At 46.5% G+C, this 1,153,433-nt stretch overlaps 2 protein-coding genes across 7 annotated transcripts in view; both read right to left on the minus strand.

Moving 5' to 3' along the window:
* Positions 1–45,796, minus strand: part of ARHGAP8 (Rho GTPase activating protein 8) — a 471,174-nt gene extending 425,378 nt beyond the window's left edge. The window contains exon 1 of the mRNA XM_030214314.1: positions 45,583–45,796. The gene's annotated coding sequence lies outside the window, so the exon portion shown is untranslated. The remainder of the gene's footprint in view (positions 1–45,582) is intronic.
* A 101,778-nt stretch (positions 45,797–147,574) lies between these two features.
* Positions 147,575–799,987, minus strand: PRR5 (proline rich 5). 6 transcript variants are annotated; one of them, XM_030214308.1, is made up of 11 exons: positions 799,607–799,987; positions 663,056–663,185; positions 569,174–569,287; positions 488,230–488,310; positions 401,726–401,774; positions 366,738–366,795; positions 293,827–293,918; positions 269,765–269,905; positions 261,892–261,966; positions 168,630–168,768; positions 147,575–149,014 (listed from the first exon to the last, which is right to left on the minus strand). In XM_030214308.1, the coding sequence occupies exons 3-11, from the start codon at positions 569,275–569,277 to the stop codon at positions 148,461–148,463; spliced, it is 1,293 nt and encodes a 430-aa protein (XP_030070168.1). In that variant the 5' UTR covers positions 569,278–569,287; positions 663,056–663,185; positions 799,607–799,987; the 3' UTR covers positions 147,575–148,460. The 6 variants fall into 6 exon arrangements, with proteins under 6 accessions (XP_030070168.1, XP_030070167.1, XP_030070170.1 ...); XM_030214307.1 differs by lacking the exons at positions 663,056–663,185; positions 799,607–799,987 and having other exon boundaries at positions 569,174–569,852; XM_030214310.1 differs by lacking the exons at positions 569,174–569,287; positions 663,056–663,185; positions 799,607–799,987 and adding an exon at positions 367,510–367,685 and having other exon boundaries at positions 488,230–488,263.
* Positions 799,988–1,153,433: the final 353,446 nt, after the last annotated feature.

Raw genomic sequence — 1,153,433 nt, forward strand, 5'->3', positions numbered from 1 at the left:
CCTCTCTCTCCCTTCTATCCAAATCTGCCCTCTATCTCTACCCCTTCCATCCACCATCTGCCCTCTCTCTCTCCCTCTTCCATCCACTGTCTGCCCTTTCTATCCCTTCCATCCACTGTCTGCCCTTTCTCTCTGCCCCTTCAATCCACCATTTGCCATCCCTCTCCCATCCATCCAGTGTCTGCCCTCCCTCTTGCACCCCCTTCCATCCAGGCTCTGTCCCCTCTCTCTCTCTCTGCCCCCTCTTTTCGGCCCCCAGTTCCAGCCACATTATCCCACCTGCCCCTAGTTCCACCCCAGCCCACATCTCCCACCTGCCCCCCTTTTCAGCTCCCAGTTTCAGCCCCAGCCCTTTTCTCCCACCAGTCCCGAGCTTCAGTCCCCAGCCACTTCTCCCTGTCCCCTTTTCAGCCACCAGTCCCCACAGTTTCAGCCTTGCCCCTTTTCAGCCCCCAGTTCCAGTACTAGCCCCTTATCCCACCTACCCTCCTTTTCAGCCCCCAGTTCCAGTCCCCTTCATCCACATGCCTTGCATTAGGGCCCCCCTTTTCAGCCCCAGACCCATTCTCCCACCTGCCCCAGGCATGGCCCCATTCTCCCTCCTGCCCCCTTCTCAGACCCCAGTTCCAGCTCCAGACCCCTTCTCCCATCTGGACCCCCCCTCCCAGACCGTCGCCTTCTCCCATCTGAGCCTCCGCCCTCCCCGACCCAGTCCCCACCTGCCTACCAGCTCCGTCGACAGACGACCCTCTTTTCCTGCTACTCGGCCGGCACCCAGCCTTTAAAACAAATCTGTGAAGAGCCTCACGTCTGCTCTGCTGTAAATGAAGCAAATCGCCTCGTCGCGTCGGCCCTTCCCTCACTGTGTCTCGCCCTCTGATGTAACTTCCTGTTTCCGCAAGCGGGACATAGTGAGGGAAGGGCTGACGCGCCAAGGCGATTTGCTTCATTTACAGCAGAGCAGACACGAGGCGCTTCACAGATTTATTTTAAAGACTGGGTGCCGGCCGGGTGGCAGGAGAAGAGGGTCGTCTGTCGCGGAGATGGTGGTAGGCAGGTGGGGACTGCGGCGCCAGAGGAGCACCCCCCCCCCACCTGCTGACACCTGTGGCGGACCGCCCCGCCCTTGGTACGCCACTGCTATCACTAAGATCAAGCACCCAGTTACTGGAAAAGATTACATATTGAGGAGCAACACTGACTGTGAATCTTCCCAGGTGGTGTATGGGATCCGCTGCCCTTGCGCCAAGTGGTACATTGGCCAAACAAAACGTAAGGTCAAAAATTGCATAGCTGAACATTTAAGCAACTTACGTACGTAACCAGAAGAGGGAGGCCCCTCTGGTAGCCCATTGGATGCAAGCACAATATGAGGAAAAGGATCTCCAGTTCGTGGTTCTACTTCAAATAACATTAAGAACAGGAGGGGATGTGGTACCTGCATTAATACGTAAAGAACAGCAATTCATTTACCATTGGCACACAGTTAGCCCGGACGGTTTGAATAAAGAAATCGTTTGGTGATCTCTGACACACCTCTCAGGGTTTAAAAGGAGAGGGAGGGGTGAGGCATCTCGTTACTGCGCATTCACCGGCGTTCTTACCGGTTGGAGGTTTGAGTTGCGAATTCCCGCCACAGGTCACCCACAAAGCATTTCTTTTTACATAGTAACATAGTAACATAGTAGATGACGGCAGAAAAAGACCTGCACGGTCCATCCAGTCTGCCCAACAAGGTAACTCATATTTGCTGCTTTTTGTGTATACCCTACTTTGATTTGTACCTATGCTCTTCAGGGCACAGACCGTATAAGTCTGCCCCGCACTATCCCCGCCTCCCAACCACCAGCCCCACCTCCCACCCACCGGCTCTGGCACAGGCACAGACCGTATAAGTCTGCCCAGCACTATCCTCACCTCCCCAGCCCTGCCTCCTAACCCCGGCTCTGGCACAGACCGTACAAGTCTGTCCAGCACTATCCCCGCCTCCCAACCACCAGTCCCGCTTCCCACCACCGGCTCTGGCACAGACCGTATAAGTCTGCCCAGCCCTATCCCTGCCTCCCAACCTCCAGCCCCGCCTCCCGATCTTGACTAAGCTTTTGAGGATCCATTCCTTCGGCACAGGATTCCTTTATGCTTATCCCACGCATGTTTGAATTCTGTTACCGTTTTCATTTCCACCACCTCCCGCGGGAGGGCATTCCACGCATCCACTACTCTCTCCGTGAAAAAATACTTCCTGACATTTTTCTTGAGTCTGCCCCCCTTCAATCTCATTTCATGTCCTCTCGTTCTACCACCTTCCCATCTCCGGAAAAGATTCGTTTGCGGATTAATACCTTTCAAATATTTGAACGTCTGTATCATATCACCCCTGTTTCTCCTTTTTTCCAGAGTATACATGTTTAGTTCAGCAAGTCTCTCCTCATACGTCTTGTAACGCAAATCCCATACCATTCTCATAGCTTTTCTTTGCACCGCTTCAATTCTTTTTACATCCTTAACAAGATACAGCCTCCAAAACTGAACACAATACTCCAGGTGGGGTCTCACCAACGACTTATACAGGGGCATCAACACCCCCTTTCTTCTGCTGATCACACCTCTCTTTATACAGCCTAACAACCTTCTAGCTACTGCCACCGCCTTGTCACACTGTTTCGTCGCCTTCAAATCCTCAGATACTATCACCCCAAGATCCCTCTCTCCACCCGTACCTATCAGACTCTCCCCACCTAACACATACATCTCCCGTGGATTTCTACTTCCTAAGTGCATCACTTTGCATTCCTTCGCATTGAATTTTAATTGCCAAACCTTAGACCATTCTTCTAGCTTCCGTATGTCCTTTTTCATGTTTTCCACTCCCTCCGGGGTGTCCACTCTGTTACAGATCTTAGTATCATCCGCAAATAGGCAAACTTTACCTTCTAACCCTTCGGCAATGTCACTCACAAATATATTGAACAGAATCGGCCCCAGCACCGATCCTTGAGGCACTCCACTACTTACCTTTCACTCCTCCGAGCGAATTCCATTCACCACCACCCTCTGGCGTCTGTCCGTCAACCAGTTCCTAATCCAGTTCACCACTTCGGGTCCTATCTTCAGCCCCTCCAGTTTATTTAAGAGCCTCCTGTGGGGAACCGTGTCAAAAGCTTTGCTGAAATCTAAGTAGATTACGTCCATAGCTCGTCCCTGATTCAGTTCTCCTGTCACCCAATCAAAGAACTCAATGAGGTTCGTTTGGCACGATTTCCCTTTAATAAATCCATGCTGTCTTGGATCTTGCAACTTATTGGCTTCCAGGAAATTCACTATCCTTTCCTTCAGCATCGCTTCCATTACTTTTCCAATAACTGAAGTGAGGCTTACCGGCCTGTAGTTTGCAGCTTCTTCCCTATCACCACTTTTGTGAAGTGGGACCACATCCGCCGATCTCCAATCCCTCGGAACCTCTCCCGTCTCCAAGGATTTATTAAACAAATCTTTAAGAGGACCCGCCAGAACCTCTCTGAGCTCCCTCAATATCCTAGGGTGGATCCCATCCGGCCCCATGGCTTTGTCCACCTTTAGCTTTTCAAGTTGTTCATACACACTCTCTTCCGTTAACGGTGCTCTATCCACTTCAATCTCATTTGTACTTTTTGCAGTCCATCGCGGTCCTTCTCCAGGATTTTCTTCAGTGAAAACAGAACAGAAGTATCTATTTAGCAAATTTGCTTTTTCTTCATCATTATCCACATAGCGGTTCGCAGTATCTTTTAGTCTCACAATTCCCTTTTAGTCATTTTCCTTTCACTAATATACCTGAAGAAAATTTTGCCACCCCTCCTCACATTTCTAGCCATTTGTTCTTCCGTTTGCGCTTTCGCCAGTCGTATCTCTCTCTTGGCTTCTTTCAGTTTCATCCGGTATTCCTCCTCGTGTCCCTTTTCATGAGTTTTTTTGTATTTCTGGAACGCCAACTCTTTAGCCTTTATTTTCTCAGCCACTTGCTTGGAGAACCATATCGGTTTCCTTTTTCTCTTGCTTTTATTTACTTTCCTTACATAAAGGTTCGTGGCCCTATTTATAGCTTCTTTCAGTCTGGACCACTGTCCTTCCACTTCTTGTATTTCCTCCCATCCCATCAGCTCCTTCCTCAGGTATTCCCCCATTTTACTAAAGTCAGCATGTTTGAAATCCAGGACTTTGAGTTTTGAGTGGCCACCCTCCTCTTCAGCCGTCATATCAAACCAAACCGTTTGATGGTCACTGTTGCCCAGGTGGGCACCCACTCGGACATTTGACACATTATCCCCATTTGTGAGTACCAGATCTAGCGTCGCTCCCTCCCTCGTGGGTTCTGACATCATTTGTCTGAGTAAAGCACTTTGAAAAGCATCCACGATCTCTCTGCTTCTTTCCGATTTCGCAGACGGAACCGTCCAATCTACATCCGGCAGATTGAAATCTCCCAACAACAGCACCTCTCTTTTCTTCCCCAACTTTTGAATATCAGTGATCAGATCTTTATCTAGGTCCTCCAAATGTGTCGGAGGTCTGTAGACAACACCCACATGGACAGAGGTTTTATCCTTTCTTTTTAAGGTGATCCATATCGCTTCTTCCTTTCCCCAGTTCCCTGTCATTTCAGTCGCTGTGATATCATTTCTCACATACAGAGCTACTCCTCCACCTTTACGCCCCTCTCTATCCTTCCTAAAAAGATTATATCCTGGTATGTTTACATCCCATTCATGGGAACCATTGAGCCATGACTCTGTGATTGCAACTATGTCCAAGTCTGCCTCCAAGATTAGGGCATGAAGGTCCTGAACTTTATTTTACTTTCATTTTCAACTGCTTCTAAGTTTATTGGTTAACATTAGTATATTAGATTAGTGATTGCTATGATTGTCTAATTCTATTTCCAGAATAGCGTTCCCCTGAAGACGCACTTTTACGAAACATGCCAGCATGTAGGGAACCGACACTAAAGAAAGGGAACATCTTTTAAGGCACCATTCACTGTACTGCACATCACAGAATATAACTGGGTGCCTGCCAAATAACACAGCACCAACAGCCACCTTATTGTAACACCAAGATAAGTAGCTGATTTAACCATTTTTGGTGCACTTTGATGCATGGACTTTTTCTAACAGTGCATACTTATCTGGATATGATTGGTAGGGAGGAGGTACGGGTGCAATGATGGCTGGTTGGGTATAACATGAAATAGAACTGCCAGTCAGTTCGGTATAATATACCAAGTTACTATTTGCATGTTAAAAAAAACTATAAAAATTAGAGTAAATTTTTGATTGGTTTCTAGACTGCACTATTAATCAATATTAGAGAAACCGGATAGCTATAAATACCCCAGAGGATATTATAAGTCATTAAATTTTAACTGCCAGACCCTCAACCATTCTTCTAAGGTTCAGAGATCCCTTCTCATCGTTTCTACTCCCTCCATGGTATCCACTCTATTGGCTATTTTTGTGTCATCCGCAAAAAGGCAAACCTTTCCTTCCAACCCTTCAGCAATATCTCCCACAAATAAATTAAACAGAATAGGCCCCAGCACCGACCCCTGAGGAACTCCACTGCTCACCTTCCCTTCCCTCTGCCACCTGTCTGCCAACCAGTTTTCTATCCAGTTCACCACTTTCAGCACGGATTTAGTGAAGGGAAGTCTTGCCTCACCAATCTAATGCATTTTTTTGAGGGGGTAAGCAAACATGTGGACAATGGGGAGCCGGTTGATATTGTATATCTGGATTTTCAGAAGGCGTTTGACAAAGTGCCGCACGAAAGACTCCTGAAGAAATTGCAGAGTCATGGAATCGGAGGTAGGGTATTATTATGGATTAAGAACTGGTTGAAAGATAGGAAGCAGAGAGTAGGATTGCGTGGCCAGTATTCTCAGTGGAGGAGGGTAGTTAGTGGGGTCCCGCAGGGGTCTGTGCTGGGTCCGTTGCTTTTTAATGTATTTATAAATGACCTAGAGATGGGAATAACTAGTGAGGTAATTAAATTCGCCGATGACACAAAATTATTCAGGGTCGTCAAGTCGCAGGAGGAATGTGAACAATTACAGGAGGACCTTGCGAGACTGGGAGAATGGGCGTGCAAGTGGCAGATGAAGTTCAATGTTGACAAGTGCAAAGTGATGCATGTGGGTAAGAGGAACCCCAATTATAGCTACGTCTTGCAAGGTTCCGCGTTAGGAGTTACGGATCAAGAAAGGGATCTGGGTGTCGTCGTCGATGATACGCTGAAACCTTCTGCTCAGTGTGCTGCTGCGGCTAGGAAAGCGAATAGAATGTTGGGTGTTATTAGGAAGGGTATGGAGTCCAGGTGTGCGGATGTTATAATGCCGTTGTATCGCTCCATGGTGCGACCGCACCTGGAGTATTGTGTTCAGTACTGGTCTCCGTATCTCAAAAAAGATATAGTAGAATTGGAAAAGGTACAGCGAAGGGCGACGAAAATGATAGTGGGGATGGGACGACTTTCCTATGAAGAGAGGCTGAGAAGGCTAGGGCTTTTCAGCTTGGAGAAGAGACGGCTGAGGGGAGATATGATAGAAGTGTATAAAATAATGAGTGGAATGGATCGGGTGGATGTGAAGCGACTGTTCACGCTATCCAAAAATACTAGGACTAGAGGGCATGAGTTGAAGCTACAGTGTGGTAAATTTAAAACGAATCGGAGAAAATTTTTCTTCACCCAACGTGTAATTAGACTCTGGAATTCGTTGCCGGAGAACGTGGTACGGGCGGTTAGCTTGACGGAGTTTAAAAAGGGGTTAGATAGATTCCTAAAGGACAAGTCCATAGACCGCTATTAAATGGACTTGGAAAAATTCCGCATTTTTAGGTATAACTTGTCTGGAATGTTTTTACGTTTGGGGAGCGTGCCAGGTGCCCTTGACCTGGATTGGCCACTGTCGGTGACAGGATGCTGGGCTAGATGGACCTTTGGTCTTTCCCAGTATGGCACTACTTATGTACTTATGTACTTATGTACACTTTCAGTCCTAATTTCAACCCTTTCAGCTTATTCACGAGTCTTCTGTGGGGGGCCGTATCAAAGGCTTTGCTGAAATCCAAGTAGATTACATAGTGCACGTCCTTCATCCAGTTCTTTGATCACTCAGTCAAAGAAGCCAATAAGATTTGTTTGGTTGGATTTTCCTTTGGTAAAGCCATGTTGCCTCGGGTCCTGTAACCCGTTGGCTTCTAGAAAGTTAACTATCCTTTCTTTCAGCAGCGGCTCCATTATTTTTCCTACCACCAACGTGAGACTTACTGGTCTGTACTTTTCCACTTCTTTCTTGTCTCCACTGTTGTGAAGAGGGACCACATCTGCTCGTCTCCAATCCTGCCGAACCTCTCCCGTCTCTAAAGAACTATTAAATAAATCTTTAAAAGGTCCCGCCAGGACCTCTCTGAGCTCCCTCAGTATCCTGGGATGTATCCCATCCGTCCCCATAGCTTTGTCCACCTTCAGATTCTCCAGCTGTTTATAAACTCTTTCTTCCGTAAATGGCGCAGTATCCACTCCATTCCCAGATATTCCCTTGGCAGCCAACAGCGGTCCTTCTCCAGGATTTTCCTCCATGAACACCGAAGAGAAATAATTGTTTAGCACGTTCGCTTTATCTTCATCATTCTCCACATAGCCATTCTCATTATCTTTCAGTCTCACAATTCCATTCCTATCTCTTCTCCTTTCTCCAATATATCTGAGAGATTAGTAAGCTCAACTCAGGAGAGAGACCTTGTGGTGTTAGCGTCGGAGGATTTGAAGGTGAAGAAACAATGCGACAAGGCGATGGCCGTGGCCAGAAGGATGCTAGGCTGCATAGAGAGGGGCATAACCAGCAGAAGGAAGGAGGTGTTGATGCCCCTCTACAAGTCGTTGGAGGATGTATCTTGCTAAAGATCTAAAAACACTGGAAGCGGTGCAAAGAAAAGCTACAAAAATGGTATGGGATTTGTGTTGCAAACCGTACGAGGAGAGACTTGCTGACCTGAACATGTATACCTTGGAGGAAAGGAGAAACTGGGGTGATATGATACAGACGTTCAAATATTTGAAAGGTATTAATCCGCAAATGAACCTTTTTCGGAGACAGGAAGGCGGTAGAACTACAGTGGGGGAAATAAGTATTTGATCCCTTGCTGATTTTGTAAGTTTGCCCACTGACAAAGACATGAGCAGCCCATAATTGAAGGGTAGGTTATTGGTAACAGTGAGAGATAGCACATCACAAATTAAATCCGGAAAATCACATTGTGGAAAGTATATGAATTTATTTGCATTCTGCAGAGGGAAATAAGTATTTGATCCCCCACCAACCAGTAAGAGATCTGGCCCCTACAGACCAGGTAGATGCTCCAAATCAACTCGTTACCTGCATGACAGACAGCTGTCGGCAATGGTCACCTGTATGAAAGACACCTGTCCACAGACTCAGTGAATCAGTCAGACTCTAACCTCTACAAAATGGCCAAGAGCAAGGAGCTGTCTAAGGATGTCAGGGACAAGATCATACACCTGCACAAGGCTGGAATGGGCTACAAAACCATCAGTAAGACGCTGGGCAAGAAGGAGACAACTGTTGGTGCCATAGTAAGAAAATGGAAGAAGTACAAAATGACCGTCAATCGACAAAGATCTGGGGCTCCACGCAAAATCTCACCTCGTGGGGTATCCTTGATCATGAGGAAGGTTAGAAATCAGCCTACAACTACAAGGGGGGAACTTGTCAATGATCTCAAGGCAGCTGGGACCACTGTCACCACGAAAACCATTGGTAACACATTACGACATAACGGATTGCAATCCTGCAGTGCCCGCAAGGTCCCCCTGCTCCGGAAGGCACATGTGACGGCCCGTCTGAAGTTTGCCAGTGAACACCTGGATGATGCCGAGAGTGATTGGGAGAAGGTGCTGTGGTCAGATGAGACAAAAATTGAGCTCTTTGGCATGAACTCAACTCGCCGTGTTTGGAGGAAGAGAAATGCTGCCTATGACCCAAAGAACACCGTCCCCACTGTCAAGCATGGAGGTGGAAATGTTATGTTTTGGGGGTGTTTCTCTGCTAAGGGCACAGGACTACTTCACCGCATCAATGGGAGAATGGATGGGGCCATGTACCGTACAATTCTGAGTGACAACCTCCTTCCCTCCGCCAGGGCCTTAAAAATGGGTCGTGGCTGGGTCTTCCAGCACGACAATGACCCAAAACATACAGCCAAGGCAACAAAGGAGTGGCTCAGGAAGAAGCACATTAGGGTCATGGAGTGGCCTAGCCAGTCACCAGACCTTAATCCCATTGAAAACTTATGGAGGGAGCTGAAGCTGCGAGTTGCCAAGCGACAGCCCAGAACTCTTAATGATTTAGAGATGATCTGCAAAGAGGAGTGGACCAAAATTCCTCCTGACATGTGTGCAAACCTCATCATCAACTACAGAAGACGTCTGACCGCTGTGCTTGCCAACAAGGGTTTTGCCACCAAGTATTAGGTCTTGTTTGCCAGAGGGATTAAATACTTATTTCCCTCTGCAGAATGCAAATAAATTCATATACTTTCCACAATGTGATTTTCCGGATTTAATTTGTGATGTGCTATCTTTCACTGTTACCAATAACCTACCCTTCAATTATGGGCTGCTCATGTCTTTGTCAGTGGGCAAACTTACAAAATCTGCAAGGGATCAAATACTTATTTCCCCCACTGTAGAGGACATGAATTGAGGTTGAAAGGGAGCAGAATCAGGACTACTGTCAGGAAGTATTTTTTCATGGAGATGGTGGTGGATATGTGGAATGCCCTCCCACGGGAGGTGGTGGAGATGAAAACGGTAATGGAATTCAAACATGCGTGGGATAAACACAAAGGAATCCTATTTAGTAGGAATGGTTCCGTGGAATCTTAGCGGAGATTGGGTGGCGACGCCGGTAACTGGGAACCAAACAGAAGCTGGGCAGACTTCTACGGTCTACGCCCTGATCGTGACTGAATAGATAGGGATGGGCTGGAGTGTAAATTTTAAGGGGCTTCCATGTTAGCTTCAGAACTTAGTACAAGAACATTACTGGGCAGACTTCTACAGTCTGTGCCCTGAGAAAGGCAAATCAAACTCTGGTATACAGTATCACATACCATGTAAAATGAGTTTATCTTGTTGGGCAGACTGGATGGACCATACAGGTCTTTATCTGCCGTCAGTTACTATGTTACTATGTTACCATTTAGCACACTGGCTGAACAGCACTTCTATGCCACCCCCCCCCCCCCCCACCAAAGAAAATACCACATGCTTAGATAGCAAAACTAATGGAGAACTCTTTATCACATCCTGTGTTAGGCCATTTTGCCTGCATTAAGCATGCATTAGTGCTTAACACAACTTAGTAAAAGTTGTACATCGGGGAAGACGCTTTCCTACTTGGTTATCCTATTCTGTCTCCATCTACAGAGCGGTTACTCCCCTCTTACCAGCCCGCCCTTCCAAATTCCCATTAGCCGGCCCCTTCTGTACCTTACAGTTAGGTTTGATAATATTCATTGCAAGGTAAGCAATTTCTTATTCATGATGTAATCATTTATCATGGTTTAGATGTTCTCTGCTTCATGGAAACCTAGCTGCAGACCTGGGACTGCATATGTATCCCAGGCGACTCCTTCGGGCTATATATCTACTCTCCATCTTCGAGCCACTGGTCGGTGTGGAGGGCTGGCAGTGATTTTTCGCGCTCTCTTTCAAACTAGCCTACATCTTCTTCTATTAATGCCCTTCTCTTTCTACAATTTATTGTGCCATTCAGACTGTTAGACCCACAACAGTTTCACAAGACCCTTGTCCTTCAGCCCTGCTCTCTCTTACCCTTCCTGTTTTACATTCCCATCTTACTACTCTGCTATCTATTAGTTTTACCACAAGACAGTTTCCCACCCTCTGGAAAACAGAAATTGTTTGACCGAAGCAGAAAAAATATTTGTTTGCCTGATGATGAGATCCTAACATCCAATCTCTAACCTGTTATTCTTAGCTAAAGTGGCAGAATCTCTCATCTTAACACAGCTGACAAATCACATCAATGTAGTCTGCAGTTCACCCCTCACCAGACCGGTTTTCATGCAATTATAACACTTGAGGTGGAACTTATCGCTCTAATTGCTACTATTCAGAACTTTCCTCTCCGGCCATCAAGCAGTCCTCCTATAATCTATTGATTTCACTGCACCATTTGATCTAGTCAATCATATCCTGCTCTTGAACTGATAATGAGAAATTGGCATAACAGGAGCTGCCTGGCGCTGGTTTAATTCATATTTGACTGGCTGTTCTTTCCACGTACTCAGGCGCGACTCTCTCTCGAATTCCATTGTCTTGCAGAGTCCCCCAGGGCTCTCTGCTGGCCCCCCCTACTTTTTAATATTTATATGGCCTGTCATGAAATGCTTAGCATCCACCTGGGTTAACCCTGCGGCCATCTTCAGGATCTATCCTCAGCACTGCTCAGGCCCACCTGCACCTGGGCACATGCTCTATATTAGCACCCTCCTCCCACCGACTGTGTCCCGCTTGCCTCTGGGCTAGTTTCCCCACTCTCAAGTTATTCCCCAGTGATTTCTAGGATACTGGGGCCACACACCAGGGGTCCCACAGTTCCCAAAAAGCACCCACAGATCCAAAAACATGAACCAGGATTCTTAGTCAGTCCAGGACAGCAGATTCAATAAACTAAATAAGGTTTATTGTCACAGAACTTGAACAATGAAGAGAAAAAAGGTGAAATCAGCAAGCAATAACAGGTAACTGAATATGGATCAATTATAAAACTACCTAAACATCTGTTTACTACCAGGCAGTGGTGTGCTGGTAAATTTTTAATAACAGGCTCTCTTCCCGCCCTGCAATTTAGGGGAGGGGCTTGCAGGGGAGGGCGCGGAAGTGGACTGCGGGGGGGGGGGAGGGGGGTAATGCATTACTCTCTCTCTCTCCTTCCCCCCTCATCTCAGAGCTCCCATTAAACAACAATAATCTAGTCTAGCTGCTATGTAAAAATAAACAGAAGTGAAAGGTGGATTCTGGAAATTCATGGTTACACCAATAAATGATCATTTCAGTTGACCTACTAATTTCCCTGGTTCACCCAGGCTGTATAATTACTGCCCTCCCTGCAAGCTGCTCCTTCTCTGGTGCTGGCCTTTACCAATTTTCTTGACTGAATCCCTTTAAATATTCAGGTTAAAGCACCAGATAAGCTCTACGTTTCCTGCTCGTCCTGCAGCCTTTTTAATTGGACTCACTACATAAAAACCAAAACAAAATACAAAAATAAAGGTTAAAAGATAGCACCTTATATGTACTTTCGACTCATTTCAAGAGAATTAACACCGTAACCAAGCAACTTTATCTCCCCGTCTGGCCCTGCAGTCCAGAATTTGTTTCTTACTTTTTGTTTGTTTTAGTCTTTCCCTATGGCCTGCAAGCTGGAAAAAGTGCTTGGTGCTGGCGTTTGTTCCCCTCCCCTAGTTTCCCTGCCTCTGTAGCTCCAGGGCTTGGGGTGAAAGATTTGCAAGTGGGACATGCTGTTCTCACTGCAGCAGCAGCAGAGGTCAGCTGTGTTGCTCCTGCTTGCTGAGTTCAGTTTCCTTTCCCGGAAAGAAGAGGCAGAGAGGCTGATAGGACTTTCTTTCCCAGGGTTCGCCGCTTTGCCTCTGCTGCTGGAGCTCTTTGGCTGTGCTGCAGTGCGACTACTGAGCTGTCGCCTGCGGGGTTGGGTCGTGGGCATGTCCTGGAGTACCGGGAAGCAGCGGCCACCCGTCCTGCTCCAACTGCAGCTTGATGCGAACATTTGCTGATGTAAACCAGTGCCAGCTGGCCAGAAAAAGCAGGCTCCTTCAGCCAATCCTGGGGCTTTTCTTCAGCCTGTCCCGGGGGCGGGACAGGCTGAAGAAAAGTCCCCAGGATTGGCTGAAGCAACCTGCTTTTTCTGACTGTGCCTGCCGGCTGGCACCACTGAAAAAAAAAAATCGCTACAAGAAGAGGAGCTGCATAGGGTAGGGGGGAAGTGGTGAGACATGCTGAGCGAGCCACAGGGAAGGAGGACATCAAGAAGAGGCACGACAAGCCTAAATTTTGGCAGCCAGTTGTTAAAGTAGCTGCTTTAACAACCGGCTCTCAAAATTCTTTAAAAAACTAACAAACGGCTCTTGCGAGCCGGCACGAGCCGGCTCCAGCACACCACTGCTACCAGGGTAGTACCTAGGGAGTTCAGGAACTGTAGCTGCTCACAGGTTATAAAATAACTGCTCACAGGGCCTCAGTAAAGAGATTTTTCTCTCTCGGCTCCCAGGCTGAGACTGTGGAAAATCCAGTACGTTCAGGCTACATTTGAAATCCAGGGCCAATAGGAGCCCAGGGCATCAATTTTGAAAGTAGTTGCCCAATGATACTGCAGATTGCCTTTCCATAAACTGGAAGAGAGAAAGTCTTTTTCTGCAACAGCTTTAAAATTCAAAACAAGCACCATCTGCTGGCCAATTAGGAGACGTACACTTCATGAACTAATACAATTTTCAGGTTCACAAACCCACTGTTTCATTATATGATTCCTCTAGCAACTACTCACTTGACGCTGGTTTTATCCCTTTCATATACGCTGACAATGTACAAATGTTGGTCCCCTTTGACCCCTTCGATCCCTCTGTATTAGCTAACTTGATCCCTGAATTAGAAAAGTTCCTGCAGTGGATTCCATTAATCGGAAAGAAAATGAACCTCTCTACGACACAGGCACTGACATTCTCACGAGCTCTTAACTCATCCGTGCTATCTCAGATCCTGTTATTTGGTACGTCTATTCCTATTTTGCCTTCCTTGAAGATTGCCACTGTTGATTCTGCTCTAACCTTGTCTGCACATCTCACTTGTGGTTTCCAGGTGTTTTTTTTCTTTTTCGTCTTTGCCATATCAGCTCCCTTTGCCCTTTCCTGGAACCTGCTGTACTCCGCATCCTTGTTCGTGCATTAGTCTTATCTAACATTGACTATTGCAATTCCTTGTTTAACGGAATTAATCAGAGAGAGATAAGACATATTCAACTTATTCAAAATGTGGCAGTTTAACTAGTTACCGGTGGATGTAAATTTGACCATGTAACCCCCCTCATGAGACAGGAGCACTGGTTTTCTAGAGATGCAAGGTTCACTACAAATTACTAACACTGATTCATAAATAACATCAAATTGGTCAGCCCCATCTCTTAAATCAGTATCTGTCGTTATACTCCCCTTCTCGATCACTCTGTTCCTCAGACCAGACCCCCTTATGACCCCACCACTACAGATGATACCTCTATGCATATTTCCTAAAACAATGTTTTCAGTTATTGGACCTACTCTTTGGAATTCACTCCCCCTCCACCTGTGCCAACTCTGTTCCCACTCTGAATTTAAGGCTGCCTTGAAAACCCACCTCTTTAAGTAGATTTAAGATTACTCTTGATATTCTAGGCCCTTTTTTGGCTGTAGTTGTCTCTCTAATTTCCCCTAGCCTTGTGGCAGTGAGTTCTAGATGCATGGCTTGCTAGATGCTAAGCTTTCCTGCTTTTTGCCCTTTCCGTACTCCTCCCTCCTTTTACTCTACCTTTCTTTCTTATAACTTTGGCTCCTGTCGAAATTGTATTTCCTTTATTTAATGCTTCTCCTATATTTTACTTTGTGATATACCGCCAGGGTAAAATAACAAATGCAACCTTCCACAGAGAGTGATGGATACTTGGAATGCCCTATCGCGGGAGGTGGTGGAGATGAAAACGGTAACGGAATTCAAAAATGCGTGAGATAAACATAAAGGAATCCTGTTCAGAAGGAATGGATCCTCAGAAGCTTAGCGGAGATTGGGTGGCAGCACCGGTGGTTGAGAGGTGGGGCAAGTACTGGGAAGAGTTCTATGCCCCGAAAATGGTAAGGATAAATCAAGAAAGCAGCACATGTGAGTTTATGTTGCTGGGCAGACTGGATGGACCATACAGGTCTTTATCAGCCGTTATCTACTATGTTACTATTCTGCTTATTTTCTAAGGAGATCGCCGGCCATCTTCCGACACAACTCGGGAGATGGCCGGCGATCTCCTGAACCCGGCCAAATCGGTATAATCGAAAGCCGATTTTGGCCGGTGCCAACTGCTTTCCGTTGCGGAGCCAGCCAAACTTCAAGGGGGCATGTCGGTAGGGTAGCGAAGGCGGGGGCGTGGTCACGAGATTGCCGGCTTCGCCCGATAATGGAAAAAAGAAAGCCGGCCCTGACGAGCATTTCGCCGGCTTTACTTAGTCCCTTTTTTTCAGGACCAAGCTTCAAAAAGGTGCCCCAACTGACCAAATGACCACCGGAGGGAATTGGGGATCACCTCCCCTTACTCCCCCAGTGGTCACCAACCCCCTCCCACCCTAAAAAAAAATATATATATTTTCTTGTCAGCCTCTATGCCAGCCTCAAATGTCATACCCAGCTCCATGACAGCAGTATGCAGGTCTCTGGAGCAGTATTTAGTGGGTTCAGTGCACTTCAGGAAGGTAAATGTTAAGCCCTCCAAAACCCACTGTACCCACATGTAGGTGCCCCCCTTCATCCCTAAGGGCTATGGTAGTGATGTACAGTTGTTAGGAGTGGGTTTTGGGGGGCTCAGCACCCAAGGGAAGGGAGCTATGCACCTGGGGGCTATTTTTGAAGTCCACTGCAGTGCCCCCTAGGGTGCCCGGTTTGTGTCCTGGCATGTGAGGGGGACCAGTGCACTACAAATGCTGGCTCCTCCCATGACCAAATGCCTTGGATTTGGCCGGGTTTCAGATCGCCGGCATTAGTTTCCATTATCGGTGAAAACCGATGCCGGCCATCTCTGACATTTGGCCGGCCCCAACCATATTATCGAAACGAAAGATGGACGGTCATCTTTTTCGATAATACGGCTCAGGACTGCTCTCCACATAACCTGAACCTGACTTGCCCTAAGTGACTTGCCCAAGATCAGACGTGTCAGTGGGATTCAAACCCTGGTCTCTCTAGTTCAGAGTCTGCTGCTCTAGGCTACTCCTCCACTTCACTTAGACTATTATATTGAACCATATCATGTCATTGGTAACAAATTATATTAGAAAATCTTTTTCCATTTGCAAGTACCAAATCCAGTATCATTCTTTTCCTTCAGGGTTCTATTAGCCTTTGCTTGAAGACAACCCTTTAGAGAGCGACTAGATCTTTCTTCTTTTCAGTTATTTGACAGAAGATCTGCTGGATATGGATTGAACCATCCCAAATTATCCCACTAGTAGATGGTCTTTATTTGCCATCATGCCAAAATAGATTGAACCATTATCCTTTTCCAAGGTAGTCACGTCTTCTCTTTTCCCCATGCACCCTTCTGTTGCTTTAATACTATTTTAATGTAAAGTATTACTCCTCTCCTATTTCTGCTTATTCTTTCCCCTCCTCAAAACAGGAGTAGGCCAAGACCAACCCACTTTGAGCTCAGACCCACCCAGGACAGTCCATTGACTTCCCTTGCTGTAACATCACCAAAGTTGGCAAGGCAGAAGCACACTGCATCAGTTGGGGGTGTGTAGTATAAGAAGGGCTTTTTTTGAGAGGGTATTTGGGTAAGGTACTGAGTACCGGCACCGACCCATGATCCCCAAGTTTGAATGAAAGAGTTCAGGCTCTACATACCAATTCTGCCTTGTCATAGATTCTGTGACTGGTTGCAGGGAGCCTGGCTATTGTGGGGTGAGTCCCTCAATGATCACCCCATCCCTGAAGGGTGGCCAGGTATTTGAGTACCGGCACCTTTTTTTGCTAGAAAAAAACGCACTGAGTATAGGGCACATTTGGTGGTGATGCTCCTAGACACACCCAAAATTTCTTCTCTCTTAGTGTGGCTGATGAGGATCCCCAAGCCCGGCCAGCTGAAAACCTCCTCCCCACCAAAAGAAGTTATATCTTTGGTGGCTGCTGGCACTGTCCCCAAGCCACTGTTGACAGCCACAGAACCCCCCCCTCCCACACACACACACACACAAACACACGCACGCTCAGTTTACACACATGCGTGAAACAGCATACGTGGAGACCAGCAGCTGGGAGCAGCAGCTCAGGGACAGTGCTGGCAGCTGCCCAAGATGTAAGTTCTTTTTGCAGGGAGGAGGTCTTCGGCTTGTGGGGCACAGGTATTTCATTTATTTTGGGAGGTACCAGGAGGGGGCAGAAATTAAATTGGGGTTTTGCTTTAGTTGAGGGGGCAAATATGAAATTTTTGGCCCACCCATGTTGGCCTCGGGCCAGCCCCAGATCATCTGTCTGGCTACACTACTACCTCAAAAGTTTATACTGCAGTCATGCTCTGTGATAGCAATCTAGATCTGCTCACTACTTTTGACAGCTGTGGGCCTGATCAGGGCCGTGCCAAGGGTCTCTGGCGCCCCCCTGCAGACTATCAGTTGGCGTGTGCCCCCCCCCCCCCCCCCAGACCTGCCTGGCTCCAAGGTGCATGGAAGAGTGTGAACAGTGTACATTATATTGCTTTTGTCATAGCCATGCCAGTGGCGTAGCCAGACTGCCAGTTTTGGATGGGCCTGAACCCAAAGTGGGTGGGCACAAAATTTTCTCTCTACCCCCCTCCCCAGCAAAATTTAGTCACACTAATCAGATGCATTTGTCACACAGGGTAAAGTGCTGCTTTTCAGTGCATCAGATTTCAGAAAATTTATTTAATAGCCTAACACCCTTTTCAGTGAGCTTTCAGAGGCCAAAACCTCCTGCCTCAGGTCAGTATAATGCTGTTACGGTATCCTCTCCTGACCTAAGGAAGTATTGGTCTCTGAAACTTTATTAACACAGGTACCATATTACTTGATCCTAAATTAAAAATAAAATTATTTTCTTTACCTTTGTTGTATGGCCATTTACTTTTTCTCATTGTGTTGCTCCCAGTCTCTAGATTCTGCTTTCCTTCGTTTTCACTTAACTCTTCTGCCAGGGTTTCCTGGCCATTTGTCATTTTTTTCTCTCCTTTTTCTTTGCTTTCTTCAATATTTTTCTGCCTCTCTCTCTCTCTGACCAGATGTAATTCATTCTTACTATCCATTCTTTAATTTCCTTCATCCACTTATGGCTTTTCATCTTTTTCTCACCCTTGTTCTCCCCATGCCCCTTCCTCTTATTCTCCAGTCTTTCACTACTCCCCTTTTCCATCCAGCAGCTCTCCTCTTTCTCTCCCCATCCTTCCAGTGTCTCCCCTCTCTCTCCCCATCCTTCCAGTAGTCTCCCCTCTTTCTTTCTTTCTTCATCCTTCCATCCAGTGTCACCTCTTTCTCCCTACCCTTCCATCCAGCATCTTCCCTCTTTTTCTCCCCATCCTTCCATCTGTTTTCCCATTTCTCTGCCATCCTTCCATCTGTTATCCCTCTCACGATTCTTCCATCCAGTGTCTTTCTCTGTTATTAGTACCTGGTCTTTTCCTCCAGGCCCACCCAGCGCGCCAGCCCCAGCCACAGCTCCCATTACCGGCCACTACTGCTTTTCCTGTTGAGCAGCAGGGCCGGCGCTACAAAAAGAAGAAGCATTCAGCTGACTGAACTGACCGCTAATGACAAAAAAAAAAAAAAAAAAAAAACGCGGCACCACAGACAGCATTGAGGCATTGGCTGCTGGCTCTGCAGGCTCCTCCCGTCTCTTACGTCACTACCCCTGCTTCGCTCCAGGGGCAGTGATGTAAGAGACGGGAGGAGCCTGCAGAGCCAGCAGCCAATGCCTCAAGGCTGCCTGCGGTGCCATGCTTTTTTTTTTTAAACATTTTTTGTCGTTAGTGCTCAGCTCAGTCAGCTGAGCGTTTCTTCTTTTTGTAGCGCCGGTCCTGCTGCTCAACAGGAAAAGCAGCAGTGGCCGGTAATGGGAGCTGGAGCTGGGGCTGGCATTGGCGCGCTGGGCGGGCCTGGAGGAAAAGTGAGCACTGCTTGTGGAATGTAGCAGGGCAGAGCTGAGGTAAGCGGCGAGGGTAAGCACCGCGGGGCACCCTCCAGAGGTCGGCGCCCCCCTGCGTTGCTTACCCCGCTTACTGTGTTGGCACAGCCCTGGGCGTGATATTCAAAGGATTTATGCTCCTACCTTTGGTGTCCTTTCACAAAGGTATGGTTAAATGACCTATTTTCTATTTTTGTATTAATGTCCATATGCTGATGTTGCCATTTTTTTTAATTACCGTGTGAGCATTTACTACCACCTATTTTGTAGGCAGTAGGGGCTCACATGGCATCCATGAGCTAACAAGTCAGCATATGGTAATGTAGATGCGCTAGCTGGTTAGCACAGAATGTCCACTTTTTTAGCACACAGTTAGTACACAAACATTTCAAATTACAGCAGGATCCCTAAGCATGTACCACAGTACTCCATTTTTTGCTGTGTTAGGCACTCATTAGGATGCTAAATTCCTACCCCCCCTCAATATTCAAAACCAGTTACTGGCCAGGATCAGTACCTGGCCGGTTAAATACCCCATAATCGACTATTCATGAATTTTCAGAAGGACATGGCTAGCCATAACCCACTGAAAATTCACAGTTAGCGGCTAGCTGGTTATATCGCGTGATATAACTGACTGCCGATTTTCAGCCTGAGTTTGGCAGCCATATTTGGCCACATGAATACCAGACCTATCTTTGGCCAGTTCAAACTTAACCGGCCAGTGCTGAATGTTGGCATGGCTGGTTACATTTGAACCAGTCAAAAATAAACTGGATATTCGGTGTCAGTCACCAGAAACGGCCTGGCTTTGAATATCTGGGCTCAATGCTGACCATGGCAGTTAGCCAGGCTAACTCCTGCGGTCTGAATATCAGGCCCCAACATTTAAGGAATGGATTTAAGATGGGGGAAAGTTAGGAGCTTAGCACTGATTTTCAGCAGTAGGCTCATAACTTAGGCTTTTAAATGACAAAACCAAACCTAAATATATAAGCATAACTTTTAAATTCCTTAGGGCTCCTTTTATGAAATTGCGGCAAAAAGTGGCCTTAGCAAATCCTTACAATGGTCATTCTCATGTGCTATGATCATTTTTTCCACAGGGGTAAGCACACATTAATGCTTACTGTAGCCTAGTAAAAGGACCCGTAAATTAAGTTGAATTTTCAGCTGAAAAATTATGCTGCTAACTTTGGCTGAAAATAGGGATGCACATTTAAGAGCCTATCCTAGAAGCATAAATTTAGGAGCTCAGCATTTGTTTTGATATTGGGCCCTGTGTAGATTAGAAAACTTGTAATAAGACGTTACAGGGGATGCGAGTATAGGATTTAGTGCTGGTTTACCGATGACTGTGGCAGAGCTGGTACTTGAAACATATTCCAGGCATGACTAAAGGGGTTTTTTACTAGGTAATGTGGTGGGGCATAAGCGAATGGTGCCGGCCATCCATATGGTGTCCCAAACTGTATTATCAAAACAAGATAGCCGGCCATCTTTCGTTTCGATAAGACGGTTGGGGCCGGCCAAATGTCAGAGATGGCTGGGTTTGAGATAGCCGGCAACGGTTTTCGCCGATAATGGAAACCGATGCTAGCCATCTCAAACCCGGCTAAATCCAAGGCATTTGGTCGTGGGAGGGGCCAGCATTTGTAGTGCACTGGTCCCCGACATGCCAGGACACCAACCGGGCACCCTAGGGGGCACTGCAGAGAACTTCATTAATAGCGCCCAGGTACATAGCTCCCTTCCGTTGGGTGCTGAGCCCCCCAAATCCCCCCCAAAAACCCACTCCCCACAACTGTACACCATTACCATAGCCCTTATGGGTGAAGGGGGGCACCTGCATGTGGGTACAGTGGGTTTTGGAGCGGGGTGGAGGGCTCCCATTTACCACCACAAGTGTAACAGGTAGGGGGGGGATGGGCCTGGGTCCACCTGCCTGAAGTGCACTGCACCCACTAAAAACTGCTCCAGGGACCTGCATACTGCTGTCATGGAGCTGGGTATGGCATTTGAGGCTGGCATAGAGGCTGGCAAAAAAATGATTTTTAATTTTTTTTTAGGGTGGGAGGGGGTTGGTGACCCCTGGGGGAGTAAGGGGAGGTGATCCCCGATTCCCTCCGGTGGTCATCTGCTCAGTTGGGGCACTTTTTTGAGGCTTGGTCCTAAAAATAAATGGACAAGTGAAACCAGCGAAGTGCTCGTCAGAGCCGGCCTTCTTTTTTCCATTATTGTCCGAAGCCGGCCATCTCGTAACCATGCCCCCGTCCCGCCTTCCATGCCCTGCCGAAACACCCCCTTGAAGTTTGGCCGACCCTGCAACGGAAAGCAGTTGAAGCCGGCGAAAATCGGCTTGCAATTATACCGATTTTGCTGGTTTCAGGAGATGGCCAGCCATCTCCCGATTTGTGTCGGAACATCGCCGGCCTTCTCGTTCGAAAATAAGCAGGATAGTAACATAGTAGATGAAGGCAGATAAAGACCTCTACAGTCCATCCAGTCTGCCCAGCAACATAAACTCATATGTGCTACTTTCTTGATTTATCCTTGCCATTTTCGGGGCAATAAACTGTAGAAGTCTGCCTAGTACTTACCCCACCTCCCAACCACCGGTGCTGCCACCCAATCTCCGCTAAGCTTCTGAGGATCCATTCCTTCTGAACAGGATTCCTTTATGTTTATCTCATGCATTTTTGAATTCCGTTACCGTTTTCATCCCCACCACCTCCCGCGGTAGGGCATTCCAAGGCAGTTGTTGGAAGGAGGAGGAGGTGCGGTTGGAAGCTCTGCTAGTTTCCAGAGAGGAAGGGAGTGAGGCCAGCTCCTTGCCCCACCATGCGGCAGGCCCGGGGGGAGCATGCCTCAGGAAAGGCCCAGGCTCTGGGGCCTTTGGGGGCCCGGGACCTGAGGGCCGGGAGGAGTGGTTCCTTCGCTGGGAAACCCCCAGAAAGGAGAGAGAGGAGCCCGGTAGATCGAAGGGCACTGCAACCCCAGGGCGGAGGTGTGAGCAGCGGCCCCCCACTGCCTCGCAATATCTGGAAGGTGAGGGGGGAAGAACGCTGGAGCCGGCTGAGAAGGAGAGTTTGGAAGACCCGGAACGGGTAGTAGATGTACGGCGGCCAGAGGCTGGGGAGAGTGAGGAGAGCGAATCCTCAGATGACGATGAGGTGGACTTGGTGGAAGGCTGGTATGATCCGGACGACCCAGCAAGCAGGATAATTGCTATTGTGAGGCGCATTAAGAAGGAAGAAAAAGAGGTGGTCGAGCTGGGGAAAAGAGTTAAGATGGCGCACACGATGTGCAGGTTAGCCCCCGAGGAACATAAGCGGATGTACAGTGGTGGAAATAAGTATTTGATCCCTTGCTGATTTTGTAAGTTTGCCCACTGACAAAGACATGAGCAGCCCATAATTGAAGGGTAGGTTATTAGTAACAGTGAGAGATAGCACATCACAAATTAAATCCGGAAAATCACATTGTGGAAAGTATATGAATTTATTTGCATTCTGCAGAGGGAAATAAGTATTTAATCCCTCTGGCAAACAAGACCTAATACTTGGTGGCAAAACCCTTGTTGGCAAGCACAGCGGTCAGACGTCTTCTGTAGTTGATGATGAGGTTTGCACACATGTCAGGAGGAATTTTGGTCCACTCCTCTTTGCAGATCATCTCTAAATCATTAAGAGTTCTGGGCTGTCGCTTGGCAACTCGCAGCTTCAGCTCCCTCCATAAGTTTTCAATGGGATTAAGGTCTGGTGACTGGCTAGGCCACTCCATGACCCTAATGTGCTTCTTCCTGAGCCACTCCTTTGTTGCCTTGGCTGTATGTTTTGGGTCATTGTCCTGCTGGAAGACCCAGCCACGACCCATTTTTAAGGCCCTGGTGGAGGGAAGGAGGTTGTCACTCAGAATTGTACGGTACATGGCCCCATCCATTCTCCCATTGATGCGGTGAAGTAGTCCTGTGCCCTTAGCAGAGAAACACCCCCAAAACATAACATTTCCACCTCCATGCTTGACAGTGGGGACGGTGTTCTTTGGGTCATAGGCAGCATTTCTCTTCCTCCAAACACGGCGAGTTGAGTTCATGCCAAAGAGCTCAATTTTTGTCTCATCTGACCACAGCACCTTCTCCCAATCACTCTCGGCATCATCCAGGTGTTCACTGGCAAACTTCAGACGGGCCGTCACATGTGCCTTCCGGAGCAGGGGGACCTTGCGGGCACTGCAGGATTGCAATCCGTTATGTCGTAATGTGTTACCAATGGTTTTCGTGGTGACAGTGGTCCCAGCTGCCTTGAGATCATTGACAAGTTCCCCCCTTGTAGTTGTAGGCTGATTTCTAACCTTCCTCATGATCAAGGATACCCCACGAGGTGAGATTTTGCGTGGAGCCCCAGATCTTTGTCGATTGACAGTCATTTTGTACTTCTTCCATTTTCTTACTATGGCACCAACAGTTGTCTCCTTCTCGCCCAGCGTCTTACTGATGGTTTTGTAGCCCATTCCAGCCTTGTGCAGGTGTATGATCTTGTCCCTGACATCCTTAGACAGCTCCTTGCTCTTGGCCATTTTGTAGAGGTTAGAGTCTGACTGATTCACTGAGTCTGTGGACAGGTGTCTTTCATACAGGTGACCATTGCCGACAGCTGTCTGTCATGCAGGTAACGAGTTGATTTGGAGCATCTACCTGGTCTGTAGGGGCCAGATCTCTTACTGGTTGGTGGGGGATCAAATACTTATTTCCCTCTGCAGAATGCAAATAAATTCATATACTTTCCACAATGTGATTTTCCGGATTTAATTTGTGATGTGCTATCTCTCACTGTTACCAATAACCTACCCTTCAATTATGGGCTGCTCATGTCTTTGTCAGTGGGCAAACTTACAAAATCAGCAAGGGATCAAATACTTATTTCCACCACTGTATGAGAAAGAGGAGGCGCGGCTAGTGAAACTGCTGGCCAGAAAGGAACTGTTAGTGAGAAAGTTGAAAAGGGGCTCAGGAAACCCTCTGCAGGAACTTTATTGTAACCGGGATCGGATGTCCTCTATGCTAACACCAGGAGGTGCAGGGGGGCTGGGATCCCGGCAGGAGCAGGCAGGGGTTCACAGTCCCTCCCTGTTATCCTTCATGAGGCAGCTGGCCACACAGTCCGGTGTGGGGGAGCAAGGAACAAGTAAGAAGGAAAAACAGCAAGTCCAGATACTGGAAGTAGCAGATGGGAACATGGAGTGTGCCCTTTACACAGCGGAGGTGGAGGTACCTGGAGATGATGATGGCGTGGGGGACCAGGCGGCTGAAGAGGCCCCACTTGAGGGGACGGTGCAGGTGAGCCACGGAAGGCAGAAGCCGTCATTGCTGTTGGTGGAGGAGTCCGGAAGGATTGCTGAGCAGCTGGAGTTGACTGGGCATCAGAATCCTCGCCCACTACACGAGGAGGAGAGAGCGGTTGATGCTGGGAAGGCAGAGGATGGAGGCCTTCAGGGCAGTGGACACGGAGAGCGGACTGGTCACCAGTCGGCGAGGGATGATTCCTCACCGGGTGCAGAGCAGGCTGGGAGTTCTTCAGCATTGCCGGGGGTCCATGAGGAGGACCCGGGAGAAGAGAGGCAATACCCCAGCGACACGTCCCCAGGCATGGAGATGGAGGTAGCAGGCCAGGAGAGCTTGGCGGTGGAGAACCCGAGGAGGGAGCAGGAGAGCCCGAGGAAGGAACAGGAGGAGCTGGCCTATGGGAACAGTGGTGTCTGAGGCCCCGCCCCGAGGATTGGACGTCAGAAGGAGTTCGGGGGCAGGGTGCCTGGAAGCTCCGGTACTGGACAGCATTGCACAGCTGACGAGGGACAGTTCGGCCCCAGAGCGGACCCTGGTTATCGCAGGGACAAGTGTGGACGCTTTGGGGGCAAGTCTGGACGCTGTGGGGGACGGTGTTCGGGTAGTAGAGACACGGGAAGGGGCTGTAATAAGGGGAGAGGGGGGAATGGAAGGGGGGCAGGGGAGGGGGGATGGGGTTGGGGTGGGAGAGAAAGGGGGAGGCGGGGGTAGGGTGGGAAGTAGTATAGGGGGTGGGGGAGGGGGCGTTGGGGGCAGGGGTCTCGGTCTTTTGCAGCAGTGGTTCAGGGGAAGGGGGGGAGGACAGAGTGGAATTGGGAATATGGGCAGGGGTTTTGAGGGGTCAGGGAGGGGGTCTGGTCAGCTGCCAAAAAGGCGTAATGTGGTGCAGTTGAAGTGGGTAGGGGAGGGGGCGATGCCATCCCGGGAGTTGGTTCTGTGGCAGGTGATGGGGCTGGGATTTATCCCGGAGGATTTCTATGCCTGCATCCACCCCGTCAATGTCCCAGAATATGATTTAAGTTTCCTGACCCAGAGGGGCTTGGAGGAGTTTTGGGAAAGGTATGAGGGAGTGAGGGGGGTGGGGGAATGGAGGGGTTTTAAGGCTATCCCGATTAGTCAGCCGGACCTGGTGCAGGTGACCCTGCTGGTACGTAATGAATCCCTGTCCAGGGCTGACTTGGAGTATTGGCTGCAACGGTATGCAGAGCTGCGATCCCCGTTATCCAAGTTGCCGGATCCTAGTCGGGTTTGGGCAGGGGGATGGGGATGGGGAGCACTGGTCAGGTTGCGGCAGGTAGGGCACGTAGTGCAGCACCTCCCCTCGGCGGCTTTCCTTGGCCGTGATAGAATACTCTGCTTCTATAAAGGACAGCCACGACAATGTTTTAAATGTGGTTCGTTCAGACATTTTAGTATGTCGTGTCCTGTGTTAAAGTGTGGGAGGTGTGGGGATATTCGACATGCCACAGAGGATTGCATTTTGATTCGCAGCAATCTGTGTGGTAACCTGGGACATGTATTTAGGGACTGTCCACAGGCATCTCATAATGGGGAGGGGGAGGTAGGGAGTGAGGAGAGCGATGGGGGGGTGGACGGGGAAGGGGTGGGGGTTTGGCAGGGGCCGGAGGCAGAGGGGGGGCAGGGGAAGGCGGGGGAGGGGGATTGGGTGCAAGTGGTACGGAAGAAGGGGAAGGGAGGGAAGGTGGGGGTCGGGAACGGAAGGAGAAGGGGCAGAAGGGGTCAGGGGGGGGAATAGGTATCAAGTGCTGGGGGAGGAGGCAGAAGAGGAGGAGATGCGGAGGGAGGAAGGGGAGCAGATAGGGGGGAGGGTGGAACGGAAACGGAAGTTGGGGAAGGCACGGGAGGGACGGGTGGGGGGTAGGAAGAAGGGGGTTCAGGAGGGAGGAGGAGGAGAAGGGGAAGGAAAGGAGGAGGAGGACAGGGGGAAGGAAGAGGATGGAGGGCAGGATGGGAGAAAGGGGAGTAAAAGGAAGGCGGAGGGAGCGGAAAGTAGGGTTCGGGACCCTCCGAGGAGTTGGGGGGAGCGAGTGGAAGTGGAGGAGGGTTTGGGAGAGGTTATGGAGGGGGGGTGGGGGAAGGGGACGGGGGGTGAGGGGTTGGGGTTGATGAGGAGGATGAACAGGAGGATGGAAGGGGGCGGAGGGGGCGAGCTTGAAGGGGGGGATGGGGGGTGGGAGGGGGATTGAGGATGCAGGGGGTGGTGTGCAAGTGGCCCTGGATCCGGGGGGGGAACGGGGGCGGTCTGGAGGTGGTGGTACAGTGGAGGAAGGAGGGTTTGAGGGGCTGACGGCTTCTACGGCTGACAATGGCAGGGCTTCTTCTGACGTTTGCCTCGCTTAATGTAGCGAGTATCGCCTCGGCTAAGGCACAGTGTCTGGCGTATGATACGTTTGCTCGGGTATGGGCTGATTGTTTTCTGCTGCAGGAGACGTGGCTGAGGTCGCTGGAAGAGATTCGGCGAGCAAAACGGGCCTGGAGGTGGGGACCCTCGGTATGGGGGATAGCGGGGGAAAGGTATGGGGGGGTCGGGATTCTGTTTAAATCCCAGGAGGTTAACATCCAAAGAGTGGTGGAATTGGGGGTGGGAAGATGTCTGGTAGTAGATGTGATTTGGGGGGGAAGGGCTTTGAGAGTGGTGAATATCTATGGGCCCCAGAGTAAGAAGGAGAGGGTGGGTTTGTTTGGGAAAATCAGGCCCTATCTCTGCACATCCCGCCAGATTCTTTGGGGGGGGGGATTTCAATACCATTCTTCGAAAACAGGATAGCGGGGGTAGATCGGCGCAGGTATGGTATGACGGGGTACGATTGGCAGGGATTATGAGGGAAGCAGGGTTGATCGATGCACATTTGGAGTTTTGTGGGGAGGCGGAGGGGTTCACATTCTTTCGAGGGCAGTGTAGGAGCAGAATAGATCGGTTTTTAGTGCGGCGGGGGGTGTGTGCTGGGGGGCCGTGGGTAATGAATGTGGACTTCTCGGATCATCGTATGGTCCTCCTCCGGGTTGGGGGGGGGGCAGCCAATAGGCCGGGAAGGGGGTTATGGCGGTTGAATCTGAAGTGGTTGCAAGATGAGAGGATACGGGAGGATTTTTTGGGGTTTTTGGAAGACCAAGTAACGGTGCAGGGAGCCTTTCGGTCGCTTGGGGGATGGTGGGATGAGGTGAAACGACGGGCACGGGGGTTTTTCTTACGGCAGGCCAGGAAGGATGGTATGGAGCGGACGAGGTTGGGAGTAGCAGTTAAACAGAGGAGGGATAAGCTGATTTCCCAGGGGGGACGGGAGGAGGAGATCAGGGAATTGCAGGACCTCTTGGAGCAAGTGCAATACAACCGGTATGCCTCCTTGGTGTACGAACGGGACTTCGGGAAGCTAGTTAACCCGGATCCCTTTGCCTGTTGTAGGGAACGACGGGAGCACAGGGTGGTGGAAAAGGTGAGGGATGCTGGAGGGATTTTGCAGGAGTCTAAGGAAGGGATCCTAGGGGCAGTGGGGGCTCATTTTTCGGGATGTTTTACTGCCCAGGGGCTAGATGAGGAATGGATGGAACATTACGTGACAGGTACCCCGGGGATAGGGAACTGGGGTCCTCAGCTTCAGGTCTTATTACGGCCTTGGACATTGGGGGAAGTGGAGGAGGCCATTGGGGCACTTCACAAGCGGTCATCGCCGGGGCCGGACGGCCTGCCGGCTGAGTTTTATCAGGCTTTCCGGGCCCGGTTGGGGCCGATTTTGTTGCAGGTGTGGGAGGCGGCCCGCGTGGAGGGGTCCCTTCCGAAGTCTTTGACGGAGTCAGCCCTGGTCCTGCTCAGCAAGGGGAAGGACCCTACGGAATTGGCCAATTGGCGACCCATCGCGTTACTCAATACAGATCGTAAGATTTTTGCACGTATGCTATTCCAGAGGATGAGACAGGTGTCCGGGCCTCTGTTGGCGACCTCGCAGGCGTGTGGGGTACAGGGACGGGGGGTTCTAGAGGCAGCGGCCTGGGTGCGGGAGGGGTTCGAGCGTAGCAGGGAGGGGGGAGGGGGGAGGGGGGAGACTGTTAGTAGCCCTGGACCAGGAGAAGGCGTTTGATCGGGTACAATGGTGTTTTTTATGGAGAGTGTTGGGGCATTACAGATTCCCGAAGGAGTGGGTAGGGCAGCTACAGCTTTTGTACCATCAGGCACAATGTTTTCCCTTGGTTAATGGCTGGCGGGGGAGGGGGTTCGGAGTAGGGGCGGGGGTGCAGCAGGGGTGTCCACTTAGTCCACTGCTCTATGCCTATGCTATTGACCCCTTTGTGAGACGGGTGGAGCAGGGGGGGGGCAGGGTCTGAAGGGGGTAGAGGTGGGGGGGGATAGTCGGTTAAGAGTGGTGGCGTAAGCCGATGACGTCACAGTATGGGTGGCAGATCAGCAGGAGGGGGTACAGTTGTTGGGCTTGATTAGGGAATATGCAAGAGCAACGGGGTCGAGGGTGAACCGGGAGAAATCACAGAGTTTGTGGGTGGGGGAGCGGGGGAGGATTTTTGAGTTGGGGGGGGTTCCCTGCCCCGGGAGAGCGCCTTAGGGTGCTAGGGATATATTTTGACTTGGGGGATTATGGCCTGTACAACTGGGACAGGTGTCTGGAGAAGGCCGAGACCCGGGTAAATCGGTGGAAGGGGTGGAGAATGTCCATGGGGGAACGAGTTCGGTTGATTAAGGTTCATCTGGTTCCCCTCTTTTTGTTTGTCAGTTATATTTGTTTATTGCGTGAAGGCAGGTATACGAGGTTATACAGTGTTTTTTTTCAAATGTTGTGGGGGAACCGGATGAATCCAGTGAAGAGGAACATAACATACTTGACGAGGAAGGAAGGGGGGGTGGGTATGTTGAATCCGGTGTTATTTTTTAGTGCATTATTTTTACAGTTTAATTTAGGTAGGGCGGTGGGACCGGAGCCGCCGGGGTGGGCACAGAGTGTGCTCCGGTGGTGGCCAAGATATTGGTCTCTCTGGCAGCAAGGGGGGAGAGTGGTAGCGCTGAGGAAGGGTGGTCCGGGGGGGGTGGGCTATTACAAACTTCTGCTTAAGCTGGTGCGGGTGTGGGGGGTGTTGGTAGAAGATATTAGGGAAGGGAGGAGGGCGGTGTGGATGGAGAGGGTGAGGTCGCAGGTGTTCCCGGCGCCGCTGGTGCTGCGGGATGGCCCGGAGGCTCGATTGCAGCAAAGTCTGCAGTTTATCACATCTGACCGGATCCCAGTTAAATATTGGGACATTGCGTGGCTGTCCTTTCACGGAAAGCTGTATGTGCGGGGTAATTTAAAATGTCGCAAGGCGCAAGACCGAGGATGTCCGAGGGGGGAGTGTGCTGGGTTGGAGGAAACAATGGAGCACTTCCTGCAGAAGTGTTCATTTTCGGGCCAAGTGGGGGACAGGGTTGCCTCCTTGCTACAGATCCCCGGGTTTCGTAGTTACAGCTATGCGGATTGGGTCTATGGCCCTCTGGGTAGAATTGGGGGTTTGGATCCGGTGACGAGGTTTGTGATCTCGGTGATCTTGCGATATTGTCTGTGGATGGCGCGATGCAGGGTCTCCCTGCACCAGGATGTCCGGTCAGTGGAACAGATCAGCTGGGAGGTGGTGGGGGCGGTGAAGGCAGTGGCGAAGTGGGAACGGGTGGAGAAAGGTAGGAGGGTGGCCGCTAGGTGGTGGGAACAGGTGAGGTTGAACCCGCCCTGAACACTATGAGGGTTTGTTGTTGTAGGTGGGTGTTCTCTGTATTTGGTTGGTGGGGGGAGGCCCTATGGTGGGATTGTGGATAGGATGTGGGAGGGGGTTGCGTTGTGGATAGTTGTTGTTCGGGGATGAGGGGGGAGGGATGAGGGGGTGATATGTGCTGTTTGTATTCTGTTTTTAGTTTTTATAATAAAACGAGTTCTCCAAGTATCCACCACTCTCTGTGGAAAAATACTTCCTGACATTTTTCTTGAGTCTGCCCCCCTTCAACCTCATTTTGTTTTTAGCGTTTTTAGCGTGCACTAAAAATAGGCACGTGCTAAATGTTAGAGACGCCCATAGAAATACATTTGCATCTCTAATATTTAGTGCGCACCTATTTTTAGCGCACGCTAAAAACGTAAATGAACCTTAGTAAAAGACCGCCTTAGACTGATACAGAGAGCAGTCAGAGATGGAGAATGGAGAGATAGTGATGGGTTCAATATGGGAAGAATTTCAACAGATCAGAGTGCATGGGCCAGTTTGGGAAGGGTTAAGGGAAAGAGGAAACAGAGGGTTTAGACGGGATAGGAGACAGATGGATGAGAGTGAGAGATGACAGAAGGAAATCTGGGATGCCATGACTGAAGAATAAGTTGGAAGAGTGAGAGGTAAAATATTTAAGAAATACAAAACAATAAAAGGGATGGAAGAAAGGCATAAGGAAAACAACAAGAAGATGGGTAAGAAAAAACAATGTCAGCTGCTGGAAGAGTCAGGGAAGGAAAAGAAAACAGGAAACAGAATCAGAAGTTGAAAGAAGAAAACTGGCCCAGAGAATCATTTCAAGATCCTGTTTCTGGTTTTCAAAATACTTAGGGTCCTTTTAAATAAAGTTTAGTGTGTGCTACATGCTAAGAAGCCCATAGGTACAAAATGGGCTTCTTAGCATGTAGCATGCACTATTTCTGTTAGTGAATGCTAAGCTTTCGTAAAAGGGTCCCTATATAATTACTAGTAAAAAAGGCCCGTTTCTGACACAAATGAAATGGGCGCTAGCAAGGTTTTCCTCGGAGTGTGTATATTTGAGAGAGTGTGTGTGAGAGTGACTGTGTGAGAGAGAGTGAATGTGCGAGTGTGTGTGTGTGTATGTGTGTGAGAGAGAGAGAGGGAGAGAGTGAGACTGGGTGCGAGTGTGTCTGTGAGAGAGAGAGAGTGAGACTGGGTGTGAGTGTGTCTGCGAGAGAGTGTGTGTGTGAGAATGAGAGTGTATGCCAGGGGTCTCCCCCTCCCTCCCTCCCTCCCAGTTCCAGTGTCATCCCCCTCCCTCCGAGTTCCAGGGTCATCCCCCCCTCCCTCTGAGTTCCAGGGTTGCCCCCCTCCCGGTTCTAGGGTCATCCCCCCTCCCAGTTCCAGGGTCCCCCCTCCCTCCCACTTCCACAGTCGTCGTCCCTCCCTTCCTCCCTTCCAGTTCCAGGCTCTTTTCCTACGAATTTTAAAACTCATCTTGACTTACCTCGTCGGGGTTACGGCGGCCCCCCTCCCTCCCTCCAAGTTCCAGCATCATCCCCTCCCTCCCTCCGAGTTCCAGGGTCCCCCTCCCTCCCTCCCTCCCAGTTCCAGGTTCCCCCCACCTCCTTCCCTCCCAGTTCCACGGTCGTCATCTCTCCCTTCCTCCCTCCCTCCCTTCCAGTTCCAGGCTCCCTCCCTACGAATTTTAAAACTCATCTTGACTTACCTCGTCGGGGTTACGGCGGCCGGCAGCAGCGATAAAAGGCGTGCAGGCTCGGCCCTTCTCTTTCTCTGAGCTGTGGTCCCACTCGCATTTCCTGTTTCCGCAAGGGCGGGACCACAGCTCAGATAGAGAGAGGGGCCCAGCCTGCACGCCTTTTACCGCTCCTGGGGGGGTGTCGCGTGTGTGTCTGAGGCGGGTTACCCGGCGGTACCGGCAATGTTGAGGCTGGTTGTCTTTTTGCTTCAGTGAAGTTCTGTGTGTGAATCTGTGTCCGGGCAGGCGGGTTGCACTATTCTTTGAGTCCATTGGTGTGCCTCGTGCTGCTATCGTGTGGTTGGTCAGTGCTGCTTGTGACGAACCAGGAAGCACGCTAACGTCAGGACAGGAGATGGATACAGCGTTACAGGCAGCATGGACCCTACAAACCCTTCACTGCCACAAAGTCAGCTTCAGAACTTTGGAGGTGCTTTTTATTTTAGTAGACTAGTAAAAAAGGCCCGTTTCTGAAAGAAATGAAACGGGCACTAGGATAATGATGATATAATTGCAATTATGTTGTTAACAGAACCATTACAAAAAAATCAGGGTATATAATGAGTGTGTCTGTGAGACAGTGTGTGGGCACTCCCTTCCACATCAATTCCCCCTTTTCCCATCAGTTGCAGGGACAGCCAAATTTCAAGGGGGTGTCGGAGGTATAGCGACGGGGCAGTTGAGGATGTCCAAAATTTGGACGTTTCTGTGACGGGGCAGTTAAGGGCGTCCAAATTTTGGACATTTCTGCAATGGGCAGTTAAGGACGTCCAAAATTGGATGTTTCTATGAGAAAGACGTCTTTCTCATAGAAACATCCAATTTTGGACGTCCTTAACTGCCCATTGCAGAAACGTCCAAAATTTGGACGCCCTTAACTGCCCCGTCACAGAAACGTCCAAATTTTGGACGTCCTCAACTGCCCTCGCTGGCAGGTTTGCTGTAGGTGGGAATGGGGGCCTGCCAGCATGCAAATAGCCGCTGTCCTTTGCCTCTCAGTCTTATTCGATGCTTTCCTTTCCTGTTGTTGGCCGCTGCCATTCAGCTGTCACTGGCATTCAAGAGCTGAAGCGGCTCCCTCTGTTGTTGCTCGATGCCGTTCAGCTCTCACTGTCGTTCTAGGGCTCAAGCGGCTCCTGCTCTTCTTTTTTGCCACTGCCATTCAGCTGTCAGTGTCGTTCGAGAGCTGAAACTGCTCTCGCTCTTCTTTTTTGCCGCTGCCATTCAGCCCTCACTATTGTTCGAGGGCTCAAGCAGCTCCCGCTCTTCTTTTTTGCCACTGCCGTTCAGCTGTCAGTGTCATTCAAGGGCTGAAGTGGCTCCCGCTCTTCTTTTTTGCCACTGCTGTTCAGCTGTCACTGTCATTTGAGGGCTGTAGCAGCTCCCACTGTTCTTTTTTGCCGCTGCCGTTCAGCTCTCACTGCCGTTTAAGAGCTCCTCGAGATCAACGTCTCTGCCCTCTCTTTGTTATGGTGGTCGTGCGCTTCCCGCCTCCCTGCTTGGAGTAGTAACATCTCCTGACGTCAGGCAAGCAGGCTTCTAGTGCGGGCCAGTGACGTCAGGAGATGGTTACGAACGCAGTGAGACACATTGGAACGTAGCAGGAGTAAATTATTATATTAGATATAATTCAGCTCTGTGTCTGTTGAGTTCTTGTTTCCATGTCATACATCCCAGCGAAAAACTAATTTTACCTAAGTTATTTGTACATGATGTTTCTGTCATTTTGATCTTGCTTGCCTTTATGTTTATTATTACATATTTTGATGGATGCAGTTTTTTATTGTTGTATGACTGATCTTTTTTTTTTTTTGCTCTATATGCTGTAAACAGCTCTGCTGCCTAATTGTGGAAGTACATCAATTCAGAAATAAATACAAATGAAATAGGGCATGATGTGAGAGAAAAAATTAAAACTTTTTTGATTTTCAATATAAATGTATCGTTATATGAATTTAGACATTTTAAATTCTTTTATATGTACAATTTGTAAATTCTAGCTATCTGAATGTAGAGTTTCTTCTCAAGACTGGCACAGAGTATTTCCAAAATAAGATGAAGTGGCAATGCTTTGCTGTTCCATTTGCATTGGCTGCCTGTTCATGCCCGAATTACATTTAAATTTTTTTGTCTATTCCATAAGGCTTATTTGGGAACTCCTCCCTATTTATCCTCACGCATTATTTCTTACACTCCCACTCATTCTCTGCATTCCCTGAATGCCCACCATTTGGTGTTATCCTCACCACGCTATGCACACCTTGAATCTACCTGACACACTGCATTTCTCTTTCCTGCACCATGATTGTGGAATGATTTGCCTCCCCTACTCTGTGCAGAACTGTCCTCAAAATTTAAAATTTCTTTAAAGACTTTTTGGCAAATGCTCTGACCTCCCCACTGCTCATATGGTAAAATTATGTATCATACCTGATAATTTTCTTTCCATTAATCATAGCTGATCAATCCATAGACCGGTGGGTTGTGTCCATCTACCAGCAGGTGGAAATAGAGAGCAATCCTTTTGCCTCCCTATATGTGGTCATGTGCTGCCGGAAACTCCTCAGTATGTCGATATCAAAGCTCCATCCGCAGGACTCAGCACTTAGAGAATTACACCCACAAAGGGACACTCTGCCCAGCTCACCACCGCCGAAACGGGGGAGGGGAATTAACCCAGCTCATCCCCACACAAGTGGGGTTGGGGAATCCGTCCAGCTTATCCCCGTGGAGCGGGGAAGGGACACCACCCCGCCGATGCGGGGGGATCTGGCTTATCCTGCAACCGCAACCGCGGGAGGAGCTGACTGACCCTAACACCACCGAAGCGGGAGGGGTACAAAGCTGCCCTACAGCCGCACGAAGCGGGAGGGAGCGCCGGCAGAATTTAGGTCTCAATCCAGCCCCATAAAACGGAGGGGAGAGGAATGCAGCAGCTCACTGTAACACAAAATCATCTCAACTCCTGAATAATCCAATTGAAAAAACTTGAACACGAAGTCCTCCTGAACAGGAACTGAAGACTAAACTTGAACCTGAAATGCAACCAGAATAAAAACAGTACAGATATCTAGGAGGGGCTATGGATTGATCAGCTATGATTAATGGAAAGAAAATTATCAGGTATGATACATAATTTTACCTTCCATATCATCATGCTGATCAATCCATAGACTGGTGGGATGTACCGAAGCAGTACTCACCCAGGGTGGGACATAGAAATCCCTGACCGCAACACTGAAGCTCCAAACCGGGCCTCCGCCCGAGCAGCCACAGTCAAGCGGTAATGCCTGGAGAAGGTATGAGCCGATGCCCAAGTTGCCGCCTTGCAAATCTCTTCCAAGGAGACGGACCCGGCCTCCGCCATCGAGGCCGCCTGAGCTCTAGTGGAGTGAGCCTTCAGCCGGATAGGCAGCACCTTCCCCGCGGCCACATAAGCCGCTGCAATGGCTTCCTTGACCCATCTTGCCACTGTAGGCTTAGCAGCCTGCAGACCCTTACGAGGACCTGCAAACAGGACAAACAGATGATCCGACTTCCGGAAATCATTGGTCACTTCCAAGTATCTGATGATGACTCGTCTCACATCTAGATATTTGAGAGCAGAGTATTCCTCTGGGTAGTCCTCCCTACGAAAGGATGGGAGACAGAGCTGCTGATTCACATGGAAGCGAGAAACAATCTTGGGCAGGAAGGAAGGCACTGTGCGAATAGACACTCCTGCCTCAGTGAACTGCAGAAAGGGCTCTCGACATGATAGCGCCTGGAGCTCGGAAACTCTTCTGGCTGAAGTGATAGCCACCAAAAAGACTGCTTTCAACGTCAGGTCTTTCAGAGATGCCCTCGACAAGGGTTCAAAAGGCGGCTTCTGCAAGGCTCTTAGCACTAGATTGAGATTCCACGCAGGTACCACTGAGTGCAGAGTAGGGCGCAGGTGATTAACTCCCTTGAGAAAGCGCACCACATCTGGCTGCAAAGCCAGGGAAGCACCCTTCAGGCGGCCCCTGAAGCAAGCCAGAGCCGCTACCTGGACTTTAAGGGAACTGAGCGACAGGCCTTTCTCCAGACCTTCTTGCAGGAACACCAACACTGAAGAAATTGGAGCAGTGAAGGGAGAAAGGGAGCCTGTCTCACACCACGATGCAAAGGTACGCCAAACCCTGGCGTAAGCAGTAGAAGTAGAGCGCTTCCTCGCTCTCAGCATAGTGGCGATGACCTTGTCTGAGAAGCCTTTCTTCCTTAGACGCTGCCGCTCAATAGCCAGGCCGTAAGACCAAAGGGGGAGGGATCCTCCATCACCACGGGACCCTGATGCAACAGGCCCTGCTCCGCTGGCAGTCGCAGAGGTCCGTCCACTGAGAGCCTGATCAAGTCCGCATACCAGGGACGTCTGGGCCAGTCCGGACCCACCAGGATTACCCGGCCCGGATGCTTTGCCACCCGGTCTAGTACCCTGCCCAACATGGGCCAGGGCGGGAGCACATAGAGAAGCTCCTGTGTCGGCCACTGTTGGAGAAGAGCATCTACTCCCAGAGATCGAGGGTCCCGTCCTCTGCTGAAAAAGCGCGGCACTTGGCAATTGGCCGATGACGCCATCAGGTCTAGGCTCGGCTGGCCCCAGCGCTTCGTGATGTCCAAGAACGCCTGAGCCGATAGCTGCCACTCTCCGGGATCCAAGGTATGGCGACTGAGAAAGTCCACCTTGACATTCATGACTCCAGCAATGTGGGCCGCCAACAGCTGTTCCAGGTTCACTTCCGCCCACTGGCATAGATTCATGGCCTCCTTGGCACCTCCCTGGCGATTGACATAGGCCACAGCCGTGGCATTGTCCAACAGGACCCGTACTGGCTTCAACGCCAGTACCGGGAGAAACTCCAAAAGCGCCAACCGAATGGCTCTGAGTTCCAGGAGGTTGATAGACCACTTTGCCTCTGCAGGAGACCAGAGCCCCTGCGCTGTCCTTCCCAAGCAATGGGCTCCCCAGCCCATCAAAGAGGCATCCGTCATGACGACAACCCACTCCGGGGTCAAAATAGGCATCCCTGCGGACAACTTGTCTGTCCTCAGCCACCAGCTCAGCACCTTGCGCACCGCTAGGTCCAAGGGAAGGGCTGCAGCAGAGAGAGTTGTAGTGGTCTCATATGAGCCCTGGTCCAGGGCACTACTTCCATCGTGGCCGTCATAGAGCCCAACAGCTGCACATAGTCTCAAGCCCAAAGAGGAGAGGCTACTAGGAACTGGTCCGCCTGAAGCTTGACAATTCGATTGTCCGGCAGGAACACTCTGCCCACTTGGGTGTCGAAACGAACTCCCAGATATTTCAGGGACTGAGTCGGGCGCAGCTGGCTTTTCTCCCAGTTGATGATCCACCCCAGGGAGCTCAGAAGAGCACTCACCCGGTCTACAGCTCTGCCGCACTCTGCATAAGAGGGGGCTCGGATCAACCAGTCGTCCAGATAAGGATGGACTTGTACTCCTTCCTTTCGTAGGAAGGCCGCGATGACCACCATTACTTTGGAGAAGGTCCGCGGAGCAGTAGCCAACCCGAACGGGAGGGCTCTGAACTGGAAGTGTGGGCCCAGGACTGCAAAACGCAGAAAGCGTTGATGAGGAGGCCAGATGTAAGCTTCCTTGATGTCCAAGGATGCCAGGAACTCCCCTGCCTTCACTGCCGCTATAACAGAGCGGAGAGTCTCCATGCGGAAGTGCCGAACTTTCAAGGCCCTATTGACCCCTTTGAGGCCGAGGATAGGCGTACAGAACCTCCTTTCTTTGGTACCACAAAGTAAATGGAGTAACGTCCCTTGCCAAGCTGATCTTCTGGCACCGGAACGACCGCACCCAGGCGGATCAGATTGTCCAAAGTCTGCTGCACTGCCACAGCTTTGACCGGAGACTTGCAGGGAGAGAGTACAAATCCGTCTCTTAAGGGTCGGCAGAACTCTAGCTTGTAGCCGTCTCTGATGACTTCCAGCACCCAAGCGTCTGAAGTTACCCTGGTCCACTCGCCCAGAAACGAGGACAGGCGTCCTCCAATCTGCACTGGGCCATGGACCAGGGCCCCGTCATTGGGTACGAGACCCTGGGGGAGGACCAGAGGAAGCACCTCCGGGACAGCGGTCTCTGCGAAAGGAATGCTGCTTGGGGGAGAAGTTCCTCTTGAAGGAAGAGGGGGCAGAGGAGCCCGACTTGCCTGGGCGATACCGACGGGCTTCCTGAAACCGTCCTTTGGAGTTACCGGGCCGAGCACTGGCCCGAGCCCTGACCTCTGGTAACCTCTTGCCCTTAGACGTGCCGAGATCGGTCACAATTTTGTCCAGCTTGACCCCAAAAAGCAGCTTGCCTTTAAAAGGCAACTTAGCCAGGCGAGACTTAGAGGCGTGCTCAGCAGACCAATGCTTCAGCCAAAGCCAACGCCACGCAGAGACAGTCTGAGCTATACCTTTAGCTGAGGCTCTCAAGACATCATACAGCAAGTCTGCCAAATAAGCCAAGCCCGATTCCAGGGCCGGCCAATCAGCCCTCAAGGAAGGATCCGAGGGGGAAGCTCGCTGCACAATCGTCAGGCACGCCCTGGCCACATAGAAGCCGCAAACTGAGGCCTGCAAACTTAAAGCAGCTGCCTCGAAGGACGACCTTAAGGCCGCCTCCAATCTTCTGTCTTGGGCGTCCTTTAGGGCCGTGCCACCTTCCACCGGCAACGCCGTTTTCTTAGTCACCGCGGTGAGTAAAGAATCCACGGTAGGCCAAAGAAAGGCCTCCCGTTCACCTTCAGGCAGAGGATAGAAGCGGGACATAGCCCTAGCCAATTTGAGGCTCGCTTCTGGGACATCCCATTGAGCCGAAATCAAGGTGCGCATGGCTTCATGCACGTGGAAGGTTCTAGGCGGGCGCTTCGTCCCCAGCATAATGGCGGAGCCAACAGAGGCTGAGGGAGAGACGTCCTCTGGAGAGGAAATCTTCAAAATGCTCATGGCCTGCACTAACAGGTTGGGCAAATCCTCTGTGTGAAAGATCCGCGCTGCAGAGGGGTCATCCGCTCCATCCGAGTGGGAATCCGTCTCCTCCAAGGAATCCCCAAAGGACCGTTGGGAGAACTCAGATACGCTGCCCTCATCTACATCAGAGAAGACAGAGACCTCTAGGGCCTGGAAATCCACCCCCGGAGGCCTCAACCCCTTTATCAGACAGGGGGGCAGGGGCAGCGTTTTGCATAAGAAAAGCCTGATGCAGCAGCAGCAAAATGAACTCAGAGGAGAATCCCCCCGAACAGTGCACTTCTGCAGCTTGGGCCACGGCCCTAGCCGCACCCTCAACCAGCGCTCGCAAGAGCGGGGGAGAAATGTGCTGCGCATCAAAAATGGCATCCGGCGCGAAACTCCGAGAAGGAGCCGCGCGGGAAGAACGGCGCTTAACTTTGGCCGCTTTCTTACCGTCGCCCGAATCAAGGGCGACCATAGTATTAACGTCTCCCAGCTCAACGGCGGCCCAAGAAGAAGCCGTCCGAGCAGAGTGTCCGGCCAACATGGAGTGGGCGAGCAGCGGGGGATGGGCGCTTATGGCGGGAAAAACCGCCGCACCGGAGGAAGAACCGGGACACTGACCGGACTCCAAACTGATGCTTAACAAAGGCGATTCAGGTTTTGAAATCCCCGCATCCCCGCTAGACGCACCCACGCGGTCCGGGGAGCGAATCCTCGCGCCCTCACCCTCCAACACCATAAGCCACGTGGAGACTGAACGGGGAACCCCCTGCCCGCTATAAAAAGGTAAAATTACCTGCTTCTCGCTCCGAGCTGTAACGAACTGGTGTCCCAGTGAGCAGCTGCAATAAACGTTGAAATAAACGCCCTTAAAGACGTCCAAAATTTTTTTTTTTTTTTAACAGAGCCAGCGGGAGGGGGGAGAAAAGGAGGGACCTGGCACCACCAGGTTTGCACTTGCTCAAGAAGAGCCCTCAACCCCAGGTACTCAACAAAACCTAAAAATTAGGCTTGGAGACCTAGCCAGAGCTGCTGCTGCGTGTGACCACCACCTGCTGAGATAGAGAACATAGTGAGGAGTTTCCGGCAGCACATGACCACATATAGGGAGGCAAAAGGATTGCTCTCTATCTCCACCTGCTGGTAGATGGACACAACCCACCAGTCTATGGATTGATCAGCATGATGTTATGGAAGCTGCTTTCCTGGTGAAACTCCCTGCATGTTACCCTCCTTTAGTCTCTTTTTTGTCCATATGACTGATTGCCTCTGCCTATCTCTACATTTTGTTATTCTTTGTTCTCTGATATTTGTATTTGGAAACCGCCTTGACCTGCTTGCCAGATAAGGTGGTCTATCAAGCTCTCATAATAAACATAAACATGATGTGACATGGCAGGAGCCTGTGTGATCTTTTGCTGGATTGCCCATGAAAAGTAGTTTGAATTGAAACCAGGAGAAGAGTAGGTGAAGCAGGTCTGAGGCATCGTCCAGAGTACACGGAGTGTCTTAGGGGCCGATGCACAAAAGTCCCCGCTAGCCGTGCTGTGATAAGGCAGGTAAACATGACCCTAGACAGAAGCTGGCAACCCTAGAACTACCATATCCAGAATCCCTCGGGAGACTGAAAGAGAGGGATGGACACTGTGATAAGGCAGGTAAAAACGACCCTAGAACTACCATACCTAGAATCCTTTGGGAGACTGAAAGAGAGGGGTGGACACAGAGCCGTAGCGAGGGGAGCTGACACCCGGGGCGGGTTGCTGCTGCGCACACCCCCCCCCCGGGTGCAGCACGGCGCACCCTCCTCCCACTGGAGCGCACCCCCCCCCCCCCCGGAGTGCATACCTGCGGCAAGGGACAGGTGGGAGGGCCGATCCGCCCCGACTGCACGTTGCTGGGGTGTGTCGGCTCCGCGCTGATTCACTGCTCTCTCTGTCCCAGAACAGGAAGTAACCTATTCCGGGGCAGAGAGGGCAGTGCACCAGCGCGGAGCCGACACCCCCCAGCGGCGTACACCCGGGGCGGACTGCCCCCCCAACCCCCCCCCTTCCTACGCCACTGGGTGGACACAAAAACATGGAAGGGACCTCCACCCTTAGCAGGAATGGAAGCAACTCCAGGAAATGGGGGCCAGTTACTCCAGCTACCAGCAGAGGGAGCTGCAATCAAGAAGCTCAATTTTCGTGGTTGCAGAATCAATATATAATGCCTCCCAGCTGTGAGGAGGAGAGGGCGGATCTCCTGAAAGCTCTCAGGAGTGTGGGAGAGGAGATAGTCTGTGGGGAGCTAAGTGAACCTATGGAGTATGGGGAGCAGGAAAAGGACCTGCTTCCAGGACTTCCTGCTTAGAAGAAGAAGCCAACATGGACTGGAAAATACAAAAGCCAACCTTGCCAGCACATAAGGGCAGTTGGGGGAGGCCACAGGTTTTTGGTTACTGTGGAATGGGAGGTGAACTGCCAGCCCTGCTTGCTGCAGGGCAGCTGGAGTGCTACAAGAAGAAAGGTGATGTGCTCATGTTGGGGTTTTTTTTTCTGCTGTTGAACTGAACTTTGCTTAAGTTGTTGAACTGACTTAAGTTAGTGAACTGAACTTTAATGGACCTTTGAACTGAAGAGAGGATTGGTGGTGGATTATGTTTTGGGGAACTGGGTTTGCATTAAAATTTCTTTTTGTTTGAACTGAGTCTGGCTTAAGGTGTGGGGCTGCACCAAAACCCTGTGCCCTGAACAAGGCTTCTGGTTATCTCCCCAAAATAGAAAAGGAGGACCACCACGGTCATACAATCGGCATCTGGGCAAGGATTGGGCTATGCGCAGTGGTGTGCCGGAGCTGGCTCGCACCGGCTCGCAAGAGCCGCTTGTTAAATTTTGACAGCTCTTGTGAGCCGGTTGTTGTTGGGGGCGAGCCGGCTCCATTGCGGGAGGTAAGCATGGCAGGAGGGCGCCATCGCTGGCCATGCTTACCTCCCCTGCTGCTCCGAAGCATGTCCAACTATGTCCTTCGCCCCCACCCTCCCCTCTCCCTCCCCTCCGTCTTTTTTTAATTACCTCCGTCGAAGCGCCGCCATTTAAAGCCCTGCTGCATGCTGGCCGGCCGTCTCCAGGCTTCCCCTGCTTGCTTCGGATGATGTTCGTGCCTTAGTCCCGCTTTCATTCTGACGTCATTTCCTTTTTTCGCGAAGGCGGGACTAAGGCACGAACATCATCCGAAGCAAGCAGGGGAAGCCTGGAGACGGCCAGCCAGCACGCAGCAGGGCTTTAAATGGCGGCGCTTCGACGGAGGTAATTAAAAAAAGACGGAGGGGAGCGGGAGGGGAGGGTGGGAGCGAAGGACATCTTTGGACATGCTTCAGAGCGGCAGGGGAGGGAGAATCGCTGGATGGGTAGAGGGGGGCAGGGGAGAGACCTGCTGGGCATGGGTGGGTAGAGGGGGGCAGGGGAGAGACTTGCTGAGCATGGGTGGGTAGAGGGGGGCAGGGAAGAGACCTGCTGGGCATGGGTGGGTAGAGGGGGGCAGGGGAGAGAATTGCTGACCATGGATGGGCAGGGGAGAGAATTGCTGGGCATGGATGGGCAGAGGGAGGCAAGGGAGGAGAACAGCTGGGCATGGATGGGCAGAGGGAGGCAGGGGAGAGAATTGCTGGGCATGGATGGGCAGGGGAGAGAATTGCTGGGCATGGATGGGCAGAGGGGGGCAGGGGAGAGAACTGCTGGGCATGGATGGGCAGAGGGAGGCAGGGGAGAGAATTGCTGGCCATGGATGGGCAGAGGGAGGCAGGGGAGAGATTTGCTGGCCATGGATAGGCAGAGGGAAGCAGGGGAGAGAATTGCTGGGCATGGATGGGCAGATGAGAGAATTGCTGGGCAGAGGGGGCAGGGGAGAGAAGACAATTGCTGGGTATGGATGGATAGAGAGGGGCAGGGGAGATAGGAGAGTTTCAGGACATGGATGGCGGGGAGAGCAAGAGAAATTCTGGACATGGATGGAGGGGAGGGAAGGGAGAGAGAAGAAATGCTGGACATGGAGGGAAGATAGAGGAAGGAGATTAGATGAGGGAAAAGGAAGTGCGGAGAGAAACTGCACATGGATGGAGAAAATAGGCAGAAGCTGGATCCACTGTACAGTCAAGTATGCGGAGGACCAGAAATGAAGAAGAAAGGAGGAAAGAAAAGAAATAAATGGAAAGGAAGCCCTGGAAACGGAGTCAAGGGAACAGATAGAGAGCAGCAGAATCAGATACTGGACCAGAATGATCAGAGAAACAAAGTCACCAGACAACAAAGGTAGAAAAAAAATAATTTTATTTTCATTATAGTGTTTGGAATATGTCCACTTTGAGAATCAGGTGCTGAACGTTAAAAGTTTATGTTTATTTACTTATTTATGGCATTTTATCCCATATTAAACATGAATTAGATTGGAACCTGGGATCACTTAATTTTTTTTTCCTGGAGAGAGTAATGTGTTGGCCGCTGCCACCCCCCCCCCCCCCGGGTATAGCCAGCTCTGCAATTTTTTGGGGGGGGGGCACAGAGGTGGATGGGGGGGCGCCGAGGTGGACCGGGGAGAGAGCCTGTTGTTGAAAATTTACCAGCACACCTCTGGCTATGCGTGATAGAGGAAGCAGCATCTGCTGCTGCGGAGGAGCTGCTGGGAAGCTTTAGGAGGTGGGTGTTAAAACAGTCCAGCCAGCTCATACATTTCCTGGGCAGCAGAAAGAGCTGTAATGTGCTCCTGACAGCTCAGCCATTGTTATCTCTCCCTCATCACCCCCTTATTGCTCCCTTCCATGCTTGCAGATTGCTCCACCGAGAAGCAACAGTCATGCAACAACAGCTTCTGACCTCCTGTAAAAATTCCCTCATACAAGGTAGGTGTTCCTTTCTGTGCATTGCTCACAAACGGCTGTGCATCTCTCAGAATGTACATTTACATAGTAATCAGCTACTTGTAATACATTTGCAAATCATTAACGCAGTCTGCTACCATGAATGGAAAAGAGCCCGCAGATCCCCTTTGTGCATTTCTTATTGAATACAGTAATCGCAAATCCGTCTGGAACCGTTCAAAAATACATGTTGCTGGCCTGGTAGGCTTTGTGAATCTGGCCTCCAGTTTGCTGTAACAGATATCCTGCTGAAATGACTTTTGGAAATTGCACTAACACTTCTGACTTCATCAGCCTTCATCTTCCTTATGTTTTATTTTGTTTACCCTGGGTATGACCAATACTAATGAAAGAATTATAAGGATAAAAATGTAAGAGTACTACAGAGGAGATTCTGATTTTGAGAAATCTGCTAAATCCTGGTTCTGCATCCTGCAGTTCTTTAAAATGTGTAAAATGTAAATCATGATATAAATATATTTCTAAGCATTTTTAGTTACAGATGATTGCCACTAAAGAACAGTGTTCTGACATGTTGAAATAAGAATCATAAACACCTAGGCATATTCTCAAAGCGAATAATAATAAATGCCTTTCACTTTCCACTTCTCCTTGAACACAAGGATACCTTTGTTATAAACTGTACCCCTCCATTTGGCCTCATTTCAAGTCCATAAAACCTAAATACTAAGGTCCTTAGATCCTAGGCCAGGGTTGTCCAACCTCAGGTCCTCAAGGGCCGCAATCCAGTGGAGTTGTCAGGATTTCCCCCAATGAATATGCATGAGATCTATTTGCATGCACTGCCTCCATTGTATGCAAATAGCTCTCTTACATATTCACTGGGGAAATCCTGAAAACCCGACCTGGTGAGAGCCAAGGTTGGACACCCCTGTCCTAAGCATTCTGACAGACATCCTGTTACCTAGACTATCAACTTGTTTGTTAACAAAATAAAGGGCCCTTTTACAGAGTGGCGGGAAGCCCAACACTGGCTTAAGCCTCGCTTTTCTGGGCCTACCATCGGCCCAACGCAGCTGCTGGTGGTAGTCCCGCCCCGACCGCGTGTCATTTCTGGGGGGAAAGAAAACCCCCAGAAATGGCTTACGCGGCGGTAACCCAGCAGTAATCGGGCATCACCACACGCTGCCCAGTTATTGCCGGGTTAGCGCGGGAGCCCTTACTGCCACCTCAGTGGGTGGTGGCAAGGACTCCCCATTGCATGGCCATGCGATGAGTTCTCATACCGCATGGCCATATGTACCTGGGGTCTTTTTACCGGCTGTGGGAAAAACAGCCCCCGCCACTAGTGCAGGGCCCTTTTTCCCACAGCATGGTAAAAGGGCCCCTCAATTTATAATGAAAAAGAAATTCTAACCTACTTCAAACAACAACCATTGTTTCCCCATGAACAGGGCATTTATTGTCTGCTAGTCTCCTATAGAGGTTAAGGGTCAGACAAGGAATTACTGCTAATAAATATCCACTGGAGCTACTCCTTAATTGCTATAATGAAAGGTCATCGTCTGTTCTTAACAATTCATTCACTAGGAAATCAGTAGCAAGGCAGAATGTTTTCAGTATGCGTCACTAAACTAAAAACACCAAGTAACTTATTAACTTGAGACCAAAAATATGAGCAGAACATGCACAACTCTTCCCTTTACTCCTGTGCTGTACTCTCTCTCTAGTGAAAGAATCACCATTTTAGTAATGCCTTTCCAATGAGTTCATGTATTAGTTCTATATAATGTATGTGCCCCATTAACGTTCCTTGGTAGCAGAAAGAAACATGTACAGTAGTGCAACCCCGTTCTGGGGACATCCAGGAGAAGGAAGCTGCGCTGCTCACCTTTGGCTGTGGGTGACCCGGTCCTCACAGCAACTCTGTTTCACTCAGTCTCTTGCTTTTCTGCTGAGTATGAACCTCAGATGGAGGGGGACTCCTGGCATTGTTTTGAGAGAAGAAGAGAACATGCAAGGTTTCAGCAGAGCAAGTCTTGTGAGATTTCAAGGCAGGTAAGTGGTTTCTGCTGGTGCACTGCTTAGCTGTTAGCAGTTCTGAGAATTCAATGTGGCTGGCAGGAGTCAGGAGAGAGAGAGAGAAAGAGGTAAGATAGATCAGCACACAAAGGAGGCAGGGCGGCTCTCCAGCACCTCCAGGCAGAAGGTTTTAGAAACGCCTTCACGTTTAAAAGACACAGGGAAGTAACTTTATACTGAAATTAGCAGCCCTGGGGTTAGATTTCCTTTTCTGAATTTCCTAACCGTTTAAGAAAGTAAAATTCAGAGCCAGTCCTATGGATAAAACATTGTTTTTACCTGGGGAAATGCCCAGTGTACATTTTGGTGCCCTGCATCAGCAGTCCTTCTTCAATGAAAACCAAACAGAAAAAGTGTTTAGCATTTGAATGTTTCTCATCTCTCTCCACACATTACTCCTGGCCTGGTCTGTTCTCAGTGTGATAACCTGAACTTCTTCCTTTCACTGATATAACTGACAAAATGCTTGTCGCCTTACTTTTTACTGGTTAACTATCTTTTCTTCCATTTGCATTTTTGCACTCCCTAACCTTTTCCCCCACTTCCTTCAGATCTGGAAGGTGTTTTTTTCCTGAGTCAAACAAAACATCAACAAATCCCCAAAGAACCAAGAGAAAGGCAGTTACAACTCTGACCACCTTAATAGGCAGACTGGATGAGCTAATACAGGGTTTCCCAACTTTTTCAAACCAAGTACCCCTTAAGTCTAACAAGTATCAACCGAGTACCCCCTTCCCCCCCCCCCCCCCCCCCCACCCATACTTTTGTAAAGCTGTCTTAGAGAGGTTGTTGGCAGCAATTCACAATGCGCTACCGGTGCTGACATCGGAGACTTCTTTTTTTTTTTTTTTTAGATTTCTATTCTTTAATACATATTTATTGATTTTACATTTACATAAATAAAACATAAATGCCTTGGAAATCCAGATAAACAGTAAAGAAGTATATTAAATAACATATTTTACATCAGTAAATATATTATGAAAATATTATTAATTTTGAAACAGGCTAAGTGAATCAGGAGACAAAAGGCAAATTGGTTCCAAAGCAATGCAACTTTATTGCTAGCAATGAACAGCACTGAGTTTTCTCAGGATACTGTGTGTCACAAATCATCTGACACTTACATTTATACTTCCCTGCTGGGCCTGCGCATTAGGCCCCTTATACATCACAGTGGACATGCGCAGTAAACATTTGTAGTTCTTACAGTACACATTTGTAGTTCACAGTACATACACACGTCATAATACTGAAATGATACTGGCAAGGGAAACGAAACTTAGCATCTTCTTCTACACACACACAATGCTCCTTTCTAGCACAGGAGATAAGGTTCGTTAGGCTCAGAGATGCAGGGTGGGGGTGTCAACACCCTCCAAGGCCATCTATTCATGTGACGCCTACGTGCAAGCTGGTCTTTGTGTGCAAGCCTTGCTACTACTGTTACAAGCTGTATATCTAATGCACCTGCATTCTGTCTTACACTAATAGGCAGCAAGGCAGCGCAAACTGACAAGTTGTGGTTAAGGCACAGTACAAGAGAACTTAAATGTCCAGCACATTCATGAAATATGCCCAAAAAGGTGGAAGCAGAGGTAGTATGCACAAGTAAAGTCCATCAGTATGCACAGAGCTTGAGGTTGTTCTGTTGGTCCAGTAGTATCCAGCGTTCCACTCCTACAATTCCCCCCTTTTGATACTTGAACATCCATTCTGGTGGAGAGTATCATCTCCAGAAGCCTGAAAGGGAAGAGAGAGACAAGAAGCATTAGCAGGGAGGCAAAAAGGGAGCCCTAGGCCCTTGCGCAGCCGCTGGTTGCTTCGCCGGGGTTGAGACGGAGGGTCCCTAGTGGAATCCCCCCCCCCCTTTGTAGCCGGGCTTGTGCTGTCACAAGGGCAGTGGCCCGTTAATTGCCTCGGGAGAACAAAATTTTGCTTCATCCACAAAATTCTGCTTCATCCACATCGGATTGGGGGATGGGGAAATACATCTGGAGAGCCATGAGTTGGGCGGCTGCTTGGCGGTCAGCGATGCTTTCCATGGTGGAGCGGAGACACCTGAAAACAAAGGGGAGAGACAAAGGTATTAATAGGCAGGACAACAAAAACAGGCCACCCATAACGAGGAGGCTCTTGAGGCTCCCAGAGGTCGGTAGCCAGTTGGTTAAAGAGGATGTCCAATCCCAGGCGCTGTTCCAGGTTTGGACGGGGACGTGAGCCAATTTCACCATCTGGTCAGTAATCTCTCTGATGACGTGACTCTGGTCATCAATTTGTAGGCAGCAGTTGCTGAGATTAAATTTGCTGCACACCCCACCCTCCTGGGCCAAGAGGTAGTCAAGAGCCAGGCGATTCTGGTAAACTGCGGTAATCAATTTGGTGTTTTGGCGTGCCAGGATGTTAAGGGCAAAGGCCGAGTCGTTAGTGAGTATTTCGAGCACTGCCTGCAGACGGATAATGCGATTCAGCATGTAGATAAGAGTACGATACCCATTTGTGCCATCTTCAGCCCATGTGGCCGGTCCATAGTAATGAATGATACGTTCTGGTGGCCACTCGTTGTCCTTCCAGTCTCCTACCTGGACCTTGGGCTTGGTGTCTCGAGGGGACCGTTTACGTCTGCCCATGTTTCCAGGCCCCTTCTCCATATAGAGAGGTATACCTAACGTCTCGCCTACGCGCAGGGGCAGGAGGAAGAAACTAGGACGGACGGTGCCCAAGAGACAGGTACCATACCAGCGGGCTGGGAGCTGCTCATAGGCCCTGCGACCACAAATGTAGTAGTAGCCCTCCGGGGCTATCCATTTAAGGGAGGCGTTTCCCCCGTATGTCCAGGTTGTATTCAGTGTGGGTTCGGTCCAAATGGGCACCGGGGCGGGCAGGTTGTCCGTTTGCCACCAAGTGGTTCGGCTTCCATTAAACTGGAGGACCCCCGTGCAAGCGGAATCTCCCACTGGGACGGAATAGCGCTTCGAGGGAGCCCGGCTAGCGCAGAGGGTACCTATGATGTTGGTCCTCAGGGCCCATTCATAAGGCCTCGGACGCCGGGGAAAGGTAATGTTGGTAGCGTTGAGGGCATCCCACATGTGCTGGTGAATCTCCTTCGCTTCCCAGGGCCATTGCTCACCCATGTCGGTGCCTCCACAGACGAAACAATTGGCAATTCCTAGGGAGAGGGCAATGTTTTCGGCCAGGTTGAGGAACATGTTCCGAGCTTCGGGAGAAATGGGGAACTTAGTCGCTGCCTCCTCAGCGCGAGCAATTTCGTCGAATATGTCCTGGTACCCGACAACCGTGGTCTGATAGTGTGTGGGTGCCTTCTCCTCAAGGCTCTGGCTGATGGTGATGAAGGTTATAGGGTCCGTTCCGGCCCCGTCGATGCCAAAACCCCAAGTTTGTCTCCAGGGGGTCCCAGGTCCCCTCAGCAGCCATTCAAGGAACACGGTGTTGTCGGAGCCCCTGCGAAATTCACCTAGACTGGGACATCCGGGGTATCCGCCTCCTGTGTAGGCACACACTCGTTCCCATCCCGAGGTCCGGGTGTCTGCTGCACAAGGTAGCCAAGACCAAGGAGATCCATATCTTCTGTCTAAAGTAAGGGGGCAAACATACTTGTGATCATTTGCGTAGGCCTTGCGCCAAGCTAGACTTCCGCACTTGTGGGACCAGGGGTGTCTGTCTATAGCAACACAAACGTCAAAGGTAAGGGTGGCCACAGTTTGAGTACCACCTGCAATAATGCGGGTGGAATTTACGTAATACAGGATGCCATCTCCCTGGACTCCCATAGACCCGACGTACTGGGGGAGCCCCACACTGAGGGTGACATTGTAGTATCTTGGCTTGACTGGGCTGTGGCAGATAGTGAGATTGCTCTGGAGGCACCTGTGAAACTGTTGGAGTCCAGTCGGGGTCGTAATGGCACAAACCGGAAGGGGCCGGCAATCGCCTTCCGGAGGCTGTGACTGATGGATGAGGATGGTGACCAGGTGATATCCCCCCTCTATGCGATGACGTACTGAGCGCAAAAACTCAGTACAGTTCTGACTCAGGATGATAGGCTGGTTCGAGGATGGGCAGAGGAGGATTATGAAGAGTAGATTCAGCATCATATGTATGGGGGGAGGTATCCCAATCTCTGCAGTAGGAAGATTATGAGACTTAGAATGATGGCTCCAATAAACAGGGAGCCAAAGACGCAGTGGGTCCAATAGCTGAGCTTCTGTTGCTGGGTAGGCATGGACCTGGTTCACTTCCTCGTTAGGGTCAGCCGTAATGGAGCGTCAGGATGTTGACGGGCAGTCAAAACTTTAGGTGTGCCGCCGGTAGGTGCAGCGGGTTTCAGCCTGGTCCAATGTATCCACACGGGACTTCCTGCAATTTTAACAGCGGTTGGGGTAGTTAGGAGAACAAGGGAGGGCCCTTTCCACTTGGGCTTTAGACAGTCAGATTCATCCCACTCCTTTACCCAGACTTCATCCCCCACCCTAAACTGATGTGTGGGACTAATAAGGACTAGAGGACCTACACTCTCAGTGTACTGTTGGATGTCCTGCACTACCTCGCGTAGGGCCTTCATCTGTTTTACTAGGGAGCTCTCGCCCTGTATCTGTAAGGAGTCGGGAAAGGAGGGTAGGGGTGGCGGCCGGGCGTACATCATCTCATAGGGCGTAAGGCCTGTAGCCTTGGGAGTGCACCTGAGATGCAGTAAGGCCAGTGGAAGCAGGTCGGGCCATTTAGCTTTGGCTTCTTGGCATAGCTTAGCCAGCTGGTTCTTCAGGGATCGGTTAGCTCTCTCCACTATTCCACTGCTCTGGGGTCTCCACGCACAATGTAACTTCCAGTCGAGGCCCAGCCTTGTACTGAGTTGTTGTGTTACTTCGCTGGCGAATGCAGGACCGTTGTCAGAGTTTATCTGTCTGGGAAGGCCGTATCTCGGCAGGAGGTGATGGATCAATAAGGAAGTGACTTCCTTCGCCATTTCCGTTCTGGTGGGCTGGGCCTCAATCCATCCGGTGTAGGTACACACGGCGACGAGGATGGCTTTGTAGCCCCTGGCTGGGGGCATATGCGTAAAGTCAATCTGGCAGACGTGGAACGGACTAGTGCCTCGGAGAACATGTCCTGGCGTAGGACCGGGCCCCGTCCTCGGGTTATTCCGGGCACAAGTTGCGCATTGGCTGGAGGCATTTTTGGTCCAGAGTGACAATTAATTGATGTAGTAGGTCTTCTCGAGCAGGCGCCCCAGAGCGTCCTTGCCCAGATGGGTGCGGTTGTGGGCCTCCCTGGCCACCGTCCAGGCCAAGGCTTCGGGTATCCATATGCGCCCATCCTGTAGTACCCACCAGCCATTGCGTGACTCCAGGCCCTCTTGCCGGGCCCACTCAGTCTCTTGTGGGGCATAGGTGGGGGTCTCTGTGGGGAGGTGAACGACTAGTACAGGGTCAGAGGAATGAGAAAGGTAAGGGAGTCGACTCGCCCTTTTTGCAGCGTCATCTGCCCGCTGATTTCCCCGGGCGATAGGGTCCGTCCATCCTGTGTGGGCCCTACAATGCATCACAGCTACTTTCTTCGGTTTCCATACTGACTCGAGTAATTGGCAGATCTCAGTGGCATTTGCAAGTCCCTTCCCCTCAGCTGTCAGAAATCCCCTCTCCTTATACAAGGCCCCATGCACCTGGAGGGTGAGGAAAGCGTATTTGGAGTCGGTGTAGATGTTAACAACTTTTCCTTCAGCCCACAGGAGGGCTCTGGTGAGGGCGATCAACTCCGCTTTCTGGGCTGACGTTCCAGATGGCAGAGCCATAGCCTCGATCACATGGTCCTCAGACACGACAGCATAGCCAGCTCTTCGAATTCCTTCTATCACCTGGCTGCTTCCATCGGTGAACAGGGTGATGCCCCCTTGCCAGGGTTGGTCCTTGAGGTCAGGTCTGCTAGAATGCACAGTGGCCATTACCTCCTCACAGTCATGGAATGGTGATTCAGGGGCTGGAAGGAGGGTAGCGGGATTAAGGTTGGTTGTGTCCAGGATCCGCACCTCCGGATTTTCGCACAGGAGGGCTTGGTATTTAACCAATCGGGAGTTGGTCATCCATCTGGGTCCGTGGCTCTCGAGCAGGCCGCGGATGGTGTGGGGTGTAGTCACAAAGAGTGTTTGGCCAAACATGAGTTTATTGGCCTCGTGTATCAGTAGACAGGCCGCCGCAATGCTTCGGAGACACCCCGGCCATCCTCGTGCCACGTTGTCCATGCCCTTAGAGAGATATGCGACAGGGCGTTGCCAGGTGCCGACCAGTTGAGTAAGGACTCCAAGTGCCAATCCCTTCTTTTCGTCGATGAACAAGTGGAACGGCTTGGTGACATCTGGCAGTCCGAGCGCTGGTGGGGCCACAAGGGCCTCCTTGAGGTCCTTAAGGGCTTTCAGTTCGTGCTTCTCCCATTGGAGATTTTGGCCCTCGAGTTCAGGTCCTTTCAATTTGGCATACAAGTCTTGGGTCAGGACAGCGAAGTTAATGATCCAGATCCGACAGTACCCAGCTGCTCCTAGTAATGCCCACAATTCCTTCTTATTTGCAGGAGTGGGTTGATTGCGAATGGCTTGGGTTCGGGGGGTACCGAGCCTTCGGGTTCCTTCTCGGAGGTGAAAACCCAGGTACTCGACTTCGATCTCACATATCTGGGCCTTCTTCCGGCTGGCTCGGTACCCCTGGGCTTCCAGGGTTTTCAGGAGGTAAAGGGTAGCTTCTGCACAGTCCGTGTACGTTTCACGGGCCACCAACAGGTCATCCACGTATTGAACGACCGGCCCATACTCGTCCTGATACATCTTCAAGTCCTGGGCAAGTTGATCACCAAAAAGGGTAGGCGAGTTCTTGAATCCCTGGGGAAGCCGGGTCCATGTAAATTGCTGCTTACTCCCAGTCTGTAAGTCCTCCCACGTGAAGGCAAACAACTTCTGGCTGTCGACAGCAAGAGGGATGGAGAAGAAGGCGTCTTTCAGATCAATGACGCTATACCACTTGGTCTGGGCTGGCACTTGGGCTAGGATGGAGTAGGGGTTCGGTACAAGGGCAACTATGTCGGCTACCTGGTTGTTGACTTTCCTCAGGTCCTGAACAGGTCTGTACTCTGATGTTCCTGGCTTCTTAACGGGCAGCAGTGGGGTGTTCCACGCAGATTTGATCGGTTTGAGGACCCCTTGTTGAAGGAGTTTCTGTAGATGAGTTTGCATACTATGCCGGGCTGCATAAGGGATGTGGTATTGCCCTTGGTTGACGACTTGAGCATTTGGTTTAAGTTCAATCCAGATGGGGATGGTGTTAACGGCCAGTCCGCCGGGGTTCACCTCTGCCCATACGTTGGGCACCCCAGCCATTAGGGCTCTCCTCTGCTGTGCGAAAGGGGTGTCCTGGCCGTAACGGCAGTCGTCAGGGCCTGCAATTAGGGGGGCGTGTAGTCTCCATTCTTCCCGCACAGGGCAGATAAGCGTCACTGGTCGGTCTTCAAAATGAGCTTCTACTTCACCCGTGGTCTTAAACTTCAAGGTGGCCTGGAGTTTGCACAGTAGGTCTCGGCCAATCAGGGGGACTGGGCATCCGGGGATATGTATGAACTGGTGAGACACCATCGTCCCTCCGATCTGGACTTGGCGTTCCTTGAGGAGGGGAGCAGTGAGTGACTTCCCGGAGGCACTCACAATCGGTATGGTTTCTTTCGTGGCCGGGGCTATGGCAGTGGTGATAACAGATCGCTGGGCCCCAGTGTCTAGTAGGGCCTTCATTAATTGCGTCCCCACCCAGATCTCCACCAGAGGGTCAGTGGGGACTCTGCCCTCCCGGTCCCTTCATGCAGTATGGTCCCGGGTGGCGTCAAGGGCCATTTGCCATTCCTGTTGCTCGTCACGTCCCCGGCCGCGGCCCCGTCCCCGTCTGGAGCCTCTTGGGCGGTCGTCGTTCTCCTCCTCTCTCTTCTGGTCTCGTGGCTTCTCCGGGCAGTCAGCCCACCAGTGCCCTTCTTCTCGGCAGTTAGCGCACTGGTTGTGTCCTATGGGGGACCGTGTTCCTCTTCCTCTCCGGCCCCTGCCTCTGCCCCGCGGTCTAGACCCCAGGCGTTCTTCCAGTACCGTGGCCAACACATCTGCCTTCTCACGCATCCGTCTGGTCGACTCCTTCCGGGCTTCAGTCTTCTCTTCTTGGTCGCGGTATCCGAATACGCGATCAGCTATAGCTTTCAGCTGGCTGATACTCATCCCTTCAAACCCTTCAGTTCTCTGGAGCTTTCTTCGTATATCCGGTGCTGACTGACTGACAAAACTCATGACCACTGTAGGGAGGTTCTTGGGATCTTCGGGATTTATTGGACTATGTCTTCTAAATGCTTCCATAAGTCGTTCAAGGAAATCCCCTGGACTTTCGTCCTTCTGTTGGACTACATTGTGGATTTTTCCCATATTGGTAATCTTCTGTTTTCCCTTTTTAAGGGCCGCCAGGTACGCCTGCTGATACCGGCGGATGACGGTTTGACCCTCAGCGGTTCGATAGTCCCACGCAGGGGCAGCAGTGGGTGCTTCCGCCTCTAAGAGGTTCTGTAAGTTGGCATGGCCCGGGTTCGCGTCCCGGACAGCTTGCTCCATATTCTGTTGTAAGAGGCGGCGTTCTTCAGTGGTCAGAATGTGGGCGCTCAACTGCCTAAGGTCACCCCATGTCGGATTATAACTGTATATGATGCCTTCCACCAATTCTATCAGCTGTTCAGGTTTCTGGTCGTACGAAGGCCCATGTAATTTCCAGTTATACAAGTCGGCACTGGAGAAGGGAACGTGGCTGTAGACGGTCGACTCGATGGGCTGGCCCCCTTCTGCTGCCGGGTTAGGGGTATAGGTGGTAGATTGTCGGACCGGGTATAGGTCAGTAATTCCCGCCCTGCGGCTGGAGGGGAGGGTGTTTCGCGGACTCGATTGGGGAAACCGAGTGATTTTCTTCACGACCCTTTGGCTGTTCCTTGAGGTTGCGGGGCCTGTTGACTCGGGCGAGCCTGGTCGGGAAGTGTCTTCAGCGTCCGACTCTGACTCGGAGGCCTCGGCGTTATTCTGGCCCTCCGCCATGCCCGCGAGGTCGGGGTATATGGGGGCGTAGGGAGGGGGCGCAATATCATCTTCGTAAGCCTCCGTCGTAGCAAGTATCGGGGCCTTTGGAGGCACCTTTTCGGGCAAATCCTGAACTTTCCCTCGGGTTTCCTTCAGGGGTCTCATTCTGGGAAGTGTGTTGGTAGCACGGGGCGTGGTCTCTGTCTTAGCAGTAGTAGCACGGGGTATGGTCTCTGTGGCTTCGATGCTAGGGGCGGTCGGCCTTATGGGGGCGGTCCCTGCGGCCTTCGGAACGGCAACAGTTGCCGGGGTTTGGAGAGTGAAGGCATGGGTCTGCAGGGCTTTCAGGGCTTTAAGTTTAGTTTTCCGCCCCTTTCTCTGGTTTACCACCATGAGGGCGGCTTTTTCTACCTTATGTTGGGCCCAGTCCGGCGGGTTCCGGACTACATTCAACCACGCTTCTATATACGGTATGTCCTCGGGACAGCCTGGGTTTCCCTCAACTATAACGATATCCATAACTGCCGCCACCTTCTCATACTCAAATGACCCTTCCGGAGGCCATTCAGCAATCCCCAGCCCAGGCCACATAAATTGACATCGCTGTATCATCCCGGCCCTACTACATTTATCTTGGTCGAACACTTCGCTAAAGTGTTCCGTCCTTAAGTCTAGAGGTGTGGATCCACCCCCGCCCATCCTAACCTGAGTGCCAAAGGATAGAAGACAGACAAAGGGGGAAAAGGATGGTGGAGGAGTAAGGGGTCTCGTTCCACCGGACACAGAAGGGTCAACACTCGGCCTGACCGGAACGCGGTCGCCCGGTCCGGAAATGCAAGCCCACTCACACACTTTCATACGCCACAAGAAACCCTCCCGTTCGGTTCCTTCGCCAGAGCCTAGTGAGTTTCGGGACCTGGTCCGTATTAGTCACTGGCTAAAAGAGGGTGATCATGCCTCTTCTTCGGTCCTTACTGGGCCGGTCACTACGTTGAGTATACTCGCCTGTCTGTCGTCGTTGCAGGCTGCGCCGTCGGTGCGCTTCTCTCCGGAGTCGGAAAGGTGCCTTGCCGGAACCACGCAGCCCCCTTTCCAGTCAGCCGGAATTGATCGGCCCTCCTCCGGGAGATGGACGCTGAAATCAGCGGTGGCCACTCACCACCTTCTCGGGAGGGGATCGATGACCCGACCCGACTGCAATGGGGGAGGGGAAAGAATATAATCCGATTTTCCCTTTTGTAATCACTCCTGGCTGGCTCGCCAATGAAACAGGCTAAGTGAATCAGGAGACAAAAGGCAAATTGGTTCCAAAGCAATGCAACTTTATTGCTATCAATGAACAGCACTGAGTTTTCTCAGGATACTGTGTGTCACAAATCATCTGACACTTACATTTATACTTCCCTGCTGGGCCTGCGCATTAGGCCCCTTATACATCACAGTGGACATGCGCAGTAAACATTTGTAGTTCTTACAGTACACATTTGTAGTTCACAGTACATACACACGTCATAATACTGAAATGATACTGGCAAGGGAAACAAAACTTAGCATCTTCTTCTACACACACACAATGCTCCTTTCTAGCACAGGAGATAAGGTTCGTTAGGCTCAGAGATGCAGGGTGGGGGTGTCAACACCCTCCAAGGCCATCTATTCATGTGACGCCTACGTGCAAGCTGGTCTTTGTGTGCAAGCCTTGCTACTACTGTTACAAGCTGTATATCTAATGCACCTGCATTCTGTCTTACACTAATAGGCAGCAAGGCAGCGCAAACTGACAAGTTGTGGTTAAGGCACAGTACAAGAGAACTTAAATGTCCAGCACATTCATGAAATATGCCCAAAAAGGCGGAAGCAGAGGTAGTATGCACAAGTAAAGTCCATCAGTATGCACAGAGCTTGAGGTTGTTCTGTTGGTCCAGTAGTATCCAGCGTTCCACTCCTACAATTTTGTCCTCAATATCAAAGTCTGAATCAAGATACTAGGATATTCAAAAAGGAAAAGACATCGGAGACTTCTGTCTGACCTTCCTATGCAGAAACAGGAAGTTGCATCATACAGAAGGCTCCTATGTCAGCACGAGCAGCACATTGTCGCTGCCCTCCTTCCAGCAACCTCAGTAAGACAGCTTTGAAAAGGTATGGGGGGTGGATGCCATTACGCTTGAGATTTTGTTTTTGGCTGGGAATCGCACACCATATACCTCCTGAGGAGGTCTCATGTACCCCTTTGGGGTATGTGTACAGCGTGTTGGGAACCTATGAGCTAATAGGAGCAGAGACAACAACACTCAAATACACAGAGGGGTTGCTGACCTGTGGTATCAGTAGGGAAGAGCAAAAGGAGTCAGAGTTGGAGACTGGGAGGGTCTCTTACTAAGCCGTGGTAGCATTTTTAGTGTGCGCTAATGATTTGCATGTGCTAAACGCTAGAGATGCCCATATATTCCTATGGGTGTCTCTAGTGTTTAGCGCGTGCTTAAAAACACTACCACGGCTTAGTAAAAGACTGCCTGGATTCCTTTCTCTGTTGATGATACTGATACTAGCAGTAGGGGACGGGATTCCCAGCCTATCAATCTGCAGTGCAGCCCCACCCCAGCACTGAGAGAAGGGAAGGATAGCAGGAGCAGTGAAATCAACACTCCAAGGGACTGAGAGGTAGATGCACTAACAAAAACGTTAAAGCCCTTCCCTTACTGATTCCTTAGCGAATCGGTAAGAAACGGGCATGCATCAAGGAAATTGCATGCAAATGAGCTGCTCGTTGCTAGCTCATTTGCATGCGATTTCCTTCCAAGTCAGTCAGCCAGCTGAGCATGCGCAGAGCAGCCAAGTGTTATGCTGGCTGCTCTGTGCATGCCAAGGACGTCCTTTATGCAAAAAAAACAACAAGGGGTATTAGCAGCACGTCCGATCCCGCTGCACAAGGGCTTAGCTGCCTGCCAACGCCGGGGGAGATGGAAAGCAAAGAGAGTAGGGTCAAGCTCATAAATGCACAGGAGATATAGAAAAGCTTTCAAAGGTATGTAGAAAAGACATTAATTGCTTAGTAAATTATGTTTAGTGAAGGAAAAGTAATTTTAAAAAATGGGTAGGGAATGCCAAAGAAAAACATCTTTACAGAAAAGAGGGAAGGAAAGAGAATCAGCTAGCAAACACTGCCTTCCTTTCCTACTTAAAGGGTGTAAAGGGAGGGAGAAAAATAAGCTCTTTTTCAAGAAACGGGGGGATCAACCTGCTACCCCTCTGCCAAGGCCGGCTGAAAAGAATGTGGCACCCTTGGACTGCTTTGACATGCTCCTTCCCTGCATTGGCAACTCTGCAACATGCCCGCAACCTGCATGAACTACCTTACAGCCAACTCCCTCTCTCCCACTGCATGCCCCATCTTACCCCAGAGGTCTGGGTCCCAGGATAACAGGAGAAATCCCCATGCTGTCATGCCTCAGCAGTTGCCATCTTCAAAATGTATGATACTATATAAGTCTTTGCCTTGGATCCAGACTGTCACCATCCCTCATATTACCCCTGCCCTCCCCGTCCACACTCCAAGACACCCCTGAGGCTGGAGCATGAGATCTGGTCCCCGCCTCCAGCTTCGACTTCCCGGGAATCCCACGCGAGAAAGTGAGCTGATCGCAGAGAGACATGTCAAGGAAACAGGCAAATCAAACGTAAGTGCCGAGCGGATCACTTCACAGAGTAGAGAGCAGAGAGAGCAGACCCTACTTGCAGGGTTTAGGCTGAAGACCAATGAAAAGAGAAGGACGCCCATCTTTAAATCGGAAGATGAACATCCTCAACTGCCTTGTTGCAAGGAAGGCCAAATTTCAAGGGGGTGTCGGAGGTATAGCGACGGGGCAGTTGAGGACGTCCAAAAGTTGGACATTTCTGCAATGGGCAGTTAAGGACGTCTAAAATTGGATGTTTCTATGAGAAAGACGTCTTTCTCATAGAAACATCCAATTTTGGATGTCCTTAACTGCCCATTGCAGAAACGTCCAAATTTTGGATGTCCTCAACTGCCCTCGCTGGCAGGTTTGCTGTAGGGGGGAATGGGGGCCTGCCAGCATGCAAATGTATGCTGGACAGGGCTCACCATTCCTCCCCACTGATCTGCAAACCCTAACGCCAGCTCGGAGCTGGCGTAGGGTTTGTCACGGCCAGCGACCCAATCTTTGGCACGCTGGATGCTGATCATTGGGGATGAATGCGTTAAGCACTGATTTAGCATGCATTTACAAGCTACTTGCGCTAAGAGCCCTGTTTAGCATGCATTTGCATGCTACTTGCGCTAAGAGCCCTCGAGCATGTTGTTTCAAGCGCTCAAGGGCTCTGATCATGGGGTGGTAACAAACGCTGGAGCCTCTAGCGATGGCGTTTGCTTTTGATCATCTGCCTGTGAGTGAGGGATAAAGGAGCAGGAGTGGAAGAAAAAATGCCCAAAGGCACCAAAAGAGGAAAAGGACACTGACAGCAGAGGCAACAGCACCCAAAAGCACCAAAACTGTACAATCCTAGCTCTAGCAAAAGCGTTTTTTCAGATGTTCTGCAGTTTGAACATGTGCAGCTTGGTATTGGAATGGTTGTCATTATCATTGCTAAGTTTGTTCAAACCAAAGTGTACTGTAGATGTTGAGAGGCTTGATTCTGAATAGGTTTGGGAGGGACCCATCCCCACTCCTGGTTAGAATGAAACTGTAACAGGATTCGGCTAGTAAATCAGGAGACAAGAGGCAACTGGTTCCAAAGGCAAGACAGCTTTTATTGCTAGCAATGCACAGCACTGAGTTCAGTCTCAGGATACTGTGTGTCAGAAATCAACTAACATTTACATTTATACCTCCCCTGTGGGCCTGCGCATTAGGCCCCTTATACATCACAATTGGCATGCGCAGTAAACATTTGTAGTTCTTGTAGTTCTTACAGTACATACACACGTCATAACACTGAAATGATACTGGCAAGGAAAACGAAACTTATCGCCTCATATTAGCACACACACATACATAATCACACAATGCTTCTTTCACAGAGTTGATAAGGCTCAATAGAGCTTAAGGCTCAGAGATGCAGGGTGGGGGTGGCGACACTCCCAGACTATCTTTTATTCATGTAGCGTCTACGTGCAGGCTGATTTTGTGTGCAAGCCTTGGCCACTAAATGTTACAAGCGGTTATCTACTGCACCTGCATTCTGTCTCAAACAGTTATTCCAACATCTTTGGTATTTTGCAAGCAGGAGCTGACAGTTTGCAGTTAAGGCACAGTGCAAGAGAATATAAAAGTTCTGTAAAAGTTCTGGTTTGGAATGTGGTATAAATATGCACAGGTCTTGAAGTAGTCCCGTCAGTCCTGATCCGGCACCGATACAGGCCAGATCCGGCCGCCACTCCTACAATTCCCCCTTTTGATACTTGAAATCCGCTTTGGTGGAAAGTATCACCTTCAAGAGTGCTGCAAAAGAGAGAGACAAGGAGAGTTAGCATGAGGAGGCAATAAGAGGGCCCTAGGCCCTTGTGCAGCCGTTGGTTGCTTTGCCGGGGTTGAGACGGAGGGTCCCTATGGGAGCCCCCCCCCCCCTTTGTAGCCGGACTTTTGCTGTCACAAGGGAGTTGGTCCTTAGGTCTCCTCAGAGGAAGAAATGTCTGCTTCATCCAAGTCGGTCACCAAGATGGGGGAGTACATCTGTAGGGCCATGATATGGGCAGCAGCACGGCGGTCAGCAATGGTCTCCATGGTGGAGCGAAGGCATCTGAAAATGAAGGAAAGAGATAAGGGAATTAGTAAACAGGACAAGAAGAAGAGGCCCACCTTGACAAAGATGCCCTTTAGTCCTCCTGAACTGGGCAACCAGTCGGTGAGGGAGGACGTCCAGTCCCAGGCACTGTTCCAGGTTTGTACCGGGCCAGCTTTACCATGCGGTTGGTGATCTCTTTGATGACCTAACTTTGATCGTCTATCTGCAGGCAGCAGTTACTGAGGTTGAACTTCCCGCACACCCCCCTTCCTGTGCCAGCAGGTAATCAAGGGCTAGGCGGTTCTGGTAAACCGCAGTAATTAGTTTAGTGTTCTGTTTGGCCATAGCAGAGTCATTTGTGAGCATTTCGAGCACTGCTTGCAAGCGAATGATAAGGTTCAGCATATAGATGGGGGTGCGGTATCCATATGTTCCATCCTCAGCCCAGGTGGCTGGCCTGTAGTAATGGACAATGCGTTCAGGCGGCCATTCGGTGTCCTTCCAATCGCCTATCTGGACCTTGGGTTCTCGGACAAACCGCTTCTTCCTACTCCTATACCCCTGTTCGACATAGAGAGGGATTCCTAACGTTTCACCCACCCGGAGGGGTAGGAGGAAGAAGCTGGGTCGTACTGTGCCCAGGAGGCAGGTACCAAACCAGCGGGCAGGGAGCTGTTCGTAGGCCCTGCGACCGCATATATAATAGTATCCGTCTGGGGCTATCCATCTAATGGAGGTGTTACCCCTACGTGTCCATGTGTTGTTCAAGGTAGGTTCAGTCCATAAGGGTGTCGGCATAGACTGGTTGTCCGTATGCCACCAGGTGGTTGAGCTACCGTTGTATAGGATAACTCCCATGCAGGCCGAGTCGCCGACCAGGACGGAGTATCGTTTACCGGGGGCTCGACTGGCACACAGGGTACCAATAATATTCATTCTCAGCGCCCACTCATATGGGCGGGGTTGGTGAGGAAAGGTGATATTGGTGAAATTCAGGGCATTCCACATGTGCTGGGTGATCTCCTTTGCTTCCCACGGCCACTGCTCTCCCATCTCAGTGCCACCGCAGACAAAACAGTAATTCCGAGGGAGAGGGCTATGTTCTCGGCCAGGTTCAGGAACATGTTCCGGGCTTCGGGTGAAACAGGGAACTGGGTGGCCACGTGCTCAGCGCGGGCGATCTCATCATAGACCTCCTGGAAACCCACGACAGTGGTTTGATAATGTGTGGGAGGCTTAGCATCGAGGCTCTGGCGTATGGTGATGTAAGTAAGCGGATCCATTCCGGCCCCATCGATACCGAGGGCCCAGGTTTCTCTCCAGGGGACCCCATGTTCTCTGATAGGCCAGTCCAGGAGGACAGTGTTGCCGGGACCTCTGCGAAATTCACCCAGACCAGTACATCCGGGATATCCTCCTCCCATATAAGCGCATACCCTTTCCCATCCTGAGGTCCGGGTGTCTGCTGCACAGGGTAGCCAAGACCAAGGAGAACCATATCTTCGATCTAGAGTAAGGGAGCAAACATACTTGTGATCATTTGCATAGGCCTTGCGCCAAGCTTGACTTCCACACTTGTGGGACCAGGGGTGTTTGTCCATAGCAACGCAGACATCAAAGGTGAGGGTGGCCACGGTTTGGGCACCACCTGCAAGAACGAGGGTAGAGTTTACGTAATACAAGATGCCGTCCCCCTGGACTCCCATAGACATGACGTACTGGGGAAGCCCCACACTAAGGGTGACATTGTAATATCTTGGCTTGACCGGGCTGTGGCAGATAGTGAGGTTTTTCTGGAGGCACCGGTGAAGTTGCATAGGGCCATCCGGTGTGGTGATAACGCAGGAAGTGATAGGGTTGCAGCCCTTCTCCGGGGGAAGGGACTGGTGGATGAGTGTGGTGGTAAGGTTATATCCTTCAGCTGTTCGGTGACGCACCAGCCGCAGACACTTGGAACAATTTGAGCTAAGGGTAGTCATCTCCACCGGGACTGGGCAGGAATTGAGAACGAAGAGCAGGGCGAGCATCATAGTTGGGAGAAGAGGTATCCGAGTTGTTGCAGCAGGAAGAGGACGAGGCTGAGGATGACCGCTCCGATAAACAGTGAGCCTAGAGCACAGAATGTCCAGGAGCTGAGCTGTTGGCTAGGCATGGAAGTAGTTCACCGCCTCGTCAGGGTTAGCCGCAGCGGAGCGTCTGGGTGGCTATGGGCTGTCCACCTTCCGGGTGGGTTGTCGGTTTTTGCAGCTGGCTTCAGCCTGGTCCAGTGTATCCAAGCTGGACTTCCTGCAATTTTAACAGCGGTCGGGGTGGTTAGGAGGACAAGGAAGGGCCCCTTCCACTTGGGCTTCAAGCAGTCAGACTCGTCCCATTCTTTCACCCACACTTCATCTCCCACCCGAAACTGGTGTGTAGGGCTGGTAAGGACTAAGGGCCCTACACTCTCAGTGTACTGTTGGATGTCCTGCACTACATCGCGTAAGGCCTTCAGCTGTTTTACTAGGGAACTCTCACCCTGTATCTGCAAGGAGTCGGGAAAGGAAGGCAGAGGTGGTGGCCTAGCGTACATCATTTCATAAGGGGTGAGACCAGTAGCTTTGGGCGTGCACCTAAGGTGCAGCAATGCTAGTGGGAGCAGGTCGGGCCATTTGGCTTTGGCTTCTTGGCATAGTTTAGCTAGCTGGTTCTTCAGGGACCGGTTGGCTCTCTCCACTGCACCACTGCTCTGGGGTCTCCAGGCACAATGCAGCTTCCAATTGAGGCCCAATATAGTAATGAGTTGCTGGTTCACCTCACTGGCAAATGCAGGCCCGTTATCGGAGTTGATCTGTTTGGGGAGGCCGTATCTTGGCAGGATGTGGTGAATAAGTAAGGAAGTAACTTCTTTAGCCATCTCCGTCCTGGTGGGTATGGCTTCAATCCATCTGGTGTACGTACACACTGCCACGAGGATAGCTTTGTAGCCCCGGGCCAGGGGCATGTGTGTGAAGTCAACTTGACAGACTTGGAATGGGCTGGTGCCTCGGAGGATGTTACCGACAGCAGGACCTGGTCCTGTCCGTGGGTTGTTCCAGGCACAAATTGTGCACCTACTGGAGGCATTCTTGGTCCAGAGGGATAGTTTGTTGATGTAGTAGGTCTTCTCGAGCAGGCGTCCCAAAGCGTCTCTGCCCAGGTGGGTGCGGTTGTGGGCTTCCCTGACCACTGTCCAGGCCAGGGCTTCGGGTATCCATATTCGGCCATCCTGTAGTAGCCACCACCCATTGCGCAATTCCAGGCCCTCCTGCCGGGCCCATTCGGTTTCTTGTGAGGCATAGATGGGGGGCCTCTGTGGGGAGATGGACGAAAAGCACGGGGTCAGAGGAATGAGGGAGTGGACTCGCCTTTTTAGCTGCATCATCCGCCCGCTGATTTCCCCGGGCAATGGGGTCCGTCCGGCCTGTATGAGCCCTGCAGTGCATCACAGCTACCTTCTTTGGCTTCCATACAGCCTCGAGTAATTGGCAGATCTCAGTGGCGTTTGCGAGTCCCTTTCCCTCGGCTGTCAAAAATCCTCTCTCTTTGTACAAGGCCCCGTGTACCTGGAGGGTGAGGAAGGCGTATTTGGAGTCGGTGTAAATGTTCACAATTTTTCCTTCTGCCCACAGGAGGGCCCTGGTGAGGGCGATCAGTTCGGCCTTCTGGGCTGACGTCCCGGGTGGCAGGGTCATTGCCTCGATCACATGATCCTCGGATACGACGGTATAACCAGCTCTCCGAGTCCCTTCAATCAGTTGGCTGCTTCCGTCTGTGAACAAGGTGACTCCCCCTTGCCAGGGTTGATCTTTAAGGTCAGGTCTGCTAGAATGTACGGTGGTCATTACCTCCTCGCAGTCATGGAGTGGTGGTTCAGGAGCAGGGAGAAGGGTAGCAGGGTTCAGGTTGGTGGTGTCCTGGATCTGCACCTCCGGGTTCTCACATAGAAGGGCTTGGTACTTAACTAGTCGGGAGTTAGTCATCCATTGGGGCCCATGGCTCTCGAGCAGGCCACGGATGGAATGGGGCGTTGTCACGAGGAGCGTCTGGCCAAAGGTGAGTTTGTTGGCTTCGTGTATTAACAGACATGCAGCCGCAATGCTTCGGAGAGACCCCGGCCAACCTCTGGCTACGTTGTCCATGCCCTTGGAAAGGTATGCTACTGGTCGTTGCCAGGTGCCAACTGTTTGGGTGAGGACCCCAAGTGCCAGACCCTTCTTCTCATCCACAAACAAGTGAAACGGTTTAGTCACATCTGGCAATCCGAGCGCTGGCGGGGCCACGAGGGCCTTCTTTAGGTCCTCAAGAGCCTTCAGTTCGTGTTTCTCCCACTGGAGGGTTTGGGCCTCGAGCTCAGGTCCCTTCAGCTTGGTGTATAAGTCTTGGGTCAAAACAGTGAAATTAATGATCCAGATCCGGCAGTATCCGGCTGCTCCCAGTAGCGCTCGCAGTTCCTTCTTATTGGTAGGAGTGGGTTGGTTGCAGATAACTTGGGTACGGGGTGTACCGAGTCTTCGGGTTCCTTCTCGGAGGCGAAATCCCAGGTACTCGACTTCGATCTCGCATATCTGGGCTTTCTTTCGGCTGGCTCGGTACCCTTGGGCTTCCAGGGTTTTCAAGAGGTAAAGGGTAGCTTCTGCACAATCCGTGTACGTTTCCCGGGTCACCAACAGGTCGTCTACATACTGGACGACAGGCCCGTACTCGTACTGGTATGACTTCAGGTCTTGGGCAAGTTGCTCTCCGAAGAGAGTGGGTGAGTTCTTGAACCCCTGGGGGAGTCGGGTCCAAGTGAATTGCTGCTTGATCCCAGTTTGCAAGTCTTCCCATGTGAAGGCAAACAACTGTTGACTATCAGCGGCAAGAGGGATGGAGAAGAAGGCGTCCTTCAGATCAATGACACTGTACCACTTGGTTTGGGCTGGCACTTGGGCTAGAATTTATGTTTAAACAATTTTATTGTTATTAATGACAAACAATATAACAATTGAACAATTGAACCAGTATTCCACATTATCTCTCGCTCTCCCATCACAGATATCGATATGTTCTTATAACAGATTCAATGACTTCCTCTCTTAATACTCCCCTTGTAGAGGGATCGCATAATGTCTACAAACACAATCTATACTCTCTAGAAACACGATTCCGTAGATAAACAACAATAAGGTACCTACTACATAATCCTCCTTCCCTCCCCAAACCCCCTCCCCGACTGTAACTTCCCCCCTCCCTCCCCACCCTAGCCCTCCCGTCCCCCCCCCCTCATCCCCCCAGCCACCCCCCCTCCCCTCTTCCCCTACTCAGTCTGGTCGATCTTTATCGAATCAATAATAGGAAGTTCACTTTGCATTAAGAAGCAGGCTCCGGCCTCTTGGGCTTAGAATACGTAAGTAAGGGCCCCAAAGAGCCAAAAATGCGATCCTCTTTTTCTGTGAGAATCTAATCTCATTAGCCTCCCAGGAAATCAGCTGATGCAACTGATTTCTCCAGTGCCAGTAAGCCGGAGGGTCTTTGACCGTCCAGTATTGTAGTATGCATTTCCTTGCCAACAAACACATCTTGCGAATTAACAATACTTCAAAGCGATTCTGTCCTCTAAAGGACTCTGGCAGATCTAAAATTAATTGTTCAACTGTTCCCCGGGTTCTGACGCCCAGTCTCCTTTCCCAAAAGTCTCTAACCTGAGTCCAAAATCTTTTCACTCTAGGGCAACTCCAAAACATATGTAAAAATGTACCTGGGCTCGTTTCACATTTAATACAATTTGAGCCACGACCTCCTCCCATGTGTGTTAATTGTGTCATTGCTACATACCCTCTATGGATGCATCGATATGCACATTCTCTCAAACGAGCATCCGTGACTAAAGCAGGAATGCGCGCTACTATTCTCGGCACGTCCCATGCCCCTAGTTCAAAGCCCAATTCTTTTTCCCATGCTTTTTTCAGCGATCCATACTCCCTAGGGGGTTGCCATCTTTGTAATGCTTTACAGAGTAAGGAGACCGTAACTTCTCCCTCGCCCATTGAATGAAAAAACTCTCGTAACTTACCCCCCACCTGTCTGGACAAGGAAGACTCCGGTAATGATGCCATATAATGTTGTATTTGTCTTATGGCAAACCTGTTACCCCAGGAATCTCCCACTCTACGTAATATTTCTTCAGTTAGCAGGGGCCGCCCATCTCCATCTAGCAGATCTCCCAAGCATATAAGTCCTTGTTTCTCCCAATCTACAAAATACCGACTCGACATCCCGGGTATAAATTCGCAATTCCCACAGATTGTAAGTTGATCCGATACTGTTGGATCTCCCCCAAGCTGCCGCACCAGTTTCCTCCATGCCTCCCTTAGCGGGCATACCAACACACTTCTACGCAATCCCTCCGGCAGGTTACTTATTTTGTGGTGTAGCAATGAAAAAAGTCTATAAGATCCCAAGTATGCCCTCTCCATCGTTATAGGAGTATAGCGTTGTGCTCCTAGAAACCAATCTCTTAAATGGCGTAACTGACATGCCTGATTATATAATGCTAAATTCGGCATTCCCACTCCACCCAACCTCCAGTTACCGACCAAGCAAGAAAATCAGACTCTTGGTTTCTTTCCCTTCCAGCAAAACTTAGAAGCCAGTGAATAAAACTTTTGCAAATCCTTCTTACACAACCAAATTGGCAGTGTCTGCAAAACATACAACCACCTAGGGAATAGTACCATTTTAATCAGATTGATTCTTCCCAACAGCGATAACGGTAAATCCATCCAGCCTTGTAAAACGTTTCGTGTCTCCTGCAACAACCAAGTAGTATTAAGAGCATATAAACGAGAGGTGTCCATGGGCAGCAGAATCCCCAAATACTTAAAAGAATCTTGCGCCTGCCTCAGAGGGAACTCCCCTCTCCATTCTCTCCATATCTCCCCCGAAGAGGCCAAGGCCTCTGATTTCTCACGATTCAACCGAAAACCCGCATAGTCTCCATACTCTGAGAAGACCTCCAACAATGCATCCAAAGATTCCTGCGGGTTCGTCAAATGAACTAAAATATCATCAGCAAATGCTGCCACCTTAAACACCTCTCCTCCTATCTGCATGCCAGCTATATCCGGTTGCTCCATTATGTCTCTCAATAAAGGATCTAACGTGAGTACAAACAAAAGAGGTGATAGGGGGCAGCCCTGCCGTGTTCCTCTAGCTATGTCAAAATCTGATGTCACAAGCCCATTCACCGAGATTCGGGCTCTCGGATTCGAATACAAAGCTTTTATCCCTGACACAAATCTACCTGAAAATCCATATTTCCGAAGGACCGCATACAAGAATTCCCAATGGACCCGATCAAAAGCTTTTTCCGCGTCAAAGCTTATTAAAAGTGATTTTTTGTTCTCTCTATTGCTGGCTTCCAAAGATGTCAGGATTTTATGGATATTTTTAGCAATTGTTCTGTCCTTTACAAATCCTACTTGGGTATCCTGAATTAAGTTGGGTAGTATGTTTGCTAGTCTATTCGCCATGATCTTAGCTAGTAATTTAATCTCAAAATTTAAGAGTGAGATCGGCTGGTATGATGTCGTCAATTCCGGATCTTTCCCTTTCTTAGGAATTACAACAATACATGCAGTGTTCAGTTCTGGGGGCACCTGTTCTCGCTCCACCAACGCATTAAACATTAAGGTTAAAGGCTATATTATCTCCTCTCCCATTAGTTTGTAAAATTCCGCCCTATAACCATCTATTCCAGGGGCTTTCATCAACTGACTTTGTTTAATGGCCCATGATACCTCGTCTATCGTAATTAGGCTATTAAGCCTCTGTTCATCTTGCGAGGTGAGACTCGGCAACTCCATCTGTTCTAAATAAGAGTCCCCCGATAGGCCTTTATCCATTGGGTTCTCATACAGCTTCCTATAATAGTGATAAAAAACCTCGCTAATGCCTTGGTCTGTGGAGATTCTCCTATTTAGCTCATTTTTCATGGTCAGTATCCTAGTTTTCCCCTGTTTATTCGCAATTAAACGCGCCATTAATCTCTCTCCTTTATTGCCATATTTATATAACTGATATTTATAATAATTTTGCGTTTTCACGGTTTTTTGATGAAGAAGTTCATTTAATGCCGTCTGTACGGATAATAAATGTTGTTTATTATCCAGAGAGGGTTGTCGACCATAACTTCTCCTCGCCTTACATACTAATTGGCTCAATCTCAGTATTTCTTGTATCCTGGCCTTACGCTTATGGGCCATATAGCTGATGATTTCCCCTCTAAACACCGCTTTAGCCGCTTCCCAATAGAGGATCGGGCGATTCGCATATGGCTCATTATGTAGCTTATATTCGTTCCAACTACGAATCATAGATGCTTTAAACACTGGGTCTCGATAGAGTTCCACAGGAAATGTCCATCTATTCCTTCTTGCCCTCTCCTCTTTGGGTAACCAGCACATTTCCACCCATGCATGGTCTGAAATTACTGTGGCTCCTATAACTGCACTTGGCACTGAACCAAAAAGCTGTTCCGAAACTAATAGATAGTCGATTCGTGCTTGCGTATCGTGTGCTCGTGAAAGATGCGTGTAGTCCCTCCCTTGTGGTTCGAGAGTCCGCCAAACATCTACCAGCCCCATCTGTCGACAGAGATTGGGCAGCCCCCGATTTTCCTGTCTAGGTATCTGTCTCCGTGGCCCAGTACAATCTATCTGTGGGTCCATTACTGTGTTAAAATCTCCACCAAGTATTATGGGTAGAGAGCTCTGTTGTAGTAATTTCAGTGTTATCATCTTATAAAACCTCCTGTCATAGTGGTTCGGGGCATATATATTCCCAAACAGCACTGTCTGTCTATTTATAGTAGCTGCACAGATCAGAAATCTCCCCCCCGGATCTGTATATCGGGTCTCCAATTTATCTACAATCCCTTTTCTGAACAAGATGGCAACCCCTCCTTTCTTTCCCTTGGCTGCTGCTGAGATGCAATCTCCCACCCACCAAGTGCGCAACTTCGCATGTTCCACATCTGATAAGTGGGTTTCTTGCAATAAAGCTATATCTACTTTGTGTCGCTGTAGATGCTGCAAGATTTTAGAACGTTTAATGGGGGAAGAGATTCCTCCCACATTCCATGTAACAACTTTCAGTGGGCCCTCTTCCTGTTAGACTCCTTTCTTTGTGATCTATATCTTCTTTGTTTAAAAGAGGGGTGTCCCAGCCACCACCCCCCTCCCAGTTCCAAAATGTGCCATTTACTTCCCTTCCAAATCTTCATGCGTTGTGTCTTCCAGACCTTTACATTTCCCCCCCCCCTGAACCCCCCCTCCCTCCACCCTACTACCCCTGCCCCCCTTAGCTAACCCTAGTCCCTCTTGTGACTTCCCCCAGCCCCAGTACAGGACCATGACGTATAACGTCCCTTACCCCCTCCCTCATGTAAATCAAACCCCCCTCATCCTTATATCAACAACATAAAATTATTAACAATAGTATTGAAAATCAAAACTCTGTATATGTTCAACTTATATACATCAACATCTCTATTTTGCAACCTTTCACTTGTCTTGTCTGCTTGTTAAGCTGTTTCTATTTCTTCAGAATCTTCCGAGACCTGATATCTCTAGTAAGTGTGTCCTGCCTCTCAGCTTCTGGTCCGGTCTGTATATCCCCAGTCTTCCTGCTACTTTGCAAGTTCTTATCAACGGCAGCTCATAATAGTTTTTATTTTAATGGTTCAGTTGCTTCACCGCTGCTTATCTGTTTCCTCTTAATATCAAAATCAGTGGTTAATAGGCAAAGTGCTGTCATTGCATTAAACAGTAATAACCCATGTTCAACGTAACATTTTGTAATCCATGTTCACTTCAACCTTATAGCTGTCCACTCTGTATCCATCATATTCTCAAGCCTTTTGGCTCTCTTATAATCAACGATTCTCAATAGAACTCAAAAAGGCCTGTGCTTTGTCCACTGAAGTGAAAATTTTTGTCTCCGCCTGGTAGGTGACCCGTAATTTTGCTGGATATTGCAAGGCGAAACGAATTTTCTTTTCAAATAGTTGTGTACAAATCGGGGAAAACTTCCTCCTTTGTAATGCCACCGCCGCCGAATAATCCTGGAAGCACAAAATTTTTTTGTTTTCATAGTGCAGTTCTTGATCTTTCCGTAGAGCCTGCAGTATAGCTTCTTTATGTGCAGAATTTAATAGTTGGCAGATCACCACACGCGACCCCCCGCTTTCCGAGCGTCTGGGTCCCACCCGGTGTGCCCTCTCCACTCGGAGGGCTCCCATATCTGCAGGTATTTGTATTTGTTCAATGAGCCAGTTTTCTATAAAGGCTCTCAGATTAGTTGTTCCTAGTTCCTCGGGCAGACCAACAAATCTCAAATTATTTCTGCGCGATCTGTTTTCGAGGTCTTCCAGCTTTTCTTCATATGCTTCTAGTTGGGTTCTGAGTTTTACATTTTTTGCCTCCATTTTCAGTACTGTATCTTCCAAGGCCCCCTGGCATTGTTGAAACTCTGCTAGGTCTTTGTTCAACTGTCCTAAATTCTCCTGGACTAAATCTAGTTTATTATCAATAGGAGCTAATCGCCTGTCTAGCAGCGGCTCCATGGCATTCGTTACCTCCGCCACCACCTCCGCTACCCAAGCCGAACTCACTGTGTGCGCCGGCGGGCTTGGCGGGGCCGCCATTTTGTCTTCTCCAACACGTGTTTTATCTTTAGCGCTCCGAGCGCTTTTTGCTGCCATAATGTCACGTTTGATCAGGCAATAGTGTACCTCTTGGTTTCCGATTCCAGATTTATAAGGTTGGGGGGGTCGCTGCTGCTTAAATCGCCAGGTTTTGAGGGTTTATCGGGTAAGCTGACAGGAGCGGGAGATTCAGCAACCGCTCCTGTTCATGACGTCACGTCCTCTCCTTGGGCTAGAATTTAATACGGGTTAGGCACGAGGGCAACTATGTCAGCCACCTGGTTGTTGACCTTCCTCAGGTCTTGGACAGGTCTGTACTCTGGTGTCCCTGGCTTCTTAACGGGCAACAGTGGGGTGTTCCAGGCAGATCTGGTTGGTTTCAGGACCCCTTGTTGAAGGAGTTTTTGTAGGTGCGTTTGCATACTGTGGCGGGCAGCATAGGGAATATGATACTGCCCCTGATTGACGATCTGCACATTTGGTTTTAGTTCAATCCAGATGGGGACGGCGTTGACCGCCAGCCCTCCAGGGTTTGTTTCTGCCCACACGCCGGGCACTCCAGCCATGAGGGTTCTCCTCTGCTGTGCAAAGGCGGTATCCTGGGAATAGCGGCAGTCGGCAGTGCCTGCAATCAGGGGGGCGTGCAGTCTCCACTCCTCTCGGACAGGGCAGATAAGTGTTACTGGTCGGTCTTCAAACTTGGCTTCTACTTCTCCCGTGGCCTTGAATTTTAAGGTGGCTTGGAGCTTGCATAGTAGGTCCCGGCCAATCAGGGGGATTGGACACTCAGGGATATGTATGAACTGGTGAGACACCATCGTCCCTCCAATTTGGACATAACGTTCCTTCAGGAGCGGGGCTGTGAGGGACTTTCCTGAAGCTCCCACAATCGGTATGGTTTCCTTCGTGGGAGGGGCTATAACAGTGGTGATGACAGATCGTTGGGCCCCTGTATCTAATAAGGCCCTCATTAGTTGTGTCCCCACCCGGATTTCCACCAGAGGGTCAGTGGGGACTCTGCCCTCCCGGTCACTTCATGCTGAGTAGCCCTGGGCTGCATCAAGGGCCATCTGCCACTCCTGTTGTTCGATGCATCCCCGGCCTCGTTGCCCTTGTCTGGGACCCCTTGGACGGTCATCGTCCGCCACCTCTCGGTTCTGGTCTCGTGGCTTCTCCGGGCAGTCCGCCCTCCAATGTCCTTCTTGTCGGCAATTGGCGCACTGGTTCCGTCTTATAGGGGACCTCGCCCCTCTGCCTCTTCGGCCTCCTCCCCTGCCGCGTTGCCTTGATCCCAGGCACTCCTCCAGCACAGCAGCCAGTACATCTGCATTTTCACGCATCCGTCTACTTGCCTCTCTTCGGGCCTCGGATTTCTCTTCCTGGTCGCGGTATCCGAACACGCGATCAGCTATAGCCTTCAGTTGGCTTATGCTCATCCCCTCAAATCCTTCGGTCTTCTGGAGTTTTTTCCTAATGTCCGGCGCCGACTGGCTAACAAAACTCATAACCACTGTGGGGACATTCTTTGGATCCTCGGGATTTATGGGGCTATGTCTCCGATACGCTTCCAGAAGGCATTCTAGGAAGTCCTCTGGGCTTTCATGTTTCTGCTGGACAACATTGTGGATTTTTCCCATATTTGTGATTTTCTGTTTTCCCTTTTTCAAGGCCATTAGATAGGCCTGCTGATATTGGCGGTTGCGGTTCTGGCCGTCCTCAGTCCGGTAATCCCAGTCGGGACGTGCGGTGGGCACCTCTCTCCTTAAGCGGTCTTCTATCTGCGCCTCGTCTGGGTGGGCTCTTCTGACTGCTTCTTCCATATTCTGTTGCAGCAGGCGGCGTTCCTCAGTGGTCAGGACGTGGGCACTCAACTGTCTGAGGTCACCCCAGGTCGGGTTGTAACTGTATATTATGCCCTCCACAAGTTCTATAAGCTGCTCAGGCTTTTGTTCGTAGGAAGGTCCATGCGCCTTCCAGTTATACAGGTCAGAGCTAGAGAAAGGGACATGAGTATAGACTGTCGACTCGATGGGCTGGCCTTCCAGGGTCGGAGTGTAAGTCGTTGACTGACGGATCGGGAACAGGTCGGCGGCATCCGCTCGTCGGCTTGGAGGAAGTGCACTTATCGGGCTCGACTGGGGAAATCGAGTTATTGGTTTAGTGACTCTCTGACTTTTCCTGAGAGCTCCATGGGCTGCGGGTTCGGTTTCGGAAGGTTCTTCAGCGTCCGACCCCGGGGCAGAGGCCTCGACGGTACGCTGGCCCTCGGTCAAGTCCACAAGGTTGGGGTATAACGGACTGTAAGGGGGTGGTGCTGGGTCCTCCTCATAGGCCTCTGTCGTACTTAGTATAGGGGCCTTCTGATCCTTTTCAGGGTTCTGGGGGCTCTGGGCCTTATTTCGGATATCCTTCGGAGGTCTTGGGAGGGTGCTACTACTGGGTGTGGTTTCGGTATTGGGAGTGTTTTCTACGGCCTTCGCGACGGCAAGCGTCGCCGGAGATTTAAAGGTCTTGGGCGTGGGTTGGGCCTTCAACTTGGTCTTGTGACCCTTCCTCTGGCTTATTACCATAAGCGCGGCCTTTTCCACCTTATGCTGGGCCCAAGGCGGCGGGTTCCGGACCACGTTAAGCCACCCTTCCACATATGGAATATCCTCGGGACAGCCTGGGTTTCCCTCAACTATGACAACGTTCATGACTGCAGCTACTTTCTCATATTCGGTGGCCAATCGACAAATCTCCCTAGACCGGGCCACATGAATTGACATCGCTGTATCATCCCAGCTCTACTGCATTGTTCCTGGTCGAACACTTCGCTAAAGTGTTCAGTCATTAAATCTAATGGAGTAGACCCACCCCCGCCTATCCTAACCTGAGTGCCAAAGAATAGCAGACAGACAGAGGGGGAAAGGGATGGTGGAGGAGTAAGGGGTCTCGTTCCACCGGACACAAAAGTGTCAACAGTCGGCCTGACCGGAATGCGGTCGCCCGATCCGGAACTGCAGGCCCACTCACTCAACTTTCACACGTCACAAGAAACCCTCCCGTTCGGTTTCTTCCCGGAGCCTAGTGGGTTTCGGGACCTAGTCCATACTCGGCACTGGCTAAGAGGGAGATCAAGCCTTTCTTCGACCCTTTACCGGGTCGGTCAACTACCCAGAGTATACTCGCCTGTCCGCTGTCTTCAGACGTGGCCTGCCGGCGCGCTCTTCTCCGGAGTTCGAGAATGGTGTCTTGCCGGAACCACACAGCCCCACCGCCAGCCAGCCGGTGTCTATCAGCTCTCTGGGGGTGGACACTGAACTCAGCGGTGGCCACTCACCACCAGCTCGGGGGGGGGGGGGGGTGATCACCCGGGCCGGCCGTGCGGTGGGGAAGGGGAAAGAATATAATCCGTTTCCCTCTATATACTCCTGGCTGGCTCGCCAGAAATGTAACAGGATTTGGCTAGTAAATCAGGAGACAAGAGGCAACTGGTTCCAAAGGCAAGACAGCTTTTATTGCTAGCAATGCACAGCACTGAGTTCAGTCTCAGGATACTGTGTGTCAGAAATCAGCTGACACTTACATTTATACCTCCCCTGTGGGCCTGCGCATTAGGCCCCTTATACATCACAATTGGCATGCGCAGTAAACATTTGTAGTTCTTGTAGTTCTTACAGTACATACACACGTCATAACACTGAAATGATACTGGCAAGGAAAACGAAACTTATCGCCTCATATTAGCACACACACATACATAATCACACAATGCTTCTTTCACAGAGTTGATAAGGCTCAATAGAGCTTAAGGCTCAGAGATGCAGGGTGGGGGTGGCGACACTCCCAGACTATCTTTTATTCATGTAGCGTCTACGTGCAGGCTGATTTTGTGTGCAAGCCTTGGCTACTAAATGTTACAAGCGGTTATCTACTGCACCTGCATTCTGTCTCAAACAGTTATTCCAACATCTTTGGTATTTTGCAAGCAGGAGCTGACAGTTTGCAGTTAAGGCACAGTGCAAGAGAATATAAAAGTTCTGTAAAAGTTCTGGTTTGGAATGTGGTATAAATATGCACAGGTCTTGAAGTAGTCCCGTCAGTCCTGATCCGGCACCGATACAGGCCAGATCCGGCCGCCACTCCTACAAAACAACACTACTACAACAACAACCCATGGTAAAGAGAGAAGGACAGGTTGCAAGAGCAGAGGCATCAGCACCGCAGGACCGAGGGCACTAAGGGATAGGAAAGCACAAGGACTGACATCAGGACTTCTTACAAGTGAGTGATGTCCAAGGCAGCAGAAGCACTGAAAGAAGAGCACAGTGTTCTGTCCTTGCAAAGTATTCTTAACACTATGCTTGATAGTCAGTTTAAACCAGAGTATAGAACATCACTATGAGAAGACTCAGAACTTTTGAACCAAAATCATCTTTAATGCAGTAATTTAAAAAAGGAAAAATAACTTACATTTCAGATGCGCTGGACAATAGTTTTTGCTTAGCAAACTGGGAATCTGTTCTCAACAAGCTCTCCATGCAAAAGAGACTGGGAGAATTTTAGGAACACGCTGAATAGTAATGTTTATACTTTACATTGGTGAAATCTTGATAGTCGTAGTAGCTTGAAGGAGATCATACTACAGCATAAACAGTTTCAGTTCACAGATGAAACATGCTGCAGATTGACTTTTACAGACCTGATGGAGAGAGAAGGGGGAGGGGCTACTTGTCCAGTTTAGAGAACAAGGCAAACCAATAGATACAGTCTCATCAGACACAGGGAACAGGACATGTGCTCTGAAAGAACCTATTACAGGGAAACCACAGGATTACAGGGATTTCTAGTTCAAGGGCACAACCCTATTTCTTGCCTCCATGCAAATGGAGGACAGAACAAGCAGTATTTTAAAATGCATGTACAGTGCAATCCACTTAAGTGCAAGGGTCTGGGACCAAAGAAATGCATGCAGTTAACCAGAGCGTGCATTTAACCGTTGTGACCCAAAGAAGCTTGACATCTGATAAACATATGTACAGTACTGTTTTATTATAAGTACAGTATACAGTCTCAACTGACATTAGGCTGGCTTGAAGTAATCAGTTATAGTCACTCTTGGGTCTGTGAGTTCCATAGACTATGTCTGCCAGACGGTAAAAATTGTCATACCACTGACATCCAGTGGCCTCCAGATAGGCCCGCACGGTGTTGAGACTCTCCAGCGCTCTTGCAAAAGTGACAGGAGGAGGTTGTTGAATTTCATCAGCATGTGCCTCGCTGCTCATTTCTTCATCTGTTCCATCATCAGCCGTTGTTGCCTGCATGTAGGAGCATATCTCAACATCAGTGCTGTCTTCAGCTGTTTGTAGATCATAATCAACAGCTACGTAGCGATGGAACTCCTCTTCAGTAAAACCGGCTGGGATGTCAATAACGCGTCTTCATCTGACGCGTTTGCAACAGCTGCACCTGTTTCGTCCCTCTCCACATCCTTAACAAAGCTTGCCCGCTTGTAGCAGTTCACAATGGTTGCCTGTGTAACATGATTCCAGGCTTCTTTCTGCATATGTAGGGAATCCTACAGTGATAGATTACAAGCCAGTTCAACAGCACGTTTATCCTTCAGTCTGGTCATCCATAACGCTCATCAGATGATGTAGCACAAGAGCCCGATAATGTTGTCTGCAATCCAGAGGTTGGATCAGAGAGGTAGTGTTTGGTGGCAGGAAGACCATCTTGATGTTAGACAGCCTGACATCATCCCTGTGTGCAGCACAGTTATCACAAAGCAGCAAAATCTGACACTTCTGTGCCCGCATTCTAGTGTCTAACTTCTTTAGCCACTGCTTCCAAATTTCCCCAATCATCCATGAATTTGCGTTAGCCTCGTATGACACAGGAAGTCGCTTAACTTTCTTGAAGCAATGGGGCTGTTTGCTCTTTCCAATGACGAGGGGTTCCAACTTCTCACTCCACTGCAGCAAAGGAGGATTGTCAGTCGGTCCTTCGATGTTTTACCTCCAGTAGTTTCGGCATTTTTGAATGCAAGTGTTCCATCAGGAATCGCTCGCCAGTAGAGACCATTTTCATCAGCATTGAAAATGTCATGAGGTGCAAACTCGTTCAAGATGGTAGGAAGAACTGAAACAACCCAATTTTCAGCACCAAAGTCATCAGCGTCTTGTTTCTCACCATGCTGTTTCTTGAATTTTATGCTATTTCTCTCATTCCATCTTTCCAGCCATCCAACAGTGGCTTTGAATTCAGTCAGTCCAAGACTTTCTGCTACCTGGTTAGCTTTCTCCATAAGCAGTGGACCACTGACAGGAAACTGTCTGCTCCTGACTCGAGAAAACCACTGAAGAGCATTTTCTACCTGCTCAGCTTTTCCCACCCGTTTTAGTTTCCGTTGTGGATTTGTATTGTTTTGCCAGTCTTCCAGAAGCTGGTCTTTCTGCTTCAAGACACGTGGAATTTGGCTGGGATTGACACCATATTCTTCAGCAATAGATGCTTGACTTTGTTTGTTTTCTAATTTTTAAGAACTTCTATTCGTTCAGCCAGTGTTAACGTCTTACAGTTCCGCCACGACGACCCCGATGTATGCCCTAACAACATTCTTTCACTTATTCTGCCTGTGGCAGTTAAAGAGGCAGTAAATTTGAAATCTCGTTGATTGTCACATGCCAATCGACTTCCATTATACATGCACGTGCTTATACGGAGTCTTTCCTGCAGAGGAGTGGTCTTGAACCATGCATAGCCTTGTTATTACTATACCTTTGTACTACCAAATGTATTTATGCTCCCTGAAATGGCGATGCCATTACAGGTTTTTGTAAGCCACATTGAGCCTGCAAATAGGTGGGAAAATGTGGGATACAAGTGCAATAAATAAATAAATAAAATAAATATAAGTGAATCTTGCACTTATCAGTGGTGCACTAAAACGAAGTTTGTCCCCATAGAAATTGATGGTGCCAAAAACGGGACCGAAGTATGGCATGCAGGTAAACAGAGCATGCTCTTATCTGGCGTGCACTTAAATGGAGTGCACTGTAATTTTATTATTTTTTTAGGGTGGACAACAACTCCCCAGTGATACCAAATGATGATTAGGCAGGACAAAAGAACACCCCAGAAAGAGGGGCAGGTTGGGCAGCAGAAATGGTGGCAATACCATCCCAAGACACTGAGGGCTAAAAGTGTGGGCATTGGTTCAATGGAGTGAGCAGCCATTGGTTTAATAATTTGTAGACAGTAGTTGTGTTGTGTACTCAGTCTTCCTGCTGCTTGCATGCAAATGTGTGAAACTCAGGAGGAGATATATCTTAATAAATTCCAACTGTTCCATCAACTCTAGTGCCAGCCATGACCAATATGGATTCACATTGTTCCCACCATCCAAAAACCCACTCAGTAAGCATGCTGCTTGGTGGAAGGAAAGAAAATCCTGGCCAAACTTGGTGAGGTCTGGCCAGACCACGATTTTGTTGGACCAATATGATAATAGAACTGTTGTTATACTCTCAATGAGTTCTCAAATGTATTACCTCACTGTTTCCGCAAGGGTTTATTTGAGGGATATTGAGGGGCCTCTGCTGCCAACTATTAAAAATGTGTCCTATGCATAGGCGCCGACTCCGTGGGTGCTGTGGGTGCTCAAGCACCCCCAATATTTTTAAACCTGCCCTCCTTGCTTTCCTGCCGCTCAGCCAGTGCTTAAAACTAATTTTAGGTGACTGAACGGCAGTGAAAGAAGCAGAGTACATGCTCCGTCTTCACCTTTCTTCTTCCCTCTCAGCTGTGCTCCTGCCCTTGCGTAAACAGGAAATGAGGGCGTGACCACAGCTGAGAGGGAAGAAGAAAGGTGAAGACGGAGCCGTCTGTACTCTGCTTCTTTCATGCAGTCAGGTAAAATTAGTTTTAAGAGGTAGGGCAGGGAAGAAATCGCTGAACATTGATGCTGGGCAGGGGGCAGGGGACAGGGGAGAGAGGAGAGTTGCTGAACATGGATACAGGGGAGGGCAGGGGACAGGGGAGGGAGGAGAGTTGCTGAACATGACTACAGGGGAGGGCAGGGGGCAGGGGAGAGAGGAGAGTTGCTGAACATGGATACAGGGGAGGACAGGGGAGAGTGGAGAGTTGCTGAACATGGATACAGGGGAGGGCAGGGGGCAGGGGAGAGAGAAGAGTTGCTGAACATGGATACGGGGGGGGGCAGGGGACAGGGGAGAGAGGAGAGTTGCTGAACATGGATACAGGGGAGGGCAGGGGACAGGGGAGGGAGGAGAGTTGCTGAACATGGGTACAGGGGAGGGCAGGGGAGAGAGGAGAGTTGCTGAACATGGATACAGGGGAGGGCAGGGGACAGAGGAGAGTTGTTGAACATGGATACAGGGGAGGGCAGGGGAGAGAGGAGAGTTGCTGAACATGGATGCAGGGGAGAGAGGAGAGTTGCTGAACATGGATGCAGGGGAGGGCAGGAGAGAGAGGAGACTTGCTGAACATGGATACAGGGGAGGGCATAGGGCAGGGGAGAGAGGAGACTTGCTGAACATGGATACAGGGGAGGGCATGGGGCAGGGGAGAGAAGAGAGTTGCTGAACATGGATACAGGGGACGGCAGGGGAGAGAGGAGATTTGCTGAACATGGATACAGGGGAGGGCAGGGGAGTTGCTGGACATAGATGCAGGAGAGGGCAGGGGAGAGAGGAGAGTTGCTGGAAATGGATACAGGGGAGGGCAGGGGAGAGAGGAGAGTTGCTGAACATGGATGCAGGGGAGGGCAGGGGAGAGAGGAGAGTTGCTGAACATGGATGGATGGGAGGGCAGGGGAGAGATGAAAGTTGCTGTACATGGATGCAGGGGAGGGCAGGAGAAATGATGGACATGAATGGAGGGGAGGGAAGACAGGAGGAGATGCACATGGATGGAGGGGAGAGAGGGAAAATGCTGGACATGGATGGCAGGGAGGGAAGAGAGGAAGTGAGATGAACATGGATGGAGGGGCGGAGAGAAGAAAAATGGTGGACATGGATGGAGGAGAGGGAAGAGAGAGGAAGGAGTTGCATATGGATGGAAGAGAGTGAAGAAAGAGGAAGGAGAGGCATACTGACAGAGATGAGGGAAAGGGAAAAGAGGAGAAAAACTACACATGAATGGAGAAAATAGATGCCGGATGGAAAGAGGGAAGAGAGGGGGCAGATGAAGGATGGAAAGGAGAGAAAGAGGGGGCAGATACTGGATGGAAAGGGGGAAGAGAGGGGGCAGATGCTGGAAGGAAAAGGGGGAGAGAGGGGGTAGACGATGGATGGAAAGGGGGGAAAGTTAAAGATTGAGGAAAGAAGAAACAAGAGACTGGGACCAACACAATTAGAAACAGTAAACGGCCAGACCACAAAGGTAGGAAAAAATGAATTTTATTTTTAGTTTAGGATAAAGTAGTGTGGTAGCTGTGTTAATAAATACAGAAAATGGAAGTAATGTTTACTGGACTAATTTTAATACATTTTTGACTAATGTTTGGAGACCAAACCCTCCTTTCTTGTGTCAGTACAGAATACCATAACAGCAGTATACTGTCCTGACCTAAGGAAAGAGGTTTTGGCCTTTGAAAGCTAATTGAAAAATGTATTTAGTCCACTAAAATGATATCATATTTTCTATTTTTTGTTTTATTTGTATTTGTTAACCTATAGTATAGTGATTGAAATATGTCAGTTTTTGAAATTTGCATCTCTTTATATTTGCACAGTACAGGGGGATTGAGGGGTGGGACTGTTCAGGGAAGAAGTCCTGGTGTAGGTTGCAGGCAGCCTATGAGTGGCGCTGCCACTGCCCAGGTGAAGACTGCAGTAGATATAATTTTAAGGTATGGGGGGGGACACTGCCTGTAAAAAAAAAAAATTTCAGCACCCCCAATCATTTTGAAAAGTTGGCTCCTATGGTCCTATGTAAGGAGATCCTGTCCAGTAGCGGAGCCAGGTTGACGGCGTGGGGTGGAGCGAAAGTGGCGCAAGAGCGGACTTCTGCCAGCGCACATTTTCAATGAAACATGACGAGAAAAAAATTGGCACCGGCAGAACTCTGCTTGGGGGAGTGGCCGCTCCCCTTGCGCCCCACCTAGCTACGCCACTGATCCTGGCCCACATTGATGTTGTAGGGATGGTGGCTTAAAGAAGTGGAGGAGGTGGTGCTAAAAGTGCTCCTAGGGGGGGGGGGGGGACTTGTTCTTTCTTCTGCCTCTGTACTTGCATTCTGCTTTTTCAACTCATATTCCTGCATCCCAGCATTTTTCTTTCCACTAAGAGTATTTGGCTGGAGGCAATATTTTTTTTCACCCATAGATCACAGAGCGTAGCAAGCATGTTACAGTCTAGCAGGGGGAAGGCTCTAAGTCAAATTTGAAGTTGCAGCTGCAAGCACTCCATCACCAACACCTCTGGAACCACTCCCCTTAATACTGATAGTCATTTAATTTATCCTTTAGCAGGATGACCTCACCCAAGATGGCTGTGTCTGAACACAAGGCCTCCATGGCATCCTTGAAGAGGTTCAGAATGTATACCATCTGTAGGAGCAAAACAGCACTACAGTCAAGCACTGTTCTACATTATGAACCTGGCTTTTCACAGACTTTGGCCATGTCAGTTCATATTCAGAAGATTGTTCCTGTAATAGACCTCAAGCACATTGCTGACACATCAAGGCTAACAAAGGCAAAACAACTGTTCACAACAATTTTTTACTGTGCTAGGGACCTTCATAGACAAGAAGAAAACATCTAAGGCATCAAGAGCCGGTCTTTGGGCCCCAAAACCATAACATTTGCAAACCTCAGACTTTGTTATTCTAGTCAGTATGGCACCAAAACCTGAGGAAAGGGTATAAGACCTCCTTCCATAAGCTAATAGCTAGTTGGCTGTTATCTTGGGCAGTTCACGTGAAAGCTGCTATCAGTTGCCTCTGAGTAACCACATGATGAAGCCTCATTAAAGATATGTGGTCCCCCCCAGCCTGCAAGCTCATCTGCCTGGGTAGATCTACCCTCTGCTGACCAGCCTGGAGTTCCTGTTGCTGCCTTTCCTGATCATGAGGTGCAACCAACTTGCCAGCCTCTTGTCTACAGTCCGATTCTCTATGGATCCAATGTTTGTGAATGTTGTTATCTGTCAGGTTGAACTGCTTTCTTTTTAGTGCTTGGGGTGTCAGGTATCCTATAAATTTCAGGATTAGGGGCTAGTGTGAGTTATCTTTGTCTTGACAGGTGCATGAAATAATTATTCTACGATCAGTTTGGGTAATTCTGCATAAGATTGTCTCTGATTACATTTGCTGCCATTAATTTTAATGAAAGCAGCTTTTCTATTACCTAAGCCTTGTGCCCTTTCCTCTCAGTGTTTATAATGTGGATTGTTCTGAATTTGGATTGCATGAATGGGAAGTTTGTGATGTAATCCCAGAGTGCTAAATTACCATTACTTGTCATATTTGTACTTTCCTCTCTTTGCCGGTCCTCTATTGAGGCACAATCATTATGTTTAGTCCCCACAATCTGGAGGTTGCACCTTCAACTTATAACGTTTTTTTCCCATTATATGGCTGAAAAATCTCTGAAGGTTTGTTCTGCTGCTTTGGGCTGTGTCATATGCTGTCTCTGTTCTGGCAGTGGTATTTTAATTGCCTTCAGTGATTTGTAACTTACTGAGAGAGCCTGCTAACTGTGTACTGCTCAGGGACACATTACTGTGTGCTTACTTTTAAATCTATACCTTGGATAAAATTTGGCAGCTGAGTGGAGTTATAAACGTACCAGCCTTAAGCTATTCTGATTCGGCTATGGAGACATGGTAAACAGCATTTTGAACGTGGATCCCTGCACATGGGTTTTAGCCAGCCTGGCAGAGTTATGGCTTAGAAAGAAGCAGTATGAGTCATGGTTGGACAATGAGCAATGGGAACTAGACAATACCCAGGTTTTATTTACTGTTTCGGGAGGCTAAAGGGGGCGGAGTTAGGGGTGGGGCCAGAGGTAGAGCTTAAATCCATAATTGTCTGATAACACACAGAAAAAAAATAAAAATAAGTCACAATTAATACCTTTTATTAAATTTAGATATTAGATATGTATCATATGCCAAAGAATAAAGTGGTTGCTCAAAGCATATTCTAAGCACAATCGCTCAACTGCAAAACACTATGCACAACTTTGTGCAAAAAAACACTCAGAACCTTACTGTACCATAAATATTACACTGGGCAGAACCTAATACACCAATATACCACCCATACGGAAAATGCAGACCGTCAACAATATGAAACAAGGGATCATATCATCACAATTCTCATGTAGAGCCACAAAACACCCTAATTCATGTTTAATGTGGGATAAAATGCCATAAATAAGTAAATAAATATAAACTTTTAATGTTGAGCACCTGATTCTCAAAGTGGACATATTCCAAACACTATAATGAAAATAAAATGATCTTTTCTACCTTTGTTGTTTGGTGACTTTTTCTGATCATTCTGGCCCAGTATCTGGTTCTGCTGCTATCTGTCCTCAGTGCAGGTCAGGAAGTCATATCTCCCTGGCAACCCAGGACACCTCCAGCCAACCCCCCTTGCTCTCCCAGCAGTAAAGTAAACAAACCATAAACCAATTTCTACAACTGGTTACACAAGGCTGGAGGGCTTTCACTGCAGCTCCTGCTGTGAGGATGGAGGTAAATCAACAATTTAAACCCCTCAGAGCACAGCAGGGGAGGCTTAGCCTCTCCAAGCCTCTTATACCGGGCGCCTATGCCCAAGCCCAAAGTGAGTATAAACAGGAGCAAATTTGCACTGGTCTTTAAAGACAGATACTAACCTGGCAGCTCAAGTGTTTGTTGAGTCATTGGAGCATTTGCGTTGCCTTACATTAGAAACTGGATCAGATTCTGAGGTGGTAGCTCGGGTAAATCTTTGGGTGGAGATTCAGATAGACCAGGATACTCTGAGTAAGGCTTTCATGGTACCAGAGGCTTCAAACTGCTTACATATAGCATGCCTGCATTCTGGTCAGGTTGGTGAGTGATGTGGTCCCTGTTCAGCAAGTGCCGTAGATTGCAGCAATCTGTGGTGTATCAAACAGCTCAGCTCAGTGTCTTAAATACTAAACTTGATTTCCTGATCCAGCTACATGGCCAGCTGTCTATTTAAAATCTTGTGAATTCCAAATTTAATCATGAATTCCCATCCCCAAAGCAGGAGTGAGAACATCAACCATTTGAGAGATCTGTGTATTTCAATTGTGCTTCCCAATGTGCAGGGGTTCAAAGAATGGATCACTGTGCTCAGGGCCGGTCAAACCCGGTAAGCAGGGTAAGCGCCGCAGGGGGGCGCCTGCCTTCAAGGGCGCCGCTGGTGCTTTAAATCTTTAATTTACCTCCATTCCAGCAGCCGCGTCATTTGAAAGCCTTGCCCCGTCTCTAGCCTTCCCTCCCTTCGTGAGTTCGTTCCGCAGTCCCGCCTTCTGATGTCATTTCCTCGAGGGCGGGACTGCAGAACGAACTCACGAAGGGAGGGAAGGCTAGAGACGGGGCAAGGCTTTCAAATGACGCGGCTGCTGGAACGGAGGTAATTTAAAGATTTAAAGCACCAAGGGCTGGACAGGGGCAGGGTGGGAGAAGAGAGAAAGGAGATGCTGGGGGGGGGGCACGCGGGTGCCAGAGGGGGGGTGCGCGGGTGCCAACTCATAGTCTGCAGGGGGGCACCAGAGACCCTAGGACCGGCCCTGATTGTGCTGTCCTCCCTTGAAACCCAGATCCCCAGGAGGTGTTAGCCATATAAGATACCTGTTGCAGATATATAGGACTCTGAAACCTCCTGGGGACCTGGATTTCAAAGGAAGACAGCACAGTGATCTATTCTTTGAACCCCTTTAAATTGGGAGGCACAAGCACAGTGATGGAAAGCCCAGTGGTATATTACCAGCGTTATTTCCAACTACTCTTTAGTAGCTGACTGAAACCTTCTGGGGACCTGGGTTTCAAAGGAGGACAACACAGTGATCCATTCTTAACTCCTTTAAATTGGGAGGCACAAGCATAGTGTTGGAAAGCCCAGTGGCATATTACCAACACTCTTTAGTAGTCGACTGGAAAGCCTGAGGCTCTTGGGTAAACTCCAAGAATTCCCAGTGAACGGGTATGAGCAAGAAGCAGGCAGGTTTGAGAACCCACAAGTAACTTCTCAAGGAGGAAGAAACCAGACAGGGTGAAAGATGCTGGCCCAACACCATCTTTGGCTTGGGGAGACAGAGTCAAAGACAACAATGACCCTATCAGACAGACAGATATGGTCAGATCTGCACCTGAGGGGAATGAAGTTCCTTTAGATTCTAGGATGAAACAATTAACATGTCAGTGTATTCAAAGGGGTACCAGACAGGCAGAAAGAAGTGTCAGCTGAAGACAAGAGTTACAACAGGTAGAACCGGAGAGGGAATGAGGATGCATGAGCCGTTTTCCCCACCTCCTACTGAATCCAAGCATGAAATTTCAGCCATAATCACTTCCATAAGGTAAGCTGTCATTTTACCTTTCCTGTTTATCTAGAATAAAGTTATGCCTTTTTCATTGTTAGGAGAACTTGCTTTAGTGTCTTGCCTATTTAAAGAAGTCCCTAATCTGACAACTACAACAGGGTTTCCTTGTATTAATTAGCTGAGTGCTACCTATCCAGGCTCTGTGTCCGATTACAAAAGGGAATAAAATTTCAACTCATCATTGGCCTCTTTGAGGTGCAGTTGCCTCTAAAGTACATCAGAGGGCAACAGAGCTTTACTTTTCTGTGTCATTTTACAAGGAAAGAGAGAAATACATAGCTGGAATGTGAAACTGTTTGAATTGGAACTGACTTTTAGTTAGTTATATCTCTTAGGTCAAATAAACCTAGGGCGTTTATTCTGCAAGGGCAAACTGAAGGAAAGATAAGAAGGGATTCTTAATTTGTAGGAAACAGCTTCCTAGCACATTTTGTAAAGGGGGCGAAACATGAATTCATTACAGCCTGGACAGTCTGTAGGACTGATATGAGCCCGATCAGGTCTGAATTAAAATCCAAAAGGGTCATGATACTCCTTACTTGTCAAGTGATAGCTTAAGGAACAATCCCTTACCAGTGTCTGTATGGATCATTCAAAGGAATGAGGTGGATCTCAATGTGCTGACATTTATATGGACTTGCCTCCTGTTAGTATACACTTAACCAAAGACCTCAGGGGTGCCACTTACTGTACTAGATTTTAGAAGTCAGTAAGATTTATACACCCACCTCCTCATCGGCCTAAGGTATTAGTGATTTTTCTATATAATTTTTATATTTTTTTCATATTTTTCATACTTTATTTATTTTCTTTATACCACAGCCGCCAGCTTCCCAATTTAAAACTTTGACACCACTGTTTAACAGAGTTAATTAGATAATAGTGTAAATATAGAAAAGAAAAGAAGCTTTTACCTTGTTCCCCCCCCCCCCCCTCTTTCCTGGGAAGGGGGCATCTTGCAGAGAGCAGGGAGACACAGAGGACAAGCTGAGAGCCAGCAACAATGCTAGCACCTTTTGTTAGAATGCTTAAAGTGTTTAGAATGCTCCAGCACTGCTATAAAACAAAGAACTCATGTGTCCATAAATGCTAGATGTGTGTTTATAAAGTTTCAGCAGTTAGTAACTGTGAGAGAAGGGCAGACTTGTTACAAATTTTCCGATTGGCTGTCTAAGAGCACAGTACAAGGCTCCTGATTTGCTGGCTAAGGTACCCAAAGCAAGCTGGGAACTAGGGGAGGGACAGTGTGTGAGATAGCCAATAGGAGCCAGGATCTGCTAAGAGGCACGAATTTGGACCAATGAGGTGGCAGGAGGCAGTCTGATCCTTAGATTGGCGCGAATTTTGAGCCAATCCAGGGGGCAGGAGGAGTGGAACAAAGAAGAAAAAAAGTTTTACACAGCAGAGGCTGCCTGGGAACAAGAGGCACAGCAAGGCAATCGAGGCTACAGACAAAGGAAGGTGGCTGAAAGCATGGCCTGAGAGAAGAAATCGGACTCAGGCAGAGAGGGGCATGCTCAGGCAGGCTGGATGAGGATAAGATCCAATCAAGGCAAGAAGAGGCAGCTGCAGGACCCACTGATGAGCTCCAGATGAAGAGAGAGCTGGTGAGTCCTGAAGAAATACGGGCACTCGGGCAGAGAGAGCAGCAGAGGGGAAAGAGAAGGGGGTCTGGAGTGTGTTGGGAGCAGTGCAGAGCTGAGGTCCCTGAATCCCAGAAGTCCCCCCAGGGCATCCCTCTGTGTGAGTGTTTGCCTGTCCAGAGAGGAGAAAGCCGGCTGTGAGACTGTCCTGTAAAGAAGAGGCTTATGAGAAGCAGCCCCACAAGAAGAGACAGAGAGACAGCCCCCCCCCCCCTTGCACTGAGTGCCCAGACAAGAAAAGAAACTGTGTTTTTTGAGTGCCTGCCTCAGAAGGGATCTAGCCCAGAAGCTTGCTGGTTTGAGCATCCACATAGAGAGAAAAGAGGCATCCCCCTGCACTGAGTTGCCAGACTAAAAGTGGTTTTTTTGTTTATGCCTGCCTCCGTGGATCCAGACAAAAGCCTGCCTTGGGGAACAGCTGCCATGCCTAAGCCTTGAGTCCTGTGAGTGCCTGCCTCTAGGGGAGTTAGTGTAGCCCTCCATCAGTGAGATTTGGGGTGGTTGTATAACAGAACAAAACAAAAGGGGTCATGTTTTGGGCGGGTTAGATAGGAGTTTCCCCCGCTTATCTGTTTTATTTGAATCTAGTTAGTCCCCAAGTTCCTTGCCAAAGAAACTACTGATTGAGGTTAGCACATACACCGAGCACAGAAAGTCAGGGTTTTCCTTTTTTGAGTTTTTTTGAGTCAGAATAGTAGGTATCGGGGGTCCCTGGACCAGTGGACTGACGAAGACTAAGGTACCCAACGCAAGAAAGCAGCGATGCTAGCGAAGATTTGATATACCGGTAATATTATTGTGTGCACACAAATTGAAAACTATATATATATCAGATCTGAGTACACTAATTAGTGCTGTGTACATGTGTGGGATGTTTTGGGTTACTGCAGATGTGGAGTTGGGGTCTTGATAGCTGTGATCCTTGATAACTGTGATTCTTGGTGACTGTAATTGTTGTTTTAAAATTGTTATTGCCTTTATTTCCTTTGTAACTTATTGCAAAGCATTTAACATCTTGCACTAATTTTATTTAATACCATCAACCTGCAAAAATTGGTACCAACATTTAAGAAACATAACCAACAAGTGTTTCTATTTACTTTACCCTCTATCCCTTTTTCCCTTTAATAAAACCTTTAATATTTTTTTTCTTGCTAAATCCCTTGGTTGTGTGGAGTTTATTTGGGAACCCTATTTAGAACTGTGACACTCATATATTTATTTCTTCCATTATTCAAATTTACCTGCTCCACGACTAGGGGGTTTACAATAATATTCATCTGAAGATAAATTCAGGAACATTCAGTCAGGGGATTATGTAATCAGTGGTGTCAAAGTTTTAAATTGGGAAGCTGACGGCTGTAGAATAAAGAAAAACATATGAAAAAAATATAAAAATTAGAGGAAGTGACGTCACGAGGCTGAATGGCCGCCTGAGCTTTTAGCTCCTGCACTTCCCCGCTTTTAATTTGCAAAATCTGCCGACATCGGGACCCGTGCTACTCCCAGTTTGCACACAAGAGCTTGCGGTGAGTCCGGGACCGTCATGAGTAAAAACTTAGGATCCCAGAACCGAGAGGGGGAGCGTTGTTCGGCGCGGAAGCTAGCACGGGACCTCCCAAGGCACGTGTCACCGGTAGCGGGTCGCTTATCGGGTTCGGAATCAGCCTCTTCTCAAATGGATATATGGTGCCCGACCTCTAAGAAGAGTTTCCCGATAGAGCTCACAAAATGTCTGGAGGAAATTCGCTCTGAAATAAAAGCATCTAAACTCGAGATCTTATAGCATGTGGATGCCATTAGTCTTGACCTCTGAGAGTTGGGGGGGGGGGGTCGGGTCGAGGCACTTGAAGAGCGTGTTGACGAGCAGGAGAGATTCGCTGGGTAGATACAAGTTTCCAGCAGCTGCTTGAGCTTTCGGACGAACTGCAATGCAAAATTGACGGAGAACCAGGGTAGGAGGCATAATCTCCAGTTCCAAGGGGTGCCGGAAAATGACAATATGAAGGACGTCCCTGCAGTGGTCCATACGCTCTGCTTGAAAATTATGGGGGAACCATTTGATTTGGACTCTGTGGGGATTGATCGCGCTCATAGAGCGCTTGGCAAACCACGAGACAACCCTCCCAGAGATATAATAGTGCGCTTCACATCTTTTGCCTTTAAAGAACAGTTGTGGCTTAAAGCGCGTCAATCGCCAGCTTTGGATTATAATACAGCGCAGGTGACGTTTTTTCAGGATGTATTGCTCTTTACCCTGACACAGAGAAGAGCGATGAAGCCAATTCTGGAGATCCTAATAAAAGAAAAGATTTCCTATCGATGGTTGTTCCCCTTTGCATTGGGTTTTTCTGTTAGAGGAAAGCAGGTGCGATTTCGCAAGATGGCGGAGCCATGGAAATTCCTACATGAAGCAGGTCTGACTTCGGTGGCGGTTCCGCCATGCGCATTGGCTCCCTCCACGAGGGCACAGCTGCAGAAATGGAAGTGGATCCCTCAGAAAGCTAAGAAGCAGCATGACTAAACCTGACTTTGTTTTTTTTCTTCTTTTTTTAGTCATCCAAAACACCTGTTTTAATAGTTTAAGAGTTATGAGGATCTTGGAACTGTTACTTCCTCAACAGATTGGGTAGTTTGTTTTGGGGGGCAGTAGTGGCATGTGTGGGGTCCGATGTGTGGTTAGATGTTATAATTGCTGTTACAATAAGAGTGTGTGGGGAGGTGTGGATGGGGTGTATTTAGCCTCAGGGGGGATTTTCCTGGGGGGTTTTTCCCATTCAGGGCCTATGGGTGCTGTCTGGTGGGGGTATGAGTGGGTTGTGGGAGAAGGGGAAGGGGGAGGAGGGGGGGGGCTTGAGTAGTATTAGTGGCTATTGGAGGCTCTCAGACTTGGTGTCTCGATGTTTATGCTTCTTAGCTAAATGTATGTTATGGCTGCTGATCTAAAATTTTTGTCATATAATGTGAAAGGCCTGAACTCTCCACAAAAGCGCCAGAAGTTGTTTAAAGAATTGATACATCTTAAACCTCAAGTGGTATTTCTCCAGGAAACACACCTGAGAAGGGACCATGAAAAGTTTTTGTATCATCCTCAGTATCCCCACATTTTCTGTGCCTCCGTGTTGGATGGGTCTAAGAAAAGTGGGGTGGCCATTTTATTTCACTCCTCCTTACAGATTCGGGTGGAGAGAGTGAAACGAGATAGAGCAGATTTCTACTATTGAATATGTCATTGGGTGATCTGTCTGTCACTTTGGCGTTGTTGATTTATGCACCAAACGAAGCTCAAAATAGATTTTTAAACACATTGGTGCAGCATTTTCTTTCTTGGCCACCGGGGAAATTAATTGTGTGGTGGTGGGGGGGGGGGGGGGGGGGGGGGGGGATTTCAATGCAACACAACACCCGGCCTTGGATTGGTCAGGCCAGCCATCTGGTGTTGATGTCCAAATTTCTCAGGCTTTTAATAGGTTTGCTTGAGACTTGGGTATATTAGATGTCATAAGTACATAAGTACATAAGTAATGCCATACTGGGAAAAGACCAAGGGTCCATCGAGCCCAGCATCCTGTCCATGACAGCGGCCAATCCAGGCCAAGGGCACCTGGCAAGCTTCCCAAACGTACAAACATTCTATACATGTTATTCCTGGAATTTTGGATTTTTCCAAGTCCGTTTAGTAGCGGTTTATGGACTTGTCCTTTAGGAAACCGTCCAACCCCTTTTTAAACTCTGCTAAGCTAACCGCCTTCACCACTTTCTCCGGCAACGAATTCCAGAGTTTAATTACACGGTGGGTGAAGAAAAATTTTCTCCGATTTGTTTTAAATTTACTACACTGTAGTTTCATCGCATGCCCCCTAGTCCTAGTATTTTTGGAAAGCGTGAACAGACGCTTCACATCCACCTGTTCCACTCCACTCATTATTTTATATACCTCTATCATGTCTCCCCTCAGCCGTCTCTTCTCCAAGCTGAATAGCCCTAGCCTCCTTAGTCTTTCTTCATATGGAAGTCGTCCCATCCCCGCTATCATTTTAGTCGCCCTTCGCTGCACCTTTTCCAATTCTACTATATCTTTCTTGAGGTGCGGCGACCAGAATTGAACACAATACTGAAGATGCGGTCGCACCATGGAGCGATACAACGGCATTATAACATCCTCACACCTGTTTTCCATACCTTTCCTAATAATACCCAACATTCTATTCACTTTCTTAGCCGCAGCAGCACACTGAGCAGAAGGTTTCAGTGTGTTATCGACGACGACACCCAGATCCCTTTCTTGGTCCGTAACTCCTAACGTGGAACCTTGCATGACGTAGCTATAATTTGGGTTCTTTTTTCCCACATGCATCGCCTTGCACTTGCTCACATTAAACATCATCTGCCATTTAGCTGCCCAGTCTCCCAGTCTCGTAAGGTCCTCTTGTAATTTTTCACAATCCTGTTGCGATTTAACGACTTTGAATAACTTTGTGTCATCAGCAAATTTAATTACCTCGCTAGTTACTCCCATCTCTAAATCATTTATAAATATATTAAAAAGCAGCGGTCCTAGCACGGACCCCTGAGGAACCCCACTAACTACCCTTCTCCATTGTGAATACTGCCCATTTAACCCCACTCTCTGTTTCCTATCTTTCAACCAGTTTTTAATCCACAATAGGACATTTCCTCCTATCCCATGACCTTCCAATTTCCTCTGTAGCCTTTCATGAGGTACCTTGTCAAACGCCTTTTGAAAATCCAGATACACAATATCAACCGACTCCCCTTTGTCCACATGCTTGTTCACTCCTTCAAAGAATTGAAGTAAATTGGTCAGGCAAGATTTCCCCACACAAAAGCCGTGCTGACTTGGTCTCAGTAATTCATGTCCTCGGATGTGCTCTGTAATTTTGTTTTTAATAATAGCCTCTACCATTTTCCCTGGCACCGACGTCAGACTCACCGGTCTATAATTTCCCGGATCTCCCCTGGAGCCTTTTTTTAAAATGGGCGTTACATTGGCCACCCTCCAATCTTCCGGTACCACGCTCGATTTTAAGGATAAGTTGCATATCACTAGCAGTAGCTCCACAAGCTCGTTTTTCAGTTCTATCAGTACTCTAGGATGAATACCATCCGGTCCAGGAGATTTGCTACTCTTCAGTTTGCCGAACTGCCCCATTACGTCCTCCAGGTTTACCGTGAAGTCAGTAAGTTTCTCCAACTCGTCCGCTTGAAATACCATTTCCGACACCGGTATCCCACCCAAATCATCCTCGGTGAAGACCGAAGCAAAGAATTAATTCAATCTCTCCGCTATGTCTTTGTCTTCCTTGATCGCCCCTTTTACCCCTCGGTCATCCAGCGGCCCAACCGATTCTTTTGCTGGCTTCCTGCTTTTAATATACCGAAAAAAAATTTTACTATGTTTTTTTGCCTCTAATGCTATCTTTTTTTCGTACTCCCTCTTGGCCTTCTTAATCTGCGCCTTGCATTTGCTTTGACACTCCTTATGCTGTTTCTTGTTATTTCAGACGGTTCCTTCTTCCATTTTCTGAAGGCGTTTCTTTTAGCCCTAATAGCTTCCTTCACCTCACTTTTCAACCAGGCCGGGTGTCTTTTGGACTTCCGTCTTTCTTTTCTAATTCGCGGAATATGTTTGGCCTGGGCCTCCAGGATGGTATTTTTGAACAGCGTCCACGCCTGTTGTACAGTTTTTACTCTCTCAGTTGCCCCCCTAAGTTTTTTTTTTTTACCTTTCTTCTCATTTTATCATAGTCTCCTTTTTTAAAGTTAAACGCTAACGTATTTGTCTTTCTGTTGTAACCAGGTCTCCCTTCCAGGTGGGAGCCGGGGTTGACCCTGCTTAGCTTTCACTGGCTTCCGTCTGCTTTCCTAGCCAGCCACCGCACTTTCACTTGCTCTCCCTCTCCACCTTGCCAGCTGCTGAGAAAATCAGTCCCACTCCAGCAGAAAGAGCAATCCAAGTTCTTTATTGTTACAGATGTCAGCCTTGTCTAAACACCTCCAATTATCAGCAAACTTTAATCCATTTTCAATTACAGGCTTTTGTTTTAAATTCTCCCTCCCCAAACCTCCAGCCACACTATCTTCACCGCAGATAGTTTTGGAGATTTAGCTGGAACCACCTCCTCTCTCACCTCTTACAGTTTAAGTTTCCCCAAAATGCACATGCCTTTCTGTCTTAAAGCCCTTCCCCCCCTTCCACAGCACTACCTCTTGGGAACAGCCAATATGGTAGCAAGTTGTGCTTTCCAGTTGCTCCCCCACTGCTTTGCTCCCAGCTTCCCCCAACTCCACAACCGGGGCAATGCTGAGGCCACAAAAGCTCTCACCCTGTCTGCACGGGTTAGAGCCAAACCACCCACCTCCATACATTCCCCCTTACCTTCTCCTTCTACCTCTGCTTTATTCCACTCCATCTCCTCCTCCTCCCCAAGCTCCACCAGCTGTTCCCCATCTCCAGGATCAGACCTCATCTCCCAATCAGTCATTCCACCCTCCCCCTCCTGAGAGTTCAGCTGACCCTGCACTGGCTTCTGGGGAGTGTAGTTTTTCTCCTGCATTACAGCTTTCCCTGGCAGTTTGATCCCTAGAGGGCGCCCTGCTCTCCTAGCTGGGCTGAATGACCGGGGATGATGCCGGCTGAAAGAACCACTATCCCCTCTCCCTCGTACCAGCCCTCCAGAGTGCTCACACTGTGTACAGTTACTTCAAGGTCGATGTCAAAACTGATCATATTATGGTCACTGTTATCAAGCGGCCCCAGTACCATAACGTCCCTCACCAGATCATGCGCTCCACTAATGACCAAGTCTAGAATTTTTCCTTCTCTCGTCGGCTCCTGCACCAGTTGCTCCATAAAGCTGTCCTTGATTTCATCAAGGAATTGTATCTCTGTAGCGTGTCCCGATGTTACATTTACCCAGTCTATATTTGGATAATTGAAGTCACCCATTATTATCACATTGCCCATTTTGTTCGCGTCTCTGATTTCTTTTATCATTTCTGTGTTTACCTGCTCATCCTGGCGAGGCGGACGGTAGTACACTCCTATCACCATTTTTTTCCCTTTTATACATGGAATTTCAACCCACAATGATTCGAAGGTGTGATTTGTGTCCTGCTGAATTTGTAATCTATCTGAGTCAAGGCTCTCGTTAATATACAATGCTACCCCTCCACCAGTCCGGTCCACCCTATCATTACGATATACTTTGTACCCCGGTATGACAGTGTCCCACTGGTTATCCTCCTTCCACCAGGTCTCAGTAATGCCTATTATATCCAATTTTTCATTTAGTGCAATATATTCCAACTCTCCAACTCTCTGTCTGGTGTGTTTCGCACCCGGGGGTTAGAGACTATTCGTTTTACTCCCACTCTCATGATACATATTCTCGGATTGACTATATTTTGGTGGATGTATCATTGACCCATGCTGGATGGACATCTGACATTGGAACGGCTACTTTGTCGGACCATGCACCGGTCTGGGTTAGTGTTCCCTCGCTTGGGGGGGGGGAGGAGAAGGAGAGAAGGTGGTCCTTGAATACTACTTTACTAAAGGAACAGGAGATTATAGCTGGGTATAGACAGACTTTGAAGGAATACTTGGAGGTCAATGTTGATTCTGGTCCCTCTTTGGGGGTGGTTTGGGATGCGCTTAAGGCGGTTACCAGGGGTTATTTTCTACAAAAGGCAAGCTTTAGGACTAGGCAGCAAAGAGTTGCAAAGTGTTTAACACAATTGTCTATTCTGTCTGATAGCCATATATCCTCTCACTCTGTAAAAGTCTTGCGATAAACTCAGGTGTGGCATTTAAGACTAGATCAGATTTATTCCAATAAGCTGAAGTTTCTTAATGAACGGCAGAGTCATTCCCAATTTGTCCTTAGTAACAAACCATGTTGGGCATTGGCGGTTAAATTGAGACAGTCACGGGTTGATAGAACGATTTTGAAAATGCGGGATAAAGAGGGTCGGTTGGTGACTAAATCAAAGCAGATAAGAGAGCAATTTCAGTCGTTTTACCAATCACTTTATTCCTCTGCTCCAGTGTCTGGTTCGGTAGCGGCTCAGGAGTTTTTGTCGGCTTGTTCTTTCCCTACACTTACAGCTGGTCAGCGTGAGGCATTAGATGGGAGGATTTCTGTGGAGGAGGTTGTAAAGGTGATCAAGGCCCTACCAGCGGGAAAGTCGCCTGGTCTGGATGGGCTACCCAATGAATTCTATAAGGCCTTTAGGGGGGAACTGGCTCCCATTTGACAGACATTATTAATGAGATCCTAGTTGGGGATGATTTCCCTGCTTCCATGATGGAGGCATGGATAGCAGTAATACCCAAACCAGGTAAAGATGCGACTCAATGCGCCTCTTATCGAACTGGCTCCCATTTGACAGACATTATTAATGAGATCCTAGTTGGGGATGATTTCCCTGCTTCCATGATGGAGGCATGGATAGCAGTAATACCCAAACCAGGTAAAGATGCGACTCAATGCGCCTCTTATCGTCCTATTTCCATTTTAAACTCTAATATAAAAATTATAGCAAAGGTCTTGGCCAATCGATTGGCAAAAGTCATGCCAGATTTGATTCATCCAGACCAGACGGGCTTTATTCCTTATAGGCAGGCAATGGACAATGTTCGTAGAGTTGTAAATTTGCTTCATATTGCTAAAAAACGTAATCTTTATGTTTGTCTGCTGGGGCTGAACGCTGAAAAGGCCTTTGACAGAGTTCATTGGCCTTTCATGTTCCAGGTGTTGAAGCGTTTTGGAATTGGTTCCAGTTTCATTAGATGGATCCAGGCACTGAATACGTCACCTAGGGCTTGTGTTAGGGTCAACGGAGGCAATTCAAAGATGTTCACTTTGTTTCATGGGACTAGACAAGGATGCCCTCTATCGCCATTGCTTTTTGCACTGGATATGGAAGTTCTTGCTATTTATATTCGGTCAGACTCAGACATATCAGGTGGGAAATATGGACTATAAGTTGGCACTGTTTGCTGATGATGTGCTTCTTTCTTTAATTAAACCTTTTGATTTCATTGCCAAATCTGATGAAAGGTATATCGTTATATTCAGCAGTTTCAGGTTTTAAATTGAATATCAGTAACAGAGGCTCTTGCTATTGGATTACCAGGACCGGTATTGGAATCGTTTCAGCAGTCCTTTTCCTTCAAATGTGTAATGGGGGGTATAGTTTATTTGGGGGTTACTATCACGCCTCAATCCACAGATTTGTTTTTGGCTAACTATCCGCCCCTTCTAAAGGCCATTTATAGAGATTTAGAGCAGTGGGATAGTACAGATTTGTCTTGGCTGGGTAGAATTGCGGCTTTGAAGATGAATGTGCTTCCAATTCGGGTTTCTTGACAGGTGTGCAGGACAAACTGGTTCGTTTTGTTTGGGCCAACAAGCGTCCTCGATTGCCTAGGTCACTACTTTATAGGGTAAGGAAGAAGGGGGGGTCTGGAGGTCCCCAATGTTATGTGGTATTTATTTATTTTATTTATTTATTTGCTGCATTTGTATCCCACATTTTCCCACCTATTTGCAGGCTCAATGTGGCTTACAATTTTCCTTCATGGCATTTGCCACTCCAGAGTAGAAAGGTACAGTTGACATTAAATAGAGAACAGGATGACATAATAGATTAAGTAAATAACATAATGGATCGTCATTAAAGGGTAAAAGAAACAATTGACATTTCCTAAAGCATATTGATGACTTGGTAGATTAAAGAGAGAGATTAATAGCACGTCATTTCAGAGTATAGATGCAATTTGTATGATACAGAGAATATAGATGATCTACAAGAACTAAACAATAAGCATAAGGAGAAAGCATTTGGATATCAAGTGAGAGGTGTTGTGTTGTATTACAGTTCCTAATATGGGTCATTGCGGTATGCCTTGTTGAAGAGATAGGTCTTCAGTGATTTGCGAGTCAATTAGATTGTGAATTATTTTCAGATCCATTGGCAATGCGTTCCACCGCTTTGTGCTTATATAGGAGAAGCTAGATGCATGTGTTAGTTTGTATTTTAGTCCTCTACAACTGGGGAAGTGAAGATTCAGGAATGTGTGTGTTGATCTTTTAGCATTTCTGGATGGCAAGTCAATCAGGTCTGTCATATAGGCCGGAGCATCTCCGTGGATGATTTTGTGAACCAGGGTGCAGACCTTAAACGTAATACGTTCTTTAAGTGGAAGCCAGTGTAATTTTTCTCTTAGGAGTTTGGCGCTCTCATATTTTGTTTTGTCGAATATGAGTCTGGCAGCTGTGTTTTGGGCTGTTTGAAGTTTCTTGATGAGTTGTTCTTTGCAGCCCGCATAAAGTGCATTGCAGTAGTCTAGATGGCTTAGCACCATTGACTGTACCAGGTTACGAAAGATGTTTCTTGGGAAGAAGGGTTTTACTCTTTTTAATTTCCACATAGAGTGGAACATCTTCCTCGTTGTGTTTTTCACATGGTTTTCTAGTGTGAGATTCCGGTCTAAGGTAACTCCGAGAATTTTCAGGGTGTCTGACACAGGAAGGGAGAAGTTTGGTGTGGTTATAGTGGTGAATTTGAGTTATATTGAGAAGTGAGTATGAGACATTGTGTTTTTTCTGCATTAAGTTTTAATTGAAATGCATCCGCCCATGAGTGCATGATTTAGAAGCTGTGTTTGATGGCATTAGTGATTTGCTTTAGGTCATGTTTGAACGGAATGTAAATCATAATGTCATCTGCGTATATGTAAGGGTTGAGGCCTTGATTGGATAGCGATTTAGCCAGGGGTGTCATCATTAGGTTAAAGAGGGTCGATGAGAGTGGAGATTCTTGGGGCACACCGCATTCAGGTGTCCATGAAGTTGATATACTCGAATTAGATTTCACCTGGTATGCTCTTGTGGTTAGAAATCCTCTGAACCAGTTAAGCACGTTGCCTCCAACTCCGAAGTATTCTAGGATGTTTAATAATATTCTATGGCTGACCATGTCAATGCACTGGACATGTCGAATTGTAGTAGAAGTATGTTGTTTCCTGTTGCAATTGTTTGTTTGAATTTGGTGAGAAGAGTGGTCAGAACTGTTTCGGTGCTGTGATTAGCCCGAAATCCTGATTGTGACTCATGAAGGATTGAGAATTTATTTAAGTAGTTGGTGAGTTGTTTGGTCACCATACTTTCCATTAATTTGGTTACCAGAGGGATAGATGCTACTGGGCGATAGTTGGTTAAGTCGCTTGTATTTTTCTTTGGGTCCTTAGGTATAGGTGTGATTAGAATGTTTCCTTTATTTTTTGGGAAGAGTCCATTTTGTAGCTTATAGTTCAAATGCATCATGAGATCTTGTGTAAATTGTTGAGGTGCAAGTTTTATAAGGTTATTAGGACATGTGTCTAATTTGCATTGAGATTTGGTGAGCCTTTTGATCGATTGAGAAATGGTATCGTCCAAGAGTGTGTCGAATTTAGTCCAGGTTCGATTAGCTGGATATTCACCGGGTAATGGGTCTAGACAATCAAGGAATTTTAAGTAGTTGTTATTGGCAACTGGTAGCATAAGTCGTAACTTCACTATTTTTTCTCTAAAATATTTCGCAAGATTGTCTGCTGATGGGATGTCTGTGTTGTTTGAAGTAACCAGGGTGGTATCTAATAGTTTACTCACGAGTTGGAAAAGTTTGTGTGTGTCTTTGTAGTCTGGTCCAATATTAGTTTTGTAAAATGATCTTTTGGTTTGTCTGATGGTGTATTTGTATTTTATTTGTAGTTGTTTCCAAGCATTGAGTGTGGAGTCATCTTTTTTGTTTGTTCCATGTTCGTTCTAACCTTCTAACTTTTGTGTTTTTAGGCGGCCTAGGCTCAAGCAGCATTTGAGTGGTATCGGGATCATCCTCACAAGTTGTGGGTTAAACTAGAGCAGGCTGAGGTGGGCTCTTGTCCGCTCAGAGCTCTGATGTGGATACCCCGTAAATATAGGGGGTTGCGTACTGATTTGTGTACATCGATGCTTTCAACTTTCTTTTATTGGAATGGTTTGTTTGCTAGACTGGATGCTGTGTCGTCTAAACTATTGCCAATTGCGAATAATCCTCTTTTCCCCCCGGGTGTTTCTGCTGGACCTTTTCACCGCTGGAGGTCTTTGGGTTTGGTAACATGGGGTCAGCTATTTGAGGAGGGTAACCTGCTTTCTTTCGAATCTCTGAAGGAAAGCTATGCTATTTTACCAAATGAGGTGTTTGCATATGGCCAATTGAGACATTTTCTTAGTTCCTGGGAGATCCAGGCCTCTATAACGAGGGAGGATACGTTTCTTGAAAATCTTTTTGAAGACTCTAAAACTACTAGAGGTCTTATTACTTGTTTGTATTTATTCTAATGTGGCAAGTTGGAACCTAGCTATGTTCATAGAGAGCGGTGACAACAGGAACTGGGGGTGACTATTGATGAGGGTGACTGGTCCTTCTTTGAGAATAATTGGTTTAAGATTTCAATTTCCATTCCATGTCAGGAGAATATAGTTAAAGTGCTTTACCGGTGGTATTTGACCCCGGTTCGGCTGTATCATATGTTTCCTGGAGCAACTCCACTGTGCTGGCATGGTTGTGGACAGAGGGGTACGATGGGCCATATCTGGTGGAACTGTTATAAAATTCGAGCATATTGGAAAGCAATACAGCATAGATTGCAACGCTAGTTTCAAAGGCCTGTCAAGTGGTCTCCTGAATTTTTTATTTTTTCCAAAAAACCGCCAGGACTTACTAAGTCTTAGGCTTTGTTAGCCAGGCAAGCAATGGTGGCGGCGAGAGTAGTGCTTGCTGCATGTTGGAAATCACCCATCACTCCCCCTTTGACCAGATGGTTAAATAAGCTATGGTACTTATGTGAAATGGAGAGACTTTGGGCTGTGCAAGGTCATACTGAAGCTAAGTGGAAAGCAATCTGGGAGCCCTTTCTGAAGCATTGCCAATATTAAAGGGGGAGGAGGGTGGTTGGGATAGAGAGGAGGGAATATGGGGTAGCATTAGGTGAGGGGGGGGGGGGTTAACTTGTCTTAGTTAATTTCAGAAAACCTTTTTAAAAAAACCTAAGGTCGCAGTATATGCTGTTGTAGAAACTGACATCCCTGTTATTGTTATATTATGAAGATTATGAATGTGAGCTATGAGGACATATTCTTGTTCCTTAATTTGCAATAAAGACGTTTTACAAATTTAAAAAAAAAAATATATATATATATATATAAATTATATAGAAAAATCACTAATACCTTAGGCCGATGAGGAGGTGGGTACATAAATCTTACTGTTATGAGAAAATGAAATCATTCTATGTATATTAGGATTATGCTTACTCTGATATAGAATGTACATGCTGTAGGAAAATAGAATTGTATCTCACTGCAGAATGGTAATCACTGAAATAAGTTGCTGAAGTAAGAAAGGCCATTTACTAGCTTGTTAGTAAATAATAGACCACAATCATCTTTGAAGCTTGGAATGTTGATTAGCTGGGAAAGTGCAGGTAGAGTTGTGTTTTATCTGCAGTAGCTGGAGGGAGCAAGGAAGGGGATCATTATATGTTCTTTCATCTTAACCAGAAATACAGCACCTGGCAAGCTTCTTTGGAAATGTTCTTTACATATTGGTCCTTCAGAAACCGGAACCACTACCCTACTGCTTACCTGGTTACAGGGTCGAGATTGAAACTACACGGACAATCACTGTCCGTCAACAGAAAGACCTCCGGGGAGCACCACCATCAAAACAGAGGCCAATCTTTCTGTGACCAGGGGAGGTGCTGGGTTCGAACCAAATTTAAACCAAAGACAGCTGCCAGGATTCTGGGTAAGTTTTGTATTACTGTCTTTTTGTTTTTGTTTTGTTTTGTGTTGTGTTGTGTTGTGTGCAATGAATCGGGGATTCATTTAAAGACCACAGCCTGTCTGGGACGGCTACTGGCAAAAGACCATAGCCTGTCTGGGATGGCTACTGGCAACATAGTGTACACTTTCAAGCTGTAATAGGAATCCAAACCGGGTTTTGCAAACTCGTGGTCCTGGGGATCGTCCTTTATAGGAGTCTGGGTCCTTTTCCTTACAGCAAAGTCTAGACTGGATTTCAGGGAAATCTTTGTCTGGACAAAATGGGAAATTTGTGTTGTAAAGTTGGTTTCTGTAATTGTTTCTGCTGTTGTTCTGACAGCAGTGAAAATCATGACAGAGCATTAACCGGTGGTGCTAAATTTACGCATAAGTTGAATCCAGAAAATGTAAAATATTTGAAAAAAATGGAAAAAAAGATTTGGATTTGATGGAAAATTGACAGTGAATTCTTGTGATGAATTGCTTAGAAATCTTGAAGCATATGAAAAGAGTCACAAAAGAAAACAGGAAAAAAATGGACTAGAACAAGCACAAAATTGGTATATACAAGCATATAAAAGAAATTGTGATATTAATAAAAAGAAACAGGTGGGGAACTCTAAGCTAGATCAAGTTAACTTACTAGACAAAGAAGATGATTTAATGGTTTTAAGTAGAAAAGAGGAAACTGCTTCCCCTGTTTTACACATGCCCCAGAGCCCCACAGTACCAACCTGTCCCACCCTATATCCTTCTCTGCCCTCCCAGGCAAATTCACCTGATCATATTGCTGATCAGGTCTCCTGTCCCCCACCCTATCCAAAAGACAGTGGGTCACTCCTGTGCCCAATTACCTTGCAAAACGAGTCCTCTCACAGTACCAGAAGTGGCCGAAGATGAGGAAATGACTGGAGGATTACATCTCCTTCCCCCCTGCACAAGACTTTCAGGAAATGTTCCCACTAATTGAAGTCCCAAACCCAAGGGCAGGAGAAGCAAATCAGGGTAATACTATGTTTGTTTTCCGACCATGGTCTCAGAATGACATTAAACAGCCACTGATGGTATACCACATCCTAAATTAAAAATCATCGATTTTGAACAGCAAATTAGGGGCCTGTACAATATTTATAGGTTAAATGGCTATGAATTAGAAAGAGCACTAAGGCAAGTAATGGGACCTGATTGGTGTGTAATTAGCGGGAACTGGAATTCTAGCCTTATGGTAGATGAGGAACAGGGGGAATTTATGTGATAAGCAAAGGAAGATTTGAAAGAGGAAAGAATAGAAGCAGAGGGCGTGGAAGGGGAAAGTCAGATAGAAGAGACCAGGGAAGTTGTTTTGTGTGCGGCAAAATGGGCCATTGGGCAAGGGAATGCAGAGATCGAAAGGGTGATACGCTCCATTTTGAAGATAAAGAAACATGACTAGCCGACACATTAATGGAAAGAGTAAGTGAAGAGAGGGATGAGGAAGAAATAGAATGTGAGGATGAAATACTCAATTTAGTTGTAAGCAGAGTTTGTTTGTTTTCTCTTTCTTTCTAAATACCTTTTTTTCTTTCTCTTCTTCCACTTTCTCTTCATAAAATAAATGTGACACCCAAGAACCTGCCTCCAAGTTAACAAAGGCAGATAAATATATCTGTTATGTCCCTGTAAATACAGCGTGAGGAAATCAATGCATAGCCTGGAAGTTTGTAGTATGGAATGCTGGACCCTCATGGGGAAACAATTTGCCTAAGAAAGCAGCCTCTGAGTGCAACAAGCTGCTAATCACCCTTGAGGAGCCAAAGATGAAGGATCAGTGGCTTGTTGCTATAGGAGCATATGTGTCAGGAACACACCCTGTGGGACATTTTTCATCCAGGTAAAATCACGGATGGCAAATGAAACAAGAGAAAGAAAGATGTCTCCTGCGATAGGAAGAGAAACTGACTACACCTGCTTCTTCAGGGAAGGACCAGCAGGAAGAAATGTTTTAAGAAATGGACAAGGACTATTGTGTGACTATAAATAAGATTCACACTAGATTACTAGTTGAAAAGATTCAGGAGTCACCATGAATCTGTTGAACTGAAATAAAAGGGTTTAACAGACGATAAATGACTCCAGGACATGGTGTGACATGATTATATGCAGGAACATCACATTTTTGATTGCAGACCAATGTTAGAATAAAAGTTAGCCTCTAGCAAAGGTAGAGTATTTTCCTTGGAAAGTCAATTACTAGGAATAATGTGTTGTATAGATTATTCTATCCCATTGTGGTGGTATTGATTGGCCAGCTGCTCACTGTGATACTAATGATTTTGCTAGTATGCTGGGTGAAGAGAAAATTTTCACCAAGATCCAGAGAGGCTATGATGTCCTACTCTAAGTGGCATTAATGTGGGAACAACCTTTGTCCCTGAGCAGTTGGAGATGGAGCTGGTCTCTAGGGGTGGTGCATGTCATACTTATATGAGTGAAGGCATATGAGAGAGATTGCAAGCATACTAAAACTAGAGCAAAGCCAGACTCAACCCAAGAAGCTCCCGAACTGAACTGAATAGAACAGATGCCAAATGACCATGGGAAACTTGATCAGTGGTGAATACATAGCACCCAAAATTAAGGATGAGCAGGAGCAAACAATTAACAATGATGAGTTATTTACTCTCCATAGTCATATTTCTTATTAACTGACATACTCCAAGGTTACATGTCTACTATTTCCTAGGCTCATACAGTTATACCTATGTAAAATGGTCTAATATCTTTACTTTTTTCTGTTTGTTCATAGAATGAAAAGGGAGGAAATGTTATGAGAAAATGAAATCATTCTATGTATATTAGGATTATGCTTACTCTGATATAGAATGTACATGCTGTAGAATAATAGAACTGTATCTCACTGCAGAATGGTAATCACTGAAATAAGTTGCTGAAGTAAGAAAGGCTTGTTAGTAAATAATAGACCACAATCATCTTTGAAGCTTGGAATGTTGATTAGCTGGGAAAGTGCAGGTAGAGTTGTGTTTTATCTGCAGTAGCTGGAGGGAGCAAGGAAGGGGATCATTATATGTTCTTTCATCTTAACCAGAAATACAGCACCTGGTGAGCTGCACCTGGTGAGCTGGTGATGGTAAAGATAACAGTATTCGTGGCTATTTAAGGTTTGCAGTGAATCAGTATAGTCAGACTGTAAACTGAGATTTCTTGTTCGTCTAGTCTCCCTGTATACAGGTTTACAATAAAGATATATATATCTGAACCCTGAGTTTCTTTGGAAATTTTCTTTACACTTACCGACTTCTAAAATCTAGTACAGTAAGCGGTACTGCTGAGGTCTTCCCTCTTGTAGATTTCAACCTCTTCTACCTCAGTCTCACTGTTTTTCTTCCTTCGAAGTCCACTCCATCCGTCTATTTGCTCCTCTGCCTCTCCGACTAGTAGTCATTTATCGACCCCCTGATAAGTCCCTTTCTTCCTTTCTCACTGACTTTGATGCTTGGCTTTCCTTTTTTCTTGAACCTTCATCTCCTTCCCTCATTCTTGGAGATTTTAACATTCATGCTAATGATCCCTCTGACTCTTATGCTTCGCAGTTTCTTGCTTTAACATCCTCTTTCAATCTTCAACTGTGCTCCACTGCCCTCACTCACAAGAACGGCCACTGTCTTGATCTTATCCTCTCCTCAAACTGCTCACTCTCCAGTTTCTGTGCCTCAACTCTTCCCCTCTCTGCAGGGCCTGTCTTAGGCCGAGGTGACCGAGGCGGCCGCATAGGGCCCCGCACTTAGGGGGGCCCCGCGCGGCGTGCCTCAGTCAGCCTCTTCCCAGGCGCCACCGCACCATGCTTACCGCAACCCTGCCCGCCCTCTTCTTCTCCCCCCAACCAAGGAAGGATAATTTTTCTTTTAAATTTACCCTCCGTCACCGGAATCCAGCACAGCAGCATCACTGAAAGCGCTCCCTCGAGGGCGGGACAATGAGAATGAACGCATCAGGAAGAGCTTCTGCATTCTGCTAGAGACGTCGGGGGGACTCAGGAGGGGAGGAGCGCTTTCAGTGATGCTGCTGTGCTGGATTCCGGTGACGGAGGGTAAATTTAAAAGAAAAATGATCCTTCCTTGGTTGGGGGGAGAAGAGGATGAAAGGGAAGGGCAGGGGGGACAGGAGGGTCGCTGGACATGGGTGGATGGCAGGGAAGGGGGGTTTCTGGACATAGGTGGATGGCAAGGGAGGGCAGGGAGGACAGGAGGGTCGCTGGACATGGGTGAATTGCAGGAGAGGGGGGTTTCTGGACATAGGTGGATGGCAGGGGAGGGCAGAGGGGACAGGTGGCTGACATCTAGAATCCGCTACCTAAGTTCCTCTGCCCATTCTGCTGAACGCCTTTGTCTGAAATCCCGTGCCCATGATGACTTCATACATTTCAAATTCTTGCTGACCTCCTTCCAGTCTGCTCTTTTACTTGCCAAACAGGACTATTACATCCAGTTGACTAATTCTCTTGGCTCAAACCCTCATCGTCTCTTTGCCACACTGAACTGTCTCCTCAAAGTGCCTTCACCTCCAACCCCCCCCCCCCCCCCCTTCACTTTCCCCCCAGACTCTGGCTGAGTTCTTTCATGATAAGGTTCACAAGATTAAACTTGAATTCTGAACCAGGTCACCTCCACCTCTCCTTCCCTTTGTCCATTCTCTCAACCCTCCAACCCCTGCCTCCTTTTCTTTCTTTTCTGAAATCACTGAAGAGGAAACTACACATCTTCTTTCCTCCTCAAAACTAACTACCTGTTCCTCTGATCCTATTCCCACCTATCTACTTAACACTATCTCTCCTACTGTCATCCCGTTTATCTGTCATATCCTCAATCTTTCACTGTCCACTGCGACTGTTCCTGATGCCTTCAAACATGCCATAGTCACACCACTCCTTAAAAAACCTTCATTAGACCCTACCTGTCCTTCCAACTATCGCCCCATCTCCCTCCTCCCTTTCCTATCCAAGATACTTGAACGTGCTGTTCACCACCGTTGCCTTGACTTTCTTTCATCTCAAGCTATTCTTGATCCACTTCAATCTGGCTTTCACCCCCTTCATTCAACTGAAACAACGCTTTCTAAAGTCTCCAATGATCTGTTCCTAGCCAGATCCAAAGGTCTCTATTCTATCCTTATCCTTCTCGATCTATCTGCTGCTTTTGACACTGTTGATCACAACCTACTCCTTGATACGCTGTCCTCACTTGGATTTCAGGGCTCTGTTCTTTCATGGTTTTCTTCTTATCTCTCCCAGCGTACCTTTAGTGTATACTCTAGTGGATCCTCTTCTACTTCTATCCCATTGTCAGTTGGTGTACCTCGGGGATCTGTCCTGGGACCTCTTCTCTTCTCCATCTATACTTCTTCCCTTGGTACTCTGATCTCATCCCATGGTTTTCAGTATCATCTTTACGCTGATGACTCCCAGATCTACCTCTCCACACCAGAAATATCAGCCGAAATCCAGGCCAAAGTATCAGCCTGCTTGTCTGACATTGCTGCCTGGATGTCTCAGCGCCATCTGAAACTAAACATGACCAAGACTGAGCTTCTTATCTTTCCCCCTAAACCATGCTCTTCTCCTCCCCCATTCTCTATTTCTGTGGATAACACTCTCATCCTTCCTGTCTCATCAGCTCGTAACCTTGGGGTCATCTTCGACTCCTCCCTCTCCTTCTCTGCACATATTCAACAGACTGCTAAAACCTGTCGTTTCTTTCTCTATAATATCAGCAAAATGCGCCCTTTCCTTTCTGAGCACACTACCAGAACCCTCATCCACGCTCTTATCACCTCTCGTTTAGACTATTGCACTTCACTGGCTTCCTATCTGTTTCCGCACACAGTTCAAACTCCTCTTATTGACCTATAAGTGCATTCACTCTGCAGCTCCTCAGTACCTGTTCACTCTCATCTCTCCCTACATTCCTCCCCGTTCACTGGGTAAATCTCTGTTATCTGCACCCTTCTCCTCCACTGCTAACTCCAGACTCCGTTCCTTTTATCTTGCTACACCATATGCCTGGAATAGACTTCCTGAGCCGGTACGTCAAGCTCCATCTCTGGCCGTGTTCAAATATAAGCTAAAAGCCCACCTTTTTGCTGCTGCTTTTAACTCCTAACCCTTGTTCACTTGTTCAGAACCCTTATTTTATCATCCTCACTTTAATATTCCCTTTTCTCTTGTTTGCCCTGTTTGTCTGTCCTAATTAGATTGTAAGCTCTGTCAAGCAGGGACTGTCTCTTCATGTTCGTGTACAGCGCTGCGTACGTCTAGTAGCACTATAGAAATGATAAGTAGTAGTAGTAGTAGTTTTTAGCACACGCACTAAATGCTAATGTTGCCCATGGCAACATATGGGCAACTCTAGCATTTAGCACACGCTTTTAGCATGAGCTAAAAAAGCTACCACACCCTAGTAAAAGGGGTCCTATATATGTCTATGTTACATAGAGAATTGTTATATAAGTTTGCATTACATTTACGTATTTCTTCCCACAGAGTGTACAAAGCGTCATTAATTTCACAAGACTCTAGTTTTAAAATATGGAGCCCTGCATTCGACACTTGGATATATAAATACATAAGTAATGCCACAGTGGGAAAAGACCAAGGGTCCATCGAGCCCTGCTTCCTATCCACGACAGCGGCCAATCCAGGCCAAGGGCACCTGGCAAGCTTCCCAAACGTACAAACATTCTATACATGTTATTCCCGGAATTGTGGATTTTTCCCAAGTCCATTTAGTAGCAGTTTATGGACTTGTCCTTTAGGAAACTGTCTAACCCCTTTTTAAACTCTGCCAAGCTAACTGCCTTCACCACGTTCTCCGGCAACGAATTCCAGAGTTTAATTACGCGTTGGGTGAAGAAAAAATTTCTCCGATTTGTTTTAAATTTACCACACTGTAGTTTCATCGCATGCCCCCTAGTCCTAGTATTTTTGGAAAGCGTGAACAGAAGCTTCACATCCACCTGTTTCACTCCACTCATTATTTTATATACCTCTATCATGTCTCCCCTCAGCCGTCTCTTCTCCAAGCTGAAAAGCCCTAGCCTCCTTAGTCTTTCTTAATAGGGAAGTCGCCCCATCCCCGCTATCATTTTAGTCGCCCTTTGCTGCTCCTTTTCCAGTTCCACTATATCTTTCTTGAGATGCGGCGACCAGAATTGAACACAATACTCAAGGTGCGGTCGCACCATGGAGCAATATAACGGCATTATAACATCCTCACACCTATTTTCCATACCTTTCCTATTCTTAAGACAAGATTCAATTTACATAGACATCACATGAACAATACTGGTGCCAGTAGGGCTCCCACGCCTGTTGGTCAGCATTTTACAGGACCAGGACACTATACCAGTGACTTCACAGTGAGAATCCTGAAAGGTAACTTTAAAACCATACAAGAACGTAAGACCTTTGAAGTCAGAATGATTGAATATTTTAACACCCAACAGAAAGGACTTAACAAGGATCTGGGGTTCCTAGCCCATTATAAACCATAAAGCTGTATGTCTCTGTTGATCACCCCACCCCACAGCTATCCACACCCATCCTGTTAGAATATCAATGATATGCTTTGATGTCCCCATGCATACCTCCTACCCACCCCCATCCTCCCACCCTGTCAGACTGTCATAGTAATGCTTGAATGTTTTCACTTATATACACTGTCAGCTAGCACATTTGCTTATTTCCGATCTGACGAAGAAGGGCAACCTTCGAAAGCTAATCAAGAAATGTATTAAGTTATGCTCAGACAAATGGTCATGGAACCCACGAGGGAGGGAGCGACGCTGGATCTGGTGCTCACAAATGCGGATAGCGTGTCAAATGTCCGAGTGGGTGCCCACCTGGGCGGCAGTGACCATCAAACAGTTTGGTTTGATATGACGGCTGAAGAGGAGGGTTGCCACTCAAAACTCAAAGTCCTGGATTTCAAGCGTGCTGACTTTAGTAAAATGGGGGAATACCTAAGGAGGGAGCTGATGTGCTTGGAGGATGTACGAGAAGTGGAAGGACAGCGGTCCAGGCTGAAAGAAGCTATAAATAGGGCCACAAACCTTTATGTAAGGAAAGTAAATAAAAGCAAGAGAGAAAGGAAACCGCTATGGTTCTCCAAGCAAGTGGCTGAGAAAATAAAGGCTAAAGAGTTCGCATTCCAGAAATACAAAAAAACTCAAGACGAGGAACACGGGGAGGAATACCGGAGGAAACTGAAAGAAGCCAAGAGAGAGGTATGTCTGGCGAAAGCGCAAGCGGAAGAACAAATGGCTAGAAAGGTAAGGAGGGGTGACAAAAATTTCTTCAGGTATATTAGTGAAAGGAGAATGACTAAAAAGGGAATTGTGAGACTAAAAGATACTGCAAACCGCTATGTAGATAATGATGAAGAAAAGGCAAATTTGCTAAATAGATACTTTTGTTCTGTTTTTACTGAAGAAAATCCGGGAGAAGGACCACGATGGACTGGCAAAAGTTCATTTGAGAATGGTGTGGATATAGCACCGTTCACGGAAGAGAGTGTGTATCAACAACTAGAAAAACTAAAGGTGGACAAAGCCATGGGACCGGATGGGATATTGAGGGAGCTCAGAGAGGTTCTGGCGGGTCCTCTTAAAGATTTGTTTAATAAATCCTTAGAAATGGGAGAGGTTCCGAGGGATTGGAGAACTGCAGAGGTGGTCCCTCTTCACAAAAGTGGTGATAGGGAAGAAGCTGGAAACTACAGGCCGGTAAGCCTCACTTCGATTATTGGAAAAGTAATGGAAGCGATGCTGAAGGAAAGGATAGTGAATTTCCTGGAAGAAAATGAGTTGCAAGATCTGAGACAACAAGGTTTTACCAAAGGGAAATCGTGCCAAACGAATCTCATTGAATTCTTTATAAATGATTTAGAGATGGGAGTAACTAGCGAGGTAATTAAATTTGCTGATGACACAAAGTTATTCAAAGTCGTTAAATCACGACAGGATTGTGAAAAATTACAAGAGGACCTTACGAGACTGGGAGACTGGGCGGCTAAATGGCAGATGATGTTTAATGTGAGCAAGTGCAAGGGTGATGCATGTGGGAAAAAAGAACCCGAATTATAGCTACGTCATGCAAGGTTCCACGTTAGGAGTTACGGACCAAGAAAGGGATCTGGGTGTCGTCGTCGATAACACACTGAAACCTTCTGCTCAGTGTGCTGCTGCGGCTAAGAAAGCGAATAGAATGCTGGGTATTATTAGGAAAGGTATGGAAAACAGGTGTGAGGATGTTATAATGCCGTTGTATCGCTCCATGGTGCGACCGCACCTTGAGTATTGTGTTCAATTCTGGTCGCCGCATCTCAAGAAAGATATAGTAGAATTGGAAAAGGTGCAGCGAAGGGCGACTAAATGATAGCGGGGATGGGACGACTTCCTATGAAGAAAGACTAAGGAGGCTAGGGCTATACAGCTTGGAGAAGAGACGGCTGAGGGAGACATGATAGAGGTATATAAAATAATGAGTGGAGTGGAACAGGTGGATGTGAAGCTTCTGTTCACGCTTTCCAAAAATACTAGGACTAGGGGCATGCGATGAAACTACAGTGTAGTAAATTTAAAACAAATCGGAGAAAATTTTTCTTCACCCAACGTGTAATTAAACTCTGAAATTCGTTGCCGGAGAAAGTGGTGAAGGCGGTTAGCTTAGCAGAGTTTAAAAAGGGGTTGGACGGTTTCCTAAAGGACAAGTCCATAAACCGCTACTAAACGGACTTGGAAAAAATCCAAAATTCCAGGAATAACATGTATAGAATGTTTGTACGTTTGGGAAGCTTGCCAGGTGCCCTTGGCCTGGATTGGCCGCTGTCGTGGACAGGATGCTGGGCTCGATGGACCCTTGGTCTTTTCCCAGTATGGCATTACTTATGTACTTATGTACTTTGATTGGGTGACCGGAGAATTGAACCGTGGACGTGCTATAGACGTAATCTACTTAGATTTCAGCAAGGCTTTTGACACAGTTCCCCACAGGAGGCTCTTAAATAAACTGGATGGGCTGAAGATAGGACCCAAAGTGGTGAACTGGATTAGGAACTGGTTGACGGACAGGCGCCAGAGGGTGGTGGTTAGTGGAGTGCCTCAAGGATCGGTGCTGGGGCCGATTCTGTTCAATATATTTGTGAGTGACATTGCCGAAGGGTTAGAAGGTAAAGTTTGCCTATTTGCGGATGATACTAAGATTTGTAACACAGTGGACACCCCGGAGGGAGTGGAAAACATGAAAAAGGATCTGAAAAAGCTAGAAGAATGGTCTAAGGTTTGGCAATTAAAATTCAATGCGAAGAATGCAAGTGATGCACTTAGGGAGTAGAAATCCAAGAGAGGCGTATGTGTTAGGCGGTGAGAGTCTGCTAGGTACGGATGGGGAGAGGGATCTTGGGGTGATAGTATCTGAGGATCTGAAGTCGATGAAACAGTGTGACAAGGCGGTGGCCGTAGCTAGAAGGTTACTAGGCTGTATAGAGAGAGGTGTGACCAGCAGAAGAAAAGAGGTGTTGATGCCCCTGTACAAGTCAAGTCGTTGGTGAGGCCCACCTGGAGTATTGTGTTCAGTTTTGGAGGCCCGTATCTTGCTAAGGATGTAAAAAGAATTGAAGCGGTGCAAAGAAAAGCTACGAGGATGGTATGGGATTTGCGTTACAAGACGTATGAGGAGAGACTGCGGACCTGAATATGTATACTCTGGAGGAAAGGAGGAACAGGGGTGATATGATACAGACGTTCAAATATTTGAAAGGTATTAATCTGCAAACGAACCTTTTCCGGAGATGGGAAGGCGGTAGAACGAGAGGGCATGAAATGAGATTGAAGGGGGTCAAACTCAAGAAGAATGTCAGGAAGTATTTTTCACGGAGAGGGTGGTGGATGCTTGGAATGCCCTCCCGCGGGAGGTGGTGGAGATGAAAACGGTAACGGAATTCAAACATGCGTGGGATAAACATAAAGGAATCCTGTGCAGAAGAAAGGGATCCTCAGGAGCTTAGCCTAGAATGGGTGGCAGAGCTGGTGGTTGGGAGGCGGGGCTAGTGTGGGCAGACATATATGGTCTGTGCTGGGGCTGGTGGTTGGGAGGCGGGACTAGTGCTGGGCAGACTTATACGGGCTGTGCCGGGGCTGGTGGTTGGGCGTCGGGGATAGTGCTGGGCAGACTTATACGGTCTGTGCCAGAGCCGGTGGTGGGTGGCAGGGATAGTGCTGGGCAGACCTTATACGGTCCTGTGCCAGAGCTGGTGGTTGGAGGCGGGGTTGGTGGTTGGGAGGCGGGGATAGGGCTGGCCAGACTTATATGGTCTGTGCACTGAAGAGGACAGTACAAATAAAAAAGTAGCACATATGAATTTATCTTCTTGGGCAGACTGGATGGACCGTGCAGGTCTTTTTCTGCCGTCATCTACTATGTTACTATGTTAAAAAAGGTATCATCTTATTTCTTTTCCATGTTTTATTTTGTTTGGATTTCTATTGATAACCTAATAATACCCACAATTCTATTCACTTCCAAGCCGCAGCAGCACACTGAGCAGAAGGTTTCAGTGTATTATCGATGAGACACCCAGATCCCTTTCTTGGTCCTTAACTCCTAACGTGGAACCTTGCATGACGTAGCTATAATTCGGGTTCTTTTTCCCAACATGCATCACCTTGCACTTGCTCACATTAAAAGTCATCTGCCATCTAGCCGCCCAGTCTCCCAGTCACGTAAGGTCCTTCTGTAATTTTTCACAATCCTGTTGCGAGTTAACGACTTTGAATAACTTTGTGTCATCAGCAAATTTAATTACCTCGCTAGTTACTCCCATCTCTAAATCATTTATAAATATATTAAAAAGCAGCTGTCCTAGCACAGACCCCTGAGGAACCCCACTAACTACCCTTCTCCATTGTGAATACTGCCCATTTAACCCCACTCTCTGTTTCTATCCTTCAACCAGTTTTTAATCCACAATAGGTCATTTCCTCCTATCCCATGACCCTCCAATTTCCTCTGTAGCCTTTTGGCACTGTGCTCAAGTGACATGTTTTTGGACAGCAGTGTTGCACACCATTCAATCATGCTGGTCTTGCTCTATTTGTTTGGATCCTACACTTACACTGACCCAGTTCCCAAAGGATTTCAACTTTTTCTTCCGGCTGGCAATTTTAATTGGAATCAAGACTATACTTCATACCATGACTTGACACCACTAGGCCTCAACTTCAGAGATGGCGCTTACTTTTGATCCAGCAGATGCGATTAGATATGCCAAGGGATTTCTTCTTTCAGGAAAGCCGAGGGAGACCAGTTTCAAGAGTCTTGGGATCCTTTCTGGCTGACTCTGCCCCCCAGAGCACGCAGTTATTTATTGAACATTTAATTGGCTGGTAATCTGGTTGTAAACTGAATGCAGAGTATAGGCTTCATGGGTAGGGGTGAGAAGGGGTAGGAATAAGGGAGTTTTTCACTGTATATGGGAAGTTCCAGAATTGAAGAAATTTGCTTGTTTGATTTTTGCATATACATGGAACATTTAATAAAAACAATTTAAATATAAACTGTGTGGAAATTTAGGCTTATTCTATATGTACACCTAAATTAAGGTATACTTTATAGAATGTGCTTAGGCAAATTCATTTCAGCACTTAATTTTGAGGTGTGATATAAGAATCTAGTCCTAATGACTAGATAGAGATGACCAATGCAAAAGTACAGTTATCTAGGAGAAAGAGGCGAGGGACCTGAAGCATCGCTGAGAGAGAAAAAAAAGAAAACTTGCTGCTTTGCATCCATAACGGCCGTAACACTGTGAGGATATAGTGAAGGAAATTGTTTTACAGCTGTTCTGGAAGCCAAAAGGAATATTTGTTTACATAGCTATCTCACACTACAGTATAAAAATACAGAGGCAGGCATCTGGCATAAATAGGAAACTCGTACTAAATCACATAAGTGGAAAATCATGGAATTCATTCCAACCCTTTGCATGTACACACATTTGTATGTATGCGCCTATATTTGGGGATGGGGGAGTTGGTGAATGTGTATGTGAATGTGTGTGTGTGTGTGTATGTGTGCGCGTGTGCATTCTGTGTGTCACTGAACAGAAGAGAAGATGAGGGGGCAGGCAGTCTGAAAGCTGCAATTCCTTATGTTACAGTGCATCAGTATATGTATGCTGCAGCTAGCTGTTTGAACTGCTTCTCCCATAAAAATTTATTAGGGCATGATTTGGAGGAGGTTCATTTCGCTTCCATCCTCCAACACATGCAGGTGCATGTTTTGGCACTAAAATTTGGGCATCATTTACAGAATTGATTCCATAAACAGATGCAGCATGAAAGTGAAAATAAGAAAAACATATTGCAATATTAAAGCAAAATAAAAATGATTTAACAGGAGGTTTTTTTTTTCAAGATCTATGAAGGGAAAAGGGTCATTAAAGGCAGCTGATAAGAAAGGTCACAAGAAATAACTAGCCATGACTGCTGAGATCTTTTTCCTCCTGTTTTTAAATCACTTAAGTTTAAGTTTAATTACAACAGGGCATCTTTTTACAATTTTGCTGTTGCAGATGGAGAGACAGACATTTTAAACTTTCCTTTTATATAATTCTTTCCAACTTCTTGGGTTGAAAAGAATTAAAAGCCAGCAGATAATTTCTGTTCAACATACCTTTCCAAAAGAGTGTTTAACACATAGCGAAATTCTACTACCAGCCCGATATCTCCAAAATGTTTCCACAAACCACTAAGCTCCTGCAGTGACTCATTTGTAAATTGATGACTCTTTCCTTTTCCCATACACATAACAGCTTGAAATTGCTACTGCTGTGCCTACTGCATTCTGCTTTGATCTTGAGTAGTATGGGATATTAATATTTTCTCTGTAAGGGACTTATTTCAAAACCTCACAGATAACAGCAGACTGTCGGTTTGGTTCTTTGTTTACTTCTTGTAAACATTTTATATTTATTTATAATACATATACATTTTGCAATGAAATGGGGGTAATTTTATGATAGGGCACCTAGGCAGAAAAAGCACATAGGTGTGTATCTATCTATCTATATAGACATTTTATAAGGGCATAAATGCAGAGGGTCCAGCTATACTTCTACCATAAATATTAATAAAGTTTCAACAAATAGAATAGACGTAAGTAGAGCGACTCAAATTCAGCAGGATAAGGATGACTGTATTTAACCATGGGTCTTTAAAAAACCTTTAGGTCTTGAGTTCACAAAATGTAATAAGTGAATTTGGACCCAGTATCTCAGGATCTGGTCTCAATATGCTATCACTACACATAAGAACCGAGTTCTCAAAGTCATTGGGAGTGCTAAACCCAATGGAAATTACCCTCCCTGGGACACTTTCAAGGAGTTTGCTCAATATTAGAGGTACTCAAGTACTCACAGAGTTAGCTCCTATGTCTCTGCAAGCCTTATGTCAGTTCAGTTTAGTGGTTAAGTCAGTCAGACATATATGTACATTACAGCCAATTGCTTTTCAAAATAAAAGTAGTCTGCAGTGCACTTCTAACAAGTGGCTTATCTGAATGTTGAGCCATAAATCATATTGGTCAATATTAAAATGCCACAGTCAGAATTTTTTAAACACTAGCATTTAAATATAGTCCATATATTCAATCCAATTATCCAGATAGCCTTGTGGTGCAATAAGTATTCCACTTGCTTACTGCTCTGACTCCTAACCTCTACTCACTTGCCCTGCCCTTTTATTCCCACCTCTTTAATTCCCTTACCTCTTAGTTGTTCTGTCTGTTTACCTGTCTTATTTAGATTGTGAGCTCTTTGAGCAGGGACTGTCTTTTCGTGTATGGTGTGCAACGCTGCGTATGCCTTGTAGCGCTATAGAAGTGATAAGTAGTAGTAGTAGGTAGCTGACTTCTGACCAACTCAAAAACAAACAGGAGACAACTCAGTGCACAGTAGAAGCAAAGGAAACAGCAGCAGTTATCCGGGGAAGAAGAGAGGACAAGAGTTCATCCAAACAAGATTTTATTAGAAACAGGACCCAACCAGGCCAATTTTCAGACAAACCTTCATCAGAGATCACGTGGAGGGGCATAATCAAACAGGGATGACCATCTCTAAGTGTTGGGGTCCTCGAGGCAGAACCTGAATTCGTGAGCCCTTGGGCCACTGCCGAGGAGCAGCAGCGGCAGGCAAGACCACCCTGGAACTGGATACACAGAAGAGCAGGACTGGAACTCTGGACTGGAGTAGTTCTGAGGCAGGCAACTAGGACAGGCAGAACAGGAACAGCTTCACCTGCGCTTGGCCACCGTTCCTCCGGAGTTGAGCTCCGGAGTGCAGGTGGCCAGCAGGACTTGCAGGATAAGGCAGGAACTGAAGATCCAGAGGACCCACCCTGGGTATGGGATACACGAGGGAGGCTGGGCATGGAACTAAACTAAGACTGAAAGCTGCTCGCAGCCACTAAGCCAGAAACACAAGACAGACTAAGGAGACAAGATGTACACAAAGGCTAGGCAGAACGGGGTTCAGGATATACACTCTAGCTAGGCAGAGACAGGATTCAGGATATACACTCAGGATATACACCCTAGCTAGGCAGAGACAGGATTCAGGATATACACTCAAGATATACATGCTAGCAAGGCAGAAGCAGGACTCAGGAAATACAAGCAAGCTTGGCAGAAACAGGACTCAGGGTATACACATAAACTGGGCAGAAGAAGGGGTCAGGACCTACATACAAGCTTGGCTGAAGCGGGGTTCAGGATATGCAGACAAGCTTGGCAAAAGCACACAGAGAGTATCAGGGTTCAGACTATAGTCAGAGACAGGCACCAGGCAGAGAATATCCGGGTTCAGGCAATAGAGACAGGCAGCAAGCAGAGAAGATTAAACCAGGAGCTAACCGAGTCTTTGGGCAGGCAGCAGACAGAGGAATTAACCAGGGATAACAGGGTCAGGGCTGAAGCTTCAGACTCCAAATACAGACAGAGAGAAAATAGCTGAAGCTTCAGACTCCAAACACAGAGCTAGGCAATAGAAGGACTAACAGTCCACAGACACAGAGCAGAAGGGCAGAGCCCACACAGAAGGACTAGCAGTCCACAGACACAAATAGCAGATGGGCAAGAGCCCCAGAGAAAGGCTAAGTAGCAGCGCAGCAGTGCACTCACTAACCTGGCGACCTTTTGGCATAACACACACACTATGCAAAGGCCCTGAATGCAAGCACAGCACTTCCTTATGAAGGCTCTCCACTGATGATGTCACCTACTGCAGGACAGGAGCAGGAACACTCTCACACCAAGGAGAGGCTTGGAACCATAGGAAGAACAGGCAGGAGCCATCTTGGAAGCTGGCACAAACCAAGTGGGAGCCATCTTAGATGCTGGCTCCTCAGAGAGGCATAGCCCACACAGGTGAGGTCTAGTGAAGCAATCAGCACACAGAGACAGAGACAAGACTAACACAGAAACAGACAGAAGCCAGCATAGATGCTGACCCCCAGAAATAAGGTAAGTCTGAGGGTGGTCACGACCAGAGACGTGACACTAAGGACATCGCTGCGAATGGACGGGGGCATCCCGTATTATCAAAACAAGATGGGCATCCATCTTTCATTTCGATAATATGGTCGGGGAAGTCCAAATCCCAACATTTAGGTCGACTTTAGAGATGGTCAACCTAAATGTTGAGATGGTCGACCTTAGAGATGGGCGACCTCGGTTTTCACTGATAATGGAAACCAAGGACGCCCATCTCAAAAATGACCAAATCCAAGGCATTTGGTCGTGGGAGGAGACAGCATTCTTAGTGCACTGGTCCCCCTCACATGCCAGGACACCAACCGGGTACCCTAGGGGGCACTGCAGTGGACTTCACAAATTGCTCCCAGGTGCACAGCTCCCTTACCTTCGGTGCTGAGCCCCCCAAAACTGTACACCACTACTATAGCCCTTAGTGATGAAGGGAGGCACCGACATGTGGGTACAGTGGGTTTCGGGTGGGTTTTGGAGGGCTCACATTTACCACCACAAGTGTAACAAGGTGGGGGGGGGGGGGGATGGGCCTGGGTCCGTCTGCCTGAAGTGCACTGCAACCACTAAAAACTGCTCCAGGGACCTGCATAGTGCTGTGATGGAGCTGGGTATGACATTTGAGGCTGGCATAGAGGCTGGCAAAAAATGTTTTTTTAATTTTTTTTGGGGGGGGTGGCATGGGGTTGGTGACCACTGGGGGAGTAAGGGGAGGTCATCCCCGATTCCCTCCAGTGGTCATCTGGTCAGTTCAGGCACCTTTTCGAGGCTTGGTCGTGAAAAAAAAGGGACCAAGTAAAGTCGGCCAAATGCTCGTCAGGGACGCCCTTCTTTTTTCCATTATTGGCCGAGGATGCCCATGTCTTAACCATGCCCCTGTCCCACCTTCGCTACACTGCCAACACGCCCCCGTGAACTTTGGTCGTCCCAGCGACGGAAAGCAGTTGAGGACGCCCAAAATCGGCTTTCGATTATGCCGATTTGGGCGACCCTGAAAGGACGGCCATCTCCCGATTTGTGTCAAAAGACGGGCACCTTTCTTTTTCGATTATGCCCCTGATAGGTTTCCACACAAAATCAAGTTCAAATACCCAAAAAATGGCTGAAAAAACCTGAAGTGTGACAGAAGACCAACTTTTACCACACCATAGTAACTATCCCTTTAGCATGCATAAGAAAATGAAAATTTATTTATTTATTTATTAATCTCAAACATTATACTTGTCACTAATAAACTTTGTCTTCTTGGGCTGGTCTAGTGGCTCAGTGGCAGAACTGTGTGCTGCCATCCAGGAGAACAAGACTTCATACTTGGACTAGGCCCACAAGGGCTACAGGTGCTCTGGATAAAATATTCACAACTTCTGGAGAGTGAACCTTAGCCAGCATACAAGAAGACATAAAATGTTCACAGCAGTATGTAGTGGACTTTGAAAAGAGCCCATAGCATAAGCAGCTTCATAATGGAAGTGCTATAAGGTAAGTGCTATAACATGAGCAGAAGGAAGAGATAAACCTTATGATGTACAGTGCCTTTTCATGTGAAATAGGTAAGTGGGAAAGTGTACCTGCCACTCAGCTCTCTCTCTATCCCCACCTCACCCGTGTATTCATACAGATAGAGAAGCTGCACCAAAACATTGAAGATGTCCTCCAGGGGGTGCAAGCTGACCTCATTACCAAGCCTGGTGAGTAACAGTGGAGTATCCAATGACCCTCTCAATTTCTGTCAGCCACTAGGTGCCAATGTCAAACAATAGGCAAAGGTTGCTTCACAACCCCCATACTCAACTCCCAAAACTCTATGGGCACCGCAAATGTTCAGATGATGGAGAGCATGATTGTAAAAAATGTCTCTGTTTCCCACCTTTTTAGGTCAGCCACAAACTGTTCCACACCCTGGACACAATGAACAGGAAGCAACTGGCCACCATTCTTCCCCACCATCCACTACCCCCTTGCCTTACCCTACTGCCCCCCCATGCTCCCCCCCCCCCCCCCCCCCACACAACTATACCCCAGCTCAGAAGCTGTCCTGATCTCCTTCAGGAGGTGGGCTTGTCAAGCCTGACAATGGCCTCCCACATGCATGTCCCTTTCCCACCTGCCTCTGCATGTGAAGGTGTGTGGGAGAAGATGGCATACATGTGGGATGCCATTGACAAAAGACTAAGGGCCCTGGAATCTGGACAGGCCCAGTGGGAGGCTGGACTGGCCAGGTGTCAAGCTGCAGTAGTCAGGCTGGAAGCTAGACAGGCAAGACTGGAAGCTGCAATGGCCCACTGGGAACCTGGCCTGGCTGTTTGACAAGCTGGACTGGGCCACTGGCACTCTGCACTATTTATTTATTTATTTACTTACAACATTTGTATCCCACATTTTCCCACCTATTTGCAGGCTCAATGTGGTTTACATATTTTTGTAATGGTGATTACCAGTTCCGGAAAATAAGAAATACATAGTTAAGGTAGAGGAGACAGAATGGAGTAAGTATTCAGGAACGAAAGTTCATCTTATAATAAAAATCGGGATAATTTAGTTTGAAACAATCATGAATATTAAACTTCAAAATTAGTATGAACGATAGGAAATAAAGAATTAGATATTGTGAAAGTCCAGTGTACATCTTGTTAATTGACAATTAGGGTGCGTTATTATGGTAAGCTTTCTTGAATAAATTGGTCTTCAATAATTTACGGAATTCATTATGTTGTGGGTTGTTTTTATGGTTTTTGGTAGTTCATTCCAGATTTGCGTAGCTATGTAAGAGAAACTAGATGCATATGTTAATTTATATTTTAGTCCTTTGCAGTTGGGATAATGTAGATTCAGGAACATATGAGATGATTTAGTAGAGTTCCTGGTTGGTAGGTCTATGAGGCCTAATATATATCCCGGAGCTTCACCATGTATGATCTTATGAAATCACAAAGTCGATGTGGCAAAACAGGGTTGTTGTTTTTTAAGCCTGTGAATTGTGTTTATGTTTTCATGCAGTGTATTTGTATTGTTTGGCCTGCAGATGGTGTTTGGTCTCTGTTTTAAAACTTTTCTTTTTCAGTTTTAGCTCAGAGGGAAGTAACCTGCAGTACCACTGCCCAGATACTTTCAAAGTTGTTGCTCTGGGCTCTGATTGGCCCTGGAGTTCAAAATCCAGCCAGGAAGTACTGGATTTTCCCCAGGCTCAGATAGGGAGTGCAGAGGGTAAGCATCTCTGCCCCAAGGCCCTGTTCAAGTTCTGCAAGCAGTTATTTTCCTGAAACTCCCCAGGTGCTACCCTGATAGTAGCAAAGTGTTTAGATAGCTTTAATATCGATCCTTATTCAGTTACCTCTTATTGCTTGTTGTTTTTCCATCTGTTTTATATTGTTCACTGTTCTGCTTTCTGATAATAGTAACATAGTAAATGATGACAGATAAAGACCTCTATAGCCCATCCAGTCTGCCCAATAAGATAAACTCATTTTACATTAGCTATTAGCTCTGTTGTCCTGGACTAAGAATCTGGGTGATGTGTGTTTTAGGTTTGTGGGTGTTTTCTAGGAACTGTGGAACCCCTGAGAATGTGGCCATCGGGAGATAACTCGCGAGTGGGAGACTTGCCCCAAGGCAACTAGAAACCAGCAGGCAGATGGAAGGGTATGCCAGTGTAGAGCACATACCCAGGTACAGGCGGCCCTGAGCAGTGCTGGATTAGACCCTTTAGGTGACCACAGGGTGAGCCCCAGGTGGGTGCTAGGTGTTTTGTGACAAAAAGAAGGAAGTCATTAAATGACTGATGGGGATGCCAAAGCCCTGCCAGCCAAAGAAACTCAGGGTCCAAGCCACTCATATCTCTTCGTGCATGCTCAGTTCACGCAAGAACTGAGCATGCTCAGGGAGTCCCAGAGCTGGTGGCTAGAGGCACACCACTGGCTTCAGATTACAGCAGCAGCACAAGGAAGTGAGTGACTCAGACCCTGAATTTTTTTAGCTGACGGAACTTCAGCATCCATGCCAGAAAAAGTATTTTTAATGCATGTGGGGTGGGGTGAGGGGAATGTGTTGTCCTGTCAGTCCACCCTTGGACCCCCCTCCCAAAAAAAGAAAAACTGGAGGGCTGGCCATATCCCTGTTTGTACCATCTGCAAAGCGAGCATAAGTGTACATTCTGAGGTTTGGGCCTCATTTTTTTGCCGAAGCTCAGAAATAGCTGCAGGTTCTGATTATTGACTTCTTAAGACCCAATATCCAAAACCATTTAATCAGTCAGGAGATGCTTCTGTCCAGTTAAATAGAGCTCAGCACCCTGGCTGCAAATATTCAGTGACACTTAACCAGGATGTAACCCCTCGGGGGACCGGTAATTTGAAAATTTCTGGCAGCCCGATGATCAATTGCCCAAAACAGCACCCTAAAAATAGCACCACAACGGTGTGGGGAATTAACTCTCCAATGATCAACGCTAATAACATGCTCATTTAAGCGCGTTATTAGCATTGATCATCGGGGGAAAACTGCAGGAGAATTGAGCCTGAGTGCATGTCCAGCTGGACCTGTCAAACACAGGAGATGGAGGTCTGTAGGGACCCCCCCCCCAATTGCTGAGGCCTTGGTGGCCTAGTGCTCCCCAAGCCCCCGACCCCATGACACAAGGGCATGGGGTGCATCTCCAGCTCCCACAACACAAAAAAACCCCTGGTGGCCCAGTGGGCTACAAACCCAACCCCCCACCTGCCCTAGTGGTCTAGTGACCCCCTCTCTCCCTTACCTCTATATGATGGAAGAGGAAGTAGCACTCCCTACTCTTCCAGCACCACCTCCAAAATGGCAACACTCTGCCATGCTATGCAGGAAGGCCTTATTGTGTATATTAAAGGGCCTGGAAAGATATTAGTATGCAAAAATATGTTTTATCATGCATGCAATAGAAGAAATGCCATGTGGATATAAGAAGATTTCTGTTCAGGCTAACTATCATAGTATGCTCCCTATCACATTATTTAGCACTCATGCAGCGAAGTTACTTACCTGTAGCAAGTATTCTCCGAGGACAGCAGGCTGATTGATCTCACATGTGGGTGACGTCCACGGCAGCCCCAGGTCCGGAAAATCTTCCTAGCAACAAAGCTTGCTAGAGACTTCGGGCGCACGGGTGGCCATCTTCCCCACCTGTCGCGCGAGAGTCCCGCTTCAGTCAACTTATGAAGCAAAACCAAAGAAAGGAACAACTCCAAAGGGGAGGCAGGCGGGTTGGTGAGAACAATCAGCCTGCTGTCCTCGGAGAATACCTGCTACAGGTAAGTAACTTCGCTTTTCCGAGGACAAGCAGGCTGCTTGTTCTCACATGTGGGTATCCCTAGCCCCCAGGCTCACTGAAACAACAAACAGGGTCAACTGGGCCTCGCAACGGCGAGGACATAACAAAAATTGACCTACGAAGAAACATCTAACTGAGAGTGCAGCCCTGGAACAGAATAACAATGGGCCTAGGGGGGTGGATTCTAAACCCCAACAGATTCTGCAGCACCCGACTGCCCAAACCGACTGTTGCATCGGCTATCCTGCTGAAGGCAGGAAGGAGATGTGAATGTGTGGACTGATGACCATGTCGCAGCCTTGCAAATCTCTTCTTATAGTGGCTGACTTCAAGTGGGCCACTGACGCTGCCATGGCTCTAACACTATGAGCCATGACATGACCCTCAGTGTCAGCCCAGCTTGGGTGTAAGTGAAGGAAATGCAATCTGCTAACCAATTTGAAATGTGCGTTTCCCGACAGCCACTCCCCATTCTGTTGGGGTCGAAAGAAACAAACATCCGGCGGACTGTCTGAAGGGGCTCGTCCGCTCCACATAGAAGGCCAATGCTTCCTTGCAGTCCAATGTATGCAACTGACGTTCAGCAGGGCAGGTTCATACCTGCACGGGGAAAGAATGTTGGCAAGACAATAGACTGGTTCTTCGGTAAGAACTTAGGGTGAGTGCGGAGGACTACTCTGTTATGATGAAATTTAGTATAGGGAGCATGGGCTACCAAGGCTTGAGGCTCACTGACCCTACGAGCTGAAGTAACAGCCACCAAGAAAATGACCTTCCAGGTCAAATACTTCAGATGGCAAGAGTCCAGTGGCTCAAAAGAAGCTTTCTTCAGCTGGATGAGGACAACGTTGAGATCCCATGACACCGTAGGAGGTTTGACAGGGGGCTTTGACAAAAGCAAACCTCTCATGAATCAAACAACTAAAGGCTGTCCAGAGATAGGCTCACCCTCCACACGATAATGATAAGCACTAATAGCACTAAGATGAACTCTTACGGAGTTGGTCTTAAGACCAGACTCTGACAAGTGCAGAAGGTATTCAAGCAGGGTCTGTGTAGAACAAGAGCTAGAATCTAGGGCCTTGCTACCACACCAGACGGCAAACCTCCTCCATTAAAAGAATAACACCTCTTCGTGGAATCTTTCCTAGAAGCAAGCAAGACTCAGAAAGACCCAAGGGGGCGAAATCTATGCCCTCAACATCCAGGCCGTGAGAGCCAGAGACTGCAGGTTAGGATGCAGAAGCGCCCCCTCAGTCTGAGTGATGAGGGTTGGAAAACACTCCAATCTCCACGGTTCTTCGGAGGATAACTCCAGAAGAAGAGGGAACCAAATCTGACGCGGCCAGAAGGGAGCAATCAGAATCATGGTTCCGCGGTCTTGCCTGAGTTTCAGCAAAGTCTTCCCTACTAGAGGTATGGGAGGATACGCATACAGAAGGCCTGACCTCCAATGTAGGAGAAAGGCATCTGAGGCTAGCCTGTTGTAGGCCTGAAATCTGGAACAGAACTGAGTGACCTTGTGATTGATCTGGGTGGCAAAAAGATCCACTGAGGGGGTGCCCCACGCTCGGAAGATCTTGCGGACAACTGTCCTGTTGAGAGACCACTCGTGAAGTTGCATTATCCTGCTCAACCTGTTGGCCAGACTGTTGTTTACGCCTGCCAGATACGTGGCCTGGAGAAACATGCCGTGACGGTGAGCCCAAAGCCACATCTGGACGGCTTACCGACACAGAGGGCGAGATCCGGTGCCCCCCTGCTTGTTAATGTAGTACATGGCAACCTGGTTGTCTGTCTGAATTTGGATAATTTGATTGGACAGCTGATCTCTGAAAGCCTCCAGGAGATTGATCTGAAGACCTGATTCCTGAAGGGACCAAGCTCCCTAAGTGTGGAGCCCATCTACATGCGCTCCCCAACCCAGGAGAGATGCATCCGTAGTCAGCACTTTTCGAGGCTGAGGAATTTGGAAGGGACGTCCCAAGGTCAAATTGGAGTGAATTGTCCACCATACCAAGGAATTGTGAAAAGTGGTGGACAACTGGACTGCATCCTCTAGATCCCCAGCAGCTTGATACCATTGGGAGGCTAGGGTCCACTGAGCTGATCTCATGTGAAGACGGGCCATGGGAGTCACATGAACTCTGGAGGCCATATGGCCTAGGAGCCTCAACATCTGCCGAGCTGTGATCTGCTGAGACGCTCTGGCCAAGGAAACCAGTGACAGAAGATTTTCTGCCCTCGCTTCTGGGAGGTAGACTTGAGCCGTCTGCGAGTCCAGCAGGGCTCCTATGAATTCTAGTATCTGAACTGGAAGAAGGTGGGACTTTGGGTAATTTATGACAAACCCCAGTAGCTCCAGGAGTTGAATAGTCATCTGCATGGACTGTAGAGCTCCTGCCTCCGAGGTGTTCTTCACCAGCCAATGGTCGAGATAAGGGAACACATGCACTCCCAGTCTGCGTAGCGATGCTGCAATGACCGCCAGGCATTTGGTGAACACCTGGGGCGCAGAGGCGAGCCCAAAGGGCAGTACACAATACTGAAAGTGCTGTGTTCCCAGACGGAATCGAAGATACTGCCTGTGAGCTGGCAGTATCGGGATGTGTGTATAAGCAGTGGCGTAGGAAGGGGGGGTGGGGGGGGGGGCGGTCCGCCCTGGGTGCACGCCGCTGGGGGGTGTCGGCTCCGCGCTGGTGCACTGCCCTCTCTGCCCCGGAACAGGTTACTTCCTGTTCCGGGACGGAGAGAGAGCAGTGAACCAGCGCAGAACTGACACACCCCAGCAACGTGCAGTCGGGGCGGATTGGCCCTCCCGCCCTTCCCTTGCCGCAGGTATGCGCTCCATGGGGGGAGGTATGCGCTCCGGGGGGTGGGGGTATGCGCTCCGGGGGGGGGGGGTGCGCTCCAGTGGGAGGAGGGTGCACCGTGCTGCACCCGTGGGGGGGGGGGGTGCGCAGCGGCGACCCGCCCCGGGTGTCAGCTCCCCTCGCTACGGCTCTGTATATAAGCATCCTTTAAGTCCAGGGAGCATAGCCAGTCATTTTTCTGAATCATGGGAAGAAGGGTGCCCAGGGAAAGCATCCTGAACTTTTCTTGGATCAGATATTTGTTCAGGGCCCTTAGCTCTAGGATGGGACGCATCCCCCCTGTTTTCTTTTGCACAAGGAAGTACCTGGAATAGAATCCCAGCCCTTCTTGCCCCGGTGGCATGGGCTCGACCACATTGGCACTGAGGAAAGTTCCTCTGCAAGTACCTGCCTGTCCTGGAACCTGAAGGACTGAGCTCCCGGTGGGCAATTTGGAGGTTTGGAGATCAAATTGAGAGAGTATCCCCACCAGACTATTTGAAGAACCCACTGATCGGAGATTACAAGAGGCCACCTTTGGTGAAAAATTTTTAAGCTCCCCCCGACCGGTAGATCGTCCGGCACGGACACCTTGATTGCAGCTATGCTCGCCTGGAGCCAGTCAAAAGCCCATCCCTTGGTTTTTCTGGGGAGCTGCAGGGGCCTGTCGAGGCGCACGCTGTTGATGTGAATGAGCGCACTGGGGTTGAGCCTGAGCAGGCTGGCGGGAAGAAGGATTGTACCTACACTTCTGATAAGTATAGGGAGCATTCCTCCTTCCCCCGTAAAAACGTCTACCTGATGAGGTAGATGCTGAAGGCGCCCAATGGGAGAGTTTGTCGAGTGCGGTTTCCCGCTGGTGGAGCTGCCTGTCCACCTGCTCGACTTTCTCACCGAAAATATTATCCCCCTGACAAGGAACATCCGCAAGCCACTGCTGGACTCGATTTTCCAGGTCAGAGGCACGCAGCCATGAGAGTCTGCGCATCACTATACCCTGAGCAGCGGCTCTGGACGCCACATCAAAAGAGTCGATGCACCCCTGGACAGGAATTTACGACATGCCTTCAGCTGCCTGACCACCTGCTGAAAGGCTTGGCCTGCTCCGAAGGGAGCTGCCTGACCAAGTCCGCCAGTTGCTTCACATTATTCCGCAAGTGAATACTCGTGTAGAGCTAGTAAGATTGAATTTTTGGACACGAGCATAGAGGACTGGTAGGCCTTCCTCCCAAAAGAGTCCAAAGTCTGAGCTTCCCGGCCTGGGGGCGCGAGGTGAAATCTCTCGTACTTGTGGCTCTCTTGAGAGCGGAATCCACAACCGCAGAGTCATGAGGCAACTGGGTCTTCATCAACTCCGGGTCCCCGTGAATCCGATACTGGGACTTAACCTTCTTAGGGATGATGGGGTTAGATAATGGTTTCATCTAGTTCCTGAACAATGTCTGCTTGAGGACATTATGTAGAGGGACAGTGGATGACTCCTTAGGTGGCGAGGACCTCGAACATCTCAGCTCTGGGCTCATCCTCAGTTACCACCGGGAAGGGAATGGCCGTAGACATTTCCTGCACAAGTACATAAGTACATAAGTAGTGCCATACTGGGAAAGACCAAAGGTCCATCTAGCCCAGCATCCTGTCACCGACAGTGGCCAATCCAGGTCAAGGGCACCTGGCACGCTCCCCAAACGTAAAAACATTCCAGACAAGTTATACCTAAAAATGAGGAATTTTTCCAGTCCATTTAATAGCGGTCTATGGACTTGTCCTTTAGGAATCTATCTAACCCCTTTTTAAACTCCGTCAAGCTAACCGCCCGTACCACGTTCTCCGGCAATGAATTCCAGAGTCTAATTACACGTTGGGTTGAAGAAAAATTTTCTCCGATCGTTTTAAATTTACCACACTGTAGCTTCAACTCATGCCCTCTAGTCCTAGTATTTTTGGATAGCTGTGAACAGTCGCTTCACATCCACCCGATCCATTCCACTCATTATTTTATACACTTCTATCATATCTCCCCTCAGCCGTCTCTTCTCCAAGCTGAAAAGCCCTAGCCTTCTCAGCCTCTCTTCATAGGAAAGTCGTCCCATCCCCACTATCATTTTCGTCGCCCTTCGCTGTACCTTTTCCAATTCTACTATATCTTTTTTGAGATACGGAGACCAGTACTGAACACAATACTCCAGCTGCGGTCGCACCATGGAGCGATACAACGGCATTATAACATCCGCACACCTGGACTCCATACCCTTCCTAATAACACCCAACATTCTATTCGCTTTCCTAGCGCAGCAGCACAATGAGCAGAAGGTTTCAGCGTATCATCGACGACGACACCCAGATCCCTTTCTTGATCCGTAACTCCTAACGCGAACCTTGCAAGACGTAGCTATAATTCGGGTTCCTCTTACCCACATGCATCACTTTGCACTTGTCACAATTGAACTTCATCTGCCACTTGCACGGCCATTCTCCCAGTCTCGCAAGGTCCTCCTGTAATCGTTCACATTCCTCCTGCGACTTGACGACCCTGAATAATTTTTGTGTCATCGGCGAATTTAATTACCTCACTAGTTATTCCCATCTCTAGGTCATTTATAAATACATTAAAAGCAACGGACCCAGCACAGACCCCTGCGGGACCCCACTAACTACCCTCCTCCACTGAGAATACTGGCCACGCAATCCTACTCTCTGCTTCCTATCTTTCAACCAGTTCTAATCCATAATAATACCCTACCTCCGATTCCATGACTCTGCAATTTCTTCAGGAGTCTTTCGTGCGGCACTTTGTCAAACCCCTTCTGAAAATCCAGATATACAATATCAACCGGCTCCCCATTGTCCACATGTTTGCTTACCCCCTCAAAAAATGCATTAGATTGGTGAGGCAAGACTTCCCTTCACTAAATCCGTGCTGACTTTGTCTCATCAGTCCATGTTTTTGTATATGCTCTGCAATTTTATTCTTAATAATAGCCTCCACCATCTGCCCGGGCACCGACGTCAGACTCACCGGTCTATAATTTCCCGGATCTCCTCTGGAACCTTTCTTAAAATCGGAGTAACATTGGCTACCCTCCAGTCTTCCGGTATTACACTCGATTTTAGGGACAGATTGCATATTTCTAACCAGTAGCTCCGCAAGTTCATTTTTTAGTTCTATTAATACTCTGGGATGAATACCATCAGGTCCCGGTGATTTACTACTCTTCAGCTGCTGAACTGACCCATTACATCCTCCAAGGTTACAGAGAATTTGTTAGTTTCTCTGACTCCCCCGCTTCAAATATTCTTTCCGGCACCGGTGTCCCCCCCAAATCCTCCTCGGTGAAGACCGAAGCAAGAATTCATTTAATTTCTCCGCTACGGCTTTGTCCTCCTTGATCGCCCCTTTAACACCATTTTTGTCCAGCGGCCCCAACCGACTCTTTGGCCGGTTTCCTGCTTTTAATGTATCTAAAAAGTTTTACTATGTATTTTTGCTTCCAACGCTTATTTCTTCTCAAGTCCTTTTTTGCCCTCCTTATCTCCGCTTTGCATTTGGCTTGGCATTCCTTATGATCTATCCTGTTACTTCAGTTGGTTCTCTTCTCCACTTTCTGAAGGATTGTTTTTTGGCTCTAATGATTTCCTTTATCTTACTGTTTAGCCACGCCGGCTGACGTTTAGGTCTTTTTTCCCTTTTTTCTAATACGTGGAATATATTGTCCTGAACCTCCAGGATGGTGTTTTTTAAACAGCATCCACGCCTGATGCAAGTTTTTTACTCTGCGAGCTGCTCCTTTCAGTCTTTTTTTCACCATTTTTCTCATTTTGTCGTAATCACCTTTTCTATAGTTAAACGCTAGCGTACTTGATTTCCTAGTTTCACTTCCTTCAATGCCAATATCAAAACCGATCATATTATGATCACTGTTATCAAGCGGCCCTCGTATCGTTATCCCCTGCACTAGATCATGAGCACCACTAAGGACTAAGTCTAGTATTTTTCCTTCTCTTGTCGGCTCCTGAACTAGCTGTTCCATGAAGCTGTCCTTGATTTCATCAAGAAATCTTATGTCCCTTGCGTGTACAGATGTTACATTAACCCAGTCTATATGCGGGTAATTGAAATCCCCCATTATTATTGTGTTGCCCAGTTTGTTTGCGTCCCTGATTTCCTTTAACATTTCCGCATCCGTCTGTTCGTCCTGGCCAAAGGACGAGAAAGACAAACTCTCAGGGGGAGAAAGCTTTCTCTCTGGCGAAGGAGCGGGATCAGAGGGAAGACCACAAGACACATCAGAAGAGAAATATCTTGGGTCTTCCTCTGCCTCCCACGGTATCGGACAGGCGTTCCCTGACTGCAGTCCGAAGCCGAGCCCGTCTCGACACCGAGGAGCTATGGCCCCGATGGCGATGCCAAGAAGTTGACTCCCTTGTCGGCGGCGATGAAGCTCCCTCCATCGATGTCGACAGAGAGTCAACTTGAGTGGCAGCCAAGGCCGATGCCGCAAGCGGCACCGACGTCGAACGCCTCACCACAGGCGGGAAGCCAGCCGCCGCATCTATCGACGGTACCATAGGCGCAAGCACTGCCGGTACCAGAAACAGACGGTCGCAGCAGCCATTCCAGGATCCCTGGAAGAATGGCTTGGAGGCGCTCGTCAAGAGTGTCTGTCGAGAAAGGCTGTGGGAGTGGTGCAGGAGTCGAAGCCAGAATCTGCCGAGGATGAGGAGGCGGTACCGGGCTGTCCGGAGACCGGTGCATCGACACCTCTTGTATGGAGGGTGAGCGGTCCTCCCGGAGTCGACGCTTCCTGGGTGCTGAATCCCTCAACACCCCGGAGCTCTCGGTACTGTGACAAGAAGGGGACTGATGATGGTACCTCTTCGCCTTCGCTCGAGGCACGTCACCAGTACCCCTCGGTACCGACGAGGAGGACGTGGAATCCACATGCCTCCTCGGGGTTGGGTCCGAAAGAGGTCAGTCCCGATGGGCCTGTACCGCAGGAGCCCTCGAGGCAGGTGGAGACCCACTTGATGGCTCACTGCTACCAGCGTGTGATGGTCTCTGGACAGACATTACCTGCGCTCCTGAGGTCGATGCACTCTCCGGTGCCGACATCGACACTGCTGCCGATCTCGGTTCCGCTGTCGACGTCGACACCGAAGTACTGGGTAAAGCTCCAAACAGACGTTCCCGTTGAGCTTGTCTCGACGCTTGTGTCCGCTTTTTAAGGCTAAGACACAACTTACACGCGTCGGGGCGATGTTTGGCCCCAAGGCACTGAATACACCAACCGTGAGGGTCAGTGCCTGAGATTGCCTGGTTGCACCGTGCACTTCTTGAAGCCGCTGGCAATCCTCGATGTCATCGACGGAAAAATAGCAGTGTTGAAATCAAAACTCGTGATGGTGCCAAAAGAAGGGCACAAAACAGGAGAAACCCGTACGGGCGGCCAAAAACGCCACACACGAAAACGAAAGGAAACTTATTTAGGACAAAAGCTAAAAAATAAGGGAAAAACTTTTCTTTTTTTTTTTCTAAACGGAACAGTTCAAGCACGAGCTGTACCGAATGAACGAAGAAAACGAAGGAAAGACGGCGAAAAAGCCGCGAAGTGAAGGCTCTTTTCCTGAGGCAACAGAACCGCCATAACACAGCTGCTCTTGACCTCGGAAAAAAGAAGACTGAAGCGGGACTCTCGCGTGACGGGCGGGAAGATGCCACGCCTGCGCACTCGAAGGCTCTAGCAAGCTTTGTTGCTAGGAAGATTTTCCGGACCTGGGGCTGCCATGGACGTCACCCACATGTGAGAACAAGCAGCCTGCTTGTCCTCGGAGAATATTTAATACCTGACTTGGGGCGTCATTAACTTACGAAAAATAACCTATTACTAAACATGGGAAATTGAATTATATGATCATGCTAAACTGAGCATGCTCTATCCCAGTGCCTCTCAACCCCCTGGAGGACAGCCAAGCTAGTGGAGTTCTCAAGATTATCTCAATGAACATGCATAAAATAGATTTGCACACAATAGTGGCAATTCTATAATTTGGAGCCTTGTAGATGTCCTGATGCCATACAGTGAAAGCCTATTCTGTAATGTAATCTAATCTAATACAGGCATTTCTAGTTCGCTTTACCCAAGAAGGGCTAAAGGCAGATTACAAAGAAATAAAAATGGAACAAGATACTATTGAATTATAAAAAATGAGTAAATAACCAAAATTACAAAAGCAGAGAAAATCACGTTTAAAACTTAAAACTTATAAAAAAACTTCAGACCTATGAATCATTCAAATATAAAGAAAACAGATAAGTCTTAATAGTTATAGTATGTGGCGCCCAGATTCCATTATAGAATACTGGCGTAACTCGGAATCAACACGTCTTACATTTGGGCACCTGCAGTAACACCAGCCAGAGATCTGGCCTAACTGCAGGCTCCTAAATAGGCAAGGGCATGCATAACAATACTCTGTAAAATATGCATGTAACTGGGAGCACGCCGAATGCCCCATCTACATATTTGTCCCCTTGCCTTTGTGTGCTACAGCACTTATATTTGCTCTTATAGAATAGCACTTTGGGTGCTAATGCACATAAGCTACTTTTTTGGGCATATACACATGCAAAGAGGCACCTAACCGCTGGCACCTAATTATAGAATTACAAATTTGTTTCATATATATTTCAGTGGTAAAAACTTAATTGGCTAGGCGTGCCTCCAACAACAGATTAAGAAGCATTGGGATAGAAAAGACTCAATTAACTTGAAATAAAGGCCCTGAAAAATGAAGTTCAAGGACAGCCAATGACATTGCATAACTTTAAAGACCAAAGAATCACTTCCACACATCAACATATAATTCTTTTCCCAAAGCAGGATATAAATTTTAAATTTTTTAGGAAATGACTACAGGTCCACTCCCAATGATAATCCCGTGGACAGCACTGTCAGACATTAACTGTACCAGATTTTAAAAGCCAGGATTCAGTAATGCAAAGAACATCATATTTATCTTCTAAAAGTAGATCATAAATAAAATTTGTTTTATTCTGAACAGAATGTGCATTTAATAACTTAACCTTTAAATTCTGAGAGGTCTTCTTGGCACCAGTATTGATAACAGTTATAGCACTAGTTGCTACTGGCCATTCTCTTCTACAACAAAGTAGACAGTAATACACCATATCTACCCTGCCCCATCAAAACTTCAATTTGGGAAGAATAACACATTTTAAAATACAATATTTAAAAAAAGAAACTTGCTGTCCTCCAGAGTCTTCTCAAAAATAGCTAGAATCAAAACCATACATAACATTCAAAGTGACATCCAAAGGGGCGTGGTGGTGGCACACCCCTTCGGTGTGATGCCTCAGTCCAGTGTCTCTTATATTGCCAGTTGATTAACATATTTAGTACTCGTGTTCCCCTTATCAGAGGCCCACTTCAAATGCCTCAATGTCTAGTGTTCACTTTAAATATTTTAATTGGAGGCAATATTCAGTGTTTTTTTAAGCCACCACTAACTGCAGGCTGAATTAACCCTGGATATTCTCTTGTTTTAATTCCAGCTTTCATGTCACCTTAATAAGGATATGTATTATTTTTGTGTGGTGCATGTATCTTTCTTAGGTATGTCAGGTTGGGGGAGGGGAGTAATTTCTGCAGATACTTAGGATTTCCAAGTTATATATTAATTGTTATGGATTTCACATTTATTTGTTTTATTTGTGAGTGCATCTGTTTATTATATACTGTTAATGTAGTGTTTAAAATTGAATACAAACATTTGAACTAACCCTAAATATTCAAGGCTGGGCCATATCTATACTCCAGTTCTGAGTATTTGGTTCAGTTTCCCAAGTATTCAGATATGGCCAATATTCATTGTCATATACACCTACCTAAGTGGGCAAAGTTAGGAAGACCTTTTTCTGAGTCCATCTTGCTCAGTTAGGTATGCAAGCACTAGCACCGGCTATCGCTGGTGCTGCATATCTCCTGGCTCTGCCTTCAGACTGCCCTGGCTTTGCCTAGACAGAGCTTTGGTTATCTCTGCCAAAATTCAGTGGCACTGCCCAGTTAAGTGCTGCTGAATATTGGCAGATGGCCTGTTGAGAGCTAGTTAACTAGGCAAGAGTCTTTACTGTCTGGTTAAATTGCTTTCAATATTGACCCAATACATTTTAGTACAGGGCATTGTTATGCATGCCCTTGCCTCATTTAGGAACCTGTATAAACAGCTAAAACAAAATATTATATTTCAAAAGCATTTTCATCATAATCTTAAAATCTTTAGCTATGCTATAGCACTCTGACCTGGTGCTTCAGTGGTAGTGCACAGATTCTGCATTTATTCCCAGGCAGCTTAGGTCTTCAGCTCTCTGGTTTGGCCTGGGCTGGGAATGCTACAGGAGCAGTGTCTGCAGGAGGGAATATCAGTCATCATCCAACAGTGACATCTAACGCCCAATCACAGCATCCACATTTGCTGAGTTTTCAGGAGACTCCGATTGAGATGGTTGGGCTGAGTTGGGGGCAGGCAGTGGTGTAGTCACAAATTCAGAAGTGTAGGTAATGTCCATGATATGCATCTTGCTAACCACACTCATACCTGTAGCCACACTATGGGGCCCTTTTGCTAAGCTACATGTACTAAGGGGTAAAAGGCACTACCATAGGGCATCCCATGGTAGTTTTGTGTTCAGCGCGCCAAGTCATCATCCGACTAAGGCAGAGAGTGCAGCAACTGTATGAGTGACCAATTGGTAAAGATCATGGTTAAGCCAGTACTCTAGATTACTGGATCAGTTAAGAAACAAAGGGGGGAAAGGAATACGTGGAGGACAAGACCTTGCTGGCAGCTCTGAAGATGTGTTAAATCTGGACGATGGCTGCGATGCTAGAGTAGTGACTCAGGGGAAGTGCCCCTGATCTAAATGCTAAAGGGCCTAAGTTCAGTCCCTACAGCATTTCCGGGTAAGGAAAGAAAAGAGCTGTGAGGAAATACTGCCAATTAGTAATTTCTGTATTCATATTTATTTCTCTCTCCGCTTCCCTAAGTAGCTCAGGAGGCAGATCAGGGAAGAAAAGACTGCTTCTTCTGCATTCAATAACCCTTTCCTTTCCAGCATTTACATTCCTTCTTGCTCTGTGAATCAGTACAACAGGGAGTTACCTTGTCTGTTGTCTCAACTTCCTCCTCCTCTCCTCTTTGTGTCCTTTTCTGATTCACTTCTACTTAGGGTTGCCAACCGTCCAGAATCCAGCAGACCTGGCTGGTTTCTGAAAGGCCAGGTCTGCTGTTGGCAGACCCTTCAACCCAGCATTTCAGAAGCCATTTTTGTTGGTCTTTCAGTGATTTAAGGCAGGTCTCCACTAGAGAGCTGAACGGGGATAGTGGGATTCTCTCCAGGACCGCGGGGATCCCATGGGGATGGACCCAGGTCCTGTGGGGTTCCCGTGGAGTGGAAGGGAAAACAGAGACTACCCTGTCTAACTCCCTCCCTCCCTCCAGCCCTGGATGGCTTCCCCATACATAACTCTTAGCACCCTGGTGGTCTAGTGACTTGCTTCTGGGCAGGAAAGTGTTGGATTATTTGTAGTAAATAATTAGCAGATTTTAGTACACACAGCTTCAGCTTTAGAAATGTTAATTTCTTTCTTCATCTCTCTCTCATTCACCCCTGAATAATTCACTGCTGAGTCACTTTAAAGTTGAAGTAACAAAACATCTGTTTACTCACAGTTTGTAGTTAGATTATAATCAGACAGGCTTATATATACATATTACTATACATTTGTATTATCAGCTCCTTCCATGTGCTTAGATGGTAATGGATGCTCACACCACCATAGATCCTCTCAGGTTAGGAGAGATCATGAGCTCCATGTGCTCCATGTGCTGCATGTGCAGTGTCTAACCCCCACAGGAAGTTGCATAGCTGTGTGACCTCTCTAAGTAATTCACATCAGAGGTCACAGAGTAATCACAGAGAAATAATAGGTGACAGGCAATGCATGTAAAATACAATTACATTCCAACAAACCCCTTCTCATGCATAACTGTCATGCAATTATTTATTCATACAAAGTCCAAGCTTTATACGCAGATTCACAAAATGTTCTCTGGGTAACGGTTTGGTCATGATGTCAGCTGTCATCTCACTGGTGTGACAATAGTGTAGACTGATGACCCCTTCTTTTGCCAACTCTCGCACGTTGTGGTATTTCGTTGCGATGTGCTTGGTGCGTGACTGAACCTTGTCATTCTGTGACAGTCGGATGCAGCTCTGATTATCTTCCATTATCTGGATTGGTCTCTTTTCAGCTATTCCGAAATCCAGCATAAGTTTTTCAATCCACATCAGTTCTCTGCACGCTTCCGATACGGCCACATATTCAGCTTCTGTAGAAGACAAACTCACAATACTTTGTTTATGACTGGCCCATGAAATTTGTACATTTCCATACATAAACACATATCCACTTGTGGATTTATAATCAGAATGATCCCCTGCCCAATCTGAATCACAGTAACATATTAGTTTTGGATTACTATTGGCTGAAATCTTTAATTTACAATCAATGGTACCCTTTAAATACCTTACCATCCTTTTAACTGCAGTCCAATCTGATTTGGTAGGTGAGCTGACCCTTCTGCTCAAAATTCCTACTGCATTTGCTATATCAGCCCTGTATGTGGTAGCTAGATATAAAAGCTTACCTATGGCTGATCTATATTGGATGTTATCTGGTAAAGGTTCTCTTACTGTTTCATCCTTCAGAAAATCAGTGATCATGGGAGTGCTTACAACTTGGGCATCTTGCATACCTAAACTTTCAATAAGCTCATTTATTTTCTGCTTCTGGCTTAGAAGATAAGAACCATCATTTTGTTTCTCAATTTCTATACCAAGATAGTATGACACATTACCAAGTTCTTTTATCTCAACATTGAGGTTTAAATATTTTACAATGTCCTTGTACTCTTGCTCACTTTCGCTTGCAATGAGCAGATCATCAACAAAAGCTAAAATGTATGCATATTGTCCATTTGTGCACCTAGTGTACAAGCATTTATCTGCTTCACCTTGCTTAAATCCTAAATTTGTCAATATTTCATGCAATTTTTCATTCCAACATTTTGCACTTTGCTTTAATCCATAAAGACCTTTGTTTAATTTACACACTAGCTGTCTTTGTTTTGTATTTATGAAACCTGTTGGCTGTTCCATGTACAAGTCTTCAGTTATTTCTCCATGAAGAAATGCTGTTTTCACATCAATGTGTTTGACTTGCATGCCTTTTGAGACTGCAATGCTCAGAAGTGTTCTGATTGTCGTGTGTTTCACTACAGGTGCAAACACTTCATCAAAATCTTCTCCATATTTTTGAAGATATCCCTTTGCCACTAATCTTGCTTTATACCTTTCCACTTTTCCTTGTGCATTCCTTTTTAACTTGAATACCCATTTGCATCCTATAGCTTTCTTGCCAGGAGGTAATTTTGTAAGAATCCAAGTATTATTTTTATCCAATGCATCAATTTCTTCTTGTGCAGCTTTATGCCATTCAGCAGCTTCTTCTGCTGGCATTTTCTCAATCTCATCCCATGTTAAGGGCTCTTGAGCTTCTGCTGACTTTGTTAGGTAAGACAGTCTTGGGGGTGGAACACCTTTGTTTTCCCTGGATGAGCGTCTGACAACAGGTTGGTCTGACCTTTCCGCATCCTCTAAATCTGAGAGTCCTTCTCCAATTGATTCCCCTTCTCCAACTGTACTGTCTTCTTCAATGATTCTTTCTGTGTCTGTTTCCTCTGCCTGTTCCTCGTTAGATACAGATGAGTTGCTTTCAGACATCTGCCTTGGTATGGCATTTATATACACTGGCATGTCTATTATGGTTCTAGTTTCATATTCTGGATGATAAGGCTCATCTGGGATAATCCAGCCTTTATCAACCCTTTTGTTTTCATCAAAATATGTAACATGTCTTATGCCAACAATGCCAGTTTTCAGATTCAAAATTCTATATCCTTTGTGTCCTGGAGTATAGCCAACTAAAATGCCCCTTTCTGTTGTGGAATCCAGCTTATGCCTTCTTTGCTTTGGTATATGAGCATATGCTGTACTTCCAAATGTTCTTATGTGTGACAGGTTTGGCTTCCTACCATGCCATGTCTCATGTGGTGTGCGCTCAGCGCCTTTAGTTGGCATTCTGTTTTGTAGGTACACTGCTGTGAGAATGGCTTCCCCCCATAGTCTTTTAGGGAGATTGCTATCTGACAGCATACATCTGGTCATTTCCACAAGTGACCTAAATTTTCTCTCTGCAACAGAATTTTGCTCTGGTGTATAAGCTACTGTTGTGATATGCTGAATGCCTTCTTGTTCTAGAAATGTGCGCATGCTTTGTGAAGTGAACTCACCACCATTGTCGGTCTGAAGAACCTTTGGTTTTCTTTCAAATTTATTGCTCACCATGGTTACGTATTTCTTCAGCATGTCTGTGACTTGACTTTTCTCTTTCAGCAAATAGGCCACACAGTATCTAGAGAAATCATCCAAGAATATTAGCACAAATCTGTTATTTCCCAATGATGGGATATTAAACGGTCCACATAAGTCACTGTGTATTAAGTCCAGCACTTTATTACTCCTATTTCCTGTGTATGCAGGAAATGAGGGTCTCACACCTTTTTGAGTAACACAGTCTATGCATTTCTCCATTTTACCAGCATTCTTCCTTACTTGCGCCATATGTGAGGCTTCACCTGAAATGCTCAGTTTATAAACATCATTATGCATAAAAGCTTCAGCATACACTTCATCATTTTTAGAGATTGTGCACTTACTGTTTTCAAAATGAATCACAAATCCCTTCTTATCTAATGTAGATACACTAAGCATATTGCAAACTGCTTGGGGAATATACAAGACATCACTTACAGGAATTTCTTTAACTTCATTAGACACTTTGCATTTTAAGAATCCAATACCTTTTGCTTGGATCTTAGCAGTCCCTGCGTTTGCAGTTTTAAGAATACCTTCCTCTGGACACATTTCCTGAAAGAAATCCTTACAATTGGTTAAATGGCATGTGCTCCCCGAATCCAAAATCCAAGTACTTTCATTTGAATTATTATTTACCATAGTCAAAGATTTTTCTGCCATTAGAAAGCCCTTGTGTTTATCTTTGTCCTTCATACATTTCCTGGTTTGAAAATTCTCTAGTTCCATTGGCTTAGGTGAGCTAGAGGGAGTGTTTTGTGTTTCCTTACACCATTTAGATACATGTCCCTCCTTTCCACATGAGTAGCAAATCAGCTTGCCCTTGGGTGGAGTTTTCCCATAGCTCCGCCTTCCTCTGTTCTTTGCCAAGAAATTTGTTTCATTTCTCTCTGACTTGCTTTGAGAACACATCTCCTCAGAATCATTTATTATGCATTCCTGCCTTAGTTTTGATGTTGTCTGTTCAAAAGATTGCCCTTCAATGGCCTCATTTACAGACCTAAAAACATCAAACTTCTTTGATAGTGAGGTAAAAAGAAATGCTCTTTTCAATGCATCACACATGGGAATTCCAGAAAGTTCTAGCTTTTGAAATGAAGACATAAGATGCATAATGTGATCATTACATTTACTTTTATCCCTTAATTTGGTTTCATTCAACTCTGCCAACCAAATTGGTTGCTGCTTTGCATATGTAGTTGCATACATAGTTCTCAGTTTATATAAAATGTCCTTTGGTGTATCTTTTCCCTCCACTAATATGGCTTGTTTCTCTGAGAGAGCTTCCAAAAGCATGCACTTCACATAATAGTTTGCATTGTCCCATTCAGCCATATTTTCAGCTGTTCTGTCTTGGTCTAAGCATATATTTAATCTTTTTGCTCGAAGGAGACATATGAATCTTAGTTCCCACTGCTGATAATTAAACTCAGTTAATTTAGGCACCTTGAGAGAATAGAACAATGGTGAATTTCTTCCCTCAGCCATTTTCTTAGCCTTCTGTCTGCTGTGTGGGGGGAGAGAGAGACAGACTGAATCTTTCCTTTAAAACTTAAGAGAAAAATGTGGCCTTTTTTTCTGCCTGGTAATATTTCTCTTCTTTTTCAATTCCTGGCCCTGGGCCCATAACCCTTTTGTTGGATTATTTGTAGTAAATAATTAGCAGATTTTAGTACACACAGCTTCAGCTTTAGAAATGTTAATTTCTTTCTTCATCTCTCTCTCATTCACCCCTGAATAATTCACTGCTGAGTCACTTTAAAGTTGAAGTAACAAAACATCTGTTTACTCACAGTTTGTAGTTAGATTATAATCAGACAGGCTTATATATACATATTACTATACATTTGTATTATCAGCTCCTTCCATGTGCTTAGATGGTAATGGATGCTCACACCACCATAGATCCTCTCAGGTTAGGAGAGATCATGAGCTCCATGTGCTCCATGTGCTGCATGTGCAGTGTCTAACCCCCACAGGAAGTTGCATAGCTGTGTGACCTCTCTAAGTAATTCACATCAGAGGTCACAGAGTAATCACAGAGAAATAATAGGTGACAGGCAATGCATGTAAAATACAATTACATTCCAACAGAAAGGTCCCCACTTTCCTGCCCGCTGCTGCTGATCCTTTCGCCGGCCAGTGTTGCCAGATTGAAAAACTTTTCCCCACCCAAAACCAGCCCAAAGTTAAACCCCGCCCCCGACATAATCAACCCCGCCTCTGGTGTATTTAACCCCGCCCCTGACATACCCTCCAATGTCATTAACCCCGCCCCCGACGTAGCTGCTGACGTCACTAACCCCGCCCCGACGTAGCCATCGACATCACTAACCCCGCCCCCGACGTCATTAACCCAGCCTCTGCGGGGCTTCTATTGGACCAATAGAAGCCCCAGAAAAGCACCCAAATCTGCACCGCGGCTTTTTAAAAGCCACCCAATCTCCCACAGCCGGCAAAAATTGCCTGCAACCGGTCGCGGAGCAGGAAACCCGCAGACCTGGCAACTTTGTGCAGCTTGTTTAAGATGGCTGCCAAGACTTCAAGTGGCAGTCTCGTGAGGCTGCCACTTGAATTCTCGGCGGCCATTTTAAACAAGTGGCTGCGGCGAGAGGATCAGCAGAGGCGGGCAGGCAGGAGAGCATGGGGACCTTTCCTGCCCAGAAGCAAGCCACTAGACAACGAGAGTGATGCAAGGTATGTGTGGGGAGGGCATCCAGGGCTGAAAGAGAAGGATGGGAGGGAGTTCAATACAGGGTAGTCTCTGTTTCCCCTTCCTTGCACAGCCATCATCGCCATACACTCAACACAAAGCAAACAAACCTATGAGCTGTTGCATCCAAGTTGTTCTTTATTGTTGGTAGCATTTTTACTTAATCTCACATATTTTCATACATACCGACTTGTGTATCATATGGATGTACACAGAGGAAGTATAACAGAATACAATTTATAAACAAATTACTACTCTACCTATGAAAAATTAATCAGTGTGTTATTTGGAGATGTTTAAAGGGACAACCTAACACATTCGTGCAGAGATTTTTTTCTTCTGGTAATGGGCCACTAAAACAGATATCATATTATGAGAATCAGGTGCTCAACATTCAGACTTTCTATCTATTTATTTACTTACTTACTATGTTTATGTCCCACATGAAAAATGAATTAGGTTGAAACCTGGGAGCATTTAAAATTTGTTCTTGTGCCTACATTAAAAGAAAAAGATAGCATGTGGGAATTTGCTCCTTTTGTTTTGTGGATTGCAGTAGTATATTATAAACATGCACTTGCCTTTTTTATTCAGTGCCTTTTTTGTAGAAAAAAGGTGCCGGTACTCATTATGGGCGGGGTCACCACATATGGCTCCACCCCTTTTATAGCCACACCCACATTAGCTGCACCCCTTATACCAGCCATGTCGCATATAAACAGACATCCTTGAAAATATTATACTATTGTAGGAGAAAAAAATAACATGATTTTTTTTCATTATAAATAATTTCTGTAAGCTGTTACAGCTCCAGTATACCCAGTGCAAAATATGACAGCAGATGCAAATTCTCAAATTGGACATATTCCAAACACTAAAATGAAAATAAAATGATGTTTTCTACCTTTTGATGTCTTGGTGACTTTGTTTTTTTATCCATATTGGTCCCAGTCTCTGATTCTGCTGCTCTCTGTTCTCTTAACTCCGTTTCCAGGGCTTCCTTTCCATTTATTTCTTTACTTTCTTCTTCATTTCTTGCCCTACATCCATAAGTAAAAGCTGGGTCCTCCTCCGTGGAATTGACTGGAGGAGGTATAATGTGGATCCAGCTTTTGCCTATTTTCTCCATCCATGTGCAGTTTTTCTCCTCTTCCCTTTCCCTCATCTCCATCCATGTGCATCTTCTTTTTCTTTCCTCCCCTCCATCCATGTCCAGCACTTCTCCTCTCTCCTCCCCTCCATCCATGTCCAGCATTTCTCCTCTCTCTTCCCTTCCCTGTATCCATATAAAGCAATAATTCTCTCTCCCCTCTCCTCCATCCAAGACCAACATTTCTCCTCTCTCCCTGCCAACTCCTACATCCATCCATGTCCAGCAATTCTCCTCTATCTCCTGCTCTCCTCTCTATCCATTTCCAGCATTTCTCCTCTCTCCCCCGCCCTCCCCTCCATGTGCATCTCCTTCCTGTCTTCCCTCCCCTCCATCCATGTCCAGCATGTCTCTTCTTTCCCCTGCCCATGTCCAGCATGTCTCCTCTCCCCCCTGCCCTCCCCTCCATGTCCAGCATGTCGCCTCTCTCCCCTGCCCTCCCCTCTCATTTAAGTCGCGGCGAACCGGAAGTGAAGGCAGCAGTGCTCACTGAGGCAGGCATGCAGGCAGGTTCGTCTCCTCTCGCGTCGCTTCCCTCTCAGTGCATCCCACCCTCGAAGGCGGGGAGCAACTCTCGAGGAGACGAACCTGCCTGCGTGCCTGCTTCAGTGAGCACTGCTGCCTTCACTTCCAGGTCGCCGCGACTTGGAGAGGGGAGGGTAGGGGAGAGAGGCGATATGCTGGACATGAAGGGCAGGGGAGGGGAGAGAGAATTGCTGGACATGGAGGGGAGGGCAGGGGAGTGAGGTGAATCGCGACTTTGGGTAATTAAAAGATTTAAAAAAAGCACTGTTTTTATTACTACTATTTCATACAACAGTATTGAATAATGAGGGAAGGGTTTCCTTTATGCAGATGTTCTGTCCAACGTCAGTCTATATGTGCCAACATTGTCCAGATCAGCACAGTATTAGCTGCCAAATTTGCAGTGGCATACCACTGCAAATTTGTACAAAGTTAAATATGTTCAGTAGAAAATAAATCTGTTGCCTCAAGCTGCTTGCTATTGTATCACTGTTTCATTATTGCTACCAAGTATTACATATTATCTTTCAATTCGTTTTTATTCAACAAATACAATAAACATTGTACATGCTCCAGTTTCTTAACTCAAGTCACCTGTTACATCTGTCAGTTACATGTACTTCAAATATAGTATTACAGTTACAAGCTTTTTCATTTTGAAACATCCTACTCTATCTTCCCATCCCCCCCCCCTTTGTCCCCATCCCTCCCAGGGTCGCTCTCACTCCAAACTTTACTTCCTAGTTCCTATGTTCATATGTTTAACAGATAACTCCTCGCTGCTGGTGTTAATGTGTTCCACAGTGGGCTCCAGCGCTGCGTAAATGCTTTTTTGTACCCTTGCGGTTGTCTGTTCATTTCCAATCTTTCAAACCGCATGAGCTCTATCATACCTCCCCGCCAGTGCTGGACTGAGGGTCTCTTCGGAGCTAACCAGTTCTTTAAAATAGCTTTTTTCCCAAAGATTGTGGCTCGTAAAGCAAATTGCCGCATTCCTTTTGGGGTAGGGCGTGGTAGCTTCAGATTGCCAAACAGTATTCCAGGTTGTGGTCGCCGCGTCACTTTCCAGATCTTAGAAATTTCCTGCAGAAATAGTCTCCAAAAGTTCCGGATGTGGGGGCATGTCCAAAACATGTGCCCCAGCTCTGCTCCCTCCAACCCACATTTGGGGCAGGCACCATCTTGGGAGAGACCCATATGAAAAGCACGCAGTACATGTGCTCTCAGCACTACTTTATACTGCAGTTCCCAGTGTCTCACAATTGCCGTATATTGTCTCATCCCCAGAACATGTTCCTTGATCGTTTCCTGCTTTATTATAATTCCCAAGTCCTCACTCCAGGCTGTTGCTAGATGTACATAGTCCAGTTCTGAAAAATTGTCCTTAATATATCGATGATGGTATGCTAGTGGGACTTTCTGTTGCGCCTGGAAAGAATAAGCCTCTGCCAGTTCTTCCTGCACGTCCTCTGCCAGGGACTCCCACGGCAGGCTTTTAATATAATGTTGTAGTTGGGCGTAGTGGAACTGGTCCGCTGATTTCAAATTGTATTCACGCCTCAGCTCATTAAATGTTTTTATGTGACCTTCCTCCGTGATCACATGTAGTAAATAAATAATGCCTTGCGTCTTCCAGTCTTGGAAAGTCTTGTGTAACATCCCGGGAGCAAACTCCGGGTTACCCTGTATTGGTAAATGTGGTGTTACTGTAGATTTGAAGTGATAAATACGACAAATCCATTTCCATACCGCTTGGGCTGAACTATAAATTCCAGTGACTTTTAGTTCCTGCACAATTTCAGCCCTCGGTGTTTGCGCCACGTATCCAAGGTGTAAGCCCTGTGCCATGTGGCTTTCCACTGCTGTAGCTGAAAAGTCTGATGTCCCTCTATACCAATCATTAATGTGGCGCATACCACTAGCCACTGTTATATGTCGAATGTTAAGGAGGCCCATGCCTCCGTACTCTTTTGGTGTCTGTAGTACTGCCAACGGTATCCTGGCCCGTCTTCCATTCCACAAAAATCTCTGTAGAGCTTTATTTATCTTTGTTTCATCTTTACGAGTCAGATACAGTGGCAGCACCTGAAATAAATATAGCCATTTTGGCACAATTATCATGTTAATCACAGCAATTCTACCTAGGAGTGAGAGCGAGTACCCTTGCCACATTTGTAGTTTTGCCTGTGTTATCCCCAGTAAGGTGGCTACATTTCTCGTGTATATTTTTGTAAGATCATTTGTAATCATTACCCCTAGATATTTAAATTCCTCCTTTTCCCAACTTATGTTTAGGCTACCTTTCCACCTTTCCTTATCTTCCTTTAATACTGATAATCCTTTAGATTTGTGGAAATTTAGAGTAAATCCCGAGTGGTCCCCTAAGTATTACATATTAAAGGGAAGGGGAAATGGGACTTGATATACTGCCTTTCTATGGTATTTTGCAACTACATTCAAAGCGGTTTACATATATACAGGTACTTATTTTGTACCTTAGGCAATGGAGGGTTAAGTGATTTGCCCACAGTCACAAGGAGCTGCAGTGGGAATAAAACCCAGTTCCCCAAGATCAAAGTCTGCTGCACTAACCACTAGGCTATTCCTCCATTTGCTTTAATTTGTTTATTCAGTCCTTACATGCACATGGTTTTGCTTTTTAAACCCAAAGGTGATTCTTAAGGGCAGTTGAACAATTAAGTATAAACTGTGCTGTTTCTGACTTCACTTGTTTTGGACCGCTTTGGGTCCTGCTAATCTGTACATCTGCTGTCTTAGCAGAGTACAGAAGAAAATGATTTATGTTACTTTTACTAGAATTTTTACTGCTTGTAGAATCTGCCTTTCTTGGGGGGGGGGGGGGGGGGGGGTCAAACTGACTGCAGTACGGCAAAGGCTGGGCAGGCCAGGAGCTGGGATGGAGATTACTTATGGTGGGGACGGGTAGGGATGGGTTAGATTCCCCATGGGGATGGGCTGGGATGGGTTAGATTTCTGTCCCTGTGCAACTCTCTAGTTTCCACTGCACAGCACAGCGCAGCTGCCAGCCGACACAAGCCTGCCTGTCCTGCCAACGCCCACTCAGGTCACAGTTCAGCCAGTAGACCCTTCCTCCTGGCCTCCTCCTTCTTCCCTATGCCCTCTCACCACTGCCCCACAGTCTGCATCCGACTTTTGTTACTTACACGAGTTGCTCGCTGCTTCCAAATTCCTCCCTCCTCCTCTAGACTTTGTCAATGATTGACGCTTAAGGCTGTCTCTGCTGCTGCAGCCTGACTCAATGTAACTTCCTGTTTTCGCTTTGGCAGGTCTTGCGGGACAGATATCATGCGGGAGTGACCACATCTCAGGCTCGGCAATTGCTGTATTGCAGCACCAAACCAAAGGCAAATTGGACATTGACGGGGAGGTGACTAGGGAAATGGAGTAGTAGTGTAAAAAAATATATATATTAAGACAAGGGTAAATAAATGTGAGGTGTGTGGGAGGAAGGGAAGGGGGGACTCAAGGAGGGACAGGGACGTACAGAAGAGATGCTAGACAGAGGTAGTGTAAGGCAGGGGCGTAACCAGACTTCAACGGTAGGGGGGTCCAGAGCTGTGGAGAGGGGGCACATTTTACCCCCCTCCCCCCCCCTCCCCTCTCAACATGCAGGACGTCAGACTCACAGAAACAGAACGAAGCCCGTCAGATTGAGAAACCAAACGAAGGAAGAAGACTTCGACTGGCGGGGGTTGGGGTCCCCCGCCAGCAAAGGTAGCAGGCGGCAGGAGGGGGGGTTGAGAGGGTTGCCGGCAGGGGATCCAGGGCCAAATCTATGGGGGCCCAGGCCCCCGTGGCCCCATAGCAGCTACGCCCCTGGTCCAAGGACCAGGCAATGAGGGGAAGAGGTGTGAATGAGAGAGGGGCAATGGCATGGGAGAGACAATGCTTGAAAGGGGTGTGAGAAACAGTAGGTGTAGCAATGGACTTGGGGCAGAGCATTTTGACAGGGCAAGGGAGGGGCCTGGGGTGAGGTGTCAGGTTTTTCTATTAAAAAGTTGGCAACCCTACTCCTACTCTGCCCCACATCCCTTGTCTTCTTGGAAAGTATATGGATTCCTTTGCTGAGGTCCCGGCAGCACTATACCTCTGGAAGTACTTGTAAAGCCCACACATAGTTGCAAATGAAGGAGAATGGTACTGTAGTCTAATAAAGGCCAGTTCCATTTGAGCTGGCAGCTCAAACAAGAGAAGAAAACCCCCCAAAACAAAACAAGATTCATGCTACTAAAATAATGCAGAGCCACATCGAGTACATTATGTGCTATGAGCCACAAGTTTACTTATCAAATTGACAGGAATTGGTGTAATGCAACATTTAGTGCTCAATTATAATCTTGACAGATATTAGTACTTTGTGTTGTTCCAGATCTTTTGTTTTAGCAACTAATAAGATCCATTTTACCTCTACTTCCCTCAGAAATCTCCTCTATCCATCCAAACAGGAAGCGTTCTCCTGCAGAAATGGTGATAAATAACCACACCACATCAGATAAGTGACTGTTTATTTGTGCTCTCTCTGTCTCAGTGCATAGCTGAAATGATGGAGTGCACACAAGGCATTCAAAGACAGAAAGAAAAAAACCCAGGAGAGTGAATACAAATCATAGACTTTCTGCTAGGCTAAAACCTATGCATTCAGAAGAAATAAGGTCAATTTATTGCTCCATTACACATATTATTTTCAAAAGGACACTATCCACGTTTACAGTGAAATTCTAAGAAAATAATATAAAAGTTTCAAAAGTGAATGTTGCTGTTCTTTCATTTGGTTATCTAAAGAACTTAAAATACACAGCTTATTTGCAATCAGTATTCTCTCTCATTTAAACCAATCTTTTGCTAAGATATTTAAAGCAATTTAACTGGCCAGAAATGGCTCCTGGCTGGTTAAATCGCTTGTATGGGGCTATTCACTGATATTCACCGACACTTACCTGGTTAGTGCCACTGAATATCACCACAGACCACTAACGTGAAAGCCGGCTATTTTGTGGGCAGTCCGGGGGCAAGAGTCAGCACATATGCGGTTAACTGTAAATATCCAGCACTTAACCGCCTAAGATAAGCAGCTATATTGGACTGTATAAAACCCAGTCTTATCTTGTGCGGTGTCGTTTAAGCAGTTCTGAATATCACACTTAACCTCATAAGAGATAGCCAGCTGCATAAACCCAGACATTCAACGCCAATGTATGGACATAGCCAGGCACTGAATATCCAGGAATAACTTCACCAGCGACTAAAAAAGCGCTCACTGCCGCCAGCTGAATACCTACTCCATCGTTGCTGAGTTTGAGGTGCTACTAAAGAGTGCCATGAGGCTGGAGAATGAAAAGAAACATTTAAAAACATAAAGAAGATGAGTTAGTCTTCACACAATGCTTTGTCTGGTCACATCCATGTTATAACCAGAAGAATGTGAAGAGCCCCGCCCAAAATCTATGAAAATTCCCTCAGAATCAGAATCAATCGACTCTAAAATCTGGTCCACTATAGTCTCCGGGCTAGAGGAAGGAGCTGGAATCATGGCAGAGTCTCTGGGCAGCTCAAATACCCTGTTTTGTGTGTCCTGTGGGTGGAGGAGTCCTCGCTGCTGGTCAACTGTGCTTAGGTTGCTTAAACACTGAGTGGAACCTGTGCAGGGTCTTTCCTGCTCTCCGAGCGACTGAGTTTTGGTTGTCGTCATAGAGATTTTGGAGCCAGCATCTATGATAGTGGTGAGGTTGGAATATCCTGTTAACTCAATAAGTGAGGTCATTTCAGACACGGAGTGCCTCCGGATGCCAGTGCCATTAGCTGCAACACTTTCTGTTTCATACTCCACCACAGGCGTTAAGAGAGGGTTATTGTAACTCTTAGATCTCACAACCGGGTTCTTGGTGATGGTTTCACTTGACTTCGGACAGCGTCTAAACAAGCGTTTTTCTGTGAAAGGACAAAAAATAGCATTTTGTTTTAAGTATAAAACTTGTATATATAATTTTAGGTTTTCAAAACTTCTCATTGTCACAACAGTGGACAAATGTTGGGGGTTTTCTTTTTGCTGTTCTTTCTTTTGACCACTAGAGGGGGACCTATCCATATTTCACAAAAGCAAATACTTTTTCCACTTAGCAACTTATTCCCAGCAGGCAATCCATATAAGAGCACCTGCAACAGGAGTTCTGCAATTGAAATCAATTATATATGCACTTTTTTGTGAAAATGTGTCCCTGGAGGGACTAAACTGTGTAGCTTTCCCTTCCTAAGCTCAAAGGAAGTTTGTCAGCTGTGAAAGCTTTAGAAGCTCTGCTGCAGTTTCTGAGTTCTGGGTTTGTTTCCTAGACACTGTGATGTGTTCCTTCCTTCAAAGGATATAATGCAAATGAAACCACAATGTTATTAAAAGCTACTGTGTTATCAGGCAAGTCAGTCCAGAAATAATGGCATCCTATGAAATAGGTACAAGTGCATTAAAGTAGTGTTAGGCAATGCCAGTCCTCAAGTGACTAAGGATCTGACCTGTTTGGGGCTCTTGAGGACTGGACTTATAGGACTGTTCAGTGATAAGATGGTATTATTTGATCTCTGTGACAGATTAATATTTCCCTACTATGGCATTATTTTCATAACTCTGATTTTAACATTTCTGGAACTTTCCGCCTCATTCTATAACAGGTTGCCTTAATATAAGAGCCACTTGTGCACTTAAATTCATAGAGCACTGCTTTTTGTGTGCTTAAGTGTAAATGGCAGCAACGTGAGAACCAATATTCTATAATTATGCGCTATAATGGCACAGCGAACATTCACAAAGAGAGGCATGGGCAGGACACAAGCTGGGCTGATATTTACACCCTTAATTTACAGACTACTGTGAATTAGACATAAGCATCGCCATGATAGACCAAGGGTCAATCGAGCCCAGCACCCTGTCTCCGACAATGGCCAAAAGAACAAGCATTTCGTCCCGCCCATCCCAGAAATAGAGGATTATTCCTACGTCCATTCAATAACATTCTATGTCCTTTTCTTCCAGGAAGCCGTCTAACCTTTTTTAAAAACTCCGCTAAGCCAACCGCCACAACCACCTTATCCGGCAACGAATTCCAGAGTTTAACCACGCATTGAGTGAAGAAAAACTTCCTCCGATTCGTTTTAAATTTACTACACTGCAGCTTCATCGCATGCCCCCTTGTCCTAGTATTTTTGGAAAGCGTAAACAGACGCTCCACATCAACCCATTCCATTCCACTCATTATCTTATAGATCTCTATCATATCTCCCCCTCAGCCGCCTTTTCTCCAAGCTGAAGAGCCCCAGCCTCTTCAGCCTTTCCTCATAGGGAAGTCATCCTATCCCCTGAATCATCTTTGTCGCCCTTCTCTGCACCTTTTCCAATTCCACTATATCTTTTTTTGACGTGCAGCGACCAGAATTACTCGTGCAAATGCACATTTAGGAGTAACATTTACACCAGTGGCGTAGCTATGGGGGGCCACTGGGGCCTGGGACCCCCAAATTGGCTCTAGGGCCCATGGTTTGGCTGGCAGCAGTGGCGTACCTAGGGTAGTTGACACCCGGGGCCGGTCATTTTTTAACACCCCCCCCAAATCCAGTACTAGGCATACCGAGAATACAAAACACTCAGGACCTATAGAGCAATTCTAGCATATCATAAGCAGTAATTTCTACCAGTCACACAAGGAAAAGGAAAGCATCTTAAACACTACAGTGAGCACTAGAACATCAATTCACCTATTGTAAAACGAAAACAGACAGATTAGTACAGATCATCGATCCTGCACAGTCAATGCCAACCGAAAGCCATGTCTTTTTCACAAACACAGATACACCCTAATCCACTATAGAATAAGTAATCATAAACTTTCTATTTAGACTAAAATTAAACTGAACCCCCGATGCCAGACTCTGCATACAATGCAACACCACAGAAACAGAAAATGTCCCCTAGTACTGTGCAAAATATAAAGACAGCAGATGTAAATTTGAAAAAACTAACAAATACCAATCACCACTTTACAAATTAACAAATAGAAATAAAACAAATACAGAAAATAAAATAATACTATTTTATTGGACTAATACATTTGGCTTCCAGAGGCCAAAATCTCCTTCCTCAGGTCAGTACAGTATAGTGCTGTTACAGTATCCTATCCTGACCTGAGGAAGGGGGGTTTGTTCTCTGAAAGTTAAGTCAAAATGTATTAAAATTAGTCCAATAAAAAGATTACCTTATTTACATGTTCTATTTATAAACAACACAGCTACAATACTATATCCTAAAGCAAAATAATAAAAATATATATTTACAGTTTGTTTTCTCTGGTTTCTGCTTTCCTCATCTTCTTTTCACTGTCTTCCTTTCATCCAGGATCTGTCTTTGCTCTCTCTCTGCCATCCAGTGTCTGCCCTCTCTAATGTCCCTTCCATCCACTGTCTGCCCTCTCTCTCCCTTCCATCCACCATTTGCCCCAGTCTGCCCTCTTTCTCTCTCCCCTTTCCACCCACCATCTGCCCTTTCTCTCTGCCCCTTCAATCCGTCTGCCCTCCCTCTCCCATCCATCCAGGGTCTGCCCTGCCTCACGTTCCCCACTTCCATCCAGGGTCTGTCCCCTCTCTCTCTGCCCCCTCTTTTCAGCCCCCAGTTTCACCTGCCCCTAGTTCCAGCCCCAGCCCACATCTCCCAGCCCTTTTCTCTCACCAGTCTTGAGCTCAGCCCCAGCCAGTTCTCCCTGTCCCCTTTAAAGCCTCCAGTTTCAGCCCCTGCCCCGTTTCAGCCCACAGTTCCAGCTCTAGCCCCCTTATCCCAAATACCCTCCTTTTCAGCCCCCTTCATCCACCACATGCTTTGCATCCCCCCTTTTCAGCCCCAGACCCATTCTCCCACCTGCCCCAGGCATGGACCCATTCTCCCTCCTGCCCCCTTGTCAGACCCCAGTTCCAGCTTGACCCCTTCTCCCCTCTGAGCACCCCCCACCCCTCCCCAATCCCCTTCTCCCCTGTGAGCACCCCTCTCAGCTCCCCCACCCCTCCCCAATTCCCTTCTCCCCTGTGAGCACCCCTCTGAGCTCCCCCCACCCCTCCCCAATTCCCTTCTCCCCTCCTAGAACCCCTGAGCTCCCCCCACCCCTCCCCAATTCCCTTCTCCCCTCTTAGAACCCCCTCTGAGCTCCCCCACCTCTCCCCAATTCCCTTCTCCCCTCTCAGCTCCCCCACCCCTCCCCCATTCCCTTCTCCCCTCTGAGCTCCCCCACCTCCTTCTCCCATCTGAGCCCCCCCCCCCTCCGTGGAGAGCGACAGAGCCCTCTTCTTCTGCCACCACCCTTTTTTTTTTAATCCATGCAGCGACGCAGGTATCTGCTCTGCTGTGTGCTGTGAAAAAAAGAAAATCGCTTCGTTCGCTGGCGTCAGCCCTTCCTTCGCTATGTCCCGCCCTCTTTTGAGGTAACTTCCTATTTCCTCGAGGGTGGGACATAGCGAAGGAAGGGCCGACGCCAGCGAACGAAGCGATTTTCTTTTTTCACAGCACACAGCAGAGCAGATACCTGCATCGCTGCATGGATTAAAAAAAAAACGCAGGGTGGTGGCAGCAGACGACGGAGCACCCTCCCACCCGCCGACACCCGGGGCGGACCGCCCCCCCCCTTGGTACGCCACTGGCTGGCAGGGGTACCCAACACCCACCAGTTGAAGCATTTGTCCAGTGCTGATCTCCGGCTCTCTGTCACATTGCCTGCCCTGCTCTTCCCCTCACATTGTGTGCATGCTCATTTTAGTGAAACTGAGCATGCACGAAGTGTTACGCATGCTCAGTTTCACTAAAATGAGAATGTACGCAACATAAGTAGAAGAACAGAGTGCTTCAGCTGGCGGAGGTTGGGATAGAGACATAGTAGAACTAACAACACAAGGACATAAAACATGCGGTAGATGTTCAGTCTGCAGGCATGCAGTCATCACAGATGTTTTCATACATCCAATTACTAAAAAAAGATATCCTTTAAGGAGACATACGGACTGCAATTCAGTGGGTGTGATATATATTATCAAATGTCCTTGTAATCTCCTTTACATAGGTAAGACCAAACGTATGATAAAAACCAGGATTATTGAACACAAAAGCTGCATAAATAGAAATATCCAAACAGCTCCCCTAGTATCACACTGGAATGCCTTAAACCATACTACTGAGGACCTTAATTTCTTAGTATTTAAACAAATTATTCCAAAATGGAGAGGGGTGACGACAGTCTTTTGTTACAAGAAGAACAACATTTAATTTTTACATTTGATACTGTAAATCCTAAAGGGCTTAACACAGACTTAGATCTAACAGTATTTCTTTGAAAATTCAGATTGTATTCTTTCTCTCTATATACACAGGAATATAGTTTGCATCTGTTGTGGACATACATACATATCATATCTTAGCTGAAAGATATCAATTTTTACAACGTGAATGATAGTACTGGTCATAGTTAATTCAAGTCTGACCAACAGATGCAACTATACACCAATATATAGTCTATCATTATTTATTATTATCCTATATAACAATTTACAGCTCTGCACATCCGTCTGGATGCCTGGGTTCGTAACACAGTTCCCATAGGTCCGCCCTGGGGATGACATCACAGGGCAGACCAATGGGAAGTGAGAGAGAAGAGAACCCAGCAGCAGCCACTGGAAGCTCCAGTCCGACAGCCCCACTTCTGTCAGAGTTCGACGCCCCCCCCCCCCCGATGTCTTCTGCCCAAAAACGTTTTAACTCCTGCTCTGCGGTCCGCCAGCCACAGTGAAACCCTGCACACACAGACGCCGCTTCACACTGCCTTTGCTTTCACTTCTGTTTCAGCTGTTCCTGTGATCCCGCCCTTCCGCAAACAGGAAATGAGGGCGGGACCACAGGAACAGCTGAAACAGAAGCGAAAGCAAAGGCTGTCTGAAGCGGCGTCCATGCGTGCAGGAGGTAAAAACTTTTAAACAGCCGGCTCTTACGAAGGGGAGGGGCAGAGAGGGGGGGTTTCGGGTCCTGAAATGACAGAGGGGGGAGGGGAAGGGGGAGGAGGGGAGGGAGGGGTGTGGAGGAGGGGGAGGGAGGGTGGTTTAGGGGGGAGAGGGGAGGGGCGCCTGGAGCTCTGAGGATGGAGGGAGAGAGGGAGGGGGCCCTGGAACCTTGCTAGCGCCCGTTTCCTATCTGTTGGAGAAACAGGCCTCTTTTACTAGTATACCGGTGTTGGAAATGGTATTTCAAGCGGACGAGTCGGAGAAACTTACTGACTTCATGATAAACCTGGAGGACGTAATGGACGCAAACTGAAGAGTAGCAAATCTCCTGGACCGGATGGTATTCATCCTAGAGTACTGATAGAACTGAAAAATGAGCTTGCGGAGCTACTGCTAGTGATATGCAACTTATCCTTAAAATCGAGCGTGGTAGCGGAAGATTGGAGGGTGGCCAATGTAACGCCAATTTTTTTTAAAGGCTCCGGGAAATTATAGACAGGTGAGTCTGACGTCAGTGCCGGGGAAAATGGTAGAGGTTATTATTAAAAACAAAATTACAGAGCACATCCGAGGACATGGATTACTGAGACCAAGTCAGCACGGCTTTTGTGTGGGGAAATCTTGCCTGACCAATTTACTTCAATTCTTTGAAGGAGTAAACAAACGTGGACAAAGGGGAACCGGTTGATATTGTGTATCTGGATTTTCAAAAGGCGTTTGACAAGGTACCTCATGAAAGGCTACAGAGGAAATTGGAGGGTCATGGGATAGGAGGAAATGTCCTAGTGTGGATTAAAAACTGGTTGAAGGATAGGAAACAGAGAGTGGGGTTAAGTGGGTAGTATTCACAATGGAGAAGGGTAGTTAGTGGGGTTCCTCATGGGAGTAACTAGCGAGGTAATTAAATTTGCTGATGACACAAAGTTATTCAAAGTTGTTAAATCGCGACAGGATTGTGAAAAATTACAAGAGGACCTTACGAGACTGGGCGGCTAAATGGCAGATGACGTTTAATGTGAGCAAGTGCAAGGTGATGCATGTGGGGAAAAAAGAACCCGAATTATAGCTACGTCACGCAAGGTTCCACGTTAGGAGTTACGGACCAAGAAAGGGATCTGGGTGTCGTCGTCGATAATATGGTGAAACCTTCTGCTCAGTGTGCTGCTGCGACTAGGAAAGCGAATAGAATGTTGGGTATTATTAGGAAAGGTATGGAAAACAGGTGTGAGGATGTTATAATGCCATTGTATCGCTCCATGGTGCGACCGCACCTTGAGTATTGTGTTCAATTCTGGTCACCGCATCTCAAGAAAGATATAGTAGAATTGGACAAGGTGCAGCGAAGGGCGACTAAAACGATAGCGGGGATGGGACGACTTCCCTATGAAGAAAGATTAAGGAGGCTAGGGCTATTCAGCTTGGAGAAGAGACGGCTGAGGGGAGACATGATAGAGGTATATAAAATAATGAGTGGAGTGGAACAGGTGGATGTGAAGCGTCTGTTCACGCTTTCCAAAAATACTAGGATTAGGGGGCATGCGATGAAACTACAGTGTAGTAAATTTAAAAGAAATCGGAGAAAATGTTTCTTCACCCAATGTATAATTAAACTCTGGAATTCATTGCTGGAGAAAGTGGTGAAGGCGGTTAGCTTAGCAGAGTTTAAAAAGGGGTTGGACGGTTTCCTAAAGGACAAGTTCATAAACCGCTACTAAATGGACTTGGGAAAAATCCACAATTCCAGGAATAACATGTATAGAATGTTTGTACGTTTGGGAAGCTTGCCAGGTGCCCTTGGCCTGGATTGGCCGCTGTCATGGACAGGATGCTGGGCTCGATGGACCCTTGGTCTTTTCCCAGTATGCCATTACTTATGTACTTATCTTATTTTATTATTTTTTTTATATATTTTTACATTGTTACCTCTTCTACTAGGATGTTTTACATTTGCCTCACAGTATGTCTGTCTTAGGTCTGCAATAATTAACACAGATTCAATCCACTGCTCACTAGTATTGATAACCTCAAAAACACGCACAGTGAAGAGTGTCTATACAAAATAAAGGGAAAAGTCTCATCAAACTGTGTCACCTTCCTTCATTAAGGATACCACACACGTTTTGTGCATTTTGGAAGACGTCATTAAATAACAACATCGATGTCCTTATGGTGATTTTGGATATCAAATCCCTGTATACGTCTATCCCACAAAATGAAGCACTACAAGTGATAAATACGACTCTTGAATCACGTCCTAGACCTTTTGATGCCCTGACTGAGTTTTTGATGGAATTAGCAGAATTGGCCTTGCAAAAGAATTTTTTCTTGTTCCAACATGATTTTTTTCAACAGGTTTCTGGGGTAGCAATGGGGGCGTCTTTTGCCCCTTCCATGGCCAATTTATATATGGCCCGATTTGAGAGCACATGGTTGTTAAACTCCCAGTTTGAAGATTCTGTTTTGTTATGGAAACGCTATATTGATGACGGTTTCGTATTATGGAAAGGAGATGGCCCTTCAAAGGCAGCGGGCGTAGTAATCCAGTAAATAAAATGGGAAAAACCCGAAGGGAAAGAGCCATACCATCCAGTAAGATACTTGGGTGCTGCACTCACCTTACCAAAGGAGATACTGAGAATGCACCGAAAAGGGAGCTGTCAGGTAAGACAAATGACAAGCTGCACCACCCAGTCCAAAATGTCATAGCCGTCATCTACCTCCACGAGAAAAAAATGGACCAGCGCGTAGGGCTGAGAAGACAGGAAATGCCATGAGATGCCCTCAGATCCAAAGGTGGGCACCATCCAACATGAGGCGGGGCAAATCCAACCGGATGGCCCCAAAAAGAGATGTCTGCAAAATATCTAGGAGTCTGATCCCAGAAGGATCAGCACCGGGCCTGTAGCAAAGAAGAAACCTCACTAGCCACCACAGAGCCAACTCCACAGGCACAGGGTAACACGCAGAGGCAGGGGGAGAAGAAATCTGGCAGAGAATCCCCAGAGAAATGAATAACCGATGGCAGACTGAGCCACTCCTGCAAAATCAAAAGGCAGAGATCTCCCATGCCGAAGAAGCTATGCTAAAGGAACCGCTACCAAGGGTAAAAACCAACCGGCTGACAGGCCAAGATGAACTAGGACGCTCAGAAGGCAGGAGAACCCACTCAGCCCAGAATCAAGGATTCCCCTGAACAAAAGAAGGTGGGACCAGCACACCACTAGAGGCCAAACTCGAGTCAGTGACTGAAACAAACAAAATGCCTGTGGAAGAAGCCTTGCTGAGGTGGACTAAGCACCGCAGCGAACAGCCACGATCCTGTCCTGTCAGTCCGGCAAAAAAAGACATGCTGTTGCAGGAATTGATGCATGAATTACCCCTATTGTTAGCAGAATCTGTGGTACTTCAGGAGTCAAACAGCACACACCAGAATGAGGGAGAAATCTTCTTTATTTGCCAGCAAACAAAGTAGGACATCAGTTCTAGCTCTCTTCTTCCCTTTCTCAGCTCTCTGGATGTTATGGCTTCTGTCTCAGCTTCTTCTCTTCTTCTGCTGTCTGTCTTCCTTTAGCTCTCCTTCTTCTGTCTGTTCCTTCTGACGTAAGCTGCTTCTGCTCCCACTTATATACCGTTCTATCTCCCTCCTAGCCCCCCTTACTCTCCAGATGGTAAAGAATAAATTAATTACCCTGTCTGAACCAATCATCTCTATACATATATTTCCAAAATATCAGTTACATAGGTTTGAGATGTCCTAAACTGACCTATGACCCCTCACATTAGACAATATGGCACCAGTCTCTTACATTTTCATTATGATTAATTTCTCAGCTATAGCTTAAACTGGGTTCATTTAGGGGCTAAGGGACATTCTCATATTCCTAGTCAACTTCATACTAACTGCTAACTGAACTCTGGCATTCATTAAGGGGTCAAGGGCCAGTCTTACTTAATAGCATACAGCTATAGTTTGTTATTTCTTTCAGAAAGCCCAGTCCTACATTTACCTATAATTAATCAAGGAGAAGAGAGTTGACTTCTCTTTCACCTAGCCAGGACTGCAGCTAACTCAAACCATATGCTGACCTTTTCAACTACAGTCTTACTTAGAAAGTCAAAGAGTTGGACAGACATTAGATTTAAAAAGGTATTCTACATATTAACTACACAGAATAAACATATTCTAAAATAAGCAGAATCAGTATTCCTTATAAGACATATTCTAAATATCAAGAACTTCTAAAATCTAACTATTTTCTTCTAAACAGTATTTCAGCCTAATCTTAAAACAAACTGCCTGCTTGCCTCGTTCATAATAGTATACAGATGTATGTGGTAAGGTAATATCTTTGAACTAGCCTTAACCCTCCATCACTCACAAAGGGTGAAAGAAGTTTCTCTCTCTGACCTTTTAACCCAGCAAAGCTAGATTTCTAAATAATCTGAACCATCTGGCATTCCTTCACTTTACTTGCAAGGTGAAAAGTTGAAATAGTATTTGACCACCTTTAAACAGAATTAACACTTAATATAATTTCTTATATATGTATAATTATGCCCATGCTGTCTCAATGCCACAAGCAAAAAAAGGTCAACCCAGTATTGTGCTGGAAGAAAAGCGCCCTGCCAAAGAAGAGCGCCGCGAAGAAAAAGAAAATGCTGCTCCAAATGGCAGCCATGACAAAAAAGCACACTGGAAGCTTCAGACTGCGAGAAATAGCACCAACTCGCCAAAAAACCCGCCAAAATGACTCTGCCCTAACTGACAAAAAATACTGACGCCAGGGAGCAAACGAAAATCCAGCCTAGAATTGCTAGACGTGCCTCGTTTGTCTGTTGATTTGTGTTGGGGTTTTTTTTACCGGGAGGCTCCTGAGAGAAATAAGAGTAGCTTACCTCACAAGCTCTGAGAGTGAAGAAGCCTGTCACAGCGCAAGCACCAAGAAACAAACCTACTTGCCCAGAAGTAGAAGTAAAAAAATTGTAAGCTCTCTTGAGCAGGGACTGTCCTTCCCCAAGTTTAAACTTGTACAGCGCTGCGTAACCCTGGCAGCGCTATAGAAATGCTAAGTAGTAGTAGTAGTAGTAAGTAGAAGTAAACACAAATCTGCATCATGCCATAGCCAAGTCCGCCGAGCTTCCAAGGCCCAAGCGGGGGAGGGGAGGGACCACTAGGTATCCCCTAGCTGGGAGATGAGGAACCCAAACTTGAGTCTCCAGCACACCCCTTGCTCAACTGTCACTCAGTAGAGCTGGGACAGGAACTAGCCACTAGTCACCAACAGGAGCGGCACATCCATCCACCATCTGCTGGGAGACAGAGAAAATACTGAGCATTCCAGGCACCACGATACCCTTGAGGGGGTGAAGTACTTGAACTATTTTCTCTGTCTCCTTCCGCTGGTGGGGATGGACATAACCCATTAGTCTGGACTGGTCTGGTATTGATGTCAAAAAATAACTTACACTTCTAATAGAACAACAGTTCGCTCTACCTCTTTTTTTAAGATTGGGTTTTCCATCAATTAAAAATGTGTGATATGAAAGTATGCACGATAGTTCTTTTGCTTATCTGTCTTGTAAGATTTGGAATATTATTCATGTCTTTATTTGTAGAATTCCAAATTACTTAAAGTTCAGGAAGGCTTTGAAGCCCTATTTGTTTGATAAGTAATAAGAAAACTCTCTATACGTTGGGGTGGGGGGATGGGGGGTCATCAGAGCACAGGCTCCCCATCTTGAACCCCAGGAAGGGGGGCTAACCCGACCATCTGGGGACTGCAGGTCCAGTGTTGGATAAAATAAATCATGACTCTTGCAGCAGCAGAAGGGGAGTGGTCTCTGGTATGTTTCCGATAAGAGGTTATTCTTCAATTGGTTGTTTCTCCTTTATCTGTATGGTGAAGACGTGGGGGGAGGGAGGGAATGGGGGGGGGAGTTGGGAAGGTTACTACACAATGTAAAAATTTGATGACAGATAATGCTGTATCGTTTATTTGTATCAGATGTTCAGAACTTGAATTGTCTCACAAGTCATGTACATTATGGGTGTCATCAATAAAACTGTTGAAACATAAGAAAACTCTCTATTTTTTTTTTTGTGAACCGCTTTGATTCCTTGGTCTATTTAAGAAGTACATAAGTACATAAGTAATGCCATATTGGGAAAAGACCAAGGGTCCATCGAGCCCAGCATCCTGTCCACGACAGCGGCCAATCCAGGCCAAGGGCACCTGGCAAGCTTCCCAAACGTACAAACATTCTATACATGTTATTCCTGGAATTGTGGATTTTTCCAAGTCCGTTTAGTAACGGTTTATGGACTTGTCCTTTAGGAAGCCGTCCAACCCCTTTTTAAACTCTGCCAAGCTAATCGCCTTCACCACTTTCTCCGGCAACGAATTCCAGAGTTTAATTACACGTTGGGTGAAGAAAAATTTTCTCCGATTTGTTTTAAATTTACTACACTGTAGTTTCATCGCATGCCCCCTAATCCTAGTATTTTTGGAAAGCGTGAACAGATGCTTCACATCCACTCCACTCATTATTTTATATACCTCTATCATGTCTCCCCGCAGTCGTCTCTTCTCCAAGCTGAATAGCCCTAGCCTCCTTAGTCTTTCTTCATAGGGAAGTCGTCCCATCCCTGCTATCATTTTAGTTGCCTTTCGCTGCACCTTTTCCAATTCTACTATATCTTTCTTGAGATGCGGCGACCAGAATTGAACACAATACTCAAGGTGTGGTCGCACCATGGAGCGATACAACGGCATTATAACATCCTCACACCTGTTTTTCATACCTTTCCTAATAATACCCAACATTCTATTCGCTTTCCTAGCCGCAGCAGCACACTGAGCAGAAGGTTTCAGTGTATTATCGACGACGACACCCAGATCCCTTTCTTGGTCAGTAACTCCTAACGTGGAACCTTGCATGACAGCTATAATTCGGGTTCTTTTTTCCCACATGCATCACCTTGCACTTGCTCACATTAAACGTCATCTGTCATTTAGCCGCCCAGTCTCCCAGTCTCGTAAGGTCCTCTTGTAATTTTTCACAATCCTGTCGCGATTTAACGACTTTGAATAACTTTGTGTCATCAGCAAATTTAATTACCTCGCTAGTTACTCCCATCTCTAAATCATTTATAAATATATTAAAAAGCAGCGGTCCTAGCACAGACCCCTGAGGAACCCCACTAACTACCCTTCTCCATTGTGAATACTGCCCATTTAACCCCACTCTCTGTTTCCTATCCTTCAACCAGTTTTTAATCCACAATAGGACATTTCCTCCTATCCCATGACCCTCCAATTTCCTCTGTAGCCTTTCATGAGGTACCTTGTCAAACGCCTTTTGAAAATCCAGATACACAATATCAACCAGCTCCCCTTTGTCCACATGTTTGTTTACTCCTTCAAAGAATTGAAGTAAATTGGTCAGGCAAGATTTCCCCACACAAAAGCCATGCTGACTTGGTCTCAGTAATCCATGTCCTCGGATGTGCTCTGTAATTTTGTTTTTAATAATAGCCTCTACCATTTTCCCCGGCACCGACGTCAGACTCACCAGTCTATAATTTCCCGGATCTCCCCTGGAGCCTTTTTTAAAAATGGGCGTTACATTGGCTACCCTCCAATCTTCCGGTACCACGCTCGATTTTAAGGAAAAGTTGCATATCACTAGCAGTAGCTCCGCAAGCTCATTTTTCAGTTCTATCAGTACTCTAGGATGAATACCATCCGGTCCAGGAGATTTGCTACTCTTCAGTTTGCCGAACTGCCCCATTACGTCCTCCAGGTTTACCGTGAAGTCAGTAAGTTTCTCCGACTCGTCCGCTTGAAATACCATTTCCGACACCGGTATCCCACCCAAATCTTCCTTGGTGAAGACCGAAGCAAAGAATTCATTCAGTCTCTCCGCTATGTCTTTGTCTTCCTTGATCGCCCCTTTTACCCCTCGGTCATCCAGCGGCCCAACCGATTCTTTTGCCGGCTTCCTGCTTTTAATATACCGAAAAACATTTTTACTATGTTTTTTTGCCTCTAACGCTATCTTTTTTTTCGTAAGCAACAGAATGAAATGGAACGGAACATGTCAGCAAGCAAATTTGCAGGATCTCTGTTCCAGTGGCGTAGCCAGACCTGACATTTTGGGTGGGCCCAGGGCTAATATGGGTGGGCACTGTGTATATAGGTATGAGTAGTGTTTCTTGGGATACTACAAAATAATGCCTTAGAATGCACTTGATGATGTGCATTCTAAGTAATCTGCCGAACAGCTGCCCTGCATCAATATAAACCATATACATTCTTAATGGAAAAATAATATTTTTAAATATAGCTACATTTGTAATGGTATCAGTTTATTACTGAAATATGTAGCATATTTGCTGGATTATATATACACCAATATATTTGTGTATCTTTTAAAAATATATATTTGACACAGCAGCACAGAGAATAGTTTCATTTCAAGCCCCTCTCTCTCCATTCCTTTTTCTGGGAACTTCTGAGAGCAGGGATAGTTAATTACAAACACTTAACAAACACAAAAGAGCTTCCTCTGCCCTCCCACCTAACAAAAGATGGACTAAGGTGGGCACCTGAATAAAACAAAGAACTCAGAGGAAACATAAACAGGACATTTGCTTGTCAAAGGTATACCTGCCCCTCCCATCAGCTTCCAGACATGTGCAGAAAGGAAGGACTTGTAATGTGTATCTGCCCCAGAGACTGAACAGGACATCAAAAGACCATTTGCCAGACAGCAAGTCTCGTGATGTCATAAGACATGAGACCAGGACTCAGGGGTCGTGTGCAGACATGAGACCAAGATACCACAATGCTTTGCAAATGCCCAAGGGTCGTGTGGAAACCAGGACAAAGATCCACATGGCATATCCTCCTGCAGCTTGCAAGATATAAAAGGACAAGCTGTTTCCCAAGAGTCAGATTCTCATCAACTGCCAGCAACTCAGATTCTCTTCACTGCAAACAACTCAGATTCTCTTGGGACCTGCCTCCTCTTGGAACCTGCCTCCTCTTGGGACCTGCTGCTCTCTTTGGGGTCTGCTGATGTCTTGCTCCTGAAACATGTGCTCATCAATCAGCTGGACCACAGCATGCTTGTAACAAGGACTTGTAAGTTAACCTACCTGCTATTTTGTTCTATTGTAAGCACAGATTACCTGTAAAGATCTCTTAAAACCTACCTCTCGTGTGCAATTGTATATTAAATCACTATTTTTGAAGCTAAAAATACGGTCTCTTTGTGTTCTGAGTATATTGAAGCTATATATATACTTAATCTATTTAATTTATTGCAATTATCACCTTTGGTGATTGGTGGAGAAATTAATATCCTAAAACTTATAAATACAGCACCTGCTCTTAAATTATAAACAGTGGCGGGTTGCTCTAGAGCTATTTTCCCCAAAATAAATCATTTCTTGTAACACATTAAGTCTACTATAATGCAAACATCTCAACGCACATGACAGGATTCTGCAATATAATTACAGCAATGATATATATACTTCAAACTTTGCAAATTTTAACACCAATTCCAATAACAATACCTTTACAAAGGCAGCAGTGAATATACACAACAGCACTACGCATCCCATTGGACAAATCAGACTCATAGATCCCCACACAAACCACATGCCAGCATACTCAGTCAAATGCAGAACACAGACCAACCCTCATCAATTACAGAATAAAGGACCAAAAATTAGAAATTGTCCTGTAACCTGACATCAGCCCTTCTCTAACCCCCCCATCCATCCCTATAGCCCGTCATCAGCTTTTCCCTTCCCTACCCCCCCAACCATCCTTATAGCCCAGCATCAGCTTTTCTCTTCCCTACCCCCCCATCCATCCCCGTAGTCTGCCATCAGCCCTTCCTTTCCTTCCCAACACCCCCATCCATCCTCATAGCCCAGTATCAGCCCTTTCCTTCTCCACCATCCATCCCATAGCTAGGCATCAGCCCTACCCCAACCTTCCTTGTAGCCTAGCGTCAGCCCTGTCCTACCCCCACCCATCCCCCTATGGTCTGGCATCTCCTCTCCCTGTCCCCCCACCCTTAAGCACACCAGCATTAAATATGACCTTTTTTTTGTTTGTTTTTTAAAATGTTCTGGGCACTACAGACCCACCTCCACCCAGAAACCCACCTACATTAAATTGAAAACTTTGTTTTTATTATTATTTTAACCTTTGTACTGCAGAAATCATCCCTACCCAAAAACCCACCAAGGCACCATGACAAATATAGTACAACCTTTTTTAAATTTTAACCTGGGTATAATAAAATTTATTGGTGGTGGATTTCTAGGTGGAGGTCGGCTCTTCACTACTTAGGGAAAAAAAGTATACTGAATAATTAAATATACCTTTTTTTGCCCTAGGCAGTGAAAGAGTCCACCCCCACCCTGATGCCCACCGGCACCACCAGCCAGCATTACACTGACTTCACTACAAGTTTAAAAAAAAAATTTTTTAAACTCTTTTCTTCTTTTACCTGTGCAGCTGGGCTTCAGTGGTGGCAGGTGGTGCAGAGAGTGAGCACTCACTGTGCTGTGTGCTCCGCTCCATGTCGTGTGGGGCCGCAGGGGAGAGCTGACTAGGCCGGGGAGGGAGGGGGGGGGGGAGAGCTGACTAGGCCGGGGGGGGGGGGGGGGGGGAAGGCTGCACTGCAGGGCACAAAATGCAACAGCGACATTGACGGCAGCCGGCACAGCACATTCAGCTCAACTGCGGCGCTGTGATGCGGGGGTGCAGGGAAGAAAAAGCAAAGCAGCACAGAACCAGGCGGGAAGCGAGCAAGGCATGGAACAATGGAGTGGTGGCGCCGACGTGCAGCTGCAGCGCAAGTGCGCAACCGCTACAATGATGACCTGCCTACAACTTCTGGATCAGGAGTCAGGACTCGGGTGGAGGAGGACTGGATAGCTGCCGGCTGTCTGGGTGGGCCTGAGGCGACATTGGGTGGCCCACCCAATGTCGCCTCAGGCTGCCGACAATGTCGCTGTTGCATTTTGTGCCCTGCAGTGCAGCCTTCCCCCCCCCCCCTGCTCTGTTCACTTCAGGAATGAAAATGCTTATGAAATTTTATTTATTTATTTAACACATTTATACCCCACATTTTCCCACTAGTTGTAGGCTCAATGTGGCTTACACAATACCATAGTGCAGGCTACAGCTAGTAAAATACAATTAATGTAATAATAAGATAGTAATCGTATATGCAACGTATAAAACAACAAAGATAATAAAAGATAAATCCCTCAAGTTCCTAGACTCCAAGTAACACATTGTCACAGGACACATGAGCTTTCAAAAGACAAGTTTCTTTTTCCAGTTTAAAGATGACCAGGATTTTATTTATGTTTACAAGCATATGTTGGACTAATTGCACACTGACTTGATGTTATCTGTTACATAGAGTAATGGGACATTTTAAGAACACATTTCTGAATAAGAATAAAAACCCCAAAATAAGTTGATGTGTTTGGAAAATTGGCTTAACAAATTGTTTACATTTTTAATGTGATGCCTATTCCTTGAATGGGTGACCCTACATCAAACCTCCTGGTTGGATTCTCCATGATTTGCAGGAAAAATTATATTAAGCCTTCCTTGGTGTTTGGGCTAAATGTGAAAATTTAGTCAAGCCTAAATTACCTAGCTCCATTCTGACCTCAACATTTCAGCACATCTCTGTGCTTTATACTGTGGCCTGTCTATGGTCAAGGATATGCAGATTACGTTGCTGGGAATAGGATGATATTGCAATTCACGCAAATTTCCACCGAGTGGCTGCAGGTTATTTTCATTTAATACTAAGTATGCTAACAAAAAATTGCATTAAATGTGTTTTTTTTTTGGTTCTCATCTTTTCATTGGTGGCTCAAGATGGGCTACATTTAGGTACAGTAGGTATGTTCCCTGCTCCAGAGGGCTTACACTCTAAGTAACTCATATACTAACCTGATTCTGCTAGGAAGCATCAGATATCTCTGGAAGCTGAGTCAGTAGGAGGTAAGAGACGTTTTGGGGGGAAGGGGGGGGGGGGAAGGTAGGATTTCTTTCAGCAAAGGTTGGCCCAAGATTATTTGCAATCCTAGGTGAACTTTCAGCCACAGGCCTCTTCATGATCAGCATCTCACCTTCCCTTGTCTAATATCGGCTCCCTACCTCATAAGTACATAAGTATTGCCATACTGGGAAAGACCAAAGGTCCATCGAGCCCAGCATCCTGTTTCCAACAGTGGCCAATCCAGGTCACAGATACCCGGCAAGATCCCAAATATGTACAAAACATTTTATACTGCTTACCCCAGAAATAGTGGATTTTCCCCATTTAATAACGGTGTATGGACTTTTCCTTTAGGAAGCCGTCCAAACCTTTTTTAAACTCCAATAAGCTAACCGTCTTTACCACATTCTCTGGCAACGAATTCCAGAGTTTAATTACACGTTGAGTGAAGAAAATGTTTCTCTGATTCGTTTTAAATTTACTACATTGTAGCTTCATCGCATGCCCCCTAGTCCTAGTATTTTTGGAAAGCGTGAACAGACGCTTTACATCTACCTGTTCAACTCTACTCATTATTTTATAGACCTCTATCATATCTCCCCTCAGCCGCCTTTTCTCCAAGCTGAAGAGCCCTAGCCGCTTTAGCCTTTCCTCATAGGGAAGTCGTCCCATCCCCTTTATCATTTTCGTCGCCCTTCTCTGCACCTTTTCTAATTCCACTATATCTTTTTTGAGATGCGGCGACCAGAATTGAACACAATATTCGAGGTGCGGTCGCACCATGGAGCGATACAAAGGCATAATAACATCCTCATTTTTGTTTTCCATTCCTTTCCTAATACCTCCCCCTCCCATGGTGTTCAGCATTTCTATCCTTTCCAACTCACCCCTTCATAAAGTGATCAGCAACAACTCCTTTTTCCTACCTCTTGAGTGGCACTGGTGCTAATATGGCAGTCATAGTGTCTATAGAAAATTCATCATGGCCAGCACAGGGCCTCGAGTGTTTGCTGAGGCTCAAGCCCTACTGAGTCCTGCTCCCTCTGAACTTCCCGTTTCAGAGAGGGTAGGTCTCAACAAGCCTTAAGCATGCATGAATGCTCAAGGTCCTGCACCAGCCACACAATGAATCTACTATAGATGCCATGACTGCTGCCTTGGTGCCACCCCCAAACTGTACCACCCTAGGCAGACTAGGCAGACACCTAGTCTGCCTAAAAGATGGACTAGCCCTGCCTCTAGCCTAAGTGATCCTATGATGTTGCAGCAGTTAATATTGGAGAAGGCAGTGGTGTGCTGGAGTCAGATCGCAAGAGTCAGTTGTTAAATTTTTAGCTTTTTGCTAGCCGGTTGTTCTGGCAGGCCGAGCTGGCTCTCCTCGCCCCTGAGCTACAGGGTCCCAGGCTTCAGCAAATACCTGAAGAAGGCAGCCTGAAGAAGGCAGACACCCTGATGGTCCAGTGGATTCTTCGGGGCAGGAAAGATCCCCAGTCTTTCCTGCCAGCTGCCGGCGCTGACCCTCCTGCTGCCAGATCGCTCTTTAAAAATGGCCACCGAGACTTCCGCTGAAGTCTTGGAGGCCGCCGTTGTAAGTCTCAGCAGCCATTTTAAAAAACGATGCCGCAGAAGGAGAGTCAGTGCCGGCAGCGGGCAGGAAAGACTGGGATCTTTCCTGCCCCGAAGAATCCACTAGACCACCAGGGTGGCTGCCTTGAGGTTTGTGTTGGGGCCCTGCGGATCGGGGAGTAAGTCTGGAATAGGTCGGGTGGGGACCCGGACCATGGGGGAGATACTGTAAAAAAAAAAAAGTATTTTCAAACATGCTGGCTTGTGCAGCATACAGATGTACACACAGGAAGTATAATAAGGGAATAACTTTTCATAGGTAGAGTAGTAATTTGTTATAAATCGTAATCGGTGTGTCATTTGGAGGGGTTGGTTATAGGGAAACCCTAACCCTGTTATATTGGTGCAGAGATTTTTTTTTTCTCCTGGTAAAAGGCTTCTATGAGAATCAGGTGCTCAATGTTCAGAGTTTCTATCTATTTATTTACTCATTAGAATTAGATTGGAACCTGGAAACATTCACATTTTTTTTCCTGGAGAGAGTAATGCATTGCCCCGCCCCCGCCCCCCCCCCCCACCCTCCCCAGGCTCTCTCCCAGGGTATAGCCAGCTCTGCAACTGGGGGTGGGGGCGCAGAGGTGGACCAGGGAGAGAGCCCGTTGTTAAAAATTTACCAGCACACCACTGGGAGAAGGAGACTATGTAGGGCATAGCTGTGCTCTGTATTAAATTGGTTTTCTGCCTACTAAATTTTTTGAGATGCACTAACAAATGCACATCCCTAGCAATTGCCATAATCCTGATCACAACCTATATGCGGTTCACAAGAGAATTTAAAAGCACAAAGACATTCATTTGGTCTGTGTTGTGCCGGAATAGGTAGTACTTTAAGAAAAAAAATTGTTAACAGTCTTACCCAAAATACAGGCAGAGTGAGTAAAGGATCCCTCAGCAGAGTACAGCCCGTAGGTACCGAGGTAGGGAGAAACCACTTTCTGTATAAGCAGCTCCAGTTTCAAATACTCATCGGACACACCTTTCGATTCATGCACCCCCTGAAACATCAGACAGTCCGCATTTTCAATGAAGGCAGAAGAGTTTTGCATCATAGAGAAATTAGGTCATACTGTGCATTCACTACAAGTATAGCTTTACTACTACTACTACTTACCATTTCTATAGTGCTACTAGACCTATGCAGAGCTGTACAGTGAAATGTAAGAGACAGTTTACAATCTAATCAAGACAAACAAGCAGGACAAATAAGGGATAAGGGAATTACTTAAGGTGGGAATGATAAAACAGACATGGGCCCTAAACAAGTGAATAGGAGTTAGGAGTTAAAAACAGCCTTTACATTGAGCACTGCATTATGGAATAAGATTAATTAGCAGCCCTGGCTATAGCATTTCAGTGAATCACTTCTTTCCTCTAAATCAGGGATTCTCAACCCAGTTCTTCAGAAATACCCAGCCAGTCTGGTTTTCAAGATATCCACAAATATGCAGAAGACAGATTTGCATACGATGGAGGCAGTGTTTCTGGTCCCACAAAGCATGCACATGCATTTACTATTCAGATAGTTAAACCAGCAGCAATCCAACATCCATAAAGAAGACTCTTTGCTCCTGAATTTCAATTGCTTATTGCAATATAAGTATGAAAACATTACTTATAGCATGCAGAAGCTTAAACTGGAAGTCTTTGTGCCCCAGGGTAACAGTCTTTGTACTGAAGATTCACAGCTGCTGACAAGTTGACAATCTTGTAGATACGTGGATATGGAATGTCTAAAGAATGAGTTGATTTATTGATAAGGATGGAATTTGAAAAGAGAATGCTTAAAAAGCAAAGGAAAAGTTTGTAAATTGTGTTTGTTTCAAAGACAGCTGCTTATGTGGTGAAACGAGAGTCTGCTTCCGGGAAGAGAGAGGCAGAGCATCACTGCATGCTCTGCGACAACAAGATGGAGAATCTACCTTGCAGGGAGGATGGGGCAAGAAGATGACATATAAGGCTAGGGGGCAAGGAAAGGACCAATAGAGTCAGGGCCTGAGTAACTGTGTATGTCACATACAGAAGCTGACCTATCAAGAGTACAGACTGTAAAGCACCTCAGGCTGTGATGGTGGCCTCTGCTCTTTTCTGAGGGGAAGAAGGAGGTCACATGGAAGAAAATGACCAATATGAGTAAAGATCACACAATAAGCAGGAAGTGCGCTTACATTCTGAAACAACAATATGAACAATGCACTGCACACACACTGTGGGGGCATGTAGCGGTAAAAGCCTTTCCAGCTTATTTTTGAAAGAGAAAGACGCCCATATTTCGACCCAAATCGTGAGATGGGCATCCGTTTCCCGTGGGTGCCCAAATCGGTATAATTGAAACCTGATTTTTGGCGTCCTCAACTGCAGTCTGTCACAGAGACGAACAACGATCATGTGGGCGTGTCGGAGGCGTGGCGAAGGCGGGACTGGGGCGGGGTTATCGGCCGAGGAGAGATGGGCGGTTTTAGCTGATAATTGAAACAAGAAGGGCGTTTTTGACGAGAATTTGATCCGCTTTATTTGGACCCTTTTTGTCCAAGTCCCAAAAAAGTGTCCCAACTGACCAGATGACCTCCCCCAGTGGTCACTAACCCCCTCCCACCAAAAAACCCCCACTTTACAACCTTTTTTTCCAGCCTGTATGCCAGCCTCAAATGCCGTACCCACCTCCATGACAGCAGAATGTGTTCTATCCTCTGACAACCTTTCCCTGGTTCTGATGTGGGTCTCGGGTGAGTGTGACACCTTTTCTGTTAAGGGCACTGCAGAGTCACATCAGCAATGCATTGTGGTGGGTGTAGGTTTTGGGCTCCGTGATTCCACTAGCTTGTGTTAAATGCTCAAGATGTTTGTAGTTGGTAGGCTCTACTCCCATGGTGCTTTTCCCTCTGCTTACTGGGTCAGTGTGCTCTGTTTTGTTTCCGGTAGTCCATGAGGTAGTGGCCATTTGTGTAAGACACTTTTAGATCACTTTCATGTGTTAGCCACGTTACAACACTTAGTTCTTACCTTGAATGTTGCTGAAAGAGGGCATTGTACACCATTCTGCCAGCTTGGACCTACTGCTAATCTCAGTACCAGCGAGACTCGTTGCCAGTGGGGCACAACCTCTGATCTGCAGTTAACTGTGAGTAAAGGTGCTTATTCAAATAAAGGACGTTTTCACGGAGATTAGTCTTCAGGTGTCAACTGCTGTGCCAAGGTATACAGCAGCAACAAGTCCTGTCCCTGGAGCACTTTTAGTGCACTTCAGGCTGGCAGACCCAGGCCCATCCCCCCCCCCCCCCACCCGTAACACTTGTGGTGGTTAATGGGAGGCCTCTAAAACCCACTGTACTCACATGTAGTTGCCCCCTTCACCCCTAAGAGCTATGGTAGTGTTGTACATTTGTCCCTCCCACGACAAAATGGCTTGGCTTGGGACGTTTCTGAGCTGGGCGTTTTTAGTTTCCATTATCACAAAAAAAAAAAACCCGCCCATCTCAGAAGGGACCAAATCCATGGCATTTGGTCCGTCCAAACCGTATTTTAGAAAAGAAAGATGGACGCCCATCTTTTTCGATAATACCGTCTGTCCCGCCTCTTCACATACCCGTTTTCAGACATAGACGCCCATGGAAATGGGCGTTCGCGTTCGATTATGCCCCTCCCAGTCACAATATAACCAGTGTCTTACAGAGCTTGATTAGACCAGACCTGTTGTACCTCTTATACAGCTCACAGCATGTACTGCTCTGTGCTAACCTAGAGAACCTTTTTTGCCCAGACATGTATTTCTGAAGAAAAGAACCTGTGACCTTGTTGGAACTGACTAGATGGCAACCTGGCTGATGCAAGCAAGAAGGAATGTGGGCAAATATCGATAAGGACCCTCGGTCATATCAACCCAGCCTGCCTGGAGCCCAGAACTCAGGGAAAAATCTCCGCAGTAATGTCATAAGACATTCCTGTGGTTTCTTTACTCACAACAAAAGGGCACAGGCTAATCAATCATCTTCTGTGTTATCAAATCAAAGGCACTGCTGATATCAAAATGATATAAAAGGGCACTTGCTGTGGAAAGAGATAACTAACCTACCATTCTACCAAACTACCTACTCTACCTGACCTACTACTTCTTCATCTGATCATCACCAGAACACTTTAGATTGTCAGATCTCCAGCAACAGATGAAGGTCAAGAGTGAGCTGTTATTCCCATCGTCCTCGAGAAGAAAGAGGCTTATATTACCTACTCAGGTTGTATGTCAATATCTAATCACAATCCTATGGGGGACACAGGTCACTCTTGCCATAAGGAGCGTGTGTGTTTTATTCCAATTGATACCTGATTAGTGTTCACTTTAGCATTTAAAGAACTTTAATCTTTTGTTCTGTTGCATTCCTATCCATATTCTATCCTTGTAAATAAAGCCTGTGTCCTCGTAGTTTATATCCAGAGAGGTACAGGACTTAGGTCAGCTAAATAGGAGATGTGGTTTATTCTAGAGTACTATTCAATCCACATATTGGGAACAAAAAATCAGAATCATAGTTACCTGATGCTAGAGTTCACCTTAGAAGTAAGTGCCCAAGAAAAAGATCTAGGTATCATTGAATACAAAATGCTGAAATCTCTTGCCCAGTGTATGGCGGCGGTCAAAAAAGCAAACAGGATGCTAGAAATTATTAGGAAAGGGCTGGTAAATATTATAGTGTCTCTATCGCTCAGAGCTGTAGCCAGACCTCGCGGTGGGAGGGGGCCATTTTAGTCTGCCGCCTCTTCGCCACTTCCCCCCCGCCCTGCCACACCCCACAGCAGCAAAAGAAGCGTGCAGGACGTGAAGAGGAAGAAAGAGTAGGGCAAGCAACGCGGTGGCGCTGGAGACCAGCACTGAACAAGGCTTTTACTTGCTGAACAAGGCTTTTGCTGGCAGGGGTCCCCGGTTGGGGACCCCTGCCAGCAAAACTAGGTGCCTGGATGAGACTCATGGCCCCACATAACTACGCCACTGGTATCGCTCCATGGTGTGACTTCACCTTGAGTATTACGTTCAATTCTGGTCAGTTCAATTTTGGTCACTGCACCTCAAAAAAATAAAGCAGAATTAGAAAAGGTTCAAAGATGAGCAACCAAAATGATAAAGGGGATGGAACTCCTCTCATATGAGGAAAGGCTGAAGAGGTTAGGGCTCTTCAGCTTGGAAAAGAGATGGCTGAGGGGTAATATGATTCAGGTCTACAAAATCCTGGAGTGGTGTAGAATGGGTAAAAATTTTTCACTCTTTCAAAAAGTACAAAGACCAGGGGATACTCAATGAAATTACAATGGAAATACTTTTAAAACAAATAGGAGGAAATATTTTTTCACTCGGAGAATAGTTAAGCTCTGGAACTCATTGCTGGAGGATATGGTAACAACGGTTAGCGTATCTGGGTTTACAAAAGATTTGGACAAGTTCCTGGAGGAAAAGTCCATAGTCTTTTTTTTTTTTTTGAGATAGACATGGGGGCAGCCATAGCTTGCCCTGGGATTGGTAGCATGGAATGTTTCTACTATTTGGGTTTCTGCCAGGTACTTGTGACCTGGATTGGCCACTGCTGGAAACAGGATACTGGGCTAGATGGACCATTGGTCTGACCCAGTATGACTATTCTTATGTTTTTAACTTTGTACTACACTTCTCAACAGGAAGTGTGATTACTGGTATTTCCCTCAGTGGCAGAACAGCCTATAGTAACATCCACGGTCCATCCAGTCTGCCCAACAAGATAAACTCAAAAGTGCTATTTTTTGTGTATACCTTACCTTGATTTGTATCTGCCATTGTCAGGGCACAGACCGTATAAGTCTGTCCAGTACTAGCCCCGCCTCCCAACCACCAGCCCCGCCTCCCACCAACGGCTCTGCCACCCAATCTCGGCTAAGCTTCTGAGGATCCCTTCTTTCTGAACAGGATTCCTTTATGTTTATCCCACGCATGTTTGAATTCCATTACCGTTTTCATCTCCACCACCTCCCGCGGGAGGGCATTCCAATTATCCACCACTCTCTACGTGAAAAAATACTTCCTGACATTTTTCCTGAGTCTGCCCCCCTTCAATCTCATTTCATGTCCTCTCGTTCTACTGCCTTCCCAACTCCAGAAAAGGTTCGTTTGCAGATTTATACCTTTCAAATATTTGAACGTCTGTATCCAGGGTATACATGTTCAGGTCCGCAAGTCTCTCCTCATATGTCTTGTAACACAAATCCCATACCATTCTCGTAGCTTTTTTTTGCACCGCTTCTATTCTTTTTACATCCTTAGCAAGATACGGCCTCCTAAACTGAACACAATAATCCAGGTGGGGCCTCACCAACGACTTATACAGGGACATTAAAACTTCTTTTCTTCTGCTGGCCACACCTCTCTCAATACAGCCTAGCAACCTTCTAGCTACGGCCACCGCCTTGTCACACTGTTTTGTCGCCTTCAGATCCTCAGATACTATCACCCCAAGATCCCTCTCCCCGTCCGTACATATCAGACTCTCACCGCCTAACACATACGTCTCCTGTGGATTTCTACTCCCTAAGTGCATCACTTTGCATTTCTTCGCATTGAATTTTAATTGCCAAACCTTAGACCATTCTTCTAGCTTCCGCAGATCCTTTGTCATGTTTTCCACTCCCTCCCTGATGTCCACTCTGTTACAAATTTTAGTATCATCCGCAAAAAGGCAAACTTTACCTTCTAACCCTTCAGCAATGTCACTCACAAATATATTGAACAGAATCGGCCCCAGCACCGATCCCTGAGGCACTTCACTACTCACCTTTCCCTCATCCGAGCGAATTCCATTTACCACCCACCCTCTGGCGTCTGTCCGTCAACCATTTCCTAATCCAGTTCACCACTTTGGGTCCTATCTTCAGCCCGTTTAGTTTATTCAAGTCTCCTGTGGGCAACCGTGTCAAAAGCTTTGCTGAAATCTAAGTAGATTACGTCCATAGCATGTCCTTGATTCAATTGCAAATTTCTCTCATGCATACTAATTTTGAGTATCTTGAAAACTTGACTGGCTGGATGTTTCCTAGGGACTAGGTTGAGAACCACTGCTCTAAATTATTATTATTGTTATTTTTATTATTATTATTATTACTACCGTCTTACAACTCACAAAATACCACAAAGTTCACTGCGGGTAACAGACAAAAACTGAACAAACATCAGGCATTACAATGTTTAAACCTGATTATACAATAATTTCCAAAAAAACTCAGTTACCACGAATTAATAAAATTTCTTAAGGGCTTTCCTAAACTGTAGATAATCACAAATTCTTAAAAGGAAGAGAATTCCAAAACTGTGCAGCCTGATAAGAAAAAGTAGATTACCTTTGCATGGCGAAATGAGGGAAAGATTAATAAAAAATGATTTGTAGTACATCTAGAAATAAATATTTTAAAAAGCAAGATGAATGCCTAAATAAGTAGGGGTAGAGTCACACAATGCTTGATAGGTCAAAGCTGATACCTTAAATTGAAATCTTGCTTCTAATGATAGCCAATGCAAACAGAATAATAGAGGAGTAATATGATCATATTTGTTTGCTGCAAAAATAACTCTTGCTGCTGGTTCTATACTCATTTTTTTTTGTTACATTTGTACGCCGCGCTTTCCCACTCATGGCAGGCTCAATGCAGCTTACATATTGTATACAGGTACTTATTTGTACCTGGGACAATGGAGGGTTAAGTGACTTGCCCAGAGTCACAAGGCACTGCCTGTGCCTGAAGTGGGAATTGAACTCAGTTCCTCAGGACCAAAGTCCACCACCCTAACCACTAGGCCATTCCTCCACTCATTGTAATTTAGACTTCAGCAACTTTGTAGGAGTTAACATAAGACCTGAAGTGGTCTGTATTCGCCTCCACCTGCCTGGTCTAGAAAGGAGACCCGGGCAAATTGAATACCAACCCCCTGAAGACTGCGTCCATCCACTACAGACAAATTGACTTGGCTGTGCTACTATTCTGCACCAGGTTTTCCTGTTTTTAACTTTGCTTTTGTGACCCCTGAAGCAGGTGGCTTCACTATTGAAACATGCACCCTCTTGGGTCCAATCACTGGTGCTTTGAATAAAGGACTCTTCACTTCATCCTGTTGGCTGGTGTGGTTTGTGGCATCCTCTACTTTTGCTTTGGACTTTGGACTACACATAGAGGTTCCTACCTGTTTGTGAGTTTGGCTTTCATGTGCTAATGTTGCCATTTTTAAAAATTACTGTATGACCACTTACCACCACCCATTTTGTAGGCAGCTAATGTACATGAGCTAACTGGTTACCTCAGGAATGCCCACTCTCCACCCATCCTATAAACTCTCTGCATATAAATGTGATACTTAACACTTAACAAGCACCACATATTACTATATTATGAGACAACTTTGTATACTCAAAAACTTTTGCAAGTAGTAAAAAATATTTAAAATAATGATGATAATATAATGTAATATACAGTACCAACATAATTTTTCTCAGATTAAATGGTTAGTCTTTGAGCAAATCTTGGAATCTCAGAGGGGAGGAGACAGGAATCAACATCTTAATGAGAATGAACAATATTGGATTTTTCTGTCCATCGCTTTGAACCTAGCGAGCGTCCCCTCAAGAGATAATAGCCAGCAGAAAACTTACCCAGAAGAGTTAGACCCTTTGGAGTAGGATTAAAAAGCTCTTCCTTTTCAGTCCGGAGCTCTAATTTACTATCATTATGGGAAGAGAAACAGTGCCCCCATACTTGACTTTCGCTGGGCTGCAGGTGTGAGATGACATACAAAGTGCATTTTGGGACCTGTAGTCCACAACCAGCTGCAATCTGCCTTTTCTTTGCTTCTATCGCTCTCTTTCATGTTCTTCGTGGAAGATCTTCTACACACACACACCTTTGCCAACGCACCTCCATTCCTGTACAGGCGTAAAGCCTGTAGTGATCTGATCACAAACACGCTGTTCTATCAATGCACCGCACTAAGTCCTGCGTATAGCCCTTTCCCACTCTTATAGTTTTTGGGGTGAGTTGTAAGGCCCCCCCTTCCGTCCGAAGTGCAAGCCCTCCCCCCCGTGTTCAGAGTTCCAGACCCCCGTGCAGTTTTCACAGGGGCGGGCAGTGCCTCGGGGGTGGGTGGAGGAAGTTGTGGAAAGACCTCCCTCCTTACTGTTACTCCGTACTTGAGCGCGATGCACTACACAGCGGTAAATCTAGAGGGAGGCTGTTGTCTGAGTCTGTGGTGTTTCGGGAGGGCGGTTGGTGAGCACGGCAGGTTCAAGAGGGCGGCTGGTGAACGCAGCAGGTTTGGGAGGGTGGCTGGTGAGCGCGTCAGGCAGTCTCGAGCCTTTTCGGTTTTTTGGCTGTCAATTATGCGTGTGCCAGTTGGGGGGGGGGGGGGGGGTTGGATCAGCTGTGAGTTTTTTTTCCCCACCGGAATCTCGTCATAATGGGTCCAGTGACGTGAGCCTGATCTACGGAGCCTAGCAGACCAACTCCTACCTCTGCCACGGACACAAGCAAAAAGACACATAGAATGTTGAAGGTGAGAATTATTATATAGGAAATGGGGAACTCTATCATGTGTCTTAGATGTTGACAAGTTGAGCCTTTGCGGGCCCATTATTTGTCTTTTTAAGCAGCTGGTGAACATTCAGGCTGCTTATTGTAAACTGCTCATTACACTTTTGAGTTCCTTTTTATACAAAAATATTACATTACATTAATTATCATTATTAGTTTAAAATATTTCTTACTATTTGCAAAAGTTTTTTTTTTAGTATACAAAGTAGTCTGATAATATAGTAACAGGTTGTGGTGCTTGTTAAGTGTTTAATATCACATTTATATGCAGAGAGTTTATAGAGTGGATCATTAGCTTCTCTTTGCACAGAACAATTGTTTGTTGGGCACTCTCCACCTATGACATATTTTTCAGTGCATGGTTAGCGTGCAGGATGGCTGAGCATGTCCCACAGTGCTCCATTTTTAGCTGCGTTAGGCGCACGTTAGCACATAATGGAACTTAGTAAAAGAGTCCCATGTTTCATTTCCCTGTCATTGAGGGCTTCTTTTACAAAGGTGCGCTAGCATTTTTAGAGCACGCAAAAAATAAGCGTGTTCTAAATGTTAGAGGCATCCATATAGTCCTACAGGGGTATCACATCATACTCCAAGAGGTTTAAAATACTGCTGGTTAGAGCTAGGGGCTGCAATCCAGGGTTTAAATCCTTCTTTTACCACATGGGTGCTAGTAAAGGGTAATGGGGGTCACAAAATTTTGCCCTGCTTTCCTGCTGCAACCTTAATACCTGGGCTGGAAGTGGTCCCCTCCAGCTGATGTTTGTTTTCCTGAGTCTCTAAGCAGTTTATAAGTATCCTAAGAGATAGGGAGATCAGAACATTCCTCTGAGAATTACAATGGTTATTTTGGTGACAAGCAGAAACCTAATTAAAGTACATATTTGCTGGGGGTTGCGTAACTCTGAGTCTATGCGAAGGATGCCCACCCCCTGAGCATGCTCAGTTTTCACGAATGCATGGGGGGTGGGGGAAGCTTCCCTTGTGCATGCTCACTAGAACCAAGCATCTGCACAAGACCGGGGGGGGGGGGGGGGGGGGGGGGTGCAGGGCAGGCAGCGTGGCATCGGCTGGAGGGGTTTGGGGACCCCCACCAGCCAAACCAGCAGACAGCACATCAATTTGGGGGGGGGCCTGAACCCAAATTGGGGGGATCCAGGCCACTGGTCTATACTTCTCCATAATCACACAGATCACTATTTGCCGTTCCCCATCTCTTAAAGCAGGCTGTCCTGTGTGTTTCCAATGCCAAGACGCACTTAGATTTATCTCAAAACTCAAATTCCATATCATCAAGCAGATCAATCCATAGACTGGTGGGTTGTGTCCATCTACCAGCAGGTGGAGATAGAGAGCAATCTTTTGCCTCTCTATATGTGGTCATGTGCTACCAGGAAATCCCCAGTATTCTCTCTATCTAGCAGGTGTGTGGTCACACGCAGCAGCTCTGGCTTGGTCTCCAGGCCTATTTACTTAGGCTTTGTTGAGTACCTGGGGTTGAGGGCTCTTCGTGAGCAAGTGCAAACCTGGTGGTGCCAGGTCCCTCCTTTTCTCCTCCCTCCCGCTGGCTCCGTTAAAAAAAACAAAAAACAAAAACTTAACAATCTTGAAGCAGAAAAGATTTTACTTGCAGCTGCTCACTGGGACACAATTCGTTGCAGCTCGGAGCAAGAAGCAGGTAATTTTACCTTTTCCTAGCGGGCAGGGGGTTCCCCGAATGTTTCCCTTGTGGATCATGGTAAGGGCGCAAAAAAGCGCTCCCCGGACAGCGATCGCGCGGCCAGTGGGGAGGCGCGGGGATCAGAGGCAGAGAAGCCCTTTTTGGGCGCCCTTCTGGACTTTGCTGATTTAGCCGGTTTTTCCTCCGCTGGGGCATTGGCGGCCTTTCCCGCCTTAGGCGCCCATCCCCTGATATCCGCCCTTCCGACGTCGGCTGCCCATGCAGCTCGGATGGCCTCTGGTATGGTCGCCTTTGAGTTGGGCGGCGGTAAGAAGATGGCGAAGTTTAAGCGCCATGCTTCCCACGCGGCTCCTTCGCGGAGTGATGCGCCGGATGCCATTTTGGATGTGCAGCGCGCCTCTCCCCCGCTCTATGGAGTGGAGGTTGAGAGTTCCTCTAGGGCTGTGGCCCAGGTTGCAGAGGTGCACAAACAGGGGGGTTTCTCTCCCAAGTTTATTTTGTTGCTGCATCAGGCCTTTCAACTGCAAAACACTGCTCCTGCTCCCGTCAGATATGGGGGAAGAGGCTTCCCTGATCACGCACCCTCGGGTGGATCTTCAGGTCTTGGGGGACTCTGTCTCCTCTGATGTAGATGAAGGCAGCGTTTCTGAGTTCTCCCAAAGGTCACTTGGGGATTCTTTGGAGGAGGCTGATCCTCACCCTGATGGGGGAGATGACCCCTCTGCAGTGCGGCTTTTCGCTCAGAGAAATTGCCTAACCTGTTAGTTCAGGCTATGAGCATCTTGAGTATTTCCTCTCCGGAGGAAGGCCCTCCTTCAGCCTCAGCAGGTTCCGCTATTATATTGGGAACCAAGCACCCTTCCAGGACCTTCCACATCCATGAAGCCAAGAAAACTCTAATTTCGGCTCAATGGGATTCTCCTGAGGCGAGCCTCAAGGTAGCAAGGGCCAAGACTCGTCTGTACCCTCTGCCAGAGGGTGAACAGGAGGCCTTGCGCTGGCCGGCAGTGGATTCTGTAATCACTGCTGTGACAAAAAAGACGGCTTTGCCGGTGGAAGGTGGCTCTGCCCTTAAGGATTCACAGGACAGGAAATTGGAAGCGGCCTTAAAGTTAGCCTTTGAAGCAGCCGCCTTGAGTTTGCAGGCCTCGGTTTGCGGCTCCTATGTGGCCAGGGCATGCCTGACGGTGGTGCAGCGGGCCTCCCCCTTGGATCCTTCCTTGAGGGCGGATTGGCCGGTCCTGGAGTCGGGCTTGGCTTACTTGGCAGACTTGCTGTATGATGTTTTGAGAGCCTCGGCTAAAGGTATGTCTCAGACAGTCTCTGCCCGTCGATGGCTATGGCTTAAGCATTGGTTAGCTGACAATTGCCCCCAAATCCCGCTTAGCCAAGTTGCCTTTTAAGGGCAAGCTGCTCTTTGGGGATGAGCTGGACAAGATCGTGACGGATCTCGGCAGTTCTAAAGGCAACAGGTTGCCGGAGGTCAAGGCAAGGGCCAGCAGTACTCGCCCTGGGTCCTCTAAGGGCCGTTTTCAAGAAGCCCGTCGGAATCGCCCGGGCAAGTCGGGCTCCTCCTTCTCCTTCAAGCAGAGGTTCTCCCCGAAGCAGCATTCCTTTCGCAGAGACCGCCGCTCAGGAGGTTCTTTCTCTGGTCCTCCCCCAGGGTCTCATACCCAATCTGGTCCATGGCCCAGAGCAGATAGGAGGAAGTGGGCTGTCCTCTTTTCTGGGCGAGTGGACCAGGGTAACTTCAGACGCTTGGGTTCTAGAAGTCATCAGAGACGGCTACAAGTTGGAGTTCTGCCGGCCCCTGAGAGACGGGTTCGTGAACTCTCCCTGCAAGTCTCCCCTCAAAGTGGCAGCAGTTCAGCAGACTCTGGACAACTTGCTCCACCTTGGGGCGGTGGTCCCAGTGCCCGTAGAGCAGAGTGGCACAGGACGTTACTCCATTTACTTTGTGATGCCAAAGAAAGGAGGCTCTTCTTGGCCTATTCTCGACCTCAAGGGAGTCAATCGGGCCTTGCGAATACGGCATTTCCGTATGGTGACTCTCCGCTCCGTGATTGCTGCGGTACAAGAAGGAGAATTCATGGCATCCTTGGACATCAAGGAAGCTTATCTGCACATTCCCATCTGGCCGCCTCATCAGCGCTTCCTGCGCTTTGCAGTGCTGGGCCAGCACTTCCAGTTCAGAGCCCTACCGTTTGGGTTGGCTACGGCTCCGCGGACCTTTTCCAAAGTGATGGTGGTCATTGCGGCTTATCTCCGCAAGGAAGGAGTGCAAGTCCATCCCTACCTGGACGACTGGCTGATTCGAGCTCCCTCCTTTGTGGAGTGTGGGAGAGCGACGGACAGGGTCATTGCTCTTCTGAGCTCCCTGGGATGGATCATCAACCGGGAGAAAAGTCAGCTGCGCCCGACTCAGTCCCTGGAGTATTTGGGTGTTCGGTTCGACAACCAAGTGGGCAGAGTGTTTCTGCCGGACAACCGGAGCCTCAAGCTTCAGGCCCAGGTGGGCCGGTTCCTAGCCTCCTCAGCTCCTCGGGCTTGGGATTATGTGCAACTGTTGGGCTCCATGACGGCCACGATGGAGGTAGTGCCCTGGGCCAGGGCCCATATGAGGCCACTACAGCTGGACTCCGGTTTCGGAGGATTACGCAGTTTGCCTTCCCCTGGACCCAGCGGTGAGAAGGGCGCTAAGTTGGTGGCTGATGTCAGACAAGTTGTCAGCCGGTATGCCTCTCACGTCCCCGGAGTGGATTGTCGTTACAACGGACGCCTGCTTGACGGGCTGGGGAGCCCACTGCCTGGGAAGGACAGCGCAGGGGATGTGGTCGCCGGCGGAAGTGAAGTGGTCCATCAACCTCTTGGAACTTTGGACCATTCGGTTGACGCTTCAATTTTTTCTTCAGCTACTGATACTGAGGCCAGTTCGAAACCTGTCAGACAATGCCATGGCCGTTGCCTATGTCAATCGCCAAGGAGGTACCAGGAGCGCCCCCCTAGCCAGGGAGGCCATGAAGTTATGCCAGTGGGCAGAGGCGAATCTGGACCAGCTGTCGGTGGCTCACATTGCGGAAGTCCTGAATGTCGAGGCGGACTTTCTCAATTGCCATACCTTGGATTCCGGAGAGTGGCAACTATCTGCTCGGGTGTTCTTGGAGATCACGAAGCGCTGGGGCATGCTGGCCTTGGATCTGATGGCAACCTCGGCCAATTGCCAAGTGCCGCGGTTCTTCAGCAAAGGATGGGACCCTCGATCTCTGGGGGTCGATGCTCTTCTCCAGCAGTGACCGGTACAGGAGCTTCTCTACGTGTTCCCGCCTTGGCATATGCTGGGCAGCATTCTCGGCCGGGTGGCGAAACACCCAGGCTGGGTGGTCCTGGTGGGTCCAGACTGGCCCAGATGCCCTTGGTATGCGGACCTGATCCAGCTTTCCGTAGACAGTCCTCTGCGGCTTCCAGTGGAGCGAGGCCTCTTACATCAGGATCCCGTGGTGATGGAGGATCCCTCCCCTTTTGGTCTTACGGCCTCGCTCTTGAGCAGAAGCGGCTGTAGAAGAAGAGCTTCTCGGACAAGGTCATCGCCACTATGCTGAGAGCACGGAAGGGCTCTACTTCTACTACGTATGCCAGGGTATGGCGTACCTTTGTATCATGGTGCGAGGCAGGATCCCTGTCGCCCTTCACGGCGCCAATTGCTTCAATGTTGGCGTTCCTGCAAGAAGGTCTGGAGAAAGGCCTGTCGCTCAGCTCTCTTAAGGTCCAGGCAGCGGCTCTAGTTTGCTTCAAGAGTCGCCTGAAGGATGCTTCCCTGTCTTCTCAGCCAGATGTGGTGCGTTTTCTCAAAGGGGTTAATCACCTACACCCTCCTCTGCACTCGATAGTGCCTACGTGGAATCTCAATCTGGTGCTGCGGGCCTTGCAGAAGCCGCCCTTTGAGCCATTATCGCGGCTGTCTCTGAAGGACCTGACGTTGAAAGCGGTCTTTTTGGTGGCAATTGCTTCAGCCAGGAGGGTTTCCGAGCTCCAGGCGCTCTCGTGTAGAGCGCCGTTCCTGCGGTTCACGGAGGCAGGAGTGTCTATTCGCCCAGTGCCTTCCTTCCTGCCGAAGATTGTTTCTTGCTTCCACGTGAATCAACAGCTTTGTCTACCCTCCTTCCATAGGGAGGATTATCCAGAGGAGTATCGTGCTCTCAGATGCCTGGATGTTAGACGAGTTATCATCAGATACTTGGAAGTGGCCAACGATTTCCGGAAGTCGGATCACCTGTTCGTGCTGTTCGAGGACCCCCATAGGGGTCTTCATGCATCTAAACCTACTGTGGCACGTTGGGTCAAGGAAACGATTGCGGTGGCTTATGCTGCCGCAGGGAAGGTGCCGCCTATCCAGCTGAAGGCTCATTTTACTAGAGCACAGGCGGCTTCGATGGCAGAGTCCAGGTCAGTTTCCTTGGAGGAGATTTGCAGATCGGCGACTTGGGCGTCGGCTCATACCTTCTCACGGCATTATTGCTTGTACGTGGCAGCTCGGGCCGAGGCCCAGTTTGGAGCTTCAGTGTTGCGTTCTGGGATTTCCATGTCCCGCCCTGGGTAAGTACTGCTTGGGTACATCCCACCAGTCTATGGATTGATCTGCTTGATGATATGGAAGGTAAAATTATGTATCATACCTGATAATTTTCTTTCCATTAATCATAGCAGATCAACCCATAGTCCCTCCCAGATATCTATACTGTTTGTTCTAGTTCAGTTATATTTCAGGTTCAAGTTTAGACTTCAGTTCCTGTTCAGGAGGACTTTGAGTTCAAGTTCTTCCACTTGGATTTCCCTGGAGTTGGGACGACTTTGTGTTACAGTGAGCTGCTGCTTCTTTCCCCCCCGCTTCGACGGTGGTTGGATTCATAACTAAATTATGCCAGTGCTCCCTCCCGCTTCGTGCGGTAGTGGGGTAGCTTTGTTTCCCTCTCGCTTTGGCGGTGATGGGTTAAGCCAGCTCCTCCCATGGTTGCGGTAGCAGGACATGCCAGTTCCCCCCGCGTTGGCGGGTGTGGGTGCCCTCCCCCCCCCACTTTGGCGGTGGTTGGAGTGTTCCTTTGTGGGTGTAATTCTCTATGTTTTGTGATTCCTGTGGATGGAGCTTTGATATCCATTATACTGAGGATTTCCTGGTAGCACATGACCACATATAGAGAGGCAAAAGATTGCTCTCTATCTCCACCTGCTGGTAGATGGACACAACCCACCAGTCTATGGCAGGGGCGTAGCTATGGGTGGCCCTGGATGGGCCCAGGCCCACCCAGTTTTTGATCAGGCCCACCCAGATGTCACCGTGTCTCCTCACCTTCTCCCACTCCGCCGTAGCGCTTGTCTTCTACGCTATCGGCGCTGCCTCCTCCACATCACAGTCTCCGAGTCCGTCTCCCACTCCTGTGGCAGCTTGCGATTTGCTACCGGCACTGCCTGACAGCTGACAGACACGGCGCAACGTCCTGCTCTGGGGCCGGGGCCTTCCCTCTGCCGCGCTGATTCAACTTCCTGTTTACGCAGGGCAGAAGAACGCACACGGCAGAGGGAAGGTCCTGGTCTGGAGCAGGTCGTCAGCTCCGCGTCTGTGATGTCAGGCAGCACAGGTAGCAAATTGTAAGCGCTGCCACGGGGGGGGGGGGGGGGAGACGGCGACTGTGAGGTGGAGGAGGCAGCGCCGATAGCGTCGAATACAAGCGCTGCGGCGGGGGTGGGAAAGGGTGAGGAAGACAGTGGTCTGCTCGCCCTGCAAGGGGAGGGGGCTGAAGGGAAGGGATAGGTTCTGGACGTGTGTGGGGGCAAGGAGAGGTTCTGGACGTGTGTGGGGGGGGGGGTGAGGAAGACAAAGGGGAGTGGGCTGAAGGGAAGGGATAGGTTCTGGACGTGTGTGGGGGCAAGGAGAGGTTCTGGACGTGTGTGGGGGGGTGAGGAAGACAAAGGGGAGTGGGCTGAAGGGAAGGGACAGGTTCTGGACGTGTGTGGGGACAAGGAGAGGTTCTGGACGTGTGTGGGGGGGTGAGGAAGACAAAGGGGAGTGGGCTGAAGGGAAGGGACAGGTTCTGGACGTGTGTGAGGGAAGGGAGAGGTTCTGGACGTGTGGGGGGGGGAGGTGAGGAAGACAAAGGGGAGCGGGCTGAAGGGAAGGGACAGGTTCTGGATGTGTGTGTGGGCATCAGGGAAGGAGTGGGGGAAATCCTGGCCACACTGGATCACAGGAGAGGGGAGCAAGACAAAAGAGAGAAGTGACAGGAAGATGCTGGGAGGGGGTGAAGGTGGGGAGAAGAGAGGGAGCAGATGCTGGGCTAGAAGGGTGGAGGGAGAGAGACACTGGGAAAGGTGGAACCATGTGGGAGAGGCCAAGGGGGTGGCAAGGAAATAAACGCGAGGAAGATGATGATTACAGGGGAAAGAAATATGGTAATGGGGAATAGATTGAAGATGGAAGGGAATGGATAGCTGGGGAAGCAGAGAGATGGGGAATAGGAGAACTAGTGTGTGGAAAGGAAATGGAAATCTGACAGATATCTGAAAAGTAAAACAAAGGAAAAGGGGTTAGGATAAAATTTGGGTGGACAGAGAAAAGAAAAGAAAAAAAAGAGGAAACAGCTAAAATGGAAAGGTCAATATGTCAGAGGCAAGTGAAGTGAGGGAATGGAACAAGAGAGGAGAAAAAGACAAATGGACAGCAACTGCTTGAAGGAGAAATAGCAGAAAGATTGGAAAGTTCAAAAGAGAACCTGGATCAACATGATGGAAAAAGAAAATGACCAGACAACAAAGGTAGAAAAGGCATTTTATTTTATTTTGAATCTTAACTGAAATATGATAGCTTGAGAAATGTGCATAGCGGATGTCACTTTCCTCATGAGCTAAAGTGTTTCTATTTTTATTTTGAGTTGGGAGGTGCTGGGGGAGAGGTGGAGAATAGGGGGAGGAAGGGGCAGGGCAGAGAGAAAATTTTGTGCCCACCCACTTTGGGCTCAGGCCCACCCAAAATTGGCTGTCTAGCTATGCCACTGGTCTATGGATTGATCTGCTATGATTAATGGAAAGAAAATTATCAGGTATGATACATAATTTTACCATATTTGAAGAACCAAACCTCTCCTGGTGCTGGGTGGATCAAATCTAAAGCCAAACTCCTGCAACTAGACCCAATGCAAAGTTCATTAAATATTTTCTTTGCCTAACAGATGCTTCTAGAAAGAAGGGTAGACATGTAGCCTTGCATTTCAGCTTCATCTGGAGTCAGATAAAATATTCATTGCACCTAATTCTGGTGAGCATGCATGAGGTCAGCTGTGACACAGTGGGGTGGCTTGGCCATGCTTACCTCTGAGTACAGGAGGTGAACTAGCACGTCTTTCTATTTTTTCTTGTTTAATTTCACCTTGCTTTCTCTTTTGCATTTAGGGTGCTTTACATTATTAAAAATAGAAGCTCAGATATCTACAACTATTCTAGGTTTGAAAAGGGGTATTTTTTCCAACAATTAACTGTAAGTCCTAACTGTCTCTTAACTCAATTGACAACTAATATCTATTTATTTAGCTCCCACCTTTTTCAGTACATACAGGTACACTAGCTACTGTATATCCCTGTCCCCAGAGGGCTTATTATAATCTAACCCCTCTTACAAAACCGCACTAGTGGCTGCCGGTGCGGTAATGCCAACACAGCCCATTCAAAGTGAATGGGCTATGTTGGAATTACTGAGCGGCTTTGTAAGAGGGGGGGGGGGGGGAGGGTAAGTTAGTGCCTGAGGCAATAGAGAGTTCAGTGACTTGTCCAAGGTCACAAGGAACTAAGGTGGGATTTGAACTGCGCTTCCTTGGTTATCAGCCCAGTGCTCTAACCACTAGGTTACTCCTTCACATATATGTTTTGTTGCTTTTGTAAACAAATCTGATTCTTTAAACACAACTTTGACTCTAACAACCTGCAATATTTTTCCCACTTCAAGGATTTCTATAAGTTGCTGAGAACAATATGTTGACTACAATATGTTTAGCTGCATGTCTGTATTTAGACCTGTTGCTTTTGTAGATTACATTTTCCTGAAATTTGTGTGAATAGTCTTTTCCTCCAATAAATGTAATACTCTTAACCACAAACTTTGCCAGTCTTCTGTAGTGACAACATACAAGATTATTTTGCTTACAATGAACCAGGTTGAGTTCACTTGAATATGTTTCTTTTCTAATTGAAATTCTCCTTTGATATGTGTTGAGAGAGAAGAATTGTCAATATTCACCCTAAAATCATAAAGGCTTTGCAAAATGCTATTCTATTTACCTCTAGATATGGTAAAAAATCCTGTTATTCTGTTTCTCTTTTTTTGCTTGCGTTCTGACCTTTGCAAGTTTCTGTCAGAGAAACTCTCACATCTTAAAGCAAATACTATGATATGCTCATCAAATCTCCACCAGACAGAGGAAGAAAAAAAAACATGCCTACCATGTTAAAACTGATGGCTAAATTGAACCAATTTGAGCATGGAAAGAAAGGCAGTTACATTTGGGTTTTTGTTGTTGTTGTATTAAAAACAAGTGAAGAAAGCAGGTGAAACAAGGTTCATGAAAATCTTCCAAAGCCTTCTGTGCATTTGTGTCTATGTACTTGAATGTTTGTGTGCATTTGTGTATCTGGGAATGTGAATGTGTATGTTTACCTGCACTGGCTTTATGTGCATCTATGACGAGGGGAAGGATGGTTTTAACAGCATGGCTGCAAAATCACATTGCTTTGCCTATAGGAATACATAGGGGCATCTTTTGGGGCAACTTTATTTCATGGAAACCTAGTCCAAAATTCTGAAATCAATATGCCTGTCCTCTGGTTCTTAAGAGTATATGTGCACATTTATGCATATCTTCTTCAGATTAGGAGTAAATCTGTGTGAATCGATTTGTGGAGGAGTACCCCAGTGGTTAGAACACCAGGCTGACTATAAGGGAAGTACGGTTCAAATCCCACTGTGATCTTGGACAAGTTACTTAGGGGCCCTTTCACTAAAGCTTAGTGCATGCTAACGGACATTAGTGTGTGCTAAGTGCCAGGTGGCTCATAGGTGTAAAATAGGATGTGAAGCATTTAGTAGCACACACTAAGCTTTAGTAAAAGGGCCCTTAACCCTTCATTGCGGGCTCTGAACGTAACTAACATGCAAATGCATGCAAAACAGGGCTCTTAGCACAAGTAGCATGCAAATGCATGCTAAATGTATTCCTCCCTGATGACCAGCAAGCCCCCCCCCCCAGTGACACTGGGGCTGGAGGTCTGGTGTACCTCCAGTCCCCCCGGCACTTCAGGGGGAGTTGGAGATCCGTTGGGTCTCCAACCTCCCTTTAACTTGTGTCGGGGGGGGGGGGGGGGTTGGGGGGACTGAAGGTCCGCTGGGCCTCCAAGCCCCCATGTCGCTTGGCTCAGGGTGGGGGTACTAGGCCACCAGGGCCATACTATTTGGGGTCTGGTGGTCCCATGGACCTCCAGCCCCTGTATTTGACAGGTCTGGGCTTTTGACAGCCCAGACCTGCCAAACAAGTGCGGGAAGATTGTGCCTAAGCACATGCTCATGCACAATGCTCCCAAACCTTACCCTATGATCAGAGATAATAGCGTGCTTAAATTTGCATACTATTATCTCTGATCATAGGGGCGGTAAAGCCCCGCTCTGTTCCAGTGCTATTTTTAGAGCGCTGTTTGCAACAGTGAAGCTTTTGATCATCTGCCCATGAGTGCCTCCTACTGAAGAGGAACTAAGTGAACCTGTGCTAACTGCAAAAGTGACAGCATGCGGTATGTACAACATGCTACCTGTAGTATTCAGTCCACACCCATTCTTCATCAAAGAACTGCCTAACACAACATGGAATTAAAGCACAACTTAGTGCATGCTAACTGCCATGGCACCGCAGTAACAGCTGGCAGCGCAGTAGCAGTTGGCACGCTAACTGCTTAGTGTACTTTAGTTAAAGGGCCCCTAAGTTGTAAATAGCATAGCGTAGGTTAGGAATTTCTCCAGCTTAACTAGAAGAAATACAGTTTATAGAGGAAGTCGAATAGGTTCTCCAAGTTTATTTACTATTGGAAAGAAGATTTCTTTTTTGCTGACAGATATTCTGAAGAATTTAGAACAGGTGAAGTGAAGAGAAGGAGCAACGTATTGTAGTCTGCTCGTAGAAACGAACAGGAAGAAGATTGATGAAACTCGCCATGAAAAAGGATGCTGGAAAAAGGTGCATCCTTTTTCGTGGCATTTTTTATGATTAAAAACCTCTGCCCTAACGTCTTTTAGATATACATTCTGCCACACTGGTGCCATACGTATTTTTAGGCGTTTTTAGTCCACCTGTGCGAGTTTCATCAATCTTCTTCCTGTTCGTTTCTACTTAATCTTTCATACATTCATTTTGCAGTCCACATGAGCAGACTACAATACGTTGCTCCTTCTCTTCTCTTCACCTGACGGCGATGCTTAGTCATTTTCTTAGTTCACACCTTTCTCCACAGCTCCCCAGTAGACGTGCACTACCCCTTCTTACTCTACACTTTTCTACATTTTTCATTCCCAAGGCCAGCATTCAAAGGCTTTCCCATCGGTCAATCCACATCATGGTCTTCATTCCTATTCATATGGCTCCTTCTCCTTGATTATGATCAGTAGTCTTTGTTGATCCTTTTCCATACCCATTATCTCTTTCAGGAGGAACTGTGCGTTTCTTTATGCCATTATCTTCCTGAGTGTTACCCATCTAACCATTGAATACTCCTTTGGAAGGTCAGTAAATATTTTTCATTGTTACGTTTACCTGTTTCTCCTTGGCTACATCTCTCCACCCCCTGATTCGTACCTATGCATTATTTCACTATTACCTTTTAATGTCTTGATATTTATATTTCTATACATTATCTTTTCTATTTTTTCATATTTTTCTCCACTCTGGTATTTGTCATTTCCTATTCTTTTTTTTAGATATCCACTTAGAACTTATCCATTTATTTCTTATTATTTATTTTTATCTTATTTATTTTTTTCAGAAAGGATTGTGTATCCCCTAGTGTTTTTTCCCCAGTGTGCCAATCACCCCAAAGATTGAAACACTTCCGGAAGGTTAGTTATACATCCACTTGGAAATTTTCTTTTTGATATCATTTTTCTACCTGATTATTTTTGATACACCCCTTTTTTTGATATTATGATTATTATTATTTAATTTTTTCCTATTTTAGTCCTGTTTTCCCTCCCTTCTTCCTTCCCCCTCCTTCTTCTTTCCCCCCCATACACTCTCTCTTTCTCTTAGCACCTTATCATCACTCTCTGTCTATTTTCTCACATATATATTCATATATAGTTTTTTTCATGTGCATGTTTCAAATCTACCTCACCCCTTATTATCTATATACTCTATTTGTCTATACATCATGTTGCCACTCTGTCACTCTTTGTATACTCCTTGTACTCTCTCTGGCCAACAATTTTTGGACACCTACAGACTCTTGTATGTAACCAATCAGATACTGTTTGGAACCCTGTGTTTGCTGTCTATTGTGTAAACATCACACCTTAGGTTACTCCCTGTATAAGCATTCGTTTTTGCATTACTGATGCATGCATTTACTCTGCAACACCATTTTTTCACATTTAATTATTTTAGAGATTACATGACTGTTATTTTAATATTACTTTTAATATTACTTTTATGGATTTGAAATTGGTTATAATTTTGCTCTGTTTTTTACATCTATATATGTTCATTTGGTTTTAACTCATATATATGTTTTGAGATGTTCATTTAGTATATACGTACACTGATATATTTATCTTGTATGCAGTATTTATGTATTATTTCTGTTATTATATTTGTTTTTATAGACTCCTGAGGAAGGCGCTACGGCGCCGAAACACGGCTGTGTTGAGTCACCTATTCACAATAAAAATCATTGTTTTAACTAATTTATACGTCTGCCCCATTGTCTGAATAGAGCCTATTTTCCCCACCCCTTTTTTTGTTTTCACAGGAAAGAAATGGACATATTTACATCTCGTACATGAAGGGGAAAATCTATGGCCCACGTGTAGCTCTACCATTAATGGCTGTGAACAGTTTGAAAATTAGAGTCAAGTCTTTTCTGAAAAAAATATCATAAGAGAAACTGTGTTCAAGTACTAACATGTGGTATACAATTAAATGGGTGAGTCTACTACAAAGCACCGTGTACTTAATCAGATCACTGCACTGCTTAACATTCCACATCCTCTTATTTTGAAAACAGTCTGCTATCTTGCAGAGAATGGTCACAAGACCAACAACATTCCAGTATAAAAACTGGCAAGCTTGTTTTCATCTAAGTTGTATTTTTGTTTGAGAAGGCTAGAAAAAAAATCTCCAAATATAACCAGTGCTACTACTGAGACCTGTAAGCAGTGGTGTGCTCGTAAATTTTTAACAACAGGCTCTCTCCCCGGTCCACCTCAGTGCCCCCCCTCCACCACTGCGCCCCCCCACCCACCTCTGCGCCCCCCCCCCCCAAAAAAATTGCAGAGCTGGCTAAACCCCGGGGGGGGGGGGGGGGGGGGGGGGGGGGGCCCCGCGGCCAACACATTACTCTCTCCAGGAAAAAAAAATTAAATGATCCCAGGTTCCAATCTAATTCATGTTTAATATGGCATAAAATGCCATAAATAAGTAAATAAACATAAACTTTTAACGTTCAGCACCTGATTCTCAAAGTGGACATATTCCAAACACTATAATGAAAATAAAATTATTTTTTTTCTACCTTTGTTGTCTGGTGACTTTGTTTCTCTGATCATGCAGGTCCAGTATCTGATTCTGCTGCTCTCTATCTGTTCCCTTGACTCCGTTTCCAGGGCTTTCTTTCCATTTATTTCTTTTCTTTCCTCCTTTCTTCTTCATTTCTGGTCCTCCGCAAACTTGACTGTACAGTGGATCCAGCTTCTGCCTATTTTCTCCATCCATGTGCAGTTTCTCTCCTTACTTCCTTTTCCCTCATCTAATCTCCTTCCTCTATCTTCCCTCCATGTCCAGCATTTCTTCTCTCTCCCTTCCCCCCCTCCATCCATGTCCAGAATTTCTCTTGCTCTCCCCTCCATCCATGTCCTGAAACTCTCCTCTCTCCCCTGCCCCTCTCTATCCATCCATACCCAGCAATTCTCTTCTGTCCCCTGCCCCCTCTGCCCATCCATGCCCAGCAATTCTCTTCTGTCCCCTGCCCCCTCTGCCCATCCATGCCCAGCAATTCTCTCCCCTGCCTCCCTCTGCCCATCCATGCCCAGCAGTTCTCTCCCCTGCCCCCCTATGCCCATCCATGCCCAGCAATTCTCTCCCCTGCTTCCCTCTGCCCATCCATGCCCAGCAATTCTCTCTCCTGCCCCCCTATGCCCATCCATGCCCAGCAATTCTCTCCCCTGCTTCCCTCTGCCCATCCATGCCCAGCAATTCTCTCCCCTGCCCCCCTCTGCCCATCCATGCCCAGCAATTCTCTTCTGTCCCCTGCCCCCTCTGCCCATCCATGCCCAGCAATTCTCTCCCCTGCCTCCCCTCTGCCCATCCATGCCCAGCAGTTCTCTCCCCTGCCCCCCCTATGCCCATCCATGCCCAGCAATTCTCTCCCCTGCTTCCCTCTGCCCATCCATGCCCAGCAATTCTCTCCCCTGCTTCCCTCTGCCCATCCATGCCCAGCAATTCTCTCCCCTGCCCCCCTCTGCCCATCCATGCCCAGCAGTTCTCTCCCCTGCCCCTCTCTGCCCATCCATGCCCAGCAATTCTCTCCTCTGCCCCCCTCTGCCCATCCATGCCCAGCAATTCTCTCCCCTGCCCCCTCTGCCCATCCATGCCCAGCAGTTCTCCTCCCTCCCCTGCCCTCCATCTCCCATCCATATGTAGCGATGTCCTTCACCCCCCCATCCTCCCCTGCCGCTCCTATCCATCCGTTTCAATTACCTGCCTCGAAGTGCCGCATTATCTAAAACCTGCCTGCTGCCCGTCTCCAGCTGCCTGCCTTCCCTGCTTGCTTGCTTCTCAGGAGTTCGGTTCTTCGCGCCCTGCCCCTTAGTCCCGCCGCGGGAAAAGGAAATGACGTCAGAATGACGTCAGAAGGCGGGACTAAGGGCGCGAACCAAACTGAGAAGCAAGCAAGCAGGGAAGACAGGCAGCTGGAGTCGGGCAGCAGGCAGGCTTTAGATAATGCGGCGCTTCGAGGCAGGTAATTGAAACGGACGGATAGGAGCGGCAGGGGAGGACGGGGGGGGGGGGGGGGGGGGCGAAGGACATCGCTACACATGGATGGGAGCAGGAGGGGAGGTAAGCATGGCGCCCTCCTGCCATGCTTACCTCGTGCAATGGAGCCGGCTCGCCCCCTACAACAACCGGCTCGCAAGAGCTGTCAAAATTTAACAAGCGGCTCTTGCGAGCCGGTGCGAGCCGGCTCCAGCACACCACTGCCTGTAAGGCTAGGAGAGAAAGAAACAAGTTCACTTTGCTATCCTTTCACCTCATCCTGAGAACCATCAGTAAAATTGTACATACAGCTTGGTATTCAAGTCACACACACTTGTTTGTTGACACATATGAGTGTAAATGACCATTTTCTTGCTATGCACTATTCTTTAAGTATGCGCCGATATTCAATGGCACATTCTTTTCTGAACCAATATTGGTCCTGCAACCTGAGGCCTGCTTTTCAGGGCGGGCACATGGACTGAACCCTGATAATACTGGAATAGCTGAGCTCTAAAAAGGATCCACATCACTACCATCTACAGAGGCAGCAACGGACTACTGAGGGTGAGAGATAAACAGCTATTCCTCTACTGCTGAGGGTTAGTGTCTTGTCATTGCTTGTGAAGGACTGGTTGTCTCAGGACCTGTGGTCATTAGCCTAACTTTGCTGCTAAGTTGGTCATTTCTTATCAGGATATATTATAGTGGTGTAATCATACTGACCCCAATATTCAGGTGGCAACGGTCAGCGGTTTTTTAAACACTGATCGTCAGGATGAGTGGGAGGGGAGGGGGGAATAATAGTAACAAGGGGTTCAATCACGGAATAACGTAAGGTGTTACTATTGGAAATTACGGTTTGAGTTTAATGTAACATGCTGACTATTGTTTCTTTCAGTGTGCATGGCAAAAGTGAAGGTAGTAAGGGGGGAGGGGAGATAAGAGAGGGTACTGTTACAAAAACAAAAACTGAGGATAGCAACTTAAGATTAATGTACATAAGACCGACAGTTTTACAACTTGTTATGTATGTACTCTAATGGATGTGTTACCAGGTGAAATCATCAATAAAAAATGTCGACACATAAACAATGATCGTCACTGGCTAAATTATCCCCCGATATTCAGTGTCGGGCTATGTCCGGGCACTGGCACTGAATATTGGGGATAATTTTGGAAGGTCTGGTCACCCAGAGCTTATGTGGGTCTGGCTGATATTCAGCTGGGGCTGCATAAGAGTCATACGGACCCCTTCCCAGCAAGACCCCCCCCAACCATGAAGGTAAGCCCCCAGTCCAGTGGGGTCATTGGGGGCAGTAGTGCAGCCCCCTCGTTCCTGCCCCTTGCAGCACCTCTGTAAAATGGCTGCTGCAACACTACATGAAGTACCACGAGCTGCTGTGAGAGATTGCGTCAGCCATTTTACAGAGGCACCACAAGAGGCAGGAGCAAAGGGGCTGTGCTTCTGCCCCCAACGACCCCACTGGGCCACCAGGGATGTAGGCAAGCCCGGGGGATTACCTTCATGTTTGGGGGGGGAGGTACATAAGTAATGGCATACTGGGAAAAGACCAAGGGTCCATCGAGTCCAGCATCCTGTCCACGACAGCGGCCAATCCAGGCCAAGGGCACCTGGCAAGCTTCCCAAACGTACAAACATTCTATACGTTATTCCTGGAATTGTGGATTTTTCCCAAGACCGTTTAGTAGCGGTTTATGGACTTGTCCTTTAGGAAACCGTCCAACCCCTTTTTAAACTCTGCTAAGCTAACCGCCTTCACCACTTTCTCCGGCAACAAATTCTAGAGTTTAATTATACGTTGGGTGAAGAAAAATTTCTCCGATTTGTTTTAAATTTACTACACTGTAGTTTCATCGCATGCCCCCTAGTCCTAGTATTTTTGGAAAGCGTGAACAGACGCTTCACATCCACCTGTTCCACTCCACTCATTATTTTATATACCTCTATCATGTCTCCCCTCAGCCGTCTCTTCTCCAAGCTGAATAGCCCTAGCCTCCTTAATCTTTCTTCATAGGGAAGCCGTACCATCCCCGCTATCATTTTAGTCGCCCTTCGCTGCACCTTTTCCAATTCTACTATATCTTTCTTGAGATGCGGCGACCAGAATTGAACACAATACTCAAGGTGCGGTCGCACCATGGAGCGATACAACGGCATTATAACATCCTCACACCTGTTTTCCATACCTTTCCTAATAATACCCAACATTCTATTCGCTTTCCTAGCCGCAGCCGCACACTGAGCAGAAGGTTTCAGTGTATTATCAACGACGACACCCAGATCCCTTTCTTGGTCCATAACTCCTAACGTGGAACCTTGCATGACATAGCTATAATTCGGGTTCTTTTTTCCCACATGCATCACCTTGCACTTGCTCACATTAAACGTCATCTGCCATTTAGCCGCCCAGTATCCCAGTCTCGTAAGGTCCTTTTGTAATTTTTCACAATCCTGTCGTGATTTAACAACTTTGAATAACTTTGTGTCATCAGCAAATTTAATTACCTCGCTAGTTACTCCCATCTCTAAATCATTTATAAATATATTAAAAAGCAGCGGTCCTAGCACAGACCCCTGAGGAACCCCACTAACTACCCTTATCCATTGTGAATACTGCCCATTTAACCCCACTCTCTGTTTCCTATCCTTCAACCAATTTTTAATCCACACTAGGACATTTCCTCCTATCCCATGACCCTCCAATTTCCTCTGTAGCCTTTCATGAGGTACCTTGTCAAACGCCTTTTGAAAATCCAGATACACAATATCAACCAGTTCCCCTTTGTCCACATGTTTGTTTACTCCTTCAAAGAATTGAAGTAAATTGGTCAGGCAAGATTTCCCCACACAAAAGCCGTGCTGACTTGGTCTCGGTAATCCATGTCCTCGGATGTGCTCTGTAATTTTGTTTTTAGTAATAACCTTTACCATTTTCCCCGGCACCGACGTCAGACTCACCGGTCTATAATTTCCTGGATCTCCCCTGGAGCCTTTTAAAAAAATCGGCGTTACATTGGCCACCCTCCAATCTTCCGGTACCACGCTCGATTTTAAGGATAAGTTGCATATCACCAGCAGTAGCTCCGCAAGCTCATTTTTCAGTTCTATCAGTACTCTAGGATGAATACCATCCGGTCCAGGAGATTTGCTACTCTTCAGTTTGCTGTACTGCCCCATTACGTCCTCCAGGTTTACCGTGAAGTCAGTAAGTTTCTCCAACTCGTCCGCTTGAAATACCATTTCCGACACCGGTATCCCACCCAAATCTTCCTCGGTGAAGACCGAAGGAAAGAATTCATTCAGTCTCTCCGCTATGCTTTGTCTTCCTTGATCGCCCCTTTTACCCCTCGGTCATCCAGCGGCCCAACCGATTCTTTTGCCGGCTTCCTGCTTTTAATATACCGAAAAAAAGTTTTTACTATGTTTTTTTGCCTCTAATGCTATCTTTTTTTTCGTAATCCCTCTTGGCCTTCTTTATCTGCCCCTTGCATTTGCTTTGACACTCCTTATGCTGCTTCTTGTTATTTTCAGATGGTTCCTTCTTCCATTTTCTGAAGGTGTTTCTTTTAGCCCTAATAGCTTCCTTCACCTCACTTTTCAACCAGGCCGGCTGTCTTTTGGACTTCCGTCTTTCTTTTCTAATTCGCGGAATATGTATGGCCTGGGCCTCCAGGATGGTAATTTTGAACAGCGTCCACGCCTGTTGTACAGGTCTTGCGGGGGGTCTTCTTAATGTGGGATGTGGGGAGAGAAGGAGGAGACATTGGCACGGGCGAGGAGGGAGACGGGGCTTGGCTGCTTTTTTGCTTTCTATTTATTTTTTTAAAGAAAACAAAAAGTGCTGGCCCGATATTCAGAGTCTGCACCCGCATAGCTAAGCAGCCGTATTTAGGACAGCTCTTGAGCTGTCCTAAATGAAGTCGCTTAGCTATGTGGGTGCCAGCACTGAATATTAACGGCACCCTCATAATCTTGCCACCCGTGACCTGCCCACTTTTTGTTTGGGTGGTCTCAGGGTATATTCAGCAGCACTGTCTGGTTAAGTGTCGCTGAATATCCTTGGTTAGGCAGCGGGAAGCTATTTAAGTGGGCAGAAGAGGCTCCTGCCCATTTAAATTGCTTTGAAAATCAGCCTATATATCTATAACTAGATACAGATATATATAGCTATTCATATATCTATTGGTGTAGTTTTTAGTATTTGTATAATAATATCTTTTTGTATTTGCTGGCCATAATTGTTATTATAAAATAAATAATATATATTTCCGCCTTTGCATTATTCCTTCATTGTGGACAGCCTAGCTAGAACCAGAAGGCCAAACTAAAGACATATCCCTTCAACAAGGCATACAATGAGAACTAACGGGCACACAAATCCGCCTGACACTCACCTACTATAACTACCTAATCACTATAACTACCTAATCACCCCTTTCTTCTTTCTTCTACCCTTACCTAACCTCAACACAGTATTAAATGTATCTGTCACCCTACAATGACTTTGCTAACAAAATATGTAAGCCACATTGAACCCCCAATGACTATGTTAACAAAACTATGTAAGCCACATTCAGCCTGCAAATAGGTGGGATAATATGGGATACAAATGCAAGAAATAAATAAATAAACTTTAGGTACTGTCATATCCCTAGCCAAACATGTCTGTCTCTAATAGTGCCTACAACACATACATTATAAAATGCTATAATAAACATGTTTTTTTAACTAGGTGTGAGCATTTACACCAGCTCTATAGCTGGTGTAAGTAATGTTACCTACCATGTATACAAGTATTTGACCTGTTATGCTAGTATTCTATAAAGAAAAGTAGGTGACTACTTTTCCTTAAAGAATAGGCTACAAAAAGACACATTCTTGGCACCTAAAAATAAACAACCTTTTGTACAACTAGCTTCCACGTGACTATGAAGATCTCTTTGTTCACATCAGACAATCACAACAGAATGTGTTAGTGGATAACATTACTAGAGAAATGGCACTGAAGAAAAGGAATGAAGCAGCATTAAATTATGTAGGAGCATCAAGTTATGCTGGCAGAAGTTTACTAAGAAGGGAAAATTAGGTTCTTACCTTGGTAATTTTCTTTCCTTTAGTCACAGCAGATGAATCCATGATCCCTCCCTCTCTGGTTTTGTTTTTTGTTCAGATCTTTTATGCAGATATTGTATCTCATCAGGAGGAGTTGAAGACCAGCTCTCAGAGTTTCTACATACTGTTTTATTGCAGGAGGTTGAGATCGTCCCTTCTTTGTTTGGTTAGTGCTCCGGTTCTGGGGCGTTTGTTCACTGTGAGGAAAGTTTACGATGTTTTACCTTTCTTATTTACTCTGCTTTGGAAATTTCATATACTGAAGGCAGGAGGAGCCAGACGTCCCGGGTCACTGTGGCTTTTCAGTGTTCTCTATCTCCACCTGCTGGTAGGCGGATACAACCCATCAGTTAATGGATTCAAACGAGTGCTGAGAAGCCCAAGTAGCCACACGACAGATCTCTTGAAGAGAAAGGACACCCGTTTCAGCCCATGAGGAGGAACTCACTCTCGTGGAATGCGCTTTAAACGCTTCAGGCGGAGCCAGTCCTGAAAGCAGATATGCAGAAAAAATGACTTCCCTGAGCCAACGGGCTATAGTGGCCTTAGACGCCATACCCCCGCTTCGAGGACCTGTCAACAATACAAAAAGATGATCAGAAGTTCTGAAGTCATTTGACATCTGTAGATACTGCTACAGAGCCCTGTGGACATCCAAAAGACGCAATTGCCTAAAGGAATATGGAAAGTCCTCCCTAGAAAAGGAAGGTAGAAAAATGGGCTGGTTCAGGTGAAACGCTGAAACCACCTTAGGCAGAAAAGAAGGCGCTGTACGTACCATTACCCCAGACTCTGAGAACTGTAGAAAAGGGTCCCGACAGGAAAGTGCCTGAAGCTCAGAAACGCGTCTAACCAATGTCATGGCCACCAAAAAGACTGTCTTGAGAGTCACATCCTTCTCATAAGCTCGCTTAAGCGGCTCGAAAGGCGAACGCTGAAGAGCCTTCAACACCAGCCCCAGGCCGGAAACGGAGACCGCACAGGAGGACGGAGCCAAAGCGCCCCTCTGAGAAATCGGGCAATGTCCGGCTGAGCAGCAAGGGACAAGCCAGAGACTTTCCCTCAGAAGCATGCCAACGCTGTCACTTGAACCCAAAGGGAATTGTAAGTCATGCCTTTTTGTAAGCCGTCCTGCAAAAAGTCCAGAACCTGCGCAACTGTAGACCGCGTTGGTGTGATCGCCTTTGAAACACACCACGCCTCAAACTTGCGCCAGATCCAAGCATAAGCTGTGGAGGTAGACCACTTGCGGGCCTGCAAGAGAGTGGAAATGACCTTGTTAGAATAGCCCTTGTCACTCAATTGCGCCCTCTCAAGAGCCAGGCTGTAAGACCAAATTGGCAGGGATCCTCCATAGACACCGGACCCTGAACCAGGAGGTTCGGCACCAGAGGCAAAGGAAGTGGAGCCTCCACCAGCATCCGACAGAGATCCGCGTACCACGGATGCCTTGGCCAATCTGGAGCGATGAGAATCACCAATCCTCAGTGTAGTCGAATCCGCAGTAGGACTCGCCCTATCAAGGGCCAAGGAGGGAACACATACAGGAGGCCCGAGGGCCAGGGTTGAGCCAGTGCATCCAACCCCGCCGAGCGAGGATCTCTCCTTCTGCTGAAAAAGCGAGGTACTTTGGCGTTTGAACTTGACTCCATTAGATCCAATCTGGGAGTCCCCCATTTGACATAAACCTGAAGAAACACTTCTTCTGCCAGTTCCCATTCTGCTGGGTCGATTTGATATCTGCTGAGGAAATCGGCTTCAAGGTTGCTCTGACCTGTTATGTGAGCTGCAGACAGCAGAGGCAAGTGGAGCTCAGCCAAGAGGAAAATCTGAGCGGCCTCCACGGCCAGGGCCCTGCACTGCGTGCCGCCCTGACGATTGATGTAGGCCACCGCTGTCGTGTTGTCTGACAGAACTTGGACAGGAAGTCCCTTCAGAGTCTTGTGGAAGGCCAGTAGAGCCTGGATTATCGCTCTCAGTTCCAAGCGATTGATGGACCACCACGCTTCCACAGGTGTCCACTGACCCTGAGCATAGCTGCCCTGGCAATGAGCTCCCCAGCCCGAAAGGCTGGCATCCGTTATCACCAGGCACCAAGAGGGGAGCGCGAGCGGCATTCCCTGTCGCAGCATCCTGTCGGAGAGCCACCAATCCATACTGTGCCAGGCCGCAGGGGACATTAGTCTGCGTTGGTATTCCTGGGAGACTGGAGACCATTGCTGCAGCAGAGCACTCTGCAGTGGCCTCATGTGAGCTCTCGCCCAGGGAACCACCTCCATGGTGGCCGTCATTGACCCCAGGAGCTGAACAAATTCCCAAGCTCGAGGGCGAGGCATCCAAAGAGCAGACGGACCTGGTTCTGAAGCTTGCATTGCCTGTGGTCGGGGAGAAAGACGAACCCCGAGGCCGTGTCGAACTGGACCCCCAAATACTTGAGAGACTGAAAGGGGGTCAGGTGACTTTTGGGCAAATTGATCACCCAGCCCAGAGTCTGAAGAACCGTTATAACTCTGGTCGTGGCGAGTCGACTCTCATCTGCCAAATCCGCCCTGACGAGTCAGTCATCTAGTTACGGGTGAACTCTGATACCCTCTCGCCTGAGAAATGCAGCTACCACCACCATCACCTTGGAAAAGGTATGGGGAGCTGTGGCTAGGCCGAAAGGCAAGGCCCAAAATTGGAAATGTTGGCCCAACACCGCAAGCCGGAGAAACCGCTGATGTGGGGGCCAAATAGGAATGTGCAAATAAGCTTCCTTGAGGTCCATAGATGTGAGAAACTCTCCTGGCTGTACCGCCGCAATGACGGAGTGCAGGGTTTCCATGCGAAAGTGTTGCACTCTTAGGGCCTCGTTGACTCTTCGTAAGTCAAGGATCGGTCTGAAAGACCCGCCTTTTCGAGGAACCACAAAGTAAATAGAGTAGCGACTCCCAGGTCCACCACGATCTTCCCAGGGCCCTCGCTCCAAGTGCCCAGGGTTTCCAGGTGCTTTTTGGCTAGGATCAGGCGACCCTCAGGGGGAGGAATGCTGGCTTCGGCCTAACCCCTGGTAAGCCTTTTTTCAGCTGAGAGGTGCCCAGCTCTACCACCGGCTGCCTTTCAGGTGTTGTGGAGGACTTGCAGCTCATCTGCATATCCTGCCTTCTCCGGGGTGAATCCCAGGTCCACTCCGATCCACTCAGGGCCTCAGCTCTAGGTGCGGGGCATTTTTCTCTTTACATTAATTTTTCTCCCAGTTACTATATAAACTAAAAGATACTTTTATATTAGGCTAATATCCTTAATACTGTAGCAAGTTTTAAATTATTGAAAAACTAAAAAAAAGTAAGATGGAGTCAGCAGTCCAGCAGCGAGAGGGGTGCTATCCAGTCTTTTGCACTGAGTGTCACATGTATGATTATCTTCCAGTTGGTGAGATGCCATATATGTGTGCCCGATGCAAAGAGCTTCTAGCTTTTAGAGAACATGTCCGTTCTCTTGAGGCTAGAGTAGCAGACTTGGTGGAGCTGAGGGAGACAGAGAGGTACACAGAGGAGACCTACAGGGATGTTGTAGAGAAGTCCCACCTCCAGTCTGGTAGCCCTTGTGGGAGGGAGGTCTCCTAGGAGGACAGCATCACCCTGGTGAAGTAGGAAGTACTCCTGTAGCCAGGACCTGCCCACCAGGGGATGTACTATCCTCTCGCACCGAGGATATGTCTTCGAGTGTTGCCCGGGAGGGAAAGGTTAGTACAGCTGTTGTAGTTGGTGATTCGATCATTAGGCATATAGATAGCTGGGTGGCTGGTGGATGTGAGGATCCCCTGGTGACTTGTCTGCCCGGTGCGAAGGTGGCGGACCTCACATGTCACCTAGATAGGATTTTAGATAGTGCTGGGGAGGAGTCGGCTGTCTTGGTACATGTGGGTACCAATGACATAGGAAAATGTGGGAGAGAGGCTCTGGAAGCCAAACTTAGGCTCTTAGGTAGAAAGTTCAAATCCAGATCCTCTAGGGTAGCATTTTATGAAATGCTACCTGTTCCATGCGCAGGGCCGAAGAGACAGGCAGAGCTCCGGAGTCTCAATGTGTGTATGAGACGATGGTGCAGGGAGGAGGGTTTTAGATTTGTTAGGAACTGGGCAACATTCTGGGGAAGGGGGGGCCTATTCCGAAAGGATGGGCTCCACCTTAACCAGGGTGGGACCAGGCTGCTGGCATCGGCATTTAAAAAGGAGATAGAGAAGCTTTTAAACTAGAAATGGGGGGAAGGCCGACAGTCGCTCAAAAGCGCATGGTTTGGGATAAGGTATCTTGCAAGGGTACCTCACAAACAGGGAAGATAGGGTTTCTGGATAGTGAGGTTGCACAACAGACCGTGGTAGGTCAGGTGCCCTTAAATACAACTAAATATCAGACAAAAGATGGCCAATCAATAGTGTCAAGTACTAAGCATCATGCAAATAGGAACAACAAACATACTCTGAAATGTCTATATGCAAATGCTAGGAGTCTAAGAAATAAGATAGGAAAGCTGGAATATATTGCAGTTAATGAAAAATTGGATATAATAGGCATTATTGAGACCTGGTGGAAGGAGGATAACCAGTGGGACACTGTCATACCGGGGTACAAAGTATATCGTAGTGATAGGGTGGACCGGTCTGGTGGAGAGGTAGCATTGTATAATAATGAGAGCCTTGACTCAGATAGATTATAAATTCAGCAGGACACAAATCACACCCTTGAAACATTGTGGGTTGAAATTCCATGCATAAAAGGGAAAAGGACGGTGATAGGAGTGTGCTACCGTCCGCCTCGCCAGGATGAGCAGGTAGACGCAGAAATGATAAAAGAAATCAGAGACGCAAACAAAATGGGCAATGTGATAATAATGGGTGACTTCAATTATCCAAATATAGACTGGGTAAATGTAACATCGGGACATGCTAGAGAGGTACAATTCCTTGATGAAATCAAGGACAGTTTTATGGAGCAGCTGGTGCAGGAGCCGACGAGAGAAGGAAAAATTCTAGACTTGATCCTTAGTGGAGCACATGATCTGGTGAGGGATGTTATGGTACTGGGGCTGCTTGATAACAGTGATCATAATATGATCAGTTTTGATATTAACCTTGAAGTAACTATACACAGGATGTCAAATACGTTAGCGTTTAACTTTAAAAAAGGAGACTATGATAAAATGAGAAGAACGGTGAAAAACAAACTTATGGGGGCAACTGAAAGGGTAAAAACTGTACAACAGGCGTGGACGCTGTTCAAAAATACCACCCCTGGAGGCCCAGGCCAAACATATTCCACGAATTAGAAAAGAAAGACAGAAGTCCAAAAGACACCCGGCCTGGTTGAAAAGTGAGGTGAAGGAAGCTATTAGGGCTAAAAGAAACGCCTTCAGAAAATAGAAGAAGGAACCGTCTGAAAATAACAAGAAGCAGCATAAGGAATGTCAAAGCAAATGCAAGGCGCAGATAAAGAAGGCCAAGAGGGATTACGAAAAAAAGATAGCATTAGAGGCAAAAAAACATAGTAAAATTTTTTTTCGGTACATTAAAAGCAGGAAGCCGGCAAAAGAATCGGTTGGGCCGCTGGATGACCAAGGGGTAAAAGGGACAATCAAGGAAGACAAAGACGTAGCGGAGAGATTGAAAGAATTCTTTGCTTCGGTCTTCACCGAGGAAAATTTGGGTGGGATTCTGGTGTCGGAAATGGTATTTCAAGCAGACGAGTTGGAGAAACTTACTGACTTCACGGCAAACCTGGAGGACGTAATGGGACAGTTCAGCAAACTGAAGAGTAGCAAATCTCCCGGACCAGATGGTATTCATCCTAGAGTACTGATAGAACTGAAAAATGAGCTTGCGGAGCTACTGTTAGTGATATGCAATTTATCCTTAAAATCCAGCGTGGTACCGGAAGATTGGAGGGTGGCCAATGTAACGCCAATTTTTTAAAAAGGTTCCTGGGGAGATCCAGGAAATTATAGACCGGTGAGTCTGACGTTGTGCAGGGGAAAATGGTAGAGGCTATTATTAAAAACAAAATTACAGAGCACATCCAAGGACATTATTGAGACCAAGTCAGCACGGCTTTTGTGTGGGGAAATCTTGCCTGAGCAATTTACTTTTGACACGGTTCCCAACAGGAGGCTCTTAAATAAACTGGATGGGCTGAAGATAGGACCCAAAGTGGTGAACTGGATTAGGAACTGGTTGACGGACAGGTGCCAGAGGGTGGTGGTGAATGGAGTTCGCTCAGAGGAGGGAAAGGTGAGTAGTGGAGTGCCTCAGGGATCGGTGCTGGGGCCGATTCTGTTCAATATATTTGTGAGTGACATTGCCGAAGGATTAGAAGGTAAAGTTTGCCTATTTGCGGATGATACTAAGATTTGTAACACAGTGGACACCCCGGAGGGAGTGGAAAACATGAAAAAGGATCTGAAAAAGCTAGAAGAATGGTCAAAGGTTTGGCAATTAAAATTCAATGCGAAGAAATGCAAAGTGATGAACTTAGGGAGTAGAAATCCAAGAGAGGTGTATGTGTTAGGCGGTGAGAGTCTGCTAGGTACGGATGGGGAGAGGGATCTTGGGGTGATAGTATCTGAGGATCTGAAGGCGATGAAACAGTGTGACAAGGTGGTGGCCGTAGCTAGAAGGTTACTAGGCTGTATAGAGAGAGGTGTGACCAGCAGAAGAAAAGAGGTGTTGATGCCCCTGTACAAGTCGTTGGTGAGGCCCCACCTGGAGTATTGTGTTCAGTTTTGGAGGCCGTATCTTGCTAAGGATGTAAAAAGAATTGAAGCGGTGCAAAGTAAAGCTACGAGGATGGTATGGGATTTGCGTTACAAGACGTATGAGGAGAGACTTGCGGACCTGAACACGTATACCCTGGAGAAAAGGAGGAACAGGGGTGATATGATACAGACGTTCAAATATTTGAAAGGTATTAATCCGCAAACGAACCTTTTCCGGAGATGGGAAGGCGGTAGAACGAGAGGGCATGAAATGAGATTGAAGGGGGGCAGACTCAAGAAGAATGTCAGGAAGTATTTTTTCATGGAGAGGGTGGTGGATGCTTGCAATGTCCTCCTGCGGGAGGTGGTGGAGATGAAAACGGTAACGGAATTCAAACATGCGTGGGATAAACATAAAGGAATCTGGTGCAGAAGGAAGGGATCCTCAGGAGCTTAGCCTAGAATGGGTGGCAGAGCTGGTGGTTGGGAGGCGGGGCTAGTGCTGGGCAGACTTATACGGTCTGTGCCGGGGCTGGTGGTTGGGCGGCGGGGATAGTGCTGGGCAGACTTATACGGTCTGTGCCAGAGCCGGTGGTGGGAGGCAGGGATAGTGCTGGGCAGACTTATACAGTCTGTGCCAGAGCTGGTGGTGGGAGGCAGGGATAGTGCTGGGCAGACTTATACGGTCTGTGCCAGACAGGGCTGTGCCTAGGGTCTCTGGTGCCCCCCTGCAGACTATCAGTGCCCCCCGTGAAAATGATCGCTCACCACTTGCTACACTGACAGGAATTGTCAGCAGTATTCTTAGAAACAAATTGCTATACATTGCAAAATAAGATAGCAGATGTAAATTCTCAAAGTGGACATAATCCAAACACTAAAATTAAAATAAAATGATTTTTTTTCTACCTTTGTTGTCTGGTGACTTGATCATGCTGGCCCAGTACCTGATTCTGCTGCTATCTGTCCTCTTAACTCCGTTTCCAGGGCTTCCTTTCCATTTATTTCTTTACTTTCCTCCTTTCTTCTTCATTTCTTGCCTTACATCCGTAAGTGAAAGCTGGGTCCTCTGCAGATTGTCCAGTGGATCCAGCTTCTACCTATTTTCTCCCTTTTCCCTCATCTCATCTCCTTCCTCTCTCTTTCCTCCCCTCCATCCATGCTCAGCATTTCTTCTCTCTCCCTTTCCCTCCATCCATGTCCATCCTTGTCCCTCTCTGTCCTTCCCTCTCCTCCTCCATCCATATCCAGCAATTCTCCTCTCTCCCCTCCCCTCCATTTCCAGCAATTTCTCCTCTCTCTCTGGGCCCTTCCCTCCCATCCATGTCCATCCTTGGCCCTCTCTGCCCTTCCCTCCTCCATCCATATCCAACAATTCTCCTCTCTCCCCTCCCCTCCATTTCCAGCAATTTCTCCTCTCCCTGGGCCCTGCCCTCCCATCCATGTCCATTCTTGTCCCTCTCTGCTCTTCCCTCCTCCATCCATATCCAGCAATTCTCCACTCTCCCCTCCATTTCCAGCAATTTCTCCTCTCTCCCTGGGCCCTGTCCTCCCATCCATGTCCATCCATGTCCATCCTTGTCCCTCTCTGACCTTCACCTCCATCATCTATATCCAGCAATTCTCCTCTCTCCCCTCCCCTTCATTTCCAGCAATTTCTCCTCTCCCTGGGCCCTGTCCTCCCATCCATGTCCATCGTCCCTCTCTGCCCTGTCCTCCTCCATTCATATCCAGCAATTCTCCTCTCTCCCCTCCCCTCCATTTCCAGCAATTTCTCCTCTCCCTGGGCCCTGCCCTCTCATCCATGTCCATCGATGCTCCTCTCTGCCCTTCCCTCCTCCATCCATCCTCCCACGTCCATCTGCCCGCCCTCTGAGTCTGGTATTTAATTTAAATTTACCTCCATCGTGGCAGCAGCTGCGCAACGTCAGTGAAAGCGCTGCCGATGTCTCCAGCCTTCCCTTCAAGCTCGTTTGTTCCCTCAGTGTCCCGCTTTCTTCTGACGTCATTTCCTTGCGAGAGCGGGACACTGAGGGAATGAACGAGCACAAAGGGAAGGCTGGAGACATCGGCAGCTCTTTCACTGATGCTGTTCAGCTGCTGCAACGTCGGAGGTAAAAGATTTAAAGCCCCCAGGGTGGCGTGGAGCTGAGGTAAGTGGCAAGGATAAGCACCGCGGTGGCGCCCTCCAGAGGTCGGCGCCCCCCTGCGGTGCTTACCCCGCTTACTGTGTTGGCACGGCCCTGGTGCCAGAGCTGGTGGTGGGAGGTGGGGTTGGTGGTTGGGAGGCGGGGATAGGGCTGGACAGACTTATACGGTCTGTGCCCTGAAGAGGACAGTACAAATAAAAAAGTAGCACATATGAATTTATCTTCTTGGGCAGACTGGATGGACTGTGCAGGTCTTTTTCTGCCGTCATCTACTATGTTACTATGTTACTTCAATTCTTTGAAGGAGTAAACAAACATGTGGACAAAGGGGAGCCGGTTGATATTGTGTATCTGGATTTTCAAAAGGCGTTTGACAAGGTACCTCATGAAAGGCTACAGAGGAAATTGGAGGGTCATGGGATAGGAGGAAATGTCCTATTGTTGATTAAAAACTGGTTGAAGGATAGGAAACAGAGAGTGGGGTTAAATGGGCAGTATTCACAATGGAGAAGGGATGACACAAAGTTATTCAAAGTCGTTTACTCGTGACAGGATTGTGAAAAATTACAAAAGGACCTTACGAGACTGGATGGCTAAATGGCAGATGACATTTAATGTGAGCAAGTGCAAGGTGATGCATGTGGGAAAAAAGAACCCGAATTATAGCTACGTCATGCAAGGTTCCACGTTAGGAGTTACGGACCATGAAAGGGATCTGGGTGTCGTCGTCGATAATACACTGAAACCTTCTGCTCAGTGTGCAGCTGTGGCTAGGAAAGCGAATAGAATGTTGGGTATTATTAGGAAAGAAATGGTAAACGGTGAGAGGATGTTATAATGCTGTTGTATCGCTCCATGGTGCGACCGCACCTTGAGTATTGTGTTGGGTCGCCGCATCTCAAGAAAGATATAGTAGAATTGGAAAAGGTGCAGCGAAGGGCGACTAAAATGATAGCGGGGATGGGACGACTTCCCTATGAAGAAAGACTAAGGAGGCTAGGGCTTTTCAGCTTGGAGAAGAGACAGCTGAGGGGAGACATGATAGAGGTATATAAAATAATGAGTGGAATGGAACAGGTGGATATGAAGCATCTGTTCACGCTTTCCAAACATACTAGGACTAGGGGGCATGCGATGAAACTACGGTGTAGTAAATTTAAAACAAATTGGAGAAAATATTTCTTCACCTAACGCATAATTAAACTCTGGAATTTGTTGCCGGAGAACGTGGTGAAGGCGGTTAGCTTAGCAGAGTTTAAAAAGGGGTTAGACGGTTTCCTAAAGAACAAGTCCATAAACCACTACTAAATGGACTTGGGAAAAATCCAAAATTCCAGGAATAACATGTATAGAATGTTTGTACGTTTGGGAAGCTTGCCGGGTGCCCTTGGCCTGGATTGGCCGCTGTCATGGACAAGATGCTGGGCTCGATGGACCTTTGGTCTTTTCCCAGTGTGGCACTACTTATGACCACAGCCGCGTTCGGCGGGAGGCACCGGAACCACTGCTCCGAGTTGCAGCAAGACTTGCAAGGTCTCCTCTACCGCCGCCCGTTTGATGGCAGTGCCGCATCGGGACTCAATAAAAGCGTCTCTCACTGGGGCACCGAATTCCAATCGGCAGCCTTCTCTGATCAGGTCTAGGACCCACTGATCCGAAGAAATCTTGGTCCACTCCTCGAGGAAGAGGGAAAGACGACCCCGTACTGTAGGAATTGACGAGTGGACCGGCGTCCCGTCATTCCGGAGAACGCCCCTGAACTCCTGGCCGTTGGCCGGCCGCTGCGGAACACTTGTCCGAGCGAAAGAAGTTCCTCTGCTGAAAACAGGCACGTTGAGAAAACCCAGCACTGCACCCCAGGCAATACCTGCGAGCTTCGTGGAAACATGGCCTGGGAGAGGAGGGAAAAACAGCAGTTTTGGAAGAAGGCCGCGACCTATCCTCAGGTAACTGTTGGGATTTAAAGTCCCCTAGGTCTTTAACAATCTTCTCCAATTCCTCTCCAAATAACAGAAGGCCCGAAAGGATAACCTCACCAGCCTTTGCTTAGAGGCCATGTCAGCCGCCCAATGCTGCAGCCAAAGAAGACAGCGGGCAGAAACCGCCACAGACATCTGCTTAGCCGAAGCTCTGACCAGATTATAAAGGGCATCAGCCAAAAATGACACGGCAGACTCCATACGCGGGCCAACCTCAGAGAGGGCACCCGCACCATCCTTGGGCTGATCAACTGCCTGCTGTAACCAGGACAGGCAGGCCCGGGCTGCATAGGAACTGCAAATTGCCACCCTTAAGGAAAGGCCCGAGATTTCAAAGGACCGTTTCAGCGCGGATTCTAGCCGCTGGTCCTGCATATCTTTCAATGCGACCCCTCCCCTCCACCGGGAGAGTGGTCTTCTTAGTCACGGCGGTGACCAACGCATCCACTTTAGGCATCCCAAAATGGGCCAAGTGATCCTCACTCAGAGGGTAAAACTGACCCATAGCCCTGGCTACCTTCAAAGGCCCATCAGGGTCAGACCATTGAGCTGAAATAAGCTCTTGGATGGAGTCATGCACAGGAAAAGCCCTAGAAGGCTTCTTAGTACTAGCCATCCTAGGATTAACAGAGGAAGCCTCGCCCTCAGCAGGATCTTCAATAGAAAGGGCCTGCAAGGCGTCAGAAATGAGAGCTGGCAGCTCATCGCGGTGAAAAATTCGTACCGCTTTAGGGTCATCCAAGTCCTGTGGCAAACAGGTACCCTCATCTGGATCATCCGTCCATGAGGGCCTGCCAGACCCGTCAGACTCCCCACATCCTGACCACAGGGGGGAAAAGGGAGATGCGCCACTCCCAGACAGAGAATTTACCCGGCTACGTTTAGCATCAGTCCAACGCTCGGGGGAAAAACTAAGCTCCGAGGCCAACACAGGGCTATCCAAACCAGGAGGAAATCCAGTCCGCATCGTAGTGTCAGACGCCTCCGGCATAGCTCTTTTTAACATAAAGGCCTTATGCATCAACAGCACAAACTCAGGGGAGAAAAACTCACCCTGGCCCTCCGCCCCCAAATTAGAAGCGGGGGAAGGAGCTCCTTTAGCAGCCTCGGAACGAGGCGTCCCCCCACACTCAGACTCCTCCGCAACAGCGAGGGTCGAGCCACGTGGCGTTTCCAAAATGGCGCCCGCTGCCAGCTCCATCGAGCGGGAAGAATCACCTCTCGCCATGCCCGTATTAGCACGAGTGTCCAAGGAGCACGTACTGCAAAGCCCCGTTGCTGACCTGCGTTTACCACAGCGGGAGCAGCGCTTAACTGTTTCAGCAGTCATCGCCCGACCGGACAAAAATATAGAAATAAAATGGCGGCCTCGCGCCAACTTACCCCGCATAGGACGCTGTCCTCAGGAACCTCCACGGAGGAGCTGGGCACCATTCTCACCTCGGAAGACCGAGTCAATGAGCTCCGGTCAGGCTGCACAGAACCAGAATCTCTGGAGAAAGCCTCAGAACAGCAACGCTGAATAAGCGCACCTTTTTTTTTTTTTACACTGTGAGGAAAGTTGGAGGCAGGCAGCAAACGAGGGACTCCGGGAGGAGGGGGGATGGGGTAAGGCTGGGACAGGGAACAAAACCAAGTATGCCTTCAAAGTGGGCACCACCAGCCACAACACCCCCGCTCTACTGGCAAAGCACAGGATCCACCCCAGGCAGGGATCCAGGAGCTGATCAAGCGACGTCCACACCTGCTGGGAGATAGAGATATACTGAAGGCAGGAGGAGCTAGACGTCCAGGGTCACTGTGGCTTTTCAGTCTTCTCTATCTCCACCTGCTGGTAGGCGGATACAACCCATCAGTTAATGGATTCATCTGCTGCTGATGACAAGGAAAGACTGATATAAACAGTTAATCTGATTTAGCTTTTAGAATGAATTACTTACATTTTCTAAATCGAGAGTACAGGGTAAATTACAATTAGGTACACAAGTTGTCCAAGTGGGCTTCCTCAGCCTGTCTGGGGGACCTCACAGTCAGTTCAATTTTCAGAATATCCACAATGAATATGCATGAGAATATCTGTAGGTACTTGACACTCAACATATGCAATCATCAGCTGTGGGTACCTAGGACAGGTTTGGGAAGCGCTCATATGAGTTGTACCTGAGGCAATGAAAAGGTCACATGCTAGACTTGGTATTCTACATAGGGGTTGACATCTGAGAATTCTGGGATAACAGTATTGAAATAACATCCCTATCATGGCCAGACCATTTTCTTTTTTTTTAAATTATATTTTTATTAAAGATTTTGCCTTACATAGAATGCAAAAGTAAACACATAATCAAACAAAACCCCCCTTAAAAAAAAAAAAAAAAAAAAAAAAAAAATTCGTTATTAAAAGGCAATACCTGGAGACAAATTGCAGAGTTACACAAGTTCAAGTTCAAGGCGTGCTATGTGGCTCCTGACAAAAAAGGTCTAAACGAGCCCAGGTCTTCAAAACAGACCTAATATTTCGGCGTCTATGAGCCAAAATTATTTCATATTTTCTGATCACGCATACATAACTCCACCATTCATTATAATTCAGGTACACATTATTTTTCCAATTGGAGACAATTAAATGTAAGGCAACAGCTAGCAGTATGTTATACAATTTCTTATCAGACTCCAAAAGAGGGATAGTAGGACAAGAAGCTTGTAAGATCACAACCTCATACGAGATCGCAGTGGTCTCAGGCAAATGAAAGATACGACACATTTTTGCCCAAATTAATTGCCAGTAAGCTCTGACATTTTTACAGTAGAAAACCATATGTGCCAGTGAGCCATCTCTTTCCTGACAAGACCAGCAGTTGAAGTTGATACTCTTAGTGATTCTGGCCACTCGAGCAGGAGTCCAATAAGCTTTATGAAAGATGAAATATGAGGATTGAGATATTGCTGCTGACTTCGTGGGACGTATGGAGTTAAGCCAGAAGGTAGACCAATCAAATTCAGACCATTTTCTAATTAAATTTTCCATAAGTAACCACCTGAAACAAATGCCACCTTCCAGAGTTTGGAAGATCAGAGACAAAAAAAAAGCTGACTGCTGAGAATTTCCTAGAGGCCTTGGACTATCCACATGTGGATGAAAAGACAACTACAGTGTCAGAACAGGTTGACATCTGGAATACACACTTAGCCAAGACACCTTTGCTCCCTTATCTTGTCTCTGAGCCCTCCAAAACCCACAGTCCCCCACTAAATTAGCCTCTATATGTGGGTACAGTAGGGGTTGACAGGTAGAGAGAGATAGGGACCTGGGACCCCCACTGTGTTCTGCACCGACCACTACATTACTGTAGGGATCTGCATGCTGCTCTAATAGACCTGACTTTAACATTTGCAGCTGTCATAGAGGCTGGTAAGTCATATTCTTATGCAAATTTTGGGGTGTGGGAGGGGATCAGTGACCACTGGGGGGGTATTAGGAGGATCACCCATAATACCCTCCAGTGGTCATCTGGTCATTTAGGGCACCTTTTTGTGCCTTATTTGTTCTGGAAATAGGTCTAGACAATTAGGTATTGGAGTTAATTGGCACTTAATTGACAGTAATTAGGAGTATGCTCTACAGTAGTTCCCAAACTGTGTGCCAGAGCAAACTCTCAGGGGTGACTCAGCATATTTTCCCCACCTCCCTCCTCCACTACACAAGCTGCTACTGCTGCTGCTCTAGATGAGCATTGACAAAAAAAAACTGCAGCCACCGCAGGTCCAGACTCTCCATACAAATGGCTGACAGTCTTGCCCCCTTGGACAGCACTTCCTGTTCCAGGACACACCCAGAAGCCGCATGAATGAAGAGTCCTGCCTTGCAGTGGCTGTAGCTTGCTTTGCCACTGCTGCTGGTCTACAGAAGCAGCAGCACCAGGGATGGGTTTCTGGGGGGGGGGGGGGGGGGAGGAAGGGGACAGAGAGGAGGCGGGGTGGGGGGAGAAACAGAGAGGGGGCTTAAGCTGGATGGAAGTGGAGATAGGGCAGAAGCTGGGTAGAGGGGGCAGAGGCTGGATGGAAGGGGGGATAGAAGGATAGCAGATGCTGGATAGAAAGGGGGAAGGGAAGAAGGGTATGCATTGGTGGCTGAAGGATGCCACCAATTTGCTCACTGCACAAGCAGCATGGAGCTCGGGCAGTGGACCTCTTCAGCTGGCAGGGCTTGGGCATCCCTGCCAGCAAAGGTAAGACTCAACATTGTTGGGGGAGGGGGGACCTGAGAGGAAATGTGTAGCCTAGGGGCACCATAACCCAAGAAGCCATTGCTCTATTCTATAGCATGAGTGCCTACATTTCATAGCATGTAACTCAAAAGGAGGTGTGGCCATATGAGGGGCATGGGCAGGTGAGGGCATTCCTGGAAATTAGGCACAATGTTTTAGAATACTTGGATTTCTTTGCTTCGGTCTTCACCGAGGAAGATTTGGGTGGGATACCGGTGTCGGAAATGGTATTTCAAGCGGACGAGTCGGAGAAACTTACTGACTTCACGGTAAACCTGGAGGACGTAATGGGGCAGTTCGGCAAACTGAAGAATAGCAAATCTCCTGGACCGGATGGTATTCATCCTAGAGTACTGATAGAACTGAAAAACGAGCTTGCGGAGCTACTGCTAGTGATATGCAACTTATCCTTAAAATCGAGCATGGTACCGGAAGATTGGAGGGTGGCCAATGTAACGCCCATTTTTAAAAAAGGCTCCAGGGGAGATCCGGGAAATTATAGACCGGTGAGTCTGACGTCGGTGCCGGGGAAAATGGTAGAGGCTATTATCAAAAACAAAATTACAGAGCACATCCGAGGACATGGATTACTGAGACCAAGTCAGCATGGCTTTTGTGTGGGGAAATCTTGCCTGACCAATTTACTTCAATTCTTTGAAGGAGTGAACAAACATGTGGACAAAGGGGAGTCGGTTGATATTGTGTATCTGGATTTTCAAAAGGCGTTTGACAAGGTACCTCATGAAAGGCTACAGAGGAAATTGGAGGGTCATGGGATAGGAGGAAATGTCCTATTGTGGATTAAAAACTGGTTGAAGGATAGGAAACAGAGAGTGGGGTTAAATGGGCAGTATTCACAATGGAGAAGGGTAGTTAGTGGGGTTCCTCAGGGGTCCGTGCTAGGACCGCTGCTTTTTAATATATTTATAAATGATTTAGAGATGGGAGTAACTAGCGAGGTAATTAAATTTGCTGATGACACAAAGTTATTCAAAGTCGTTAAATCGTGACAGGATTGTGAAAAATTACGAGGACCTTACGAGACTGGGAGACTGGGCGGCTAAATGGCAGATGATGTTTAATGTGAGCAAGTGCAAGGTGATGCATGTGGGAAAAAAGAACCCGAATTATAGCTACGTCATGCAAGGTTCCACGTTAGGAGTTACGGACCAAGAAAGGGATCTGGGTGTCGTCGTCGATAACACACTGAAACCTTCTGCTCAGTGTGCTGCTGCGGCTAAGAAAGCGAATAGAATGTTGGGTATTATCAGGAAAGGTATGGAAAACAGGTGTGAGGATGTTATAATGCCGTTGTATCGCTCCATGGTGCGACCGCACCTTGAGTATTGTGTTCTATTCTGGTCGCCGCATCTCAAGAAAGATATAGTAGAATTGGAAAAGGTGCAGCGAAGGGCGACTAAAATGATAGCGGGGATGGGACGACTTCCCTATGAAGAAAGACTAAGGAGGCTAGGGCTATACAGCTTGGAGAAGAGACGGCTGAGGGGAGACATGATAGAGGTATATAAAATAATGAGTGGAGTGGAACAGGTGGATGTGAAGCGTCTGTTCACACTTTCCAAAAATACTAGGACTAGGGGGCATGCGATGAAACTACAGTGTAGTAAATTTAAAACAAATCAGAGAAAATTTTTCTTCACCCAACGTGTAATTAAACTCTGGAATTAAACTCGTTGCCGGAGAAAGTGGTGAAGGCAGTTAGCTTAGCAGAGTTTAAAAAGGGGTTGGACGGTTTCCTAAGGGACAAGTCCATAAACCGCTACTAAACGGACTTGGAAAACTCCAAAATTCCAGGAATAACATGTATAGAATGTTTGTACGTTTGGGAAGCTTGCCAGGTGCCCTTGGCCTGGATTGGCCGCTGTCGTGGACAGGATGCTGGGCTCGATGGACCCTTGGTCTTTTCCCAGTATGACATTACTTATGTACTTATGTACATGCCCAACTGCCACCAATTGGGCGTGAGGATTTACACCAGGTTTCATCAGGTGTAAGTCCTCGCACCCAAAGCTGGGTACAGAAATCTGCACTAAGCATAATGTTGATTTATGGATACCAGTGAATACTTACTCTCTCCTTTATGCATAATATTAACCATTCTATTATTGGTCACTCATTCCTTTTCTCATTGTATATCTGAGTACTATATTAAATGGTCAGTTACATACGGCAAGTTTTGTTGTTTATATGTTGATTAACATAAATGAATAAAACACATTGAACTTAAAAAAAAACTGCTTAGCACTAAGTGACCTTTACAGACTTGGAAGTTAGCATGGATATTAACGGCACCTAACTTTGGGCATCATTTACTGTTCTGTCCTCCGACAGTCTCGCACTAGTTTATAACGTGATCCTAAAATGTGTGTAATGCCTTTACTGTTATTCTCAGTTCCAAGGACTATCATTGCTGCAGTTTCTCACTGGAAAAATACATGAGCAATGCACTATGGGTAATGTAGTTCACAAGCAGTGCAACCACACTTGTTTGGCTGTGTAAGAACTGTTACCACTGGTTGTGAGGCTGCCCAGACCTTCTCTCTCTCTCTGCCAAGCTTGGCTCTTTTGTCTTCCTGTTCAGTCTTACTATCTGTCCTCAGAGGTCAGCCAGGTATGACCTTTCCCTCCTATCTCTAGGACTACCCCTTGCTATCCGATGGCAGGCTCTGTCCCCATTGGTCTCTATCTGCTCCTCCCTGTGTGAAGCCCCACCACTTCTTTGTCCTTTCAGCCAAGAGGGGCTTCTTTCACCATTCTAGCCAGGGACATGGAGCTAACACCATCTGGCTCCAGACAGCTCTGTCCTGCTGAGAACTCCCTGTAAAGAACCTGGTTTTTTACCCTGAGAATATCTCCTTCCAAATGAGATATCGCACATTCCAGTCACCCAGCTTTGGACTATTTCTACCTGTTCAACTACCTTCCCCTCCCCCTGCAATACAACTACCTCTGTTCAGATCTCCACCTCCCACAGCCTCCAGATTAAGAAGTCTCTGTATCCTGAACATCTATCTGTGAGTAAATTATCTGTGATTTATTCAATAAAAGAGACTTCATAAAATAATAGAGACTTCAGGTGATTGCTGTGCCAGGGTTATACTCCATGATATTGGGGCTTCTAATTACCAAGCTCCAAGAGTCATGACATTTACTGAATCTAGCCCTAGGTGCGCTCAGTGGCAGAGTTTGGACAGAACATGGGTGGAGGCATGAGGAGTAGGTTAATGGTTAGTGCAATAGGCTGAGGCCCAGATGCACTAAACCTAATGTGCCAGCAACGTGGGCTTTATATCAGTTTTAGCCGGTTTAGCGAGCAAGGAGTAAAACGAGACATGCACAAAAGGGCTCTCCGAGCTATTTTCTTATCACGGTAGCAGCTAACAAAAACGGAATGCAAAGCTATTATAATGAGCTAATTACTATACAAATATGCATGCGATTTATGCATGAATCTGTGCTAGTATTTTATAAAGAAAAAAGATAGGCATCTTCCTCCCTATTAACTTAGGAGCTCTTCATGGGAACTGCTAAATATAGATATAAGCAGTAATTGTGTCACCACTCATATGTATGTTAGGTCTGTTTTTTCACTGCCCTATAAGTCGTACACTGAGTGGTTGAATTTCACCATCCTATTTTAGTGCCGATCTATACCTAACTTTAATGTGTGGAACCTGCAATAATCAGTTCATGAATAAAATGATGCATATAACCAAGGCAAATTAAGGAAAAAAAGACTTACAAGGTCAGCATATATACATAAGATGTATAAGCAGGTAACTGTCCTAAATAGAAAGCTCATTAAACCAAGCACAATTCAGCCAGCACAGGGTAGCTATTCTTTGCATTTTCCCAGTCTGCGATGTTCCACTTACACAAGCGAACATTAATCATTTCTTAAGTAGCTGTAGTACTCCTCCTTCAATTTGTATGTTTTTAGCTGACGAGTGTTTTTACTTGCATGCACTGGAACAGCAAGAAAGATCATATTTCATCCATGACAAGATGTCATATACATATTTAATAAATCATGTGAAACTTTTCTAAACCTGTGTTTAGCAGTTCTGGGAAAAAATGGTGGGAATTGAAGGCTTGGAATCCTGTAAAAGGAGGACAATATGGTACTTAGAGATGCAGTGTATTTCCTGTAGCATACAATGAAGTGGATCCTCCATATCCATTACAAGTTAGAAGGAACCTAAAGGCAACCAGGGCCTTTTATATGGAGAACAACTTTTGCATGAATCTCTGAAGAGTGGTAGCAGCAAAATTGGATCTTCTCAAAACTATGAACTGTTCAAAAATAAATAAGATTTACAAAAACATAACACTCTGTTCTAGAACAAAGAGTGGTAAATATTTGCCACAGCAGTCTCCCCCCATTCTTGAATTATTTTTGCAATATGGCTAAACCATCCCAGTGACACAGTCCTTGGCCAACTGCTATGAACCACAGCTCACTACCCTCCTTTTCCCCCCAAGAACCTGGCTATCATGGACTTGAAGTCTAATCACGTCAAGGACAATTCATTGAATAGATGCCTGCATTTCTGCACCACTTGTGTACATAAATGTACAGAACACTGGCACTTTTGCGGGTAAGTGTATATTTACATGTGTAAGTGGCAGCAAACCAACTGATTACATTTTGTAAGGGTGCATGCAAATGACGAACTGGCCAATGTTCAGCGCTATTTATCCATTAGCAAGCTATCTCCGCTGAATACTGGCGCTTACCCCTGGATTCCATATAGCGTGCCTAGCATTCTGTGCCAAAATTCAAGCAGTTTCTATAACAGCGTGCGTAACTTGATTGGCGTAACAAGCCAATCAGCATTATTAATAGCACCTTAAGAAGCAATAATGAGAACTAATTGACAATAATTAGAATTTACACACAAATTGCTAAGCGTATTTTGTAATGAAGAGCAGGTGCATTTGAATGCACGCAGGTAAAAAGGGGCGTGGTTATGGGTGGGGAAATGGGCATTTCATGAGCGTTCTAAAATTTACATGTGTAGTTATAGAATATGGTTCAGTATGCCTAAATCTATGCGACAGGATTTATGCCGTGTTTTCATTGGTATAAATGAACACGCTAGTTTTGGGAGCTGGGATGTCAACTAAATCTAGGCGCTGCTTATAGAATACACTTAGGCAGAAATGTTTTCCACGTGGATGTTTTAGGCACCATATATAGAATGTCCACCTTAGAGGCTAACTGGCTATATCACGTGAAATAACCAGCTAGTCGCGAATATTCAGCGTTTCACCAGCTAATGTTAGCAGCCAAATCAGACTACCTAAATAGCAGGCCTATCTTTGGCCACTATAAACTTAACTGGCCAGCGCTGAATATTAACTTTGGATTTCAAAGGAACTAACTTTGCCGAGATGGGGGAATTTCTCAAGGAACAGTTAGCGGGATGGAAACAGCTGAAGGATGTAGAACAGCAATGGACAAGACTGAAAGGAGCTATATTAAAGGCGACTTAACCTTTATGTTAGAAAATTACATAAAAGTAAGAGGAAAAGAAGGCCTCTCTGGTACTCGAATGTAGTAGCTGTAAAGATAAGTAGTGGAGGAGTGGCCTAGTGGTTAGGGTGGTGGACTTTGGTCCTGAGGAACTGAGTTTGATTCCCACTTCAGGCACAGGCAGCTCCTTGTGACTCTGGGCAAGTCACTTAACCCTCCATTGCCCCATGTAAGCCGCATTGAGCCTGCCATGAGTGGGAAAGCGTGGGGTACAAATGTAACAAAAAAAAATAATGGAAAGGAGGCTAGCCTTTGCACGTTATAAGACAACTCAGGAAGATGAAGACAGGAGAGAATACCCAAATAAGCGAAGAGAAGCTGGAAAAGCTATCAGGAAAGCGAAGCGGCAAATGGAGGAAAAGATAGCCAATACGGTAAAATTGGGGGACAAGACCTTTTTCAGATATGTAAGTGACAAGAGGAAGTGCCATAATAACATTGTGAGGCTCAAAGCTGAGGGAGAGAAATATGTGGAAGATAAGGAAAAAGCTGAACTGCTTAACGATTATTTTAGCTCTGTGTTCACAAATGAAAGACTGGGGGTAGGGCTGCAGAAAACAAAGGCTAAAGGGGGGTGGATGTATGGTAGACCAAGACCCGTTTACGGAGGACTGTGTTCGTGAGGAGCATGCCAAAATAAACATAGACAGAGCGATGGGGCCTGATGGGATACACCCGAGGGTGCTTAAGGGACTGAGAGAAGTTCTGTCGGCTCCGCTGACGGACCTCTTCAATGCTTCTTAGAAACTGGAGTGGTCCCGGTGGACTGGAGAAGGGCGGATGTGGTTCCTTTGCACAAGAGCGGAAGTAAGGAAGAGGTTGGGAATTACAGACCTGTCAGTCTGACCTCGATGGTGAGTAAGCTAATGGAAACGCTTCTGAAAAGGAGGATTGTGACATTTCTTGAACTACATGGAATGCAAGACCCGAGGCAGCATGGCTTCACGAGTGGCAGGTCGTGTCAGACGAATCTGACTGTCTTCTTCGACTGGGTGACCAAACAGTTGGATGTGTGAGGGGCGCTTGATACGGTATACTTGGATTTCAGCAAAGCCTTTGACACGGTTCCGCACAGGCGACTGATAAATAAATTGAGTTCCATCGGTGCGGGACCTAGAGTAACTGATTGGGTAAAAAATTGGTTGAATGGTAGGAGACAGAGGGTGGTGGTAAATGGAGCTTGCTCTGAAGCAAAGGAGGTCATCAGTGGAGTACCGCAGGGATCGGTCCTAGGGCCAGCTCTTTTTAATGTCTTTGTGAGCGATATTGCGGAAGGGCTGTCTGGTAAGGTTTGTCTCTTTGCGGATGATACTAAACTCTGCAACAGGGTGGACACCCTGGAGGGTGTGAATGACATGAGGAAGGACCTAGCGAAGCTAGAGGAATGGACCGATATTTGGCAACTAAGGTTTAATCCCAAAAACTACAGGGTCATGCACTTGGGTCGCAAAAATCCGATGGAACGGTACAGTATAGTGGGTGAAGTATTTCAATGTGCGAAGGAAGAGCGGGATTTGGAGGTGATTGTGTCTGATGACCTTAAAGCTTTCAAACAGGTAGAAAAAGCGACGGCCAAAGCCAGAAGGATGCTTGGGTGCATAAAGAGAGGCATGACCAAAAGGAAAAAGGAGGTGATAGTGCCGTTGTATAAGTCTCTGGTGAGGCCTCATTTGGAGTACTGCATGCAGTTCTGGAGACCACACCCATGGAAAGATATAAACAGGATGGAGTCGGTCCAGAGGGCGGCTACAAAATTAGTAAGCGGTCTTGAATGCAAAAATTATAGGGACAGACTTATGAACCTCAACATGTATACACTGGAAGAGAGGAGGGAGAGAGGAGACATCATAGAAACGTTTAAATATCTCAAGGGCATTTATGTACAGGAAGAGAGCCTTTTTCAAATGAAGGAGAGCTCTGGAATGAGGGGCCATATGACAAAGTTAATTAATTAATTAATTTACTTATAGCATTTATACCCCGCTCTTTCCCGCTCGATAGCAGGTTCAGTGCGGCTTACAAGGTATGGTACAAGTATCACAGAGATGACAGAAGTATGGTACAGGTATGGTACGAAGTATCACAGAGGTAGCACAAAGTATGGTAAAGAGTATCAAGAGATGATCCAGTTATAAAGAGTAGGACAGTAGGGAGAGATGTGGGGGAGAGGATTGGAGTATGGGTAGTGCTAGTGGCGTGGATTAAGTTCGAGAATTAAGTTGGGTTGTTTGGGTAAGCTTGTTTGAAGAGGTAAGTTTTCAGCAGCTTTCGGAAGGGTAGGTGTTCATTGGTTGTTCGGATGTGTCGAGGTATTGCATTCCAGATTTGGCTGCCCATAACGGAGAAGTTAGATGCATAGTAGGTTTTGTATTTGAGGCCTTTGCAATTGGGGAGGTGAAGACTGAGATATTTACGTGAGGATTTGGACCCGTTCCTGGCTGGAAGATCGATCAAGTTGGTCATGTAGCTTGGAGATTCGCCATGGAGGATCTTGTGGCTCATTGTGTGGGCTTTGAAGTTTATGCGTGCCTTGATAGGGAGCCAGTGAAGTTTTTCACGAAGTGGTGTTGCACTTTCGAATCGTGATTTGCCAAAAATGAGTCTGGCTGCTGTGTTTTGGGTGGTTTGGAGTTTTTTCATGATTTGGGCTTTGCAACCGATGAAGATGCTGTTGCAGTAGTCGGCATGGGTGAGTACTGTGGATTGTACTAGGTTGCGGAAAGTTTTCTGTGGGAGGAATGGTTTTACTGTTTTCAGTACCCACATCATGTTGAACATCTTCTTCGTCGTGGCTTTTGCATGAGTTTCCAGAGTTAAGTGGTTGTCTAATGTTACTCCTAGGATTTTTAGATTGTCAGATATTGGGATTGTAACGTTGGGGGTGGTCAGGGTGGTTGGGAGTAGAGTACCATGTTGTGATGAAAGGATTAGGCATTGAGTTTTTTCTTTGTTCAATTTCATCTTGAAAGCGTTGGCCCAGGATGCTAGGATGTTCATGGCAGTGATTATTTTCTCCGAGATTTCTGTAAGGTTGGATTGGAAAGGGATGAATATTGTGGCGTCATCAGCTTAGATGAAGGGGTTAAGGCCGGATTTGGATAGGGATTTGGCCAGAGGAATCATCATAAGGTTGAAGAGGATCGGGGATAGAGGTGAGCCTTGGGGAACTCCGCATTTTGATGACCACGCAGGAAATATTGATGAGGTTGATTTGACCTGATATGATCTGGTTGTGATAAAACTTTCTAGCCACTTAATGATGTTTCCGCTGATCCCTAGTTTGTCCAGTAATTTTGTGAGAATAGTATGGTCTATCATGTCGAATGCACTGGATAGGTTGAACTGGAGAAGAAGTATTTTGTTGCCAATTGAAATTTCCTGTTTGAACCTGGATATCAGGGTGAGCAGTACTGTTTCTGTGCTGTGTGCAGGTCGGAAACCCGATTGTGATTCATGTAATATGGAGAACTTTTGGGTGAATTCGTTAAGTTGGGAGGTCACTCTATTTTCCATCAGTTTGATTAGAAGAGGGATGGAGGCCACAGGTCGATAATTAGTGATGTCGTTCGCTGGTTTCTTGGGGTTTTTCGGTATTGGTGTAAGTAGAATGTTGCCTTGTTCGGAGGGGAAGGAGCCTTGTTGAAGTGGGAAATTTAAGTGGTTGGTAAGTTCTGTAATGAATCGTTCTGGGGCATTTTTCATAAGGTAATTGGGGCATGGGTCCAGGTGGCAGAGAGTTTGGATAGTGCTGAGGAGACTTCCTTAGTGCTGAGAGGGGTGAAATTTGTCCAGTAGCGATCTGCTGGGATCTTTTCAGAGTCAGGGTCCAGTTCGTTAAGAGGGAATAGGCTTAGGAGTAACCTAAGGAAGTATTATTTCACAGAAAGGGTGGTGGAGGTATGGAATGGCCTCCCGGTGGAGGTGGTGGAGTCAAGGACTGTTCCAGAATTTAAAAAGGCATGGGATAAGCATGTGGGATCGCTTAGGAACAGGAAGAATTAGGGATTACAGAGGATGGGCAGACTGGATGGGTCATATGGCCTTTATCTACTATCATGTTTCTATGTTTCAATCTATCTTCAGACACATCTGTGCTTTTCAGAGTAAAAAATAATCTATAACTGATTTTCTCTTGATTTTTAGGGCTCTCCTTGAATTTTATTTGTAGCCTTCTGCTAGCCCTGTAAGGCTGGTGCTCAAGAAGCACACTGATTAAGATTAGAAGTGGGTTTGGGAATTATGGGGAGAGAAGGAACAATTCTTGGTATATGTTAAGCATAAAACACTCCCATCTTATATGTATCAGATTCATGCAGACTTTTTTTGGGTTTGTTATGCTCAAATTTATTTTTATGAATATCCATGTGTAAGCTAATAGAAAAGAAGGAGATGGATTTGAGTGATAGCACTGGAGTCTTGTCACACGTTCCTCCTAGATATTAAAGTTTCCTTCCCATCAACCTCTTTATGAAATGCACTTTATTTATTTATTGGTTCTTATATCCCACATTATCCAAAAACAATTTCAGTTCAATGTGTCTTACATACATTACAAAAGATGAATTACAATGAGTGAGATTTGAATATTACAAAGTGAGAGAACAATTTTACAACTAGTGGAGTATTATGATGGTTCATGTGGGAAAGGGGAACCCAAATTACAGCTAAGTAATGCAAGGTTCCATGTTATTTTTATTACATTTGTACCTCGCGCTTTCCCACTCATGGCAGGCTCAATGCGGCTTACATGGGGCAATGGAGGATTAAGTGACTTGCCCAGAGTCACAAGGAGCTGCCTGTGCCTGAAGTGGGAATTGAACTCAGTTCCTCAGGACCAAAGTCCACCACCCTAACCACTAGGCCACTAGGACTCACCGACCAGGAAAGGGATCTAGGCGTTGTCGTTGAATGTTAGGTATTATTAGGAAAGGAATGGAAACAAAAATTAGGCCGTTATAATGCCTTTGTATCGCTCCATGGTGCGACCACACCTTGACTATTGTGTTCAATTCTGGTCACTAATATAGTGGAATTAGAAATTGTACAGAGAAAGGTGACGAAAATGATAAAGGGGATGGGATGACTTCCCTATGAGGAAAGGCGTAAGCGGCTAGGGCACTTCAATTTGGAGAAAAGATGGCATAGGGGAGATATGATAGAGGTATATAAAATAATGAGTGGAGTGGAATGGGTAAACATGAATCGCTTGTTTACTCTGTCCAAAAATACTAGGACTAGGGAGTATGCAATGAAGCAGTAAATTTAAAACAAATTGGAGAAAATATTTCTTCTCTCAACATGTAATTAAACTCTGGAATTTGTTGCCAGAGAATGGGTAAAAGCAGTTAGCTTAGCGGTGTTTAAAAAAGGTTTGGATAACTTCCTAAAGGAAAAGTCCATAGATCATTATTAAAATGGACTTGGGTAAAAGCCACTGCTATTCCTAGGATAAGCAGCATAAAATATATTCTTCTGTTTTGGGATATTGCCAGATACTTGTGACCTGGATTGGCCACTGTTGGAAACAGGATGCTGGGCGTGATGGACCTTCGGTCTGTCCCAGTATGGCAATACTTATGTACTTATGCAATTAGTATCTTGAGATGAAAACTTTATGAACAGGAACGTTGTTAGGGATTTGCAGAAGGACATGTAGTTATCATTATGTCTTATTTCTCTTGGAAGAGATTTCCACCATTTTGTGCCTAAATATGAAAAACCGCAGGTAAATATAGATTTGTGCCTGATACTTTTCCAGTTAGGGAAATGCAGAATGGTGCCTAAGGTAGCATTTCGTGCTGGGTGGTCTATCAAGTTTTGAATGTAATCGGGCATCATTCCATAAAGTATTTTATACATAAAGGTACAGATTTTGAAAATGGACCTCGCTTTTATTGGGATCCAAATATCAAATGGGCAGCTGTATTTTGTGTAGTTTGCAATTTCTTTGTTAATCATTCTTTACTTCCTGATTAAATAGCATTGCAGTAGTCAATCTGGGAGAGTACCAATGCTTGAACAAGGGATCTAAAAGTTTAAATTGGGAAATAAGGTCTTATTCTCTTTAGTTTCTATAGATATCTATAGACCATTGTTGTTACTGCAGTTACTTGATCTTCGAACGTTAGGTGTTGATCAATTGTAATGCCTAATATTTTCCATCTGGATCCTAATTGGTAGGTGATTTGGTTGATTGTGAAGTTATTGTATAAGGTGGGGATGAACTGACTTGTGATTATTAGGAATTTGGTTTTGCCCCTGTTTGAGACTGAAAGTAGATGCCCAATCCTCCATTAAAGTTAGACCTTTCTCAATAATAAGTAGTATTTCTGTGATCTGATTGTCAAAAAGAATGTAAATGGTTTTCTCCGAGGACAAGCAGGCTGCTTGTTCCCACATGTGGGTTGACGTCCACGGCGGCCCAGGAACTGAGATTTTTCCAGCAAAAATCCATAGAGCTTTGCGACAGCATCCGGAGCAAGGGGCACTTGCACCGCGCATGCGCGGCCATCTTCCCGCCTGCGCGTGTCTGTTCCTGCTTCAGTTTTTCTTTTTCCGCAGAGGAGAGTGGCTGCGTGTCGGTCTCTCTCCCTCAGGCCCAGAGAAAGACTTCGGCGTTCGCGCTGTTTATTCGCACTTTCTTTTTATTTTAAGTTGCCTCTTTGTCTTTTACTTTTCCAGTTAAAAAAATAAAAGTCGGTTTGGGCAGTTGGTGCTGCAGAATCTGTTTGGGGTTTAGAATCCAACGCCACCCCCCTAGGCCCATTTTTGTTCTGTTCCAAGCTGCACTCTCAGTTAGATGTTTCTTCGTAGGTCAATCTTTATGTCCTCGCCATTGCGAGGCCCAAATGACCTTCTTTTGTTGTTTTGAGTGAGCCTGGGGGCTAGGGATACCCCACATGCGAGAACAAGCAGCCTGCTTGTCCTCGGAGAAAGTGAAGATACTTACCTGTAGCAGGTATTCTCAGAGGACAGCAGGCTGATTGTTCTCACCAACCCGCCCACCTCCCCTTTTGGAGTTGTTGTTGTTCTTTATTTGCTTTTTGATATAACTGAGGCAGGAATGGACGCGCGTGGGCGGGAAGATGGCCACACATGCACGGTGCGAGTGCCCCGTGCTCCGGAAGCTGTCGCAAAGCTCTATGGATTTATGCTGGCAAAATCTCCATTCCTGGGCCACCGTGGATGTCGACCCACATATTACTACTACTACTTAACATTTCTAGAGCGCTACTAGGGTTACGCAGCGCTGTACAATTTAATAAAGAAGGCCAGTCCCTGCTCAAAGGAGCTTACAATCTAAAGGATGAAATCTCAAGTTGGGGCAGTCTAGATTTCCTGAATAGAGGTATGGTGGTTAGGTGCTGAAGGCGACATTGAAGAGGTGGGCTTTGAGCAAGGATTTGAAGATGGGCAGGGAGGGGGCCTGGTGAATGGGTTCAGGGAGTTTATTCCAAGCATGGGGTGAGGCGAGGCAGAAAGGGCAGAGCCTGGAGTTGGCGGTGGTGGAGAAGGGTACTGAAAGGAGGGATTTGTCTTGAGAGCGGAGGTTACGGGTAGGAACGTAGGGGGAGATGAGGGTAGAGAGGTAAGGAGGGGCTGCAGATAGAGTGCATTTGTAGGTTAGTAGGAGAAGCTTGAACTGTATACGGTACCTGATCGGAAGCCAGTGAAGTGACTTGAGGAGAGGGGTGATATGAGTATATCGGTCCAGGCGGAAGATAAGACGTGCAGCAGAGTTCTGAATGGACTGAAGGGGGGATACATGACTAAGTGGGAGGCCAGTGAGGAGTAGGTTGCAGTAGTCAAGGCGAGAGGTAATGAGAGAGTAGATGAAAGTACGGGTGGTGTGCTCAGAAAGGAAAGGGCGAATTTTGCTAATGTTATAGAGGAAGAAGCGACAGGTCTTGGCTATCTGCTGGATATGCGCAGAGAAGGAGAGGGAGGAGTCGAAGATGACTCCGAGGTTGCGGGCAGATGAGACGGGGAGGATGAGGGTGTTATCAACTGAGGTAGAGAGTGGAGGGAGAGGAGAAGTGGGTTTGGGTGGGAAGACAATAAGCTCGGTCTTGGCCATGTTCAGTTTCAGGTGGCGGTTGGACATCCAGGCAGCAATGTCGGATAAGCAGGCCGATACTTTGGCCTGGGTTTCCGCAGTGATGTCTGGTGTGGAGAGATAAAGCTGGGTGTCGTCGGCATAAAGATGATATTGGAAACCGTGAGATGAGATCAGGGAGCCCAGGGAAGAGGTGTACATTGAAAAAAGAAGGGGACCAAGGACAGATCCCTGAGGAACTCCAACAGAGAGCAGGATGGGGGTGGAGGAAGAACCATGAGAATGTACAGTGGGACAGATAAGAGGAGAACCAGGAGAGGACAGAGCCCTGGAACCCAAATGAGGATAGTGTGGCAAGAAGTAAATTGTGATTGACAGTGTCAAAAGCAGCGGATAGGTCGAGGAGGATGAGGATGGAATAGTGGCCTTTGGATTTGGCAAGGAACAGGTCGTTGCAGACTTTAGATAGTGCCGTTTCTGTCGAGTATAGGGGGCGAAAGCTGGATTGAAGCGGATTGAGGATGGCATGAGAGGAGAGAAAATCAATGCAACGGCTGTGAACGGCGCGTTCAAGTATCTTGGAGAGGAAGGGTAGGAGGGAAATTGGGCGGTAGTTGGAGGGACAGGTAGGGTCAAGTGATGGTTTTTTAAGGAGTGGTGTTACTACAGCATGCTTGAAGGTGTCAGGGACAGTTGCAGTGGAGAGAGAGAGGTTGAGGATATGACAGATGGAGGAGGGGTGACAGTAGGAGAGATGGTGTTGAGTAAGTTGGTGGGGATGGGGTCAGAGGAACAGGTGGTGCATTTCGAGGTGGAGAGAAGATGGGTGGTTTCCTCTTCAGTGATATCAGGAAAAGAGAAGAATGAGGCCTGGGTTGGTTGGTTGAGGGGGTGGGTTAAAGGGTGAAGAGGAGGAGATGGTTTTGTGGAGAATTCGAGGTTGATCTTCTGCACCTTGTCGCGGAAGTAATCAGCCAGTGATTGAGGAGAGAGTGAGGGAGGGTGGGAGCGGAGGGCACTTTGAGGAGGGAGTTAAGGGTGGCGAAGAGACAACGAGGGTTAGGGCTGAGGGAATTAGTCAATTGGGTGTAATAGTCCTGTTTGGCGAGGAATAGGGAGGACTGGAAGGAGGATAGCATGAATTTGTAATGAATGAAATCAGTATGGGTGCGAGATTTGCTCCAGAGGCGTTCAGCCGATCGGGCGCAGGAGCGAATGTATCGGGTGCAAGGGGTCAGCCAGGGCTGGGGATTAGTACGCCTTGTGGGACGGGAGATGGATGGTGCAAGGGTGTCCAGTGCAGAGAGAGTGGCATTGTAAGTGGAGACAGCCTTGTCGACAGACTCGGAGGACATAATGGAAGGGAGGAGATTAGAGATACTAGAGGATAAGGTGGGAGGGTCGACAGCCTGGAGATTCCTGGAAGTAGTGGTTAGTGTTGGGCGGGACTGAGGGGGAGGGTGGTGAAGTGTGAAGGTGATCAGGTGATGGTCAGAGAGAGGAAGAGCTGAGGTGCAGAAATTGGAGGGTGAGCAGGTAGAGGAGAGGACGAGGTCAAGACAGCGGCCAGATTGGTGAGTAGGGGTGGTGGAGCTCAGTTGGAGGTTGAAGGAAGAGGTTAGAGTGAGGAACTGAGAAGCGTAAGAGTCAGATGGGTCATCAGTGTGTATGCTAAAGTCTCCAAGAATGAGGGATGGGGATGAGAGCTCAAGAAAAACGGAGAGCCAGGCATCGAAGTCGGTAAGGAAGGAAGGCAGGGACTTATCAGGGGGGCGGTAAATGACTGCAACTTTGAGTGGCAGCAGGTAGAATAGACGGATGGAGTGAACTTCAAAGGATGAGAAGCAGTGAGACTGCGGTAGGAGGAGAGGTTGAAAACTGCAGGAGGGCGAAATTAGTAACCCGAAGCCGCCACCACGGCCAATTGGGCGGGGAGAAAGGGAGAAGAGATAACCTCCATGACATAGGGCCGTGACTGAGGCAGAGTCATCGGGGGTGAGCCAGGTTTCAGTTAGGGCGAGCAGTTGAAGGGAATGGGAGATGAAGAGATCATGGGTGAAGGAAAGTTTGTTGCAGACTGAGCGGGCATTCCACAGGGCACACGAGAAGGGGAGGGAGGAGGGGAATAGAGATGAGATTGGAGACATTGTGGAAACGTTTGCATGTGAGAACAATCAGCCTGCTGTCCTCGGAGAATACCTGCTACAGGTAAGTATCTTCGCTACATTGTCTGCATATATGTATGAATTAAAGCCCTCACCTTCCAATTGTTTCCCCCGTGGAGTGATCATAATTTTGAACAAGACAGGTGAGATTGGCGAGTCCTGCAGAACTCCGCATTTGGGAACCATGGAGGAGATGTGGAACGTGACATTTTCTCTTGATAGGATCTAGATAAACCATTTAAGTACTTCTCCACAGTGCCACAGGTCTAGGGGTGAGACCTTAGGCTGCAGTTAGCCAATGGCAAGTGTAGAAGCCCAGGCTGGTGGCAGATGAGTCACTTCAAGAAGTGTGAAGGTGTGGGGTGGCCCTGAAAAGGATCCTTGGGGTAGGCTCAGCGAAACCGGGACCTGAAGTGGCCCTGAAAAGGAGCCCTGGGGGCAGACCTGGTGGAAATGGGACCTGGAGTGGCCCTGAAAAGGACCCTTGGGGATAGGCCTGGAGTGGAAATGGATGAAGGTAGTAGGGCAAGGCAGGTTGAAGGCAAGGCAAAGCACGAGACACTGCAGGGCTAGGTAGGTCAGGGTGAAGCCAAGCAAGGTTAGGAAAGACAAGTTAGGACTAGAGACAAGGCTGGCAGGGATAAAAACAAGACAAGGGAGGGAGGACTAGAGATGAGGCTAGGCAGGGCTAGGGACAAGGCTAGGCAGCAGAGCTAGAGACAAGGCTGGCTGGCAGGAAGGAACACGGCAGAACATCAGGCAGACGTTGCAAAGGCAGTGAGGGAAGGTGAGCTGCTGCCTTAAATGGGACCAGGCACCAGATGTCATCAAGATGTGTCCATCCCTGTGCTGCAGTCCCTTTAAAAGATCTTCTGTCTCGTGTGTGTGTACCTATGGATGCTGGTGCTGTTGGGTGCTGTAGGTGTGGAACTGCTAACCAACTGTGCCGAACATGTGGCCTGGGGAGACCTGGGGTAGGATGGCAGGACTTCACCCTGACCCCTGCTGAAGCCTGTCGGTAGGTTGTGGCGTGGGGCATGGCCCTGCCGTGACAGTACCTCCTCCCCAAAGGCTCCCCTCCACCAGGTCTCAGTTTGGCTTTGTACGGATACAAATGATGAAATCTGCAGAGGAGAGCCAGGACATGGACTTGGGTTGCTGGTTCCCACGAGTTCTCAGTGCCGTAGCCCTTCCAAGAAATGAGGTATCGGAGTCTTCCCCATACTCTCCGGGATTCAGGAGGGACACATGTATCGTGGATTTACAAGGTAGTGGGTAACTACATCTTTCCCCATCCTTGGTCACCTTTAAATCTAGACTGAAAGCCCACCTCTTTAACATTGCTTTTGACTCGTAACCACTCGCCTCCACCTATTCTCCTCTCCTCCTTCCTGTACACATTAATTGATTCGATTTGCTTACTTTATTTTTTGTCTATTAGATTGTAAGCTCTTTGAGCAGGGACTATCTTTCTTCTATGTTTGTGCAGCGCTACGTACGCCTTGTAGCGCTATAGAAATGCTAAATAGTAGTAGTAGTAGTAACTTCAGTTGGTACATCAGTGGTCCACTTGTCGGACAACGGGATATGGCTCAATACATTGTGGGGGGGGGGGCACATTTGAAAGATGGAGTCTAGAGATGCAGGTTCTGGGTGGACAGACAGACAGACCAGATCTCCCGGTTGGAATTGAGCAGCAGGGCATCTCTTCCTATCAGCTTGCTTCTTGTACCTCTGGGTAGCCTGCATCAGGAGTTCACGTGTGGTTTTCCAGAGGTTAGAAATTTGATGGCAGCCTCAGTGGCTGGCAAGGTAAGACACAGGGTTACCCTCAGATGTTGGCCAAATACTATCTTGAATGGTGAAGCCCTGGAAGACTCGCTCACATGGTTGTTATAGCAAAATTCATCTCACGTTAGCAGCTGGAACCAGTCATTGTGTTGAGCCGAGACATAGCTATGCATGAAGATTTCTGGACCTGATTGATCCTCTCTGTCTGCCCATTGGTCTGCAGATGATACCCCGAAGAGAAATCTAACTTGACTTGCAACGACCCACAAAGCCTCTGCCAAAATCTGGAGGTAAATTGGACTCCTTGATTTGAGATGATAGACTTTGGTAAACCATGAAGGTGGAAGACCTCCTTAAAGAAGTGCCAGGTCAGTGAGGATGCAGAAGGTAAGCCAATCAAGGAAATAAAATGAGCCATCTTGGAGAACTGATCTACTGCAACCCAAATGGTGGTAAATCTGTCCGACTCTGGAAAGCCTGTGATGAAGTCCATATCTATGTGGACCCATAGTGTCTTGGGTACCAGGAAGGGCTGGAGAAGCCCCAGTGGATGGGCATGGGATGTTTATGACAGGCATAGACAAGGCGAAATGTCTCAAAGACTCGTATGTCTCTCCTCAGCAGTGACCACGAATAGACTTCGGAAATGAGTTCTAATGTGCCCTGTACTACTGGATGAACAGCAGAGTTCATATCCTCCCACTCCGTGTGGTCTTAGCGCAATTTAACCTTCCATTGGCTTAGGTATAAAATTAGATTGTAAACCCCTGGAAACAGAGAAATACCAGTGGTACAGTGGCGTTCCTAGGGTGGCTGACACCCGGGGTTGATCGCTGATGCGCCCCCCCCTCCCCGGTGAAGCGACACCTCCCCCGGCGAAACGACACCCCCCCGGGTGCATTTTTACTTGCTGGGGGGGGGGGGGGGGGTGCCGCGCGCCTGTCGGCTTCGCTCGTTCCATGCTCCCTCTGCCCCGGAACAGGAAGTAACTTGTTCTGGGGCAGAGGGAGCACAGAACGAGCGGAGCAGACAGGTGCGTGGCACCCCCACAGCGGCGTGCACCTGGGGCGGACCGCACCCACCGCCCCCCCTAGGAACGCCACTGCAGTGGTACCTGAATATAACTCACCCTGAGCTACTACTGAAAAGGAATGAGCGAAATCCAAAGTAAATAATATTTTTGCTTTTAAAATATATGGTACTGTGGCTACTGCTGGTATTGCAGCCTCTGATTACTCTGTTAAACTGTCCACTGATTTTTTTGCAGATAGAAGGGATTTCTGAAGTTATGAATGTACACTCTGTCATGTGATCACAAAAGTCAAATATATTATCTCAAATATTCCAATTGTTTTATATGAAACAACTATTGAAGCGGAGCACTCCCTATTTTATGTTCATACTAAATTAAGCAGCCACTGCAGCCAGCTTTATTTAGCTAATAAAAGGCTGATTTAGTGCTTACTTAAATGCATTTGTAACAACCCATAAAATACTAGTAATGAGCTGACAGTTCACATTGATGTTAACGTAGTAGTATCTGCAAGTCAGTAAATTAAGCTGTTTTAATGCTATTACCAGATCTTGTGATTATGTGAGAGATGCATTCTATCTAGGGTTACCATATTTTGTCCCCCCAAAAGGAGGACACATGCCCCGCCCCCACCCCGATCTGCCCCCTGTCACACCCTCGCTCCACCCCGTCACATTTTCCCCTCCCCCCTGTCACATAGACTGTCGCCCCCCCCCCTCCCTGTCACTCCCCTCCCCTTACCTTACTACTGCCCTGGTGGACTAGTGACCTCTTTGGGGCAGGAAAGAGCCCCCTCTTTCCTGCCCGGAGCACTGCCCTGCATGCATCCTTCCTGTTGATGATCTCGGCGACGATTCAAAATGGCCACCAAGAGTTGAAATCTCGCGAGGTCACTTCAACTCTCAGCGGCCATTTTGAATCGGCACAAAGGATCACCAAGAGGAAGGATGCATGCAGGGCAGCGCTCCAGGCAGGAAAGAGGGGGCTCTTTCCTGCCACGAAGGCGGAAGGGGTCACTAGACCACCAGGGCACTAGTAAGTAAGGGGAGGGGAGGCTAGCAATCTGCCCGTTTGTCCGGATTTCTGGACAAACGGGCAGGCTGGCGGCGGGCCGTCCGCCCACCAGCCTGCCCGTTTGTCCAGAAATCCGGACAAATGGGCAGATTGGCAAAACCCGCCCGGTTGCCCAGACATGCCCTCAAAAAGAGGACATGTCCAGGTAAATCCGGACATCTAGTAACCCTAATTCTATCAAAAGCCATTTTATGACAGAGTTGTGCTGAATACTGTTCTTTTTGCCTACTACAGCTAGCATTTGCAACTAGAGACAGCACTTAGCAGGTATTGCTAATATGTCTTCTGTGCTCCCCTGTGACTGATATCACTGCTTAGTTAAGCTGAAACAATGTTGACCTTTTTTCTTGTCTGATTTTCATCAATTGCAGACAGCAGTTCTAGTTTCAGAGATGAAAATCACCTTACAGTGAATGACCTATATTATTGAATACAGAAGTTGGTTTTCTGAACTTCTATGCTATAACATTTCCTTCTTGGCTAAGGCAAAACTACTTCACGAGAAAAATATGGTTTGGGTTACTTGATAGTTGAATTCTGGGTCTCTCACAGTGGACCCTGTTACAAATCAAAGTGCAGGAAATGATTGTTTTTTATGTTAAAACTTTACCCTCTCATTCTATGTCTTGGAGCCTAAAGGAGTAATTCTTTATAGCTGGCCTAAAGTTGGGCGCTGGGATGATGTGTGCTAAGCGCAAGTTCCATATCAAAAACTACACATGCGATCACCATTAGAGAATACTAACAAAGGTCTGTAGTTATGCACCTTACTTTAGGCGTGAGCACTTATGCTAGCTAAATGGCTGCAGGCAGTTAGCTGCATTTATTTTATGGATTTATATCCCAATTTTTGAGTCAAAGTAGGTTACAATAAAAACATTCACAATATAAAACACATTGTCAAGCACTGCCCACCCAAAGGTGTGGGCTGAGTGTCCAATTCTCTGTACCGTTCACCCAAAGGTGTGGACTGAGTATCCAATTCTCCGCACAGTCCACCCAAAGGTGTGGAGCAAGTATCCAATTTTCTAGCAATGTGATAATACAGAGTAAAAAGTAGGTCCACAAATCGTGGACCCAAAACAAGAAAGTAGATCTCTGACCAGGGTAAGAATACCAGAAGAGGTTCATCCATGAATAGCTCGCTGGAATCTACCAGCAGAAATCTACCAAGTACTCCTCTGGAATCTATCAGCCAGTAATCCACCAATGAGTAGTCCTCTGTTCTCACAAGACAAGGGAGAGAATGAACTCCAAACCAGTGGTGTAGCTAGGTGAGGCGCAGGGGGAGCAGTCACTTCCCCAAATGGATTTTCTCAATAAACGGCGCCTATGCGCATGCGCACTACTGCTGCCTTCCCGTGCGGAGTCCGTGAGTGCCTGCTGCTGCTCTGTGCCAGGAGCGGGAAGGGAACAGACTTTTGAGTCTCAGCTGCTGCTGCTAAGCCGAGTTTCCCGTGCGTTCTCATCAGCGCTCTTGACGGCATTCCTGTGTGTCCTCATTTTTCTCCGACGCGACTCCACTGCAGCGCAGCACTGTGGGGCAGGCAGAGCCAGAGCCAGGCCCGCCGCCCGCCCCAGGGGTCCTCCTCTCCTCCTCAGGCACAGTGCAGCTGCTGCAGCCCATGCTGCCCACCCACGCCCAGCTGTTCGGCGTTCAGACGATCGGAGCCTCTTGGCCTTGGCTTCAGCTGAGCTTTTCTCTGGGGTAAGGTAAGGCCAAGGGACCGCGCACGCTGTGCTGGTAGTCCGCAGGCTGACTGACTGTGTGTGTGGAATGGAAATTGGAAGGGTTCCTCGGGCACTAGCTGTTCCAACTAAAAATAGAATATAATTCTCAGGGCCCGGGGGGGGGGGGGGGGGGGGAGAGTTGGGTTACGTTCAAGAAGGCGATCGATGGACAGGAGGGGGAAGGGTACACACAGCCTTTTTTTTTTAGCCCATAAAATAAAATTTAAAAAAAAAAGGCTAGGGATGGTGTAGACAAAACTGGACGGATCATCAAGGGAAGCAAGAGGGAGATTTCAGGGGGGGGGAAAGCAGGGGAGATCCAGAGAGGAGGGGGGCCAGGGGAGCAAGGGATGATGTCCAAGGAGATTGAAGAAAATAGGAGATGGGGTGTTCCTATCTAGTCCTTTATACGGACTTCAGTTCACTCAAAACAATAGCAAATGCTAAAGCAATGGCAAAAGATTATTAAAGCTGTTCCAGTTGGATAGGCAAAAGGTGGACAAACGATTTTGTTTTCTTTTTTACTTATTTGATAGCTTTTTTAATTTATTTGAAAGCTTCCTATATCTAGATATAAATATCATGAAATAAAAATTGAACATCACTAAAATAGCTTAAAAATTATCATAGCTGGGTGAAACTGCATTTATAATCTCTGTATTTTGTGCTCATTTTTCTACACTGTGCTATACAATACAAATGGCAAAATTTCAGTAAGAATATCCTGTTTCTTGATCTTAACTGTTGCTGTAATCTGCCTTTGGGAAGCCTGGTGTTATAATGATGGAATATGCTGAAATTAAATGGAGGTAAAATTAAACTCTTCTTTCATTGGGACACATGGAACCACATCTGCATCTGATGTCTGTATTGGTGACATTTTACTAGGTGACAACATCTCTGCACGAATACAGGAGGGTGAGGGGGAGTCCCTATAGCCAGAGTATTTTGTAGAGTACAGGAGAAAATGCATTTCTGTTTCTTGCTGCTTATAGAGCCTAGCTTTCTTGGAGAGGGGAGGGGGGGTCACCATTTCAGTTTTTATGAATGTTTTTTGCAGTGCAATTTTTCTAGCAAAAAAGGTGCCGGTACTCAAATGCCAGGCCACCCTTCAGGGGTGGGGTGATCACTGAGGGACTCACCCCACAATAGCCAGGCTCCCTGCAACCAGTCACAGAATCTATGACAAGGCAGAATTGGTGTGTTGAGCTTGAGCTCTTTCATTAAAATTTGTGGTCCATGGGTCAATTTTAGCAGACACTGGAAAAGGTGCCAGCACTCAGTACCCCTGAGTACCCCCTCAAAAAAAGCCCTGGTTTTTTGTGGTCTCCCTATTTTGTACCAGGTGTGTTTCTGCATGTGCCTAGACCAATCGTTCTTAACCAAGGAAGTGTGTTGCGGACCAGCAGCATGCATTGCTCTCTGCGCCTTCTGAATTTCAACACAAGCTTCTTGTTGGTGTGGATATCAGAACTGTAGTGCACATGAGGTCCAAGAAGACCCTGCACTGCTTTTCCCTTGAAGCATATCATATGTGGATTTATTTAAAGAAATTGTTGTCTAGATCTGTATTGGTTGGTTTGGGATTCAACTTTATCATTCTTGAGTTTCCTTTTTTAAGGACTTTGAGTCGCACACTGACTATATTTTTGGTTAACTATTTTCTGCTATTTTGTGTGAAGATTAGTTCTTCCTTCTCTGCTGTGGGATGCTATGGCCGACCTACCCTTCTGGCGCCTATTTTACAAAAGTCTGCTCCCCCAGACGTCAAAACCTAGCTACACCCCTGCTCCAAACCTGACACCCCTCTGACGACAAGGTCCTATCTTGGACCCTCCCTTGAGGTTAGGATGAGTTTCTAATTTCCCCCAAATTCCCCAGTCCATTTGCCTATGCAGATCACATGTAAGTGAGAGTTATTTTACTTAGTCCCTGGGCACCTGTCGCTCATACCCAGCGATCAGGGAATTACACAAATTAAACCCAGAAGGGGTTAGTCTCTCCCCCCCCACACCTCCAATGTAGCTATTCTGACTTGCTACTTCCTCCCACACAGGGGTCCCCTGGTCTTCATCTTCACTGTAAGGGGGGAGGGGGTCTAGGTCTAACCTCAGATCCAGGTAGTTGTCTTATACCATCTGTTCCTGGCACTTTTGTCAGGCTGGGAGTCCTCATCTCCTCGTGATGGGATGTACACCCCATCACATACGTCCTCCCTTCTTTGAAGGATCCTTGGTCCTTCTGCTGCTGCCTCCTCTCAAGGCTGCACACCACCACCCCTCCTGGGACAAGTAATCAGCGTTAGCGTGGTCTCTACCTGTCTGTTGCTCTACTGAAAAGTCATAGGCTTGGAGCGGTATATACCAATGCATTAGTCTAGCATTGTGGTTCTTCATCAGACCTAACCATTTCAGTGGAGCATGATCCGTTATTAGAGTGAAGTGTCTACCCAGGAGATAGTATCTGAGTGCTTCCACCACCCATTTCACAAATAGGCACTCCTTTTCAGTGGTGGAGTATTTCTGTTCTGTATCTTAGAGTTTCCTGCTAATGTACAAAACCGGGTGTTCTGCTTCCCCTTTCCCTTGACTCAGGACCGCTCCCAGTCCCATAACTGAGGCGTCTGTTTGTCAGGTGAACGTTTGACCAAAGTCAATGTTCTTTAACACTGGTTCCTTACAATGGGCTTCCTTTAAGGTTTGAAAAGCTTGTACTGCAGCCCCATCCCAAATCAGCTGGTTTGGCTGAGAGTTCTTCAAAAGGGTCGTAAGGGCAGTGGCTTTCTCAGAAAAAGTGAATGATACATACCTGTAGCAGGTGTTCTCCGAGGACAGCAGGCTGATTGTTCTCACGACTGGGTGACGTCCGCGGCAGCCCCCACCAACCGGAAGAAGCTTCGCGGGCGGTCCGCACGCAGGGCACGCCCACCGCGCATGCGCGGCCGTCTTCCCGCCCGTGCGCGACCGTTCCCGCCAGTTGAATGACAAGCAAAAATGATGAAAACGCAACTCCAAAGGGGAGGAGGGAGGGTAGGTGAGAACAATCAGCCTGCTGTCCTCGGAGAACACCTGCTACAGGTATGTATCATTCACTTCCTCCGAGGACAAGCAGGCTGCTTGTTCTCACGACTGGGGTATCCCTAGCTCTCAGGCTCACTCAAAACAAGAACCCAGGTCAATTGAACCTCGCAACGGCGAGGATACAACAGAAAATTGACCTACGAAGAACAACTAACTGAGAGTGCAGCCTGATCAGAATAAATGCGGTTCCTGGAGGGTGGAGTTGGATTTACACCCCAAACAGATTCTGCAGCACCGACTGCCCGAACCGACTATCTCGTCGGGTATCCTGCTGGAGGCAGTAATGTGATGTGAATGTGTGGACAGATGACCACATCGCAGCCTTGCAGATCTCTTCAATAGTGGCTGACTTCAAGTGGGCCACTGACGCTGCCATGGCTCTAACACTATGAGCCGTGACATGACCCTCAAGAGCCAGCCCAGCCTGGGCGTAAGTGAAGGAAATGCAATCTGCTAGCCAATTGGAGATGGTGCGTTTCCCGACAGTGACCCCTAGCCTGTTAGGGTCGAAAGAAACAAACAATTGGGCGGACTGTCTGTGGGGCTGTGTCCGCTCCAAGTAGAAGGCCAATGCTCTCTTGCAGTCCAATGTGTGCAACTGACGTTCAGCAGGGCGGGTATGCGGCCTGGGGAAGAATGTTGGCAAGATAATTGACTGGTTAAGATGGAACTCCGACACCACATTCGGCAGGAACTTTGGGTGGGTGCGGAGCACTACTCTGTTGTGATGAAATTTGGTATACGGAGCATGAGCTACCAGGGCTTGAAGCTCACTGACCCTAAGAGCTGAAGTAACTGCCACCAAGAAAATGACCTTCCAGGTCAAGTACTTCAGATGGCAGGTATTCAGTGGCTCAAAAGGAGGTTTCATCAGCTGGGTGAGGACGACGTTGAGATCCCATGACACTGCAGGAGGCTTGATAGGGGGCTTTGACAAAAGCAAGCCTCTCATGAATCGAACGACTAAAGGCTCTCCAGAGATGGCTTTACCTTCCACACGATAATGGTAAGCACTAATCGCACTAAGGTGATTCCTTACGGAGTTGGTCTTGAGGCCAGACTCTGATAAGTGCAGAAGGTATTCAAGCAGGTTCTGTGCAGGGCAAGAACGAGGTTCTAGGGCCTTGCTCTCACACCAAACGACAAACCTCCTCCACTTGAAAAAGTAACTCTTTTTAGTGGAATCCTTCCTAGAGGCAAGCAAGACACGGGAGACACCCTCAGACAGACCCAACGCAGTGAAGTCTACGCCCTCAACATCCAGGCCGTGAGAGCCAGGGACTGAAGGTTGGGGTGCAGCAACGCTCCGTCGTTCTGCGAAATGAGAGTCGGAAAACACTCCAATCTCCACGGTTCTTCTGAGGACAACTCCAGAAGAAGAGGGAACCAGATCTGACGGGGCCAAAAGGGCGCTATCAGAATCATGGTGCCGCGGTCTTGCTTGAGCTTCAGTAAGGTCTTCCCCACCAAAGGTATGGGAGGATAAGCATACAGGAGGCCGGTCCCCCAATGAAGGAGAAAGGCGTCCGACGCTAGTCTGCCGTGTGTCTGAAGTCTGGAACAGAACAGAGGCAGCTTGTGGTTGGTCTGAGAAGCGAAAAGGTCCACCGAGGGGGTGCCCCACTCTCAGAAGATCTTGCGTACCACTCTGGAATGGAGCGACCACTCGTGCGGTTGCATGACTCTGCTCAGTCTGTCGGCCAGACTGTTCTTTACGCCTGCCAGGTATGTGGCTTGGAGGAGCATGCCGAACTGGCAAAGCCCAACGCCACATCCCGACGGCTTCCTGGCACAGGGGGCGAGATCCGGTGCCCCCCTGCTTGTTGACGTAATACATTGCAACCTGATTGTCTGTCCGAATTTGGATAATTTGGCAGGACAGCCAATCTCTGAAAGCCTTCAGTGCATTCCAGATCGCTCGGAGCTCCAGGAGGTTGATCTGCAGATCCTTTTCCTGGAGGGACCACAGACCCTGGGTGTGGAGTCCATTGACATGAGCTCCCCACCCCAGGCGAGATGCATCCGTCGTCAGCACTTTCGTGGGCTGTGGAATTTGGAATGGACGTCCCAGGGTCAAATTGGTCCGAATGGTCCACCAGAGCAGTGAAGTGCGGCAACTGGTGGAGAGGCGGATGACACCCTCTAGATTCCCGGTGGCTTGGAACCACTGGGAAGCTAGGGTCCATTGAGCAGATCTCATGTGAAGACGAGTCATGGGAGTCACATGGACTGTGGAGGCCATATGACCCAGAAGTCTCAACAACTGCCGAGCTGTGACCTGCTGAGACGCTCTGGTCTGCGAAGCCAGGGACAGGAGGTTGTTGGCCCTCGCTTCGGGAAGGAAGGCCTGAGCCGTCTGGGTATTCAGCAGAGCTCCTATGAATTCCAGAGACTGGGTTGGCTGGAGATGGGACTTTGGGTAATTTATCACAAACCCCAGCAGCTCCAGGAGTTGAATAGTGCACTGCATGGACCGGAGGGCTCCTGCCTCCGAGGTGCTCTTGACCAGCCAATCGTTGAGATATGGGAACACGTGCACTCCCAGCTTGCGTAGATACGCCGCTACCACCACGAGGCACTTTGTAAACACCCGTGGGGCAGAGGCGAGCCCAAAGGGCAGCACACAATACTGAAAGTGCCGTGCGCCCAGGCGGAATCTGAGATACTGTCTGTGAGCTGGCAGTATCGGGATGTGAGTGTATGCGTCCTTTAAATCCAGGGAACATAGCCAATCGTTTTTCTGAATCATTGGCAGAAGGGTGCCCAAGGAAAGCATCCTGAACTTTTCTTTGACCAGGAATTTGTTCAGGCCTCTCAGGTCTAGGATGGGGCGCATCCCCCCTGTTTTCTTTTCCACAAGGAAGTACCTGGAATAGAATCCCTGCCCTTCCTGCCCGGGTGGTACGGGCTCGACCGCATTGGCGCTGAGAAGGGCGGAGAGTTCCTCTGCAAGTACCTGCTTGTGATGGGAGCTGAAGGATTGAGCTCCCGGAGGACAATTTGGTGGAAGGGAGGTCAAATTTAGGGCGTATCTGCACTGCACTATTTGGAGAACCCACTGGTCGGAGGTTATGAGAGGCCATCTTTGGTGAAAAAATTTTAACCTCCCTCCGACCGGCAGATCTTCCGGCACGGACACTTTGAGGGCGGCTATGTTCCCGTGGATCCAGTCAAAAGCCCGTCCCCGGCTTTTGCTGTGGAGGCGCAGGGGGCTGCTTAGGCGCACGCTGTTGACGAGAACGAGCGCGCTGGGGCTGTCCCTGTGCCTGTCGAGGCCTTCGGGCCGGCTGGGTGTACCTACGCTTGGCAAAAGCATAGGGCGCAGCCTGCCGGGCCCGGGAAAAATGTCCACCTGCTGAGGTGGATGCTGAAGGCGCCCGGTGGGAGAGCTTGTCGAGGGCGGTTTCCCGCTGATGCAGTTGGTCCACCACCTGCTCGACCTTCTCGCCAAAAATATTATCCCCCCCACAAGGGACGTCGGCCAGTCTCTGCTGGGTGCAATTGTCCAGGTCAGAGGCACGCAGCCATGACAGCCTGCGCATCACTATACCTTGGGCCGCAGCACGAGATGCCACGTCACAGGTGTCATATATACCCCTGGACAGGAACTTTCTGCACGCCTTCAGCTGCCTGACCACCTCCTGATAAGGCCTGGACTGCTCCGGCGGGAGCTTATCAACCAGGTCCGCCAGTTGCTTCACAGTGTTCCGCATGTGGATGCTCGTGTAGAGCTGGTAAGATTGGATGCGGGTCACGAGCATGGAAGATTGGTAGGCCTTCCTCCCAAACGAGTCCAGAGTGCGAGACTCCCGCCCCGGGGGCGCCGAGGCGGTATCCCTCAAACTCCGTGCCCTCTTGAGAGCAGAATCCACGACTGCCGAGTCATGGGGCAATTGGGGCCGCATTAACTCTGGGTCCGAGTGGATTCTGTACTGGGACTCTGCTTTCTTGGGAATGATGGGATTAGATAATGGTCTCATCCAGTTCCGAAGCAGTGTCTCTTTGAGGACATTGTGCAACGGCACCGTGGAGGACTCTCTAGGTGGTGATGGATAGTCGAGAACCTCGAGCATCTCAGCCCTCGGCTCATCCACAGAGACCACGGGGAAGGGAATGCAAATGGACATGTCCCTTACAAAGGAGGCAAAGGAGAGGCTCTCAGGAGGCGAGAGCTTCCTCTCTGGTGAAGGCGTGGGGTCAGAGGGAAGGCCCACAGACTCCTCTGAGGAGAAATATCTGGGGTCCTCCTCTTCCCCCCACGAGGCCTCTTCCTCGGTATCGGACATAAGCTCATGTAGCTGAGTCCTTAACCGGGCCTGGCTCGACGTCGAGGCACCGAGGCGTCGGTGTCGTCGAGCAGTGGACTCCCGCGCCGGCGGGGACGAAGCTCCCTCCATCGACGTCGACGGGGACTCCACCTGCGTGGCGGTCAAGACCAGCGCCGCAAGCGGCGGCGGTGTCGAAGGCCTCGGCACCGGGCTAGAACTCGCCGGCGCCACAGTCAACGGCGCCGAGGCACAGCCTGGCGCATCAGCCCTTCCAGGATCCCCAGAAGGATGGCTCGGAGGCACTCGTCCAGGCCCGCTGTCAGGAAAGACGGGGGGGCCGGTAGAGGTGTCGGTGCCGGAAGCTGCTCGGGTCCAGGAGACTGCACCGAAGTGCTGGGACCCTGACGCGTCGGGACCTCCACTACCGAAGGGGACCTCTCCTCTCGACGCTGACGCTTCGGCGTCGACTCCTCGCCGGCACCGAGAGCCGGATGCATCGAAGGCGACCGATGACGGTGCTTCTTTGATTTTTTGCGGTGCCCGTCATCGGCGCCAGGTGGAATGGAGAAGGAGGAGGTCGATCCCCCTCGGTCTCGAGGAACCGGGTCAGACAGGGTTCGGTCCCGAGGGCCATGGGCAGAGGGAGTGACCGGGGCCGATTGCCCACGCGGCCTCTCACCCCTACCCTCACCGGAGGACAGGCGGGCCGACGGGACCTGTGCTCCTGGGGTCGATGCCATCGGTGTCGATTTCGCGGATATCGATACCGGTACCGAAGAACCGGCCGTCGATACCGATGCCGTCGAGGTCGACGTCGAGGGGCCGGCGCAAGTTCCAAAAAGACGGTCCCGTAGAACTTGCCTCGCAACCTGAGTCCGTTTCCGGAGACCAAGACACAAAGAGCACGACTTGATATTGTGCTCCGGCCCGAGGCACTGGAGGCACCAAGCGTGGGTGTCGGTCTGCGAGATAGGCCGGCCGCACCGACCACACTTCTTAAATCCACTCGGGACCTTCGAGGACATCGACAGAAAAATCGCGTCGGCGAAATTAAAGTCATCGATGGTGGCGGTAAATCACAACTCGAAAAATAAATCGACCGCGCGGCCACAAGGCCGCAACGCGACGCCCCCGCTATAAAACGAGGGAAAAACAAGCGCGTTCACCTTTTTTTTTTTTTTTACAAGAAAAAGAAAAGGGTCCGGAATGCGCGGGAACCAGAAACAAACAAAAAAATAAGAAATTCGCGAAAACGCGACGGTTTTCCGGGGCTGACAAGAGAGAGCGGCGACGCACGACTCTCTCCAGCGCGGAAAAAACAAGACTGGTGGGAACGGTCGCGCACGGGCGGGAAGACGGCCGCGCATGCGCAGTGGGCGTGCCCTGCGTGCGGACCGCCCGCGAAGCTTCTTCCGGTTGGTGGGGGCTGCCGCGGACGTCACCCAGTCGTGAGAACAAGCAGCCTGCTTGTCCTCGGAGAAATGAAGAATAAACCTCCGTAATACCCTATCAAACCTACAGTAGGAATGCCCTCAGCTGCTTTTTTGTTTGGGGAATGGCTACAGCCTGAATAGCTTTAAGTTTAGAGGGTATGGGCTTTACCCGCCCATTATCCACTCAGTGGCTCAAATACTGAACATCCCATTGGCCTGATGAACAGTTCTTGGGGTTAGCGGTCAGCCCTGTGTACCTCAATGATTCACAAACTGCTTCATTGTGCCTCAGGTGATCTTCTTAGGTGGACGAGTAGATTACTACATCATCCAGATAAGTATTAGCATGCTCTTGATCTGGTCCTAACACTCTATTCATAACCCTCTTGAAATGATGTGGGGGCTCCGTGAAGCCCAAATGGAAGAACAGTAAACTGGTACAAACTCTGGGGTGTAATAAAGGCCTTTTTCTCCCTAGAAGCTGGGTAGAGGGAAATTTGCCAGCAACCTTTCGTTAAATCTAGGGTAGAGATATACTTGGCCCCTCCCAACTGCTCTACTAAGTCATCAATTCTAGGCATAGGGTAAGCGTCAAAACGAGATAAAGCGTTGACTTGCCTAAAGTCAATGCAAAATCTGATCGACTCATCTGGCTTGAGTACCAGGACTATGGAACTGGCCCATTTGCTTAAGGATTCCTCAATGACTCCTAACTTCAGTATACTGGCCATCTCTTGTTATACTGCTTCTCGTTTGGCCTCTGGAAGGTGATAAGGCTGGGTAACTATTCTGTGGACTCTTAATTGGATGTGTCCTGGGAAAGGAAAAAACACATCCTGAAACTTCAAAACCAAACGTTCAACCTGCACTTTCTGTTTTGGAGTCAGGGACTCCCCTATGTTCACCCTTTGTTATTCCTTCCTGTTCTTCCTGGGTCTCTATCATCAACTCTTCTTGAGTTATCCAGGACTTCAACAAATTTGTGTGAAATATCTAACTTCGTCTACCTTTTTGCAGAGCCGTAGCGAGAGGAGCTGACACCCGGGGCGGGTCGCCGCTGCGCACCCCCCCCCCCCAGGTGCAGCACGGCGCACCCTCCTCCCGCTGGAGCGCACCCCCTGGAGCGCATACCTCCCCCCTCCCCCGGAGCGCATACCTGCGGCAAGGGACGGGCGGGAGGGCCGATCTGCCCCGACTGAACGTTGCTGGGGTGTGTCGGCTGGTTCAGTGCCCTCTCTGTCCTGGAACAGGAAGTAACCTGTTCCGGGGCAGAGAGGGCAGTGCACCAGCGTGGAGCCGACACCCCCCAGTGGCGTGCACCCGGGGTGGACCGCCCCCCCCGCCCCCCCCCCCCCCCCCCTTCCTACGCCACTGCCTTTTTGGCTGGCCTTGTCATCTACCAGACCCATCCTTCTCTTTACCACATAGGGTCCTTTCCACTTAGCCAATAGTTTGTTAGCAGAGGTGGGTAGCAGTACCAGCACCCTATCTGGCCTATCTGGAAAGATGGTGCCTGACTAGACGCACCACCGCGAGCTCCGGAACTGATCCCCAGGTCGGACCAGGTCAGACGGAGCAGCGGATAGCGCCTAACCTGAACAAAACGCCTACTTACCACAGGGGTCCCGGACAAGGTCGAGCAGAGCGGCAGCGGACCCCGACCGGGCGGGGCACCTCCGCGGCGAGCGCAGCTGGGCCGAGGCCTGGACTGGAGGCTGACAGCGCTGCGGACGATGCGGCGGTTGGCCTGGCCCAAGAGGATGCATCAGAGCGAGACGCGGCCCCTGTGCTCCAAAGCCAGGCCCAGTCCGAGGTGGGGAACACCGTGCCCGATCGGATGCGACCTGACCAAAATGGCCGGACACACAGGAGACACAGCGCGATGGCATGGCGAACAGCGCTCCGACCCCCCGCAAATTGCCAAATCGGTGAACGACCCCGCTGCTGGAACGGGAGGCACAACGTGGTGGCGCAGTGGTCAGTGCTTCGACCCCTCACAACACAGCCAAACCAGCAAGCAGCCTCGCGGCTAAACTGGAGCGTGTCCCGTGGTGGGCTCGCATGGTGAGCAACAGAAACAAGCGACGCCAGGGCCCCAGCGCCAACGCTTGTGCCCCAGGCGGATGTTGCGGCCCAGCAGTGTGGGACCAGACCAGCGGAGGCGCCCAAGGCCGGACCTTGCATCCCAGGGCACTGGACGCGCCCCAGTTGTCGGACAAAGGAGCCCAGATCCAGCACACACCAGCAGCGAGGACCCTGGGCTATCAACAGCTGATTCCAACCTCCAACTAATGAGGAATCGCCATATCCTGGAGCAACACACCTAAAAACCCAACAATCTCTCCTAAATTCAACCACCAATCACACCCCCAAGAATCGAGGAGCCCTTGAGCCCTAGTACATCTGAGAATCTGAGCATCTAACCATGAGTAAACCACCTATACCTAATCAACAAACAAAACACCAAAACCACCATAGACACCAACAACCCCACAGACAAACCGAAGTTACACAAAACACACAAGATCAGAAACAAGACTCCACCACAAAGAACAACAACCTACTACGTACTCTATCAAACACAATAGCCAAAGTGAATTGATACCAAAATGAATACTGGCAAACTGTTCCTTGCAATCTACTCATTATCACTGATCCATCTAATATTAACCACCCCACTCGCAGAAATCAACAATATACCCATATTATACAATCACCGAATACTGACCAGACTAACCACACCACATCAAACCGACAATAACCAACACAAAGGAAGAATACCAACATGTGCACAACCTCAACAAAAGGAAAAGAAAAAATATACAAAAAATCCACACAAACCAAGACAGGACAACTAACAAATGTCCATATAACACCGAACGCAGAAGACCCACATCAAACAATTCAAGTCGGCTACATCAACGCCAGATCCGTGACAAATAAAACAACAATAATGACAGACTGGATCACGTCAGAGAAACTTGATCTACTTTTCATCACTGAAACCTGGATCCATAACCAAGAGGACCCAATCATCTTAAACCTTTGTCCTCCAGGATACAAAATCACTCACTGGACCAGAAAAGAAAAGAAAAGAGAGGAGGGGGTATAGCGCTCATATACCGATCTCACCTCACTATTGAAACCATTGCCGAATCCATAACAACCCACCTCGAAATAGCCTCAATCAGAATCCACCACAATACCCTGCTCGACCACCTAAATTGTGTCCTGCTTTACAGACCACCATGCAGCTGGAATGAAAGCCAAGCAAACTTCATGGACTTCGTTTCTAACACATGTGTATCTAACTCCAATATACTACTACTAGGAGACATTAACCTTCACCTAGAAGACCTAAACTCTACCAATGCATGAGACTGTAAGGACTTCCCTCACTTATGCGATCTAACATGGCTGCACATGCAAAGAACCCACATGAAGGGCCATACACTTGACCTCATCTCATATAAACTATCCACTGACCAGAACCTAACCATAACACAAACCAGATGGACGGAAATACCATGGACCGACCACTATAAATTAAACCTATCCCTAAAATGGCGGAAAAAAGGTTCTCTCCCAAACTGAGAGATAGTGAATGGAGTCCGTTTGTGTTGTCCATTCGTTATTGTATATCTGTTGCCAGAAAGTATCCGGGTCTATTTGGCCTCTCGTGGTGTGGGTTGTGTGTTCACCACGAGAGGCCAAATAGACCCGGATACTTTCTGGCAACAGATATACAATAACGAATGGACAACACAAACGGACTCCATTCACTATCTCTCAGTTTGGGACAAAAGATGCAGACACATACTAGACGCAATAGCACCCCTACATGCAAGAACCTCATGCAGACACAACTCGATACCGTGCTTCAACGAAGAATTGAAAAAATTAAAAACACAATCAAGGAGACTAGAACGCGCATGAAAAAAAAAGACGAGCACACACTCAACGCATGGAAACAGATACAAAGGAAATACAAATATGCATAAGACAGACCAAAAGGTCATATTAGAAAACCAAAATTGGGCAGGACTACAACAACACGAAGAAACTATACCATCTTGTGAACAAATTACTAGACACAACACCGGTCATTACAACCAACACCGACATCCCATCTATAGACAACCTTGCTAAATATTTCAATGAAAAAAATTATAAATCTACGCAAAACCCTACCTCTGGACAACACGGACATAGAAAACTTCATTAATGGGCTGGACCCCACCCCTGGTGAATACCCAGTGGACCGATTATGGTCAAACTTCGCTCTCCTCAGCGCCGACATAGTTAATCAGGCGATTAAAAGATACTCCAAAAGCCACTGTCAATTGGACATCTGCCCCAGCTACCTAATACAATCTGCCCCCCACCGCTTCATAACTGATCTTACATCCCACCTAAATTTCATGCTTCAGCGGGGTATTTTCCATAAAGAAAAAGGCAACATCCTGCTCATCCCAATACCAAAAGACACCAATAAAAAAACAAATGACATCACCAACTACCACCCAGTAGCATCTATCCCATTAATAGTCAAACTTATGGAAGGACTGGTGACCAAAAAATGACTACATAAACAAATTCACTATACTACATGAGTCACAATCAGGATTCCGACCCCATCATAGCACCGAAACAGTACTACTCACTCTCCTATCCAAATTCAAGCAGGAGATAGCAATAAGCAAAAGCATTCTTCTCCTTCAATTTGACATGTCCAGTGCGTTCGACATGGTTAACCATAACATATTGCTAAAACTCCTAGATTATTTCGGAATTGGTGGTAACACTCTCAACTGGATTAAGGGCTTTCTAACCACCAGAACATACCAAGTGAAATCAAGCACCAACATATCGTCACCCTGGAAACCAGACTGCGGAGTACCACAAGGATCACCACTATCACTGATCCTTTTCAACCTCATGATGGTCCCCACTAGCCAAAGCCTTATCCACACAAGGCCTTAATCCATTCATTTACGCTGATGATGTCACACTATACATCCCCTAAAACATGATTTAGCAGAAATCACCAATAAAATCAAGCTCAGCTTAAAAATCATGAACTCATGGGCAAACGCATTCCAATTAAAACTCAATACAGAAAAAACACACTGTCTCATCATCTCATCCCAATACAACACATACAAACCCACAAACATTAACACACCCTCCCCTATTTCAGACAGCCTGAAAATTCTCGGAGTAACAATCGACCGAAACCTCCAACTAGAGACCTTTCACAAAATCATCTATGGCGAGGCACCGGGATACATGACAGACCTCATCGACCTACCACTCAGAAACACCATAAAATCAGTACGATCATACCTAAACCTCCACTACCCAAGCAGCAAAGTACTCAAATACAAATCCACCTATGCATCCAGCTTTTCCTACCTGAGCGTACAATTGTGGAGCGCCCTACCAAAAGCAGTAAAAACCACATTTGACCACTTGAATTTCCGGAAAGCACTAAAAACAGAACTGTTCAGAAGGGCATACCCCACCGACCCAACATAAAAAACCTAGACATTTGCGACACAACGTAACCAAAGATCGTAATGGACACATCCTAACTCTTCCTTTCCCTCACTAAGTTCTCCCCAATTTCTTTACCATACATGTATCTCACTCTACCATAATATCATCTTGATATTACTCGCAACTTGTATTTGTTCACACCGGAATCGGTTAACACATAGTAACATAGTAGATGATGGCAGAAAAAGACCTGCATGGTCCATCCAGTCTGCCCAACAAGATAAACTCATATGTGCTACTTTTTGTGTATACCCTACCTTGATTTGTACCTGTCCTCTTCAGGGCACAGACCATATAAGTCTGCCCAGCACTATCCCCGTCTCCCAACCACCAGCCCCGCCTCCCAACAGTAGTAAGCCCCTTATCTACCCAAAGCAATAACTGCAGAGTTTCCATACCCGGGGGGGGGGGGGGGGGGGGGGGGGGGGGGGGAATTCTTCAATCCCCCAAATAGGCAGGAGCCCACTACAATATGGATCAAATGACCAAAGACTCGCCTGTCCCGCCACAAAGCTACCATTGGCCTTATTAGTACACTAGAGTGAAGATAAGTTGGCAGCATTAGAGAAGAAGCCTGCAAAACCTAATGTAGATGTAAGGGATGACACAATACAGTTTCCATATGGACCGGAGTATAATGCTCTGTTCTGAACAGCCAGTGTGAAGTGGATCAATAGCTCGAGGACGCTGAGACTGTGGTGGTATATAAAGGAGCAAACTTTATTGTAGACTCGACACAGACAAGAGACATCGAAACCAAGAAACCACAGACACACTCCTTCTCCAAAGGAATTACCTTCCCCTCAGGGAGAGAGAATATCTGACCAGAGAATTTCCTCAGAGAGGGAGAGGCAGGGGGAGGGGAATATACAGAGCACTACAGAATTATCCACACAATACAGAGAGGTTCCATTACTACAACCAGGAGAGGCCATACCATTACAACCATCAGAGATGAAGTTTCCCATTTTTAACCTTTCTGAGATCTCACTTTCGGAACAAGAAACATCAGTTCTACAGAAAGGACTGTCATTTGTCCTAACAGTCAAATACAATGCCTTTCAGACAAGGATTGATTTATTTAAATTCAATCGCAAATTACAGATTATCCATGCTTTTTCCAACACTCCTACCACATCCACCGACATTTCCACAGTCAAGAGACCCTCGACTTGGACTCCTCCTGGCCCCATCAACCCGCATATTCTAGCGTTTTCTTCATGCGTAGAGAGAGATGTACTTCAACTTGAGAAGAAGAAATGATTACGGTACTATAATACTACAAAGATAGAGCAAGAAGCCATCAAACGTCTCAGCCGCAATCGAGACATAGTCATTAAACCGGCAGACAAGGGAGGAGGAATCATGGTAATGAATCGTGAAGATTACATCAAAGAGGTAAAAAGACAATCACCGATCTGGAGTTTTATGTACCTTTAGATAAAGATCCCACACCAGATCTACAAGATATCATCACGGAACTTATTGACATCTCCTCAAGGATGGGTTTTTTGACAAAAAAGGAGAGAGATTTCCTCCAGGTAAAACATCCAGTCATTCCCACCATATACATACTACCCAAAATACACAAATCCTTAGATAACCCACCAGGTAGATCTGTGGAAGGGGATAAATGAACAGGGGCGACCATCTCTAAGGGCGCCCCGCCGATTAAGGTACCATGTAAGCCACACTTAGCCTGCAAAAAGGTGGGAAAATGTGGAATACAAATGCAACAAATCAATAAAAATAAAATAAATATCTTGGGACTTAAATTCTCCCTGTCTAGCATTTTTGTCATAATAAGCTTTTTGCTGGGCCTGGGCCTTCACCAAGTTTTCTCTTGACTCTCTCATTATATTCACTATTCTCTCTCTCTCTCTCTCTCTCTGTTCCAGGACATGCTCAATTACTGAGCCAACCTGTCCATCCCTTCCTGTCCAGGCTTCCTGCATTACCTTCAAACAGGTTCCTGGGTTGGCAGCCGAACATTAGTTTGAAAGGTGAAATCCATGTCCCACTCTTTTATTTTATCCTCATTGCATTTCTTCACAATCCTAATGAGGATCTGGTTGAATCTCTTTACTAATCCATCTGTTTGCGGATGGTACGCTATGGTTTCACATGCTTCACTACAGACATCCCCAGAAATTCCCCTAGTGTACTGGACATGAAAGTAGTTCTCCAGTCTGTAAGTAATTCCCTGGAAAACCCAAATTGGCAGAATATTGCCATCAGTTCACAAGTGACTACTCAGGCAGAAGCTACACGCAAGAGAACAGCCCAGAGAAACCTAGTCGTGTAGTCCACCATTACCAGGATGTACTGATGGCCGACAGCACTACGTTCCAGGGACCCTACAATATCGGCTCCCACCCTACCCATAGGTCGTTCCACCAAAGGAAGAGGGATGAGGACTTTTCTTGGGAGTCATTGGGGTACCTTCTGACATTCAGGACAGGACCAGCAGTACTCCCTTACCTCCTCATAAACCTTTGGCCAGAAGAATCATTGGATAATGCGGGCCACATTCCTATGCTCCCCTAAATGACCTGCCAATGGGTGGGCATGTGCTAGGGTCAGCAGGATCCTTCTAAATTACCTTATTATTACCTTATTATTATACCTTGCATATTAGTAGCTGTAGATGTTCCCCCTTTCCTTCTTTATTGTCTACCCAATACAGAAGGTTATTTTTCTTCACAAAGTATGGTCCACTACTCGCCTCCCTCTCCCCTGGATCCCTTACTTTTTCCCAACACTCTCTCAGAAAGGGATCCCCTGCCTGCTCCTCTGGGAACCTGTGAAACCGATTCATAACTTCTTCTAAAGCTTCTATTGTATTTGGGGGAATTAATCCTTTCCATTTCTCGGCTCATCTTTTAGACCTACTTTTCCTGCCCTTTCCTGGCTCCTTTACCACATCCTGAATGGCAAAGGGGACATGCACACCTCCTTTGGGCTGAGGACTGTCTCCATCCCGACCCAGTCCCTCCCCAGGATCAGAGGAAAGGGCAATTTCTCTACTACTACTATCTTTAGGGGCTGTGTCCTTTCCCAGGTCACCTCTATCTTGTAGGTAGGTTCCTGCTTGATGTCTCCATGCACACAGCGAACTTTTACTACCCCACTAAAGTGGCCTTCTTTGCTTCCTATTTGTAGGGTCCAGGCCAAAGATCTATTCATGAGGGACTGATTGTTCCCTGTATTTAACAGGGCTTCCAGAGCTACTCTAGCCAACCTTACCCCCGTCTTTATAGCACGGCCCTGGCTTCCCGGGGTGACTGATGACTGGACTACTAACCCTGAAAAGGAGCAGTTAATCTGTGGGCAGTCTCTTTTAAAGTGTCCCTCTTCCCCACACGTGTAACACCATTACCACAACTTGGGGCATGTTTGGTCTTGTGGGGATTTCTGGGCTGGTTTCAACCACCGAGAGGCTAAATCCAACAACTGTTGTACCACAACCACAGGTTGATCCCTTTTCTGAAAGGTACAGGCCCTAAACCTCCTGCGATAATTTTCTGCTGTGAAGCCCAACCTATCCTGAATAGCTGCCTTATCTTCTCTATAATCCAAGACCCGAGTGGCGTCTAAGGCCCTATTGGCAACTTGGGCCTCTCCTGTTAAATAGGGTGCCAAAATGAGTGCCCATTGATCTAAAGGCCACTTTGCAGCCATGGCCACCTGGTCAAAAGTAGTCAAGAACACCTCCAGGTTGTCCTCTGGACTCGTCTTAGTAAGGGGCAGCCCCCTAGGCCAGTCCACCCGAGAGAATCCAACTGCTCTATCAGACCACCTCACTTCAGAGTCCCATTGGTTCTCTCAGTTCTGCACAGTCCAGACACCAGGTTGTGCAGTTCCAAAGCTTGTGTCTTTAATAATTGCAACAATTGTCGCTGCTGTTGTGCCTTCTGCTCGAGGGTCTTAGCCAACCGGAGGTCCGTTGCCTCTTGCTGGGCCTTCATCTGCTCATTTTATAAAGACTTCCAATGCCATCTTTCTGCAAAAATCGAAAAGAAACAGCACCAAGTGCTGCTCCTACAGCTCTGGGTGTGCCTCCCCTTAAGTGCTCAGCCCCACCCAGGTCCTCCGCAGAACCCCTACTTTCTATCCTCAACATGTATCACCCGAGGTACTCTTACCAGCGGTATAGGTGAGTCTGTGCTCTGCAAGGGTCTTTGGGCTATCTGGTACAGCATTTGGTCTTGACGATCCCACCACTACCACAACTTGTCAAGCACAGCCCACACGAAGGTGTGAGCTGAGTGTCCAATTCTATGCACTGTCCACCCAAAGGCATGGACCGAGCATCCAATTCTCTGTGTGTAAATCTAGGTAAAAACGAGGAGCAAATGCCCCTGCCTGAATTTACGCACAGAGTACCCATATTCTGTAATTTATGCACATAACTCAAAACCATGCCCTGTTCTGCTCCGAAATGCCCATGTCACTCCCATTTCTGTGTTCCCTTTTTTGGACTGTGCCTAAATTTATGTGCATTAGTCTCAATTCAATCTAATTAATGCCAATAATTGCTTGTTAAAAAGTCAATTATTGGCAGTAATTGGCTCATTATTCTGTTAAATTGTGCGTGTAAATTGGGAATGCGCCTAAATTTGTGTGCACAAATTTTGGTGACCTTATAAAATCAGGGGGTAAGTGTCAAGTTTGGTGTGCAAAAGTGTATGCATAAGTTATAGAATACTAGTGCTTACATGCAATAGAGGTGCCAATAAAGGGCAGTTATGTGTTTAAGTACTGGGCACTGTCTATATTCTAAAGTTGCTTAGTGTGTAAATGTGAGGAGAGAATACACGTGGGTGGAGCATGGTTGGGCCATGGGGTAGTCAACAATAGATGCAGAAAACTTATAGAGTACTATAAGTTGCGCGTGCTGCATAGTACACTTGTACACCAACATACCTGTCATAAATGGGCGCACTATATTTTGACGCCCTGATGCAGCTTTGCGCTTGAATTCTATAATGACTTAGGTGCACCATGAAGCTGTTATAGAATTGGCGCTAAGAACAGCCCATTGTGGTGCCTACATCTTGGCACCAAGTTATAGAATTGAAACCATTGTGAATGGTACATTGCTACAACTTATACACACTTTCTTCACAAAATTGGTGAAGTTTTATTTTATTTGAATATGTTCGTTATATTTTATTTATTTATTTGTAGCATTTGAATCCCACATTTTCCCACCAATTTGCAGGCTCAATGTGGCTTACATTTGCCATTTACACCTTTTGTAGAACTAATTATTGGCAGGGAAGCCTTTTCATGGTGCATATTTTTAGTATTATTCTTTGCTTTTTTTTTCACTTCCTGCTTTTTTGAACTTTCAGCTCAGGTAGAATCAGCTTCCTTAAGGTGTGACATCATAAGTCATCATATACCTCTGCAGGTGTTTTGCCCTATTTTACAATCCGGAAGCTACAGACCCGTTTCCTCTAAAGGAGGGGTTCTCAACCCAGTCCTTGGGACACACCTAGCCAGTCAGGTTTTCAGGATACTCACAATGAATATTCATGAGATAAACTGTCATGCCTTACCTCCACTGTATGCAAATTTTTTTTTTTATTTTATTTTATTTATAAGCCTTTTGAGATACATAATATTCAAAACAGAATAATATTACACATTTGTAATCTTTCTTTCAATAGTAAATACAAATAAAGAAGAAAATTGAAAATACGCCCATCGTCCACAATAATAAGAAATGATCCAAGAATCATAGGAAAAAATTTTAATTTGAGCTATCAAAATCAAGCTCAAACATTCCAATTAAACCAAGAACCACGCTGGGCCCCATAGATTCACTCCTAAGTGCTATACAGTGTTCATTCGGGTCTAAACTTTCACAATTATACTCTCTTTACTTTTCAAAAAAATATCTAACTGATTGGGTTCAAAAAATTGGTATTGTTTAGTGTGGAGTAAAATCCTACACACACATGGAAATTGGACGCAAAGCAAGAAATAATTTACGACGTTTTTGAGTTTCCCTGGACAAATCCGGGAAAACTCTTATTTTTGAACCCAAAAATAAAGAATTCAAGTGCCTTAAGGATAACCTGAGTACTGCGTCTCGATCCAACTCTAATGCAAAAGTCACTAACAAAGTAGTCCTTTGAGTGACCACCTCCAGAGAAGATTCCAGAAAATCCGTTAAATTCATTGCATTCTGAGGGTCTAAGTTTCCTGGGGCTTGCCCAGCAATTTGAATATAATATGCCCTTGTAATTGGTGGCAATGAGTTTTCGGTCATTCCCAGAATATCAACAAGATATTTCTTAACCATCTGTACAGGAGAAAGAATGGGCGATTTTGGAAAATTAATCATACGTAGGTTAAGTCTTTTGGATTGATTTTCCAGGTATTCCATGTGTCTAGAAGCAAAGTTCCTTTCTTTAATTAATGTTTGATCCACAAGTTGCATTTTTTCAACTTTTTGAGAAAGAATTTTTACTTCAGTTGCATGAGACTCATTAATTTGAAATTGTTTGAGAGCAGACTGTGCCAAAACTTTAATAGTTTCATTATTCTTTGAAATAACTGATTGTAAAGTAAAGAGGGTTGTGGAGTTCAGTTCCCAAAGTGACTCTAAGGTCACTACAGCTGGTTTTTCAAACTGCCCTACATTAAATACCAGGGGAGCCGCTTGAACAACTTGTTCCAGGATACTCACTGTCGCAGAATCCACAACAGTCACTGCTTTCTGCTCTGGAATAGCTGGTTGTTCAGGAGATGACCTTTGTGCTGCCGTCGAGTTCCCTCCCTGCTCGCTCCCTTCACCGCTTTGGGCAGACGCTGCAGGACTCGAATGGAAGTGCTCACTTCCTGGTTGAGGGGGCGCTGCACGAAAGACAGGGCTTAGGGAAGCCCCAGCGACACTGTCGGTCAGCGCCGAGACGCTGACACCAGCAACAGGAGTAGAAGTCGATGGAGTTCCGGGCGTTATTCCAAAGTGCTCAAGCGTCGGCTGGGAGAGCGGGGGCTTTGCGCCAGGGTCTGAGGGGAAATCCCTGACTTTCCCACGTCGCTTGCCCATCGCATCAATGGGCAAGGTAACTCCCTCCAGCTCTGCTCTAGCGCCACTTGAAACGCGTCCGTAGCGCGGATTCAGACCGTCGCCATCTTGGATCTCCAGCCCACTGTATGCAAATTTATCTCATGCATATTTGTTATGGTTATCCTGAAAAATAGGCTGGCTAGGTGTGTCCTGAGGACTGGGTTGAGAACCCCTAATATAAAATCTATTAACATGGGCCCTGTGTATGTCCATCAGGTATCACTTTTGAGTAATGGCTTCTGTCCTCCAAAGAGTTACACCACTTTCACAGCACAACCAGATAGTCCTAGTCCTAGATCAACAATCAAACCCAGTTTTCTTCTTTTTTTTTAATTGAAAGAAGTCTTTATTCAAACTTTGGAGAAAAGACAAATTACACAGCTAGCGAAAACATCTCTCAATATAAAACTGACAAATGCAATAAAGTTGAACACCAGCTTATCTTACATAACAACCATGAAGACACATCCCCAAATAATCTTTAAGTACCCAATATACTTCAATTTTTATAAGTTTTTACAATATTAAAGCCAAGTTCCCCACCCTACCCACCCTAATGAAGAGAACAAAAAAAACAAAACTCCCAAACTCCAATCCCCTCCTATTAAATTCTGTACTTCAACAAGAACAATTAGCTAAAAAAGGGTGCCAGATAGCTTCCCATTTGGCCACCTTTTTGTTGCGCTTAGCCCAAAGCCTTTCCATTTCACACAAATACCAAAGCTTATTAAGCCACTTAGTGCTGGAAGGAACCTACTAGGACTTCCATCAAGCTGCCAAAGTAACCCTGGCAGGCGTCATAGCATGCCGAACCAACAAAGATAGAGAAGTGGTTAGGCCAGGTGGTTTCTTTGGAAAAAGAAAAACCTCAGGAGACCACTTCAAGGGCTTGGAGAGACACTTCTGGAGTCTAAACTGCACCGATTTCCAAAAAGCACGTACTTTAATACAGGTCCACCAGAGATGTCCCATAGTGCCCTCTTGCCCACACCCTCTCCAGCACAGAGATGACACCTGTGGGAACATGTGGTGAAAGCGGACAGGGGTTAAATACCATCTATACAACACCTTTAGTGCGTTTTCCTTAAATGGAATAGAAATAGAAATTCGTGACAAAGCAAGCTCCATAAAAGTCCAGTCATCATCAGACAATGTCACCCCTAACTCCTGATGCCAGCTCTGTCGATATTCAACGGGGGCCTGAATCTTTCTACGTTGAAAAGAATATAAACAAGTAATCAAACCCCTCGTCCCTTTGGAATCTTCATACAAATCATCCAAAAATGAAGCCTCTCGTAGAACTTTGGCCCGTATCTCACCAGCTGAAAGGAAATGTTTCACCTGCAGATAGGCAAAGATAACTTTAGATGAAAGTGCATATTTCTCAGTCAGACTTTGAAATGGGATAAACTCTCCGTCATCAAAGAATTGACCCCATGTTTCCAAGCCAGCTGAAAACCAATTTTTAAAAATACCAGATTCAAGACTCGGAGGGAAAAGTGGATTATGAATTACTGGAGTAAGCTTTGAAAGGATCAAGTCCTGTGTACCAAATAAATTATCCCAATAATGGAAAGTTGTTGAGATTGAGGGACAAATCCCCTTATCGAATTTCCTATACCGCTGAGGCAGCCACATTAATGATCGCAACAAACAGCCACCAACCGAATCCTGTTCCAGACGAATCCACCTCTTATGAGAGCTAGCATGAAACCACTCTATGGCCACAAGCACTTGTGCTGCCTTATAATACCAATATATATTTGGAACACCTAGCCCTCCTTGTCTTTGGTCTCTATATAACAAAACTCTAGAAAGACGCGGACGTTTATTGGACCATATAAAATGTATGAGTCAATTCTGAATACCTGAGAGAAAGGAACAGGATAAATGCAAAGGAAGCACCTGAAATAGATACATCAAGCGTGGCAGTACATTCATTTTCACAGTAGCAATCCTGCCAAACCACAATAATTCAATAGACCCCCAAGCTTCCAAGTCCCTATAAATCTCCTTTAAAAGAGAAGGGTAGTTGACTGCAAATAACTCTGAACATCAGGGCCATGCCAACACGGTAAGCGGGATAAGCACCGCAGGGGGCGCCTGCCTTCAAGGGCGCCGCTGCGGTGCTGCCCCGCCTCCCACCTACCTTTAAAAAAAATTTTGTGAAGCCGAGTTGCAGGCAGTGCCTCGCGTCTGCCCTGCTTGTAAAACAAGTAAATCTCTCTCTTCTCCTTGTCATCGTCAGGCCTCACTACGTCCCCCCCTCCTCTGAGGTAACTTCCTATTTCTGCGAGGGCGGGACACAGTGAGACCCGACGATGACGAGAAGAGAGAGATTTACAAGCAGGGAAGACACGAGGCACTGCCTGCAACTCGGCTTCACAACATTTTTTTTTAAAGTAGGTGTCACACTGCACTCCTCCTTCTCCAGGCTCAATCTTCCTTTTCCACTGCTGTGCAATAATGGAGGCAGATCTGAGTGGGAAGGAGAATAGAGCGGGGGAGGGGAGAGACAGAAACAGGGGGAGGTCATGAGAAGAACATAAGGAGAGAAAGTCACAACAAGGGCAGAGGAAAAGATTTTGCCTTTTCCTGTGCTTGCTGCAAGGGCGCAAGAGCTTGTACAGAGCCACAGGCCCCTGGGACGTCCTAGACTCCTGCACAGAAGGCCAGGCTTTTTAACAACCGGGCTATTGATTTCCAATGCAAGCTGACATAAATAGCCCCCTGCAGCTGTTTAAGCTGGGCTCACATCCAGAATAAATAACTGTGCTCGCCCTTCCTGCAGAACAAGCTGGCACCAGGCAAAGGGGAGTTTAAATCAGTAACCGCTGCAAATCTGAGCTGGGAGTTGCAGAGCTGAGGCCCGCAGTGGCTTTATCACTGGAGCTCTCTGACCCCATACTGAAACCTTCCGAGCTTCCTAGTAGTGAATAATAACAAAGACCTGCCACCAGACATAAGCTGTGGGGTACAGGAAAGCCACTCGAAGAAAGCCATGGGGTAGAGTAGAGCTACATAAGCACAGGCACATCATCATTGAAAAGGCTGGAACTGTACATAGGGACAGAGCACTGTTGAGACTGCTGTACCTGTCAGCACCAGGTTAACATCCTTCTGTCAGGGAGAGGGCAGGGACTTCTGGAAAGGTTTGGCACACCCAGGGACCTTAGAGCTAGGTTAGTGTGCAAACATCTGGAGACTTACAGCTCATGGATTGTCTATTATAAGCAGGTGATGTCTGGTGTTACTTACTCTCAATCTCCTATAAAGGGGGTGCCTGGTAGGGCTGTTTATTTATTTACTAGTAAAACAGGCCAGTTTCTGACACAAATGAAACGGGCGCTAGCAAGGTTTTCCTCAGAGTGTGTATGTTTGAGAGAGTGTGTGTGAGAGTGACTGTGTGAGAGAGAGAGAGTGAATGTGAGAGTGTGTGTTTGTGACAGAGAGAGAGTGAGACCGCTGGGTGCGAGAACAGAGAAAGGAGATGCCACACCGGGGGGGGGGGGGGGGGGGGGGAGCGCCAACTGATAGTCTGCAGGGGGGCACCAGAGACCCTAGGCACGGCCCTGCTGAACATTTTTTAGTGAGGATAACCCCCAAGTATTTCATACCCCAGGAGACCCAACGAAATGGAAAATTTTCTTGTAAGGACACCAACGTTGGACCCGGAATACTGACAGCCATTGCCTCTGATTTAGACATATTTAGCTTAAAACCTGATACTGAGGAATATTCATCCAAAAGCTGAACTAGATTGGGAAAGAAATTAAGGGTTTAGTCAAGGAGAGCAAGATATCATCAGCAAAAAGTGCCAATTTATAATCCTGACCAGCCACCTGTAAACCCGAAATATTAGGGTTGGCTCGAATAGCAATGGTTAACGGTTCCATAACCAGCGCAAATAGCATAGGTGAGAGGACAACCTTGTCTCGGCCCCCTAGATAAAGGAAACAATTGTGAATTGCCTCCATTAATACGAACACATGCTGTGGGAAAATGATAAAGAGCCTGGATCCAATTTCTAAAGTTCAGACCTATCCCTAATCTCTCCATAACACTCATCATGAAAGGCCAATGAACACGATCGAAGGCCTTTTTGGCATCCAAACCCAAAAGGCATAAAGAAGTCCGAGACTGGTTAGCTACATGCAATAAATTTACCATACGCCTCACTTTGTCCTTAGCTTGCTATGAGGTTCAAATCCAACCTGGTCAGGATGGGCCAAATCTGGAAGAACCGTAGCTAACCGATTCGCCAAAACCTTTGCTATGATTTTAACATCCGAATTAAGAATGGATATAGGTCGGTAAGATGCACAATCTACCTTATCTTTACCAGGCTTTGGGATCACTGCTATCCAGGCCAGGCCTCCATCATTGAAGGAGGAAGAGCCTCTCCTTCCTGAACTCCATTACAAATCTCCGCTAAAAGAGGAGCCAACTACCCCCTAAACACCCTATAAAAATCATTCGGCAATCCATCTAACCCCGGAGCCTTGCCTGTTGGTAAATCCTTTATCACTAAAGCAACTTCCTCAGCCTTAACAACACTGTCAAGGGACAAGCGCTGAGCTACTGAGAGAGAGGGAAGAGACTGAGAAGCAAGGAAGGCCTCTATCGCATCCTGATCAATATGAGGATCTGCAGAATAGAGGAACTGATAAAAGGCTTGAAACCTTTGACGAATCAAGGAGGTTTGGGTCAATACCTTATTATGGCCGTCGCCAATATGCAGGATAGTACGGTCAATCTGCCTAAGAGCTAAAGCTCTGCTAGGCTTATTCTGGGTGGAATAATGATGTAACTGTTGCTGACCACGTACAAACTGGAGTTGTTCTGAGTAGATGTTGTCCAGCCTAAGGCGAAGGGCCTGAATCTCCCGCAAATGTTCAACCTTTTGCAACGACTTATGCCTAGCCTCGAGACCTGACAATCACGACATACACGCCGCTACCTCCTGCCTCTGTCCCCTAGCTCGAATACTAGCATGTTTAAAAAAAAACCCTCGTTACAGCTTTCAAAGCATCCCATACAATCCCCAGAGGAGGACCCGATGCTAAATTGGTATCTAAATACTCCTTCAAGACCGTACGATATGCAGCCACCACCGTCTCATCTCTTAGTAGAGAAGCATTTAGGGTCCACCTGGTATCTTTATCCACCTCACAAAAAGAGGAAACATGCAACCACGTTGGGGCGTGATCCGAAATGGTAATAGAACCTATGCCTGTAGCACAATCACCCTGTGAAAGAGATACATCAAGGAGAATATGATCGATACGAGAATAAGAGTCGTGAGAATGAGAATAAAAAGAATAATCTTTGTCCATAAAATGATGTAGGCGCCACATATCACAAACCGCCAGTGTCCTGGTCAGATCCTCCAAAGCCTTAGAGTTTTGGATGTCCGCCCTCGAGACCACTCCAGTCTTGTCAATGTATGGGCCAAACATTGCGTTAAAATCCCCACCCATTACCAACTTACCAAACGGGTCAGCTTGCACCACTTTTCCCAGCCGGACAAAAAATTCTCCCGGAGATTCGTTAGGCGCTTATACTGCTACAAGAGAGAAAGGTGCATTATTCAGCATCACATGAATAAGCAAAAAACGACCAGCAGGATCACGCTTTACTTTCTGTACCTGTACCTGCAAGGAAGAATGTAACAGTATTGTAACCCCCCGTTTCTTCTTAGAGCTGGCATCGAAAGCAAAGAAAACATAAGAATATCGATGATGACATAGCAATTTTTCATGTTCCTTTCTAAAGTGGGTCTCCTGCAAAAAGACCACATGTGGAGTACTCAGCTGCAGTTCCTTAAACAACATTTGTCGCTTTTGGGGAGAGTTAAGGCCCTTGACATTTTATGACAAGAATTTTAGATCAGTACTCATTTATGGCATAGAGTAAGTAAAGAGATGGCCAAACTCTGCACCAGCCAAAGAGGAAGAGAGTTGGAGGAGAACCCCCCCCCCCCACCCATGCTCTGTCAGGCATCTTCCGCAAGAATAAACCTAGACAGCCTTTCCCTACCCAACCCCTCCCACCAAATCATCAAAAGCCCCCTAGACAGAGACCAAATAAGACCCCTATACTAGGCACTCTAGAGAAAGTAATGCACGAACCCGATAGACCACCCACAACCCCCACCCCTCGCACCCTTCCTTCCCATCTACACAAAACACAGTCCTATCCCCGTGTAACATTATACTAGATAAACCACATACAAACCCTGTACTGTCCACCCCCCCCCCCCGCTCATAACTCATTCTAAGAGCACACAAAATAACATGCAATCTTTGATCTATAAATCCCAAAGATCTTCCTTAAAATTCCTATAAAAATGTTCCACTCAGTATTCATAACTCCATATAAACAAGGTTATACTAAGATCTGAAAGTCACTTCAAGTGGTTTTCGGGGGACCCCTGGAGTTCTTAGTAACCCGTTTCCATTGCTGAAGCTTTGCCCAAGATGTGGGGGCGATGTCCACTGGAGGATGTGCAGCTGCAGTCAAGCCTTCCTCATTCAGAACCTTCCATACTTCCGATAACAGTCTGAAGCGATACAGCTTTCCCCCAACAGTAAAGCAGAGAGCAAAAGGAAAGGACCATCTGTACAGGATCTTGTTAGCAATTAGGATATCCAAAGCGGGTTTCATGGCTCGTCGTTTGGCCAAAGTCAGCTGAGACAAGTCCTGGAACACCTTCACCTGCGCCCCATTATAATCAATAAATTGAACCTGACAAGCCCGCTGCATCAATCTCTCTTTTATAGCGTAAGAAGAAAAACAGACAACAATGTCCCGTGGCTAATTATCCTGCCTCTTCCCTAAAGCTCTATGTGCTCGCTCCAACATAATATCTTCAGATTCTAGCAGCTTGTCACAAAGCAACTTAACCACCGCGACAACATTCTCTTTGTCCCCACCTCTGGAACTCCACAAAAGCGGAGGTTACACCTTCTCCCTCGATTTTCCTGATCATCAACCTTGTATTGTAATTCTTCAAAGTATTCAAAGAGATTTGAAATTTTTGCATCTGCCCCGTTCAAATGCTCAGCCTGTTCTTTCACAAGTGTTTCTAAGTCCTCCACTCGCCCTCCCAGTTCACGAAGATCCACACACAAAACGTCCATCTGGACCAGTATTTCCTCAGAGGACTTGATCTCTTCACGGATCTCCTGAAAGCATTTAGCTAAGTTCTTAGAAATGCCCCGCTTCGTAGACACAGTCGGCGCTTCCGCGTTAGATATGGTGGAGTCCGAGTCTGAGTGAGAAACTCGAGCAGACGCGAGCACATGGCGGCCCACCGCCTTACCGAAATGGTGCGCCGATTGGTGCTCACCCTCCTTTTCATGCCAAAGACATTGTCTGATGTTGTATTTTTCTCAGCCAAAGTCACCACACCAGGTTCCTGTTAAATTCCGCTGCAGTAAGGAGGAATTTCAGGACGTGTTGAAGCTATTTATCACTACTTGTGTGCAGGGATGAGACGGAGCTTCGGATTTAGGCAGCCATCAGCATTCATGATATCACTTCCTCCTCTCAAACCCAGTTTTCTACATGGCAGGACATACACAGGCATTAAGTCATTGGGCCAGTTCAATATTTCTCCTTAAATAATGAGTCATGATATGTAGAAGAAGCAGCTATACTTTTCCAAATAACTTTTGTAAAATTATCTTTTTCTTTAAACATACAAAAAAAAAACAAGTCCCAGTCTTTCTGATTATCTATATTTAAAAATGTAAAATAAAGGACCACTTAATTAAGCAACTTAATCCCCTTTCCTCCTTTTTCCAAACCATCTGTTCCGGTATATTATATCAGAAGAATGAGTTTGAAATTCTGTGCTTTAAAGTTAGAGGTTACATGAGTTTCCTTTGCTGCAGATATTCTGCAATCAGAAGCAGTCTAATTCATATGATTTCCTTCATAGATCAAGTATTAGAATTCAAAAAGGTATGGGATAAGCACAGAGGATCCATATATAGCAAGAGGATGGTGTGAAGAAACAGTGTGTTTTAAGCCTGTAAATGTATTGGATATTCTCTTGTCTTAATTATGTCCTGAAGTATATTTCTCCTATTTGGCCAGCAGGTGGTGTTTCTTTGCTGTAAAGCTGTTACAGATAAGTGAATGATTCCTTCTATAGTTAACACAGATAATAGGAAGTGCCTTGCAGGGATGTAACCAGCTTTTTTCAAATGTTGTTGTTCTGGGCTCTGATTGGCCTGGAGTCTGAAATTACCCAGCAGTTGCTGGCTGTTGCTTCAGTTTCAGCCCGGGAGAAGAGAGAGCTTGAGCTCCTTGTTGAAGCCCTGTAAAAAACAGTTATATTTGGTAACTGATGAACAGCTATATGCCCTGATCTCCCCAGGTACTTTCTAGGAAGTAAACAAATGTTTAGTTAGTGTTATAATTGATCCATACTTACTACTACTTATCATTTCTAAAGTGCTACTAGACGTACGCAGCGCTGTACACTTGAACATGAAGAGACAGTCCCTGCTCGACAGAGCTTACAATCTAATCTACTTCAGTTACCTGTTATTATTTGCTGATTGCATATTTTTGTTCATTGTTCAATTTTTAAAGACAATAAATAATTGTTTATTGTCTCTGCCTGTCTGGACTGATAAAGAATCCTTCTGGTTTGTGTGTTGGATCTGTGAGTGCTTTCTGGGAACTGTGGGACCACTGGGAGTGTGGCCCCAGTAACCTAGAAATCACTGGGGTTAATTTGAGAGTGGGAGTCTTGCCCAGAAGTGGTTGTGACCCAGTTGGTGGGAGGAGGGTGCTAGTGTACAGCACAAGCAGCAAGTGCTGGCAGACCTGAGCTATGCTGTAGATAGACCCTTTAAGTGGCCGCGGGGTAACCCCAGGTGGGTGGCTAGGCATTTCATGACAGATGGAATCAAAGCAAAACTTAAATGACTTTCACACTTCAAAAAACACATAGGGGGTATGACCTGCAAGAACTGTCAGGTAGAGTGGAGGAGCGGCCTAGTGGTTAGAGCACTGGTCTTGCAATCCAGAGGTGGACGGTTCAAATCCCGCTGCTGCTCCTTGTGATCTTGGGCAAGTCACTTAACCCTCCATTGCCTCAGGTACATACTTAGATTGTGAGCCCTCCTGGGACAGAGAAATATCCAGTGTACCTGAATGTAACTCACCTTGAGCTACTACTGAAAAAGGTGTGAGCAAAATCTAAATAAATAAATAAACAGAGCATTACGGGATGCAACCTGCTTAGAGCATCAGGTACAGATCTAGCCACCTTACTTGGCAGACTAGATGGACCATACTGGTGTGTATCTGCTGCCAGGGGTGGCCAAAGGCAAGATGTCATCTGAGGCAGGGCTGAGATGCTGCTTTCTCCCCACCTCTGGGCCAAGTTTACATTCTTTCTTCATGTTCCAAAAGCTGGCAGAAGCAGCAATTCCAATATGCTGCCCTGCCGCTGGCACTGGCCTCTTCTCTACTATGGCCGTTGCTGATGAAACAGAAAGTTACATCAGAGAGGCGGCTGCAGTAAAGAGAAGAGGCAGGTGCCAGTGGAAGGGTAGTGTATCAGAATCGTTGCCACCGCTGGCTTTTGGAACATGATGAAAGAAGGTAAATCTCGGGGAAGGGGAAGATGCCACTCCCTGAAAAGTGCCGTCTGAGGTCCCCACCTCAGGTGGCCTAATGGTCGGGCCACCCCTGTCTGCTGCCATTTACTATGTTACTATATCACAGTTAAATAGATTGTATGATAGTTTAATGTATTAGTTGTGTTGATATTAACTATAAATTCTCTGGTCATGCTGGTTTCTTATTATCTATAAACTAATTAGAATCCACAAGGTCATTGCGGTATACAAATACTTTTAGCTTAGTTTAGTTTAGCATCTCTCCCCTGGATCTCTGCTCATCAGATAAGACACTCTTGTCTATACCCTTCTTCACTACCACTAACTCCAAACTGTTCCTTCCATCTTGTTGTACTGTGTGACTGAAACAGACATCCTGACTTGGTACACCATGTTCCGTCTCTGGTCCTATTCAAATTTAGCCTAAAAGCCCATCTTGTTAGGTTTTTTTTAACTCTTAACCGATGTTGTTTTAATCATTCCCTAATTCCTTATTTGATCTATCTGTCATGAATAGACTGAAAGTTCTATCTAGCTGTTTGTGTGTAGCACTGTGTATGCCTAGTAGCAATATAGAAATGAAAAGTAGTAGTAGTAGTAGATTTTTCAGTTTTTTGACCTCCTGAAAATATTTTTCAACAGTTCAGATACTACGGAGCTCATTTTCAAAGCACTTAGACTTACAAAGTTCCAAAGACGCCTCTATTAATAGCTATTAATAGAATGCTGCTGCAAAGTTGGGACATAACATCTACCTGACTGTGTGAGACATTTCTTGTGCCAAACACTGATAGAGTGATCATGTCTCTGGGACTTGTTAAAATTCTACAGAAAAGATACTGTGGTTTACCAAGCTTACATTTTGGACCATATTACTTTGTGTCAGGGCCGGTCCAACCCGGTAAGCGAGGTAAGCATGGCAGGAGGGCGCCGACACGCCATGTTTACCCTCGCCGCTTACCTCCGCTCCCGGACCCTGACAGCAGCCCTGCCTTCGGTTTCCTGCTCCAGACTGGTACCAGCACTGCCTTGGGGGATTTAAATCTTGTATTTAAATTTACCTCCGACATCGCAGCGGCTGTGCAGCGTCAGTGAAAATGCTGCTGCCCGACGTCTCTAGCTTTCCCTTAGCTCGTTCGTTCCCTCAGTGTCCCGCCTTCTTCTGATGTCATTTCCTTGCGAGGGCGGGACACTGAGAGGGAACGAACGAGCGAAGGGAAGGCTGGGAGACGTCGGCAGCAGCGCTTTCACTGATGCTGAGCAGCTGCAGCGACGTCGGAGGTAAATTTAAACACAAGATTTAAACCAGAGAAGAGGGTGGGCAGGTGGACATGGGAGTGGGAGGGCAGGGGAGAGAGGAGCATTGATCGATGGACATGGATGGGATGGGAGGGCAGGGCCCAGGGAGAGAGGAGAAATTGCTGGACATGGAGGGGAGGAGAGGGAGGAGCATTGATGGAGAAGGATGGACATGGATGGGAGGACAGGGCCCAGGGAGAGAGGAGAAATTGCTGGACATGGAGTGGAGGAGAGGGAGGAGAATTGCTGGATATGGATGGATGGAGGGGGGCACGGGAGAGAGGAGCATCGATGGACATGGATGGGAAGGCAGGGCCCAGGGAGAGATGAGAAATTGCTGGACATGGAGGGGAGGGAGGAGAATTGCTGGATATGGATGGATGGAGGGGAGCAGGGGAGAGAGGAGCATCGATGGACATGGATGGGAGGGCAGGGCCCAGGGAGAGAAGAGAGGGGAGGGAGGAGAATTGCTGGATATGGATGGATAGAGGAGGGAAGGGGACATGAATGGGAGAGCAGAGCCCAGGGAGAGAAGAGAAATTGCTGGACATGGAGGGGAGGGTGGAGAATTGCTGGATATGGATGGATGGAGGGGGACAGCCAGGGAGAGAAGAATTGTTAGATATGGATGGCTAGATGGATGGATGGAGGGCAGGGGAGTTGCTGGACAAGGGTGGATGGAGGAGAGGGCAGGGAGAGAATTGTTGGACATGGATGGCGGGGAGGGAAGGGAAGACGGGAAGGAGATGCACATGGATGGAGGGGAGAGAGAAGAAATTCTGGACATGGATGGAGGGGAGGGAAGACAGAGGAAGGAGATGCACATGGATGGAGGGGAAGGGAGAGAGAAGAAATGCTGTATATGGATGGAGGGGAGGGAAGAGAGAGGAAGGAGATGAGATGAGGGAAAAGGAAGAGAGGAGAAAAACTGCACATGGATGGAGAAAATAGGCAGAAGCCAGATCCACTGGACAGTCAAGTCTGCGGAGGGCCCAGCTTTTACTTATGAATATAGAGCAAGAAATGAAGAAGAAAGGAAGAAAGTAAAGAAATAAATGGAAAGGAAGCCCTGGAAACGGAGTTAAGAGGACAGATAGCAGCATAATCAGATACTGGGCCAGTATGATCAGAAAAACAAAGTCACCAGACAACAAAGGTAGAAAAAAATCATTGTATTTTCATTTTAGTGTTTGGAATATGTCCACTTTGAGAATTTATATCTGCTACATCTGCTATCTTATAATGAAAACAAAAAATACACGTTATTTTGCTTCTATACTGGTGTAATATTTTCAATGATGCCATGGCTAGTAAAAGGGGTGTGACTACTGTAGGGGCGGAGCCAAATTTTTGGGGCTCATTTTCAAAGCACTTAGCCTTCCAAAGTTCCATAGAAACCTATGGAACTTTGGAAGGCTAAGTGCTTTGAAAATATGCCTATCCCGCCCCTGGATGGGTAGGGGCGCCGACTAATAGGCTGCAGGAGGGCGCCAGAAACCCTAGGACCGGCCCTGCTTTGTGTGCTTTAACTTGAATTCTAAGAAAAGTGTGCTTCCAATTCAATCTGCTACACCTGATTAAAAACATAACCAAAAATTATGATGATGACTGATGTCACAGATACTGCCAGTTCCTACATGTTTCTTGAAATGATTGTATGCTACTCAATATTTTACATAATATTAACAGATACTGCTATATTGTTTGTTACATACAGGCACAAAAAATGATTTTATTTTTTGTTACATTTGTACCCTGCGCTTTCCCACTCACGGCAGGCTCAATGCGGCTTACATGGGGCAATGGAGGGTTAAGTGGCTTGCCCAGAGTCACAAGGAGCTGCCTGTGCCTGAAATGGGAATCGAACTCAGTTCCTCAGTTCCCCAGGACCAAAGTCCACCACCCTAACCACTAGGCCACTCCTCCACACTTTAAAAGCCCATATTCAGCCCGTGGCAGTCAGTGATATTTAAGGAACTGATCACCGTTGGCGGTGTTTGACCTGAATAGTCAATGCCAGGCCTAATCTGGGTCTTGTCTGATGCAGGAAGTTATCCAGGTGATGGCTAATATTCAGATCAGTACCCGCATAACTACCTGGATAAATTTAGGACAGCCTTTATGCTTTCCCAACTTCATCCAGACCCTTAACCAATAAGCAGACTAAAAATTGCTGCTAATCAGGCAAACCAGACCATCCTGGCACACTCCCCAGATTTTCAGTAGCACTATCCAATTAGATGCTGCTGAAGATCTGGGGATCACCCATTAAACATGACTTTTAAACAAGCAGGAACCTCTCCTGCCTGTTTAAATCATTTTAAATGTTGGGCCCTTACATGTCATTCTTTTAAATCAAATCATTTTTGTAGTGGTAGCAAGTACTCTCATCATGTGTCTTAAACACACACAATGCATGCCTACCTGAAGGATTAGCAGCATTTGAATAATTGAAGGTGGGACCCTGGCACGTGGACGTGAGAGTGTCTCTTCTAGTTTAATATTGAGGGCTATGATGTTCCTGAAGTGGAGAAGAGCTAGCTGACGAACTGAAGGCTCCTTTCCCTGGAAACATAATCATGAGAAAAGATTAGTCAATCCAAACACACCAAGAAATTTTTCAAGCATTGGTGCACTTTCCCTGTTTAGTTTGGAGAGGGTGGGGGGAACAAGGAATAGGGAGGTCATACTAGCAAGAGGAAGGGGGCAAATTCAGTACCAGGACCAGTAGCATTTAGAAGGGAGGAGCCACCCCTATGGTAAGGGTGGGCAACCTGTGGCCTGCAGGCCAAATGCGGCCTGCTATTGAATTTTATACGGCCTGTGAGACCATGGAAGTATATACAGAAAATGACATTAACTAGAGTTTTGGCAATTTTGGGGTCGATATTCAAAGTGATTTAACTGGCTAAAAATGGCTCCTGGATGATGATTAAATTGACTGTTTGGGGCCAACTGCTAATTTTCAGCAGTACTTAACTGGTTATTTTAAGGACGTTCTGGGGGCGAAGTCAGCACACGGCTGGTTAAGTGCTGTTATTCAGCACTTAGCTGGTCAGGTTACCCGCATAAATAGGACCACATAAAAGTCAGTCCTGTCTTTATGCGGTAACTCATAGCCCTTTAAGTACTGAATATCACACTTAATCGGCTATGTGCTAGCCAGCTTCAGAAACCTGGAAATTCAGTACCAGTGCCCGGACATGGCCACTGAATTTCTGGGTTTAATGCCAGCAGAGGTCAGCATAACGCTGATTGCTGCCGGCTGAATACTGGGCCCTTTAAAGTTATTTATTTATTAGGATTTATTTACCGCCTTTTTGAAGGAATTCACTCAAGGCGGTGTACAGTAAGAATAGATCAGACATGAGCAATAGGCAGTTACAGCAGTAAAAATATTCAACTAACAATACAAAGTACGGCATGGTATACTATTTGCAATGTCAACACAATATGTAATAGAACATTATAATTGATAGTGAAAGGTAAGGCAAAGTTGTATCATACAGAAGGGTAAGAAAGCAGGAAGAGTTAGAAAGTAAGGTGACTGATTTCAAGAAAGTTGCACATGAGGTCAGACAGATGGTTAAATATTATCTGAGCTAGAGTATGAGTGGATAAACATACTTTGGTTGATACTCAAAACATGTAAATGTGAGGGCCAAGTTCAAAAAAGTGATAGAGAGAATATAAAACTGTTCTATAGCTCGAAAATAACAGGGAACTATGGTACTCGATTCTTGGCTGAGATAGATTTAGTTGCCTCTCCTGCAGAAGTTCTATCAGACAGTCCGATTAGGGAATTCTATGGTGTTTGGGAGGCGGGGCTAGTGCTGGGCAAGACTTCTATGGTCTGTGCCCTGAAAATGGCAGATACAAATCAAGGTAAGGTATACACAAGAAGTAGCACATATGAGTTTATCTTGTTGGGTAGACTGGATGGACCGTGCAGGTCTTTTTCTGCCGTCATCTACTATGTATGTTACTATGTTACGTAAGACCACATCTGCGTCTTGTATATCTGTAAATCTCTAGTGCCGTGCCACACCATCTCCAGGATTTTCTCAGGATAAGTGATCATGGCATTTTGGTGTGGATCTGTATCCTATGTTTCAGTGTTCAGTCTTGGCCAACGGTATGTTCACATCAAATTCAAATTATTTGGGGCAATCACCCGGTTTTGGTACGCACTTCTTTTACTGTTAAACGACAATTGATCCCTGTGCCACTTGATGGTTCTTCTTCATTTTCTGGTTCTCATTCACTGTCTTTAGCATTGTTGAATTGTAGATCTCTTAAATCTAAGACCTTCTTTTATTAAAGATTTTTTATTATCTTCGGGTTGCCACTTGCTCTGTTTAACAAAGCCTTGGTTAAGAACTGGCAAAGGTCTTCTCTATCAGTGCATGCCTTCAGGTTATGATGTGGTATGTTGTTCAGTCTTCTAAAAGGGGATGGGGGGGGGTTAGCAATTATTCACTTCTTTGTTCACTGAAATTTCACAGCCTCTTTCCTATCCAGAGACATTAACTGTAAGAACTGAATTTTCTAACTATCTTTTTGTGTTTTATTGTCCTTCTTCTCTTACTGCTGATAGCTGGGATCCCTGCTATGAAGCTCTTGCAGACCTGACCATCTGTTATTCAGATCTTTTAATTGTAGGTAATATATTCACGTGGATGTGTCACATAGAGGAGCATAATCGAAAGTAGCGCCTAAGTTTTCCTGAGGACGTCCTCGCAGGACATACCAGCGAAGGGGCGGGGAAACCCGTATTATCGAAACAAGATGGGCGTCCAATCTTGCAGCTGTATTTTGGACAGTTGGTAATTTTTTGAGAAGCATTTCCGTGCACCCTGCATAGATTCCATTGCAGTAATCAAGATGACTTAAAATTAGCGACCACACTAAATTGCAAAATACTTCTCTAGGGAAATAAGGTTTTATATGTTTTAATTTCCAAAGAGTGAAGAATACCTTTTTGACGGTAGCATTTGTTTGTTCCACCAGTGTTAGATTTCTATCAAGTATTACTCCTAGAATTTTCAGAGACTCAGAGATTGGTAGGACAAGCTCAGGAGCAATTAAGGTGCAGGGATTGAACTTGTTATAGAGTGAGGTGAGTAGAAGGCAATGAGTTTTCTTTGTGTTGAGTTTCAATTTTGTTTCAAACATTTTTATTGAATATACTCCAAAATAATACAACACATAGTCCAGTTGTACAACATTTCCTATAATAATGCTATCAACATTGTAATAACATGAACTGAATTATCAACAATCACTTTTCTCCCCTCCCTACCCCTCCTTTTCATTCCCTTAATATAACGTTCTGATGATTCGACGGTTCTATTACAACCCCTTATCATCAACCATACCTTAGTCTCAATCTTACTGGCCAAATCTTATGCTTCTCCCCCTCTCTCCCCCCACCCCCCCTCCCGTTGGCATGGTTCAGCCTTATCTCAACCTATCCTCTCCATTTCCCCATGGCAACCCATTGAGCACTTGGCTTCTTGCTTTCGGTGAAATCATATTTATGTATTGTCCCCACACCGTCAAAAACCGCACTTGCCGTTTTGGTGTCACTCTCGCCCCTCTCGATTCCCATAACATCAGTTGGTGCATCTTATTTCGCCAGTACCAGTAAGAGGGGGGTGTGTCCAATATCCAGTGATTCATAATACATTTTTTCCCCAATATACAAGATTTGCTCAGGAACACTCTTTCTCCCTGGGTCCCTGCATCCCATTGTTCAGGCACACTCAGCAGCATTCTTTCAAACGTAATAAGAACTTAGGAGCCTGTGACCTCCCTTACGAATTGGCCTATTCTCCCCCAGAATGCCTTTATGGCCTTACATTGCCATATACAGTGTGTTAGATTAGCACCGCCCTGCCCACATTTTAGGCACCCATCCGTCTCTGTCACCCGTGCATGAAATGCCCTTCTGGGAGAGAGGTATGCCCTATGTATTATTCTATATTGGCACTCTTGCAACTCTGCACTATGTATCACCTTCTGCATGCCCCTCAATGATTGTTGTAAATGGTGTTCAGAGATATTCCTATGAATTTCAGTTTCCCACTTCATCGCCACCTCAGTTACCCGCCTCTCTGGTAGCCCTTTCTCTAGCTCTCTAAAAATCCAAGATACAGAGACCTGTCCCAACGCATCCCCTTCCAAGAACTCCCTCAACTTAATCTCAAATCTATGAGTTAGTCCTCCCTTTGGGATACTATGTATGTAGTGGGCGAGCTGGTGGTAAGCCAATATCCCCAATGGCCCCCCTGAACACTTACGCTGAAAGTCAGCTATGGAAATCACAGTGTTATTGTCCCTGAGAAAACTACCCAATAACTCCACCCCTTGGCCTTGAAGTGTGCGAAACACTGCATTATCACTGCCCGGTGTGAAATCCTTATTCCCAACAAGAGGTAACAGTCTGCTAGCCGTTGGATCCTGACCCCACCTTTGTACCAATTCCCACCACATGTGCCATAGCGGCCCCAGCAACATGCTATCTTTAACTTTTTCAGGTAGTTGTCCTTTTCTCCTAACATGGATTAAGTAATTCAGGTGCCAGGGATGAAAGTATGCCCTTTCTAGATCCACATCCGTATAGGTGTTTGTATCAAGGACCCAATCCCTCAAATGCCTCAACAGACATGCCTGATTATATGTTCTCATGTCTGGAATGCCTAACCCTCCCTGCCTCCAATTCCCTATTAGATATTGCCACTTCATCCTAGGTTTTCTACCAGCCCAGCAATACTTCACTACTAGACTTCGCAATGCTACCAACTCTCGCCTTCCCAGGCGCAACGGTAACGCTTGCAGTACGTAAAGCCAGCGCGGGAATATTATCATTCGAAATAGTTGTATCCGACCCATAAGTGACACAGGTAGCCCAGACCAACGGGATAATTGTTCCTGAGTATCCTTTAGCAACTTGGCGATATTCAGGTCATAAATTTGTCTGGTATCCATAGGGAGCTGTATTCCCAGATACCTAAAGGAACCCCTTGCCCACCTTATAGGGAATCTATCTCCCCACTCCCCCTCGAGTTCTGGATTGCTAGCTAGCGCTTCAGATTTCAGGAGGTTCAATCTGAATCCTGAGTAGTCCACATACTCCTTTAAACTTTCCATGAGATGTGGCAGAGATCGTTTGGGATCAGTGATTAATACCAACAGATCATCTGCGAAGGCTGCTGTTTTAAAACTATGGTCGCGTATCGTAACTCCCTGAATATCAGTATTATGTTGGATTTCACTGAGGAGAGGGTCCAACGCCAATATGAAAAGTAATGGCGATAGTGGACATCCTTGTCTCGTGCCTCTCTTTATCGGGAACCAGTCAGACCATAGACCATTGGCGAATATCTGAGCCTGTGGATCTGTATACAAAGTTCTTACTGCCCTCGCATATAAACCTGTGATCCCATAGGCCTTCAACACTGCAAACAAATAATTCCAGTCAACTCGGTCAAACGCCTTTTCGGCATCGAAACTAATAAGCAGAGCTTTGCTCCTATCATGTCTTATTTTTTCCAGGGCGACCCATATTCTACGCATATTCTTAGCTATTACCCTCCCACACGTAAACCCCACGTAAATCTATAATTAAAGATGGTAAACATCTGGCTAGCCGATTTGCCAGTATCTTTGCTAAGAGTTTTAATTCAGTGTTCAGCAACGAGATCGGCCTATACGAGTCTGGTTTATCAGCTGGCTTACCTGGTTTTGGCAATACGCTAATTTGTGCTCTATTTAGGTGCCTAGGCAGTTGTCCTTGTTGTATGTTGTCATTAAACACTGCGGTCAATACAGGGCTGATCTCACTATTAAGGAGCTTGTAGAATTCATTCCGCAGGCCATCTGGCCCCGGTGCCTTCCCCAATTTGCTCCCTTTAATTACTAGGTCTACCTCCTCTTCTGTAATAGGAGCATTTAATACCTCTGCATCCTCTTCTGAAATCTGTGGTAGGTCCACACTATGAAGATAAGTCTCACTAGGTCTTTTTGTTTTGCATATAGGCGGCCAAAAAAGTCCCCCAATATTTTGACTATACTTTCATCCGTATTTACCCGTGTTCCCGTGTTATCCTCCATTGCGAGTATTTTTTTGGCACTGAATCGCCTGTGGGCGATTCGAGCTAGAAATCTACCACTTTTATTAGCAAACCTATATAGCTTGTACTTGTAATATATGTTCGTTTTCTGCGTTTGCTCATGTAAAAGTTCATTGAGGGCCTGTTGTGTCTCCAATAACTGTCTTTTAAGTCTCAGTTCATGATGTACCCCATATTTCTTCTGCAGCGCTACTACCTGTCTTTCCAGCCTCATCACCTCCCTATTTCTGACCCGTTTTTTTAAAAGCTAGATAGGATATTATCCTGCTTATAATCGAAATAGAAAAACGCCTATATTGTGACCCAAATCGGGAGATAGACATTTATCTCACAAAAACGAATAAAGCGGTATAATCGAAAGCCGAATTTGGACGTTTTCAACTACACTCCGTCGCGGATGCGGACAAAGTTGATGGGGGTGTGTCGAAGGCGTGGTGAAGGCGGAACTGGGGCGTGGTTATCGGCCGATCAGAGATGGGTGCCTTTCGCCGATAATGGAAAAAAAATATGCGTTTTTTGCGAGAATTTAGGGCACTTTTCCTGGACCCTGTTTTTCCACGAATAAGGCCCCAAAAAGTGTCCTAAATGACCAGATGACCACTGGAGGGAATCAGGGATGACCTCCCCTGACTCCCCCAGTGGTCACAAACCCCCTCCCACCACAAAATATGCCGTTTCACAACTTTTTATTTTCACCCTCAAATGTCATACCCACCTCCCTGGCAGCAGTATGCAGGTCACTGGAGCAGTTATTAGGGGGTGCAGTGGACTTCAGGCAGGTGGACCCAGGCCCATCCCCCCCCCCCACCTGTTACACTTGTGCTGGTAAATGGGAGCCCTCCAAACCGCCCCCCCAAACCCACTGTACCCACATGTAGGTGCCCCCCTTCACCCCTTAGGGCTATAGTAATGGTGTAGACTTGTGGGCAGTGGGTTTTGAGGGGGATTTGGGGGGCTCAACACCCTAGGGAAGGGTGCTATGCACCTGGGAGCTGTTTTACCTTTTTTTTTTTTTTTTTTTTAAAGTGCCCCCTAGGGTGCCCGGTTGGTGTCCTGGCATGTGAGGGGGACCAGTGCACTACGACTCCTGGCCCCTCCCACCAATAAATGTCTTGGAGTTATTCGTTTTTGAGCTGGGCGCTTTTGGTTTCCATTATCACTGAAAAACAAAAATGCCCAGCTCAAAAAAAGATAAATGTCCATGTTTTTCGAAAATACGGTTCGGTCCGCCCCTTCACGGACCCATTCTCGGAGATAAACGCCCATGGAGATAAGACGTTTCCGTTCGATTATGCCCCTTTATATCTCCCCGAAGTACCGCCTTCGCCGCTTCCCAATAGAGTACAGGATCTATCCTATGTTGTTCATTGTTACTGCTATAATCTCTCCATTTCTCCACCAGGAAGGGCAAGAACTGGGGGTCGCGATAAAGATAGGTTGGAAAACGCCAGGACCCTAGCTGAAATCCTCCCTCTCCTACTTTAATCTGAACTCTCACCCAAGCATGGTCAGAAATCGTTATGGGGCCTATCTGTGCCTCCTCCACTTTTGTTAGTAACTCTCTGGAGATCCATATATAGTCTATTCTAGATAGCGTTTGGTGTGCTCTGGAGAGATGTGTAAAATCTTTGTCTACCGGGTGCAATATTCTCCATACATCCACCAGTTCTAACATATCACAAATTCTAGAGTTACCTCTCTCCCTTCTAGCCAGATCCCTCCCAGTTGGTTGGGACCTATCCCAAGTCGGGTCTAATACATCATTCAGATCTCCTCCTACCACTAAGGGAATGTCACCCAAGCTATGGATTTTACGCGTGATTTGAGTGACAAACTTCCTATCACAGGTATTGGGAGCATATATATTGCATAGCAGGAGTGGCTGTCTCTCCACAACCACTGAGGCTATAACATATCTCCCCCCTCTATCAGCCACCACCTTCTTAACCTCTACATTCAAGTTTTTCCTTATCAATATCACCACTCCTCCCTTTTTCCCAACTGCTGGCGCATCATATAGCTCCCCCACCCACCAGGTTTTCAACTTCTCATGTTCATCCCTTGTAAGATGCGTTTCCTGCAAGAACGCTATGGACACTTTTTTGTCATTCAACACTTTCAGGATTTTTTGCCTCTTAATCGGCGAGTGGATGCCCCCCACATTCCATGTTATGCATTGCAAAGTTGTCATGTCACACCTCTCTCTGTTCTGTGTCTTACTTGTAAGGCTTTATTTACACTCTTCTTTCTTATACACAGAGAGAGCGTCCCAGCCTCCGCTCTCTCCTTCTCTAGGGATTCCTCCTTCACTCTCCTTTGGGCCGCCCCTAGGTTTTCCTTCATACCTCTCCCTTTCCAATTCCATGCATACAGGGATTTCCCCTTCCCTTCCCCCTCCCTCCCATCCACCCCCCCCTACCCCCCAATATCCCCTTCCCCCTCTATACCCACCATCTGTCGTCCCTTGCCTATTGGCATAACTTCCTGTTTTCCAAGGCTAGGGCGCCTCATGTATCTGTGGCTATCCCCACCCACCCAACCCGTCACCAGAACTTATTTCTCACCAAGCCTCTTGTGTTAAAACAAGACCAACGAAAATGTCCCTTATGTTCATGTCCATCGTAAGCACCCTCAGTTCTCCTCAGGCTAACAGCTGTGCCAGCCCCTCACTGTGCCAGTAATCATTTGGCAGGCTGTAGTCCTCAGAATTCCATGTCTTTTGCCCGAACAACCACATTTATCCGCTTTGCTTGTACTTGGCACATAATAAATCCTCAGTGGAGATTCAAACAATCACTGTCTACAGCCTTTATGGCCACTACTCCTCTGTCTTGCCTCTGTCATTAGCTGTCTGCTGTGCCAAGTGTCCTTAATGCTTCTAACAACTGGGCCAACTGTAAACTCTCAAAACACAAACAACAAGAGTGGGCAACGGCTCATCTCGCAGTATCTCCTGATATGAGCCAGCCAAACTCACTTATAACTTGCTACTTGCATAACAATACTCCTGTAGCCCGAACATGTCAGTAATTTGTACTTGTATGGACCAGTCCATCTCCACTGAGACTATTAACTTGTGAACGATGCTCAGTGTAGTCTCTTCTCTCCTTGATAGAGCTCCCTCTTGTTCTCAGCCCTCACGCTCTTTGGCCAGCATTCGGTCTACATATTTAGTTGCTTCTTCTACTTTCTCAAATTAGACTGCTTGGCCATTTTCCAGCAGTTTGAGCTTAGCTGGGTATAGGAGACTGAATCTGTACTTGAACCCAAAAAGTTTGGTGCACAGCGGTGCAAAGCCTTTTCGCGCTGCGGACACTGCAGTGGAATAATCTTGAAAACAGAGGATTTTTTTGCTTTTATATTCCAATTGCTTGCCTGCACGCAGTTCTTGTAAGATGAGCATTTTGTGGGCATAGTTCAAGATCCTAAAGATCACCACTCGGGGCCTTCCTGTATCCTCCCTCCTCTGGCCGAGTCTGTGCGCTCTTTCCACCCGTAATGCTGTCGCCAGTTCCTCGTTGCTAAGTGCCTCTGGTAGCCATTTTTCCAGGAATACGCAGAGATTCCGCTCAGGCAGGGTTTCAGGCAGCCCCACAAGGCGCAGATTGTTCCGTCTCGAACGATTTTCAAGATCGTCGAGCTTTGCCTCCACCTCCGCAAGGCGCGCCTGCATTCTCGGTTGCTCCTCTGAGACCTTTTGTATATCCTCCTCCGCCAGCCCAACTCTACGCTGCACCTCCTGAAGTTCAGTAAACAGTTGCGTGTGCCTCTCAGTCAGCCCTTCTAGTTTGTCCAATATAAGTTGCAATTTATTGCCCACCGCTTGTTCCACCGCTGCCCTCACCTCTTCCGTGATTTCTGCAGCCCATGATGTGCCTGGCGATGGTGATGCTGGCGCGGCCCTATCCGCCATTTTGTTCTCCGCGGCGCAGGCTTTTTCTTTTGGATCTTTGCGGGCCGCTTTCGCAGCCATCCGCGTTGCTTCAGCCACCACCAACAGCCAATTTGTGTGTGATATGCCTTTGCTTGTTTGTGTTTCGATTTTTGGGTGGGTGTTCGATTCTACGAGCGCCGATTTAGATTTGCGCCCCGGAGCAGTTCTGTCTCACGTCTTCACCGCTCCATGCCTCCACCGGAAGTCATTGAGTTTCAATTTAAAGGAGTTCCCCCAAGCACGCACGGTGTGTAATCCAAGTCTGATGTTGTCAGCTATTTTGATTAAGTCGTTTCTAAAAGGAATATAGATTGTGATGTCATTGTGATGTCAAGATGAATGGATTGAGACCAAGTTTGGAAAGAGCTACTGCCAGAGGAATTAGCATTATGTTGAATACGTTGGGGAAAGAGGCGAGCTCTGTGGCACACTACAGTCGGCTGTCCAAGAAAGTGACAAACTTGCTTTGGAGTTGACTTGATAGGATCTGGAGGCTAGAAAGCCTTTTAACCATTTTAGTACATTGCTGCTGGTTCCGAAATAATCAAGGAGCTGTAGTACAATAGTATGGTTCACCATGTCAAAGGCACTGGACATGTCGAATTGCAAAAGTAGAATGCTTTTCCCTACTGCTATCTTCCATTTGAAGTTTGACAGGAGTGTGACGAGCATGGTCGGGGATGCCCAAATCGCGAAATTTAGGTCGTCCTTAGAGATGGTCGTCCCTGATTTTCGGCGATAATGGAAACCGAGGACGCCCATCTCAGAAACGACCAAATCCAAGCCATTTGGTCGTTGGAGGAGCCAGCATTCGTAGTGCACTGATCCCCCTGACATGCCAAGACACCACCGGGCACCCTAGGGGGCCACTGCAGTGGATTTCAGAAATTGCTCCCAGGTGCATAATTCCCTTACCTACTACTACTACTACTAAACATTTCTAGAGCGCTACTAGGGTTACGCAGCGCTGTACAGTTTAACAAAAAAGGACAGTCCCTGCTCGAAGGAGCTTACAATCTAAAGGACGAAATGTCAAGTTGGGGCAGTCAAGATTTCCTGAATAGAGGTGTAGTGGTTAGGTGCCGAAGGCGACATTGAAGAGGTGGGCTTTGAGCAAGGATTTGAAGATGGGCAGGGAGGGGGCCTGGCGTATGGGCTCAGGAAGTTTATTCCAAGCATGGGGTGAGGCGAGGCAGAAAGGGCAGAGCCTGGAGTTGGCGGTGGTGGAGAAGGGTACTGAGAGGAGGGATTTGTCTTGAGAGCGGAGGTTACGGGTAGGAATGTAAGGGGAGATGAGGGTAGAGAGGTAAGGAGGGGCTGCAGATCGAGTGCATTTGTAGGTTAGTAGGAGAAGCTTGAACTGTATGCGGTACCTGATCGGAAGCAAGTGAAGTGACTTGAGGAGAGGGGTGATATGAGTATATCGGTCCAGGCGGAAGATTAGATGCGCAGACGAGTTCTGAACGGACTGAAGGGGGGATAGATGGCTAAGTGGGAGGCCAGTGAGGAGTAGGTTGCAGTAGTCAAGGCGAGAGGTAATGAGAGAGTGGACGAGAGTTCGGGTGGTGTGCTCAGAGAGGAAAGGGCAAATTTTGCTAATGTTATAGAGGAAGAAGTGACAGGTCTTGGCTATCTGCTGGATATGCACAGAGAAGGAGAGGGAGGAGTCGAAGATGACTCCGAGGTTGCGGGCAGATGAGACGGGGACGATGAGGGTGTTATCAACTGAGATAGAGAGTGGAGGGAGAGGGGAAGTGGGTTTGGGTGGGAAGACAATAAGCTCGGTCTTGGCCATGTTCAGTTTCAGGTGGCGGTTGGACATCCAGGCAGCAATGTCGGATAAGCAAGCCGATACTTTGGCCTGGGTTTCGGCAGTGATGTCCGGTGTGGAGAGATAAAGCTGGGTGTCGTCAGCATAAAGATGATATTGGAAACCATGAGATGAGATCAGGGAGCCCAGGGAAGAGGTGTAGATTGAAAAAAGAAGGGGTCTAAGGACAGATCCTGAGGAACTCCAACAGAGAGCGGGATGGGGGTGGAGCCCCCCAAAACCCACTCCCCACAACTGTACACCACTACCATAACCCTTATGCGTGAAGGGGGGCACCTACATGTGGGTACAGTGGGTTTGTGGTGGGTTTTGAAGGGCTCACATTTACTACCACAAGTGTAACAGGTAGGGGGGGATGGGCCTGGGTCCACCTGCCTGAAGTGCACTGCACCCTTTAAAACTGCTCCAGGGACCTGCATACTGCTGTGATATTTGAGGCTGGCATAGAGACTGGAAAAAATATTTTTAAAAAATTTTTTGAGGGTGGGAGGGGGTTAGTGACCACTGGGGGAGTAACGGGAGGTCATCCCCGATTCCTTCCGGTGGTCATATGGTCATTTAGGGAAAATTTTTGTGGCTTGGTCGTAAGAAAAAAAGGACCAGGTAAAGTCATCCAAGTGTTCGTCAGGGACGCCCTTATTTTTTCCATTATTGGTCGAGGATGCCCATTTGTTAGGCACGCCCCAGTCCTGCCTTCACTACGCCTCCAACACGCCCCAGTGAACTTTGGTTGTCCCCGTGACGGAAAGCAGTTGAGGACGCCCAAAATCGGCTTTCAATTATGCCGATTTGGGCGACCCTGTTGTTGGGGGCAGCTTTACAAAGACTGGAGATTCAGGGTTAAGCTTTTGCTGTAAACGACACTCTATTGTGTTTTTGCTAAAGAAGCTGTACTTGTAATAGTTAACAGAACTGCAGACAGAACTGCAGAAGCTTGCAAACAGGATGCTATGGCAACCAGATAAGATAACGGTTATAGCTTGTGCAGATTTTCCCTTCTGCCATATGCTCATTAGTATAATCCTTTGTCTGTGTAATGAAAATGAACTGTGTGTTAAGTTTCGATTCCTGACTTCTGTGTAATCTTTTTGTGAACTCAATGCGCATGACTGCTGATAAAGCCTATAAATGCTAGTGTCAAATGATACAGGGCACGCAGTGTTACTGAAGATGGGGGAACCTGCAACACCTAGAGCCTGAGGATTACTAGGAGGAAGCAAGAAGAAAGAGGCCTGCGGAAGTAGAGCTCAAAGGGAAAGATGATGGATTTGGGAATAAGAGAATGAAAGGGTGTGATGGAGAACAGAAGGAGGAATGGAAAGAAAACGACCCCTCCAGAGACAGCCCTGATCCTTCAGCTGATAGTGTGGGAGGCATTAGTAGTATTTTACCTTCCTACTTGGGGCCATCCTGCCGACGATTTCTGGGCGGGGTCACGTGACCCGCGAAACTCCGCCTCCAATCAAAAAAATTTTACCTTCCTACTTGGGGCCATCCTGCCGACGATTTCTGGGCGGGGTCACGTGACCCGCGAAACTCCGCCTCCAATCAAAAAAATTTTACCTTCCTACTTGGGGCCATCCTGCCGACGATTTCTGGGCGGGGTCACGTGACCCGCGAAACTCCGCCTCCAATCAAAAAAATTTTACCTTCCTACTTGGGGCCATCCTGCCGACGATTTCTGGGCGGGGTCACGTGACCCGCGAAACTCCGCCTCCAATCAAAAAAGCAAGTTGAACTTTTCTATTTAAACTGAAGAGCTGCGGCGCTCGTGCCGCTGCGGCGCGCGCGTCGGGTGCGCGCCGGAGGAGCGCACCTGAGGAGCAGGTGCGCTCCTTAGTTGTGCTCCTTGGGGTGTGCGACGCTGGGATTTATAGCTTTTTGAGCTTTAGGAATTAAATTAGGAAAGTTAAGTTATGTAGAGGCCAAGGCCTTGGTTCCTAATGAACTAATGATGTTCCTTATTTTTATTTTGTTGATTCTCTGGAATTCCAACTCACCTTCTTTGATAACATCTAAAGGCATGCAGGACTCAGCATATATTCCAGTACATTGGAGTTGGCGTACTAATCAGAGACTTGCCTATTCTAGGAGATCTAATAGTCCACGCTATCTAACATCTGTTACACTATCTAATAACAGAGTCCCCGATATCACCCCTCCTTTTTCCTCGCTGTCTACAGCTTTAATTAATTGTAGATCTCTCAAGAGTAAGTTCTCCTATATTTTAGATCTCTGTAAATTGCATCAGCTTGATTTATTTGCTATTACTGAGACATGGCTTTTATCAGGGGAAGAATCTTATCTTTTTCAATGTCTACCACCAGGGTATTCAGTTAGCTATTCGTCACGTACAGGGAGAAAGGGAGGTGGACTGGCTATAATATTTAAGTCTGATTTTAAGGTTCAGGAAATCAATGACCATAGACTCTCATACCCTGAACTTTTACTGCTAAAATTTTGTACTGCTAGTTACACTTTTCATGTACTACTGTATTACTGTGCTCCTTCCACTACAGCAGTGGGGTGGGACCACATATATCAATCACTTGCAGATGCCACGATTAGGTTTTCAAATCTTATAATACTAGGTGATTTTAATGTGCATATAGATGATCAATCTAATCCACGTTCAGTAAAATTTTTAAATTTTTTACGAGATATCAATCTTATACAACATGTGGATGGATCAACCCATACTGCTGGACATACATTAGATTTGATAATAACACATAAACTGGATGAAATTAGATGTTCAAAAATTGTATTAACTCCGGTATCATGGTCTGATCACTACCTTCTTCAGTTTTATTTATCTGTACCACAGTTGTTATATAATACCAATTCTACTTATATTAAAACAAGGAGTCTACAAAAAATTGACACGTCATCTTTACCTTCTCTAGCGGATAAATTCCCATTGAATTTTGATACACTTCCTATAGAGGATCAAATTGGAACATGGAATCAAGTTCTATCTGTAGCTCTTGAAGATATTGCACCAGAAAGAATAATTACTAAAGGTACAAAACGGTTTCAACCATGGTACCATCCAGGATTAAAACTATGTAAACAACAGATACGTAGAGCTGAACGCCAATGGCGGAAGCATAGAACTATAGAATTTAAACAGAAATGTAAGCAGTGCCAAAAATATTATTTAACACAACTAAAAACTGCTAAAACTACCTACTTCTCCAAAGAAATAAAGGAAGCTGCTAGTTCACAGAAAAAGTTATTCCACATTATGAAATGCTTGACAACTACGACTAGTGAAAACAGAGAATCTCCTGCTCTTGATTCCGAGATTCTGGCAAAGTTTTTCAGTACTAAAATTGAGAATCTAAGAGCCCAATTCTCAAGGGTATCAGGGATCAGTCATATTGACAACTCCTCAAATTCACAACTAACTGTACCCTGGCAAGACTTTGAACTCCCATCTGTGGAATCACTGCATACTTTAGTTGCAGGTCTTTCACCCACTTACAGTTCCTTGGATCCCATACCATCAGCATGGTTGAAAAACCACACGCTAGAAATCCAACAGTTTATGTATTTAATCATCGTACGGAGTCTTTCTGAAGGGATAGTCCCTGCTACTCTAAAAGAGGCGCTAGTAAAGCCTATTCTGAAGAAGCCCTCATTAGATCCTATAACACCCAACAATTATAGACCAGTTTCTAATCTTCCGTTCCTATCCAAAGTGATAGAGACAATAGTGTTTAGACAATTGCAAACTTATGTAGATTCTAAAAATTTGCTACATCCTAGACAATCGGGCTTTAGGAAAGGCCATAGCACAGAGACTATCCTGACTTCAATGTTAAGTGAGATTCATGCAAAACTAGAACATGGCTATATTGCCTTGGTTGTTTCACTGGATCTATCTGCAGCTTTTGATTTAATTAATCATAAACTACTTCTTGATAGACTAGGTGAGATTGGCATTTCAGGGACAATTATGAAATGGTTTATATCTTTTCTTACCGAACGGTCATTTAAAGTAGTTCAGCAGCAATCGTCCTCTACAGAATACAACTTACCATGTGGGGTTCCACAGGGATCGGTCCTGTCCCCATTACTGTTTAATCTATATGTCAGTCCCTTGGCACTTCTCATTCAAACAATGGGTATTAGTTTTTATTCTTATGCGGACGATTTCCTTCTTATACATTATGTTAAACCATCTAATATGGATCTTACACCACTACAAATTTGTCTGGATAAAGTGGCAGACTGGCTCACAACATATCAATTAGTATTAAATCCAGATAAGACTATAACATCTTGGATAGTAGGACAGGGCACATGTCCAGCAGTGGTACCTATGCTATTTGGCAAGAATATCCCTACAGTTAAATCTTTTAGATACCTTGGGGTTATAATTGATTCTGCTCTGACTTTCGAGGAACAAATATCTGATGTAGTGAAAAAATCTTTTTTCCATCTTAGGAGACTTCGGTCAGTTAGGAATTCAATTAGTAAGGATTCCCTTAAAACGTTGACATCTGCTTATATTACCTCACGCTTAGACTACTGTAATATCATATATTCAGGGATCACCCAAGCTAGCTTGAAGCGATTACAAAGAATACAGAATACTGCAGCACGTATGATTTGTAGGGCCCGGAGGGATGACAGAGTAACACCTTTGCTACATCAACTGCATTGGCTTCCAGTTGAAGCAAGAGTTAAGTTTAAAGCCTTAGTCTTGACCCATAAGGCCTTTTATACACTAAATCCTGACTATCTGTCAAATCTAACTATTCCTTACACTGCCACACGAACCCTTAGATCCCTGACAGATAACAGGTTAGTGATTCCTCCTCTTGCTAGGGCTAGATGGGAATCTACACGGAATTCGGCTTTTTTCTATCTGTCTCCCTCTCTTTGGAATGGCCTTCCAAAAGAGATCAGACTTGAGAAATCTTACTTTCATTTTCGGAAACTTTTGAAAACCTTCTACTTTATCGAGTATGTAGATCAGAATTTAGAATAATGGAAGAAAGGTTATAAATGGGCATCTGTAATATATACTAAGTCAAAACTGTATTATCTGTCTGTGTAGATTATATTATGTATTTAATTTTGTATCTGCAGTGTTCTCCTGTGTATTAATCATGAGTTATATTGTTTTCATCTTATGTAGCTAGTTTGTTGGGTTTGCTGTGCTTTCCTGTAATGATTGGAGTTCTAATGTTTGTCCAATTTGTACTTATTGTACTGCTTTTTTTTATAAATTGTAAACCGTTCTGTCTTGCAGTAGCAATAAGATACGGTATATAAATTGATGTAAATAAATAAATAAATAAATAAATAAAATTTCAGCTGCGTCACTGCTAGCAATAAAGTTCTCTTGATTTGGATCCGTTGCCTCCAGCCTCTTGATTTACTTGCTAATATCTGGTTACACTGTGAGAAGGATGCCCATCTTGTGATTTGTGTCAAAAGATGGGCGCCCTTCTTTTTTAAAAATAAGCCTGATAATCCACATTGTCATGTTTTGTTTCTTTTCTTTCTAACTTATCTTTACATCAATGGATTTCCTTTCCAACACATCATGCTGGTCATACACTTGGCCTAGTAATTTCTCCTTCTTCATTATCATTCACTTTACATTCTTCTTCCAGACAACCTGTATCCTGATTCATTTTTCTATTAGCTTGACCATTATTACCTTTGCGTCAATATAAACATTCATATGAAGACAATCTTTCTGCTCTTCCATCTTTTGCTTCTTATTTTCCCTCTGATTTTGAATTATTAACGTTGTATGACCAGGCCTTGGCATGAAATGCAATGTTTACTGCTGCATATCACAAGATAGCTCCCTTGAAGAGTATGTCTGAAGTTAAATCTGTTAAACAACCTTGGTATCACAGTGATTTGCACCTTCTTAACCGTCAATACCAACAGGCAGATTGATGCTGGAGGAAAATTAGATCTGCGACTGATTTACATCTTTGCTGTGAGAGATACTGTAGTTTTATCACTTTAAAAAAGCTAAGCAGTTATATTTCTCTGCTAGAATTCTCATAATCTTCAGGTTTATAACGCTGTTTCTTTTCCTGCAGTCAATTTATTTGGCTGATTTCTTTGTTGATAAAATTCAGCTTTTGCAAAAACCTTTTCTGGAAGCAAATTGTTCTTCTCTTCTAAATACTTTAGACTGGTCAGATTCTGAACCATCTGATTGCGTTTTATCTGCATCTTGGTCTGTTTTTCAACAACAATCATTAACATCTTTAGGTAAGACATTATGAGGGGCATAATCGAATGTCGCCGGTGAAACAGATCGCCGACGATCAATTTTGGTGGCGGCGCAACAGCTGACCGGAACCGTATTTTCGAAAAAGATGGTTGGCCATCTTTTTTTTCCGATAATACGGTTTAGCCCGGCCAAATGCCAGAGTTCGCCGGGGTTCAGATTGCCGATAATGGAAAAAACTGCCGGCCATCTCAAACCCGGCGAAATGCAAGGCATTTGGTCATGGGAGGAGCCAGCATTCGTAATGCACTGCCCCCTCTGACATGCCAGGACACCAACTGGGCACCCTAGGGGTCAGTGAGGTAGACTTCAGAAAAAGCTCCCACATGCATAGCTCCCTTACTTTGGGTGCTGAGCCCCCCAATCCCCCCCCAAAAACCCACCACCCACAAATGTACAACACTACCGTAGCTCTTTGGGGTGAAGGGGGCAACTACATGTGGGTACAGTGGGTTTTGGAGGGCTCCCATTACCAGCACAAGTGTTACCGGTGGGGGGAGGATGGGCCTGGGTCCGCCTGCCTTAAGTGCACTGCGGTACCTACTAAAAGTGCTACAGGGACCTGCATACACGCAGGCCTCTAGGACTTGTTGCTGCTGTATAACCTTGGCACACCAGTTGACACCTGAAGACTAATCTCTTTGAAAAAGTCCTTTATTTGAATAAGCACGTTTACTCACAGTTAACTGCAGATCAGAGGTTGTGCCCCACTGGCAACGAGTCTCCCTGGTACTGAGATTAGCAGCAGGTCAGAGCTGGCAGAATGGTGCACAATGCCCTCTTTCAGCAACATTCAAGGTAAGAACTAGGTTCTGTAACGTGGCTAACACATGAAAGGGATCTAAAACTGGCTTACAAAAATGGCCACTACCTCATGGACTACCGGAAACAAATCAGGGCACACTCTGACCCAGTTAGCAGGGGGAAAAGCACCATGGGAGTAGAGCCCACTACCCTACACCCACCACAATGAATTGCTGATGTGACTCTGCAGTGCACCTAACAGAAAAGGTGTCACACTCACCCAAGAGCCACATCACAACCAGGGAAAGGCTGTCAGAGGATAGAACACATTCTGCTGTCATGGAGGTGGGTACGGTATTTGAGGCTGGCATAGAGGCTGGCAAAATATGTTTATAATTGTGTTTTTTAGTGTGAGAGGGGATTGGTGACCACTGGGGGAGTACGGGGAGGTCATCCCTGATTCCTTCCGATGGTCATCTGGTCAGTTGGGGCACCTTTTTGAGGCTTGGTCGTGAAAATAAAAGGACCAAGTAAACCCGGCAAAATACTGCTTAATGCCGCTTTTTTTTGTTCCATTATCCGCGAAAGCTGGCCATCTGGTAGCCACGCCCATGCCCGCCCATGTCCTGCCTTCGCTAAGCCACCAACACACCCCTTGAACTTTCGTCGGCAAGGCGACGGGAAAGCGGTGATGCTGTCAAAAAAGCAGCTTTCAATTATACCGTTTTCGCCGCTTTTAAGAAATCGACGGCCATCTCCCGATTTATGTCGGGAAATGGCCGGCGATCACTTTCGAAAATAAGTCTGTATGTCATGTCAGCTGGACCTAGTTCCCTCTTCTTGGATTAAATTTCCAATTTAAATCTTGGTCCATATCTGCTTATTTTACTTAACTCTAGCTTGATTACTGAACAAGTTCCTGTTGCATGGAAAGTTGCTTCGGTTCGACCCATTTTTAAAAAAACAACAACCTCTTCAGATCTGTCTCTTCCGTTCCATTATTGGCCATTCTAATTTGTGCTTTATGTCAAAAGTGGTTGAGAAAGTAGTTTTCCTCCAGCTTAGCCAATTTGTTGAGAAAAAATAGTTCTGCACCATCGTCAATTTATTTATTTCTTTACTGGAATTTATTAATCGCCATTAAGAAGAGATTCACCTGGTGTACAGCAGGTACAGTTTAACATAAAACTTACACTTTTGTTAACAGCATAACAATAGTAAAAATAACCAAGAATAAACTAAATACAATAAATGATGTAAACTTGAAAACAGTAAATTGAAACCTAATAATAGAACTACCGTGAAACAGTATAAAAAATATACACATTTAACAGCACTGGAATTCAAATACCAGAGATATAATACAATGTTAGAATAATACTAATGATACACCTAATAAGCATGTATTAGAACATTCAACTAACATAGATATGATGCTAAAGATTTTCTACAATACGGCTTACCATATAGCTGAGGAACCAAGAGCAGATATATGATGAGAACAATCTGGTTTTTGAACTTCTTGCAGTACCGAAACTATTTTATCAGTTCTCAACAAACTTTACACTTCTCTTGACCAACAGTAAGTTACTTAAGCTGTCTCTCTCGATGTATCAGCTGCGTTCAATTTGGTGGATCATACATTACTGTTATCTCAACTGCAGACCTTAGGTATCACTCATACTGTTTTGCCTTGGTTTAGGTAATTTCTTTCGGATCGTACTTTTCAGGTCATCTTCAATCAACATACATCTTCAGAAAGATCACTATCGTGTGGAGTGCTGCAGGAATCTATTCTTTCGCCTCTTCTTTTTAATATTTTTACCAGTTCGCTTTCTATTGTTATTCCAAAATGTATTATTTCTTTTCATATTTATGCTGACAATATTTTACTTTTGTATAAGACCGATCCCTGTTCTCCTGATTTATCTCTTCTTCAACGTTATCTAGAAGTGGTAGCCAAGTGGCTACTGGACCATCGACTTGTTTTAAATAGTGACAAAACTGTGGTCTGTTGGTTGATTGGCCATCTCACAACCCTGTTGAAGTACTTTCATTGCTAGGAGTTAGGATTCAACCATTACTTAGGTGTCCTTGATTCTCGTCTTTCTTTTGAACTGTAAGTATCTTTACATGTAGGTCTGGTTTTCTACTTCTGAAACAGCTGCATACAGTGCAACCTTTCTTTAACACTGATGCTTTCCATTCATTGATTCTAGCATTGTTCATGACTAGATTGGATTATTGTAATTGTGTTTATTCGGGAGTTTCCAGAGCCTTGTTTAAAAGGTATCAGACCCTCCAAAATATGGCTAGTCAACTTTTATGTCACCTGCGTAAATTGGATCATGTTACATCTGCACTGATTGGTTACCTGTTGTATACCATGTCCAATTTAAGGTTCTTTTACTTGCATTTTGGGCTTTTCATCAAGGTACACCATCATATTTATCAACACTGACTATTCTGTATTCTCTAGCCTGGGTTTTGAGATCTGTAAATGACCATCACATAGTTTTACCAGGCCCCTATCAAGCAAAATTGAAGAGTACTCGGCATAGAGCTTTCTTTTTTAATGCTCCAGTACTGTGGAATTCCCTGCCCCTATATTTAAGGAGAGAACTTACATTAAGGAAGTTCAAATCATTATTGAAGGCTTCGCTTTTTGAACAATGCTATCCTACTGTACTTGATCGGTCTGGCACCATTGCCTCAAGAAGTTTGTACTATCAATTTTTGTTGATCTTGTGTGATATGCTCTTATTATTTTTGTAGTTCCTTTTCTTTTTTCTTAGCATGTAAACCACTTTGTTCTGCTTGACAGTTAAAGCGGTATAGTCAATTTGGAATAAATATAGTAACATAGTAGATGACGGCAGAAAAAGACCTGCACGGTCCATCCATTCTGCCCAACAAGATAAACTCATATGTGCTACTTTTTGTGTATACCTTACCTTGATTTGTACCTGTCCTTTTCAGGGCACAGACCGTATAAGTCTGCCCAGCACTATCCCCGCCTCCCAACCACTAGCCCCGCCTCCCACCACCGGTTCTGCCACAGACCGTATAAGTCTGCCCAGCACCATCCCCACCTCCCAACCACCAGTCCCGCCTCCCACCACCGGCTCTGGCACAGACCGTATAAGTCTGCCCAGCACCATCCCTGCCTCCCACCACCCAATCTCGGCTAAGCTCCTTAGGATTCATTCCTTCTGAACAGGATTCCTTTATGTTTATCCCACGCATGTTTGAATTCCGCTACCGTTTTCATTTCCACCACCTCCCGCGGGAGGGCATTCCAAGCATCCACTACTCTCTCCGTGAAAAAATACTTCCTGACATTTTTCTTGAGTCTGCCCTCCGCCTTTGCATCTCCGGAAAAGGTTCATTTGCGGATTAATACCTTTCAAATATTTGAACGTCTGTATCTTATCACCCCTGTTTCTCCTTTCCTCTAGAGTATACATGTTCAGGTCAGCAAGTCTCTCCTCATACGTCTTGTAACGCAAATCCCATACCATTCTCGTAGCTTTTCTTTGCACCGCTTCAATTCTTTTTACATTCTAAGCAAGATACGGCCTCCAAAACTGAACACAATACTCTAGGTGGGGCCTCACCAACGATTTATACAGGGGCATCAACACCCCCTTTGTTCTGCTGGTCACACCTCTCTCTATACAGCCCAACAACCTTCTAGCTACGGCCACCGCCTGGTCACACTGTTTCGTCGCCTTGAGATCCTCAGATACTATCACCCCAAGATCCCTCTCCCCGTCCGTACCTATCAGACTCTCCCCGCCTAACACATACGTCTCCCGTGGATTTCTATTCCCTAAGTGCATCACTTTGCATTTCTTTGCATTGAATTTTAATTGCCAAACCTTGGACCATCCTTCTAGCTTCCTTAGGTCCTTTTTCATGTTTTCCACTCCCTCCGGGCTGTCCACTCTGTTACAGATCTTAGTATCATCCGCAAACAGGCAAACTTTACCTTCTAACCCTTTGGCAATGTCACTCACAAATATATTGAACAGAATCGGCCCCAGCACCGATCCTTGAGGCACTCCACTACTCACCTTTCCCTCCTCCGAGCGAATTCCATTCACCACCACCCTCTGGTGCCTGTCTGTCAACCAGTTCCTAATCCAGTTCACCACTTCGGGTCCTATCTTCAGCCCATCCAGTTTATTTAAGAGCCTCCTGTGGGGAACCGTGTCAAAAGCTTTGCTGAAATCTAAGTATATTACGTCTACAGCTCGTCCCTGATTTAATTCTCCTGTCACCCGATCAAAGAACTCAATGAGATTCATTTGGCACGATTTCCCTTTGGTAAAACCATGTTGTCTCGGATCTTGCAACTTACTGGCTTCCAGGAAATTCACTATCCTTTCCTTCAGCATCGCTTCCATTACTTTTCCAATAACTGAAGTGAATAAATAAATATAAGAATAGCCATACTGGGTTAGACCAATGGTCCATCTAGCCCAGAATTCTGTTTCCAACAGTGGCCAATCTAGGTCACAAGCACATGGCAGAAACCCAAATAGCAGCAACATTCCATGATACCAATCCTAGGGCAAGCAATGGCTTCCCTATGTCTATCTCAATAGCAGACTATGTTTTTTCCCTCTTCTTTATCCTCATCCTGTTTTACTATGGGATGGATCCACTATATTGGACAATGATCAAGTACATAGTTTTGGAGTTGACCTGGATGCTAGACTTTCTTTTGAATCTCATATTTCTTGAGTAATAAGTTTCTCTCTCTTTTTTTTTTTTTACCTTTGTCAGCTTTGCTTGATTCATTTTTATTTCTCTACACTTGATTTTGCTCAATTGGTCTATGCCTTTGTGATTTTGTGCATTAACAATTGCAGTGCACTATTTGTGGGCCAGCCATCTTACGAGACTTCAATGGGTACAAAATGCTGTTGTTTGAGTTTTGTCACATTGCTCCTGTTCTCTTATCTTTAGATTGGCTTTCTGTCTTGAAGCTTGGTGCCTTTAAATTGCTGGTTTTGGCATTTAAGATTTTTCATGGGACAGAGCCTAAATATGTTTTGAAGGAACTGACAGTCTATATACCTCATTGTCCTTTACACTCGCAAAACGAGAAATATTTTTCTCTTCCCCTCTGCCAATTCTTTCCAACTTGAGTGTGCCCAAAAGCAGGCACATTCTTGCTCTTTGGATTTTTTATGGAATAGTATTCCTTTATTTCTTAAGCAGATTGATGACTTATTAGAATTTGTAAAGGTATTAAAACTTTTCTGTTTATTTGAGAATAATTTTAAGGGCTAGGATTGATTATTATACATGATGTTTTGCATTCTTCTTCTATTTTGTGCATATTGATTGTTCATTTTATTGTACAATTTCTATTATCTATGCAATTTTTGTAACCCTGTCTTGGCATAATCGGTCGAGTGGGTAAATACATGTGAAACAGTGATACAAGATCTGGAAGTGGAAAAATGAAAACAAAGAAACCCAGAACTATCCTACACAGCTGTGATAATATATATTTTTTGTAGTCCAAGAATAGCTGCATAGAAGGTATAAAGTGTTCTTTACCTGTACAGGATAAAATATAGCCTGGAGCATTGGCAAAACATCGCTGAAGAAGAAATCCCATGTTTCAGCTAAGGTATCCAGCAGTTTCTGCCCTGTAACACAAAAGAGAAATTACAGGACATTCATGATCAATTTCCTTAACACAGATTGAAGGCTGAATCACTAATAGGTCCTTTTCTAAGCCGCAGTAAAACGTGGCCTGCAGTAGTGTAGGCGTGTATTTGGGGCGCACGCTGGGCCAGTTTTTACCACGTCTGCAAAAAAGGGATTTTTAAAAAAATGGGGTGGGAAAAGGGCATGCAGTAAAACTGAAACCAGCATGCGCCTAAAACCGGCCTGAGCTCTTAATGCCACCCATTGATCTTGTGGTAAGGGCTCATGTGCTACACGCGTGGTGACCGGTAGGCACATGCCAACTGCTGATTATCGCCGTAAATGCCGCGTGTGGGAGGAAATAAATACATACATAATCCAGGCATTATGGGTGCGCGGCTAATCTGAAATTACCACCAGGGGGACATGGTAACGTGATGGTAGTCTCATTTTGGAACGTGCTTTATGCGCGTAAAGCCTAAACCGCCTTTGTAAAAGGGCCCCTTAGAGTGAATTATACAACAAGGCATCTATGTAAACGCTATTTTTTAAAGTAGGTGTTTGCTTGTCTTTATAAAATATAGCATATGTGGCAGTGAGCACACCTTGAATGTAGGCAGGATCACTTATATGAAAAATCTTTTTATTATTATTAAAGTAATGCAACAAAATACAAATAAGTGTCAAAGAGGTAAATGTCATCATACAATAACCAACACTGCAGAACAAAACAAGATGTATACCACAGACAATCTAACAATATAAAAAAAGGAAACATTTGCACATATAGGTGGTCTGGGGTTTTATGACCTTCCATTTCCAATAGCAATCATTCTAATGTGTTAAACATCCAGTATTAAACATATACTCCACAATCCCACTCCCCTCCAATCTAGGCATGACCACTTAATATTGGTATAAATCTGTGCTTTTTTTGTAGGAAAAAAGGTACCGGTACTCATTAAGGACGGGGCCACCACCTATAGCTCCGCCCCTATGACAGCCACACCCCTTATACCAACCATGGCACATATAAACAGGCATCACTGAAAATATTATACCAGTATAGGAGAAAAATATCACCAGATTTTTTTCATTATAAATAATTTCGGTCAGATGCTACAAAAAAAGCACTGGTATAAACGAAAGTGCTTACTTTCCATAAGTAGGAACGCAGAATAAGGCATTTCATAATCTACATATACAGTGGGGGAAATAAGTATTTGATCCCTTGCTGATTTTGTAAGTTTGCCCACTGACAAAGACATGAGCAGCCCATAATTGAAGGGTAGGTTATTGGTAACAGTGAGAGATAGCACATCACAAATTAAATCCGGAAAATCACATTGTGGAAAGTATATGAATTTATTTGCATTCTGCAGAGGGAAATAAGTATTTGATCCCTCACCAACCAGTAAGAGATCTGGCCCCTACAGACCAGGTAGATGCTCCAAATCAACTCGTTACCTGCATGACAGACAGCTGTCGGCAATGGTCACCTGTATGAAAGACACCTGTCCACAGACTCAGTGAATCAGTCAGACTCTAACCTCTACAAAATGGCCAAGAGCAAGGAGCTGTCTAAGGATGTCAGGGACAAGATCATACACCTGCACAAGGCTGGAATGGGCTACAAAACCATCAGTAAGACGCTGGGCGAGAAGGAGACAACTGTTGGTGCCATAGTAAGAAAATGGAAGAAGTACAAAATGACTGTCAATCGACAAAGATCTGGGGCTCCACGCAAAATCTCACCTCGTGGGGTATCCTTGATCATGAGGAAGGTTAGAAATCAGCCTACAACTACAAGGGGGGAACTTGTCAATGATCTCAAGGCAGCTGGGACCACTGTCACCACGAAAACCATTGGTAACACATTACGACATAACGGATTGCAATCCTGCAGTGCCCGCAAGGTCCCCCTGCTCCGGAAGGCACATGTGACGGCCCGTCTGAAGTTTGCCAGTGAACACCTGGATGATGCCGAGAGTGATTGGGAGAAGGTGCTGTGGTCAGATGAGACAAAAATTGAGCTCTTTGGCATGAACTCAACTCGCCGTGTTTGGAGGAAGAGAAATGCTGCCTATGACCCAAAGAACACCGTCCCCACTGTCAAGCATGGAGGTGGAAATGTTATGTTTTGGGGGTGTTTCTCTGCTAAGGGCACAGGACTACTTCACCGCATCAATGGGAGAATGGATGGGGCCATGTACCGTACAATTCTGAGTGACAACCTCCTTCCCTCCGCCAGGGCCTTAAAAATGGGTCGTGGCTGGGTCTTCCAGCACGACAATGACCCAAAACATACAGCCAAGGCAACAAAGGAGTGGCTCAGAAAGAAGCACATTAGGGTCATGGAGTGGCCTAGCCAGTCACCAGACCTTAATCCCATTGAAAACTTATGGAGGGAGCTGAAGCTGCGAGTTGCCAAGCGACAGCCCAGAACTCTTAATGATTTAGAGATGATCTGCAAAGAGGAGTGGACCAAAATTCCTCCTGACATGTGTGCAAACCTCATCATCAACTACAGAAGACGTCTGACCGCTGTGCTTGCCAACAAGGGTTTTGCCACCAAGTATTAGGTCTTGTTGCCAGAGGGATTAAATACTTATTTCCCTCTGCAGAATGCAAATAAATTCATATACTTTCCACAATGTGATTTTCCGGATTTAATTTGTGATGTGCTATCTCTCACTGTTACCAATAACCTACCCTTCAATTATGGGCTGCTCATGTCTTTGTCAGTGGGCAAACTTACAAAATCAGCAAGGGATCAAATACTTATTTCCCCCACTGTATAAGTGCTAAATTCACCCAAACTCCACTTCTGTAAATGCCACTGGCAAAGTATGTGCCATTATATCATGGTGCAGACTTTTATGCCAGTCAATATTTTATGAAGTCATTTATGTGAATATGTGGCCACATACACACAAAATTTTATAAAATTATTCCTATAAGTGCCTACTGAAAATTGCCCATCCTAATAAATTATTGGGACACAGACTATTCACATTTGAGAGACACAGACTGCAACAATTCTTCTAAGAGCTTTACTAATGGTTTTATTTATGAGAGTGAGAGATAGGCTAACAAATCTATAGTTCAAATGATGAATGCAGCGCTCTCCAATTGTGAAGGGTAATTTTCAAAGTCATTTATCTGGTTATATATTATCATGTCTATAAGACTTCCCCTTCCCTGCCAGGTAAAACTACATGAGATCTTCTGGGTAATACCAAAATTCACAGGAGGGAAGGAATTTTGGTTGGGTGAGTAAACTACAGGGACACATTCAACCTTACGCGCACATAATTTTATCCCAGATCTACCACCTGCACAAGTGGAAGATGCAAAATACACATCATAAGGGCAAGTTTATAACTGGTGCCTAATGTTGGGTGCAGTGGCGTACCAAGGGGGGGCGGGGGGGGCGGTCCGCTCCGGGTGTCGGCGGGTGGGGGGGTGCTCCGTCGTCTGCTGCCACCACCCTGCGTTTTTTTTTTAATCCATGCAGCGACGCAGGTATCTGCTCTGCTGTGTGCTGTGAAAAAAAGAAAATCGCTTCGTTCGCTGGCATCGGCCCTTCCTTCGCTATGTCCCGCCCTCTTTTGAGGTAACTTCCTATTTCCTCGAGGGCGGGACATAGCAAAGGAAGGGCCGACGCCAGCGACGAAGCGATTTTCTTTTTTTCACAGCACACAGCAGAGCAGATACCTGCGTCGCTGCATGGATTAAAAAAAAATGCAGGGTGGTGGCAGGAGAAGATGGCTCTGTCGCTCTGCACGGAGGGGGGGGGCTCAGATGGGAGAAGGAGGTGGGGGAGCTGAGAGGGGAGAAGGGAATTGGGGGGAGCTCAGAGGGGTTCTAAGAGGGGAGAAGGGAATTGGGGAGGGGTGGGGGAGCTGAGAGGGGTGCTCACAGGGGAGAAGGGAATTGGGGAGGGGTGGGGGAGCTGAGAGGGGTGCTCACAGGGGAAAAGGGGATTTGGGTGGGGTGGGGGTGCTCGGAGGGGAGAAGGGGTCTGAAGCTGGAACTGGGGTCTGACAAGGGGGCAGGAGGGAGAATGGGTCCATGCCTGGGGCAGGTGGGAGAATGGGTCTGGGGCTGAAAAGGGGGGATGCAAAGCATGTGGTGGATGAAGGGGGCTGAAAAGGAGGGTATTTGGGATAAGGGGGCTAGAGCTGGAACTGTGGGCTGAAACGGGGCAGGGGCTGAAACTGGGGGCTTTAAAGGGGACAGGGAGAACTGGCTGGGGCTGAGCTCAGGACTGGTGAGAGAAAAGGGCTGGGAGATGTGGGCTGGGGCTGGAACTAGGGGCAGGTGAAACTGGGGGCTGAAAAGAGGGGGCAGAGAGAGAGGGGACAGACCCTGGATGGAAGTGGGGAGCGTGAGGCAGGGCAGACCCTGGATGGATGGGAGAGGGAGGGCAGACGGATTGAAGGGGCAGAGAGAAAGGGCAGATGGTGGGTGGAAAGGGAAGAGAGAAAGAGGGCAGACTGGGGCAAATGTTGGATGGAAGGGAGAGAGAGGGCAGACAGTGGATGGAAGGGACATTAGAGAGGGCAGACATTGGATGGCAGAGAGAGAGCAAAGACAGATCCTGGATGAAAGGAAGACAATGAAAAGAAGATGAGGAAAGCAGAAACCAGAGAAAACAAACTGTAAATATATATTTTTATTATTTTGCTTTAGGATATAGTATTGTAGCTGTGTTGTTTATAAATAGAACATGTAAATAAGGTAATCTTTTTATTGGACTAATTTTAATACATTTTGACTTAACTTTCAGAGAGCAAACCCCCCTTCCTCAGGTCAGGATAGGATACTGTAACAGCACTATACTGTACTGACCTGAGGAAGGAGATTTTGGCCTCTGGAAGCCAAATGTATTAGTCCAATAAAATGGTATTATTTTATTTTCTGTATTTGTTTTATTTCTATTTGTTAATTTGTAAAGTGGTGATTGGTATTTGTTAGTTTTTTCAAATTTACATCTGCTGTCTTTATATTTTGCACAGTACTAGGGGACATTTTCTTTTTCTGTGGTGTTGCATTGTATGCAGAGTCTGGCATCGGGGGTTCAGTTTAATTTTAGTCTAAATAGAAAGTTTATGATTACTTATTCTATAGTGGATTAGGGTGTATCTGTGTTTGTGAAAAAGACATGGCTTTCGGTTGGCATTGACTGTGCAGGATCGATGATCTGTACTAATCTGTCTGTTTTCGTTTTACAATAGGTGAATTGATGTTCTAGTGCTCACTGTAGTGTTTAAGATGCTTTCCTTTTCCTTGTGTGACTGGTAGAAATTACTGCTTATGATATGCTAGAATTGCTCTATAGGTCCTGAGTGTTTTGTATTCTCGGTATGCCTAGTTCTGGATTTGAAGGGGGGGTGTTAAAAAATGACCGGCCCCGGGTGTCAACTACCCTAGGTACGCCACTGGTTGGGTGCCAAGTGCATAATAGCACTTATATGCATCACAGACACCAGATCTTCAGGGTTGCTATTTGCCATTTATTGGTTATTTTATATTGTTTTTCGTGGGTGTTTTCTGTCTGAATGGTCTTGTTTGAGTGTGCTTTCCTATTTTTATTGCAGCTCTTTTCTCGATATATATATTTTATTTTTGTATACCACTGTGATCTCCAATGGAGCCAGGTGGGATAGAAAGTCTAATAAACTATAAACGAAAATGCCAAATTTGCTTAGTACATAAATCTGAGGGGGTGTAAATGCGGGCAGAGCATGTGCAGGCCATGGGTATTTCACTAAATGATGCACACAACTAATAGAATACTATCAGTTGCTCACGTTGCATGGCACACTGAGACGTGCCAACTTAAGCCAGACACTGACCTGCTGAATGTGGGCATCCCTACATTTCAGCGCATCTATGACTCAGGTGTGCCCTGAAGCTGTTATATAATTGGTGCTAAGTGTGCCTTATTTTGACACCAAGTTATGGAATTACCCAGCATATGCATAGTTTATGCTAGGAAATTTTCAGAGAGAATTAAACAAGGCCATTTTTAAAAATTGGCTACAATGTGCATACATTAACGGGAAGCCTGGTTTAAGAGGACAAGTAGGCACATCCTTAGGTGCTATTTTATAAAAACACAAAGAGGACTGTGTCTTTATAAAATCAAACATATAAATTGCGAGTGACCGTACTCACCGCAAATGCGCAGTAGAGACCGAACATTCAAGGAGCAACACTCCAAACCCCGCCTCCACCAGCAGCTCCTGTACCGAACGTAATGCAGCCAATAGGGAGGGAAGGAGGGGGCGTGGAAATTGGAGGAGGACGTAATGCAGCCAATAGGGAGGGGAGGGGTGTGGAAAACGGAAGAGGACGTAATGCAGCCAATAGGGAGGGAAGGAGGGGGCGTGGAAATCGGAGGAGGACATAATGCAGCCAATAGGGAGGGGAGGGGGCGTGGAAAATGAAGGAGGATGTAATGCAGCCAATAGGGAGGGAAGGAGGGGGCGTGGAAATTGGAGGAGGACGTAATGCAGCCAATAGGGAGGGGAGGGGGCGTGGAAAACGGAAGAGCCAATAGGGAGGGGAGGGGGCGTGGAAAACGAAGGAGGACGTAATGCAGCCAATAAGGAGGGAAGGAGGGGGCGTGGAAATTGGAGGAGGACGTAATGCAGCCAATAGGGAGGGGAGGGGGCGTGGAAAACGGAGGAAGATGTAATGCAGCCAATAGGGAGGGGGCGTGGAAATCGGAGGAGGACGTAATGCAGCCAATAGGGAGGGGAGGGGGCGTGGAAATCGGAGGAGGACGTAATGCAGCCAATATGGAGGGGAGGGGGCGTGGAAATTGAAGGAGGACGTAATGCAGCCAATAGGGAGAGAAGGAGGGGGCGTGGACATCAATGGGGGAGGGAGGGAGGATGGAGAAGAGAACCACCATGTACAAGGGCACAGCAGGAACGACGAAGTGGCCAAGGCAACTAAAAAAACCCACAGCAAAAACCAAGCAGGGATCAAAAAACGTTCTGGGGCCAACAGAAAAAGGTAAACAGGTGTATTCACTCACAGCACACACACACACAAAGTCCTGCTTTGCAGCATGAAGCAAAGACATAGCTGTCCCGCCCCTTTGGCTCACTGAACAGCAGGAGTCAGCAGAAGGGGCGGAACAACAACATGTATGCGGGGAGGGGGGAAGGGGGGAAGGGGGGAGGGAGACCGGCACACGACTGAAAAATGAGCCTGCGTTTCAAACTGCTCTAACAACTGCCTAAAAGGAGACACTGAACCTCCACTGCCACACAGCTCCAACAATGGACTACAAGGAGACACTGAACCTCCACTGCCACACAGCTCCAACAACTGACTAGACGGAGACACTGAACCTCCACTGCCACACAGCTCCAACAACTGACTAGACGGAGACAATGAACCTCCACTGACACACAGCTCCAACAACTGACTACAAGGAGACACTGAACCTCCACTGACACACAGCTACAAGGAGACACTGAACCTCCACTGCCACACAGCTCCAACAACTGACTACAAGGAGACACTGAACCTCCACTGCCACACTGCTCCAACAACTGACTACAAGGAGACACTGAACCTCCACTGCCACAAAGCTCCAACAACTGACTACAAGGAGATACTGAACCTCCACTGCCACACAGGAGACACTGAACCTCCACTGCCACACAGCTCCAACAACTGAGTAAAAGGAGACACTGAACCTCCACTGCCACACAGGAGACACTGAACCTCCACTGCCACACAGCTCCAACAACTGACTACAAGGAGACACTGAACCTCCACTGCCACACAGCTCCAACAACTGACTACAAGGAGACACTGAACCTCCACTGCCACACAGCTCCAACAACTGACTACAAGGAGACACTGAACCTCCACTGCCACACAGCTCCAACAACTGACCACAAGGAGACACTGAACCTCCACTGCCACACAGCTCCAACAACTGACTACAAGGAGACACTGAACCTCCACTGCCACACAGCTCCAACAACTGACTACAAGGAGACACTGAACCTCCACTGACACACAGCTGCAACAACTGACTACAAGGAGACACTGAACCTCCACTGACACACAGCTGCAACAACTGACTACAAGGAGACACTGAACCTCCACTGCCACACAGCTCCAACAACTGACTACAAGGAGACACTGAACCTCCACTGACACACAGCTCCAACAACTGACTACAAGGAGACACTGAACCTCCACTGCCACACAGGAGACACTGAACCTCCACTGCCACACAGCTCCAACAACTGCCTACAAGGAGACACTGAACCTCCACTTTCACACAGCTGCAACAACTGACTACAAGGAGACACTGAACCTCCATTGACACACAGCTCCAACAACTGACTACAGGGAGACACTGAACCTCCACTGACACACAGCTCCAACAACTGACTACAAGGAGACACTGAACCTCCACTGAGACAGGGAGTACTAACAGCTCACAAGCACTCTCTCTCACTCACTCACACACTCTCTCTCTCTCATTCACTCACTCACACACACACACAGAGACACCCAAGCACACACACACTAGCTGCTCACTCTCACACTCACTGTCTCTTTGGGAGGGCAGGGAACAGAGGACTGTGGCTTGACATGGGGTGAGGGAAGAGGACAGAGGAGGGTTGCTGGACATGGGGGGAGGACAGGGGACAGAGCAGACTTGCTACACATGGAGGTGAAATTAAAAAAACTCGCCCGTTTTAACGGGCTTAACGGCTAGTATTAGCATAAGCAGCAGAAATCATGCCTGTATTGCAGGAAATCTCTGCCTATACTCTGTCCCACACATGCCTCACCGGCAAAGTATGCACCATCCTGTCAAGTTGTGCACTTAAAATAACTCAATACAGCGCCTGATAGCTATCATTAGATAACAGGGAACCACAACTCTCACAAATAACTACAAAACTGGAAGGTAATGCCTCAGGGCCAGATGCACTAAACAATCGTTAGAGCCCTTCCCTTACCGATTCCCTTAGCGATTCGGTAAGGAACGGGCATGCATTAAGGAAACGGAATATAAATGAGCTGCTCGTTGTAGCTCACTTGCATTCTCTATTCCATCGTTAAACAGTTGGCCAATCGGCCGGTCGAGCATGCGCAGAGCAGCCAAGCGTTATGCTGGCTGCTCTGCGCATGCCAAATACGCCTCCCTGTGCCACCCGAAGAAGCCGCGCCGCTCACCCCCTCCGATGCGGCTCGACAGTGCAGTTGAGGACGCCTATCCTCCCAAAAAACGCCCATTTTGGCCGTCATTCCCCCCCCCCCCAAAGACGCCGCGCTGCTCACCCCCTCCGATGTGGCTCGATCCAGAGGACAGTGCAGTTGAGGACGCCCATCCAAAAAAAACCCGTCCATTTTGGCCGTCATTCCCCCCCCCCCCCCCCCCCAATAATAAAAACGTCTTTTTTGGCAGTGCTTCACTCAGCTGAGAGACCTGGAAGTCCCTGAACCAATCACAACACGTTTAGCTCAGCTTCCAGGTCTCTCAGCTGAGTGAAGCACTGCCAAAAAAGACGTTTTTATTATTGCGGGGGGGGGGGGGGGGGGGATGACGGCCAAAATGGATGTTTTTTTTTGGATGGGCATCCTCAACTGCACTGTTCTCTGGATCGAGCTGCATCTGAGGGGGTGAGCGCGCGGCATCTTGGTGGGGGGGGGGGGGGGAATGACAGCCAAAATAGACGTCTTTTTTAAAGCGGAGTGCTATTTTTTTTTGGTTTATTTTTGATGAGTGAAGGACGTCCATAAAGGACGTCCCTGATGAGCACTTGACTTTTTTTCCCCCCGATTTTTTGTTTTTCTTACTTTTGTAGCAGTTTTTCAATCCCGCGCAGCCCCAACGAGAGGTACAGACCTCTCGTTAGATTTGCCAGCGTTAAGGCAATCGGAAAAAGTTAGTGTATCTCATTACAATAGGCTTTCTACACAATTTGCTCATCTGCATTCCGTTTTCGTTAGCTGCTACCATCGTCGGAAAAAAGTCTTTAGTGCATACCAGGGTTTACTACTTGCTCGTTAATGGCTCGTTAAGTTTAGTGCATCTGGCCCTCAGTGCTAAATGCCCTACAGAGGACTAATGTTCAAACACAAAGCTACAGCAATTACAATCATTAGTAACCAAACCACCAAAACAAAAAAACAGTTTGCTGGTTTGTTGTTACCCCTGACGCAGCTCTTAGTGAAACAAGGGGCCCTTTTGTTGGGTTTGGAGAATAGCAGCAGATTGTGATAAACACAGGTTTGCCCTACCCCAAGGAAGCCGCCAGAGGGTGCTCTTCTACAAGAAACTGGGAAAAGGGGGGAGGAGTGGCCTAGTGGTTAGGGTGGTGGACTTTGGTCCTGGGAAACTGAGGAACAGAGTTCAATTCCCACTTCAGGCACAGGCAGCTCCTTGTGACTCTGGGCAAGTCACTTAACCCTCCATTGCCCCATGTAAGCCGCATTGAGCCTGCCATGAGTGGGAAAGTGTGGGGTACAAATGTAACAAAAAAAATGCCATGATAGAGCCACTAGAGGGAGCTCCAAGGGAATATCTGGGTTATACCCTGAAGGGACAGCTAGAGGGCGCTCATGTCATAGGATCAGCTTTTCCCTATGGAGGCCACCAGGTGGAGCTATCGAAGTGGGGGAGGGAAAGGTAGAGAAGGAGAGTTCTAGACTGAGACCTGACTGGAACCAAGGGGGCAGGGCCTAAAGAGGTGGGGAGGATTATTGATCACCTCATAAATTCCTTTCTCCCAGTGGAGAGAGAGAGGAGGGGAAGCCAGATACCTAATGTTTGCTGCTTGATGGGGAAGCCAGATGCTTAATGTTTACTGCTTTACTGCCTGGTGCCTGGGAGAGAAGGTCTCAAGGAAGGAGGGCCAGGAGGAGCCTCTCAAAACCAGGAAGGTACTAAATGCCCTGATGTTATAAGGCTGTTGGAGCTGATAATTGGCTAAGTGTCTTGATGCTATGCAGCTAATAATCCTGGCAGGTTGCTGAAGAGTTCAAGCAGGGTCTGTGATGAAATGCCCTGATGTTATAAAGCTGGTGCAACTGATAATTGGCTAAGTAGTGGGAGCAGTGTCCTAAGAGACTGAGCACACATTAAGGACCTCTTGGGGAGGTATTCTGGACTGTGTTAAAGGGCCAAGTGCAGAATGAAGGTTAGGAATTGTGTGACTAAAGCTTAAACCAAATAAAATTCTTAATTATAAGAAGCATTGGAGTTGCTGTGTGTTTGTCAATGAAACCTGTTAGGAGGAGAACATAGGGTGATGATCATTTACAAAGAGGGCTGGAACCTGAGAGTGTTGAATGAGTGCCAGACCATGGAGTAAAGCTTTCCACCCATGTGGTACTTGGAAGGAAGCTGGCCAGGTCCTGGAAGTGTGACCCAGTTACAAGATGAAATTTGACTGACCAGCAATCTTCTAATGATAAGTTTTGCAATATTTGAAAAGATGTATGGGTTTTCATTGCTTTATGATTGTTTGGTGCTGGGCATTTTTTGTCAGCTGGACTTGTTTTTCACTAGATACAGTCACCACACACCTTGTACTGAGTGGAGTTTTTTCTGTCTTGTGCTTTTTTCTCCACTGCTTTTTTTGGTTTGATGGTTAGGTTACCAGTAATTGTAAATAACTGATGTAGCTCCAGGGTTTGGAAATTAGTCCTTTTTGGGGTATTTAGCACTGAGGTACTACCTTTTACTTTTGTGGTTATTTGTGAGTGTTGTGGTTACTTAGGGGTCCTTTTACCAAGCTGCAGGAAAAAGGGCCCTGTGGTAGTGGTGGGGGGCCATTTCTTCCTGTGTGCCAGGGCTCTTTTTACCGCAGTGGGTAAAAAGCCCCAAAAAACAAAATGGCTATGCGTTAAGAAAACTCTTACTGCATGGCCATACGACAGCCCTTACTGAGGTGGCAGTAAGGGCTCCCACAGTAACCTGACAGTAACCTAGCAGCGTGCGGCGATGCCCACTTATCACTGGGTTACTGCTGCACTAACCATTTCTGGGGTCCCCCCCCCCTCCGGAAATGGCAGCACACGACCCGAAACTACCACCAATGGCTGTGTTGAGCCAGTGATAGTCCCGGAATAGTGAGTGGTAAGTCCGCATTGGGCTTACTGCCGAAGGGCCCCTTATTTATTATGGATTTTTCTATACCATCTCTATTTGCCAAGAAAGTCAAAACGGTTTACAATACAATATATTAAAAATCTTGTGCTATAAGAAAGAAACTCCATAAAAATTACAAGACAGATACCATACACTCCATCCATACAAAGAACAGCTATACACTGTAAACTAAAACTGAACCTAAATACAATATGAAAAACACCATCACAGTTACTAAATAGAGACTATACACTTCATTTATGCAAGGGATAGCCATACAATCAAAAGCTAAATAATCAATCATAGTACGTTTATGTATACACATTTTTATTGAACAAATAATAAAATACACCTCAACAGCCAAACAATGAAGTTGTTCATATTTGACATATTTTACATTCTCCATCCCAATGCCTCCCCCATCATAAGTTGAGATAAGCCACAAGGCCAATAACCAAAGCAAATGGTACTCTTTGTAACTCAGACTCCCCTCCCCTATTCCTCATCCCCCAGGTAAACCCTGGATCACCGTCAGCCTGGTTTCTTATGGCTTCCAGTGGCCAGAAAAAAAGAAAAAAAGAAGACAGAGTCAGAAGACAACACATATCAAGCAAAGCACTGTGGAGATCCCCACCATATGGACCACAGTGTATTGAGCAGAAGGTTCCTACCCCGTGGTGTCATGTTGAATATAGCTATCATAAACCATCAAAAAACTTTTCTTATGTGTAAACGAACTGCATACTTCCCAGACTAGCAACTAGTGAACCTGATTACGCCACTTTCAGTAAGCTGGTAGGTCAGTAGATGTCCACGATTGTAAAATGCATTTCTGGGATAATAGGCATAGTTTGTGGATGAGTAAAGTGTTCCTTCTAGAACTCCCTCTATTAGTCCAGGCTTTATCTAAGAGGATTCACAGGTGTATTCAATAATGGTTTGCCTGTGAGAGTACAGATATATTGAACAAAGGTAATCTAAAACTGCCTAATCTGTGGGCAGGCCCAGAAAGAATGAAACAAAGTGTTGTCTGAACGCAAGCACCTGACACAGATAGGGGATTATATACAGTCTGACTTGTATTGTTGCACTTGGGTAAAATAGGCTCTATGTAAGGTACAAAAATAGAATTCTCGAAGGTCGGCATTGGTAGTTAACTCCAGAATGCCTTTGATATTATTGAGTCCCCTAGTTCGTGGCCAAGGTCTTGTTCCCATCTACTCTTTACCTCACTCATATCCTTAACAACCTCTAGTGTGGGAAGCGCTTTATGCAAGCCTGAGATCAAGATCACCTCTTCCGAAATAGCATGGAAAAAGTTCCGTAGTTTATTCCCCATGCGGAGATTGAGGGTTCTCCAAGCCAAGGAAAATACACAATACTTCAACTGGCAATAGGCAAACCTATTTCCCCAGCGCTCTCCGACACGCAACTGAAGCTTCTCAAAGAGGACAATGGGCCTGTCCCCAGCCATAATATATTGTAACAAAGTAATACTGGCAGCATCCCAAGCTAGAAAAGCCATATTATCAATGCCTGGTTGGAATTCAATATTTCTTCTAATTGGGAGTGCATCAGTGAGAAAGGGGACCCCTTCCAACCATGATATCAAATGTTTCTAAGCTTCCCTCATTGGAGGCAGCAAAAGGCTGGATGCCAAGAAAGGAGGCATATTCTTGAGAGGGGCCTGCAAGAGAGAGAAAATATGATAAGGGGCATAATAGGCCATTTCTATTGTTTTATTTATAAAGTAATTTATGGGTCAGCCCCATTGTATTTTTTTAGGTCATTTTGTTCTTTCTCAAAAATCTAGGGCTACCAGATCAACAGCCCCATTTACTTTCCCTTCTCTAAAAATTATGAAAAGACTCAGATTATTAGCTTTTTTTTTTCTTTCAGCTCATCTTAGTAAAGATGTTCAGACTTTTTTTATTTACTACTTCAAGTTATTTTCAATTTTGGAAATACAGTGCAATCCGCTTAAGTGCAAGGGTCTGGGACCAAAGAAATGCATGCAGTTAACCGGAGCGTGCACTTAACCGTTGTGACCCAAAGAAGCTTGACATCTGATAAACATATGTGTACAGTACTGTTTATAATTATATGTACAGTATACAGTCTCCATTAACTGACATTAGGCTTACTTGAAGTAATCATAGTCCTCTGTACACTAATGGGTCTGTGAGTTCCATAGACTACGCCTGCCAGACGGTAAAAACTGTCATAGCACTGACATCCAGTGGCCTCCAGATAGGCCCGCACGGTGTTGAGACTCCCCAGAGCTCTTGCAAAAGTGACAGGTGGAGGTTGCTAAATTTCGTCAGCATGTACCTCACTGCTCATTTCATCCTGTTTCATCATTAGCCGTTGTTGCCTGCATGTAGGCGCATATCTCCACATCAGTGCTGTCGTCAGCTGTTTGTAGATCGTAATGTCATGTTCCCTGACCATTCAGGATATGGGCATCTGAGGATGGGGCGGCCATCTTGGATTTGGGTATCTCCAGTATAGGGCGGCCATCTTAGAGGTGGGCGTCTTAAGTTGTGGCAGTCATCTTGGAGTTGGGTAGTTTCAGGAAGGAAGGCCATATTTGGGCGTAGGGCGTCTCCGGTGGGGGCAGCCATCTTGTTGACAGCTGCACATGTTTGGGCCTAATTCCTGTTCTATTTAAAGCCTGACTACCAGTCCTTCCACGCTTCAGCTTCTACTCAGTTCCTCGGGTAGTTGCAGTGCTTCTAGATACCTTCACGTCTGCTTCTTGGTCTTGACCTCTGCCTGATCCTGGATTCGCTATTGTTTGCTGCCTGGTACTGTCCTCTGCCTGTTCCTGACTCTTCTTTTGCCTGGTCTTGACCTCTGCCTGATCCTGGATTTGCTATTGTTTGCTACCTGGTACTGACCTCTACCTGTTTCTGACTCTTCTTTTGCCTGCTGCCTGGTCTTGACCTCTGTCTAGTCCGGGATTCACTATTGTCTGCTGCCTGGTACTAACCTCTGCCCGTTCCTGTCTCCTCTGCTGTCTGCTTCTGGTCCTCGTTTCTCCTGTGGCTAGGCTGGGCCCCGTGGACTTTGTTCTGGACTCAGTTCTTCCTGCTGTTGGCTTCCTGCACCTGGGGGCTCAACCCCTGGGGAATGGAGGGTGACATAGGGAGAACTCGGGGTTGGCCGACAGCTCGGGGAGGAACCCTCCTCCATCAAGCACAAGGGCTCACGTTCCCTCTTAGCGGGCCTGACACGTAATCAACAGCTACGTTGCGATGAAACTCCTCTTCAGTAACACCGGCTGGGATGTCAATAACCTGTTCATCTGGCATGTTTGCAACAGCTGCATCTGTTTTGCCCTCTCCACATCCTTAACAAAGCTTGCCCGCTTGTAGCAGTTCACAATGGTTACCTGTGTAACATGATTCCAGGCTTCTAACTGCATATGTAGGGAATCCAACAGTGATAGATTACAAGCCAGTTCAACAGCATGTTTATCCTTGCCAGTCTGGTTAGCTTTCTTCATAAGCAGTGGACCACTGACAGAAAACTGTCTGCTCCTGACTTGAGAAAACCACTGAAGAAAAGCATCTTCTACCTCCTCAGCTTTTCCCGCCCGTTTTTGTTTCCGTTGTGGATTTGTATTGTTTTGCCAGTCTTCCAGAAGCTAGTCTTTCTGCTTCAAGGCACTTGACTGGAATTGACATCATATTCTTTAGTAATAGATGCTTGACTTTGTTTATTTTCTAATTTTTTAAGAACTTCTATTCGTTCAGCCAGTGTTAAAGTTTTACAGTTCCGCCGCGACGACGACCCCAGTGTACACTCTAACTACATTCTTTCGCTTATCCTGCCTGTGGAAGCTAAAGGGGTGGTAAATTTGAAATCTCGTTGGTTGTCATGCACCAATCGGCTTCCATATTCCGTGCTCACGCTTATGCGGAGTCTTCCCTGCAGAGGAGCGGTCTAAAACCATGCATGTAAGTGAATCTTGCACTTATCAGTGGTGCGCTAAACCGAAGTTTGTCCCCATAAAAATTGATGGCACCAAAAACGGGACCGAAGTACGACATGCAGTTAAACAGAGCATGTGCTTATCCGACGTGCACTTAAATGGAATGCACTATATATAAAAACTCATTTATTCGAGATATCTGTTTTGCAATCTAATAATTAGCATGGATTAGTTTATCTTAGAGTTTTATTTTGAAATGTGTATGTAAATCTTGCTGATTATTGCTTGTCAGAATAGAGCACGATAAGTCATCTCCCCAACAAACATACAATAACCAAAATAGTATACCCATGATTTACATGTAAGGCAAGTAAACAAATTAAATGTGCCCAGATCCTTTCCCAGATAAAGCAAAGCAAATCCCCCACATATTTACAAAGGAGTTCAAAAGTACCCACACAAACAAACAAAAAAAATTGGAGCAACACAGTACAGGATGAACAATATGAAGGCCTGGACATGTGCAAGTGATCATCAAGGAAAAAAGAAAGAAAAACCTTTTGGGTGGAAGTCCCTCAGAATGATAAAACCACCCCGTGGAGAATCACAGACCCTACAGTACAGTATGGTCGCCACATAAAAGAACTAGTGGTGGCAGCAAGTCACTTGGGGCCAATCAAAAGTCTGGAAGAATAGCACCGGAACAGAAGAACATCCTAACGCGCTAAGCTAATGAGATACAAATATAGGCACGCTCATAGCTTTCAGCATTAGGGAGTTCGGTGGGAGGAGAGTTCAGCGGCAAGCTCAGCTCCTCTGCGTGTGTGCCTGGTAAAACCCAAACATGAAGCATACTCTGTTTTCTGCAGCCTAAATATAAGCATTAAAAAATTTTTTCTGGATGCTTATATTTAGATGCGAGTAACAAACGCCAATGTGTGATTTGGTTTTTCTTTTTAAGCATGGCCGCTTTAAATTTAGACGCAGGACAAGAACGCCAACGTACGTTTCATGTTCAGATCTGTTGTTTCTCACAACCAGTGCTCAAGGGCTTGCTTCTGCTTTCAAAAGTAATCAAAACTAGTAGATTTTGCAGAAAGAATCATGAGAGAAGCATAAAAATCATAGGAAATCCCAGTGCTTTTTTTGTGCCGGTACACAACGGTATGGCGTACCGGCACCTTTTTTTTTTGCTCCCCCCGCCCATTGAGTCCATGTCCCGCACGCAGTCGCAGTGCCAGCCCCCATTTCCGGCCGCTGCTGCTTCTCTGTTGAGCAGCAGCGGCCGCTACACAAAGAAAACTATTTAAAAAAAAATTCAAACCTGGCTGAAACGCGGCACCCCGGCATTGCAGACAGCCATTAGGCATTGGCTGTTGCCCCGCAGCTGCTCCTTCTCTTGCCACTACGTCACTGCGCTCCTCCGGGGTCTTCCTCCAGGGGCAGTGACGTAGAGGCAAGAGGAGGAGCGGCTGCGGGGCAACAGCCAATGCCTAATGGCTGTCTACAGTGCCGGGGTGCCGCGTTTCAGCCAGGTTTCAATTTTTTTTTTAAATCTTCTTTTTCTTTGTGTAGCGGCCGCTGCTGCTCAACAGGAGAAGCAGCAGCGGCCGGAAATAGGGGCTGGTGCCGCGTGCGTCGCGACTTCGCGCCGTTCGCGGGAAACTTGGCAGGGAGAGGGAAACCAAGAGAGGGAAGGATTGGGGAGAGATAGAAAGAGGGAAACCAACAGAGGGAAGGATTGGGGGGGGGGGGGGAGAGAGGGAAAACAACAGAGGGAAGGATTGGGGAGAGAGAGAAAGAGGGAAACCAACAGAGGGAAGGATTGGGGAGAGAGAGAAAGAGGGAAACCAACAGAGGGAAGGATTGGGGAGAGAGAGAAAGAGGGAAAACAACAGAGGGAAGGATTGGGGAGAGAGAAGGGAAAACAGATGGAAGGATTGGGGAGAGAGGGGAAAAACAGATGGAAGGATTGGGGAGAGAGGGAAAAACACAGATGGAAGGATTGGGGAGAGAGGGAAAACAGATGGAAGGATGGGGAAAGAGAGAGGGAAAAACAGATGGAAGGATTGGGGAGAGAGGGGAAAAACAGATGGAAGGATGGGGAGAGAGAGGGAAAAACACAGATGGAAGGATTGGGGAGAGAGGGAAAAACAGATGGAAGGATGGGGAAAGAGAGAGGGAAAACAGATGGAAGGATGGGGAGAGAGAGAGGGGGAAAAACAGATGGAAGGATGGGGAGAGAGGGAAAACGGAAAGATGGGGAGAGAAAGAGGGAAGACGCTAGATGGAAGAATGCAGAAAGAAATAGGGGAGACACTGGAAGGATGGAGAGAGAAAGCAGAGCTGCTGGATGGAAAAGGGGAATAGAGAAAGACTGGAGAATAAGAGGAAGGGGCATGGGGAGAACAAGGGTGAGGAAAAGATGAAAAGCCACAGGTAGATGAAGGAAATTAAAGAATGGATAGTAAGAATGAATTAAATCTGGACAGAGAGAGAGAGCCTGAAAAATATTGAAGAAAGCAAAGAAAAAGGAGACAAAAATGACAAATGGCACAGAAGAGTTAAGCGAAAACAAAGGAAAGCAGAATCACAGACTGGGACCAATATGGAAAGAAAAACAGTCACCAGACAACAAAGGTAGAAAAAAAATCATTTTATTTTCATTTTAGTGTTTGTAATATGTCCAATTTGAGAATTTACATTGGCTGTCTTATTTTGCACTGGGTATACTTGAGCTGTAAGAGCTTACAGAGATTATTTATAATGAAAAAAATCACGTTATTTTTTTCTCCTATAGTACTATAATATTTTCAATGATGTCTGTTTATATGCGCCATGGCTGGTATAGGGGGTGTGGTTAATGTGGGTGTGGCACCTTTGTTTCGGGCGCTCTTTTCTGATCATTGAAGAGGAATACAAAATGACCTCACTTAAATGAGCTTGACAACATTTGCATGCTATCTACGCTAAGGCCTGGTGTGCTCGTTGTTTGCTGCACTAGACCCCTCTGATCATTCTGCACTGGTAAATGCAGGCGCTCGTACAGCGCTAATGGCCTCAGAACCCATGTTTACTTTTGATCAGCGGGGCCTTGGGGCCTCCACGCTCAAGCAATGGTCCCACACAATTGTCTACAGCCAATCAAAAGTGGAGATAAGACATGGAGATCCACCAAAGAATTCTGCAGCAAATGCTCCAAGGTGTTAGCAAGACCTGTACGCTAGGGAAAACAGGGTCAGAGTGAAGACTCAAAAAAGGGTCCAAAGCTGGTACCAGGGAAGGAAAAAAAGGGAGGGAGACAAAACTGGGGGGCACAAGGAACAAAAGCAAGACACTGTCATGTAGCGGGGAAATAACCTGGCAGCCACTAAAGGCAAAAGGAAACCTGTCCTCCACAGCTAGCACACTGATGTGCCTCTCCTTATACTGTCAGGCATTAAAAAAAAAAAAAAGACAGGTATAGCACCCTTACCACTCCTGAGAAACAATCGGAAACTGCAGCCAAGAAAGGCCAAAGCCCATTTTCCTGTCCAGTCAGGCTAGGGATCCGCCGCCACAGAAGTGCCCAGTAGGTGGTCCACAAAGGCCTGCACCGGTGCTAGGGTGTCAAAAAGATGCATTTGTCCTTTCACTGTGACTTTAAGATGCGAAGGGTACAGCAAGGCAAAATGCATCTTGCGGTCCACCAATTGATTGCAAAACTGTGGTGTTGGGAGGCCACTGTAGCAGAGTAATCTTGAAAATAGAAGACAGATTTATTGTTATAAGCAAGTGTTCTCCCACTTCTGATGGCCACTTCTGTGCACAACCCTAGGCCATGTAGCCATCACCTGCCGCACTCCAAGACAGTGTGCTTGTTCCGCTCATATGGGGCCCAGATGGTCCAGTAGTTGTAGTTCCCTGGAGAATAAGACCTACAGAAAATTAATGTGCTCTCTATCGTCCACGGATTCTGGAATGCCCACCAGCCTCAGGCTGCCTCGCCCTGATCTGTTCTCCAGATAATCCAACTTGTCCTCATAGGTGGCGAAGAGTTTTCTGCAACCGGGCCTGCGAATCCTCCAGGACTTTCACTCGATTCTTCAAATCGCTAGTCTGTTGCTGCATTTGAGAAAACTCCCTATTTAAGTTTTACAAATGTTCCTGTATTTTGTCAAATTTAGTGTCTAAGGGTGCAAGTCAGTGATCCAGCAGTGGCTCCATTGCTGCGGTAACTTCCACCACCACCTCCACTATCCATGCGGCCCCCATACTGAAGTCTGTGGGACTCGAGGAAGCCACTATCCCTAGCAGGCTTAATAAGGTCATGTTCCTTTTGGAGCAATTTGGATGCCATCTGAACACCGCAGGGCTCCATGCACACCACCACCCAATGACATGAGTGTTCCCCCGTCGATCCCTAAGGCAGGAGCCAAGAAGGTTAGCGTTGTGATGGGGTTTAGAAGGGGTAGCAGGAGAGTAAGTCTTCAGTAACTACTCTCTGGCATGGTGTCCACGTGACCTCCCAATCACAGTATATTTAACACCAATTGGGATATTCCTTCCGCTGCAGAACCCCACCTGAAAGGTGGTAAAGTGGGAATTAAGGAGTGCTAAATACTTTTTGGAAGAAGTAGGTTTTAAGACTGTCCAAAAGAGAGGGTAGGATTTCTCCAGCCGGAAGTGTTGAGAAAGTGAATTCCATAAAGCTGGATATAGAAAATAGAAATCTGAAGATGTGTGGATTCCTATCTAGACTTTGACGGAGGTGGTATAACCAGGGGTGTAGCCAGACCTCGAGATGGGAGGGGGCCAGAGCCCAAGGTGGGGTGGCACAATTTGGTCTGCCGCCCTGCCACCACCCCACCCACTGCCACCGCTGTACATCTTGGCTGGGCGGGGTCCCCAACCCCCGCCAGCTGAAGCCTTCGTCCAGTGCTGCTCTCTAGTGCTGCCGCATTGCCAGCCCTGCTCTCTCATCCCCTCACGTCCGGCATGCTCCACTGAGTGAAACTGAGCTTGCTCAATTTCACTAAAAGGAGTGCGTCAGCCAAACCAGGGGCTCAGAGCAAATTTGGGGGCCCAGGCCCCCATAGCTACACCACTGAGTATAACCAATCTGTTGTCAGCTAGCAACCAGAGTACAGGATGGTGTTTAAGGAATTGTTAAAGCAGTGAGGTATGAGGGAGTGGCAGTGTGCAAGGTTTCGTGTGTGTGAGAACCTTAAACTTAATTCTGTATTCTATTGGGAGCCAATGAAGACGCTGCAGAAGAGGAGTACATAAGTATTGCCACACTGGGACAGACCAAAGGTCCATCAAGCCCAGCATCCTGTTTCCAACAGTGGCCAATCCAGATCACAAATACCTGGCAAGATCCCAAAAAGTACAAAACATTTTATACTGCTTATCCTACAAATAAGCAGTGGATTTTCCCCAAGTCAATTTAATAATGGTCTATGGACTTTTCCTTTAGGAAGCCATCCAGACCTTTTTTAAACCCCACTAAGCTAACCGCTTTTACCACATTCTCTGGCAATGAATTCCAGAGTTTAATTACACGTTGAGTGAAGAAACATTTATCCGATTCGTATTAAATTTACTACTTTGTAGCGTCATCGCAAGCCCCCTAGGTCCTAGTAATTTTGGAAAGAGTAAACACTCTATTCATTATTTTATAGGCCTCTATCATATCTCCCCTCAGCCGTCTTTTCTCCAAGTTGAAGAGCCCTAGACACTTCAGCTTTTCCTCATAGGGAAGTCGTCCCATCCCCTTTATCATTTATGTCGCCCTTCTTTGTACCTTTTCTAATTCCACTATATCTTTTTTGAGATATGGCGACCAGAACTGAACACAATATTCAAAGTGTAGTCACACCATGGACCGATACAAAGGCATTATAACGTCCTCACTTTTGTTCTCCACTCCTTTCCTAATAATACCTAACATTCTAATTGCTTTCTTAGCTGTCGCAGCACACTGAGCAGAGGGTTTCAACGTATCATCAACAACGATGTCGAGATCCCTTTCTTGGTTGGTAACTCCTAACATGGAATTTTGCATTACGTAGCTATAGTTTGGGTTCCTCTTTCCCAAATGCATCACTTTGCACTTGCTTACATCAAACGTCATCTGCCATTTCAATGCCCAGTCTCCCAGTCTTGTAAGGTCCTCTTGTAATTTTTCACAATCCTCTCGTGATTTAACAAATTTGAATAACTTTGTGTCGTCAGCAAATTTAATTACCTCACTAGTTACTCCCATCTCTGGATCATTTATAAATATGTTAACAAGCAGCAGTCCCAGCACAGACCCCTGGGGAACCCCACTAACTACCCTTCTCCATTGAGAATACTGACCATTTAACCCTACTCTCTGTTTTCTATCTTTTAACCAGTTCTTAATCCACAATAGGACACTACTTCCTATCCTATGACTCTCCAATTTCTTCTGGAGTCTTTCATGATGTACTTTGTCAAACGCCTTTTGAAAATCCAGATACACAATATCAACCTTTATCCACATGTTTGTTCACCCCTTCAAAGAAATGTAATAGATTGGTGAGGCAAAATTTCCCTTCACAAAATCCATGTTGGCTTTGTTTCATTAATCCATGCTTTTGAACATGCTCTGTAATTTTGTTCTTTATAATAGTCTCTACCATTTTGACCGGCACCAACGTCAGGCTCACTAGTCTATAATTTCCTGGACCTCCTCTGGAACCTTTTTTACAAATTGGTGTTACACTGGCCACCCTCCAATCTTCTGGTATCACGCTCAATTTTAAAGATAAATTACATATTACTAACAATAGTTCCGCCAGTTCATTTTTCAATTCTATCAGTCTATCCAGTCCAGGAGATTTGCTACTCTTCAATTTGTCAAATTGCCCCATTACATCCTCCAGGTTTATGGAGATTTCATTCAGTTTCTCCGACTCATCAGCTTTGAATGCCATTTCTGGCACCGGTATCTCTCCCACATCTTCCTCGGTGAAGACCGAAGCAAAGAAGGGAGGCAGAATTATCATCATCAATAGAACATATTATGTTCAGGAAACTGAACAAATTTTAGATTGCAAGTTTTACATTCCATTTGACCAAGATCCAAAAGAAGATTTGCGGCAAATGTGGGCTATATCACTCCAAAGGAGAAAGATTTACTAGTTGTCAGCCACTGAACAATACCGACTATCTACATTTTGCCTAAGTTCATAAATCATTACAAAATCCTCTTGGCGGACCAATCATTTACGCAAATTACATCACCCGGCCCATATGTTTTCTTATTGTGATCAGTGATTGCTGACAGTCCTGACTCCAAAGAGGAGCGGGCAGGACGGCACTTGCCTTTAGTGCAGTCTTGAACTGCCCTCCCTCAATTCCCCAAAAAACATGCTGGTTGCTGCTTGCAAGGCATGCTGGGATTGAACGACCAACATCCTATCCCAGCCTGCCTTGCAAGGAGGAGCAGGGACGCTGACGTATTTAAAGTGCTTCAGCGTCTACCATGCTCTTTTTCTTTGGTCCTCTGCTGGTGCCGCCTCTGTTCAGCTGCCTCTGCCTGCACTGCGTGCCAACCCGCCAAGTGCTGCCTCCCTGGACAACTGCCCGGCGCCCACTGCTTCCTTCCCAGCTGGACTTCTGCTGCTTCTGTGCCTGCCTGTGACCGAAGCAGCAACTGGAGATCGACAACGCCACACCTCTACTGTCATGCTGCCTCTGTACAGCGCTGTGCCGACTGGGCTTGCTGCTTCTGTTGTGCTACTGCCGCCCAGGTAAGGGGGCAGGCCAGACGGACCAGTCTTGTAATGTTTTTCAGTTGGGGGGGGGGGGGGGAGTGCAAGTTGAAATGGTTGTTGGTGGCGGGGAAGGGAATCATAGAAGCTGCTAGTGGTAGTGGTGGTGGTGGGGGAGGGGAATCATAGAAGTTGCTGTTGGGGCAGGGAGAGTGGTATTGTGGAAATTGCTTGCTGTTGGGGGGAGGGAGGAATGCCGATATTGTGGAAGCTGCTTGTCGTTGGGGAGGAGGGAGGGTGATATTGTATAAGTTGCTTGCTGTTGGGGGGGAGAGGGCGATATTGTGGCAGTTGCTTGCTGTTGGGAGGGAGGGAGGGTGATATTGTGGAAGTTGCCTGCTGTTGGGGGGAAGGGAGGGCGAAATTGTGGAAGTTGACCCAATGTACAGGGAAAGGCAAAAACAAAAGTTGGTCCAGGGCACCACAACCTCTTGAGCCGGCCCTGCCTGCAATAGCCAGCACAGTAGTGGCTGCCATCTTCCTCCAGCAGAGCTAAGTACACCACCTCTGCATTGAGCCCAGGCCCAGCTGGTTCTTTAGGAGAGGGGATCTGAGCTTTCAGTTATGGCTTGAACCATAGGACCAGTCCCTCTTATTTTATTTTGTAAAAAAAATTTAAATGAAAGTAACCAATAGCCTAGATAAATATGGGCACTGTATAGACAAAATCCTTTGCATAGTTAATCTAGAGTTTAAATTAACCTTAGTCTGGAGGCTGTCAATGCCTTAGACTTTCAAACTTGTTTTAATTACTCTGCTTTCCAAAATACTTCCATATTAATTTTTTGCATTCTAAATATAATTAATTGACACCCAGGCAGGCACTGTGTTTGAAGGGAAGGAAATACATTCTGTGTTGCTTCTAAAGCAAAAAACAAACAAAAAAAAGTACTTCTTCAGCCTGCTGCATATCTGAAATGTGTGTGTTTGTGGGCAGTTTAGCAGCATTGTATATTTTGCAAAAAAGAAAGGATCAGAACATTTAAAAAAAAAGCTTTGGACAGATGTTTCTGTTTCTTTGGTGAACTATACAGTGCTTGCCAAATTTAGCTTTTTTTTTCTGTGGGATGTGGAGGCATTCCGAGATCCATTTAACTGTCAGAATTATTTTCATGAAAGAATTCAATAGCCAAAATCCACAAAGAGCAAATGTTTATCTGACTGACAAACAAAAGGCCTTGGGGTTCCAATGCGAGGGTTTATGGAATTTGCATCTAATTTAAACAAAAGCCACATGTGGTTATTCCAACATTAAAAAGACATGCTTAAGGTCCTCCAGAATTCTATGCTACTCTTCTGCTTTAATCTGTATCCTGACTTACCTAAAATGAACAGAAAAGTTATCTACACATTTTTTTTATTAAACTATTTAGTCTGCTGGCAAAAGTTATGCTGTAAAAGAACCATGTTCAAGTTTGATTTCCAGCCACTAACACCTTCTGCTCCTGGGAGAATGGAGAGCAATTGCAACTGAAGTACAGTAGTTCTTGCTTGTACTCAAGCACCACTCAAGCCCCAAGTGATTTTCCAGACAACTAAATTTAGTCGTGGGCATAGATTTTAGAAATGAGTGGAGTTGAACGGGTAGATGTGAAACATCTGTTCACGCTTTCCAAAAATACTAGGACTAGGGGGCATGCGATGAAGTTACAATGTAGTAAATTTAAAACGAATCAGAGAAAATTTTCTTCACTGAACGTGTAATTAAAATGTGGTAAAGGCGGTTAGCCTAGCGGAGTTTAAAAAAGGTTTGGACAGCTTCCTAAAGGAAAAGTCCACAGACCGTTATTAAATGGACTTGGGGAAAATTCACTATTTCTGGGATAAGCAGTATAAAATGTTTTGTACTTTTTTGGGATCTTGCCAGGTATTTGCGATCTGGATTAGCCACTGTTAGAAACAGGATGCTGGGCTTGATGGACCTTTGGTCTTTCCTAGTATGGCAATACTTATGTACTTATGAAGGTTTAAATTTCTGTAAACACTTTTCTTCCAGGGCCAGCAAAGAGACCTGATTTTTCTCTGGGTGGTCATCTTGTGGACATACACCCCCTCACTCTATGACGGGAGTGTTCAAATAAAAGTGCCATTTGCCTGCTCAGATTATAGAATACTAGCACTTACCTCCTGGATTCTATATAGCACGATTTAAGTTGAACGTGCAAATCCAGTTGTATTCTGGATATGCGTATGCAACTTAATTAGTTAACAAGCCAATCAGTGCTGATAACTGCCAATTAACAAGCAATTATTGATACTAATAGGCATTAGATTTCTGTGCACAACTGTCTAAGCATGTTCTGTAATGTGATGTGCATACATTTTAAGTCGCATAGTTGAAAAGGGGGTGTAGCTATGGGTGTGGAATGGGTGGGTCGAGGGCATTTCTAAAATCTATGCCCACGATTAAATTTAGTTGTCTGGAAAAACACTAGGCTTGCAGAAATTTAGCTGTGTTCTATGTGGAGGGGCATAATCGAAAGGGACGCCCAAGTTTTGCTGAGGACGTCCTTCCAAAACGTCCCGATGGAGGGGCAGGGAAAACCGTATTATCGAAACAAGATGGACGTCCATCTTTTGTTTCGATAATACGGTCGGGGATGCCCAAATCGCAAAATTTAGGTCGTCCTTAGAGATGGTCGTCCCTAGACTTGGTTGTTTCTGATTTTCGGCGATAATGGAAACCAAGGACGCCCATCTCAGAAATAACCAAATGCAAACCCTTTGGTCTTGGGAGGAATGAGCATTCGTAGTGCAATGGTCCCCCTGACATGCCAGGACACCAACCGGGCACCCTAGGGGGCACTGCAGTAGACTTCAGAAATTGCTCCCACGTACATAGCTCCTTTACTTTGTGTGCTGAGCCCCCCAAATCCACCCAAAACCTACTACCCACAACTGTACACCACTACCATAGCCCTTATTTATTTATTTGTAGCATTTATACCCCGCTCTTTCCTGCTCGATAACAGGTTCAGTGCGGCTTACAATGTATGGGTATAAAGTATCACAGAGATAATACAATGTATGGGTACAAAATGTCATAGAGATAACACAATGTGTGGTTACAAAGTATCACAGAGATAACATGATGTATGGGTACAAAGTATCACAGAGAATAACACAATTGTATAGAGAAGAACAAGCGGAAGAGATGTGGGGGGAAGGATTGAGGTATGTTAATGTTAATGATGTGGAATATGGGTGAAGGGGGGCACCTAGATGTGGTTGCAGTGGGTTTTGAAGGGCTCACATTTACCAAGACAACAGATAGGGGGGGGGATGGGCCTGGGTCCGCCTGCCTGAAGTGCACTGCACCCACTAAAACTGCTCCAGGGATCTGCATACTGCTTTGATGGACATGAATATGACATTTGAGGTTGGCATAGAGGCTGGCACAAAATATTTTGAAAGATGTGTTTTGAGGGTGGGAGGGGGTTAGTGACCACTGGGGGGAGTAAGGGGAGGTTATCCTCGATTCTCTTCGGTGGTCATCTGGTCAGTTCAGGCACCTTTTTGTGCCTTGGTCGTAAAAAAAACAGGACCAGGTAAAGTCGTCCAAGTGCTCGTCAGGGACGCCCTTTTTTTCCATTATGGGTCAAGGACGTCCATGTGTTAGGCACACCCAAGTCCTGCCTTAGCTATGCCTCCAACACGCCCCCATGAACTTTGGTAATCCCTGTGACGGAAAGCAGTTAGGGATGCCCAAAATTGGCTTTCAATTATACCGATTTGGGTGACCCTGTGAGAAGGATGCCCATCTTCCAATTTGTGTCGAAAGATGGGCGTCCTCTTCCGAAAATGAGCCTGAAAGTATGCCTAAATTTACTTTATAGGGAAAGGGAAATGGGACTTGATATACTGCCTTTCTGAGGTTTTTGCAACTACATTCAAAGTGGTTTACATATATTCAGGTACTTATTTTGTATCAGGGGCAATGGAGGGTTAAGTGACTTGCCCAGAGTCACAAGGAGCTACAGTGGAAATTGAACTCAGTTCCCCAGCATCAAAGTCCACTGCACTGACCACTAGGCTACTCCTCCACTCCTAGGCGTATTTTTTCGGTGTCAAATTTTAGGCATGATGTATAGAATCTAGTCCTATGTGTGTAAGTGCTAGTTCAGCATTAAACAGTATTCTATAATCTTAGCACGTAATTTGCATCTTCCATAACTACCATCTTCTATAACTACACATTCATGTTCTAGATTAGTAAATCCAAATGTGTCCTGCCACATATAGTTATGGATATTCAATCCGAACACCTCAGCAGTGCAACTCACTGGCCAACATAAACGGCTATGAGAATTTATAGCACTCACCAGCTCATTTCTTACATGAATTGCAGGCTAACACGGAGTTTCCTGAAACATTGTGGTTAGTGACTTTGGACATAGTGTCCTTATACACACAGATTCCCCAAGATGGTGCTATAGAGATTGCACAGACAGGAACCACAGAAAATCACATCAGACTTTATTATGCAACTTACAAATTCGAGGAGTGGCAATAGGGGTGACGTTGGCCCCATCAATGGCAACATTATATATAGTCTGGTTGGAATCAGAAGACATTTTTCCATCAAGACTGTTTCAGGAAGTTCTATTATGGAAATGCTTTTTTGGACGATGTGTTTTTTTTCTGTGGAGGGGGACTTGTTGACTGGCTTAATACTTTGGATGTAAGTATCCAATTTACCAAGTCAGTTAGTCAAACATCTATTGAATTTCTTGATTTTTATTTATTTTTATTACATTTGTACCCCGCGCTTTCCCACTCATGGCAGGCTCAATGCGGCTTACATGGGGCAATGGAGGGTTAAGTGACTTGCCCAGAGTCACAAGGAGCTGCCTGTGCCTGAAGTGGGAATTGAACTCTGTTCCTCAGTTCCCCAGGACCAAAGTCCACCACCCTAACCATGGATTACCAAGGGAGAGAGGGGATTATCCACTTCTATTTATCGTAAACCAGTAGAGTGTAACACTTTGTTGCAATTTGGTAGTTTCCATCCCTATCAACTGAAATATAACCTTCCAGTTAGCCAGTTCCTTCAGTTGTGGAGCATTTGCTCCTCTTTGGAGGAGTTTAAATGTCAGGCAAGTCTTAGAGCAAAGGTTTTTGTTTAGGGGGTATCCCAGAAGAGCAGTTTGGAAAGTGTATTTAAGAGCTAGATTTGCCTAGCACCTTCTGTGTTCTGTTGCTAGAGCAGGAGGTTTTAACATGTGTTCTTTCATTTACAAAGGTTAGTCAAAAAGTAGTACAGATATTAAAAACTCATTGGCATGTTATGCAATTGTATTCAGAGTTTTCTGTTTTTCCAGTTATTTTTTACACAAGAGGGAGGGTAGTGGGGGAATGTTTGGGCAGGAACCGGTATTATGAACTGTAGGTGAGGGAGGGCACTTTTTCACATACACCATGTGGACACTGTCAATGGTGTTGGTCTCCCATTGAAGGCTCTGAGTGGATTGACCCCCAAATGACATATAGAGTGTGATCCAGGGCAAACACGAGCTGTGATACAAGGAATATAGTATATGTGATCATGTGCCCATGTACCTTAGTTTATATGGGGAGGAGTAAGTACCCCATTCGGGTGCATTCGATGGAGCACAAATCCCGTATTGTTACTCAAAATCTTCAGGCCCCGTTAGTGGCTCATTGGGTGGCCCATCAACATACTATACACGATGATACCACAAGACGAGCTGTTAGAGGTAGTCAAGTGTGTGTTGGACAAACGACCCAGGCCTCATGATGTCCCTTCGGAATTTCTACATAAATTGACACGAATTGCACTATGCAACAATTTTTTGGGCTTTCAAGACAGATGTTATCTTCAGACGTCTGGAGTCGCAATGGGTGCCTCCTTTGCACCCACATTAGCCAACATATTCATGTCGGCTTTTGAAGAGAAATGGCTGGAGGGGTCTCCGTTTCGCTCTAAAATTCTGCTGTGGCGGCGTTACATTGATGACGTGTTTGTGATTTGGAATGGTAGCAGGGGAGATCTCATCAGGTTCCAGGAGTGGTTAAACAGCTGCCACCTCAGGATACAATTCACTGCAACATGTTCAGACACCAACATCCATTTTCTGGATGTGGAAGTGACATTATCCCATGGTGCATTCACGACGAAAGTATTCATAAAACCGATGGATAGGAACACCATACTAGAATACACCAGTAGCCATCCCAAGGCTTTAAGGGACAGTCTCCCCTTTTCTCAATTTTTATGGCTTAAATGCATTTGCTCACAAGACACGGATTTTAAATCTCAAGCCATGGAGTTGGGCAATAAATTGGTTCAGAGGAATTACCCCCATAACACCTTGAAGAAAGCATACACCCGCGCCAAATACAATAACAGAGAACTGCTACTCCTGCAGAAACCACAAGTTGACACTGCAGATCCCGTCATGACGTTTGTCATGAGGTTCGCACCAGGAGGAGAAAAAGCAGCTCACATTATCCAGCAACACTGGGACGTGATGAGGTCTCATCCTTTGTTTACACACCATAGATTAAGGACAGCGTTCTCGCGGGCTCAAAATTTGAAAGACATATTGAGCCCTGCCACACTTCTGGCCATGGAACGTCAACCTGCTACAACTGATGGGGGACATACCAAATGCCTCAGGTCCAGTTGTAGAACATGTGCCTTCACAATCGAGTGCAGAAGTTTTGAACACAACAAGAAAACTTACCTTCTGAGACATAACACCACTTGCCGGACTCCTTATGTGATATATTATGTCATTTGTCCATGTAAGAAAGTCTACATAGGGAAAACCAGTCGATCATTGAATGCCAGAATGATCGAACACCGGTCATGGATCACCGCACAGCACTTGGGTGCACCATTAGTGCAGCATTGTGTCCGGTACAAGCACATTGTGGACACATTGAAATGCATGGTAATTGATCACGTTACACCTAACATCAGGGAAGGCGATAGGAACAGGAAGCTATTACAACAGGAGACCTTTTGGATATACCATCTAAATACACTGGAACCAAATGGGCTCAACACGTACATTCACTGGGGGTGCTTTATGTGAAACACCCCCGGTGATGATATAATTTTCAGTGGTAACCGGAAACCGGCAACAGGAAGAACTATAAAATGTCGCCATATTTAAACTGTGTAAAGACGCTGATTGGAAGCCGAAGTTGTTAGACTGTGAGCTGCAAGCTACATTTCTTTTGAGCCTTATGATGTGTTGATGTACAACAGTAATGCTTAACTAACCTTATCTTTTAGGTCCGGAGAGAAGCCGTCATATGATCCTGAGCACTAGTATCCCTTGAAAAAGCGGTGTGGAGCGAACAGGCACCTGTCGGGATTACCCGTGCGGGACTACAGGCTACATTGAAAGTCTTGTGAATCGGAGACCAGCGTCATTATAGACAAGTGTGGTTCAGCAATTTAAGGGGTATTGCTACATCACCTAATACCTAGACTCAACTGGGAGTATTTATAAATGTGCAAACACTAAGAACAATTAGATCACTCCTCCAGTTTATTAATGTGCAAAAAACAAGCAAATTAAGCAAAATCAGATTAACTCTTAAACACTCACAAACACTGGAAGGAGGGGGTCAGTCTATGATTATAAGTGTCACTCAACGAGGGTTCACCTACATTGGTGTTAAGAATCACCCCCGTGACTGTATGAGACTTTCCCTGACAACACATGTTGCATTTAACTCCCTAGTTTATCTCTACTAGTTATGTTGTGAGTATTGTAGATATAGTAGAGTATCGCCATAGATTTTTGATATTTCTAGGATAATCAGCATAAAATGTATTATACTATTTTGGGATCTTGCCAGGTACTTGTAACCTGGATAGGCCCTGTTGGAAACAGGATGCTGGGCTTGATGAACCTTCAGCAGTAAATCAAGTCTATTCTCTTTCACTGACAATTAGGCCCCTATCCTGCTTATTTTCAAAGAAGATTGCCGGCCATCTTCCGACACAAATCGGGAGATGGCCGGCGATCTCCTGAACCCGGCCAAATTGGTATAATCGAAAGCCGATTTTGGCCGGCGCCAACTGCTTTCTGTTGCAGAGCCGGCCAAACTTCAAGGGGGCGTGTTGATAGGGTAGCGAAGGCGGGACGGGGGCGTGGTCACGAGATGCCCGGCTTTGCCCGATAATGAAAAAAAGAAAGCCGGCCCTGACGAGCATTTCACCGGCTTCACTTGGTCCCTTTTTTTTCAGGACCAAGCTTCAAAAAGGTGCCCCAACTGACCACCGGAGGGAATCGGAAATGACCTCCCCTTACTCCCCCAGTGGTCACCAACCCCCTCCCACCCAAAAAAAAAAAAAAATATATATATATATATATTTGCCAGCCTCAAATGTCACACCCAGCTCCCTGACAGCAATATGCAGGTCCCTGGTGCAGTATTTAGTGGGTGCAGTGCACTTCAGGCAGGTGGACCCAGGCCCCCACCCTACCTGTTACACTTGTGGTGGTAAATATTAAGCACCCAAGGTAAGGGAGCTATGCACCTGGGAGCTATTTTTGAAGTCCACTGCAATGCCCCCTAGGGTGCCCGGTTGGTGTCCTGGCATGTCAGGGGGACCAGTGCACTACAAATGCTGGCTCCTCCCACGACTGTTAAAGAATGTTCGGTGTTCAAAGTTTGCACCCTGGTTCATAAAATCATCCATGGAAATGCTCCAGCTTACATGTCAGACCTTATCGACTTGCCACCCAAGAACGCTAAAAGATCAGCACGCACATTCTTGGGACTTCACTTTCCTAGCTGTAAAGGTTTAAAATACAAACTATTGCATGCGTCCTGCTTTTCCTATATTGGCACGCAGATGTGGAATGTACTACCACTTGATTTGAAAAATATTCACGACCTTATTAACTTTCAAAAATCACTAAAGACCTTCCTTTTTAACAAGACTTACCATAATCTCTCTATATAAAACGCACCTCCAACGTTCGAATGAAGCCTCTGTTAGCCAAAAGTGAAGGGGGTGAGATCGCATTGTGTCTGCCCCGCCCACGCGTCAAACGTGATGACGTCGAGGGCGGAGCAATGACACTCATCCAATCGCAACGCTCGGCAGCGAAGCGTCAGGGAAGGAGGCGGCGCTCTCAACGTCTAGCCTTCCCTTCGCTGTGTTCCGCCTTCTTCTGACGTCAAGGATGACGTCAAAAGAAGGCGGAACACAGCGAAGGGAAACCTAGACGTCGGGAGCACCGCCTCCTTCCCTGACGCTTCGCTGCCGGAACCGCCACGGAGGTAAATTTAAAAACAAGAAAAAAAAAAAAACCATGTTGGGGGGAGCGAAGAGGGTGGCCACAAAAGAAAAACAATGGGAGCGGGAGGGCAGGGGAGAAACGACACCATGGATGCGAAGGGGGGGGGGGGGGGGGAGAAGAGGGCGGCCCAGGCTGGGACATGGGAGAGAGAGGAGCATGGATGCAAGGGGGGGGTCATGGAAGGGAGACAGGGGACTTGCTGGAAAAGGATGAATGGAGGCGGCAGGGGACAGAGGAGCATGGATGGGCATGGATTGGGAGGGCAGGGCTCAGGGAGAGAGGGCAATTGCTGGAAAGGGATGAATGGAGGGGGCAGGGGACAGAGGAGCATGGATGGGCATGGATTGGGAGGGCAGGACTCAGGGAGAGAGGGAAATTGCTGGATAGGGATGAATAGAGGGGACAGATGGGCATGGATGGATATGGATTGCAGGACAGGCCTCAGGGAGACAGGGCAATTGCTGGATAGGGAAAAATGGAGGGGCCAGGTGACAGATGAGCATGGATGGGCATGGATTGGAAGGGCAGGACTCAGGGAGACGGGAATTGCTGAATAGGGATGAATGGAGGGGACAGATGGCCATGGATGGATATGGATTGCAGGGGAGGCCTCAGGCAGAGAGGGGAAATGCTGGATAGGGAAAAATGGAGGGGCCAGGTGACAGATGAGCATGGATGGGCATGGATTGGAAGGGCAGGACTCAGGGAGAGGGGAATTGCTGGATAGGGATGAATGGAGGGCACAGATGGGCATGGATGCATATGGATTGCAGGGCAGGCCTCAGGCAGAGAGGGGAATTGCTGGATAGGGATGAATGGAGGGGCCAGGTGAAAGAGGAGCATGGATTGGAAGGGCAGGACTCAGGGAGAGGGGAATTGCTGGATAGGGATGAATGGAGGGGACAGATGGCCATGGATGGATATGGATTGCAGGGCAGGCCTCAGGCAGAGAGGGGAAATGCTGGATAGGGAAAAATGGAGGGGCCAGGTGACAAAAGGAGCATGGATTGGAAGGGCAGGACTCATGGAGAGGGGAATTGCTGGATAGGGATGAATGGAAGGGACAGATGGCCATGGATGCATATGGATTGCAGGGCAGGCCTCAGGGAGACAGCGGAATTGCTGGATAGGGATGAATGGAGGGGCCAGGTAACAGAGGAGCATGGATTGGACTCACACTTTCACTCTGACTCTCAAACACTCACTCTCACATACACTCTCCCAAACACACACACTCCGAGGAAAACCTTGCTGGCGCCCGTTTCATTTGTGTCAGAAACGGGCCTTTTTTACTAGTAATCAATAATAGGAACTTCAACACATCACTACTTACTTGATAAACTGTCTGTTTTCTGATTTATTGAATTGATAATATCCATTGTTACACTTGTTCTTTTTTGTAACCAATTGTCTATCTACTATGAGCTAATGGCCACGAACTAATGGTAAAATTAGTACATGGCCATTAATAAGGAAAATATTAAAATTGGCCATTTTATCCCAGCAGTAAGAATGGTCTTAACATATGGGAATGACACACGTAAGGCTGAGCTAAGGCCACTTTTACCACTATTTGGTAAAAGGGACCCTTAGACTGTAAGCCCTCTGGGGAGAGGAAAATACCTACTGTACCTGAATGTAAAACTTGCCTTGAGTTTCAACTGAACAAGGCATGAGCTAAATCCAAAATCCCTTCCTCACTTCTATAGGACGCTGTCATTTGCTCTTATTTAAGGATATTCCTTCAAAGTGTCAGAATCACCTTAAAACTCATAGTTCCGCCCACAGGGGAAATGACATGGGAAGGGTTGGGCTAGGAAAACATGATCCACAAGTATAAAAGCTCAGGGCTCAGCTAGATTAGGGAGGCCCAGAGGGAAGCAGTGACTCCAGACTGCATATGACTCCTCCATGTATCTATGAACTGCAACCATAAAAGTTAGGTAGACCAAGTTCAACTTGGAACCCTTGCAACTGGTATCTTTAACCCAGTCGGACAAAGGCTGGTCTATGTGAACTGCTAATGACTGTACTGGTAACTCTGGGGAGCCAGGCCAGAGCCCAACAGTGTATGTTGCTTTACTTTGACCATGATGCATGCCATGGCCCTGCAGAAGCGGGTCACAAACGGACATTCTTATATCTAAGGACTAGTTTTGTGTTTACTTTTCTTCCCCACCTGTGAATTGAACAGGACCCCTACCTGACACATTAAATAAATATTATTCTGTTCATCTTAATCCGCTGTGTGGCTCCAGTTTGTCCTGGCTCTCAGGTCTGCCCTCGTTCACATTACCATACTCCCTTCCCGCAATATGTGCACTACCAACCAATAGTATGCACTGTTGCACAATAGGATACACTGTTGATAACATGGGAAAAAACCCTCAACTTCTGGGTTAAAAACAATATGACAAGGCATGGAAACTGCCACTGACATTTCCTGTGTCCTTTCCAGGGGCATAGCCACAGGTGGGCCTGGATGGGCCCAGGCCCACCCACTTTCCCTCTAGGCCCGCCCAACCAATGTCCGCCCCACCCCGGGTGTCAGCAGGTGGGGGGGGGGGGGGGTGCTCCGCTAGCGCCACAGTCCCCACCTGCCTACCAGCTCCATCAACGGACAGACGACCCTCTTCTGCCACCCGGCACCCAGCCTTAAAAAAAAAAAACGGTGAAGCGCCTCGCGTCTGCTCTGCTGTAAAGCAAGCAAATCGCCTCGTCGTGTCAGCCCTTCAATTACTGTGTCCCGCCCTCGTGGAAATAGGAAGTTACATCAGAGGGCGGGATCACAGTGATTGAAGGGCCGACGTGACGAGTCGATTTGCTTGATTTACAGCAGAGCACAGCAGATGCGAGGCACTTCACCGTTTATTTTTAAGGCTGGGTGCCCGGTGGCAGGAGAAGAGGGTCGTCTGGCCGTCGATGGAGGTGGTAGGCAGGTGGGGACTGGGTCGGGGAGGGGGGCTCAGATGGGAGAAGGGGTCTGGGTGGGGTGGGAGGGGCTCAGATGGGGGTCTGGGTGGGGTGGGGAGGGGCTCAGATGGCAGAAGGGGATGGGGTCTGGGTGGGGAGGGGCTCAGATGGGAGAAGGGGACTGGATCTGGGGTCTGAGAAGGGGGCAGGTGGGAGAATGGGGTCATGCCTGGGGCAGATGGGAGAATGGGTCTGGGGCTGCAAAGGGGGGCCCTAATGCAAGGCATGTGGATGAAGGGAACTGGGGGCTGAAAAGGAGGGTAGGTGGGATAAGGGGGCTAGTACTGGAAATGGGGGTGAAAAGGGGCAGGGTCTGAAAAGGGGACAGGGAGAAGTGGCTGGGGCTGAAGCTCGGGACTGGTGGGAGAACAGTGCTGGGGTTGGGACTGGGGGCTGAAAAGGGTACAGGGAGAAGTGGCTAGGGGCTGAAGCTCCGGACTGGTGGGAGAAAAGGGCTGGGGCTGAAAAGGAGGGGCAGGTGGGATAATGGGGCTGGAACTGGGGGCCAAAAAGAAGGGGCAGCGAGAGGGAGGGCAGACCCTGGATGGATGGGAGAGGGAGGGCAAATGGTGGACTGAAGGGGCAGAGAGAAAGGGCAGACAGTGGATGGAAGGGATGGCAGAGAGAGAGAGAGAGAGCGAAGACAGATGCTGGATGGAAGGAAGACAGTGAAAAGAAGATGAGGAAAGCAGAAACCAGAGACAACAAACTGTAAATAAAATATATATTTTTATGTTTTTGCTTTAGGATAAAGTAGTATTGTAGATGTGTTAATAAATGTTTATAAATAGAATATGTAAATAAGGTAATCTTTTTATTGGACTAATAGTAATACATTTTGACTAACATTTGGAGAACAAAACCCCCTTCCTCAGGTCAGGGTAGGATACTGTAACAGCACTATACTGTATTGACCGGAGGACGGAGGTTTTGGCCTCTGAAAGCTAAATGTATTAGTCCAATAAAATGGTATTATTTTATTTTCTATATTTGTTTTATTTCTATTTGTTAATTTGTAAAGTGGTGATTGGTATTTGTTAGTTTTTTTTCTAATTTACATCTGCTGTCTTTATATTTTGCACAGTACTATGGGACATTTTCTTTTTCTGTGGTGTATGCAGAGTCTGGCATCTTGGGGGTTTAGCTTAATTTTTGTCTAAATAAAAAGTTTATGATTACTTATTTTCTATAGTGGATTAGGGTGTATCTGTGTTTGTGAAAAAGACATGGCTTTCAGTTGGCACTGACTGTGCAGGATCGACGATCTGTACTATTCTGTCTGGTTTCGTTTTACAATAGGTGAATTGATGTTCTAGTGCTCACTGTAGTGTTTAAGATGATTTCCTTTTCCTTGTGTGACTTGTAGAAATTACTGCTTATAGTATGCTAGAATTGCTCTATAGGTCCTGAGTGTTTTGTATTCTCGGTATGCCTAGTACTGGATTTTGGAGGGGGGTGTTAAAAAGTGACCAGCCCCGGGTGTCAACTACCCTAGGTACGCCACTGCTTTGATCGCTGTCGCTGCCTTTTCTCCCGTGGCTGATGCCAAACTATGGGGGAGGGGGAAGGGCAGGGTTGATGCCGGGCTACAGTTCCAGGCTGGAGATTTTGGGACAGTCCTGCATTTCTGACCACCCCATTGTTATGGGACTTGCAGCACTGATTTCCATGGGCAGAATCAGGCACTGCAAATCCCACACTGATTTGGGTTATAAAGTTTAAATCAGGACTGCACAAAATCTCAAGCCTGGAACTGGGTAATTTGCCATCTCTGTCATTTCTAATTTTTTGTGCTTTATTCTGCAATTTGTAAGGGGTGGTCTGTGTTCTTGGCATCTCTGCGATTTCTAATTTTTTGTCTTTTATTCTGCAGTTAGTAAGGGGTGGTCTGTGTTCTGCATGTGACCGATGTAAAAGATTCTGTGTGCATGTAGTTCGTGTGGGGATCTATATGAGTCTGACTTCTCTGGCTTTTTAAATGGGAATGTCAGTTTCAGAATTTACCTGTTTTATGAATACAGCTTAATCAGGCATTTGCATTTGTTACAAACCAAAGTTTGAAGAATATGTGCCATTGACATGTTTGCCTTATAGCTGTCTATTTGGTCAAGTTTAAGATATGGGATCAAATCACTATATTAAAAAATGTTGGTGTTCCATGAACCAGGTATGTGGTTTGTGTTAATGCAGGAGAGCTGTTGCACAGACTGTTTACTTAGAAATCCATCATCAAGTGCACTCTAAGGCATTAGTAAGGAGTATCCCAAGAAACACTACTCACACCTAGTGCCCACCCATATTAGCTCTGGGCCCACCCAAAATGTCAGGTCTGGCTATGCCACTGGTCCTTTCAAATGAATGCACACCCTAGCACAGTCCAGGAAGCTTGAGGTCAAGAAGGGGCACTAGTTGCTTGGAACACGAGATGAGTTTTTGCTCACAGTTACTGCACTGTGTTGCATGAAGCCCTGATCCACAGGAGAGAGAAATTAATAATTTGGGACATAAGAGAAGGGAATGGAGTGATTAGGAAAATAGAGGGGCAAAGAAAGAGGTTGAGAGATGAAAGAAGATGGAGAGCTTGGAGGGAAAACAGTGTGACTTGGAGGTTTTTAGCATCCCCACTTCTAAACGGCAGTTATTTTTCTTTTCCTTGGCTGCTGGAGAGTTAGCTCATCCAGTGACCTCAATTAAGTGATAATTAAGGGTGGGGGAAATAGAATACTTGCATAGGTTGCTGAATCAGCTTAAAAGAGCCTGTTCAAAAGAGGCCCCTTAGATTCAAAAGTATATAAAGAGGAAAGGTCCCACTGAACTTTCTTTCTTTCTGAGAAGTTCTGAGAGAAGAGGACATTTCTCTGGTAAGTGAACGCTACTTTGCTTTGTGCTTTGGGAACTTAAAGATTGGGGTTTAAAGGAGGAATTGTAGGTTAGTGTTAGGCAAAATTAAAAAGCAAATTTCAACAGCTAACAGAAAACAGCTAATCTCCATAGTCTTTTCCACTTAGTTTTAAAAGCTTTGTACCACAGCATTAACAGATAGAATCTAACAGCCACTGCAGGATCTAATTTAGTATCCCCCCCCCCCACCCCTAGGACAACTCCTCATTTATAGTCAGTTATTGTAATTAGGGTAACAAGCAAGGAGTGCTCTTATAGAGTTTTAAATACATTTCATCACCATCTAAGAAGGAAATACTAAATAAATCATACAATATACTATATAAAGTAAAAGACACTTTTATATTAGGCTAATATCCTTAATAATGTAGCAAGTTTTAAATTATTGAAAAACTCAAAAACACTAAGATGGAGTCAGCAGTCCAGCAGCGAGAGGGGTGCTATCCAGTCTTTTGCATTGAGTGTCACATGTATGATTATCTCCCAGTTGGTGAGATGTCATATGTTTGCGCCCGATGCAAAGAGCTCCTAGCTCTTAGAGAACGTGTCCGTTCTCTTGAGGCTAGAGTAGCAGACTTGGTGGAGCTGAGGGAGACAGAGAGGTACATAGAGGAGACCTACAGGGATGTTGTAGAGAAGTCCCACCTCCAGTCTAGTAGCCCTTGTGCTACCTTGGAGGAGGGAGGTCTCCTAGAAGGAGAGCATCACCCTGGTGAAGTAGGAAGTACTCCTGTAGCCAGGACCTGCCCACCAGGGGATGTACTATCCTCTCGCACCGAGGATATGTCTCCAAGTGCTGCCCGGGAGGAAAAGGTTAGGACAGCTGTTGTAGTTGGTGATTCGATCATTAGGCATATAGATAGCTGGGTGGCTGGTGGACGTGAGGATCGCCTGGTGACTTGCCTGCCTGGTGCGAAGGTGGCGGACCTCACGTATCACCTAGATACGTCCGCTGTCTTGGTACATGTGGGTACCAATGACATAGGAAAATGTGGGAGAGAGGTTCTGGAAGCCAAATTTAGGCTCTTAGGTAGAAAGCTCAAATCCAGATCCTCTAGGGTAGCATTTTCTGAAATGCTACCTGTTCCACGTGCAGGGCCCAAGAGACAGGCAGAGCTCCAGAGTCTCAATGCATGGATGAGACGATGGTGCAGGGAGGAGGGTTTTAGATTTGTTAGGAACTGGGCAACATTCTGGGGAAGCGGGAGCCTATTCCGAAAGGATGGGCTCCACCTTAACCAGGGTGGGACCAGGCTGCTGGCGTCGGCATTTAAAAAGGAGATAGAGCAGCTTTTAAACTAGAAATGGGGGGAAGGCCATCAGTCGCTCAAAAGCGCATGGTTTGGGAAAAGGTATCTTGCAAAGATACCTCACAAACAGGGAAGATAGGGTTTCTGGATAGTGAGGTTGCACAACAGACTGTGGTAGACCAGGTGCCCTTAAATACAACTAAAGATCAGACAAAAGATGTCCAATCAATAGTGTCAGGTACTAAGCATCATGCAAATAAGAACAACAAACATACTCTGAAATGTCTATATGCAAATGCTAGGAGTCTAAGAAATAAGATGGGAGAGTTGGAATATATTGCACTAAATGAAAAATTGGATATAATAGGCATTACTGAGACCTGGTGGAAGGAGGATAACCAGTGGGACACTGTCATACCGGGGTACAAAGTATATCGTAGTGATAGGGTGGACCGGACTGGTGGAGGGGTAGCATTGTATATTAACGAGAGCCTTGACTCAGATAGATTACAAATTCAGCAGAACACAAATCACACCTTGGAATCATTGTGGGTTGAAATTCCATGTATAAAAGGGAAAAAACGGTGATAGGAGTGTACTACCGTCCGCCTCGCCAGGATGAGCAGGTAGACACAGAAATGATAAAAGAAATCAGAGACGCGAACAAAACGGGCAATTTGATAATAATGGGTGACTTCAATTATCCAAATATAGACTGGGTAAATGTAACATTGGGACACGCTACAGAGGTACAATTCCTTGATGAAATCAAGGACAGCTTTATGGAGCAACTGGTGCAGGAGCCGACGAGAGAAGGAAAAATTCTAGACTTGGTCCTTAGTGGAGCGCATGATCTGGTGAGGGACGTTATGGTACTGGGGCCGCTTGATAACTGTGACCACAATATGATCAGTTTTGATATCGACCTTGAAGTAACTGTACACAGAAAGTCAAATACGTTAGCGTTTAACTTTAAAAAAGGAGACTATGATAAAATGAGGAGAAGAACGGTAAAAAAAAAAAAATTAGGGGGGCAACTGAGAGAGTAAAAACTGTACAACAGGCGTGGACGCTGTTCAAAAATACCATCCTGGAGGCCCAGGCCATACATATTCCGCGAATTAGAAAAGAAAGACGAAACTCCAAAAGACAGCCGGCCTGGTTGAAAAGTGAGGTGAAGGAAGCTATTAGGGCTAAAAGAAATGCCTTCAGAAAATGGAAGAAGGAACCGTCTGAAAATAACAAGAAGCAGCATAAGGAGTGTCAAAGCAAATGCAAGGGGCAGATAAAGAAGGCCAAGAGGGATTACGAAAAAAAGATAGCATTAGAGGCAAAAAAACATAGTAAATTTTTTTTTCGGTATATTAAAAGCAGAAAGCCGGCAAAAGAATCGGTTGGGCCGCTGGATGACCGAGGGGTAAAAGGGGCGATCAAGGAAGACAAAGACGTAGCGGAGAGACTGAATGAATTCTTTGTTTCGGTCTTCACCGAGAAAGATTTGGGTGGGATACCGGTGTCGGAAATGGTATTTCAAGCGGACGAGTAGGAGAAACTTACTGACTTCACGGTAAACCTGGAGGACGTAATGGGGCAATTCGGCAAACTGAAGAGTAGCAAATCTCCTGGACCGTATGGTATTCACCCTAGAGTACTGATAGAACTGAAAAATGAGCTTGCGGAGCTACTGCTAGTGATATGCAACTTATCCTTAAAATCGAGCGTGGTACCGGAAGATTGGAGGGTGGCCAATGTAACGCCCATTTTTAAAAAAGGTTCCAGGCGAGATCCGGGAAATTATAGACCGGTGAGTCTGACGTCGGTGCCGGGGAAAATGGTAGAGGCTATTATTAAAAACAAAATTACAGAGCACATCCGAAGACATGGATTACTGAGACCGAGTCAGCACGGCTTTTGTGTGGGGAAATCTTGCCTGACCTATTTACTTCAATTCTTTGAAGGATTAAACAAACATGTGGACAAAGGGGAGCTGGTTGATATTGTGTATCTGGATTTTCAAAAGGCGTTTGACAAGGTACCTCATGAAAGACTACAGAGGAAATTGGAGGGTCATGGGATAGGAGGAAATGTCCTATTGTGGATTAAAAACTGGTTAAAGGATGGGAAACAGAGAGTGGGGTTAAATGGGCAGTATTCACAGTGGAGAAGGGTAGTTAGTGGGGTTCCTCAGGGGTCTGTGCTAGGACCGCTGCTTTTTAATATTTTTATAAATGATTTAGAGATGGGAGTAACTAGCGAGGTAATTAAATTTGCTGATGACACAAAGTTATTCAAAGTCGTTAACTTGCGACAGGATTGTGAAAAATTACAAGAGGACCTTACGAGACCGGGAGACTGGGCGGCTAAATGGCAGATGACGTTTAATGTGAGCAAGTGCAAGATGATGCATGTGGGAAAAAAGAACCCGAATTATATCTACGTCACGCAAGGTTCCATGTTAGGAGTTACGGACCAAGAAAGGGATCTGGGTGTCGTCGTCGATAACACACTGAAACCTTCTGCTCAGTGTGCTGCTGCGGCTAGGAAAGCGAATAGAATGTTGGGTATTATTAGGAAAGGTATGGAAAACAGGTGTGAGGATGTTATAATGCCATTGTATCGCTCCATGGTGCGACCGCACCTTGAGTATTGTGTTCAATTCTGGTCGCCGCATCTCAAGAAAGATATAGTACAATTGGAAAAGGTGCAGCGAAGGGCGACTAAAATGATAGCGGGGATGGGACGACTTCCCTATGAAGAAAGACTAAGGAGGCTAGGGCTGAGGGGAGACATGATAGAGGTATATAAAATAATGAGTGGAGTGGAACAGGTGGATGTGAGGCGTCTGTTCACGCTTTCCAAAAATACTAGGACTAGGGGGCATGCGATTAAACTACAGTGTAGTAAATTTAAAACAAATCGGAGAAAATGTTTCTTCACCCAACGTGTAATTAAACTCTGGAATTCATTGCCGGAAAATGTGGTGAAGGCGGTTAGCTTAGCAGAGTTTAAAAAGGAGTTGGACGGTTTCCTAAAGGACAAGTCCATAAATCGCTACTAAACGGACTTGGAAAAATCCAAAATTCCAGGAATAACATGTATAGAATGTTTGTACGTTTGGGAAGCTTGCCAGGTGCCCTTGGCCTGGATTGGCCGCTGTCGTGGACAAGATGCTGGGCTCGATGGACCCTTGGTCTTTTCCCAGTATGGCATTACTTATGTACTTATATGCACTATGACCCTTGTTCCGTCACCCCTGCATGATAACTAATGACACTTTGTGTTGCTAAGTGACAGTCCTCAGGCAGAACAGGCGTAAAATTACACATAAATTGAATCTTGCTACATTTAATTCAGTTTCTTTTTAAATGAAATTGTACAGTAGAAGCATAATTATTTACTTAAAAATTATTTCAAAACAAATAAATTATATATGTGGTGTTCACCTTTAATTCAATTATTTCCCTAATTTAAAAAGAAGATCTTTTCTTTATTGCTTTCTTAGGGCCCGAGTTTCAAAGTTGTGCGGTAGAAACTGTGAAGGTTATCCAGCTCATTCTTTAAAGCTGGAAACATAAGACAGCCAAGAGAATTGCAAAGAGATCCAATTCATTTTGGCTTTGAATGCTAGAAAGCAGGGAAGGGTGATTACAAGCCAAAGTTCTTCCCTAATCTCATAATCCATCCAGTTCAGATCTAATCTACATCTCTCAGATCAATCCAAAGTATACCATGTTCTAGTTGCCCTTGCCAGACATTTACTGTAGTGCAGGTCTGTTTTCTTCTTCCACTTTAGAAAATGTCAGAGCTCGACCACAAATGAACCCAATCCCTGGCAGCTAGCACAGCAGAACCAACCTTACTAAGGTTTGGCGGCCTTAGCAATCCAATACAGCTGATGAACACATTTGTTTTGGAAACTTTGAGCACCAAGTAAAAGAAATGTACTTTCCATGCATCAATTTGACCTTTAGTATAAACTTGAGACACGAAAAAACAGCTTTTACAAAACTGCAATGCAATCTTTGGTCTTTGGCTTGTTCTTGAGTCTACTGTTTGTAACTGGGGCTCTTGATGTTGATTGAATCTACAGAATTAGTAACAGCACAGGATCTGTTTTCTTATTCAGAAGTGTTCTCCTTTGCCTTTGGAGCTGCTTGTGTCATTACCATTAGAACACTTATTATAGAAGTACAATGGCGCACCGTTAGTACACACACAATTAAAGCGCCTGATCGTTTTATACATGGTAACTAGTAAAAAAGGCCCGTTTCTGACACAAATGAAACGGGCGCTAGCAAGGTTTTCCTTGGAGTGTGTATGTTTGAGAGAGTGTGTGTGAGAGTGACTGTGTGAGAGAGAGAGAGAGAGAGAGAGAGAGTGAATGTGTGAGCAGTGGCGTAGCCAGACCTGAGATTTTGGGTGGCCCCAGAGCTAATATGGGTGGGCACGCACTGTCTATATAAGTATGAGCAGTGTCTCTTGGGATCCTACAAAATAATGCCTTAGAATTCACTTGATGATGGATTTCTAAGTAGTCTGCCCAAAAGCTGCCCTGCATCAGTATAACCACATACATACGTAATGGAAAAATTTATATTTTTAAATATAATTACATTATCCCACAATCGCTCCACTGCAAAATGCTATACACAAACTTGTGCAAAAACACACTCATATCCTTACTAAACCATAACAGCACTAATTCCAAGGACAGGACGAGCTACAACCTTATGCTTGAAAAGGCAGAACTGTAATTACACTAGGCTCTAAAACACCAATACACTACCTCGTGAAAAAAAAAAGCAAAACAAAAAGGGCTGCAAATACTACACACTATCAGAATACTGCACCTTGATCACACATGAACAACACATGACACAACGGACATGACACAAGGAACTAGAAATCAAAAAATATGAAGGCAAAATACTGAACTGGAAAGTTAACTCAAGCAGTCAGACTCAGCATGCAGCAATACCAGAAAAATTGAAACTTACATGCAAAATATCACAGATGTACATTTCCAAAAGCTGACATATTCCAATTAATAAATTCTGAATAAAATACTTTTTTCTACCTTTGTTGTCTGATCTATTCGCTTTGGTCCCAGTGTCTTCTGTTTCATGCAGTGTCTTCTTTCCATCTGATATTTTTTCTCTCACCATGTCCACCATCCTCTTGTGTCCTTATGTGTCCTGTCTACCATCTGTAGCCCTGTCCCTATCCTTCCTCAACTCAGCAGTTTCCCCTCCATCCATGTCCAGCATTTCTCCTCACTCCCCTCCATCCATGTGCATCTACTTCCTGTCTTCCCTCCCCTCCATCCATGAGCATCTCCTTCCTTTGTCTTTCCTTCCCTCCATCCTTGTCCAACATTTTTCCTCTCTTCTCTGCCCTCCACTCCATCCACGTCCAGCATTTCTCCTCTCTTCCCTCCCCTCCATCCATGCACATCTCCTCCCTGACTTCTCTCCCCTCCCTCCATCCAGCAACTCTGCATTCTCCCCTGCTCTCTCCTCCATCCACCCATATCCAGCAAATGTCCTCTGTCCCCTGCCCCCTCCATTCATCCATCCATGTTCAGCAAGTCTCCTCTTTCCTTTCCCCTGCCCTCCCCTCCATCCATCCATGTCCAGCAACTCTCCATTCTCTCCTGCCCTCTCCTCCATCCATATCCAGCAAATTTCCTTTCTCCTGCCCTCTCCTCCATCCACCCATATCCAGCAAATTTCCTCTCTCCCCTTTCCCCTCCATCCATGCATGCCCAGCAATTCTCCTCCTTCCCCTGCCCTCCGCTCCATGTCCAGCAACTCTCCATTCCCCTGCCTTCTCCTCCATTCAACTCCAGCAAATTTCCCCTTTCCCCTCCATCCATGCCCAGCAATTCTCCTCCTTCCCCTGCCCTCCGCCATGTCCAGCAACTCTCCATTCCCCTGCCTTCTCCTCCATCCAACTCCAGCAAATTTCCTCTCTCCCCTTTCCCCTCCATCCATGCCCAGCAATTCTCCTCCTTCCCCTGCCCTCCGCCATGTCCAGCAACTCTCCATTCCCCTGCCTTCTCCTCCATCCATCTCCAGCAAATTTCCTCTCCCCTTTCCCCTCCATCCATGCATGCCCAGCAATTCTCCTCCTTCCCCTGCCCTCCACTCCATGTCCAGCAACTCTCCATTCCCCTGCCTTCTCCTCCATCCATCTTCAGCAAATTTCCTCTCTCCCCTGTCCCCTCTAGCAATCCCTGTTGTCCAGCAATTCTCCTCTCCCCTACCCATCCTGTTTCTAGCCATCCCCTTCCCCATTCTATCCAGCATCTCCCTCCCCCTCTCTCCCCCTTCACAGCATCTCCCATCTGTCTCAATAAAGAACGACAACGTGGATGCGGCTTGCAGCAGCTCACAGGTTTGCCTGCTTTAACTTGCCTGAACGGCGACGGCTGCGCGGGGGAGTGGAATAGATAAGCTGCTGGCTCACTTCCACTCCTCTCCCCAAGTCGCAGCGGCGAACGGGCGGCCCTAAAAGCAGCAAGCAACCAGGCTCGTCGACTCCGTCCTTCCTTCGCTTCCTGCCCTCTCTGCGTGCGTCCCGCCTTCCTCTGATGTCATTTCCTTTCGAGCGGGCGGGACGCTGAGAGGGCAGGAAGCGAAGGAAGGACGGAGTCGACGAGCCTGGTTGCTTGCTGCTTTTAGGGCCGCCCGTTCGCCGCTGCGGGTAAGAAAAAAATAACATCAGAGCTGCGATTGGCTCGCAGACTAGGACTGGGTGGGCCTGAGCCAAGAATGGGTGGGCCTGGGACCACCCAGGCCCACCCGTAGCTACGCCCCTGTGTGTGATTGTGTGTGTGTGTGTGTGACAGAGAGTGAGTGTGGGTGTGAGTGTGTCTGTGAGTGAGAGAGAGAGTGTGTGTGAGACAGAGTGTGAGAGTGTGTGCGATACACAGACTCTGTGAGACCAAGAGAGTGTATGAGATCGAGAGAGTGTTTGAGAGTGACTTTGTGACACATAGAGAGTGAATGTGATGCAGTGTGAGATACAGTGTGTGAGAAAGAGAAAGACACTGACTGAGAGAGAGAGTGTGTGTGTGACAGAGATACCTCCCCCCTTCCCCCTCTGGTCTCAGGACCCCCTCCCCCTCTGGTGTCAGGACCCCCCCCCCCCTTGCATCTCCCCCTCCTCCCCTCTCAGGTCTCTGGACCCCCTCCACTCTGGTCTCAGGACCACCCCCTTCCCTCTGGTCTCTGGATCCCCTCCCCCTCCCTGGTCTCAGAACCCCCTCCCCCTCTCTGGTCTCAGGACCCCCTCCCAATGTCTCCCCTCTTTCTTTCTGCATCCTTCCATCCAGTGTCTCCTTTTTTTCCGTACCCTTCCATCCAGCGTCTTCCCTCTTTCTCTTCCCATCCTTCCACCCACCCATCTACCCTCTTTCCTGATCCTTCCATCTAATGTCTCTCTCCCCCTCATTCTATCCAGTGTCTCTCTATTTCTCTACCCTTTTCTGTTCAGTGTCCTTTCTCTCTCCACATCCATTTATCCATCTCCCCTTTTCTCTCCCCATCCTTCCATTGTGTCTTTCTCTCCCCATCCTTCCATCTGTTTTCCCTCTTTCTCTCCCCATCCTTCCATCCATCTACCCCCCTCTCCCGATTCTTCCATCCAGACTTGTCTCTCTATCCCCTTCTTTCCATCCAGGCCCGCCACGCCCCCCCCTCCGAGGTTGCCACCACCATCGCCGCTCCCCCCTCCACCCCCCTAGGTCGCCGCCGCTCCCCCCTCTCCGTCCACCCAGCCACAGGTCCGCCCGCCCACCCAACAGACCTACCAAGTCTCCCGCGAAACACGTGGCACCAGCTCCCATTTCCGGCCACTGCTGCTTCTCCTGTTGAGCAACAGCAGCCGCTACAAAAACAAAAACTGCTGTTTTTAGGAAGCAAGCACGGCACCGCAGGCAGCCATCAGGCATTGGCTGTCGGCTCTGCAACCGTTCCTCTCGCCTCTAACGTCACTGCGCTCCTCCGGGGTCTGCTCCAGGGGCAGTGACGTGAGAGGCAAGAGGAGCGGCTGCAGAGCCGATAGCCAATGCCTGATGGCTGCCTGTGGTGCCACGCTTGCTTCCTAAAAACAGCTGTTTTTGTTTTTGTAGCGGCCGCTGCTGCTCAATAGAAGCAGCAGTGGCCAGAAACGGGAGCTGGTGCCGCGTGTTTCGCGGGAGACTTGGCAGGTCTGTGTTGGGTGGGTGGGCTTGGGCGGCGACCTTTGGAGGGGGGTGGAGGGGGAGAGCAGTAGCTGCGGCGACCTCATGGGGGGGTGGGGGGGAGCGTTGGCGACCTTGGGGGGGGGTGAGCGGTGGAGGTGGCGACCTTGGGGGAGGGGCGTGGCGGTGAGGGTGGGCCTCATGCTGCTGTCGTGCGGTTGGTCAGTGTTGCGTGTGACGTCAGCCTGGGCTTCGGAGCCTAGCAGACCAACTCTGAAGAAAGTCACAGACACAGGCAGCCAGACACATAGAACGTTGGAGGTGAGAATTATTATATAGGATAACCTGCCTCCCAAAATCATAAAATGAATGCGCAGTACTCGATAATACACGGTAGGCTGTACCGGAAATGACCTGGCAGTAGCTGCAACAGACTTCCTTGGCTTGGAAATGAAGCAAAGCAATGTCTTTGATGCCGATGCTATAATATTTCATTATTGTTCCAGTAATGAGCGTACTGATGGTTACATAGCCATGCTTCCTGAACACCACATACTAACAGTGCTCCACTGTACTTAGGATGTCACACTGCTTGCCGAAGCGCAAGCCGAAATCGAAAGCACTGCTTGCCGAAACGCAAGCCAAAATCCAAGAGCACTAAAGCACTGCTTGCCGAAGCGCAAGCCGAAATCGAAAAGCGTTGCTTGCCGAAACGCAAGCCAAAATCCAAGAGCACTAAAGCGCTGCTTGCCGAAGCGCAAGCCAAAATCGAAAAGCGCTGCTTGCCAAAGTGCGAGCTGAAATCCCCAAGAACAGCTTGCTGAAATGCAAACCAACACAAGACCCCCAAACAGGTCAGACTTGGGCTTTCTGGTTCTCCTGAGCCCCTGGGTCCTCTTAGGTCCCTTTCTGACTCTCTTCCAGGTTACTCCAAATAAGTCCTGGGGCTTCAGTTCTTTCCCCTCCAGGCCCTGAAAGCCAATGTTAAATTAGACCATACCTCTTACTCTGTTTATGATTATACCTTTTGCAACATAGTGTAAGCCACAATGAGCCTGCAAAAAGGTGGGAAAATGTGGGGTACAAATGCAGCAAATAAATAAATAAATAAAAATAAAACAATCTTTTATTTATTTATTTTTAAGTAGAGTGGTTGCCTTGTTAGTCCACCTTAGAAGGTTAATTCAATAAATGGCGCTGAAATGTATGCACCAGTCAGATGTGTGCAGAGTGTGAATTCTATAACAGAAGTTCTGCGTGGAACTGCCGTTATAGAATACCAGCATATGTTTGCATTGAGTGCTCATGCCTGTTGGCAGTTAGGCACACAGGAGGAGATTCTATATATGGCGCCTAACAAATTGGTGCTGAAATCTGTGCCAACTAAGCGTATTCTATAACAGACACCTAGATTTTGGCACTGATTATACAATACACTTAGTTGATATTTCAGTGTCGATATCTGCGCACATCCATTTATGCCAATGAAAACTTGGTGTAAATTGCAGCATGTAGATTTAGGCGAACTGTGCCATCTTCTGTAACTAGGCGCCTAAATTTTGGAATGCCCATGAAATGCCCATTTCCCCACCCATAACCATGTCCATTTTTGCCTCCAAGCGTTAGAAGTTCGGCGCACATCGTTCCAGAATACGCTTAGCGAATTGTGTGCCAATTAGTGCTCATTTTTGTTAATTAAGTGCTGTTATCAGCACTCATTAGCTTGTTAAGCCAATTAAGTTATGCTCAGTGTTATAGAATCTGCGCCAATTTCGGTGCCAAAATCTAAGCACACTATATAGAATCTGGGGATAATCCCTAATATTCTATAACCTGCTTGCATAACTCTCAGGCATGCCCCTGACTCACCCAAACCCCTCCCATAGCCATGCCCCCTAGTAGTTGCATGCAACAGAAACTGTGCACACAGCTTCTAGAATAGCGACTACGGTTAGTTGTGTGCGCAATACCAATCAGTGCCAATACCAATTAAAGCCAATAATTGTCTGTTAACACCAATTAACAGCCAATTATTAAATTAAGCTGCATGCACAACTGACCTTGTTCTATATATTGGGCAACTTTGTGCACTATGTGTAATGTTGGGTACCTAATTTTATAGAAGTTGGGGGTAAAGGTAATATATAAAACAGAAATAAAATAAATGACAGGAAAATAAGCTGATACCTTACTATTCGACTTTCCTGCTTACTTGTTGCATGCTTTGCAAGTAGCGCAAAATGCGGTAGCATGATTACTATTTGGACTTATGAGATTTGATATTTTTCCAATATTGAATGAGTTGGCTACCTATTGTAGTTTTCATTTCAAGGTCTTAACAATTCATAAAGCATTGAATAATGACTTTTTACTTTCAGTTGCCATCTCACTTCGAATTTATCATCCTTCCTGCTCACTCCATACAGCAGACAAACTTTTACTGGATGTGACAAAATTTCCAAACTTCATAGTAGTTTCCCTTGCTTTATTTCTCCCAATCCAAGTTCTGTACGCTTCTCTTCTCCTAACCCATCAACACTCTCCCTTTCTACCCAGTGGTCCATCATTTCCTTTCCCTCTTTAACAGTCCTTTCTAAAGCTTTCTGTGCTATGCACTTCATACCTTGCTGCTTGGACCCGGTTCCCTCCCCATAGCTCAAGCTCTCTAACTATGGTCTCCTCCCTCTTGTTCTCTTGATCTCTTCAAGTCTTTCCTCAGGTTCTGTTCCACGGCAATGGAAAAGAGGAATTGTACATCCCACTATTAAAGGTACCAGTTTAGACCCTTCTCTGCCCCACAGTTACCGTCCTGTCTCTAAACTTTGTTTCCTCTCGAAATTGAAGGAACATTTGGTGTTTGACCAACTATCTGCTTACACTGACCAAATCTTTGCATTACACCCCAGGCAGTCTGGTTTCCAGAACGATCACAGTATTGAGACCATTATCACAGCCTTCTTGAGCGAAGTCCATTCCACTTTTGAAACTGGTAAAGTTGTTCTCCTGGTTTCCCTGGATCTTTCTTCCGCTTTTGATCTCATAGACCATTCTTTACTTCTGACTTGTCTTTCAGAAATTGGGATCTCAGGCACAGTCTTTAACTGGTTCTCTTCTCTTAGACCGATTTTTTTTTCAGTTAAAACCTCTTCCTCTTTCTCACAAACTCACTCTCTCACATGTGATGTTCCTCAAGGCTCTCTTCTCTCACCCTTACTTTTCAATATCTTCCTCAGACCCCTGCTTAAAATTATAGGAACACGGACTTCTCTAATCTGCAGACTATGTCTTCATAGTTTTCTAACCATAAACTAGTGCTTAACTGAGATAAGACTGTGGCCTGCTGGCTCACTGGCTGTTCGATCTCTCCTTCCATCATCCTTACTCTATTTGATACTACAGTGAAATTGGTAGACTCCTTTACATAGTTAGGTGTCATCCAAAGTGCTACAACAAGGTTTTCTGATCCTTCACAGATCGCGCCCTCTAAAGATAATGTTGACTCCAGCTGCATCACACACACTATTACATGCCTTTGACATATCTCCCGTTGATTACTGTAGCACAGTTTATGCTGGTCTCTCTCAAACAAAACTTCGACGTCTTCATAAGTACATAAGTAATGTCACACTGGGAAAAGACCAAGGGTCCATCGAGCCCTGCATCCTGTCCACGACAGCGGCCAATCCAGGCCAAGGGCACCCGGCAAGCTTCCCAAACGTACAAACATTCTATACATGTTATTGCTGGAATTGTGGGTTTTTCCCAAGTCCATTTAGTAGCGGTTTATGGACTTGTCCTTTAGGAAACTGTCTAACCCCTTTTTAAACTCTGCTAAGCTAACCGCCTTCACCACGCTCTCCGGCAACGAATTCCAGAGTTTAATTATGTGTTGGGTGAAGAAACATTTTCTCTGATTTGTTTTAAATTTACTACACTGTAGTCCTAGTATTTTTGGAAAGCGTGAACAGACGCTTCACATCCACCTGTTCCACTCCACTCATTATTTTATATACCTCTATCATGTCTCCCCTCAGCCGTCTCTTCTCCAAGCTGAAAAGCCCTAGCCTCCTTAGTCTTTCTTCATAGGGAAGTCGTTCCATCCCCGCTATCATTTTTGTCGCCCTTCGCTGCACCTTTTCCAATTCTACTATATCTTTCTTGAGATGCGGCAACCAGAATTGAACACAATACTCAAGGTGCGGTCGCACCATGGAGCGATACAACGGTATTATAACATCCTCACACCTGTTTTCCATACCTTTTCTAATAATACCCAACATTCTATTCACTTTCCTAGCCGCAGCAGCACATTGAGCAGAAGGTTTCAGTGTATTATCGACGACGACACCCAGATCCCTTTCTTGGTCCGTAACTCCTAACGTGGAACCTTGCATGACGTAGCTATAATTCGGGTTCTTTTTTCCCCGCATGCATCACCTTGCACTTGCTCACATTAAACGTCATCTGCCATTTAGATGCCCAGTCTCCCAGTCTAGTAAGGTCCTTCTGTAATTTTTCACAATCCTGTCGCGAGTTAACGACTTTGAATAAGTTTGTGTCATCAGCAAATTTAATTACCTCGCTAGTTACTCCCATCTCTAAATTATTTATAAATATATTAAAAAGCAGAAGTCCTAGCACAGACCCCTGAGGAACCCCACTAACTACCCTTCTCCATTGTGAATACTGCTCATTTAACCCCACTCTCTGTTTCCTATCCTTCAACCAGTTTTTAATCCACAATAGGACATTTCCTCCTATCCCATGACCCTCCAATTTCCTCTGTAACCTTTCATGAGGTACCTTGTCAAACGCCTTTTGAAAATCCATATACACACTATCAACCAGCTCCCCTTTGTCCACATGTTTGTTTACTCCTTCAAAGAATTGAAGTAAATTGGTCAGGCAAGATTTCCCCACACAAAAGCCATGCTGACTTGGTCTCAGTAATCCATGTCCTTGGATGTGCTCTGTAATTTTGTTTTTGATAATAGCCTCTACCATTTTCCCTGGCACCAACGTCAGACTCACCAGTCTATAATTTCCCGGATCTCCCCTGGAATCTTTTTTTAAAAATCGGAGTTACATTGGCCACCCTCCAATCTTCCGGTACCACGCTCGATTTTAAGAATAAATTGCATATCACTAACAGTAGCTCCGCAAGCTCATTTTTCAGTTCTATCAGTACTGTCCCATCCGGTCCAGGAGATTTGCTACTCTTCAGTTTGCTGAACTGCCCCATTATGTCCTCCAGGTTTACCGTGAAGTCAGTAAGTTTCTCCAACTCGTCCGCTTGAAATACCATTTCCGACACCGGAAATCCCACCCAAATCTTCCTCGGTGAAGACCAAAGCAAAGAATTCATTCAATCTCTCCGCTATGTCTTTATCTTCCTTGATTGCCCCTTTTACCCATCGGTCATCCAGCGGCCCAACCGATTCTTTTGCCAGCTTCCTGCTTTTAATATACCGAAAAAATTTTTTGCTATGCTTTTTTGCCTCTAATGCTTTTTTTTTAAATCCCTTTTGGCCTTCTTTATCTGTGCCTTGCATTTGCTTTGACACTCCTTATGCTGCTTCTTGTTATTTTCAGATGGTTCCTTCTTCCATTTTCTGAAGGCGTTTCTTTTAGCCCTAATAGCTTCCTTTACCTCACTTTTCAACCAGGCCGGCTGTCTTTTGGACTTCCGTCTTTCTTTTCTAATTTGCGGAATATGTTTGGCCTGGGCCTCTTGGATGGTATTTTTGAACAGCGTCCATGCCTGTTGTACAGTTTTTACCCTCTCAGTTGCCCACCCTAAGTTTTTTTTAACCATTCTTCTCATTTTATAATAGTTCCCCTTTTTAAAGTTAAGTGTTAACGTATTTGACTTCCTGTGTATAGTTACTTCAAGGTAGATATCAAAACTGATCATATTATGATCACTGTTATCAAGCGGCCCCAGTATAACGTCCCTCACCAGATCATGTGCTCCACTAAGGACTGTCTAGAATTTTTCCTTCTCTCGTCGGCTCCTGTACCAGCTGCTCCATAAAGCTGTCCTTGATTTTATCAAGGAATTGTACCTCTCTAGCATGTCCTGATGTTACATTTACCCAGTCTATATTTGGATAATTGAAGTCACCCATTATTATCACATTGCCCATTTTGTTTGCATCTCTGATTTCATCATTTCTGCGTCTACCTGCTCATTCTGGCGAGGTGGACGGTAGTACACTCCTATCACCGTCCTTTTCCCTTTTATACATGGAATTTCAACCCACAATGATTCAAAGGTGTGATTTGTGTCCTGCTGAATTTCTAATCTATCTGAGTCAAGGCTCTCGTTATTATACAATGCTACCCCTCCACCAGTCCGGTCCACCCTATCACTACTTTGTACCCCGGTATGACAGTGTACCACTAGTTATCCTCCTTCCACCAGGTCTCAGTAATGCCTATTATATCCAATTTTTCATTTAGTGCAATATATTGCAACTCTCCCATCTTATTTCTTAGACTCCTAGCATTTGCATATAGACATTTCAGAGTATGTTTGTTGTTCCTATTTGCATGATACTTAGTACTTGACACTATTGATTTGCCATCTTTTGTCTGATCTTTAGTTGTATTTAAGAGCACCTGGCCTACCACGGTCTGTTGTGCAACCTCACTATCCAGAAACCCTATCTTCCCTGTTTGTGAGGTATCCTTGCAAGATACCTTATCCCGAACCATGCGCTTCTGAGCGACTGTCGGCCTTCCCCCCCATTTCTAGTTTAAAAGCTGCTCTATCTCCTTTTTAAATGCCGATGCCAGCAGCCTGGTCCCACCCTGGTTAAGGTGGAGCCCATCCTTTCGGAATAGGCTCCCCCTTCCCCAGAATGCTGCCCAGTTCCTAACAAATCTAAAACCCTCCTCCTCCTACTACTACTTAACATTTCTAGAGCGCTACTAGGGTTACGCAGCCCTGTACAAATTAATGACTAAGGACGGTCCCTGCTCAGAAGAACTTACAATCTAAAGGACGAAATGTCAAGTTGGGGTAGTTGACATTTCCTGAGAAGAGGTGTAGTGATTAGGTGCCGAAGGCGACATTGAAGAGGTGGGCTTTGAGCAATGATTTATAGATGGGTAGAAAGGGGGCCCGGCGTATGGGCTCAGGGAGTTTGTTCCAAGCATGGGGTGAGGCGAAGCAGAAAGGGCGAAGCCTAGAGTTGGCGGTGGTGGAGAAGGGTACTGAAAGGAGGGATTTGTCTTGATAGCGGAGGTTACGGGTAGGGATGTAAGGGGAGATGAGGGTAGAGAGGTAAGGAGGGGCTGCAGATCGAGTGCATTTGTAGGTGAGTAGGAGAAGCTTGAACTGTATGCGGTATCTGATCGGAAGCCAGTGAAGTGACTTGAGGAGAGGGGTGATATGAGTGTATCGGTTAAGGCGGAAGATAAGACGTGCAGCAGAGTTCTGAATGGACTGAAGGGGGGATAGATGGCTAAGTGGGAGGCCGGTGAGGAGTAGGTTGCAGTAGTCAAGGCGAGAGGTAATGAGAGAGTGGATGAGAGTTTGGGTGGTGTGCTCGGAGAGGAAGGGGCGAATTTTGCTAATGTTATAGAGGAAGAAGCGACAGGTCTTGGCTATCTGCTGATTATGCGCAGAGAAGGAGAGGGAGGAGTCGAAGATGACACCGAGGTTGCGGGCAGATGAGACGGGGATGATGAGGGTGTTATCAACTGAGATAGAGAGTGAAGGGAGAGGAGAAGTGGGTTTGGGTGGGAAAACAATAAGTTCAGTCTTGGCCATGTTCAGTTTCAGGTGGCGGTTGGACATCCAGGCAGCAATGTCGGATAAGCAGGCCGATACCTTGGCCTGGCTTTCCGCAGTGATTTCTGGTGTGGAGAGATAAAGCTGGGTGTAGTCAGCATAAAGATGATAGTGGAAACCATGAGAAGAGATCAGGGAGCCTAAGGAAGAGGTGTAGATTGAAAAAAGAAGGGGCCCAAGGACAGATCCCTGAGGAACTCCAACAGAGAGCGGGATAGGGGAGGAGGACGAACCATGAGAGTGTATTCTGAAGGATGGGAGAGATGAGAGGACAGAGCCTTGGAACCTAAAGGAGGACAGTGTGTCAAGAAGTAGGTTGTGAATTGACAGTGTCAAAAGCGGCGGATAGGTCGAGGAGGATGAGGATGGAGTAGTGACCTTTGGATTTGGCGAGGAACAGGTCGTTGCAGACCTTAGTGCCGTTTCTGTCGAGTGTAGGGGGCGAAAGCCGGATTGAAGCGGATCGAGGATGGCATGAGTGGAGAGAAAATCAATGCAGCGGCTGTGAATGGTGCTTTCAAGTATCTTGGAGAGGAAGGGTAGGAGGGAAATGGGGCGGTAGTTGGAGGGACAGGTAGGGTCAAGTGATGGTTTTTTGAGGAGTGGTGTGACCACAGCATGCTTGAAGGTGTCCGGGACAGTTGCAGTGGAGAGAGAGAGGTTGAGGATATGACAGATGGTGGGGGTGATAGTAGGAGTGATGGTGTTAAGTAAGTTGGTGAGGATGGGGTCTGAGGAACAGGTGGTGGATTTCGAGGAGGAGAGGAGATGGGCGGTTTCCTCTTCGGTGATAGCAGGAAAAGAGGAGAAGGAGGCCTGGGTAGGCTGGTTGAGAGAGTGGGTTATAGGATGAAGAGGAGGAGAAGGTTTGGTGGTGAATTTGAGGTTGATTTTCTGGACCTTGTCACGGAAGTAGTCGGCCAGAGATTGAGGAGAGAGTGGGGGGGGGGGGGGGGGGGGTTGGAGCGGAGGGCACTTTGAGGAGGGAGTTGAGGGTGGCGAAGAGACGACGTGGGTTAGAGCTGAGGGAATTAGTCAGTTGGGTGTAATAGTCCTGTTTAGCGAGGAATAGGGAGGACTGGAAGGAGGATAGCATGAATTTGAAGTGAATGAAGTCAGTATGGGCGCGAGATTTCCTCCAGAGGCGTTCAGCCGAACGGGCGCAGGAGCGAAGGTAACGGGTGCAAGGGGTCAGCCAGGGCTGGGGATTGGTACGCCTTGTAGGACGGGAGATGGATGGTGCAAGGGTGTCTAGAGCGGAGGAGAGAGTGGCATTGTAAGTGGAGACAGCTTTGTCAACAGATTTGGAGGACATGATGGAAGGGAGGAGGTCAGAGATATGAGAGGATAAGGTGGGGGGGTCAACAGCCTGGAGATTTCTGGACGTAGTAGTTAGTGTTGGGCGAGATTGAGGGGGAGGGTGCTGAAATGTGAATGTGATTAGGTGATGGTCAGAGATAGGAAGAGCTGAAACGCAGAAATTGGAGGGTGAGCAAGTAGAAGAAAGGACGAGATCAAGACAGTGGCCAGATTTGTGAGTAGGGGTGGTGGGGCTCAGTTGGAGGTTGAAGGAGGAGGTAAGAGTGAGGAACTGAGAAACATATGAGTCGGATGGGTTATCAGTGTGAATGTTGAAGTCACCAAGAATGAGGGATGGGGATGAGGGCTCAAGAAAAACGGAGAGCCAGGCATCGAAGTCGGTAAGGAAGGAAGGGAGGGATTTATCAGGGGGGCGGTAAATGACTGCAACTCTGTGGCAGTGGGTGGAATAGACGGATGGAGTGAACTTCAAAGGATGAGAATCAGTGAGACTGAGGTAGGTGGAGAGGTTGAAAACTGCAAGAGGGCGAAAGTAGTAGCCCGATGCCGCCACCGCGGCCAACTGGGCGGGGCGAATGGGAGAAAAGATAACCTCCGTGGCATAGGGCTGTGATTGAGGCAACCTTCCTCCCTGCACCATCATCTCATCCACGCATTGAGACTCCGGAGCTCTGCCTGTCTCTTTCGCCCTGCGTATGGAACAGGTAGCATTTCAGAAAATGCTACCCTAGAGGATCTGGATTTGAGCTTTCTACCTAAGAGCCTAAATTTGGCTTCCAGAACCTCTCTCCCACATTTTCCTATGTCATTGGTACCCACATGTACCAAGACAGCCGACTCCTCTTCAGCACTATCTAAAATTCTATCTAGGTCACGCGTGAGGTCCGCCACCTTCGCACCAGGCAGGCAAGTCACCAGGGGATCCTCACGTCCACCAGCCACCCAGTTATTTATATGCCTAATGATCGAATCACCAACTACAACGGCTGTCCTAACCTTTCCCTCCTGGGCAGCACTTGGGAGAGGATAGTACATCCCCTGGTGGGCAGGCCCTGGCTACAGGAGTACTTCCTACTTCACCAGGGTGATGCTCTCCTTCTAGGAGACCTCCCTCCTCCAAGGTAGCACAAGGGCTACCAGACTGGAGGTGGGACTTCTCTACAACATCCCTGTAGGTCTCCTCTATGTACCTCTCTGTCTCCCTCAGCTCCACCAAGTCTGCTACTCTAGCCTCAAGAGAACGGACACGCTCTCTAAGAGCTAGGAGCTCTTTGCATCGGGCACACACATATGACATCTCACCAACTGGGAGATAATCATACATGTGACACTCAATGCAAAAGACTGGATAGTCTTCAATCTCTTCATAACATGGCTGGCCAGGTTTCTCTCATTTTGATGCTTCTCATTTTGATCATTGTTCACCCCTGTTTCAATCACTTCACTGGCTTCCTGTTCGCCAGCATATCCAATTTAAGATCCTGTGCTTAACTTTTAAGGCATTCCATTTGGGAACCCCATCCTATCATTCTAATTTGATTTCTCCCTTTACCCCCACTAGACAGCTCCAATCTCTGGACACCTACCTCCTGGTATTTCCCTCATACAGAATCACCCACTGTGAATCCCATCAGACATTCAGCCCCTAGCCTCTGTAACTCCATACCTCATCCAATACGCAGTCTACTTATTTTCAAATCCTTTAAGAAGGCTTTGAAGACATTTTATTTTGAGCAGGTGTTCTCCCTTACCCAGTGCTGATTTCACTGAGGAAAGTGACCTGTGAGGAATAGCAGCTCCTCCTCCATGTTGTGTGTGTGGGTGGTGGTGGTGGGGAGGGTATTCTCCTCTCTCTCTCCCCTCCTCCTCCCTAGCCGTGTTCTAATATGAATTACTCTTTGTCTTTGTTTTCTTTCATATCACTTAATGGTGTTCCTTTCCATTATGTTTTTAGCCTGTAAACCACATTGACCTTGCTGGAACGGTGGTACAGAAAGTTCCTAATAAATTATAAATTATAACTTAGGATTCCTAATAGATTTAGTAGACATTTGGAGGAAATAGTGATTGAATAAGTATGATGGTGCAGTGCCAAGGATAGTCTTAAAAGTTAGACATAGAAATTTGTAAAGAACTGTAGCATATACTGGAAGCCAATTGGTTGTTATATAATAAGATGATAAACTGTCTTGTCTGAAAGAAGGTGAGCCCTTAGGTCCCGCAGGGCCCCAAAGGACCTCAGGACAGCCGTGCAACCCCAAGTCTTCACCCGCAGCGACCGCCATTCACCGAGGGTTGAGCCCCCAGCTGCAGGCGGCCAACGTGACTTCCGGAACCGCGGGGTTGACGAAGTGACCCAATACTGGAACCAGGAGCCAAGAGGGCAGGTGGGAAACAGAGGAGTCCAAAACAGGCAACAGGTCAGGGCAGGCAGCTCACAGCGTAGTCGAAACAGGCAATAGGTCAAGGCAGGCGGCTAGCAGAGGTGTCCAGAAACAATTCAAAGGTCAAAACCAGGAGAGCAAGGAAAACGAACTGAAAACTAGAACACACGGAGACTGGCCTTGGGAAACAGAACCTGAAGCAATTCAACCGCCCAGCCCCAGCCGACATGGCCGGCCAATCGGAACCCGGTTACTGACGAAATCCTTCTGGTTGGTTCCGTCCGACCTCCCAGGCGGGACTACAGCACCGGCCTCCCAATCTAACTCCTCTGAGGCGGAGCTTCGGGTTCCCGCGCCCGAAAGTGGAGGAGACGCCGGTCATCGCGTCTCGGTGCCATTCTCCCCGCTGGCACATGCATGGACCTCATAGCCGGTGATCGAGGCCCTGGAAGCCGCGATCGCCGGCCCACGGCCTCGGCCCCAGACTGGGCGGCCATCGCCGTGGCGAACCCCGGCTCTCCGCCGCGGCCTCAAGAATGCCGGCCCTTGCCGCAATGGACACCGGCTCCCGCCTCCTGCAGAGGAGCAGCCGGAGGGAGCGACGGATGTGACAGTATCCCCCCCGGATGCCCCCTTCCTCCTGGGTCCTGGTTTTTGAGGATAGCGATCATGGAAGGCCTGTACCAACTCTGGGGCATGTACATTGGTAGCCGGCTCCCAGGAGTTGTCCTCGGGACCGAAATGCTTCCAGGATAACAGGTAGAGCAGCTTTCCCCGGCGCCTCTTGGAGTCTACGATTTCTTCAACTTCGTACTCAGGATCGGGGTCAGCCTCTTGAACAACTGACTCTTTATTCTGTGGATGCCACTTAGACCCCCGAAAAACCTTCAGCAGGGAAACATGGAAGGCATTATGGATCCGCAGAGTTCTAGGTAACCGCAGGCGGTATGTCACAGCTCCGATCCGAGACTGGATCACAAATGGCCCGATGTACCGTGGTCCCAGCTTCCGAGAGGGCACCCGGAGCCTCAGTATTTGGTACTCAGCCATACCTTTTGCCCCGGCTGCAGAACCGGGGCGGGGCGTCGGTGCCGGTCTGCAAACGACTTATACCTGGCGGCTGCTCTCTGTAGTTGTTCTCGGGCCATGTTCCAGACTTCCCGCAGGTCAGCAAGGGTCTGAGTAACCAGGGTCGTAGAGGAGTCAGAGGGAATGGGCGGAGGAAGCCGTGGATGTTGTCCATATACAATGAAGAATGGAGATTGCCCAGACGCAGAGTGTTCACTGTGGTTATAGGCGAACTCGGCCCATGTGAGAAGAGATGCCCAGTTGTCTTGCCGGCTATTGACAATAGCCCACAAGAACCCCTTCAACGTCTGGTTAATCCTCTCAACCATCCCATTGGTCTGGGGATGGTAGGCAGAGGAGAAATGGGTGACCACCCCCAGGGCGGAACACAGGGCTCGCCAGAATCGTGAAGTGAACTGGGCTCCCCGGTCGCTGATGATCCTGACTGGTAGCCCATGGAGCCGGAAGATGTGCTGGATGAACTGCTGGGTTAACAGTGCTGCCGACGGAAGCCCTGGCAGGGGAACGAAGTGTGCCATCCGGGAGAACCGGTCTACCACCACCGAAATCACTGTGTGCCCCTGGGAGCGGGGAAGATCTGTAATGAAATCCATAGACAATTCCTCCCAGGGGGCTGCAGGAATGGGCAAGGGCTGCAGATCCCCCCAGGGGCGCCCCACAACCGACTTGGTCCGGGCACAGGTGGGGCAGGTCGTGACAAACTGAAGGATATCTTGGTTCATACGAGGCCATCGGTACTGTCGAGAAATCAGACAGAGGGTTTTTTGAAACCCAAAGTGTCCGGCCCATACAGACGAGTGTCCCCAGTGCATTACTTTTTCCCGGTCCTGCGGAGGCACGAATTCCCGCATTGGGGTGACCCCACCCGGGGCCGCACAGAGGCAAGCCGGATCCAACATAGGATGAGGTTCCTCGATATCCTCTGGAACTTCGAAGGCTCTGGAGAGGGAATCCGCAGGGGTATTCTGCGCAGCCGACCGGAACACAAGTTGAAACCGGAACCTGGCGAAGAACAATGACCAGCGGGCCTGCCGCGGATTCAACCTTTGGGCCTCCTGCAGATACAAGAGATTCTTGTGATCCGTAATCACTGTAAATCGATGCTCTGCCCCTTCCAGCAGATGTCTCCACTCTTGCAGGGCTAACTTCAAAGCTAGCAGCTCTCTATCCCCTACAGTATAATTGCGTTCCGCTGGGGAAAACTTTCGGGAGAAGAAGAAAGAAGGTTGGCGACGGCCCTTGGCGCTGACTTGAGAGAGGACTGCCCCGGCGTCCACCTCTACCACAAAAGGTTTGTCCGGATCCGGGGCCTGAAGGATGGGAGCGGATTCAAATGCTTTCTTCAACTGACTGAACGCCGTATGCGCCTCAGCCGGCCAGTTCTTAACATCCGCATGCTTCTTAGTGAGCGCTGTCAGCGGAGCTGTCAGTTGAGAATAATGGGGAATAAATTGACGGTAGTAATTAGCAAACCCCATGAACCTTTGCAGCGCCTTCAGGCCCTGGGGTTGGGGCCACTCCCGGATAGCGCAGAGCTTGTCTGGATCCATTCGCAGACCCCCAGGTAATAGAATATGTCCTAAAAAAGGCAGAGTCTGCTGGTGAAAAGAGCATTTGCTGAGTTTGGCAAACAAGCGATACTGCCGCAAGCGCTGGAGGACGGTCCGAACGTGGGCCACATGCTCCTGGGGATCTTTAGAAAAAATCAGGATGTCATCTAGGTATACAATTACCGTAGAATAAAGCAGGTCTTCAAGGGCGAAGTTCATGAACCTCTGGAATACTGCTGGAGCGTTGTACAGGTTGAAGGGCATCACCCGGTATTCAAAGTGCCCCTCATGCGTATTAAACGCAGTTTTCCATTCGTCCCCCTGCCGGATACGGACCAAGTTGTAGGCCCCACGGAGGTCCAACTTGGTAAAGATCTGGGCCCCCTGCAGCCGATCAAACAACTCCGGAATAAGGGGCAGAGGATATCGGTCCTTTACGGTGATGGCATTTAGCCCCCGGTAGTCGATACAGGGCCTCAAGGAGCCATCTTTCTTGGTCACAAAAAAGAATCCTGCTCCGGCAGGGGACGTGGAGGGGCGAATGAACCCTTTCTGAAGATTTTCCTGGATGTAGGCTTGCATGACCTTTGTTTCCTCTCGGGATAGCGTATAGAGTCGGCCCCGTGGTGGCATCTTGCCGGTCATCAAATTAATAGCGCAATCAAAGGACCGATGAGGGGGTAGCACGTCCGCTTCCACGGGATTGAACACATCAGCGAAATCCCGGTACTCTTCTGGCAGAGCAGCTTGACAGACTGGCACAGTTCTAGGAGTGGCCACTACCTCGGGGCAGCTGGATTCCCGACCCTTCAAACAGGTCTCGGCGCAGGCGCCACCCCAGGCTTGAATCTTCCCTAAAGTCCAATCTATTACAGGGGTGTGACGCCGTAACCAGGGCAGGCCCAGTACCACGGGATGAATGGTACGGGGCAAAATCAGAAATTGAGCCTCCTCTCGGTGGTCTTCCCCCACCTGGAGCTCCAAAAATGGAGTCACCTCAGTGATAGGCTGGGGTAATGCTGTTCCCTGGATGGACGTCACTTGCAACGCGGGTCGATAGGGCAGTATAGGCCATCCCATCTGCCGCAGGAGTTCCTGACAAATAAAATTTCCACCTGCCCCGGAATCCAATAAAGCTCGGGTGTGAACCACCGTCTCCTGCCACCGCAGGGTCACCGGGAGAGTAATCAGATTGTCTGGTAGGGGATTTGAGTGCCCCAAGACCCCTCCCCTGAGGGCGCCTTGGGAGTGGCGTTTCCCGGCCGTGCAGGGCAAGTGCTGATGAAGTGACCGGCCTCACCGCAATACAAGCAAAGGCCGCCCCGAAGGCGTTGAGTCCTCTCAGACGGGGTTAATCGTTGACGGCCGATGACCATGGGTTCCTCGGAGGCCTCCCTTGGCCCTCTGGAGCCCCGTCGGGGGGAAAGTACCCGACTAAGCCGGGACCCGCCTCCAGACCCCCTCCGCCGGTCCGCACGGGCTCTAGACCTTTCCTGGAAATGGGTATCCACCCGGACACAGAGCGAGATCAAGGCGTCCAACTGCCCCGGAACCTCCCGACCGGCCAGCTCGTCCTTGATTCGATCCTGAAGCCCCTCCAGAAAGATAGCGGATAGGGACTCCTGATTCCAGCGCAACTCTGTCGCCAGGGTCCGAAACCGGATAGCATAGTCTGCCACGGTCCCTTCGCCCTGTTGGATCCGCAGCAGCTCAGAGGCGGCGGAAGACGGCCTTCCTGGAAGATCAAACACCATGCGGAACCGGCGCTGGAACTCCGCGTAGTTGTCCAAAAGCGGATCTTGTTGTTCACATAGCGGGGACGCCCAGGCTAGTGCTCGTCCTGTTAGCAAGGAAACAACATAGGCCACTTTTACCTGGTCTGAGGCAAAGGCCTCCGGTTGCATCTTGAAGTATAAGTTGCACTGGTTGAGGAACCCCCGGCAACTTCCAGGGACACCATCAAACCGAGTAGGCTCAGGGAACTGAGGTCCTGGGAAGGACCCTCCCGGACGGGGAGCCGCTGCAATGGCTTGGTGTGCCGCAGCAGCCTGGTTCTGAACCTGGACCGTGGTTAACTGAAAGCAGACATTCTGCAGGGCTCCCGACAGGGCGTTCAACTGCTCCTGCTGCTGCTGGAGAATTTTAGCCAGGTCCCGTAGATCAGGTTGCGTAGGCGAGCTCATGGCTTCAGGTTCCTGTCTTGTCTGAAAGAAGGTGAGCCCTTAGGTCCCGCAAGGCCCCGAAGGACCTCAGAGGACAGCCGTGCAACCCCAAGTCTTCACCCGCGACGACCGCCGTTCACCGAGGGTTGAGCCCCCAGCTGCAGGCGGCCAACGGGACTTCCGGAACCGCGAGGTTGACGAACTGACCCAATACTGGAACAAGGAGCCAAGAGGGCAGGTGGGAAACAGAGGAGTCCAAAACAGGCAACAGGGCAGGCAGCTCACAGCGTAGTCGAAACAGGCAATAGGTTAAGGCAGGCGGCTAGCAGAGTTGTCCAGAAACAATTCAAAGGTCAAAACCAGAAGAGCAAGGAAAACGAACTGAAAACTAGAACACACGGAGACTGGCCTCGGGAAACAGAACCTGAAGCAATGTCCTGTCTCAGGCCCGCTCCTTAAATACTGTCAGCATTCAACCGCCCAGCCCCAGCCGACATGGCCGGCCAATCGGAACCCAGTTACTGACGAAATCCTTCTGGTTGGTTCCGTCCGACCTCCCAGGCGGGACTACAGCACTGGCCTCCCAATCTAACTCCTCTGAGGCGGAGCTTCGGGTTCCCGCGCCCGAAAGTGGAGGAGATGCCGGTCATTGCGTCTCGGCGCCATTCTCCCAGCTGGCGCAAGCATGGACCTCATAGCCGGTGATCGAGGCCCCGGAAGCCGCGATCGCCGGCCCACAGCCTCGGCCCCGGACTGGGCAGCCATCGCCGTGGCGAACCCCGGCTCTCCGCCGCGGCCTCAAGAAGGCCGGCCCTCGCCGCAATGGACACCGGCTCCCGCCTCCCGCAGAGGAGCAGCCGGAGGGAGCGACGGATGTGACATAAACTATCATATTTATTCAAAGAGTAGATTAACTGTAAAGCGGCATTTTGTATAGTTTGGAGCTTTTTAAATACTTGCTTACAGCAACCCAAATAAATGATGTTATGGTAATCTAAAAGGTTTAGAACAAGAAACTGCACTAATAGACAGAAGTGTTCCTGTTCAAAATATTTTTGCATAAGTCGGAGACTTGCCATAAATGCAAATAAGTGAAGTCACAACCTGTCTTTGGACTCATTTGTGCTTTTGCTGAGTTGGAGAGTGGAGAGGAGGATTTGGCCACGGTGTGAAGGCGAGTAGAGTTGGAGAGTGATTTGCTTGCTGTATTTACTCCCTCAGTCAAACTTTTATCCTTCACTTTCCTGCCTTGCCTCTTCCTACCTTCCCTCCTGAACTCCTTGACTACATCTGCTATCCCAAACCCACAACCATCCCTTATCATCTCTATCCCACACCCACAACCATCCCTTACCGTCTCTCAAGCCCCTTTCCCCCTTTGCTGTGTCTCTTGCCCAACAACCTCTCACTGTCTTCAAGCCTCCACACTCCCCTTTGTACCCTTACCTGCTTCTACTATCTCTCCTTGTGCCTCTGTGTTTGTCCAGTCTCAGTTTGTTAGTGTGATGTGTGCTCTTGCTGGGTGAGTGAGTGCTGTGGTGGGTCAGAGTCTCACTAGGTCCGCCTCCTCCTCCTCCACTCCCTTTCTCCCTCCTCCTCCTGCTGCTGCTGGATGGTGAGCTGTTTGTGAACACAGCGCACATACGAGTCAGACACATCCTACATGCCTTGCATAGTAGCTCAGCTAGGCAGGTACAGGGGAAGTTGGAGGCCTGTATGTGGGTATCTGGAGGACATCATTGGTTTGTGTGACCTATGAGAGGACATGGCAAGGAGGCAGGGAGCCACTGATGTGATGCATGTTTGTCCTGTGAGAGGTTGGCATCTGCACAGGCATGCAGGATTAGGTTTGGGGCTACTGGAGGCCCTGGGGTGACCGGTCACTGGCTGTGATGTTGGATGTTAATGCGCATTTCCAGAGATGGTAATACAGTTACAGTTGTTGCCAGGGATCTGGGTGTGGTTGATTCCCTATGGCTATGAGGTCTATAGCTGACTGGGAGATCCTGTTTTGCCTTCTCTGTCATCTAGCTCCCTTTGCAGGGCCCTCCATTAAACATAAGCACATAAGCATCGCCACGCTGGGAAAAGACCCAAGGTCCATCAAGTCCAGCACTCCATCTTCAACAGTGGCCAATCCAGGCCCCAAGAACCTGGCAAAAAACCCAAATTTAATAACGATCAATTGACTTTTCCTTCAGGAATCTATCCAGACCCCCTTTAAACTCAGCAAGGCCAGCTGCCGTCACTACCTTCTCCGGTAATGAGTTCCAGAGTCTAACTACGCGCTGAGTAAAGAAAAACTTTCTCCGATTCATTTTAAACCTACCACATTCTAATTTCATCTTGTGTCCCCTGGTTCTATTATTGTTAGAAAGTGTAAACAAACGCTTCACATCTGTCCGCTCTACCCCACTCATTATCTTGTAAACCTCTATCATATCACCCCTCAGCCGCCTTTTCTCCAGGCTAAAGAGTCCTAGCCGTCTTAACCTCTCCTCATAGGGTAGTCGTCCCATCCCTTTTATCATTTTTGTTGCCCTTCTCTGCACCTTCTCCAATTCATTTATATCTTTTTTGAGATGAGGCGACCAGAACTGAACACAATACTCAAGGTGCGGTCACACCATGGAGTGATATAACGGCATTATAACATCCTCATGTTTGTTTTCCACCCCTTTTCTAATAATATTCAACATTCTGTTCGCCTTCTTAGCTGCTGCAGCACATTGAGCTGAAGATTTCAACGTCCTATCCACAATAACTCCCAGATCCCTTTCTTGGTCCGTAATTCCTAAAGCGGAACCTTGCATAACATAGCTTTAATTCGGGTTCCTCCTTCCCACATGCATCACTTTGCACTTGTCAACGTTGAACTTCATCCAATCCCCCAGTCTCACGAGGTCGTCTTGTAATCTTTCACACTCCTCCTGCGACGAGACAACCCTGGATAACTTTGTGTCAACTGCGAATTTAATTACCTCACTAGTTACTCCCATCTCAAGGTCATTTATAAATATGTTAAAAAGCAGCGGTCCCAGCACAGACCCCTGAGGGACCCCATTAACTACCCTTCTCCATCGAGAATAATGACCATTCAACCCTACTCTCTGCTTCCTATCTTTTAACCAGCTCTTAATCCATAATAATACACTGCCTCCGATCCCATGACTCTCCAGTTTACTTTGGAGTCTTTCATGAGGCACTTTGTCAAACGCCTTCTGAAAATCTAGACTCACAACATCCACTGGCTCCCCTCTGTCCACATGTTTGTTCACCCCCTCGAAAAAATGCAGTAGATCCGAGAAAGGTGTGGTGCTTGCACATGGCTGATGCTGGGTTCCTAGCAGCACTGCAGAAAACTCACCATGCCAGGGTCCTCCTAATGAGCCTCCAGGCACTCATAAGGATATTATGAGGTGGCAGGTGGTGGTGCCTCAGGCACAAGAGGACAAGGAGCTGTGACTCTTAAGTTGAAAAATTAGGCTGTCTCCTAAGAGACATGGTTGAGGCAGTATGGAAAACACCCTTCCTCATGCAGCACCATATCTAGATGTGGAGGGGCCCAACTCTGAGGACGGCGCCGCGAAGGGGCGGGGCAACCTGTATTATCGAAACAAGATGGCCATCACCTAAGAGATGGTCGACCTAAATGTTGAGATGGGCGACCTTGGTTTTCGATGATAATGGAAACAGAGGACGCCCATCTCAAAAACGACCAAATCCAAGGCATTTGGTCATGGGAGGAGCCAGCATTCGTAGTGCACTGGTCCCCCTTACATGCCAGGACACCAAACAGGCACCCTAGGGGGCACTGCAGTGGACTTCACAAATTGCTCCCAGGTGCATAGCTCCCTTACCTTCGGTGCTGAGCCCCTCCAACAGCCCCCCCCCCCAAAATCTCATTCCCCACAACTGTACACCACTACCATAGCCCTTAGGGATGAAGGGAGGCACCTACATGTGGGTACAGTGGGTTTCGGGTGGGTTTTGGAGGGCTCACATTTACCACAAGTGTAACAGGTAGGGGGGGATGGGCCTACGTCCGCCTGCCAGAAGTGCATTGCACCCACTAAAAACTGCTCCAGGGACCTGCATACTGCTGTGATGGAGCTGGGTATGACATTTGAGGCTGGCAAAAACTTAAAAAAAAATTTTTTTTGGGGGGGGGGGGTTGGTGACCACTGGGGGAGTAAGGGGAGGTCATCCCCGATTCCCTCTGGTGGTCATCTGGTCAGTGCAGGCACCTTTTCAAGACGGTCCTGAAAAAAAAGGGACCAAGTAAAGTCGGCCAAATGCTCGTCATAGGCGCCCTTCTTTTTTCCATTATCGGCCGAGGACGCCCATCTGTTAACCATGCCCCCGTCCCGCCTTTGGTACACTGCCGACACGCCACCGTGAACTTTGGTCGTCCCCGCAACGGAAAGAAGTTGAGGACGCCCAACTCCCAATTTGTGTCGGAAGATGGGCGCCCTTCTCTTTCGAAAATGCCCCTGATAGTATACATGAAGAGGGGTGTCCTGACATTGGCAGATTACTTTTTTTCACTGCGGGACTTCCACATGTAGACGTTTTTTTGAGATACAACTATCTGACGATGTCTATGTCAGTCTGTAAAGCGTCTTTAATGAGGATGGTTTTGGGAGGTATTTTCAAACATTGAAAAATGTCTTTATACCTGTGCTTTTCTGAATGTCATATCGAAATGCCCCTCTACATGTCCCTCCAATGCCCTACAGCTTCAACCACATACCTGATGTAGTCCCATTCCATTAAATTTTCAAAAGGTTAACTCGCCCCCATACAGATATACATTCTCAACCCAATTTATTTCCAGTATTTATTGGGTTGGAAAGAATGGGGATAGGGATGAATTGGAAGAGGAAGACTACATGCTAAGATTGTATAGTCAAACCTCTGTGCTTACTTCCCAGCATATACTTTGCATCTGTTCCAATGCAGGCACAAAATATGTGGTATGAACTTGCGGTGTTACAGTACTTGTAAATAAAAGGAGCCATCTAGAATTCTGAAGGATGAGGGAGAGGAATGTGCCAAGCAGTGTTGGTAAGGAGGAGTGAAAAGTGGAGGCGAGGGGAAGTGGAGTGACTATTTGGCGATAGTTGGGGAATAATGATTGAGGAACAAGCACAATGCAGCAAAAATGCTGACCAGGAGTAGGGGATGGACTATATTACCTTTTATAATTACTCCCTATTTTTGATCATACTTAATTCAAGGTATTGATGGTTGTATTTTGAGCAATGTGGGGAACAGGTGTTGTGTATTTTGAGTGAAAAATAGAAACTTATGTGCCATCAAGAGTCCTTAGTTCAGTGGTTCCCAAACTGTTGGTTGGGACCCGAATGAGGCCACATCATCAGTAGATGAGTTCACAGAAAAAGAACTGCTCCCCTTCTGTCTGGACCCGCTTGAGATCTATGCTCAGTAAAGGCAGTCAGGATTTGGCCTGTGAGCCCCTGCATCCTCTTCCTGTGTTGGCTTCCAGTTAGACTGGAAATCTATTCAGAGAACTGAGGTCTGTGAACACACTCTGACACACAAGGCCCTGTGCTGACTGCTGCCGTCACTGCTGCAGCTACAGACTTCATGCTTTGGATATGAGTAGGGGGAGAAAGAAAGTGAATGAGAGAGACAGAGGAAGGGAATGGATATCTGTTTTGTTTTCATCAGGGGTCTAAAGTAGTAAAATAGGGTCATATTGGATAAACATTTGAGGAGCACTGCCAGTGCTAGGTCCAAAGCAACAAGGGATAGGACCTTTTCAGCAATTGATTGTGGAATCAATTACCTTTAACACTTAGAAAAGGTGGTGTTGGTGGTGGGGGGTTATTATCTTATGCTCCAAAAATACTTAGACTAGACATTGCACATTGCACGATAACCTTATATAGCTGCACATCATGTTCTGGATTTCTGAAATAAGGTTGAGAAAAAGAGGGAGGAAGCAAGGCGGGAGGTGACATGAAGAGGGATTTGGATTCTAATTGTACTATATTTTGTCATAAATGATTCTATGAGAAGTGGAATGTTGAGGGAGTTATGCTCAATTGTATTAGACACTTTATTGAAAGCCACCTTGTCTTTTCTCTGCTTGTAAGGAGGATATATGTGGAGGGGCATAATCGAACACGAACGCCTATCTCCATGGGCGTCTATGTCCGAAAACAGGTATGTGAAGAGGCGGGACAGACCGTATTTTCAAAAAAATGGACGTTTTTCAGCTGGGCGTTTGTTTTTTTTAGCGATAATGGAAACTAAAAACGCCCAGCTCAAAAACGTCCTAATCCGAGCCATTTGGTCGTAGGAGGGGCCACGATTTGTAGTACACTTGCCCCCCTGACATGGGGCACCCTAGAGGTCAGTGTGGTGGACTTCAGACAACGCTCCCACATGCATAGCTCCCTTACCACGGGTGCTGAGCACCCAACCCCCCTCCCCCAAAACCCACTACCCACAAATGTACAACACTACCATAGCTCTTAGGGGTAAAGGGGGCACCTATATGTGGGTACAGTGGGTTTTGCAGGCCTCTCATTTACCAGCACAAGTGTTACAGGTAGGGGGGGGATGGGCCTGGGTCCGCATGGCTGAAGTGCACTAAAAGTGCTCCAGGGACCTGCATACACACAGGCCTCTAGGACTGGTTGCTGCTATATAACATTGGCACACCAGTTAACACCTGAAGACTAATCTCTCCGAAAACGTCCTTGATTGGAATAAGCACGCTTACTCACAGTTAACTGCAGATCAGAGGTTGTGCCCCACTGGCAACGAGTCTCCCTGGTACTGAAATGAGCAGGCAGAGCTGGCAGAATGGTGTACAATGCCCTCTTTCAGCCACATTCAAGGGAAGAACTAAGTTCTGTAACGTGGCTAACACGTGAAAGGGATCTAAAACTGGCTTACAAAAATGGCCACTACCTCATGGACTACCGGAAACAAAACAGGGCACACTCTGACCCAGTAAGCAGGGCGAAAAGCACCATGGGAGTAGAGCCTACCAACTACCAACATCGTGAGCATTTGCCACAAGCTTGTGGAATCACGGAGCCCAATACCCTACACCCACCACAATGCATTGCTGATGTGACTCTGCAGTGCGCATAACAGAAAAGGTGTCACACTCACCCGAGAGCCACATCAGAGCCAGGGAAAGGCTGTCATAGGATAGAACACATTCTGCAGTCATAGAGGTGGGTACGGCATTTGAGGCTGGCATAGAGGCTGGAAAAAAAGTTTTTAAAGTGGGTTTTTTTGGTGGGAGGGGGTTAGTGACCACTGGGGGAGTCCGGGGAGGTCATCCCCAATTCCCTCCAGTGGTCATCTGGTCAGATGGAGCACTTTTTTGGGACCTGTTCGTGAAACAAAAGGGTCCAAAATAAGTGATCCAAAATCGCGGTAAAAACGCCTTTTTTCGATTATCAGCTAAAGACGCCCATCTCTCCTCGGCCGATAACCACACCCCAGTTCCACCTTCACCACGCCTCCAACACGCCCCCATCACCTTTACCCGTTTCCGCGACGGATTGCAGTTGGAAACGCCCAAAATCGGCTTTCGATTATACCGATTTGGGCGCCCATGGGAGAAAGACGCCCATCTCCCGATTTGGGTCGCAATATAGGCGTTTTTCTCTTTCGATTATAAGCTGGATAGTAAATTAATCAGAACCAATCTAAAAAAAAAGCATTTACATAAATTACATAACCTTACCATAATATGCAGGAAATCTGAGATGTGCTTTTTAACTTTGGAAGTAAATACATTATTATTTGTTGAAATTATGTACTTTTCTCCTGAAAAGTTTTCTACGTCACAATTTTGGGTAATTTAAGCTTTGAGTTTCACCATGTTATTTTCTTAGCCCCTATTTAATGTTACATATGCAATTTTGTAAACCAGCTTGTAGGTGCTTGTTGCTTAGCTAGCATGCTAAGCAAACATTTCTTCTTTGTGAGTACAAATGGAGAACCAATGATTTTGAGAATGATAGGAAAAATATTCTACATCTACAAACAGATCTTGAGTTACCTTCATAAAATCGAATCTTATCCCTTAGTATCACCATGCCTTTAGTAAGAAGTTGATTCTGAAAACAGAAAAAAGAACATTTGTATTTATTTAATTGCTAATTATTACTGTGAGACCGTATGTTATAGAGAGAGGTTTTACATTCTCATTCCAACATTAGCTGAAGTAAATGCTTTGCTCTCTGATCTCCTATCCTCAGTAATTAATCTCAAATAATGCTACTGGCAAGTAGATCAATTCCTGAGAGCTTACAGGCTGAAACATTACATAAGAACATAAGAATATAAGAATAGTCATATTTGGTGAGACCAGTGGTCCATCTAGCCCAGTATTGTGTTTCCAACAGTGGCCAATCCAGGTCACAAGTACCTGGCAGAAACCCAAATTGTAGCAACATTCCATTCTACTGATCCCAGGGCAACCAGTGGCTTCCCCATGTCTATCTCAATAGCAGACTATGGATTCTAAACTGTATAAGAAAATGTATGTAATTAAAACTTCCAACTGATATGGTAGCACAGCAGCAGGTGGGTGTAAATAAATATAGTTTTTAACAAGATAATTTGCATTTATTAATATGGGGATGGCTAATTGTAGTGCAAACATGTAGGTTTTTTGAAATATTTACCACAGAAACAGTATCACTTAAACTAAGGTACATATTTTGACAAGAGTTTTATGCTTAACATGTTTCCTTCAAATAAAACAAGTGACTGATCACACAGTGCAGTATAACTCATAGAATACTTCATTTGTTTTATATTCCTTTTACAAATTGTTCCAGTGCTGCACATGGAAAGACTACACAAGTGAGCCCGCATGCAGCCTTAAAAACATCCTTCTGGTGCCAGGCTGGCTGCAGGAGAAGTGAATGAGGTAAGGCCTCCATCCCTTAGGTCAGTAGTTCCCTGCAGAACCCTGGAGTCCAGGAAACCATTAACAGGGGGTCTACAAGAAAGAGAGAAGAGAAAAAAAAAGTCTTTTCACACTTCTTTAATCCACATAAGCAGAACAGAGATGATGGAGGGACAGGATCAGCAGTAGCTGTGAAGATGGAAATAATAGAATCAATAGCCTGCGAAAGGACAGGAGAAGCAGCAGCTATAATGGGTGGGATTGGAGGTGGTTGTTGACGTCAGAAGCAGAAGTAGATGTGGGCACCCTCATACAGGAGACACATCTGCTCCCCCATCATGAACTCCTTTGTCACTACAAGAAATATCCAAAGCTGTATTTTTCATCCAATACTATTAGAAATAAGATGGGAGGAGTTCTTCCACCTGTGTTTGGGATATTAAGAAAGTGATCAGAGATAAAGGGGGCTGATATCTTTTGCTTATAGTGTGGGTGGGGACTAAGGCCCACATGCACTAAACTCCCCGCGGTTACCTCTTACCTTACCGATCCCCGTTGACGCTCACAGCTTTTTAAAAAGCCGGCATGCATGAAGGAAATCACATGCAAATGAGCTGCTTGCTGTTAGCTCATTTGCATGCAATTTCCTTCATGGGAGGGAAGCTAGTCAGTCAGCTGAGCATGCGAAGAGCAGGCAATTGCTAAGCATGGCTGCTCTGCGCATGCCATAGACGATTTTTATACACACAGACAAGCCTTTTTGTTTTCCGCTTTCTCCCAGTGCCACAGTGCTGGTCTGGTCTCTCCTGAGATCCCTTGTCTTTTTATCACTCCTCCGGGCAGGGAGCCTCCCAGCACCCCTGATCATAGGTGCACTTCTGCCGGGGCAGCTCTCACTGCAGCCTCTGCAGGTTCACCTTTCATCACTGTTTCTATGTCCTGATTGTTCCCTACTGGAACCTGAGCTAGATGCACTAAAGTCCTCGGAAGAGCCGTTCCCTTACCGATTCCATAGTGAATCAGTAGGGAACGGCCATGCATCAAGGAAATGGAATGCAAATGAGCTGCTCGTTGTAGCTCACTTGCAGTCTCTATTTCCTTGGAAAACAGTCGAGCATGCGCGGAGAAGTGTTATGCTGGCTGCTCTGCGCATGCCAAGGACATCCAAAAAGGAAGTCCCTGACGAGCACTGCCAGAGCCGCGGGCCGGAGCGCAAGCTGCAGCCACCGTTACAGCCGGTGATCCCTGCCGCCCACTGTCGGAAGAAGGGGGTGGATTGCGGCTGACCATGCAGACCCTCCTCCCCGGGAACGCGCGGCTCTGGGGGCGATGGGGGGGTGAAAGTTGCAGCAAAATACCACCGCCGGCATCGGGACGTGCGAGGACACCTAACATGGACGTCCTTCACTGGAACATTAAAAAAAGGACGGCCCTGACGAGCAATTGGACGTTTTTCCCCAGATTTTTTGTGATGGGTGTTCTTCTGCGAGGACATCCAAATAAAAAAAAACTATTTGGACGTCCCTTTCGATTATGCCCCCTCCAGGTCTCTCTCAGCCAATCACAGCGCATGTTCCCAGGGAGGAGGGTCTGCATGGTCAGCCCACACCACCCCCTTCTTCCGAGAGTGGGGCGGAAGGGATCACCGGGTGTAACGGCAGCTGCAGCTTGCGATCCGGCCCGCGGCTCTAACAAGTGCTCATCAGGGACGCAGAAGAACACCCATCACAAAAAAATCTGTGGAAAAACGTCCAATTGCTCGTCAGGGCCGTCCTTTTTTTTTAATGTTTCAGTGAAGGACGTCCATGTTAGACACTTTAGAAGGATGGCCCTGATGAGCACTTGTACGTTTTTTTTCCCCAATTTTTTTTTGTTACATTTATAGAAGTATTTGCAGATGATACTAAGATTTGCAACAGAGTGGACACCCGGGAGGGAGTGGAAAGCATGACAAAGAATCTGAGGAAGCTAGAAGAATGGTCTAAGGTTTGGCAATTAAAATTCAATGCGAAGAAATGCAAAGTGATGCACTTAGGGAGTAGAAACCCAAGAGAGACTTATGTGTTAGGTGGTGAGAGTCTGATAGGTACTGAGGGGGAGAGGGATCTTGGTGTGATAGTATCTGAGGATCTGAAGGCGACGAAAGTGTGACAAGGCGGTGGCCGTAGCGAGAAGGTTGCTAGGCTGTATAGAGAGAGGTGTGATCAGCAGAAGAAAGGAAGTGTTGATGCCCCTGTACAAGTCGTTGGTGAGGCCCCACCTGGAGTATTGTGTTCAGTTTTGGAGGCCGTACCTTGCGAAGGATGTTTAAAAAAATTGAAGCGGTGCAAAGAAAAGCTACGAGAATGGTACGAGATTTGCGTTCCAAGACGTATGAAGAGAGACTTGCTGACCTGAACATGTATACCCTGGAGGAAAGGAGGAACAGGGGTGATATGATACAGACGTTCAAATATTTGAAAGGTATTAATCCGCAAACAAATCTTTTTCGGAGATGGGAAGGCGGTAGAACGAGAGGACATGAAATGAGATTGAAGGGGGGCAGACTCAGGAAAGATGTCAGGAAGTATTTTTTCACGGAGAGGGTGGTGGATGCTTGGAATGCCCTCCCGCGGGAGGTGGTGGAGATGAAAACTGTAACAGAATTCAAACATGCGTGGGATATGCATAAAGGAATCCTGTGCAGAAGGAATGGATCCTCAGAAGCTTAGCCGAAATTGGGTGGCGGAGCAGGTGGGGGGAAGAGGGGTTGGTGGTTGGGAGGGGAGGATAGTGGAGGGCAGACTTATACGGTCTGTGCCAGAGCCGGTGATGGGAGGCGGGACTGGTGGTTGGGAGGTGGGAAGTACTGCTGGGCAGACTTGTACGGTCTGTGCCCTGAATAAGGCAGGTACAAATCAAGGTAAGGTATACACATATGAGTTTGTCTTGTTGGGCAGACTGGATGGACCGTGCAGGTCTTTTTCTGCCATCATCTACTATGTTATGTTTAGAGGCTGCGCAGCCCCAACGTGAGGTACAGACCTCCCGTTAGATTTTCCACGGTTAGGCTATCGGAAAACGGTAGTGCATCTCATTACAATACAATTTATACACGTTGGGGTACTAATTTGCTCATCTGCATTCCGTTTTCGTTGGCGGCTACCGGGATCAGAAAATGGCTCAGAGAAGCATTTAGTGCATGCCACGATTTACTACTTGCTCGTTAATGGCTCGTTTAGTGCATCTGGTCCTGAGGACAGCAACTTCTTGGCAACTAGTGGGAGGCTAACAAGAGCTGGGCTGGTCCCAAGTGCCACTTAGCCCCCCTCCGCAGCAACTGGCTTCCTGGAGATTCCCCTGCCCTTGCAAGACTCCAGTGCATCAGCAGCGAAATCTTGTATTTATGGAGTCCACTGGTGGAATTTATGATCTTCCTTATCACCAGTATTATTTGATAACAGCTCCTCTCTCTTTGACATTGTGGACATTTACCTGGCAGGACTGAGCTGCTGCTGTGCATTGCTTGGGAAATGGCTGTGCATGCACACATGTATACTAATTAGCTCATTATAATAGCTTTGCATACAATTTTTGTTAGCTGCTACCGTGACAGGAAAAGAGCTTAGAGAACTGTTTTGTGAATGTTTCGATGTACTCCTTGCTCCGTAAACCGGCTAGAACCAGTGTAAAAACCACGTTGCTGGCTCGTTAGGTTTTGTGCATCTGGGCCCGAGTGTTATACTATGGTAAATGTATATGCCCCCAACGAGGACGCAGTCCTTTTTGGGAGGATTTTACCAAACTATTACTGACTCATTCTGAGGAGGAGCTTTTGCTGGGAGGGAACACTCTGCATCCTAATTTGGATAATTCTGCTGAAGCGATTCATTAAGCAAAAACTGCTAGAGCTTTCATTCAAAATTTTTTTTAGCTCATTGGGATCTGGTAGACATCTGGAGATGACTCCGGCCCAATCACCGAGATTACACTGTATTACTCCTCAGTCCACAAGACATAGTCCCACCTGGATTATTGGTTTGGTCACCCCTCTGCTTACACATAGTGAGATCCACTTTGGTCCAGTCGCATACCTGGTCGGATCATGCCTCTTATCTTTTATGTTTAGATATTGGACCAGCGAGGGTGGCCATTCTGTATTGGCAGTTTAATGATGACATTTTGTGAACCCCGAAGTACGTGCAACAAACAGAAAATGAAATCAAAGAATATCTGCAATTTAATGACACAGGGAAGGTGACACCAGATATATTCCCCCGGATTCTATATAGTGCGCCAAGAGATCCACACTCAAATCGTTGCGGATTCTATAACAATGCACGCAATTTAACAAGCTTAAAAGCTAATGAGAACTGATAACAGCACTTAACAAGCAATAATGAGCGTCACCCCCTCCATCTGTCGCATCCTCAACCTTTCTCTCTCCACTGCAACTGTCCCTGACACCTTCAAGCACGCCGTTGTCACACCTCTCCTCAAAAAACCTTCACTTGACCCTACCTGCCCCTCCAACTACCGCCCCATCTCTCTTTTACCCTTCCTCTCCAAAATACTTGAGCGCCGTTCACAGCCGTTGCCTTGATTTTCTCTCCTCTAATGCCATCCTCGATCCACTTCAATCCGGTTTTCGCCCTCTGCACTCGACAGAAACGGCACTCTCTAAAGTTTGCAACGACCTGCTCCTGGCCAAATCCAGAGGTCACTACTCCATCCTCATCCTCCTCGATCTTTCCGCCGCGTTTGACACTGTCAATCATGATTTACTTCTTGCCACGTTGTCCTCTTTTGGGTTCCAAGGCCCTGTCCTCTCCTGGTTCTCCTCTTATCTCTCCCACCTCACCTTCAGGGTACACTCCCATGGATCTTCCTCCACTCCCATCCCACTATCTGTTGGAGTTCCCCAGGGATCTGTCCTTGGACCCCTTCTCTTCTCAATCTACACCTCTTCCCTGGGCTCGCTGATCTCGTCTCATGGTTTTCAGTATCATCTTTATGCTGATGACACCCAGCTATACCTCTCCACACCTGACATCACCGCGGAGACCCAGGCCAAGGTATCGGCCTGTTTATCCGACATTGCGGCATGGATGTCCAACCGCCACCTGAAGCTGAACATGTCCAAGACCGAGCTCCTCGTCTTTCCTCCTAAACCCACTTCTCCTCTTCCTCCACTCTCTATCTCAGTTGATAACACCCTCATCCTCCCCGTCCCATCTGCCCGCAACCTCGGAGTCATCTTCGACTCCTCCCTCTCCTTCGCTGCGCATATCCAACAGACTGCCAAGACCTGTCGCTTCTTCCTCTTCAACATCAGCAAAATTCGCCCTTTCCTCTCTGAGCACACCACCAGAACTCTCGTCCACGCTCTCATTACCTCTCGCCTTGATTACTGCAACTTACTCCTCACCGGCCTCCCACTCAGCCATCTATCCCCCCTTCAATCCGTTCAGAACGCTGCTGCACGTCTGCGGCTCCTCACTACCTCTCCACCCTCATCTCCCCCTATGTTCCCGCCCGTAACCTCTGCTCACAGGACAAAGCCCTTCTCTCAGTACCCTTCTCCACCACTGCCAACTCCAGGCTCCGCTCATTCTGCCTTGCCTCACCCTATGCCTGGAACAATCTTCCTTTACCCATACGCCTTGCCCCCTTCCCTACCCATCTTCAAATCTCTGCTTAAAACTCACCTCTTTAATGCTGCCTTCGGCGCCTAACCGCTTGAGAAATATAGAATGCCCCAATCTATCCACCCTATCAGATTAACTCGTCCTCTAGATTGTACACTTGTCTTTAGATTGTTCTCTTGTCTTTTAGATTGTAAGCTCTTTGAGCTTAAATTGTACAGCGCTGCGTAACCCTAGTAGCGCTTTAGAAATGTTAGTTAGTAGTAGTAGTAGTAGTAATTGGCACTGATTAGAATTTAGGTGAACAACTTGCTAAGCGTATTCTGTAATGATGTGCGCCGAATTTCTAGCGCATGCAGGCAAAAAGGGGTGTGGTTATGGGTGGGGAAATGGGCATTTCATCAGCGTTCTGAAATTTAGGTGCCCAGTTATAGAATATGGCCCAGTGTGCCTAAATCTATCAGCCGAGATTTATGCCATGTTTTATGTATGTAAATGGATGTGCATAGATTTAGGCATTAAAATATCAACTAAGCATATTCTATAATTGGTGCCTAGATTTAGGCACTAATTATAGAATATGCTTAGTAATTTTTTAGGCGCCATATATAGAATCTCCCCCATTGTGGGAAGGAATGAAGACGGTTTTAAAGAGTAAACTTCTAGCTTTACAATCTCACAACCACAGGACCAAAGTGCAAAAGGAGACTGCTTTACTAGTTGCTTGATCAGGTGGGGATACGGGCAAAACAACAGGAGTCAGTTCCAGATTTGCAGGAAGAACTCCATATGTCCTGTATACCCTGTTCTTTTGATGCTCCCTGATCACTACACTGTATTGTATTTGTATATTTACCAGATTGGCGATTGCCTCTACGGTTTGATGTAAGCCACATTGAGCCTGCAAATAGGTGGGAAAATGTGGGGTACAAATGTGATAAATAAATAAATAAATATGCTGCAAATGCCATTTTGAATTTGGGAACAGAGCCAGCCATTTATTGACTTTTAAATTAAAACAACACAAAAAGAATTTTATTTCTGAAATACAAGAGGAGACTGGCATGTTGCAAGCTGAGCTAAAGTCTATCCATGAAGTATTTCTGCGTTTCTATTCTCAACTTTATATGCCTGACATACAGCCCATAGCCTCTGAGTTGCTAACCTATTTAGATAGGGCACAGTTGCCTAGCTTTCCTCAGCTGAGGTGCTGGCCTTGCCTGTTCTCATCACTTTGTGTGAACTCAATGGTGTGATGGATTTTCAAATACATTTTATAAATGTTTTGCTCCAGTCCTTGCTCCAGTAATGCTTCAGGTATTCAATCACCTGGCAAATCTGCCTGAACTTCCCCACTCCTGGTGTTTGGCACTGGACTCCGTTTTATCTAAACCAGGGATAGATCCTCTCTTGTGCACATCTTATAGGCCTATTTCTATGTTAAATACTGATTATAAACTGGTCACAAAAATTTTGGCTTTTCACCTTCAGAGATATCTCCTAGGCTTACACATGAGGATCAGGCCGGATTTATCCCTTCATTTAATTCATTGGGCTCAGATGGATCAGCACCTAATGCTTCTTCTTTCTCTCGATGCAGAGAAGGAATTTGATTGGGTCCATTGGCCCATTTTGTTTCAGGTGCTTTGTTCTATGGGGCTGGGGGAGGCAATATCTGCATTGGTTGCGGCTGATCTATAGGAATCTGCTGGCTAGTCTTACAATTAATGGGACTTATACATCTGCTTTTGTTCTCCACCAAAGAACTAGACAGGGCTGTGCCCTGTCACTCTTGCTTTTTGCTTTGGTCATAGAGCTGCTAGCACGGTTAATACATTCGGGAATTAAAGAGGTAGTACAGGGTGCTGAGGAAGCATAAGATTTTACTATTTGCAGATGATATTCTACTCACTGTGACTACGCCTACTGAGTATTTGGCTAGTCTGGCAGACATGTTGAGTTCTTGTGGCCAAGTTTCGGCTTTTAAAATAAATATGCATAAATCTGAGGTTCTTAATATTACAGTGCCCCAGACAGAAGTCTCTGCCCTGCAACAGCAATTCCTGTTTCAGTGGGCTCCCTGGTGGATTCGCTATTTAGGAATTAATATCACTTCAAGGGTGGACCAATTGTAAGCAGCTAATTTTCCTCCCAAATTCTGTGACTTCTTTGCAGACTTAGACCATTGGGAAGGTTTAAACCTTTCATGGATTGGTAGGATACATGCTATTAAAATAAAGATCCTGCCAAAGGTACTCTATTTGTTTAAGGTGCATCCCTTCCCCATAACTGAGGAATTTTTTACTAAACTGCACAAGCCTGCTTTCACTTACATTTGACAAACGAGTCCTCTGAGAACTCGCAGACCTGTTTTATACCAGCCCAAAGATAATGGGGGAATGGGAGTCCCTAACTTCAAACTGCATTTCTAGGCTACTCAGTTGCGCATCTTGGCCGAGTGGATTTTGCAGCTTTTGAAGGCGTGGGTGCGCCTTGAGCAGTCCTAGCTATGTGATACACCATTTTGGATGGTGGTGTGGCTACCAAAAAGAGAACTTGCTGCCCTGCTGATGGAAGTCCCTCTGGGCTTCGGTTTTCCTGTTCCAAATGTGGTGTGGAGTGTGGGAGTATTTTTTCCCTGCTTGCTGCTACTTTTTACAAATGGCTATACACCACGCTCTGGACTTTTTACCTGGTCATATGGATCTAACTTACCACAAAGGTGGGCAACAGGGGCTCCGTACTTTGAACCAGCTCTGGAAGGAGGGAGAATTTGTTCCCTTCTCAGAGTTGCAGTAAGAGCATGGGCTCCCAGCAGTTCAGCAATTTAAATATTGGCAATTTAGAGACTTTATTGCTTGCAGGGCCCAGGGGGAGGTTGGTTTGGTGGAGACTCCTCTTGAGAGCACTGCTTCTCTCATCTGCCCCCATTCAATACTATGTCCATAAGTGGGAAATTGATCTAGGGAAACAATGGGAACCCTGACAGTGGGAAATTGTTTTTGGAAATTTGCTAAAGGTCTCAATTGCCAGTATCTTGGTGGAAAATAGTTATAAAATACTCTATCGCTGGTACTATACCCCCTGTCATCTTGCCTGAACGTTTCAACTGGGTATGGCTGTCTGTTGGTTAATTGTGGTCAGTGAGGAGATATATACCATATATGGTGGCCATACCCGGAGATGCAAACATCTTAGCTTACTGCTATTAAGCATTTTCAGGTGGTCTCGTTTCATAAAACCTGGGATATTTACCACCACTGGTGAATGATGGGAGTGAGAACATCCACTTGATCCTCATAACTCCCATGGACCTCTTGATATATGTGGGTAGGCCACGGGAACCACATTTGCACCAATGCCTAAGGATATGTCTCCAGAAGGGAGGAAGGACAATTAGGATACAGGAGGAAGGAGTTGGGAGGGGTTTTGATGTCTTTGCTGTATAGATTGAAGGTTGCTTTTTTGATGTTATTATAACTGATCTTGTCTACGGTTTCATCTGGAAGAAAGTTTAAAATAAAGTAAAAAAAAAAAAAAAAAAAAGTAGATGTGGGCATGGAGTTCCAAGGGCTTAGCCAACCCTCCAATTTTGGGAATGCCCAGGAGTGAACTGGGGGGGGGGGGGGGGGGGGGGGGGGGGGAGGGGCAATGCATTCTTATCTCCCCCACCCACATGCTCTAACCATACCTTTGTTGACGGAAATGCCAAGCCCCCACCAGTCAAGTAAATACAGTGCTGGAGTTGCTTCCCACCCTCCTTGCACTGCTTCCTTCCTATAGACATCAGTGGCATGCCTTCAGCTGCCTAGTCTTCTTGCACATGCTCAGAGATGCACGAGAAGTCTTGGCATTGGCAGCTGACGGCACACTGCCAACGTCTGTAGGAAGGAAGCAGCACTAGAAGGAGGAGAGCAGTGGCACTGTATTTATTTGGCTGGTGGGGCTTTGGCATCCTCGCCAGCTTCAGTTCTGGAGGGGGCCTGAGCCCAAAGGTGGAGGGGGGGCACGGGAAGGCAGCTGTGGAGGTCAGAAGCAGGAGCACCAGGACCAACATCAGCCTGCAGGGCCTGGGAACAATACTGCAACATCAGTAATCAGCCTGCAGGGCCTGGGAACAAGACTGCAACATCAGTAGGTGAAGAGTGAGAGGCATAATAATGGTGAGGACTAGCAGGAGGGAAAGGTAAAGACTGACTGACTGGTGGGAGGAGAGAGAGGGACAGAGACCAGTGATAAGTGAAACAGGGACCAGTGATGGAAAAGACAGATTGTAGGGACTGGCTAGGAAGAGAGGTAGACAGACATGTGGGACCAGGACTGGATTTATGCTATGGACACCCACAGGCAAAAAAAAAAAAGGGGGGGGGGGGGGAGAAGATCCCCCTCCTGAAATCACTGGTGGAGGGGTTATCCCTCCCATTGTCCTTCCCTTGATCCTCTCCTCTTTCATGTTACCCTCTTATCTCTCTGCTATATCATAAATCCCACTCAATAACCAGTGATGCTTCTCTGTTTTTTTTTAATTTTTCAATTCTTTTATTAACATAGTATACACAGGCTGAACGCCAACATTAAGCAATGCACACATAATTATCAATTCACACTGTTCCCACCCCTTCCTTCCCCAACTTCTCATAAAAAAAAAGTTATCATTTATTCTAGTAGCTTGAGCTATCTTGGTGGCCCCTATGGGCCGTTACTACCCCAACATCCCTCCCCCATATTACTAACAATGACCCATCAATTTTTTATAGGGAGCCCACACTGCTAAGAATGAGCTCATTCGATCATACTTAATGGCTGTTAGTTTTGACATTAGATAAAGATAGTCCAAATTTACCATCAGCTTGGTCCTTGCTGGGGACTTCAGGTTTTCTCCACGCCGCTGCTAGACAAAGTCTTGCCGCAGTGACCACCATATGAGTCAATCTAGTAATTCCCATGTCCTCCGATGAAGAAGAGCCATTAAGCAAAAAAAAACAAGAGCAGAAGGTTCACATTCTGCTCCCAACAGATGACCTAGGAAACGTGACACCATCTTCCAGTATCTCCGAACTTTAGGGCAAGTCCACCAGATATGACCAAAGGTTCCCTCTGATCCACACTCTCTCCAGAAGAGACCAGTGCCAGAGCCAAAAATCCTTTTCAGACATGCTAGGGTATAGTACCACTGAAAAAACATCTTATAACCATGTTCTATATAGTTAGAAGCAATAGTAACTTTGGTAAGTCTTGTGTAAATCATTTGCTACTGTGAGTCAGATAGAGGCACTCCCAACAGATCCTCCCAGCTATGTTCATACTTTTGGGTGATTGGCTTGCTATAACAACAGTGCTTTATATAGTCTAGAAATTAACCCTTTCCCCACTCCCAATTTAAACAGCTTCAGTATGGCCTGGTCTCCCTGTCGCCAATCAGGCAGTACCTTCTTATGAATAAAATCTCTTAGTTGACATTATGGGAAGTAATCTGCTTCAGTCAGCTCATATCATTCTCTCAAAACCTCAAAGGGGATAAAGCTGTTTTGTACTAGCAATTGTCCCAGTACCCGTAACCTCTTTGGCTCCCATCTTTTATACACTCCCGAGAGACCGGATGCTAAGAACCCGGATGAATGTATGATGGGAGTATAAAAAACAACAACATTGTTTTGGAAACAGCCTCCGTCTCGTATCATACCATTCCGCTAACACGCAGGCCAAACTATAGGGGGCTAAGTCCATCCATGTACGTAACTGTGATAATGGAAGCCAAGGTAGATAGGTCAACTGAATCTTACCTGCCACAGCTTGTTCCAATTGTACCCAGCATTTCGAAGGGGATATCATCCAATCAAAAAGAACAGTCAGCTGCGCAGCTCGATAATACTGAGCGAAATCAGGGACCCCCATTCCTCCCTGTTCCCGCCCAGCATGCACTCGAGCCCGACATACTTGCGGAGCTTATGTTGGCAAATATAATGAAATACTTTACGTTGAAGCGTAAGTAGAAGTCATTTAGGAGTGCGCAATGGGAGACATGCAAAAAGATACAAAAGTCTAGGGAGAAGATTCATTTTTACCGCACTGATACGAGCTACCCATGAAAGTCCCAGCCCCTCCCACTGGTTGAGATCATCCACCACTTTAGAGAGCAAAGGGGGATAATTTAAATCGTAAAGCTGGTCCAGATCTGCTGGGATATGAACCCCTAAATAGCGGATAGATCGATGTGCCCACCTATAACTACTACTACTACTACTACTTAACATTTCTAGAGCGCTACTAGGTTACGCAGCGCTGTACAAATTAACGAATAAGGACGGTCCCTGCTCAGAAGAGCTTACAATCTAAAGGACGAAATGTCAACGAAAGTGGGTACACAATTCTGACAACTGAGGTTCCCCCACTGTGAGGTTAAGCAGCTCAGATTTTGAGACATTAACTGTAAATCCTGATAACCATCCATACTGTCGCAGCGTATTTTGAACTGCTGCTAGGGACTGAAGAGGTTCGGTTAGACCAAAAAGTATATCATCTGCGTAAAGCATAATTTTATGTTCTTGATTACCTACCCGAATCACCACAATATCTTTACATTCTCGTACCTCTTGAGCTAACTGCTCTATGATTAATGCGAAAATCAGTGGGGACAATGGACATCCCTGCTTAGTACCCTTTGAGATCGGAAAAAACTCTGTATATTTCCCATTGACACGGAGACTTGCGACCGGAGAATCATAAATGAGAGATAACCATGTCATAAAGTTTCCTGCAAAACCAAAACAACGCAACGTCTCCATCATAAATGGCCAAGAAACTTGATCAAATGCCTCTTCCGCATCGATACTTAAGACTATCGCCGGTATCTTATCTCGATGAGCCAAGCACATCAAATCCAGCAAGCGTCAAATATTATCCTTGGGCTGCCTGCCGACCCTGGATAAAACCGGACTGATCCCCATGAATCAAATCAGGAAGATATCTTTGCAGCCTTAGTGCCAGAATCCTAGTTAGAATCTTATAGCCAACCCCTAACAGAGAGATGGGACGATAAGAGCTACAGCTACATAAGTACATAAGTAATGCCATACTGGGAAAAGACCAAGGGTCCATCGAGCCCAGCATCTTGTCCACGACAGCGGCCAATCCAGGCCAAGGGCACCTGGCAAGCTTCCCAAACGTACAAACATTCTATACATGTTATTCCTGGGATTTTGGATTTTTCCAAGTCCGTTTAGTAGCGGTTTATGGACTTGTCCTTTAGGAAACCGTCCAACCCCTTTTTAAACTCTGCTAAGCTAACCGCCTTCACCACATTTTCCGGCAATGAATTCCAGAGTTTAATTACACATTGGGTGAAGAAAAATTTTCTCCGATTTGTTTTAAATTTACTACACTGTAGTATAATCACATGCCCCCTAGTCCTAGTATTTTTGGAAAGCGTGAACAGACGCTTCACATCCACCTGTTCCACTCCACTCATTATTTTATATACCTCTATCATGTCTCCCCTCAGCCGTCTCTTCTCCAAGCTGAATAGCCCTAGCCTCCTTAGTCTTTCTTCATAGGGAAGTCGTCCCATCCCCGCTATCATTTTAGTTGCCCTTCGCTGCACCTTTTCCAATTCTACTATATCTTTCTTGAGATGCGGAGACCAGAATTGAACACAATACTCAAGGTGCGGTCGCACCATGGAGCGATACAACGGCATTATAACATCCTCACACCTGTTTTCCATACCTTTCCTAATAATACCCAACATTCTATTCGTTTTCCTAGCCGCAGCAGCACACTGAGCAGAAGGTTTCAGTGTGTTATCGACGACGACACCCAGATCCCTTTCTTGGTCCGTAACTCCTAACGTGGAACCTTGCATGACGTAGCTATAATTCGGGTTCTTTTTTCCCACATGCATCACCTTGCACTTGCTCACATTAAACGTCATCTGCCATTTAGCCGCCCAGTCTCCCAGTCTCTTAAGGTCCTCTTGTAATTTTTCACAATCCTGTCACGAGTTAACGACTTTGAATAACTTTGTGTCATCAGCAAATGTAATTACCTCGCTAGTTACTCCCATCTCTAAATCATTTATAAATATATTAAAAAGCAACGGTCCTAGCACAGACCCCTGAGGAACCCCACTAACTACCCTTCTCCATTGTGAATACCATGGATCTTTCCCAGGTTTAAGAAGCAAAGCTATCCCCGCCTGTCGAATAGATAGTGGAAGATGCGACTCCCCTAAGAGAGAGCTGAAATATGAGGCCAAAGGGTCTATCAACTGTGAGGTGAACTTCTTGAAAAACATATTCGAAAACCCATCTAAGCCCGGGGCTTTCTCCAAAGGAGCTGATCAATCACCCAATATATCTCCACACTGGAAATGGGAGCCGATAGATCTTTAACAGCCAGTTCAGACAGTTGCGGAAGTGTGACAAACTCTAGGTATGTTTCTACCTCCTGAACAGGCATCTTAACCTGCTGCTGACAAATTATTTTTTACTGCAGAGATAGAGATTGCTGTATAGGTTTTGCCTTAAGTAGTGAAGGAAAGACCAATGGGAAAATGCCATTGATAATGAATCTGACGATCCCGTAGCAACTGAGTTCAGTCCCGGTATTCCTTTCGTCGTTATCAGGGTCGCTGGCGCAATATCTAGGTAAATTTCAATCTCATTGTCTTACCACATAATAGACCCGCCACTATGGCAAATCTCACAAATAACTTTTTCTTTGTCCATGTATTTATGAAAGCAGGCTATCACATCGCGAAATTTATTAGCCACTCGGGACCCGTACAGGCAATGTGCTCTCTCCAGCATCGGCGGCGCCATTGCTGTTTCCCCTCCATCAGTTTTGAGAACTTTAGCCAAAATCTGACCGACCACTTCCAACATACTGGTATCCGCCACCGTCTCTGGGATACCCCTAAGGCGGATATTGCAACGGCGAGATCTATTTTCAAGATCATCTAATTTGAGCGCTGCAGCCTCCTGCTGCTGTTCCACCTGCATTAATTTAGATTGGAGGTGTTCAAGATCTTCTTCATGGGCTTCTAGGCATTCTTCCGTTTCGCCCACGCGGCGCCCAATTTCATGGACATCCTTTTTTAGCCTCTCCAGCGATTTTTGCAGCTCTGATCTCACCGTTAAATCCGATTTGAGCTCCTAGAACCAAGTCCACATCTCTGCACGGAACATGGATAAATCCAACTCCAGCTGAATCCCCGGTTCTGGGGCTGCATCGCCTTCCACTGCCATCTTGGAAACCACTCGCGCATTTGATATCCGGCGCGTATTAACCGTGTTCTTCGCCACCGCTATAGTTCGCCACGCTGACATCGAACCCCCGAAGGCAGAGCACAGTCCAGAGCACCTGATGACCAGATTCTACAATTTTTGACTGGTATTTCACATGGTACACCTGCAACCGCCCTGGAGCACCAGGCTCAGGCAGCCATTCAGCCCAGTGACGTCACTTCCTCCCTGATGCTTCGCTGTTAAAGCAACACTCAGCATGGAGCTTAATGGTTAGTGCAGTGGGTTGAGAATTTCGGGGATCTGGGATCGATGCCCACTGCACTCCTTGTGACCTTGGAGAAGTCACTAAACCCTCAGTTGTCCCAGCTATAAAAGTTAGATTATAAGCCCACAAAGAATAGGAAGGAGAAATTAGGTCTTACTTGATTATTTTCTTTCCATTATCTCTCCCACTATTCCAGAACCAGTGGGATAGTTGTATCCATCAATCAGCAGGTGAAGATAGGGAACTGAAAACTGAGCTGAGACATATCTCTATTGGTATTCAGTCCAGCTCCTCAGTATTTACATAGACAAGCAGTAAGGAGAAACTCAGAATATACACAACAACCTAAACTACTTGTTAACCTAACACTAACCAAATGAGCAACCATGTGTGGGCCTCTCCAATCTCTAGACAACTTGTAGAGATAAGAGATATGTAGGAAGACCATGCAAAGTGACAGTCATTATTTGACCTATTCCTTCGCACCAACTAAACATCTCAGAAACCTTGGGCAGGCTTCTGGAATAGTGAGAAGGACTAATGGAAAGAAAATGATCAGATAAGACCTCATTTCTCCTTCCATTATGTAGCTTCCCACTATTCCAGAACCTGTGGCATGCTCAAAAGCAATCCTGAAGCCCCAAAACTGGCTTTCGAACATGCCGCAACATCTATCTTGTAGTGCTTGGCAAGGGTATACAGCATCAACCACGTTGCCACCTTGCAAATATCTACCAGAGACAGTAAGGTAGTCTCTGCCGGGATGTCACTGTACGCCTCGTTGAATGAGCCCAACAAGGCCTGAGGAGCCTGCTTTCCCACAACAGTGTCCTTCTGCCATCTAGCAATTGTTTTGTTTAGCTTAGTTTATTGGTAATTTAATATACCACCCGTCATAAAATCAGAGCGGTTAACAATAAAAGCAAAACAATAAAAAACTGAAAAGAACTACAACTAATGCAAGAAAAGACAGAACTAGGAAAAGAGCAAATAAGAAAAGGGAGCAAAGCTGATTAGTCCGTTGAGCCAGCAATAATAGGGACATGTCTAAAAAGCTTTAGTAAAAAGATGGGTTTTTAACATAGTTCTAAACTGAGAGTATGATTAATCCGCATGAAGGGTAACTGGAAGAGAATTCCACAGAGAGGGACTTAGGGCAAAAAAGGCAGAATGAGAAAGGAGGAATTGAAAGCTGGTGAGCCATGTTATGATTCTGATAAACAGGCAGGGGAGTGGCTGGAACCCGCTCAGCTAACAGGCAGGGGAATGGCTGGAACTCGCCTCTCATTGGCCTGTCAGGATTTGAGCTGACGTCTGTAGCTGCATACGTCAGAAGCCAAGATCTACTTAAGCCTACCTTTCCCTGCAACCCTTGCTTTAGCGTTGATTGCTCATCTGAAGCCTGCTTGTGCTAGGGCACTTGTGTTTACGTAGGAGTTTTGCTTTTCTCCTCATTGCTTGGTGATCCTGTGTGTGTGTGTGTGTGTGTGTGTGTGCTGGGTATTCCCAGCATGAGCCCAACTGCCTCACTTCACTACACCTCTGCTTCTCTAGTGTTGTGCAGTCTGTGGTAAGCTTGTGCCTGGTATCATTCTTGTTTGTTTGATTAGTTATTATTATTATTTATTACATTTGTACCCCGCGCTTTCCCCCACACAGCAGCACAGCAGGTTCAAAGTATTATAAGGAGAATATTACAAACTGTAATAGACATAGTAATAGTAAGGTTATAAGAATAGGTGAATTGAACATGGAAAGGTAAACAAGGCATGATAGGCAAAAGGAAAGAGATTGGGAGGGGTGAGGTGTAGGGAAGATGGAGACAAGAAGACTAGAGGAGGAGTATAAGGAGACAGGGTCTAAGGTATAATCATCTTCGGAGCAGTTCCCCCTTTCTCTGTGTTCCCTTTCTTGTGCTAAGCTTAGGCTCTGCTCCCCGTGGTCCTGCCTCCATTTGGCAGTTTCCCTGTCCTTGTATCTGCTCCTGTGTGTTTGTTTTAGTTTCCCTTTGTTTGCCTCTCCGTTGTCTGCCGTGTAGCCCTGCTTCCTGCAGTTCCGTGTTTCAGGAGTAGCCTCTACCTTAGCCTGTTTTCCTTTGTTTGCTGAGTCTGAGTCTGTCTCCTGATTCTGAAGCTGTGCTCCTTATCTGATCTGTGTGTGTTAAGGCAGCTTTCTCTGTTTGCTTACTCTTCCCTTTACCTTGTGTGCTGTGTGGCACAGCCCTATATATTTCTACAACAGTTTCCTTTTGTGTTGTGGAGTCAGCCTTGTGTATTCTTGTGTTTGGATTCCCTTCACCTTGAATGCTGTGTGGCACAGCCTTGTTTATTCCTATAAGTAGTTCCCTTTATCTCTGTGTGTTGTGGAGCCAGCTTTGTGTATTCTTATAGGTGGTTTCCCTTTACCTTTGTGTGCTGTATGGTACACCCTAGAGTGTTCCCTTGAGGGGCTTCCTGTATCCTTGTCTGCCCTGTGGCACAGCCTTGTGTATTCCTTTAGAGGCTCCTGTCTCTCGCCCTTTCCCTTGTGTCTCTAACCAGCGCTGTGTGCGCTGCTTGTGTCCAGTCCCTCGGGGGACTCTTCGTTGTTCTTTCTCCCTTCCTAGTGTACGAGTTGGTTCCTGTTCGGCCGTGAGGCCTGCACACTTGGACTCTGTATGAGTGGGTTCCCAATAAGCCTTGAGGCCCACCTGAATGCTCTATCTCCCATTTTCTGGTGGTGCAAGTTGGTTGTTGTGTGTGTGTGAGGCTTGGTGGCTTTGGTGGTGCGAAGGGCCTGTTTGGTCTATACTAGGCCTTGACCTGGGCTCAAGGGCTCACGACCAGATTAACAAGCCATAGCAGAACGGAGCGTACGGATGGGCCTGTAAGGAATTATTAAAGATGTGAGATAAGCAGGAGCATCTGAATTACGAGTTTTGTGTGTTAACATCAGGATCTTATACTGTATATAGTAAGAAATAGGTAACTAGAGATACTGTTTAAACAAAGGCGTAATGTGATCAAAGTCTCGCACATCGGAAAGGATATGTATGGCAGTGTTTTGTAAGTAAGGATTGTAGACCGGTGTAAATAAAATTGCAGTAGTCGATCTCAGAAATTACAAGTGAGTGAATTAGGATAGCACAGGCATCATCATCTAGGAACAGGTAAAGACAACGGATGGATCACAATGAGCAGAAGCAGGAATGTACTATAGCAAAAACCTGGGGAACAAAAGATAGATGAGAATTGATGATAATGCCTATATGTTTCAAAGAGTCAACCAACTTTATAGGAAAACCACAAATAGTAAGACAGAAGGAGGGGATTACTAGTTAACCAAAGTGCTTATGTTTTAGATGGATTAAGTTCTAAGCAATTAGTAGAAAGCCGATGACTAATAGAATTTAGACTACTCTGAAGAGCAGAGAGATTTAGGGCTAGATTCTGTATATGGCACCTAAAAAATCCACTCAGAATAAATTTCTGTCTTAGCGTATTCTGTAAGTGGCATCTAGATTTATGCTTAGTTGATATCACAGCGCCTAGATCTACGTGCATCCATTTACACCAAGGGAAACAAGGCATAAATACCAGCGTAGATTTAGGCGCAGAGGGGCATATTCTATAACAGTGAACATAAATTTTGGAATGCCTACAAAATGCCAATTTTCCTGCCTATAACCACGCCCCTTTTTGGCTCCGCACATTAGAATTTAGGCGTTCTGCATTACAGAATGTACTTAGCGAGTTATGAGTGTAAATTCTAATTATTGTCAATTAGTGCTCGTTATTGCTTGTTAAGTGCTGTTAAAAATGCTGATTGGCTTGTTAAGCCAATTAAGTTAAGCGTGTTATAGAATACACTTGGATTTCAGTGCGGAACACTAGGCACGATATACAGAATCCAGGGTTAATGCATTTCGGGTGAATGAAATATTGCCTGCATAGATATAAAAAGTGACAATTTTGTAGGACGAGAGCAAGAGGGGACAAGAAAATATTAAATAAAATAGGAGACAAAATGGAGCTCTGTGGGACACCACAGTGAAGTTTACGAGAAGAGGAAAGTCCTAGTCCCAACATGAAAATTAAAGTCACCAAGAATCACAAGATGAGAAAACTGAAGGGAAATATAAGTAAGACAATTGAAGAATTGGTGAAAAATGGTCAAACAGAGAGAGGGTTGGAAGGTATACTAGCAAGAAATAGATAGGGGACGAACCATCCAGGCATAGGAATAAAGAGTCAGGGAAAGGAAAAGCTTCATAATCCATAACTACAAGAGAAAGGGAGGAGGGGGCAAGAGCCGCCACTCCACCCCCTAATAACCCTTGGGATAAGGAACGTTGCAAAGTTGAAAATGAAGTAGTCAGCAGGTACGTATTGTGAAAGATAGGGAGCCTCGCCTTCTCTAAGCCAAGTCTCCGTAAAAGAAAAAATATATAGATCGAGGACGAGCAGTAAGAGTGCCGTGTGTAAGAGAGGGCTTATTACAGAGCAAGATAACTGAAAGTGTAAGGAACTTCATAGAAGGGCCGGGGCTGGCAAAGGGGAAGCAATAAGGGAAACTAGGGAGCAGGGCCTAAACTGAGGAGGGGGTGGGGTTGGGCGATTACCCCAAACAACAGGGATGGATGCCATAAAGAAACAAAAATTGAGGCACACCAATAGCAGTAAGAACAAAGAAGATGACAGAAAAATCTTAAGAAGAGGCCTCAAAAGAATGGATAAAAAGGGTTGGCCAGGACTCATCCCAGGAGTCATTGCAAGGAGTTCGTCCAAGGAGCAAGACCTGCTTCTTGGGTGCGCTCCTTCGGCACAGATGCCACAGTCAGGGTTACAAAAATAGCAGTTCAAGAGGAAGTGATGTCACCTCAGTGCCGGATTAGGGCAGACAGTCAGGTCTCGGGAAACAACGATCAGACACGGTAGGCATAGTGGACTAAGCAGCAGAAGCTCCTGAAAAATAGTACAGTACAGGAAAAGTCAAACTAGTAATTCAGCAAGCACAATGTAGTAGGGCTTGGAAGCCTCTCTTTACCAAAAAGAATAAACATTCTGTCTGATTTGTAAAACTCATTCATGACTTCCAGATATCTAATGAGGACTGTACACATATCAAGAAGATTCAAGGAAGAATACTGAGTCTCTTTGTCCTCTCTGTGAAAGGATAGAAGCTCCACAGATTGGTTTAAACAAAATGCTGATATCATTTTTGGAAGAAAGGAAGGAACCGTGCGCAGGGAGACCTCTGCCTCCAAAAAGTGAAGAAGGGGATCCTGGCAAGAGAGCCTAAAGCTCCAAAACCCTATGTGCCAATGCAGCAGTCAGCAAGAATACTGTCTTTAGCGTATGAACTTTCAAGGAGGTCTTCCAGAGCGGCCCTAAAGGAGGTTTCTGAAGAGCCCAAAGGACTAAATTAAGGTTCCACTCTGGACACGGTGTACGTAAGGGAGGCCGAAGGTGGCCCTCTCCTCCCAAGAATCAAACATAGTAACATAGTAAATGTTCAAAGGATGCTAGGCTGCATAGAGAGGGGTATAACCAGCAGAAGAAAGGAGGTGTTGATGCCCCTCTACAAGTTGTTGGTGAGGCCCCACTTGGAGTATTGTGTTCAGTTTTGGAGGCCGTATATTTGCTAAAGATGTAAAAAGACTGGAAGTGGTGCAAAGAAAAGCTACAAAAATGGTATGGGATTTGCGTTGCAAACAGTACGAGGAGAGACTTGCTGACCTGAACACGTATACCTTGGAGGAAAGGAGAAACAGGGGTGGCGTGATACAGACGTTCAAATATTTGAAAGGTATTAATCCGCAAACAAACCTTTTTTGGAGGACATGAATTGAGGTTGAAGGGGGGCAGACTCAGAACTAATGTCAGGAAGTATTTTTTCACGGAGAGGGTGGTGGATATGTGGAATGCCCTCCCGCAGGAGGTGGTGGAGATGAAAACAGTAATGGAATTCAAACACGTATCGGATAAACACAAAGGAATCCTGTTTAGAAGGAATGGTTCAGCGGAATCTTAGCGTAGATTGGCTGGCGACACCAGTAATTGGGAAACAAAATGGGAGCAGGGCTACGGTCTATGCCATGATCGTGACTAAATAGATAGGGATGAGCTGGAGTGTAAATTTTAAGGGGCTTTCGACGTTAGCTTCAGAACTTAGTACAAGAACAGTGCTGGGCAGACTTCTACAGAGAAAGGCAAGGACAAATCAAACTCGGGTATACAAATAAAGTATCACATACCATGTAAATGAGTTTATCTTGTTGGGCAGACTGGATGGACCGTACAGGTCTTTATCTGGCGTCATTTACTATGTTACTGTGTAAATGACAGCAGATAAAGACCTGAAGGGTCCATCCAGTCTGCCCAACAAGATAAACTCATTTTACATGATATGTGATACTTTAATATGTATACATGAGTTTGATTTGTCCCTGCCTTTCTCAGGGTACAAACCATAAAAGTCTGCCCAGCACTATTCCTTTAATAAAAGTTCAGAAGCCCATCCATATCTATTCAGCACCGATCAGGGCACAAACTGTAGAAGTCCATCCAGCATTGGTTTTACTCTCCAATTATCGATGTCGCCACACAATCTCTGCTAAGATTCCATAGATCCATTCCTTCAAAACAGGATTCCTGTGTGTTTATCCCACGCATGTTTGAATTCCATTACCGTTTTCATCTCCACCACCTCCTGCGGGAGGGCATTCCACGTATCTACCACCCTTTATGTGCCCCCCTTTAACCTCAATTCATGTCCTCTAGTTCTACCACCTTCCCGTCTCCGGAAAAGGTTCATTTGCGGATTAATACCTTTCAAATGTGAACATCTGTATCATGTCACCCCTGTTTCTCCTTTCCTCCAAGGTATAAATGTTCAAGTCAGCAAGTCTCTCCTCATACGGTTTGCAACGCAAATCTCAAATCATTTTTGTAGCTTTTCTTTGCACCGCTTCCAGTCTTTTTACGTCTTTAGCAAGATATGGCAACCAAAACTAAACACAGTACTCCAAGTGTGGCCTCACCAACGACTTGTAGAGGGGCATCAACACCTCCTTTCTCCTGTTGGTTATACCCCTCTCTATGCAGTCTAGCATCCTTCTGGTCACGGCCATCACCTTGTCACATTGTTTCATCACCTTCAGATCCTTGGACACCAACACCCCAAGGTCTGAGTCGAGCTTACTAATCTCTCCCCTCCTATTCGGTATCTCTCTTTCGGGTTTCTGCACCCCAAATGCATCACTCTGCACTTCTTGGCATTAAATTTTAACTTACAAATTACCAAACCCGGGAAGTAACTTTCTCATATAATTTTAACTGCCAGACCCTCGACCATTCTTCTAACGTTCGGAGATCCCGTCTCATCATTTCTACTCCCTTCAGGGTATCCACTCTATTGGCTATCTTCGTGTCATCTGCATAAAGGCAAACCTTTCCTTCCAACCCTTCAGGAATATCTAGGTCACAGCACCGACCCCTAAGGAACTCCACTGCTCCTTTCCTCTGAATGGATTCCATTTACCACCACTCTCTGCCACCTGTCGGTCAACTGGTTTCCTATCCAGTTCACCACTTTTGGTCCTAATTTCAACCCTTTCAGCTTATTCACGAGTCTTCCGTGGGGGACCGTATCAAAGGCTTTGCTGAAATCCAAGTAGATTACATCTAGCACACGTCCTTCATCCAGTTCTTTGGTCACCCAGTCAAAGAATTCAATGAGATTCGTTTGGCAGGATTTTCCTTTGGTAAAGCCATGTTGCCTCGGGTCCTGTAACCCGTTGGCTTCTAGAAAGTTAACTTTCCTTTCTTTCAGCAGCGACTCCATTATTTTTCCTACCACAGACGTGAGACTTACCGGCCTGTAGTTTCCCACTTCTTCCCTGTCTCCACTTTTGTGAAGAGGGACCACATCTGCTCGTCTCCAATCTTGTGAACCCTCTCCCGTCTCTAAAGATCTATTAAATAAATCTTTCAGAGGTCCCGCCCATACCTCCCTGAGCTCCCTCAGTATCCTGGAATATATCCCATCCAGCCTCATAGCTTTGTCCACCTTCAGATTCTCCAGCTGATAAAAAACTCTCTCTTCCGTAAATGGCGCAGTATCCACTCTATTCCCAGATATTCTCTCGGCAGCCAACCACACTCCTTCTCAAGGAGTTTCCTCCATGAATACTGAAGAGAAGTAATTGTTTAGCACATTCGCTGTATCCTCCTCACTCTCCACATAACCATTCTCATTCTTTCAGTCTCGCAATTCCATTCCTATCCTTTCTCCTTTCTCCAATATATCTGAAAAAGGTCTGGTCACCTCTCTTTACATCTTTAGCCACTTTTTTCTTCCGCTCACACTTTCGCTAGCCGTATTTCTCTCTTTACTTCTTTGAGTTTAATCCGATAATCTTTTCCGTGATCCTCGCATTCTTTTGTATTTCTTGAACAAAACCTCTTTTGTTCTTATTTTTTCAGCTACTTGTTTGGAGAACCATACAGGCTTCCTGTTTCTCTTGGTTTTGTTTACTTTCCTCGTGTAAAGATCAGTCGCCATATTTATAGCAGCCTTTAGCTTTGACCACTGATTTTCCACTTCTCCTATGCCTTCCCACTCCAACAGCTCCTTCTTCAGGTATTTCCCCATTTTATCAAAATCAGTACGTCTGAAATCCAGTACTTTGAGTTTTGTGTGTCCACACTCTGCCTTCACCCTTATATCAAACCATATGGTGTGATGCTCACTATTAGATAGGTGGGTACCCACCCGGATATTGGTAACACTTCCTCCATTCGTGAGCACTAGATCCAGCATCGACCCTTCCCTCTTGGGTTCTGTTACCATTTGTCTGAGCAAGGCACTTTGACAGGCGTCCACAATCTCCCTACTTCTTTCCGATTCTGCAGAAGGACGTTCCAATCCACATCAGACAAGTTGAAATCTCCCAACAGTAGCACCTCCCCTTTCATACCAATCTTTTGAATATCTCCTATCAGATCCTTGTCTAGCTTCTCCATTTGTGCCGGAGGTCTGTAGATAACCCCCATGTGGATACAGGTTCCATCTTCTCTTTCTAGGTCGATCCATAAAGCTTCTTCTCCCCAGGCCCCCCGCATTTCAGCCGCTCTGATATTGTCTCTCACATACAGCGCCACTCCTCCACCCCTCTCTATCCTTCCTAAAAAGATTATAGCCCGGTATAGTCACAACCCATTTGTGGGAATCATTGAACCACATCTCTGTAATAGCAACAATATCCACGTTTTCTTCAAACATCTGAGCTTGCAAGTCTTGAACCTTTTTAGCTAGACTGCGAGCATTTGTGCTCATTGCTTTCCATTTATATGGTGAGTTTAGGTGGTTTTCTATATTTAGATGACCTTTCCCTCTGCCATCATGTTTATTCTAGGGGCGACTTTCCGAATTCCCTTGTTTCCTTTTGTAAACCCCACCTTCTAGTTTAAACATCTAGAAACATACTGTCTGAATTTCTCCCCAAGGATCCTTTTTCCAGTCAAAGAAAGATGTAGCCCATCATTACAGTAGAGCCTGTTATTTCTCCACATATTACCCCATGTTCCTACGTATCTAAAACCTTCTTCTTTACACCAAGACTCAAGCCACTTATTGAAATCAACTGTTTTGCGTTGTCTTTCCTCTCTCTTCCCCCATGTGGGAATTACTTCAGAAAAAGCCACAGTCCAAACCAAAGATTTCAGTCCCTCCCCAAGCTTCTGGAATGCTCTCTGTGCTGTAAACTTGCTATTGTTGGCCAGGTCATTTGTCCCCAGGTGAATTACAACATCAGTATTTCAAGTCTTGCTCTCTTCTCAGATCACTTTCAGTATTTTTAAGAAGGGTTCCAGAGGACATCCGGGAAATTATAGACCGGTGAGTCTGACGTCGGTGCCGGGCAAGATGGTGGAGGCTATTATTAAGAATAAAATTGCAGAGCATATACAAAAACATGGACTGATGAGACAAAGTCAGCACGGATTTAGTGAAGGGAAGTCTTGCCTCACCAATCTAATGCATTTTTTTGAGGGGGTAAGCAAACATGTGGACAATGGGGAGCCGGTTGATATTGTATATCTGGATTTTCAGAAGGCGTTTGACAAAGTGCCGCACGAAAGACTCCTGAAGAAATTGCAGAGTCATGGAATCGGAGGTAGGGTATTATTATGGATTAAGAACTGGTTGAAAGATAGGAAGCAGAGAGTAGGATTGCGTGGCCAGTATTCTCAGTGGAGGAGGGTAGTTAGTGGGGTCCCGCAGGGGTCTGTGCTGGGTCCGTTGCTTTTTAATGTATTTATAAATGACCTAGAGTTGGGAATAACTAGTGAGGTAATTAAATTCGCCGATGACACAAAATTATTCAGGGTCGTCAAGTCGCAGGAGGAATGTGAACGATTACAGGAGGACCTTGCGAGACTGGGAGAATGGGCGTGCAAGTGGCAGATGAAGTTCAATGTTGACAAGTGCAAAGTGATGCATGTGGGTAAGAGGAACCCGAATTATAGCTACGTCTTGCAAGGTTCCGCGTTAGGAGTTACGGATCAAGAAAGGGATCTGGGTGTCGTCGTCGATGATACGCTGAAACCTTCTGCTCAGTGTGCTGCTGCGGCTAGGAAAGCGAATAGAATGTTGGGTGTTATTAGGAAGGGTATGGAGTCCAGGTGTGCGGATGTTATAATGCCGTTGTATCGCTCCATGGTGCGACCGCACCTGGAGTATTGTGTTCAGTACTGGTCTCCGTATCTCAAAAAAGATATAGTAGAATTGGAAAAGGTACAGCGAAGGGCGACGAAAATGATAGTGGGGATGGGACGACTTTCCTATGAAGAGAGGCTGAGAAGGCTAGGGCTTTTCAGCTTTGAGAAGAGACGGCTGAGGGGAGATATGATAGAAGTGTATAAAATAATGAGTGGAATGGATCGGGTGGATGTGAAGCGACTGTTCACGCTATCCAAAAATACTAGGACTAGAGGGCATGAGTTGAAGCTACAGTGTGGTAAATTTAAAACGAATCTGAGAAAATTTTTCTTCACCCAACGTGTAATTAGACTCTGGAATTCGTTGCCGGAGAACGTGGTACGGGCGGTTAGCTTGACGGAGTTTAAAAAGGGGTTAGATAGATTCCTAAAGGACAAGTCCATAGACCGCTATTAAATGGACTTGGAAAAATTCCGCATTTTTAGGTATAACTTGTCTGGAATGTTTTTACGTTTGGGGAGCGTGCCAGGTGCCCTTGACCTGGATTGGCCACTGTCGGTGACAGGATGCTGGGCTAGATGGACCTTTGGTCTTTCCCAGTATGGCACTACTTATGTACTTATGTACTTATGTATTTAGTCAGTACATCTGGTAGCTGAAGATCCTGGAAGGCATTTCACTAGGTTGGAACCCTTGAACTGTGTTCCTAAGTTAATGCCTCTGATAATGGAGTCTCAAAGCAGTAAGAATTTTCTGCTTTTCACCAATCTGTCATTGTTTGGGAGATGTTTCTTGGGTTGTGCTACTTTCATTGCCTCTGGTTCCACCACAGTACTTCTTTTTTCAGCATCAAAATGATGCAGTGCAGCAAAAGAATTTGAAAGAGACAAAGGTTGGGAAGGAGAGTTCTTCTGTGTCACAGATCTTAGTCTACCAGAGCCTATTGTGACCCATCTATTCCTCTGTAGTTTCATTCTCTGTGGCAGTGGTGGTGGTAAATTGGCTTGGAATTGAGTAATCATGGATGCTTTTTTAGTTGTAGCTAATTCTTTCTTGAGTTTGTTGATCTCATCTTCCAAATCTGATATTTGGAGACAGAAAGGACAAGCTCTAAGGCTCAATATAGTTTGCCTTAGAATTCATATCAATGGATATCAAGGTGAGCCGCAAGAGATGTCTTCTGTAGTCAGCCCCTGAAACAGGCCAAAGCCACACCTGAACTTTTAGAGAACCCAACGCCAATCCTTTCTGAAGACTTACCTAGAGAATCTCTAGGATGTGTGTGATCTGAGCAGAGAAGGGAGAAAGTCTATGCTCAGAACAACAGCCCTCAAACATCCTCATCATCCTCCCATACGCTGTGGATGTACAGGGTTTCTGAGACTGAAGCAAGGTGGCAATGACCGAATCAGAATAATCTTTGCATCTCAACCAAGCCCTTTCAATGGCCAAGTCATAAGATCAAAAGGTCACAGATCCTCCATGAGCATTGGACCTGCAGAAGACGGAGAGGAACCCCATCCAGAAAATCAGATCCACGTACCATGGCCTCCGTGGCCAATCCGAGGCTATGAGAATTATTCTATCCTGATGCAATGTGATCTTTTTCATCACACAGCCTGCCATGAGCCAAGGAGGGAAGACATACAGTAGATGTGTCTCTTGCCAGGGCTGCAATAGGGCATCGATACCCATCAAGCCCAATACTTTCTAATGGCTGAAGAAGTTGGGCATTTTAACCTTCCTTTTCATCATCATCATCAAGTCCAGAAGTGGAAAAATATTTTCAGTCCACTATCAACTGAAAATCCTGGTTGCATAGTTAGCAATGTGAACTGCCAACAAGCAAAGAAGATTTTTTCCCACCTAACTCATGAAGGAGGCTGCCTCCAATGCCATCGTAAAACTGCGGGTCCCATCTTGCTTGCTGAAATAAGCAACTGCCATTGCGTTGTCAGAGAAAATTCAGACTGGGGCCCCTGCCAGAAAGAGAATTCCACCCTGCCCTGAACTCCAAGGATTTAATGACCATTGAGACTCCTGTTTTGCCCAGGTGCCCTGTGCAAGATGGAACTTGAAATGAGCTCCCAAACTCAACTTGCTGGTGTCCATTGTTGCCACCTCCCATTGTGTTACGGTGCCCTGTGCAAGATGGAACTTGTAATGAGCTCCAAACCTCGACTTGCTGGTGTCCATTGTTGCCACCTCCCATTGTGTTACTGGAAAGAGATTTCTGTTCAAATTCCTGGTGACCAGAATCCAAAGAAGATGAAGGTCATACTTCTGTGACATTGGAGATCAGCGGCTAAGAAGAGATTTCTGTAATGGCCACATATGAGCCCTTGCCCATGGAACTACTTCCATCACCGCCAACACTGACCCCAGAACCTGGACGTAGTTCCACACCCTGCGCCTGCCTTGACTGAGAAGCCGAAACTGTTGAAACAGCTTTGACCGATTAAGGTCCAAGATGGCGTCTGAGGCAGATGTGTATGCTGTCAGCTCCTGAACGCCAATAGTTTCCTTGGCGTATTGGACCTTTCTGGAACCCGTTATGGGAAAAAGAAAGGGGAAGCCCCCTGCACTCACCTCCTCGAGCCGGACAGAATCTTCCACTATGCGCCAAGGGACTTTGGATGTGATGGTGGTGCGCATGCCGGGACCTTCTGGGAGCGCTTCGATGACTCCAACAGGAATGCCGGAACATAGCATAGAGGGAATCTCTTTGACTCCTCCCTCCCATGCAGCTCCTCCGAGGCCCGGGAGCGGAATAGTGACGCCGGAGGAACAACGCCATAAGGCGCCTGAAGATGGTCTGGCCCTGGCGGCTGTAGTAGGAGGCCCACCTCTTCTCCAGCGGGGATATCGGAGTAGCCGGGGTGGACTCAGCGAGCCCTACCCTTGACTTTGCTCACACAGGAGACGCTTCCGGGGAACACTGGAGAACAAATTAGACCAGCTGTAGTTACCCTTGAACGTTTGTGGGACGCTATTCAGGGTCTGAACGCTACCCTGAAACAGATGTCTAAATCTACACAAGAAGAGTTGGTGGAGATTAAATCGAGTCAGGAAAGTTTCTCGGTCAGACTTGGAACTCATGACACTAAATTGGAGGCTCTGGACAATGAGGTACAAACTTAAAAAAATTTTTCCTCATCAGTCTCCAAGGAAAAATTATTCAGTTTAGGAAAATTGAATATTTAGAAAACCAGCTTCGAAGAAATAACTCAAGAATATTGAATTTTCCAAAGACTCCTTTAATTTCACCCTTGGAGATGTTTAAGAAGTATTTGAAGGATGTATTGCTTATTCCAGTGGAGAATACCCCACCAATAACTAGGATACAATATATAGCTGGTCTGATATGAGTTTGGACCACTGCTCCTGAAACACCTGAAGACATCCCCCCAATGGAGGAAGAGAACAGTGGACCAGCCTTGCACCATTGTGAAGCTCAGGAGACATTGGGCGCTCTAGCTGAGAGAAGGATTTCCTGTCCGTAAAAAAGGAAGATTAGCATGCTTGAAAGCAGGACTTCTGACCATATTGCTGATGACCAGGCCGCTACAGTCTGCTGTCTCAAAATCAAGATTGAGAGCCCCCTGAAGATGGATGACTAGGGGCTTTCAGCTTATCCTCCAGTAACTGTTGTGGCTTAGTTTCCCCCAGTTCTTTCAACAATTTACTGAGATCTTCTCCAAATAGCCACTTGCCCCGAAACGGCAGTTTAACTAGATATGACTTTGATGCTGCATCCACTGCCCAATGCCACAACCAGAGTTGCCGATGTGCCATGACAGTCAAAGACATGTCATGGCACATAACATGTCATAAATATTATGCCACAACATGTCATAAATATTATTTATTATTTATTTATATCATTTATACCCCACAATTTCCCACCACTGGCAGGCTCAATGTGGCTTACAACATTTAGTTAACAAACAGGAAATTACAATAAATGGAAAGTGATACGAGGGGCGGAAAGGTACAGGGTTAAGAGAAAGTAGTTAAGTCCACAAGATCTTTAGAGGAGTTGGAGTCCAGGAACCACAGAGGCAGGACGGGATCTTTAGGGTAAGCTTGCCCAAATAAGTAGGTCTTGAGAGACTTCCTGAAAGTCAGATGATCTTGAACCATTTTTACAGATTTAGGTAATGTATTCCACAAATGAGTGCTGATATAGGAAAACGTGGAAGCATATGTGGTTTTATACGTGAGACCAGAAAACGCAGGGTAACGGAGGTTTAAATATGAACGAGAAGATCGAAGCGAATTCCTTGGTGGTAAGTTGACAAGGGCATCCATATATGCTGGAGCTGCTCCGTAGAGGATCTTATGGACTAGGGTGCAAATTTTAAAAGTTATTCGCTCGTGTACAGGAAGCCAGTGTAATTTCTCATGAAGAGGTCTGGAACTGTTGAACTTTGATGCTCCGAAGATAAGTCGAGCTGCTGTGTTTTGGGCAGTTTGTAGTTTTTTGAGAAATAGGTCTCTGCACCCTGCGTATATGCCATTGCAGTAATCGATTCGGCTTAAGACTAGTGATTGGACTAAATTACAAAATACTCCTCTTGGGAAATAAGGCTTTAATCGTTTTAGTTTCCAGAGAGAGAAAAATATTTTCTTGGTGGTTGAGGTGGTATGATCCAACAGTGTTAAGTTCCGGTCCACAATAACTCCTAGTATTCGTAGACTCTCAGAGATGGGCAGGGTAAGGCCTGGTGCGTTTAAGGTAGCAGATCTGAATTTGTTAAAGGGAGAAGAAAGAACAAGGCAATGAGTTTTTTCTGTATTAAACTTTAATTTGAAGGAGTTAGCCCAAGTGAGCATGGTGTTTATCCCAAGGCTGATTTCATTAGTTATTTCGGTGAAATTTGTCCGAAAAGGGATGTAAATAGTGAAGTCATCTGCATAGGTAAATGGGTGAAGTCCAAGCTTTGAAAGGGCTGTGGCCAGGGGAATCAGCATTATACACCAAGTAGGCCAATCTCGCTTCCGGCTAGGCATTTTAGTGCCCGTCTTGTGTTGCTGACTGCTGATGCCACTTCAGGCATGCTCTTGCCACAAACGAGCTGCACACTGTTGCTTGAAGGCCCAAAGAGGCCATTTGTTTCAGCAAGCCTTCTAGCTTCCTTATCCTGTAGGTCTTTAAATGCCCCCTTCTTCTTAGTCACCGCCATAACCAGGGAGCCCACCCTGGGAAGTTGCAATTTATCTTTCTCCTACAGAACTAATGAGGATAGGTGAGCCATGGCTCTTCCCACTCTCAGCCCCACATCTGGTGAGACCCATTCTGCTGTAATCAGGTCTTGAATGCCTAGAAGCATTGGGAAGGCCTTAGAAGGACCTCTAAGCCCCTTCATGATCAATGGAAAGCACCACCAGTGCCTCAGAAATAAGAGTACTGAGCTCCTCTTTACGAAACAACCTTAGTACTTTGAGAAAATTCCCCTCCTCAGGAGGGAGCTCTCCCACCTCAAACGGCTCCTTCAATAATGGCTCCTCTGAATAGACTGACGCCACATCAGATAAGGAAGAAAAAGCACAGATAGCCTCATCTGCCCACTCCTGGAGGTCTAAATGAGATCTCTAAGGCGCCAGAAGGGCAGCAGTGAGAGAAACTGAAGCACCTTGCAGCAACTATGACTGTCCCTGCTTCAGTAAATAGGCATGGTTTAAAAGCAATATAAACTCCCGAGAAAACAAAGATCCTCATGCAGCTGAATGCTCTGTCAGGCCCTGAGGCTGTAAAATGGTGGCTGTGCTCTATGCATGATCAGCCAGAGGCTTCCAGTCAGCCCTGAGAAAAGGCGCCCATTCCTGTGCTCTCCTGCAATAAACGGTGGACCAGCCCTGCCAGACAGATTGAAAACCCCGGCATATTCGAATGCTGCACTGAATCCAAAGATGTGCTGCAGCCGACCATTTCCTCCACATCCAATGGGGATTCCCAGCTTGCACGCACTACAAACGCCCTGACGCCAACCAGCGGGTCCCACAGCAGGAACACTGCTTAACTGCCTCCGCAGAAGTTGTCATTCATCCTGATGGTCACCAGCACAGCACAATGTGTCACAAGCGGTAAGTCAGAATCCCTCCCCTGCACAAAGTAGAACTTGCAGCCCTCTATTGGTTCTGTGTCAAACCTTAGTTGGACTTACCACTGCCAGCTGCATCCCCAGGCTCACAGTCTCCACAAGTCTTACCACAGATGAGAGAGGCCCAGGACTGATACTTTTTCCCACACTCTCCAGAAACCCCCCCCCCCCCCCCCATTTTGTTTTTCCTTAAGGTTCCTGTGCTGGAAAAGGAGAGCACCACAGAAAACAGGGGAGAGATGAAGAGAGGGAAGAAGTAAATTTCTGGGGCACCACAGACAGGTATCTGAAGACCTCCAGATATGACTCTGCAGACTCAAGCCACCCACAAAGCTCAACTGGGGACCAGGTGACCAACTAGACTAGGAGCAAATCACTCAGAACTAGAGGCTGAAAAGTGTGTCCATCCATCTGCTGGAGACAGAAAATACTGAGCAGCTGGACTGGATGCCAAGAGAGATATGTCTCAGCTCAGTTTTCAGTTCTCTCTCTCTCCGCCTTCTGGTTGATGGACACAACTATCCTCAAAAGGGTAAAAATATCTTCTGTACTTGTATGTACTATTTAAACAGTTTTGGTTGTACCACAGAAAGGCAGTATACTGAGAATCTCATAAATAAACACTCATGCACTGACAGGCCTGGTGATGTCCTGCCTCCTCCTCCAACACAGGTTTTCCTGTCATCACATGGGACAGGGTATCACTGGGCCTGTTGGTTCATAAGTGCTGGAAGGCCCCCACACTGACTGTTACTTTAACAGAGACATTGCTGGCTGTGTGAGATTTACAGTATAGCCGCGCCAAGTTCAGATTTAGGCATAGGCAATGGCAGCAATGATGCATCTGCCTCTTTAGATTTATTGCCAGAGGTAGTTTGTTATGTTATTTATGACTAAATCCAGGCCCGATGGAGCTTGGTTGGAAGGAGTATGTGTGGAAGAATTGAGGGAGAGAGACAGGAAGAGAGAGTTATACAGAGAGCTAGTGGAGAAAGGCTTGGTACTGAGGAGAGGGGCTCCAGAAAGAGTGGTAGGGATCAACACTAGAGGCCTCTGGACCTTTTGAGGTTTAGAAGGGGATCCACATAAACAAAATGGTTGGGAACCTCTGCCCTAGACATCTGCTCCTGTCTCCTATTACAGCATCAGCATATTAGGATCGGCAGTGCAAGAAACAGAAGCAGTTCTTAACTGCTGTGTCCCAAGATTTCTCACATTCCATCACCAATGCCATACCACACTATTCTTAAACTAGCCACATTTGAGAGGGGGAGGAGAGGAGGAAGAAAAGTGAGAGTGCAAAGGAGAAGGGGATGAAGAACAATGGAGCAGAGACAGTGGAAAGGAAACTGGGAAGAGGGGAAGGACACCAACAAAGAGAGAGAACGAGATGAGGTATTGAGATCAAAGCAAGAAGTAGAATGAAAAATGGAGAGGGAATAGGCTTAAGCAAAGCAGCACAATGGATGTACATGGGCTTTGGCATTCAGGTCAAGTGGTGTCATTTTAATAACCCTAGTGCACTTATTACATTAGCCCATTTGGCTGCAAAATGTAACCATACTTTAGGAGGTGTAGTTAGCCTTCCAGTGTTAGCTAGGTTGCATTAGCTCTCATAGTTATTACCACTGGATAAATCCATCAGATATTAATACCTAATGGGGCTGATGGCATTTTTATTATTAGGGCAATTGCATATGTATTAGGATTATTATTGGGAAAGCAGTGGTAATGCTAACACACATTCAAATACCATACACTGTGCATGGGCATTAGCTAATGTCAGTAAGATTATTTCATGTATAATATAAAATTGAATTCATAGTGACTTTAAAGATACAAATTCCACTATTGAGCTGTGGAATTCATTGCTGGAAGATGAAGGAAAAACAGTTAATATTGATGAGTTTATAAAGGGGTTAGATAAGTTCCTGAAGCAAAGGACAATAAACCAATATACATTAAGTAGATTTGGGAAAGCCGCTGCTTATTGTTGGGTGTAAGTAATAAGAAAAGGACAGATTCTTTGGTATCCTGCTGGGTACTTTTAACCTGGAATGTCACTATAGGAAACAGGATGCTAAGGTTGATAAACCTTTGGTTTATCCAGTTTGGCAATTATATTCTTATCTTTTCATTGCTGAACTTTCTAGTGCAGGTAATTGATTAGAGAGAAACTCAAAAGCAAACAAACCTGTAAGTATTCAGTAAAAAATGATCCCAGCTCAGTCTTCAATAATTGCCTGTACAGGAAAAAAAAAAAAGCTTCAGCAATAATTGCGTCCAACAGTTACAAATATGCATAGAAGGTGAGTGGAGTCACTCTGAACGACAACCAAATTAGAGTTAGTACAAAGTTAGTCTAGCTAGAACAGAAAAAGGATCTATAATATTCTTCCTCCTGTTTCTGTTAAGAAGAATGGGAAAATTAGGTTCTTACCGTGGTAATTTTCTTTCCTTTAGTCACAGCAGATTAATCCATTAACTGATGGGTTGTATCCGCCTACCAGCAGGTGGAGATAGAGAACACTGAAAAACCATAGTGCCTCTTGGATGGCTAGCCCCAACTGCCTTCAGTATTTGAGATTTCCAAAGCAGAGTGAACCATAAAGGTAGAATAACATAAACTTTCCTCACAGCGAACAAACACCCCAGAACAGGAGCAATAACCATACAAAGGAGGGACAATCTCAACCTCCTGTAGTAGAACAGCATGTAGAAATTCTGAGAACTGGTATCCAACTTCTCCCAATGAGATCTATATCTGCATGAAAGATCTGAACAAAAAACAAGTCAGACAGGGAGGGATCATGGATTCATCTGCTGTGACTAAAGGAAAGAAAATTACCAAGGTAGAAACCTAATTTTCCCTTCCTTGTCATCAGCAGCAGATGAATCCATTAACTGATGGGATGAACAAAAGCAATCCCTACTTAGGGTGGGAACAGGCCACACCACGAGCAAGCACTTATGCTCCCAACATCGTGTCCTGTTTCGCTACAACATCCAGCCTGTAATGCTGGACAAAAGAGAGCTGAGAAGCCCAAGTAGCCGCACTACAGATCTTTTGAAGAGAGAGTGCACCCGTTTCAGCCCATAAGGAAAAAATCGCTCTCGTGGAATGCGCCTTAAACACTTCAGGCGAAGACCGGCCTGAAAGCAGATACGCAGAAAAAATGACTTCCTTGAGCCAACGGGCTATAGTGGCCTTAGAAGCCGGACACCCGCAACGAGGACCTGTCAACAATACATAAAGGTGATCAGAAGTCCTGAAGTCATTTGACATCTGTAGATACTGCAACAGCGCCCTGCAGACATCCAAAAGATGTAACTGCCCAAAGAAGTCTGGGAAATCTTCCCTAGAAAAGGAAGGGAGAAAAATGGGCTGGGTCAGGTGAAACGCGAAACCACTTTAGGCAGGAAGGAAGGCACAATACGTACCGTTACTCTGGACTCCAATTCTAGAAAAGGGTCCCGACAGGACAGCGCCTGCAGCTCAGACACGTGTCTAGCCGATGTCATGGCCACCAAAAAGACTGTCTTGAGAGTCACATCCTTCTCCGAAACTCGCTTAAGCGACTCAAAAGGCGAACACAGGAGATCCTTCAACACCAGCCCCAGGTTCCAGGCCGGACAAGGCGACTGCACGGGAGGACAGAGCCTAAGCACCCCTCTGAGAAATCGGGCAATGTCCGGATGAGCAGCAAGGGACAAGCCAAAGACTTTCCTTCGCTAGCATGATAATGCTGCCACTTGAACCCGCAGGGAATTGTAAGCCAGGCCTTTTTGTAAGCCCTCCTGCAAAAAGTCCAGCACTGTCGAGACAGAAGCCTGCATGGGAGTGATTGCCTTTGAAACACACCACGCCTCAAACTTGCGCCAGATCCGAGCATAAGCTGCGGAGGTGGACCACTTGCGGGCCTGCAACAGAGTGGAAATGACCTTGTTAGAATAGCCCTTGTCTCTCAATTGTGCCCTCTCAAGAGCCAGGCCGTAAGACCAAATCGGCAGGGATCCTCCATAGATACCGGACCCTGAACCACCAGGTTCGGCACCAGGGGCAAATGAAACGGAGCCTCCACCATCATCCGACGGAGATCCGCATACCACGGACGCCTTGGCCAGTCCGGAGCGATAAGAATTACCAATCCCTGGTGTAGTCGAATCCGAAGTAGGACTTGCCCTATCAAGGGCCAAGGAGGGAACACATATAGGAGGCCCGAGGGCCAGGGTTCAGCCAGAGCATCCAACCCTGCCAAGTGAGGATCTCTCCTTCTGCTGAAAAAGTGAGGCACTTTGGCGTTTGCACTTGCCATTAGATCCATTTCGGGAGTCCCCCATTTGGCACAAATCTGAAGAAAAACTTCTTCTGCCAGTTCTCATTCCGCCGGGTCGATTTGATGCCTGCTGAGAAAATCGGTTTACATGTTGCTCTGACCTGCTATGTGAGCTGCTGACAGAAGCTGCAGGTGGAGCTTGGACTAGTGGCAAATCTGAGCGGCCTCCGCGGCCAGGGTCCTGCACTGAGTGCCGCCCTGACAATTTATGTAAGCCACCGCTGTCGTGTTGTCTGACAGGACCCAGACAGCAAGCCCCTTCAGAGTCTTTTGAAAGGCCATAAGAGCCTGGAATATCGCTCTCAGTTCCAAGCGATTGATGAACCACCCCGCTTCCACAGTTGTTGCCTAACCCTGAGCATAGCTTCCCTGGCAATGCGCTCCCCAGCCCAAAAGGCTGGCATCTGTTATCACCAGGCACCAAGAAGGAAGTGCAAGTGGCATTCCTTGGCGCAGCATCCTGTCGGAGAGCCACCACTCCATACTGAGCCGGGCCACAGGGAGCCATGTTAGTCTGCGTTGATATTCCTGGGACATCGGAGACCATTGTTGAAGCAGGGCAATCTGCAGAGACCTCATATGTGTTCTTGCCCAAGGAACCACCTCCAAGGTGGCCGTCATCGACCCCAGCAGCTGAACAAAGTCCCAAGCTTGCGGGCGAGGCATCCGCAGCAGCAGACAGACCTGATTCTGAAGTTTGAATCGCCTTTAGTCAGGGAGAAAGACAAACCCTGATGCTGTGTCGAACCAGACCCCCAAATACTCGAGAGACTGAGAGGGGGTCAGGTGACTTTTGGGTATATTGACCACCCAGCCTAGCGCCTGCAGGACTGTAACCAATCTGGTTGTGGCAAGACGACTTTCGGCTGCCGAATCCGCTCTGAGACAGTCGTCGAGATAAGGGTGAACTCTGATACCCTCTCGCCTGAGACAGGCAGCTACGACCACCATTACCTTGGAAAAGGTAAGGGGAGCTGTGGCTAGGCCGAAAGGCATGGCCCGAAACTGGAAATGTTGTCCCAACACAGCAAACTGGAGAAACCGTTGATGAGGGGCCAGATAGGAATGTGCAAATACGCTTCTTTTAGGTCCAGAGTCGTGAGAAACTCTCCTGGCTGTACTGCCGCAAAGACGGAGCACAGGGTTTCCATGCGAAAGTGTCATACTCTGAGGGCCTCGTTGACTCTTCGTAAGTCGAGGATCGGTCTGAAAGACCCGCCTTTTTGAGGCACGACAAAATTAATGGAATAGCGGCCGCAGCCGCGTTCGGTGGGAGGCACCGGGATCACCGCTCCGAGCTGCAGCAAGACTTGTAAGGTCTCCTCTACCATTGCCGGTTTTACGGCAGTGCCGCATCAGGACTCCACAAACATGTCTCTCACCGGGGCACCGAAGTCCAGTTGGTAATCTTCTCTGATCAGGTCCAGGATCCACTGATCCGAGTAATCTTGGTCCACTCCTCTAGAAAGAGGGAAAGACGTCCTCCTACTGCAGGAATCGAGGAATGGACCGTCGTCCCATCATTGTGGAGGACGCCCCTGAACTCCTGGCCTTGAACTGGCCCCTGCGGAATGTTTGTCCGAGCAAAAGGAGTTCCTCTGCTGAAAACGGGCACGAGAAAACCCAGCAGAGCACCCCGGGCGATACCTGTGAGCTTCACGGAAGCGAGGTCTGGAAGAGGAGGGAAACACAGGACCCTTGGAAGAAGGCCTCGGCCTATCCTCAGGTAACCGCTGGGGCTTAGAGTCACCCAGGTCTTTCATAATCTTCTCCAATTCCTTTCCAAATAACAGGAGGCCCCGAAAGGGTAACCTCATCAGCCTTTGCTTAGAGGCCATGTCAGTCACCCAAGGCCACAGCCAAAGAAGGCGGCGAGCAGGAACAGCCACAGACATCTGTTTAGCCGAAGCTCTGACCAGATCATAAAGGGCGTCAGCCAAAAATGACAGGGCTGACTCCATCCATGGGGCCACCTCAGAGAGGGCCCCCGCACCATCCGCGGGAGCTCCACCGCCTGTTATAACCAGGAAAGACATGCCCGGGCTGCATAGGAACTGCAAATAGACGCCCTCAAGGCAAGGCCCGAAATTTCAAAGGCCAGCTTCAGCGCGGATTCTAGCCGCCGGTCCTGCATGTCTTTCAAAGCGACCCCTCTCTCTACTGGGAGAGTGGTCTTTTTAGTCACCGCCGTGACTAACGCATTCACTTTAGGCATCCCCAAAAGGGCCAAGTGCTCCTCACTCAGAGGGTAAAGCTGACCCATAGCCCTGGCCACTTTCAAAGGCCCATCGGGGTCAGACTACTGAGCTGAAATAAGCTCTTGAATGGAGTCATGCACAGGAAAGGCCCAAGTAGGCTTCTTAGTACTCGCCATCCTAAGATTAACAGAGGAGGCATCGCTCTCAGCAGGATCATCAATCGAGAGGGCCTGAAAGGCATCAGTAATGAGAGCTGGCAGCTCGTTGCGGTGGAAAATCCGAATCGCACTGGGATCATCCGAATCCAGTGGCAAACAGGCACCCTCCTCTGGATCATCCGTCCATGAGGGCCTGCCAGATCCCTCAGACTCCCCACAGCCTGACCCGGCGGGGGGGAGGAGGTGCGCCACTTTCAGACTGGGGATTTATCCGTCTACGCTTAGCGTCCTTCCAACGCTCGGGGGAAGACATAACCTCTGTAGCCAGCCCCAGGCCTCCACACCAGCAGTTCCTCCGCTTTACGGTGTTGGGAAAGCATTTCCAGTTTCAGGCCTTGCCTTTCGGCCTAGCCACAGTTCCCCGTACCTTTTCCAAGGTAATGGTGGTCGTAGCTGCTTGTCTCAGGCGAGAGGGTATCAGATTCCTGAAGAAAAAGTCCATTGATTGATATTAAATTTTGGGGTTTTGCCAGGTTCTTGGGGCCTGGATTGGCCGCTGTCGGAGACGGAGTGCTGGGCTTGATGGACCTTTGGTCTTTTCCCAGCCTGGCAGTGCTTATGTACTTATGAGTTCACCCTTATCTTGACGACTGGCTCATCAGAGCGGATTCGGCAACCGAGAGTCGTCTTGCCACAGCCAGAGTGGTGGCGGTCCTGCAGGCGCTAGGCTGGGTGGTCAATATACCCAAAAGTCACCTGACCCCCTCTCAGTCTCTCGAGTATTTGGGGGTCCGGTTCGACACGGCATCAGGGTTTGTCTTTCTCCCTGACTAAAGGCGATTCAAGCTTCAGAATCAGGTCTGTCTGCTCCTGCGGATGCCTCGCCCGCAAGCTTGGGACTTTGTTCAGCTGCTAGGGTCGATGACGACCACCTTGGAGGTGGTGCCTTTGGCGAGAGCAAATTGCCCTGCTTCAACAATGGTCTCCGATGTCCCAGGAATATCAACGCAGACTAATGTGGCTCCCTGCGGCCCAGCTCAGTATGGAGTGGTGGCTCTCCGAAAGGATGCTGCGCCAAGGAATGCATCTTGAACTTCCTTCTTGGTGCCTGGTGATAACAGATGCCAGCCTTCTAGGCTGGGGAGCGCATTGCCAGGGAAGCTATGCTCAGAGTCTGTGGACACCCGTGGAAACGGGGTGGTCCATCAATCGCTTGGAACTGAGAGCTCTTATGGCCTTTTAAAAGACTTTGAAGGGGTTTGCTGTCCGGGTTCTGTCAGACAACACGACAGCGGTGGCTTACATAAATCATCAGGGAGGCACTCAGAGCAGGGCTCTGGCCGCGGAGGCCGGCCAGATTTGCCACTGGTCCGAGCTCCACCTGCAGCTTCTGTCAGCAGCTCACATAGCAGGTCAGAGCAACATGTAAGCCGATTTTCTCAGCAGGCATCAAATCGACCCGGCGGAATGGGAACTGGCAGAAGAAGTTTTTCTTCAGATTTGTGCCAAATGGGGGACTCCCGAAATGGATCTAATGGCGTCAAGTGCAAACGCCAAAGTACCCTGCTTTTTCAGCAGAAGGAGAGATCCTCACTCGGTGGGGTTGGATGCTCTGGCTCAACCCTGGCCCTCGGAGCTCCTGTATGTGTTCCCTCCTTGGCCACTTATAGGGCGAGTCCTACTGCGGATTCGACAGCACCGAGGTCTGGTGATTCTCATCGCTCCAGATTGGCCAAGGTGTCCGTTGTATGCGGATCTCCGCCGGATGTTGGTGGACACTCCGGTGCATTTGCCCCTGGTGCTGAACCTGTTGGTTCAGGGTTCGGTATCTATGGAGGATCCCTGCCGATTTGGTCTTACGGCCTGGCTCTTGAGAGGGCGCAATTGAGAGACAAGGGCTACTCTAACAAGGTCATTTCCACTCTGTTGCAGGCCCGCAAGTGGTCCACCTCCGCAGCTTATGCTCGGATCTGGCGCAAGTTTGAGGCGTGGTGTGTTTCAAAGGCAATCACTCCCATGCAGGCTTCTGTCTCGACAGTGCTGGACTTTTTGCAGGAGGGCTTACAAAAAGGCCTGGCTTACAATTCCCTGCAGGCATAAGTGGCAGCATTATCATGCTATTGAGGGAAAGTCGCTGGCTTGTCCCTTGCTGCTCATCCGGACATTGCCCGATTTCTCAGAGGGGTGCTTAGGCTCTGTCCTCCTGTCCAGTTGCCCTGTCCGGACCGGAACCTGGGGCTGGTGTTGAAGGCTCTTCAGTGTTCGCCCTTCGAGCCGCTTAAGCAAGCTTCGGAGAAGGATGTGACTCTCAAGACAGTCTTTTTGGTGGCCATGACATCGGCTAGACGCGTGTCTGAGCTGCAGGCGCTGTCCTGTCGGGACCCTTTTCTAGAATTCTCAGAGTCTGGAGTAATGGTGCGTAAAGTGCCTTCCTTCCTGCCTAAAGTGGTTTCAGCGTTTCACCTGACCCAGCCCATTTTTCTTCCTTCCTTTTCTAGGGAAGATTTCCCAGACTCCTTTGGGCAGTTACATCTTCTGGATGTCCGCAGGGCGCTGTTGTAGTATCTACAGATGTCAAATGATTTCTGATCACCTTTTTGTCTTGTTGTCAGGTCCTCGGCGTGGAGGCCCGGCTTCTAAGGCCACTATAGCTCGTTAGCTCAAAGAAGTCATTTTTGCTGTGTATCTGCTTTCAGGCGCATTCCATGAGAGCAATTTCTTCCTCGTGGGCTGAAACGGGTGCACTCTCTTTCAAGAGATCTGTAGTGCGGCTACTTGGGCTTCTCAGCTCTCATTTGTCCGGCACTATAGGCTGGATGTTGCAGCAAAGCAGGACGCTATTTTTGGAGCACAAGTGCTTGCTCGCGGTGTGGCCTGTTCCCACCCTACATAGGGATTGCTTTTGTACATCCCATCAGTTAATGGATTAATCCGCTGCTGATGACAAGGAAGGGAAAATTAGGTTCTTACCTTGGTAATTTTCTTTCCTTTAGTCACAGCAGATGAATTCATGATGCCTCCCTGTCTCACTTGTTTTTTGTTCAGATCTTTCATGCAGATATAGATTTCATTGGGAGAAGTTGGATACCAGTTCTCAAAATTTCTACATGCTGTTCTACTACAGGAGGTTGAGTTCATCCCTCCTTTGTATGGTTATTGCTCCTGTTCTGGGGCGTTTGTTCGCTGTGAGGAAAGTTTATGTTATTCTACCTTTATGGTTCACTCTGCTTTGGAAATCTCAAATACTGAAGGCAGTTGGGGCTAGCCGTCCAAGAGGCACTATGGTTTTTCAGTGTTCTCTATCTCCACCTGCTGGTAGGCGGATACAACCCATCAGTTAATGGATTAATCTGCTGTGACTAAAGGAAAGAAAATTACCAAGGTAAGAACCTAATTTTCCCACATGTGGCCATTCTCCAAAATTCTCCAAAATGTTCCTCTCATTGATTTATACAGATAACTTCCTATTAAATCATGCTTGTTTCTTCTTATTACAACCCACTTTAAATTTCCACTCACTATAACATTACGTGTTTCACTCATTGAGTGTCTTCAGGGGTCAGTGTCTCGGCTACAATAAGCCACTGAGTTCTCGATCATGGCGCCATACCCTCGTGGGAATGCCCGAATGGATGCCCACGCATGTGCATCACTGGCCAAAACCCTCCTTCAAATGAGTACCTTTATTTTCTTAATTCTTTTTTTCTTTTTTTGTTATCTTTTTTCTTTGCTCAAAAAAAACACCCAACAATCAATAACACCAAAAAATATAGAAATGGCCACTTAGCTTCCTCAACAAATCCGGCCACTTCACTCCCAGTCTTGTTACTCCCAACGGAGACCCGTTTAGCCCTCCGGCTTTCTCAAGGTATGAACGGGGAGCTCACCAAGGCATTCTAAAAAACAACAGATGCAGTATTAATACCAAATTGAAAACAAACTTCAGCAGATAAACATCGATGGACAAGTTTAAAATCAACTATATCACTTACTTTTCTTCCTTTCATTCAATTCACAGCTTACAGAATTGAATGCAAGGAAGAAGACAAGTGATACAAGTGATATAGTTGATTTTGAACTTGTCCATCGATGTTTGTCTGTTGCAGGTTGATTTTCAATTTGGTTTTAATACTGCACCTGTTGTTTTTTAGAACACCTTGGTGAGCTCCCCGTTCTCCCTTGAGAAAGCCGGAGGGTGAAATGGGTCCCCGTCGGCAGTAATGAGACTGGGAGAGAAGTGGCTAAATTTGTCAAAGAAGCTAAGTGGCCATTTCTACATTTTTTGGTGTTACTGATTGTTAGGTGTTTTTTTGAGCAAAGAAAAAAAGGAGGTTTTTGGCCAGTGATGACGTTACTGCCTAGCAAGAGCTTTGGAGTTATCAGTGATACTGTCACTGTGGCTGGTTTGAGGTCTTTTTCTCAAGTTAGTTTTACGCTTAAGCAGCAGACAAGTAAATCTCTACAGTGTTTTGTTGCAAGTTTGTTGAAGTAACTTAACCCTCCATTGCCCCAGGTATAAAATACCATTTAGATTGTGAACCCACTAGGGACAGTACCAGTACCTGTAAATGAAACTGTAAACTGCTTAAGTCTAGGTGGTATATGAAAATAAAAAAATGTTTTTGCCAATATGCCACTATAGAATTGACCTCAGTGTATGGCATCAAGAGAGGCCTCATGTTATAAAATTGTTCCTTAAACATTTTAAGCTTTGCATGTATATTCAGCAGCACCATCTGCATATTTTATTTGAAGCCATCTAAGGTACACATTTCAACTTATACATTCAGTGTGTTGCTAAATATTGACATCCCAATCCTTTCATTCCTTGGCCATATTCCTTCTACCTCATTTTTAAAGAGAAACCCACTTTAAATTCCTTCACTGGCCTTTTGTTACCTCATCTTTGATTCATGAGGTTGAAGTGACTTACAACTTTGCGCTAAACAAGAAGTGAACTCGTCAACTGGCGCATCCACCTGAGCTGTGTTTTCTTGACTGCCTGTCACTCAAAATGATCAAAAGATCATTGCACACAAGAAGATATATAATTTCATGGCTAAACTGTATTCCAGTGGTTTTCAACCCTACCCTTGGATACCTTCTGTCCAGTTACGTTTTCAAAACATCCAAAATGAATATGCATGAGAAATTTCCATGTACTACCTTAATTTTGAGGGGCATTTCTGATATGACATCTAAGTCCGACTTTGGACGTTTTGCTCAAAACGTCCAGAATCCAAATAGCGAATATATAGCGATTTTTGAGACAGCAAAACGTCTCTCCCCCCCCCCCCCCCTCAAAAAATAGCCACTTGCTAGATGCTTTTGTGCTCTGTGTGTTTATCTTTTTGGTCCATTAAAAAAAAAATGGTCCAAGTGAAAAATGTACAAAATCAAGCCACTGGACTGTAGGAGGAACCAGTATTCTTAGTAGACTAGGCACACAGACATCCCCTTAGGGGACACTGCAGTGGACTTCACATAAAAGCTCCCAGGTACACATCTCATCCTTACCCCTTATATTGTATGGTGAGCCATCCAAAACCCACCAAAATCTACTGTACTCAACTGAACACCACTACAATAGCCCTTATGGCTGCAGGTGTCACCTATATGTGGGTACAGTAGGTTTTGGTGGGTTATGGAGGACTGACACTTTCCACCACAAGTAATAGTTAGAGTGGATTATTGGTCTGGGTCCCCTTCTCCGCAGTGCACTGCACCAACCACTAAGCTACTCCAAGGACCTGCTTGCTGCTCTAAGACTGGCTATAACATCTGAGGCTGTCATAGAGGCTGATATGTGTTTTTTTCACATCTTTTGGTGAGGTGGGAGGGGGTCAGAGACCACTGGGGGAGTAAGGGGGAGTCATTCCTTTATTTCTCCAGTGGTCATCTGATCATTTAGGGCACTTTTTTCTAGCTTAGTCTTTATTAAAATTGGTCTAGCTCAAAACATCTTAGTTCTACTCTTGGACGTTTTTGTTTTGTTCCATTATGGCTGAAAACACCCAAGTCTTATTAACGCCCAAATCCTGCTCTTAACAAGCCCCCTACATGCCCCCTTGAGGTCTGGACACACTGCAGATGAACAGCACAGAAAAGCATTGTGTAAATGGGTTTTGATGTTTTGGCAAGAAAAATGTCCATCTGATGGTTTATGCCAATTTTAAAATGTTTTTCTCTTTCGAAAGTGAGCTCCTTATTCTACTGATGTTTATAAAGGAGATTTCACCTAACTTTTTTCTTAGGAAAAAAAACTTTTTGGAAGTGGATAATCTTTAGGCACATATTAGAGGACAAAGGATGGATGTATTTTTAATCCCATGAATGCTTTAAGGGATTATTCTGTCTCCTGAGGCTGAATATCTCCCCTTTAGCACCCTTAGGTTCTGCTGAGTTTGAAATGTCCATTTTGCCACCTTTACTCAGACATGACCAGGGAATAAATTGCATGTTTTCTTTCCACAGCTATAAACATATAAACTTATTCTATTTAGTAAAGTTGTATATTGGGTACTCCCTGTAAATATCTGGGATGAGATGGTATGGTTTTGATATTGTGTATGGCGTCTTTCCCTATGTATTCTCAAAGCACATTTGAACCTTTTGCTTTACTTTTTAATAAACAATGTTTGGATCTATATCCATGTGCTATGGTCAGCATTTTTTTTTTTTTAATGCCAACAGAAATAAAAAATATCTGGATGTTCAGCATCACACTCCGGATATTGGCCAACACTGAATTCCAGATAAGACAGTCAGTGCCAGGATTGATCCGGATAGTGGCAATATTGTCTGCTATCCTGATACCTTAGGAGCGCATTCTATCTGTCCTAAGGTATGTGGCTAAATTATCCAGATGGCAGACTGAATCTTGCCACTATCCAGATAAATTTCGGGACCACCCTGGCTCTGCCCACACTCTACCTCAGCCCTGTCCGCATAAGGTATAATTTTGTAAAGAAGGTGTTAGAATGTATGCACCAATTATGTGTATAACTGACAAGAATAATGGCATGTGAGCAAATGTGTGTAAATGTCAAATTCTCCGAGGACAAGCAGGCTGCTTGTTCTCACGACTGGGTGACGTCCGCGGCAGCCCCCACCAACCGGAAGAAGCTTCGCGGGCGGTCTGCACGCAGGGCACGCCCACCGCGCATGCGCGGCCGTCTTCCCGCCCGTGCGCGACCGTTCCCGCCAGTCTTTTCTTTTCCGCGCTGGAGAGAGTCGTGCATCGCCGCTCTCTCTTAGCCAGCCCCGGAAAACCGTCGCGTTGTTCGCGAATTTGTTAATTTTTTTGTTTCTTGTTGCCGCGCGCTCCGAACCTTTCTTTTTCCTTTAAAAAAAGAGAGAGAGAATGCGCTTAATTTTTCCCTCGTTTTCTAGCGGGGGCATCGCGTTGCGGCCTTGTGGCCACGCGGTCGATTTATTTTTTGAGGTGTGATTTACCGCCACCATCGACGACTTTAACTTCGCCGACGCGATTTTTCCGTCGATGTCCTCGAAGGTCCCGAGTGGATTTAAGAAGTGTGGTCGGTGCGGCCGGCCTATCTCGCAGACCGACACCCACGCTTGGTGCCTCGGGCCGGAGCACAATATCAAGTCGTGTTCTTTGTGTCTTGGTCTCCGGAAACGGACTCAGGTTGCGAGGCAAGTTCTTCGAGACCGTCTTTTTGGAACTTGCGCCGGCCCCTCGACGTCGACCTCGACGGCATCGGTATCGACGGCCGGTTCTTCGGTACCGGTATCGATGTCCGCGAAATCGGCACCGATGGCATCGACCCCAGGAGTACAGGTCCCGTCGGCCCGCCGGTCCTCCGGTGACGGTAGGGGTGAGAGGCCGCGTGAGCAATCGGCCCCGGTCACTCCCTCTGCTCATGGCCCTCGGGACCGAACCCTGTCTGACCCGGCCCCTCGAGACCGAGGGGGATCGACCTCCTCCTCCTCCGTTCCACCTGGCGCCGATGACGGGCACCGCAAAAAACAGAAAAAGTACCGTCATCGGTCCCCATCGGTGCGCCCGGCCCTCGGTGCCGGAGAGGATTCGACGCCGAAGCGTCCACGTCGAGAGGAAAGGTCCCCCTCAGTAGTGGAGGTACCGACACGTCAGGGTCCCAGCACTTCGGTGCAGTCTCCTGGACCCGAGCAGCTTCCGGCACCGACGCCTCTACCGGGCCCCCCCGTCTTTCCCGACAGCGGGCCTGGACGAGTGCCTCTGAGCCATCCTTCCGGGGATCCTGGAAGGGCTGATGCACCAGGCTGTGCCGGCGCCGGGGGTGCTTGCGCCTTCGGCGCCGTTGACTGTGGCGCCGGCGAGCTCCAGCCCGGTGCCGAGGCCTTTGACACCGCCGCCGCTTGTGGCGCCGGTCTCGACCGCCACGCAGGTGGAGTCCCCGTCGACGTCGATGGAGGGAGCTTCGTCCCCGCCGGCGCGGGAGTCCACCGCTCGACGACACCGAGGCCTCGGTGCCTCGACGTCGAGCCGAGCCCAGTTAAGGACTCAGCTACATGAGTTTATGTCCGATACCGAGGAAGAGGCCTCGTGGGGGGAAGAGGAGGACCCCACATATTTCTCCTCAGAGGAGTCTGTGGGCCTCCCCTATGACCCCACGCCTTCACCGGAGAGGAAGCTCTCGCCTCCTGAGAGCCTCTCCTTTGCCTCCTTTGTTAGGGATATGTCTATATGCATTCCCTTCCCTGTGGTCTCTGTGGACGAGCCGAGGGCTGAGATGCTCGAGGTCCTCGACTATCCATCACCACCTAGAGAGTCCTCCACGGTGCCGTTGCACAATGTCCTCAAAGAGACACTGCTTCGGAACTGGATGAGACCATTATCTAATCCCACCATTCCCAAGAAAGCAGAGTCCCAGTACAGAATCCACTCGGACCCAGAGTTAATGCAGCCCCAATTGCCCCATGACTCGGCAGTCGTGGATTCTGCTCTCAAGAGGGCACGGAGTTCGAGGGATACCTCGGCGGGAGTCTCGCACTCTGGACTCGTTTGGGAGGAAGGCCTACCAATCTTCCATGCTCGTGACCCGCATCCAATCTTACCAGCTCTACACGAGCATCCACATGCGGAACACTGTGAAGCAACTGGCGGACCTGGTTGATAAGCTCCCACCGGAGCATTCCAGGCCTTATCAGGAGGTGGTCAGGCAGCTGAAGGCGTGCAGAAAGTTCCTGTCCAGGGGTATCTATGACACCTGTGACGTGGCATCTCGTGCTGCGGCCCAAGGTATAGTGATGCACAGGCTCTCATGGCTGCGTGCCTCTGACCTGGACAACCGCACCCAGCAGAGACTGGCCGACGTCCCTTGCCGGGGGGATAATATTTTTGGCGAGAAGGTCGAGCAGCTGGTGGACCAACTGCATCAGCGGGAAACCGCCCTCGACAAGCTCTCCCACCGGGCGCCTTCAGCATCCACCTCAGCAGGTGGACGTTTTTCCCGGGCCCGGCAGGCTGCGCCCTATGCTTTTGCCAAGCGTAGGTACACCCAGCCGGCCCGAAGGCCTCGACAGGCACAGGGACAGCCCCAGCACGCTCGTTCTCGTCAACAGCGTGCGCCTAAGCAGCCCCCTGCGCCTCCACAGCAAAAGCCGGGGACGGGCTTTTGACTGGATCCACGGGAACATAGCCGCCCTCAAAGTGTCCGTGCCGGACGATCTGCTGGTCGGAGGGAGGTTAAAATTTTTTCACCAAAGGTGGCCTCTCATAACCTCCAACCGGTGGGTTCTCCAAATAGTGCGGTGCGGATACGCCCTAAATTTGGCCTCCCTTCCACCAAATTGTCCTCCGGGAGCTCAATCCTTCAGCTCCCATCACAAGCAGGTACTTGCAGAGGAACTCTCCGCCCTTCTCAGCGCCAATGCGGTCGAGCCCGTACCACCCGGGCAGGAAGGGCAGGGATTCAAATCCAGGTACTTCCTTGTGGAAAAGAAAATGGGGGATGCGCCCCATCCTAGACCTGAGAGGCCTGAACAAATTCCTGGTCAAAGAAAAGTTCAGGATGCTTTCCTTGGGCACCCTTCTGCCAATGATTCAGAAAAACGATTGGCTATGTTCCCTGGATTTAAAGGACGCATACACTCACATCCCGATACTGCCAGCTCACAGACAGTATCTCAGATTCCGCCTGGGCGCACGGCACTTTCAGTATTGTGTGCTGCCCTTTGGGCTCGCCTCTGCCCCACGGGTGTTTACAAAGTGCCTCGTGGTGGTGGTGGCGTATCTACGCAAGCTGGGAGTGCACGTGTTCCCATATCTCAACGATTGGCTGGTCAAGAACACCTCGGAGGCAGGAGCCCTCCGGTCCATGCAGTGCACTATTCAACTCCTGGAGCTGCTGGGGTTTGTGATAAATTACCCAAAGTCCCATCTCCAGCCAACCCAGTCTCTGGAATTCATAGGAGCTCTGCTGAATACCCAGACGGCTCAGGCCTTCCTTCTCGAAGTGAGGGCCAATAACCTCCTGTCCCTGGCTTCGCAGACCAGAGCGTCTCAGCAGGTCACAGCTCGGCAGTTGTTGAGACTTCTGGGTCATATGGCCTCCACAGTCCATGTGACTCCCATGGCTCATCTTCAAATGAGATCTGCTCAATGGACCCTAGCTTCCCAGTGGTTCCAAGCCACCGGGAATCTAGAGGATGTCATCCGCCTCTCCACCAGTTGCCGCACTTCACTGTTCTGGTGGACCATTCGGACCAATTTGACCCTGGGACGTCCATTCCAAATTCCACAGCCCACGAAAGTGCTGACGACGGATGCATCTCGCCTGGGGTGGGGAGCTCATGTCGATGGGCTCCACACCCAGGGTCTGTGGTCCCTCCAGGAAAAGGATCTGCAGATCAACCTCCTGGAGCTCCGAGCGATCTGGAACGCACTGAGGGCTTTCAGAGATCGGCTGTCCTGCCAAATTATCCAAATTCGGACAGACAATCAGGTTGCAATGTATTACACCAACAAGCAGGGGGGCACCGGATCTCGCCCCTTGTGTCAGGAAGCTGTCGGGATGTGGCGTTGGGCTTGCCAATTCGGCATGCTCCTCCAAGCCACATACCTGGCAGGTGTAAACAGTCTGGCCGACAGACTGAGCAGAGTCATGCAACCGCACGAGTGGTCGCTCCATTCCAGAGTGGTATGCAAGATCTTCCGAGAGTGGGGCACCCCCTCGGTGGACCTTTTCGCCTCTCAGACCAACCACAAGCTGCCTCTGTTCTGTTCCAGACTTCAGGCACACGGCAGACTAGCGTCGGATGCCTTTCTCCTTCATTGGGGGACCGGCCTCCTGTATGCTTATCCTCCCATACCTTTGGTGGGGAAGACCTTACTGAAGCTCAAGCAAGACCGCGGCACCATGATTCTGATAGCGCCCTTTTGGCCCCGTCAGATCTGGTTCCCTCTTCTTCTGGAGTTGTCCTCAGAAGAACCGTGGAGATTGGAGTGTTTTCCGACTCTCATTTCGCAGAACGACGGAGAGTTGCTGCACCCCAACCTTCAGTCTCTGGCTCTCACGGCCTGGATGTTGAGGGCGTAGACTTCGCTGCGTTGGGTCTGTCGGAGGGTGTCTCCCGTGTCTTGCTTGCCTCTAGGAAGGATTCCACTAAAAAGAGTTACTTTTTCAAGTGGAGGAGGTTTGTCGTTTGGTGTGCGAGCAAGGCCCTAGAACCTCGTTCTTGCCCTGCACAGAACCTGCTTGAATACCTTCTGCACTTATCAGAGTCTGGCCTCAAGACCAACTCAGTAAGGAATCACCTTAGTGCGATTAGTGCTTACCATTATCGTGTGGAAGGTAAAGCCATCTCTGGAGAGCCTTTAGTCGTTCGATTTATGAGAGGCTTGCTTTTGTCAAAGCCCCCTGTCAAGCCTCCTGCAGTGTCATGGGATCTCAACGTCGTCCTCACCCAGCTGATGAAACCTCCTTTTGAGCCACTGAATACCTGCCATCTGAAGTACTTGACCTGGAAGGTCATTTTCTTGGTGGCAGTTACTTCAGCTCGTAGGGTCAGTGAGCTTCAAGCCCTGGTAGCTCATGCTCCATATACCAAATTTCATCACAACAGAGTAGTGCTCCGCACCCACCCAAAGTTCCTGCCGAAGGTGGTGTCGGAGTTCCATCTAAACCAGTCAATTATCTTGCCAACATTCTTTCCCAGACCGCATACCCGCCCTGCTGAACGTCAGTTGCACACATTGGACTGCAAGAGAGCATTGGCCTTCTACTTGGAGCGGACACAGCCCCACAGACAGTCCGCCCAATTGTTTGTTTCTTTCGACCCTAACAGGCTAGGGGTCGCTGTCGGGAAACGCACCATCTCCAATTGGCTAGCAGATTGCATTTCCTTCACTTACGCCCAGGCTGGGCTGGCTCTTGAGGGTCATGTCACGGCTCATAGTGTTAGAGCCATGGCAGCGTCAGTGGCCCACTTGAAGTCAGCCACTATTGAAGAGATTTGTAAGGCTGCGACGTGGTCTTCTGTCCACACATTCACATCACATTACTGCCTCCAGCAGGATACCCGACGCGACAGTCGGTTCGGGCAGTCAGTGCTGCAGAATCTGTTTGGGGTTTAAATCCAACTCCACCCTCCAGGACCCGAATTTATTCTGGTCAGGCTGCACTCTCAGTTAGTTGTTCTTCGTAGGTCAATTTTTTGTTGTACCCTCGCCGTTGCGAGGTTCAATTGACCTGGGTTCTTGTTTTGAGTGAGCCTGAGAGCTAGGGATACCCCAGTCGTGAGAACAAGCAGCCTGCTTGTCCTCGGAGAAAGTGAATGATACATACCTGTAGCAGGTGTTCTCCGAGGACAGCAGGCTGATTGTTCTCACCTACCCTCCCTCCTCCCCTTTGGAGTTGCATTTCATCATTTTGCTTGTCATTCAACTGGCGGGAACGGTCGCGCACGGGCGGGAAGATGGCCGCGCATGCGCGGTGGGCGTGCCCTGCGTGCGGACCGCCCGCGAAGCTTGTTCCGGTTGGTGGAGGCTGCCGCGGACGTCACCCAGTCGTGAGAACAATCAGCCTGCTGTCCTCGGAGAACACCTGCTACAGGTTTGTATCATTCACTAATCAGCCTAAACACTCATCTATGAATATCTTGCATAATGCATATGCGACACCCGTTCTTCCTCAACCTGTACCCCTGCCAAGCGTCCCTACTACTGCAATCCCTTCTAGCTGTGGACCAAAATCCCGGCTCCAGACCCGCCCTTCAGTCCCGAGATCTGTAACCTTTAAACAACCCTCTAAAACAGTAAACTTTAAACAGCCATCTAAACCAGTGAACCCCTTGTCACTCCCTATCACTTCGGGCAATGCTAATCTAGGTCAGTTGCAAATTAACTCTGTGTCTACCCTTGACAAAATAGACAAAGCTCCCAATGTCTTGCGACAACCAGGAGTTGTCAGCCTAGATTGTGGCGAGCATATTAGGTGTGGGCGCTGTCATAGGTTGGGCCATTTTTCTGCCATATGTCGACAGTCTTTTCATAAGCATGTCCGGCATAATAATCCCCCTGTCCAGCAATCGTTCCCCTTGTGGAATCCGGACCAAAGCCATTCTCAATAACTAGGCGTGGACCAGTTGAGCAAATTATTTGGACCCTATAATCACTTTGCTCAACTGTACAATCGTTCCCCTTGTGGAACCCGGACCAAAGCCATTCTCAATAACTAGGCGTGGACCAGTTGAGCAAATTATTTGGACCCTATAATCACTTTGCTCAACTGTACTATTGTGAAGATCAATGCTTAAACTATTAAAGATTAGAAGTTATCCTGAGTGTGTTTGGTAATATTCTAGTTTTAGTAGTCCTACTGTCTCTTCTGACTTAATTCTAAATAGTGGTTACTTCCTACACTGTCTTGAATTACTGTATTATCCATATATGTTTTTTTGATCATACCTTGTGTTGACATGCCCTGCTTTAATGCCATTACTTTATCTGATATTTACCTAGGAATAAAATGGTCCCAGTTCATCAGGCTTTTCAACTCCAGACTAAATCAGGTGTTGATACTGTTGTCTGGTACATTATTCCCTATGTTCAGAGGTTTGTTTTAAGCCTCCTTGTTACTACTCTCAGTACAAGACAAACTACATTTCCACCATAAAAGTCTGTGTAGAACCACTGCTGTTTATTTTACTCTTATTGCCTGTAACGCAAGTACACCTCTTTTATTAAGGAAGATATTTATTCTGCTTATGCTGTTTAATTTAACTATCACACATTTCTTTTTAGTTTGTTACATTTTGCCAATTTGTATAGACAGGTTTAGGTTGTTTTCTCTCTATTTTTAAACTGTTGTACCTTTCATCACTATACCTCAAATGGTAACTAAGTAGACTGTTTTCTATTGTTGATGATTTCTTAATCATCAAGAGAAAGTGAAGCAGATCAATTCATTTCTTTAACACATATTTGCTTCATATTCTGTATAAAGGAACAAGAAGATTATGTTCCTATGTATTTTCCAAAAACACTTTAATACAACAGTGCCTTCATATATGATCTAGATCCATTACACCTAGCAGTAAGATAATGACAAAACTATTATCTTGCTCATAATTACAAAACTATTATCTTGCTCATAATTATAAGACTACTGCAGGTTAAGCAGCAGGCCCTTCATATATAATGCAGGCCTATGACACCCATAGCTTACCCTTTGCAATACTTGTAATTATAATGCGCATGAGTTTTCAGTAGTTATTCATTATTTGGCCAATATTAATCCTTTTTCAATGCTAAAATGAAATATTTGTTCCCTATTAATACCAGTTTTAGCTATATTTACACATTCAAAGTTTGACTAATGATAAACTTTGATTGAAATTTTCTTTCCCCTGCCTTCCAATATCAGCTTTGTAATAATGACATATTAATTGCAATCATATACGCTCAACCTTATTGATTTCATTATATGATACCTAGATTTGAATGAATTCACATGTTTCCAAGTCTCGCTCCGCCCTAGAGGGGTGGGTGTAAGAAAGTTGGGCCCCTTGGGTTGGTTATGATAAAAGGAGAAACCTAATGCTGCATTTCATCCAGCATATAATTATATATCCACATATTGACTCTTGCTATGGCCTTGTCCCTTATTGTGCTAGAGCACCCATGTCACCTCAATCCTATACATTCCCCCCCACAGAACTCTAAGAGCCCTCTGGAAAGGACGGCCACACCCACTAGTAGTCATGTGTGCCAGCCCCCTCTGAGGGGCCTGGCAAGAGGGGAATGAAGAGTTATGCTAGCCCTTGCTCTCAGTAATACAGGCCAATGGCTCATAATAAGAGCTAGGCTTCTTAAAATCAGAATCATCTCTGATACAAAAGAGAGCTAGTTTGTAAAAATCAGAGATCACCTTTGACACAGTTACATTTCACTGTAGCAAGTGCTGAACTGGCAATGGTGGGGGCAATCTACTCTATAAACAATCCTGAGATTGGCACCTTCAAGACGTCATAAGCAAGGGTTGCTATGGTTACGTAGAGATAGTGCTGGGTCAGCTGCACCCCGGGTGAGAACATCCAAAGGGGGGGCTACAGGAAGGTTTGGGAACATATGAAGTCATTCTGATCAACTGATAAGGGCTAGGAGCCCTGTTGAGACAGCGGGGGTCCATTGAAATGAATAGGGCCAAAATTGTATATAAGCAGCAGTTTGAGGAGTATTAGTTCAGACGAGACGAGAAGAAGAAGGAGACGAGAGGAGAAGAAGAACAGAGAAGGAAGATTCCAGAAGGCTAGAGAGAGAGGACGTGCCATGATATGCTGCTCCATTATGTGAATGCTTAACCTACCTGTATTACCATTGGTAAGATTGTAATAAACTATCTTATTATATCTACTTACATACTGGGTTCCCTTCTAATTACAAGGGTCGATACTGCCTTGACTGTGTAAGCCTGTCATGAGCAGATTCAAGGTTGGGAAAACTAGATATTTGGAGGGCATATGTAACTTTGCCAAGAGAGATGAGACGGGCCACTGCTTCCGCTGCCTGATTAGCAAAGGCAGATTCTGAGAAAATAAACAATTTACATAATAACTTTGTAAGTCTAAGTGCTTTGAAAATGAGCCCCATGGGCAGAGTCTGAGTGGAGTGTGGGCAGGACTCAAATATATGCACAGAACTTATAGAATACTGTAAGTTACATTCATATCTTTGACCATAATTCAGCTCAATGGCTAGCGTAAGTGCTCTTGCCTAAGTACATATGCACATATATACCCAGTTATGACAATTCTCTAAAGGAAAGTAGCTGCTTACTTTCCTATAAAGATTATGCTCCAATCAGGCATGCCCTAGTCACCTATATAGAGATGCACTGTTATAGAACTTCCCTCATAGTGTGGAGGTGGTGTGTAAGAATATTCAGAAGTGCTATCAGGATTGTACCTCTGAATATCCTGGTCAGTCGTCGAGATAAGGGTGAACTCTGAGACAGGCAGCTACGATCACCATCACCTTGGAAAAGGTACGGGGAGCTGTGGCTAGGCCAAAAGGCAAGGCCCGAAACTGGAAATGTCCCAACACCGCAAACCAGAGAAACCGCTGATGCGGGGGCCAGATAGGAATGTGCAAATACGCTTCTTTTAGGTCCAGAGACGTGAGAAACCATCCTGGCTGTACCGCCGCAATGACGGAGCGCAGGGTTTCCATGCGAAAGTGTCGTACTCTGAGGGCCTCATTGACTCTTCGTAAGTCAAGGATCGGTCTGAAAGACCCGCCTTTTCGAGGCACGACAAAATTAATGGAATAGCGGCCGCAGCCGCATTCGGCGGGAGGCACCGGGATCACTGCTCCGAGGTGCAGCAAGACATGTAAGGTCTCCTCTACCGCCGCCCGTTTTACAGCAGTGCCACATCGGGACTCCACAACACGTCTCTCACTGGGGCACCGAATTCCAGTCGGTAACCTTCTCTGATCAGGTCCAGGACCCACTGATCCGAGGTAATCTTGGTCCACTCCTCTAGAAAGAGGGAAAGAGGTCCTCCTATTGCAGGCAAGGAGGAGTGGACCGGCGTCCCATCATTGTGGAGGAAGCCCCTGAACTCCTGGCCTTGACCCGGCCCCTGCGGAACGTTTGTCCAAGCGAAAGGAGTTCCTCTGCTGAAAACGGGCACATTGAGAAAACCCAGCAGAGCGCCCCAGGTGATACCGGCGTCCCATCATTGTGAAGGATGCCCCTGAACTCCTGGCCTTGAACCGGCCCCTGCGGAATGTTTGTCCGAGCGAAAGGAGTTCCTCTGCTGAAAACGGGCACTTTGAGAAAACCCAGCAAAGCGCCCCGGGCGATACCTGCGAGCTTCACGGAAGCGAGGTCTGGAAGAGGAGGGAAACACAGAACCCTTGGAAGAAGGCCTCGGCCTATCCTCAGGTAACCGCTGGGGTTTAGATTCCCCCAGGTCTTTCACAATCTTCTCCTATTCCTCTTCAAATAACAGGAGGCCCCGAAAAGGTAGCCTCACCAGCCTTTGCTCAGAAGCCGTGTCAGCCGCCCAATGCCGCAGCCAAAGAAGGCGGCGGGCGGACACCGCCACAGACATCTGTTTAGCCGAAGCTCTGACCAGATCATAAAGGGCGTCAGCCAAAAATGACACGGCCGACTCCATCCACGGGGCAACCTCCGAAAGGGGGCCCGCACCATCGACGGCTGTTCCGCCGCCTGCTGTAGCCAGGAAAGACATGCCCGGGCTGCATAGGAACTGGAAATAGACGCCCTCAAGGCAAGGTCCAATATTTCAAAGGACCGCTTCAGCGCGGACTCCAGCCACCGGTCCTGCATGTCTTTCAAAGTGACCCCTCCCTCTACTGGGAGAGTGGTCTTCTTTGTCACCGCCGTGACCAATGCATCCACTTTAGGCATCCCTAAAGGGGCCAAATGCTCCTCACGCAGAGGGTAAAGCTGACCCATAGCCCTGGCCACTTTCAAAGGCCCATCGGGGTCAGACCATTGAGCAGAAATAAGCTCTTGGATGGAGTCATGCACCGGAAAGGCTTGAGTAGGCTTCTTAGTACTCGCCATCCTAAGATTAACAGAGGAGGCATCGCTCTCAGCAGGATCATCAATCGAGAGGGCCTGCAAGGCGTCAGTGGTGGAAAATCCGGACTGCATTGGGATCATCCAATCCAGTGGCAAACAGGCACCCTCCTCTGGATCATCCGTCCATGAGGGCCTGCCAGATCCCTCAGACTCTCCACAGCCTGACCACGGGGGGGAAAAGGATATGCGCCACTTTCAGACGGGGAATTTACCCGTCTATGTTTAGCATGTTTCCAATGCTCGGGGGAGGAAATAACCTCTGAAGCCATTCCCGGGGCATCAACACCCGGAGGGAAGCTAGGATGCAACGCAGTGTCAGAAACCTATTATTATTATTAGCATTTGTATAGCGCTACCAGACGCATGCAGCGCTGAACACCTGATACAAAGAGATAGTCCCTGCTCAAAAGAGCTTACAATCTAAATAATACAGACAGACAGGACAGTAACGGGTGAGGGAGTAATGGGAGCTAAAAAGCAGCAGTGAAAAGGTGGGTTTTCATCTGCGGCAGAGCTCTTTTCAGCATGAAAGCCTTATGCATTAAAAGCACAAACTCAGAGGATCAAAACTCACCCTGACCCTCTGCCTCCGAATTAGGAGAAACAGATGTAGGAGCTCCTTCCTCTGGCAGCCTCTAAACGAGGCGTCCCCCTCCCCTCAGACTCCTCCGCAACCGCGAGGGTCGAGACATGCGGCGCTTCCAAACTGGCGCCCGCTGCCAGCTCCATCGAGTGGGAAAAAACATCGCTCGGATGCTCATACTAGCGTGAGCATCTAAGGAGCACGTTTTACACAGCCCCGCTGCTGATCTGTGTTTACCACAACAGGTTAACTCCTTCAGCAGCCATCGTCCGTTTTTTTTTACAGGATGGGAATAGAGCAATAAAACGGTGGCTTCGCACCAAAACTTACCCCGATTGGAACGGCGTCCGTGGGACCTCCCCAGAGGAGCTGGGCACCACTCTCACCGCAGAGGACCAAGTCAAGCTGCACAGAACCAGAATCACTGGAAAAAGCCTCAGAACAGCCACGCAGTAAAAGCGCGCTCTTTTTTTTTTGAGGAAAGTTGGAGGCAGGCAGCAACAGAGGGACTCCGGGAGGCGGGGGGAATGGGTAAAGCAGGGAAAGGGTGAACCTTGTGACAAGGCTACATCCCCGATGTATAGAGTGAAGCAGCAGAACCATGAACTACATATCCCAGAATGCATTTCCAGTCCTAGCAGTGAGATCCCAGGGGATAGGCAAGCTGGCCATATACCGTCTCTGACCACAAGAGGGAGGGTGAATGAAGGAGCCAGTTCCCGGGACCAGAAATCAGTATATCATGCTGCCCACCTGTAATAGGGAGGGGTGGGCTGAGAAGCAGGAGCAGGATTGGATGGAAGAGGGAATTAATCAGCCTGAGCAGGGGAAGAAAGAAGAACAGAATGGGAGCTTGAGAGCTGTGGAAGGCAGCCCCTGAAGGTTTGGAAACCTACATGGTTTGGGGAATTTATTTTGGTTTAAACCCTGCTTAAGTAGAGAAGCCTGGTTTTCTTTTGGGGAAACCCTGAGTGGTGGGGGAATTACTAACCTGTTTTGAAACCTGATTATTGTGAGAACCTCTGAAGTTGGAAGGCTTGTTTATGAAGGAGGGCTGCCTTGTGGGAAGAGGGGTTCAGTTCAGGAGGAGAGGAGCAGTGCAGGCTGAAAATCCTTGGGCAAGACAGGTCCCTAAAGAACTGAAGCAGGCTGAAATACCTTGGGTGGAAGGAAGTCCCAAAAGTATTGAACCTCCTGAAAGTAAAGGCTGCTTGGTGATTAACACTGTCTTGAGGGGAAATCCTGCTTGTGGGACAAGTACTATTTGTTTGCTACTGAGTGGGACCAAAAAAGCAGGGATTTCCAAAGGACTAATGTGTTCCCCTACGGGAAGGGGGCAAAGTCTTTGTGTAATTGGTTGATGTACTAAGCAAGGCAGAACAGCCCTGCCTGAGAAACAAGTCTCTACTCTGGAGTGAAGTTTTGTTTATGAATCTGGAAAATAAAGGAATGTTTTGAAGTATTTCCTGGTGGCAGTTTTGTGAAGTTCTGGCTATTCATGGGAGGCAGCTTCCTCTCCCATACTGGAGCAGCGGGCCCGTTTACAATGGCACTATCCCAGATGGGACCTAAACTGTGATCCACACGGATAAGAGGGACAGAGGACCCTGGTGGGCCTTTATTACTGCGCAGACCAGCAGGCACCTCAGGTAAGCTGTACCTAGGGGGGCCAAGGCTGGACAAAGAGCAGGGTAAGGGAAGAGAAACCAAAGGGTGGAGAACCCAGGCAGAGTAAAAGGGGACCCGCTTAAAAGATAGCACACTTGGGTCGTGTGTCTGTTTGCTTCTCAGGATCTTCCTCACTGCCAAGGAGAAGCAGCAAGAGAGCTCGCAGCACGTCTTACATCAATTGGTGAAAGCATCCAAGGAACAATAAGGGCCCCTCCTAAAAGCCCTACAGACCCAGATGCAAGCCATGGAGGTTCCTGAAGCCCGTCGAGGGGGCCAACACTGATAAGGCGCATTACTCGCCTACCCAGGTAAAGGGTACCTAGGGGGGAGGCGAGGGAGGATCCAAAAAGCTAAGAAATAGAGCAAGGGTAAGACCAAGGAAACAGACAGTCCACAATTGGAGTCTTCTCTTGTGTTGCAGGCTATATCCCAACAAACAGAAAAAGTAAACACTGGGCCTTCAGGAATGAGAAAAATGCAATCCTTTATTAATGATGAATACCCGACACGGGTATATTTTTTCAGTTTCTTTATATATTTCTCTATATGTTCAGAGGGTTTATTTTTGTTATGACCAATATGTAATTCAAGTATGTGTTATTATATTTGTTTATATTATGATTGTATGCTTTTTAAGGAATTTAAGTGACTTGATTTGAAGGGATATGTATAATAATATGGAGTTATAATACCAGATACTGTAATTTTAAGTAAAACTACGCAAAATGTTCCTATGTATTTCATTATGTGTGAAACCATTTTAGGTCTTTTTTATGCAGTATATGCAGCATTTATTGGGGCTTTTCAGACATTTGAGAAGTATAATTTTGTTTAATTTTAAGGATTAGATGTGAATGGAGGGATTTTGTATATTGATGTATATATATACATCATTTGTCTGTGCCTACAACATGCGAATGTTATATCACTTTAAATATTCGGACTAGCCCCATTACGTCACTTCACTTCCTCCTCCCTCCGTCCATTTAAACATAGCTTTGCGCATGCCTTAACTTTTGGCGGTTTATGCGGCTGAAGGCGTTTTATCTATGAGCTGTTCAAACACCGGGTAAGATTATCGGTTTCTTTAAGGAAAAGATAATATAATTTTGTGATTCGTACCATTTCAGTTATTTATCATCCTTTACGCAGCGCACATAGATATCCGTTTGGACTTTCACATATTCCCACGATCAGTAATTTGTCTGACGTACGATACTTAGGATATGACGTGAATGAATCTTTGTTTTGGGGGATAATATCTAATTTTATTGCGCTTATGATTCATAAATGTGGAGTTGTTTTAAATATTAGAATATACCCCGTGATGTCTTTTTCAAACGTTGTGCTGCGCATGCTTTTAATCTTTGGTGGTTGACGCGACTGTAGGCGTCCCACAAACGGGCTGCCCGAACAGCGGGTAAGATTTTAAGTTCTCCTTTGACAAGATATTTTAGGATGATAGATTCTGTGCTAATATTGCTTCAGGTGATGTCGGACTGTTTGTTTTTTTCGACTGTTAAGTGGTTTAAAACAGATATTTATTTTACCCGATTGCTCATTTATTGTATGTGGATGCATGGGAATGTTTTTTATGAATTTGACAAATAGTGATCAATTTTGAAGGATGTTTCAATGTTATTTATGGATCTGGAAAGTATTTATTAATTTTGAAAACTCTGTTCCTTTTTTTATATTAGGGAATATAAGCTGTTTGTTAATCATCTTTATCTACTAGCTAACTAGCTGACCTAGAAGAGCTTTTTGGTAAGGTTTGATGTTTATTTATTTATTATCATTACTTTTATGCTCTATTTTCTATGCAGAGTCTGTAATCAGTAAAGTTACTTATATGGTATGAGTGTTTGAAAGCGTGCACTATAAGTTCATAAGCCCCTGTTGCACTCATTTTTTGCAACACTTACCCCAGATGGTAAGGTCTTCACAGACCTGCACACATGAGTTTGAAATATAACATTATGGTACGTAGGTATATGTATGTATGAGTAAGTTTTTTTAAGTTTGTGAATAAGTACATGTAAATGGGGAGATAGATATATGACGATATATGTATGGATTGTTGGTTAATATTTCTCAGGTCATGATGATGATGTTTTATATCATATGTTATTATGTTTTATCATTCTTTATATGTATATTCTTGTAACCATGATAACTATGTTTTGTTTTTAAAAATTTTTATAATATACATGTGTATGTATGTTTATGTAAGCATGCATATGCATTTTTGATTTTGATGTTGGTTCTGCATTATTGTATTATATATAATTTTTAATGATATATGTTTATGTATTTTTTACGTTAGACCCCTGATGCAGGCGTTTGTACGCCGAAACACGGCCCGTGTCGGGTATTCACCATTAATAAAGGATTGCATTTTTCTCATTCCTGAAGGCCCAGTGTTTACTTTTTCTGTTTGTTTGGTTGCTTTTGTATGCTGCTTTCCCTCTGTTTTGTGGCAGGCTATATCCCAGCAGACGGTGCAGGAGGACGTCGGAGCCATGGGAAGGCCGAGATGGGTCAGACCGGAGAGGAAAGTCCAGAGGCCCGAGGAGCCGGAGCCTAAGTCGCCAGCAGAAGAAATGGACATGGCAAAGTTGGACACCATGATCCAGGTTCTGGGACTTGGAGAGGGACTTTGTTTAGAGACTGTTGGGACTATGTTTAAGCCTGAAGGGGTATCTTGGGAAGACAGGACCCCGAGGAGAAGGAAGAAGGTTGAGCCAGTGTGTTACCAATGTGGGGAAATAGGCCATGTTGGAGAGTGGTGTCTGGCAGTATTCCGTTCAGAGGATGAACTGGGAGGATATAGGTAATCCTACAGTCAGTTGGGGGGGGGGGGGGGGGGTTAAGTGACATGGCAGGCAAGAGGAAGCCCAAAGGCCATGGGAGTCTGGAGGTGACCCATTCCTCAGGGGCAGGCTTCATGGTTAGGCCGGGTACCCAAGGGGAAAGAGGTGGCTGCAGGGAAGAGGGTCAAGAGGAACCCGCTGCAGGGAAAGCACCCCATGTCCCAGGGAGAGGGGAGGCCACAAACCTGAACAGTGCCAAGAGGGAGGAGGGGTGCCTGGACGAGAAAGGACAACCCCAGTTGCAGGATAGTGGTGGTCCTGGTAAGAAGGGTAAACCCTCTAGGAAAGGGGGGGTAGGCCCGGGTGAGAACTTCCCAGGTGACAGGATAAAAAGTAATCCTGATTGTGTAGGGGAAGTCAATGTACACTGTGAGCAGTGGGGTGAGACAGCTGAAGATAAAATAGGCTGCCCATGCTCCGGTGAGGAACTGGCAGTATTTCCATGTGGTGGGGAACCAGGGAGAGTTGCCCCAAGGGAGAAATACTGGGAAACACAGGGAATAGAAGGTAGTAAGTCAATCACCCTGGAAAGGGGATTAAAGGAATCTCCCAACGATAACCCTGAGTTTGGTAGAAAGCTCCAGAAGGAAGCCCCTAAAGAGAATGAGAGCCCGCTGTTAAAATCCCTTAAAGAGAGTATCTGGCAGGTAGAATGGGATCTACAAGCCCTATATAAACCGGGGAAACTCCATAGGTACCCTGAGCAACGTCTGAGGGAGGTTCTGGAACTTAATAAGGGACTGATGGTAACTTTAGTGGGCAATATACAGCAGCAGCAGGAGTCCCATACGGTATTGGAGACTAGTCTGAGTGAGACTGAACAGAAATGGGTCCTATTCGAGTCAGCATGTAAGAAAGAAATGGCTGCTTCAGTGCAGGCCTTAGAGGCCAAACAGGCAGAGTCCCTTAAGCAGAAGGAAGGCTGTGAGGCACTGCTAGCCACGGTTAGGGCTGAGCTGCTCACAGAATGTAAGCTAAGGGAGGAAAGGGAAGCAGAGGTAGTCCATCTTATAGCCACCCTGAAAGAGACCCAAGCCTTAAATGAGACCCGAGTAGCTAAGCTGCAGTCCACACATGAGCAAGAGATAAGGGACCTCGCAACTGGACCAGGAGCAGAGAGTAAACCTAGTTAAAGCTGAGTTCCAGAATGCTCGCCTAGAATGGCAAAAAGAGCAGGAGGCCCTAAGGGAAAGGATAAGGGAACAGCAAGCCTTGATTCTACTCCAGAAGCAAAGGGAAAATAAGCTTGTCACCTCTGTAAAGGCAGAAGTAGAAGAAGCCAAGCAGGAGGTGAAGCAGAGGGAAATGGAGTTGGCTAAGAGGCCGGAGAGTGTTAAGGAGATGGGTAAACTACAGCAAACAGTTATATGAGAGCTGAGGGGGATCTTAACCCAGGTAAAGGCTGGGCTGGGAGAATTGAAGGGCCAACAGGAAAGCCAGCTGAGGGAAGTGCAGCAGGGACATACTGAAGCGGTGGCTCAGTTAACTGTGGCATTGCAGCAGACCCAAGCTGAGGCCAGGGGCCTGAATGAGCTTAATATGGAGAAGGTAATCCAGATAGAAGACCTGCACAAGGGATACACCCAAAGGATAGAGGGGCTTTTGGTGGAGATGCAGGCAGCCCAGGAAAGGGTAGGGTACCTTACTCAGAGGAACCTTGAGTTGGAAACTCAGATAAAGGAGTTGCAACAGGTTCAAGCACAGGGGGCAGCTGAGTGGGCTGTTGAGAGGCTGCAGGCCAAGGAAACCACAGAAAGGGCAGAAAGCTGCAGGGTGGCCCTGGAGGAGAGGTGCAGAGTGTTGACCCTCGCAGTGGATGTCCTCTTCCAGGATGGGCAGAGGAGATTAAGGGAGGTTCAGGAAGCAAAATCCTGCATTTTAGACCTCCAGCAAAAGCTCGAGGGAAAGAAGGACCCAGGAGGGGTCAAAGTAAGTAAACTCCTATCCCTGAGTAAGGATCAGGATAGGGAGAATCAGAAGGGCCCTGTTAAAACCACAGGGAGAGGTGGTGAAAGGGTTAAAAGATGTGAGACACCCCAGAAGGGCAAGCAGAGAAGGGAAAAGGCTGCCCAAGGGAGGGGAAAACCCGGACCCCAGAAGAAAGGGGGGATCCTAGGTCCCACCTACTGCACTGAAAAGTGGGGTAAGAGAGTTCCCGGAGGGGGGACACCGGCTCAGGAAGGGTGCCGGGGGGATGCTAGATCACCCAGAGGTTGGGTGGAGACCTGTTCCAAAAGGGGTTTTCCGGGACCAAAGGAGAGTGATAGGAGGCCCTTAAGAATCTCAGGGAAAAGGAGACTGAGGACCCTACACACACCCCACAAATACCCATTGGGGCCTAGTAGGCGGAAAAGTGCAGCCCCGGGTGGTAGAAAGGGGAAGAGAGCGACTAGAAGTTCCCCTGATGTGCTAAGGACGCCAGGCCTTAGGAAAGTACACCAGAAACTCAAAGTGGAAAAGGGGGTGTACCCATGGGTCAGGAAAATGGGTGAAGAAATTAGACGCCGCGGCCTAGGAAGGCGTAAAACGAAAGGACGGAGGATCCTGGGGTTTCCAGGGGTTCGGTCTAGAATTGCGAATCCCTGGGAAGGTCCCAAAGGGACTCGCAATTTCTTGAGGGAGGGGATGTGTGACAAGGCTACATCCCCGATGTATAGAGTGAAGCAGCAGAACCATGAACTACATATCCCAGAATGCATTTCCAGTCCTAGCAGTGAGATCCCAGGGGATAGGCAAGCTGGCCATATACCGTCTCTGACCACAAGAGGGAGGGTGAATGAAGGAGCCAGTTCCCGGGACCAGCAATCAGTATATCATGCTGCCCACCTGTAATAGGGAGGGGTGGGCTGAGAAGCAGGAGCAGGATTGGATGGAAGAGGGAATTAATCAGCCTGAGCAGGGGAAGAAAGAAGAACGGAATGGGAGCTTGAGAGCTGAGGAAGGCAGCCCCTGAAGGTTTGGAAACCTACATGGTTTGGGGAATTTATTTTGGTTTAAACCCTGCTTAAGTAGAGAAGCCTGGTTTTCTTTTGGGGAAACCCTGAGTGGTGGGGGAATTACTAACCTGTTTTGAAACCTGATTATTGTGAGAACCTCTGAAGTTGGAAGGCTTGTTTATGAAGGAGGGCTGCCTGGTGGGAAGAGGGGTTCAGTTCAGGAGGAGAGGAGCAGTGCAGGCTGAAAATCCTTGGGCAAGACAGGTCCCTAAAGAACTGAAGCAGGCTGAAATACCTTGGGTGGAAGGAAGTCCCAAAAGTATTGAACCTCCTGAAAGTAAAGGCTGCTTGGTGATTAACACTGTCTTGAGGGGAAATCCTGCTTGTGGGACAAGTACTATTTGTTTGCTACTGAGTGGGACCAAAAAAGCAGGGATTTCCAAAGGACTAATGCATTCCCCTACGGGAAGGAGGCAAAGTCTTTGTGTAATTGGTTGATGTACTAAGCAAGGCAGAACAGCCCTGCCTGAGAAACAAGTCTCTACTCTGGAGTGAAGTTTTGTTTTTGAATCTGGAAAATAAAGGAATGTTTTGAAGTATTTCCTGGTGGCAGATTTGTGAAGTTCTGGTTATTCATGGGAGGCAGCTTCCTCTCCCACACTGGAGCAGCGGGCCCGTTTACAACCTATATGCCTTTAAAGTGGGCGCTGCCAGCCACAACACCCCTGCTCAACTGGCAAAGGACAGGTGCCACCCCAGGCAGTCTGAAATCCAGAAGCTGATCAAGCTACGTCCACACCTGCTGGGAGATAGAGAAATACTGAAGGCAGTTGGGGCTAGCCGACCAAAAGGCATTATGGTTTTTCAGTGTTCTCTATCTCCACCTGCTGGTAGGCGGATACAACCCATCAGTTAATGGATTCATCTGCTGCTGATGACAAGGTATCACCCTTTTGGATTAAAAAGAAAGCTTCAAGCGAATCGTGGTAGAGTACTAATACTCTTGGAAAGAATAACTGTGAGTAACAATGCGATAGTTCCGACTGGATTGGAGCGGTGAAGATTTAGATAAGTGAAATTTCCATTGTGTGAAGTTTAATGAATTTTGGCCAAAGCGAGAAACATTTGGATACTGGCAGCATTTCCAACTAGTATTACTAGGGATGTGGACTGGTCTCCAAACTACATGAACTTAAGTACTCCTTAGATTTTGATGTGCATGTGTACTTAATATGTGACAGTGTTTGTTGTGTGCAAGGAGAGATTTAATACATTTGAACAGCATAGTGAGTAAGATTTTAATAATGTAATAAAGGCAGAAAGAAATTTAATAAAGAGTGATGATGTAAAAATGTACAACAGTTGTTTGAAAATTGTTATATTATATTGAATACAACTATTATGCGAAATTGTACCCCAATAATAGTGTTGTTTAGCCATATAAGTCACAGAGGTGGAGGTTAACTTAATAAACCAAACTTGCACATAAAACACTGTTTTACATGTGTAGTTGGGCTCTGTTAATTGTACATCACAGGTAAAGATCAACGCAGTGCAATCTGGTGTATACTTTACGGTAGGTATTCTCAGGGGCGGAGTTTAGGCAGTCATGATCTCCATGCGCATTTTATAAAATGCACGTATACACCTGTACTCAAACAGGAGTAATGCCTGTGCCTTCAATCTACGCGCAATTTCTTTTCAAGTTATACTATTCCCAGATAGGCTAAAACTAGGTGTCTTCCTGCTCTATTAACCTAGGCAGCCTGTTATAAAATTAGCCCCTATGCAGGGGAATATCACCATTTAAATGTGTAATTGATATGGCTAAGTGGTGTCATTTCCATAATGCTTTAAATATCATCCCCTTTTTGAAAGAATAACTATGGGCACTGACTGTATACATGTTTTTAAACAATCAACCCCTAGGAATAACTTTAAACCAGATCTTAAAACCAGTTTTTGTGTTGTTTTTTTTTTTTAACAATGAGAATGAAACAGGTTTTGACAGCTTTAAAATATATCACAAGAAGTGTGAAGGCCACTCACTCTACAGTGTAGAATTAATTAAACATTTTCAAGGGTGTAGTACACAAAGAATAAACACAGATTCTACCACACCTTGGCAGCAGCTTATTCAAACACTAGGGAAGGAGTGCATAACAAGACTAAGTATCCATGGTTAATTTAGGTGGGAAGTTATCAAGGTGTGGTAGAAGATGAGCTTTTACTGCAACTTGATTTACCACGGGAGTCACTAACCTGTAGTTTCTCTGTATTGCAGATTGATGATTCCCATGATAAAAGACTAACACTACCTGTGAGACACTTCTCACACAGCATTAGTCCATCGGCCCAGGGAGCAATGGGGCCACTGATTTGTGGCCCAATGTTCACAGGCCACATCTATCAGGACATGCAGTGCTTCACCCCCCCCCCCCCCAAACAAACACACACAGCTGTGCCCTGCATATAAGCACATGCCCCAGAACAACAGCCCTCCCCATTCTCCAGCCCCTCACATGTACATAAGCATATCCCAAGCAAACAGTCCACCCTACAACAGCCCCCAAACTCGTCCCCCCTGCACATAATCTGCCCTTGCACACAATCCCCCTCAAACAGCCATCAATATCCAGCTCCTCCCATCTGACCCCACCCCTACCAAAGAACTCGCCCCCTACCCCAGGGGCCCACTGGGCAGTACCTGGTAGTCTAGTGGTCCCAGTTGCACCTGTCCTTGCCAGCATCTTTGGTCAAAATGGCACCTCTAGAGGTAACCTTGTGGGACTACTGATAGGTGTCATATTTCCTTATAAGAAGAAATGACTCCTAGTGGTAGTCCTGCAAGATTACTGCTGCTTTTTAGTCTAGCATCTACCACATCCTTGGTATTGCCAGTCATGGTTACTAGTAACACACAGCTGTTCTAAGGTTGCAAGTATAATGTATGGGAAAATTAGGTTCTTACCATGATAATTTTCTTTCCTTTAGTCATAGCAGCTGAAGCCATTACGTATGGGTTGTGTCCATCAACCAGCAGGGGGAGATAGAGAGCACTCAATTTTTCACAGTGCCTCATGGCCAGCTAGCTCCACTGCCTCTTCAGTATTTGAAGCTTCCAAAGCAGTATGGCAAACCGCAATGGGAATAACATGAACTTTCCTCACAGCGAACGATGGCCCCTTAACAAGGGCATAAACTCCAAAAAAGGAGGGAAAGAACTCATCCTCCTGGAGGGAATAAACTCATCCTCCCAAAACATAAACTGGAGGGAATGAACTCATCCTCCTATAACTGTAACAAGAATCCTGAAGACTGTTTTCCAACTCCCCAAGGAAGGAATATAACTTCAGGAAACAAGAACAGCACCTAAAATCAGAATCACTGCAATACAGACAATCATACAGGGAGGGCTCATGGCTTCATCTGCTATGACTAAAGGAAAGAAAATTATCATGGTAAGAACCTAATTTTCCCTTCCTTGTCATCAAGCAGATGAAGCCATTACGTATGGGATGTAACAAAGCAATCCCTAAATAGGGTGGGAACAAGCCACACCACGCGCTAGCACCTGTGCTCCAAAACGTGCATCCCTCCTGGCAGCCACATCCAGCCTGTAATGTCGGGCGAAAGAGAGCTTAGAAGCCCATGTTGCAGCACTGCAAATCTCATGAAGAGATAGTGCTCCAGTTTTCGCCCAGGAAGAGGAAATCGCTCTTGTGGAATGTACCTTAAAGGCTTCAGGCGGAGCCCGGCCAGACAGCAGATATGCTGAAAAGATAGCTTCTTTGAGCCAACGGGCAATAGTGGCTTTAGACGCTGAAGACCCTCTGCGCAAACAGCACAAAAAGATGATCAGAGGTCCTGAAAGAATTTGTAATTCGCAGATACTGCAACAGAGTCCTGCGCACATCCAAAAGGAGCAACTGCCCAAATTAATCTGGAAACTCCTCCTCAACAAAGGAGGGAAGAAAAACAGGCTGGTTTAGGTGAAATACCGAAACCACTTTAGGCATGAAGGAAGGCACGGTCCGAACCATGACCCCTGACTCTGAGAATTGCAGAAAAGGGTCTCTACAGGACAGCGCCTGGAGATCTGACACCCGTCTCGCCGAGGTAATGGCCACTAAAAAGACGGCCTTCAGTGTCAAATCTTTCTCTGAAGCACGCCGAAGCAGTTCAAAGGGAGCCCCCTGAAGGGCCTTCAATACTAACCCCAGGTTCCAAGCTGGACAAGGTGCCCGCACGGGAGGACGGAGCTGAAGCACCCCTGTAAGAAACCGTGCCACATCTGGATGAGCAGCTAAGGACACACCTTCAACCTTGCCACGCAGGGAGGCCAATGCTGCCACTTGCACCCGCAGGGAATTATAGGCCAAGCCTTTGTGTACACCATCCTGCAAAAAGTCCAGAATCGGCGAGACAGGAGCCCGCAATGGAGAAAGCGCTCTTGAAACACACCAGACTTCAAACTGGTGCCAAATCCTGGCATAAGCCACAGAAGTGGAGCGCTTACGGGCCTGCAGGAGAGTGGAAATTATCTTATTTGAGTAGCCTTTATCTCTCAATTGTGCCCTCTCAATCGCCATGCCATAAGGCCAAAGCAGCAGGCGTCCTCCATGGCCACCGGACCCTGTGACAACAGGTGCGGAACCAGAGGTAACGGAAAGGGAGCCTCCAACAGCATCTGTCGGAGGTCCGCATACCAAGGCCTCCTGGGCCAATCTGGGGCAATGAGCACCACTTCTCCTGGATGCAGCCGAATCCGCAGGAGCACTTGCCCTATCAAGGGCCACGAAGGGAAGACATACAGCAAGCCCAGGGGCCAGGGTTGAGCCAAGGCATCCAACCCGGCAGAGCGAGGATCCCTCCGTCTGCTGAAGAAGCACGGTACTTTGGCATTGGAACTGGTCGCCATAAGATCCATCACTGGCTTGCCCCAGGAATACATCGTCTGCTAGTTCCCACTCCGCTGGATCGATCTGATGCCTGCTTGGATAGTCGGCTTGCACGTTGCTCTGACCTGCAATGTGAGCTGCTGACAGGGACTGTAGATGCAGCTCAGCCCAGTGGCAAATTTATTCGGCCTGCACGGCTAGAGCTCTGCACTGAGTACCGCCTTGTCAATTTATGTAGGCCACTGCTGTCGTGTTGTCCGACATCACTCGGACAGCCAATCCTTCCAGGGTCACTTGAAAGGCCAGAAGAGCCAGAAACACTGCTTTCAACTCCAGGCGGTTGATAGACCACTCCGATTCGTCGGGCGTCCACAGACCCTGGGCATGCTTCCCCTGGCAATGTGCGCCCCAGCCCTTCAGGCTGGCATCTGTCACCACTAGGCACCAATCCGCAACATGCTGTCCAAGAGCCACCACTCCATACTGAGGCGGGCCGCAGGAAGCCAAGAAAGTCTGCACTGATAATCCTGAGATACTGGAGACCATCGTTGAAGTAGAGAATACTGTAGAGGTCTCAGGTGCGCTCTCGCCCATGGCACCACTTCCAAGGTGGCCGTCATCGATCCCAACAGCTGGACAATGTCCCAAGCTCGCGGGCGGGGCATCCTCAGGAGCAGACGGACCTGATTCTGAAGCTTGCACCGCCTTTGCTCGGGAAGAAACACATAGCCCGAGGCTGTGTCGAACCTGGCCCCCAAATATTCTAGAGATTGCGAGGGGGGTCAGGTAACTTTTGGCCATATTGACGACCCAGCCCAGAGATTGAAGGACTGAAACCACTCTGGCTGTAGCTAGATGACTCTCTTTTTCTGAGTCTGCTCTGATGAGCCAGTCGTCTAGGTACGGGTGAACCTGGATACCCTCTCGCCTGAGAAAGGCAGCTATTACCACCATTACCATGGAGATGGTTCGGGGAGCTGTGGTGAGGCCAAAAGGCAAGGCCCGAAACTAGAAATGTTTTCCCAACACCGCAAACCGCAGAAACGTCTGGTGCGGGGGCCAAATAGGTATCTGCAAGTAAGCTTCTTTCAGGTCCAGAGACGTGAGAAACTCTCCAGGCTGTACCGCCGCAATGACGGAGCGCAGGGTTTCCATGTAAAAATGCCACACTCGTAAGGACTTGTTTAGCTCTTTTAAGTCCAGGATCGGGCGAAAAGACCTGCCTTTTCGTGGCACCACAAAGTAAATGGAGTAGCGGCCTAGACCTTGTTCAGCGGGAGGCACCGGGGTCACAGCCCCTATCCGGCACAGATTGTGCAAAGTCTCCTCTACCGCCGCCCGTTTGGCGGCAGAACCGCATCGGGACTCCACAAACACGTCTCTCACTGGGGCATCGAATTCTATTTGGTATCCGTCTCTGATTAGGTCCAAGACCCACTGATCTGCGGAGATTTTGGCCCACTCCTCAAAAAAGAGGGAAAGTCTTCCTCCGATGACAGGAAACGAGGAGGGGGCCGGCGCATCATCATTGAGACGGTCGCCCCTGAACTCCAGGCCTTGAACTGGCAGCTGCGGAACGTTTGTCCAAGCGAAAGGAGTTTCTCTGCTGAAAGCGGGCACGCGAAGTGAACCCAGCAGCACGCCCCGGGCGGTACCTTCTAGCTTCACGGAAGCGAGGTCTGTAAGAGGAGCGGACCGCCTGACCCTTAGAGGAAGGCTTCGGCCTATCTTCGGGCAAGCGCTGAGGTTTGGAATCCCCCAGGCCTTTAACAATGTTTTCCAGCTCCTCACCAAACAGGAGAAGGCCTTGAAAGGGCAACTTCACCAACCTTTGCTTAGAGGCCATGTCCGCTACCCAATGTTTTAGCCAAAGAGTGCAGCGAGCCGTCACTGCTGCAGCCATTTGTTTAGCCAAAGCTCTGACCATATCATAAAGGGTGTCAGCCAAAAAGGACAAGGCCGACTCCATCCGTGGAGCCACTTCAGATAAGGTCTCCGCTCCATCACCGGGCTGTTCCACTGCCTGCTGTAACCAAGCCAGGCAGGCTCTAGCAGCATAACAACTGCATGCAGACGCCTGAACAGTGAGACCTGCCAAATCAAAGGACCGCTTCAGAGCTGAATCAAGCCTGCGGTCTTGAATATCCTTCAGGGCCACACCTCCTTCAACAGGGAGGGTAGTTCTTTGTCACAGCCGTGACCAGGGCATCCACTTTAGGCATTGCAAAGCGAGCCAAATGTTCCTCACTCAGAGGGTATAACTGCCCCATAGCCCTGGCAACCTTCAAAGGTCCCTCGGGGTCAGCCCATTGAGCCGAAATAAGCTCTTGGATGGAGTCATGCAAAGGAAAGGCTCGAGCAGGCTTTCTGGTACTAGCCATCCTTGGATTAACAGAGGAGGCTGTGCCACTCCCAGGATCTTCAATCGTGACACAACTTTAATTTTTTTTTTTTTTAACGCTGTGAGGAAAGCAGAGGCAAAAGAGGTAAATAAAAACACTCCAGAGGCTTAGATATGTGGGAAAGGCAGGGAAAGGCGAACCAATGTGCCTGCATCCACTGAGTGGGAAAGGACAGGGAAAAGCAAGCTAATATGTCCACATCCACGGGGGCATGGGTAAGGCAGGGAAAGAGCTGACCTATGTGCCTTCAAAGTGAAGCTGCTATAGCCTCTAACACCCCGGCTAACAACTGGCAAGCCAGGAGCCACCCCCAGGCAGATTTTTGATGGAGCTCAAAGAAGCTGCAGCCACCCTGCTTGGGGAGATAGAGAATACTGAAGAGGCAGTGGAGCTAGCTGGCCATGAGGCACTGTGAAAAACTGAGTGCTATCTATCTCCCCCTGCTGGTTGATGGACACAACCCATACGTAATGGCTTCATCTGCTTGATGACAAGGAATATGGTGCTACAATGTGTAAATAGTAATTACATAAGTACATAAGTACATAAGTAGTGCCATACTGGGAAAGACCAAAGGTCCATCTAGCCCAGCATCCTGTCACCGACAGTGGCCAATCCAGGTCAAGGGCACCTGGCACGCTCCCCAAACGTAAAAACATTCCAGACAAGTTATACCTAAAAATGCGGAATTTTTCCAAGTCCATTTAATAGCGGTCTATGGACTTGTCCTTTAGGAATCTATCTAACCCCTTTTTAAACTCCGTCAAGCTAACCGCCCGTACCACGTTCTCCGGCAATGAATTCCAGAGTCTAATTACACGTTGGGTGAAGAAAAATTTTCTCCGATTCGTTTTAAATTTACCACACTGTAGCTTCAACTCATGCCCTCTAGTCCTAGTATTTTTGGATAGCGTGAACAGTCGCTTCACATCCACCCGATCCATTCCACTCATTATTTTATACACTTCTATCATATCTCCCCTCAGCCGTCTCTTCTCCAAGCTGAAAAGCCCTAGCCTTCTCAGCCTCTCTTCATAGGAAAGTCGTCCCATCCCCACTATCATTTTCGTCGCCCTTCGCTGTACCTTTTCCAATTCTACTATATCTTTTTTGAGATACGGAGACCAGTACTGAACACAATACTCCAGGTGCGGTCGCACCATGGAGCGATACAACGGCATTATAACATCCGCACACCTGGACTCCATACCCTTCCTAATAACACCCAACATTCTATTCGCTTTCCTAGCCTTTTCATATCATCATTACTTTTCATTTATATAGCTCCACTGGCCCAGATAATTTGTAAATCTGACGTCAGATAATATATATCCTAGAAAGTACCTGGGGCGATCAGGGCATATACCTGTTCACCAGTTATCAAATATAACTGTCTTTTACCACTATTGGGACACCCACATAATGGCACTAGTCTCTAAAATTCCGAGACATGCACACTAAATCTTCTTCCTTTTACTTAACGAATTGAGCATTATCAAGTGACCTAAATGGTGGGTCATTCTAATTCTTTAACCTGTAGGGGTCACTGTTTTGCATAAAAAGATTATCTTTGTTCTTTTCTTTGCAAAACTGCAAGAGAATGGAGGCAACACATATAGCTGTCTCCAAGCATATTCGTGATAGATATCCTCAAATTCAGACTGGCTAGGCTGCACTCCAGGACTAAACTGAGAAACATCTATGCGTGCTCTGCAGTGGAATCTAGTTTCTCCAATGATCATACAAAAAGAAAATGCCCCCATTTAAAAATGTTATTCAACATAGCTTTGATCAGAAGGGTCAAGTGCTTCCACTGGCCATAAGTATGAAAGGCAAATGATAGGATTTGAAAAAAAAGACTTGAACAATTTCACTTGTGTGCTCTTTCCTTTCTTTCACAGTTTTTATCTCTGAAATCTATAGAACAAGGTCATATCATCTCCATTTGCACCAGTTGGTGAGTTCCTCATGTTGAGTCAATGTACAATGCTTGCTAATACTTCAAACTGTTGCGGTTCCAAGTGCTGCCTTTACATTTGTGCTCTCCTGAACCCAGCAGAAACTGGTCAAACCTCTGATTAACTAAATTCCTGTAGTTCAAATTAGAGAGAAGCAAATGTACTATAAAATTACAGATATAAGTACTGACAGACACAAGATGTTTAGAATGCCAAATTGCTTCTCTTCTTGACAACATTCAGTCTATGCTAGATACTGAAGTGTTGGATAAAACTGTTAATGCTATTTTTTTCCTGCATGAACCAAGCTCCTGCAAAAAGGACAGGTTTATTCTGACCCCTAAATCCCATACTTCTCAAATTGACTGGCGTTAGGTGAGAAACCTACCTGATATTGTCTTAAATTTTTAAGGCTTGTTGCTTAATCAATTTAATTAGCACTGGGAAACCTCTCTTTCTGTCTTTCTTTCTTTCTTTCTGATCCTGCCAAACTCTGATAGAGGGGAGGGGCATTTTTACATAGCTGACACTGCTATAATTATTGGCAATATCTAGATTTATTTAAAAGGAAAGTTATTAATATCTAGGGCAGTTTTAAAAAGTATAATAAATTGTAAAGTCCTGGATCAGACACTACCATTTTGGTCCATTCAACTAGAGAATCCCCTTGATAGCAGCACTTAGCTGACCCATTGGGAATACCTGAGGAAGGAGCTGATGGGCTGCGAGAACGCACAACAGGTGGAAGGACAGTGGTCCAAGCTGAAAGAAGTAATAAACAGGGCCACAGACCTTTATGTAAGGAGAGTAAATAAAAGCAAGAGAAAAAGGAAACCGATATGGTTTTCAAAGCAAGTGGCTGAGAAAATAAAGGCTAAAGAGTTAGCGTTCCAGAAATACAAAAAATCTCAAGTAGAGGAACACGGGGAGGAATACCGGATGAAACTGAAAGAAGCCAAGAGAGAGGTACGTCTGGCGAAGGCGCAAGCGGAAGAACAAATGGCTAGAAATGTACGGAGGGGAGACAAAAACTTCTTCAGGTATATTAGTGAAAGGAGAAAGACTAAAAAGGGGATTGTGAGACTAAAAGATACAGCAAAACGCTATGTAGAAAATGATGAAGAAAAAGCCAATTTGCTAAATAGATACTTTTGTTCTGTTTTCACTGAAGAAAATCCTGGGGAAGGACCGAGAGGGACTGGCAAAAGTACACCTGAGAATGAAGTGGATAGAGCACCGTTCACGGAAGAGAGTGTGTATGAACAACTTGGAAAGCTAAAGGTGGACAAAGCCATGGGGCCAGACGGGATCCACCCCAGAATACTGAGGGAGCTCAGAGAGGTTCTGGCGGGTCCTCTTAAAGATTTGTTTAATAAATCCTTGGAGACGGGAGAGGTTCCGAGGGATTGGAGAACGGCGGAGGTGGTCCCTCTTCACAAAAGCGGTGATAGGGAAGAAGCTGGAAACTACAGGCCGGTAAGCCTCACTTCGGTTATTGGAAAAGTAATGGAAGCCATGCTGAAGGAAAGGATAGTGAATTTCCTGGAAGCCAATAAGTTGCAAGATCCGAGACAACATGGTTTCACCAAAGGGAAATCGTGCCAAACGAATCTCATTGAATTCTTTGACTGGGTGACAGGAGAATTAAATCAAGGACGTGCTATAGACGTCATCTACTTAGATTTCAGCAAGGCTTTTGACACGGTTCCCCACAGGAGGCTCTTGAATAAACTAGAAGGGCTGAAGATAGGACCCGAAGTGGTAAACTGGATTAGGAACTGGTTGACGGGCAGACGCCAGAGGGTGGTGGTAAATGGAGTTCGCTCGGAGGAGGGAAAGGTGAGTAGTGGAGTGCCTCAGGGATCGGTGCTGGGGCCCATTCTGTTCAATATATTTGTGAGTGACATTGCCGAAGGGTTACAAGGTAAAGTTTGCCTTTTTGCGGATGACACCAAGATTTGCAACAGAGTGGACACCCCGGAGGGAGTGGAAAACATGAAAAAAGATCAGAAGAAGCTGGAAGAATGGTCTAACGTTTGGCAATTAAAATTCAATGCGAAGAAATGCAAAGTGATGCACTTAGGGAGTAGAAATCCAAGGGAGGCGTATGTGTTAGGTAGGGAGAGCCTGATAGACACAGACGGGGAGAGGGATCTTGGGGTGATAGTATCTGAGGACCTGAAGGCGATGAAACAGTGTGACAAGGCGGTGGCCGTAGTGAGAAGGTTGCTAGGCTGTATAGAGAGAGGTGTGACCAGCAGAAGAAAGGAGGTTTTAATGCCCCTGTATAAGACGTTGGTGAGGCCCCACCTGGAGTATTGTGTTCAGTTTTGGAGGCCGTACCTTGTGAAGGATGTTAAAAAAATGGAAGCAGTGCAAAGAAAAGCTACGAGGATGGTATGGGAGTTGCGTTCCAAGACGTATCAAGAGCGACTTGCTGACCTGAACATGTACACTCTGGAGGAAAGGAGGAACAGGGGTGATATGATACAGACGTTCAAATATTTGAAAGGTATTAATCCGCAAACGAATCTTTTCCGGAGATGGGAAGGCGGTAGAACGAGAGGACATGAAATGAGATTGAAGGGGGGCAGACTCAGGAAGATGTCAGGAAGTATTTCTTCACGGAGAGGGTGGTGAACGCTTGGAATGCCCTCCCGCGGGAGGTGGTGAACATGAAAACGGTAACGGAATTCAAACATGCATGGGATAGGCATAAAGGAATCCTGTGCAGAAGGAATGGATCCACAGAAGCTTAGCTGAAATTGGGTGGCGGGGGGAAGAGGGGTTGGTGGTTGAGAGGCTAGGATAGGGGAGGGCAGACCTATACGGGGTCTGTGCAAGGAGCCGGTGATGGGAGGCGGGACTGGTGGTTGGGAGGTGGGAAATACTGCTGGACAGACTTATACGATCTGTGCCCTGAAAAAGACAGGTACAAATCAAGGTAAGGTATACACATATGAGTTTATCGTGGGCAGACTAGATGGACCGTGCAGGTCTTTTTCTGCCGTCATCTACTATGTTACTAGACATTCTTCTGCAGTAATACAACCAAGATCATTAAATATAATCAATATTTGTATTTGGTTATCCTCCTTATGTGTACATACTAAGTACAAAAGGCATCAGCCTTATGGGGGTCCTGTCTGAGGACATGGCCAACACTTTTAAAAATAAATGTATGTGAAAGCAACAGAAATTGGTTTTGGTTCTTGCTTGTATTAGAAAGCATAATGGAGAAAGTAAAACATGTCAACAACCAAAGACACACAGAGGGGCATAATTGAACGGGGTGCCCAAGCTTTCCTGAGGACGTCCTCGCAGGACGTCCCGGCAAAGGGATGGAGAAACCCGTATTATCGAAACAAGATGGGTGGCCATCTTCTGTTTCGAAAATATGGTTGGGGACGCCCAAAACTCAGCATTTAGGTCGACCTTAGAGATGGTTGTGCCCGGTTTTTGGCGATAAGGGAAACCGAGGACGCCCATCTCAGAAATGACCAAATGCAAGCCCTTTGGTCGTGGGAGGAGCCAGCATTCGTAGTGCACTGGTCCCCCTGACATGCCAGGACACCAACCGGGCACCCTAGGGGGCACTGCAGTGGACTTAACAAATTGCTCCCAGGTGCATAGCTCCCTTAACTTTGGTGCTGAGCCCCCCCAAACCCCACTACCCACAACAATACTACCATAGCCCTAAGGGGTGAAGGGGGGCACCTTCTTGTGGGTACAGTGGGTTTTCAAGGGCTCACATTTACCACCACAAGTGTAACAGGTAGGGGGGATGGGCCTGGGTCCGCCTGCCTGAAGTGCACTGCACCCACTAAAACTGCTCTAGGGACCTGCATACTGCTGTGAGGGAGCTGGGTATGGGTGGAAGGGGGTTAGTGACCACTGGGGGAGTAAGGGGAGGTCATCCCCGATTCCCTCCAGTGGTCTACTGGTCAGTTCAGGCACCTTTTTTAGGCTTGGTCGCAAGAAAAAAATGGACCAAGTAAAGTCAGCCAAGTGTTCGTCAGGGACGCCCTTCTTTTTTCCATTATTGGCTGAGGACGCCCATGTGTTAAGCACACCCGTCCCGCCTTCGCTATGCTTCCGACATGCTCCCGGGAACTTTGGTCATCCCTGCGACGGAAAGCAGCTGAGGACGCCCCAAATCGGCTTTCAATTATGCCGATTTGCTGACCCTGGGAGAAGGACACCCATCTCCCGATTTGTGTCGAAAGATGGGCACCCTTCTTTTGAAAATAAGCCTGAGAGTTTTACATCAGAGCTCCTAGAGAGACTAAAAAGATTTTTATCACTTTCTTTCACTGCTCTATAAGCAGCTAAAGTTTGCAAGATCTATCATGACAGCCAAAGAGACATCCAGAATCACTATTCTGTGATAACACACACACCTACAGCTGCTGTCTCACATGCACACATACCTACAGCTTGTCACACACACACAACCCCCTCCTATAGTATCCCCCAGATTCTATATATGGTGCTGAGATTTTGGCACCGAAATTTGCGTGCAGATCAAAGATCCTCACACAAATTAATTAGCTTACAAGCCAATTAATTGCAATTAATTGATGTTACTAATTATTGCAGTTAATTAGCAATAATTGGTATTTTTGCATGCATCTCCTGCCTTAATTCTATAAATCCATGCGCTTAAATCCTTTAGCACACAATTCAAAAGGAGGTGTGGCCAGTGGAGTGACAGGAGCATTCCTAAAAGTCATGTGTGGAATTATAGAATGTCCCCATTTCTGTGCCAGAATGCCCACAGTTGGCACTGACATTATACCAGGTTTCAACTGCTGTAAATACCGGCGTAAGCAAAAAAAAGAAGAGGCTGGCCGAAGGACAATCCAACTCAGGAGATGGTACTTAAAAGGAGCTTTATTTGCTGCTTGAAAGGGAGGACGCAACACGGTCCATGTTCTGGCATCACGAAACGCCTTCCTCATGGGTCACAATAGTGTTCTTTATAACCAAGATGTGTTAGAAACGCTGAGGAAGCACTATCGCATGGAGCACAGGAAGTACAGGAGATATGATGAATCCTTTGGGCCACGTTGGTGATTGTAACTTGTAACTGAGTGGTGTGGAACAGGTGGAAGTGAATCAATTTTTCAGTCATTCAAAAATTACAAAGACCAGGGGACACTCAATGAAATTATATGGAAATACTTTTTAAACAAATAGGAGGAAATATTTTTTCACTCAAAGGTATAGTTAAGCTCTGGAACTCGTTACAGGACACAGTAGTTAACATATCTGGGTTTAAAAAGGTTTGGGCAAGTTCCTGGAGAAAAAGTCCGTAGTTTGTTATTGAGATGGGCATGGGGGAAGCCACGATTGCCCTGGGATTGGTAGCATGAAATGGTGCTACTAATTGGGTTTCTGCCAGGTACTTGTGACTGGGCTACATTAGATGGACCATTGGTCTGATCCAGTGTAGCTATTCTTATGTTCTAATATATGACTAATTATTTAGGGGTCTGTCAGGGTCCTTTTACAAATCTGCAGTAAAAAGTAGCCTGGGTAGTGTGGGCGCATCTTTTAGGCATGCACTGGGCCATTTATTTTACCGCAGCTGGGAAAAAGGCTATTTTTTAAAGGGCTGGGAAATGGGCCTGTACATAAGTACATAAGTAATGCCATACTGGGAAAAGACCAAGGGTCCATCGAGCCCAGCATCCTGTCCACGACAGCGGCCAATCCAGGCCAAGGGCACCTGGCAAGCTTCCCAAACGTACAACATTCTATACGTGTTATTGCTGGAATTGTGGATTTTTCCAAGTCCGTTTAGTAGCGGTTTATGGACTTGTCCTTTAGGAAACCGTCCAACCCCTTTTTAAACTCTGCCAAGCTAACCGCCTTCACCACTTTCTCCGGCAATGAATTCCAGAGTTTAATTACACGTTGGGTGAAGAAAAACTTTCTCCGATTTGTTTTAAATTTACTACACTGTAGTTTAATCACATGCCCCCTAGTCCTAGTATTTTTGGAAAGCGTGAACAGACACTTCACATCCACCTGTTCCACACCACTCATTATTCTATCATGTCTCCCCTCAGCCATCTCTTCTCCAAGCTGAAAAGCCCTAGCCTCCTTAGTCTTTCTTCATAGGGAAGTCGTCCCATCCCCGCTATCATTTTAGTCGCCCTTCGCTGCACCTTTTCCAATTCCGCTATATCTTTCTTGAGATGCGGCGACCAGAATTGAACACAATACTCAAGGTGCGGTCGCACTATGGAGCGATATAATGGAATTATAACATCCTCACACCTGTTTTCCATACCTTTCCTAATAATACCCAACATTCTATTCGCTTTCCTAGCCGCAGCAGCACACTGAGCAGAAGGTTTCAGTGTATTATCGACGATGACACCCAGATCCCTTTCTTGGTCCGTAACTCCTAACGTGGAACCTTGCATGACGTAGCTATAATTCGGCCTGCACTATTATTGAAACTAGCATGCACCCATTTATGGCCTGAGCCCTTATCGCCACCCACTGACCTAGGGGTAAGGGCTCATGCGCTACCCACGTAGTAACCATGCAGTGTGTGCCAATGTGGGCGCGCTGCCAGTTACCGCTGGGAATGCCCCCACGGTAGAAAATAGAAAATTATTTTCTACAGTGGGATTCAGCGCATTCCAAAATCAGAATTACTGCCAGGTGCACGTTAGCCCTTCCATGCCTTTGTAAAAGGATCCCTTATTTACTTATCTTCATGATATCGGACCCACTGCCAACACAGCCCGTGTTTCAACACATTCCATTATCTTATAGCGACAAAAATTGTATGGGTTTGCGTAACAAGTCATACGAGGAGAAAATTGCTGACATGAACAGGGGTGATATGATACAGACGTTCAAATATTTGAAAGGTATTAATCCGCAAACAAACCTTTTCCGGAGAGAGGAAGGCGGTAGAACTAGAGAACATGAAATGAGATTGAAGGGGGTCAGACTCAAGAAAAATGTCAGGCAGTATTTTTTCACGGAGAGAGTGGTGGATGCTTGGAGAACTCTTTTTATTGAAAAAAACTAAAAACAAATTACACACATGAAAAAACAACCAACCCTCCCCTCACATCCCCCATCAACATCCTACCTATACACAAGCAACCTACCTATATACAACCCCCCCTCCCCCCACATGATAATACATTACATTTATCTACCAAATACCCCAGAGTCCCCAAAACCCCTGCAAACAGCCAACTGAAAGCCCCTCATGGTGGTTTTAGCCTGACATGCTTCCACCACCTTGCGGATTTCTCCACCCTTTCCCACTTTGCCGCTTCCTGCACTGCCCTCACCACATCCCAGCTGACGTTTTCCGCCGACCGGACGTCCTGGTGCAGGGAGACCCCACACCGCGCTATCCAGAGGCAGTATCGGAGTATCACTGATATCAGAAAGCGTGTCTCCGGATCCAAGCGCCCTACTTTTACAGATGGACCGTACACCCAGTCCGCATAGGTGTACCGACGGAAACTGGGGATCTGCAACAGAGAGGAAACCCGGTCAGAAACATGGACCGAAAATGGGCATTTCTGCAGGAAATGCTCCATTGTTTCCTCGACCCCAGCACATTCCCCCCTTGGACATCCCCTGTCCTGCACTTTCCGATCTTTCAAGTTGGCTCTCACATACAGTTTACCGTGAAAGGACAGCCACGCAATGTCTGTGTATTTCACAGGGATCCGGTCAGATGTAATCAACCGCAACCCCTGCTTTTAACACTGGGTCTGGCGCATCCCGCAGCGCTAGGGGCGCTGAAAACATCTGTGATCGAACCCTCTCCATCCAAACCCCCCACTGTCCTTCTTTCACCTCTGCCACTGACACCCCCCACACCCTCACCAGCTTCACCAGGGTCTTGCAATAGCCTACCCTCCCCGGGGCCCCCTTCCGCAGAGCTACTACCCTTCCCCCTTGCTGCCATAGGTCCCAGTACCTGCTCCACCATTGCAGAACACTCCGTGCCCTCCCCGGGGGCTCCTGCCCAACCGCCCTGCCCAAATTAAACTGCAGGAACAGCGCACTGAAGAACAGGACCGGGTTTACCATTCCCACCCCCCCCCCCCTCCTTCCTGGGCAGATATGTAACATTACGCTTCACTGGGTTCATCCTGTTTCCCCAGAGCAACTGGAAAAACACGCTATATAGGGCTGTATAGCGGCTTTCCGGCAACAAGCAGATGTAGCTAACAAATAAAAACAAGGGAATTAGATGAGCCTTTATCAACTGGACCCGCTCCCTCATCGACATTCTCCACCCCTTCCATCTGTCTACCCGTGCCCTGGCTTCTTGGAGACACTTATCCCAGTTGTATAACCTATAATCCCCCTGGTCAAAATAAATCCCCAGAACCCTGAGCCGCTCCCCTGGCGCTGGAAACTGACCACCCAACTCAAATTGGTGCCCTTGATCTTCCCCAACCCACAGGCTATTCGATTTTTGAAAATTGACCCTCGATGCTGTGACCTGCGAGTAATCCTGGATCAGCTCCTGCAGTCTTCCTCCCTCCCTTTGGTCCGCCACCCACACTGTGACGTCGTCTGCATATGCCACGACCCTCAGCTGACTACCTTCCCCTACCTCCACACCTTGCAATCCCTGCGCCCCTCCCTTCTCCACCCGTCTTATAAAAGGGTCGATGGCATATGCATACAACAGCGGGCTCAGCGGACACCCCTGCCGCACCCCTGCCCCCACCGTAAACCCCTTCCCCCTCCACCCATTTACCAAGGGGAAACACCCAGCCTGCCTATACAGCAGCTGCAGCTGCTCTACCCACCCCTTCGGGAACCCATAGTGTTCTAGAATTCTCCACAGGACATCCCATTGCACTCTGTCAAATGCTTTATCCTGGTCAAGTGTCACCACCAACCGACCATTCACACCTTCCCTACTGTGTTCAACTCCCTCTCGTACCCATGCTGCTGCTTCCAGGACCCCTCTGCCCTTAACCCCGCATGCTTGGGAGGCCGCTAACAATCCCGCAGACACCTGCCTCATCCTTTGAAAAAGCATTCTTGCAAAAATCTTCCGATCGGTGTTGAGCAGCGCTATCGGCCGCCAATTGGCCAGCAGCGACGAGTCCTTCCCTTTGCTCAACAAAATCAGAGCTGCTTCTGTCAGGGACCTGGGGAGGGAACCCTCCGAACGAGCTGCCTCCCATACCTTCAACAAGATCGGCCCCAGTTGCGCCTTAAAGGCCTGATAAAACTCGGTCGGCAGCCCGTCCGGGCCCGGCGAGGTCTTCTTGTGGAGTGCCTCAATGGCTTCTTCCACCTCCTGCACAGTCCATGATTGCAAAAGGCCCTGGTGCTGGGGTCCCCAATCCCCTATCCCTGGGGTCCCTTCCACATAGCTCTCCATCTGCTCTTTATCTATCTGCTGGGCCGAGAGGAATGCTTCAAAGTAATCCCCTACTACACCTAAAATCCCCTCCTTGGAATCCTGAAGGATCCCTCGTGTGTCGCGCACTCCCTCAACCACCCTATGGTCCCTCCTCTCCCTACAACAGGCGAAGGGATCCGGGCTAACCATCTTTCCGAAATCTCGTTCATACACCAATGAGGTGTAACGATTGTACTGCACCTTTTCCAGGAGCTCTTGGAGTTCCCTTATTTCCACCTCACTCCCCCCCTGAGAAATTAATCTATCCCTCTTCTGCTTCACTGCCAGACCCAGCTTCGTCCTTTCCTACCCCTCCCTTCTCGCCTGCCTCAAAAAAAAACCCCCGTGTGCGTCTTTTCACCGTGTACCCACCACCCACCAATCGATGAAAATGCTCCTTGTACTGTAACCTGGTCGTCCAAAAACCCAAGAAATTCCTCCCGCACCTGCCTGTTACCTAACCACTTTAAGTTCAGCCTCCACAACCCTCTCCCTGGCCTCTGTGCTCCCTCTCCCCCCACCTGAAGGAGAACCATATGGTGGTCCGAAAAGTCCACATCCACAATCTTTGGGCCCCCCAGACCAACCCCTTTCCTCACCAAGAAGCAATCTATTCTGCTCTTGCACTGTCCCTCTAAAGAATGTGAACCCCTCCTGCCCCTCACAAAACTCCACATGTGCGTCAACCAACCCCGCCTCCCGCATAATCCTCGCCAGTCTCACCCCATCATAGCTCACCTGCATTAACCGTCCCCCACTATCCATTTTCCTCAATATAGTGTTGAATCCCCACCCCAGACTACCTGGCGTGAGGTGTACAGGTAGGGCCGAATTTTCCCAAAAAGGAGTACCCTTTCCCTCTTACTCTGGGGCCCGTACACGTTGACCACCCTCAACGCTCTTCCCTCCCAAATCACATCTACCACTAGACATCTCCCCACCCCCAACTCCACCACCCTCTGGATATTCACCCGGTGCGTCTTAAATAAAATTCCCACTCCCCCATACCTGTCCCCCGCCAACCCCCACACCGAGGGTCCCCACCTCCAGGCCCGTCTCGCCCGCCTGATCTTTTCCAGAGACGTCAGCCGGGTTTCCTGTATCAGGAAACAATCCGCCCGGACCCGCGCAAACCTGTCATACGCCAAGCATTGCGCCTTTGGGGAGGAGATACTGGCCACATTAAGGGTAGCAAATGTTAATACAAGTCCCGCCATTCTCATGGAGAGTAACCGAGCTGCTCAACATCCTCCTATACTCTGTACCCGAACCTCCTGATGTTCCCCCCTCGCACCCTGAGACAGGTCCTCTTCCGTGCGGCCATCGTCCTCCCCCACCCGATCCCCTTCCCCCCCCCCACCAGTCCCACCTGTACCTCCCCTCCCCCTTTCTTCCTTCCTTTCTTCTTCTTTGTGCTATCCAATCCCACTTCATTACCCCCCCCCCTCCCTTTCCCCCTTCCCCCACCTCACCCCCTAACTTCCTCCTCTAGGTCTTCCCTGTCCTCCAAACCTCCTCCAATTCCACTCTGCCCCCCCCACTCATACACTTGGGCCGACGCCCCCTGCACAACCCCCTCGGCCTTCCTCTTACTCCCCTTCCCTCTCCCACCCCTTCCACCCTCCCCTCCCCCTGCCTCCTCTCTCCCCCCCATCCCTCTCCCTACTGCCCTGAACCTCCCCTCCCTTCTTCCGACTCCCTGTACTTCCCACCTGAACCTCTTCATATTTCCTTTTGCCTTCTGCTGTCCCCCCTGCCTCTGCTCCCTCCTCCATCAACTCCACCCTCGTCCCCTCCATCTGTTCGCCCTCCTCACCCTCAGCCCCCCCATCCTCCTCCTCCTAACACCTGATATCTATTCCCCCCCCCTCGCCCCCTGCTGCGGCACCTCCCCGCCTACCGCCCGTATCCCCCCCTTTCTAGACTTCCTCCTCCAGTATGTTACTCCAATAAAAGGTATGACTTATGTTGCTGTTGTTTGTTACCGGTGAAAAATACTACAGAGACTTTACAAGAGCCTCAATCGAAAGGAGAAACGCCCACGCTAGACTTAACGGCTTTCCTGGAGCAATCCAGGGAAGAGATAAAATTGAGATCAACATTACTTGTGACATTTGTCTTCTTGCAAGACAAAGAAATGCTGTTAAAGAATTATTTTCAGAAAGCAAATGTAGATTTTCTTGGTGGTAAAATTTCTTTATTTCCTGACATATCGAAATGGACACAACAACGCAGAAAGAAATTTCTAGAAATGAAAACGGAAGTGCTTTCTTTACAGACACGTTTCCAGCTTCATTTTCCATGTAAATGCTTAGTAATGTTTAAAGATCGGAAATATATTTTCTATGATGATAAACAATTGAACGATTTTCTTAAAGCCCAGAAGGCAACTAGATAAGTCCATATGTCTTAGCAGAAAAATAGATAATGTAGAGCCTGAGATGTTATCAGAAATTGTTTCCTATTATACCAAGTCCCTTTGGTTTAACTTTGAATCTTGGATCCCCATAATGTGGGCTAAAGGCACCAAATGTAACCTTGTGTTGTCCTTGTTACAATTTTCCTTTATCATATTCTACCTATTGGTGTGTATTGAAAAGATTGTATGTCTTGAATATTATTGCAAATTATAAAAAAAAAGAGAATGAGCTAGTCAAGAAATGTAGTATGTTACTCCAATAAAAGGTATGACTTATGTTGCTGTTGTTTGTTATCCTTTATTTCTCTGTACAGTGCGTTCTCATTATTCACGCATTTGGTCTTTGAGATTTTGCTTATCTGCAGCAATGTGCTTTGAGACCACTATTCACGCCATGTTTTTTGTGTATTTGCAGATCTGCAGGTTTCAAAACAGCCTTCTTTGCTTTCACTTTCAAATTTCTCGTTTTGGCATTTGCTTCTGGGAATGGCCACCAAGCATCTAGGGAGAGTGAATTGAAAGCTACCAATCCTATATGGTTTTCCAGAGCAAGAACCTAACCCCTTAACTCCCATACAGGGGCATAATCGAAAGGGACGCCCAAGTTTTGCTGAGGACATCCTCGCAAAACATCCCGGTGGAGGGGCGGGGAAACCCGTATTATCGAAACAAGATGGACATCCATTTTTCGTTTCGATAATACGTACGGGGATGCCCAAATCTTGGCATTTAGGTCGTCCTTAGAGATGGTTGTCCCTAGACTTGATCGTTTCTGATTTTTGGCGATAATGGAAACCAAGGTTGCCCATCTCAGAAACAACCAAATGCAAGCCCTTTGGTCATGGGAGGAGCCAGCATTCGTAGTGCACTGGTCCCCCTGACATGCCAGGACACCAACTAGGCACCCTAGGGGCACTGCAGTGGACTTCACAAATTGCTCCCAGGTACAAAGCTCCCTTACCTTGTGTGCTGAGCCTCCCAAACCCCCCTAAAACCCACTCCCCACAACTGTACACCACTACCATAGCCCTTAGGGGTGAAGGGGGGCACCTATATGTGGGTACAGTGGGTTTGTGGTGGGTTTTGGAGGGCTCACATTTACCACCACAAGTGTAACAGGTAGGGGGGGATGGGACTGGGTCCGCCTGCCTGAAGTGCACTGCACTCACTAAAACTGCTCAAGAGACCTGCATACTGCTGTGATGGACCTGAGTATGACATTTGAGGCTGGCACAAAATATTTTTAAAGATGTTTTTTGAGGGTGGGAGGGGGTTAGTGACCACTGGGAGAATAAGGGGAGGTGATCCCCGATTCTCTCCGGTGGTCATCTAGTCAATTCGGGCACCTTTTTGTGCCTTTGTCGTAAGAAAAACAGGACCAGGTAAAATCATCCAAGTGCTCGTCAGGGATGCCCTTTTTTTTCATAATGGGTCGAGGGCGCCCAAGCGTTAGGCACGCCCAGGTCCCGCCTTCGCTACGCCTCCGACACCCCCCCCCCCCGTGAACTTTGGTCATCCCCACGACGGAAAGCAGTTGGGGACGTCCAAATCGGCTTTCGATTATACCGATTTGGGTGACCCTATGAGGAGGACACCCATCTTCCGATTTGTGTTGAAAGATGGGCGTCCTTCTCTTTCGAAAATGAGCCTGAAAGTGTCTATTTCCTATCCGTGATTTTTTAGAAACATAGGTAAACCTGGAACCAAACTCTTATTTTTCCATAGGGGCAATGGTTTGGTATTTGTGATTTCGTGGTTCACAAAGTTTTCCAAGAATGATATCATCGTGAATAGCGAGAACGCACTGTATTCAATTGCTCTCACATGGTAACATATTACTTCAGTGGCAGTTTGTGATTTATGCTCATAAATTCTCCCCTGCAGCACCCAAATCCAACAAAAGGTACTTTGTTCTCATTATACTTCAGAACTCACTGTGGAAAAACCTTTCCGAAAATAACTGTTCTAATCTGAAATAATCTGGCTTTTCATGTTAATTCTGCTTTGCTTTTTAAATAGCCCACATCTGGGTCTCACACTGTTTGGTACTAAATCTTCACTGCCCTTAACTTGTAATCCTCTGTGCCCACTTCAGGCTTGGGGGAAGGGCATAGCACTGGTGATACTGAAGACATTTCTCTGCCTTGGTTAGCAGCTGGTCCAGTGTTAGAGGAGCACCTTAGCTACCTGTGAAAACTCAAATAAAGGAGCAGCAATTACAGCATTTTTATGGGAGACTGATCCAGAATCTAGCTTGCTATGTTCTAACAGCTGCACTAGCCAGGCTAATTTTGGAATTTTATATCAGCTGGTGACCCACTGCCCCTGACTCTGCCATTTGTACTGGTGAAATATGGCCAGGTCGGGCATTTTATATTGACATTCTGGGAGCTTTTAATCCATTAATAAAAACTGTGTTTTTCACAAGGTCTGCCTTGTTGTTTTATCTTTCATATTGGATTTGGCAGACTGTCTGCCTTGCTGCTTTTTGACTGTAGAAATGGAAGGGCCATGGGCAGATCGGGGGCATGACTTAATTACGTGCGTAATAAGAAAACTTCATTTGCACCACATTTTCGTTGGTGCAAATGGCCACATCTAAACTTGGCACGTTCCCTGATCTTAAGTGCTATTCTATAGTTAGACGCAGTTTATAGAATACCATTATGTGCTTTTTTTGCGCTGATATTTCAGGTGCCATTTAAAGAACATTCCCCTATTTGTCAATAAGTACTCTTTCCCGATAGTGTGCTTATGCACAACAGTTTGTATGTGTGTGCACTATTAGGAAAGAGTATGCTTTCAGAAAAAGTGCACTTTCTTTGAAAATGGTGTGCACCGCTTTGCAAAAAGTGCACACATTTTTTTTTTTTTTGGGTGGGGGGGGGGGGGGGGGGGACGACTGTGCACTATTAACAACACATGGAAAACCTCAATTGTAATGATTTTTTTCTGTAGTTTTGAGGGAAAAAAGCCACAAAATGACAAGGGAAATGCCATTTGCCATGTTTCTTGTCCTTTCAAATGAATCACATCCCTACCATATTTAGGCCATGAGCTGGTTAACCTATGGCATAGTTCCAGGTGTATCAATTTCAGCATAATTAGGAGTTACATATTTTAAATTGGTCTTAGTTTAATTCTTACATTAGTCTGTAATTCTGGAATGTAGCTGATGCTACTCTTATGTCAGAGGATCATCTCTGAATTTTTCTGCTACAACAAGTGTCATCAAACAAAAGTGATGTGTCAACGATGCAGCACTGATATGAACAATGGTTGATTTACAACTGAAGAACCCCTGAGTCTGAAGATCTTAATCAGGATAGTGAATGGCAAGCTTTTTTTTGTGACAATTTTTTTTCTACTGGATGGTAAATGTTTTACTATGATTGGTAAATTTTTCATTTCATATCTTGTCAACTGACAATGTACTGGAATATTGAAGGCGGCATCTTGTGGTGCTTTACAGAAATATGATAGATGCACTCTGCCAAAATTTCACAATAGGAATGTGTCCAGGGCAAAAGGTTTTGGTTCGTTTAGGGATCCCCTCCCCAATTTCTAGATTTTCAGTTCATTAAACTTTTTAACACATGCTAATTGACAGTGGTGCTCATTTTAAAGCACACAGACTTACAAAGTTACATAGAGGGGCATAATCAAAAGGGGTGCTCAAGTTTTCCTGAGGACGTCCTCGCAGGACGTCCCGGCGAAGAGGCAGGGAAACCCGTATTAATGAAACAAGATGGGCGTCCATCTTTCGTTTCGATAATACGGTCGGGGATGCCCAAATTGCGAAATTTAGGTAGACCTTAGAGATGGTTGTCCCCGATTTTCGCCAATAATGGAAACCAAGGACGCCCATCTCAGAAACAACCAAATCCAAGCCATTTGGTTGTGGGAGGAGCCAGCATTCGTAGTGCACTGGTCCCCCTCACATGCCAAGACACCAACCGGGCACCCTAGGGAGCACTGCAGTGGACTTCAGAAATTGCTCCCAGGTACATAGCTCCCTTACCTTGTGTGCTGAGCTTCCCCAATCCCCCCTAAAACCCACTCCCCACAACTGTACACCACTACCATAGCCCTTAGGGGTGAAGGGGGGCACCTACATGTGGGTACATTGGGTTTGTGGTGGGTTTTGAAGGGCTCACATTTACCACCACAAGTGTAACAGGTATGGGGGGGGGGATGGGCCTGGGTCCGTCTGCCTGAAGTGCACTGCACCCACTAAAACTGCTCCAGGGACCTGCATACTGCTGTCATGGGTGGGAAAATTAGGTTCTTACCTTGGTAATTTTCTTTCCTTTAGTCATAGCAGATGAATCCATTACGAATGGGTTGTGTCCATCAACCAGCAGGGGGAGATAGAGAGCACTGAAAAACCATAGTGCCTCGTGGCCAGCTAGTTCCATCTGCCTGTTCAGTATTTGAAGCTTCCAAAGCAGTATTACACTGCAAAGTAGCATAACATGAACTTTTCTCACAGCGGGTTAATGCCCCTGAACAGGAGCAATAACACAAAGGAGGGACAAACTCAACCTCCTATAACAGAACAGAAATCCTGAAGACTGTTTTCCAACTTCTCCCAATGAGGGAACATATCTACAGGAAAAACTGAACATAAAACAACATCAATGAATCACTGAGGCAGGGCTCATGGCTTCATCTGCTATGAGTAAAGGAAAGAAAATTACCAAGGTACAAACCTAATTTTCCCTTCCTTGTCATCAAGCAGATGAATCCATTACGAATGGGATGTATCAAAGCAATCCCTATATAGGGTGGGAACAAGCCACACCACGCGCCAGCACTTGTGCTCCAAAATGCGCGTCACTCCTGGCAGCCACATCCAGCCTGTAATGTCGGGCAAATGAGAGCTTAGACGCCCATGTCGCTGCACTGCATATCTCTTGAAGAGAGAGTACTCCAGTTTCAGCCCAAGAAGAGGAAATTGCTCTTGTGGAATGTGCCTTAAAGGCTTCAGGCGGAGGCCAGCCAGACAGCAGATAGGCTGAAAAAATAGCTTCCTTGAGCCAACGGGCTATAGTGGCTTTAGACGCTGGAGACCCTCTGCGCGGACCTGACAACAAGACAAAAAATGATCAGAGGTCCTAAAAGCATTTGACATGCACAGATACTGCAACAGAGCCCTTCACACATCTAAGAGGTGCAATTGCCCAAAGACTTCCGGAAACTCTTCTCTGGAAAAGGAAGGCAGGAAAATAGGCTGGTTTAGGTGAAACGCTGAAACCACCTTAGGCAGGCAGGAAGGAAGGCACTGTACGTATCATAACTCCGGACTCTAAGAATTGCAGAAATGGGTCTCGACAGGACAGCGCCTGGAGCTCAGACACCTGTCTCGCCGAAGTAATGGCCACCAAAAAGACCGTCTGTTTTTTGGTCACATCCTTCTCTGAAGCTCACCTTAGCGGCTCGAAGGGCGAACACTGAAGGGCCTTTAAAACTAACCCCAGGTTCCAAGCCGGATAAGGAGCCCGCACGGCAGGACAGAGCCGAAGCACCCCTCTAAGAAACCATGCCACATCCGGATAAGCAGCCAGAGAGAGGCCAGCGACCTTCTCTCGAAAACATGGTAAGGCTGCCACTTGAACACGCAGGGAATTATAGGCAAGGCCTTTTTGTAAACCATCCTGCAAAAAGTCAAGTATCGACGAGACAGAAGCCTGCATGGGTGTGATCGCTTTAGAAGCACACCAAGCCTCAAATTGGCGCCAAATCCTGGCATAAGCCACGGAAGTGGAACGCTTACAGGCCTGTAGGAGAGTGGAAATGACTTTACTGGAATAACCCTTGTCTCTCAATTGCGCCCTCTCAATAGCCAAGCCATAAGACCAAAGCGGCTCCATGGTCACCGGTCTCTGTGACAACAGATTCGGTACCAGAGGCAAAGGAAGGGGAGCCTCTACCAGCATCCGCTGGAGGTCCGCATACCACGGCCTCCTGGGGCAATCCGGGGCAATGAGAACCACCTCTCCTTGATGTAGCCGAATCCGCAGGAGTACTCGCCCTATCAAGGGCCATGGAGGGAACACATACAGGAGGCCCTGAGGCCAGGGTTGAGCCAAGGCATCCAACCCCGCCAAGCAAGGATCTCTCCGTCTGCTGTAAAAGCATGGGACTTTGGCATTTGCGCTTGAGGTCATAAGATCCGCTACGGGCATCCCCCACTTGGCACAGATTGAAGAAACACTTCGTCTGCCAATTCCCACTCCGCTGAGTCGATTTGATGCCTGCTTAATCAGCTTGCACGTTGCTCTGACCTACAATGTGAGCTGCTGACAGAAACTGCAGATGTAGCTCGGCCCAGTGGCAAATCTGCACGGCCTGTGCGGCCAGTGCTCTGCACTGAATGCCACCTTGTTGATTTATGTAGGCCACTGCTGTCGTGTTGTCCGACAGAACTCTGACAGCCAATCCTTCCAGGGTCGAGTGAAAGGCCAGAAGCGCCTGCAAAATCGCTTTCAACTCCTAGCGATTGATGGACCACTCCGACTCCTCGGGTGTCCAGAGACCCTGGGCATGCTTTCCCCGGCAATGTGCACCCCAGCCCTTCAGGCTGGCATCTGTTACCACCAGGCACCAATCGGGGAGTGCTAGTGGCATTCCTCACTACAGCATGCTGTCTGAGAGCCACCACTCCATACTGAGGCGGGCCGCAGGGAGCCACGTGAGTCTGCACTGATAATCCTGAGAAATTGGAGACCATCGTTGAAGCAGGGAGCACTGCAGAGGTCTCAGGTTTGCTCTCGCCCAGGTCACCACTTCCAAGGTGGCCGTCATCGACCCTAACAGCTAGACACTGTCCCAAGCGCGGGGGCGAGGCATCCTCAGGAGCAGACGGACCTGATTCTGAAGCTTGCACCGCCTTTGCTCGGGTAGATAAACAAACCCCGAGGCTGTGTCGAACCGGACACCCAAATATTCTAGAGATTGAGAGGGGGGTCAGGTGACATTTGGCTATATTGACGACCCAGCCCAGAGACTGAAGTACTGAGACCACTCTGGCTGTTACCTGATGACTCTCCTCTGTCGAGTCCGCTCTGATAAGCCAGTCGTCTAGGTATGGGTGAACCCGAATACCCTCTCGCCTGAGAAAAGCAGCTACTACCACCATTACCTTGGAAAAGGTTCAGGGAGCTGTGGCGAGGCCAAAAGGCAAGGCCCGAAACTGGAAATGTTTTCCCATCACCGCAAACCTTTGGTGCGGGGGCCAAATAGGAATGTGCAAGTAAGCTTCTTTCAGGTCCAGAGACGTGAGAAACTCTCCTGGCTGTACCGCCGCAATGACGGAGCACAGGGTTTCCATGTGAAAATGCCGCACTCTTAGAGACTTGTTGACTTCTTTTAAGACGAGGATGGGCCGAAAAGTCCCGCCTTTTCACGGCACCACAAAGTAAATGGAGTAACGGCCTGAGCCGTGTTCGGCGGGAGGCACCGGGGACACCGCCCCTAGGTGAATCAAGCCTTGCAAGGTCTCCTCTACCGCCGCCCGTTTGACAGCAGAACCGCATCGGGACTCCACAAACACGTCTCTCACCGGGGCATTGAATTCTATTCTGTATCATCTCTGATCAGGTCCAAAACCCACTGCTCTGAGGAAATCTTGACCCACTCCTCGAGAAAGAGGGAAAGCCATCCTCCTATTGCAGGAATCGAGGAGAGGGCCGGCACACCATCATTGAGAGGGTCGCCCTTGAACTCCAGGCCTTGAGCCGGTCGCTGTGGAACGCTTGTCCGAACGAAAGGAGTTCCTCTGCTGAAAGCGGGCACGAGAAGTGAACCCAGCAGAACGCCCTGGGCGGTACCTTCTAGCTTCACGGAAGCGAGGTCTGTAAGAGGAGGGAACCGCCTGACCCTTGGAAGAAGGCCGCGGCCTATCCTCGGGAAAGCGCTGGGGTTTAGTTTCCCCCAGGCCTTTAACAATTTTCTCCAACTCCTCACCAAATAGGAGAAGGCCTTGGAAGGACAACTTCACCAACCTTTGCTTAGAGGCCATGTCAGCTGTCCAATGCCGTAGCCATAGAAGACGGCGAGCCACCACCGCCATCTGTTTAGCCGAAGCTCTGACCAGATCATAAAGGGTGTCAGCCAAGAAAGACAAGGCCGACTCCATCCGCGGTGCCACCTCTGCAAGGGGCTCCGCTCCATCTCCGGGCTGTTCCACTGACTGTTGTAACCAAGCGAGGCAGGCTCGGGCAGCATAACAGCTGCATGCAGACGGCCGTAAGGATAGGCATGAAATTTCAAAGGACCGTTTCATAGCTGATTCCAGGCGTCGGTCCTGCATGTCCTTCAGGGCAACTCCTCCTTCAACTGGGAGGGTAGTTCTCTTTGTCACAGCCGTGACTAGGGCATCCACTTTAGGCACTGCTAAGCGCGCCAAATGCTCCTCACTTAGAGGGTATAATTGCCCCATTGCCCTGGTGACTTTCAAAGGCCCCTCGGGGTCAGCCCATTGAGCCAAAATAAGCTCTTGGATGGAGTCATGCAAAGGAAAGGCTCGAGCAGGCTTCTTAGTACTTGGATTACCAGAGGAGGCTTCGCCACTCCCAGGATCTTCAATAGAGAGGGCCTGCAGGGCATCAGAAATAAGCGCTGGCAGCTCGTCGCGGTGGAAACTCCTCACCTCACCGTGGAAGGATCATCTGGATCCAGTGGCAATCCTGCACCTTCCTCTGGCTCTTCAGACCACGAGGGCCTGCCAGACCCCTCAGAATCCTCACATCCCGACCATGGGGGAGAGAAGGGGGGTGCGCCACTCTCTGAAGGGGAATTAACCCTTCTGCGCCTGTCTTGCGGCCCGCTGTCAGGGGAGAACGCGCCTGACAGCAATCCGAGGCCGGGCTCCACTGGAGAGGGAACAGTTAGCAGGGCCGAATGAGACCCCTGCGGGAGAGCTCTTTTTAACATGAATGCTTTATGCAGCAGTAACACAAACTCAGGGGAGAAGGGCTCATCCTGGCCTCCCGGTTCCAGTCCGGGGCTAGAAGCTCCCCTGTTAACCTCCACACGAGGCTCCCCTCCAGATTCAAACCCCTCCGTTTCAACGGGGGTCGCGCCATGCTGCGCATTCAAAATGGCGCCCGCTGCCAGCTCCACTGAGCGGGAAGAAACATCGCTCGCCATGCTCGGTCCGGCTCTGACGTCTGAAGAGCACGATTTACAGAGCCCTGCTGCTGATCTGCGCTTGCCACAACTGGAACAGTGCTTAACAACCTCCGCAGCCATCGCCGAAAAATGGCGGAAAATTCAAAATGGCGGATTCGCACCAAAAACGTCCCGATCGCAGGCCCTCCCCGGAGGAGCTACAAAACGCTCTTACCTCACCAGACCGAGTCCCAGAGCTCCGGTCACACTGCACAATCAGAAGAAAACCTCTTTTCTGGAATCGCAGCACCAAAGCGCGATGCAACTTTTTTTTTTTTTTAACGCTGTGAGGAAAGTTAGAGGCAACAGCAATAGAGGCAAATTTCCAGCCCCGGAGGATCAGTAGAGTGGGAAAGGCAGGGAAAGGACAAACCAATGTGCCTGCATCCACAAATGAAAGTGTGGGAAAAGGCAGGGACAGGGCAAACCTATGTGTCTACATCCACATCGGGGGCTGGGTAAGGCAGGGAAAGGGCAAACCTATGTGCCTTTAAAGTGAGCACCACCAGCCACAACACCCCTGCTACAACTGGCCAAAGCACAGGAGCCATCCCAGGCAGAATTCTGAAGGAGCTGAATAAGCTGCGTCTACCCTGCTGGGGAGATAGAGAATACTGAAGAGGCAGATGGAGCTAGCTGGCCATGAGGCACTATGGTTTTTCAGTGCTCTCTATCTCCCCCTGCTGGTTGATGGACACAACCCATTCGTAATGGATTCATCTGCTTGATGACAAGGAAATGATATTTGAAGCTGGTATAGAGGCTGGAAAAAATATTTAAAACATTATTGAGGGTGGGAGGGGGTTAGGGACCACTGGGGGAGTAAGGGGAGGTCATATCCGATTCCCTCCGGTGGTCATCTGGTCATTTAGGACACATTTTTGTGGCTTGGTCGTAAGAAAAAAAGGACCAGGTAAAGTCGTCCAAGTGTTCATCAGGGACGCCCTTCTTTTTTCCATTATCGATCGAGGACGCCCATGTGTTAGGCACACCCCAGTCCCGCCTTCGCTATGCCTCCGACACGCCCTCGTGAACTTTGGTCGTCCCCACGACGGAAAGCAGTTGAGGACGCCCAAAATCGGCTTTCGATTATGCCGATTTGGGTGACATTATGAGGATGCCCATCTTTCGATTTGTGTCGAAAGATGGGCGCCCTTTTCTTTCGAAAATAAGCCTGATAGTAGCCTATGTAACTTTGGAAATCTATATACTTTGAAAATAAGCCTCAAAGGCCCCAATGCTCAGAAGCAAATATAGACACTAGAAGCCATTAGAACTGGATAGCACCCACATTTGCTAGCACAGAATGTTCAGGTTGCTCTGGCTTGGGGAACAATGAGCATGCCGAAGGATAGTGCAATTGCATGCAAATGTAGTCAAAATAAGCTAATTTCCTATTCCTTATAATGCTCAGATAACAGTGCAGGAAACAAGGGCACCCTTACTGCTTGAAACCAAACAGCAGCTCAGAGCTAGAATTAGGTGACAGGACAGGTGCAATAACCATTTGTTCCTCGTAGAACCACATTAGTCTGGACAAAATTACTACTACTTATCATTTCTATAGTGCTACTAGACATACTGTGAAGACGATGCTTCGCCTTCTGCTCTCCAGCAGGCCTCACTGGCCTCTGGCTCCCGAGCAGGACTCCAGCAGGTCTCTTCCCAGCATCCTGAACACTCCAACCTCAAGATCCTGGGCCCTTTTTTCATTCAGGGTGAGCTTGCAGGAAATATGCAGATTAGATGCAAATCACTCAAGTCCAACACAGCATATTCACCAAGCAGCTCTTTATTCCAGCCCCCTGGGGCACACTTCTTCCAGCTTAAAACACTTTCCTTCTTCCAGCTTAAAACATTATCACAAGCTTCAAATACTGTCACAGATCTTCCCACTGAGCCTCATACCCATAGACACCTGGGCTCAGTGCTAATAGCCTTCTGTCCTCCAGCCCCTGGCTGCGAGTTCCTTGGTCTTCTTACACAGTTCTATATACAACAGATTAGCACAACAGTCTCTCTAGAGCCCAGCCAGTACCTTCAGGGAATCCTCTTTCCTCAGCTGCCAGCTCTCCAGTTCCTTTCTCTTCTCCTTTCCAAACTCAGGCAGGTATCAAATGGGTGACTCGCTTCTACACCACTTTAGGCTCTTCCCCCTAATTCCAGGCAGGACCCAGCCCATAACAACCTACACCTGTTTCCAACCCAGGACTCTCCCAGGTCCTAGCGACCTCCATCTGGACCTCCCCTACTGGCTCCCTCTAGTGACTCCTCCCAAGTATAAGCATTACCCCCCCCCCCCCCCATTCCTATGGGAACAGCACCACCTAGTGGCCTACCCAGGATACTTATTCTTCACAATATGCAGCGTTGTACACTTGAACATGAAAAGACAGTCCCTGCTCAACAGAGCTTACAATCTAATTAGGACAGACAAACAGGCCAAATAAGAGATAAGGGAATATTAAAAGTGAGGATGATAAAAAATGGTTCTGAACAAGTGAATAAGGGTTAGGAGTTAAAAGCAGCATCAAAAGGTGGGCTTTTAGCTTAGATTTGAAGACGGCCAGAGGGATCACATTAAGATATCCTCTCAACACTATTGCTGATCTTTGAAGTCAGGTAAAGACGAGGACAGGAAGGAACCTCTACATCAAGAACTCAAAAGCAACCAGGAGTAGAGGCTGACCAAAGGACAGATCCAACACTGGAAATGGTGTGCAGTAATACTTTATTGTAACTGATACACTAGGAACCGACACGGTCCGTGTTTCGGTGCAGTAAAGTACCTACATCAGGGGTCAGTTAGTAATTCCTCTAAAGACACTATGTACTTTGAAACTGAATGGGATAACAGCTCAGAGAAGTACAATGCAGCAAGACAGCTGTTAGGCATGCACGCAAAAACGCAGGTAAACGATGTTATCACCAGTTGGGTCTGCTTGTCAAGTAAGCAAACCCAACTTGTGATAGCATCATTTACCTTCATTTTTGCATGCATGCCTAATGGCTGCCTTGCTGCATTGTACTTTTCTGAGCTGTTATCCCATTCAGTTTCAAAGTACATAGTGCACCGAAACACGGACTGTGTCGGGTCCTAGTGTATCAGCTACAATAAAGTATTACTGCACACCATTTCCTTTTGTCAGCCTCTACTCCTGGTTGCTTTTTAGTCTTTGAAGTCAGCATCCTGAAGTCCAAAATACTATTTCTTAGTACAGTTCAGTTTGGAGTTTGATTGCTGTATTAAATTAACTTCCCATTAGGTAAGTGATACTGTCTTGTCAGTACTAAGCACAGCATTACCTACCCTTGAGTAGGCTTTTCATAAGTTGCCTAAGAAATTGTTTGTTCAGAATTTTAAAAGTGGTCCACATCCACCTCTTCCCCATGGCCAGGGCTCTCTGCTCCCCAGTCAGACTACGCAAGAGCACAACAGCAGTGCTTACTGCACAGCTCTTGTGCAGGGAACGTTCCTCCATCTTTACTTCTTAATGCTCAACACTAACAGTGCACCTATATTTGAATGCCATTAGCATTGAGCATTAGGGAGCTCTTATGCTGTGTAGCGCTGGAGTTTTGAGCATCAGGGCCAAAGTGCATTAATTCACAGGTTAACATGTGTGTCACAAAATGCCTAGCCACCCGCCTGGGGTTACCTCGCAGCCATTTAGAAGGTCTATCCCAAAACAGCTCAGGCCCGCCTGCACCTGCCGCTTGTGCTCTACACTAGTACCCTCCTCCCACCGAATGGGTCACAACTGCCTCTGGGCAAGTCTCCCACTCTCAAACTATCCCCAGTGATTTCTAAGTTACTGGAGACACACTCCCAGTGGTCCCACAGTTCCCAAAAAGCACTCACAGACCCAACACACAAACCACCAGGATTCTTTATCAGTCCAGACAGACAGAGGCAATAAACAATTGTTTATTGTCTTAAAAACATATTGAACAATGAACAAAAAATGTGCAATCAGAAAACAATAACAGGTAACTGAAATATGGATCAATTATACAATTATAACACTAACTAAACATTTGTATACTTCCTAGAAAGTACCTGGGGTGATCAGAACATATAGCTGCTCACCAGTTATCAAATATAACTGTTTTACAGGGCTTCAGCAAAGAGCTTTCTCTCTCTCTTTTCCTGGGCTGAAACTGAGGCAACAGCCAGTACAGTTCAAATGAAAAAAACTCCTGGGCCAATCAGAGCCCAGTCAACAAAAACATTTTTAAAAGCTGGTTACATCACTACAGGCATTTCCTTTATCTGTGTTAACTAAAGATGGGAAAGGTCAGTTCTTTGTAACAGCTTAAAATATAACATGCACCACCTGTAGGCCAAAATAGAGAAATGCACTTCAAGATATAATAAAGGCAGTTTTACAGGCTTAAAACACACTGTTCTGTCACAGTGTGTTAAATCAGTGCCCTAAATTTTTATTCTTTCCAACTCAATAGAAATTGGAAAGAATTATACAAAAGATATCAACATTTGAGTGGAGAGAATGACATCGTAGAGTGGCCTAAAGGCCAATACTCTCTCCTCTTCTTTCAGTCTTTTCCTGAGTCCTCTGGCTGGTCTCATTCAATCCTTTGGAATCTCCACCTATCTTTATGCTGATGACATTCTGTAGATCTACCCCATTATCTCATCCCTTCCCTCTTTCACTCCTTTACAGACATGCCTCAATTTATTTATTTATTTATTTATTACAATTGAGTTGCTAGGTGGCTAAAAGATCATCAATTAGAAAACTGTGGCCTGTTGGTTTTCTGGCACATCTTTCCCCCCTCCACCCCCCATTTCTCTGTTTGGTACTTCAATTATATCAGTATCTACGTTTGGTTATTTAGGTGTAATCATTGATTCCTCTCTCTCCTTTCTGCCACAAATCTCACACTTGACTAAAGACAGTTTTCTAGTTCTCCGCCAATTATGAGCAATTTGTCACCTCTTCACTATTCTACAATTTCATGCACTAATCCTTTCTTTTTTTACTACCCGTTTTGATTATTGTAGTGCTGTTTATGCTGGTTTGCCCCATCACTCATTAAAGAAACTTCAATCACTCTAGTACACCGCTATCAGTTTAGTTTGTCGTGCCCATTGTTCTGATCATACTTCACCTCTGCTGAAACAAAGGATTACTTCTAAAATTGCCACTCTTACTTTCAAGGTCTTCAGGCTTGATAGTCCTGACTATCTTTCTAGTCTTACTGACTCCTCCAGAAACCTCTGTTCTTTAAACGATCACCGTTTAGTTCTGCATGGTCCAAAACACACTCACTTGGATTCAACACGTCACAGCACTTTTTTTCTTGCATCTCATACCTGGAATAATCTTCCCCTTTCTTTCCGTATCAATTCCTCTTTCAAGAACTTTAAAATTGAATTGAGTTGGCTCTTTCAACTAGCTTTTGGGGAAACAGTCTGATTGATACAACCAGAGGTACCTGTTCAACCCTGCTATACTTTATAGGTGTTTGGTGTGCTTTTTTTCTTTTAGCTATGCTTGTCTCTCAGACTTAACTATCCTACCTTTCTGTACATTAATGGAGTTCATTTCATGTTTTCTACCTTAGGCTGTACACTGCTCTGTTCTGCCTGTCAGCTACAATGGTATAGAAAGTTTTTGCAAATAAATAATAAAACATGTCTGTCTGCCTGTGTGAGGGCAAAATAACTCTGCTAAAATGTAACAGAATGGGATGAAACTTGGCATGAAGGAAAAACCGGTTTAAAGATATATATAGTTAGGAAATGGGTTAAATCACACCCATAAGCCTGAATCATTTAAATTTTTTGAATACTACTCAATGTATCTGGAGAGAAGACTGTATTCTACAGAGGACTGAAGAGGTGAGAAAGTCAATGAAGAGCTGAAAGACAGGAAGTAGAAGAAGAGAGTGGGAAGGAAAAGGAAAGAAGAGAAAGGGGAGTGGTAAATTGGAGGTAAAGTAAGATGAGAGTAAAATACGTATTTTGGAAAGGGAGAATAAATCCCCCCCCCCCCAAAAAAAAATGTCCCAATGCATTCTAATGGGAGAGTTCCGCTTCTGTGGCACAGAAAATATAACTGATTAGGATGAAACTTGTACGTGGGAAAAACTGGTAAAAGGACACATCAAGCTCAATAATGGGTTCTATCAGACCATGGGTTCCAGAGAAATACCCCCCCTCCAGACACATCCCAACACATTTCTATTGGAAAAGGAGTTCCAGCTGTTGTAACAGAGAAATTTACTAAATTTTAGAACAGACTGAAACATAGCAGTTAGAGAATTCCAACTTTCAAACTTACCCCATTCTCTACTGTCCAAAACTCCCATCTTGCCATCATCCTAAAAAGTACAACCCAGGGTTTGACAGTGATCATATCTAATGTTCTTAAAGTAGCCAAACATAGAAAAGGTGATGGCAAAAGCCAAAAGAATGATTGGTTGAATAGGGAGAGGAATGACTACCAGGAAAAACGAGGTGAAAGTGTTTCTGTATCAGTCTGTGGTGAGACCTGTGTTCAGTTCTGGAGACTGCACCTTCAAAAAGATATAAATAGGCTTCAATTTATATTTAAACTGCAATCAATCAACTTAATCACCAAGAAATGACTGGAAAATTAAATCATAACACATGACCACCTGTCTACTTCATTTCCCCAATAAAAAAGACTGCAATTGCAATGGGTCAAAAACATATAATTCCCCTGATAAGGGAAATGGGACTTGATATGCTGCCTTTCTGAGGTTTTTTTGCAACACATTCAAAGTGGTTTATATATATTCAGGTACTTATTTTGTACTAGCATGTAACCTTGGGGTCATTTTCGACTCCTCCCTCTCCTTCGCTTCACATATTCAATAGACTGCTAAAACCTGTCGTTTCTTCCTCTATAACATCACCAAAATTCACCCTTTCCTTTCTGAGTATGCAACCAGAACCCTCATCCACACTCTTATCACCTCCCGCTTAGACTACTGCAACTTGCTTCTCATAGGTCTCCCACTGAGCCATCTCTCTCCTCTTCAATCTGTTCAAAATTCTGCTGCACGACTAATATTCCGCCAGTGTCGTTATGCTCATATTAGCCCTCTCCTCAAGTCACTTCATTGACTCCCTATCCGTTTCTGCATTCAGTTCAAACTCCTCTTACTAAATGCATTCACTCTGCAGCTCCTCAGTACCTCTCCACTCTCATCTCTCCCTACACTCCTCCCCGGGAACTCTGCTCACTGGGCAAATCTCTCTTATCTGCACCCTTCTCCTCCACCGCTAACTCCAGACTCCGTTCCTTCTATCTTGCTGCACTGTATGCCTGGAATAAACTTCCTGAGCCGGTACACCAAGCCTCATCTCTGGCCATCTTCAAATCTAGGCAAAAAACCTACCTCTTCGATGCTGCTTTTAACTCCTAAACCTAAACCTTCAACTGTTCCCTATCCCTGATATGTCCTGTCTGTCCTAACCCTTATCCCTTACTTGTCCTGTCTGTCATAATTAGATTGTAAGCTCTATTGAGCAGGGACTGTCTCTCCATGTTCAAGAGTGAAGCGCTGCGTACATACAGTAGCGCTATAGAAATGATGATTAGTGCTAGTAGTACCAGGGGAAACGGAGGGTTAAGTGACTTGCCAAGAGTCACAAGGAGCTGCAGTGGGAATTGAACTCAGTTCCCCCGGATCAAAGTCCACTGTACTAACCACTAGGCTACTCCTCCTTACAAGGAAACTTAAGAAAAAAAAGTTGCACCCAGCACTCTCCAAAAGTTTAAAGCCCTTCTGAAGGCTCACTTGTTTTGTGTAGCCTTTAATAGGTGATCCAAGCTCATGCTAGACATAAATGGCTTTCCAGTTGGGGCCTGTTGAAGCACAGCAGAATTATTTTTATTTTTGATTATATTTCTTTGTTTCTAATGTTTGAATGTTGTGGATTGTAACTTTATTTTTTACTATTTTAATCTATGTACACCACATTGTTGGTCTGACCATAAGCAGGAAATCAAATAAACATAACCTTTGAAACTTTGATAAAGTGTACGGGGACAGACATAAAGATCACAATATGTATACTTTGGAAGAAAAGAAGGAGAGGGGAGATATAGAGGCAATTAAATATCTCCATGATATAAATGTGTAGAAAGCAGGTCTCTTTCAACTGAAATAAAGCTCTGAAATGAGGGGCATAGGATGAAGGTGAAAGTGGACAGACTCAGGAGTAATCTAAGGAAATACTTCTTTACAGAACTAGTAGGAAATGCATAGAACAGACTCTCAGTAGAGGTGATAGAGAAGAGGAATACCTCAATTCATGGAACAAGCACAGAGGATCTCTAAGAGAGAGGAATGCAACTTAGAGCTTAGCAGTTGGTATGGATGGGTAGACTGGATAGGCCATATGATCATTATTTGCCCTCATTTTCTATGTTTCTATGATGATTGTTGTGTCCTTGGACAAGTCACTTTGGCCCAGTTCTACTGAAGAATTTTCCCCCCATTTTGTCTTTAGGAGAAAAATACTTAGCACATGTGGGTTAATTCTATTAACTGTGCGCCCATAAATATGTGACCAGAGGGAATATATTCTATAAAGGAAAATGGGTGTCTACTTTCCTTTATATAATATTAGTGCAGCTGGGTATATACCGAGCACTTTTGTCAGCTACAGTAGTGATATACGCGTAACTTCTAGCACTCTTATGTTACATATGTAAATGTGAATGCACCTATATGTACACCCTATCTGTAAAATATGAACTATGCAAGTTGCACATATCTATTGAATTGACTAGCATAAGTGCATATCTGCCATATATACATGTATCTACGCACACAGAATTAATCCACATGTGCTAAGTATTTTTATGCTAGTATTCTAAACATTTCTGTGCATAACTGGAGCATGAATGCCAGCACCTACTTTATAGAATTACCCCATTAGGGTCTGTTTAGCTCTCTTTGCCACGAGTGTCCAGTTTGCTAAATCTGTGAAGAGGATTATTTGTGCTACTATTGAAGACCCTGTAAATGTGTACGATTGTCAATTAGCCACCCCTACTAAGGAAAACTGAAAATGAGCTACATAAGCATCTCCAACTCATCCAGAGCGCAGTCAAACTCCCCATTGGCCATAGAAAATTTGATCATATCACACCCCTCCTAAAAGGAGCACACTGGCTCCATGTCACATACCATATCCTATATAATAAAAAGCACCTCCAATGTTCTGAAGCTGGCAGCGTGGACAAAAACCTTGAAGCATTCGTACTCAGTTCGGAACGTTGGAGGCACAGTTTCAGCCCTTCGCCACGCCCCCCCCCCAAAGTCGCCGCCCCTCACCCCTCCACCCCCGCCCAGGTTGCCACCCCTGCAGCCACTGCTCCACCCTCCGCTCCCCCCCTCAGTCCGACATCAGCTCAGCTGCCATTTCTGGCCACTGCTGCTTCTCCTGTTGAGCAGCAGCGGCCTGGTCGGAACAAAAACAAAAAAAAAAAAAAACTTAAACATGCAAAAATGCTTTCAAAAAGGAAGCGGGGCACCTGCACAGCAGGCAGCCATGGGCTGTCAGCTCTGCATCCGCTCCTCCTCCTCTCAACTCTCACCTTGCTACCCCTAGGAAATTATATTCTGAAGTCCCTGACAGCCCAGGCGTTAGGATATAAAAAGGAGTTTTCACTGATGGAGCTGACAAGCTGCAGGCTTCTTCCGAGACTATGCCAAGCATGGATGTCCCCGGAGAGAAAAAATCACGGATGAGACAGAAAAAAAAAGCTCCAAGGTGTCTGCCTTCTCTTCAGTCAGCTCTGCCGAAGAAAGCAACTGAGCCACCGGTCTGCCTTTTTTTGCTTCAAAACTTGCCAGATTGTATCTCACCGTTAATCAGCTAATCCTGCAGCTGGTGTCCTTCCCTGTATTTGCCCCCTTTTCCCCTTAGTGTCTCTTCCCATCTGTCTTTTCCTTCCTCTCTCCCTTCCCATGTCTCTTCTTAGGATGCTTAGTTCTGCTCCCTGAACCTACTTAGTGCCTGCAGCAGTTAGTGCTCACAGTCAAGCAAACAAAGAGCAGATTTGTAAAGAGGAAGATTGATCTAAGCTGCCTATTCCGTTATCTAAAACAAGATTACATTAATTAATAATTTTTTAAATAGTCATCTAGACACTCTTCTTTGCTAAATTGTGTTGTATATCCCTGAAGGAACTGCACAAGTTGAGAGGAGAGGGGGGGAGGGGAAACAGATAGGGAGGGGGTCCTGCCACCACAGAGAGGGAGGGGGAGGGGGTCCTGCGACCACACAGAGGGAGGGGGAGGTATCTCTGGCACACACACAGTGTCTCTCTCACACTCATACACTGTCTACCACACACTCTATGTCTCACACTGTATCACATTCAGTCTCTATGTGTCACACACATTCTCAAACACTCTCGCTCTCACAGAGTCTGTGTATCGCACACATACTCTCTCACACTCTATCCGTCTCACACAAACACTCTCTCTCACACACACTGTATCTGTGTGAAACACACTCTCACTGTGGCTCACGCACTCGCACACACTCTCTCTCACAGACACACTCGCACCCATACTCACTCTCTCTCTTTCACACACACACATTCACTCTCTCTCTCACACACAGTCACTCTCACATACACACACTCTCTCAAACATGCACACTCTGAGGAAAACCTTTCTAGCGCCCATTTAATTTGTGTCAGAAACGGGCCTTTTTTACTAGTCTCCTATAACTCCTGCTCCTTGCCTTCAAAATACAGCATTCAGACACACCAGTTTGTGTAGCCTTTAACAGTAGCCTAGTGGTTAGTGCAGAAGACTTTATTCCTGGGGAACTGGGTTCAATTCCCCCTGAAGCTCCTTGTGACTCTGGGCAAGTCACTTAACTCTCCACTGCCCCAGGTACAAATAAGTACCTTTATATACTACATAAACTGCTTTGAATGAAGTGCAAAACCACAGAAAGGTGGTATATCAAATCTCATTTCCCCTTTCCCTCTCCTGTCTTTAATCTCCTACCAGACCTCTAGAATGCTGTGATCCTCCCAACACCATCTTCTTTTTATTCCCTCATACTGCAACATTGTCCTGCCTCTATTAGACGTTCTGCATTATTCGGTTCAGGGCCCAGAAACCTTGGAACCAGTTACCGACCCACCTTGGAGTACAACTCTCGCTGACCTGAAAAGTTTTCTTTTTGCAAAAGATCTCTCCTCATAGCAGAATCATATGCGATCGTTATCATATTATATTTGATTTCAGCTACCGTTATTGAAAAAACCATTGTTTAAAGATTAACCACATTGATATGTCGCTAGTACAGGAATTATGACAGCTCCTGAGGACGCCAATGGCGAAACACAGCACTGTGTAGAGCTGCGAATGGTTGCTTCATAAGAAAATCATGGAAGAAATATATGAACATTATCACATGAACGTTTATTTGATCATTTTTTTTAGGCTGAAGAAGGATTATTACCAGTACCAAACAATCTAATACGGTATGATGGACAAAAATATATGATTGGTTCATTATAAGGAATATCTACATAGGAGTTTGAACATGATATTTTAAGAACCATATGGACATTTCATGAGAGGAGATTGTAATATGTAATACACAATATGTTCACATTAGATTTAGTAATAACATAATGGATTCATATGATAGTGGTGAATTGTGATACTAATTAAAGACGCATTGTTTTAAATATATTTCTATTTCTATACATTTTTTGAAGCCACCTATTTTGGGCCATATTGCAGGGGAGCACAACTAATTACTTGCCCTTTTGTTCTCCCCCTTCTTTTCTTTTCATACTGTAGTTCCTTCCTTCTACCCCTCTTTACACACTCTCCCCTCTTTACACTCCCTGTCTTTGTCTCCCCCCCCCCCCCCCCCCCATTTCTTTTCTTTTTTTTTTTAGTCTGTAAGCCACCCCAACAATTCAGTAGTGGGCAGGATAGTAAATTACACAATAAACTTGAAACTCAATGTATGCAAAGGAACTCACTACCTACGTTTGTATAGATAGCATATTGTGTGCAAAAAATGTGCACTCCACATTTTTTGTGTGGAGGTTAAATATACCTCAGGAGACTGGTGTGAAAGTCTGTGATGTCACACAAACTTTAATGTGAAAAAATGTACCACAAACACACATGTGAACATATATAAACTGGTTTGGTATCATTTGAAAAATATCTCTCACTACCAGCCCTTTCCTACAGAGCCCTCTATCCCTTAAGCTGTGCATCTCTAGGGCATGGATTTATTGTACCTCTATGCAATTTCTTGTAACATAATCTGCTTTGTGGGTCTACATAAATGCCAAATCAACAACATACTGTAATGTTTAATCATTTGCATGATTTGACCAGCTTTAATGTAGAGGGGAGAACTGCGTCTCCTTCACATTTCATTCTGATTACTTCTGGGACGTGAAAACCCTGCAGCCTGGAGTCAAGCTCAAAGTAAGAAAGACTTGGATAATAGTATTATACCCCAGAGCTAGGATTACTTCGTTGGCTATTATCCCAAAGAAAATATAAAAAAAGTGAAATGGGCATGAAAGAGGCAAAGGTGAAAAGACAACTGGTAAATTAGAAGGGTAACTAAATGTATTTAGGGAGATGAGAATGCAGTATGCAAGTATGTTGCAATTATAAACCTAAATTGGTAGGTGGATCTGTCTGGCAGGGTGCTCATACAGCCAATCTCAGTTTTTCAAGACAGCTCTAATGAATATGCATGAGAGAGATCTGCATATAATGGAGGTTGTTGACCTGCAAATCTCTCCCATGCATATTCATAGAAGCCAGATCTCAGCAAGCTCCTTCATTCTGTCCAGGTAGGGGTAATTTGTATATTTGGCAATCATTCTGAAATATTGATGTCTAGGGATATCCTGACCCATTTGCGGCCCTTGGAACTGGGAGTGAAAACCTATAGATCCTGAAGAAAGTTTGGCAGTCCTGGAACTCTGGTGATGCAATGCCCCATGGTATACAGGTCCACTCTCTCTTTTCTCTTTTCCTTCTCCTTCTCTGATTTATGAAATGTAATTTCCTTTCCTTTCTTTCCTGCTTACTTACTCTTCATTTTTACTTTACATTTGTTAACCGCTTAGCTGTGACTATGATAAGTGGTATATCAAAATAAATTGAAACTTGAAAGACTTAAATATAGTACTCAGTGGCAACCCTATCTTTAAGCCAACTAAGGCGGGGGCCTCAGTGACACTCTTCATGAAGTGGCATCGCTCTTTTCCACCCCACCCTGGTCATGGTCTGGCTTCTCCCCCCTTCCTTCCTCTATCCCCTTCCCTGAGTCTACCTTCCCTTGTTGTTTTCTAAGTCAGCAGTGGTTGCAATTCCCATACCCTGCCCTACCGCCAGCTTCTTCTTTGTACTGCAGCTCATCTCTGACATAACTTCCTATTTCTTCAGAGGTGGGCTGCAGTACAGAGAAGAAGCCTGTAGGCAGCAGCTGAGAATCGCTGCTGCCACCAACTTTTGGAAAATAACAAAACAGGGAAAGGGGTCGAGGAAGGAAGGGGGGACATGCCAGACTGTGGCTGGGGGGGGGGGGGGGGAGGAGAGAGAGAGAGATGTTGTACTCGGAGGGAGGGCGGGGTGCCGGGGGAGCCACCTCATCCCTCGCCTCAGGCGGCATATTGCCTTGGGTCGCCCCTGAAAGTACTAACTGGAGCCCTCGTATTATTGGGACATTGATTTTGTGGAGTTCTACTCCCACTGCTAGGGGATTTTTTGTTGCTTTTTTTCTTTTTAAAATTGCCAGTTCCAGCCAGGGGGAATTTGTTTCACTGTCCTTCCCAACAGTTTTATCCACTAGCTGATGCAATTGGTAGGCGCAAATGAATTTTATAGTTTAAATGGTATACTACAGTATAAAAGGAGAAATCGTTTTGTCTAATTCCTTAGTTTTTACTGGGACCATAACCTATATACCTTTTGTTGTAGTTTGCTTATTTCATCTCTTTTTTTTTTTTACACAGATCTTTGGCTGTGTAAAGGGTTCTGTTTTACTGCTTTACATTTTAAGGTGTTAAATTATGGTAGAGAGTTACACTATTCTGTCGTGTATGGTAGTTACTTACACTGTTTGGGAAACTGCTAGTGTCCAGAGGAAGAGCCCAAATCCCATATTCAGCAGCCCAAAAATTTGCTAGCTTCCCAAACTACTACTACTACTACTACTATTTAACAATTCTAAAGCGCTACCAGGGTTACGCAGCGCTGTACAATCTAACAAAGAAGGACAGTCCCTGCTCAAAGGAGCTTACAATCTAAAGGACAAAAAAATGTAATTAATCAAATTGGGGGCAGTCTAGATTTCCTGGATAGAGGTACAATGGTTAGGTGCCGAAAGCGACATTGAAGAGGTGGGCTTTGAGCAAGGATTTGAAGATGGGCAGGGAGGGGGCTTGGTGTATGGGCTCAGGGAGTTTATTCCAAGCATAGGGTGAGGCGAGGCAGAAAGGGCGGAGCCTGGAGTTGGCGGTGGTGGAGAAGGGTACTGAGAGGAGGGATTTGTCCTGTGAGCAGAGGTTATGGGTAGGAGCGTAAGGGGAGATGAGGGTAGAGAGGTAATGAGGAGCTGCAGATTGAGTGCATTTGTAGATTAGTAGGAGAAGCTTGAACTGTATGCGGTACCAGATCGGAAGCCAGTGAAGTGACTTGAGGAGAGGGGTGATATGAGCATTTCGGTCTAGGCGGAAGATAAGACGGGCAGCAGAGTTCTGAACAGATTGAAGGGGGGATAGATGGTTAAGTTGGAGGCCAGTGAGGAGTAGGTTGCAGTAGTCAAAACGAGAGGTGATGAGAGAGTGGATGAGAGTTCGGGTGGTGTGCTCGGAGAGGAAGGGGCGAATTTTCCTGATGTTATAGAGAAAGAAGCGACAGGTCTTGGCTCTCTGCTGGATATGGGCAGAGAAGGAGAGGGAGGAGTCGAAGATGACTCCGAGGTTGCGGGCAGATGAGACGGGAGGATGAGGGTGTTGTCGACTGAAATAGAGAGTGGAGGGAGAGGAGAAGTGGGTTTGGGTGGAAAGACAATGAGCTCGGTCTTGGCCATGTTCAGTTTCAGGTGGCGGTTGGACATCCAGGCAGCAATGTCGGATAAGCAGGCTGATACTTTGGCCTGGGTTTCCGCAGTGATTTCTGGTGTGGAAAGGTAAAGCTGGGTGTCGTCAGCAAAAAGATGGTATTGGAAACTATGAGATGAGATCAGCGAGCCCAGGGAAGAGGTATAGATTGAAAAAAGAAGGGGTCCAAGGACAGATCCCTGAGGAACTCAACAGAGGAGCGGGATGGGGTGGAGGAAGATCCGTGAGAATGTACCCTGAAGGTACGGTGGGAGAGATAAGAAGAGAACCAGGAGAGACACAGAGCCCTGGAACCCAAATGAGGATAGTGCAGCAAGAAGTAAATTATGATTGACAGTGTCAAAGCGGCGGATAGGTCGAGGTGGATGAGGATGAAGTAGTGACCTTTGGATTTGGCAAGGAACAGGTCATTACAGACTCTATCCCTGAACCCTGAATCCAGGCCCTGGTATATAAATCCTGAGAAGAAGCCAGAGTCCAAAGGTATACCAAAGGTGAGCTGCCGCCAGTGAGGTGTTATGGCAAGCAGATCAGGGACTGAGGGTTACATGTAGAACTATTAGTTTTCATAGCTAAATCAATGCAAAGTAATCAAGTTCAGACCAAGGCACACTGATAGGCCAAATACACAAGTTAGACATTATGGAACAAATCTATAAATAGTACCAAAAATAACAAGCTAAGCGCTATTCTATAAACAGAACTGAAAGGCACCGTTTACAACTTTGATGCAAGGATTTACACCAAATAAACCCTGGTATAAAACCTCATCTGTAAATTAGAAGCACATCCCCCTTATTCTGTAAGAGTGCGCATAAATTCTAGGAATTCCCCTGATCTGTCCATAGTCGTGCCCCCTTTTTGGAGCTGCATGTAAAATTTACGCATGGATCTGTGGAACTAAAAATGCACGTGTAAATTTCAATTAAGGCCAATTAGTGACGAAAATTATTAGTACCCAATTATCAGCACTAATTGGCTTGTTAATCAATTACATTGTGCACATAAATTGGGTGTGCACCTAAATTTGCACATGCAATTTTAAGCACCATTTATACAATTTTGGGGTAATTGCCTGTAATATGTCCATTTCTAGTCAACATTTTTGAGTCCCTCATATTTATAATACTTGCAGCGCAATTCTACAAACTGGCACCTAGACTTGCGTGCATCAGAGGGCTTAATAATTGGGAGGTACACTAGGTGCTATTCTATAAGGTAGCATCTAAGTGGAATAGTGCATTAGTGCAAAGGGGGAAACACATGGGTGAGCAGACCATGGGTGTGTTACCAAGCGATGCGTACAAAACACTATCAGTTACTCTTCTTGTATGACATACTTAGGCACACCAACTTAAGCCAACTGGTGTAAGTGGGTACACCTAAATTTCAGTGCATCAAAGTGACTTTATAGTATTTTATAACAGTTTAGATGTCTCTTAGTGCCATTATAGAACTGATGCTAAGCATGCCCTATTGTGGTATCAACTTATAGAATTGCCCCCCTCCCAAAAAAACCCAGATATTTTATTGAAATATTTAAAGGTAACAAATATACTAGCCCTGCAGGCTAATAAAGTGAGCAGTGTCAACGCTAGACAAAGTGCTGTACATTTTACATAGTATTCAATCCCAATAAATACAAGTCCAAAGCAGACCACAGTTTTCTCTTGCTTAAGACTATACCATATTTTCTGCTAACGCCAGTTCAAATTTTTGATGCATAAGAACAGATTGCCACCAGAAATGGACATTAAGTAAACGGGATGTTTTCCAATTTGAAAGAATTGCTTTTTGAGCAATAGCGACTAATATATCAAATACTTTTTTGGTGACAATCCTGAAGACTTAACTCTAGACAAAGAGATTTAAATAACACTATGGATGGTGAAATTTTCACAGGCTAAATGAAAAATCTTTCTGAGTATAGACCAATATCTTTCCAGTAATCTAGGACTAGAGAGCATTCAAACATCATGTGAAGGAAAGTACCAATCTGTGTATTGCAGTTCTGACATTTATTACTCAAAGTTAAGCCTGCTGTGTGAAGCTTTTGCAGGGTCCAAGATGTCCTGTGATATAAGAAATACATTGATTGCAAAATGTAAGCAGAAGCTAGTGATCTCATGGTTGAACAGTTCAAGGATACTTTCTGTTTCAGCTGTTCCCATATCCAATCCTTAAGTATCCCCAATGGATCCAGTTTTAAGGTAATAAATAAATAATTAAAAATGAGGGCAAGTTCACATACATAAGTATTGCCATACTGGGAAAGACCAAAGGTCCATCGAGCCCAGCATCCTGTTTCCAACAGTGGCCAATCCAGGTCACAAATACCCGGCAAGATCCCAAAAATGTACAAAACATTTTATACTGCTTATCCCCAGAAATAGTGGATTTCCCCAAGTCCATTTAATAACGGTCTATGGACTTTTCCTTTAGGAGCTGTCCAAACCTTTTTTAAACTCCGCTAAGCTAATTGCCTTTACCACATCCTCTGGCAACGAATTCCAGAGTTTAATTACACGTTGAGTAAAGAAAATGTTCTCCAATTCATTTTAATTTACTACATTGTAGCTTCATCACATGCCCCCTAGTCTTAGTATTTTTGGAAAGCGTGAACAGACGCTTCATAGGGGCACCTACTTGCAGCTATTCTACAAGGGGAAAGGGACTTGATATACTGCTTTTCTGAGGTTTTTGCAACCACATTCAAAGTGGTTTACATATATTCAGGTACTTATTTTGTACCAGGGGCAATGGAGGGTTAAGTGACTTGCCCAGGGTCACAAGGAGCTGCAGTGGGAATTGAACTCAGTTCCCCAGCATCAAAGTCCACTAGGCTACTCCTCCACTCCACAAAGGAAAGCAGGCACCTACTTTACCTTTCAAAATACTAATGTAGCAGAGCAAATACAAGTATATATTTTAGGCACAACCACATACACCAGCTAGATTGTTATAAAGTGCACATGTATAATTTGTATAATGTACGTGTGTAACTGTGCACCCCACTCATGCGCCACCTAGACTCTTCCCATGTGAATGCCCACCTTCAAACTACGTGCCATCCCAATCAGGCACCATTTTCTAGAATAATGCATAGCTGGAATGTTGGCATTTGTGTGCATATGCATACACACTCCCCCGGATTCTATATATGATGTCTACATTTGGGTGCCAATTTAAGACATGCATGCAACTTAGTTGGATAACAAGCCATTAACAAGCAATAATTTGGGGCTAACAACCAATTGGCAGCAATTAGGATTTGCACGTGCATCTGGCTGTGCATTATTCTATAACGCTGGGCACCCAGATCGCATAGCGCACAATCCAAAAGGGGGGCATGGCTGTGGGAGAGGCATTGGTGGGTCAGAGGTGTTTGAAAAGTTGGGCACAGTGTTATGGAACAGGGGGATCCATGCACCACTTATATTTTAAAACGTTTTCAATCTGGTTCAATTAGAAGCGGCATAGTAAACACAAAGCGAATGCTACATACCTGTAGAAGGTATTCTCCGAGGACAGCAGGCTGATTGTTCTCACTGATGGGTGACGTCCACGGCAGCCCCTCCAATCAGAACACTTTCTAGCAAAGTCCTTTGCTAGTCCTCGCTCGCCGATGCGCACCGCGCATGTGCGGCCGTCTTCCCGCCCGAACCAGCTCGTGCCGGCCAGTCTCATATGTAGCAAGACAAAGAGAAGGGAAGACACAACTCCAAAGGGGAGGCGGGCGGGTTTGTGAGAACAATCAGCCTGCTGTCCTCGGAGAATACCTTCTACAGGTATGTAGCATTCGCTTTCTCCGAGGACAAGCAGGCTGCTTGTTCTCACTGATGGGGTATCCCTAGCCCCCAGGCTCACTCAAAACAACAACCATGGTCAATTGGGCCTCGCAACGGCAAGGACATAACTGAGATTGACCTAAAAAATTTACCAACTAACTGAGAGTGCAGCCTGGAACAGAACAAACATGGGCCTAGGGGGGTGGAGTTGGATTCTAAACCCCGAACAGATTCTGAAGCACTGACTGCCCGAACCGACTGTCGCGTCGGGTATTCTGCTGCAGGCAGTAATGAGATGTGAATGTGTGGACAGATGACCACGTCGCAGCTTTGCAAATCTCTTCAATAGTGGCTGACTTCAAGTGGGCTACCGACACTGCCATGGCTCTAACATTATGAGCCATGACATGACCCTCAAGAGCCAGCCCAGCCTGGGCGTAAGTGAAGGAAATGCAATCTGCTAGCCAATTGGATATGGTGCGTTTTCCCACAGCCACTCCCCTCCTGTTGGGATCAAAAGAAACAAACAATTGGGCGGACTGTCTGTTGGGCTGTGTCCGCTCCAGATAGAAGGCCAATGCTCTCTGCAGTCCAATGTGTGCAGCTGACGTACAGCAGGGCAGGAATGAGGACGAGGAAAGAATGTTGGCAAGACAATTGACTGGTTCAGATGGAACTCCGACACAACCTTCGGCAAGAACTTAGGGTGAGTGCGGAGGACTACTCTGTTATGATGAAATTTGGTGTAAGGGGCCTGGGCTACCAGGGCCTGAAGCTCACTGACTCTACGAGCTGAAGTAACTGCCACCAAGAAAATGACCTTCCAGGTCAAGTACTTCAGATGGCAGGAATTCAGTGGCTCAAAAGGAGGTTTCATCAGCTGGGTGAGAACGACATTGAGGTCCCATGACACTGTAGGAGGCCTGACAGGGGGCTTTGACAAAAGCAAACCTCTCATGAAGCGAACAACTAAAGGCTGTCCTGAGATCGGCTTACCTTCCACACGGTAATGGTATGCACTGATTGCACTAAGGTGAACCCTTACAGAGTTGGTCTTGAGACCAGACTCAGACAGGTGCAGAAGGTATTCAAGCAGGGTCTGTGTAGGACAAGAGCGAGGATCTAGGGCCTTGCTGTCACACCAGATGGCAAGTCTCCTCCATAGAAAGAAGTAACTCCTCTTAGTGGAATCTTTCCTGGAAGCAAGCAAGATGCAGGAGACACCCTCTGACAGACCCAAAGAGGCAAAGTCTACGCTCTCAACATCCAGGCCGTGAGAGCCAGGGACCGGAGGCTGGGATGCAGAAGCGCCCCTTCGTCCTGAGTGATGAGGGTCGGAAAACACTCCAATCTCCACGGCTCTTCAGAGGACAACTCCAGAAGAAGAGGGAACCAGATCTGATGCGGCCAAAAAGGAGCAATCAGAATCATGGTGCCTCGGTCTTGCTTGAGTTTCAACAAAGTCTTCCCGACCAGAGGTATGGGAGGATAAGCATACAGCAGACCCTCCCCCCAGTCCAGGAGGAAGGCATCCGATGCCAGTCTGCCGTGGGCCTGAAGCCTGGAACAGAACTGAGGGACTTTGTGGTTGGCTCGAGATGCAAAGAGATCTACCAAGGGGTGCCCCACACCTGGAAGATCTGACGCACTACACGGGAATTGAGCGACCACTCGTGAGGTTGCATAATCCTGCTCAACCTGTCGGCCAGACTGTTGTTTACGCCTGCCAGATATGTGGCTTGGAGCACCATGCCGTGACGGCGAGCCCAGAGCCACATGCTGACGGCTTCCTGACACAGGGGGCGAGATCCGGTGCCCCACTGCTTGTTGACGTAATACATGGCAACCTGGTTGTCTGTCTGAATTTGGATAATTTGGTGGGACAGCCGATCTCTGAAAGCCTTCAGAGCGTTCCAGATCGCTCGTAACTCCAGAAGATTGATCTGCAGATCGCGTTCCTGGAGGGACCAGCTTCCTTGGGTGTGAAGCCCATCGACATGAGCTCCCCACCCCAGGAGAGAAGCATCCGTGGTCAGCACTTTTTGTGGCTGAGGAATTTGGAAAGGACGTCCCAGAGTCAAATTGGACCAAATCGTCCACCAATACAGGGATTTGAGAAACCTCGTGGACAGGTGGATCACGTCTTCTAGATCCCCAGCAGCCTGAAACCACTGGGAAGCTAGGGTCCATTGAGCAGATCTCATGTGAAGGCGGGCCATGGGAGTCACATGAACTGTGGAGGCCTTGTGGCCCAGCAATCTCAACATCTGCCGAGCTGTGATCTGCTGGGACGCTCGCACCCGCGAGACGAGGGACAACAAGTTGTTGGCTCTCGTCTCTGGGAGATAGGCGCGAGCCATCCGAGAATCCAGCAGACCTCCTATGAATTCGAGTTTCTGCACTGGGAGAAGATGGGACTTTGGGTAATTTATCACAAACCCCAGTAGCTCCAGGAGGCGAATAGTCATCTGCATGGACTGCAGGGCTCCTGCCTCGGATGTGTTCTTCACCAGCCAATCGTCGAGATATGGGAACACGTGTACCCCCAGTCTGCGAAGTGCCGCTGCTACTACAGCCAAGCACTTGGTGAACACTCTGGGCGCAGAGGCGAGCCCAAAGGGTAGCATACAGTACTGGAAGTGACGTGTGCCCAGCTGAAATCGCAGATACTGTCTGTGAGCTGGCAGTATCGGGATGTGCGTGTAGGCGTCCTTCAAGTCCAGAGAGCATAGCCAATCGTTTTGCTGAATCATGGGGAGAAGGGTGCCCAGGGAAAGCATCCTGAACTTTTCTTTGACCAGATATTTGTTCAGGGCCCTTAGGTCTAGGATGGGACGCATCCCCCCTGTTTTCTTTTCCACAAGGAAGTACCTGGAATAGAATCCCAGCCCTTCTTGCCCGGATGGCACGGGCTCGACCGCATTGGCGCTGAGAAGGGCGGAGTGTTCCTCTGCAAGTACCTGCTTGTGTTGGAAGCTGTAAGATTGAGCTCCCGGTGGACAATTTGGAGGTTTTGAGGCCAAATTGAGGGTGTATCCTTGCCGGACTATTTGGAGAACCCACTGATCGGAGGTTATGAGAGGTCACCTTAGGTGAAAAGCTTTCAACCTCTCCCCGACTGGTAGGTCGCCCGGCACTGACACTTGGATGTCGGCTATGCTCTGCTGGAGCCAGTCAAAAGCTCGTCCCTTGCTTTTGCTGGGGAGCCGAGGGGCCTTGCTGAGGCGCACGCTGCTGACGAGAGCGAGCGCGCTGGGGCTTAGCCTGGGCCGCAGGCTGTCGAGAAGGAGGATTGTACCTACGCTTGCCAGAAGAGTAGGGAACAGTCTTCCTTCCCCCGAAAAATCTTCTACCTGTAGAGGTAGAGGCTGAAGGCTGCCGGCGGGAGAACTTGTCGAATGCGGTGTCCCGCTGGTGGAGCTGCTCTACCACCTGCTCGACTTTTTCTCCAAAAATGTTATCCGCACGGCAAGGCGAGTCCGCAATCCGCTGCTGGATTCTATTCTCCAGGTCGGAGGCACGCAGCCATGAGAGTCTGCGCATCACCACACCTTGAGCAGCGGCCCTGGACGCAACATCAAAGGTGTCATACACCCCTCTGGCCAGGAATTTTCTGCACGCCTTCAGCTGCCTGACCACCTCCTGAAATGGCTTGGCTTGCTCAGGGGGGAGCGTGTCCACCAAGCCCGCCAACTGCCGCACATTGTTCCGCATGTGTATGGTCGTGTAGAGCTGGTAGGACTGAATCTTGGCCACGAGCATAGAAGAATGGTAGGCCTTCCTCCCAAAGGAGTCCAAGGTTCTAGAGTCCTTGCCCGGGGGCGCCGAAGCATGTTCTCTAGAACTCTTGGCCTTCTTTAGGGCCAAATCCACAACTCCAGAGTCGTGAGGCAACTGAGTGCGCATCAGCTCTGGGTCCCCATGGATCCGGTACTGGGACTCAATCTTCTTGGGAATGTGGGGATTAGTTAATGACTTGGTCCAGTTCGCCAGCAATGTCTTTTTGAGGACATGATGCATGGGTACTGTGGACGCTTCCTTAGGTGGACAAGGATAGTCCAGGAGCTCAAACATTTCAGCCCTGGGCTCGTCCTCCACAACCACCGGGAAGGGGATGGCCGTAGACATCTCCCGGACAAAGGAAGCGAAAGACAGGCTCTCAGGAGGGGAAAGCTGTCTTTCAGGAGAGGGAGTGGGATCGGAAGGAAGACCCTCAGACTCCTCATCAGAGAAATATCTGATGTCTTCTTCCTCTTCCCACGAGGCCTCACGGACCTGTGTCTGCAACCGTGCCCGGCTTGACTCCGTGGAACCACGGCCACGGTGGGAGCGTCGAGAGGTAGACTCCCTCGCCCGCACCGGCGAAGCTCCCTCCGCCGACGTAGTCGGGGAGCCTTCCTGGGAGGCTACCGTAGTCGGTACCGCAAGCGGCACCGATGTCGGAGACCTTCTCCCCGGACAATGGGCCAGCCGGCGCCTGGCTCGACGGTACCGGTGGCGCAAGCACCCCCGGTACCGGAGGGGTAGGGCGCAACAGCTCTCCCAGAATCTCTGGGAGAACGGCCCGGAGACTCTCGTTCAGAGCGGCTGTAGAAAAAGGCATGGAAGCCGATGCAGGCGTCGATGTCAGAGTCTGTTCCGGGTGTGGAGGCTGTTCCGGGCTGTCCAAAGGGGAGCGCATCGACACCTCTTGAACAGAGGGCGAGCGGTCCTCTCGGTGCCGATGCCTACTGGGTGCCGACTCCCTCGGCGACCCAGAGCTCTCGGTGCCGACATGGGAAGGGGACCAGTGACGATGCTTCTTCGACTTCTTGGGACGAAGCATGTCACCGGAGCTTCCCGGCACCGACGAGGAGGACGTAGAATCCAGCCGTCTCTTCCTCGGGGCCGAGACCGAAGGAGGTCGGTCTCGGGGGGGCTGTACCGCAGGAGCCCTCGGAATGGGGGGAGACCCACCCGAAGGCTCACCGCCACCAGCAGGGGAATGGACAGCCCTCACCTGCACTCCAGACGAAGCACCACCGTCCGACGACATCAGCAGCCGAGGAGGTCTCGATACCGACGCCGACGCAGCCTTCCGATGTCGCCCCGATGCAGAGGGCCGATGCCTCGATGCACTCGATGCAATCGGGGGCGAAGATGAAGGTCCAGGCGCCGACGACGTCGAAGCAGTCGATACTCCCGGTGCCGATGCCGACGAAGAGCCCGAGAACAAAATGTTCCACTGGGCTAACCTCGCTACCTGAGTCCGCTTTTGTAAAAGGGAACACAGACTACAGGCCTGAGGGCAGTGCCCAGCCCCCAGACACTGAAGACACGACGCGTGCCTGTCAGTGAGCGAGATTACCCGGGCGCACTGGGTGCACTTCTTGACGACGCTGGAAGACTTCGATGTCATGGGCGGAAAAATCGCGCCGGCAAGATCAAAACTCGAAATGACGAAAATGGCACCGCAAAAATAGGGGGAAGAAAAACTTCGACCGAGGCCTAAATAGGGCCTACCCCGACGACGAAAGAAAACTTACCGGGGCAAAGACTGGAAGTACGGGAAGGGAGAAAACCATAAAGGTCTCCTTCCGACACCTTTTTTTTTTTTTGAACGAAGTCGATAAAACGACGCGCGAGGTCAACTTTGGGGCGCGAACGGCGAAACACGACCGTACCGAGCGCGGACAAAAGAAGACTGGCCGGCACGAGCCGGTTCGGGCGGGAAGACAGCCGCGCATGCGCGGTGCGCATCGGCGCGCGAGGACTAGCAAAGGACTTTGCTAGAAAGTGTTCCGATTGGAGGGGCTGCCGTGGACGTCACCCATCAGTGAGAACAAGCAGCCTGCTTGTCCTCGGAGAAAAAACGATAAACTTGCACATCAAAATTTACACCAGATTTCAGCTGGCATAAGTCTTGTGCCCAGCTTTGGGAACCCACTCTGAGCACCATTGTATAAAGGGCAGCACCTTTTGAAGAACAGCACATTTACTGGCCATTGTAATAAGCTGTGGTAAAAAGGGAGCTGCGCTAGCGGCAGGGCCATTTTTGCCACGTTGAGGCTCTTTTTAGTGCAGAAGGTAAAAAGGCTGAAAAAAGACATGGCCATGCGGTAAGATTGCTCTTACCGCGTGGTCATGCGGGGGGGGGGGGGGGGGAACACTTTCCGCCACCTGCGCTAATCCGGCGGTAACCCTCAACTATTTCCATTAGCGCAGGAAATGCCGTGCACTGGGGTGGAACTACCGCTGGCAGTAGTTCTGGATTGCTGAGTGGTAAGCCCGCGTTGGACTTACCACCGCTTAGTAAAAGGGCCCCTTAGTGCCAATTTTTCCTGGCGCTGAATTTTGAGCACCATGTCCTCCCGCTGCGTGTATGTGCTGGTATTTGGTCATTTACGCATGTTCACAGCACCTACATGTTGGCGCCCTGCTTATCAAATTACCTACAGTATGTAAAACAGTGTGGTTGTTTGACGAAGCACATACAATTACATCTTATGAAGATTCTTTGTGGTCACACTGATAGAACATGCCGGTTTGTACTTGTCGCAGTTTGCAAGTCACTAATTTCATTAAATTCCGAAATCAGTTCCTATCCTGGGCAATGATAAATGATATGTTCCTTACCTCCATCTTTGATTGCTGGTTTCAGTTCTAGCTCATGTGTTTATTTCTGTTTCTCACAGTGCAGTACTCACCTCACGCCTTCGTTGAGATTGTAGAGTTCATGATCTGGAAGGCCCTTGCGCTGGAACACTGCAATTACTCCATTGTGGATACTGCAAAAGACAGAATAATGAGCTGCTTCTTGTTCATGTGGCAGGAATTTTTCCTCATCCAATGGCACCCAGTGCCAACCACATAAGTGCTTTTCAATATTCAACCTAATGTTCACAATTTGGGGTATGAACAAAAGTGCTTCCCAAACTGTGGGCCACAGTTACAAAATTCACATTTGGAAGCCATGACCAGATCATGCAAAAAAACAAAAAAGTCATCACCCACACCTCCCACGTTATAACTAGGCCTAAGTAAGTTCCATAGAAGGTGGGAGATGATGGCTGTACCATAGCTGATCCTATAAGAGGGCTAGAAAGAGTGGCACAGATAGCAAGCTAAGGTTTGTGAGCACATGCTTGTCTGTGGCTTCTATAGCAGGGTTGCAGTCACAAATTTTTGGTAAGCACTGACACACTGGACTATTTGCAACTCATGGGCATGACTGTACCACTTATGAGCTGTAATATTAGCTGCGAACGCATCAAAAATATACTCCATATTTCAGCTTACTTGCTGCGTTTTTCCATTTAATTTATGCTTCAGATTTTTTGCTCTTTTATATATATAAGCCATTAAGCCCATTAAAACGGGCAATATTTTTTATTTCTGACATATAATGTAAAATTTGATGACCGTAATGTGTAGTGCTTGAAAGGGTACAGAGAAAAGTTGGGAGTACAGAGAGAGTGACAGAGTGTGTGTGAGTGTGTGAGAGAGAGAGAGAGAGAGAGAGAGAGAGAGAGAGCTGCTAGGAGTCCCTGTGACAGTGGAGGGTCATTTGCTCCTTAGCCAGTTGTTTGAGGCAGCAAAGCAGGGCTCGTTTTTGAGTAGCCTGCCCCCCTCCCCCATACATCTTCCTGTAACCTATATGGGGTATGTTGCGGTATTGTTGGACTTCAATGAATGAACTGTATGTGTGGTGTGTGTGAGTGACGTGCCTGGGATACATTTCCGGCGTCGCTGTCCCACTGTGTGTGAGAGAGACAAAGTGTGTGTGTGTGTCTGTGTGAAAGAGAGAGAAGAGAGTGTGTGACAGTGAGTTCAGAGAGAGAGACACAGTTGTTTGAGGCAGCAAAGCAGGGCTCGTTTTTGAGTTGCCTGCCCCTCCCCCATACATCTTCCTGTAACCTATATGGGGTATGGTGCGTTATTGTTGGACTTCAATGAGTTCACTGTATGTGTGGTGTGTGTGAGCGACGTGCCTGGGATCCATTCCCCGCGTTGTTGTGCCGCTCTGTGTGTGTGTGTGTGAGAGTGTGTGTGTGTCTGTGTGAAAGAGAGAGAGAGAGACAGTAAGAGTGAATTGTGAGAGAGAGAGAGAGAGCCTCCGAGTTCCAGGCCCCCCTCCCTCCCTCCGAGTTCCAGGCCCCTCCCTCCGTCCCTGTTCCAGGTCCCCTCCCTCCCTCCGATTTCCAGGCCCCCTCCCTCAATCCAAGTTCCAGGCCCCTCCCTCCCTCCGTCCCTGTTGCAGGCCCCTCCCTCCGATTTCCAGGCCCCCCTCCCTCACTCCTAGTTCCAGAGCATCTCCCTCCCTCCAAGGTCGCCGCCGCCGCTCCCCCCTCCCCCGAGGTCACCGCCGGCCCTCTCCATTGAACTCACAGTGCCTCACCTCCGAAAGCGCAGCAGACAGCGGCAGCTCACGTCCCTTCTGGCTTCCTTCCTTCCCTGTGTGCCGCCCTTGTGTGACATAACTTCGGCGAGAGCGGGACACAGGGAGGGAAGGAAGGCCGAAGGGAGGCGATCTGCCGCTGTCTGCTGCGCTTTCGGAGTTGAAGCGCTGTAAGTTCAATGGAGAGGGCCCGGGTGGAGGGGGGCCGGCGGTGACCTCAAGGGGGGAGCGGGGCGGGGATGTGTGACGTGCCGCACATGGGCGGGAGCAGGAAGTGGGTGTGTTCAGCAGTTGTGATTGTTTATAAGGTGCGGGCGGAGGAGGTGGGTGTGGGTCAGTCACTCTTCATTTATATAGTAGGATATATATATATATATATATACACACACACACACACACACACATACAGAGTATAATTTTGAAACTCTCTGCCAAGCTTTTATCTGTGCTGAGAGGGCAAGTGATCAAAGCACAAATTTATACAGGTTAACACATGTTCACCTATGTAAAACGTTTTATTACTCCTTTAATGTATTTTACTGGTTTGATTTCTTTTCCAGTAGTATGTGCCTGCAGATAGGATTATGCCACAATGCTTTCAAGAGACTTAAATGCAGCAACTTATTTTATATAGGATACATTCATTTTCTACTTTATACAAGGAAACAGTCACTTCTCTGATGAGAAAGACAGTAGTGCAGAGTTCCCAGCCTGTGATAACCAGAATGCACTCCTAATACTACTACTACTACTATTTAACATTTCTAGAGCGCTACAAAGTGTACGCAGCGCTGTACAAACACAGAAGAAAGACAGTCCCTGCTCAAAGAGCTTACAATCTAATAGACAAAAAGTAAAGCATTTAAATTTAAAATATTTAAGCAGTCAAGCACAAGAGAACAGTCACAGAAGGACAGAAGATGTTGAAGGGTGGTCAGTGTGATTAGGTGTAACTCTGGTTGGAGTAGTGGGAGAAGGTGATAGAAGAATAGAAATGGGTGAGGTAAAGTAATGAGTGGGTTGATAGGGAGGTTATATAAGACATGTCACTCTAGGGGTGGGTGGGTAGAGGGGTAGGGTGGGTAGGATTAAGTCTAAAGCAGGAGAAGGTATTCTCTGCAGCCTATCTGTGAGATGGAAAATGCTCTCTGAAGCTGCTGCTATAAGTTGTTAGTTTTCTCTCCCTGAAAGAGATCCAAGCCACACCCACGAAGTTCAAACTGTCAGTGGGGAGGGTGAGGGGAGGAAATGGCAGTGCTTGATGAAAAAGAGAGCTCAGTTTGATAGGAGATATACTATAGGATGTAATTCTGAGGCCAGGCTAAGTCTAAAGCAGGAGAAGGTATTCTCTGCAGCCTATCTGTGAGATGGAAAATGCTCTCTGAAGCTGCTGCTATAAGTTGTTAGTTTTCTCTCCCTGAAAGAGATCCAAGCCACACCCACGAAGTTCAAACTGTCAGTGGGGACGGTGAGGGGAGGAAATGGCAGTGCTTGATGAAAAAGAGAGCTCAGTTTGATAGGAGATATACTATAGGATGTCATTCTGAGGCCAGGCTAAGTCTAAAGCAGGAGAAGGTATTCTCTGCAGCCTATCTGTGAGATGGAAAATGCTCTCTGAAGCTGCTGCTATAAGTTGTTAGTTTTCTCCCCCTGAAAGAGATCCAAGCCACACCCACGAAGTTCAAACTGTCAGTGGGGAGGGTGAGGGGAGGAAATGGCAGTGCTTGATGAAAAAGAGAGCTCAGTTTGATAGGAGATATACTATAGGATGTCATTCTGAGGCCAGGCTAAGTCTAAAGCAGGAGAAGGTATTCTCTGCAGCCTATCTGTGAGATGGAAAATGCTCTCTGAAGCTGCTGCTATAAGTTGTTAGTTTTCTCTCCCTGAAAGAGATCCAAGCCACACCCACGAAGTTCAAACTGTCAGTGGGGACGGTGAGGGGAGGAAATGGCAGTGCTTGATGAAAAAGAGAGCTCAGTTTGATAGGAGATATACTATAGGATGTCATTCTGAGGCCAGGCTAAGTCTAAAGCAGGAGAAGGTATTCTCTGCAGCCTATCTGTGAGATGGAAAATGCTCTCTGAAGCTGCTGCTATAAGTTGTTAGTTTTCTCCCCCTGAAAGAGATCCAAGCCACACCCACGAAGTTCAAACTGTCAGTGGGGAGGGTGAGGGGAGGAAATGGCAGTGCTTGATGAAAAAGAGAGCTCAGTTTGATAGGAGATATACTATAGGATGTCATTCTGAGGCCAGGCTAAGTCTAAAGCAGGAGAAGGTATTCTCTGCAGCCTATCTGTGAGATGGAAAATGCTCTCTGAAGCTGCTGCTATAAGTTGTTAGTTTTCTCTCCCTGAAAGAGATCCAAGCCACACCCACGAAGTTCAAACTGTCAGTGGGGAGGGTGAGGGGAGGAAATGGCAGTGCTTGATGAAAAAGAGAGCTCAGTTTGATAGGAGATATACTATAGGATGTCATTCTGAGGCCAGGCTAAGTCTAAAGCAGGAGAAGGTATTCTCTGCAGCCTATCTGTGAGATGGAAAATGCTCTCTGAAGCTGCTGCTATAAGTTGTTAGTTTTCTCTCCCTGAAAGAGATCCAAGCCACACCCACGAAGTTCAAACTGTCAGTGGGGACGGTGAGGGGAGGAAATGGCAGTGCTTGATGAAAAAGAGAGCTCAGTTTGATAGGAGATATACTATAGGATGTCATTCTGAGGCCAGGCTAAGTCTAAAGCAGGAGAAGGTATTCTCTGCAGCCTATCTGTGAGATGGAAAATGCTCTCTGGTGTACCCTCCTAAAGTCAATGGGCGTGTGGCCTGGAGAACATCCACTCCAACCTTTCATCCTCCCCACCCCCCCACCCCCACCAAGCCTAAATGAGCCTCCCAAAAGCCCTATTTGCCAAACCAGTGAGAAGAGGGTGCTTTAAATCCTTCTAGCTTGTTTTCCAGCAATGATCTGACACCGGAATCAGATCACTGCTAGATGCCATGCTAATAGGACATAAAATATTCTTTTCCAGCTGGCTTGATGCAATAGAGCCTTTGATGGTGTACTTGGGGTAAGCAGGGAAGGGGGAATGCCTTAGGAGCAATCTTCTGGGGGGGGGGGGGGGGGGGAGAAGGCGAGTCCTTGGTGTTAGGGTGAAGGCTCAGGATCCACCTTCTCTCCATTTGTACACAGCTAGCATGCCAAACTGACACACTAAAAGTTTGCTACCGCCCAAACAGGTGCTAAATTAATTATGCCACAACTTTATATTAAATTTAGTTCCTAGCATTGGTGGCTTAAGGCTTTCAGGATAAGTGTCTGATGGGGGTTTAAATCAGTGTCAACTCCAGAATTCAGTACAGTAGCCCTAATTACCAGAACAGCGAGTTATCTGAAGCAAATCAAAGCCATAGAAAAAAAGACCAGGCCACACTTAACATCATGAATGGGCTCGGCTAAGAGAGGATGCTGGGAACCAGAAACAGTACCAGGAAGCTGCAGCTTCCTGAAATATAACTTGACCTCTTGCAGTCAAGCTTCCAACATGTAGAGTCTTTTTATCTGTCAAAAATTCTTTGTGTTAAGCTTCAAGTTCTTTTTTATTTTTACTAGTTTCTGCTTCAATTGTGACCTACTTCCTGACTACAGTTCCGCCTCACTTGTAGCTGCTGTTCCCAGGGCTGCTTTAACTACCTATGGGGTAATGCGCAAACTTTTGTGGATGGGTCCCCCTCATTCCAGCGGCACAGCTACCTTAGCCCCCTGCCAAAAAATTGTTGGATTATTTGTAGTAAATAATTAGCAGATTTTAGTACACACAGCTTCAGCTTTAGAAATGTTAATTTCTTTCTTCATCTCTCTCTCATTCACCCCTGAATAATTCACTGCTGAGTCACTTTAAAGTTGAAGTAACAAAACATCTGTTTACTCACAGTTTGTAGTTAGATTATAATCAGACAGGCTTTTATATACATATTACTATACATTTGTATTATCAGTTCCTTCCATGTGCTTAGATGGTAATGGATGCTCACACCACCATAGATCCTCTCAGGTTAGGAGAGATCATGAGCTCCATGTGCTCCATGTGCTGCATGTGCTGCATCTGCTGTGTCTAACCCCCACAGGAAGTTACATAGCTGTGTGACCTCTCTAAGTAATTCACATCAGAGGTCACAGAGTAATCACAGAGAAATAACAGGTGACAGGCAATGCATGTAAAATACAATTACATTCCAACAAACCCCTTCTCATGCATAACTGTCATGCAATTATTTATTCATACAAAGTCCAAGCTTTATACGCAGATTCACAAATGTTCTCTGGGTAACGGTTTGGTCATGATGTCAGCTGTCATCTCACTGGTGTGACAATAGTGTAGACTTATGACCCCTTCTTTCGCCAACTCTCGCACGTTGTGGTATTTCGTTGCGATGTGCTTGGTGCGTGACTGAACCTTGTCATTTTGTGACAGTCGGATGCAGCTCTGATTATCTTCCATTATCTGGATTGGTCTCTTTTCAGCTATTCCGAAATCCAGCAAAAGTTTTTCAATCCACATCAGTTCTCTGCACGCTTCCGATACAGCCACGTATTCAGCTTCTGTAGAAGACAAACTCACAATACTTTGTTTATGACTGGCCCATGAAATGTGTACATTTCCATACATAAACACATATCCACTTGTGGATTTATAATCAGAATGATCCCCTGCCCAATCTGAATCACAGTAACATATTAGTTTTGGATTACTATTGGCTGAAATCTTTAATTTACAATCAATGGTACCCTTTAAATACCTTACCATCCTTTTAACTGCAGTCCAATCTGATTTGGTAGGTGAGCTGACCCTTCTGCTCAAAATTCCTACTGCATTTGCTATATCAGCCCTGTATGTGGTAGCTAGATATAAAAGCTTACCTATGGCTGATCTATATTGGATGTTATCTGGTAAAGGTTCTCTTACTGTTTCATCCTTCAGAAAATCAGTGATCATGGGAGTGCTTACAACTTGGGCATCTTGCATACCTAAACTTTCAATAAGCTCATTTATTTTCTGCTTCTGGCTTAGAAGATAAGAACCATCATTTTGTTTCTCAATTTCTATACCAAGATAGTATGACACATTACCCAGTTCTTTTATCTCAACATTGAGGTTTAAACACTTTACAATGTCCTTGTACTCTTGCTCACTTTTGCTTGCAATGAGCAGATCATCAACAAAAGCTAAAATGTATGCATATTGTCCATTTCTGCACCTAGTGTACAAACATTTATCTGCTTCACCTTGCTTAAATCCTAAATTTGTCAATATTTCATGCAATTTATCATTCCAACATTTTGCACTTTGCTTTAATCCATAAAGACCTTTGTTTAATTTACACACTAGCTGTCTTTGTTTTGTATTTATGAAACCTGTTGGCTGTTCCATGTACAAGTCTTCAGTTATATCTCCGTGAAGAAACGCTGTTTTCACATCAATGTGTTTGACTTGCATGCCTTTTGAGACTGCAATGCTCAGAAGTGTTCTTATTGTCGTGTGTTTCACTACAGGTGCAAACACTTCATCAAAATCTTCTCCATATTTTTGAAGATATCCCTTTGCGACTAATCTGGCTTTATACCTTTCCACTTTTCCTTGTGCATTCCTTTTTAACTTGAATACCCATTTGCATCCTATAGCTTTCTTGCCAGGAGGTAATTTTGTAAGAATCCAAGTATTATTTTTATCCAATGCATCAATTTCTTCTTGTGCAGCTTTATGCCATTCAGCAGCTTCTTCTGCTGGCATTTTCTCAATCTCATCCCATGTTAAGGGCTCTTGAGCTTCTGCTGACTTTGTTAGGTAAGACAGTCTTGGGGGTGGAACACCTTTGTTTTCCCTGGATGAGCGTCTGACAACAGGTTGGTCTGACCTTTCCGCATCCTCTAAATCTGAGAGTTCTTCTCCAATTGATTCCCCTTCTCCAACTGTACTGTCTTCTTCAATGATCCTTTCTGTGTCTGCTTCCTCTGCCTGTTCCTCGTTAGATACAGATGAGTTGCTTTCAGACATCTGCCTTGGTATGGCATTTATATACACTGGCATGTCTATTATTGTTCTAGTTTCATATTCTGGATGATAAGGCTCATCTGGGATAATCCAGCCTTTATCAACCCTTTTGTTTTCATCAAAATATGTAACATGTCTTATGCCAACAATGCCAGTTTTCAGATTCAAAATTCTATATCCTTTGTGTCCTGGAGCATAGCCAACTAAAATGCCCCTTTCTGTTGTGGAATCCAGCTTATGCCTTCTTTGCTTTGGTTCATGAGCATATGCTGTACTTCCAAATGTTCTTATGTGTGACAGGTTTGGCTTCCTACCATGCCATGTCTCATGAGGTGTGCGCTCAGCGCCTTTAGTTGGCATTCTGTTTTGTAGGTACACTGCTGTGAGAATGGCTTCCCCCCATAGTCTTTTAGGGAGATTGCTATCTGACAGCATACATCTGGTCATTTCCACAAGTGACCTAAATTTTCTCTCTGCAACAGAATTTTGCTCTGGTGTATAAGCTACTGTTGTGATATGTTGAATGCCTTCCTGTTCTAGAAATGTGCGCATGCTTTGTGAAATGAACTCACCACCATTGTCGGTCTGAAGAACCTTTGGTTTTCTTTCAAATTTATTGCTCACCATGGTTACGTATTTCTTCAGCATGTCTGTGACTTGACTTTTTTCTTTCAGCAAATAGGCCACACAATATCTAGAGAAATCATCCAAGAATATTAGCACAAATCTGTTATTTCCCAATGATGGGATATTAAACGGTCCACATAAGTCACTGTGTATTAAGTCCAGCACTTTATTACTCCTATTTCCTGTGTATGCAGGAAATGAGGGTCTCACACCCTTTTGAGTGACACAGTCTATGCATTTCTCCATTTTACCAGCATCTGCACTTATCTGAATGCCGGTGGCCAGTTGCTTACTGTAAAGATCCTGGATCACCTTAGAATCACGATGTCCCAGGCGGCGGTGCCAGATTTCCGGACTACATTTACCATCATTCTTCCTTACTTGCGCCATATGTGAGGCTTCACCTGAAATGTTCAGCTTATAAACATCATTATGCATAAAAGCTTCAGCATACACTTCATCATTTTTAGAGATTGTGCACTTACTGTTTTCAAAATGAATCACAAATCCCTTCTTATCTAATGTAGATACACTAAGCATATTACAAACTGCTTGGGGAATATACAAGACATCACTTACAGGAATTTCTTTAACTTCATTAGACACTTTGCATTTTAAGAATCCAATACCTTTTGCTTGGATCTTAGCAGTCCCTGCGTTTGCAGTTTTAAGAATACCTTCCTCTGGACACATTTCCTGAAAGAAATCCTTACAATTGGTTAAATGGCATGTGCTCCCTGAATCCAAAATCCAAGTACTTTCATTTGAATTATTATTTACCATAGTCAAAGATTTTTCTGTCATTAGAAAGCCCTTGTGTTTATCTTTGTCCTTCATACATTTCCTGGTTTGAAAATTCTTTAGTTCCATTGGCTTAGGTGAGCTAGAGGGAGTGTTTTGTGTTTCCTTACACCATTTAGATACATGTCCCTCCTTTCCACATGAGTAGCAAATCAGCTTGCCCTTGGGTGGAGTTTTCCCATAGCTCCGCCTTCCTCTGTTCTTTGCCAAGAAATTTGTTTCATTTCTCTCTGACTTGCTTTGAGAACACATCTCCTCAGAATCATTTATTATGCATTCCTGCCTTAGTTTTGATGTTGTCTGTTCAAAAGATTGCCCTTCAATGGCCTCATTTACAGACCTAAAAACATCAAACTTCTTTGATAGTGAGGTAAAAAGAAATGCTCTTTTCAATGCATCACACATGGGAATTCCTGAAAGTTCTAGCTTTTGAAATGAAGACATAAGATGCATAATGTGATCATTACATTTACTTTTATCCCTTAATTTGGTTTCATTCAACTCTGCCAACCAAATTGGTTGCTGCTTTGCATATGTAGTTGCATACATAGTTCTCAGTTTATATAAAATGTCCTTTGGTGTATCTTTTCCCTCCACCAATATGGCTTGTCTCTCTGAAAGAGCTTCCAAAAGCATGCACTTCACATAATAGTTTGCATTGTCCCATTCAGCCATATTTTCAGCTGTTCTGTCTTGGTCTAAGCATATATCTAATCTTTTTGCTCGAAGGAGACATATGAATCTTAGTTTCCACTGCTGATAATTAAACTCATTTAATTTAGGCACCTTGAGAGAATAGAAAAATGGTGAATTTCTTCCCTCAGCCATTTTCTTAGCCTTCTGTCTGCTGTGTGGGGGGAGAGAGAGACAGACTGAATCTTTCCTTTAAAACTTAAGAGAAAAATGTGGCCTTTTTTTTTTTTTTCTGCCTGGTAATATTTCTCTTCTTTTTCAATTCCTGGACCCTGGGCCCATAACCCTTTTGTTGGATTATTTGTAGTAAATAATTAGCAGATTTTAGTACACACAGCTTCAGCTTTAGAAATGTTAATTTCTTTCTTCATCTCTCTCTCATTCACCCCTGAATAATTCACTGCTGAGTCACTTTAAAGTTGAAGTAACAAAACATCTGTTTACTCACAGTTTGTAGTTAGATTATAATCAGACAGGCTTTTATATACATATTACTATACATTTGTATTATCAGTTCCTTCCATGTGCTTAGATGGTAATGGATGCTCACACCACCATAGATCCTCTCAGGTTAGGAGAGATCATGAGCTCCATGTGCTCCATGTGCTGCATGTGCTGCATCTGCTGTGTCTAACCCCCACAGGAAGTTACATAGCTGTGTGACCTCTCTAAGTAATTCACATCAGAGGTCACAGAGTAATCACAGAGAAATAACAGGTGACAGGCAATGCATGTAAAATACAATTACATTCCAACAAAAATAACCCATCATAAATGTGCAAACGTCTAGGTCAGCATTTCCCAAACTGCATCGCAGCACCCTGGTGCGCCACAGCAAACTCTCTGGGGTGCCACAGCAAATTCCGATCTCCCTTCCGCCCAAACTGCTACTTTGGAGAGTAGCGCAGCAGCAGCAGTAGAAAAACAACAACAAAAAAAGCAAGCGCAAAGCTGCAGCAGCCTTCAAGCATGTGCTATCAGTTCTGCAAGTCTGCTACCCCAGAACTGGAAGTTGATGTCAGCAGGGGCAGAGGACCAGTACAGCCAACAGTGAATGCCTGAAGGCTGCTGCAGCCCTGCGCTTGTTATTTATTTATTTTTTGTCACGACCACTGGGGACAGGGAGCAGACGGCGTTCGGAACTCGTAGAGGTGACTGCAAAGGAGGTTGGATGAAAGCAGGAGACGGAATGGAGTAAAAAAGTTGAAGCCCATACGTTAGTCTCTGTTTCCTTTCCCATTCAAACAAAAAAAGCAAGTAAAACTATGAGCTGCTGCCAAGTTGTCATTCTTGTTGGTAGCATTTTTTATTTAATCTCACTTACTACTGGCTTGTGCAGCATACAGATGTACAAAGAAGTATAATAATGGATTAACTTTTCATTGGTAGAGTAGTAATTTGTTATAAATCGTAATCACTGTGTTATTTGGAGCACTGTTATATTTGTGCAGAGAAAAAGATGGACACTTGTGTGGCCTGGGGGGGGGAGGATTTTGATGTTTCCTCAGAAAGGCCAACACACAAACCCTGCACTGCAAAACATTATGCACAAACTTGTGTAAACCCACATTTAGAACCTTACCATACCATAACACACTTACCCCCAACTTTATTTGTGCTATGGATCTGTACACAGGAACTACATACTAGCAGAATACTACATCTTGGTAGCACGCACAAAACACAAACCCTCAACAATTATGAAACAAGGAACCACAGATCAGTTAAAGAGAATTGAAGGCAAAAGACTTAACTGGAACCTCAAGAAGTCAGACCCTGCATACAGCAAACATAGTACTTCTTTTACAAAGCCGCGCTAGTGATTCCCACAAATGAGAGGAAGCCCATTCAATTCCTATGGGCCTCCTCTCCTTTGTCGCATGGGAATTGACAGCATGGATTTGTAAAAGGAGTCCACAGAGAAACAGAAACTGAAATATGAGATATCACAGATGAGCATTTCTAAAATCGGACATATTACAACTAATAAATTCAAAATAAAATATGTTTTTCTACCATTGTCGTCTGAGCATTTTATTTTTTCCATTCACTTTGGTCCCAGCAAAGCATAATTTAAAACATCAAAGAACAGAAGCTCCGATCGTAGGGCACAGCATTAACCCATTAGTGCCCAACGTTCCCACCATATGGCTTATTATGGGAACATTGGGCACTAATGGGTTAAGCATTAACACAGATTTATAGACTACAAATGTGTAGTCATAGATCAAATAGAAACTTCTATATGAGGAGGAGATAGAGATCGCCAGTTAACACCACTAGAACAGAGGTGGATCTATAAACTACAAACTTCATCCCAGGGGCTTAAACAATAGGCTAGAGTGGAAAGCATTTTTTTAGCCAGCATGCACAGCTTGCCACCACACTGGTTCCTATCAAAAACAATAATAAAAAGATTATTAGAAATAAGGGACTGCCTATGCGTGGCCCTGTTTACTAAGCCACGTTATAGGCATGTTAGCGTCTTTAATGCGCGTTTACCATATACACGTGTTAACCATGTACGCGCCTAAAATATCCCTATAGGCGTCTACATGGTTAGCACATGCACTAATTGTAGGCACGTTAAAAATGCTAACGCGCCTTAGTAAACAGGGCCCTAAAGCTGTTCCAGTTGGATAGGCAGTGCATTAAAAGATGGAGGACAAATTGTTTTGTTTTTTTTGTTTTTTTTACTTATTTGACAGCTTTTTTATTTGAAAGATTCCCATAAGTAAATATAAATATTATGAAATAACAACTGAATATCACTAAAACAGCTAAAAATTTATCGTAGCTGGTAGAGAAACAAGTTATAAACTCTGCATTTTGTGCTCATTTTTCTACACTGTTCTATACAATACAGATGGCCAAATTTCAGTGAGGATATCCTGTTTCTTGATGGGTTCATCATAACTGTTGTAATCTGCCTTAGGAAGCATGGTGTTATAAAGATAGAATATGGAAAAATTAATTCTTACCTGATAATTTTCTTTCCATTAGTCCCAACAGATCAATCCAGAGACTTGTGGGTTGTGTCCCTCTACCAACAGGTGGAGATAGAGAGAACCTCCGAGGTTTGCTATCTGTGGACCTGTGCAGCCAACTGAACCTCAGTATGAACGATACCAAAGCAGCGGAAAGGAAACAAAACTCTCCTGACACTGTCAGACCAATTGCCCAACATACTTCCATCACTTCTATATTTATTTATTTGATTTTAATCAAACGAAGGAACATTCAGAACGGAACCCGAAAAAAACTAACCAACCACAACAAAACCACAGACAGTAAACCCGGGGGGGGGGGGGGGGGGGGGGGGATGGGGCGGGGGCTTTGGATTGATCTGTTGGGACTAATGGAAAGAAAATTATCAGGTATGAATTAATTTTTCATTCCATGGCATCCCACAGATCAATCCAGAGACTTGTGGGATGTACCCAAGCAAGTAGGACAGGAAACACCCAACTCGGCAGAAGTCACTGACGAGCCATACACCGCATCTTGACAAGCTGCCACATCCACCCGATAATGACGAGTGAATGTATGGATTGAAGCCCATGTAGCTACCCTGCAGATATCTTTCAGAGAAACCAAACGGGACTCTGCATAGGAGGAAGCTTGAGCTCGTGTAGAATGAGCACGAACTTGCAAAGGAGCTTGCTTGCCCAATGCCATGTATGCTGAAGAGAAGGCCTCCCGCAACCAAGGGGCAAAGGACGAAGAGATGGTCAAAAAGACAAAATTCATTCATCACCTCCAAATACCTGAGAAGAGCCTGTCTCACGTCGAGGCAGCGAAGAGCCAGGAATTGCTCAGGGTAATCTTCCCAGAGGAAGGCCAGCAAATGCAGGGACTGCCCCGAGTGGAAACGAAAAACCACCTTAGGCAAAAACGAAGGAACTGTCTTAATCAATACCCCGCCTCCATAAAACGCAGGAAGGGGCCTCTGCAAGAAAGGGCCTGCAACTCTGAAATTCTCCGAGCGGAAGTAATGGCTACTAGGAAAATTGACTTCAAGGTGAGATCCTTAATCGTAATCCCTGATAAGGGTTCGAACGGAGGACGCTGAAGCGCTTTGAGAACTAGATTAAGGTTCCAGGATGGCAGAACTAGCACGTGAGAAGGGCGCAAATGATTTACGCCCCTCAAGAAACTAACCACATCTGGGTAGGAGGCGATGGACGCCCCATGATGCCGGCTTCTAAAACATGCCAGAGCTGCCACCTGCACCTTAAGAAAATTCAATGAGAGTGACTTTTGTATCGTCTCCTGAAGAATCGCGAGGATAACCGAAATTGAAGCCAAAGCCGCTGACAATCCCGAACTCGCACACCACGAATTGAAGGTACGCCACACACTAGCATAAGCTATCGAGGTGGATCTTTTCCGAGCCTACAGCACCGTAGCGATAACCGCGTCCAGATACCTTTTTCTTCTCAACCTCGCCCTTTCAATGGCCGGGCCGTAAGACCAAAGGGGGAGGGATCGTCCATCATGACTGGCAGGAGACCGTCCTGCGCCGGTAGAAGAAAAAGACGATCGAACAGAAGCCTGATCACATCTGCATACCATGGTCGTCTGGGCCAATCCGGGGCCACTAGGATCACTCGACCGGGATGACTAGCAATGTGAGTCAGTAACCTGCCCACCATTGGCCACGTGGTAAAGGCATAGAGCAGGTCCCTGGGCCAAGGTTGAAGAAGGGCATCGATGCCTTCTGGGCCCATCTCGTACCCTGCTGAAGAAACGGAGAACCTTCATATTGAATGCAGTGGCCATTGAGTCCATCTCTGCCATCCCCCAACGGGCAATTATCTGATCGAAGGCCAGAGGGGAGAGCATCCACTCCCCCGGCTCCAACTGGTGGCAACTGAGAAAGTGCGCTTGCACATTCTATGACCCAACTGTATGAGCCGCTGTCAAGAACAAGAGATGAGTCTCTGCCCAACGGCAGATCAGAGCCGCTTTGCGTGCTAGGGGTGCACTCCTGGTGCCGCCCTGACGGTTTACGTAGGCGATCGCTGCCGAGTTGTCCGAAAGAACTCGAAGAGACAGAGACTCATAAGTATATAAGTATTGCCATACTGGGAAAGACCAAAGGTCCATCAACAGTGGCCAATCCAGGTCACAAATACCTGGCAAGATCCCAAAAAAGTACAAAACATTTTATACTGCTTATCCCAGAAATAGTGGATTTTCCCCTAGTCCATTTAATAATGGTCTATGGACTTTTCCTTTAGGAAGCCATCCAAACCTTTTTTTAAACTCCGCTAAGCTAACCGCCTTTACCACATTCTCTGGCAACGAATTCAAGAGTTTAATTACATGCTGAGTGAAGAAAAATTTTCTCCAATTCGTTTTAAATTTACTACATTGTAGCTTCATTGCATGCCCCCTAGTCCTACTATTTTTGGAAAGTGTGAACAGATGCTTCACATCCACCTGTTCCACTCCACTCATAATTTTATATATGTCTCCCCTCAGCCATCTCTTCTCCAAGCTGAAAAGCCCTAGCTGCTTTAGCCTTTCCTCATAGGGAAGTCATCCCATCACCTTTATCATTTTCGTCGCCCTTCTCTGCACCTTTTCTAATTCCACTATATCTTTCCTGAGATGCGGCGACCAGAATTGAACACAATATTCGAGGTGCGGTCGCACCACGGAATGATACAAAGGCATTATAACATCCTCATTTTTGATTTCCATTCCTTTCCTAATAATACCTAACATTCTATTTGCTTTCTTAGCAGCAGCAGCACACTGAGCAGATGGTTTCAACCAGAGGCGTAGCCAGGTGGGGTGCAAGGGGAGCAGTCGCTCCCCCAAATGGATTTTGAATGAAATGGCGCCTATCTGGATTGGTCCTTCAGCTTTGATCTGGAGCCTGTTTTACAATAGGTCTGCTCCCCCTGGTGGCAAAACCTCGCTACGCTTCTGGTTTCAACGTATCATCAACGACGACGCCTAGATCCCTTTCTTGGTCCGTGACTCCTAACGTGGAATCTTGCATGATGTAGCTATAATTTGGGTTCCTCTTTCCCACACACATCACTTTACATTTGCTCACATTAAACGTCATCTGCCATTTAGCTGCCCAGTCTCCCAGTCTCGTAAGCTCCTTCTGTAATTTTTCACAATCCTCTCGCGAGTTAACAACTTTGAATAACTTTGTGTCATCAGCAAATTTAATTACCTCGCTAGTTACTCCCATCTCTAAATCACTTATAAATATATTTAAAAGCAGCGGTCCTAGCACTGACCCCTGAGGAACCCCACTAACTACCCTTCTCCATTGTGAATACTGCCCATTTAACCCCCTCTCTGTTTCCTATCCTTCAACCATTTTTTAATCCACAGTAGGACATTTCCTCCTATCCCATGACCCTCCAACTTCCTCTGTAGCCTTTCATGAGGTACCTTATCAAACACCTTTTGAAAATCCAGATACACAATATCAACCGGCTCCCCTTTGTCCACATGTTTGTTTACTCCTTCAAAGAATTGAAGTAAATTGGTTAGGCAAGATTTCCCCACACAAAAGCCGTGCTGACTTGATCTCAGTAATAATGTCCTTGGATGTGCTCTGTAATTTTGTTTTTAATAATAGCCTCTACCATTTTCCCCGGCACCGAAGTCAGACTCACCGGTCTATAATTTCCCGGATCTCCCCTGGAACCTTTTAAAAAAATCAGCGTTACATTGGCCAATCTTCCGGTACCATGCCCGATTTTAAGGATAAATTGCATATCACTAACAGTAACTCCGCAAGCTCATTTTTCAGTTCTATCAGTACTCTAGGATGTATACCATCTGGTCCAGGAGATTTGCTACTCTTCAGTTTGCTGAACTGCCCCATTACATCCTCCAGGTTTACCGTGAATTCATTAAGTTTCTCTGACTCGTCCGTTTGAAATACCATTTCCGACACCGGTATCCCACCCAAATCTTCCTCGGTGAAGACCAAAGCAAAGAATTCATTCAATCTCTCTGCTATGTCTTTGTCATCCTTGATCGCCCCTTTTACACCTCGGTCGTCCAGCGGCCCAACCGATTCTCTTGCCGGCTTCCTGCTTTCAATATACCGGAAACATTTTTTTACTATGTTTTTTTGCCTCTAATGCTATCTTTTTTCCGTAATCCCTCTTTGCCTTCTTTATTTGCGCCTTGCATTTGCTTTGACACTCCTTATGTTGCTTCTTGTTATTTTCAGACGGTTCCTTCTTCCATTTTCTGAAGGTGTTTCTTTTAGCCCTAATAGCTTCCTTCACCTCACTTTCCAACCACACCGGCTGTCTTTTGGACTTCCGTCTTTCTTTTGTAATTTGTGGAATATGTTTGGCCTGGGCCTCTAGGATGGTACTTTTGAACAGCATCCACGCCTGTTGTACAGTTTTTACCCTCTCAGTTGCCCCTCTAAGTTTTTTTTTTACCGTTCTTCTCATTATATCATAGTCTCCTTTTTTAAAGTTAAACGCTAACGTATTTGACTTCCTATGTACAGTTACTTCAAGGTTGATATTAAAACTGATCATATTATGATCACTGTTATCAAGCAGCCCCAGTACCATAACGTCCTTCACTAGATCATGTGCTCCACTAAGGACCAAGTCTAGAATTTTTCCTTCTCTCGTCGGCTCCTGCATCAGCTGCTCCATAAAGCTGTCCTTGATTTCATCAAGGAATTGTACCTCTCTAGCTTGTCCCGATGTTACATTTACCCAGTCCATATTTGGGTAATTGAAGTCACCCATTATTATCGCATTTCCCATTTTGTTCGCGTCTCTGATTTCTTTTATCATTTCTGAGTCTACCTGCTCATCCTGGCGAGGCGGACGGTAGTACACTCCTATCACCGTCCTTTTCGCTTTTATACATGGAATTTCAACCCACAATGATTCAAAGGTGTGATTTGTGTCCTGCTGAACTTGTAATCTATCTGAGTCAAGGCTCTCGTTAACATACAATGCAACCCCTCCACCAGTCTGGTCCAGCCTATCACTACGATATACTTTGTACCCCGGTATGACAGTATCCCACTGGTTATCTTCCTTCCACCAGGTCTCAGTAATGCCTATTATGTCCAATTTTTCATTTAGTGCAATATATTCCATCTCTCCCATCTTATTTATTAGACTCCTAGCATTTGCATATAGACACTTCAGAGTATGTTTGTAGTTCCTATTTGCATGATGCTTAGTGCTTGACACTATTGATTTGCCACCTTTTATCTGATCTTTAGTTGTATTTAAGGGCACCTGGCCCACCACGGTCTCTTGTGTAACCTCATTATCCAGAAACCCTATCTTTCCTGTTTGTGAGGTATCCTTGCAAGATACCTTATCCCGAACCATGCACTGTTGTGCGACTGTCGGCCTTTTCCCCACATCTAGTTTAAAAGCTGCTCTATCTCTTTTTTGAATGCCGACGCCAGCAGCCTGGTCCCACCCTGGAGAGGAGTGGCCTAGTGGTTAGGGTGGTGGACTTTGGTCCAGAGGAACTGAGTTCGATTCCCACTTCAGGCACAGGCAGCACCTTGTGACTCTGGGCAAGTCACTTAACCCCATGTAAGCTGCATTGAGCCTGCCATGAGTGGGAAAGTGTGGGGTATAAATGTAACTAAATAAATAAAGATGGAGCCCATTGTTTTGGAATAGGCTCCCCCTTCCCCAGAATGTTGCCCAGTTCCTAACAAATCTAAAACCCTCCTCCCTGCACCATCGTCTCATCCATTGCAAATACACTTAGACAGTTGTGTACATAAATTCTAATTAATTTTTATTTTTGTTACATTTGTACCCTGCGCTTTCCCACTCATGGCAGGCTCAATGCGGCTCACATGGGACAATGGAGGGTTAAGTGACTTGCCCAGAGTCACAAGGAGCTGCCTGTGCCTGAAGTGGGAATTGAACTCAGTTCCTCAGGACCAAAGTCCACCACCCTAACCACTAGGCCACTCCTCCACTCCATTAATGCCAATTAGTGTCAACAATTGGTTCTTAAGTGGCAGTTATCAGCACTGATTGGCTTGTTAACTAATTAAATTGCAGGCGCAATTCTGGAATATGACCAGATTTGCGAACGCAACTGAAGTCACGCTATATAGAATCCGGGGGAAAGCAGGCAACTGTGGACATATGCTAATCTACTATAATAAAACTCACCCTCAACGTTCTGAAGACAACGTTCTGAAGTCACTCAGTCACTCACTGAAGGGTTCATGGATTCATGGTGGTGAAGCCACAACACTGACCATGTCTCTCTGCCCCGCCCTCGCATGACGGACCAATCAGAAAAAACACCCTCAACATTCTGAAACACAAAGGACCATCACAACACCGTTCCCAGGCAACACTAGGCAACGTAAGACGGACCAATCAGAGGAAACTACGTGACAATAAGGGAGGAGCATTCCCCAGCAGAATGGCTCATTATCTGTGCAGCACGGAGAGCACAGAACCACTGCTGGAACGAGAGAAGAATATTCCTGCTGTGGGTATGTGCAAAAATAGACCGGGGGGGGGGGGGGGGGAGAAATTTTTAAATGCCTAATGCCAGTACTGAAGAGTGCCAGAGGGCCTATAGCACAGACTATATTTGGGATCGCTTGACATGGAGTCAGAGGAGCCGGAAAACAACGTGCCCGTCACCATCTGGGACGTGGGCGAACAGGACAAGCTGCGGCCCAGCTGGAAGGATTACCCGCGACCCAGCCAGCAGCAAACAGCGACCAAGGAAGGGGGAGGAGTACTCCTTCCCTGCCTAGCAATCGCTGGAGACTGGCTGCCAAACTAACGAAACAACCGCACACCGACGCACCACCTCCATCATTCGAAAGGCATCCACTCTTTCTTCAACAGAAATGCAAACTAATAATACAAAACAAACAAAGAATACATGGTTTCTCAGGCGGCTGCAGGTAACTCCCCACCCCCTTCCTCTTCCCCTTTTGCCGAAGCGGCCAAGGACATGCCCAACCATCCCCAGCCTCAGGCAAGCTGTCTCCCACCTCGGGGATTCCCCGAGCACCCGGAAAAAGACAGCGCTGATTCCTGCAGCGCATAAATGTTCCAGCATTCCCCTGCAGCCGGCCTGAAATGGACCAAACACACCGGATCACCCCCCGACGGCCCGAGACCGTGCTCTTCTCCCTTCCGCCAACTTAAAACAACCATCCCCGTCCTCAGGCAAGCCGTCACCCACCTCCAGGATGCCCAGAACCCCAGCCCAATGGAAAAAAATGGCGCTGCTTCCAACAGCACATTTCTTTTCCAGCATTCCCCTACAGCAGCCCTGAAATGGCCAAAAAATACCGACAGACAAAGAACATGCTCCTCTACCTTCCGCCCATCTAAATCAACACTGCTGCCTCAGCACAACACAAAAAAAAAACAACACTCAACAAAGGCTGACCCCCTCTACAACCACATTTACATTTCACCAACAGAAAGACCCCCCTCCACAAACCTCCTTGACAGACAAAACCACACACACACAATACAACAGAAACACACCCTCAAAGCCACACACCAATCCAACCCACTTTGCCAGCACAGCACAGCACATCCCCCAACCCCCAAGCAAAAAAAAAACCAAAACAAAAAAAGACACACATCAATAACCTGCACACACACCACACCCTCACACACTCACACACACACACAAAATAACTCTGTGACACATACACACACACAAAAAATAACCCCACATGCTAGTGCCCGTTTCATTGGTTTCGGAAACGGGCCTTTTTTACTAGTATTCTATAATGTTAATTGCTGATATAGAATTTGTGCTTAGTGCACAACATCCTGTTGCCTAACTTTAAGCAATTTATAGAAAATTACCCCTAAGGAGTTGCGTGCCTTATCTAATATAATAATTCGCACCTCCAATGTTCTGAAGCTGACTCCGTGGCACCGTGGCAGTGAAGCCCTGAAGCCGTGTAGTGTTCGTAATCGCCCCGCCCTCGAGGGAACTCTGAGCCCCCGTACCTCCCTCCCTCTCTCTCTCTCTGCCCTCCATGCACGACCTGTCCTCCGGCAGTCCCTCTGCCTCTGATCCCGTCCTTCCGGAAACAGGAAATGAGGGCACAACCAGAGGCAGAGCTGAGACACATGCGAAGTCAGTTTGAAGCACCGCTTGCCTTCACTGTGGACGCCGCACCCCAAGGTAAGAAGTTTTAAAATACAGCCAGCACTTAGGAAGGCGAGGGGCTGCTGGAGGACAGGTCGTGCTTGGAGGGCAGAGAGAGAGAGGGAGGGAGGCGCGGGGGCGTGGAAGTCGGAGGAGAGGGGGGTGTGGGCCTTGGAAGGAGGGAGGGAGGGGGGCGTCCTGCAAGTCAAAGGGAAGGGGAGGGTGTCATCCTGGAACTCGAAGGGGAGGGGGTCGTCCTGGAACTCGAAGGGGAGGGAGGGAGGGAGGGAGGCAGGCGCAGGGGTGTGGAACTTGAACGAAATGGGGGGCATGCAACTCGGAGGGGAGGGAGGGGATCCTGGAACTCGAAGGGGAGGGGAGGGGGATCCTGGAACTTGAAGGGGAGGGAGGGGGTCCTGGAACTCAAAGGGGAGGGGGGAGAGGGGGAGAGGTGGGGAGGGAGGCCTGGAACTCAAAGGGCAGGGCTCACAGAGAGAGAGGTAGGGAGGGGCCTGGAACTCAGAGGGGAGAGAGATGGAGGGAGGGGGGCCCTGGATATGGGTGGATGGAGGAGAGGCCAGGGGAGAATGCAGAGTTGATGCACATGTAGGGGGGAGGGCAAAGAACAGAGGAGAACTGCTGTACCACGATGGATGGAGGGGGCAGGGGAGAGATGCTGCACATGGATGGATGAAGGGGGCAGGGCACAGAGGATGTTTGCTGCATATGGATGAATGCAGGAGAGAGAGCATAATTGGTGCACATGGGACACACACTACACTCACTCACTCACTCACTCACACACACAGACAGACACACACATTCTGTCTCTCTCTCAATCAATCACATACTCTCTCTTTCTCTTTCGCACATACTCACACTCTGACACATACTCATTCACTCTCTCACACATACTCACTCACTCTCTCTCACACATACTCTCTCCTAACGGTTACCTTAAAAATATAATTGCCATTAGAGGACAACCTTGCTAGCGCCCGTTTCATTTCTTTCAGAAACCGGCTTTTTTTTTACTAGTTTTATATAATAATCCATAGACACTCACCTAGAGCACTTACACACAGGTGACCTTTTACCCGCATAAGTACTAGTACTCTATGAATTTAAATGCACAAATGGCTCTTAAATTTAGGAACCAAGAGCCCTTTTACAAAGGCTCGCTAGGGTTTTTAGTGTGCGCCAAAAACTCCTGGAGTGGAGTAGTGGCCTAGTGATTAGAGCACAGGTCTTGCAATCCAGAGGTGGCTGGTTCAAATCCCACTACTGCTCCTTGTGATCTTGGGCAAGCAAGTCACTTAACCCTCCATTGCCTCAGGTACAAACTTAGATTGTGAGTCCTCCTGGGACAGAGAAATATCCAATGTAGTTGAATGTAACTCACCTTGAACTACTACTAAAAAAGGTGTGAGCAAAATCTAAATAAATATACACAAAGACACCCATTATATTCCTTTGGACATCTTAGCATTTAGTGCACATTAATTTTTAGCATATGCTAAACACGCTAGTGTGCCTTTGTAAAAGACCCCCAAGTTAGAGAATGAGGGGGGATAGTGTGGCATAGGTAAGAACTGTCAATGAATCAAGGTCTGTTTAAAACGGAGAAATACACTTCCTGATATGGAACCCAGACTGAGAATTCTGTTACATGAGCAGGATTCGGGTATTAAAAGCAGACTCAAAGAGGTGAGTTTTCAGGCTGAATTTGAGTCTAGCAAAAGATAAGCACATGTTTGGGAAGGCAGTTCCAGGAATTTGGTGCAGGCAAGTGAAAAATATGGAGACGAGATATAGAAACGGGAGAGAAGGGTGCAGACAAGAGCAGCTTACCTGACTAGCAATATAATGGGTATTTTATTTATTTATTTTTATTTGTAGCATTTGTATCCCACATTTTCCCACCAATTTGCAGGCTCAATGTGGCTTACATTTGCCATAATGGCTGTTGCCATTTCCGGGTAACAGAATTCCAAATGGTATTGTGTTAAGGTGCGTACATATATGGTAACATACATGGAACATGATATATATGGAACAGATCGTGGTATATGTATATACCATGTGCATACATACATGGTAAAGAAGTATACATTATGGTAAAGAATACATTATGGCAAAGAAGAATACATTATGGTATTGCAAGAAGGTTCCTGAGTGAATAAATTGGATTGTAACATACAATCATTTTTAACAGATGGACTTTTTGTTTTAGGTATTAGTGTCACAGTGTTGAGCTTTTGAAATGAAAAAAGTGTTTTAAAACTCCACAATCAACAATGGGGTTAGAAAAAGATTCAGAGCACTTACAACCATTATCTTTTTTTTTTTTTTGTGGTTTGTCAGCTGTTCAATCACCGGCTTAAAAAAGCCTCCCCTTCTTTTTCCATTTTAGATTGAATCAATCTTCATAATGCTGAACAAAACATTTATGACTATTGTTCATATTATTTATTTTGAAGTGTTGCTTTTCATTGCATGTATCAGTATATATATGTATCTTTAGGCTGAAACAGCTTCTGTTTTGGTGTGGCCAGGGTTTCGAGTAACTATAAGCGCTATGTCAGGGACAACCTCGGCTGTTGCAACCTGAACAAATATTCAAAAAACATTCTTCTCCAGCTCAAACAATGTTGTTTTTGTTCACTGTGGATGGTGTCTTTTTTTAATTTTTTTACGCTTGTTTCCACTGTCCTCTTCGACTTGAGTATTTTATTTATTTATTAGGAGATTACATATATATATATATATATATATATATATATATATATATATATATATATATATATATATATATATATATATACACACACACACACCTTTACATAACAAGCATAAAACAGGTGTAGTTTAGGCTATATTTAAGGACTCCATGTTATGAAATTGCCCTCATATTGGGTTGAAGTGAAGTGAATTGGGATTCCTGTGCAGACAGATTTAGTCCAGTACAAGAGGAAACTGCACCTGTGTGGAGCCCCATCCTCGTTGTACAGGACTAGCTAGGCTAGTGCCATTGATACTTTATCCACAATGTGGACCTGGCACTAGAAATTCCTGAGCAGCTTTCTCGCATAGTGCCAGAAGTTCTCTTGCATGTCTCAACGTGTAAGAATTAACAGAATAACCATCCCCTCTTTCCTTCTTCACCTCACCATTTCTCGTGACACAGCCTTCAATTACTTTGGTCCTAAGTTATGGAAGTCTCTTCCCTCAGAGTTTGGCTCCTTTCCAACTTTCAAAGTTCACCTGAAAACCCTTCTCTTTGCTGAGGCCTTCAGATCCCTATACCCCTGATCGTTTGTCCTTTCCATTGCCTCTCCCACCCCATCTGTTTCGGTTTTCTGCCTACTTCTTTTTCTTTTTTAACATTTTTAATTTAAAATTTTCTCCTTTTTTTTTTATTTTATTTTTATTACTTTACAATATTTATAATCAAGTACAACCTCTTGAAAAGAAAGTGATAGAATTAAAGAAAAAAATTCTTTACATAATTCATAAAGCATAATCATCATTACCAATTTTATCACTCAAGTCCACAAACAGGATTCCAAGATCTTAAGAAAAAAGAGGAGATAAATCAAAAGGAAAATTTAAATAGAAGAAAGTAGCTTTCACGAAGGGATTGGTGATCCAAAATTTATGAAACTCCAGATGTCATCTTGGAAGCGATAAGTTTTGAAAGCTGAGGCGGATCCGTAAAGACATATTTGACATTATCAAACCTTATTATACACTTGCAGGGGTAACTCAAGAAAAAGGTACCTCCTGCTTGAGTTACTGCTGTTTTCATTGTGAGAAATTGTTTCCTTTTCTTTTGAGTCTCTCTTGAGAAATCCGAGAATAAGGAAATTCGAAAACCAAGAAATGGTTTCTCCCTATGCTTAAAAACATCTGGAACAACTATGCCTTGTCAGGAACTAAGGCCACGGTTGCAACCAAAGTTGCCGCTGTAGCCTGTTGAGTATCCGATGTCTCAATGAGAGCTTTACATTCAAACTCTGTTGTAAAGGCAATTTTTGAGGAAGATAGAAAACCTTTGAAAATGGTGGTAAATTAGTTTCTGGTATACAAAGATTTTCAAGTAAATATCTTCTTAACATATCCCCAGGCTTTATCATAGGTACTTGAGGAAAATTTACAAAACGCAAATTTTGATTCCTGGTATAATTTTCAAAGTTCTCAGTCTTAATTCTTAGGCTAGATACATCTTTAACAATAGTCAGTTGTATATTCTCAGTTTTTTGTAATTTTTGTTCCATTGTATCTAGTCTAGAAGAAATTTTTTCTAAATCATTTCCATGTTTTTCAATCTTCTATTCCATATCAGTTATTTGCTGAGTTTGTGTGGTTACAGAGGAAAGAAACATTTGTCCCAACTGGGACATAAGGTCCCACAATGAATCTAACGTTACCTCCTTCGCTTTGATAGTCAGGTCAGCAGGAAAAATGAATCCTTGTCCCGCTTTCTTCTCCCCCGTCGCTTCCATTCCCCTCAGAATTTCTCCAGGCAAACGAGGATCTTCAAGAGGATTAAACCTCTTATCTCCCGCTGTTACAAGCTGTTCTTGGGTCCCCGGCGATTCCGACGTCAAGAAACCCCTTCGGGAGGACGCCGTTGTCCCCAAGAGCGGGGAACTCGTTGCTACTTGTTGCGGGGGCGGAGCTCTCTCTTCGGGACTCAAAGTTGTTTCAAGCCCAAAAGACGCCGAAGGCTCCTCACCATCGCCAGCGTCTAAATTTGGAGGAGTCCTGGGATCACTTCCACCAGCAAGGAATAATGCTGCAGCTAGTCGCGAAAGCCAGTGGCCATCTTGGAATCTTTTAATTGTGTGAACCATATAGTCCCCATTGATGGCTCCATTCGAAGTATATCAAGCAAAGTAAATAAAATAAATAAATATTTTAAAGGGAAGGTGGATGATGTACAACTATTCATCACTAGGGGGCCGATGCTCAGAATTCCCATGCTAAAGCCAACAGTGCACACCCTATGCAACCGGAACAGCACAGAAAACTAGCTTGCCAATGCTCAAAGAAAATAGTAATTAAATTACATATGCACTGTAAAAGCGAAAGCATGGGAAGAACGTGCTTGGCACATGCTCAGACGAGTTTCATGCACAGCTCTTATGCGCATGCACCAGGGCAAATCCAAAAGTGAAGAACATATCAGTACCGCTCTTCTGCGTCTTTAAATATAATTTTTTTTTTAACTTAGAAGCACAGAAAACAGGCACCAATGTGTGCTTTCACTTTCGGGTTTGCTCAGACTCGTGCGTATTTGTTTTTCTCATTACCGGCGCTTACAGGCTTGAACAGGCTTCTTCTACTTTCAAAAGAAATCAGTACTGGCAGATTTTAAAATCTTCTCTTCAAGCCCCCCAATGCCAGCGCTGAGCTGGCGGTAGGTTTCCAGCAGTAAGAGCTGGGTTTGTTTGTGCGCTGTTCTCTGAGCATTAGGAAGGCATAGCAAATGACCCCATTATTGGTCTGACTACATTTAAATACATTTTGCGGCCCTCTCTGACATGCAGATGCTTCCTGTGCTACAGCCATCTGAGCATTCTATGCAAATTAACGCTGGCGTTAGTCTTGCGCTAATCGGCTCTAACACTGGCATTAGGTTCTGAACATCAGCCTGTGAATCAGGTGATAACCACAGATTCTGAATTGCAAGAGAGCCAAAACTAAGTGCCAGGTGCAAACTGTAAACAGACAGATGGAGGAAGGAAGAAACGGGCTTTCATAAGCAGATGTGTTATACAAACACAAAGGAAATACTTAGAAAAATAAACTTAAATATTTAAATAAGAGCTACAACACTATTATGTTGCTGTAAAATTACCCAACAGCTAAAACTAAATCAATGAACTGACAGCACTCTTGTGCACCTCACTATTCAGACTTTTGATCACACTAGCAGAAATGTTATAAAAAAAAACAAAAAAAACAAGGTGTCAAAAGCGGGGGCATAGTTACGGGGGACCACGGGGGCCTGGGCCCCACAAACTTTGTCCGGGACCCTGGTTTCGCTGGCGGGGGTCCCCAAGCCCCGCCAGCCGAAGCCTTCTTCAGCACGGTCTCCGGAGCAGCCGCGTTCGCTGCTTGCCCCCTGGTGCTAGCCTAGTGGTTAGTGCAGTGGACTTTGATCCTGGGGAACTGAGTTCAATTCCCACTTCAGCTCCTTGTGACTCTGGGCAAGTCACTTAACCCTCCATTGCCCCTGGTACAAAATAAGTACTTGAATATATGTAAACCGCTTTGAATGTAGTTGCAAAAACCTCAGAAAGGCAGTATATCAAGTCCCATTTGCCTTTCTTGCTCCTCTTGCGCACGCTGACTCTCAGCGTCAGTGTGCACAGAAGAAAGAAGAGCAACGGGCAGGCTGTGAACGCGGCTGCGCCAGAAAACACGCTGAAGAAGGGTTCGGCTGGCGGGGATTGGGGACCCCTGCCAGCAAAGGTATTTGTTTGTGAGGGGGCAGGGCGAGGCGAGGCGGTGGGGGGGGGGGCGGCGTAGCGGCACTCAAAATGTGCCCCCAACCTCGGGCTCTGGCCCCCTCCCACCCCTGGCCCCTGGCCAAAAGCTTTGCCAATTTAAATTTACATTAGCTCGTCTGGTCATAGTGCTAGGAAGGACTAGGCACTAGAGACAGAGGAAGAAGGAAGTTCCAAATAGTTTAGCAGTTTAAAGTAATTAATTTTTTAAGCATTCTCCACTCCTTTTAAATATCTCCTAAACAACAAAAAAAAAAAAAAAATAACAAGTGGGGAAAGCATACCTAATGGAATTGTTTCCTACCCCTTTGCATGTATGTGTTTATCTGTGTGTCTTAGACCAGAAAGGGAGAGGACATGGGTGATTTGGATAGTGTGGTACCAAAAAATCCCACTGGTTTGGAAAGAATAATAAAATGAAAATAGAGTGACAATACTGTATATTTAACTATTAGATTAAATTGCCAATAAATTTCAAAGTATAGATTTTACAGTTTAACAACAGGGTGTCTCTATCCCAAGGCAACAAGTATTGCTGTGCCTCTCCATCACTAGTAGCAGTACACAAAGTAATCAATAGCAAACTACATTGTTCAGTCACTAATTTTCATGGTAGAATTTATAACAAAGAAAATAAATACTCATCTAATCACTGGGATATGGGTGTACTAGTCCGAGTGAATGCAGGGTGGGAAGTGAATGCATATCTCTGTCTCTGTGTATCTGTGTGCATATGCGAGCGTATGTGTGGCTGCAGCCAGCAGGTGTATTGTTTGAAAGACAAAATAAGCATGTGAATAAGGGCAAGTCAATCATCATAGTGGAGTGGAGGGGTTGCCTACTGGTTAGAGAACCAGTCTTTGAACTAGAGATACCAGGGTTCAAATTCCACTGATGCTCCTTTGTGGCCTTGGAAGTCACTTAACCTTCCACTGTCTCAGGTACAAACTTAAGGGTCCTTTTACTAAGTTGCATTAGGTGCTAACACATGGAAGACATGTTATAGCGTCACACAGTAGGTTTTGAATGTGTGTGCTAACCTGCTGTGCCAGGGGCCATCCCAAGAGTATCTGATACCCTAAGCAATCCTCAGCCACACAAATATACACCCACTCCAACACAGATGTAAATATGTACATGTACTTTATACGTGTACACATCCTTCCTATATAATAAAGCTCACCTCCAATGTTCTGAGGCTGCCTGGTGGTTTCCGCTGGAGGTGGTGTCCCTCATGTAGTAGATAATCATGACGTCAGGGAGAGGGGAGGAGCTGCGAGTGTCCAATGTGGAGGTGGAGGAGTAGGGAAACATCACGGAGAGGGGAGGAGCCGCGAGTGTTCAATGTGGAGGGGGAGGAGTACTCCCTGCCAACCGCCCCCAAAAAACCGCCGGCGACATCCCTCTCCTCTCCCTAACCGCTGCCGCCCTCCCAAAACTCCCCCCAGCTGACGGAACAACCGCCGCCCCTTGGAGCCTCAGTTGTGCCTGCCTGCCTGCCTCCCGAATTAGCGGGCACGGAGCAGCTGAAATAAGAAGAGCGGGAGCCGCTTCAGCGTTCACGAAGCAGCTGAAACAAGAAGAGTGGGAGCCCAAATAAGAAGACACTGACAGCTGCGGTAAAAACGAAGACCCACAGGCGCTTGCCATTGAGAGCAGAACAGCAGTACCGAAAAAAGGTAACACACATACACTGAGAATGAGAAAACGGATGGGAAAAGGGGAAATTGAATGACAGCAGAACGGCAGTGGTGAAAAAAGGTAACCCAGCAAAAAAAAAAAAAAAAAAACACACACACACACTGAGGATGAAGAAACGGATGGGAAAAGGGGGAATTGACTCTATATGAATGCTGGGATGGGGACAGAGGAAGAGAAAAATGGAAAACCAGATTGGGAATTGGGGGAACAGCAGTTATTGATTGGGAGGATGGAGATGGGGACTTGGGCATTGGGTGAAGAGGCTGAGCAGGTACTGGATGATCCATTAAGGATTGAGGGACCTTATAGTGGGAAAGGGGAAACACTGTCACACACACACACACACACACACACACACACACACACACACACACACACACACACACACACACACACACACACACACACACACACACACACACACACACACACACACACACACTCTCTCTCTCTCTGTCAGACACACTCTCTCTTTCTCTCTCTGACACACAAACACTCGCTTTTTCTATCTCACCCACACACACACTCTGACTGTCAGACACTCTCTCTGACACACAAACACTCTCTTTTTGAGGCTCACACACACACACACACACACACACACACACACACACACATACACTCTGTCAGACACACACTCTCTCTCTATGACACACACTCTCTTTTCCTGGCTCACCGACACACAAACACACTCTGTCTCTCAGACACTCTCTCTCTTTCTCTCTCTGACACACAAACACTCTCTTTTTCTGTCTCACCCACACACACACATTCTGACTGTCAGACACTCTCTCTCTCTCTCTGACACAAAAAAAACCTTGCTAGAGCCCGTTTCCTTTAAAACAGAAACAGGCCTTTTTTACTAGTGAAATATATAAAGTGTATGCGTACTTCACAACTCTCTCCTTAATCTGCTCAACCTGTCCCCTGGAACAGCTACTCATTGTCAGCGTATAAGTGCACATCCTTTTGTTAGAATAAGCATACATACTTGAATGCACGTATTCAACTGTGCAATTTTGTGACAGCCATTTTCCATGTGAAAAACATGCTTTCCACATGGAAAATACTTTGCTGGATCCAACACTAGGAGCTACCACCTAGGAAAAGAATAATGGAGTCATTGCAGATGATATGGAGGAGTAACCTAATGGTTAAAGCAGTAGGCTGAGAACCTGAGAAAGTGAGGTTACTTACCTGTAACAGGGGTTCTCTGTGTACAGCAGGATAAATCAGTCACACATGGGTGACATCATCTGATGACACCATGGTCAGATTAGCTCTCCTAAAGCTCAAAAAAGCCTTCTGAGCATGTGCAGGCTACCCTAACCACCGTCCCCGCCCATTTCCTCTCCAGTTAGTCCTCCAGCTATAGGCAGGTTCATCAGAGAGGGGAGGTGAATGAGTTTGTGTGGCTGGCTTCTACTGCTGTCTATGGAGAACCTCTGTTACAGGTAAGTAATCTCACTTTCTCAATAGACAAGCCGGATGAGTCAACCATACATGGGTGACTCCCAAGCTGAGGGCTGTAAAGAGATGTTATGTCAAAGAGTGCATTGTTAAACCCTTCACAGCCCATGTAGTGCTGTGGTAAGATGAGGCTGCATTAAGGAGATCAGGGCCTAGGCAAATTGGACCACAAAGTCTAGTTAGAGGGATGACCATCCCTGAGGAAGGCAATGCTAAGATCCGATCCGGACAGGAAAAGAGTTCACTGCATGCATCCCAATACACCTCAGAATTCATAGACGAAGCTGTGTCAAGCTTGCAAGGTGCATAGTTAGCTGGAGGGAGGTGAAGGGGCATTTGTGTGGAGCCATAATGGGAGGAAATTGCAAATGAGAGAGGGTTTGGCACCTGTGTGAGTGCATGACTGGTCTTGAGGGTGCAGGAAGGGAAACAGGGGCTTGACAGAATTAGGTGTAGCCACTGTGGACTATAGAGTGCTTATGTGTTCAGTGATTTGAAGCAATGCAGATCTAGAAGTGGGTGGGACCAGTTGGAAGGATAGGTCAATCAACAACTGTCAGATTTCTTGAAAAGGCCAACTTAAGGGTCAGCCACTTGTATGATGGTTTATGGCAAATTATTGTTGTGGTGGTTTGCCACTGCCCTCCTCAGTCATCCTTACCACCAGCTGAGGCAGGGTATTCATTTACCAATTGAAAGTAGGCCGGTGGCTTAGAGGGTTGCGACCCAGCTGAAATCCCAGCCTAGACTTAGAATTCAGGTCATGGGTGCAGCAGGAACTTACTATCTGCGGTGCAAAGTATCTTGTCACTAGACACTGTGTCTTCTTCTTCACAGCCCCCACTTATTGGAATTCTCTCCCATAGGACATCCATGCAGATCTGTCTTTCAAAAAGTTTAAGTCTGCATTAAAGGCCTGGCTATTGTGTCAGGCTTTTAATCTTCCAAGTTAGGAGAGTCACGTGACGCTATGCAAAGGAGCGGACGCTAACTGCTTCGCTCCTGCTCCCTCATAGCCGAATCAGCATAGAATATCCCGAAAAAGTGACTGCAGCTACCCAGAAAATCGGCGAACCACCGCAGGAGGCAAAGCCCCAACTTTAAACACCACACTTCTCCGCGATGGCGGCTAAAAATCTGCGTAAAGAGAAAGAGAAAAGCAGATTGGCGGACGACAAGATGGCGGCCCCGGCGAGCCCTGCGGCCTCTCAGGTGGGATCCGCATGGGCCGCCGAAATAGTAGAAGAGGTTACCACTGCCATGGAAACGATATTGGAGAAAAAATTGGGCTCATTAACAGCAAAGCTGGAAGCTCTCAATAATAATGTTACACAGATTGGAGAAGATATGGCGAACTTCCAGCGCCGGACTGGCGAACTGGAAGACTGCATGGAGAAAGTCGAGGAGGCTCAAACAAAATTACAAAAACTGGTGGACTCTTACGCTGATAAAATCGAGGATCTGGAGAACAGATCCAGAAGAAATAACTTAAGGCTGGTAGGCATACCAGAAAATCAAGGAGATCATGATTTGAAAAGATACCTGGAAGCGTGGCTGAACAAGCGTGGCTGAACTGCCGATGGAGCTGGGCCCCTTGAGAATCGAACGGGCCCATCGGTTGGGCATAAAGCAGGCGAACTCAACAAGGCTCAGAGTGGTCATCTGCAAAATCCTTAATTTCGCGCACAAAACGGCGATATTACAAGCCCTGCGCTCTGGGAAAGAGTTGATTTGTGGAACTCAAAAAATCCTATGTTTCCAAGATTATTCGGCGGGGGTGTCGGCGCAAAGGAAATTATTTTCACCGATTTGTGCTGAGTTGGTGAAAAGAAAAATTAAGTTTGCATTAATGTACCCGGCAAAATTGCGGATCACTTATCAATCATCAACGAACACCTACTCATCCGTTGAAGACGTGCAGCAATTTGTGCTGCAGTTGGATCCTAATCGCTGAGTTCCTGATTTGAAGCAGTAATAAGGAAACATAGGCTACCTGATATATGCGATAAGAGCGAGGAAGAAGGTTTGATTTTGTATATATTTTCTTCCTTTTTTTTTTTCTGTGTGCGGTTGAATGTGAAGACTTACAACCAGAAGGAATAAAGAAGTATGGTTGAAATCTGGACCTACTTGTTGACTTGAGGGGACTGGTGATAAGAAGAATTATTCCTCTCCTTATATAGACTATATATATGATTGAAAGAATTCATGTTTGTTTGATATGCTTATTATTATCTGTTATTTTAAATGGGGGTTTAGTAGGAAAATAGAAGTTGAATGTTAAGGTGGGAGGGTATTGGAGGAATGGAAAGGGGTAGGGTTAAATAACTAAGATATCATAAGGGATATTAATAAAACCGTTAAAATAATTATGCTAATAGGCCTGATTTGAGATTGAGGGGGCGGCGTATAAAGTGACTCGATCCTAGGGAGGGATCTTGGGGGTAAGAAGGGGTTTGGGAAGATGGTATTGGGTGGGTTAGAGGGGAAAGGGATAGGGAAGGGAGGGCCTCAGGGAGGGGAAATAAGTGTATGGGCATTAACATTAAGGATGAGGGCTCAATTACTTTGGATAACTACTCAATATGATGTGTGGGCTTGGATGAGAACTACTGGAATACACAAGGGGGGTCAGAGGCTGGGCTGGCTTCTCTCAGACAATAAGGTAACTATCTGGTGGACAATATACAATAAATGCAAAGAAAAATGACTAAGATAATCACATGGAATGTGGGGGGTATTCACTCCCCTATAAAAAGATCAAAAATATTGCATTACTTACAACGAATCAGAGCTGATATAGTATTTTTACAAGAAACACATTTGTCAGAGAGTGAACATGCCAAGTTGGCAAAATGGTGGGTAGGGGAATGTATATCTTCGGCGGCAGTGGGACGTAAAGGAGGAGTGGCAATTCTCATCCGAAAGGGGGTGGCAATGCAACTCACGAACATCATAAAAGACCCGGATGGTCGTTTTATTTTTTGTAAGGCGGTAATAGCCAGACAGCAGGTGAATCTGGGAAGTATATATGCCCCTAATCAACTTGACCTCAAATTTTATAAGAAATTAATATCAATACTAACCCAGGTAGATCCTGTCCCGTTGGTGTTAGGAGGTGATTTTAATATGACATAGGATATGCAGTTGGATAGGTCTAATCCTGTGCAGGGCCGAGGGACACAAACATCGAAGGGCTTGCCAGACCTCTGTTCTATACTTAACCTTATAGACGTTTGGCGAGTACTACATCCTTTAGAAAAGGAATATACTCATCATGGTACTCATTCCAGGATCGATTATCTGTTAATCTCGAGAGAGCTCTTTTCAGACGTAGGAGAAGCTGAGATTGGCCCCTGTATAATCTCAGACCATGCGATGGTCTGGATGACCTGGAACTTGGGGAGTCAGGAGGGGGTGCAAAAAAACTGGTCTTTCCCTAGCTATCTATATAATGTTGGGAAATTTAAGGAGTTCTTAGTGAGTAAGTGGGAAGAATATTCACACTTCAATGAAGAGGCAAAAAATAATTCAGTACTATTTTGGGAGGCTGGGAAAGCAGTACTGCGAGGAGACATTATAAGTTATGTAAGCCATCATAAGAAAGTCAGGGATAAAGAAATCTTATGCTTGGAGAAAAAACTATTGAGCTTACGGAAACAATTTTGGAAAAAGCCAACCCCCAAAATTAGACAAGATATTATAACAGTCCAGACAACTCTGAACGCCTTACTCCATGACCGGGCGGTAAAATCACAAATCTATATATATAAAAGGCAACCCCAACGTTCTGAAGCCTCCACGGAAGTTGAGGCGCCCGAGATATCCGGTGTGCCCTGGAGTGTCTGCACCGCCCTCGCATCAAAACGTCATGACGCGTCAAAACGTCATGACGTCGAGGGCGGAGCTATTGACACTCCACGGCCGAAACGGCCCACAGCGAACAAGGCAAGTAGCTTCGACGGACGGAGGGAGGGCGAACAAGGCAAGTAGCTTCGAGGGACGGAGGGAGGGGACCCCTTGCTAGCGCCCGTTTCATTCCGCTCAGAAACGGGCATTTTTTCCTAGTGTATTATAAATTTCAACTTTATAAACAAGGAAACAAAGGTGGTAAGATGCTGGCAAGGTTAATAGCGGCTAAACGTTCTTCTAGACACATTTTAACTATTAGGAATGAAGGGGGGAAACTACTCCACACAGATAAAGAGATAAGAGAAGTTTTTCAAAAATTTTTTCAATCACTGTATGGCTCGGGGGAAGAGAAAGGTTTAAGCGCAGAGCTTTATCTGGATAATGTCTCAACCCCTAAAATTCAACCGACAGAACGAAAAATTCTGAACGCTCCTATTAGTTGTGATGAAGTAAGTTGGGCAATAGGGTGTAGTAAATTGGGTAAATCTCCGGGCCCAGACGGGTTTAAAGCAGAATTTTACAAACTGCTGGGAGACTCGATAGTACCGTCTTTAACTCAAGCATTTAATGCCTGGGTAGACCAAGATCATTTGCCGGGACACCTTAACTCGGCCCAGATAATAGTTTTGCCTAAACCTAAAAGGGACCACACCTTGGTAACTTCGTATAGACCTATTCTCAACCAAGAAGTAAAATTATTTGCTAAGATATTGGCGAATAGGCTACGACGTGTTCTCCCATGCATTATTCACGAAGCTCAAGTGGGGTTTGTTCAGGGAAGATCAGTGGCACGAAATCTTAGGTGTATTCTAGCATCCCTGGAACGCCTGGAGGTTGGGGGTGAATCATCAATTATGATTAGCTTCGATGCCGAAAAGGCATTCGATCGGGTGGAGTGGCCTTTTCTGTTCTCTATCTTGGACAAATACGGGATCCAAGGCTGGTTTGTGAGGGCGAATCACCAAAAGCTAAGATGTGGGTGAATGGAATGTTTTCTGAGGAATTTGAAATTAAGAGAGGGACTCGGCAGGGATGTCCGCTGTCGCCCTTACTCTTCGCATTATATATGGACCCATTAATCCGAGATATAAATCAATGTTCCACAATAAGGGGAGTGCGGCTTGGAGAACAGGAATTTAAGGTAGCGGCTTTCGCTGATGACTTGTTGGTATTGTTAACAAACCCACAGGAGTCATTAGGTGATCTTTTGGAAGTTTTTTCAGAATTTGGGGCATACTCTGGGTTCAAATTGAACTACGACAAGTCAGAAGCGATGGCCATAACAGCAGATACTCGTAGAACATGGAGGGGACAATTTCCACTGAAATGGGTGGAGGATTCATTTCGCCACTTGGGCATTTATTTAACACCAAGGACAAAGGGGCTTTATAGAACAAATGTGCAGTGGCTGTTAGACAAAACAAAACAACAATTGGAAGCCTGGAAAGGACTGACATTGTCATTATCAGGGCGCATATGTCTAATTCGCATGGTAATTCTCCCCAGGTGGTTATATGTAATGCAAACTCTGCCTTTGCAGTTGTTACAGAAAGATATAAGGATGTTTTACCGTATAGTGACGAAGTTCTGTTGGGCATATAAGAAGGCAAAGGTGCGAATGTCACTATTACTGGGGGGGGTGGAATCAGGGAGGAATAGGCTTGTCCAATATTAAATATTATAACCTTGCATGCAATTTGAGACATGTGCGGGATTGGATCTATAGCTCGGATTATCACACACCTCTGGAAATAGAAAAAGAGCTATTTAAACCATATCAGCTGGTGTCATTACTGCAAGGGGATAACAAATCTTTGCCTCAGTTGATGAGAAAATCAGTATTGCTAAGCCCCGTACGGGAAGCGTGGAGATTCCTGGGTAAACAATTGGGAGGGTAACAGAACTTCTAACGATAAGGGGGAACCCAATGTTCAGACCTGGACAAGAGAATTTGGTGTTCAGGCGGTGGGAGGCTCAGGGTCTCCATAACTTGGGAACAGTGGTAGATCAGATAGGGGTGCCTAGAGCTCTGGACATGTTGATTCCGCGGGAATCAATTCGCTGGGGTGACAATTTTGCCTACTGTCAGCTGAAACACTATGTTCACTCTCTTGACAAAGACGCACTTAAGTTTAAATTGGGAGAGAAAATACAGAATTTATTAACGGAAATTTCAGAGGAAGCGCCAGCCATATCCAAGCTACAGAAGAAAATCTGGACATTGGTACCTGGGAAGGAGCTGACCCAGCTTAGGAGAAGATGGGAGTTGGACGTGGGATGTGATCTTGCTTTTTGGGATATTGCAGCTCATCTTAAGGGTATTCCCCAATTAATTAGCGGGGCAGGATATCGAGAATGTGCATATAGAATTGTTCACAGAGCCTATTTTTCACAGGTCCAGCTATTTCGAGCGGGGGGAATTGAAACACCTACCTGCCCGAAGTGTAAAGCTGCTGATAATTCTCTATACCATGGGCTCTGGGAATGTCCGGTTATAAGATGTTTTTGGAGGAGGGTGACAGCTTTCCTCTCCCTTTTGACGTCAAGCCATGTTCAGGGGACACCTATTCAAGTGGTGCTTGATTGCCCGGGTTCCTTTGGGAGGCTCAGAGCAGGAGAGGTGCTGTTGTGCCGTAAGCTATGTTTGATTGCGAGAAAATGTATAATGCAACAGTGGACTTCATTGGAAGCACCAGAATTCTGGCATTGGCGTAACCAAATACATCAAGTACTTACATGGGAAGCACAAGAGGTTAGAGGCTCATTTAAACGTAAAACCCGATTTTTGAAGCTCTGGAATCCTTACTTAGCCAAGTTATCACATCAGGGGAGAAGCCTAATCCTTAACAAATTATGAATATAGGGGGTAAAGGTTTTGATGTTTATGTAGAGAATCTATATGAGATAAAGTGGGGGGGGGAGGGGAGGGGGAATATAGGAAAAATTTAAGAAGGTTCAAAAATATGAGAATGGATCTGGACGATGAGTTGTTGTATAACTTGAAGATATTAATGTATATACTTGCTGAAGACTGTAATTCTGAGTTGTTTATTTTTTGATCTTAATAAAAAAAGTTGAAATATAATCTTCCAAGTTAGTTGCTGGTAGGTTATTGCTATTGGTTTGAATCCTACCCCCTCTCCCTTCCTTCTATACCCCTCCTCTTTTTTTGCTTTATCCCGGTATAGATATATATTGGCTCTATTTGTATGTGTGGTGACTACTTTCCTATCAGAACACTGTAGTTCCTTTCTTGTTTTTATTTTATTTTTATTATTGTACTAGAATTGTAAACCACCTAGGTCTACATGTTAGTTATGGAGGTATATCAAAAAACTGTAAATAAATAAATAGTATATAAAAACTGTAAATAAATAAACAAACAAACATGTAAGAGCTGTCGTGAAGTGGATGTGACCCGAGGAGGGCACTCGAAAATAAAGAGCATAAAGGTTCTGCTGTTGCAATCTGATGAGCCTCTTGCCTGCCTGCAAATACTTTCTGCCTGCAAAGCGGGGTGGGATGGAGGGAATGAGACTTGCTGTGGCTATGCACTGGAGATTTAGCTGTAAGCATGCTGCTCCCACCTGACCATGGTCACAGGGGGATCCATTGGGGATATAGTAGTTTGACGTGTAGGCAGGAGTGGTAAGAGAATCTTCACCCATTGGTGTAAAAAGGCCTCCACTATGTTTGCTGATGAGACTTGGACTTCATAGCAGCGGAGTTAATGATGGCAGTTGAACTTGGTAAAAATGAATATATACTACTTAACATTTTATAGGTATACACCTATACAGAGCCACAGGGCCCATCCCCCATGTGAAAAGAGGGGGAGTTTTGATCAGCTATGTACCCTTATGTGGACACAAGCTGCCCTTACGAAGACAGCAACCTTGAGCAAGTATGTGAGCCAGGTGGTGCACAGATGCTCACTGGAGGGCGTGGGAGTTGAGAATGGGTAAAGAATGGGACAAGCAGAGTACCTTGTGCGAGGGAGCTTAGAATCTGGCCAAAGACCTTTATTTGAGATGAAGAGCAATGTGAGTGATGCTTGAGGGGACACTGGTTGACATGAAAGAAGGGACCATTTACCCTCTGTAAAGATAAGCCCTGAAGGAAATAGAAATCAGAAGAAATTCAAAGTTCCAAGAAACAGGTTTTGAATTAATGATGTACATGATTGACAAGCATACACATGACTGAAGTAATTCCCTGGGGATATCCCATGAGAACATATGAATTATTAAACTGAGTTAAGCTAAAGTTGATTAAGTCCAGTAAACATAGTAGATGACGGCAGAAAAAGACCTGCACGGTCCATCCAGTCTGCCCAAGAAGATAAATTCATATGTGCTACTTTTTTATTTGTACTGTCCTCTTCAGTGCATAGACCGTATAAGTCTGGCCAGCCCTATCCCCGCCTCCCAACCACCAACCCCGCCTCCCAACCACCAGCTCTGGCACAGACCCTATAAGTCTGCCCAGCACTATCCCCTCCTCCCAACTACCAGTCCCGCCTCTCACCACCAGCTCTGGCACAGACCGTATAAGTCTGCCCAGCACTATCCCTGCCTCCCACCACCGGCTCTGGCACAGACCGTATAAGTCTGCCCAGCACTATCCCTGCCGCCCAACCACCAGCCCCGGCACAGACCGTATAAGTCTGCCAGCACTAGCCCCGCCTCCCAACCACCAGCTCTGCCACCCATTCTAGGCTAAGCTCCTGAGGATCCCTTCCTTCTGCACAGGATTCCTTTATGTTTATCCCACGCATGTTTGAATTCCGTTACCGTTTTCATCTCCACCACCTCCCGCGGGAGGGCATTCCAAGCATCCACCACCCTCTCCGTGAAAATATACTTCCTGACATTCTTCTTGAGTCTGCCCCCCTTCAATCTCATTTCATGCCCTCTCGTTCTACCGCCTTCCCATCTCCGGAAAAGGTTTGTTTGCGGATTAATACCTTTCAAATATTTGAATGTTCTTTGTTCCCAGTGCCTACCTGGTGGGTTCTCCAGCTGTAGCAGGAGTACATCATGCTACTGATTCCCAGGAAAGGAGTGTAGTTTGTTTGAAACACTACCACATTTGAGGCTAAAATGTGAGACATGCTTTCCAGGGTAAGACTGAAAGCTCATCAGGCCCAGTATCCCGTGTCCAGCTGTAGTCCATCCAAGTCACAAGTGTCTAACAGGGTCCCAAGAATAGGTAGATTAGCCCAGGGATTGACCAGGGCTTTCCTTATTAGTAATGGTCTATGGATTTGTTTCCATTTATTATTTCTATATATACATAGGCCTTTTTTTGGACTGCATTCATAGTTAGACATCCATTGCACAATTTCCTAGGCCTTGGGACCAGTGCATTGCTCAAGTAGAGAGACTGAGAAGAAACAATTTTGACTTATATTTTTATTTTTTTTCTACTTGTATGTGATTAGTTGTCATTGCAGTGTAGGCTGTGGATGATTTTCAATGACAGGGCACTGGAGAGGATGCCATGCCATGATTGTAGAGGAATTGATCAGTTTTGGTAATTTGATACAGCAGACATGATGGAGGAGACTGGCAGATGTTGCACTTGAAGTGTTGTTTCTAATTATCTGGTTCCCAAGACCTCTAAGCATGAAAATATCCCTGTCTCCATGGGGAAGGGTTTTTGCCATGGCATCCTGGCTGTTCATGACTTATAAGATCAAACACCTTCTATTGTGCTGATGGTCTTGGTTTTGTGTTAGCTTACAAGTATACTGATATTGGGAGATTTGGAGCAAGGTGTTCTGTGATCTAGTCTCCCTGCACTATCCACTGGTCTTTTGGAACAGTTTGAGAATAGCCTGATGAAAGAGAATTTTCAAGTACATTAGGATGGGTTATACAACCTATGAGCTTCCAATGGAGGCTCTCTTTAGCATGGTAAGTACACAGCCAGCATGAGCAAAGAATATGCAAGAGAGAGAGACAGAGAGAGACAGAGCGAGAGAGACAGAGCAGACCTATTCCATATGTCGCAGGTGTAAGGTGTTTTACTGTTATGGTATTTGGAGACTAGAAACAGGGGAAGTTAAGCAGTGGGTAACAGTTTTTTTCCTAACTAGGCTCCATAGAGACAGCGTCCAGACAGAGGTCATGTTCACTCTGCTAATGGGTCTTGGGGTGATAGTATCTGAGGATCTGAAGGCGACGAAACAGTGTGACAAGGCGGTGGCCGAAGCTAGAAGGTTGCTAGGCTGTATAGGGAGAGGTGTGACCAGCAGAAGAAAAGAGGTGTTGATGCCCCTGTACAAGTCGTTGGTGAGGCCCCACCTGGAGTATTGTGTTCAGTTTTGGAGGCCGTATCTTGCTAAGGATGTAAAAAGAATTGAAGCGGTGCAAAGAAAAGCTACGAGGATGGTATGGGATTTACGTTACAAGACGTATGAGGAGAGACTTGCTGACCTGGACATGTATACCGTGGAGGAAAGGAGAAACAGGGGTGATATGATACAGACGTTCAAATATTTGAAAGGTATTAATCCGCAAACGAACCTTTTCCGGAGATGGGAAGGCAGTAGAACGAGAGGGCATGAAATGAGATTGAAGGGGGGGCAGACTTAAGAAAAATGTCAGGAAGTATTTTTTCATGAAGAGGGTGGTGGATGCTTGGAATGCCCTCCCGCGGGAGGTGATGGAGAGAAAAACGGTAACGGAATTCAAACATGCGTGGGATAAACATAAAGGAATCCTGTTCAGAAGGAAGGGATCCTCAGGAGCTTAGCCTTGAAAGGGTGGCAGAGACGGTTGGGAGGCGGGGCTAATGCTGGGCAGACTTATACGGTCTGTGCCAGGGCTGGTGGTTGGGAGGCGGGGATAGTGCTGGGTAGACTTATACGGTCTGTGCCAGAGCCGGTGGTGGGAGGCGGGGCTGGTGGTTGGGAGGCGGGGATAGTACTGAGCGGACTTATACGGTCTGTGCCCTGAAAAAGACAGGTACAAATCAAGGTAAGGTATACACAAAAAACTAGCACATAATGAGTTTATCTTGTTGGGCAGACTGGATGGACCGTGCAGGTCTTTTTCTGCCATCATCTACTATGTTACTATGTAGCACTCTCTGTTGGAGTGAAGAGACATGTGGAGGGGCATAATCGAACGGGGCGCCCAAGTTTTACTGAGGACGTCCTCGCAAGACGTCCCAGCGAAGGGGCAGGGAAACCCGTATTATCGAAACAAGATGAGCGTCCATCTTTCATTTCGATAATACGGTCAATGATGCCCAAATCTCAACATTTAGGTCAACCTTAGAGATGGTCATCCCCAGTTTTCGGTGATAATGGAAACCGAAGACGCCCATTTCAGAAACACCGCCTTGGTGCTAGGATGCTTGGGGCTCCTTAGATATAATTGAAGACCAATTGTGCAACACTGAGCCAGCACACCTAAAAGCGATCTGCCCCTGATCGAGAGATCTGCATTCAGCCTTTGGCAACAAGGATCAATGTGTTGCACCCACCTTGTGGTGTGCAGCTGGCTCCCCTCTGTTATCTCAGAAATGTCAAGAGCTGTTACGCTTTCAAGGCAGAAACCAGGTTCGTGAGCCCTTGGGCCACTGCCGTGGAGCAGCAGTGGCAGGCAAAACCACCCCACACCAGAGACAAGGCAGAACTCTGACAGAAACAGCTAGACTTCACCTGCACTTGACCGCCGTTCCTCAGGAGTTGAGCCCCTGGGTGCAGGCGGCCGGCAGGACTTACCGGACAGGGCAGGAACTGGATACCAACTAGGCTGAACAGGGACTGAGGGTCAGAGAGAAGGGGAATATACATGGGCAGCAAGGCAGGAAACTGGGCTAGGACTCACAGACAGACAATACTACACAAGGCAGGAAATGGACAAGCTAGAGGACAGGAACTGAAAGCTGCCAAGCAGCCACTGAAAAACACTGACAGACAAGAGTCAGGACTGAAAGCTGCAGAGCAACTATTAAGCAAGAACACAGACAAACAGAAACTAGACAAGGAATACAGACCAGAAACAAGACTAGGGAAAAGCAATAAACCTAAACTAACCTACACACAGACTAACTAGAACCAGACAAGAAACTCAAACAAGAAACCAGACTAGGCAGGTGCAACAAAGCACCAACAAACCAGGGACCTTAGACGATGCAAAGGCCCACACAGAAGTTTCCAGGTGATTAATGATAGTGAGATAATATTAAATAATTAATTTGCATAAAATATTCCTACTCCTATTCCTATAAGGTGTTTTTTTTTGGGGGGGGGGGGGGGAATTAATAAAGCCCATCAGCTGCTGAAGTTTAGCTGCAGGAATCACAAGGCAGCTATGGGTGCTGTTCAGGCACAAACAAGAGAAGCAAGTCTGGCAGCCCGGAAGATCCGGAACGGACTGGGCTGAAGTCTGGAACGGGTGACAGTTCATAGCAGCCACCGGTTCAGGCCACCAGAGGGCGAGGTGAGCACAGACAATGAAACAGTCACCACCGTGACAAGAGCAGACTCACCACAGCATCCCTCCAGATCATTCTGCTTTCAGGGCCTCCTGATTAGGGGGTAGCACTGTGCACTGGTCAAGTGAATCAGCACAGTTCACTATACCAGTGTGCTTGTGTTTTGGGGGTGGAGCCAGAGATGGCGGGTGCAGCAGAGCTCCAAACAATGCTGGCACCAGCATCATAGCTGGGGGTGGCAGAGGTAAAGCGTGGGACTAGGAGCTTGGATAAAATTCAAATTTTATGTTAATATTTAAAATCCTATATGGAAATGCCCCTCCTTATATGGTAAACCTTATACAATTATCTAAAGACGGTAGTGTTCACTGTCTTCATGATCAGATAATTTTGCAATTTCCCGCTGTCAACAAAATTAGATCTAAAAAATTATTAATATCATCGTTTCTATACCAAGCAGTCATGGTGTGGAATGCTTTGCCATCTTCAGTTAGAATACTATGAAATTATTTTGCATTTAGGAAAGTAGTTAAGACATTTCCGTTTTGGAAAATGTATTATCTAAGGAGTTGTCCTAGAAATTTCTTATGATTAATGTAAGCTATGTAAGATTTCTTAGAATTAATTATCATTGATCTGTCTATTGTAATTACTTGGGTCTGATCAAGTCTTCTTGCCTGTTATCTGCATAGAACTAAGTAGATTGTTGCAGACTACAAGAACTGTAATATAATGTCCCTTTGAATGTCCGATCCAATCACTCAAATGGTCATTTCACCATCCTTAGATCCTTCTTATACTGAGACTCCCCCAGGTAATGCTTATACTGGAGATAAAAATAATGATCCTGGGAGGAAGTGATGTCGTTGCTGAGATATGGACGCCAGAGTTATTAATTAAAAGCACTTACCTTCTCCTCTTTGTTCAAAAAGTAGAGAATTAGGACATGGTATGAGGATTGCTGGAATGATGTCTACCTGAAAGAAGCTGGAAAAGTTTAAATATGCAGCAGACTGTGGTGATCACCAGTGACCAGCAGCCCATAAGGAGGCAGTGGATCGACGGAAAAAGGTGCTGGAGCTGTCTGAATCAGAAGATGATGACCATGTGGACGATGGAGGCAGTGATGGAGAAGTCACAAAACGTGATGTGAATCAGTGGCTCCAAGCCTTAAAAGAGGGAATGGCTGCAGTACGGAAAGATATTCAGACAGAATTGGCAGAGCTTTGGTTGGAGGTTCATAAAAGTGGTTAACCGTACTGAACAAGCAGAAGAGTGGTTAGACACTCTGAACAGACTTTGCAAGCACTCCAAGACAAGAGTAAGCAAGCATGCAAAGAAAGGCAGGACATTAGCACTGAAGGACCTTGAAAGTAGGTCAAGGTGCTGTAATTTGAGATTTAACGAAATCCCTGAAAATGACCAACATATGAAATGTGAGCAAGGGGCTCATTTTCGAAAGAGAAGGGTGTCAATTTATCGACATAAATCGGAAGATGGACGTCCTTCTCCCAAGGACGTCCAATCGGTATAATCGAAGCTCGATTTAGGGCGTCTTCAATTTGTTAATCTGGTTGTGAGCCCTTGAGCCCAGGCCAAGGCCTAGGGTAGACCAAACAGGCCCTACGCACTACCCCAGCCACCAAGCCCCGCACACACACAACAACCAACTAGCACCACCAGAAAATGGGAGATAGAGCACTCAGGCGGGCCTCACGGCCTATCGGGAACCCACTCGCACAGAGCCCAAGCGTGCGGGCCTCATGGCCGAACAGGAACCAAGTCATACACTGAGAAGGGAGAAAGAATAACGAGGGGTCTCCACAGGGACTGAAGCACCAGCCACGCACACAGCGCTAGCTAAGGATGCAAGGGAAAAGTGACCGACAGACGTTTCTATAGGAAACACAAGGCTGTGCCACAGGGCAGTCAAGGATAAAGGAAGCCACACAAGGGAACACTCTAGGCCAGTGATGGCGAACCTTTCAGAGACCGAGTGCCCAAACAGCAACCCAAAATCGAATTATTTATCGCAAAGTGCCGGTACTCATTATGGGTGGGGTTACCACATATGACTCCACCCCTACGATAGCCACACCCCCTACACCAGCCATGGCGCATATAAACAGACATCACTGAAAATATTATACTAGTATAGAAGGAAAAAATAACATGATTTTTTTTTCATTATAAATCATTTCTGTAAGCTGTTACAGCTCCAGTATACCCAGTGCAAAATAAGACAGCAGATGTAAATTCTCAAATTGGACATATTCTAAACACTAAAATGAAAATAAAATGATTTTTTTCCTACCTTTGTTGTCTGGTGATTTTGTTTTTCTATCCATATTGGTCCAGTCTCTGATTCTGCTGCTATCTGTTCTCTTAACTCCGTTTCCAGGTCTTCCTTTCCATTTATTTCTTTACTTTCCTCCTTTCTTCTTCATTTCTTGCCCTCCATCCATGTCCAGCAACCCTCCTCTCCCCTCCAGCCACCCATGTCCAGCCACCCTCCTCTTCCCTCCAGCCACCCAAGTCCAGCCACCCTCCTCTCCCCCTGCCCTCCCTCCCAGCACCAGGCCGCCCTCCCTCCCAGCACCCAGCAGCACCCAGCCTCCCACCCACCCAGCAGAAGCACCCAGTAGCAGGCCTCCCTCCCACCCAGCACCCCCCAGCACCAGGCCTGCTGCCCTCCCTCCCAGCACCCAGCAGGCAGCTGCCCTCCCTCCCTCCCACCCAGCACCAGGCCTGCCGGCCTCCCTCCCAGCACCCGGCCTGCCGCCCTCCCACCCAGCACCAGGCATCAGGCTGCCCTCCCACCCAGCAGCAGCAGCAGCACCAAGCCTCCCTCCCACCCAGCACCAGGCCTGCCTCCCGCCCTCCCTCCAACCCAACAAGTATCAGGCCGCCCGCCCGTCCGTCCTCCCTCCCTCCCAGCACCAGGAACCCCCCTCCTCCTGTGAAATTTTAAAAGCCTACCGTTCCTCGGGGTTAAAGCAGCGTCGGCAGCGAAGAAGCACGTGTTCTTCACTCGGCGCGCCTTCGGCCTTTCCTTCGGTTTCTCAAGCTCTGGTCCCGCCCCCTCATAGAGAAATGATTTTTTTATATTTCTTTATTATAATATAGTTTTAGAAAGGAAGCATTTCACAATCTTATTTGTTCAGACTCTGTATCCAAAGGGTGTTCACCATTTTTTTTTTTTTTTTTTTTTTTTATTTGTACCCCGCACTTTTTCCCCCACTCATGGCAGGCTCAATGCAGCAGGCAATTGAGGGTTAAGTGACTTGCCCAGAGTCACAAGGAGCTGCCTGGGCTGGGAATTGAACTCAGTTCCTCAGGACCAAAGTCCACCACCCTAACCACTAGGCCACTCCTCCACTCACATTTTATTTCACCTCCAGCATCATTTTAAGAAAACTACTGTTCCATACAGATGCATTTTATACACAACCATTCTCCCAGTCCATTCTCTACATTCTAGATTTGGTGGGTACACATACATACATATTTTTCAGACACAGAGTACTTTGTGTCTTTATGTTTTTATTTCTTGTGCACTTTGACATTTAAAAATGATTCTTATAATAAGCGAGCCTTCTGCTTTATTTATAGGATGATGTTAATACCTTATGTGTAAGTATTTATTTAAACAAACCATCAACTATATACAATCAGCTATACACCATAAGGTTAGTATATCGATTGGAGTATACTGTATTTGTTCTTTACTTTTGGTTTCATTTCTGTGTAAAATATCTTCATGGCAATCTTTTTTGATATGTTTAATGATTTTGGCACACAACACCTCATAAATTGTCTTGATATATATATATATATATTTCTTTTTTCGTTTTCTTTGAAATTTGAATAGGTCTTTAAATGTGTTCATATGTATTCATATTTGTGTACGTTTTTTACATTCCTTTTTGATCTATCCATTCGGTTTATTTTTGTATACAACACCATTTTATTGACACAACTTGTTTTTATCCACGAACTGTTTTATCGATGACTGATTTATATATATATATATATATATATATATATATATATATATATATATATATATATATATATATATATATATATATATATATATATATATTGTTTTTTTCAAATTAGATAGCTTTGGGAATGTGTTTATATGTATTTATGATTGTCTCATATATATCAATATGGACTTTATCTACAGATCCTATATAATAATTCTCACCTCCAACAGGATGTGCCTGGGACCGTGCCTGCCAGAAAGGCACGCACTGACCTCAGTGACATCAGTGACAGACAATTTGGCAAAGCAAAACAATCTGAGTGCTGGCCATTAGGACACAGGGTTGATAGGAGAGTTTTAAAAGACTGAAGGAACTGAAAGTGTTAAATGGGGGGAGGGGGGGAGTTCTGAATGACTGAAAGACATGAACATTTGGGAAAGGAAAACAATCTGAATACTGGCCATTAGGACACAGGGTAGATAGGAGAGTTTTAAAAGACTGAAGGAAATGAAAGTGTTAAACTGGAGGGGGGGGGGGGGGGAGTTGTGAATGACTGAAAGACATGCAAATTTGGGACAGGAAAACAATCTCAATGCTGGCCATTAGCACACAGGGTACATAGGAGAGTTTTAAAAGACTGAAGGAACCAAAAGTGTTCATGGGGGGGTGGGCAAGTTCTGAATGAATGAAAGAAATGAAAATTTATGAGAGGAACACAATCTGAATGCCGGGCATTTGTACACAGGGTAGCTAGGACACTTTTTTATTTTTAAATGAAGGACGTGAAAGTATTACATCTTGAGGGAGGGGTGAGGAGGAAAGCGGTGGGGTATCCAGATACTGGGCATTAGGGCCACGGGGGTACATAGACTTTTGAAAGCCTTAAGGAACCCAAAGTGTGGGAAGGAGGAGGAAAAGGAGGGGAGAGAACGGGGTGAGGGGCATTAGGAACAGGGGAGGGGGCCCTGTCACACACTCTCATTCTCACACACACACTGTCACACAGACAGTCTCACTCTGTCACACACCCGCATATTCACTCTGGCTCTCTCTCTCAAACATACACACTCCGAGGAAAACCTTGCTAGCGCCCGTTTCATTCGTTCCAGAAACGGGCCTTTTTTACTAGTGTTTATATATTTTCAAGTCGTGCTTTTGCTATATATATTTGTAATTATTTTGGCATTCATCTATGGACTCATGAATAGTTTGATTAGTTTATTTATCTATTTACTAGTAAAAAAGGCCTGTTTCTGACACAAATGAAACGGGCGCTAGCAAGGTTTTCCTCGGAGTGTGTATGGTGTGGCTTGGATCTCTTTCAGGGAGAGAAAACTAACAACTTATAGCAGCAGCTTCAGAGAGCATTTTCCATCTCACAGATAGGCTGCAGAGAATACCTTCTCCTGCTTTAGACTTAGCCTGGCCTCAGAATGACAACCTATAGTATATCTCCTATCAAACTGAGCTCTCTTTTTCATCAAGCACTGCCATTTCCTCCCCTCACCCAGTGTTGCCAGGTGGGCGGTTTTACCGCCCAATTGGGCGGTTTTCCGCGACCCGCCGCGGGAAATTTTTGCCCGCGGCGGGTTGCGGTTTTTTGGGCGGTTTTTTGGGCTTCCGGGCGGCTTTTTGGGCGGCTTTTTGATTTTTTTCGGCCGCGGGGGGCGGGGTTAGTGACGTTTTTGGGCGGGGTTAGTGACGTTTTGGGCGGGGCCGATGACGTGGGAGGCGGGGCCGATGACGTGGGAGGCGGGGTCGATGATGGGGAGGCGGGGCTGATGACGGGGAGGCGGGCCCGATGACGTGGGAGGCGGGGCCGGTGACGTGGGAGGCGGGGCCGGTGACGGCGGGGGCGGGGCCGGTGACGCGGGGGTGGGGGTGTCAGGGGCGGGGTTTGTGTTTGGGCGGGTTTTGGGCTGGTTTCTGGCCTGGATTGGGCTGGAAAAAAAATTTCTACCTGGCAACCCTGCCCTCACCCTCCCCACTGACAGTTTGAACTTCGTGGGTGTGGCTTGGATCTCTTTCAGGGAGAGAAAACTAACAACTTATAGCAGCAGCTTCAGAGAGCATTTTCCATCTCACAGATAGGCTGCAGAGAATACCTTCTCCTGCTTTAGACTTAGCCTGGCCTCAGAATGACATCCTATAGTATATCTCCTATCAAACTGAGCTCTCTTTTTCATCAAGCACTGCCATTTCCTCCCCTCACCCTCCCCACTGACAGTTTGAACTTCGTGGGTGTGGCTTGGATCTCTTTCAGGGAGAGAAAACTAACAACTTATAGCAGCAGCTTCAGAGAGCATTTATTTTCCATCTCACAGCTAGGCTGCAGAGAATACCTTCTCCTGCTTTAGACTTAGCCTGGCCTCAGAATGACATCCTATAGTATATCTCCTATCAAACTGAGCTCTCTTTTTCATCAAGCACTGCCATTTCCTCCCCTCACCCTCCCCACTGACAGTTTGAACTTCGTGGGTGTGGCTTGGATCTCTTTCAGGGAGAGAAAACTAACAACTTATAGCAGCAGCTTCAGAGAGCATTTTCCATCTCACAGATAGGCTGCAGAGAATACCTTCTCCTGCTTTAGACTTAGCCTGGCCTCAGAATGACATCCTATAGTATATCTCCTATCAAACTGAGCTCTCTTTTTCATCAAGCACTGCCATTTCCTCCCCTCACCCTCCCCACTGACAGTTTGAACTTCGTGGGTGTGGCTTGGATCTCTTTCAGGGAGAGAAAACTAACAACTTATAGCAGCAGCTTCAGAGAGCATTTTCCATCTCACAGATAAGCTGCAGAGAATACCTTCTCCTGCTTCCACCCACCCTACCCCTCTACCCACCCACCCCTAGAGTGACATGTCTTATATAACCTCCCTATCAACCCACTCATTACTTTACCTCACCCATTTCTATTCTTCTATCACCTTCTCCCACTACTCCAACCAGAGTTACACCTAATCACACTGACCACCCTTCAACATCTTCTGTCCTTCTGTGACTGTTCTCTTGTGCTTGACTGCTTAAATATTTTAAATTTAAATGCTTTACTTTTTGTCTATTAGATTGTAAGCTCTTTGAGCAGGGACTGTCTTTCTTCTGTGTTTGTACAGCGCTGCGTACACTTTGTAGCGCTCTAGAAATGTTAAATAGTAGTAGTAGTAGTAGAGAGAGAAAGTGTGTGTGAGAGATGGAGTGTATGTGCCAGAGAGAGACTGAGAGACAGAGACTGTGTGTGTGTGACAGAGAGATAGTGTGTGATAGACAGAGAGTGTGCCACTGAGAGTATATGTGAGAGACAGAGAGTGAGTGTGTGCCCCCTCGCCCTGTATCCCGTTCCCCCCCCCCCCTTTATGGTCTCAGGACCCCCTTCCCCCCCCCCCCCCCACCTCTCTGGTCTCAGGACCCCCTCCCCCATCTCTCGTCCATGGACCCCCTCCCCCTTATCATCCTTGGACCCCCTCCCCCCTCTCATCCCTGGACCCCCTCCCCCCCTATCATCCCTGGTCCCCCTCCCCCCCATCTCTCTGGTCCCATGCACCCACTGTCAGTCTCTGTGGCCTCGGACTGCAAGCAGGACGTGTGCTGCAGCCCGTGCTCCCCTTCACTGTTGCACTGAAGCTGCTGCTCTGTACATGCAGCGCCCGAGCTGTAATATTTCCCAGTTGACTCCTAACTGGTTGGATTTAGATCTCTGAACAGATCTTCGGGAGCTTTCCAAGGTCTGACTTTGCCATGCTGGAAGCGTTTAAACATGCTGGAGTTTCCTACTGAAATCTCTTTGCAGGGGACAAATATGTAAGAGAGGCGTTTGCTTGCCTCATTCTTCTCCCCCGGGATGGCAGCGATCAAAGCCCTGCAGCAGAGGAACCTGTCAGCTGCTCCGGACTGCAAAGACTGGGAGAAACGAAGTTTCACTTTTTTTTCCTGCTCCTATCTGAAGGGGGACGTGTGCTGCAGCCTCTCCCCTTCATTAGTGCTGGCTGTTGTTAAAAAGAGTGAAGGGGAGCACAGACTGACGGACGCTGCTTCAGGCTCCTTTGCTTTTGTTTCAGCTGTTCCGCAAACAGGAAATGAGGGCGGGACCAGAGGAACAGCTGAAACTAAAGGCAGCTTGAAGCAGCGTCCGTCCGTGCTCCCCTTCACTCTTGCTGAACTCGAAGCTGCTGACGTCAGGCAAGCAGGCTTCTACTGTAGAAGCTGGTTACGGATGTGGGATGGATTTTAAGGGGGGGTTGTCTCGCGCGCGTGTGGGTGTGTGGGGGGGGTTAATCCGTTGTTACCGGCAGTGTTGATGCCCCTTTCCTTTCTTTTCTTCGTTTGAAGAACTTTTTGCGCCTTTGGCGGGTTTTTTTTTTTTTTCACTGTGTTGGAGTTTGCTGGCGCTAGTTTGCTTTGATTTGGGCACTGTGGCTGCTGATGCTCCCTGAAGTGGGAGACGTCATTGTGTCAGGAGATGGATACAGAAGCACGAATGCTTCAATGTTTTTGTCCACGCTGCCAGCTTCAGAACGTTGGAGGTGCTTTTTATTATATAGGATATATAACATTTTTTATATATGTATTGATTTTTTATACATGTATTGAATTCTTATATATTTTCCTTTCAAAGATATGTTCTTTTATGATATTGGTGATTTTGATTAATCTTTTTGTATATATATTTTTTAAACACTTTGTTTCATAGATTCCTGAGGAAGAAGCGTGGTAGCGCCAAAACACAGCTGTGTTGAGTCTAGTCCTTTTCGTTTTTCTTGCAATAAAGAATTGATTCTCAACAGATGTCTCCTCCAGTGTTTCAGAAGCGCCTACCCTTCCTACCTCTTGCTTCTCCACATTATCCTAAACAAGTTTGGGTCCAATGTGGCTAACAGGAAACAATTCAGTACAATGCAAGTAATGGGAACATAATCAAGAAATGAACAATCCTTCCCCCACACACACAAAAAAAAATTGCCTCTGTACAGTAACCAAAACAAGATACCTAACATGCTCAGGAACTAACAAGCAGCAGGTGAGGAATTGGTCAAATAGAAATGCCTTCAGCTACTTACAAAATAATAGATAATCAGTAACATATCTCAATGCATTTGGCAATGAGTTCCACATCTTAGAAGCCTGGTAGGTAAAACCTGCACTATGAATAGATCAGGGACGTATCTGCGTGGGCCCTCCTACCGCTGTCAACCCTCCCCCACTGCCGTTGATTATCTTTGCTGGCGGGGGACCCCAACCCCCCGCCAGCCGAGGTCCGCTTGCCGCCTTTAAAGATATTTCTTCAGCTGGCGGGGGACCCCAACCCCCGCCAGCCGACCCGACGTCTTTAAAGTTCTTCTTCGGCCTCCGTGGCCCTGCTGTAGTTGATAGCTGTTCAATCCAGTTCGGCATCTGACGTCCCAGCATGTTGTACGTGCAGGACAACGTGCTGGAATGTCAGACGCCGAACTGGATTGAACAGCTATCAACTACAGCACGGCCACGGAGGCCGAAGAAGAACTTTAAAGACGTCGGGTCGGCTGGCGGGGGTTGGGGTCCCCGGCCAGCTGAAGAAATATATTTAAAGGCGGCAAGCGGACCTCGGCTGGCGGGGGTGGGGTCCCCCGCCAGCAAAGGTAAGCAACGGCAGCAGGGGAGGGTTGGCGGCGGGGGGGGGGGGGGGTGGAGAGTCGGTGGGGGGATCTGGCAATGGCGGGGGGGGGGGGGTTCTGGCAATGGCGGTGGCGGTCGTTGGGGGGGTAAAATGTGCCCCCTCCCTCTGGCTCTGGCCCCCCCTACCGCCGGAGTGCAGATACGCCCCTGGAATAGATGTATAGTGAAGATTCTTACAACTTGGATAGTGAAGCATGAGATATTCCCTAGACATAAGAAAAGCATTTCCTGAAGGTAGGTCTATCAGGTTTTGCATGTAACTAGGTAATCGGCCATACAAATTTGTTAAGCAAATACGCAAAGCTTAAAGGTGATCCAAGAATATACTGGAAGCCAATGCAATTTAACCGGAGAGAAAATGCCCTAGAATAGCGGGCAGCAGTATTCTGCACTGATCGTAATTTCCTGACTAAGGAGCACTTCGAACTTCAGTAAACAGCATTACAATAATCAAAGTTGAAAATAAGGGACTAATGTTTGGATCAAAGAATGAAAGAGTTTGAAAAGAAAGGGCACAATTGCTTCAATCTCTACAATGTACTGAAGACACAAGAAATCACCTTAAACATCTGAGGTTCGAAGGACAGATACTGATCAATGGTTATAACGGTTTTGTGAGCATGTCTTCAAAGACACCCTCAATGAATCGGCAGTGAGCAGGCCCCGGAGGATTCAACTGGATCGTATTTACGGAGCCTGGGGCCCAGCCAGGATTCGGCACCCTACGATATAATTGCATGTTTCCACAATTTTGCAATGAAAGAGAAGATCTGGAGAAAAGTCAGATCAACTGGAGATATCATTTGGTATAACTGTAAAGTTTCAGTTTTTCAGGATTTTGCCAAAGTGACTTTACAGAGACGCCGAGAAATGAAGGAGGTTACTAAATATATGCCGCAAGCTGGAGTGAAGTGTAGAATTATGAGCACAGTCATGAACTATGGAATGGGTTAAAAGGTCAGAGATTGATAAGTCTGTATGACTCTGGAATCTATCAGAGATTGGCGAGCCTGTAGGACTCTGGAATTTATGACCTCTGGTATTTATGATCTATTATGATACCCTTATGGGCAAGGCAGGCCTTGGGAAAGAAACTAGTGTAAACAAAATGGTCTAAACAGGTTTAGGAAAGCAGATGGTGAGAACCAGATAATAATCTGTGAGAAGGATGATTTGCAGAGAAAACGCCATGTAAATCATTGTCTGAAACAAACAATATAAGCAGCAGTTTCAGAACGGTATTTCAGAGATGCAGACAGTGAACACCTTTTCATGTAACTGTATTGATCTCTCATGAGAAACTATTGTATTTGTATTTGGTAAGCAAATAAAATTGACTCTCTCATATGCATGTAGCTTTGGTTTCTTTTACCCCTCCCAGTTGAGGCTGGTTCATGCTAATTTGGGAAGGCATACAAGCAGCCTAAAAACAGAAGTATAAGTGGTTGTATCTGTTTGGGCTCTGGATTACAATTTCTAGAAACTCACACCGAGTGCAAACAGTGGTGGAAGCTTGGAAATCTTTGTACAGATTTGCCAGTAGCAATACCACCTGCTATAACAACCGTGTGTGAATTCAGAGGACTCCACATGGCAAAGGGTGAAGACTGCCTGAAGAAGGAAAAATTCTAATTTTTTCTGTGGAAGTTGCAGACACTAAGAGAGAGTACAGCGTGCTATATGATCAGGGATGAAGCATTGTAAATAATTGCCCATATGTGGTAATGAAGACTGCCGATTCAGCAGGATATGGAAGATATGATTGTGTATATGTGGGAGCTGGATGGCTGGAAGGTTTTATACAATATGTGATAATATGTTTGTAGTTCATAAAATGTGATTTGTTTGAAGCAGGGGTGTTTGGAGGGGCGGGGGGTATAAAGAGTATTTATACTGGCAATGGCTACCTCAAGTGTGCTGGCCAGGAGAGGGAATAGTCAGCAAGAGTCAGGAGTGGGATTTGGTAGGGGGGTTAAAGAAGGCGGGAGGGAGGGTGGGGCTAGGTGGGAAAAGGGGAAGGAGCCAGGGAAGAGAGGGGAGGCATATTTGTTGCGAATGTGATCTTGGAATGTCAATGGTATAAACAATCCTGGGAAGAGGAGCATAGTGTTTAATGAGTACTACTACTACTACTACTATTTAGCATTTCTATAGCGCTACAAGGCGTACGCAGCGCTGCACAAACATAGAAGAAAGACAGTCCCTGCTCAAAGAGCTTACAATCTAACAGACAAAAAATAAAAATAAAGTAAGCAAATCAAATCAATTAATGTGAACGGGAAGGAAGAGAGGAGGGTAGGTGGAGACGAGTGGTTACAAGTGGTTACGAATCAAAAGCAATGTTAAAGAGGTGGGCTTTCAGTCTAGATTTAAAGGTGGCCAAGGAGGGGGCAAGATGTAGGGGCTCAGGAAGTTTATTCCAGGCGTAGGGTGCAGCGAGACAGAAGGCGCGAAGTCTGGAGTTGGCAGTAGTGGAGAAGGGAACAGATAAGAAGGATTTATCCATGGAGTGGAGTGCACGGGAAGGGGTGTAGGAAAGGACGACTGTGGAGAGATACTGGGGAGCAGCAGAGTGAGTACATGTATAGGTTAGTAGAAGAAGTTTGAACAGGATGCGAAAACGGATAGGGAGCCAGTGAAGGGACTTGAGGAGAGGGGTAGTATGAGTAAAGCGACCCTGGCGGAAGACGAGACGGGCAGCAAAGTTTTGAACCGACTGGAGAGGGGAGAGGTGACTAAGTGGGAAGCCAGCAAGAAGCAGATTGCAGTAGTCTAAACGAGAGGTGACAAGGGTGTGGATGAAGGTTTTGGTAGAGTGCTTGGAAAGAAAGGGGCGGATTTTACGGATGTTGTAAAGAAAGAAACTACAGGTCTTGGCAATCTGCTGGATATGAGCAGAGAAGGAGAGAGAAGAGTCAAAGATGACCCCAAGGTTTCGAGCTGAGGAGACAGGGAGAATGAGAGAGCCATCAACAGAAATAGAAAACGGGGGGAGCGGGGAGGTGGGTTTGGGGGGGAAAATGAGAAGCTCGGTTTTGGTCATATTTAATTTCAGGTGGCGTTGAGACATCCAGACAGCAATGTCAGACAAGCATGCTGAAACTTTGGTTTGGATGCAAGGTGAGATATCAGGGGTAGAAAGGTAGATTTGGGAGTCATCAGCATAGAGATGGTAGGAAAAGCCATGGGATGAGATTAATGAACCAAGGGAAGAAGTGTAGATAGAAAAGAGGAGGGAACCAAGAACAGAACCCTGAGGTACGCCGACAGGCAGAGGGATAGAAGTAGAAGAGGATCCACCAGAGTGAACACTAAAGGTGTGGAGGGAGAGGTAGGAAGAGAACCAGGAAAGGACAGAGCCCTGGAATCCAAATGATGACAGGGTATTGAGAAGTATGCTGTGATCGACAGTGTCAAAAGCAGCGGAAAGATCAAGAAGAATGAGGGTGGAATATTGACCTCTGGATTTAGCCAGTAATAGGTCATTGGAGACTTTAGTAAGCGCAGTTTCGGTTGAGTGGAGAGGGCGAAAACCAGATTGTAGTGGGTCAAGAATAGCATGTGAGGAGAGAAAATCAAGGCAGCAGCGGTGAACAGCACGCTCAAGTAATTTGGAGAGAAAAGGAAGGAGGGAGATGGGTCGGTAATTAGAGTGACAAGTAGGGTCGAGTGAAGGCTTCTTAAGGAGAGGTGTGACCACAGCATGTTTAAAGGCAGCAGGGACAGTCGCAGTGGAAAGTGAGAGGTTGAGAATGTGACAGATAAAAGGAATAAGAGCAGGAGAGATGGCATTAAGAAGGTGGGTGGGAATGGGATCAGAGGAACAGGTGGTACATTTTAGGGAAGAAAGGAGAAGTGTAGTTTCCTCAATAGTAACTTCAGGAAAGGAGGAAAGGGAATGAGGGGAAGGAAAGAGAGGAGAACGGACTAGTGGAGGGAGCTTAAGAGATTACAATAGGAATTAGTGATACTGCAGGAAACACATATTAAGAAGCAAGACCAACATCTTTTAAAATACAAGGAATATAAAGAATGATTTAAGCATAGTGATCCATCGGGGGAAAAAGGGGGATCTGGCTATCGTTTGTAAAGGATGAGATTTACAGAGATCCATTGGACAGATGTTTAGTTCTTAAAGGTAGGGTGTATGGATGAAATCTCACTTTGATAAATATTTATGCACCTAATACGGGGCGGGGGTATTTTTTCAAGATGTGCAGGATAAGATGTCCACTTTTGCCCGGGGTGGGGGGTTGATAAATCAAGGGGTGATTTTACTTTGCCTCCAACAGTGTTTCTGCATCATTCTAAGGGGGGAGATGAGGGTAGCCACTCTCAAAGAAAGAGGCTAATGGCTCTGGTTAAAGCTATGGAGTTACTGAATATATGAAGATTACAGCATCCTGCGCAGAACACATATTCTTTTTACCCCCACTCCAAAGACAATACACTTGTATTGATGTCCTCTGGTGTCATAGAAATTTGTGGGACAAGGTATTAAGTTCTCACATAGAGAGTATTCAGATTTCAAATCATGCACCAATGTAGATACTACTGCAGGGTTTGAGGAGAAGCGTCAAACTTACTGGAGGTTAAACGAGCATTTTTTTTTGGGGGGGGGGGGGGGGGATGGTAAGATCTGTGAGGACATTAAGGAAGTAATTCAAGGATATTGGGAGTGAAATGATAGAGGGGAAGTATCATATGGGATGCTGTAAAGGCAGTGGTAAGAGACCATTTAATAAGTGGGGAGCATATAAGAAGAGGACAAGAAAACAGCGCTCCTGGGAGGTTAGAGCACGTCTGGTGGAACTAGAATGACTTCATCAGATGTGACCTACCTTACAAAAAGAGCTGGTATACTTCATATGTTGTAAATAGAAGCAACAATTTTTGAGTTTGGCAATAAATCTGGGAGAATGCTGATTAGACATTTGAGGGGAAGACACGTTTCAGAAACAATGCAAAAAATTAAAGCAGAGGGGAATGTTTTGTTACATAAGGATTGTGACGTTAGAGAACAATTTAAAAATGTTTACTCTTTACAGTCAGGATGGGGATATAGACAAACATAATATTTAATGATATTTGGCTTCGATTGACCCGCCCCAAATCACTACAGAGGATCACGTATGCTTTAGAAGCACCATTTTCAATCTCTGAAAAGCACCAGGCTTAGATGGCTTTTCAGCAAAACTTTATAAGATCTTTTAGACGGAGGGAAAGGTTAGGACAGCTGTTGTAGTTGGTGATTCGATCATTAGACATATAGATAGCTGGGTGGCTGATGGACGTGAGGATCGCATGGTCTCTTGCCTGCCTGGTGTGAAGGTGGCGGACCTCACACGTCGCCTAGACAGGATCACAGATAGTGCTGGGGAGGAGCCAGCTGTCTTGGTACATGTGGGTACCAATGACATAGGAAAACGTGGGAGGGAGGTTCTGGAAGCCAAATTTAGGCTCTTAGGTAGAAAGCTGAAGTCCAGATCCTCCAGGGTCACATTTTCAGAGATGCTCCCCATTCCATGCGTAGGACCCAGAAGGCAGGCAGAGCTCTGAAGTCCCAATATGTGGTTGAGATGATGGTGCAGGGATGAGGGATTTAGATTTGTTAGGAACTGGGCGACATTCTGGGAAAGGGGGAGATTGTTCTGAAAGGATGGGCTCCACCTTGGTTCCACCCCTAACTAAAAGGAGATACAGCAGCACTTAAACTAGAATGGAGAGAAAGATGACAGTCATCCAGGAGCGCATGGCTCGGTGTGGAGTATCCTTGAAGGATACTATTCAAACAGGACATTTAGGGAATCCCAGTAGAGAGGTTTCAACAATGCTTAAAGTACGCCAGGTGTGCTTAATGAGACATCAGGATAAAGGATGTGCATTATCCCCTTCAACTTCTAAGCAGCTTGTAGATCAAAGGATAAAACACAATTTGAACTGCCTGTATACAAATGCTAGAAGTCTAAAAAAAAAAGATGGGAGAGTTAAAATATATAAAGAACTTGTGAACAGCCAAAAAACCCAAAGGGTAAAATGAATTAAAGTTTTCAATTAATGGGTATAACCCTCAGAGACCAAGGATAAACCGAGGTCTGACCTGCAAGACTCCAATATCTACATGAGATTGTAGTGTCTGCGGTCCTATCTCTTTCATAGGGCTATTATATACCCATAAAAGTTTACTTGCATACAAAAAATCATTTATTATATAGTCATTCTTTTTGTTGAATATTGCAATCTGAATAAACGACAGCAAAAACTTCAAAAACAACACTTAGCTTTCACTGAAGTTGCACAGTAACCCCTCTGGTAAGATAAACAACGGGCCCATATCGTTTCGCCTTCTTTCAGGCTTCTTCAGGTTTTGCCCAATATGAATATTAAATGGGGTTTCACTTAACCATACAGGAATAAGAACTGGTCTCCACGTTCCTGTATGGTTAAGTGAAACCCCATTTAATATTCATATTGGGCAAAACCTGAAGAAGCCTGTAAGAAGGCGAAACGATATGGGCCCCGTTGTTTATCTTACCAGAGGGGTTACTGTGCAACTTCAGTGAAAGCTAAGTGTTGTTTTTGAAGTTTTTGCTGTCGGGTATATAATAGCCCTATGAAAGAGATAGGACCGCAGACACTACAATCTCATGTAGATATTGGAGTCTTGCAGGTCAGACCTCGGTTTATCCTAGGTCTCTGAGGGTTATACCCATTAATTGAAAACTTTAATTCATTTTACCCTTTGGGTTTTTTGGCTGTTCACAAGTTCTTTTTGGTATTAGATTACGGAAGTAAGGGGAACAGCTCATACTTTGCATTTATTTCAGAGTTAGAATATATAGCACTAAATGATGAAGTAGATATAATAGGCATCTCAGAGACTTGGTGGAAAGAGGACAATCAATGGGACACTGTGTTAACAGGGTACAAACTGTAACGCAATGATAGGATCAAATTGGAGGGGTGGTTGCGCTATATGTTAAAGAGGGAATGAGACAAATAAAATAAACATTCCACATGACACAGATAGCAGCATGGAATCATTATGGATAGAAATTCCATCTGTAAAGGGAAGAAGTATTCTTGTAGGGCAAACTGGGCAATGCTATAATAATGGGTGATTTCAATTACCCCGAAATTGACTGGATAAATGTTACATCAGGGCGTGCCATGGAGATAAAATTTCTAGATGTAATAAACGACTGCTTCTTGGAGCAGCTGGTCCAGGAACCGACGAGAGGAGGAGCCATTTTGTATCTGGTCCTTGGTGGTGTGCAGGGCGAGAGGTGGCGGAGTTGGAGCCCCTGGGAAACAATGATCATAACATGATTAAGCTACTATATGGGATGAATCTGCAAAAGAAATCTACTGTAGCTGAATTTAATTTTTGAAAGCACGACTATAATAAAAATGAGGAAAATGGTTAAAAAGAAGCTAAAAGGATCGGCTGCAAAGGTTAGGACACTCAATCAGGCATGGACGTTATTCAAGAATACCATCTTGGAAGCACAGTCCAGATGTATTCGACGTATTTGCAAAGGTAAAAGGTGAAGTAAAAGAGGCCATTACAGCCAAAAGATTGTCCTTCAAAGAATGGAGAAAGGACCCAAATGAAGAAAATAAGAAACAACATAAGCACTAGCAAGTCAGATGCAAAGCATTAATAAAGAGGGCTAAAAGAGAATATGAAGAGAAACGTCGCAGAGGCTAAAACTCACAGTAACAACTTCTTCAGGTACATCAGAAGCAGAAAGCCTGTGAGGGAATCCATGGGATTGTTTTAGATCACGAAGGAGCTAAAGGAGTGCTCAGGGAGGACAAGGCCACAGCGGAGAAACTGAATGAATTCTTTGCTTCTGTCTTTATGGAAGAAGGTGTAAGAGATCTGCTTGTACCAGAAATGGTTTTCAAGGGTGATGATGCAGAGGAATTGAAAGTAATATCGGTGAACCTAGAAGACGTACTGAGACAAATTGACAAATGAAAGAGTAGTAAATCACCTGGACCGGATGGAATACATCCAAGGGCACTCAAAGAACACAAGCATGAAATTGCTGATCATCTGTCGTTAAAACCGTCCGTAGTACCTGAAGATTGGAGGGTGGCCAATGTGACACTAATTTTTTTAAAAAGGGTTCTAGGGGTGATCCAAGAAATTATAGACCATTAAGCCTGACAATGGTGCCAGGCAAAATAGTGTTAACTATTATAAAGAATAAAATTATAGAACACGTAGACAAACATGGTTTAATGGGACAGAGTTAGCATGAGTTCAGCCAAGGGAAGTCTTGCCTCAGCAACTTGCTTCATTTCTTTGAAGGCATGTATAAACATGTGGATAAAGGTGAGCCGGTTGATGTAGTGTATCTAGATTTTCAGACAGCTTTTGATAAAGTTCCTCATGCGAGACTCCTGAGAAAAATAAAGAGTCATGGGATAGGAGGCAAGGTTCTGGTGTGGATTAGGAATTGGTTACTGGACAGAAAACAGGGTAGGGTTAAATGATCATTTTTCTCAATTGAGGAGAGTGAACAGTGGAGTGCCACAGGGATCTGTACTGGGACCAGTACTATTTAACATATTTATAAATGATATGGAAATCGGAACGATGAGTGAGGTGATCAAATTTGCAGATGATACAAAAATATTAAAGGTTGTTAAAACACGTGCGGACTATGAAATATTGCAGGAAGACCTTAGGAAATTGGAAGACTGGGAGTCCAAATGGCAGTTTAAATTTAATGTGGACAAATGCAAAGTGATGCACATTGGAAAGAATAATCCGAATCACAGTTATCTGATGCTAAGGTCCACCTTGGGGGTCAGTGTTCAAGAAAAAGATCTAGGTGTCATAGATAATACACTGGAAACCTGATTCAAGATGGCAGATTGAACCTGAGGTAGTCGAGATCTCTGCTCTCCTGTTCTTGGTCTCGCAATGCCAAAGCAAAGGGGGAAATCGACCTCCATGGTGACCTCAGGTCGACAAACCGTCCCGACATTCGGACCCATGGACTCGTTTGTGCAGAGCTCGGAAGAGAGAAATAGGTCTGCAAGCGGCACGCTAGCATCAACTGGAGCGAGTGGAGGCCTGGGTATGACACAGGTGCTGGAAGTTACTTTGAGCCCAGATCAAAGGCTACCTCCCCCGCAGCCACAGAAAGCGAGCACTTCATCGATGGTGCCGCCCATAGTAGAATTGGGTCGACACGAGGTACAGGAACAACTAGGAGATGACTCGAGAAGTTTCAAGGTTTTGGACATGGATGGTGCTGTGAGATGAACAACCTTGCCTATGGGAGATCTCTTAACTACGGACAGTGAGATAAGTACTTTTTTTTCAAAAGAATCAACCTATACAAGCCTTTTCCTTTTTAGAAAAACCATCTGAGGTTACATTAGACTCTCTCTGGGCCTTGATTGCCAATCTTGGGAAGGTCCTATGTCCACAAATTCAACAACTGGAAAAACGGACTCAAACATTAACAGATAACTTGATAAAGGTTACAGATGATGATAAAAAATTAAGTGAAAAAATACAAATACAAGTCCAGAAAGAGGAAAAAAAATGCAAGAAACACAAGTTGTAATGATTAAAGATTTAATGAATATGCGTAGAAAAATTGAAGCCCTGGAGAATAACCAGAGAAGTAACAACTTACGTTTTATTAATTTCCCCAAAGTGAAGTCAATTTCACCAAAAGAAATGTTGAAAAGGTATATAAAGGAGATAGTTCAGATTCCTGAAGAGTCAATACCTACGTTTTCACAGATATATTATTTACCGGTTAAATCGACAGGAGGTCAAGAGATTTTAGACTCTCCTCTAGATGTATCTTTAATTCTGGAATCTTCTGATTCAGAAATGGTTATTTCTTCTACTTTAATGGCTACTGTCGTTTTAACACCAGATAAGGCATGGATGATGAGACTTTTCTTCAAAAATAGAAATAAGGAATTTCTTGGTTTAAAAATAAGACTCTTTCCAGATTTGACAAAAGAGACTCAAAAAGAGAAGATGTCAATTTTTAATAAGTAGACCAGGAGTGTTGCAGATGGGAGCTACATTTTTTCTTCATTATCCATGTAAATGTATAGTTAGATTCCATTCAGCAAAATATGTTGTTTTTTTTAACCTATACAGCTCACTGAGTTTTTGGTGACCTGGAGAACTGAAGGAGGGAATTAAAAGCCTTAGAAATGTATAAACTCTTCCAACTACACAGGTTTATTTCTATTACCTTTAGCTTATATCCCACTATGGGTAATTACTTTATTATAACTCCATTTTTGTATCTTGAATCAAATAGTGGACTCGAGTATGTTAATAGTAAGTTTAAGATCTTTAAGAACAATGTTTTTCTATATTACTCTTCTTTATAGATTCCAGATTTGACAAAAGAGACTCAAAAAGAGAAGATGTCAATTTTTAATAAGTAGACCAGGAGTGTTGCAGATGGGAGCTACATTTTTTCTTCATTATCCATGTAAATGTATAGTTAGATTCCATTCAGCAAAATATGTTGTTTTTTTTAACCTATACAGCTCACTGAGTTTTTGGTGACCTGGAGAACTGAAGGAGGGAATTAAAAGCCTTAGAAATGTATAATCTCTTCCAACTACACAGGTTTATTTCTATTACCTTTAGCTTATATCCCACTATGGGTAATTACTTTATTATAACTCCATTTTTGTATCTTGAATCAAATAGTGGACTCGAGTATGTTAATAGTAAGTTTAAGATCTTTAAGAACAATGTTTTTCTATGTTACTCTTCTTTATAGAAGTAATATTCTATTTAACTACTTTTCTGTACAAGCGTTGCTTTATATTTAAATTGAAATTAATAAATAAATAATTTAAAAAAAAAAGATAATACACTGAAATCTTCTGTTCAGTCCATAGACCGCTATTAAATGGACTTGGAAAAATTCCGCATTTTAGGTATAACTTGTCTGGAATGTTTTTACGTTTGGGGAGCGTGCCAGGTGCCCTTGACCTGGATTGGTCACTGTCGGTGACAGGATGCTGGGCTAGATGGACCTTTGGTCTTTCCCAGTATGGCACTACTTATGTACTTATGATATGATTGAGGTCTACAAAATCCTGAGTGGTACAGAATGAGTACAAGTAAATCGATTTTTTACTCGTTCCAAAAGTACAAAGACTAGGGGACACTCGAGGAAGTTACATGGAAATATTTTTAAAACAAATAGGAGGAAATATTTTTTCACTCAATGAATAGTTAAGCTCTGGAACTCTTTGCTGGAGGATGTGGTAATGGCAGTTAGCGTATCTGGGTTTAAAAAAGGTTTGGACAAATCCCTGGAGTAAAACATAGTCTGCTATTGAGACAGATATGGGAAGCAACTGCTTGCCCTGGGATTGTAGTATGAAGTGTTGCCACAATTTGGGTTTCTGCCAGGTACTTGTGACCTGGCTTGGCCACTCTTTGGAAAACAGGATACTGAGCTAGATGGACCATTGGTCTGACCCAGTATGGCTGCTCTTATGTTCTCTTATATTGTTATGAATCGGGCCCTCTTTTCTAGGAGTGCGTAATGGATGCCTTCGTAGTGACCGTTGCTGGATGGTATGAGAGAGATGAACACTACTATTCTTTAACACTGGGAAAGGACCCTGCAGTTTGTGGCACTTATAGACCCCCATCTCAGAATTAGAAAAGGTTCAAAGAAGAGCAACCAAAATTATAAAGAGGATGGAACTCCTCTCATATGAGAAAAGGCTAAAGAGGTTAGGACTCTTCAGCTTGGGAAGGAGACAGATGAGGGGCGGTATGATTGATGTCTACAAAATCCTGAGTGGTGCAGCAAACAGATTGCACCACCACCTCCACGTCTGGCAAAACTGGCCCTCCGGACTGCCCGACCACCTTGTAGGCCCACCCTGGACCTACCTTAACAAATCCTGGTGGTCTAGTGTCCTCTTCTAGGGTAGGAATGAAGCCCATTTGTTACTGTCCACTGCCATTGCTGAATCAAGATATATGCCAAGACCTCTTGTGGCAGAACCACCAGCGTTTGTTAAGGTAGGCCTGAGGAGGGTCTACAGGGTGGTTTAGGCAGCCCAGGGTACCAGGTGTCTCCTGGAGGTGGGAGGGGAGCAGTACAGCCCACTTTCTGCTGAGGGTGGGGGGCACAGTAGTGAGCATACTCTGCAGACAGGGGTTTGACGGGGAGGGCATGTCCTTTTCAGTTTTGGCTTCAGTTCCGGCCAAAACCAGGAGGCAAATATGAGCAAAGGAATCATATTTTCAGGACCAATGTGCCTCTAAGGGGACGTCTCATATGTCCCTGCAGAGATTGCAAATTCAGGGCAAGGCACAGAACAGCATTGTTTTATTCATGCACTTTGAATGCAGCTACACAGCCGGCCAAAGTACTTGTGATTTCAAAGCAAATCCCCATCCTAAGTTAACTGTGCCCAAATTAGAAAGAAACCCCTCAAAGTTGATTACTTATAAATCTTATTTACTAAGCTGTGTTAGCTGTTTAATGTGGAAATCTGTGTTCTCTGTTAGCATGCTAATTCCCACATTAAACAGCTCACATGGAAAACACCATTTTGGGGCAGGAAATATGCAGGAACTCTTTCTTACAATTAATGTAAAGGTCATTACCACATAAACTTGGCTTAACTTCAAAACCATACTGCACTTTCATAAATGGGGGGCACAATATACTAAGGAGGGAAGTTATCAACATGGGTTACCATTACGAAGGGTTATGTTAGCACAGGTCCCATTTTATGAAATGAGAACTACTTATTAATAACAGTAAAATAACCCATCTTAAGAGTAGACATTGATAACTTTCCTAAAATTTTAACTTTCTTTAACAAAATATGGGAAGGACAATTCTAAGGACGCGCTAATTGTGTGCCAATATTTACTGAATACTAGCATGTGAGATTGACACCCTTAATTGGCAAATATCTGCCTCATATTCAAAATGATTTAGCCAGCTGCTGACCGGTTATATCACTTGGTGGGGTCTACCCACTAATATTCAGTGGCTTAAGTGCTGCTGAATATCGCGATTAGCGCTGAACACAAAGCCGGCTATCTTGGGGGCGTTCCAGGGGTAGAGTCAGCACTTAAGCTGCCAGGGTTAGCACATAAATGGGACCACAAATTTCTGGCCTCTGCAGTAGCCCATGGCCTCTGCAGTAAACCATGGCTGCTTAACTGATGAATATCGACTTAAGCAGCTATATGTTACAGTAGCTGGCTTAAAAATAACCGGACATTCAAAGCTGAAGCCCACACAGGTCCTGACATCCAGAAATAATGCCACTGGTGGTGAGTAAAACGCCCACCAGTGACGGCTGAATATTGACCCCTGTGTGCGTAAGTGTTAGGTGCTATTCTGTAAACATGGCACATATGGCGCTTAGCCTACTATGGCAAGTAGGCTGTACCTGTAGGTGAAGCATGGGTGTGACACAGGCATTACGCTTAGTGACCCATGCAACTCAAAGAAGACTATGAGTTGTGCACTTAAGTGCAGCAACTTAGGCCCATCATTTGACATGGTGTAAACAATCATGCCTAGATATCAGAATGCCAAGGCCACATTGGAACACCATAGTCGAGGCCCACCTACTTACAACAGGTCAATGGCTGGTGTAAGGTCATGCGCAAACTATGCATGTACAAGGAGTGCCGGTGTTAGCAGCTGGAAAGGAAGCCGAAATTTCTTCGCTGTTGAGGCAGCACTGGGGCAGTGGATCTCATCGGCTGATGGGGACTGGGCATCTTCACCAGGAAAAAGGTAAAATTATTAACATGGAGTAAGAGAAAATGTGTCGCTCCCCCAATCCACCCCTAGTCCCCCCCCCCCCCCCCCCCCCCCCCCAACAAAAAAGAACTGAATCCTGGCTACATCCCTGCTTGCAGCTCCTTCTTGTGACAAAGCACCTTCCCACTGGTTGGATGGATCCTACCTCAGAGACTACACTGGAAGAGTAGTGAGAGAGTAGGATTGGAGAAATATAGAACGTTAAACTCTGAAAAATATCCAGACATTTTATCCATCCATTTGGTTTTCACCCAGTTATTTACAAATCTATAGAATCCTGAAATATCTAGACAGTTGGCAATTCTAGCCTCCTGACAACACCTAATATGGCTTCTACTATACTAAGAGCCCTAAGCACATAATTAGTTTGCCAATGCCTTAAGAGCTGTGCTCTTTGGGGCACTGTATTCCCATCATAGCTACAGAAACCTGGGGAAATTTCAGAACTATGTACAACTAATTTATGATACTATGAGGCATATTTTCAAAGCACTTTGGGAGGCTAAGTTCCATAGGTTTCTATGGAACTTTGGGAGGCTAAGTGCTTTGAAAATGAGCCTCGAAATGTAAACTAAATGCCTACAACAAAGAGAGAGGCATTTATTTACAGTCACAACACTAGGTGAACATCGAAGTGATTATCAAACTTGGCCCTAACTACAAACAATAAAGTCTTTATTTGGCCTTCAATTTTACATGAAGAGAGCATCCTCCATTAGTACGTTTCATTCACTGCTCTGCTGTAAACACACATTTGAATATCATTACTCACAGGCAAACCAACAGATGTCTCCTGTGAGGGGCAATGAATTATTCAGCAATGCAAACACTCGGGCAAGAGAAGAAAACAGCAGCTAGGGCATCACAAGATAAAATGAATGTATATTTTTCGTTGATTAATGTGTCACAAAAAATGCTTTCACAAATTCACAATTACTTTTGATTATGTAGAACTACACAGATTTATCCCCAGACCTACTCCAGGAACACCTCCTAAAATACCTGGCAAAAGTATGCACATTGGTGACAGATGTGTGTACTTTTTCCCATATGCAGAATGGATGATTAAAAAAGGCCATTTCTATATATAAAACAGTGCGTTTAAATGCAGCATCTAGCAGGTAAAACAGTGCTTTTACTTGCAGAGACTAGCTTTTTGATTGCTGTCTTCCACAGTTCTGTAAAAAATTATGAAATGAAAGGTGATATAATACATATATGCTTTTTCTTTGATGACTGAAGCAAGCCCCAAAAGTAAAAACTACTTGCCAGTAGTGTAGTCAGACCTCAAATATTTGGGTAAGTCTACCACCAAAATGTATGGGCACAGTGTCCTTTCTGACCCTCCTCCCACAGCCCCTCCCTGCCCCCCCACTCCCCCAACTCAAAATATTAAATACCTAAGTTGGCAGGGATCCCCAAGCCCCACTAGTTGAAGACCTCCTCAAAGACACCCTGAACTCCCTCCAGTGCAGCTTAGCAGTCAGTGGTGGCTTTAGTGAGCCAGCACCAGTAATTGCCAATTAACAATTACTAACACTAACTGGCATTAGAGTTTACACGCAGAATTGTCTAAGTGTATTCTGCAACGTGATGTGCGTAAATTCTAAGCCGCATAGTTGAAAAGGGAGCATGACCATGGGTGTGGAATGGGCGGGTCATGGGAGTTTCTAAAATCTGCATGTGGTTATAGAATACACCCGCTTCACGCATAATTTAAGTATTGGCATTTACACCAAGTTTCACTTGGTGTAACTGTGACTAAATTTAGCTGTGCAGACGAGCGCTCGGCGTATTAGCACATAAGCACCGCCATACTGGGAAAAGACCAAGGATCCATCAAGCCCAGCATCCTGTCTCCGACAGCGGCCAATCCAGGCTTCAAGAACCCGGCAACCCCCCCCCCCCCCCCAAAAAAAAAAAATATATATATATATATTTAATAATGTTCAATAGACTTTTCCTTCAGGAATCTGTCCAAACCCCCCTTAAACTCCATAAGGCCAGCTGCTGTCACTACATTCTTCAGTAACGAGTTCCAGAGTCCAACTACACACTGAGTAAAGAAAAACTTTCTCCTATTTGTTTTAAATCTACCATATTCTAGCTTCATCTTGTGTCCCCTGGTTCTATTATTTTTTGAAAGTGTAAACAAACGCTTCACATCTGTCTGCTCTACTCCACTCATTATCTTGTAGACTTCTGTCATATCACCCCTCAGCCGCCTTTTCTCCAAGCTGAAGAGCCCTAACCGTCTTAGCCTTTCCTCATAGGGAAGTCGTTCCATCCCTTTTATCATTTTCGTCGCCCTTCTCTGCACCTTCTCCAATTCTTTTATATCTTTTTTGAGTTGCGGCAACCAGAATTGGACACAATATTCGAGGTGCAGTCGCACCATGGAGCAATACAACAGCATTATAACATCTTCATGTTTGTTTTCCATCCCTTTCCTAATATTCAACATTCTGTGTGCTTTCTTAGCCGCCGCAGCACACTGAGCAGAAGTTTTCAACGTCTTATCAGCGATGACTCCCAGATCCCTTTCTAGGTCTGTGACTCTTAATGCGGAACCTTGCATGACATAGCTGTAATTCGGGTTCCTCTTACCCACATGCATCACTTCATCTGCCACTTGCACGCCCAATCCCCCAATCTTGCAGTGAGGTCCTCCTGTAATCTTTCACACTCCTCCTGCGACTTGATGACCCTCAATAACTTTGTGTCATCTGCGAATTTAATTACCTCACTAGTTACTCCCATTTCTAGGTCATTTATAAATATGTTAAAAAGCAGCGGTCCCAGCACAGACCCCTGAGGGACCCCACTAACTACCCTTCTCCATTGACAATACTGACCATTCAATCCTACTCTCTGCTTCCTATCCTTCAACCAGCTCTTAATCCATAGTAATACCCTACCTCCGATCCCATGACTCTCCAGTTTCCTCTGGAATCTTTCATGAGGCACTTTGTCAAACGCCTTTTGAAAATCCAGACACACAATATCCACCAGCTCCCCACTGTCCACGTTTGTTCACCCCCTCAAAATATGCAGTAGATTAACATAGTAACATAATAGATGACGGCAGAAAAAGACCTGCATGGTCCACCCAGTCTGCCCAACAAGATAAACTCACATGTACCATTTTTTGTGTATACCTTACTTTGATTTGTACCTGTCTTTTTCAGGGCACAGACCGTATAAGTCTGCCCAGCACTATGCCCGCCTCCCAACTACCAGCCCAGCCTCCCACCACCAGCTAAGCTTCTGGGGATCCCTTCCTTTATGTTTATCCCACGCATGTTTGAATTCCGTTACCGTTTTCCTCTCCACCACCTCCCGCGGGAGGGCATTCCAAGCATCCACCACTCTCTCCGTGAAAAAATACTTCCTGGCATTTTTCTTGAGTCTGCCCCCCTTCAATCTCATTTCATGTCCTCTCGTTCTACCGCCTTCCCATCTCCGGAAAAGGTTCGTTTGCGGATTCATACCTTTCAAATATTTGAACGTCTGTATCATATCACCCCTGTTTCTCCTTTCCTCCAGGGTATACATGTTCAGGTCAACAAGTCTCTCCTCATACGTCTTGTAACGCAAATCCCATACCATTCTCGTAGCTTTTCTTTGCACCGCTTCCATTTTTTAACATCCTTCACAAGATACGGCCTCCAAAACTGAACACAATACTCCAGGCGGATTTTGCCCGCACGCACGTTTGTCCGGATTTCTGAACAAACGCGGGCGCGGGCGTGCGGTGGGCGGGCGATCGGTGCCGTGGGTCTGGTCTCCCGTCCCCTCCCCTTCCCTTCCTTACCATGTTCCCTGGTGGTCTAGTGTGACGTCTTCGGGGCAGGAAAGAGCCCCCTCTTTCCTGCCCGGAGCGCTGCCTCCCTTGTCCATCATCCTTCTCGGTCTGGCTGGGTATTCAAAATGGCTGCCGAGAGTTGAAGTCTCGCGAGGCCGCTTCAACTCTCGGCGGCCATTTTGAATCCCCAGCCAAACCGAGGAGGATGCAGCAGGCAAGGGCAGGCAGCGCTCCAGGCAGGAAAGAGGGGGCTCTTTCCTGCCCCGAAGAGAAGACGCCACTAGACCACCAGGGCTAGATAGTAAGTGAGGGGGGGGGGGGGGGGGGTATATGACGGGGGCGGGGTATGTGGCGCGGGGGGGTATATGACGGGGGGGGGGGGGGCGGGGAGGGGACTATGTGACGGGGGGGCGGGGTATAGAGGGCGGAACGAGGACCTGAAAGGGGCGTGGCGGGGGCAGGGCATGGGCGAGGTAGGGGGCGTGACATGTGTCCTCTTTTTCGGAGGACACAAAATGGTAACCCTAGCTGGTCACACCTCTCTCTAAACAGCCTAGCAATCTTCTAGCTACAGCCACCGCCTTGTCACACTGTTTTGTCGCCTTCAGGTCCTCAGATACTATCACCCCAAGATCCCTCTCCCCGTCCGTACCTATCAGACTCTCACTGCCTAACACATACGTCTCCCGTGGATTTCTACTCCCTAAGTGCATCAGTTTGCATTTCTTCGCATTATTGAGGCAAGACTTCCCTTCACTAAATCCGTGCTGACTTTGTCTTATCAGTCCATGTTTTTGTATGTGCTCTGTAATTTTATTCTTAATAATAGCCTCTACCATTTTGCCCGGTACCGACGTCAGACTCACCGGTCTATAATTTCCGGGATCTCCTCTGGAACCTTTTTTAAAAATCGGCGTTACATTGGCCACCCTCCAGTCTTCCAGTACAACACCTGATTTTAGGGATAGATTGCATATTACTCTCTACAAGTTCATTTTTCAGTTCTATTAATACTCTGGGATGAATACCATCTGGTCCTGGTGATTTACTACTCTTCAGTTTGCAGAACTGACCCATTACATCCTACAAGTTTACAGAGAATTCGTTTCGTTTCTCTGACTCGCCTGCTTCAAATACCCTTTCCAGCACCGGTGTCCCTCCCAAATCCTCCTCGGTGAAGACCAAAGCAAAGAATTCATTTAATTTCTCCGCTATGGCTTTGTCTTCCCTGATCGCCCCTTTAACACCACTTTCGTCCAGCGGCCCAACCGATTCTTTAGCCAGCTTCCTGCTTTTAATGTATCTAAAAAAAGATTTACTATGTATTTTCGCTTCTAACGCTAACTTTTCTTCAAAGTCCTTTTTTGCCCTCCTTATCTCCACTTTGCATTTGGCTTGGCATTTCTTATGATTTATCTTATTATTTTCAGTTGGTTCTCTTCTCCATTTTCTGAAGGATTGTTTTTTTTGCTCTCATGATTTCCTTTACCTTACTGTTTTGCCACGCCGGCTGACGTTTGGTCTTTTTTCCTCTTCTAATAAGTGGAATATATTTGCCCTGTACCTCTAGGATGGTGTTTTTGAACAGCATCCATGCCTGATGCAAGCTTTTTACCGTGAGCTGCTCCTTTTAGTCTTTTTTTCACCGTTTTTCTCATTTTATTGTAATCTCCTATTCTAAAGTTAAACGCTAGTGGATTTGATTTCCTAAGTTCACTTACTTCAATGCCAATATCAAAACTGATCATATTATGATCACTGTTATCAAGTGGCCCTCGCACCGTTACCCCCCGCACCAGATCATGAGCTCCACTAAGGACTAAGTCTAGTATTTTTCCGTCTCTTGTCAGCTCCTGAACCAGCTGTTCCATGAAGTTGTCCTTGATTTCATCAAGAAATTTTATCTCCCTAGCGTGTACCGATGTTACATTAACCCAGTCTATATCCGGATAATTGAAATCACCCATTATTATTACATTGCCCATTTTATTTGCTTCACTAATTTCCTTTGACATTACTGCGTCCGTCTGCTCGTCCTGGCCAGGCGGACGGTAGTACACTCATATCACCATTTTTTTCTCCTTTTCACGTGGAATTTCAATCCACAAAGATTCCAATAAGGGTTTTGTATCCTGCAATATTTGCAGCCTATCTGAATCAAGGTTCTCATTAATATACAAGAGATACTGAGCAGTGATGGTGTCCATCGTTCAAGGAAGGGACGAAGTGTATTCAGTACCAGACTGGCTAATGCACTAAAGAAGGCATTAAACTGAATTTGCTGGGGGTGGGTAAGAAAAGGAAAATATACTTACACTAGTGTACTATACAGGTCACCTTCACAGTCAGAAGAATTGGATGGAGACTTAATTGAAGACATCCACAAGACAGTTAGGAAAGGGAAGTTCTACTAAGGGATGATTTTAATATGCCAAATGTCAACTGAAGTGTCCCTGCTGCGAGGTCATCTAGAAGAAAAGGGATCTTGGATTCTCTACAGGAAGAATTGTTTCAGCAGTGGGTGATGGAAACGACACGTTATGGAGCTATTCAAGACCTGGTGCTTACAAATGTGGACAATGCTTCTGATGTTACGGTGAGAGATCATTTGGCATCTAGTGATCACTGAATGGTGTGGTTCAATATTAAGACAAAGGAGGAGAGGGCTTTTTCAAGCTTGAAGGTCCTAGATTTTTAAAAGAACTAATTTTGCTGAGATGGGGGAATTTCTCAATGAAGAGTTAGTTGAATGGGAACAGCTGAAGGAAGTACATCAGCAGTAGGCAAAACTGAAAAGGAGCCATTTTAAAGGTAACAAACCTTTATGTTAGAAAATTACATAAAAGTAAGAGAAAAAAAGAAGACGCTCTGGTTCTCAAATGTAGTTACTGAAAAGATAAGGGAAAAAAGGTTAGCCTTCATACGATACAAGACAACTCAGAAAGAGGAAGACAGGCAAAAATATCTGGAAAACCTAAGAGAAGCGAAGAGGCAAATGGACGAAAAGATAGCTGATAAGGTTAAATTGGGGAATAAGACATTTTTCAGATATATAAGTGACAGGAAGTGCCATAATAGCATTGTGAGGCTCAAAACTGAGAGGGAGGAATATGTAGAATCTGATAACGATAAAGCTCAATTGCTCAACAATTATTTCTGTTCTGTGTTCACAGATGAAAGGCTGGGGGTAGGAACGCAGAAAACAAACGGTAATAAGGATGGATGTATGGTAGGCCAGGACCAATTTTCAGAAGACTGTTCATGAGGAGCTAGCTAAACTAAAAGTAGCTAAAGCGATGAGTCCTGATGGGATACATCCGAGGATACTCAAGGAACTAGGAGATGTCCAACCTCTTCAATGCTTCCCTAGAATCTGGTGTGGTCCCAGAAGACTGGAGAAAGGCGGATGTGGTCCCTCTGCAAAGCAGCAGAAGTAAGGAGGAGCTTGGGAATTACAGACCTGTCAGTCTGTCCTCGGTGGTGAGTAAACTAATGGAAACGCTTCTAAAGCGGAGCATCGTGAGGTTTCTCGAATCAAATGGCCTGCAGGACCCGAGGCAGCATGGCTTCACTAGACGCAGGTCATGTCAGACAAATCTGATTGATTTCTCTGACTGGGTGACCAAACAGTTGTGAGAAGAGTTCTAGATGTGATGTAGTTGGATTTTAATAAAATCTTTAACATGGTTCCACACAGTTGACTGATTAATAAATTGAGTGCCCTCGGTATGGGACCTAAAGTGACTGACTGGGTTAGAAACTGGCTAAATGGGAACAGACAGAGAGGGTAATGGTAAATGGAGCTTTCTCTGAGGATTAGGGATGTTAACAGTGGTGTACCGTAGGGATTGGTCCTTGGGCCGGCTCTTTTTAACATCTTTGTGAGTGATGTTGCAGATGACAAACCTTATCTGGTAAGGTTTGTCTCTTTGCAGATGATACCAAAACTTTGTAATGGGGTGGACACCCCAGAGGGTGTGGATGACATGAGGAAAGATCTGGCAAAACTTGAAGAATGGTCCGCTAATTGGCAACTAAAATTTAATGCTAAGAAATGCAAGGACATGCACTTGGGTTACAAGAATCCAAGGGCACGGTACAATATCGGGGGTGAAGTGCTTCTGTGTACGAAAGAAGAGCGGGACTTGGGGGTGATTGTATCTGATGATCTTATGGTGGCCAAATAGATACAAAAAACACTTACGCATTCACCTTCCCCTATGTTGGTGTTCATTTGTGGAATGGATTACCTAAATCTGTAAAAACTACTCCCGATCATCTGACCTTCAGAAAAGCACTCAAGACCACCTTATTTGGAATAGCTTATGCTAAAGTCCCACCGTTGCATCCCTAACTGTTGAACTGTACCTATCTTAATGACATCCTCCACTTTCTTACCCCTTCCCCTTCTTTGTAATTACTTACTGATCACTCCTACTTCCGTGCACTTGATTGTTTATGCCAAATTAATGTATGCCTTTTCAGCCCTTTACTGTTGTAAGCCACATTGGGCCTGCCCGCGGGTGGGAAAATGTGGGATATAAATGCTATAAATAAATAAATAATAAAAGGAGATGGTCAAAGCCAGAAGGATGCTTGGGTACATAAGGAGAGGAATGACCAGCAGGAAAAAAAAGAGATGATAGTGCCCCTGTATAAGCCTCTGGTGAGGAAAGATATAAACAGGATGCAGTCGGTCCAGAGGGCAGCTTTTCCCTCTCCACAGAAACCTCTGTAAATACTTATTTATACATAGTTCGTCCTGCTTCCGGAGATATAAAGGGAGAACCTGAAAGACATAAAGCCATCTTGGTATAATAAACATATTGTATAATGCAATATCGGGAAAGCTTGCCAGTCCTGCAACCTAGCACAGCTGGTAGCCAGGAATTTATCTATATTAGCAGAGTATAACTGAGTAAAGTCAGAAGGTATATAAACACAAAGATATTTTAACGGGCCATCCACCCAAGTTAAAGGAAATGCTCCTAGCCAGCATTGCTGCGTGTGAGGTGATAGTGGAAGCACCTGAGACTTCTTTAAGTTTAAAGTAAAACCAGAATAATGCTCAAATTGTTGAATTGATTTTAAGAGACTTGGGAGTGATTTGTGTGGATCAGTCAAGACTACCAGCAGATCGTCTACATAGGCAAGGGACTTGATGCAACGATCCTGTAAGTGCACCCCCGAAACCCCCTCCACTGACCCCAGGGCACACAAAAGGGGCTCTAATGAGAGAACAAAGAGAAGTGGCGAAGGGGACAGCCCTGTTGCATGCCCCAGTGCACGGGAAAAGGAGCAGCCCTCACCCCATTCACCAGAACACATGCATATAGAGCTTCTATTGCCAGATAGTACTTGCCTCCAAATCCCATATGTTGCAGTACCCGGAAGAGATAATCCCACCCCATCCAGTCAAAAGCCTTCTCAGCATCTAATCTCACTACTAGAGAAGGCAAATTATCCGTACAACAGTGTGCCATAGCTAGTAAAAGATGACAGACCTTCAGGACAGACAGTCTATGGCGCACAAATCCCACCTGCTCATTCCCCACTAGTCTTGGAAGAAGATCCGCCAAACAGTTTGCCAGCACCTTCAACAAAATTTTAAGATCTACACTGAGAAGGGAAATGGGACTGCAGGTCTACCAGGTTTGAGAAGTAAAGTCACTAAGTCAGAATTAGCGTATTGTGGAAAGGAGCCCAGACTTATGATATCTTAAAAGTACGCCTCAAGAGGTCCTATAGCTTGGGGTGGTAAGAGTTTAATAAATTCACCAGAAAATCTGTCCGATCCTGAAGCTGAATGAAGTTTTAAGCCCTTGACGACAGCCTGTATCTCTTGAGCTGAAACAGGAACATTAAGCAACTGAGACTCCTGAGAGGTTAAATAAGGGAGTATGGCCTTTTCCAGGTAGACCAAAAGATCCAGATCAAGGGAATCATCTGCCTGGTAAAGGTGGGAAAAATACTGAGTAAAAATGGACGCTATATCCTCACTCATTGCATAACTTTCCCAGAGAGTCACTTAAAGAGGAAATTGTCCGAGTCCATCCCCAAGGCTTGACAAGATGCGCAAGTAACCCCTTTGGTTTATTCCCAAACTAGTGAAAACGAAATTTGCAAAACAACATAGAAGAAGTCGCATTCTCATGTAAAAAATAGTTCAAGGTGACCTGAACAGAATGTAATTGTTTCTTAGTTGTCGGACTAAGTCTCAGTATATTGTGAGAAGGAAGAGGCTGTCCTACCCTGGTTAGGCCCCTAGAGGGCACTGTTCCCCTAAAATGTCCAGGGAGAAGGGCTAGGTGAGTCACTAAAGGGATTCAGTAAGGGGATGTATAGCAGGAGGTCACTAGGACCAAGGAGAGTCCTGGAGGAGGAAACAGGTGCAGCAGGTTATGGGCTGGGTCCTGTTTAGCCATTAACCACTTAAGACCCCACCAGAGTGTGAGGGAGGGGGGAGAGCTAGCAGCTGAAGAAGAGAGCTGGTAACTGAAGCAGGAGGATCCCCATGAGAAGTACTGGCTGAGCCCTTTGGACTGGTGGTGAACTGTGTGAAAAGCAAGGAAGCTGGCTGGGGTAAGAAGGCCCTAGATTGTCAGGTATAAGAACTGTGTGTTACAAGGAAGGATGGTGTGCCCAGGTTACAAGGAAGGACTGAGTGTCCAGGTGCTTAAGCTGGAAGACTGAACTGACTAGGAAGAAATGTTTAAGCTGGAAGGACTGTTTAAGCTTGTAAAAGTGTTTTAAGCTGGAAGAAGTGTGCCCCAGGAAGGGGGAATAAAAGATTTGTATGAGAAATATCCTGTTGGTGAGACCTGACTGTGTTTGCCTTTTGAGAAGCAGGTCACCCTGAGCAGAAAGGGGTAGTAGAATAATTTGCATAAAATCTGCATACTGTGAATCAGCTCACCCTGAGTAAAAGAGGGACCTGGGATCCTGAGGTAGGAGCTTCATCTTCACAATATACACTTTCTTGGCCTTTTTAAAGCTGATGTTCTAGCTGGAATATCCCAGCTACCAGTTGCTTATTATGGGCATGAACATAGGATATAAGGTTTCTTCTAAGGACCACCTTGGCAGTTGACGAAAATAAGGTAGTCTATAGGTGTTTAGTTATTTTTATTTATTTTTGTTACATTTGTACCCCGCGCTTTCCCACTCATGGCAGGCTCAATGTGGCTTACCCACTCATGGCAGGCTCAATGCGGCTTACATGGGGCAATGGAGGGTTAAGTAACTTGCCCAGAGCCACAAGGAGCTGCTCGTGCCTGAAGTGGGAATCAAACTCAGTTCCCCAGGACCAAAGTCCACCACCCTAACCACTAGGCCCCTCCTCCATTCTGCCCATTTTTTCTTAAGATAATTGCCAAAGTGTGTGTCTGAGTATAGATAAGCAGGAAATCGCCACCCCGAGGTAGACTGATAATAAGCAGGTGCCTCTACATCAATCCATACCAGGTTATGATCCGAAACTTCTTCCTGTTCAATGACTGCCGTTCTCACCATGGAGAAAACCGATGCATCTACCAAGATATAGTCCAAATGAGAAAAGGTTCCAAGGGCCCGCGAAAGGTGAGTATAGTCACACTCCCCGGAGTGGAGCAAACGCCATGTGTCAACCAAATTCAAAGATTGCATAAAGGATGATAAAGCGCAGGCTCAAGTCTCTCCATGATAAGAGGATCTGGGAATTGAACAGTCAAGGGTTGGATCAGATACCAAATTAAATTCTCCCAGAACCATAACTTTAAGGGATTGGTACGGGAGACAAAGTTGGATGCGAGAATGTAGAAAAGCAGAATCCTATTTAGATGGACCATACACTACCAAAAGGAGAAATTCTGTACTATGTAACCAAAGATGCAATAAAATATACTCCCCCCACCCTGAGTCTTTTGTTATCAGTTCTGCTTTGTAAGCTAGGCACTTTATGAATAAAATAGCCATCCCTCCTTGCTGCCCCATAGAGAATGCAGAAAACACTTCACTAACCCAAGAGCGGCGCAATTTAGGATGTTTGCGTTCAGAGAGGCGGGTTTCTTGTATACACGCGATATCTGCTTTTTGATGCTTTAAGGCCAAAAGGACTTTAGGACTTTTGTGTGTTTCATTGGGACCCTCCCACATTACAAGTAATAATCCTAGTTGAAAGCATACTCATGGTGGTTCCCAGAAAAGAGGAGTGAATGATTCTCCCTAACAATATGAAATCCAAGCACCCAGCCTCTCCTGGATCCCAGAAGCAATCTGCCCGTTCAAAGCTGAGCATATACTGTCCTATCCCCTGGTCAGAAAGGCCAGCAACTGTGAATCTCCAATCTCAGCTGAAGGCCCCAAAAGAGAGAAGCACTTGTCTCCATCCTTGCCATTTCAACAGCTATTAATGATTTATAAATCGTGGCACACATAGAATTACATGCCTCAATCCCTAAATACCCTCCTTCCCTCCCCTCCCCTTCTAAAGTCAGGTGCTAAGCATATTCTATAAACTGTGCCTAACTTTCAGGGCCATTTATGGAATAGCAGCTCCTTGTGACTTTGGGCAAGTCACTTAACCATCCATTGCCTGCCGCATTGAGCCTGCCATGAGTGGGAAAGCGCGGGGTACAAATGTAACAAAAATAAATAAATAAAATAGCGCTTAGCGGGTTTATTTTTTTCGCCAGTTTTTCGGTGCTATTTATAGAATTTGGTTCTTATAGAATACTGTCAGTTACGTGCACAACTGGCAATACATATGCATGTGGAAAATCCTTTGTAAACTTACCCCCAAGAGTGTGACTCATAAGATCTTTAGCTATAGGCACAGAACAGGATACAAGCTTTAACAACACCAAGAACTTCTACGCTCAAATCTTTGAGGCAGTTAAATCTGGTTTCTTAACCCTGCACAGACTGCACCACTTACACAGTTTCATCGATTTTTCTGCATTCCACACTCTCATACAAGCATTTTTGATATCCCATTTAGACTACCGTAATGCAATTTATGCTGGTATCTCTTCTCAATATTCAAAGTGCAAGCAGACTCTTCAAAACAAGGCAGAAAGATTCCTCTCTCATGCTCGGAAATTAGATCATCTGACATCTTTATATGCTATCGAATCCTCTTTAAAATTCTCTGTCTGACCCACAAGGCAAATCAACTAGGACTGCCCCTTTACCTCTCATCCCTGACTTTACCCTACACCAATGAGAGCCTCCCATTGCCCAGTGCTGCCCAGCCCCAAACTGGCCCCCTACAAATCAACAAGACACTCAGCATTTCACACTTTAGCCCCAAAACTCTGGAATGATCTGCCTTCACATATCCGTAAGGTACAATCAATCTCAAAGTTTAAGACTGCCTTGAAACCCCATTTTTTCAATATGGCATTTGAAGATGCTTCAGCATATCCAATCAAGATAGTCCACTGCCTGCAACCACACTCAGCTGTATGTTATCTCCTCCTGTGTGCCTGATTTAAACTTTCTAATTTAATATATGGAGTTCCTTTTCTAATTTTGTTTTATACTTTGTGAAATGCCTTGACCCGCCCACCAGATTAGGTAGCATATCAAATCTGGAATAAACAATTAACAAACACTAGTAACACATTTTACTGATGTACAACTTCTGGTGTTGTCACTTCGTTTGTCGGATCCTGGCCTCTCTTTTATCTGCACAAGCCTTAACAAGTCAGCCCCTGAACTGGGGCGGGGGGGGGGAACCTTCGTATACGTGGCTCTTACTGATGTCAACTGTATATCGAATAAGATGTGATTCAATGACATTTCCCTTGTTGCTTCATGTCACTGGCAAATGAAAACAAGCAGAAGAGACACCAAATTACATATTCTTTCATGTGCTGTCAACAGCGTGCACTCTTTCAGAAAGAGCTTACATGTTTTCAAAAAAAGTGTGCACTACTTGGGAGTAGTGAGCACCAAATGTGCACCAGTCATGAAGCATGCACACTTTCTCTCTAATGCATGCATGCGCAAACCATCATGCATGCACTATCAGGAAAGAGTGCACATTCTTTGTGAAATTTGTGCACTCTTTGCAAATAGTGCACACTTTTTTTTTTTTGGAAGAACACATACTCATAACGGCAGTGCTCCCGTGATGACATAATGATAAAGAAATTCTAAAATATCAACCAAGAGCTCAATAGAGTATCACAGTGCATTTCTACACCAAACCCAGAAAGATACCTATGTATAGATCTTACAAGTGGTGTATTTTTGTTTACTGAGGAAAAGCCTCAAATAATGGTAAGATACTCCTTTGTTGACTATTGGTTCAACCTAAGGGAGTTCCATCTATTCATCCCAGGCTAAAAAACCTCCTTAGCTGTCAGCATAAATTTTACCTCACAAAAATACACTGGTTTATTTCAAGTTTGTGTAGTGAGGTTCACTTATCTCTCCAGCTGATCAGTCTGTTATCACTGTCCCTGGAGAGATAAGTGAACCTCACTACACTAACTTGAAATAAAACAGAGTATTTTTGTGAGGTAAAAATAAAGATTATTGCATCCTTATCCTTTATATCACAGCAGAAAATGCTCCTGCCACTGAGAAGCACGAATGCCAGTAACTGAGTTCAGAAGCCTTAGGGAGTAAAGTACTGTATAAGATACAAGACCTTACCTGTTCCAGGTAGCGTTGGAGCCAGCCCGTCGCTGCTGGGTTCCCCGTTCATCCAAAGCTGCCTGCTCTCGCTTGCCCAAATCAGTGAGGCTGGGCGAACTCATGAATTTCAACCTGCGAAGAGTCCTCATGATCAGTGCCGGTCGTGGTGCTTAACAGAAACACCATTCTTTTAAACACAACACATTGTATGCAACACGGCTTCTCTGTGTGTCATTAAAAACAAAACAAAACCCTAAAGTCTACAGTGCACTGCTCCGCCTAGAAAAAAACAACCCTTTAATCAGATCAACTCGCAACCCTAGCATTATAAACTGTGGTTAATATTTTCTACAGTGGTAAAAAGGAGCTGATCTGTTTGCGTCTGCTCTACACATTAGCAGATTCTTTGTTTAACCAGCAGGTGTTGAAGACCCAGCTTTATTTCTGTCCTCTGAGAACCAGAGTGACAAGATTCGGCCCGTGCTGCATGTGCCATCTGTCACAGTGAGAATGCCTCTCAATGAAATGTTATGGGTGTCTGGTCTGCACGGGCTTTGTAAATCTTGTTACAGGAAATGAAAGTTGAGTGAAATGGAAAGACAGAAAAACAAAACGATTGCTGCCACTACAGAGCAACTTTACTGGAAAGTTTCACAAGCTGCTGAACCCACAGGTTACGACACAATGGGCACAAATGCATTAGTAAAAAGGACTCGGAGTTCTGTTAGTATGAGGACACCGTGTATATACAAAAGTAAGAAAAACAGGAAATAAAAAAAGAGGCCAAAGGGCAGATGGCAAAGGTAATGAGCTTTTTTCCAAACACACCCCCTTACACAGACACAAACCACACCACCTATGCATACAGCCATATACAAGCATTTTTGTTTAACAGAGTGACAAACTGGAGCTAATATTGAGGCAGTGGGCAAAGAAAGTGTTAACTCTGATACATAAGAAATGATATTAAAAGCTTGAAGTTTGAATTCTAGCTTTTTACTCTGCAAGTAGTGAAGGAATGCAGGCTGGAGTTAATTACTAGAACTCTAGCTGTCGAGCTAAGGTTAGGAAAGGTCAGTGAGAAATGAAACTCTGTCCCTTGTGAATTGCCAATGCTAGCTGGCACAGCTGTAAACTATTATGAATGAATAAAGGAATGAGCCAGACATATGATTAATTGTAGTTTAAAATGCTTAGATAGAAAATACTATTTAGAGAGAGAGGCAATAGATTAGTATTTACAAGTTTTTGATATTTAGAATATGTCTTATAAGAAATACTGATTCTGTGTAAATTAATAAGGTTTGTGTCTGTGTAGAATATCTGTTAAATTCTGTATTACTCTTTGTCTGCTGTTTAAGAGGTCAAGCAAGGACTGCATTGAGGAGATCAACATGTGGTTTGACTTAGCCATAGTTCTGGCTGGTTCAATGTATAAGCTGATAGGTGAAGAGGTCAGAACTAGTCAGCTCTCTTCTCCTTGATTAATTATAGGTAAATGTAGAAATGGTCCTGAATGCCATTAAGTAAGATTGGCTTTTGACCCCTTTAATGAATGCCAGAGTTTAGTTAGCAGTTAGTACTAGGAATATGAGAAATCAATCATAATAACATGTAAGAGACTGGAGACCAAATGTCTGGCTTAAGGGGCCCCAGGTCAGAGGTCAGTTTAGGATGTCTGGAACCTATGTAACTGATATTTCAAAAGTAATGATTGGTTGAGGCAAGGTAGCCAATCAATTTCTTAACCAATTGGGAGTAAAGGGGGCTAGGCTAGGAGGAGGGCTTAGGACCCTATTTAAGTAGGAGCAGAAGCAGTTTACGTCAGAAGGAGCTCAGAAGGAAGAGAAGGACAGAAGGAACAGACAGAAGAAGGAGAAGACAGCATAAGAAGAGAGCTGAGACAGAGAGCTGAGACAAAGACACAGAGAGCTGAGAGAAAGACCCAGAGAGCTGAGAGCTAGAACTGATGTCCTGCTTTGTTTGCTGGCAAATAAAGAAGATTTTTCTCTCATACTGGTGTGTGCTGTCTGACTCCTGAAGTATCACAAATTCATGCATCCATTCCTGCAACAATATAACTCTATTATTCTGGGAAATGGAGTGTATTTCGCTTTCAGAGATGACAACGAAGGGCGAATTCTGCTGCTAGACTGCAGATTCACTGTGAAAATAAGCAAATACCTCTTTAAGCAGGATTGTCCAGGGAAATTTTATTTTATTCCAGGTGTGAATTCTATTGAAACTTTGATACAATGAGCCCATGTAAATATCTCAGTTTCAATCAGGGCAGTCAGCTTGATGTTTGCCATTGAACTAGTCACTGCAAAATTGTTGTCATGATTGCTGATGTTATTACAATAGATCTCTACATTATATTCAGACTGAGGGAAAAAGTAGCATTTTTACTTCACTCCAGCATGTCCAGTGAACAGACAAAAGTGCTGTGCTACAGCCATAACCTGCAGTTCTGTAATTTCTGAATATTTTCTAACTCAACAGTTCAGGGTTGTCTATTGTGTAATCAAGCAGGATGGAGGCACAAAGCTGAACAAATCCACACCTTGTGTACAGGGTTGGCTTATTCTTTGGGTACAAAGGGCACAGTGCTCAGGGCCTACAAATTTCTCAAGGCCCTAACAAAAACTCAAATGACACTCAAAATGAGAATAGAAAACTGAAATCAAACATAATAGTCACACTTTATTATTATACTAGTAAAAAAGGCCCGTTTCTGACACAAATGAAACAGGAGCTAGCAAAGGTTTTCCTGGGCTCCCCTGCAGCCACCCATGTCCAGCGACCCTCCTCTCCCCCTGCAGCCACCCATATCCAGCGACCCTCCTCTCCCCCTGCGCCCACTGCAGCCACCCATGTCCAGCGAACCTCCTCTCTCCCCTGCCCCCTCCTGCCACCCATGTCCAGCGACCTTCCACTCTCCCCTGCCCCCCCTCCAGCCACCCATGTCCAGCGTCCCTCCTCTGGACATGGATCAGCTGTGAGGCATGCTTTTTTTCCCCCCGGGTTCTGAAGTTGACATCATAATGGCTACGGTGATGTCAGCCTGATCTACGTAGCCTAGCAGACCAACTCGGAATGAGCCACGGTCCCAGGCAAGTCAGAACGTTGGAGGTGAGAATTATTATATAGGAAGTGCTATTTCCATATCATCAAGCAGATCAATCCATAGACTGGTGGGTTGTGTCCATCTACCAGCAGGTGGAGATAGAGAGCAATCTTTTGCCTCTCTATGAGGCAGATGCACCAAAGCTTAATGAGCCTTTAACGACCCTCCAACGAGGAAATTTTGAGCCGTTGCATGCATCAAAAGGCTTTTACCGAGGAAGCTAGCAGCTAACGAAAACGGAGTGCAGATGAGCAATTAGTGTAAAAACCCCATTGAAACGAGATGCACTAACCTTTTCCGATTGCCTTTACGCAGGAAAAAGGCAGGAAATCTAACGAGAGGTCTGGACCTCTCGTTAGGACAGCTCTGTGCCAGGAAAAATCGTAAAGTGAAAAAATAAACAAACTTTGAGCCAATCCCAGCGCATTAGCAGAGCTAAAAGCGCTGTGATTGGTCAAAAGGACATTGCATTACATATGTCCAAAAGAGCTGTGTTTGAGCTGTAAGAAAACGTGTCAGAAAACACATCAAATAAAAAAAATTAAAAAAGGATCGGGAGGGGGCAAGGACGCTCATCAAGAGCGTCCTGTATGGACGGCCATGCGCCCCCCCCCCCCCCGCTGCTCCCCACTGTCCGCCGCTTCCCCCCCCCCCCCCCCCACACGAGAAAGCGAAATTCTAGCAGCCCCGGTCCCCCTCCCTTCCTGTTCTTCTGTTTTGCAAAAGCTAACTCCGCCTCCCGTCATTCTTCCGCCCCGTGCCCTGCCCCCCTGCCCCCCCTGAGGTCGACTACGCCGCTCCCCCCCTCCACCGAGACCCCCCTCCCTATTACCGACCCGAGCAGCGCCTCTCACCTCTTTCTGAAGCGCTGCACGGCAGGAAGATCTGTTGTGTTGGTCGCAGAGTCTCCATGACGTCTCTTCTTCCCTGGCCTAGGCCCCGCCTCCTTCTGACGTCCATACAGGACGCTCCGGACGAGCGCCTTTGCCCCCTCCTGATCCTTTGTTTTTGTATTTTGCTGACCGGGTAGCCACGTGTATGTGTTGTGGCTTTTATTTTTGTTTGTTTTGACGTTTGCAGCATGCGCAGAGCAGCAAGCAAAACGCTTGGCTGCTCTGCGTATGATTTAGGGGCCGATTACCGACGTGTATTGTGATTCTTTGATACATTGTACGTTTCAATACCGATCTGAGCATGTGTGACTTTTTTTTTGGTGCATTCTTCGTTTTTTTTAAATCGTTAGGGACTTTAACGATTTAGATTTTTTAACGTTTGGTTGATGCATCTGCCTCTATATGTGGTCATGTGCTACCAGGAAATCCCCAGTAATCTCTCTATCTAGCAGGTGTGTGGTCACACGCAGCAGCTCTGGCTTGGTCTCCACGCCTATTTACTTAGGCTTTGTTGAATACCTGGGGTTGAGGGCTCTTCGTGAGCAAGTGCAAACCTGGTGGTGCCAGGTCCCTCCTTTTCTCCCCCCTCCTGCTGGCTCCGTTAAAAAACAAAACATAACAATCTTGAAGCAGAAAAGATTTTACTTGCAGCTGTTCACTGGGTGTCAAGTCTGTGGCCGTGACCACCCTCAGACTTACCTTTTCCTGGGGGTCAGCTTCCTAGCTGGCTCCTGTTTCTTCTGTCTGTCCTTTCTAAACTAGCTCCGGCTCTCTGTGCTGGCTGCATCCAGCAGCATGACACTAATTGCCTCACTATACTGCACCTGTGGGTGTTGCCTGGGTTAGCTCTCTCTCTCTCTCTCTGTGTGCTGGCTGCTTCCAGCATGACTGTAATTGCTTCACTACACTACACCTGGGTGTGGGAAGCCTCTCTGTGTTTCACTGTGCTTTCTGCCTGCTCTGTGGTTTGTGCCTGAACAGCCTCCGTAGTTGCTTAGAGATTGCTGCAGCTGTGTCTTTGGTGTTGAAGGGCTTTATTAAGCACTTAGAGACTACAGCCTTTGCCTTTGCATTGCCAATGCCTACGCAGTGCCTTAGGTCCCAAGGTTAGTGTGCTGTCTGCATAGTTAGCTTTCCTTGTCTTTTCTTGTGGGCTTCCAGTCCTTCTGCTTTGCGAGTTACTATCACCTGTGGGCCTTGCCTTCTGGCTCAGGGTATTATTGCTCTGTGGGCTTTCAGCCCTTCTGTGTTTATTGCTCTGTGGGCTTCCAGCTCTTCTGTGTCTATTGCTCTGTGGGCTTCCAGCTCTTCTGTGTTTATTGCTCTGTAGGCTTCCAGCTCTTCTGTGTCTATTGCTCTGTGGGCTTCCAGCTCTTCTATGCCCATTGCTCTGAGGGCCTCCAGTCTATCTGCATATATCCATTTTACCTGTGGGCTTCCAGGCCTTCTGGGTGTATTACTGCGGTCTGGGGGTTTCCAGCCTTTCTGTGGACTTCTAGCCTTTCTGGGTGTATCTCTCTGACCTGCAGGCTTTCAGCCTTTCTGTGTTTATTATTCTCTGTGGGCTTCTAGCCTTTCTGTTATCCCTGTGCAGTGGTGCAGCAGCACACTGTCTGAGTCTAGTTCCGTGCCCTGTCGCCGTCGTGTATCCCAGACCCAGGGTGGGTCCTCTGGATCTTCAGTTCCTGCCTTATCCTGCAAGTCCTGCCGGCCACCTGCACTTCGGAGCTCAACTCCGGAGGAACGGTGGCTAAGTGCAGGTGAAGCTGTTCCTGTTTCGTCTGTTCTAGTTGCCTGCCTTGTACTACTCCAGTCCAGAGTTCCAGTACTGCTCTTCTGTGTTTCCAGTCCCGAGGTGGTCTTGCCTGCCACTGCCGCTCCTCGGCAGTGGCCCAAGGGCTCACGAACTCCAGTCCTGCCTCAAGGACCTGACAGAATGCCAAGGCCCTTGAGAACACAACACTGGGACACAATTCGTTGCAGCTCGGAGCAAGAAGCAGGTAATTTTACCTTTTCCTAGCGGGCAGGGGGTTCCCCAAACGTTTCCATTGTGGATCATGGCGTCGGATGGTAAGGGCGCGAAAAAGCGCTCCCAGGACCGCGATCGTGCGGCTAGTGGGGAGGCACGGGGATCGGAGGCAGAGAAGCCCTTTGGGGGGCCCTTCCGGACTTTGCCGATTTAGCCGGTTTTTCCTCCGCTGGGGCGTCGGCAGCCTTTCCCGCCTTAGGCGCTCATCCCCCGATGTCCACCCTTCCAACGTCGGCCGCCCATGCAGCTTGGACAGCTTTTGGTATGGCCGCCTTTGAGTTGGGCAGCAGTAAGAAGATGGCGAAGTTTAAGTGCCATACTTCCCGCGCGGCTCCTTCGCGGAGTGTTGCGCCGGACGCCATTTTGGATGTGCAGCGCGCCTCTCCCCCACTTTATGGAGTGGAGGTTGAGAGTTCCTCTAGGGCTGTGGCCCGGGTTGCAGAGGTGCACAAACAGGGGGGTTTCTTTCCCGAGTTTATTTTGTTGCTGCATTAGGCCTTTCAACTGCAAAGTGGAGGAGTGGCCTAGTGGTTAGGGTGGTGGACTTTGGTCCTGGGGAACTGAGGAACTGAGTTCGATTCCCGGCACAGGCCGCTCCTTGTGACTCTGGGCAAGTCACTTAACCCTCCATTGCCCCTTGTAAGCCGCATTGAGCCTGCCGTGAGTGGGAAAGCGCGGGGTACAAATGTAAAAAAAAAAAAAAAAAACGCTGCTCCTGCTCCCCTGTCAGATATGAGGGAAGAGGCTTCCCTGATCAAGCGCCCTCGGGTGGATCTTCAGGTCTTGGGGGACTCTGTCTCCTCTGATGTACATGAGGGCAGCGTTTCTGAGTTCTCCCAAAGGTACCTTGGGGATTCTTTGGAGGAGGCTGATCCTCGCCCTGATGGGGGAGATGACCCCTCTCTGCAGCACGGCTTTTTCGCTCAGAGGAATTGCCTAACCTGTTAGTTCAGGCTATGAGCATCTTGAGTATTTCCTCTCCGGAAGAAGGTCCTCCTTCAGCCTTGGCAGGTTCCGCTATTATGTTGGGAACCAAGTGCCCTTCCAGGACCTTCCACATCCATGAAGCCAAGAAAACTCTAATTTCGGCTCAATGGGATTCTCCTGAGGCGAGCCTCAAGGTAGCCAGGGCCATGACTCGTCTGTACCCTCTGCCAGAGGGTGAACAGGAGGCCTTGCGCTGGCCAGCAGTGGACTCTGTAATCACTGTAATCACAGTGTGACAAGGCGGTGGCCGTAGCTAGAAGGTTGTTAGGCTGTATAAAGAGAGGTGTGACCAGCAGAAGAAAGGGGGTGTTGATGCCCCTGTATAAGTCGTTGGTGAGGCCCCACCTGGAGTATTGTGTTCAGTTTTGGAGGCCGTATCTTGTTAAGGATGTAAAAAGAATTGAAGCAGTGCAAAGAAAAGCTACGAGAATGGTATGGGATTTGCGTTACAAGACGTATGAGGAGAGACTTGCTGAACTAAACATGTATACTCTGGAGGAAAGGAGATACAGGGGTGATATGATACAGACGTTCAAATATTTGAAAGGTATTAATCCGCAAACGAACCTTTTCCGGAGATGGGAAGGTGGTAGAATGAGAGGACATGAAATGAGATTGAAGGGGGGCAGACTCAAGAAAAATGTCAGGAAGTATTTTTTCACGGAGAGAGTAGTGGATGCTTGGAATGCCCTCCCGCGGGAGGTGGTGGAAATGAAAACGGTAACGGAATTCAAACATGCGTGGGATAAGCATAAAGGAATCCTTTGCCGAAGGAATGGATCCTCAGGAGCTTAGTCAAGATCGGGAGGCTGGGCTGGTGGTTGGGAGGCGGGGATAGGGCTGGGCAAACTTATACGGTCTGTACCAGAGCCGGTGGTGGGAAGTGGGACTGGTGGTTGGGAGGCGGGGATAGTGCTGGACAGACTTGTACGGTCTGTGCCAGAGCCGGTGGTTGGGAGGCAGGGCTGGTGGTGGGGAGGTGAGGATAGTGCTGGGCAGACTTATACGGTCTGTGCCTGTGCCAGAGTCGGTGGTTGGGAGGTGGGGCTGGTGGTTGGGAGGCGGGGATAGTGCGGGGCAGACTTATACGGTCTGTGCCCTGAAGAGCACAGGTACAAATCAAAGTAGGGTATACACAAAAAGCAGCAAATATGAGTTATCTTGTTGGGCAGACTGGATGGACCGTGCAGGTCTTTTTCTGCCGTCATCTACTATATTACTATGTTACTATGTTACTGCTGTGACAAAAAAGACGGCTTTGCCGGTGGAAGGTGGCTCTGCCCTTAAGGATTCACAGGACAGGAAATTGGAAGCGGCTTAAAGTTAGCCTTTGAAGCGGCCGCCTTGAGTTTGCAGGCCTCGGTTTGCGGCTCCTATGTGGCCAGGGCATGCCTGACGGTGGTGCAGCAGGCCTCCCCCTTGGATCCTTCATTGAGGGCGGATTGGCCGGTCCTGGAGTCGGGCTTGGCTTACTTGCTGTATGATGTTTTGAGAGCCTCGGCTAAAGGTATGTCTCAGGCAGTCTTTGCCCGTCGATGGCTATGGCTTAAGCACTGGTCAGCTGACCAGGCCTCCAAATCCCGCTTAGCCAAGTTGCCTTTTAAGGGCAAGCTGCTCTTCGGGGATGAGCTGGACAAGATCGTGATGGATCTCGGCAGTTCTAAAGGCAAGAGGTTGCCGGAGGTCAAGGCAAGGGCCAGCAGTGCTCGCCCTGGTTCCTCTAAGGGCCATTTTCAAGAAGCCCGTCGGTATCGCCCGGGCAAGTCAGGCTCCTCCTCATCCTTCAAGCAGAGGTTCTCCACGAAGCAGCATTCCTTTCGCAGAGACCGCCGCTCAGGAGGTTCTTCCTCCGGTCCTCCCCCAGGGTCTCGTACCCAATGACGGGGCCCTGGGCCATGGCCTAGAGCAAATAGGAGGAAGGCTGTCCTCTTTTCTGGGCGAGTGGACCAGGGTAACTTCAGACGCTTGGGTTCTAGAAGTCATCAGAGACGGCTACAAGTTGGAGTTCTGCCGGCCCCTGAGAGACGGGTTTGTGAACTCTCCCTGCAAGTCTCCCCTCAAAGTGGCAGCAGTTCAGCAGACTCTGGACAACTTGCTCCGCCTTGGGGCGGTGGTCCCAGTGCCCGTAGAGCAGCGTGGCACAGGACATTACTCCATTTACTTTGTGGTGCCAAAGAAAGGAGGCTCTTCTCGGCCTATTCTCGACCTCAAGGGAGTCAATCGGGCCTTGCGAATACGGCATTTCCGTATGGAGACTCTCCGCTCCGTGATTGCTGCGGTACAAGAAGGAGAATTCCTGGCAAGGAAGCTTATCTGCACATTCCCATCTGGCCGCCTCATCAGCGCTTCCTGCGCTTTGCAGTGCTGGGCCGGCACTTCCAGTTCAGAGCTCTCCCGTTCGGGTTGGCTACGGCTCCGCGGATCTTCTCCAAAGTGATGGTGGTCATTGCGACTTATCTCCGCAAGGAAGGAGTGCAAGTCCATCCCTACCTGGACGACTGGCTGATTAGAGCTCCCTCCTTTGCGGAGTGTGGGAGAGCGACGGACAGGGTCATTGTTCTTCTGAGCTCCCTGGGATGGATCATCAACCAGGAGAAAAGTCAGCTGTGCCCGACTCAGTCCCTGGAGTATCTGGGTGTTCGCTTCGACACCCAAGTGGGCAGAGTGTTCCTGCCGGACAACCGGAGCCTCAAGCTTCAGGCCCAGGTGGGCCGGTTCCTAGCCTCCTCAGCTCCTCGGGCTTGGGATTATGTGCAACTGTTGGGCTCCATGACGGCCACGATGGAGGTAGTGCCCTGGGCAGGGGCCCATATGAGGCCACTACAGCACTCTCTTCTGCACCTTCCCCTAGACTCGGTGGTGAGAAGGGCGCTAAATTGGTGGCTGTCAGACAAGTTGTCAGCAGGTATGCCTCTCACGTTCCTGGAGTGGATTGTCGTTACGACGGACACCTGCTTGACGGGCTGGGGAGCCCACTGCCTGGGAAGGACAGCACAGGGGATATGGTCGCCGGCGGAGGCGAAGTGGTCCATCAACCTCTTGGAACTTCGGGCCATTCGGTTGGCACGTCATGCGTTTCTTCAGGTACTGATACTGAGGCCAGTTCGAATCCTGTCAGACAATGCCACGGCTGTGGCCTATGTCAATTGCCAGGGAGGTACCAGGAGCGCCCCCCTAGCCAGGGAGGCCATGAAGTTATGCCAGTGGGCAGAGGCGAATCTGGACCAGCTGTCGGCGGCTCACATTGTGGGAATCCTGAATGTTGAGGCGGACTTTCTCAGTCGCCATACCTTGGATCCCGGAGAGTGGCAACTATCTGCTCGGGTGTTCTTGGAGATCACGAAGCGCTGGGGCATGCCGACCTTGGATCTGATGGCGACCTCGGCCAATTGCCAAGTGCCCCGGTTCTTCAGCAGAGGACGGGACCCTCGATCTCTGGGGGTCGATGCTCTTCTCTAGCAGTGGCCGGTACAGGAGCTTCTCTACGTGTTCCCGCCTTGGCATATGCTGGGCAGAATTCTCGGCTGGGTGGCAAAACACCCAGGTCGGGTGGTCCTGGTGGGTCCAGACTGGCCCAGACGCCCTTGGTATGCGGACCTGATCCGGCTTTCCATAGACAGTCCTCTGCGGCTTCCAGCGGAGCGGGGCCTCTTACATCAGGGTCCCGTGGTGATGGAGGATCCCTCCCCCTTTGGTCTTACGGCCTGGCTCTTGAGCGGAAGCGGCTGAAGAAGAAGGGCTTCTCGGACAAGGTCATCACCACTATGCTGAGAGCACGGATGGGTATGGCGTACCTTTGTATCATGGTGCGAGGCAGGATCCCTGTCGCCCTTCACGGCGCCAATTGCTTCAGTGTTGGCATTCCTGCAAGAAGGTCTGGAGAAAGGCCTGTTGCTCAGCTCTCTTAAGGTCCAGGTAGCAGCTCTAGCTTGCTTCAGGAGTCGCCTGAAGGGTGCTTCCCTGTCTTCTCAGCCAGATGTGGTGCATTTTCTCAAAGGGGTTAATCACCTACACCCTCCTCTGCACTCGACAGTGCCTACGTGGAATCTCAATCTGGTGCTGCGGGCCTTGCAGAAGTCGCCCTTTGAGCCATTATCACGGCTGTCTCTGAAGGACCTCACGTTGAAAGCAGTCTTTTTGGTAGCAATCGCTTCAGCCAGGAGGGTTTCCGAGCTCCAGGCGCTCTCGTATAGAGTGCCGTTCCTGCAGTTCACGGAGGCAGGAGTTTCTATTCGCCCAGTGCCTTCCTTCCTGCCCAAGATTGTTTCTCGCATCCATGTGAATCAGCAGCTTTGTCTACCCTCCTTCCGTTGGGAGGATTATCCAGAGGAGTATCGTGCTCTCAGATGCCTGGATGTTAGACGAGTTATCATCAGATACTTGGAAGTGACCAACGATTTCCAGAAGTCGGATCACCTGTTCGTGCTGTTCGCGGGCCCCCGTAAGGGTCTGCAGGCATCTAAACCTACCGTGGCACATTGGGTCAAGGAAACGATTGCGGCGGTTTATGTGGTCACAGGGAAGGTGCCGCCTATCTAGCTGAAGGCTCATTCTACTAGAGCACAGGCGGCTACGATGGCAGAGTCCAGGTCCGTTTCCTTGGAGGAGATATGCAGATCGGCGACTTGGGCGTCAGCTCATACCTTCTCACGGCATTATCGCTTAGACATGGCAGCACGGGCCGAGGCCCAGTTTGGAGCTTCAGTGTTGCATTCTGGGATTTCCATGTCCCGCCCTGGGTGAGTACTGCTTGGGTACATCCCACCAGTCTATGGATTGATCTGCTTGATGATATGGAAGTCCTCCTAAACAGAAACTGAAGTCTAAACTTGAACCTGAAATATAACTGAACTAGAACAAACAGTACAGATATCTGGGAGGGACTATGGATTGATCTGCTATGATTAATGGAAAGAAAATTATCAGGTATGATACATAATTTTACCTTAAATATGAATAAAAATAGTGATTTGATGGACATTAAGGAGTTTTAGTAAGGAAGGTATTTTTATGCGTTTGATGAATGTTTCAGCTTCTACTACTACTACTACTACTATTAAACATTTCAAAGGTAGTATATGACCTGGAGCTCTTTGAGGCTTTTTCCTTCCTTTTTTCCATCAACATTGGATTTGTGTGGGGGAGCTTCAGGGCTGGGTTGTTTGGAGGTTAAGGCTGCCTGTGGTTTAAAACGTTTCTTTCTCTTTAAAGCTTTTTCTTATAACTGTCTGCCTCTATATCTCAACTAAAACAAACATTAAAAAAACAAAGAAAAAAAAACGTTCCTTCACTGCTGAGGGTCTTTCCTCTCTAGTCCTCTTTTATCTACTCTATACTTGCTAGGTTTAATTTGGGGGCTGGTTGTTTCTTTTAAAACTGTGTGCTGGGAAATTGCTTTACTTGTGCTGGAGTTGCTTTGAAGGTGCTGTGTGTCACGTTTTCAAGGCAGAAACTAGGTTCATGAGCCCTTGAGCCACTGCCATGGAGCAGCAGTGGCAGGCAAAACCACCCCACACTAGAGACAAGGCAGCACTCTGACAGGAACAGCTAGACTTCACCTGCACTTGACCGCCGTTCCTCGGGAGTTCAGCCCCTGGGTGCAGGCGGCCGGCAGGACTTACCGGACAGGGCAGGAACTGAATACCAACTAGGCTGAACAGAGACTGAGGGTTAGAGGGAAAAGGAATATACATGGGCAGCAAGGCAAGAAACTGAGCTAGGACAATACTACACAAAGCAGGAAATGGACAAGCTAAAGGACAGGAACTGAAAGCTGACAAGCAGCCACTGAAACAGGGTACAAACTGACAGAAAAGAGACAGGACTGAAAGCTGCAGAGCAGCCACTAAGCAAGAGACACAGACAAGCAGAAACTAGACCAAGAATACAAACCAGAAGCAAGACTAAGAAATAAGCAATAAACCTAAGCTAAACTACACACAGACTAACTAGAATCAGACAAGGAACTATACAAGAAACCAGACTAGGCAGAACTGCAACAAGCACCAACAAACTAGGGACCTTAGACAATGCAAAGGCAAACACAGAAGTTTCCAGGTGATTAATAAAGCCCATCAGCTGCTGAAGCTCAGCTGCAGGAATCACAAGGCAGCTACAGGTGCTGTTTAGGCACAAACAAGAAAAGCAAGTCTGGCAGCCCGGAAGATCCGGACCGGACTGAGCTAAAATCTGGAATGGGTGACAGTCCATAGCAGTCACCGGTTCTGGCCACCAGAGGGCGAGGTGAGCACAAACAAGGAAACATTCACATACGTGACAGTACCTCCCCCTCAAGGCCCCCCGACCTCCACGAGGGATTCAGGTCTCCATGGGTAACAATGGTGAAACCTACGGAGGAGCTTCAAAACATGACCAGGGGTAGCTTGGCTGGAACTGGAACTCGGCTTGGACTCAGCATCTTGGCTGGAACTGGGACTCGGCCTGGGCTCAACATCTAAGCTGGATCTGGAACTCAGAGTGAATTCAACATCTTGACTGGACTCGGAACTCGGCGGAGACTCAGCATCTCGGCTGGGACTGGAACGGCGTGGACTCAGCATCTTGGCCGGAACTGCAACTCGATCCGGAACTCAGCTTGGACTCAGCAGCTTGGCTGGAACTGGAACTCAGCTTGGACTCAGCCTCTTGGCTGGAACTGGAACTCAGAGTGAATTCAGCATCTGGCCTGGAACTGGAACTCGGCGTGAACTCAGCATCTCGGCTGGAACTGGAACTCGGCCTGGGCTCAGCATCCAAGCTGGAACTGGGACTTGGTCTGGACTCAGTCTCTTGGCTGGATCTGGAACTCGGCTTGGACTCCGCATCTGGGCCGGAACTGGAACTCGATCCAGACTCAGCATCTTGGTCGGAACTGCAACTCGATCCAGACTCATCATCTTGGTCGGAACTGCAACTCGATCCGGACTCAGCATCTTGGCTGGAACTGCAACTCGATCCGGACTCAGCATCTTGGCCGGAACTGGAACTCTGCATGGACTCAGCATCTTGGCTGGAACTGGAACTCGGAGTGGACTCAGCATCTTGGCTATGACTCAGAACAAAAACTAGACTAGACCTCCAAGAAGGCGGCAGGCGAGCCAAAAACTCGGGACTTCGAAGACGCCTTCTTTCAATGGCAGCTTCCAGAGTATCCCGCAGGGCTGGATCAGAGATAAGTAGGCGGTGGTATAATTAGAGCGGGGTCTTAGGATCAATGGCAGAAACTGGGTTTATAAGGAACCCAAGCCTCCAGAGATGTTCCCTCTCAGCTGCAGCTTCAGGAGTATTCTTCAGGGCAGGATCAGAACAAAGTTTATCACGGTAATTCTGGAGCGTTATCCAATGATAAAGGTCAGACACTGAGTCGCGACCGGAATCCAAACTGGAGCTAGGAGCTGCACCCGGGCTGAGACCCAGATTGCCAACAAAGGAAAAAGTCATAGGCTGGAAACCCAGCTGGAAGGGTGATCTTGCTGAGCTCATGGCCTTTGCATTGTCAGGCTTTCAAGGCAGAAACTAGGTTCGTGAGCCCTTGGGCCACTGCCGTGGAGCAGCAGTGGCAGGCAAAACCACCCCACACCAGAGACAAGGCAGCACTCTGATAGGAACAGCTAGACTTCACCTGCACTTGACCGCCGTTCCTCAGGAGTTGAGCCCCTGGGTGCAGGCGGCTTGCAGGACTTACCGGACAGGGCAGGAACTGACTACCAACTAGGCTGAACAGAGACTGAGGGTCAGAGGGGAAAGGAATATACATGGGCAGCAAGGCAGGAAACTGGGCTAGGACTCACAGACAGACAATACTACACAAAGCAGAAAATGGACAAACTAAAGGACAGGAACTGAAAGCTGACAAGCAGCCACTGAAACAGGGTACAAACACTGACAGAAAAGAGACAGGACTGAAAACTGCAGAGCAGCCACTAAGCAAGAGACACAGACAAGCAGAAACTAGACCAAGAATACAAACCAGAAACAAGACTAAGAAATAAGCAATAAACCTAAGCTAAACTACACACAGACTAACTAGAATCAGACAAGGAATTATACAAGAAACCAGACTAGGCAGAAGTGCAACAAGCACCAACAAACCAGGGACCTTAGACGATGCAAAGGCAAACACAAAAGTTTCCAGGTGATTAATAAAGCCCATCAGCTGCTGAAGCTCAGCTGCAGGAATCACAAGGCAGCTACGGGTGCTGTTTAGGCACAAACAAGAAAAGCAAGACTGGCAGCCCGGAAGATCCGGACTGGACTGAGCTAAAATCTGGAACGGGTGACAGTCCATAGCAACCACCGGTTCTGGCCACCAGAGGGCGAGGTGAGCACAAACAAGGAAACGTTCACATACGTGACACTGTGTTTCTCTACCGAGTGAAGTAATCTCATTAACTTGCAGTAACAGATAGAGTCTGACAGGCAGTGTAGGATCTAGTTTAGTTTTCCCACCCACCCTCCCCTAGCACAACACTACATTTATAGCAAGTAGTGTAATTAGGGTAAATAAGCTAGGAGTGCTCTTATAGAACTATATATATTCATTACCATTTAAGTAGTTATCACTACAAGGATCATACAATATATAAACTAAAATCACTTTATATCAGACTGAAATTCTTAATAATGTAGCAACTCTTAAATTGAGAAACTTGAAAACACTAAGATGGAGTCAGCAGTCCAGCAGCGAGAGGGGTGCTACCCAGTCTTTTGCGTTGAGTGCAATATGTATGATTATCTCCCAGTTGGTAAGATATCATATGTGTGTGCCCAATGCAAAGAGCTCCTAGACCTCAGAGAGCATGTTCGTTCTCTCAAGGCTAGAATAGCAGATTTGGTAGAGATGAGGGAGATAGAGAAATACATAGAGGAGACCTACAGGGATGTTGTAGAGAGGTCCCACCTCCAGTCAGGTAGCCTCTGTGCTACCTTGGAGGAGGGAGGTCTCCCAGAAGGTGAAGTAGGAAGTACTCCTGTAGCCAGGACCTACCCACCAGAAGATGTACTATCCTCTCGCACCAAGGATAAATCTCCAATGGCTGACCGGGAGGAAAAGGTTAGAACAGCTGTCATACTTGGCAATTCAATCATTAGGAATGTAGATAGCTGGGTGGCTGGTGGACGGGACAATCACCTGGTGACTTGCCTGCCTGGTGCGAAGGTGGCAGACCTCACGCGGCACCTAGATAGGATTTTAGATAGTGCTGATAGTGCTGGGGAGGAGCCGGCTGTCTTGGTACATGTGGGTACCAATGACGTAGGAAAATGTGGGAGAGAGGTTCTGGAAGCCAAATTTAGGCTTTTAGGAAGAAAGCTCAAATCCAGATCCTCTAGGGTGGCATTTTCTGAAATACTACCCGTACCACGCGCAGGGCCCAAGAGGCAGGCAGAGCTCCAGAGTCTCAATGTGTGGATGAGATGATGGTGCAGGGAGGAGGGTTTTAGATTTGTTAGGAGCTGGGCAAGATTCTGGGCAAGGGAGAGCCTATTCCGAAACGATGGGCTCCATCTTAACCAGGGTGGGACCAGGCTGCTGGCGTCAGCATTCAAAAAAGAGATAGAGCAGCTTTTAAACTAGAAATGGGGGAAAGGCCGACAGTCGCACAACAGCGCGTGGTTCGGAATAAGGTATCTTGCAAGGATACCTCACAAACAGGGAAGGTAGGGTTTCTGGATAGTGAGGTTGCACAAGAGACCGTGGTAAATAAGTACATAAGCACCGCCATACTGGGAAAGACCAAGGGTCCATCAAGCTCAGCATCCTGTCTCCGACAGCGGCCAATCCAGGCTTCAAAAATCCGGCAATCCCCCCCCCTCCCCCCCCCAAAAAAAATTTAATAATGTTCAATGGACTTTTCCCTCAGGAATCTGTCCAAACCCCCTTTAAATTCCATAAGGCCAGCTGCTGTCACTACATTCTCTGGCAACGAGTTCCAGAGTCTAACTACACGCTGAGTAAAGAAAAACTTTCTCCTATTTGTTTTAAATCTACCATATTCTAGCTTCATCTTGTGTCCCCTGGTTTTGTTGTTGTTTGAAAGTGTAAACCTGGTAGGCCAGGTGCCTTTAAAAACAACTAAAAATCAGACAAAAGATGGGAAATCAATAGTGTCAAGCACTAAGCATCATGCAAATAGGAACAACAAACATACTCTGAAATGTCTATATGCAAATGCTAGGAGTCTAAGAAATAAGATGGGAGAGTTGGAATATATTGCACTAAATGAAAAATTGGATATAATAGGAATTACTGAGGCCTGGTGGAAGGAGGCTAACCAGTGGGACTCTGTCATACTGGGGTACAAAGTATATCATAGTGATCGGGTGAACCAGACTGGTGGAGGGGTAGCGTTGTATATTAATGAGAGCCTTGACTCAGATAGATTGCAGGACACAAATCACACCTTTGAATCATTGTGGGTTGAAATTCCATGTAGAAAAGGGAAAAGGACGGTGATAGGAGTGTGCTTCCGTCCGCCTCGCCAGGGTGAGCAGAAGGACGCAGAAATGATAAAAGGAACCAGAGACGCAAACAAAATGGGCAATGCGATAATAATGGGTAACTTCAATTACCCAAATATAGACTGGGCAAATGTGACATCGGGACACGCTAGAGAGGTACAATTCCTTGATGAAATCAAGGACAGCTTTATGGAGCAGCTGATGCAGGAGCCGACGAGAGAAGGAAAAATTTTAGACTTGGTCCTTAGTTGAGCGCATGATCTGGTGGGGAACATAGAAATGTGGAGGGCCATAATCGAACGTCGCCGGCCAAATAGATCGCCGGCGATCTATGTTGACGGCGGCGCTACAGCTGGCCGAAACCGTATTATCGAAAAAGATAGCCGGCCATCTTTTTTTTCGATAATACGGTTTAGCCTGGCCAAATGCCGTGGAGTTCGCCGGGTTTGAGATGGCCGGGTTTGTTTTTCAGCGATAATGGAAAGTTATGTCGGCCATCTCAAACCCCGGCCAAATTCAAGGCATTTGGCCATGGGAGGAGCCAGCATCTTTAGTGCACTGGCCCCCCTGACATGCCAGGACACCAACCATCCACCCTAGGGGTCACTGCGGTGGACTTCAGAAAAGCTCCCACGTGCATAGCTCCCTTACTTGGGGAGCTGAGCCCCCCAACCCCCCCCCCCAAACCCACTACCCACAAATGTACTGCACCCACTAAAATTGCTCCAGGGACCTGCATACAGCTTCTAGGACTTATTGCTGCTGTATAACTTTGGCACACCAGTTCACACCTGAAGACTAATCTCTCTGAAAAAGTCCTTTCTTGAAATAACCACGTTTACTCACACTTAACTGCAGATCAGAGGTTGTGCCCCACTGGCAAAGAGTCCCCTGGTACTAAGATTAGCAGTAGGTCAGAGTTGGCACAATGGTGTACAATGCCCTCTTTCAGCACCATTCAAGGTAAGAACTATGTTCTCTAACGTGGGTAACACAGGAAAGGGAACTAAAACTGGCTTACAAAAATGGCCACTACCGCATGGACTACAACAGGAAACAAAACAGGGCACACTCTGACCTAGTTAGCAGGGGGGAAAAGCACCATGGGAGTAGAGCCCAGTACCCTACACCCACCACAATGCATTGCTAATGTGACTCTGCAGGGCACCTAACAGAAAAGGTGTCACACTCACCCGAGAGCCACATCGCAACCAGGGAAAGGCTGTCGGAGGATACAACACATTCACCTGTCATGGAGGTGGGTACGGCATTTGAGGCTGGCATACAGGCTGGCAAAAAATGTTTTTAGTTTTATTTTTTTAGTTTGGAAGGGGATTGGTGACCACTGGGGGAGTATGGGGAGATCATACCCCATTCCCTCCAGTGGTCATCTGGTCAGTTGAGGCACCTTTTTTAGGCTTGGTCGTGAAAATAAAAGGACCAAGTAAAGGCGGCGAAATACTGCTTTTTTTTTTCCATTATCGGCGAAAGCCGGCCATCTGGTAGCCACGCCCATGCCCGCCCATGTCCCGCCTTCGCTAATCTACTGACACGCCCCCTTGAACTTTCGCTGGGAAAGCGGCGATGCTGTCAAAAATGCCGCTTTCGATTATACCGATTTCGCCGCTTTTAAGAAACTGCCGGCCATCTCCCGATTTGTGTCGGAAGATGGCCAGCGATCACTTTCAATTATAAGCTGGATAGTAACATAGTAGATGACGGCAGAAAAAGACCTGTACGGTCCATCCAGTCTGCCCAACAAGGCAACCCATATGTGCTACTTTTTGTGTATACCCTACTTTGATTTGTACCTGTGCTCTTCAGGGCACAGACCGTATAAGTCTGCCCAGCACTATCCCCGCCTCCCAACCACCAGCCCCGCCTCCCACCACCGGCTCTGGCACAGACCGTATAAGTCTGCCCAGCACTATCCCTGCCTCCCACCACCGGATCTGGCACAGACCGTATAAGTCTGCCCGGCACTATCCCCGCCTCCCAACCACCAGTCCCACCTCCCACCACCGGCTCTGGCACAGACCGTATAAGTCTGCCCAGCACTATCCCCGCCTCCCAACCACCAGCCCTGCCTCCTGATCTCGACTAAGCTCCTGAGGATCCATTCCTTCTGCACAGGATTCCTTTATGCTTATCCCACGCACGTTTGAATTCCATTACCGTTTTCATTTCCACCACCTCCTGCGGGAGGGCATTCCAAGCATCCACTACTCTCTCCGTGAAAAAATACTTCCTGACATTTTTCTTGAGTCTGCCCCCCTTCAATCTCATTTCATGTCCTCTTGTTCTACCGCCTTCGCATCTCCTGAAAAGGTTCGTTTGCGGATTAATACCTTTCAAATATTTGAACGTCTGTATGATCAGTTTTGATATCAACCTTGAAGTAACTATACATAGGAAGTCAAATATGTTAGCGTTTAACTTTAAAAAAGGAGACTATGATAAAATGAGAAGAACGGTTAAGAAAAAACTTAGAGGGGCAACTCAGAGGGTAAAAACTGTACAAAAATACCATCCCGGAGGCCCAGGCCAAACATATTTCGCGAATTAGAAAAGAAAGACGGAAGTCCAAAAGACAGCCAGCGTGGTTAAAAAGTGAGGTGAAGGACTTCCGGTGGAGCTGCCGGTCAAGATGTCCGCCGTGATTTGAGCTCCTGAAGACGAAGATCGGGGATCCCACCAGAAATAGCACTACCGACCCCAAAATGATGGTAGAAGAGAGAGCTACGGGAAGCGGAAGACCCACTGTATGCCTCCGAACACACTAAGGCTCAACCGGATCGAATGAGTAGAAACTCGACAAAATCCTGCTCGCTCGCGCCCGCGTGGAGCCGCGATTTGTAAAAGCCGGAAGGCACCCTCCAGTTATAACAAGAACTGAGAAAGGAGGCGGATTTGATGGGAAAATATTCACACCCGCTAGTGTGAGTCAGCATCGGAGCGGCAAACCGGAGGGGCAAACAGACGGGCGAACAAGCAGTGAGACGCATGTGAGAGAGAAGGACGCCAAAAAAAAAAAAAAGCAGCGAAGTGCCCGCGAGGTGAGCGGCAGGGGGGCGGAATAGACCAACCGAATGGCTCCCACACACGCTCCTCAGATCGACCCATGGAGGATGATGTTAGCGGTATAAAAAGACTTGCATTGAGTAGATTTCAATGACAAGATCAGACAAACTATAAATATAAAGACATCTTCCTTCACCGTAACTGCCAAAGCAGGGCAGAACTATCAATTCTTGGTAAGCAAATCAGAATACAGGCGACTCCAGTAAAATTACATGGCGACCAGAAGTACCAAGAAAGAGATAGAAAAAAACAAGAACGGAGGAACAAAGATGGCGGATAAAAGTTTTCAGTCATCAACATCGGTCAGTTCTGCTTGGGCCTCAGAAATAGTAACAGAAGTAAAAGCGGCTGTGGAGGACACTATGAACCATAAGCTCCAACAAATTATTGATAAACTTGAAGGAATGGATCAAAGAATAACTACCTTTACCACGGAATTCCAGGAGGTTCAACAGAGGTTGGGGTCCGTGGAAGATTCCTCGCAGGAAACATCAAAGTCAATTGAACATCTCCAAAAAATGATTTCAATGCTGGAGGAAAAAGTAGATGACTTGGAGAACCGTTCTCGAAGGAACAATCTCCGATTAGTAGGAATGCCGGAATCTATAATTGATGCGGAACTGAGGGGCTTTTTAGAGCCGTGGCTTACTAAGATTCTGCCTCATTCAGCTATGAACGGACCACTTAAGATTGAGCGGGCACACCGCTTGGGACCGCGAAAGGAGGCTAATGCAAGGCCCAGAGTGGTCATCTTACGTTTACTCCATTATCAGCATAAGATGGATGTGCTAGCAGCTCTTCGGCAAGGGAAGACATTGGAAATAGATGGCCACAAAATACTGTGTTTTCAAGACTATTCTACCAAAGTATCACTCCAACGCAAACAGTATTCACCAGTTTGTGGGCGGCTACACAAGATGAAGGTCCGGTTCAGCTTATTATACCCAGCTAAACTGAGAATCCAACACAACGGCACAGTAAAGTATTGTGACACGGTAGAAGCCGCCCAAGCATTTGTGGACCGGTTGGAGGAAGACAGACTAAATACTTCTGGAAACACCTGAACAATGATCTAGAGGGAATAAAAAGAGCCTGGACGAACGGATATGGAGAAGCAGAATTGGACAGATGAGTCGTGATTATATGCAGTTGATGTGATAGTTTTGAAGTTATACGGTTGTTGGTTTAATTTGCAAGGAAACAGGGGGGACGACAAGTATTTAATGATATAGTTTAATGGATCGGGTGGGACCCTGGATCCGGTGCACGGAAGTAAAGCACACTGGTGCTGTAAGGTGTGGAGGGAGTCCGGAAAGCCGGGGAGGGGGGAGGGTAGAGGGAGGGACAATGAGGAACACACATTTCATGGTAGCTGGAGTACAGGAAAAAGGTGATAACATCTCAGACAAAGCATGTTTAGGAAGCACTCTGTCTAGTCATTGGTGGTGGGGGCATAGGCTGGGATGCCCCTTCTGCCCAAACAATGAAATCTTAAAATCATGGGTTTTAGCACCAAAGAGCATGTGGGATGACCCTTAAAGTAGTGTCCTGGAATGTGGGAGGGGTATCCTCACCGATAAAAAGACAGAAAATTCTCCAGGAACTTCATAAGCAGAAGGTCACAATTTTGATGCTGCAAGAAACACACTTAAATGCCAAAGAACACGAGAAATTATGTCGCTGGTGGGTGGGACATATTACGAATCTCCGGCACAGGCTAAAAAAGCGGGGGTCATAATACTGATTAAGAAAGGGATCCAGGTTGAGACACATAAAATCATTGCTGATAAGGAAGGTAGGTTTGTACTGAGCGTCAATCAGTGGTTCTATGTAACGTTTACGCTCCTAATACATATGCCAAGGGATTTTATAAACAACTTCTGCGACATTTAATAAGTTTTGAAGGTACCCCCCTGCTGGTGGGAGGGGACTTCAATGCGGTGGGAGACCCCAAAATAGACAGGTCGCAGGGGGAGAAGAGGGGGGCGGGAGTGGAATCCAGAGGGATAGTAATGTTGAGTGAGGTCCTTGGCCTGGTGGACGTGTGGAGAACATTGCATCCATCAGAGCGTGATTATACTCACCTGTCTCGGGCGCACGGCACCATGTCAAGGATTGACTACATATTTATCTCTCGGCCCCTCTTTACACAAATTCGTGCAGCGGACATAGGCCCTATTAAAATATCGGACCATGCTATGGTAACGGTAATATGGGACACATCAGAAAGAAGACCTGGTTTATTTCAGTGGAGATTTCCTCTTCGATTATATAAAGATCCGAACTTTAAAGAGTTCATACTTAAAAAATATAAGCAATTTCAAGACGCTAATCAGGAACATAAGACGACTCCAATACTTTATTGGGATACGGCCAAGGCTGTACTTAGAGGGGAGACAATTGCCTATACTAGTCACCAAAAAAAGGCATGGGAGAAGGAACAGCTTCGGTTAGAAAAAGAAATAACAAGGGTTAGACGAGAATATGGCCGACACCACACCATAGCACTCAAAAGCCCAACTTTTGGAATTACAACAAACATTGAATGAGAGGCTGCACTGCAGGGCAAAAAAAAGTTATACTTATTATAGATATCATTTATACAAATATGCCAACAAAAGTGGAAGAATGCTGGCCAGATTGGCAAAGTCTCAGCAGGGCCCCTATAAGATAAATGCATTGTACTCAGCTACAGGAACCTTAGAAAACGAGGATATTCAAATTAATAAAATTATGCAAGAATATTATAAGAACCTATATGCCATCCCAGATCCACCCGCATTAGATAGTGAGATCTATTTAGATGGACAGGATCTCCCACAAATAGATGTAACAAGTTTAGATATGTTAAACGCTCCCATTGTAGTAGAGGAAGTCTCATGGGCTATACAGCAGGGACCTTTGGGTAAAGCTCCGGGCCCGGATGGGTATAGAGGAGAATTCTATAAATTATTAAAAGACGAAATAGTAACACCAATTACTTCAATGTTTAATGCTATAGTGCAGGAGAAACAAATGCCCGCCTCTCTAAGAACAGCACAAATCATAGTGATTCCAAAGCCAGGGAGGGATATCCAGAAACCTGAATCTTATAGGCCAATATCACTGCTTAATTATGAAGCTAAACTATTCGCTAAAGTCTTAGCAAATTGTCTATCTCGAATACTGCCAGATCTCATTGAGGAATCTCAGGTGGGATTTGTACAAGGTAGAACTATTACCAAAAAACATGAGGAAGATTTTGACAACCTTGGAGAAGACATCTATACAGGCCATGCCATCGGTACTAGTTAGTTTCGACGCCGAAAAGGCGTTTGACAGAGTAGTATGGGGTTTTTTGTTTGGAATTTTAGACGCCTATGGGATAAAGGGGTTCTTTCAAGAAGCGATTCAAGCTTTATACTATTTGCCACAAGCTCAGGTGGGGGTCAATGGTATCTTGTCCTCGCCTTTTCCCATAAATCGGGGGACAAGACAAGGATGCCTATTGTTTGTTCTAACTTTGGACCCACTGATAAGAGATATACAGAAGACACCTGATGTACAAGGTATTCAGATGGGATCGGAAATTTTTAAAATAGCAGCTTTCGCTGATGATTTACTAGCTCATGTAATCCAACCAGAAACATCGTTGCCGGCTCTTTTAGAGTGTATGGCAGAATATGGTGACTTCTCTGGCTTTAAGCTCAACCTAGAGAAGTCTGAAGTCGTGCAGAGGGAGGGAGATCAAATAAGAGATAGGTTGAGACACTTACCATTGAGATGGGCAGAGGAATCCTTTAGGTATTTGGGAATTCGTTTGACAATGGATACCACAAAAATCTATACAATTAATGTAGCAAAACAATTACAGGATACTAGACAGTCTATTGAATGATGGAACCCCTTACCGATATCATTAATGGGCCACATAAATCTATTTAAAATGATCATATTCCCTAGATGGCTTTATCTGTTGCAGGTGCTACCAATATACATAAACAGTAAGGATCTGCGACAGTTGAATAGGATCTGTCGGGGATTTTTATGGGGAGGGAAGAAATCCAAAGTGCGCTTTGACTACTTGAATGATGGATGGGCGTGGGGTGGAATGGGATTACCATGCATTAAAAGGTACAATCAGGCATGCCTTATGAGACATCTCAGGGACTGGCTCTGTAATACCACTCAGTATACACCATTAAGCTGGGAGCAAGCATTATTTAGGCCCTGGCATCTGAATTTCTTGTTACATGCAAAAACAAAAAGTTTACCAGATAGTGCCAGAAGCAGTATATTGCTTCAACCTTTGAGAAGTGTCTGGAGATTAGTTATGCAGTTTTGGAAATATAATCCCAATGTTAGCGATCAGCTCCCACTGTGTGGGAATGGAGACTTCCTACCAGGGCTGGAAAAGGGGTTATTTGAGAGATGGTCGGTGCAGGGTATTACCTTACTAGAACACTTAATGAATGAAGAGGGGGTTCTGTATAGTTTTACTGACATGAGGCAGAGACTATCTCTAAACGCTAATGATCATTACACATATCGGCAATTACATCACTATTGGTTCAGTATGGACCAAACTGCTCTGGGCACGAGGTTGGGATCTAAGATTCGTGATTTTTTGAAAGGGGACGTACATGGGCAGGTGTCCATATCGAGTTTACACAAAGTGTTGGAGGCCCTTAGCCCCCCCCCCCCCCCCCCCCCCCCCCCCCCGTGCCTATGAGACACTTGAAAAGTCATGGAGTAAAGATCTGGGATATGAGCTGACAGGAATCGATTTTGCAAAATTGATAAAAGATATCCCGGGACAAGTGGGAGGGGCGGAATTACAGGAGAGTCAATACAGGGTCATTCACAGGGGATACATATCGCAATCACAAGCAGTAAAGGCAGGATGGATAACAGATGTACAATGCCCAAAGTGCCATGGAGACAATAACACATTTTTACACGCATTTTGGCGATGTGCTAGAATAAAACACTTTTAGAAAATGTTGCAGACATATTTCGAACAACTTTTGGGACATAGATTGTTACCCTCATGGAGGGGAGTGCTTTTGAATAAAAGAAATGCGTATGGGATTTCTGATAAAGATCAGGAGCTATTTTTGTGCAAGGCCTACGCAGTGGGGAAAAAATGTATACTTAAACATTGGTTGCAGGCCGAACCTCCATCCTTTTGGTACTGGAGAAACAGGCTACATGAGCTAATGCTCTGGGAAGCCAGGGAGGCGTACGGCGCTCCGAAGAAAAGGAAAATATTTGTCAAGATATGGTCTAACTATTTACAACATATCTCCCACAAGGCTAGAAGTGCAGTGCTTAACAAATTGGGACCATCCTAGACAGTGCAACATTAAGTAGATGCGGGCTTTGGACTTTGGACTGGTTAATACCTGTAATAGACATTGATAGTATCAATACCATGAAATTAGTAGCAATAGGTAAAGGGACAAATGAGGAAGGGGGTGGGGGTAGGAGGGGAAACTGTGAAATAATGATGATGATGTAAGATTTGATGCAGATGTACACTTGTGTTATGACTGAATGTTTACACAGTGAGTGAATTTATTGGTTTATGTTTGACATGAGGCATCATCAATAACAATCGTTAACAATTAAAGTATTGGGAGGGGGAAGGGGGAGGGATTGTTCATACATGTCACAAAGTTTATCAATGGGGTAAATGTCAGCTCTTGTTTAGTCTGCTTTGTTTAAGGTTTTCGATCCATTGTATATTGAACTTGTGGGAAGCATTCTTTGTTACATCACCAATAACACTTGTTGAAGCGTAATTAGGGGGGGAGGGGCGGGTGGGGGGAGGGAGGAGGGGAGGGGGGATAAAATGGAAAATTTGTATAGTGACTAGAGTTATGGCATTGATAATTTGTAATGATCTCTTTTCAAAGCATATTCTGTATCAGTTCTGTTGCTATTAATAAAAAGATTTAAACATAAATGTGAGTTGGGTAAAGCAGGGGCATAGCCAGACACCCAATTTTGGGTGGGCCTGGGCCCAAGATGGGTGGGCAGAAGAACCCCACACCATCCCATCCCATAGGTGATTTGGTCTCTCTTCTCGCCTGCATGCCATAAGGTCTCTTTAATATCCCCCCTCTTCTGCACGCCTTTTAAGTTTCAGATTTGCACCGGCAGTGAGGACCAGCTGATACACGCTGCTCATGTAGGCCCCACATCCTTCCCACTGATGCAGCTTCGTGTGTCCGCATAGGCGGGAATGCGTCGGGGGGAGGGCTGTGGGGCCGGTGTAGGCGGTGTGTATCGGTTGCTGCTTCCTGCAAGCGAGGATCTGCTATTTATAAGGTGTGCAGGAGGGACAGTTGTTGGGAGTTTTCAGCTTGGGAATCTCTGCCGGCCACATCATAGGTGTGCTGCTACTGGTGGGCCTGAGCCCACCCTTGGCTACGCCACTGGGGTAAAGGGATAGGAAAGAGAACTATAGGAGTGGGGAGGGGATAGTAGCAATATGATGGGGGTGGGGTAGAGATGGGGTCCAGATTATGCCCCTGTGCACACCTCTAGTTGAGACTGAGGTGGGGGAGGATTAATTATGGAGGAAAGCTCTGTGCGCTTTCTCTGAGGTGATTTTGTACACACCTCCCCAGGGGATTTGGGGAATGTTGGAACAAGAGAGTACAGTTTTTTGTGTTTGCTACCATTGAAGGCAAGATCAGAGCACAAGTTTTTAAGTTTTTTAAAATTTGTTTTATTTTTTAGAAAGTGTATAAAAATCTGGCTTTTCAAGTAAGTCTTCTAGACTTTGAACATGCAGAAATAAAACATTTCATTTTGTAAGAAGTTTGTTGTGAAGTTTAGTTATACAGTGTTAATGTGAATTTGTTTGCCTCCTGTGCTTGTTGCTTATTATTATTATTTATTACATTTGTTTCCCGCGCTTTCCCGCTCATCGCAGGCTCAATGCGGCTTACATAGTAACAAGAGAATACAATCTGTAGTATCAGAATCAACAAGGGAGGTATGTGATAGGACAAATGAACAAGGGGTAAAAAAAAAAAAAAAAGTGAGGTGAAGGAAGCTATTAGGGCTAAAAGAAGCGCCTTCAGAAAATGGACAAAGGGAAGCCGGTTGATATTGTGTATCTGGATTTTCAAAAGACGTTTGACAAGGTGCCTCATGAAAGACTACAGAGGAAATTGGAGGGTCATGGGATAGGAGGTAATGTCCTATTGTGGATTAAAAACTGGTTGAAGGATAGGAAACAGAGAGTGGGGTTAAATGGGCAGTATTCACAATGGAGAAGGGTAGTTAGTGGGGTTCCTCAGGGATCAGTGCTAGGACCGCTGCTCTTTCATATATTTATAAATGATTTAGAGATGGGAGTAACTAGGTAATTAAATTTGCTGATGACACAAAGTTATTCAAAATCGTTAACTCGCGACAGGATTGTGAAAAATTACAGAAGGACCTTACAAGACTGGGAGACTGGGCGGCTAAATGGCAGATGATGTTTAATGTGAGCAAGTGTAAGGTGATGCATGTGGGAAAAAAGAACCCAAATTATAGCTACGTCATGCAAGGTTCCACGTTAGGAGTTACGGACCAAGAAAAGGATCTGGGTGTCGTCGTTGATAATACATTGAAACCTTCTGCTCAGTGTGCTGCTGCAGCTAGGAAAGCGAATAGAATGTTGGGTATTATTAAGAATGGTATAGAAAACAGGTGTGAGGATGTTATAATGCCGTTGTATCGTTCCATGGTGCGACCGCACCTTGAGTATTGTGTTCAATTCTGGTTGCCGCATCTCAAGAAAGATATTGTGGAATTGGAAAAGGTGCAGCGAAGGGCGACGAAAATGTTAGCAGGGATGGGACAACTTCCTTTGAAGAAAGACTAAGGAGGCTAGGGCTTTTCAGCTTGGAGAAGAGACGGCTGAGGGGAGACATGATAGAGGTATATAAAATAATGAGTGGAGTGGAACAGGTGGATGTGAAGCGTCTGTTCACACACTTTCCAAAAATAGTAGGACTAGGGGGCATGTGATGAAACTACAGTGTAGTACATTTAAAACAAATAGGAGAAAAGGTTTCTTCACCCAACGCGTAATTAAACTCTGGAATTCGTTGCTGGAGAACATGGTGAAGGTGGTTAGCTTGGCAGAGTTTAAAAATGGGTTGGACGGTTTCCTAAAGGACAAGTCTATAGACCGCTACTAAATGGACTTGGGAAAAATCCACAATTTCGGGAATAACATCTATAGAATGTTTGTACGTTTGGGAAGCTTGCCAGGTGCCCTTGACCTGGATTGGCTGCTGTTGGGGACAGGATGCTGGGCTTGATGGGCCTTTGGTCTTTTCCCAGTATGGCATTACTTATGTACTTAAGTAACAAAAAGTGCATTTACTTCCAATGATTTTTTAACAAAATTGACTATGTTTTAAGTGTATATTGTGTTTATTCATTTCCTACAATCCATTAGTTATTATAATAATACATCTACAACTGTTGATGTGTATGTATACATCCATGGTTGATTAAATCTTCAGTCATAAAACATAGAGGTGTAATATGGCTTAAGGCAAATAAGATCTTCACTATTTTTCTAGTAGGGGCTATGTTGACAAGAAATCTAAAGTGGAGGACATACGGGGCAGGGAGGAGGAAGAGAAATCCTCCAAATGTACTGCTGTTCTGAGGGGTTCCTCAGGGTTGTCAAGAGACACAGCCAGGCCTGGGACAGGACCACCCCCCCCCCCCCCAACTGGGCTGCCGCCGCACCTCCCCCACCCCATACGCACACACTCTTGGTCCCCTGTCCCCTTACCTTTCTTTGCCTCTCTCGGACTACTGTCTCCTGCATTGTGTGCCAGGGCCCGGGTTATCTTGTTAATACAATCACCTGGGTTCTGCACACAGGACCAGGAGACAGACAGAACCGGAAGCAGGCAGGCAGGAAGAAGGTTCTGCTCCCTTGAAACTTTACCAGTGCTGGGCCCCCTCTTGGAGGTCAGGCCTGGGGAATCCTGTCCCCCCTCCCCCTCCGGTAGCTCTGGATTGGTCTGGTTGCTCATATGCATTATGAGCAGTTTTTGAAGTGTATCTCCACACATTTTCTCTGAATTCATCTTCCTCCACACATTCTCTATCCCTGTTCCCCAGCAACTCTTGTCAGTACACTTACCCATCTCTATCCAATCCCCACCAGTCAGCCTTCACCAACCTATCTCAATTCCTTCAATCTGGCTCTCCTCTTCAGTTTTTTAATCCTCCTGTACTTGCTTCACCGATTTGTTGGAACAGGTATTCCGTATTCTTCAGGCACCACGTGACTCTTAGCAAGTTTCATCTGCTCAATGCCCAATCTCCCACACTGCTCTCAGTCTTATAGGAATAGTGAAGGAGTTTGGTCAATATGCAACTCAAACTTAAAGTTTAGAAATCAGGAGCTCTTTTACTAAAGCACAGTAAGATTTTACACATACCCTCAATAATTCCATATACTTACGCCCTCAAATTTCCAACTAGTGCGCAAATTTGTGTGTGCAAGTTACAGAATAAGGTCAGTTGCGCATGTAGCTTAATTCAATAATTGGCTGCTAATTTTATTTTTATTTTTTGTTACATTTGTACCCCGCGCTTTCCCACTCATAGCAGGCTCAATGCGGCTTACATATACAGGTACTTATTTGTACCTGGGGCAATGGAGGGTTAAGTGACTTGCCCAGAGTCACAAGGAGCTGCCTGTGCCTGAAGTGGGAATCGAACTCAGTTCCCCAGGACCAGAGTCCACCACCCTAACCACTAGGCCGTTCGTCTAATTATCGACTATAATTCATGTTAATTGATGCCAATTAGCAGTTCCGCTTGTAACTGCCCTTAGTCACTATTCTATAAGTTGCGTGCTCAAATTCCAGAATGCGCGTCAAGGGGGTGTGGACCTGGGAGGGGCATGGGCAAATTGTGGGTGTGTCAGGCAGTTATGTGCGCAGTTATAGAACACTATCATTTACACGCCTAACTGCTTACAGTTAGGCACGAGCATTTATGCCAGCCACGGTGCTGGCGTAAGTGCTTGCGCCTTAGGCACATAAATGCACATTTACGCTAGTATTCTATAATGGCAGCTGCACACACAACTGCTGTTACAGAATTCATGCTTAGCGAGCATCATCTGACTTTTGAGAATTTACACCACTGTGCATAAGTAATAAAAACAAGAGTGTGGTAAGTGCAAAGCCAGTGTGGTAAATGCAGGGGGGTACGTCCAGCATCTACTCTCTGAATACAGAAAGACACTTATCATATGTACACCATATGTCTCTGTGTCTTAATACTGCCCTTTAAGCTTCCCATTGTCTCTTTCCAGCGTTTCAATGTTGATGTCCCATTGTTATATTCTTAATGATACTTCAATGGTCTCACATAACTTGTACAATGTAACCCATAACCAAGTTGTTAACAAATGTATTTCCATTATTCATATCTTATTGTAAGCCACACTGAGCCCGCAAAGAGGTAGGAAAATGTGGGATACAAATGCAATAAATAAATAAATAAAAATATGGCAGCATGCTAAATGCAGTGGCATATAGCATGGAAGAACTCACGCTATCCACCACATGTAATGCAGTGCAGGTCCACAGCTAAAATTAAAGAAAGGAAGAAAGAACAGCCGTGGTGGCACACTTCCCCCAAAACATTCCCTTCCATCCATTCCACCTGACACAAAGTCCCCTTTTGATCCCATCCCAACACAAAGCCCTCTTCTGAACCGCACCCACCCAAAGTTCAACCCTCCCCTCATCTTCCCTGGACCTATCTGGGGGGGGTGGGGCTGAACTGGTGGTCCAGTGGCCAAAGGCAGGAGCTGTCCTCCTGTGATCCTACCTGGAACTCTGCCAGTATCATAAATGTTCCCAATGCTCACTAGAGGGGGGTCCATGAGGAGGCTGCTGCTGTTGCTGCTGTTCAGGAGAAAGGGAGGGAGATTTAAACAGAGTTGGGGGGGGGGGAGGAAATCTGTATTATCCAAATTTGTAGTTATCTAAACTTGTGGTCCTGTTTAATTTGAATAATTAAGACTTTCCTGTATAAAGTATATACATAGAATATTCTGAAATTAAAATTGCTTACATAGTAACATAGTAGATGACGGCAGAAAAAGACCTGCATGGTCCATCCAGTCTGCCCAACGAAAAACCTATAAGTGTATACCTTACCTTGAATTTGTACCTGTCCTTTTCAGGGCACAGACCATATAAGTCTGCCCAGCAGTATTTCCCGCCTCCCAACCACCAGTCCCGCCTCCCATCACCGGCTCTGGTACAGACCGTATAAGTCTGCCCTCCCCTATCCCCGCCTCCCAACCACCACCCCCTCTTCCCCCCAACTGCTCCGCCACCCAATTTCAGCTAAGCTTCTGAGGATCCATTCCTTCTGCACAGGATTCCTCTATGCATATCCCACGCATGTTTGAACTCCGTTACCGTTTTCATCTCCACCACCTCCCGCGGGAGGGCATTCCAAGCGTCCACCACCCTCTCCGTGAAGAAATACTTCCTGACATCTTTCCTGAGTCTGCCACCCTTCAATCTCATTTCATGTCCTCTCGTTCTACCGCCTTCCCATCTCCGGAAAAGATTCGTTTGCGGATTAATACCTTTCAAATATTTGAACGTCTGTATCATATCACCCCTGTTCCTCCTTTCCTCCAGGGTGTACATGTTTAGGTCAGCAAGCCTCTCTTCATACGTCTTGGAACGTAAATCCCATACCATCCTCGTAGCTTTTCTTTGCACCGCTTCCATTTTTTTAACATCCTTCACAAGATGCGGCCTCCAAAACTGAACACAATACTCCAGGTGGGGCCTCACCAACGTCTTATACAGGGGCATTAAAACCTCCTTTCTTCTGCTGGTCACTCCTCTCTCTATACAGCCTAGCAATCTTCTAGCTACTGCCACCGCCTTGTCGCACTGTTTCGTCGCCTTCAGGTCCTCAGATACTATCACCCCAAGATCCCTCTCCCCGTCCGTGCCTATCAGACTCTCCCCGCCTAACACATACGTCTCCCTTGGATTTCTACTCCCCAAGTGCATCACTTTGCATTTCTTCGCATTGAATTTTAATTGCCAAACGTTAGACCATTCTTCTAGCTTCTTCAGATCTTTTTTCATGTTTTCCACACCCTCCGGGGTGTCCACTCTGTTGGAAATCTTGGTGTCATCAGCAAAAAGGCAAACCTTACCTTGTAACCCCTCGGCAATGTCACTCACAAATATATTGAACAGAATGGGCCCCAGCACCGATCCCTGAGGCACTCCACTACTCACCTTTCCCTCCTCCGAGCGAACTCCATTCACCACCACCCTCTGGCGTCTGTCCGTCAACCAGTTCCTAATCCAGTTCACCACTTCGGGTCCTATCTTCAGGCTGTCTAGTTTATTTAAGAGCCTCCTGTGGGGAACCGTGTCAAAAGCCTTGCTGAAATCTAAGTAGATGACGTCCATAGCACGTCCTTGATTTAATTCTCCCGTCACCCAGTCAAAGAATTCAATGAGATTCGTTTGGCACGATTTCCCTTTAGTGAAACCATGTTGTCTCGGATCTTGCAACTTATTGGCTTCCAGGAAATTCACTATCCTTTCCTTCAGCATGGCTTCCATTACTTTTCCAATAACTGAAGTGAGGCTTACCGGCCTGTAGTTTCCAGCTTCTTCCCTATCCCCACTTTTGTGAAGAGGGACCACCTCCGCCGTTCTCCAATCCCTCGGAACCTCTCCCGTCTCCAAGGATTTATTAAACAAGTCTTTAAGAGGACCCGCCAGAACCTCTCTGAGCTCCCTCAGTATTCTGGGGTGGATCCCGTCCGGCCCCATGGCTTTGTCCACCTTCAGCTTTCCAAGATGTTGATACACACTCTCTTCCGTGAATGGCGCTCTATCCACCTCATTCTCAGGTGTACTTTTGCTAGTCCCTCTCGGTCCTTCCCCAGGGTTTTCTTCAGTGAAAACAGAACAAAAGTATCTATTTAGCAAATTGGCTTTTTCTTCATCATTTTCTACATAGCGTTTTGTTGTATCTTTTAGTCTCACAATTCCCTTTATAGTCTTTCTCCTTTCACTAATATACCTGAAGAAGTTTTTGTCTCCCCTCCTTACATTTCTAGCCATTTGTTCTTCCGCTTGCGCCTTCGCCAGACGTACCTCTCTCTTGGCTTCTTTCAGTTTCATCCGGTATTCCTCCCCGTGTTCCTCCTCTTGAGATTTTCTAAATTTTTGGAACGCTAACTCTTTAATCTTTATTTTCTCAGCCACTTGCTTTGAGAACCATATCGGTTTCCTTTTTCTCTTGCTTTTATTTACTCTCCTTACATAAAGGTCTGTGGCCCTGTTTATTACTTCTTTTAGCCTGGACCACTGTCCTTCCACTTCTCGTATGTCCTCCCAGCCCATCAGCTTGTAACAGTTTTTGTTTTTCTTTAGAATATTAATGCTTTCCATTAGTAATTTTTCACAGTTTGGCTGCTTCAGTGGATGTCTCTGTCACTTCCACTTTGATTACATTATAATAACAGTGAATGTTGGCAGATTAAGCACCAGTTAACTGACCCTGTCTGCCCAGTTGCTCATGTATACAGTGCTCTAAAACTGGTCATCACTCTTACTTGTCCTTATCACCATCCTTTCCCCTAAAGAAGATCTCCCAGCTGTCATACTTTTCAACTTGATTATCCACAGGAGATTCATATTATCCTTTTTGTAAGGAGCTATAGATTGCCAGCAAGACATCCCATTGCCCAGTTTAGGGGGCATGGTCAATAAACTTTAGCATGTATGTTAAAGCCCTCATGGGCACGTTCAAAATAGCAATCAGGCAATAAGGACTTATCCTGCACATTAAGCCCCAGATTCTATAAATAGTCTGCTATTCTGAGATGCGCGTGCAACTAAACTGGCTAATTAACCAATTAGTGTCAAAAATTGGGTACTAACAATCAATTATTGGCATTAATTGGCAACAATTAGGATTTGAGTGCATCTTTTTAAGTGGTATAGCATGCAACTCAAAAGATGGTGTGGCCATGGAAGGGTTATGAGGGGGTTGAGGGTGTTCATAAGAACATAAGAATAGCCATACTTGGTCAGACCAATGGCCTATCTAGCCCAGAATTCTGTTTCCAACAGTGGCCAATCCAGGTCACAAGTACCTGGCAGAAACCTAACTACTAGCAACATTCCATGCTAGCAACCCCGGGGCAAGTAGTTGCTTCCCCATTTCTGTCTCAATAGCAGACTATGGACTTTTCCTCCAGGAACTTGTCTAAACCTTTTTTAAACCCAGATATGCTAACCACTGCTACTACATCCTCTGGCAAAGAGTTCCAGAGCTTAACTATTTGTTGCGTGAAATAAATATTTCCTCCTATTTGTTTTAAAAGTATTTCCATGGGTACTAATTACAAATATAAGAATAGTTTCTTTTCTTCACCTCTAACATTTAATAATATGTTTACTCCTATAGTTATAATTACCTGTAATGTAACAGCATCAGGGATTCTAGAGATGATGAAAACACTGTCCATAATTTTTCTATAAGTCAGTGTACATGTTCTAACTTGTTAAACTGTTATTAAGTCAATGGTACTTAATTTCCTTTTTTATTGTTATATCCAAATTAATAAAAATGATTGAACAAAAAAAAGCCCTCTTCTTACCTCATCAGTGAAAAGCGTGTACTGCAGGCTAGGCGCTTCAGCCTTCCCTTCTGTCTCTCTAAGCAGTTAGCACGGGATATTTTCCATGCTGCCTGATTTACTTCATGGTGGCCATTAGCATGATACTGTGCTTACGGTTAGCTTGTGCTAAAACCTGCGCTAACTGCTTAGCACACTTTAGTAAACATGTCCCAATATGAAGTGTAGGTTATGTAACTTTCCAGTCATTTGTTATGGTGGATTTTAGCTTTTTGTTGTTTTACTTGGCTTTGTATGTTGTTAGTTTAGTTTATTTTATAGGTTTTATTTCCCATTTTGATGTATGTTTTATTGTATTCTGCTTAGGCCATAATTTTGTACAGTATAGGTGGGCTATAAACTCTTTTCAATAAAAGAATCAATGTAATTAAACTATAAAAGTATTTCCATGTAACTTCATTGAGTGTCCCCTAGTCTTTGTACTTTTTGAAAGAGTAAAAAAAAAAAAAATCGATTCACTTCTTCTCATTCTACACCACTCAGGATTTTGTAGACCTCAATCATATCTGGAGCAACTGAAGTTTTTTTGTTCTTGTTGACCCGTAGGTGAATAGTAGAGGCAGTTACAATAATCCAGACTGGGTAAAAGAACTGGCTGTGTAATAACTCTGAAATTAGCATAACTGAAACTAGATCTGATAGATCTAAGTTTATGCAATGCACAGAAAAACTTTCTTACCAGTGCATTGACCTGATGATCTAGTGTCAATATAGAGTCTACAATAATTCCAAGAGCTCTTGACCTACCTTCAAATTTAAGAATCGCGCCTGAACTTAAGGATGTATTGGTTGACAAAGCTTGCTATAATTGGTCACCAAACCATAAAAGTGTGGTCTTCTGAGTATTTAATTTAAAAAAAATTAGTTTTTGCCCACTATTCAACCACTGCAATCAAGCATTGTACATTCTGAATTGTACCATTTACAACCTTGGACATATTACAAATACATCTGCATAACTCAATGAAAACATATTCAAGGTCTCCAAAATCTTCCCTAAAGGGATTAAGAAAATATTGAACAATTGTGGTGAAAGAGGTGACCCCTGTGGAACACCACAATTTGGCAGACAACTTGAAGTTCATTATACCAAACAGAGAAGTTTTAAAGAAATTCACGCTGCCAGAAATCAATTTTGCAGCAGTATTTTACAGCAGTATTTTGTACTAGCTGTAAATCTATTTAAGCTGTTTTTAGACAACCCTTTGTACAAGTAATTGCAGTAATCCAGCCAACTACTTACTAATGCATGAACTACTTTCACTTAATTAGATTTGGATAAAAAATGGTTTCAGCTTTTGATTAACCGCCTCTGAAAAAACGATTTAACAACTGCACTTATTTGCAAGTTAAAACTCAAAGACCTAACACAATAGTCTTAATTTCATCTAATAACCTGCAACGGCTTATTCTGACGTGATAACTATATTGCAGAAGATTTCTTCACATTTAACACAAAATCATGGGCACAAAGCCAATCATACAAATTTTCTTCTCATTTAAATCTTTGACCACATCCACTTGATTATTCTTTATAAAGAAAGTCAACTGGATATCATCAGCAAACAAATGAAATTCCACATTTCAACCCTCCAGAATCACAGCCAGCAGTGCAAGATACAAATTGGACCCTTAGGGAACGCCTCTGACCTGCTTTTATTCTACAGACATTCTCATCCCATCTGACAGTTTGCAAGCAACCATTTAAATACAACTTGAACCTGATATGTACTCAGTGGCGTAGCTAGGGTAGTTGACACCCGGGGCCGGTCATTTTTTAACACCCCCCCCCCCCCCCCCGAAATCCAGTACTAGGCATACCGAGAATACAAAACACTCAGGACCTGTAGAGCAATTCTACCATACCATAAGCAGTCATTTCTACGAGTCACACAAGGAAAAGGAAAGCATCTTAAACACTACAGTGAGCACTAGAACATCAATTCACCTATTGTAAAACAAAAACAGACAGATTAGTACAGATCGTCGATCCTGCACAGTCAATGCCAACTGAAAGCCATGTCTTTCTCACAAATACAGATACACCCTAATCCACTATAGAATAAGTAATCATAAACTTTCTATTTAGACAAAAATTAAACTGAACCCCCGATGCCAGACTCTGCATACAATGCAACACCACAGAAACAGAAAATGTCCTCTAGTACTGTGCAAAATATAAAGACAGCAGATGTAAATTTGAAAAAACTAACAAATACCAATCACCACTTTACAAATTAACAAATAGAAATAAAACAAATAATATCATTTTATTGGACTAATACATTTAGCTTTCAGAGGCCAAAACCTCCTTCCTCAGGTCAATTCAGTATAGTACTGTTACAGTGTCCTATCCTGACCTGAGGAAGGGGGTTTTGTTCTCCAAAAGTAAAATGTATTAAAATTAGTCCAATAAAAAGATTACCTTATTTACATGTTCTATTATAAACATTTATTAACACAGCTACAATACTACTTTATCCTAAAGCAAAAAAATAAAAATATATATTTACAGTTCGTTGCCTCTGGTTTCTGCTTTCCTCATCTTTTCACTGTCTTCCTTCTATCCAGCATCTGTCTTCGCTCTCTCTCTGCCATCCAGTGTCTGCCCTCTCTCTCTGCCCCTTCCATCCAATGTCTGCCCTCTCTCCCTTCCATCCACTTCTGCCCTCTATCTCTGCCCCTTCCAGCCACCATTTGCCCCAGTCTGCCCTCTCTCTCTCCCCTTCCACCCACCCTGCCCTTTCTCTTTGCCCCTTCAATCCGTCTGCCCTCCCTCTACCATCCATCCAGGGTCTGCCCTCCCTCAAGCTCCCCCCTTCTATCCCCTCTCTCTGCCCCCCTCTTTTCAGCCCCCAGTTCCAGCCCCCTTATTCCACCTGCCCATAGTTCCAGCCCCAGCCCACATCTCCCACCTGCCCCCTTTTCAGCCCCACTATCCCACCAGTCCTCAGCCCTTTTCTCCCATCAGTCCCGAGCTTCAGCCTCCAGCCACTTCTCCCTGTCCTCTTTTCAGCCCCTAGTTTCAACCCCAGCCCTTTTCTCTCACCAGTCCCGAGCTTCAGCCCCAGCCAGTTCTCCCTGTCCCCTTTAAAGCCCCTAGTCCCCACAGTTTCAGCCCCCTTCATCCACCACATGCCTTGCATCCCCCCTTTTCAGCCCCAGACCCATTCTCCCACCTGCCCCAAGCATAGACCCATTTTCCCTCCTGCCCCCTTGTCAGACCCCAGTTCCAGCTTCAGACCCCTTCTCCCATCTGAGCACTCCCCTCCCCCTCCCCTTCTCCCCTCTCTGAGCACCCATCTGAGCTCCCCCACCCTCCCTAATCCCCTTTAAGCACCCCTCTGAGCTCCCCCACCCCTCCCCAATCCCCTTTAAGCAACCCTCTGAGCTCCCCCACCCTTCCCCAATCCCCTTCTCCCCTCTCTGAGCTCCCCCACCCTCCCTAATCCCCTTTAAGCACCCCTCTGAGCTCCCCCACCCCTCCCCAATCCCCTTCTCCCCTCCTTGATGCTCTCCCACCCTCCCTAATCCCCTTTAAGCACCCCTCTGAGCTCCCCCACCCCTCCCCAATCCCCTTCTCCCCTCCTTGATGCTCTCCCACCCTCCCTAATCCCCTTTAAGCACCCCTCTGAGCTCCCCCACCCTTCCCCAATCCCCTTCTCCCCTCTCTGAGCTCCCCCACCCTCCCTAATCCCCTTTAAGCACCCCCCTGAGCTCCCCCACCCCTCCCCAATCCCCTTTAAGCACCCCTCTGAGCTCCCCCACCCTTCCCCAATCCCCTTCTCCCCTCTCTGAGCTCCCCCACCCTCCCTAATCCCCTTTAAGCACCCCTCTGAGCTCCCCCACCCCTCCCCAATCCCCTTCTCCCCTCCTTGATGCTCTCCCACCCTCCCTAATCCCCTTTAAGCACCCCTCTGAGCTTCCCCACCCTTCCCCAATCCCCTTCTCCCCTCTCTGAGCTCCCCCACCCTTCCGCAATCCCCTTTAAGCACCCCTCTGAGCTCCCCCACCCTCCCTAATCCCCTTTAAGCACCCCTCTGAGCTCCCCCATGCTTCCCCAATCCCCTTCTCCCCTCTCTGAGCTCCCCCACCCCCCTAATCCCCTTTAAGCACCCCTCTGAGCTCCCCCACCCTTCCCCAATCCCCTTTAAACACCCCTCTGAGCTCCCCCACCCTTCCCCAATCCCCTTCTCCCCTCTCTGAGCTCCCCCACCCTTCTTAATCCCCTTTAAGCACCCTCTGAGCTCCCCCATCCTTCCCCAATCCCCTTCTCCCCTCTCTGAGCTCCCCCACCCTCCCTAATCCCCTTTAAGCACCCCTCTGAGCTCCCCCACCCCTCCCCAATCCCCTTCTCCCCTCTGAGTCCCCACCCCCCCGACCCGACAGCTGATTTCGTTCTCTTGCTGCTCCTACCCTGTCCTGCCTTTAAAAAAAATTTTTTTGAAGCGCCGGAGAGTGGCAGGCAGCGCGCCTCGCGTCTGCCCTGCTAGTAAAGAAGTTCTCGCTGACGTCGTCGTCCTTCTCACACTGAGTCCCGCCCGCCCTCTCAGTAATAGGAAGTTGCCTCAGAGGGGGACGGGACTCAATGTGGGAAGGGCGACGACGTCAGCGAGATCTTCTTTACTAGCAGGGCAGACGCGAGGTGCGCTGCCTGCCACTCTCCAGCGCTTCAAAAAAAAATTTTAAAGGCGGCGCAGCAGGAGCGGAGCACCCTCCCACCCGATGACACCCGGGGCGGACCGCCCCCACCGCCCCGCCCTTGCTACGTCACTGTATGTACTGTAGACCCCAAACCCATTTCCTTAAGAAATACGACCAGCTTACTATGTGATACTGCATCAAAAGCTGCAGCCTGAACCCATAATGCATCAAACCCTTAATCAGCCTTTACTAAAATGCTATCAATAATGTCCACCAATAAAGATTCTGTACTATGATGATGTTTGTATCCCAACTGCTGACTATGCAAGAACTGGTTCCTACTCATATAATCTGATAACTGCTCCAATACTACTCTTTCCAAAACCTTTGTTAACAAGGACAGATTTGATTATTCTATGTATAGAACAGTCTCATCAATATCAATTTTAACAGTTTTAGGAATAGGAGTAATTACTGCTTTTTCAACTGAGCTGGTACGTTTCCAAGTTCAAGAGATAGATTTACCAATTATGCAATAAACAGTGTTAAAATATTCTTCCACTGCAAGAAATAATTAGGAGTAAAGCCAAGGAAAATAGAAGATGTTTTCCAATTTCAAACTCTGAGACCATCACAAACTCGTACCAATAATTTTCATTAACATTAGAAACGTTTAATCAACTGATCTCTGTTATAGCTGAATCCAGTTGTACCATCTCCGCAACAGTCAATTTAGCAATTTTCTCCTCAAAAAAAGTCAGCAAATCCTTCACTAGTTAAAGTCCAAGGCCTGAACACAACTAGAAGTAGTAAGTTCCATAACAATTTTAAACAACTGATGGGGATTATTATCTGATTCAGTAAGTCTATTATTAATAAATTCTATTTTACACCTTACAACTTCACTATAATAAAACCTGCTTTGGTCACAACATCCCCTTTTCAACTCCTCAGAAGGATTCTTACGCCATTGTCTAGACACCCAGATTCCGTTATAAGTCAGCATTTATATGTCAACATTTATCCACACCCACTTACACATTAATAGCCGGAATAAATGCCTGCACCTAAATGTGGCACTTTGGTGTATATTTTACAGTATTCTGTAAATTACGTTCGTAAATATTGGAAACATCCATGGACTGTCCATGTGCCTCCACCTATGAATGCATTTGCATACTAAGTTGAACACTAAAATTATAGAATACAATTTAATGTGTGGCCAGCACTTCACTCAAAGTGTAATTAAACTCTGGAATTCGTTGCCACAGAATGTGACAAAAGCACTTAGCTTAGCAGGGTTTTAAAAAGGTTTGGATAATTTCCTAAAAGAAGAGTCCATAAGCTATTACTAAGGTGAACTTGGGAAAATCCACAGCTTATTTCTAGGATAAGCAGCATAAAATCTGTTTTATCGCTCTGGGAACTTGCCAGGTACTTGTGAACTGGATTGGCTATTGTTGGAAACAGGATACTGAGCTTGATGGATCTTCTCTCTGTCCCAGTATGGAAACGCTTATATTCTTCACTTTAACAGTCACATGCGTATGTGCCAGTATTCTGTAACTTATGCAACTGCCCCCAGATTCTATATAGTGTGATCGAAATCTGGCCATATTCTGGATTTGTGCAAGCCAATCACAGATGATAATTGCCATTTAACAAGCAATTATTGATACTAACTGGCATTAATTAAAATTTACAAGCATAACTTGCTAGGCATATTCTGTAAAGTGGTGCTTGTACATTCTAATGCATGCTTTCAAAAAGGAGGTGTGGCTATAGGCGTAGAATGGGTGAACTGTGGGCATGCTGAAAATCTACTCATATGGTTATAGAATACACCTGGCTCCGCGCCTAACTTAGGCCCCGGTATTTACACTAAGTTTTACTTGACATAAATGGACGTGCCTAGAGTTAGGCACAGGTATGGCTGCTAGGCATCTATATTAATAAATCCCACCTTGAACGTTCTGAAGCTCACTCCAAGGCAGAGAAGCACAAAAATCCTATAGTCTTCATAGGCTAGGACCAGTCACCCTCACTCATAGACCCGCCCTCAGCCACGCCCCATCTGTACATAAAACGCTACCTCAACATTCTGAAGACAACCTGCTGAAGCCATCTGCAAAATCCCTAAACAGTTCGTAAGTTCATGGTGGTGAAGCCATCCAACTCACCATGTCTCTCTGCCCCGCCCTCGAGGGCGGAACACAGAGAGTAAAGGGATCCATAAAGGCACCCCTACCAACTGGCAACCCCCTCCAACAAACAACGACCCAGGCAGGGGGACTGTTTCCGTACTCCTCCCCCTGCCTAGGAATCGCTACAGACTGCTGGCAAACTCCCCAACCACACGACCACAAAAGCCACCCGCAATCCCCCCCCCCCCGCACACACACACAAACACACACACAAACACACACACACACACACACACACACACATAAACACACACACACACATACATACACACACATACATACACATACACACACATAAACACACACACACATACATACACACACATACATACACATAAACACACACACAAACGCAAACACACACTCATAAACACACACACACACACACACAGAAACACACACACACACATAAACACACACACAAACACACACACGCAAACACACACATAAACACACACACAAACACACACACGCAAACACACACACACAAATAAACACACACACACATAAACACACAAACAAACACACACACACGCAAACACACACACAAATATACACACACAGAAACACACACACGCACAGAAACACACACACAAACACATACACACACATAAACACACACACAAATGCAAACACGCACACACACGCAAACACACACACATAAACACGCACACACGCAAACACACACACATAAACACACACACAAACACACACATAAACACACACACACGCAAACACACACACAAACACACACATAAACACACACACAAACACACACACAAACACGCAAACACACACACACAAATAAACACACACACACAAACACGCAAACACACACACACAAATAAACACACACACACACACATAAACACACAAACACATACACACACAAACACACACACACACAAACGCAAACACACACACATAAACACAAACACATACACACACACATAAACACACAAACACAAACACACACACACACAGAAACACACAGAAACACACGCAAACGCACACACAAATGCACACACACAAACACAAAAACATACACACAAACACACACAAACACACAAACACACACACACAAACAGCCTCGACGGTGCACCTCTAAGTGCCCCCCCGCCACAACAACCCATGCAACGGGGCATCAGAAAGCCCCTACCCCCTTCCCTCCTCGCCGCATCACCCAACCCCTCCCCCGCCACTTCACCAAGCCCCTCCCCCCCCACATCGACCGCCTCGCCTCCCGCAACCGCTAATACAAACTCTGTCCGGCGGCTGCTGCTGCTTCTATTCAGCAGCAGCAGCCCATACATAAAGAAAACAAACGAACAAAAAAACAACCTCCTAAAACGCACCTCCGTGGAGAACCATCTCACATTGGCTGACATCTCTGCAGCCGCTCCTCCTCTCCCCTCAACGTCAGTGCCCCTGCCGGAAGACCCCGGAGAAACGCCGAGACGTCAGAGGGGAGAGGAGGAGCGCATGCTAAGACTTCAGCCAATGTGAGATGCTTCTCAACGGAGGTGTGTTTTAGGAGGATTTTTTTTTTTTGGTTTTCTTTATGTACGGGCTGCTGCTGCTGAATAGCAGAAGCAGCAGCCGCCGGACACAGTTTGTATTAGCGGTTGCGGGTGGCGAGGGGGTTGATGAGGGGGGGAGGGGCTTGGTGATGTGCCACGGTGGGGGGGGGGCTCGAGTGATGTGCAAAGGGGGGGACAAGGGGCTTTCTTTGGGTGCTGCACCGGCTGGGGGGGAAGGGGGGGTCTCTCTGGACATGGGTGGCTGGAAGGAAGCAGGGGGAGGAGAGGGGAGGGTCACTGCACATGGGTGGCTGCAGGGGGGGCAGGGAATAGGGAGATAGGGATGGGGCTCCACACACCACATGGGTGCCTGCAAGGGGGACAGGAGATACAGGACGGACACTGCAGGGCGGGCAGGGGGACAGAAGGGTTGGTGGTCATCAGGGGGGACAGGTGGGTCGATGGACATGGCTGGCCACAGGGGAGGAACAGGGAAAAAGGAGAGGAGTGTCCTCAGACATGGGTGGCTGCACTGGAGAGGAGGGTTGCTGGACATGGGTAGCTGCAGGGGGGGCAGGGGGACAGAAGGGTCGCTGGACATGGCTGGCTGCAGGGGGGACAGGGGAGAAAGGAGGGATGCTGCACATGCGTGCCTGCAGGGGGACAGGAGGGATGCTGAGGGGGGGGGGCTGAGACCACATGGGTGGCTGCAGGGGGAGCAGGGGAGACAGGAAGGACACAGCAGGGGGAGAGGAGGGTTGATGGGCATGGGTGGCTGCAGGGGGATGCTGGACATGGGTGGCTGCAGGGGGAACACGGGGAGAGGAGGGTCGCTGCACATGCCTGGCTACAAGGGGGCAGGAGAGAGGGAGGGGGTGAGGGGGTTCCTCACACCACACACGCAGTCACTCATTCTCTGTCTGCCACATACACTCTCACTCACACACTCACTGTCTTTGTCCCTCTCTCTCACACAGTGTCACACAGAAACACAAACACTGTCTTTCACACACTCTCTCTCTCTCGCACAAACACATACATTCTGTCTCTCTCTCTCTCTCTCTCTCTCTCACATTCTCTGTCTGACACACACGCTCCATCTCTCACACACGCTCTTTCTGAAACATACACTCCAAGGAAAACCTTGCTAGCGCCTGTTTCATTTCTAACAGAAACGGGCCTTTTTTACTAGTCTCTCTATATAAAACGCACCTCCAACGTTCTGAAGCCTCTGTTAGCCAACATTCTAAGTGAAGGGGGTGAGATCGCATTGTGTCTGCCCCGCCCACGCGTCAAACGTGATGACGTCGAGGGCGGAGCAATGACACTCAACCAATCGCATCGCTCGGCAGCGAAGCGTCAGGGAAGGAGGCGGTGCTCTCGACGTCTAGCCTTCCCTTCGCTGTGTTCCGCCTTCTTCTGACGTCAAGGATGACGTCAAATGAAGGCGGAACACAGCGAAGGAAAACCTAGACGTCGGGAGCACCGCCTCCTTCCCTGACGCTTCGCTGCCGGAACCGCCACGGAGGTAAATTTAAAAACAAGAAAAAAAACAAAAAACCATGTTGGGGGGAGAGAAGAGTCTGGCCACTAAAGTACAACAATGGGAGCGGGAGGGCAGGGGAGAAACGACAGCATGGATGCGAAGGGGGGGGGGGGGGGAGAAGAGGGCGGGCCAGGCTGGGACATGGGAGAGAGAGGAGCATGGATGCGATGGGGGGGGTCATGGAAGGGAGAGAGGGGACTTGCTCGAAAAGGATGAATGCAGGCGGCAGGGGACAGAGGAGCATGGATGGCCATGGATTGGGAGGGGAGGGCTCAGGGAGAGAGGGGAATTGCTGGAAAGGGATGAATGGAGGGGGCAGGGGACAGAGGAGCATGGATGGGCATGGATTGGGAGGGCAGGGCTCAGGGAGAGAGGGGAATTGCTAGAAAGGGATAAATGCAGGGGACAGATGGGCATGGATGGATATGGATTGCAGGGCAGGCCTCAAGGAGAGAGGGGAATTGCTGGATAGGGATGAATGGAGGGGCCAGGTGACAAAGGAGCATGGATGGGCATGGATTGGAAGGGCAGGACTCAGGGAGAGGGGAATTGCTGGATAGGGATGAATGGAGGGGACAGATGGGCATGGATGGATATGGATTGCAGGGCAGGCCTCAGGAAGAGAGGGGAAATGCTGGATAGGGATGAATGGAGGGGCCAGGTGACAGAGGAGCATGGATTGGAAGGGCAGGACTCAGGAAGAGGGGAATTGCTGGATAGGGATGAATGGAGGGCACAGATGGGCATGGATGCATATGGATTGCAGGGCAGGCCTCAGGCAGAGAGGGAAATTGGATAGGGATGAATGGAGGGGCCAGGTGACAGAGGAGCATGGATTGGAAGGGCAGGACTCAGGAAGAGGGGAATTGCTGGATAGGGATGAATGGAGGGCACAGATGGGCATGGATGCATATGGATTGCAGGGCAGGCCTCAGGCAGAGAGGGAAATTGGATAGGGATGAATGGAGGGGCCAGGTGACAGAGGAGCATGGATTGGAAGGGCAGGACTCAGGAAGAGGGGAATTGCTGGATAGGGATGAATGGAGGGCACAGATGGGCATGGATGCATATGGATTGCAGGGCAGGCCTCGGGGACAGATGGGAATTGCTGGATAGGGATGAATGGAGGGGACAGATGGGCATGGATGGGCATGGATTGGGAGGGCAGGGCTCAGGGAGAGAGGGGAATTGCTGGAAAAGGATGAATGGAGGGGGCAGGGCACAGATGGGCATGGATTGGGAGGGCAGGGCTCACACTCTCTCTCTCATATACAATGTCTTTCAGACTCTCACTCTCACACACTCTATCTCACACTGTATCACATTCACTCTCTATGTGCCACACACTCACTCACACACTCGCTTGGTCTCATACACTCACTCTCACAGAGAATCTGTGTCTCACACACACTCTCTCTCTCGCCCACACACACACACTCTCTCTCACACTGTGTCTCACATACACACTTGCACACACTCTAATTCTCACACACACACTCTGTCACAAACACACTCACACCCACACTCACTCTCTCTCTCACACACTCACACTTTCACTCTGACTCTCAAACAGTCACTCTCACATACACTCTCCCAAACATACACACTCCGAGGAAAACCTTGCTAGCGCCCGTTTCATTTGTGTCAGAAACGGGCCTTTTTTACTAGTATTCTATAAATCAAGCCTAAATTTATGCACAGTTTACAGAATACGCCTCGACAGAAATATGTTTGGCGCTGAGTTTTCAGGCGATATATATAGAATCTAGTCCTTGGCGCCTAACTTTAGGTGGCCCATTATGGAATAAAGGATGAAGGGGCAATTCTATTTTCCTTTATAGAATACTAAAATAACAGTGATAATACATGCCAAGCACTTATGCCAGCCACTGAGATGGTGTAAGTTTGTGCCCCTATATCAGAGATATATGCAGAACTTATAAGTTACACACATAACTGAGTCCCACTCATGCTCCACCCACATTCTGCATATGTGAACGTCCACCTACTACTACTACTATAAATCACTTCTATAGCGCTACCAGTTGTACGCAGCGCTTTACAACTGAACATGAAGAAAGACAGTCCCAGCTCAAAAAGCTTACAATCTAAATCAGGACTCTGTCCCGCAGCATCTCCAGCTGACCCAAGGAGCAGTAGACTGGACATGAGTATTGAATACAGGACCACCCACATGCATGCTTGCTATCTGAGCTAGTGGGTCAGCCCTATGTTTCTTCTTAATCTGTACCTGTAAAATACTTATTTACAGAATACTGTTTAGATGGAGTTTTGGTGTTTATGCATTTATGTGCACACATATAGACTTTTCTATCATTATGCTAATGAATTATGTGAATAATTAATGCATAACTGCTAGTGCATATTTTATAGACTTAACTTGAATGTGGTCCAGAAAGACCATGTTATTTGACAAATATTCGTTAACAGAAAAGCTATTCAATGCATGCTTCAGATTGATGTGAACTAACTAATGCTATTCAGAGGACTCAGTGACTAGAAACCAACTGAAGAACAAAGGCCACGTGCAGCAGATGACATTACAACTGTACTTATTGGCCTTTGGGGATGAATATATTTGACCACACTTTTATTCGGCTAAAACAAAATCCAGATAACACACATTTTTTTCAGACATTCTTATACAGATATACATATTCATGTCCTCTCAAACAAAATACTGCCGTATCACAGAGGCTCTTCAAGCACTGTTCCACACCTCACAAAGTACAGGCACCGAGGCTACATGGGGAAACAGATAAGCTTTAAAGTATTAACATGATTCTCGGATTCACTAGTACAATCAGAGGGGCATAATCGAATGCGAATGCCTATCTCTATGGGCGTCTATGTCCGAAAACGGGTACATGAAGAGGAGGGACAGACCGTATTTTCGAAAAAATGGACGTTTTTCAGCTGGACATTTGTTTTTTTTAGCGATAATGGAAACTAAAAACGCCCAGCTGAAAAACGTCCTAATCCAAGCCATTTGGTCGTGGGAGGGGCCACGATTCGTAGTACACTCGCCCCCCTGACTTGCCAGGACACCAACTGGGCACCCTAGAGGTCAGTGCGGTGGACTTCAGACAAGGCTCCCACATGCATAGTTACCTTACCACGGGTGCTGAGCCCCCAACCCCCAACCCCCTCCCCCAAAACCCACTACCCACAAATGTACAACACTACCATAGCTCTTAGGGGTGAAGGGGGCACTACATGTGGGTACAGTGGGTTTTGCACACCTCCCATTTACCAGCACAAGTGTTACAGGTAGGGGGGATGGGCCTGGGTCCGCCTGGCTGAAGTGCACTGCGGTACCCACTAAAAGTGCTCCAGAGACCTGCATACACGCAGGCCTCTAGGACTTGTTGCTGCTATATAACATTGGCACACCAGTTGACACCTGAAGACTAATCTCTCCGAAAACGTCCTTTATTGGAATAAGCACTCTTACTCACAGTTAACTGCAGATCAGAGGTTGTGCCCCACTGGAAATGAGTCTCCCTGGTACTGAGATGAGCAGTAGGTCAGAGCTGGCAGAATGCTGTACAATACCCTCTTTCAGCCACATTCAAGGTAAGATCTAAGTTCTGTAGCGTGGCTAACACGTGAAAGGGATCTAAAACTGGCTTACAAAAATGGCCACTACCTCATGGACTACCGGAAACAAAACAGGGCACACTGACCCAGTAAGCAGGGGGAAAAGCACCATGGGAGTAGAGCCTACCAACTACCAACATCGTGAGCATTTGCCACAAGCTAGTGGAATCACGGAGCCCAATACCCTACACCCACCACAATGCATTGCTGATGTGACTCTGCAGTGCCCTTAACAGAAAAGGTGTCACACTTACCCGAGAGCCACATCAGAACCAGGGAAAGGCTGTCACAGGATAGAGCACATTCTTCTGTCATGGAGGTGGGTACGGCATTTGAGGCTGGCATAGAGGCTGGAAAAAAAGTTTGTAAAGTGGGTTTTTTTTGGTGGGAGGGGGTTAGTGACCACTGGGGGAGTCCGGGGAGGTCATCCCCGATTCCCTCCAGTGGTCATTTGGTCAGTTGGGGCACTTTTTTGGGACCTGTTTGTGAAAAAAAGGGTCCAAAAAAGTGACCCAAAATCGCGGTAAAAACACCTTTTTTTTTCGATTATCAACTAAAGACGCCCATCTCTCCTCAGCCGATAACCATGCCCCAGTTCCGACTTCACCACGCCTCCAACACGCCCCATCAACTTTATCTGTTTCCGCGACGGATTGCAGTTGGAAACGCCCAAAATCGGCTTTCGATTATACCGATTTGGGCGCCCACAGGAGAAAGACGCCCATCTCCCGATTTGGGTCGCAATATAGGCGTTTTTCTCTTTCGATTATAAGCTGGTTAGTCTTGCTGCTGAACACTGCAAGGATTCAGAGACTTCTTGGTCAACAATATTGTTTATGAGGGGTTCAGCCTCACTCGGGAAGGGGCGGAAGCATAATCAGGTTTTGTCTTCAGGGGAAACAGACCTTTTTGTACAACAGCTGCTATTTCAGTCAAAGTCAATTTGGGGGAGCGATCCCCATCCCTATCTACGCCTCTGGGGGGTGGGAGAGTGTTGTTCTGGTCAGTAGGTCCCCTTCGAAATATGCAAGAAAACCTTTCTAGGGCACTGCAAGACAGCAGGAGAAGTGGAAGTAGAGGGAAGAATGACACATAGAAAAAGAGGTGACATGGGAGACACACTGACACACTCTTGAGCACTTCAAATCACATACATTTTTAAGAAAATATGCTGCCAATAGGCAAAGATCTTTGCTGTCCATGACAGTGTTGGTGTGGCCACATTTCATCCTGTGCATTCAGCACTGTGAGACTGAACTGCAGAATGACCCTTTGAAGTTTTTCTGAGCTCACTAATTATTCTGGTTTGAATGCACAGCTCAAATATGTGAGCTTTAAGGCAGTATGAAACTTGTGGTGCAGTCATTGTAAAGCCTAATATTGTGCAGTACCATGAGGCTGCTGTGAGAAGTCGCAGCAGCCATTTTCCAATGGCAGCCGCAAGGGGCAGGTGCGAGTGGGCTTTGCTCCTGTCCCTATCACAGGGTTTGAGTGTCATGGGTTGGGGGGGAGGGGTAGGAAGGATGGGGGCTGCTTTTGAGGGTTGAGAGAGGGATCGGGGTCACTTAAAAATAAAATCTAGTTATGCAGGTCCTGGGTGACATTTAATATTGGAGCCTGCATAGCTAAATGGATGAATTTAGGACATATAAGGATCATACAAGAACTTTTCATTTTCAGTTTTCTCGAAAAGCAGAATAAGGGACGATGAAGCTGAGATCCTTAGGTAAATTATTTTAAACTAAAAGCAGTGTTTTAAAACACAGTTAAAGAGCAAAGACTTTACAGTTGGGAATGTAAAATTAATCATTTTGAATACAATTAGATCTTTTTGAAGTACAACATAATTATTGATGTGTAAGATATTCTGGAGCAGAACCCTTCAAAGACTTTATAAATCATGCATGCCATTTTAAAACCAGTTCTTGCCTCAACTGGTAGCCAGTATAATGTAATCAGGAGAGGTGTTACCCTGTCATGATTGTGCAATTTAAAAATCAATCTAGTGGCTATAGTCTGAATAAAGGTTCCTGAATAAAGGACATTACAATAGCCCAAATGTGAAAGAACAAGAGCATGAACCAGCAGCCAAAACTGCTCTTCACAAACAGTGATCGGACTGCACAAAGTTGATGTCAAGAGAGTATTTTTGAAATTGCAACTGCATTCACCTGGAAATTTAAAGATAACCTGGAGTCCAATGTGATCCCCAATACTTTAATTACTTTACCAACGGTAAGGAAATCCCAGAGGAGATACCAAATATACTTGAATATAAACTGAGATATTTGGGGGAATGTTAACTCAAATATACACAGGTTTATATTCAAGTATTCCTCTCCTTCTACCCTCCCTCATGATATTCAGCATTCCTCCCCTTACTTTCCCTTCCCTCCCTCCGTCCCTATGGTGTCTTTCCTCCACTACTGCCTCCCCTCCCCCTGAGCCAAAAGAGCTCCCACTTCCTCCCTCCCTCCTCCCCTCCCTCTGAACAGAAGAAGCTCACTTGTAGGCCCTCAGAGCAGGATGCCTATGGCTGTCATGACCTCCAGGGGCAATCTTTTGAGACTGCCACTGGAAGTCATAGCAACCATGTTGAATGAGGAAGACAGCATTACCTACTAGACCACCAAAGTGATTGGGGAGGGCCTACAGGTGGGTCTGAGAGCGGGGCTTCCTCTGTTCAGAGAGAATGGGAGGAAGTGGGATCTCTTTTGGTTTGTTGGGGGCACCAGCGGAGGAGAAGTACCACAGGGGAGGGGGGAGGGGAACAATGTCAGACACTATGGGGGAAGATTTTAGTATAAACTGAGATTTAATTTTTAGTCCTTTGTTTTGGCCCCCAAATCTCAGTTTATATTCGAACATATATGGTAGATTTCTTTCTTGATCACCTCTTGTATTGCTTCCTTCTGTTCCCTATGCTTTCACACTACACTTTGAAGACCTTTACTGACAAAGACGAAAAATATTTCTAAACACATGCTCACATTATTTTTTTATCTTCTGGAACTCTGTTCTCCTTTCATCTCCCCTCCTTGAGTACAGCAGTTCTCCTGCTTCTACCCTCTGCATTAACAAACAATTCCTATGTACCAGGCTTAAAATAGCACAAAGAGAGACTTATAACTTAGCATGCTCAGTTCATGTTCCCCAGATAGTTACCATCTTTTCAATAAAAGGAATGCTCATGCAGTTTAGTCAATGTGTTTTAATGTTTTTGTGCATGTTATACTATCAGGGATATTCTTGCTTCCTCTTCTGTCTATATTGAACAAAAAGCCTTTTGCATTGCTCCTTCCTCTCTACTCCCTTCCTACTTTTATATTTACCACCTTACTACTTTTATATTTACTACACCCTGAGATTTGTTTTGTCTCTTTTCCACATCTGAAAATGTCATACCTCCTCCATTTACTGACAGACAATAAGGTGGTCCCCAAATGTATTAAAGAATTTCATCTTCAGCTTCTTCAATGTGATACCCCTTAGAATTGCTATACATGGTGACGCAATTGTTGCTGCCAAGTTTTGAGAAAAGGACGCTATTTAGAGGTAGTTCAGGGTGAGTGAAATTCAGTTATCTAGAAATGGCACAGTATTTGTATACCGCAAATGAAAGCTTGTTAGTCTATCAAAGTGTCCTAATGTTTATAAACAATGATATAGCTTTTATTACTCTCAGTTGCACAAAATATTATTATGAGATTTACTTATTTACATTTTTTGTCCTTGTTATTACCATATTTTTCATATATATACCTGAGCATACTTCTCGATACCCTGTCCTCACTTGGATTCCAGGGCTCTGTCCTTTCCTGGTTCTCTTCCTACCTCTCCCTCCGCACCTTTAGTGTTCACTCTGGTGGATCCTCTTCTACTTCTATCCCTCTGCCTGTCGGCGTACCTCAGGGTTCTGTTCTTGGTCCCCTCCTCTTTTCTATCTACACTTCTTCCCTTGGTTCATTAATCTCATCCCATGGCTTTTCCTACCATCTCTATGCTGATGACTCCCAAATCGACCTTTCTACCCCTGATATCTCACCTTGCATCCAAACCAAAGTTTCAGCGTGCTTGTCTGACATTGCTGTCTGGATGTCTCAATGCCACCTGAAATTAAATATGACCAAAACCGAGCTTCTCATTTTCCCCCCCAAACCCACCTCCCCGCTCCCCCCGTTTTCTATTTCTGTTGATGGCTCTCTCATTCTCCCTGTCTCCTCAGCTCAAAACCTTGGGGTCATCTTTGACTCTTCTCTCTCCTTCTCTGCTCATATCCAGCAGATTGCCAAGACCTGTCGTTTCTTTCTTTACAACATCCGTAAAATCTGCCCCTTTCTTTCCGAGCACTCTACCAAAACCCTCATCCACACCCTTGTCACCTCTCGTTTAGACTACTGCAATCTGCTTCTTGCTGGCCTCCCACTTAGTCACCTCCCCTCTCTCCAATCGGTTCAAAACTCTGCTGCCCGTCTCATCTTCCGCCAGGGTCGCTTTACTCATACTACCCCTCTCCTCAAGACCCTTCACTGGCTCCCTATCCGTTTTCGCATCCTGTTCAAACTTCTTCTACTAACCTATAAATGTACTCACTCTGCTGCTCCCCAGTATCTCTCCACACTCGTCCTTCCCTACACCCCTTCCCGTGCACTCCGCTCCATGGATAAATCCTTCTTATCTGTTCCCTTCTCCACTACTGCCAACTCCAGACTTCGCGCCTTCTGTCTCGCTGCACCCTACGCCTGGAATAAACTTCCTGAGCCCCTACGTCTTGCCCCATCCTTGGCCACCTTTAAATCTAGACTGAAAGCCCACCTCTTTAACATTGCTTTTGACTCGTAACCACTTGTAACCACTCGCCTCCACCTACCCTTCTCTCTTCCTTCCCGTTCACATTAATTGATTTGATTTGCTTACTTTATTTATTTTTTGTCTATTAGATTGTAAGCTCTTTGAGCAGGGACTGTCTTTCTTCTATGTTTGTGCAGCGCTGCGTACGCCTTGCAGCGCTATAGAAATGCTAAATAGTAGTAGTAGTAGTAGTAGAGTTCTGTATAGGTTTCCCAAATTTGGGTGCTGATTCCAGATCCATGTGTAAACTAATTAGTCAACTAGGCACCATCAATTATTGGAATTAACAAGCACTTCACTGACAGAAATTAGGAGTTATGAGATCTGCCCTACACCCTATTTTATTTAAAATATTTATAGCCCGTTCCATCCACAGTTCTAGGGGGGTAACAAATGTATACATATATAATTCCAGGGACTAAACAATATATACAAGATAACAATAATCACAGAAAGTCAAGACACAAGTTCTACTGACAAAACAGAAATCAAATGATCACCATATCTATTGGAATACCTGTGTGAGGGAGTGAATGGTATAGCGACAGGTGTCTCTATGAACACTCCCTCACTGAAGTTGCAGTTTAACCACCTTACAGCAGGTGGTGCTAACCTGCCATGTCAGACTGAGTCAGAGGGGTGGGGCTAAGGTAAAGAAGTGATTAAATGTCCTGGAGTAGAGTAGATCAGGGAGGCCCTAATACAGAGGTCTTCAAGAGAGAGAGAAAATGGAGGCCCGAGGCAAGAGGTCTCCAGAGAAGAGAACCTGAGGGAAGAAGTCTCCATTCTAAGGTGAATGCACAGTACCTGAGCCGAGGATCAGGGAACAGGTGTGTCTTAAGCTTCAGAGGTGGCATGAAAAGACTGGCAGGTAGGAGACACTTTGAATTACAGTCAGAACGTATTCGCTTTTGATGTATGTGCAGAGGAAACCCAGGAAAGTGTTAATAGACATTGTATTAGGCTAGGCTGGAAGCCAGCCCTAAAGAGAAAGTGCTGGCAGTGAGGAACCAAAGAGAGATAAAGGGACTGTACTTGTACTGGATACAAGCCTGTGAAGTAATACGGGGCACATGCTGAGTCAAACAATAAAGTCATTTCCTTTTTGCTTGCAACCCTGTGTGTATGACTGAGTTTGTGCCCAACCCAAGCTACACCCTCGATCACACTATCACCGCCTGGTTAAATAAGATGATTTTAATTGTTTTCTAAATTGCAAAACTGAAGACATTTTCTGCAGTTCCGGTGGCAGAGAGTTCCAGAAACATGCTCCTTCTATTTGCATCATAGTGGAACAAAATACACCTATTCTGATTTGTTTAAATGAAGACACATCTACTACTACTACTACTATTTAACATTTCTAGAGCGCTACTAGGGTAACGCAGCGCTGTACAGTTTAACAAAGAAGGACAGTCCCTGCTCGAAGGAGCTTACAATCTAAAGGACGAAATGTCAAGTTGGGGCAGTCAAGATTTCCTGAATAGAGGTGTAGTAGTTAGGTGCCGAAGGCGACATTGGTGGGCTATGAGCAAGGATTTGAAGATGGGCAGGGAGGGGGCTTGGCGTATGGGCTCAGGGAGTTTATTCTAAGCATGGGGTGAGGCGAGGCAGAAAGGGCGGAGCCTGGAGTTGGAATGTATCTGTGGAACGCAAATTATGTGATGGCCTAGTGGTTAGGGTGGTGGGGAACTGGGGAACTGAGTTCGATTCCCACTTCAGGCACGGGCAGCTCCTTGTGACTCTGGGCAAGTCACTTAACCCTCCATTGCCCCAGGTACAAATAAGTACCCGTATATGTAATCCGCATTGAGCCTGCCATGAGTGGGAAAGCACGGGATACAAATGTAACAAAAATAAAATTCTCAAAGACACAGCTAAAGCAAAAGGAATTTCATTATATAATGCCTTGAAAATCAAGGTGGCTACTTTAAATGTAATTCTCCAGTAAACAGGCAACCAATGCATTCTTTTAACATTGGTGTGATATGTTCAAATTGTGTCCCTGCCAACAGTCTTGCTGCTGCGTTTGTAATGAATGGCTTACAGATTGCGACAGACCCAAATAAACCTCCCTGTTTACTAATATGTACTAGCGGCTGCGTGCACTAATACCAACATAGCCCATTCACTTTGAAAGGACTGTGTTGGCATTGCTGCATGGCTTAGTAAACACTGTCCCTGGGATTCTATATATCGCGCCAAGATTTACATATGGAAATCAAAGCAAAATCCATAACAATGTGTATAACTTAATTAACAAGCTAAACAGTGCTGATAATTGGATGTTAACAAGCAATTATCAGCACTAATTGGCATTAATTAGCATTTAGGCGCACTACTTGCTAAGCAAATTCTATAACGGGATGTGTATAAATTCGAAGTCACATTGCTGAAAAGTGGATGTGGACTGGGCAGGTAATTTAGGCATCAGGATTTACACCAGGTTTTAACTGGTGTAATTGACGACTAAATTCAGTCGCATGGAAATTTAAGCCTATTCAATGACATTTAGGCGTAGTTTAGAGAATATGCCTGTTCAAGACTCTCATAGACTTGTTACCGTAAAGTCTCTGATATCTTGGAGTATAACCTTGGCACACCAATTGCCTGAAGTCTCTATTATTTTTATGAAGTCTCTTTTATTGACTAAATCACAGATAATTTACTCACAGTCAGATGTTCAGAAGTTCTGCCCCAGGGCACAGAGACTCCGCAGTTCTGGGAGCTGTTTCAGTGGTTGGAGGTGAGATCTGAATAGAGATAGCTTTATTGCAGGTGAGAAATAGTTGAGCAGATAGAAGTGGTTCAAAGCTGGGTGACTGGAATGTGCAATATCTCTTTAGGGAGGAGATATTTTCAAGGTAAAAAACCAAGTTCGTTCCAGGAAGTTGGGAGCAGGACAAGTACTGGTCAGAAGCAAGATGGTGAATGCCTCGTGGCCAGAGAGGCAGGGGGGTCAAGAAGGCTCACAAGCCCAGGGAGGAGGAGTTAAAGACCAATCGGGACAGAGCCTGCCATAGGGTGGCAAGGGTTGTCCAAGAGAATGGCCCTCGATTGGAGGGAAAGGTCATGCCTAGCTGACCTCTCAGGACAGAGTTAGTGAGAATGATCAGGAAATGACAGCAGTTAGACAAAGAAGCCAAGCTTGGCTGAGAAAGAGAGGAGGTCTAGGCAGAGACACAAACAAATGGTAACAGTTCTTATACAAATAGGCAAGTGTGGCTGCTTTTACCTGCGAACTACATTACACACAATGCATTGCTCACTTAACCTTGCAGTGAGAACTGCAACCATGAGAATAACAGTAAAGGCATTAAACACATTTTAGGATCACATTACGAACTAGTGCAAGGCTATCGAAGGACAGAACGATGCCTAGGCATGATTTTTTTTCCACGTGAAATTTTCAGGGGCCATATATAGATTCTAGTCCTGTGTGTGCAAGTTGGTAGTGCATTTAGGGATTTGGGATTTAGCTCACAACTTTTTCACTGTTGTAGCTCAAGGCAATTCTAATTCTGGTATAATCAGTATTTTCCGGTCCTTGGTATGCTTACAATTTAAGGGGCTCTTTTACCAAACTGCAATAAAAAGTGGCCTTGGCGTATCCTCACGCAGGTCATTCCCTTGCGCTGAGGCCATTTTTCCACAGGGGTAAACCACCAGATTTTTCTATTTTCTGTATTAATGGCCACACATTAACCTTCCCATCAGTGCACGGCCATTAGTGAATGAGCCCCTATTGCCACCTATTTTGTCGGTAGTAAGGGCTTATACGCTAACCATGTGCTAATTGGTCAGCACGTGCCAATGTAACTGGTCTAAATGATAGTGCACAGACCCGCCTCCAACGCTAAAAAATAAATTTTATATTTTATCGCATGAGTAGCGTGCACTGATCACGAAATTACCCCTGGATGACTGAGTGAACCCTGTGGTAAGGCATTTTTAGCTGCGGTAAACACACATCAGTGCTTACCACACTTAGTAAGAGGACCTCTAAGTTTGTACATGAGGCAATGGAGGGATAAGCAATTTACCCAAGATCACAAGGAACCACAGTGGGATTTGGAGTGAGCTTCCCTATCATTCAGGATTCTGAGATAGTAATTTTATACAATTTTATCCACTGGCATACCCTTCTTTATCTACAGAAAAAGGCTTCCCTAAAGTTACCCCAGGGGTTATGCAAGCATAAAGTAGGTAAAGAATGTTAATGCCCATTTTAACAGGACCAGAGGGTAAACATGCCCATGGGTGGAGTTTGGGTGGGCTCATGAATGACACAATCACTTCATTTGCATATATTTGCATCAACGTCCATGCAGATGTAAATGTCCATGGGTACATTTTCTCACACTTCTTACAGGTTTTCTGCGTAGCATACTGGGTTTGAGCAGCAGGCTATCAATATTTAGGTGCTGACACTTATGCTAGCCATAGAGCTGGTGTAAATGTGCGTGTTAATTGTGGAAGTGACGTGTGTAACTTATAGAACACTGTAGTAGCCCTGCCTATTTCCTGCCCATGCGTATACCCCCTTGCAATTGCATACTATGTAAGTTAAGTGGGTATCTGCAGAATAGCACATAGATACCCTGCTAGCATTTATGCACATAAACGCTAGCATTCTAAACATTTACTTGCATAATGGAGCTGTAAATGTGAGCACTTATATTATAGAATTGCCCTTATACCCCCAGTTTCTATATAAGGTGCGGTGAGTAGCTTGCATTAAATTGTGCACACAGTCAATTAACGCATGCTACTCAATTGAGTAATGAGCTAATTTGTCATGATAATTGGTTGATAACCAATTATCATCACTAATTGGAATTTACATGCATTTTTTAGGTGTATTCTAAAAAGAGGCGTGCGTAAATTCTAATGCACATAGCTGAAAAGGGGGCATGGCCATGGGAGGAGTGTGGGGGTGTTATTCCAATTTACACACATTTACGCCACTGAAAACCTGGTTTTCAGTGGCATAAATGATCATGCCAACATGTAGACACATTCCCTGGTCCTATGTGCTATTCTATACAATGTGTCAAACTTTAGGTGCGTTATTTAGAATAGCACTATGTACTTTTTTCAGACGCATCTAGATTTTTAGACACCATTTACAGTATCTGGCCCATATTTTCACAGCACTTGAAGCTGTACTTTCTGCTGTTGTACACTAGATTGCTGAATTTGCATTTATTTCCCGGATGGCTGATTAAGCTTTAAATCTTCAGACGGCGGTTTTTTAATTCTAAATTATAAATGCAACAAACCACGAAGTGAGAAAGTCTGTCTACAATGCAATGTTGCTGAGAGAGGAATAAAATGCATAATATTAAATGTTGTTAGCAGTGACAGATATGTAAAAGTTGTAGAATACCGTCATACAAGCAAGCTTTGGTTTAAAGGTCACAAGGCATGAATGTTGCTAAGACAATGAATTAACAATTTCATCATGGTGGTGTTTGTGAATATAAGTAAACTTTATTGAGACTGGATGTCTTTTTTTAATTTTTTGAATAAAAATTTTGTAATTTGTCAGTAAGCATCAGTTTGAATTATCTTACTTATTTTGGAGAGAGACCTTTATGTATTAGAATATTATTATATTTGACCTCTCTACTTATTTCATATTGTAATTTGTATTTGTCTATATTTTCTATAGCCATATTGTAATCCTCTAGGGGTACTCTCATGTGCTGAGGGCCCTCTTGTAGCTCCTGTCTATCATCACAAGCCCTCAGCTAGATATCACTATCACTTTGCTTCTGAGAAAAGCCCAGAGACAAGGCAGCCTGTAAACTCGGTCTCAATGTTTGGACTTCCCCTTTAACTCAGGTTGACTCCCTCATTTACCACCAGTTCGTGGACATGCCTCCCTGCTGTATCCTCTGGTAACAGGTCACTTTTCCGGTACCCCTAATGGGCCCCCTGTCACACCTTAGGAATATAACCCTGGTTTCTCAGCTTTCATCAATATGCAAATTCACTCTATACCAGATGCAACTCCCCTTTATTAGCACCCTGCTCCAGTGTTGTGGGGAACAATTCTTTCCAGCATATCATTCAACTTCCAATAATACACAGTTCCATTACTACCAAAAGGCACACTAGGTAAGTACCTTCTTGGTTTTTAGAGGGATCCTTCTCTCTCCACTTCCAGGGGATCTCCTCCAGCAGGCTTCAGGCTTCCCAGGTCACCATCTCCTCCCTTCCTTCCTTCCTTCCTCTTCTTGGAGGGTGCTCTTTATAGGGTGGCTAATAATCCTCCCCACCTCTTTATGCCCCTCCCCCTAGTTTCAGAAAGGTCCAAGACCAGAACTCTCTCCAACTTTCTGTCTCCTATTCTGAGAGTTCCCCCTGGTGGCCTCTTCAGGGAAGGGCAAGTCCTTCCCTGAAGGACAGCACCCCTAGCAGTCCCTTCAGGTCATTCCACTGGTGTACCCCTTTTGGCTCCCTCTAGTGACTAGATCAGGGCATTTTCCAGTCTTTTCCCTAGGACAGCGCCCTCTGGCAGACTCCTCAGGGTAGGGCAGTCCTGTGTTTATCACAATATAGGTAGCCAAGAAGAAATGTTTCAAGCAATGTGGCCGCTGGCAATAGTTCTGGCTGGAGCGCGTGCCATTTCCAGCACTCCAATTTTTTTTTGTCTAGCACGGTGCTAACCCGGCGGTAACTGGGCACTGCCACACGCTGCCTGGTTACTGCCAGGTTACCACAGGAGCCCTTACTACCACCTCAATGGGTGGCAGTAGTACTCCACACTGCATGGCCATGTGTTAAGGGGCCATTTTGGGGGGGAGGAAGGGCCTTTATACCTGCTGCGGTAAAGAGTCCTGGCACACAGGAAAAATGGCCTTACCACTACCACTGGGCCTTTTTTGCCACAGCTGAGTAGAACCCCTATATCTTTTTTGAGATACGGCGACCAGAATTCAACACAATATTCACAGTGAGGTTGCACTATGGAGTGATAAAGAGGCATTATAATATTTTTGATCTTATTTTGCATTCCTTTCCTAATAATTCCTAGCGTCCTGTTTGCTTTTGCATTTTTGGCCGCCACCTCACATTGGGCAGAAGATTTCAGCATATTGTCTACAATGACACCTAGGTCTTCAACCCCTTCCAAAAAGACAATATGGAGTGCTGCTCCCATAATCCCACTGATAATTTATTCCAACCCTACCACCCAGAAGGCCTGTTTTCTCCATTTTTTCTGCCTCACAACCTCCCCACCTTGAACTATATACAAATACCTACCACTGGAACTCAAATCTCTAGTGGGCATATATAGTGAGATAACAAATTATCTAAATATTGCGGTTTACTACTATAAAAACCTTTTTAACAGAACAATCAATTTAAAAGAACACCTTTTCTTTATTGGAAGTCAATGTAAAGAACACAAGAGAGGCGAGCACTTTCCCATCAACCCTTGCTCATCACCAATCTGGCAGCCATATTCTACAATAGCTGAAGCTCCTTATATTTAACTGCCATACTTGAGCATGTAAATATATAGAATGTTATTACTTGCACGTGCAAGTGTACACTTACCTGTGAAAATGACAGCAGGATGACTAAATACTATTCTACAATGGTGTAAATGGCACAGCCTGAAAATGCAAAGGATACAGGAGTGGGGCATAGGTGAAACATGGGCAGGGCTCCCATGTACATGCTTAACTTAAAGAACAATGTCAGTTATGCACATCCCTACTGGATTTAAGCAACCGTAGTTATGCCAGGTCTATGGCTGGTGTTAACTGTAGGCACATAAATGTACCTGAATGTAACTCACCTTCAGCTACAACTGAAAAAAGCAATAGCCAATTTTTTTTACGCTAGTATTCTATAATGGAATCTGGGCACCCAGAAAATAAAGGCTAAAGAGTTGGCGTTCCAGAAATATAGAAAATCTCAAGAAGAGGAACACGGGGAGGAATATCAGGTGAAACTGAAAAAAGACAAGAGAGAGGTACGTCTCGCGAAGGCACAAGCGGAAGAACAAATGGCTAGAAAGGTAAGGAGGGGCGACAAAAATTTCTTCAGGTGTATTAGTGAAAGGAGTATGACTAAAAAGGGAATTGTGAGACTAAAAGATACAGCGAAACGCTATGTAGATAATGATGAAGAAAAAGCCAATTTGCTAAATAGATACTTTTGTTCTGTTTTCACTGAAGAAAATCCTGGAGAAGAAGGACACAAGGGACTGGCAAAAGTACAACTGAGAATGGAGTGGATAGAGCACCCTTCACGGAAGAGAGTGTGTATCAACAACTTGGAAAGCTAAAGGTGGACAAAGCCATGGGATCCACCCCAGAATATTGAGGGAGCTCAGAGAGGTTCTGGCGGGTCCTCTTAAAGATTTGTTTAATAAATCCTTGGAGACGGGAGAGGTTCCGAGGGATTGGAGAACAGCGGATGTGGTCCCTCTTCACAAAAGTGGTGATAGGGAAGAAGCTGGAAACTACAGGCCGGTAAGCCTCACTTCGGTTATTGGAAAAGTAATGGAAGCGATGCTGAAGGAAAGGATAGTGAATTTCCTGGAAGCCAATAAGTTGCAAGATCCGAGACAACATGGTTTTACCAGAGGGAAATCGTGCCAAACGAATCTCATTGAATTCTTTGATTGGGTAACTGGAGAATTGAATCATCAACATGCTATAGACGTAATCTACTTAGATTTTAGCAAAGCTTTTGACACGGTTCCCCACAGGAGGCTCTTAAATAAACTCGATGGGCTGAAGATAGGTCCTGAAGTGGTGAACTGGATTAGGAACTGGTTGACGGACAGACAACAGAGGGTGGTGGTAAATGGAGTTCACTCGGAGGAGGGAAAGGTGAGTAGTGGAGTGCCTCAGGGATCGGTGCTGGGGCCGATTCTGTTCAATATATTTGTGAGTGACATTGCCGAAGGGTTAGAAGGTGAAGTTTGCCTATTTGCGGATGATACTAAGATTTGCAACAGAGTGGACACCCGGGAGGGAGTGGAAAGCATAAAAAAGGATCTGAGGAAGCTAGAAGAATGGTCTAAGGTTTGGCAATTAAAATTCAATGCGAAGAAATGCAAAGTGATGCACTTAGGGAGTAGAAACCCACGAGAGACTGATGTGTTAGGCGGTGAGAGTCTGATAGGTACTGAGGGGGAGAGGGATCTTGGGGTGATAGTATCCGAGGATCTGAAGACGACGAAACAGTGTGATGCGGTGGCCGTAGCGAGAAGGTTGCTAGGCTGTAAAGAGAGAGGTGTGATCAGCAGAAGAAAGGAAGTGTTGATGCCCCTGTACAAGTCATTGGTGAGGCCCCACCTGGAGTATTGTGTTCAGTTTTGGAGGCCATACCTTGCGAAGGATGTTAAAAAAAATGGAAGCGGTGCAAAGAAAAGCTACGAGAATGGTATGGCATTTGCGTTCCAAGACGTATGAAGACAGACTTGCTGACCTGAACATGTATACCCTGGAGGAAAGGAGGAACAGGGGTGATATGATACAGACGTTCAAATATTTGAAAGGTATTAATCCGCAAACAAATCTTTTCCAGAGATGGGTAGGTGGTAGAACGAGAGGACATGAAATGAGATTGAAGGGGGGCAGACTCAGGAAAGATGTCAGGAAGTATTTTTTCATGGAGAGGGTGGTGGACGCTTGGAATGCCCTCCCGCGGGAGGTGGTGGAGATGAAAACGGTAACGGAATTCAAACATGCGTGGGACAGGCATAAAGGAATCCTGTGCAGAAGGAATGGATCCACAGAAGCTTAGCTGAAATTGGGTGGCGGGGGGAAGAGGGGTTGGTGGTTGAGAGGCTAGGATGGGGGAGGGCAGACTTATACGGGGTATGTGCCGGAGCCGGCGATGGGAGGCGGGACTGGTGGTTGGGAGGCGGGAAATACTGCTGCACAGACTTATACGGTCTGTGCCCTGAAAAAGACAGGTACAAATCAAGGTAAGGTATACACATATGAGTTTATCATGGGCAGACTAGATGGAGCGTGCAGGTCTTTTTCTGCCGTCATCTACTATGTTACTATGTTACTATGTCTCCTCTCTCCCCTGCCCTCCCCTCCCACCCAGCGATTCTCCTCTCCCATGTCCTCCTCTCTCATCCATGTCCAGCAATTCTCTCTTCCCTGCCCTCCCCTCCCACCCATGTCCAGCATGTCTCCTCTCTCCCCTGCCCTCCCCTCCCATCCATGTCCAGCAATTCTCTCTTCCCTGCCCTCCCATCCATGTCCAGCGATTCTCCTCTCTCCCCTGTCCTCCCCTCCCATCCATGTCTAGCGATTCTTCTCTCTCCCCTGTCCTCCCCTCTCATCCATGTCCAGCAATTCTTCTTCCCCCAGCCCATCCTCTTTGTCCAGTGTCTACCAGCCAGTGAAGTGATAAAGAAAGGCTGCCAGCATTAGAGTTTCCCTCTGCGAGTCCCGCCTACTTTGTTTCAACTTCCTGTTTCCGCATAGGTGGGACTCGCAGAGTGAAGCTCTGAAGCTGCCAGCCTCTCTCAATTGCTGCACCGTTCGCGCTGCCGAGTCCATAAAAAAAGTAAGAAGTGGAGTGAGAGGAAAGCTGCAGGACTCGCCGGGGGAAAAAAAGGTGCCAGTACGCCATACTGGTGCGCACCGGCACAAAAAAGCCGTGCTTTACTGATGGTAGATACAATGCTTTCATTTTGCCAGGGGACTAATCTCTGCAGGGATTTTCAGAACTAATAAACTATCTCCTGAGCACACCTTCAGGGGTAACAAGTAAGCATTTGGGGGAAACTGCCAGAAAAGTGCAAAAAACCAGGAAAGTCCTCTGTTCAAGTTGTCACTTTTAAGCTTGGTCCCTTTAAAAGAGATTTTGACTGAATTTCCCAGCAGGCAGTAGGGCTGGCATTGGAAGGAACAAGTGCTTGAAGGTGGAGAAAGCCAGACTACATTTCCCAGCAGGCAACAGGGCTAGAGCTGGGAAAGAACAGGTGCTTGAGGAACCTAGGAGGAGGGCTAATTAGGAAGATCCCAGGTGCTTGATTACTACACATCTCACACTATGACGGGAATTTAAAAAACGGTTTCCTCTAGAAGGGACACAGCCAGGGCACACAGCATGACACAACATATGGGGAAAGGAGGAAGGATTTGTCCAAGAGAGTGAGTGATTAGCCACTCTAGCAAGGTTTCATCTCCTTTCTTGTTTTTCTAGACAAAGGTGTCAGTAATGAGAGCTGGCAGCTCATTGCAGTGGAAAATATCCAAACTGCATTGGGATCATCCAAATCCAGTGGCAAACAGGCACCCTCCTCTGCATCATCCGTCCCCAATGGCCTGCCAGATCCCTCACACTCCCCACAGCCCGACCACGGGGGGGGGGGGGGGGGGGGGGGGGGGGGGGGGGGGGGGGGCGGGGGGGGGGAAGGATATGCGCCACTTTCAGATGGGGAATTTACCCGTCTATGTTTAGCGTGTTTCCAACGCTCGGGGGAGGAAATAACATCTGAAGCCATCCCCGGGGCATCAACACCCAGAGGGAACCCCAGGATGCAATGCAGTGTCAGATACCTGCAGCAGAGCTCTTTTCAGCATGAAGGCTTTATGCATTAAAAGCACAAACTCAGGGGAGAAAAACTCACCCTGACCCTCCGCCTCCGAATTAGGAAAAACGGACGTTGGAGCTCCTCTGGCAGCCTCTAAACGAGGCGTCCCCCTGCACTCAGACTCCTCCGCAACCGCGAGGGTCAAGACTTGCGGCGATTCCAAAATGGCACCCGCTGCCAGCTCCATCGAGCGGGAAGAATCATCGCTCGCCATGCTCGTACTAGCGCGAGCGTCTGAGGAGCACGTTTTGCACAGCCCCGCTGCTGATCTGCATTTACCACAACGGGAGCAGCGCTTAACTCCCTCAGCAGCCATTGCCCGACTGGACGGAAATATAGCAATAAAATGGCAGCTTCGCGCCAAAACTTACCCCGTTCGGAACGGCGTCCGCGGCACCACTCTCACCTTAGAAGACCGAGTCAACGAGCTCCGGTCAAGCTGCACTGAACCAGAATCTCTGGAAAAAGCCTCAGAACAGAGCGCGTTTTGTTTTTCTTTTAACGCTGTGAGGAAAGTTGGAGGCAGGCAACAACAGAGGGACTCTGGGAGGACGGGGGAATGGGTAAAGCAGGGAAAGGGTGAACCTATATGCCTTTAAAGTGGGCACCACCAGCCACAACACCCCTGTTCAACTGGCAAAGCACAGGAGCCACCCCAGGCAGAAATCCAGGAGCTGATCAAGCTACATCCACACATGCTGGGAGATAGAGAAATACTGAAAGCAGTTGGGGCTAGCCGTCCAAGGGTCACTGTGGTTTTTCAGTGTTCTCTATCTCCACCTGCTGGTAGGCGGATACAACCCATCAGTTAATGGATTCATCTGCTGCTGAAGACAAGGAAAAGAAGCATATCATCTGGCCACTTAATTGTTTGTTTTCAGATTGGAGTTCAGCAACCTGTCTACCACTTGCTCCTGATCCATCAGTGATTATAAGAAAGAAGCAATAAAAGCTGACATTTCAATCTGTGAATGCTGTAAAACCTGATAAATATGTCTGCTCAGTCTCTGCAGTCATACAACTTGTTTATTATTCTTACTGTGCAGTGTTCTGCCTAGCACTGACACCAGATAGCAAAGTGATCATTTTCTACAAAAATTACTACCGGTAAGAAATACAGAGGAAATGCAGCTCTCAAAGTTAAATCAGTGGCTCTCAAAGTGGTTCCTGAGTTCCAAACCCTCCCATTCCACCAGTCAGTTGTGTTTTCAGGATACCCAGAATGAAAATGCATAAGATATATTTGCATATACTGGTGGTGCTGTATACAAATGCGTCATATATATTAATATACATACATATATTTCATAACATGTTTGCATTCGAGCTGGAGTATTTTAGCCATTTTTAGTTATTGTAACTTTCACTCCAGTTTAGTTGTGAGTATCCCTTGAATTGGTACTAATATATATATATTGAACATTGGGAATGATGGCTGCTTCCAGATGGGAATCCAAATCTGGGCTTTCGAATGACCGTATTAATAAATTACTAGCGGGTGATCGTCTTTTTATGGATGTACAACAACAATGTGAATGTGATTGGGATGATGTTCATTGGGTGCATAAATCTTTGATATGGGCAGATTCAGCGGCTCTTACTGAATACTAGGTTTCTAGGTAATGAAAAATATGTCTCCCAGTGGAACTCGGTAATTACACAGTACTCCTTGGACTTAATGTTACTGACTATAGACGCTTTATAGGATGATATACAAGAGCAGTGCTTAGAGTTACAGAGAAAAACAAGATGTTTTAAAGCAGGCCCAAGATAGAGAAACATTTGCATGATCATAATCATCTAACGGATAAATATAAGACTGAACAACGTGCTTTGAAAGTGTCCAAATTCCTAAGAGATGAATATGATTATACAAAAGGATATGAATACTCACGGATGGACAAACATCATAGGTCCAAGAGGGGAAAAGGAGGGGGTAGGCATGTGGCTTTCAATTTGTCCTCTAGTGATTCATCAGGGGAGGAAGAAGTTAAGAATTATAAAAAAGTAGGGCATGTGCAGGGAGCCTTTCAAGACTCTACTAATGCTTTATCTGATTCTATTTTATGTCTACCAGACCCACCACAGGAATCGGCAGGGTCAGATTTGAAAGTGGACATTCTCAAATTAGGGGCCAAACCCAAGAAAACATCTCGGAAATAGATAATATTATTAATAACTCTTCTGTAAATTTATCATCAGCCCAATTGGAGGTTCTTAATAGGGGTTTGTCATTTGTTCCGTCGGGTAAATATGATGCCTTTAGCACACGGCAGGTGTTGCACAGATTTTTGTCATGAGCTAGGGTTGCGAGGTTTTTTGGGAATCAGGATATCGAGCAACGGAGTTTAGCGCTGTGTGGGCAAAGAAAATCTAGATGGATTCCCCTTGGGTTCCGGATGCATCCATTATGGCCTTTCAATGATTGGTAATGAAGGATCTGCTTGATTTGGAGCAGTCTAGTTTTGATGGGAGGGGCAATTTGTCCCAGAATCAGCGTAAATGTTTAAATGAGTTGGCCAATAACACCTCGGTCATTACACATAGAGCTGATAAAGGAGGGGGCCATTGTTGTTATGGATCAATCTCAATATGTTCAGGATGCTATGCAGCAACTACAGCAGGCGCAATTTTATAGATCTATTAATTATGATCCTACTGGTAAATTACAACAGGAAATCATGGCCTGTGTTGCTCAAGCGGTGAACGAGGGGTTACTCTCTAAGAAGGAATATCGGTTTCTATGCAGCCTAAATCCAAAAATTCCCTATCCATATTTTATACCCAAAATCAACAAATCTCTTTTAAACTCCACAGGGCGTCCAATTGTGTCTACCAGGGGCACAGCATTAGAACCTTTGTCTCAGTATATTGATGCAATTTTGCGCCCTTTTGTGACTCAAGCCTTACCTTATATTCATGATTCAATGTATTTTATTCAGGTATTGGATACTGTGGTGCTCGCTGACAGTGACAGTGTTCTTTTGGTTACACTTGATGTAGTGGCCCTTTATAGTAATATTCCTCAAGCCCAGGTGTTGGACATAACATGCCATTATTTTCAAATGGCAGGCATTCCAACTCCCAAAATTAGGGCCCTGTTTACTAAGGTGCGTTAGTGTTTTTAACGCACCTACAATTAGCACGCATGTTATATAGGCGCCTATAGGAATATTGTAGGCGTGTACACAGTTAATGCACCTTAAAAATGTCAACGTGCCTACAACACAGCTTAGTAAACAGGGCCCTAAGAATATTGCATCAACTGCTTATGTATGTTATCTGTCATAATTATTTTGAATTTCAACAACAATTTTTTGTTCAAATTAAGGGTGTTGCCACGGGCGCAATGGTAGCGCCTTCTATAGCTTGCTTGTATATGATGAAGTTTGAGAATGAGTATGTTTACCCTTCCTGTTATAAAAATCACATAGTGATGTTGAAGCGCTTTATTGATGATGTTGTAATGATATGGAGGGGTTCTACTGATTCACTTCATGCTTTTATTCATCACATCAACCGGGTAGACCCTCACATTACATTTACAGTTAATATCCGGGAATCAGAAATAGAGTTCCTAGATATCAAAATTGTGAAATCTCTTGATAATAAGTTTACTACTATTATTTATAGAAAGCAGACTGACAAAAATACCTTGTTGCATTATTCAAATTTTCATCCTATTTCTTTAAAAAAAAGGTATTCTTGTTGGTCAGTTTCTTAGGCTTAGATGTTTATGTCCTTCTGTTAATGAGTTTAAGTCTCAGACGGTTGATATGATTGACCAGTTTCAGAGGGGATACCCGGTTGGTGTGGTGAAAAAAGCCTATAAAGGGCTCCGTGTGCTCATCGGCCATGGCTTTTCTCAACTCAACAGAGGGAGGGGCATACCACCCCACTCCATATGTGTTCTCCCTTATTCTTCTTGTGCAACTGCAGTTGGACACATTATTCATAAGCATTGGAATGTATTGTCAGTACATTCGGGGCTTAAGGAGCATCCTAAGGTGGCCTATACACGTACATCTAATATGTGTGAAATACTGAAAGCACCCCGGTTTGAACAGCCCAATCAGGGACATTCCCCTTGTAGTAAATACATGTACTGTAAAGTTTTGCTTATTGTTGGTAGCTTACTCATTCCAGGCACTACCGAACAATTTTATCTTAAATACAAAACTACCTATGATGGCTGCCAGGTTGTATATTTCATTGCGTGTTCATGTCACCTTATTATATTGGTCAGACCAAGAGGAAGTTGAAATAGCGGGTGGCAGAACACATAAGCAATATTAAAAATTTGAGAATGGGAGCCCCCTTGATGGCCCACTGGTCGACCGAGGGTTATTCCGTTGATGACTTGTGATTTACGGCGCTATCACAGGTTATTTTGCATTGGGGTGGTGATGTCACTGCAAGCTTATTAGCTCGGGAACAATGCTTTATTTTCTATTGGAATACGGTGTCTCCTGGAGGTATAAACTCAGAGGTAGACTGGTGATTGCAGCTTTGTGATTCTGAATAATTTCACATGAGTGGGTTGTAGGGTTATTTAAACCCGGCAGTAGTTTGTAAGGGTATTTTTTGCTTGAGAGTGATGGTTGTCGGTGGCGAGATTTGAATATAGTCCCTCCGGTAAGCAGTCATAATGTTATAGTGCTATAAATTAAAATCGGTCCAGGAGATTTGCTACTCTTCAGTTTGTAGAACTGCCCCATTACATCCTCCAGGTTTACAGAGAATTCATTAAGTTTCTCAGACTCATCAGCTTTGAATACCATTTCTGGCACTGGTATCCCACCCAAATCTTCCTCAGTGAAGACCGAAGCAATGAATTCATTTAATCTCTCCGCTACGGCTTTGTCTTCCCAGATTGCCCCTTTTACTCCTCGGTCATCTAGCGGTCCAACCGATTCTTTTGCTAGCTTCCTGCTTTTAATATACCTAAAACATTTTTTACTATGTGTGTTGGCCTCCAACGTAATCGTTTTTTTCGAAGTCCCTCTTAGTCTTCCTTATCAGTGCTTTGCATTTGACTTGACATTCCTTATGCTGTTTCTTTTTATTTTTAGTCGGTTCCTTCTTCCATTTTCTGAAGGATTTTCTTTTAGCTCTAATAGCTTCCTTCACCTCACTTTTTAACCATGCCGGCTGTCGTTTGGTCTTCCATCCTCCTTTTTTAATACGCGGAATATATTTGGCCCGGGCTTCCAGAATGGTGTTTTTGAACAGCATCCATGCCTGATGTAAATTTTGACCCTCGCAGCCGCTACTCATCGTTCTTCTCATTTTATCATAGTCTCCTTTTTTAAAGTTAAACGCTAATGTATTTGATTTCCTATGTATACTTACTTCAAAGCTAATATCAAATCTGATCATATTATGATCACTGTTATCAAGCGGCCCCAGCACCATTACCTCCTGCACCAGATCATGCACTCCACTAAGGACTAGGTCTAGAATTTTCCCTTCTCTCATCGGCTCTTGTACCAGCTGTTCTATAAAGCAGTCCTCGATTTCATCAAGGAATTTTACCTCCCTAGCGTGCCCCAATGTTGCATTCACCCAATCAATATCGGGATAATTGAAATCACCCATTATTATTGTGTTGCCCAGTTCGTTTGCATCTCTAATTTCCTTTAACATTTCTGTATCCATCAGTTGATCCTGGCCAGGCAGACGGTAGTACACTCCTATCACTATCCTTTCCCCTTTACACATGGAATTTCAATCCACAGTGATTCCAAGAAGTGTTTTGTTTCCTGCAGAATTTTCAATCTATTTGATTCAAGTCTCTCATTAATATACAATGCTACCCCTCCACTAATTCGATCCAACCTATCACTATGATATAATTTGTACCCCGGTATGACAGTGTCCCACTGGTTATCCTCCTTCCACCAGGTCTCAGAGATGCCTATTATATTTAATTTTTCATTTAGTGCAATATATTCTAACTCTCCCACCTTATTTCTTATTTGATTATTTGATATTGTGGTCTCCATATGGAAATCATACACCACGCACCAAAAGATCTGCAGTGGTTCTGAGATCTTCAGCTGATTCCTTATTAATATGGAAAGTAACACTGAGTCCAAACAAGTGATATTTTGATTACGAGATTTTTTTATTGTCTTGGATAAAAACATCTTTGTTGGCAGATATTTGCACACCTGGATGTTCCTGGTGATGGTTATTTCATTTGAGTTGTGGCAGTCCTCTTAAATTGATTTTTAGCCCAAGTTAAAATTGGGCAGATTTTTTTTTTACTCTTTTGCTATATGTTCTTTGGTTGTGTGTTTGTTTTATATTAATAAGACTACACTGTGTGGAAGATATGAATGGTATGAGTGAGTTAGGTATGTTACTATGTATTTTAGATATGTTTAATTAAAACATTTCATAATATGTTTGCATTTGAGCTGGAGTATTTTTGCCAATTTTAGTTAATACATATTGATTAGAAATATCCTTAAAACCAGACAGACTGGAGTGGAAGGGAAGAAGCCAAGGACCAGTTTGAACACCACTGTCCTAGAAACACAGGGGGTCACTGAGAAATGAGATCAACATTTTCAATCTAAGAACTTCATTCAGGGCCGGATTTATGAATACTGTGGCCCCTAAGTTGTAATATTTAAGAGGCCTCCTCAATTAAGTAGGAAGTAATTTCTAGGTTTCATAGATAATAAATAAATACATATATTCATACATATAAAACAACCAATAATAGTAAATAATAAAAACAATAATTATGATTATTTTATATTGCAATTTTCATTATTTTTTTCTTTTTAGTGAGGCTGTAAGCTGTAGCTTGTCTACCTTATACATAAATCCAACCAGACTTCATCTAATGAAAGCAATAGCTTAGAATTTATTATAACAATTGGTTCAATATTAAAAGTAGAATATCCGGAAAACTCTCTCAAGGATCCTTTTACCAAGCTGTGGTAAAAAGGGCCCTGTGGTAGTTGAAGGCCATTTTATGCACCACGGCCCTTTTTACCGCAACGGGTAAAAGCCCCTTAAAAAGTCATGGCCACATGGTAAGATTATTCATACTGTGTGGCCATGTGACGGGGAGCACTTACCGCCACCCACTAAGGTGGCGGTAAGGGCTCCCATGGTAACCGGGCAGTGATGATTACCGCCAGGTTATCGCCATGCTAGAAATTACGGAATTATTTTCTGTAGCACCGGAAATAGCATGCACTCGAGGCAGAACTACAACTGGTGGCTACACTGGGCCAATGGTTAGCGACAATATTCAATCCGCTATTCAAATAATTATCTGAATAAAGTTAGAACAGTAAAAATGCTGTCCTAACTTTATCTAATTAGCTATTCAATTAGCAAACTGTATATTGCTGCTGTATAGGTAGCACTGCCAGTCAGTGCTAAATCCGGTTATTCAACCCTGGCCACTATTTAGGCACCTGCCCTGAATATTGGCCCCTCTGTAGTGATATTTAAAATTCTTTAGTTGAAAGCTTTGCAAAAGATTTGCAGGTCAATATTCAAAGCGATTTAACAAGCCGAAAATGGTTCCTGGACGGTTAAACTGCTTGCTTGAGGCTAACCAGTTATTTGCAATGGAATTTAACCAATTAGTGCCTATCTCAAAATAGCTATCGGGGTGCTCTGACGGCAGAGTCAGCACTTGGCCAGTTAAGTGCCGATATTCAGCACTTATCTGGCCAAGGTAACCAAATAAACAGGACAGCATAAAAGTCAGTCCAATCTTTATAAGGTACCCCTTAGCTGGTTAAGGGGCCCTTTTACTAAAGGGTTGCTGCACAGCAACCTGGAACTACCACTGACCTAACGCGGCTACCAGCAGTAGTTCTACTTTGAGCGCTCGCCATTTCTGGCACTATGGAAAATAATTCTGTAATTTCTAGCTTGGTGTTAACCCGGTAGTAATCGGTTACCACTGGGTTACTGCAGGAGCTTGCCCCCATATGCCACATGGTAAGAATAACCTTACTGCATGGCCAAGTCTTTTTTAGGGGCTTTTTACCCACTGCGGTAAAAAGGGCTCTGGCACATGGCAAAAAGGGTCCTGCTTCTACTGCAGGGCCCTTTTTACTGCAGTTTGGTAAAAGGACCCCTAAATACTTAATATTTCAGTTAACCAGTTATGCTTTAGCTGGCTGTGCAAACCCGGAAATTCAATGCTAAAGCCCAGAAGGGCCCAAAATTGAATTTCCTGGCATAACACCAGCAGTGGTCAGCAAAACACTGAGCTCTGCAGGTTGAATGTTGACCTCTTGGCTATCTAAACATGTTGTTTCAAAATTATTCTGAAGCAGTGTTTCCTAAACCTGTCCTTGAAAATAAACCAGTCGGTAGGTTTTCAGGATCTCCACAATGAATATGCATGAGATACATTTGCATGCACTGCCTTCATTTGGCCAGTATGGGTAAAAGGATGCAGAGGCAGCACTCACAGGGAGGGACTTCAAACCATTACTCAACAGTCACCCACTACTACTACTACTACTACTACAACTACTTAACATTTCTAGAGCGCTACTAGGGTTACGTAGCGCTGTACAGTTTAACAAAGAAGGACAGTCCCTGCTCGAAGGAGCTTACAATCTAAAGGACGAAATGTCAAGTTGGGGCAGTCAAGATTTCCTGAATAGAGGTGTAGTGGTTAGGTGCCGAAGGCGACATTGAAGAGGTGGGCTTTGAGCAAGGATTTGAAGATGGGCAGGGAGGGGGCCTGGCATATGGGCTCAGGGAGTTTATTCCAAGCATGGGGTGAGGCGAGGCAGAAAGGGCGGAGCCTGGAGTTGGCGGGGGTGGAGAAGGGTACTGAGAGGAGGGATTTGTCTTGAGAATGGAGGTTACAGGTAGGAACGTAAGGGGAGATGAGAGTAGAGAGGTAAGGAGGGGCTGCAGATCGAGTGCATTTGTAGGTTAGTAGGAGAAGCTTGAACTGTATGCAGTACCTGATCGGAAGCCAGTGAAGTGACTTGAGGAGAGGGGTGATATGAGTATATCGGTCCAGGCGGAAGATAAGACATGCAGCCGAGTTCTGAACGGACTGAAGAGGGGATAGATGAACTTAAAGTAACTGAGCGATCACTTCAATTGACTTAGTATAGGTGCTTCGCATACTCTGTTTTGCAGATTCTGTACACTCCTGTCTTAGAAATCGCTGCAGTGCCATACATGAGGATATGAACCCAAGCAAAACACTCTTAATCATCTTCTGGCTCACCCTAACCCTACACACATATACAACCTTCGATACAGATAACAACAACCACACAACTCACAAATCATACATCACTGTCATACGCAGAATGCCGGCCCAAATAAATAACAAAAACCACGATGAGCTTAATGCCCATGGGCACCAACAAAGAATATCAATAGAAGACTCCAAACCAGCACACCAAAACAACAGACCAGCACACCAAAACAACAGACAACTGATAAAAATCACCATGAACCTGAACCCAAGAAAGAAACACCAATTAATACAAATAGGATACACTAATGCCAGATCTATAATCGGCAGATCACCTCGACCTCCTTCTCATCAATGAAACTTGGATACATGACGCTAAAGACCCAATAATCCTAGAGCTTTGTCCACCAGGATACAAAATCATTCACTGGATGAGAGAAGGAAAAAGAGGCGAAGGTATAGCTATAATCTATATATCCCAATTCATTATCACAACTACAGCCGAATCGATCCTCCCTCAACTCGAAATAGCCTCAGTCAGAGTCACACACCCTAACCTACAGGATCAACTAAATATAATCCTATTTTACAGACCCCCGGCTAAGTGGCAAGAAGCACAGATACACTTCACGGACTTCATAACAAACACTTGTCTATCATCCCAAAATATCATCATAGCAGGAGACATCAACCTCCATCTTGAAGACACCAACTCAAACAATGTACACGAATGCAAGGAATTCCTCCAACTCTGGGAGTTCCACTGGCCTAACATACAGCCCACCCACAAACAAGGACACACACTGGACATCATAACTCACAAATTTTCATCAGACGCGAACCTCACAATCAAGAACACAAAATGGACAATCACACCACGGTCAGATCATTACAAAGCAAATACTTCCCTCCTCTGGAAAACAAAAGAGAAACAACAAAAACAGGAAAAAAGAACCTACAGTACAAGAGGCAAAATAGACCCTTTAACATTCTGGCAACAAATATATACCATTGAATGGACAACAACCACAGAATCACCCCAATTCTTACAAGAATGGGATAACAGATGCAGAACAGTTCTAGACAATATAGCTCCGCTCCAAACCAGAACTTTGCATAGGATTAACTCAATCCCATGGTTCAACGAAGAACTGAAAGAACTAAAAACACAGGTCAGAAGACTAGAAAGAGCATGGAGCAAAAAAAAGATGAACACACACTTAAAGAGTGGAAACAGTTACAAAGAAAATACAAATACAGCATCAGACATACCAAAAGAACGTACTACCAAACCATAATAGGACCAGACTACAAGGATACACACAAACTCTTTTCACTCGTAAACAATCTCCTAAACACCACACGAGTCACCTCGAACAGCACAGACACCCCCATCGGCAGCCAACCTAGCGAAGTATTTCAATGAAAAAATTACAAAGCTCCGACGCATGATACCAAATAACACCATTGAATATTTAAGTATCCTTGAATGCCTAGACCCAGCACCCAGGGAATACCTAGCTGACCGATCATGGACCAACTCTGACCTAATTTCAGTAGATGAACTCACACACTGGCTTAAAAAATATGCCAAATCTCAGTGCAAACTTGACATTTGCCCCACCAGCCTAATAAGAGCTGCACCCAAACAATTTAAAAAAGACTTTACGACCCAAGTAAACTATAGACTCCTACATGGTCTCTTCCCCATGGAAAATGGAAACATACTACTCAAGCCGCTGCCAAAAGATGCCAAGAAAAGCACAATGGACTTAACCAATTACCGACCAGTCGCCTCTATCCCACTCACTACAAAATTGATGGAAGGCATAGTGACGAAGCAGCTCACGAACTACCTGACCAAACACTCAATTCTACACGAATCACAGTCAGGATTCCGATCAAATCATAGCACCGAAACCGTACTAGTGTCTGCAGTGAACTCCTTTAAAAAAACAATTGCAATCGGCAAGAACATACTCATATTACAATTCGACATGTCCAGTGCCTTCGACATGGTGGATCATGAAATACTATTACACATTCTAGAATACTTCAGAATCAGAGGCCCAGTTCTCAAATGGTTCAAAGGATTCCTCACCACTAGATCCTACCAAGTTATAACGAATACTGCCAGATCACCGCCCTGGACACCGGAATGTGGAGTCCCTCAAGGATCCCCCCTGTCACCTACAATCTTCAACCTAATGATGACACCACTAGCCAAACTCTTGGCCAATCAAAACCTTAACCCTTACATATATGCCGATGATGTCACAATCTACATCCCGTTTAAGAAGGACTTAAACGAAATAACCAACGAGATCAACCAGAGCTTCCAGATCATGCACTCATGGGCGGACTCATTCCGGCTAAAGCTCAATGCTGAAAAAACACAATGCCTAGTTCTCACCTCCCAATACAATGCAAACAATTACTCCACTATAACCACACCTTACTGCACACTGCCTATATCAGAAAACCTGAAAATTCTTGGAGTCACCATTAATCGAAACCTCACACTCGATACCCACGTGAAGAACACAACAAAAAAAATGTTCCAATCGATGTGGAAACTCAAAAGAATTAAACCTTATTTCCCAAGAAATATCTTTCGCACCCTAGTGCAGTCACTAGTTATAAGCCACTTGGACTACTGCAACGCCTTGTATGCAGGCTGTAAAGAACAGACCATTAAAAAACTCCAGACAACCCAAAACACGGCAGCCAGGCTCATCTTTGGAAAACCTAAATATGAAAGTGCGAAGCCCCTAAGAGAGAAACTGCATTGGCTTCCGCTCAAGGAACGAATTGAATTCAAGATTTGCACAACCGTGCACAAAATCATTCACACAGATGCCCCACTCTATATGCTAACCTTAGTGGACCTACCGCCCAGAAACGCCAAAAGATCGGCCCGCAAATTCCTAAACCTGAATTTCCCCAGCTGCAAAGGAGTGAAGTACAAACAAGCTCATGCTACTACCTTTGCATACAAAAGCACACAGTTTTGGAATGCGCTACCCAAAACCCTGAAAACCATGAACAATCTAACCAGCTTCCGCAAAGCTCTGAAAACACACCTCTTTAACAAAGCTTACAATAACCACCCTCAATGATACAATTCATTCCCCAAATCACCCAAACACACCTAAAACATTTCTCATACAACCTACCCAACATCAGCCCATCTATCACCTCTCTTACCTTAGCTTATGATCAACTGTATTTAAATCATGTACTGACTTTATCATAACCTTACTCTGTAAGCCAAATTGAGCCTGCAAAAAGGTGGGATAATGTGGGGTACAAATGCAACAAATAAATAAATGGGAGGCCAGTGAGGAGTAGGTTGCAGTAGTCAAGGCGAGAGGTAATGAGAGAGTGGACGAGAGTTCGGGTGGTGTGCTCAGAGAGGAAAGGGCGAATTTTGCTAATATTATAGAGGAAGAAGCGACAGGTCTTGGTTATCTGCTGGATATGCGCAGAGAAGGAGAGGGAGGAGTCAAAGATGACTCCGAGGTTGCGGGCAGATGAGATGGGGACGATGAGGGTGTTATCAACTGAGATAGAGAGTGGAGGGAGAGGGGAAGTGGGTTTGGGTGGGAAGACAATAAGCTCAGTCTTGGCCATGTTCAGTTTCAGGTGGTGGTTGGACATCCAGGCAGCAATGTCGGATAAGCAAGCCGATACTTTGGCCTGGGTTTCGGCAGTGATGTCCGGTGTGGAGAGATAAAGCTGGGTGTCGTCAGCATAAAGATGATATTGGAAACCATGAGATGAGATCAGGGAGCCCAGGGAAGAGGTGTAGATTGAAAAAAGAAGGGGTCCAAGGACAGATCCCTGAGGAACTCCAACAGAGAGCGGGATGGGGGTGGAGGAAGAGCCATGAGAGTGTACTCTGAAGGTACGGTGGGAGAGATAAGAGGAGAACCAGGAGAGGACAGAGCCCTGGAACCCAAATGAGGACAGTGTGGCAAGAAGTAAATTGTGATTGACAGTGTCAAAAGCGGTGGATAGGTCGAGGAGGATGAGGATGGAGTAGTGACCTTTGGATTTGGCAAGGAACAGATCATTACAGACTTTAGATAGTGCCGATCCTGTCGAGTGTAGGGGGCGAAAGCCAGATTGAAGCAGATCGAGGATGGCATGAGAGGAGAGAAAATCAAGGCAACGGCTGTGACGACGCGTTCAAGTATCTTGGAGAGGAAGGGTAGGAGGGAAATGGGACGGTAGTTGGAAGGACAGGTAGGGTCAAGTGATGGTTTTTTGAGGAGTGGTGTGACTACAGCATGCTTGAAGGTGTCAGGGACAGTTGCAGTGGAGAGAGAAAGGTTGAGGATATGACAGATGGGGGGGGTGACAGTAGGAGAGATGGTGTTAAGTAAGTTGGTGGGGATGGGGTCAGAGGAACAGGTGGTGCATTTCGAGGAGGAAAGAAGATGGGCGGTTTCCTCTTCGGTGATATCAGGAAAAGAGGGGGATGCCTGGGTTGGCTGGTTGAGGGAGTGGGTTATAGGGTGAAGAGGAGGAGATGGTTTGGTGGTGAATTTGAGGTTGATCTTCTGCACCTTGTCGCGGAAGTAGTCAGCCAGTGATTGAGGAGAGAGTGAGAGGGGGGGGGGGTGGGAGCGGAGGGCACTTTGAGGAGGGAGTTAAGGGTGGCGAAGAGACGACGAGGGTTAGAGCTGAGGGAATTAGTCAATTGGGTGTAATAGTCCTGTTTGGGTCTCTAAATCTATGAGCTATTGCTGCAATGACCACACTAACGCGGGAAGGGGAATTTTTAAAAAGTGAAAAATACCCAAAGTAACAGCAAATCAACAGTTTTCAGAAGAACCAAGAGTGGACAGTTTAGGAAAAGGCTGAAAGTTTGTTTGTTATTTTTTTAATACATGATTTTGGAATCAAGTACTTTTGTGAAGAATTTCTGTGACAGAATTGTATCTGTTTTCATATTATGATTTGGTGTTTTGTTGTTATGTTTTATTATTGTATATTGATTTCATTTATTGTAATCTAATTTGCTGTCTCTATTACTAGAAGATTATCAAACAAGAAAAAGTGGAAAACTGCATACTTACAATGTGACAAAATGATGAGTTTCCCTTTTCTCTATTTGCAAACTAATGCATTTCTGTTTGAGGACTGGGTGTGAAGATTTTAAGGGTCCTTTTACTAAGGCACGCTAATAGATTTAGGGGCCCTTTTACTAAGCTGCATAAGCGTCTACGCGCACCCAAATGGAGTTACCGCCCAGCTACCACGTGGCTCTTACGGTAATTTCATTTTTGGCACGTGTCTGAAAAATACATTTTCAGACGCGCGTATTGGACGCACACCAAGTGGCATTTGACGCGCGTAGGTCATTACCACCCAGTTACCACATGAGACTATACCGCTAGGTCAATAGCTGGTAGTAAGGTCTCAGACCCAAAATGCACGCACGGCAATTTTCATTTTTCCACATGTCCATTTTTGGCAAAAATTTTAAAAAAGCATTTTTTACAGGTGCGCTGAAAAATAATTCTGCGTGCTCCCAAAAAACGCATCTACACTACTGCAGGCCTTTTTTCAGAGTAAATGGGCCCCTTAGTGCACGCTAATGAATAGCGCCTGCTAAATTATAAGACGCCCATAGTAATATAATGGGTGACATCATTTAGAACGCATTAATCATTAGTACATGCTAAATCTGTTAGCACACCATAGTAAAAGGACCCCTTAGTGTATATCTCTTTAGAGTGGCAAGAACTGTATGATGCATATGTATGTATGTGTGTAACATAGTAACATATTGTCCTTGCCTTTCTCAGGGCACAAACCATAGAAGTCTGCACAATACTGTTCTTGTACTAAGTTCTGAAGCTAACGTTGAAGCACCTTAAAATTTACACTCCAGCCCATCCCTATATATCACTCACGATCAGGGCTATACCACAGAAGTCTGCCAAGCTCCTGTTTTGTTTCCCCAATTACCGGCGTCACCACCCAATCACTGCTAAGATTCCATGGAACCACCTGTGTGTGTGTGTGTGTTCACGGTGTGAGTGTGTTATGGTATAAGCCAAATGTCAGAATTAAATATGTAGCAGAGTTATTGATTTTATCAATATAAAAATGCAGCTTTTAAAAGATGTATTGAAACTGCATTTCAATACCTTCTTTCCCCTTTTCCTTGGGAATTTCTGGTAGCAGGGCTAGTCAATTACAAACACTTAACAGAGACAAAAGCTGGCTGGGCGGGTCACCAAGACATTTCTAGAGAACAAAAACTGAAGCAGACAGAGACTCCTATGACTCAAATGACAAAAGAAACTCCACCTATCACAGCAGACTGAAACCCTCAAGCTATAGAAAAGCCATTTGCCAGCAGATATCCAGGAAACATGTGACCATGCTTCCCTGCAAACTACAATACCCAAGATCCCCTGCAAACTACAACTCAGGGAACATTATAAAAAGCCTGGAAACAGCCCAGCTCTCTCTCTTGGGAAGCTCGCTTGGGACCTGCTGCTCTCTCTTGGAACCTGATGCTCATTCTTAGGACCTGACCTGTAGCCCACCTGCCTGCTATGAGGACCTCTTCTGCAAACATATGCTTACCTCATGCTGTTCATACTATGTAACAAGGACTTGTAAGTAACATAACTTTTGATCTAGACCTGCTACTTTACTTAAGTACAGATTATCTGTAAAGATCTCTTAAAAAAACCTACCTCTCGTGTGCAATTGTATTTTAAAATAAACCTTTTCTGAAGCTAAAAGTATAGTCTCTTTGTGCTCTGAGTACATGCTTTCAAATCTTGCAGTACAGAATACTGCATTTCAACAGAGATATATACTTAATTTATTTAATTTATTGCAATTATCACCTTTGGTGATTGGTGGAGAAATTGATATCCTAAAACTTATAAATACAGCGCCTGCTCTTAAATTACAAACAGTAGCGAGTGCTCTAGAGCTCTTTCCCCCAAAATAAATCATTTCTTGTAACAAGTGTATACGTGAGTGTGAGTGTGTGTGTATCCTTGTGCCTATGCGTACAGATGGATGGACAGACAGTTAACATATGGAGACTTCCCAATAGGTGCTATTGCTTGGTGTGTCTAAAAAATTAAATAAAAGCTCAAGTTACCATAGCTCCAGGATTTAATCACTACTAACAGAAATGCCTGTTAGAAACCTGACGGAGTGAAAGTAATGTTCTGTAAAATACATGGTCAATCCGGCACATATTTTGTGAATTACATTATTACACTCTGTCTTATATCCCACTAATACCATCAAGTTCTAAGCGAGTTACATATAACAAGAGAAACAGGACATACTCCTGGGATATCAAATTAGAAAAGAGACCACAATTAAGGGATGAATTTTCTAAATAAGATAGTCTTTAGATTTTTTTTTCTAGAGGAGGGATATGAATGAAAAAAAAGAAAGTTGCAGTGCAATAGCCTTCCATAGATATGCTGCCTGAATGGCCAACATTCAAAAACTGAAAATTTCTTTATCCCTCTAGTTGATGGAAAAGTAAAAAAGCCATTGATATCATATCTCCTGGCTCTTTGAGATGAAACAAAACAGAAATGAATAGGTAACTAGGAATCTGACCATGCATTATTCTATAAAGGAAACATGCAATTTTAAAATTTACCCGAGCCTCTATGGGCAGCCAATGGAGTCTATTATAAAAAAGGGAGACACTGTCAAACTTAGAGAGACCATATATCCATCTAACTGCCGTATTCTGCACTGTCTGAAGTCTTTTAATTGAAAGCTTTGTACAGCCCAAGTATATCACATTACAATAATCAAGTGATGAAAGTATCAATGAATGAACCAACCGCTCAAACTGAGCAAGTTCAAAGAATTTCCATATAAACGCAATTATTTCTTCATAAAAAAGGCATTTTTAATAACAAAGTTTAAGTGATATTCTAATAAAATTGAGCAATCCAAGAAAACACTCAAGATTTTAATAATTGGGGAAAGAGTAAAATCTACATTGTTTATGGTAATCATCCGAGGATTTAAATCTGGATGAAAATTAAAACACAAAACTTTAGTTTTCTCCAAATTAAGTTGTAGCTTATGATCCTGCATCCATCCTTCCATCAATTTCATACATAAATGAATGTTTGCAGAATCTAAATTAGTAATAGATTGTACAGGAATTAGTACTGAAATATCATCAGCATAGATATAATGAAGGAAGCCATGTTTTTCTAATAAGATCACATAAAGATGTTAAATAACAGTGGAGAAAGTTGAGAACCCTTTGGAACAGCAAAAGGATTACTCCAACTGATGGACAGATACCCTTGTGATTTTACTCGTCGACCTACTAGTCAAAAAAACATCTGAACGAATCCCACACCACCCCTGTAATCCCTAAATCCTCAAACAGAATGGATACAGCCCATGCTGAGCCTCGGCCCCCTTTTGCCGCAGCTTGGTAAAAGGGCCCCTAAACTAGGTATAAGTGCACGTATGCACTTAGGCACAAGCATCTACACCAGCCATAGAGCTGGCATAAATGTGTGCACCCATCTTCCAGTGACAGTATCCTATAAAACTGCACATGTCAGGATCAGTTGCTCAGTGTCAGGATCATGCCTCCCCATTACTTCAAAAGTTTCGCTGGTTGCCTATTCAACAACAGATAATTTTCAAACTTCTTATACTTACTTTTAAAGCACACAGGGTGAGGTTTTCTCTTTATTTGAATTCACTTACCATTCCCTATTCTCCTGTCCATTTACTTAGCTCTTTAAAGGCTCACCGACTTGTTTTACTGGGTCCAAAACTTGCTCAACTGGAATTTACTAGGAATCGTGCTTTCTTCTGTGCTGCCCCTTCTTTTTGGAATTCATTACCCTTGCATATTTGTGCTGAGCCTTCTTTTAAACTCTTTGAAGATATATGAGAAGACTGCAGATGCTATTTTGTGAAACCTGGCCATGTTGGCAAAGGCTCCATTCCTTTTCTAAGCTAAGTAGCTTTTGAATTTTTGATATAAAAAATTAAAGATAAAATGAGGGACCAATGAAGAGTATGCAGTGCTACGTCAAGAAAGTTGATAGCACTTGCACTGTGATACCTAAGGATCCCCTTACTTAAAAAAATGCTTTATTGTGAATATGAATACACTTACAAGTTTGATGGTGTTTAAAAATTGATACTTTAAAAATGTTTGCTGGGAAAATTGATCTTGTTATGTATTAAATATCCCCACATCTATATTTGGTCCTGTTTATTGGATTTATCTAGAGCCTTCTTTTAAGGCATTCAAAGCTGCCCTAAAGGCCTGGCTTTTTACTCAAGCCTTCGTTATCAACTAGATTGTTCCCGTGGGATTGGGCATTTTTGCTGCTGCCTTTTGGTTCTAATTAAAAGTCCTTACCCTCTTCTTACCCATGTTTTCCTCTCCTTAGTCTGTTTACTGTCAGGTTGCTTATCTGCTGGATGTGTATCTTTCCTCTCAACAATTGTAGTTCTTTTCCTTTTTAATAATGTTTTTAACTATTGTAAACCGCTGAGACCTGCTAGCCAGCATTAGCGATATAGCAAATTTTAAATAAACTATAAACTATAAATCAGTCTCCTGCCCTCACGCCCATATGCATACCCAGCTTTAAAATATCTGCTATAGCAGACATATGTATTTACAAAACAGCGCATAGGCATGTATCTGATAAATATGTGAACATTGTGCACAAATGCTACTATTCTAAACATTTACATGCATACTGGCACATAAATATCAGCAATTACTTTATAGAATTACTCCCCTTGTGACCACTATTCTTTTGGCGTTTTTTTTTAGAGGACCAGTGACAGCGATTGTAAGGATTTCAGTACAGTCGGCTTTAAAACCTGCAAAGAGCTATTGCAGTTTGACCTCTGAGGCAGGCGCGGTTGAGTGCCGAAACACGGCCCGTGCCGGGTCCTTTTTTATTAAAGATTGTACCATTGTTTCAGTTCTTGAGGCCCTTTTGTGCTTTTCTTGTGCTGCTTGACTGTGTACCTTTGGACCCTCTCTTTGGTTGCACTATTGGTATAACACATTGTGGCCCCTACCAGTACAACAGCTTCCTGTGATCACATGCTACTACATACAAAATAGCCAGATGGGTTTGTGAGCGCTGTGTTTGTTTCACTGGAGCAGTCTGCGCATGTATGCCTGCTCTTGCGCCTGTTGACCAACCAGGAGAAGCTGAAAGGTGAGCCTGCGGCATGGTGCTTATCCCGTTGAGCGGCATGGTTGCTGAGGAGACAGGATCCAATGGCAAAAGCACAAGCGCTGTGTATCAGACTAGAGGGACAGAGAGTTGCCCATAGGGCAGCGCAGGACAACAGTGAAGCAGCAGTCACATCTTATTGTTCCTTATTGAATCTGATATCGATCTAAGAACATATCTCCACACAACAGATCTACAGCTCAAGAGTTTTCCAGTGAGGTCAGTCTCATAAAGATCAGTTGAGAAATATAAGAAAATTTAATCAAAAGGGTAGAAAGAGATAAGCAAGGATTAATAGTCTAAGAGCCCGATATTCAGCAAAAAGTGATCAGCGTAATGCTAGCCTACACCAGCATTAAACCCAGAAATTCAATGCTGGGGCCATGTCCAGGCACCGGCACTGAATTTCTGAAGCCAGCTAAGGCATAGTCGGTTAAAAGCGATATACAGCATTTAGGTTAAATTAGGCCTTACCTGCTAATTTGCTTTCCTTTAGTCCTTCTGGACCGGCCCAGAATGTGGCTGATGGATTGTGTACGCCTTCCAGCAGATGGTGACTGAGAAAAAAACTGTAACTCCAGCTAACCAATAAGAGCCCTTGCCAGCTAGAGAAAGATCCAGTAATAAAGTACCAAAGCATAGAAGAAACATATATATAACCTGTGCCCCCAAAAACCTGAGCAGCCACCGGCACCTTGCCAACATAGGGTGAGTGCCTCAACACATAACTTGCTCCTGCCAACAGGACAGTTAGTGTATATATTTCTTTAATCAAACTACTAATGAGCAACACAGCTCCAAACAAAGAAACAACTCTCCGAACATCTAAACATACAGATATCTATCTGAAGGGAAGGATCTGGGCCGGTCCGGAGGGACTAAAGGAAAGCAAATTAGCAGGTAAGGCCTAATTTACCCTTCCTTATCGTCCCTCCGGACCGGCCCAGAATGTGACTGATGTATCAAAGCAGTAAAATTATGGGAGGGACCCTAACAGCCCCGCTGACAAGACATGCTCCCCGAACGCAACCTGCCGATGACTGAGAACATCCAAACGATAGTGCTTAGAAAAAGAATGCAAAGACGACCAGGTTGCCGCCCTACAAATGTCTTCCAGAGGCACCAGACAACGCTCTGCCCAAGAGGCAGCCTGACCTATGTTACTATGTTACTATGTTACTATGACCTCTTGTAGAGTGAGCCTTCACATGTTCTGGAACGGATTTCCCAGAAAGAAGATAAGCTGATGCAATAATTTCTTTAAGCCAACGAGAAATAGTGGGCTTAGAGGCCATGAACCCTTTGCGCGAGCCGACAATCAGAATAAACAAACAGTCAGATCGCCGCAGGTCAACAGTAGATTTAATATAGTGTTTCAACACCCACTTGACAGCCAAACACTTCAAAAGACGCTGCTCCGTAGAACCGGAAAAGGAACCAAGAACAGGCAAAACTACTAGCTGAGAAACATGAAACCGAGTCACAACCTTGGGAAGAAAGGAAGGAACTGGCCGCAAAATTACCCGATCAGCACAGAACTCCAAAAACGGCGATCTACAGGACAAAGCCTGCAACTCCGAAACTCGCCTAGCTGAAGCGATGGCCACAAGAAAAACTGTCTTTAAAGTCAAGTCTTTCATAGAAGAAGACGACAAAGGCTCGAAAGGAGGTTAGTAAGAACCGAAAGCACCAAATTCAGATCCCAACTAGGAAAAGAACTCTGAGACAGAGGATGAAAAAGATTAACCCCTCTCAAAAACGCACCACATCCGGATGTCCAGAAAGAGATTTACCTTGGATACAACCACGAAAACAAGACAATGCCGCACTTTAAGAGAAGCCAAAGCAAGACCCTTTTCAAAACCTCGCTGCAAAAAATCCAGAATTTGCGGAACCGTAGAACGAAAAGGAGAAAGACTCAACTCCTTACACCATTCCTCAAATATTCTCCAGGTGCGCACATAATTCAAGAAGTAGAACGACGTCTAGAGCGAAGCATAGTAGAAATAACCTGAGCAGAATAACCTCTCTTAATCAGCTTAGCCCTCTCACGAGCCAGCCAGTAAGACAGAATCGATCCGGATCCGGATGAACAACCGTACCCTGTGACAACAGATCTCACGTGACCGGAAACCGGAACGGCACATCCACCAGAAGCCGCCGAAGGTCGGCGTACCACGGCCTCCGAGGCCAATCCGGAGCTACCAAGATTAGACGTCCCCTGTGTGCCTCGACTTTCTGCAGAAGACGTCCTATCAGAGGCCAAGGAGGAAAAGCATACATTAGACCGACCGGCCATGATTGAAGAACAGCGTCCATGCCTTGCGCTTTGGGATCCTTGCGATGACTGAAGAAGCTTCGCATTGGCGGCTGAGGCAAACAGATCCCCGAGTGACCAGTAGCCGAAACGCCACTTCGCTTAGCGACCACTCTCCGGGATCGAGCATGTGACAAGTGAGAAAGTCTGCCTGGACATTTAGGACCCCTGCCACTTGGGACGCTGAAAGAGCCACCAGATGGACCTCCAACCACTGAAGCAGTAGCGACGCCTCTATTTCCAACGGGAGACTCCTCGTCCCTCCTTGCCGATTGATATATGCGACCGCTGTGGCATTGTCTGACATCACTCGAACTGCCCAGCCTCTCAGCAAATGCAGAAACTTCAGGAGAGCTAGACGAATCGCTCTGGTCTCTAACAGATTGATTGAACAACACGCTTCCTGGCGAGACCAGAGACCCTGAGCAAACTGCCCCTGACAGTGAGCTCCCCAGCCTTGAAGACTGGCATCTGTCGTCAGCACTAACCAGCTGGGCTGCTCCAGCGGCATACCTTTGGTCAGATTGGACTCTCGGAGTCATCAACGAAGACTCACCTTCACCTGAAGTGAAAGTGGCAACCTCTGAAGAAGAGAATTTGCCTGGGACGACCATCTCGACAGAAGTGACCTCTGCAATGTCCTCATGTGTGCCCTGGCTCAGGGCACCGCTTCGATTGCTGCCGCCATGGAACCCAGAACCTGAAGACAGTCTCTTGCCGATGGACTCAGAAACTGCACGAACCGCCGAATCTGAGCCTGCAACTTGAGGACCCGAGCTGGAGGAAGAAAAACTCGACCCTGCTTCGTGTCGAACAGAACTCCCAGATACTCCAACGACTGGGAAGGTTGAAGCCGGCTCTTCTGAAAATTGACTACCCAACCAAGGGACTGTAAAAAATCTATTACCCGAGCTGTCACCTGAACACTCTCCTGGTATGACTTTGCCTGGATCAACCAATTGTCTAAATGGACTAAAATGCCCTCCTTTCTGAGAGCCGCCGCCACAACTACCATGGCCTTGGTGAATGTACGTGGAGCAGTCACTAGACCGAAGGGAAGAGCTCTGAACTGAAAATGGTGACCCAGCACAGCAAAACAAAGAAACGCTGATGCGCTGGACAAATAGGAAAGTCCCTGGACCGCACCGCCACAATGACGGACCGTAACATTTCCATGTGAAAAGAGGGAACTTCGAGAGCTTGATTCACCGCCTTGAGATCTAAAATTGGTCTGAAGGAACCCTCCTTTTTGGGCACAAGAAAGTAAATGGAGTAACGGCCTTGACACTGCTCCACCCGAGGAACTGGACAAATGGCCCGAAGCTTGAGGAGTCTGTCGACAGTATCTCTGACGGCACCGGCTTTGAAATGAGACCGGCAAGGGGACTCTATGAAAGCATCCGACAAAGGATGAGCAAATTCTAATGCGTAACCTTCTCGAACAACCTCTAACACCCATTGATCCGAAGTAATCTGAGCCCAGCTCTCCTGAAAGTGCACCAACCGAGCACCCACAGGAACTAGAGGCTGGACCCGCAAACCTTCATTGTTGAGGACGGAAAGAGAAGGAAAAGGAACCCCCTGCCTCTCAACCTCCCCTACGACCTGCTCGAAAGGACTGAGTTCTTTGCAGAAATCTGGAGTGCTGCCCCTGGAAAAATCTGCCTGGCCAAAAACTATGAAAATCACGGCCTCTAGCACGACTAGAGAAAGAACCATGACCGGATCTCTTCGGACGATCCTCCGGCCACCTGGGAACCTTAGCTTCACCTAGGCTGTGCACCAACTTGTCCAATTCTTCTCCAAACAGAAAAGAACCCTGAAAGGGAAATTTACTAAGCTTGGACTTAGAGGCAGCATCTGCCGACTACCCACGTAGCCAAAGTGTACGACGGGCCGCGACAAAAAGAGCCATAGACTTAAAAGAAGCCCTAAGCAAATCATACAGAGTATCGGCCAAAAAAGCTGACCCCATTTCCAACTTAGCCACCTCATTATCAATAGCTGAAAGATCATCAGAAGAATGGTCCAACACTCTCTCTGACCAGCGAAAACAAGCTCTCACTACCAGGGACCCACAAATTGCCGCCTGCAATGCCAGGGCAGAAATATCAAAAGAATTCTTCAGCAAAGTCTCAATACGACGGTCCTGAGGATCTCTCAATGCCGTACCCCCATCTTCTGGAACCGTGTTTCGCTTAGTAACCGCAGAAACTACAGCATCCACAACCGGAGGGCGCAACAGGTCTTTATCTGAGTCAGGAACTGGATAAAGTCTGACCATAGAACGAGCAAGCCTAAAAGCAGAATCTGGACTCTCCCACTGCGCCTGAATAATGTCCCTAATATCCTGATGCATAGGAAAGGACTTACCAGCTCTGCAAATCCCCTTGACCAGCAAATCCACCTTTCTGGGTTCAGATACCTGGAGATCCGGATCATCAAAACGCAAAGTAGAGGAAACCTGCGAGATAAGCTCTTGAAGATCATCTTTATGGAAAATCCTTACCACTGAAGGATCCTCTCCTATAGGGAGCAACTCCTCACCGTCAGCCGTGTGCTCTAGCCCCTCAGCAAATTGCTCTTCCTGAGAACAAACCTCCTCATCAAAGGCAGGCATCTCCTGATCTGGAGCAAAAGAAAAATCTGGCTCCTCTGAAGCAAACCTCAAACGTTTTAAAGCCACAGCATTACATTCTCTAACAATGCCCTCAGAAGGACCTGCAGGTGCTGCCTTATGAAGGAGAAAGGCCTGGTACATCTGTACAACAAATTCAGGAGGAAATCCTCCTTCATCCACTGACAAAACGAGTGTCTGGGCAACTGAAACAGGCCCAGCAGGTAAAGGAGCCAAAGGAGCAGCAGAGGGCGATGCAGCCAAGATGGCGGCGTTTCCCGCCAAAATCGCCACTTGGGGGAAGGGGGAAGAGACCGCCGACCCAAAACTGACATTGGACCCCCCCCCCCCCAACGAAGATACCGACGATTTCGCCGGTACTGCATCCTGATCCTCCGTAGCGGTGCAGTATTTACAAACCCTGGAAGAACCAAGACCCCACCACTGACAGACGGAGCAGCAGCGGAGCTTCTCTGACATCGCGGAAGAAAAACAGCTGATCACAAACACAGACGCGACGGAGCTGCCCTGCTCGATTTTCTCAAATAAATAGCCCCCAAAACGGCTCTGCCTTAAAAAGCAGACCGGGATGGTCAAATTCTTTTTCTGTTTAGACAAGCAGCTGCCTCTCCCAACCTCTAAAGCTCTTCCCTCGAGGAGCTTGAGGAAAAACTTCACTTAAAGCTTTACTTTTAAAAGCTTTGCTCTTAAAGTGCCAGTAGTAGATTACAGATTAAAAGAGCCAGGCACTAAGAGATATCAGGGAGGAAATGGAGGGAGGGACCCGGCCTCCCGAGTGTAGCACCCCCGAGGCACAGAGAAGCCCCCACGGACCTCTGACAACAGGTTTTTTCTTTAAGGCACAGGAAACCACAAGAAATGCTACAATTCACAGACAAAACAGAAAGATAACCAGAATTAAAGCATAAAGAATTAAAGAATCAAAGAAAGGAATGAGACAACAGGGCTCACCACCTTCCACCTGCTGGAGACTGAGATTACTGGATCTTTCTCTAGCTGGCAAGGGCTCTTATTGGCTAGCTGGAGTTACAGTTTTTTTCTCAGTCTCCACCTGCTGGAAGGCGTACACAATCCATCAGTCACATTCTGGGCTGGTCCAGAGGGACGATAAGGAAACAGGCAATGGGTTACTGCACAAAGACAGGACTGACCTTTATGTGGTGACCTTGACCAGTTAAGTGCTGATGCTGTGGATGCTGTTTAAAAACACCATCCTGGAGGTTCAGGACAAATATATTCCACGTATTAGAAAAAAGGGAAAAAAGACTAAACGTCAGCCGGCGTGGCTAAACAGTAAGATAAAGGAAATCATTAGAGCCAAAAAACAATCCTTCAGAAAGTGGAGAAGAGAACCAACTGAAAGTAACAGGATAGATCATAAGGAATGCCAAGCCAAATGCAAAGCGGAGATAAGGAGGGCAAAAAAGGACTTTGAGAAGAAATTAGCGTTGGAAGCAAAAATACATAGTAAAAACTTTTTTAGATACATTAAAAGCAGGAAACCGGCCAAAGAGTCGGTTGGGCCGCTGGACGAAAATGGTGTTAAAGGGGCGATCAAGGAGGACAAAGCCGTAGCGGAGAAATTAAATGAATTCTTTGCTTCGGTCTTCACCGAGGAGGATTTGGGGGGGACACCAGTGCCGGAAAGAATATTTGAAGCGGGGGAGTCGGAGAAACTAAACAAATTCTCTGTAACCTTGGAGGATGTAATGGGTCAGTTCAGCAAGCTGAAGAGTAGTAAATCACCGGGACCTGATGGTATTCATCCCAGAGTATTAATAGAACTAAAAAATGAACTTGCGGAGCTACTGTTAGAAATATGCAATCTGTCCCTAAAATCGAGTGTAATACCGGAAGACTGGAGGGTAGCCAATGTTACTCCGATTTTTAAGAAAGGTTCCAGAGGAGATCCGGGAAATTATAGACCGGTGAGTCTGACGTCGGTGCCGGGCAAGATGGTGGAGGCTATTATTAAGAATAAAATTGCAGAGCATATACAAAAACATGGACTGATGAGACAAAGTCAGCACGGATTTAGTGAAGGGAAGTCTTGCCTCACCAATCTAATGCATTTTTTTGAGGGGGTAAGCAAACATGTGAACAATGGGGAGCCGGTTGATATTGTATATCTGGATTTTCAGAAGGCGTTTGACAAAGTGCCGCACGAAAGACTCCTGAAGAAATTGCAGAGTCATGGAATCGGAGGTAGGGTATTATTATGGATTAAGAACTGGTTGAAAGATAGGAAGCAGAGAGTAGGATTGCGTGGCCAGTATTCTCAGTGGAGGAGGGTAGTTAGTGGGGTCCCGCAGGGGTCTGTGCTGGGTCCGTTGCTTTTTAATGTATTTATAAATGACCTAGAGATGGGAATAACTAGTGAGGTAATTAAATTCGCCGATGACACAAAATTATTCAGGGTCGTCAAGTCGCAGGAGGAATGTGAACGATTACAGGAGGACCTTGCGAGACTGGGAGAATGGGCGTGCAAGTGGCAGATGAAGTTCAATGTTGACAAGTGCAAAGTGATGCATGTGGGTAAGAGGAACCCGAATTATAGCTACGTCTTGCAAGGTTCCGCGTTAGGAGTTACGGATCAAGAAAGGGATCTGGGTGTCGTCGTCGATGATACGCTGAAACCTTCTGCTCAGTGTGCTGCTGCGGCTAGGAAAGCGAATAGAATGTTGGGTGTTATTAAGAAGGGTATGGAGTCCAGGTGTGCGGATGTTATAATGCCGTTGTATCGCTCCATGGTGCGACCGCACCTGGAGTATTGTGTTCAGTACTGGTCTCCGTATCTCAAAAAAGATATAGTAGAATTGGAAAAGGTACAGCGAAGGGCGACGAAAATGATAGTGGGGATGGGACGACTTTCCTATGAAGAGAGGCTGAGAAGGCTAGGGCTTTTCAGCTTGGAGAAGAGACGGCTGAGGGGAGATATGATAGAAGTGTATAAAATAATGAGTGGAATGGATCGGGTGGATGTGAAGCGACTGTTCACGCTATCCAAAAATACTAGGACTAGAGGGCATGAGTTGAAGCTACAGTGTGGTAAATTTAAAACGAATCGGAGAAAATTTTTCTTCACCCAACGTGTAATTAGACTCTGGAATTCATTGCCGGAGAACGTGGTACGGGCGGTTAGCTTGACGGAGTTTAAAAAGGGGTTAGATAGATTCCTAAAGGACAAGTCCATAGACCGCTATTAAATGGACTGGAAAAATTCCTCATTTTTAGGTATAACTTGTCTGGAATGTTTTTACGTTTGGGGAGCGTGCCAGGTGCCCTTGACCTGGATTGGCCACTGTCGGTGACAAGATGCTGGGCTAGATGGACCTTTGGTCTTTCCCAGTATGGCACTACTTATGTACTTATGTACTATTGGCACTTAACCAGCCAAGTGCTGGCTCCACACCCAGAACGCCCTCAAAATAGCCCGTTTTCAGTGTGGCATTAAGGGCCTTATTCTATAAAAGCTGTGCTCTTAAATTTACACTCATAAAATTTATGCTCCTAAACTTATGAGCATAATTTATGCTCCTAAAATTATGCTCCTAAATTATGAACGTAATCTATGCTCCAAAATAGATTAGGCTCATAATTTAGGAGCATAAATTTAGGCACATAAATTTTAGAAGTATAAATTTAGAAGCATAGCCTTTATAGAATAAGGCCCTAACCAGTTATTTTCAGTAGCACGTACTGGTTAAGTGCTGCTGAAAATTATTGGTTAGCCCTAAACAGATGATTGAACCAACCAGAAACTGTTTCTGGCAGGTTAAATTGCTTTGAATATTGACCGCCTCATTTAACTTTCAAACATTTTAAGAATACTTCTAAATCTAGGTCCTAACTCATTTTTTTTACTTTTCAAACTTAAATATTTAACAGAATAAGAGTCACTTATGCCCATTGCGCTATTCTGTAAGCTTGCACATATTTGGCACAGTTTGCAACTGTGAAGGGGACATATATGTGGGAGAAGCATGGGTAGGGCATGGGCATGTCAACCATCAAGGCATGCAGCTCACTGAATACTATAAGTTGTGCACTTTGGCGCATCTAGGTGCGTCCACTTACCAGTGTTTTGGGCTGGCAACGGAGGATTGTGTAAGTATTATACAATGGAATCAGGATGCCCTGATGCTGCGACAGATTTGTCACTACCCACACTACACTGGGGCACCAAAAAGGAGGTGCCAGTTTACAGAATTACCCCCACAGCTTACCTGATAAAAGGTACTGAAAACAAGATACAGGATTAGATGCTCTGAGATGTTTTATAGTATTCCTGGTGGCCTCTAGGAATAATGGTGGCAGCTGATATGGTTAGGTAGATGGAACCACTGATTGAAAATCCTGAAAAAGAAAACAAATCCAACCCCGTCATGAAAACATTTGTAGAAAATAGAAATCACTGTCATAAATCCCCAAAATGTATTTTCCCAAATATTTGAAAACATGAAATATGAGACATAAGAAAACAGCCATCAAAATCAAATGTGAGCCAATATAGATTTGGGATTTAAACCCAGTAAGAGCTGAGAAGTTTTGATAGTAACTGACAGTTTTAATGATTTCTTGCAATTGAACCAGATTATTGTGTGACTTCCAAGCTCTGGAACAGAGATGATATTACCCTCAGAGCCTCATGTGTGCTTCTTTCATAATTATTGTGGAACAAACCACTCTTCCTTAGCATCCCATAGGACCGGTCCAGAAAGTGACCGATGGGTTATAAACAGTGGTGTGCTGGAGCCGGCTCACACCGGCTCTGCAGAGCCTGTTGTTAAATGTAGAACAATTTTGCGAGCCGGTTGTTGTGCTGTCAGCCGGGACTTTTTTTTTTCTTTTTCATAAATTGCAGCTGGGACGCCTGGGAGGCACGCATGCCCAAAGAACACAACATCAGGTGACTTTTGATATTCGTGCGTGCATGCGTGGTGTCTGGCAACCATACCCTGCCTCGTGCTGCACGTGCACTGCAGGCAGGAGGTTCAGTGTGCTCACCTCAATCTGCAGCATTCCTGATAGCAGCCCCGTGGTCCACGGCAACCCAACAACCTCAGCTTAGCTGCCCAGCTGCTGTCCTGATACTGCTATGCTGATAGATTTCAGCCACCTGCAACCCTCCCCGCGATCTGAGAGGTTGAGAGGAGAGCCCTGGGCTGGCACAGCCAGAGACCTTGCTGAAGAAGAGGCACACTACGTCTTACCGGTAAGACTGATAATAAAAGGCTTTGGGGCTGGGCCCGAGGGGGAGGACGAGTGAATGGTTTGGAGGGCGAAGGGGAGCATTGCCTCCACAAACACTGCTGCACAGAGTGCCTGATTCTCTCTCCCTTGCGCGTTCCAGTATCATTCTGATCTCTCTGTATCCTCCTTCTTCCCTGTTCAACTTTCTCCTTTCTTATCCTCCCTGCATCTGCTTCCTCCCTCAAACCTCTCCCCCTCCCCCAGTCTTCCAGACTTTGGGCCTCAGGGCAAGGAGGTTTAATAGACAGGAATGGAAGTGATCCTATCTAGTCCACTTCTGTAAGCAAAGAAGCCAATTTGCTTAATCTCTGTTTCTACGCCCCTGCGCAGCCATCATTGCCATTCATTCAAAACTAAGCAATCAAACCTATGAGCTGCTGCATGGAGGTTTAATAGACAGGAGCGGAAGTGATCCTATCTAGTCCACTGTAAGCAAGGAAGCCAATTTGCTCAATCTTTGTTTCCACCCCCCCCCCCCCCCCCCCATGCAGCCGTCATCCAGTACACTTAAAACAAACCAAGCAAATCTGTTGTCGTTTTTTTTATTGTTGGTCCATCTGTAACAAGTCTAAAGCTGTTTTAGTTGGATAGGCAGTGCCTCAAAAGGTGGAGGACAAAAGATTTTTTTTGTTTTACTTATTGGACAGCTTTTTAATTTTATTTGAAAGCTTCCCTTATGTAGATATAATAAATATCATTCTAAACCTGAGGGATCAAACCCAGAAAAACTAAAGCAAAAAAGCTGGGTTTGAAGAATTATTTTTTACATAATATACAGTTTTTTGTTTTTGCCAAGTCCCGCCATCCAAATAAATAGACTTCTGCTACTCCCCGCTGCTTGTTTCCTACTCAGAGCAACATGCCGGGACTACTTGTGCATGCTCTGAGAATACGCAAAAAGTCCTGGCATGCTGCATAGAGCCAGAAACAAGCAGTGGGGAGCAGTGGCAGTCCATTTATTAGTTTGCAGGGCTCAGCTTCCCTGCCAGCAAATGAATGCCTAGCGTGTCTGCACGGGGGAGTGGGGAGAGAAGTGTGTTCCCCCACACCCCCCCACACCCCCCCACACCCAAATTGCAGGGCTGGCTATGCCCGGAGAGAGAGCCTGTTGTTAAAAATTTACCAGCACACCACTGGTTATAAACTCCTTCCAGCAGGTGGAGATACTAGAGAACCAATAAGAGCCCTGGCTATCTAGCCCTAGAGATTCAGTATTCTCAGTTTCCAGCAGATAGAAGGAGGTGAGCCCTTCAGTCTCTTCTTGAACTTTTTATTTCTTCCCTTTCAATCTTGGTTGTTTAAAAAAAAAATAGGTTTGTTTGCTTTTTCTTCTGTGCCCCAGAGTGTTTTGGCTTCTATTGACTGAGTGTGGTGTACATTTCATTCAGCCTTGGGGTGTTACACCTGGGGGATACCGGGTCCCTCCCCACAATATTCCTCCTTTGCCTCCCCAGAGATTTCCACTATAATTTGTGCTAGGCAGTGCTCAATCTCTCCGGTGGGAGAGTATTGTAGCTCTAGGAGAGGCAGCCAAGTTTACAAAAAAAAAAGGCGCAAAAGGCAGAGCAGCTCTGGTGCTGCGATTTTGGGGGTTCCCTCGGTCGGTCAAATCAGCTGTTATTTCTTGTTTTAAAAAAACCCCAAGACCGAGGTGAACCGCTGGGCCGCGCTATGGCCAAAAAGTTGCGCAGGTGTGCCGTTTGTCAGCGTGGGGGGGGGGGGGGGGGTCAGAGCCTCCGGCACGTGCAAGTACTGCATAGCAGTTGAAGAGCCGGGTTCGGCTGTATCCTGAGCATATTAGATTACTGTAACATTATATATCTGGGATCCCTTAAATAATTACTAAAGCGGTTGCAGTCAATACAGAATACGGCACTCCCATCTCATATACTCCTTGAAAAAAATATAACAGTGTATCTCAGTATTTTATAAAGACTCATTGGCTTCTAGTTTATGCCAGAATATTTTTTTTTATTTTACTGCCTTATTTATAAAGTACTTTATGGGTTGGCCCCATTGTATTGGTTAACTCACTTTGTTTTCTTTCATAAATCAAGCACTGCTAGATCAACAACCCATTTTACCTATCCTTCTTTAAAAGCCATTTAAAGAATTACAGTATGGGGCCCTTTTACTAAGCTGCACAGGCACCTATGCACACCCAACGTGTGCCAAAATGGAGTTACTGCCCAGTTACCGCGTAGCTCTTGCGGTAATTTTTTGTGGGGTTTTTTGTTTTGTTTTTTTAAGATTAAAATGTGTATATTTGCAATCCGTAGTTTGTAATTCCTAGAAATGAAAGGTATCAATCCGCAAACGAACCGTTTCCGGAGATGGGAAGGCGGTAGAACTAGAGGACATGAAATGAGATTGAAGGGGGACAGACTCAAGAAAAATGTCAGGAAGTATTTTTTCACGGAGAGAGTGGTGGATGCTTGGAATGCCCTCCCACTGGAGGTGGTGGAGATGAAAACGGTAACAGAATTCAAAAATGCGTGGGATAAACATAAAGGAATCCTGTTCAGAAGGAAGGGATCCTCAGAAGTTTAGTGGAGATTTGGTGGCAGAGCTGGTGGTGGTGGTGGGGGTGGGGATGGTGGTTGGAAGGCGGGGCTGGTGCTGGGCAGACTTCTACGGTCTGTGCCGTGAGGATGGCAGATACTAATCAAGGTCAGGTATACACAAAAGGTAGCACATATGAGTTTATCTTGTTGGGCAGACTGGATGGACTGTGCAGGTCTTTCTCTGCCGTCATCTACTATGTTACTATTCTGCTTATTTTCGAACGAGAAGGCCGACCATCTTCCGACACACATCGGGAGATGGCCGGCCATCTCCTAAACCCGGCCAAATCGGTATAATCAAAAGCCGATTTTGGCCGGCTTCAACTGCTTTCCGTTGCGGAGCCGGCCAAACTTCAAGGGGGTGTGTCGGCAGGGTACAGAAGGCGGGACGGGGGCATGGTTACGAGATGGCCAGCTTCGCCTGATAATGGAAAAAAGAAAGCCGGCCCTGACGAGCATTTGGCCGACTTTACTTGGTCCCTTTTTGTTCACGACCAAGCCTCAAAAAGGTGCCCTAACTGATCAGATGACCAATGGAGGGAATCGGGAATGACCTCCCTTTACTCCCCCAGTGGTCAGCAACCTCCTCCACCCCCCAAAAAAATTAAAAAGCATTTTTTGCCAGCCTCTATGCCAGCCTCAAATGTCATACCCAGCTCCCTGACAGCAATATGCAGGTCCCTGGAGCAGTTTTTAGTGGGTGCAATGCACTTCAGGCAGGTGGACCCAAGCCCATCCCCCTCTATCTGTTACACTTGTGGTGGTAAATGGGAGCCCTCAACCCCCCCCCCCCCCAAAATCCACTGTACCCACATGTAGTTGCCCCCCTTCATCCCTTAGGGCTATGGTAGTGGTGTACAGTTGTGGGGAGTGGGTTTTGGGGGGGGGGGAATGGGTTTTGGGGGGGATTTGGGGGGCTCAGCACACAAGGTAAGGGAGGTATGCACCTGGGAGCAATTTTTGAAGTTCACTGCAGTGCCCCCTAGGGTGCCCGGCTGGTGTCCTGGCATGTGATGGGGACCAGTGCACTACAAATGCTGGTTTCTCCCACGACCAAATGCCTTGGATTTGGCTGGGGTTTGAGATGGCCGCCATTAGTTTCCATTATCGCTGAAAACCAATGCCGGGCATCTCTAAAGCCGGCCCAAATGTTGAGATTTGGCTGGCTCTGACCGTATTATCGAAACGAAAGATAGCCGGCCATCTTGCTTCAATAATACGGTCTGGACGCCACTTTATGGGGCCGGCTTGAAGATGGCCGCCCTTATAGATGGCTGGCCCCGTTTGATTATGCCCCTCCATGTTACTATGTTTGGCGCGCATCCAATACGCGCATCTGAAAAATATTTTTTTCAGGCGGGCGTAACGGACGCACGCCAAGTGGCATTTGGCATGCGTAGGTCATTACTGCCTGGTTACCACGTGAGTCTTTACCACTAGGCCAATGGCTGGTGGTAAGGTCTCAGACCCAAAATGGACGTGCGGCAATTTTCATTTTGCCGCACACCCATTTTCAACAAAAAAAAAAGGACTTTTTTACAGGCACACTAAAAAATGGATTGGCGTACGCCTAAAACCCGCATCTACACTACCGCAAGCCATTTTTCAGCGCACCTTTGTAAAAGGACCCCTAGGTCATTAATCTTTTTGCATACCAAGCAGCTCGTCTTAGTAAAGATGTTCAAATTTCTCAGTCGACTATTTTAATTTACTTTCAGTTTCACAAACATATTAAAACTTACTTATTTAGAAAACGTGTTTTGCAAATAGCTTGTTTTTTTTGTGGGTTTTTTGTTTTGTTTTGGTTTTTTTTAAAGATTAAAATGTGTATATTTTCAATCCGTAGTTTGTAATTCCTGAAAATGACCAGCTTCTTGTTACTGGAATATGCTTCTAACCGAGAGGTATTAGCAGAATATAAGCCATATTGTTATGTTAAAAAAAAAAAGATAGTGGCAACACTGAATATATATGTGGAGAGAACTTACCACTGACATGTGTATAGTGGAATGGTTTGATTTAGGACAGTTTTTTTTTTTAGGACAGTAGATGAATATCACATATAGCTGGGCTAAATGTATTGCATATACCCCTTGCTTCACCTCAGCACTATGGAGATAATTCTATAATAGGCATTAATGTTTACATGCTGATTACACACCTACAGGATGAAGCAAATAAAATAACACCCTAGAGTTTATTTGCCATTTTCTCAGCAACCACTTTGAATTTCAATGAGAAATTTTACATATTTATTTAGTCATCATATTTATTTCTTACTATTACACAACATCTAAGTATGTTGATGCTACTGACATTTTAGCATTAATACCTAGCAAGTTTTGCGTGTTAAAAATGTTAAAGCTAAAAAACAGCAAACAATGTCATTCAAACGATACAATTAACAAAGTGTCAGAATTTTGCATTCAGTGTGAATGCTCAAAGTGTCCACCCCCGGCTTTAACACAGGTCTTCAGTCGCTTTGGGAAGTTAACAGCCTTGTCAATCAGTCCCTGTGGCAGGCTGTCCCAGATCATCTAGAGTGTTTCCTTGAGTTTGGCGCTTGTTTAAGGCTTTGGGTGGAGCTTGTGATAGGTCTTCAACATTGCTCCCTAGACAAAGTCTATGTCACTGTGATGTCATTAACAATAAGCTGGAACCCCATTTTTGTTTTCAAATAATGGTAGTTTTACAGTGCAAACATTTTTGAACACGCAGAAATTGCAGGATGGTCAAGTTAAAAAGTCTGCAACTTTGCCATATTTAAAGATAACCTCATTCCACTCAGCACATTGAAATTCCAAGCAGTTGCTGAGAAAACAGCAAAAAAAACTCTAGGGGGTTACTTTTTTTTTTGCCTCACCCTGTATATACTTAAAATAATGGCATTTATGCATTTATGTGTGCACTTAGCATTCACAATTGCCAAAATTCTGATTAAGCGCTATTCTGTAAATACCTGTTTAACTTGCCTAGCCATTTCTGCAAAGGGGCAAATGCATGAGCATGTCATAGTTCAGGGCACATAAACCATAAGCTGATTTACATGTGTAACTTATAGAATGGAAAAATTATGTCTTACCTGATAATTTTCTTTCCTTTAATCACAGCAGATGAATCCAGAAACTGGTAGGTTGTGTCCATCTACCAGCAGGTAGACATAGAGATTACTGTACTGAAGACAGTAATACAGGATGGACAGCCCCCTAGTAAGTTACTATATGTCTCATCACAAAGCAGAAGCAAACACAATCAAACCATAAAGCATGTTGTCAATCTTTTTTTTCAATGAAAATGGTCCCCCAACAGAACCTGCAACAGAGACCCCTGTACCCGACTATACTATAATGTGTGGCACAAAGAAGGGATCCTGGATTCACCTGCTGTGACTAAAAGAAAGAAAATTATCAGGTAAGACATAACTTTTTTCCTTCCATAGCCTCTGCAGCAGCTGAATCCAGAAACTGGTGGGATGTGAAAAAAAGCAATCCCTAAACTGGGTGGGAAGACGCCATTCCCCAAGAAAGCACTGCTATGCCAAAATTGGAATCTGCCCACATGGCCACATCCAATCTATAATGCTTCAAAAACATATGCAACGTGAGGCCCAAGTAGCTACTCTACAGATGTCATCCAGCGGCAACACACTCGTCTCTGCCCAACAGGTCACCTGCACCCGAGTCAAATGCACCCGCAAAGCCTCCGGCAAAGACTGGCCTGCCAAAATATAGGCTGAGGCAACCGCCTCCTTGAGCCAATGATCACTGATCACCTTGGACTGTGCATTACTCCCCAGGGCCCCAAAAGGACAACAAAAAGATGATCCGACTGCCAAAAGTCATTAGACATCTGTAAATAACAGAGAAGTACCCTCCAGTCATCCAAGAACCACAGCAACACAAAATCTGCCGGATAGTCCTCCAGCCTGAAGGAAGGAAGAAAGAGAGGCTGATTAAGATGAAAAGCTGAGATAACCTTCGGTAAAAAGGAAGGGACTGTACGCAAGGTAACTCCTGACTCAGAAAACCAAAAAAATAGATCCCTATATGACAAGACATGGATCTCCAAGACCCAGTGAGGCCCTGCACAATGGCTCGAACAGGTCCTAAGAACTAGGTTAAGGTTCCAATCCAGACATAGTTGACGAAGCGGCACTCTGAGGTGGTAGACTCTCTGCAAAAGCTGAACCACATCCAGATGTGACACCAGAGAGGTACACAATATGCCAACCCCCAAAACAAGCATTGTGACCTGAACCCAGAGAGAAATTAAAGCCAAGCCCTTTTGCAGCCCCTCCTGCAAAAAGGCTAACAGCTGTGGCAAGATCGTCACCAGTGAAGACAAGCACCACACCTCAAGGATAAGCTACACTCTCGTGAAGGCCGTTGTAGCAGACCTGTTCCTGGTCCAAGGGAAAATTGCTATCACTGCGACTGAATAACCTTTCTTCCTTAGTCTCAACCTCTCAAGAGCCAGGCCGTAAGACCAAAGTGGGAGGGCTCCTCCATCTGAACCGGACCTTGGCGTAGCAGATTGGGATACAACAGAAGTCACAAAGGCGCGCCCACCATAAGTCGATCCAGATCTACATACCAAGGGCATTGAGGCCAGTCCAGAGCTACCAGAATACTAGCCTCTGGTGATGCCCAATCCTGGCAAGCACCTGTCCTATCAGTGGCCACAGTGGAAATCTTCCTCCAGCCAGAGTTGCAGAAGCACATCCAGCCCATTGGATCCGACCTCTTGTCTTCTGCTTAAGAACCTGGGCACCTTGGTGTTCACCCAAGTCGCCATGAGAGCGATCTCCAGCATGACCTATGTCCACTGTATCTGGATAAAGGCCACAATGAAAGCTCCCATTCTGCCTGATCCAACACATTGGGACTGAGAAAGTTCACCTGCACGCGGAGATGCCCCACTATGTGCGCTGCCAAGAGGTACTGCATGTGGGCCTCTGCCCACTCCAACAGCCCTTGAACTTCCGAGGCTAGAGCCATACTGCGTGTGCCTCCTTGCTAATTCATATACGCCAGAGCTGTCGTGTTGTCCAAGAACACACAAAACAGCTTGCCTTCCAGCAGGTCCTGAAAGGCAATCAATGAGTTCACAATCACTCACAGCTCCAATCGATTGATCGGCTACTGCGCTTCCATCTCAGACCAAAGACCCTGAGCACACCTGTGAAGACAATGAACCCCCCACCCCGATAAACTGGCATTCGTAACCATGACGACTCACTGTGGGGAGGCCAGAGGCAAGCCCTGCAGCTCATGCTGCGTCTAGCCTGGGGCAACCACTGCAGCTGCCACTGGTAATCCTGAGATATTGGCAACCACTGGCTCAATAGCAAGTGCTGCAAAGGACATATGTGTGCCTTCGCCCAAGGCACTACCTCCAGGGGCAGCCACTATCAACCCCAGGACCTGCACATAATCCCAGGTCCAGGACTTGGCATCCCCAACAAGAGTTGAATTTGTGCCTGAAGCTTGGCCCGTCAGGGTTTCAGCAAAAAAAAACCCTACCCTGCGCAGTGTCAAACTGGACCCCTAGATATTCCAAGCTCTGGGAAGTCAACTGGATCTTTGGAAATTTGACCACCCATCCCAGAGACTACAACAGCACAATAACCTGGTCAGTGGCCAGCCAACTCTCCTGCTCCAACGTCACTTGAATCAACCAGTCGTTGAGATAGGGATGCACATGGATCCCTCCCTTCTGCAAGAATGCCACCATCACCATCATGACCTTGGAAAATGTTTGGGGGGGCAGTAGTGAGGCCAAATGGCATAGTATGAAACTGATAGTGGCGCCCCAGCATGGCAAAGCGTAGATAACACTGATGGGGAGGCCAAAAGGAAATATGCAAATAGACCTCCTTGAGATCCAGAGCCATAAGGAACTCCCCTGGCTGCACTGCTGCTATCATAGACCGTAACATTTCCATGCGGAAATCTGGACCCGCAGAAACTGGTTCACTTTCTTGAGGTCCAGATGAGCCGACAGGTACTCCCCTTCTTGAGGACCATGAAATAAATGGAATACCATCCCCCCCTGCACCTTGTGGGGGGGGGGGGGACCGGCACCACCAATATAAGGTCCAACAAAGAGCAGAGCATGGCTTCTACCACCAATTGCTTGCGCACAATGGTGCACGGAGATTCCAAGAACGAATCTCCGACAGGAGAGGAGAATTCGAGCTTGTAACCATCTCTGATAATATCCAAAACCCATTAATTCGTGGTGACTTTGGCCCACTCCTCATAGAAGATTGTTAGCCGTCCCCCCTATGCTGGACACGGAAGAGTGGACCGGCACTCCATCATTGAGAGGGATGCCCCGCGGACCCGATGGGCAGTCGCACCCGAGGCCCACTTGTCATTCCGAAAGGAAGAACGCATTGAAACCTGGAACGCTGAAATGACAAAGAAGCTCTGTCCGGACGGTACAGTCTCATATCCCGGAGCTGAGGCCTCGGAGCCCCTGACCAAAAAGCAGGCTTTAGCTTATCCTCCAGGAGCTGCTGAGATTTGGAATCGCCAAAATCCTTCACCAGCTTTTTCAGGTCTTCCCCAAACAGCAGCTTGCCCCGAAAGGGCAATTTAGTAAGACGCTCCTTGGACGCCATATCTGCAACCCAATGATGGAGTCACAACAGGTGGCGCACAGTAACCGTCAAAGCCATTTGCTTAGCAGAGGCCCATACCAAATCATAAAGCAAGTCTGGCAAATACACTAACCCGAACCATTCAGGGCAGAAATGTGGACAGTGAGGCTGGCAGAATCCTGATCCTGGTCTACCATCTGTTGCAGCCAGCTAAGGCACGCTCAGGGCACATAAGAACTACAGACAGAAGCATGCAAAGCAAGAGCAGCCACTTCAAAAGACTGCTTCAGAGAAGCCTCCAGCCATCTGTCCTGAACATCTTTTAGTGCCACTCCCCCCTCCACCAGGAGGGTCGTCTTCTTAGTGACCGCCACTACTACAGCATCCACCTTCGGCAGGGAAAACTTTTCCAGATAGTCCACTCCTACCAGGTACAGACACAACATCGCCTTTGCCACCTTCAGACCCCCATTGGGGTCAGCCCACTGAGCTGTAATGAGCTCCTGAATTGCCTCATGCCCTGGGAATGCCCTGGATGGCTTCCTCATACTCGCCATCTTAATATTCACCATGGAGGCGGACTGCACCTCTGGATCAGAGCCTTTAACGCCTCATGATCAACTAAGGCAGCTCTTCTCTATGGAGAATGATGATGGCCATAGGGTCATCTGGTTCCTCCAGAACAAGCTCCCCCCTCCTCCAACTCATCGAGATGGGAAGGGCACAAGGACTCCCCCAACATAGCTGCTATCAAAGAAGGAGAAACAGGACCCAATGACCCCACTTCAGACATGAACACCGTTTCTGAGCCGGGTTCTCAGGCAGAGAGCGAGGGATGCCCCATCCCCCCCCCCCCCCCCCCCCCCCGCCATGAACCCCACTGGAGCAATCAGCCCCAGAGTACACTACACCTGGGGCAAAGCTGTCTTCAACAAGTATGTCTGGTGCAAAAGAACCACACCCTCAGGAGAAAAAAACCTCTCCAGGGCCCACAGGTCTGGCAAATTCATCCGGTGCCCCCACTATGGTCGAAAGGGAAGCCCCTGATGCAGGTCCAACAGAGCTGCTCTCCAGCAGGGCCATAGACCCCAATGGAGCCATTTCAACTGTGGTGGCAGTGGCTTGCACGGGAACCGCATCGGTGGGAGAAAGGCAAGAAGTGCGCGCGCCAGAGGCCACACCGTGGGAAATCTCTGATTTGGCGGTGATTCAGCGGAAAGCGCACCACTGTCCCCTACTAGGCCCTACTCACAGCTGCTGTGTAAATTCCCGATGCCAACCTTCTCTTGCCACAGCGGGAGCATCGTTTGACTGCTTCTGCCACCATGCTCTGAACTGCTGCCATTCGAGCTGATACAACAGTAAAGAAAAATTTAAAGGGGCCACTCACCACCACCGCGGACAGCCGCCAACATGGGTCTCTGTCCAGCCAGTGATCCCCCCAGAAGGAAACAGCTGTCCAGACCGGCCACCCAGGCCCAACAGTGGAAATACACTGTAAACACCCCTGCTTGCCTCTGTGCCTTGTTTTTTTTCTTTTTCTTTTTTTGTAAGAAGGCTGCAAGTAAGGGCAAACCAGGCAAGGGGTACTGAGGGGCGAGGAACACAGGGTGAGGCAGGGACCCAGTACTACCAGGTATACCTCCAAGGATGGCACTGAATGCCCAAACACCTCCAGACTCAAGTGGCTAAGTCCTAGCCCAGGAGCTCCCCAAAACCAGAAGAATCCGGGAGCTGGTGAGAAGCCATCCACTGCCTGCTGGAGATAGAGATATACTGACTGACTAGGAGGCTGGCCGTCCTGTATCACTGTCTACAGTGACCTCTATCTCCACCTGCTGGTAGACGGACACAACCCACCAGTTGCTGGATTCATCTGCTGCAGAAGCTATGGAAACTATGTTATGCACATAGTTTCCTTAGCCTCTATGGTTGGCTTAAGTGTCCATGCCCAATGTTTAAGTGTGCAAACACCCACTTAGGTTAGCATTCTATAAAGGAAAGTAGGCACCTACTTTCCTCTGTAGAATAGGATCCTACCTGGTGGCCTGTTAAAGAACTGCTCTCTAACCATCTAGTGCCAGAGCATTTAGAGGGAATTTGGCAGCACAAGTGCCACTGAAAATTCACAAACAGTGACCACTAAACACACAAGTCCCTTTGAAAATTTGGCCCATCAATGCACTCGTATAGCAGAAATGCTGCTAATACGTTTAACAATGTATAAGTGTGCATGCATATTTTTAGCCAAGTAAATTCATATTCAAAGGCTATGTAAATGGGTGGGGTTTTGTTGGCTGAAAAGTATGTGGGTACGTTTAGGTGACCTGTCTAAAATTTACCTTTAGATACTGGCATATTGGTTTGAATAATGGTTCTCACAATAAACTAAAGTTTTAGAAAGGAAATTCTGCTACATTATCCCAACTGGTATGCAAAACTAACAGTTTTTAAATGTAGTGGTTTCACTATGGTCAGGAATTTGCACAGATTTTCCTAAGTAACCCAGGATCCAACTCAAATAGCAGGAGAACATAATTAGATGTAATTCTGCCTCTTTTCTTGCCTTTCTTTGGCTCAGCAAATGAATAATTCACCAAATTCGCCCTCCTGTAGTTTCCAACCCCTCCTCCTACCGCAGTCTCACTGCTTCTCATCCTTTGAAGCACACTCCATCCGGCTATTCTACCCATTGCCACTCAGAGTGGCAGTCATTTACCGCCCCCCTAATAAATCCCTCTCTTCCTTCCTCACCGACTTTGATGCCTGGCTTTCCGTTTTTCTCGAACCCTCATCTCCGTCCCTCATTCTCGGAGACTTTAATATACACGTTGATGACCAATCCGACCCTCACGCTTCTCAGTTCATCACTCTAACATCCTCCTTCAACCTCCAGCTATGCTCCACCACCCCTACTCACCGAGACGGCCATTGTCTTGACCTCGTCCTCTCCTCTTCCGGCTCTCCCTCCAATTTCCACGCTTCAGCTCTTCCTCTCTCCGATCACCACCTGATCACCTTCACACTTCTTCACTCCCCCCCCCCCCCTCAGCCCCGTCCAACTCTAACCACTACCTCCAGGAATCTCCAGGCTATTGACCCTCCCACCCTATCCTCTATTATTTCTAATCTCCTCCCCTCCATCATGTCCTCCGAGTCTGTCGACAAGGCTGTCTCCACTTACAATGCCACTCTCTCCTCTGCTCTGGACACCCTTGCACCATCCACCTCCCGTCCCACTAAGCGTACTATTCCCCAGCCATGGCTGACCCCTTGCATCTGTTACATTTGCTCCTGCACCCGATCTGCTGAACGCCTCTGGAGGAAATCCCGCACCCATTCAGATTTCCTTCACTACAAATTCATGCTATCCTCCTTCCACTCCTCCCTATTCCTTGCCAAACAGGATTATTACACCCAATTGACCAATTCTCTCAGCTCCAATCCCTGCCGTCTCTTTGCCACCCTTAACTCCCTCCTCAAAGTGCCCTCCGCTCCCACCCCCCCCCCTCGCTCTCTCCTCAATCACTGGAAGATTACTTCCGCGACAAGGTGCAAAAGATCAACCTTGAGTTCACTACCAAGCCATCTCCTCCTTTTCACCCTTCAACCCTCTCCCTCAACCAATCAACCAAGGCCTCCTTCTCCTCCTTTCCCGACATCACCGAGGAGGAAACCGCTCGCCTTCTTTCCTCCTCGAAATCCACCACCTGCTCTTCTGATCCCATCCCCACCAACCTACTTAACATCATCTCTCATACTGTCACCCCCGCCATCTGTCATATCCTCAACTTCTCTCTCTCCACTGCAACTGTCCCTGACACCTTCAAGCACGCCGTAGTCACACCTCTCCTCAAAAAACCATCACTTGACCCTACCTGTCCCTCCAACTACCGCCCCATCTCCCTCCTACCCTTCCTCTCCAAAATACTTGAGCGCGCCGTTCACAGCCGCTGCCTTGATTTTCTCTCCTCTCATGCTATCCTCGATCCACTTCAATCCGGTTTTCGCCCTCTACACGCGACAGAAACAGCACTCTCTAAAGTCTGTAATGACCTGTTCCTTGCCAAATCCAGAGGCCACTACTCCATCCTCATCCTCCTCGATCTATCTGCCACTTTTGACACTGTCAATCATGATTTACTTCTTGCCACACTGTCCTCATTTGGGTTCCAGGGCTCTGCCCTCCCCTGGTTCTCCTCCTATCTCTCCCACCGCTCCTTCAGAGACCACTCTCATGGATCCTCCTCCACCCCCATCCCGCTATCTGTTGGCGTTCCCCAGGGATCTGTCCTTGGACCCCTTCTCTTCTCAATCTACACTTCTTCCCTGGGCTCCCTGATCTCATCTCATGGTTTCCAGTATCATCTCTATGCTGATGACACCCAGCTGTATCTCTCCACACCAGACATCACCGCGGAGACCCAGGCAAAGGTATCAGCCTGCTTATCCGACATTGCTGCCTGGATGTCCAACCGCCACCTGAAACTGAACATGTCCAAGACCGAGCTCATCGTCTTTCCACCAAAACCCGCTTCTCCTCTTCCTCCACTTTCTATCTCAGTTGATAACACCCTCATCCTCCCCGTCTCATCTGCCCACAACCTCGGAGTCATCTTTGACTCCTCCCTCTCCTTCTCTGTGCATATCCAGCAGATAGCCAAGACCTGTCGCTTCTTCCTCTTTAACATCAGCAAAATTCGCCCTTTCCTCTCTGAACACACCACCCGAACTCTCGTCCACGCTCTCATTACCTCTCGCCTTGACTACTGCAACTTACTCCTCACCGGCCTCCCACTTAGCCACCTATCCCCCCTTCAATCTGTTCAGAACTCTGCTGCACGTCTTATATTCCGCCAGAACCGATATACTCATATCACCCCTCTCCTCAGGTCACTTCACTGGCTTCCAATCAGATACCGCATTCAGTTCAAGCTTCTCCTTCTTACCTACAAATGCACTCAGTCTGCTGCCCCTCACTACCTCTTTACCCTCATCTCCCCTTACGTTCCCGCCCGAAACCTCCGTTCACAAGACAAATCCCTCCTCTCATTACCCTTCTCCACCACCGCCAACTCCAGTCTCCGCTCATTCTGCCTCGCCTCACCCTATGCTTGGAACAACCTTCCGAGCCCTTACGCCAAGCCCCCCCTCCCTGCCCATCTTCAAGTCTTTGCTTAAAGCCCACCTCTTCAATGCTGCGTTCGGCACCTAACTCTTTCAGGAAATCCAGACTGCCTCAATTTGACTGCCCCTATCAGACTGACTGTTCACGTGTCCTTTAGATTGTAAGCTCTTTGAACAGGGACTGTCCTTCTATGTTAAATTGTACAGCGCTGCGTAACCCTAGTAGCGCTTTAGAAATGTTAAGTAGTAATAGTAGTAGTAGTAATTCAGATTGATGGATCAATGTTTTCTGTTGCCCAAGCTATATACCTGTCTGCAGCCAGCTAAGGCAGACAATGGTCTATAGAAGTCACTTCAAGACACCATTCCCACAGACAGACAGCCTGCAGGCAATTTGCACATCTACAGCTTTCCAGTACTGTGCAGCATCCCTCAGCAGGGGAGATGTTACTGCCATTGACATGGGGTTCACTGCACTGCCAGCTCTGCTGTATGTTGATAATATGCTAGCAGAGACAGATGGTTCTTTGTTTGCCACCTGTCTTGGTGACAGCCAGTACCACTGGCACTTCATCTCTTTTTTCCTCCTGTGATCTAAACAACCTTGGAAAACCTCTTGCACATTGACAAATAGAAAGCATAAACTCTATGTGCTTCTGAGATGGAACTCATTCCTCAAGATGAAGGTTCTCTAACTTCCTCCAATGATATAGTTACAGGTCTCAAATGATGCCTCTACTAAATATTTAGGAGAGAGAAGGAATAATTAACCTATGAAGCGGGAACACTACATGCAAAGTGGAGGAAATGAAGGGAGTGACGTGAGAATTTGATATAAAATAAACTTGTCTGTAGCATAAAATGTCATCTTTCGGTGTGAAACATGCCTAGAATGACCATAGAATTGCACAAAGCATTGAAACCAGCCAATAGGATATGGGCAGAGAAAGGGGGTATGTTTTAGATTTGGTTAGGGACTCCTGGGTAGAAAACATTAAAAATAAATAACAATCTACATCCTAGCAGGAAACTTGCCCCAGTTCCATGGACAAGCTCCTGTACCTGCATAACACTCATCTTTAGCTAGTACTGGAAAGGCAAGAGCTAAATCCAAATCGGAGGGGTAGCCTTGGGTGGGACTGGGTAGCCATGGCCCATCCACTTTAGAATCAGGCCTACCTGGTCAGCAGCATTAGTATAGGCAAATGATACGAATACCTAAAGCACTGTGAACATACGTACAGCCTCACCAAAACATCAGTCCTGGCTATACTACTGATCCAACTAACTACTGATGAGAACTAACATTCATGGTACTTCCCAGTATCCTACAAACATGACTGAGGTGCCTTTGGAAAGAGCAAGTGTTATTTATTTATTTATTGCATTTGTACCCCACATTATCCCACCTTTTTGCAGGCTCAATGTGGCTTACAGAGTGAGGTTATGTTAAAATCAATACTTGTTTTAAATACAGTTGATCATAAGCTGATGTAAAAGGTTATGATAAAATCAATACATGATTTAATAATTTTGCCAAAACACTAAGAGTCTGGCAATAAGCCAAAAAAGTCTGTTTGGTGGATGATATATCAATAATTATAAGATCATCCACTAAGCAGATGCAGTCAGGCTTCTCTGTCAGCAATCTACCAAATGCTTAAATAAAATAAAATACAATAAATGTACTCAGCCCTAGACTGGAAATTTTTTCTTTGAATTCCAACAGCTAACTAGGATCACCTTTGTGTACTGCAGCATGACGTCTCAGGAGGAAAAAAACAGTGAATACAGGGCCAGGCAAAAGCTAGGAAAAAGCAAAGGCCCCAATGATATCCCTTACCAGAGCGGATCCATGGACCATCTTTTCATGCTCAGGAGAACGTGGGACTCAATGCACGTCCTAGGATTCCTTCTCTTGGACACAGGAAGGAAAGGAGAAATTAGATCTTACCTGCTAATTTGCTTTCCTTTAGTCCCTCTGGACCGGACCAGGATTGGACTGATGGGTTGTGCTTGCCTACCAGCAGGTGGAGACTGAGAAAAAACTCTGACTCTAGAGAGCCAATAGGAGCCCTGGTCATGTGACCTTAGCCTCAGTATTTGAATAACAAAGCAGGAAAGAAAGAAAGAAAGACCTGTGCCGTATGGAATCCTAGCAGCCACAAAATTCCTCGGCAAAACCGAGTACTAGAGCTCACCAGCAACTCTCACCAGAGAAGTGAAATGACTCATTTGTATTAGAGCTCGCCAACAACTCTCACCAGAGAAGTGGCATGGCCCATTCACATTAGAGCTCACCAGCAACTCTCACCAGAGAAGTGGCATGGCCCACGTAAGGTTTTATATATATATATTCCATCAACTGAACTCACCAGCAACTCTCCCCAGAAAAGTGGTATGGCATATTTAAGGTTGTATATCTATATTCCAGCAACTGAGCTCACCAGCAACCACCAGAGAAGTGGTATGGATCTTGTAAAGTTTTATATACATAGCAGTATCTAAACGTCTGGGGTTTTTTTCTAATCGTTCCACGAACTGTAAGGGAATGGATACACTTGCTACTGAATAAAAGAATCGAAAGAGTGGACAGAACCTGAGCGGGGCCTGGTCCAGTCCAGAGGGACTAAAGGAAAGCAAATTAGCAGGTAAGATCTAATTTCTCCTTCCTTAGCGTCCCTCTGGACCGGACCAGGATTGGACTGATGGGAAGTACCAAAGCAGTAATCTGAAGGGAGGGACCCTAAGAAAACCGCATAGAAATATTCATACTGCATAGGCAGCCTCCTGGCAACAACTAACATGTAGTGTGGCTCAATGAGCAAAAGAATGAAGCTAAGAGTAGGTGGCCATCTTACCAATGCTCACCGAGAGCACCAAAAATCGCTGTAGTAAGAATAGGGCCCGCTTCTGAAATTGTGGGATATGTTGTAATACTCTGTGGAACTGCCCTCTCAGTGAGAAGACAAATAGAAGTTCTCATTTCCTCAATCCGTCGAGATATAGCGGGTTAGAAACAACCAAACCCATACGTGTACTGGCTAGAAGGACGAAACAAATAAGAAAAACACCAATTGGGCAAGGTGAAAACGCAAAACTACAGCAGGCCGAAAAGAAGTAACCAACTGTAGGAGTACTCCACACATAGATCTACTTACTGCAATGGCTACTAGGAAACACTGCTTGAAGAGGAAAAACATTATAGAAAAAGGCTATGGCTACTAGGAAACTATGTGGAAAGAGGAAAACCTGAAAGAAAACCGTGGTTTAGGTGAAGGCCCTGAAAGAAAAAACAAGGGCTACCCGAAAAAACAGTGCTGTAAGAGAAAAAACCGTAAAGGCCACCAGAAGAAAACAAGCCAAACAGAGGACCTACGAGAGTAGATCTAAAATAGAACGGAAGGAAGAGTACTGCTGAAAATGACTGGTCAATGCTTAAGCAAAAACTAGCCATTTTCTGGGGTCTGGGGAGAAGAGGAAGGGTGACCAAGGACACTACCTAAATAGGGCTGCAAACCCCAGCCCTATCCCTGTGGCATCTCATAGCTGGTTAAACTCTGTCTATAGGTGTCCAACAGTTCTGGTAGCACGCTCTGGACAGGAAAATTTATTTTTATGTATTTTTATTTATTTATTTATTTATTTTAGTAGGTTCAACCATTTGCTCAGTATGGACATATGATTCACTGGCCTTTAATTCCCTGGATCTCCCCAATCCTCGTACCATGGTCATGTCTCCTCCCTCACGGACATGTACCAAACCCACACTCCTTAGAAATGAATACTGGACTTTTGGTCTTTCACATTACAGCAATACTTATGTACCGAAGACCTAAATGCACAAGAAGTAAGCGAGTTCCCTTCCAATTGAAAGGAAGCTCTGGAGTGAGAGCACATAGAACGAAAATGGAAAAAGAAAAAGACAGACTTGTAAAATACTTTAACTGAAAAGGTGAATTACTGCCACAGCCACTTGGAGAAGGCGGTGGAGACAAGACTGACCTCTAAGGAAGAGAAAGGGATAGGAGATGATATGTATAGGCATACTGAACCAACCCAGAAAAATTACAATTTGCCAATGGTGAACTGATAGTGAGAGGCTTCAAGACTGTTGGAAAAGAAGGGAAAAACATGAATAAAGCATGCCTGCAGTTGAGTGATTTGGGAGCTTGATAGACAGGGCAGTCCCTCAGAGAATATGAGAGAGCTTATATATTCTTATGGCAACTAAAACAATATACTCTATGCCTATAGAGAAAATGTATTAAATTGTTAAAAGAACACTGTATAATACTACAGCCATTAAGAGAAATTCTTAAATGAAACAATAAGAGAGGAATCACGAGTAAGTATAATAGGGCATGCCCTCTAAAGCAGCTGAGAGATTGGGTGCTTAATAGACAGGATTGTCCCTCACAAAATAAGAAAAGCTTATATATGCCCATGGCATGAGAACAACCCACTCTATGCCAATAGAGAAAATTCTTAAGTTCCTAAAACAACGAGGGAAATTCTTGAAAAGAACTAAGCTATTATAGAAAGATGCTTATCTTGTTGGGCAGACTGGATGGACCGTGCAGGTCTTTTACTGCCGTCATCTACTATGTTACTATGTGGAAAGTTTCAATCAATTGACCAGAACAGACAACGCAGATTGTCCCAGATTGTCCCCCAATCAATGGCAATGACAAAAGAAGACCAGAGTTAACAGCGAAGATGTATATAGGAACTTACCCCAAAAAGAATTTCCTCCAAGTATTGCCTGCATATACGATGTGGATTTTTATCACAGATAAAGAGTGCAGAGAGATGGGAAAAAGTACACTTTGGAGCTGAAGTGCCCTTTAAAACTGACGCATTGCCTACAGGAGAAACAAAAAACCCCGACCGAGACGAAGGAGGGTGACTGAAAATGGCCACCGTTCGCGCCACTTGCCCCGAGGCAATCCCCGACAGCGAGCCTAACACCTCCGCAACAAGCGGAGTAAAGCGGGAAGGCCAAGAAATAAAAGCCTGTGAAATCGGCTCCGAGATCCGGAGACAACACCGGCCCCGACAAAACTCCGAAAGAAAAGCAAAATTTATAAGCGCCGACTACGGCAACTGCGCGCTGCTGACAGTATTTTTTTTTTTACCTTTTTCGTAAAGCTCCGGCGCTGACAAATAAAAACATGGCTCCTCAACCTGGCAGGGCTCTGTCTGGCCTAGCCCCAACATTTCGCGCCACTTTTTTTTTTTTTTTAAAGCTGGACATCGCTGACTGTACCCGAAGAGGCCCTAAAGAAAACGCAAAACTCCGGCGCTGACCCCGCAGATGCTGTAGCCTCCTCTGCATGGCGGAGCTGTGTCTGACTGAGCAACAATGCTTCGCTCCGTTTTCTCTTTTTTTTTTTAAACAAGCTAGCTCCCGCTGCCCAAGCGTACAGAAACGGAGAAACAACTGCTGAGGAAGAAAATGTCGCGTCAAAAAACCCCAGACACCATTACGTTCTTGTCCTTTTTTTTTTTTTAACAGCTAAGCCTGCTCGTTACAATTATGGTGCTCGTTAGCCATCTGAGTATTGTCTCCCCTTTTTTTTTTTAAACAACTTGCTCGTTTAAAATGCTGGGGAAGGAAAAAAAATACTTGTACTTTTAACTTTCCATAGTAGCTGCCTCTCCCAAAGATATACACCTTTCTAAACAAAGGGTAGCCCTTCCCAGCTACGTATGGGAGATGGGGAGGAAGGGGGGAGGGACCTGGGGACACCCGAGTTTAACACCCCCAGAGGCTGTAAAAGAAAGAAAGGAAAAGAAATCCCTACCTGACCAGCGTCTAACAGAGAATTCCTAGGCACAGAAGAAGAGGTAGCATTGTAGTTCTTATTATTAACCTCTAAAAGAGAAAGATAAAGAGAGAGACTAATGGGCTCGCTTCCTACCTGCTGGGAGACTGAGAAAATACTGAGGCTAAGGTCACATGACCAGGGCTCCTATTGGCTCTCTAGAGTCAGAGTTTTTTCTCAGTCTCCACCTGCTGGTAGGCGAGCACAACCCATCAGTCCAATCCTGGTCCAGAGGGACGCTAAGGAAACAGTAATTATTGCACTAAGGACCCACAACTGGAGACAGAAAAAGTATAAGTACAGGGATTCCTTCCATGGGGCCCGAGAGGAAACAGGATTCAGTCTAAACCCTAGAGCTCTCAAATTAGGGTGCAGGAGAGGAAAGAAATCAGGTCTAACAATTCTCCTTCCATAAGAATGAGAAGAAACAGATTTCAATGCATCTCTAGGTCACAGGATGACAGACACAGTAAGAAATGCAGTCTGAGACCAAGAAAATGTGGCAGAAAGATACATAAATATTTTCCATTGTTTTGGGTGCCATAGGCTTGATCAAAAAGAGCTTCCAAGTACACCTGGATAAATTCCCTATCCCTGTTACATTTTTTGAACTCCAGAAGAAAGCTCTCTTTGGCACAATGCAAGTACTACGGTGAGTGTCAACAGTAAATTTGAGAGGCTGAGATCATACGCCACATAAGGCTTAGGAGTGAGGTTCATTCTTGGTATGGTATGCACAAAACTAATCCTTTTGGAGAAACTGCCCAGATGTACTATTGCTTCATGCCTTGTGCCTATGGGTGTGGTGTATTTCAATTAGCCATGCTAACTGCCAACACAATCCTGGCATCAGGGTTTTGGGCCTGAGCCCACATAAGACAGTATTTTAAATGCAACATGCAGGAGCAATACTGCAAATGAGGCAGGAAGGAGAACACCACAGAACAGAGGATTTCTCCACACAATGCAAGGATCAAAAGCAAGGATTAGCTATGGATGGCAACAAAGATGGGAGAAGGTAAATGTTAAAAGATAAAGAAGACTGAAATGGAAGAAGAAAGGAAGAAACAGGTTAAAAGGTGGAACATTAAAGGAAATGCCAAAGTGAAAATTTACTCTTTTAGACAATTACTTATTTTGTTTAGTTTTTTTAATGTATACCTTGAAAATGGTTTGTATGAAAAACATATTTTTATCTGCATTCTCAAAATGTTCACTTTTAATAATAATTGGTTCAGAATTCAAAGGTACTTACACAGTCAGCAGCGTTATCAACCATATTAAAAATGCTTTTTCTTTTTTTGTGCCAGTTGACAGATTCATTTTGGATAGACATCCAAAGTTTACAGGCCCGATATTAAAAACTATTTAACTGGCCAGGAATGGCTTCTGGTTGGTTAAATAGCATTTTAGCGTCTAAACCACGGATATTCAGCAGGAGATAACCCGTTATCTTCCACTGAATATCCATGGCTATCTGCTGACCGGCTATATTGCGCAACATAGCTGGTTAGGCATGGATATTCAGCATCAAACTGGTTATATTTAGCGGTTAAAATAGGCCACATAAATAGCAGGCCTATCTTTAACCACTAAGCACTATCAGTGTGGATGGATATAGGAGTATGTTAAGAAAGTGTCTATTTGTACTTCCTATCTTGACACTCAGTAAAAGATTGTGTTCCAAGTCTACATCACACCAAGTCAATTGTAGAAAATCTAACAGGAGAATTCAAGGGAATGACGTAGAGGGTTTTGGAGAAAGGGCACCTTCAAACGTATATGGTGGGATTGCCAAGAGTGTCTGCTTTCTAACAATAAGCATTTAATTAGCGACATTACAGGGAATAAGCTCAGTGGACTATATGCTGGCACTTCCAGGGTTAGATAGAGGAAACTCAGGAGGACCTCTCACTAGAAAAGATTTGGCCCGTTTCTTAGTGTTAGCAACCCAAATTGCTACTGCAGTAAAATGAAAACAGGCTGATCCACCCTTCAGCAAGAGTGGCTCAAAAAAGTATGGAAGGTTTATGAGAGGGAGAGACAAACGGCTCTTCTATGGAAATGAACTGCAAGTTTCACAGAGATTTGATTTCCATTCTTGGAATTTTAATCCATGCAGAAGGATTAGATTTTAAGCGGGGTGACAAATAATATCTTTTGGTTCAGAAGCCTTGATTTGATTTGATTTATTTATAGCCCACCTAACAACTAAGTGGGTTACAAGTAAAAACATACACAGAAAATATAAAAGCAGACAAAAAAAACAATCTTAATATTACCATTGTAACAACAGTCTTCAGTAACATTACAGAAATGACTGTACAAATAGATGCGTTTTCAACTTCCTTATGAAATCAAGTATTGATGAAATCATCCGAATAGTACCTGGTAAGTTATTCCACTGATTGGGATCAATTAAAGACAAAGCACTATCTGAAGTATCAATATGGTGTATCTTTGCCAAAGATGGTTGCATTAACTGCCAAGTCCCTGTTGATCTTAGGTTCAAACATTTTTATTGAGTTTTATAAATCCCTTACAACATAGGAATAAACAATGATTATCCAACATCAAATCCAAACAGCTACATAGAACCTGAACAAGGGGAACCAAAATCAAATACCCAACCCAATCATCTCCCCCAGCCAATGAACAATATGTCCCCCCCCCCCCCCCCACACACACACACACACACTATAATACCAGCACAACAATCATATATTATTAAACATCAAATGTCTTGCTATGGAAGTTATGTATCAGGTTTCAAAGCAGCAACTAGGTTTGTGAGCCCTTGGGCCACTGCCAAGTAGCGGCAGTGGCAGGCAAAACCACCCCAACCAGCACTGGGCTAACACACACACAAAGCAGGGACTGCAGACAGGGATAAGCAAAGCAGGAACACACTGGACAAGAACACTTGGACTGGAACACAGGACTGGAGCAAGGTTTCACCTGCACTTGATCACCCTTCCCCAGGAGATGAGCCCCTGGGTGCAGGCGGCCGGACTGGGCAGGAACTGGATACCAGCAGGAAACACAAAACAGAGTCAAGACTACAAGCTGCCAGGCAGCCACTAAGACAGAAACACAGACAGGAGGGAGTCAGGACTAAAAGCTGCCAAGCAGCCACTAATAAAGAACACAGACACAAGACAAGGAAATGCAGTCCAGAAACAAGACTAGGAACTAAACAATAAAACCAAAGCTAACTACACACAAACAAACAAGAACCAGGCAAGAACTCAGAATAAAACTGGACTAGGCAGAAGTGCACAGAGCACACCCACATACCAGGGACCTTAGATGATGCAAAGGCAAACACAGAAGTTTCTAGGTGATTAATAAAGCCCATCAGCTGCTAAAGCTCAGCTGCAGCAATCACAAGGCAATTACGGGTGCTGTTCAGGTACAAACAAAGAAAACAATTCTGGCAGCCCGGAAGATCTGGACTGGACTGAAGTCTGGAACGGGTGACAGTAAACAGACAGTCCATTGCAGCCACCAGGTCTGGCCACCAGAGGGCGAGGTGAGCACAGACAAGGAAACGATATGGGTCCCAGGTGGAAAGACAGGTCTTCTCTCTTTTCGTCGAGGAACCTGTCCCAGGAATAGCCCAAGAACATATTATATATTTCATTCCCACCACTATCAACTTACGAATCAATACTTTCTGTTCCCTACTCACCACTCCCAATCCTGTAATCATATGAAACAATATAAGGTCAACAGCTAGGTGAACTCTCTGTTCCAAAAGATGACTCAAATAGTGTGCAATTTCAGACCAGAAATGTTGTATAAGAGCACAATGTCACATGAAATGCCAAAAATTGTTTTCCCCTCCAACACACTTGATGCAAAATGAGGTAGGACATTTCTCCGCTTTGAATATTTGTACCTGTGGAAAGCATGCTCTGAGGAGAACCCGAAAGGAACACTCCCAAAAGTCAGCACTATGGATTAACTGAGGTATTCTATTAATAGTAAAGGCTACATTGCATTCTAACAATGGTTTCTTCAACTATGCTTCCCATCGAGCCTTCAATCCTGTGAAATCATTTCTCTCCCCCCCCCAAATCTCTGAATGGCCTTAAAAAGACCTGAAATTGCCAAACGTCCTTCATCTATAGAACTGAAGAATCTTCTCAGTTTCTCCCCCACCCTCAATTTTAGGTTGTCTGGGTCAAGGGATTGGATGTAATGTTTCAGTTGGCAGAAAGTAAAATAGTCTCCTCCATCGCACTTTTATACATTGCCTAAAATCCTCAAAACTCATCATGGTGCTCCCCCCCCCCCCCCGCTCCCCCCCCCCCCCCCACCGAGAGTAAGCAAATGTTCCACCAAGTAGAAGCCCCTACCCTCTCAGCTAATAAAGGGAAAATTAGGTTCTTACCGTGATAATTTTCTTTCCTTTAGTCATAGCAGATGCAGCCATTACAGATGGACTGTGTCCATTAACCAGCAGAGGGAGATAGAGAGCACACTTTTTTCAGTGCCTCATACCAGCTTGCTCCACTGCCTCTCTTCAGTATTTGAAGCTTCCAAAGCAGTATGGCAAACCGCAATGGGAATGACATGAGCTTTCCTCACAGCGAACGATGGCCCTACAACAAAGGGCATTAACTCAGAATGGAGGGAATGAAACATCCTCCCGGAGGGCATAAACTCATCCTCCACTGAGACATAACTGGAGGGAATAAACTCATCCTCCCGGAGGGAATAAACTCATCCTCCAAAACATGAAACTGGAGGGAATTAAGTCATCCTCCTTTAATTGAACAAGAATCCTGAAGACTGCTTTCCAACTTTCTCCCAAGGACGGAATCTCCAGGAAACACGAACAGAACCTGAAATAGATTTACAGCAGATAGCATCAGACAGGGAGGGATCATGGCTGCATCTGCTATGACTAAAGGAAAGAAAATTATCACGGTAAGAACCTAATTTTCCCTTCCTTGTCATCAAGCAGATGCAGCCATTACAGATGGGATGTATCAAAGCAATCCCTAGATAGGGTGGGAACAAGCCACACCATGCGCCAGCACTTGCACTCCAAAATGTGCGTCCCTCCTGGCAGCCACATCCAGCCTGTAATGTCGGGCAAAAGAGAGCTTAGAAGCCCATGTTGCTGCACTACAAATCTCTTGAAGAGAGAGTGCTCCAGTTTCAGCCCAAGAAGAGGAAATTCCTCTAGTGGAATGCGCCTTAAAGGCATCAGGCGGAGGCCGGCCGGCAAGCAAATAAGCTGAAAAGATAGATTCTTTAAGCCAGCGGGCAATAGTGGCTTTAGACGCTGGAGATCCTCTGCGAGGACCTGATAGCAAAACACAGATGATCAGAGGTCCTGAAAGAGTTAGTAACTCGCAGATACTGCAGCAGAGTCCTGCACACGTCCAACAGGTGCAATTGCCCGAAAGATTCTGGAAACTCCTCCTCGACAAAGGAGGGCAAGAAAATAGGTTGATTTAGGTGAAACGCTGAAACCACCTTAGGCAATAAGGAAGGCACGGTCTGAACCGTGACCCCAAACTCTGAAAACTGCAGAAAAGTGTCTCTACAGGACAGCGCCTGGAGCTCTGACACCCGTCTCGCCGAAGTAATGGCCACTAACAAGACGGCATTCAGTGTCAAATCTTTCTCTGAAGCACACCGAAGCGGTTCAAAGGGAGCACCCTGAAGGGCCTTCAGCACTAGCCCCAGGTTCCAAGCTGGACAAGGTGCACGCACGGGAGGACGGAGCCGAAGCACCCCTCTAAGAAACCGTGCCACATCCGGATGAGCAGCTAAAGACACGCCTTCAACCTTGCCACGCAGGGAGGCCAACGCTGCCACTTGCACCCGCAGGGAATTATAGGCCAAGCCTTTTTGTACACCATCCTGCAAAAAGTCCAGAATCGGCGAGACAGGAGCCCGCAGGGGTGTGATCTCTCTGGAAGCACACCAGACTTCAAACTGGCGCCAAATCCTGGCATAAGCCACGGAAGTGGAACGCTTGCAGGCTTGCAGGAGAGTGGTAATTACTTTATTGGAATAGCCTCTGCCTCTCAATTGCGCCCTCTCAATCGCCAGGCCGTAAGACCAAATCGGCCGGCGTCCTCCATGGTCACCGGACCCTGTGACAACAGGTTGGGAACCAGAGGTAACTGAAGGGGATCCTCTACGAGCATCTGTCGGAGGTCCGCATAGCAAGGCCTCCTGGGGCAATCCGGGGCGACGAGAACCACTTCTCCTGGATGCAGCCGAATCCGCAGGAGCACTCGCCCTATCAAGGGCCACGGAGGGAACACATACAGTAGGCCTGGAGGACAGGGTTGAGCCAAGGCATCCAACCCCGCCGCGCGAGGATCTCTCCGTCTGCTGAAGAAGCACGGGACTTTGGCATTGGTGCTTGTCGCCATTAGATCGATCACGGGCTTGCCCCACTTGGCACATATCTGCAGAATCACTTCGTCTGCAAGTTCCCACTCCGCTGGATCGATCTGATGCCTGCTTAGATAATCGGCTTGTACGTTGCTCTGTCATATTCTGCCAATTATCAGGGAATAACGCCTCAGAGGGCATACCCAGGCTAGAATCCACCGGGGGGGCATTAGAAGAGGCCCATGCCGGGCTTTGTGGGAGAGCTCTTTTAAGCATGTATGCTTTATGCATTAATAAGACAAAATCAGGGGAGAAAAACTCACCCTGGGCACCCGGATCTCTGCCAGGGCTAGTAGCTCCCATATCAGCCTCACTCCGAGGCCTCCCCCCGGGCTCAGGACTCTCCGTCTCAGCGGAGGTCGCGCCATGAGGTAATTTCAAAATGGCGCCCGCTGCCAGCTCAGAGCGAGAAGAATCGTCGCTCGCCATGCTCAGGCCGGCTCTAACGTCTGTACAGCACGATTTACAGAGCCCCGCTGCTGATCTGCGCTTGCCACACTTGGAACAGCGCTTTACTGTCTCCGCAGCCATCGCCGAAAACGGCGGTAAAATTCAAAATCGCCCCGATCGTGGGCCCACCCCGGAGGAGTCAGAAAACACTCTTACCTCACTGGACCGAGTATCACAGCTCCGGTCCCACAGAAAAAGGCAAGGAAAAACCTCTGTTCCAGCGGCTAAGCGTCAAAGCGCGATGCGACTTTTTTTTTTTTAACGCTGTGAGGAAAGCAGAGGTAAATAGAACTCCGGAGACTCAGGTGAGTGGGAAAGGCTGGGAAAGGGGCGAACCTATGTGCCTGCATCCACTGTTGGTGGGGAAGGACAGGGAAAGCTAAGCAATGTGTCCACATCCACGGAGGTATGGGTAAGGCAGGGAAAGGGCGAACCTATGTGCCTTTAAAGTGAAGCTGCTATAGCCTCCAACACCCCTGCTGACAACTGGCAAAAGCACAGGAGCAACCTCCAGGCAGATTTTAGATGGAGCTCGAAGAAGCTGCAGCCACTCTGCTAGGGGAGATAGAGAATACTGAAGAGAGGCAGTGGAGCAAGCTGGTATGAGGCACTGAAAAAAGTGTGTTCTCTATCTCCCTCTGCTGGTTGATGGATACAACCCATCTGTAATGGCTGCATCTGCTTGATGACAAGGAAGGTGCTATTATCTATCCCAGGCTGACGCTGCACATTACCCCTTATTGGCAACTGGTCCGTTCCTACTGGGGCACCTCCTAACCATAACACTAATTTATTCCATATGACCTACTCAATGAATATGGCAAAAGCTGACGAAGAACCTGAAGAAGGGATTTATTATTATATTATGTGAACAGCATTTATTCATCTGTGATAGGTGTGTTGTCAGTGAGATTCAACAGCCAATCGCCCAAGTGCTGCATGACAAGCATAATTATATAAAAGTTTGGTAATCCCAAGCCCTCATTTTGCCAGTTACCATACAAGAAAGCCAACTGCAGCTTAGGCTTTTTCTCTGCCCGGCAAAAGTTTGCCACATACGGTTAATGAGAATAAGATCCAAGGGGCAACACCTGAAGTGCATACAACCATTTGGGGAAAATCTCCATACAGTACAAACTTATTTGACCAGACAAGAATAAAGGTAGCGAAGACCAACTCTCTAGTAGTTTTATAGTAGAATCTAATAAGGCCCCCATGTTAAGTGAGTGCAACAATTTGGTAGAATAGGGCAACTGGATCCCTAAATATATATGGTCTCCCCTCCAGTGTGGTTTCACTGACACCTCAATGGGCAGAGCTTCTGATTTGGAAAAGTTTAGTTTAAAGCCCGCAGAGTCCCCATCTACTATAATAAAACTCACCCTCAACGTTCTGAGGACACTGATGTCAGTGAACCCAAGCCCTGACTTCCTTCAAAAAGGTTCGAAGGTTCGTGGTGGTGAAGCCACCAAAATCGCTCTGGGCCCCGCCCTCAAGGGCGGAGCAATGGCAGAACAACGAAGGGGTTGGAAGGGAGGGAGGCATGGAGGCGGGGTGGGAAATTGCTCCGGGCCCTGCCCTCACGTCAAACGTCATGACGTTCGGGGCGGAGCAATGGCACAACAATGAAGGGGTTGGCCAGGGAGGGGGGGGGTGTTGGCGACGAAAACCTTGCTAGCGCCCGTTTCATTTGCTCAGAAACGGGCCTCTTTTACTAGTATTCTATAATAGTGTCTAACAATGCAGGCAGGGGTTCAACTAGTTGGACCAGCAGATCATCCACAAAGGCTGCTATTTTAAATACTGTCCCTGAGGATCTTGAAGAGCGGAGTGGAGGAGTAGCCTAATGGTTAGTGCAGCAGGTTGTGGACCAGAGGAACTGGGTTCAATTCCTGCTGCTGCCTAGTGGTCAGCAGTGGGTCAAGAGCCTGGGGAACCATGTTCAATTCCCTCTGCAGCTCTGTGTGACTCTGGGCAAGTCACTTAGCCCTCCATTGCCCCAGGTACAATATACTACTTAGATTGTGAGCCCATTAGGGACAGTGCAAGTATGTAAACCACTTCAACTCATGCTCAAAAGAGGCAGTGTATCAAATTAATAAAAAAAAGAAAACAATAAGGAACAAGTTGGTTCATATAATGTCAAAATTTGTTTAAAACAAGCAGGAGCATTATCAGCCAGTGTCTTAAAAAGCAATATTAATACTTTACATTATATTCAATATCAAACAGAGAGCCAAAGTAGAGTTTTCATTGATGACGAAACACATAGCCGCATGCTGTATCACCTGAAGCAATTCCAACCCATATATGATAAACCTAAGTATTGACTATTGCAATAATCCAATCTAGAAAGTGCAAGGCATTGAACCACAAGTTTAAAATCACCTTTGGGAATCATTGCCTTAATTTTACTTAAAACTTGCAAATGATGAAAAAAAGTCTGAACCACTTTTGCTACTTCTAACCTTAAGTTTAGCTGTGAATCCAGGACTACCTCAAGACTTGTAATCTGTACAGGATAAATAACCTCATCACTAACAATTCTACTGACCAACATTTTTTCCATTTTTTTTTTTTTTGAAAAAATTCTTTATTGGTACATGAAGTCATCATCCAACATGTCTCATGTAATTTCAATAACAATGTGGTATCAATAACAATACAACCATGGTCAAAAACACCATAAACAACAGAACACTGACCCTCATGTCTTTTGCCATTAACTCCCACAACCCCCCCCCCCCCCAGAGGACCCCCCATACCCTCTCTCTCCCGTGATATCCAAATTTAAAGCCAATCTATTTTCATCCATCCACATTTGAATGGCTTCCATACAATGTTGTAAATATGTCTAACCAGAAACAAACTCATTATCCACTGGAAAAAAACTGTACATCGTTGAAATAAATTCTAAACTCCACTCTTAATTTTCTCAGTACATCACCTAATGGTTTCATATACAGATTAAACAACAAGAGTCACAAAACAGAACTTGATGTTCCTATCCATTCCCTTTTTGAGTACATCAACAACTAATAGTAACAAGATCTCCATACTATGTCCCTTTTGGAAGCCAAATTGATTCTCATCCAATAATTCAGCACTATCAATGAAAGACTTTTTACTGATTTAACACCAACTTCTCAATAACCATTGCCACAGCAGGTAATTTATTTATTACATTTGTACCCTGCTCTTTCCCACATACAGCAGGTCCAGTGCAGCTTACATAGTAAAAGAAAGCATCTTACATGGTAAAGAATACAGTAAAAACAAGGAAATGTAGGAACAGTATTATAAATTATGATGATCATAACTACTTACATTATGAAAGGCATTACAAAGGACATATGAAAAGAACGTAATGAACTAGAATAGGGAAGGTAGCCAAGGATATGATAGGTGAAAGGGAAGGAGAATGGGAGGGAAATGGTAAAGGATGGAGGGAAGAAGATGAGGGATTGAGTATAACATTGGGGTCAGTGTAAGCGTCGACGTCTTAGCAGGAGTATCGTAGGTGATCTGGTGGAATTAAGCTGGTCCATTAGGGTAAACTTGCTTGAAAAAATGGGACTATAACATTTTCCTGAAAGGTAAATAGTTATTAATAGCTCGGATGGGTCTTGGGAGAGCATTCCAAAGTTGACTACACAGAAAGGAGAAACTGGATGCATAGTATGTTTTGTACTTGACATCTTTGCAGTTTGGGAGGTGTAGATTGAGGTAAGTTCGCGATGACATTGTTCTATTTCTAATTGGGAGGTCAATCAGGTTGTTCATATAACTGGGGGATTCTCCTGATATGATCTTATGGATAATTGTATGGACCTTGAAGTATATTCTCTCTTTGATGGGGAGCCAGTGAAGCCTTTCTCGAAGAGGTGAGGCGCTTTCAAATCTTGACTTTCCAAATATAAGTCTGGCTGCCGTGTTCTGGGCAGTCTGGAGACTTTTCAGGACTTGGGATTTACATCCAAGGAAAACACTGTTGCAATAATCAACCTGAGCAATGACTGTGGATTGAACCAGGTTCCGGAAAGTGTTCAATGGAAGATAGGATTTCACTCGCTTCAGGATCCACATCATATTAACCATTTTCTTTGTGATCAGCTTAGCGTGGTTATCGAAGGATAGATGACTATCTATTGTAACTCCAAGGATCTTTAAACTAATGGAGATGGGGATGATTACTTCTGGGGTATTGAGGGTGGCCGGGACAGATGGGGACTATTGAGAGGAGAGGACTAGGCATTGAGTTTTTTCTTTATTTAATTTCATCTTAAAGGCATTGGCCCATAAGATCAAGGTGGACATACTAGTAGTGATTTTATCAGAGATTTCGGATAAATTTGATTTAAAGGGAATAAAAATGGTGATGTCATCAGCATATATAAAGGGATTAAGGCCATGTTTGGCTAATAATCTGGCCAAGGGGATCATCATGATATTGAAGAGTATTGGGGAGAGAGGAGATCCGTGTGGTACTCCGCATTCAGACGACCATGGGGATGATATATTTGTGGTTCCTTTAACTTGATAAGACCAGGTTGTGATGAAGTCTCTTAACCAATTGATAATATTACCTCCAATTCCAAGTTTGTCCAAAAGTTTAGCAAGAATGTTATGATCTACCATGTCAAAAGCGCTTGACAAATCAAATTGCAAAAGGAGGATTTTGTTTCCAGTTGTGATTTCCTGTTTGAATTTAGTTATTAGAGTAAGGAGGACCGTTTCTGTGCTGTGGGCAGATCGGAAGCCTGATTGTGACTCGTGAAGGATAGAAAATTTTTGAATATATTCATTTAGTTGTGAGGTCACTCTATTCTCCATTAGTTTAGTGATTAGAGGAATGGAGGCAATTGGACGGTAGTTGGTAACCTCGTTTGAAGATTTCTTTGGATTTTTTGGTATAGGTGTAATGTTGAAACTGGCTGATAATTGGCAATATTCAGAAGGTCTAAAGCTTCTTTCTTCAATAAATGGATTGATAGCAGCGATTTTCAGCTGATCAGACAATTTACCCTCCTTTAATGACTTATTTACTAACAGTTAGAAACTGAACAAGTTTTTCATCTAAATCATGCAAAATCACCACAGAACAACAATCATGAACTGCTCGACTTGGCATTAATCTCCTTAAAACTAAAGCCAACTCATTCTCTTTTATTTCTTCAGACTGTTCCCATCATAATGATCAGCATCCAAAACATCTCTACATACTCCTTTCAGCAACACTAGATGTACTGCCAGTTGAAATACAGCAAAATAAAGATGCTGGGGAAGGGAAGTTGTCAATGTGGGCTATCATTAAGACATGTTATTTTACTGTTAACCCCAGTTATTAGTAACTAGCTGTCATTGCATCATTGGCGTAGCCAGAAGGCAATTTTTGGTTGGGCCAACAGGTTGGATGGATGGGCACTAGAAAAACATCTGCCACCTGATATGACCTGCCCACGCCCCTACTCCTACCGCACACATACCCCACTCCCAATAACTTCAATGGGAGTAGCAGTGCTGGCCTCAGTGGCTGCAGGCCACATTGAGAGCTAGGGGAAATATAAGAGGGTGCACTCTTCATCCTCCACTGAGCTGCGGTCTTCCAACACACATATGCTTTCCCCAAATATGCCCTAAATATTGCAGTGGGGACCTCAAATATCAATACATCAAGAAAACTGAACAAGCCAAAGTGCTATAGAATACTACATAGAAAATTGATGCTAACAGAATACTTTGGTCACACACACAGAACACAAATGCCAAATACAGAATAAGTGACCACAAACCATAAACAAATTAAATAAAAATCCCAAGAGGCCAGACCTTGCATGTAGCAGAGCACAGAGAAATACAAAGAGATGCATTTTCTCCTATACTTGCAAAATATGATAGCACATGCAAGAGACAGTGTTAAGGGAGGTACAACTAGGGCAACTGCGTTTGGCCCCCTAGCCAGAGAGAACCCAAGGCCAGCTGGAAGCTGAAGAAGGTGCAGTCTGTTAGTAAGATTTGGGGTCCCCTCCTAAATATCTGCCTTGGGCCCCAGCCATATCTAACACTAGCTCTGGCAGGATGTACCATTCAAATCTGACATATTCTAGTCACAAAATAGAAAAATAAAATTCTTTTTTCTACCTTTTATTGTCTGCTCATTTTATTTTTCAGGTCATGTTGGTCTCAGGCTCTGGTTTCTACATTCTTCTGTCTTCTCTTAACTCACTCACCAAGGTCTCATGTCCATTTGATATTTCTACTCTCTCGCCATGTCCACTATCCATCTTCTTCCATCTCTGTACCTCTATCTTCCTCCATGGTTAGTATCTCCCTTTCTCTGTGTCCCTATATGTCTCTGTCCAGCTTCTCCCCTCTCTTCGTCCCCAGTGCCAAGATATCTCTATCCTCTCTGACCCTACCCCATCCAGCTTCTCTCCCTCTCACTCTCTCCCCTTTCCAGCATCTGGTTTGGTTGCTTGATTCCCTGCCTGCCCACCCTCCCTTCCTCCCTTATGCTGTAGGTTTAGTATTTACTACATTTGTACCCCTCATTTTCCCACCTATATGCAGGCTCAATGTGGCTTACACAGTACCATCAAAGGCGTTTGCCAAGTCGATTGATAACAAATACAATACAAATACAAGGTTATATAGTGATCGAGTGAGGTAGTTGTGAAGGGTCGAAAGTAATGAAGATTGTATGTTGTCCATTACGATCATTGGTCATGCTGTGTTGCTGGGTGGAGGGGTTTACGTTGGATCATTGGGGTAGGCCTTTTTGAAGAGGTTGTTTTTTAGTGATTTCCTGAAGTTCAGGTGGTCATGGATTGTTTTCAAAGCTTATGGGAGTCCATTCCATAGTTGTGCGCTTATGTAGGAGAAGCCGGATGCGTAAGTTGTTTTGTATTTAAGTCCTTTACAGTTTGGGTAATGTAGGTTTAGGTATGATCATGATGATCTGATTCTGTTTCTTATTGGTAGATCTATAAGGTCTATCATGTATCCTGGGACTACACCATATATAATTTTGTGGACCAGAGTGCAGATTTTGAAGATGATCTGTTCTTTGATTGGAAGCCAGTGCAGCTTTTCTCGGAGGGGTTTGGCATTTTCGAATCGGGTTTTACTATATATCAGCCTGGCTGCTGTGTTTTGAGCAGTCTGGAGTTCTTTTGTGAGTTGTTCTTTGCATCCCGCATAGATTCCGTTGCAATAATCTGCATGACTTTGGACCATTGATTGTATTAGGTTTCGAAACGTTTCCCTTTGGAAGAAAGGTTTTACTCGTTTGATTTTCCACATTGAGTAGAACATTTTCTTTATTACAGGGTTTACTTGGCTCTCGAGAGTAAGGTTGCGGTTGAGTATGACACTGAGTATTTTTAGGCTGTCTGAGGTGGGAAGGGTGTGTCCTGGGGTATTTATGGTTGTGGGTTTGTACTTGTTATGTTGAGCGGAGAGGATAAGGCAGTGTGTTTTTTCTCCTTGGTCTGGTTATCTCTGTTTCCCTTCCCTCCCTCCTTGTGCTGTACCAGCAGTTCTCTCCCTTCCCTCCAGTTCTCCTCCCCCTCGTCCTCCCACATCCAGCAGCTCTTCCTCTCCAGCCCCCTTCTCCTCCCACATCCAGCAGCTCTCTCCCTTCCATCCAGATCCCCTCCTCCTCTTCCTCCAGCAGCTCCCTCCCTTCTATCCAGTCCCCTCCTCCTCTTCCTCCCATGTCCAGCAGCTCTCTCCCTTCCCTCCAGTCTCTTCTTCCTCTTCCTCCCTTGTCCAGCAACTTTCTCCCTTCCATTCACATCCCCTCCTCCTCTTCCTCCTCTTCCTACCAGCTATCTCCCTTCCCTCCAATCCCCTTCCTCCCACAAGTCTGACTCCGACAAAACTATCCCTCCCCTCCAGCTCCCCCGTCTTCCCCCCCAAAAGTCCAGCATTTACTTTATTTCTGCCTTCCTGATCCTGCCCCAACCCAACATCCTTCACTGTAGTGTCGCTGCCTTTTCTCCCATGGCACCGGGTACAGCCATCCGGGAGGCAGCGTTCAGCGTTGCCTGTGTGCCTTCATGCCCTGAAATTCTTCTTCTCCACAGGCTCCGCTGCCTCGGTCCCTGCATTGTTTTTTTCGCCCATTGCGCAGCGCTGCCATTCACACACGCAGCTCCGCTCCCCTTTGCTGCGTCCATCCGGCCCTCTCTGATTCACTTCCTGTTTACGTAGGGCCAGATGGACATGGCAAGGGGAAGCGGAGCTGCCTGTGTGAATGGTAGCACTGCGCGACAGACGAAAAAAAGAATGCAGGGACCGAGGCAGCGGAGCCTGGGAGAAGAAGAATTTCAGGGCAGGTAGGCAACGCTGAACGCTGCCTCCCAGACAGCCATACCCAGAGCCATGGGAGAAAAGGCAGCAACAGCGAGCAAGGGATGTTGAATGGGCAGGCCTGGAGGGAAAGTGGCTGGGCCTGGGCCTGTCCAGACCCGCCCGTGGCTACGCCTCTGCATTGCATAAAATGGGAACTGTGGTAAAACAATGCAGAAATTAGGGCTTACCTGATAATTTTCTTTCCATTAGTTCTTCACACTATTCCAGGACGAGTGGGTAGTTATGTCCATCGACCAGCAGGTGGAGATAGAAAATACAGAACTGAGCACCACTACATAGCTCCCTGCTAGCAGCTCAGCTCCTCGGTATCAGTCCTCAAGCAAGGAAGAAAGAACGCCCAATCAGGCACATGGCCAGCAACCAACACATCCAGCCCCAAGGACCATCCGAAGACAAGGTCCCTGGAAAACAGGATACAAAGACCATGCGTAGAGCCACCAATCAGGGCGTTGAACCACGGGAGGGCCCCTGGAATAGTGTGAAGAACTAATGGAAAGAAAATTATCAGGTAAGTCCTAATTTCTCCTTCCATTACGTTCATTCCCACTATTCCAGGACGAGTGGGATGTTCAAAAGCTATCCCTACGAGGGTGGGAAGCCGAACCTGCCACAAGCAGAATTGACACCTCAAATGCAGCCGCTGCCTGCGTGGCCCTGCTATACCATCATGCTACTGAAGGACAGCAGAGAAGCCCATGCCTCTGCCCTACAAATATCCATCAGAGAAGACAACGAAGCCTTTGCCCGAGATGTAGTCACACGCCCAGGAGAATGTGCCTTCCAACACGAGGAGGAGAAGAGCCTCCCAGAATACAAGCAGAGACCACGGCCACCTTCACCCACCGGGCAAAGGAAGCCTTGGTAGCCATGAGACTCAACTGCTGTTTACCAAACTGCACACAAGGTCTATACGAAAGGCGGAAGACATCGGGAACCTCGAAAAAACACGAGAGCCCTGTGAAAATTCAGAACCCTGCAAGAGGCATATAGAAGACTAAATAAAAAGAAGCCAAGCACTCGGGCAAGAAGGACGGTACTGCCCAAAATGAAACCCCGCCTCCAAAACAGAGACGGAGAAAGGGTCCTAAGAAGGAGTCTGAAGTTGCAAGAAGCAACAGGCCAACGGAAGTGCCGTAATAACACCGAGTTCTACATGAGAACTATCAGGATCACCTAGCGACAGGGCACAAATGGAGAGTGCTGCAGCACCCGAAGGACCAGCATAAAATCCCATTTGGAAAAAGCACGCAAAGGGCAGCATAAGCGACCCAAACCTCTCTGAAAACAAATCACAAGTGGAAGAGCCTCTAAAGAAGAGGTCTGCCAACGACCCTGAAAGCAAGCCAGGGCTGCCACTGGAACCCACAAGGAACCCAGCACTAGTCCTTGATACTCCCTCCCGCAAAAATGCCAGGAAATGGCCCAGGGAGGAAGCAAAGTACTGGCAGGCGCAAAGGAAGAAGATCGCTTCCTAGCCTGCAGCAGGGAAGCCAGGACTGAAACCAATAATCCTTCTTCCTCAGCCGAGTCCTCAAGGGCCAGGCCGTAAGACCAAAGGGAGAAGAATCCTCCATGACCACCAGGCCCTAACAGAAGAACCTTGAACTTGAGGGAATCGCATTAGCTTCCCAACTAGGAGCTTCACAAGATCTGCATAGCACTGGAGCCATGTCCAAGCTGGAGAACAGGAGCACTTTATCCCGAAGGTCTCCCACTCTCCCCCACTCCCAGCCTAACTTCAGCACAGGGGAAGGTGTACAGGAGTCCCTCACTCAAACACAAACGCAGAAGGGTGTCCAGACCCAGAGATTCCTCTTCCCTGTGACAGCTGAAGAACCGAGGAACGGTGACATAGGAATAGGCCAAGAGAACCAAGCCCCATCGACACATCAGCAGCTGTAACAGCTCAACCGACAGCTCCCAATCGCTGGAAGTCCAAGCATGCCTGCTAAGAAGGTGGGTCCCCACGAGAGGGACCCCTCAAAACCGCCAAAAGACACAACAGGTGTCTCTCTGCCCCGGCCATTAACCAGTTGGGCTCCAGAGCCAACAGACTGCTAGGAGTCCCCCCCCCCCCCCCCTAGCTAGTAGAAGAGGCTAGTGCAATAGCAATGTCCAAAAAGGCCCAAACCAAAGCATTCCCAACAGCGGGGCAAAAGCCTCCAGAGCTTAGCACACCCCTCACAGCTCCAGACGGCCAATGTGCCTCTACTGGAAACCAAGAGCCGTGCCACGGGACCCCTGCAAAGGGCCCTCCCAGCCCAAGAAACTGTCAACCATAGACCCCACTTCCCAAGGCAGGAGCAGGGAGGGCCTCCCTAGGGTCAATGACTGGTGAAGCCACAACCACCTCAGGTCTGTCTGGCCGCCAGGGGCAAAGAAGCCAAAGGCTGTAACCCTCTGAAATCGGAGACCAGGAGCTGAACAGGGCCCTATAAATTGGCCACATCCAAGGGTAAGGTACCACTTCCAGGGCCACTGTCACAGAACCAAGGAGCTGCACAAAATCCCAGGCTGGAAGCTGGGAATGAAGCAGAAGCGAAGAATCCAGTGCGCTAACTTAAAGCGCCGTCCCTCTATGAGAAACACTCAAGCTCACAGAGAATCAAAAAGAACACCTAGATGCTCCAAGTTGGTGTGCTGGCGCCAGCCACCCCCACTGAAATTGAACACCCAAACCAGAAAAGAAAAAACACAACAGGAGGCGAACCATTGTTGACGGAGCCTCTACACAGGTTTGGGAAGAGGAGGCTCAGATTAGCCAGCTGTCCAAGTGCAGGAGGAAACGAAACCTTAGTCTCCGCAGAAAGACTGCTACACGCACGACCTAGGAAAAGGTCCCCGGGCCCCTGAGGAAACCAAATGGTCGAGACCAGAATTGGAAAAGAACTGCAGAAGCAGCCCCAAGAGGGGAAGGTAATTACACCTCCCTGGTCTCAAGAGCAAAGACAACTCTCTCAATGAACGGACGGGAGCACAGACCTCAGGGTCACCATCCGAAAACGGACACCAGTGGACTCCTTGAGATCCCAATTGGGTTGCACTGCTCCCATATTCCTGGGAACCTCAAAATAGGAGGAGAACCGACCAGACCATGCTTGGCAGGAGGAATGGGAACAATGGCCCGAAAGACCAGCAGCACCTCAACTGAGCTTCTGCTCTGAGCTGTCAGAGGCCCCCCGACAAGGAGATTGTAAGGAGAGAGGAGCTACCGGAGGGGAGAACTCCAACTGGAAGCCATCACCCAGAATAACCAGCGCCAGAGCTGAGGAAAAGGTAGACCACAAGTCCCGAAAGGCCTGAAGCCGCCACCTGTAGGCCCAGAGGGACCATCTGGCCTGGTATATTGGGATTACCGGGAGACAGCAGCCACTCACTCTGACTGCGCTGCCGGCTCTCCATCCCCAAGAAGGAAAATTGCCGGGCCCGAAACTGAGCCCTCTGGCGAAAGGTCTGACGACCAGACCTACACAAGGAGCTGTCATGAAACAGGGCACCTGCTGAGCGCACAAGGCAAGTAAAGGAACGAGGAACGTCTTCCGGAGGACGCTGGGGCCCGCTCACCCAGCTCCTGAACCAAATTGCTGAGGTCATTCCCAAAACAAAATGTGTCTCAAAAGGGTAACCTGACCACGCAGGCCTTTGAAGTGGCAATGGCCACCCATGTCCGCAGCCAGAACTGACGCCTCGCGGAGAGCATCAAAGACATGCCTGTGGCTGAAAAACTGACATACACAGTGGCCACCAAACAGGCTAAGCCCGCCTCCATCCAGGCAGCCCGGGACTGCCCCTGGAAAAAGGACTGCTGATATCACTGCAAACAGGCCTGTGCCACCAAAGGGCTACAAATAGAAGCCTGCAGCTCCAAAGCAGTCACCTCAAGGTGTGCTGGAAAGCCTGTTTTGGCTTTCTATCTAGCAGATCCCTCAAGGCAAGGCCGCCAACCACCGGGAGGGTAGTACTCAAGGTGACTGCAGCCTCCCAACCTGTAGGCCTGTGTCAGATGCACTCCACCTTGCGGCAAGCAGGACCCGAATGTCCAGGTGAATGGAGAAATACTCTGGATGGTCCCGAGGCTCTTCATAAGGCTAGCCGCCTGACTACCTTCCGGAAACTCCCCAAGGGAGCGTTGCAAGTGGCTCTGAAATCAGGAGGCCGCCTCCTAGCAGCCCAAGTGCTGCTCAGTGAAATCTGAGACTAAGTCTCTACGGGGCAGCAGTCGCGATCCCCTGGGAACAGGCAGGGAGATCCCCATCTCCTCTCTCTCCCTGGAGCTGCCAGGCCTGCTGGAGAAAAGGCTCCTAGCAGCAGCCCAAGGCCCGGTGGAGCAGACGAAGAGTTGGCCCTGACCCAGGCGCCACCCCCCAAAGGGACCCCCACCTACACAGCTGCCTGCAAAGGGGTTTCGCGTCCGCTGAAAAAAACAAAATGGCCGCCATTCCCGCCTCCTTCTGAGGCGAAGCACCAAGGCCCTGCACCGGGGACCAGAGCCGAAAGAAACGCGCTGCTGTGACCGAGCGTGCTCTGTATATGCGAACCCCGAATCAGCTCCTCCACTTGTGAACCAGACTGCACACCGTGCAGCGGCCCAAGGAGGAACACTGCTCACTGCAAGACGGGCAGCAGGTCACACACTAAGCGGGGGATGCCATGGCCAGAGACTGCCACTGCACGGGGAAAACATGTGGCGCACCGCGCTACCCACCTGCTTTTATTTTTTTTTAAACCGGAGCACAGCACAAACAATCAAAAATATGTCCTTTTTTTCTTTTACATTCAGGTAGATTAGGCAGTTTTCTGTCTTCGGAGGAAACACAGTCTGTTTGTATCTGCCAAACACCTCAAGGTGCAGTTGTGAGATTTCAACCAGGCTCCCCTGGTTCTCACTCCACTGATCTAATCATTAAACTGCTCCTCCATGGTTTTATTTTATTTTTTTGTAGCACCGACACACAGTGCTCCCATCGATGTCCCAAGGCCTGAAGCACAGCAGAAAGGACCCACTACCCTGGGTCCACGCTACCCGGGGACACAGTCACCCCCCCCCCCCCCCCCTCTTTCAGAGCAGGGCACAGCAGCAGCACCAGCCTGCCAGACTCACTGTGTTGCCTGCGACTCCTCATCTTCTAAGCAGACTGGCTGCTGAGCAGGCTCTCATACAGAGGGAAAAACAGGGAAAAGGCGCAGAACACCCCAGGGGGAAGGCACGACAGGGACCCAGCACCACCAGGTATGTCTGTTCAACTGCTCACTCTGCTCAACTGGGAACCAGTTGACCAACTGGACCAGGACCAAGGCCTCAGAACCAGAGACAGAGGAAGTCTGTCCACTCACCTGCTGGAGATAGAAGATACTGAGGAGCTGAGCTGCTAGCAGGGAGCGGTAAAATGACATGTCTTAACAGTAGCTCATATTGTTAACTATGCCCTGCTGTGTGTTAGTGTTGTTTGTAATGTTATGAAACATAAAGCAAACAAAGGAGAAGTTGGTGCTGTATCACAAAGAAAACAAAAAAGAAGAACAGCACCATTGGGACAACTAAGAGAATGTGTTGGTAAACGATTTGATAAAAGTCAATCGATTTATTAAAATTCAAGTAATAAATCCCAACTTGGCCATGTTTAGCCCATAGGCTGTGTCAGGAGTAAAAGGAAGATAAATGAAATGTGGTATATATATGGCAACCATGACAGCCAAGATAAAGCTTTTCAAATAGCAAATGAGCCAATTACAGTGAGATATAACCAATAGATTAAACACAACAGTAACATGTATTTGTATTTTTGAGTGAAGATCTGACTAAACTAAATGCTGACAGTGCTGGAACGATAACCGTACTCTCCTACTACTACTGCCACCAAAGGGCACCCAGCTCCTGAACCAAATTGCTGAGGTCATTCCCAAAACAAAATGTGTCTCAAAAGGGTAACCTGACCACGCAGGCCTTTGAAGTGGCAATGGCCACCCATGTCCGCAGCCAGAACTGCTAGACATACACAGCGCTGTACACTTGAACATGAAGAGACAGTCCCTGCTTGACAAAGCTTACAATCTAAACAGGACAAATAAGGGATAAGGGAATTACTAAAGTGGGAATGATAAAACATACACTACAAGTGAACAGGGCAACGGTTCCCAAACCTGGTCCTGGAGGCACCACAGCCAGTCAGGTTTTCAGGATATCCACAATGAATATTCATGAGATCTGTATGCACTGTCTCCACATCATGCAAATCTATCTCATGAATAGTCATTGTGGGTATCCTGAAAACCTGACTAGCTGGGATGCCTCCAGGACAAGGTTTGAGAACCACAGGAATAAGGGTTAGGAGTTAAAAGCAGCATTAAAAAGGTGGGGTTTTGGCCTAGATTTGAAGATGGCCAGAGATGTTTTTGGCATACTGGCTCAGGAAGTCTAATCCAGGCATATGGTGCAACAAGATAAGAGGAATAGAGTCTGGAGTTGGCAATGGAGGAGAAGGGTACAGATAAGAGAGATTTACCCAGTGAACGAAGTTCCTGGGGAGGAGTATAGGGAGAGATAAGAGTGAAGAGGTACTGAGGAGCTGCAGAGTGAATGCACTTGTAAGTCAACAAGAGGAGTTTGAACTGTATGCGGAAACAGGTAGGGAGCCAATGAAGTGACTTGAGAAGAGGGCTAATATGAGCATAGTGACGGTGGGGCTATAGGAACTAGGGTGTACTGCCCTGTGAACGAAGAACATCCTGCTGCACCAGACCGTCTGCATCATCTGCTACAGACAAAGGTATATTAGAAGCACCAGGACTACACCACTCCTTACACTGGTGATGATGCCACTGAACTGTCACTGTTCTCTGCCTCCATGTGCAGGCTCGGGGACATAATCCTCTCATCTGGACTGGTCAACATGATGATAATACACTTTTTTAAAAATTATATATCAGTATACTTAACTTGATATCTTGTATACTCTGATATCTTGTTTTGTTGGTGGTTTGATTTTGTTATGATTTATAGTAGTAGTAGTTATCTCTTGTTAAAATTTTCTAATAAAAATGTTTGGAGTAAAAAAAAAGGATAATATGCTTTTTAATATGCATTAGAACTTTAATGCATATATACTGATTAGCGAACATACAATTGATTTTGCATTCACTATATTTCTTTTTTAAGGCTCACAACCAAACTGAATGAGCACTAACAAATGAACATCCTTATTACATAGAGATCACTTAAAGCAACTGAATAAAGCTGTAAGAAGTCAGGAATGGGATTTTGCGCAATGTATAATTGAAAATCAGACACAGACATTTACTGACATTATTAAGAAGTGAAGAAAGCATGCAATGAATAGCTCATAGACTTCTTTCCAACCCCTTTGCATGTAAATACATGTATGGGTATTTTGAGGGGAGGAGAAGGGAGTGTGAGTTGTGGGTATGTCTGTGTGTTGATATGTGTGTGTGCATGCCTGCATGTGTGTATGTGTTTTCTGTGTGTCTGATCGGAAGTGGAGATGAGAGAGGAAAGCAGTCTGAACCGTGCAATTTCTTATCAAGGGCTTCACAAATTTCAGGCATAAGGTCGCCATGGCGACTAGAAATTTGTCTCTGATTCTTGGGGTTTCTGTGTCTGTTTAAATGTTTTAGTGGTTAACTCCACAACTGCCAAAACAGGAATTACCTTTTCTGTGCATCGTGTGGGCCTGTGCGAGCCTGAGCTGCGAGGCACAGGAACTCACCTCAAGTCTTCCGAGACCAGCATGAGAGTTCTTCAACACAAGACTCAGACTCACACAGACCCACTCGATACAAAGAAGAGAAAGTCATTGCACCCAACGGCAGCCGTAGACTTCAGAATAAGGGGTAAAAGCTCTGAAGGCTAGTGGGAGAGGAAGAGAGAGGTTATCTGCCTTGCTGAGATGGGAACTAGGGGTGACAGTTAACTTACTAGGAGTGGGGTGGAAGGCTGACTGGCTTGCTGGGCTCAAGCAGGGGAGATGTAAGGTGGCTGACTAGCTTGCTGGGATACAGACTAGGGAGGAGAGTAGCTGGCTTTCTGGGTGGTAAGGACTAGCTGGCATGAGGGGTAGGGCAGCTAGTCAGGGGGCATGGGCTAGAAAAGAAACAGGGCAATGACAGAGTGGTGGGGTGGTGAGAGAGAGACTTGGTGACAACAGGGCAGGTGGCTAGAGACAGAGCAAGAGTGAGCATTGGTGTAAACAAGGCGGGGGCGGAAGAGAGAGAGAGGGAAGTTACTGCTGTTTATTTCAGGACAAGGAAGAGGAAAATAGTCATAGTAAATCAGGTGCTAAAGGAACTAGCATAGACCTTAGAAAAAATTCCCCCCCCAACCAAAAATAAAAACCAAAATAAAAATTAATTTCTATGGACACGAGTGGCATAGGTACAGGTGGGTCTAGGTGGACACAGGCCCACCCAGAAGTGGTGCCTCGCTCCTATGTCTCCGTCTCCTCCGCCCCTCTCCCAGTCCCCATCCCCCAGTGTACCTCCTAGGGGAGAAAACAGAAAGTGATGTTAGCAAGGCTTGGATGTAGCAGAAGGAAGCCTGCGGAGCCAACAATGATTCATATTTGCTGTCTGTGTTGGCTCCGCAGGCTTCCTTCTGCTACATCCAAGCCTTGCTAACATCACTTTCTGTTTTCTCATCAGCAGGAAACAGCAGAGAATAGCAAATATGGGATTCAGAGATAGGGCGAGCTGCCAGTCTGCAGGTGGGGGCAGGAAGAGATGAAACATGTTAGGACCACGGACAGAGAGGATAGGAGGGAAGAGAGGGAGAGATGATGGATGCAGGGGCATAAGAATAGCCATACTGGGTCAGACCAATGGTCCATCTAGCCCAGTATCCTGTTTCTAGCAGTGGCCAAGTCAGGTCACAAGTGCCTGGCAGAAACTCAAATAGTGGCAATATTCCATGCTACCAATCCCAGGGTAAGCAGTTGCTTCCCTATGTCTGTCTCAATAGCAGACTATGGACTTTTCCTCCTAGAACTTGTCCAAACCTTTTTTAAACCCAGATACACTAACTGCTGTTACTACATCCTTCGACAAAGAGTTCCATGGATTAACTATTTGCTGAATGAAAAAAATATTTCCTCCTATTTTTTTTTTAAGTATTTCCATGTAACTTCCTTGAGTGTCCCCTAGTCTTTGTACTTTTGGAACACGTAAAAGATTGAGGTCTACAAAACCCTGAGCGGTGTAGAACGAGTAGAAGTGAATCAATCATATCCATCTCTTTTCCAAGCTGAGAGCCCTAACCTCTTTAGCCTTTCCTCATATGAAAGGAGTTCCATCCCGTTTATCATTTTGGTCACTCTTTTTTGAACCTTTTCTATTTCCGTAATATCTTGAGATACGACGACCATAGGAGTCAATTTTTGAACATTTTTGGGGGTGCTAAACCCAGTGGAAATAACCCTTCCATGAACACATATAAGGAATTTTCTCAATATTGGGGGTGCTCAAGCACCCATTGAGTCGGCTCCTATGACGGCGACCAGAATTGAACACAGTACTCAAGATGAGTTTGCACCATGGAGCAACAGAGAAGCAGTATAGTATTTTCAGTCGTATTTACCATCCTTTTCCTAATAAATCCTAGCATCCTGTTTTTGGCCGCTGCTGCACACTGGGCAGAAGATTTCAGCATATTATCTATGACGACACCTAGATCTTTTTCTTGGGTGCTACTACTACTACTACTAATCATTTCTATAGCGCTACAAGGCATACACAGCGCTGTACACCATACACAAAAAAGACAGTCCCTGCTCAAAGAGCTTACAATCTAGATAAGACAGGCAGACAGACAGAACAATTAAGGGTAAGGGAATAAAGAGGTGAGGATAAAAGGACAGGGCAAGTGAGCAGTGGTTAGGAGTCAAAAGCAGTGGTAAAGAGGTGGGCTTTAAGTTTGGACTTGAAAATGGCCAAAGAGGGGGCTAGATGTACAGGCTCGGGAAGTTTATTCCAGGAATGAGATGCAGCAAAATAAAAGGAACGGAGTCTAGAATTAGCAGTAGAGGAGAAGGGGACAGATAAGAGAGATTTATCAACAGAATGGAGTACCCAAGGGGGGGCGTAGGGAGAGACAAGAGTGGAGAGGTACTGGGGAGCGGCAGAGTGAATGCACATAGGTCAATAAGAGAAGTTTGAATTGAATGCGGAAACATACAGGGAGCCAGTGAAGTGACTTAAGGAGAGGGCTAATGGACTGACTGAAGAGGAGAGAGTTGGCTAAGAGGGAGGCCGGTGAGAAGCAGGTTACAATAATCACGATGAGAGGTGATAAGAGTGTGGATAAGGGTTCTGGTAGAGTGCTCAGAGATGAAGGGACAGATTTTGCTGATGTTATAGAGAAAGAAACGACAGGTTTTGGCAATCTGCTGTATGTGAGCAGAGAAGGAGAGAGAGGAGTCAAAGATGACCCCCAAGGTTACGAGCAGATGAGACAGGGAGAATGAGAGTGCCATCCACACAAATAGAGAAAGGGGGGAGAGGAGAGGTAGGTTTAGGGGGAAAGATGAGAAGCTCGTTTTTGGCCATGTTAAGTTTCAGATGACGTTGAGACATCCAGGCAGTGATATCAGATAGGCAGGCTGAAACTTTGGTCTGGATGCTGGTTGAGATTTCAGGGGTAGAGAGGTAGATCTGGGAGTCATCAGCGTAGAGATGGTATTGAAAGCCATGTGATGATATCAGAGAGCCAAGGGAAGAAGTGTAGATGGAGAACAGGAGAGGACCGAGAACAGAACCCTGAGGTACACCGATTGGTAGAGGGATAGAAGTGGAAGAGGATCCGCCAGAGTGTACACTAAAGGTGCGAAGTGATAGGTAGGAGGAGAACCAGGAAAGAACAGAGCCCTGGAATCCAAATGAAGACAGCGTATCAAGGAGTAGGCTGTGATCAACAGTGTCAAAAGCGGCGGATAGATCGAGAAGGATGAGGATAGAATAGAGACCTTTGGATCTGGCCAGGAACAGGTCGTTGGAAACTTTTGCAAGTGCAGTTTCAGTTGAATGAAGAGGGCGATAACCAGATTGAACAGCTTGAGATGAGAGAAAGTCAAGACAGCGGCGGTGAACGGTGCGTTCAAATAACTTGGAAAGGAAGGGGAGGAGGGAGATGGGTCGATAGTTGGAAGGACAGGTAGGGTCAAGTGAAGTCTGCTTCAGGAGCAGTGTGACCACAGCATGTTTGAAGGCATCAGGAATGGTCGCAGTGGAAAGAGAGAGATTGAGGATATGACAGATAAAAGGGGTGAGAGTAGGAGATATGGTGTTAAGAAGGTGGGTAGGAATGGGATCAGAGGAACAGGTAGTTCGTTTTGAGGAGGAGAGAAGATGTGATGTTTCTTCATCAGTGACTACAGGAAAGGAGGAAAAGGACGGAGGGGTTAATGAAATAGGGGAACGGACAAGGGGAGGGACAAGGGGAGGGAGAGGTGGGGGTGGTTTGGTAGAGAATTCGAGGTTTATCATCTGAACCTTGTCGTGGAAGAACTCAGCTAGGGTCTGGGGAGATGATAGTGAGGGGGGAGTTGGGGGTGGAGGCACCTTAAGGAGAGAGTTTAGTGTGGCGAAGAGAAGTCGCGGGTTTGAGCTGAGAGAATTAGTCAGCTGGATGTAATAGTCCTGCTTGGCAAGCAAGAAAGCAGATTGGAAGGAGGGCAACATGAACTTGAAGTGTGTGAAGTCAGCAAGGGCACGAGATTTCAGCCAGAGGCGTTCGGCAGAACGGGTACAGGAACATAGGTAGCGGATTTTAGGGGTCAGCCAGGGTTGGGGTTTGGTATGTCTTATAAGACAGGGCATGAGAGGTGCAAGAGTGTCTAAGGCAAAGGATAGAATAGTATTATAGGAAGAGACAGCATCATTGATAGATTTGGATGGTGCAGTGGTACAGAAGAGGTTTGAGACATTGGAGGATAGGGTAGTAGGGTCAATGGCTTGGAGATTCCTAGATAAATTGGTTAAGATTGGACGGGATTGGGCAGGAGGAAGTTTAAGTGTGAAGGTTATTAGATGATGGTCAGAGAGGGGAAGATCTGAGGTAAAGGAATTGGAGGGAGAGCAGTTATAGGAGAAGATAAGATCAAGACAGTGGCCATTTTGGTGGGTAGGGGAAGTGGAGCATAGTTGAAGATTGAAGGAGGATGTTAAGGTGAGGAACTGGGAGACGCAAGAGTTGGAGGGATCATTAGCATGAATGTTAAAGTCTCCAAGGATGAGGGAGGGGGAGGGGGAGGAACGATCACGAAAGAAGGAAAGCCAAGCGTCAAAGTCGCTGAGAAAGGATGTAAGGGATTTATCAGGGGGACGATAAATAACTGCTATTCGAAGAGGCAAAGGAGTGAATAGGCGGACAGAGTGGACTTTAAAGGAAGAAAAACAGAGAGACTGAGGTGGCAGAAGAGATTGAAATTTGGAAGAGGGTGAGAGTAATAGACCAAACACCATCACCGCGGCCAATCAGGTGAGGAGTATGGGAGAAGAGATAACCACCATGGCAAAGGACTGCGACTGAAGCAGAGTCATCAGGGCAGAGCCAAGTTTCAGTTATTGTGAGCAGATGGAGGCTACGAGTGATAAAAAGGTCATGGATATAGGAAAGTTTGTTGCAGATGGAGCGGGCATTCCATAGGGCGCATGAGAAGGGCAGAGAAGAGGGGGGAAGGAGAGGAATAGAGATGAGATTGGAGAGGTCACAGTGCAACCTGCACAAATAGGATGAGGGTTGGTGGGGGGGACCAAGATTGGGATTGATGTCGCCAGCAGAGAGAAGAAGAAGGAGTAAGAGAGTACGGAGGAGAGTAGGAGAAGAGTGGCGATGAAGGCGACAAAGGTGAGATGAGTTCAGATAGAATGGGGAAGGTAAGATGGAAGGGATGAAGTGTTGAAGGCAGAAAGCAAGGAGGGAGGAAGAGGACAAGAGAGATGGTGAGGTAATATAGTGAATGACAGGGCAATGCATAACTGTAGTGCATAGTGGTTTTGGGTGGAGGAGTAGATTAGGAAGGGACAGTACTAGGAGGAGAATGTGAAATGGAGCCATATGTATAGTCTCAGGCAGTCCTAGACGTTAGCTAATAGTCACAAACAAAGGTGAGGCAGCTGGAGCTGAGGCTGAAGGCTGGAACAAAGGAGTCAAGGTTGCAGGACTGGAGTTTAGGCTGGAGCAGGCTGAAGCAGATGATGCAGGTTGGGGCAGAGGATGCAGGCAGGAACAGATGATGCAGGCTGGGGCAGAGGATGCAGGCAGGAACAGAGGATGTAGGCTGGAGTAGACGATGCAGGCTGGGGCAGAGGATGCAGGCAGGAAAAGTTGATACAGGCTGGGGCAGAGGATGCAGGCAGGAACAGATGATGCAGGCAGGAATAGAGGAGTAGAGGTTGGAGACGATGCAGGCTGGGGCAGAGGATGCAGGCTGGGGCAGAGGATGCAGGCAGGAACAGATGATGCAGGCTGGGGCAAAGGATGCAGGCAGGAATAGAGGAGTAGAGGTTGCAGAGGATGCAGGTAAGAACAGATGATGCAGGCTGGAGCAGATGATGCAGGCAGGAACAGATGATGCGGGCTGGAGGAGACGATGTGGGATGGAACAGACGATGCAGGCAGGAACAGATGATACAGGCTAGAGCAGACAATGCAAGCTGGAGCAGGTGATGCAAGCTGGAGCAGAGGACGCAAGCTGGAGCAGGTGATGCAGGCTGGAGCAGAGGACGCAGGCTGGAGCAGGTGATACAAGCTGGAGCAAAGGACGCAGGCAGGAACAGAAGAGCAGAGGTTGGAGCAGAGGACGCATGCAGGGATGGAAGAGTAGAGGTTGGAGCAGAAGAGCAGAGGTTGGAGCTGATGATTAAGGTTAGATGCAGGCTGGGGCAGAAGAGCAGAGGTTGGAGCTGATGATTAAAGTTGGATGCAGGCTGGGGCAAATGATGTAGGCAGGGGCAGAGGATGCAGGCTGAAGGATACAGGACAGGAGCTGAAGCTTGCAGGTCCTTATGCTGTAATATCAGTGGTGCCTCCTTTGAATAAGTGTGCCCCTCCACCAGTGGCGTTGGCGGTTAGCACCGCGTGGGCCAGCTTTGCAACAAGTACATAAGCCAGTCCAGTTACCACACTTTAGTAAACAGACCTCAAAATATTTCTGCGTCTTCTTTTCTTACTATAGGCCTCACTTATCTTGGATGTTTCACATGGGCGTAGACTGGGGGGGCGAGGGGGGGCAATGCCCCCCCAAATGCAGGGCCGGCACCAGGCAGCTCTCCCTTCGCCCCGCCCTCTCCCCGTTCCTTCTCCTCCCCCCCCTGGCCCCCCCGTGAGCCGGCTCTCTTCCCTCCCTCCGGATCCGTCCCTCACCGACCTGATCCTCGAATCCTTTGCCTGCCTGCTAGCACTCTCTCCCCTGGTGGTTCGCGCTTTAAAAATGGCCACCGAGACTTCCAGAGGCAGCCTCGCAAGACTTCTGCTGAAGTCTCGGCGGCCGTTTTGAAGTGCGAACCGGCAGGGGATAGTCAGCGCTAGTGGGCAGGCAAAGAATTCGAAGATCAAGTTGGTGAGGGACAGATCTGGAGGGAGGGAGGAGAACTAGCTCGCTGCGGGGGGGGGGGGGGGGGGGGAGGAGAAGGAACGGGGAGAGGGCGGGATGAATAGAGGGCAGGGGAGAGGAGGGTCACTGCTGGACTGGGTGGATGGAGGGCAGGGGAAAGGAGGGCCACTGGGTATGGGGGCAGGGGAGAGGAGGGTCACTGCTGGACTGGGTGGATGGAGGGCAGGGGAAAGGAGGGCCACTGGGCATGGGGGCAGGGGAGAGGAGGGTCACTGCTGGACTGAGTGGATGGAGCTCAGGGGAAAGGAGGGCCACTGGGCATGGGGACAGGGGAGGGTCACTGCTGGACTGAGTGGATGGAGGGCAGGGGAAAGGAGGGCCACTGGGTATGGGGACAGGGGAGAGGAGGGTCACTGCTGGACTGAGTGGATGGAGGGCAGGGGAAAGGAAGGCCACTGGGCATGGGGACAGGGGAGAGGAGGGTCACTGCTGGACTGAGTGGATGGAGGGCAGGGGAAAGGAGGGCCACTGGGTATGGGGACAGGGGAGAGGAGGGTCACTGCTGGACTGAGTGGATGGAGGGCAGGGGAAAGGAGGGCCACTGGGCATGGGGGCAGGGGAGAGGAGGATCACTGCTGGACTGAGAGGATGGAGCTCAGGGGAAAGGAGGGCCACTGGGCATGGGGACAGGGGAGAGGAGGGTCACTGCTGGACTGAGTGGATGGAGGGCAGGGGAAAGGAGGGCCACTGGGTATGGGGACAGGGGAGAGGAGGGTCACTGCTGGACTGAGTGGATGGAGGGCAGGGGAAAGGAAGGCCACTGGGCATGGGGATAGGGGAGAGGAGGGTCACTGCTGGACTGAGTGGATGGAGGGCAGGGGAAAGGAGGGCCACTGGGTATGGAGACAGGGGAGAGGAGGGTCACTGCTGGACTGTGGATGGAGAGCAGGGGAAAGGAGGGCCACTGGGCATGGGGGCAGGGGAGAGGAGGGTCACTGCTGGACATGGGTGGATGGAGGGCAGGGCAAAGGAGGGCCACTAGGCATGGGGGCAGGGGAAAGGAGGGTCGCTGGGTATGGGTGCTTGCAGGGCAAAGGGAGAGAAGGGTCGCTGGACATGGGTGGATGGAGGGCAGGGGAGAGAAAAGAAATGCTGGACATGGATGGAGGGGAGGAAAGAGTGAGGAAGAAGATGAGATGAGGGAAAAGGAAGAGAGGAGAAAAACTGCACATGGATGAAGAAAAGAGGCAGAAGCTGAGGACCAGAAATGAAGAAGAAAGGAGGAAAGGAAAGAAATAAATGGAAAGGAAGCCCTGGAAACGGAGTTAAGAGGCCAGATAGCAGCAGAATCAGATACTGGACCAGCATGATCAGAAAAACAGTCACCAGACAACAAAGGTAGAAAAAAATCATTTTATTTTCATTATAGTGTTTGGAATATGTTCACTTTGAGAATCAGGTGCTCAACATTAAAAGTTTATATTTACTTATTTATACCCCCCCAGGCTCTCCCCCCGGCTATAGCCAGCTCTGCAATTTGGGGGGGGGGGGGGCGCAGAGGGGGACCGGGGGGAGAGCCTGTTGTTAAACATTTACCAGCACACCACTGCCTGCCGCCAAACCCGCTGCCTCTCCGATTCAGTGGCTATCCATCGGTAAACGAACACTGGTTATTCCCAAAAAAGCCAGCTCTTGCTCCCTCCTTCCTCCATATTAGCATAATTTGCATATACATATATGCAAATGAATATGCTAATATGCCCGCCCCTTCCTTTGCCCCCCCCCCAAATGAAACAGTCAAACTACGCCTATGATGTTTCAGACGAGCGAAAAAGAAAGTGCTTTATAATCTATACACTGTCCCCATGTCTGTAATATTGAGAATCACTTGCACAGCAGCCAATGGGAGTCTTTCGGTAGCGAGAATAACCGCTCGCAGCTTGCTCTGCGCCACCGCCTGGTCCGAGACCCCGGGATACCCGAGACACGCTGGCCGCCGTCAGACCGGGCGCCCCTGCGCAGTCACGAGATGCGGGTCGCCGAAGGTGTAGGCCATCTGCATACACCCGGAGCCACCGGTGCATGGCCCAATGGGGCAGGGGTTTCAAGAGGCCCGATAGATGGTGGCCGCTGACCGAATCAGGCGCTTCTGCGGGGATGTGCCATGCGAGTCGCAGAGCTGAGAAGCCGCTTCCCCCGTGGCCCGTGTGGTGAGAATGACCGACGTCAAGGGCCGCTGTGGGGGCCAGGGAATGGCGTGTGTCCCTGTTTATACGAACCCTGTTTCACTGAGACAGTGTGGCCATCATCTTTGAGCCGATTCGGGCTATTTCAGGTTGTTACGGGTGGGTAGTCAGATCGATTCAGTGGGCCATAGTTCGTTGTAATCCGTTGCTGGTCGATATCAACCAGATCAGTGGATCACTGGGTTCAGGGGATAACTGTTCCCTGGAGCTCTCTGTTCCAAGTTTGATTGACGGCTAATATTAGCCATTTCAGGCCGTTTCAGGTGGGCTGTTAGATCGATTTAGTGGATCTCAGTCCGTTCCATCCGATTTCTGACCGATGTCAGATCGGGTTAGTTATTCACTGGGTTCAGTGATATAATGGATTCTTGGAGCTGACCCCCCAAGGTGGACCCTAGCATCAGGTAACTATGAGTCAGATTATTCTTCCCAATGTGTATCACTTTGCATTTGCCTACATTAAATTTCATCTGCCATTTGGATGCCCAATCTTCTAATTTCCTAAGGTCTTCCTGCAATTTTTCATAGTCCACATGTTTTTTATCAACTTTGAATAATTTTGTGTCATCTGCAGAGGAAAAGGTAAAAAAAAAAAACGTGTGGTGGGGGGTTGAGAAGGACAGGGGAGATTCTGGACTGCAAGGGGTGGGAGGTAAGAGAGGGGGGCCACCCAAGTTGTGGACACATTGGCAACAGGAGAAGGGGGATTGAGAGAAGTCTCAACTACTGGTTCTTAAATTTTGGCGCTAGCTCCTAAATCAAAAGAATATTTGTCAAGGCCTGTTTTAATCACTATGTTACAGTGAAGTGTAAGTTGCTGAAACTGTTTCTCCAATAGAAATATATTGTGGCACATTTTGAAGTGAATTAATTTATCTTCCACTTCCCACCAGATACAGAAGCTTCACTTGTACCACACAGAAACTTTCTCTAGATCACCTACTACTACTACTACTTATCATTTCTATAACGCTACTAGATGTACGCAGCGCTGTACACTTGAACATGAAGAGACAGTCCATGCCACCTCCTTTCTTTCTGTGACTAGAGCTGCCTTCCTGTGCTCTGCCCCACTGCCTTCCTATTGTTGGATCCAGGGTTGCCAGGTAGAAAATTTTTTCCCACCCAATCCAGCCTAAAAACAGCCCAAAACCCGCCCAAACTCAAACCCCGCCCCTGACACCCCCACCCCCGCGTCATCACCCCGCCCCCGCCGTCATCAACCCCGCCCCCGCCGTCATCAGCCCCGCCTCCCCATCACCGGCCCCGCCTCCCCCGTCATCGGCCCCGCCCAAAATGTCACTAACCCCGCCCAAAACGTAACTAACCCCGCCCCCCGCGGCCGAAAAAACCGCCCGAAAAACCGCGGAAAAGAAAAAAAAGAAGCCCAAAAAACCGCAACCCGCCGCGGGCAAAAATTTCCCGCGGCGGGTCATGGAAAACCGCCCAATTGGGCGGTAAAACCGCCCACCTGGCAACACTGTCCTACCTACAGTTTCTGTGACTACAGCAGCTTTCCAGTGCTCCACCCCCACTCCCTTCCTATTGGCTGGATTCTACCTACAGCCTCTGCTACTAATTCTTATACATGCTTTTGTAATAACTAGGTTGGACAACTGCAATGCATTGTTGTTGGGTACCTGCCGAAGGAAATCAAATGACTACAGATTATTCAGAATGTTGCTGTAAAATTGCTTTATAATTCCAATAAGTTTGATCATGTAACACCGTTATTGAAATCTGAACATGGCTTCCAGTCATGCAACATGTTTTATTTAAGATTTTGTTGTTCATCTTTAAAGTTTTGCACTCAAGGGTTCCTAACTTTTTGTCAGCCCATCTTTTGCGCTATGTTCCATCTAGGGTTCTACATTCAAGCCAACAACATTTTTTTGTCTATTCCTTCAGTCCGAGAAGTCCCTCAAACAAGTTTTCGGAAATCAATGTTTAGTGAGGCTGGTCCAACATTGTGAATGCTCTTTCTCTGACAATTTGATCAGAGGGCTCCCTGTCTGTGTTTAAAACTTTATTGAAGATGCATTTGTTTTGCGCTGCTTTTGAATCTTGAATTTAGTCAGGCTAAAGTGGTGTAACAATCTCAGGTGTGCTATTGGGGTTCAGCAAACACAATTATTTGATAAAATTGTTAAATAATTTTGCTAAGTATATTCATTATGTTTTGAGTTTTGTACTAATTTATTTTTATGATTGTATTTTATTTGTATTATTATATTGAATTCATATATACACTGCTTTGATGGTGTTTAATCAAATAAATTAAGCTTTGAATCTTTGCTAGTTAAAATGGAGGCGGAAGGAACTACAGAATTGCAGATAAAGGTTTTAAACAAAATGCCCAGAAATATTACCCGTCCTTCTACCTTCTGGACCTTAATGTCAAATTCTGCTGACTTCTGAAAACATAAGAAACAGACAGTTGGCAATTCTAATGATACCTGAGCATATCTCATAGGGTTCCCATAAATAAATGGGCACAAAGTATGGCTTAATCTGGTAGTTGCCAGCTGGATCCAGATTCACCAGACAGGGTTTACCCCATTGGAAATAAAACACAAAAATGGATTCTTCGTTCACCAAGAATTCATTATAGGAGGAAAAGGTCTCAGATGTCACCAGATCGACTTGCCCTAATATATCAATTTGGGGCTAAACAACAGATCTCTGCGGTGACTGTTTTCATTATTGACCAAAAATCCCCTCCATCCTCAATTGACTTTAATGAATATATTTATAAATGTTCTATGTGTTTTTCAATATATTTTATGTAAAAGTATATTCCAAGGAGTGACTGGCAGTTAGCAAATATCAGCCAATGTTACAGTGACACCACTGAAACCTACCATGATGCGCCCTAGGGGTCTAGAAACCTCTTCGGGGCTCACTCACTCATTCATGCCCACGCCACCTCTTCTTCAAAATGGCTGCTGAGACTTCAAACGGCAGCCTCGCAAGACTTCCGCAGAAGTCTTACGAGACCGCCACTTGAAGTCTTACGAGACCGCCACTTGAAGTCTCGGCAGTCATTTTGAAGAAATGGCAGCAGTGAGGAGGTCAGCAGCAGTGAGGCAGGAAAGAGGCTACTAGTCCACAAGGGCACATTACTGGAGGTTCAGGGAGGGCACCTTGAGGCTTGTAGGGGGAAGGCGAGCCCGCCAGCCCGCAAACCCAGCAAACAGACATATGATAACCTTACAATGGGGTAAATCCAGAACTGGATCAACCCTGTTGGGCAGATATGGATCCAGTTGCCAACCTTAGTTTTAGGGGACTAGTTTTCTGGGTGAGACAGAGTGGTCAGTGCATTTTTTCTACTGAAAAAGGTGCAGGTATTCAAATGCCAGGCCATCCTTCAAGGATGGGGTCATCACTGAGGGATCCACCCCACAATAGCCAGGCCCCCTGCAACCAGTCACAGAATCTATGACAAGGCAGAATTGGTGTGTAGAGCCTGAGCTCTTTCATTAAAACTTGGGGACCATGGGTCAATTTTAGCAGACAATGAAAAAGGTGCCGGTACTCCATACCCCCAAGTACCCCCTCAAAAAAGCCCTAAGAGTGGTATTGTGTGAGTTGTGAGGAAGGTAGATTATGGGTGTTGGATAGTTTGTAGGGGGGTATTTTTTGTAGGGGTGTGGCAGTCTATGGTGGTGGGGAAGCTGGGTGTAGTTTTAGCAGGTGGGGCAAATGGGCTGGTTTTGAGAGTGTGATGGTTTGCAGGAGGTAGTTTTAGTGGAAGCGAAAATTTACAGATGATGTAGCAGTTACCGGGATTGTTTATTAGGTATGGGTCAGTTGCAGGAGGCAGTATTTGGAGATGGTGCATTCTGTGGGGTGGTATATTAGTTGTGGGGGTCGCTTTTGGGCTGTGGAGACAGTTTGGGGTAGGGCATTTATAAGGGAGTTAAGTTTTCAAGGGGAAAGACAGTTTGGGGGTTTGGAAGATTAGGGAATTCCACTTTTTAAACGGCTTTTGCCCTGTTCTCTACCTGCTACATTTCACTCTAAGTTTCAGTGGTACAAAATTTAAGCTGGAACTCCTTTCCATCTCTGCTACCCCTGGTTTTATTTGGCCTATTTTCAAACTTAGAGTGCCTTTTTGCTGTTTTTTTTTTCCCCAGACGCAATGGAATGTATTTATACTCTTCAAGAGCAGCAATTTATGTGTGTAGTAATAAGCTTGAAGATGGGGGGGGGGGGGGGGGGGGGGGGGGGAGGCTCCTTATTGGAAAGCATAAATGTTGTTAGGTATATGCTTTAAGACAGTTTTGGGTCCTGCATCCAGTGGTGTGCTGGAGCCGGCTCGCACCAGCTCACAAGAGCCAGTTGTTAAATTTTTTACCGACTTGCGAGCCGGTTGTTCCTGAGAGCAAGCTGTCTCTCCCGCCTTCCTCCCTCCTACAGGGTCTGGTGGTCCCTCACCTGTCACCTCCGCTGTCAAGCGAATTTTTCGGGGCAGGCAGTCTTGCCTGCCTGCTGCCAGCACTGACCCTCCCCCACTGCCAGATCGCTCTTTAAAAATGGCCGCCGAGACTTCCAGCGGCAGCCTCGCAAGACTTCTGCTGAAGTCTTGGAGGCCACCCTTGTAAGTCCCAGCAGCCATTTTGAATAGCGATCCCATTCTGGCAGCGGGGGAGAGTCAGCGCCAGCAGTGGGCAGGCAACACTGCTTGCCCCGAAGAATTTGCTAAACAACTTTGGTAGCTGGAGGGGGTGGCAGGGGAGAGAAGGGAGTTGCTGGACATGGGTGGCTGGAGGGGGGGCAGGGGAGAGAAGGGAGTCGCTGGACATGGGTAGCTGGAGAGGAGGCAGGGGAGAGAGGGCAATCGCTGGGTATGGGTGGCTGGGGGGGGCAAGGGAGAGAGGACAATTGCTGGGTATGGGTGGCTAGGGGGGCAATGGAGAGAGGACAATCGCTGGGTATGGGTGGCTGTAGGGGGGTAGGGGAGCAAAGCGAATCGCTGGGTATGGTTGGCTGGAGGGGATGGCAGGGGGAGAGGAGGGTTGCTGGACATGGGTGGATGGAAGAGAGGGAAGGGAGAGAAGAAATGCTGGACATGGATTGAGGGGAGGGAAGAGTGAGGAAGGAGATGAGATGAGGGAAAAGGAAGAGAGGAGAAAAACTGCACATGGATGAAGAAAATAGGCATTAGCTGGATCCACTGGCCAGTTAAGTCTGCGGAGGACCCAGCTTTTACTTACAGATGTAGGGCAAGAAATGAAGAAGAAAGGTGGAAAGTAAAGAAATAAATGGAAAGGAAGCCCTGGAAATGGAGTTAAGAGGACAGATAGCAGCAGAATCGGATACTGGGCCAGCATGATCAGAAAAACAGTCACCAGACAACAAAGGTAGAAAAAATCATTTTATTTTCATTATAGTGTTTGGAATGGGAAAATTAGGTTCTTACCATGATAATTTTCTTTCCTTTAGTCATAGCAGATGAAGCCATTACGTTTGGGTTGTGTCCATCAACCAGCAGGGGGAGATAGAGAGCACTCAACTTTTCACAGTGCCTCACGTCCAGCTAGCTCCACTGCCTCTTCAGTATTTGAAGCTTCCAAAGCAGTATGGCAAACCGCAATGGGAATAACATGAACTTTCCTCACAGCGAACGATGGCCCCTTAACAAGGGCATGAACTCACAAAAGGAGGGAAAGAACTCATCCTCCTGGAGGGAATAAACTCGTCCTCCATTTGTATAAACGGAGGGAATACTTGCATCCTCCTGGAGGGAATAAACTCGTCCTCCCAAAACATGAACTGGAGGGAATGAACTCATCCTCCTATAACTGTAACAAGAATCCTGAAGACTGTTTTCCGACTCCCCAAGGAAGGAATATAACTTCAGGAAACAAGAACAGCACCTAAAATCAGAATCACTGCAATACAGACAATCATACAGGGAGGGCTCATGGCTTCATCTGCTATGACTAAAGGAAAGAAAATTATCATGGTAAGAACCTAATTTTCCCTTCCTTGTCATCAAGCAGATGAAGCCATTACGTATGGGATGTAACAAAGCAATCCCTAAATAGGGTGGGAACAAGCCACACCACGCACTAGCACCTGTGCTCCAAAACGCGCATCCCTCCTGGCAGCCACATCCAGCCTGTAATGTCAGGCGAAAGAGAGCTTAGAAGCCCATGTGGCAGCACTGCAAATCTCATGAAGAGATAGTGCTCCAGTTTCCGCCCAGGAAGAGGAAATCGCTCTTGTGGAATGTGTCTTAAAGGCTTCAGGTGGAGCCCGGCCAGACAGCAGATATGCTGAAAAGATAGCTTCTTTGAGCCAACGGGCAATAGTGGCTTTAGACGCTGAAGACCCTCTGCGAGGACCTGCAAACAGCACAAAAAGATGATCAGAGGTCCTGAAAGAATTTGTAATTCGCAGATACTGCAACAGAGTCCTGCGCATATCCAAAAGGAGCAACTGCCCAAATTAATCTGGAAACTCCTCCTCAACAAAGGAGGGAAGAAAAACAGGCTGGTTTAGGTGAAACGCTGAAACCACCTTAGGCATGAAGGAAGGCACAGTCCGAACCGTGAACCTTGACTCTGAGAATTGCAGAAAAGGGTCTCTACAGGACAGCGCCTGGAGCCCTGACACCCGTCTCGCCGAGGTAATGGCCACTAAAATTACGGCCTTCAGTGTCAAATCTTTCTCTGAAGCACGCCGAAGAGGTTCAAAGGGAGCCCCCTGAAGGGCCTTCAATACTAACCCCAGGTTCCAAGTTGGACAAGGTGCCCGCACGGGAGGACAGAGCCGAAGCACCCCTCTAAGAAACCGTGCCACATCTGGATGAGCAGCTAAGGACACGCCTTCAACCTTGCCACACAGGGAGGCCAATGCTGCCACTTGCACCCGCAGGGAATTATAGGCCAAGCCTTTGTGTACACCATCCTGCAAAAAGTCCAGAATCGGCGAGACAGGAGCCCGCAACGGAGAAAGCGCTCTTGAAACACACCAGACTTCAAACTGGCGCCAAATCCTGGCATAAGCCATGGAAGTGGAGCACTTACGGGCCTGCAGGAGAGTGGAAATTACCTTATTTGAGTAGCCTTTATCTCTCAATTGCGCCCTCTCAATCGCCATGCCATAAGACCAAAGCAGCAGGCGTCCTCCATGGCCACCGGACCCTGTGACAACAGGTGTGGAACCAGAGGTAACGGAAAGGGAGCCTCCAACAGCATCTGTCGGAGGTCCGCACACCAAGGCATCCTGGGCCAATCCGGGGCGATGAGCACCACTTCTTCTGGATGCAGCCGAATCCGCAGGAGCACTCACCCTATCAAGGGCCACAGAGGGAAGACATACAGCAAGCCCAGGGGCCAGGGTTGAGCCAAGGCATCCAACCCGGCAGAGCGAGGATCCCTCCCGTCTGCTGAAGAAGCACGGGACTTTGGCATTGGAACTGGTCGCCATAAGAGCCATCACTGGCTTGCGCCATTTGGCACATATCTGCAGGAATACATCGTCTGCTAGTTCCCACTCCGCTGGATTGATCTGATGCCTGCTTAGATAGTCGGCTTGCATGTTGCTCTGACCTGCAATGTGAGCTGCTGACAGGGACTGTAGATGCAGCTCGGCCCAGTGGCAAATTTGTTCGGCCTGCGCGGCTTGAGCTCTGCACTGAGTGCCACCTTGTCGATTTATGTAGGCCACTGCTGTCATGTTGTCCGACATCACTCGGACAGCCAATCCTTCCAGGGTCACTTGAAAGGCCAGAAGAGCCAGAAACACCGCTTTCAACTCCAGGCGGTTGATAGACCACTCCGACTTGACGGAAGTCCACAGACCCTGGGCATGCTTCCCCTGGCAATGTGCGCCCCAGCCCTTCAGGCTGGCATCTGTCACCACTAGGCACCAATCGGGGAGCGCCAGCGGCGTTCCCTGCCGCAACATGCTGTCCAAGAGCCACCACTCCATACTGAGGCAGGCCGCAGGGAGCCAAGAAAGTCTGCACTGATAATCCTGAGATACTGGAGACCATCGTTGAAGTAGAGAATACTGTAGAGGTCTCAGGTGTGCTCTCACCCATGGCACCACTTCCAAGGTGGCCGTCATTGATCCCAACAGCTGGACAATGTCCCAAGCTCGCGGGCGGGGCATCCTCAGGAGCAGACGGATCTGATTCTGAAGCTTGCACCGCCTTTGCTCGGGAAGAAACACATAGCCCGAGGCTGTGTCGAACCTGGCCCCCAAATATTCTAGATATTGCGAGGGGGTCAGGTAACATTTGGCCATATTGACGATCCAGCCCAGAGATTGAAGGACTGAAACCACTCTGGCTGTAGCTAGATGACTCTCTTTTTCCAAGTCTGCTCTGATGAGCCAGTTGTCTAGGTACGGGTGAACCCGGATACCCTCTCGCCTGAGAAAGGCAGCTACTACCACCATTACCTTGGAGAAGGTTCAGGGAGCTGTGGCGAGGCCAAAAGGCAAGGCCCGAAATTGGAAATGTTTTCCCAACACCGCAAACCGCAGAAACTTCTGGTGCGGGGGCCAAATTGGTATGTGCAAGTAAGCTTCTTTCAGGTCCACAGACGTGAGAAACTCTCCTGGCTGTACCGCCGCAATGACGGAGCGCAGGGTTTCCATGTGAAAATGCTGCACTCTTGAGGACTTGTTTAGCTTTTTTAAGTCCAAGATCAGGCGAAAAGACCCGCCTTTTCGTGGCACCACAAAGTAAATGGAGTAGCGGCCTAGACCTTGTTCGGCGGGAGGCACCGGGGTCACAGCCCCTATCTGGCACAGACTGTGCAAAGTCTCCTCTACCGCCGCCCGTTTGGCGGCAGAACTGCATCGGGACTCCACAAACACGTCTCTCACCAGGGCATCGAATTCTATTCGGTATCCGTCTCTGATCAGGTCCAAGACCCACTGATCTGTGGAGATTTTGGCCCACTCCTCAAAAAAGAGGGAAAGTCTTCCTCCGATGACAGGAAACGAGGAGGGGGCTGGCGCACCATCATTGAGAGGGTCGCCCCTGAACTCCAGGCCTTGAACCGGCAGCTGCGGAACGTTTGTCCGAGCGAAAGGAGTTTCTCTGCTGAAAGCGGGCACGAGAAGTGAACCCAGCAGCACGCTGGCGGTACCTTCTAGCTTCACGGAAGCGAGGTCTGTAAGAGGAGCGGACCACCTGACCCTTAGAGGAAGGCTTCGGCCTATCTTCGGGCAAGCGCTGAGGTTTGGAATCCCCCAGGCTTTTAACAATGTTTTCCAGCTCCTCACCAAACAGGAGAAGGCCTTGAAAGGGCAACTTCATCAACCTTTGCTTAGAGGCCATGTCCGCCGCCCAATGTCGTAGCCAAAGAGTGCGGCGAGCCGCCACTGCTACAGCCATTTGTTTAGCCGAAGCTCTGACCATATCATAAAGGGTGTCAGCCAAAAAGGACAAGGCCGACTCCATCCGCGGAGCCACTTCAGATAAGGTCTCCGCTCCATCACCGGGCTGTTCCACTGCCTGCTGTAACCAAGCCAGGCAGGCTCTAGCAGCATAACAACTGCATGCAGACGCCCGAACAGTGAGACCTGCCAAATCAAAGGACCACTTCAGAGCTGAATCAAGCCTGCGGTCTTGAATATCCTTCAGGGCAACACCTCCTTCAACAGGGAGGGTAGTTCTCTTTGTCACACCCGTGACCAGGGCATCCACTTTAGGCATTGCAAAGCAAGCCAAATGTTCCTCACTCACAGGGTATAATTGCCCCATAGCCCTGGCAAGGTCCCTCGGGGTCAGCCCATTGAGCCGAAATAAGCTCTTGGATGGAGTCATGCAAAGGAAAGGCTAGAGCAGGCTTTCTGGTACTAGCCATCCTTGGATTAACAGAGGAGGCTGTGCCACTCCCAGGATCTTCAATCGAGAGGGCTTGTAAGGCATCTGAAATAATTGCCCCATAGCCCTGGCAACCTTCAAAGGTCCCTCGGGGTCAGCCCATTGAGCCGAAATAAGCTCTTGGATGGAGTCATGCAAAGGAAAGGCTCGAGCAGGCTTTCTGGTACTAGCCATCCTTGGATTAACATTGGAGGCTGTGCCACTCCCAGGATCTTCAATCGAGAGGTCTTGTAAGGCATCTGAAATAAGTGCTGGCAGCTCCTCGCGGTGGAAAATCCTCACCGCAGACGGATCATCAAGCTCCTGTGGCAATTCTGCACCCGACTCTGGCTCCTCAGCCCAAGAAGTTCTGCCAGACCCCTCAGAATCCTCATAGCCCGACCACGGGGGGGGAAAGGGGGGTGCGCCACACTCAGAAGGGGAATTAGCCCTTCTGCGTTTATCAGGAGGATAAGAAATGGGCAAAGCCAACTCCAAAAGGCTAGGATCCACCGGGGGGGGGGGGGGCAGGCAGAGGGTCCGAAGATCCCTGTGGAAGAGCTCTTTTAAGCATGTATGCCCTATTCAGCATTAAAACAAAATCAGGGGCGAAAACCGCTCCCTGACCGGCCGGATCCTGCCCAGGGCTATCAGCTCTATTATTAGCCTCACTCAGAGGACCCCCCCCCCCGGATTGAGGGCTCTCCGTCGCAACTGAGGCTGCGCCATGTGAAAAATCCAAATGGCGTCCGCTGCCAGCTCAGAGCGCGAAAGATCGCCGCTCGCCATGCTCGGGCCGGCTCTACCGTCTGTACAGCACGAATTACAGAGCCACGCTGCTGATTTGCGCTTGCCACATTTAGAACAGCGCTTTACAGTCTCTGCAACCATCACCGAAAATGGCAGTAAAATTCAAAATGGCGGTTCGCGCCAAAAACGTCCCGATCGCGGGCCCACCCCGGAGGAGTTAGAAAACACTCTTACCTCACTAGGCCGAGTATCACAGCTCCGGTCCTGCAGAAGAATCTCAAGAAAAAAACCTCTTTTCTTTTTTTTTTTTTTTACGCTGTGAGGAAAGCAGAGGCAAAAGAGGTAAATAAAATCACTCCGGAGGCTCAGATAAGTGGGAAAGGCAGGGAAAGGTGAACCAATGTGCCTATATCCACTGAGTGGGAAAGGACAGGGAAAAGCAAGCTAATATGTCCACATCCACGGGGGCATGGGTAAGGCAGGGAAAGGGCTGACCTATGTGCCTTCAAAGTGAAGCTGCTATAGCCTCTAACACCCCGGCTAACAACTGGCAAGCCAGGAGCCACCCCCAGGCAGATTTTTGATGGAGCTCGAAGAAGCTGCAGCCACCCTGCTTGGGGAGGTAGAGAATACTGAAGAGGCAGTGGAGCTAGCTGGCCATGAGGCACTGTGAAAAGTTGAGTGCTCTCTATCTCCCCCTGCTGGTTGATGGACACAACTTCATCTGCTTGATGACAAGGAAATGTCCACTTTGAGAATCAAGTGCTCATTATTAAAAGTTTATATTTATTTACTTATTTATGGCATTTTATCCCACATTAAACATGAATTAGTTTGGAACCTGGGATCATTTAATTTTTTTTTCCTGGAGTAATGCATTGCCCCCCCCCCCCCCCCAGGCTCTCTCCCCAGCTACAGCCAGCTCTGCAATTTAGGGGGGGGGGGGCAGAGGTGGAAGGGGGGGGGGGGCGCAGAAGTGGACCGGGGAGAGAGCCTGTTGTTAAACATTTACCAGCACACCACTGCCTGCATCCAAAGATTATTTGAATTGCCCCTGTGCTTTATCAAAATAAAGTTGAAATGTGAAGTATACCAAAACATGTTGGGTCACTGATATACAGTGCAACTTTATAGTTACTGTCAAATAAACTTTTTATGTTGACTGGTTGACAGGTAGCTGTTTTATTTGCTTTTGATGGGAATGCTAAACCTGTTTTTTTTTTTTAAAGAAAGCTTCCTGAGGAGTTTGCTTGAAAATAAGATTGCATGGCTGCCAAAAGTAACCTGAAACCTCCCCAGCAGGTTCGGGTTATTTTTATTTGCATTTTCCATTAGAATAAAGTCTGCTACCCTCACATGCACTCAGAAATTGTAACTCATCAAGAAAAAATAAGAAAAGCTGAGAACTGACTTTCCAACCAGATCAAACTCGATCATGTAGGATGCAGCCTCACTATAATGACACTATGGCAGATAACTGAGACACCTGGAGGAACCTGACTAGTCAAACTGGAAGTCAGAATAATAGCAAGCAAAAAAAAAGAAAAAAAGAAAAAAAAAGAAAAAGAAGCTACAAGCCAGCTTCTGAGATTTTATTTTCCAGCTAGAATCATAAAACAGCAAGCAACATTTTTTTTCAAAAGTCAGCCTACGCAGCAGAAGGCTGCAGCATAAAACAGACTGACTTCACCCATCACAAAACACACACAACAGCCATTTCACACTGCACTCAAGGTTCATATATGTTGTAATAGGCGGAAAACAAATCCATTTGCAGGCACTAAGCCAAGGAAACACCCACTAATAATAAATAATTACAATGCATCATGGAGAACATTTTATCATTACCCATCACAGAAATGCAGTTCTCTTGTGGGTTATGAAAATAATATTCTTACTTTGATGCTAGTGCACAATGGATATCCGGGCCGGCTATTGTAAGCAGCCACACTGGGCCGCTTAAATAGCTGGTATATCTTTATCCGGTTTGAAGTTAACTGGCTATCTTCGAATATCGACTTGGTTAACTTTAAACTGGCTAAAAGTAAAATGGATATTCAATGCCAGTCACCGGAAATGGCCCGGCATTGTATATCCAACCGCAGGAGTTAGCTGGGCTGCCTCCCCTGGTCTAAATATCGGCCCCAATGCATTTTGGGCTTCAGTTTACCCAGCTGTGGCTGCTTTATAATTTTTAGATTGGATATAACCACTCACTGTTTCACTGTTATTATATTACAACACTACGGTAAGTTAGAAAGCACTGCTAAAAGGAAGCTGATTTGTTCAAGAGAGGACAATACCATGCTTCTCCTGTCTGATGTAATTTGCTGAAAGAAAAAAAACAAACTTCACAGGTTTGTGTTCTGCGCAAAAGCTTTCATCACCAGATGGACACTATGAAGCAGTACTTATCAAACTTTTTATGGCCATGACTCCATTATCACAGCCACAAAAAGCACACGACTCCAGAGGCACAGGCCAATAACATTTCTATTTAAAGCTTGCCCAGGTCCCAAGTTGTAGAAATGGTTTTGTGACCCCATTTGGATCACAAATCACAGTTTGAGAAACCCTGTTATATATCTATTTGGACTTAGCTCACACCTTTTCAGTAGCAGCTCAAAGCTAGCTACATAGTGCAATTGATTGTATTTCCCTGGCCTCAAAGAGCTTACAATCAATATTCCCTTCATTGCATGCAAATCTATCTCATGAGTATTCATTGTGGATATACTGAAAACTTGACTGGATGAGGTGCCTCCAGGACCAGGTTTGGGAACCACTGGAATATTATGTTTTAATACATGAAGTGACTTATAAAATGAGACTCATCAATAAGGGGGTTCCACCATTTAGTACTTTGATATGAAAACCCAGCTGCGAGAACCAATTTATAAATTACTTTCTTATAGCTAGGGAAATGAAGAATTAAGGGTGTCTTTTACTAACAAACGCTCACATTTTTAGTGCGAGCTAAAATTGTGGGCACGCTAAATGTTAGAGACACCCATAGGAATGCATTGACGTCTCTAACATTTAGCACGCCCACAATTTTAATGCGCACTAAAAACGTGAGCGCACCTTAGTAAAAGACCCTGGCTCCCAGGACTGCATTTCGCAAAGGAAGTTCTATCAAAGGCTCCATGTAATCTGGGGCTAAACCATAAAGTATTTGAAAAACATCTGTACATAATTTAAAAGCAACACTGGCTTTTATAGAAAGCCAGTACAACTTTAGCAATCAAGATGCGGCCCTCTCAAAGCATAGTGCCCTACAAGTGAGTCGGGCAGCAGTGTTCAGAGCAATTTGTAAATCTTTTAGTGCCATTTCCTTACATTCTGCATAGATAGCGTTACACTAATCAATTTGTGATAATACTAAATATTGTGCCAAGATCTGGAACATCTCGCTGGAAAAAAAGAGATCTTATTCTTTTCGTTACAACCACAGACACTTGCTCAAAAGACAAAGGCTGATCATGATCAAGCCCAATATCTTAAGCTTGATTCAAGTGGGTAAATAACATGGTCAATCAGGAAACTCTTATAAGGGGTAGGGCGAAAGGGATCTGTAATGGCTAGTAATTTAGCTTTTTACCTAATTAGTTTCAATTTGAACACAGATGCCAATTGGGCTCATTTTCGAAAGAGAAGGACGCCCATCTTTCAAAGTCCCCAACTGCTTTCCGTCGCAGGGACGGCCAAAGATCAAGGGGGCGTATTGGAGGCGTAGCGAAGGCGGGGCTTGGGCGTGCCTAACACTTGGACGTCCTCGACCCATAATCGAAAGAAACAAGGACGTCCCTGACGGATGACTTTACCTGGTCCTGTTTTTCTTACGACCAAGGCACAAAAAGGTGCCCAAAATGACCAGATGACCACCGGAGAGAATCAGGGATGACCTCCCCTTACTCCCCCAGTGGTCATTAACCCTCTCCCACCCTCAAAAAACATCTTTCAAAATATTAATTGCCAACCTCTATGCCAGCCTCAGATGTCATACCCAGCTTCATCACAGCAGTATGCAGGTCCCTGGAGCAGTTTTAGTGGGTACAGTACACTTTAGGCAGGCGGACTCAGGCCCATCCCCCCCTACCTGTTACGTTTGTGGAGGAAACTACGAGCCCTCCAAAACCCACTGTACCCACATCTAGGTGCCCTCTTCACCTGTAAAGGCTATGGTAGTGGTGTACAGTTGTGGGTAGTGGGTTATTTGGGGGGTTTTGGGGGGCTCAGCACACAAGGTAAGGGAGCTATGTACCTGGGAGCAATTTCTGAAGTCCACTGCAGTGCCCCCTAGGGTGCCCGGTTGGTGTCCTGGCATGTCAGGGGGACCAGTGCACTACAAATGCTGGCTCCTCCCACGACCAAATGGCTTGCGTTTGGTCGTTTCTGACATGGACATTCATGGTTTTGATTATCGCCTAAAATCAGAAACGACCAAGTCTAGGGACGACCAAATTTAAGGATTCAGACATCCCTGACCATATTATCAAAACAAAGGATGGACGTCCATCTTGTTTCAAAAATACGGGTTTCCCCGCCCCTGGATCGGGACGTTTTGTGAGGACGTCCTCATCAAAACTTGGACGTCCCTTTCGAAAATGCTCCTCCACGTTTCCATTAGGTCTAGCCTTAGTTAATTCTTTTTAGTATATCATTTAGCCTATATCATTTTGAAAGGGAGATAGATTGTTACATTATCTGTATAAATGAAAGAATTGATCCCGTTGGCCTCCAATTTTCTCCCTAATGGAACCATCATGATATTAAATAAGATTGGTGAAAGGGGAGAACCCTGTGGCAGTCCACAGTCTTAAGACCATGAAGGAGAAATAGAACCTAATATCTTGACTTGATAAGGCCTATACTTTAAGAATTCTATGAATCCTTGGAAAACTTCTCCACTTATTCCAATGTTATCCAACAGGCCTAATAATATAGCATGTTCTACTATGTCAAACGCGCTAGACGTATCAAATTGAAGCACTCTGAGTTTTTTTGATTTCCCATATTGATTTCCTTCCTAAAGTTTGCCACTGAACTTGGTGGTTATTGCGGGATATAAGACTGCAATGTAATGTAACATAAACACAGACACACATAAACACTCACACGAAAGTTCAAAAGAATTCCATGAACCATACTCTGCATGCTTTTCCTACTTGTTTGCCTGTAGTTTATATCTACTCTGAATTTTACTCACATACTAGCAGGCAGATGATCAAAGCCCCGCGCTGTTCCAAATAGCGCTCTAAAAATAGCGGTAGAACAGCATGGGGCTTTACCGCACGGATGATCAGAGATAATGCTTGCAAATTTAAGCAGGGCAATTATCTCTGATCATGGGGTACAAGTGCGGGAAAATTGTGCCTGAGCATGCGCTGAGCACAATCCTCCCGCACTTGTTTGACAGGTCTGGGCTGTCAAAAGCCCAAACCTGTCAAACACAGGGGCTGGAGGTCCGTGGGACCACCAGGCCCTGACTACCCCTGCCCCGAGCAAGGCAAAACGGGGGCTGGAGGTCCGGCAGACCTCCAGTCCCCCCCGATGATCCCACCCCCCCAGGTTCTGGGAGGGCTGGAGATCCGGTGGTTCTCCAGCCCCCCCCCCCAACCCAACCCCCAGCTTTGGCAAGGGTCCACTCTGCCATCCGATCCGACGCCCACCCTTCCTCTCTGCCTGCCCGCATGCCCCCCTACCTTGGTTTCTCCCTTATATGGTGTGTAGCCCCGCCCAGTGCATCCCAGGATGCACTGGGCAGGGCTGGGCGCCACCATTTTGCGGCGTCGAAGGAAAAGGAGGGAGGCAGGCTGCGTCCCTCCTCCATCAAGGTAGGGGGCGGGCACCAGGCAGGCAGAGAGGGAGGGTGGGCATCGGATCGGATGGCAGAGCGGACCCTTGCCAATGCTGGGGGTTGGGTTGGGGGGGCGGCAGCAGCCACTGGACCACCAGGGACATTTTCAGGGGGTTTGGGGGGGCTGGAGACTCACCGGATCTCCAGCCCTCCCTGAACCTGGGGGGGCATCATCAGGAGGGACCGGAGGTCCGCCAACCTCCAGTCCCCTGTCACTGGGGGGGGGGGGGTTTGCGTCATTGGGGGGAATGGGGGCCTGCCAGCATGCAAATGCATGCTGGACAGGGCTCACCATTCCTCCCCAATGATCTGCAAACCCTAAAGCCAGCTCGGAGCTGGCGTAGGGTTTGTTGCGGCCAGCGTCCCAATCTTTGGCGCGCTAGTCGCTGATCATTGGGGATGAATGTGTTAAGCCCCGTTTAGCATGCATTTGCATGCTACTTGTGGTAAGAGCCCTCGAACAGGGCTCTGATCATGCGGGGTTAGCAAACGCCGGCGCTAGTATGGCGCTAACAGCCTCTAGCGCCGGCGTGCTTTTGATCATGAGGGTGTAGATGTTTAGCACAGCTTAAAAGGGAACACTGCTCCCCCAGTATGAGCACCATTTTTTAACAAGAAAAAAAGGGCCAGTAGGGGCACTTTTGAACACAACAGGGAAGAACCCCAGCTGCCTCCCCCAGTACCCCTGTTACTAATGGCATTATATACACTGTATGCACTTGAGGGAATTATATACCTCCCAAAAAAATAATAATACAACATATTGTACAGAATAGTATTTACAGCATTCTGAAAATATATGCAGGTACTTTAACACTTGGCTCTCAGTCAGCCCTAGCTCCCCTGTCCAATATTTTCCTATTGGCCATGTGAACAGTAATGTTCAGCAGTACTGTAATAGAAATTCTGAGATTACTGGCATAAAATTAAATACCTATCAATGTTTTTGACTGCCCCTATCGGACCGACCGTTCACTTGTCTATTAGATTGTAAGCTCTTTGAGCAGGGACTGTCTCTCTTTGTTAAATTGTACAGCGCTGCGTAACCCTAGTAGCGCTCTAGAAATGTTAAGTAGTAGTAGTAGTTCTCAAATGGCCACCAGGCTTCAGCTCTGCTAGCTTTTAGTTTCCTGTTGAATTGCCAAACATTAGGTACAGCTAACACAGATGATATGTATTATCTGTCTTGCCTGTTTCTAATGGGTAGAGTAGCAGTCTGAGAACCAGGTAAGCCAGGGTTCAAATCCCACCAACGCTCCTTGAGATCTTAGGGGTCCTTTTACTAAGCTGCGCTAACGATTACTGAGCACTAAATGATAAGATGCCCATAGGAATATAATGGACTTCTTATCATTTACTGTACACTAATCATTAGCGCACCTTAGTAAAGGACCCCGTAAATTGTAAGCTCTCTGGGGACAGGAAAATACCTACTGTACCTGAATGTAGATTGCCTTGAGCTATTACTGAGAATGGTGTGGTGTAAATCAAAATCCAAATTCCAATACCAGGCATAGTGTAAAGTAATACAACACACTACATATGTCACTCAGGACCTACAGAGCAATTCCAAAATACCATAATAGAAGTAACTTCCACGAGATTCACAAAAAGGACCTAACTAGGAAAAGACAGACACAACACAGTGGGTGTTAGAACACCAATATACCTATTGGAAACTAAACAAGCCAAAATAATACAGATTGATCCTGCAGTTAATGCTAACTAAAAACCATATCTCTTTCACACATGCAGAACACAGACCCTGTCTCACCCACTATATAATAGTACCACAAACTAAAACAGAAATAAAAATTAAACTGAACTCCCAAGAAGCTAAATTCTGCATACAGTGCAACACCAGAAACAGTGATGCACGTCCCCCTGACCCATACAAAAAATAATGATTATCAGCAAATCTGACATATTCTAATCACTTCATTACAAATTAACAAATACAAATAAAACAAAGAATGGAAAATATGATACCATTATATTGGACTAAATACATTTTTCAGTTAGCTTTCAGAGGCTAAAACCTCTTCCCTCGGGTCAAGACAGTATACGCTTTCCTTGATTTAAGGTGATTCTAGTCTGAATTACACAGTTGAAAGCATAGTATTGAGCACTTAAAAAATGTAAAAAAGAGAAGCAGTATATGAAGAGTATTTAAATACAAAAATCCCGATGATAGAAATTTATCAACGGCTTTTTAATGTATCCGTTGTTAACCTAGGACTTAAGGTCCGATAGGTTTCTAAGGGATCCTCTTCATATTAAATGGATTTAACAGCCATATAGCCACTCATACAGTGTCATTTGGTTATGTTGTATTAATTTACCTTACTGTGGACACTTGTTATACTGCCAATCAATTTTGAAGTGACTTCATAAAATGCTCCCAGGTACACATCTGACCATTGCTCCCTTATTTTGTCTGCTGAGCCCCCCCAAAACCCATTACCCCCAACTGTACCACACTACCTTAGCGCTTATGGGTGAAGGGGCATCTATATGTGGGTACAGTAATGGGCTTCTGGTGAGTTTTGGAGGGCTCACAGTTTCCTCCACAATTGTAACAGGTAGGGAGAGGTAGGAGGTTGGGTCCACCTGTCTGCAGTGCACTGCACCCCACTACTAGACTACTCCAGGGACCTGCATGCTATTCTGATGAACCTGAGTATAATGTAATATATGGTAACATATATTAAATTTTTTTTTTCTGGGGCTCTGGGGGGGGGGGGGGGGGGGTTTCCAGGGTTTGATGTATGCTGCTGGCTGGAAAAGGTTTAAAGTTAATTTGGAAATTATTAATGGAGTTAGGTGAAATGTGAGATGTTTCTTAAATATGATTTTATTTTCAAGAAATAAACCATGATTAAGTGGGGATTGTACTATAAAATGTTCCTTGCTGTTTTGGGTACAAGTAACTTAAAATTGACTTTGAAACTCTCTATATAGGAAGTTTTGCCAGTAACGTCTATGGGGGAGGGAGAGCAGCCAAGATTCTAAACAGATCAGAGAAAAAAAAACAGTCTTTAGCTGACAAGCTGATTGGTTGAGTGATGTCAGATGTTCCTCTAGGGGGGGGGGTGAGTTGCCAGGGAGACTACTGAGTGACAAGTATACGGAGATAAAGTGGCATTGGGTCTCAGGATTCAGGAGTTTTATAACTATAGGCAAGGGGAGAAAGAGACCATTCGTGTTTTTGCCTATAAACTGCAAGAGAAATTGGAGGCAATTAAGAAGAGAGACCATAGAAGAGTGGATAATTATGAGGAAACGTTGAAAGAACAATTTATTATTGGTTTGCGTGATGAAGTGCTTAAGAGAGAAGTGTCCAAGAGGAATGAAGATAATCCTGATGGTTCATTTCAGAGTTGATGTAGTCCGCAATCCGGGTGGGCGGGTGAAGAAAGAGGACTTGCACCTTGGGAGTCCTCTCCAAAAAGAATTTTACAGAGAACCAGAGAGGAGACGGGATTGTCCCCGGTCAGAGGAATCTGTTACAGTAGCAATGATACAACAAATGACGAACATGTTTTCTAGAATGTATGAAAGACAAGAAAAGGAGTGGAGTCGTCAAAGGAGAGAGAGAGATAATATGAGATATTCTGGCTCCAGAGGTGGAGGTTCAGGAAACAATCAAAATTGGAGGCCTTCCCGGACCAATTCAGGGGAATAATTGCTTCCGGTGCCAAGAACCAGGTCATTTAGGACACCTTTTTGTGCCTTATTTGTAATAAAAACAAGTCTAGCTCCAAAACGTCTAAGTTTTAGTCCTGAACGTTTTTGTTTTGTTCCACTATGGCTGAAAACGTCTAAGTGTTAGGAACACCCAAGTCCTGCCCTGAACACGCCCCTGAAACACCCCCTTGAGATTTGGATGGATTTCTGACGGACTTCAGAGAAAAACGTGTAAAAAGAGGTTTCGAAAATACTGATCTGGACTTTTTTGTGAGAAAAACGTCCAAATGCAGACTTATGTCACTTTTGGACGTTTTTCTCTTTTGGAAAATGAGCCTGCTAGTCTTCTAAGCTCTCTATTGCAAACCTCGCTATCAAGATGCCCTATCTTCTCTGTTTCTCTGGAAATCGGAATGACAAGGAGATTGTTTAAAAGCTATTCAAACTGTGAAATTTGTAGGGAGACCTTAGGAAATTGGAAGACTGGGCATCCAAATGGCAGATGAAAATTTAATGTTGACAAAAGCAAAGTGAAGCCATTGGGAAGAATAATCCAAATCATAGTTACCAAGAAAAATATCTAGGTGTCATTGTAGACAATGCGCTGAAATCTTTTGCCCAGTGTGCAGTGGCAGCCAAAAAAGCAAACAGGATTCTAGGAACTATTTATTATTTATTTTTATTTATTGCATTTGTATCATACATTATCCCACCTCTTTGCAGGCTCAATGTGGCTTACAATATATCATGGATTAGGGAATGAGAAGAGAATAGACATTTGGTGTTACAGAAGGATTTTGGGTTGCATGGTAATGGAATACATGATAGTGATATAACAGAAGGCATTCTTACATTTCTGGATATATGAGGGAGTTTCACATATTTTGATCTTTGTGATATATCTTATCGAAGAGATGGATCTTAGTAGTTTACGGAAGTGGTCAGTTCATAGGTCGCTTTTAGGTTGCGTGGCAATGCGTTCCAGAGTTGCGTGCGCATATGGGATAAGGTTGATGCGTGCATTAATTTATATTTTAGGCCTTTACAGTTGGGAAATGAAGATTAAGGAATGTGCGAGATGATCTTTTAGCTTCCTGGGTGGTAGGTCTATCAGGTCTGACATGTAGGCTGGGGCCTCGCCATGGATGTTTTATGTACTAGGGGTACATACTTTGAACGTGATGCGTTCTTTGAGTGGTAGCCAGTGTAGCTTCTCTCGTAAGGGGTTTTGCACTTTCGTATTTTGATTTTCCAAAGATGAGTCTGGCTGCTGTATTTTGGGATGTTTGCTCTTTGCAGCCAGCGTAGAGTGAGTTGCAGTAGTCTAATGACTGAGTACTAATGATTGTACTAGGTTATGGAAGATGGTCCTTGGAAAGAATGGTCTTTACTCTTTTTAATTTCCACATTGATGGAACATCTTTTTGGTTGTGTTTTTCGCGTGATTCTCAAGTGTTAGGTTCCGATCAATGGTGACTCTAGAATTTTCAGGGTATCCGAAATTGGTAGATTTAGTTTTGGTGTGTTGATGGTGGTAAATTTGCTCGGTTGTGTTTGAGAGATGAGTATTAGGCATGGGGTTTTTTCTGCATTGAGTTTTAACTGAAAGGCATCTGCCCAGGAGTGCATGATATGTAGACTTTGGTTGATGTCGTTGGCAAATTTCTTTTAGGTCTTGTTTGAATGGGATGTAGATTGTTACATCGTCAGCGTAAATGTATGGGTTAAGGTTTTGGTTTGATAGTATTTGGCCAAGGGTGTCATTATTAGGTTGAATATAGTCGGTGAGAGGGGAGATCCCTGTGGAACTCCACTTTCAGGTGTCCATGTGGCTGATATAGTCGAATTTTATATCACTTGATATGAGCGCGTGGTTAGGAATCCTTTAAACCAATTAAGAACGTTGCCTCCGATACCGAAATATTCAAGGATGTGTAGTAGGATTCCATGATCAACCATGTCGAAGGCGCTTGACATGTCGAATTGTAGAAGTAATATATTCTTGCCGGTTGCAAATCGTTTGTTTGAATTTAGTCATGAGCATAACTACTAACTGTTTTCGGTACTGTGGTTAGAACGAAATCCTGACTGGGATCATGTAGTATTGAGAACTTGTTTAGATAGTCTGTGAGTTGTTTGGTTACCATCCCTTCTGTTATTTTGTTATTAAGGGAATGGATGCTACTGGTCTATAGTTGGTTAGTTTCACCTCACATTTTTCTTTGCATCTTTGAGTATGGGGGGTGAGTAGAATGTTTCCTTTCTCCTTTGGGAAGAGTCCATTTTGTAGCATAAAATTCACGTGATTCGTTAGATCTGTTATAAAGCGTTGGGGGGCTGATTTCTAAGGTTATTTGGGCAAATATCTAGTTTGCACAATGAGATTTGGCGAATCTTTTAAGCGTTTGGGAGATGAGATCTTCCGATAGTATCTCGAATTCAGTCCAGATCCTATCTGCTGGGTATACTCCAGGTTTTGGGTCCAAACAGTCTAGGAGTGCAGTGTATTCGATGGGGCTGACAGGTATTTTAAGTCACAGTTGTACTATTTTCTCTTTGAAGTACTTCGCGAGGTTATCAGCTCCTGGTGTGTCTTTGCTATTGTTCGTAACTGGTGTGGTGTCCTAGTAGTTTATTCACAAGTTGTATTTGTATTTCTTCGGAGTTGTTTCCAAGCATTAAGTGTGGGATCATCTTTCTTTTTATTCCATGCACGTTCTAGTTTCCTAACTTGTGTTTTGAGTTTTTTTCAGTTCTTCGTTGAACACGGTGTTGAGTCTTTCTGTGCGAGGTTCTGGCTTGAGTTGGGGCAATGTTGTCTACTATTATTCTGTATCTATTGTCCCAATCTAGGAGGAATTTGATTGTGTCTGTCTTTGTTGTCCATCCGATATAGTAGATCTGTTGCCAGAATATTACCGGGTCTATTTTTCCCTCTCGTGGTGTAGGTTTTTCGTTCTTGTTTTTGATTGTGGTTTTTGTTCGCCATTGGAGATGTGTGCTCTGTAGTGGTCTGACCATGGTGTGGGTATCCATTTTGTATCTGCTAGTATAAGGTTTAGGGTCTGGATCGAATTTATGTGCGATAATGTCTAGTGTGTGTCCTTTGATGTGTGTTGGTTGTGCATTTGGTACGTGAAGATCCCATAATTGTAGGAATTCCTTTGCATTCTTGAGTGCTTGTTAAGGTCGGATCTTCCAAGTGCAGGTTAATACTCGCCTATTATGATAAGGTTAGAAGTCGAGATACATGTGTTCGAGATTGAAGTCCATGAGGTGTGTTTGCGTGTCTGCCAGTTGCCTGGCGGCCTATAGAGTAGGATTGCGTTAAGGTGTTCCTGCATGTTTGGGTGACTGATTCTAACCATGCAAATTTCAAGTTGAGGTAGGATGGATTCAGCTGGGTGGCTGATAGTGAACCTCGGATTTGTATATTATGGCTATTACACCTCCTCTTTCCCGTTCCTTATCCAGTGGGTAATTTTGTATCCTGCGAGGGCCATAAATCTAGGGTTTATGGGATCCTTAAGGTTGTGGATCCAGGTTTCATGATGATAGGAGGTCAAGTTTGTCTGTGGTGATCCAGTCTGTTATAATGTCTGTTTTGTTTTACTACTGATCTGGCGTTAGCATATCCCAGTTGGATTGGATGGTACGGTTTGATCTGGGCCGCAGATGTGTTAATTTTTATTAGTTGCCTGTTTTCTTGGTATTTGGTTTGTGTTTCCTTTCCTCCCTTTTGTTGTTTCCGTATGTTATTGTTTTTCCTTTAGTTGGTTGTTATTCTTTTTTTCTGGTGAGCTTGTAGATGGGTTGTCTATAGGGTTTGTGTAATGTGGGTAGGTTGTTGTTAAGTTGGGAGTGGTCCATGCGTGGTAGATTAGGGGAGGAAGTAGATTATCATGAGTAGTTTTTTGTATTCATGTTGGCTGTGATTCGTGTACAGCTTACGCAGTGAACAATACAGTATACGCAATGTGGTATTAGCAGTACAGTATAACAGTGCTCCCTACCCATCTTCAAATCATTGCTCAAAGCCCACCAATGTCGCTTTCGGCACCTAATCACAACACCTCTACTCAGGAAATCTAGACTACCCCAACTTGACATTTCGTCCTTAGATTGTAAGCTCTCCTGAGCAGGGACCGTCCTTAGTTATTAATTTGTACAGCGCTGCGTAACCCTAGTAGCGCTCTAGAAATGTGTAGTAGTAGTATAAGCAGTGCAACTTAAACAGTAAGCAGTATAGTATACGCGGTACAGTTTAGGCAATACAGTGTAAGCAGTGCAATATGAGCAATGTAACTTAAACAGTGAGCAGTGTACAGTGTAAACAGTATATGCAATGCAGTATGAGCAATACAGTCCAGGCAGTACAGTATAAGCAGTGCAACTTAAACAGTAAGCAGTACAATATGCGAAGTGCAGCATAAACAGTAAGCTAGTGCAGAGTTAAAGGTTCCTTTAAATGCAGTATTAAGGTAATCTAGTTTTGGGATATTGAGTTGGATGTGTTTTTTTTTTTTTTTTTTTTTGCTGGCTGATCAAGTATTTTACCTGGAGGAATGTTATTCTGCAGCTGCCCTCATAGTTTGTCTGCGATAAGTGGTTTGTAGCAGGACAGAGGTTTGTTTGAGCTGCAGCTATTATCTGGGCTCGGATCGGTTCGACCATGTATCGGGTAGGCAATAGTCATTCAGGAACCCTCAGGTCTCACCTTCCGTTACGTGGAGGCCTCCTGGACCCAGTCACAGGCTGTCCTGGGCTGGGGGGGGCGGCGTACCGATTAGGCGTGCTGGCTCAGTTAAGGTATGGATCTACGCTCCCTGGTTCAGACTGCAATGCTCGAGGGCTTAATATTTGTGAATGTCCATTAATTGAGTTGTGCAGCCCGTGGCGGCCCAGTGAGTAGTGGCCAGCGATCTCCGCTCTCCGTTCCAGAGGGGGGACGAGTGGAGGGAAGAGCAATCGCTAGACTCTTCAAGACCAAAGACCTCTTCGTCCGTTGTGACCACGGCGCCGCTCTCCTCCTCTCTCCCTGCGTCCGTGTGTCTCCGCTTGCCTCTCGTGATCTCGGTTTCGCTCCGCAGTCGATCCCCGGTCGCTTTCCGCTCCCCTCCTTTCGGTGGTTGAGTGGCAGGATGGAGCCTGGGTGTTGATTCACAGCCAGCGTCTCGGTCGGCTTTTGCGACTCGAGTCCGCGTCTTCAATTGGATGATCGCCTGGGGTGCTGATCCAGCCCCGGCTGCCTCTCAGCTCGCCGCTTGTTTCCACTGCAATATGCACTGGCTGGAATGAGCTGGATGAGGTAGGCGTCGGGTCGGCCTGTGTGAGATCGATCACCCGAGCTCGGCTAAATGGTCAGATGGCCGGATGGTCACCTCATGGGGGAGGCTTTGTTCGCGGTCTCAGATCATGGATCCCGCGAGTCACACTCTCGGTTTCGGCTCTTGGCCTCCTCCCCGGCGATCCTCGTTCTGCGCTTCCTGGGAATGCAATCCCTACGAGAGGAGGTATTCCACCTCCTCGTATGCAACAGGGCCGCTCAGGTCGCGATCGCCCAGCGAGTCACTGTCCCAGCTCTCGGTTTTTTCTCCCACGGCAATCTTCAATTCGTTGCTCCCCGGGGAGTAATCCTTTCGAGAGGAGATATTCCATCTCCTCGTATTCAACAGGGCCGCTCAGGTCGCAATCTCCGACAGATCCCAGCGATCTTCAGCAGAGCTCCCGACTCGGCATCCGATCAGGTCGCCATCTTGTATTTGTATTAGGAAGGTGATAGCAAATAAGACCAAGGATACTACAATGTCTCTCTATCCGCTCCATAGTGCAGCCTCACCTTGAGTATTACGTTCAATTCTGGTCACCATATCTCAAAAAAGATATAGCGGAATTAGAAGTGGAATCAGTGTTCAAAGAAGAGCAACTGAAATTAAAAAAGGGGATAGAACTCCTCTCACATAAGCAAAGGCTAAAGAGATCAGGGCTCTTCAGCATGGAAAAAAGACAGGTGAGGGGCAATGTGATTGAGATCTACAAAATCCTGAGTGGTGTAGAATGGCAGAAGTGAATTGATTTTTTCCTCTTTCAAAAAGTACAAAGGCTAGGGGACACTCAATGAAGTTACATGGAAATACCTTTAAAACAAATAGGATGAATATTTTCTCATTCAACGAATAATTAAGCTCTGGAATTATTGCCAGAGGATGTGGTACAGTGGTTAGCATAGCTGGGTTAAAAAAAATATTTGGATAAGTTCCTGGAGGAAAAGTCCATAGTCTGCTATTGAGATAGACTTGGGGAAACTACTGCTTGCCCTGGGATTGGCAGCATGGAAGGTTACCACTATTTGGGTTTCTGGCCTGGTACTTGTGACCTGGGACTGGCCAGGAAACAGGATACTGAGCTAGATGGACCACTGGTCTGACCCAGTATGCGCTTTTCTTACGTTCCAGTGCCTCTGCTGGGCTGGAGACCACTACTACTACTAATCATTTCTGTAGCTCTAATAGATATATTCAGCACTATACCTATTATGGACTAGATTCTATATATGGCGCCTGAAAAACTGGAGCCCAAAATATTTCCACCCAGGTGTATTCTGTAAACCACACTTAGATTTAGGAGCGGTTTATAGAATATGCCTAGCCAGTTTATAGAATACGCCTATCAGCCATGCCTGCGCCTAACTCTAGGCGTATCCATTTACACCAAGTAAGTTAAGTTAGGCGCAGAAGCAGATGAATTCCATAACTGTGCGCATAGATTTTTGTAACACCCATGGTCCGTCCATTCCACAGCCATGGCCGTGCCCCCTTTTTAGCAGCATGCATTAGAATTTACATGCATCACTTCACAGAATACACCTACCAAGCTGTGCGCATAAATTCTAATTAATGCCAATTAGTGTCAATAATTGCTCATTAAATGGAAATCTGCGCTGATTGTCTTGTTAATTGTGTGTACAAATCCACAATATGACTGGATTTGCATGCGCAATTTTGTTCACGGTTACTATAGAATCCGAGGGTATATGCAGGTACTTTCTCTGTTCCTATGGGCTCCCATCTAAGTTTTTTTGTACCTGTGGAAATGAAGAGTTAAGTGACTTGCCAGGATCACAAAGAGCTGCAGTAGGAATCAAACCCAGTTCCCCAGAATCTTGTTTCGCATTTCACTAACCATTAGGTTCTCCTCTACCTTCTTTCCATACTCCAACTCATTCACTCTCCACGCTCCACACTTCTCTCCTCTCCCCATCTAGCTAATATCAAGGAAATCCCAGTGTATATAGGATTTTTCTCCATTGCCATAATGGTATATGCTGTCTTTGGCTGTCAACAGGCTAATATGGGAAGTAAAAGCTTATTATTTCATGATTTGGTCCACTTTAATAAGGATTATGTCATGGGAATTGGTCTATGATGCAACGCCTTAAGCATACACAACCCATTTCTCTGATAGGCCTATCAAAGGGGAGTCTCAACAAATCTACCCTCTGACCACCTGCATGGGCAGGTATAATTAAGCAGGGTGTTATGTCCTTGGGTTGAACCCAAGTCACCTAGTGCATTATGATTCTTCTGTCCTATGATCTCAATTACAGTAAACAGTCCAGCTCCACGTTGCAATGCTCTGGTACAGTAGCTTGGATCAATAATTCTGACAGCTTAATTCTCTTAAAAATGCAATTGAGGCCTGGTCCAATCAGCTAGGAAGCAAAGCCTAATTTGACCTAACTTCCCTATTGCCTACAGGTCCAAAACCACCCCAAACTAACGTAATACCAGTATGAAAATCCAGACATATTTTGAGATAAACATCATCCGTATTCTCTGAGATAAGGTGTTCAGCATCCAAAGACCATATTATCTTGCTTTTCTCATTAATGACTATATATTCATGACATTACAAGTTTTGCTTATAAAAATCTGCACTTTGATGCCTGACCAGGAGGGCATACAATGATTCATGGACTTATCAAAATCTATACAGTGAGCAGGCAGAGGAGAGGGGAGGAAATAAGAATACCTGAGCACAATTTCTCTTTCTAAATTAGGTCTTGAAATGACAGTGTCCCTGGGGGCTGAGACAGTGATGTAGCCACAGGTGGGCCTGGGTGGGCCGGGGCCCACCCACATAGGGCTCAGGCCCACCCAACAGTAGTATACGTTTAGCGGTAGCTGGTGGGGATTCCAATCTCTGCCAGCTGAAGACTTCCCCCTGATGGTAACGAAAATGCTGCTCTCCACGATACTGGCACCTACGCATATGCTCAGTTTTCAGCACATGTCTGCTGCAGACTGCCAAGGTGGAGAGAAGCATTTTTCCACCAGCTGAGATATTTCTTTGGTGGTGTGGAGAACACTTGGTGCCCACCCACTTCTTGCCTAGGCCCACCCAAAATCTGCTGTCTGGCTACGTCCCTGGGCTGAGATTATGGTTGAGGAAGTTGAAAGAAGTATAGGTTGGCTCAAGCTAAATAAGGCACCTGGGCTTGATAGATTTTGGGGACTGTTTTATATAAGATATGCAAAGATGAGGTTATTTCACAAACACACCCCTCCCACACACACACACACAGTTAGTGAAACTTTTTCTTGTTCCAGAGGGAGGGGGCAGGGCTCCAACTATGAACAGGAAATAGCTCCAGATTGAAAGAGGGGAAGGAAACACTGCATGTAGTTCCTATCACCCCATCCTTGTTAAACAGGGAAATTAGTGGATTGGCATGCAGACTAGATGCTAAGTTCTGGTTCACTCAGATCCGATAGGATTTGTGAGCGGAAGGTATGGGCCAGGTAGTTTACACAAAATGATGCGGGAGGACAAAAGGAAATATACCCCTATTGTTCTTTGTATGCCGAAAGGCATTTCGTAGGGTAAAATAGGGTTCTTCTGCAACAAGCTTACATCTAGAGGATTTGGAGATACATTTCTGCGGTGGCTGCACACCTTATAGGGCCAGCAGTAATCCATAAAGGTCAATGTTGCAATTTGTTACCCTGGGATATGGTACACATCAGGACTGTCCTTTATTCCCACTGATCTTTGCACTGGCCATGGAATCTTTTGAAGAAAGAACTCCAAATGCAGCCAGGACTCATATTTGGTAAAACAAAATACAAAGTGCCAAACCCCTAAGAGAAAAACTGCATTGGCTTCCACTCAAGGAATGTCTTATGTTCAAGGTCTGCACCCTGGTTCATAAATCATTTACGGAAATGCCCCGGCCTACATGTCAGACCTCATAGACCTACCACCAAGGGAATACTAAAGATCAGCAGCACATTCCTGAAATCTCCACTTCCCCAACTGCAAAGGACTAAAGTACAAATAATACATGCATTCCAGTTTCTCCTACATGAGTTTGCAGTTCTGGAATGCACTACCATTTGATGTGAAAACAATACGCGATCTAATCATCTTTCAGAAATCACTGAAGACTTATCTCTTCAACAAAGCATACTCCAACGATCCATCATAAGAACTGTATCGCATTACCGCTTTATCTATTATTCCGTATACGACCTCTGCATACTGATTGCTTATTTCTATTATGTTACCCATGTTCTTTATGTAATACTAATTTATCTTTTACTCTGTAATGGTGACTGCCATGAAAGAACAATGTTCGCATATTGAGCCTGCAAATTTGTGGGAAAATGTGGGATACAAATGCAACAAATAAATAAAATAAATAAAAGAATATCTGACCCTGATTGGCTGCATTCTGGCCCTGACCAGAGCCTGCAGAAAGCCCCCGATATTAAGCGTTGGTGCCTAAGCAGGTGCCAGTACTGAATACTGAGGTTTAATTCAGCATGCAGCAGTTAAGGTATATTCTATATATGGCACCTAAAAAATTCCATGCTGAAAAAAAAATACGCCTAAGCATATTCTCTAAAGTATGCCTATATTTCATAGAATAAGTTTAAAATTTCTGCATGGTATACAGAATACGCCGAGCACCTCTCCACACAACCAAATTTAGTCGCAGCCATTTACACCATTTTACTTGGCGCAAATCCGATACCTAAATTGGGAGCAGAGCAGGTGTATTATATAATAACGGCACAGATTTTAGAAACGCCCATGCTCTGCCCATAGCCATGCCCGCTTTTCAACTATGCAACTTAGAATTTAAGTAAACCACATTACAGAATACGCTCAGCAGATTGTGTGTATAAATTTTGATTAATGCCAGTTAGTGTGCACTTCTATAGATTATTCTTCAATTTCCGCACAGAAATTAAGGTGCAATATATATTATTATTATAGCGAATGCTACATACCTGTAGAAGGTATTCTCTGAGGACAGCAGGCTGATTGTTCTCACAAATGGGTGACGTCCACCGGCAGCCCCTCCGATCGGAGATCTTTCTAGCAACAGAGTTTGCTAGTTCTCGCGCGGCGCCCGCGATGCGCGCATGCACGGCCGTCTTCCCGCCCGAAATCGCTCGTGTTCGCTAGTCCCGTACCAAGCAAAAACAAAAGAAGGGAAGGACACAACTCCAAAGGGGAGGCGGGCGGGTAGGTGAGAACAATCAGCTGCTGTCCTCGGAGAATACCTTCTACAGGTATGTAGCATTCGCTTTCTCCGAGGACAAGCAGGCTGCTTGTTCTCACAATGGGGTATCCCTAGCTCCCAGCCTCACTCAAAACAACAAACATGGTCAATAGGGCCTCGCAACGGCAAGGACATAACTGAGATTGACCTAAACTTTTCAAACTAACTGAGAGTGCAGCCTGGAACAGAATAAAATGGGCCTAGGGGGTGGAGTTGGATCCTAAACCCAAACAGATTCTGCAGCACCGACTGCCCGAACCGACTGTCGCATCGGGAATCCTGCTGAAGGCAGTAGTGAGATGTGAATGTGTGGACAGATGACCACGTCGCAGCCTTGCAAATCTCTTCAATAGTGGCTGACTTCAAGTGGGCCACTGACGCCGCCATGGCTCGAACACTATGAGCCGTGACATAACCCTCAAGAGTCCAGCCCAGCCTGGGCGTAAGTGAAGGAAATGCAGTCTGCTAGCCAATTTGAATGGTGCGTTTCCCCACAGCCACTCTCCTCCTGTTGGGACCAAAAGAAACCAAAAGTTGGGCGGACTGTCTGTGTGGGCTTGTCCGCTCCAGATAGGCCAATGCTCTTTTGCCGTCCAATGTGTGCAGTTGACGTTCAGCAGGGCGGGTATGAGGACGGGGGAATAATGTTGGCAAGACAATTGACTGGTTCAGATGGAACTCCGACACCACCTTCGGCAAGAACTTAGGGTGAGTGCGGAGGACTACTCTGTTATGATGAAATTGGTATAAGGAGCATGAGCTACCAAGGCTTGCAGCTCACTGACTCTGCGAGCTGAAGTAACTGCCACCAAGAAAATGACCTTCCAGGTCAAGTACTTCAGATGACAGGAATCCAGTGGCTCAAAAGGAGGTTTCATCAGCTGGGTGAGAACGACAATTGAGATCCCATGACACTGTAGGAGGTTTGACGGGGGGCTTTGACAAAAGCAACCTCTCATGAAGCGAACAACTAAAGGCTGTCCCGAGATCGGCTTACCTTCCACATGGTAATGGTATGCACTAATCGCACTAAGATGAACCTTACAGAGTTGGGTTTAAGACCAGACTCCGATAAATGTAGAAGGTATTCAAGCAGGGCCTGTGTAGGACAAGAACGAGGATCTAAGGCCTTGCCATCACACCACACAGCAACCGTCACCAGAGGAAAAAATAACTCCTCTGGGTAGAATCTTTCCTGGAAGCAAGCAAGACTCGGGAGACACCCTCTGACAGACCCAAGGAGGCGAAGTCTACGCTCTCAACATCCAGGCTGTGAGGGCCAGAGACCGAAGTTTGGGATGGAGGAGCGCCCCCATCGTTCTGTGTGATGAGGGTTGGAAAGCAGTCCAATCTCCACAGTTCTTCGGAAGACACATTCCAGAAGAAGAGGGAACCAGATCTGATGAGGCCAAAAAGGAGCAATCAGAATCATGGTTCCCCTGTCTTGCTTGAGTTTCAGCAAAGTCCTCCCTATCAAGGAATGGGAGGATACGCGTACAGGAGACCTTCCCCCCAAAACAGAAGGAAAGCATCCGACGCTAGTCTGCCGTGGGCCTGGAGCCTGGAACAGAACTGAGGGACCTTGTGATTGGTCTGAGTGGCAAAGAGGTCCACCAAGGGGGTGCCCCACACTTGGAAGATCTCGCGAACCACTCTGGAACTGAGCGACCACTTGTGCGGTTGCATGATCCTGCTCAATCTGTCGGCCAGACTGTTGTTTACGCCTGCCAGATACGTGGCCTGGAGCCACATGCCGAACCGGCGTGCTCAGTGCCACAAGCTGACGGCTTCCTGACACAGGGGGCGAGATCCGGTGCCCCAACCTGGTTGTCTGTCTGAATTTGGATAGTTTGATGGGACAGCCGATCTCTGAAAGCCTTCAGAGCGTTCATACTGCTCGCAACTCCAGAAGGTTGATCTGTAGACCTTGTTCCTGGACGGACCAAGTCCCCTGGGTGTGGAGCCCATCGACATGCGATCCCCACCCCAGGAGTGACGCGTCCGTGGTCAGCACTTTTGCGCGGCTGAGGAATCTGGAAGGGACGTCCCAGGGTCAAATTGGATCGAATTGTCCACCAATGAAGGGAGAGGAGAAAACCTCGTGGACAGACGGACCACGTCCTCTAGGCTCCCAGGCAGCTTGGCAACCACTGAGAGGCTAGGGTCCATTGAGCAGATCTCATAAAAAGGCGGGCCATGGGAGTCACATGAACGTGGAGGCCATGTGGGCCGAGCAATCTCAACATCTGCCGAGCTGTGATCTGCTGCGACGCCCGCACCGATGGAGACAAGGTCAGCAGATTGTCGGCCCTGGTCTCTGGGAGGTAGGCACTGGCCATCTGGGAATCCAGCAGAGCTCCTGTGAATACAAGTTTCTGAACTGGAAGAAGGTGGGACATTGGATAATTTATCACAAACCTAGCAGCTCCAGGAGTCGAATAGTCACCTGCATGGACTGCTGAGCTCCTGCCTCGGAGGTGTTCTTTACCAGCCAATCGTCGAGGTAAGGGAACACATGCTCTACCAGCCTGCGCAGAGAAGCCGCTACTACGGCTAGGCATTTGGTGAATACCTGGGCGCGGAGGGCGAGCCCAAGGGTAGCACACAGTACTGAAATGCCGTGTTCCCAGACGAAATCGAAGATACTGCCTGTGAGCTGGCAGAATCGGGATGTGCGTATAGGCATCCTTTTAAGTCCAGAGAGCATAGCCAAATCGTCCTGTTGAATCATGGGAAGAAGGGTGCCCAGGGAAAGCATCCTGAACCTTTTCCTTGACCAGATATTTGTTCAGGGCCCTTAGGTCTAGGATGGGACGCATCCCCCCTGTTTTTCTTTTCCACAAGGAAGAACCTGGAATAGAATCCCAGCCCTTCTTGCCCCGGTGGCATGGGCTCGACCGCATTGGCGCTGAGAAGGGCGGAGAGTTCCTCTGCAAGTACCTGCCTGTGCTGGAAGCTGAAGGATTGAGCTCCCGGTGAGCAATTTGGAGGCATTGAGGTCAAATTCAGAGAGTACCCTAGCCAGACTATTTTGAGAACCCACTGATCGGAGGTTACAAGAGGCCACCTTTGGTGAAAAAATGTTAACCTCCCCCCGACCGGTAGGCCGTCCCGACAAAGGCACTGGAAACGTCGGCTATGCTCTGCAGGAGCCAGTCAAAAAGCCCGCCCCTGACTTTTGCTGGGGAGCTGCAGGGGCCTGAGGTGCGCACTGCTGACGAGAGCGAGCGCGCTGGGGTTTAGCCTGAGCAGCAGGCTGGCGGGAAGGAGGATTGTACCTACGCTTGCCGGAAGAATAGGGAACCGTCCTCCTTCCCCCATAAAAATGTCTACCCGAAGAGGTAGAGGCTGAAGGCGGCCGGTGGGAGAACTTGTCGAAAGCGGTATCCCGCTGGTGGAGCTGTTCAACCACCTGTTCGACCTTGTCCCCAAAAACATTGTCCCACCGGCAAGGGGCATCCGCAATCCGCTGCTGGATTCGATTTTCCAGGTCGGAGGCACGCAGCCATGAGAGCCTGCGCCATCACCACACCCTGCGCAGCGGCCCTGGATGCAACATCAAAAGAGTCAAAGACCCCCCCTGGCCAGGAATTTCCTACCACGCCTTCAGCTTGCCTGACCACCTCTGAAAAGCTTGGCCTGCTCAGAAGGGAGCTTGTCGACCAAGTCCGCCACTGTCGCACATTTGTTCCGCATGTGTATGCTCGTGTAGAGCTGTAGGACTGAATCTTGGCGATGAGCATTGCAGAATGGTAGGCCCTTCCGCCCAAAAGAGTCCAAGGTTCTAGAGTCTTTGCCCGGGGGCGCCGCAAGCATACTCTCTAGAGCTCTGGGCCTTCTTGAGGGCCAGATCCACCACACAGAGTCGTGTAGCAACTGAGTCCGCATCAACTCCGGGTCCCCAAGGATCCGATATTGAGATTCGATCTTCTTGGGGATGTGGGGCGTAGTTAAAGGTTTCGCCCAGTTCGCCAGCAACATCTTTTGAAAGACATGATGCATGGGTACTGTGTACGATTCTTTAGGTGACGAAGGATAGTCCAAGAGCTCCAGCATCTCAGCTCTCGGCTCATCCTCCGTGACCACGGGAAAGGGATTGCCGTAGACCTTTCCCGGACAAAGGCCGCGAAAGAGAGACTCTCCGGAGGAGAAAGCTGTCTTTCAGGCAAGGGAGTAGGATCAGAAGGAAGACCGTCAGACTCCTCGTCAGAGAAATATCTGACGTCTTCCTCTGCTTCCCATGAGGCCTCCTCATCAGTGTCGGACACCAGCTGGTGGACGGTCCGAAGCTGCACCCGCCTTGACTCCGTGGAAACACGGCCACGGTGGGAGCGTCGAGAAGAAGACTCCCGAGGCGGGGGGCGACGGGAGCTCCCTCCATCGACGTCGCCGGGGAGCCCTCCTGGGAGGTGGCCAGCACCGCAAGCGGTACCGGGGCGGGCGCCCTCACCGCAGACGAGGGCCCAGCCATCGCCTCACTTGACGGCACCGGCGGCGCAAGCACCCCTGGTACCGGAGGAGAAGGGTGAAACAGCTCTTCCAGGATCCCCGGAAGGACGGCCCTGAGGCTCTCGTTCAGAGAGGCTGTGGAGAAAGGCTGTGGGGCCGGTACCGGCGTCGAGCTGCGAACCTGTTCCGGGGATGGAGGCGGTATCGGGGCTGTCCACAGGGGAATGTCGACGCTTGGGTGCCGGTGGTACCGGCGACCCAGAGCTCTCAGTACCACGCTTGGAGGGTGACCGATGCCGGTGCTTCTTTGCCTTCGCACGACACACGGCATCGGTACCCCCGGTACCGAAGAGGAAGACATCGAATCCAAACGCTTCCTCGGGTCCGGGTCCGAAGACGGGTCGATCCCGGGGGGGGCTGTACCGCGGGAGCCCTCGAGACAGGCGGAGACCTGCTCATGGGCTCACCGCCACCACCTGCACTCCAGACATCGAAGCACCCTCCGACGACATCCTCATGAGGAACGATCCCGGTCTCGTAGCTGCACCCGACGATGACCTCGATACCAAAGGCCTCGATGTCGATGCCGGTAACCGATGGACGCCGGTACGAAGTCGATGATGGGGCGCCGGTACCGAAGGCTCCGATGCCGAGGACCGCAGGACTGAGGGATGTCGACGCGCCGGATGAAGCCCCGAACAAACTGTTCCACTGGGCTAATCTCGCCACCTGAGTTCTCCTCTTCAAAAGAAGACAGAGATTACAGGCCTGAGGACGGTGCCAGCCCCCAGACACTGAAGGCAGAAGCGTGCCTATCAGTGAGAGAGATTATCCGGCTGCATTGGGTGCACGGTTTTGAAACCGCTGGAAGGCTTCGATGACATGGGCGGAAAAATCTCGCCGGCAAAATCGAAGTCCGCGATGGTGAAAAAAGGGGCACCAAAAGCTCACCAAAAAACAAACGAGCGGCGAAAAAAAGCCGCAATCGACCACGAAAGAAAAACTTACGGGCCAACACTAGAGATAAAGGAAAGTTAGAAATTTTTTAGCAAAAAAAACGCGAATCACAAGGGATCTCCAAGGGGCGCGGAGCGACCAAAAAAACAGCCGTCCCGAGCCGCGGAAAAAAGGAGACTAGCGAACATGACACGATTTTTCGGGCGGGAAGACGGCACGCGCATGCTCGCATCGCGGGCGCAGCGCGAGAACTAGCAAACTCTGTTGCTAGGAAGATCTCCGATCGGAGGGGCTGCCATGGACTTCACCCATTTTGAGAACAAGCAGCCTGCTTGTCCTCGAAGAATATTTGTTACATTTGTATACCCACATTTTCCCACCTTTTGCGGCTCAATGTGGCTTACATATAACCATTAACGGCGTTAGCCAGTTACAGTTTGAACCAATACATAATATGAATGAATACAAAGTGATATTGTGGTATAATGAGGTATATGTATGGTAGGAAATAGTTGGGAGGAACTTAGAGAGGGAAAAGGGGAAGAAGAGTCAGGTAATGTCCGTTACGGTCTTTAGTTATATGTGTCGCAAGTGACCGGTATTTTTATGTTGGGTCAATGGGGTATGCTCTTCTGAACAAGTCTGTCTTTAGTGCTTTCCGAAAATTTAGGTGGTCGAGCGTAGTTTTTACTGCTTTTGGCAGTGAGTTCCATAGTTGTGCGCTTAGGTAGGAAAAGCTGGTTGCATAGGTGGATTTGTATTTGAGTCCTTTGCTGCTTGGGTAGTGGAGGTTTTAGATATGATCGTGCAAATTTTGTGGTGTTTCTGGTTGGCAGGTCAATGAGGTCTGTCTGTATCCCGGTCGCCGCCCGTAAATAATTTGTGAACAGTCGCAGCATTTTGAAAGTGAATGTGTTCTTTGATTGGTAGCCATGCAGTTTTCTCTGAGTGGTTTGGTGCTGTCAAAATGTGTTTTTCCAAATATAAGCCTGGCTGCTGGTGTTTTGGGTGGTTGAAGTTTCTTTATGATTTGATCCTTGCATCCCGCATAGATTCCATTACAGTAATCTGCGTGGCTTATACCATGGACTGAACCAGGTTACAAAATATTTCCCTCGGAAAGAATGGTTTTATGCGTTGAGTTTCCACATTGAGAAAACATTTTCTAATGGTGGATTTCGCTTGGGTCTCTAGTGATAGGTTACGGTCAATTGTTACTCCGAGAAGTTTCAGGAGGGTGTATCCTGGGTGTTAATGTTTGTGGATTGTATGTTTGTATTGGGATGAGATGATGAGACAGTGTGTTTTTCTGTATTGAGTTTTAGGTTGGAATGCATTGCCCATGAGTTCATGATGTTTAAGCTTAGTTTGATTTTGTTGGTATGTTGTATGGGATGTATAATGTAACGTCATCAGAGTAGATAAATGGGTTGAGGCCTTGGTGGATAGGGTCTTGGCTAGTGGGGTCATCATGAGGTTGAAGAGGATTGGTGATAGTTGTGAACCCTGCGGTACTTCCGCAGCCTGGTTTCCACGGTGACGATATGTTTTTTTATTCACCTTGATAAGTCTTGTGGTTAGAAAGCCCTTAACCAATTCAGAGTGCCACCACTGATTCCGAAGTATTCTAGGAGTCTTAGCAGTATGTTGTGATTGACCAGGTCGAATGCACTGACATTGTCAAAATTGGAGGAGGAGAATGCTCTGTCTATTGCTATTTCCATGCTGAATTTGTTAGGAGAGTGAGTAGTACTGTGCTGTGTAGGGGTCGAAATCCTGATTGTGACTCATGTAGTATAGTGAATTTGGTTATGTAGTCATTGAGTTGTTTGGTAACCAGTCCTTCCATGAGTTTAACTACTAAGAGATAGAAGGTACTGGGCGGTAGTTGGTAATATCATTTTTTTTTGGTGTCTTTTGGTATTGGGGTGAGCAGGATGTGCCTTTTTCTTGAGGGGTAGATACCCTGTTGTAACATGAAGTTTAAGTGGGTAGTGAGATCTATTATGAAGCGTTGGGGGGCAGATCGTATTAGGTAGCTGGGGCAGGTGTCCAGTTGACAGTGGCTGTTGAGTATTGTTTATCGCCTGGGTAACTGTGTCGGCAGTGAGTAGAGCGAATTTGACCGTATTCGGTCAGCAGGGTATTCACCAGGGCTTGGGTCTAGACCATTAATGAAGTTTTCTATGTCCATGTTGTTCTGATGTAGGGGTTTTTGCGCAGGTTTCTGATTTTTTCATTTAAATATTTAGCAAGGTTGTCTACAGATGGATGTCAGTGTTGGTTGTGGTAACCAGTGGTTGTGTCTAGTAGTTTGTTCACGAGATGGTATAGTTTCTTCGTGTTTTTTGTTATGATTGTGGTCATAACCCCTCTCAAACTTACCTTTTTCCTGGTGGTCAGCTTAGCTGGCTTCTGTTTCTTTTGTCTGTCCTTTCTGAGCTGGCTCTCTCTCTCTCTCTCTGTGCTGGCAACTTCCAGCAGCATGGGGCTAATTGTCTTTTACTGCAGCTGTGGGTGTTGCCTGAGTTGCTGTACCTCTCTTTGGGTGTACTGGCTTCAAGGGCTTCACGGTGCTGCATTGGTGTGGGTTGGGCCTCTATGGGTTTCAGTGTGCTCTCTGTGTTTCAGGGTGCTGCCTGGGTCTAGGGAGTGTGACATCATCAGGGAGGGCCTTGATAAGGAAGTGGTGTTCTTTCCTTCAGAGCCTTTGCAACGGAGGTGTTTGCTTTAGGTAGGGTGGTGCAGTGTGTAGTTCTGACTTTGTGTCTAGTTCCCTGCTTGCTTTTGCTAAGGTCCAGGTTAGTGTTAGTGCAGTATGCACTGGTGTCTGTGTGTTTAGCTTTCCTGCTTTTCCCTTGTGGTTCCCCTGCTTTTCCCTCTTGGTTTTGGAAGCTCCTTGATAGTTTGTGTCTAGCTTGCTAGAGTAGTGCTTAGGAAGCACCTTGTTAGTTTTGTATCTAGCTTGCTAGAGTAGGGCTTAGGAAGCACCTTGTTAGTTTTGTGTCTAGCTTGCTAGGGTAGTGCTTAGGAAGCACCTTGTTAGTTTTGTATCTAGCTTGCTAGAGTAGTGCTTAGGAAGCTTGTTAGTTTGTGTTTAGCTTGTTAGTATAGGGCTTAGGAAGTCCTTTTGTTAGTGTAGGCCTAGGAGTGCCCTGGTTAGTCCTGGTCCTTGTGTCATCCGGTATCTGGTAAGTCCTGCCGGCCACTCGAACCCAAGGGCTCAACCCTTGGGGGGGTAGTGGTCAAGTGCAGGTGAAGCTGTACGGACCAGTCCAGTGTGTTCCGGTCCGGTGTGTGTTCCAGTCTGGTGCACTCCCGTCCAGTGTGTTCCGGTCCGGTGTGTGTCCAGTCTGGTGCGCTCCAGTCCAGTGTGTTCCGGTCCGGTGTGTATTCCAGTCCTGTGTCCTCCAGTCCGGGGGATTGCAGTCCGGGGATTCCAGTCCATGTGTTCCGGTTCACTGGGTAGTGCCTGCAGTCCCTGCCGGTGTGCTTGCCCAGTGTTGGTTGGTGGGTTTGCCTGCTGCTGTCACTCCTTGGCAGCAGCCCAAGGGTTCACGTTTGCTCCAGAGCTCGGCACAGCGGGCTCTGAACCTGAGAACCTGACAGTTTTTGTAGTCTGGCCCAATTTTAGTTTTGTAGTATGACCTTTTGGTCTGTTTATTGCATATTTATATTTTCTTTGTAGTTGTTCCATGCGTTGAGTGTTTGTTCGTCTTTTATTTTTTTCCATGCACGTTCCAGTTTCCTAGATTGTGTTTTTAGTTTTTTCAGTTCATCATTAAACCAAGGTATCAAGTTGTGTCTACGTGAAGTTCTTATTTGTAAGGGTGCTATTTCGTCTAGTATGTGTCTGCATCTTTTGTCCCATTCTGAGAGGTAATATATGGATTCCGTTTGTGCTGTCCAACTGTTGTTGTATATCTGTTGCCAGAAAGTCTCCGGGTCTATTTGTCCTCTCGTGGTTTAAGCTGTGTGCTCTCGTGTGTGGGGAGAACCCCTTTTTCACCATTTTAGGACTAGGTTTAGTTTGCAATGGTGTTTCTGTCCAACTAGTTTGTGTTATGGTTAGGTTCTGATCAGTAGACAATTTGTATGCGATAAGGTCGAGTGTGTGACCCTTCACTTGGGTTGTTTGCATGTTTGGCCATGTAAGGCCATATAGGTGAAGGAAGTCCTTGCATCTCATGCGTTAGTAGAGTTAGGGTCTTCAAGGTGAAGGTTAATGTCTCCTAATACAAGTGTATTGGAGTTAGATATACATGTATTTGAAACGAAGTCCATGAAGTCCGCCAGGCTTTCGTTCCAGTTACATGGTGGCCTGTAGAATAGGACGCAATTTAGGTGGTCGAGCAGGGTTTTATGGTGGATTCTGATTGAGGCTATTTCGAGGTGGGTTGTTATAGATTCCGCAGTGGTTTCAATTATGAGATGAGATCGGTATATGAGTGCTATGCCCCCTCCTCTTTTTTCTTTTCTGGTCCAGTGGGTGATTTTGTATCCTGGAGGACATAGGTTTAAGATGATAGGGTCCTTCTGGTCATGGATCCAGGTTTCAGTGATGAAGAGTAGATCAAGTTTCTCTGACGTGATCCAGTCTGTTGTTATTGTTGTTTTGTTTATTGTTATTTTGTTAGAATCTCAGGGTTAGTGTTTAAAAAAATGCTGACTGCTGCTGGCTGAATACTGACCGGAAAATGTTTAACAAAAGTTAGAAGGGTTTTTTTTGTTTTGTTTTGGGTTTTGTTTGGAAGAGACCTTGTATGCGAGTTTCGCAAGTTTCAGAAAGTTTGTCTCTGAAGATGGAGTAAAATCAAAGTTTGTCTCTGTCACACTGGTAAGGAAAAGTGAGTCCTTGGGCCACTGCCGAGGAGCAGCAGCGGCAGGCAAATCACCCAAACAGGAGGCAAGGCAGACACAGACAGACGGGCACAGGCCAGACTGGAGCAGAAGCACTAAGCAGAAGCAGGAGAATAGTCCATGAATCACGCAGAGTCCTAAGCAGCAGGGAAACCAGGAACCACACAGAGTCTGTCAGCTGGCGGCAATCAATAGTAAATTGGGAATCAAGCAGAGTCTTGGGCAGGCGGCAGACAGTAGAACAAACCAGGAAACAAGCAGAGTCTTGGGCAGGCAGCAGACAGTAGAACAAACCAGGAAACAAGCAGAGACTTGGGCAGGCAGCAGATGGTAGAATAAACCAGGAAACAAGCAGAGTCTTGAGTAGGCAGCAATCAGAAGAATAAACCAGGAAGCAAGCAGATTCTTGGGCAGGCAGCAATCAGAAGAATAACCAGGAAACCAGCAGGGTCAAAGACAGGCAAAGCAAGCATTCAGGGCAGGAACCGCAACAGACCAAAAAGGACAAGAACACAACTAAAGACCTCTGTTGCCAAGGCAAAGTCTGAAAGTTCCCAGGTGCTTAATAAAGGCCACATACAAGGGAGTTCACCAGGTAAGGGTGCTGCTAAGTTCCAAAAATCCCAAGCCAGTCTGGAAGGCTGGAAGATCCGGGCCGGACCGGCATGACTTCTGGAAGATGGGAAACAGTAAACAGACAGTCCATCGCAGCCACCAGGTCTGACCACCAGGTGGCGAGATGAATGAGAGCATGAAACAGGGGCACAACCGTGACAGTCTCTGAGGATGGAGCAAAATCTTAGAATGAAGATGCAGAAACACAAACTATAATGACAACTACCCATTGCAATACTGAAGAACCCACTGGTTTTATCTTCATTTCCTATTAACTACAACACTTGTATACTGATTCTCATGAAGTGCTCTAAAGCAGCTTTACAAAGATAAAGTAAAGTCGAGCACTTATCTGTTGCCCGACGGTGGCCCCATCCGTTTCACTTGTGGGCTTTTTCAAGGGCTGTGCTTCGACAGGGAAAGCATTGAGAAAATTTTTTTCTCTCTCTTGATCTGACCATAACTTAGTGCTGCTGGTCAGATCAAGAGAGAGGAAAAACAGCTCGACTTTACTTTATCTTTGTAAAGCTGCTTTAAAGCACTTCATGAGAATCAGTGAAGGTTTTTATGAACCAAAGAAAATTTGAAGTTAGCATTGATATTGTCAATATATTTAAAAAATTTTCTTGTAAAAAGAGCAAAATTGTTAAAATCTATTTGAAAATAAATTAAAAGTTAAAATAATTCTTTCCAAGCAAGGTTTTTATGACCAGTGATGAACACCACGCCCCCAGTTAAAGCCGCTGAAAACTGAAAGTAAGCGGTCGGGAGTTTTGAGGTCTTTTCCTTGCTTTTTAGAAATAGTTTGTTAAAATCAAACATTATATTCCATATAAATTTTATTGGATTCCTCTTTATATGTTCAGTGATCTTACATCTTGGAGTCCTGTATGGTAATCCTCTTACTATTGTCTACAGGTACAAACTAGGCAGGTATTTCTGCAAGCAAAATTACTCTGCTGGGGTGGAGATCAGAACAATATGCAGTGTTCCGCTCAAATCATCCAGCCCCTCTTCCCTCTGGGCAGAAACACACACACACACACTGAGGCTGGAAATAATTTGCATGAGTTGTGCTCCACATGCTTTCCCCACTTGTTCATTAAGCAATAAAGAATGCATTCATTATTGCTGGAAACTGTAAAGATCCTCAAGGTTTGCACAATGGCACACAAATTGATTATTGCCCCCAAAATATCATAGCTTCCTATAATTATATTTTGAGAACAAATGTGTCTATAGCTATATGTGTTTCTAAAACTGAAATTTCAGCCTTTGCAGCATTCTACAGAAACAGCAAAACAGAAGACGACTCAGCTGTTACATGGGTGGTGATTAGCCCATGAGCTGAAGATATCAGAAGTTACGGTTACTTCTCTAGAAACAAACAGAAATAATGAAAAAAATATTCAATGGTGTTAATCTTTTGTAAACTGACTGACTGCTGTGTTTGTTTTCAGTTAAATAGTCAACAAATCAACAAAACCAGAACAATAATTATGTACTAGGCAATGAGAGAAGAATGTAGCACATAAAATACACCTAAAAATGCCAAACCCTCCTTCACCACAACATTTTCAGGTGTTTTATTTCTAATGATAAAGCGAATACTTATCTTATATATAAATCAATGAAATGAGGAAGTCCCTGACAATTTTGAGAACCACTTTATAGAATTCAGCACAAAACATTTCATTTATTATCATTTACTGTATATACCGCGCTTGTCCTGAGCAGTGTACAAATCAAACACACATAATAAAAACATCACACAGCAAAAATAACATAGTGCACATTCAATAACGACATACAAAATAAACTGATCATCATACTTTGTCCATCAGCCGCATAAGGTAAAATTATGTCTTACCTGATAATTTTCTTTCCTTTAACGCAGCAGATGAATCCAGGAACTAGTGGGTTAAGTCCGCCTACCAGCAGGTGGAGATAGAGATAAACAAACTAAAGGCAGTGATGCCAGACGGCCAGCTCCTTCCTCAGTTAGTATGTCACCAAAAACAACCTGAAACCATCCTCACTAAGAAAAACAGAGAACCAAATAAGAACTTCAAAATAACTGCAACTTGATCCAGAAATCGGAATCCTTTCCGTGTTCCCATATCTGTCTGAACTCTGCAAAAGAGAACTCGGAAGGAAAAAATAGCCACACTGCGCGGAAAATGAAAAAAACGTCGGCTGAACTAGGGAGGGGATCCTGGATTCATCTGCTGCGTTAAAGGAAAGAAAATTATAAGGTAAGACATAATTTTACCTTCCTTGTCACTTGCAGCAGATGAATCCAGGAACTAGTGGGATGTACTAAAGCATTCCTTAAGTAGGGTGGGAAGCCGACGCTCCCCGCGCCAACACTCCCACCCCAAAACTTGCATCCCCCGAGCAGACACGTCTAGCCTGTAATGCTTCGCAAAAGTATGACGGGACGCCCAAGTAGCCGCCTGACAAATCTCTACCAGAGATAAGACCGACGCCTCCGCCCAAGAAGCCACCTGTGCCCGAGTAGAATGTGCCTTCAGGGCCACTGGAGACGCCCGCCCTTATAGCAGATACGCCGCTCCAATGGCTTCCCTAATCCAGCGAGCAATAGAAGCCTTAGAAGCTGCCTCACCTCTTTTCGATCCTGACAAGAGCACAAAGAGATGATCCAAGCATCGAAACTCGTTAGAAATCTGAAAGTACCAAAACAAGGCTTTCCGCAAGTCCAGGAAACGTAGCGAGGCAAACTCCCCCGGATAATCCTCTCTTCGAAAAGACAGAAGATAAACCGCCTGATTGACAAGGAAAGCTGAAACCACTTTAGGTAGAAACGACGGCACCCTCCGGATGGACACCCCTGCTTCAGAAAACTACAAAAAAAGGATCTCTGCAAGACAAAGCCTTCCTCCTAGCCGAAGCAATGGCCACCAAAAACACTGTCTCAAGTGTTAGATCCTTCTCAGAAACCTTATTCAACGGCTCAAAATGGTGGGGCCTGGAGGGCTAGCAGTACCACATTCAAATGCCATGCTGGGCACGACTGCCGCAGAGGAGGCCGAAGCCGAAGAGCCCAGCATAGGAAACGAACCACACCAGAGTAAGATGCTAAAGAGGAACCATCCAGTTTGCCTCTAAAACAAGCTAGCGCGGCCACCTGCACTCGAAGGGAATTATATGCCAATCCCTTTTGAAGACCATCCTGAAGGAACGCCAGAATGACCAGAATGTCCGCCCAAAAAGGCGATTCAGCATGCAAAGCACACCACACCGAGAAAGCTTTCCACACATGCGTACGCTGCTGAAGTAGACGGCTTCCATGCCCCCAAAAGAGTGGCAATGACTGGTCCTGAAAATCCCTTCTTCCTCAGCTGCCGCCTCTCAATAGCAAGGCCGTAAGATCAAAGCGGGAGGGATTTTCCATCTGAACTGGCCCTTGATGCAGCAGATCAGGAGTCACCGGAAGTCGCAATGGTGGCTCTGAGAATGCTCGAACGAGATCCGCATACCATGGCCATCGGGGCCAGTCTGGGGGCACTAGAACGACCGGCCCCCGATGTCGCCCTATGCGGCAAAGAACTCTCCCTATCAGAGGCCACGGAGGAAAAACATACAGTAGCTGTTGTTCCGGCCACGGCTAGAGAATAGCGTCCAATCCTGCGGATCCTGGCTGCTGTTTGCAGCTGAAGAACTGGGGAACTTTGGCATGCAAGCCATGGCCATGAGATCCATTACTGGTCTTCCCCAACGACAAATCAGCCGAAAAGCCGAGTCCGACAGGCGTCCATTCCGCTGCATCCAAAAGAGTCCGGCTGAGAAAATCCGCTTGAACATTGTCTTGACCCGCAATGTGCACTGCCGACAAACTCTGGACATGCGCTTCAACACAAACTAGAAGACGAGAAGCTTCCTCTGCCAAGGGAAAGACTGTGAGTGCCCTCCTGTTGATTGATGTAGGCCCCCGTCGTGGTGTTGCCGAGAATACACGCACCGCCTTCCCCTGCAGAAGGTCCTGAAGATTCCGCAGCGCATTCACGACTGCTCGCAAACTCCAGACGATTTATCGGCCAAATCACTTCGAGAGGAGTCCACGATACCTGGGCTACTTGATGAAGGACAACGGGCTCCCCAGCCCACAGGCTGGCATCCGTCACACTACCACCCAATGGGAGCCGCCAGAGAAACACCCTTCTGCCAAATTGGCTGACCAGAGCAACCACGTGAGACTGGTCCTGGCCCGGCTCGACAAGGAAGGCGTCGTTGATAATCCAGCGACATTGGCGACCACTGCTCAAAAGGAAATTCTGAAGAGGCCGCATGTGAGCCCTTGCCCATGGAATGACCTCTAAGTTCGCCGTCATGGAACCGAGGAGCTGAACATAGTCCCACACTCGGGCAGCTTGACGACTCAATAAGGTCCGTACCTGAGAAAGCAATTTGATCCTTCACCCCTCGGGGAGAAACCACCCTTCCCCCGCTTCGTTCAACTGCACTCCAAGATACTCCAGACTCTGAGTAGGAACCAGAGACTTGTTCATATTGAACACCCAACCTAAGGATTGCAACACCGCAATCACTCGTTGGTGACCACTCGACTCTCCTCTGCTGTCGTGCACGAATCACCCAGTCGTCGAGATATGGATGCACTCGAATCTCTCCCTTCCACAGGAACGCCGCCACCCACCACCATGACCTTGGAAAAGTGCATGGAGCAGTGGTCATTCCGAAAGGAAGGGCCGTGAAACTGGAAGTGCTGACCCAGCACCGCAAATCTGAGAAATCTCGATGGGGCTGCCAAATCGGCAATGGTGCAGGTAAGCTTCCCTCAAATCGAGAGCCATCAAAAACTCGCCTGGTTGAACAGCAACAATAACTGCCCTTAATGTCTCCATGCGGAAGTGACGAACCCGCAAAAACTGGTTTACTTTTCTGAGATCGAGAATAGGCGAAAAGTCCCTCTCTTCTTTGGAACCACAAAGAAGATGGAGTACTGACCAGTGCGCCTTTTGAGAAGAGGAACAGGCACGATAGCCCCTATCTTGCAGGTCTTGCAAACACTGCAGAACCGCTGTCCTCTTGGCCAACGATAACAGCGGGACTCCAGAAAAAAGTCTGTGACGAGAGAGAAGAATTCTAGCTTGTAACCTTCTCGCACACATCGAGGACCCAACTGGTCCGAAGTAATTCTGGCCCACTCTGGAAGAAACAGAGAAGCCGACCACCGATCTGCTGTCCTCCCGAGTGGACCGTGCCCCATCATTGGGAGGCCCTAGAAGAGCGCACCTGATGAGAGGGGGGTCCAGCCGGATGCTCTTGCTGCGAAAGGACGAACGCTGCCCCAAAACGAGGACGCTGAAAGGCTGCATGGACCGCCCGGGCGATACCGTCTATCTCTGAAACGTGACCTCGAGGCTCCCTACCTGGAAGTAGACTTGGGTCTATCCTCCGGAAGACGCTGACATTTGGATCCCCCAAATCTAAAAAATTTTCTAGGTCTTCCCCAAAAAGCAATTTCCCTCGGAAAGGCAATTTATGAGCCGTACTTAGAGGCATATCTGTGGCCCAATGACGGAGCCACAGAAGACGCCGAGAGGAAACAGTCAAGGCCATGAGTTTGGCCGAAGCACAGACCAAATCATACAGGCATCCGCCAGTACGCCAGCCCATATCCATCCACGAACATCTGAGGAGGTTCCCGGCATATCAGACTCCGAATTCGAATCCATGACAGAATGTAGCCAACTGAGACAAGCTCTAGCCGCATAAGAACTAGAAACAGAAGCTTGAAGTGTCAAAACGGCCTCTAGCCGTCTGTCTTGCATATCCTTAAGTGCCCACATCACCTTCCACTGGAAGAGTAGTCTTCTTAGTGACCACCGTCACCAGGGCATCACCCTAGGTAGAGCAAACTGCTCTAAACGGTCAGCTGAAACTGGATCCAGCCTGGCCATAGCCATGGATACTTTCAGCCCCCCATCTGGATCCGCCCACTGGGCCGAATCAACTCTTCAATAGCTTCATGTACCGGAATAGGCCTTAGAAGGTCGTCTGGTACTAGCCAATCTTGGGGTTGACCGCCTGAGAAGCCGCACCTCAGGATCCTCTATATCCAGGGCTTCCAGCGCCTGAGAGATAAAGGAGGACAACTCCTCCTTAATGGAAAATCCTCACGGCGGAGAGTCCTCCGGTTGGTCAGTGAGGACACCGTCCTCCACTACCCCCCGTGTGCTCCGAGAGAGCCACCACGGAGGAAGCTGCAGGCGACCGTAGGCAGGACCCCTCCTCAGACCCCAAAGAAGAAAGCCTAGCCTTTTTAAGGGAGGAGAATCCTCTGGGGGAAAACCCAAAATCTCTTGGTTTACCCACAGACCCCCTGAGAATCAAAGGCCGAAGCTGGCGCAGACGCATGAGAGGGGGGCAAGGCCCTTTCAACACAAAAACGCCTGATGGAGTAGCAAAATAAACTCTGGCGAAACCCTCCCCCGCAACGGAGGTCGCAGCCATGGCACCTGCACCACCGCCCACAGTGCCTGATGGCCCCCAAGATTCCCCTACCAGCGGAGAAGAAGCTTTGCCCAAAACCGCTACCGGAACCGGCTCTGCGACCAATCACAAAATGGCCACGATAATCGCCAGGCTCTGGGCAGGAAAGCATGCTCTCGGGGGGGGGGGGGGGGGGGGGTCCACCGCTCCTTCGAGTCCTGCCGAATCAGCACACCACGTGATACAAAGGCCCGCCGCCGAACGCCATTTCCCGCATTGGGAACAGCGCTTTACCGCCTCCGCTGCCATCGCCCGTCCCTGAACAGGAACCCAGCAGGACTTACCCCGGATCGGGAAAGTGCGGGAACAGGACAGCTGAGCCGAAGAAAAAAAACTCTCTGACTCCACTTCGAGGCAGGCTCAGACAAGCAGGCAACAGAAAACAGGACTTGGACAGCAGTAACACAAACCTGGTCTCAGCAAAAACACACTTCCCTGTTTCTCTTTTACATACATTCTATGGTTCTCTCTTTTTTTTTTTTTTGTTTAGTGAGGAGGCAGAAGAAAAAACAGGGAAGGAAAGAACAGCAAAGCCTGTTCAAAGGGAATTTGAGGTTGCAGCAGGGGACCCAGCAACTGCATATGCTGCCAAAGGGGACACCACCAGTCCACCGCCACCCCCCCCCCCCCCCCCCCCCCCTGCTCAAACTGGCCACTGGCCCAGGAGCACCCTCAGAGGCCTTGGGCCCAGGAGCTGGAGAAAAGCGTCCACCACCTGCTGAGATAGAGACATACTAAATGAGGAAGGAGCTGGCCGCCTGCTGGTAGGTGGACTTAACCCCACTAGTTCCTGGATTCATCTGCTGCAAGTGGACAAGGAAGATATTATTTAACCTGTCCCAACTGTTTTATTAGAAACCAATTTCATAGGGATTGGGGAAGAAAATGTACTCACAATTATGTGTCAAAAGAAGCACTTCTGTATAATCACTGAACATATAAAAAAACTTCCCATAAGATTTCAGAGGTCAATATTCAGTATGGTGTTTAAGCAGGAAGGAGATGCTCCTGCTTCCTTAAACTATGCTGGGTAGGCCAGATGACAACAGTCGGGTGGCATTTAACCCCCCGCAGTGTCACTGAATATCAGCTCTTACCTGCTGTGGCACTGCCCAGGTAGTGATGGAGCAGTCGTCCAGGGACAGAGTCAACAGGTAAGGGGGCTTAAATGTGTATGCATCTGTCAGCAGCTTAAAAAACTGTTGACCACCACAGGCTGAATATCATCGTCTTAAAATCCAAATTAATTAGATAGCAAAGGCAGAGGGAAGCAACTACCACCACATAATTTTTTCTGCTCAGATTAGCGTGATGATGCTCAGTCCTTGAATACTGTGTTTGAATGTCCTCTTGTACACTACTTTCACACCTGCTTGTCAGTTTTAAGCAGTATATCAAGATTGGCAATAACATAAGAAAAACAACCTTTTGTTCTGCCCTATATACTTAGGTAAGCAGTTACCACTGTAGTCAGAGCTCCTAACAGAGCTCTTTCATCTACTTTCTAACTTGCACTTGGGTTTTGTAGTTAACAACAGCCCAAGTTAATACATGGTAACTGCAAACCTTTGTGTAAACTACTAAGCACCTTCCCAGCACTTTGGGAAAGCAGCCATGCAGCAAACACAGAATGAAGATTTTAACATGGAAAGTAGTTAGCTAAAACCTCTGGAATGCACCAGCTTATCTGCTGTGCACAGTTAAGCACTGTAATGATTTCTGTGCTAACTTTTCTGTCCAGCAGTGCCCATGTCCCTGCACAATAATAATCTCTCCTCTACCATCTGCAACACCCTTTGCCCTTTAGATGTGCTGCTTATCCCTTTGGATTTTCAGAAACTTTTGACAAAGTCCCTCTTGAGAGACTCCTCAGCAAATTAAAAAGCCATGAGATATGGCAGTGGTAGACAATTCCAGAGTCCCAAGCAGGGCAGGTTATGCATGAGATACATTTGCATATGTATACTAAGGAGGCACTGAATGCAATCTATCTCCTGCCGCTTCATTGTGGATGTCCTGAAAACCTGACCTGCCTGGAGCTCTCAAGAACTGCCTACCCCCTAGGAAAGGAGGCAATGTCATGTTGTAGATTGGGAACTGCTTTAAAAGAAAACAGAGGAGTTAGGGTTAAATGGTCAGTACTCTCAATGGAGAAGGATAGATAGTGGGGTTCCTAGGGGTCTGTGCGGCACAGCTGCTTTTTAACATATTTATAAATGATCTAGAGATGGGAACTAACTAGTGAGGTGAAGTAATTAAATTTGCTGATGGACAGGAAAGTTATTAAAAGTTAATAAATCACAGAGGATTGTGAAAATGGCAAGAGGACCTTATGAGACTGGGAGAAAGGGCATCCAAATGGCAAATGATGTTTAATGTGAGCAAGTGCAAAGTTGCTGCCGCGCACAGTGAAAGGAGCAGAACAAGTAAGCGGGACGGGCCCGGGGAGGACTGGAGGGGGTATTTGCCCCAGGCCCGGCTTGTCTCTGGCGGCCCCTGCTCTTACTCTCTTACCTATCAATAGGTTCCATTTTGCTTTTACCCCTACACGGTCAATTAAAATGTTTATTACGTATTGTGTTGACATTGTAAGTAGTATAATATGCCAAACTTTGTATTGTTGTTTGAATATTTTACTGCTGTAATTGTCTATTGCTCATGTTTAATTTATTCTATTGGTATACTGCCTTGAGTGAATTCCTTCAAAAAAGTGGTAAATAATCCTAATAAAATTAAAATATACATATTGTAAGGAGGTTGGAGGGTCTAAGCAGGTCAGGAGGAGGTTATGGGGCCAGACTACATTCCCCACAAGGCCATGGAGAGAAGGGATCGGGGGGGGGGGGGGTAGGTCCCAAAACCCGGTATGGCCCCCACGTGGAAGGGAGGGGAAAAGACTGGAAAGAGCAGCTGCTAGGGCAGATGAGGGCCAGAAGGGGAGCAGGGATGACAAAGCTCATTCCCTTGGGTTAGAAAATCAGTACAAGATTCTTCCACCTGGGAGGGGGATGAGGTCTCCAACCAACAGCCTAGCAGAGAGCAGAGTTATGGAGTGCTTGGAGAAGGAGAGTCTGAAGGGACCAGCACACCAGGTTGTGGAGGAGCCAGGTTGACATGGACTGTAATATGTACTTTGGGGAAGAGTTGCAGGGACTGAAGGCAGTGGGTGTCACAGGAGTCAAGTAGCTGGTGTGTGGGGCGGTGTACTGCCATTCTGCAACACACCAAGCGGAAAGACTTTAAAACTGAAACCAGGCTGTTGAACTGGGGGAGAGAACTTGGATTTAAAGGGAAGCTTTTTTCTTTGTTGCTTGTTTTGGAAACTGAATGGAGACTTTAACCCCCTTGAACTGAGATTTTGTGGAGGAGGGGAAAGAAACTGGAGCTAAAAGCTGTGTTGTCTGGACGGACTTTGTTTGTGACTGCTGAAGGGAGCCTACCACCCCCTGAAGTTTTGTAACCGGGATTACAGATATTACAATATATATAGCTATGTGATACAAGGTTCCATATTTGGAATCACCACCCAGGAAAAGGATGATACTTTTAAAACCCTCTGCTCGGTGTGCAGTGGCACAAAGTGTATAGGGAGACTGGTGCTTTTTAACATATTTATAAATAATCTGTAAAAGGGAAAAACAAGTGAAGTGATTAGATCTGCAAATGACACAAAATTATTCAAAGTTGTTAAATTAGATGCACACTCGCCAGGATGAGCAGGTAGACGCAGAAATGATAAAAGAAATCAGAAACACAAACAAAATGGGCAATGTGATAATAATGGGTGACTTCAATTATCCAAATATAGACTGGGTAAATGTAACATCAGGACACGCTACAGAGGTACAATTCCTTGATGAAATCAAGGACAGCTTTATGGAGCAGCTGGTGCAGGAGCCGACGAGAGAAGGAAAAATTCTAGACTTGGTCCTTAGTGGAGCGCATGATCTGGTGAGGGACGTTATGGTACTGGGGCTGCTTGATAACAGTGATCATAATATGATCAGTTTTGATATCGACCTTGAAGTAACTGTACACAGGACGTCAAATACGTTAGCGTTTAACTTTAAAAAAGGAGACTATGATAAAATGAGAAGAACGGTAAAAAAAAAACTTAGGGGGGCAACTGAGAGAGTAAAAACTGTACAACAGGCGTGGACGCTGTTCAAAAATACCATCCTGGAGGCCCAGGCCATACATATTCCGCGAATTAGAAAAGAAAGACGGAAATCCAAAAGACAGCCGGCCTGGTTGAAAAGTGAGGTGAAGGAAGCTATTAGGCTAAAGAAACGCCTTCAGAAAATGGAGAAGGGAACCGTCTGAAATAACAAGAAGCAGCATAAGGAGTGTCAAAGCAAATTCAAGGTGCAGATAAAGAAGGCCAAGAGGGATTACGAAAAAGGATAGCATTAGAGGCCAAAAAACATAGTAAAAAGTTTTTTCAGTATATTAAAAGCAGGAGGAAACCGGCAAAAGAATCGGTTGGGCCGCTGGATGACCGAGGGTAAAGGGGCGATCAAGGAAGACAAAGACGTAGCGGAGAGACTGAATGAATTCTTTCCTTCGGTCTTCACCGAGGAAAATGTGGGTGGGATACCGGTATCGGAAATGGTATTTCAAGCAGACGAGTCGGAGAAACTTACTGACTTCACGGTAAACCTGGAGGGACATAATGGGGTAGTTCAGCAAACTGAAGAGTAGCAAATCTCCTGGACCGGATGGTATTCATCCTAGAGTACTGATAGAACTGAAAAATGAGCTTGCAGAGCTACTGCTAGTGATATGCAACTTATTCTTAAAATCGAGTGTGGTACCGGAAGATTGGAGGGTGGCCAATGTAACGCCGATTTTTTAAAAAGGCTCCAGGGGAGATCCGGGAAATTATAGACCAGTGAGTCTGACGTCAGTGCCGGGGAAAATGGTAGAGGCTATTATTAAAAACAAAATTACAGAGCACATCCGAGGACATGGATTACTGAGACCAAGTCAGCACGGCTTTTGTGTAGGGAAATCTTGCCTGACCAATTTACTTCAATTCTTTGAAAGAGTAAAAAAACATGTGGACAAAGGGGAACCGGTTGATATTGTGTATCTGGATTTTCAAAAGGCGTTTGACAAGGTACCTCATTGAAAGGCTACAGAGGAAATTGGAGGGTCATGGGATAGGAGGAAATGTCCTTTTGTGGATTAAAACTGGTTGAAGGATAGGAAACAGAGAGTGGGGTTAAATGGGCAGTATTCACAATGGAGAAGGGTAGTTAGTGGGGTTCCTCAGGGGTCTGTGCTAGGACCGCTGCTTTTTAATATATTTATAAATGATTTTGGGAGTACCTAGCGAGGTAATTAAATTTGCTGATGACACAAAGTTATTCAAAGTTGTTAATCGCGACAGGATTGTGAAAAATTACGAGAGGACCTTACAAGACTGGAGACTGGGCAGCTAAATGGCAGATGACGTTTAATGTGAGCAAGTGCAAGGTGATGCATGTGGGAAAAAGAACCCGAATTATAGCTACGTCATGCAAGGTTCCACGTTAGGAGTTACGGACCAAGAAAGGGATCTGGGTGTCGTCATCGATAATACACTGAAACCTTCTGCTCAGTGTGCTGCTGCGGCTAGGAAAGCAAATAGAATGTTGGGTATTATTAGGAAAGGTATGGAAAACAGGTGTGAGGATGTTATAATGCCGTTGTATCGCTCCATGGTGCGACCGCACCTTGAGTATTGTGTTCAATTCTGGTCACCGCATCTCAAGAAAGATATAGTAGAATTGGAAAAGGTGCAGCGAAGGGCGACTAAAATGATAGCGGGGATGGGACGACTTCCCTATGAAGAAAGATTAAGGAGGCTAGGGCTATTCAGCTTGGAGAAGAGACAGCTGAGGGGAGACATGATAGAGGTATATAAAATAATGAGTGGAGTGGAACAGGTGGATGTGAAGTGTCTGTTCACGCTTTCCAAAAATACTAGGACTAGGGGGCATGCGATGAAACTACAGTGTAGTAAATTTAAAACAAATCGGAGAAAATGTTTCTTCACCCAACGTATAATTAAACTCTGGAATTCGTTGCCGGAGAAAGTGGTGAAGGCGGTTAGCTTAGCAGAGTTTAAAAAGGGGTTGGACGGTTTCCTAAAGGCCAAGTCCATAAACCGCTACTAAATGGACTTGGGAAAAATCCACAATTCCAGGAATAGCATGTATAGAATGTTTGTACGTTTGGAAAGCTTGCCAGGTGCCCTTGGCCTGGATTGGCCACTGTCGAGGACAGGATGCTGGGCTCGATGGACCCTTGGTCTTCTCCCAGTATGGCATTACTTATGTACTTATGCACACTGTTAGAAATTGCAGAAAGACCTTTGGAGACTTGGAATCCAAATGGCAAACGATATTTAATGTGGACAAATACAAAGTGATGCACACTGGGAAGAATAACCTAAATTACAGGTACATGGTGCTAGGCTTCACATAGACATAACCAGTAAAAGGATCGTGAACCATACATTGAAATCTTCTGCTCATTGTGTGGTGGCAGCCAAAGAAGTAAAGAGTATGTTAGGAAAGGACTAGAGAATAAATCAATGAATATCATAATGCCTCTGTATCCCTCCATGGTGCAACTGCACCTTGATTACAGTGCAGAATTCAGTCACTATGGGGTCCTTTTACTAAGGTGCACTAAAAGATTTAGCACGCGCTAAATGATAAGACACCCATAGAAATATAAAGGGCATCTTATCATTTAGCATGCACTAAATCCATTAGTGCACCTTAGTAAAAAGATCTCTATTATCTCAAAACAGATATAGTGGAATTAGTAAAGGCACAGAGAAGCTTGACCAAAATGATTAAGAGGATAGAACGACTCTCATATGAGGAAAGGCTAAAGACGTTAGGGCTTTTCAACATGGAGAAGAAATGGCCAAGGGGAGATATTATAGAAGTTTTCAAAATCTTAAGTAGAATATAATGGATAAACACAAAATTATTTGTTTACTCTTTCAAAAAGTACAAAGACGGAGGCATGCCATGAAGTTACACAGTAATACATTTAAAACAAATAGGAGAAAATGTTTTTCACTCAACGCATAGTTAAGCTCTTGAACTCACTGTCAGAAGATGTGGTGAGAGCAGTTAATGCAGTTGTTTAAAAGGTTTGGACAAATTCCAGGAGGTAAAGTCTACAAACTGTTATTAAGGTAGGTTCTCAGGCGACTGCATTAACCATTACACTACTCCTCCAATCAGCACCTGCTTTTGAATAATCAGGCCCAATATTTCTTACAGATTCACATATCTGGATGGTGGCACTGAATATCTGGATATTTTTTTGACTGCTGCAGCTGATGTTAAAATAACACAGACTTCTATAAATTAGAGGTTCCTGTTTGGGCCTGTATATTTGAAAAGCGATTTGTTTTACACAGTGCTTATTTGGCTTCTTATGTTTGATGTATATTGCCTTTTCTTTGTAATTTTGACTTAAGCTTCTAATAAAATGACCTCTAAAATTAAAAAAATAAATAAAAATAAACAATGCAAATACTGAAAATCCAAGCTCTTTTCCCACATGAATGTCAACTTTCTTCAGGAGGCAACAGAACACCTCACCTCCAGGATCATTATTCCTTCTTTCTTCTATGGGCATCAGAACACCTTTTTGGTTGGAGGGGCCAAGCAAACCAATTGCCAGTCCTGCCTCCACGCACTCTAGTTGCTGATGCTGTATTGGGTAAAATATTGGTGGGACCAACAACCCCCTTGATCACCCTCCTGTCCATTCCACTGCCTATCTCCCTCAGTCTATACCTTGGCACCTACTACTTGATGCATGTGCAATTAGATTATATTTTACTGGCCTCCTCTCTATTGTACACAACTCAAGGAGTGGGAAGAGAGGATGGCATTCTATCTGATCATAATTTGGTGTGGGTGGATTTGGGTTTGGTGACCCCCCTCCCCCGGGCTTGATGGCATATGAACCCATCTCTTTATTTAGATTTCAAAATGTAACACTTTCCTTTGTGAAGAATGGAAGAATTATCTTCTCGATAATAACCCGGAGGATATTCACCCGGAAACATTTTGGGAAACTGGGAAGGCAGTCATGAGGGGGAAAATAATAGAGTACACAACACATACCCAGAAAGAGCAAGATGCTGCTTTGGTGACCTTATCCAAGTAGCTCCACGCTGTTAGGGCTGCCCATTTTACAGCACAAGGCTGGAGAGGCTCGAAAGCAATACCTAGCGGTCAGTAAGCAAATCAATGACATTCTCCATCAGAGGCCTGCCTGAGGCATTCAGCTATACTAATGTAATCTACATAGATGGGGAAACAAAGCAGGTAAACTTCTGGTCACCTTAGTTAAGCATTGGGAGCCCGGACAAGTAATATTGCAGGTCAAGAACATGGTGGGATCCCTGGTCTCTATAGATAAAGATATCCAGGCAGTATTTGTTCAATTTTATACCTTATTCTATGATAAACGTCACTCCGACATGGCATGCCAGGATGCCTTCTCCATAAATTATCTTTGCCAACTCTTATGGACGATCAGCAGGAGTCCCTTAACACACTGATCGTGGGAGTGGAAATTCAGAGCGCTATTAAACATCTTAAGCTTGCTAAAGCACCCGGACCCAATAGGCCTGGTCCTGAGATTTACAAGTTTCTTGGGGTACGCCTGGTTGGTCCCTTTCTGGAGCTCTGACAGGAGCTGTGCTCCTCGGGGTGCACTAGTGGTAGACTTACACATGCCAGCATTGTGGTGCTCCCAAAGCCCGGCCATAACAGGGAGCTTTTGGGTTCTTGTCAACTGATTTCTTTGAGCAACCAAGATATCAAACTCTGCAGCCATACTGGCCTATTGCCTGGACAGGGTGCTGCCAGTTCTGGTACACCCAAATCAGATTGGGTTTGTGCCTGTTGGGTACACTTCTACTAACATCTTGCGTTTCCTTACTGCATTGTAGTTGAGGGGGTCATGGCCTGGTGATACAACTGTAATGAGCTTGGCATCATGGGGAACTTTTTGGCGGGAGTCCGGTTTGTGTACAGTAATCCCATGGCTCAAATACTCATTAATGGGGAGCTTCCTCATTTCGACTGGAGAGAGAGCAGGGGTGCCCATTGTACCCCATGCTTTTTGTTCTTTCATGGAGCTGTTGGAGGCAAAAATCAGGCAGGAGGGCACTATACAGGGGGTTCTCCGAGGACAAGCAGGCTGCTTGTTCTCACTGATGGGTGACGTCCATGGCAGCCCCTCCAATCGGAAACTTCACTAGCAAAGGCCTTTGCTAGTCCTCGCGCGCCCATGCACACCGCGCATGCGCGGCCGTCTTCCCGCCCGAACCGGCTCGTGTTCGTCAGTCTTTTGTCCGCGCTCGGTACGGTCGTGTTTGCGCCGTTCGCACTCCTTAAGTTGACCCTCGCGCGTCTTTTGACTTTTCGCTTTAAAAAAAAAAAAAGGGATTTCGGAGAAGGGCCTTTCAGTCTTTTTCCCCTTCCCGTATTTCCAGTTTTTGGCCCCGTTAAGTTTTCTTTCGTTTTCGGGGTAGGCCCTTTTGAGGCCTCGGGTCGAGTTTTTTCTCCCCCTCTTTTTGGTGCCTTACCGCAATTACGAGTTTTGATTTCGCCGGCGTGATTTTTCCGCCCATGTCATCGAAGTCTCCCAGCGGCTTCAAGAAGTGCACCCAGTGCGCCCGGGTAATCTTGCTCACTGATAGGCACGCGTCGTGTCTTCAGTGTCTGGGGGCTGGGCACCGCCCGCAGGCCTGTAGTCTTTGCGCCCTTTTACAGAAAAGGACTCAGGTAGCGAGATTGGCCCAGTGGAACGTTTTGTTCTCGGGCTCTTCGTCGGCATCGGCACCAGGAGTATCGAGTGCGTCGACATCGACAGCGTCAAGACCTCCGCCCTCGGCCGCGACTGTATCGATTGCATCGAGGCATCGACCCTCTGCATCGTCGGGACCGAGACATCGGAAGGCTGCGTCGCCGTCGGTGGTACCGGGACCTCCACTAGTGCTGATGTCATCGGACGGTGGTGCTTCGACTGGAGTGCAGGTGAGGGCTGTCCATTCCCCTGCTGGTGGCGGTGAGCCTTCGGGTGGGTCTCCCCCTACCCTGAGGGCTCCTGCGGTACAGCCCCCCCCCCCCCGAGACCGACCTTCTTCGGCCTCGGCCCCGAGGAAGCGACGGCTGGATTCTACGTCCTCCTCGTCGGTACCGGGAAGCTCCGGTGACATGCTTCGTTTGAAAAAGTCAAAGAAGCATCAACACCGGGCTCCTTCCCGTGTCGGTACCGAGAGCTCCGGGTCACCGAGGGAGTCGGCACCCAGTAGGCATCGGCACCGGGAGGACCGCTCACCCTCTGTTCAGGAGGTTTCGATGCGCTCCACCTTGGACAGCCCGGAACAGCCTCCACGCCCGGAACACACTCTGACTTCGACACCTGCATCGGCTTCTATGTCTTTTTCCACAGCCGCCCTGCACGACAGTCTCCGGGCCGTTCTCCCAGAGATCCTGGGAGAGCTGTTGCGCCCTTCCCCTCCGGTACCGGGGGTTCTTGCGCCACCGGTACCGTCGAGTGAGGCGCCGGCTGGTCCCTTGCCCGGGGTGAGGTCTCCGACATCGGTGCCGCTTGGGGTGCCGACTGCGGTCGCCTCCCAGGAAGGCTCCCCGACAACGTCGGCGGAGGGAGCTTCGCCGGTGCGGGCGAGGGAGTCTACCTCTCGACGCTCACACCGTGGCCGTGTTTCCACGGAGTCGAGCCGGGCACGGCTTCAGACACAGGTTCATGAACTTGTGTCTGATACCAATGGTGAGGCCTCGTGGGAGGAGGAGGAGGACATCAGATATTTCTCTGACGAGGAGTCTGATGGCCTTCCTCCTGATCCCACTCCCTCCCCTGAAAGGCAGCTTTCTCCTCCCGAGAGTCTGTCTTTTGCGGCCTTTGTCCGGGAGATGTCTACGGCCATCCCCTTCCCGGTGGTTGTGGAGGACGAGCCCAGGGCTGAAATGTTTGAGCTCCTGGACTATCCTTCTCCACCTAAGGAAGCGTCCACAGTACCCATGCATCATGTCCTCAAAAAGACATTGCTGGCGAACTGGACCAAGCCTCTAAGTAATCCCCACATTCCCAAGAAGATCGAGTCCCAGTACCGGATCCATGGGGACCCAGAGCTGATGCACACTCAGTTGCCTCACGACTCTGGAGTTGTGGATTTGGCCCTAAAGAAGGCTAAGAGTTCTAGGAAGCATGCTTCGGCGCCCCCGGGCAAGGACTCTAGAACCTTAGACTCCTTTGGGAGGAAGGTCTACCATTCTTCTATGCTCGTGGCCAAAATCCAGTCTTACCAGCTCTACACGAGCATACACATGCGGAATAATGTGCGGCAGTTGGCGGGCTTGGTGGACAAGCTCCCTCCTGAGCAAGCCAAGCCATTTCAGGAGGTGGTCAGGCAGCTGAAGGCGTGCAGAAAATTCCTGGCCAGAGGGGTGTATGACACCTTTGATGTTGCGTCCAGGGCCACTGCTCAAGGTGTGGTGATGCGCAGACTCTCATGGCTGCGTGCCTCCGACCTGGAGAATAGGATCCAGCAGCGGATTGCGGACTCGCCTTGCCGTGCGGACAATATTTTTGGAGAGAAGGTCGAACAGGTGGTAGAGCAGCTCCACCAGCGGGATACCGCTTTCGACAAGTTCTCCCGCCGGCAGCCTTCAGCTTCTACCTCCACAGGTAGATGTTTTTATGGGGGAAGGAAGACTGTTCCCTACTCTTCTGGTAAGCGTAGGTACAATCCTCCTTCTCGACAGCCTGCTCGCTCTCGTTAGCAGCGTGCGCCTCAGCAAGGCCCCTCGGCTCCCCAGCAAAAGCAAGGGATGAGCTTTTGACTGGCTCCAGCAGAGCATAGCCGACATCAATGTGTCAGTGCCGGGCGATCTGCCGGTCGGGGGGAGGTTGAAAGTTTTTCACCAAAGGTGGCCTCTCATAACCTCCGACAGTTGGGTTCTTCAAATAGTCCTGCAAGGATACACCCTCAGTTTGGCCTCCAAACCTCCAAATTGCCCACCGGGAGCTCAATCCTACAGCTTCCAGCACAAGCAGGTACTTGCAGAGGAACTCTCCGCCCTTCTCAGCGCCAATGCGGTCGAGCCCGTGCCATCCGGGCAAGAAGGGCTGGGATTCTATTCCAGGTACTTCCTTGTGGAAAAGAAAACAGGGGGGATGCGTCCCATCCTAGACCTAAGGGCCCTGAACAAATATCTGGTCAAGGAAAAGTTCAGGATGCTTTCCCTGGGCACCCTTCTTCCCATGATTCAGGAAAACGACTGGCTATGCTCTCTGGACTTGACGGACGCCTACACGCACATCCCGATACTGCCAGCTCACAGACAGTATCTGCGGTTTCAGCTGGGCACACGTCACTTCCAGTACTGTGTGCTACCCTTTGGGCTCGCCTCTGCGCCCAGAGTGTTCACGAAGTGCTTGGCTGTAGTAGCAGCGGCGCTTCGCAGGCTGGGAGTGCACGTGTTCCCCTATCTCGACGATTGGCTGGTGAAGAACACATCCGAGGCAGGAGCTCTACAGTCCATGCAGATGACTATTTGCCTCCTGGAGCTACAGGGGTTTGTGATAAATTATCCAAAGTCCCATCTTCTCCCAGTACAGAGACTCGAATTCATAGGAGCGCTGCTGGATTCTCGGACGGCTCGTGCCTATCTCCCAGAGGCGAGAGCCAACAACTTGTTGTCCCTCGTCTCGCGGGTGCGAGCGTCCCAGCAGATCACAGCTCGGCAGATGTTGAGATTGCTGGGCCACATGGCCTCCACAGTTCATGTGACTCCCATGGCCCGCCTTCACATGCGATCTGCTCAATGGACCCTAGCTTCCCAGTGGTTTCAGGCTGCTGGGGATCTAGAAGACGTGATCCACCTGTCCACGAGTTTTCTCAAATCCCTGTATTGGTGGACGATTTGGTCCAATTTGACTCTGGGACGTCCTTTCCAAATTCCTCAGCCACAAAAAGTGCTGACTACGGATGCGTCTCTCCTGGGGTGGGGAGCTCATGTCGATGGGCTTCACACCCAGGGAAGCTGGTCCCTCCAGGAACGCGATCTGCAGATCAATCTCCTGGAGTTACGAGCGGTCTGGAACGCTCTGAAGGCTTTCAGAGATCGGCTGTCCCACCAAATTATCCAAATTCAGACAACCAGGTTGCCATGTATTACATCAACAAGCAGGGGGGCACCGGATCTCGCCCTGTGTCAGGAAGCCGTCAGCATGTGGCTCTGGGCTCGCCGTCACGGCATGGTGCTCCAAGCCACCTATCTGGCAGGCGTAAACAACAGTCTGGCCGACAGGTTGAGCAGGATTATGCAACCTCACGAGTGGTCGCTCAACTCCCGAGTAGTGCGACAGATCTTCCAGGTGTGGGGCACCCCCTTGGTAAATCTCTTTGCATCTCGAGCCAACCACAAGGTCCCTCAGTTCTGTTCCAGGCTTCAGGCCAACGGCAGACTGGCACCGGATGCCTTCCTCCTGGACTGGGGGGAGGGTCTCCTGTATGCTTATCCTCCCATACCTCTGGTCGGGAAGACTTTGTTGAAACTCAAGCAAGACCGAGGCACCATGATTCTGATTGCTCCTTTTTGGCCGCATCAGATCTGGTTCCCTCTTCTTCTGGATTTATCCTCCGAAGAACCGTGGAGATTGGAGTGTTTTCCGACCCTCATCACACAGGACGAAGAGGCGCTTCTGCATCCCAACCTCCGGTCTCTGGCTCTCATGGCCTGGATGTTGAGAGCGTAGACTTTGCCTCTTTGGGTCTGTCAGAGGGTGTCTCCCGCATCTTGCTTGCTTCCAGGAAAGATTCCACTAAGAGGAGTTACTTCTTTCTATGGAGGAGGTTTGCCGTCTGGTGTGACAGCAAGGCCCTAGATCCTCGCTCTTGTCCTACACAGACCCTGCTTGAATACCTTCTGCACTTGTCTGAGTCTGGTCTCAAGACCAACTCTGTAAGGGTTCACCTTAGTGCAATCAGTGCATACCATTACCGTGTGGAAGGTTAGCCGATCTCAGGACAGCCTTTAGTTGTTCGCTTCATGAGAGGTTTGCTTTTGTCAAAGCCCCCCGTCAAACCTCCTACAGTGTCATGGGATCTCAATGTCGTTCTCACCCAGCTGATGAAACCTCCTTTTGAGCCACTGAACTCCTGCCATCTGAAGTACTTGACCTGGAAGGTCATTTTCTTGGTGGCAGATACTTTAGCTCGTAAAGTCAGTGAGCTTCAGGCCCTGGTAGCCCAGGCCCCTTACACCAAATTTCATCATAACAGAGTAGTTCTCCGCACTCACCCTAAGTTCTTGCCAAAGGTTGTGTTGGAGTTCCATCTGAACCAGTCAATTGTCTTGCCAACATTCTTTCCCCGTCCTCATTCCTGCCCTGCTGAACGTCAGCTGCACACATTGGACTGCAAAAGAGCATTGGCCTTCTATCTGGAGCGGACACAGCCCAACAGACAGTCAGCCCAATTGTTTGTTTCTTTTGATCCCAACAGGAGGGGAGTGGCTGTGGGAAAACGCACCATATCCCATTGGCTAGCAGATTGCATTTCCTTCACTTACGCCCAGGCTGGGCTGGCTCTTGAGGGTCATGTCACGGCTCATAATGTTAGAGCCATGGCTGCGTCGGTAGCCCACTTGAAGTCAGCCACTATTGAAGAGATTTGCAAAGCTGCGATGTGGTCATCTGTCCACACATTCACATCTCATTACTGCCTGCAGCAGGATACCCGACGCGACAGTCGGTTCGGGCAGTCAGTGCTTCAGAATCTGTTCGGGGTTTAGAATCCAACTCCACCCCCGTAGGCCCATGTTTTTTCTGTTCCAGGCTACACTCTCAGTTAGTTGGATAAATTGTTAGGTCAATCTCAGTTACGTCCTCGCCGTTACGAGGCCCAATTGACCATGTTTGTTGTTTTGAGTGAGCCTGGGGGCTAGGGATACCCCATCAGTGAGAACAAGCAGCCTGCTTGTCCTCAGAGAAAGCGAATGCTACATACCTGTAGAAGGTATTCTCCGAGGACAGCATGCTGATTGTTCTCACAAACCCGCCCGCCTCCCCTTTGGAGTTGTGTCTGCCCTTGTCTTTGTCTTGCTACATATGGGACTGACGAACACGAGCCGGTTCGGGCGGGAAGATGGCCGCGCATGTGCGGTGCGCATGGGCGCGCGACGACTAGCAAAGGCCTTTGCTAGTGAAGTTTCCGATTGGAGGGGCTGCCGTGGATGTCACCCATCAGTGAGAACAATCAGCCTGCTGTCCTCGGAGAATACCTTCTACAGGTATGTAGCATTCTCTTTTTGGTAGGCAGACGTGAGTATAAAATTGATCTTTTCGCTGACAATATGCTAATTTTTTTAGATAGGGCTAGGGAGGGTGTGCCTAAGTTAGTCAACCTCATTACCCAGTTTGGATTGTTTTCTGGTCTAAAAATCAATTTTGAAAAGTCTGAGGTGCTGCCAGTGTCTTCTGGTTGTCCCTCTTGGGCCGACCCATCATTTCAGTTGGTGTGGTCCAGGAGCACATTGAAGTACTTGGGAGTGTATTTACACTTAGACTGTGAGGTTGTTTAAAAGAAGAATGTGCTGGACAAGCTACTACTACTATTTACTACTATTTAGCATTTCTATAGCGCTACAAGGCATACGCAGCGCTGCACAAACATAGAAGAAAGACAGTCCCTGCTCGAAGAGCTTACAATCTAATAGACAAAAAATAAAAAAATAAGCAAATCAAATCAATTGATGTGAACGGGAAGGAAGAGAGGAGGGTAGGTGGAGGCGAGTGGTTACAAGTGGTTACGAGTCAAAAGCAATGTTAAAGAGGTGGGCTTTCAGTCTAGATTTAAAGGTGGCCAAGGATGGGGCAAGACGTAGGGGCTCAGGAAGTTTATTCCAGGCATAGGGTGCAGCGAGACAGAAGGCGCGAAGTCTGGAGTTGGCAGTAGTGGAGAAGGGAACAGATAAGAAGGATTTATCCATGGAGCGGAGTGCACGGGAAGGGGTGTAGGGAAGGACGAGTGTGGAGAGATACTGGGGAGCAGCAGAGTGAATACATTTATAGGTTAGTAGAAGAAGTTTGAACAGGATGCGAAAACGGATAGGGAGCCAGTGAAGGGTCTTGAGGAGAGGGGTAGTATGAGTAAAGCGACCCTGGCGGAAGATGAGACGGGCAGCAGAGTTTTGAACCGACTGGAGAGGGGAGAGGTGACTAAGTGGGAGGCCAGCAAGAAGCAGATTGCAGTAGTCTAAACGAGAGGTGACAAGGGTGTGGATGAGGGTTTTGGTAGAGTGCTCGGAAAGAAAGAGGCGGATTTTACGGATGTTGTAAAGAAAGAAACGACAGGTCTTGGCGGTCTGCTGGATATGAGCAGAGAAGGAGAGAGAAGAGTCAAAGATGACCCCAAGGTTTCGAGCTGAGGAGACAGGGAGAATCAGAGAACCATCAACAGAAATAGAAAACGGGGGGAGCGGGGAGGTGGGTTTGGGGGGGAAAATGAGAAGCTCGGTTTTGGTCATATTTAATTTCAGGTGGCGTTGAGACATCCAGGCAGCAATGTCAGACAAGCACGCTGAAACTTTGGTTTGGATGCAAGGTGAGATATCAGGGGTACAAAGGTAGATTTGGGAGTCATCAGCATAGAGATGGTAGGAAAAGCCATGGGATGAGATTAATGAACCAAGGGAAGAAGTGTAGATAGAAAAGAGGAGGGGACCAAGAACAGAACCCTGAGGTACGCCGACAGGCAGAGGGATAGAAGTAGAAGAGGATCCACCAGAGTGAACACTAAAGGTGCGGAGGGAGAGGTAGGAAGAGAACCAGGAAAGGACAGAGCCCTGGAATCCAAGTGAGGACAGGGTATCGAGAAGTATGCTGTGATCGACAGTGTCAAAAGCAGCGGAAAGATCAAGAAGAATGAGGATGGAATATTGACCTCTGGATTTAGCCAGTAATAGGTCATTGGAGACTTTAGTAAGCGCAGTTTCGGTTGAGTGGAGAGGGCGAAAACCAGATTGTAATGGGTCAAGAATAGCATGTGAGGAGAGAAAATCAAGGCAGCGGCGGTGAACAGCACGCTCAAGTAATTTGGAGAGAAAAGGAAGGAGGGAGATGGGTCGGTAATTAGAGGGACAAGTAGGGTCAAGTGAAGGCTTCTTAAGGAGAGGTGTGACCACAGCATGTTTAAAGGCAGCAGGGACAGTCGCAGTGGAAAGTGAGAGGTTGAGAATGTGACAGATAAAAGGAATAAGAGTAGGAGAGATGGCATTAAGAAGCTGGGTGGGAATGGGATCAGAGGAACAGGTGGTACATTTTGAGGAAGAAAGGAGAAGTGTAGTTTCCTCAATAGTAACTTCAGGAAAGGAGGAAAGGGAATGAGGGGAAGAAGAGAGAGGGGAACGGACTAGTGGAGGGAGAGCTGGTGAGGTAGAGAAAGCAAGGTTTATCTTTTGAACCTTGTTGTGAAAGAATTCAGCAAGGGTCTGAGGAGATAATGAAGGGGGAGTTGGGGGAGGGGGCACCTTGAGGAGAGAGTTCAATGTGGTAAAGAGAAGTCGAGGATTAGAGCTGAATGCTATCCAAGTGCTTTGCCACAAGTGATGGGATTTACCTCTCTCCTTTTTAGTAGGGTAGCGTGGTTACGATGATCCTGCTCCCCAAGATATTGCACCCCTTTCAGATGGTGCCCCTATGGATTTTGCGGAAGGATGACAGTACTTACAGAGGGCTTGTGACATCTTTTATTTGGAGAGCCCAGTGAGTGTGCATAGGTTATAAGAAGCTGATCAGGACAAGCATAGGGAAGGAATCAATGCATACAGGGGTCTCACATTTTACACCTGAGGGGTTCTGGTCTGAATTAGCACACTCAGCATCAGTGTTTACCATCTTGCATGCTCAAGGGCGGTCATTTGCCCTATCACCCCTTCTGGGTCCCTTAAAGCAAGCAAGGGATTGGTGGAGACACAAGTTGGTGGGGGCCCTTCTCCCTTTCTGGAGGTGCTCGATAACCCAGACTTTCCTGTGGGTAGGAGCTCTGGCACTTTTCATGCTTGGTTCCACGGTGGATCTAAGTATGTGCGTGGCTTTGACAATGATCAAAGGTAAAAACAGTACCCAGATCCCCAGTTAGTGGCTGGGGATCTGGGTACTGTTTTTCCCTTTGATCACTGTCAAAGAAGCTGGGATCTCTCTAACTCTTTTTTCCAGTATCTCCAGCTTCATCATTATTGCACCTCATTGCAGAGAGGAGCAGAACACAGCCTTGCTTTTTGTACACTGGATAAGCTCTTTCTGAATATGCCTGTGATGCATAAAAAGCTGTCTGTGTGGTACAATTTGGGTAGAGAACATTGACTCTCAATTTTTTTCTCTAGCTTAATGTAGGAGTGGGCGGTTTGTATAGGAGAATCCCTCACCAAGGCTGAGTTGTTCTCTAGTTTCTTGACGGCCTTCCGAAGACTCCGAATGTGGGGGGCTCCATGACAGTCAATGTAAACTTTTGCATAAGGCTTACAATAGCCGTTGTAAGGGCAAACACATGGGCCTTTGGGATGCTGACGTGTGAATGTGCACTAAATGCCATGCTGCTTGGGGAACCTTGGTTCACCATTTCATAGAATATCTGAAATTAAAAGACTTCTGGATGGGGTTTTTTCTGGTTTACAGTCTGTGCTGGGTGTTTTCTTGGAGTAGACCTAGAAAACTTTGCTACTGGAGTATCACAGAGGGCCAGCACCACTTTGTTGCTTTGGCCCTTATTCTGGCTAAGAAGACCATACTCTAGCATTGGGTGGGGAAGCGTCTGCCTACCATTCAGCACAGGCACGCACTTATGTTGCAAATGTGTTTTGGGGAACACATGAGGCTTATTCACCATCACAAAGAGAGAGTCAAGGGTTACTGTGCAATTTGGACACGGTTTAAAGATTTGGTTCTGTGGGTTTCCACAGACTGGGGGAAGATACAGGGTGAGGGATGGGCTTGGGATAAAATGAAAATGGAATGAACAGCATAAACTGGTAGTTTCCTGATGTATTTGAGCCTATTTGAGCTACTTGAAGCTATTTGAGCCTATTTAAGAATATCAGAGCCTATTTTTGAGATTCTTTGTAGGGTTTGTTTTTTATGTCTTGTCTCCTGGTTTTTACTGATTTGTGGTTCTTTGTTCTGTATTATATTGCCTTGCATGCTGTTTGCAATAAAACGATTTTCAAAGCACATAGATTTACAAAGTTACATTGAGGTGTATTTTCAAAGCAGTTAGATTTACAAAGTTACATGGTATTTTCGATATGACGCCTAAGTCCGAGTTTGGACGTTTTGCAAAAAGCATCCAAAATCTGAATAGGAGAGAAGGCCATTTTCAAAAAAGAAAAACGAGTTATCTTTTTTTTTTGGAAAATACTGTAAGGTTTTGTGATTTGGACATTTTGTTTTTTTTGTCCATTTAAAAAAAAAACAAAAACATCCAAGTGTAAAGCGCACAAAATCAAGCAATTGGGATGTAGGAGGCATCAGCATTTTTAGTAGATTGGTCCCCAGACATCCCAGGAAAGCAATAGGGCCCCCTAGGGGGCATTGCAGTGGATGTAATAAAATGCTCCCAGGTACAAATCTCACTATTGCCCCCCCAAAACCCACTACTCCCAACTGTACACCACTACCATAGCCCTTACGGGTGAAGGGGAGCACCTATATATGGATACAGTGGGTTTCTTGTGAGTTTTGGAGGGCTCACAGTTTCCTCCACAAGTGTGACAGGTAGGGAGAGGTATGGGCCTGGGTCCACCTGTCTGCAGTGCACTGCACCCACCACTAGACTACTCCATGCTGTTCTAATGGACCTGAGTATAACATCTGAGGCTGGCAAGTAATGTTTTAAATCACATTTTTGGGGGTGGGTGGAGGTGGGGGGGCGGGAGGGGTTAGTGACCACTGGGAGAGCACAGAGAATCATCCCTCCTTCCCTCCAGTGGTCATCTGGTCATTTAGGCACCTTTTTGTGCCTTATTCGTTATAAAAACAGGTCTAACTCAAAACGTCTTAGTTTTAGTCCTGGATGGTTTTGTTTTGTTCCATTATGGCTGAAAAACGTTCAGAGCTGAATCAAGCCTGTGGTTTTGAATATCCTTCAGGGCAACACCTCCTTCAACAGGGAGGGTAGTTCTCTTTGTCACAGCCGTGACCAGGGCATCCACTTTAGGCATTGCAAAGCGAGCCAAATGTTCCTCACTCAGAGGGTATAATTGCCCCATAGCCCTGGCAACCTTCAAAGGTCCCTCGGGGTCAGCCCATTGAGCCGAAATAAGCTCTTGGATGGAGTCATGCAGGAAAGGCTTGAGCAGGCTTTCTGGTACTAGCCATCCTTGGATTAACAGAGGAGGCTGTGCCACTCCCAGAATCTTCAATCAAGAGGGCTTGTAAGGCATCTGAAATAAGCGCTGGCAGCTCCTCGCGGTGGAAAATCCTCACCGCAGACGGATCATCAAGCTCCTGTGGCAATTCTGCACCCGACTCTGGCTCCTCAGCCCAAGAAGTTCTGCCAGACCCCTCAGAATCCTCACAGCCCGACCATGGGGGGGAAATGGGGGGTGCGCCACACTCAGAAGGGGAATTAGCCCTTCTGCATTTATCAGGAGGATAAGAAACAGGCAAAGCCAACTCCAAAAGGCCAGGATCCACTGGGGGGGGGGGGGGGGGGCAGGCAGAGGGTCCGAAGAACCCTGTGGAAGAGCTCTTTTAAGCATGTATGCCCTATGCAGCATTAAAACAAAATCAGGGCGAAAACCGCTCCCTGACCGCCCGGATCCTGCCCAGGGCTATCAGCTCTATTATTAGCCTCACTCAGAGGACCCCCCCCCCCCCCCCGGATTCAGGGCTCTCCGACGCAACGGAGGCCATGCCATGTGGAAAATCCAAAATGGCGTCCGCTGCCAGCTCAGAGCGCAAAAGATCGCCGCTCGCCATGCTCGGGCCGTCTCTACCGTCTGTACAGCACGAATTACAGAGCCCCGCTGCTGATTTGTGCTTGCCACATTTAGAACAGTGCTTTACAGTCTCCGCAGCCATCGCCGAAAACGGCGGTAAAATTCAAAAATGGCAGTTCGCGCCAAAAATGTCCCGATCGCGGGCCCACCCCGGAGGAGTCAGAAAACACTCTTACCTCACTAGACCGAGTATCACAGCTCCAGTCGTGCAGAAGAATCTCAAGAAAAAAACCTCTTTTCCAAGATCGCTGCGCTAAAGAGCGACGTGACTTTAATTATTTTATTTTTTTAACGCTGTGAGGAAAGCAGAGGCAAAAGAGGTAAATAAAAACACTCCGGAGGTTCAGATAAGTGGGAAAGGCAGGGAAAGGCGAACCAATGTGCCTGCATCCACTGAGTGGGAAAGGACAGGGAAAAGCAAGCTAATATGTCCACATCCACGGGGGCATGGGTAAGGCAGGGAAAGTGCTGACCTATGTGCCTTCAAAGTGAAGCTGCTATATAGCCTCTAACACCCCGGCTAACAACTGGCAAGCCAGGAGCCACCCCCAGGCAGATTTTTGATGGAGCTCGAAGAAGCTGCAGCCACCCTGCTTGGGGACATAGATAATACTGAAGAGGCAGTGGAGCTAGCTGGCCATGAGGCACTGTGAATAATTGAGTGCTCTCTATCTCCCCCTGCTGGTTGATGGACACAACCCATACGTAATGGCTTCATCTGCTTGATGACAAGGAAAGGGCTTTTATAAAATTATCTCAGGGTTTACATGCGCAAACGTACATGTAATTACAAGAAGGTGCACTTTTTTACACAATCCGCAAATTGGCATGATAAGGGGAGACGTTTGGGCAGAATTTGGGTATATGTGCATAGTTGAGATGCTAAAATTTCAACCTGCTGCCAAGCAGACATAAATGTTTGCTGCTTTAATCTACAAAGAAAAAGCAGAAGTGTCCCCTTAATAACACATCATAAACAGCAAACATGAAAAAGAAGGGGATAGACCAATGTATTTCCAAAACAGTGGTGTATTAAAAATAAACTATAAATAACTGAATGAAAAAATAAAAACTATTTAAAAACAAATAATTAAAAATACAAGAAGTTGTGCAGGTAAAATATTATCACATACATACATTATCTGGTAAACATATTATATACATAAAGATCCAAAAATGGAAACCAAAGTAAAAATACATATAACTAACCAAAAATATGCATAAATAGGAAATAAACTATACACGAGGTCAATAAAAGCAACAAGCAAAAGAATGCTTGTCTAGAGTTTCCACAAATAAAACATACCAGCCACTGATGATAAATGTAAACATATGGGCTAGAAAATCCAAAGATACAGCATCTATTAGAAACAAGGGTAAAAAGTCACCTTTGGATTTTCTAGCCCACATGTTCACATGTATCATCAGTGACTAATATGTTTTATTCGTGGGAACTTTAGACAAGTATTCTTTTGCTTGTTATTTTTATTGACCTCATGTGTATAATTTATTAATTGTTTCCTATGCATATTTTTGATTAGCTATCTGTATTTTTACTTTGGCCTCTGTTTTTGGATTTATATGTATATAAGATGTTTACCATATGATGTTTGTATGTGATAATAGTTAACTGCAAAGCTTCTGTATTTTTAATTATTTGATTTTAAATAGTTTTTAAATAGGTTTTTAATTTTCTATTCAGTTATTTAGGGCCCCGTTTACTAAGCCACACTGTAGGCGCACTAGCGTTTTTAGCAAATCCTAAAAATTAGTGCACGCTAATGCTAGAGACACCCATATGGGTGTCTCTAGCATTAGCAACGTTAATTTTAGCGCACAGTGCACCTTAGTAAACAGGACCCTTTTTATTTAAGTATTCATATATCTATATAGTGTCACAACATGTATGTTTGTGTTGTTTTTCACAGAGATTATCTGTTTGACTCCTGAAGCAGGCACTTTGGGTGCCAAAACACATGCTGCGTCAGAAACAGCTGATCATGCCAGGAACTGCATTGAATGAAGGCGTTACTCTGGCGCCGAAGAACTAGATTCTCTTTGGCGGGGCCAGCAAACAACAAGGTATTTGAAGCAGCGGGGCGGGTGGTGACGGCGGGGGAGGGTTGGTGGCGGGAGGGGGGTTCAAGGGGATCGGCGGGGGGGGTCGGCGGGAGCAATGTGGCGTCGGCTGGGGGGGCGGGGGGCGGGAGGGGGCTAAACAGTGCCCCCCCACCTAGGGCTGTGGCCCCTGCTCCTGGCAAGGTCTGGCTATGCCCCTGGTTTAAAGGCCACTGCACTAACCACTAGTCTATTCTTCTGTTCGGAAGGACATTTGTATGGCTATTTTCATAAGAATACAGCCACACAGACATCCTTGCGCCTTATTTCCCCTCATTTATAATTTAATTGTTTCAGTTGGTTGTTTAGGATAGACATCACCAGCATAAGGACATCCTTCTCACATATTTTCGAGCAGGAAATCTGGACATCTTTCCTGTTCAAAAACTGCTATGAGATGGACATTTGTTTTTGCACATTATGAGCAGGATATCCCAATTCTGACTTGGATGTTCTTTTTCGAAAATGCCCCTCATAGGCTCGTGTCTTCATAAAGTGGGCTAAAAAATAGGCTTTCACACATACCTTCAAAAAGATATAAACAGGATGGAGTCGGTCCAGAGGGCAGCTACTAAAATGGTCAGTGGTCTTCATCATAAAGACTAATGGACTTGTTGCTGCTGTATAAGCTTGCCACACTAGTTGACACCTGAAGACTAATCTCTTTGAAAAAGTCCTTTATTTGAATAAGCACATTTACTCACAGTTAATTGCAGATCAGAGGTTGTGCCCCACTGGCAAAGAGTCTCCCTGGTACTGAGATTAGCAGTAGGTCAGAGCTGGCAGAATGCTGTATAATGCCCTCTTTCAGCCACTTTCAAGGTAATAACTACGTTCTCTAACGTGGCTAAACACATGAAAGGGATCTAAAACTGGCTTACAAACATGGCCACTACCTCATGGACTAACGGAAGTAAAACAGGGCACACTCTGACCCAGTTAGCAGGGGGAAAAGCACCGTGGGAGTAGAGCCCAGTACCTTACACCCACCACAATGCATTGCTGATGTGACTCTGCAGTGCACCTAACAGAAAAGGTGTCACACTCACACGAGAGCCACATCACAACCAGGGAAAGGCTGTCGGAGGATAGAACACATTCTGCTGTCATGGTGGTGGGTACAGCATTTGAGGCTGGCATACAGGCTGGCAAAAAAGGTTTTTAATTTTATTTTTTTAGTGTGGGAGGGGGTTGGTGACTGCTGGGGGAGTATGGGGAGGTCATCCCCCATTCCTTCCGGTGGTCATCTGGTCAGTTGGGGCACCTTTTTGAGGCTTGGTCATGAACATAAAAGTAACCAAGTAAACCCAGCAAAATACTGCTTATCGCCGGGGGGTTTTTTCCATTATCGGCGAAAGCCGGCCATCTGGTAGCCACGCTCACGCCCGCCCATGTCCTGCCTTCGCTTAGCTGGCGACACGCCCCTTTGAACTTTCACCGGCGAGGCGACGAGAAAGCAGCGACGCTGTCAAAAACGCAGCTTTCAATTATACCAATTTCGCCGCTTTTCCGAGATCGCCGGCCATCTCCCGATTTATGTCGGGAAATGGCCGGCGATCACTTTCGATTATAAGCTGGATAGTAACATAGTAGATGACGGCAGAAAAAGACCTGCATGATCCATCCAGTCTGCCCAACAAGATAAACTAGACAAAGCTGCTGATTCACATGGAAGCGAGAAACAATCTTGGGCAGGAAGGAAGGCACTGGGCGAACAGACACTCCGTGAACCGCAGGAACGGCTCTCTACACGAGAGCGCCTGGAGCTCGGAAACCCTCCTGGCTGAAGCGATTGCCACCAAAAAGACCGCTTTCAACGTCAGGTCCTTCAGAGACAGCCGCGATAATGGCTCAAAGGGCGGCTTCTGCAAGGCCCGCAGCACCAGATTGAGATTCCATGTAGGCACTATTGAGTGCAGAGGAGGGCGTAGGTGATTAACCCCTTTGAGAAAACGCACCACATCTGGCTGAGAAGACAGGGAAGTACCCTTCAGGCGACTCCTGAAGCAAGCTAGAGCCGCTACCTGGAGAGAGCTGAGCGACAGGCCTTTCTCCAGACCTTCTTGCAGGAACGCCAACACTGAAGCAATTGGCGCCGTGAAGGGCGACAGGGATCCTGCCTCGAACCATGATACAAAGGTACGCCATACCCTGGCATACGTAGAAGTAGAGCGCTTCCGTGCTCTCAGCATAGTGGTGATGACCTTGTCCGAGAAGCCCTTCTTCAGCCGCTTCCGCTCAAGAGCCAGGCTGTAAGACCAAAGGGGGAGGGATCCTCCATCACCACTGGACCCTGATGTAAGAGGCCCCACTCCACTGGAAGCCGCAGAGGACTGTCTACGGAAAGCCAGATCAGGTCCGCATACCAAGGGTGTCTGGGCCAGTCTGGACCCACCCGGACCACCCGGCCTGGGTGTTTTGCCACCCGGCTGAGAATTCTGCCCAGCATAGGTCAAGGCGAGAACATGTAGAGAAGCTCCTGTACCGGCCACTGCTGGAGAAGAGCATCGACCCTCCCAGAGATCGAGGGTCCCGTCCTCTGCTGAAGAACCGCGGCACTTGGCCGAGGTCGCCATCAGATCCAAGGTCGGCATGCCCCAGCGCTTCGTGATCTCCAAGAACAGCCGAGCAGACAGTTGCCACTCTCCGGGATCCAAGGTATGGCGACTGAGAAAGTCCGCCTCGACATTCAGGACTCCCGCAATGTGAGCCGCCGGCAGCTGGTCCAGATTCGCCTCTGCCCACTGGCATAACTTCATGGCCTCCCTGGCTAGGGGGGCGCTCCTGGTACCTCCCTGGCGATTGACATAGGCCACGGCCATGGCATTGTCTGACAGGATTCGAACTGGCCTCAGTATCAATACCTGAAGAAACGCTTGAAGCGCCAACCGAATGGCCTGAAGTTCCAAGAAGTTGATGGACCACTTCGCCTCTGCCGGCGACCATATCCCCTGCGCTGTCCTTCCCAGGCAGTGGGCTCCCCAGCCCGTCAAGCAGGCGTCCGTCGTAATGACAATCCACTTCGGGGACTTGAGAGGCATACCAACTTAGAGCCCTTCTCACCACCGGGCCCAGGGGAAGGCGAACTGCGTAATCCTCCAAAACCGGAGACCAGCGCCGCAGAAGAGAGTGCTGTAGTGGCCTCATATGGGCCCTGGCCCAGGGCACTACCTCCATCGTGGCCGTCGTGGAGCCCAACAGTTGCACATAATCCCAAGCCCGAGGAGCTGAGGAGGCTAGGAACCAGCCCACCTGGGCCTGAAGCTTGAGGCTCCGGTTGTCTGCCCACTTGGGTGTCGAACTGAACACCCAGATACTCCAGGGACTGAGTCGGGCACAGCTGACTTTTCTCCCGGTTGATGATCCATCTCAGGGAGCTCAGAAGAGCAATGACCCTATCCATCGCTCTCCCACACTCCGCAAAGGAGGGAGCGCGAATTAGCCAGTCATCCAGGTAGGGATGGACTTGCACTCCTTCCTTGCGGAGATAAGCCGCAATGACTACCATCACTTTGGAGAAGGTCCGCCGAGCCGTACCCAACCCGAACGGGAGGGCTCTGAACTGGAAGTGCCGGCCCAGCACTGCAAAGGGCAGGAAGCGCTGATGAGGCGGCCAGATGGGAATGTGCAGATAAGCTTCCTTGATGTCCAAGGATGCCAGGAATTCTCCTTCTTGTACCGCAGCAATCACGGAGCGGAGAGTCTCCATACGGAAATGCCATATTCGCAAGGCCCGATTGACTCCCTTGAGGTTGAGAATAGGCCGAGAAGAGCCTCCTTTCTTTGGCACCAGAAAGTAAATGGAGTAACATCCTGTGCCACGCTGCTCTACAGGCACTGGGACCAGCACCCCAAGGTGGAGCAAGTTGTCCAGAGTCTGCTGAACTGCTGCCACTTTGAGGGGAGACTTGCAGGGAGAGTTCACGAACCCGTCTCTCAGGGGCCGGCAGAACTCCAACTTGTAGCCGTCTCTGATGACTTCTAGAACCCAAGCGTCTGAAGTTACCCTGGTCCACTCGCCCAGAAAAGAGGACAGCCTTCCTCCTATCTGCTCTGGGCCATGGACCAGGGCCCCGTCATTGGGTACGAGACCCTGGGGGAGGACCGGAGGAAGAACCTCCTGAGCAGCAGTCTCTGCAAAAGGAATGCTGCTTCGGGGAGAACCTCTGCTTGAAGGAGGAGGAGGAGCCCGACTTGCCCGGGTGATACCAACGGGCTTCTTGAAAACGGCCCTTAGAGGAACCAGGGCGAGCACTGCTGGCCTTGCCTTGACCTCCGGCAACCTCTTGCCTTTAGAACTGCCGAGATCCATCACGATCCTGACCAGCTCATCCCCGAAGAGCAGCTTGCCCTTAAAAGGCAACTTGGCTAAGCAGGATTTGGAGGCATGGTCAGCTGACCAATGCTTAAACCATAGCCATCAACTGGCAAAGACTGTCTAAGAAATACCTTTAGCCGAGGCTCTCAAAACATCATACAGCAAGTCTACCAAGTAAGTCAAGCCCGACTCCAGGACCGGCCAATCCGCCCTCAAGGAAGGATCCGAGGGGGAGGCCTGCTGCACCACCGTCAGGCATGCCCTGGCCACATAGGAGCCGCAAACCGAGGCCTGCAAACTCAAGGCGGCCGCTTCAAAGGCTAACTAAGGCTGCTTCCAGTTTCCTGTCCTGAGAATCCTTAAGGGCAGAGCCACCTTCCACCGGCAAAGCCGTCTTTTTTGTCACAGCAGTGATTACAGAGTCCACTGCTGGCCAGCGCAAGGCCTCCTGTTCACCACCTGGCAGAGGGTACAGACGAGTCATGGCCCTGGCTACCTTGAGGCTCGCCTCAGGAGAATCCCATTGAGCCAAAATTAGAGTTTTCATGGCTTCATGGATGTGGAAGGTCCTGGAAGGGCGCTTGGTTCCCAACATAATAGCGGAACCCGCTGAGGCTGAAGGAGGGCCTTCCTCCAGAGAGGAAATACTCGAGATGCTCATAGCCTGAACTAACAGGTTAGGCAATTCCTCTAAGCGAAAAGCCGCGCTGCAGAGGGGTCATCTCCCCCATCAGGGCGAGGATCAGCCTCCTCCAAAGAATCCCCAAGGGACCTTTGGGAGAACTCAGAAACGCTGCCCTCATCTACATCAGAGGAGACAGAGTCCCCCAAGACCTGAAGATCCACCCGAGGGCGCTTGATCAGGGAAGCCTCTTCCCCCATATCTGACAGGGGAGCAGGAGCACCGTTTTGCAGTTGAAAGGCCTGATGCAGCAACAAAATAAACTCGGGAGAGAACCCCCCCGTTTGTGCACCTCTGCAACCTGGGCCACAGCCCTAGAGGAACTATCAACCTCCACTCCATAGAGTGGGGGAGAGGCGCGCTGCGCATCCAAAATGGCGTCCGGCGCGTCACTCTGCAAAGGAGCCGCGCAGGAAGCATGGCGCTTAAACTTCGCCATCTTCTTACTGCTGCCCAACTCAAAGGCGACCATACCAGAGGCCGTCCGAGCTGCATGGGCGGCCGACGTCGGAAGGGCGGACATCGGGGGATGGGTGCCTAAGGCGGGAAAGGCCGCCCGACGCCCCAGCGGAGGAAAAACTGGCTAAATCAGCAAAGTCCGGAAGGGTGCCCAAAAAGGGCTTCTCTGCCTCTCATCCCTGTGCCTCCCCACTAGCCACGCGATCGCGGTCCAGGGAGCGCTTTTTCGTGCCCTTACCATCCGACACCATGATCCACGAGGGAAACGTTCGGGGAACTCCCTGCCCGCTAGGAAAAGGTAAAATTACCTGCTTCTTGCTCCAAGCTGCAACGAATTGTGTCTCAGTGAGCAGCTGCAAGTAAAATCTTTTCTGCTTCAATAATGTTATGGTTTTTGTTTTTGTTTTTTTTACGGAGCCAGTGGGAGGGGGGAGAAAAGGAGGCACCTGACACCACAAGGTTTACACTTGCTCACGAAGAGCCCTCAACCCCAGGTACTCAACAAAGCCTAAGTATATAGGCGTGGAGACCAAGCCAGAGCTGCTGCGTGTGACCACACACCTGCTAGATAGAGAGAATACTGAGGATTTCCTGGTAGCACATGACCACAAATAGAGAGGCAAAAGATTGCTCTCTATCTCTACCTGCTGGTAGATGGACACAACCCACCAGTCTATGGATTGATCTGCTTGATGATATGGAAGAACATTTGTCTGGTGGTAGAGTTCGTTTGCTGCTCCAGAGTTAAGTGTTTATCAACAATTACACCTAATATTTTTAGAGACTCAGAGATCGGTAAGACAAGCTCAGGTGTGATTAATGTGGAGGTCGTGAACTTGTTATAGCGAGAGGAGAGGATAAGGCAATGTGTTTTCTCAGCATTGTATTTGAATTTAAAAGTGTTGGCCCAATCTAGCATGGTGTGCAACCCAAGCTGTATTTCATTGGCTATTTCGCTTAAATCTGTTTTAAAAGGAATAGAAATAGTGGTGTCATCCGCATAAATAAATGGGTTGAGACCAAGTTTGGAAAGGGCTGTGGCCAGAGGAATCAACATTATGTTGAAGAGTGTTGGGAAAAGCGGTGAGCCCTGAGGCACACCACAGGCTGCGTTCCAGCGAGGCGATAGGCTTGAGTTAGAGCTAACTTGGTAGGTTCTTGTGGTTAAAAAAACCTTTCAACCATGCTAATAATACATTTCCACTGGCACCGTAGTAGTCAAGGAGCTGAAGTAGGATGTTAAGGTTCACCAGGTCAAATTGTAAAAGCAGAATTCTCTTTCCAACAGCTATTTCCTTTTTAAAGATGAACAGGAGGATGACAAGCACGGTTTCGGTACCATGGAGCGGACAGAATCCTGACTGGATTTCCTGTGTGTACTTAATCCAGAGCTGATGTCAAATCTGATCATATCGTGATCACTGTTATCAAGCGGCCTCAGCACCATTACCTCCTGCACCAGATCATGCACTCCACAAAGGACTAGGTCTATAATTTTTCCTCCTCTTGACGGCTCCTGATCCAGCTGTTCCATAAAGCAGTCCTTGATTCCATCAAGTAATTTCACGTCTCTAGCATGCAGTGTTGTTACATTTGTCCAGTCAATATTGGGGTAATTGAAATCAGCTATTATTATCGGGTTGCCCAATTTGTTAGCCTCCCTAATTTCTGATAACATTTCTACATCTGTCTGTTCATCATTTTATTGTATGCTAATTGGCTTAACACGCATTAACAATTTTTTTATTAAAAAGAATGTTTAAAGCAAACTGAAAGTTCCAAAATGGGGGAAAAGATCAAATGAAGTGAAAATGTTTGCTTTGTTCATATCCCTATTTCCAGCCTCACTAATCTAAATGTATCCAACACTTTTTCACCCCTCTTGGACAATTCATTGCACTAAATATGTTCTGACATGCAACATATGGTACTCATAAGATTCTATTGTTTCCTCCAAAACTAATCTATTAATTCTGGTTCCAAAAAAACTGGCCAACTGGGCAGCTGACATTTATTTCACTGGTTAAATCTATATTTAGATTTACCAGTTACTGATTCACTTTTAAGGGTTGTTTTCTTTCTGATGAATGTATTCATTCGTGTTTATTAGAAAGCAGGCCATTTCCTGTAAAGACTGTTGATTCCCGCACTCTTAAACTGGAAACACATTGATTCAAAGGGAATTTAGGGTTCTGCTACGCATCTATAGCACTGAAAGGGATCCTTTTTTATCTCAGGTATGATTAAGAGTTAAACATCAAAGTATCAAGCTAGGCTGTGCCAAGGACAGTAGGGTACCCGTCATTTTCACCCAGGAATTGTCCAGTTGAATATCAACAAAACTGCTCATGCATGCCATGGTGAGGTTATATATGAGACTTCTAGGGACCAACGTGGTGAGCAATGTAAACAAAGAATTGCAGAACAAGTCATATAAGCAGCTTTTTTTGTTTTTCCAATTTTGGGCTAGATCTTTATGTGTAATGGAAGAAAAGCTATTTTGGTCTAACTTTAATATAAATACACCAATCCTGAAAATGTGGTTGCTGTTAAGTTGAATGGCTCAGGAGATAAGGGGTGCACAGACAATTTTCAAAACATCCTGCAATCAGCATTTTTATTTAAACACAAACTTATATCTTTAAATATAAAAGTCCTAAACCCATATGAGTTGGAAATCCTTCAGAAGTAGTTTTCTAGTTCAGATATGAAGAGGCAGATCTCCAATTCAGATACCTCTTACAAAAGAGTTTCCAAAATTATACAAAGTTCAAATACTTATGGTTCAGCATTTTTCCATATATCAAACCAGCAGCCAGAGTCCAATCTCCAAGGAGCCCTTAGCATTGAGATAGCCACTGGCTCACCTGAGGCTGTTGGATCACTGAGTGACAGGGAAAGATCAAACTTTACTCATTTCTTTCTGCATGCAGCTCTGCTAGCTTTCTTCCTACTTCACCTTACAGGTAACTTCCTCTCTTGCTACAGGCTGCCTCTTTTTCAGACTTGTGGTTAAGGATTTCACACACCACACTAGGAATGCCATGGGATGGTTCCAAAAAACCCACCCTCTTTCTAGAACCCCACCCTGGGGAATAATTAGCATCCAAAGGATGGCCTCTGCCAGCATAATTATAGTCTAGCACCTCCCCAGGGCTGATCGCCTTAATACATATTCATCAAGTCCATCTGCACAGTTTGTTCACCTTGCCATAACCACCAAAAAAGCTCTTTCTAATTTAATTATCAAACAAAACAAACTGACCAAATGATTTCCCATTTTCCAAATGATATTTCATTCCTGAGGCCCTAAGTGCCTGGAAATACCAGTCTTTCCATTCCAGCCATCACAGATTTAAGAATATTAAGAATGTGCTATGCTGCTTACTGTTAAATATCTGTGGCTCTTTGATTAATCTAACAGCTGTTGTGGCTTTTACAACTGCAAAATAACCTCAGGAGAAAATATTTTGCAAACAGGATACCAGGCCTATTACAAAAGGTGTACTCTTTCCATTTTTAAAAAGAAGGAAAATACAGCTACACAAAAAAGACCTGTCATAAAACCAACAGAGAAAGGAACAGAGCTCAGAAACAAGAAGGCTGTTGTCTAGACTAACTTTGCCATTTTAATTCAGAGTCTGAGTGGAGTGGAACAGGTAGAAAGTGAATTGCTTGTTCACGATTTCCAAAAATACATGGACTAGGGGTCATGCAATGGATCTACTAAACAGTAAATTTAAAATCAAATCAAACTAGGACATATATATGGCTAATATCCCCTATCAAAACAAATCAGAGAAAACATTCCTTCACTCAATATGTAATCAAACTCTGGAATTTGTTGCCAGAGAATGTAGTAAACGCAGTTAGCTTGGCAGGGTTTAAAAAAGGTTTGGACAAGTTGCTACAAGAAAAGTCCATTAGCCATTATTAAGATGAACTTGGGAAAATCCACTGCTTATTTTTAGGATAAGCAGCATAAAATCTGTTTTTACTCTTTGGGGATCTTGCCAGGTACTTGTGACCTGGACTGTCCGAAACAGGATACTTGGCTTGGTGGACCTTTGGTCTGGCCCAGTATAGCAACGTTTATGTTCTTATGTGTTTTGTTTGTTTTCAGTTGTGTACCTTGTCTGTTTGACTTGATTTGACTGTAAGCTCTAAAGAGCAGGGACCCTTTTTTATGGTATTCTGTAAAGTGCTGCATACACCCTATGCAAATGGTAATGGCTATCAAAATAATAATAATAAAAGTTTACAAACTATCAGCCCTTTTACAAAGGGCATTAAAGCCCTAACACGTGCACAGCGAGCGGGAAAATACCGAAAAACATGTTAGTGTTTCATGGTAATTTTGCCTTTTCCATGCATTAATTTTTAAAAAAATATTTTTGAAAGGGGGCATGCCATAGGCATGCCTGTATTAACCAGCTAGAATGTTCTGATTAGTGTGTGCTAACTGGTTAATGCATAACTAAAGTGGGAGCACTTAGGAGGCAGTAATACCAGACAAATCTGTGTTATGTGCCATGTACAATATGTAAAGAATATATTACTACTACTACTACTACTATTTAGCATTTCTATAGCGCTACAAGGCATACGCAGCGCTGCACAAACATAGAAGAAAGACAGTCCCTGCTCAAAGAGCTCTTCTTAATAAGGTCTTCAGGTAGCTCTAGCAGCAGAACATGAGGGCAAGGCTAAGTTGCACCTGCTCAGATGATCTTAGTATTTTAGGACAGTTTACCAAAATTAAAGAAGGAAAAAAATGAATTCTTTCCAGTGCTCACGCGTTTGTTTTGTAGTTTTATCTGTTTTGTTTGTGTGTGGGCTGGAATGTCTTACAAACATATAAAAAAGAAATCACCTGGCCAGGGCATAAGAACATCTTACACTTTTTCAAAAGAAGAAAAACTCCAGAATGAGAGGTCATTAGATGAAGTTAAGAAGTTATAGGCTCAGGAGTAGTCTAAGGAAATATTTTTTTATGGAAAGGGTGGTGCATGCGTGTAATAGCTTCCCAGTTGAGGTGAGGAAGACAAAGACTGTATCTGAATTCAAGAAAGCCACCTTTTCACCACTGCTTTTGGTTCCTAGCCACTACTCAACTGCCCTCCCTTGTTCCTTCTCATCCAATACTTCCCTCGCCCTTAATTGTCTTGTCTGTCTCTATTTTTAGATTGCAAGCGCTATTGAGCAGGGACTGTCTCTTTGTGTCAGGTGTTCAGCGCTGTGTGCGTCTGGTAGCGCTATACAAATGCTAATAATAAGAAGAAGAAAGCGTGGGACAGCGTGGGATCTCTTAGGGAGAGGAGGGAGAAGATAGTGGATGATGCAGATGGGCAGACTGGATGGGCCATTTGGCTTTTATCTACCGTCATGTTTCTATAGAGAGCGAGAAAACTTCAGATTACTTCCATCTGAATTTTCAAAATTTTGTCCTATCACACTCACAAGTCACTATGTTTAATTTAGCTTAGTGATATCAGATGTACTCCCTCTTGGTAACCCATTGAAGTGGTTTACATAGGATCAAATACATAGTAAAAACAGTAATTACAAAGTTTCCTCATCACCCAAATTCTTGGTGTATCACCAATAAAAAAAAGATTGAGAAGCCCTGATATATCGCTCTCCACAGCCTGTGTCTTTCCACCCAGCAAATAAAGAGGCCCTTTTACTAAAGCTTAGCATGCGCTAACAGAATTAGCACATGCTACATGCTGACCTTATTCTGTACCTATGGGCCATGTGATGCTAATGTCCATTAACATGTACATAAGTAAATAAGCATCGCCATGCTGGGACAGACCAAGGGTCCATCGAGCCCAGAACCCTGTCTCCGACAGCGGCCAAAAGAACAAACAATTTGTCCCGCCCATCCCAGAAATAGTGGATTATTCCCATGTCCATTCAATTACATTCTATGGACTTTTCCTCCAGGAAGCCGTCCAACCCTTTCTTAAAGTCCGCAAAGTCAACCGCCTTAACGACTTTTTCTGGCCAGTAAGTGGACAGCTGATGCATTAGGCTCTCCAGCTCCTGGAAAACCCAAATAGCCATGCCATGGTTCATTGAAAGTGACATTTAATTACAAAAATAATACCACAGTTGAGTAACTTGTAGGCATACCTTATATATTTAGTTCAGCACTAAACATGAAACAGGGCCAGTCCAATCATTAGGTATGGCTGGGTGGTTGCCTAGGGCATGCACCTTATTGGGGGTCAGTGCAAACAATGCAAAACAATATGTCTTGACAGCCACACAGAATCAAATCACCATCAGCAGATATTTTAACCTCTTTTATAGGAATGCTGTATAATGACCATGTCCATGATTGTATAGTTTTATTATCAAAATCTAGAGGATAGAGGGGTTGCACAGAGCCTGAAAGTTAACTGAAGGGGGGGTAAGGCTGAAGGTTTTCTTTGGATGTCCAATACCCTTGCACCGCTCTGACAAGAAGAGCATCTCAGAATAAGTGCCATTTTTCGTGCTGCATGGAGAGCTTAAACCACTCATGTTTATTAGAGGGAAGATGCAGGCGCCGTGACAATAGACAACCCAGGAAAAGAAATTGCTCCAGACTCACCAATGCTGGTTTCCTACTTTCCTCCAGCGTCTGGCACAAGAGAAAGAGCGGCGGCGGCGGCGGCGGCGGCTGCTGCTGCTGCTGTATATATCAGCCCGGGAGTGTAATGCAAAGTAACCTCAGCTCAGAACAGCTCCGGACAGAAGGATATGAGCGTCTCCCTCGCTCTGCCGAGAGAAGAAATCCAAATCACAAGTGTAGCGAGTGCCCCAGCCCTGGCCCTGCCTCCGATCGCCTTCAAAACATTGCATTTTTCGCTGCTTTCGCAGCCCGCAGCCCGTTGGCTCTTCTTCTTCTCCTCCTCCTCCTCGTGCTGCAGCGCCCGTGTTGGGTCCCTCACACCCCTCCCCCTCCTGGGAAAGGTGCAGTGACTGCTGCTGTCTGCACTGGACTAGCAGGACTACTTCAAGACCAACATCCGCCCCTCACCCATGCAAATGTGAAGATCGGAAGCAGAGAGACTTCTACTTTTTTTAATGCTTTTTTTTTTTTTTTAGTTTTGGCTTGTGATCCTAATTGTCAAATACGCTGATATCTAAGGAGATCACTGAGGGCGAAGACCGTCAAATCGCATTTTAATTCAACTATAACTTTGTATTCTATAGAAATGATAAGTAGTAGTAGTATTCTTTGTGACTTATAAATTGTGCCAGCTTTAAGGTGACTTGCACTTGAGATGCTAGTCGAAAGAAGAGCACAATGGGAGAAACTGCGGCAGGACTGGCTTACTGATCTTTGCTCTTCTCTTGTACAGTCGATCTATCCTCCTGTTTCTGATTTTTTTTTCTTCTGTTGTTGTTTTTTTTTTGTTGTTGCGCCGCCCCCAAATCAAAAATTAAAGGGGAGTGGAAGAGCCCACGGCCAGGTAGACAGGTGACTGAGGAGTCGAAACAGATTCAAAACAAGATCTAAAGGAATCCCCCTCCCTTCCACCACTTCACCCTCAATCCTGACAGTGGCGTAGCCAGACTGCCAATTTTGGGTGGGCCTGAACCCAAAGTGGGTGGGCACAAAATTTTCTCTGTACCCCCCCCCCAGCAAAATTTAGTCACACTCAGATGCATTTGTCACACAGGGTAAAGTGCTGCTTTTCAGTGCATCAGATTTCAGACAATTTATTTAATAGCCTAATCCTTTTCAGTGAGCTTTCAGAGGCCAAAACCTCCTGCCTCAGATCAGTATAATGCTGTTAGGTATCCTCCCCTGACCTAAGGAAGGAAGTATTGGTCTCTGAAACTTTATTAACACCATATTACTTTATCCTAAATTAAAAATAAAATTATTTTCTTTACCTTTGTTGTATGGCCATTTACTTTTTCTCATTGTGTTGCTCCCAGTCTCTAGATTCTGCTTTCCTTCGTTTTCGCTTAACTCTTCTGCCAGGGTTTCCTGGCCATTTGTCATTTTTCTCTCCTTTTTCTTTGCTTTCTTCAATATTTTTCTGCCTCTCTCTGTGTCCAGATTTAATTCATTCTTACTACCATTCTTTAATTTCCTTCATCTACTTATGGCTTTTCATCTTTTTCTCACCCTTGTTCTCCCCATGCCCCTTCCTCTTATTCTCCAATCTTTCACTACTCCCCCTTTCCATGCAGCAGCTCTCCTCTTTCTCTCCCCATCCTTCCAGTGTCTCCCCTCTCTCCCCATCCTTCCAATAGTCTCCCCTCTTTGTTTCTGCATCCTTCCATCCAGCGTCTTCCCTCTTTCTCTCCCCATCCTTCTACCCATCTACCCTCTCTCCTGATCCTTCCATCTAATGTCTCTCTCCCTCCTTCTAACCAGTGTCTATCTCTCTACCCTTTTCTGTTCAGTGTCCCTTCTCTCTCCACATTCTTCCAGTCTCTCCCCTTTCTCTCTGCATCCTTCCATCCAGTGTCTCTCTCCCCATCCATCCGTTTTCCCTCTTTCTCTGCCATCCTTCCATCTGTTATCCCTCTTTGTCTGCCATCCTTCCATCTTCTTCCATCTCTGTACCTCTATCTTCCTCCATGTTTAGTATCTCCTTTTCTCTGTGTCCCTATATTACTCTGTCCATCTTCTTCCCTCTCTTTGTCCCCAGTGCCAATATATCTCTACCCTCTCTGACCCTACCCCATCCAGCTTCTCTCCCTCTCACTCCCTCCTCTTTCCAGCATCTGGTTTGGTTGCTTGATTTCCTGCCTCCCTCCCTCAAGCTGTAGGTTTAATATTCCCTTTTCCTTCATCTCCTTGGTCTGGTATCTCTGTTTCCCTTCCCTCCCTCCTTGTGCTGTACCAGCAGTTCTCTCCCTTCCCTCCAGTTCTCCTCCCATATCCAGCAGCTCTCTCCCTTCCATCCAGATCCCCTCCTCCTCTTCCTCCCACAGCTCTCTCCCTTCCACCCAGATCCCCTCCTCCTCTTCCTTCAGCAGCTCTCTCCCATCCATCGTCCCCTCCTTCTCTTCCTCCCATGTCCAGCAGCTCTTTCCCTTCCCTCCAGTCCCTTCCTCCCTTGTTCAGCAGCTCTCCAACCCCTTCCTCCTCTCCCTCCCATGTCCAGCAGCTCTCTCCCTTCCATCCATCCCCTCCTCCTGTTCCTCCCATGTCCAGGAGCTCTCCCCCTTTCCTCCAGTCCCTTCTTCCTCTTCCTAGCTTGTCCAGCAGCTCTCTCCCTTCCATCCAGCCCCTTCCTCCTCTCCCTCCCATGGCCAGCAGCTCTCTCCCTTCCATTCAGTCCCCTCCTCCCCTTCCTTCAGGGGCTCTCTCCCTTCCATTGTCCCCTCCTTCTCTTCCTCCCATTTCCAGCAGCTCTCTCCCTTCCCTCCAGTCCCTTCCTCCTCTTCCTCCCTTGTCCAGCAGCTCTCCAGCCCCTTCCTCCTCTCCCTCCCGTGTCCAGCAGCTCTCTCCCTTCCATTCAGTCTCCTCCTCCTCTTCCTCCCATGTCCAGCAGCTCTCTCCCTTCTATCCTGATCCCCTCCTCCTTTTCCTCCCACCTCCAGCAGCTCTCTTCCTTCCCAGTTCCCTCTAATCCCCTTCCTCCTACAAGTCTGACTCTGTCCCTGGCAAAAGTATCCCTTCCTCCCTCCCTCCCCCCCAACCACAAATCCAGCACTTACTGTTCCAGGCCCACCCATCCAAATCCTTCATCGCTGTCGCTGCCTTTTCTCCCGTGGCTTCCGGGAGGCAGCGATCAGCGTTACCTGTCAGTGCCTGCCCTGAAATTGTGCTTCTCTTCTCCCCAGGCTTCGCTTCGCCCCGCTCCTTTCTTCGCTCGTCGCGCTGCGCTGCTATTCAAACAGGCAGCTCCGCTCCTCTCTGCCGCGTCTATCTGGCCTAGTAGGAGCTGCCTGTTTGAATAGCAGCGCAGCGCGACGAGCGAAGAAAGGAGCGGGGCGAAGCGAAGCCTGGGGAGAAGAGAAGCACAATTTCAGGGCAGGCACTGACAGGTAACGCTGATCGCTGCCTCCCGGAAGCCGCGGGAGAAAAAGCAGTGACAGCGATGAAGGATTTGGATGGGTGGGCCTGGAGGGAAAGTGGGTGGGCCTGGGCCCGTCCAGGCCCACCCGTGGCTACGCCCCTGATCCTGAGGTACTTTTCATTGTCCCCACCCCCTTACTTCTCCCACTCCCCTCTCAGTTCCTCAAATTCGTGCTACCACCTGGATCCTCACCACTAGGTGGCAGCAGCAGGGAGAGAGGCAAGGATGGTACTGTGTTTTCACACACAACTGGGATGATGTTTTCACCCATCTCCTTGTACCATCTTTGGTAGCCACTAGGGTCACCTGCCCTGGCAATGCTGGGACCTGCTTTTTCATTGTCCAGAGGTAAATATTCCAAATTATGTACCCCTCCCCACCCTTTTATACAGTAGCAGGTGCTCTGCACAGACCTCTCAGGGGCTAATGCAGAAAGCCACCATAAGCTGAAGCACACAGTTACCCTGAGTTATATACTGTATACTTGTTAGTGGCTCACGATGTAGAAAGGGGTTCACTGTAGTAGTTAACTCATGCAGTACACATGGGCACACACAGTATATTAAAATTAATGGTAATGTGGCTATTATGTATTCCTTTGCAACACATAGAAGTACATGGGATTAAAACACATACCCAACAGAGAAATTCACTGCCAGGCACTGTGGCAATATAGAAGGGTTAGTCAAGAGGCTTTACTACCAGTTTTGGGGATTTTTGGGCAGTTTTTCTTTCTGTGACCATATACCTGTAACTTTAAAAGACAGTACGGAAGTGACAGCTGTGCAGGGTTGTAACAGCAACTTCACTGTGTGCGTGTCAGAAGAAAACGAAAATATCAGCACACATCTGCATATGTTGTTTTGTGCATAAATAGTAGCCTCACAAAACTTTAATGTGGAAGATATTTTTCTGAGGCTAATATTTCTGTGCAGAACAGCAGTCTGGTTTATGTGCAGAGGTATGCTCATTTTCTTTGAACATTCGCACAGTGACCTTTGTGTGCATGAGTCCAGCAGGCTTTCCCTGGTTACTGTGCAAGTTCTGTATACTTTGAATTTTCATGTCATTAGCTTACTGTATCACCATGGAATATTTTCTCACTAATTTTATAATAGAAGCCACACACACGTTCAGCGGCTCTACCATGTGGCTTTCTGCATCGACCCCTCAGTCATCTCCCTGGTGGCAGTGGTCCCTGCACAGGATGCTGTTTCCTCCAATCCAGCAACCTCTTTCTCTCTCACAGCTTTCCCTGTCTTCTTCTCTTTCCTCCGACTCAACATAAGACATGCCATCCTGTGTCAGATTAAAGGTCCACAGAGCTCAGCACTCCCTATAAGTCCCCTGGGCCTACCTAAATCCCCGTTGGTGTAGTGGGGGGTCAATAGGGGCAGAAGTGGTGCCCATTCACTCCTGCCCATGGTCATGGCTGCATCCAACATGGTGACAGCAACCTTTCACCATGATCTTATGGTACTACTGCAAACCTAGCAGTACCACAAGACTATGGTGATGTCCGGATGCAGCTGCAGCCATGAGAACAAGCAAGTGGGCATTGCTTCTACCCTAATGGACCCCTGCTAAACCACCAGAGATTCATGTAGGGCCTGTGAAGAGGGAAGGGTGGAAGAGTCATATGAGCACAAGAGGGTTGGACTGCAAGGTAGCCTCCAGGGATTGCCAAACCTGTCACTAGCAAACAAACCCTGCTTGTTTTCAGTTGCCAATAACAGAATTGTTGACCTCAGTAATGAGTTATAGACTTCCCTTCCAGGAACATTTGTAACCCTTATATATATAACCCCAACATATTCAAGCTGCCAGCGGCGTTTCCTGTTACTGTGCCTTTTTTGCCTGGATTTATTGCATTTTTGTGACTTGAGTCTGTGTTTCTGTTTTCCCACAGGGCTGTCTGCACTTGCACTTTACTGAGATTTCCTGCCTGGCTGACATCAGTTCTGAGTCGTGTGAACTGTACTACCGCCCACTCGGAAGCGCTATATATTCAAGCTGCCTGTACCCAAGGAGCATGCTCCTTGGGGCAAAACCTGGGGGTAAACTCTGATTGACACTTTGCCCCCCCTGCTTTTCACCTTTTTGTTTTGCTTATTGTTGTCCAACCTGATGCCTCCCTTTGCTTCTGAGACCATGCGTATCCTGTCATTTTGGGGACACCATACCATTGCCTCTAGAAAGGTAAGCTGTTTTGCTCAGGATCCCGACTTTCATTACCTTATGCCATGCCTTTCTCAGATCTCCCCTCCTGATCCATGCACTACTATTGTTTCTTCTTCCTCATGTCCCCATCCCCACTCCCCTTTCTTTCCAATTTGGTCTCCAAAACTGTTGCTCACTCCGTTCAAACCCCTTTATGACCTAATTGCCCTGCACCACCTTGACATTTTATGCCTAACAGAAACTTGGTTATGTGATGGAGAGGAATCTTACTTTTACCAGTGCTTAGCACCAGGCTACACAGCATTTCATTCAGCCATCGCCAGCATTAGGGTTTGCAGAATGTTCAGAGGGCACCAATGCTGGGGATGTGCATGTCAAAGATGGCCATAAATAGCATTAAAATGTATGTAAATGAGGTCCTTAGTTATTCCCTCTAATGCTCAGAAACTATACACAAACCAAACCCTGCCCTTACTGCTGAAAACCTTGAGCTGGTGTTGGAGCATTTTAAGCGAGGATTTCTCATGAAATTTGCCCTCATAACAGTGCTAAAGAAGGTCATGAGGCATGTTTTTCCATACAAAACTGTGAAATCAGTCCAACGGTAACTTTGCTGTTGAATCACCACAATAGTCACACAATTCTAGAGTTTGATAAAACAGTCTGACCTCCACAGGCCAGAAACGTGATGCCCTATATACAAATAAATACAGTGCAATCCGCTTAAGTGCAAGGGTCTGGGACCAAAGAAATGCATGTAGTGAACCAGAGCGTGCACTTAACCGTTATGACCCAAAGAAGCCTGACATCTGATAAACATATGTACAGTACTGTTTATTATTATACGTGCAGTATACAGTCTCAGTTAACTGACATTAGGCTGGCTTGAAGTAATCAGTTATAGTCCTCTGTACACTCTTAGGTCTGTGAGTTCCATAGACTACGTCTGCCAGACGGTAAAAACTGTCATAGCACTGACATCCAGTGGCCTCCAGATAGGCCCGCACGGTGTTGAGACTCTCCAGCGCTCTTGTAAAAGTGACAGGAGGAGGTTGTTGAATTTCATCAGCATGTGCCTCGCTGCTCATTTCTTCATCTGTTCCATCATCAGCCGTTGTTGCCTGCATGTAGGAGCATATCTCAACGTCAGTGCTGTCTTCAGCTGTTTGTAGATCATAATCAACAGAAACGTAGCGATGGAACTCCTCTTCAGTAAAACCGGCTGGGATGTCAATAACCTCTTCATCAGACGCGTTTGCAACAGCTGCACCTGCTTCATCCCTCTCCACATCCTTAACAAAGCTTGCCCGCTTGTAGCAGTGCACAATGGTTGCCTATGTAACATGATTCCCGGCTTCTTTCTGCATATGTAGGGAATCCAACAGTGATAGATTACGAGCCAGTTCAACAGCATGTTTATCCTTCCCAGTCTGGTCATCCATAACGCTCATCAGATGACGTAGCACAAGAGCCTGGTAATGTTGTTTGAAATTGGCTATTATGCCCTGATCCAGAGGTTGGATCAGAGAGGTAGTGTTTGGTGGGAGGAAGACCACCTTGACGTTAGTCTGACATCATCCATGTGTACAGCACAGTTATCACAAAGCAACAAAATGTGACGCTTTTGTGCCTGCATTCTAGTGTCTAACTTCTTTAGCCACTGCTTCCAAATTTCCCCAGTCATCCACGAATTTGCGTTAGCCTCATATGACACAGGAAGTCGCTTAACTTTCTTGAAGCAACGGGGCTGTTTGCTCTTTCCAATGACGAGGGGTTCCAACTTCTCACTCCAATCCATATTGCAGCAAAGGAGGATTGTGTCGGTCCTTCGATGTTTCACCGGAGGATTTGGGAGGGACACTGGTGCTGGAAAGGGTATTTGAAGCGGGCGAGTCAGAGAAACTAAACAAATTCTCTGTAAACTTGGACTGTCTTTCTTCTATGTTTGTGCAGCGCTGCGTATGCCTTGTAGCGCTATAGAAATGCTAAATAGTAGTAGTAGTAAGATGTAATGGGTCAATTCTGCAAACTGAAGAATAGTAGCTACTGTTAGTAATATGCAATCTATCCCTAAAATCAGGTGAGGTACCGGAAGACTGGAGGGTGGCCAATGTAACGTTGATTTTTAAAAAAGGTTCCAGAGGAGATCCGAGAAATTATAGACCTGTGAGTCTGACGTCAGTGCCGGGCAAAATGGTAGAGGCTATTATTAAGAATAAAATAACAGAGCACATACAAAAACATGGGCTCATGAGACGAAGTCAGCACGGATTTAGTGAAGGGAGGTCTTGCCTCACCAATCTACTACATTTTTTTGAGGGGGTGAATAAAAACGTGGACAATGGGGAGCCGGTGGATATTGTGTATCTGGATTTTCAAAAGGCATTCGACAAAGTGCCTCATGAAAGACTCCAGAGGAAACTGGAGAGTCATGGGATCGGAGGTAGGGTATTATTGTGGATTAAGAGCTGGTTGAAAGATAGGAAGCAGAGAGTAGGGTTGAATGGTCAGTATTCTCAATGGAGAAGGGTAGTTAGTGGGGTCCCTCAGGGGTCTGTGCTGGGACCGCTGCTTTTTAATATATTTATAAATGACCTAGAGATGGGAGTAACTAGTGAGGTAATTAAATTCGCAGATGACACAAAGTTATTCAGGGCCGTCAAGTCGCAGGAGGAGTGTGAAAGATTACAGGAGGACCTTGCGAGACTAGGAGATTGGGCATCCAAGTGTCAGTTGAAGTTCATTGTTGACAAGTGCAAAGTGATGCATGTGGGAAAGAGGAACCTGAATTACAGATATGTCATGCAAGGTTCCGCGTTGGGAGTTACAGACCTAGAAAGGGATCTGGGAGTCATCGTGGATAAGACGAAAACTTCTGCTCAGTGTGCTGCTGCGGCGGCTAAGAAAGCCCACAGAATGTTGAGTATTATTAGGAAGGGGATGGAAAACAAACACGAGGATGGGAAGGCGGTAGAATGAGAGGACATGAAATGAGATTGAAGGGGGGCAGACTCAAAAAAGATGTCAGGAAGTATTTTTTCACAGAGAGGGTGGTGGATGCTTGGCATGCCCTCCCGCGGGAGGTGGTGGAGATGAAAACGGTAACGGAATTCAAACATGCGTGGGATATGCATAAAGGAATCCTATGCAGTAGGAATGGATCCTCAGAAGCTTAGCCGAAATTGGGTGGCGGAGCAGGTGGGGGAAGAGAGGTTGGTGGTTGGGAGGCGAGGATAGTGGAGGGCAGACTTATACGGTCTGTGCCAGAGCCGGTGATGGGAGGCGGGACTGGTGGTTGGGAGGCGGGAAATACTGCTGGGCAGACTTGTATGGTCTGTGCCCTGAAAAAGGCAGGTACAAATCAAGGTAAGGTATACACATATGAGTTTATCTTGTTGGGCAGACTGGATGGACCATGTAGGTCTTTTTCTGCCGTTATCTACTATGTTACTATGTTATAATGCCATTGTATCGCTCCATAGTGAGACCGCACCTCGAGTTCAGTTCTGGTCGCCGCACCTCAAAAAAGATATAAAGGAATTGAAGAAGGTGCAGAGAAGGGCGACGAAAATGGTAAAACGGATGGGAGGACTTCCCTATGAGGAAAGGCTAAGACGGTTAGGGCTCTTCAGCTTGGAGAAGAGGCGGCTGAGGGGTGATGTGATAGAAGTCTACAAGATAATGAGTGGAATGGAGCGGACAGACGCGAAGCGTTTGTTTACATTTTCTAACAATAATAGAACCAGGGGACATAAGATGAAGCTAGAATGTGGTAGATTTAAAACAAATAGGTGAACGTTTTCTTTACTCAGCGCATAGTTAGACTCTGGAACTCATTGCCGGAGAATGTAGTGACAGCTGTTGGCCTTGCTGAGTTTAAAGGGGGTTTAGACAGATTCCTGAAGGAAAAGTCCATTGAACATTATTAATTTAAATTTTTGTGTTTTTTTTTGGTTTTTGCCGGGTTCTTGAGGCCTGGATTGGCCACTGTTGGAGACAGGATGCTGGACTTGATGGACCCTTGGTAAACACTCCCAGTATGGTGGTGCTTATGTGCTTATGTAGTTTCGGCATGTTTGAATGCAAGTGTTCCATCAGGAATCGCTTGCCAGTAGAGACCATTTTCGTCAGCATTGAAAATGCCACGAGGTGCAAACTTGTTCAAGATGGTAGGAAGAACTGAAACAACCCAATTTTCAGCACCAAAGTCATCAGCATCTTGTTTCTCACCATGCTGTTTCTTGAATTTTATGCTGTTCCTTTCCTTCCATCTTTCCAACCATCCAACAATGGCTTTGAATTCAGTCAGTCCTTCTGCTACCTGGTTAGCTTTCTCCATAAGCAGTGGACCACTGACAGGAAACTGTCTGCTCCTGACTCGAGAAAACCACCGAAGAAGAGCATATTCTACCTCCTCAGCTTTTCCCACCCATTTTTGTTTCCGTTGTGGATTTGTATTGTTTTGCCAGTCTTCCAGAAGCTGGTCTTTCTGCTTCAAGACACGTGAAATTTGACTGGGATTGACACCATATTCTTTAGCAATAGATGCTTGACTTCCTTTGTTTCCTAATTTTTTAAGAACTTCTATTTGTTCAGCCAGTGTTAAAGTCTTACAGTTCTGCCGCCGCCACAACGACGACCCCGGTGCATGCTCCAACAACATTCTTTCCCCTTATCTGCCTGGGGCAATTAAAGAGGCGGTAAATTTGAAATCTCGGTTGTCACGCGCCAATCGGCTTCCATATTCCATGCACGCGCTTATGCGAGTCTTTCCTGCAGAGGAGCGGTCTTGAACCATGCATATAAGAGAATCTTGCACTTATCAGTGGTGCGCTAAAACGAAGTTTGTCCCCATAGAAATTGATGGTGCCAAAAACGGGACCGAAGTACGGCATGCAGTTAAACAGAGCATTCTTTTATCCGACGTGCACTTAAATGGAGTGCACTGTATATATATATATTTCTCCGAGGACAAGCAGGCTGCTTGTTCTCACTGATGGGGTGACGTCCACGGTAGCCCCTCCAATCGGAAAACTTTACTAGCAAAGGCCTTTGCTAGTCCTCGCGCGCCGATGCGCACCGCGCATGCGCGTCCGTCTTCCCGCCCGAACCGGCTCGTGTTCGTCAGTCTTCTTTTGTCCGCGCTCGGGACGGTCGTGTTTTGCGCCGTTTCGCTCCCCTGAAGTTGACCCTCACGCGTCTTCGCGTTTTTCTTTGCAAAAAAAGAAATTAAAAAAATTAAAAGAAGACCTTTACGGTCTTTTCCCCTTTTCCCGTGTTTCCAGGTTTTGCCCCGCTAAGTTTCCTTTCGTTTTAGGGGTAGGCCTTTTTCAGGCCTCGGTTCGGGTTTTTTCTCTCCCTATTTTGGTGCCTTTACCGCCATTATGAGTTTTGATTTCGCCGGCGTGATTTTTCCGCCCATGTCATCGAAGTCTTCCAGCGGCTTCAAGAAGTGCATCCAGTGCACTGCCCGGGTAATCTCGCTCACTGATAGGCACGCGTCATGTCTTCAGTGTCTGGGGGCTGGGCACCGCCCGCAGGCCTGTAGTCTTTGCGCCCTTTTACAGAAAAGGACTCAGGTAGCGAGATTGGCCCAGTGGAACGTGTTGTTCTCGGGCTCTTCGTCGGCAACAGCACCGGGGGCATCGACTACATCAACTGCATCGAGGCATCGACCCTCTGCATCGTCGGTACCGAGACATCGAAAGGCTGCGTCGGCGTCGGTGGTACCGGGACCTCCACTACTGCTGATGTCGTCGGACGGTGGTGCTTTGACTGGAGTGCAGGTGAGGGCTGTCCATTCCCCTGCTGGTGGCGGTGAGCCTTCGGGTGGGTCTCCCCCTACCCTGAGGGCTCCTGCGGTACAGCCTCCCGAGACCGACCTTCTTCGGCCTCGGCCCCGAGGAAGCAACGGCTGGATTCTACGTCCTCCTCGTCGGTACCGGGAAGTTCCGGTGACATGCTTCGTTTGAAAAAGTCAAAGAAGCATCGACACCGGTCTCCTTCCCGCATCGGTACCGAGAGCTCTGGGTCGCCGAGGGAGTCCGGCACCCAGTAGGCATCGGCATCGGGAGGACCGCTCACCCTCTGTTCAGGAGGTGTCGATGTGCTCCACCTTGGACAGCCTTGGACACGCCCGGAACAGACTCTGACCTCGACGCCTGCATTGGCTTCCATGTCTTTCTCCACAGCCGCTCTGCATGAGAGTCTCCGGGCCGTTCTCCCAGAGATCCTGGGAGAGCTGTTGCGCCCTTCCCCTCCGGTACCGGGGGTGCTTGCGCCACCAGTACCATCGAGTGAGGCGCCGGCTGGCCCCTTGCCCGGGGTGAGGTCTCCGACATCGGTGCCACTTGCGGTTCCGACTGCGGTCGCCTCCCAGGAAGGCTCCCCGACGACGTCGGCGGAGGGAGCTTCGCCGGTGCTGGCGAGGGAGTCTACCTCTCGACGCTCCCACCGTGGCCGTGTTTCCACGGAGTCGAGTCGGGCACGGCTTCAGACACAGGTTCATGAACTTGTGTCTGATACCAATGGTGAGGCCTCGTGGGAGGAGAATTAGGACATCAGATATTTCTCTGACGAGTCTGATGGCCTTCCTTCCGATCCCACTCCCTCCCCTGAAAGGCAGCTTTCTCCTCCCGAGAGTCTGTCTTTTGCGGCCTTTGTCCGGGAGATGTCTACGGCCATCCCCTTCCCGGTGGTCGTGGAGGACGAGCCCAGGGCTGAAATGTTTGAGCTCCTGGACTATCCTTCTCCACCTAAGGAAGCGTCCACAGTACCCATGCATCATGTCCTCAAAAAGACATTGCTGGCGAACTGGACCAAGCCTCTAAGTAATCCCCACATTCCCAAGAAGATCGAGTCCCAGTACCGGATCCATGGGGACCCAGAGCTGATGCGCACTCAGTTGCCTCACGACTCTGATGTGGTGGATCTGGCCCTAAAGAAGGCTAAGAGTTCTAGGGAGCATGCTTCGGCGCCCCCGGGCAAGGACTCTAGAACCTTAGACTCCTTTGGGAGGAAGGCCTACCATTCTTCTATGCTCGTGGCCAAAATCCAGTCTTACCAGCTCTACACGAGCATACATATGCGGAACAATGTGCGGCAGTTGGCGGGCTTGGTGGACCAGCTCCCTCCTGAGCAAGCCAAGCCATTTCAGGAGGTGGTCAGGCAGCTGAAGGCGTGCAGAAAATTCCTGGCCAGAGGGGTGTATGACACCTTTGATGTAGCGTCCAGGGCCACTGCTCAAGGTGTGGTGATGCGCAGACTCTCATGGCTGCGTGCCTCCGACCTGGAGAATAGGATCCAGCAGCGGATTGCGGACTCCCCTTGCCAAGCGGACAATATTTTTGGAGAAAAAGTTGAACAGGTGGTAGAGCAGCTCCACCAGCGGGATACCGCTTTCGACAAGTTCTCCCGCCGGCAGCCTTCAGCATCTACCTCCTCAGGTAGACGTTTTTATGGGGGAAGGAAGACTGTTCCCTACTCTTCTGGTAAGCGTAGGTACAATCCTCCTTCTCGACAGCCTGTGGCCCAGGCTAAGCCCCAGCGTGCTCGCTTTCGTCAGCAGCGTGTGCCTCAGCAAGGCCCCTCGGCTCCCTAGCAAAAGCAAGGGGCGAGCTTTTGACTGGCTCCAGCAGAGCATAGCCAACATCAACGTGTCAGTGCCGGGCGATCTGCCGGTCGGGGGGAGGTTGAAAGTTTTTCAGCAAAGGTGGCCTCTCATAACCTCCGACAGTTGGGTTCTTCAAATAGTCCGGCAAGGATACACCCTCAGTTTGGCCTCCAAACCTCCAAATTGCCCACCGGGAGCTCAATCCTACAGCTTCCAGCACAAGCAGGTACTTGCAGAGGAACTCTCCGCCCTTCTCAGTGCCAATGCGGTCGAGCCCATGCCATCCGGGCAAGAAGGGCTGGGATTCTATTCCAGGTACTTCCTTGTGGAAAAGAAAACAGGGGGGATGCGTCCCATCCTAGACCTAAGGGCCCTGAACAAATATCTGGTCAAGGAAAAGTTCAGGATGCTTTCCCTGGGCACCCTTCTTCCCATGATTCAGGAAAACGACTGGCTATGCTCTCTGGACTTGAAGGACGCCTACACGCACATCCCGATACTGCCAGCTCACAGACAGTATCTGCGATTTCAGCTGGGCACACGTCACTTCCAGTACTGTGTGCTACCCTTTGGGCTCGCCTCTGCGCCCAGAGTGTTCACGAAGTGCTTGGCTGTAGTAGCAGCGGCGCTTCGCAGGCTGGGAGTCCACGTGTTCCCCTATCTCAACGATTGGCTGGTGAAGAACACATCCGAGGCAGGAGCTCTACAGTCCATGCAGATGAGCTACTGGGGTTTGTGATAAATTATCCAAAGTCCCATCTTCTCCCAGTACAGAGACTCGAATTCATAGGAGCTCTGCTGGATTCTCGGACGGCTCGTGTCTATCTCCCAGAGACGAGAGCCAACAACTTGTTGTCCCTCGTCTCGCGGGTGCAAGCGTCCCAGCAGATCACAGCTCGGCAGATGTTGAGATTGCTGGGCCACATGGCCTCCACAGTTCATGTGACTCCCATGGCCCGCCTTCACATGCGATCTGCTCATTGGACCCTAGTTTCCCAGTGGTTTCAGGCTGCTGGGGATCTAGAGGACGTGATCCACCTGTCCACGAGTTTTCTCAAATTCCTGTATTGGTGGATGATTTGGTCCAATTTGACTCTAGGACGTCCTTTCCAAATTCCTCAGCCACAAAAAGTGCTGACTACGGATGCGTCTCTCCTGGGGTGGGGAGCTCTGTTGATCACCCCACCCCTCACCTATCCACACCCATCCTGTTAGAATATCAATGATATGCTTTGATGTCCCCATGCATACCTCCTACCCACCCCCATCCTCCCACCCTGTCAGACTGTCATAGTAATGCTTGAATGTTTTCACTTATATACACTGTCAGCTAGCACATTTGCTTATTTCCGATCTGACGAAGAAGGGAAACCTTCGAAAGCTAATCAAGAAATGTATTAAGTTATGTCCAATAAAAAAGGTATCATCTTATTTTCTTTTCCATGTTTTATTTTGTTTGATTTCTATTGATAACCTTAAGAGTGGACTAACACGGCTACCACACTCCTCTTAAGATGGAAGATACTGCATACAGCCGCATGAAAATCAAATGAGCAAACTTTTGGAAAAAGAAACAAAAGTGAACAGTCATCTTTACTTTCTGACAATCTGCAAGAAGAATAACATCATTCCGAAAGGACTGAGGATCAAAAATCCTTTGGCTACTACTTACAATTCTGACTATGCAGAGAAACTCTGCAAAATCACTAGTCAGAAACTAAGAAATGAACTTATACATCAACTCTACAAGAAAAAAAGAATAATACAAACCCAAAGGGATGTAATCATGAGGAACATGGAGGAATTATATCCACACCTTGTGAACCAACTTAAAGAGGACCTACATAACATCCAAGGAGAAAAACAATACATTGCTATTCGCAAAAAGGAAATAAAGCTTTATTCTCTTCTTCAAAATCAAAGAGAGAGAAACTGCTTATCCTTGAATAGCTACAGCTCTGCAGAACCAACATCCCCAGACACCTTGGAGACACTTGGATACACATCTGAGGCATGTGAAAATCAGAGCCCAAACAAACCAGGGAATACTGATCACACCTTTACAGATGCAAACCAAATGGGGATAATAAACCTCTCGAACCATCAATTATCACAGCATGAGGTCTCCGTGCTTTCCAAAGGGCTCTCATTCTGCCCATCCAGGAAACTAGATGAAATCCAACTATACTCAGACCTAGAAGAATTCTTTAGAAAAATGCGCCTTAAAACACATTTCTATAATAAAGGGACACCAAACAGACCGGAATACAGTCTTAAACAAAAGAACACTTATTTCACCCCACAGGAGGGACAAAACTACAAGCTGGATAATTACATAGAAAGTTTCAGACATAGGGTGAAATCCCAACTTTCCAACAAACAAAAGAGAATCCTGTACAATCTTACCCCACCAGAAAGAGCGGCCATAAGAACCCTACAAACTAACAAATGCATTATCATCAAACCCGCAGACAAAGGAGGTGCAGTGGTAATTATGGACATACAAAAATACATTGAAGAGGGGCACAGACAGCTCTCAGACAATAAATACTACAGGAATCTAACTGAGGACCCCACACAGGATTACACAAAACAGCTGAAAGACCTTATCAAAACATTTCCTATACAAGTGCAACCTCACCTGAAGAAACTCATACCAAACCAGCCTGCTGTGGGCACATTCTACATGCTACCCAAGATCCACAAACCGGGAAACCCTGGCAGACCAATCATATCAGGTATTGGCACACTCACGGAATAAATATCTGGATTCATAGAGGGAATTCTGAAACCTCTCGTACACAAAACTAACAGCTTCATACAAGACACCACAGACTTTCTGAATAAATTGAAAAATATCAAGCAACTACCACCTAACACCCTTGTGGTCACGATGGATGTAGAATCACTATACAGCAACATTCCACATGCGGATGGCATAGCTGCATGTGGAAGACTCCTAAAAAAATCCACACTGGACCATCAATACTCACCAGAAACTATTACAAAATTAATCAAATTCATTTTAACTCACAACTACTTCCGTTTTAACAATGATATCTATCTACAAATTATGGGCACTGCAATGGGCACCAGGACAGCACCCCAATATGCCAACCTTTTTATGGCTGAGCTGGAAGAGACATTTCTGAATACACACCAGACCAAACCTCTAAAATACTACCGGTACATCGATGACATTTTTATGATTTGGACGGAGGGTGAAGAAACTCTGAAACAATTTTATTCTGCCTTCAACACATACCATCCTACAATCAGATTCAAAATTGACTACTCCCCAGAAAAAGTCAATTTTTTGGACACCACGGTCTCAATCAGTGATGGCTGTATACAAACATCTATATACAAGAAACCCACAGACAGATGCAGCTACCTCCACAACTCCAGCTTCCATCCTGCACATACAAAAAGATCCATCATTTACAGCCAAGCCACAAGATACCACCATATCTGCTCTGACCCAGGGGACAGAGATAGACACCTTAAAAGCCTGACTGCATCCTTCAAACAGAAAGGCTACAACCCCAAAATAATCTCCAAGAATATTGCCTCCTCCCTCAAAACACCCAGGGAGAATCTGCTACAGTACAAGGAGAAAAAAATCCACAGACAGAATCCCCCTTGTAGTGACATACAATCCAGAGCTGGAAAAACTGAGGAAAATCATAAGAGATCTACAACCTATACTCCAGGAGGATGAATTACTGAAAGAGATATTCCCATCCCCACCAGTACTGGCCTTCCGACAGCCACCCAACTTAAAACACAAGCTAATCAGAAGTAAACTTCCATCACAGACTGAAAAGGAACAAAAGGGCACACTTCCCTGTAATTTATCCAGTTGCAAACTATGCCAAAATATTTCACAGGACCTCAAAGTCATCCACAAAGGAAAGATATTCAACATAAAGGGATCTTTCACTTGCTCATCTTCCAGTGTGGTATATATCATTCAGTGTAAAAAATGTAACGAAGGATGCTATATTGGAGAAACAGGCCAGATGCTTAAGACAAGATTCAATTTACAAAGACATCACATGAACAATACTGGTGCCAGTAGGGTTCCCACACCTGTTGGTCCAACATTTTACAGGACCAGGACACTGTACCAGTGACTTCACAGTGAGAATCCTGAAAGGTAACTTTAAAACCATACAAGAACGTAAGACCTTTGAAGTCAGAATGATTGAATATTTTAACATCCAACAGAAAGGACTTAACAAGGATCTGGGGTTCCTAGCCCATTATAAACCATAAAGCTGTATGTCTCACCTATCCACACCCATCCTGTTAGAATATCAATGATATGCTTTGATGTCCCCATGCATACCTCACCTATCCACACCCATCCTGTTAGAATATCAATGATATGCTTTGATGTCCCCATGCATACCTCCTACCCACCCCCATCCTCCCACCCTGTCAGACTGTCATAGTAATGCTTGAATGTTTTCACTTATATACACTGTCAGCTAGCACATTTGCTTATTTCCGATCTGACGAAGAAGGGCAACCTTCGAAAGCTAATCAAGAAATGTATTAAGTTATGTCCAATAAAAAAGGTATAATCTTATTTTCTTTTCCATGTTTTATTTTGTTTGATTTCTATTGATAACCTTAAGAGTGGACAAACACGGCTACCACACTCCTCTACTTTGGAAGTGCACAAATGACATAGGTTTATGTCTGGATGTTGAATGGACACTCTGATGAACCAAGCTCTCTTCAGTGGCTATATAGAAAACTTTACTTTTGAAATCATAGGGCTGGGAATAAGTTAACATATTTACGAGGATTAAATTGGGGAATTTTTGCAACTAATATGTGTAGTAACTGGTATTGTGGAATGTAATTATATGTGGAATGATTTTATGGAGTGTAGATGTAGGATTGAATTGTTTGGAATGAGTGTGGATGGATGATGGAATGTGTGGTTACTGAAATATTTACTATTCTGTACTTTTCTGATATTTAATAAAGATTGAACATATTTGATTTATTGTAACGGCTGCTTAAGAACTGACATTGTATGACATATGCAACCACTATTTTATTTAACCTAGATAGTAATTTTAATTTTGTGTGTGTGTATATATATATATACTGTATATTTCCCACAGAACGCTCAGCAGCCGCTGGGCCTGAGCACTGGCTCCCTGCTCTCCAGTTTGATTGAGCATGCACACAAGAGCTGTACTTACCACATAGCTCTTTGTGCATAGGTCATGCATGTTCCTCCTCTTTAACGTCCCCATGCTCAACACTAACAGCGCACATATAATTTGCACGCTATTAGTGTTGAGCATTGAGTACACGAAGAATAGGCTGATCCTCCACACACCGCCAACAACATTAAGATCCTCCCAAGGGCTTTCACTAACCACACCCTCTCCAAAAGACATTACACAATGTCATATCCGCAAGCAAGCCTTCTTCGGAGTAGCCCCCACACTCTGGAATGCACTGCCTGAAAGGCTCCGCTTAATACAAGTCTATCTCTACTTCAGGAAGCAGGTGAAAGCTTGGCTCTTCAACCAGGCCTTTATTGGGAGAAGTAACTAACTTGTTAGTCTCACTCACACGCACAAGGAGTGACTCGGGCTGCACATACTGCAGCAGGACATTTTTATCCACTCCTACCCTAGCTGAGATAATATTTAACCATCTCTCTGACCTCATGTGCAACTTTCTTTAAATCAGTCACCTTACTTTCTAACTCTTCCTACTTACTTTCTTACCTATCCATATGTTGCGTCTTTGCTTTACCCTTCACTATCAATTATAATGTTCTAATGTTAGCCAATTGGTTCTGGTCTGTAACCATAGAAGTGCCGGGGAAAATGGTAGAGGCTATTATTAAAAACAAAATTACAGAGCAAATCCAAGGACATGGATTACTGAGACCAAGTCAGCACGGCTTCAGTGTGGGGAAATCTTGCCTGACCAATTTACTTCAATTCTTTGAAGGAGTAAACAAACATGTGGACAAAGGGGGGCCGGTTGATATTGTGTATCTGGATTTTCAAAAGGCGTTTGATAAGGTACCTCATGAAAGGCTACAGAGGAAACTGGAGGGCATGGGATAGGAGGAAATGTCCTATTGTGGATTAAAAACTGGTTGAAGGATAGGAAACAGAGAGTGGGGTTAAATGGGCAGTATTCACAATGGAGAAGGGTAGTTAGTGGGGTTCCTCAGGGGTCTGTGCTAGGACCGCTGCTTTTTAATATATTTATAAATGATTTACAGATGGGAGTAACCAGCGAGGTAATTAAATTTGCTGATGACACAAAGTTATTCAAAGTCGTTAACTCACGAGAGGATTGTGAAAAATTACAGAAGGACCTTACGAGACTGGGAGACTGGGCGGCTAAATGGCAGATGACGTTTAATGTGAACAAGTGCAAGGTGATGCATGTGGGAAAAAAGAACCCGAATTATAGCTGGTTCCACGTTAGGAGTTACGGACCAAGAAAGGGATCTGGGTGTCATCGTTGATAATACACTGAAACCTTCTGCTCAGTGTGCTGCTGCGGCTAGGAAAGCAAATAGAATATTGGGTATTATTAGGAAAGGTATAGAGAATAGATGTGAGGATTTTATAATGCCGTTGTATCGCTCCATGGTGCGACTGCACCTTGAGTATTGTGTTCAATTCTGGTCGCCGCATCTCAAGAAAGATATAGTAGAACCAGAAAAGGTGCAGCGAAGGGTGACAAAAATGATAGCAGGGATGGGACGACTTCCCTACAAAGAAAGACTAAGGAGGCTAGGCCTTTTCAGCTTGGAGAAGAGACGGCTGAGGGGAGACATGATAGAGGTATATAAAATAATGAGTGGAGTGGAACAGGTGGATGTGAAGCATCTGTTCACGCTTTCCAAAAATACTAGGACTAGGGGGCATGCGATGAAACTACAGTGTAGTAAATTTAAAACAAATAGGAGAAAATTGTTCTTCACCCAACGCATAATTAAACTCTGGAATTCGTTGCCGGAGAACTTAGTGAAGGCGGTTAGCTTGGCAGAGTTTACAAAGGGGTTGGACGGTTTCCTAAAGGACAAGTCCATAGACCGCTCCTAAATGGACTTGGGAAAAATCCACAATTTTGGGAATAACTTGTATAAAATGTTTGTACGTTTGGGTAGCTTGCCAGGTGCCCTTGACCTGGATTGGCCGCTGTCGGGGACAGGATGCTGGGCTCAATGGACCTTTGGTCTTTTCCTAATATGGCACTACTTATGTACTTATGTATTGTGTTGACATTGTTAGTAATATACTATGCCATACTTTGTATTGTTATTTTAATATTTTTTGCTGCTGTAATTGCCTATTGCTCATGTTTGATCTGTTCTTACTGTACACCGCTTTGAGTGAATTCCTTCAAAAAGACAGTAAATAAATCCTAATAAATACATAAATATTTTGCTGCGCTGTTTCTGTGGTATTTGCTGGCAGCGGGAGTTTTGAGAATTAGCCCGAGAAATATTTCTCTCTCTCTCTCTCTCAGATCCCTCTGAGGAGCATGTGCAACTCCCTCCCTGCCAGGCAAGCCACAGCAAACCCACTTCCTGCCTCAGCTTCAAATTTTCACCAGTCCTTCAGCAATACTCCTCATCCATTCTCTCTCTGAATGACAGGGGGGGGGGGGTCTGGAGTAGAGAGCAGAGTGCCTCTTTGATCTCTGTGCACTGTCTGCCCCAGGCTCACTCTACCCTCCTGTTTGGAGTTTAGAAGTGGGTAACTGGGGTAGATATTGCACAGAGGGCTGTGATCTGCTTTCTGAGATTTGGGCACCAGCCAGTAGAGCATGGGTCTCAAAACATTACATGTGAAGGGTATTTCAAATCATAGAGAGGGCTGCACAGTGGTGGGGTTAGGGTTACCATTTTTTGTCCTCATAAAAAGAGGACACTTGCCCCGCCCCATTTTGAAACAGGCTAGTAAATCAGAAGACAAAAGGCCAAATTTGGTTCCAACCAAGGCAACTTTATTGCTAGCAAGTGAACAGTACCGAGTAGTCTCGGGACACTGTGTGTCGTAAATCACCTGACACTTACATTTATACTTCCCTACTGGGCCTGCGCACTAGGCCCCTTACACGTCACATTTGGCATGCGCAGTAAACAGTTGTAGTTCTTACAGTGCATAATTGTAGTTCTCAGTACGTACACACGTCATAATACTGAAAAGATACTGGCAAGAGAAACGAAACTTAGCAGCTTATTCTACATACACACAATGCTCCTTTCTAGCACAGGAGATAAGGCTCGTCGGCTCAGAGATGCAGGGCGGGGTGTTAGCACCCTCCAAGGCCACCTATTCATGGGGCATCTACGTGCAAGCTGATCTCGTATACGCCTTGCTACTACAGTTACAGTTACAAGCTATATGTCTAATAGCCCTGCATTCTGTCTTACATTAGTAAACAATAAAACTGAGTAAGGCACAATGGTCCAGTGCAGTGATAAAGTATGGCTAAAAGCCAAAAGCAGAGGTAGAATACATAAGTATAAGTCCATCAATAGGCACAAAACATGAGGTTGTTCGGGTAGTCAGTAGTATTCGGGTAGTATCCAGTGTTCCACTCCCACAATTCCCCCCTTTTGATACTAGACAGTCATTCTGATGGAGAGTATCATCTACAGAACCCTAAAACAGAAAGGAGAGACAAGAAGTATTAGAAAGGAGGTCACAAGGAGCCCTAAGCCTTTGTGCAGCCGCTGGTTACTTCGCCGGGGTTGAGACGGAGGGCCCCTAGAGGAATCCCCCCCCCTTTGTAGCCGGTCTTATGCTGGCACAAGGGTATTGGCTCATAAACGGATTCGGGAGGACAGAAGTCCGCGTCAGCCACAAGGTTCTTCTTCGTCAGCTTCGTCAGCCTGGGGAATGGGGGAATACACCTGTAGAGCCATAAGTTGGGCAGCAGCCCGGCGGTCAGCAATACTTTCCATGGTGGAGCGGAGACACCTGAAAACTAAGGGAAGAGACAAAGGAATTAGTAGGCAGGACAGCAGAAATAGGCCACCCATGACCAGGAGGCCTTGCAAGCTCCCGGAAGTTGGCAACCAGCTGGTAAGGGAGGAAGTCCAATCCCAAGCGCTGTTCCAGGTTTGGACGGGGACGTGGGCTAATTTGACCATGCGGTCAGTTATCTCGCTGATGACTTGGCTTTGGTCATCAATCTGTAAGCAGCAATTACTGAGGTTAAACTTGCCACACACCCCGCCTTCCTGGGCTAAGAGGTAGTCGAGAGCCAAGCGATTTTGGTAAACTGCGGTAATGAGCTTAGTGTTCTGTCGGGCTAAAATGTTGAGGGCAAGTGCCGAATCGTTGGTAAGGATCTCGAGCACTGCCTGCAAGCGGATAATGCGATTCAGCATGTAGATAGGAGTACGGTACCCGTATGTGCCATCTTCAGCCCACGTGGCCGGTCCATAGTAATGAATGATACGTTCTGGCGGCCACTCGTTGTCTTTCCAGTCTCCAATTTGGACTTTAGGTTTGGTGCTTAGAAGAGACCGTTTACGTCTGGCAATGTTATCAGGCCCCTTTTCCACGTACAGGGGGATGCCCAACGTCTCGCCGACTCGCAGGGGCAGAAGGAAGAAACTAGGTCGGACGGTGCCCAGGAGACAGGTACCGTACCAGCGGGCCGGGAGCTGTTCATAGGCCCGGCGCCCGCAAATATAGTAGTAGCCCTCCGGGGCTACCCACTTAAGGGAGGCATTCCCTCCGTGTGTCCACGTTGCGTTCAAGGTGGGTTCAGTCCATATGGGCTCCGGGGCAGGCAGGCGGTCCGTCTGCCACCAGGTATGTCGACTCCCGTTAAACTGAAGGACCCCCGTGCAAGCGGAATCTCCCACGGGTACAGAATAACGCTTCGATGGCGCTCGACTAGCGCAGAGGGTACCTATGATATTGGTTCTCAGGGCCCATTCGTACGGCTTTGGGCGCTGAGGAAAGGTAATGTTAGTTGTGTTGAGCGCATCCCACGTTTGTTGTCGGATCTCCTTCGCTTCCCAAGGCCATTGCTCACCCATGTCGGTGCCTCCACAGACGAAACAGTTGGTAATTCCCAAGGAGAAGGCGATGTTTTCGGCCAGGTTGAGGAACATATTCCGAGCTTCTGTGGAGATGGGGAACTTAGTCGCTGCCTCTTCAGCGCGAGCAATTTCGTCGAATACATCTTGGTACCCGACAACCGTGGTCTGGTAGTGTGTGGGTGCCTTCTCCTCAAGGCTCTGATATATGGTGATATACGTCAGCGGATCCATTCCTCCGCCGTCAATGCCAAGGCCCCACGTCCCTCGCCAGGGCATGTCGTGGCCTCGGATGGGCCAATCTAGGGACACATAGTTACCAGCACCTCGACGGAATTCGCCCAGGCCGGTGCATCCAGCATATCCTCCTCCCGTATAAGCGCATACTCGTTCCCAGCCCGAGGCTCGAGTGTCGCCGGCACAGGGGAGCCAAACCCAAGGGGAGCAGCATCTCATGTCTGGACTGAAGGGGCAGACATACTTGTGGTCGTTCACATATGCCTGACGCCAACTTTGGCTTCCACACTTACGGGACCAAGGGTGTTTGTCCATGGCGGCGCAAACGTCGAAGGTGAGTGTAGCCACAGTTTGGATACCGCCAACAAGGATGCGAGTGGAATTGACGTAATACAGAATGCCATCTCCTTCGACCCCCGGGGGCCCGGCCACATACGCGGGGAGTCCTACACTGAGGGTGACATTGTAATATCTTGGCTTGGTGGGGCTATGGCAGACGGTGAGGTTGCCTTGGAGGCATCTGTGGAACTGTTGGAGGCCATCCGGGGTAATGATGGCACACGCCGGAAGGAACTTGCAATCGCCTTCTGGGGGCTGCGTCTGGTGGATGAGGGTGGTAACCAGGTGATATCCTTCCTCTATACGATAGCGCACCAGGCGCAAACATTCAGTGCAATTCTGGCTCAGGGTGGTAGGATAGCTCGGGACTGAGCAAAGGAGGAGGAGTAGGCTCAGCATTATATATATGATGGGAGGTATCCGAGCCTTTGCAGCAAGAAGATAATGAGGCCCACGATGAAGGCTGCAATGAACACAGAGCCAAAGACGCAGTGGGTCCAAAAGCTGAGCTCCTGTTGCTGGGCAGGCATGAATCTGTCGGTTCACGTCTTCCTGAGGGTCAGCCGTAGTGGAGCGTCAGGATGTTGATGCGCAGTCCAACGCTTCGGGGCGCTGCTAGTAGGAGCAGCAGGCTTCAATCGGGTCCAATGTATCCACACTGGGTTTCCTGCAATTTTAACAGCGGTTGGGGTCGTTAGGAGAACAAGGGAGGGCCCTTTCCATTTGGGTTTCAGACAGTCAGAGTCATCCCACTCTTTCACCCACACCTCCTCTCCTACCCTGAACCGGTGTATAGGACTGGTAAAAACCAGGGGAGCTACTCTCTCAGTGTATTGCTGGATGTTCTGCACTACCTCGTGTAAGGCTTTCATTTGTCTCACTAAGGAATTCTCGCCCTGTATCTGCAGGGAGTCGGGGAAAGAGGGTAGTGGCGGTGGCCTAGCGTACATCATCTCGTAAGGGGTAAGGCCGGTAGCCTTGGGGGTACACCTGAGATGTAGCAAGGCCAATGGAAGGAGGTCGGGCCATTTGGCTTTGGCTTCTTGGCATAGCTTGGCTAGCTGGTTCTTCAGGGATCGGTTAGCTCTCTCCACTATTCCACTGCTCTGGGGTCTCCAGGCACAATGCAACTTCCAATCGAGGCCCAGTCTTGTACTGAGCTGTTGAGTTACTTCACTGGCAAAGGCTGGCCCGTTGTCGGAGTTTATCTGCTTGGGGAGACCGTATCTGGGTAGGATATGATGAATCAGTAGGGAGGTGACTTCTTTAGCCATTTCCGTTCTAGTGGGCTGGGCTTCAATCCATCCGGTGTACGTACACACTGCGACTAGGATGGCTTTGTAGCCCCGGGCCGGGGGCATATGCGTGAAATCAATATGGCAGACGTGAAAAGGCCTAGTGCCCCGGAGCACGTGTCCTGGCGCAGGACTGGGTCCTGTTCGGGGGTTATTCCGAGCACAAGTTACACATTGACTGGAAGCGTTTTTGGTCCACAAAGACAGTTTGTTGATGTAGTAGGTCTTCTCAAGTAGGCGCCCCAGAGCGTCCCTGCCCAGGTGGGTGCGATCATGAGCCTCTTTGGTCACTGCCCAGGCCAGGGCTTCGGGTATCCATATGCGCCCGTCCTGTAGTATCCACCATCCATTGCGTGACTCCAGGCCCTCTTGTCGGGCCCACTCCGTCTCTTGTGGGGCATAGATAGGGGTCTCTGTGGGGAGGTGAACGACGAGTACAGGGTCAGAGGAATGAGAGAGGTAAGGGAGTCGACTCGCCCTTTTTGCAGCATCATCCGCCCGTTGGTTCCCGCGGGCAATAGGGTCCGTCCGGCCGGTGTGGGCCCTGTAGTGCATCACAGCCACCTTCTTCGGTTTCCATACTGACTCGAGTAATTGGCAGATCTCAGTGGCATTTGCAAGTCCTTTCCCCTCAGCTGTCAGAAATCCCCTCTCCTTGTACAAGGCTCCGTGCACCTGGAGGGTGAGGAAAGCGTATTTGGAGTCGGTGTAGATGTTAACAACTTTTCCTTCAGCCCACAGGAGGGCTTTGGTGAGGGCGATCAGCTCCGCTTTCTGGGCTGACGTTCCGGGCGGCAGGGCCATAGCCTCGATCACGTGGTCCTCAGATACAACAGCATAGCCAGCTCTTCGACTTCCCTCTATTACTTGACTGCTTCCATCGGTGAACAGGGTAATGCCCCCTTGCCAGGGTTGGTCCTTGAGGTCAGGTCTGCTAGAATGCACAGTGGCCATTACCTCCTCACAGTCGTGGAATGGTGGTTCAGGGGCTGGAAGGAGAGTGGCGGGATTGAGGTTAGTTGTGTCCAGGATCCGCACCTCCGGATTTTCGCACAGGAGGGCTTGGTATTTGACCAATCGGGAGTTGGTCATCCATCTAGGTCCGTGGCTCTCGAGTAGGCCGCGGATGGTGTGGGGTGTGGTCACAAAGAGTGTCTGGCCAAACGTGAGTTTATTGGCCTCGTGTATCAACAGACAGGCCGCCGCAATGCTTCGGAGGCAGCCCGGCCATCCTCGTGCTACGTTGTCCATTCCCTTGGAGAGATATGCTACAGGGCGTTGCCAGGTGCCGACCAGTTGGGTGAGGACTCCAAGTGCCAATCCCTTCTTTTCGTCGATGAACAAGTGGAACGGCTTAGTCACATCTGGCAGTCCGAGCGCTGGTGGGGCCACAAGGGCCTCCTTGAGGTCCTGAAGGGCTTTCAGTTCGTGTTTCTCCCACTGGAGATTTTGGCCCTCGAGTTCAGGTCCTTTCAGTTTGGCGTACAAGTCTTGGGTCAGGACAGCGAAGTTAATGACCCAGATCCGGCAGTATCCAGCGGCTCCGAGGAGTGCCCGCAATTCCTTCTTATTCGCAGGAGTGGGTTGGTTGCGAATGGCTTGGGTTCGGGGGTTACCGAGCCTCCGGGTTCCTTCTCGGAGGCGAAACCCCAGATACTCGACTTCGATCTCGCATATCTGGGCCTTCTTGCGACTGGCCCGGTACCCCTGGGCTTCCAGGGTTTTCAAGAGGTAGAGGGTAGCTTCAGCACATTCCGTGTACGTTTCACGGGCCACCAACAGGTCATCCACGTATTGGACGACCGGCCCATATTCGTCCTGATACGTCTTCAGGTCCTGAGCGAGTTGGTCGCCGAAGAGGGTGGGGGAGTTCTTGAATCCCTGGGGGAGTCGAGTCCAGGTAAACTGCTGCTTATTACCAGTCTGTAAGTCTTCCCACGTGAAGGCAAACAACTTCTGGCTGTCGGTAGCAAGGGGGATGGAGAAGAAGGCGTCCTTTAGATCAATGACACTATACCACTTGCTGTGGGCTGGCACTTGGGCTAGAATGGAGTAAGGGTTCGGTACGAGGGCAACTATGTCGGCTACCTGGTTGTTGACTTTCCTCAGGTCCTGGACGGGTCTGTATTCTGATGTGCCTGGCTTCTTAACGGGCAGTAATGGGGTGTTCCACGCGGATCTGATCGGTTTAAGGACCCCCTGTTGAAGAAGTTTGTGTAAGTGAATTTGCATACTATGCCGGGCCGCATAAGGGATATGGTATTGTCCTTGGTTGACGACTTGGGCATTTGGTTTGAGTTCAATCCATATGGGGATAGCATTTACGGCCAGTCCGCCTGAGTTCACTTCTGCCCATACATTAGGCACTTCATCCATTAGGGCCCGCCTCTGCTGGGCGAAAGGGGTGTTCTGGTCATACCGACAGTCGCCGGGCCCTACAGTTGGGAGGGCGTGTAGTCTCCATTCTTCTCTCACTGGGCAGACAAGTGTTACTGGCCGATCTTCAAAGCTAGCTTCCACCTCCCCCGTGGTCTTGAACTTCAAGGTGGCCTGGAGCTTACAGAGTAGGTCTCGACCAATCAAGGGGACTGGGCATCCGGGGATGTGTATGAACTGATGGGACACCATCGTCCCTCCGATCTGAACTTGGCGTTCCTTGAGAAGGGGCGCCGCAAGGGACTTCCCGGAGGCCCCCACAATTGGTATGGTTTCTTTTGTGGCCGGGGCTATGGCAGTGGTGATTACAGATCGTTGGGTCCCCGTGTCTAGCAAAGCTCTCATTAACCGCGTCCCCACCCGAATTTCCACCAGAGGGTCAGTGGGGACTCTGCCCTCCCGGTCTCTTCATGCGGTACTGTCCCGGGTAGCGTCAACAGCCATCTGCCATTCCCTTTGGTCATCCCATCCTCGACCTCCTCGGCCTCGGCCCCGGCCTCTTCTGGGGCCCCCCGTGCGGTCGTTAGTCCCCTCCTCTCTCGGGCGGTCCCATGGTTCCTCCTCTCTCGGGCGGTCCCGTATCTCCTCTGGGCAGTCAGCCCACCAGTGCCCTTCTTGCCGACAATTTGCACACTGGTTATGTCCTATGGGGGACCGTGTTCCTCTTGTCCTTTTGCCCCTCCCCTTCGGTCTAGACCTCAGGCGCTCTTCCAGTACCGTGGCCAACACATCCGCCTTCTCCCGCATCCGTCTGGTCGATTCCTTCCGGGCCTCCGTCTTCTCTTCTTGGTCGCGATATCCGAATACGCGATCAGCTATAGCTTTCAGTTGGCTGATGCTCATCCCTTCAAACCCCTCCGTTCTCTGCAGCTTTCTTCGTATATCCGGTGCTGACTGACTAACAAAACTCATTACCACGGTTGGGAGGTTCTTGGGGTCTTCAGGGTTTATTGGACTGTGCCTTCTGAATGCCTCCATAAGTCGTTCAAGGAAGTCCCCCGGGCTCTCGTCCTTCAGTTGGACTACACTATGGATTTTCCCCATATTTGTAACCTTCTGCTTCCCCTTCTTCAAGGCTGCCAGGTACGCCTGCTGATACCGGCGGATAAAGGCCTGGCCTTCAACGGTCCGGTAATCCCACGCAGGGGCAGCGAGGGGCGCCTCCGTTTCTATTAGATTCTGTAAGTTAGCATGAGCCGGGTTCGCATCCCGGACAGCTTGCTCCATATTCTGTTGTAAGAGACGGCGTTCTTCCGTGGTCAGAATATGGGCGCTTAGTTGTCTAAGGTCTCCCCACGTAGGATTATAGCTGTATATAATGCCTTCCACTAATTCCACCAACTGCTCGGGCTTCTGGTCGTAAGATGGCCCATGTAATTTCCAATTGTACAAGTCGGCACTGGAGAAGGGGACGTGGCTATAAACTGTTGATTCAATGGGCTGACCCCCTTCTTCTGTCGGGTTTGGGGTAAAAGTGGTAGATAGTCGGACTGGGTATATATTGATGGGCCCCCCTTTACGGCCGGGAAGGATGGCCTTTTGTGGACTTAGTTGGGGAAACCGGGTAATGTTCTTCACCCCCCGTGTACTCTTCTGGGTAGTCGCGGGGCCCGTTGGTTCAGGTGAGGCTGGTCGGGAAATCTCTTCGGTCTCCGACTCTGACCCGGAGGCTCCGGCGTTATCCGGGCCCTCCGCTAGGCCCGCGAAGCCGGGGTACATAGGGGCATATGGCGGTGGCGCAATATCGTCTTCGTATGCTTCCGTCGTAGCAAGTATCGGGGCCTTTGGGGGCTTCTTTTCGGGCAAACCCTGAACTTTCCCTCGGGTTTCCTTCGGGGTTTTCATTCTAGAAAGTGTGTTGGTAGTACTGGGCGTGGTTTCTGCTTTAACAATGGTAGCGGGGGCGTGGTCTCAGTGGCCTCTACGCTAGGGGCGGTCGGCCGTATAGGGGCGGTCCCTGCGGCCTTCTGAACGGCAGCTGTTGCCGGGCTTTGGAGAGCGAAGGCATAGGTCGGCAGGGCTTTAAGTTTAGTTTTCCGGCCCTTCCTCTGCTTCACCACCATGAGGGCGGCTTTCTCTACCTTCCGTTGGGCCCAAGCCGGCGGATCCCGGACTACATCCAACCACGCTTGGATGTATGGGATGTCCTCGGGGCAGCCTGGGTTCCCTTCAACTATGACAATATTCATGACCGCCGCCACCTTTTCATACTCAAATGACCCTCCCGGGGGCCATTCAGCAATCCCTAGCCCTGGCCACATAAATTGACATCGCTGTATCATCCCGGCCCTGCTACACTTATCTTGATCGAACACTTCGCTAAAGTGTTTCGTCATTAAATCTAACGGTGTGGACCCACCCCCGCCCATCCTAACCTGAGTGCCAAAGGACAGGTGACGGACAAAGGGGGAAAGGGGTGGTGGAGGAGTAAGGGGTCTCGTTCCACCAGACACAAAAGGTTCAACACTCGGCCTGACCAGATCGCGGTCGCCCGGCCTGGAACTGCAAGCCCATTCACACACTTTCATACGCCACAAGAAACCCTCCCGTTCGCCGCTCGGTTTCGTCGTCGGAGCCTAGTGAGTTTCGGGACCTAGTCTTATACCAATAGTCCGTATTAGTCACTGGCTAAAAGAGGGTGATCACGCCTCTTCTTCGGTCCTACTGGGCCGGTCACTACGTAGAGTATACTCGCCTGTCCGCCGGGGTCGCAGGCCGCGCCGTCGTACGCTTCTCTCTGAAATAGAAAAAGGTGCCTTGCCGGAACCACACAGCCCCCTCTACAGTCAGGCGGAGTTGATCGGCCCTCCTCCGGGAGATGGACGCTGAAATCAGCGGTGGCCACTCACCACCTTCTCGGAAGGGGATCGATGACCCGTTCCGACCGCAGTGGGGGAGGGGAAGAATATAATCCGATTTCCCTTTTGATAACACTCCTGGCTGGCTCGCCAATGAAACAGGCTAGTAAATCAGAAGACAAAAGGCCAAATTTGGTTCCAACCAAGGCAACTTTATTGCTAGCAAGTGAACAGTACCGAGTAGTCTCGGGACACTGTGTGTCGTAAATCACCTGACACTTACATTTATACTTCCCTACTGGGCCTGCGCACTAGGCCCCTTACACGTCACATTTGGCATGCGCAGTAAACAGTTGTAGTTCTTACAGTGCATAATTGTAGTTCTCAGTACGTACACACGTCATAATACTGAAAAGATACTGGCAAGAGAAACGAAACTTAGCAGCTTATTCTACATACACACAATGCTCCTTTCTAGCACAGGAGATAAGGCTCGTCGGCTCAGAGATGCAGGGCGGGGTGTTAGCACCCTCCAAGGCCACCTATTCATGGGGCATCTACGTGCAAGCTGATCTCGTATACGCCTTGCTACTACAGTTACAGTTACAAGCTATATGTCTAATAGCCCTGCATTCTGTCTTACATTAGTAAACAATAAAACTGAGTAAGGCACAATGGTCCAGTGCAGTGATAAAGTATGGCTAAAAGCCAAAAGCAGAGGTAGAATACATAAGTATAAGTCCATCAATAGGCACAAAACATGAGGTTGTTCGGGTAGTCAGTAGTATTCGGGTAGTATCCAGTGTTCCACTCCCACAATTTCACACCCTCGCCCCGCCCATTTCACGCCCGCACCCCACCCCTTTTACGCCCGCACCTCGCCCCCGGTTGCCCCCTCTTCCCCATCACCTTCCCTCCCCCCTGTCACCTCCCCTCCCCTTACGCCCCCTCTTTCAAAATGGCCGCCGAGAGTTGAAGCAGCCTCGCAAGACTTCAACTCTCGGTGGCCATTTTGAAACGCCGAGAGCCAGACTCGCACAGGATGCAGCAGGGCAGCTAGCAGCAGCGCTCCGGGCAGGAAAGAGGGGGCTTTTTCTGTCCTACCCGAGCAAAGAGGTACCTCTAGACCACCAGGGATAGTAGTGTAAGGAGAGGGGAAGGGAGTCCCGCACCCGCCTCCGCTCACGCCCCCCGCCAGCCAGCCCGTTTGTCCAGAAATCCAGAGGACATGTCCGGGTAAATCCGGACGTATGGTAACCCTAGGTGGGGTCCTTCTTAGAGAAGAGCTTGCTGAGCGAGGGAGGAGGGAACATTAACCTTTTCAGTGCTTTCAAATGCTGGGGAAGGAGGGAAGCAGGGGGTATGGTTCCCAGAGATGAGTTAACCCTAACCCCTGCTATCTCTCCTTGAGGAGTGGGAAGTGTTTGGATGGCAGGATGTTTGTGTGGGGGTGGGGGAAGGGTCAGGGTTGATGTGGCACATTCTCTTCCACTCAACCCCATAATATCCTTTCCCTTCCCCTCTTACTCCCCCTTACCTCTTCTGCTTCCACTCTTGCCCCCTTTTCTTCCCTCCCTTCTGTCTCTTTTTCCTCTGTATCCCCCTCATCCTTGTCCTATCCTCCTTTTTCACACTCTTTCAGTCTCATAGCACCTGTACACACACTCCCAGTACTACATTGCTAAAAGCAGGAAGTACTAACACACGTATCCTACTTTTATAGTGCTGGAGCTGGATGCAGCTGCACACACTCTGGTGCTGCAGTCCCAGTGGCCAAAAACACTTGCACACACTCCCAGTGCTACAGCCTGGAGCAAGGAGACAAATGTACATTCCCAGCCCTGCATCATCTAAACCAGGGAGCTTCTCTTCCCCTGCCTAGCCCATGACAGGGGCTGAGCTGTGATCACAGGAACTGAAGGCGCTGGATTCAGGTTTAGCAATCCTAGGTTTAATAGGCAATGGCTATTCCTGGCAGTGCCGGCCCTACCACTGTGTGACTGTGTTTTTAGAGCCCTGATTTTCTGTCCCTGCTGACACACAGATGAGGCCCTCCACATCCACCATGGGCTGCCCTTGATTCCTGGCTTCATCTTTTTCCTGGGGCTGCTGCCACTTTCCCAGTCTGTAGAGGAATTGTGAAGCATAGCGCTATAGAAATGATTTATAGTAGTAGTAGTAGTAAGGAAGAAACCATCAGGGAGCAATAGAGAGGAAAGAACCATCCAGTCTGAGGCTGCACTACTCACAGTCTGTTGGGAGAAATCCCAGAGCTGCAGGAGGAAGGGAGGATGAAGCGCCTGGGTGGGGGATTGGGAGGGGGGAAGCAAAACATCTTATTCAGGGGACCAGATCTGACCTGAGACTACAAAAGCATGTGAAGCCAGAAAAACTTGCTCTGAGGGCTGTATCTGATCCACAGGCCTTAGTTTGGGGAGCCCTGCAGAAAGTAGGATCATAGCAGAAGAGCTTCATATTCTCATGCAATGGTCCAGCTGCTATGCATTGGTTAAAGGAGCCCCCTACCATGCCCCTTTGTCCTTGAGGCCTGGGGCACTAGAAGCAGCCCCTGCTATTGGCCCCCATTCACAGTACTGTGCCCTGGGATTGAGCCCATGACCCCGGGATGACACACACTGTACTGTGGGAACAGTCGCTTTAGTTATAGAAAACATTTGTTTTTATCCTCTTTTAATCTGTCTTATCAAACTTGTACTGTCTTATCACCACAGAAATAGTGAAAAATGTGGTTTAACCTGTTTCTGACCCATGCAACAAAAGAAGAATTTCAGCAGCGGAGGTACACAGAGTCAAAAGATTCAGATACAGATAACTTACTTGGTACAGCAATTTTGCATGTGTTGCCAAATTAATACACAAATAGTACCATTGAAACAGGTGGGAAATCAGGAGACGAAAGGCAAACTTTGGTTCCAAACAAGGCAACTTTATTGCTAGCAAGTGAACAGCACCGAGTAGTCTCGGGACACTGTGTGTCATGAATCATCTGACACTTACATTTATACTTCCCTACTGGGCCTGCGCATTTGGCCCCTTACACATCACAACTGGCATGCGCAGTAAACATTTGTAGTTCTTACAGTACAAAATTGTAGTCCCAGTACATACTCACGTCATAACACTGAAATGATACTGGCAAGAAAAACGAAACTTAGCAGCTTATTCTTCACACACACACAATGCTCCTTTCTAGCACAGGAGATAAGGTTCGGCTCAGGAATGCAGGGGGTGTCAGCACCCTCCAAGGTCGCGTTGCTACATGCAAGCTGGTGTTGTATAGGCCTTGCAAACTACTGTTACAAGCTATATGTCTAATAGTCCTGCATTCTGTCCTTACATTAGTAAACAGCAGCCTTCTTTCGTTAGTAAACAGTAAAACTGGATAAGGCACAAATGTCCAGTGCAGTAATAAGGTGTGGCTAAACAGCCAAAAGCAGAGGTAGAGTGCATAAGTATACGTCCATCAGTAGGCACAAAAACATGAGGTTGTGCTGTTGTTCAGCAGTATTCGGGTAGTATTCGGCGTTCCACTCCTTCATTCCCCCCTTTTGATACTTGAACATCCATTCTGGTGGAGAGTATCACCTCCAGGAACCCTGAAAAGGAAAGAAAGGACAAGGATAGTCAGCGAGGGAGGCAACAAGCGAGCCCTAAGCCCTTGCGCAGCCGTTGGTTGCTTCGCCGGGGTTGAGACGGAGGGTCCCTAGAGGAGTCCCCCCCCCTTTGTAGCCGGTCTTTTGCTGGCACAAGGGTAATGGCCCATTAAGTGACTCAGGGGGTTCAAAGTGCACATCAGCCACAAGGTGCTTCATCGTAAGCTTCATCAGACTGGGGAATGGGGGAGTACATCTGGAGAGCCATGAGCTGGGCAGCAGCCCGGCGGTCAGCGATGCTCTCCATGGTGGAGCGGAGACACCTGAAAACAAAGGGAAGAGATAAAGGAATTAGTAAACAGGACAACAAAAACAGGCCACCCATGACAAGGAGGCCTTGCAGGCTCCCGGAGGTGGGCAACCAGCTGGTTAGGGAGGAAGTCCAGTCCCACGCGCTGTTCCAGGTCTGGACGGGGACGTGGGTTAATTTGACCAGCCGGTCAGTTATCTCTTTGATGACATGGCTCTGGTCATCAATCTGTAAGCAGCAATTACTGAGGTTAAACTTGCCACACACCCCGCCCTCCTGGGCTAGGAGGTAGTCAAGAGCCAAGCGATTTTGGTAAACTGCGGTAATGAGCTTAGTGTTTTGTCGGGCCAAGATATTGAGGGCAAAGGCCGAATCGTTAGTAAGGATTTCGAGCACGGCCTGTAGGCGAATAATGCGATTCAGCATATAGATAGGGGTTCGGTACCCGTATGTACCATCTTCAGCCCATGTGGCCGGTCCATAGTAATGAATGATGCGTTCTGGCGGCCACTCGTTGTCTTTCCAGTCTCCAATTTGGACTTTGGGCTTGGTGTTTAGAAAGGACCGTTTACGTCTGGCAGGGTTATCTGGCCCCTTTTCCACGTATAGGGGGATACCCAAAGTTTCGCCAACTCGCAGGGGCAGAAGGAAAAAGCTAGGTCGAACAGTGCCCAAGAGACAGGTACCGTACCAGCGGGCCGGGAGCTGTTCGTAGGCCCTGCGCCCGCAGATATAGTAGTAGCCCTCCGGGGCTACCCACTTGAGGGAGGCGTTTCCTCCGTATGTCCATGTCGTGTTCAAGGTGGGTTCTGTCCAAATAGGCTCCGGGGCGGGCAGGTTACCCGTTTGCCACCAGGTCGTTCGGCTTCCATTATACTGAAGGACCCCCGTGCAAGCAGAATCTCCCACTGGTACAGAGTACCGCTTCGATGGCGCTCGACTAGCGCAGAGGGTACCTATGATATTTGTTCTTAGGGCCCATTCGTACGGCTTCGGCCGTTGGGGAAAGGTAATGTTAGTGGTGTTGAGTGCATCCCATGTTTGCTGTCGGATCTCTCTCGCTTCCCAGGGCCATTGTTCACCCATGTCGGTGCCTCCACAGACGAAACAGTTGGCAATTCCCAGGGAGAGGGCAATGTTTTCGGCCAAGTTGAGGAACATATTCCGGGCTTCTGGGGAAATGGGAAATTTAGTCTCGGTCTGTTCAGCACAAGCGATTTCATCGAATACCTCTTGGTAGCCGACGACAGTAGTCTGGTAGTGCGTAGGAGGCTTTGTTTCGAGGCTCTGATATATGGTAATATATGTCAACGGATCCATGCCTCCTCCGTCAATGCCAAGGCCCCACGTCCCTCTCCATGGCATATCGTGTCCTCGAATGGGCCAGTCTAGGGACACATAGTTACCAGAACCTCGACGAAACTCGCCTAGGCCGGTGCAGCCGGCATATCCTCCACCCGTATAAGCACATACTCGGTCCCAGCCCGAGGCTCGAGTGTCACCGGCACATGGGAGCCAAACCCACGGAGAGCAGCATCTCACGTCTGGACTGAAGGGGCAGACATACTTGTGGTCGTTCACATATGCCTTACGCCAACTCTGGCTGCCACATTTGCGAGACCAAGGGTGTTTGTCCATGGCGACACAAACGTCGAAGGTTAGGGTTGCTACCGTTTGGATGCCACCGACAAGGATGCGAGTGGAATTTATGTAATATAGAATGCCATCTCCCTCGACTCCCGGAGGCCCGGCCACATACGCAGGGAGTCCTACACTGAGGGTGACATTGTAGTATCTTGGCTTGGTAGGGCTATGGCAGATAGTGAGATTGCCTTGGAGGCATCTGTGGAACTGTTGGAGGCCATTCGGGGTTATGAGGGCACAAGTCGGGAGAAGCCGGCAATCGCCTTCCGGGGGCTGCGTCTGGTGAATGAGGGTGGTAACCAGGTGATATCCTCCCTCTATACGATGGCGCACCAGGCGCAAACATTCAGTGCAGTTCAGGCTCAGGGTGGCAGGATAGCTCGGGACTGCACACAGGAGAAGGAAGATGCTCAGCATTATAGATTTGGTGGGAGGTATCCGAGCTTTTGCAGCAAGAAGATAATGAGGCCCACGATGAAGGCTGCGATAAACAGGGAGCCAAAAACGCAGTGGGTCCAGAAGCTGAGTTCCTGTTGCTGGGCAGTCATGAATCTGGTGGTTCACGTCTTTCTTAAGGTCAGCCGTAATGGAGCGTCTGGATGGTGATGAGCAGTCCAACGCTTCGGGGTGCTGTTAGTGGGAGCGGCAGGTTTCAGTCGGGTCCAATGTATCCACACCGAGCTTCCTGCAATTTTAACAGCGGTTGGGGTCGTTAGGAGAACAAGGGAGGGCCCCTTCCATTTGGGCTTTAGACAGTCAGATTCATCCCACTCTTTTACCCAGACCTCATCTCCTACCCTGAACCGATGTGTGGGATTGGTGAGAACCAAGGGGGCTACTCTTTCAGTGTATTGCTGGATGTCTTGCACTACCTCGTGTAATGCTTTCATCTGTCTCACTAAGGAACTCTCGCCCTGTATCTGCAAGGAGTCGGGAAAAGAGGGTAGTGGTGGTGGCCTAGCATACATCATCTCGTAAGGAGTAAGGCCGGTAGCCTTGGGGGTACACCTAAGATGTAGCAAGGCCAGTGGAAGCAGGTCGGGCCATTTGGCTTTGGCTTCTTGGCATAGCTTGGCTAGCTGGTTCTTCAGGGAACGGTTAGCTCTCTCCACTATTCCACTGCTTTGGGGTCTCCAGGCACAATGTAACTTCCAATCGAGGCCCAGTCTCGTACTGAGCTGTTGAGTTACTTCACTGGCAAAGGCAGGACCGTTGTCGGAGTTTATCTGCTTGGGGAGACCGTATCTGGGTAAGATTTGATGAAGCAGTAGGGAGGTGACTTCTTTAGCCATTTCCGTTCTAGTGGGCTGGGCTTCAATCCATCCGGTGTAGGTACACACGGCGACGAGGATAGCTTTGTAGCCCCGGGCCGGGGGCATGTGTGTAAAGTCAATCTGGCAGACTTGGAAAGGGCTAGTGCCTCGGAGAACATGTCCTGGCATAGGACCGGGCCCCGTTCGAGGGTTGTTCCGGGCACAAGTTGCGCATCGGCTGGAAGCATTTTTGGTCCACTGGGACAGTTTGTTGATGTAGTAAGTTTTCTCGAGTAGGCGCCCCAGGGCGTCCCTGCCCAGGTGGGTGCGATCGTGAGCCTCCTTGGCCACCGTCCAGGCCAAGGCTTCGGGTATCCATATGCGCCCATCCTGTAGTACCCACCAGCCATTGCGTGACTCCAGGCCTTCTTGTCGGGCCCATTCCGTTTCTTGGGAGGTGTAGATGGGGATTTCTGTAGGGAGATGGACGACGAGTACAGGGTCAGAAGAGTGAGTAGAGCAAGGGAGCAGACTTGCCCTTTTTGCGGCATCATCCGCTCGTTGGTTACCGCGGGCAATAGGGTCCGTCCGGCCGGTGTGGGCCCTGCAGTGCATTACAGCTACCTTCTTCGGTTTCCATACTGACTCGAGTAACTGGCAGATCTCAGCGGCATTTGCAAGTCCTTTCCCTTCAGCTGTCAGAAATCCCCTCTCCTTGTACAAGGCTCCATGTACCTGGAGAGTGAGGAAAGCGTATTTGGAGTCGGTGTAAATGTTGACAACTTTTCCTTCAGCCCATAGGAGGGCTTTGGTGAGGGCGATCAGCTCCGCTTTCTGGGCTGACGTTCCGGGCGGCAGGGCCATAGCCTCGATCACGTGGTCCTCAGATACAACAGCATAGCCAGCTCTTCGACTTCCCTCTATTACTTGGCTACTCCCATCGTGAATAGGGTGATGCCCCCTTGCCAGGGTTGGTCCTTGAGGTCAGGTCTGCTAGAATGTACTGTGGCCATTACCTCCTCACAGTCGTGTAATGGCGGTTCAGGGGCCGGGAGGAGGGTGGCGGGATTGAGGTTGGTCGTGTCCAGGATCCGCACCTCCGGATTTTCGCACAGGAGGGCTTGGTATTTAACCAATCAGGAGTTGGTCATCCATCTAGGTCCGTGGCTCTCGAGTAGGCCGCGGATGGTGTGGGGTGTGGTCACAAAAAGTGTTTGGCCAAACGTGAGTTTATTGGCCTCATGTATCAGCAGACAGGCCGCTGCAATGCTTCGGAGACAGCCCGGCCATCCTCGTGCCACGTTGTCCATGCTCTTGGAGAGGTATGCTACAGGGCGTTGCCAGGTGCCGATCAGTTGGGTGAGGACTCCAAGTGCCAGTCCCTTCTTTTCGTCGACGAACAAGTGGAACGGCTTAGTCACATCTGGCAGTCCGAGCGCTGGTGGGGCCACAAGGGCCTCCTTAAGGTCCTGAAGGGCTTTCAGTTCGCTTTTCTCCCACCGGAGATTTTGGCCCTCGAGTTCAGGTCCTTTCAGTTTGGCATACAAACTGTGGGTCAGGATGGCAAAATTGATGATCCAAATGCGGCAATATCCAGCGGCTCCGAGGAGTGCCCGTAGTTCCTTCTTATTTGCAGGAGTGGGTTGGTTGCGGATAGCTTGGGTTCGGGGGGTACCGAGCCTTCGGGTCCCTTCTCGTAGGCGAAACCCCAGATACTCGACTTCGATCTCGCATATCTGGGCCTTTTTGCGACTGGCCCGGTACCCCTGGGCTTCCAGGGTTTTCAAGAGGTAAAGGGTAGCTTCTGCACAGTCCGTGTACGTTTCCCGGGCCACCAACAAGTCATCCACATATTGGACAACCGGCCCGTACTCATCTTGGTACACTTTCAGGTCCTGGGCGAGCTGGTCACCAAAGAGGGTAGGGGAGTTCTTGAATCCCTGGGGGAGTCGGGTCCAGGTAAACTGCTGCTTATTACCAGTCTGTAAGTCTTCCCACGTGAAGGCAAACAATTTCTGGCTGTCGGCGGCAAGGGGGATGGAGAAGAAGGCGTCCTTCAAATCAATGACACTGTACCACTTGGTCTGGGATGGCACTTGGGCTAGGATGGAGTAGGGATTCAGTACGAGGGCAACTATGTCGGCCACCTGGTTGTTAACTTTCCTTAGGTCCTGGACGGGTCTGTATTCGGATGTTCCTGGCTTCTTAACGGGCAACAATGGGGTATTCCACGCGGATCTGATCGGTTTAAGGACCCCTTGTTGGAGGAGTTTCTGTAGGTGAGTTTGCATACTATGCCGGGCTGCATAGGGGATGTGGTATTGTCCTTGGTTGACAACTTGAGCATTTGGTTTGAGTTCAATCCAGATGGGGATAGCGTTAACGGCCAGTCCTCCGGGGTTCACTTCTGCCCATACACCAGGCACTTCATCCATTATGGCTCGCCTCTGCTGGGCAAAAGGGGTATTCTGGTCGTAACGGCAGCGGCCAGGCCCTACGGTTGGGGGAGCGTGTAGTCTCCATTCTTCCCTTACCGGGCAGATAAGTGTCACTGGCCGATCTTCAAAGCGAGCTTCCACTTCACCCGTGGTCTTGAACTTCAAGGTGGCCTGGAGCTTACAGAGTAGGTCTCGACTAATCAAGGGGACTGGACATCCAGGGATGTGTATGAACTGATGAGACACCATTGTCCCTCCGATCTGGACTTGGCGTTCCTTGAGGAGGGGGGCTGCGAGGGATTTCCCGGAGGCTCCCACAATTGGTATAGTTTCTTTCGTGGCTGGGGCTATGGCGGTGGTGATAACAGATCGTTGGGCCCCCGTGTCTAGTAAGGCCTTCATAGACTCTGTCCCCACCCGAATTTCCACCAGAGGGTCAGTGGGGACTCTGCCCTCCCGGTCTCTTCATGCGGTACTGTCTCGGGTAGCCTCCATAGCCATCTGCCATTCCCTCCGGTCATCCCGTCCCCTGTCTCTTCGACCCCGGCTCCGGCCTCGTCTGGGGGCCCCTGCACGGTCGTCCGTCTCCTCCTCTCTGGGCCGGTCCCATGTTTCTTCTTCTCTCGGGTGGTCCCGTATCTCCTCTGGGCAGTCAGCCCACCAGTGCCCTTCTTGTCTACAATTTGCACACTGGTTACGTCCTATGGGGGACCGTGCTCCTCTTGTCTTTCTGCCCCTCCCCCTTGGTCTAGACCTCAAGCGTTCTTCCAGTACCGTGGCCAACACATCTGCCTTCTCCCGCATCCGTCTAGTCGACTCCTTCCGGGCCTCTGTCTTCTCTTCTTGGTCGCGATACCCGAATACGCGGTCAGCTATAGCTTTTAATTGGCTGAGGCTCATCCCTTCAAACCCTTCCGTTCTCTGCAGCTTTCTTCGTATATCCGGTGCTGACTGGCTAACAAAACTCATAACTACGGTTGGGAGGTTCCTGGGGTCTTCGGGGTTTATCGGGCTGTGCCTTCTAAATGCCTCCATAAGCCGTTCCAGAAAATCCCCCGGACTCTCGTCCTTTTGTTGGACTACACTGTGAATTTTCCCCATATTGGTAACCTTCTGTTTCCCCTTCTTTAAGGCGGCCAGGTACGCCTGCTGGTATCGGCGGATAAGGGTTTGGCCTTCAGCGGTTCGGTAGTCCCACGCAGGAGCAGCGAGGGGCGCCTCCGTCTCTATTAGATTCTGTAAGTTGGCATGGGTGGGGTTCGCATCCCGGACAGCTTGCTCCATATTTTGTTGTAAAAGGCGGCGTTCTTCAGTGGTCAGGATGTGGGCGCTCAACTGCCTAAGGTCTCCCCAGGTCGGATTATAACTGTATATAATGCCTTCCACCAGCTCCACCAACTGCTCGGGTTTCTGGTCGTAGGACGGCCCATGCAATTTCCAGTTATACAGGTCGGCACTTGAGAAGGGAACGTGGCTATAAACTGTTGATTCAATGGGCTGGCCCCCCCCTTCCGCCGGGTTAGGGGTATAGGTGGTAGATTGTCGAACTGGGAATAGGTTAGTGGCTCCCTCTTTCCTGCTCGAAGGGAGGGCATTGCGCGGGCTCGATTGGGGGAACCGAGTAATGTTCTTCACAACCCGTTTACTCTTCCGTATGGTTGCGGGGCCCGGTGACTCAGGTGAGTCTGGACGGGACGTCTCTCCGGCCTCCGACTCTGACCCGGAAGCATCAGCGTTATCCGGGCCCTCCTCCAGGCTCGCGATGTCGGGGTATATCGGGGCATACGGCGGTGGCGCGATGTTGTCTTCGTATGCTTCCGCCGTAGCGAGTATCGGGGCCTTCGGAGGCTTCTTTTTGGGCAAACCCTGAACTTTCCCTAGGGTTTCCTTTGGGGGTTTCATTCTAGAAAGTGTGTTGGTCGTACTGGGCGTAGCTCCTACCTTACCAATGGTAGCAGGGGGCGTGGTCTCAGTGGCTTCAGCGCTAGGGGCGGTAGGCCGTATGGGGGCGGGCCCTGCGGCCTTCTGAACGGCAGCGGTTGCCGAGCTTTGGAGAGCGAAGGCATGGGTCGGCAGGGCCTTAAGTTTAGTTTTCCGGCCCTTTCTCTGCTTTACCACCATGAGGGCGGCCTTTTCTACCTTCCGTTGGGCCCAAGCCGGCGGGTCCCGGACTACATCCTATGTATGGGATGTCCCATACATCCCATATGTATGGGATGTATGGGATGTCCTCGGGACAGCCTGGGTTTCCCTCAACCATAACAATATTCATGACCGCCGCCACTTTTTCATACTCGAATGACCCTCCCGGGGGCCATCCGGCAATTCCTAGCCCTGGCCACATAAATTGACATCTCTGTATCATCCCGGCCCTGCTACATTTATCTTGGTCGAACACTTCGCTAAAGTGTTCCGTCATTAAGTCTAATGGTGAAGACCCACCCCCGCCCATCCTAACCTGAGTGCCAAAGGACAGGTGACGGACAAAGGGGGAAGGGGCGGTGGAGGAGTAAGGGGTCTCGTTCCACCAGACACAAAAGGGTCAACACTCGGCCTGACCAGGACGCGGTCGCCCGGCCTGGAACTGCAAGCCCATTCACACACTTTCATACGCCACAAGAAACCCTCCCGTTCGCCGCTCGGTTTCGTCGCCGGAGCCTAGTGAGTTTCGGGACCTAGTCGTATACCAATAGTCCGTATTAGTCACTGGCTAAAAGAGGGTGATCACGCCTCTTCTTCGGTCCTTACTGGGCCAGTCACTACGTAGAGTATACTCGCCTGTCCGCCGGGGTCGCAGGCTGCGCCGTCGTACGCTTCTTTCTGAAATAGAAAAGGTGCCTTGCCGGAACCACACAGCCCCCTCTACAGTCAGGCGGAGTTGATCGACCCTCCTCCGGGAGATGGACGCTGAAATCAGCGGTGGCCACTCACCACCTTCTCGGGTGGGGATCGATAACCTGACCCGACCGCAGTGGGGGAGGGGAAGAATATAATCCGATTCCCCTTTCTACTTCTGTCCCATCTGGGTCGCCAATGAAACAGGTGGGAAATCAGGAGACGAAAGGCAAACTTTGGTTCCAAACAAGGCAACTTTATTGCTAGCAAGTGAACAGCACCGAGTAGTCTCGGGACACTGTGTGTCATGAATCATCTGACACTTACATTTATACTTCCCTACTGGGCCTGCGCATTTGGCCCCTTACACATCACAACTGGCATGCGCAGTAAACATTTGTAGTTCTTACAGTACAAAATTGTAGTCCCAGTACATACTCACGTCATAACACTGAAATGATACTGGCAAGAAAAACGAAACTTAGCAGCTTATTCTTCACACACACACAATGCTCCTTTCTAGCACAGGAGATAAGGTTCGGCTCAGGAATGCAGGGGGTGTCAGCACCCTCCAAGGTCGCGTTGCTACATGCAAGCTGGTGTTGTATAGGCCTTGCAAACTACTGTTACAAGCTATATGTCTAATAGTCCTGCATTCTGTCCTTACATTAGTAAACAGCAGCCTTCTTTCGTTAGTAAACAGTAAAACTGGATAAGGCACAAATGTCCAGTGCAGTAATAAGGTGTGGCTAAACAGCCAAAAGCAGAGGTAGAGTGCATAAGTATACGTCCATCAGTAGGCACAAAAACATGAGGTTGTGCTGTTGTTCAGCAGTATTCGGGTAGTATTCGGCGTTCCACTCCTTCACCATTACGAATGGTTAGCTGCTGCTATCTGTCACAGAGATGACAATAACAAGGACAGTTCCCAGGGTCTGGTGCTGGTCTGTATTGTCTCTGATCAGATTACACTTCTGGGCCTGGGGACAGAATACAACAAAGTCGATAGTCAAAAGCAAACGTAGTCAGTGGTGGTGCCAGCCACATTTATATATCTATTTATTTATTAGTATTTATTTACTACCTTGTTGAAGGAATTCACTCAAGGTGGTGTACAGTAAGATAAGTATGATCTCTTAAAACTCTAAACCATTTGAATGGATAAGTTTAGCTGCATAAAATCATTAGATAGCGTAAATTACCATCTGAAAAGGGGTCTGGATTTGGGGCATTTCAGGGTAATTTTATAACTGGCTGCATGAATTGAGAGGGCAAAAAAACACCTGTGGGCTCTTTTATTTATTTACAGTATTTCTGTCCCACATTTTGCAATTAGTGTTGTTTCAATGTGGCTTACATGGAACTAAGAAATACAATAAGATAGAGAATCTGAATTACATAGAATCAAAGTGGCTTGAAGAGGGATGGGGGAGAAGTGAGGCAGGAGGAAATACGAAGGATGGGAAGGGCAGCAGGATGGGGAGATGGATCTATTTACCGAAGCTAATGTGGGGTCCTGACCAGGCAAGGGATGGAGGGGACATTGCTGAGTAAGAGTGATGACTATTCATAGCTGATTCACAGTGGAGCTTTGTGGAAGGAGTTTTTGAAGAAGTGGGCCTTGAGTCATTTACGAAAGATCAGGTAAGTATCTAGGCTCCTCAATGCTTTAGGGAGTACATTCTTTTACTAATATGTGTTAAGATTTGTAGTTAACGCTGTTTAACATGGGAGTTTCCCATGCGTTGACTGCAAATCTAACATTTCACTTTTTAAAATGTTTCTTTCTTTTTACTTTTGCAGGTCGGGCACTATTGTCATTAGTGAATGGTACCTGCCTAGAGTTAAAGTAGGAGCACTTGCCGCCTCCTATTTAGCAGGTGCAAAGTGCTACTGCGTTAGTTCTGCAGTAGCCAGTCAGTGCACATCCTATATAATAATTTGCACCATGAACATTCCATGAAGCTGCCTGGGTCCATGCCTCCATTCTGATTGGCTGTGCCTGGGACTGAAGCCTCGGATGACGTCATCCAGAGAGCCCAAGCAACAGCAGCATTCTGACAGAGAAAAAAAAAAGTAACACCCTGTCCGAAAACCTCCCCTGTCTCACACATACTACTCTCTGTGACACACAACACACACAGTTCCCCACCCCACACACACACAATTACTGACTCACACACACACACACACACACACTCATGCAACATCTAAAACCTCCCCCCCCCCTGTCATTCTGACAGAGAAAAAAAATGTAATACCCTGTCAGAAAACCTCCCCTGTCTCACACATACACACACGATCTCATAGTAACATAGTAGATGACGGCAAAAAAAGACCTGCACGGTCCATCCAGTCTGCCCAAGAAGATAAATTCATATGTGCTACTTTTTTATTTGTACTGTCCTCTTCAGTGCACAGACCGTATAAGTCTGGCCAGCCCTATCCCCGCATCCCAACCACCAGCTCTGGCACAGACCGTATAAGTCTGCCCAGCACTATCCCTGCCTCCCACCACCGGCTCTGGCACAGACCGTATAAGTCTGCCCAGCACTATCTCCGCCGCCCAACCACCAGCCCCGGCACAGACCGTATAAGTCTGCCCAGCACTAGTCCCGCCTCCCAACCACCAGCCCCAGCACAGACCATATATGTCTGCCCAGCACTAGCCCCGCCTCCCAACCACCAGCTCTGTCACCCATTCTAGGCTAAGCTCCTGAGGATCCCTTCCTTCTTCACAGGATTCCTTTATGTTTATCCCACGCATGTTTGAATTCCGTTACCGTTTTCATCTCCACCATCTCCCGCGGGAGGGCATTCCAAGCATCCACCACCCTCTCCATGAAAAAATACTTCCTGACATTCTTCTTGAGTCTGCCCCCCTTCAATCTAATTTCATGCCCTCTCGTTCTACCGCCTTCCCATCTCCGGAAAAGGTTCGTTTGCGGATTAATACCTTTCAAATATTTGAACGTCTGTACAGTGGCGTACCTAGGGTAGTTGACACCCGGGTCCGGTCATTTTTTAACACCCCCCCCCCCCCCAAATCCAGTACTAGGCAAGCCGAGAATACAAAACACTCAGGACCTATAGAGCAATTCTACCATACCATAAGCAGTCATTTCTACGAGTCACACAAGGAAAAGGAAAGCATCTTAAACACTACAGTGAGCACTAGAACATCAATTCACCTATTGTAAAACGAAACCAGACAGAATAGTACAGATCGTAGATCCTGCACAGTCAATGCCAACTGAAAGCCATGTCTTTTTCACAAACACAGATACACCCTAATCCACTATAGAATAAGTAATCATAAACTTTCTATTTAGACAAAAATTAAACTGAACCCCCAATGCCAGACTCTGCATACAATGCAACACCACAGAAACAGAAACTGTCCCCTAGTACTGTGCAAAATATAAAGACAGCAGATGTAAATTTGAAAAAAACTAACAAGTGCCAATCACCACTTTACAAATTAACAAATAGAAATAAAACAAATATAGAAAGTAAAATAATACCATTTTATTGGACTAATACATTTAGCTTTCAGAGGCCAAAACCTCCGTCCTCGGGTCAGTACAGTATAGTGCTGTTACAGTATCCTATCCTGACCTGAGGAAGGGGGTTTTGTTCTCCGAAAGTTAGTCAAAATGTATTAAAATTAGTCCAATAAAAAGATTACCTTATTTACATGTTCTGTTATAAACATTTAACACATCTACAATACTTTATCCTAAAGCAAAAAAAATAAAAAAAATATATTTTATTTACAGTTTGTTGTCTCTGGTTTCTGCTTTCCTCATCTTCTTTTCACCGTCTTCCTTCCATCCAGCATCTGTCTTCACTCTCTCGCTCTCTCTCTCTGCCATCCAGTGTCTGCCCTCTCTCTCTGCCCCTTCAATCCACCATTTGCCCTCCCTCTCCTATCCATCCAGGGTCTGCCCTCCCTCTCGCTCCCCCTTCCACCTAGGATCTGTCCCCTCTCTCTCTCTGCCCCTTTTTTCAGCCCCCAGTTCCAGCTCCCTTCTCCCCTCTGAACACCCCCACCCCAGTCCCCTTCTCCTGTCTGAGACCCCCACCCCAGTCCCCTTCTCTCCTCTGAACACCCCCACTCCAGTCCCCTTCTCCCCTCCCCTTCTCCCCTCTGAGATCCCCACCCCAGTCCCCTTCTCCCCTCCCCTTCCCCCGTCTGAGACCCCCCACCCCAGTCCCCTTCTCCCCTCTGAACACCCCCACCCCAGTCCCCTTCTCCCCTCCCCTGTCTGATATCCCCACCCCAGTCCCCTTCTCCCCTCCCCTTTTCCCCTCTGAACACCCCTACCCCAGTCCCCTTCTCCCCTCCCCTTTTCCCCTCTGAACACCCCCACCCCAGTCCCCTTCTCCCCTCTGAGATCCCCACCCCAGTCCCCTTCTCCCCTCCCCTGTCTGAGACCCCCACCCCAGTCCCCTTCTCCCCTCTGAACACCCCCACCCGAGTCCCTTTCGCCCCTCTCCTTCCCCACCTCAGTCCCATTAAAACCGGCGAAGCAGCGTCGCAGGCAACGCCTCGTGCCCTGCTTGTAAAAAAAAAAAATCCAATCTCCTTCCTTCTCCTCGTCTTGACGTCGACTCGGGCCTTCCAATCAAATTGATTGGAAGGCCCGAGTCGACGTCAAGACGTCAAGACGAGGAGGAGAAGGAGTAAGGAGATTTGATTTTTTTTTTTTACAAGCAGGGCACGAGGCGCTGCCTGCGACGCTGCTTCGCCGGTTTTTTTAATGTGCGGCGCCGCAGGAACGGCCATGGGAGGCGGCGGGAGCGGAGCAACCCCCACCCACTGGCACCCGGGGCGGACCGCCCCCACCGCCCCCCCCTTGGTACGCCACTGCGTCTGTATCATATCACCCCTGTTCCTCCTTTCCTCCAGGGTATACATGTTCAGGTCCGCAAGTGTCTCCTCATACGTCTTGTAACGCAAATCCCATACCATCCTCGTAGCTTTTCTTTGCACCGCTTTAATTCTTATTACATCCTTAGCAAGATACGGCCTCCAAAACTGAACACAATACTCCAGGTGGGGCCTCACCAACGACTTGTACAGGGGCATCAGCACCTCTTTTCTTCTGCTGGTCACACCTCTCTCTATACAGCCTAGTAACCTTCTAGCTACGGCCACCGCCTTGTCACACTGTTTCATCGCCTTCAGATCCTCAGATACTATCACCCCAAGATCCCTCTCCCCATCCGTACCTAGCAGACTTTCACTGCCTAACACATATGCCTCTCTTGGATTTCTACTCCCTAAGTGCATCACTTTGCATTTCTTCGCATTGAATTTTAATTGCCAAACCTTAGACCATTCTTCTAGCTTTTTCAGATCCTTTTTCATGTTTTCCACTCCCTCCGGGGGTCCACTGTGTTACAAATCTTAGTATCATCCGCAAATAGGCAAACTTTACCTTCTAACCCTTCAGCAATGTCACTCACAAATATATTAAACAGAATCGGTCCCAGCACCGATCCCTGAGGCACTCCACTACTCACCTTTCCCTCCTCCGAGCGAACTCCATTCAGCACCACCCTCTGGCGCCTGTCCGTCAACCAGTTCCTAATCCAGTTCACCACTTTGGGTCCTATCTTCAGCACATCCAGTTTATTTAAGAGCCTCCTGTGGGGAACCGTGTCAAAAGCCTTGCTGAAATCTAAGTAGATTACGTCTATAGCACTTCCACGGTTCAATTTTCCGGTCACCCAATCAAAGAATTCAATGAGATTCATTTGGCACGATTTCCCTCTGGTAAAACCATGTTGTCTCAGATCTTGCAACTCATTTTCTTCCAGGAAATTCACTATCCTTTCCTTCAGCATCGCTTCCATTACTTTTCCAATAATCGAAGTGAGGCTTACTGGCCTGTAGTTTCCAGCTTCTTCCCTATCACCACTTTTGTGAAGAGGGACCACCTCCGCCGTTCTCCAATCCCTCGGAACCTCTCCCATTTCTAAGGATTTATTAAACAAATCTTTAAGAGGACCCGCCAGAACCTCTCTGAGCTCCCTCAATATCCTGGGGTGGATCGCATCCGGTCCCAAGGCTTTGTCCACCTTTAGTTTTTCTAGTTGTTGATACACACTCTCTTCCGTGAATGGTGCTATATCCACTCCATTCTCAAATGAACTTTTGCCAGTCCATCGTGGTCCTTCTCCTTCTCTGTGACACACAACACACACAGTTCACCCCCCCCCCCCCACACACACACACTCATGCAACATCTAACCCCCCCCCCCCCCCTCTGTCATTCTGACAGAGAAAAAAAATCTAACCCTCATCTCTGGCACTGTCAGACACACACACACAATAACTCACTCACATACACAATCACTGTCTGTCTCATAGGCACACACACTGACCCCTCCTTGGAGAATACAACACAGATGATGAACACTTCGGAACCCCAATACAAGCCCAACACCGACACAGACCACTTCACCACACCCATCACCCCACCCCCTCTCTCATTCTAACAGAGAAAAAAAAACGGTACCACTCTCTCAATAACCCTCCCCTGTCTCACTTACACATAAACACACGATCTCTCTCTGTGACACACAACACACACAGTTCCCCAACCCACCCCCACCACCCTCCCACAAGGTAATTGTCACACACACACACAATTACTGACTCACACACACACACACTCATGCACCATCGCAGTTCATCAAACCCACCCCTACCACTGTCACTGTCAGAAACACACACACAATCTAACTATCACATACACAGTTACTGTCTGACTCATATACACACACACCTAAAAAGCCAAGAACTACACAAACAACTACCCCTCCTCTGTCAATAGAACAATGATGTACAACACTTAGGAACACCACTCAAACACAAACTATCAATAAAGAAAACAAACAAACATATATTAAAACAGTTCAGGTCAAAACAAACACAAATAGATAAAACCCTTGCTAGCGTCTGTTTCATTTGATTGAGAAACAGGCCTTTCTTACTAGTTAAATATAATGCACTAGCTGGCTAACGTGTCCACACCCACTATCTGCCCAAAATATTTTTTAAAATTCATTAACGCATGGTTTAGGAGGACAAATAAGACAAAACACTTTTAATATGTTTGTGCGGTAGCCTGTTTTCACACGCTAACTGTGCATTAAGGGCTTAATTCCCTCTAGTAAAAGGGCCTCTAGGTGTCTATTCCCTCTAGTAAAAGGGCCTCTAGGTATCTTCATAAAATACTAACACAAATCAGTGAACCCGCATATATTTAGTAGGGATGTTTTGTTTCCCTATGTGCAGCATTGTTCATTTTGTTTTGATTAGACTTCATTTTTGTTTCAGGAGCAATGTCTAATCTAATGTAATCTAAAACTTGTACACTGCCCTAATCCCAGCTAGAGATTCAAGGCTGTTTACAGAACAAAAACCTCATAATGCATGAGAGATCACCTAAAACATCTTTAAAATTTATCAGACAAAAATGTTTTCAAACTCTTATGCAGTTGCATATAATTCGTCACAGATCTGATGCACAAGGGAAAAGCATTCCAAAGAAAACATTGCATCATATTTTGATAATTTTAATAACAACCTATTGCATACTCAAGAAGAAACAAAAAAAGGAGTTAGAAAAAAATTGTACCAACAGCTCTGAAGTGCTACCATACAGTACATGGAAAACCATAAAAAAAACAGTTTTTAAAATAATACATGCTTTAAGAGAGAACCACATATATAGAAATGTTATCGTATTTTTTCAAATGAAAAATTAAACATACTGCTGTATTTTGAATCAATTGTAATTTGAGTACAAGTTTAGCATTCAGTCCCACATAAAGAGAATTGCAGTAGTCTATGTGGGACAGTACCAACATCTGGACCAGTAATGCAAAATGTCATTAAGAGTGCACATTCTTTGCAAAAAGGCTGCATTAGTTGCGAAGTGTGTACAATCTGTCCGAAAGAAGGCACTCTTTGCAGATACTCCCAGATTCTATAAAGTTGTGTGGCCAAATTTACGAATAGCGTGCAAGTTATGGAATAGTGCCAGTTAATTGTTAAATTAGGTGCCAGTTGGCCTTAAGTGGCGTTATTTGGAGTTAATTGGCACTAATTTGTAGCTATGCGCATAACTGAACCTAGGCAATGTTCTATAGATTTAGGGCCTGATATTCAGTTAGCAGCGGGCTTTTGCTGTCTACTGCTGATGTTTGTCAGACTTGTGAGCTGTTTTACCAAGTAGAGCGCTGCTGAGCCTGGTACTCAGACCAGGTTCTGCTTGGCGGCCAGATAACCCCGGGTTTCTCCTGTGCTGACCGCCAGTCCCCAGAGGTTGAGCCCCTAGGTGCGGGCGGCCTGCAGGGCTTACGAGACGGAGCAGGAAGTGGGGTGGTGAACGTAACGACCAGACAGGCAGCAGGCAAGAGAGTGATCCAGGTACAGGCAAAGTCAATAGGCAGACAGCAGGCATGAGTAATCCAGGAACAGGCAATGTTAACAGGCAGGCAGCAGGCAGGGGAGTAATCCAGGTATAGGCAATGTCAATAGGCAAACAACAGGCAAGAGAGTAATCCAGGCACAGGTAAGTCAATAGGCAAGCAGCAGGTCAAGAGAGTAATCCAGGTACGGGCAAAGTCAGTAGGCAGACAGCAGGTCACGAGAGTAATCCAGGTACAGGCAAGTCAGCAACGAGGGACAAAGTAGAGAAGAAGCACACCACTGAGCAAGTAACACCTACCAAAGTAGAAGCCGAAGCATGGAGTCCAGGAAGAGCTCAGCTGATAAAGTGCTGGCGTCTGACATCAGCAGGGACCAGCTGGGAGAAGGAACACAGCCATAGGACAAGAGCAGGGGACGGAGGAACCAGAAGACCAATAGGAGAGAAGGAAGGGAAGCCAGGCAGAGAGAGAGCAGAACCAGGTGCATGGAAGCAAAGCAATCAAGGAGCCTGCAGCCAGAGAAGAACTGCACACATATGGCTCAGGGCTATGCCAGTCAAGTGTGTGTGTCAACGGGACCCCGCACAGCCTGAGGACACTGCTTGCGTTGAGGTAGGGGATATGACAATGTTAAACCCAGATATTTAATGCCGGGCTATTTCCTCTGACCAACGTTGAATATTTGGCGGGGGGGTTAACTGCTAAAAAGTTAACTGGCTATGCCACTATTTAGTGTTAACTGGTTAACTTTTTAGCGGTTAAAAATAAGACAGCTAATTATGAAGTCCTATTTGATCACTAAACTTATCCAGTTAGGCGCTGAATATTGGTGCCTAACCAGATAAGTCGTGTGATATAGCTATGGAATATTAGTGATTAGATGCTGATATGCTATTTAACTGGTCAGTGGCCATGTCTGGCCAGTAAAATAGATTTGAATATCGGAGGGAGGGGAGGGAGGTTAGTGCCTAAATGCTATAGCGCACAACTACAAAGGGGTCATGTACATGGGTATATGAGGGGCATGTTTTGCAGTTTATTTATTTATTGGGATATATTAACCGCCTTTATGAAAAGATTCACCCAAGGTGGTGTACAGTAGGTGCAGTTTAACATCAAACTTACAATTTTGTTAACAGCATAACAATAGTAAAATGAACAAATAAAGACATATAAATGAACAAATAAAGACATAAAGGCTAAAGAGTTGGCGTTCCAGAAATACAAAAAAATTCAAGAAAAGGAACACGAGGAGGAATATCGGATGAAACTGAAAGAAGCCAAGAGAGAGATACGTCTGGCGAAAGCGCAAGCAGAAGAACAAATGGCTAGAAATGTAAGAAGGGGTGACAAAAATTTCTTCAGGTATATTAGTGAAAGGAGAATGACTAAAAAGGGAATTGTGAGACTAAAAGATACTGCAAACCGCTATGTGGATAATGATGAAGAAAAAGCAAATTTGCTAAATAGATACTTTTGTTCTGTTTTCACAGAAGAAAATCCTGGAGAAGGACCGCGATGGACTGCAAAAAGTACAAATGAGATTGAAGTGGATAGAGCACCATTCACGGAAGAGAGTGTGTATGAACAACTTGAAAAGCTAAAGGTGGACAAAGCCATGGGGCCGGATGGGATCCACCACAGGATATTGAGGGAGCTCAGAGAGGTTCTGGCGGGTCCTCTTAAAGATTTAATATATCCTTGCAGACAGGAGAGGTTCCGAGGGATTGGAGAACGGCGGATGTGGTCCCTCTTCACAAAAGTGGTGATAGGGAAGAAGCTGGAAACTACAGGCCGGTAAGCCTCACTTCAATTATTGGAAAAGTAATGGAAGCGATGCTGAAGGAAAGGATAGTGAATTTCCTGGAAGCCAATAAGTTGCAATATCCGAGACAACATGGTTTTACCAAAGGGAAATCGTGCCAAACGAATCTCATTGGATTCTTTGATTGGGTGACAGGAGAATAGAATCAGGGACGAGCTATAGATGTAATCTACTTAGATTTCAGCAAAGCTTTTGACACGGTTCCCCACAGGAGGCTCTTAAATAAACTGGATGGGCTGTGATAGGACCCAAAGTGCTGAAATGGATTAGGAACTGGTTGACGGACAGAAGCCAGAGGGTGGTGGTGAATGGAATTTGCTCGGAGGAGGGAAAGGTGAGTAGTGGTGTACCTCAAGGATCGGTGCTGTTCAATATATTTGTGAGTGACATTGCCGAAGGGTTAGAAGGTAAAGTTTGCCTATTTGCGGATGATACAAAAATCTGTAACAGAGTGGACACCCGGGAGGGAGTGGAAAACATGAAAAAGGATCTGAGGAAGCTAGAAGAATGGTCTAAGATTTGGCAATTAAAATTCAATGCGAAGAAATGCAAAGTGATGCACTTAGGGAATAGAAATCCTCGGGAGACATATGTGTTAGGCGGGGAGAGTCTGATAGGAACGGACGGGGAGAGGGATCTTGGGGTGATAGTATCTGAGGATCTGAAGGCGACGAAACAGTGTGACAAGGCGGTGGCCGTAGCTAGAAGGTTGTTAGGCTGTATAGAGAGAGGTGTGACCAGCAGAAGAAAGGGGGTGTTGATGCCCCTGTATAAGTCGTTGGTGAGGCCCTACCTGGAGTATTGTGTTCAGTGTTGGAGGCCGAATCTTGCTAAGGATGTAAAAAGAATTGAAGCGGTGCAAAGAAAAGCTACAAGAATGGTAAGGGATTTGTGTTACAAGACGTATGAGGAGAGACTTGAGGACCTGAACATGTATACTCTGGAAGAAAGGAGAAACAGGGGTGATATGATACAGGCGTTCAAATATTTGAAAAGTATTAATCCGCAAACGAACCTTTTTCGTAGATGCGAAGGAGGTAGAACGAGAGGACATGAAATGAGATTGAAGGGGTGCAGACTCAAGCAAAATGTCAGGAAGTATTTTTTCACAGAGAGAGTAGTGGATGCTTGGAATGCCCTCCCACGGGAGGTGGTAGAAATGAAAACGGTAACAGAATTCAAGCACGCGTGGGATAAACATAAAGGAATTCTGTTCAGGAGGAATGGATCCTAAGGAGCTTAGCCAAGATTAGGTGGCAGAGCTGGTGGCGGGAGGCAGGGATAGTGCTGGGCAGACTTATACGGTCTGTGCCAGAGCTGGTGGTGGGAGGCGGGACTGGTGGTTGGGAGGCGGGGATAGTGCTGGGCAGACTTATACGGTCTGTGCCAAAACCGGTGGTGGGAAGCGGAGCTGGTGGTTGGGAGGCAGGGATAGTGCTGGGCAGACTTACACGGTCTGTGCACTGAAAAGGACAGGTACAAATTAAGTTAAGGTATACACAAAAAGTAGCACATATGAGTTTATCTTGTTGGGCAGACTGGATGGACCATGCAGGTCTTTTTCTGCCGTCATCTACTATGTTACTATGTTACTATGTTACTATGTATAGACAGAATGAAAAAGGAAAACTTGAAAGCAGCAAATTGAGACCTAATAATAGGACTACCATGAAACAGGATCAAAAATATACATATTTAACAGCATTGAAGTTCAAATAACAGAGATATAATACGATGTAAGTATAATAGTGATGGAATATATAATAAGTACAAGATTAGAACATTCAAATAACATTACTATGATACTAATGGTTTTTTACAGTACAGTTTACCATATAACTGAGGGGCCAGGTGCAGATATATACACGGGGACAAGATGCGTGGTACAGAGTCAGTCATTTTGAAGACCTTCACAGGCAAACTATGTATTTAACCTGTTAGTCATTCAAAACCTTTTTTTCTTTATACATAAAAAACATTTTAAAGCAAAACTTAGCTTTTGAGCAGATCAAATATCCCTAACGTCGGCCAGCATTTCGCAGTGCTATATTACTGCCTCAGTGGGAAAGAAATCTTTCTGCTGTGTTTTCTCCAGTTCAAATGTTGGCTGAAGGCAGAGATATTCAATCTGCTGAAAAGCTAGGTTTTGCTTTAAAAAAAGTTTTATATCTAAAGAAAAAAAAGAGAGATAAAAGTTTTGAATGACTAACCACTGAAATACTGTAACTTACAATATACTATATACTTGGATGGTAGAAGGTTTTTCAGCCTATGATGGAAGTTTAACAGGTTAAATACATACTTTGCCTATGATAAAATTGAGGCTTTTCCTCATTAGCAAGGTGAAGGTCTTGAAAATTATTGAGATACTGAACACATATTTGGTGGGGTTTTTATTTATTATTGATGTTTTGCAGTTACGCATATAAGTTATAGAATACTATCATACACACAACTGCCAGCTCTAGGTGTGACCGTTTACACCAGCCTTTGACATGACGTAAGTGCTTGCACCTAAAGTTAGATGTACATGCTGACTTATGCTCTATTCTATAACAGCAATGTTGCCCCCTAATAATTCAGCTGCTGGCAGTCAAACCGCATATTCAATGCCAGGCCGTATCCAATGACCAGCATTGAATATCTGGTTTAATTTTTTTGACCACAGTAACTTGACCAGTTAAGCCAATATTCAGCACTGACTAGTTAAGTGCTTGGCGGTTATAGATAGGTCTGTTATTTATGTGGCCTATTTTAACTCTGGCACTGAATATCTGTGCCTAACTGGCAATGTTGCACAATATATCTAGTTAGCTGCTAGCTGCTAACCGTGGATATTCAGTGAGAGATAACTAGTTATCTCTTTTTGAATATCCACGGTTAGGCGCTAAAATGCTATTTAACTGGCCAGGAGCCATTCCTGGCTAGTTAAATAGTTTTGAATATCGACCAGCTAGTACTTAGCACCTATATTTTTCATGCTTAAATTTTGGCACATTTTCATGAATCTACCCCATAGTGAACCCTGTCTGCACTGCAGATAGTGCAGTTTCTGTGCAAAGTGTGCACACAATTATTGACAAACAAAAAAAAACACAAAATATGTTTTTTTTTCTGTTCATTTTCTTTTTTGAATGTTATGGGATATGTTGTCTATATTGCCTATGTTATTACAAATGACAGCCCATCCCTAATATTTAAACCAGCTCATATTCTATAAAGTACATATGTAAATCATGACTGTGTCCACGCTTCTCCCAAGAACATGTGTACAATGAATGCGCATGCTGTTACACATGGTATAATTTTATAAGAGTTGTTGTATACATATATTTTGGCATATATGCACAAACATAACTTTATACAAAATTCACTGCATCGGGGAGATTCTATATATGGCACCTAAAAGTTCCACGAGGAAAACATTTCCACCTAAGCGTATTCTATAAGTGGCATCTAGATTTAGGCGTGGTATATATAATACGCCTAGTTGATATCCCAGTGCCTAAAACTATGCACATCCATTTACACCAAAGAAAACATGGCGTAAATCCCAGCACATAGATTTAGGCGCACTGAGCCATATTCTATAACTATGCTCGTAAATTTTAGAACGCCCATTTCCCCACCCATAACCACTCCCCTTTTTGCCTGCACACATTAAAATTTAGGTGCTGTGCATTACAGAATACCCTTAGCAACTTGTGCGCATAAATTCTAATTATTGTCAGTGCTCATTATTGCTTGTTAAATGCAGTTAACAATGTTGATAGGCTTGTTAAGCCAATTAAGTTATGTGTGCTGTTATAGAATCCACTTGGATTTCGGCATGGAACACTAGGCACACTACATAGAATACAGGGGATAACTTTAGTTAAGGGGTGATATTCAGCCACCAAACATATAAATTATCCCCCAGATTCTATAAAAGTCACCCAAATTTATATGCCAAAATTTGTGCGCGCCCCAGAGATACATGCACAACTCAATTGATTAACAAATCAATTAGGATTTGTGCTCACATCTGGTTTTGCACTATTCTCCAAGACGTGTGCCTAACTCCCATAGTGCATATCTCGAAAGGGGTCGTGGCCACGGGATGAGCATGGGCGTGTCAGGGGTGTTTTGAAATTCTGCACACGTAGTTATAGAATACTGGGTCAGTGTGCCTAATTTAGCACCGACATTTACACCAGGTTTCAGCAGGTGTAAGTCTGGCACCCATAGTTGAGTGCAATATCCATGCTTAAACGCTATTCTATTAAGGTTGCAAGCCCTTTATAGAATAACGCTGATTTTTTCCGGCACCTAATTTGGAGCACCATTTATAGAATCTGCCCCTATGCATCTTGCTGGCACACACAAATAACAGGTACAACTTGAAACCTCTAACTTGCACGGTTCAATTTATATGTGATATAAGCAGCATAGCTAAATGCAAGTACAATTTGAAAACATCTGAGTTAAATGTTTCCAATCATATGTTAACTTCTCTGCTGAATATCGACTTCATCTATTTTGCTGATTCTTCCATTTCCTCCATTAGTATGCCGAGTATTTCCTGCTCATTCTTCTGTGGAAAGCCTTTGATTTTTCTCACTTAACTTTGGGAAATGTAAATCTGATATCTGCATTTTCACAGTGCAGGAACATATCCAGTACATTTCTATTTCTCTGGTGTTGTACAGAAGGCAAAATCTGGCTTCTTAGGGGTTCCAGTTCAGTTTTATCTGCCTATTTCTTGTTTCTAATCTGTGGTGAGGATCTGTCTGTGTTTTGCATGTGTGACCACGATGAGCTATTCTTATGGCGTGTAATTTCTGATGCAAACAAGAAACATTTGTAACCATAGTACCCTAGTTCTGAGTATGTCTTTTAATGATTGATCACCACAACAATGCAATTTAAACAGGAGAGGCTTTATTGAGCAGCACTATGCAATAAAAGCCACAAGACCTAGTTTCAAATCCCTCCTTCATCCAACAGCCAAAGTGATTTTGAGCACACAGAAATTAATTAAATTGCTCTCAGAGTATCAAAGTGATGAAGGAGGGATTTGAAACTAGGTCTTGAGGTTTCACAGCTCTGAGAGATCTAACCACCAGACAAGACGCATTGCTAAAAATATGCAAACACTGAAGATTGCATTTTTATAAAACCCCAGCAAGACACACAAGCACAATTTGGTGCCTGGAATGTGATCATCTTCTAAAGGGGAGGGGAGGTGACTGCACTGGTGACTGGCCTCATGAAGATTTGTTGTGACTTTGAAGATATAGGGCCCTGTTTACTACAGTACGCGTGTGCTAATGCTAGAGTCTCCCATATATTCCTATGGGTGTCTCTAGTATTAGCGCATGCTAATTTTTAGTGTATGCTAAAAATGCTGGTGTGCTAAACAGAGCCAAAATTGTTTTGCAGTTAGTGCCTGCTGAGTTGTTTAAACTAAAAACAGTTTGCATTATTAGGAGATTGCACATTGAATTTTGGAACCCCTCTTAGGGGGCAATTCTATAATAAGTGCCAGAACGCAGCGCACTGGGACATCATCACCTTGAATGGCAGCATAAGCCCAAACCTCTGTCATCACTCAGCACAATTCAGCAGCAGTTGGTGAGCAGCCTCCTTTTTCCCACAGTGCATTGCAGCGCAACTGTTTGGAAAAGGTTCCCTAATGGCACACAGAAGTAAAACTATGAACCTCAAAGGTGTGCTGAAAGTGTCGCGATTGGCATACCACTATAACAGTGGCAAGCAGGACTGGTTCACGCTATGCTTCCCTGATAGGGTGCAAACATTCTATACTCTCTGGAGAACAGCATGAGGTAGAGAGATCCTGGACAGGCTCAAAAAACTTCAAGAAATATTTATCTGAGTTAAGCAATAATTCTCCGAGGACAAGCAGGCTGCTTGTTCTCACTGATGGGTGACGTCCACGGCAGCCCCTCCAATCGGAATCTTCACTAGCAAAGTCCTTTGCTAGCCCTCGCGCGCCCGCGCGCACCGCGCATGCGCGGCCATCTTCCCGCCCGAAACCGGCACGAGCCGGCCAGTCTTCTTTTGTCCGCACTCGGTACGGTCGTGTTTTCGCCGTGTCGAGCCCCGGAAAGTCGACCTCGCGCATCCTTTTCTTTGACGTGTTGTTTTTTTCTTCGGAAAATCCTTAAAAATTGTCGGGAAGTACTCCGGAAGCCCTTCGGGTTTCGTTTTGCCCCTTCCCGTATTTTTCAGTCTTTGCCCCAGTAAGTTTTCTTTCGTCGTCGGGGTAGGCCTCTTTTCGGCCTCGGTCGAGATTTTTCTCCCTAAAAGTTTTTGGTGCTCTTTTTCGTCATTTCGGATTTTGATTTCGCCGGCGTGATTTTTCCGCCCATGACATCGAAGCCTTCCAGCGGCTTCAAGAAGTGCACCCAGTGCGCCCGGATTATCTCGCTCACTGACAGACACGCGTCGTGTCTTCGGTGTCTGGGGGCCGAGCACCGCCCTCAGGCCTGTAGTCTGTGTTCCCTTTTGCAAAGGCGGTGTTATGATTGGGGTCTGAACCCCTCTCAAACTTACCTCTTTCCTGGGGGTCAGCTTCTTAGCTGGCTTCTGTTTCTTTTCTCTGTCCTTTCTGAGCTGGCTCTGTCTCTCTGTGCTGGCAGCTTCCAGCAGCAGGGCTCTAATGGTTTCACTATACTGCACCTGTGTGGGTAGTCTGAGTTGCTCTAACTCTCTTTGGGTGTACTGGCTTCAAGTGTTTCACAGTTTTGCATTGGTGTGGGTTGGGCCTCTCTGGGTCAGTGTGCTTTTGCCTAGGTCTAGGGAGTGTGACATCATCAGGGAGGGCCTTGATAAGGAAGTGGTGTTGTTTCCTTCAGGGCCTTTGCAACAGTGGTGTTTGCTGTAGGTAGGGTGGTGCAGTGTGCACTTCTGACGTTGTGTCTAGTTTCCCTGCTTGCTTTTGCTAAGGGCCAGGTTAGTGTTAGTGCAGTGTGCACTGGTGACTGTGTGTTTAGCTTTCCTGCTTTTCCCTTTTGGTTCCCTTCTGTTCCCTCTTGGTTTTGGTAGCATTGCTGTGTGTAGGGCTTTGGAAGCTCTGTTGTTGATAGAAGTACTTCAGGGTTTGGTGTTGTTAGGAACACTGCAGAGTTTGCTGTTAGAAGTACTTCTGGGATTGTGCTATTGGGAGCATTGCAGTCTTTGCTGTTGGTGTTTGGTGCTTTAGAAGCACTTTTGGCTTATGTGTTAGCTTCCCTCCTTGTGGCTCCCCTGTCTTCCCTTTTAGTGCTAGGAGCTCTTCTGGTTGCTTGCCAGAGTAGTGCTTAGGAAGCACCTTGTTAGTTGTATCTAGCTTGCTAGAGCAGTGCTTAGGTAGCTGGTTTAGTTTTGTGTTTAGCTTATTAGTGTAAAGCTCTGCTTGTAGCTTGGTGCTTAGTAGCACCTGTGTTAGCTTTGTATTTAGTTCCCTGCTCTGTTAGTTTAGGGCTTAGGAAGTCCCTTTCTTGAGCAGGGATTAGGAGCTCCTGTTTAGTATAGGGCTTAGGAAGTCCTTTTTGTCAGTTTACTGTTAGGAACACTCCTGCTAGTTTAGGGCTTGGGAGCACGTAGATTAGTTTAGGGTTAGGAGCACTTCTGTTTCCAGTCCTGGTCCCTATGTCATCCGGTATCCAGTAAGTCCTGTCGGCTACTCGAACCCAGGAGCTCAACTCTTGGGGGGCTTAGTAGCTAAGTACAGGTGAAGCTGTTGGACCAGTCCAGTGTGCTCCAGTCCCGTGTTCCGGTCCTGTGTCCTCCAGTCCGGGGGACCAGTCCATGGTGTTCCAGTCTGGTGTGCTCCAGTCCAGTGTGTTCCGGTCCGGTGTGTGTTCCAGTCCTGTGTCCTCCAGTCCGGGGGATTCCAGTCCATGTGTTCCGGTTCGCTGGGCAGTGCCTGCAGTCCCTGCCGGTGTGCTTACCCAGTGTTGGTTGGTGGGTTTTGCCTGCTGCTGTCGCTCCTCGTCAGCAGCCCAAGGGCTCACGTTTGCTCCAGAGCCCGGCCCCGCGGGCTCTGAACCTGAGAACCTGACAGGCGGACTCAGGTAGCGAGATTGGCCCAGTGGAACGTGTTGTTCTCGGGCTCTTCGTCGGCATCGGCACCGAGGGTATCGAGTGCATCGACGTCTTCAGCGTCCAGAGCTTCATCCTCGGCCGCCAGTGCATCGAGTGCATCGAGGCATCGGCCCTCTGCATTGGCGCCGGGACATCGGATAGCTGCATCGACGTCGGTGGTACCGGGACCTCGTCTGCTGATGTCGTCGGACGGTGGTGCATCGTCGGGAGTGCAGGTGAGGGCTGTCCATTCCCCTGCTGGTGGCGGTGAGCCTTCGGGTGGGTCTCCCCCTACCCTGAGGGCTCCTGCGGTACAGCCCCCCCGAGACCGACCTCCTTCGGCCTCGGCCCCGAGGAAGCGACGGCTGGATTCTACGTCCTCCTCGTCGGTACCGGGAAGCTCCGGTGACATGCTTCATTTGAAAAAGTCAAAGAAGCATCGACACCGGTCTCCTTCCCGCGTCGGTACCGAGAGCTCTGGGTCGCCGAGGGAGTCGGCACCCAGCAGGCATCGGCACCGGGAGGACCGCTCACCCTCTGTTCAGGAGGTGTCGATGCGCTCCACTCTGGACAGCCCGGAACAGCCTCCTCGCCCGGAACAGGTTCTGACGTCGACGCCTGCATCGACCTCTCTGCCTTTCTCTGCAGCCGCTCTGAACGAGAGCCTCCGGGCCGTTCTCCCAGAGATTCTGGGAGAGCTGTTGCGCCCTACCCCTCCGGTACCGGCGGTGCTTGCGCCTCCGGTACCGTTGAGCATGGCGCCGGCTAGCCCATCGCCCGGGGTGAGGTCCCCGACGTCGGTACCGTGTGCGGTGCCGACTGCGGCCACCTCCCAGGAACGCTCCCCGACTACGTCGGCGGAGGGAGCTTCGCCGATGCGGGCGAGGGAGTCTACCTCTCGACGCCCCCATCGTGGACGTGGCTCCACGGAGTCGAGCCGGGCGAGGTTGCAGACACAGGTCCGTGAACTTGTGTCTGACACCGAGGGTGAGGCCTCGTGGGAGGAAGAGGAGGACCCCAGATATTTCTCTGACGAGGAGTCTGAGGGTCTTCCTTCTGATCCCACTCCCTCTCCTGAAAGACAGCTTTCTCCTCCTGAGAGTCTGTCTTTCGCTTCCTTTGTCCGGGAGATGTCTACGGCCATCCCCTTCCCGGTGGTTGTGGAGGACGAGCCCAGGGCTGAAATGTTTGAGCTCCTGGACTATCCTTCTCCACCTAAGGAAGCGTCCACTGTTCCCCTGCACCATGTCCTAAAAAAGACATTGCTGGCGAACTGGACAAAACCATTAACTAATCCCCACATCCCCAAGAAAATTGAGTCCCAGTACCGAATCCATGGGGACCCAGAGCTGATGCGCACTCAGTTGCCTCACGACTCTGGAGTTGTGGATTTGGCCCTAAAGAAGGCTAAGAGTTCTAGGGAGCATGCTTCGGCGCCCCCGGGCAAAGACCCTAGGACCTTAGACTCCTTTGGGAGGAAGGCCTACCATTCTTCTATGCTCGTGGCCAAAATCCAGTCTTACCAGCTCTACACGAGCATACACATGCGGAACAATGTGCGGCAGTTGGCGGGCTTGGTTGATGCTCTCCCCCCCGAGCAAGCCAAGCCTTTTCAGGAGGTGGTCAGGCAGCTGAAGGCGTGCAGAAAATTCCTGGCCAGAGGGGTGTATGACACCTTTGATGTTGCGTCCAGGGCCGCTGCTCAAGGTGTGGTGATGCGCAGGCTCTCATGGCTGCGTGCCTCCGACCTGGAGAATAGACTCCAGCAGCGGATTGCGGACTCGCCTTGCCGTGCGGACAACATTTTTGGAGAGAAAGTCGAACAGGTGGTAGAGCATCTCCACCAGCGGGACACCGCATTCGACAAGTTCTCCCGCCGGCAGCCTTCAGCATCTACCTCTACAGGTAGAAGATTTTTCGGGGGAAGGAAGACTGTTCCCTATGCTTCTGGTAAGCGTAGGTACAATCCTCCTTCTCGACAGCCTGCGGCCCAGGCTAAGCCCCAGCGCGCTCGCTCTCGTCAGCAGCGTGCGCCTCAACAAGGCCCCTCGGCTCCCCAGCAAAAGCAAGGGGCGAGCTTTTGACTGGCTCCAGCAGAGCATAGCCGAAGTCCAAGTGTCAGTGCCGGGCGACCTGCCAGTCGGAGGGAGGTTGAAAGCTTTTCACCAAAGGTGGCCTCTCATAACCTCCGATCAGTGGGTTCTTCAAATAGTCCGGCAAGGATACAACCTCAATTTGGCTTCGAAACCTCCAAATTGTCCACCGGGAGCTCAGTCTTACAGCTTCCAGCACAAGCAGGTACTTGCAGAGGAACTCTCCGCCCTTCTCAGCGCCAATGCGGTCGAGCCCGTGCCATCCGGGCAAGAAGGGCTGGGATTCTATTCCAGGTACTTCCTTGTGGAAAAGAAAACAGGGGGGATGCGTCCCATCCTAGACCTAAGGGCCCTGAACAAATATCTCGTAAAAGAAAAGTTCAGGATGCTTTCCCTGGGCACCCTTCTTCCCATGATTCAGGAAAAAGATTGGCTATGCTCTCTGGACTTGAAGGACGCCTATACGCACATCCCGATACTGCCAGCTCACAGACAGTATCTGCGATTTCAGCTGGGCACACGTCACTTCCAGTACTGTGTGCTACCCTTTGGGCTCGCCTCTGCGCCCAGGGTGTTCACAAAATGCCTGGCTGTGGTAGCAGCGGCACTTCGCAGGCTGGGGGTGCACGTGTTCCCATATCTCGACGATTGGCTGGTGAAGAACACATCCGAGGCAGGAGCCCTGCAGTCCATGCAGATGACTATTCGCCTCCTGGAGCTACTGGGGTTTGTGATAAATTATCCAAAGTCCCACCTTCTCCCAGTGCAGAAACTCGAATTCATAGGAGCTCTGCTGGATTCTCGGACGGCTCGCGCCTATCTTCCAGAGACGAGAGCCAACAACTTGTTGTCCCTCGTCTCGCGGGTGCGAGCGTCACAGCAGATCACAGCTCGGCAGATGTTGAGATTGCTGGGCCACATGGCCTCCACAGTCCATGTGACTCCCATGGCCCGCCTTCACATGAGATCTGCTCAATGGACCCTAGCCTCCCAGTGGTATCAGGCCGCTGGGGGTCTAGAAGACGTGATCCACCTGTCCACGAGTTTTCTCAAATCCCTGCATTGGTGGACGATTTGGTCCAATTTGACTCTGGGACGTCCTTTCCAAATTCCTCAGCCACAAAAAGTGCTGACTACGGATGCGTCTCTCCTGGGATGGGGAGCTCATGTCGATGGGCTTCACACCCAAGGAAGCTGGTCACTCCAGGAACGCGATCTACAGATCAATCTTCTGGAGTTGCGAGCGATCTGGAACGCTCTGAAGGCTTTCAGAGATCAGCTGTCCCACCAAATTATCCAAATTCAGACAGACAACCAGGTTGCCATGTACTATGTCAACAAGCAGGGGGGCACCGGATCTCGCCCCCTGTGTCAGGAAGCCGTCAACATGTGGCTCTGGGCTCGCCGTTACGGCATGGTGCTCCAAGCCACATATCTGGCAGGCGTAAACAACAGTCTGGCCGACAGGTTGAGCAGGATTATGCAACCTCACGAGTGGTCGCTCAATTCTCGTGTAGTGCGACAGATTTTCCAGGTGTGGGGCACCCCCTTGGTGGATCTCTTCGCATCTCGAGCCAACCACAAAGTCCCTCAGTTCTGTTCCAGGCTTCAGGCCCACGGCAGACTGGCATCGGATGCCTTCCTCCTGGACTGGGGGGAGGGTCTGCTGTATGCTTATCCTCCCATACCTCTGGTGGGGAAGACTTTGTTGAAACTCAAGCAAGACCGAGGCACCATGATTCTGATTGCTCCTTTTTGGCCGCGTCAGATCTGGTTCCCTCTTCCTCTGGAGTTGTCCTCCGAAGAACCCTGGAGATTGGAGTGTTTTCCGACCCTCATCACACAGGACGAAGGGGCACTTCTTCATCCCAGCCTCCAGTCCCTGGCTCTCACGGCCTGGATGTTGAGAGCGTAGACTTTGCCTCTTTGGGTCTGTCAGAGGGTGTCTCCCGCATCTTGCTTGCTTCCAGGAAAGATTCCACTAAGAGGAGTTACTTCTTTCTATGGAGGAGACTTGCCATCTGGTGTGACAGCAAGGCCCTAGATCCTCGCTCTTGTCCTACACAGACCCTGCTTGAATACCTTCTGCACCTGTCTGAGTCTGGTCTCAAGACCAACTCTGTAAGGGTTCACCTTAGTGCAATCAGTGCATACCATTACCGTGTGGAAGGTAAGCCGATCTCAGGACAGCCTTTAGTTGTTCGCTTCATGAGAGGTTTGCTTTTGTCAAAGCCCCCTGTCAAGCCTCCTACAGTGTCATGGGATCTCAATGTCGTTCTCACCCAGCTGATGAAACCTCCTTTTGAGCCACTGAATTCCTGCCATCTGAAGTACTTGACCTGGAAGGTCATTTTCTTGGTGGCAGTTACTTCAGCTCGTAGAGTCAGTGAGCTTCAGGCCCTGGTAGCCCAGGCCCCTTACACCAAATTTCATCATAACAGAGTAGTCCTCCGCACTCACCCTAAGTTTCTGCCGAAGGTTGTGTCGGAGTTCCATCTGAACCAGTCAATTGTCTTGCCAACATTCTTTCCCCGTCCTCATTCCTGCCCTGCTGAACGTCAGCTGCACACATTGGACTGCAAGAGAGCATTGGCCTTCTATCTGGAGCGGACACAGCCCAACAGACAGTCCGCCCAATTGTTTGTTTCTTTTGATCCCAATAGGAGGGGAGTGGCTGTGGGGAAACGCACCATATCCAATTGGCTAGCAGATTGCATTTCCTTCACTTACGCCCAGGCTGGGCTGGCTCTTGAGGGTCATGTCACGGCTCATAATGTTAGAGCCATGGCAGCGTCGGTAGCCCACTTGAAGTCAGCCACCATTGAAGAGATTTGCAAAGCTGCGACGTGGTCATCTGTCCACACATTCACATCTCATTACTGCCTGCAGCAGGATACCCGACGCGACAGTCGGTTCGGGCAGTCAGTTCTTCAGAACCTGTTTGGGCTTTAGGATCCAACTCCACCCCCCGAGGGCCCTGTTTGTTCTGTTCCAGGCTGCACTCTCAGTTAGTTGGTAAATTTTTTAGGTCAATCTCAGTTATGTCCTCGCCGTTGCGAGGCCCAATTGACCATGGTTGTTGTTTTGAGTGAGCCTGGGGGCTATGAATACCCCATCAGTGAGAACAAGCATCCTGCTTGTCCTCGGAGAAAGCGAATGCTACATACCTGTAGAAGGTATTCTCCGAGGACAGCAGGCTGATTGTTCTCACAAACCCGCCCGCCTCCCCTTTGGAGTTGTGTCTTCCCTTGTATTGTCTTGCTACATACTGGACTGGCCGGCTCGTGCCGGTTTCGGGCGGGAAGACGGCCGCGCATGCGCGGTGCGCGCGAGGGCTAGCAAAGGACTTTGCTAGTGAAGATTCCGATTGGAGGGGCTGCCGTGGACGTCACCCATCAGTGAGAACAATCAGCCTGCTGTCCTCAGAGAATACCTTCTACAGGTATGTAGCATTCGCTTTTAAATCTGTAAGAGGGAAAATGATTGACAGGACTGACATTGTACACACAGACCTTAAAGAGCTGAGTGAGAGATTGGAAGACTACTACTACTGCTACTACTATTTAGCATTTCTATAGCGCTAAGGCATACGCAGCATTGCACAAACATAGAAGAAAGACAGTCCCTGCTCAAAGAGCTTACAATCCTTTAGACACACGTGGATGAGCATTCGGGGTTGCCCAGACATGCAGAATAGTACAGTGACTAGCCACACGACATGTCAACCTGCTTTACAGAATAGATGTAAAAAAGTAGAAAAGCGAGGATGCTGGAACAATTTGAGATTTCAGGGGGTCCCTGAGGCCAGAGGGCAGGAAGATATGTTAACAATAGTGTGGCCTCTTTGTACCCAAATAGTTGCTGGAGAGATGAAAGTAGAGGACACCCAACAGAAAGGACTTAACAAGGATCTGGGGTTCCTAGCCCATTATAAACCATAAAGCTGTATTTCTCTGTTGATCACCCTCCCCTCACCTATCCACACCTATCCTGTTAGAATATCAATGATATGCTTTGATGTCCCCATGCATACCTCCTACCCACCCCCATCCTCCCACCCTGTCAGACTGTCATAGTAATGCTTGAATGTTTTCACTTATATACACTGTCAGCTAGCACATTTGCTTATTTCCGATCTGACGAAGAAGGGCAACCTTCGAAAGCTAATCAAGAAATGTATTAAGTTATTGTAACCGGACTGTTCAGCAAGTAAATCAGGAGGCCGAGATGCTGACTTCCAAAGCAATGCAACTTTTATTAGCTAGCTGACACAGTACTAAGTTCAGACTCAGGATACTGCGCCCCGAGCGTCACCTGACACTCATTCTTATACATCATTAGTGATCATGCGCATAACACATACCATACATCACACAAGCACATGCTCAGTACAAGCACATGCGCAGTACAGTTTAGTAGTTCTGTAGTTCTCACAGAGAAAGAATACGTCAGTTTCACAGAAAATGTTACTTTGCAAGAAAATGTAACTTATTGCATTGTTTCAGCACATCCACATAATACAGCCTCTGTGTATTGATCACGAGACTGCGCTGACAGAGCCAGCTGTCTCCCTTATAAGCCTTAATTGCTGACTACTACAAATTGTTATCTAGCTGCTGGTTAACAAATAGGTTTTACTATTAACAAGTTCAAGCTGTAAAGTTTTAGTTTAGGCTCATTAGAGAAACTCTGATTCTTTGGTTAAAACACAAAAGTCTATGCAAAGTCCAAGTATAAAAAGGCCTTCTAGTTCAAGTAGTGCAACCTCCCCCTACAATCCCCCCTTTGATACTTTATCAATTATCCAAGTGAAAAGTATCACAGCAAAGTCCTGAATGTCCCAAATAACAGATAGTTGCGAGTGAATGGTAAGTTCATGAAGGTGTGGCCCTAAGACTCCTCTCTTGGCCGTTGAGGTCTTCACCGGGGTTGAGACGAAAGGGCCCCTATTGGACTCTCCCCCCTTTGTAGCCGGTCTTTGCCAGGAAAGGTGTAGTTGGCCCGGTGTCCCTTATCGGTATGTACAATCAGGACAGGAGTTGTTCTGCATGGTCCCATGATGGTTATGTAAGGCACCTGTAATGGGATAGAGAAGTTAGCACTTTAAACTTAATTTATGGTTCATCCACATATGACTCATGATCGAAATCTGCTGAAGGTAAGGGAAAATACATCTGTAAGGACATAATGTGTAGTGCTGCCCTTTGGTCAGCAATACGCTCCATTGCTCGGCGGGCAAAGGACAAAAAGCAGGGTATTAAACAAGGTAAAAAGATGAGTCCTCCAAACAGACATACCCCGAAAAATATTAATTTCTTCCACCAAGTACCCCCAAACATGGAGTCCCACCAACTATCACCCAGCATAAATGTCCATCTCTGGACGGGAACATGTGCAAGCTTTCGAATGTCAGTAGCTATATTCATTACTGCAGCTCCATTATCATCAATTTTCAAGCAACAATTGGAAGTATTCCACTTCCCACAAACCCCACCTTCTTCCACAAGAAGGTAATCTAACGCCAGACGATTTTGATATATGGCAGTTCGCATTTGGGTTTGTTGCTTAGCAATGAGTTCAAGAGCTTCAGCTGTATGATTGGTAATGACTTCTACTACTGCCTGTAAACATATGATACAGTTCAACATATAAAGAGGGGTTCGATACCCCCAGGACCCATCCTGGGCCCACGTTGCGGGTCCATACGTCTCTATAATCCGTTCTGGAGGCCACTCATCAGATCCCCACTTCTGCTCCCCTCCTATGGGAAAAGACCTACGGGAGTGATGACTCAAATCATCATACAATGGTGTACCTAAATCTGCAGCCGCAGAGTGAGGCAATAAGAAGAAGCCTGGATAGATTAACCCAATAGTGCAAGAGCCTAACTAGGTACCTGGCAATCGGGCATACGCATTGTGCCCACATATCCAGAATAACCCATCGGGTGCCTGCCAATGTCGAGCACCCCGGTGACCTGGGTTATTCCAGCGTCCTCTCAACTGAGATACTCCTTGAAAGGGGTTAGGTTCAGAACAATTAAAGAGTTGTATAGTACCTGTAAAGTTATAAGGTAAACATGATTTGTTGGCTACTGAACTGGGGTACCATGTGACAGCTGCCGGCCAGTATTGTACCTGGGAACCATTAACAGTAAGGATGGATATACATGGAGTGTCTCCCACAGGGCTAGTGAAATTGTCATCAGGATATTGGGAAATACATTCATGGCCTATCACCAGGGAGCTAAGAGTCCATTGTCCTGTTCGCTGTGCATATGAAGGGCGTCTAGTCCAATTCCAATCCGCTAATTGTTCCAGAGTCCTTGAGGAACCTCGCCAGGGCCAGGATTCTCCCATAAGGGCTCCCCCACAAATTCAACAGTTGGTAACATTAAGTGCCTGGCCTATTCGGGAAGTCAGATCAATAAACAAATTCTTTCCTTGCTTGAAAACATCATCAAAATCAGAAGTGAGGTGGACGACAGATTCATATAAAGTAGTACTACTGTTGGTTCCCTTAGCGAGGGGCGGGACAGGTCGGGTAACCCGCGCAACAGCTTTCTTCACTAATAATTCCTGTACCATGTCCTGTTTCCCTCCCCCGTCAGACAGGCCCCACTGTCCAGCATAAGTGGCACAAATTCTCTTTCTGTCTTTAGGACAGGTATGACACGCCCCTGAACACACTGAGCCAAACCTATATGCGTGGGGCTTAAGATCACCCATCCAATATTTCTTGTCCTCTATGCAGGAGATGGGGGGGGGGGGGGGCGAACCAACAGTCTTTGTGAACAGAAGTATGGGCGACAAACATAGTACCCCCTGTATGTGGTCCACTCCGAACTGGGGATGTACAACTCTGGCATGTCTGGGTGTGGACTACTGAAGGACAGGGGTAACTATAGAGGAAGACCCCCCATATTAGGTATTGGGTGACTATCCTCTGATGGCAGGGAAGAGATGGAAGGGAAAATTATGTGAAGGGTTACTCTCCTTATTCCAGAATCAGCCCTATACGTTGGCCGCTGTATTTCTGTACATATGTGTGGAGCACAATTATCGACTCCTTTTTAGAGTCAACCGCAGAGGGTGATTCGGGTTCGAATGGGCAGTCCACTTTCCCTGTGGTGACGATGCAGCAGCAGGTTTCACTCTGGTCCAATGTATCCAGACAGGAGTTCCTGCAATTTTAACAGCAGTGGGGGTGGTTAGAATGACGAGAGAAGGCCCCCTCCACTTGGGTTTTAAACAATCAGCATCATCCCATTCCTTTACCCATACTTCATCCCCTACCTGAAACTGATGTACAGGGGTAGTCAAAACTAGTGGGCTTACACTCTCAGTGTACTGCTGAATTTCCTGCACTACCTCCCGTAACCCTTTTATTTGCTGCACAAGGGTACCCTCACCTTGGACTTGCAATGATGTAGGACATGAGGGTAAGGGCGGTGGTCTAGCATACATCATTTCATAAGGAGTGAGACCGGTGGTCCTGGGCAGACACCGGAGATGTAGCAAGGCTAGTGGCAAAAGATCAGGCCACTTGGCTTTAGCCTCCTGACAGAGCTTAGCTAACTGATTCTTCAGGGATCTATTTGCCCTCTCTACCGCCCCACTACTCTGCGGTCTCCACGCGCAATGTAACTTCCATTCGAGGCCTAATCTCATGCTGAGTTGTTGAGTTATTTCGCTAGTAAAGGCAGGGCCATTATCAGAGTTGATCTGCTTGGGGAGTCCATACCTTGGGAGAAGATGATGGAGAAGTAAAGAGGTGACTTCTTTAGCCATTTCAGTCCATGTAGGTATGGCTTCAATCCATCCAGTATACATACATACCGCTACAAGGATAGCTTTATATCCCTTGGCTGGGGGCATGTGTGTAAAATCAATTTAACAGACTTGGAAAGGACTGGTGCCCCGTAAGATGTTACCAGGAACTGGGCCTGGCCCACTTCCGTGGGTTATTCCGGGCACAAGTAATACATTGACTAGAAGCATTCTTGGTCCAATGGGACAGGTTGTTGATATAGTAGGTTTTTCCAAGTAATCGACCTAGGGCGTCTCGGCCGAAGTAGGTCTGGTCATGGGCTCCCTTGACCACAGTCCAAGCCAACGTCTCAGGTATCCATATTCGGCCATCTGGCAACACCCACCACCCTTGACGCAGTTCTAGTGCCTCCCGTCGAGCCCATTCTTCCTCTGATGAAGCATAGGTTGGTGCCTCAGTTGGTAAATGGATTAGGAGTAGCATCCCAGAATCAGAAGAATAGGGAAGTTGGCTCACCTTCTTTGCTGCATCATCTGCTCGCTGATTGCCCCTGGCAATGGGGTCCATTCTGCTGGTATGAGCTTTATAGTGCATCACCGCCACTTTCTTTGGCTTCCATACCGCTTCAAGCAACCGACAGATTTCGGTGGCATGTGCAAGCCCCTTTCCTTCTGCAGTTAGGAATCCCCTTTCCTTATACAATGCCCCCCGTGTACCTGAAGGGTTAAGAAGGCATATTTGGAGTCAATGTAAATGTTAACCACCTTTCCTTCTGCCCACTGAAGGGCTCTGGTTAGGGCAATCAATTCAGCCTTCTGAGCAGAGGTTCCGGGTGGTAAGGCCATTGCCTCTATTATGTGGTCCTCTGACACAACAGCATAACCTGCTCGTCGAACCCCTGCTATCACCTGACTACTCCCGTCTGTAAATAGTGTGACTTCCCCTTGCCACGGCTGGTCCTTAAGGTCAGGTCTGCTAGAATGGACAGCGCCCATTACTTCTTCACAATCGTGTAGCCTGGGTTCAGGAGCTGGTAAGAGAGTGGCAGAGTTTAAGTTGGTGGTATCTTGAATCTGCACCTCTGGGTTCTCACACAATAGGGCCTGATACTTGACTAACCGGGAGTTAGTCATCCAACGGGGTCCATGGCTTTCTAATAGGCCCCGGATGGTATGTGGGGCGGTTACGAGCAGCGTTTGGCCAAAGGTGAGCTTATGGGCTTCTCTGATCAGCAAACAAGCAGCAGCTATGCTCCGTAGACATCCCGGCCAACCTTTTGCTACATTGTCCATGCCTTTAGAAAGGTATGCTACTGGTCATTGCCAAGTACCGACTGTTTGCGTTAGTACTCCAAGTGCCAGGCCTTTCTTCTTGTCTACAAACAGGTGGAAAGGCTTCGTTATGTCTGGGAGTCCGAGTGCTGGGGGGGATACAAGGGCCTTCTTCAAATCTGCTAGGGCCTTCAATTCGTGTTTTTCCCACTGGAAGGATTGGGCCTCGGGTTCAGGTCCTTTCAGTTTGGCATACAGGTCTTGGGTCAAAACAGCGAAATTGATGATCCATATTCGGCAGTAACCTGCTGCTCCCAGCAATGCCCGCAGTTCCTTTTTGTTTGTTGGTACAGGCTGGTTACAAATAGCTTGAGTACGGGGCGTACCGAGCCTCCGGGTACCTTCCCGGAGGCGAAATCCCAAGTACTCAACCTCGATTTCACACAGTTGCGCTTTTTTCCGACTAGCTCAGTATCCTTGCGCTTCCAGAGTTTTCAGAAGATTAAAGGTTGCCACTGCACAATCAGTGTATGTTTCCCTGGCTATCAGCAGATCGTCCACATACTGATACATCTTCAAATCATGGGCGAGTTGTTCCCCGAACAGAGTGGGCGAATTCTTGAAACCTTGCGGTAATCGGGTCCAGGTAAATTGTTGTTTAGTTCCGGTCTGTAGGTCCTCCCATGTGAATGCAAAGAACTGCTGGCTCTCCTCAGCAAGAGGTATGGAGAAAAAGGCATCCTTTAAGTCTATGACACTGTACCACCTGGTTTAGGCTGGCACTTGGGCTAGAATGGAGTAAGGGTTAGGTACAAGAGCAACTATATCCACAACTTGGTTATTGACTTTCCTCAGGTCCTGAACAGGTCGGTACTCAGGGGTCCCTGGCTTCTTGACTGGCAGTAATGGGGTATTCCAGGCTGATCTGGTAGGTTTCAAGACTCCCTGTTGGAGGAGTTTCTGCAGATGTGATTGCATACTATGTCGAGCAGCATAAGGTATACTGTATTGGCCCTGGTTAACAATTTGAGCATTGGGTTTTAATTCGATCCAGACAGGGGTGGCGTTTACAGCCAGTCCTCTGGGATTCAATTCTGCCCAGACCCCAGGTACTCCCGCCATAAGAGTCCTCCTCTGCTGTGCAAATGCAGTATCTTCTGTATACCGACTGTCAGCGGCGGTAACAATCAGAGGAGCATGTAATTGCCACTCTTCCTGGACGGGACAAATAAGGGATACTGGCTGCTCTTCAAAAGTGGCCTCAACTTCCCCAGTGGGTTTAAATTTCAGAGTGGCCTGCAATTTACATAGCAAGTCCCGTCCAATAAGAGGAATGGGACACCCAGGTATATGTATGAACTGGTGAGAGACTGTTTTCCCTCCAATCTGGACTTGACGTTCCTTCAACAGAGGCGCAGTGAGGGATTTCCCCGAAGCCCCCACTATCGGTATGGTTTCCTTGGTCTCGGGGGCTATTGCTGTAGTGATGACAGATCTTTGGGCCCCTGTGTCTAACAGGGCTCTCATTTGTTGCGTCCCCACCCGAATTTCCACCAGAGGGTCAGTGGGGACTCTCCCCTCCCGGTGTCTTCATGCTGTATGCGCCTGAACAGCATCCACTGCCATCTGCCACTCCTGCTGCTCCGAGCGTCCCCAGCCTCGCCCTCTTTCTCCACACTCCGGTTTCCAATGGCCTTCTTGCCTGCAGTATGCACACTGGTTCCTCCCTAGGGGAAACTTCCGACCCCTGCCCCTGTACTGTCCCCTGCGTTCTTCCGGTGCGGCCGCTCCTCTGCTTTGTCCCCGGTGTTCTTCCAGTGCAGCAGCTAACAAAGTAGTATTCTCATGCATCTGTCTGCTTGCTTCTCTTCGGGCCTCACTTTTCTCCTCCTGATCTCGATATCCAAAAACACGATTGGCCATCGCCTTCAATTGACTTATATTCATGCCCTCAAACCCCTCGGTCTTCTGCAACTTCTTTCTAATGTCTGGGGCTGCTTGGGTAACAAAACTCATTACTGTCATCGGACGGTTGGCTGGGTCCTCAGGGTCTTTCGGGCTATATTTTCGATATGCATCCATAAGCCGCTCCAGAAAATCACCTGGGCTTTCATGCTTCTTTTGTATTATGTCATGAATCTTTCCCATATTGGTAATTTTCCGCTTTCCCTTCTTCAAGGCTGCCAAATAGGCCTGCTGATATTGACGTAAGGACTCTCGGCCTGCTGGAGTTCGGTAATTCCATTCGGGCTGGGTAGTGGGCACCAGGGCAGCGACACGATTGGCCAAATCTGGTTCATTCGGATGCGCCTGCCGAACTGCCTCTTCCATATTCTGTTGCAACTGTCGGCGTTCTTCAGTAGTTAATATATGGGAACTCAGTTGCCTCAAGTCAGACCAGGTTGGATTGTGGCTAAATGTTATGCCCTCCACTAATTCGATAAGCTGCTCAGGTTTCTGTTCATATGTGGGCCCATGATTTTTCCAATTCAGAAGGTCTGAACTTGAGAAAGAAACATGATTATAGACAACTGATTCAATCGGATGGTCTGGATCCTCAGGATTTGGTAATTGTACCATGGCTTTTCTGATGGGATACAAGTTGGCCATGGTTCGGCGATCCGATGAAACTATAACTGGACTCGTGGCAGGGTATCGGGTGAGTTCCTTGACAACTCTCCTGCTTTTCCTAGAGGGCTTTTAGTCTACTGGGAGCTCTGTCTGATCAGGTGAAGGTGAGCTGTCTGAATTCACTCCCTGGGATTTAGGCCCAGTGTCCCCTTCCCCCTTTCTTAATTCAGTGAGGTCCGGATAGATTGGGCTATAAGGGGGCGGTGCCGGACTGGGCATTGGATCCTCCTCCTCCGGTTTCTCCAAGACAGGGACTACCTTCTTTGAACTGGTGGGCCTAACATCACAGCGACCATCAGCACCCCCCAACTGCCGTAGGTAGGGACTGGGATCTGGATTTCAACTTGGGCCTTTGGCTTTTTCTCTGGGCCACCACCATTAAGGCTGCCTTCTCCACCTTCCTTTGGGCCCATACTGGCGGGTTCCGAACCACATCCGCCCACTCCTCTATGTACGGGATATCTTCTGGACAGCCGGGGTTACCATCAACTATAACAATGTTCTGAACAGCAGCAACTTTTTCATAGGCAAAGGTGCCCTCTGGCGGCCAGTCGACAGACCGACCTAACCCAGGCCACATAAACTGACAGCGCTGTATCATCCCTGCCCTGGAACATTGTTTCTGGTTGAACACTTCGCTAAAGTGCTCAGTCATTAAATCCAAAGTGTAGACCCACCCCCGCCCATCCTATCCGAAGGTGCCAAAGGATAGTAGACAGACAGAAGGAGGGTAAAGGATAGCAGAGGGGTAAGGGGTCCCACTCCACCAGACACAGAAGGTTCAACACTCGCCCTGGCCAAGACGCGGTCGCCCGGCTTGAAACCGCAGGGCCAATCACTCTGCTTTCACACTTACAGGAAACCCGTCCTCCCGTCTCCGCCCGGAGCCTAGTGGGTTTCGGGACCTAGTCCCTACTCAGCAGCACTGGCAAAGGGGGTGATCAAGCCCCTCTTCGACCCTTTACCGGGTCGGTCAGCTGCTACCCCGAGTATACTCGCCTGATTCTGCTGCAGGATTCAAAAGTCTCCGGAGACCCAAAACGTTGTCCTGCTAGGATCACGCACCCCTTGTGCAGGCTACCCAGCCCTGCGCAATTCTCTCACAGAGGCCAGACGCTGAACTCAGCGGTGCGCACTCTCCGGTCAGCTGGAGAGAATCGTCAGTCTCGGCTCAGCCATGCCACTATCAGGGAGGGGAGGAAATATCCTCGTCCTCGGCCCCGCCTCCTGGCTGGCTCGCCAAATGTAACCGGACTGTTCAGCAAGTAAATCAGGAGGCCGAGACGCTGACTTCCAAAGCAATACAACTTTTATTAGCTAGCTGACACAGTACTAAGTTCAGACTCAGGATACTGCGCCCCGAGTGTCACCTGACACTCATTCTTATACATCATTAGTGATCATGCACATAACACATACCATACATCACACAAGCACATGCGCAGTACAGTTAAGTAGTTCTGTAGTTCTCACAGAGAAAGAATACGTCAGTTTCACAGAAAATGTTACTTTGCAAGAAAATGTAACTTATTGCATTGTTTCAGCACATCCACATAATACAGCCTCTGTGTATTGATCACGAGACTGCGCTGACAGAGCCAGCTGTCTCCCTTACAAGCCTTAATTGCTGACTACTACAAATTGTTATCTAGCTGCTGGTTAACAAATAGGTTTTACTATTAACAAGTTCAAGCTGTAAAGTTTTAGTTTAGGCTCATTAGAGAAACTCTGATTCTTTGGTTAAAACACAAAAGTCTATGCAAAGTCCAAGTATAAAAAGTCCTTCTAGTTCAAGTAGTGCAACCTCGCCCCCTACATTATGTCCAATAAAAAAGGTATCATCTTATTTTCTTTTCCATGTTTTATTTTGTTTGATTTCTATTGATAACCTGGAGAGATGAAAAAAATTCACAGTACCTGAAGCTGAATGAGCACACAGAGCCTTGGGACAGCCACCTAATGATAAGCCATGGAACATTATTGTGAGGCTTGCAAAATATGTGTTGTGATACTGTGAGTGAGGGTTGAGGGAGGGCCTTCAAAATAACACAGCCGAACAAGGTTGTAAAGTAAGACAAGCACTTTATTCACTTAATCCTGATGCCAGTTACTTCACAGGGTCAGGTAAAGTCGTTTTAATTCTGACAGGTCTCAACATGGGCCTGTGGCTGAGAGGACCTAAACCATAGCCCATGGCATGTGACTGCCACGCCCCAAACATACTCTGTAAGCTTCACTCTATGTTTCCAACAAGGCTTCCAACTCTTCAAATCAAAAGACTGGGTTACCTTAGACAGGTCACAGTAGCTAAATGTATGTTTGTAAAGGCATATGCTAGGGCTTCAGTTCTTCCTTCCCTGAGCCTCCTCAACCCCACTCTGGCCCTACCTTTTATATTTCCTGGTTCCTATCCTTTCAGCTCCATCCCTCCCATCTCACTTCCTCTCTAGGCAGGATTAGTGGTTTTAAGCAAGGTTGCCAGATGGGCAGTTTTCCCGCCCAATTGGGCGGCTTTCCACGACCCGCTGCAGGTCGCGGTATTTTGGGTGGCTTCGCGTTCGGTTGGGCGGGTTTTGTTTTGTTCTTCGGCTGCGGTTTTCGTGGCGCAAGGGGCGTGGTTAATGGCGTAGGGGGTGGAGCTGGTGATGAAGGGGACGGAGCTGTGAACGTGAGGGGGTGGAGCTGTGAACGTCGGGGGTGGGGTGTGCGGTTTTGGGCGGGTTTAGAACTGGTTTGGGGTGGGAAAAATTATTTAAATCTGGCAACCCTGGTTTTAAGTTGATTCAGACCAAGGAGGTTGAAGAAAACAGGAGATTGTTCCTATCTAGTCCATTATATGAGCTGAAGCCACAAGATGGAACTTGCCAGCAGAAGGCGGAGTTTTACTTCACCCAAAACAATAGCAAACGCTATTGAAAACAATAGCAAAAGATAATTAAAAATAATTGTGTGGTCCATCTGTAAAAAGTCTAAAGCTGTTCCAGTTGGATAGGCAGTGCCTTAAAAGATGGAGAACAAAAGATTTTGTTTTTTTGTTACATAATTGACAGGTTTTTAATTTATTTGAAAGCTTCCCATATCTAGATATAAATATCATGAAATAAAAATTTAATATCACTATAACAGTTCACAAAATTATTATAGCTGGTAGAAACAGCGGTTATAACCTCTGTATTTTGTGCTCATTTTTCTACTCTGTTCTATTAGATTGTAAGCTCTGTCGAGCAGGGACTGTCTCTTCATGTTCAAGTGTACAGTGCTGCGTACATCTAGTAGCACTTTAGAAATGATAAGTAGTAGTAGTTGTAGTAGTATACAATACAGATGTGTTCATTTTAACTGTTGTAGTAGTAGTAATCTGCCTAGGGAAGCCCTAAGTAGAAGTGAAATTAAACACTCCTTTCATTGGGGCACATGGAATCAAATCTGCATCTGTGATGTAGAAGTTTACATTTTAGATACACAAATGGATTATTCTGTTTTTAGGCATGTTTCAGGAACAAATGGTATAAGTCAAAATAAAAATAAATATTTTGTTTCATGCAGATCTCTTTTGTTTAAACATAACTAAATGGGCTATAAACCCCTTATGCAATCCATTGGTTTTCTTATATTTTCTTCTTGTGATGATTTATACTGTGCCAAAACTGAAAACTCTTTATCTCTTCTATCTGGTTGATAATAAAAAGGAGCTCAATGTAAAATCTGTCCACTCTAGAAGATTGTTTTCTGGCTGTAGATGAGGAATTGTAATATTGAATAAATAAGTGTATGTTTGTGTCCCTAGTCATGCATCCAAAGGTTATATAATCCTTTCAAGATAGGCAGTTAATCATTAGTGGAACATAACTACAGAGGCATGGTATGGTTGCATTTTCAATTTGGTAGTACTAGGGCTCAGCTAAGGAACAGGTTATTTTGAGGTAGTTTTCACTGGACCAAACTTGCTTTCATTGTGACATCACCATCCAGCTGGATAGGCAGTATCTTAAAAGCTGGAGGATAAAGGATTTTTTTTTTTTTTACATTCATATCCCACATTATTCCAAGCAAACTTGGGTTCAATGTGGCTTACATTTGAAAATACAGTGAGACAGAATAATAGAATTCAGCTATATCATGGGAGCAAGTACATGGATATGTCTGAAATATTTAACAAAGATGAGATTACCATATATACCCAGCTGCACAACCCACCATTGAAAAATAGCAGACCAGAACCAAGACCTTTCACCTGGGGATGATGCGGCAAGTATGTGCCCTCTACGCTCCTCCTCTTGGTTGCCACGATTAACCACAGCATCCTCCACTCTCCGAGCAAGTAGTTTACTGATCGGAGCACCAAACTACTGAAAAAAATGTGTTCTTCCCAAAGCCGCCTGGAGCGCCAAATGGCCCAATTTAAAATCTAGTTCTATGATAACAGAGCTCACATGCTGCACAGCTACTAAGAAACTCTTGACGTGATCTTCCCACCTCCCTAATTACTCACTACGGAGACACTCATAGCTGAACACTTTTGCCTCCCACCTATTGTAGCAACATCACTACAATTAATTTTTAGTCTTGATTGTTCTCTCTCAGGGTAATTCTATTGCCACAAGCACTAGATTGAGTAGCAACTACTCTATAACACATTGAACTTCCACTGCTCATTTATCCTTTAGACGTGACCATTACTGAAGGACATTTTTCACAGCTCCGGGTGTTGTTTTTATGTACTAGCTACCTTCTATCTGATCATTCACTGATGCAGGCAAACCCCCAGCCAAAGTAAAAGAAAAAAAACCCAGCCCCATTCAACAGACAAACACAAGCACCTCAGAACCCAAACACACACACATTTTCACATGCAAACATCCCCAAGCCAGAAGTAACCTCCAAAAATGGACAACCTAAGGGCATGGATCTTCTACTATACAATAACAATGTGGATAATGGGGATACCAGCAGCAACTCCAAATGATTGGAACAAAATACCAGTACACATCACAGGAAGAAGATGTTTAATGTGAGCAAGTGCCAAGTGACGCATGAGGGAAAGAGGAACCTGAATTATAGCTACACTAGTAAAAAAGGCCCGTTTCTGACACAAATGAAATGGGCGCTAGCAAGGTTTCCCTCGGCTCCCCTGCAGCCACCCATGTCCAGTGACCCTCCTCTCCCCATGCACCCACTGCAGCCACCAAAGTCCAGCGAACCTCCTCTCTCCCCTGCCCACCCTCCTGCCACCCGTGTCCAGCGACCCTCCTCTCTCCCCTGCAGCCACCCATGTCCAGCGACCCTCCTCTGGACATGGATCAGCTGTGAGGCATGAGTTTTCCCCCCTGGGTTCTGAAGTTGACTTAATGGCTACAGTAATTTCAGCCTGATCTACGCAGCCTAGCAGACCAACTCGGAATGAGCCATGGTCCCAGGCAGCAAGTCAGAACGTTGGAGGTGAGAATTATATAAGATAATGCAAGGTTCCACATTAGGAGTCACCGACCCGGAAAGGAATCTAGGTGTCATCGTTGATGATATATTGAAACGCTCTGCTTAGTGTGCGGTGGTGGCTAAGAAAGCAAATAGAATGTTAGGCATTATTAGGAAAGGAATGGCAAACAAAAATGAGGACGTTATAATGCCTTTCTATCGCTCCATGGTGCAACTGCACCTTGAATATTGTGTTCAGTTCTGGTCACCGCATCTTGAAAAAGATATAGTGGAATTAGAAAAGGTACAGAGAAGGGCAACAAAAATGATAAAGCGGATGGGACGGGTTCCCTATGAAGAAAGGTGGAAGCAGCTAGGGCTCTTCAGTTTGGAGAAAAGGCAGCTGAAGGGAGATATGATACAGGTCTATAAAATAATGAGTGGAGTGGAATGAGTAGACGTGAATCACTTGTTTACTCTTTCCAAAAATACTAGGACTCGGAGGCACACAATGAAGCTACAAAGTAGTAAATTTAAAATGAATTGGAAAAAATTTGTCTTCACTCAACGTGTAACTAAACTTTGGAATTTGTTGACAGAGAATGTAGTAAAAGCAGGTAGCTTAGCGGGGTTTTAAAAAGGTTTGGATGGCTTCTAAAAGAAAAAGTCCATAGACCATTATTAAAATGGACTTGGGGAAAATCTACTGCTTATTTCTAGGATAAGCAGCATAAAATGTATTGTACTTTTTTGGGATCTTGCCAGGTACTTCTGACCTGGATTGTCCACTGTTGGATGCTGGGCTCGATGGCCCTTCGGTCTGTCCCTGTATGGCAATACTTATGTACTACTCCAACAACTGGAAGAGCCCAATCACCACCTAAACAACAACGCAAAGGCCAAACAAACAACCAGCAGCATGAAACATGAACAACACCCAACAAAACAACAAGAGCAAAACAGGCAGACCACACAGGCAACTACAAACTGTTAAAAAACAACAACATTTAGGTTACATAAATGCGAGATCGGCAGTAAATAAGACAGCACTACTAAGAGACTGAATGGGAATGGAACAACTTGGTCTATTGCTCATAACTGAAACATGGCTGCACCTCGAAGATGACCCTGCACTACTAGACCTATGCCCACCAGGATACAAAATAAAATATATCAACAGAATCAAAAGGAGGGGAGGAGGCAATGCAATAATATACAAATCTTCTTTCACAGCAGAACCTGTCACTAAACACACATCCTCAAGAATAGAAATTCTGGCATGCAAAATCAACAACAAAACACTAACTGACCAACTATGCATCAAATTCTACCGCCCTCCAGGAAGCTGGACAAATGCCCAAGATTATTTAATGGACCTGCATCTAGAAAAACAAAACGACACAAACACCAGAACACAAATGTACTTCATAACAGCACAAGGAGTCTCATCACACACAAAAGGGCACCAATTAGATATACTAACCCATAGATTCCCAACGAGTAACAACCAAATATTAACAAACATGGGAAGAGGTACCCTGGTCAGACCACAGCAAGCTCACTTTCACACAACAATGGAAAAAGTGGCAAGGAAAGAGAGCCAAGAACCCAAATACACTTTCACAACCAGAGGAAAAGTAGACAGCCACACGTTCTGGGCAACAACAATAAATTAACTCAATGACATACAACCCGAGGATAAACACTTCATGAGAAATGGGGACGAAACAAGTGAAAACACAGTAAACAAAAAAGCACCACTCAAAACAAAAACAAAAATCACAAAACAACCATATCCCTAGTTTAATAACAAACTACTACTCATGAAGAAACTCTGTAGGAAACTTGAAAGAGCATGGACCAAAAACAAAACAGACACAAACCAAACTATATGGAGAATACTACAGTACATATATGAACCTTGACCAGACTAACAAAAAAAATTTTCAAACTCATGAACAAACTACTGAAAATCCAGAACATATTGGCAACAACTGAAACACCACCAACTGAAGACGAGCTTGCAAAATACTTCAAAAACAAAATAACAAACAAGATCAAACTTTGCAAAACCACAAATCACCATCACAGACTACCTACAGGACTGTGAAACACATGACAACCACACTGCAGCAGACAGAATATGGACCACGTTCAAACAACCCCAACTAGACACAGTAAAGACACTATTGACAAAACACATGCATGCATTGTGCCTACTTGGCTAATGCCCCAACTACGTGATGAAAAACCCACCAAACTGGTTCATTGAGTATCTCATCAAACACATCACATACATGTTTGAAAGAGGTCAATTTCCAACAGACAAAGGCAACATAGTACTCACATCCATGCCCAAAAACACTACCAGCAAGATCAGTGATATCATAAATTATAGTCCAGTAGCCTCAATACCACTACTGACCAAAACAATGGAAGGCCTAGTAACAGAGCAACTAATGGAATACTTGACAAAATTCTCAATTCTTCATAAATTCCAATCAGGTTTCAGACCACAACACAGCACTGAGATGGTCATAACCACACTGATAATGAAATTCAGAAGCATAATATGCCAAGGACAAAACGTATTACTACTACAATTCGATAAGTGCTTTCAACCTAGTAGATCACACTACACTAATGACACTGCTCGACAACATAGGAATCAGTGGTGCAGTGACAACATGGTTCAGTGGCTTCCTAAAGACCAGATCCTACATTGTAAAGATGTCCAACCAAACATCAGCCTCATGGATGCAGGGTACCACAGGGATCACCAATATCACCAATATTGTTCAAAGTAATGATGGCGCTATTCAGAAAATGGAATTAATGGGTTTCAACCCATTTCTATATGCAGACTACATCACCATCTTCATACTTTTCCAAAAGAATATCACAAACATACAGGACAAAATTTTAAAAAAGGATTGGACCTCATGGAAGGATGGGCAACAACTTTCAATCTCAAACTGAACAGAGACAAAACCAAATTCCTAGTACTATCCAGCCCACACCACCCCACATCCTACAAAAAAATCACAATCAACCAACAAACATGCCACATCAAAACACAACTTAAAATGCTAGGAATTATTCTTGACAAACATCTAACACTGGATAATTAAATATCAGCAGTAACATCAAAATGCTTCAGAACATTGTGGAAACTGAGAAGAATAAGAGACTATTTTCCTAGACAGTCTTTCCAGATACTGGTCCAATCCATGATACTATCGCAACTAGACTACTGCAATGCAGCATACGAAGGGTGCAAGGAAAACACACTAAAATTGCTGCAAACAGTCCAAAACATGGCAGCAAGACTGATTTAAAGAAATCAAAATACAAAAGAGTAACCCCACTGCTTTAAACACTACATTGGCTACCAGTCAAGGCAAGAATATTGTTAAAAGCGAGCACCCTAATCTTCAAGATACTATTTGGAATGGCACCCAAATATATATTTAGCATGACTGAACTATTCTCAAGAAATGCCAGTCCAGAAACACCTACTCCTACATCTACCCAACTGCAAATGTACCATGATGTCTGTTTGTGCTTTTCGTGCCACACCTCCAGAGTCTCTAATCACAGCTGGGCACTACTCACACAATACAATCCCCTCAACCAGTACCTTAAAGAACCAGACAGCTGGTAGCACTATTTAGACTGCAACAAAGACAAAAAGAGACCAAGGAAGCACTTCCTGGGGTTAACACTGGTTTATTTAATTATCCAGAGATTAGGATAAAAAAATAAGAAAATAGTCATGTATAGTCTAGTATAGAAAAGAGGAGAAAAACATGTAATGACAATGGAAAGTGGTCAGGTCAGGCTCTCTATCCCCTGGCATGGGGCAGAGTGCACTATACACTGACCAACTTCTTATCTGGCAAAGACATAATATGTAGAACTTTCTTTCCCTTACAGTACAAAAGAGCAAGAGAGAGGGAGGGACTTTTCCCTCCTTAATTAGCATCTTGTAAATACAGTCAGGATAGAGTCAGGATCTTTATGACAAAGGATGTGCATGGCATATGTTTACATTTCTTTTAGAAGTTACATTTTGGTCTATTGTCATGAAGTGACAGGGTGTTTTTAGATTAATATCTCTCTTCTGGTCATACCTTCAAAAGAATATATTTCAGGTCTTTTGATCTTTTTGTTTTAGTATATTTTCCTTTATTCTTATTTATTATTCTAATTCTAAGAAGAGGAGGCAAGAGTTAATTACTTTCCTTTTGGAGGTCATGCTTTCTCAAGCTTCTGATAGCCCAAGTCATTCTTATTCTAAAGACCAAAGCTGCTTCCTTACAGATAGGTGTTAGATTTCTCTCTTGCCTGCTCAGATCCTGTGTTGATATTATAACATGAGTTTTCTTTGTGTTCAAAGAGAACTATTGTTGCCTGTCATAAAACTATTGCCATTTGGCTCCAGAGATCCTTTTCTTAAAGGAGTTCGATCTGCCTCTCCTTTGTGAGATACAGTATGGATCTTTTGTGTTAGACAGAAAGATGTCTTTTGCAAGTGTTATGTGTTATGTCCTCTTACAGTTACAACAAAAAAAGTCTTTGAAGTGGTCTTTCCTCAAAGGACATGGGAAAGAAACTCTGTCTCTGGAATTCCCTTAGGCCATTCACACTTAGTGGGAGAAACTGTGGGTAAATCAGGTTTACAATTCACCTGACTTATGCAAGAGGAGAGAGAAAGGGTGGGGAGTGAATTGCTATTCCAGCAAGTTCCCCTGTTTTTGGAAAGAGAAAAACCTCCATTTCTCCCTGTCCAAATATGAGGAATTTATTCTGTATATTAAATAATTGGAGGCCTTCCACCTCCTACAACTCCCCCCCCCCCCCCCTCTGCAATAATAGTTACAGTCTCATACTTCAGTGGCCAGGCTCAAAGGGAACCCTCAGAATGCAGGGTCCATGTCTGTAGCTTATTAAAAAAAATAGGCACTTCAAAGAGAAAAATGTCACTATAAGAGGAAAAAAATTAATTAAACACCTGTAGAAGAATTCAATGTACCTGGGTCTGTAGTCAGTGTAGTAGTATAGGAACTTCTTGGAGCATAATTTGCAGACATAAACAGAATTCTAGGTGGAATGCATACTTTTCTCAAGCAGGGGGTAATGCATCCTAACAAGCAGCAAGATATAATTACAACAACAATAATGCACAATAAACCAATAAAGAGAGATCTTAAATGAGAACCTAAACTAGAGAACCATGAGGTGAAAGTATCCCAACCGGACATGTCTAATAGACCTTTGTCATGGGCGTAGACTGGGGGGGGGGCGAGGGGGGCAATGCCCCCCCAAATGACAACGAGGCGCTGCCGTGCCAGTAGTTAAAAAAAAAAACAAGCAGGCACGCGCTCCTCTCCGTCCGCTTGGCTTCCCTGCCCTCTCTGTCTGCGTCCCGCCTTCCTCTGACATCATTTCCTTTCGGGCTGGACGCAGACAGAGAGGGCAAGGAAGCCAAGCGGACGGAGAGGAGCGTGTCCGTCTACCCCTCTCTCTTCCTCCCTCCCTCCGGCGCAGGCAGCAGTCTTTTCCAGCGTTCCTGGCAGCGGTAACGTTGTACACGCTGCCTTTGGCTCTGCCCCGAAGCCTTCTCTTCAAGTTCCTGTTCCCGCATAGGTGGGAACAGGAACTTGAAGAGAAGGCTTCCGGGGCAGACCGAAGGCAGCGTGTACATCGCTACCGCTGCCAGGAACGCTGGAAAAGACTGCTGCCTGCGCCGGAGGGAGGGAGGGAGGGAGGAAGAGAGGGGGTAGACGAAGTCACGATCTTGGACCTCGCGCGGGGGGGGGGGGAGGGAAGCAGATGGAAGATGGATGTGACTGGGAGGGGTGGGGAGCAGAGGGAAGGAACAAGAGATGGTTGGGACTGGGAGGGGTGGGGAACAGAGGGAAGGAGCAAGAGATGGATGGGACTGGGAGCATTGGGAGGAGAGGGAAGGACCAGGAGATAGATTGGACTGGGAGGGGTGGGGAGCAGAGGGAAGGAGCAAGAGATGGATGGGACTGGGAGCGTTGGGAGCAGAGGGAAGGACCAGGAGATGGATTGGACTGGGAGGGGTGGGGAGCAGAGGGAAGGACCAGAAGATGGATGGGATTGGGACAGGTCAGGCACAGCAGAGGGAAGGAGCAGAAGATGGATGGGACGGAGGGATGGTGATCAGAGGGAAGGAACAGAAGATGGATGGGACTGGGAGGGGTGGGGAGCAAAGGGAAGGAGCAAGAGATGGATGGGACTCGGAGGGTGGGGAGCAGAGGGAAGCCTACTGGAAAGAAGACACTGCATAAAACAGAAGACACTGGGACCAAAGCGAATAGAAAAACTAAATGATCAGACAACAAAGGTAGATACAAGTATTTTATTCAGAATTTATTAATTGAAATATATCAGCTTTTTGAAATGTGCATCTGTGATATTTTGCCTGTAAATTTCTTCCTCCATATTAGCATATTCATTTGCATATGTATATATGCAAATGAATATGCTAATAAGCTCTGCCCATATGCTAATATGCTCCGCCCATCCTTTGCCCCCCCAAATGAAACAGTCAAACTACGCCTATGGACCTTTGTAATTGCTTGCATCTATGTTAGTGATAGTTAACATGTCCTGGACCGCATTCACTACAATTTCAGACTTAGAATTTAAATAGGTACAACATGAGGAAGAATTAATTATGCCACACACGCCCCCTGTGTGTGCAAGAAGTAAGTCAACTGCAAAACGTGTGTCAGTGACATATTGAATGATGTCATTAATTTGACTCTGTAGTGTCATAAGGGCCTTACCCTGATGCTGTGCCGTGATCTCTACTACAGCCTGCAAACGTCTAATAGTTACACCGTATTCAGCCGCAAGTGCGGCGGGTCCAAATGGTAACCAGGCAGTAGAAGAGAGTGCATCGTGAACCTGTTTGGACAGTGGGGAGGTAGAGTTCACATACTCTAGTGCAAGGGTTAAGGCTTCTTCCCTATCTTCATGGGAAGGTATAGCTGAAGGAATGTGCCTGCACACTCTGGTGTGGGCAGGAATTGGGTTAACCTTAGTGTATGAGACAAATGGAAGGAGTTGGGCCAGATAACAAGTACCTTTCCATTTAGGAGGCAAGGCCTGATAAGCCCAAGAACCACAAACCCAATAATGACCCACTAAAGCTTCCAATCCATCTGGGAAGGGAACGTGGACATCAGAACCTAGCCTGTGCATTATTTGCATAGACAGTGCCATGGGGGTGCATTCATTCCAGCGTCTACAGAATAGGGTGTAGGGACCATAGAAAGGCCACGGATTACCAGTGCGGGCATTGCACATATTAGAGGCTGCCAAGCGTGCAGTGAGGGGGTCTAGGTAACTGGAAAAGAAAGCAGAGTGATTAAGGGATGGCTGGGACTGCCATGTACCATCAGGAAGAAGATGCATTATACAGACAGAAGTATCAGCATCACCTAAAGCTGGACCTGAACCATTATTAGTGAAACAGAAGGGAATGGGTGTACTTGGATCAAACAATACAGGGAAGGAAGCTGAAGAGGACAGATTAAATGAAGACCACAATTGGACATGCTCACCTATCTCACTATCTTGACACTGAGCATGAGAAGGCGGAGTATCGCTAGGGGGAAAGCAAGTCAGGTTGCCAGTGATCTGACTAGGGGAAAAGGGAATGGCCTTGCGTACAGGGGCTAGGCCAGAGCTAGGTACGATAGGAATACGCACCACACAGTAAGAAAGACCTGATAGACTAGCAGAGCTGGCTAAGTATTGAACAAGAAGATTATTTTCCAACAGGTGGGGAGAAAAAGGAGGCACAGCAAAAGCAAAGAGACAGAAAGAGGAGATAACAAGAAAGTGGAGACACAAGTGAGGATGCATGACAGGGTAGAAGATATATAGCTAGATAGATAGATAGAAATATATATATATTTTTTTTCTTTAGAGACAACACAATAATAAAAGCAAATAATCCAGCCAGGTATTCAGGGGTAGAATGTGGGGCTGAAAGACAGGTAGGGAAAGCAAGCGGGACAAAGATATCACTCAGGTAAAAGTAGTATATACTTCAGAGAGGGAGAGGCCTGTTCTATGCAGAATGGGAAAGAAATATTACACCCTCCCTGTGTCCACTTAAACTGTTGATAAGTGACAGGACTCACATAACTACAGTGTATGTTATGACATTCAGAATAAAACCTTTTGTTATACTTTATATTCAAGAAAGAGTCTCTTATATGTGTTGAATATACTATCCCTGCCCCTCCCCAAAATTAAAAGTCCATTATAAGTCTTTGGAAAATATTCAGGGTAAATGTTCAACACTCAGGAAGAGTAAGGTGCAGGTTTCACTGTAGATATATGATGCCAGGTGTCTGAATTCTGAATCTGCACTGCAAAAGGTATAGAAGCTGTGATCTGGAAAGGGCCTTTGTATTTTGGCTCCGCCCACGATGCTGGACGCTGACTCTTTAAGTAGACAAAGTCACCAGCTGAGTATCTGAGAACTGGGCGTGCACCTTCATGCTCTGTGGAGGGGGGTGTGGAGGTATTTTCTTTCCACCTGCTACCTGCAAAGCAGAAAAATAAAGAGACAAATCATCAGCAGAGGAGACAGGAGGAGATGTGCAGGGACCCTGCTTATCACAACGTGTGATAATCTGGTGAGGTGTCAAGCCTGACTGCCTCAGATGTCTGTTTCTGAGGGAAAAAAGTGCAAGGGGTAAAGCTTGCAACCAGGTTAGATTTGAAATCTCCATCAGGATTTTCAGTATGCTGTTGGTGTGCTCCACCAGGCCATTCGCCTGGGGCCTGTACACGCATACACAGTGGTGCGTGATGTGTAGCTTCTTGGTTAACTCCTGTAAAAGACAGTTACGGAAGTGTGTCCCATTATCCAGGGCCGGTCCAACCCAGTAAGCGAGGTAAGCATGGCAAGAGGGCGCCGACCTCTGGAGGGCGCCGCGGCGCCATGTTGAACCTCGCCGCTTACCTCAGCTCCCGGACCCCAACAGCAGCCCTGCCTTCGGTTTCCTGCTCTAGTACCCTAGGGCATTTAAATCTTATATTTAAATTTACCTCCGACATCACAGCAGCTGCGTAGCATCAGTGAAAGCGCTGCTGCCCGACGTCTATAGCTTTCCCTTCGCTCGTTCGTTCCCTTCTCAGTGTCCTGCCCTCGCAAGGAAATGAAGTCAGAAGAAAGCGGGACACTGAGAGAACGAACGAGCAAAGGGAAGGCTGGGACATGCCGGCAGCAGCGCTTTCACTGACGCTGCGCAGCTGCTGCGACGTCGGAGGTGAATTTAAACACAAGATTTAAACCAGAGAAGAGGGCGGGCAGGGGAGAGAGGAGCATTCATCGATGGACATGGATGGGAAGGCAGGGCCCAGGGAGACAGGAGAAATTGCTGGACATGGAGGGGAGGGGAGGGAGGAGAATTGCTGGATATGAATGGATGGAGGAGGGAAGGGGAGAGAGGAGCATCGATGGACAAGGATGGACATGGATGGGAGGGCATGGCCTAGGGAGAGAGGAGAAATTGCTGGACATGGAGGGGAGGGCAGGGGAGAAAGAGGAGAATTGCTTGATATGGATGGATGGATGGAGGGGGGCAGCCGGGGAGAGGAGAATTGCTGGATATGGATGGATGGATAGATGGATGGAGGGCAGGGGAGCTGCTGGACATGGGTGGATGGAGGGAAGGGCATGGAGAGAATTGTTGGACATAGATAGAGGGGAGGGAAGGGAAGGCAGGTGTAATATTTTCAATGATGCCATGGCTAGTAAAAGGGGTGTGACTACTGTAGGGGCGGAGCCATAGTGATCCCGCCCCTGGATGGGTAGGGGCGCTGGCTAATAGGCTACAGGAGGGCGCCAGAAACCCTAGTACCTGCCCTGCCATTATCGGTGTGTATCCTAGAAGGAAAACCAAATCTGGGAAAAAATTCAGTTAACAAACATTTTGCCACTACTTTAGCAGATTCGCTGGAACATGGATATGCCTCTACCCACTGAGAATACGGGCATACGCATACCAACAGATACCTTTTACCTTGACAGGCGGTCTGCATGTCTGTAAAATCTATGTGCAGGTCCAAGAAAGGTCCTGCTGCTCTTGGGAGAACTGCAGGAAGGGACGATACTTGTTTCCTGGACTGAGAGGCCTTCTGACATACTGCACATAGGAACAAGAAATTCTGTACAACTTGTTTCAAGTTAGGCACCCACCATTCTCGCCTTATGTCACTTACCAAGGTGGATGTTGGAAGGTGTAGAGGCAAATGCCTTTGGCCTAACATCAGTGTTAGTGCTTGAAAGGAAATACAAGGGTTACCTGAAGGGTGAAACCATATCCCATCCTGCAACTTACATCCCGCACTTACCCAGTGCTTCAGCTCAGTCTGGAGAGCTTGGGCTTGCATTTCTTTCATGAGATCTATAGGTTGGGATGGCTAAAACTGTTTGCCTGAGCGCAAAGTAATTAACTGAAGAGGCCTGCTATCTACCTTCCAGGGCTGTTCTCTACCTAGTTTGGCCTCATGATCACAAATATCATTCATGACAGAGATCCAGTCATTGTCTCCAGTGTGTGCCTGGCACTTAATTACAGCTACTGGGACCTGCTGTTCCAGTCTCTTATGCAACAACCAAATTATGTCACAGAGGATGGATAGATGTGAAACAGGGGTACCTTGCCCTGTGAGCATACCTCTCCTTAACCACTCATCTAAATTTTTAGTCAGTGCCTGGTGCACATATTGGGAATCTGTGTAAACTGTCAGCGGTGACTGGGTGTATGAGCCCAGTGCCACTCTGCAGGCATAAAGCTCTGCTGATTGGGCCGTGTGTTTAGATGGATCCAGAGACCCTGCCTGTACCTTTTCCCATTCTCCCTGGCTGGAATCCTGATAGGCCCTAATAACTGCATATCCCACTGCCAGTGGCTGATCTTGTGGGCCAGAAGCAGACCCATCAATAAAAACAGTTATGCTGCCTGGAATGGGTGATTCTCCTGCTAACCATTCATTCCTATTTTCACATGTGTGAGACTCTGGGCCTGAAATGCCAATTTCTGACAGTACCGTGGATGGATTTTCTGCATCCACTGTGCTGTGCAAAGTCACTGTGGGGTGAGAGAGCAGAAACAAGGCAGTTGCCTGTCTGGAACTGGATAACAAACTGTGCATTGCTTCAAAATCACATTAACACAATGAGGAACATATAATTCCATCTGTACCTGGAAAAACAAAACATTCAGGTGTTGCACTGCCATTGCGGCAGCCCACAGCTGTTTCAAACACATGGAGTATCCTAGCTCCATTGTCCCTAAAGGGCTTGACCAAAACATAATCAGTTTCTGAGACTTTCCCTGTTTCTGTGTGACTACTGCATGCATAGAAATTTCATCTGCTGAGATGTATACTTGCAAAGGCTGCCCTTCAACTGGAGAAAAAAGTGGCTTAGCTTTTTCCAGTATATCCAAGACATTGTGAAGAGCTAGTTTCTGCTCTGTATCCCATTGTATATGTTTGGATCCTTCCCCTGGCTGAGTACCCTTCAGAAGCCTCCGAATGGGCTCAGTGACTGTAGCATACCCTGGTACCCATTCTCTGCAAAAATTCAACAATCCCATAAGAGCCCTAACATCTGACACATTCTTAGGCTCCCTCACTGCTTTCAAGTCTGCCATATGGCTCTCATGTACTAGCCGTGACCCTGCTGTAATCGTGATTCCTAGAAAAACCACTTCTGTCTGACACAACTGAGCTTTTGACTTATTTACCTTATACCCAAAATGATCTAAGGCTTTAAGTACCTGAACAGTGGCAGTTATGCATTGCGGTCGGTCAGGGGCAGATACCAGGATGTCATCAACATACTGATATAAGCCCACTGCCTGAGGCAATTGCTGTCGCACATGCTTTAAATCTCCAGACAGAACTTTATTAAAAATGTATCTGTACTCCCAATTCGGTCAATAAATCTCTCCCCAGTAAGTTAATGGGAGAATCTGGGGCATACAAGAACCTTGCCTCTATTTGTTCTCCACCCAATTCTAAATTCAAAGGCACTGTATATCTTAATTCTTGGGACTGTCCAGAGAATCCTATTGTGCTGGTAGTTTCTGAGGAGAGGGGAAATGGGCATATGTTTTGATCTGAGCCTATGGTGGATATTGTAGCCCCTGTGTCAATCAAAAATTGGACTGGCACAGTAGCTAGTTTACCCTCCACAACAGGATCTTCTAGCCCAATCTCTGTCCTCAGAACTTGCTGCTGAGCTAGTCACTGGGGGCCTGGACCTTCTCTGTGATTCCATGTAGGTCGGAAATTCCCCCCCCCCCCCTCTGTGCCTAATATCTGGGGGCTGGTCCTGTATTTTGCTGTCCCCTGGCCCTGCAATCTCTGCTTAAGTGTCCTATCTGTCCACAACTCCAACACTGGGGCTGTGAGAAATCTGGTCTCTGTGTGTAGTCTGTCCTCGCTGTACCTTGCTGACTCTGCCTGTGCCCTACCCCATTCCTGAAGGACTAATCAAGGCTAGCTGTGTTTCAGCCTGCTCTATTTGGGTAGAGAGAAATTTGTGTTCTAACCCCTTTTCCTTATTAGCCTTTTTATCTGCCTGCTGCTGTGTTCTCTGCATAAAATGTACAATATGAGACATAATCTCGGCCCAAGACTTATGTTCTATAGCTACTACCCCGTCCAGAGCTTTCTGCACATCTACAGGGAGCCCTTTCTTCAGGATGTGGTAAAATAAAACATGGGAATTTCCATAATCCCAAGGCTGACCTATTTCTGAATGCCACAAATCCTGTAGTGTTTTTACATATTGATGAATATCTTCCCCCTGGTGCCATCACCTTGCTAGATACATTGCTAAAATTGCGGGTGTCCCTGTATCGCTGTCTCAGGGCTTCCCAAAGCTTATTACGCATGGGACCAAACTCAGCACCATTGCTATCATTGCTTTGTAATGTCACCCCTGGAAACCCTGCCATTCTAAAAATCTCATCGGTATTACCTCCTATCAATCTGGATAGTAGTGCTTTCACATCGCCGACAGCTACCGTGTGGCCAGATGTGATCTGCTCAAATTTAGCTATAAATGCTGAAGCTCCTTTCTCCAGAGGAGGTAAGGACCTGCATACATTCTCTAGGTCCATAAAGGACCATGGGACATACTTTAACACAGGAGCTCCAGTTCTATCCAAATTATTAGTCCTTAGTAAAGGATTCATTGATTTCAGCAAAGCTGGCTCATGTGGGTGCTTAATTGCTACCATTGTTTTTCCCTGCTTGACTGGATTCTGTTTGCCCCGGGTATTATTCGCAGGTACCTTTATCTGTTTCACTTTACTACTTCCTGGTTTCTGACTATCAGTCTGTTTTATTCCAGCATCCTCCTGTCCTTCTTCTTCTCCACTCCCATCTTCCTTATCATTTACCTTTATAATTTTTCTAATTTCATTCTCCAATCCTCCCTCTTTTATCCACTGTTCTATATATTCATCCATTATTAAAGATCCCTGTAATCCAGTAAGATTTAGGAATCCACATGCCCTAGTCCACACACTATCACCCTCGTCTGTGTTAGGATATTCAATAGACACCTGCTTCACTGTTCTTTCAGGGGGAATGGGATCACACTGAGCTGACCCACTTGAAGTTGTGGGTACAGAAACAGTGGGAACCTGCCCTGCCTGTCCTATAGATGGCTGTGTGTTCGGCAGTGCTTTAGGCTTTGCCAGTAGTTCTTTTTCAGTTTGGAATCTGTGAGCTGTGCTGCAGACCCTTCTCCTACCATACATTGCTTGGAGACTGCCGCATAGGGCGGAGGGGTTTGGGCTGCCTGATCATAACTATTTCTTGCCATATTGTCCCATAGTCTCCACAAATTTAAATGTCTCTCCCTACTACATTTCTTTGTCTTAGTACATTCTATCCACAACCTTAAAGCTTTTAAAATCTCTTTGTCAAAACTTCCTGACTGAGGCCACATGATGCTCAGATTTTTAGTTCCATTAACCCATTTCTGGTGGTACTTTAAAATTTCATTTCTATAAGCCGGCACTGCCGTGGAGACCTGCTCCAATGCAGTCTGCATAACTACAACTAAACAGATTCTAGTCTAGCCTTAGAATGGAGAGAGAGAGAGAGAGAGAGAGCACAAATAAAAGAATACAAAAAACAATCCCCACAAAATGATGACGTACTTACCACGCTGTCTTCTCACCTCTCACTGTTTCACCATTCGCCTATCCGGTTGCGCCTCGCCGGACGAATACGTTCTTTAAGGTTCAAACACTTTTCTTTGGTCGGTCGCTTGTCGAGGCCCACTCACTGGATGTTAGCCGTTGCAACACGTGCACTTGTTAGCAGACGGCCAACTGTGGTCCAGCGCCGCCAGGTGGTTGAAATCCACTCAGGTTCAACCAGACACGGGTTCAACCGAGCAGAAACACCACTTTGTTTGTGCTTTTCGTGCCACGCCTCCAGAGTCTCTAATCACAGCTGGGCACTACTCACACAATACAATCCCCTCATCCAGTACCTTAAACAACCAGACAGCTGGTAGCACTATTTAGACTGCAACAAAGACAAAAAGAGACCAAGGAAGTGCTTCCTGGGGTTAACACTGGTTTATTTAATTATCCAGAGATTAGGATAAAAAAAATAAGAAAATAGTCAAGTATAGTCTAGTATAGAAAAGAGGAGAAAAACATGTAATGACAATGGAAAGTGGTCAGGTCAGGCTCTCTATCCCCTGGCATGGGGCAGAGTGCACTATACACTGACCAACTTCTTATCTGGCAAAGACATAATATATAGAACTTTCTTTCCCTTACAGTACAAAAGAGCAAGAGAGAGGGAGGGACTTTTCCCTCCTTAATTAGCATCTTGTAAATACAGTCAGGATAGAGTCAGGATCTTTATGACAAAGGATGTGCATGGCATATGTTTACATTTCTTTTAGAAGTTACATTTTGGTCTATTGTCATGAAGTGACAGGGTGTTTTTAGATTAATATCTCTCTTCTGGTCATACCTTCAAAAGAATATATTTCAGGTCTTTTGATCTTTTTGTTTTAGTATATTTTCCTTTATTCTTATTTATTATTCTAATTCTAAGAAGAGGAGGCAAGAGTTAATTACTTTCCTTTTGGAGGTCATGCTTTCTCAAGCTTCTGATAGCCCAAGTCATTCTTATTCTAAAGACCAAAGCTGCTTCCTTACAGATAGGTGTTAGATTTCTCTCTTGCCTGCTCAGATCCTGTGTTGATATTATAACATGGGTTTTCTTTGTGTTCAAATAGAACTATTGTTGCCTGTCATAAAACTATTGCCATTTGGCTCCAGAGATCCTTTTCTTAAAGGAGTTCGATCTGCCTCTCCTTTGTGAGATACAGTATGGATCTTTTGTGTTAGACAGAAAGATGTCTTTTGCAAGTGTTATGTGTTATGTCCTCTTACAGTTACAACAAAAAAAGTCTTTGAAGTGGTCTTTCCTCAAAGGACATGGGAAAGAAACTCTGTCTCTGGAATTCCCTTAGGCCATTCACACTTAGTGGGAGAAACTGTGGGTAAATCAGGTTTACAATTCACCTGACTTATGCAAGAGGAGAGAGAAAGGGTGGGGAGTGAATTGCTATTCCAGCAAGTTCCCCTGTTTTTGGAAAGAGAAAAACCTCCATTTCTCCCTGTCCAAATATGAGGAATTTATTCTGTATATTAAATAATTGGAGGCCTTCCACCTCCTACATGTCACAGCAGGATTTAGTTACCAAATGGTGGAACTCTATACCCTAGTTAATGTTTTTGTTTTTTTTAATGTACTTATAAATACTAAGCCTGATTGTTAAGTACCTGATTCTCATAACATGATGTCTGTTTTGGTAGCCCTTTACTATGTGAAAACATCTCTGCATAAATACAGGGAGTCCCTATAGCCAGCCCCTCCAAATGACACGATTTAAAATGTAGAACAAATTAATACTCTAACCAATGAAACCAATACTTTCTCTGTGTCCATCTGTATGCTGCACAAGCCAGCATGTTTGAAAATATAAGTGGTATTAAATGAAAATGCTACCAACAATGAAGAATGACAACGAGATTGCAGCAGCTCATAGGTTTGCTTGCGTTGTTTTGAGTGTACTAGATGATAGCTGTGTGAGGAACAGGAAACACAGACTAGCCTAAGTGACTTCAACTTTTTGAAGTCATCCCATGTCCTGTTTTCTTCAACCGTCTTGGTTTAGACTACCTGAGGGACTACTCTTAAGGGTAGGGTTACCATACGTCCGGATTTCCCCGGACATGTCCTCTTTTTGAGGGCATGTCCGGGGCGTCCGGCGGATTTTGCCCCCGCCCACGTTTGTCCGGATTTCTGGACAAACGTGGGCGCGGGTGCGGGCAGGCGCGTGCGTGCGGTGGGCGTGTGGGCGGGCGATCGGCGCGTGGTCTCCCGTCCCCTCCCCTCCCCTTCCTTACCATGTTCCCTGGTGGTCTAGTGACGTCTTCGGGGCAGGAAAGAGCCCCCTCTTTCCTGCCCGGAGCGCTGCCTCCCCTGTCTATCATCCTTCTCGGTCTGGCTGGGGATTCAAAATGGCCGCCGAGAGTTGAACTCTCGCGAGGCCGCTTCAACTCTCGGTGGCCATTTTGAATCCCCAGCCATACCGAGGAGGATGCAGCAGGCAAGGGCAGGCAGTGCTCCGGGCAGGAAAGAGGGGGCTCTTTCCTGCCCCGAAGAGAAGACGCTACTAGACCACCAGGGCTAGACAGTAAGTGAGGGGGGGGTATGTGATGGGGGGGAGGGGACTATGTGACGGGGGGGGGGGAATAGGGGTGGAACCCGGACCTGAAGGGGGCGTGGCAGGGGCGTGGCATGAGGCGGGGCGGGGGCGGGGTAGGGGGGCGTGACATGTGTCCTCTTTTTCAGAGGACACAAAATGGTAACCCTACTTAAGGGTGAGGGGCAGTATTCTGTAAACCCCCTCACACACGTGTTACATTAGGAGAAAGCCAACAGATTAGCTGTATGAATTTATCCCTGCTGTTCCCATATTAGTATTGTGCCTATGTGTTTTCTTGACTGGCCACCTTTTCTGTTTTGGATGCTCCAGCCAATGAGAGCAGGCTGCTTGCAAATTTTTGCAGCATTTTATTCCAGTGTTTTGCAGTGCCAGAAATCCTAGGCTGCCCTTTTGCTGAACTTATTTCCTGCACCTACTCAGGAGTTCAGTCCTTCTGGCATCCAGAGATTTGGAGAAGTCTCTGGAATTGGCATGAATGCAAGGGAGAAGTTGGATCTCTAAATGGGTGGTCACTGGTGGCAGAAGTGAACTCCTCCCAAAGTAATTTATCATGAAAATGTTTTATTGATGTCACCATACACAGTGCAAACTAAATGACACAGCAAAATAAACAAGAATATCACACAATATACAGTCTCATCAAAATGACAACAAAACAAAGTGTTTTTTTTTTTTTTTATATCCCCCCAACCCCCATCCCATCATCCCTAGTAGATTTATTTATTTGCTGCACTTGTATCCCACATTTTCCCACCTATTTGCAGGCTCAATGTGGCTTACAAAATGTTATAGCAACATGTACACATTATAGGATAAGAATTTCAAAATATAGATACAGATGGGTACATAGAATATCAAAGCAATCATATTAACGGAATAATAATTTTACAATTATTACAAATAAGAGTGCATAAGTAAATCATATTGGATTGGAAGTGGATTGGAGTGGGAAAGCGTGGGGTACAAATGTAATAAAAAAAACAAAACAAAACATAACATAACATAATGATATCAGGACAAGATATAATATTCAATCGTGAGGATGTAATTAGGATGGACAGATAGGAGGGTTCCTTAATAGTTGTGATTTGAATAATTAGGAAGTCAGATCATTATGGGGAATCTTTATTGTACGCCTTTATGAATAAGTAGGTCTTTAATAACTTTTGGAAGGCTGTCAGGTTGTGTGTTATTTTTATGGCAATTGGTAATTCATTCCATAGTTTTTATTTTAGTTACATTTGTACCCCGCGCTTTCCCACTCATGGCAGGCTCAATGCAGCTTACATGGGGCAATGGAGAGTTAAGTGACTTGCCCAGAGTCACAAGGAGCTGCCTGTGCCTTAAGTGGGAATTGAACTCAGTTCCTCAGGACCAAAGTCCACCACCCTAACCACCAGGCCACTCCTTCACAACATTCCATAGTTGCATGCAGGTGTATGAGAAACTGGATGTATGTACAGACTTGTATTTAAGTCCTCTGCAATTGGGATAATGAAGGTTTAAGCAGGTGCGTGATAAACGTTTATTGTTTCTCTCTGGTAAGTCAATTAGGTCTGACATGTATGATGGGGCATCTCCATAAATGATTTTATGGACCAAGGTATATATCTTGAATGCAATACGGTCCTTCAGTGGGAGCCAATGCAGGTTTTCTTGCCTTGCCGAATATTAATCTGGCTGCAGTGTTCTGGGCTGTCTGGAGTTTCTTGATGGTTTATGCCTTGCATCCCGCGTATAAGGAATTACAGTAGTCCAAATGCTCAGAACCAACAATTGTACCAATATGCGAAATGTCTCTCTTGGGAAGAAAGATCTTACTCCATGAAACCAGAATATAAATTGCCCAATGGGCATAGGCAGCAAACAAGAATTACATCTCCAAAGCATTCAGAAAGGCAGGATGCACTCTCATCGACATGGTATTTTCAAATATGCTGTCCAGGCCCTGAGGAATAATTTCTTGGCTTTAAGCCCTCTAACAACCACTGTGTAGCATTCCATAAGCAAAAGTTCATACATCTGATTCTTCCACTGCATTATGGTGGGGGGCTGATCCGTAATCCATTGAAGCATGATACATCGTTTGGCTATTAAAACAGCCTTATGGACAAATAATACCGAAACTTGAGTGCCCTCCTCTATATGCGGCATATCATCTAGGAGGCAACGTTGTGGTGTTCCCACTAACAGTTATATATATGTCCAAAGTGAAGCCAGAGCAAATTCCAAAAATGATGAATAGGAGTGTAATCCCACACACAATATTTGTATGATGCTTGCAAGGTGCCACCTTTAAGACAGGATCCATCTGTCTGGATACCCATCTTTTTTTGCATGAGGTTGATGAATATAAATGCACAATAGAAATGTATAATGCAGCACCTGCAGGGAAATACTGTCTGCCAATCATGGTCCTTCTTGGAGATGTACCAAAAAATCTTCAATATCGTAAGGGCCAAAATCAAATATTCCTTTATCCAGTACCGTCAACAAATAAGCGTGCATCAAAGGTTTCTGGAAACTATTGTAATAGCTTCCCAACAAGTGCTTGCGAGTTGCTAGCTGGGGCCAATGTTCATTAAAGGCAGATTCCTCAAAATCTATTGGTGACATACGAAACAAAGAATGAACATAATTATGCAGTTGCCGATATGCATACCAGTCCCGAGGCAAAAGACCATATTGTTGCTGAAGTGATTCAAAAGATACCATCATTGGTTCATCCTCCTCAAGTACATGCAGGGCCGTGCTAACCCGGTAAGCGAGGTAAGCATGGCAGGGGGGCGCTTCCCTCTGGGGGGCGCTGCTGCACCATGCTCACCTCGCTCGCCCTCCCCCAACATCCCTTTTCTTTTTTTTTCTTTTTAAATTTACCTCCGTGGCGGCGGTTCCGGCAGCGCAGCATCAGGGAAGGAGGCGGCGCTCCCGACGTCTCTAGCCTTCCCTTCGCTGTGTTCCGCCTTCTTCTGACATCAAGGATGACGTCAGAAGAAGGCGGAACACAGCGAAGGGAAGGCTAGATGTCAGGAGTGCCGCCTCTTTCCCTGACGCTGCGCTGCCAGAACTGCCGCCACGGAGGTAAATTTAAAAAGAAAAAAAAAAGAAAAGGGATGTTGGGGGAAGAGAAGAGGGTGGGCAGTTGAACAATGGGAGCGGGAGGGCAGGGGAGAAACGACAGCAAGGATGCGAAGGGGGGGGGATGGATGCGAAGGGGGGGGGGAGAAGAGGGCGGGCCAGGCTGGGACATGGGAGAGAGAGGAGCATGGATGCGAGGGGGGTCATGGAAGGGAGAGAGGGGAATTGCTGGAAAAGGATGAATGGAGGGGGCAGGGGACAGAGGAGCATGGATGGGCATGGATTGGGAGGGCAGGGCTCAGGGAGAGAGGGGAATTGCTGGATAGGGATGAATGGAGGAGACAGATGGGCATGGATGGATATGGATTGCAGGGCAGGGCTCAGGGAGAGAGGGGAATTGCTGGATAGGGATGAATGGAGGGGGCAGGTGACAAAGGAGCATGGATGGGCATGGATTGGGAGGGCAGGGCTCAGGGAGAGAGGGGAATTGCTGGAAAGGGATGAATGGAGGGGGCAGGGGACAGAGGAGCATGGATGAGCATGGATTGGGAGGGCAGGGAGAGGGGAATTGCTGGATAGGGATGAATGGAGGGGACAGATGGGCATGGATGGATATGGATTGGAGGGCAGGGCTCAGGGAGAGAGGGGAATTGCTGGATAGGGATGAATGGAGGGGGCAGGTGACAGAGGAGCATGGATGGGCATGGATTGGGAGGGCAGGGCTTGGAGAGAGGCGAAATTGCTGGACATAGAGGGGAGGGAAGAGAGATGAAGGAGATGAAATGAGGGAAAAGGAAGAGAGGAGAAAAACTGCACATGGATGAAGAAAATAGGCAGAAGCTGAGGACCAGAAATGAAGAAGAAAGGAGGAAAGGAAAGAAATAAATGGAAAGGAAGCCCTGGAAATGGAGTTAAGAGGACAGATAGCAGCAGAATCAGATACTGGGCCAGCATGATCAGAAAAAGAAAGTCACCAGACAACAAAGGTAGAAAAAAAATCATTTTATTTTAATTTTAGTGTTTGGAATATGTCCACTTTGAGAATTTACATCTGCTATCTTATTTTGCAATGTATAGCAATTTGTTTCTAAGAATATTGCTGACAATTCCTGTCAGTGTGGCAAGTGGTGAGCGATCATTTTCACGGGGGAGGGGGGGCGCCACCGCCACCAACTGATAGGCTGCAGGGGGGCGCCAGAGACCCTAGGCACGGCCCTGAGTACATGATGTAGTAACCTAATACCAATATGGTAAAAAGGGGGGACAAGACATTTTTTTAGATATGTTAGTGGTAGAAGAAAGTACAAAAGTGGCAATGTGAGACTCAAGTAGGAAATGAGGCATGGTGGTTCCTGAATGAATATAGTTCAGAGGACTATATTTGTGAGGAGCTAGCTAAACTAAAGGTGAACAAAGCGATGGGGCTGGATAGCATACATAGGGTTACCATTCTTCTGGATTTCCCTGGACATGTCCTCTTTTTGAAGGCATGTCCAGGGCGTCCGGCGGGTTTTGCCCGCCCGCCTGTTTGTCCGGATTTCTGAACAAACGGGCGGGCGAGCAGCGCCGTGGGTCTCCCCTCCCCTTACTTACTATCTGCCCTGGTGGTCTAGTGACCTCTTCGGGGCCCGGAGTGCTGCCTTGCCCTTCATCCTTCTTGGTCTTGGCTGGGGATTCAAAATGGCCGCCGAGAGTTGAAGTCGCTTCAACTCTCGGTGGCCATTTTGAATCCCCAGCCGAAACCGAGAAGGATGCAGGGCAAGGGCAGGCAGCACTCCAGGCAGGAAAGAGGGGGCTCTTTCCTGCCCCAAAGAGGTCACTAGACCACCAGGGCAATAGATAGTAAGTAAGGGGAGGGGAATATGTGACAAGGGGGAGGGGAGGTGACGGAAGGGGAGGTGACGGGGGGCAGGGGAGGGGAATATGTGACCCAGGGGAGGGGAGGGGAATATGTGACAGGGGGCGAGATGAAGATCCGGAAGGGATGTGGTGTAGGCAGGGCAGGGGCGTGGTGTGGGTGGGCAGAGGCGGGCCAGGGGGCGTGACGTGTCCTCTTTTTCAGAGGACAAAATATGGTAACACTAAGCATACATCTGAGGGTGCTGAAGGAACTTAGAGAAGTTCTGGTGGCTCCGCTGGCAGGCCTTTTCAATGCTTTGGTCCTGGAGGGCTGGAGAAGGTCAGATGTGGTCTCTCACCACAAAAATGGAACTAAGGAAGAAGTTGGGAACAACAGGCCAGTAAGTCTGACTTCTGTGGTAAGTAAATTAATAGAAATCAGAGAATAGTAAAGTTTTGGAATCCAATGGATTACAGGACCTGAGGCAACATGGCTTCACTAGAGGCAGGCTTTCTCAGAAACATCTGAGAAATTTTTTTGACTGGGTGACCAGAGTGTTGGATCGAGGGAGAGCACTGGATGTGGTATATTTAGAATTTAGCAAAGCCTTTACATGGTTAAGTACATAAGTACATAAGTAATGCCATACTGGGAAAAGACCAAGGGTCCATCGAGCCCAGCGGCCAATCCAGGCCAAGGGCACCTGGCAAGCTTCCCAAACGTACAAACATTCTATACATGTTATTCCTGGAATTGTGGATTTTTCCCAAGTCCATTTAGTAGCAGTTTATGGACTTGTCCTTTAGGAAACCGTCCAACCCCTTTTTAAACACTGCTAAGCTAACCGCCTTCACCACTTTCTCCGGCAACAAATTCCAGAGTTTAATTATACGTTGGGTGAAGAAAAAATAGACAACTAATAAATTGAGTGCCCTTGGTATGGGCCCCTGAAGTGACTGACTGGATTAGGAACTGGTTGAGTGTAAGGTGACAGAGGGTAGGCATGTTACCAATGGTGTGCTACAAGGTTCGGTTCTTGGGCTGGTTCTTTTTAATATTTTTGTGATATTGCTGAAAGGATAATACTAAAATCCAATAGGATAAACACCAAAATGATGCGGATAATATGAGGAAGGACCTAGCCAAACTTGAAGAACGGTTTGAAATTTGGCAGCTAAGATTTACCATATACACTGTAATGTTCATCCCTTTAAACAGGAAGTGATGCCTTGAGTTCCTCTCAACACTTCCCCTCATCCAAGGAAAGAAACTCCAATAGGCGGCTCCTCCTCCCAGGTACAACAGGAGGCACTAGGGAGCCTAAACTCTTCCACAAGAAAAGAATCCATAGAAAATTTCTCTTTCACATGCTTGAGTTACCTTTCAAATAAAATCTGCAAGGCTCCCTTTATACTCTTATTTTGTCCACCACCCCCCTCCCTCCTCTGAAGTCTTCCCTGGTAACAGGTCACAGCTCTGTTTTCATCCTTGCACTACCTGGCGTTCCATCTGGAGAATACCACTTGACAAACAGGCTCCACAGGATATGCAAATTAACCACTCAGAAGGCAAATCTCTCACTGGCTATACTTTTTTAAATTATTCTGAAGGGGTAGTCTTCTTACACCAAACACTTTAGCAAGCACTCTTGAACTGAACCCTCGACTGGGGAATGTGTGGGTCAGTTATTCAATACTCGGTTAGCCAGCTTCCCATGATATGGAAATTAACCATTCTAAATGCAAATCTACTTCAATTAGCTTCTGCTAACCACTCTGTAGGGGTTACTCTTCTTTCAGCAAACAATTCAGTACACTCTCTTCAACCGAGCCCTCTACTGGGAGATGAGGGACTCACATAAAAACAGCCTCCACTCAGTGGTGTAGCTAGGGGGAGGGGCGCAGGGGGAGCGGTCACGCCCCCAAATAGATTAGTGAAAAAAAAGGTGCCTATGCTCATGTGCCATCACCTTCCCACTTGCACGCGGTGCCAGAACAAGATGACGTGGATCATCGGCGCCGGCCGTGCCTGCCCTAACAGCACACGAAGTGAACAGATGTGAGCTGCCTGGTGCCTGCACACTCCCGTCTCCACAGTGCTGCCTGCACTGCTTGAAGCCAGGAGAAGGAGAACATCATTGAGAGAGCTGAGCTCTCTCAACGACGTTCTCCTTTTCCTCGCTGCCAGCAGTGCAGGCAGCACCGTGGGGGTGGGAGCAGAGGCCCAGGGCCCTCCTCAGCTCAAGCATGGCCAGCTCGTTGTGTGTGGTGCAGGCTGTTCAGCACGAGGCCTCCGCTGTTTGAGCTGTTCTTCTCTGACTGCTGGCTGTACTGGGGTAAGGGATCATTCCACGGTGCGTGCTGGCTGGTTCGCTGTGTGTGTGTGCTGCTAGGGATGGAATTGGAAAGGGTTCTGCACTTCCACGGCACTGGTTGTTTTTCAGAAGCACCCCCCCCCCCCCCCACACACACACATTGCTCGCAGATCTGCAGACAGGAGAAAGACAGGGAGGAGGGAAGCAGATAGGGAGCCCAGAACCACCACCCACTGCTGAGCGAACAACCCAACAATTCCACTGGCTTTCCAATCTGCTGATCTGCTGGCATGGGGGCTTGATTTATGCTTTTTTTATTTTCTTTAAATCTTTTCAGTTTCTTTTAAATGGCCACCTAGGCAGATTTCAGAGACGGCGGACTCCCACCTGGTTCTCTCCGGCAAGCAGAGAGTTAATCATGCATGCAGAGATGTTTTCAGGTGCTTAACAATCAGACTTGCTATTTAAAAGTATATTTATACTTTAAAAACATTAATTCGGTTGAAACCTGGGAGCATTTAATATCTTTTTTTCCCTGTTCCTACATCAAAAGATAAAGATGGCATGTGGGAGTTTGCTCCTTTTGTTTTGTGGATTGTAGTGGTATATTATAAAAATGCTCTTGCCTTTTTTATTACTACTATTTCACAGAGAGGTATTGAATAATGAGGGGAGGGCGTTCTTTATGCAGAAGTTCTGTCCAGTCAGTCTAAATGTGCCAACATTGTCCAGTTCAGCCTGCTATTAGCCACCAAGTTCATAAAAAGTTAATTATGTTCAATGGAAATTAAATCTATTTGCTCTGGCTGCTTACTACTGAATATTCCATCATTGTTTCATTATTGCTACTAAGTGTTACATATTAAGAACATTTGCTTTAAACTTTATTTTAATTAATTTATTCAGTCCTCAAATGCACATGGGTTTGCTTCTTAAACCCAAAGGGCGGTTGAACAATTAGGTATAAACTGTTGTTTCTGACTTTACTGGTTTTGCACTGCTTTGGGTCCTGCTGATCTGTACATCTGCTGTCTAAAATTTTGGAAGATGGAAATGAGAATATAAAAAATAAGTTTTGAATGTACTCTATAGAAGTTGTTGCTTTGCACTGTGTGTATGGATGCCTGTTCTAGTGTGTGCATGTGAAAATATTTGAATAATGGTCTATACTTATGGCTATGATTTCTGAACATGCAGCATTATTAAATTATTAAAGGACAGACTTTTAAATCCAAGTTGTGTATATATGCTAATCTCAAGTTTGTCAAATGTTTCAGACATGTCCACGTTCTTGCTCCAGTGATATAACTGAATTCTATGGTGATGGCACAAGGAAAGGAAGTTTGATCCAGTGAAGACTAACTCAAAATAACCTGTTCCTTGGTTGGGCTCTAGTATTACCATAGTGAAAATGCGACCATACTATGCCTCTGTGGTTATGTTCCACTAATAAGTTAAACGATTAACTGACTTTCTTAAAAGGATTATATAAACTTTGGATGCATGACTAGGGACACAAACATACATTTATTTATTCAACACCACAATTCCTCATGTACAGCCACAAAACAACCTTTTATGTTGGATAGTGTTCATAATGAGCTCCTTCTATTGACCAGATAGAGACTGTTTTCAGTTTTGACACAGTATAAGTCATCACAAGAAAAAAAATATAAGAATACCAGTGGACTGCATTGTGGGCTTATAGCCTGTTTAGTTATGTTCAAACAGAAAAAATCTACATGAAACAAAATATTTTTATTTTGACTTATAAAACCACTTGGCCCTGAAACATGCCGCAAAACAGAATAATCCATTTGTGAATCTACAATGTAAACTTCTACAAAACAGATGAAGTGAAGATATGAGTCCATGTGCCCCAATGAAAGGAGAGTTTAATTTAATTTTACTTCCATTTAAATTCAATACATTACATTTTTATAACACCAGCTCTGGAACTCTTTGCCAGAAGATGTGGTAACAGCTGTTAGTGTATCTAGATTTAAAAAAGGTTTGAACAAGTTTCTGCAGGAAAAGTCCGTAGTCTGCTATTGAGACAGACATGGGGAAGCAACTGCTTGCCCTGGCCTGGGATTTGTACCATGGAATATTGTCATGATTTGGTGTCATGTGCCTCACCTCGCTCCTCTCCTCGCTGAGGGCCGTTCCCGCGGTGGGGAGCACTGGCCATCTTGGCGGGCCCGGCACTCCGAGCGGGCCTGGCCGTCGGGAGTGGAGGACTGGCCATCTTGGCAGAGCCGGCACTCCGAGGGTTGCCCCGGGCCTCTCCTTCGGGGCGCAGGGTTCGCATCCGGGGTCAGTTATGCTGCATGCCAACTGTTGGCCAGCCTGCATGGTCCCAGAGCGTGGCTGTTTTCGCCCCGCCTCCTGCCTCGGCAGGATTGGAGCTCGCTGCCAGACTCCTCCCCCTCCAGCGGACCAGCCAATGGAGAACTCTCCTTCCCAGCTGATTCTTTGACTCCTGATGGTGGGGGCTATTTCAGGAGCGTCTTCTCTTTTCTGCTTCGGCTTCTACTTCGGTAGGTTTTGCTTTGTGTATTTCTCTGCAGACTCTTGTTGCTGACCACTGCTTGAATCCGGATTATTCTCTGCCTGCTGCCTGTCTCTGACCACTGCCTGAACCCGAATTACTCTCTGCCTGCTGACTGTCTCTGACCACTGCCTGAACCCGAATTACTCTCTGCCTGCTGCCTGTCTCTGACCATTGCCTGAACCCGAATAACCCTCTGCCTGCTGCCTGTCTCTTTCCGAACCTGGATTCCTCTCTGCCTGCTGCCTGTCTCAGACCCCTGCCTGCATCCGGAAGTCCTGTTGGCCGCCCGCACCTGAGGGCTCAACCCTTGTGACCTGATTTGGCCACTGTTGGAAACAGGATACTGGGCTAGAAGGACCATTGGTCTGACCCAGTATGGTTACTCTTTATGTTCTAAGTCAGCTGTTGATGAAAAAAAATACAGAGGTACACATCTGGTAGTGGGGACATAAAGTGAAATATCAATGCCAGACAGATGTAGAGAAGGAAAGAAAGAAGACAAGAGGCGAGAGAAGAAATGGAAAGGCCAACCTGGAAAAGAATTTGGAACACTGACTCACGGAACGTACAAAAAAAAAAGACTGGGACCAACCCAATTAGAACATTAAATTCCCAGACAACAAAGGTAGAAAAGAAAAAAATATATATTTTTATGTAATACTTTGTAAGGACTGAGATATACCTGCTTTGTAAAATGTACATTTTTTCTTTTTTCTATTTTTATTTTGAAAAGTACAGAAGAAATGCATTTCTGTTTCTCTTTTACCAGTATTTCACTGAGTCTGGCTTTCTTGGGCAGAATGGAGGGAGTCACTATTTCAACTTTTGTCCGTATGTTTCTTTTGTGGCTCCCTATTCTGTATTAGATGAGGGTCTGTCCATGTGTGACTGAGGTGAAGGATTCTGCTAGCATGTAGTGTCTGTGTAGGAATATGTAACAGTGCAGCGTGTTCCAGTTTCCCAATAGTAGCTATATTGGTGCTCTAGAGCCCAGTGTAATATATATAGCACTGTCTTTTCATAGGTGGGTTAGGGCTGTTAAGGTGTGGTAAGTTTGGTGTTCCAGGGCAGCGTTTCCCAAGTTGGGCTGGAATACCCCCTTGCCATTCAGGCTTTCAGGATATCCACAATATGCATGAAATTGATTTGCATATACTGCAAATTTGTGTGCATAGCCTGAAAACCTGAATGGCAAAGGGGTACTCCAGGACCACCTAGGGAACCACTGCTTTAGGGCCCAGTGTAATATTTGTAGCACTGTCTTTTCATAGGTGGGTTAGGGCTGTTATGGTGTTGTAAGTTTTCAGTATAGGTTTTGGGTGTCATTTTGCAGGATTTTGTGTTATTTCACAAAGTGGCCCTATTTGAAAGTAGGCTCTGGGACAAGGGCCACGAATTCCAAAATAAAAATGTTCAGGACTAGTGGTCTCCACATCCTGTAGAGTCACCACACAAACAAAGGCCCATCTGATTAAAACAAAGTGTCCAGCACTGGAAGGAGTGTATGTGCTGTTTCTGAGGTGATGGTCACAATTTGAATATTTTTACTTGTAGTTAAGAAGACAGGTTGCCTGTTCTGGCCAGTCCAAGGACCTCTTCTGCATCCTGTCTCCTGATGTAATTTCCTGTTTCCTTGTAGTCAGGACATAACAGAGATAGCCTGTATTAATCATTGCTCGCCACTGCACCTGAGATCAGCACAGGCACTGCTGTCTAGCTGACACCAACCGGCGCCTATTTTATAAAATCCTGCTCCCCCTGATGTCAAAACCTGGCTATGCCTCTGCCTCCACCCATTGGATAGGATCACCTCAACTTTACAATCCTGTCCTCCATCCCTAGCTGTTAACATCAGAGTCTTACTTCAAGGCTCACAGTTTTCCTTCCATACTCTGGTCAAATCAAAGTTTCTTATCCTTCCCATTATTCTAGACTTCAGGTAAGTACCTTGTCTTTCTATCGGGATCCCCTTTTGGGGTCCAAGCCCCAGGGTTTCCAGACTGTCTTTATAGATCCTTTCCTTTGATGTCCAGTCATCAATTACTTGACATCCTGCATTCTTCTTGGAGGGCCCCTTCTCTTTCTGCTCTCTTCTTGGGGAAAGGTGTTTTTAAAGGGCTGCCTCCTACCAACCCCACCCTTCCAGGGCTCCTCCTATATTCTAGAAAAGGTACAGAACCTTATCCTATGGGCTTGCCTTCTAAAGGGAACTATTCCCACTTTCTGCCATGGGCCCTCCATTTTCAACTTATCACAAGGGTAACCTCCACCCCTCCCCCTCACCAGTTATCTATGTCTGGGCTATTGTTGAGGCAGGGCTCACCTTACTGGCCTCTATAAAATAACACAAGGACCTCCACCATTAGAATGCCCTCTAGTGGTCGCTACCCATTTAAGCAGGCTTCTTCTACTCCTGAGTGCCCTCTAGTGGCTCCCTTCAGGTCATTACAGCAGTCTTTCACCATAAGAGCTCCCTCTGGTGGCTAGGTCCTGTCGAGGCATGTTCTATATTTATCACATACTTAAATATAAACCCATCTAAATTTAAACAGAAATAACATTTTCCTCTTTTTAAAACTCAAATATAAACCGAGGGTTTATATTCTAGCATTACTCCCCTTCCATCCTTCTTTCTCTCCCCTGTGGTGTCCAGCATTCCCTTCCTTTCCTCCTATACAATTTTGATTAACAGCATAACAATAGTAAAATAACCAAGTATAAACATAAATACAATAAATGAAGTAAACTTGAATATAGTAAATTTAAACCTAATAATAGAACTATTGTGAAACAGTATCAAAAATATATACATTTAACAGCACAGGAATTCAAATACCAGAGATATAATACAATGATAGCATAACACTAATGATACACCCAATAAGTATGTATTAGAACATTCAACTAACATAGATATGATACTAATGCTTTTCTACAATACAGCTTGCCATATAGTTGAGGGACCAAGAGCAGATATATGATGAGAATAAGATGAATGGTACAGAGTCAGTTGGGATAAATAGATGATTGGCTAAACTCCAGGCACATTTTTTGTATAGGTTGGCAAGAGATAGGGAACTGATCTAAGTTACAGTGTGTGTAGCAAGTTAGCCCAGGTGTAGAATGGTGTATAGTTAGTCACCCTATCTATTAAAGGCTTGGGAGAAGAGTCAGGCTTTCATGAGCTTCCTGAAGTAAAGGTAGTCTCCATTTTTATATTTATTTGGATTTGTGCTCATACCTTTTTCAGTAGTAGCTCAAGCTGAGTTACGTTCAGGTGCACTGGGTATTTGCCTGTCTCTAGAGGGCTCACAATCTAAGTTTGTACCTGAGGCAATGGAGGGTTAAGTGATTTGCCCAAGATCACAAGGAACAGTAGTGTGATTTGAACCAGCCACCTCTGGATGTCAAGACCAATGCTCTAACCACTAGGCCACTCCCTCCAATCTGGGAGTAATTCCAGAGCATGGGGGCTACTCCTGAGAAGGGTTACTGACAGGTATCACATTGTACAATTTCTTTGACGTGGGGATAAATAGTGATGATCCTTGAGAGGACCTTAGAGGCCTCAAAGTTGAGTAAAGGGCTAACATTCTTTAAGTACTCTGGCCTATTTTGTCTGAGGACCTTGAAAATCAAACATAGAGTTTTAAATTTAGCCCTCTGAGGTACTGATAACTAGTGTAGTTTTTTGCAGGATGAATGTGATGTGATCATTCCGCTTGCAGCCTTCTATCAGTTGTGCTGCAGCATTCTGAATTAGTTAGAGCTGATACAAACTATTTTTTGGTTTGGCCAGTGTATAGGGCATTACTACCATTCCTTCCCTCCCGGTAGTGTACCTCCTGAATCAGCAGAGTTCTCACTGACTCCCTCTCTCCCCCTTAACAGGCAAGGTTTGCACATAGTTCCTTCCTCCCCTCCCCCTTCCTCTCCCTCTGGAAAAACCTTCTTCCTGGATCTGCCAGTTGTCCTTCTCCCACCCTACTATACTTCTGTGGTGGTCTAGTGGCACATTGGGGCAGGAGCGTTCCCCACTGAATCCTGCCCATGCTGTCTCTGAGGTAAAAATGGCTGCAGTAACTTCCAGCAGCAATCTTGCAAGACGGCATTTTTACCACGGAGATGATGTGGGCAGGAGCGAGATTATTACTAGTATCATGGGATTGCTCTCAAGTAAAGCCCCCAAGTTAGACAGGATAACAAGGGAGTTTTATAGAGCTTTCGCAAAAGAATTAGCCCTTTTGCTGACTGCAGTGGTCAAATCAGTTAGGAGAGGAGAGCCTCTTCCATCCTCCATGAAGGATGCCTGGACAGTGGTAATTCCTAAACCTCTGATTCTCAGTTGTATCAACCTATATCAATACTAACTATTGACATTATAATCATAGCGAAGATGATGGCTAAATGGTTAACTGGTCCACTGGGATACCTGCAGGCTTATTTTCGAAAGAGAAGGACGCCCATCTTTCGACACAAATTGTAAGATGGGCGTCCTTCTCACAGAGTCACCCAAATCAGTAAAATGGAAAGCCGATTTTGGGTGCCCCAACTGTTTCTATCGCGGGGATGACCAAAGTTCTCAGGGGCGTGTCGGAGGCGTAGTGAAGGCGGGACTTGGGCGTGCCTAACACATGGGCGGCCTCAAACCCATAACGGAAAAAAAAGGGCGTCCCTGATGGACACTTGGATGACTTTACCTGGTCCTTTTTTTCATTACGACCAAGCCATAAAAAGGTGCAAGAACTGACCAGGTGACCACTGGAAGGAATCGGGGATGACCTCCCCTTACTCCCCCAGCGGTCACTAACCCCCTCCCACCCTCAAAAATGTTTTTTTAATATTTTTTGCCAGTCTCTATGCCAGCCTCAAATATCATACCCAGCTCCATGACAGCAGTATGCAGGTCCCTGGAGCAGTTTTAGTGGGTGCAGTGCACTTCAGGCAGGTGCACCCAGGCCCATCCTCCCTACCTGTTACACTTGTGGTGGTAAATGTGAGCCCTTCTTCAAAGCCCACCAGAAACCCACTTTACCCACATCTAGGTGCTCCCCTTCACCCATAAGGGCTATGGTAGTGATGTACAGTTGTGGGGAGTGGGTTTTGGGGGGCTCAGCACACAAGGTAAGGGAGCAATGTACCTGGGAGCTTTTTCTGAAGTCCACTGCAGTGCCCCCTAGGGTGCCTGGTTGGTGTCCTGGCATGTCAGGGGGACCAGTGCACTACGAATGCTGGCTCCTCCCACGACCAAAGGGCTTGCATTTGGTCGTTTCTGAGATGGGCGTCCTTAGTTTCCATTATCGCCGAAAATCAGAATGACCAAGTCTAAGGACGACCATCTCTAGGGATGACCTAAATGTCAAGATTTGGGCGTCCCTGACCGTATTATCGAAAGATGGTCGCCCATCTTGTTTCGATAATACGGGTTTCCCCGCCCCTTTGCCAGGACGTCCTGCGATGACGTCCTCAGGAAAACTTGGGCGCCCCTTTCGATTATGCCCCTCCTTGTGTACCCAGATCGGGTAGGCTTTTCTGTGGTAGGGGTGTCTTTATGGAATGCTCTTTCTGGGCAACTGCTTCTGTGTAGCAGAATGTTACAATTATAAACTTTTAAAATACAGCTTTTTGTGGCTGCTTTTTTCTAAATATAGCAGGCTGATTACTGTCCTATTTGTTGGGCAGTTACATTTTTATGGTGGATTCAGGATGAAGAATTGTCTGAAAAAAAGAAAAGCTACGAGAATGGTATGGGATTTGCGTTACAAGACGTATGAGGAGAGACTTGCTGAACTAAACATGTATACTCTGGAGGAAAGGAGAAACAGGGGTGATATGATACAGACGTTCAAATATTTGAAAGGTATTAATCTGCAAACGAACCTTTTCTGGAGATGGGAAAGATGGTAGAACGAGAGGACATGAAATGAGATTGAAGGGGGGCAGACTCAAGAAAAATGTCAGGAAGTATTTTTTCACGGAGAGAGTAGTGGATGCTTGGAATGCCCTCCCGCGGGAGGTGGTGGAAATGAAAACGGTAACGGAATTCAAACATGCGTGGGATAAGCATAAAGGAATCCTGTGCCGAAGGAATGGATCCTCAGGAGCTTAGTCAGGATCGGGGAGGCGGGGCTGGTGGTTGGGAGGCGGGGGTAGTGCTAGACAGACTTGTACGGTCTGTGCCAGGGCTGGTGGTGGGCAGCGGGACTGGTGGTTGGGAGGCGGGGATAGTGCTGGATAGACTTGTACGGTCTGTGCCGGAGCCGGGATTGGGAGGCGGGGCTGGTGGTTGGGAGGTGGGGATGGTGCTGGGCAGACTTGTGCAGTCTGTGCCGGAGCCGGTGGTTGGGAGGAGGGGCGGGTGGTTGGGAGGCGGGGATAGTGCTGGGCAGACTTATACGGTCTGTGCCCTGAAGAGCACAGGTACAAATCAAAGTAGGGTATACACAAAAAGCAGCAAATATGAGTTATCTTGTTGGGCAGATTGGATGGACCGTGCAGGTCTTTTTCTGCCGTCATCTACTATGTTACTATGTTACTATATTTGTATTATTTATTTATTCATTTGGATTATTCACTGCCTTTATGAAGAGATTCACCCAAGGTGGTGTACAGCAGGTACAGTTTAACATAAAATTTACAATTTTGTTAACAGCATAATAATAGTAAAATAACCAAGAATAAACAAAAATACAATACAAGAGGTAAACTTGTAAACAGTAAATTGAAACCTCATAATAGAACTACTGTGAAACAGTATAAAAAATATACACATTTAACAGCACTGGAATTCAAATACCAGAGATATAATACAATGTTAGCATAATACTAATGATACATCTAATAACATGCATTAGAACATTCAACTAACATAGATATGATGCTAAAGATTTTCTACAACACGGCTTACCATATAGCTGAGGGATCAAAAGCACATATATGATAGGAACAAGATGCGTGGTACAGAGTCAGTTGGGATAATTTGGTGGTTAGCTAAACTCAAAGCAAATTCGTTGTATAGTTAAGCAAGAGATAAGGAATTGATCTAAGTGTTTTTTTAAAACTTGTTTTATTATGTATGTTCTTACAGAAAAACACCAAAGTTTTTAAAATAAATATGTGGCAAAGTTGCCAGCTTGTTATTGACACCAAAATGGCACAATAGGGTACACTGGTGTGCATGTTCTTGATAAATTTGTGATTGGGCCTCAGTTTTGAGTAGGGCTGGCTCAAGGGACTGTGGTGCCCTGAACCAACTTTGCATTAATATACGCCCCCCCCCCCACCTGCAATCTGATATCTTTCTCTCCAATACCCCTCCCCTTCCTGTGATCTTGTACCTCCCCCCCTCTCAATTCCCACCTCCCCTGCTGGACAAGGTGAGGCTATGGTTCAAGGGACTGATGACAAAGGTTGCCAAAATCCCACCAGTGCCCTTTATCACCTAGTCCATAGGTTGAGCCGGCCCCCGATTTTGAGGGTGAATTCAGGCTTTGTATTCATCCCCTAGAGCCTGTATTTGCATAAATGGTGGGAGTTTTGCAATGTTTACTCTGGCATGAGGTACCAGACAATGCTGCCTCTATCTTCTCTTCTATTTTGCATTGGTTATGTAGCCAATTGAAGAGGCTGTTGTAAGAATGTAAGATCCAGGAAATTCAGGTGAGACTCCAAGAATATTTATTTTTATTTATTCATGCTTGTATCCCACAATTATCCAAAAATACATTATTTGAGATTACATTGATGCATTATGATTCCAAATTTGTGTGGTACATTGTTATTATCGAGTGATAAAGTAATATTATTAGTGCATATAGATTAATCATAGAAAGCGAATGCTACATACCTGTAGAAGGTATTCTCCGAGGACAGCAGGCTGATTGTTCTCACTGATGGGTGACGTCTACGGCAGCCCCTCCAATCGGAACTTCTCTAGCAAAGGCCTTTGCTAGTCCTCGCGCGCCGATGCGCACCGCGCATGCGTGGCCGTCTTCCCGCCCGAACCGGCTCGTGTTCGTCAGTCCCATATGTAGCAAGACAAAACAAGGGAAGACACAACTCCAAAGGGGAGGCGGGCGGGTTTGTGAGAACAATCAGCCTGCTGTCCTCGGAGAATACCTTCTACAGGTATGTAGCATTCGCTTTCTCCGAGGACAAGCAGGCTGCTTGTTCTCACTGATGGGGTATCCCTAGCCCCCAGGCTCACTCAAAACAACAAACATGGTCAATTGGGCTCTCGCAACGGCGAGGACATAACTGAGATTGACCTAACAATTTATCAACTAACTGAGAGTGTAGCCTGGAACAGAATAAACATGGGCCTAGGGGGGTGGAGTTGGATCCTAAACCCCGAACAGATCTGAAGCACTGACTGCCCGAACCGACTGTCGTGTCGGGTATCCTGCTGCAGGCAGTAATGAGATGTGAATGTGTGGACAGATGACCACGTCGCAGCTTTGCAGATCTCTTCAATAGTGGCTGACTCAAGTGGGCTACCGACGCTGCCATGGCTCTAACATTATGAGCCGTGACATGACCCTCAAGAGCCAGCCCAGCCTGGGCGTAAGTGAGGAAAGCAATCTGCTAGCCAATTGGATATGGTGCGTTTCCCCACAGCCACTCCCCTCCTGTTGGGATCAAAAGAAACAAACAATTGGGCGGACTGTCTGTTGGGCTGTGTCCGCTCCAGATAGAAGGCCAATGCTCTCTTGCAGTCCAATGTGTGCAGCTGACGTTCAGCAGGGCAGGAATGAGGACGGGGAAAGAATGTTGGCAAGACAATTGACTGGTTCAGATGGAACTCCGACACAACCTTTGGCAAGAACTTAGGGTGAGTGCGGAGGACTACTCTGTTATGATGAAATTGGTTGTAAGGGGGCCTGGGCCTACCAGGGCCCTGCAGCTCACTGACTCTACGAGCTGAAAGTAACTGCCACCAAGAAAATGACCTTCCAGGTCAAGTACTTCAGATGGCAGGAGTTCAGTGGCTCAAAAGGAGGTTTCATCAGCTGGGTGAGAACGACATTGAGATCCCATGACACTGTAGGAGGTTTGACGGGGGGCTTTGACAAAAGCAAACCTCTCATGAAGCGAACAACTAAAGGCTGTCCTGAGATCGGTTTACCTTCCACACGGTAAATGGTATGCACTGATTGCACTAAGGTGAACCCTTACAGAGTGGTCTGAGACCAGACTCAGACAAGTGCAGAAGGTATTCAAGCAGGGTCTGTGTAGGACAAGAGCGAGGATCTAGGGCCTTGCTGTCACACCAGACGGCAAGCCTCCTCCATAGAAAGAAGTAACTCCTCTTAGTGGAATCTTCCCTGGAAGCAAGCAAGATGCGGGAGACACCCTCTGACAGACCCAAAGAGGCAAAGTCTACGCTCTCAACATCCAGGCCGTGAGAGCCAGGGACTGGAGGTTGGGATGCAGAAGCACCCCTTCGTCCTGTGTGATGAGGGTCGGAAAACACTCCAATCTCCACGGTTCTTCGAGGATAACTCCAGAAGAAGAGGGAACTAGATCTGACGTGGCCAAAAAGAGCAATCAGAATCATGGTGCCTCGGTTTGCTTGAGTTTCAACAAAGTCTTCCCGACCAGAGGTATGGAGGAATAAGCATACAGGAGACCCTCCTCCCCAGTCCAGGAGGAAGGCATCCGGTGCCAGTCTGCCGTGGCCTGAAGCCTGAACAGAACTGAGGGACCTTGTGGTTGGCTCGAGATGAAAAGAGATCTACCAAGGGGTGCCCCACACCTGGAAGATCTGGCGCACTACTCGGAGTTGAGCGACCACAATCGTGAGGTTGCATAATCCTGCTCAGTCTGTCGGCCAGACTGTTGTTTACGCCTGCCAGGACTGTGGCTTGGCGCACCATGCCCTGACGGCGAGCCCAAAGCCACATGCTGACGGTTCCTGACACAGGGGGCGAGATCCGGTGTTCCCCTGCTTGTTGATGTAATACATGGCAACCTGGTTGTCTGTCTGAATTTGGATAAATTGGTGGGACAATCGATCTCTGAAAGCCTTCAGAGCGTTCCAGACCACTCGTAACTCCAGGAGATTGATCTGCAGATCGCGTTCCTGGAGGGACCAGCTTCCTTGGGTGTGAAGCCCATCGACATGAGCTCCCCACCCCGGGAGAGACGCATCCGTAGTCAGCACTTTTTGTGGATGAGGAATTTGGAAAGGACGTCCCAGAGTCAAATTGGACCAAATCGTCCACCAATACAGGGAGTCGAGAAAACTCGTGGACAGGTGGATCACGTCTTCTAGATCCCCAGCAGCCTGAAACCACTGGGAAGCTAGGGTCCATTGAGCAGATCGCATGTGAAAGCGGGCCATGGGAGTCACATGAACTGTGGAGGCCATGTGGCCCAGTAATCTCAACATCTGCCGAGCTGTGATCTGCTGGGACGCTCGCACCCGCGAGACGAGGGACAACAAGTTGTTGGCTCTCGCCTCTGGGAGATAGGCACGAGCCGTCCGAGAATCCAGCAGAGCTCCTATGAATTCGAGTCTCTGTTCTGGGAGAAGATGGGACTTTGGATAATTTATCACAAACCCCAGTAGCTCCAGGAGGCGAATAGTCATCTGCATGGACTGTAGAGCTCCTGCCTCGGATGTGTTCTTCACCAGCCAATCGTCGAGATAGGGGAACACGTGTACCCCCAGCCTGCGAAGTGCCGCTGCTACTACAGCCAAGCACTTCGTGAACACTCTGGGCGCAGAGGCGAGCCCAAAGGGTAGCACACAGTACTGGAAGTGACGTGTGCCCAGCTGAAATCGCAGATACTGTCTGTGAGCTGGCAGTATCGGGATGTGCGTGTAGGTGTCCTTCAAGTCCAGAGAGCATAGCCAATCGTTTTCCTGAATCATGGGAAGAAGGGTGCCCAGGGAAAGCATCCTGAACTTTTCCTTGACCAGATATTTGTTCAGGGCCCTTAGGTCTAGGATGGGACGCATCCCCCCTTGTTTTCTTTTCCACAAGGAAGTACCTGGAATAGAATCCCAGCCCTTCTTGCCCGGATGGGCACGGGCTCGACCGCATTGGCTCTGAGAAAGGCGGAGAGTTCCTCTGCAAGTACCTGCTTGTGTTGGAAGCTGTAAGACTGAGCTCCCGTGGACAATTTGGAGGTTTTGAGGCCAAATTGAGGGTGTATCCTTGCCGGACTATGTGAAGAACCCACTGATCGGAGGTTATGAGAGGCCACCTTTGGTGAAAAACTTTCAACCTCCCTCCGACCGGTAGATCGCCCGGCACTGACACTTGGATGTCGGCTATGCTCTGCTGGAGCCAGTCAAAAGCTCGTCCCTTGCTTTTGCTGGGGAGCCGAGGGGCCTTGCTGAGGCGCATGCTGCTGATGAGAGCGCGCGCGCTGGGGCTTAGCCTGGCCGCAGGCTGTCGAGAAGGAGGATTGTACCTACGCTTACTAGAAGAGTAGGGAACAGTCTTCCTTCCCCCATAAAAACGTCTACCTGTGGAGGTAGCTGAAGGCTGCCGGCGGGAGAACTTGTCGAAAGCGGTATCCCGCTGGTGGAGCAGTTCTACCACCTGTTCAACCTTCTCTCCAAAAATATTATCCGCACGGCAAGGCGAGTCTGCAATCCGCTGCTGGATCCTATTTTCCAGGTCGGAGGCACGCAGCCATGAGAGTCTGCGCATCACCACACCTTGAGCAGCGGCCCTGGACGCAACATCAAAGGTGTCATACACCCCTCTAGCCAGGAATTTTCTGCACGCCTTCAGCTGCCTGACCACCTCCTGAAATGGCTTGGCTTGCTCAGGAGGGAGCTTGTCCACCAAGCCCACCAACTGCCACACATTGTTCCGCATGTGTATGCTCGTGTAGAGCTGGTAAGACTGAATTTTGGCCACGAGCATAGAGGAATGGTAGGCCTTCCTCCCAAAGGAGTCTAAGGTTCTAGAGTCTTTGCCCGGGGCGCCCGAAGCATGCTCTCTAGAACTCATAGCCTTCTTTAGGGCCAAATCCACAACTCCAGAGTCGTGAGGCAAACTGAGTGCGCATCAGCTCTGGGTCCCCATGGATCCGGTACTGGGACTCGATCTTCTTGGGAATGTGGGGATTACTTAAAGGCTTGGTCCAGTTCGCCAGCAATGTCTTTTTTAGGACATGATGCATGGGTACTGTGGACGCTTCCTTAGGTGGAGAAGGATAGTCCAGGAGCTCAAACATTTCAGCCCTAGGCTCGTCCTCCACAACCACCGGGAAGGGGATGGCCGTAGACATCTCCCGGACAAAGGCCGCAAAAGACAGACTCCTCGGGAGGAGAAAGCTGCCTTTCAGGGGAGGGAGTGGGATCAGGAGGAAGGCCATCAGACTCCTCGTCAGAGAAATATCTGATGTCCTCCTCCTCCTGCTTACTTTATTTATTTTTTGTCTATTAGATTGTAAGCTCTTTGAGCAGGGACTGTCCTTCTATGTTTGTTCAGCGCTGCGTATGCCTTGTAGCGCTATAGAAATGCTAATAGTAGTAGTAGTAGTAGTAGTAGTCCTCCCACGAGGCCTCACCATCGGTATCAGACACAAGTTTCACAGACCTGTGTCTGAAGCCGTGCCCGGCTCGACTCCGTGGAACCACGGCCACAGTGGGAGCGTCGAGAGGTAGACTCCCTCGCCCGCACCGGCGAAGCTCCCTCCACTGACGTCGTCGGGGAGCCTTCCTGGGAGGCGACCGCAGTCTGGTACCGCAAGCGGCACCGATGTCGGAGACCTCACCCCGGGCAAGGGGCCAGCCGGCGCCTCACTCGACGGTACCTGGTGGCACAAGCACCCCCGGTACCGGAGGGTAAGGGCGCAACAGCTCTCCCAGGATCTCTGGGAGAACGGCCCCAGAGACTCTCGTGCAGGGCGGCTGTGGAGAAAGACATGGAAGCCGATGCAGGAGCCGAAGTCAGAGTCTGTTCGGGCGTGGAGGCTGTTCCGGGCTGTCCAAGGTGGAGCGCATCGACACCTCCTGAACAGAGGGTGGCGGTCCTCCCGGTGCCGATGCCTGCTGGGGTGCCGACTCCCTCGGCGACCCGAGCTCTCGGTACCGACGCGGGAAGGAGACCGGTGTCGATGCTTCTTTGACTTTTTCAAATGAAGCATGTCACCGGAGCTTCCCTGGTACCGACGAGGAGGACGTAGAATCCAGCCGTCGCTTCCTCGGGGCCGAGGCCGAAGAAGGTCGGTCTCGGGGGGGCTGTACCGCAGGAGCCCTCAGGGTAGGGGAGACCCACCCGAAGACTCACCACCACCAGCAGGGAATGGACAGCCCTCACCTGCACTCCAGACGAAGCACCACCGTTCCGACGACATCAGCACTAGTGGATGGTCCCAGTACCACCGACGCTGACGCAGCCTCCGATGTCTCGGCCCCGACGATGCAGAGGGTCGATCGCCTCGATGCAATCGATACAGTCGCGGCCGAGGGCGGAGGTCTTGACGCTGTCGACGTCGACGCACATCGATACTCCCGGTGCCCGATGCCGATGCCGACGAAGAGCCCGAGAACAAAACGTTCCACTGGGCCAATCTCGCTACCTGAGTCCTTTTCTGTAAAAGGGCGCAAAGACTACAGGCGGTGCCCAGCCCCCAGACACTGAAGACACGACGTGTGCCTATCAGTGAGCGAGATTACCCGGGCGCACTGGGTGCACTTCTTGAAGCCGCTGGGAGACTTCGATGACATGGGCGGAAAAATCACGCCGGCGAAATCAAAACTCGTAATTGCGGTAAGGCACCAAAAAGAAGTGGAGAAAAAAACTCGACCCGAGGCCTCAAAGGGGCCTACCCCGAAAAAGAAAGAAAACTTATCGTGGCCAAAAACTAGAAGTACGGGGAAGGGAAAAAGACCGTAAGGCCCTTCTCCGAAATCCCTTTTTTTTTTTGTAAGCGAAAAGTCAAAAGGCGCGCGAGGGTCAACTTAAGGGGCGTGAACGGCGCAAACACGACCGTACCGAGCGCGGACAAAAGAAGACTGACGAGCACGAGCCGGTTCGGGCGGGAAGACGGCCGCGCATGCGCGGTGTGCATCGGCGCGCAAGGACTAGCAAAGGCCTTTGCTAGAGAAGTTCCGATTGGAGGGGCTGCCGTGGACGTCGCCCATCAGTGAGAACAAGCAGCCTGCTTGTCCTCGGAGAATTTCTTGAAAAGATAGGTTTTAGTTCTTTTCTGAACTGGAGGTAGTGTGTGGTGCTTCTTATGATCTTTGGAATTGAGTTCCACCATTTGGAGCCCAGGTAGCTGAATCCTGCCATGTAGATGGATTTGTAGATTATGTTTTTGAAGTTGGGCAGGTGAAATAGTAAGTAACCCCTGGTTTCTGGGTTTGCATTTCTTGGTGATAGTGTAATCAAGTCTAGCATGTAGTCTAGAGACATTCCAAACATTATTTGAAAACGTTTGTCCTAGTTTTGAAAAATAGTCTGGCCTTGATTAGGAGCAAGTGTAGCATTATAAGCAATGGGGCTCCTCTATCATATTTAGAATATTTGAATATCAGTCTCGCTGCCGTATTTTGGACGGTCTGCAGTGATTTTAGTAAATTTTCTTTGCAACCTACGTATGCTGCTCTAGTTGGGACAGTATCAGTGTCAGTACTATAAGATGGAATAAAAATTGTCATATTCACAGATAATGTTCTGTTGTCTCTAACTTCTTGCCCTAACCTGCTACTTGAGATACAGAAATATGCCTCTGAATATCCGGAGCTTATGTGGGTCTTGGCCAATATTCAGCCGGGTCCTGAGTAAGACAGTTATGTGGGCCCCAGCTGAATATTGGGAAACATTAAAAAAAAGTGTCTTTGTCCCCTCAGGTGAGATCCGTGCCCCCTCTCTCACCTCCTCGACATAACAAGAGACCATTTCCATCCCCTCAAGTGAGACCATACCACCCTCTCACCCACTCCCCGAAGTAGCAAGAGACCCCTCCCCTAACCCATATCTCCTCCCAACTCCCCATTCAGGTTAGTCCCCCCCAGCCCTATCTGAAATCCCTGGTGATCCAATGGTGTCAATGGAGGCAAGAGCGAACCCCACTCACTCCTGCCCCAGGAAATGGCTGCCATGACCTCTTGCATAACTGTTAGCTCCTACCCAACTCTGCCACCATAACATCCCTGTGCAGCAGGGCACAAACATGGCTATTTGTGCCGATATTCAGCAGCACTGCCCAGTTAAATGCTGCTGAATATTGGTGGTCAAGCCACAGAATGCGATTTAAGCAGGCAGAGCCTTTCCTGCCTGCTTAAATGGCTTTGAATATCAGGCGGAATATTACTAAGATGGAGGTACTGGCCTTGGGGCTCCCTTTGAATGTTTTGGAGGATTTAAAAGGGTTCTTTTCTTTTAAATGGGTGGCAAACAGTATTAAATATATTGGGAGAGGAAACTAGGTCAACTTACAGGAGAATAGTATGAAAGTCCACTGGTCTTTGACTGCACCTAATGGTTAGTGCAGAGGGCTTTGATCCTGGCAAGCTGGGTCGATTCCCACTGCAGCTCCTTGTGAACTTGGGCAAGTCACTTAACCCTCCATTGTCTCAGGTACAAAAATAATGTACATATAATGTGTACAGCGCTGTGTACGTCGGTCTGTGCCAGAGCCGGTGGTTGGGAGGCGGGGATACTGCTGGGCAGACTTATACGGTCTGTGCCCTGAAGAACACAGGTACAAATCAAAGTAGGGTATACACAAAAAGTTGCACATATGAGTTGTCTTTTTGGGCAGACTGGATAGACCGTGCAGGTCTTTTCTGCCGTCATCTACTATGTTACTATAGAAATGATTGTAGTAGTAGTTCATCCTATGCGACTTGAATGTTCATATTATACAATACCGCTGAGCAAGCATATACCCCTGGATTCTATATTTGGTAACTAAAGTTGCGTGTGCAACTTAATTGGTGCTGATAATTGGCCAATAACAAGCAATTATCAGCAGTAATTAGAATTTATACGTGCAACTTTCTAAGCGTATTCTGTAAAGCACTGCACATAAATTCTAATGCGCAAATTCCAAAAGGGGTGTGGCCATGGGAGGGGCACAGGCAGGTTGTGGGCATGTCTAGAAATTACACACGTTGTTATGGAATACACCCAATCTGTGAATAAGTTTTGGCATCATATTTGTTTTTTATTTTTGTTACATTTGTAACCAGCGCTTTCCCACTCATGGCAGGCTCAATGTGGCTTACATATTATATACAGGTACTTATTTGTACCCGGGGCAATGGAGGGTTAAGTGACTTGCCTAGAGTCACAAGGAGCTGCCTGTGCCTGAAGTGGGAATTGAACTCAGTTCCTCAGTTCCCCAGAACCAAAGTCCACCACCCTAACCACTAGGCCACTCTTCTAATCTAATTCATAATGTTTACATGCATTAATGTGACATTCACACACTTAAGTGCTAGTATTCTGTAATCTTTGCGTGCAAATGGCGCTTACATTTTGGCGCTAAGGTTATAGGATTAGGGGGTAAATGTATGGTGTGTTTCCATTAAATCATGTCATGAAATCCAATAGAACAGCACAACAATCTTCATTCAAAATGAGAATATAACTAAGTCCACTCTGCATATGTATGAGGTTGTGGAACACCAAGTGTAAAGGTGCAAAGAGTTTACCTATAGGTGGCTGGCATGATGGCAAATTGCCAATTAAAGTTTAAGTATGGATGACTATAACCTGCAGAGAGTGGCAGATGAGGCTCTGGCCGCCTTGTTGGAAGCTGGATGGACCGTGCAGTTCTTTATCTGCCATCTCTACTGTGTTACTGTGAATCTTCAGACAGTCAAGTTGGTTAATGCTGCTCTCTACTCTCTTTTCCTCAGCTCTGCACAGTAGAAAGCAAACACATCTTTCTGTTACTGGCTTCAGGGCAATCATGAGGGGGGAGGGGAAGAGGTGGAACTCATTTTGTGGGTCTCTTCTTGCCAAATAGGCACACAGTAACACAGGCTATGTAGTTAACTTAAAACAATAAAGTGATGCCTACAGTACAATTGCCTGTCATGATAAATCTTGTTTTTTTCTTCAGTATATAAAGAGTACAATTCACCACAGCCGAGTCAACGGAGAGGCTTTGGAAGAAAATAAAATTTCAAGAAAAGTTGGCCCTGCCGTAGAGGCCAACCAAAACCTGTGGTTTTGGTTCCAGCCAAAACTAAAATCTGCGGCTGAAATCTACAGCTGAAATCCATCACTTGGGCATACCTTTACAAGCCCTGGTGATTTAGTGACTTCTTTGGGGGGGGGGGGGGGGGGGGGGCAGGAATGAAGTCCACTCATTCCTGCCTGGTGCCACTCCTGAATCAAAAATGGCTGCTGAGACTGCCATGGGAGGTCCTGGCAGCCATTATAAGATTAGCACCAGCATAAGCAGGAGCAAGAATGGATCATGGAAATAGGATTGCCAACATTTTAACACAGAAAACCAGACACCTGTCCTGCCCCATGCACAGCCCTATGCTCCACCCCAAGTCCATTGCTACACCTACTGTTTCTAATATTCCTTTCCAGTATTGCCCTCCTCATGCACTTCTCTCATTCATACCCCTTTCCATCATTGCCTGGTCCATGGTTTGCCTCTGCCTAGCTTCTCTTCAGTATGTCCCTGTCCTTTCCCTGAGTCCTCTCTTGCTTCCCTTCCTTCCACACACCTCACATTAATTAGCACTTAATATTATTATTATTATTTACACTACTACTCCCTCCCCATCAATGCCCATCTGGTGAAGTAGGAAGTACTCCTGTAGCCAGGACCTGCCCACCAGGGGATGTACTATCCTCTCGCACCGAGGATATGTCTCCAAGTGCTACCCGGGAGGGAAAGGTTAGGACAGCTGTTGTAGTTGGTGATTCGATCATTAGGCATATTTTATTTTTATTTTTGTTACATTTGTATCCCGCGCTTTCCCACTCATGGCAGGCTCTATGCGGCGGGCAATGGAGGGTTAAGTGACTTGCCCAGAGTCACAAGGAGCTGCCTGTGCCGGGAATCAAACTCAGTTCCTCAGTTCCCCAGGACCAAAGTCCACCACCCTAACCACTAGGCCACTCCTCCACTCGATAGCTGGGTGGCTGGTGGACGTGAGGATCGCCTGGTGACTTCCTGCCTGGTGCGAAGGTGGCGGACCTCACGCGTCACCTAGATAGGATTCTAGATAGTGCTGGGGAGGAGTCCGCTGTCTTGGTACATGTGGGTACCAATGACATAGGAAAATGTGGGAGAGAGGTTCTGGAAGCCAAATTTAGGCTCTTAGGTAGAAAGATCAAATCCAGATCCTCTAGGGTAGCATTTTCTGAAATGCTACCTGTTCCACGCGCAGGGCCCAAGAGACAGGCAGAGCTCCAGAGTCTCAATGCGTGGATGAGACAATGGTGCTGGGAGGAGGGTTTTAGATTTGTTAGGAACTGGGCAACATTCTGGGGAAGGGGGAGCCTATTCCGAAAGGATGGGCTCCACCTTAACCAGGGTGGGACCAGGCTGCTGGCGTCGGCATTTAAAAAGGAGATAGAGCAGCTTTTAAACTAGAAATGGGGGGAAGGCCGACAGTCGCTCAAAAGCGCATGGTTCGGGAAAAGGTTTCTTGCAAAGATACCTCACAAACAGGGAAGATAGGGTTTCTGGATAGTGAGGTTGCACAACAGACCGTGGTAGGCCAGTGCCCTTAAATACAACTAAAGATCAGGCAAATCAATAGTGTCAGGTACTAAGCATCATGCAAATAGGAACAACAAACATACTCTGAAATGTCTATATGCAAATGCTAGGAGTCTAAGAAATAAGATGGGAGTGTTGGAATATATTGCACTAAATGAAAAATTGGATATAATAGGCATTACTGAGACCTGGTGGAAGGAGGATAACCAGTGGGACACTGTCATACCGGGGTACAAAGTATATCGTAGTGATAGGGTGGACCGGACTGGTGGAGGGGTAGCATTGTATATTAACGAGAGCCTTGACTCAGATAGAGTACAAATTCAGCAGGACACAAATCACACCTGTGAATCATTGTGGGTTGAAATTCCATGTATAAAAGGGAAAAAAAACGGTGATAGGAGTGTACTACCGTCCGCCTCGCCAGGATGAGCAGGTAGACGCAGAAATGATAAAAGAAATCAGAGACGCGAACAAAATGGGCATTGTGATAATAATGGGTGACTTCAATTATCCAAATATAGACTGGGTAAATGTAACATCGGGACACGCTACAGAGGTACAATTCCTTGATGAAATCAAGGACAGCTTTATGAAGCAGCTGGTGCAGGAGCTGACGAGAGAAGGAAAAATTCTAGACTTGGTCCTTAGTGGAGCGCATGATCTGGTGAGGAACGTTATGGTACTGGGGCCGCTTGATAACAGTGATCATAATATGATCAGTTTTGATATCAACCTTGAAGTAACTGTACACAGAAAGTCAAATCCGTTAGCGTTTAACTTTAAAAAAGGAGACTATGATAAAATGAGAAGAATGGTAAAAAAAAAACTTAGGGGGGCAACTGAGTAAAACTGTACAACAAGCGTGGACGCTGTTCAAAAATACCATCCTGGAGGCCCAGACCATACATATTCCGCGAATTAGAAAAGAAAGACAGAAGTCCAAAAGACAGCCGGCCTGGTTGAAAAGTGAGGTGAAGGAAGCTATTAGGGCTAAAAGAACGCCTTCAGAAATGGAAGAAGGAACCGTATGAAAATAACAAGAAGCAGCATAAGGAGTGTCAAAGCAAATGCAAGGCGCAGATAAAGAAGGCCAAGAGGGATTACGAAAAAAAGATAGCATTAGAGACAAAAAAACATAGTAAAAAATGTTTTCGGTATATTAAAAGCAAGAAGCCGGCAAAAGAATCGGTTGGGCCGCTGGATGACCGAGGGGTAAAAAGGGCGATCAAGGAAGACAAAGACGTAGCGGAGAGACTGAATTAATTCTTTGCTTTGGTCTTCACCGAGGAAGATTTGGGTGGGATACCGGTGTCGGAAATGGTATTTCAAGCGGACGAGTCGGAGAAACTTACTGACATCACGGTAAACCTGGAGGACGTAATGGGGCAGTTCAGCAAACTGAAGAGTAGCAAATCTCCTGGACCGGATGGTATACATCCTAGAGTACTGATAGAACTGAAAAATGAGCTTGCGGAGCTACTGCTAGTGATATGCAACTTATCCTTAAAATCGAGCGTGGTACCGGAAGATTGGAGGGTGGCCAATGTAACGCCGATTTTTAAAAAAGGCTCCAGGGGAGATCCGGGAAATTATAGACCGGTGAGTCTGACGTCAGTGCCGGGGAAAATGGTAGAGGCTATTATTAAAAACAAAATTACAGAGCACATCCGAGGACATGGATTACTGAGACCGAGTCAGCACGGCTTTTGTATGGGGAAATCTTGCCTCACCAATTTACTTCAATTCTTTGAAGGAGTAAACAAACATGTGGACAAAGGGGAACCAGTTGATATTGTGTATATGGATTTTCAAAAGGCGTTTGACAAGGTACCTCATGAAAGGCTACAGAGGAAATTGGAGGGTCATGGGATAGGAGGAAATGTCCTATTGTGGATTAAAAATTGGTTGAAGGATAGGAAACAGAGAGTGGGGTTAAATGGGCAGTATTCACAATGGAGAAGGGTAGTTAGTGGGGTTCCTCAGGGGTCTGTGCTAGGACCGCTGCTTTTTAATATATTTATAAATGATTTAGAGATGGGAGTAACTAGCGAGGTAATTAAATTTGCTGATGACACAAAGTTATTCAAAGTTGTTAAATCGCGACAGGACTGTGAAAAATTACAAGAGGACCTTACGAGACTGGGAGACTGGGCGGCGAAATGGCAGATGACGTTTAATGTGAGCAAGTGCAAGGTGATGCATGTGGGAAAAAAGAACCCGAATTATAGCTACGTCATGCAAGGTTCCACGTTAGGAGTTACGGACCAAGAAAGGGATCTGGGTGTCGTCGTCGATAATACGCTGAAACCTTCTGCTCAGTGTGCTGCTGCGACTAGGAAAGCGAATAGAATGTTGGGTATTATTAGGAAAGGTATGGAAAACAGGTGTGAGGATGTTATAATGCCGTTGTATCGCTCCATGGTGCGACCGCACCTTGAGTATTGTGTTCAATTCTGGTCGCCGCATCTCAAGAAAGATATAGTAGAATTGGAAAAGGTGCAGCGAAGGGCGACTAAAATGATAGCGGGGATGGGACGACTTCCCTATGAAGAAAGATTAAGGAGGCTAGGGCAATTCAGCTTGGAGAAGAGACGGCTGAGGGGAGACATGATAGAGTTATATAAAATAATGAGTGGAGTGGAACAGGTGGATGTGAAGCGTCTGTTCACGCTTTCCAAAAATACTAGGACTAGGGGCATGCGATGAAACTACAGTGTAGTAAATTTAAAACAAATCGTAGAAAATGTTTCTTCACGCAACATATAATTATACTCTGGAATTTGTTGCTGGAGAAAGTGGTGAAGGCGGTTAGCTTAGCAGAGTTTAGAAAGGGGTTGGACGGTTTCCTAAAGGACAAGTCCATAAACCGCTACTAAATGGACTTGGGAAAAATCCACAATTCCAGGAATAACATGTATAGAATGTTTGTACGTTTGGGAAGCTTGCCAGATGCCCTTGGCCTGGATTGGTCGCTGTCTTGGACAGGATGCTGGGCTCGATGGACCCTTGGTCTTTTCCCAGTGTGGCATTACTTATGTACTTATGTAACTTGCAATGAAGCAATTGCTGAGCTCGAGGTGCGGTCACTCACACACGGTGAATGTGCTGTCAGGCTGTGCTTGTGGCCAGTCCGATTTCTGATAATGATTGACAGACTGCCTTTGCTGTTGTGGCCTGCCTATGCGGAAACAGGAAGATACATCAAGAGTAAGGCCGCAGCAAAGGCGACCTTGAGTGTCAATTATTGCCAGAGGAGGAAGGAAGAACGTGGAAGCAGCGAACGACTCATGTAAGTAAAAAAAAGTCAGATGCAGACTGCAGGGAGGTTGGGAGGGGGGTTGGGGGCAAAGGAGGAGGCCAGGAGGAAGGGTCTATTGGCCAAGCTGACTGTGACCCGAGTTGGACGTTGGCAGGGCATTAACACAGGCTAAGTATTAACTTAAAACAATAAAGTGTTGTTTACAGTACAATAACCTGTCATGATAAATCTTTTTTTTTTTTTTTAGTATATGTGGAGGGGCATAATCGATCGCAAACGCCTATCTCCATGGGCGTCTATGTCCGAAAACGGGTATGTGAAAATGCGGGACAGACCGTATTTTCAAAAAAATGGACGTTTTTCAGCTGGGCATTTGTTTTTTTTTAGCGATAATGGAAACTAAAAACGCCCAGCTCAAAAACGTCCTAATCCAAGCCATTTGGTCATGGGAGGGGTCATGATTCGTAGTACACTCGCCCCCCTGACATGCCAGGACACCAACTGGGCACCCTAGAGGTCAGTGCGGTGGACTTCAGACAACGCTCCCACATGCATAGCTCCCTTACCACGGGTGCTGAGCACCCAACCCCCCTCCCCCAAAACCCACTACCCACAAATGTACAACACTACCACAGCTCTTAGGGGTGAAGGGGCACCTACATGTGGGTACAGTGGGTTTTGGAGACCTCCCATTTACCAGCACAAGTGTTACAGGTGGGGGGGGGGGATGGGCCTGGGTCCACCTGCCTCAAGTGCACTGCGGTACTCACTAAAAGTGCTCCAGGGACCTGCATACACGCAGGCCTCTAGGACTTGTTGCTGCTATATAACATTGGCAGACCAGTTGACACCTGAAGACTAATCTCTCCGAAAACGTCCTTTATTGTAATAAGCACGCTTACTCACAGTTAACTGCAGATCAGAGGTTGTGCCCCACTGGCAACGAGTCTCCCTGGTACTGAGATTAGCAGTAGGTCAGAGCTGGCAGAATGGTGTACAATGCCCTCTTTCAGCCACATTCAAGGTAAGAACTAAGTTCTGTAACATGGCTAACACATGAAAGGGATCTAAAACTGGCCTACAAAAATGGCCACTACCTCATGGACTACCGGAAACAAAACATGGCACACTCTGACCCAGTAAGCAGGGGGAAAAGCACCATGGGAGTAGAGCTTACCAACTACCAACATCGTGAGCATTTGCCACAAGCTAGTGGAATCACGGAGCCCAATACCCTACACCCACCACAATGCATTGCTGATGTGACTCTGCAGTGCGCATAACAGAAAAGGTGTCACACTCACCCGAGAGCCACATCAGAACCAGGGAAAGGCTGTCACAGGATAGAACACATTCTGCTGTCATGGAGGTGGGTACGGCATTTGAGGCTGGCATACAGGCTGGAAAAAAAGTTTTTAAAGTGGGTTTTTTTTGGTGGGAGGGGGTTAGTGACCACCAGGGGAGTCCGGGGAGGTCATCCCCGATTCCCTCCAGTGGTCATCTGGTCAGTTGGCGCACTTTTTTGGGACTTGTTCGTGAAAAAAAGGGTCCACAAAAAGTGACCCCAAATCACGGTAAAAACGCCTTTTTTTTCGATTATCAGCTAAAGACGCCCATCTCTCCTCGGCCGATAACCACGCCCCAGTTCCGCCTTCACCACGCCTCTGACACGCCGCTATCAACTTTACCCGTTTCCGCCACGGATTGCAGTTGGAAACGCCCAAAATCGGCTTTCAATTATACCGATTTGGGTGCCCAGGGGAGAAAGACAACCATCTCCCGATTTGGGTCACAATATAGGCGTTTTTCTCTTTCGATTATAAGCAGGATAGAGTACCATTTACCACAGCCATCCTTGAATCACTGAAAGACCAAAAAAAGCAGCTTTTCAATTGCTGGTTTGAAGGGTCTGCCAGCAGCTGGCCTGCTCTTTCCAATACTGGCCAGGCCAACTGAATATCAGCCAGTTGGCAACCCTACATGGGAGGATAGATAGGAGGAAACCATTGCTCTCTAAAAAGAAAATTGTTATCTGCTTCAAGTTCACCAACGTGCATCTCAGTGACCCCCAAGACTTCTGGAATAATATTCTCTGGATAGATGAGTCAGAAATTCAACATTTCAGTCACAATAATTTGCATTTTGTTTGGCAAAATTAAACACTGCCTTCCAAAGTTAAAAACTCATTGTAAGGAGAGACATTTGCAGGAAGGTTCAGGTATAATTCACAGAACTCCCTTTAACTAAGACCTTCAAGAAGTGATATGTGACCAAAACCATCTTCCTCAAACCAATCAGATAGAAACACAAACTCCCTTTTTGTTTAACAGTAATCTATAAAATATAGCCCCACACTCAACAGTGCAGAGACTCGCCTTGGACTTCATCCTAAGGTGCCATGAAAAAAGTCATCACTTTGGAGACCAGGGGATGTACTCCCAGTAGCGGGCTTACCCAGTTGATTATGTTTGTAAAAGAAGATGTCTGCATCTGTCCCACTAATGAGCGCTAAGTAAATCTTTTTTTTACCTCATCACTGTGCATGTGTGAGTTATTTGTTTTGTTTCTCTCTGGGAGCTGGCTAACTAAGAGGCTTATCTTGTTACCTGGTGAGTTTTATTTGTATATCAGTATTTTACTGGAGTCACTATCATTTGTTTTTATTTTCTTTCTCTCACTTTCTTACACTCATCCTGACTATCATGCATGGTGATGGAAGTATCATGGGCTGCTCTGCTGCATCAGAAAATGGAGAGCTTGCCATCATTGATGGAGCCATGCACAGGCACCCCATATAAGAGGCTTGGGAAGCAAGCGGAACCCACACTAATTTTATAGCAGCAGCAGCTAGAACACAGCCTGCCTCAGCAACCTGATCTTCTCTTACTGCAGTGATTGGTGTCTCCCTCCCCCTCATGACCGCCAGGCAGTGTCCTGGGGTGTTCTCAGTTTCAGGGCTCTCCCTCTCCTCCCTGTGGTCTAATGGTGCTGCCTTTATTGCTGCCGGTAGCAACACCACAGCAATTTAAAGCAGGCAGCTTCAGAATTCCCAGTGATGCTTCTCACCCTCCTCTACAGCAACTTCCTGTTCCGCATGGGCAGGACGCATCACTGGGAATGCCGAGACTGCCTGCTTTAAATCACTGTGGTGTCACTACTAGCAGCGATCAAGGCAAATTAGCAGTACCATCGGACCACAGGGAGGAGAGGGAGTTGCTGGGACCGCGAGGTTGGGGTCGATGGAAACAGAAGACCTTGTGGATGGAAAAAAGGAGGAAGAGAGAGGTGCTGGACCTGGGAAGGAGAGGGATAGATGCTGGGGGGGGGGGGGGGGGGGGGGGGGAAGAGGGGAGAGAGAGACCGAACTGAAGGAATAGAAGAGAGTGGAAGATACATTGGAGACCCAAGAGGGAGCAATACTGGACTATGAGGTGTTGGCTGGGAAGAGAGGGAGAGATACAGGCCCCAGAGTAGGAGTGCAGGAGGAAGGGAAGACAGAGGACAGTGGAGGGACATGCAGAAAAGATGCTGTGCATGGAGAGAGCATAGGGATAGGGACACAGATGAGCAATGCTAAATGGAGAAGGGATAGGGGCACACAGGGGCAGTGCTGGACACGGGGGGGGGGGGGGGGGGGGGGGATTGGGCCAAACAGAGACAGCGAGTGGAGATGCTGAATGTAGAGACAGGATAGGGACAGGCACATAGAATGGAGATGCTGGACAGGACTGACAGGGATTCAGAGCGAAAATGGATGATGGACATGGAGACAGAATACATGTTAAATGGACAGAGGATCCTGAAAATAAAACCCAGGAAAAACAGAAGAAAGCAGAAAATAGACACTGGACCAACATGACTAGAAAAATAAAATGCTCAGACAACAAAGGTAGAAAAATGTATTTTGTTCTGAATTTATTAATTGGAATATGTCAGTATTAGGAAATGTGTTTGTATACATAATTTCACATAGAAGAATAAGTAATTAAAGAAAAAGCAAAATAATTTTAAACATAACAAAAAACATAAAAATATTAAATGGAGGTTTTTGACCAGTGAAAAATAACCACAGCTGATTTGTGACACTTAATCATATGGTGACCTCTGGCGTCTGAAGTCTTTCTTCCATTTTTAATATTGAGGTTATCTGGATTATTGTAGATGGGGTAAAATAAATTTAAAAAATACGTGAGTGCCCCCTTAAAGGGGTTTACCTGCTTTAGGGCTGCTCCGGGGTCTGCTGGCAACTTTGGGCCCTTTTTGGATGTGCCCCAGTTTTTTCTTTTCACCCTCCGGTGGGTCTGACGGTCTTTGGGGCCGTTTTGAGTGTGCCCCATTCAGTTTTGTGACCCTCTGTGGGTCCGACGTCTTCGGGCCGGTTTTGGGCCCATTCAGAGGCTCCCTCAATGCTGGCCAGCGCTCTCCGGGTTTCCCCAGGCTTACTCCAGCGTTCCTGGGTCCCGATTCGGGACCGGAGCAAGTCCTGAGGCAGGGGAGAGGAGGAGAAGCTGAAATCGTGGCAGGTGCGATCGGCGCGCCGCCGCGGAGCCGGAGGAGCTGGGTAGAGAGCAGGGTTGCCAGGTGGAAAATTTTTTCCCCACCCAAACCAGCCCAAAACCAGCCCAAAACCCGCCCAAAGTCAAACCTCGCCCCTGACACCCCACCCCCGCCGTCATCAACCCCACCCCCGCCGTCATCAACTCCGCCCCCGCCATCATCGGCCCCGCCTCTTCCGTCACCGGCCCCACCTCTTCCGTCACTGGCCCCGCCTCCCCGTCATTGGCCCCACCCCCGTCATTGGCCCCGCCCAGAACGTCACTAACCCCGCCCAAAACGTCACTAACCCCACCCAACACGCCACTAGCCCCGCCCCCCACGGCCCAAAAAAACACTAAAAAAACCGCCAATAGACCCCAAAACAAGCCCAAAAAACCTCAACCCGCCGCGGGCAAAAATTACCCGCGGCGGGTCGCGGAAAACCGCCCAATTGGGCGGGAAAACTGCCCACCTGGCAACACTGGTAGAGAGAAAAGCCGGCTGTCTCCGCTGTGCGCGCATGCGCAATAGGGTCTGGAGAGCTCCGGTAGGCCTAGGGAAAGCCTGGGCCTCGATTTTTGCATTTTTAGGGCCCACGACGAACAGGAGCATCGGAGGGTATTCGGGACCATCGGGAAGTTGGATGACCTCAGGATGGACGTGAGAGGGGCCAGGTAAGAGGTCCTATGGCCTTGGTTTAATTTAAATTAGTTTAATTTTTGAGTTTTTTCCAATGCTTTCCGTCGGGCCTTCCCTGAATTTTTTAAAATTATTATTCTTATGGTCGGGGGAGTCTGGGGGGAATGTTTATAGAGACTGAATACTTTAAAATTTTTAAAGTTTATTTTGAAGCAGGTTTTTGAGGTTTATTTGGTGCGGAGCGTTGTGCGCTGCTCTGGTTACGTTTTTTAAAATTCCGTCGATGGCATTCGTGAGTGTACATGTTGCCGTACATACGTGGAAGTTTTGGTGAAATTCTATTAAATTTTTATGGGATTTTTTGGTGAAAATAGGGAGAATTGGTGTCTGTTAATGGTTTAAAAAAATAAAACATGGACTGGAGTCAGAAAAATATGACTTGGAAGGTGGTCTAAATTTTATTAAAGTGTAATGTAATTTACTATGTATTTTGTATGAAAATTCATTTTCTCCATATACTTTAATGGGAAAAATGAATTTTAAGATGGAGATTGACATAAAATTCCAAACTGTAAAAGTTGGCTAACATTCCGAAAGCTAGCGTTTGATTGGTGCTGGCAGGTCAGATGCAGTGTTGCCAGGTACTCGGCCCCAAAACCCGCCCAAAAAGTTCACACCCCCACCCTCGCCGTCATCAACCCCGCCCCCGCCGTCATCGACTCAGCCTCCGCCGTCATCGACCCCGCCTCTTCCGTCATCGGCCCCGCCTCCTCTGTCATCGGCCCCGTCCAAAATGTCACTAGCCCCACCCAAAACTTCACTGGCCCCTCCCCCAGCGGCCCAAAAAACGCACAAAAATCACCGAAAAAAACCCAAAATCCAGCCCAAAAAACTGCAACCCGCAGCGGGCAAAAATTTCCCGCAGCGGGTCACGGAAAACCGCCCAATTGGCAACCTTGGTCAGATGCCCAAGCTGCAGTCCAGTTGCTAGGGAAACGGTGCTGGTGACAGGGGCAGAGGGACTGAAGGCTCAGGAGAGACAGGACCTGCATGAAAGGTGCTCTGCCTGTGTGTATAAGAGAATAAGATTGAGGTTAAGGGAGAGAGCCTGAGTGAAGGAGAAGTTGATAAAAATAGGCAAGCTGATAATCACAGAACACCTGATTGGCATTTTGAGGGGTGTGCATGTGTTAATTTGCTGAGTGGTGGTACTGAGGCTTGCCTGAATTTGGGAATAAGCTGTAAACTGTATAATAGCTGCTGGTAGCCAGTGAATGTGACCAGTGGTAGTGGGTGTGTAGCAAACTTGGTGAGCTTTCACTGACTTGCCACTGAGCGGGGTTGTGTGACCACCTTGCACCTGTCCGCAGTGTGAATTAGCGCTGATAAAAAAATTAAAGCAAGACTGTTGACTTTGAGGTGGAACCGTGTGCTTGTGAGAGCATTGGTCTGAGAAATGAATAGAGTGAATTTGATAACAGGCATTATATAACCTGTATTCCAGTTCTTGTTTGGGAGAATCTGATAGGTACGGACAGGGAGAGGGATCTTGGGGTGATAGTATCTGAGGATCTGAAGGCGACGAAACAGTGTGACAAGGCGGTGGCTGTAGCTAGAAGGTTGTTAGGCTGTATAGAGAGAGGTGTGACCAGCAGAAGAAAGGAGGTGTTGATGCCCCTGTATAAGTCGTTGGTGAGGCCCCACCTAGAGTATTGTGTTCAGTTTTGGAGGCCGTACCTTGCGAAGGATGTAAAAAGAATTGAAGCGGTGCAAAGAAAAGCTACGAGAATGGTAAGGGATTTGCGTTACAAGACATATGAGGAGAGACTTGATGACCTGAACATGTATACTCTGGAAGAAAGGAGAAACAGGGGTGATATGATACAGACGTTCAAATATTTGAAAAGTATTAATCCGCAAACGAACCTTTTCCGGAGGTGTGAAGGCGGTAGAACGAGAGGACATGAAATGAGATTGAAGGGGGGCAGACTCAAGAAAAATGTCAGGAAGTATTTTTTCACGGAGAGAGTAGTGGATGCTTGGAATGCCCTCCCGCGGGAGGTGGTGGAAATGAAAACGGTAACAGAATTCAAACATGCGTGGGATAAACATAAAGGAATCCTGTTCAGAAGGAATGGATCCTAAGGAGCTTAGCCGAGATTGGGTGGCAGAGCCGGTGGCGGGAGGCGGGGATAGTGCTGGGCAGACTTATATGGTCTGTGCCCTGAAGAGGACAGGTACAAATCAAAGTAGGGTATACACAAAAAGTAGCACATATGAGTTTATCTTGTTGGGCAGACTGGATGGACCATGCAGGTCTTTTTCTGCCGTCATTTACTATGTTACTATGTATTGATTGATTGTCAGCGTTCCTATTTTCTGAAGGTTAGAAAGGGAAATTGGGAAATTGTTTCAGGTCAGGACTGCATGCATATAATTTCATTGTCGTGAAATGTGAGAAAAACATTTGCACTTTAAAATTAGCATTTTAACTTAATAGAATAACTACATTTTAATACAGCTGTTTTAAAAATCTATTTATTGCTGATATTTATTGGATAAAAAAACATCTTTTGGAATAAACCATTATAATCTAAACAGTAGTGTGCAATATTGTTATCGCTTGGTAACACTGGAACCATCATCAGGGGAAATTCATTTAACATCTTTAATTGCACCCTATATAGCATACCCAGCATTGAATTTCCCCAATTTTCCTGTAAATTCCTTATGTGGTGAGTGTTTAGCGAGGAACCTTACACCGTGATTGAATCCTTTTACCATCCGTTTTTAAAACCTCACCCATAGGGGATCTACATTATCATCATCTTGGCTCACTTGTTGCATTGTTTCTGGCTATAATTAGAGTTCAAGTGTCTTTCCTTTTATAGTTTTGGGAGCTTTTAGAAATGCGCATCTCTGATATCTTGCATTTCAGTTTCTATTTCTTTACTATTGCTGTATATGAGGAGTCTGACTTCTTGAGAATTCAGTTTACTGTTTTGCCTTCATGCGTCGATCGCCAGCCTGTCTCTGTCTCCACCGGCTCTCTGGGGCTGGCAGGGCAACAATCGGCAGTCCCATCTGGCTGGGCAGCCTCTTCTCTCAGCGTGGCTGAGGAGGCATGCAGGCAAAATCACACTTCTTCTGTCGTCCAATGTGATCCCAATGTCATCCTCTCGGCTAGGTCTGTGTCAGATATATCCAGTAGATGCCTCTGCTTGCTCCGTGGCGGTCAGGGTCTCCTCTCCATGTCCGGTCATGACTTGAAACTGTCTGGGGACTTGAAGCTGTTCTTAACAAGATTCTTAACAAGATGGCCGCCAGCTAGCCAGGAACGGAGCTGAAGCTGTTCAGCTCCGTTCCTGGCTAGCTGGCGGCCATCTTGTTAAGATGCAAGGATAGGCCAAAATTTATCAAGGTCAATATGGAAGAATTTAGCTGAAGGTATTGAGAACGTCAGCATTGCCATACTGGGACAGACCAAAGGTCCATCAAGCCCAGTATCCTGTTTCCAACAGTGGCCAATTCAGGTAACTGACAAGATCCCAAAAGAGTAAAACAGATTTTATGCTGCTTATCTTAGAAATAAACAGTGGATTTTCTGAAGTTCAACTTAATAATGGCTTATGGACTTTTCTTTCAGGAAATTATTCAAATCTTTTTTAAACTTGCTAAGCTAACTGTTTTTACCACATTCTCTCGCAACAAATTCCAGAGTTTAATTACACATTGAGTGAAAAAAAAATTCTCTGATTTGTTTTAGATTTACTACTTAGTAGCTTCATTTGTGCCCCCTAGTCCTTGTATTTTTGGAAAATGTAAACAAGTAATTCACATCTACCCATTCCATTCCACTCAGTATTTTATAGACCTCTATCATATCTCCACTCAGCCGTCTCTTCTCCAAGCTGTCATCTGCCATTTGGATGCCCAATCTCCCAGACTTGTAAGATCCTCTTGCAATTTTTCACAAACCTCTTGTGAGTTAACAACTTTGAATATGTGTGTCATCAGCAAATTTAATTATCTCACTAGTTATTCCCATCTCTAGATCATTTATAAATATGTTCAAAAGCACAGCACAGACCCCTGGGGAACTCCACTATCTACCCTTCTCCATTGAGAATACTGACCATTTAAACCTACCCGTTTTCTATCTTTTAACCAGTTCTTAATCCACAATAGGACACTACCTCCTAACCCATGACTTTCCAAGTTCCTTCAGAGTCGTTCAATGCCTTTTGAAAATCCAGATACACAATACCGACCAGCTCACCTTTGTCCACACGTTTATTCACCCCTTCAAAGAAATGTAGTAGATTGGTGAGGCAAGATTTCTCTTGACTAAATGCATGTGGTTTTGTCTCATTAATCCATGCCTATATACAGTATAAGCTCAGTAATTTTGTGCTTTATAATGTTCTCTACTATTTTGCCTGGCACCAACATCAGGCTCACCAGTCTATATTTTCCTGGATCACCCTTTTTAAAAACTGACGTTACATTGGCTGCCCTCAAATTTTCTGTTAATGTTGGTGAAGAAGGTGCCAATTGTTACTGAATGAAGAATTCACATACTTTTTCTCACAAGAACACTTATATTGCATCTTTTTTTATATACTTTTCTATCGGAGTTACGCATTGAGTGGTCTTATCTTTCTTTCTTATCAGGGCTTAGATTAGAATCTAAAGCAAATTCACATTGTTTGCTCGATATGTGCCCTACTTATCTCGTCAGGTCAGCTCCTGATTTATTCTTACATCGTTTGCACTCGAATCTTACATTGATTTTTTTCTCAAGGTTTCTTTCCTTCTGACAATAGCAATATTATTTTGACTCCTATACCTAAAAATACCCAAACTAGCCTAAGTTTAGTTTCCAACTACAGACCAGTAGCCTCAATTCCTCTTCTTGTTAAAGTAATGGAAGGACTTGTCATGTGCCAACTTATGGAGTATCTCCAGCTTCATGCCATTTTGCATGGTTCACAATCTGGTTTTAGGCCCTCTTACAGTATAGAAATTGTGCTTACCACCTTCTTAGCTAACTTTAATAGAGAATTATATTTTGGCAACAAAATATTGATACTTCAATTTGATATATCCAGTGCCTTTGTTATTCTTTTAAATATTCTTGACTATTATGGAATCTGTGAAGTTGTCCTGAAATGGTTTTCTGGCTTCTTAAGATCTAGGTCGTATCAAGTCAAACAATCAGGTGTACTTTCTTCCACTTGGTCTTCTGGCTGTTGGGTCCCTCAGGGTTCCCCTCTTTCCCCCATCTTGTTTAACATTATGATGATACCCCTTGGTCATCTTTTAGAAAAACATGGTCTTTCGACATACATATATTATGATGATGTCACCATTTATATCTCATTCTCTAAGGAATTACTTGACATAGCTCACATGATTAGTCTAGGGATAAAACTGATGCAATCATGGGCTTCTAATTTCAAACTAAAACTTAATACGGATAAAACTAAGTATCTAATTATAATTAACCCTCACCACTAGCCCTCACCATCCTATGAATCTTAGTAACTTTACTATTAAGAACAAAACCTATTCCCTTAAGTCATCAATGAAAATCTTAGGAGTCACAATAGATCATTTCCTCACCCTTGAAAACCAAGTCTCTAAGTTGACCTCAAGTGTCTTTCACTCACTTTGGAAGCTAAAGAGATTGAGGCCATTTTTCTCTAAATCTGTCTTTCGTATTTTGGTTCAATCACTTGTCCTCACCAAATTCAACTATTGCAATTCCATCTATGCTGGACTTAAAGGTGGTCTTCTAAAAAAATTATAAACAGCTCAAAATACTGCTGCTCGTCTTATATGTAGATCTCCTCGCTTCGCCAAAGCCACTTCTCTTTTATATGAGCTACACTGGCTACTAATAAGAGATAGAATATTTTTCAAATTATGTGTTTTCATTCACCAAATTCTGTTTGGTCAAGCCCCATCATATATGAATAATCTTATTGAATTACCCCCTCATAATGCTGTTTCACCATCTAGAGAATATCTTGTCTTACATTTCCCTATCTGTAAGAATGTGATGTATAAAACAATTCACTCTGCTAATTTCTCCCATCAAGGCACCAAAATTTGGAATTCTCTTCCTAAATCAATCAAGTTTATACATGATTGCCTAACTTTTAGAAGTCTGCTAAAAACACATTTCTTCAGTCTGACCTTCCTGTATACAAAGAACTTTATTTTAATTTTACCCACACACTTTTTAAAATCTCGTTTCCCATCTAGTCCTGCCTAATTGTGCTCTCACCTATCTACCCTTAATTGTTTGTCCTTGATGTCATGAACCTGGAACACCAAGCGCGGAGCCAGGCACACACGCCTGCGACGTCCTTAATTCATCTCTTCTGAGTACTTACAGTTTGGGCGCGTCTATGTCTGGGTGCATCTACACTTTGGCGTGCCTGCATTGGCCTGCGTGCGTCTGGGCATGCCTGCATCTGGGCACGTCTACAGTTCAGGTGCGCCTACTTTGACATCAGACGCCTTCACTTTAAAACCAGGAACTTCCCACCACATCTTTGCCTCAACTACTACCATCTTGGAGACTGGTGCATTGTTCCTGTTTATCTGACCTGACCACTGCCTGGACCTGACTACTGCTGGATCGCTGCCTGACCTGACCACTGCTGGATCACTGCCGGACCTGACCATTGCCTGACCTGACCTCTACTGGATCGCCGCCTACCCTGACCACTGTCTGGACCTGACCTCTGCTGGTCCTCCGCCTGCTCTGACCATTGCCTGGAACTGACTTTGGTATAGCTCTGACCTTGTCTCCTTTGTTTGTCTGAGCCTGAGTCCTCTTCCTCGCCTGACTTCCTAAGTCCTGTTGGCCACCTGCACCCAGGAACTCAACTGCTGGGGAATGGTGGCCACTGCAGGTGAAGTGTTGGGCTTCTGACCGCTAGTCTTTGGATCAGCACAAGGGCTCACTCTTTCCTGACATCTGTGACATTTGAGATAGTCTAAATCCCTGGTTACTTACTGCACATGTATTAATTTGCTTCTTGAACTTATTATAATTTGTGTTATATTCTGTACATTATTATGTTTTATTCACTTTATTGTTTGTTTGTAAGCCAGATTGAACTTGAGTCTATTTCGAGCTAATGAAAGGTATAAATGTCATGAATAAATAAATAAGCATGTGTGAGCACTTCCCACGCCGCTTGGCTGTGCTTCGCCTCCCCCAGGCCTGGGCACAACTCCATGCCAGGTTCTCTAGGTAACACTTGATTACTTGACAATTCAAACAGTAGCAAACAAGTCAGATAACTTTCTGTATTTTATTGCGAGTAGTCTCTTCCCTGGGCTATATGCCTCCAAGGGCTTGGTGCATAGCCCCCAGCATGCTTACAGTTTCATTCAAATTCGCAACAGAAAAGAAAAACAAAAACAAACTCTTTTCCACCGGGCATGAACGCAGCCCTCAGCCCCAGCCCTCAGCCCCAGAGCCCAAGTCCTTTAAATCCAAAGCAAAAAGTTCCAACAGTTTACCCAGCAAGGGAAAATAAAGGTTCCCAAAGTTAATTCAGCAAAAATTCCCCAAAGTTCTTTCACAAAAAGTTCCCCAAAATTCATTCACAAAAAGTTCTCCAAAGTTCATTCACAAAAAGGTTCTGCTTCGCGCTTCCAGCTCAAGCCATCCAAACCCTCCCCTCAGAGCAACCTGAGGAAAGGGGACCCCCTCCCATTCATACCAGCCAATAACTCCTGGTATCCTCCCCAAGGGTCATGCTTGAGCCCAGGGCCAGGTGGAAGCTACCTCTCCAGGGAACCCGGACAGATACTTCTCTGGGCTTTCCTCTCAATGTATCGGATGAACTGGTTCATCAAGGTTGCTAGCAGACCCTTAGACTGCCCCCTTTTTACCTGGGCTAAAGCAGAAATATCCATGGGCTCTACCCCTGTCCCTTCACCAACGTCTTTGGCCTCTGCAATCACCTCCTCTGGCAGCCACTCCATAGGCTCTATCTGTCTTTCTCCCCTCTCCAGCTGCTCCCAATCTTTATTCTAATCTCGCTCAAAGGCTTCTTGTTCCTCTCCCCTGAGAACCTGGGAGTTGTAGTCCGGTTCACCTTCTCTAAGGGAGTCTAGTGGCCTCCTCTGGGAGTCTGGGGTATTGCAGTGCTGGTTAGCCTTTCTAGAGGATTCAGGTGATCTTTCCTGAGGATGCTGGGATTGATAGTCCCTCCATAGTTCCCACCCACACCTGCCTCTCCAACACCCCAGTCCAGTGTTTTGGTTCCTAGATCTGCCTAGCCCTTCACATGTGTCACCAGCAGCTTCTGATTGGCCCACCAGGACATGCCTGAACTGTTGATAGCAACTAGAAAAAATCCCAGGGGAGAGACAAAACTGATCAACTATAAAAGAAGTCATCCCAAATACTGAAAATTTGGTAATGCAGACAGAGAACTCCATAAGTATTCACAAATGTGATAAAGATAGAGAAATAAGTATATAAATACATTTTGTGAGAGTTCACGGAGAGCTCAGTATAGGCTGCACCTGCAGCCAAGCAAAACTTCAGTGAGTCAGGCCACCAGAAAGCGGCTCACTTGAAAGCTCTATACATCATGAATTGCTCTCCTACAAGAACTCGCAAATAAAGCTGTGATTAGAAAAGCAAAGCAACACAAAATTGGTGAAATTTTAAACTAAACACTTGAAAAATGGAGTTCTCTGTCACAGTGGCGTAGGAAGGGGGGGGGGGGGCGGTGGGGTGTCATTTCTGTTGGTTCCTTGCTCCCTCTGCCCTGGAACAGGTTACTTCCTGTTCCGGGGCAGAGAGAGCAAGGAACCAATGGAGCCGACGCAGCTCCCAGCGACGTGGACTCGAGGGCGGATCGGCCCTCCCGCCTGCCCTTCGCTTCTAAAGTAAGTAAGTTAGAAAGAAAGAATGCGTGCCGGAGGGGGGGGGGGGGCGCGCGCAGCGGCGACCCGCCCTGGATGTCAGCCGCCCTCGCCACGGCACTGCTCTGTCAACTTTTTACATCACCAAAGTCCACAAGATGGAGGAAGAAGGTGAACCTCTTCAAAAGCTTGTATGTTGAATGGGGTTAAAATATATAACCTCAAACTCTAGACAACAGTGGAAGTGAAGAAACAAACACGAGCAGACTTATCAGAACTTCGTCACTCATACACCGTGAGTTTCAAACGTCCCAGAAATTTCCGTTTCAAAAGATCTTCCTCAGGGACGTCAGTGTGTGAAGTGACAGCTTTATTTGCAAGTTCTTGTAGGAGAGCAATTCATGATGTATAGAGCTTTCAAGTGAGCCGCTTTCTGGCGGCCTGACTCACTGAAGTTGTGCTCGGCTGAAGGTGCAGCCTATACTGAGCTCTCTGTGAACTCTCACAAAATGTATTTATATATTTATTTCTCATTCTTTATCACATTTGTGATTACTTGTGGAGTTCTCTATCTACATTACCAAATTTTCAGTATTTGGGATTGACTTCTTTTTATAGTTGAACTGTTGATAGAACAATCTATCCTTGAGCACATGTAGTCTGAGAGTGCATAAATGTTAGGGCTGAGCCTTTTTGGGATTCATTGAATTCTTAAATGATTCTGACTTTATGTAACTGCTCAACTCCGTCTATAGGACGGAATGAACCGCTGCTGCTGAGCTGCCAGACTGGCCCTTAAGCTTCAGTTCTTTAATGGGCGTAGTTCCTTTCCAAGTGGGGATTGTATTAGATGGAGTTTAAGAGTTTAATTGATGCAAAAATCCCTGGCTGTAGCATCTGGAAATAAGTTTGTGGTATAGAACCAGCACTAGCTGGGAGGCAACAAACCCGGGGGACTGTTCACTCCTTGCATTCCTCTCAAAAATAGTCCACAATCTAGGAATTTGTTTCAAACCACAATAATTTTACTGAGAATAGCAAGAAATGAAAAGTCATACTACAGACAAAAGTATAGAAAATTGCAGAAAAGAATAAAATCTGCAACATCTACTATTTCCATGTTTGTATGCTTTAGTTTTTACTTTAGAGATATAGATTTTATTTTAAATGTGAGTTATAAAATATTTTATGGATGTTTGCTTATGTAAGAACAAAGATACTACTGATAAATCCAAATGGAAGTCTGCCTTCCGATGCAAGAAAAAGAAGGTAGCTGATTCAAAACGTCAGTACTATAGCAGCCTAATAGGTCAAGATGATCTTGACAACAAAAAACGTTTCTCTTTAGTTAAAAGACTAGCTTCTACTACTGAAGATTAACATTCACACACAAAAAACATGTCCCACCGCCCAAGACCTATTATTATTAATAGCATTTGTATAGCGCTATCAGAAGCACGCAGCACTGAACACCTGGCACAGAGAGACAATCCCTGGTCAACAGAGCTTACAATCTAAAAATACAGACAGACAAGACAATTAAGGGTGAGAGAAGTACTGGGTGAGAAGGAACAAGGGGAGGGCAATTGAGCAGAGGCTAAGAGCCAAAAGCAGTGGTGAAAAGGTGGGTTTTCAGCATAGATTTGAAATGATCATTTCGCCAATAAGAGCCTCCAAATTAGGTATGAACTATCTAAAGCTACTCCAACAGAGGAAAATAGTCTAATCAGTAGATCAGCCTCAATCGCCAGAGATCCTACAATCTAAGGACTCAAAACTGACCAAAACTGGGAATTTTTTTCAACCACTATCAGCTCAGGATGTAAGATCACTGATGTTGAAATGCTCCCGAGCCAACTGCTCCCTGGATCAATGCTCAAAATACCTACTCTAATCCATCCCTATGGAAGCAGTAAACTGGTTACTTGATGATCCCAGTGAGCTGTTAAAAACTGTCTCTCTTCCTCCTGATATTGGCAACATTGTTCTCACTCTGTGGCTAGCTGTAACATCACCTGCAAACTACCGTCCAGTGGCAAACATACCCGTTTTTTACTAAAGTATTAGAAATCTACATCAGTAAACAACTCTGTTTATATCTGGAAAAATTTTCTATATTACGCTGGTCATAATTTGGCTTCAGATCATCACATAGTAAGGAAAATTGCTGCTAGTTCTAACTGCATATGTCAAACAACACCTACACAAAGGCGACCAAGTTATTCTTCTCAAATTTGATATATCGGCAGCATTCAAAATGGTTGAAAACACATTGCTTCTCGAACGCCTGGACCAGATAGGAATAACAAGGACTGTGATCAAATGGTTCAGTGAATTCAGTGTTTGTTGGGTGTCAAAATATTCAATCATTCTTATTTCAAAGGTCTTACGTTCCTGTATTGTTTTAAAATTACCTTTCAGTATTCTTACTGTGAAATCACTGGTGCAGTGTTCTGGTCTTGTAAAGTGTTGGCCCACAGGGGTGGGGGCTTGACTGGCACCGGCTATTTTCATGTGATGTCTGTGCAGATTGAATCTGGTCTTAAGCATCTGGCCTGTTTCTCCAATATAGCATCCTTCGTTACATTTTTTACACTGAATGATATATACCACATTGGAAGATGAGCATGTAAAATAGTCCTTTATGTTGAATATTTTTCCTTTGTGAATGACTGTGGGGTCTTGTGAAATGTTTTGGCATAGTTTGCAGCTGGCTGTGTTACAGGGAAACATGCCCTTTTCTTTTTCCGTCTGTGTTGGGAGTTTACTTCTGATCAGCTTGTGTTTTAAATTTGGCGGCTGTCGGAAGGCCGGCACTGGTGGGGATGGGAATATCTCTTTCAGTAATTCATCTTCCTGGAGTAGCGGCTGTAGGTCTCTTATGATTTTCATCAGTTTCTCCAGCTCTGGGTTGTATGTCACTACAAGGGGAATTCTGTCTGTGGCTTTTTTTTTCTTTGTACTGTAGCAGATTTTCCCTGGGTGTTTTGAGGGAGGAGGCAATGTTCTTGGAGATTATTTTGGGGTTGTAGCCTTTCTGTTTGAAGGATGCAGTCAGGGTTTCAAAGTGTCTGTCTCTATCCTCTGGGTCCGAGCAGATACGGTGGTATCTTGTGGCTTGGCTGTAAATAATGGATCTTTTTGTATGTGAAGGGTGGAAGCTGGAGTTGTGGAGGTAGCTGCATCTGTCTGTGGGTTTCTTGTATATAGATGTTTGTATACAGCCATCATTGATTGAGACTGTGGTGCAGGGGCGTAGCTACGGGTGGGCCTGGGTGGGCCCAGGCCCACCCAATTTCAGCTCAGGCTCGCCCACCCAGCTGATCTCTCCAGACTCGCAGCAGGGGCGATCTGGCGGGCGGCGGCGACACTAAAAGCATAAAGCAGCGAAGCTCTTCGATTCCGTCCTTCACTTTCCGTTTCCTGCCCTCTCAGCGTCCCGCCATCCTTTGATGTAATTTCCTTTCGGGCGGGCAGGACGCTGAGAGGGCAGGAAACGGAAAGCGAAGGACGGAATCGAAGAGCTTCGCTGCTTTATGCTTTTAGTACCGCTGCCCGCCAGTTCGCTGCTGCGACTACAGGAGGAAGCCATTTAAAATCTGTGTTTCTACTCCCCTGCGCAGCCGTCGCCATTCACTTAAAACACAGCAAGCAAACCAGTGAGCTGCTGTGCTGCCTGCATCCACGTTGTCTTCTTTATTCAGCAGAGGGTGGTGAGCAGAGGGAAGGATGGGACTGGGAGGGGTAGTGAGCAGAAGGAAGGCGCAGGAGATAGATGGGACTGGGAGGGGTGGTAAGTACAGAGTATGGGGAATGGGGGACTAATGAAGTAGGTGAAAGATGGGGGAGGAATTTAGGAGACTGGGTAAGGGAGAGACAGAGGGGGGAATGGGAGTGCTGGAGAGGGAATGAGAGGGAGATGGTCAAAGGGGAGAGAGGAGCATCGATGGACATGGATGGGAGGACAAGGACCAGGGAGAGAGGAGAAATTGCTGGACATGGAGGGGAGGGCAGGGGAGAGAGGAGAATTTCTGGATATGGATGGATAGATGGATGGAGGGCAGGGGAGTTGCTGGACATGGGTGGATAGAGGGGAGGGCAGGGGAGAGGAGAGTTGCTGGACATAGTTGGGTGGAGGAGAGGGTAGAAGAGAGTTGCTGGACATGGATGGAGGGAAGGGCAGTGGAGAGAGGATGGTTGCTGGACATGGGTGGATGGAGGGGAGGGCAGGGAGATAATTGTTGGACATGGATGGAGGGGAAGGAAGGGAAGACAGGAAGGAGATGCACATGGATGGAGGGGAGAAAGAAGAAATTCTGGACATGGATGGCGGGGAGAGAAGACAGAGGAAGGAGATGCACATGGATGGAGGGGAAGGGAGAGAGAAGAAATGCTTACATGGATGGAGGGGAGGGAAGAGAGAGGAAGGATATATGAGGGAAAAGGAAGAGAGGAGAAAAACAGCACATGGATGGAGAAAATAGGCAGAAGCTGGATCCACTGGACAGTCAAGTCTGTGGAGGACCCAGCTTTTACTTATGGATGTAGAGCAAGAAATGAAGAAGAAAGGAGGAAAGTAAAGAAATAAATGGAAAGGAAGCCCTGGAAACGGAGTTAAGAGGACAGATAGCAGCAGAATCAGATACTGGGCCAGCATGATCAGAAAAACAAAGTCACCAGACAACAAAGGTAGAAAAAAATCATTTTATTTTCATTCTAGTGTTTGGAATATGTCCACTTTGAGAATCAGGTGCTCAGCATTAAAAGTTTATATTTATTTACTTATTTATGGCATATTATCCCACATTAAACATGAATTAGATTGGAACCTGGGATCATTTAATTTTTTTTTCCTGGAGAGAGTAATGCATTGCCTCCCCGCCCCCCCACCCCAGGCTCTCTCCCCGGCTATAGCCAGCTCTGCAATTTTGAGGGGAGGTGGACAGGGGGTGGGGCGCAGAGGTGGACCAGGGAGAGAGCCTGTTGTTAAACATTTACCAGCAAACCACTGTCTAGTGCCCACCCATCCAACCTGTTGGCCCACCCAAAAATTGACTTCTGGCTACGCCATTGCTGTGGTGTCCAAAAATTTGACTTTTTCTGGGGAGTAGTCAATTTGAATCTGATTGTAGGATGGTATGTATTGAAGGAATAGTAACATTGTTTCAGAGTTTCTTCCCCCTCCGTCCAAATCATAAAAATGTCATCGATGTACCGGTAGTATTTTAGAGGTTTGGTCTGGTATGTATTCAGAAATGTCTCTTCCAGCTCAGCCATAAAAAGGTTTGCATATTGGGGTGCTGTCCTGGTGCCCATTGCAGTGCCCATTATTTGTAGATAGATATCATTGTTAAAGCGGAAGTAGTTGTGAGTTAAAATGAATTTGATTAATTTTGTAATAGTTTCTGGTGAGTATTGATGGCCCAGTGTGGATTTTTTTTAGGAGTCTTCCACATGCAGCTATGCCATCCGCATGTGGAATGTGGCTGTATAGTGATTCTACATCCATCGTGACCAGAAGGGTGTTTGGTGGTAATTGCTTGATATTTTTCAATTTATTCAGAAAGTCTGTGGTGTCTTGTATGAAGCTGTTAGTTTTGTGCACGAGAGGTTTCAGAATTCCCTCTATGAGTCCAGATATTTCCTCCGTGAGCGTGCCAATGCCTGATATGATTGGTCTGCCCGGGTTTCCAGGTTTGTGGATTTTGGGTAACATGTAGAATGTTACTATTTTACATGCTCATCTTCCAATGTGGTATATATCATTCAGTGTAAAAAATGTAACGAAGGATGCTATATTGGAGAAACAGGCCAGATGCTTAAGACCAGATTCAATCTGCACAGACATCACATGAAAATAGCCGGTGCCAGTCAAGCCCCCACCCCTGTGGGCCAACACTTTACAAGACCAGAACACTGCACCAGTGATTTCACAAGAATACTGAAAGGTAATTTTAAAACAATACAGGAATGTAAGACCTTTGAAATAAGAATGATTTAATATTTTGACACCCAACAAACAGGACTTAATAAGGATCTGGGTTTTCTACTACTACTACTACTTAACATTTCTAAAGCGCTACTAGGGTTACGCAGCGCTGTACAATTTAACATAGAGGGACGGTCCCTGCTCAAAGAGCTTACAATCTAAGAGACAAGTGAACGGTCAGTCCGATAGGGGTGGTCAAATTGGGGCAGTCTGGATTTACTGAACGGTAAGAGTTAGGTGCCGAATGCAGCATTGAAGAGGTGGGTTTTAAGCAAAGACTTGAAGATGGGCAGGGAGGGGGCTTGGCGTAAGGGCTCAGGAAGGTTGTTCCAAGCATAGGGTGAGGCGAGGCAGAATGAGCGGAGCCTGGAGTTGGCGGTGGTGGAGAAGGGTACAGAGAGGAGGGATTTGTCCTGTGAACGGAGGTTATGGGCGGGAACGTAAGGGGAGATGAGGGTAGAAAGGTAGTGAGGGGCAGCAGACTGAGTGCATTTGTAGGTAAGAAGGAGAAGCTTGAATTGAATGTGATATCTGATTGGAAGCCAGTGAAGTGACCTGAGGAGAGGGGTGATATGAGTATATCGGTTCTGGCGGAATATGAGATGTGCATCAGAGTTCTGAACAGTTTGAAGGGGGGATAGATGGCTAAGTGGGAGGCCGGTGAGGAGTAAGTTGCAGTAGTCAAGACGCGAGGTAAAGAGAGTGTGGAGGAGAGTTCGGGTGGTGTGTTCAGAGAGGAAAGGGCGAATTTTGCTGATGTTAAAGAGGAAGAAGCGGCAGGTCTTGGCTATCTGCTGGATATGTGCAGAGAAGGAGAGGGAGGAATCAAAGATGATTCCGAGGTTGCGGGCAGATGAGACGGGGAGGATGAGGGTGTTATCAACTGAGATAGAAAGTGGAGGAAGAGGAGACATGGGTTTTGGTGGAAAGACGATGAGCTTGGTCTTGGACATGTTCAGTTTCAGGTGGCGGTTGGACATCCAGGCAGCAATGTCGGATAAGCAGGCTGATACCTTAGCCTGGGTCTCTGCGGTGATGTCTGGTGTGGAGAGATATAGCTGGGTGTCATCAGCATAGAGATGATACTGGAAACCATGAGATGAGATCAGGGAGCCCAGGGAAGAGGTGTAGATTGAGAAGAGAAGGGGTCCAAGGACAGATCCCTGGGGAACACCAACAGATAGGGGGATAGGGGTGGAGGAAGATCCATGAGAGTGAACTCTGAAGGTGCGGTGGGAGAGATAGGAGGAAAACCAGGAGAGGACAGAGCCCTGGAACCCAAATGAGGACAGTGTGGCAAGAAGTAAGTCATGATTGACAGTGTCAAAAGCGGCGGATAGATCAAGGAGGATGAGGATGGAGTAGTAGCCTCTGGATTTGGCAAGGAACAGGTCATTACAGACTTTAGAGAGTGCTGTTTCTGTCGAGTGAAGAGGGCGAAAGCCGGATTGAAGTGGATCGAGGATGGCATGAGAGGAGAGAAAATCAAGGCAGCGGCTGTGAACGGCACGCTCAAGTATTTTGGAGAGGAAGGGTAGGAGGGAGATGGGGCGGTAGTTGGAGGGACAGGTAGGGTCAAGTGATGGTTTTTTGAGGAGAGGTGTGACTACGTACTTGAAGGTGTCAGGGACAGTTGCAGTGGAGAGAGAGAGGTTGAGGATATGACAGATGGAGGGGGTGACGGTATGAGAGATGATGTTAAGTAAGTTGGTGGGGATGGGATCAGAAGAGCAGGTGGTGCATTTCGAGGAGGAAAGAAGGCGAGCGGTTTCCTCCTCGGTGATTTCAGGAAAGGAGGAGAAAAAGGCTTGGGTTGGTTGGTTGAGGGAGAAGGTTGAAGGGTGAAGAAGAGATGGCTTGGTAGTGAACTCAAGGTTGATCTTTTGCACCTTGTCGCGGAAGTAATCAGCCAGTGATTGAGGAGAGAGCGAGGGGGGGGGGTGGGAGCGGAGGGCACTTTGAGGAGGGAGTTAAGGGTGGAGAAGAGACGCTGGGGTTGGAACTGAGAGAATTGGTCAATTGGGTGTAATAGTCCTGTTTGGCAAGGAATAGGGAGGAGTGGAAGGAGGATAGCATGAATTTGTAGTGAAGGAAGTCTGAATGGGTGCGAGATTTCCTCCAGAGGCGTTCAGCAGATCGGGCGCAGGAGCGAAGGTAACGGATGCAAGGAGTCAGACATGGCTGGGGATTAGTACGCTTTGTGGGACGGGAGGTGGATGGTGCGAGGGTGTCCAGAGCAGAGGAGAGAGTGGCATTGTAAGTGGAGACAGCCTTGTCGACAGACTCGGAGGACATGATGGAGGGGAGGAGATTAGAAATATTAGAGGATAGGGTGGGAGGGTCAATAGCCTGGAGATTCCTGGAGGTAGTGGTTAAAGTTGGACGGGGCTGAGGGGGGAGGGGTGAAGAAGTGTGAAGGTGATTAGGTGATGATCGGAGAGAGGAAGAGCTGAAACGTGGAAATTGGAGGGAGAGCCAGAAGAGGAGAGGATGAGGTCAAGACAATGGCCGTCTCGGTGAGTAGGGGTGGTGGAGCAAAGCTGGAGGTTGAAGGAGGATGTTAGAGTGAGGAACTGAGAAGCGTGAGGGTCAGACTGGTCATCAACGTGTATGTTAAAGTCTCCGAGAAAGAGGGACAGAGATGAGGGTTCAAGAAAGACGGAAAGCCAGGCATCGAAGTCGATGAGGAAGGAAGAGAGGGATTTATTAGGGGGGCGGTAAATGACTGCCACTCTGAGTGGTAATGGGTAGAATAGCCAGATGGAGTGAGCTTCAAAGGATGAGAAGCAGTGAGACTGCGGTAGGAGGAGGGGTTGGAAACTACAGGAGGGCGAGAGTAGTAGCCCGATGCCTCCACCGCGGCCAGCTGGGCGGGGAGTGTGGGAGAAGAGATAACCTCCATGACAAAGGGCCACGACTGAGGCAGAGTCGTCAGGGGAGAGCCAGGTTTCAGTTAGGGCGAGCAGTTGAAGGGAACGAGAGATGAAGAGATCGTGGGTGAAGGGCAGTTTGTTGCAGACCGAGTGGGCATTCCACAAGGCACATGAGAAGGGGAGGGAAGAGGGGGGGAGGAAGGGAATAGAAACGAGATTGGAGACATCACGGAATCGTTTGCATGGCTAGGAGGAGGACAGGTGAGGGGGGCCTGGATTAGGATTAATGTCTCCCGCGGATAGCAGGAGGAGGAGTAAGAGAGTGCGGAGGAGGGTGGGGGAGGTCGGGCGACGAAGATGGGGTGCACTTAGGAGGAATGGTGATGGGTTAATGGCAGGAAGGAGGTGTTGAAGGTAAAGGGCTAGGAAGGAGGAGGGGGACAAGAGAGATGGTGAGGTGGTGAGGGATGGGGGTGAATAGGGTATTGCCGTAGCGAGCAGGACGGGAGGGAACACGGGTGGGCAATGAGTTCCAGCGGTAGACAGTGGTAAGGGGAGGGGAAAAAGATTAGGAAGGGACAGGGCAAGGAAGAGAATGTGGACAGGGGCCATAAGTAGTGATTGCGGTGTAACAGGTGTAAGTGTAGTGACTGAGGTGAGAAGCAGATAGAAAGAGCGGAAAACTGGATTGGAGGCTTGGAATTGGAGGGATTGATGGACTGGAGAGCAGGTAAGTCAATGGCTGTCAAGTAAGCAGGCAGGCAAGTGAGGCAGTGGCTGGAGCAAGCTGGTGCGGATGGACAGGAACGAGCAGGGTGAGGCTGGGGGGCAGGTAAGTCAATGGCTGACAAGTTAGCAGGTAGGCAAGTAAATCAATGAGTGACAAGCTAGCAGGCGGGTTGGGGCATGCTGGTGCCGATGGACAGGAACGAGCAGGGAGAAGCTGGAGAGCAGGTAAGTCAAGGGCTGACAAGTTAGCAGGGAGAGCAGGTAAGTCAATGGCTGACAAGTTAGCAAGTTAGCAGGCAGGCATGTAAGTCAATGGCTGACAAGCTAGCAGGTGGGCTGGAACAAGCTGGTGCAGATGGACAGGAACGAGCAGGGAGAAGCTGGAGCAAGCAGGCTGGAGCAGATGGACTGGAACAAGCAGGGAGAAGCTGGTTCAGGCGGACTGGAACATGCTGGAGCAGATGTACTGGAGCATTATAAACCATAAAGCTGTATTTCTCTGTTTATTTCTCTGTTTATTATCCTCCTCTCACCTAGCAACACCCATCCTGTTAGAATATCAATAAAATGCTTTGATGTCCCCATGCGTACCCCCACCCTCCCACTCTGTCAGACTGTCAAAGTAATGCTTTCATGTTTCTCTTATATATACTATCTGCTAACACATTTGCTTACAAGATGGCCGCTACCTGTTAGGTCACGGAGCTACTAGCTCCGTGACACTGACGACCCCAACAGCCAGGAATTGGCTGTTGCCGAGGCGAGCCGTCCCACTGGAGGACTCGGAGGACCGGCGGTAGTCCGGTAGTCCGTCCGCGGACGGGCTCAGTTGACTCTCGGCGGAAGTTTGTTGCAGAGCGCCTCGTGGCAGTGTCGCGGTCGACCAGCCAGGTCACGGCGGGAGTCCTGAGCCGCAGGATGCTCGGGCAGGGCTCCCCACTGATCCTCCTCGCTAGCCCTTCCCCATCCCTCGCTGGCCCTTTCCATGCCTGCCGATCCGGCGCGGGGGAGGCCCAGGGCTGATCCTAGCGGTCTGCTGCCACGTGGCTGCGGCCTATCCCCTTTCCCATCGGCCTGTGCCTGCTGCACTGGTCGTGCCCCGAGGTCCTGTGCGCTGCAGCCGTGCTCCCTGCCGGAACGGCCTGGGCGCGGATCGCGGACCACGGGATCGGGATCCATCCTGCGGTGGTGTCGGGGTGCGACAGGAGCGGGACAGGAGCTAAGGAGGCCGAGAGGAGGCAGAGTCCACCAGCCCCAGCTTGTTCCAGCCCGCCCATCCAGCGACCGGGCCGACTGGGTAAGAGACAGAAGCCGAGGTGAGGCAGAGTTGCACTGGCCTGTTCCAGTCTCCCAACCCGGCTTTTCCCTGCCTGTCCAGTCCATCTCTTCCAGCCACCCAATCCAGTCTCTCCCTGTTGCTCCAGTCCGCCTGATCCAGCTTCTTCCTGCTTGTCCAAGTCCACCTGGTCCGGCTCTCCCTGCTTGTTCCAGTCCGCCTGATCCGGCTTCTGCCCGCTTGTTCCAGTCTGCCTGATCCAGCTTCTTCCTGCTTGCTTCAGTCCGCCTGATCCAGCTTCTTCCTGCTTGCTCCAGTTCGCCTGATCCAGCTTCTTCCTGCCTGTTCCAGTCTGCCTGATCCAGCATCTCCCTGCTTGCTCCAGTCCGCCTGATCCAGCTTGTTCCAGTCCACCCGATCCTGCTCTCCCTGCTTGCTCCAGTCCATCTGCTTCAACCTGTTCCAGTCCGCTTGATCCATCTTCTCCCTGCTTGCTCCAGTCATTCTGCTCCAGCTTGTTCCAGTCCGCCTGATCCAGCCTCTCCCTGCTTACTCCAGGCCTTCTGCTCTAGCCAGCTTGCTCCAGACTGCTTGACTCAGCCTGTTCCAGTCCGTCTGCTTCAGCTTGTTCCAGCCTGTTCCAGTCTGTCTGCTTCAGCTTGTTCTAGTCCGCCAGCTCCTGCTTCAAACCATTCCAGCTTGTTCCAGTACTGCTGCTGTGCTCTCCACTGCACTCACCTGCTCCTGCCACTCAACCTGCCTACTAGCCAATCACCTGACTGACTGACTATCACCCACCCTGACACCTGCCTTCATCCCAGCCCATCTTCCTACCAACTCATCACTCCCAACTCACCACTCCCTGCCCAACTGCTCACCCTCACCTGCCCTGTGAACACCTCAGTCACTACTCATGGCCACCATTCACATCTTATTCCTTGCCCTGTCCCTCCCTAATCTTTTCCCCCTCCCACCGCTGTATACCACACGATCTCACTACCCATCCCTGTCCTCTTCTGTCCTGCTCACTACTGCAATACCCTACCTACCCCTGTACCCCACCACCTCACCATCCCTACTGTCGTCCTCCTCCTTCCTAGCTCTCAACCTTCAACACCTCCTTCCTGCCATGAACCCTTCCCCTTTCCTCCTAAGCGCATCCCGTCTTCGTCGCCCTTCCTCACCCACCCTTCTCCGCACTCTCTTGCTCCTTCTCCTGCTATCCACGGTTGACATCAATCCCAACCCAGGTCCCCCACACCTGTCCTCGTCCTCATCTCATCTATGCAAACGTCCCCACGATTTCTCCAATCTCATCTCTATTCCCCTCCTCCCCCCTCCTCCTTCCCCTTCTCGTGCGCCCTGTGGAACGCCCACTCGATCTGCAACAAACTTCCCTTCACCCACGATCTCTTCATCTCCCATTCCCTTCAACTGCTCGCCCTAACTGAAACCTGGCTCACCCCTGACGACACTGCCTCAATCGCAGCCCTATGCCACGGTGGTTATCTTTTCTCCCATTCGCCCCGCCCAACTGGCCGCGGTGGCGGCGTCGGGCTACTACTTTCGCTCTCCTGCAGCTTTCAACCTCTCCACCTACCTCAGTCTCACTGCTTCTCATCCTTTGAAGTTCACTCCATCCGTCTATTCCACCCACTGCCACTCAGAGTTGCAGTCATCTACCGCCCCCCTGATAAATCCCTCCCTTCCTTCCTTACCGACTTCAATGCCTGGCTCTCCGTTTTTCTTGAGCCCTCATCCCCATCCCTCATTCTTGGTGACTTCAACATTCACACTGATAACCCATCCGACTCTTATGTTTCTCAGTTCCTCACTCTTACCTCCTCCTTCAACCTCCAACTGAGCCCCACAACCCCTACTCACAAATCTGGCCACTGTCTTGATCTCGTCCTCTCTTCTACTTGCTCACCGTCCAATTTCTGCATTTCAGCTCTTCCTATCTCTGACCACCACCTAATCACATTCACACTTCAGCACCCTCCCCCTCAATCTCGCCCAACACTAACTACTACATCCAGAAATCTCCAGGCTGTTGACCCCCCCCACCTTATCCTCTAGTATCTCTGATCTCCTCCCTTCCATCATGTCCTCCAAATCTGTTGACATAGCTGTCTCCACTTACAATGCCACTCTCTCCTCTGCTCTAGACACCCTTGCACCGTCCATCTCCCGTCCCACAAGGCGTACCAATCCCCAGCCCTGGCTGACCCCTTGCACCCGTTACCTTCGCTTTCGCCCGTTCGGCTGAACGCCTCTGGAGGAAATCTCGCGCCCATACTGACTTCATTCACTTCAAATTCATGCTATTCTCCTTCCAATCCTCCCTATTCCTCGCTAAACAGGACTATTACACCCAACTAACTAATTCCCTCAGCTCTAACCCACGTCGTCTCTTCGCCTCCCTCAACTCCCTCCTCAAAGTGCCCTCCGTTCCCACCCCCCCTCACTCTCTCCTCAATCTCTGGCCAACTACTTCCGTGACAAGGTCCAGAAGATCAACCTCGAATTCACCACCAAACCTTCTCCTCCTCTTCATCCTATAACCCACTCTCTCAACCAACCTACCCAGGCCTCCTTCTCCTCTTTTCCTGCTATCACCGAAGAGGAAACCGCCCATCTCCTCTCCATCTCGAAATCCACCACCTGTTCCTCAGACCCCATCCCCACCAACTTACTTATCACCATCACTCCTACTTTCACCCCCACCATCTGTCATATCCTCAACCTCTCTCTCTCCACTGCAACTGTCCCGGACACCTTCAAGCATGCTGTGGTCACACCACTCCTCAAAAAACCATCATTTGACCCTACCTGTCCCTCCAACTACCGCCCCATTTCCCTCCTACCCTTCCTCTCCAAGATACTTGAACGCGCCATTCACAGCCGCTGCATTGATTTTCTCTCCACTCATGCCATCCTCGTTCCGCTCCAATCCGGCTTTCGCCCCCTACACTCGACAGAAACGGCACTATCTAAGGTCTGCAATGACCTGTTCCTCGCCAAATCCAAAGGTCACTACTCCATCCTCATCCTCCTCGACCTATCCGCCGCTTTCGACACTGTCAATCACAACCTACTTCTTGACATACTGTCCTCCTTTGGGTTCCAGGGCTCTGTCCTCTCCTGGTTCTCCTCCTATCTCTCCCATCGTACCTCCTCCCCTATCCCGCTCTCTCTTGGAGTTCCTCAAGGCTCTGTCCTTGGGCCCCTTCTTTTCTCAATCTACACCTCTTCCTTAGGCTCCCTGATCTCTTCTCATGGTTTCCACTATCATCTTTATGCTGACGACACCCAGCTTTATCTCTCCACACCAGAAATCACTGCGGAAACCCAGGCCAAGGTATCGGCTTGCTTATCCGACATTGCTGCCTGGATGTCCAACCGCCACCTGAAACTGAACATGGCCAAGACTGAACTTATTGTTTTCCCACCCAAACCCACTTCTCCTCTTCCTTCACTCTCTATCTCAGTTGATAACACCCTCATCGTCCCCGTCTCATCTGCCTGCAACCTCGGTGTCATCTTCGAATCCTCCCTCTCCTTCTCTGCGCATATCCAGCAGATAGCCAAGACCTGTTGCTTCTTCCTCTATAACATTAGCAAAATTCGCCCCTTCCTCTCCGAGCATACCACCCGAACTCTCATCCACTCTCTCATTACCTCTCGCCTTGACTACTGCAACCTACTCCTCACCGGCCTCCCACTTAGCCATCTATCCCCCCTTCAGTCCATTCAGAACTCTGCCGCACGTCTTATCTTCCGCCTTAACCGATATACTCATATCATCCCTCTCCTCAAGTCACTTCACTGGCTTCCGATCAGATACCGAATACAGTTCAAGCTTCTCCTACTCACCTACAAATGCACTCGATCTGCAGCCCCTCCTTACCTCTCTACCCTCATCACCCCTTACGTCCCTACCCGTAACCTCCGGTCTCAAGACAAATCCCTCCTTTCAGTACCCTTCTCCACCACCGCCAACTCTAGGCTTCGCCCTTTCTGCCTCGCCTCACCCCATGCTTGGAACAAACTCCCTGAGCCCATACGCCGGGCCCCCTCCCTACCCATCTTCAAATCATTGCTCAAAGCCCACCTCTTCAATGTCGCCTTCGGCACCTAATCACTTCATCTCTTCTCAGGAAATCTCATCTACCCCAACTTGACATTTCGTCTTTTAGATTGTAAGCTCTTCTGAGCAGGGACCGTCCTTATTCGTTAATTTGTACAGCGCTGCGTAACCCTTGTAGCACTCTAGAAATGTTAAGTAGTAGTAGTAGTATATCCGATCTGACGAAGAAGGGCAACCTTCGAAAGCTAATCAAGAAATGTATTAAGTTATGTACAATAAAAAAGGTATCATCTTATTTTCTTTTCCATGTTTTATTTTGCTTGATTTCTATTGATAATGTAGCATATAAAATTTTAATAAAGACAAAGATTTCCAAATCTCAAAACCCTTAGAGCATTCACTGAAATGAACCTTGGGCTTCCCTTTCTTCTCCCCTGAACTCAGTACAATTGAAGGAAGTCCACTTTCAAATACAAAATCACTTCAATACCTTTTTGGAGAACAGACTCCTAAATGCTGCTCTGCTGACTCTCCTGATTCACTGTCAAAGGATAAACTGGAGAGATGAAAGGAAGTTTGGTACTAGAGAGTTGCACGGGGACAGAAATCTTACCCGTCCCCGCTGGAATCTTACTCATCCCCAGCCCGTCCCCACTGGAATCTTACCTATCCCCACCCGTCCCCACATGAATTTAACCCATTCCCACCCATTCCTGCAAGAATTTAACCTGAAGTTGGAACTTGGAACACTCTGGTGCGCATGTTTAAGACTTGTCTCTGATTCACTGGCACTGTGTGCTGTGAGGTTGCCACATGCACATGCCAATAGGTCAGGTGGCATCTGATGCTTGTGCCTGTGTCAGAGCTAAGGTCTGCGCATCAGCCCAGGAGCAGAGAGGATTAATAGTAACATAGTAAGTGACTGAACGGTCCAGTCTGCCCAACAGTCACGCTCATTATCAATTCATAATTAAATCAACAATGAACGTGATATTATATACTTGATTATGGTCTTTCTTTGGCGTTTCTGGGACATAGACCATAAAATTCCACCCGGTCCTATCCCTATGTTCCAACTGCTGGAGTTGTCGTTGAAGCCCACTCCAGCCTATTTGTCTTCTCATTTTGGGGAAACAGACCATAAAAGTCTATACAGCACTATCCTCATGTTCCAGCCACTAAAGTTGCTGTCTAAGCCCTTTCCAGCCCATCCTAAACCAGATTGCCATATATGAGACATAGACCATACAGGTCTCCTGGTATCGGCCCTACAGCCAGAGTCACCATCTAAGTGTCACTCAACACATCCACACACATGCAGTCATTTAAGTTTAGGTTTTTTTATAACTTCCATTTTCTAATTAGAGATCCTCACAAATAAATTAAACAGAATCGGTCCCAGCACCGACCCTTGAGGAACTCCACTGATCACCTTCCTTTCCTCCAAGCGGATTCCATTTACCACTACCCTCTGCCACCTGTTGATCAACCAGTTTCCTATTGTCACGATTGTGGTCATGACCCCTCTCAGACTCACCTTATTTCCGGCGGTCAGCTTCTGAGCTGGCTTCTGTCTGTTCTTCCTGAGTTAGTTCTGTCTCTGTGTGCTGGCTGCTTCCAGCATGGCTCTGATTATTCCACTATACTGCACCTGTGTGTGTTAAGCCTCTCTGTGCTTCAGTATGCTTTCTGCCTGTGTCTTGGTTTGTGTTCCTCTTGCCCTCTGGTGGCCAGAACCGGTGGCTGCCATAGACTTTCCAGACTTACTTTCTGGTCCGGTCCAGATATTCCAGCCCTCCAGACTTGGTTTGAAGTTTGGCAGCTAGCCTCACCCGTAGCTGCCTCATGATTCCTGCAGCTGAGTTTCAGCGGCTGATAGGTTTATTAACCACCTGGAAACCTTCTGAGTTTGCCTTTGCATCGTCTAAGGTCCCTGGTTTGTTGGTGCTTTGTTGCACTTCTGCCTAGTCTGGTTTCTTGTTTAGTTCCTTGTCTGAATCTAGTTAATCTGTGTGTAGTTTAGCTTAGGTTTATTTGTTTATTTCCCTAGTCTTGTTTCTGGTCTGTATTCCTTGTCTAGTTTCTTTGTCTGTGTCTCTTGGTTAATGGCTGCTCTGCAGCTTTCAGCCCTGTCTCTTGTCTGTCAGTATTTGTACCCCGTTTCAGTGGCTGCGTGGCAGCTTTCAGTTCCTGTCCTTTAGCTTGTCCATTTCCTGCTTTGTGTAGTATTGTCTGTCTGTGAGTCCTAGCCCAGTTTCCTGCCTTGCTGCCCATGTATATTCCTTTCCCCTCTGACCCTCAGTCCCTGTTCAGCCTAGTTGGTATCCAGTGCCTGCCCTGTCCGGTAAGTCCTGCCGGCCGCCTGCACCCAGGAGCTCTACTCCTGGGGAAGGGCGGTCAAACGCAGGTGAAGTCTAGCTGTTTCTGTCATAGTTCTGCCTTGTCTCTGGAGTGGGGTGGTTTTGCCTGCCACTGCTGCTCCACTGCAGTGGCCCAAGGGCTCACGAACCTAGTTTCTGCCTTGAAAGCCTGACAGCTATCTAGGTCACCACTTTTGGTCCTAAGTTCAACCCTTTCAGCTTACTCACGAGTCTTTTGTGGGGGACCATATCAAAGGCTTTGCTGAAATCCAAGTGGATTATATCTAGCGCACGTCCTTCATCCAGTTCTTTGGTCACCCAGTCAGAGAAGTCAATAAGATTCATTTGGAAGGATTTTCCTTTGGTAAAACCATGTTGCCTTGGGTCCTGTAACCCGTTGATTTCTAGAAAGTTAACTATCCTTTCTTTCAGCAGAGACTCCATTATTTTTCCAACCACCGATGTGAGACTTACCGGACTGTAGTTTCCCACTTCTTCCCTGTCTCCACATTTGTGAAGAAGGACCACATTAGCTCATCTCCAATCCCAAGGAACCTCTCCCATCTCTAAAGATCTATTAAGTAAATCTTTAAGACGTCCCTCCAGGACCTCTCTGAGCTCCCTCAGTATCCTGGGATGTATCCTATCTGGCCCCATAGCTTTGTCCACCTTCAGATTCTCAAGCTGTTTATAAACTCTTTCTTCTGTAAACGGCGCAGTATCCACTCCATTCTCAGATGTTCCCTCGGCAGCCGACCGTGGTCCTTCTCCAGGATTTTCCTGCGTGAACACCAAAGAGAAATAATTGTTTAGCACATTCAATTCATCACTCTCCACATAGCCATTCTCATTATCTTTCAGTCTCGCAATTCCATTCCAATCTTTTCTCCTTTCTCCAATATATCTGAAAATGTTCTTGTCACCTCTCTTTACATCGTTAGCCATTTTTTTCTTTCGCCCATGCTTTCGCTAGCCATATTTCCCTCTTCGCTTCTTTGAGTTTAATAAAAATGATGGCAGAGGGAAAGGTCATGTAAATATAGAAAACCACCTAATAACAGACTGTGGACTTTTCTCAATTTAGGTTGCTAGTGCAGTCTTTAGTTTTATCTAAACTGGATTATTGCAGTCTTCTGCTGTTTGGTGCTCCTAAATGTCAATTACGTAGGTTTGCAATCTGTATAAAATACAGCAGTAAGACTAATTTTCTCTTTAAGAAAACATGATCACATTACACAGTTCTATTTACAATTGCATTGGTTGCCAATAGAAGCTAGAATTTTATTTAAATTTGCATGTGTTTTGTATTAAATTTTAACAGGAGACTGCCCAAGCTACTTAATAGAGCAAGTGGACTTTAAAGATTTCAGGAAGAGTAGAAGATCATATTATTCTACCCCTTTTGCAGTTCCCTCTCCTAAGGGCATAAAAAGATTTGGCTTTTTTAAGCAGTTGATGATGTTTCAGGCTCCTAATATTTGGAACTCACTTGCTTTAAAATTGGAAGATTTGAAAGGTTACAATAGTTTTTGGAAACTTCTGAAGACTATTCTTTTTAAAAGATTTTCTAGTTAATATTTCTTTTTAATTTTATGGTTTAATTGTAATTTCCAAGGTTCTGTCCCAATATTTTGCTTTATATTTTATTGTAAACCGCCTAGAAACTTATAGGTCAGGCAGCCTAGAATTCCAATGTAATGTAATGATCTAGAGCTTAACTATTCTTTGAGTGAAAAAAATATTTTCTCATATTTGTTTTAAAAGTATTTCTATGTATTTTTATTGAATATCCCATGGTCTTTGTGGTTTTTGAAAGAGTGAAAAATCAATTCACTTTTACCTGTTCTACTCCACTCAGGATTTTGTAGACTTCAATCATATCCCCCCTCAGCTGTCTCTTTTCCAAGCTGAACAGCCCTAACTTCTTTAGCCTTTCTTCATATGAGAGACGTTCCATCCCCTTTGTCATTTTGGTCGCTCTTTTGTGAACCTTTTCTAATTCTTAAATATATTTTTTGAGATATGGTTACCAGAACTGAATGCAATACTCAAGGTGAGGTCGCACCATGGAATGATACAAAGCACTATACTATTCTTGATCTTATTTTGCATCCCTTTCTAATAATTCCTAGCATTCTACTTGCTTTTTTGGCCACTGCTGCACACTGAGTAGAAGATTAGTGTATCTACAATGACACCTAGATCTTTTTCTTTGAGTACTGTAGGGGTATTTACCTGAGATCTCACCTTTGCTGGTCTGGGCCTATACAAGCCTGAACCATTCTTATAACAATATGGATTCTACAACCTGTGACCTGTATACTTCTGTAACTGTCAGAAACCAGCTTGGTTACAGAAAGGAAAATTACTGCTGAGCCTTGCAAGCTTATTACATCCAAGGACATAATCTTAGTTGCAAACTGGCCCTGTTATCTCCCTGGGAAGCTTGGAGGAGAAAATCACCCAGGGCTCCAAAAGAATGGAATCAGACAAGGAGTTTGCATGCCATTGATAACCGCTTCATGGCTATAACAAAGGCTGCTTCATGACTATGAATCTGGCTGGACATTATATCCTCATCTGTGATTGGTCCACAGGTATCATCTGATTTTGGGATACAAATGGTTTGGACCAAAGAGAAAGTTAGTTGGTAAGAGTTGGGAAAAGACCAGGGGAGAGAGAACAAGAGGAAGAAGAACACCGGAGAATTTGCAGGTGGATAGAAAGCTCTAAAGACAGCAAGAGACTGTTTTCCTAATACCAGTGAACTGCATGCCTTATAACAAATTCAAGGTTAACTCAGCCACCACAAGGCCCTACTGAAGACTGTGTAATCTACATTCAGAGAAACAATTCTTGGACTTATTCCTGGACTGAGACTTCAGCTCGAGTCAGAGGAAAAATCCGCTTCTCTACCATTAGGGAGTCTGTGCCAGATGGCAAGTTGAGGTAGCAAGATTTATTATCTATAGACGGGGATAATTAGTCCTTAGTTTTTGGTCTGGGACAGATAGGTTTACTTCAGGACTTCTGGTCTGTGTAGTCAGCTGATAACTGTATTTTGCATAAGACGTGTGATAGGTTCTCATAATAATCATTAGGATATCAGTTGTGATTGGTATAATCACTTCTTTAGTTAGGATTGCTAGGATAATCAGATGGTAATATATTTTGGTGATAATCTAATCGTATAGCAAGTTATTTTTGTATTTTGCTTGGCACTTTGCTTCAGAACTATTTATATATTTTTTTCTTTTTATAATAAACTAGTTAAAAAGGCCCGTTTCTGTTTTAAAGGAAACGGGCGCTAGCAAGGTTTTCCTCGGAGTGTGTATGTTTGAGAGAGTGTGTGTGAGAGTGACTGTGTGAGAGGGAGTGAATGTGCGAGTGTGTGTGTGTGTGACAGAGAGAGAGTGAGACTGGGTGCGAGCAGGGCCGTGCCAAGGGTCTCTGGTGCCCCCCTGCATACTTTCAGTTGGCGCCCCCCCTTCTTCATTAGATGTTTCTGGATTGCTACCTGTCTTTCCTTTAGACTGAAAACTACAGGCCCAGCCAGACCTGACAAAAGGGTCTACCACACCCTTCAATGGCAAGCATATACTAGAAAACTGTAAATTAGCTTACACAGGAAAGCAGTTTTAAAAAATAAACACAATTCGTGCTGTTTCTTAACACTGCCTTTATGAAGAGGCTTTTCAGTGGGACTTAGCCTATTAAAAACTATTAGCATAATTAGGAATGGCCAGCCTTTGTAACTGCAGAGAGTCCTAAGCTTTGATTATGCATGTTCCTGTCTTTGTTACCGGGGTCTCTTCATCTCATTTACACCATCTGCAGTGGCGTACTAAGGGGGTGGGGGCGGTCCGCCCCGGGTGCACGCCACTGGGGGGTGCCGTGGCGTGCGCCTGCTCCGAGTTTGCTAAACTTCGTCGCTCGTTCGCTGCAGCTCCCTCTGCCCCAGAACAGGTTACTTCCTGTTCTGGGGCAGAGGGAGCTGCAGCGAAGCGAAGTTTAGTGAACTCGGAGCAAGCGCGCGCCACGGCACCCCCCTAGTGGCGTGCACCCGGGGGGGGGGGGTGTCATTTCACCGGAGGGGGGGGGGGCGAAAGTGTCATTTAGCGGGGGGGGCGGGGGGGGGGGTGCATCGGCGCTCCGCCCCGGGTGCCATCCAAGCCAGGAATGCCACTGACTGTCTCCCCTCCCTGGCTCACTGGGCGCCCAGTCTCTTGGAGTAGAAGAACTGTTGGCCTTTTTTTTTCTTCTTCCAGAGATTATATCAGTAACGGCTAAGAAGGTCATGATAAAATTAAAAGCGTAAACCAGGGATACAGCTGGGGACTTTCCTGTTCTTTTCTGTCCCCTGATTAGCAAATCAAAGCTGCCTGAATGATTCACACTTTTCACCTAATTTTGTCCTTTTCGATAATCATGTAGCAATTTTCTTTTGACTGACAGTTTTCTTTATAATTGGCCCTGATCTAGTAGGGTTCTAATAACCAGAAAATCACCTCTGTGGGTCCAAAGGCTCCAGCGAATCGTTTCTCTTCCCCTAGACCATCTGTGGAATGTGGCAAACCCCTGTTTGCGCAAATAGAGGCTGCCTCATCTAAATGCTCAGTAATGGTGTGACCTTTTGCTAAATCGCTCCTCCTGCTTTAAGTACACACTCCAGCCGGATAACTGAACTCTGCCAACAGCCAAAAGAGTTTGTTGGCAGTTTTTGTTTGCTGTTCTCTGCTCCTTCTTTCCCCCCCCCCCCCCCAAAACAATCCATCAGATCCAATGATCCCAAACAGCATAAAGTGGGGGAGCAAAACACGACGTTGCGGTAGAAAGCCAGCTGCAGTCCAAACTACTGTAACAGTAACACTGTAACTGCCAGTCACCGCAAGCCAGAACAACCTTTCCGCAATTAAAGAGTCAGAGCAGTCAGCACTTTGCTTGCTCCAAAGCTGCCGGCAACTTTCAGTCCCAAGGTTTCGCTTGCGGGGATTGTCCACAACAAAAAGCCCTTTAAAATGTAAACTTCTCCCCTGCTTTTTGCTTTTTGGCACAGCCGAGTTGCAGGCAGCGCCTCGCGTCTGCCCTGCTTGTAAAACAAGTAAATCTCTTCTCCTCGTCATCGTTGGGCCTCACTGTGTCCCGCCCTCGCAGAAATAGGAAGTTACCTCAGAGGACGGCTTGTTTTACAAGCAGCCGGGCAGACGCGAGGCGCTGCCTGCAACTTGGCTTCACAAAAATTTTTTTAAGGTAGGTGGGAGGCGGGGCAGCACCGCAGCGGCGCCCTTGAAGGCAGGCGCCCCCCTGCAGTGCTTACCCCACTTACCGTGTTGGCACGGCCCTGGGTGCAAGTGTGTGTGTGTGAGAATGAGAGTATGTGCCAGGGTCCCCCCTCCCTCCCAGTTCCAGGGTAGTTGTTCCCCCCCCCGGTCTGTCTCCCAGTTGCAGGGTCCCCCCTCCCTCCCTCCCTTTTTCCCAGTTGCAGGGTCCCCCTCCCTCCCACCCAGTTGCAGGGTCGGTCGCCCTCCTTCCCTCCCAGGTGCAGGGTCTGTCTGTCTCCCCCCTCCTTTTGTCCTCCACGTTTTAAGGCACTGTCTATCCAGTTGAAACAGCTTTAGACTTGTTTCAGATGGAACAACAATTTAAAAACGACAATGTGAAGCTGCAGCTCCTAGGATTGCTTGTTTTTGAGTGTATACCAATGATGGCTGTGTAGGGGAGTGGAAACAGAGATTAACCAATTGGCTTCCTTGCTTACCACAGACTTGCTTTGCTCACTTCCACTCCTGTCTGTTAAACGTTCTGCAGCATCTCATAGGTTTGCTTGCTTTGTGACTTCACCCGAGGCGCAGCCAATCAGTGGGATTCATGACGTCAGTTTGATCTACAGCACCTAGCAGACCACGGTTCCAGGCAGCCTCAGAATGTTGGAGGTGAGAATTATTATATAGGATAATATATATTCTATCTGTGGCACTGTTCATTTCCTCACAGAGCTAGCATGCCATTCGGACTATAGAGGTACACCCTCTAGACCCGAGTACAGAGGATTGCTATCTGGCAGTGTTCTGAATCATATAAGTACCTCTGACATGTCCTACAGTACTGACTCCTTAAGGTGGACTCCAGCATCAGATAACTGTGATTTAGATTATTCTTCCCAACGTGCATTTGTCCACATTAAATTTCATCTGCCATTTGGATGCCCAGTCTTCCAAAGGTCTTCCCGCAACTTTTCACAATCTGCATGTGTTTTAACAACTTTGAATAGTTTTGTATCATCTGCAATTTTAATCACATCATTTGTCCGATTTTCAGATCATTTATAAATATGTTAAATAGCACCAGTACCAGTACAGATCCCTGTAGCACTCCACTATTTAATTGAATTGAATGTGATAATTTTTTGTCCACTTAACCATTAAGTTCTAGGCGGAGTACAATCAAACTGAGGGTAACAGTAAACAATCTTCATACAGAGAACAGAAATTACATTGCAACTGGGTTATATGAATAGAGTCAAAAACAAAACAGGTAACAGAAGAACATACTGTATACTAACTATACAGAGGTCAAGGAGATAAGAGTGACTGGTTACATGGTTGTGGGTTTTTATGTGGTCTTCAAGGTTGCCTTTGGGATTGAAGTGGAGGTTAGTTTATGGGATTTGGGTGATCGTTGGTGGATTATGGGTGGGGAGTTTGGCTCCAAGGTATTTTTAGAAGAGCTAGGTTTTTGTTGATCTTCGGAAGAGCTTGTATTCTGTTGTCTGTGCAATTTTTTGTGGAAGAGCACCAGAGTTCTGTTTCTTTACCTCCTATGGTTCCATTGAAGATTTTCTGCTGTCGGTATTCCCGTGGGGTCAGTAGTGTGAGTCTAACATCCTGAATGGATCTGAGTGATCTTCTAGGTTGATAGATGTGGGTTAGTCTTTGCAGGTATGATGGCATTAGCCCATGAAGGTTTTTGAAGATGGTGAAGATTATTTTGAATACCACTCTAGCCTTAATGGGGAGCCAGTGTAGTTTTATTAGGAACGGGGTGACATGGTCAGTCCAGAATCTGATTTTGCCGCTGCATCAATGACTATTTGTAGTTTTTGAAATTCGTTTTCTGGCAAGCCGAAGTATACTGAGTTGCAATAGTCAAGGCCCGGCAGGATCATGGCTTGGACCACAATCTGAAATTGCATGGGGTTTAGGAGGTGTTTCATCTATCTGAGCAATTTGAAGAAGCCTTTTCTGATTATGTATCTGTGTGGACATGGTCAAATATGAGTCTAGCAGAAAATGCTGGACAAAACTTCAGCGAAAGTGACAAAAGTACTGGTAATTAGCTGAAAAAAGCTACACTAACCCAAGAGTTAGAGAGTATGTGGTAACAAATGCGTAGCGTTACTTTTTATCTTTATTTCTTTTTTTCTGTTTAAAGTGGAGAAAAAGACCTCAGTAGTCACCGTTTGGCAACAATGTACAAAATGCACTCAAATGCCAATGTAGTATTGACTCCGTTGTTATCACTGGGCAAAAAAACTCCACTTGTATGTGTGTTTCACTGAGTGCTGGTGACGCTAATTTACTTTGTGCTATAAATATATCTGCATTTCTTCCGGTTGGTGCTTTCACTGCCAGTGTCACATGAGTGGTGGACGCCATTTTGTAAGGTCAGTACCTTTACTTCACTATAGTTTACTTTTTTAGCTATAGCTTTTAAGTGATTTTTTGTGGTACTCTTGTTCTAATTCCAGCTATCGTGATTAGCCACCAGTTACTTGCCCCCCTGAAGAAGCTTACATTGTATAAGTGAAACGGTGAGCCCCGTTGGGCATGATTGATTAATCTAAGTAACATTACCTTGTGGTTTAGTAACAGTTTAACATCACAATTCAGATTTTTGTTTACAGGGTACAGTAACCCCCACATGTAGCCTTTACACACATACAAGTGGAGTTTTTTGTCCAGTGATAAAAATGGAGTCAATACTATGTTGGCATTTGAGTGCACTTTGTACATTGTTGCCAAACAGTGACTACTGAGGTCTTTTTCTCCACTTTAAACAGAAAAAAAAGAAATAAAGATAAAAAGTAATGCTACGCATTTGTTACCACATACTCTCTAACTCTTGGGTTAGTGTAGCTTTTTTCAGCTCATTACCAGCAAATATGAGTCTAGCCAGATTCACAAGATCTTGATTTCCTTTTTTAAGTGGAATGGTCGAGCCTGCTAGATCTGGGAAAGTGCTTGGGGGACCTGTTGTCCAGTCATAGAATATTTGTTTTGTCCGGGTTGATTTTGAGGTTGAGGGAGCAGGAACCATGTGTATAGGTCACGGAAGACCTGTTTCATCAGAGGGTATGTTGTGAGGGGATCTTGTGCAGGGAACAGCAGGACGTTGTCATCTGTATAGGAATAATAGTTGATTGATAAGGTTTAAGAATGGTTCCTAAGTTGTGGAGGTAGAAGTTGAAATGGATGGGGGATAGTGGTGATCCTTGGGGAACTCCTTGTTTCATGGCCCAGAGTAGAGATCAGTGTTGTTGCCTTGTTACTTGTAAGGCTCTGTGTTTTAGGAAGCCTGTGAACCAGCTAAAGACTTCTCCTCCTATACCCATCTCTGCTAGCATCATCAAGTGTTTCATGCTTGACTAGGTCAAAGGCAGCAGATAGATCCAATTGCATTAGGAAAATTTGTTGGTCTTTGTCTAGGAGAAGATGGAGTTCAGATAGCAGGCTTGCCATCGCTATTTTGGTGCTGAATAGAAGTTGGAAACCCGATTGCATTGGATCTAATAGCTTGTGTTGGTCAATGTAGTCTTGTAATTGGTGTGCTACTATTGCCTCTATGATTTTAGCGATGGTGGGGATGTTAGCAGTGGGGGTAGTTGTTTGGTGCATTTCGTCAAGGTTTTCTCCTTTAAGCAGGGGGATTAGGATGATTCTGCAAAGTTCCTCTGGGAAGGTGCCCTTTCTCAGCATGGCTTGTATCATGTTGGTTATGTAGACTATTGATTTTATGGTTGCCATTTTAAGGAGGTCAGCTCTGCATGTATCAAGGGTGCAGGATCCTTTCAAGAATCAATTGTCTCTTTGAGTTGTTCTGTGTAGCTGTTCCAAGACCTCATGCCAGGGGCCCGGAGGTCGATATATAGCTATTAGGTCTTGGGTGTGGTTGTGTGTGTGGGATACAGGAAGTATTTTCATGAAAATTCCTTTGAGGCCTTTCTCCATTAGACTGTCTATTAGTTCAAGTTTATTGGAAGAACGGTGTATTACGGAGACTCCTCCCCCTCTTTTGTTGTTTCTGTGAATTGAGTAAACAGTATAGTCTGGCAGGTCTAATTGTCACTGAATCATGATGTCTTCCAGTGCTAGCCAAGTTTCCATTATACAGATAATATCATAGTTCTTCTCTTTGATGAGGTAACTAACGGTGTCGGTTTTGTTTTTAGTGGATCTGACATTGAAGCAACCTGTTTTGAACATTTCTTGGTCTGTGTGGGCATTAGTTCATTGTTTTGTGTTGGTTGTTTGGATCAGTTTGATGAATCTATAGTTCTTGGTTGTTTGAGTCAGTTTGATAAATCTATGGTTATTGGGTATGTCGGATCCAGCTGTTAACTTTGATATTTTATGTTTTATATTGGTTGTATGAATCGGTGTGGTGATTCTGTAGTTCTTGGGCATGTTGGATTTTCCATTTGGTTCTGAGACTCTTGTTGAGGTGAATGGGGAGGGAGAGGGAACCTTGTTGCAATTTATTAGAATGTGGTGCCTGGTGGTTGTCTTGTAGTTGGAAGCGTATGGCATTTTGGGTTTAGCTGCTGGCGGCTGGCCTGATATGTCTCCAGATCAGTATGGTTCAGAAAAGAGTCATTTTGGCACATATTATTGTTAGTGTGTGGGTGGACCTGGTCCGAGTTACAGTTGTTTCTGTGTGGTTGGTAAGACTAGATATGGATGTGGGTTAGATTTGACCCGGGTGTTGCTGTGTTCTGGTCAGGTGTGTCACTTGTTTATCAGTGTTTGATTGGGGCCAGTCTGGTGCTTTGTATCTGTTCGGGTGCTGCTCAGGATTTAATTTGATTTCTCAACAGCATCTGGATTGTGGTCAGGCTTGCCTTAATCATGGCCATCTTAGCGTGGTTGCTGTATGTGATCGGGCAATGTATTCTATCCTGACTCCAACCTGCCTCACCTGACTTCCATGAATTGTGGCTGTCGGGTTCTCGGACTCCCAGTTATGGCTGGACCTGAGCAAGGGCTGTGGATTATCGGGAATTCTGGTTGTGCCTGGGTCTGGGTTAGTGGGTGTAGGGCTCTGAGTTCGCTTTCTGATCAGTCCCTGGGTTCAAATCTCACTACTTATCGACACTGTTACTGAGTTTGTGTGTTAATGCATGTTGACACAGTCATGTGATTGAACTAATCCAATCCTGAGTGTGGTTGATTTATTTTGATAGGTAGCTATCAAGATGGCTTGGGGATGTAGTGTTCCTCTGTTGGGGCTGTCCACCTTACACGAGGGTTTGTTCTGCCATAGGGCAAGGCTCAACTATCTCCAGTTCTATTCATAAGTACATAAGTAATGCCACACTGGGAAAAGACCAAGGGTCCATCGAGCCCAGCATCCTGTCCACGACAGCGGCCAATCCAGGCCAAGGGCACCTGGCAAGCTTCCCAAACGTAAAAACATTCTGTACATGTTATTCCCGGAATTGTGGATTTTTCCCAAGTCCATTTAGTAGCGGTTTATGGACTTGTCCTTTAGGAAACCGTCTAACCCCTTTTTAAACTCTGCCAAGCTAACTGCCTTCACCACGTTCTCCGGCAACGAATTCCAGAGTTGGGTGAAGAAAAATTTTCTCCGATTTGTTTTAAATTTACTACACTGTAGTTTCATCGCATGCCCCCTAGTCCTAGTATTTTTGGAAAGCGTGAACAGACGCTTCACATCCACCTGTTCCACTCCACTCATTATTTTATATATATCTATCATGTCTCCCCTCAGCCGTCTCTTCTCCAAGCTGAAAAGCCCTAGCCTCCTTAGTCTTTCTTCATAGGGAAGCCGTACCATCCCCGCTATCATTTTAGTCGCCCTTCGCTGCACCTTTTCAAATTCCACTATATCTTTCTTGAGATGCGGCGACCAGAATTGAACACAATACTCAAGGTGCGGTCGCACCATGGAGCGATACAACGGCATTATAACATCCTCACACCTGTTTTCCATACCTTTCCTAATAATACCCAACATTCTATTTGCTTTCTGAGCCGCAGCAGCACACTGAGCAGAAGGTTTCAGTGTATTATCGACGACGACACCCAAATCCCTTTCTTGGTCCTTAACTCCTAATGTGGAACCTTGCATGATGTAGCTATAATTCGGGTTCTTTTTTCCCACATGCATCACCTTGCACTTGCTCACATTAAACGTCATCTGCCATTTAGCCGCCCAGTCTCCCAATCTCGAAAGGTCCGCTTGTCATTTTTCACAATCCTGTCACGAGTTAACGACTTTGAATAACTTTGTGTCATCAGCAAATTTAATTACCTCGTTATTCCCATCTCTAAATCATTTATAAATATATTAAAAAGCAGCGGTCCTAGCACAGACCCCTGAGGAACCCTACTAACTACCCTTCTCCATTGTGAATACTGCCCATTTAACCCCACACTCTGTTTCCTATCCTTCAACCAGTTTTTAATCCACAATAGGACTTTTCCTCCTATCCCATGACCCTCCAATTTCCTCTGTAGCCTTTCATGAGGTACCTTGTCAAACGCCTTTTGAAAATCAAGATACACAATATCAACCGGCTCCCTTTTGTCCACATGTTTGTTTACTCCTTCAAAGAATTGAAGTAAATTGGTCAGGCAAGATTTCCCTATCTTCTCTGTTTGTGAGGTATCTTTGCAAGATACCTTATCCCGAACCATGCACTTTTGAGCGACTGTCGGCCTTCCCCCCATTTCTAGTTTAAAAGCTGCTCTATCTCCTTTTTAAATGCCGACACCAGCAGCCTGGTCCCACCCTGATTAAGGTGGAGCCCATCCTTTCGGAATAGGCTTCCCCTTCCCCAGAATGTTGCCCAGTTCCTAACAAATCTAAAACCCTCCTCCCTGCACCATCGTCTCATCCACGCATTGAGACTCCGGAGCTCTGCCTGCGCGTGGAACAGGTAGCATTTCAGAAAATGCTACCCTAGAGGATCTGGATTTGAGCTTTCTACCTAAGAGCCTAAATTTGGCTTCCAGAACCTCTCTCCCACATTTTCCTATGTCATTGGTACCCACATGTACCAAGACAGCGGACTCCTCCCCAGCACTATCTAGAGTCCTATCTAATTGACGCATGAGGTCCGCCACCTATCAGCGAAAGGCGCCCATCTCTGATCGGCAGATAACCACGCCCCAGTTCCGCCTTCACCACGCCTTCGACACGCCCCCATCAACTTTGTCCGCATCCGCGACGGAGTGCAGTTGAAAACTTCCAAATTCGGATTTCGATTATACCGCTTTATTCGTTTTTGTGAGATAAACGTCTATCTCCCGATTTGGGTCACAATATAGGCGTTTTTCTATTTCGATTATAAGCAGGATAGTATATTGTGTGATTTATTTAGTGTTTTCTTCTTAGATGGTAATGAAATGTATTTAAAACTCTGTAAGAGCACTCCTTGCTTGTTACCCTAATTAAAATAACTGACTATAAATGAAGAGTTGTCCTAGGGGAGGGTGGGTGGGAATAAGAAATTAGATCCTGCAGTGGCTGTTAGATTCTATCTGTTAATGCTGTGGTACAAAGCTTTTAAAACTAAGTGGAAAAGACTATGGAGATTAGTTGTTAAAATTTATTTTTATATTTTTATTTTTGCCTAACACCAACCTACAATTCCTCTTTTAAACCCCAATCTTTTCCCAAAGCCCAAAGCAAGTAGCGTTCACTTACCAGAGAAATGTCCTCTTCTCTCAGAACTTATCAGAAAGAAAGTTCAGTGGGACCTTTCCTCGTTATATAGTTTTGAATCTAAGGGGCCTCTTTTAAACAGGCTCTTTGAAGCTGATTCAGCAACCTATGCAAATATTCTACTTCTCTACAACTTAATTATCACTTAATTGAGGTCGCTGGATGAGCTAACTCTCCAGCAGCCAAGGAACAGAAAATAACTGCCTTTTAGAACAAAGGAGTTCTGGGCAGTTTAGTTTCTACCTCTAGAAAAGGTTTCAGTTTAAAACTATGGGGAAAATGCCTATTTCTAGAGAAAAGTTCAGTTTAAAACTATGGGAAAAGGGTTTGTACACTATCCTGCTTATAATCGAACGAGAAAAACGCCCAAGTTCCGACCTAAATCAGGAGATTGACGTTTATCTCACAAAAACGAATAACACGGTATAATGGAAAGCCGAACTTGGACATTTTCAACTACACTCCATCGCGGAAGCGTACAAAGTTGACGGGGGCGTGTCGGAGGCGTGGTGAAGGTGGGACTGGGGCATGGTTATCACCCGAACAGAGATGGGCGCCTTTCGCCGATAATGGAAAAAAAGTATGCGTTTGTAGCTAGAATTTAGGGCACTTTTCCTGGACCCTGTTTTTTCACGAATAAGGCCCAAAAAAGTGCCCTAAATGACCAGATTACCACCAGAGGGAATCGGGGATGACCTCCCATGACTCCCCCAGTGGTCACTAACCCCCTCCCACCACAAAAAAATGATGTTTCACAACTTTTTATTTTCACCCTCAAATGTCATACCCACCTCTCTGGCAGTAGTATGGAGGTCCCTGGAGCAGTTGTTAGGGAGTGCAGTGGACTTCAGGCAGGTGGACCCAGGCCCATCCCCCCCCTACCTGTTACAATTGTGCTGCTTAATGCTTAGTCGTCCAACCCCCCCAAACCCACTGTACCCACATGTAGGTGCCCCCCTTCATCCCTTAGGGCTATAGTAATGGTGTAGACTTGTGGGCAGTGGGTTTTGAGGGGGATTTGGGGGGCTCAACACACAAGGGAAGGGTGCTATGCACCTGGGAGCTCTTTTACCTTTTTTTTTGTTTTTGTAAAAGTGCCCCCTAGGGTGCCCAGTTGGTGTCCTGGCATGTGAGGGGGACCAGTGAACTATGAATCCTGGCCCCTCCCACGAACAAATGCCTTGGATTTATTCGTTTTTGAGCTGGGCGCTTTCATTTTCCATTATCGCTGAAAAACAAAAACGCCCAGCTCACAAACTGTCGAATAAAACATGGACGTCTATTTTTTTTGAAAATACGGTTCGGTCTGCCCCTTCACGGGCCCGTTCTCGGAGATAAACGCCCATGGAGATAGACGTTTTCGTTCGATTATGCCCCTCCACGGCAACTAGTTAATGATGCTTGCTTTTCTCTCTCTCTTTGTATTCCCTCCTTAATACTAAACTAGGTCCTGCTTGCTTTTCCCTCTTTCTCTTTTATTCGCCCTTAATACTAAATTAGATCCTGCAGTGGCTGTTAGATTCTATCTGTTAATGCTGTGGTACAAAGCTTTTAAAACTAAGTGGAAAAGACTATGGAGATGAGTTGTTAAAATTTGCTTTTTATATTTTTATATTTGCCTAACACTAACCTACAATTTCTCCTTTAAACCCCAATCTTTAAGTTCCCAAAGCACAAAGCAAGTAGCGTTCACTTACCAGAGAAATGTCCTCTTCTCTCTGAACTTCTCAGATCACTTCGGTGGTGATCAGCTGTTTCCCGGTTTTGTGTTGCACCAGGGCTCTTGCCACACTGGTGCCAATCGTTGGGCGTGGTGGATCCTTTGCTGTGAGTGAAAATCTGCTCAGCGGTGGTTAGTTCCTTCTTAGGCGCATGTTTTGTTGTGCTTGTGTGGGGTGGGAGTTCTCTGGGTATACTTCCCATCGAGCTTGGGGGGATCCCTTTCAGTGGGTAAGATCTGCTCGTTGGTGGTCAGATCCTTCCCAGGAGCACGTCTCACTGGGCTGATCACCATACCCGGGGCTCACACAAGAGGATGGTTCTTACACTGCAGTGAAGGTTTGTTCATGATTCGTGCCACACGTGAAGTGTCTTTGTGGTAGGGATAGGATCTGCATGGCTCGTGCCACACCGGGCTGCTCAGTTACAGGCCTAGTCGCACATGAGGGGGAGTTCCTTTTGCGGTAGGGCAACATCTGCTTTGGGCTATCACTGTACCAGGGATGCTCAGGTTGCAGGCTTTACTCATTGGGCTGCTCGGGCTACAGAAGATCTGCTTGGGTTCATGTCACGCTACTAAAGATCACATAGCTATTACTGAAGCACCATCTTTTTTCTGGAATTGATCATACAATTGTGGTGCCTTCAACAGTTAATCTCATGCACTAGACCAACCTTTTACTGCAACTTTAAAATGGCAAACATAAGGACATGATTTTCTATGGTATAATTATAATAAAAACTTGAGTGTCGATCCCAAGCCCAATAAATAACCACTGCTGTCGCCCAAGAACGTATCAGAATATTTTGAAATGGCTAATATAAGGACAAGACTACTCCACTACATGATCATAATGTGGATATCTGGACTACAAGCTACCTCACAAAATGAAAGGAACAAAATCCCAATACTCATCTCTGACAGACAACGCACCCAATACCAATTGGAAGAACCAAATCACTATGATCAAATTGCCAATCAATAGCAAAAAAGATGAAATCAAATAATTACCAACAGGACCAAAACCTCAAGAAAGATAGAAAGCAGGGGCAACTACAAACAGTCAAACGCGACAACATTAAACATAACAAATATGTTCCTATTCAATAGGCTATATAAACGCAAGGTCCACAGTCAACAAAGCAGAGATAATCAGACACTGGATTGAAACTGAACAATTAGGACTATTGTTTATAATGGAAACATGGCTAAAATTTAAACCAATAGAAAATAACACACATCAACAGGACCAAAAAGAAAGGAGGAGGGGTTGCCTTAATTTTCAAATCCTCCTTTACACTAGAGCCTGTCGCTGCACACATATCACCTGACATTGAAGTCATGGCATACAACATCACAAACACAACACTAGCTGGACAGCTATGTTGAATACTATTTTACTGCATCTCAGGAAGGTGGTCCAACACTCTAGATGACTTCAAGGACTTTATATCAAACATCAGCACCAACGTCTTGAAAGTCCTCATACTAGGAGACATCAACCTATACCTTGAAAATCATCTTGACACTAATACTAGGCTTTTAGCAAACTTTCTGAACCAATGAGACCTTAATTAAAACATCACCAACACTTCATCCCATACAAAAAGCCACCAACTAGACATACTAGCATACAGGTTCTTGGCCAAAGATAACCATATACTAGAAAACCACAACTGGGAAAAGGTGCTATGGTCAGATCACAGCAAACCCACCTTTACACTCCAATGGAAAGAGAACAACAAGAACAGAGAACCGAAGACACCTCAAAGTTTCCTTACCAGAGGAAAAGTGGATAGTAATAAATTGTGGTCAACAGCACTGAATGACCAAACAAAAATAACACCCAGTAACATCCATTTCATGAGAAACTAGGATGAACTAAGTAGAATCATACTGAACAAAATAGCACCACTCAAAAAGAAAACAAAGAAAAAGTCAACCACATCCATGGTATTACGATGAACTACTAGATATGAAAAACCTTTGCAGAAGACTGGAAAGAGAAAGCGCTAAGCAAGTACAAACATAGTATAAAAAGAGCTGGAGCAGATTACTACAACACATATGTACACCCGGAAGAGATGAACACTAAAAAAAATATATGAACTGATTAATAATGTATTAAACACACAAGCCCTGGTAACATCAAATGAAACACCACCAACATCAGGTGAGCTTGCACAATACTTTAAGGACAAAATAACAAAATAAGATCAAACCTAACTGCAACATAAACATCACTCAAAGATTTCCTATACGAATGCAAAACCAAAAATGATTATACCGAAGCCAACAGAATCTGATCGTCCTTTAAGATACCTACAACCAGCTCAGTTAAAGCACTAATGACAAAATACTATTAGATAGCTGTCCTAATTATATGATGAAAAACCCACCAGACTGGTTCATTGATTGTCTAACCGAACACATAGAATACATGCTCTTGAACAGTCTCTTTCCTGATGATAAGGGTGACATCATACTCACCCCAATCCCTAAAAAAACCACCAGCAAGATCAACAAACTCACAAACTACAGACTTGTTGTCTCAATACCAAAACTAACCAAAACAATGGAGGGACTAGTAGCACAACAACTAATGGAATACCTAACACATTTCGCACTCCTCCACAGCTCTCAATCAGGCTTCAGACCACTCCATAACACTGAGACGGTCATAACCACCCTGATAACAAAATTCAAAACAATAATAAGTCAAGGCCAGTCAATACTACTACTACAATTCGATATGTCAAGCGCCTCAGACCTAGTGGACCACATAACACTACTGACCCTTCTCGACAATATAGGAATCAACGGAGCAGTAGCGACCTAGTTCAACGACTTTCTACGAGCTAGATCCTATATTGTCAAGATGTCCAATCAGTTTTCAACCTCCTGGATCTCAGAATGCGGAGTACCTCAGGGCTCCATCATATCGCCTATTTTATTCAATGTCATGATGGCCCCACTTGGCAGGAAACTGGAAATACTAGGATTTAACCCAAACATATATGCTGACGATGTCACCATCTACATACCCTTTAACAACAGCACCACTGAGATATTGGACACAGTTAAAAAAGGGATGGACCTCATGGAAAATTAGGCCACAACTTTCAAACTTAAATTGAACCAAGACAAAACAAAACTCCTTGTTCTATCCAGCCCAAATAATCCAACCACTCACCAAAATCTCACAGTAGATCAACAAATATATCCAATCAAAACACAACTTAAACTACTGGGAATCATCATCGATAAACACCTGACTCTTGAAAACCAGGTTTCTGCAATCGTGTCAAAAAGCTTCCATTCACTATGGAAACTGAGAAGAATCAGACACTATTTCCCAAAACAAACATTTCGTCTTATAGTGCAGACGCTGATAATGTCCCAACTAGACTACTGCAATGTTACATATGTAGGATACAAAGAGAACACATGAAAATCATTGCAGACCGTCCAAAAAACGGCAGCAAGATTGATTTTTAAAAAATCAAAATACGAAGTAGCAACCCCATTACTCAGAATGCTCCACTGGCTCTCAATCAAGGCCAGATTAATAATCAAAACATGCATTTTCAAAATACTGTTTGCATGTCCCCAGACTATATGCTACCCCCCTGATCACATTATCACCAAGCACGGGCGGCCCTATAATGAGGCCAAATGAAACGCTGACCTCAGGCGGCACTAAAAGGGAGCGGCATCTTGCTGCCAGCCAGCACTCTGAAGCAGGGCCGAGGGGGGGGGGGGCAAAATTCCCCAGGTCCCGGCATCCAAGGGGGGCCCGCCTGGCATTAGCATTACCCTCCTGTTCCTGTGCACAGCAGCGCCGCAGAGCAGAGTACTTACTTCCTGCAGCATCCAAACAGCCTCTTTGGATGCAGCAGGAAGCCTGGTGTTATAAAGATGAAATATACTGAAATTAAGTGGAAGTAAAATTGTCTCTCCTTTCATTAGGGAACATGGAATCACATCTGTATCTGTTTTGTAGAAGTTAAAAAAAAATGTTATTTATGAACTTTTAAATTAAGTCCAAGCAATTTCACGTACAGAAAAGTGTTTCTAAAGTTATCATAAGTACATAAGTACATAAGTAGTGCCATACTGGGAAAGACCAAAGGTCCATCTAGCCCAGCATCCTGTCACCGACAGTGGCCAATCCAGGTCAAGGGCACCTGGCACGCTCCCCAAACGTAAAAACATTCCAGACAAGTTATACCTAAAAATGCGGAATTTTTCCAAGTCCATTTAATAGCGGTCTATGGACTTGTCCTTTAGGAATCTATCTAACCCCTTTTTAAACTCCGTCAAGCTAACCGCCCGTACCACGTTCTCCGGCAACGAATTCCAGAGTCTAATTACACGTTGGGTGAAGAAAAATTTTCTCCGATTCGTTTTAAATTTACCACACTGTAATCTTTTATAAAGAGATTCTCAAAAAAAAAAAAAAAAGGAAAATGTAATTACACTGAAATCCACAATGTTGGATCCAAGACTTAATAAAAAGGAAAAATAAGAAAAATGTAAAGGCTTATTATACCTGAAGTGTATGAGCTAGACATTTACTTTATAATGAGCCTATTGATTCTCCCGATATTCTCTTAGTTGCCAAAAATGCTGACAAGTGAAATGACTCAAAGAAAACATATTTTACATCTTTATATCTAATGATACATTTACATGGGTATCTTAGAAAGAAGGTTCCACGTATTTGTAAAACCCCAGGTTTCAGCAAAAGAAACTGCTTACGTCTACATTGGGTATCTCTTGATACATCAGGAAATAATTGAATCTTAAAGCCTAGGAATAATTTCTATTTTTAAAGAACATCCTCAATAATCATTGTTTATCAGGAGATAATGCCACTGAAGCAACCAATGTCACTGCAGTGGCTATTTCTGAATCAGAAGTTTCTAATATTGCGGAAACGTCCAAAAGTTCTTGTTGGTGCTCCACAGCTTTCTTCGGCAGATAGTAAACTTGTGAAAAGGGAGGAAATTTGTCATCCATTAAACTCAAAATTTCTTTCGTGTATCACTTCACCATTTCCAGGGGCCTAACTGTAGGTACCCTCGGAAAATTCAGAAAAGCGGAGATTATTACTCCTTGCAAAATTTTCAAAAGTCTCACATTTAGTTTTCAAGTTAGTCAAAACTTTAACCAATGAAGTATGTAAATGTTGAACAGTAGAAAGATCTTTTTCAATTTGATTTACTCGAGAGAGTAATTCCTTCTCTTCTGTTTCAGTTTTTTCTACTCTCATCTCTACTTTAGAACCAGTGGCGTTCCTAGGGTGGCTGACACCCGGGGCGGATCGCCAGCGCGACCCCCCCACCCCCGGCGAAAGGACACCCCCCCCGGGTGCATGTTTACCTGCTGGGGGGGGGGGGGGTGCCGCGTTCGCTCGTTCCATGCTCCCTCTGCCCTGGAACAGGAAGTAACCTGTTCCGGGGCAGAGGGAGCACGGAACGAGTGGAGCCGACAGGCGCACGGAACCCCCCCAGTGGCGTGCACCCGAGGCAGACCGCCCCCACTGCTCCCCCTTGGTATGCCACTGTTTAGAACGTTTCTGTGTAAGAACACCAGTTTGTGAAAAGAGTCTTACCTAGGTCCAAAATTAAATGCAATAAAGAATCTAACGTTACCTCAGAAGGCTTCTTTTGCAAAAATTCAGGAATTGTGACACCCACAGATTGAGAAGACTTATCAGTCCAATTTCAGGCATTCTTTGCTCCTCCATTTTAAACACTGCAATGTTGTTCATTCGAAGACAAACTTCCAACTCCTCTCCTCCAGTCTCCCCTTGGAGTAAATGAGCCTCACTCATGGCAGTACCCTCTAAATCTCCTGCAGAAGGTACCACCGGCTCTGGAAGGGGAGAACTCGATCCTCGTGGCTGTAGGGGAGGGGCTTTTCCGTCAGGGCTCAAGGATGTCTCTAGCCCTGAAGACGCCGCCATTCCTCCTGTTGGAGCCGGTAACTCCACTGGGACCGCACCTGACCTCTGCTCCAGCCCTTGACTTCTCAAATGGTGGTCCATTGGACCTGTAGTGGGGTTCAGGCGGCTGGAAGGCTCGAGCAGCTGCCTTTCCCCAATGCTTAGGCATCTCCAAACAAGCGAAAAAAAATGAAGTCAGCTGCACTTCAGGTATGTGCGGCCATCTTGGATCCTGTTTTGTAGAAGTTTAAATTTTCGATGTACAAATGGATTATTCTGTTTTGAACATGTTTCAGGGATAAGTGGTCTTATAAGTCAAAATATAAATAAATATTTTGTTTCATGCAGATCTCCCTGATTGTAGTTTTGATGAGGAGCTGGGGGCGGTGGGGAAGGGGGGAGCCATGTCATCCTTCGCCTCAGGCAGCAGATTGCTTTGGGCCGCCCCTATCACCAAGAAATGCAAACCCAGGAACCAGGAGATACCTACTACTTCACCTGCCCAACTGCAAAAACATAATCTACAGATCCATGTACATGGCAAGTTTTAGCTACCTGGGCTCTAAATGGTAGAACTCAATCCCCAAAGTCAGAAGAAGCATCACGATCTACCTTCAATTCAGAAACGAGCTAAAGACCTACCTTTTCAAGAAATTCTATGACTAACCAAATGCGAACTATTAATAACCCAATATCGTTTCGCAAGAATACTGTTTTATACAACTCAAATTTGTAACCTATATATCTTAACAATTGCTATGCATCAATGTAATCTTCCATAATTGCTATATGTGAGCCACATTGAACCGAAACTCATTTTTGGAAATTGTGGGATATAAGCATGAATAAATAAATAAATAAATAAACAAATAAACAAATAAATAAATAAATAAAATAAAAATCTAGATACACTACATCAACTGGCTCACCTTTATCCACAAATTGGTGAGGCAAGACTTCCCTTGGCTGAATCCATGTTGACCTTGTCCTATTAAACCATGTTTGTCTACGTGTTCTGTAATTTTATTCTTTATAATAGTTTTCACTAATAACATGAATATCAGAACATATACCTCCCCCCCCCCCCCCCCGTTTACTAAGCCGTGTGGCAATGCCGACACAGCTCATTTAAAGTGAATTGGCTGTGTCGGCATTAGCACACAGTGCGGCTTAGTAAACAGGGAGTAAGAATACATCAAGAGCATAAATAAATATTTTTCAAAAAAGGAGGGGTAACAGAATACTATTTGTATATCTAACCAAATGTATCAAATATGAACATATGTATAAAAATATGTAGTATATAATGAAAATCAATAATGTATAACAAAAAGCATAAAACTTTCGAACGGGGATGACCATCTCTAAGGGCGCCCAACTCTAAGGACGGTGCCGCGAAGCGGCGGGGCAACGCATATTTTCGAAACAAGATGGACGTCCATCTTTCGTTTTGGGGACGCCCAAATCTTGACATTTAGGTCAACCTTAGAGATGGTCGTCCTCAGTTTTCATCGATAATGGAAACCAAAGACGTGTATCTCAAAAACATCCAAATTCAAGCCCTTTGGTCATGGGAGGAGCCAGCATTTGTAGTGCACTGGTCCCCCTGACATGTCAGGACACCAACCGGGCACCCTAGGGGGCACTGCAGTGGACTTCACAAATTGCTCCCAGGTGCATAGCTCCCTTACCTTGGGTGCTGAGCCCCCCAATCCCCTCCCCCCAAGGTCCGCCTGCCTGAAGTACACTGCACCCACTACAACTGCTCCAGGGACCTGTATACTGCTGCAATGGACCTGAGTATGGCATTTGAGGCTGCCATAGAGGCTGGCAAAAAAGTATTTTTAAACTTCTTTTTTATGGTGGGAGGGGGTTAGTGACCACTGGGGGAGTAAGGGGAGGTCATCCCTGATTCCCTTCAGTGGTCATCTGGTCAGTTGGGGCACCTTTTAGAGGCTTGGTCGTAAAACAAATGGACCAAGTAAAGTCGGCCAAGTGCTCGTCAGGGACGCCCTTCTTTTTTCTATTATTGGCCGAGGACGACCATCTCCTAATCACATCCCAGTCCCACCTTCGCTATCCTGCCGACACCCCCCCATGAACTTTGGTCATCCCCGCGACAGAAAGCAGTCGAGGGTGTCAAACTGATGGACATGGGAATAGTGGAGGGAAGGAATATGCTGGATACACAGATGCCAAGAATGGCCTATCCAGAAGAGTTTTCTAAATAATTCAGGGAAATTCAAACTTACTAAATAATTATAAGACACCTCTAAGAAGTTTGAAAATATCTAACATCAGTTTGCGGGTGATTTGTTTTTGGATGTATCTTTAAAGATTCCAACACGGGAATCAGAATATTCAAATTACTCAAATTGGAACCTCAAATCTCCAAATAGGGAAACAGTTAAATATCAAGATCAAATTCAATCCCTATACTTTATGGAGTCACTTATTATCATAGGTTCTAGTCAGGAGGCAAAGGGAACAAAACATCCACTGTAAAAACTCATCATGGATGAGAAAACCGGATGAATATGAAAAACCCCTTTCCACCTGATAATCCCCCAATTACAAACACACACTCCAAACTGAAGAATACACACACATATACCTGAAACTCTGCCACGATTCCCTAATTTCAAAGAATAGAACAACCAGAGTGTAAATAGCCCCCCCGGTCCCCCGCAATACAGTGCAAGGAAATCCACCAGGTACTTAGCTGGAAACTTGAGTCCGTGAAGACTTAAGAATATTCTCAACAGGTAGTTCCTCTCATATGTTTATATATACAAAATAGGGAACGGCAGTCCTCCTTTGCTCCTTTGCACCTCTTGTTGGCCACAATTTACCAAATGACGCCTTTTGCCCTTCAACAAGTGCGCCTTGTTTCGCCAGTTCTTTAGCTGCTTCAGGAAGGACACTTTTATATCTTCAAATGTCCAGAAAGAGCATAATCACAGGAACTTAGTCCAAACATAAATCCCACAAAGATGGCGCAGAGGAATGCATGGTGCCTATGAATTTAAATCACCAGACGCCCTGGGCTAACCAATCCCAGTACAGAAACAGGATGACCTCACAACCCCTAAGGTCACGCCTTTAAAGGTGGTTCTTCCTAAATTAATAATATGCATTCCACTCAGTGCTTTTGTTGAGACCTCCTGGTTCCACTGTTTTTAACAAATATATCCATTGTTCTTCTTTACGCCACAGGATATTTTTAAGATCCCCCCCCTCTCATACCCACTTTAACTTGGTCAATGATCATACACTGTAATTGATCCAATTGATGACGAGCCTTATTGCAATGGCAATATAGAAAGGAAAAGAGAGATTAGTTTTAGGAGTGCAGAAGTTAGACAAAAGGAGCCTTAATTGAGCATAGGGTAACTATTTGATATTGTAATAATCAGCAGTATAAGGATGGGTGAAAAGGGAATATATTCTATTGCAAAGGGTTCTTAAAGAGGATAAAGGATTAGTAGGAATTGTCAGGTATAACATTGATTTGGATTGAATTCATTGGTTTGTTGAAGTTTGAAGTAAAGAAATGGGTCTTCAATGAGCTACGAAATGACATGTAATCCCTAATGGCTAATTGGCTTAGGTAATGAGTTCCAAATTTTTGGACCTTGATATGAGAAGCTGGAATTATGGATTGTTTTGTAGACTACATTCTTACAGTTTGGAAAATGTAAGGTGAGATATTCTCTGGAGGATTTTTTCTCATTACGAGTAATAATTCGTTCAGATCATTCATATAGTTCAAAAATATACCATATAGGATTTGGTGAATGAAATCATATAATTTGAACAATATTTGTTCTCGGATTGGTAACCAGTGTAATTTAAATAGAAGAGGAGAAGTTTTGGTGAAATATGGAGCTCTATAAATAAGATGCGCCGCAGTGTTTTGGGCAGTTTGAATTTTTTTCAGAAGACCACATTTGATGCCAGCGTAAATGGAGTTACAGTAATCAAATTTTGTTAGGACTAAGGATTCAACAATGGTGCGAAAGACTGGCTTAGTAAAAAACGGTTTTAACCATTTAAAATTCCATAATGTGTTAAAAACATTTGAAACTACTTTAGAGATTTGATTTTCTAGTGAAAGAAATTGGTCTGTTGTGATTCCAAGCATTTTCATTATGGAGTCAAGTGAATGTGTAGTGTCATCAATTTTGAAAGTTTTCAGAGTCATGGGATGGTAAGGATTGGTGATGATAAGGAATTTAGTTTTTTTCTGTGTTAAGATTTAATTTGATATTGGATGCCCAGGATTCCATGATACGTAATTTGATTAAATGAGTTATATCATTTATTTCTTTGGTAAATGGAATGTATATAGTGACATTGTTGGCATATATGTAAGTTGGAAGACCATTTTTCCAGTAAATTACTTAGGAGAATCATCATAGTTTTGAATAAGATGAGAGATAAAGGAGAACCCTGCGGTACTCTACAACTGGGGGATCATGATGATGAAATTGTACCTGATTGCTTGACTTGGTAAGATCTTAATTTTAAGAATCCAGAGAACCAATTTAAGATTACTCCACATAGACTATAATGGTCTAGGATAGTAAGAAGAATATCATGATCTACGGTGTCAAAGGCACTAGACATATCAAATTGGAGTATTGAGATCTTATTACCTTTTCTTAATTCACATCTAAAGTTAGCTAGGAGAGTGGTAAGGACAGTTTCAGCACATAAGAAGGCCTGAAACCGTACTGTGAACTATGTAATATAGAGTGTAGTTAAAAGTAATCCATGAATTGATGTGTAACCAGACCTTCCATTATTTTAGCTAATAAAGGAATGGAAGATACTGGTCTATAGTTGGAGACTGTACTTTGGCTAATCTGGGAGTTCTTAGGAATGGAGGTCAGAATGATGTTTCCATTTTGAGAAGGGAATGGACCTTGAGATATGGAATATAAATAGTTTATGAATTGAGCAGGAGCTGTTTTGAGAAGATAAATAGGACATGTATCAAGCATGCATTGTGATTTGGCATATTTGTGTAAAAGCTGCTTGACCTGATCAGTAGTGAAAGGGCTGAATACAGACCAAATTCTTTCAGCTTGTGAACAAGAGGATGGTAAATGATACAAGTTAAAGAAGTACTGAATTTGTGAAGAGGAATTACTCAGTTTGTGTTTAATTTTAATTACTTTCTGCTCAAAATAATTTGCCAGATGGTCCGCTGATGGTACGGGTACATTTGTGACCGTTGACATTTGTTGACTAGAGCATATAGTTTTTTTTAGGATTGTTAGTTCGCCTACTGATTTTGAATAATAAGTAGTTTTAGCTTTAATAATTATTAGTTTATATTCTTTTATGAATTTTTCCAATTGGTCAGATTTTCAGATGTTTTATTTTTAATCCAAATTCTTTCTTGTCTTCTACATTTACATTCCATTTGCAGAAGGTCATCACTAAACCAAGGAGATCATTTTTTATTAGGTCTTGATTTGGCTAATACTGGTACTATTTTGTCAAGGACAATTTTGCATGTGTTGTCCCATTGTTAGATGAAGTTTGTGGATGGAGTAGAAGAGAGTAATTTACTGAATTGTTCATTGGTCCAGAATTTTATAAGGTCAATTTTGCCTCCAGTTTTGAAGGTGTCTGAAGATTTATTGTCTTTACTAGTTTGTTGAATTCTCTCCAATTAAGTGTAAATGTGAGGGTGCTATGGTCAGACCAAAGGATTGGAGACCACAGTGGTTCAGGTATAATAAAATTTGTTGAACTGCTATATTTGGTTGCTAGTACGTCTAACTGATGACCATTTATGTGGGAGGATGATCTGTTGAAAAGTGAGAATTTCCATATATTAAGAAAATCTAGAAAATGTTTAGTGTTTTGGTTGGAGGAATTCTACATAGTAAATTTATGTCTCCAATCATTAAGATATTGTCATTGTTAACACAAGTAATGGCAATGAATTTGTTAAGTTCAGCGTCAGTTAAGTGCCAACTACCTGGTGGACGGTATAACAATAACAGGCAGCTAGGCTTGGAAAGGGAATAATCTGAAATAGAGCAGGAAATTATTTCTATATTCGGGATTTGTAGTTCTGAAATATTTTGACATTGAAAAATGATTTATAGATAATTGCTAGGCCTCTTCCACTTTTCTTATGGGTCATCTTTCGTATGTAACTAGGTTTCAACAATTAACACTATGCCAAATTGAGCTTCATTAATCCAATCTCCAATGATTTCAGATTTATTAACTACTGAATTAGCATTAACATAACCTATGGAAAGAGGTAAATAAGTTAGGTTGTCAAGACTTGAAATTTGGATTTCAGTTAACTGGCATTTATGGTAATTGATCTTCGATCTGTTATTGTTGTGGTGATTGTTCGGAAAGTTAGTGTTAAAATCATGATGTGTCGAACTACTGAGAAATTATATTGTTGGATTATGATAGAATTTATTCCGTGACCAGAGAGTACATTGTCTTAGAGTATATATATCACTGGTATATTCTAAACTATATCAGAAGGATTAGTTGAATGAATTATATGTTTTGATAATATAAGTAAGAGTAGTAACCAATGCAGTAATGTTGTAAGCACATCCATGGTTGATATTAAGATCAGAAGTGTTAATTGAACATATAGATCAATAAAGGTCATGAGATGTGGTTAGAGAAGATAATGATAGGATTGAACGGTGATATGTGTGGAGGAATTAGTGGACAGATCTGGCTGAGGGGTTTAAATGTGTAGGTTATTTGAAACTATCAAGAAAATAGAAAATTACATTTATTTATTTATTTATACATTCTTGTATCCCACGCAGGCTCATTTTCAAAAGAGAAGGACGCCCATCTGTCGACACAAATTGGAAGATGGGTGTCCTTCTCACAGGGTTGTCCAAATCGGAATAATCAAAAGCCGATTTTGGACATCCCCAACTGCTTTCCATTGCAGGGATGGCCAAAGTTCATGGGGGCGTATCGGAGGCGTAGCCATAATGGAAAAAAAGGGCGTCCCTGACAAGCACTTGGATGACTTTACCTGGTCCTGTTTGTCTTATGACCAAGGCACAAAAAGGTGGCTGAAATGACCAGATGACCACCGGAGAGAATCGGGGATGACCTCCCCTTACTCCCCCAGTGGTCACTGACCCCCTCCCACCCTCAAAAAATATCATTAAAAATAATTTTTGCCAGCCTCTATGCCAGCCTCAGATGTCATACTCGGCTCCATCACAGCAGTGTGCAAGTCCCTGGAGAAGTTTTACTGGGTGCAGTACACTTCAGGCAGGCGGACCCAGGCCCATCCCCCTCATCTGTTACATTTGTGGAGGAAACAGCGAGCCCCCCCCCCCCAAAACCTACCACAAACCCACTGTACCCACATCTAGGTGCCCCCCATTCACCCATAAGGGCTATGGTAGTGGTGTACAGTTGTGGGTAGTGGGTTTTAGGGAGGGTTGGGGGGCTCAGCAGACAAGGTAAGGGAGCTATGTTCCTGGGAGCATTTTATGAATTCCACTGCAGTGCCCCCTAGGGTGCCAGGTTGGTGTCCTGGCATGTCAGGGGGACCAGTGCACTAGAAATGCTGGCTTCTCCCACGACCAAATGGCTTGCATTTGGTCGTTTCTTGGATGGGCATCCTTGGTTTCCATTATCGCCGAAAATCAGAAACGCTCAAGATTTGGGCATCCCCGACCGTATTATTGAAATGAAAGATGGATGTCCATCTTGTTTCGATAACTTGGGCATCTCTTTCGATTATGCCCCTGCCGTTATCCAAAAACAGGTTTTGGTTCAAAGTGGCTTACAATGTACATTTTAGGTGAAAAGTACAATAGTATATTACCATTATTTTTATTTATGTATTTATTTATTTATTGCATTTGTATCCCACATTTTCCCACCTATTTGCAGGCTCAATGTGGCTTACATGATTATGTTAATATTGTCATACCAGGATATCAAATACAGTAGAATTGTGCATAGTTTAAGTAAGGGAGGATAGAAGAAGGAGGGAGTGATTAGGGTAGTTATAGAGGGTGGGCTTTCATAACTGATTGGGTTGGTGAGGTATGGTAGTGAGGTTGTCGGTTATCGGTTCTCATTGTAGGCTTTGTTAAAGAAGTATGTCTTCAGAGACTTGCGAAAGATAGTTATATTGTTGATTGTTTTCAAGTCTGTAGGTAGTGCATTCCATAGCTGCGTACTCATGTAGGAGAAGGTAGTGGCATGTGTCAGCTTGTATTTTAGTCCTTTACAGTTGGGGAAGAGCAGGTTGAGGAATTTGCGGGATGATCTTGTGGCGTTTCTGGGAGGTAGGTCTACAAGGTTTATCATGTAGATTGGGGCGTCTGCGTGAATGATTTTGTGTACAATCGTGCAGATCTTGAACGCAATTCGTTCCTTGAGTGGGAGCCAATGAAGTTTCTCTCTTAAGGGTTTTGCACTTTCATATTTAGTTTTTCCAAATATGAGTCTGGCGGCAGTATTCTGGGCAGTTTGGAGTTTTTTGTATATTACCATTATGACAAGGAGAGGACAATATATAATAGTATATTGCCGTTATGACATGGAAAGGACATTGATAGTTTATGTAGGTTTTTATAGAATTTTCGGAGGCTGGTTTTGAAGAGGTGGGATGATAACGTATATAGTTATTTTTAGAAGTTTAATGAGATACGTTTGTTGAGGTAGGACATTGGTGGAGGTAGGACGATAGTTTATGTGTTTATAATGTTTTGTACTTTTTTGGGATCTTGCCAGGTATTTGTGACCTGGATTGGCCACTGTTGGAAACAGGATGCTGGGCTTCATGGACCTTTGGTCTGTCCCAGTGTGGCAATACTTATGAACTTATGAGACGTTTTAATGAGGTGAATTTGTAGAGGTGGGCATTGATATCTTGTATAGTTAGTGTAAAATGTTTTATAGCAGTAGGTTTTCATTTCTTTTCTGAATTGTACATAGTTAGTGATGCTTTTTGTGGCTTATTGAGTTCCACCATTTGGAACCCAGGTAGCTAAATTCTGCTGTGAAGATGGTTTTGTAGCTGAAGGAAAGGATACTGAATTTCCTGGAAGCCAATAAGTTGCAAGATCCGAGACAACATGGTTTTACCAAAGGGAAATCGTGCCAAACGAATCTCATTGAATTCTTTGATTGGGTGACAGGAGAATTAAATCAGGGACGGGCTATAGACGTAATCTACTTAGATTTCAGCAAAGCTTTTGACACGGTTCCCCACAGGAGGCTCTTAAATAAACTGGATGGGCTGAAGATAGGACCCGAAGTGGTGAACTGGATTAGGAACTGGTTGACAGACAGACGCCAGAGGGTGGTGGTGAATGGAATTCGCTCGGAGGAGGAAAAGTTGAGTAGTGGAGTGCCTCAAGGATCGGTGCTGGGGCCGATTCTGTTCAATATATTTGTGAGTGACATTGCCGAAGGGTTAAAAGGTAAAGTTTGCTTATTTGCGGATGATACTAAGATTTGTAACAGAGTGGACACCCGGGAGAGAGTGGAAAACATGAAAAAGGATCTGCGGAAGCTTGAAGAATGGTCTAAGTTTGGCAATTAAAATTCAATGCGAAAAAATGCAAAGTGATGCACTTAGGGAAGAGAAATCCACGGGAGACGCAGTGGCGTAGCCAGACCTGAGATTTTGGGTGGGCACGCACTGTCTATATAAGTATGAGTAGTGTCTCTTGGAATCCTACAAAATAATGCCTAAGAATTCACTTGATGATGGATTTCTAAGTAGTCTGCCCAACAGCTGCCCGGCATCAGTATAACCACATACATACTTAATGGAAAAATTGATATTTTTAAATATAATTACATTATCCCACAATCTCTCCACTGCAAAATGCTATACACAAACTTGTGCAAAAACACACTCATATCTTTAAAACCATAACAGCACTAATTCCAAGGACAGGATGAGCTACAACCTTATGCTTGAAAAGGCAGAACTGTAATTACACTAGGCTCTAAAACACCAATACACTACCTCGTGAAAAAAGAAAAACAAAAAGGGCTGCGAATACTACATGCTAGCAGAATACTGCACCTTGATCACACTTGAAAAACACATGACACAACAGACATGACACAAGGAACTAGAAATCAAAAAATATGAAGGCAAAATACTGAACTGGAAAGTTAACTCAAGAAGTCAGACTCAGCATGCAGCAATACTAGAAAAATTGAAACTTACATGCAAAATATCACAGATGCACATTTCCAAAAGATGACATATTCAAATTAATAAATTCTGAATAAAATACTTTTTTCTACCTTTGTTGTCTGATCTATTCGCTTTGGTCCCAGTGTCTTCTGTTTTACGCAGTGTCTTCTTTCTATTTGATATTTTTTCACTCACCATGTCCACCATCCTCCTGTGTCCTTATGCGTCCTGTCTACCATCTGTAGCCCTGTCCCTATCCTTCCTCGAGTTTCAGTATCTGCCCTCAATGTGTTCCAAACCAGCCCTTAAACTCAGCAGTTTTCCCTCCATCCATATCCAGCATTTCTCCTCACTTCCCTCCATCCATGTGCATCTACTTCCACTGTCTTCCTTTCCCTCCATCCATGTCCAGCATTTCTCCTCTCTCCCTTCCCTTCCATTCCATGTGCATCTCCTTCCTTTGTCTTTCCTTACCTCCATCCTTGTCCAACATTTCTCCTCTCTTCCCTGCCCTCCACTCCATCCATGTCCAGCATTTCTCCTCTCTTCCATCCCCTCTAATCATGTGCACCTCCTTCCTGACTTCTCTCCCCTCCCTCCATCCATTCGTCCAGCAACTCTCCATTCTCCCCTGCCCTCTCCTCCAGCCATCCATCTCCAGCAAATTTCCTCTCTCCCCTTTCCGCTCCATCCATTCATGTCCAGCAATTTTCTTCTTTCCCCTGCCCTCTGCTCCATGTCCAGCAACTCTCCATTCTCCCCTGCCCTCTCCTCCAGCCATCCATCTCCAGCAAATTTCCTCTCTCCCCTTTCCGCTCCATCCATTCATGTCCAGCAGTTTTCTTCTTTCCCCTGCCCTCCGCTCCATGTCCAGTAAATCTCCATTCTCCCCTGCCCTCTCCTCCAGCCATGCATCTCCAGCAAATTTCCACTCTCCCCTTTCCACTCCATCCATTCATGTCCAGCAATTTTCTTCTTTCCCCTGCCCTCCGCTCCATGTCCAGCAACTCTCCATTCTCCCCTGCCCTCTCCTCCAGCCATGCATCTCCAGCAAATTTCCTCTCCCCTTTTCCCTCCATCCATCCCTGTTGTCCAGCAATTCTCCTCTCTCCCCTGCCCATTCTGTTTCTGTCCATCCCCTTCCCCCTTCTATCCAGCGTGTCCCCCCTCCCCCTTCACAGCATCTCCAAGGCAAGCCAACTTCCATTCCAGTCTACTCCCAAAGTCGCAGCGACGAACGGGCAGGCAGCGCTGCGGTAGTAAAAGCAGGAAGGAGACTGGTTCGACTCTCCGTCCTTCACTTCCCTCCCTCTGCGTCCCGCCTTCCTCTGACGTCATTTCCTTTCGGGCGGGACGCAGAGGGAGGGAAGTGAAGGACGGAGAGTCGAACCAGTCTCCTTGTTGCTTTTACTACCGCAGCGCTGCCTGCCCGTTCGTCATTGCGACTTCGGGTAAAAGTCGCCGTTCCAGTCGTTGTCGCTTGGGCGGGCCTGAGCCCCTGGGGAGACGTATGTGTTAAACGGTGAGAGTCTGATAGGTACGAAAGGGGAGAGGGATCTTGGGGTGATAGTATCTGAGGATCTGAAGGTGACGAAACAGTGTGACAAGGCGGTGGCTGTAGCGAGAAGGTTGCTAGGCTGTATAGAGAGAGGTGTGACCAGCAGAAGAAAGGAGGTGTTGATGCCCCTGTACAAGTCGTTGGTGAGGCCCCACCTGGAGTATTGTGTTCAGTTTTGGAAGCCGTATCTTGCGAAGGATGTAAAAAGAATTGAAGTGCTGCAAAGGAAAGCTACAAGTATGGTATGGGATTTGTGTTACAAGACGTATGAGGGGAGACTTGCAGACCTGAACATGTATACTCTGGAGGAAAGGAGAAACAGGGGTGATATGATACAGAAGTTCAAATATTTGAAAGGTATTAATCCACAAACGAATCTTTTCCAGAGATGCGAAGGCAGTAGAATGAGAGGACATGAAATGAGATTGAAGGGGGGCAGACTCAGGAAAAATGTCAGGAAGTACTTTTTCACAGAGAGAGCGGTGGATGCTTGGAGAACTCTTTTATTAAAAGAAACGCAAAACAATACTTCAACAAAAGTATGTACAAGCAATAAAAAAAACCCTACATATCTCCTAGACCCTAAACACCTATACAAAGCCAACTAACCCCCCCCCCCCTTAAAAACCCCCACCCTATACCAAACCTCCCCTATGGAGGTTTCAAATGAACATGTTTCCACCACACATTTGCCTTCTGTAACCCTTCCGTCACCCGTTCCAATTTAGCCACCTCCTGAACTCCCCTAATTATGTCCCAACTAACCTGTTCAGCCGACCTGTAGTCCTGGTGCAGGGCCACCCCACACCGAGCCATCCAAAGGTAAAACCTGAGTATTACCGAAATGATAAACTCTGTCACCGGATCCAAACCCCCACTTTGCTGCTGCCGCCCATAGACCCAATCAGCATATGAGTACGACCGGAAGCTAGAAATGTGCAAAAGCGATGCCACTCTATCCCCCACGGTCCTTGAAAAGGGGCAATCCCACAAAAAATGGTCCATTGTTTCTTCCGTACCCACACATTCCCCCCTTGGACAATCCCGATCCTGCATAGTCCTATAGTTGAGATTTCCTCTCACATACAATTTCCCATGAAAGGACAGCCAAGCAATGTCCCTGTACTTAGGCGGAATCCGCCTCGATGTAACCAATAGCAAGCCCTGCCGCAGCACCGACCCAGGTGCATCTCGGAGTGTCAGGGATGCTGAAAAGGCCTGGGCCCGCACCCTTTCCACCCATACCTCCCTGCTCCCTGCCTTAATTTCCTCCACCCTGATCCCCCAGACTCTTACCAACTGAACCAACATCCAATAGTACCCTACCTGCATGGGTGCCCCCTTCTTTAAAGCCGCCACCCTTCCCCCCATCCGCCATGGAATCCAAAATCTTTCCCACCATAACAAGACACTTTGTGCCCACCCTGGCGGGTCCCTACCCACTGCCTGTCCCAAATTAAACTGGAGGAACAGGGAACTGAAAAATAACACTGGGTTCACCATTCCCACCCCGCCATCCTTCCGGGGTAAGTATGTAATGTTCCATTTAACCGGGTTCAGCCGATTCCCCCACAGTAGTTGGAAAAACACACTATACAGGGTAGTATAACAGTGTGCTGGCACCAAACAAATATAACTGAGAAACAGGAACATGGGCACCAGGTGCCTCTTAATCAGCTGAACCCGGTCAGACATTGTCATCCTCCAGCCTTTCCATCTGTCAACCTTGACTGTAGCTGCCTGGATGCACCGCTGCCAGTTAAAAGATGCATAATCTCCTTGATCAAAATAAACCCCTAACACTCTCATTCTGGCAATTGCGGCCGGAAACCCCCCTCCCAAAGCAAATGCCAGCCCTGGTGGACCCACCCATAAACTCTGACTTTTCTGGAAATTAATCAGTGACCCCGAGGCCCGTGAGTAACTGGAAATCAACTCCTGCAACTTCTCCCCCTCCCTTGGATCCGCCACCCACACTGTGATGTCATCTGCGTAAGCTACCACCCTCAAATGACACCCTGTACTCACCTCCACCCCCGAAATCCCTCCCTCCCTCCCTGCTCTAAACGCCTAACAAAGGGATCTATTGCGAAGGTGTATAACAGAGGACTTAGGGGACACCCTTGCCAAACCCATGCTGTGACCCCAAAACTCTTCCCTTTCCAACCATTTACCAGAGGAAAACAACTGGCCCCGGTGTAAAGTAACTGTAACTGTGCCACCCAATCCCTTGGAAATCCATAATGCTCTAACAACCTCCAAAGAAAAAACCACTGTACCCTATCAAAAGCTTTATCTTGGTCTAAAGCCACCACCAACCTCCCGTTCCCCTCCCCCCGGCTGTGCTCTAGACCCTCCCTAACCCATGCAGCCGCCTCCAAGACCCCCCTCCCCTTAACCCCACACTGCTGTGAAACTGCCACCACTTCCTGGACCACTGACTTCATCCTTTTTAAGAGCATGTGTGCAAACATTTTCCTGTCCCCATTCAACAAGGCGATAGGACGCCAGTTCAACAGGGACCCAGGATCTCTCCCTTTACTAAGCAAAACTAATGCTGCCTCTGTCAGAGATTGGGGCAGAATCCCCTGCTGTTGTGCGGCTTCCCAGACCTGCAACAGAATTGGAGCCAGATGGACCTTAAAAGTTTGGTAATATTCAGCCGTCAGGCCATCTGGCCCTGGAGCTGTTCTTTTCCGTAAGGCCCCGATGGCCTCCTCCACTTCCCCCAGTGTCCAGGGACGCGACAGGGCCTGGAGATGGGGCCCTCCCTTTCCCACCCCTGGTGTCCCGTCGATATAGTGTCCCATCACCTCCTTATCCAAGTGTCCTCCCGAAAAAAAACGTGCAAAATGTTCTCCTACTACCTTCAAAATCCCCTCCTTCGAAACCTGCACTACCCCCCTTGCGTCCCTTAACCCTCCCACTACCCTCCGCTCCCTCTGCTCCTTACAGCGGATCAGGACTAATCAATTTCCCGAAATCACGTTCATAAAGCAAGGAGGCATATCTATCGTATTGGACCTTCTCTAACTGCGCTTGCAGTTCCAGGATATCCTCCCGCCTACCCCCTGTGGAGAGTAAATAATCCCTGCGTTTCTTAAGTGCCGTTCCTAACCTCGTCCTTTCCCGTCCTTCCCTTCTTGCCTGTTGGGTAAAAAATCTCCTCGTGCGCTTTTTGACTACCTCCCACCATTCTCCAATAAAGGGAAAAATACCCTGGATGGAGAGCTGATCCTCCAAGAAGGCCCGATACTCCTCCTGCATTCTCATATCTGCTACCCATTTAAGGTTGAGCCGCCATAAACCCCTTCCTGGCCTATGCCCCGCCCAACCTCCTACCTCAATTAACACCAGCTTATGGTCCGAGAAGTCTACGTCCACTAATCTGGGGCCCTGCCCGCATGCCCCTTCCCGAACCAAAAATCTATCTATCCTACTCTTACACTGACCCCGTGAAAATGTGAAACCCTGTACCTCAGGGGAATGTTCTATGTGCACATCAACCAGCCCTGCCCCTTTCATTATCCCGGCCAAACGTACCCCATCATACCTCACCTGCGCTGTCCTCCCCCCACTATCCTGCCTCCTTAAAATAGTATTAAAATCCCCCCCCCCCAAACCACCTGATGTGCTGTATAGAGATAAGGTTTAACTTTCCCAAACAACGAGGAATGTTCCTTCTTACTTTGAGGCCCATAAATATTAATAATCCGCAACGCCACCCCGTGCCACAACACATCTACCACCAAACACCTCCCTATACCTAACTCTATCACTTTTTGAATATCTACATTATGTGTTTTAAATAAGATCCCTACCCCCCATACCTTTCTCCTGCCAAACCCCAAACCGAAGGTCCCAATCTCCAGGCCCATTGTGCCCGCCTAATCGCTTCTAGCGTTTGTAGCCGTGTTTCCTGATGCAGAATACAATCTGCCTGTATCTTAGAGAGGCCATCAAAGGCCAAACATTGCGCCCTCTGGGAAGCCACACTCGCCACATTCAATGTGGCAAACAAAAAAACAATTCCTGCCATTACCATCATTGAGTAGAAGGTATCCTCTGCTCACCTCCTTCCTGCATATCTGCCCTCTGCAGCAACCCACTACCAACGCCCTGCACCCCTTCTGCAGAATCCCTTCCTTCCTCCGCCCAATCCCGAACACCAAGTTTAAAACCCTTATCCTTCCCTTCCCCCTCCCCCCTCCTTTCTTCCTCCCCTTCTTCTTCTTAGAGTCATCCAGACCACCATCTCCCCTCTCACAAAAGAAGGCCCCCACCCCCCCTCCCCTACTTGCTCCCTAACTCTGAGCTGCTCCCCTGCCCCCCCACCCCCCTTACCTCATTCCCATCACCCCTTTTACCCTGTTCCTGTCTAGATCCGATCCTATCAGACCGCCTCTTAATCCCTTCTCCTTCTCCTGTCCCCTTCTTCTCCACTCCCTCTACTTCCAACCCCCCCTCCTCCTTCGTTCCCAACCCCTACCTTCCCCCCTTCTTCTTACACCTACCACCCTCCCCCTGTTCCACCTCAAATTTCCTCTTCCCTTCATCCCCCCCCAGGACTCCCTCTCCCTCCCCTCCCCCACCTTCCTCGATCTCCTCCCTACCTTCCTCTTCCAGAATCTGAAAACGGTTCTCCACCCTACACTCCTGTGATCCAAACTCCTCCCTACCCTTCCCCTCAGCCCCCCTTTGTTTCTTACGAACTTGAACCCAACCCCCTTCTCCCTCCCCCCGTTCCCTCACCTTTTCCTCCCCCCGTACCCCTGAAACCTCTTCCTCCCTCCTCCCCTTCTGCAGCTTCCCTACTCCCTGTACCTCCGGGCCCTGACCCTGAAACCGCCCTCCCCCCACCCCCCCTCCTGGACCAAACTCCCCCGTCCCCCACCCTCTTCCCCCTCATTATGAAAAGCCCTCGGGCAATCCCAAAAGGCATGCCCCAGATCCCCACAAAGATTGCACCGGATAGAGGAACATTCTTCCGAAAGATGATCCTTAGACCCACACTTTGCACACTGCTGTACCGGGCAGGACATGCTAAAGTGGCGGAAAGACCCACACCTAAAACATTGTCTTGGCTGTCCTTTATAGAAGCACAGGATCCTATCTCTCCCGATAAAAGCTGCCGAGGGAATATGCTGGACCACCTGACCCACCTGTTTAAGCCTAACTAAAGCCCCCCACCCCCCTGCCCATACTCTACTTGGATCCGGGAGCTTGGTTAGTGGAGTTCTCAATTCAGCATACCGCTGAACCCAGAAGGCCAGGTCCACCGCTGAGATGGATTCATTCCGGACTAAAAGGGTCACCTGCACCAGATCAGTTCTGCTTATCGGAATCACCCTATAATTTCTCCATTCCCCCCTCCCTCGAACTTCTTCGTACTTTTCCCAAAACACCTCCATCCCCCTTTGAGTCAAAAAACTAACATCACATTCCGGAATGTTAGCCGGGTGGTTGCAAGCATATAAATCTTCTGGAATAAACCCTAGCCCTAGTACCAACTGCAAAACCTTATCCCAGGATGGCATACCCCCCTCCCCCACCCATTTGAGCTGAACGACATTCTGGCGTTTGGGGATCTGCCCCTGCCCCCTCCCTCGTCCTCTAAACCCGTCTCCCCCCCTACCCGCAAAACCTAACCTCCCCCTCCCCTGCTCTCCTTCCCCCCTCACCACAGCCGCAAAAGATACCGACCTCTTCCCCTCCCCACCCCCGCTCTTCCCTGACCTGGAACCGTCCTGACCATCCAAACCCATGCCCTTCTCCAGGGCCGGTCTTAGCAAATGCGGGGCCCTGTGCAGACCAATTTGGTGGGGCCCCATCCTAGCCCCGCCCCACCGTGGCCCCGCCCCACCCCACCCTAGCTCCACCCCATGGTGGCAGCCCATTTATTGACTGGTGGGGCTCGGCAAAGGTATGCCTAGCATGCCCGCACAAGGGAGGGGAGAGAGAGGCATGTATTCCCCCCTCCCCCCAAATTTCAGGGCCGGCTATGTCCGGAGAGAGAGCCCGTTGTTAAAATTTTACCAGCACACCCCTGGGTGGGTCCCACAGGCAAAAAGACCTTTGACAAAATGGTGGACTACAGGCAGCTGAAACATTTCACCCCCACAGACAGAGACAGACAGTACTTTAATTTAAAAAGGTTCTTCCTAGAAAAAAAGCTATCATCATACCTGTAACCTGGCTGGCTTGCTGCCTTAATGGATTGATTTGGCACAACTGTTGTAGCACAGAAAGACAGTATATCAAATCTCATCCCCTTTCATAGTGTTGTCTGCTTCAAACCCAATGCCCTTCTCTCCCATTCACACTGCCAGTGCCTGCACAACTCTCCACTCTCTCCTTCAAGACATTTTCTCCCTCCAGTCCCCAGTCCAAATCCTGTTCAGCCCACTGCCAATCTCTGAATCTCACTCACTCTTCTCTCCTCTGGTCTCCCTTTCTCCCTCCAATTGCTGTTCTGCCATCCCCAGCTAAGGCCACTTTTTCTCCCTTCCATTCTCCTCCTCAGGCCTCTAGTCCCTGAGTCCCTGCTGATCCGCTCACCCTCAAGTTTCTCCTCTCCCTGTCAATTCCTAGTGCCCATTTCCCCTCACCCTCAAACCTTGGTTCCTTTTTTCTCTCCTGCCATCACATCTTTCTCCCCCACCCCTTCACAATTCCCTTTACCTCTTTACCAATCACCTGCCAACCCAAAGGTCCATCAGGTCTTTTTCTCCTCAAGCCCCAGCCATCTCCACTCTCCCTTTACTGCCTGCCTCTTCTTTCTAATATCCCATCACAATCTCAAGTCGCCTACCAGCACTCCAGCAGCAGCAGCCTTCTTCACTCAATCAGTAGAGACGGCGTCAGCGACGATGGCTCACCTCACCACCTCCAGCTTTTCCCGCTCAGTGACTCCCGCCCTTGCGTTCCGGAAACAGGAAATACATCAGAACTTCAGAAGGCGGGACATTGAGCGGGAAGCTGGAGCCTGGAGGTGAGCCGTCTGTCTGTCCTAGTCGTCGTCGCCGCTGTCAGGGACGGGGCTGTCGCTGCCTGGGCTGGGCCTGGCTCGCTAGCATCACTGCAGTTAGTCGCCGGGGTCCGGGGAGGCGGGGACTCTTGGGAGCTGACAGTGGGCCCAAGCCGGGGGTGGGTGCCGTGTCGGTGATGATGATTATGCGGTCGTCGAGGTGAGCAGCGGCGGTCCAACGGAGGTCGGAGCAGAGGCACAAGCGATGCAGAGTTGAGGCGCACCGCGTGGGGCCCCCTTAGGCGCGGGGCCCTATGCGGCCGCCTTGGTCGCCTCTGCCTAAGACCGGCCCTGCCCTTCTCCAACTGCCCCTTCTGAGCTGTCCCCACCCCCCCACCCCCTCTACCTTCTGCAGCCTGCCCTGGCACCACCCCCCTCCCTTCCTCCCCCCTCCTCTGATCACAGACTGCCACCTCCATAGCTTCAAAAGTACACCCATTCTGTCCCTCTTCTCTTACCAATCCCCCACCCTGCTCATCCACCCCATCCAAAGCAGCCTTCCCCCCCAAGTCCAAACTGAAACCATTTACTAGACTGTCACTGTTCTCCAGATTTTGTCCACAGGGGAGATCCCTGCTTATCTGTTCAGAAGAAACCTTGCACTGCTGCTCCCTCTGAATATCCTGCTGCTCAGGCCCCTCTGCTCCCAGCTGGCTGTCTGTTGCATTCTGCTCAGAGTTGCCAGGTGGGAAATTTTTTTCCCACCCAATCCAGCACAAAAACCGCCCAAAACCCGGCCAAACTCAAACCCCGCCCCTGACACCCCACCCCCGCGTCATCACCCCCGCCCCCGCCGTCATCAACCCCGCCCCCGCCGTCACCGGCCCCGCCTCCCCCGTCATCGGCCCCGCCTCCCACGTCATCGGCCCCGCCTCCCACGTCACTAACCCCGCCCCCCACGGCCGAAAAAGTCGCACAAAAAACCGCCCTGAAGCCCAAAAAACAGCCCAAAAAACCGCAACCTGCCGCGGGCAAAAATTTCCCGCGGCGGGTTGCGGAAAACCGCCCAATTGGGCGGTAAAACCGCCCACCTGGCAACACTGATTCTGCTCAGAAGGGTCCCGCGCGAGACCAGTCACTGTGTTATGAGAGGAATTGCCCCTTGCTTCCTCCTGATTGGCAGAAACCTCCTGTCTTTCCAGCTCTGGAAGGCAGGATTCCCCAGAGCCTGCTTGCCCAGCTGCAGCTACTCCTTGTAACTTAGCAACAGTTCCTGCGATCAAGGAGCCTGTAGAGTGCACCTGTGTTTGCAAGCAAAGCTCTTCTGCTGGCAACCAGTGTTGCCAGGTGGGCGGTTTTACTGCCCAATTGGGCGGTTTTCCGCGACCCGCCGCGGGAAATTTTTGCCCGCAGTGGGTCGCGGTTTTTTGGGCTTCTTTTTTTTCTTTTCCGCGGTTTTCAGGCGGTTTTTTCGGCCGCGGGGGGCGGGGTTAGTGACGTTTTGGGCGGGGTTAGTGACGTTCTGGGCGGGGCTGATGACGGGGAGGCGGGGGCCGATGACGGGGAGGCGTGGCCAGTGACGGGGGAGGCGGGGCCGATGACGGCGGGGGCGGGGTTGATGACGGCGGGGGTGGGGGTGATGACGCGGGGGTGGGGGTGTCAGGGGCGGGGTTTGAGATTGGGTGGGTTTTGGGCTGTTTTTAGGCTGGATTGGGTGGGAAAAAAATTTTCCACCTGGCAACCCTGCTGGCAACAGTTCTTCCACAAATGCACCTTCAACCAGAGTAAAACTGTCCTTTTTACCTTCTCCTGTCCTGCCTTCTTCAGGAAACCTTCTTTCTGCAAGACTAGGAACACTTGTCTGGAGCTCTTGTATGAAAAAGTCTCTATCTCTGGTTTCCATAGCCTGCAAATGTGTAGGAGCCTTTTGAAGCTCTTTCTCTGTCCTTGTAGGCTTCAGAGATACTATGGACTCCCTGCTGCCTCCTCCCCTCTCATTACCAGAAGCAGCCATCACAGTAAGTGCACCAGAATCTGTTTGACTTGCTAAGCCCTTCATAAATTGCAGTGTATGTCCAGTGTTTGTAGCTGGCAAGTCCTCACTCACACACTGTTGTTGTTGAAAAAGTTCTGCTGTATATACTGGGGAAACCTGACTCTGAGATTTTGCTGTGCCTTGTGCCATTCTCTCCTGGTTTATGTAAAGTTCCCTTAAGGGATTATCAGTATTCTTCTTTAATGAAACCAAAGTCTTTTCTTTGTGTTGAAGCTGCTTTAACAAACGAGCTTCTTCTTTCTTGTAAATGTCCTGTTTATCTCCCGGGGCCAGCCTAGTCATGGCTTTTGCCATCTTCAGCCGTTTCCCCTGCTCCTCTATGTCTTTCTCCAGGGCTTTAATCATTCGCACCCTTTGTACCACTTCTTCAGCCAAGTGCCCCGGTCCTTCACTCACCGACCGTACACCATCCTCCCTGTCTTCCTCCTCCTCCTCCGACCAATCACTATCATAGTCCTGTACGCCCGGACCCGGCTGAAGCTCCTGGTGTACCACATCGGCTCCTCTCCTTCCACCGTCTGGAGGCCCGAGGCCCTCCCTATCCACCTCCCCCCTCCATGTTCTTCAGGCTCCCTTTCCGGAAACCGCTGGGTCATGGAGGAGGTACCTGTTACCTCTTCATCTCGGAGACGCTGAGCCCTGCAGTCCACAGGGCTCCTTTCTCTGCTCCCCGAGGCTGGACTGAGCTGCACACAACCCTTCCGGGCCTTCTGGCCCGTAGTGCCCAGAGGCCCCATGTCCTGGGCCTTTCCTGGGAAACTCTTCCCCGGGCCTCTCTGCCCACCTGGGGAAGGAGCCAGCCCAGCACCCTTCCTGCTCTCTAGAAACCGAGCCTTCAAGCACACGTCCTTCTCTCACCAAGTCTAGGCTGGAATGCCCTCCCGCAGGAGGTGGTGGAGATGAAAACGTTAACAGAATTCAAACATGCGTGGGATAAACATAAAGGAATCCTGTTCAGAAGGAATGTATCCTTGGGAGCTTAGCCAAGTTTAGGTGGCAGAGCTGGTGGTGGGAGGTGGGACTGGTAGTTGTGAGGCGGGGATAGTGCTGGGCAGACTTATACGATCTGTGCCCTGAAGAGGACAGGTACAAATAAAAAGTAGCACATATGAATTTATCTTGTTGGGCAGACTGGATGGACCGTGCAGGTCTTTTTCTGCTGTCATCTACTATGTTACTATAAGTACATAAGTAATGCCACGTTGGGAAAAGACCAAGGGTCCATCGAGCCCAGCATCCTGTCCATGACAGCGGCCAATCCAGGGTAGGTGAAGAAGTAGGTAACTCTGGTTTCTGGAATTGCTTTTCTTGGGGATAGTTCAATCATGTCCATCACGTATGCAGGTGCCATTCCAAATAGTATTTTGAAAATGAGGGTACTCGCTTTGAAGAGTAGTCTTGCCTTGATTGGCAGGCAGTGCAGTGTTTTGAGCAATGGAGTTGCTATTTCATATTTCAACTTCTTGAATATCAGTCTTGCTGCTGTGTTTTGGATAGTTTGCAATGATTTTAGTGTGTTTTCCTTGCACCCTATGTATGCTGCGTTGCAGTAGTCTAGTTGTGATAGTATTGTTGCTTGTATTATTATTCAGAATGATTGTCTAGGAAAATAGTCTCTTATCCTTTTTAGTTTCCATAGTGTTTTGAAGTATTTTGATGTTACTGCTCATATATTCTTTCTCTCAAGATATTGCACAAATCCAGCACTCTATCTCTGAACTTATTCATCTACCTGACCACTATCCCACCTCTGCAATAAGCTTCCTTACTTCAAATTTCTATCTCCAACCAGTGGTATAGTTCTCAGAACTATGATGTCTCTCATCTTGGGGCAATACTTCTGAAGATTTGCTAAGTGTGAGTAAATTGGCTACATTTATTCAATAAAGTAGATTTCAGAAAATAAAAGGCTTCAGGTGTGTGCTGATGTGCCGAGGTTATACTTCTTCAACATTAAAGCTTTAAAGATACCTATATAGGCCAAAAATTTACCAAGTGTCTTGAAAGCTATGTGCAATTCCTATTATGAAGCGCCTTAAGGGTGAATATGCTGATATAGATAATTTCAGCAATATCTCCAATCTTTGTGATGATAGACAATGGATCAGCTGGTTGATTGAAGTTGTGGAAGTCAAGGAGTCAAACAGATGTGTATGAAGATAATGTTGCTTTCCTAGATTAACTTTGAGGAAACAGTGAAGTTGTGTGGCCTCAATAGTAGGTGCATGGATAACTATTGACTAAATGATCTGAGTGGTTAAAGTTATTCATAGAAGGTTGGAATCAAAGTTGCTAACAAAGGTGCTCACAAAGGGGTAGGATGTACCCTTTTGGCATGCCCCTACAGCTCAATGCCTGAGGCACGACTCCTCAGTTGAGATGAAAAGATTTGAATTTGGAGCGGGAGATGATGTCACCACTCAACGTGCTCCGCTGGAGTTGTTAGTTACGTGCAGTGGCTGGGAAACTGTGGAGGAGCCTACTAGGTGGACTGGGGCTCAACTCGGGTACTGCAGATCTGATCTGTGGAAGAGTAGAGGGTAATCATTGCCTCAGTTGAGATGGAAAGATTTGAATTTGGAGCGGGAGGCAACGTCACCACTCGATATGCTCTGCTGGAGTTGCTAGTTACGTGCAGTGACTGGGAAACTGTGGAGTAGTTTCCTATGTGGACTGGGGCTCAACTCAGGCACTCCAGATCTGATCTATGGAAGACTAGTGGGTAAGTGATGCCTCAGTTGAGATGGAAATATTGAGAAAAACAGTTCTAAACTGCAAGAAGCTAGACTCTGCAGCAACAACATAAAAACAGACATCACTATTTCATAATAAAAACTTTAAGCAGCATCATACTATAAGGTGACATGTATTCTTATCTGTTAATTTCCTTTCTTTGAGTCCTGCCATACCAGTCCAAACAAGTGGGTTGTGTCTCCTTCCTACATGCAATTGGAGGTAGAGATACTGAATTCTTCCAGTGGCATCACCAGTATTAGGGTTGGTACACTCTGGAATTCTCCAGTTTGCCACTGCTAAGCAGAATTAGATCTGAAGATCCACATCCTAAAATACCCCCCTCTAAACCTGCCATGCTTATTAATTTTGCATTAAAAACTATATGCACTAACAGAGCAAATGAGAGAACAGAGACAACAATAACCACAGTCTTCCAGGCCGGGTCCTTGACTGATGTGGCAAGACTCAAGGAAAGGAAATTAACAGGTAAGACTAATTTCAGCGTTTTTTTCATCCCTGCCATAGCACTCCATAAAAATGGGGTACATCAAAGAAGAATCTCACAGACACCAATTTCAAGAACTCAAAAATCAAAAACTGAAAAAAACACCCCAATAAAACATTTCACATCAGCAGACCAGTCAAATAAAATTCAGTAATTTAAACATGTGATTCTCAATCCAATCCTAAGGACATACCTAGACATTCTGGTTTTCAGGATATCCACAATAAATATGCATGAGAGGTTTACATATACTGTAAATAAAGGCAACGCATGCACATCTCTCAAGTATACTTATTGTAGATATTCAGAAATCTAGATATGTCAGTGCCCCAAAACTTAGATGAGGAAACTGTGATTTAAACAAATCAGAAAATGCATTGTCCCTCCCTCATATCTTATTCCTGGGGCAATTCTAAACAAAAAAAATTCAAAATTCTGCACCAAAATTTTTGTAAATTCTGTCCATAGTATTTTAAAATTCTGCACAATTCTGTACATTATATTACTGAGTTTTTTGTTCAGATTTCCCCCAACATAAGGCTTGACATCTCCCTTCAACGCCTCTTGCAACCACAATTTTTGGGGGAGGAGGAGGGGAACGATGAGGAAAGCCACCAAAATCAGTGTCTGAACAGAATTCTGCACAGCAAATGCAGAATTCCGTTCACATGGTGAATTTTGTGTTTCATTCATTATTCATCTTTCATCCCATAGTACAGAACAGCTACCAATTTCAAGAACTCAAAAATCAAAATATAAAAAAAACAACGCCTACTCTTCCCTCCTTCCCCCACCAATTCTTTCCACCATCTATCTCCTTCTCTCCACATATTTTGAAGGGTGTAGGAGGACAGGAAGAACACCAAAAACTTCCTTTATAAGAATCAAACATATAAACGGCGAGTGACCGACTCACTGCAAATGCGCAGTAGAGACTTCCCTCTCTGTCCCGCCCCCGCGTCAATACGTGATGACGAGGGCGGGACAGAGAGGGAAACTGCGCCGCCGAGGTTGATACCGCACCCGCCCACCCGAGGTCACCGCTACCGTTACCCCCCCCCCCCCCCCCCCCACACACACACACACCCGGCTCGGGCCCTCTCTCCGCTACTAGACTTACACATCCATTCGCTGGAACGCAGCATGCATATCAGCTGAGCTGCCATCGGCCTTCCTTCCCTGCCTGTGTCCCGCCCTCGCTGACGTTACGTCACAGGAGGGCGGGACACAGGCAGAGAAGGAAGGGCCGACGGCAGCTCAGCTGATGTGCGTGCTGCATTCCGGCGAATGGATGTGTAAGTTTAGTAGCGGAGAGAGAGAGGGCCCGGGCCGGGTGGAGGGATGGCGGCGACTCCAGGGGGGGGGAACGGTACCAGTGGCGACCTCGCGGGGAGGGGGGGAGGGAGGGAAGGAAGGAAGGAAGGAAAACCCCAATACCAGCCCGTTTTTACGGGCTCAACTGCTAGTATAGATATATTTGAAGCAGGGGCGTATCTGGACTCCGGCGGTAGGGGGGGCCAGAGCCAGAGGGAGGGGGCACATTTTAGCCCCCCCCCGCCGCCGCCGCCGAGCCCCCACCGCCACCAATGACTCTCTCCACCCCCCTCCCGCCGCCAACCCTCCCCCGCTGCCGTTCTTACTTTTGCTGGCGGGGGACCCCAACCCCCGCCAGCCGAGGTCTGCTTCCACCTGCCGCAAAAACTTCTTCTTCAGCCGGCGGGGGACCCCAAACCCCCGCCAGCCGCTCCGTGGTGTTTAAAATTCATCTTCGGCCTCCGTGGCCGTGCTGCTGTGATAGGCGCTGTTGAAATCCACTTCGGAGTCTGACGTCGTTGTACGTTGTACGTGCTGCGACGTCAGACTCCGAAGTGGATTTCAACAGCGCCTATCACAGCAGCACGGCCACGGAGGCCGAAGATCAATTTTAAACACCGCGGGGCGGCTGGCGGGGGTTTGGGGTCCCCCGCCGGCTGAAGAAGAAGTTTTTACGGCAGCGGCAGGTGGAAGCAGACCTCGGCTGGCGGGGGTTGGGGTCCCCCGCCAGCAAAAGTAAGAACGGCAGCGGGGGAGGGTTCATGGCGGTAGGGGGGTCCAGAGCAAAATCTGCGGGGGCTCAGGCCCCTGAGGCCCCACGCAGATACGCCCCTGATTTGAAGTAGGGAGTTCTAGAGGGCTAGCTAGTTCCTGATGGTAGCAAAAATCTCCTCCAGGAGTTTAGCTGATCTGATGAAGACTGTGTGAGGCCAGGGCATTTTCCTTGAGGGCACCTGTCTGCACCTCGGAATTGTGAGCACACCCCTGCAGTGAAAAAAAAATATATCTGTGTGTGTGTAAATAGGATATAAAAATCTTACTCAGGGATTTGAAAGTTCAGGCCCGTAGTGTGTAAGCTACGGGGTCTCTGGGGAAAAAAGAAGCAGAGTGAGCCAGGAGTTTGTTTGGGGCAGGACCATGTGTTCCAGGTCAGCTAGGGTGGGAGAAACGCTGCTGCGGATGATGCCAAAGCTACTACTACTACTTAGCATTTCTATAGCGCTGCCAGGGTTACGCAGCGCTGTACAAGTTTAGACAAGGGGACGGACAGTCCCTGCTCAAGAGAGCTTACAATCTAAAGGTCTTGCCACAATCACAATCTCCGAACATGGAAGTGTTTTGCACATGTGCACAAATGCATAAGATGTGCTGGGGAGGTAGAGGGCCAGTTTGGATCTGGGTTGTGGGAGGAGAATTGCATCAGGCTTGATGGTGTGGGGACTGAGCCTGGGAGGCTCCTGGAGATGACAGTGAGCCTGAGCAGAGGGCTCCATGAACCCACAGGTGCACACACACTGGAGCATATGCATGACCACTCTCTTGAGCTGATACACAAACAGAGCCGTGCAGAAACTGAAAGGCATGCTGGGACCAGTGTTGCCAGGTGGGCGGTTTTCCCGCCCAATTGAGCGGTTTTCCGCGACCCGCCGCGGGAAATTTTTGCCCGCGGTGGGTCGCGGTTTTTTGGGCTTCTTTTTCTTCTTTTCCGCGGTTTTTTGGGCGTTTTTTTGCGGTTTTTTTCGGCCGCGGGGGCGGGGTTAGTGACGTTGTGGGTGGGGTTAGTGACGTTTTGGGCGGGGTTAGTGACGTTCTGGGCGGGGCCGGTGACGGGGGAGGCGGGGCCGGTGACTGTGGAGGCGGGGCCGATGACGGGGAGGCAGGGCCGGTGACTGTGGAGGCGGGGCCAATGACGGCGGGGGCGGGGTTGATGACGGCGGGGGCGGGGGTGATGACGCGGGGGTGGGGGTGTCAGGGGCGGGGTTTGAGTTTGGGCGGGTTTTGGGCTGGTTTTTGGCCTGGATTGGGTGGGAAAAAAATTTTCCACCTGGCAACCCTGGCTGGGACTCTAGCAAGGTACTGTAGGAGTCTGGGAGCACCAGAAAAGCTGGGAGGGGTTGAGGCTGGCAGCCAGCTCAGTAATTTAGAGATTGGGGAAGATGGTAAAATTGCAGGAGGCCCTAGCAAGGTAATATTGGTATGACAGCATGGGAATACAGGGAAAGAATGAGAGTGTTAAGTTCAGCTCAGAGGGTCACAGTGGCATAAGTGTCTTGTGTCTGCTGTGAGGCATAATAGGGAGAGTTTCAAAGATTATTTTTCTGTTAGGAAAAGGCAGTTGGGGAGGGAAGCTAAGGAGGAAGGATGTATGAGAGTGGTATGAGTGACTTAAATACAGTTTGTGAGGAAAGTTGATTAATATACTTACAGAGCTGTAGTGTGTGAGACTTAAATGAAGTTTGTGAATGTTTACTGGAAAATATTGAAATATTATTCAATATTGAATAAGGGAACTGAGAGTGAGAGTGGCTTGTCTGACGCCAAGTATAATTAAATAGGAAAGTTGTCTAGTCTTCTCACTACAGAGCAACAGTGTTGGTAAGAGAGTGAATATGAGAAAAGAAATGAACAGAGCTCTGGGCTGAATGATGTGGTTGAATGACTGTCTGTAATTAATTTTAATCTGAATGAGAGTTTAAAAAATGAATTTGGCTGAACTTGTCATTGACAGAACCCAGCTTCTAAAAAAGAATGTCGACAGAAGCTGGTGAAAATTGATAAAACTGGTGTTGATTTCCAGCATTTATGAGAGAACTAAAATCTTTTGAGAGTCTGTACAGCAACAGAGCTGGCCTTTAAAAGCAAAATTGGAAGTTCAAATAGAAATCTTATTTTGAAATATAAAAGGCCAGTGAGACTGAGAAAGGCTGATTAATAAGCCATAGCTAAAGCAGATTCAAACTGAAATATTTCAAAAGAAGAAATAGCTGTAAACAACTTCTCATTAATGCTGTATGGCATTCTACAAGTTAAAGGTGTCCTTAAATAAAAATAATAATCAGACAAAAGATTGCAAATTAATAGTCAAGTACTAAGCATGATGTAAATAGGAACAACAAACATAGTTTGAAATGTCTATATGCGAATGCCAGGAGCCTAAGAAATAAGATGGGAGAGTTAGAATATATTGCACTAAATGAAAAATTAGATATAATAGGCATCTCTGAGACCTGGTGGAAGGAGGATAACCAGTGGGACACTGTCATACTGGGGTACAAATTATATCGTTGTGATAGGGTGGATCGAATTGGTGGAGGGGTAGCATTGTATATTAAGGAGAGCCTTGGATAAAATAGATTGAAAATTCTGCAGGAAACAAAACACGTCTTGGAATCACTTTGGATTGAAATTCCATGTGTAAAGGGGAAAAGGATAGTGATAGGAGTGTACTTCTGTCCGCCTGGCCAAGATGAACAGACGGATGCAGAAATGTTAAATGAAATTAGGGACACAAACAAACTGGGCAACACGATAATAACGAGTGATTTCAATTACCCTGATATTGACTGGGTAAATGTAACATTGGGGCATGCTAGGGAGGTAAAATTCCTTGATGAAATCAAGGACAGCTTTACGGAGCAGCTGGTACAGGAGCCAACGAGAGAAGGAAAAATTCTACACCTAGTCCTTAGTGGAGCGCATGATCTGGTGCGGGAGGTTATGGTGCTGTGGCTGCTTGATAACAGTGATCATAATATGATCGGATTTGATATTAGCTTTGAAGTAAGTATACATAGGAAATCAAATACGTTAGCGTTTAACTTTAAAAAAGGAGACTATGATAAAATGAGAAGAACGGTGAAAAAAAAACTTAGAGGAGCGACTGCGAGGGTCAAAAATTTACATCAGGCATGGATGCTGTTCAAAAACACCATCTTGGAAGCCCAGGCCAAATATATTCCGCGTATTAAAAAAGGAGGATGGAAGACCAAACGACAGCCGGCGTGGTTAAAAAGTGAGGTGAAGGAAGCTATTAGAGCTAAAGGAAAATCCTTCAGAAAATGGAAGAAGGAACCGACTGAAAATAATAAGAAACAGCATAAGGAATGTCAAGTCAAATGCAAAGCGCTGATAAGGAAGGCTAAGAGGGACTTCGTAAAAAAGATTGCGTTGGAGGCCAAAACACATAATAAAAATGTTTTTAGGTATATTAAAAGCAGGAAGCCGGCAAAATAATCGCTTGGACCGCTAGATGACCGAGGAGTAAAAGGGGCAATCTGGGAAGACAAAGCCGTAGCGGAGAGAATAAATGAATGCTTCGGTCTTCACCAAGGAAGATTTGGATGGGATAACGGTGCCGGAAAGGGTATTCGAAGCTGATGAGTCGGAGAAACTTAATGAATTCTCTGTAAACCTGGAGGATGTAATGGGGCAGTTCTACAAACTGAAGAGTAGCAAATCTCCTGAACCGGATGGTATTCATCCCAGAGTACTGAAAAATGAGTTTGCAGAGCTATTGTTAGAAATACGTAATTTATCCTTTTAATCGAGCGTGGTACCAGAAGATTGGAGGGTGGCCAATGTAACGCCGATTTTTAAAAAAGGTTCCAGAAGAGATCCGGGAAATTATAGACCAGTGAGTCTGACGTTGGTGCCGGGCAAAATGGTAGAGATTATTATTAAGAACAAAATTACAGAGCACATTCAAAAGCGTGGATTAATGAGACAAAATCAACATGGATTTAGTGAAGGGAAATCTTGCCTCACCAATCTACTACATTTCTTTGACAAAGTACTTCATGAAAGACTCCAGAGGAAATTGGAGAGACATGGGATAGGAGGTAGTGTTCTATTGTGGATTAAAAACAAAAGATAGAAAACAGAGAGTAGGGTTAAATGGTCAGTATTCTCAATGGAAAAGGGTAGTTAGTGTGGTTCCCCAGGGGTCTGTGCTGGGACCGCTGCTTTTAAACATATTTTTAAATGACCTAGAGTTGGGAGTAACTAGTGAGGTAATTAAATTTGCTGATGACACAAAGTTATTCAAAGTCATTAAATCGCGGGAGGATTGTGAAAAATTACAAGAGGACCTTATGAGACTGGGAGACTGGGCGTCTAAATGGCAGATGACGTTTAATGTGAGCAAGTGCAAAGTGATGCATGTGGGAAAGAGGAACCCGAATTATAGCTACGTCATGCAAGGTTCCACATTAGGAGTCACGGACCAAGAAAGGGATCTAGGTGTCGTCGTTGATGATACGTTGAAACCTTCTGCTCAGTGTGCTGCTGTAGCTAAGAAAGCAAATAGAATGTTAGGTATTATTAGGAAAGGAATGGAAAACAAAAATGAGGTTGTTATAATGCCTTTGTATCGCTCCATGGTGCGACCGCACCTCGAATATTGTGTTCAATTCTAGTTGCCGCATCTCAAAAAAGATATAGTGGAATCAGAAAAGGTGCAGAGAAGGGCGACAAAAATGATAAAGGGGATGGGATGACTTCCCTATGAGGAAAGGCTAAAGCGGCTAGGGCTCTTCAGCTTGGAGAAAAGGCGGCTGAGGGGCGATATGATAGAGGTCTATAAAATAATGAGTGGAGTTGAACGGGTAGATGTGAAGCGTCTGTTTACGCTTTCCAAAAATACTAGGACTAGGGGGCATGCGATGAAGCTACAATGTAGTAATTTAAAACGAATCGGAGAAAATTTATCTTCATCAACGTGTAATTATACTCTGGAATTCATTGCCAGAGAATGTGGTAAAGGCGGTTAGCTTAGCGGAGTTTTAAAAAGGTTTGGACGGCTTCCTAAAGGAAAAGTCCATAGACCGTTATTAAATGGACTTGGGGAAAATCCACTATTTCTGGGATAAGCAGTTTAAAATGTTTTGTACTTTTTTGGGGATCTTGCCAGGTATTTGTGACCTGGATTGGCCACTGTTGGAAACAGGATGCTGGGCTTGATGGACCTTTGGTCTTTCTCAGTATGGCAATACTTATGTACTTATGTAAAGAGAAGTATTTAATTGATACGAATGGGCACTTTGAAAGAAATAAAAATATTTGAATGCAAGAATGTGTCATTGATAGAGAGACTGAAAGGTACTAGAAAACAGGTAGGCATTCTCAAAATGTCTTTCTATGGAGAAAATGCTATAGTGCCTAATACCACCGGTGATACTGTGGAACTACTCCTCTGGGTATTGCAAGACCCTAATGCAGCCCTTGAGAGTGTGAAAAATGGCCATGTCGGGCTTTTAAATATTTAATTATTTGTTTTAAGTGGTGAACAAACTGGACTTTTGATTTTTATCCTCAATATCTGCTGTGTTATTTTCCGAGAGAGACCGACAGCCTGATAATACAAGTGACAGTTTATTCTAAAGGTAACAATACATGGGTGGGTCAGTTAGGAAAAAAAAATAATTGTCCTCTGATTTCTTGGGGGTATTTAAAGTACATAAAGAGAAACAAGTTAAAACAAAACACACATATATGATACAAATAAAGGAAGATTTGGGTTTTCCTTTATTGATTTTGGTACTATGACAGGCACAGGTTGTGCCCTATTGTGGAACTGCCAAAGGGGTGAGCCCTGGCTCCCTGATTACTGGTTAGAATTAAAGGTAATAAAGAAAATGGTAGTTTCCCTTCAAGTGAAAGGAAACTACAATTCCCAGGAAGCCTAGGCTACAGCAGAGATTTACAGAGTAGAGAGTTGCACGGGGACAAAAATTTCACCCATCTCCACAACAGTCAACACTATTATTTACTTGTTTGCAGCCCTCTCTTTCCTCCCAACTTTATCCCGTAGTTTTTTGGATGGTATTTACTATTCAACCAATGAGTGTTCCAAGCCTCAGTCTGATACTCCAGCTGCCGCTCTAGGCTTTCCAAGCCTCATTCTGGCACTCCAACTGCCTCTCTCCATATATTCCAAGCTTCATTCAGGAGTCACTAGAGAGAAAGGAAAAGGGGATGGGATTTGATATACCGCCCTTCTGTGGTTATAATCAAAGCAGTTTACATATTATATACAAGTACTTATTTTATATCTGGGGCAATGGAGGGTTAAGTGACTTGTCCAGAGTCACAAAGAGCTGCAGTGGGAAATGGACCCAGTTCGCCAGGATAAAATTCTGCTGCACTAACCACTACGCTAAACTCCTGCAGGAATCCCATGGCAACTTCTTCCATACATGTTGGAATCCCACCAGTTCTGTGGGATTCCTGAAATCCTCATTCCCATGCAGCTTTCTATTCCAGAGCCCAGAAAGGAGAAAGCCAGCTAGAGAAAGTTTTAGCCTAATGGGAAGCTGAATGGGAGGAGTATTCAAAAGGGTAACAGCAGGGAAGCAAACCTTCCACAGGAAACAGTGTTCATATTGGGAATGGCTGGGGAGGAGCCCAAGGAGATCCTAACTGGGGAAAGAAATGAGATGGGCTCTCAGACAGGATAAACTCCAAGGAGAAAGGAGTGGTTAGTCCCTTTAAAAGCTCTTCCCTGAAATCAAGTGGAAGGAGAAGGACCCACTGCTTGCTCCTGAAGGCCTAGAAACCTTGATGTAAGGAAGTACAAGTGTAGAAGAGGTACTTACCTTAATGCTTTTAGTCATAGACTTTGAAGTTTGCTGAACTGGAACTAACAGCTGGGGCTGGAGGACAGGATCTCAAGGTCAAGTTGAAGTCTGTCCTGTCCAGGGTGTGGTGGCTGTTGGACTGCAACGCCTAAATACTTTGTTTATAAGGAGTCAGTCTTGTATTTGAGTGTGGTTTAAGGAAATCTGGCAAGAGAAAGTGCCAGTCTTTCCAGCTGAAAGCTAATTTGCCTGAGAAGCATAAATGCATAAACCCATGAACATAAGCATTGTTGATCCTTGTGTGCCTTTGCCAGAACAAGTACCAGTGACAGAGTGACAAAGGCGGTGGCTAGTCTCTAAGAAGGAACAATATTTGGTTGTAGGAGAGGCCACAGGAGTGGTGAAAGGAATTATCCTAATTTTCGAAAGGGACATCTACGTTTCGATTTGGATGTCCTCGCAAAATGTCCCGATCCAGGGGTGGGGAAACCCTATTTTCGAAACAAGATGGACATCCATCTTTCGTTTCGATAATATGGTCAAGGATGTCCAAATCCTGAAATCTGGTCGTCCCTTAGAGATGGTCATCCCTAGACATGGACATTTCTGATTTCAGCGATTTTTGAAACCAAGGACGTCCATCTCAGAAACGACCAAATGCAAGCCATTTGGTCATGGGAGGAGCCAGCATTTGTAGTGCACTGGTCCTCCTCACATGCCAGGACACCATCCGGGCACCCTAGGGGGCACTGCAGTGGACTTCATAAATTGCTCCCAGGTACATAGCTCCCTTACCTTGCATGCTGAGCCCCCCCAAAACCCACTACCCACAACTGTACACCACTACCATAGCCCTTATGGGTGCAGAGGGGCACCTAGATGTGGGTACAGTGGGTTTGTGGTGGGTTTTGTAGGGCTCACTGTTTCCTCCATAAATGTAACAGGTAGGGGGTGTATGGGCCTGGGTCCACCTGCCTGAAGTGCACTGCACCCACTAAAACTGCTCCAGGGACCTGCATACTGCTGTCATGGACCTGAGTATGACATCTGAGGCTGGCAATCAATATTTTGAAAGATAATTTTTGAGGGTGGGAGGGGTTAGTGACCACTGGGGGAGTAAGGGGAGGTCATCCCTGATCCTTTCCGGTGGTCATCTTGGGCACCTTTTTGTGCCTTGGTCGTAAGAAAAACACGACCAGGTAAAGCCGTCCAAGTGTTCGTCAGGGACGTCCTTGTTTATTTCAAATAGGGGTCAAGGACATCCAAGTGTTAGGCACGCCCAAGTCCCGCCTTCGCTTTGCCTCTGACATGCTCCCTTGAACTTTGGCCGTCCCTGCGACAGAAAGCAGTTGGGGACATCCAAAATCGGCTTTCGATTATACCGATTTGGACAACCCTGGGAGAAGGACATCCATCTTCCGATTTATGTCGAAAGATGGGCGTCCTTCTCTTTCGAAAATGAGCCCATTAGTGACATAATATTTATTTGTGTAAATTAATAACATCTTTACTAATCCTATCTAATACTTAATAATAAAATATATATTTTAATGTACAATCCCCTAATTTGGTATGAGTTTAAGAGGGAAACCCAATTTAACATCAACTGTGACAAAAAGTAATTACATCTCTCCATCACCAGGGGGTATCTATCTATCTATCTATCTATCTATCTATCTATCTATCTATCTATCTATCTATCTATCCTTATATTATGCAATGGAGCAACCAGAACTGCATCCACCATAGATCAATATAGATATCCTATATTTTATTTTCTATTCTATTCATAATAGTACAAATCATTCTATTTGATTTTTTTTACACCATTGCACATTAAGCTAAGGATCTCAAAGTATTGTCCAAAATGAACTCAAAATCTTTTCCTCAATGGTAATACCTACTATCACACCCAACAACATATACCTATAGTTTGGATTATTCTTCCCTATTTTCATCATTTTGCACTGGTCCTCATTAAATTTCTACTGCCATTTAGAAGCTTGATACTCCAGTCTCATAGGGGATAATTTTACAAAGATTTTATAAACATAAAACCCAGCTCCTTGATGTAAAAGACCTCATAAAATTACCATATATACATATAGGTATGAGCTACGGCAAGAAGGCACATAGTTGTATGAGACCCTCACGTAGGTGTGTTTTAAGGAGCAGTTTGAGTGGATCACGGGCAGAGTTGTACATTTTATAAACTATGAATGTAATTAGAAACATAGAATAATGATGGCAGATAAGGGCTGAATGGCTCTTCAGTCTGCCCTTCCTCAGTACCCACTAGCTCCTCCTTTTCCTAAGGGATCCCAAGTGCCAGTTCCACACTTTCTTAAATTACGACACAGTCCTCGTCTCCATTACCTCTACCGGGAGGGCATTCCACGCATCCACCACCCTCTCATGAAAGAGCATTTTCTTAGATTCCTCCTAAGCCTATTTCCTCTTAGCTTCATCCTATGCCCTCTCATTCCAGAGCTTTCCAGAGTTTTCCTTCATTGGAAAAGGCTCACCTCCTGTACATTAAGGCCACTGAGGTATTTAAACGTGTCTATCATATCCCCTCTCTCCATCCTTTCTTCCAGTGTATACATGTTGAGGTCCATAAGCCTGTCCCTATACATTTTATGACAGAGAACCATTTACCAATTGGTGGTCACCCTCTGGACTGTCTCCATCCTGTTTATATCTTTCCATAGATGCGGTCTCCAGAATTGCAACGGAGTACTTTAAATGGGGCCTCACCAGAGACTTATACAAACGCACTATCACCTCTTTTTTCCTGCTGGTCATCCCTCTCCTTATGCGCCCAAGCATCCTAATGGCTTTGACCATCACCTTTTCTACCTGTTTGGCTACCTTAATGTCTTCAGACACAATCACCCCCAAGTCCCGCACTTCTTTCGTACACAGAAGCAATTCACCCCCTATATTGTACCGTTCCCTTGGATTTTTGTAACCCAAGTGCATGACCCTACATTTCTCAGCATTAAATCTTAGTTGCCAATTTTCAGACCATTCTTCAAGCTTTGCTAGATCCTTCCTCATGCCATCCACACCCTCATGTTTGTCCACCCTATTACAGAGTTTGGTATCATCCGCATAGAGACAAATCTTATCACAGTCCTTCCGCAATATAGTAACATAGTAACATAGTAGATGACGGCAGAAAAAGACCTAGACGGTCCATCCAGTCTGCCCAAGAAATGTGCCACTTTTTTGTGTATACCTTACCTTGATTTGTACCTGTCTTTTTCAGGGCACAGACCGTACAAGTCTGCCCAGCACTATCCCCGCCTCCCACCATCGGCTCTGGCACAGACCGTATAAGTCTGCCCAGCACTATCCCCGCCTCCCAACCACCAGCCCCGCCTCCCACTACCGGCTCTGATATCCAATCTCGGCTAAGCTCCTGAGGATCCATTTCTTCTGAACAGATTCCTTTATGTTTATCCCATGCATGTTTGAATTCCGTTTACCCGTTTTCATCTCCACCACCCTCCCGCAGGAGGGCATTCCAAGCATCCACCACTCTCTCCGTGAACATAGTAACATAGTAACATAGTAGATGACGGCAGAAAAAGACCTGCATGGTCCATCCAGTCTGCCCAACAAGATAAACTCATATGTGTATACCTTACCTTGATTTCTAACCTGCCCTTTCAGGGCACAGACCGTACAAGTCTGCCCAGCAGTATTTCACGCCTCCCAACCACCAGTCCCTCCTCCCATCACCGCTCTGGCATCAGACCGTATAAGTCTGCCCTCCACTATCCTCACCTCCCAACCACCACCTCTCTTCCCCCACCTGCTCCACCACCCAATTTTGGCTAAGGATTCCTTTATGCATATCCCACGCATGTTTGAATTGTATATATATGGCCGCCCTTGCTCTCAGTAAAATACAGGTCAATGGCTCAGGCTAAAGAGCTAGGCCTCTACAAGCAAATGGCTCATAATAAGAACTGGGCTTCTCTTAAAAATCCAAAGTCATCTCTGATACAAAATACATTTTTCTGCAGCACAAGCTGAACTGAGTTCTCAGGGAGCTGGCACGGGACTGGCATCGGTGAAGAGTCATGAAAGATGTTTTGGGCTAATGAAAGTAGATAAAGTGGTAGATGTATGTAGTTAGAGAGTACTCAGAGGGAGGGGGAGCTGAGAATAGCTGAGAAGAGCAGAGTGACCGATGAAGTCATCTCGCCAGCTGTGCTTTGCACCCCTTTTGTGTATAGTTAGAACCTGGGACCTAATGAAGTCACCCTTATCGGTTCCTTATCAACTGATAAGGGATAGCAAGTTCTGCTGACAAAGCAGGATCCCATTGGAATCCATTGGGTTGAGACAGTATAAAGGAAGCACCCCGAGAGGTGTAAGACGGAGATGCAGAGGCAGATGTAGATGGAGGAGAGAGACAGAGTACCACCGAGAGCTGATGTGTCGTGTGATTCTGTTCCACTGTATGATTGACTGAATTGCTGGTATCCTCATTATTGGGTAATGTATCAATGCTAATTAATACTAATAAACTATATCTCTTTAACTAATTAAAACTGGGTTCCTCTTTAATTACAGACTTAGCTACGGCTGAGCCTGTACTGAACTGCCATGAGCAGATTCAAGGTTGGGAAAGCTAGATATTTGAAGGGCATATGTAACTTTGCCCAGAGAGATGAGACGGGCCACTGCTTCCGCTGCCTGATTAGCAAAAGGCAGATGCTGAGAAAATAACAGAATCCGTTACTGTTTTCATCTCCACCACCTCTCGCGGGAGGGCATTCTAAGCATCCACCACCCTCTCCGTGAAAAAATACTTCCTGACATCTTTTTTGAGTCTGCCCCCCTTCGATCTCATTTCATGTCCTCTCGTTCTACCGCCTTCCCATCTTCGGAAAAGATTTTTTTGCGGATTAATACCTTTCAAGTATTTGAACGTCTGTATCATAACACCCTACTACTACTACTACTATTTAGCATTTCTATAGCGCTACAAGGCATACGCAGCACTGCACAAACATAGAAGAAAGACAGTCCTTGCTCAAAGAGCTTACAATCTGATAGACAAAAAATAAATAAAGTAAGCAAATCAAATCAATTAATGTGAACGGGAAGGAAGAGAGGAGGATAGGTGGAGGCGAGTGGTTACAAGTGGTTACGAGTCAAAAGCAATGTTAAAGAGGTGGGCTTTCAGTCTAGATTTAAAGGTGGCCAAAGATGGGGCAAGACGTAGGGGCTCAGGAAGTTTATTCCAGGCGTAGGGTGCAGCGAGACAGAAGGCGCGAAGTCTGGAGTTGGCAGTAGTGGAGAAGGGAACAGATAAGAAGGATTTATCCATGGAGCGGAGTGCACGGGAAGGGGTGTAGGGAAGGACGAGTGTGGAGAGATACTGGGGAGCAGCAGAGTGAGTACATTTATAGGTTAGTATAAGAAGTTTGAACAGGATGCGAAAACGGATAGGGAGCCAGTGAAGGGTCTTGAGGAGAGGGGTAGTATGAGTAAAGCGACCCTGGCAGAAGATGAGACGGGCAGCAGAGTTTTGAACCGACTGGAGAGGGGAGAGGTGACTAAGTGGGAGGCCAGCAAGAAGCAGATTGCAGTAGTCTAAACGAGCAGTGACAAGGGTGTGGATGAGGGTTTTGGTAGAGTGCTCGGAAAGAAAGGGGCGGATTTTACGGATGTTGTAAAGAAAGAAACGACAGGTCTTGGCAATCTGCTGGATATGAGCAGAGAAGGAGAGAGAAGCGTCAAAGATGACCCCAAGGTTTCGAGCTGAGGAGACAGGGAGAATGAGAGAGCCATCAACAGAAATAGAAAAAGGGGGGAGCGGGGAGGTGGGTTTGGGGGGGAAAATGAGAAGCTCCAGGGTATACATGTTCAGGTCAGCAAGTCTTTGCTCATACATCTTGGAACACAAATCCCATACCATTCTCGTAGCTTTTCTTTACACCGCTTCCTTTTTTTTAACATCCTTCGCAAGGTACGGCCTCCAAAACTGAACACAATACTCCAGGTGGGGCCTCACCAACGACTTGTACAGGGGCATCAACACTTCCTTTCTTCTGCTGATCACACCTCTCTATATACAGCCTAGCAACCTTCTCGCTACGGCCACCGCCTTGTCACACTGTTTCGTCGCCTTCAGATCCTCGGATACTATCACCCCAAGATCCCTCTCCCCCTCAGTACCTATCAGACTCTCACCGCCTAACACATACGTCTCCCGTGGATTTCTATTCCCTAAGTGCATCACTTTGCAATTCTTCGCATTGAATTTTAATTGCCAAACCTTGGACCATTCTTCTAGCTTCTTCAGATCCTTTTTCATGTTTTCCACTCCCTCTGGGGTGTCCACTCTGTTACAGATCTTAGTATCATCCGCAAATAGGTGAAAAAATACTTGCTGACATTTTTCTTGAGTCTGCCCCCCCTTCGATCTCATTTCATGTCCTCTCGTTCTACCGCCTTCGTATCTCCGGAAAAGGTTCGTTTGCGGATTAATACCTTTCAAATATTTGAACGTCTGTATCATATCACCCCTGTTTCTCCTTTCCTCCAGGGTATACATGTTCAGGTCAGCAAGTCTCTCCTCATACGTCTTGTAACGCAAATCCCATACCATTCTCGTAGCTTTTCTTTGCACCGCTTCGATTCTTTTTACATCCTTAGCAAGATAAGGCCTCCAAAACTGAACACAATACTCCAGATGGGGCCTCACCAATGACTTATACAGGGGCATCAACACCCCCTTTCTTCTGCTGGTCACACCTCTCTCTATACAGCCCAACAACCTTCTAGATACAGCCACCGCCTTGTCACACTGTTTCGTCGCCTTTAAATCCTCAGATACTATCACCCCAAGATCCCTCTCCCCGTCCGTACCTATCAGACTCTCGCCGCCTAACACATACGTCTCCCTTGGATTTCTATTCCCTAAGTGCATCACTTTGCAATTCTTCGCATTGAATTTTAATTGCCAAACCTTGGACCATTCTTCTAGCTTCTTCAGAACCTTTTTCATGTTTTCCACTCCCTCTGGGGTGTCCACTCTGTTACAGATCTTAGTATCATCCACAAATAGGCAAACTTTACCTTCTAACCCTTCGGCAAGGTTACTCACAAATATATTGAATAGAATCAGCCCCAGCACCAATCCTTCAGGCACTCCACTACTCACCTTTCCCTCCTCTGAGCGAACTCCATTCACCACCATCCTCTGGCGTCTGTCCGTCAACCAGTTCCTAATACAGTTCACCACTTCGGGTCCTATCTGCAGCCCATCCAGTTTATTTAAAAGCCTTCTGTGGGGAACCGTGTCAAAAGCTTTGCTGAAATCTAAGTAGATTACGTCCATAGCTCGTCCCTGATTCAATTCTCCTGTCACCCAATCAAAGAACTCAATGAGATTCGTTTGGCACGATTTCCCTTTGGTAAAACCATGTTGTCTCGGATCTTGCAACTTATTGGCTTCCAGGAAATTCACTATCCTTTCCTTCAGCATCGCTTCCATTACTTTTCCAATAACCGAAGTGAGGCTTACCGGCCTGTAGTTTCCAGCTTCTTCTCTATCACCACTTTTGTGAAGAGGGACCACCTCCGCCGTTCTCCTATCCCTTGGAACCTCTCCCGTCTCCAAGGATTTATTAAACAAATCTTTAAGAGGACCTGCCAGAACCTCTCTGAGCTCCCTCAATATCCTGGGGTGGATCCCGTCCGGTCCCATGGCTTTGTCCACCTTTAGCTTTACAAGTTGTTCATACACACTCTCTTCTGTAAATGATGCTGTATCCGCTCCATTTTCATTTGTACTTTTTCCAGTCCATCGCGGTCCTGCTCCAGGATTTTCTTCTGTGAAAACAGAACAGAAGTATCTATTTAGCAAATTTGCTTTTTCTTCATCACTATCTACATAGCGGTTCGCAGTATCTTTTAGTCTCACAATTCCCTTTTTAGTCATTCTCCTTTCACTAATATACCTGAAGAAATTTTTGTCACCCCTCCTTACATTTCTAGCCATTTGTTCTTCCGCTTGCGCTTTCGCCAGACGTATCTCTCTCTTGGCTTCTTTCAGTTTCATCCGGTATTCCTCCCCGTGTTCCTGTTCTTGAGTTTTTGTGTATTTCTGGAACGCCAACTCTTTAGCCTTTATTTTCTCAGCCTCTTGTTTGGAGAACCATATCGGTTTCCTTTTTCTCTTGCTTTTATTTACTTTCCTTACATAAAGGTTCGTGGCCTTATTTATAGCTTCTTTCAGCCTTGACCACTGTCCTTCCACTTCTTGTACTTCCTCCCAGCCCATCATCTCCTTCCTCAGGTATTCCCCCATGAAGATGTTAAAAAGGGCCGGCCCGAGGACTGACCCCTGCGGTACACCACTGATAACATCCCTCTCCTCAGAGCAAGCTCCATTTACCACTATCCTCTGTCTCCTTCCATTTAACCAGTTTTTAACCCAGTTAGTCACTTTAGGTCCCATACCAAGGGCACTCATTTTATTTATCATTTGCCTGTATGGAACAAAGAAATCAATTAGATTCATCTGACATGACCTGCCTCTAGTGAAGCCATGCTGCCTCGGGTCCTGCAGTCCATTTGATTCGAGAAACCTCACGATCCTCCACTTCAGAAGTGTTTCATTAGTTTACTTAGCACAGAGGTCAGACTAACAGTTCTGTAATTCCCAACTTCTTCTTTACTTCCGCTCTTGTGCAGAGGGACCAAATCCGCCCTTCTCCAGTCCTCTGGGACCACTCCAGACTCTAAGGAGGCACTGAAGAGGTCAGTGGAGCTGCCAGAACCTCTCAAAGTTCCTTGAGCACCCTTGGATGTATCCCATCAGGCCCCATCACTTTGTCTATTTTTAGTTTAGCTAGCTCCTCACGGTCTTCTGAGAATCAGTCCCGGTCTACCACACATCATCCTCCTTAGCATTTGTTTTTTCGGTCCTACCCCCGGCCTTTCATCCTTGAACACAGAACAGAAATAATTGTTAGGGGGCCACGTGATGGCTGCTGCTTGAGCGGATGCCTGGAAGCTCAGCTCCGCACCCTCGATCAGCAAAACCCCCTTTTGCTATACCCCCACGATGGATTCGTGCTTTATCTTTTGTGCACACTTTGTCTAAAGGGCAGGAGACTTGTTTTGCAGTAAAAAGGAGGCATAGGAGGCTGGGAGTGACCAGTTATACCAATTTGTTTAGCCCGCTCTGGCAAGGAGCACGCCACGAGCAGCGAGCGCAAGATGGCGGCTCAGCAGCGAGACTCTCCAGTGGCACACACTCTAGAGGACACAATCCAATTTTCCATGTGACATATGTCGAACAACTGGATGAAAAACTGGATAAACTATATGCTGCAATAGATGAGCTGCAAGATTTGGTGGCTGGTCAGGCGGATCGCATACAGCAGGCAGAGGAATGAATCTCCACCCAGGAGGATCAGGTCCACGCGCTGGAAGACAGACTAGGGATGGTGGAAGCTCAGCAGAAGCAGCTATCGGAGAGAGTCGAAGACCACAAAAACTGGGGACGATGCAGTAACTTACGAATCATAGGCTTGCCGGACAACATCAAAGATGTTGATTTGATGGAAATAGCTGGCGCTGGCTGCCAGAAGCAGTTGGACTTCCTCAAAGCGTGGGCCCAGTGCATGTGGAGACAGCGCATTGGGTGGCCAGCCACAGAGAAGAGGCAGTCAGGCCGCTCCAGGTTATCGTTCGATATTTGAATTACACCATAAAAGCAAGAATATTAGAGCTGTTTAAGCGATCATGCTCTCTGGATTACAAAGGATCTAAGCTGCTATTGTTTCAAGATTACTCGCTGTATGTTTTGGAGCAACAGAAGTCCCTGGCGCCTTTTTACTCTCAGCTATTTAATAAAGGCATCAAATTTGCATTCCAGTATTCAGCTCGGGTAAAACTAGTTCACAACAATCGCACTTTGGTCCTCACCTCGGCTGCGGGCCTTTATAGACCAACTTCCACCTTCTTGAGCTATGGCCTTTACCCTATGTCCTGCTTTATGGTGGGATAGTGATTTGCGGTGTGGACCTGTCAGTTTGAAGAAGTCTGTCTGCTTTGGCTGCGTTCCATGGTATTTTCGTTGTGAGGTGATGTGCTGGACTACTTGGCCTGCCATCGTGGTGAACATGGCCCGAAATCCTCGAGGGAACACTTGGGAAGCAGCATTGAGGACATGTTTAGTACTGTTGTTTGCTGTTGGACTTACCTGGGGGTTTCACAATACTTGCATAATATGTTCTGTTACTTCTAAGGGGGGGGGGGGTGGGATAGAGGGAGCGGGGGAGCTAGAGAAGTGATACAGGATGGATGGGAGTGGGGGTTTTCCCATTAAGGGTTGGACGGGGTTTTGGAGATGCATGGGTGTGTTCGTGGTAATGGATTATGGGTGCTTGAGGGAAGAGTGTATTTGGGGGAGAACGGAAGAGCTGTGTGTATGGGAGCTACACGAATTGGGAGCGGATTTGCTGCTGGTTTTGGTGAGAAGGATGGGTTATTCTCAGTGTTCTTGGTGGAATTAAAGACAGAAGCTCATTTACTGGGTTGGCTGTCTGGTCCAGGCTGGGATGATGTAGCTGGAACACTGTCTTTATTATTATTATTATTAGCATCTCATTATGGATGTCACAGAACAGTGTGTTTTAAACCTGTAAAATTGCCTTTATTAACTCTGGAAGTGCATTTCTCTAGTTTGGCCAGCAGGTGGTGCATGTTTTATGCTAAAACTGTTATAGAAAAGTGCATGCCCTCTTTTAGTTTCACTTAGTGAAGAAATGAATCTACAGTACTTTGAGCAGTATACTTTTAAAACTTGTTGACTGGGCTCTGACTGGCTTGGAGTTTGAAATTACCTAGCAGTTGTTGCTTCAGTCTTAGCCCGGGAGAAAAGAGAGACAGATCTCTTTGCTGAGGCTCAGTGAATTATGTGTCCTGACTGCACATTTTTGTTCATTCTTCAATTTTTAAGACAATAAATAATTTAGTTTATCGCCTCTCTGTCTGGACTGATACAGATCCTTATGGTTTATGTGTTGGATCTGCAAGTGCTTTCTGAGAACTGTGGGACCACTGAGAGTGTGGTTCCAGTAACCTAGAAATCACTGGGGATAATTTGAGAGCGGGAGACTCGTCCAGAGGCGGTTGTGATCTAGTTGGTGGGAGGAGGGTGCTAGTGTAGAGCACAAGTGGCAGGTGCAGGTGGACCTGAGCTGTGCTGGGGATAGACCCTCTAAGTGGCCATGGGGCATTTTGTGACGAACCTGTCCTTCTTTATTGGGGCAGTGTGGTGGAATTGTCAGGCTCAGAGTGTGGCGTGGGGGTCACCACCCACTGAGTTGTTCAGAGTCTTTTTTATCTGTAACCTTCAGAAACAGTGCACAGTGAATAAGTGTAGCAGTAACAGGGTCCCTTTCCTGTTCATTTTTTTTTGTAGTGTTAGGAGATTAGCAGCATGCTGATGGTGACTGGCAGTGGCCAGCAGGCACTGGAGATGCCTGTCCTAACACAAGAGCAACAGTATGACCTTAGTGGGGAGAAGCTATAGGACTGGCCTGCACAGAGTTCTCCTGTGGGAAGAGTGGACCCCTTATGTGCAGGGGCCTGTGAGTTGGCAGGGCCAGATGCCACACCAACTGAGATCTGGCAGATCTAAATGCTAGAGCGACAGTGGCGAGAGGAACAGGAAGACCGGCTGCAGCGAGAGGAATGGGAAGAGTGACAGTGGCTAGACCAGCTGCAGCAAAAGAAATAGGAAGAGTGACAGCGGTGTGAAGAGCGTGAATTCCAGCAGCAGTGTGAGGAACGTGAGCGGGAATTCCAGCTGCAGAAAATGATGCTGGAGTGGAAGTGGCTCATATCCAAAGCTCCAGTCAATCCCCTGCACCAAGGCCAGAGACAAGATCCATAGCCTGGATTAGGCCCAACGTGTTTTTGCAGTTTGATGATATCAGAGGTGACAAAGATGGGTATCTAACTGCCTTTGAAAAAATGTGCTGCTTCAATGAAATTCCTCAGAAAGACTGAGCGCACTCTCTGGGAGGAAAGCTCACTAGTAGAGTACTTGAGGCATTCCAAGGACTGTCGATGGAGACATGATCCCAGTTTGAGGAGGTGCGCAAAGCTTTGTTGAACCATTATGCTACTACCCCCAAGACCTAGAGTCTAAAGTTCTGGACTTTGCAAAAGGGGGCGGATGATACTCACAGCGAGTTTGTGATTCAGCTAAGTAGACTGGTGTGGTAGCTTTTACAGGTAATAAATAGAAATAAAATAAAATAAATCACAGAAAAGAAAATAAGATGATACCTTTTTGATTGGACTAAATTCATTTTTTGATTAGCTTTTGAAGGTAACCCTTCTTCATCAGATCAGAAAAAAGCAAATGTTGATAAATAACAGCATATATAAGTGAAAAATCAAAGCATTCAAATGACAGTCTCACAGGAAGAGGGTGGGGTAGGTTCATGAGAGACAGGGAGAGATGGGTAGATGAGGGACAGGGAGATATGCATGGTGATAACAGAGTGACAAAGCAGTAGAATTTTATGGTTTATAATGGGCCAGAAAACCCAGATCTTTGTTAAGTCCTGTCTGGTAGGTGTCAAAATATTTAATCATTCTGACTTCAAAGGTCTTACGTTCTTGGATTGTCTTAAAGTTTATTTTTAGTATTCTCACCATAAAATCATTGATACAATGTTCTGGTTTTGTAAAATGCTGCCCCACAGAGGTGACATCTTGGTTGGCATTGGCATTTTTCATATGATGTCTATGTAAATTAAATTTTTTCTTTAGCATCTGGCTTGTTTCTCCAATATAGCACTCTTCGTCACACTTTTTACATTGAATGATATATACCACATTAGAAGATGAGCATGTGAAGGGTCACTTTATGTTGATTATTTTCCTTTATGATTGACTGTGGGATCCTGTGAAATGTTATAGCATAGTTTGCAGCTGGATATATTGCAAGGATGTGTGCCACTTTCTTTTGTTTGAGGTTCTCTCAGGAGCTTGTTTCTCACTAGTTTATGTTTTAATTTTTTTCGATTAACAGTACATTTTTTGATTAGCTTTCGAAGGTAACCCTTCTCAATCAGATCAGAAATAAGCAAATGCTGAAAAATAACAGTATATATAAGTATATATAAGGGAAAGAGTCTTTTTTTAGCCACCCAACTCCCATCCAAAACATCGGTGGGACCACTTGATGACCAAGGGGTAAAAGGGGCGATCAAGGAAGACAAAGATGTAGCGGAGACATTGAATGAATTCTTTGCTTTGGTCTTCACCGAGGAAGATTTGGATGGGATACTGGTGTCGGAAATGGTATTTCAAGCGGACGAGTTGGAAAAACTTACTGACTTCACGGTAAACCTGGAGAACGTAATGGGGCAGTTCAGCAAACTGAAAAGTAGCAAATCTCCTGGACCGGATGGTATTCATCCTAGAGTACTGCTAGAACTGAAAAATGAGCTTGCGGAGCTACTGTTAGTGATATGCAATTTATCCTTAAAATCGAGCGTGGTACCGGAAGATTAAAGGGTGGCCAATGTAACGCCAATTTTTAAAAAAGGTTCCATAGGAGATCCGGGAAATTAAAGACAGGTCTGACGTTGGTGCCGGGTAAAATGGTAGAGGCTATTATTAAAAACAAAATTACAGCGCACATCCAAGGACATGGATTACTGAGACCAAGTCAGCACGGCTTTTCTGTGGGGAAATCTTGCCTGACCAATTTACTTCAATTCTTTGAAGGAGTAAACAAACATGTGGACAAATGGGAGCCGGTTGATATTGTGTATCTGGATTTTCAAAAGGCATTTGACAAAGTACCTCATGAAAGGCTACAGAGGAAATTGGAGGGTCATGGGATAGGAGGAAATGTCCTATTGTGGATTAAAAACTGGTTGAAGGATAGGAAACAGAGAGTGGGGTTAAATGGGCAGTATTCACAATGGAGAAGGGTAGTTAGTGGGGTTCCTCAGGGGTCTGTGCTAGGACCTCTGCTTTTTAATATATTTATAAATGATTTAGAGATGGGAGTAACTAGTGAGGTAATTAAATTTGCTGATGAAACAAAGTTATTCAAAGTTGTTAACTCGTGACAGGATTGTGAAAAATTACAGAAGGACCTTACAAGACTGGGAGACTGGGCGGCTAAATGGCAGATGATGTTTAATGTGATCAAGTGCAAGGTGATGCATGTGGGAAAAAAGAACCCGAATTATAGCTACGTCATGCAAGGTTCCACGTTAGGAGTTACGCACCAAGGTAATACACTGAAACCTTCTGTTCAGTGTGCTGCTGCGGCTAGGAAAGCAAATAGAATGTTGGGTATTATTAGGAAAGGTATGGAAAACAGGTGTGAGGATGTTATAATGCTGTTGTATCGCTCCATGGTGCAACCGCACCTTGAGTATTGTGTTCAATTCTGGTCGCCGCATCTCAAGAAAGATATAGTAGAATTGGAAAAGGTGCAGCGTAGGGCAACTAAAATGATAGCGGGGATGGGATGACTTCCCTATGAAGAAAGACTAAGGAGGCTAGGGCTTTTCAGATTGGAGAAGAGACGACTGAGGGGAGACATGGTAGAGGTATATAAAATAATGAGTGGAGTGGAACAGGTGGATGTGAAGCTAGGGCTAGGGCTATTCAGCTTGGAGAAGAGACGGCTGAGGGGAGACATGATAGAGGTATATAAAATAATGAGTGGAGTGGAACAGGTGGATGTGAAGCGTCTGTTCACGCTTTCCAAAAATACTAGGACTAGGGGGCATGCGATGAAACTACAGTGTAGTAAATTTAAAACAAATCGGAGAAAATATTTCTTCACCCAACGCATAATTAAACTCTGGAATTCGTTGCTGGAGAACGTGGTGAAGGCGGTTAGCTTAACAGAGTTTAAAAAGGGGTTAGACGGTTTCCTAAAGGACAAGTCCATAAACCACTACTAAATGGACTTGGGAAAAATCCATAATTCCGGGAATAATATGTATAGAATGTTTGTACGTTTGGGAAGCTTGCCAGGTGCCCTTGGCCTGGATTGGCCGCTGTTGTGGACAGGATACTGGGCTTGATGGACCCTTGTTTTTTTCCCACTGTGGCAGTACTTATGTACTTATGTCTCCTTTATACCCCCTTGCTATTTGGACATACTCAATGGGAAAAAAAGGTCCCAATTCTGCCTTTTTGAAAATCGCGTTTAGACATTTTAGCAGGAAAAATGTCCATCTGGTGCTTTGTGCCACTTTTGAGACATTTCTCTCTTTTGAAAATGAGCACCATAATAATTTGATATACTGTTTCCAAGTTTATTATTATTTACTATACCACCATATGGACATATTATTATAGAAGATTACATTAAAATAAAATAAGTGAAAATAAAACACAAGATTGAAAGTGAGGGAAGGGGGTAGAACTCCATTATTAGAGAGAGAGAGAGAGAGAGAGAGAGAGAGAGATGGGATAGGAACATTGTGGTGGGATTTATGGAACACTGCCTCTCACCACTTTGCATCCAGTGTCTGCCCCTCTCTCTCTCTCTCTCTCCTTTCCACCCAGTGTCTGACCTTCTCTCTCATCACTTCTTTTCAGAGTCTGTCCTCCCAGTATCTTGCCTCTCTCTCTCTCTCTCCCCACTTCCATCCAGTGTCTGACCCCTGGATGGAAAGGGGAGAGGGGGGGGGGGGGGGCAAATGCTGGATTGGGGGGGGGGGGGAGAACAATGACACCAATTCTTGTTCTTCTGTGGATTAAGAATTGGTTATTGGACAGAAAACGAAGGGTAGGGTTAAATGATAATTTCTCTCAATGGAAGAGGGTGAATAATGGAGTGCCGCAGGGATCAGCACTGGGACCAATGCTAGTTAACATATTTATAATTGATATGGAAATCGGAACAACGAGTGAGGTGATTAAATTTGCAGATGACACAAAATTATTCAAGGCTGTTAAAACACATGCAAACTGTGAAAAATTGCAGGAAGACCTTAGGAAACTGGAAGACTGGGCATCCAAATGGCAGATGAAATTTAATGTAGACAAATACAAAGTGATGCACATTGGGAAAAATAATCTGTCCACTTTAGGGGTCAATACTCAAGAAAAAGACCTAGGTGTCATTGCAGACAATACGCTGAAATCTGCCCAGTGTGTGGTGGCAGTGGCCAAAGAAGCAAACAGGATGCTAGGAATAATTGGGAGAGGGATGCAAAATGAGACCAAAAATATTATAATGCCTCTGTATCGCTGTGTGGTGTGACCTCATCTTGAATATTGTGTTGAGTTCTGGTCACTGTATCTCAAAAAAGATATAGCAAAATTAGAAAAGTTTCAAAGAAGAGCTACCAAAATGATAGAGGGGATGGAACTGCTCCCATATGAGGAAAGGCTAAAGAGGTTAGGGCTCTTCAGGAAATCTTGGCAAGAGAGTTAAGAAGACAACGAGGAAAGCAGAAACAGGAGACTGGGACCAACACTATTAGAAAAAGTAAACGGCCAGACAACAAAGGTAGTAAAGATGAATTTTATTTTTAGTTTAGGATAAAGTAGTATGGTAGCTGTGTTAATAAACGTTAATAAATATAGAAAATGGAAATAAGGTGATATCTTTATTGGACTAATTTTAATACATTTTTGGCTAATATTTGGAGACCAAACCTTCCTTTCTTGTGACAGAACAGAATTCTATAACAGCAGTATACTGTCCTCACCTGAGGAAAGAGGTTTTGGCCTCTGAAAGCTAATTGCAAAATGTATTCAGTCCAATAATATGGTATCACTATCATAGTTTTCATTTTTTGTTTTATTTATATTTGTTAACTTATAGTGTAGCGATTGGAATGTCAGTTTTTGAAATTTACATCTGCTATCTTTATAGATGCACAGTACAGAGAACATGCATCACTTTTTCTCTGGAGCTGCACTGTGGCTTCTTGGGAGTTTAGTTTAACATTTGCCTACATATTTTTATTTTTAAATTGTGGTTAATTATTTTATACTGCGTGAGGGTCTGTCATTGTTCTGTGTATATGAAACAGACATGATTTTCTGTTAGCATTAATTGTGCAGGATGGATCTGTATTAATCTGACTTCTTTTGTTTTCCAATAGGGTTTATTGATGTTCTAGCATCCATTGCAGTTTGTGTTGCTGTGTTTTCCTAAGTAGGTGCTTGTTATGTGACTCGTGGAAATTATGCTGCTATAATGGTATGGTAGACTTGCTCTTTAAGTCCTGAGTAACATTTGTAGTGTTTTGTATTATTTTACAGTATGCTTGGTGTTAGACTTTGGATTTGGAGGAGTGGCCTAGTGGTTAGGGTGGTGGACTTTGGTCCTGAGGAACTGAGTTTGATTCCCACTTTAGGCACAGGTAGCTCCTTGTGACTCTGGGCAAGTCAGTTAACCCTCCATTGCCCCATGTAAGCCGCATTGAGCCTGCTATGAGTGGGAAAGCGCGGGGTACAAATGTAACAACAACAAAAAAAATTTAGAAGAAGTCAGAATTTGCACTGTCTGACACCCAATTTTACCAATGGCTTCAGATTAGCTCCATGGTAAAAAAGAACTCCAAAGTCAGGTTACACGCCCGATTCCTGGCCCAACTCCGGAGCTTCTTGATTTTAATCTGAAGCTTCAGCACATGGTCACGCTGCTTCCCACATTTACAAGTACCTTCTTAGCCACTCCCGCACTAAATGTACTGGTTTACGTAGATGCTGGGAGGAGGACATACGACAACCAATGTCTGATAGGCAGTGGGAACAGCTTGGAAGTCCATCTTCCGGTGCTCTAACTCTTCTAATACTATAAGTCTATGTATTTCTTTATGCATAGATCTCTTGGACGCCTTATAAGGTGCATGTTATCATTCCTCTAACTCTAGTATATGCTGGTCTTGCCAGTCTCAAGTGGGTACTGTAAAGCAGCTTAACCTTTGAATGTGTGTGCCTTTGTCATATTGGCTGGAAATCTGGTCGCAGCTGGTAGACATTTTCACCTTCCTGGCTCACTCACTTATCAATTTGTGATTCTCAGGGATCAGTATTACAAGAGTCTTCTGACTCCTAGTGAAGGGGCTCTTGTTAGCACCCTGGTTTCTTTAGCATTGAAGGTAATCTTCCTCCCCATTGGAAGTCCTTTACATCAGGCTACCTACCAGGAATGGTGGAACTTAGTGCTCCAAATTTACAAATTCGAATCACACCTTGCAAAGAAAATCTTCTCGTGTTTGCTTCATATAGGGAAAAATGGCTACCGCTTGTTGCTTATTTTGATACGGTACAATGATAAGTACTAAATTTGATGTGTGTTTTTTGACATGTGCATGCTTTACACTTTGATTTGTATTCTCCAGCCCCCCTCCCCTTTTCCCTCGTCTTTCCTCTTCCTCCCTCTCTCTTGTTTCACTAATTTGATTGTGAATGTAGATTGCTGCTTCTTACATGTGAGCTACGATATTGCCTTACTTTTGTAAAATGTTACTTGCTGTTATGTTGTGAGCTCTTGATGGTATCTGTATCAAACATCAATAAAAGAAATTAAGCTTTAAAAATTTAGATCATAGCTTTCTCAGTAATGACTCAAGGCAAGTTACATTCAGGTACAGTAAGTATTTTCCTGTCCCTGGAGGACTTACAATTTAAGTCATGTACTTGATTCAATGGAGGGTTAAGTGACTTGTCCAAGATTTCAAGGAGCAGCAGTGGCCTCACCATTTCTCAGCCAGCAGCTCTATTTGGTACAGCTAATACAGATAACACATATTATCTATATTAGCTGTACCTAATCTTTGATAACTCACCCAGGAGGTGGTGGAGATGAAAACAGTAACAGAATTCAAATATGCGTGGGATAAACATAAAGGAATTCTATTCAGAAAGAATGTATCCTTGGGAGCTTAGCCGAGTTTAGGTGGGGATAGTGCTGGGCAGACTTATACGATCTGTGCCAGAGCCAGTGGTGGGAGGCGGGGCTGGTGGTTGGGAGGCGGAGATAGTGCTGGGCAGACTTATACGGTCTGGGCCAGAGATGGTGGTGGGAGGCGGGACTGGTAGTTGGGAGGCGGGGATAGTGCTGGGCAGACTTATATGGTCTGTGCCAGAGCTGGTGGTGGGAGGCGGGGATAGTGCTGGCCAGACTTATACGGTCTGTGCCCTGAAGAGGACAGGTACAAATAAAAAGTAGCACATATGAATCTATCTTGTTGGGCAGACTGGATGGACCGTGCGAGTCTTTTTCTGCCATCATCTACTATGTTACTGTGTTATTACTAAAGGCTAGCTGAGCTGAGGACTGGTGACCATTTTGCAACCTTCCAAAAACATTAATTATTTTATGGTTGCCATTAACCTCAGGATTTCTGTTATAGTGCTGCTGAATCACTGTTCATAGTAACATAGTAGATGACGACAGAAAAAGACCTGCATGGTCCATCCAGTCTGCCCAACAATATAAACTCATATGTGCTACTTTTTGTGTATACCCTACTTTGATTTGTACCTGTCCTCTTCAGGGCACAGACCGTATAAGTCTACCCAGCACTATCCCCGCATTCCAAACACCAGTCCCGCCTCCCACCACCGGCTCTGGCACCAACCGTATAAGTCTGCCCAGCACTATCCCCGCCTCACAACCACCAGCCCCACCTCCCACCACCGGCTCTGGCACAGACCGTATAAGTCTGACCAGCACTATCCCCGTCTCACAACCACCAGTCCCACCTCCCACCACCGGCTCTGGCACAGACCGTATAAGTCTGCTCAGCACTATCCCCTCCTCCCAACCACCAGCCCCGCCTCCCACCACCGGCTCTGCCACCCAATCTCGGCTAAGCTCCTGAGGATCCATTTCTTCTGAACAGGATTTCTTTATGTTTATCTCACGCATGTTTGAATTCCGTTACCGTTTTCATTTCCACCACCTCCCGCAGGAGGGCATACCAAGCATCCACTACTCTCTCCGTGAAAAAATACTTCCTGACATTTTTCTTGAGTCTGCCCCCCTTCAATCTCATTTCATGTCCTCTCATTCTACCGCCTTCCCATCTCCGGAAAAGGTTTGTTTGCGGATTAATACCTTTCAAATATTTGAACATATGTATCATATCACCCATGTTTCTCCTTTCCTCCAGAGTATACATGTTTAGGTCTGCAAGTCTCTCCTCATATGTCTTGTAACGCAAATCCCATACCATTCTTGTAGCTTTTCTTTGCACCGCTTCAATTCTTTTTACATCCTTAGCAAGATTCGGCCTCCAACACTGAACACAATACTCCAGGTAGGGCCTCACCAACGACTTATACAGGGCATCAACACCCCCTGTCTCTGCTGGTCACACCTCTCTCTATACAGCCTAACAACCTTCTCGCTACAGCCACCACCTTGTTACACTGTTTCGTCGCCTTCAAATCCTCAGATACTATCACCCCAAGATCCCTCTCCCCGTCCATACCTATCAGACTCTCCCCGCCTAACACATAAGTCTCCCGTGGATTCCTATTCCCTAAGTGCATCACTTTGCATTTCTTCGCATTGAATTTTAATTGCCAAACCTTAGACCATTCTTCTAGCTTCCTCAGATCTTTTTTCATGTTCTCCATTCCCTCCCGGATGTCCACTCTGTTACAGATCTTTGTATCATCCGCAAATAGGCAAACTTTACCTTCTAACCCTTCGGCAATGTCACTCACAAATATATTGAACAGAATCGGCCCCAGCACCGATCCCTGAGGCACTCCACTACTCACCTTTCCCTCCTCCGAGTGAATTCCATTCACCACCACCCTCTGGCGTCTGTCCGTCAACCAGTTCCTACAGTTCACCACTTCGGGTCCTATCTTCAGCCCATCTAGTTTATTTAAGAGCCTCCTGTGGGGAACCGTGTCAAAAGCTTTGCTGAAATCTATGTAGATTACGTCTATAGCTCGTCCCTGATTCAATTCTCCTGTCAACCAATCAAAGAATTCAATGAGATTCGTTTGGCACGATTTCCCTTTGGTAAAACCATGTTGTCTCGGATCTTGCAACTTATTGGCTTCCAGGAAATTCACTATCCTTTCCTTCAGCATCGCTTCCATTACTTTTTCAATAACCGAAGTGAGGCTTACCAGCCTGTAGTTTCCAACTTCTTCCCTATCACCACTTTTGTGAAGAGGGACCACATCCGCCGTTCTCCAGTCCCTCGGAACCTCTCCCGTCTGCAAGGATATATTAAACAAATCTTTAAGAGGACCCGCCAGAACCTCTCTGAGCTCCCTCAATATCCTGGGGTGGATCCCGTCCGGTCCCATGGCTTTGTCCACCTTTAGCTTTTCAAGTTGTTCATACGGTGCTCTATCCACATCATTCTCATTTGTACTTTTTCCAGTCCATCGCGGTCCTTCTCCAGGATTTTCTAATGTGGAAACAGAACAAAAGTATCTATTTAGCAAATTTGCTTTTTCTTCATCATTATCCACATAGCGGTTCGCAGTATCTTTTAGTCTCACAATTCCCTTTTTAGTCATTCTCCTATCACTAATATACCTGAAGAAATTTTGTCACCCCTTCTTACATTTCTAGCCATTTGTTCTTCCGCTTGCGCTTTCGCCAGACGTATCTCTCTCTTGGCTTCTTTCATTTCCATCCGCTATTCCTCCCTGTGTTCCTTTTCTTGAGTTTTTGTGTATTTCTGGAACGCCAACTCTTTAGCCTTTATTTTCTCAGCCACTTGCTTGGAGAACCATATCTGTTTCCTTTTTCTGTTAATGTTATTTACTTTCCTTACATAAAGGTTCGTGGCCCTATTTATAGCTTCTTTCAGCCTGGACCACTGTCCTTCCACTTCTTGTACTTCCTCCCAGCCCATCATCTCCTTCCTCAGGTATTCCCCCATTTTACTAATGTCAGCACGCTTGAAATCCAGGACTTTGAGTTTTGAGTGGCCTCTCTCCACTTTAGCTGTTATATCAAACCAAACTGTTTGACGGTCACTGCTGCCCAGGTGGACACCCAGTCGGATGTTTGACATGCTATCCCCATTTGTGAGCACCAGATCCAGCGTTGCTTCCTCCCTCGTGGGTTCCGTCACCATTTGTCTGAGCAAAACACTTTGGAAAGCATCCACGAACTCTCTACTTCTTTCCGATTCCGCAGACGGAACCTTCCAATCTACATCCGGCAGATTGAAATCTCCCAGCAACAGCACCTCTCTCTTGTTTCCCAACTTTTGAATATCTGAGATCAGGTCTTTATCTAATTCCTCCAATTGTGTCGGAGGTCTGTAGAAAACACCCACGTGGACAGAGGTTCTATCATCTCTTTTTAAGGTGATCCATATCGCTTCTGTCATTTCCGTCGCCGTGATATCATTTCTCACATATAGAGCTACTCCTCCACCTTTACGACCCTCTCTATCCTTCCTAAATAGATTATAGCCTGGTATGTTTGCATCCCATTCATGGGAACCATTAAGCCACGTCTCTGTGATTGCAACAACGTCTAAATCTGCTTCCAACATCAGGTCATGAACTTTATTGCTTAGACTGCGAGCATTTGTGGCCATCGCTTTCCATGTACTTGTGCTTTAACATTTGTGATTTGGGGTTGTCTTTTCTCTTTGGGTACCTTCTTATCCTTTTGCTCCAACTTCATTGCTTTCTCTTCTGCCTCAATTCTATTTTCAGGATCATCACCATGCTGTAATGGAGCAAAAGAATTCTGTAGGGGCAACACTTGTGAGGGTGGATGTTTTTGTGTCACATAACGAAGTCTGCCTGAGCCTACCATGAACCATCTATTCTTAGGTAGTTTTATTCTTTGAGGCAGTGGTGAAAAGATGGTATGATTCTGTGCAGTCTTAGAAGTTGCTTAAAATGCATTCAATTCCTGTTTTACTTTACTGAGCTCCTGTTTTGAACTAGATAGCTGAAGACAGATAGGACAAGACTTAAGTCTCCAGATGATTGGCCTTGAAACTAAAGCACCACAATTATTACAGAGAATAAAAGTCATCCTGATTGGTTGAAGTGGGTAAGGATAGGTGTACTATGTTGGGGTGAACAGTCTGTAAGATTGCCTGTGTATGACTAATGAGTAAAGTTAATGAGTTTTGGCTTGTCTGTAAATGAGTGGAAAACCCTGGGGTGGGTGAGTCCGCTAAGTGCTGTAACAATGAAAGTTCTTTAGTATGACCAGAATGGTAAAGTCTGGTCAAGGAATTTTCAGTTCAAGATTAAACTTTCAAATTCTCCTGGAATATAACTTTCCTTTTGTAAATAAATCTAAATATTCCCAATAAATTATAGCAGTTTCATCAATGTAAAAAGCAACTTTATAACCAAAATGCAGTTTGAAAAGCCTCTCCTCTATCAGAGCTAGGCAGGAAAGGAAAGAGGGTTCACAAAACAAATTAATTAAGCAATAAGCAATAAATTAAATAAGCATTAAATTAAAGAAAATATCAGGTATCTAAACCTCTAGCCAAAAAGTTGAGAAATTGGAATAAAATAATCAGAATTTACTTAGCAGTAATGTGGTTCAGGTCCAGCACATGGCTAACAGGAAGATACTGATGGGTGAGCTAGGTATGAAAGACAGGCAAGTATTAAAATACTGTGTATATTTCCAGACTACAGCAAATACTTTTCTGTTTAATATGTTGCATTGTTTGCCATGCATTATTTTGATTTTTGGTACATAATTCCCTGGTCTACTACTACTACTACTTAACATTTCTAAAGCGTTACTAGGGTTACGCAGCGCTGTACAATTTAACATAGAAGGACAGTCCCTGCTCAAAGAGCTTACAATCTAAAAGACAGGAGTGTGGTAGCCGTGTTAGTCTATTGATAATCTAAAGGACAAATGTACAGTCAGTCAAGTAGGGGCAGTCAAAATGGGGCAGTCTAGATTTCCTGAATAGAGGTATAAAGGTTAGGTGCCGAAGGCGACATTGAAGAGGTAGGCTTTGAGCAAGGATTTGAAGATGGGTAGGGAGGGGGCTTGGCGTAAGGGCTCAGGAAGTTTATTCCAAGCATAGGGTGAGGCGAGGCAGAATGGGCGGAGCCTGGAGTTGGTGGTGGTGGAGAAGGGTACTGAGAAGAGGGATTTGTCTTGTGAGCGGAGGTTTCGGGCGGGAACGTAAGGGGCGATGAGGGTAGAGACTGAGTGCATTTGTAGGTAAGAAGGAGAAGCTTGAACTGTATACGGTATCTGATCGGAAGCCAGTGAAGTGACCTGAGGAGAGGGGTGATATGAGTATATCGGTTCAGGCGGAATATAAGATGTGCAGCAGAGTTCTGAACGGATTGAAGGGGGGATAGATGGTTAAGTGGGAGGCCAGTGAGGAGTAGGTTGCAGTAGTCAAGGCGAGAGGTAATGAGAGCGTGGATGAGAGTTCGGGTGGTATGCTCAGAGAGGAAAGGGCGAATTTTGCTGATGTTAAAGAGGAAGAAGCGACAGGTCTTGGCTGTCTGCTGGATATGCGCAGAGAAGGAGAGGGAGGAGTCGAAGATGACTCCAAGGTTGCGGGCAGATGAGACGGGGAGGATGAGGGTGTTATCAACTGAGATCGAGAGTGGAGGAAGAGGAGAAGTGGGTTTTGGTGGAAAGACGATAAGCTCGGTCTTGGCCATGTTCAGTTTCAGGTGGCGGTTGGACATCCATGCAGCAATGTTGGATAGGCAGGCCGATACCTTGGCCTGGGTCTCCGCGGTGATGTCCGGTGTGGAGAGATACAGCTGGGTGTCATCAGCATAAAGATGATACTGGAAACCATGAGATGAGATCAGTGAGCCCAGGGAAGAGGTGTAGATTGAAAAAAGAAGGGGTCCAAGGAAAGATCCCTGGGGAACTCCAACAGAGAGCGGGATGGGGGTGGAGGAAGATCCATGAGAGTGTACTCTGAAGGTGCAGTTGGAGAGATAGGAGGAGAACCAGGAGAGGATAGAGCCCTGGAACCCAAGTGAGGACAGTGTGGCAAGAAGTAAATCATGATTGACAGTGTCAAAAGTGGCGGATAGATCGAGGAGGATGAGGATGGAGTAGTGGCCTCTGGATTTTGCAAGGAACAGGTCATTACAGACTTTAGAGAGTGCTGTTTCTGTCAAGTGTAGAGGGCGAAAACCGGATTGAAGCGGATCGAGGATGGCTTGAGAGGAGAGAAAATCAAGGCAGCGGCTGTGAACGGCGTGCTCAAGTATTTTGGAGAGGAAGGGTAGGAGGGAGATGGGGCAGTAGTTGGAGGGACAGGTAGGGTCAGGTGATGGTTTTTTGAGGAGAGGTGTGACTACGGCGTGCTTGAAGGTGTCAGGGACAGTTACAGTCTATTACAGTGTGTATAAGACTATCACTAACAGAGGTACTGGGGGAGGCAGCTGGTAGACAGTGAAGGGGTCCTTCCCTGCTGTGTTCAAACGTGCCCCTACTGTCCATTTATTTTTGTTACAAGTGGTGCTTGTACAGAGGGAAAAGTGTTCCCTCTAAGCTGTGCTGTACGTCCGCTGAGTAAAATTCAGAGTAGCTATAAAAATAGTCAAACTATAGGTGAACAAGGAGGGAAAGCATGCAGAGAATGGCTCATGGAATTCTTTCCAGCCTCCCTGCGAGTGTTCACATCTACTATAATAAAACTCACCCTCAACGTTCTGAAGACAACGTTCTGAAGTCACTCAGTCACTCCCTGAAGGGTTCATGGATTCATGGTGGTGAAGCCACAACACTGACCATGTCTCTCTGCCCTGCCCTCGCATGACGGACCAATCAGAAAAAACACCCTCAACATTCTGAAACACAAAGGACCATCACAACACCGTTCCCAGGCAACACTAGGCAACGTAAGACGGACCAATCAGAGGAAATTACGTGACAATAAGGGGGGAGCATTCCCCAGCAGAATGGCTCATTATCTGTGCAGCACGGAGAGTACAGAACCATCGCTGGAACGAGAGAATATTCCTGCTGTGGGTATGTGCAAAAATAGACCGGAGGAGGGGGGGGGGGGGAGAAAATTTTAAATGCCTAATGCCAGTACTGAAGAGTGCCAGAGGGCCTATAGCACAGACTATATTTGGGATCGCTTGACATGGAGTCAGAGGAGCCGGAAAACAACGTGCTGTAGGGCTATTTCCCTGTCAGCCTCACTCTGCTGATCTCAGCCTGTGTATACAACTATGTCAAGATGGAGTCTGTGAACTAAGACCCTGCACTTCAGTGACCAAGCAGATTCAACTTTCTGTTTGTGGCAGAGCTCTGCTTGTGGTAAATAACTGGCAGGTCTGAAAAAAGCTCAAGAACATGCAGTGGGCTACCTGACCCTTGCACCTCCCTGATGAGCTACAGGTGGTAAGGCCAAGGTGCCAAGTCACTGGTGGGAATTTGCAGCCTTCCTTTGACTGTGGGACAGAAGACTTTCACCCACCACTTCTCTATTGTGAAAGGCCTACAACAGCCCTTATGTCTGGGCTCCGATTGCCTGGTACGACTGGGAGTTTATGTGGACTTGGTGAACCTGGTCCTGTGGAGCCGACTGGATGGCGGTCCAGTGGAATTTGAAGAAACACCTGTTAGCTTGAAGTCGGGACAGACCATACCCCAGGTCTGCGAAGTAGTCTGCGATGCAGACGTGACCATTCCGGCAAGAGTGAGGGATTTTTCCATCAAGCTCCGTCTTGCACAAGAACAGCGTCTATTGGACAAAGTGGTGTTCTTCAACCCTCATTCGCATTTTCGTGACCTAGGGTTGTCCACCGGTGTTCTGCCATGGTTGGAAGTGACTGGGGCTCCTTTTCACTTGTTAGTCACCAATCTGCAATCTGATGAAGTTGTTGTGTCTAAAGATGACCCTTTTGGATTTCTGGTGGGAGAGTCTTTTCCGGATGTTGAGGTAAGTTTGCCTATTATTGGCAGGCTGCCTCCCTCTTGGAACACCTGCCGGGGGGGGGGGGGGGCAACGGAAGGTCTGTTTAACTCTCCCAGAGGCCTAATATTTCTGGAGTTCGTCTGGCCATATGATGCAACGGGTTCACAAGTGCAGTTGGAAGATGACTTCTTGATTTTGTCCAGGAGGATGTGTCAACCCCAGAGGGCTAGAGTGGTGAACGCTGTTGGAACTTCATCTCTGCAGGAAGAAATTGAAGAGCAAGTGGAAATCCCACCCAATCAGCCTCTCTCAGAATTTGATGCTATGGTGAAAGATCAAGTGGAACAGGCTGATGCTTGTACTACGGAAACAGAGAAGATGCAGTTGATGGATCTGCTGTACACATACAAGGAACTGTTTGCTGTAGACTCGTATGATTGTGGGCTCACCGACCTGCATGTCACCAGAGTGCCGACGGAACCAAATAGTAAGCCTGTCTTTGTATGCCAGTATAAGATTCCATTGGCTTCCTACGAATCCGTACAAGAGATTCTCAACACCTTGGAGGCCAGGGGCATCATCTGGCAATGCAACAGCACCTACAACTCCCCTCTGTGGCCCATCTTGAAGAAGAACAACAGCTGGAGAATTGCCCTGGACTACCGGCAGCTGAATAAGCGGGTACCTTTGTCCAGGTGGCCTATGGCTCCGCTGGACCAGAATCTGGCTACCATCAAGGGGGCTAAGTATTTCACCAGCTTGGACCTGGCATCAGGATTTTGGACCATACCTGTACATCCACAGGATCAGTATAAGCTGGCTTTCACCTTTGGAAAAAAACAATATACGTGGAACAGAACTCCCTTTGGGTTTCTCAATTCACCTGCTGAATTCAACATCTTTCTACACAAAGCACTCCCAGATGCTGAAGCTCGAGGGACTGTGGTCTATGTGGATGACATCCTGATCAAAAGCCCTACCTTTCAAGATCACTTGGCAGAGATTGAACATGTTTTCACACAGTTGACAAATGCTGGAGCTAAATTGACCCTGGCCAAAGGACAATGGTGCAGAAAAGCATTGAATTACCTAGGGTATGAAATTTCCGCTGATGGTCTGAGACCTCAGAAGAAGCGAGTGCAGGCCTTACAACAACTGAAACAACCTACCACTCTCACTGAACTCCGTTCCTTTCTGGGAATATGCAACTACTCCCGACAGTTCATAGATGAGTATGCGGAGATCACCCGACCCTTGGTCAAGCTATTGAAGAAAGATGCACCATGGGCTTGGGGTCCTGAGCAGAAATCTGTTATGCAGGAGCTGAAAGATCAGCTCAGCCACTTTCCATGCCTCCCGTATCCTGAGGGAGGTCGCGAGTTCTACGTAGACCTGGGATACTCCAATCACTCCATGAGCGCTGTCTTATATCAGAAGTATGATTCTGAGAAGCGGGTTGTGGCCTATGCCAACAAAGGCCTATCTGATGTGGAAAAGAAGTATTCAGACTGTGAGAAAGCATTATGGGCTCTGCAACATTTCCGGAGTTACATCCAAGGGGAGAAGCTAATCGTGGAAACTTGTCACCAAATAGTCGGTTTCCTGGGGAGCAACCGAATCAAATCCGGTCGGGTGTCCAACAGCCAGATAGTCTCCTGGACATTGGCGCTTCAAGGATGGCCTCTAGAGGTAAGGTATGCTCAAAAACATTGTAATGTAGTAGCCCAAGGTATGGCTGACCTGCATGATTGTGCAGGACATGATTCCCTTGAAGGTATGCCCAAAACAGATGTTCCCCCGCAGGAGAAAGAACCTCATCTGCATCATTCGTATGATGAGAAGATCTGTGATACTATGCCGAAAGTCTATGTGGATGGTTGTGCCTTCTGCCGCGACACAGACCATGAGCTGGTTGCAGGTGTGGGCGTGGTATGGGATCCAACCATTCCTGAGGATACTCTGAAGCACAGCTTGGGTTCACAGACAAATCAATATGCAGAGATTGTGGCAGCTTTGGTGGCAGTACAGTCTGCTGTACAGTGAGGAATTAGGGAACTAGTCATATGCACTGATTCGGATTATGTGAGACAGAACTTCATCTCTCATCTACCCTATTGGAAGCAGAACAACATGCTAAATTCTAAAGGGAAACCGGTACATCATGGAAATTTGATTCTGGCTTTGGATCAACTGGTACGGGACCATGACATGACCATCTATTGGAAGAAAGTCAAAGGACATGCCAAAGTTGATAGTCCGGATAAAGATAGGGAATGATTTGGCAGATCTACTTGCGAAGGAAGGTGCGCTCACAGGAGACCTATGGCGGCTCTCAGAACCTGATACCGTGGCAGTTCAGGCTGTCACCCGACGGCAAACGAAGCAGCTCTGTGAGACTGCAGTATTCCAGTGGAACAGTGAAGTCCCATCATTTGATCTTGTCATGGCTCAAAAGGCAGATCCAGTAGTTGGAAGATTTTATGAGTACCTCCAGAATCTGCAAGAACACCCATTGACGGAAGAGGAGTGTCACAATGAAGAACTAAGGATACTCTGTACATCCAGAGAGAAGTTCGAGATCCGCCATGACCTGCTTATTCGGACGAGTAAGCATGGCATTCAACAATGGGTTGTGCCCCCGGCATATCGTGGCATCATGTTGCAACATGCTCATGATGAACCCTGTGCAGGACATTGAGGTGAAGGCATCACCTACGAGACCTTGAAGCAGGTGGCTTATTGGCCCCACATGCGTCAAGATGTACAGCTGTATACTCGAGGTTGTCTGACCTGTTGTCGTTTCCAGCCTGAGCGGTGCTCAATGAGATGGAGAACTCAGGAAGAAGGGTATTGCTATGCCCTGGTCAGATATCCAGATTGATTGGATCGGACCTGTGGTTCGATCCACCAGAGGCAATAAGTACATGCTTCCTGAGTGGTGCTCAATGAGATGGAGAACTCAGGAAGAAGGGTATTGCTATGCCCTGGTCAGATATCCAGATTGATTGGATCGGACCTGTGGTTCGATCCACCAGAGGCAATAAGTACATGCTGACCGTCACCTGCCTGTTCACCAAGTGGGTGGAATGCCTGCCTGCACCCTATTGCACTGCCGAAACCACAGCCACCTTGCTACTGAATCATGTGTTCAGTCGGTGGGGTTTGCCTATGCGAGTGGATTCAGACCAAGGATCTCAGTTTACCGCAGAAGTGATCCAACACATGTGGAAGATGCTAGGCGTAAAGAGTAAATTGCACATTGCCTACCGACCTCAGTCCTCAGGACAAGTGGAAAGAGCTAATCGTACCATCGTCACCATTCTGAAAAAGTATGTATCCTCTTCAGGTAAGGATTGGGACATGAAGTTACCATTAGTCCTCATGGCCATTCGTGCCACACCCCACCGTTCTACAGGGGTGTCACCTTTTGAGATGATGACGGGGAGGGAAATGATGTTACCAATTCATTTGCTTTACAGGACTAATGATGTGAACTTGTCCAGTGCTACTTCCTCTCATGAATATGTCAACCATTTACGTCAACATTTGCAAAGTGCCTTTGCCTTTGCCCAAAAGAACTTGGAAAGTAGTGCTAGAGGTAGAAAAGCCTACTATGATCAAGGGACTACCTCCAAAGAGTACCAGATTGGCGACAAGGTATTCTATTTCAATTTTGCAAGAAATAAGGTTAAAGAAAAGAAATTTTTGCCCAGTTGGCATGGTCCTTTCCCTATAGTGGAAAAAGCTTCACCTGTGGCTTACCAAATTCGCCTCAGAAAAAATTCTCAAGGTGAAGATAACCTTAAATGGGTCCACATCAATCAGTTGAGACCATGTCATCCTAGTCATTTGGTTCCAGATACCAGCATTGTTGAGATGACCCAAACTAACCATGAAGCAGAATAGCTGCGTGTGCTTTTGTTTTTCAGTTACAAAAGAAAATCAATCGGGAAGATGCGGTGCAGTTGTCAACCGTATTGATCCCATCTCCGTTCCTGATGTCATTCCTCAAGATGTTCCTGACGCCCTGCTTCCTAATCCATTGTGGTTTCCAACATTCCTTCCCCTTGTTCCTCATGATTTTCCTCGTTTAGTCATGACTGTTGGATGTTTTTGTTTTTTTTAATCTTTTCAAGAATCATTCTTTTGTTCTTGTGTCGGGGGGGATCTGTGTGGTTTTACTTTATTTCAACCGATCAAGAGATCTGAAAGTGAAGTTTGGGATGTGTTTTGTTTATTTGTGGACATTTCATTGACTTTATTTTTGAACTATGTTCAATGCTTATCATCATCATCACCATGACGTGGACCATCTTGTTCCTGTTGGAGGTCTTCTGGATGTGAGAAGTTGTCCATGTGCACCTCATCACCCCTCGAGGTCCACTATGAGATTGAGAGACTATGTGTAACTCTGTTGAGTGATTCTCCATCATATATCAGTTTCCGTCCATTATCAGAATATGTACTCACCGTGCGTTTTATAGGATTATGATTTGATATTGATTTACTTCATGTGTTAAGACATGACTGCTAACACCCTATAAGTTGTTCTAGCGTTAGTAATTGCTGTATTAGCCTTTTTGTAACTTAGTTGAACAATGTGTTATGATTTTAGGAAGTTTTCACTTCTGGTAACATGAATAGAGTGTTAGTGTGGAATTACTGACATTTATTGTCCCTGTGTCCTTAGTCTTGACCATGAGTCCTGATTTAACCCGTCTGGTTGTATTGCTAGTTAGGTTGGAGACGGCTTTTACTCCCTTGCAGTAAATGCCATCTCCAAGGGGGGGAATCTGTAGGGCTATTTCCCTGTGAGACTCACTCTGCTGATCTCAGCCTGTGTATACAACTATGTCAAGATGGAGTCTGTGAACTAAGACCCTGCACTTCAGTGACCAAGCAGATTCAACTTTCTGTTTGTGGCAGAGCTCTGCTTGTGGTAAATAACTGGCAGGTCTGAAAAAAACTCAAGAACATGCAGTGGGCTACCTGACCCTTGCACCTCCCTGATGAGCTACAGGGGGGTAAGGCCATGGTGCCAGTGAGTCTGATGAGAGACAGGAATGCATACCACAATGTAACAACTGGAAGATCAAAAAGGTTTTTCTTGCTCAGGGAAGGAGCTGGACAAGATCCTGATTGGTTGTTGTCTGGTCACCTGGGAATCAGGGGCCAGAGAGCGAAAACCAGAAAGAGAAGTCCAGAGAGGACAGACAGAAGAAGAAAGAAAAGAAGAAAGGGAGAATTTGTCTGGTTCTATTGGAAGAAGGGTAGCTGAAAAGAAGACCAGCGAGACCTGAAGTGGTCCACAACCTTGTGAACTGACCATCTGAAGAAAGTACCTGTTGGTTCAGCTCTACCGGCCAGAGAGACTGTAATCCTGCATGCTGCAAAGAGCCTGTGTTGTTTCCTAAGACGGGGACTCGCTGTGGAAAACAGCTGGAGTCTAAAGGGAAAACCTGTGTCCACTTCATTTGAGAGACCACCTAGAGTTGGCTCGGTGAGGATTACAGAGATTTATTTCCTATAGTCGGGGATTAGCTAGTGGGTTCTTACCTCAGCAAAGGCGGGTTAGTCAGAACTTTGTGATCAGGAAGATGTGCTGCTAACTGTATTACTTCATGACCTAGTCAGTATTACTAATCAGGATTGTGTAATAACCTAGTAACCAGTGATATCAGTGTTTTAGTTAGACAATACATTCTACAGTTGCTTATCAGCATAAGGGAGCTACAATTGTACAGCTGAGCTGTAGTGTAGGGTGTATTATTCTATTTTCTTACCTATATAATAAATTAATATATTTCACAGCAGTGACTTTACTTTTATTCCAGTTCTCTCTAACCGAAGAAAAGTTCTGGTGCAGGCCCAGAACAGCCAGGTTCCTTTATAATATATAACCCCTGGACAGAGCTAGGAAGTTGGTTTAGCCAGACTCCTGTAAACGGAACCTGGGAATTACTCATTGGGTAGCTTTGCCCAGAAGAGTTATTCATCCTATAAATGCTTACAGTGCCCGTCACCATCTGGGACGTGGGTGAACAGGACAAGCTGCAGCCCAGCTGGAAGGATGACCCGCGACCCAGCCAGCAGCAAACAGCGACCAAGGACAGCACAGCACATCCCCCAACCCCCAAGCAAAAAACAAAACAAAACAAAAAAAGACACACATCAACAACCTGCACACACACCGCACCCTCACACACTCACACACACACACACACACACACAAAATAACTCTGTGACACATACACACACACAAAAAAAAAGCCACATGCTAGTGCCCGTTTCATTGGTTTCGGAAACGGGCCTTTTTTACTAGTATGTTTATAAAGTGCTCACAGTGTAATGTAAGAGAAAAGTTTGCTCATGTCAACTTCAGTCCTTAGAAGGAACATTGCTCCACCTTCTCTCCACCTTCTCCGCTCCTGGCACAGCTCCCAAATCACTGAGGCTGGCAGGCATGGGGCCTTGAGTATAAAATAGGAAGTTTGGAGGGGAAGGGAGCAGACAGGCCTTGAGAATGCACAGATGCATTATAGGTAAGGGGAGATGCTGGAGCAGGGGACAGAGCATGGGTGGGGTTGGGGTTTGCCCTCACCTCAATTCCACTGCCCCTGAGTCATAATCTGGATAAAAGAAAGGTAGTTAAGAACTTCTTGATAAATAGAGTTGGGAGTGGATCAAGTGGGGCTGTGGTTGTATTCATAGATTTAATGGTCCGGCCCAGTTCCTTTTGGGTTGTAATATTGAAGGTAGTCATAGAGTTACAAAGAGTAGAAATTACTGTGGGAGTTAATATGGAGGAGCATTTTTGATATGATGTTTAAGTCCGATTTGGACGTTTTGCTCTAAATGTCCAAAAGTTGAATAGGATGTTCAGCTTGACAAAGCTGCCGTTTATATAGACTCAGCTCTTGTAATAAAAAGGATTTTAGAGATCAGGCGACCCTCAGGGGGAGGAATGCTGGCTTCTTCCTAACCCCTGGTAAGCCTTTCCTTGGCTGAGAGGTGTACCACCGCTGCCTTTCAGGTGCTGTGGAGGACTTGCAGCTCATCTGCATATCCTTACAGCCTTCTCTGGGGTGACTCCCAGGTCCAGTCCGATCCACTCAGGGCCTCCACTCTAGGTGCCGGGGCATTTTCTCTTTACATTTATTTTTCTCCCAGTTACTACTTATGGCTCCAGTACACTTTTTCTTCTTGGTACTGTCCCTCCCTAATCTGTTTCTCCATCTGAAATCATTGTACACTGCAGGAACACATTGTCCACCCTCTGTATTCATCATCTCACCATCTCTTTTTTCCTCTTCCTTTTTCTCAGCTCTCAACCTTCAACATTTCCTTCCTTCCATTCATCCATCTCATTTCTATCTGAGTACATCTCGCCTTCGTCGCTGGCGTCATACCTCTCCTACTCTTCTCCATACTCTCTTGCTCCTTCTCCTGCTCTCCGCTGGGGACATTAATCCCAATCCTGGTCCTCTACATCAGGTCTCATCCTATTTGTGCAGTTCACACCGTGATATCTCCAATCTAATTTCTGTTCCTCTCCTCCCCCCTTCTTCCCTGCCTTTCTCTTGCGCTCTGTGGAATGCCCGCTCTGTCTGTAGCAAACTTTCCTACATCCATGACCTCTTTATCTCTCGTACTGTCCATCTGCTTGCCCTAACTGAAACTTGGCTTTACCCTGAAGACTCTGCTTCAGTCGTGGCCCTATGCCATGGAGGTTATCTTTTCTCCCATACTCCTTGCCCGGTTGGCTACTACTTTCACCCTCTTGTAGATTTCAACCTCTTCTTCCACCTCAGTCTCACTGTTTTTCTTCCTTCGAAGTCCACTTCATCCATCTATTTGCTCCTCTGCCTCTGTCAGGTTTTCCAAAGCAGGAACTAGGATCGTGAGCCCTTGGGCCACTGCCAAGGAGCGGCAGTGACAGGCAAAACCACCCCACACAGGGATAAGACAGAACTCTAATAGGGACGGCTAGACTTCACCTGCACCTGGCCACCCTTCCCCAGGAGTTGAGCCCCTGGGTGCAGGTGGCCGGCAGGACTTGCCGGACAGGGCCGGAACAGGATACCAGCAGGATACACACAGGGACTAGAATACACAGGGAGGCTAGGCAGAATACTAGACTAGGACTCTCAGACAGACAAGGAACAGAACTGAAAGCTGCAAGGGAACAGCCACAGATAGACAAGAGACAGAACTGAAAGCTGCAAGCAGCCACTGAAGCAGGAAACAAACACTGATGGACAGGAGACAGAACTGAAAGCTGCCAGGCAGCCACTGAACAAGAAACATAGACCACCTAAGAACTACACACCGAACTACAAACAAGAAACAAGACTGGGAAACAAGCAATACAGTAAACAAGCAATACAGAACACAAAGCTACACAAAGACTAAACTAGAATCAGGCAAGACTTACAGACTAGAAACTGGACTAGGCAGAAGTGCACCAGCACCCCAACATACCAGGGCCTTAGGCGATGCAAAGGCAAAGCAGAGAGTTTCCAAATGGCTAATAAGCCCAGCAGCAGCTGAGATTCACTGCAGCAATCACCAGGCAGCTACGAGTGCTGTGCAGGCTCAAACAAGACAAGCAAGTCTGGCAGGCCGGAAGATCCGGACTGGACTGGGCTGAAGTCTGGAATGGGAAACAGCACACAGACAATCCAATGCAGCCACCAGGTCTGGCCATCAGAGGGCAAGAGGAACACAAACCAAAACACAGGCAGAAAGCATACTGAAGCACAGAGAGGCTTAACACACACAAGTGCAGTATAGTGGAGTAATCAGAGCCATGCTGGAAGCAGCCAGCACACACAGACAGAGACAGAACTAACTCAGAAAGAACAGACAGAAGCCAGCTCAGAAGCTGACCGCCGGAAATAAGGTGAGCCTGAGAGGGGTCACGACCACAATCGTGACAGCCTCTCCGAGTAGCAATCATTTATCGACCCCCTGATAAGACCCTTTCTTCCTTTTTCACTGACTTTGATGCCTGGCTTTCCTTCTTTCTTGAACCTTCATCTCCTTCCCTCATTCTTGGAGATTTTAACATTCATGCTAATGATCCCTCTGCCTCATGCTTCTCAGTTTCTTGCTTTAACATCCTCTTTCAATCTTCAACTGTGCTCCACTACCCCCACTCACCAGAATGGCCACTGTCTTGATCTTATCCTCTTTTCAAGCTGCTCACTCTCCAGTTTCTGTGCCTCAACTCTTCCCCTCTCTGACCATCATCTGATAACTTTCACACTTAAACACCCTCTTCCCCAGGCCCATCCAATCTTAACCAATACATTTAGGAATCTTCAGGCTATTGACCCTTCTACTCTGTTCTCCAGTGTTTCAAATCTCTTCTCTACCACTATGTTATCCAAGTCTGTCAATGAGGCTTTCTCTTCCTATAATACTATTCTCTCCTCTGCTCTGGATACTCTCGCTCCTCCCATTCCCTGTTCTGTAAAACGTACCAAATGCCAGCCCTGGCTGACCTCTGGAATCCGCTACCTACATTCCTGTGCCTGCTCTGCCGAACGCCTTTGGCTGAAATCCCATTTCCATGCTGATTTCATACATTTCAAATTCTTGCTGACCTCTTTCCAGTCTGCTCTTTTACATCCAGTTGACAAATTCTCTTGGCTCAAACCCTCAACGTCTCTTTGCCACACTGAACTCTCTCCTCAAAGTGCCTTCACTTCCAACCCCCTCCTTCACTTTCCCCCCAGACTCTGGCCGAATACTTTCATGATAAGGTTCACAAGATTAAACTTGAATTCTTAACCAGGTCACCTTCACCTCTCCTTTCCTTAGTCCATTCTCTCAACCCTCCAACCCCTGCCTCCTTTTCTGAAATCACTAAAGAGGAAACTACACATCTTCTTTCCTCCTCGAAACTAATTACCTGTTCCTCTGATCCTATTCCCGCCCCTTTACTTAACACTATCTCTCCTACTGTCATCCCTTTTAACTGTTATATCCTCAATCTTTCACTCTCCACTGCGACTGTTCCTGATGCCTTCAAACATGCCATAGTCACACCACTCCTTAAAAAACCTTCATTGGACCCTACCTGTCCTTCCAACTATCGCCCCATCTCCCTCCTCCCTTTCCTATCCAAGATACTCAAACATGCTGTTCACTGCCGTTGCCTTGACTTTCTTTCATCTCAAGCTATTCTTGATCCACTTCAATCTGGCTTTCGCCCTCTTCATTCAACTGAAACAGCGCTTGCTAAAGTCTCCAATGATCTGTTCCTGGCCAGATCCAAAGGTCTCTATTCTATCCTCATCCTTCTCGATCTATCTGCTGCTTTTGACACTGTTGATCACAGCCTACTCCTTGATACGCTGTCCTCACTTGGATTTCAGGGCTCTGTTCTTTCCTGGTTTTCTTCTTATCTCTCCCAGCGTACCTTTAGTGTATACGCTAGTGGATCCTCCTCTACTTCTATCCCACTGTCAGTTGGTGTACCTCAGGGATCTGTCCTGGGACCTCTTCTTTTCTCCATCTATACTTCTTCCCTTGGTACTCTGATCTCATCCCATGGTTTTCAGTATCATCTTCATGCTGATGACTCCCAGATCTAGCTATCCACACCAGAAATCTCAGCCGAAATCCAGGCCAAAGTATCAGCCTGCCTGTCTGACATTGCTGCCTGGATGTCTCAGCGCCATCTGAAGCTAAACATGACCAAAACTGAGCTTCTTATCGTTTCCCCTAAACCAACCTCTCCTCATCCCCTATTCTCTATTTCTGTGGATAACACTCTCATCCATAGGCGGTCGGTGGCCCAACTGTTTGGGGAGGCTAAAGGGGTGGGGTTAGGGGTGGGGCCAGGGGTGGAGCTTAAATCCATAATTGATAACACACAGAAAAAATAAATACATAAAAATAAAAGTCACAATTAATACCTTTTATTAAATGTATATATTAGATATGTATCATATGTCAAAGAATAAAGTGGTTGCTCAAAGCATATACTAACCACAATCGCTCAACTGCAAAACACTATGCACAACTTTGTGCAAAAACACACTCAGAACCTTACTGTACCATAAATATTACACTGGGCAGAACCTAATACACCAATATACCACCCATACGGAAAATGCAGACCGTCAACAATACGAAACAAGGGATCATAATATCACAATTCTCATGTAGAGCCACAAAACACCCTAATTAATGTTTAATGTGGGATAAAATGCCATAAATAAGTAAATAAATATAAACTTTTAATGTTGAGCACCTGATTCTCAAAGTGGACATATTCCAAACACTATAATGAAAATAAAATGATCTTTCAAATACTTTTAAAACTTATTTTTAGCACTTTTAAAATTTCAGGGGTCAGTGCAAATCTCTTTGGTATGAAGTGCTCATGTGCAGGAATTCAGCCTAGTTAAATATCTCCATGGCAACCCAGGACAAGTCCAGCCAATCCCCCCCTGCTCTGCTCTCCCAGCAGGTAATCAAATTACAACTGGTTACAAAAGGCTAGAGACGGCTTTCACTGTAGCTGCAGCCTGCTACTATTTAAACCCCCCAGAGCAGCGGGACTCGCCAGAGAACTACTACTACTACTATTTAGCATTTCTATAGAAACAGCTGATCCAGCCTGCTGTGGATGGGGAGGCATAGCCTCTCCAAGCCTCTTATACTGGGCGCCTATGCTCTCATCCTTCCTGTCTCATCAGCTCATAACCTTGGGTTCATCTTTGACTCCTCCCTCTCCACATATTCAGCAGACTGCTAAAACCTGTCATTTCTTTCTCTATAATATCACCAAAATTCGCCCTTTCCTTTCTGAGCACACTACCAGAACCCTCATCCACACTCTTATCACCTCTCGCTTAGACCATTGAATTTGCTTCTCACAGGTCTCCCACTAAGCCATCTCTCTCCTCTTCAATCTGTTCAAAATTCTGCTGCATGTCTAATATTCCGCCAGTGTCGTTATGCTCATATTGGCCCTCTCCTCAATTCACTTCATTGGCTTCCTATCCTTTTCCGCATACAGTTCAAACTCCTCTTATTGATCTATAAGTGCATTCACTCTGCAGCTCCTCAGTACCTCTCCACTCTCATCTCTCCCTACATTCCTCCCCGGAAACTCCATTCACTGGGTAAATCTCTCTTATCTGCACCCTTCTCCTCCCCTGCTAACTCCAGATTCCGTTCCTTTTATCTTGCTGCACCATATGCCTGGAATAGACTTCAAGCGGCCCTGGTTCCAGCTCCATTCTCTCACCCATCCCCTGGATCAGCTCCCACCTCCAGTTCTGCCTCTAGTCAAATGGATCTGGCATGTCAGCAATGCATGCTTCTCTGAGTCACAGATTAACTACTTCTGGTTTCACAAAATCGGAAGTAGTTAATTTTGTGACTCAGAGGAGTACACGGTGCTGGCACACCAGACCATTTGATTACAGGCAGAGCGGCAGCAGTGAAAAAGAGCAGAGTATCTGGGGAGGGCTAAAGCCAGGTGTCTCAGAATGTTGGTGCCCCCTACCCTGCATACCCTGATTACCCTGGTGTAAATGGCCGCACCTAAATACAGGTGCATTCTGCTGGCCCTGATTTACGCCACTGAAAACCTGATGTAAATACCTGCGCCTAAATGTAGGCACGTTCCCCCAAATTCTGTAAGCATATGTGTAAATTTGTGGAGTGCCCTTGACATGTCCACACTCCTCCTATGGCAATGCCCCCTTTTCAGCTATGCATATTAAAATTTATGTGCGCCTTTTTTCAGAATACACATAAAAAGATGCACACGTAAATTTCAATTATTGCCACTTAGTGCCCATAATTGGTTATCAGTCAATTATCATCATTGATTTGCTCGTTAGTCAGTTAAGGTGCATGCATAAACTGGACACACACCCAATTTAATACACGCAACTCTCTGCACCTTACATATAATCTGGGGGTTAATGTGCATGTAAATGTGAGCACCTAGATTATAGAATTGCCCCATTTGTGCCTCAGTATAGAATAAGCCTATGATAGTTGATTGTCATCACGAAAAATTAGTAATAAGAAAGTAAACAATCTGAGGCCATGTCTCAAAGAGGAAGTTTAAGAAAATGAAACAAAGAAAATCACTCAGGAGCTTTACAATTGCAATCTACTGCCAGCATACATTCCTTCTGATTTTGCTCATAGTGGCCCTTTTACTAAAGGGTTGCTGTGTGGCAACCTGGAACTACCACTGGCCTAACGTGGACACTGGTGGTAGTTCCACCTACAGCATACACCATTTCTGGCACTGCTGAATTTTTAAAATATATATACCACAGGGGGTTGCCGCCGGAGTAGTGCGGGAATCCTTACCGCCACCTCAATGGCTGCCGCTGCTACTGCAGGGCCCTTTTTTCCACAGCTTGGTAAAAGGGCCCCATAGTTATTTTTCCTGTTGGTCATCCCACTGAGACCAAAGAGAAGTAGTTCAGGCACTTGACATTGTGTAACTTTCTAGTCTATACCACCTAAGAATGTAAACTTCACGTGCTTCCTCATTTTCTTTCCCCAGTAGCAGGAACTTTGGCCATAAATTTCCAAATTTCATCTGATTGCCTTACAATTTTTACCATATTGTTCCCCACCAAAAAGTAAGTAGCATGGATACTGCTGATTCAACTTGTTGAAAATGAGTTCTGTAGAAATAATGTATTTTTATTTATTAATTTTAAACATAGTAACATATACATAGTAGATGACGGCAGAAAAAGACCTGCACGGTCCATCCAGTCTGCCCAACAAGATAACTCATATTTGCTGCTTTTTGTGTATACCCTACTTTGATTTGTACCTGTGCTCTTCAGGGCACAGACCGTATAAGTCTGCCCAATACATTATAAGATTCACTTATAACAGAAAAATGGCAAGTAATGTTTTACTTTAACTTACATAAAAAGAAAAGTAAAAAAACAAAAATTTCCAAGCCTTCTTAGACCACTACCTGAACATTACAAAGGGGGTGAGTTCGTAGAGGAGATTATACAATAAAGAAATACAAAATTGTAATTAAAGCAAACGGCCTGGCCTACACCTGATTATACCATTTCCTTGTCATCGAGCAGATGAAGCCATTACGTATGGGTTGTGTCCATCAACCAGCAGGGGGAGATAGAGAGCACTCAACTTTTCACAGTGCCTCATGGCCAGCTAGCTCCACTGCATCTTCAGTATTCTCTATCTCCCCAAGCAGGGTGGCTGCAGCTTCTTCGAGCTCCATCAAAAATCTGCCTGGGGGTGGCTCCTGGCTTGCCAGTTGTTAGCCGGGGTGTTAGAGGCTATAGCAGATTCACTTTGAAGGCACATAGGTCAGCCCTTTCCCTGCCTTACCTATGCCCCCGTGGATGTGGACATATTAGCTTGCTTTTCCCTGTCCTTTCCCACTCAGTGGATGCAGGCACATTGGTTCGCCTTTCCCTGCCTTTCCCTGCCTTTCCCACTTATCTGAGCCTCTGGAGTGTTTTTATTTACCTCTTTTGCCTCTGCTTTCCTCACAGCGTTAAAAAAATAAATAATAATAATTAAAGTTGCGTCGCACTTTAGTGCAGCGATCTTGGAAAAGAGGTTTTTTTCTTGAGATTCTTCTGCAGGACCCGGAGCTGTGATACTCAGTCTAGTGAGGTAAGAGTGTTTTCTGACTCCTTTGGGGTGGACCCGCGATCAGGACGTTTTTGGCGCGAACTGCAATTTTTGAATTTTATCGCCGTTTTCAGCGATGGCTGCGGAGACTGTAAAGCGCTGTTCTAAATGTGGCAAGCGCAAATCAGCAGCGGGGCTCTGTAATTTGTGCTGTACAGATGGTAGAGCCGGCCCGAGCATGGCGAGCGGCGATCTTTTGCGCTCTGAGCTGGCAGCGGATGCCATTTTGGATTTTCCACATGGCGCGGCCTCCGTTGCGACGGAGAGCCCTGAATCCGGTGGGGGGGGGCCCTCCTCTGAGTGAGGCTAATAATACAGCTGATAGCCCTGGGCAGGATCCGGGCGGTCAGGGAGTGGTTTTCTCCCCTGATTTTAATTTAATGCTGCATAGGGCGTACATGCTTAAAAGAGCTCTTCCACAGGGATCTTCGGACCCTCTGCCTGCCCCCCGGTGGATCCTGGCCTTTTGGAGTTGGCTTTGCCTGTTTCTTATCCTCCTGATAAACGCAGAAGGGCTAATTCCCCTTCTGAGTGTGGCGCACCCCCCTTTTTCCCCCCGTGGTCGGGCTATGAGGATTCTGAGGGGTCTGGCAGAACTTCTTGGGCTCAGGAGCCAGAGTCGGGTTCAGAATTGCCACAGGAGCTTGATGATCCGTCTGCGGTGAGGATTTTCCACCACCAGGTTCTGCCAGCGCTTATTTCAGATGCCTTACAAGCCCTCTCGATTGAAGATCCTGGGAATGGCACAGCCTCCTCTATTAATCCAAGGATGGCTAGTACCAGAAAGCCTGCTCGAGCCTTTCCTTTGCATGACTCCATCCAAGAGCTTATTTCGGCTCAATGGGCTGACCCCGAGGGACCTTTGAAGGTTGCCAGGGCTATGGGGCAATTATACCCTCTGAGTGAGGAACATTTGGCTCGCTTTGCAGTGCCTAAAGTGGATGCCCTGGTCACGGCTGTGACAAAGAGAACTACCCTCCCTGTTGAAGGAGGTGTTTCCCTGAAGGATATTCAAGACCGCAGGCTTGATTCAGCTCTGAAGCGGTCCTTTGATTTGGCAAGTCTCACTGTTCGGGCGTCTGCATGCAGTTGTTATGCTGCTAGAGCCTGCCTGGCTTGGTTACAGCAGGCAGTGGAACAGCCCGGTGATGGAGTGGAGACCTTATCTGAAGTGGCTCCGCGGATGGAGTCGGCCTTGTCCTTTTTGGCTGACGGCCTTTATGATATGGTCAGAGCTTCTGCTAAACAAATGGCTGTAGCAGTGGTGGCTCGCCGCACTCTTTGGCTACGACATTGGGCGGTGGACATGGCCTCTAAGCAAAGGTTGGTGAAGTTGCCCTTTCAAGGCCTTCTCCTGTTTGGTGAGGAGCTGGAAAACATTGTTAAAGGCCTGGGGGATTCCAAACCTCAGCGCTTGCCTGAAGATAGGCCAAAGCCTTCCTCTAGGGTCTGGCGGTCCGCTCCTCTTACAGACCTTGCTTCCGTGAAGCTAGAAGGTACCGCCCGGGGCGTGCTGCTGGGTTCACTTCGCGTGCCCGCTTTCAGCAGAGAAACTCCTTTCGCTCGGACAAACGTTCCGCAGCTGCCGGTTCAAGGCCTGGAGTTCAGGGGCGACCCTCTCAATGATGGTGCGCCGGCCCCCTCCTCGTTTCCTGTCATCGGAGGAAGACTTTCCCTCTTTTTCGAGGAGTGGGCCAAAATCTCCGCAGATCAGTGGGTCTTGGACCTGATCAGAGACGGATACCGAATAGAATTCGATACCCCGGTGAGAGACGTGTTTGTGGAGTCCCGATGCGGTTCTGCTGCCAAACGGGTGGTGGTAGAGGAGACTTTGCACAGTCTGTGCCAGATAGGGGCTGTGACCCTGGTGCCTCCCGCCGAACAAGGTTTAGGCCGCTACTCCATTTACTTTGTGGTGCCACGAAAAGGCGGGTCTTTTCGCCCGAACCTGGACTTAAAAGAGCTAAACAAGTCCTTAAGAGTGCGGCATTTTCACATGGAAACCCTGCGCTCTGTCATTGCGGCGGTACAGCCAGGAGAGTTTCTCACGTCTCTGGACCTGAAAGAAGCTTACTTGCACATACCAATTTGGCCCCCGCACCAGAAGTTTCTGCGGTTTGCGGTGTTGGGAAAACATTTCCAGTTTCGGGCCTTGCCTTTTGGCCTCACCATAGCTCCCCGAACCTTCTCCAAATTAATGGTGGTAGTAGCTGCCTTTCTCAGGCAAGAGGGTATCCAGGTTCACCCGTAGAAACAGGAAATACATCAGAAGAGGGAGGAGCCATCATCCGACTTGCAACGAGGGAAGGGAAGGCTGCTGGAACTGGCGTAAGCCTGCCAATGTCTTCAATGCCGGCTGCCCGCGACTCCAGCAAAACTATAATATTTAAAGGTACGGCGGGGGGGGGGGGGGGGTGGCTGGAAGGAAACAGGGCAGACGGGAGAGGAGAGGAGAGGAGGGTTGCTGCACATGGTGGAAGAAGGGGAGAAGAGGGTTGCTGGATGGAGGGAAGGGGGGAGGAGGGTTGCTGGACATGGTGGAAGAAGGGGAGAGGAGGGTTGTTGGATGGAGGGAAGGGGAGAGGAGGGTTGCTGGATGGAGGGAAGGGGAGAGGAGGGTTGCTGGACATGGTGGAAGAAGGGGAGAGGAGGGTTGCTGGATGGAGGGAAGGGGAGAGGAGGGTTGCTGGACATGGTGGAAGAAGGGGAGAGGAGGGTTGCTGGGTGGAGGAAAGGGGAGAGGAGGGTTGCTGGACATGGTGGAAGAAGGGGAGAGGAGGGTTGCTGGATGGAGGGAAGGGGAGAGGAGGGTTGCTGGACATGGTGGAAGAAGGGGAGAGGAGGGTTGCTGGATGGAGGGAAGGGGAGAGGAGGGTTGCTGGACATGGTGGAAGAAGGGGAGAGGAGGGTTGCTGGATGGAGGGAAGGGGAGAGGAGGGTTGCTGGACATGGTGGAAGAAGGAGAGAGGAGGGTTGCTGGATGGAGGGAAGGGGAGAGGAGGGTTGCTGGACATGGTGGAAGAAGGGGAGGAGAGGGCAGGGGGGAGGAGGGTTGCTGGATGGAGGGAAGGGGAGAGGAGGGTTGCTGGACATGGTGGAAGAAGGGGAGAGGAGAGGGAAGGGGAGAGGAGAGTTGCTGGATATGGGTGGATGGAGGGTAGGGTAGGGGGGGAGAGGAGGGTTGCTGGACATGGAGGGGGAGGGAGGAGTGAGGAGTGACAGAAAAGGAAGAGAGTAGAAAAACTACACATGGATGAAGAAAATAGGCAAAAGCTGGATCCACTGGACAGTCAAGTTTGCGGAGGACCCAGCTTTTACTTACGGATGTAGGACAAGAAATGAAGAAGAAAGGCGGAAAGTAAACAAATAAATGGAAAGGAAGCCCTGGAAACGGAGTTAAGAGGACAGATAGCAGCAGAATCGGATACTGGGCCAGCACAATCAGAAAAACAAAGTCACCAGACAACAAAGGTAGAAAAGATCATTTTATTTTCATTATAGTGTTTGGAATATGTCCACTTTGAGAATTAGGTGTTCAACATTAAAAGTTTATTTACTTATTTATGACATTTTGTCCCACATTAAACATGAATTAGGATGTTTTGTGGCTCTACATGAGAATTGTGATATTATGATCCCTTGTTTCAATATTGTTGACGGTCTACATTTTCCGTATGGGTGGTATATTGGTGTATTAGGTTCTGCCCAGTGTAATATTTATGGTACAGTAAGGTTCAGAGTGTGTTTTTGCACAAAGTTGTGCATAGTGTTTTGCAGTTGAGCGATTGTGGTTAGTATAAGCTTTGAGCAACCACTTTATTCTTTCACATATGATACATAGCTAACATCTAAATTTAATAAAAGGTATTAATTGTGACATTTATTTATTTTTTTTTTCTGTGTGTGATCAGACAATTATGGATTTAAGCTCCACCCCTGGCCCCACCCCTAACCCCGCCCCCTTTAGCCTCCCCAAACAGTTGGGCCACCGACCCCCTATGAACGGCAGTGAAACAAGAAGAGTACAGCTGGCTCTGTCTTCAGCTTCTCCTTCCCTCTCAGCGTCCCGCCCTTGCATAAACAGGAAATGAGGGCGGGACCACAGCTGAGCTGAGAGGGAAGGAGAAGCTGAAGACGGAGCCAGCTGTACTCTTCTTCTTTCACTGCCGTTCACTCGGGTAAAATTAGTTTTAACTAGTCAAGGCTTTTTGATTTCATATTTTGATGTCACATAAATCAGTTAAAACAAGCTGATAGTTTAATGCATTTTGAATTAAATATGTTTTTTTTAGACAACAGTAAAATATTTACAAAGGTGTGAAGACTTTTGCACGGCCCTGTATCCTCCACCCCTCTAACTGTCCTGACCTGAGGAAAGAGGTTTTGGCCTTTGAAAGCTAATTGAAAAATGTATTTAGTCCACTAAAATGATATATTTTTCATTTTTTGTTGTATTTGTATTTGTTAACCTATAGTATAGTGATTGAAATATGTCAGTTTTTGAAATTTGCATCTCTTTATATTTGCACAGTATAGGGGGACTGAGGGGTGGGACTGTTCAGGGAAGAAGTCCTGGTGCAGGTTGCAGGCAGCCTATGAGAGGTGCTGCCACTGCCCAGGTGAAGACTGCAGTAGACAGAATTTTAAGGTATTGGGGGGGGGGGGGGGGGGAACGCACTGCTTGTAAAAAAAAAAAAAAAAAAATTTCAGCACCCCCAATCATTTTGAAAAGTTGGCTCCTATGCATCTAGCTACAGCCAGAGTGGTTTCAGTCCTTCAATCTCTGGGCTGGGTCGTCAATATGGCCAAAAGTTACCTGACCCCCTCGCAATCTGTAGAATATTTGGGGGCCAGGTTCGACACAGCCTCGGGCTATGTGTTTCTTCCCGAGCAAAGGCGGTGCAAGCTTCAGAATCAGGTCCGTCTGCTCCTGAGGATGCTCCGCCCGCGAGCTTGGGACATTGTCCAGCTGTTGGGATCGATGACGGCCACCTTGGAAGTGGTGCCATGGGCGAGAGCGCACCTGAGACCTCTACAGTGTTCTCTACTTCAACGATAGTCTCCAGTATCTCAGGATTATCAGTGCAGACTTTCTTGGCTCCCTGCGGCCCGCCTCAGTATGGAGTGGTGGCTCTCGGACAACATGTTGCAGCGGGGAACGCCGCTGGCGCTCCCCGATTGGTGCCTAGTGGTGACAGATGCCAGCCTGAAGGGCTGGGGCGCACATTGCCAGGGGAAGCATGCCCAGGGTCTGTGGACGCCCGACGAGTCGGCGTGGTCTATCAACCGCCTGGAGTTGAAAGCGGTGTTTCTGGCTCTTCTGGCCTTTCAAGTGACCCTGGAAGGATTGGCTGTCCGACACCAGTGGCCTACATAAATCGACAAGGTGGCACTCAGTGCAGAGCTCTAGCCGCGCAGGCCGAGCAAATTTGCCGCTGGGCCGAGCTGCATCTACAGTCCCTGTCAGCAGCTCACATTGCAGGTCAGAGCAACGTGCAAGCCGACTATCTAAGCAGGCATCAGATCGATCCAGCGGAGTGGGAACTAGCAGACGATGTATTCCTTCAGATATGTGCCAAATGGGGCAAGCCAGTGATGGATCTTATGGTGACCAGTTCCAATGCCAAAGTCCCGTGCTTCTTCAGCAGACAGAGGGATCCTCGCTCTACCGGGTTGGATGCCTTGGCTCAACCCTGGCCCCTGGGCTTGCTGTATGTCTTCCCTCCGTGGCCCTTGATAGGGCGAATGCTCCTGCGGATTGGCTGCATCCAGGAGAAGTGGTACTCATCGCCCCGGATTGGCCCAGGAGGCCTTGGTATGCGGACCTCCGACAGATGCTGTTGGAGGCTCCCTTTCCGTTACCTCTGGTTCCGCACCTGTTGTCACAGGGTCCGGTGGCCATGGAGGACGCCTGCCGCTTTGGTCTTATGGCATGGCGATTGAGAGGGCGCAATTGAGAGATAAAGGCTACTCAAATAAGGTAATTTCCACTCTCCTGCAGGCCCGTAAGCGCTCCACTTCCGTGGCTTATGCCAGGATTTGGCGCCAGTTTGAAGTCTGGTGTGTTTCAAGAGCGCTTTCTCCGTTGCGGGCTCCTGTCTCGCCGATTCTGGACTTTTTGCAGGATGGTGTACACAAAGGCTTGGCCTATAATTCCCTGCAGGTGCAAGTGGCAGCATTGGCCTCCCTGCGTGGCAAGGTTGAAGGCGTGTCCTTAGCTGCTCATCCAGATGTGGCATGGTTTCTTAGAGGGGTGCTTCGGCTCCGTCCTCCCGTGCGGGCACCTTGTCCAGCTTGGAACCTGGGGTTAGTATTGAAGGTTCTTCAGGGGGCTCCCTTTGAACCGCTTCGGTATGCTTCAGAGAAAGATTTGACACTAAAGGTCGTCTTTTTAGTGGCCATTACCTCGGCGAGACGGGTGTCAGAGCTCCAGGCGCTGTCCTGTAGAGACCCTTTTCTGCAATTCTCAGAGTCAGGGGTCACGGTTCGGACCGTGCCTTCCTTCATGCCTAAGGTGGTTTCAGCGTTTCACCTAAACCAGCCTGTTTTTCTTCCCTCCTTTGTTGAGGAGGAGTTTCCAGATTAATTTGGGCAGTTGCACCTTTTGGATGTGCGCAGGACTCTGTTGCAGTATCTGCGAATTACAAATTCTTTCAAGACCTCTGATCATCTTTTTGTGCTGTTTGCAGGTCCTCGCAGAGGGTCTTCAGCTTCTAAAGCCACTATTGCCCGTTGGCTCAAAGAAGCTATCTTTTCAGCATATCTGCTGTCTGGCCGGGCTCCGCCTGAAGCCTTTAAGGCACATTCCACAAGAGCAATTTCCTCTTCCTGTGCAGAAACTGGAGCACTATCTCTTCATGAGATTTGCAGTGCTGCAACATGGGCTTCTAAGCTCTCTTTCGCCCGACATTACAGGCTGGATGTGGCTGCCAGGAGGGATGCGCGTTTTGGAGCACAGGTGCTAGCGCGTGGTGTGGCTTGTTCCCACCCTATTTAGGGATTGCTTTGTTACATCCCATACGTAATGGCTTCATCTGCTTGATGACAAGGAAGGGAAAATTAGGTTCTTACCATGATAATTTTCTTTCCTTTAGTCATAGCAGATGAAGCCATGAGCCCTCCCTGTATGATTGTCTGTATTGCAGTGATTCTGATTTTAGGTGCTGTTCTTGTTTCCTGAAGTTATATTCCTTCCTTGGGGAGTCGGAAAACAGTCTTCAGGATTCTTGTTACAGTTATAGGAGGATGAGTTCATTCCCTCCAGTTCATGTTTTGGGAGGATGAGTTTATTCCCTCCAGGAGGATGCAAGTATTCCCTCCGTTTATACAAAGTGGAGGACGAGTTTATTCCCTCCAGGAGGATGAGTTCATTCCCTCCTTTTTTGAGTTTATGCCCTTGATAAGGGGCCATCGTTCGCTGTGAGGAAAGTTCATGTTATTCCCATTGCGGTTTGCCATACTGCTTTGGAAGCTTCAAATACTGAAGAGGCAGTGGAGCTAGCTGGCCATGAGGCACTGTGAAAAGTTGAGTGCTCTGTATCTCCCCCTGCTGGTTGATGGACACAACCCATATGTAATGGCTTCATCTGCTATGACTAAAGAAAAGAAAATTATCATGGTAAGAACCTAATTTTCCCATACTATCTCCATCAGTTTTATTAATACACCATCTATTTGATAATTTTTTTTAGCTTCTATAAAAGTCCGTAACTGCAGTGGATCAAAAAACATATATTTATTACCCTGATATTTCAAACAGCACTATGCCAGTAAAAATGAGGCTCCTATTGCCCTGACCTCTTCTCTATTTACTAGAAACTCTTTACGTCTTTCCTGAGTCGTTTTTGTAACATCTGGAAAGATCCAGATCTTTTGTCCACAAAAAGATTTTAAAGAATTTTGTAAAGAACAGTTTCATCAAAGCATTTATATCCTGTTCAAAGACAAAGGAGACAAGCAGGGTACGGCATTCTTTGACTTCTGATATAGAGAATCTTCAAGTAAATCTGAGATATTTAGTACATCTGCCTCAGGAGTTTGATTCAAATTTTGAGATGTTCTGTTATCCGTTTTCTTTGATAAAGGAAGGTAATATATTTTATTGACCGGCGGGATCGCAGCTTGCGGGCAAAGAAGAATCTCAGTCAGGTACTTTTTAAATAAATCAAGCGCTGATATCCCCCTAGCCAAAGGAAAATTTAAAATCCTAAGATTCATACGCTTGTTGTAATTTTCAATCATTTCTATTTTACGTGACACCATTGTCTTTTCTTTAATCAACAACTCCGTAGAAGCTTTCAACATTTGATAGTCAAGCTGTATTTGTGTTACCCGAGTCATTGTATCCTGTTTAACTTCTTCAAGGGCCAGGGTCAGGGTGTCTACCTTTTTCACCAACATAGTTGTTTCCTGTGCAACTTTTGTAATAGTTAATGTCAGATTTTGTAAAGTCAACCAAATAGATTGTAGTGTTACCTCCCTGGGAGTCTCGGCTTCCATGGTGACAACTTCTGCGCCTTGAGGCGCGGAGCTGCCGTACAATACCATACCGCTACCGACTTCCGGCTCGGATGGTCGTTGCACCTCGTCTCAAAGGGACGCAGGACAGGGAGGTAAATCGGAGCTCGGCGGTGACAATGATGTTTCATTCCCAGGTGACGCCGCTGCTCCCCTGACAGCAGTTGCAGCGGGACTCACCAACCCTATATTCGTCAGGGGGCTAGTAGCGTAGCGATAGAGCGTTTGTTGAACTGGAGAAGAGGTTCTTGTCGGCGGCAGCACGGCCTTTACCACTCCTTTCCTCTTAGTATGAGGCATTGGTGTTTAATATGAAGAAAAAAAAGAGTAAAAATTGCAGTTCAGAGGCTCCGGTCATCAGTAGCTCTTCACGCACACTCTAGCTAGGCCGCCATCTTAACTCTGCCCACGAAATAATGTATTTTCATGGTTTCTTTTTCCCCAATGTTTGTACTTGTTTTATTGAACAATTCTACTGAGGCCTGAAAGTATGGTATCCATTAAAATTAACTTCTTAATTTAGATCCATTAATGTGTATGTGAGATCTCCTTTGAAGAAAAGCAGTCAAATAAACACACCACATGTATTGTGCTTAGGGGAGAAGAACAATGTTGGCTGTAAATACAAATGAAGTAAAATCAAAAAGCAAACATAAAACCACATGATTTGCCTGCATTTTAAACTCATTTAAGTTCACTTGTTCATCACTACTAATCCGCATTTTTCCTTCCATTTCTCAAGAGGCTGATTAATTAAGGTCACTATTTACTAACACTGGGGCCCTTTTACTAAAGGGCAGTAAAATCTGGGTTGTAACAGGAATTTTTTTTTCTTTTTGCAGGTCGTGCACTGTTGCTGCAATTAACATGCGGTATCTGCAAAAAATTAAGGCAGGAGCACTTGCCACCTCCTATTTAGGAGACGGTAAGTCAGGGGTGTGCTGGTAAATTTTTAACAACAGGCTCTTTCTCCGGACGTAGCCAGCTCTGCAGTTGGAAGGGCCAGGGGTGGCCGGGGGGGGGGAGCAACACTTGCCTCTCCTCCTTCCCTTCGTGCTGGCACGCTAGGCATACCTTTGCTGGCAGCCACCACTCCCAACGTCTTGCTCTGAGCAGTATGCTGGAACTTCTTTCACATGCTCGAGAAGTCTCAGCCTGTTGCCCAGAGCTGGAATCAAGGAGCGGGGAGCAGCAGTAGTCTATTTACTTGGCTGACAGGGCTCAGCATCCCCACCAGCAAAGTAAAAGAGAATTCAGCAGGGGGCCCAAGCCCACATTTTGGGAGCCAGTTGTTAAAGTAGCCATGGAGGGCCTTACTTTAACAACCGGCTCCCAAAATTCTTAAAAACTTAACAACCGGCTCTTGCGAGCCTGTGAGAGCCTGCTCCAGCATACCACTGCGGTAAGTGCTCCTGTATTAACCCAGCATAAGCCAGTTAGTATGTGGTAATCCTAACACACTAACTGGTAAAACTACCACACACGTTCTCTGCCCATGACATGCCCTCTAGAAACAAATATTTTAAAAAATGAGTAACTTGTGGGTTAGTGCATGCAAACAGGCAGAATACAGCACAACCCTTTAGCACATTTTTGGTAGCCTGTTTTTTTACATTCTAAATGTGTGATAGGGCTTAACATCCTAAGTAAAATGACTCGTTATCAGGTTCTAAACATTAGTAAAGCAAGGCCTAAAATGTGCAGGCACTTACACTGGTGTAAATAATTTAGTATAGAACACTGGATAATCACGAAGGGCACAATTTTGTAAATGCCTGGGCAATGCTTCCAACCCCCCCCCCCCCCCAATAAAATGCTGACTGTTGCCAACTGAATATCTATCCCTATTAAGACCCAGACAAAATCACTATCTTTAATAGGAACACTGCTGGGAGGTGGGCATACTCTGTCCTTGAAACCATGCTCTTGTCTTGGCCACAGGGGAGACAATATCACAACAGACTAGTAGGGTTAGAGGAACAGGAAACTGTGCTCTGCACCTATGTTGCTAAGAGCAGAGAAAGGATGGTGGCTGGATAGGGATCCTAAGGGTCAGCATACTTCTAGACATGGCCATTGGACTCATAGAAAGCATGACCAGGGTACATAGGGGCCACATGTGCTACAAAGGGACTGCATAGCACACAGTAACAGAGGTCTAGGGCATGCGCACAAGATGGGAACATGGCCCACTCTATGGCCTAAATGTTACCTACACAATATTTCAAAGAGATCTCTCTCTTTCTTTAAAGATAGAAGATTTGAAGAAAAAATGTCCAGTACTTATGGCTGCATTGAAACCTGACTGGCGTAAGTATGGGCAGATATGGAGTGGGATACCAATCAGTATACTCACCTCAGAGCTGTCACATGCAATGTCATCTCTGCAGATTTTATGATATAGTAACTAAAGCCCATCTTGGTGGACCATGACTGCAGATGGTTCTATTGTTAGATAATATATATTCTATTCTCCACAAATTACATATAAGGTAATATGATAAGAATAAGAATATGTAAGAAAAAGGGGAATTAAATACTATATTTGTTGAATTAACCTGCACTGCAAGGTTTAAGGACATGTGCTCAGAACATAAAGACCATATATTTAACTTTAAAAGGTTTATTTACGGAGATCACGTGATGTGCTGAAGAGAGCGGAGGTGTGCAGCTCTCCTCCCAGGCTGAACCCTTCCCGCCGCCAAGAACGATTGTAAATATACTCCAAACAACACTAAAATCAAAGACGCAAAGATTGTGCAGGTGCATGGACAACTTTGTCACTCGTTTTGACTTGAAGATGCCGCCGAAAACTACAAAGAAAACGCGGACAAACCTCGCGCTGTGGAAAACAAGATGGCGCCGAGTCCGCCGATAGAAGTGCCCGATACAATGTTTACCGCGCTGCAACTAGATCAACTAACGGAGGCAGTGAAACAAGCGATGGCCCCATAGTAACAGCAGCTCTCTAGTCAACTGACTGCAGTGGAGAACTTACTTGCCGATACAACAAGACGCACAGGGGAACTAGAGCAGCAAGTGTCCACAATAGAAGATGAGGGGCCTGGAACAGCAGCACAGCTTAAAGAATTGAGGAGCCTGGTGGAAAAACAAATACAACAAATAGACGATCTTGAAAATCGATCCAGACGGGACAACCTGAGAATAATAGGAATACCAGAGATGGTATCAGATCGAGTGCTGCCAATGGTCTTAGAAAAATGGCTGCAGACGGAATTCGCACTGTCAGATGGAATGGGGCCCATTTGCCTTGAGCGTGCGCACCGCGTGGGCAGAAAACCTGAACAAAACCAGAGACCTAGAATGGTGATGATTAAAATCCATAATTTCGTCCACAAAGTAGAAACATTACGGGGCGCCCGCCTTAAAAGAGACACTTTGAAATTCGAAGGCTCCTCTGTAAGAATCTACCAGGACTATTCCTTGGCCTTACAGGAAAGACGACGGGCCTATAGTCAAATTTGTATCACCCTGAAAGAGGCAGACAGGAAATTCATGTTAATATATCCAGCTACTCTACGAGTTCATCACCAAGGCAAATGGCATGTATTTCAGTCCCCTATGGAAGCCCAGGATTGGGTGGCAATAACTCTCAGCCTGAACCAAAATAAGAACAGCCTGCAAAGAGCCACTGAGTCCTGAGGCCTACTATACAAAACAGAAAGAACACAACACAGAGTCTTCATTTTGGAGGTATTAGATATGCATCTCACATAAGAATGGCGGGGGGAGGGGGAGACCCGCATCATTGATTTCCCCATTTCTGACTTTTGGTAGGTGGGAATAGGTGGGTAGATAAGACTGGGTAGGGGGGTAGAAGGGTAGTGGGGGGAGGGGGGACTGATTAGGCAGCACAGTTTAAAGGGGAGACTTAGTGAGGGTAGAATTGAGGCATTGATCATGACATACTTTTCAGTTGGGCAGTCCTTGAGTACCCCGGGAGGGACTGGGTTAGGTGAAACTATTCATAGAGCCTTGGGTGAGGCTGGGCACTCGGGGCAGTCAAAGCAAAGTATTAAGCACCGCAGCAGATTTCAGATTAAAGCACATTAAATCAATTCGCTTTGCTTCCTGGAATGTGGGAGGCATATCAACACCGATAAAGCGGGCAAAAATCCTATCAAGCCTTAAGAGACATAAGGTAGACATTGGGTGTCTCCAGGAGACAAAAATGTCCGAAGAAGAGCATAACAAATTGAACAAACAGTGGGTTGGGGAGGTGTATGGAGCATCCTCGGGAGATCGTAAAGGAGGAGTGGCAGTGCTTATATGAAAGGGACTAGGGGCAAAGACAGAACTACTGCAAGCGGATCCGAAGGGAAGATTTGTCCTGGTTAAGTTGTGGATCCAACAGAGAACTTTTTTACTTTTGGGAATATATGGACCAAATACTTATGACCCACAATTTTATCCTAATCTTGTCAAGTTATGCCTTCAGCATGGTTCTGCCCCGCTTCTAGTAATGGGAGATTTCAACCTAGTAGCTGATCCTGTTGCTGATTGTTCTAACCCGAGGGTGGCGTCCAGGGGAGGGCCCAGGGCACATGCCCTAACGTCGTTTCAACGCTCCCTAAATTTGATAGATGCTTGGCGTAGTCTGCACCCAGGGGAGCGCGACTTAACCCACTTGTCTAGGGCCCACGGCACGCTCTCCAGGATCGACTACATATTCATAGCCCAGGAGGCGTTTCCATGGGTGTTAGCCGCTGAGATAGGCCCGGAGGAGGTATCGGATCACTCCATTGTATGGATGGATGTGGAGGTGCCTGACTTCTATCAGCAGGGAGGGAGATGGAGGTTCCCTAGTTACCTCTTCCACAATAGTGAACTGAAAGAGTTTATTAGTCAGAAATGGGAGGACTATGCTAAAGACAATAGGGAACATATGGATCAGCCTTGTCTGTTCTGGAGTGCTGCCAAAGCAGTTCTTCAAGGAGACCTAATAGCTTATATTCATGCTAGGAATAAAAAGCACGCAGCAGCAATAGTGAGATTAGAACAGAGCCTCAAAAAGGCTAAAGCCCAATACATTAAACAACCGACCCCAGGAAATAGAGAGCAACTTAAAGCAATACAGGTGACCCTAAATGCCCTATTACATGAACGATGCAAGAGGTCCCTAGCCCATCCCCAATTTAAATTCCGTAGGTTTGGCAACAGATCGGGAGCAATGCTAGCAAACTTAGTTTCAGCATGGGGGACACGCAAGCCAATCATAACTCTTTTGGATGAGGCTGGGCAGACCCATAACAAGAGTGAGGAAATTGCGGAGATTCTGACAAAATTCTTTTCGGGGCTTTATGGTGCTCCCGGGGACCCCGAAGAAGCAGACATACGTAGTCTTTTGGAAAGGGCAGGGCTCCCTAGCTTAACGGATGAGGAGCAGGCGGCTTTGGGCGCCCCCTTGGACGCTGGGGAGATCCAGGAGGTTATAAAGACGTTGCCTTTCGGGTCAGCACCCGGACCCAATGGGTATTCCGGGGAATTTTATAAGCTGCTACCTTACTCCTTTTACCCGGTGATACGTGAGTACTATGAGGAGGCGATTAGAGAAGGGCATTTCCCGAAATATGCAAATACAGCCCTGATTTCTCTGATCCTAAAACCTGGGCGGCCAGAGCAGCAGGCAAATTCATATAGGCCCATCTCATTAATAAATGTCGATTTAAAAATTCTAGCCAAGATTCTTGCTAACAGACTAGCAAATATTTTACCTAGACGAGTGGATGAGGAACAGGTGGGCTTTGTCAAGACTAGACAGACAGCCAAGAATGTTCGCCGATTATTATTAGCAATGGCAACCGGACAGCTGACGGAAACTCCCACGTCCCTGTACTCACTAGATGCAGAGAAGGCTTTTGATCAGGTGGGATGGTCCTGTTTATTTTATGTCCTAAGATATATGGGATTCGGGGGCTGGTATTACAAGGCCATAGTAGCGCTATATTCAGACCCAGTAGCCTCCGTGATAGTCAACGGGATAAGACCCCATCCCTTCAGGATTTTTAGGGGCACTAGGCAGGGCTGCCCCTTATCGCCCGCACTGTTTATTTTGTCCTTAGAACCGCTACTAAGACTCATAAAGAAGGACGAGGGGATCCCTGGGGTTAGGGTGGGAGAAGATATTATAAAGGCCCTAGCCTTCGCTGATGACCTGATGATAGTATCTGGTCAACCTCGAGACTCGTTAGACACGTTGTTGCGGTTAGCAAAAGAATTTGGACAGGTATCGGGCTTCACCATAAATACAAAAAAATCCCAAGCCCTGACCATATACCCAAGCGGAGCCAACCAAGAGAGGAGGGACTGCCCCATAACCGCTGTAGAAGGGAAGATTAAATATTTAGGAACTTACATTCCTCAGGACCTAACCAAGTTATACCAAGAAAATATCGAACCACTTCTCGAGACAACTCGACTAAAGCTTAGACTGTGGGAAAATCTCCCGCTGTCCCTCACGGGACGAGTTGCCATATACAATATGACGATAGCTCCAAAGTGGATGTACAAATTCCAGACTCTTCCTCTGTTTCTTAAAACAGAGGATGAAAACCGTTTGAATCGGCATATACAAAGATTCTTATGGAGGGGGTGCAAAGCGCGTATCCCAATAAAAGCTTTGCAAATTCCGTGAGAGTATGGAGGCATGGGCCTGCTTAGCATAAGACATCTCACTGTTGCCAGCGGCATGCGACATATTTCTGATTGGTTCAGATCCACCTCAGAATTCTCCGCAACTATTCTGGAAACTGCTTTGACGCAGGGAGTAAACTTTAGTTGCTTGTTGCATGTGGGAGGAGGACATGTTCCCAAAGTCTTACAGCAATCACACATACTCCCTACAGCGAAGGCGGTTTGGCGGTGGGTGTGCCGCTACCACCATTTTTCGGGACGGGTTACACCTTTCCAGTCCATCTGTGACAATCCGCATTTTGCCCCAGGAATCCTGCACCGCAGATTTCGACAGTGGCAGCAGAGAGGACTGATATACATATACCAACTGTTGACGGCAGAAGGTCGTATTAAGCCATTTGCTGAACTCCAGTCCCAATTCTCATTTACAATAAAAGACCAGTTTTATTACTGGCAATTGATGCATTATATACAGAGCTTGCCCTGGGTATGTCTTACAGAGGACGTTCAGGAAGAGCTTTCATTAGCCTATTCACTGCAAGCGCAGGGCAGAGTGTCACTAACAATGCACTACAGGCATTTAAGAGACATGTCAGAGGAACCTGACTACATTGCACTGGCGGAGTCTTGGAATAAGGAATTACAAACAACACTGACCCCACAGATCTTGCAGGAATACATTTATTCAATTCACAAATCCTCAAAAATGGCTTTGTACAGCGAAATGGAATACAAATTTGCTTTACGGACTTATATACCGCCCAGGAGAGCCTTCCACATGGGAGTCTCCCCTGATGGGGCATGCCCCCGATGTGGAGCACAGGAAGCCACATTAGGACATATGTTTTGGACATGTACAAAAGTGCAAAGATTTTGGACGAAGGTTACCCAAGCGACATCAAACATGTGGGGAGCTACATGGAAGAAAGGACCGCTGCTGCTGTTTGGACGACCAATGATAGTTCGCCCCACTTTAGCAGGCTTCCAGAGCTTCACGTTCAGAGCCATCATGACAGCGAAAAAACTTATACTCACGGAGTGGATTACAAATAAAGAGCCAACATTGCAACAGTGGAGAGGTCTGCTTATAGAGTACATGAGGTTTGAGAAGAAAATGGCAGACTTCAAAGGGGATCGTAGATTCACAGACAAAGACTTTTACCGCATATGGACCCCCTTTTGGCAGACCATTCCCTCAGGGGGAAGAGGCCGCATTTTGAATATGTGAGGATAGGTCACTGCAAGCATTTTAGAGAACCGGACAGATGCTGCTGGGGCGGGAGGTGGAGGGACAAAGGGTGGGAAGGAGGGGGGAAAGGGATAGAGGGGTGAAATGTTTGTAAGAAGTATAAGCTAACTTCGTTAAGAGTGGGACTAAGGACATACTCAAGTCTGACCCCACATAGAGATTGGGGGAGTAGTCCGGTATTAGGGTTTACGAATTAGAAGTTGAAATAACGAAGTTCTCCATATATTGTTAGAGTGTTTTGCAATACTTTGTATGATGTTATATTATGCCATGGAAATTAATAAACAAATTTGAAAATAAAATAAAAGGTTTATTTACAACTAGTAAAAAAGGCCCATTTCTTAACACAATGAAACGGGCGCTAGCAATGTAATGAGTTCCTGCCATTAATGTTTCCACGGTTGTATTCTGAATATAATTGTTGTTTACATGTGTAAAATTTCTTTATATACAATATTTTTTGTGTAAACTGTGTTACAATGTGGTAAAAGTTTTCCTTGTTCAGGCCCTTCAATTAGTTTAACAATCACATCAGAAGAGTTCCTTACTCAAGAGAATGCAACATACAGTTGCCCACGTGAGAGACTGAGAGTGACAGTGTGTTTTAAAGACAGTGTAAGAGAGAGATACACAGAGTGATTGAGTGTGTGTGTGTGATGTCTGTGTGTGTGTGTGTGTGTGTGTGATGTGTGTGAGTGACATGGAGGGGCATAATCGAAAGGTCGTCCAAGTACGAATTAGGACGCTCTTGCGAAGTCGGGCAAAATCCGGTAGGTATAATCAAATAATAATATGGGCGTCCTTAGGCATTCGATTATCGCCATTCAAAACGCCCAAATAACGGCCGCACAAAGGGTAGTAAAAAGGGCGCCTTTAGACATTCGATTATCGCAGTTGAAAACGATTAAATCTGGCCCTAGGTGTTTCGCATGTACAGTGCATGCAGTTCCGGACATCCAGGTACAGGAAATATGAGGAACGTTCATAAGCGTAAACTACAGGAGGATCATGCTGCTCCACCGAATATTCTTCATATTTTCCATATCTGGATGTCCGGAACTACATGCACTGTAGGTAGGAACATGCAGCTATATGCATTTTGTGTATATGTGAAAAGGTTCGCAATGTTCATACTCATCTATATAAGGCAAGCTCCGCACGCATCAAAGGCCCGCACGCATAACCATTCATGCACGTTATGGACGTCTATGCTTATGACGGCGTCCACGTGCTGAGTCGGCCATATATGGGATGGTAATCCATATATGGAGCTGTGCACGAAACGACGTCCATCACGCAAGGACATCCATATAAGGCGCTTGTTTTCCAAGAACGCTTATTCACTGAGAACTATGGAGGAGTTCCGTAGGGAGCGCAATTTTAGCGAGGCGGAGAGCCTGCTGCTGGTGCGGCTGTGCCTTAGGCACCGGCACAGCCTCTTCATCCAGCACCACCACCTGCCCCCCAGGATATAGGCAATGAGAGTCTGGACCCGGATAAGGGACAGGCTGGAAAGGTAAGTGTTTGTCGTCCCCCCCCCCCCACACACACACAGTGTTGTGCCTCTGTGCTATTGGATGTACAAATGAATATCTGTCCTGAAGGCAAAAAACGACCATCCCCTGACTCCTGCTGTACAAACTTATATCTTACAGACAGTTTGGCATTCACAGGGACCTAGAGTCCCTGCGCAGGAGGTTCCGTCGAGTCAGGCGGGAGCAGGGCCGTGCCTAGGGTCTCTGGTGCCCCCCTGCAGACTATCAGTTGGCGCCCCCCCCCCCCCCCCCCCGTCTAGCATAAAATACCATAAATAAGTAAATAAATATAAACTTTTAACGTTGAGCACCTGATTATCAAAGTGGACATATTCCAAACACTATAATGAAAATAAAATTATTTTTTCTACCTTTGTTGTCTGGTGACTTTTTTTTTCTGATCATGCTGGCCCAGTACCTGATTCTGCTGCTATCTGTCCTCTTAACTCAATTTCCAGGTCTTCCTTTCTATTTATTTCTTTACTTTCCTCCTTTCTTCTTCATTTCTTGCCTTACATCTGTAAGTAAAAGCTGGGTCCTCTGCAGACTTGACTGTCCAGTGGATCCAGCTTCTGCCTATTTTCTCCATTCATGTGCAGGTTTTTTAACACCCCCCTCCAAAATCTAGTACTAGGCATGCCGAGAATACAAAACACTCTGGACCTATAGAGCAATTCTACCATACCATAAGCAGTAATTTCTATGAGTCACACAAGGAAAAGGAAAGCATCTTAAACACTACAGTGAGCACTAGAGCATCAATTCACCTACTGTAAAATGAAACCAGGCAGAATAATACAGATCGTCAATCCTGCACAGTCAATGCCAACTGAAAGCCATGTCTTTTTCACAAACACAGATACACCCTAATCCATTATAGAATAGGTAATAATAAACTTTCTATTTAGACAAAAATTAAACTGAACCCCCAAGATGCCAGACTCTGCATACAATGCAACACCACAGAAACAGAAAATGTCCCCTAGTATTGTGCAAAATATGAAGACAGCAGATGTAAATTTGAAAAAACTAACAAGTACCAATCACCACTTTACAAATTAACAAATAGAAATAAAACAAATATAGAAAATAAAATAATAGCATTTTATTGGACTAATACATTTAGCTTTCAGAGGCCAAAGCATCCTTCCTCAGATCAATACAGTATAGTGCTGTTACAGTATCCTATCCTGACCTGAAGAAGGGGGTTTTGTTCTCCAAAAGTTAACCAAAATGTATTAAAATTAGTCCAATAAAAATATTACCTTGTTTACATGTTCTATTATAAACATTTATTAACACAGCTACAATAATACTTTATCCTAAAGCAAAAAAATAAAAATATATATTTTATTTACAGTTTGTTGTCTCTGGTTTCTGCTTTCCTCATCTTCTTTTCACTGTCTTCCTTCCATCCAGCATCTCTTTGTTCTCTCTCTGCCATCCAGTGTCTGCCCTCTCTGCTGTCCCCTCCATCCAATGTCTGCCCTCTATCTCTGCCCCTTCCATCCACCATCTGCCCCTGTCTGCCCTCTCTCTCTCCCCCTTCAATTCACTGTCTGCCCTTTCTATCCCTTCCATCCACTGTCTGCCCTTTCTCTCTGCCCCTTCAATCCACCATTTACCCTCCCTCTCCCATCCATCCAGGATCTGCCCCCTTTCTCTGCCCCTTTTTTCAGCCCCACTATCCCACCAGTCCCCAGTTTCAGCTCCAGCCCTTTTCTCCCACCAGTCCCGAGCTTCAGCCTCCAGCCACTTCCCCCTGCCCCTTTCAGCCCCCAGTCCCAGTACTAGCCCCCTTATCCCACCTACCTAGGGTTACCATATTTGCCCTAAGAAAAAAGAGGACACATGCCCCGCCCCCTGGCATACCTCTTCCCCGCCCCTGTCCCGCCCCTGTCCCGCCCATGCCCCACCCCCTTGCCCCGCCCCCTATGCAAGACTTCAATGGAAGTCTCGCGAAGCTGCCGCTTGAACTGCCAGCTCCGGCAGGCAATGAATTTAAACATATGTAGGAAAGAACTTGGATTAGCCTGTCTTGAAGACAGTGGCATAATTTCCCAGATCACCCTGGAACCTTTTTTAAAAATCAGCATATGTAATACAAAAATCACTGATAGAGACAACCAAAATTTGGTTTCAGGTTCAGGTTTGGCACTGAAAGTGGCCCAAATTCAGTTTTGGAGTGGTTTTCATTTTGGTTTAGAATATTTTTAAAGTGTTAGCTGGTTTTTGGTTTTGCAGAAATTCACCATGTGTTTTCAGTTCCTCCCCTCCCCCTCCCCGTTCTGTTGATGCAGGCTGCAGCAGCAGCACCCTCCACTTTTTTTTTTTTTTTTTTTGCAAACTCCTTAATGCGGGGGCCGGGGGGTGTAATCTTTAAACCACCTAGTATTGCTTAAAGAATTCTTAAATTACCTTAAACTTGTGGAGGTGTTAATTTCCCAAATGACCTACTACATTATCACTCAGCCAGCCTTTATCTTAAACAAAGCAAAGGTCGGTTGTTTACTTCAAATTGGGTGAATAATCTCTTCATTAAGGCATTAATAAATCCTCCCAGTAAATAAATCTTTCTGTTCCACTCACAACTTGCACATGGTTTTTGATTGAAAAGGAATTTTGCACACGCACACCTCCTGACCCTGTCCCTGTGCCTGAGTGCCTCTATATTATCAAATAGTACCCTCCCTTCGACCCTTCCTTCCCCTGCTTCAAAGTTCAAACAGAAGAACAGAACAGAAGTAGCCTTTTAATCTTAGGCTCCCCCCAGTCCCCGGACGCACACATAAATTATTTTAATCATCTTCCCTGTGACTCGATCTTATTCTTAATCTTCTTCTTACCTTGTCCTCCGGACCTCACTACTTCGGTTATGGCGCCGGCTAAGCAGGCCAGCAAGGGCACATACAGACAGACCACTGTCCACTCCAGACGCTGCACGCTGCAGCTGAGCCTCGTCAACTCGTTTTATAGGTGGCGAAAAAGGCGGCAGGTGGCAGCAGAGCAGGATCGACATCACAAATCAGCTGATGCAGGCAGGCGCTGGCTGGCACGCACACGCACATACGCTGCCTGCGTCATGCATCAGAGGAGTCAGGTGATAGGTCAGACGTCGGACTCAGAGCGGTCATGTGATGTTGACCCGAGAAACCCGGACAAATCAACGAAAAGCTGAAATCCGCCCGGACTCCCCACGGCGCCCTCAAAAAGAGGACATGTCCGGGGAAATCCGGACGAATGGTAACCCTACACCTACCCTCCTTTTCAGCCCCAGTTCCAGCCCCCTTCATCCACATGCCTTGCATTAGGGCCCCCCTTTTCAGCCCAACCCATTCTCCCACCTGACCCAGGCATGCCCCATTTTCCCTCATAACCCCTTCTTAGACCCCAGTTCCAGCCCCCTTCTCCCATTTGAGAGCCCCCTCCCCATCCCCCTTCTCCCATCTGAGAACCCCCACCCCTTCTCCCATCTGAGAATCCCCCCTTCTCCCATCTGAGAACCCCCACAACACCCCTCTCCAGTGGTGTGCTGGTAAAAAGTTAACAACAGTCAGTCTCTCTCTCTCTCTCTCTCTCAAAAAACAAGCAAACCCCTAAGACACCCAGATTGTCACTGTCCTTCCTTGCCTTGCTCAGCAGAAAGGGGATTCCCCCCCCCCCCCCCCAGGCACACTGTAGTGTTGTGCCTGTGGGTGGGTGGGTGGATGGAGGAGGGAGGCATAAGTATTTTGAATTTCAATGCGGACTGCTAAGATGTGTTATAAACGGAGGTACAGCTGTTTATATTAATAAGTGACACTTTTTATAGATCAACATGAGCAGAGAACTGTTTAAAAAAAACACACACACAGCTGCTTAAATTTGTGAAATCACAGAAAGACAATAGGTCAGAGAAAACTGGTGAATCCTAGTCTAATGTCCTCACCTTTCAACCCTTCAATCTGCCTTATTCACGGGATATACTGGGAGGGGGGATACTTACCACCCCCACCCCAGGTTTTGAAACGGTGTACTTCTCTCCCCTCCCGAGACTCTCTGGCATTGGCAAGCATTAGCAAGGGCACATACTGTGTCCTATGTATGGAGGCAGCAAGTTCCATCGAAATCCCCTGCAGCCTTCAGGTAAAACGAGTACATTTGTTAGTAAGCCTAGAAGTCATTTCAATCTTTGGGAGACCTGGGAGAGATAGAAAATAAATCCTGCAGTAGAAACAACAGCACCTTAAACTCTGGGGATTCGGGGAAAGTGACCTGTGAGAAGCAGAAGAGAGGGGAGGGAGGCAGAGCTGTCGCCCCATGTTGTCGCAGCCAGAGTCTCCCCTCCCCCTGACAGATCATTGAAACTCTCTCTCTCCCTGCCTGCCTGTGGAGAGCAGGAGCTGCAGCTTTTCCCTGAGCCTTTGTTTTTTATTGCCCTCTCTCTTTCAGAAACGCTTCCTGACCTTGACTGAGAAAACTTGGCCAGGGGCAGAGGCTACTGCAGGAGGAAGCCAGAGAACTGAAGTTTAGGCAACGCATCGTCGGGCCTCACTGTGTCCCGCCCTCGCAGAAATAGGAAGTTACCTCAGAGGAGGGCGGGACACAGTGAGGGCCGACGATGACGAGGAGAAGAGATTTGATTTTACTTGTTTTACAAGCAGCCGGGCAGACGCAAGGCGCAGCCTGCAACTCGGCTTCACAAAAGTTTTTTTAAAGGTAGGTGGGAGGCGGAGCAGCGGGAGCGGTATGGCGGGGCAGCACCGCAGCGGCGCCCTTGAAGGCAAGCGCCCCCCTGCGGTGCTTACCTCGCTTACCGTGTTGGCACGGCCCTGGGCGGGAGAGCCCTGACCTCATCAGGGTAGTGCGACGCCACCTGAGGGCTCGACGTAAGTATTCAAAACAGGACACATGCACTCATTTGTAAATGTATTTATTGAATAATGCAAATGTACTGTACAATATCACTTTCCATGTGGCTAATAGGCAACTAGTAGGTCATAACACCTCTGTCCCAGATCAAGGCCTTAGGTTGCAGGTGCCCTCCCATGAGTGTGGCTGCAACCTCCAACCAACCTCCTCCGAGATGAATGAGATGACATGCCTCACTTTAGTATCCCCCTTTCTGGGGTGGGTGGATACTGGTAGTCCTGGCCGAGGTCCTACTTTTAGTGGATGTCATTGCCTTATATTAAAGTTATGTGCTAACCCCCCCCCCCCCAAAAAAAAAAACAATACAAAGAACAAAACAGGTCAGTATTCACATATCATTATGCAAACATGCTGGGCACCAATGAGTGTGGTCTGCCAACATGTCCTGTGTGTTCTGTGTCAGAGCACCTTCCAGGGTTCCCTGTCATGTCATCTGACGCATCTCAGTCCCCATGGGTATAGGCCACGCCTCACCACACCTTTCCCCATTCCCCGCGTCAGGCCACCCAGCTTCTGCACTATGCAAGCCATGTTGCATGTGCTGATCTCAACCACGATCCTTTTACATATACAGGCCGCCAGCAGCAGCAGGAGGAGGAGGTGGCTGAGGAGGCCGACCAGGAGGAAGAGGCAGCCGAGGAGGCCCAACAGGAGGAGGAGGAGGAAGAGGAGGGCCAACAGGAGGAGGAGGAGGAGCAAGTCTTCCTCATCGATGAGGCCATGATGGAGGAGGAGGAGGGGGTCCTCATAATCGATGAGGGAATTATGGAGGAGCTCCCACCATCTGCAGCTCCATCGCCCTCATCCCCTGGGCCAGCTCCATCCCCTGGGCCACCTCCATCCCCTAGGCTACCTCCATCCCCTGGGCCACCTCCAGCCGCTAGGCTAGCTCCATCCCCTGGCCCAGCTCCAGCCCTGCGCCTCTTGCAGCACCTGGTAGATGGCCAGAACCAGGTGCTGCAGGAGCTGAGAGCCATAAGGCAGGGTAATGAGCAGCTCCACACGCCACTGAGGGTGCTTCTGGCACTGCTCATTACCCTGCTACAAAGGGCACTACACTTGGGGCATGGCCACCGGTGAAAGACTTTGTAGGGTTTTGGGGGGGGGGGGGATTTGTACATTTTGGGGGGGATTTGTAGGGTTGGGGGATTTTTACGTTTTGGGGGGATTTGTAGGGGTGGGGGGGATTTGTACATTTTGGGGGGGATTTGTAGGGTTGGGGGATTTTTACGATTTGGGGGGATTTGTGTCTCCATGTTTAAATAAATATATGTGTTTTATACTGCATATAACAGGGTGTGTGTGTCTGTAGGTTGTGCATTACATATTATCAAATGCTGGTGTTGATGTGAGAGGAGGCAATATGCATTGCATTGCATGAACTGTGAAGTGTGAAAGAGAAATATGATGCATATCTGTGATAATTGTGCCCATAAAGAAGGCCACCTGTTCATTCCATCCTGCATGGCTGTATGTGCGGGGGAGGGGGGGGAGAGGGGTTGTGGCCATTACTCTTGAGGCACACAAATGGCCATCCAGCCTCTCTCCCTCCCTCCCCCTTACCATAGAACCCCACAGCACAGAGTGCTGTAAATAATAGATTTGTTGTCTGGCACTAGTGATCTGCCAAGTAGAAACTTGCAGATAACCCTAGGTAGCACATAGACGATGTTTGCTCTCTAATCACCAGACACCCTTACCCACAACCACACCACATTGGTGGTGCCACCAAGGAGCTACAAGCAGCTGGGTCATGTTTTCACATTCCAATCCTTCAACAATGGTATATAGTGCTGAGGAGAAAAGGGAAAACAATAGTCACAGTATTTGATGGATATTTATATCAGCACAATTGCATTATAATACAACAGGTACAGAAGAGCACCCAAATATATATGTGTTTATTTACATTGAGTTTGGTCACCCCTTTTTCAGTAGTAGCTCAAGGGTGTGTTACATTCAGGCACTCTGGATCTGTCTCAGTCCCAGGAGGGTGTTAAGTTTTGTTGTGACACAATGGACAGTAATGTCACTTGGCCAAGTTCACACAGAGCAGCTGAGATTTGAACTGGCAACCTGTGGATTACAAGACTGGTGCTGTAACCACTACAACTGTGGGGAAAGGGTTTATACACTATGGCAACTAGTTAATGATGCTTGCTTTTCTCTCTTTTTATCCCTCCCTTAATACTAAACTAGGCCCTGCTTGCTTTTCCCTCTCTCTCTCTTTGTATTCACCCTTAATACTAAATTAGATCCTGCAGTGGCTGTTAGATTCTATCTGTTAATGCTGTGGTACAAAGCATTTAAAACTAAGTGGAAAAGACTATGGAGATTAGCTGTTTTCTGTTAGCTGTTGAAATTTGCTTTTTAATTTTGCCTAACACTAACAGGAACGTAGGTAGCGGATATTAGAAGTCAGCCAAGGTTGGGGTTTTGTACGCCTTATAGGGCTGGTCATCAAAGGTGCAAGAGTGTCTAAGGCAGAGGACAGAGTATTGTTGTAAGAAGAAACAGCCTCGTTGACAGACGTGGATGGTGCCACAGTAGAGAGGAGGTTTGAAACATGGGTGGATAGAGATGAAGGGTCAATATCGTGAAGATTCCTAGATAAATTAGATAAGATAGGACGGGACTGGGAGGGAGGAGATTTAAGTGTGAAAGTTATAAGATGGTGATCAGAGAGGGGAAGACCAGAGGCAAGGAAACTAGAGGGTGAACAGTTGGAGGAGAAGATGAGATCAAGACAGTGACCATTTTGATGAGTGGGGGAGGTGGAGCATAGTTGGAGACTAAAGGAGGATGTTAAAGCGAGTAACTTGGAAATATAAGAGTTGGAAGGATCATTAGCAGGAATATTAAAGTCACCAAGGATGAGAGAGGGGGAGGAAGGATCATGGAAGAAGGCAACCAGGCATCAAAGTCACTGAGAAAGGATGAAAGGGACTTATGAGGGGGACGATAAATGACCGCTATTCGAAGAGGCAGAGGAGAGAAAAGGCGGATAGAGTGGACTTCAAAGGAGGAAAAACAGTGAGATTGAAGTGGAAGAAGGGGTTGAAATCTGGAGGAGGGAGAGAGAAGTAGTCCAACACCGCCCCCGCAACCAGCAGGGCGAGGAGTATATGAAAAAAGATAACCGCCATGGCAGAGGGCTGCGACTGAAGCAGAGTCATCAGGGCAGAGCCAGGTTTCTGTTATGGCGAGCAGATGGAGGTGACGCAAGATAAAGAGGTCCTGGATATAGGGGAGTTTGTTACAGATAGAGCGGGCATTCCATAGGGTGCAAGAGAAGGGCAGAGAAGAGGAGGGGAGTAGAGGAATAGAGATGAGGTTAGAGAGGTCGCGGTGAGATCTGTAGAGTTGGGATAATAGTTGGTGAGGAGGGCCAGGATTGGGATTGATGTCACCGGCTGAGAGTAAGAGAAGGAGTAAAAGAGAGCAGAGGAGAGTAGGAGAGGTGTGGCCACGAAGGCGTCGAAGACTCAGATCTCACCGCCAGAACCATATGTAGTAGTGTGAGTGAGGGCAGGCCGTGAACCTTGAAAAACACAGCCACAGAGAGGTTTAAAAGTGAAATAAACCAATTTATTTAAGAATAGCAAAATGAGTGACCTGTTTCTCTCACAGGTCAGGAGAAAATAAACACACCAAAAAATAGTTCTGCTATTCAGGAAAGTTCTCTGTCATGGTTGGCTCCTGCAGGACCACAGCGTGCACTAATCTATCTTTCAAAATGTAGCACAAACAGCTTGCTTCTTGCCTGGAGTCTCCAAAGTTGCAGTTCTATCTTTCAAAATGCAGCACAATTGGCCCTCAGTTCAAAAGTTAAATTTCAGCAGGGTTCCAAAATAAGTTTGGCCTTCCTGAGTAGAGCTTCTATAGTTTGCACTTCTGTGGTGGAGGCATTGGGTGGGCTTCTCTCCTCTGGGCCTTCCTGACTGATGTGTGCTGAGGGTTTTTATCCTGCCTTCACTATGCCCTGCCAGGTCTGCACCTGCTCAGTCATCTCTTCCCTGCTCTATAGTGGCTCTGTAACTCTGAGGGAGTGCCATTAAGGGGGAGCTGTAATTTTCTACAGTCTCCCTCAAACCCTGGTTTTCAGCCCACTGTGCTAACCATTAGGCTATTCCTCCACTCTTCCCCTTCTCTATGTAGCATCATTATGTCTGACATCCTAGTACGGAAGGAGAACAGAAAGACTAGCCAGCAGTGAAGGTGAAATGAAAAATACTCAAATAAGTACATCCAGCCAACAATAAGCAAGCACTCTCAAACATGCAGTATGGTCAAATGTGCACTGTGCAGTGGCGGATCCCAGGTCGGCTGCCACCCGGGGCGGATCGCCGCTGTGCACCCCCCCCCCCCCCCCGGGTGCAGCGTCCACCCCCCTCGGCGCATCAACCCCCCCCCCCCCCCAGGTGCCTTCTTGGCTGCTGGGAGCAGCCGCGTGCCTGTCGGCTCCACTAGCTCCCTGCTCCCTCTGCCCCAGAACAGGAAGTAACCTGTTCCGGGGCAGAGAGAGCAGGGAACCAGCAGAGCCGACAGGCACGTGACACCCCCCCCCTCCCCCAGCAGCATGCACCCGGGGCGGACCGCCCCCTCCCCCCCCCCCCCCCTTGGTACGCCACTGGCACTGTGGTCAAATGTGCAGTACAGCTATCTTTCATACCCGCTTCCAAGTTTTTGGATATGATAATTGAAAAGGTTTATCAGTATGTTCCTTTAGTCAATTCCTTCCTCCCTCTTTCCCCCCTCCCCCCCCCCCTTTCCTGACTGATAGTCATATAGAGATTGTGTGAGCCAGAACACAGCAGCATCAGATTTTACAATCTTATATGCAATACAAAAATTTCATGAACACACTGTATGTTCAAGATCGATCATTCTTCACTGGAACTACCTTTTGGGGTATTTTTCAGCTGACCTACAATGCAGCTAAAATTGCAATTATGCATTTATGTAGCTCTCCTGGAGAGAAATTTGGGTAAATGATGAAAATCTCTTGATAGCATAAGAACATAAGTGTTGCCAAAATGGGACACACCGAAAGTCCATCAAGCCCAGTATCCTGTTTCCAACAGGGGCCAATCCAGGTCACAGGTACCTGGCAAAATCCCAAAGAGAGCAGAACAGATTTTATGCAGTTTATCCTAGAAATAAGTACTGGATTTTCCCAAGTCCATCATAATAATGGCTTTTGGAGTTTTCTTTTAGGAAATTAGCCAAAGCTTTTTTAAACCCTGCTAAGCTACTACTACTACTACTTATCATTTCTATAGCGCTACTAGATGTACACAGCGCTGTACACTTGAACATAAAGAGACAGTCCCTGCTCCACAGAGCTTAATTGCTTTTACCACATTCTCTGGCAATGAATTCTAGAGTTTAATTACACATTGAGTGAAGAAATATTTTCTTAAATTTGTTTTAAATTTACTACTTAGTAGCCTCATTTTATGCCCTCTAGTTCTTGCATTTTTGGAAAGAGGACACAAGTGATTCACATCTACCTGTTCCATTCCAATCAGTATTTTATTAACCTCAATTCTCTCCTCAGCAGTCTCTTCTCCAAGCTGAAGAGCCCTAGCCTCTTTAGCCTTTCCTCATAAGGAAATCACCCCATCCCCCTTATTATTTTCATCACCCTTCTCTGAATGAAAATTTCCAATGCCTTAGAACTCCAGATAACTTGGTGCTCCTTCTAATTGAGCCTTTGGGACTTTCTGTACTTCCCCTGTTAGAAGCTGTAGTCCATCATGATTTTAGGAAGAATAGAAGCATAATGAGTAGCCTTGGTAAAAGTTAGAGGTAGTGGCATAGCTATCAGAAACCCTTGCTGTTCAATCACTATGTTTTATTCATTGAGACAGGCTGTGAAGTAAGTGTTGTTGCAATAGGCATGTCTGGACCTAAGCCTACAGATAGTGTAGCATGATATGAGTTTAATTGTCAGAGTTATTGATTTTGCTGGATCAGATACAAATGTATATATAAAAAAATACAGCTGCAAAAACTTATTGGGACAGAATCAGATAAACTGGTCTGGCTTTCATCTCCCCCTTCCCCCCTAGAAACTACTGATAACAAAAACTAGCTGGGTGGATACCTACATGGCCGGTCTTAGCAAGTGCGGGGCCCTGTGCAAATCAATTTGTTGGGGCCCCATCCTAGCCCCGCCCCCACCCCAGCTCCACCCCATTGATAAGATTATTCAATTTTTAGAAAATTTTTTTATTTATGAAATTTCAAATAAAGACAAATGAAGCGAAACTTGTACAGAAAAACTGATTGAAATAATAAGCACAATGCTATCATGAACCCCCCCTCCCCAGAAATTATTCAGTTCAAGTCCACTACAATTAGTAGTTCCAATTCTCATAACCCCGGGGGGTCAGAGGTGCGGACACACAATCTCTCCACTGCAAAACACTATACACAAACTTGTGCAAAAACACAACCAAACCAAACCATAACAGCACTAATTCCAAGGACAGGACGAGCTACAATCTTATGCGTGGAAAGGCAAAACTGTAATTACACCAGGCTCTAAAACACCAATACACTACCTCGTGAAAAAAAAAAAAAAAAAGGGCTGCAAATACTACACGCTAGCAGGATACTGCACCTTGATCACACATGAAAAACACATGACACAACAGATATGAAGGCAAAATACTGAACTGGAAAGTTACCTCTAGAAGTCAGACTCAGCATGCAGCAATACTAGAAAAATTGAAACTTACATGCAAAATATCACAGATGCACATTTCCAAAAACTGACATATTCCAATTAATAAATTCTGAATAAATTAGTTTTTCTATTCGCTTTGGTCCCAGTGTCTTCTGTTTTATGCAGTGTCTTCTTTCCATTTGATATTTTTTCTCTCACTATGTCCACCATCCTCCTGTGTCCTTCTGCATCCTGTCTACCATCTGTAGCCCTGTCCCTATCCTTTCTCCAGTTTCAGCATCTGCCCTCAAAGTGTTCCAATCCAGCCCTTAAATTCAGTAATTTCCCCTCCATCCATATCCAGCATTTCTCCTCACTCCCCTCCATCCATGTGCATCTACTTTCCTACCCTTCCCTCCATCCATGTCCAGCATTTCTCCTCTCTCCCTTCCCCTCCATCCATGTGCATCTCCTTCCTTTGTCTTTCCTTCCCTCCATTCCTGCCCAACATTTCTCCTCTCTCCCCTGCCCTCCCCTCCATGTCCAGCAATTTCTCCTCTCTCCCTGGGCCCTTCCCCTCCCATCCATGTCCATCCTTATCCATCGATGCTGCTCTCTCCCCTTCCCTTCTCCATCCATCCATATCCAGCAATTCTCCTCTACCTGCCCTCCCCTCCATGTCCAGCAATTTCTCCTCTCTCCCTGGGCCCTGCCCTCCATCCATGTCCATCGATGCTCGTCTCTCCCCTGCCCCCTCCATCTATCCATATCCAGCAATTTTCCTCCCTCCCCTCCATGTCCAGCAATTAATCCTCTCTCCCTGGGCCCTGCCCTCCCATCCATGTCCATCTTTGTCAATGCTCCTCTCTCCCCATCCCTCCCGCTCCCATGTCCACCTGCCCGCCCTCTTCTCTCTTCTAGTTCAACTATTTAAATTTACCTCTCTCTGTCTCCAACATCTGCGCAGCGTCAGTGAAAGCGCTGCCTGTCTGACATCTCTCCACCAGCCTTCCCTTTGCTCGTTCGTTCCCTCAGTGCCCCGCCTTCTTCTGACATCATTTCCTCAAGGGCGAGACACAGAGGGAATGTACGAGCGAAGGGAAGGCTGGTGGAGAGACGTCACACAGGCAGCGCTTTCACTGATGCTGCGCAGACGTCAGAGGCAGAGCGAGGTAAATTTAAAGTGCCGGGGATAGAGCGGAGGAGGCTCAGGCTGACTGAGGCGCGCCACGCGGGGCCCCCTTAAGCGCGAGGCCCTATGCGGCCGCCTCGGCCTAAGACCAGCCCTGGATACCTAAGCCCATCAACACATCTCCAAAGAACAAAACTCTGAAGATGGACAGCAATCACAAAGACTGGAGTTAACCAAAGACAGTGAAACTCCACCTATTCTCAGACAATGACTCAGACTGAAAAGCCCATCTAGCTATCTAATCTAACAAAATAAGCCCTCTTGTAATCTTGTCAGATGCTTTATGGATGTGTATCTACCAGCAGATGTCCAGTTACCATGCTCCATCTCAAAACTAGATGAAACCATTTTTCAGCTATCCCTTAGTTTTCATTGGATCGAGACATCCCACCTGACTTCAGCCTAGGGTCCAGCAAGAAAATATAAAAAGCCTGGAAAATGCCCAGCTCTCGCTCTTGAGGATCTGGTTCTCTTCGCTCTGCCTCCTGCCTCTCTGCTGGACTTCACACACACACCCTAATAAGAATTTCTCCAGGCAACAACAACTACTCTGCAACAAAATACTTCTGTTTCAGCAAGGATCTTCATCACTCCACCCAGCAGCCTCTATCGAAGTGAGTTACCATTATCCAGCATAATTTATAATTCAGACTTGATATCTTGAAAAGCACATTTCCCTTGTGAAAGATTCTGAAAAATTGCCTCTCTCTTGTAACATTATTACATTACCTGTATCCTATATAATAAAAAGCACCTCCAACATTCTGAAGCTGACTCTGTGGCACTGTGGCAGTGTAGGGCTCGTAAGTCTGTAGTTCAGTGTTTCATTGGCTCTCACTGTCAACGAAGAACCAATCAGACAGAACGGAACTTGGAGGAGGGAAGTGGAGTGGATTGAATCTCTAACAAACAATCATATACAGGGAGGTACGAACATCAGTGGAGGCAAGTGCATAGAACGGAAGGGAAGACAAACATTTAATCACTTTGGGGCTTATTTTCGAACGCTAGAAGCGCACAAAAAGCGACACAAACGGCACATGGACGTTCCCATGGACGAAAGACGCCCAAAGCCAATAATCAAAAGGGGGCCGTAAGGACGCGCCTAATGCAAAAACGCCCATCTACGGCCGGCGACATAGGGGGCATGTCGTGGGCGTGTTATGGGCGGTGTTACGCGTTGGGCGTCCGTACCATATTATGGCTTGCGAAATAGTTTAGTATGTGCCAGAACATGGGCGTTCCTCGGTAGACCTCATATAAAAGCGACCAGCGGAAGGGGGAAATTGTCTATAGACCAAGTAGCGATTTTGTGTAGTTGGAGAGTGGTGAGATATTTGTTGAGAGAGAAAGCTGAATCGTTGTTTGGAGAGAAAGCGGAGTACCTGTTACCTTTGCGTGTGTGCCCTAGTCCGAACCTCTTTACCCTCACCTGCTTCTTTTGTGTTTTACCCTTTCATCCTTCCCTACCCCTTCTAGCCCCCAAACTCCTTCCCCTCACCCTATCCCTCTCCATTCACTGTTCCCACATGCATACGTCATTCCCTTACCTGTTTGGAGTCTCTGTTTGTCCTGTGTACTGCTGCAGCGTGTGTTTGGCAGTGAGTGGCTAGAGGGTGTGGTCGGAGAGTGCTTGCAAGTGCAGTGTGGTTGTGGTGGTGGGAGTGAGCTTATAGGCAATGGACGCACTAAATGCACTGGCGATGCACATGGTGGAGGAAGAGATGCCCCCCCATAGGGGATACTCACGCCCCAGGGTGTTCAGGCCCCGCACCACTTTCCTTGACCTCACTGACCTCCAGTGTATCACTAGGTACAGGTTTGATAAGGCAGCCATTCAGCACCTGTGTGACCAGCTCCAACCACTCCTGCAGGCCCGGACCCATAGGAACAACCCCATCCCCGTGCACCTAAAAGTCACTGTCGCTCTCTCTGTTCTGGCCACTGGGAGTTTCCAGTCTGTGCTTGCTGTCAACACGGGGCTCACCCAGGCTTCCATTTCCAACTGCCTTACCCACTTCCTTGATGCCTTCCTTACCCACACCTCTGACTACATCACCTTCCCCACCACCCCCCAGGCCCTGCACAACAACATGGCTGCCTTCTATGCTGTAGCTAGATTCCCCTCGGTCATAGGGAGGAGCCTGCGAGCCAGCAGCCAATGCCTCAGCAGCCAATGCCTCAAGGCTGCCGAGACAGTGCCTGCCGGTGCCGCGCCTTTTTTTTTTTTTAAACATTTCTCGTCCTTAGCGCTGTTAGCGCGTCTTCTTTTTGTAGCGCCGGCCCTGCTGCTCAACAGGAAAAGCAGCAGTGGCCGGCAATGGGAGCTGGGGCTGGCGCTGGCATGCAGGGCGGGCCTCATCGAAGAAAAGAGGGAAAACATGGAAGGATGGGGAGAAAAAGAGGGAAAACAGATGGAAGGATGGGGAGAAAGAGGGAAAACATGGAAGGATGGGGAGAAAAGAGGGAAAACAGATGGAAGGATGGCAGAGAATGAGGGAAAACATGGAAGGATGGGGAGAAAGAGGAAAACATGGAAGGATGGGGAGAATGAGGGAAAACATGGAAGGATGGGGAGGAGAAAGAGGGAAAACATGGAAGGATGGGGAGAAAAGAGGGAAAACAGATGGAAGGATGGCAGAGAATGAGGGAAAACATGGAAGGATGGGGAGAAAGAGGGAAAACATGGAAGGATGGGGAGAAAAGATAGAAAACAGATGGAAGGATGGGGAGAGAAAGAGGGAAAACGGATGGATGGGGAGAGAGACTGGATGGAAGGATGGGGAGAGAAAGGGGAGAGACTGGAAGGATGCAGAGAGAAAGGTGAGAGACTGGAAGGATGTGGAGAGAGAAGGGACACTGAACAGAAAAGGGTAGAGTGATACAGAGACACTGGTTAGAAAGAGGGAGAGAGACATTAGATGGAAGGATCAGGAGAGAGGATAGATGGATGGAAAGATGGGGAGAGAAAGAGGGAAGACGCTGGATGGAAGGGTAGGGAGAAAGAGGTGACACTGGACGGAAGGATGCAGAAAGAAAGAGGGGAGACTACTGGAAGGATGGGGAGAGAGAGGGGAGACTGGAAGGATGGGGAGAGAAAAAAGAAAGCTGCTAGATGGAAAAGGAGAGTAGTGAAAGACTGGAGAATAAGAGGAAGGGGCATGGGGAGAACAAGGGTGAGAAAAAGATGAAAAGCCATAAGTAGATGAAGGAAATTAAAGAATGGATAGGAAGAATGAATTAAATCAGGACAGAGAGAGAGAGAGGCAGAAAAATATTGAAGAAAGCAAAGAAAAAGGAGAGAAAAATGAGAAATGGCCAGGAAACCCTGGCAGAAGAGTTAAGCGAAAACGAAGGAAAGCAGAATCTAGAGACTGGGAGCGACACAATGAGAAAAAGTAAATGGCCATACAACAAAGGTAAAGAAAATAATTTTATTTTTAATTTAGGATAAAGTAATATGGTACCTGTGTTAATGAAGTTTCAGAGACCAATACTTCCTTCCTTAGGTCAGGCGAGGATACCGTAACAGCATTATACTGACCTGAGGCAGGAGGTTTTGGCCTCTGAAAGGTCATTGAAAAGGGTGTTAGGCTATTAAATAAATTTTCTGAAATCTGATGCACTGAAAAGCAGCACTTTACCCTGTGTGACAAATGCATCTGATTAGCGTGACTAAATTTTGCTGGGGGAGGGGGGTAGAGAGAAAATTTTGTGCCCACCCACTTTGGGTTCAGGCCCATCCAAAATTGGCAGTCTGGCTACGCCACTGCCTTAGTCAGATTCAAAAGTATATAAAGAGGAAAGGTCCCACCTAACTTTCTTTCTGAGAAGTTCTGAGAGAAGAGGACATTTCTCTGGTAAGTGAACGCTACTTTGCTTTGTGCTTTGGGAACTTAAAGATTGGGGTTTAAAGGAGGAATTGTAGGTTAGTGTTAGGCAAAATTAAAAAGCAAATTTCAACAGCTAACAGAAAACAGCTAACCTCCATAGTCTTTTCCACTTAGTTTTAAAAGCTTTGTACCACAGCATTAACAGATAGAATCTAACAGCCACTGCAGGATCTAATTTAGTATTCCCCCCCACCCCTAGGACAACTCCTCATTTATAGTCAGTTATTGTAGTTAGGGTAACAAGCAAGGAGTGCTCTTATAGAGTTTTAAATACATTTCATCACCATCTAAGAAAGAAATACTAAATAAATCATACAATATACTATATAAAGTAAAAGACACTTTTATATTAGGCTAATATCCTTAATACTGTAGCAAGTTTTAAATTACTGAAAAACTCAAAAACACTAAGATGGAGTCAGCAGTCCAGCAGCGAGAGGGGTGCTATCCAGTCTTTTGCATTGAGTGTCACATGTATGATTATCTCCCAGTTGGTGAGATGTCATATGTTTGCGCCCGATGCAAAGAGCTCCTAGCTCTTAGAGAACGTGTCCGTTCTCTTGAGGCTAGAGTAGCAGACTTGGTGGAGCTGAGGGAGACAGAGAGGTACATAGAGAAGACCTACAGGGATGTTGTAGAGAAGTCCCACCTCCAGTCTAGTAGCCCTTGTGCTACCTTGGAGGAGGTAGGTCTCCTAGAAGGAGAGCATCACCCTGGTGAAGTAGGAAGTACTCCTGTAGCCAGGACCTGCCCACCAGGGGATGTACTATCCTCTCGCACTGAGGATATGTCTCCAAGTGCTGCCCAGGAGGGAAAGGTTAGGACAGCTGTTGTAGTTGGTGATTCGATCATTAGGCATATAGATAGCTGGGTGGCTGGTGGACGTGAGGATTGCCTGGTGACTTGCCTGCCTGGTGCGAAGGTGGCGGACCTCACGCGTCACCTAGAGGGGCATAATGGAACAGAAACGCCTATCTCCATGGGCGTTTATCTCCGAGAACGGGTCCGTGAAGGGGCGGGGCGGATCGTATTTTTTAAAAGAAAAAGACGCCCATGTTTTATTCGTCAAGGTGTGAGCTGGGCGTTTTTGCTTTTCAGCGATAATGGAAAATGAAATCGCCCAGCTCAAAAACGAATAAATCCAAGGCATTTGTTCGTGGGAGGGGCCAGGATTCATAGTGCACTGGTCCCCCTCACATGGCAGGACACCAACCGGGCACCCTAGGGGGCACTTTTACAAAAACCAAATAAAAGGTAAAAGAGCTCCCAGGTGCATAGCACCCTTCCCTTGGGTGTTGAGCCCCCCAAATCCCCCTCAAAACCCACTGCCCACAAGTCTACATCATTACTATAGCCCTAAGAGGTGAAGGGGGGCACCTACATGTGGGTACAGTGGGTTTGGGGGGGTTGGACGACTAATAGCATTAAGCAGCACAATTGTAACAGGTAGGGGGGGGGATGGGCCTGGGTCCACCTGCCTGACGTCCACTGCACCCCCTAACAACTGCTCCAGGGACCTGCATACTGCTGCTTGGGAGGAGGGTATGACATTTGAGGGTGAAAGTAAAAAGTTGTGAAACATCATTTGTTGTGGTGGGAGGGGGTTAGTGACCACTGTGGGAGTCAGGGGAGGTCATCCCCGACTCCCTCTGGGGGTCATCTGGTAATTTAGGGCACTTTTGGGGGCCTTATTCGTAAAAAAACAGGGTCCAGGAAAAGTGTCCTAAATTCTAGCTCAAAACTGTTCCATTATCGGCGAAGGGCGCCCATCTCTGTTCGCCCGATAACCACGCCCCAGTTCCGCCTTCGACACGCCTTCGACACGCCCCCGTCCACTTTGTCCGCATCCGCGACGGAGTGCAGTTGAAAGCGACCCAAATTCGGCTTTTGATTATACCGCGTTATTCGTTTTTGTGAGATAAACGCCCATCTCCCGATTTAGGTCGGAACTTGGGCGTTATTCTCGTTCGATTATAAGCTGGCTAGTCACCTAGATAGGATTTTAGATAGTGCTGGGGAGGAGTCCGCTGTCTTGGTACATGTGGGTACCAATGACATAGGAAAATGTGGGAGAGAGGTTCTGGAAGCCAAATTTAGGCTCTTAGGTAGAAAGCTCAAATCCAGATCCTCCAGGGTAGCATTTTCTGAAATGCTACCTGTTCCACGTGCAGGGCCCAAGAGACAGGCAGAGCTCTAGAGTCTCAAAGCATGGATGAGACGATGGTGCAGGGAGGAGGGTTTTAGATTTGTTAGGAACTGGGCAACATTCTGGGGAAGGGGGAGCCTATTTCGAAAGGATGGGCTCCACCTTAACCAGGGTGGGACCAGGCTGCTGGCGTCGGCATTTATAAAGGAGATAGAGCAGCTTTTAAACTAGAAATGGGGGGAAGGCCAACAGTCGCTCAAAAGCGCATGGTTCGGGAAAAGGTATCTTGCAAAGATACCTCACAAACAGGGAAGATAGGGTTTCTGGATAGTGAGGTTGCACAACAGACCGTGGTAGACCAGGTGCCCTTAAATACAACTAAAGATCAGACAAAAGATGTCCAATCAATAGTGTCAGGTACTAAGCATCATGCAAATAAGAACAACAAACATACTCTGAAATGTCTATATGCAAATGCTAGGAGTCTAAGAAATAAGATGGGAGAGTTGGAATATATTGCACTAAACGAAAAACTGGATATAATAGGCATTACTGAGACCTGGTGGAAGGAGGATAACCAGTGGGACACTGTCATACCGGGGTACAAAGTATATCGTAGTGATAGGGTGGACCGGACTGGTGGAGGGGTAGCATTGTATATTAACGAGAGCCTTGACTCAGATAGATTACAAATTCAGCAGGACACAAATCACACCTTTGAATCAGTGTGGGTTGAAATTCCATGTATAAAAGGGAAAAAAACGGTGATAGGAGTGTACTACCGTCCGCCTCGCCAGGATGAGCAGGTAGATGCAGAAATGATAAAAGAAATCAGAGACGCGGACAAAATGGGCAATGTGATAATAATGGGTGACTTCAATTATCCAAATATAGACTGGGTAAATGTAACATCAGGACACGATACAGAGATACAATTCCTTGATGAAATCAAGGACAGCTTTATGGAGCAACTGGTGCAGGAGCCAACGAGAGAAGGAAAAATTCTAGACTTGGTCCTTAGTGGAGCGCATGATCTGGTGAGGGACGTTATGGTACTGGGGCCGCTTGATAACAGTGACCATAATATGATCAGTTTTGATATCGACCTTGAAGTAACTGTACACAGAAAGTCAAATACGTTAGCGTTTAACTTTAAAAAAGGAGACTGTGATAAAATGAGAAGAACGGTAAAAAAACTTAGGGGGGCAACTGAGAGAGTAAAAACTGTACAACAGGCGTGGACGCTGTTCAAAAATACCATCCTGGAGGCCCAGGCCATACATATTCCGCGAATTAGAAAAGAAAGACGGAACTCCAAAAGACAGCTGGCCTGGTTGAAAAGTGAGGTGAAGAAAGCTATTAGGGCTAAAAGAAACGCCTTCAGAAAATGGAAGAAGGAACCATCTGAAAATAACAAGAAGCAGCATAAGGAGTGTCAAAGCAAATGCAAGGTGCAGATAAAGAAGGCCAAGAGGGATTATGAAAAAAAGATAGCATTAGAGGCAAAAAAACATAGTAAAAATTTTTTTCGGTATATTAAAAGCAGGAAGCCGGCAAAAGAATCGGTTGGGCCGCTGGATGACCGAGGTGAAAAAGGGGCGATCAAGGAAGACAAAGACGTAGCGGAGAGACTGAATGAATTCTTTGCTTCGGTCTTCACCGAGGAAGATTTGGGTGGGATACCGGTGTCGGAAATGGTATTTCAAGCGGACGAGTCGGAGAAACTTACTGACTTCACGGTAAACCTGGAGGACGTAATGGGGCAGTTCGGCAAACTGAAGAGTAGCAAATCTCCTGGACCGGATGGTATTCATCCTAGAGTACTGATAGAACTGAAAAATGAGCTTGCGGAGCTACTGCTAGTGATATGCAACTTATCCTTAAAATCGAGCGTGGTACCGGAGCATTGGAGGGTGGCCAATGTAACGCCTATTTTTAAAAAAGGCTCCAGGGGAGATCCGGGAAATTATAGACCAGTGAGTCTGACGTCGGTGCCGGGGGAAATGGTAGAGGCTATTATTAAAAACAAAATTACAGAGCACATCCGAGGACATGGATTACTGAGACCGAGTCAGCACGGCTTTTGTGTGGGGAAATCTTGCCTGACCAATTTACTTCAATTCTTTGAAGGAGTAAACAAACATGTGGACAAAGGGGAGCCGGTTGATATTGTGTATCTGGATTTTCAAAAGGCGTTTGACAAGGTACCTCATGAAAGGCTACAGAGGAAATTGGAGGGTCATGGGATAGGAGGAAATGTCCTATTGTGGATTAAAAACTGGTTGAAGGATAGGAAACAGAGAGTGGGGTTAAATGGGCAGTATTCACAATGGAGAAGGGTAGTTAGTGGGGTTCCTCAGGGGTCTGTGCTAGGACCGCTGCTTTTTAATATATTTATAAATGATTTAGAGATGGGAGTAACTAGCGAGGTAATTAAATTTGCTGATGAAACAAAGTTATTCAAAGTCGTTAACTCGCGACAGGATTGTGAAAAATTACAAGAGGACCTTACGAGACTGGGAGACTGGGCGGCTAAATGGCAGATGACGTTTAATGTGAGCAAGTGCAAGGTGATGCATGTGGGGAAAAAAGAACCCGAATTATAGCTACGCCATGCAAGGTTCCACGTTAGGAGTTACGGACCAAGAAAGGGATCTGGGTGTCGTCGTCGATAACACACTGAAACCTTCTGCTCAGTGTGCTGCTGCGGCTAGGAAAGCGAATAGAATGTTGGGTATTATTAGGAAAGGTATGGAAAACAGGTGTGAGGATGTTATAATGCCGTTGTATCGCTCCATGGTGCGACCGCACCTTGAGTACTGTGTTCAATTCTGGTCGCCGCATCTCAAGAAAGATATAGTAGAATTGGAAAAGGTGCAGCGAAGGGCGACTAAAATGATAGCGGGGATGGGACGACTTCCCTATGAAGAAAGACTAAGGAGGCTAGGGCTATTCAGCTTGGAGAAGAGACGGCTGAGGGGAGACATGATAGAGGTATATAAAATAATGAGTGGAGTGGAACAGGTGGATGTGAAGCGTCTGTTCACGCTTTCCAAAAATACTAGGACTAGGGGGCATGCGATTAAACTACAGTGTAGTAAATTTAAAACAAATCGGAGAAAATGTTTCTTCACCCAACATGTAATTAAACTCTGGAATTCATTGCCGGAAAATGTGGTGAAGGCGGTTAGTTTAGCAGAGTTTAAAAAGGGGTTGGACGGTTTCCTAAAGGACAAGTCCATAAACCGCTACTAAACGGACTTGGAAAAATCCAAAATCCCAGGAATAACATGTATAGAATGTTTGTACGTTTGGGAAGCTTGCCAGGTGCCCTTGGCCTGGATTGGCCGCTGTCGTGGACAAGATGCTGGGCTCGATGGACCCTTGGTCTTTCCCAGTATGGCATTACTTATGTACTTATGTACTTATGTACCCGCTCCGCTGAACGCCTCTGGCGGAAATCTCAGGCCCTTGCTGATTTCTTACACTTTAAGTTCATGCTGACCTCCTTCCAATCTGCTCTTTTACGCGCCAAACAGGATTATTATATCCAACTGACCAACTCTCTTGGCTCTAACCCTCGACTTCTCTTCACCACATTGAACTCTCTCCTCAAGGTGCCCCCTCCCCCAACTCCCCCTTCATTATCTCCTCAGACCCTTGCTGAATTCTTTCACGACAAGGTTCAAAAGATAAACCTTGAATTCTCTACCTCGCCACCTCTCCCTCCACTAGTCCGTTACCCTCTCTCTCCTTCCCCTCATTCCTTTTCCTCCTTTCCTGAAGTTACTATAGAGGAAACTACACTTCTCCTTTTGTCCTCAAAATGTACCACCTGTTCCTCTGATCCCATTCCCACCCACCTTCTTAATGCCATCTCACCTGCTCTTATTCCTTTTATCTGTCACATTCTCAACCTCTCACTTTCCACTGCAACTGTCCCTACTGATTTTAAACATGCTGTGGTCACACCTCTCCTTAAGAAGCCTTCACTCGACCCTACTTGTCCCTCTAATTAACGACCCATCTCCCTCCTCCCTTTTCTCTCCAAATTACTTGAGCGTGCTGCTCACCACCACTGCCTTGATTTTCTCTCCTCACATGCTATTCTTGACCCACTACAATCTGGTTTTCGCCCTCTCCACTCAACCGAAACTGCGCTTACTAAAGTCTCCAATGACCTATTACTGGCTAAATCCAGAGGTCTCTATTCCATCCTCATTCTTCTTGATCTTTCTGCTGCTTTTGACACTGTTGATCACAGCATACTTCTCGATACCCTGTCCTCACTTGGATTCCAGGGCTCTGTCCTTTCCTGGTTCTCTTCCTACCTCTCCCTCCGCACCTTTAGTGTTCACTTTGGTGGATCCTCTTCTACTTCTATCCCTCTGTCTGTCAGCGTATCTCAGGGTTCTGTTCTTGGTCCCCTCCTCTTTTCTATCTACCCTTCTTCCCTTGGTTCATTAATCTCATCCCATGGCTTTTCCTATCATCTCTATGCTGATGACTCCCAAATCTACCTTTCTACCCCTGATATCTCACCTTGCATTCAAACCAAAGTTTCAGTGTGCTTGTCTGACATTGCTGTCTGGATGTCTCAACGCCACCTGAAATTAAACATGACCAAAACCGAGCTTCTCATTTTCCCCCCCAAACCCACCTCCCCACTCCCCCATTTTCTATTTCTGTTGATGGCTCTCTCATTCTCCCTGTCTCCTCAGCTCAAAACCTTGGGGTCATCTTTGACTCTTCTCTCTCCTTCTCTGCTCATATCCAGCAGATCGCCAAGACCTGTCGTTTCTTTCTTTACAACATCCGTAAATCCACCCTTTTCTTTCCGAGCACTCTACCAAAACCCTCATCCACACCCTTGTCACCTCTCGTTTAGACTACTGCAATCTGCTTCTTTCTGGCCTCCCACTTAGCCACCTCTCCCCTCTCCAATCGGTTCAAAACTCTGCTGCTTGTCTCGTCTTCCGCCAGGGTCGCTTTACTCATACTACCCCTCTCCTCAAGTCGCTTCACTGGCTCCCTATCCGTTTTCGCATCCTGTTCAAACTTCTTCTACTAACCTATAAATGTACTCACTCTGCTGCTCCCCAGTATCTCTCCACACTCGTCCTTCCCTACACCCCTTCCCGTGCACTCCGCTCCATGGATAAATCCTTCTTATCTGTTCCCTTCTCCACTACTGCCAACTCCAAACTTCGCACCTTCTGTCTCGCTGCACCCTACGCTTGGAATAAACTTCCTGAGCCCCTACGTCTTGCCCCATCCTTGGCCACCTTTAAATCTAGACTGAAAGCCCACCTCTTTAACATTGCTTTTGACTCGTAACCACTCGCCTCCACCTACCCTCCTCTTCTCCTTCCTGTACACATTAATTGATTTGATTACTTTATTTTTTTGTCTATTAGATTGTAAGCTCTTTGAGCAGGGACTGTCTTTCTTCTATGTTTGTGCAGCACTGCGTACGCCTTGTAGCGCTATAGAAATGCTAAATAGTAGTAAATAGTAGTAGCTTCTGTGGATAGAAGAAATCAGAATGCTCAGTCTCCAAGGATCTGGGCCTTGTAACCAGTACCAAAACATAATTTGGGCTAAAGAGATTAGCTGTACCCCAGATTGACTCCTAATGTAGAACTCTGCATCATGTAGCTATAGTTTGGGTTCCTCTTTCCTACATACATCACTTTGCACTTACATTAAACGTCATCTGCCATTTGGATGCCCAGTCTCCCAGTCTTGTAAGGTCCTCTTGTAATTTTTCACAGGCCTCTTGCGATTTAACAACTTTGAATAACTTTGTGTAATCAGCAAATTTAATTACCTCACTAGCTACTCCCATCACTAGATCATGTATGAATATGTTAAAAGGCAGCAGTCCCAGCACAGACCCCTGGGTTACACCACTATCTACCCTTCTCCATTGAGAATACTGACCATTTAACCCTACTCTCTGTTTTCTTCTTTTAACCAGTTTTTAATCCATAATAGAACACTATCTCATATCCCATGACTCTCCAATTTTCTCTGGAGTCTTTCATGAGGTACTTTGTCAAATGTCTTTGAAAATCCAGATACACAATATTGACCAGCTCACTTTTTGGATAAATATTTGTTCACCCCTTCAAGGAAATATAATAGATTGGTGAGTTGATTTCCCTTCACTAAATCCACATTGGCTTTATTTCATCAATCCATGATTTTGAATATATTCTGTAATTTTGTTCTTTATAATAGTCTCTACTATTTTGTCTGGCACCAACATCAAGCTCACTGGTCTATAGTGTCTCAGATCACCTCCGGAACCTTTTTTAAAAATCGATGTTACATTGGCCACCCTCCAATCTTCCAGTACCATGTTTGATTTAAAAAGTTAAATTACATATTACTAACAATAGTTCCGCAAGTTCATGTTTCAATTCTATCAGTACTCGGGGATGAATACCATCTGGTCCAGGCGATTTGCTACTCTTCAATTTGTCAAATTGTGCCATTACATTTTCCATGTTTATAGAGATTTCATTCAGTTTCTCGTCAGCTTTGAATACCATTTCTGGCATCAGAATCTCTCCCAAATCTACCTCGGTGAAGACCAAAGCAAGGAATTTATTTAATCTCTCCACAATGGCTTTGTATTTCTCGAGTGCCTCTTTTACCCCTTGGTCATGTAACTGTCCAACTGATTCTTTTGCCAGCTTCTTGATTTTAATATACCTAAAACAAATTTTACTATGTGTTTTTGACTCCAACACAATCTTTTTTTCATAGTCCCACTTTGACTTCCTTATCAGTGCTTTGCATTTGACTTGCCATTCCTTATTCTGTTTCTTATTATTTTCAAAATTGGTGAATATAACAGAAACCTTCATGAAACTTTTAAACAAAAATTATTTCTCTCATTACTCATATTATATATATAATTACTTTTTGTGCAGAATCCAATAAAATATATAGGTATTTATTTGTTGTGCTCAGTTTTTTGGTGTATTGCTGTGGACTAAAAATCCAAGCTTAGCAGGGACACCACCCTTACATCATAGCACATCCTACCTCCATCCTAATAATGCTGTTCAATAGATGGGCAAAGTCCAAGAAAAATATTAAGAATTGATGTTCAAAAAAATTAAATAACAGCTACTTAGCTTAAGTAGAGATGTACAGAATCAAAGATCTTCTTCCTGCCAAGTTCTTGTCCACTGCAATACTTTTTTTCAAAAGAATCCTTCCGTGCAAAATTTAAGAACAAAGAGATCACAGTTCAGCAATTCTAGTTCCCTACATGGGCCATGTTTCGCCAAACTAATGGCGTCTTCAGGGGAACTGATCTGAAATACAGGTTAGAGATTTTATAAAACCTAGCACTTCATTTCATATCTAGAAGTAAGTGTAGAATAACCATACAAAACTTAAAATATAAGGTATACTCCTTTACAGCACAAAATACAAAATATAACTCACTGTTCAGCAGAACCAGGGAGGAGCCCCACCCTGTCCGGTTCACAAACCTACTCCCGAACGCCCACACATGATATGCTATTGCAGTCTGCTCGAGCTGGAACTATAACGAATAAAGAACATCGATATCTATTTAAACAGCATCCTCGTACACCTTTTATATACTTCTTGCCGAAAATTCACAAGACGCTACGACAACCTCCGGGCCGGCCCATAGTCTCTGGATGTGGATCTCTTAATGAGCCTCTCTCCCAGTATTTGGACTATTATATACAACCTAGGGTACTTCAAACCCTGTCCTATCTTAGAGATTCGGCTCATTTGTTACAGATTTTGCAAAATATTGAACCTATTGAAACTCCTGCTATACTGGTATCACTAGATGTTGTATCTCTTTACACTAGTATTCCACACACTGATGCCTGTAATTTGGTGAACTCTCATCTGGAGCAACTTGAAATATCTTTGGATAAAATGACTCTTCTAAATCAAATGGCAGAGATTATCATCAAGAAGAATTATTTTCGATTCGGTGATCAATTTTTTCTTCAGATACATGGCATTGCGATGGGTGCTACTGTTGCACCTACTATCGCATGCCTCTATATATCAGATTTTGAGCAGAAATTTCTATATCCATCAAGATTTTTCTCTAATATCAGACTATGGAAGCGTTTTATTGACGATGTGATTCTCATTTGGACTGGTGATCTGGGTGAGCTTCACTGCTTTTTGTCCTATCTAAATTCAGTAGATACAAATATCAAATTTGAGTCATCTATTGGAGGGCAATCGATTAATTTTCTCGATATGACCATCCAGTTGCAGGAGGGGAGTTTCATTACAGAAATATATCGTAAAATCACTGACTCTAACACGCTACTTCATTATCAAAGTTTTCATCCAGTAGCTTCAAAAAATGGAATCCCAGTGGGTCAATTTTTGCGTGTAAAGAAATTATCCACATCGCAAGAGAGCTTTAGGAGTTCGGCTGCGGATTTATACAGTAGGTTTAGAGCTCGAGCATACCCTAATAGGATCATTAAAAGAGCTTTTAAGAGAGCAATGAGTGCTGACCGACATTGGTTGGTTAATCCACCACCTAAATCATGTTGTACAGACGACAGAATAGTATGTGTGCTGCCTTATTCTCGCCAAACGAATGAAATAAAGGATATTATTAACAAACATTGGTCTATGTTGACCACTCTTGGATTTGATCAAACACCTACATTTGCCTATATGCGTGATCACAATCTAGGTGAGATATTGGCATCTGTCAACCCAGGACTGTGGACTGCCTCTGCATCTGAGATAAAAGGTCATAAAAGCTGTGGCAGATGTGTCTACTGCCAGCATGCCTGGCAAACTATGAGAGTCACTAATCCCTGGACGAATAAACCATTTTTTCTGAATAAGTCTACAGATTGTAATTCTTCACAAGTGGTTTATGGTATAGTGTGCCCATGCACTAAATGGTACATAGGGCACACCATGAGACGGATTAAACAGAGGATTGGGGAACATCTGAGTAATTTAAGGAACAGCAAACATGAAGCTCCACTTGTGGATCACTGGTTACAGGCACATCATGACATCAAAGACTTAAAATTTGTTGTGCTTTTTCAGATTGTTTTACCTTTAGGTGGAGATGCCTCTCGTTTGTTACTTCAGAAAGAGCAAGAATTTATTTTTCAATGGTGAACAGTGGCCCCTAGTGGCCTGAATAGAGAAATAGAATGGCAAGCTCTCATTTAATCTTTTCCTGCCCTCTGGAAACAGCTGATGCCTGACATATATTCTGCACGTGTGGGCGTTCTGGAGTAGGTTTGTGAACCGGACAGGGTGGGGCTCCTCCCTGGTTCTGCTGAACAGTGAGTTATATTTTGTATTTTCTGCTGTAAAGGAGTATACCTTATATTTAAGTTTTGTATGGCTATTCTACACTTACTTCTAGATATGAAATGAAGTGCTAGGTTTTATAAAATCTCTAACCTGTATTTCAGATCAGGTCCCCTGAAGACGCCATTAGTTTGGCGAAACATGGCCCATGTAGGGAACTAGAATTGCTGAACTGTGATCTCTTTGTTCTTAAATTTTGCAGGGAAGGATTCTTTTGAAAAAAAGTATTGCAGTGGACAAGAACTTGGCAGGAAGAAGATCTTTGATTCTGTACATCTCTACTTAAGCTAAGTAGCTGTTATTTAATTTTTTTGAACATCAATTCTTAATATTTTTCTTGGACTTTGCCCATCTATTGAACAGCATTATTAGGATGGAGGTAGGATGTGCTATGATGTAAGGGTGGTGTCCCTGCTAAGCTTGGATTTTTAGTCCACAGCAATACACCAAAAAACTGAGCACAACAAATAAATACCTATATATTTTATTGGATTCTGCACAAAAAGTAATTATATATATAATATGAGTAATGAGAGAAATAATTTTTGTTTAAAAGTTTCATGAAGGTTTCTGTTATATTCACCAATTTTGTAATTTGAAACCGTTTCTTATAGAATACCCAGAATTACGTTTGGTATTCTTATTATTTTCAGTCAGATCCTTCTTCCATTTTCTGAAGGATTTTCTTTTAGATCTAATAACTTCCTTCACATCCCTTTTTAACCATACCGGCTGTTATTTGGTTTTCCTTCTTCCTTTTTTAATATATCAGGATCCCTATGGCTTCAAAGTGAGTTAAGAATCCCACTGTGGATTCTGGGCAACAAAGTTTGCATATACTCCCTACTCAGAAAGAAAGCTTTCTTACATTTAAGGGAGCTCTGAGCATTATTTCTTTCAAACAATATCAAAGCATGTTTATGGCAAGTTCAAAAAGAAAGCATATCAGACGCCATCCAAACTCCTAGAATAATTATTTTACCAACAAGGCCAGCCTTTCTAAGGAGGTGACAACCTCTCCCCCCTTGTCCTACAGCACAAAAACTTCAAAGCAATCCAAAAGAATTCCCACCGGTGAAAACGGAATAGAAGACTATAAAATTCTCTCCAAATAACCGAGTACTGATTTCCAGAAATGTATTTTAGGGCATACCCCAAAAGAATGGAAGAATGTATTAACAGCTAAATGACACTTTTGTCATAGAGGTGAGTCTATCCTCCCTACTTTACACATGAGATAAGCATGATGTAATATGCGGAACTGACATTCGTGTAGGTCTGCATTAACAGTGAGACTTGGAATTCTCCCGATTAAAGCTGATAGATTAAGAAAATCAATAGATCTTTGTAAAACATCACACCATTTCCGAGTTAACTCAGATAAGTCCCATCTCGGACAGATCTGGATCAGTGTTTTAAGTAAGGCAGATACTGAGAACTGGTTCTCCTTAGCAGTGACTAAAAGCCTGTAGTGCTGCTGAATCCAGGGATGAAACATAAGTGACATAACTGATGGTATGCAAATATATCTCTCATATGTAATAAAGTGTCATCCCTTAACTGATCTACAGGCTTTAATTTCCGTTATTCCCTAGGACATAGGACAAAAAGTAAAAACTTTGGTTCCCCCAAAGATGGATGGTGTCATTATCCATGCCTGGAGAAAACAAAGCATTACCCAGAAGAGGAAGCATATCAGAGATATCAGCAGGAATTTTCCAATAACCAGTAAGTTCTTGCCAAAGGACCCTTAAAGGGTGCAGCTATTTACTATTCCTCAAATGCAAAGGGAGAGTATGTAGTAGTGCATGAAATGAATATTGTAAATCCCAGGAGTTAAAATAATGTTTCTCAAGTGAGAGAGGTGTCTAGCACTGTGAGTCAAAAATCCAATAACCCAGATGATGGAGCAGACACACCCTATTCTAGTTTTTAATATTTGGCAGGCCCAACCCTCCCTTACGCCAAGAGCAATCTCAGAGGTGTCTTCAGTTTTGACCCTTCCCAACAAAATTTAGTTAATAATTTGTGTAAGCTCTGAATATCCTTCTTCAAAAGTTTCAAAGTAACATTTGCAAAGCATACAGCCAGCATGGGAACTTCATCATCTGAAATAACTGAACCCTACCGTGTAAACTAAGAGGAAGATGTCTCCATCCCAACAGTGTTTTAGATGCATTTTTCAGTAAGTTGTCTACACTGAGATTGTAAATCTGCGAGTATGTATCAGTTGTATTCCAAGATATCTGAAAGAATGTGCTACCCATTTGAGAGGAAAGTCACCTGCTACTTTGTCCAAATACTCTCTTGTAAGATTAATGCCAAGGACTTGGTGAAATTTAGTTTAAACCCTGAATAATCACCATATCCTACAAAACTTTCCATCAGGGCATGTAAAGATGTCTGGGGATTAACTACATGAACTAGCAAATCATCAGCAAAGGCCGAAATCTTGAAGTTAGAAATGTAAGGAGGGTTGACAAGAATTTTTTCAGGTATATTAGTGAAAGGAGGAAAACTAAAAATGGAATTGTGAGACTGAAAGATGCTGTGAATCGCTATCCAGCTTATAATTGAAAAAGAAAAACGCCTATATTGCGACCCAAATCGGGAGATAGATGTTTATCTCACAAAAATGAATAAAGCGGTATAATCGAAAGCCGAATTTGGACGTTTTCAACCGCACTCTGTTGCGGATGCGGACAAAGTTGATGGGGGTGTGTCAAAGGCGTGGTGAAGGCGGAACTGGGGCGTGGTTATCGGCCGATCAGAGATAGGCGCCTTTCGCTGATAATGGAAAATAAATATGCGTTTTTAGCGAGAATTTAGGGCACTTTTCCTGGACCCCTGTTTTTCCACGAATGGGGGCCCCAAAAAGTGCCCTAAATGACCAGATGACCACTGGAGGGAGTCGGGGATGACCTCCCCTGACTCCCCCAGTGGTCACAAACCCCCCTCCCACCACAAAAATATGCCGTTTCACAACTTTTTATGTCACCCTCAAATGTCATACCCACCTCCCTGGCAGCAGTATGCAGGTCACTGGAGCAGTTATTAGGGGGTGCAGTGGACGTCAGGCAGGTAGACCCAGGCCCATCCCCCCCACCTGTTACACTTGTGCTGGTAAATGGGAGCCCTCCACACCGCCCCCCAAACCCACTGTACCCACATGTAGGTGCCCCCCTTCACCCCTTAGGGCTATAGTAATGGTGTAGACTTGTGGGTGGTGGGTTTTGAGGGGGATTTGGGGGGCTCAACACCCAGGGAAGGGTGCTATGCACCTGGGAGCTCTTTTACCTTTTTATTTGTTTTTGTAAAAGTGCCCCCTAGGGTTGGTGTCCTGGCATGTGAGGGGGACCAGTGCACTATGAATCCTGGCCCCTCCCATGAACAAATGCCTTGGATTTATTCGTTTTTGAGCTGGGCGCTTTCATTTTCCATTATCGCTGAAAAACAAAAACGCCCAGCTCACAAATTGTCGAATAAAACATGGACGTCTATTTTTTCCCAAAATACGGTTCGGTCCGCCCCTTCACGGACCCGTTCTCGGAGATAAACGCCCATGGAGATAGACGTTTTCGTTCGATTATGCCCCTCCACGTAAATGATGAGGAAAAAGCAAATGTGCAAAACAAATACTTCTGTGTTCACAGAAGAAAACCCTAGAGAAGAACTATGATTGACTGGCAAAGGTACACATGAGAATGGATTAGATACAGCACTGTTCATGGAAGAAAGTGTTTATGAACAACTTGAAAATTTAAAGGTGGACAAAGCAATGGGACCGGATGGGATCCATCCCAGGATATTGAGGGAGCTGAGAGAGGTTTTGGCGGGTCCTCTTAAAGATTTGTTTAATAAATCCATGGAGACGGGGAAGGTTCTGTTGGATTAGAGAAGAGCAGATATGGTCCCTCTTCACAAAAGTGGTGACAGAAAACAAGCTGGAAACTACAGGCTGGTAAGCCTCACTTCAGTTATTGGAAAAGTAATGGAAACGATGCTGAAGGAAAGGATAATGAATTTCCTGGAATCCAATGATTACAAGATCTGAGACAACATGGTTTTACCAAAGGTAAATCATGCCAAAAGAATCTGTTTGAATTCTTTGACTAGGTGCCAGAGAATTGGATCGAGGATATGCACAAGATGTAATCTTAGATTTCAGCAAAGCCTTTGACATGGTTCCTTATAGGAGACTCTTGAATAAACTTGACAGGCTGAAGTTAGGACCCAAAGTGGTGAACTGGATTAGGAACTGGTTGACAGACACCAGAGAGTGGTGATTAATGGATTTACTCAGAGGAAGGAAAGGTGAGTAGTGGAGTGCCTCAAGGATCAATGCTGGGGCCGATTCTGTTCAATATATTTGTGAGTGACATTGCGAAAGGGTTAGAAGGTAAGGTTTGCCTTTTTGCAGGTGATACCAAGATTTGTAACAGAGTGGACACTCCGGATGGAGTGGAAAGCATGAAAAAGGATCTGCAAAAGTTAGAAGAATGGTCTAATGTTTGGCAATTAAAATTCAATGCAAAGAAGTACAGATGATGCACTTAGGGAGTAGAAATCCGAGGGAGATGTATGCGTTTGGCGCTGAGAGGCTCATATGCACAGACAAGGAGAGGAACCTTAGGATGGTAGTATCTGAGAATCTGAAGGTAATGAAACAGTGTAACAAGGTGGTGGCCATAGCCAGAAGGATGCATAGAGAGAGGTGTAAACAGCAGAAGAAAGGAGGTGTTGATGCCCATGTACAAGTCATTGGTGAGGCCCCATTTGAGGTATTGTGTTCAGTTTTGGTGGCCATATCTTGCTAAAAATGTAAGAAGACTTGAAGCGGTCCAGAGGAAGGCAACAAAAATGATATGGGGATTGTGCTAAAAGATAAATTAGAAGAGACTGGAAGACCTGAATACACATATCCTAGAGAAGATGAGGGACAGGGGAGATATGATACAGACATTTAAATAATTGAAAGGTATTAATATAGAAACAAATATTTTCCAGAGCAGGGAAAATGGTAGAATTAGAGGACATAACTTGAGGTTGTGGGGTGGTAGACAGGAGTAATGTCAGAAAATTCTTTTTCATGGAGAGGGTGATTGATGCCTGGAATGCCCTCCTGAAAGAGGTGGTGGAGAAAAAAATCTGTGGCGGAATTTAAAATAGAGTGGGATGAACACAGAGGATCTCTAATTAGAAAATGAATGGTATAAAAAAACAAAACTTAAAGGTTGCATATGTGTTTGCATGTCAAGTGGTGCTTAGATGGCAACTCTGACTGTATCAACTAAATCTGGTGCTGGGCTGGCTTGTACGGTCTGAGTCCCACATGTAGCAATCCGGTTGTAGGATGGGCTGTAGAGCGCATCAACGGAAACCCCAGTAATTTGGAATGTGAGGACAGTGCTGGGCAGACTTTTATGGTCTGTGTCCCGCAAATGACAAGACAGATTCGGATAGGCTGGTGGGCTTTGACAGAAACTCCAGTAGTTGAAATATAAGGACAGAGCTGGGCGGACTTCTACGGTCTGTGTCCCAGTAAAACCATGATCAAGTATATAATGTCACATTCATTCTCAATTCAAGAGAATGAATGTGACTGTTGGGCAGACTGGATGGACCTTTCAGGTCTTTATCTGTTGTCACTTACTTTGTTACTATATTACCAATTGAAATTCCTTGAATCTCTCGATGTGTTTTAAAATCTCTGATCAGAGTCTAAGGTAAGTATGAACAAAAGAGGAGACGGGGAAAGCCTTACTGTATACCTCTACAAATGGAAAAAGGACTAGAGCAGATACTGTTTACAAAAAATAACAGCTTGTGGATTAGTGCGTATCACACCTTCAAAAAATCCTTGGATGTCATAGGTGCGCAAAACTGTAAACAAAAAATCCCAGGACACCCAATGGAAAGCCTTCTCTATGGAGTGGAAGAGTGGCCTAGTGGTTAGGGTGGTGGACTCTGGTCCTGAGGAACTGAGTTCAGTTCCCACTTCAGACACAGCTCCTTGTGACTCTGGGCAAGTCACTTAACCCTCCATTGCCCCAGGTACAAATAAGTACCTGTAAGCCGCATTGAGCCTACCATGAGTGGCAAAGCGTGGGGTACAAATGTAACTAAAAAAAAAAGCCTTCTCTGTGTCAAAACTGATGAGCAGAGAAGGCAACTTTTGATACTGAACTCTTTCCAAAGACAATATTGCTCTAATGTTTTGTGTAGCCGTATGTCCCCGCATAAAACCAACCTGGGATTTATTAACCAGATGGGCAGAAAATGAGCTTACCTCTTTGCCAGCACCTTGGCGAGTATTTAGTTTCATAATTTAAAAGGTAAATAGGACAATATGACAATTCAATGGGTCTTGGCCTGTTTTTAACAGAACAATCAACTGAGCAACTTAAAGAGAAGCCAGAATCTGTTTGGTAGCAAAAATCTCAGCATTCATTGACACCAAATGTTGTTCTTAATTTGTTTGTTAGTTTGTACACTGCATAGAATACTAGATACTGCGGTATGTAAGTTTTATAAACAGATAAATAAATAAATAAATGGGGACCTATATTCTCAGACAAGATTTTGTAAAATTCAGCCCTGAAGCTGTTTGGCCCCAGAGTCTTATCTAACTTTCTATGCTGAATAGCTAGCTGAAGTAGGAGCATTTAAAGACTCATTGAGAAGTGGAAACTCTAGGCATGTCCAGATTACTTAAAGAGATCTATCCATCTGTTCCTCTAAAGAAGCCCCATACAAAGTTTCATAGTAGTCCCTAAAAATGTTATTAATGTCTGAATCCTAGTGCACTAGTGCCTTTAATTGGAGTATTTTTTTGAAGGCCTGTCCAAGTAAGTACCAAGTGAGACAAAAGCTTCTCACTTTTATTGCCATGAAGATATAATTGGTATTTAAAATAAAAGAAGGCCGGCGAGGAGCATGCCGAGCAGCCGCAGGTAACATGGCGGCTCCACACGGCAGCTCCCCAGCACGAGCCCCCTCCCCCTTCCGGCTTCCCCCTGGTGGCGGGACCCTGCCCGCCACTGGTTGGGGGAGCCGGGGGAGGAGCTTCAGGGTCTCCATGCGCCGCTTAAATGGCTGCCGACAGGGCGGGGAGGTTTCTTTGTCGGCAGAGAGTGGGGCAGGATTTTTCCCGCCCTCCCATTTCGCGCTTCGTTGCACGGGTGGTGATTTCACCAATGACGGTTAAATGGGATAGAGGCTCCAACAGCATGCAATGTTCTTGTCGGGCTACGTCCTCACCGCAGCCCGACTTTACTGTTATGTTCAGCTACTTACTGTCAGTCGAATTATTAATTAGCCAAGGCACTGCGCTGCCATGGCGGTTTGTTCAGGTTGCTTTATAATGTTAAGTTTCATTGTTAGTTCTTCATGTCACTGTAGTACTGTAGGGATTGCTTAAATAGTGTACAGAGTTTTGTTTCAATTGACAGCTATGTACCTAGCTGCACTCAGGGATATTATAGCAGATAGGACTGTGGGAGGGAGCGGGGGGCCTGTTTGACTCTACTGTTTTCTCCCTAGGCAGAATAGATACGCTTTTACTGTCACAGTGGTGGAGGCACCCGAGCCGAGGAACTCTGGGATGTGCTGGAGCAACAGCCGAAAGGAAGATCGCCCGCTCCAGGCAAGGGACAGGAGCACGCACTGCTGGCAGACTCACCTCGCTGGTTACACAGGGCAGGTGGGACGCTGGTCTGGGGGGTGGGCTGCCCCAAGCAGTCAGAAGCTCGGCCACGCTGGAGGCGGAGACAGGGCTGGTCGCAGCGTGGGCGGTGATGCTGGTGCTCTAGCTGGATAAGCATGGCGGAGGGTCGGAGCATCTGCAACGTCGATCCCAAGGCTCGGGTGCTTCCTAGGAATTGTTTAATGTGTTTAAATAAAGCTGTGGCCATTTATTCCCAAAACCTGTTTCATGCTTGGTCTGTGAGAGCGTGAGAGGTGAAGGCGAGGGCTAGAGCGAGAGGGTGTGCAGCCTGCCTATGTTATTTATTGATTTAATCTATCTTTGTTGAAGAAGCAAGTAGAGTGGTCTTTTGGATGGTTGGAGAGGCCCCAAGTAGGATTCTTTCCCTTCTAATTCAACATTCTAGGTGCAGAATGTGTCTGTTGCGCATTTTCCTTTTATATCTAACTAGTAGAAAAGGCCCGTTTCAGACACAAATGAAACGGGCGCTAGCAAGGTATTCCTTGGAGTGTGTATGTTTGAGAGAGTGTGTGACTGTGTGAGAGAGAGAGAGTGAATTTGCGAGTGTGTGTGTGTGACAGAGTGAGTGAGACTGTGTGCGAGTGTGTGTCTGTGAGAGACAGTGTGTGTGTCTGGGGCCCCTCCCTCCCACCCAGTTCCAGTGTCCCCCCCTTCCTCCGTGTTCCAGGGTCGTCCTCCCCTCCCTTTGTGTTCCAGGGTCGTCCCCCCTCCCTCCGTGTTCCAGGGTCGTCGTCCCCCCTCCCTCCATATTCCAGGGTTGTCATCCCCCCTCCCTCCCTCCCTCCCTGTTCCAGGGTCATCCCCCCATTTTTTTTTTTAGTTTTTGTACAGGTGGTGCATTCCCCCCCTTCTCCAAATTCCAGACCCCTGTGCCCCCGAAGTTCCAGACCCTCCTCCCTCCGAATTCCAGACCCCCCTCCCCCCAGTTCCAGACCACCGTCTCCCCCAGTTCTAGACCCTCCTCCCTCCATCCGAATTCCAGACCCCCCTCTGAGTTCCAAACCACTCCCTCCTGCTCTCTGAGTTCCAGACCCCACCTCCCTGCCTTTCTCCATCTGATTTGCAGACCCCCTCCCTCCGATTTCCAGACCCTCCTGACCCCTGGACCCCCCTGCCGCGACCCTCTCGAGCTCCCCTTCCCGCCGCCAACCTTCCCCCGCCGCCATCGTCGATTCTGGCTGGGTCCACCCTGTTTTGTGCTGATTCGCTGCTCCCTGCATCGCGGCTCCTCCCCTCTCCCTTCTACTGGCCAATCTGATGTCTCTTCTTTTTTGTCTCCTTCTCCTGCTCCTTTCCTATTGGCCACTGATGATTTCTGTTCCTTCTCTCTCCCATTGGCTATGAGTCTCCCCTCTCTCTTCTACTGGCCAATCTGATGCCTCTTTTCTTTTGTCTACTCCCTCTGCTCCTTTCCTATTAGCCACTGATGTTATCTGATCCTTCGTTGCTTCTTGTCTGTTGTGTCAGTGGTGGTTCGGGAGGGCGTTTGGTGAGTGCGGCAGGTTCGGGAGGACGGTTCTGGAGGGCAGCAGTCTCGTCAGCTGCGAGGTGTTTTTTTTTTGTGCGTGTGCCAGTTCGTGGGATTTGATCAGTTTTGTGGGGTTTTTTTTCTCATCCGGGATCATGTCATAATGTGGCCACTGACGTCAGTCTGATCTAGGGAGCCTTGCAGACCAACTCTGAGGGATCCACGGTCCCAGGCAAGACAGAACGTTGGAGGTGAGAATTATTATATAGGATATAAGCTATAGTTTCCACATGAAGTACTGTTTTAGCAGCCTCCCAAAAAAGGACTGGTTGGTTCATATGTTCCTGATTATAGGTTTGATATTCCGTCCATTTCTTAAGCAAGAATTCATGATATTGCTAGTCTCTATACATCTCTGTGAGGAGCCTCCAACTAGAACCCCCAGAGATGGCACCTCCTATCTGCATTTGGAGCCTTACCATTGCATGATCAGAAACTCCATATGAACCAATTTCTGCCCTAGATATTCTGGAAAAAAGTTCTCTAGAAATCAAAAGTCCTGGATTGTGTAGAATGTGCTAGAGATAGATGTGTATAGTCTCGCTCTCCAGGATGTAAAATTCACCATACGTCAATATCCTATGTATTACAGAGCAAGGGTATCTCCTTTGTGGCATCAAAGCATGCCTGAGAAGGTGGATTGGATCTATCCAGTTCTGGGTCATAAACAGTATTAAAATTCCTGCCAATAGCAAGATTGTTGTGCTGCAAGAAGCCCAATCAACTGACAAAAGCCTCTATTATTAAGCACATTAGGGACATAAAAATTACACAATAGTAAGCTAGTGAGGATATAGTGACCATCAGAGCCCTGAGTAACATGTTGAATCTGCACATCTAGGCCTTTGTGAAAAAGAATAAGAACACCAGCATTCCTATTCACTGCTAGGGATTCCACCAATGCCCCCACCCACCATTTTTTAAATTTCCTATGTTCTAGGGAGCAAAGGTGAGTCTCCTGAAGCATGGCAATATCAGCCTTCTGCCTATTAAGAGACTGTAATATCTTTTGTTGTTTTATAAGGGATATCAAGTCCTCTATGTTCCAAGATATTATCTTAAGAGAAGACAACCTGATATCTACAAAAACTGTTCCTGAAAGAATGGTGAAAAATCCAGAAGAGTTCATCCCAGCCACTGCCCCATGATTCTAAAATGGAGCTTTATATAAGTCACCCAGGGACCCTAATGTGCAAAACAAAAGTAATAATCATTTTAAAAAACAACAAAAAATACAAAAGACAAAAAATTGCAAAGCAGAATACCAAAATACAGTACCAAAGAAAATAAAAAAAACAGAGTTCTATAAATGAAATACATCAATCATAGGACTGATAAACCCTCCAGAGTTCAACAAACCAGGTATAACGAATAGGGAATAGGAGTAGGGGTGGGAGATAAGGGGAGGTTGGACTGGTTTGTAGTTTACTGTTTGGGAGAAAGGGGAGTTCTGGGTGGATTTCTGTTTTTCTTTCAATCCACCCAGAACTCCCCTTTCTCCCAAACAGTAAACTACAAACCAGTCCAACCTCCCCTTATCTCCCACCCCTACTCCCCAGCATTACCACTCTTTGTCCTCAAATCTGACTATGATCACTGTGAGGCATACCTCCCCTCCAGTGTCTCCCCCCCCCCCCTCACTCCAGAGATTGAACAGTAGTAGAAACAGAAAACTAAAGTTCCAATTAGCACTACAAACTGAGCATTATCAATGGTGGCAAAGCCAAAAGGCAAGTAGCCCTTAAGCCACACAGAGTACAGCAACAACCCATTGGCAGCAAATCAAAGGTGGTCATGGTGGCTAATGTAGATCGAAGAATACCAAACAGCAAAAATTAAGATAGTTGCTCAACTGAAGATCTATATAACAAGAAACTCACAACTTCCAGGTAGCAGGAGTCGGAATCTATGCAACAGACAGCTGCAACAATATACCACGGACCGGACCCATGTCACAAGAGTCCTTTCTAATCACCACAGATATTGAGTTCCATAACCAGTTATAAAGCTCCCAGTACAGAGCCAGTCTAAACAGGGTATCAAGCTTACCAGCTATCATATTTTAATATGGCTGAGGGACTGGTGCACAAGCTTCAATTAAAGCAACTCCTGAAAGAAAACGTTTTTACGTCTTAGTCACTAACCATAAAAAAAGCACAATGTTCCACAAACTGCCACAATTACAGGTAACAGTAAAAAGCACTTCACACTCCTTCCACAGGGTCTGACAGTAGTTTCACAAATTGAAAAGCCTCCTCAGCCTTCAGGAAAAAATGATGCTTGCCATCCTGAGTAATCCAAAAGCAGGCAGGGTATGGCAGCACAAATGAAAATTTTTGGGCATGTAATAAGGCGCAAGCCATTGTGAAGACCTTGCGCTTTGCTGAAATTGCAGTGTAAAAATCTTGGAAGCACATTGTTTTCCATTTTTCGTATTGCAAAGTACCCACAGTCCATATAACCCTTAAAATGTCCTGTTTATGGACAAAGTTTAAGAGTTTACAGATGACTATGCATGGCCGTTGGTCTGTAGGCTTAATTTGTTCCAATCTGTGGACCTGTTCCACCCTTATAGGGCCCACTGAGGTTTGGAACTTCAGGGTTTTTGGAAGCAAATCCTCCAAGAAAAGCCTCAGGTCCATATCTCGAACAGATTCTGGTAGACCCACAAATCTGAGATTGCACTGCCTACAGCGGTTTTTCAAGTCCTCAATTTTATTCTTCAAGCGTAGTAATAACCGCCTGCATAATCACGTTGGCAGGTCTCCTGGTGTTATAGCGTGTCCTCTTCATCCGAAAGGTGTTGGTGATAGACTTGAAAATCCTTATGCATAGTCTCTATGCGAGTGCCCACCAACTTTATATTGTCAAAATGTTTTGTAATTTCTTGTCTATGGAGCCGTCCAGGAGTGTTCTCACCTCCGCTGCTATTTCTGCGCCCCAGGCCGAACTCACAGCCCACAGGGTTCCCCTCCACCATCTTGCTTTCACTGGTGTGGCTCTAGTTAGTTTCTTTTCTCTGTATTTTGGAGGTCATTATGGCTGCTGGTAACCTCAAATAGCAAATATAGAGTGTTGTAAGGTTTCTACTTCCCAACAATGGCAGAAGTAAAGCATTGGTGAGCTTCGAGAGAGAGATTTAGCAAGAGGGCATCAGGATCACACCGTACTAAACACCCACTCCTCAGCATGGCATCAAGTGACCCCCCCCCCCCCCTCCTCGGTAATATGAATTTTATAAAATCAACATTTTAAAAATATGGCAAGGAGGCAAAACGGCAGCACTTATTACATCATCCCAACGGGGATCTCTGTTTCACCAAAGGCTCTTTCAGGGGATAAACTGGTGCTGTCTCCATAAATATATAATTCACTTTTGTGCTGTAAACTTTTAATTAGGGCTGCACATTTAACGCTTTAATAGCGCAATTAACATGTTAAATGTTCAACTTGCGTTAAAATCTTTAATGCAAGTTAAAGTCATCTCTCTCTTCTTACCTCTCTTGGCAATCTGGCAGCCCCTTCACCTCTCCTTCTCCCTGTTCCTCACAGCCATTAGCCTTGATTGCTGCAGGGAAAGCACACTGCATCTCACCCAGCTCCCCTTCTTCTCTACTTGCCCCTTCTCCTGTGGGGTTAATACAATCGCCTTACCTCAGGTAGAGGGCAGATAATGAGGGAATGTACACTAGGAACAAAATAAGAACAAGTAGCACTTAGTTTTTTTAGATAGATGTAATAAATGCTCTTCCAACTACAGACCCAAATTTATTACAGCCCGAAAATACACACTGAAAAGAATAAAACACAAGGTTCAGGCATAAAAATAAAAAGCTAATTTATTATTTTGGTAGCAGAAGAAATAGTAAAAATCAGAGATAATGCACATGAAAAAACTACCCAAACTGATGGTAAAGCAATGAGTATTTATGTACCTGTTAAGGCAAGGTGAAGATAGCACACACTTTATAGCCTATGTCCTGATTAGGACCCCTAACTCCCAAGCACTATAGGAAGATAAACAATTATGACCTGACTGATGATGACGCAGGGCTCTGCATCCACGTTGGTGATGCAGGCTGGCAGACAGACAGCAGGGCTGAGTTTAACAACATGCAATGTCCTCATGATGTGGCCCGCTCGGATCGGGGCTGTCATCTGCTTTACTGACAGCAGCTCTCACAATAACTGCTTCAGATAACACCCAGATAAATACACATTTTTTACAGAGGCTTCTTATACCTTTTCATGGATAAAGTGAGCCTCACAGTCTGAGGTTTGGGACTTTCCAATGTTGTGATTTGGAAAACCAAAACACTGGGCCACAGGCGCCAGAAGCAGAGTCATTCTGATTATGAAGTCACAGTTTCTGTAAACAAAGTTGTTGAAGTTGTTTTTGCTCAGATACAGCCTTGGCAATGTTTAGCAAGGTCCTTTTCACTACACTCAGGTCTGAGGCCTATTCATGCAACAGGCCCTAGCATGAGAGCTGAAGTTGGCCTGAGTCTGTATTTTTTAAAGTCAGGTTCATAATGCCAAATAGTGCCTCCTATAGGGGCCTTTTGCTCCCACAATTCCTGCTCCTCATGGCCCTTAGCCTTGACCACTACAGGAAAAGCACACTGCATCTCACCCAGCCCCAATCCTCCCTCTGAGAGGCTCCGGGCCAGGTGAGAAGCAGCATGCTTTCCCTGCAGCAGTGAAGCCCGAGGGCTGTGAGGAGCAAGAAGAAGGAGCATAAAGATGAGAGGGGGGCTGCTGGAATGTCAGAAGAGATAAGAAGAGGTGCCAGGAGAAAAAAAGAAAGAGAGAGAGAGAGAGAGAAAGATGCAGACCACAGGTGGAGGGGGGAGGCAATGGCGAGACAAAGAGGAAAAGAGAGAGAGATGCGGGGAGGCAGCGGCAGGAGAAAGAGTAAAAGTGAGAGAGATGTGTGTGTGTGTGTGTGTGTGTGGGGGGGGGGGGGGGGGGGGGGGGGGTTAGAGGGACAGATGTCAGAAATGGGCATGAAAGAATCAAAGAAGGTGCCATAGAAGGGAGGAGAGGAAAGAGAGAAGAGAAAAAATGGTGATCATGGATGCAGGGAAAGAAAGAGAGGGTGCCCATGGAGAGGAGGGGATATGTAAACAACTATCAGGCTTATTTTCAAAAGAGAAGGGCGTCCATCTTTCGACACAAATCGTAAGATGGGAGTCCTCAGAGGGCCGCCCAAATTGGCATAATCGAAAGCCGATTTTGGGCATCCTCAACTGCTTTCCGTCGTGGGGACGACCAAAGTTCAGGGGGCATGTCGGAGGCATAGCGAAGGCAGGACTGGGGCGTGCCTAACACATGGGTGTCCTCGATCGATAATGGAAAAAAGAAGGGCATCCCTGATGAACACTTGGACAACTTTACCTGGTCCTTTTTTTCTTACGACAAAGCCACAAAAATGTGCCCTAAATGACCAGATGACCGCTGGAGGGAATCAGGGATGACCTCCCCTTACTCTCCCAGTGGTCACTAACCCCCTCCCACCCTCAAAACATTTTTTAAAAATATTTTTTCCATCCTCTATGCCCATCTCAAATGTCATACCCAGCTCCATGACAGCAGTATGCAGGTCCCTGGAGCAGTTTTAGTGGGTGCACTTCAGGCAGGCGGACCCAGGCCCATACCGCCCTACCTGTTACATTTGTGGTGGTAAATGTGAGCCCTTCAAAACCCACCATAAACCCACTGTACCCACATGTAGGTGCCCCACTTCACCCATAGGACTATGGTGGTGCACAGTTGTGGGGAGTGTGGTTTGGGGGCTCAGCACACAAGGTAAGAGAGCTATGCACCTGGGAGCAATTTCTGAAGTCCACTGCAGTGCCCCCTAGGGTGCCCAGTTGGCGTCCTGGCATGTCAGGGGGACCAGTGCACTACGAATGCTGGCTCCTCCCACGACCAAAGGGCTTGGATTTGGTCATTTCTGAGATGAGTGTCCTTGGTTTCTATTATCGCCGAAAATCGGGGACAACCATCTCTAAGGATGACCATCTCTAAGGTCGACCTAAATTTTGCGATTTGGGCGTCCCCGACGTATTATTGAAACAAAAGATGGACGCCCATCTTGTTTCGTTAATATGGGTTTCCCCGCCCCTTCGCCGGGACGTCCTGTGAGGACGTCCTCAAGAAAACTTGGGTGTCCCTTTCGATTATGCCCCTCTATGTGTACATGCTAAATTTATTTCAACTTTTTTACATTTAGATCAAGGGAGGAGATGGTGCCCTAGCCACATCTAATACCAATTCAGGCACTTGTGTATTCCAAAACTGACATATTGTAATCACTACTGCGTGTTTTGGGCGCGCACCAAAAAAGGAATTACCGCATAGGGCACACGATAGCTGGGTGATAGTGCCAATTTGATGCACATTGGACGTGCATAGGCACCTATGCGGCTTAGTTAAAGGGCCCCTTTATCCACTGAAGTTAACCGGGCATCAGTCTGAATATCAGCCAGTGCCCAGTTAACTTCTGGGTGACTGCTGAGACCCAGATATTCAATGCCAGGAGCTGCGCATGGCTGTATGCCCCAGCCAGCATTTCAATGCCAGTACTACATTCTGTTGCGGGCTTCATATCAGGCCCTTGGTTATTTTGCAAGTACTTATTAAGTTGATTGTATGGTTTACAGATATTGATGGTTTTAATATAAAATGATATTCTTCTTGGCTGTATGTGGTAAATTTATGTAATCTGCCTGGAACAGAATTTTTGATCTTGCCTAAAGCTCATGCCATACAATACTTCCCCTAAATAAAATTTAAATAACACATATTGTGAAACATAGGGATGTATATTCGTTTCATGTCATTTTTCTACTAGAAATAAAGGAAACCCCTCCAAAATGTTTTTTTTTCATGTGTTGTTAATAGTGCCCCTTTTTTTAAAGTCTGCAATTTTTGTAAGAGTGCACTGACTTTCAGAAGAGTGTGTGCTCTTTTTTGATAGTGAGCACGTGCATGCATTATTGTGCATTTGTGAAAAGTGTGCATAGGCGTTTGTCTTCTTTCCAAGACAGTCATAGTAACATAGTAGATGACGGCAGAAAAAGACCTGCACGGTCCACCCAGTCTGCACAACAAGATAAACTCACATGTGCCATTTTTTGTGTATACCTTACCTTGATTTGTACCTGTCTTTTTCAGGTTGTTAATAATAGTGCCCCTTATTTGAAAGAGTCTGCAATTTTTGTAAGATTGCACTGACTTTCAGAAGAGTGTGTGCTCTTTTTTGATAGTGAGCACGTGCATGCATTATTGTGCATTTGTGAAAAGTGTGCATAGGCGTTTGTCTTCTTTCCAAGACAGTCATAGTAACATAGTAACATAGTAGATGACGGCAGAAAAAGACCTGCACGGTCCACCCAGTCTGCACAACAAGATAAACTCACATGTGCCATTTTTTGTGTATACCTTACCTTGATTTGTACCTGTCTTTTTCAGGTTGTTAATAATAGTGCCCCTTATTTGAAAGAGTCTGCAATTTTTGTAAGATTGCACTGACTTTCAGAAGAGTGTGTGCTCTTTTTTGATAGTGAGCACGTGCATGCATTATTGTGCATTTGTGAAAAGTGTGTATAGGCGTTTGTCCTCTTTCCAAGACAGTCATAGTAACATAGTAACATAGTAGATGACGGCAGAAAAAGACCTGCACGGTCCACCCAGTCTGCCCAACAAGATAAACTCACATGTGCCATTTTTTGTGTATACCTTACTTTGATTTGCACCTGTCTTTATCAGGGCATAGACCGTATAAGTCTGCCCAGCACTATCCCTGCCTCCCAACCACCAACCCCGCCTCCCAACCACCGGCTCTGGCACAGACCGTATAAGTCTGCCCAGCACTATCCCCACCTCCCAACCACCAGCCCTGCCTCTCACCACCGGCTAAGCTTCTGGAGATCCCTTCCTTCTGAGCAGGATTCCTTTATGTTTATCCCACGCATGTTTGAATTCCGTTATCGTTTTCCTCTCCACCACCTCCCGCGGGAGGGCATTCCAAGCATCCACCACTCTCTCCGTGAAAAAATACTTCCTGACATTTTTCTTGAGTCTGCCCCCCTTCAATCTCATTTCATGTCCTCTCGTTCTACCGTCTTCCCATCTCCGGAAAAGGTTCGTTTGCGGATTCATACCTTTCAAATATTTGAATGTCTGTATCATATCACCCCTGTTTCTCCTTTCCGCCAGGGTATACATGTTGAAGTCAACAAGTCTCTCCTCATACGTCTTGTAACGTAAATCCCATACCATTCTTGTAGCTTTTCTTTGCACCGCTTCCATTTTTTTAACATCCTTCACAAGATACGGCCTCCAAAACTGAACACAATTCTCCAGTGGGGCCTCACCAACATCTTATACAGGGGTATTAAAACCTCTTTTCTTCTGCTGGTCACACCTCTCTCTATAAAGCCTAGCAATCTTCTAGCTATGGCCACCGCCTTGTCACACTGTTTTGTCGCCTTCAGGTCCTCAGATACTATCACCCCAAGATCCCTCTCCCCGTCCGTACCTATCAGACTCTCCCCACCTAACACATACATCTCCCGTGGATTTCTACTCCCTAAGTGCATCACTTTGCATTTCTTCGCATTGAATTTTAATTGCCAAACGTTAGACCATTCTTCTAGCTTCCGCAGATCTTTTTTTCATGCTTTCCACTCCCTCTGGAGTGTCCAACTCTGTTGCAAATCTTGGTGTCATCCACAAAAAGGCAAACTTTACTTTCTAACCCTTCGGCAATATCACTCACAAATATATTGAATAGAATCGGCCCCAGCTCCGATCCCTAAGGCACTCCACTACTCACCTTTCTCTCCTCCGAGCGAACTCCATTTACCACCACCCTCTGGCGTCTGCCCATCACCCAGTTCCTAATCCAGTTCACCACTTCGGGCCCTATCATCAGCCCGTCTAGTTTATTTAAGAGCCTCCTGTGGGGAACCGTGTCAAAAGCTTTACTGAAATCTAAGTAGATTATGTCCATAGCACGTCCTTGATTTAATTCTACGGTCACCCAGTCAAAGAATTCAATTAGATTTGTTTGGCACGATTTCACTTTGGTAAAACCATGTTGTCGTGGATCTTGCAACTTCCAAGAAATTCACTATCCTTTCCTTCAGCATCGCTTCCATTACTTTTTCAATAATTGAAGTGAGGCTTACCGGCCTGTAGTTTCCAGCTTCTTCCCTATCACCACTTTTGTGAAGAGGGACCACCTCCGCCGTTCTCAAATCCCACGGAACCTCTCCCATCTGCAAGGATTTATTAAACAAATCTTTAAGAGGACCCGCCAGAACCTCTCTGAGCTCCCTCAATATCCTGGGGTGGATCCCATCCTGTCCCACTGCTTTGTCCACCTTTAGATTTTTAAGTTGTTCATACACTCTCTCTTCCGTGAACGGTGCTATATCCACTCCATTCTCAAATGTACTTTTGCCAGTCCATTGCGGTCCTGCTCCAGGATTTTCTTCTGGGAAAACAGAACAAAAGTATCTATTTAGCAAATTTGCTTTTTCTTCATCATTATCTATATAGTGGTTCTCAGCATCTTTCAGTCTCACAATTCCCTTTTTAGTCTTCCTCCTTTCACTAATATACCTGAAGCAGGGGCGTAGCCAAGGGTGGGCCTGGATGGGCCCGGGCCCACCCACTTTTGCTACAGGCCCGCCCCGCCCGCGACAGCCCCCTGCACTGACCTGAAGCACGTTCTCCCTCCAATCCAGCACCGGCGATCATAGCCAGCCTTCTACCACGTCCAGCAGGTAGGTGGGACGCGCCTGAGAAGAAGCTGCGACGACGCGCACTATGATCGCCGGTGCTGGATTGGAGGGAGAACGCGCTTCAGGTCAGTGCAGGGGGCTGTCGCGGGCGGGGCGGTCGCGGGTGGACACAAAATGTGGTGGCGGCGGCGAGCAGGCGGGGGGTGGACGGTGGAGAGGAAAGAGGTCTGTGCCCACCCAGTCCACCTCCAGGCCCACCCAAAAATTAATTGCTGGCTACGCTACTGACCTGAAGAAAGTTTTGTCACCCCTCCTTAATTTCTAGCCATTTGTTCTTCCGCTTGCGCTTTCGCCAGACGTATCTCTCTCTTGGCTTCTTTCATGTGGGAAAAAAGAACCCGAATTATAGCTACGTCATGCAAGGTTCCACGTTAGGAGTTACGGACCAAGTAAGGGATCTGGGTGTCGTCGTCGATAATACACTGAAATCTTCTGCTCAGTGTGCTGCTGTTGGGTATTATTAGGAAAGGTATGGAAAACAGGTGTGAGAATGTTATAATGCCATTGTATCGCTCCATGGTGCGACCGCACCTTGAGTACTGTGTTCAATTCTGGTCGCCGCATCTCAAGAAAGATATAGTAGAATTGGAAAAGGTGCAGCGAAGGGCGACTAAAATGATAGCGGGGATGGGACGCCTTCCCTATGAAGAAAGATTAAGGAGGCTAGGACTTGGAGAAGAGACAGCTGAGGGGAGACATGATAGAGGTATATAAAATAATGAGTGGAGTGGAACAGGTGGATGTGAAGCGTCTGTTCACGCTTTCCAAAAATACTAGGACTAGGGGGCATGCGATGAAACTACACTGTAGTAAATTTAAAACAAATCGGAGAAAAAGTTTCTTCACCCAACGTATAATTAAACTCTGGAATTCGTTGCTGGAGAAAGTGGTGAAGGCGGTTAGCTTAGCAGAGTTTAAAAAAGGGTTAGACGGTTTCCTAAAAGACAAGTCCATGAACCACTACTAAATGGACTTGGAAAAAATCCACAATTCCAGGAATAACATGTGTAGAATGTTTGTACGTTTGGGAAGCTTGCCTGGTGCCCTTGGCCTGGATTGGCCGCTGTCGTGGACAGGATGCTGGGCTCGATGGACCCTTGGTCTTTTCCCAGTATGGCATTACTTATGTACTTATGTACTTCAGTTTCCTCCGGTATTCCTCCCTGTGTTCCTCTTTTTGAGTCTTTCTGTATTTCAGGAACGCCAACTCTTTAGCCTTTATTTTCTCAGCCACTTGTTTGGAGAACCATATCGGTTTCCTTTTTCTCTTGCTTTCATTTACTCTCTTTACATAAAGGTTTTTTGGCCCTATTTATAGCTTCTTTCAGCTTGGACCACTGTCCTTCCACTTCTCGTTCATCCTCCCATCCCATCAGCTCCTTCCTCAGGTATTCCCCCATTTTACTAAAGTCAGCAGGCTTGAAATCCAGGACTTTGATTTTTGCGTGGCCGCCCTCCACTTCAGCCGTCATATCAAACAAAACCGTTTGATGGTCACTGCCGCCCAGGTGGGCGCCCACTCGGACATTTGACACACTATCCCCATTTGTGAGCACCAGACCCAGCGTCGCTCCCTCCCTCGTGGGTTCCGTCACCATTTGTCTGAGCAGAGCACTTTGAAAAGCATCCACGATCCCTCTACTTCATTCCGATTCCGTAGACGGAACTTTCCAATCTACGTCCGGCAGATTGAAATCTCCCAGCAACAGCACCTCTCTCTTCTTTCCCAACTTATGGATATCTGCGACCAGATCTTTATCTAGATCATCCAATTGTGTCGGAGGTCTGTAGACAACACCCACGTGTACAGAGGTTTTATCATCTCTTTTTAAGGTGATCCATATCGCTTCTTCCTTTCCCCAGGTCCCTGACATTTCAGTTGCCTCGATGTCATTTTTCACATACAGAGCTACTCCTCCACCTTTTCGACTCTCTCTATCTTTCCTAAATAGATTATAGCCCGGTATGTTTGCATCCCATTCATGGGAACCATTTAGCCACATCTCCGTGATTGCAACAATGTCTAAGTCTGCCTCCAACATCAGGGCTTGAAGGTCATGAACTTTATTGCTTAGACTGCGAGCATTTGTGGTCATCGCTTTCCATGTACATTTTCTGGTATGTGTTTCAACATTTGTGATTTGGGGTTGTTTTTTGTCTTTGGGTACCTTCATATCTTTTTGTTTCACCTCCATTGCTTGTTCTTCCGCATCAGTTCTATTTTGAGGCACATCACAGTGCTGTAATGGAGCAAGAGAATTTTGTAGGAGCAACACTTGTGAGGGTGGATGCCTCTGTGTCACATAACGAAGTCTGCCTAAGCCTACCGTGAACCATCTATTCTTAGGTGGTTTTATCCTTTGAGGTAGTGGTGTGAATTTGGCTTGATTCTGTGCATTATGATGTTGTGCAGTCTTAGAAGTTGCTTTAAGTGCATCTAATTCCTGCTTTACTTTACTGAGCTCCTGTTTTAAACTATTGAGCTGATGACAGATAGGACAAGCCTTAAGGCTTCAGATGATTGGCCTTGAAACTAAAGCACCACAATTATTACAGAGAATAAAAGTCATCCTGATTTGTTGGAATGGGTATGAACAGGTATGCTATAATGGGGTTTAACCGTGTGCAAGATTAATTTTACTCCTCAGCAATCTGAGACAGTTGTAATTAGGGTGAAGTTAATTTGTGATAAGTAATTATTCAGAAAAGCTATTTAGGAAGTATCAGTCTTGGGGTGGGGGGGGCTTAAACTTTACCTGTGGAATGTGTTTGCTGTAAAACCTATCTCTAGGACTGTGTTAAGCCACTATTCTACACAGCTGTTTGGGACAAGGGGAAGAAAAGGTTAAGAAATGCACCAGAAATGTGCAGAAACCACAGCTATAGGGTCGGGAAAGCCAGCACAGTTCTTATCTGTTTTGAGTTTCCTTCAGGCAGCAGACAAGCAAAGAGCTGCAGGCTGCTCAGGAGCTCCACAGAAAACAGAAATCACCACATCTAAGTGTTTAAAATGTCTGCTGAAAACCAGGTGGGTGGGGGAGGGGAACAGCTCAGCAGCACACTTTTAGTAAAAGAAAGAGATTTCTGATACTTCCTGGCAGTTTTGAAATCTGAAAATCTAGTTTTCAAATTTATAGATATCAATAAACCAGTTAGAAACACAACAATCAGATATCAATAAACCAGTTAGAAACAAAACCAATTAGAAACACAACAATGAGATCACACCAGTTAGATCACAATATTTGCACCCGTAATGAAAAAACTGAAGACTCCCCGCTAAAAAACTAAACGTTCCTGTGAGTGACATGGGAAATGACACAAAACAAATATTTTTGGGCTGCACACCCCTAAAATCACGATGCTCCTTCATTTGCAAATGGGTAAGTGCTAAGGTTACTGTTTATTCTTTAGGGGCCCTTTTACTAAGCCATGTAAGCGTCAATGCATGCCCAATGCGTGCCAAAATGGAGTTACCGCACGGTTACCATATGGCTCTTGCAGTAATTTCAGTTTTGTCGCACAGCCGAAAAATATTTATTTTCTGCCGCGTGTATCGGACGTGTGCCAAGTGGCATTTGGCGCACGGTCATCACTGCCCGGTTACCGCATGAGACTTTACTGCTAGGTCAATGGCTGGCGGTAAGGTCTTAGACCCAAAATGGACGCGCAGCAATTTTCATTTTGCTGCACATCCATTTTTGGCAAAAATGTAAAAAAGGCCTTTTTTTACAGGTGCGTTGAAAAATGATTCTGTGTGCGCCCAAAACCCACGCCTACACTACCGCAGGCCATTTTTCAGCACACCTTAGTAAAAGGACCCCTTAGTGTGGTGGGAGATTGAAATAACGTGCATGTTAAGTGGGTATTTCTATAAGGAACTACCTAGTTATAGGTGGCAAGAAGGTGCATCGATGGCAGCATTCTGTCATTTAGGGGTCCTATTACTAAGCTGTGGTAAAACGTGGCCTGTGGTAGTGTGGGTGCATGCTTTTGGTGTGCCCTGGGCCATTTTTTACCACTGTTGGGAAAAAAGGCATTTAAAAATAGGGGCAGAAGATGACTGTGTGCTAAAATTAAAAGTAGTACATGGCTTTTTACTGCCTGAGCCCTTACTGCCATCCATTGACCTAGCGGTAAGAGCTCACACTCTACACATATGGTAATCTTGCAGTGCACACCAATGTAGCTGCACTGCCAATTACTGCAGGGAATGCCCCCATGGTAGAAAATAGAAAAATATTTTCTACCACGGGAAACAGCGCACGCCAACTTCAAAATTACCCTGGCTGGGTGCGCTAACCGGGTGGTATTGTCAATTTGGCATGGTAGCCCTACTTAGTAAAAGGGCCCCTTACATACCTATGTGGCATCATAGAATGCTGACTAGAAGAACAGTATTTGCCATGATTTTACAGCATGTATATTGCTAGTGGAAATGCATATGGGCAAGAGTTAGGGCAGATGGGGTAGTAAGTCAAGGAATTGCTGTCTGGATGGGAACATCTGGAAGAAGTTGGAAAGCAGTGGGCAAAATTGAAAGGAGCTATTGTAAGGGCAACAAACCTTTTTGTAAGGAAAATAAATAAATTAAGAGTTAAAGGAGAATGCTCTGGTTCTCAAAAATAGGAGCTGAAAAGGTGAGAAAAACAAGGTTAGCCTTTATAAACTACAAGACATTGCAGAAAAAGGAAGACGAGCGACAATATCTGGAAAAACTAAGAGAAATTGGTAGTGTAGCCAGGAAAGCAAAGATGTAAATGGAAGAAAAAAATAGCCAATACGACAAAATAGGGGGATAAGACATATTTTAGATATGTTAATGACAGGAGGATGTGCAAAAGTGGCAAAGTGAAACTCAAAAGTGAAGGGGAGGAATATGTAGAAGCTGATAAAAATAAGGTGGAATTGTTTAACAAATATTTCTACATAGAAGTGGCACGTAGTGTGGATCTTAACATCGCCTAACTCTGGGTGCCATTTACTGAATCTGTCCCTATGCATACACATACTAACACCTAGGCAGGGCATTTACTACAGGTATAGAGCTGTGTAAATGATCGTGCCTTAAATGTATGTGGGTTTTTGGCCATTTGTGCTAACATTCTATAAAGAATATAAAGAAACTAGGCACCTACTTTTCTTTAGGGATGAGGTTTAAAATTGGTTCCATAACCAGTGCTTACAGTGGGTGCTCTGTTATAGAGTTATCCTGCATGGCCTAACTACAGACCATATTCTTAATAACATCCCCAAAGGCCCTTAACATGTACATTAAACTGTATTGCATAGGATCCTTTGCATCTATGGGGAAAATGCTTAGTGAACTTGGTCCTTTGTATGTTTTAAGTGTGAACCGAATTATGTTACAGAAATATTATTTTTATTAGCGTTGCATTTTAAACTTCTTTTTTCCAATCATACTTCTTCCATATAATACTAACATACCAGTACCCTCTAGTGGGCTAACATGAACATGTCAGCTCTGACAAGAGAAGTCGTAGCAGTCCAGTAAGAAGGTATTGTATGGAAAACAATGATTCTTATCAAACTATAGCACAATTTTATATGCAGTATATTTATTTTTCTTGTATATATTTTGTGTCAGTCTATATAACTTTAAATTGCTATGTTTTAACTAATTGTTTTGTTGTCCATTGTTCTAGGCCAGGCTTGTCCAACCTTTTTTTTTATTGGGGTTCACATTTAATATTTCATAACATTTGGAGGGCCAAGACACGTGTGCACACGTGAGCACACTCATACACTCTCTTCTCTCTGATGCTACCCTGCATTCACCCATTCTTTCTCTTATGCTATCCCCCACCCCAGCTTTCAGTGAATACACTCCATGAATTAAGTGCCACAAAAGAAATCAAAATAATGCAACAGTATTCAGGAAATATATACAATACATACTGTGAGGATGACGGTATTGTTTCCCATCTCTTGCCATTATAATCCCTTCCCCCAGTATTTATTTATTTCTTGTTTCATGTGTATTTCCCCTCCTTTTTGTAGATATGTATTTCCTCTCCTTTTCAATGCCCTAATTGTATCTCATAGCAAAACTGTATATGTATAATTCATGTTTGAATAAACAAAGAAAAAGTAGATGTTTATGTTTATTTGTTGCTTAATATACCGCCTTTACAAAAAGAAGTCAAATCGGTGTACAAATCAAAACATAATAATAAAAACAAAGAAAGGAACTACAAATATGAATAGGAATCAAACACACAAAGAGCACACATTCAGTAAATTACTCTGAAAAATTATTTTTACAAATTAGGAGAGAAAATTTTCAAAGTGAAAACACACACCTTCTTTTACTTTGAATGACACACAAAGTCTGCAAGGTGAAAAAGTATGCATGTGCATTTCACCAAAGCGAGCCATTATAAAGTAATGCTAAGAGAGCAAGCTATTATTTATCATTGATGCTAAAAGGTTTTTTTTTAATTGTAGATGTTAAGAGGGTACATACCAGAGGGCACATATTTTTAGGCACCAAGAACACACCTATTTAGAGCTTATTCTATTAAAAGTAGATGCTTTTCTTTACAGTATACTAGTGTAACCAGTCAAATACACGTTTTTATGCACAAGTGCTTACTCCAAACATAGAGTTGGTGTTAAATTCTCACACCTAGATTGAGGAAGTACACATGCAAATCATAGTATTGTATTATTTATGCAGGAAAGAGTGCACCATATTTACACTCTCCTCAAACACTGCCCACATGAATGCTCATCTGCAAAGTATGTGCCATCAAAGAATAGTGCATCACTTGATTATTGTCATTTACAAGCATTTAAGTTCACATAAGCACATAAATGATTAAAATAACAGTATTTATATGCATACTTGTCGTCTAAATCTAGGTAGCTCCTTATAGAATTACCCTCATACTCTTCTTGGAGGGCTGTATTTTTAATATCTTAGTAACATGGTAGATGATAGCAGATAAAGACCTGTATGGCTCATTCAGTCTGCCCAACAAGATAAAGTCCTAGTATAAGGTATGATCTGATACTACATATGTATACTTGATTTGTCCTTGCCATTTTCAGGATACAGTCCATAGAGGTCTGCCCAGCACTGGCTTTGCTTCCCAATTACTAGTGTTGCCATCTAATCACTGCTAAGTTGTTTGGTTCCATGCCTTCTATACAGGATTCCTTTATGTTTATCCCATGCATTTTTTAATTCCATTACTGTTTTCATCTCCACCCCATGGAGGGTATTCCAGGTATATACCACCCTCCCTGTGAAAAAGTACTTCCTGATATTACTCCTGAGACAGAACCCACAACCTCAATTCATGTCTAGTTATACCATCTTCTTGTCTCTGGAAAAAGTCATTGGTAGATTAATACCTTTCAAATATTTGAATGTCTGTATCATATTACCCCATCTCTCCTTTCCTCCAGGCCATACATGTTCAAGTCCTCAAGTCTCACCTCACACGTCTTGTGATGCAAACCTCATACTATTTTCGTCGCTTTTCTCTGAACTATTTCAAGTCTTTATACATCCTTAGCAAGATGCAGCCTCCAAATTGAACACAATACTCAAGTGGGGCCTCACCAACTTTATAGGGGCATCAACACTTCATTTCTTCTGCTGGTCATCATTCCTTAGGGTTGTGAATGCCTTTTAGGATTGAGTTAGTATGCACGCAAAGGAAACCAGGTGAAAATGAAATTAAAATGGCAAGCCTTAGGATGAAGGCAGTTTGGAATTCCAGATGTAAGGTGGTCACCCAGCCATTGGTTCATCCAATGTTGTGATTCACCACCCAGACTCTACTGATCTGTAGCACTGTGCAAACAATTTGTGAATGAGCTTGAACCAAGAAGAATTTCAGTCTATTTTGAGTTCATCAAGAAAACTGGATTGTTCCCAGATCTCCTGGGAAAATATGTGGAATCCTAAAAATATAAGGAGAAAATACAAAGTGGATCTGGAAGACAGCAGTAAATCTATCTGATTTGATTAATGGGCCTTTTACTAAGTTGTGCTAAGCACTATCACACGCTTAACGCAACTTAAAATGGCGTACCTTGAAATGTGCTATGGCCACTTTTTCCCACAGCTTACTAAAAGGACCCTTAAATATGTTTCATATTTTCTGAAGCTCTTAAGCAAATTTAGGGAGATTTAACCCAAAAAACTAAACACTGCTCAAGCTGACCAGCAGTAATGTAGTATGTAGTAATGGTGCATTAAGTTTAACAAGTACTCTCACAACCATTAGAATAGTGGTATGCAACAGAGGATCATAGTCAGACCTCTACCAATCCCTCACACTAAGCCCAGATTTAACATGGCTTTTTTTGAAGGTTGTGCACTAATGTTCCCATTAATGCACGAGACCTACAAAAAAACATAAAACTACTAATCATTTCTTTTACGAAGTTATCCAAATCTTTTTTAAACCCTGCTAAGCTAAGTACAGAAGCACTTAGGAGGCAGGAAGGGCTCCCACATTAACCCTGCACTAACCAGTTAGCTCATGCTAATCATAACATGGTAGCTGGATAGCGCAGGAATGACCACTCTCTGTCCATGACATGCGACATGCCTCCTCAAAAAATATTTAAAAATTACAGTATGCTTAGGGCTAGATTCTATATATGGCACCTGAAAATTCCACATGGAAAAAAATACGCCTAGGTGTATGCTCTAAAGCACACCTATATTTTATAGAATATGCTTATGTTTCTGCACGGTATATAGAATATGCTGAGCACCTCTCCACATGATCAAATTTAATCATGGTCATGTACTAAATCCCTGATGCCTAAATTAGGTGCAGAGCGGGCGTATTCTATAACAACGCGCATAGATTTTAGAAACGCCTGTGCCCCGCCCATGCCCATATCCTGTTTCAACTATGTGACTTAGAATTTAAGCGCACCACATTACAGAATACACTTAGGGGTCCTTTTACTAAGCCGCATAAGCGTCTACGCGCGCCCATCGCATGCCAAAATGGAGTTACCGCCTGACTACCATGTGGCTCTTGTGGTAATTTCATTTTTGGTGCACATCCGATACACGCATCTGAAAAATATTTTTTATTTTCGGGTGCATGTAACGGACGTGCGCCAAGCGGCATTTGGCGCACAAAGGTCATTACCACACTATGCGAGTCTTTACCGCTAGGTCAATGGCTGGCGGTAAGGTCTCAGAGCCAAAATGGACGTGCGGCAATTTTCATTTTGACACGTGCATTTTCGGCAAAAATTTTTAAAAGGCCTTTTTTACAGGCACGCTAAAAAATGGATCATCGCGCACCCAAAACCCGTGCCTACACTACCGCAAGGCATTTTTCAGTGTACCTTTGTAAAAGGATCCCATAGCGAGTTGTGCGTGTAAATCTAATTTGTGCTGATAATTGCTTAACATCCATTTGACAGCGCTGATTACCTAGTTAACCAACTTAGGCTCACTGTTATAAATTATGCTTCAATTTCTGCCTGGAAATTAAGGTATGATATATTGAATCCCAGGGTTAGCATGCAACAGGGAAATTACTGCACATCATTTTAACTGTTTTGTGGTAAGTCTTTTCTTGTGCACTAACCATGCATTAGGGTTTAATGCTCTTCAGTAATACAGCCTCTTAATTTGCATTTAAAGTACTTGAGTTGGCGTGATGAAAATTGAAAATAAGCATGATCTGTTTTCCGTCTTGTTGACTTTCTGTTTCTTCTGCATACTTACATTGAGAATGCTTTGCTGTATCTTTATCATTTCTACATTTTTGTCCTTGTCATCTCTATATTTAACTACTAAACTGTTCTTCATTTCTTCTTTTCTTATCTTCATCCTTTTGTATTTGTTCGCCCATTTCTAACATGTTTATATGTATCACCTTCTTTCATTCTGTATAGGGAGTGGAGGAGTGGCCTAGTGGTTAAAGCACCTGTCTTAAACTTCAGAGGTGGCCAGTTCAAATCTCACTGCTGTTCTTTGTGATCTTGGGCAAGTCACTTAACCCTGCATTGCTTCCAGGATAAACTTAGATTGTGAGCCCTCCTGGGACAGAGAAATATCCAGTGTACCTGAATGTAACTCCCCTTGAGCTACTACTGAAAAAGGTGTGAGCAAAATCCACATAAATAAATACAATTTTCCATTTTGTTTTTTGTTTCATCCTTGACATTTGTATAATTTTTGTCTTGCATTTTGTGCTTCTTCGTGTTTTATTCCTTTTTATTTACCACACTATTTCTTTTGAGATCCCATTCCCCTTTTAGATCAATTTCCTTACCAAAGGATCCTTTTAATAAGCCACACTAGAAAGTGGCCGTGCTGCAATTAGTGTGTGGGTTTTCCATGTGCTCCGGCCACTTTCTAGTATGGCTGATCAATAAAAATAAAACAAAACATGGAAAAGAAAATAAGATGATACCTTTTTTATTGGACATAACTTAATACATTTCTTGATTAGTTTTCGAAGGTTGCCTTTCTTCCTCAGATCGGAAATAAGCAAGTGTTGGTAGATGACAGTATATATAACTGAAACATCAAAGCATTTCAGTGACAGTCTAACAGGGGGTGGATAGTGAGAGACCAGGAGATATGCATGGGAACATCAAAGCATTTCAGTGATAGTCTAAAAGGATGGGGGTGGATAGGTGAGAGGAGGGTGACACACAGAGCAATACAACTTTATGGTTTATAATGGGCTAGAAAGCCCAGATCTTTGTTAAGTCCTGTCTGGTGGGTGTCAAAATATTCAATCATTTTGACTTCAGAGGTCTTACGTTCCTGTATTGTTTTAAAGTTACCTTTCAGGATTCTTACTATGAACTCACTGGTACAGTGTTCTGGTTTTGTAAAGTGCTACCCCACAGGGGTGGAATCCTATCTGGCACTGGCATTTTTCATGTGATGTCTATGTAAATTAAATCTTGTCTTTAGCATCTGGCTTGTTTCTCCAATATAGTATCCTTCATCACATTTTTTACACTGAATGATGTATACCACATTGGAAGATGACCATGTAAAGGATTCCTTTATGTTGAATATTTTTCCTTTGTGAATGACTGTGGGGTCCTGTGAAATGTTCTCTTCTTTTTGAGTCTGTGTTGGGAGTTTACTTCTGATTAGCTTGTGTTTTAAGTTGGGTGGCTGTTGGAAAACAAGTACTGGTGGGGATGGGAATATCTCTTTCAGTAATTCATCCTCCTGGAGTAGAGGCTGAAGATCTTTTATGATTTTTCTTAATTTTTCCAGCTCTGGGTTGTCTGTCACTATAAGGGGGATTCTGTCTGTGGCTTTTTTTCTTTGTACTGTAGCAGATTTTCCCTGGGTGTTTTGAGGGAGGAGGCAATATTCTTGGAGATTATTTTGGGGTTGTAGCCTTTCCGTTTGAAGGATGCAGTCAGGATTTCAAGGTGTGTCTCTGTCCCTTGGGTCAGAGCAGATACTGTGGTATCTTGTGGCTTGGCTGTAAATAATAGATCTCTTTGTATGTGAAGGGTGGAAGCTGGAGTTGTGGAGGTAGCTGCATCTTTCTGTGGGTTTCTTGTATATAGATGTTTCTATATAGCCATCGCTGATTGAGACCATGGTGTCCAAAAAATTGACTTTTTCTGGGGAGTAGTCAATTTGAATCTGATTGTAGGATGGTATGTATTGAAGGAATTGTAAAATTGTTTCAAAGTTTCTTCCCCCTCAGTCCAAATCATAAAAATGTCATTGATGTACCGGTAGTATTTTAGGAGTTTGGTCTGGTATATATCAGTGGCGTAGCCAGACTGCCAATTTTGGATGGGCCTGAACCTAAAGTGGGTGGGCACAAAATTTTCTCTCTATTCCCCCTTCCCCAGCAAAATTTAGTCACACTAATCAGATGCATTTGTCACATAGGGGTAAAGTGCTGCTTTTCAGTGCATCAGGTTTCAGAAATTTATTTAAAAGCCTAACACCCTTTCAATGAGCTTTCAGAGGCCAAAACCTCCTGCCTCAGGTCAGCATAACGCTGTTATGGTATCCTCTCCTGACCTAAGGAAGGAAGTATTGGTCTCTGAAACTTTATTAACACAGGTACCATATTACTTTATCCTAAATTAAAATAAAATTATTTTCTTTACCTTTGTTGTATGGCCATTTACTTTTTCTCATTGTGTTGCTCCCAGTCTCTAGATTCTGCTTTCCTTCGTCTTTCTCTTGCCAGGGTTTCCTGTCCATTCACCACCTATGGCTTTTCATCTTTTCCTCACCCTTGTTCTCCACATGCCCCTCCTCTTATTCTCCAGTCTTTCCCTACTCTGTCCTCTCCCTCTTTCCATCCAGCAGCTCCCCTCTTTCTTTTGCATCCAGCGTCTCCTTTTTCTCCCTACCCTTCCATCCAGTGTCTTCCCTCTTTCTCTCCTCATCCTTCCACCCATCTACCCTCTCTCCTGATCCTTCCATCTAGTGTCTCTATCTCTCTACCCTTTTCTGTTCAGTCTCCCCTCTCTCTCTCTCTCTCTCCACATCCTTCCAGTCTCTCCCCTTTCTCTCTGCATCCTTCCATCCATCTCCCCTCTTTCTCTCCCTATTCTCCCATGTCCAGCGGCTCTCTCCCTTCCCTCCAGTCCCTTCTTCCTCTCCCTCCCATGTCCCAGCGGCTCTCTCCCTTCCCTCCAGTCCCTTCTTCCTCTCCCTCCCATGTCCCAGAAGCTCTCTCCCTTCCCTCCAGTCCCTTCTTCCTCTCCCTCCCATGTCCCAGAAGCTCTCTCCCTTCCCTCCAGTCCCTTCTTCCTCTCCCTTCCATATCCAGCAGCTCTCTCCCTTCCCTCCAGTCCCTTCTTCCTCTCCCTCCCATATCCAGTAGCTCTCTCCCTTCCCTCCAGTCCCTTCTTCCTCTCCCTCCCATATCCAGTAGCTCTCTCCCTTCCTTCCAGTCCCTTCTTCCTCTCCCTCCCATGTCCCAGCAACTCTCTCCCTTCCTTCCAGTCCCTTCTTCCTCTCCCTCCCATGTCCCAGCAACTCTCTCCCTTCCTTCCAGTCCCTTCTTCCTCTCCCTCCCATGTCCCAGCAACTCTCTCCCTTCCCTCCAGCCCCTTCCTCCTCTCCCTCCCATATCCAGTAGCTCTCTCCCTTCCCTCCAGTCCCTTCTTCCTCTCCCTCCCATATCCAGTAGCTCTCTCCCTTCCCTCCAGTCCCTTCTTCCTCTCCCTCCCATATCCAGTAGCTCTCTCCCTTCCTTCCAGTCCCTTCTTCCTCTCCCTCCCATGTCCCAGCAACTCTCTCCCTTCCTTCCAGTCCCTTCTTCCTCTCCCTCCCATGTCCCAGCAACTCTCTCCCTTCCCTCCAGCCCCTTCCTCCTCTCCCTCCCATGTCCCAGCAGCTCAGCCATTTTTCCTCCAGGTCCGCCCATCCACATCCTTCGTGCTGTCTCTATCCCTTTTGTCCCATGGAGGCAGCGCTTCCTTCCTACCCTGTCTTCTCCCGAAGCTCCGCTGCATCGGTCCCTCCCTGCAAGTAGAATCCTCCTTCGCTGGTTGCGCTGCGCTGCCATGCACATGGAGCTTCGCTCCTCCCCCTGCCGCGTTCATCCGGCCCTAAACAGGAAGTGCATCACAGAGGGCCAGATAGACGCGGCAGGGGGAGGAGCGTAGCTGCGTGTGAAATTGCATGGCAGCGCAGCGCGACCGGCGAAGGAGGATTCTACTTGCAGGGAGGGACCGATGCAGCGGAGCTTTGGGAGAAGACAGGGCAGGAAGGAAGCGCTGCCTCCGTGGGACAAAAGGGATAGAGACAGCAATGCGGATGGGCGGGCCTGGAGGGAAAATGGGTGGGCCTGGGCCCGTCCAGGCCCACCCGTGGCTACGCCCCTGGTATATATTCAGAAATGTCTCTTCCAGCTCAGCCATAAAAAGGTTGGCATATTGGGGTGCTGTCCTGGTGCCCATCGCAGTGCCCATTATTTGTAGATAGATATCATTGTTAAAGCGGAAGTAGTTGTGAGTTAAACTAAATTTGATTAATTTTGTAATAGTTTCTGGTGAGTATTGATGGTCCAGTGTGGATGTATTTAGGAGCCTCCCACATGCAGCTATGCCGTCCGCATGGGGAGTGTTGCTGTATAGTGATTCTACATCCATCGTGACCAGAAGTTTGTTTGGTGGTAATTGTTTGATATCTTTCAATTTATTCAGAAAGTCTGCGGTGTCTTGTATGAAGCTGGTTGTTTGCACGAGAGGTTTCAGAATTCCCTCTATGAGCCCAGATATTTCTTCCGTGGGTGTGCCAATACCCGATATGATTGGTCTGCCCGGGTTTTCAGGTTTGTGGATTTGGGGTAGCATGTAGAATGTGCCCACAGAAGGCTGGTTTGGTATGAGTTTCTTTAGATGTGGCTGTACTCGTTTAGGAAATGTTCTGATAAGGTCTTCTAGCTGCTTTGTATAATCCTGTGTGGGGTCCTCAGTTAGTTTCCTGTAGTATGTATTGTCTGAGAGCTGTCTGTGCCCTTCTTCAATGTATTTTTGTGTGTCCATAATTACCACTGTGCCTCCTTTGTCTGCGGGTTTGATGATAATGCGTTCATTAGTTTGTAGAGTTCTTATGGCCACTCTTTCTGGTTAGGTAAGATTGAACAGAATTCTCTTTTGTTTGTTGGAAAGTTGTGATTTTACCCTATGTCTGAAGCTTTCTATGTAGTTGTCCAGCTTGTAGTTTTGTCCATCTTGTGGGGTGAAATAAGTGTTCTTTTGTTTAAAACTGTATTCCGGTCTATTGGGGGGTCACTTTGTTGTGGAAATGTGCCTTCAGGCACTTTTTGCTAAAGAATTCTTCTAGGTCTGAATATAATTGGATTTCATCCAGCTTGCTGGATGGGCAAAATGAAAGTCCTTTGGAGAGTACAGAGACTTCATGCTGTGATAATTGATGGTTCGAGAGGTTTATTATCCCCATCTGATCTGCATCTCCAAAGGTGTGATCAGTGTTTCTTGGTTTGTTTGGGCTCTGATTTTCACATGCCTCAGATGTATATCCAAGTGTCTCCAAGCCACTAGTATGGCTGAAAAATGGCTGTGTTTTGTATTTTTTAAATGGCCATGTGCTAATTTCTCCATTAGTATGTGGCCATTATCATCTGGAGCCCTTCCCGCCACCTATTTAGGAGGTGGTAAGGGCTCCTGCGCTAATTGGGTAGTGTACATTGATGTGCCCCTGCTTCTCAATTAGCTCAGAGTACACCTACTCCCCATCCCCATGCGCTCGAAAATAATGTCTGTTTTCTACCACGAGGATCAGTGTGCACTGATCACTGCAATACAGCTGGCTGCCTCAGCACGCCCTGCAGTGGTGTTGTTTTGGCACACGCTACAAAGGCAGTAGCCCTACCACCCTTTAGTAAAAGAGCCCCCAAATGTAAGTTTTGTGAAACTGTAGTTTGCTACCCAACAAAAGCACAAAACCTGAAATGCAAAAATATTTTTAACCGAATCTTCAATGAAACAGAAGTCTATTATACAACCCAAACTACACATAAATGCTTCCTTTTAGATACTTTTCCTAATTTATGTTTAAGCAAAATGTCAAATTTTATGCTATATTATTGAGAATTTGCATGGTTTTCAGTAGAGTTCATTTACCCCCCCTGTTTACAAAGCTGCATGGCAATGCCGACACAGCCTATTCAAAGTGAATGAGCTGTGTCAGCATTAGCGCACCGGCAGCTACTTATGTGGATTTGTAAAGGGGGGAGGGTAGTATTTTAAAAATAATTCTCTCTCTTTTCTTTATCCCTATCACTCCTGGAGTGGGAGAGTAGCCTAGTGGTTAGTGCAGCAGACTTTGATCCTGGGGATCTGGGTTTGATTTCCACTGTAGCTCCCTGTGACTCTGGGCAAGTCACTTAACCCTCCATTGCACCAGGTACAAAATAAGTACCTGTATATAATAGGTAAACCACTTTGATTGAAGCCACAGAAAGGCAGCATGTCAAGTCTCATTCTCCTTCCCCATCTTTGTTTTGTCAAGTCCCATTCCCCTTCTTTGTTTTATCTAGTTGAACATTTTTTCTGGAATTGCCATCAGTATTTTTTTTTCTTAATTAATGGAAGTACCATGAACCACACTGCAGATGTCAGCATGGGGCCACAGATAAAATACTGCAGCATTTTCCAGGATTTTCAGCACAAGCACACATTTTCCTTTCTCTGTTTTTTTTTTTTTGTTTGTTTGTTTTTAGGCCTCAGTTTCTGGCTGGATTCCAAAAAAAGTTAAATCCTTTATTTTTTTGTCATCACCGAGTAATTTAATTTTGCTGCGGCTGATTTCCCTGTGATATCCTTAGCCTGTCTTCAGACCCCTCCTCAGCACAGGAAAGAAAGAAGTCTCTCCTGGAGGCTGGAGGTTGAGGACGAGCCCAGGGCTGAGATGTTGACATACTTGATTATGTCTCACCTCCTAAGGAAGCTGTGACAGTGCCCATTTACAACACCCTAAATCATGCACAGATGAAGAATAAGGAGACCCTTCTTTGTGCAGATTGTTCCTATGAAGGTGGACTCCATGGTATAGAGTCCAGAAGGCTTCCGGATTTAAGAAGGCACGGTTGCATACCACTCCATGGCATCTGGCTAGGGCCACACTTAATACTTTTGATGTGGTGTCTAGATTTTCCGCTGTTGTTGTTATGCACAGACTCTCATGGCTGCATGTCTCAGACCTTGAGCCAGCAGTTGAAGAGAAGTTTGTCTCATGCTGAGGTGATAACCTTTTTACCACAATAAGAACAGGACTGATACCATCTAGTTCCTGTTTCAGCCTGCTCCTTCTGTGGCCTCCACATCTCAGAAAGTTTTAGGATGGGAGTTGAAACAGTGCCTACTATTCTCAAAGGTGTAGGTTCAGCCCTTTCTTTGTCCTAAGCAACAGGCCCAAGCTGTGCGCTTTCATCCTCAGCAGCAGTGAACTCGTAAGACCCATCCAGCTCCCCAATCTAAGCAAGAGATGAGCTTTTGATTGGCTCCAGCAGAGCATAACCAAGATAAAAATGGCTGCCTGGATGACCTTCTGGTAGGACTGGGAGGTTGAATTTTTTCCAGAAAAGGTGTCCTTTTGCAACCTCAGACTGGTGGGTTTTACAAATAGTCCAGGTGGATTACACCCTCAGTTGGTGTCAGCTTCCTCCAAATTGCTCATCAAGAGCGTCAAAGTGCCTGCTGAGGAACTCTCCTCCCTTCTAAAGACCCATGACTGTCCCCAGTGCAAAATTTGGAGTACACTGGAGCTCTGCTGGACCCGGTGCAAGCTCGAGCCTACCTGCCTCAGGTATGGGCAGATGCGCTCATTGCCATCAGCACTCATGTTCCATGCAGTCAACAAGTTCCAGCTGTGCAGATGTTGAGATTCATGTCACTCCCATGGCTTGCCTCCATTTGTGGGGTGCCCAGTGGACCCTTGCTTCCCAGTGGTGTCAGGCTATGGGGAACCTAGGCATTTCATCACGGTTACGCCAGACTTAGCCCAGTCGCTTCTCTGGTGGATGATTTGACCTAATTTGATCCTAGGACTTCAAATTCATTTGCTCCAAAAGGTTCTGACTATGGATAGGAAAGGAAAGGTGATGGAATTTGATATACCGCTTTTTGTGGTTAAAATCAAAGCAGATTATATACAGGTACTTATTTTGTACCTGAGGCAATAGAGTGTTAAATGACTTGCCCAGAGTCACAAAGAGCTACAGTGGGAATTGAATGCAGTTCCCCTGGGTCTCAGGCCACTGCACTATTAGGCATTATTGAAAGAATAAAAATATTGATCACACTGACAGAATCATAGTGCAGCATAGGAGGTCATTCTAAAGTCACCTTTCCTACTGGTATATAGTATACCATTATATAACCACAAAATTGGATGGCTCCTGATGAAACCTACCTTGGGCAGGACACCTGCAACTTTAAAATGCAAATCCTTTTATAAATTATTTAAACTCTTCTCTCTGGTAGCAAGTCCAAGAAGTATAAAAGATGGAAACTTGCCACCAATTGCATCAACATTTTAAATGTCAAAAATATTCAACATAACAATAATAACATAGCATGAAGTGTCATTAATTATTATTTTCATTTTATCCCTCCTCCCATAGTCCTCTCCACCTCCCCACCCCCCTCCCTCCCTGCTCCCCCTCCCCCCTTCCTGTATGTCATTCTTATCTTTTCAAAAGAGCTTTTAAAATCTCTCTTACATGGGCCCAGTGGTCAGATTCAGTTTCAGATTGAATTAAAATGTCATCAACATATTGGATTATATTGTCTCTACAAGACACCTGAGCTAGGGCTTCCTGCATGTATTTGTGGAAAATGGATGGAGAATCCTTATAACCCTGGGGTAACACAGTCCATGCGTACTGTTTATTTAGCCACTGGAATGTTGTTTTGTACTGGCATTCTGGGGCCAGGGGCAGGCTCCAAAACCCATTTGAAATGTCTAGGACAGAAAAAAATTTACAGTTGGGGTTTAATTTAGAGATCATTTCCGGGTATGAGGCTACAACCGGTACCACAGATTTTGATACTTGATTTAGGGCGCGGAAATCTATGGTCAGTCTAAAGGAGCCTCCTGGTTTAACTATTGGCCATGCTGGAGAGTTGCATGTAGAAGAGATCGGTCTAATTATGCCCCTCTCTTCCAGTACCTGTATAATCTTAGCTACGGGTTCTATCGCCTGATGAGGTACTGGATATTGCTTTTGTGGCGGAGGATCCTCCCCTTCTAACAGGATTTCTGTGGACATTCTGCCACATTCTAGTTTGTCTTGGGCCCAGACAGGGATGTCTATAACCTCTGTGGGAATTACACTCAGATCATACTGTTGGTCAGCTTTTGTGCATTGTGTGGCCAAATGCATGGGAATTGCTTCGTGCACCAAAACTGTAGACATTTTTGGCAATACTTATGTACTTATGTACCATGGGGATACACAACCCCATGTTTACTAAGCCACACTAGCGGCTGCTGTTCGGCAATGCCAACACAGCCCATTCAAACTGAATGGGCTTTCTTGGTATTAATGCACCACCAGCTCTTTACTAAGCTGCACTAGCAGCTGGTGGTGCATTAATACCAAGAAAGCCCATTCAGTTTGAATGGGCTGTGTTGGCATTGCCGAACAGCAGCCGCTAGTGTGGCTTAGTAAACATGGGGTTGTGTATCCCCATGGTACATAAGTACATAAGTATTGCCATACTGGGAAAGACCAAAGGTCCATCAAGCCCAGCATCCTGTTTCCAACAGTGGCCAATCCAGGTCACAAATACCTGGCAAGATCCCCCAAAAGTACAAAACATTTTATACTGCTTACCCCAGAAATAGTGGATTTTCCCTAAGTCCATTTAATAATGGTCTATGGACATTTCCTTTAGGAAGGCGTCCAAACCTTTCTTAAACTCTGCTAAGCTAACCGCCTTTACCACGAATTCCAGAGTTTAATTACACGTTGAGTGAAAAAACATTTTCTCTGATTTGTTTTAAATTTATTACATTGTAGCTTCATCGCATGCCCCCTAGTCCTAGTATTTTTGGAAAGCGTAAACAGACGCTTCACATCTACCCGTTCAACTCCACTCATTATTTTATGTTTCATCATTTTTTATTAATGACATTGCAATACAGTACAACTTGCCACCAATTGCATCAACATTTTAAATGTCAAAAATATTCAACATAACAATAATAACATAGCATGAAGTGTCATTAATTATTATTTTCATTTTATCCCTCCTCCCATAGTCCTCTCCACCTCCCCACCCCCCTCCCTCCCTGCTCCCCCTCCCCCCTTCCTGTATGTCATTCTTATCTTTTCAAAAGAGCTTTTAAAATCTCTCTTACATGGGCCCAGTGGTCAGATTCAGTTTCAGATTGAATTAAAATGTCATCAACATATTGGATTATATTGTCTCTACAAGACACCTGAGCTAGGGCTTCCTGCATGTATTTGTGGAAAATGGATGGAGAATCCTTATAACCCTGGGGTAACACAGTCCATGCGTACTGTTTATTTAGCCACTGGAATGCTGTTTTGTACTGGCATTCTGGGGCCAGGGGCAGGCTCCAAAACCCATTTGAAATGTCTAGGACAGAAAAAAATTTACAGTTGGGGTTTAATTTAGAGATCATTTCCGGGTATGAGGCTACAACCGGTACCACAGATTTTGATACTTGATTTAGGGCGCGGAAATCTATGGTCAGTCTAAAGGAGCCTCCTGGTTTAACTATTGGCCATGCTGGAGAGTTGCATGTAGAAGAGATCGGTCTAATTATGCCCCTCTCTTCCAGTACCTGTATAATCTTAGCTACGGGTTCTATCGCCTGATGAGGTACTGGATATTGCTTTTGTGGCGGAGGATCCTCCCCTTCTAACAGGATTTCTGTGGACATTCTGCCACATTCTAGTTTGTCTTGGGCCCAGACAGGGATGTCTATAACCTCTGTGGGAATTACACTCAGATCATACTGTTGGTCAGCTTTTGTGCATTGTGTGGCCAAATGCATGGGAATTGCTTCGTGCACCAAAACTGTAGACATTTTTGGAGATCCAATACATTGCCACAAGGTAAGATTAGCCATATCCACTACCAAATTTAACTGGTTGAGGACATCAATTCCAATTATTTCCTTTTCTGTGCTTACTATAGTGACTGCATTGGTTTCCAAAATTTCATCATCATGTTCCCTCTGCATCTGCACCGGGATACCCCATTTAACTGGGATAGCCACACAGTTGGTAACTGTGTCATTGACCCCTTGGATTTTATATGTTTGCACATTTTCCTGGTCTGAAGTGGGAGAAACCCTGCTTGTAAAACTGATTCCAGCCCCTGTGTCAATCAACGCTAATTTATCCTGACCCCCTATCCTGCTGTTCACATTGGGGCGTCCACACGTGTCCAAAATCAAGGGTGCCACAAACTTTAATTTATATTCTGAATCTGTCTCCTTTCCCCTCTCCTGAGGTGCTGGAAGTGCATGCTCAGGTAAGTGAAAGGAGTCAGGCTGGGCACAAAATACTTCAGATTGTTTGATATTTGGACACTGGAGATCAGGACATCCCTATTCCTTTTTTTCTTGCTTATCCTGGGCAGCTATTAATTCACTTTTTATTCTGTCTAATTCTAGCTGCATGGTATATTTATCTTGTTCCCATTTAATTTGTTGCTGTTTCAACTGGTCTGTCTGTGCTTTAAGTTCATGAAATGGGATGTAGCCTGAGGAATTTCTAAAATTACCTCTGCTCTGCCCTCTCCATGGGGCCTGTCCTGAGTTTCCTGACCTATTGCTGTGGGAGGGCCCTTCTGCTTGCCATTTCTTTGCTTCTGACACAGTAATTACCTGGGATGGCTGAGTTTTCCATACAGATGCAATCCTAAGCATTAGCGTGTCAAAAGGAGTTTCTTTGGGGTCCTCAGCAAACAATCTGAGATGTTTAGTAATCTCGGGGGATAGGATTTCCAACAAAAATTCTTTATGATGTGTCTGACCATAATCTTCTATTTTGGGCCAACCCTCCTGGTCTCGAAATGCTGCTTCCAGCACCCACAATCTGTGCGCAAATTCTTCTAGTGTGTCATTTGGCAGGGGTGTAAGTGTTCTAAATGCTTGCATTTGAGTACAGCGAAATAATTGCTCAAGACCCTTTTTCAACAACTGGAATGGGTGGGTGAGAGAGCCTACTTTAAAATAGTGGGGTCCTAAAGCTACGTGCATAAGTCTGTCAAAGTCAGACGTTTTCCTCTTATACTTTCCTAGGCCCCAGTGAATCAGAATATCAGTGGCCCATTTGCACCATTCATTCATATTAAAAGGCATAGGGCCGACCTTCTGTGTTATCCTTTCAATGTCACTATCTTTTAATGAGTCATACAGTACCAAGTTTACTGGTGTTCTGGGGTGTGTACTGGACTCAGTTTCTGTGTCTGCAGAATCCTCCCTGTCCCTCAGGTTAGTGCTTGTGCCTGGGGTTTCCTCATCTAAGCATGTTTGAGTGCTTAAGTCAGTGTTTTCAGTCTTAGATTTGCCCCCACTTCTCAAATCCACTACACACACTTCTGTGTGCTTTTGTGGTTCTATGAATTGAAAACCTGGCTTGTAGGGTGTTTCATAGGCTGGCGGTGCTGAGGGAGAAATACTTGGGGTCTGCCAGTGCACAGAGTTAATCTGGTCCTTTGAGGCACATTTACTTTTTAAATGTTTTAATTCTGTTTTAGCCTCGTCCAATTGTTCATTTACATGTAAGAAGGAATTTGTTGCTTGCACAACTTGTGCTCGTTGCATCGAGATGCATGCCTGCGCGTCCTCAAGGTCCCTGGTTAACTGAGTGCACTGAGTGGTCAGGTCTGCCTTTTGCTGTTTCAAAGTAATTAGTCCCCTACACAGGCCTTGCATAAAAAGGCATTTCCGTTTATTAGTTTTCTTTTTGAACTCTTGGGAATGGTGTACCATTTGTTTTTGAATATCATACCAGGAATCCTCTGGGAATTCTCCTTCAAATGGGCCTCCCTTTTTGTTACAATAAGTCTGTACCATAACTTTTAGTTCTTTAAGATCAAAAGCGTCCATGGTTGAGGCTGCTGAAAAATACTTAAATTGGTACCGGGACCTGGCTAGTTTCTTAATAGATATACATATATGGAACTAGCTCTGTGTAGCTCTTGAATTTGGAAAGGCCCTCTTTATGAAGTAGAGGGGCTGGAGGGATAGTTTAGAATGAATATAGATTAAGCAAGGCAGGTGTTAAATTAGATATGCCAACTGTCAGTTCCCTGTCAGGCAGAGCTGACTTTTCACCAAGACAGAGACTGGCTGGTAGAGAAATAGTTCAAAGTGACAGGAAATTAAGTGATTACCAAAGACAGATATATAGTGTTTACAAATGTGGGACTGTTTCACTTGGTACCCCTTCCAATAAAGTTGGAAGATCTATCAGTTTTTCTGAGCAGCCCCAAACACAGCATTAAATTACTTCAACTTTCCATCCCCCTTAACAAGCCTAGAAGTACATATGCAAACATGCAGAAAGCAAAACAATGTCTTACTTACCCAGCTGGAGATCCTCTTTTTGAAACCGAGACTAGCTCCCCAGATGTCAGCTATCGTTGTCTAGGGTTGGTCCCGGGGTCCACTTCACAGAGGCAGTGGGTTCCCAAAGAATACGCAATCCACACAGATTTGGATATATAAAGTATATTCTATTTGCATATATGTATTGGCTCACAGCACTTAGTACAAGAAAAAGGGTACAAGCTGTCTTGGGGTGTGTATTTAGAGGGAGGGAGAAAGAAAGGATAGGGTGTTTGTTCATAGGAAGAAAGAAACCTTGGACTAGGGCTTGTCTGCGAAGGGGGGGAGCAGAGCCAGGTCCTCTGGTGGCTAAAGATGGAGGTGTGCAGAGAAAGAAGAAGAAACAAAGACAGCCCAGCAGAGTCCCGTGCCCTCTGCTGCAGGGAGAAAGAAAGAGGGAGACCTAGTGCCCTGGACACAGAGAAGTACCCGGGGACAGAGAGAGGGGGGGCAGTAGACCCCAAGCTGAGCTCTGTGCTCTGCTGCACCGAGAAAGACAGAGCTCCCGAGAGCCCTAGTGAGCTCTGCTTTATACCTAATAAGAACTGAGAGGGAACAGGAGCAGAGAGAGATCAAAAACTTATCTTTCCCAGTTATTTCCTTTACAGAACTCCAGATACTTTCTGAAGTCAGGAAAGGTGACAACTTTGACAGGTTGTCCTGGAGCCACACTGTCTAGCTTTGGTTGCTCTGAAGCCCTGCTCCCCCATGGAACAAAAGGTCAGGGTTGCCAGGTAGAAATTTTTTTTCCAGCCCAATCCGGGCCAGAAACCAGCCCAAAACCCGCCCAAACACAAACCCCGCCCCTGACACCCCCACCCCCGCGTCACCGGCCCCGCCCCCGCCGTCACCGGCCCCGCCTCCCACGTCATCGGGCCCGCCTCCCCGTCATCGGCCCCGCCTCCCACGTCATCGGGCCCGCCTCCCTGTCATCAGCCCCGCCTCCCCGTCATCAGCCCCGCCTCCCACGTCATCGGCCCCGCCCAAAACGTCACTAACCCCGCCCAAAAACGTCACTAACCCCGCCCCCCGCGGCCGAAAAAAATCAAAAAGCCGCCCAAAAAGCCGCCCGGAAGCCTAAAAAACCGCCCAAAAAAACGCAACCCGCCGCGGGCAAAAATTTCCCGCGGCGGGGCGTGGAAAACCGCCCAATTGGGCGGTAAAACCGCCCACCTGGCAACACTGCAAAAGGTATGTTAATCAAGAGTAATTGAGAAACCAAAGGGCTATCAGGCCTCTCTGAGCACCATTTGGCCCATTTCATCCTCAATGGTTCCTGCAGGAGAGGGGGGAGAGTTTATCAGAGGTCAGAAGGTGGTTTAATATTGTCAAACTGATTTCATATTAATATAAGTATGTCCAGCAATAATTTTGACCTCCTGCAATCCTGACAGTGAGTGTTTGCCCTTTATTATGTATCAATCTTCGCCTCGGGCTTCAGGTCCTTACGTCCCCTCTCTCCCTCCTCCCCCCCTTTCCCGTTAGCATGGTTCGGCCTTAATTCAACCTGTCTCCTCCATTACCCCATGGCAACCCAGTCAGCACTTGACTTCTTGCTCTCGGTGAGATCACGTTTATGTATTGTCCCCAAACAGTCAAGAATCTCGCTTGCCTTTTTGGTGTCAATCTCGCCCCTCTCGCCTCCCATAAGATTAGTTGGTGTAGTTTATTTCTCCAATACCAGTAAGAGGGAGGTGTAGCCATTACCCAGTGATTCATTATGCATTTTTTCCCCACTATACAAAATTTGCTCAATAACAGCCGTTCCCCCTGAGTCCCCACACCCCACTGTTCAGGTGTGCTTAGCAGCATTCTATCAAATGTGATGATAGCCTGGGACCTGGTTATCTCCCTCACAAATTTGCCTATTCTCCACAAAAAGGTCTTAATGGACCTACATTGCCATAGACAGTGTTCAAGATTAGCACCTCCCTGTCCGCATTTTAAGCAATTATCAGTCATTATCACCTGTGCATAATACGCTCTTCTGGGTGAGAGGTAAGCCCTGTGTAGTATTCTGTATTGACATTCTTGTATTTCCCTCAATGATTTCTGCATGTGCTGTTCAGAGATGGGCCTATGTGATTCGGTACCCCGCTTTAGGGCCACCTCAGTCATCTGTCTTTCCGGCTGCCCTTTCTCCAACTCTCTATAGAACCAAGAGGTTGAGACCTGTCCCAACGTGTCCCCCTCCAGGAACTCCCTCAGCTTGTTCTCAAAACTAAGGCTCAACCCTTCATTTGGCAGACTATGTACGTAATGAGAAAGTTGGCAGTATGCAAGAATCCCCGATGGCCCCCCTGAGCATTTGCGTTGGAATCTGCTATGGAAATTAAAGTGCCATCTTCCTTAAGAAAACTGCCCAGCAGCTCCACTCCCTGGTCATGTAGTTTGCGGAACACTGCACTATCACTGCCCGGGGTAAAATCGTTATTCCCCACCAGTGGTATAAGTCTACTGGCCGTTGGGTCTTGCCCCCACCTTTGTGACAGTTCCCTCCACATGTGCCACAATGGTTCCAACAACATGCTATCTCTGACTTTTTCAGGCATTTGTCCTTTTCTCTTAACATGGATTAAATAATTCAGGTGCCAGGGGTAGAAATATGCCCTCTCTAGACCCACATCTGTATAAGTAGTTGTATCTAAGAGCCAATCCCTCAAATGTCTCAAGAGACATGCCTGATTATATGTCCTCATGTCTGGAATTCCTAACCCTCCCTTTCTCCAGTTACCTATTAAGTAGTGCCATTTCAGCTTAGGTTTTTTTCCCAGCCCAACAAAACTTTGTTACCATTCTTCTTAGTGTCGCCAGTTCCCGCTTTCCCAAGCGTACCGGTAGAGCCTGCATAGCATAAAGCCAACGCGGGAAAACTATCATTCGGAATAATTGGATCCGCCCCATAAGGGATACAGGTAGCCCTGACCAACGAGACAATTGTTTTTGAGTATCCTGGAGCAGTTTAGTGATATTCATGTCATAAATTTGTCTGGTATCCATTGGAAGTTGTATTCCTAGATACCGGAAGGAACCCCTTGCCCACCTTATAGGGAACCGATCTCCCCACTCCCCTTCAAGCTCTATATTACTTGCTAAAGCTTCTGATTTCAGGAGATTCAACCGGAACCCTGAAAAGTTCCCATACTCCTCTAAGCTTTCCATGAGGTGTGGTAGAGATTGCTTTGGATCTGTGATTAATACCAACAGATCATCTGCAAAAGCTGCTGTTTTAAAACTATGGTCTCGTATCTTAACTCCCCGAATGTCTGTGTTATATTGAATTTCTCTAAGGAGGGGATCAAGCGCCAATATAAAAAGCAATGGTGACAATGGACACCCTTGCCTCGTGCCTCTCCTTATCGAAAACCAGTCAGACCTGAAGCTATTAGCATATATCTGAGCCTGTGGGTCTGTGTATAAGGTTCTAACCGCCCTCGCATATAAGCCTGTGATCCCATAGGCCTCTAACACTGAAAATAAATAATTCCAGTCTACTCTATCGAACGCCTTTTCGGCGTCGAAACTTATAAGCAGAGCTGGGCTCCGATCTTGTCTTATTTTCTCCAAAGCAACCCAGATCCTGCGCATATTCTTGGCTATTACCCTCCCACATGTGAATCCCACTTGTGAATCTGTTATTAATGATGGCAAAAACCTGGCTAGCCGATTTGCCAGTATCTTTGCTAAAAATTTTAATTCAACATTCAGCAATGATATCGGCCTATACGAGTCTGGTTTATCAGCTGGTTTGCCTGGTTTCGGCAACACACTAATTTGTGCTCTATTGAGATATCTTGGCAGCTGGCCCTGTTGTATAGCGTCGCTAAACACTGCAGTCAGTAAAGGACTTATCTCACTGTTTAGTATCTTGTAAAATTCATTCCTCAAGCCATCCGGCCCTGGTGCTTTCCCCAATTTACTCCATTTAATTACTAGCTCTACCTCCTCTTCTGTAATAGGGGCATTTAACACCTCTATATCATCTTCTGATACCTGTGGCAGGTCTATACTGTGGAGGTAAGTCTCACTGGGTCTCACTAAGTCCTCCTGCTTTTCATATAATTGTCCAAAAAACTCCCCCAATATTTTGATTATACCCTCATCATGAGTTACCCGTGCTCCTGTACTATCCTCCATTGTCAGTATTTTTTTGGCACTAAGCCTCTTATGAGCAATCCGTGCTAAACATTTTCCACTTTTGTTTGCATACCTATATAACTGATACTTATAGTATATGTTTGCTTTTTGTGTCCTCTCTTGCAATAGCTCATTTAGAGCCTGCTGTGTCTCCAACAATTGTCTTTTAATTCCCCCTTCATGTTGTGCCCCATACTTCTTCCTTAGTGCCACTACCTGTCTCTCTAATCTCTTCATCTCCCTATTTCCTGCCCGTTTTTTAAAAGCCAAATAAGATATTACATCTCCCCTGAGCACCGCTTTCGCCGTCTCCCAGAAGAGCACTGGGTCTGTCCTATGCTGCTCGTTATTAGTACTATAATCCTTCCAGTTCTCCACCAGGTAAGGCAAGAATTGGGCATCTCGGTAAAGGTAGGCAGGGAACCGCCATGCTCCCAACTGAGGTCTCCCCTCTCCTACTCTAATCTGTATTCTCACCCAAGCTTGATCAGAAATCACTATGGGGCCTATCTGTGCCTCCTCCACCTTTGTAAGTAACTCTCTTGAGATCCATATATAATCGATTCTAGACATTGTTTGGTGGGCTCTAGACAGATGTGTGTAATCTTTTTCTGTCGGATGCAAGATTCTCCACACATCTACCAGCTCTAGCATGTCATATATCCTAGTATTACCTTTCTCCCTTCTAGCCAGATCTTTCCTGGTGGGTTGCGACCTATCCCATGCCGGCTCTAGCACATCATTCAGATCTCCTCCCATCACCAGTGGAATATCACCTAATGTATGGATTTTGCGCGTGATTTGATTAACAAACTTCTTATCATAAGAGTTGGGGGCGTATAGATTACATAGCAGGAGAGGCTGTCCTTCCACCACCACTGAGGCTAGGACACACCTCCCCCCTCTGTCAGCCACCACCTTCCTGACTTCTACATTTAAGTTTTTTCTTATCAATATCACCACTCCTCCCTTTTTCCCCACTGCTGGTGCATCATATAGTTCCCCCACCCACCATGTTTTCAACTTCTCATGTTTTTCCCTTGTGAGATGTGTTTCCTGCAAAAAAGCAATTGACACTTTTTTATCATTCAACAGTTTTAAAATTTTTTGTCTCTTAATTGGAGAGTGAATGCCCCCCACATTCCATGTTATACATTGCAGTGTTGTCATGTCACACCTCTCTCTGTTCTGTGTCTTTCTTGCAACTCATTTTTCCCTCTCTTTTTACTTATGTACAGAGAGAGCGTCCCAGCCTCCACCCTCTCTGTCCCTAGTGGTTCTTCCCTCACTCTCCTTTGGGTCTCCCTTAGGTCTTCCCCCAAATTCCCCCCTCCCCTCCCCCCACCCTACCTCCCGCTCATCCCCCTCCCCTTTCCCCCCCCTTATTCCCCCCTTCTTCTACCTCCACTTCCTGCCATCTTTTGCCCAATGGCATAACTTCCTGTTTTCAAGGCTAAGGTGCCTCTTAGATTTATATCTATCTCCACCCTTCCAAAAACCCATCACTAAAACCCTTGCTCACCCAACCTCATGTTTCTGAGACAAGTCCCACAAATTTGTCCATACTGTTCACGGCTGCTTTGATCGCATTCCGATCTTCTCAGATCAACAGCCCTGCCGTCCCTTCTCTGTGCTCGCTTTTATTTAGTGGGCAGCGGCCCCAATGCTTCCATGCCTCAGAATCCAGACAACAAAAATGACCAACTTTAAAACTTCAACTTCTAAACCTTGCTGGTTGACAACTCTTTTTTTTCACTGTCGTGATAAAGAAAGCTGGCTTCATGAATTGTAGAGCAATCTCTCTGCAGTATGATCTCATTGTCCTTTGGCAGCTCTCATGAATGCCTGCCTCTTCTGAACTTGACTCCCTAGATTCCTTATCCTTCATATCCCGTTGCTATCATTTGCTCAACATAAGTCGTTGCCTTATCCGCTTTCTCAAAATAAACTGCTTGTCCATTTTCCATCAGTTTAAGTTTAGCCGGGTACAAAAGGCTGAATCTATACTTGAGTCCGAATAGCTTGGTGCACAAGGGGGCAAAGCTTTTGCGTGCCGCCGACACCGTTGTGGAATAGTCCTGGAAACAGAGAATCTTTTTCCCCTTGTAGTCCAGTTGTTTTCCATTGCGGAGCTCCTGAAGGATAAGCATTTTGTGGGCATAGTTTAAGATCTTAAATATTACCACTCTGGGGTGGCCTGCATCCTCCCGTCTCTGGCCCAATCTATGTGCTCTTTCAACTTTCAGCTGCGACCCCAGCTCCACATTACTGAGGGTTTCCGGCAGCCATTTCTCCAGAAAAGTACATAAAGACCTCTCAGGTAGGATTTCTGGGAGCCCCACTAACCTCAGATTGTTCCTCCTCGAGCGATTCTCGAGGTCATCAAGCTTCGCCTCCACCTCCGCGAGGCGCGCCTTAAGTCGTGGCTGCTCTTCCGAAACCCTTACTATGTCGTCCTCTGCCTGCCCCACACGTTGCTGCACCGTTTGTAGCTCGGTGAACAACTGTGTGTGTCGTTCCGTCAGCCCCTCTAGTTTCTCCAGGATGAGCTGCAGTTTGACTCCCACCGCTTGCTCGACTGCCGCCTTCACCTCTTCGGTGATTTCCGCTGCCCACAACGGGCTGGATGGTGGCGATGCTGGCGCGGCCTTGTCCGCCATTTTGTTATCTGCGGCGCGGGTTTTCCCTTTCGCGTCTTGGCGTTGTGTTTTTGCCGCCATCCACTCTGCCTCGATTCCTGCCGGCTATCGACGCTATCGCGGATCTTCCCCACTTGCTCCGGTTTCTGGATTGAGCTGATTTGGGGTGGTATAAATGCAGATACCTTCGGGCACCTCGGAGCAGTCTGTCTTCATGTCCTCACTGCTCCATGCCTCCACCGGAAGTCCTCCACTCATTATTTTATAGACCTCTATCATATCTCCCCTCAGCCGCCTTTTCTCCAAGCTGAAGAGCCCTGGCCGCTTTAGCCTTTCCTCATAGGGAAGTCGTCCCATCCCCTTTACCATTTTTGTCGCCCTTCTCTACACCTTTTCTAATTCCACTATATCTTTTATGAGATGCAGCGACCAGAATTGAACACAATATTCGAGGTGCGGTTGCATACAAAGGCATTATAACATCCTCATTTTTGTTTTCCATTCCTTTCTTAATAATACCTAACATTCTATTTGCTTTCTTAGCCGCAGCAGGACACTGAGCAGAAGGTTTCAACATATCATCAACGACAACACCTAGATCCCTTTCTTGGTCCGTGACTCCTAACGTGGAACCTTGCATGATGTAGCTATAATTCAGGTTCCTCTTTCCCAGATGCATCACTTTGCACTTGCTCACATTAAACGTCATCTGCTATTTAGACGCCCAGTCTCCCAGTCTCGTAAGGTCCTCTTGTAATTTTTCACAATCCTCCCGCGATTTAATGACTTTGAATAACTTTGTGTCATCAGCAAATTTAATTACCTCACTAGTTACTCCCATCTCTAGGTCATTTATAAATATGTTAAAAAGCAGCAGTCCGAGCACAGACCCCTGGGGAACCCCACTAACTACCCTTCTCCATTGAGAATAATGACCATTTAACCCTACTCTCTGTTTTCTATCTTTTAACCAGTTTTTAATCCACAATAGAACACTACCTCCTATCCCATGACTCTCCAATTTCCTCTGGAGTCTTTCATGAAGTACTTTGTCAAACACCTTCTGAAAATCCAGATACATAATATCAACCGGCTCACCTTTATCCACATGTTTGTTCACCCCTTCAAAGAAATGTAGTAGATTGGTGAGGCAAGATTTCCCTTCACTAAATCCATGTTGATTTTGTCTCATTAATCCATGCTTTTGAATATGCTCTGTAATTTTGTTCTTAATAATAGTCTCTACCATTTTGCCCAGCACCGACGTCAGACTCACCGGTCTATAATTTCCCGGATCTCCTCGGGATCCTTTTTTAAAAATTGGTGTTACATTGGCCACCCTCCAATCTTCTGGTACCATGCTCGATTTTAAAGATAAATGACATATTTCTAACTGTAGCTCCGCAAGCTCATTTTTCAGTTCTATCAGTACTCTGGGATGAATACCATCCGGTCCAGGAGATTTGCTACTCTTCAGTTTGTAGAACTGCCCCATTACATCCTGCAGGTTTACAGAGAATTAGCTTCAAATACCATTTCCGGCATCGGTATCCCACCCAAATCTTCCTTGGTGAAGACCGAAGCAAAGAATTCATTTAATCTCTCCGCTACGGCTTTGTCTTCCCTGATCGCCCCTTTTACTCCTCGGTCATCTAGCGGTCCAACCGATTCTTTTGCCGGCTTCCTGCTTTTAATATACCTAAAAACTTTTTTGCTATGTGTTTTTGCCTCCAACGCAATCTTTTTTTCAAAGTCCCTCTTAGCCTTCCTTATCAGCACTTTGCATTTGACTTAACATTCCTTATGCCGTTTCTTATTATTTTCAGTCGGTTCCTTCTTCCATTTTCTGAAGGATTTTCTTTTAGCTCAAATAGCTTCCTTCACCTCACTTTTTAACCACTGGCTGTCGTTTGGTCTTCCGTCCTTCTTTTCTAATACGCGGAATATATTTGGCCTGGGCTTCCAGGATGGTGTTTTTGAACAGCATCCACGCCTGATCGTCGTTTATCATTTATTCATTTACTAGACTGTCACTTATTACAAAAGTAAGTCAGAACGGTTTACAATGTAATATAACATTAAAATACAACTTTAACATACTATAAAACATACTCTGAAATCCATTTATGATAGGAAAGCACAGCAAACCAGACAATTAAACAATTCATACGAATTACTTAAGCTATAATCATAATCATAAAATCTGAAAAAAATAATAAAAAAGAAAAGAAAAGAAAAGAAAAGTATATTCTCTCTTTTTTTCCCAACCTTTCCCCTTTTCTCCTATTTTCTCCCTCCTCCCTTCTTATTTCTTCTCTTCTCCTATCCCTTTCCATTATTTTATATTTAATTTTATATTAAACATTATCTTCAAATACATCTTGAAAAAATGCGTTTTTAAAATTTTGCGGAAATGAGTGTTGGAGTCTTCAAGCCTAAGTTCTTTAGGAAGGCAGTTCCAAAGGGTAGGGGCTAAGAAGAATGCAGATGTCCGCGTTGATTCCCATCTAGCTTTAGATGGAGATGGAATTACCAATCTATTGTCTGTCAACGACCGAAGTGTTCGCGCTGGTGTATAAGGGATAGTAAGATTAGACAAATACGATGGGCTAGATAAATAAAATGCTTTGTGTGTCAATGTAAGAATTTTAAATTTTATCCTAGCTTCTATTGGAAGCCAGTGCAATTGATATAACAGTGGAGTAATTCTGTCATATTTTGAAGCTCTACAAATAATGCGAGCTGATAATAGCTCCGCAAGTTCATTTTTCAGTTCTATCAGTAATCTGGGATGAATATCATCCAGTCCAGGAGATCTGCTACTCTTCAATTGCAGGTTTATAGAGAATTCATTCAGTTTCTCTGCCTCGTCAGCTTCAAATACCATTCTGGCACCTATATTACTACTACTACTATTTAGCATTTCTATAGCGCTACAAGGCGTACGCAGCGCTGCACAAACATAGAAGAAAGACAGTCCCTGCTCAAAGAGCTTACAATCTAATAGTATCTCTCCCAAATCTTTCTCGGTGAAGACCGAAGCAAAGAATTAATTTAATCTCTCCGCTATGGCTTTGTCTTCCCTGATCGCCCATTTTACCCCTCTGTCATCTAGCAAAGAATTCATTTAATCTCTCTGCTACGGCTTTGTCTTCCCTGATCGCCCCTTTTACTCCTCGGTCATCTAGCAGTCCAACCAATTCTTTTGCTGGCTTCCTGCTTTTAATATACCTGAAAACATTTTTACTATGTGTTTTTGCCTCCAACACAATCTTTTTTACGAAGTCCCTCTTAGCCTTCCTTATCAGCGCTTTGCATTTCACTTGACATTCCTTATGCTGTTTATTATTTTCAGTCAGTTCCTTTTTCCATTTTCTGAAGGATTTTCTTTTAGCTCTAATAGCTTCCTTCACCTCACATTTTAACCATGCAGGCTGTCATTTGATCTTCTGTCCTCCTTTTTTAATACGCAGAATATATTTGGCCTGGGCTTTCAGGATGGTATTTTTGAACAGCATCCATGCCTGATATAAATTTTTGACCCTCGCAGTCGCTCCTCTAAGTTTTCTTTTCACCGTTCTTCTCATTTTATCATAGTCTCCTTTTTTAAAGTTAAATGCTAACGTATTTGATTTCCTATGTATACTTACTTCAAAGCTAATATCAAATCCGATCATATTATGATCACTGTTATCAAGTGGCCCCAGCACCATTACCTCCCGCACCAGATCAT

The sequence above is a fragment of the Microcaecilia unicolor genome, chromosome 9, assembly GCF_901765095.1.
Source record: "Microcaecilia unicolor chromosome 9, aMicUni1.1, whole genome shotgun sequence".
Lineage (NCBI taxonomy): Eukaryota > Metazoa > Chordata > Amphibia > Gymnophiona > Siphonopidae > Microcaecilia > Microcaecilia unicolor.

Excerpts from the sequence above, each read along its gene's own strand:
- PRR5 (XM_030214307.1), bottom strand. The coding sequence starts at position 569,304 with ATGAGGACTCTTCGCAGGTTGAAATTCATGAGTTCGCCCAGCCTCACT. Across the intron at positions 366,796-401,725 it reads TTTTTACTGAATACTTACAG|AATCAACTTCTTACTAAAGG; the intron begins GTTTGTTTGCTT and ends TTCTGTTTTCAG. Across the intron at positions 261,967-269,764 it reads AAATGCTGCTAATCCTTCAG|CAGTATAAGCGCCTAACGAA; the intron begins GTAGGCATGCAT and ends TCTCTCTTGTAG.